Below are 1,153,433 nucleotides of genomic sequence, written 5' to 3' on the forward strand. Positions count from 1 at the left end.
AGGCCTCCCATGGAGTCACATCTTCTTCAGGCACTCTGCTTCAGCATGGGCTCCTTCATGAGCTGCAGAAGGGGGTTTTCCACTCCCAAACAATCTTCCACAGGTTGCAGGGGCTTTTAGTTTTCAGTCTCTTCCCTGCTAAAGGGAGGGGGGAGGGGAAAGGAGTTACCCGACCCCGCTTCAGCCTTCTCTTCTCTCTCTCTTGCGGCTGCCAGCTTTGGCCTTGGGTGCTCCGTTATCTCTCTGTCGGAATTCTTTCTGCAGCATGTCTCTTCCAAGTTCTTGTCTAAAGTTTTTTTTTCTCTACCCTGTTACAGGAGAGAAGGGGGGCCTGGCCCCCCTCACCTGGGCCAGACTTGGCCCGGGGTGGAGGGGGGTCAGACTCCTGGGCCCAACAGGGGCTGTGAGGCTGGCTTTCCCATTTTCTTCTGTGCCACAGGCTTCTCTTCCATTTTCTTAAATATGTAATTGGCAAAGGCTTTACTAACACTTTTGATTGGCTTTTTCTCCTGGAGATGCACCTGGAAAAAACTATTTTCAGCCCCAGAGGGGCTGGTCAGCAAACCCATGACAAGCACAAACTAAACTGCTCTATTGAGAAGCCCCTTTGTATCTCCAGGCTTTAAGGATAAGGGAGATCTTGGTACTATGGTATGGAAAAAAATTAAATCCCAATTTTGGCATGAAGGGAACACCCTAAGACAAAGGAAGAATCCTTCTGCTATGTGGATCACAAGGTTCATGGGCATCAGTGCCTTTGCAACAGCACTTGCTTCGGGTCTGTTGACATACTATTTTAAAAACTGTCCCAAGACTGAGAAGTGGTTCTGTCTGGCAGTGGCTGGTAGCAAGTGCCTGGGGAAGCAGAAGAAATGAGTAGGAATGTTGCTTCAGAAAACTGTCACTTCCCTGGAATGGAGCAGAGATGCCTTCAGGCAGAGGTGATGGCACCTTTGCACTTAAGACTAAGTGGATTTTTAAAAAAATCTATTCATGCAACTGACTGCTTACTGACCCCATTTAAATGTTCACATCAGCAGCCACCAGGGCGAGTTCCCCAGTCCAGTCACTTGGTGAAATCTTTGTATTTCCTTGGTTAGACTCTATATCAAAGAACTTCATTTGGTGTTCCCTGTTTCTTACAGTTCATGTGAGATAGTTTGTGGTCGTTCCTTATTTATCTTCACATCTCACTGCTGAGTTGACAGACCTGGTTACAGAACTGCTTAGTCATGAATCTTCCAAGTGACAGCTTTGACCTGCCTAATTGTTCCTTGCACGGGACTAGCTCTAATCATCCACTCCTCCTTTCTGCTTCGCTAAACATACAGTACATTTATTCTCAGAAAGAGAGGCTGGATTTATTTGCAGTACTCAAGAGAAGGTAGAAATGAGTGGTGATGTGCTCCTTTGCTTGGTTTTCTCTTCTAAATCACAAACTTTACTTTCTTTTGACATTGTTTGGGCCAAAAGTGGGAGTTAAACTGATGTGTCCAGCCTTTTGAGTATGCACAGGAGTGCTCAGTGGATTATGTACCCAGGCGGGGGAACTTTTCTTTGGCCTTAACTCAGAGCGTGACATGGGACAAGGTATTGCAGGCCTGTAATATTTCCATAACAGAAACAAGGCAGATGGGATTGTGTTAGGCTTTGTGAGAAACACCAAAATCTCTGCAGGTCACCATAGCTCTCAAAATTCAGGGGCTGAGATGTCCCAGCTCGAACGTCCTTTCCTTCAGGACAAGGATTCACTGGTGATGGGGTATCTCCTGGAAAGCTGGTACTAATAAAAATGATTGAAAGGAGTCACTCTCCAGAACATGGCTGGGATTTGATAGCTGTCAGTTGATTGTCAGGGCTATATGGAAGTGGGTGATTAGGGCAGAAGCTGGTTTGTGCTGGAAAACTAATTAGCTGATGGTAAATAAACATGCTAAGGTGGGGAGCCCTGCAGGCAAGTAAAATGTCATCCTATTTATTGGAGGAAACCTTCCTTTACAACTCAGATTTCAGCTGTCTGTCACATGGGTGATTGGAAATATCTGAGGGAAATAAACAACCCTTACCATTTTGATATCATCATTACCATATATCATTATCAGATACAATCTATAGCTACAAATACAGTTTGATTTGTATTGTAAGGCTGCACTATGACTTAAAAAGAAAATTCATGTCTTATAGCACCTAACCTGGAGTGCAGTGAAACCTATTTCATTAATTCAAACAACAAAAAAAAAAACCTGAAAACTTTCTGCCTTCTAATAGTACTTTTCTGCTATTCATTTTCTCACTTTGCAAGATACCAATTAGAAGGATTCACACAGTTAATTCAATCCTGACCATCTGCTGGTTGCTGTTTTGGCTAATGCATTAAAAATTTACCTTTGTACGATTCCTTCCAGGTTGCTATTTATTAATGGATTAAAAATGGTCTTTTGAAGTGAACAGCATGTATGCAGCAAACCATTTTGTTCAATTTTAATGAAAAAGAATGGAAAGAAGTGCTGTTAGCCTGGCTCTTTGAAGATGTTTGGATTCAAACATTTAGTTTGAGGTATTGTTGTACCTCTTTTTTTTTTTTTTTTCCTTTTAATAGCATGCCCTGGAAGCAAAACAAATAAATTTTGAGGGTTTACTTTTAGCTTTTTATGTGAAAGTTCTCTTCTTCAAAGCCAAAACTAGCTGATGGACAGGTAACGCTCGTGGACAGCCTGTGCAGTAAAAGTGCTGTGGAGCCTGCTCTGCTCTCGTGCCCAGGGAGAAGGGTTGGCTCTGACTCCATCCACACTGTGCCCATGGGATGAATGGGCAGCTGCCTCTCCAGTCCCTGCTGGTGGGCAGGTTCCTGGGCCAGTTTTGAGATGAGGGATCCTGGACGGAAACCCAGTGGTTTTCTGTTGCTGAAAATCCTCCGAAGATGCCTGCAGGAGAGATGCATCCTAGGCTGCCATCTGCCCCTGTGGTGGCAAGGGAAAGTGGTGCTAGAGCTTGCCTGGAAGTGTTGTCACAGATCTGGGAGCTCTCTCCCTGTAGGCTTTGTGTAGGTGAGTTTTTAGGTAATTGTTACTTACCTTCAGCATACTGTGGGTGTTTTCCCTGCTTGCAGTAGACAAGTAACGTGTCAGAGCACCAGTAGTGCCCCAGCCTGGCTGGCTTCTTGTGTAAATGCAGTAAGTCCAAGTAAATAGAGCAGAAGTGAACCCTGATGTGTGCACTGAGACCAAGGACTGCTACCTGTGAGGGTCACCATTCCCAAATGACATTAAATACTCCTCCGAGTTCCTACTGGGTGATTGTGGTGACTGAAAGTTCAAGAAAAACTGGAATAGAAGCAGCAACAGCGTGAGGAAAATGAATTTAGTGGTGTTTGGTTTAGCTTCAAGTTTTCCATTAATAAGCTGTTTTGCGTATTTGGCAGAGGCACTCATGGTGCAAGGAAAAGCACCAAGAAACAAGTCAGTAGAACAATGAAAGCATATTTTCTATAAGTGGCAGCTTCCTTTATATAATGAAATACTACACATGGGATTTTTGTGCACTGGCTTGAAGAAAGCTGTATAACAAACCTATGGGAAGGATGGAGGGAGTCTGTCCTTTCCCCTAGGTCTGTGTTTTCTTCAGTGCCTAAATCAATCCTTTGGGAAGAGCATAAAGGTAACATGATTTCCACAGTGGGTTATTCATTCTGGCTGCATCTCCTGGCTACACGGCAAAGTGATTTCTTGAAAGCATAATTATTATTACAGCTATGCAGTATTCACAAAGAAAAACAAATGTTATTTCTGCTTGGTCCATTCAGTGATAACTTGCTGTGGTAATTTATTTTCCCCCTCACACCCCATGGATTTCTGGAAGTTTTTTATTTCTTTTTGATTTTTTGATTCTTTTTGATTTTTTTATTTCTGGTGATGAAATCACAGATCCTTAGCACATTCCTCTTTAGAAAGGGTGGGTCAGCTAAAGCTGATAAAATTTTCTGGCAAAGAACTATTAATTTGTTTTAGCTGTGTAAAATTAGAGATGAAAATGCTATGTTTAGCCTACCATGTAAAGAAAGAATTGATTGATCAGTGTTAATCACTAATGAAAAAGCCACTTCTATGAGTGTAATCCCCCTGCCCCAACCCTAAGTATGGTCAGAGTGAAAATACAGGACAACTTGATGGATAGTCATTCCTATTTCACTGCAGTAGTCCACTGGTACAATTAAACTAAAAATAAAGATTTAAGATGAAAATTTTCATCACTCCTTAGAAATACAAGGTAGAGGGCATAAAGCCAGCATCTAACAAGTATGTGGTGGGAAGAATAGATTTCTGAAGGGACTGGCTATTGAGAGTTATCTTGATTTCTGTTTTGTCTCACTTACCAAAAAATATTTTGATCTACATGGGAATCTTCATTAAAAATGTTTACTTTTTCTTTACCAAAACTACTTTCTGTATCATTGCCTCCCATGTGGAAGACTCATGCCATGTTCATCACAAGATGTCTGTGGGTGGAATGGCATTGATGGGCACAATTGAATTTTGTGGGTGCAGTACTGGTGACCAGGTGAGGGATGAGCTGTGGGCTACTGGAGCAGCTGTGACTCAAGGAAAGCCTCTACGTTTGCATCTCCTTGCTCTGTGTGAGCAAAAGGAGTCTGCACTCACCTTTGGGCAGATCTGCGCTCCTGGTCACAGCTGCAGGGTTCAGCCCCAGCAAAGCTATTGCATAGGGGTAGCTTGCTATTAGCTGTCAGAACAGATAAAACAGCCTTTACAGCAGCTCTTCAAAGCTGCAATGAAAGATCTCTGTTTCCAATTCAGACATGAAGTACACGGGCTCCTTATATTTGCTCAGTATTCCCAATTCACTATTAGACTGTGGCTGCTCTGTGCAATCTGTTTGAATCTACCCCCATCTGTTCCAATCTGATGTTTTTTTCTGAAAAATGAAGCTGGCGATGTGTGATTGTTGCAAAGGTAATCAATTCCTGCCGCTGTAAAAGTGTTCTGCCTGGTAAAGACGGTGTGTTCTCTTCCCAGGCTGCTGCCTTTCTTCCACCCCTTCCCTTCATGCAGGTAAAGCATAGCATGGGCTGCTGGCACAGACTGAAGCTCTGGCTGCTGACATACAAATTGGAGACTCCCTGCTGTATTTCATGTTTTGTGAGGGGACTTTGTTAGTAAAACCAGCTACTGGTGGTGCGTGAGTTGCTGGAACATTTGGGGAATGGTTGGAAGTGGCCAACTGTGAAAAAGGTCAGGCTGGTTGAAGTTCCTCAGCAGCCTGGCCTGGGTCCAGTACTGCTCAGTATGGTTTTTATTTTGTGAATGAATTTAATGAAGGAATAGAGAGTATACTTCAATTGGCTCATAATACCAAACTTGGAAGGAATAGAATTCCAAACGAACACCCCCCACCAGAGCATCCAGTTTTACTGGTACAACAGATTCAGCAGTTGAATGGGTGGAAGTGTAAGAACAGCACCCACACAGACACAGAAGAGTCCATCAGAAGGGAGTACTGGGAGTTACTATGTTCCAATCACTTGAATCTCAATGCCAGCAACGTCAAGCTTTTGTGAAAAATATTAACACTGCTAGGATGTGTGAGGCAGATTTATATTTCTGCAAGAAGGGGAAGATATCTGCCCACTCTGTTTGTCATGCTGCCAGGTGCAGCCTGGAGCACTGCACCTAGTTCAGGCTATGCTCTAACAGAGTTTGCAAGCCAGGCAAAAGGAGCCTGGAGGAAAGCAAAAAGTGGTGAGAGGAGATGAAATATGATCTTGGAAGGCTTGAAAGAACTGTGCTTGTATAGCTTTGCAAAGATAAAACTTGTGCTTGTATAGCTTTGCAAAGATAAAACTAAATAGGGAGGTTTGGAGAAGGCATCAGCTTTCAGATGCAAGAGGTGTGTGGAGCACCACATGACAATCTGCTCTCCTCCTCATGCCCAGGGACAAGAAATAATGTGTGCCAGAGTTTCTGCATGAAGGACTTAGCCAGGCAATGGAGAAAACGTCCTAGGGGATAAGTTTTTTTTTAAAAAAAGTAGTTTTTGGCTCCTGGATTGTGCTATGGACACTGGGCCAGAAGTCACAGAATCATCATAGAACAGCCTGAGTTTGATGGGACCCTGAAAGATCATTTGCCCTGACTTTTGTGGGAAAGAGAGCCTAGATGAGATTCTCTAGCTCTTTGTCCAGTCATGTCTTAAAATCTGCCAGTGATGGTGTCTGTGACATGTCCTTGGGGAGTTGTTCCAGTGCATGATTGTTTGGACTGTAAAAAACCTTGTTTCTTATATCATCATGAAAACCGTGCAGTAGGTCTGTAATGTTATGGACCTATGACTTGTTTAACCCTGACTCTGAAACAGCAAAAACCAGAATGTCTTGTATAAAAGGAAGATAGTGTTTTATAGTTTGGGGGAAAAGAAAATCATATTTTTATAAAATATATTTTGTGTAGTAAGGTCTTGGAATTATTTGCCTTTTGCTCCTGTCTTACAGAACAAACTTTCCTAGGAGCTAATATATGACAAAGTGCTTATATGGCATTGGGAGGAAAAGTATCCAAAGGCTACTGCACTGGGCTTCAGATCTAACTCAGGTAGACTCAGAATATTTCCTGTTGGAGGTGGTTTTTATGATTGTAAAGAACATAATTATGGTGGTTAAAACAGCCTGTATTATAAGGGATTTTTAGGTGTGATATTATCGTTGAGCTGCAGCTTCAACTGTCATCATGTTGCAAGTGGTTACCATGGACGTGGTGCTCAAGAGCCAGTGTCAGCTGTCATTGGACAGTTCGTGGAACCACAGCAGCTCGACCAATCCCTGATGTACTCTGTTACTATACTACCCCTGCATACATATGTATATGTTCCCTATGTTTATGTATTTTCCTGTACCCAATCCTAGTTGGAGGATTAGCATGCTCCTCCTATTCTCCTCCCGTATTCCTGAACCTTCCTCCTCAATCCCTATATAAACCCTCCATTTTCTAATAAAGTTGATTCAGTTCTGTTACCCCAACACTGAGCTAGCTGCTTGCTGCTTGCCTTTCTACCAACGTCTCACAATTTCCATTTTTTTTTAGTAGTAGTTTAGAATTTCACCAGGTATTTTTGAGAATACCGATACCTACTACCAGATAATGTAAATAAATACTGCTTATTTCTACCTTTCAAATCTGCGTATTCATAAATACTGCATCATTACTCTGACATAGCAGTTACAACATGTATGATATACGTGAATCTTCATTTATCATTGTCCAACTTGGGGCTTTATAAAAGGTAATGTTTTAGAAAGCTGCTTACATAAACCACTCTTTTAATGAAGCTGGTCCAATGAGAAGCCAGGAGTGGAAAGCAATTAAATAACACTGCTGGGCAGAGATGACAAAGATGGATCCAACTGTTCTGATAAGAATATAGGTTTATTGTGTTATTAACTATAAACTTGCTGCAGTTTAGATATTCCTTTGTAAACTTCATGGACAGATGTCTTAACGTCCATGGAGTGATTAAGTGCTACATTATGCAGGCTTCTCTGTGAACCGTCATCTTCACATTAACATGCCCCTACATGAGTAATTTACTAAGTTATGAATATGAGAAATATTTTGCCGTGATTATGAATAATTAACACAAAGCTGTATTGGCAACGTCCACCCAGTAATTCATCCTTATAGCTTTGTGACAGAATGTCTTGGGCTGCCTCCAGGAGAGAATCCAAAGAGTAGAGTCAGGATGACAAAACCCAAAACTGTAAGGAGGTCCTGTGGACCGATGGCTTTGCAAATGAACTGCTGGTTAATTGGACAGGGGATGCATCTGTGGAAGCTGCAAGCCTTTTGCTATAGGATGAGTTGTGTGCCCTGCTGGGGGCTCTGAAAGCTGCAGCTTGTGCAGTTATCGCTTCAAGGGGAGATGGAAAAGCCTATGTGTCTGAGCTTTGAATGTTAAGATGGCTGAAGTTCCATTAACCAGAGTCAAATATAATTGGCTGTGCATATGTCTGTCCTCAGCTTTGCCTCTCCTGCTTACATTATCAGTGTCTAATATTCAGATTCACAGCTTCCATTAATCACTTGCCAAGAATTAGACTGCAGTTCTGCTGTTAGCTGAGCAAAACCTCAGGTACTTGCTGTACCCTTTGGCAGGATGAGCCACTGAAGGCAGAAGAGGGGAAGGGCACTGTGCATCTCTGCATAATTTCCAGCACTGTCCAGGCTGGGAGCAGGGTGAAAGCAGCCTGAGGTGCCATGTGTGCTGCATCAGCATGTCAGTGTTGTGGCTGAACCAGAGCTGCAGAGTGGTGCCTTGCAGCTCAGTGCTCCCTGCATGCTGCTGTCACAGACAGAGTCACTGTGTGCCTTAGTTTTTATTTCTGGGGCTTTGTTATACCCACATGGAATGAGCCAGGCTGGCACTTTAATAAAAAGTGACGAGTGTTGGAGCAGGGTGTCAGACCCTGTGTAACAGAGAGAGTTCAAAAGGATGCTGAGATTGAAAACCAAGACACTGCTGAGAGCTCGACAATAAACTCAATATTTATTACAAAAGTGGCCAAATAAATGGGAACCCGAGAGACAGGAAAGGAGAGGAGTGAACTAAGCCCTCAGTGAAACCCCCCCCTCACGCAGGTGTGTTTTACAAGATTGTCTTACTGACTCCAGAATAACCAGAATTTCCCATAGCAGAGGCTGCATCCTCAGTGTCAGCAGGCTCACAAGATAGCGGGCATCCCCACAAAGGCAAAGTTGTACTTCATGTGAAGCTTTAGAGACCTGAGCACGAGCCACCTGCATTTTTTAATCAATTAGCCGGTGACGTCTCCCTGGGCTGGTGTGGCAGCACCGTCCAGCCAGAGGCCTTCAGTCACTCCCCCTGTTATGCAAGTGCACCCCTTCAGCCATGTGGGAGAACTTTGGGATTCCCCTTGCACTTGCACTTTTTCACTCAAGGGGTCTTATCTATTTGAGTCTGGGGGCTTTACTTCATCCTCTCCTCTTCAGTTTCTTCTTCAAATGTCCTCTACAGATGACCAGCCAATCACAGAACACCAATTAAAACAGTTTATACAAGAAACTCTTTCTCCAAGGACAAGGCTCCTGTTTATCAGTGAACTTGGCAGACAAAGAACAAAACTTTTGCAGGTGGCTGGGCCAAACACAGACCAAAAAATATCAACAATCCCTAATACACCCTGATAAGCAGAGGGAGGACCTGTGGGCCCTCCTGCACATCCCTCTCTTTCCAGGCCCTGCCTTGGCTGCACACAGATCAGTGCTGTGGTGCTGACTATTTTCCTCTTATCTTTGCTTTTCAGTTTCCCAGTTGCCACAAACTGCTCGTTATCCGTGTGCATGGGTAGTCATGGTGGTTTCTCTTTGTGTTGATGCCCGCAGTACGCCCTCAGAGCTGTGCAGGGCAGAGATTTCTCGCAGCATGGTTCTGCTGTGATGTGCTCTGGTCACCAATGTGATTAAGAAGGCTGACCTGAAGCCCATCAAAGCACAGAAATGAAGCAGCTCCTACTTTAAGGATTCACTCCAAGAAGGGAGAGAGGAAATATTAATAACTACTGTCATATTCCCTGACCTCAAGAATGGTACAGGAGGGATTGTTCAAGAGGGGTCCCAAACATCCCCACATATGATATAAAGTCAGTTGGAAGACATAAAACAGTTTTAAAAGAAAGATGCTTATCTGATTCTTAGGAAAAAGTCTTGAAATTGAGTTATGTGTGAGGAACTGGCTGTGTTTTCTGAGAGTAATAACTGAAGGAAAATAATTTTTGAATTTTGAATTGTTATTCCTTTTTTCTTATGTGTGAAGCTCGTAAAAATAGTTAATGGTTTGTTTGGATGTTTCCCAACCTCCTTATGGACGACACTTGGAAAAATATTTTTAAAAGTTCATAACTTGTGAGAGTTGTTTACTGATAGGATTTGAACCATGGTCTGAGTTCTGTCTAAGACTTAGCCTTGCTTCTCTTGCAAGGCCTTTCTTGCTTATTTTATTTTCTTAATCCCTCTCTGCCTCCAATATTTGTTTTGCTCTATCTAACGTTGGCCTCCTTTTGCAACAGCTTCACTAAAGGGGGTTTTTAAGCCTCCTGATCTATTGTTCAGAACTGTTTCTATTCCTCTTCCCCTTTCCCTCTTTTATGTATTGAGTTAGATAAAGGCTGAATTCTTTCTTTGACTAGAAAGAAAGATCCAAGACTTGGAAGGTGCCAGATGGTGGCACTGGTCTTTCACATCTGACAAGTCTGGATCGCGCAGTGAAGCATAAGAAGTTTTATGCAAGTTATATTCCCTGCCATCCTCATTTTTTCAATTTCAAGCTGCATAGTTGTAATGAGGAAGGTGACATATTTTTGTGCTTATCTTTAGAAAGTGCCTAGAGAAGGTGAGATGTGTATCTGAGGGAGGAGAAAGGATAAGTCTTGGCAATATCTGAGCATTGCTAATACTATTATTTTCTGTGTTTGTATCACACCATTGCATTGCACTACATTTCAGTTGACATGTAGAGTAGTTTGGATACCAGCTGAGCTGTGCCAGCTTATACTAGATGAGTCTTTCGTTCTGATTCTTAAAATCAGACATGCAATTTATATTCTTAGTCTTTGTTGAATCTTACTGCATGGGTAGTTTTTAATACCCAGTTTTTTTCTGAATATGGCAGATACGAGCTGTATAGTGATGTTATAGCTGTTTGCTTTTTATTCCTGAAATCTTCTCTTTGGTATATTCAGAGCAGCTTAACAGTATTCTGTATCTCTGCTTTGAGGAGGAATGGCTGGAGAAATCTGTATTTGAGAGAGAAAGAAGTGTTGAATTCCATATGAAATATTTTGTTAGCAAAATACTGAAGATGGAAAAATGCACTTCTCATCTCTGGAGCTGAGTCCTTGCAGTCTGTGCTGTTATTCTTTCCATTTTTGGGCACAAACTGTGTGAGGGAAGGGAGAGCACCTTCAGAAATGGAAGTGATGGATAAGGGCTGATTGTGAACAACAGAAATGCCAACATTCTTTAATAACGTGTGAAAACAAGTTACCTGTGAATGTCACTCTTACAGTCCTGGCACTCACACAGAAGCTGTAACATAAGTTGTAATCAGTGTTACATAGAAAGAGGACCGTGGAAAACTTGCTGACCATCCATGCTCCCACATCATCTGCAGAGCAAACCTTGGTACTGGGAAATGTCCCAGCACTACCAAAGAGGTAAGACATGGGACCTGCAGTATTGAATAAAGCAGTGGTGAATGTTTTAAAGTTGCCATAATCTGTACACTGGAATGCATTCCTTGGTTACAGGAAGAAAAAAAAAAGGTTGAAAAGCGTTTGAGTTCAAGTAGCCTGCAGTCTTTCTTCACATCTTTTATTTTGAATTTAGGCTTCCTACCCATGCAAGGTTTAGTCCACCTCTGATTTATCATAGTGCTAGTGCAAATCTCAGTTGGAGTTTTTTTTTCTGAGTTACTGGGCTGCGATTTTGCCTTTTTAATTTTTCTTAAGTCAAGCTACTTTTTCTAATCCGAAAAAGCTTCCATTTGTCTCCTCAAACACAATAGTTACTTATGTGTTGATAAACCATCAAAACCTATATTGAGGAAATGACCACTGAGTTGTTATTTTTATGTGGGAAAGTTTCCTGTTGATTGCACAGGGCATTTATGTGCTGTGGGGTGGTTTTTTGGTTTGTTTTTGTTTGGGTTTGGTTTTTTTTTTTGGTAGCTTGTTTTTTCTTGATTTGGTTTGGATTTTGTTTCAAACTTTCAAGAAAGTTTTAGACCATGGATCAAAGGAGAGCCTGAAAGGTGCAATGTAAAATTACAGAATGTCTGTGTAAACAATGTGTACTTCTCAACTGACAGAATTTAAAAGCAGCAATTACTCATTTTCTGTTTTCTTAGCAGCATTTGGCCTTCTGTGGAGTCAGGCCTTTATCAGACACTAAAGAAATAGTTTTTCTACTTTTCTCATATTCTCACAACTTTTATTCCTCAGCAAGACTTCAGCTGTGAATAATAAGGAGAAAGAATAATTATTCTTGCTGGTGTTTGCAACAGGAGGTGGCCTGTTTGGAAGCTGGGGTCCTGACAGGTGGCACTGATTTGTGATATTAATGGTGTTAGTGCTGAACTGAACCATTTGGCCTGAAGTAAGATTTAATGGCTTACAATTTTCCAGCTGTTTGTTTTCTTGCAGAGAAATGCAGCCACCCTAAGCTGATCATGTGCTGCCCTTCTGATTTCAGCTAAAGTACTTTTATAATCAGAAACTTGTAGAGGTTACCAGTTTCCATCTTAGTTGAGGTCACTAAACTGTTTTGTCAATGCACAGGAATTGCATCTTACTGCTCTTGGTCGAGTGGGATATGCAGGGATCAAATACAGGTATATTATATCAAATGTGAGTATAAATGAAACCAAAGAACTTAAGAATGAATCTCTTTGTCAGCACTGCTAAGACAAGGAGGTAAGTGGTTGCCCACACTGACATAACTTGTTCTTGGTAAACTCACTTGCCTTCCTTCTAAGAAGAAAAATTGAACTTAGTTACAGGAGAAGTGGGGACAGTGATTTTAGTAAAATTTTTTACATCCCTTAAAAGATTCCCCAAAATCAGCAATGGGTGGGAATACTCATGAAATAACAGTTTTAGCTGAAGAGTGATAAATTACCCATCTGGCAAGTCTGTAAGGTGGTAGAACAGATGAGTTGTGAATGTGGCTGATGAAAAAATATGTCCAGACAAACGAAACCTGAAGGTGGTGGAATGTTTGGGTGGGGAGAGAATGCCCAAAATGAATTTTGAAAACAGAATGGTCTCATGTGTCCCTCCTGTCTGTATTGGATAGAACAAAAAGTTAAAAAGTCAGATTTTGGCAAGAAAGATGCAAAGTAGGAGTTGAGAACTTCCTGGGAGTAAGGCAGCCTAAGGATAGGTTGCCTGGGAGGGTGTGGGCTCAAGGCTAGATAAAAACCTGCCATAAAGACATCCCTTCTAACTCAGTTGTGGTGATAGGAAACAGGCTATATTCTACCTTCTAGTGCAGCAGAAATCAAAGATTTAGCAGTCTTTCTTATTTGTTTGTAGGCAAATTCTCTGGTTATTTATACTGTATGGAGTAAGATGACAGTGAAAGGGGAATCGAAGCGTTCCACAACATAATCTCTATCTTGAAAAGAAAATGTTTATGAACCTGCTCTGCTTTAAACAAATCCCTGAAGCAAATTAATGTTTTGAAGCGGTCTCTGCTTAAAAACAGGAGTTCACAAAATAATTCTATCAAAGTATTGCCATTGCTTTTCTGTTTTTTTTTTTTTTTTTTTCCCCTGGTTTTATAAGAACAAAGCAATTCACAGATAAAAGGATTCCTCAAATAGACTATTTTTCTACTTTTTATTCCTGTAACTAGGATATTATTTATATATCCTGTAAGGTGTTTGTTTGGGGAGCCCCTGGTGGTCTAGTGGTAAGGGCGCGGCGCTGTCACCGCGGAGACCCGGGTTCGATTCCCGGTCAGGGACACTCCCGGGCAGATGGAGCTCGTTAGCCCTTAAAAGGCAACCCATCTACGTCCTGAGGACCTCGCTGCCACCGTCCAAGCTCGCTTGGCCCCGGCAGATGAACCTTAGGATTAAAGGGTGGGCTCAGTTCCGCGCACACTGTGTCTCACCTAAAAAATCCAATGCGCAGGCTGGAAGGTGTAAAGACCTTCCCCGGATCTTCGCTCGCGAAGACTGGCCATTATTATTATTATTATTATTAAGGTGTTTGTGATTCTATTTGCTCTCTTAGCCTTAATATTACCAATATGTTGTCCTTTATTCAAAGTTTAGTCCAAAGAAAGGCACGTAATACTTGAGCTTATCACATATTCTAGTTTAGATAAGCTTGCATATAAGGTGACCCTCTTATCTGATTTCTAGGCATGATCAGTTTGCATCAGATTGTAAGTAGATAAGAAAGCCAGCATTTCTTTGTACAGTTACTGATTTTAGGCTACCCAGTGTATGTAATGAGTTACTTGACTGAGAGGGCAGTAATAAAAATAGTAGTGTCACTGCCTACTGTCTGAACAACCTCAGCTCTTGCATTTTCCCAGGTAAGTTCTTGTTTATCCCATACAGGGGTGCTTCAGTACTTTAGGGATAGTTTGAAAATGGCAAGCAAGCCAGTGTATCACTGTGACCCAGACTGACAGAAAATGCTGGATAAAGAGGGAGGGGAGAGTATTTGTACTTCTTCTGTTGTTGACAAATATAATGTCTAATATCACCACTGTGGGGATGGGACCTGAAACTTGTTGGGAGATGATGTCAGGGAAACGGGCTGTGCTTTGGCCTCATCCAGAGCTGTCAGGGTACAGTGTGTTGTCTAAGCTCTTTAGCAGAGACAGTGTGACATTTCTGTTTTCTCTGGTGCTTGTGCTTTAACTGCTCTTTTCACTCAAATGTTAAACTTTAACTCAGCTATTTCACGATCTGGTGCCACAAGCAGTGCAAGTTGGAGCACAGTTGGCCCTTTTTGGTACCTGGAGGTGATCAAGCTGAGGAGTTGCCTCAGCAGCCTTGCAGGTGCACCAGGGAACAAAGTCTCCAGGCTATGGGGACCATTTCTCTGCAGGGCCAGTGGATTTGTTCAGTGGGTTTCAATCTCAGTACAGTTGCAAGAAGTGTCAGCTGGGAGTGTTTATATCTATTTAAAGTAAAAATCTATTCCTCTGTTACATACAAGAAGACAAGTGGGTATAGGATGATGATGTGTGTTGGTGAGAAACTTGAGTTTGTCTAAAGTAGGACATATCTATCTGGTTTATCTCCCCCATCTAAAACCCTTGGCAAATGGGTTTTGCTGTCTGCTAGACATGACCCCATTAAGTCTATTTGTTTTATGAACACTTGATGCAATTTTAAGATTCTAAGAAAATGTCTCCAAAAAGATATCATATGAAAATCGATAGTTCTTTTCTATGTCATCTTGTTTATGAGGTGGAAGCAGAAAGAGGATTCACTGGAGCAGGGCTAAGATCAATAGATCTGTGAATTTTAATTGGGCCTTCTTTAACTACTGAGTGCTGCCTGCTTTTAACCCTGTAAGAGTAAAATACAAGACGCTTTAGCAATTAGTGCCTTTGCCATCCTCTGTTCCCACTGGAGTCACTTGTGGACTATCTTCAACAGAAAGCAGAGAAGGAAATTGAAGAGTAACTTGATTCTTACTGCTGTAATATAATTTCATTTAAAATAATCTTTCTGTCATTTTTGTTTCCTATTTAAGCTTGATTAGTATATCCCTCTTTTTGCTGCCACTTTATCTTTGAACTGTCCTTGTTTCCACTCTGTGTGAGTTTTTCCTGTATTTTTTTCCCTCTGCTTTACACATGCACACTTAGTGTCACCCTACTTTACAATATAATTCTCATGTATGCCATGAGTTAATAAGATCACCTTGTTCACGGACTCTCTGTGGAATGTACAAATGATAAGAAAAAATTTATATCCACATTTCCCCATAAAGAAACAGTTTTCTCTTTTCTAACTTTCATTTAACCTTCTCTTACTCTGTAAATGGCAGAATGGCCAAAATGAGTGGGTTTTGTGTTTCCTTTTTCAACCCCTCATATCAAAAAGGTCTTATGACGTGGTCTTAATAACATTCCCATGTCCTTTTGGTTCCATCCTCTCTAAATTTGCAGAGCTGGATAAGTCTCTGTTTCCTCGAGAAGCCTTGCTGGGATCTTTGCTACTGTGGTTTCTCCTTCATGATCTCTGTGTTTAAAGTCCAATATAATGAAATGTGTATCTAGCCCTATACTTCTTCCAAATCCTTTTCTCCCTGCTGGCATCACATGGGTGTGAATGGGGGGGGACCCTTGGCAGCATATAAAACTTCCTTTTCAAGACACTGACTCTGAAGCGGTGATTGGATCGTCAGAGCGGGATTCTTTTTCATGTTGTTTTATGGGGCTGGTTGTGAGGTGGTCCTGCTGTTTGGGGTGACTTTTAAGAAGAAATGTGGAACACTCTTTTGTTCTTTAATTTTTAAAAATCCATAATAGCATAACTTCACTGACTTGGATGGTGTTTTTTCCAGTGTATGGGAGACTCCTCTAAAAAGGAGAGGATCCCTTTCATACCAAATGACGACAGATGGCAATTAAAGAGAGTGTTTTATGACTACATGAAATTTCTTTCTTGTTTGCGTTGAAAACAGAACTGGTGACATTTTGTGCTGTTATTGTAAAAGGCACAATACAAAATTTACAGCCTGGGAGGGGAAGGGGACCTGTCATGTCTCTTGTTTCCTGTCCTGCTCCAGAAGATACTGTACAACTGGTAGATACTTGATGATGAAACAAATGGACTTGGGGACTTCGAAAACCTGGTGCAGCTTATTGTAACAACTCTGCACGTCATGATCAAAAACATCTATGATGCCATTGTTGAGACATTTTACAGCTCAAGTAGTCCCTTTTATCCTCCAGCCATGTCACGACCAGTGGCAGCCATCACATGTCCCTTTCTTTGGAAACTGGGGCAAACCAGTTTACTTTTACTAGTTAAGCTGCTTTGCCAAATGAGCTGGAGCCTGGATACAACTCTGTTCAGGATGCTTGAATTCAACTACTGGGCCTGAATTTATGGAAGTGTATATAGAAAAAAAAATGCAGCCAAATTACAGATACTTCAGTTTAGTGTTTCTGAATTTGTAAGTAAATTGTATTGGTGCAAACTGACCCATCCTTAGGCCGTGGTAACTGTAGAAGTCTGTAACTTATTTTTACTGCATGGGGATTTTTTTTCTTCCTTCTTCTCATTTTGTTTTTCTTTTTTGGTTTTTTTTTTGTTAGTTTGTTTTTAGTTTTTGTTTGTTTGGTTTTGTTTTCTTTTTTCTTCTTCTTTCTGGACCAAAACTCGCTTGGAGCTGGTTCTGTATGCAGTACCAGAGGGGTTCATGGCTGTCTTCTCCTGGGTTGTACCCAGCTGTAAAGCCAGGCTTTGAGTGTTGTCTGTAAAGTGCAGTTGTGATTTCAGAGCTTAGGTAGAGATTTACCATAGAAAAATGAGAATTGTACAGTCACAATGGCTTACCTAAAATAGGTGGGTGGGGGAAGAATAGGAGCATGCAATAGGAAACCTACTGTGGGGAAGGGACATTGTTGGTATGCTAGAACTTCTGCTCAGCAATTGCTGAGGTCTGGAAGATGTGCTCAGTCCTACTTTTCATTCTTAATTTTAATTTTACCAAGGCAGATTATATTCTAAAAACTTGTCCACTGGCAGTTCTTCAAACTACACAAGAAGTGATTTACTTTTTATATTTATATATATATGTATATATATATAATATATACATACATTATATATATAAATATTTTTATATATATATTTATTTTATATTTATGTTTCCATCAGATCTCATGTCTGATCTTCCATTCACTATGAGTTCAAGACTACTTTTGGCATTATTGCTTTTCAATTCAAGGCATCTCATTGACTCCACAATTCATGTTATTTCTCACTGGATGTATTTATCAAGTTTCAGGCCAGAGGCTCTCAGAGTTATAAGCCTTTTAAAGGGAGAAAAGTGCTGACAGAGCCTTAAATTGTGGTATGGCAAATGTTACACTATAATTACCTTTATCTATCACCAAACCCCCTTTCAGAGGCCTGGCTGTGTGCCATGGGCCTCTTGATGGAATGCTCCATTACACTGAGATTTTTCATGGAGAAAAACTCCAAAGCAAACTATGATAAAATACTTTTGTAAGAGTAGATGTAGTGGCAGTGACAGGGTGGTGAGAAGAAGAGAGATGGTAGCGAGTTGGAAGAGAAAATATTCTGCGGCATTAGTGGTAGATCTGTATTATAAAGAGGACAAAAATGATTTTTTTTCCTATCCCAGTGTGTCAGCCACATTACTACTTGTCTTCTGGATCTTTGAGTCAACATTTAGCATAGGCTGTGAAATTTAAGCAAATAGTCTGTATATTTCTACTATGCATGGGAGTATTGGACAAAGATGTACAAGCTGGCAGAGCCTGGACTGGCTGCAGGGTGGGAAACGATGTAACACTGTCATGGTGCTGCTGCTCTTGGGCTAATGTACCTGGCAAAAGAGGGCTTGGGAGCTTTGGCAGGAGTCTGTGCTGAGAATGCTTTGCTGATTCCATGACTGCTCTGCAGTTCATGCACTGTGTGGTGTCCTCGGGTCTGTGCTTTTTTGATCGTCCCATCAGCTGGTCCATGCTCTGTGAATTTCAGGCTTGGGCCGTCAGCTTCATCTTCTTAGAACACATGGAAGGGAAAGGAAGCCCTGAATTGAAAAAGATTCATGGAAAGGTGAAATTCAGACCAAGAACAAAGGGGTAGATGCTTTCGTAATGCAGAGCTTTCAGGTACAGGAAGAGAGGCCCAGTGCCAGAGCAGGTTTGTGTTGGATCATAGATTGAATAAAACAACAGCCCTGCTGAGTGTCTGGGGTTTACATTATTTCTGAAGAACTACTAGTCGTGTAAAACACAAACAAAAGGAACACTTAACAACAACACTGAAAACCTATTTGAGAGCTCTATGTTTGTATTTTGTATCTACACAGACAGGCTTTTTGATTAAGTAAAATATTTGTGTTTACTTGCTATTTGTCTTCACTATCTTAAGGGACTTCTGTAGGATTGTTGTCTGCTCTTTTACTGGTCATGGTGTATCTATTACTGGAATACAACCATGAATGATGTCCTCTAAGGTGTATGGGAGCATTTCCTGTGCTATGTAAATGGCTGGAGAAGGGAAAGAAGAATTTCTGTGTTGGAGAATATTAACAGTTTTGATGCAGGTGGCTGCTGAGTTAAATTAGATTCACCTAGACAGTTAAAGGCTTTCTGTTCTTGGATCACTGGAGCTAGTCTGAAGTATCAGATTGATTAATTTCTATTGGAGCATCTTTACATTTTGGGGGGAAGGGAGGGTGCAGGTGAACAGGGGAGGTTTTGCAGTTGAATTTTTTGGCGGAAAGAAAAGGAATTGAAGGGACTTGAAACACAACAGCTGCTCTGGCTTCGGATGCTTCCTTTGTGAGTTACAGCAGGTCACCTTGAGGAGAGCTGCTGGGGGGTGCTGGTAACTGGGTTTACCCTCAGGTACTCTCTGCTTTGTGGCCCCAGTAGAAACACACAGTTTGTCTGCAGTAGGACCCCATGTGTTAAAGGAGAAGAACAAACAAAAAAGACCCAAACCTTCAGATTTGACCTTATGCATGTTGAATCTGCTGCAGCTGGAGTTGGAAATGGGGATGACATCTTGAACTGCCCTTATCCATATTGAACACAAACACTCTGGTCTTTCTCCTGGAAGAAGGGTAAAGTTTAAGGGGTAACATCTTGTGATGTGTACATCCTGTAATGTGGTTGGTTTAAAAGATAAGAGCCTTATCAAATTTCTGCAGCAATCAGGTAGTGGTTATGTGCTAAAATTCATAAATTATAGTTCTGTTGGTTAAACCTTCAAGCATCTGTAGTAATTCTACAAGAACTTAACTATTGCACCTCAAACAAATTAAGTTTAACCATCTACAGACCTAGGCTTGAAGATACATGTTGTGAACTGTCCTGATTCTGTGAATATTTAATAGATCAGAATGATGAATTTTCTGTTTTACGTATGACTTTGTTTTTAATGGGTCTAACATTTATTTATCTCAGAATATTAGTGATTGTTCTTTGAAGGTGACTAGATTATCTCAGGGAAGAGTCAAGTCTTCAAAAAGCATTTGTGTTCTGGGGGAGGGAACTGGCCCCCTGTGTTTTTTTTGGTTTTGGGTTCTTTGTACGTAATGAATGGAAGTTCTGTCAGCAACTGTTGATTTTTCACATTCATTGGGAATGTAACTGACACAGGATCAAAAATCACGTTCCCTGCTTTGTAATTTTGGTTGTGTCACAAACCGATTTTTACCCAGAAGCTGCAGTTCACAAAAACAGTGTGTAATGTGGAATCTTAAACTGATCTGTAGCCCAGCCTGGTGTGTACTTTAATGAAGTAACTAAAGCTTTTCCGTAACAAAATCTAGGATTTTGCTCTTAAAGTAGTGGGAGCTACTGTGTGAATGAGGATGTGCTCATGAGTACAGTGCACAGCTGCTGTCCCACAGGATGGGTTTTCTGGGAAAAGGTGCAGAGAGATGGCTTTGCCATCATGTCATTAATGGTGAGTGCCTGGCCCTGTGCTAGGGAACAGGACTGTGGCTGCATGGCATTTCTCCAGCGTCATCAGTGCTGGATTGCTCAGAGGATCACGTCTACCTACTGTTTTAAAAATTGTTTTCAAATACAGCATCACATAAACATTGATTTGCCCATAGTTCTTGCCTTCTGCTCTTCTGGATGAATTTGGAAGTGAATTTTCCTTGACATGAGTAAATAATGGCAATATGAGCACATTCTATATTTTATTATACTTCTGTAGTCTTTAGAAGAAAGAGTAGGAGATGTACCTTGGTTTATTCATATGAACCTAAAATGGGAGTTTCAGTAGACCTTACTGTGCTGCTTTTGGCCTTTCTTCTGTTCATATAATGAGATGTTAATTTCTATTTCAGGAATATCAACTGGAAAATGCTTTTTAAGAAGCTGTGTCTAAAAAGACTGATTTTTCATCTGTAGATCTTGTAGAACCTTGAAAAGAATTTTTTTCCTTAAAGGACTTGGTTCTGTTTTAATATTGCTTTACTGTTTATTTGAAATACTGTATATTTCTAAATATGAATACACTGTGCAAACATACGAAACATTTGGTATATTTTACGTGCAGGAAACTTTTGACTGATATTTATCTAATGTGAAATACCAAGGCAAGTGGGATCTGTCAGGTGCATCTGTCGCTTTTAAAAACAGCCGTACTAGGAGTTGTATCTGATGGCTTGGAATGCTCTGGAAGGTGTTGGTGTCCTTGAACACATTGCAAGTGTTTGTCCTAGAGAAACTGGTCTGAGGTGTAGGGAGGTTCAAATGACCTTTTGCTGCATTAGGAGTCTCTCTGTGCTGCAGGCTGTGACTGAGAGTGACAGAACACTGAGGGCTGAACTACATCTCTGACACTGAGCAATCACCAGTGAAAAAGGCCAAATAAGTTTCTCACACTTCTTTACTTGATAAAATAATGCAACTGTTCAAATATGATTCCCTCCACTCCTCCCAGGATGCAGACTTGTATATTTTTAACATCACTTTCCATAAAGGATGGGGTAATATGATGCAGTAGGCATCTCATTTTCCCTTTTTATGTGGGGGAAAATGCAAGGAATCCACTGGCTTTGCATCGTTTGGCCTTACACAGTTTCTTCTGCAGAGCTCTGGGAGTTGGTATGGAGATTAGGGCTTACTAGGAATTAACCAAGTATCTATTTGTTGAGGGAATATAGTTGTTTTCCTTTGCACTCAAACTCCAAATCCATTTATAATAAGAATGAGTATATACTTAGTATATATTTACATGTATTAGCTGCTTTACTCTCGATAGGCATTAAAAAAGATAACATCACTGTTATCGTTCTAAAAAGAGTTTAGTCTGTCAACAGGGCAAACATCAAACAAAAGGCATATTAACAAGAGTTAAATTTTGGGAACCTTCCACAAGCATTTGTATTTAAAATATTTATTTGTGGCAAGGTGGAGACTTTTGGAATGACAAAAAAAGGTAGTTTTTACTTTGAACCTCAAATGAGTTATTGTAGTTCTGTATCTGCATTGTCTGCTGTCGTGTGTTTTTACTGACTTATTTGTAGGTGACATCTTAGTTTGTGTTTTGGTTTGTGTGGTTTTTTTGGTGTTTTGGGGAGGGCAGGAGGTGGGGGTTTTTGATTTTTAAATTTAATACCAGTCCTCTGGTATAGACCAATTTATTCCTTATTCCTGATGCCAATGAGAGGAGAATCAACTCCTCGCGCGTTTTTCAGATGCACTTTGAAAGGCCATAATATCCTGACCCCATCGCTGGGTAGCAGAGCAATTCCCACAGCTGGACTCGAGGATGTGAAAGCCGACTGATGAATTGAATGTACAGGGAATGAAGCAGCCAGACAGCAAAGTGCAACAGCTTTAACAACTTTATTGTCAGCAAATATGAACTCCATCTTGTGCATCCTGGCCAGCAGTGGGACATCCACAGCACAGCACCCCTGTCACAAGGGGTGTAGGTGCTCATGGTCTGTGCCTCTGGGCAGCTGTGGGAGCCTTGTGCCCAAGGCAAGCTGGGCTGCAGGTCCCTGCCAGGGAAATGGCCTTTGTGCTCCCTGTGTGGGCCGTGTGCTGCTGATACTCTCAGTGCAGTTGGGCTGGCTGTGTTTTCCAACAGCCAAAGGCTTTATTGCAGATTTATGCTCAGTTAATACTGCTCTACAGATAAGAATTTTTCAGTGTTCAACTTTGCTGCTTTGTATTGTCGAAATGACCCGTATGTGGTCAATGGTCAGGCTGTCTGCTTTTTGTTCTAGGAATGATGCTGGCAGCTCTGGCTTTAGAGGTTATGGATAATGCTGGGAGAATGCAGCTTGGCAATCCAGACAATTTAAGGCAGAAGCAGCTTGACCTAAACCCTTCTCCACCCTCCCTTTTGAAGTGTGTTATGCTGGTTATCATTAGATAGAGCTGTCAAAGCAGAATTTGTACTTAATCCTAATTAAAAGTGCTATTAACAAAGAACCCCCATATTCATGGGGAGACTAAAGCAGAGTTTGACAATTGCTGCTGTTCTCGGATGTCCTATGTGTTTTTGGGGCTAACTTTGGCCTGTGTAGGTGACACAGCTGACACCAGCTGAAGCTGTGCCTGTTCCATGTGTTTAAGAATTCAGTGTGGGGTGACTGCAGTGCTCTGCTGGCAGTGAGATCTCACACAGATCAATAGAGCTACTTGACTTTTCCATCTCTATTTGTGATCAGTAGGATGTTAGCAGTGATGTTTTGATTTTGGCAAGTCATCAGCCACTAATTCTGCTATTTTCTACCTTTTAAAGCCAATTGTTGTGTTAATCTAACAGGAGTCATTTAGAGCAGAATTATACTAATATGGATTCCTTCCAGAAGCATGACATGGCTTAAACTGAAATGTCATATATTTAGTAAAACAAAGGGGTTTTGTTTCATGCAAGTGTTGTACATCCCTGGTTTAGAGAAGTCAACTGCAATGGTTTTTTGTGCTGGGTGGGCTTTTTTGGTTGATTTAGGGGATTTGTTTAAGTCAGATCATCAAAAAAGGTAATGACTTCCCAGGAAAGAGAAGGCGGCAATGCAGCTAAAGGAGTTGAATTGAAAAGTGTTTGTTCAGTAAAGCTGGAGGGAAAAAGGCACGAGAACAGCAGCTGTGAAATGCTCTGGTCACTGAGGGCTAAATAAGTAAATTCCAGCAGGCTGGGTTTTGAATGCCATGTCCGAAATTCAGCTGTTGGGGCAGAAAGGGACCTGTGGGTTCCCAAGCCAAGCTGGTAAGGAAGGCTGTAGGGTTTGGGTAGGGTGTTGGTCTCTGCCTCTGCAAGGGGAAGTGCAGGAGGTGAGTCGTTGCAGCTCTGGTACTCTCACCTTTATGATGATTTCACCACTGGGGCTCATTACAGAGAGAGGATTGCCTCCTCTGGTGGGAATGTTACTGTCCTGGGCCTCGGCATAAAATTATGGGGGTTGGGGTTTGAGGTTGTTTGGGGGTTTTGTGTGTTATTTTAGTTTGGGGTTTTGTCTCTTCTCTGTTACTTTGAGGTCTGCTGGGATGGGGCAGTGGTTGTTTCCTTTTAGTTGCTGTCAAGTGCCTGGGGCAGCTCCTTGCTCCAGAGCGAGGTCCATATCCCTGCTAAACTTGAAGAGGTCTCCTGCAGTGGTTTTGCCTAAAGAAGCTGAGAATAGAGCCTTCTGCCCTCTGGTGCAGCTGAGAGACCCTGTGGAGCAGACAGGAGGCAAGTGTTCGAGTCCCGGGAGGGGGGTGACTGCAATAGCCAGGACTGGCACCAACCTGGAGAAGATGGTAACCGAGGGATCCTGGAATCTTCAGCAACTCCTTCTGCACTGCTTCCTAGGGGTTATTTCTAAAGCTGCAGTAGTGAAATAAGAGGCAAAATATGCACTGAAACTCGCTCTATATGTGAATGAAACTTGGAACGGAGAAACGAAGGTTGGCATAAAATAACAAAAAAGAATTTGAAGGCTTTCATGATTAAGCAAGGTGGCTGAGTGGAGGGGTTGGGTTTTTTGGTGTTTTTTGTTTGTTTGTTTTTGTGATGGCTATTGGTGGTTGGTGGATTTTTTGTTTTGTTTTGTTTTTATGCTTTATTTGTTGGTTTTGGCTTTTGTTTGTTTGTTTTACGTGTTCATTTGAAGTGGCCAAGTCATGAAACACCTCATTCTTCTCAGATTCTTCATGTCCTTAGGCTGCATACTGCTCAAACCCTGTCTGATGGGAGACGTGTGCAGATTCAGGCAAAGAACTAATAGATGCTGCAGTCTGGATAAAAAAAGTGAACTTGGAATGTATTGTTGAATTCAATAAGGTTATGAGAACATTTAAAATAATGACTAAATGTACTCTTGCAAAATCTGTCATAGCTTTTAGAGTATTTGATCTCAATCATCTTTAGCAGTGCAGCAAATGCTAAAAGAGTTTCATATTATAGGTGTAAGGAATATGGAGACAATCAGGTGCCTGGAGTGGTACTTACATCCAGCAGGCAGTAAATACATTGTAGAGTTGGATTTAGACAAATAGAAGCATGGGCTGTATCAGTATGGTAATGGTTTTTATGCGTATAAACTAAAACCTAAAAAACTATTAACAAAAAGTTGAACTCCTATACTTAAAAACAGTAGAGTAAGTGGATGGACACTATCTGAACTGCTAAATGCAATTCTTAGTGTTCAGATTTTGCTGTTGATGGGAGCCTTTATTTGACCTACTGCTTTAAGAAAAACATTTGTAGAATAATCCCTATGTTCTTTTAATCTTTCTTCCCATTTACCATGCCTGTAGTGATTTGTTATACTAATTTGTTGAGCGGCATAAATGAAATGAGCAGGAGAGGTTCCTATCAGGAAGAAATTTCAAAAGGGCCCAACTGTAAGGGTGAAACCAGCTCTCTGGGCTGCATCAGCTCTAGGGATGACTGGTACCCCAGCCTTCAGAAACAGAAAAAAGAGGAGGAGATGAGATAGCAGAAAGGGATAGGAAGAAAGAGAGGAACAATTTAACACCACAGTTTAACACAACACTGCATTTCATCCCTTGTCACGGAATGCCCCTAACACCAGGTTGGTAGAATGGGCCCTGCCCGATAGCTGTGGTAGCAACTACACGGCTTTCCCTGCATATCACTTTCACGTGTATGTATATTAAGGAGGACAAATCCTGGAATGGGCTTTGAACTCTTGTCACCAAATAAGTGAGCACAGAAGTACAGTGTGTGTCTGAAATTCCATGCCTTGAATTAGTCTTCTATTTGGAGAGCTCTGAGGAGAGATGAAGGAAAGCAGCAGAGAACAGATGGATTACCAGAATTCAAAAAGGCAGAAATGAAAAGCAGGATCAGAGGTTTACAGGAAGCAAAAGACCTTCAAAGATCACACCACAGAAATGTTAATGATGCTTTTTGGAAGGCCTGGGGGATGCAGCTGAAAATTTCATAACACAGACTGGAGTAGGGAAGGAGGGCTATGCTTAATAGAGCTGACTTTCCATTCCACTTGGGAGGAAGAACCTGCCTGTTTTAATCAGGTTTCAGCACTCAAGAAAGCCATGGAGAATGATCTGTCTTAGGTTACATGGTCTAAGCTTTTTTCTCCTCTCCTACACTCCCCTCAGTGCGGAGAGCTGTGACCTGCTGCTGATGGGAAAGCAGTGTCAGCAAGGACAGCTCATTGCTCCTCTTATTCACCTACTCCAGGGTTTGGTATCCCAAGTATAATTTCATCATTCTTCTGTCTTAATTCCTTTAAAATACTTGTCTGCCTCTAGAACTAGTCTATGCTCTCAGTGTTGTCTTCTGACATCACTTTTTATTTTTCCCTTGTGTGTGTGCATAGAAAAGCTTTGGAGCCCAACAGCCTCAAATGTGTGTTGTACCCAGGGAATTCCTCTTGCAGGATATGGGTTTTCCACACTTTTTTTTTGGATGCAGCTGTTTGATTAAAGATTATGCAACCAATTAGAATAACAAAAAAAACCTTCATGGTTTATTTAGTAAAGTTATTCATTAAATTGTTTCAAATTGAGAAGTTCCCTGGGTTCACTGGATCTTTGTTTCTGCTTTCATTCTTGGATTGGTGTTTGGAGGAGGCTTCTGAGGCCCAGAGGGCAGTTTAGTACCCAGTTAAAACTCCCCTGATTTTTCTTTTTAGTAGGCTGGGCCAAGAGAAGCTCTCCTGGCTTTATTTTTATTTTAGTTTTTAATAATTCTGCTGTGGAGTGATAGTTAATGTTGAAATTTGATATATTTCGTATATATCTAATGTCATTCAAGGGATTTATTTAAAAGTAAGAATAAACATTCTACTGAACTGCAAAGAGACTTACAGAAGCAGTTTTGTTTATATACAGACTCCAGCTGGAACTGCAAACATAAGCAATAGTTTAATATTTTGCAGGCCATCTGGGAATGGGATTTGTTTAAGAGGAAAGCACAGCACCATAGATCACACATTATGTATTTCTCTCTATATTGAACATCTTTGCAAATATTCTTCTGGTATCTTGTCTGTGCCTCCTGCTGAGAGAAACAGCTGCAGTTCTGAAGTGACCATTTGCTCTCCATTTTCAAGGCACATCTCTTCTTTCTGTCTTTCTCTTATTTTCCTCCTGAGAAGGTAGAAGCCTAATGGAGGCTTTTAGAAATGCTGACAGACAGCCTCTTGCAGCCCTTTCTGTTGATGGCTTTGTCATATTTCCCCCCTTTCTAAAGCTGAAAAATACCACAGTTCAGTTGTGAAGTGTGATAGTGTTATTGGTATAGATATTGCATTTATTTCCATATAGGCATAAGAATATACATTGTAATTCATTACTACATTTCTTATCTATTAAACAGTGTTGAGTGAATGTTGAATGAATTCACTGCCTCTCCAATGCTCAGTATGGTTGGATTTTACTCAGTCTTCTTGTAGTGTGGTACACTGAGCTGACACTTGCAAAACTGATTTAAAATCCTTCTTCCTAGATCTTAAAACAACTGATGAAATACTGTGAACTGGGTTAACTGCCTTTTCAGTTTATATCTGCTGAGGGGCAAAAAGTTACTGCGATCTAGATCTATTTAGGAATTTGAAAAAAAATCCGAGCTCATGACTTTAAAATAGTACAAAATGACTCGAATTGGATTGAACAAAGACATGCACTGGGGGTGAATGAGGGTGGGAGTTCCAAAATAATACTGACAGACAGCACATAATTGCTTCCCACCCTCCCACCCTCTGTGCTTCCTGACAGATTGAAAAACTGAAATTGGATCTACTTGTCTGGGTTGTGTTGCTTGATTTCTCTAGCAAGTACTGGATGGGGCAGTGCCCAGAAGGTGACTCTCACATGAAACTCCTCAGCAAATGACCTTAAAGTGGCCTGCAGAGCAGACCAAAGTTGTCAGGGTTTGTCAATGCAGCAACTGAGTCACAGAAAGTCAGAGACATGTTGATGTTTAGCAGGCTGTGACAGGGGTGTGTGTAACCCATTCTGGAAAAGGGTCTGCAGAACCTGCACTTTGGTGCTCAGCTGGGACGGGAGAAAAGCTGTGTGTGCAAAAAATCAAACTGTGTTAAGAAACCTCGAGGGGTGGGGGGAGAGGGAGATAAAATCCAAGTGCAGCAGTAGGCCTCATAATTACACTAGAAATTTGTGTTAAAACCCATTCTGCTTCCTCCAAATTACATAAAATCATGCTAATGCATCTCACATCTTTTTTTAAAAAGAAACAGCTGCTTTGTATTGATCAGGTACTGTATCTATGAACTTGGAGTATTTTAGTGTCTATAGAGAAATGATACTGTGTATTTGAAGTAATTTCCAGCACAGGGCATTGTGCAGTATGGGTGAAATTCTGTCTAGAGTAAAGTAAAATACATGTTTTCTTAGTTTTTTTTATTCTACTATTTTATTCTTCTTTTTTGAAGAGAGGCCTTTTCATTCTAATTAGCATTTAGACACCTCTAATTTATTAAAATGAATTTTAAAGTCACATTTTGGTGACTTTTTTTCTCCAGATAGATATTTAGTATGTAAAAATAAACTACACTGCTTGATACATATCTTCTAACCCATGATGCTGTTTTGATTCAATTCAGTTTTTCTTAAGCTTTTTTTTTTAGAAATAGGATCCCAACTCCTAATTGAATCCACTTGTGATTTATAGCAGTTCTTTAGTTTATGTTGTCTAGTATAAAAATGGAAAGGTAGAATTGCTTTATATCAGGGAAAGATCTGTTTTCTCCCAGTGGCCTGTTTGTGTGACTTCTGAAAAAAGAGATATGAGAGACAGGGACAAGTGTTGTGACAAGGCAGGTGGGGATGTGCCCCCATACAGTGTGTTGTGTAACCATCCCAAGGAGCAAATTGCAATCTCCACCTTCCCTTGTGCCAAAAGGAGAGATGCTTCTAACAGGTATTACTGATGTATTAATACAGAAAAAAGATAAATTTTTCTTTCTCTGTATATTTTTTTTAATATGAAAGAGGTAAAGGCAAATCACTGAAACTGAGATTTAATTCTATGGGAAGTTTGTTTTCCCTTTAATATTAGGAATTAACATGTGGAACTAGTTATTGTATGCAAATGAACTCAGGCTTGTAACCAGTTAAGGAGACATCACTGATATTGATAACTATACAGAGTTATCGAGGGAATGTAACTGCATAGGACAAACATCTGCATTTGTTTGTCCCTACAGCAACTAATTACAAGGCAGTCGTCTCCAAAACATGTTCCTGTGGAAGTGTATTCTGTACCTCTGAAAGTGGGGTGCACTAAGCCTTCCCTGAGGGAATTAATGGTTTTCCTGCCTCACTGACATTTTTTTGTTGTTTTTGAATATCTATGTCATAAGTATAGATGACTTACAGTGATTTATGAATCTGCTCTTATTAGTATCTCCTCTCTACATTAGAGTAGTTAAGTATACTTTGGGATTCTAGTTAGGTAGCTAATAAAGCCAGCTATGAAGAACAAGTCATTCCTTGCAGTGCAGGCTCAAAGTCTGTTGTTTGATCTCAAAGCTACAAGAATTATTGACCCCCAAAATATCTTTCACAAACAGGGTTTAGAAATGGTTATAGACAAATGAGGAAGGGCAAAAGCAAAATAGCAGGTAATTTTGGTACAGTAAAAGTAGAATTTAAGACTGTTATGGCTTTTACACAACAGTAGGATCTGATTAATTTTCTGAAAATAATATGGTTGTTACAATTTTTATTGTTTGTCATCTTTTAAAATAATGCTGTTATGTATCAGGGAGTATAATTAATGCTTGATTAAAAAGCACTCCAAGCTGAAATCATGAGCAGTTTGTCGTAACTGGAATGATCAAATCTCTGGATCACTGCTGCTTTTTTTCATATTGTGTGGGGAGAATGCTTCTATTTTAAAATGATGGAACTGGGCGAAAGGAAATTTATGATCTGAACTTGCTGCAAATCATTTGTATTGATCTGTTTTGTTTCCATTCTGCTGGAGCTAATGGAAATCATTTGTCACCTGACTTGTCCTGGTAGATTTGGAAAACCACCATACCATTTATCAGACCAGTTGAAGGGCTGAGCAAGTGTGCTTATGTCTGCAATCAGGAAGATATATTTAACTTCCGGCAGAGGAAACAGCACCAAGTGAGAATGCCTAATTCTGGCTTGAATATACTTTCTATATATTCATGTTTGCATCTTCCTGAAAGTGAGCAATTATAAACCCAGCACAGGGATCATGATGGGTTCTGTTGTGTTTATGTTTTTCTGTTGTAAGGCCAATAACAGTTCATTGATTCCTGTAAATCAACAACTTCCTACTGATTTAAACAGGTAGGTAACCATTAAATACAAGCCCTGTGTTAACATCTTGGTCCTGGTCTATATTAACAGCAGTGTGAGCTCCCCATCCACTTCCTTGAGGAGAGGAAGGGATAACAGCAGACTCTTAATATTCCCCACACGTCCCTTTCCACTGTGTCCTCTCTCTTCTGGCACAGGGTGAGTGTGGAAGTGGGTGTCTCACCTACCCCAGTCTGTGCTTGCATTTATTATTCATGTGGATGTGATTGGGATGGGAGCAAGAGGCCTTAATTCTACTGCAAAACTAAGTTAGGTCTGTTCTTTGCATCACTAGGAGTTTTGGTTTTTTTCAGCTGGGTGCTCTTTTAGGTGTAGCAATCCCTTGTTACTCCCCCAGACTCTTCAAACTGACTCTATGATTTTCATGAAAAGAAAATGTGTACTTGGATTACCAAAGCTCTAGCCCTGGTCAGTACAAATCACTGTACAACAGTACTGACCTAGAGTTGAACAACATCCCACATGCACCCAAGACTCCATCCGGGTGGATAAGGTTGAGAAGCCATGCCCTAAAAGCTGCTTTGTTTGGGGTTTTTGTATCTGTCAGTGCTTCCTGGTCTATATGACTTTGAAAATGAAAGCTAGGTTTTGCTATTCCCATAACAGCCTTAAATTCTACTTCTGCTGTATTCCCCATCACAGAATCATTAACAGTGATGTGGCAGCAAGAGGGAACATTGTCTGGCTTTTAGAAAGATGTTGATTAAAACAGTCTGAATGTACTGTGATGAAAGAGTAGTGAAACAAACTGTGAAACCTACAAAATAATTTGATTCACATTTTACAAGACAAGTGTAGTAGTTTTAAGACTAGGCCTTCCTTGGTGACCAGGTTGTAACCAAGGAACCAAAGCCATGTTCCCAGTATTCCATACGATTTTTACGTAAGCAAAAGTATAAATAAGAAGAGAGAGGAAACTCTCGCTCTCTTTCTTCCGGTGGACCGAAGGCGAAGGTAGCTTTGCTGTCGCTCTGCCCGGGCGAGGGAGTGAGGCCTAGCGCATCTGGTTGGCCTTGAGAGGCAGAGAGTGCCGACGGTTGTGTGGTGTGGTTTGCTATCTCTGGAGGGAAGTATTTACATTATATCCCTTTTTATTCCTTTTTCCTTTTCCCTTTCCCTTCCCTTTTCCCCTTTGGGGGGTTCCCTGTATATAATTTTCTTTATATAAAAATCTTCCACTTAAAATTCAGTTCGGTTTGGGTTCTTTTGATTTTCTTTTTCGTGATTTTTTCGATCAATTGCACGAGAGTGAGAGGGAGGGGGAAGGCTTTGTCCCTGAGGTCCAGGCACTTGGCTGGGAGCCAAGTCCAACCTGGGACAACAAGTTAAGCCATAGTTGAATTAATTTTAAAGCCAGACCTAAATAATTTTGTTTTTAAATCCATATTTTGCAATTCATTATAGGCAGAAGCCTTAGTTGTCTGGCTCTCTGATCTGTGAGGTCAGGAGTTGACAGCTTTTCACTATGTATGAAATATGACTATAATTTAAGCAGCATCTTAATCAAGACTGTCGTGTAGGTGCCTAGTTGTTCCCTTTTGAAAGTAAGAAAAAGGTTTCAAATACCTGATGTTGTTTGATACTCCTATACATTTGAAGTTCTACATGTCCTAAACTTCTATTACGTTACAATAATAAAACTGTTAAAAAACGTAATGTTGCTTACTAAAATCATATAAACTCACTTATCTTCAGTCAGGTGAAGGTTTTTAGAAGTGGTTTTTATAAGCTACCCAAGTTCTAGATAGTCTCATCTGCTGTGCAAGCATTCAGCACAGCTTGTGTCCAGTGACAGAGTTGGTGAATGGGAGTGAGACCTTTAATTCAGGTGTCCAAACACAGAACCTGGCTTACCAGCCAGTTCCTGGCTCTTCCTTGGGGGTCTAATCTTGCATTCTAGTCATCTTTGCTGTTTTTTTTTAAAAGTTCCAATCAGGCTAGAAAAGCTGAATTAGCAAAAGATATCCTGTAAAAAATGAAGACCTTATGAAACTCTAAAGTAGAAAATAACTTTAAAGGCAGTGGTTTATTTTCTCAGTGGAAATAAATGTGCTTCAGTAATGGGGGACTTTCTTTATTGTGTTCCATTTACAGTTTCATTGATTGAGTGAATTTCCTTTACAATCCAGTCCTTTCTGGCCCCTGTCCATGAATAGTTTCCATGATTTTCTCCAGGATAGTTACAAGTTACAGTGTAAGCTTTCAGTATTCTTTAATATGCAACACATACATTGCATGGATTGTTTTTAAGGTTTACTTAGAGCACAGTTGGTTCTTTCGGATCAGCGCTCAACTCTGTGGATACACCGGTCCTAAAGAGCAACAAACTAGAGTCATTCTTTTATATGTGCACGATGCTCTTTTCTATCATTGGATGCTGAACACATCCAAACAACTTCAGACTTTTGTTGTTCTACTGCTGTGGTTGTAGTCAGTCCCTCTGCTGTGATTTATCAACCAGGTCATCACAGATGGCTTTGTACTGCTTAATTAAGGATAACTTCTGTCTATGGGATTTGATGTACCTTCTTACTATTCTTTCAAACCCAAACAGTACAATCTTTCTATTCTTGTGTGGGAAAAGTTCTCCAAAATGTGGTGTTGAACAGGCTCGGTGTAATCCTGGATCTCCTGCCCAATCAACCTTGAATCGTACAACTCTTTTTAAATATGTGAGAATGTGTGACTCAGCACAGGTCTGATGTAGGGATGTTTTTAAGTAAACAAGTTCTGCTCCTGAATGATATCCTTTGTTTCAGCCTGGACCCAGACCCTAACTTACAATTGAGAAGCTTCTTCCAGAATCCCTTTCAGTATAAAAAATTTTTCAAATCCAGTGACTAAATTTAGGCTTAAAAATTCTATACTTGGGTATTTGAGAAGCTTGGAAGTGACAGATTGCTCTGAAGTTGGTATGAGCTACAGAGTTTACAGAAAACTTGAAATATTCTAGTGAGATGGAAGAGACAAGGCTTAATTAGCATTGTAACATGTATAATTTTCATAGCTCACTTTGTCTCTCCACCACCCATTTTGAAGCCAAATCAGGCAGTCTAGCTCTAGCTATATTTACTTCAGTCTTTTGCATTCTTTGCTTCACTGATGTTAAACCATGTCAGTTTGCATGCAGTGAAGGGAAAACTCAGATATGGAAAGACTCATTATGGAGGGATGAAACAGTGAGAGTAACTCTTTGAGGGATTATGTGGAGCAGTGAGCAGGGAAATGAAGGCACATGGATCTCTGAACTCGTCGTAACATCAGCAGTGACTGTGCACAGTCACAAGAATCAGAACCCAAGGTATCCCTGAGCACCTTAGGGAAGGACAGGGAGTTTTCATTTGTGCTTCCCTAAGGTGGAGTGTTGCATGGCATACACAGCATGAGCATGTGCTGGTGTCCTGTGGGATAGAGCCCCTTGGCAGGACCAGAAGCCTGTTCTTTGCTTTGCACTACTGCACAAGTAGATCTGCCCTGGGAAGCCTGTGTTCCAATGGATACGTGTTTCCCGAGGCTCCTTTTCATCTCCTGTGTCTATGTGCTGTGTATGAGAGTGAAAAATTTATACAGTTATAAACTCTCTTCTTACCTTGAAGTTTTGTCATACATGACTGTATTCTGAGACTTACAGGATGTTCACAAAGCACATTGGTCCCAGATTCTCAATTTTCTGAGGAAGGTGGACTGTTTGTTAGTTTTTCTGATCTGCTCAGCCATGCTCTGCCTGCTCAGCTTGCATGTGGAGGTACCTGTGTGAGCTGCAACAGCTGTGCTTTAGACAAGTGGAACTGTGCAAATCCTCAGCCTGATTAACACTGACTAAGTAGCTACCCAGTAGGAAAGACAAAAAACAATTGGTAATGCAAATACTTGAATCAAAGAGGAAACTACTGTCAAAAAACCCCAAAGTGCACATGTACTTCATGTGGTGATAAGTTAAAATGAGAGGATTTTTTTCTTTTTTTTCTTTTTAAACCCCATTTTTTTAATGGGAATTCATAGAATGAGAGCTGGAATTTCATGTGAGCTGTGGCAAGTAAGTAAGGCCCTAAGGTACAAGTGCCTCCTATTTTTAATTTTCACAATGGTTGTGTTTTTCCCTGACCTGATGCAGTGCATCATTCTAAGATGTATGTTTGGTTTGTCTGTTGCCCTCTTACACCAATTTTGCGTGGAATAGCCATATTCCTTGTAATTAGGAATGCAAGATAAGCTCAGTTAATGGGGTATACTTGGTTCTTCACATTCATGAAACACTTGGAATCTCCACAGACATGATATGTAACCCATCCTCTCATCATCCTGTTCATGTATGTGTTGTGAAGTAACTTTCCTGTTGTCTTTATGGAGGAAAGGCAATTCACGTCTGTTCTGTGTCAAGGTTTTTAACAAAGAACTTACACAAAATTTCACTTTGTAGAAAAAGAAACTCTTTGATTGTAGAAGAAAACTGTTTGATTGAAAAGACGAGTATCGGAGAGATTAATTATTTGAAAGCTTGTGGATCTCCCTGCATTCTACTAGCTGTCTGTGGGAAGCTTAAGGGTTTGAAAACAGCAAGGAGAGTTAAGGGCAAGTTAATGGCACATACTTGAGGAAGGGATTCTTGCCTTGTGAATCAGGAATGAGCTCCAGAGGGAGCAGAGGTATCCTATGGATACAGCTGCTGCTAGACATGAGATGCTTTTACTTTTGTGCTTGTAAAAACTACTGTTTATAGACAGTTCAGGAACGTTGTATAAAGAGTTGAGCTCAGTGGGTATGTGAGTGTATTGTTACCTTCCCCGATACGTTTTCCCAGAACAATCTAGAAAACATTGATTAAAATACATTAATAGTTAATAATACATTGCTCACCCTCTGTCAGATTTATCTCTGTTAGATTTCTGAGCTGGCTTTGAGAACAGTACAACCGGTTCCTGTTCTCGTACCCTCCGGGTTACTGTTTATAATTACCTTCCACTCCATTGGTATTTCATTAAACAGGAGACCTACAAGAGCTGTGATAAAAGCCTGTGGCTATGTTGTGCATTTTTGAAGAGCTTTGTTGCCTCTCTACCTTTAAAATAGCAAGAGTTGTTGGGGATGGGAACAGAGTCTCCCCTCTGAGGAGTAATTCAAGTGATGCTTACAAGGAGGATTCTTTTTTTTTTTAAATAAAAACAAACAAAAAACTGCCCCCAAACCCCAAACAAAACAACAACATAAAGCTACATGTATGCCCAGTTTTCAGTAACAATTTATATTGGATTAAAAATATTATTATTCACCATTAATTCAAAATTATAAATGTAGCTATGCTTTAGAGAGTCAAACATACTTAAAGATACAGCAAAGTTTTTTGGTTTTCTATCTTGATATCCAGTTACTTTTACATCTGATAATGCACTCTTTATCTAGGTCAGTAGATGTGACATTTTACATCTGTTTTCAAGAATATTTAACCACAAGTACAGATTTATAACTATTTGTAGTTATAATAATAATAATGGCCAGTCTTCGCGAGCAAAGATCTGGGAAAGGTCTTTACACCTTCCAGCCTGCGCATTGGATTTTTTTTTTTTTTTTCCCTAGGTGAGACACAGTGTGCGCGGAACTGAGCCCACCCTTTAATCCTAAGGTTCATCTGCTGGGGCCAAGCGAGCTTGGACGGTGACAGCGAGGTCCTCAGGACGTAGATGGATTGCCTTTACAGGGTTAACGAGCTCCACCTGCCCAGGGAGTGTCCCTGACCGGGAATCGAACCCGGGCCTCGGTGGTGACAGCGCCGCGCCCTTAACCACTAGACCACCAGGGGCTCCCACCTAAATTAATATACTTCCCTCACTGTTCTTTAGTTAAAGTGTCATAATCTGTAATTTTAAGGAAATACATGATTTCAATAGGATGAAAACAGTTGTATTTCTCTATTTTTTCAGTCATAAATGGGAGTACTGCAGTGCTGTGGGTTTTTTCTCGCTAGTGCTTTAGCTGGTAGACTAAACAGATGCTTTGACAGAGTGACATTGCATGAATATTTCAGGTTTATTACCAGTTTATGTAGTCTGTATATTTTTTTTTGTACAATGCAGTCCTTTGATCTGGTTCTTTGCTTGTTCTGTGTACTGTAAAACAGGAGTTAAGGGCACATCAGGACTTTTTCAGTACCTTGCTAGCTATGGGCTAGACTTGGTAGTATTTTATCCAAGGCACTGTGGCTTTCTTTTTACTGCCTTGCTAAAGTGACACTGTTGATCTTATAATTCCAATTGTCCCTCCTGCCAACTTCTCTAGTTCTTTGTCTCTGAGGTATCTTTCAGGTTACTGGTAATTATACCTGCCTGATTTGAAGGAGAACAATAATTAAGATTTGGGGTTGGCTTTCCTCCCCACCACTTTATCCCCCTTCCTGCTACAGCATTCCTTTCCCTCTTCTGTGGGTGTGCTGGAAGTCCTCACACTGCCTAGCGTGGAGCTAGGACTGTAGCAAGGCACAAAATAATAAACTAGAAAAACTTAACAGTGTAGTCTTGAAGAATTCATATCATCAGGGAGAGCAAGGTGAAATAAAAAGATGTGGAAATAAATCTACAGGTTCCTGTTATGTCCTTATAACTGGGTCCTTTGCATTTTAATACCTATCTGCTGTATCTCAGGAGGCAGTGGAAGCACATGGAGCCTCCAGGAAAAAGGCAGCTCTCTCCTGTGTGCTCCTTGCCACAGATCCCTGCTACTTTCCTTGTCTGAGTGCTCATGGTGTAATGCAGCAAATCAATTTATTGAAAAAATAATCCTTTGAAGAAGAAAAGGAATAAAAACCTCTTTCAGAGCACTTTGTTCCTGGATGATATATTGTGTGAAAGCAAAAATAGCCTGTAGGTATTTTGAATTTCATCATCTGATTCTTGATTTCACTAGTTTTCACCTGTTTGCATTGCAGGTACATACGTGACTCTGCCTCTCTGCCCTTCCCAAAATTTGTCACCTCTGTGAGCTGTGTGATTCCTAACCAGCAAAAAAAAAGGGGATAATTTTGCTTGGGCAACCAATGAGGGTTTGGTTGGTTGGTTGGTTTTGGGTTTTGTTGGGATTTGTTTGGTTGGTTTTGGTGTGTGGGTATATTGGTTTTTGTCGTGGTTTCGCCCTGGCTCAATTTACTTTTATACCCCCCATACAATTACTATCAGTTGAGAGAAGGTTTATGCAGACAAAAAGAGACTGAATTGAAAAAAAAGTATGAGTATTTATTATTATTATCAAACTAAAACTAAAGAATTATATCTACAATAATTTTACTTAAGTAAAAGGCATTATGTATTTACAGAAGATACTTCTCCCCCCACCTCCCTTTATGTCAGTCCAAGGAGGAGAAGCAGTCCTTTTCTGTTCTCGGAATTCCAGCTCTCTCTCTCTCTCTAGTAACTCTGCAGCACTTTCGTCGCAGCTGGAACTTCTTTATCTCTCTCTCTGTGTTGGCCTCCAGGGCTGGGTCTACCCCCCTCCTGGGCTAAAACCGAAAGCTGGGGGTTACCCAGGTCCTGAAGGTTCTCCTTCCATAGGCTTGCAAGGGGACACTTGCTTACTATGGATCTTCTTCCACAGGGTTACAGGGGATAATGGTTTAAGAGTTCACCCCTGTTTCCCTATGGAGGTCCCTCCCCATGGGAGAACAGTCCTTGATTGACTTCTCGGCATAGGTCTAGTCTGGATCCCTTACTCGGATCCCAATATCCCACCTGAGCTGTTTTCTGCTCCAGCGTAGGTTCTCTCATTCCCCTCAGGGTCATAAATCTTCAACATCCCTACCCGAGCCGTTTTTCTGCTCCAGCGTAGGTTCTCTCAGGATCACAAATCTACAGCACCAGCAGCATGGATCCCAACATCCCTACCCGAACCGTTTTCTGTTCCAGCGTAGGTTCTCTCAGGGTCACAAATTTTCAGCACTAGCAGCATGGATCTCTCACTGAGATCCCAAGCTTATCTGAGCCGTCTCGCTCCAGCATAAGCATCGTCCCCTTCGAGGGTTACAAAGTCTTTAACAGGACTCTGCCTCATCCGAGCCGCTCCTGCTCCAGCATAAGGCTTTTCTTTTTCTGTTAAAGTCACAAATCTCTGGTGCATCCACAGGCTCCTCTGTGAGCCGCACGGGGGGTCTCTTCAACCCAACAAACTTCTACAGGTGGCAGGGATTTTATTTTTCAGTCTTTACCCTGCTGAAGGGAGGGAGAGTGAAAGGGAGAAGAACAGCAGCTCTCCCCCCTTCAAACTTTTCTTCTCTCTCTTGTTGCAGCTTCAGCTGCCAGCTTTGACCTTGGAAGTCCCGTTATCTCATGGCTGGAATTCTTCTGCAGCGGTTTCTCATCTAAGCAGTTCGTCTTTTAAACCTTTTTTTTTCTTCACTCTCTCACAAGAGAGAAGGGGGGCTTCAGTACTACACCTGCCCCCCCACCCCGGCCCAAGCCGGGGAGGAGGGGGCCTTGGCCCTCCTCAGGCCCGCTACTCTTCTACATGGCTGCTGCTCCTAATTTTAACTGCGCAACCAACCTTCTTTTCCGTTTTCTTAAAGATGTAATTAGCAAAGGCGTCACTGAACTTTTTGATTGGTTTTTTGTCCGGAAATCACTTGGACAAAACCATCCTCAGCCCCAGGGATGGGCTGGTGGGCAAAACCACAACAGTTTTAGAGTTCGTTTTTCTCCATCCTAAATCATAAATGTTGTCATTACTCAGTAAATGGTTGTAGCTGTAAGTGTGGTTGAGCCAAGAAAATATTCCTTAATGTAGAAGAGTTTGCTGCCCTACTATACAAGTAAAATCCACTACTCTGGTTACCAGTGGGCTGCAGAGTAGGACTGACACTTCTTACTGGTGAAGTGGTGGTGTCTATGGAATCAGTGTCCAGGGAATGTTTATAGTGACTGGGAGTAATTGACCTGCAAGCCAGTGTTCCGTTTTAGTGTTTCACATCCTTTATGTGGTGCCAATTGCCTTGCTGAAGACTGAGTCCTAAAAGCAATGGCTGCTGAAATTCAAGATGGTACTCAAAAATAAGTGCAGATTATGATTCAAAACATGGGGTTCTTTTTCACTGTGTTTTCTTATTTTGAACTCAATAGAGGAATGTCAAGCATCTATGAATATAAACGTGGAAAAGTTCCGTAACATCTGCTACTAATTTCTGCCAGATGAAAGTGGTAATTATGATGAATATTTTTGTTGATGATGCTGATACATTGGCCTAAATAAATTCACTTGCAGACTGCGAATATCTAATTCCAAATACATAATTGTATCACCAAAATGTTGACTTAGTGCTCACTTAAATTTTTAATTGTTTTAATTTGCTAGAGAGTTTAGGGTTTACTATTTTAGTGAAAAAAAAATTGCAACGAAATCAGGTGGTGTTAATGTATTAAATGAAGAGAATGGTTAGAGATTACCTATTTGTGCAGTGAGACTTTAGGATTGGGTTACATAGTTGGATTATTTTTGAGTGGTACAGTAACCTTGTTAAAATGACCCTGTGTATTTCAAACAAACCAGACTTCACTGAAGCTTTGACCTGATATTGCCACTGCAAAATCCTGCTATTATCAGTGCTGCTGTTTGACCTTGCTTTTTCCTGTGCTGTTGTGTGTCGCAGTCTTGTTGCCAGGAAGGGAACAGACCAGCGACAGTGGTTCTTGTAAGCTGCTTTGTGAATTGTTAAGGTTAGCAGAAACAAGGGCTTCTAGGTTAAGTTCACCCGAGCCGTGACCCACAAAGAAGACACTGAGTCGATGTGAACACCTTGAAAGCCAAAGCTGATCCAACTTTATTAACAAAATGGAGGGTTTTTATACCCCCTGAGGTAGAACAGTCTGAAAAAGGGGAGGTACCTAGGCGGAGCATGCAAATCCGCTACAGACTATTGGATAAAGGGAAATACATAAACATAAGCGGGTGTTAACTGGGGAGGAGAAAACCTGGGACAACAGGATTGGACGGTATCTCAGGGTATACCGACCAATGGGATAGGTGTTGCCAAGCCTAACAGGGCTTACCGGCTGGGGGGAGAGAAGAAGGGAAAATGGGGGATGGTCAACCTAATATTAGGTTTTAATGTAGTACACAAGCCACCACACAACAGTCTCTGAAGCACATTTAAGATCCTATCTCTGCATCATTCCTTTGCACTTTCCAGGCATCAAAATTAGTGTTAGCTTCTCAGTTTCTCTTCCAATCTTCCATGCTTTCATAGATCCCATCTCCAACAGTTGTGGAGTGCTTATGACATCTAAGGAAGAGCAGGGACAGTGTCTGAGTGGCAAGAAGGCTGTTAAATCATTGAATGCTCAGTGTTGGTTTTTGTTAGGTAAAGGACTTCTCTGGAAAGACCAGGAGTGTGGACCCAGAATATGTTTATTTTCTAGATTTTTGAGTATCCATCACAATTGCTGTTTCATAAGGATGCTTAGGATAAGGGACTAAAACATTTTAACTATGTATAGCAAAAGTGCAGTTCACCTTAGTGTCACAGACAGATGTTTGTTCTGTTCTCATTTCCTTAGATATGGCTAATTTTTCATAAAGTGCTTCTGCATTCTCCTGTTTGTGCTTCTAATGGTCCCAGTGAGAACTGGATTTGGGAAGTTGATAGTGAGATGGAGAAGACTTGGCTGGACCTTGGCAACCTTGGCATGGTGCTGTATTCATAGGAGTTTGTCTTGGTTCTCTCCTGCCAGGATACCTAAACTGTGAGATATGATAGCTGTGCAGAAACTAGCTTGCAATAGGCTTCAGCTTATTCAGCAGTGTGAGGCAGCTCCATCCCTAACTAGAGTAAGTTCAAATCTGCATGCTTTGGTAGTGAGAGTTTGTGAGACAATTGATACCACAGTTCACTTTCCACTGCCAGACTGTTAATGGGTCCAAAATGTCATAGGCTTTAAGGGAATCAGTTTTTCAGATCCTTCTGGGACCAGCTACAGACACTCAGATGGTAGTCAGAAGGAGAACAGAAATCTGTTGATATAGAGGTGCTCTTCAGTTTCTCTGTGAACTTGGGCCAATTGGAAAGACAAGTTCCTGAACAAGAGTTCAGGAGATAACCTGATATGTTCAGTAGATAACCTGATATGATTTACCTGTTAGGATAAGCAGAGGTCTCATTCTCCCTGGACAGCATGATTTCCAAAATGTTTGAATAAAATAATCTGTTGTTATTTCAACAGCTTGATCTGTCACTGTTACAGCTTATTGTGCTGTGATGATGCCCTCAGCTGCTCCTCATATGGCTTCCCCTCAAGGGCCTTTGCCATCTTCATTGCCCACCTTTGGATGCTCACTAATAGTTTAATACCCTTCTTGTGCTGCCCAGAACTACCACAGTATTCCAGGTGAGGCCTCCCCAGGTCAGAGCAGAGCGGGACAATCCCCTCCCTGGCCTAGCTGGCAATGCTTTATCTGATGCCCTCAGGACAGGGTTGGCCCTCCTGGCTGCCAGGGCACTGCTGATTCAAGGCCAACTTGCTGTCAACCAGGATCCCCAGGTCCCTTTCCTGGCACTGCTTTCCAGCCTCTCATTCCCCAGTCTGTCCATCCATCCAGGTTGCCCCATCCCAGGTGCAGGATCCGGCACTTCCCCTTGTTGAGCTTTTTATGGTTGGGGATTGCCCAGACCTCTGATCTGTCGAGGTCTCTCTGCAGGGCCTCCCTTCCCTCAAGGGAGTCAACAGCTACTCTCAGTTTTGTGTTGTCTGCAACCTTGCTCAGTGTCCCTTCCAGTCCTGCATCCAAGTCATTTATAAAGATGTTGGAGAGCACAGGGCCCAAGACAGAGCCCTGTGGAACTCCACTAGTGACAGGTCTCCAGTCTGATGTCACCCTCTGTGCTCAACCCGTGAGCCAATTGCTTACCCAGCACACGATGTGTTTATCCAGCTGTGGGTTGGACAGTTTCTCCAGAAGGATCCTGTGAGAGACAGTATCAAAAGCTTGGCTGAAAACCAAAAAGATTACATCAATGGGCTTCTCTTGGTCATCCAGGCTGGTTACCTTGTCATAAAGGAAATCAGGTTGGATAAGCAGGACTTTTGTGTCCTGATGCTGTGCTGGCTGTGAGACTGAGTTGGTCAGGAACAACTGGAATGAAGAGAAGCATTAAGTGAGATTCTTGTGGAGAGAGCACACTGTCACAAGGCTGTCTGTAAATACCATCAGATAAGGGGCAGTGAGTGTGTGCACTTGCTTTTAGTTCTAAAAAATTGACAAAACCAGTGTGAATATCCAGTAGTAGTGGATCTTTAGCCTAGGTGTCAAAGGCAATTTGGGTATCACAGGATGTTCACTTTTGTTTTATTGGATGTGAAAGAGGTAATTTTAAGAAATATCTTGTAACTGACAGAACAATTTGAGTCTTGCAGCCTTCGTGCTCATTAATCCTGGAATACCATTCCAGAACCATAAATGTAAACTGGCTCCTGTTTTGATAACATATCTGGGGATCTTGCTATAGATTACCTATCTTGTGATATTTATATTGCAGTGGTGTATCCAAACATGTGAATATTTTGTGGCAGAAGTATGAATTTTCACAGAAACCTGATTAATCTTGAATATTTTATATAACTGAATATATTAAATAACACAGTAATATTGCCTCTTTCTACAAGTAATTGCAATATTAACAACAGGTACTTCTACACAGCCAGTGTTAATAAAAATGTACATTTTCAAAAGAAAATGTATTGTATCAGCAGAGCAAGTGTGTGACGTGAAGAAATATGTCACCATCTGGTGACCACTAGTATTATAATTTTCATGAAGCAGGTTGTATACAGTAAACCTGGGAGGGCAGTTTGTTTTCCTTGAAGAATTATTCAGATGATGTACTGAGAGAAGGTAGGCAAGAAAGGAGAAAGACAAACAGACCAGGACCTTGGTGTAATACTTTGTGTAATGGCTCCCTCATAATATTTTTCAGATGGATGTTAAGCTGGACTCAGTATAAAACCCCCTTATGGAACCTTCTGTATGTAGAACTGATCTGATCTAAACCAAAGACTAGGCTTTTTATCTTTTTCTTTTTAATACCTGAAATAATTGATAGTTTGAGAAGGGTTTTTTGTATTTATTTTGACAGAGTTTTGGATAAAATGTCAATGCATTTTCACTTGTTTGAAAAGTCCTGCATTTTGCTCTCCAATTTTCCCTCGTTACCTAGGGGCACTCCCTTGGATGATCTCATATTGTTATTAAAATATATGAAATGTTGTTAACATCCAGGACTAGAAGTGGTTTGTATTCCATCCAGTCTTGTTTGCAAATGTAAACAGGAACATTGCAGCTTGCTTGTTTTCTCCTATTTCATTGTTGTTGAGCCATCTCTTATTTTGAAATTCAAGGAAAATACCTTTATGAAAATACCTGTGAGTTCCTAGCTATAACTTATTTCAAGAGCAGCTTAGCCAGGTTTGGCCTGCATGGGAGCAGCATAAAAGCAAAATGATTTAACAGAAATTCATTGAAGTGTTTAGATCTGAGTGGCATCTAAACCTTTACATGTTGTAGCCTTTTGCATATTTGTGAATGCTGCCAAGGCATTTCAAAGTAGGATGGCATTTAAAATTAATTGTTGCTGTTGAGACATCTCAGTTGCCCAGACATTTTGAGTGTTAAATTCTTACTGCTTAGCAGCATTCTCAGCTACTCTATACCATGGAGATCTGGCTTTCTTGTACTCTAGTTCTTCAGTGAAAGTTCTGGGTTTCTTTTAATGAGATCCAAGTGAAACCCAAACCTTATAGCTTCTAGGAGTGAAGTGTAGCTGGAAATCTGAAGTATAAGGGTCAAAAGGATGCTAAACCACAGATGATCACGTTTCTGTGACTCAGGTGTTTTAAAATTATTTATTGTATAATGAATTGCTGTGCCAACCTGCCACAGAGCACAAGTGGTTCATAATGGTCAGTGTTGTAAGCAAAGCCACTAGACAATATACATAATCAAAGAAGGAAGAAATAAGATCATCACACAAATCAACAAAGCTGAGTTGACTTTGATGGGGAAAGTCAACTTAGAAAATTTCAGTACAGCATGTGGAGGATATTTGGAATTTTTTGAAGCTGCTTTCTTAAAAGCCAAATTCTGGGTCAGTGCATTTGTAAGATTTCTCTTCTGAACTATTCAGATTTTATAGGCTGGACTATAATCTAAATTTAGCATTTCAAATGATCTTAGCTTTGCTCCTCTGGACTGTAGCAGCTTGTGACAGGATGGTATCTCCCTTGCGTAGAGATGCTGATGTTGTTGTATTAACTGAGTTCTTCGCACGTCATTAAGTATAATTTACTACATTTACCTGTAGTTGTTGTGTGAAGTCTTTTAGTCTTCCCTCCTTCATGCCTTGCCCTGTCACCCATCTTGCTGAATGTGGAGGTTCTGTGTGCTGCTGTGGCCAGTGTGAAAGCCCAGCTCCCTGTGAGATGTGCCTTGCCTTGCCCAGAGCCTGGTCCTGCTGCTGATTGTAGTACTGGAGTACCCTTGGACTTTGAACCCTTGAATTAGATACCACTTTGAAGCACTGCTGATCTGTGCAGTTGGGTACTGTGGTCCTTGTTTTACACATGGCAGTCTGGACATCATGGTATTAAGGGATATATCAAGCTATTAAAGTATAGATCTCCTCACTAAGATTAGAACAGAAAAGGAGATTGTTTTGTGGTTCTCTTAAGTATTATCACAGCATTTAAATAATTGGATTACAAAATTCCCAAACAAATCTTGCAAACTTTTCACAACTCTGTATCTGGTATTTCTGACACTGTAGCCCTGATGGAGGTGAAATCTGAAAATTATCAGGCAGAATTTAAGATATCTGAAGCTACTACTACCCAGCTTTCCTGTGGAGGTGTGTGAAATAAAGGAGGCATTATCATCTAGCCATAACTCTAAGCCAAAAGCACATAAACTTTCTGAAGCTCAATGTGCATTCACATTTGCATTCAGTGCTTTGCTTTCATTTGCCTTATTTTGCACAGTGGGAAGTTGATGATGGTTTGTTTCTCACTCATGTGATCTCTGCTAGCCCACAGAACAGTGTCTGAGATGGGTTACAGAAAGCAAAATGATCTCTGCCACTGTGGAGCCATCCCTGCTGCTGTGCAAGGCCTCTGAATGTGCCTGTAAATCTGCTCCCCTCAGCCTTCCTCTGATGCCCCAAAAGGCACATTGAAAACTGCTCAGAGACAGTTTTGAGTCTTTAAGCAGCAAAAGCTATTTATTTTTAGAGCAACACTGGGGGCTAGTCAACTCGTGCTGGACAAAACTAGCCCAAAGTTATCAGTGTAGAGTCAGGTATTTATACAGTTCTATATATTTATATAGTATATATTCATATAATAATATGAATATGCATATATATATATGCATATTCATATAATTGTGACATTTCATTATAATATTCATAGCAGGTGGAGTTTGGGTGGGGTCTGGGCGGAGTCGTTCTTTTGGGGGTCGTTCCTGTTTCTTCATCCTCAGGGGGTCTTATTCCAGAAGTCTTCCTCACTTTGAACTTTTCAACTTTCTTAGTTGGCTGTCTTCCTGATGGTGAATTTTGCAAGATTTTGGACTCATGCCCCTCTTTCGCCTCTTATCTCCTAAGGAACCCTTCCTCATGTCTATTTAGGTATATGTGTTAGCATTTTTGGTGTTCTTTATTTCTCTGTGTTCTTACTTTATGTTCTTTGTGTTAGTGTGTTAGCATTCTTTGGCCAGGCGTTATCTTTCACTAGCCTTGAATTCTGGTTCCTTTAGTTCTTTACCCAGAGCTCGCATTCTGAGTTAACTCCTTCAGGGCCCTGCTCTGTTTCACCTCTTAGAGACTTGGAGAGGGAATGATATTGCTGGCTCTCAAATGACAAATGAGTCTGGTCAGGCTGTGTCCTGCAAGCAGCCCAGACAAGCCAGTGCAATTTAGGCCTCCATTGCCCATGCACTTCATATTTCCTGCAGAGTATTTGCAGGTGATTTGATGCCTCTTCTAGCTCTTGTCTGCAGGTCCATTGCTGTCACTAACCCTAAGTTTGTTGAAATAGCATAGCAGTGAAAATAGTTAAGGCTTTATAAGAGCAAACAGGCTCCATGTATTTCAGTATGGCATAAAGGAAAGTCTTTTGTGTATTGTAAAGCATTTCAGAATTGGGTATGAAACAAAGCTGTTTTACCAGGAGGAACATTGAAGAATTCTGTAGGATAGGTTTCTGACAGAAGAACATGCAAATTTTGTGTTATTTTGACAGTGAGAACTGAAGGCTATGCAAAAGGGAGCCATTTTTCATCAGTAAGAGTAAGCATAATTTAAAATTGTATTGATAAATGTCATAGTTTCGATCTTAAAGACTGCCTGTCAAAATGTATAGCAAAGTTAATTATAAGGAAACCGTTGTACTACAAATTACACTTTCTGTTATTAAATTCCTCAATCATTTTGGATTGCATCCAGATAAATGAGAACCAGCATTTATTATAACAAATAGTTTGCAAAGAAAAATATATCCAAGATTGACTTTGAGGACTTTCAAGTGGATATAAGATAAAATGCTGCAGCATAAAACAACACATAGTCAGTGACAGTGTGTATATATCAGGCTATAAGGTTATCATCCTTTTGTCTCAAGTTCTTTCTCTCCCATAACTCCTTCTATCATTTGTATGAACATTTTTTTCATTGTTATGGTAGTAAGAGTGAGCCTCTTTGCATTTATACCATCGGCTGATGGTATATATCGGTTATAAACACACAGGGTATCATAGCAGTAGACACTGTAAAACTGAGCTTTAAACAGTGTCTGTGAGTTTATTTGTAATTTCTGGAATGAATTTATTGATGTATCTAAAATAGTAGTTCTTCTGCAGTAAACTTCATAAAATATTGAGAGGGGGGAAAAAGAGTCTTCTCCTGATCAGAGATAAGAGTAAATACCTGACTTTTGGTAAAACTCAGAGGCTGTTTGGATTTGTGAAGTGGGGTAGTATTAAATTGCTCCTCGAAGTAGATTTAATGATTTTTCTCAGTGAGTTGTCTAGAAATTTTAAAAATTATAATGCAGTTTCCATCTCAAAACTGACAAGCAGTTTACAGTGTAAGTTTTATTGAAGACAATAGGGACAGAAACAGAATCCTTGGTTCTGGAATTGCTACTTGTAATTTTTTTTTTCTTCTCTCAACCTTAAAAGGCTTTTTTCTTAGTTCAGAAACTTAAATATTTGATGTCTTTAATTTTAAAGGTCTTTGTAGATCATTTTCTTTAATATACGGATTTAGAAAAAAAGTTTCATAACAATACTCTGAGGCTGCCTAAAAGCACAGGTCCATAATGGCACTTGTAGAATGGCATAGGACACCAGTAAGACATTCGCAGTTACATTTTTAATCCTTGTGATAGTGGCATATTGATTATATCCAACTACAAAGCAGAAAGAAGGGGTCAAAGTATTGTGAAGTACTTTTGTTTACAGTGCTTCCATGGAATGGTCCTGTCCCAGCTTTCCTGGGCATGTAATGTCCATGAGGTGTTACATAAGCTGCCTTCACACCATGCCAGCCTGTTCAGGGAACACTCCATCAGTGCTGCTATGCTGGGGGGGAGAAACAATCCCACCCCACAGGGGTCTGTTTATTCTGTTTGCTTGGAGCTGAGTGGTTTGTGACTGGACAGGCTGATGTAACTGGGGCCAGAGGTCCAGGAAGTTTGGTGTTTTCTGTGGGGACTCCACCTGCACAGGAAAATCAACAGTGCTGAAATAGAGAATTATGCAAGACCTTTGCAAAGGAGAGCTTTCATCCTGACTCCTGTTAAACCGATGTTGCCTTGCAACCTAGAATGTTAGAAGTTTAAATCATCTACCAATGGAAAAGATCTAAAGTTGTTTCCTGTAGTAACTTGGGATGTTTTTCTCTACCTATGAAAGATCTGTTTTGTGGAACCTTGCAAAAGCATGATAGCTTGAGTACCCCAACTGAATTTTTGGCTGAACATATGAGCACTTTTAGGTGATGTGCTGTTGTTGAAAGAATAATAAAGGAAAGAAATGACCATTAAATATATCATATTGATGGCAGGAGTGATGTATAAGGCTTCCCAATTTGTCCTAGTGAATTTTGAAAGAAAAAGAATATGTACTAAAATATTTGAGATAGAAAATAGTAGTGTTAAACTCTGAGTTTGAGAAGGCATTTAAATTAAATTTATGAAGCATAAAAAGTGTTCATTGACACCTGCCAGTGAGATGAAAACTATGGAGAACAAATAAAACTGGTAACACTAATTACCTACCTTAAAGAGGTTCTTGGAGAATTGAATTCTCAGCCAGATGTAGGATATGCAAAGCTTTGGGAGACAACACATACGTGCAAGGCATCCATTTATTTCAGAAGTGGATGTAAGACATCCACTGATTTCAGAAGCCTTTGGCATTTCAAAGAAATTTGCCTTGCTGTTTCATCTTTCCCACAACCCCCTCATTTAATTGGCCGACTCATGGGGAAGGACAATGTTGGCAGGATAAAAAGGGGGCATGCACAGAGTCAGTGAGTAGAACTACCTGGTGCTTTCTGGAGGCACTATTGGTGCCATTCTTCAATTTCTCTGCTGCCTGGGCTCCAAACAGGATCTGATTAGTGCTGCCAAATGCTTTCTGCTGCTGCTCAGCAGATCTGTAAAAGGCAGCACAAACACAAGCCATTTTGTTAGTATATGCTGGATGCTTGCTTTCCCCAGAGATTCTCTAGTGCATTTGGGGGAGATTTTTTTTTTTTTTAAAGAGCTAAAAAGAATGGCATGAGGTCAGAAAACCTTTGGTTTTCTGGAGTTGGTGTATTACCCTTTCCCCTGCCCTCTCCTTAAAAACAAACACTTAGAGATAAGGAAAACAACTTCATTTAGTTTAATGTTTTCAGGTGACACACGTGTGTTATTCCCACAGTGTAATGGGATAACTGAGGCTCCTCAGTGAAACTGGAATGATACTACTCCAACGGTGTTAGATTTATGAACTAAATAGTACTGGTAGGAGGCATTCTTGAGGATGGAGTTGGATGCAGGGATATTAGGAGCATAAAAATTATGAAGAACTAAGCCTTTGTTCCTAGAAAGTGGATCAGAGCAAAACTACAGCAGTGAATAAGTGAATATACAGAGGTGTTCATTCTTCCAGGAAGATTTTTGCCTCATTCCTAATCTTTGCCTTATAAAAAGCTCTTTGAGAATTTCTTCACAGTGGTGAAAAATTGCATTGACCCCAAAATAGTTATTCATTTGTGTAGATTTATTCGTGGGGTTGAGTCATTGCAGCCAGGGGATCTTAACTAGTTTTGGTTGCACTGAAATGTATAATGAACTTTGAAGGAATGATAGTGACTATTGATTTTTAGCCATCACATTTACAGAAAACAGTAACTGTGGGAATCACTTTGCCTGCAGATTGGCAGGCAGAAATGTTTGCTCAAACAAGTAAAAGGAAAATAAAAGGGATGGTGATGACCTGTAGCTTCCTAAGGTAAAACACAAAGGAGTCCCAGGAGATGTAATTACTAAGTGAGCTCTTGGTTTTGTCTTGTGATCTTCCTGATCTTTCACTACTGTTCCATTAAGTGTGATCAGAGGGATAAGAGGTTCAATGGAGCTCCCTGTCAACAGGGCACTTTCAGGCAGGAGTTATTCAGATCATGCTTAAAATCAGATCCCATAGTAATAGTAATGTAAATGTAAGAAGCTGTGCCTTATGGCACATATTTGGTTTGTTACACTTGCCCTTATTATGCTGAGCTTTCATGTGCTTCTAAAGGTGCAGTGTAATAATAATAATAATACCATAAGGCTCAGATATCATTTGCCAGGCAAGGGTGAATTGCTGCTCTGTGGTTCACTTCCCCCCTTTTTCATAGACCAAACAAATACTTTTGCTTGGCTTCTGAAAAAGCTCATATTGAATTCTATATGGCAATAACATGGGGAGAAATTCTGTTCACAGTGATATTTATAATTGCCAGTAATGGAGTGTAGACATACTGTCACAGGTGTATTGGTGTTGCTGGCATGGGATTTATTCATTTAAAATAATTAGGGCAAGAAAGTTCTCTGAAAAATTTGCTTATATATTTTTAAGATGTTATTACTGGTGATATATATGCCTTAGAGGGACAAATCCTAAGTGTGAAAAATCTGTTTTTAAAGATTCTGCAGTTTGTTTCATGACTGAAATTTCTTACATGAGAAATAAAACACTTTGTGGAAAATAAAACAAAAAACCCAACCAACAGAACAAAACACCACTCAAAGAGATAGAGATAATATATAACAAACCAGAAGCTGGTTTGTTACAACCAGCTTAAACCAGCTTACAACCAGCTGTTACGACCAGATTAAATAAAAGGTATCATGAAAGGAGTAAAAGCTGCATTTTGACTCCATCTAATAGCCCTTTCTGCATTCTTAGACAAGTGTGAAGGCTTATTCTTTTGAATGTTCTTGTGTCTTGGCCCTACTGTGTGCAAGGAATGAGGCAAAAATCCCAAGTAGAGCATTTGATTCAGTTTAACGGCAATGCTGAATGTCTAAATTGCATTGTTATGCTCAAAATCTTGTTGACAAAAAGGAAACACACCTTATATATAAAGTGAAGAATTTATTGCTAATGTAAAAGAAACCTTCACAGTCTAATCAAAGAATCATTATTAGTCCACATCCATTTACTACGGGTTAAGCAGAAGAAATCAATGCTGCATACAGAACTATATCCCAGTAATAAATAATACAGGTAAAACTGTTATGCACACTCAGTACTAACTGTTTTCAATCCCTTTTCCCGCTGTTATGCTAACCATTCCTTGCTCCTCTGAATACTAAAATAAATTGCTTTAGTCAGGTATTTGGAGGTAGGGGAGATGCACCCCTTTGGCTTGGAGTATGTTAGGCTGATGGTTTCTCTTTCTTCCTCCTCCTGTTGTTTTTTTGTCCCTTTTAATTTATATGGTAGGCAAACTACATATGGGGTACAAAGTAAGAGCTTTTGAAGCCAAACCCTTTCATCTGTCACAACTTTTCTGCCTGCTGGATTTCTTATCTCTTGTGCAAACCAACATGCTTTTCTTCCACCATGGGAAATGGAAGACAATGTCATGCTGGGGTCTTTTTCAATCATATTCTTTCTTGGAATAAATTCCTTTCTGGATTAGGGGCAAACTTCAGTGATAAGTAGATCAGAAGTCCTCAGGAGCACAGAAATTTGTGCGCTATAACTTTCCTCAATGCCTACTGAAGAAAACTTAGGAAGAAAGCTTAAGCGTGGATTGTGTTTAATTTTTCCAGTGAGAATTCCTTCACTTGTGGAACACTTCCTTTTCTTGTTTGAGGGAGTGTCAGCAGTGTAAGGAGCTTTGGGTGCCACCTCTTCATGGTGTCAGGAGAGTCTGTGCATGTTGAAGCTTTGTCTGGGCTTGGGTGCTGGGCTGGCTTTCTGCTCTCGTGTTAGAATGGGAATATTATGAATCTCTAACAGAAAAAAAGTCTGTTAGGGAAGACAAGAGGGGCTGTTTTTATTAAAGTAACACCCAGCAAAGGGAAAACTTCAAGAATAGAACTGATGTGAATAGCAAACCCCTTTCCTTTGGTGTATTGTACCACGTGGTGTTTGTGGACTGTATTGCCGAGTCTTCAGGACAGACCCAAAATGGAGTTACCTTTCCTATGAAGAAAGGGGCTGTAAATTGAGGATTTTCCTGGGTGGGTGTGTGTGTGTATGCGCAGTTCTGAACCAAGGGTGCCTTAAAAATGGAGCACGTGCTTCTCTGGCAGGTGACTGGTGTGCCCAGAGGGTGGAGAGGCCAAAGCTTTGGGAAGGTTCTGTGGGCAGGGGCTCACCTGCGTGTGGGGCTCCCTGGAGGGACACCTCGGGGGAGGCGGCTCCTTGGTAAGGAGGGCTAGGTTTGCTCAGGGCCACCCCTTGTCTATCCTCAGGGATATTTATTTCTAGTGTTGGGTTATTTGTAGGTTTGGGCTGTTTCAGCCAAAATCTCTTTGCCTTAGGTGCTGAGGCAGCCAGAGAAATGGAGGGCAGGGACAGCTTTGTGGAAAGGCACCGTGGCATGGCCAAAACATGGAGAGGGGAGAGGAAGGGCAAGCAGGCTGTGCCAGGGCAATGAGGAGAACAGGGATTTTGACAGAAATGCATGGGAGGAAGAAAAGAGATGGGTCTGAGCAGGCAGGAGATGGTGGGAGCAGTGTTGCATGGGGTGGGGCATGGGAACAAGAGCCTGAGGACAAGTCCCCTTCATGAGCTCACGGTGGACTCAAATTGGACTCTCTTATCAGAAAAACTGATTAAAAATTAAATTCTTGCCTTTTTTTGCCAAATAAGATGGATACTCCATGGGAAATATGTGGGATGGATGGTTTACAGGTGACCACACATCATGGGATAAGGATTTCTTCTGAAGCTGAACACAGTCTGGCTCTTCTTGGTGATAAACACTTCTTCCCTAAGAATACACATTAACATGTGGTAGAAGCTGCCTCTGAATCCGGTAATGTAAACCATGAAGATGTATTGCAGACTAACTTGCACAGAATTACCAGAAAAAGGAAAAAAAGAAGACGAACTCGGCTAAGCCAGAGCTAAAATCTCTCAGTACTCCATGGCTATACAGTACACTGATGGAACATTTTACCATCACTGCTGTAGCAGGATCACTGCTGACTAATAATCCCGGCATGAGGTATTTTTTTAGCTGCGTTTTTATTGACTTAAATAACTTGAAGTTAATCAGAATAATTTTCTTCTGCTTTTAACTGCAAGTTGTCTTCTTTCAGGTTGAATGTATTTTTACATATCTAAAATATGTAATAGCATAATAAACCAGCCCTAATCTGTGTATGAATTAGTTGATGAAGAAAAACTGTATACAGAATATCTAATTAAGTATAACAGCATTCACATTTTTAACTCTATGCTTAAATTACAAAAGTAGCTGCCCACTATCCCACTATAAAATCAGATGATGTAGCAATATTTTCGGGGGAAAGAAAAATTTTTTGCTGCACCAGAAATCATCAACTCTATCTTTGCACTTAATTAAACTCTAGCAAATGTAAACCAATGATGAGGACTGTATTAGAGATGGGGAAACTGCATATGCTTTACTGCTTTTAAGTTATGTAGCAATATAAATCACATTGGCAAAGGTCACTAAGTGTCATTTGTAGTGCACCAAACTTGTCCTAGCAGGGGTGAAAATTCCCAACAAATAAAACTAAAATATAGCTCAGATTCAGTGGAAATACAGTTCTGATATCAATCATTCTCTAACTGATCTGATAATCCATGAAGTCAATGTGCTTTTATTTGTTTCTAATTATGTATTCTCTTGCCCATGCATAGGCTCATGTCTTGCCTTTACAGGTGCATGGTGTTTTGAAGGTACTTTGTTTTGTGTTATCAGAAGTGATGGCTGGGTGTCATAAGCCGCTGCCTCAATTGGAAGAGGCTAAAGTGGTTGCCCCATTCATTAGAAGTGTGCCAGAAATACAGCAGTATTTCAATATTACAATCAGGTTTGAAGATGTAGGAAGGTTCTAAGAGAAAAATTCCTATTTTCTCTCTACTGAACAGGCTCAGGAGAGTGGGTTTATCACTAGAAAAAATGCCAACTTTGTTTAGAGTAATTATATATATCTTTATTTAATAAATTGTTTCCTCAACACCATTAAATGTAGTTTTGATTTGATGATCTTTATGATCTAAAAATCTGGAACTGATAGATGGAGCAGGATTGATTCCAGCCAACAAATGGAGAGATTCACTTAGGCAGTGTCTGATTGTTAGAAGTGAAATCAGCATCAAAAAGCATTAAAAGATTGAGGTGAACTAATTGTGCATTATGGTATTAAAGGGATTATATGTCAGGGCTAGGATTCTGAACAGTTGCTCCAATTTTTTATCAGCTTCCACAGCTTTCTGTGCATTTGACTTTCTGAAACATAATTGAAAATAGGAGTATGCACAGACCCAGGCAGCATAGCTGAGGGGTGGACTGCAGTGCTACTGCCCTGGTGTGCTCCCCTCACTGCTGACTAGCAAAGAGTAACTGTTCAAAGATGGCCCTCGGTGAGTACTTCTGTCTGCTCCTTCCCCTCTACAGGTAACACACCACACACAGCTTCCTGTAGCTTTGGATCTGCTTCAATGATTAATTACTTAGTGCATTTGTATTTGAATGTTTGTTGTCATGTGAGATGTCAGTGCACTGGAACCAGCCCTAAAAGCACGTAGCAGCTCCTAGACTAATTTAAAGTTCAAGATTTGAAACTAGATAGGCAATTGTTAGTTATTAGAGTACATATAGGAAAGAGTGACTGAGTCTCAATGAAAAAATTATTTGAAAATTGAACAATTAGAATCTAATACTGTCTCCTTGCATTGCTAAGGTTGTCGTTTGTCACATACACAGAACTGACATGCTGGGTAGTATAAGTTTGCAGCAGACAAGAAAGGCAGGAGTCTGCTCAGTGGAGTGGAAGTAAAAACATCTTGTCAGCTTACTTTAAAACAATTATTGGAGCTTTTCTTTATTTTTCTACTGCTTTTTCCTTCCAGTAACTGGGGATTTTACACTGAACAGTTGTGTGCAATTACACCATGGCACTATCCAATTAACCACCTAAGGTAGCACAACTCAAAGAGATTGCTAAATGATGTGTCCCAGCAGTGATCCGCACTTGTTAACCAGGGGGCTGGTGCAATGTTCTTCTGGAGTGGTGAATCCATTTCATGGAGCCTGCATGCTGTTACAAGAAGTACAGTTTTTCTTGGTGTCCACGTGTGCATTCTAATGGTGTGTGTATTTGTGCCTAGTTACTTTAGACTAAAAAGTTTTTCCATGGTGTGTCTTTGTTTCTCCTTTCTGACTGCTGCATGTTCATGTTGAGATGTGGAGGAGGCGATTTCAGTTCCTTTCTCCTGCCCATCTGACATGGAGGACTCTGCTTCTGAAATTCTTTCCCATTAGAATAGGAAACATTTTACTCCCCATTTCTTTCCTGATTCATTTTGCCAACACAAGTCAATTTTTTTCCCCTTGGGAAAATAGTGAGCCAATGATAATACATTTACATTGTGTTGTATACAACCTCATCAGTTTCAAATCTTCAGAATCCTCTTCTGAGTGTTCTGCCCCCCTCTTGGTGGAACTCCAAACTCATTCTCTCATTTTCTTGGGTCTGCAACATTAAGTAATAAGCAACTTCGCTCACCCCCCGTCCAAAAAAAAAAAAACTCAACCAACCAGAAAAACCAAATAAATCAACAAAGACCATCCCCCAAGACTCCTCCCCCTCAAAAATCCCCAAACCAACCCGAACACCTAAACTACATTCAAGTCAGAATTGAATATGATTGTCTTTAACATGAACGCTCTGTCTTTATTGACACAAACATCAGCTTAAGGGAAGTAAATAAATAACATTCCTCGTGATACATCACTGAGAATTTGGCTCCGTGGAAGGAGTGACGAGAAGTAAGGGAGTGAGCTTGGAGACCTTTTGTGTGGGTGTGGGGTGTGTATGTCCACCTGCTTCTCCTTTTGAGCTGTGAGGGAAAAGGAATAGTCCCCATCTTCCAGGATCTGTTACCCAGACATTCTACTTCTATGCAGATGTAGATGAAATTTTTTTGGAAGGAGGTTTTCCACATGCTCTTCAAGCTGTTCAGTAAATCCCATTTCTCTTGTCTTCTACACCAGATTTCTTGTATTCCTGATTTATTCCTGATTTTCTTTTTTTTTTTTTTTTTTTTTAAACTGACATGGGAATGAAAGAAATTAGTAGAAAGCTTCTCGTTTACTCTAGTCAGCTTTAGGCTGTAACCACCAACATTTTTAGTATTGGTTTAGAAAAGCAGGCATAATTTTATTGGCCACTTAGGAGACTCGACTATTGCAAGAGTTGCATGACAGTCAAATTGGATATTCTACTCACATACCCACACTTCAATGAATTTCAGAAACTAACCATTGATCTTACAGGCTGGCATGCAATAAAAGTATTTTTATTATAAAATAAGGTATCTTATGATGACAAATGGAGTAAGTAATTTTTTTTGCTTTACTTTAACCTGTAACAGATGTCTAAAAAGCAATAATTGATGTGATACATGTCACTGAAAGCACACAAGAGGGAAAGAAGGCACCAAATAAAATGACATGGTTGATTTGTTAAGACTCAGAAGCCCCCCAGTTGCATTTCTCGTGAGTGTCATAACACATCTCTAATTAGTTTGGAAAGGCTGTAGGAGCTGGAATGCTGAATCAAGCAGTCAGACTTCATAGAAGTTATAACTGGTAGAATATTCCTGTTTCCTTGTGATGCTAATCATGTTTCCTTGCAAAAGCAGCTAGGACTGTAAGCTTGCTTCACTGTGCAAGCAAAACACTTATTTACAAAGACATATAAGTTTCCTAATATGACAAATTGTACTTACTGCTTTTAAAAGGGGGTCAGTGTAACGTCAGCCTTACAAAATGATCGTCTCCTGACAGTGTTTGTGGACAGCTGGCTGTTGGGGATGAGGAAAACCAGGAAAGAGCATTCGCTGCATGGAAGGACCAAGGGAAGGGAGAAGTTTCGTTTGAAGACTGGAAGACCAACTCTGCTGTTGCCTCTACCTGCAACAACCATGGTGATTAAGGACTCTACAGTGGTAGCTGTGTTAATTTTGTGAAACCTATTCGTAGGTTGATTTTCCCCATTTTCCCTCTTGGACTTTTTGCCTGCCAGGCATAGAGACAATCCCTCATTGGTCCGTGTACCCTGGGGTACGGACCAATCATGTTTCCCCCAGTTATCTCCTCCCTTGTCCCTACCTCTTAATGTTTATTCATATACCTTTACCCAATCTCTGTTAGCAGATTTGCATGCTCCGCCCCATCTCTGCCCAGGTTCCAGATCCTTCCTTAACAAACCCTATAAAACCCACCATTTTGTGTTAATAAAGTTGAATCAGCCCTTGGCTGTGCAGGTGTTCAGAAGGTTGTCGTGTGTCTCTTCTCGGGGCTGCGTCATTCCCTGAACTTTACCTGCTAGCCTTCTCCGTGGCTGCTACCTTAACAGCTAAAAGCTAGCCAAGAACCCCCGTCGCTGGTTCGTTCCTTTCCTCTCTGCAAAACTGCGACAGCTGGCCAGTCTCTTCTTAGAAGAAGTCAGAGCATGAATCAGTATGCTGTTTTTTCTTTTTCATGAGATCATTCACCAAGCACTTTGTGTAGCAAAATGCCCCTTTTCCCAAACTGCATCTGTCAATACAGGATGTGACGATCTATGTTTGTGCCAACAATGTTATTGTTGTTTTGACATGGTAAACTGAAGCACTGCCTTTCACTTCAAAAACTAAATCATTGACTATGTAAGGAAAAGATGTTCGGAGTTCTAGCCACGTGTTCCACTTGCAAAACTATTCCAGAGACTGAACAGCCCATCTTTATTGTTAAATCTTTGTTATTTTTGCAGTGGATCATGTTCAGCAATTAAGCTTTATACTGCTAACAATTTTTAGCTCCAGCTTTGGGATGTTGGTATGATTTTTAAATCTATTGACTCCTCCTCAAAGAACCAAACTCCTTTCTGCCATGAGCATTTAATTTTGCCCCTCTTCATTGCATTCAGCCCAGCAGCATCCTTTGGGCATAAAATGAGTTCAGAGGTGCTTCATATTGGATCCTGTGAAAGGTCTTAACAATCACAGTCTGGAGAGATGGGGCACAATTCCGACATCGAAGGACGCAGTCAACCAAACGCTGATTTTTGAAGTGTGCAACGTACTGTATAAAAAAAATGGATCATTTTTGGACATCACTCGGATTAGACTGACACCAGAATGCTCAATTTTCTTTGCCTTTTGCTGAGTTTTCTTCTGACATGTCATTGTAAAATTGTTAGAGAAAACCACAGGTTCACTTCAGCAGAAACTTAATGCTTTCTGGTTCCAACAGAAGCCTGGTAGAGTCGGCAGGGATGCAGGGACAAACCAAGAAATCTCTCCTTCCCCTAGGCATTCTTGAGGCACCTTATTTTATGCACTGCTTATATATAAACATATAAATATTGTAAAATATCATGTAGCAATAGAAAATGTCCTTTTGCTTGGTTTGCTTTTACTGTTAGACCTTTGCCTAAATAAATTCTTCTCATATTTTTGTTGGTTAGCTTGTTGTTAACCAAACCACACTCTTAATCTGAGTGGTCTGCCTGGGATAGACCACCTAGAATAGATAGAATTGATTTTTCACTTTTAACCAAAAGGGTTACTCTAACCTTTTCGAAGTAGAGGGTTCAATATGACAACAGACTTGTTTCTTATGTTTAGCTTTTTTTTTTTTTTTAATTCCCCAAACTGAAGAACCTCAGTGGGAGTCTTGCTCATTCAGGGGTGTATAATCCTTAATTTGAGGATTTTTTAATCCTCTTCCCTCCTCTTTAATTGCTCGGGTTTGGGTTTTTTAAATGGTATTACTAAGTATAAACAGTTTTTATAAACACAATCTCTTGTTTAATAGAATAGCTAAAATGTTGCTCAATATGGAAGTATTTCATTAAACTTTAAGATGGGATTTATGATTGTTTTGTTGTGTCTAAACCAGGCCACAACAGCTTCTACTGACCTTGTGCCAATTCCAGAGTGCTTTCTAACTCGTTTAAATTTTGGCATTTTAAAATTAGATGTTAGAACATGTGTAGTCTTTGATAGCAGACTTAAAAAATGCACTTTTTAAAATACATAAAAAAACCCCCAAATATAAAAAGTGCAAATGGGTTCTACAGCCAGTGAATACGTTTTCGTAGGAATGCCTCAATATCTACTTACAGCAATCTGCTGAGATTATTCTTGTATTGAAATTGTACTTTCAAATAATTAGATATTTGCCTGGAAAGCTCTAGGGGCTGGGGAGGAGAACACTTCCATAAGCCTGAGGTTTTTATAGCATTTGCAGTCCATTAGTTAGAAGACACATTACTCTTTTTTTTTTTTCAGTAGTGGAAGATTAATATCTTTCAGTTAATTGCTTATACTTATGGTTTTAATGCATATAGAGTATTCACTTCAGAGTATTCCTTTAGACATGTATGAATGATATAAATGTCAAAGCTGTAAAGGAGCTCCAGTATGTATACTGTGAGGCACAGCTAACATGCCCATTTGTGAGTTGGAGTGGCAGTCCATCAAAAGTCTCCTCACCGTGTGATTCTGTACCATCAAGCCCCCAAATGTCTACGGTTTGCATCTTGACAAGTGAGCTGTAAGGCTAAAAAGAGCTGAGGTGTTGGGTTTTTCTTTTCTTTCTGCTAGAGCAGTTAGGTGGAGCTGCAAAGCACAGGTCTGTGTCGTGGCTGTCAACATTACAAATTTGCTAATTAATAAGAAAACAGGAGTTAAATATAAAATATGCAGGATTTAATTTTGAAGTATGAAGGGAGAAAAATGACAGCCTCCTCCTGCAACGACGGTAGTTACTAAATTGAAGAGAACAAAAGAAGGACTTGTACAAACGCAGAAGTTTTTTAGGGCCAGGTATAGTCACTCATCCCTTTTTATGTAAAATAGCACAGCTGTATAATGCTTTTAAAGCTTTAAAATAAATAAAAATATGAAATTCAATGAGAAAAAAATATTTTGAAGAACAATTAGAGCTGGAGTAATTCCCCTTTGTGCTTTTGGAAATTCTTCAAAGTACAAAAATTATAAAGAGTTAGTTATTTTGGAAGTAATTATGTCACAATGTGAAGGCTTGTATTTCCTTTGGTCTGCTTTATTTTCTTTCCTGAGATAGTTGTGGCATTGTTTTTTCCTTGCAGGTTACTGTTTCTCCTTCGTGCAACTGCAGCATTGGAAAAGCTCTAATGTAGTAATAAATATTGTGTTTTGAGAGCTGTGAGATTTGTGGCTCTTGTGAACCTCCATCAACAGCTGAGATCCATATGGCTCTGCCCCTGGGCTCTCACGCCCTTCATCTAGGTTTGATATTTTAGATTTTCCAAGAAGGTGATAGGCAACACCAAATTATTTTATGAGGAAAAAAGTTAAAGGGTTCTTCTTTTGATTAGCACAAATTAATACTTTAGAAATACTGATTTGCTACTCAGTGATCTGATAGTGGTGCAACTTGTCTGGACAAAGGCAGTGCTATGCAAAAGAAATACAGCCTTGTGTGTTTCTGTGCAGTGACTTGAGCAATTTCTTATCCCTGAAGAGAGTAAAAGCTTCTTTGAATTTGTGGTAGTGCTTGATATGATTAGCTGTGGGGCACCTTCTCACTGGAGAAGAAACATGCATAAGGAAAAGCAGGAAAGTAAAACCAGGGGAAAGTCAAGTCTTCTATAGTGTGCTGATATCTCCTCATCCCTTCATCTCTGCAGTGATCTGGAAAACCTTATTTGGCCAATATGCCTTTGGTGTGATTCATCACCACAAGTGGTTTTGTCTGTCATGAACAAACCTCATAGTTTGTAAATTACTGTCTGGGAGAGAAGATTACTTTTGAAAAGTAAATTGTTCCATTAAGAGATCTTTTTCTTATAAAGCAAACCTATCTGCAGAAAATTCTTTTTTTTTTTTTATCCCCATGCTTGAAATAAAGTCAAAATATTTTGAGATCATAGTCAGCTAATGCATGACTTCACTGAAACTAGTTTTCATTTCCTCCTGTCCTTTTGCTGGGTGTATGTGGTTTTCTTCCTTGGTGCTTGAGATGTGCTAGAGAGGGTCTTTCATGTATATTATTGTGAGATTTGGGGGAAACCATGCAGAGCAGGTCTTGAACAAAGACAAACTCAGTGGGGGGGGGGGAGGAAAATGAAATATCTGTTTGACAGCAGTCTTTAGCAAAGCTTTCTTACCTTTTTTTTTTCCTTCCCCCTAAATCAGTTCCAGTCCAGTTGAAACCTAGCATGTAAAATCCACATCTAATAAAACTTATTTTTGCCAGCACTTCAGCACTTTTAAACTTACTTTAAAATGTAGAACATTGTCTTAGAAATCTGCTGTTCTGTGAAACGTTTTCACTGTCATATAAACCAAGAAACCAATATACAAAATACTATATAACGAAACACCCATCTGCTTTTAGCAAATTTCTGAGGGTTTCAAAGGTTGTAAAGCCCTGAGAGTGCCTTGAAGACTTTCTTACCTGGAGCTGATCCTAGTTGTTCGAAGTACATGGATGGTTTGTGCCTATGAGCTTTACAGAGAAACTCAGGTTTAGATTTTCAGTAGTTTTCCGTTTTCTGTCTGCTTCAAGGGCTGGGTAAGTTATTTGAATGACTTAGTGGTAACTTTTCCTGTCTTTCATATTTTGCCTTTTAAACGCACAGGCCTGATTCTGGGCTGAGTCAGGAAACTTCCCAATAAGACTTTTCATACTGCACTACTGTGCTGCTAGACCAGGGTAGACCAATCGGGAGGCCTGGAGACACACCATCTATGATGCTGCTGCTGCTTTTGAGAACACATGCAGGATCACTCGAGGAGAAAAGACAACGCAGAAAGAATCGCGTCTCGTCGATATCACCTGGGGAGTCTTTCTGCTGCGCCTTCTGCAACTGGACTTGTCTATCTTGCATTGGCCTTTTTAGCCATCAGCGTGCTTGTAGCAAGTGTGGGTAGAGCCCTTCTCAAATCTTCATTCGCGAAGCCTAGCCATGATGATGACTGTGCTGCTAATAGATGTCATGCTTTCCTGGTGATCAAGGGGAGACTTTTCTACTTCAAGTTAAATAACCTCAAATGTCAGAACTTCAGAAATAGAGCCACTATCTATATTGGGCAGCAGAAATAATATCTAGTGTTATAAACCTCAGAGATTTTGCCCACTCTGCCAGAATGTTGTGACTGCTGTAAGAGCCTGCTGGTGACTCTTGTGGCACTGATTTTCATTGACAGACATACAAAAACCCCTCAGTCCTGAGCTCTTCAGGGCTGACCCAAAGTTGGAGCATCTAGTTAGGGGCACTGTCCAAATGCCTCTGAAACACTGCCAGCCTTAGTGTGCTTCCATCAAATACCCTGTGTGTTGCTTACAGAGATTCACTGCTGCAGGCTTGGTTGAAGTCTTAGGGATTGCCTTTGGATCCTGAGCTCCCTTGATGGCAACCACTCACACCTTCCAATATAGTATCATTAGTCTACTAGTAATGACTGTAATCCCCTGGTGAACTTGACAGAACCTGTTATAAGATGTCACAGGAAATAACACATAAACTCTGTAGATTACGATTTCTGCTGTTGTTACTGGAGTTTGCTGCATTGTTCTTTAGGTATTTTAGGGGATTGCTTCATATGAGGAATGTATTCCAACACCAATTTTCTTCTACATCTTCACGTTATATGTGTAATGGAGTGATGGATGGCTCAGTGATACGTACTGGAGAGTTTGATGGGAATCTGGGCAAGAGTGGTTGTGCCAATTGAGCCTGAATTTAGTACAGGAATAAGGAATTGTACTTGACAGAGTGATTAATTACATCTGGCAAGAATCGATAATAGTCCATCAGTTTCTCTACATATCCTCTTTGAAGGATGGACCTACAGTATCCATAGGATTTTGGAGCTGTCATGAGATTATGTGTGGAAAGGGAAAGGGGTTACATATATGTGAACGTGCTGTGAAAAACTTCCAGGACTGATGTGATCATGTAACTAAGAATTACTTAGTTGTGCTGGTGAAAGTTAATTGCTTCATTTACCACAAAATGAAGAACTATATTCCCAAAAGTCATTCTTTAACTCAGAATAACAAGAAAATAACAGCCTTTCTTTTCTTTTTTAATTTTTAAAATAATGATTATTTAGAAAGATAATTTTATTTTATTTTATTAGCAGATAACTGATTAAAACAGAGGAGAGTATCTCTAATGGTAACTAGCATCTATAATTCAGAAAATCCTGGCATCTGTAATTCAGAAATGCAACTCTTTCTATTATTTCAGTAGGATTCTGGGGGAAAGAAATTCCTGTGATCATGATAGAGTTTAAAATTGATGTTTCTTGTATTTGCTCAGTTGAGTTTTGAGGGTAGAAATTCTATTTCAGGATTCTAGGAAGGAGAAATAAATGAATAATTCTAGGTATTGTGTTTTGCATTTTAAAAAAAACCCACACAAGGATATTTCACCCTTAGATCATGCCTTGCTATATGAATGATGAATCCTCTGAAAGAAACTTTCTTTGGATATTTTTAAACTAGGTCTCTAATTTTGGTCCTGCTGTTGAAACTTTGTGTGCGTGTCTTATTTTAGCCCTATATTCCCTAAACTGCTTCCAAATGGAGCACACTGGAGAGAAAGTGAATGCCTCAGAAATAAGATTTAAATTTATTTGTGCAGTCATGGGCAGAACACTCATATGCCAGGAAGAATGTGAAAAAAAAATTTCTTTTGTTAAAAGTCTGCCTCCAAGCTGGCAAAAAAATGCTTGATGGGTTTCTTTGGCTCTGCCTGAACTCTTCCATCTCCCTGTATGGAGTGTCATCAGCCATCTGAAGATCACTTCAGCTGAGTGAGAAGACAGAATATTCTTCTGAAGAGTGAAATTCCTGCAGAGAGCTTTTACTTAGTGTGGCAGTGCTTTCTCCTCCACCATCACAATAAGAAAACAATTTTTTTCTCTAAATAGCAAGTCAAATCAAATCTCCAGTCTCACTTCCTTAGGGCTGAAGCTGAGGGAGATGGTCTAAAATGATGGAACAGCTTGTGCCAACTGAAAGATGCAATTCCACTCCTTCCACTTGTGGCTCTGAGTGGCTCCAGTCCTGTTCATCTGACCCCTGCAGGAATTGCTGCGGCTCATTGAGCTGGACAACCAATACAAGTGCAAAGTGGGAGTAGTTTGGTGCCGTGTCTCGAGTCTAGAGCTGGATGTGGGGCAGTCAATCCATCTGCTGGATGGAGGGTATGGAGGGAGACAGGACTGCAGGGCCCGGCATGGAGCAAATTGGAGAGAGACAAGCATCAGGACAGACAGTGGTGTGCAGTGAGCTCTTAGATTAGCTTAGCTGTCCTGCCAAGTGACTGTAAAGCCCGAGTACAACTATCACCATCTTTGAGAAGAGAACTTGTTGTGAGCAATAGACAATTTTTTGTTAGAGCAGAGGACATTGCTAAGCAACTGGTAGCACAGTAGCAGTTAGAAATATTTGTGTGACATAAGCTTTATTTTTTTATGTGAGAACTTTGCGTTTTCTAGACAGCCTCTCCTACCCCAAAATCTTCTGTGTTGTTTGTTCTGAATTCCATGGCTGAGGTTACCTGGCACTTAGGTCTCTTTTGAGGGTATTCTGCTAAAGCCTTGTGCTAGATAACATGCTTCCTGTTCTTTTCAAGTCCGTAGTGCTACCATATATATTCAGGCGCTGGTGGTTCTCAAAGCAGTTTTACACTATCTTGGGACATGCAATTCTCCTTACTAATAAAGTTGAGTTTTAAGGTAGAGATTGTAACTCTTGCTTCTGTGATGATTTGGACTTGGCTTACTGCCAAATGCCTGAACTCACAGTAACAACCCCTTCCCCCTCCCGTCTTTTCTTAGGGCAAAGGAAAAAAAACTATAAAAATTGAAGAGCCTGAAATTAATCTAATGATATAAAAATGTATATTTTTATTAATATTACAGTTATATACAGTTAAAAATACTATGTACACAGAGAAGGGGATCTAAGCACCCCCGAAGGGAAAGGGAAAGGGGAAAAAAGGGACAAAAAGGGACAAAAACAGGATATACAGATATACACAGTCAAACCCAAGAACTAGCAAAATAGCTAGCAAAACAAATCTCACCACATCCCTCAGAATAAAAAAGATCGGCAGACATGGCCAGCACTTCCAATCTCCCACGTGGCAGGCCAGTGGTCGCTGAAGGCCTCAGCCTCTAGATAAGCGAGACCAACGCAAAAACCCACTGCCCTGAACCTACCGGAAGAGAAGAGAGCGAGGTCTCTAATCTCCAACTTATTTATATCCCAATTTATGTAAAATTCGTATGGAATACGGGGTACATGGCCACTTCCTTGGTTATGAGCTGGTTACCAGGAAGGCCTAGACCAAAACCATCACAGCTTCACAAGAGTGTTTCTCCTGTCGTTTCTGTCACTTTTGTGATCTAAATGAGTGGTGTGCAGGATAAATGAGGCAGCTGGTTTCCACCTGTTTACAGACCTCCTCTGTTGATATAAACCATCACTCAACTGGCCAGATGTTCTTAGAATGTAATATTGGTAATTTATGGAGATCCTTGGAAACAGTTAAATGGTGACATACTGTTAAGGGCATTAGAGAATTACAGTATAGATTCTGTAATTGCTTTTTAAATTTCCTCTGCATGTTTATTGATTAATATTCTTATTGCCTATCAGAAAATGGACACGTGGATACTCAATGATGGGCCAGATTTGCTCTCTTTTCCTTGACTTCAGTGAAGTTGCCCCTGATCTGCTCTAGTAAAACTTCATTGCAAGTCTAGTGCTGTTATTCTGCTCCTGGAGTCAGATATACTCTGCTTCTGACATGGCATTTCAGATTCCTACACAGGCAAGAGTTATGCCTAAAAATAGAGATATTTTAGAGACTCACTGAATATTTGTTTCTCACTTCAGACATCAGTTTGTTACGCAACTCTTGGGGTTTTTTTCCTTCCTTTTCATTTAGTAATGCAGTAATTTAAATGCCAAAAATTCCCAAACCCCTAAAATATTTTTTTATTTTTAACTTTTTTAGACTGATTTCCCTCCAGGGTTTTTAATGGTTTTTCTTTTCAGCATTATTTGTTCTTGGTATTATCTTCCATTTTTACAACCTAGAAGATATACTTTAACTCTCACACTGCAGAATTTCTACTATTATGGAGATCTGTTTTTTTATAGTACTATGTTTCCCTAGTTCCCTAATTCTTAATCATGTTGGCTTGGTTCTAAAGGATAGAATAATGTTAAGCATGATTTTTTTCCCCCCTCATTCTGTGTTTTCAATCCTCTATGACTTTTAAAGTGTGGACATCTCTGAGATGCAGGAAAAGATGTGCAGGCAGATGGATAGTTAAATGACCTCACAGAATTTCAGGAGTCAATGGGCAAATTATATCAACTCCCTGTAGCTTGCAGGCACTTTATCCTCGATCAGTTAAACTTCATTTGTCAGACAAGAAAAACAAGGAAAAGATGGGTTCCTCTGTTAGGTTTGTATGAAAGTAGCAACCTTGAATAAATATATATAAATAAATATATTAACAACATTAGATATTAGGGCTCTCATTTTCAAAAGGTTACTCACAAAGCTGTCACGTTGTTTTAGAACAACGGCTTGTAGAAGGTAAGAATGCCCCACTAAATCTACCAAACTTAATAGGCTAGGATGTGAGTGCTGCTAAAACAAGACGGATGGGGTGCTTGCACTTCCTTCATCTGAACTTTCAGATAGATTCAGCAAAATCTCCAGAGAGAAATGAATGGGAAAAATAATTGTGCTAAAAGGCAGAATTTGAACACTCAGAAAAAAAAAATAGAAAGTGAATTATTTGGGCTGTTACTTTATCAAAAAGAAAAATACCAGGTAAAGGAAAGCAGAAACTAATTTGGTTTTGGCACAAGCATAGCAAGCATCCAAAGGAAAACTGCAGAGTAGGAAGTAAGTTTTGTACATGGAGAGAAATATGATACAGTGGGGGTAAGTGAAGCCTGGCTAAATAAAGAAGCAGAGTTAAGGGATGAAACACTAAGGTAAAGTATGGAGAAAGTAAGAATTTGGAGGATAGATGGCAAAATACCATCTGCCCTGGGTCTCATGCTGCTGCTGAGCCACAAAGTGACTCTGCAAGTACTTTGTGGCTTCTGTGTTGTGTCTTCAGCAGCTCAGGAGGGCAATGTGTTAAGCTGAACTGCAGCTTTAATTATGTTATAGGAGTGGCAGGAGGTCAATAATATATGTAATATGAGCATTTGTGACAAATCAATTGTATAATGAAAGCAATTATAGCATCATTAGAAGACTGATAACCCAATAACTTTGTGATAATTACTTCTCAGTTACAGGAAATAATTTACCACAGGAGATGCTGTGTAAATATAGGGAATATTAGATACGAACACTAATGGCTGTAGTCATATCTGAGGCATAGTGCCATTTAATATCAAGTTTGAATCCTGTCATTCATTTGAATATTGTAGATTTTTAACAAACATGGGCTGGGTTTGGAAAGGTAGTTACACATATGGCTCTTTGGGTCCCTTAATAACCTGAGAAATATTGCCTGATGGTGTCAATTACTTGATTGAGTTGTTTAGCTATTTGGGTTTGCTCTTTTTCTCAGCTTAGCATGTGCAGGAGGGCCAGGGTAGATAGGGGGCTGTGAACAAGTGGTTGAGGGGAGAGGGTGAGAATGAGAGTCCGCTTTTCTGACAGCAATTAGCAAGGGGCACTGGGTTATATCCGACAGGAAACTGTATTGCGTTCCAGTTCTGGAATTGGACAATACGTCTAGTTAACTTCTGAGATATACCCCCAACCCCCTTAATTTCTTTAACCTGTGTAGCTGAATGAACTGATTCCTTAGAACTGTGCTTTTGAAGGAAATAGTTGGTTGTGTTCTTAAACTAGTATGACCAGAGAATGGTTTGGGCTGGAAGGGACTCCTAAGATCATCCAGTTCCCATCCTGCGCCATTGGCAGGGACACCTTCCACTAGACCAGATTGCTCAGAGCCCCATCTCACCCAGCCTTGGAACATCTCCAGGAATGGGGCATCCACAGTTTCTTGGCAACCTGTGTCAATGAATATGATGAAATGATTTATTATTTACAAAACAGTCCTGTCTGAAGAAAGGACACTTGTTACCTTTCAGAAAATCTTTTAAGCCAGTGTCGTGGTTTTGTGCTGGCTTAATTTACTTTTACACCCCCCATACAATTACTATTAGTTGAGAGAAGGTTTTATGCAGACAAAAAGAGACTGAATTGAAAAAAAGTATGAGTATTTATTATTAACAAACTAAAACTAAAGAATTATATTTACAATAATTCTACTTAAGTAAAAGGTATTATATATTTACAGAAGATACTTCTCCCCCCACTTCTCTTTATATCAGTCCAAGAAGGAGAAGCAGTCCTTTTCTGTTTTCAGAATTCCAGCTTTCTCTCTCTCCAGTAACTCTGCAGCACTTTTGTCGCAGTTGGAATTTCTTTATCTCTCTCTGTGTCAGCCTTCAGGGCTGGGCTTACCCCCCTCCTGGGTTAAAACCGAAGGCTGAGGGTTACCCAGGTCCTGAAGGGTTTCCTTCCATAGGCTTGCAAGGGGACACTTGCTTACTATGGATCTTCTTCCACAGGGTTACAGGGGATAATGGTTTAAGAGTTCACCCCTGTTTCCCTATGGAGGTCCCTCCCCATGGGAGAATAGTCTTTGATTGACTTCTCGGCATAGGTCTAGTCTGGATCCCTTACTCGGATCCCAATATCCCACCTGAGCCATTTTCTGTTCCAGCGTAGGTTCTCTCTAGCACCAGCAGCACGGATCCCACACATGGATCCCAACATCCCTACCTGAACCGTTTTGTGTTCCAGCGTAGGTTCTAATACCCGTCAGGGTCATAAATCTTCAACAGCAGCAGCATGGATCTCTCACTGAGATCCCAAGCTTATCTGAGCCGTCTCGCTCCAGCATAAGCATCGATCCCTTCGAGGGTCACAAAGTCTTTAACAGGACTCTGCCTCATCTGAGCCGCTTTTACTCTAGCATAAGGCTTTCTCTGTTAAAGTCACAAATCTCTGGTGCATCCACAAGCTCCTCTGTGAGCCGCACGGGGGGTCTCTTCACCCCAACAAATTTTACAGGTGGCAGGGTTTTATTTTTCAGTCTTTACCCTGCTGAAGGGAGAGAGAGCGAAAGGGAGAAGAACAGCAGCTCTCCCCCCTTCGAACTTTTCTTCTCTCTCCTGCGACTGCAGCTTTGACCTTGAAAGTCTTGTTATCTCATGGCTGGAATTCTTCGGTAGCGGTTTCTCATCTAAGCAGTTTGTCTTTTCAACTTTTTTTTTTCTTCACTCTCTCACAAGAGAGAAGGGAGGCTTCAGTGCTGTACCTGCCCCCCCCTCCCCGGCCCAAGCCGGGGAGGAGGGGGCCTTGGCCCTCCTCGGGCCCGCTACCCTTCTACATGGCTGCTGCTCCTAATTTCAACTGCGCAACCAACCTTCTCTTCCGTTTTCTTAAAGATGTAATTAGCAAAGGCGTCACTGAACTTTTTGATTGGTTTTTTGTCCGGAAATCACCTGGACAAAACCATCCTCAGCCCCAGAGATGGGCTGGTGGGCAAAACCACGACAGCCAGACTTTTGACTATTGCAAAAAAAATTAACTTTTAGTTCTACAAATTCTACAAACTTTCTTTGGTAGCAGCTATTTTCCATTGTATATATTGTGGTACTACTGGAATTTATAAACAAGGATATGATGCTGAAAATAAAGTATGTGAAGAACAGGTTGCCTGCAGTGTTTCTGAACCTAATGAGAGAAATCAGTGTGCATGCACGTGGTTTGTGATTCACTGTAATCGTTCTGCTGGCACGTGGTCTCAAGGTTTCACATAGGCTGTTGTTTTGCTAGCTCTTTGTTAGTCAGTTTTGTAAAAGGTTGTTTTGGAGATGCTTAAAATGCTCACCATGGCCCTCTTCAAACTAGATATTTTAAAGACAATTTTAGTAGTGAGCAGAATAATTCTGGAATTACAGTAATATATTGAGAATTAAGTAATAGAATTTTGACTTATGGCTAGTTTTAGTCATCTTCAGCTGATTTGGGGTTGTATCTTTTTGTAAGTTAATCTACCAGTCCTCAGGAACATACTGGAGAGAAGAAATTGCTGGTTGTCCCTGATTCTAGCATATTGATTGGAGTGTCACAACACAGGGGTGTTTCATTTAATTCCTCACCTCAAGGAGGAACTGGGATCCATAAAAAAAAATTAATAGATCTTTATGGTAACATGTTGATCTTTTTGTGTAAATAGCAGACTTTCCACTGATTTCTTGCCCCTAGGAAGAACATTCTATTGTACATCCATGTTTGTGCATTTAGCTGAGGCCGCTCACACACTAATGTAGCCATTTAAAATGAAAAACATTGAAGAACTGAAGTTCATCTTCTGCCAGAGGACAAAATACAGTAAACAAGTGATACACTATGGAGCTCCTCCTGGTATCCTGTGACACAGTAATTCAGAAAGGTTCCTTCTCCCAGCATTGTGTGCCAAACTGTTTGCCTGTGTTTACGTTTAGTGGCGTTAAAGTGTATGTTGCTCTGGATTCCACTTGTATTTGTCCTTGTGCATCCATTACATACCCTGCTTCTTGCTTTCTTTTTCCTCAGTCTCATCTCCAGATTTTACTGTTATCTTTTCCCATTAGGTGGCTAATTGTAAAAAGTGAATTATTAAGAGCCTGTAGAGCCTCCAGGAACCCATTAAAAACCCTACTCCCCTGATGAGGATTTTCTGGTTTGACTTTCAACTGAGATATGTCACTTAATCAGCTTTTAATTTGATTACCACGTATTGACTTTGTTTGATTTTAGGTTCTCAGTCAACATTTCAGGAAGAAACAGGTCTAATTTATCCACATAAAATTCTAACTACATCAAGCAATTTTCTTTTTAATATGAACTGTTAATCTCATCAAGTTAGTTCAGATACTTTTCCCACAAATATATCCTCGTTGGAATTAATTATATTACCATACATTAATTCTTTGCCCATGAAGATATAACTAGATTGTAGTTTATTCATGTGAACTATTTCATAGAGTGGAGAAATAATAAAATTGAAGTTTCTGGAATTAAACCAACTTCAGTCTGTTTTTAAAGTAGTTCAGATTTGGAGCTTGGGGGTTAAAGGTACTGGTGCTGTCACACTTGGAATGGAGTGCTTAGTATTAAGTGGTATTCAGACTGGTGATGGGTGTGAATATGACTTTTTTTGTGAATAGTAAATATTTTTGTGGTTTTATAGGTGGTGGAAAATTGTTTGCAGAAGTTGCAGGCCTCTGTTGGGACTTCTGGCACTTAAGAGTAAGGCATTGTCTTCCCTCTCTTTTGTTACTCAAGATGCAAAATATTTGTTGAGACAAAAATTTATGTGTGGTTTCCTTATGGTAGTACTAAACTGAGAGATGTTTATGTGTTTTTCCAAGTTCTGCTACAGCAGGTTTGAAACATAAACTGCATTCCTTGGTATTTATTGTCACCTATAGTACAGAATAAATGAAACTAAAAATTTGCAAATAGCTTCTGATTATCCAAAATTTGCATTATGTCCTTCCCCATGACCTGCTGCAACCTCACCCAAACTCCAAAAAAAGTCTATGTGCTTTTTATTTACCTGATCTAAAACAAGTAAGAAATTGTTTTATGTATGTCTCTGATATGCCTTTTATTAATCAGTGTGTTAAAAATGTAGTGAATTTTTGAGTGTAGGCACTACTCGGATCAAAAATCAGTTAGAGAATCATACTTAAGAGTAACTTTACTATGTAAAGCAGTAGCCAGATTTGGAAGGTACTTTATCCAGTAGAAGATTTGAGTATTCTTGGCTGGCATAAATGAAATTAGTGTAAAGAGAGTCTGGATGCTCCTGAAAATGTTTTCAGGAAAAAGTATGTTTTGGAGTCTCCTAGGTCAGTATTTGAACCATTTGATGTTGGTTTATTTCTAAAATTCTTGAGGAATGTAAAGGTACAGTAAAACTGTGCTTTTGTGTCAATTGAAATGGAAGGTGAGTCCTGTTCATTTCAGGTACATGAATAGTACTTTGCCAGAAAAGTGATGTGAGCTTACAGCTTTCATTAGGAGATTTAATAAATGCTCAGACCCACATATTCCCTCCTGTGTGTGATGGTTGTTTCTCTCGACTCCTGTGTGTTGAAGTAATTAATTTGCCAGAAGTGTTCATTGGAAGTTTGGCCACTCAGGCAATGTCCAATAGTAGTAGGGGACATTCTGAGATCTCTCTTCCTTCCCCTTCAGCTGGCAAGGATTTGTTTGGCTTAGATTACTTTTGTTAATCTTCACTTAAAGCTAAGGAATAGCTCTCAGTAAAGAGTTGCTGCATATCCTCCCATGCCGCTATGGTAGCACAGCACTGAAAATGGTGTGAGGGCCAAGTTGCAGTTCAGTTCCCACACTTTCTACCGGTGGGAAGATTTTGGCTCAACCTTTTTTCTGCCCAGTGGTTAAATGTTGTGTTTAGCACCTATTCTTTATTATCTAATTCCTGATGTTTCTAGTTTTATAATGTTAACATGAGGCACTCAAGATTCTATAAGCTTAAACTGGCATTAGCAGTTCAATTATATATAGTATTAGCTCAAATAGTTATTATAGTAATATGATTCTATGTTTTGATTTTATTGCTAATCCATCTTTCAACCTGTCTTCTTAATGACTACAGACTAATTAATGCTGTCTGCTCACACTGCTATTGGATTTCAAAAGACAATGCAGCAGGGGAAACTATTACAAAAATGAATAATTTATGTTTTGAATTCAATGAAAATGGCAGAAAATGTTAGGCTTTTAGATTAAGGATATATAATGTAATTAAGCCTGCATGAATTATTTATTCTTTAAAGTGCTATGTCCAATGTGTGTGAACAATGAACAAGTTCCCACCTTCTGTCCCCTTCTCAGTAGGAGCAACCTCTCTTTACTGCTTCTAAATCCTGAGGTCTCAGGCATTTATTTGCTTGCAACTGAAACAGCCACTACTATTTTCTGAAATTCTTTTTAGAAAAAATGACAGGAGCTCTTCTAGAAATAGATTTTAAAAAATTCAATTGTATGCAATCTCTACTTCCTATTTGAAAATTCAATTATTTTAAACATGAGCTAATAGTGGGAGTTTTCTGCCTTCAAAACCCTATTCCACACCTTCTCTATTAAAGACAAGTAGTATGTGGGCCTGAATTAAGGGCAGGGCAAGCTCTGGATGCAAGACCAAACATGCAGCTTATACAGAACCACGGAATGATGTAGACTCTAAAGTATCTCCAGAAGCTATTGTGTCCAACCCTGCACTCACACACAAGCCAATTTATAACATGTTGCTCACTGTTCAACTCGAAGATTTTCGTTTCTTTGCATTTGTGGCTTCATTGTTTCCATGTTTCTCTTTGCTTTTTGACATAGGATTTGTTATAAACAAAATTTTTTGGAACAAGAATTACACTTTATTTGGGGAAACCTGCCCATTTTTTGGAACCCAAGAATTTATCCCCTGGCTTGGCACAGTATTGAACTGCAGCCTAACAGAGCTGTACCACCCCACCTGCTGTACTGACTGAGGATTTGTCTCCTCTTTTGATCACCTGTAGGATCCAAAGGGTACTGGGCAGCCTTGGAGGTGATGTGATGCATCCAGCCATCAGCAGCCAGGCTTCTTACTGGGAGATGCCTCGTGCATATTTCTCACTCCCCTCTCGTTCACTTGGAGCTGTTTCATACAGTTGCTATAGCAATCTTCGTGTTTGTCCTTCACAGGGCTGCAACCTTATGCTACGGTGAAATTTTATTATATAAAGAACACTATTAAGAACTACCTGGTGTGGTGTATTCCAAGCTCTAAAGTTAGATGATGTAATTTGCATGAGTGTTGGAGAGTGGTTATGTATGACCTGTACTCACATCAACCTCTGTTCAAACAGTCATGACAATTAGGCAAAGAAATTCCAATATCCTACAGTTTTCACTGGGGGCTAATGACTGGATAAGAGGGGACACTGCCCAGAAATTTCCATTTCTGCTGTGGGAGATATGCCCTATCAGTTTGCACATTGGAAAGTAATCCACTGTTGATATATATCATCCTCACTGTTGCTGTATATCATCCTCACTATCCACTGTAGCTTTCTTATTTCCTTAGTAATCATCACATGGTCTCCTTATTTATCTGGGGGATTTAAAATTATACAGTAGTTTTTATTGTACCCCTCAAAGAAAAAGTAACAAGGAAAGTAGAGAATCTAGGTGTGGGGTTCAAGTAGAATGACAGAAGTTGAGGTGGCCAACATTTCTATTAAAGGCTTGGGACATGTTATTTACAACTACTTTGTATTTTATACTGTAATTAATAGAAGGTAGCTAAAGGACACTCTCTTTGACAAACTGATTTAGGGTAATTGAGCAATGGACAACCTCCATTTTAAAAATGTCAATTTATTAACAGAGTTAGGAGCTGTATCTCACACTTCCAGATATCAGATTGGTGAACTCTGTTCAATGCAATAACTTCACCTAGTTAATGACAAGACAACAATTTCGTTTATCTGGTCACTGGTTAGAATTTCTTTTGGGTTCCAAGTGATTTGTAAGGGTGGTCCAGTCTTGCATGAAAAAGTGATGAATTCTTATTAGCAGCAGAATTCACAGTTTGCCTTTACTGAATTTTGTTATCATGTTTGCAATAATCTCTACAAACTCAAAATACTTAGGGGGCAAAGGAAATGCTGCAGCTAATCTGAATGCAGAATTTCTTCATGTTCCAAGCTATGAATTGCAGAAATTAAGTCCTTGCCATGGGCAGGAAGGCAGAGAGAGAATTAAATTAAATACACCAGTATCAGTAAAAAAGAAACAACTCTAAATGCATATGGATAAAGAAACCAGCAGCAATGTTCTTAGCTGAAAATTTTTGATCTTACCATGCTTTTTAGTATTTTAATATGGTAGCATAAAACTTCTTATCTGGTCAATGTTATCGTATGTGAACAGAAATCTTGACCTAAGAGCCAAAGAATGAATTATTCATATGTGAGAAGAAGAAGAAGGAAAGAAGAAAGTTCAGCCAAAGGTGAGAAAAAAGGTGACCTATTCAGAAGGGAGGAGGAGATAGGGGTTCTGTTCTTGGGCTGCTCTGCGACCCTGGGCAAGAAACTTTATCTCCAGCTTTCTCCGTTATTTCTCCTACCATTTGCCCATCTTGGCTGTTTAACCTCTGTGAGGCAAGGATTGTGTCTTGATCACTGGGGCTCTGATCTTAGTTGAGGGTTTGGCGTATGACCGCAAAACAGGGAAGAACTAGCAGAGTTCATGTGTGTGCCTGTGGGTGTTTGGAAGCTGAAGGATGTGAAACAGGATTGTTACAGCAGTAGTTAGTCCCTCATCCCAGGAGCAGGTATGCACCCCTAATACTGACAGGGGGAAATGAATGTCTGTGATACTTGTGACATTAATGGACTTGCTAAAATTGTAATAATGTATTTCTTTTAAAGAGTCGTTCTAGCAACCTGACAAACCACCATTTAGCTCTAACAATCAGTTTGATGTTCATTCTGAGCAATAGACTTGTTGATTGTTTCGAGAAGACTGAAGCTGTAATTGTCAAACCAGAATAAATTAAGGGATTGAAGTGAAGAGACAGAACAGGGCAATGACAGGTCACTGTTTCCAAGCTTCTTGTTGATTTTGGGGATTTGTACCGTTCTCTTTCTGCCATCGAGGTTTTTTTTCATACCTTATTTTTGCACCTTATATCAGTTGTCCCATTAAAACTTTGAGCTTTATCTGCTCATTTGCACAGCTCCCACACAGGCTGTTTTCCTATGGACAGCTCTCCTATGCTAATTTCTGCCAGTTTTCTTCATATTCCAGTGTCTCAGAAGAATGCAGCTGTTGAATATGTTGGGAATTAATTGTTTTATATTTACAAAAAGTCTTATGTCTGTTCATTCTTAAAGAGCAGGTATTGGTTCCAGCAAGACCCCTTCAGAAGCAATTAACTAAAGCTTATTAAAATCTGTGTCATATATGAAAAACCCTGACCAAACAAAAAGCAACAAAATCAAGCAAATATGCCTCCTCTTTCTCTGTCTCATGTGTGGAAAATTACTTTTTAAATGATATTTTAACTTCTGTTCTTTGTCTATATATAAACCATAAGCAATGTAGGGTGTACTCCTTTTCTCCCCTCTTTTAGGGCAGTGACAAAGCAGCCCAACCACATTGTGTCCCACACTCCTTTATTCATAGTGATTTTCCATTGTCAGTTTTATTTGTGCAAATGTTTATACACAAGAACTGTTTAAAATTTCTTATTCTGAACTCTATTCAAGGGAAAAGATGAAATGATTAATATAATTTCAGGATAGAGTGCATGAAAACACACTTTCCCTAAAACTGGACTGGGTAATAAAAATAGCAAACTGGAAATATGGTTTATCTATTTTTCTGAGGAATCTTTGCAATTTTGTGAGAAAACTAAAATCCTCATTTTCAGTCAAATAAGTTTGTTTCTCCTTTAATGGAGTAGCTGTGTATATTTCTGTGGAGGTGGCAACACACTAGGGAGAAGGCTGACTACTTTTATCTACAAACCTTATATTTAAATATATAACATTCAAGTCAGATAAATTCAAGTCTCTCTGGTACATGATCCCACTTCTTTCCATATTCCCCAGAGAAACAAGTTTCTTTTTCAGCAGTTTCCTACCATTTCTACAGAACTATTAGGTTGATATTTCTCCTGAGTGAAGAAAATTTATTGGTGTAATTTCTTCAGATACACTTAATATCACAATACCAATTCCTACTGCAGAATGAACTCTCAGTACAATCTTTTTGTGCTTTGCTTCTTGGCAGCTGTGCCAGAAGATAGAGTTATCTTAACTGTCTGTCCATATGGTTAATATTATTTTCAATGTTTGGAAAATACAACTAGGGAAGTGAAACAAAGGGATAGAAAAAGGGCAATTTATATAATTTATGTTATTAGACATGACTGACTTTAAATTTCATTTGTTTAAGGATGTTTACTCAAATTAATCTTCATATTTTAAATGTCAGAATCCTTATTTGAGCTTTAGTTATGATCTTTTTATGAATAGAATGTAGGCTGAAAATGAATTGTGATAGCTTGGGTCAAATCTCTTGGATTTTATGGAATATATTTTCTAGCATGAATTTAGAATATGAGGACATGATCTGGTATGTTTCTGTGTTCAGCCACCAGCTACTACTGAATGCTGTTTCCAGATTGTTCTTCCTCTCCCTCTCTTATAGCATCCACAGATCTATTTGTGGGAAGGGAACCTGACCATTTTCCTTTCAAACCTGTTTTTTACATTGGGGCACTGGGCATGGGGCAATTTGATGAAATCCTCACAGATTTGGAAATCACTATAACTGCTATTGTCTGCAAACAGGTGTTTAGGAGAGAGGTGCACTTTCATGTCAAATGGAAGGTGGGCAGAAGCTATTTAGAATGAAAAATTTGCCCCTAAGACACAAGAATTCTGCAAACTGTCAGTTTTACTCCTTCAGGCTTATCAACCTTCCCTGCAGTTGCTCGTTTTCCATTTGCACCATCTATCCCAGAATCTAAACTGAACTAATGTACAATAAATCCACAGAAACCCTTGTGATTCTTGCTCCTATTTTGGCTTGAGAAATTAATTTTTCAGTATCAATATTGTTAAATTACTTTTGGAAACTTTTGATAAAACCCAGTTACAGTTGTGTCACTCAGGTTGTCACTCATGGTACCTGGGAAAAACTGTTTTCAATTATTCTCACAAAAGAATTTGTGTTTCTGTCTGTTGGCTTGACTGGAAAGTGAAGATTAGGACTTTGCATCCAATTGGAAGTAGAAATTTTAAAATAAGTTGTCTACTTACGCATGAGGAAAACGAAGCCAGAGTGGAGATCTGGCTCTATTCTGTTTAGTGTATGCTAATGTATTCTTCTCAGTGTAATCTTTTACCTTGCCTAAATAAACTTCTAAACGCATATTTCTCTCAAGGTGCTCATAGAAGTTTATATTAGTCTGCAGTGTGCAGCAATTCCCAAAAAAATAATACCAGAAGTCACTGTGAATTTTGTTGTCATAAAAGCTAGAATCACTTATTTCCCTTTACAATTGAAAACATTGCACAAGACTCTCCAGGGCAGGGATAACATCTCCAGCTGGCCTGATTTGTGTTACTAAAAGTAACAACACCAAAAAAAGTATTGCCTTTTATAATTTAAATTCAAATATGTACCTTATTACCAGAGTGGGAGGAATGCATTTCACTGTAGTTCTCATGGTAATGCCCATCAGGAGGAAAAGAAGAAAAGGAAAAACCCTTGCCCAATCACAGAACATCCTGGATCATAAACATTTGGTAATGATGGTTAGAATTCAGTGAAAATTAACTTGAAATGTTTCAAATAAAAGCAGTTGTTGTGGAGGCTACATGTATGATGCATCTTTTAAAAATTAGTCTTTTAAAATGCTACCTGTTTTGACATTCTGATTGATTTTGTGGCTTTTTTGTCCCTCTGAACAGCTTTAGTTGTCTATTCCTAAAAGACATGAAAATATAAATCAGCCAAAAGTTACATGAATTACGAAAATGCTCTGCAAACTGCCATGTCTGGATGGATGGGGTTGTTTGTGAGAGGCAGTGACACTTCCCATCAGTGTGTTTGAAGTGTCTGGAGGCACAGTCAGGGCAGGACATCTCTTTGTAGAGGTGCAAGGAGAAGCAAAGGCCATGGGGGTACAGCCTGCAGTGCTCCAGGCTCTTGGCAGTAGGGTAGTACCTCTAAGAGTTCTATGAAATCCTGAAGGCTTTCATAGGTAAAAGGGTAAAAGTCCATCAGCATTCAATTGTCGAAGTCTCCTCAACTTGAAGGAAATCAGAGTTACCTCAGCTGGGTAAAAGATAATGTAAAAGGATCAGGCAGGAGTGGATGCTGTTACATGGCTCTGTGTCACAGAGAAGGAAAGCAGGATCCACGTGCATCATCTCTGTGACCCTTCTGGGGTTGTCACCAGACAGCTCTGATGGATGGAGTTGTGGCTGAAACTGTTGCCTCTGATCACTGCCACTCTAGTGCATCCTTTTGCTCAGGGTTGCTGATGCCCCTGCAGTGACTGGAGATGTGAGCTGCATTTCAGCCAGAGGATCCTGTGAACTCCCAGGCATACACATATATTTTCTTCAACTAGCACTGCTATGGCTACAGTTCTGGCAGAGAGGTGGAGCACGAAGGGTTGGGTTTTTTTGTTGTTGTTGTGCAAGAGTGAGAAGCCTTCAGTTAATTTGCTGTCCTAATTGGTCTGAATTAATCGAGGGTGCAACTCCATTAGCTTCAGCTGACCCTGCAACATCATTAAAATGATAGAAAGGTCCCTAATGCAGGCAGGAGTTTGTAAAAGGAGTCATACTAATTCTTATATAATGGAACTAAGAATCTACATATACTTTCCTTTTTGTTTTGTAAATATATTCTCTCAAATAAAGCATGGATTATTTTAGCTTGTAGCACTGGGTTGCTACGTGTATCAAACTCATTGATTCTTTTGCAAAGAGATGTTAATTGCAGTTTTTGCAAAAGAATCAAAGTACTGCAGATAAGGAGAAAAGGAAGAATTGTAGGTACATTACAGGCTCTGGAATGGAATTCATAAACCAGTGATGTTCTAATGGTAATCAGAAGAGGGGGTGCATTCACCTGTTTGAAGCAGACAAAAATGTAAGTGATGTTTGGCACAAATGAGAGTGGCTTTTCTGGTTTACCCTTAGCTACAGTGGTTGTGCAAAGGGAAGCTGTTTAAGAAGAATTTTGAAAGGGTTTTGGAACTACTCTTCCTACCAGAAGGAATGTCCTATGCTGAAAAGCAAGATAATGTAGTTGGCTGTTGTATCTGGACTTCTTTACGTTTGTCTGTGTTATTTTTCTCTTCAAGAAATCCTCCTGCAACATGGTTAGATTTAAGTTCTCAATAGTCTTAAGGTATATGTTTGCAAGAATGTTTTTTATTTGTTTGTTTTAAATTCTCCTTTCTTTAAAAATTGTTTTTATCAATACCTATACCTATCAGTGCTGCTAAACTCGTGTACTTTGGAAACTGCTCCTTCTATTTCTGCAATGAAAAGGGCTTTTATATCTGGAATATTTTCTGCCTTTCCCAGGAGTATTAGTTGGTCTAGTGAAAGATACTACTTCTACCTAAGACACTGTTTCTGTCTATGAGTTTATTCTCTTCCAGCCATTGTAAAATATGCTGGAGCAAAATATTTTGGCACTGCTGCTACTATAATCAGTTTACAAACCAGCCATTGTTTTTTCAATTAATCTCCTTTTCTAAAATGATCTGCCATGTGATAAACCTGAGTCCTGTATCAAGATTCTGAATGGTGAATCTGTATTAGTTTTAATGAGTCTACTGAAAACATACTGGGTCACTTCAGAAGTGCTTTGAGCCATATTCACTTGATTGAGCATCCTTTTGTTTTGGTGATAGTTTCTTCACATCATCTATTAGGTCATCTATTTCCCTGTGAGTGTCTGCCTGACACTGTGACTGCTTACAGACCTGGAGCAAAGTAGACTCTTTAAAAGAAATGTAAGAAACAACTGTTGAAATGGATATTTCCAGAATAATAGCATGGTTGGGTATTTTTTTCCTTGACATTGATGCCACCTTGATGCTGGCTTAGCTGTGTACATTTGAATGCAGCAAAAGCAGTAAATGGGATTTTGCCTGAGGCTGGCAGTCTTCTTAAAGAGGATCTGAGGGCATTCTCAGTCACTTTAGGTGGTGGTATTACTGGAACTAAAAGGTTAGTGGGTCTCCACTAAGTGCTATATAGAGAATGTTCCTTTCCAGCTGTCACAGCCTCAGACAGTTCCTGTTCAGAATCCGTCAGTTTGGTGTAAAACTATGCTTGACTTCTCCAATTCCAGGATGGATATCTTTTTTTTCCCCCCTATTTTCTCCCCTTTCTTCCTAAGTCAGAGATCTGGATGAGTGGAATACCTCAGCCTAATAATAGAATTGAGGAAAAACTTTCTGGGGACAAGGCAAGGTTCTTATTTTTGTTTAGCTCTGAACTAACCCTCATAACTAGGTCCTATATGTCCCTCTCTGCTAAAAGCAACTAAGTAAACTCCTGATTTAAGACTTCGGATGTCAAGGATGTGCCACCACCATTTGCCTGAAACTGAGATTATTTTCTGCCCCTTCCCATCTGGAGGCAGTGGTTCCAGCTGTGTTTGCAGTAGCAGAAGGGTACATCTAAGGTAAGACTTATGGTTCACTCTTTTTCTTCCTGACATCTCAGAGAGGATGTTGTGTTGTGTTTGCTGATTGTCATGGCCCTGACTTTGCTGAAAATGTGTTCAGGGTGCTTCTTCAGGACAGCTTGTTCTGTAGTTAGGGATTTGTCCATGTCCTCTCATTTAACATGGAGAGGTTTTTATTTGGCTGAGTAAGGAAGAGTGTCCTACAGAACATGCCCTGAAAATGGTAAGAGCAGCTTACCAGTGTGGAGAGAGACCAGGGTATTGAGGAAGAAAATATAAATCTGCTGGGAGGATTGTCATTCATTAATTCTACTTACAATTGAGAGAGAGGAAACTCTGAGTAAAGACCTGTCTCCCTTTCTTCCCTCACTTAACTGCTTCTGTCCAAATAACAATGAAAAAGCATCTATTCTCTTCCTCTCTTTTTCAATTTTACTGTTGTTTACAGAAAAAAAAAATTATTCAGTTCAGTATGAAGTCTGCACACTTACTTCCATCAGATTTATCTGAGATGCCCCCCTGCCCCCCTGCTTAACTGGCAATGTAGGAAATGCTTTGGTGAAAATCCAGACTCTGCTAGACCAGCAATACATTGCTAGTCCAGACTCTGCTTCTTGGTTTCTTCCTGCTTATTGTAGATGACATATTTGCTCCAGAAGCTGTATTCCAATAATTCTGTGATTTCGTTTGGGATTTTTTTGCAAATACTTGTTTTATCTATGGCAGCAGAATCAAAGCATCAATGACTATCACTGAATAAAAAGTTGTGTTATATGTATAAGAATAGAGAGCAAACATTCCATAAAAAAGAGGAGTAAATTTGGTTTTGTTGCATCATAAGGTCATAGGATAACTTAGGCTGGGAGGGCCTTTCAGAGGGCTCAGGCAACCTACTGCTAAATGTGTTGTGGAGACCACAGAACCACTTTGGGTAACCTGTTGCAGTGCCTGGCTGTCCTGTGTGTGTGTGTGGGAAGTCTCAACCTCTCTTGTCCCATCTCCACTGCACTGTGTGATATAATAAATTACCTCTCTCTTAAACTTGTTGCTTGTTTTTGAAAGTAGTAGTGAGGATATGTCAGGAAATATAGCACAATATTTGTTCTGACTCCATGGGGCTGGAGATACAGTACATGGTGGGCTCAGAGTTTACAGCTGGTTCTTACTGTGACAAAGTGGAAAGCTGTTGAAATCCTTCCGCTGTTGTGGTTGGTAGTTGTTGTCCTCCTTTACTTCTGGAAACTTTACATGAATTCATGAGTGTGTCTGATAAATGATATTGGTTCTTTCTGATCCAGCTCAGAGATAGGGAAGTATTTCACTGTGATCAGTTTGTGTGGCTAACTGCATGAGGATGCAGGGATAAAGGATGCCTCTAAATTGGCTTTTCTATCGCTGAAGGGATAAAAGGAACTAACTACAGACTGGAGACCTGTAAAGACTGAAGAAAAAGGAAAACTTTGACAGGAGCGCATTGCTCGAGATAAACCTAAGGCTGAGTGCAGCCTCATTAGAACAGCTCAGAGACTGGCAGGCTGGCCAGTGTTCATTGAAAGGGTTTTAGGGAGAACTGCACCCTCTGAGAAAGGGACTGACTCCAGTGGAGTTTTCATGACCACACTGAGCAGTTTATTTTCGGAGATTGTGGTGGAGACAGCGCTAACATAAAACTCAGTTTTGTTTGCTGATACTTACCTGTTATAATGGAATAAGCTTAACTCACAGATCAACTTCTGTTCATGGATTCTGGTGAGTGAGAAAAAAGAACAAGTAAGCTGGAGGTAGTTCTGTGAAACTGAGTTTGTTGTCCTGTGTCTGTCCTTTCTCAGTATTTCTGTATGAGACCTACAGATGTTTAAATCAAAGGGCTCATATAAACGAAAAATTTCAGACTGAGTTCCTTCTGTTACTATTGAGCTGAATTCCTGTTGAAATTCCTGCCTTTTTGACTCAAAGTGAATCATTAGGGAAAAAATTACTTGAGATGCAACCTAATCACTCTGTAAAATGAGCAAGGTTGTTTCACTCTCTGCTAGGTAGTTCTATTAAGATGACATGTTGATCCTAGAAATCATTTGCTGTGCACAAAGCAGTGATTTCTCTGATTGGATATGTGCCTCATTAAATGTAATAGGAATTTCATTCTCAAAGTGGAAGAGACACCACAAGAAACTGACAAGGTAGAACAGTGGAGTTGCTGAACACAAACTCCTAGTATAGCCTGAATAATGGGGTACTGAATTACTGGGAATACTTAATCTGAGAGAGATAAGTGGCTTGGTGTTGATTTAGTACTGGTATGTGCTGCTCTAGGGTCATTCAGTGGGTCTGTGTGCATTTTAATAAATGAATAACAAATGGATAATCCTAGCAATGTTTTACCCAAACATAGTATAGGATCATCTCCCTGTTATTGCTGTTATTTTGTTTTCCCTCTGTAGATGTCTGATACCCAAAGAAGTCATCAAAGTTTTCCCATTTAGCTTGAGGGTCAAAATTCTCCTTGTTCTCAACAGCAACTGTGCTGTTTTCTTGTTACTTCTGTGCACAAAGGAACAGAGCACAGGAACTGCTTTTATTAAGGTTCTTGAAGGCAGTGCAATCTTGTCGAGACTTAAATTAGAATTAGCTTCTGAAAAAGCCATGTATTGTGGGTAGAAATTGGTGCGACATGTGAATTGCTCCATGGCTAATTGCTCCATAACAAATCTATAATGACCATTTTTAGTTGATACTAATAACTATGTCAGGTAGTGAGAACAGTGTACTAGATGGGCATTTAGAAATCTGTCATGTGTTACTCTTGTTTATTAATGCAAATTTGACAGATTAAATGCAATGGTCAAAGAGAAGAATCTGTTTTTAATGCCCCATGGTATGAAATGCATCAGTATTTGTGCCTTAGGTCATTGTACCAGGACTAGGGACTTGCAAACAGGAGAAGCAAATTTTCTGTGAATCAAAATCTAACTTATATAGGGTTATACTTCTGGTAATATTTCATACAATTATTAAAATGAGTCTGATGGCTTTGGGAGGTAGTTGGAGGCAGAGGCTGCCATGACATGAATGAAGGGACATTGCCTGTCTGCCTTGTGTGATGGGGCAAGTTGTATTCTTGCAGGCAGATGTGATAAAGGCAGACCCACAGCTCAATGTTTGACTGAAGAGACAGCCCATTTCTCAGCTGCGAGTAGTGCTTCAGCTTCTCATCTGCTACAGGACCTGATGTGCAAGGCTAACATCTGCATCCCATATATTGTATTAGGGAGTTGAAGGGAAGCTGCCTTTGGGAGTGTGTGAGTTAGTGCTGAGGCACGGTGGGAGATGCAGCCTAATGATTCTCATCCCCTGTGCCTCCCACTTCCAATCTGCATCTGATTTTGCCTGGTCACACCAGTGGCACTAACACGATGGTTGGAAATTCTGTTTTACAAGTGAGATGCTTGTTCCCCAATGCTTTAAAGCCATCAGCATTCTGAGCCCACTCTGAATGTGGAGGAGCTGTGGGACAGCTATCCCTGGGTAAAACAAGCAGTGGAGCTACACAGAGCAGTCCCTAGAGCTGGGTGTGAAGATGCAGCAAAGCAATGGTACTGCAAAGACTTGACTGAAGATGAGTGGATATCCTGACTATCACATGACAGTGTCGAACCAAGCTGTTAATCAGATCAAACTAAACTGGGATGTTCAAGTCCTTTACAGAATACTTTTGTGTTCTGAAGGAGCTACAGTCTTGCTTTTGACTGTAGAGTAATGTCAATTGTGCTTACACAGGACACTGTTTATTTGCTTATTTACCAGCTTGTAAAAGACTTATGAAAGGAAATTGTATTGTGATAAAATTCAAGGGTTTCTTTTCGTTTTGGCTGGGAAGGCAAGAGAGCAGAGTCTGAAATTCCATCTTCTTCAACTCCCCCATGTTCCTTGTATCTGAAGGTCTTCAGAATAGATCTTAAATGAAGTGTTAGGGAGGCAATTTGATAATAGAGCTTATGTTTCCTTTTGGCTCAGGCTGCAGTATGATAATGCTTTAATTCCTTGGTTCTCCCTTCAGATGACTGGACCATGCACAAGTGAGTACCTTTGGGAAGGTACCATGCACTTGTTTCATTTGCAGGCTGAGCTATAACAATTATGCTTCTCCTGAAGAGAGATAGGAATCGAGGCTCTCCCTTGTAAATGATAGATCAGGTCATGGGGAGATACAAGGGAAATAAACATGCTGATTATTATTTGCTAGACATGGTCTTTATCCTTTCCTGCCACCATGACATGGTTGGATATCTGTTTTTATAAATTCTGATGTCAGCAAGGGTGAATTGAGCATAGCCTATGTCCATGTATAATCATCTAAAGAGAACAAAAGTGAATTTTTTCCTGCTAAATCCCTGGAATGCATTACATCAGTGTATTATCTGCCTCATCAGGAGAGCCTGTAAACTGTGACATACATCATCAAAACACTCTTCCTCTGATGATTCATAATGGAACACGGTGTATTAAAGGTAATATATTTTAAAATTGCCATGAACAACCAGAATAATTTATACTATTTTTCTATAGACAGAAGAGCAAACCTGCATACATTTTCCAGTATATAGAACTTGCACCAAAGTTCAGAATGTTAATGTGTATTTTTATATTGCAAAATCTATTCATGTGTTAAGTACACACTGTACCAGAGGTGAGTAGTGCAAAGCTGCCTTTGCTGCAGAACTGTTAAAACCATTTCATTCATCATTTAGGCAGATACTGCATGGGAACTGAAACAAACATTATATCTGGGGTTATTCACTTTTTATATGACAGAGAGGAAAACAAACATGCTTTGATTAACACCATCGCTAATTTGTGCAGTCATGCCATCACAGAACATTTGAGAGAGAAACCAAACAGGTTTCACTCTCCCCCTCTTTTATCTTGTGTTTCACTGTGGTGACATTGTTTGCTGAAAATCCCTGTCCTGTGACCAGTTCATTATCTTGCAAGGAAAAAGCTGGGGTGAATTCTGCTGACTTGCAGAGACAGACATTTCTGTATCTACCCAGGTAAACAGGCTAGTGAGGAAGCTTAAAGCAGAACTGCATCTTTTGCAGCTGCTTCTGTTTCACAGTCATGTTCTGGAACAACAGCATAAAAATTTGGCCATTTTACATTTGGACAGCTTTGTTCTGAACTGTGGGGGGTGAGGTAGGTCTTTCACCACAAACAAAACAAGTTCTTTTGCAGACATTAGCTTTGGTGCAATTGCTTGGAAGCCTATCTGAGCTTTAGGGCAGTGTAGATTTGAAGACTAAATCTTTGGAGATCATAAAGGAAATGTAGGGTTGGAAATCCAGGGTCCTTTGAAAGGAGGTGAAGGAAGTTCACCCTGTAGGAATCTGAGGTTTTAGCAAAAACCCCACATTGCTAGAACAGTGGGATTTGGAAAGATAAGAACTCTGTAGAGAATCACTGGTAAATTGCTGAATTGGATAAGAAAAGAAAAAGGAAAGAACTTGAAGATCCTTTTACTTACTGAAACTTACTGTGTTTTTTAACTTATAGCTACCTATAATTGAAAACTAGTTATTTAGTCATGCAAATGCTTCCTTCTGTTCTTCCTTGCAGTTATGGCAACTTAATTTCTTGTAGCTTCTTTGAAATATTATGTCAACAGAGTCTTCTTTAACTGTATGCCTACTGACTCCTTCAGAGAATTCCCACAGATTTGTGCAGTGTGACTTCCTTTTACGCAGTCCACGCTGACTTTTCCCAATATATCACACCTACCTATGTGCTCAAAAATTACTCTTATAATAGTTTCAAGCAGCTCTCCATCTGCAGGGATTCACGTGCATTGGTGTGCACTTGCTTCTCTCCCGAACTGTTTTTTGAAATGGGCCCCTTATGTGTGACTTCTTGTACTTGGGCACTTTTAAGCAAGAGGCTTTGCAGCACAGTTGACTGTTCAGCTGTTTCACTGTAGATTTGTCCAGAAGGTCATAGGTGAACACCACCTGTGCCCAGTGACTTGTTATTGTTTAGAGTGTTCAGAGTAAAAGCTCTTTTGTCTTATTATAGTGTCTTCCCACAACCCTTTGATTTGAAGGGGGAGGAAAAATACTATGATGTGCTTTATACTGTGAGGGCAAGGGAATATCTTTAAGCTGTCTTATGGTAAAAAAAATAAGTTAAAATTAACCAAAACAGTTGGGGTTTTATTTTTTAATGCACTAATGTTATGTTCTCTGAGTACTTCTTTTATACTTACAGATTCCTAGACAGGTATTCTATTTCTTGTATGTTTGAAGAGGGATATACTACTAGGTTTTGTTAGTCTTATAAGCTGATCTTACATAACTTTCTGTGTCCTTTTACATTGCCTGTGTTTCTAAATCTAGCCTGCCAGAATTTATGATCCTGTGTATTTCCTTTGGACAAACTTCAGTTTTCTGAGAGATGCCTTCTCAGTGTTTTAGCCATGATTTAGCCACGTCTACTTTTTCGTGTGATAACACTTTTTTGGTTTCGAAGGTAAGCACCTATCTTGAGCCTCCAAACTAATGTCTTCCCTTATTCATAAAATGGTTTGGGTTGGAAAGGCCTTTAAAGATCATCCAGTTCTATGGGCAGGAATGCCACCCACTATCCCAGGTGGCTCAAAGCCTTGGAAACTTCCAGGGATGGGGCAGCCACCACTTCTCTGGGCAGCCTGAGTCTCACTATGCTCACAGGAAATAATTTCTTCCTGATATCTAATCTAAATCTACCCTCCTTCAGTTTAAGGCCATTTCCCCTTGTCCTCTCACTACAACCCCCACAAAATGTTCTCTCCAGCTTCTTTTCAGGGAAATGTACTCGGTGTTTCTGTGTGCGTGTGTGAGAATTTAATTAAAGTTAAGTGAGAACCAAACACAAACGCTTTGATGGTGTGATAATAACAGTCTAATGCAACAAGATATTTAGAGAATACTTACAAAAGAGAGAAAACAAATAAAAGGATTAATCCAGAGTGGTATTTACCTCAAAAAGAAAATCACCATCATTCAAGCCCCCCCTCTCACTAATTAATGTAGCACTGCATTCCATGACAGTTAAAAGAAATGAAGGATGAAACTTCTTGATCCACATACATTTGTGATCTCCCTAGCAGGTCTACTGAAGATTATAGGTCTAATTATAAAGTAAGATCAAATTAATCTTGTGTGAAACTCTTAGCTTTCTGGTGTAAAATCATTGCCCATGACGGGGTTATGATACAGGGGCTGTGGTCATGGCAAGGTATTTCCTTTTTCTTTTTGTTAATCTTTGTGTTAGTCCTGGAATAAATACTGAAAGAATAAGTAGAAATTACGTTTCTGAGGTTTTAGTGAAGGATGACTGGAAAAAAAACCCCCAAACATCCCTCTCACCAGATCAGCTTGGAGAAGAGTATTGTTGTATACTATAAGCAATGGAATGATTAAAATCAAAAATTATGGACAGAACCTTGAATGTTTTGATGGTGGCAGGACAGTCATCTAGTACATGCATTTTGTTTGAATATAATTTTGAAAAGTGCTTGTATTTTTAAAGTGAAACACAGTTTTACTCACAATCTGAAGTGGGACAATGAGTTAAAAGTTCAATGGCTGAAAATTACTGCAAATGCTATGTTCATGTAATTTGAATTAATACATTGCAACATTAATACATGAATTCAGTTCACTGTGAATTTCTCAAATTCTGGGCTGAATTTTAGTGTGTGAATTACTTGAGACTATAAAGAAGAAACTTTCCTTGGTTTCTCATATTCATTAAATGAATGAACGTTGCAGTTATGTTACTACTGTACTGCCTTTGCTTCATCCAGGGTATTGTTTATGTGCATATAAGCTCTTAGTTTAGCTTATGAAAAATAAATCCAGTCCTGTCAGTTGTGCACACACCTCATGGCTCTGTAAAATCTCCCTCAGGAAGCTGTTCAGCGAAATGCATTGAGAGGAAAACCCTCACTCCAGACTGCTCAAAGATAGAACTTGTCCTAGGAAATGCATGTTCATCCTGTTTCTTTGTCTGTAGATTAGGATCTTGCTCATTTTGCTTCTCCTGTATCAGGAAGTTTGGCAAAAGGGCTCTTGAAAGCACATGTTGCATTAAGCTGATTGAGAACACCATTACTGTAAATTATCTTTTTCATAAACTGTGGCTAATGACAGTACTACTCTGCACCTTCTTTAGAGCTGTTCAGTATCATGATTTGAAGGTGATGTTATTTGTCATCTTTTATTTTTTGCTGGTTAGGAATAGATCTAATTTGGGTCACCTCCTCTGGTTCTGTAGAGCTCTTAAACAACGTGAAGGCAACACAGTATTTTGGAAATCTGTTAGTCAAGTGCAAGTACTTCTCACTCACCTGAATTAGATGTCCTTATTTTCATAACAGATATTTTTGAACTAGCAATGCTGCTTTCCAAATCTTTTATGTCATTTCACAGATGCACCTAAACTTTATTTAAGCTATTATTGAATATTATGAAACTGTGTAGAAAATAATTGTAAAACAAATCTGCAACATTATGTTTTAAAGTTACTAGTTTTTATTTTTGTGCTCCTTAGCATTAGGTGGCACTGTTTTCCAAGCTTACCTTTCACAAGAGGCTCTGAGAATTTGAAAGCTGAAGTTGAAATGCCATCAAGTAATGGAGGATTTAGTATATTTACCATAAGATAATTCAATTAAAATGTGGCAGTGTGAATTGGAAATGTATTGACCACTATCAGTTGGAAATATAGAGACTTTCTAAGTTAATGCTTTTACAGTTCTGGATTAATACAGTGTCCCATTGATACACTAGGCTTTGTACCAGTCTAACACAGGCCAGTAATGGGGCCTTTGGATTTACCTCAGTGTACTTATGGCTGGTTCAGGTGCAACTGACACTAAACCACTGAATAGTTCATCTGCATTTTTACCTGGTTCACTTGAGGGGCTTTTTGTTCAGTTGTCTCTGAGTTTTTTGCTTAGTTTTTCTGGTTTTTGGTTGATTTTTTTATTTTAATTGAGGTGTTGGTTTTTTCCTTGCAGTTCTTAGGGTTCCCATAGCAGCTTTGTTTCTTTCAAGTGAAGCTCACCTGTGCTGTCTTTGAAATAATTTGCCTGTCAACCATTGCGTGAGTTGAAGTTAGCTCAGGATGCTTTTATCAGTCAGCTCAGCAACAGCAGAAAAATGTCTTGTACCTCTGCTGAGAAAGGTGTGTGCCTGGAGGTTTAAGGGATTTCCTTCTTCAGAGGCAATAGCCTTTATCACTCTGCTTTCCCATTGCCCCTTTGCAGTTCAAATAATACCTTTGGGACAGATTTAGTCTGTATCCTAAGTTCTGATGTTATTTGGGGGTAGTGACAGGGTTAACGAGCCACCTTTCCCAAGATGTGATGTGTATTTATGGCAGCAAGCAATGCAGAGATAATGAATGTTGAGGCAATAAGCAGCCCCCATGTATTGGCTGTTCCCCACTCCCTGCACAGTCCTGCCCTGTTCATATGTGTGGATTGGACACCACAGACAAACAAAAGCTCCTTCTCTGCCTGGCCCAAGTTGAACAAAAATTGTGACTGTAAGTGAAAGAACACACCCAGAGCAGGGAGGAGGATGAGGGACATGGTCCATTAATCTTGGGAGACTTCTGCCCTGCCTTGGTCATGCCTGGCTTTCTCCTGATTTGGAGCATTGACAAGGTTTACTTGTAATTGCTTACAAAGCACAAAGCAAAGGCAAACCTGGATACACCAGTTTATCAGTTTGTCTTTTTTTGACTCAGTAAGCATCTGCAACAGGGGTATCCATTAATTCAGTTTGTCTTTTGTGTTTAATTGACTTTTTGGTTCAGAGTGTCTGTTTCCCCTTGCAGGGGTAAGAATTCAACAGTCCTGTCACTTACTTCTGTAATTTGTATTAATTAGCTTCTCCTTTCCCCTCAAACTCCAGTTTGCAGAGAATTAACGTTGATCAAAAGTACAGATGATTGTAATCCTTGCTATGCTGAATATTAAAAAAAAATTATCATTGTCTAGGGTATCAGAGGCCTCTGAGTGTATTTGTCATGTGAATGCTCTTAAGGCTCTAATTGCTCTAATATAATAGTTATCCAGAGTAATAATATACTGTTAAACTTCTCTTTTTTAATACATGCATGTTCATTCACTGGAATGTATTTCAGGTACTGAATAGTTTATATGGTACACAGTCCTTTTTGCAGCCTCATCTGTGTGTGCATACATTCTTTATTGTATGCCCTGCTCAGTACAAAATCTCAAAATACTCTGAAGTACTGGGAACTATTTTATAATTCAAGAAAATTCTGTACTACCCTAGTTTACTTAATGAGTATTAGTGTCACTAGTTGTCAGTTGGGTACAAAGTAGGGTTGGAGGAAATAATGTTGCTAAGCGTAATCTGCTGTCTAGTAAACACTTGAGTGTCATTAATACATAATGCCAATACAAGAAAATGCCTGAAGATATACAGGAAACCAAAATGCTTTGGAGAGTTTCTCCAAGTTGCAGTAGACTACAGGCATTTCTGATGTGCCTGTGATACCCTGAGGAATTAAGACATCAGCAGTCAATCCCTTAACTAAAAGAAAACAGTCAGTAGTTAAGTGAGAAGGCTTTGCTTCCACTACAAAATTAAATTTATGTTGGTTTTGAAAAGGTTTTTCTGTCCCAGCATGCATAGGACTATGGGGAAATATTTAACTGAATGTGCTGAGTAAAAGCAAAGAGAATCTGCTGTCTCCAAGTTTTGGAAAATTGCATAGTTGTGCTAGCAAAGACAAAACTAGAGGCCTAGGGTAGTTGCTTCATATAAGTCAGGAAAGAAGCTGACTTTAATTTATCACTCCACCCACACATGTAATGTTTTCTCTGACCCATCTTAGTTGGTGGGTACGAGAACAGTTGCTGTGGAAGTTGTGCAGGAGGATATTGAGAGGAAATGTGTAAAAGCTGCATATCTGCTCCTCTTCAAACCTGTTTAAGATGAGGGGTAACTCTGCGGTTTCTGATTATGCCTATCTGTCTATTTGAAGAAAATCTGTGGAATTGCCTTTAGCTGTGGTAGCCAAACGTTCCTTAGTGAGGATGGCCTTAGGAAGGAATAGACTGACATCTCCAGATCAGGAGTTCACTGGGTGTCTTGGTAGACAAATTCTTCATTCACTCAGCCATGATTAACATGTAACCTTTAATATGAAATTCTCTTTACTTTCCCATGCTGCTTTTTTAAATTAAACTCACTACCAATTACAGTTTAATCTGTTATATGACATATGACTGCACATGTTCTGTAATTAATAATTCAGGGCAACTGTTTGGCTCAAAAAAGCATTTGATACAGTCCTCTCTAAAGCCTTTGCATATCAAAATAAATAGAGAATCTCAATTTACAGATAGCTTGGAATGCAGCTCATTAAGCATCAAGAAAACATGCTGATACAGAGGAAAAAAAACACGTGTTAAGGTGCTTCTGTTTTTCTCTTTTATACAGATATGTAGCTTTTAATCACCATGTCTAAATAAAAGTGCTAAAAGTGCAGGTAAAAATTCTGGCACTGTGTCTTGGGAATAAATGTATAAATTTATATGAAATTTCTCTTAAAGTGAATGACTAATCAGAAAACTTGGATATAGATTTACACTTTCTTAAGATCTAGATGCATTTAACATCTGGTGGCTTGATTATGTCTCATCTAGGATGTTGAAGCTCATCTATGGGGTTTTTGGTTGGCTGGGTTGGGGTTTTTTCCCCCTTTCAGAATCAATGACATTGTCATCATCAAAATACAGATCCTTCTTTGGCTCCTAAATGGAAAATTCATATTAAAAATCCCTAAACTTAATTTAATTGTAAAGGTGATTTTATCATCTCCTTATGCACAGTTGAGTTAGAAGTGTACCACTGTGTTTAGTTTTCTGGTAACCAATTAAATTGATGTATATTTGCTTTATGTAGTTAATAACAGTCTCAATGAGACACTCCTAACAAATGTAAACACTGGTTTGCAAGGTAATGGGAGTTAGAAATTATTTTTTATTGAAGATTTTAAAACTCTTCTTGAATAAACCAATGAAAATGTATCATAAGTTTATTAGGAATCGTGTAAGTATCATTAAAAATTGAATTTCCCTATAGCAGACATGAGCTTACTTTAGTTTTGAAAGAAAACACAGAACTGTTGAAACAGTGTTTTGTTCCTATTCATGTCGTGATTTATTTGAGTAACAATGCTGTCATTAATTTTAATAATTGATGCAACCAGAGCTTTATGCTGTTAGTGACAGTTAATTTCAAAGCCATGCATAATGTTAACTGTGAGATCACAACATCTCAGTGGAAACAACCCGCTTTTTTAATGCTCTGAGGACTTCTCAGCCAAATCCAGCTGTACCAAACGCAGCTGTACCAAAATTTCCTTTTATGTGAAACAATTCATCTCCCCCCTGCCTCTTGTTTGTTTTTTTCTCACTGGTGCATATTAAAAATATTTATAATTGATACATGTGCATAATTGGATGTATTGGTGCGTTCAGAAAACTGGTTTCAGGTGTGCTGGTCAAGATTTCATCTTCCTCTTTCCTATGCATGATCCTGAGAGCAAGCTTTAGGGAATTGTCATTCAGCCAGTATTGTAGCCAAAATGGAGTTACAAATTAACAACAAAATGAAGTAAGTAAATAAACAGTGGTGTAAAATATAAATTTAAAACATTGCATTTGGTTTAGTCAAGACAATCTAAGCATTTCATACAACAATTGAGTGGCTCTTACTGAGAAGGTGTACCAACAACATCTTAGAGCTGTTCATGTATCTTATTTTTGCCTGTTTCTCATCCTTGATTCTCTCTCTTCTCAGACATGGGGTTAAAGGCCAACTGAGAGTCTGGTGGGTTTGTGGTGTGGGGTTTTTTGGGTGGGTGTTTTTGATGTTGATACAACAGTAATATTCACCAAAAAAAGTTCATTCTGTTTCTTTTATGTTAAATGAGGTTTTTCAAAGGCCAGCACAGAACTGCTGGATGAAAAGCAGGGGCCCAGAGGGACATAATGAAAACATTGGGAACAGTTGCAGAAAGCAGCAACAGTAAAGAGCCTGGATTCAGTGGGAGTGTCTGGGCAGGTCAGTCCATGTCTTTCAGGCAATGTCCTTGGTGAGTAAGCAGAATATGACCACAGCCTTCTGTCACAGAAGCTGAGGAGGGGACAAGTGATTTTTGCAGCAAGTGCAATTTTCCTAAACATTCTAGGTGAATTTACACAGTAGTCAGGGACATGTATTGCTTTCTCTAGGAAAGGCATATGCACGAATATATATGCTGGGGAAGTGGAGACACAGAAAAGACAAAAGGTTGCATCTACTATAAGCCTAAACAAGCATCACAAACATGCTTTCAAATGGTTGTAGAAGAGCAAAAAAAAGTTAAAATGTAAGTATTAGAAAAAATAAATATGCAAAGAAAGAGAACCACTCCATGGGATCTTATAATGAAGACTCTTGTGTGAAAATATGGAAGTACATTGAAAACCACATAGGTAATGAAAATATCAGAGTATAATTCTACTGGTTTGATTCAACATGTAAAAGTGATCTACAAGTCTGTCTTGAAATTACGCCAGGTCAGTTCAGGTCAGTTTTCGTGGTTGGTTTCTTTTGTTTGTTTTTGTTTTTGGTTTTGTTTGTTTGTTTGTTTTGTTTTTTATAATGGAATGATTTGTCTGTGCTGTGGGACCCCTACCTGTCTGTACTGTAAGGTCTGTTGGAGCACCACATTCCTCTTCCATGCTGAAGAAACCCTGCTCTGTTGGTGTGTATAGAGATGTTGATCTTCAAACATCACCCCATTTAAAAATTTGAGGTATCCTTACCCTTAATTTTCAGTATAAATGAATTTGCATTTTTCCAAATCACCTTTGGGAAAATGAGGTAGTACCTCTTGTCCTCTGGATTCCGTGTGTGTGCCTGTGGTAGCGCTGACTGAGTGATCTATCTGTCGCTAAAAATGAACTGGCATTGCAGGAATCTGGTGCAGTTGAGTTGTCAAAATGCTTTAGAAGTAGATGATTGAAATATTAAATATCATAGTTCAGGATAAATATTTATATGTATTATATAACTTAATTATAGTATAGTCTTGGTGCCGTTCTGCCTTAAGGGGAGCAAATTCCAAGCTTAACAGCTTGATTCATATTTTTTCTTTGTTCCTCCTGTATGTGAGCTCAGTCTCTTGACTATCAAATGGTTATGTTACCAAATACTTTTATCTGCAAAGCATTTCAGCATTGATGTTTCTGACCAATAGCTTAACGTGCTTCTTTCAAGACAGCCAGATGGTTCCATAATGTACGTCAATACTTGGGCATAAAACTCACTTCAGTGGTGCTCTACAGTTCCACACTGGCGGATCCCAGCTCAGTGTTTTCCAAATAGAGATTAGATTCAGAGGAAGCCAGTTTCACAGAATGTGTTTCATGGAAGTAGTTATAGCTTTCTTGATGGATATGCATAAAATTGTAAGGCTGTTTCTCTCTTCTCTTTTGTCTAAGAAAATGGTTCAGGTAACCTTCTCTTGTGACAGAAATCCCACTCCAAAAGTTCCCTATTTCCCCAGGAGTTTTAGCTGTGATTGGTTCTAGTGCTCTGGTTTAACCATGTACTGACAGAGATATTTGGAGGGATGAATAGTGTGAACTCAGGGTCAAGGTTCCAGATAGATGATATTACTGCAGGGCTGTCAGTACCTGGGGAAGGAAGATGGGAAAAGGGTAGTCAGAATGATCGAGTCAGGCAAGTCAGAGGCTGGTTGGAGTGTCACATGGCAAGCATGTACAAAGTTAATCATTGTATGAGACAGGGTTTTTCCAAGGAACTCAGCTCCAAGAGTGTAGTGGGAACATGGAGTGCTGAAATATTGTTTGTAAGGTACAAAATTAACATTTTTCCAAATCAAAATATTCCTTCTCCCCCCGACCCTTAAGAAAAGATTGTCTTCCTGCCATTAAAAAATTGAAATTTCTGTGAATTCGTGTACCTAAGAATTGGGGAAGACAAGAAGATACATCAAAACCAATTACAAAACTGACTTAGCAAAAATATCCTATGTATTTTTTTATGAAGTCTATGGGAAGGTGTTTTGTTGTTGTGTGGTCTTTGAATGTAAAGCTTAAGAAAAAAACACATCTCTAACTTAGAATGCATCATGGCTCATGTGGTACCAAAGACAAATAGATTAAAAGGTACAAGTATGTTGGGTTGCCCCTTGCCTGGGTATTGTTCATAGAGTCATTGTGCCTCCCCAGCATCCTGCTTTCTCTTCACAGCCCCCAAGCATAAAGAAAATATGAAAGTGTTTTCATGAATCAAAGTCATCTTTACCAAGTGAATGTCTGAAAAGCATCAGTATTTCAGTAATACAGTGCTCCTGAGAGTTGGTGAATCAATAATGATAAAATACTTCTTTAAAGGATAATACAATTTTTTAGACAGTTCCAAATACACTATGCCTTTTTTTATCAATGTAGACAGAATAATGATTCTACATTAAATTACAAAATACCCTGTATTGTTAAAACCTACTCATCATAGATGTTTTGAATCTGATCTTATATTGTCTTTTTTTTTGTACCTGGAACATGGCATGGAGAAATATTTAGGGACCTTCTTTTGATCATCAGCTAATGACTTACGATGTATTACTTGAAGGAATAAAGGAACAGAATTCAAGACGTTGTAACTTAAACTTGGAATTATAAGTGATTTCCAGAGCTGGAAATCACTTATATGGATGCTAATCACAAATTGCATCAATTTATACTACTACATTAGAATGTAGGAGGGAAGAAATTAAATTTTTACAGGGCAAACTTGTCAGGGTGGGGCGGGGGAAAATGACTCACTCCACTTGAACAGTGTGAGTAAAGAAAGTACTTATGGAAACCCTACTGTGGTTATATTGTGAAGCAACTAAGGGGGAAGTGAGAAAAAGCACAGAATTTGAAATGCACCTGAAAGGCCCATCTCTAGGAGCCTCTTCAGATACCCCAAACAGGTATTTTAAGAAATAATGAACACTTGGTAGTTGCCACTGACAGCAGCACCCAGTAGCTTTCATTCCAAATTAGAAAGGCAGGGAATGTCCTGCTCTGAGAGCTTTCTGTGCATTTACTAGGCTGATTTTAATTGTAAATTATTTTTTACCAGATTATGTTGAACTAAGTGTTTTACTCTGTGAATTGAGAATTGTAAGGACATTTATTGACTGATCAAAAGCTTCCAATTGTGAAATGAATAGGCAAAAGCTTTATTTTTATGTTTCTAGTGTGGACATAAAGCAAAAGCAGTGGTGTGGATGAAAAAGAGCCTCAAAACAGAGGTCTGGCATGGTGTTGCCTCAAATGATGAGGATTCTCAAATATTGTCCCCTTTGTGGGATTTAAATCAGGTCTTTCATCTTTGACAGGTTCTTCACAGGAACTTCTAGAACTCTCCTGTGTCCTTCACAAGCAGAGGTACATTTCTGGCATTAATACAGAATGGGGAAAAAGTCTCCAAATTATATGTCTTGGTACGTGCAATTCCTCTAAAATCTTTTTCCTTCGGCTGGGTCCTAAATTTGCATCTCAGACAACAAGGTGTCTGTGTCAGGTTTATATTCTCTTCATATTTCCTCTGGAGCTCACACATTAAAGTTTGCTTGTCTGGGTGTTTGCACAGCTCTGTTTGGCTTAATGGGTTGAATTAGGTTGGAATTTCAGCTGGTTGCGTTGTACCTCAGCACAGGTCAAAGGACCAGGCAGAGCACAAGAAAGACGTAGCTGCAGGACATTGTTTCCCCCTAAATATTTCTTGTAATTTTGACTTGGCAAAAAGCCATTTTATGGCAATATAAATATCTTCCCTTCGTCGGAGGTGGCGGGGAGAATATTTTATGCTCTGCTGGAACATAAGCTCTTTAGCACCTTAGTAGGGCTACAGATTACAGTGCCTGTGGTGCTTCCACATGGTCCTTGCTATGTTCTGGAGAATGCTCCAGTTTATGCCTCCCACCTGAATTGAGTGGGATACCGTCATCCCAATGGGAATGCTATCTAGAATGCTATCTATTATTTTTCTGAATTACAAAAAAAAAAATCCCTAAATAAATAAAATCACCTTTGTTAATGGAAAGGAGATAGAACAATTATTCCTTTATGCTCTAAATTGAAGGCAAAGTTTCAACTTCGTGCAGAGCACATCTTCCAATTGGTAACATCCAGTGCAGGTGTAAGGATGGACTACTCTGCTGCAGTTTCTAATATAAAAAAATTCCCCAAAGCATTACACAAAGTCTAGTATATTGTAGAAATATTTTGCCTACGTTACTTTGGAAATGTTCCTGTTTCCTTTCTAACTAACAACACAAGTCATAACTCAGAACAGAGAGGGGACGTCCAGACTGATCCCACATCACTTCAGTCAACTGACCCAGCTGCTTAATTTAAGAATAGTATTGATAGACTCTGTTTAGTTCCAGGGCAAAGAAACAAATATGTTTCAGTTCAGAACATTGTCTCGTTAACTGCAAAACTGTTTGGCAACTGATTTGATTTTAATGCTGACTTCTACTGGAAGTGGCTGTGTACTGCTTAGTGGTGGCTGGGGTTAGACAACGACTTAAGATCAGGAATCCTTCCTTAAGTTTTTGTCTTGGCAGCACTGTGTTCTGCTGTTAATGACTGGTGAAGGCATTGGCTCAGGAACGTGTTCATTAAATGATCTCTGCTTAAAGAAAGAAGAAGGTAACTTTTTAGAGCACAACTTTTCTTTGAGTCTGGAAATAAGTACAGGTCATGTTACCCACATCAGGTTTCTGTTTAGTCATTCTTTTTTAACTTAGTGTAATTGTAAAGTGATTTCTCTGCAAGAAACAATGAATCGATATGACTGAATACATACCAGGTTTAGCTAACACTGACAAATTACTGATTTTTTCCTAATATTGGACAGTTAAAAGTCCATTCCCCATAAGAAAATATATACCTCTTTGTCCAGTTTGAGAAATATGTAGTTAAATTATTCAGATAGTTTTAAAATCCTTTGTCACATGCTTTGGCGCAACCATTCAGCTTTTCCTTTCTCTGTTCCTTCTTTTTAGTAATGGAAATATATTGTTGGCTGTATACAGATGATTTTATGTCTTGTTTACTAATGTGCAATAGAAATTCTCAAAGAAGTATAGTGTTAGGGTACATTAGGTTGGAATATTCTAAATTCTCTTAAAGTAGTTTTGGTGAAATAAAACATTGTTTTTATTAAAAAGAGGAATTATTGCTCTGTGGTGTTGAAATGATGGTTACATAGTACTGAAGGCTTTCATGTTTATGTACCTCTGCACCTTTTGTGTTTGGAACAATTTTATTATAATGTGGAATAACCAGTATGCATAGCACTTTTCAGTAGGTAATGCTGCACTGTAGTACAAATGAAATTAAGTGCAGGAGTAGGATAGATAATTCTGAAGCATCTTAAGAAGTAATTTGATTCTATTTTGGTGTGGTTTAATAAAGGATTGTAAGCAAAGGGTTGTGATATGTGGAAAAGGACAGCTTCCCCTGGAAGGACTTCAGATGTGTCCAGATTTCCTTAGCTCCTTGGTTTAAAACAAGTTGTGATAATAATTTCAAATCTTAGTCTTTTAAAGTTTGCTTAATGAACTTCTCATTTAACTGATGTTAAATGAGCTCTAGAAGTTTCACCTGGACTGTTTTGCCCGAGATGTACCCAGAGCCACAGGTTGGAGTGCAGAGGGTAGATGTAGGTATTGTCATCTTTCCATGCCAGAGCACTGCCTGGCAGAGTCATACAGGAAAAATCTCTTTGTATGAGGCTGTTCAGTATAAGCACACTGCCCAAGCTGTTCTGTTCAAACAGACTGAACACCAGGTCTGTCTTCATATATATGCACTTAGTGGAATAGGTTGTTAAAGTAGTAGAACAGAGTAAACGTTGTGAATCCGTTCCGTTGCTCACCTTCACTTGCTAAGATAATAAGCAGTGTATTGGGAGGATCAGTTCTCATTCTGAAACCAGGCATGTGTGGTGTGAAAATCAAGATTTAATCTCCAGCCTGTTCATTTACAGCATTGTTTCTACTGGTACATGACTAGTTACCAAGACTTTGTTATGTAGCTTCATATTTTAGTAAGTATTAAGTAAAGGCGACATTTGGTGCATTTAATGAAATTTAACTGATTTCATTCAAAAAGGCCTTTTGCAGGCCTTGACTTGCAATAGGTAAACTTGCTGCTGCAACACTTAATGTAGCTCTTGGGGGATGGGAAGCAAATTCTTACTGCTGTTGATAATGGAAGTTTCTGGACACCTATAATGATGACTTCTATCTTATCATGAGGTATTCAAAGAATATGGCATGTGGCAATTCTTTTAATGGCTTATAAATATGGAAATCTGTATCAGTTTCTTGTTAGATAAATAAGGACAAAATTATTCATCACTTTTGTTCCTAAAACTACCCTTGAGATACCTTTTGTATCAGATGCAGATATACAATGCTGGCAATATCAGTAATGAGGCATTTAGAAAAAGAAAGCAATTTCCCTATTACTGTGCTATTGCATTATTTTTAATGCTGCACAGAAATTTTTGGAGATGACAGCCAAATACAATTTTAGGGATAAAGATGATTGACTTCCCACAAGCAGGCCTGATTTTTCATCGAGGCTTAGGTAGGTAGGATGATGCTGGGTGAGTGGCAACATAGAATTTTGAATAATACGTTACGAGAAGGCAAGAGACAACATATTACAGTGCACAAAAAATATAAAAAATCTCCCCACAGTAACAAAACACAGTAAAAATAGAGTAACAAAAATATAAATGAAAGATACTGCAATTAAGCTAAGCGATGCAAGTTTGAGAGGGAAGTTGTGTTACCCTTCTTTCAATCTTGTGCTTGCTATGACAGTCTGCCAAGGAAGAATACAGACTGCTTCATGCTCCAGCCATGTCTCTGAGTACTGCCCTGGTCTGCATAAATGTTATCTGTCTCTGCACAGAGCTTTGCCATGTGGTTTTCTCTGCCCTCCTGTCTGCCACTGACTGCTTGGGTTTTTGATTGTATCTCTGTGTTAACATTCCTTGACTACTTAGAAGTACATTTGGATTTCTGAAAAATAATCTACATGTAAAAGAGTAGATTTTGTCCACTAGTTGAACTTCCAGCCTTTCCAGAAGACCATTTATCAGTGGCAATGAATAGACTGTTTGAAGTGGATTAAACAAAGATAAATCCTCTCTTGAACACTGAGTTAGACCCGCAGTGAAGCTTTATTTTAAAGTTTTCCTAAGCATGAAAATTAGATGCCATTGCTGTCTTTATTCTGGTACATCCCATTCATTCAAACAAAATGTTTTAAAATAGTTCATAAGCTGCCTTTTGATACATAACTTGTCTCTGTGAAGTGGCTAATTATTTCCCCTAATGATATGATTTAATGGTTGAATGTTTCAGTATTAATCTCCTGCCTTAAAAAGATTTCTTGCCTCCACTGAGGGCTCTCAGTTGACTTCTATGAACTAAAATAAAAAAATCATTCGTGTGGAATATCAATTGTAGCAGCTGTCACTGCTCATTTGCATCTGTTAACAACTAAGCTGATTTCCTTATCAGTCATCATCTTTCATGTGTATGAAATCGTAATATCTCTAGCTCTTAATTAGTCCTAGACTCAAATAACAAAAATTTTAGCATCTATGAGCTCTTTGATGACTGGGGCAAATAATTAAGGTGACTTGATTCTAATTGTCTGAGAACTTTCTCTGCAGGCCAGCTCGACTTGGACAGACCAGAGGAGCTAGTGTAGATTTTATTTCCTAGCAGTGTAGCAGACAGTGGATAAAAATTCACTTAAGAGAAGCAATTTTCTCAAGTGTCCCTGCCACCAGTTTCAGGAGAAAAAGCTAAAAGCTGAATGAAAATACAGACCATGTTTTTCTTTCGGAGGAGTTTTTATGATTTATCACTAAGTCACACTGAGGAGACAAAGGACAAATATCAAGTATATGTGGAGCTGCTTGTTTATGAATCTTACACCTTCCTAACCACTCAATCAACTGATTCCGTAATGAATAAATGTATGTTTCCAAAGAAATGAAATGAAACAAACTGGATTAGTTTATTCTCTTGCAGTGTTTCTCCTACAGAACCTGTTAGGAATGTTTGACACTGAAAATATTTCTCAGAGCCATCAGATACGTATATATGCATATAAATATATATATATATTTCTATATACACACAATTTTTCCTTTCCCTTTAGTTTCTCAAATCTGAACATAAAATTTTGTGAATATGACAGAAAGTTCATGGCAACTGTTTAAAAAAATAGTATATGAAAAATGATCCACCACTACAAAAATACTTACAGGCAGCTTTTCTGGAGCCAGAGGTTTTATCATGTTCTGTATTTTGAACTTTTTTATCCCTTAGCATAGAGTCAGTAAACAGGACTGGTGTAGGAGTACAGCCTGAAAATATGTTTGAATAACCTATTAAAAACAAGAGTCTGCGTGTGGATCCCAAAGCACTTGAGCGTTCAGCTTGAATAGGTTAATTGGAAACCTGTCTCTATCAGCTTTCAAACTAAGATCTTTTTGTGTAAATCCTTGTCAAGAAATAAGAAATTATGTCATTTTGAAAGGCTGTTAAATTTTGGAGGATTTTAAGATTTTAAGTTCTCTTCCCCTAAGTATCTCCACTGTGAAGCCAAGCTACAAGTTGTGGAGCACAGCTGCAGATAGGACACTCTCTCTTAAGACAATTACAAGCCTGTTTAATTAATAAGAGCATAAGGTTGAAAATGATGATGAATTTTCTGTAAGCACCATTTAGGTTTTAACCTGAGTTCACTTTACAGATGTCAGAGCGGAGGACTGGTGGTAAGGATTTTTCTCTGTCAGCTGCCTCTTGCCCATTCAGAGGTATCAGGTTTTCCTCTGCACAGGTAGAAGCTGTCCAGCACTGCAAAGAGAGCAGTGTTCAAGTCTCGTATGACAGATGCCAAAGGCATCAGCAAAAGTACATGCAATTTAATGTTGTTAAAAGTACATAGTTGTTGTATGTATTTCCAATGCTGAAACAACTGGGCTCGAGGCAAAAGGATGAGAATAAAGTGTGTCCTAATCTTACATTCTTTCTAGGTTATGGGCTGGCTTTGGGCAAAGACTGGCTGGATGTGTCAATACAAACTCAGACAGCCAAATTTGCATCTATCTTTACATCTCTACCCAAACCATCCCCTACTGCATTTCCTTAGGATTCATGAGACACTCAGCTCAGTGGTTGTCATGCATAGGGGAGCTGCATCCCAGTGGCTTAAAAAGTCCCAAGTCTGGCACTTTGAAATGCTTGACTTCTCAAGGCCGTCAGTGCTCCTTTGATGTAAACTGGTCAGCTCAGGAACTGGGTGGGAGCAGTTCAGTGTGTCATTGCTGGGTGTTGGTGCTGATTTTCAGTTCTCCTAAGAAGCACTAAGTCTTAATAACAAATACTTATGCTCAATATTTGTGAAAAGGGCGTCCTTTTAGGTGTTCCCTATTAGACTGTTAATTCCTAAACTCAGGCTTTGCAGTTGTGACATCTGATAATTGCTTGCTTGCAATTATGGTGAGCCCTGTGGCTGGTCAGAATTTCAAGTATGCTTATCTTTCTTTGATTCCATAATAATTTGATTGCTGCAGTGACATTTCCTCAAAACTTTGCATCTGTTCTTTAGGTCTGGGTGTTGATAGGCAGTCACCTATGTTCTCACACTGTTGGGAGTAAACTTGTAGTTCTTTGATCAGAGAGATATGAAATTCATTGGTAATAGTCTTTGAAGATTGGAGAGCTAGGAGGAATTCTGAATTTTGAAGTCTGGCTTAACAGAGATTTTTCTGTAATCAGAGTGACTTTAAGAGAGAGAAAAAAAGAAAAGCCAGGGGGTAGGAATGGCACATCCTTTATGGAGATTTAATTACTTCCAATAATCCTCAGGGAAAAGTCTTTTCTATTCTGCCATCTTTTACTTTTAATTTGTCTTTATCTTCAGGACTTTAAACTCCTCTTTTCAGTAGTAATCTGTTGAGTTTGGAAGTCTTTGCTATGCAGTATTATGAAATAAATGCTCCATCCATTCATCCATCTTTCTGTAAGATACAGACACCTCCTGTAGCTTCATTCTTCCCAGTACTCCCCAATTGATACAAGACAAGGAGAGCTCGATGCTTCACTGGAAATTCTGGTTTGACACTGGAAACTAACTCAAGGAAGTTGATACTGCCCATACTTCTCCTTAGAGACACATAAAACTGTGTGCAGTCCTTATTGTATTGAACTGCATTAATTTCCAGAATCCAGATCTCATAAATAGAAAGACTGCGTTTTTCTCCATGACTCAAATACTAATTACACTGAACAACAAAATTGTTAGTGCTAAACTTACAGGAATGCATTGAGAGCTCACAGGCAGACTGCAGCAGCAGTAGGTAGTTTAAGAGGAAATTGTGTGTTTACACTGTTTCTTTATTGTTATTGATGGATTATACCTCCATAACTGACATAGCCAAAGTTCATATATCCTTAGAATGGAGAAGCAAACAGAACAGCTGGTAAATTTCACATTTGCTTCAAAAGGAAGTAACTTATTTATAATGCAGTTCTTTGAAGCTTTCTTTTCTGACAGAGTGGAAAACAGCAATGTTGTTAGAAGACTGAAGAAATTCGTATTCACAGGATCATGCCATTTGACTGTCCTGTGCTGAACTGCAGTATGGGGGGTGGCCAAAGGAAAGCACATAGCTCTGTATGTAGTCTGACATCCATGTCCTAGAGCTGTCAAAGAGCTCCTGGAAACTGCTGCTGGGTTTGTTGAAAAATTAACTAGTTACTCATTGCTTATTAACATTTTGCATATCTGAGATAGAACAGTTCATTATTCAGCAGCCAGAATAACCAGTTCCACTTTTCTCTCCCACATGAAGTCTGTGTAATTTCCAAATACAAAGATGATTTGTTGCTATATGTTGATATGTTGATAATTCAGGCTCTTTTGCAAAGAAGTGTTTCAGTACCTGTTAGGTTTTAATTAAATACCACCTTTCTGTGTTTCAAACAGTGTTTAACATGGTATCTTCAGGAGAATGTTTCCAGGTGGAAAAAACTAGGGTTCCTGAACACAGCTAAATTGGAGTTTTAAAGGAAAAATTGTCAAACTGCTGAATAGCACCATGAATCAGTTTTAAGTTGGTGGCATTGGCAGCTTCTGGGTGTGACTGGACACAGGGAAAAGGGCACTTGCTTGGGCAGTCCTCATTTACCTGTACTGTTGGTACACCTTAATTTATAATCATTCAAGCCGTTAAGTGACGTGTTTGGCCTGATGTGCAAATAGTTCAGCTTTCCTTTCGGTCTAAGACCCCCAAAAATGAATGTTTGGCATTTGCAATGGAAACAAAAAAATTTGTGAACTGCTTTTAAGCAACTGAAGCTTTTTGTACAGGATCCCTCACACTCAGTGTGCTTTACAGTAGTGGCTCAAGCTTCACCCTGCACTTCTTACACACAAGTCTTATCATTTGGTACCCATCTAATTAAACAAAGACTGCAACTGGGCTGATGGAGTTTGCAAAATCAAAATTTTAGTAATTTGGTTCCACATGTGTTGTTATTGGAACAGATGTCTGAATAAAAATATTGAAAGTTATCTCTAGATTAAGCCTGTTTGCAGGTTTTTATTCACAGCTGGTTTGTGGAACCTCAACAGTACTTACAGACAGAAGCACCTAAGTAAAAATGTCCCTCTAATAAAACTCTTAAAGTAATAATTTTAAAAAAATCCTTTACAGATCTCGAAGCAGTATCTGTCTTCCATGCAGTAAAAATGGTGGTTGACTTTCTGTGAAATAGAAAGATGGATAAACCAAAATGTTGGAATATGAAATAGTTACTTTTCACTTACTTTGTTTAACCTCTTCACTACACATAGATAGTTCTTGCATTTTTTTTTTTTTTGTCGGTACCATGATATTGTGTGATGGTTCGGACCTGGCTCCCTGCTAAATGCCTGAACTCACAGTAACAACTCCTTCCCCCTCCCTCCTTCCCTTAGGGCAAAGGAAAAAAAATCTATAAAAATTGAAGAACCGAAAACCAGTTGAATTATATAAAAAATATGTATTTTTACATATATTGCAGTTATATACAATTAAAATACTATGTACACAGCAAAGGGACCCCAAACAGCCCCAGAAGGGAAAGGGGAAAAAGGGACAAAAAGGGACAAAACCAAACAGATACACACAATCGAACTCAAGAATTAGCAAAATAAAGAAGTAACAAAATGAAATCTCACCATGTCCTTCAGAAAAACCAAGATCGCCGGACACGGCCAGCACTCTCCAACCTCCAGCGTGGCAGACCAGCAGACTGCAGGCCTCAGCCTCCAGATAAGTGAGACCAATGGAGTGACCCACTGCCCTGAACCTTACCAGAAGAGAAGAGAGAAAAAGGCTTCTCTCCCTTCTTATTTATACCCTGGTTTACGTAAAAATCATATCGAATACTGGGAACATGGCCACTTCCTTGGTTATGAGCTGGTTTCCAGGAAGATCTAGACTAAAACTATGACGCCTTGTTTAGTGAACATTGTTTTCATTTTGTGGAAGTTCTGGTGGGGGTATCATTTAGTACATTGACTGGGTCCAAAGAAAGCACGGTAAGAATTAGCAAATATGAGACAGAAGAAACAAACTGGGTTTTGACACTGAAATAAATTTGGTTTAAATTTTTCTAAACAAATGACACAATTAGCTATTCAAGTAATGCTGGGAACGCTCTACTGCTTCTGCCCATCTTCCCCTTTTGGTAGGTCATTGTCCTTTGTCAGCCTGTTTGAATTCAGTGGAATATCTGTGGTGGGAAATCCATCTTCCCTGTCTTTAGACTTTCAGAATATGGAAATGAGGAGGTGAGCTGATCACCTCACACTTCTCTTCTGAGCCATAAATGAGTGTTTCCTGAGGGTTGTATATTTGACCAAAATGAGATGAATCATGGCCCTGACAGAGGTTTTCCTTTTGTCAGATTATTCTGAATAGATAAAAAGATCTTTAGGCATTGTCATCTTCCTTCTGAAATGCTCTGAATGGGTATCTGGAAGCCTTATTTCCTTTCAGTATGTAGGGGACCTCTGCACATCTTCACATCAAATTTAGCCTGACTTGGGGCTGTAGCAGAAATAGGGACTCCTAACCTTGTGCTTGGTCTTTCCATCAATGTGTAGTGACTCAGCAGTGCCAGAGTCAGATCATTTCAGTGATCAAACTGACACTCCCTCACAAAAACACATTGGGATGAGGTTGTATAGGTGAATAGAACTGTCCTGTTCAGCAGACAGGTGCAGTTGGATGAGGTGGTTGTGGAAATATTATATCCTTAGGCTCCTGACTTCAGTCCTCAGCATCTCACCCAAAGCTCACGAGCAACAGATGGTAGACTGTCTGAATTTAATATGCAAGTGCTATATTTCTTATGCTCTAAGTAAGAGATTGAGTGGGTAGCACCAGAAGGGAAGGCTCCTTTTCACCTTCTCTTGGCTCACATTCTGGGTTTTGAAGCATCTGTGTGTGTCTGGGGAGCGGAAATGCACAGGCTGGAAGGAAGATTGCAATTCCACTGGCAGATGCCTGAAAAAAAAAAGCAAAGGAGCCTCTATGCAGTGGAGAACTGGGAAATGAAAGGAGTCCTTTCTAGGAATCGAAACTTTTGTGGGAGAAGGTGCACCTGAAGAGAGGACAGTGCAGAGATTTACCTCATCTCAGGCTCTGCAGGTTACGGGTTTTGAAAGAAAGATGGGAAGAGCCACACTGGCCTCAGACATTGCATTGAATGTGTTTTGTTCAGCTCTGCCCCCAGAGCCTTGGGGTTTTCCTTGCACTAATGGGGACTTTCAAAGGAATTTGGAGTGCTTTTTTTTTTTTCAATACAGGGCTTGTTGTTGGTTTGTGATCATGTTCCTCGTTCTAGTAAAGGATGCTTTGACTGCTTTAGTTCTTGGTCTTTAGTGTATTGTACCAAGTCTCCAAATAACCACAGGTTTTTATCTTTTTGTGGGATCAGTAATTAATGTTTCTCCCCCATGTACTTGTTAAAAGATATCTGCTTGTTTTGTTAAATACATGGAGAAAATTAGCTTAAATCCCGTTGTTTGTGATGTACAAATCTGTACTTCTCAGTACTACAGAACTTAAAACTCAGTTTGTCCTTCTATAGAATTCACATATTTGATAACAAACTTTGCAACAGTGTGATAGTTCGAACTTGGCTCCCTGCCAAATGCCCAAACCCCAGTAGCAGTCTCCCCCCCTTCCCCCTTCCTTCTTCCCCCAGAGCAAAGGAAAAAAACTATGTAAATTGAAGAACTCGAAAATCCAGCTAGTTATATAAAAAAATATATATATTTGATGTATATTACAGTTAAGATGCTATGTATACAGTAAAAAGGAATTCAAACACCCCCCGAAGGGATAGGGAAAGGGGAAAAGGAACAAAAGGAGACGAAGGGACACCGAGCAGATATACGTAATCAAATTTGAGAACTAGTAAAATAACTAGTAAAACAAATCTCACCACGTCCCTTAGAAAGAAGTAGGATTGGCACACACGGCCAGCACTCTGCTATCTTCCACGTGCAGGCCAGCGGTCGCTGCAGGCCTCAGCCTTAGATAAGCGAGACCAACGCAAGGACCCACTGTTCCCGTATCCCGCTGGAAGAGAAGAGAGTGAAGGCCTCTCTTCCCTTCTTATTTATACCCCAATTTACGTAAAAATCGTATGGAATACTGGGAACACTGCCTCTTCCTTGGTTACAAACTGGTAACCAAGGAAGGCCTAGATTAAAACCACCACAAACAGCTTTGTAAGGTTATATTTAAGGATCATTTCATTAAGCTAAGGTGACGCAGTCTTATTTTAAAAGCAAGGGAGCAGACCAGTGTGGGATCTTGCCTGGCTTGTAGGTGTTAGGGAAGCAACAGGCAATGGCTATCAAGTGGTGTTTATGCTATTGCACAGCCAGAAATTAGAGACCGACACAAAGCAATTGAACACTTGAACAGCCATAGCTGATCTGAATTTATTAACACAAAATGGTGGGTTTTATAGGGGTAGGTAAGGAACAGCCTAGAAAGAGGGCGGAACTTGGGCAGAGCATGCAAATCTGCTAACACTTATAAGTTGAGGGAAAATGAATAAACATGGCGAGGTGGTAGCATGGGAGGTGATAACCAAGAAGAACGTGATTGGTCGGTACCCTACAGTACTTGGACCAATGAGACACTGTCTCTGAGCCTGTTAGGCAGAAAGTTCATAAGGGAAAGGGAAAAACACGAGAAATAACCTACGAATAGGTTTTAATATTTTCTAAAACTACTACAAACAATCTCTGAGCACAACAGTGACTTTCATCAACTTTCATAAGACGGTTCTTCCATTCTTCATAGGATGTTTTATTCTCCTCACTAGCCTTCCACTTCTGGAATGCTGATTCCATTTCTTCATAGTCATTCTCACGGCTGACACTAAGGGGAGTCTATTACAATTTAAAATACCTGTCTTAAAGCTGAACTCTCACTGGCACACTCAATATGTTGCTGTTACAGAGTTTGAAGACACCAGCCCTCCTGTCAACTCCCAACAGTTGGGAGTCTGTGATCTTGGCACTGTTTGGGTTTGTATCTATCCAATTTTCCCCATTCTTTTGAGGACAAATGAGTGTCTCATTACTAAAAATGAGCAGCTTGACACCTGGCTTCATTTATATTACAAATCTGGCCACCTGAGTCCTGTACATGTGATTTCTTGAGGGCACTGAGCAGCAGCATCATTCAAAGTCACCCACAGCTGATGTTTCTACTCTTCATATAATAGAACTGTCAGCTGGAAGCCTTGTAAGTTTGGGAAGAGGGTTAAGTGGAATAGCTAAAACTAGATGTAGATGGCAATGAACACTTCCATTATCATAGAAAGCCCAGCAGATTTTTCTCTGAGCAATAAATGAATTAGGTGTACATCTACAAGTTGTCAGAATCTCTTAACAGCAAAAAAACCCCATAGAGGCTTCCACTGACTTGTCATAATTTTATTAGCAAGTATTTTTATTAAGTGCAAAGTTTTATACCATTTATTACAGGTTACTGTACTGAACCAAGCAAAAATTAAAGTCTCTTTCATATGTTGCCCTTTGACTATCTCTTTGCTCCCTTGGAAAAATCGTATTTTCCGTAATAAGAATAATTTGATCTCTCTTCTCATTCAGAAGTTTGAGTTCTGGTCAGTAAACCAGTTTTATCAACAGTTGTGTGATGATACACCCTTTGGGTAGGAGAACTGTAGAAAAAAATCAATATGGATATTTTTGGACTAAAGTAAAATACTTGCAAAAGAATTTCTGTTGGAGTTGGTTGGGTTGTTTGTTTGTTTGTTTGTTTCTTACCAGTGCTTAAAACCAAAATATACTTGAGCTTTTGAAATCAAAACATGGACTAAATGTTCAACAGTATGGGGGAGAGTGTCTATGGAATAGGCTATTCCAAAATTTGTTCCTGTAGGATTAAAAAGCAATTTGGAAAGGACCTATGGATGTCATCTAGTCTAGTTCCCCCCTCAGGTTCCATGTATTTATTAAATGTAAGATGTTGTACAATTTGTACAGATTTGATAATTTCTAGAATCAATTTTTTCTTCTTTTATCCAAACCATCTTTCTTATTCTTTATGTCTGCAGCTGATACCTCTTTCCTCAGTGCCAGTGGGTGATACAACTCTCTTGGCTGCTATTGTGGCTCCCACCCTGTGTCCCGGGCTTCAGACTTGTTCTCTACTGTTCTTTTTTTGGAAGCAAACTCTGGGTTTGTTTGGTTTCTTTCTTAATTCATATTTATAGCCAGATGGGGAGGGGGTGTGAGTGAAATTTCTAAGTGATTTCAAGTATGAAATGGAAATAATTGAGAAGCTGAAATTTTTTTTCACTGTTACGAGTGAAAATATCCTTTTCGTTAGAAAGCTAATTATTTTATTTATTTTTTTAAACAAAAATTATATTGACAGAAAATACACAGACCAGGAAGAAAAAAACAAACCCAAACCCAATAAATTTTGTCAAAAATCTATTTGTTTCAGCACAAATGAAACAGTAGTTTACCATGTCCAGGATAGATTGCAGCCAGAGGGAAAAAGAAATGACAGCATGCTCAGTACTGCTGATATAAAGTAGTAGTGTTAACTTGGTCTGATCGTGGCTAAAAAGGTACACAAACCTGGTGTAACTTACTCTGGAATAAGCTTTTTTTCCAGTCTATTACTCATGTCTTACTTTTCCTATTTGTAGATGCAAATATGTATTACTATAGGGATTCAGTCCTCATCATCTGTTTCATAGGTTTATGCCATTTCACTTTAGAGCATCCATGGAAATCTTTTGTGTCAAAATAGAAAAGTTGTTTTTTAGTTTTTAAGACCAAGCTAAGCATAACTTCTTAATATGTAATAATACAGTAAGAAATGGTTCAGTAAGTACAAATATCTGTAATAGGGTGACGTTCACACTTGTGGAGGGACTGTGGAACATTAAAACATTGGTAGAAGTGAATGAGAAAAGCAAATAAAATAGAGGCCTGAACCAACATAATTAGTCTTTTTTTAACTCAAGGGGAAAAAAATCCAGGAAGCATCATATACTGTTTTGGCCAAGGGCACAACATCCACAATTTAAATAGAGGTGAAAAAACGAGAGAGGCCCACACTGGTCTCCCTGCAACACTTGTAATTTATCACTTGAGATTACTGTGTTTATTACCTAAAGTAAGAAAAACATATAATAAGGTGTTCTTTAAGTAAACGAAATCAATCTCCATTTAGATAGTGATTTATAAAATGCCAGATCTGATGGGACTCTGCAGGTTTTTAATAAAGATCTCAAGTGAAACACCTTGAATAATCAGGGCAAACTGTTGTCCGTGACTTTGGGTTAAGAGGCACATTAAAATCCTGGTGCAATCATCATTGTTGAAAAACACTGAAGAACCAACCCAGATCTCATTTCTTCATTGCTTGTAAAGCAGCAAAATCACGGTGCCCTGTGCAAAATGTCTGTAACTTACGGATAATGCTGTGGACTATCGGGAGGTTTTCTTTCAAAAAACTCTACTTACAGTTTATTTACCTCTTTTTTTGTGTGTTGACACATGATTCAGCACTTTTTTCTAGATTTGGGAGCATCAGATGCATTTGGACATAGGAAGGGAATTCAATCTATATACAGAGTGTGTGGGAATGAACTGAGAAAGAAAATAGGAAAGGGGTCAGGTTAATGTATTTCATGCATAATGCTGAAGTGTTTGATATAATAAGATAAGAGGCAAATCAAATTCCATTTCTATTTGAATTTCCTTCCAAAAAGAGATTTGGATTCTGACTCTTGCCCCCCCCGATTTTATTATTTCTCAACTATGAAGGACAAGAGGTCTCCAAAAATTCCAGGGAGGTAGAGTGACTAGCTTGGCAGTATTTGCTGATTCTTGTACCGCAATGTATCAGAGTTACCAGTAGAGTATCTTTGCTAATGACGTGGCTACTCCAGCCCTTGTTCTTTGTATCTATCATTGCTTTTGCAGGGAACAGAAGAACACCTTTTTCTTGCTCCTCTGAAAATTGTCTGTTTTTATTACTGCCATCAATGTGTAGCCCTCACAGTTTTGACCGAAGTGAGCAGTGGCAGCCAGCAAGATCCCTGACTGAACAGCAGAGGGAGGTTTGGAGGAACTGCTCCTCGGCTCATGGAGTTCTCTGCAGAGCCACTCAGCCTTCCCTTCTTGTTGTGGCTCCACTGCAAAGCTCAGCCCCTCTGGGCTCCAGCAGATTGAAGCTTTGGGGCCAGCTGGTCTTTAATAGCAGGGTCAGTCTTGGAACTACTGATCTACTTCCTAGGGAAACCCAAGAAACATCACAAATGAGTTCCTAACAGTGGTTTTACAGTGCTAGTTGGGGGTTAAATAGAGAGAGAGACATAGTTCATGAGAACATAAAGAGAATCTAATAAACAGGTCAGAAAGAAGTCATGGTTTTGAAGATTTATATTTTTGCTGTCCAGAAGAAAAGCCTGTTTCCATGTAAGCCTTTTAAAATAGAATTAAGAAACCCCACAGGACATTTAAATTCTAGTTGGATAATTGTTTGGTATAATTTTTCTTCTATGGACTTACAAGTCATTAAACATGAAGAAAAAATGTTTCTATATTTGATTACACAAATACTATCACCCTCTCAGCCCACCCAAACATATGGACACTGGTGTATCAACAGGCAAAATTTTGACCTCAAAAAGAATGCTAATTAATAATGTGTTAACTTTACAGATAAAACTAAAAATCACACTTTGGATCACACTGTTGCCGGTCTGAAGTGTTAAAAATTATTATTGGCTGGAAGTGTGAGGGTTTTTCTTTTTTTAAACTAAAATCTGTTTGTTTACCATGTCTATGTATATTAGAGTTCACTCCAGTTTTCCTTTCCGGCCTTTACTGTCTATGCTAGTTCAGTACTGATCACAGGAACAGGAGGATCACACATAAGAGAAGTTTGAGAGAAGTGTAATTGCCTGGTTATTGGTAATGTTGACATAATGGAAGGTAAAGAATTTAGCATAAGAAAGGAGAGAAAACCTCAAATGTGGGTTCTTGCTCTTCCAAGAAAGATATGCTCTTTCTGCAGTTCCACATCATGATATGCATCTATTATAACACCTTGCAAAAAGGTATTGTTCTTCATGCAATGAAATATTGGCACCTAAACTCAGATTTACTGTTTGTTCCTATGTAGCTTTGTGCTGCAGTTACTGAAGGCTGCTAAACTTGGCACAGTAAGAAAATACGCTTGTGAAAATTATTTTTTGCAGTGTTCCTCCAGGGTGTGGATACTGCACAGAATGTTTCCACACATGGCCTTATTTTTGTTTGTGTAACCCTGGACAGGAACCATTACTGCATCTGCCGAGACACCAGCAGTGGAACCCAGCACATCATGCTAGTGCTTTATTTTAATTGTGCTAAGAGGCATAACTACTGTAGATTCCAATTTATTCATGAGGTCAATCCTTAATGATAGATCTCATGGAAATGGTCCTATCCTCTGTTGAAAGTTTTAGTATCTTTGTGACATTTGCACATTTAAACAATCATATTCATTATTCCTTTAGATTTAATGTGGTGTTGAATGCTGATTTGCCTATGGCTTTTTTTTATAACAAGCTATTTATGTATCTTTGTAACCACTTTGCTGTTTCTTTCATATATTGTAAGAATATTTTCAGTGTAGTGTAATGACATTTCTTCACAGTCCAAAAGAATTGCTTTGAGAGGCAGCTTTCATAAGATTCTTAAGCAAATGAAAAGATTGAGCACAAGCAAAGAAATGTATTAAGCTCCTTATTTTAATCCATCCTAAATCATTTAAATGTGTGTATATTTGCATGTGAAAGCTGCTGCATTATCATTCCAGTAGAATTGTTGATATAAATAATGCCAGTCACTGTCTAACTTCTACTTTATTTTTAGCTGGAGAAACCTCTCTAGAGAAACACCAATTCCTATTTAATTGCCTTAGAATTTTATAGGTGGAGATGAACACTTTAATGAATCTTGCAAAAGGATTGCTGAAATACCATGTAGTCCAAATTTGCCATCTTAGAAAACATAAGATGAAGTTTATTGTCTTCAGAATAGTCATTCTATATATGAATCAAGAGCCTTCTTGTTTGTGTTGAAAACCTTTATTTGTTGGAGGCTGCCAATGCCACTTCTCTACTAGTATGTTTGCATGTGTGAGAGAATTACTGCAGCACAGGGTTTGCATCTGTCTGGAAGTGGAATGAGAAACGATTTTCAAAGAACAATTTGAAGAACCAAAACTTTGGAAGCTTCAGAGTATCCCGATATTTATAATATTCTATTCCCAAATATGGGAAATTGAGAGAATCCCATCTAACTTTCAGATCTTGTTTTAAATCTCCATTTACGATGTGCAGACCAGAAAATTAAAATCTCCTGCCTAACTGTTGTACAACTGACTCTGTCAGATGTACAGAACTGCTCTTACTTATTCTGTAATGTCAGAACTTGCCCAAAATAATGACTAATGAAGAACTGATTCTAATTACTCATTTTCTGTAGTCCATTTTGATTTCTTGATTTGCACATACAAGCAAAGGTTTACCTTATCCACTCAAAGTTAGATGGAACTCTGGATTTAGTGACGTCTTTTTTCAGAAAATGGGAGGGAAAGGACAACTATTTGCAGCTGGTAACAAAGTAGAACTATGCCTTTAGTCAGCAGGTTTTCTTTACACAACAACACCTTGAACACATTTCAGACTTCTATGCTGGTGCCCTCAAGTATATCACAGAGGAGGAAATCAAGCAGTCTTTGAGTTTGGAGGAGCTGTTAGATGGAAATCTTACCCTTGATGACCAGGTTGCCCCTTCAAAAGCAGGCATCTCCACAGCAGAGCAGTCCATGGAAGGCCCAGCACTGAGGGGCAGCTGTATGAGTGCTCTGCTGAGGACTCTGCATCTGACCCAATGTCTAAAAGCAGAGAGGAAAGTCAAGAGGAGGAAGGGAGCTCTTTGAAACCACTGTCCCAGAGCAGCTTCCAAATAGTTTTTCTCTACCTTCCTGGAAGATTGTTTTGGTCAGCTTTGTGCTGAATTAAAGGAGGGGATCCCTGGGTAAAGTTGCTCATCTCTTTTTTTTTTTTTTTTTTAATGTGTGCAGAGAAGGCCTAGAATAAGAGTCCAAAATTGCTCTGAAAAGCCTTTGCACTCAAACTGTAACCTAGCACATAGCAAGTGACCAAAAAAACAAAAAAAAAGGCATCAAATAAGGTGTAAAATGGAAAGGTTATATTTCAACTACATTAAATAGGCATAGGGGAAACTTAGAATAAAGGGGATCATCCTTGGTCCAGGAAGAATTTAGGGAGTGCTTTCATGCCTCCTTAGCCTGTGTTTTTGGCTACTGACAGCTTGAATTGATGAAGAACAGAGTAGTTTAGTTTGCTGACTTTTGCAGCTTACCAAAAGTGTAACTATTATTTGATTGTTCTTATCTGTCCTACATATGGCATAACCAAGTTCAAGGCCCCCTGTTCCAGTGTGTGAGACCTCTGGAGAGTCTGCAGGGCAAGGACCTGCCTTTTGAGTGGGATAGAACTCCAGTTTTGTGAGGTTTGGTTGTGATGGCCAGTCCTGGACTCTGGAAATTTGGTGGTCAATGTAATGCATTAAGAGAGAAGGCCACACAACTCTGCAGGAGACTTCTATCAAGGTTTTACTGACACTGTTGTCTGCTCCCTTGCAGTGAATAAAATAGCTTGGCAGCTCTGCAACTGATGGTCTGGTGTGCTAATATTTTATACCACATTGTCTTTATAAGTGTGGCACATTCTTTTCATATTTCATATGGTGTCTTAAAGTTTGTCTACTTCACCTAAAATCCATAATTGCAACACTGAGAAAGTACTCATAAACCAACCTGACCACAAAACCAAACAAAACCAGTCCTTAAACTACTGGAAATCAGTTGTTACAATAGCTCCCCATGGAATATTATTGTGAATTCTGTTTTTCATTCTTTCTTTCAGGCTCCTTTGTATTCAGTGAGAAAAAAAAAAATTCAACTGATCACACCCAGGAGAAAGGTAGGGGTTTTTTTAATTTGTGTGGTGGTTTCTTTGTTTGTTTCTTTTGTGATTTTGGCCATTTATATCTTTCTAGACTGAGTGTTATGGACTGATCTGCAGAGTGCCTCAGTATTGTGCTTTATCTGTCTGAATTTCCATCAATAAAATTCATTTTGGCTTGCAGTTATTAGTGCTTTTCACACTGAGAATGAGTATCAGTGCCCACTGCTAAGTTGTGCCTATTGCATTTTCCCTCCTGCTGAAGTTAGCATTGCCTTTTTGAGAGCAGTCCTTCTAGGTGGAACTAAATAGCATGAAATTTGAAACACATCTTAAATATTCATTCTTTAATTAAGTGCATCATTTTGACAAATTATATTTTGTATTTCCAATCTATGTATGTCCATCATTCCTTTGGTGGTGGTTGAATTATTTTAGTAATAACTTCCCTTTCTACTGAGTAACTGAGCAATTAGTTGAATAATCATTCAAGTAATTACTTATTTGTTGACTAAGAGCAATCTTAATAGTGAAAATCCATACATGTTAGCAAATCAAAATGTGTGAGTTTTTCTGGTTCACCAGAATAAATGGGTTATGGCATTAGGTGGATTAAATCTGTGCTATTAATAGGTGGGGCATTTCTGTGTCTCCAAATACATTTTGAAAATATGTTTCAAGCTATATGTTGTGTTATTGATTTGTATTGGGGCTAGGGGTAAGAAAGGAAGCATCTGTTTCTTCTTTTTGGAGTAGAAACATCAATGAATACTGCAGTGATGAACTGTTCTCACATTTGGTAGCATTTCATCCTCCCTACATTTCTTGAACATGAAGCACATGTGAAATTTAAAATTGAGAGAAGCTCAAGAGCATTTTCCTTTTATGTATAGATTAAATGTATGAGTATAATGGGTATATGAACTATTATACTCTACAGAAGGCCTAATTCATTAGTACCACAGACTGCACACAAATATCTGAGCACTGCATGTACCACCTGGAATTTGTAGGGCTATACCAGCACTTCTTGTGTATTGTGGACCATAACGATGGATTCAGCAGTTTGCTTTCTCTGGTGCCCATGACAGGCGCTGTGACACTGCTTTGTTGGCATCTCAGAATACTTTTGAACTCAGGTCAGTTGTAAAGAAAAGGCAAACTCCTTGAGCTGCGTAGTCCAGTCATTTTCCATAATTAGGAACTCTTACACTAGAAGTATTGGATTATTCTTTAGAATAAGACAGGCTCAAGTGCTGAGAATGTTGAGCTTGTGAGGTTCATGCAGCTCCATATGCAGACTTAGCCCAATGGGTTTCTATGAAAGAATTGCTCATAAATTAGCATATGAGAATCACCAGCACTCAAACCTCCACACTTGATTCAGTAGAGCTCTTCAACACAAACTTAAGTGATGCAGAGCATGGGAACTTCAGAAGGACACTTCATTGTCAGTGGAGTGAGGCTTTCACATCAGCACTGATGAGAACCTTTTCGTCCATATGCTTACACTGTGCTTATAGGAAATCAAATGTTGGGGTAACTCTGCTACATAAAAAGAATGCAGGAGCATCCGTTGCAGTTTGGAGGGGTTTCTAGAGGGTCACTCCCGGACGCTCTGTGAAGGTTTCCAGGGCTGAGATCGCCCCCCGCTGCCCGTCCCTCGTGGCAGGGACAGGCGGCGGAGGCAACTATGCCAGGAGACAGAGACCACACAGCACGCAGGGAGTCCAGCAGCGAAGAGAGAGATTTATAGATCTAACAACGGCTTAAGTACCTTTTGGAGGGATCACAGGGTGACCAGTGAGAGTACAGGACATCTTACAACCAACCAATGATGACAAGGGGTTAACAACCAATAGATGAGTTTCTAGTTATCTCTCAGACATTCCACAGGTACAGTGAGGGGTTTATGGGAACAAGAAGGGTTACACAAAGGTTTAAAATCACCATCTTGGACACGTGGTCAATTTAACAATATTACAAGCTCCTGCATTCTTTTTATGTAGCAGAGTTACCCCAACAATCAAAGCCTTTTTTCTGGCTTTCAACTGTGCTTAAAACTCAGAAAAATTTAACTGCTGATGTTCCCCCTCCCCAATTTGCAAGATCTGATTGAGGGTATGAGACGATAGACTTGGCTTCGTGCAGCCTTCAGCTGGCCATGTAGTTTATATGCTGTCTCCTGGTTTGCTCATAGCATAAACTTGAGTTCATTCTGTGATTTTAAGAATCATTCAGCTTGCCTCCTTAGGCATCTTAGGCATCACGTATTTGAAAGCTTGATCATTGGTGGGCTTTGAAAATGCTGTAGCTGACACAGCACAAAGAACATTACTTGAGCATGGTTTTGGTATGAGCAGTTCACAGCACTTGACAAAATCTCCTTCCAGGAATTGTTTTCTGAGTGTTCTTTTGTGACTAACTCTGGCAATGTGACACTTCACAATTTTTACATTGACTGTGTGCTGTTAATGGACTATCAGCTATAATGCCCTCACAGTTTTCCTTTTCTCTTTAAACCTTTAACATATGTTGAAGCCCAAACAACATTTCATTTATGAGCAGATATGGTTTGGGATTATCACAAGTAATATGAAGGACTACAACACCAATTTACAAGGGGAACATAAGCGTATTATCTTAGTAACTGACAGTCTGTGCAAAGGACACAGAAATACCCCCGGATAATGGCTGGAGTTCTTTGCAGGTGTCAAGGCTTTACATCAAGCGTTTGTGTTTGCAATAGGGCTGGTTAATAACTTACTGTATCTGAGTTATCCGTGTGTTGCTGATTAGTTTGGTCTTTATATAAAGACATTTGCAAAGGATTTCAGTGCTACAAGCATATTTGGAAAAATCAGCTCAACATTGGCTTTTGGCTGGTGCAAACTGTGCTTGGCCTTTTCAGTTCTTTCAGGTTTCCTGAACCATCTCTTTGTCTCTTTGTTGCAGTATTTTCCCTGAGTACAGAGAAAATTCACTATTCTTACTTTTCTTTCCCAGCTAACTGAGGTGACTGGAGGTCAGCCAGTCTGACCAGGGACCTACTGCTAGGCCCTCTTGGAACCCTGAGGTACTTAGCACTGGAGATTCCTTGCACAGATTATGGTGTTGAATTGGAATTACCCTCCATATATCTGAAATATATTAAACATTTGTGCTTGAAAGGAGAGATTAGCAGGGCAGGAAGGGTTTTATCTGTGTTGAATTAAGATTGTTCTAATTGCCCACACTGGCTATCAGGGAAAGTATCATGAAGCCTGGGGGAATTGAGAGTGAAACTAAGGAAGTCAAAATCCAGCAGGAGTGCTGCTTTCAAGAGTTTTAGCCAGGCTTGCCTTTGAACTAGGGGGTTGTCCTTCATGGATTGGGGCTGTGGGGAGAAAAGGGCCCCAGGCACCAAAATATTAGAGCTGTAGTTGGCTGTATGATTTCACTATGTACTATGGAATATTTTAATGACAGTATCAGAATTACACCTTGGCATTAATTCACAATGAACTTAAGTACTTTTAACCATTTTAGAAAGTGAAGCTGCTAATTACAACTATTATTTTTGACTTGATTTCATTTTTATAGAATACTTAAAAAAAAAAAAAGAAAAGAAAACCATTTAAAAAGAATTTTAAAAAGGCATTTCTGGATACAGTGTGTTTTCAATCTTCTATGGCAAATAAGATCATATAATTCTTTTGAGTTTCAAGATGCTCTAGAATTTGGTTTCATAGTTACTGTATTGCATATTTTCTCTGTCTTGTTTATACCTATCTCAAAGCTTGTTATTGAAACTTTTAGATCAGTGTTTAAAAATAGTAACAACAATTAGAAATGGCTTTAAAGATAGATCTCAGTACATCATCTGAATAGGGTTATTCATAGAAATAATGTTATAATTGGAGCATTGAGTGATTTTCATGAGCTTGTGATGAACAGTGATATACAGTTGCAACAACACAGATTTTTTTAAAGTATCAAATAGTTTTCTATACAAGTTTACTCTTCCAAGGCTTATAAGTGTTACCATGATAAAGAGGCTCCACCTAAAGTGTCAATTTCCTGCATAAATAATTATAAAATTTTGTCTGAAACCTTGTGTTCTCCCAACAGAGAACTAAAAAACGCACAGTAATGTGAGTTGTGTTACCTCCTCACCAGTGGCAATAAATGGTATTCTAGGAAACCTAATAAAGTTGATAATGGAAATGCAGACAATAAAAGTCCCAGTAAAATTTTCTTTTCTTTAAATTACGACTTTCAGGGGGTAGGGAAATTGGCTAGAGAAGAGGAGCTTGTGAATGTGCAGGAGTGTCTTTTCAACAAACTCTTCTCATCTGGGGAAAGAAGATGGATTGCAGTGTCTTTCAGCCCATCAGGCTATTTTTGCTGGCTTAAAGGCACTTCTGTCTATATACTTCCAACCATGCATTTTTGGAATAAAGCTACTACCAGGCTTCTGGAAACCAAACAAAACAGTGAAATGGGAATTCTTGAGGTTGCTGCATTCTAAGGTCACTTCTTATGCTCTCTGTAATCTCAAGTCACTGCTCTGGTTCAGTCACCCCCAGGTTATCTCCGTTATCTCTCATTCAGGATGTCCCAAGTTCTGTTATTCAAAATATGATCACTATTTGCCTTTGGAAAACCAATATTCCATTCAAGCAAACAAATTAATCTGCACCTGCTCACCATGAAGCTAATTCCTGGAACCTGAACAGCCCCTTTGTTCTGGGTAAGTCTGGTCCCTGTCTTGATCTGATCAATTGATTGGTCAAAGCAGAGGCAAGATTTGCAATATTTGGATCCCTGTTTGTTGCATAACCATGGCATCTGTGCCACTGGGAGTAAAGGAATATCCAAGGATTGAAAAGGTGTGTTTTTAGAATATGACCAGCGTTTGTCAAATCTGTATTTCAAATCTATATTTCCTGGCTCAAATATATTTACAAGTAAAATATTTGTTACATTTTGGTTTACTTGCATAATATAATATCAGCACGTTACACATGAATTCCTTGTGTTTCATGGACTCTGCCAACCAATTCCATGAGACTCATGACTGATAGGATGGCACAGCTGCTGAGGTCGTCTGAGTGTGATAACTTTTTGGTTTTGAGTATGGTCAAGCTCAACATGTTCGAAGTCCTCTATTAAACTTGAGCTCAATTGGTTTGTTGAAGATGAGAAGATTTTTATTTATTCTTTTCATGGCTGGCAGAAGCCTGACAGGGAGTAGGAGTATAAACTATGCTGTATCTCCAACAGTTCACAGGACCTACAGCCCAGGATTGATAGCTTTTGGTTTTCAAGGCACCTGTCTTGGCTGGCGAATTTCTGAAACTTCCCTAACCATATTATCTTTGTTAAGAGGAGCAAAATTAATCTTGTTTGTTTGAATTCTGCAGACCTACATGTTTTCCTCTTCACGTGTCAGGATTTGCTTTTGCTATCTCTAGTTTGAACCTGATTTATACATTTTTCTGTAACAGGATTGAAAAATTAACAAAGTTCTTTAGCATTATTAATCTACTAGAAAGTTTTTTAGTGATCTTCTTTGCTAGAGATCATTCAAGTGGGCAATTCAGACTTCAGATTTAATGAAGCATAAGGCAACAGGCCTCCTGATGTAAATAATGAGCTCTATATTCCACTTTTGTCAAGCTATTCAAAAAAGAAGGATTCATCTATGCTTCACTGGGTAAGTGATGGGAGTCTTCTCTACAGAAACATTTTTTGTAGGTTAAACAACTGTCAGAATATGATTTTTCTTGGAGGTTTTATTTTCTTTTTTACACTCCTAGTACTTATTACCTAATAAATAGCCTATGGTTGTTTACACTTTTTAGTGCAAAGCTTAAATATAGTTGTTGGTCAAAAGTACAGGGAGCTTTCCTGCACTAAAATAATAGTTAATTCTGAAGGAAGACGACAACCCTTAGAATGATAGGACTGCTCTACTGGGGCGTGCTGAAGCTCACAAACATGGTATGGATAGATCAGTGTTGAGTGTATAACACGAACTTGTCATGCTCCACACCTGTCTGGAATTGTATGGTCCAGAGAGAACAAGGGGGATGGAAGAGTGGGCAGAGTAACTAAGACAAAATCCCACAGCAGAATGAGGTGTATAAGGTGTGTATCATTTTATTTGCAGGTGAAAATTTCTGTAGCTTTAGCACAGTACTACACCATGTGTGTAGAAGGCTTGTGACACTTCCACAGAACTCAGGAGTGACAACACAGTTACATTCTGAGCAGAACAGATCTTGCAGTTGTGAAACCACAGAACTGTTTTTAGCTTGTACTATGAAAAAGCAGGAAAATTCCCTCGTCAGGATTTGGCTGGGATGGCACTAAAGTCTCCATGTATTCACTGTGGTAAAGTACTCTGTACTTGGAGACAGTGCACTCAACATTCTGTCATCCATGAGCAGTTTATCTGGACTGTACATATTCCATCCTGCATGTGCAGGATTCAGATAGATCCCCACAGTCCCAGGTTAGGTGAGGTGGGTCCTGGTGACCCAACAGCGGTGACCCTGTTCTCTGCTTGTCTCAGAAGTGAAGGCAATTAATTGAGTTGTGCTTGGCTTGCAACATCCTCTAGTCTGCCAGAATTAAGTACAAGTTCGGGAGAGCTAGTCAGTGTCATTACTCCAGGAACTGGAAACATAAAGAACTAAATCATGTTAATGTAATGTTTGCCATATTAGCTCCTCGAAGACCAGGGGAATTTGTTAAGTCTAGCCTGGCTTCGGTTTCATGTGATATTAGGCAAGTGTGCAGAGCTGTGCATGCCCCAGCACTAGGCCACCTTGTCATCTGGGGTTCAGAGATATGCTGCTGTGTGACTGGGGACATGTGCAGAAATTCATGGTGAGCCTGAGCTGCACCAGCCCGAAGTGCAGACCAAGGTTTCCAAGCATTTTAACACGAGTCATGTAAGTGCTTGTTGCCCAGGGTACTCCCATCTCAGCCACGGGGGTGCGTTGTGCTCTGTAAAACGCCTGGTCGTTTTTGTAGCTTCTGGGCTGTGCTGTTGAGACTGTGCCTGTCCGCAGCACGGGATAACATGGTACTGACAATCCGTGGGTATCGAAAGTCTGTGAACAAGCAGTGCCTCTTCCCCCTAAAGAGTCAGGAGTAACTAAGAGTGAGTAAGGGCATAAAGCAGTGAGTGAAACAACACTTCAGTGTCCTCTCTGGAGCACACATATGGTGTGAGGACATGCTGAATCCCATCCAGCAGCCTTTGGTATGCGGTGCTGCTTACCGCCAGCAGGATCCCGAAACCTCTCCACATTATGTATTGGATGTGTTCCCCCATGACAGTCCGCTGTCACAGATGGTTGTGCCCACTTGTTGTCTCGAAATGCATCCTGACATTTATCCCAAGGTACTGCCCGTTGTTGTATGCTAGTCAATTCTGTAATTTGCTTTCACCTGTTGGAATTATACTCCATATATAGGTAGATCTCCCCATTTTAATGACGTGCTAGCGATGTCAAGATTAAGCTAGGGCTAGCTGTAAATTCAATCGACTCATACAGTGACTTTTGCAAAGATGTCTCTTTCGTTAAAGGTTGCCACCTCACCCAAACTAATTTGTGTGGGAAAGCAGTGGGATATAAAAATCTGCCTGCCAGGATTTAGGAGCATAAATCTCATAGAGGGCTGGTCCCAAATGACACACCAATTTAGAAAAATCTGTCAGAATAGTCATGCAATGACATGACACATAGATATGGATTCTTGTCATAACAGAGTTGCTCTCTCCTTCTAACCCTGTCACTGTGACCAGGTAAGCTCACAAATTCCTTGTTCCAGGTTGGAAAACTCACAGTAATTGCACCTGTCTAATGCCCCATAAATTTTTAAGCAAAATGTGGAAATCTAATTATGGAGATTTCATAATGTTGATATCACATAAAGAAAGAGGTTAGTATTTGAAAAGGAGTGAATTATAAAAACCAACCAAACAAACCCAACAAACAACAGAATAAGTTGTTAACTCAGTGGAAACCATAAGGACATATTTCAACTATTTTTTCAGTTTCTTTGCTCCATACATTTTTTGTTCCTAACCTTGGTGGTAGGCTTTCAGCTGATTTGTAAGAAAAAAAAATCCCAGCTTCTTCAAATTCAAATTAAGATGCCAAAATGTTTCTTAACCTCTCTAATTCTCTTTGTGTAATGGTGCAGAGTCATTTGAATATTGAATTTTCTATCCTGTAATTAGACTTTTGATTTTAGACAGTTTTAATATTTGATAAGGAACTTGAAAATCTAGCTTTGAACTTCTCCCTGTCTGCAGCCCATGTTCAGGGCTGCAAACTGTGCTCTTGGTAGAGCTTTACAAGAGGAATCAGTCCACTTGCTTCTCTGGAGCTGCTCTTTGGCAGCACTGTGAGTTTATTTGAAATGAACATGTGTGCTCAAAGAATTAGGGAACAGCTGAAAAATCAGTATGTTCATTTTACTGAATAGCACTAAAGTTTACGTGTAGTATCACGCTTTGAATGCTGGTGAGTCGACCATGGAGGCACACTGGAAATTTCATGCCAGAGCCTTTTTTTTTTTTTTTTTCCCTATGGTTCTATTCTATTTTTCTATGGAATGCCCCTGAGAATAAATATTTTGAAACTTGTTCTTTTGTGCACTGCATTGAAAGCTAATGGAGACATTTGATAAAGATAAAATACTCGCTTAGCACCTCTCTGGTTGTACAGCAGACTTCTATCTTTGGAAAGGAAAAAACTTCACTGACGTATTTTCAGTTAGCTGGAAACTTTTCTGCTTTTGACAGAAGAGCCAGAAGAAGAGGAAGGTTTGGCTGGTGCTTGTACTGTCAGGCTGCAGTGCAGCTCTGCCAGGCTCTATGTGTCAGCCAGAACAAATGTTATTTTGTAAATCTCTTTCCTGTTGGTGTGTTCAGGTCTGTCTCCTTTCCCAGCCGTTCTCTGAGTGGACAAAGCTGAATGAGCTTATCCCACTGCCTTGTTTTTCACAGAACCATTGGGGCTTGAAGGGACCTCTGGAGATCTATTCCAACCACCCTGCTCAACCAGGGTCAGTTGAGCATGTTACTCAGTGTCATGTCTGTTCAGGTTCTGATAATCTCCAAGGATTGATCCCCACAACCATCTTCAGGCAACCCATTTTAGTGTTCAATCAACCTTGCAATAAAACAGCTTTTCTGTATGTTTTAAATTAAAATTTAAGTGGAAATTACCTCTTGTCCTATTCCCTGAGAAGAATCTATGTCTATCTTCTTTCTCCCTCCTCAGGTGTTGGTAAGGTCTGTCTGAAGCCTTCTCCTCTCAGGACTGAACAATTTCAGCTCTCTTTGCTTCTCATCTTATGATTCAGTGCTCCAAATCCTTGATCATATTTGTGGCACTTTTGTGGACTCTTTCTACTATGCCCATGTTTCTACAAAGCTGCTTTCCAGCCATGCAAACTTCTGGCCTGTACTAATTCTTGGGGTTTTTCCTCCTCAGGTCCAGGGAACTTTGTTGGTCTTCACAATATTTTCATCGCCTCATTTCTTCATCCCATCAAGGTCCTTCTCAGTGGCAGCACAACCATCTGGTGGATCAGCCATTTCTCCCCCTTGCAGCATGTGCAGGCTTGCAGGAGTGCTATCTCATTGTCCACTGTATTGGCCCCAGTATCACCCCTGGGCTGCTCTGCTGGTGACTTGTGTCCAACTGCACTTTGTGCCCCTGATCACAGACAGCTCTTTGAGTCTGACACTTCAGCCAGCCCACCACACTCCATTTACCCAGTCCCAACTTCATCAGTTGGTCATTGAGGATGTTATGGACACTGTGCTGGAAGCCTTACCAATATCTGCTACTTTCCCCTCACCCACTGAGCCACTCTTCTCAACCCAGAAGGTTATTGCTCTGCTCAAGCACAATTTCCCCCTTCCTGGTTCTTCCTCCTTGCCCTTTAAGAAAGCAGCGACATTTATTTTTCTTCCAGTCCTGTCCCAGTGACCATGACCTCTCTCAGAGGTAAAGTAGACTGACCTTGCAACGATCCCAGCCAGTTCCATCAGCACTGTCAGATAAGAAGAATGGAGGAAACACTGGTAAAGTGAACAAACAAGGTTTTCTGAAGCAAGATAACAAATGAATGCTCCATGACTGAATGTAGTTCTTTTAGCATAAAAAATAGCATTTTATGCAAGAAAGTGTTCATAGTGATACCTTGTATCTGACTGATTGGGTAAGAATTCTTCCTGTCTTTATGTGGGAAAAAGTTATATTAATTTCATTATACAAAGAGAAACTCATCGAGACAGATTATTCTCAAGGTTATATGAGATATATCAGTTTGTACTTGCTTTCTCTCTCACAATTTTCTGCCTGATTACCAGCACTAAATGGTCAAATACCCACACTTTTTATTCAGGGTAGTTTCTCTAAGGTTAGAGATCCCAAGAAACATGGATTTAGGCTTGGTTCAAGGATGAGATAATTAATAAAACTGTGGAACAAGTTATTTAGAGGCTCACAGAGACCTGTCTGAGGAGGGTCACTCAGCATGGCTCCTTGCAGTCCTGGTGCCTCTGTTGGCCCTGGTATGGGGGCACTTCTGATGTGGCATTTGCACAAACCCAGATTTTGTTTTGGAAGGAATCCGGAATTTCAGGGCAGGAATGTTAAGTTTGTGATCTGAGCTGTAGATTACTTCCATCTGTGGCATCATGTTTCAGCCTTAGGAAAATAAAAGATTACTTTTCCTGAGACTTGTTCTGGAACTGCTCACCTTTAACATATTAGCTGGAGAAGATTACTCTGCACGTGGGAGCTCCTTTTCTGTACTGACCTGGTGCCATTTGTAATTTCTCTGATTTCAGGAATAAGGGCTCCAGCTTGATAAGACAAGCATTGTTCTCAACACAAGTGCAAATCACCGGGCCCTTCCAGCTTCAAACTCATCTTCTATTGTTGCATAGTTGGATAGAAACACTGGACATCACTACAGAATGGTGATTAAGTGCCTTCTGAAAGAAGTGCCCAAGAGAAGATGGTCAAGAGTATTTCCCAGGTGCAGATATTTACAAATAATTAATATTTTATGATCTTTATATATTTCTGTAGACCAGACCAGGCATTTTAGATGTGGAAATGGGAACAAATTATGGATTGTTGTTTGTTCAACCAGTTCTATCAGTAAAGCAGAATAATGGAAAAACACATTGTAGCCTGGCAAAGGGCAGAATCCACCAGCAAATGAGTGCTAAATTGAGCAGTTAGGCAGGAAATCAAAACTGAGGATTCAGTGTAAGGCAACACATGGCACATGATCCCGAGCAGGTCTAGGAACAACTGTGGAAACTGGCAGAGCAGTGTCAGCAACTGGTAGTGTCATCTGTAGCCAGAATCCTGCACTGTGGAGTCTAGAATGGCATGATGGTTTATCATGATGTTTCTTTTGAAATATTTGGAAAGCACAGGTTGATCAGAAGTAATTTTTTAAAACAGACAAAAATATAAGGAAATTCAAAATGGAAGGAAAAGAGTTTGATTCTTTCAAGTTCAGTGTTTGAAAAGGCATTCCCTTTGGTTTCACATGGGAAATAGTTGCCGTGTAGTGAATGAAATATCTGAAATAGAAATATTTTAATTTTAAATAATTTAAATAAGTATTATGTGTATTACAGGCCAGGATAAACATGCAAATATGAGTTAATGATTATCAGGAGTTAATGAAATGAGTTTGTGGATTAAGCAATAATCACAACCTGATATTTGTGACTAAATAAATCTTGCATTTATTTGTGTTGGAAGGAAGCAGAACAAACAGATGTATACAACAGATTTCCAACCTGAAAGAGATTACTAATTCTGAATTTGGCTTTCTATATAGATCCTAGGTATCAGTACTTCCATTCCGAGTCCTCTGCATTCTCTTATCCAGATGATCCTTGCTTCAACATCATGGTAGAAATTTAGTGACACAGAGGGCCTTGTTTTCAGTCTTCCACACAGGGTTTGATTTCCACAGAGTGGAACTAGAGTACCACAGAGTCGTACTATATAATGCCAAAGCTTAAATAGCTCCTGCTTGCACTGTGTCATTAATAATCATCTGTCAAAAGTAGCAAGATTCATCCAGAAAACATATCAGAACTGAGGGGGAGGGATCGTTCTCCTGCCAGTATAAAGAAAAATTTAAATCTTAGAGCATTTTCCCCATTATTTTGCAAATATTTTCCAATCAGAAAATCTTCAAGCAGATTTTCACTACCTTGAAAACGACTCAGATTGCTTTTCCATACCAAACAATTGAATGTGAGTGTTGTTAACACATACTGGGGGTATGAACAGGAACGGAAGCTGAAGGGATGGACTCAAGTGGTGTGGTGTTCCAGTGAGCCCTGTGTAGCTCAAGCTGGCTCTGCTCATGGGTTTGAGCTGTACCTGAGACAGTTCCTGGGCAGGGAGGAGGACAAGAGTCTGGTGGACATGCATGGAGCACATCATGTCTTAGTGTGAAGAACAGAATCTTCACCTCTATTTGCAGTGCCCCTGGGGAATTCTAGTGATATGTGTATCTGAGAGAGGTTGCTAAAAGCTGGCATTTTAGTGAAAAATAGAACTTCTTGCATAATGTCACCAGCATCACAGAAAACTAAAACTTGGAAATCCATAGGGCTTCTTTATAGCCTTTCATATCATCTGCTCTCATGTAGTTCTCCTCTCTGGTTCTTCATTGTGAGGAAGCACAGGATTTTGCACAGAGCCCAGTCACAGGATCACATCCATTGGCTGCAGTGAAATCAGTGTGGGCTGTGAGGGTCACGTGCTTTAACACTTTTGGTTGAGATGCAATTTGCATAATCAAAATGCAAATTAAGAACTATTTTAAAGAACAATTAAAGGCTAGGCTTTGCATAGCATCTACTAACACATTTTTTGAGTATGGGATGCTAAATCCTGGTGAGCTGGGACAGATTCTCATTTGATAACCACAGATGTGCTGTCTGGGGAAGTGCCATGTGCCTCATAACTGCTGTTCTTGCCCAGTTCTGCTGCGATAAAAGGTGATACCTAATCTGCATTGCTGGAATGTGGTGGGGCCCTGCATCTCACGAACCATTTACATTCAGGAGAAAGATTGATTCTTTTCACTTGTATGTTAAACAGAAAGTCCTAGGGAGGATTACATGCCACTGAGACTGTCTAAAAGATAAGAGAAGCAAATATGGTTCAGAACAGCATTCAATGATTGCTGCCAGCTAATGCTGTCTGAGACTCCCTATTGCTGATGGAGCCTTTTCAAGGAATTTGAGTCAATAACTGTATGAAGTCAGTGGCTGAATCTCAAAACATGTTGAATGCGTGTGCTTTGATAATAGGGCACTTCAAGGGCAGGTTAATTAGCATTAACTTTCTTTGTTCACACATACTAGGGAACTTTTCATAGAAAGAATTAAGTCCTAATTACTCAGATCAGCAAGAGTAATTAGGAAATATTACCTGAACTAGTAGAATGCGGGAAAAATCTTAACGACTGCAAGATTGGTTCAGATTGTCTGAATGGGAAGAGTTGCTCTTGCATTTTCAGATTGGACAGGGTTCCTAATTATTAAGGGAACTGGTCTTGGCAACTCAAAATGTAATTAAAGTTCTTAAAGCATATTCTACACTATAACTTTCAACACTGACTGCAGAAGGGACTGAACCCTTCCAATAATAGGCTCATACGGTTGCTTCATGCAGCCCATAAAGGTTCCATGTCTTACTGTTTCCTAATGCAACTGAGAAGAGAATCCTGTGGCCCTCCCATGTGCTCCTCTGGTAGAACCATCTTTAGGTTTACTGCTCACCACCGAGTATGAGCTGCCTTGGTGTGCCAGGGCTACTGCAAAGGAGTGAAGCTTGTGTAGGTCTCTGTCTCTGAGTCACTTCTGCACAGGCCGCTCAGCTCAGTGTAGCTCTGGAGATGTTTATGCTACAGGATTGACTTTTGATTTTATTTTTTGCCTTGATGACAAATTACATATCCTTAGGATACAGTTTGTATAAGACAATAATAATGTCACCCTCCTAAATAAAGACAGAGCAACTGAAAGCAGATGGAATTGCATTATTGATGGGAACTGAGGATATTCAGAATGAGGAAATTAAGGCTGATGGAGGGTACATCTGCTTGGTCAGTTGCTAAGGATGGAGATATATGCAAGGGAAGAGATTTTCAGATAAAAATCCCTCCTGTCTGGGTTCGGGTTCATCAAGAGGATCAAGACCCAAACCAGACAGTTTGTTTCCCCACAAGTGGTAGATTTAAGTTGAAAGCTGAAAATCTGACATTTTGGTGTATTCAAATATTTAATTTCTTTATTTTTTGACACTCTTGAGACCTATTTCCACAGCTGGTGAAGAAAAGTCAGTAAAGTGAAATTTTCATGGCTTTTTCTTTCTTTTCTTTTTTTTTTTTTTTTGTCTGTGCCAGACTTTTTATTATATCATAGTCCCAATTATTCTGCTAATATAAGAGTATTCACTTGATGACTCTTGACCTTCCTCCTGACATGGGCTTTGCTTTGTTCTCTAACCAAAGGAACCTCACAACCATTCAGCGAAAAATGAACTTTAAATGCCTGCTCATCTCAGGTAAGGAATACTAAGGGTTCACTAGCTCCCAGAAGATGGTAGGCTTTTCTTAGGTGTCAGTACAAATTTTTTTCAGTGACAGAGGAGATATGCCTCCTAGGTATATGTGCAGAATCCTGAACTTAGTACCTAGGTAGGAATTGACTTGAATGACATTTCTTCACTGGGTAATGGTTACCTGCAATCACAGAGAAGAGAGGTTTCAAAGGCTCAGCTGGCTAAGCCTGGTTTAGATTTTCCAGTAAAACCATCGTATCCTTATTTTTGAACTCAAAATGTAGTTTATGAAAAGCATGTTTTAGATTGCAATAAAAAGGAAAGCATTGCCCAATTCATCTCAATTCAATTGTTTCAAGGGCTGATGAAAGCCCATGAAGGTTAATAAAGGTCTTTCCTTTGAGATTAGTGGAATTAGGTCAGTTCTTATTACTGTACATCTGGCCTACAGGCATCAAACCCAGCTGTAGACTCTAACAATTTGTTTGCACACTCCTTGCTTACGGTTAGAAGATGAAAATGTAATTGGAAATAGAATGGATCAAAAACCTTTATATACTCAGTAATTACAGTAATAACCAACCAACCTGAAAGTTGTACTACCTGGGTAGCTTTGAGTTAGATAAAGAAATTAATTAAAACTAGGCTAGAGATCAAAATCTTACAAACCACTCAATCTGCAAACAGTGATAAGATGTATTTTGTTTGTGCTTTTCAAAAAATGGGTGTAAGTCTTTCAGGGGTTTTGTGTTTGACAGCCAGGGCAAGCAGTAAATTTTTTCCTTCCTGACAAAGCAGCTCAATGTCAGGTAAGCCCAGGCAGCTAAATTCCCTCACTTGAAATGAATGGACAAACCAAAGGCAGTTCAATGACACAGGGATAATGGCTGACTGAGGGTGATAGTGGTTTCTAGATTTTTGTGTGTGGGTACATACGTCTCTGCCCAAGAATTGCTGCAGCAGTGCTTGGCAAGTGAGCTGCTGCCTGTGCTGCTGCTTCAGGCTCTGCACGAGGATCAGTATCCCATTTACCACTGACTGGACAACACACTTCTATTCCTTCAGAAAACCCGCACAAGCAGAATTTTTAAATGTGCTTTTCACTTGGAAGAAAATAACATAGAAGGGGAATTGAGGTCAGTTTTAAGGTTCCAGGTTGCCCCAGTGGGTCACAGAAAAAGAGTTTGTCTTTCTGTTTAAAACTGGTTCAAAGAATCATTTCACCTTTCTAGAGGAAACAAAAGAAAATGCGACTCCAACTCCAAACTACACTTAGATTCTTACAACAAAGTGTGTGACCATCTATAACTATTGAGACTGTTTCTGAATAGATGATAGTAAAAGACAATTCAATGATAAAGGGCAGAGTCTGACCAAAGAGCTTTTCCTACTTGGCAAGGGGTGGGTACAGGAACAAAGGATGGCACAGAAGGATAAGGTGTACTGAGAAAGAACTTGTGAAGTTAACTTTAAAATGTCAGTCTTGGTTTTGATTGGCTTGGAATTTGTCTAGACACAAACTAAGATTTGTATTTGTATTGTGAAGATTTTAATCTTTCTTCTACATTTATCTGAGAGAAAAAGTTGAGGGCTCTTTATAGCCTGTCTGAAATACACGTGTTAGGAACTGAGGTGGTACAGATGAATACAGGAAGAAGTGCTGCAGAGGGAGGGAGAAGAGGAAAATACACTGGTTACCTTGAGGAAGGTGTTGTTTTGGATCACTTGTAGGGATTTGATAGAAAATCAGTTTAGAGCAGTCAGACTGACAGTGATGACAGTAACTGATATACTGGTGACCTGTAAAACACAGGAAGAATCAAGGTAGGTTAGTGCAAAAGACCTAAAAGTTCAGTTTTTCATAACTTTAATTGCCCATATACTTGGATCAAAAGAGCACAAGTTAGGTTTTAATTCTGCTTCCATCTTGAAGACTCTTTTCTTTTCTTTCCCCAGTCTCTTCACTTTGCTTGCGTTTGTGTTTGCAGCCAAGGAGATTTGCTGTTGCTACCGTTTGGGTTGCTTTTGCCAGAACCTAAGGGGGCTATGCACAAAGGTGGTGGTGTTTCTTGGAAGATGTACTTAAAATTAGGGAGTAAAGAAATGATAACCTTGAAGCCAAGGTAACAAAAGCTGAGTGATCCCTGCTGCTTCTGCAGAGACTGCTGCTGCTTAAGATGGTGAAAGCTATCAAAAGAGATGTACAAATCAGTGCTACTTCTTCCATTGTTTTCTCCTGTAGTAGTTTTCTGCAGTCTGCTTCATTCCTCAGCACTGCTCCACGAGCACTGAGAACCAGCCAAGAGCTGAGTTTCAGCAGTGAGCAACAATAAGAAACATTTATTTGGTTTTGTAACTAGGGAACAGAAACACAAGATTTATCTGCAGATCTAGTAAGGTGTGCTTTCTTCTGATGCCTCCTGTTGAGCTGTGCTGCTCTTCCCAGGAAGGAGATGTCTATCTGCTCTTCCTGAGTTGTAACAGTTTTACCTTGGAAATAAAGGATTTCAAGAAACAAAGAGGGAAATACATATAGCTTGACACCGAAACCTGGGCAGTCAACTCTGTTTTCTAGTAGCTTGTTGGGTCAGTATTAGCAGTGAGAACATAATCACCTCTGAGTTGTTTTCTCTGCTATTTGACAGTAGAAGCCCAGGGAAGAGGAGGAATTGGCCTGTTGGTAAAGACCAAGAATTCTAAAGAGTTATTTTGTACTTAGCATTTTACTTTTTATTAAATATAACATATTCACTGTAGTGGAGAAAGAAGTATTTTGATTGACAGTTACTTTACATATTAACAGCTCCCTTTCATTTTGCAGAAGCATTTTCATGTTAGATATAAGTATAGAGATGTGTATTTATATAAGACCTTTGTTAAATTTCATTTGCTGTTCCAAAACTTATTTCCCATGAACTGCACTTCTAAGAAACTTGAAAGTGCACATGAATCATTTGTTTTGAATGGGACTGGAAGATAGTTTTCTTCCCTTAGTTTTGCAGGTGAAAGAGTTAAGACTTTGTCTGCAGTAGATTTATGAATGTTTTTCCCAGTTTAAATGAGACAAGGGTCTTTTGCTGAGGATGGATTAGGAGGAAAAGACCCAAACTTCTCTTTCCAAGCAATTATAAATTCAAAATTAAGAGGTTTCAATCGAAGGAAAACAAATTATGGAAAAGGGAAAATAACAGCCCTTTATTAAAAGGTATGTGTGTATTAACAGGAACACGAAAAAAACAAGTAAAATAACTAAGCAATACTCCTATACCCACCAATAATCCCCTTTGAGAACAAACCCGATAAACCGGCAAAAGGAAAAAATTAAACAGTTCAATTTTTGCACCCTTTGATGCAGTTCCAACCACAGTCAGCAGGGGGTTCCATCGGGTCACTGGAGATGCAAAATTTGTAATGTCCTGTACCATTCACCAGGCGGCGCTGTGGGATCCCTAATCACTGCCCCGTGGGATGGGGGAAAAAAAAACACAATACTCTCCAGGTATGTCGGAGGGAAGGAAAAAAAACCAAACCAAAAACCAAAAAAAAAAACCAACTCGGTTCCCCCCCTTCCCTTCCCACAGTGGGAAAGGAGAGAGGGAATGGAGGGGGAAGGGGGAAGAAAAAAACAGCAATAAAACAGAAAGTCCTCCCAATGGAAGAAAACTCACGAACTTCAGTTGGTTAGAATTAGTTTTAAGCAGGGCCTGCAGCCAGCAACAGCTGAGAAGAGAACAGCAGCAAACTCCCTTCTGACAGGAAGAAAGGAAAAAACCAGGCAGCTCTGCAGCTTGCAGCAAGTCCTCCCCTCCCCGGCACACACACCAGCCACACACTAGCCCCCCCCCCAACTCCCCCTCCTTCGTTGTCAAGGAGACTAATCTCGGCCATTAGTGGATGCGCCCGATTCTTTTGTTCACCTGATGGCCCATATACAGAGCACACTCATGGTAGGGGAAAGGGAAAGAAAAATTCCTTACTAAAATCAGAACTATGACGACGTTGCTGCAGACAAAAATTAGCTTAGCAGTTTTTGCTAACAACACCATCCTTTTTCTTCTGAACTCCACTTTCATCTAGCAGAACTGTAAATTGTGTCCCAATTGAGTAGGGGAACTGAAGGTTGAAGAGAAATGTAATATGCTGAGTCACATGGCTTCGCTTTTATGAAGGTAGAAGAATAGATCATAAACAAGCTGAAAGCGGGGGGGAGGGTCACAACCCTTTAGAAAAAAAGTAAATCATTTTTTGTTGTACCATTTCTGTAGTTGGGTATATGGTGATTTTTTTTTTCCTTTCCTTTCTTTTTAATTTTTAGAATAGTAAGAAGCAAAGGTAACACACTTGGTCAACCTTGTGCCTTGCTGCATTCAAATAACTACTCATGAAAATTATGAGTAATCTAGCATTGTTTTTATCCACAGTACATAATGCTTGGGGAATGAACCTGTACCTTTTCTTTGCCTTTTTTGAAGGTGCTCTGGAGTCAGGTGCCAGACTACTATAATTTCTGTTGTGCTGCACAAAGCTCTTTGTTCTTTAACTTTATGTTGAGGCTTAATACAAGAAAAGAACCAGCAAGGCTTGGTCTTAGAATCATAGAATCATTTAGGTTGGAAAAGGCCTTTGTATTGAGTCCAGCTGTAAACCTAATACTGCCAAGTGCACCATTAACCCATGTCCCTCAGTGTCACATCTACACATGTTCTCCAGGGATGGTGAGGGAGCCACTTCCCTGGGCAGCCCATTCCAGTGCTTGACTACCCCTTCCACCCAGGAATTTTCTTCCTAATATCCAATCTAAACCTCCCCTGGTGCAACGTGGGGGCGTTTCCTCTTGTCCTGTCACTTGTTACTTGGGAGAAGAAACTTTCCCTCACCACACTGCAGCCTCCTTCCATTTCTGCTTCTGCAGCCCACAGATAGCAGGAGGAGGTTGGTGACTGCAGCACAACACATCCCAGTGCTGGCAAGCAGTAAATACAGCAGCATGTTTTAACCCTTCCCAAGTATGGCTACAAAGAGTTTGAATACTACTTTAGAGGGGTAGTTTGGTTTCTTCAGTGCAAATGTGGGATAGTTAACAACTTTAGGATGAGATTTATGTCTTTGCCATTGCCCTTTGCTCTGTCAGTGACCAGGAACAAAGCAGTCAGTATCTCTCGTGTTTGTCGCAGACTGTCTGTAGATTTCTGAGTTCATTCTTTCCAAGTCTGTTTTCTCCCCTCTAATGTTAAAACAAAACTTATATTCTGTGCTTTAAAGAATTCCTTTCCTGTTTTGAGGACTGACCTTCTGTCATTTCTTATCCAGGATAGATGTGCCCTGCTGCTTAACTGCTCATCATGACATCTGTCCTCCCACTTACCAGTTTTTAAAATATCTTTTGTTTTTTCCAGCATAGCTAATTGCCAGTTTGACCATGTAGAGTTCCAAAAAACATCACTAAATCTTCGCTCTGTTGTTCTTCCTGTCCTTTGAGACAATGCTCCTCTCTACCTTAACGCTTGCACAAAGCTTGGGGGAAGTTTGTTTGGCTGTTGTAATGAGTTCATTGGTTTTCATATGATCCATAATTTACTCCCTCATCTGTCTTTCGCTTTTCAGTAATAGGGCAAAGGTAAGTACTTCTTTTTTTCTATTTTTGTGTAAGTCACATAGTCTAGGTGGCCTCCTTAAGTGGATGCTGGGTGACGTGGACAGTTGGCAGCAGTGATAAACCTGTCCCTTTTTGCTTTGAGCATGAGAGACTTCAATTTTGTCTCCAATACAGAGATTTGAGTGTTTCTGTGTTGTCATAGGCTCACTGTTTGCGTGCTCTTTCTACTCTACTTTTACAGCATCAACAACGGAGAGGCAGAGCTAGGAATGCTGTGAAAAAAACAATCAAATAATACCAGGAATACCAGCTCTTAGCGTGACGTCAGTGCTGATGGGGCTACTTCTCCTAGTACTGTGGTATTGTTTGCTGTTCTCAGTGTGCAGAGCTCTGCCTCCTGCCAGACATGGGAACGTCTCCCAATGGCTGGGGAAGAGCCTGTGGCAGGGCAGTCTGGGCATCACCTGTTTGGATGGGGGTGCACTGGGGTGTACCTGGCCAGTGGTTCTGGGTGAATCGCGGGTTAACACTGGCATTCTATGAGGTTAAAAATATTGTAGGATTTGAGGTAGTTTAGTTCCCCAGGCTGGAGCACTGTCAATCTCAAACCCATCAACTGCTCTCTGTTTGGGAAGAAAAGCAAAAACCATGTTGATTTTTTGCTGACCCTGAATCAAACCTTAACCTGAGCATGAAAAGTCTGGTTGGCTGATGGAAGCCCTCTGTATGTTCCCTTACTCAAGGGAGGGGATCTGTTTGGATGTGTTGAATGAGACCACAAATATTAGCACATTTTTTTGCCTAGATCTTTTCTTTCTTGCCTTAGTATCCTGGAATTAGTTGAAAAGTGAGGCTTCAGTTATTATGTCTTTATCGCAGTTGGGTTACTCTGTCTGCTGCTTATGCTGAGTGAAGTGACATGACTGCTGCCTGGTTTGACCTCTTTTGTAAGTGTGAGTCTTTCAGTTGATATTAGTGGGTTTTGAAAAGGGTACATTATGCACAACCTAAATTATAGTGTTGGCTGCCTGTGAAACAGCTGATTTATTTCAAACCTTTTTTATCTCTTAAGGACCTTAATGCCATTTTTGTTACTTAAATCCAATAGTTTGAAGGTGGTTTTGACTGAACTCAAATATTCAGTTCTGTGAAAAACCTATCAAAAGTCAGACAGAAAAGTCTGTCTTTTTATAAAATGTTATTAAAAATGCCTTCTATTTGTTCTCAATCTGTGTAAGTATTTTTGAAAAGGCTACTTAGAATATAAGATGTATATTATGTTTATTATTTTTAATTGGAGCAGTTTTAACAACTTTTTTGAAGACAAAACACTTTCCAGGTTTTGTGTCGTTCTGTAATACCTGATAATATTGGTAGAAGAACTTGCTCTTTCTTGCTTACAGTTTTCTCAACTTGTTTTTGTTTACATTTTGAATAATACTGTGATTTACTATGTTACAATTTATTCTTTTTAAAATTCGTGTTTATTGATGGAGGTCTTATTGAAATTAGAGAAAGATTGTTATTTTATATTCTCCTGCAGGTATTAGGTATCCTAAACTTCTAACATCAAAGCACAACTTTATGCATTCTGTAGGTTTCAACTAGAAAAGGTTGCTCTTGTGCATTAAATTTGAGATAGCTCAAATTAATGTATGAGTAATCAAACTAAAATAGAACAAAAGGTAAAGTATTTGAATGTAAATTATTAATATTCACAGATAAAAAATTCTTAACTACTTCTGTTTCGGTAATCCCTGTATATTTTCAAAGCAGAGTCATTAAGAGTCTGCTCACACTCTTTCCAAACAATAAAGCTCTCCTGGGCCTACATTTTAGTAGTCAGGTTGTACACCAGTTGCTCTCTCTGGGTGCTGCTTCTCATGAAGATGTTTAGAGGAGGTTTAGAGATCACATGGGACCTCAGTTTGAGCTGCTCATAATGATTCTCAATTAGGTCAGGTAATGGGGGCTATCAGCATTCTGCAGCAAATGGAGCTTGAAATGTTTTGGGCATGGAAGGTGGGTTGAATTTCTCCATGAAATGCTTTTGCTGAAGTTCGGAAAGGACTAGAAAAACATTACTTTAGGCTTGTTTATGTAATCAGCCCCAAAAAGGATTTTGGGGAGGTGGGGACCGGAACCTGGGGGGAATCTCTTTGTTTTGCATTACAAAAATACAACCATGTCACACAGTGAGACCTCCTTTCATACTTTGATTCACTTGTTTTGAAGCTGTGTGTCACATACAGCTGTGCTAAAGCAGTTTAAAAATATTTGACTACATATTGCACTCAGCATTTTGCTACCTACTCATAATTTTATGTTTTCTTAAGAATCAAGAATTTCTGTGCTATTTATGCACGGTTTAAGGATTATCATAAATATTCCAAAAGTAATTCTATTTTCTATTCATATGCCAAATGGATTAAGAATCTTAGTTATAAAAAATAGTTGTTAGAATCTAATTATCATTTGGATGTTAATGTTTTCAAATAAAGGATGCTTTTGTGGTAAAGGAAGATGCATTCCATCTGCAGGAGGTGCATCATTTTTCAGACTTCTTAAGTGGAGGCTTACAAGTTTTCCCATAGAAAAGGTTAATTTCTCATAATATATTGCACTGATGTAGTGCATTTCATCTGGAAGCCTCATTGTTTTTATAAATATCATTATTATTCTTTATTCATATTACAGTAAAATCTAGAATCCCCTGCTGGCATCTGTTCCCTTTAAGTGCTGTCCAAAGAACGAAGTGACGTAACTCTCCCCAGACACGGTAATGTCCAAGAACACATTCTGCTCCGAGCCCAGGAATGACACTGCATGGGAAACTCCCCTCTCTCACCTGATGGAACTTGTTGGGCTGTAGAGTCCTGTCACAGACATGTTCCGCCAGGGAGCCAGAACAGGAGAAAGTGAAGCCTCAGATACAGTTGCCCCAGGGCGATCTGCTTGGGAGATATGGATGCAGACCTTTCTCCATGTAATTATGAGCAAACGGTTACAGGCAGACATATTAAAATGAATTATTCTCATGTAAATTAGATGGTTAGAAATGGAACTTTTTTGATCATTATGTTCCCAGAAAAAAAAGTCTGTAATTGATAGTTCATGGTACCTCAATGTTACATCTCTACATACAGTACAACTGGGTACGTTCAGTTCAGTGAAGAAAGGATTTCACAGAAAAGGTTTTCACAGAAAAGAATCTGCTTTTTTCCTTAGGAATAATTGTTAATAGTCTTTCAGTCTAACAAAGGAGTATTTTAGTAAGGTGATCAGCAAAGTAAGTGAATTTCCTGGTGGTTTTCTTGAGAGTATTTTAGGTAAAGATATCATATGTGTGTGTTAGCTTCTTGAGTAAGGACTGAAAATTCAAGGTCCAGTTCTCTTTAGTTTCTTCAGGAGCTGGATAGTAATTTTTAATGTGAATGTGTGGGGATCCATTCTCTACTTTGAAAGCCACTATAGCCTGTCACTGGGGCATGCTTAAGCTTTTTGAGGGCATGCTTAAAGCTCTGAGGATGGAGATGAGACCCCCATTCTTCTCTTAAAATGACTTTTGTTTCTCTTAAAGCTTGTTAGTATACAGTTACTGTGCACACTAAACAGAGAATACAACAGTGAAAAGGAGAGAACAGGACAATGTGTAGCTGCAGTACCACAAACTGACTTTGAGCATTGCTCTCCCTGCCTTTGCAGCTCATCTGACTGTTAGGGGGGATAAGTGACAAGATACTGGTTTTCTGTCAGATGCTTAGGTACCAAGTATTTTATTTTAAGATAAACCTTAAAATCTGTTATAAGTAGTTATGTCTTCGTTTTCTTATTTGGCTTAGATGCCTGTATGGTCATTATGAGGTCTTTAGAAGGGGGATTTACAAGGAAAATGCCTGCTATATTTAGGGTTTTTTTTCCTTGGGGACTTAGTGTTTCTTCACTTTGTGACTTTGCATTGTGAACACTGGTTCCTGAGGCTTTCCAAGGGCTATATTTTCAATTTCTTAGTTTTCAGCCTGTAAGAAAAAAAAAGTTGGCTTAATTTGTATGGAGTTATTCCTCCTATGTTGCTGAGGGCATGTGTGTCTGAGACATTTAGAGAGGGAATTAAAATTAAGAATCTCAGTTTTGTTGATCAGAGAGTAGGAACAGCTCATGTCTATTTAACAGTTTCCATGACTGTAACTTAATGCTCTTTGTGAACGGAAGTTGAAAAGGTTGGTTTAAGATGGTTGCCAGACTATGGGTTACAGATATGACATTTTTCTTAATTATTCTTTCTGCTGAGACTCCTAGTGAAACATTAATTTTTGGTGGCAGTTTATTTTCAGCGTTGTATTAACCAATTAGTGTTAACACTTAGGGGGAAGCAACATTTGACACCATGAGAAGAAAACTGAGGTAGAGTTACTCAGAAGAATGAAAGGCTCATAGTTGAGGATTTTACTTACTCAAGCTCTGTTTGATAACAGTGATTTGGCAACCTGGTGGGAAGGTCCTATACCAGTATCTAGAAAATGTAACAATGGTGATTTCTCAAACAGCTAATATTGAGGCATCATTAATGGTATATAAGTCTGAGACTGGCCCCTGCAGTCCAGAATAGACAGATCCTGCTGTCAAGAAGCATGAGTTGAGAGACGTTCCTGATCTCGCCAATCTTGTGGCCCCTCAGGCAAGTGGTTCAAGTTCAAAGATGTGATTGGTGACTTGTTGGAGGTGATTTTTATGATTGTAAAGAACATAATTATGGTGGTTAAACAGCCTGTATTACAAGTGATTTTTAGGTGTGATATTATCGTCGAGCTGCAGCTTCAATTGTCATCATGTTGCAAGTGGTTGCCATGGACATCGTGCTCAAGAGCCAGTGTCAGCTGTCATTGGACAGTTCGTGGAGCCACAGCAGCTCGACCAGTCCCTGATTTACCCTGTTGCTATCCTGCCTCTACATACATATGCATATGCTCCCTATGTTTATGTATTTTCCTATACCTAATCCTAGTTGGAGGATTAGCATGCTCCTCCTATTCTCCTCCCATATTCCTGAACCTTCCTCCTCAATCACTATAAAAGCCCTCCATTTTCTAATAAAGTGGATTCAGCTCTGTTACCCCAACACTGAGCAAGCTGGTCTGCATTTCCACTTAATTCCAACAGTGACTCAGTTCCCAGCATAGGAAATGGGGCTCTGCCCCTTCCTCCTGCCTGACCCGTGTGTGTTAACCAAGCTGGCAGAGGCAGGGAGATCCTCTTATACATTTATCAAACATAAAACCCGATGAGACCTTTTTTCAGGTGGTTCATAGGGACATTCCTGTAATAATAATACTGTAATAAATAATAATAATAAAATCCTGTCTCATCTCCTGAATCCACTTCTCATACATGCTTCTAAACTTAAAAATCATTCACCTATGCAAACACAATGTTAATCACACCAAAACAATCTGAAATCCAGCGTAGCTTTCATTATGCTAAAGTCAGCAATATGCTATCCTCATTGTTCCTTTGTATAATGGAATTTATTGAGGCTATTCATCCTTCACACACATTGCAGAAGTGCACTTTGTAAGGCTGAGAAAGCTGTAGAGTTAATAGTGTAATAATTCAGCAAGAAAAACTGATTTGCAAGTAACCCATGTATCAGGCTGTCAGTGGTGCTTAAAGGTAGTTCATAAATTCCTGATAAAGAAAGGTGTGGGCTTAGGGGACCACCCTTTTTTAGAAATAAAATGGCCTTGTAAGAGTCAGTCACAGGAGCTTAATGCAGACTGTTATTCTTGTATGTAATTTGCATACCACCAGAGGAGAGCAGGGAAGGAAACCAGCATTTTGTTCAAAAGCTGACACAAAAACACTGTGTCTCAAAGGACAGTTCTATTTGAACCCAGACTGTGTCAGAGAGGCTGCAATATTCCTTCTACTCCCTACCAGTTTCCAGGGGATCTTGAGGAATCAGTTTTTCAGGCTCATTAGGTCATATTTACGCAAATAACTGGATGTGACATGAGGCCATAATTTTTCTGGTTTTCAGGACCTTATTAGGTCAGTGGTGCTAAGAAAAAGCTGTCCATCTGCCTGCTAATACCACATTCAAATTAAAAATCATCTGGAAACTCAAATTTTTCAGAATGGATATTATCTCTAAGTGCCTATGCTCCTGTTCAGGCTCTAGGCACTTCTTGTAAAGAAGGTTATGCTCTGGATGAGAAATACGGGAGGGCTTTAGTCTTATCAGCCAGTCTTTGAATGTTGAAAGGGTTGTTTTGCCTAATCTTTCTCTCTTGGGAAAGGTCTGGTTGTAACTGTTGCCCTCAGATCTCCTTGACTGTAGGGGCTTTACTGGGAGTGTCATGTGTCATCTGAGGTGGTCTGGACTCTCTGTGCTCTGCAGTGCCTTGGCCAATGACCACCTGACACACTGTGCTGGCTCCAAGACACGAAGAAGTGGACCTTGCTGGCAACCTGAGGTGCTGATTCCTCTGCAGGGCTGAATAGCAGGATTTTTCTCCAGCTGTATATGGGCAACCCAGTGTGTCATATCAGAAGCAGTTCTTACGATTTCTGTGCTAATTAAAGGTAGCAGTAGGTTCCAATACTTAAAGATTAGTTGACAATAAACATGTTTCTGCGGGTTTATAGCCCTCCTATATATAGAAGGGATACAGCAGCTCGATAACTGCTGAAGTTATGATTACTGTAATAGCCCATTAGTCTAGAATGTCCCATCAAGTCAGTCATTGCCTCATGTGATTTCAGACAAAAATGCCAAGTGTTAGGTTTATACATACTTTAGCAGGCCTGGGATGCATGGAGAGAAGCCTTTTTAGTAATTGAAAAGCTGATTTCTACATAATGAAAATATAAATCAGGGGTTTGCACTCAAGCAATCTATTCAGATTACTCACCTGAATTTCTGTATGGGGCACTGAATGATTACAAATACATTTCATAATGCTTCCTATTACGCTTTTTTATATATATATAGAAAAGGACCTAATGATAAGGGTATAAAGGTATGAATTAGATCTTGAAGGCATCTCCAAGAAATTTATTGAAGGGCCTAGTGGAAGAAATTATTCCATGTGACAAAAAGAAAGTCAAATCACGTCAGATGTCAGAAGCAGTCATATAGGAGTCAAAGAAATTGATTTTCTTTGAAAGGATTTTTATAATTGCCCTTTAGAAAATGGATTAATGACAGTGTACATAAAATACGTCTGCTTAAAACAAACAGAAGGCAATAGGAGAAGGGCTTTGTTTTATCTCCTTATCCTCCACAGTACTGGGAAGTTAAGGTTCAAAATGATTACACAAGATGGTCTCTACTTGGCAGTTTGGTACCAGCCACCAGAGCTTCCTTATGGGTGCTTTCAAGGGCAACAATTAAATGTTTTCCCTTATCTAAAAGATGTTGTGACAAACAGCTACTGTACTCAGTAGTGGAACTGCAAGTGGCTGGATATAACTGAAGTGTTTGAGAAGAACCTGAAATTAGAAATGTTAAAATTCTGGGTTACCTTTGTCCTTTGCTGACCACAGAGTTTTTTGTAGGAAGAAAAGCCTGTGTTCTCACTATTGACCTTCCAAGCTTACTGAAAGAATTACTATGGAGCCAGTGAATATTAAAGCTTACTGAATTAGTAGAATGTCAGAATAATAGGTGTTATTCAAGCAAATTTACTACAAAGCATGGAACTTCTTTTGTCTTCGAAAAAACTGAGTAAAAATGGAATGTAGATCAATTACAGAAATGACAGAGCAAGACAGTCACTGGTGGATTTACATTTGCACTCTGAGGTAAGTGTTATTCTTTAGCTGTGCTCATTCAGTTCAAACTTTCAATAACTCTAGGAGCAATTTATTAAGGTAGCTAGTGGGGGGAATCACTCTTACCATTCTTGACATTTAGAGAAGCCAAATTACAGCATGTCAAGTTTTTGTCTAGCAAAATATGCCTGTAGGGACAAAAGAATGCCATTTCCTACATTTTGTAAAGGGTTTTTCTACAGTGCTAGCACCTGGGTGATTCTGTATTTCCTGATATGGATACAACCTCCCCTTTGTGGCAGAGTTGCTCTGCTGTTTGTGTGCACAAGAGCACAGCAAACAGCTAATGGTTCTTCCCTTTTCATATTCTGTGACCTCCATATCTTTGATCATTTGTTATTTTCTGGAAGACCTGTATAATGCTGAAGGCAATCATTATAACGAGATCAGATTTACCAATTTAACTTCATGTCTAGATCAGTGGTCTCCAAACTTTTTTTTGATTGCACACCCTTATTAGTTAAAAATATATTTGAACACACCCCCTCAGTAACTTTATATATTTATTAGTACTACTCTACTAATGGATATATATATTCTAAAACATACACAAAAATAGAAATTGAAAAAGGATAAAATAACACTGAAATATACCCTATTTTAAAAATAATTTTTATTTTATTAATGGTACAAAAAAAAAAATCTTCCCACTCTCTAGTGGATCACCTTGCCTATCCCTTTGGCTGTGCACACCTCACTTTGGAGACACTGGATTAGACCCTCTACAGGAAGTCATATTCCCAACTCCCACTGTCTTCTCACTGTGCCTCTTCCTAACTTCTAAATAAACCCTTTGTCTTTCATGTTCATGTAATAACAAAGGCAGGATATATACCAGAAAATATTTGAGAATCTATTATTAGAAGGGCAGAGGATTTTTCCATGTTTGATTCTGAAATTAAAATGCATAATTGGGCACTTCAAAATAAATATTTGCTGTTTACTTTGTGGAACAGTTTCCCAAGGAAAAGTTTTCCAGTTTTAAAGTGTTAATTTAAAAATTACTAAGCCTTTTAAACACCTTTAAGTAGACTTTCATGATATTCAAAATGAAGTGAAGAAACATGTTTCAGGCCAAATTATGTATTTTATATGGAAATATACTCTCACTCGTTATGGTCTGCTGAGAAAATTACAAAGAAATATTTTTCCAGGCAAGATGAAATACTGTTTGGGTTGTGGAGAAGTTTAACAATTGAGTTGGGAAAACTGGTCATTAGCGCAGCCCCACAAAGGCTTTTCGCAGTGACCTTGAAGGAAGACTTTGTTTCTCATGAGGGAACAGCAAGGATGGCCTGGCTGGGTCAGGCTGAGAGCTCTGCACTAAGCCTGGCCCTGCCTGAGGCTGCACTTTAGGCCAGGAGCAGAGCTCCAAGAGCCAGGAGGTTGCAAGAGCAGCATTGCTGTAGTTTTCCCTTTTTTAAAAGAGGAGTTTTTAAGGTTCTAAGACTTCTGCTCATATAGGAAATACTGTTTTTCTGTTTGCATGGATGTTTTCAGTGTGTTTCAGTGTTTTCAGTGTGTTTCAGTGCTTGCTGCAAGATAAAAAGAGCAAAATAGATAAAACCCCCGAAAGCCTGTAGCTTTGAAACAGGTTCTGTCATACTGGCACAGGGCGCTCTCTGATATTTATAAGGGGGAGGAGGAGTTTGTCCCTGCTTTTGTATGAGGAGAACATGTCTTTACCATCATGTTTTGCAAGAACTTTAAAAAACCCCCGATTTTCATACATGTGTGCCTGTGTGTATGTGCACACAGTTCTGTGTGGGAGCCTCATTCAGCCTTGGAATCTCTTTGGAGTGTGGCTCTCATAGCCCAGTGTGTGCACACAGAGTGTGGCAGCCATGCCATTTTTTTAAATCTTTGTCTGAGATATCAGGATTGCTATCTTTGTTGTTTTGTGGTTTCTGGCCCATCTGAAGGGTCTGGCTCTTAAGGAGAGGCCTACAGTTTTTGTGGGAATCCCTATGCATTCTCCTCTGCTGAGAAGAGCAACAATCCCAGGAGGCAAACTGATGCTGTGCTGATGAGGGGGCACAGCCAGGAAGAGGCTTCTGTCTTCCCTGACATACTGACCCAATGCGAGGTCTCAAGTGTGAGATTAGACCCATCAGACCTACATGTTGCCTGTCGCGGTCAAGGCAGAGGCGACATGGGTTTCAGGATACCAGCTTTTTTTATTGCAACACTACAGCTACCTTTATACAGTTCTGGGGTGACACATGAACACACAGCATTGGTTTACCACTTCATAACAACTTATGATTGGACATACAACCACATGTCCTAAGACTGACATTCCTAACAGGAAACCCACTCTGTGTTACAGTCCTACTGTCCCTGGTTAACCCTCTGCCAGGTGTAAGAAGTTCCATCTTTGGTATTTCAGCTTACAGAGAGCCCAGAACCAGCTGGGCTCCCCAACAGTTGCCTTCCTTGTGAGAATGTGGGCATTCAGATCTTTGACAGTAAAAGAAGCTTTCAGCAGAGGATTTGTTTTGATGCCCCATTGCCCTGTACCTTCTGTGCTGCACAGGTAGGGCTTGGCAGCAGCTCAGAGCATCTGCTCCACAGGGATCTGCTGAGCTTGTGAGAGGAGAGGAAGGCTGAGAGAATGCTGTCAGCCCTGAAATGGAGCTTGGTGCTGAAGTAAGATGAAGGTTACCGGATATTGTGAGTTGTAGCCTGCTGAGCTAAAGAGTTGTAACCAGAGAGATATGTGAGGCATACTGTGAACACACACATCAGGGGTATTGTAACCACCACTGAAAATCAACACCTTGCGACTACATCCACTTATTCACACCACTGAAGGCAGAGCTGTCTGTACAGGGAGTTTTCTTGGCAAACAGAGTGTCACAATAAAGGATTTTGAGGTTGGAGTGGGATTATTTTGTTGTTTGGGGTTTGTGGTGTGTTTTGTGTTTGCTCATTTTTTGTTTTGTAATCTTTTTATTTTTGAGAGCCAGCAGCATTCTGTAGAGGAAATAATGTAGAGTCAACTGGTTTACTGTTTGGTGGATGAAACAAACCACAGCATGTGAGCTTGGGGATGATTCATATTGCTGCCTCAGAGTAAAATCTCCAAACAAAATGAAATTGCATTTGACATGCTGGTTGTACTGGGTCATTTCTTAAAAAATATAATTGATTAAAAATGATGAAATGGAAAGGCAGTGACTTGGTTGGGATTGTCTCTTAAGCTGATTGAATAATAGGCATTTTGCCTCACTAGAAAATCTAAAACCTTGGGGAGGCAGTAAGGGTGTTGAGAGTGAGAAGAAAGAAGGTGTGATTGAAGTGAAGGCAATATAGCATGAGAATTGTATTCCTGAAATAGGAGAAAAGAGGCAAGTTAATTTGATGTAAATTTTGTAATAATTTTGTTTCTTTGAACTGTTTTCTCTCAGCAAAAACAGCGCTTCTGAAAGAAATATTTGGATTAATCCAAATGTCTTCACTGTTTTCCTTTTTTGGGGGGGCAGCTGAAATATCCATCTCCATGACTATTTCCCAAGATACTCTTTTTTGTATTCCCTGGGCAGAGTGAGGTGGGTGCTGAGCACAGGGACATGGGGCAGAGCTCCTCTGAGGCTGGCCAGGACAGGTGAGGAATTGCCCCACACTCCTGGTGCTCACCTGGTGCGTTGCAGGGTCCATCCCTGGCTGTGTGCAGGGCATGGCACAGGGCTGGCATTACTCACACAGCTCCAAAATGTTTGAGAATGTGAAGTCCTCTGTTGTGTGTTTTCAAACACCTTGGTGTTGCTGAAAACTGCTCAGCAGCTGTAATCACAGGCACATTGAAAGGCTTCCTGGATGGTTTGAAAAATATTGAAAGATATAAAGGAGAGCAGCAACAAAGGATGTAATACTGTCAAATTTTTGGTCATGGTAATGAAATTAAAAATTTTGTCCTAGCTGTAATTTAATCACCAGTTCCAACTATTTAAAGATGAACACCATCACTTGAATCAGGAGCAACTTAATTACCTTGCTGCCTGTAGAGCTGCTAAGGATTTTTCTACTGCCTCCACTGAAAGCTGTTGTAAAGCCCTTGCAATGCTGAGTTTGCGTGAGAAGGAAGTGTATAAATTCTTCATAATGCTATCATATACAGTAGTGTATATCACAAACCAGCTACTCGTTTAACAGAAGTTGTGAGAGATATATAGAGATATATATATATATTTAGGTTGGTATTATATAGAAACTGAGGTCTGAGTTAAAAGGCTGCAACTTCTCATAAAAACTAAGCATTGATATCCTGAACTGCTGAAAGTTTTTCTTGTACAAGTTTCAAGAATTTATTTCTCTGTCTATCGAGGACACCGTTGCTTGAAACACAGGACAAATGCTAAGCTGACTAGAAAATACAGCCATCCTCTAAGAAGAGTTACTTTTTCAATAACAAATTGACTTGAGAATTGATTATAAATCCAAAAGCAATTACTTACTTATGAACTGAAGTTAAAGCAGATTGCAGGGTAGTTTAGATTTAAATAGGTGGCAATACATATCCATTACCCTATTCAATATGCTAATGGAAAAGGAGGTCAAAATAATAAAGCTTCTAATGAACAAAAAACCTTGAGAAACAGTATCTGATCTCTGTTTAGCTTTCTTAATTACAGGATAGCAACACTGAAATGCAGGCTTTCATCAGATAATATTTAATTTACCAGAAAACTGAGAACTGGAACACCCTTAGTGCTGGAAACGTAGGCCAGAACTAAACTTAAGCAGAAGTAAAAAGGCTGTGCAAAAATAATTACTGCATGTGAGATTAGAGGTCACAGGAATTGTCACCCTTCTGGAGGTCTGTTGCTGCAAAACTCAATAATCAAGTCTACGTAGATAGCCCTGTGATCTTACAAGGTTGACTTGAACACACAAATGAACACACATTTTGTAATGAAGAATAAGGGTCCTACAGAAAGGTAATATCCTCTCCACAGAGAGAGGGACCACGTGATGTTCCACCAAGAAAATCACAGGAAGGATTGCAGTGGATTGAGAAGGATTATCTCCATGCTGGGATGTGGTTAGAATGCCTTATACCCTGTATGTCATCTCTTGTGTGTGTGGAATTGTGGCATGGGTAGAGCAAATGCCTATCAGCTACCAAAAAAGGCTTGAGAAAAATGCAAGGAAAGTCAGCCTTGCCAAGTGACAGGGTAAGTGAGGATGTTAGAAATTTAAAAATTAAAGTACTCTAAAAGAGAAAGTATGATAAATCAACCTAAGTTATGTCCTGTTTTGAGAGAAGGTTGTACTAGTTGCTCTACATAGGTCCATTCCTACTTAAAGCTTTCTTCACATCTGTGACATATAAGTACAATATGATAGGCCAAAACCCCAGCCAACTACCACCAAGAAAATTACCAAAAGCTTATAAAACTTGAAAATGGTGCTAAAAAAACTATGTAGGGATTTTTGGTGTGTTCTTTTTTTTTTTTTTTTTTTTTTGAGGGGTGGGGGCGGGCTTGTTCATTTGTTTGGTTGTTTTTTTGTGGTTTTTGTTGGGTTTTTTTTTAGCATAGCAGGAATCTGAAGCCTAATATACAGGGCATACAGGCATGGGATAAGTTATTTTATACATAATGTCTCTATGGAGAAAGTTGGGGAAATACTCGTGCTGGAAGTGTATTTAAAGGGATCATGTGAGTTGATAGTCCATAAAGAGAAATTCTGTTTGATGAGATTGGCAAACAAAGGCTGGAGTTTGTGGTAAGAAATTACCAACAGCAGATGTTATCACCCAAAATTTCTGAAGGGTTTCTCCTTCCCCTCCTTGTAACTGATAATAAGAAAAGTTGTGGCTTTGATTATGCTTTTAAAAGGATTTCAGAGGAGAGCCAGAGCACTAATGGCATGAGGCCTAATGTCTATTGGGGGGGTAGGGGGGGGGCAGGGAGAGGGGAAGAGATAGAAACCATAATAACAAATAGAATGAATGGTCACGCAGGTGAATATGATATTTTGGGAAGGAGTTAGCACAGTTCAAAAAGAAAAGTGAAGCCCTACAAAACCATAGAATTTCTCTGTCTTCAGAGAAAGAGTAGCTAAGCAGGTGGATAAGGTAAAGCCTGATGATTTAAAATCAATTTAGACTTTTGAAAAGGCATTTGACAGGGTCCATTGCCAGTATTTTTAAAGAAACTTAGCCACAGTGTACTTGTTAAAGGAATAAATAATCAGTCAGGGATCAAAATAAATGGTCAGGAGAAACTGTAATATGAGATCAAGTTATCCAAGAAGACAGTGAAGGGGACCCGAATGTGAATATGAGATGAAATATTTCATAATACTGAGTGACTGAGAGATAAAATGTCAAATGAAATTGAATGTAAATAAAATGCAAAATAATACACAAGAGAAAGAATAACTCCTTAATAATGCTTGTTTCTGATCTGAACATAGTTCAGAGAAAATGCCAGAGTTGTGTTCAGTAACAATCACAATAAATAGAAGTATTAAAGATTGTTATGGTGGGAATAGAAAACAGAAAGAAAGAATGTCATTGTGTGACTACATTTCCCCCTGATACATGTACTACCATGCACGCTTCTAATGAAATCAGTCAGAAAGAGGGAGTAACAATGAGAATGCTACAGGTGGAGGTAACATGTGTGATCAAAGATTGAGTATATTCCAAATGGAAAATTACCAAATTGACTCAAGCCTGAGGAAAAGCTTTTGTTTGGTAGATGAGAAGTGGTTTGAGACACAGTAGGGAAAACCTGGCCCTCAGGTGATTCCCGAACCTGTTCAATATGGTGCACCCACAAAACCACACTGAGGGAAAGAGGGAATAGTAGGAAACTTCACACTCTGTTCACTATTGCCTCTGAATCAGTGTTTGGAAAAGTGCTGTTACAGGCTGAGGGGATGTAGAGAAGTGTCAGAAGTGGCAAGAAGGGAGTGTAAGAGTGTGGTGTAAGAGGGATTGGATGAATGAAAAATATCTCCAGACTTTCCTGGCCAACTTCTTTAAGTTTGAAATGATCAGCAGGAGGAGTGTGTCACATCTGTGTATCTGGAGCCACTTGCAAAATGTGCTCATCTTTGGAAATGCACAAAAGAGGGAAACAATCTGCTTTGGGTTCTAGAGATTAGTCTTTTGTCTCCTCATACTACCCTGGGTGAGTGCTGTGGGGTGTGATGTAGTAGTGTGGGTTTAAGCAAATGGCAGCCTGGGGCAGCTCTGCATGCTCTTTTCAAAAGAAAGGGAGTTTTAGGAAGTATTAGAGGGCCCTGAAGATACATTAAATTTGATGTGCAGAAACAAAGCCTCATCTGCTTCCCCAAGAGTATCCTTGATTACATGCAGTCTTGTCTTGAAATCCCCATAGTGGCCAGAGGCAGGTTTCGTTTTTGGAGGATGAGTGTTGGTGTGTCTCTGATTCTGCTACTTTTTTATGTAGAGGAAAGAAAGGTTCAACCCAGTAACAGTAAAGCTAAGCAAGATGGTTTTGTGCTGTACCTTCCTTTGCCTGTTAAAGCTGAAAATAGGGTCTAGGGGGAAAAAAAGTATGAATTTTCCTTTCTCAGCATGAAGCTTTTTCTTTTCATAACAGAGATACAAGCCTGACTTCCCTATCACTTAAAGCAAGCAATGACCTCTTGTGCTTTGGGGTGCATGAGTACCTCTTGTATTGTTTGGTTTCTCCTTGAAGAAGAATAGAGAGCAACATGGCTGCAGCTGAGACACACTAAACCTGCAAGTTCATGTTGCCATCGTGGGAAAGAAACAAAAGGTATCATCTGTTTATGTCATTTTTTTTATATCTTTGAACCAAAGAATGGTCCTGGAGTGCAGAAATCACAGCTGTGCAGTACATGTACACACAGAGTTTGCACAGCTGAATTCCTATTACTGTAAAGGAAAGGATTTCTTAGACTATCTCTCTAGATTTTTTAACAAATTTGGGCTTAATTGTCTAGTGTCTAGTAGGTTACTGGTGATTAGCTCTTTTTTTTCTCACACTGATAGAAAAAACATTTCTCTTGATGCATTTATTGTGGGTTTATTGCCTCATTAAAACAGTAACATTCTCTCACAAACCAAATGATGATTCCTAAGTGGAATAAAGCCTTTCATGGCAAGCCTCCACCTACATGTCCTGTTTTGAAGACACACCTTTGTCCCTTCTGACCTGCTACTCCCTGCTCTAAGGAGCAGCTGCTCTTCATATTTCTCTCCTTGATGAAGGCCATTAAAACAACCTGACCATGATGAGGCTGCTGGAGCTCTAGGGGTGTTTTCTGCAGTGCTGAGCATCAGTACAGTATCCCATTGTACTTCTCTGTTGGTCTGTTTCCATCTGCTGTCCCATATCTTATACCATTTCTAGAGCAAAGATTGGATAATAAAAAGAATTTTAGTTTGTGCATCACACCTGCTGCAACAGTGCTAGTGGGAATGATACTGTAATGGTCATAGCATGACCTAAGTTGCATAGGAGTGTTGCCTGGAGGCCTAGCTGTTTAAGTGACAGTGCTTTCCTAGCTGCTTTTACTTGTGCTTAGTTAAATGCAACTTAATAAAAGAACACACTGGTCTCTTCTCTGTGGTGATCAGTGACAGGACCCGAGGGAATGGCCTGAAGTTGTGTCAGGGGAAGTTTAGGCTGGATACTAGAAAAGGTTCTTCCCCCAGAGGGTGGTTGTGCACTGAACAGGCTCTCCAGGGCAGTGGCCACAGCACTAAGGCTGACAGAGCTCAAGGAGTGTTTGGAAGATACTCTCACACACAGGGTGTGGCTTTTGGGAATGGTCCTGTGCAGGGCTTGATGATCCTTGTGGGTCCCTTCCAACTCTTCATATTTTGTTATTCTGTGAAATGAGGTGAATGTTTAAATGAGATTGAAATGGGTAATAACAGGTCCCCAGTAAGGAACTAGAAAAGGATTAAGGAATAACCACACACCAGCCTGCAAGTTTCAGGCAGTCTGACATTCTTTAAGCACAGACATCTGATCTGTCATGAAGACAAACATGGAAATGCATGAAAGACATGTAATAGTAAATAGTGAAACCACATGCAGCTGAAACACACTTACACTAGAAGTTTTCTAGATCTGGAGCTGTTGTTTCCTGCCATGTCCTACCGTCATAGCAAACTGACATCTGCCACTGGGCAAACAGTAGCTGGGGATTTTTGGCTGCTGAAAATGTATGAAAATCAATGGAAATGCCATCTGGGAAGCATGAAATTAGATTTCTTTGCCAGGTTAGTATTAGAATAACTGTATTAAATCAGTCCTAGCATTGGGTTATGCCTTTCCGTAGTATTTATGTTGAACTGGCCTTATTACCCCCATAAATCCTGCTATACTTGGAAGAGTACAGAAAATGCCAGGAGGATTGGGCATGGTCTGTGCTATTTACCAAGATGTTTATTTTCAAAATCTGGTACAATGTGCTGATCCAGGATATATTCTGAGAGACTCATGCCCATGTCAATCTGGTCATACCAGCATTCGGAGAAGGCAGCGGACAGGAGGAAGCAGAGATGATCTGTCATTCTATGAACCTGTTTGCTCTTCAGTAGCATCAGATGGTTTCCTAAAATTCCTCTGGCAGAAACATTTCCAGGGAAGCTGAAAACTTTGTTGTACCACTTCCTGAGAATTCAGTCATTTTAATGTGCACAGTTGACAACCACCAATTATCAGCAAAGGCTGATCATTATACTCGATGCTGTGTATAACCAGACAGAATGTTGAATGGGATAAAATGATTATTTCTGGCTGCAGTTTAATGGTTTTGAAGTAGAGAGTGTGTGTGCATGTGAAGACTTTAGTGCTAACTAGCACATGGCCGAGTCTCTTTAGACACAATTGCTGTGTCACTTTGGGTTGCAACGCAATGAAACAGTTCAACCTGGAAAAAGCTTTTCCTCTTTGTTGTCCAGTGGACAGCCACATTTAGAATGGCAGTGCTTTTAGAAGGTTTTAAAGTCTCTGGTTTGGATTTTTCCTCATGTCTTATGGAAGAACTTGCTTGTGAACTGTATTTACCATACTAAGAAGTTCATGACTTGCCTAATAAGGAAATACCTGAAAAAGAATAGAGCACCATTATGCCATGACCCTTATAGATGTGCAAGGAGCATTGGGAGCTGCTCTGCCTAAGCTGACTTTGGAATTATAAAGGCTAATTGTAGATTTTATTGCTCTACTATGACCAATGCTAAAGAAAATATCTAAAGATGGTGCTTGAAAGTATGGGATGTTCACTTATAGATGGAATATTTCTGTAAGTAAAAATATGCAGCATATGCAAAATAGTGAGGCAAAGTATTCTGAAGTTTATAGGATATATACAGGATAGCATAGAATAAATGAAGGTAGGGAATTGCTGTCCATTTTCATGCTCATCAATGAGTAGGACACATTTTTCGTAAGAGTTTAGAAGTGTCTTTCCCCTTTTCTGAGATGTATACAGATACTATTTATAGCACAGAAGTATATGCTTTTACACTCTGTAGCTTCATACACCATGTTCAGCAGGACAGTTACAATCTCACTTTATGTAAAGAATAAATGCAAAATGGATATGGAGCATTCTGCTCTTCCACTTCAGGCATCCTGTGGGATGCCTAAATCAGCTGGATACCTGCAAAACTGCCCTGAGCCTGGAGTAGTGAGACATCAGAGTCCCCTCCCAGTCCCCTGGAGACATTGGCCCCTTCAGAGAGGAGTACAGTCCTCTCAATTCAGGTGAGACTGGATGGATTTCTGGGCACTGCAGATGCAATCAAACTTGGAATCAAACTGCTGGGAAGGGCCAGGCTGCACTGAATCAGCACTTAAACTGCCTGTAAGAATTCTGGAATTCAATCCATTTCCATCTTAAAAATCGTAAGCCTACTTTGCATAGGGAGCCCCTACATTAATGAGCCCTAATATTATTATTAGGGATTGACATCTCGGTAATATTTAGAATAGGTTAAAATTCCCAGTTTGCCCATTTCCAATGATTAAACGCTTTTGGCACAGAAATCTGAATATATGAGGTGAGATCTTAGTGTTCTCAATACTCCGGTAAACCCATAACTTGAAGACCAAATTCTGAATTGTATTTTAAATATCTAAGATTTTTCTGTGCAATTTTTCAACACTAAATATAGATTTTTTTTTCCCTATTTCATGGGTGTTTATGGAGGTGCGAGTAATACCATCTTTTACTACAGGTAGTTAGGTAGAGTCTCTTCTTTCTTGCTCTCAGTGAGACAGAAGTGTGTCTTTAGCTTTCCAAAATTCTTAGAGTTGGAACTGTATTATGAAGATTTAAGATTTTTTTTGTTTGTATAGAATAGGTTCCAAGTAAGAGTATTCTCTCTGATTGCTGTAATAACTAACCTGTAAGAACTAAGTAATCATGTTTGAATCAATGAGGTAAGACAAATGCATTCATTAGCTGATAATATTTTGATGAATCCTGAAATCCAGAAGCACTGCAGATCTGAGCAAGAAGGGAATTTTAGAGTCTTAAACAGTTCAATGGCTCCTTAGGCCCAGGCATTCCTTCTGGTATGTTATTCTTGGTGAGCTGCACCAAGGAGATATTCCAGTCCCAGATGTAATCAGGATCTTTACAGACCTTTTTATTGGACAATCCAGTCTTTGGCTGCTGGTGAAAACTTCAGTAATTGCACGATTCAGTTGTCTGTGCCCATTTTCTGTCTGTCAGGTGAGCTGCATTCAGCTTCAGAGAGGTTTCATTTTTCCTTCCTTTAATTCTTGCTCTTATTGAAATTGGTTCAATAACACAAATATATAAAGTGTCAAAATAGGAGCTTGACATAGCAAAAAGGGAGAGGGATTCATTTCTTCTATTATGAAATAATCAGAATTGTGTAGGGCAAAAAGGAATATAATTTTCTTGTTGTCCTTCTAAACAGCAATAGGCAGGTTTTCTTGGAAGGTAATAAAGCTGATTCACACAGTTGATAAAAATCTGTCACTCAGAATGCAAAAAAATTATAGTAAATTGGAATTATAATATTCAGGTCATACATAAATTATGGACAAGTGTTTAGAGGATTATTAGAAACTTTAAAAATACCTGCTTTAAATTTTCTTTATTCAAACATTTATGCCTAAATAAAGGACTTCAAAATACAATAAGGCACAAAAGTGAGATTTCAAAGCAAGTCTTGCTATCTTTCATGTATCCCTCTTGGAACCAAATTGTTCCAGTTCTTCCAATCTCTCTTCATTTACCCTTTTCTAGAGAGCCTGTAGCTCCCCATGGCCTTCAAAAAATTCATAAAAATCATACTGCATAAAAAATTCATTTTTATGCAGCATTCTAGCAAAGAAATTTCCAGTGAAAGAGAGCAAATACTTTGCCTGTACAATAGCATAGGGTACCTCTCAGTACTCTCCAGGTGAGTTTTACTTTTGAACAAAGTTAACCTTTGTTCATTTATCACAAACTTCCAAACCTGCTGAACACCTGCACAACCTACACAATCAGATGTGAATTTTTCTTCTTCTTTGGTGCTTGCTGTTTTGCGGAGTAAAATCAGAGTTGCTGCTGCTGCAGGTTTTTAACAGGAAGCTCCATAGATGAGGGTGCTGCTGAAAGTGGTCAGTTAAAAACCGACATTAAACTTTTCAGGTCAAACTTTCTGGTTTTCATTTAAACTCACAGCACCTGATTCAGGAGTAAATTAAGCAGTCAAGTTTGTAACTCAAAGTTAAGTATGTTCTTCAGCACTTTGCTGTTTTGTGGCTTATCAAATAGAACTCAGTGTGGTATTGCTGGATATGTTGTTAACACTGGCTCAAAAAAATTAACAGATCACTGAAAGTTAAGAAGTATATTAACAATACTTCAAAATTCTAATTCAAAAATCTTTCCCATACTTTAAGGACTGGATAAATCGGTGCTGAGGCATTGTTAAACATGAGGCACAGAAAATTCCTGTCCTTTTATTCAGTCTCTGAGTAGGCAGAATTGAGTGTAGTACAGAAAGAGCAGGTGACTGTAGTTGTTCACTGATCTTCACTGGGGCAGAACAAAGATTCAGATTAGGCCAGGACAGTATCCACAGCAACACAGAGCTCTTGCTGCAAGAGACTCCATTGCTGTCACTGGTCCTGAGAGGCAGAATCTCTCAAGTCATAATCACCTTTTTATGATAAACTAGATTCCTAACCCCACAGGGAGTCCTCCAGGTGACAATAAAGGAGTAAAATATAGTAGTGGACTCCAGTCATGGCCATATATTTTAAAGGAGGTTGTAGTGAGGAGAGTGTCAGTCTCTTTTCCAGATAACAAGTGACAGGATGAGCCAAAATGGCCTTATATTGCAGCAGGAGAGGTTTGGGTTCTTCAAGGAAGCTTTGGAACAGACTGCCCAGGGACATGGTGGGGTCACCATCCATGGAAATGTTAAAAAATGTGTGGATGTGGCATTTCAGGACATGGTTTCATGATGAACGTGGTGGTGCTGCTGGCTTGATGGTTGGACTTGATGATCTTAGAGGTTTTTTCCAACCTTAATGATTCTATGATTTTAAATACTCCATTAACTTGCAGCTAAACATGCACTGTTGAGACTACTGGCTTTATTTCTGACTGGGTTTTGGAAAGGGGACAGAAATTTGGAAGTATTGGTTGTGTACAGTTAACATAAAATTTTAATTTTAAATTTTAGTGCCTCATTTTCTCCATTTAAAAATTTCCTAGTTTTAATTTAAAAACTCTTTTCAAATGCAAATGAGCATGATTTTTAGGTAAACTCTTTAAGTTGTCTTATTTATTCTGGGTAGTTATAAATAGCCCATAAAGTAGCCCATAAATCTGCAGGTGCTTTTTAGTATTTTTCTGGTTTTATTCAAACTATTATTTAAATTTAGGGAGAAAACCACACCCATAACCAAAAATGAGCATTGACTATTTTTCTTTGCTGGCTGATTTTTACTAAAAATGCCTTTATTCTCTTTTGTAACTTTTCGCCTCCATTATAAAGGCTAGAGAACAGTTTCAATTATTATAAATTTTTTTCAGGTTTATATAACATTTTCATGATTTAGCACAAAATTATTGAAGTATTTCAGTTATTTTACAATCAGTTTGATTGCCTTATGCTTAAATTTTCCATGATGCTTGTTAGATTTTGACTGTCAATTTACTCTCTCCTTTCCCACAAGCAATAACAAAGACTTGTTGAGCATTTTTTACTTGTCACATGAAAAGGCAAGAGTCTATTCTTTTCTGCACCAAAACAAATATTTGAGGCTTTTTCCCCCACCAAGTATAAGGTATTTGTTTTTTTCCTCTCACTTTTATGTGACTGATAAATCCAAAGAGACTTGGGCCAAACTTTCAAATAACATTTTGCTACCCAGGAAATGTCAGTGTGGAGAGAGGTTCAGAAGATTATAATCATGTGAGAGCTGTGTGACACTAAGGCTCTTGGCACATCGTACTGTTAAAAAAGAATGGAAAAGAGAGTTCAGCAGAAATAGGTTTTCTTCTTAAATGTATAATAAAAGAATTGAGGAAGGGGAGTGAAGTGGGAGATAAAGAGTGGAAGGAGAAGACTATTAGGCTAGAGGAAGATTAGGTAAAAGAGAATATTACCATGGACTCAGAAGAGAAAAAGCATAAGTTTTTTATATGCTGAATTTATGCTGTTTGACTTAATAGGCTCCTTACAGTGGATGTAAAATTAAGCCACAAGACTGGCAGACAAAGGACATATCGGGGGAAAAAGGCTATTTTATTCATCTCAATTTAAAAAGGTTCCAGTTCCGTATAGCTCTCATTTAATTAGCATTTTGTTTAGGCTTTTTTCCCCCCCTAGACTAAAGTTCTATTCCAGTATGAAGAGGAGCACTGGTAGGTACACTCATGTACAGGGAAATTCATTGTTACTGTATCTGGAGCTGTTGTCAGTATTGTTACTTGCTGATATCACGTGGTTTTGATCTAAGATGTGGTTGTTGTTTTTTCCTAAATCAAATTGTATGTCCAAGATTTCAGAGACTCCAGAGAACAGTTTTCCCAGGTGGCAGAGTGTTGCAGTGGGCTTGCAGTGTATAAGGGAAAACAGAAGTTGTTAATGTTTAAGTGAACATGTTTTCAAAATGGCTTTTGCAGTCTTTGTGCAAACTCACCTTTCTTCTTCCCAAAATCCCACTGGTAGCCTTATCTCTGCTTTGGAATTTCCAGGAGATAGCTTGAAGTCTTCTCATTGGCTTTGTTAACCCTTGCTTGTCATTGTGGATTTGTGGGACCCTGTAAACTTCTAATTGGCTGTTTGGTAATCCCCTTGAAGCCTATTTATGTCTCTACCCAGAACAATAAATTCTCTTGCTCTTTCCTCGCTGCTGGTGTCCTGTGGTCTCTGCCATGGGGACTGCATGGTGGGGGGGAGGGGGAGGGCACTCTCCCCTCCAGGTAAAGGGAAAAACCCCTAGCCCTGGAGTCCCTCTCCCTGTCCAACTTCAACGTTCGCAGCAGAGAAACCTGTGGCCATGGGCAAAAGACAAGTTCCTGGTGCAGTTGTCTATCAAATCCAAAGACAGCTAATGAAGTACTCTAAGCATTTCAGTTTGCAAGAGGTTGCAGGCAGGATAGGATCACAGCAAAGTTCACGTTGGAAGGGACCTTAGGAAGGCTATAGTCCAACATCCTGCTTTAAGCAATTGGCTCTAGGGTCAGACTAGGTTGTTCAAAGCTTTATTCAGTCACATCTTGAAAATCTCCAACAACAGATGGAACAACCTCTTTGAGAAACCTGGTGTACCGCTGACCTAGAAGAATAACGTGGGAGATTATGTTGAAAGCCTTGTCAAAAGAATTTATATTTAAAACTCTTTCCTCATCCACAGATATGGGTTTTTTATCATAGAAGGTAATCAGGTTAGTTTGGTATAATTTAACTTCAATAAATCTGTGCCAACTGTTCCCAATCACTTTATTCTCTTCTTTGTGCCCAAAAAGGTGTTCTGAGGGCACTCACTCCATGATTTTCTGAATTACTTGAGTTGTCTTTTGACAGTTTTGGAGGCACTTTCTCCAGGGTTGGTTGGTCTCTCTGTTGGGTGTCTCTCCTGGTCTCTGTGATTTTCTAACAATGACAGAGAATGGCCTTTAAACAACACGCTCTGTTTTCTCTACACACTTAGATCTAACTTGTCAGATCCCAGTGACTTTTAAGGATCAATCTGAAATACTTTCTCATATGTTACTGATAGTCCATCTTTGAACCTGTTGACCAAGAGGCCTTTTTTGGAGAAGAGCAAGGCAAAGGTGGTGTTGAATACCTCAGCTCCATTGGTGTCGGCTGTCACTAAGTCACGTACCACACTGACCAGCAGGCCTGCATGTACCCTTACTGAGAGCTGGAGCTTGTAAACTGGGTGATTTGGGGGTTTTCTCTTTGTCTGCTTAGATTACCAATACATAGCTCTGTGTGGAGCCAAACTAGGCCTTGTCTTTTGCCTGCATCTCCTGCCTGAAGAGAGCTTAGTGCATCCCGAGAAACTTCTGTATCCCTTGGTTAATCCCTTTGCCACTCAGTTTATGTCTAATAACTGTGAAGAGCCCCAGGTATGTGTGGCCTGGTTCTGGCCTGCCTCCCAAAGGGATGCCACTCACTTCCTGATGAACAAGGGACTTACTGGCAGTCCGAACTTCTTCACTGTATGTACTGCAAGGAGTAGCCCCCCCACTAATAAAAATAGATCTGTGTAGAATTAGCCTATTAGTTGGTTGAATCCAGATTCATTAACTGTATCAGGTCAGCTTTTAACCATAAAGACTAACAGTTTCCTGACTTAAGGGAAGGAGTTCTGTTTTATTTTACATATATTAAAAATTGTAGCCATCAAAACAAAGACTGGGAAAAAAATGAGGGGTTTACAACTATGAAAAATAATATGACTATAATGCTTGAAAAGAATGAATCATAATTGTGTTAGTGAATAATGAACTGTAACCAGATTTGTTTCTATGAGCTATGGGACCGGGTTGGCATCTCTGTGCCTGGTAAAGCTGCTGTTATTCAGGATGTTTTATATGGCTTAGGGTTTTTTAAAAAATATATTTAACGGTATTTAGGTATTTCACGAATTACTGAACCAAGGTATCACGATATTAGAAGTCCTCAATAAACATAGCATTTGGGCTTAACTGAGCTGTAGGGTGGCTGTGCTGTGTCATGCTGACCGACGACGACGTGCCGTTGGGACTGAGGTGTGCAATCCCAGCTTCTTTAGTTTACAGGGATTTTTATTATTTATTATTATTTAATCAAACAACTTTTGTTTTTCTCAGAAAAAATAGATAATGAAAGCATTTACTTTATTGTAAACTTTTACTTTTGGTTTTATCAAAACCCTAACACACCTATAGTTTCCATTGTGATACATGATTTGCAGAGTTAGTTTAATATTTGGTTTTGCATTTTACTCTGTTTCCTGACACTGAATAATTTAGCTTAGTAACATCAACAGTTTATTTGTTGGTTTTGGAGGTTTTAATAGATTTATGTCAAGCATTTTGAAAGCAAAAGAATAGTTACATTCCTTATGCTACTTACAATTTTAATGAGGTTATGTATATGTTTTAAAATGAATTGTGTATGTAAAGAAAATAGGGTTTCAGTTTCTTTTTCATCTTTTTTGTATCATTTTTTTTTATAATTCTGTGCCATTGTCTCCTAACACTTTGTAAGTAATTGCCTGTATGAAAAACCAGTATTTGCAGCTGTAATTTCATGGCCTTAAAAAAAAAAAAGGAAGGGGAAAAAGAAGCATAGCCTTTTGTTTTTAAGGTGGGCTAAAGCTCAACATAGAGAGTTGGGGAGAATTTTTTAGTCCTTGCATTGTAAAACGTACAGATAACATCTGTAGGACAAGTGGTGACTGTGACTGATACACATTCCCTATATCAGAAGACTTGGTTGTAAATATGTCCCCAACTGCTATAGAAAGCACCCTGTTCTGTCAGGCAAGGACATTGTTCCGGAGCCAAGCAAAGGGCAAGAAGGAATTTTTTATGCATAAAATTTTGAAGTGAATTATGAGCTGTGTGATTGCAAAAGTTAAGGCTTAAATTATTAAACAACAATTGAAAGACAAACCACTTGTACAAGCACAGATTTACTGTCTATGTGAACGTGTCTAAAGTCAATCTTGTGCGTAATGAACATTTTGGAGGAAATAATCATAAAGCAAAATTTCTTTCATAAGAATGAAAAATCTGTCCCTGATGGTTTTAGATTATACTATGTATAAAGTTTTGCTTTGGCTAACTGGAAATTTAAGAGTGGATATAAGAACCTCAAGCATATTGACAGAAAGTAACTCATCTTGTGGGCTTGTTGTGACAATATGTAATTTTAAACAAAACAGTGCAGCATTAAGTTAATCCAGTTGAGGAGAAACAGAAATTACATTCTATCTAATGTGAATTCAGGATAAGTGAATAAATAGAAGAACTTATATATGTCATGCTAAATTCTAAGCATGCCAAGAGCATAAAATATAGATATTCTGCTGTGTGGTATCATTCCATTTAGAGTTTGTTTTTTTCAGCCTCTGGCTGAAAAAATATAGAAATACCAATAATTACAGTGAGTTTGTAGATCTTAGTGAATCAGCCATGGATTACTGAGGTTGCCCTTGGAAGGGGTAAAATCCATGAGGAGACAATTACCACAATTTCTTACAACTGAGATCTACGTCACCATGTTGGTGAGAATCCTAACACTCAGGGATCTTTTTCGTGAACCCAAGACATCACTCAGACAAAACTCTGGTCTTTTTTTTTTTTTTATTTTTTAAGATGATCAAATATCCTATAAATACAAATATAATACAGCAATTTCTACTCTGAAAGGGTTTTATACAAATATTCACAACCACTTTGCCTCCTGGAATGAAGCACCTTGGATCTATTTTGTAAACTCTCTGTGATGAAGGGGATATTTTGTCAATATCTAAAATTATTGAGAGAGCAGATCAAGTTGCCAAAACAATATGATAAAATCAACATCAGAGACATCAGGTACCTCTCAGGGATTCTGGTCATTGCCTTGTTGTTTTTTTTTTTTTTTTTTTTTCTGTTTTTAATTTAATTTTCCAGAGTTGAAATTTTTGGAGAGCCATTTCAGACCAAGTATTGAGGCATTTTAATAGGTCTGCTGTTACCCTCACTGCCAGGGGATCCTCTGGGTGTTGAGAAGAACTTTAATAGCCTTTGGTGTACATATGGTAGCATGTGAGAGTTCAGAAAGGGAGGGGGAAAAACCCCATACAGCTTAGAATGTTAAATCCTTCCTCTACTCTGCAAAGATGCTCTATTCTTTTCTTTCCCTTTGAAATCGAAGTGAGTCCCAATTCCCAGTCAGTAAAGTCTAGGATTGTATATGTATTTCTTAAGCATCAAGTTAACAAACCACTTGGGCATGCTTAGAGCAGCATATGTGCTTTATTGCCTTTCTGAGACAGACACAAGATTTTTAAAAATGGATCATGCTATTACATTTGGTTTAAATATGCATGTTGGTTTTTAAAACCTTTGATCTTCCTAGCTATTCTTGTGAATAAAATACTTAAAAAATACGTAACAAGAAAGTTAGTAAATGCTGAAGAAAAAATAACGGCCTGACTTTGTGCGTATCTGAATCCAGTGCTGTTTGATGGCATTTTAGCTGAATTTCTACAGCCTGATTTATTACTAAAGAAACAAGTATCTGCAATAACTAATGGAGCTACTTCGCTTAAATATTGTCAGTCCACTGGGATAGACTCTTAAGAGGAAGCCTTAGCAGTATTGTACATCTGTTTTATACATAGTCCATGGATATAATGGCATTTGCATATGTCTTCAAACATGATTTTTGGTGCTCAGAAAAGTACTACACCCAGAGCCTTGCCCTATTTTAGAAATACCCATTTTAGAAAAATGGAATTCCTCTGTCTTCTTCCAGCAGAATTCTCATATGTAATTTTTCTTTCTTTTAAAAAATAGTGATGTCAGATTTCCTGCCTCCTGCACTTTTATGTAAAGCTTTCTTTCCTGGTGCTTGATGTTATTGATAGCCTGCATAGAATTTATGGTACTGAATTCTGAAAAATATTATCCAGCAGGTAAAGGGAAGTTTCCACAACATTTACCTGGTGAGCTTCAGAGTGAGGGTTTTGATGAATATAAACTTTCATCTTGGTAACCCTTATCCTTTCTTTGAAAACATAGGAGGTCCCTTAGGGATTTGGGAGACCTGCCACTACAGGATATGACAATTCCCTGCTGGCTTTCCTTCCTCAGAGGGTTCTGCCTTACATATGGGAAACAACTCATCAGGAGATCCGGGGAGTGCCAGACTCTGTAACACTCCAGTTTCGTAAAAGACAGACCCAAATTCTGAGGACTAGTCAGCTGCCCAAAGCAGCAAGGTTCTGAGGAGTGTGGGCATGGTTTTTTGGTTGGTTTATTTACCTGAGAAGTGTGGGCAGGTTTTTTTGGTTGGTTTATTTACCCATGTGGTTAATGGCTCTTTTGAGTCACCTGAGAGCACTCTCAAGGATGAGAACAGATGAGATCCCACAAAGCAAAGGGTTAGGGTTTATATTAGGAAAAAGAAGAGTAAATCAAGTTCTGTTTAGCTCAAAATTTCAGTTGCCTCCTCTGCTTTTCAGGGTACCTGGGAAGCTGATGATTGTAGCCTTGCCTTTTCTTTTTAGTCTCATTTCCTACCTGGCTCTTCTTTGTCACATTTTGTTCCTTAACTGATACCTTTTTTTTTTTTCCTGAAGTGTCCTCACTTCAAACAACAAAGTTTTCAAGAGTATTTCTGCCATTTTTATGAGTCATAAGTTATAAAAATATGTTTGTACTTAGCCCTTGAAATATTTGTTTATAGTTTCTCCATTTCACAGTTTGATAGATAAGAAATTATTAGTATAGACAGGAGACTCCTTATTTATAGTGTTTTTTCAAACCATCCTCTTTTTAGTCTAGCATCTAGTATTAATGCTAGATATATAAAAATGCTTGTCCTGGCCTATGAGATGCTCTCTAGAATGCTTGAGTACATCTTGAGGTTTGAAATGTGCCTCCTTTGTGTGGTGTTTGCTCCACATGCCAAACAGTTCAGCAGGTGTGTTAATGACACTGTAGGTCAGCTGAAATCAATGGAACTGCAGGTCTCATTAGTTGTAGCTTTGGCCCAAAGCACTGGCAAAGTAAATGCATGTCTCTGTGGCTCAAAAACCTTAGAGCCATTACTGCAAAAGGGCTCTAGGGATTTAATGGATTTATATTTCCAAAATAGGGTTTTCTCCAGCAGATAGCAGAGTTTGGGAAGCCCTTTTTCATGCTATCAATGTAATTCTGAACATTTTAGATAATATTTCAAGTTACAGCAAGTCATACCTCTTTTTGATGGCCTCAAATATCTTCAGTCATGAGACCAAGATCCTTTTTGCAAGACACTTTGCAAGCCTCTCAGAAAGACAAGGCTTGGCCCCATGTTGCTTCCAAAATTAGGAGCTACCCTATAACTTGCTTCATGCTGAATGTGATCTGTGGCATAGTTTTAACTGTGGATTTTATATTTTTCTAAACATGGGAATCCCCTTTGCCTTTCTGCTTTCCCCATATATCTCTTGCCACTTTTGTCCCTCCAGGCTGTGTGTGGAAAAACTGGCACTGGCAGGGTTTGTGATCCAGGACTGTAATTACAGCCATAAACATCAGCTGCCATGAGCCTCAGCTTCCTCTAAGCCCTTTGCACAGATTGTGCTGAGCTGGAAGATACTTGGCAAAATTGTCACTGGCACCTAACCTTCTGTCCTCATTTGTAAATGGCAACTGTCTGTAATGCATATTTTTTTTTAATGTCTCATTTTTTATGCATGAAACAAGCAAACAAGAACGAAGCAAGTAAACAGTAGCATTCATGAAAAACACGAGTGGTAACCTTGGAGACAGAAAATGAGGGGTGCAGAGCTGTTAATTTATTTCCAAGCTGAAGTGCTATAACAGTCTATTCATCCTTCCTGTATAATGCAGACTTTTGCATTTCAGGAGCAATAGGGACAGTAAAGGTACATCTTACCCGTGCAGATATAAATGTGCCTCCAGGAGAGGAGAGACACATGTCACTGAGTAAGATCAGGTGGCTTTCCATGCCCAGTGCCCCCATCAGGTTGTGGTGCAGACTGTTGGTTTTCCTTTTCCCTTATGTGTGAATTTAACTTGAGGATGCAGAGCAGTGCCTCATAGTCCAAGGCATGTTTTCAGTTTCAAATATAAAAAGGCTGTTTTGCTGTAGGGAAGAGAGAGATATGTGCTATCCTGCTGCTTTCTAAAAACAGGGAACTACTGCCAGTCATTTTTGCATGGTATAACAGATCTATCTATACGTCTGTTAGTATCAATAAGAGAACAATTATGCTTCTTTTATGATTATTTCATAATGAAATGCTAATTGCTTTTAGCTGCTTCTTACAGTGCCTTGGATACTTGGGCTGGAAGTAGTATTTCTGATATTTCCACTGTAAAAAAGGAGGTTTGGACTCTGTAGTCCTCTACTAACTGTAGCCAGTTGTGAGTTGTTAATGGCAGCAATGTCATAGCTAATCCATAATAAAATGAATTATAGTTCTTTACATCTGCAACAGAACAAATACTGTGCAGTGCTCCAATTTAAATGAAATGATGTGTTTATTATTCTACTCTGACTAGGATATAAAAGCATGTCCTTGCTACTTCAGTCCCAGGTAGTACATTCTTGTACATTAATATATTTACATTTGCTCCCACACTTTTGGCTTTGGATGTGAAACAGATCTTTGTAAGTACATTGCACAGACATGGTCAGTGGTGAAGAGAGTTTTGATGGCCAGATTGGCAGAGAAGAAATTGCTTCTCAGTGTTGTCTCTGTATCTGCTGTGAGGGCTGTTGAGGGGATCTAGCAAGTGTAAGGAGCTGTACCCACACTGGCAGGCATTGTTCAATCTCATCAGGGCCACGCTGTCCCTGAAGCTCATGGGAGTTTCCCCCTGTTACCCAGTCTGAGATCCTGAGGTTCATGACTGAGAACCCCACTCAAAGGTCTCATACATCAGAGCTGAATGCCCATAACCCCATCTGTACAACTGCATGAACTACTGTGCATTTTTTTGGCTTGAGAGCAGAATCTGAGACAAAACCTTTCACCTTTTGAGAGGTGTATGTATTTCCTCATTTCCTAGTGCTGCGTAACAATCATTGTCACACATTGGGCATTAAAGCTGGACCTCAAGGCATTTCTGCTTTGAAGAGGAACTCTATTCTCCTGGTAAACTCTAGTGTTGCATACCTCTCTGACTTGGCTTGCAGCCTGCAGAAAATGCAAGGTCTTACAGAGGGAAGAGGATCTCTTTCCATTTTTTTTCCTCATTATTATTTTTCAGTTAATCCCTTTTTTCAGGAAATCTAATGTCCTTGCTGATTGGAATCAGATTTTCCCTTTGTCCTCTCATGGCTTTCCATATATTATGAACAAAAATTGCATATGAAAAAAACCTCTTCATCTCCCACTCAAAAATGAAAAGAACATGAAAAAAACCAAACAACTGTTTTCCTAATTCTTTCTGTGATTATTATGCAAAAATTTCTAAGTTTGACTTATCCCTTTTCCATCCCACCTCCCAATTCCTTTTAGAATTTTTCCTTTGTTGTTTGGCACCCTCTTTATATAAACTAAAAATTAATGAGTTGGTTTTGATTCATTTAATTCTAGTGCCATCTGGAATTGTATCAATTGTGCTGTTTCTCCATCCTTGTAGACATCAGCATACACCGCTTTGCAGATTTTCCGGCTATGATCCAATTTGCAAACACTTCAATGATTTCCTCTTTACGTACATGTTTGAGGATTACAGGGAACACTGGAGTCAGCTTTTGAAAGGACTTATTACCCCACACAGAAACACAACCTGGCAGTGTAATTTTAATTGATGATCAAATGAGTTCGAAAGTAAACCACCCAAAAGCCTAATGGAGGCAATGATTCTTTTTCTAAATGCTAACACAGGAATGTAATGGAACTCACTGTGAAGAACTAGGCTTGTTTACAGTACAAAACTCTCCCTTAAAAACAAACAAACTTTCCTCTTTCTTGCTTTCTGGTTAGTGGTCTTAGGTAGAGGAGTTAGAAATATAATCAAGTCAATCACTGAAATGCCAACAAGGGCTCTGACACTCCATTTTCTCTTCTGCATCTGCTACACAGATCTTTGTTTAAGGACAATGCACTTTCCTCCAAGGGCTTTCCTATGTCATTTCCCTACCCTTCTTCCTCTGTCAGCCTGGCATTTGAGAATAAGTCCTAAGAATAAGAAGAAAGTGGGGTGTTTTATGTCTTTTTTTGATTTCTAGTCTTGCATTTTAAAACTGGCAAATGTAGGCACTAGAGTGTTAATGTTACAAAAATATCCCTTAGGATATCCATGTGTATTAGTTTTTTCCTTGTCTATGGAAAATATTTTGGCTGCCTTTTCTGCATCCTAATTTACACCACGATCTTGTGTCAGGCATGTGGTAAAAATTTTACAGATGCTGGGATAAACCTTTCTCCAGAGAAGGTGGCCCCGGAATGAAGATCATAAAGTTGTTTTGTAGCATTTATTGGTAGAAACAACTGATTTATCCCTGAAATGAACACTGTGTTGCAGTTCTTCCAGAAATTAAAGAGTAAATAATCATCTCAAAAGAGATGATATAAATGGGAGGGTAAATGGTGTAATATCTTTGGGAACTTTGCACTGGTCTATAACCTTCAGGAAAAGACACAGGAAAACACTGTAGAAAGATTTAGATACACAGCTGAGGCCAAGATCTGAACATTGTGGAATATGGGATAGATGGAGAGAAAGAGAGAGTAAAAGGGTGGAATTTGGTTCAGCTGTGTTTAACCATAATTATTCCCAGAGTGATACAAAATGGACATCATCGCTTGTTGGCAAGACGTGGATACTGCAATGAATTCTGTTACTCATCACACAGAAACACAGATGTTCTCTTTCCTACTGTGGAATGGGACTGTTTCACAGGCTGGTCTGCTGGAGAGGTTTGTGAGACCCACAAGGGAAGAACAGTAGAAATAGGGATGCAATTTATATTTTACTGTATTTTTTTAGCATTCTATTACATTTCCTCTGTTGGTTATGAATTTTTTTTTTTTGAGGGACATGGGCAAAATAACAAACCCAAAGAGAGAGCCAAGATCTATTTCCAGTTGTGATTGAGCTAACTTAACTAGCCAACATTTCTCAGTTTTTGTTGGTGAAAACATACACTCAAGTGGCAGTAAAAAGCTTTTAACTGTAAAGCTGTAAATGCTGTTGAAAATGGGAGTGAAGGAGATTTTTATGCATATTTTTTAAAATACACAGTAGGGACAGTAGTTATGACTACGGACATGGGATATGATCAGCTTCTATACTTCTATATTGAAGAAAAAAACACTCCAGAGTGATACCTGTGCTTTTAGTGCTCATGAGCAGAAATCTTTCTCCCTGGAGCCCCACATTTTGCTGAGTGAAGTCAACAACAATATTGTAGTTAATTAGAGAAGAGAATATCAAATTCATACAGCATTTAACTGCATGTTTAAGACAGATAAGACTTTTAAATCATAGCATAAAGGGGTAGTTATAAATCATAAAATATAAGCACTCATCACTGTATATACCTTCCAAGTAATGACAGTTGTCGATAAATGTGCAGAATAAATCATGAAATCTCATGGCAATTTTACAAATGCAGAGTTGTAGCACCAGGATTTTCTTCCCCTATGTGTAAGTACCTTATGTCTGTGTTCTATTAGTGAGTTACTAAAAAACGACAGCAAAAAGGATAAGAGACCCATGTTAGAAGAACCAGCTATTGCAGTGTGAGAAGGGTGTATAATAAGTAAATAGTTATCACATAAAAACATATCAAAATTCATAGTAGTGTGAGTAGATAGGGTCTGGCGATCGGAAGACTTCGGGATGTACGGAAAGGCAGGGACCACCCCCCTCCGATACCTGACAGCCAACAGTGGTTTAGGTGATACCGTAAGCAGACGGAAATGACGGCGCAATTAAGCACTATAAAAGGCCGTGTTACAAACTAATAAACGCCATTTTACTGTCCACCACATTGGTGTCTGTGAGTTAATGGCCCGAGTGACTAAGGGGTAGTCACTGTGCCCTTCCTGAACCAGGTCATCACGCAACAATAGTAGAAAAAAATATGATCTATATGAACTGTAGAATGCACAAGTTTTATAATGCTTTAAATTCTTTTCAGGGGGAATGGAAATGTTTAAGACATACATATATAAGCACCAATCATCAAATAACTATGGATAGATGAATGTTTGATCCCCAAACAAAGCTTCACTACACAAAAAGATGGGATTATAAAATAACTGACACAGATCATAAAATGTGTGAAACTCTGAACCAATGATGAAGCTAAAAAGCAGGTGTAATGTTTGAATTTGCAGCCTTCTGGAGAGGTAGAGTGAGAAATATAGGAGGAAGAGCAGGATGTGCAAAGGGGACCATGAGATGGTGTAAAGGTGGAGGTGATTATCACATGCATTTTAATGCTAAATGGTCTATATTAAAAAGGAATCCTTGCACAATAATAGCAGAGAATTAAAAAAAAAAAAAAAAAGGCACAACAAAATAACCCATCGTTGAAGAAGGGATGTTTGGTCAGGGATAGGTTCAGTAAAAAACCCCTCGGAATTCTAAAGGAATTAATATGCTATTAACAAGCTTATAAATCTTCAGGGAAACACTGCTTTCAAGAAGTCCCTATTTCTGCTGTAGGGACATGCTGGGTATTGTGTTCATAAGCACAAGTAAAATTTTCACTGGCAAGTCAAAAACCTGCAACTCTGTCCAGCTTATCAAATGGGATTCAGGCTTCTTATGAAGTTATTTTTTGAAGACCATGCTGGATATTGCTTTTAGGGGGAAAAAAAGGCACTTATGAAAGCCTTCAGATCTCTGTAGTATAGAGATGTTCTAAACTTTTTGGATAAAAGTGCCTATCTGCTATAAGGCTATCAAATTGACCTGAGTATCTGTATTATTAAAGACAAACTGCACAGAACTGGCACATGAGCATGAGTTAGTTCTTGAGGCACAGTTTAGAAGAGAGCTTTGCTGAAGTAATTCATCCAAATGTGTGTATTTCTGAATAACACAAATGACAGGAAAAGAAGAAACGTCTCTCAAGTGATGCTTTTCTCGCAGTTATTTGGCACTCTAACTGCAAAAGCATTTGGGTTAGTTTTAAATGCCTTCAGATAGAAATTACCTTAATAACCTACTTATTTTGTCAATTTTTAGTAATGTATGTCCCCCTGTGTGGATTTGCAAAGAGGTATCAATGTATGATCGTACTTGTAACAACAATAATCTGAGCTCTTGTTGTGTGCGGCTTGAAAGTTTTATTTGGATGAAGATTCCAAACTGGCTGTGGCAAAGCTCTGAGTCTTGGGCAGACCAAACTGCTGTTTCCATGGTTAGATCTACAATGGGCTGTGTGGGTACTTGGTCTCCTAGTAGTACGAAATAACTCCTGTTAGTATAAATGGTATACAAGTATAAATGATTTCCTTCAGCAACACATAGACTCTAGCAGGGACTAAGAAGATGGTTTATAAAACAGCATGTGGTCTGCTAATTTCACTTCATCATGCTGTTCCTGAAGAGCATGAATCCTGAGGTGCTCTCTTGAAAGCCCAGGAAAAACTTCCAACTGAGCCTTTTTTAATTGAGAAATTAAAATTTAGGAAAATCAAGGCAGACTCTAAAGTCTCACCTTGGTGAGCACTAGAAAATCTTCGGGTAAATAGGTCTGAATCTACTTTGGGGTTTTGCATGGCTTTTGTTTAATTAGAACTATATGAAGAGAAATACTGTTATCCTGCTGAAGATCTATCTTCCTATTCATAGCTGGCTTTTCTAGATAGAGTAACAATAGAGCACATAGAAGCTTTCTATAATTTTATTTAAAAAAGTAATCGAGATGCTTAAAATACCAACACCACCTATTCCCCTCAAAGAAAATTGAAGCAGCCTTTATTTACCCTGATGAACTACACTCAAAAAGAAAAGTGGCAGGGGAAAGGGAAAAGGGAACAGCATAAAGCTGAGGTAGGGGAGGTTTAGTTTAGATATCAGGAAAAGGTTCTTCCCCCAGAAGGTGGTCAGGCACTGGAACAGGCTCCCCAGGGCAGTGGTCACAGCACCAAGGCTGACAGAATTTAAGGAGCATTTGGACAATGCTGTCAGACACAGGATGTGATTCTTGGCGTGTCCTGTGCAGGGCCAGGAGTTGGACTCAATGATCCCAATGGGTCACTTTCAACTCAGGATATTCTATGAGAAGTATATCAAGTCTCTGTCCTCAACAAATTGTCATGTGTAGCAGTTATTAATATAATAAATAATAAGTCCCATAGGGGCCATAGTGACACCAACGTGGTATGTAACAAGAGAAGAGAGAGCGAGTTTATTCAAGGAGTCCCAGCTTATATAGCAGTTTCAAATGCTGCCACGTCACACAGGTAACTTCTTAAGCCAATCCCATACAAGCATTCAACAGAGCATGTGTGACAGAGTACTTAGAACTACAACTCCCAGGATGCTTTGTAGCACCTGGTGTAACCAGACCCCACAGTCATGAAATAGGCTTTACTGGTTTAATAATACTGTGAGTTTATCTCTTTTTCATTAACTATTTTTTCTCTCAAAGTCCTCTGATATGTTTGTTATGATATGCAGTATGTCACTGCTGCAGAAATCTCTGTGGAGCTTGTAAGGAAGTTTAAACCCCCAGAGACTCTCTGATCAAATAAGGTCACACCAGCAGTTACGATGCTGATCAAATGCACTTTTCAAATCCTCATCCACATCTCAAGTGTTGTATCAGAAGCTGCTTCAAAAGAGCAGGAGGATGGAAGTTCTTTTGGAAACTTTAGTAGTGCATGCCTACAGAACAGAAAAAAAATCTTCTTAAGGAAACAACCGAACTAAAAACCACTAATCTTTGCTATAACTTTTTTATTATTGTCTCTAGTGAAGATTTTCAAGAGATGATTTCACTGACCTCTTTAAACATCTTCTTTCTACCAAAGAAACTGATGCATAAGAAAGAAATTTAGCTGTTGCACAACTGTAATTCTCAAGTCAGCATGTTCTGTTCACTTTCAGTAAGTGAGAAGAACCTTAAATACGCTCTTCCTTCTGTTACCTTTTTGATCATGGTATTAGGATGGATCTGAAATCCAGCCAGCTTTTCTCTCTTTTGAGCTTCAAATCAAGATGAAAACCCACTGTGGAAGCTCATCTTGTAGGCAAGGTTTTCAAAAATCTTTGCTCTCAAAAACAGAGAATGGTACTATTGGTGTATCATTCTTTAGGCAACTGTTCTGGCTGCTGTTGTAGATGCCGTACAGGTTTGGAAGAATTAGGTTTCAGCCCATAGGCTATAAAATTTCTCTGCAAATTGCAAGACAGTAGTTTGCAACAGAATGAAGTACAGCATGTCCAATGGACTAAGCAAAATTCAAGCTAAACTGCTGCCAGGTAATCACTGTAATTTATAAATGTGTATTCTACAGATAGAGGCACCTACTGGCTGCATTGAATAGATACTTTACAGAGCACACTTTAGTCTGGTCCCACTGTTGTTCTGTAGCAGTAGGACTGAGGTACAAGAGGTTGGAAGACTCACAGAAAACTGAAACTATTTTATGTCAACTAAGTAGCATTGTTTTACTTCTTCATAAGTGCCATGCTAGAGGCAAGACCTTTATTTTTATGTTTAGGCGTTGGAGTTGTAACTTACACAGGGACTCCCGTGAACCATCCCATGCGCTCTCGCTACACTGAGGACTGGCAAAGCTTCTGTAGGAGCCTTGAGTCCAGAAATGTTTGACCATTGACATCAGCATCCCAGCACACTTTGCTTCCTCCAGGGCAGAAAATGGTGCTACTTGCTCCCTTCAGTGGAGTCATAAAGCATAAAGGAAGTGCATTCATGGGACTTCTTGAATTGCTGAACATATTGCCAGGGAGTAGCTTGTCTCTAAACCAGTGGGAAATATCCAGCTTAAACAGATGGCCAATTTTCATTCAGCTCTGTGCTCTGTAGCACACAACAATTTTCTCTCTTTCCTTTTTACCACATTCCCATTTCAGTCAGATTAGTGATGGGGCTGTGCATAGCAGCCTGTGACTGCCTGGGCACTACCTGGCCATCTTCTGCCAGAACTACCTGGTCTGTTGTTTTAGATACAGAGCATAATTCTTCCCTTCGTTTGCTAGACCACACAAAAGGGTCTCCTGCCAAAGTTATTGCGCTGGGATTCAGCTTCAGGGAGGAATGAGGAATAAAGGATGGAGAATGGACTATTAGCCTCTAGCTATTTCCAGTTTTAACCCTGAGGACAGAATCAGCCTTCCTGATTGCCTTGCAAGAGGATATGTATGTTTGATGAGTTAGTTTGCAGGGTTTAGCCCCAGATACGTTCATGAGCCAGTGGAATGCAGCAGTTCACCGTGAATGCAAACCTATGTGCACTGCTGAGGTGTACACACACCCCCCCCATCACTAAAGAGCACTGAAAACATCTGATCTTTCCTTCTCCCATTCCCATCCTTCCCTTTCTGGGACCAGCACAGTGGCATAATGAGAGTCAGGTTCCTGTGTCATGCAGTATTGATGTACCAGAGTGGACAAAGTCTATGTGTGTGCAGTTGAAAACTCACAGCAGCTGATTCACCTTACAAGCTGCAGAGTTCTCATGGGAAAAGGAGAGCACAGCTGAGTTTCTGCCAGACTCTTCTTTCAGATGCAGCCTCAGTGCCTCACCATGACACCCCACCAGCTCCTTCTACCCAGTATCTTATTTTTTCAAAACAGTTTTCAAAATTTTCCATTCCAAGAAAAAAGACCCCAAAAAACCTCTTGTGAACATGTTTGCCAGATTTACCAAAGGAAGAAGATGATTTCAGCTGGTTGTAGTCCTTTATTTGTTCTAAATAAATCAGATATTGGCTCCAGGAACACCTTTAGTTTCTGTTGTTTACAGCCCAGGCTGACAGTTAACCTCTTAAAAGATTTCAAATAAAACACAGCTGAAGAACTCTTTGCTTTCCCCAGACTCTGAAAATGTCCAGGGTTTTTTTATTTAGTGGTTTTGTGTTGGTGGTTTTTTGCGTACTGTATTGTATGTATCCCTGTGGTCTTTAAATTACCTGGTCATCAAGAAAGCATTTACATTCCTGTTAAAATAAGTGCACTCAGAGGTGCCAACAAAAAATTATGCATAAGGATATAGTTTATGTACACAGGCTGCAATCTAATAAAAAAACAGTCACTTCATGTTCCCAGGTTTGTGAATATTTATCATCGTAAGCAAGTAGCTGAGAGAGGTTGGGCTGAGGAAATAAGGGATAGTAGAGGAAATCATTGTAACCAATAGAAGACAAATCTCCTTAGTGAAAGCAGGTTCTTGCAAAATCTGAGGTAAAAGCTGCTGACAGTTTTCATTGTATCTCTAAGTGGCCCTGACCTAAACCAGCCCCATAAATTAAGGTGCTCAAGAACAGTATGTAACAGAAGAGACGTTCTGCAAGCTCCTTACTGGTGCCGGGTAAGGATCCCATCATTTTGTATAAAAGCAGCTGGGGGAGATAAGTGTGTGGCTAAAGGAGCATCAGCAGGCTCCAAGAAATCATTAGTCACTTCTGCAATACACCTGGTAAATTATTTGTACATTTAAGCAGAGCTGTTCCCCTCAGTATTGTGGTGTAGGATACAGACAGGTTCAAGGCTCTGAACATAATCAGCAGACGTATGTCAGCAATTAGGAAGCAACCTTCTTTTCTAGTACCAAATCAAGGCGGAAGAGCTGCAATTGTGGCTGGAAGTAGACTGTGCTACCATGATTTTACCAGGCACCTGCAGCCTGACACACAAGGCTGATCTGGCATGTGGCTGAAGGATCAAGTTCTTTCCAGTCACCCACCATGTACTAACTCTTCAGGGAAAAAAAAAAAGCTAGCAGGTTACCACATTTGAGCCCCAGTGTGAATTTATATTGAATCAGTATTTTGACTTATGCACTGCCTACTATGTTTTTCACCTGATGTAGGAGCTCTAAAGCTGGTTCATTTGTAGTTTTCAGGCATTGCTTTGGTAAAGTAGATTGAGAAAGTGCTGCTATGTCAAGTGGAAAGTCTTCTGAATTAGTCTTGACTATTGTGTGCTAGATAAACCTTTATCATCCCTCTTCTCAGCTCCACAATGGGATGAGTCCCAACAGAGACAGAGGCAACTTTGGTCACCTTTGATCACACAGAGCAGTGCTTGACCCTACATGGATTTACCTGGAAATTGAAATCTACCCAACAGGTTAAGGTAGTGATTTCTGGTAGGCTTGATCCAGAGTGAACAAATCTGCTAATTAGCTTCAGGCAGGCAGGTAATGGGATATCTGCACTGTTCTGCTGTTGTCTCTGCTGGTTTTGGCCGGTGTAGAGTTAATTTTCTTCACAGTGGCCAGTGTGGCCTGTGTTTTGGATTTGTGCTGAACACAGTTGATAATTCAGGGATGTTTTCCTTATTGCTCAGCAGAGCTCACACAGAGCCAAGGCCTTTCCTCTCTCTCACTCCACTCCACCAGTGAGGAGGTTGGAGAGGGGCACAAAGAGTTACGAGGGGACACAGCCAGGGCAGCTGACCCCCAGTGACCCAAGGGGTATCCCAGACCATATGAGGTCATGCTAACCACACAAAGGTGGGGAAAGAAGGAAGAGGGGAACATTCACAAGGCTAGTGTTTGTCTTCCCAAGTCACCCTCCTGTGTGATGGAGCCCTGCTGTCCTGGGGATGGCTGGACATCTGCCTGCACATGAGAAGTGGGGAATGAATTCCTTGTTTTGCTTTCCTTGCATGTACTGCTTTTGCTTTACCTATTAAACCATCTTTATCCCAACTAATGATTTTAAGATTCTTACTGTTACTCTTCTGATTTTCTTCCCCCATCCCACCAGGGGGAAATGAATGAGTGGCTGCGTGGGGCTGAGTTGCTGGCTGGGGTAAAACCAGGACAGTCTCTGAAGGGAAACCTCAGTGTATCTCTCTGATGTGTTTCATGCTGGGGAAAAACTGAAAATAAAAATAAAAATTTGGGAAAAAAAAAAAAAGAAGGAAAAAAGAGGTGGTTTTGCATATGCAAACAATACTTTTTTCTTAGTTGTAAGTTACCAAGAAGTTACCAAGACCTGACTGAAGCCCCACGTCAGAGTTTTAATCTTGTACTGCAGTTACTCAAATAAGGAGAAGGGGGTATGAAATGAGTAATGAGAAGGGACCAGTGTGGATGAGTGTAGTTGTGGTCTCCTCCTCCTGCCCTGCACCTGGTGCGGTAGGAAAGGAGAATTCACCAAGAGGACACACTGAGAACAGCAGCACTCACCAACAGTCACAGAAAGCTTGTTGCTGTTTTCATAGATTCATGCTCACACACTTGGATAGCCAGTAATGTGCCATTCTAGGTACATATTTATGTTGTCACACAGGGAATATCCAGTAATAGCTGTCCATTTTCAGAGCAATTTTTGAGGCCTGATACATTCTGTGGAATCTGTCTAGCCCATCACTCAGACTGTGGACAAGAAATAGTGTTACAGAAGACAAGCATACCAGTTCTTGTCTGTCTCAGTCCATCTGGTGAAGCATCAAGTGTGTGGGAGCACTTGGTCCAGGCAGAGTATGAGGGACAGAAGGACAATCTGCTGCCAAAAGTAAGAAAATCTGGGTAGTGTGTACTCTGTTCATTTGACTGATATCTGAAAATGAATTTTTACCAGTGCATACGCCCTATTTTGTGGGACCTCTTGCTGTTTTCCCTGCTGGGTGGTCTCATTTCCAAAGTGCCTTTGGCAGCCACTGCTTGTCACAGCTCAGTGACAGCTCTCAGTAACTCCAGCAGCTGGCAGTGCTGTCTAGAAATCCAGTGTCATTTCTACTGCTTTACAGCACTTTTGCCAAAGTCAGTAAGTACCAGCTCAAACAGGCCTTGGAACTTGGTGGGGGTGGGAATTGGGATTTCAAAGCCAAGTACTCTCTCAATACTGACATGTTTTCTATGTAGGAGTGGTCTGCTTCTTTTTTATTAAATACAAATACTAGAAATGTAGTATTTAAGTCATACAGGTTTTTTGACTGCTTTAATGAGCATGTTATCAGCATTTCTACTTTACTGTATATAGCAGAACAGAAATCCTGGCCGTACTGTGCACTTACCACTTGGAATGCAAGTACCACATGCAAGAGGTTTTAAATAGTATTAAATATTTTCTTGTAGAATTTGTAGAAATCAAACTTAATTATCAGAATAATGTTCTAAACATTCAACTTTCACTCTAATTACGCAGTCTTTCCTCTGCTCTCATGCAGCTATGGTGTCACAGCCAAAGAAATAATTTAATGAAATGAAGTGCATGTTGAAATATACACACACACACATACACTTCAGGTTGGCAAATGAAAATAAAAAAACAGTGTAAAAACCACTTCAACAAATCTTATTATTTGATTTTCAGTTTAGCAATTAGGTGGTCATACGTATGTTGGATATGCTGCCACAGTAAATACTGTTTAATGTTACTTCCTCAATCCTGTGGTCTCTTAGGCCAAAGTTGGCATCCTGTGTGTTTGTGTCTGTGCTGTGGGTTCTAACCTGGTGTAGTGCCTGCTGCTGGGAGTGCAGCAGGTGGGGCAGGGAGGTGGTTCTTGGATGACACCAGATTTTCTCTCAGCTGTATGATGGAGTTACATGGTAGTACTCAAGGTACAGGTTGACTGTCGGTGGTGGTGTCATGCTGTGGGGAGTTGCTTTTTGAGAGCAGTCAGCTGCTGGAGAGCTCAGGGCTGAACCTTTCCTGCAACCCAAGTTGTGTGTTATAAAAGAACTTGCACATTTATTTTTACTTTATCAGCCTTGCAGTACCTAAGGGGGCCTACAAGATTTTTTTGCAAGGACATGTAGTGATAGGACAAGAGGTAATGAATTTAAACTGACAGAGGGCAGGTTTATGTTAGATTTTAGGAATAAATTCTTTCCTGTGAGTGTGGTGAGGCCCTGGCACAGGTTGCCTGGAGAAGCTGTGGATGACCCATCCCTGGAAGTTTTCAGGGCCAGGTTGGATGGGGTTTGGAGCAACCTGGGATGGTGGAAGTTGTCCCTGCCCATGGCAGGGGGGTTGGAACTGGATGGTCTTTAAGGTCCCTTCCAACTCAAACCATTCTAAGATTCTGTGATTTTGGGGCCTTCAGCAAAAATTACTTGCCCAGTTTTCCTGAAATACCCTGTTCTGTGCAGCCTGCACGGCTCTGAAACAGCCATCTGGTTTCTTTTGCTGCCTCTGCTGCTACATCCTGACTACAACAGCAATTTGTAGTTACTCCATTTTCTTCTTCTCCCACGTCCTTCACCCCCAAAGCACAGGCTCTTGCTATATTGGCATCCGTGTCTCCAGGATGGAAAAACTGAGTTAACATTTTTTCTTCCTTTACAGACCAAGGAGGTTCTTTACAGAAGAATCAGCATGATGAGCTCACTGGTTTTCATGTGCTTGCTTGTTTGCATGGTAGGAAGGCTTTTTCTGTGAATGGGAGGAATGTTTAGCATCTGATTTTCTGAACTGAAAAGATTTCCCGTCTTTATAATTAGCCTTATTTATACAATTAGAGCTTATCCACTAATTGCTTGGGGTTTTTTTTAGTTTGCTTTCCTCTATGTAGAATATCCATCAGACAGTTCATGTTGAGAAGTCAACAAGATTGTTGTTGGTCTGGTTTTTGTGTCTCTACAAGGAATGTGATTGTCACTGAAGCAATGAACTGTTGAATACGATCTAAACACCACTTAATGTCAGCTTTTTTTCCTGAGTGACATGATGATGAATTTTGGAGAAAAAACTGTCTTAGAGAAATTTCATCAAATAAATAATCTAGTCATGCCAAAAAATTCCATAATGACCTCAAGATGTGGGAACTCCCAAATATACTGCTTAGAATTAGTCACTCTTCTTGAGGTATCAAAATAATGTACAATGAACACTGCAAAATCTGCTTACTCTAGAGCTTAATGTATCTTTTTAAACCTAATTCACTGTGTGCAAATGACATTTGCTTTTATAATAGTAGCCTATATCCATGTTCTACATTGTTCTTGTCTGTGTCTTTCATTAACTCATAACTCCTTCTGGATTGTGTCTCTATCTCTTTTAGGGCCTCTGAGATCAGCCTTTTTATTTCACTAGGCTGAAACTCTTCTTTTACAGCAGACAGTTCCCAAATGGCATATCTAGCTGAGGCCATGTTAATGCCAGTAGTGTTAACAGCATTGGATTGAATTAAGCATTACTAAGGCTGTAGCAATTAGAATCTTCAAATCCTTTTCTCTAGGGCACTTCTTCCTCATACGAAAATAATTTGGAAAATTAAAAAAAGAAAAAAAAAAAAGCCTAATGCTGAAGAACTCTCATGAAGAGCTTTGTTGCTGTCACTGAATGAATCATCCACATCAGGGTTTTTTTGTCTAAACTCTTTGAAAGCAAGAGTGCCTTGAACAAGTGCTCCAGGTTTGGAGAAACTCAACAGAGGGATTTCAAGTCCTACATTCAGAGCTCAGATTCAAGTGACATTATGAATAGCTTAAATTAATTACCCTTGACTTGATTGTCATATAAAATGCTCTAAATCAAACAAAACAGTATTTCAGTGAGAAACCATTGTCTTTACCACTCTGTCACCGTGCAAGGTGTGAGTAGTGCTGTGGATAGTGTATTGCAAGACTTTTCCCCATGATAAAGTAGCCTTGGTGGGAATTACAGCAGCCAGGCTCCTGAACAGCCCATAATATGCAACTAGAGATGTGTTATTTCAGGTACCTGGTACAAGAGTATATCGAGAAAAATGTATTGAGGAGTTCTGTCAATGAAACAGTGATGATATTCAATGACCCACAGAATGGTGATTTGCATGACATTGCTCATCCTGCAGTGGTCTACAAAAGCATGAGTACCTTTAGTTCCAGCTGAAGTCAGAAGGAACTATGGATGCTCCTCAGCTTTCATATCTCAGCTTGGTATTTTCGGACAGCTCTGCAGTGGCAGATGTGAAGATGTACAAGGCATGTATGTAATTAACAGTCTGGATAACAGCAAGATTTATACCACATGCTGCAACACTACAATTATAGTCTTAAATCAGTATTAAACTGAAAGGTTCAGATGAAATTATTCCAATCTATCTACAGGTGTTCCATGGACCATGATTTAGGACCAACCTCTGTCCAGCTGCAATTTGTGCAGACTTTTACCAGGCTGGAGAAATTCCACAGCAGGGCAGACCCCACTCCAAACTCCAGTTTCCAAGTGGGATGTCACAGAAATAAGGATTATTTGAAAACTAAACCCATACTGAAATCAGTGAAGACTGGGATAAAAATGATACTGAGTTAAAGCTTTTAATAAGGCAGGGGTGTGAGCACAGCTCCTTGGGGCTGCAATAAGGTCCTCCTCTGTTTCAGGTACCAGCTGCTACAGTCAGTTAAATAGTGAAATCCTAGTAGGACCTTTCCTTCCTCTGCTTTCCTGGGTGGAGTGTGCTGTCTTTACACTTTGTCATTGTTTTTAGCCAAAACTGGAGAATTCTTTGTTTCTTCCTGGCAGTCATACACTGAAGTGCTTCCTCTCCCCTCTGCCCATGGAAAATTCCTGTGGTTGTTACAGGTGCACTGCTCGGAATGCTCCTGTAGCTTGTTAAACACAGAAACTCCCTCTTCCCACCCCCGTGTTCAGGATGCCTTGAATCTACTGGTTTATGGCCAGCAGACTTGTGGCTTCCTGGGATTGAAGAGTATTGATTTACATACCCAGTAAATATCTTGTAGGCAATTTTCCTTTTTAATCATTTTTCAATAAGCACAGCTGGATGCAAATAAATTGACATTATAGTTAAGACCTCCTAACGGCTTCACAAACATCTCCTGGGGCCTTTCTGTAGCCTCTAGGATTTTTATAAAGATTTATTTCCCCTAAATACAATTACATTATAATCCAATTACTTTGTTACAATTCTTCTCATAATTAACTTTACTGTGTTTAAAACTTGAAGAAAGAAATTAGATAGAACACACTGCTTTATTAATCTCAGGAGCATATCTTATATTTCTTAAAATTTCTTCTGATTTTTTGTTTTATTTTGTTGATCTTGTTGATATGACCTGTAAACATCTTCTCAGCTAGTACCAAATTAAAATAATATGTACTTGATTTTTATTGTACATCAATAAAAACATAGATGGTACGAATAGCAAGAAGGAACAGACACAAAGTTTTATGCTATTTTAAATGGTAATGTGTTATATCTAATCTGCTAACATGAAACAAATATTGATAGGCCTGAACTGGACAACATGCATATAGTAAATCCAGTTTCTTGTCTTATTTTGCAGACCAGGTACTTCCTTATCAATTTCCTTTATACTAATACAGAAGTTCTGGATTTATTCTTTTTTTTTTTAAATTCTGTTGGTATTTCATACAGAGATAGAACAGTTTTGCACTGGGAGAACTGCATGAAAGTCTCTTTGGAAGGGATATATTTTTATATATTGTTCATCAGTATCTTCTGAGTAGTCTTAGAAAGCAAATTCCGTGATAACACACCATGAGCTCTTCTGTTTGTCTTTCTGCAGCTTTGTGTTTGTCCAGTGGGTTGGACCAACCAATGGACTTGCACGAATAGAGATTTAGGGAAGCAAATTCCACAAGGTATGTGAAATATTGACTGACACACTTCTGCTTTTCATTTTCAGAAAGCATATTTTCTTAAAATTTAATAACATTTTGAGGGTCAAAGAACATGATAAAAATAAATGATCTGAATACCTAGGATAGTTCTACAAATAGCAGTAGAGAGATCCCACTGTACTGGTTCCCACAATGCATGAAAATATTTTTTTTAATTTTTTTCTCACATATAGAGAGTGTTTCAAGGAAAAGTCAGAGGGGAATATATATCTTTTTTTATGCAGGATGACCATTCTTTTTGAAACAGAACTGAACTCAGTTTCAATGTTCTATATTCTGTATTGACATTCTTCTAACATTTTTATATACAATAGAGATTTGGGGAGTTATGTCCTGTTATTTTCATAATAGAAAATCTGTTACTTCATGGAGGAACCCACCCTGTTGTTTCAGATAAGGTCTCATGACATTTCAATGGAAAATAACAGTCCTCTGCTGCAATTCTTCATGCTTTCCTTCAGTGTGGCCAATGTGCAGAGCAGGAGCAGTTAAACACCTGCATGAGGTCGGATCTCACCGATCTGCAGGAGGAATTGGAAGCTGTTCCCGATTTTACAGCAGTGGTACTAGGAAGCACCATTCTCCTTTTAGGGCCTCACCGATATTTGACCTGATATCAACATGAACATTTTCAGAAGGGGCAGCTTGAGGCTTTACAGCAAAAGGTGTTAGAATCAATTTTGCCAGTTTGGGAAGGGCGTGGGGGAATATAACCTCATGTATTCCCAGCGCTGTAGCTACAAAGCTGAGTTTTGTAGCAGACGAGATCCCAGGGAACGACACCAAGTGTCCCTCTGCAATCTGGCCAAGCCTGGTTGTAGCACAGGGGGAGCAAAGGCATCAGGAGCAGGCAAGGTTGCTGTGCTCTGCTGTCCCCTGCACTGACTCAGCTGCTGCTCAGCGCTCTGAGCACTGCCAGGGCTCTGAGGAAATGGAAGTTTAGTCCCGCAGTTCTCAGGGCAGCTCACATCTGGAGATACACACAACACGGTTTTGATAATGACAGAAAAGCTGACTGGGGTGGAGAGGGAGTTGCAGAGTAAATAAGAGTCAAAAAGGGATAGTTTTCCCCACTTTAATCTCCCTGGTGTGAATATTAGCTGCGGAAAAAATGAAAGGTCATTCAGGCCTAAATTTAGAGCATCTCTTTTTTGAATGGAGTGCCTCTCTTCTTGACTTTAGTAGAAATGCATATGACAAACTGAGATCACCTTTGAACTGAATTATAAACCCTCTTTTTCTTTAGTATTTCTGATTCCTTAACTGAAATCTTTAAAATGGAAAATACCTAAAAAGTTGTTATGGTGAAAAAATCAATTTCCAAAATTTGTTTTACCACTAGCCATCAGGTATTTAAATCTTTGCCTTTTGTCAGAAAAACACCTTTGATAAAGGCTACCTTCCATATATATAGATTCTGCCTTTGGAGCAAATTTAAGACAGAAATTAAATAGCAGCATTAGTAGTTAAATCTTGAGTTTCTTTGTGTTATAGGCAGTTCTCATGTGGTTCTGGTGGTTTGTTACTGATCATTTGGTCATTAGAAAACCTTTTTGGGTATCTCCATCATTAATTTTTATTTGAGATAGGCTCTGTCATGGAGAGAGATTCCAGAATAGGAATCTTTTCCGTTTCCTGCAAAAATATGTGCAAGAAAACAATAGGAACAAAACTGTAGAAACAAAAAAATGAAAATCTGATCCAGTGCAGTGCTTCCAACAAAGCCAAGAGTTGCTTTTTCCTCTCTGAGTTTCCTGGCTGCCCACAAAATGCTGATTCCTGCTCATGTATCCCAGTGTGTTTATACTCTCCACCGAGCATAAGTGAAGTTTTCCCATCACCATGTTGTTCCACAGTTGAAATATAATGGTGATAGTATTTCATCTCAATTCTTCATTTCATTGACCAGAATATCAATTCAGTGGGACCACATCTGAGTAAACTGTCCAGAGGGCTTGGCCAGTTAGTGTTAAACTATTCTTTAACATATGATTCTATTTACTGTTTGGTACAGCTTACCCCCTCTTTTATGTATGCTTTGATTTTTTTTGTTCCAGGGGCTCTGACAGTTTTCTTTCCACTAGGATGCATAGTGCTTATTATGCCCATATTTGATACTCTCAGTTAAAAGTATGCAGGCCAGCAAGTCAGGCAGGCAGTCAGGTTCCCTATCTTATTGCTGTGATGGGTGCAGGAAAACATGGATAAGTTGCTTTAATTTTTTACTCTGTAGAACTGTTTCTTTTATGTAGAACTGTTGTTTTTCTTTGCTGTTTCCTATTTGATTATCTCAAACTTCCATCCTATCCCTTCTATAAATTATTTTAACTTCCCCAGTGAGCTTTCTGCACCCATCAGCATTCTTCCACTTTCCCGTTTCAGCAACTTTACACAAACCTTGGTTGTGTTCCTGGGAGGTGAATTACCCAACACTAGCCTGCAACTTGTAACCGAGGTTCATGACCCAAGGGTGTATTTACCTCTTGTGAGGAGGATTTCTTATGGACCTCATTTCCAGCTGGGGTTCAGGACCCTTGTAGCCAACAGGGGCTGTTGGCCTTTAAGTGATGGCTGCTGGGAAGGGTCTTTATTGTGCTGACACACACACGCGCCCCCCAGGGAGCTGCTGATTGCTATGTTGAGTAGTGTAGCACATTTTTCATTTTGGATTTTTTAGCTTCCTGCTTGAGTGGGCTGCCTTTCTCAATCCATCCTGTCAGTGCTTGCTAATGGGCTGCCCCTCGTTTGCTTGTTGGAGCTCCGATGGACCACGACAGCAAGCTTTCTTCCCACTATTTCTAGCAGTAGCTTTGCAGGCTAAAAACATGTACCTGCTAAATTCAGTTTCCAGGAAGCACTCCTAATTCTTATGGCAGAATTGGGACTGGAGGATCTCGGGCAGACCTCTCCACAGACACTGATATGTTTAATATATTCTTGATATTGTGTCTCCAGTAATTTGCCTTTTACCTAGAAGGGCACATCAGGAGCAAGTGGCTCTCCTGTGCTTACTCTTAAGTGTGTTGTGGTGTTAAACAGCTTTTTTCTGAAACCCGTCTGGTTGCATAAGCCATCTGATTCTGGATACAACAACCTGATGGGGCAGAGCAGCACTTGGGTATGTTAAATGGTGCTTAACACAAATGCTGCTTGCATTTCAGTATATTTGTATTGAGGGTCACTCTCCTGGAAATAGGACAAGCATGGAAGAGGGATTAATTCCAGAGTCCTGAAGTCATTGTCCAGAACAGGAGATTTGCAGCTATCAGACAGAAAACATCAACTTCCTATTTTTGGAATTAATAACTTTGGTCTTGATGAGCAATGATAAATCATGCAGAACATAATTCATTAAAATACAGTTCAATCTGGGATCATGGGTGAGGTTTGCCACCTGTGTGGCCTTCTGCTTCCCTAAGTGGATTGTAGGTCATAGAAATATGTCAGCAAACAGCTTACAGGACATCTATTTTAATACTCAAGGTTGAACATCTGCCTCTCGTAATCTGTCACTGTCCCACTAAAAAAATCATTTCTGACACCCAGTCAAACAAAAATATCCTCAGAACAGCCTGGTGGTTGGTTCAGTAGGAGTTTGTGAGTGGAAAGAAACCAGCTGGATTTGCACAAAATACTGTTTGGTGGTAAAACCTCACTTTTGCTGCTGGCTGGAACAAGTACGGACCTTCTCATGTTTCTCACTTTAATTTGGCATTAATGAGCTTTTGCAAACATAGCTTCTGTGTATCATCTTTTGCTTTTTTCTACCAATCTGTCAAAGGCCACACTGGGGTTTTGTGTTTGCTTTTTGTGTGTGTGTGTGTGTGTGTGTGTGTGTGTGTGTGTGTGTGTGTGTGAAACATTGAGTAGTGAGCCAGGGCACATGCAGTTGTATAAATGTTTCTAAAATAATATCTACTTGATATGCCTGGAAGTAGTACCCCCCTTCCCATCAGATATTTCAAGTCTGAGGGGAACACTTGGGTGGAATATACAAATCGGTTAGATTTCCTATTCCTGTTTTTTTCAATTTAACTTATGCTTTCTTTAGGCATTTCAGAATAATGTCTGCTCTCACAGACATTATAATTTGTAATCTAAATTGTAAATGTAAAATTTTTTTCTTACAAGAAGTAATGAAAAACATCAACCATTGTGTACAAAAATGGCTGCACTGAGGCCCCTTAACATCACCTATGAGTATTTCTTTGATTTTAGGTTTGGTTTTCACTGCAGTAATTGCTCATTTTCAAATTGCAATACTTCATCAGTTTTAAATGGGTGTTAGAAATAGTTCCACTTTTCAGCATTGCAAAAATAGCTTTAAAATTTGTGTGGTTGGATTTCATTGTCTGTTTCTAGATAGTCACAAATCTTAAAATTTTAGAGTCAAATTTCAGGTGTTATTTTTACGAGAAAACACAAATAATTTTTTAAAAGTCATCAAAAAGAAAAATAAAAGGCCCAACAAACTTAAAATAGGTTTGTTTTCTCCCTGTTTCTTTCCAGTTGTGGTTGTTCACAACCTTACAGGCAACATTTCCTGCCTTGTCACAGGTTGAGCACAACACAAGCCGTATAAGAAAAACCCTAAATGCTCAGGTCTCACGATTTATCTAGTGCTACTTAATTAAATAGATTAATTTACTGTGGCTGAAGTAGCAGGGAGTTGTCACCACAGTCAGCAGCAGCACACTGGGGAAAAAGATCACATTGCTGCAGCAGGAGCCAAGATCTCCCATGTTGAGGGGCTCTAAGGCAGTAGCTCTGCCCCACGGATTGGATTGTGGCAGAGCTGCTCCAGGCACACCCTGGGAACCCTCCTAGGGAAACTCTGGTTCCAGCAGGCAGCTCGGCATGTGTAAATGAGCTGCGATTGCAGTTTCAAGGATGCTGCTGCTCATCATAGATGAACACTGGCTAAAATGTGTCAGAAAGCTTGAAGCAAGCCTTCTGTCCTTTCACAGGGAAGTGTTTGTAACCCACCCTTTTAACAAGAACAATTCCTTCACAATAAAAGTCAAATGCAACAGTACAAATAAATCCAGCAGACAGCTTAAAAAAATGAAGCCCAACTAGATGAGCAGACAGGCAGTGCTTTATTTACCTTAACAGATTTGCAAAGCTAAGTCATGTGCAGCTGTTTGAAAATTTATGGAATCCATTTCTAAAGCAAACCACTTGGATGACAGACACAGCTGGGCTTTCGGTTGTGTCTGTGCCAGGAAAGCCTTTGGTTTTGTACTGCAAACATTCTTTAATAACAGGTCTTGCATTCAGCCCTTTGGCTTCTGGAAGCAAATTACTCCTGCCTTGATATCCAGCTGATTGTCATGCAACCTCATGGTTTAACTTTGAGCCTGTAGTTGTCACTTGCTATCCCTTCTTTCCCAAGTGTCCAGCCAGGCTGGCAGTGGCACAGATCCATTAGCACAGCACAGTGCTGCCCAACTGCACCTCTGCTGCCTTACTCAGCCCGCCAGCTCCATAACACCATTCACTTTGATTGCCTCTTGTACACAGATGTCCTTTTAAAATGTACTTGAACTCCTGATAGATTTCCAAATCCTTCCAATTGACAGCCTCCTTACAGATACTCATTTCAGGGAATGGAAGCCAACATTTCCATAATCATGTTTGACCATTCACACAGCCATAATGTTTGAATATAATGAGGAAAACTGATTGTGCTAAAGCACAAGCATTAATGGGAAACAAATGCCAGAAAGATGTTTTCGTAATGAATGCATCAATATTTAAGTATTTTCCTATAATTTTAATATCAAAAATGTGTTGGGATCTGCCAACTCACTTGGTAGTCTTGGATAATACCAGGGAAGCTGTACATAATCAATGGCTTTAAGCAGCACAGTTGCTCAGCACACTTCTTGGGATCTGTACATTTTAGGAGCAATTACTCGCTGCCTTTCACAACCTTGGCAGCAAGTGTCAGAGCAACTACAGTTTTTGTTCAGAGAAAATACTGTCCTGTAACTCCAAGGAACGCTGGAGGACACCAGTCACAATAGCAGAATGAGGATCTGCAACATTTTACTGGGCCCTAGCTGTGGACCCACTTACAGCCCCGCTCAGGAAGATCTGCCTGCCCTTGTTGGATCACTGTGGAGGGTGGGACGTGTGTTTAGTGCTTTCAGCATTTACGCAGTTGAAGCTGAAGGTGGGCTTTATTGCATGGGAATTTTGCAGTGCCCTAGGTACATATTGTGCCATGACACAGCAGTGTCTGAAGCACAAAATGCAGCAAAGCAGGGCTGTAAGAGCTACTTCCATCTGCACACTACAGTTCTGAAGTGGTTAAAAATGAAACACTAGCTAGTTGCAAAGCAGAGCTGCTGAGAATCCATTCAAGATTCTGTAAGTAATACAATTCATATCTCATGGCAAGTCATGTGCAGTTCCATCAATCAGTGTTTCATTTTCCATTATACTGTTGGCATGACAAAGCAAGGAAGTGTTGTCAGAGTTAATACTCCAGCTCTCTTATCTGTGTCTAGAAACCAGTTCATATTGGCCATGGCAGTGTTTTAGATAGTATTTCCATCTTGTGTTGCTGTCCAGTCCTGATTCCTTGGCAGACTACCATATCTTATATACTTTACTCCTGTAGGTTTTTTGCTTTCTCTCAAGGCTCTGCACTGTTTGTCTTCCTTGCTTTTTAAGTGGAAAATACTTTGTTATTCCAGAAAGTCTGAGGATATTTTTTGTCTCACATTTCCCTGTATTATTGTTTAATTTTCTTTCCCTTGTGAAAGAAGCTGTGGCTGCTATTTAATTTCTGTGTTGTCTTTTCTGTTGTGGGAAGGTTTAAAGGGTATTTGTTGTGAGGGAGGAAAAAGAATGAAGGAAAACTGATCTTAACTGGGGAAGGGTTTCTCTGTAAGAGTTCAAGAAAATAAATTATTCTCTTTTCCAGTATCCCATCAGGTCTTAATTGACATTGTAGGTAAATGTATGTCATGCTAAAGAAGCCTAATCATGGTCCTCCTTGAAAAGAAGTTTGAAACTCCTGATATTATTAGGCTGCAAATGCAGATTATTTTTCAATAAAAGTAACTGCTGTCAGTGATGAAAATTAGATATATAAAATATGTCCACAGTCATTGTTTTCAACCTGCAGCTTATACATAAGTCTAAAGTGCAGTTATGTAAGAGAAAACCTGGTGGCTAAATTGACAAATGCCTTAAGGTATAGAATTGTGTTTGAATTTCCAAAAAGTTCAAATGAAGTCTTTCACTGAGACCTTTTAGAAGAACAAACAGTCAAAGGATAAAAAGAAGACATGACTTGTAGGTTAATAAAAGATATAAAACAAAAAATGGAACAAATAGTTAATTTTCACTGTGGAGGGAGACCACTAGCATTTCCCAGGGAAATCTCATCACCTATTCTTAAATAGTCTCAGGAAAGTGTAATAGGATAGAGAAAGCATTTTCTGAATATATGACATTATTTGTGGTAGTAAAAATTGAAGTGGCTGGGAAAAGGTGTACTGGGATCTCAAAATAATGAGTGATTTAGGGATCCAATGATAAATGAAACCCAGTGTTGATAATGCAGATTAGTGAACATTGGAGAAACCAGTCCTAGTCTGTACATGTAACACAAAGAGCACTGAACTAGTGGTTATTCTGAGCTATTTTGGATAATTCTGTGACTATATCAGTCTGGTGCTCTGTGTCTTCATCTTGACTGTTAGATACAGTTCTGCCACCTCTACCCTCTCAGAAAGATAGATGAGGAACCACACAAGGTTATCACATTTTTGGAGCTGTTCCATGCAAGGAATGACAAAATAGACAAGAATTCTTTATCTTGGAGGAGAGATAACTGAAGTGGTATGAAATAGTGAGCTTTTAAAATAATAAGTAGAAAATAGATGGTGAGTAGGGAAGGATTAGTAAATGTTTCTCCCAGTGGGGATAATATTTGGAAGTGGATTTTAAAACCGAAAAAAGAAATGGTCTTTTTTTTTCCCCAGACCCATAATTAAGTTGACTTGCTGCTCAAAAATGTTGTGGATACCAAAAATATAGGTGGATTATATAAGAGTATTGCAGAGGCAGGTTCATGGAAGAAAATGCTGTAAGAGACTGTAAAATATAAAGATACCATGTCTGGCTCAAGTAGTTTGAAGAGTTTGCTAGAAGAAAGATGAAATAAGCTTGCAATGGTTTTATATTCTTCTCCTAAACCATTGTGAGAGATTGTGTACTGTGTTCCATGGACCTTTGGTCTGACCAAGACAACAGAGCCATGTCATCAGTAAAACATTAATACAATACAGCAGTGGCTGAAAAAAACCATACTCTACCACTGTATACAAGCTAAAATCAGAATTGTATGCGTGCTTTAGCCATTTGCATCCCTGGAACTGAACTGCCCTGACGGTTTCATGGCCATATTTCTCTCTTTTATTTTGAGGTGTGCAATTCTTGTATTCCCTTTATCTGAAGACCAGTGGCCTGTGAACCTGATTACTGCTGAGGGTTGAACAAAATTGTTAAGATTCCCTTCAGGACCTGGATTTAGAAGGCCTTGTGTATAGAACAATTATACTACTTTCTGTCTTGCATCTAGCAAACTCTGGAAAGCTAGATGACCCGTACTTGGCAGCCTGCATAGTATGGCTAAAGAGCTGATGCCCTCACCCAGGCTTCTCTGCCGCTGCTAGGAGCTGTGCTGTTCTGGCAGAGATACATCTCTCTGTATTGGAAATGGAAAGATTATCCTTCTCCATGGAGCCATTTCAGTTTTGTGGAAATACTGCAATGAGCTTGCTGCCATTGCTTGTGCTCTTTTCTTTCACAAACACTCCAGCAGATTGCAAGGCTCTGATTATCAGGACAGAGATACTGATTTCCCTGGAAGGCAGTGAGGTATTCAAAGTGCTGTGTTTCCATGGCCCTTGTTAGTGAGCAGATGGGCTACTGACTTCTCATAATAATTGGACTACTTCAGTCTACTGTGGCTTCATTCCCAAGTTGACTTTGAGGCTGGAGCTCACAAAGAGATGGTTTACCATGACCAGGTGGTCTAGGCAAATACAGCTATTGAGGTGTTGAGTGGATTTTTTTTTGTTTGTTTGTGCAGATCTTCCTGTTTGGACATCCCATAGCCTCAAAGAGTCCAGCTGGAGTCCAACTCATCCTAATCATCTTGCAGGTGTCCTACACAGATGGAGATGTCATGGAAGTGCTTTTGAAGCACCCCTCCCTAACTGCCATAATTTCTCAGTGTTCTGATACAGTAGCTGGGCTTCTGCCAGCACAGCTAACCAGAGAAATCTTGGGAAAGCCAGGAGAGAGCATTCTCTGTAAGGGGGAGAGAACAAAGACCTAAGTTTTGAGCAAATGTTTTCTGTTTGTCTGGAAGTCTGTTATCGTGCCCCTCCCACCCAATGAGAAAAAAACACTCCAATGTCTAAATTTTCCAAAGGACAAATGATTCAACTATCAGCCACATACTTCTGCTAATGAAACTATAATTATTAGACACTGATCTGTCTTGAAAGGACTGTGAAAAATTGTTACAGTGCATACAAAAATATCTTGACTCTAATAAAATAAGAGCTTAATTGACAGACAAGGGGCTGCCCTTCTACCTCTGCTTTAAAACACTTTGTAATGCCTTCTGCATGTAATTTAGTGATTTTTTTTCCATGACATCAGTCTATTAAACTCAGAAATTATCTCAAGTAGTTTGGGATTTTTTCCAAATCTTTTTTTAGCACAAAAAATGTTATCCAACCTGTTGGAACTATTTGTTTAGGATCAAGTGTTTCTTCTACAGGAGTTTGCAGGAGACAAAGCTTCTGACATGGAATTTAGGGTGATACCAGAGTTGGATGTAGATGACCTTTTCCTGTGCTTCTTAAGAATAGAGGAAGAAGCTGGCATGAGAGCGTCCTCCAAAAAAGCAGAGGATTGAAATCTACCATCTGAATTAGTCAGAAAAACGTCCTTAGTCCTTGTCTCCCACATCCCAGCTGCTCTGGGTATGGTATATTTATTCTCTGATTTGTGGCTTTTGCACAGACACTGAAATCTTCATGGAAGAAGAAAATTACATAGTTGTGTGCTGATGAAGACACAGGAGAGAAGGCAAGTCCCCTGTTACACATAACTACTAATACAATGTGGGACTGCACTAGCAGAAGGTGTCTGATACCTACTCAGGGATAAAATGTCACAAACAGGGCATCACAGAACTCTAAAATGGAGAAGTGGAGGTGCTGAGACTCGAGTTGGTGCCACCCTCACCATGTGAACTCAGCTGTTCACAGTTCTGAGAGTGCTGTGTTTATAGAAATACTTTCATCTTCTTGACTTCTGGTAGGAGAATTTTCAAGAACCTGTTTACTATTTACAATACAGGAAAAAAGCTCTAGCAATTGTTCTGCTACACGTGTTAAGTTGCAGTTATACTGAATTCCAATGGAGAAATCAAATCATCAGCCTGTGTTTAAAATTCTGGTTCTACCTTGTATTGAGTGTGGCTATTATAATATCCTTTCTTCTTGCTCTCACACACAGCAGGAGTTTTTTACAGTCCATTTCACTACAGCATTCTGGAGAAAGCAGACCTCCTGACCTTATTTAAACTGTGCTCTTCAGCAACACTCCACTCATTTCGCTGGTATATGACATGAGCAGCAAGCTGCACACACAGCCCACATCCTTATGGAAGATTTAGGACTGTACCATATCCCTGGATAGTCCTGGCAACTTCAGCCCATAAATGTGCAATGACAGGATCATTTTAGGAACCTTTATTTTATACGTTCCCAAAAGATATGGTAGCCATAAGAGTTTGCAGAGGAGTCCTAAGAGAACAGCCCATGATGTGAATGACTTCAGACAGCATTTTATCTCTCATCAGAGCAGAGGAGGTCGTGCAAACACACCACTACCAGCACTGCTGGCACAATTGCAACAGGTCACTTGATAAGAAATGCATTTTTGCTGTTCATCAGTCATTGAATTCTTCTAATATAAATATGAGCTCACTGCTGATTGCAAATAAATAAATGAAATATTGAAGAAAATATTTCTCTCAGAGAAATGGGCTAATGGACTTGTAGTTTTCAGGAACACAATGAACTTGTCCAGAAAGAGTTTGTTTGGGTTTTTTTTTTTTTGGGGGGGGGGGTCATGGGAGGAAAGCTGGATACTCCAGAGCACAGTCTGATTTTTGTTCGAATATACAGGTAGTGATGAGCACAAACATGAATGTTAGCTTGTGGTTATAACAGGATCTGATTTGTCTGTGCTTCCAATGCTCTTAATGTGTCTAGAAAGATTTTTATATTCTATTTTTTTTCCCAGACTTGAGAAAAAGTAAATATGCTACCCCTCTTTGCTTTTTTTCCCTTTCCTCCTCTTTTCTATTTTGTAATCTTCACTGCTATTTGATTTGGTTTTCTGCCCAGACAGAAAAATTAGAGTTTTCATCTAGACAGAAGATCTTTACTCTTTCAGAAGACAGTTATTTAAAGCAGAACCTTGGAACAACATTCATCAGTGTTATGTGCAGTACTCACCCAGACTATGTACAGTCAAAACTCTCTTGTTCCTTACCTGTCACTTAGGACTAGAGTAAAATATGGTCCTTCTTAGTGAGTGTTTACAGCCTGATATAAAATACTGATCACAGTAATGCTATAAAATGCATCTTCCTCTGTACAGCTTTAGACTGCTGCCACCATGCACAGACATGGCTGCAAAGGCTTCTGATTTAAATTCTCTCCACTGTATATGAGCCGAGAACTGCTGCCTGGATGCCTGGAAAACCTCATGGATACAGGGAATGCCATTCTGACTGAGTACTCTCTTATGGTCAACTCGTGCAGTACTTAAATTACAGCCATCACAAGGTTATATTTTGAGTCTGGTTTATAGGATAGGCCTATTTTTTTGGAACATCCACTGTATATGGAAGGTTTTGTTTCAAGGAAGCTAGGGTGAGATGGATGGATATAGCCAGATGAATCCCTCAGTTGAATTTTTATAATGTTGGATTTTTTGTGTACTTGAAAACAAACAAACTGCCCTTAATTATTGTTTCCTTAACAAGCAAAGTGGTTTAGATGTACAGTGTATCAAAGCTGCTGTTGAGAAGGCTCTGATTTGTAATAGCACAAGAAGGCAGGATGGCAAATAAAGCTATTAGCTTTCAACAGCATAAAAATTATTGTAGAGATAAGGGGCATGAAATTGAGAAGGGTGTTGGGAAACAGTGAATTGTAGTGTCATTCTTAAGAACAGAAAACTGTATTTTCAGAGGTATCTACTGAAGAACTAGAGAAGACTTTAGCTTCTTTTCTCTTTCTACAGGTGTATGCTGAAGACAAGCAGAAAGGTTAACTTGTTTAGACCAAATCATCCCCTGCTGCAGATTTAACTGAGATCAGCAGAATGTCACCATTCCAAGTGAGTTGAGCAGATTTACACCAGTGTGGGTTTGGGACTTAGTCTTTCCTCTCTATTTTTTTTCTCAAATAAATAGTCTATAGTTAGACAACAGACTTGAAAGACAAGTCAGGAAAACATACCAGAATATTATTACCCTTGTTAGAATGATTTGTATTTTGCCTCTCAGGAAAATTTGAGAGGAAAATGCAGCAAATGAAAAAAGTAATTACTATATTATTAAAAAAGCCAGCAAGCACCCTAAAACCTGCAGCTGGATTCCTATTAAAAATCAAAGATGTTGTGGAGTTGGATGTGAAGCTTTGAAAATTATTATGCAAAGAGAAGTGTAAATCTTAAGGCCAGTGTAGGATGACAGCTTAGTCAATAGCAGGTGAAAAATCAAAATAAAAATGCTGTGAACTTCACAGTGAGGCAAAATAATAACATACATTTATCTAGCACTTAACATTTCTAAATTGTATGGCCATAAAATAATGCAGAAAGTTGCATTGATCTTGGATGCATGGAAAGGAAGAAAGGCCATACTATATTTCTAGAGCCTCTGCAGCTATGAACAAGCTGATGCTAGACTGGAGGGTTGCATTAGAGAAACACTGTGAGTAAGGGATTATGGATATTTTTAAAAAGTAAGAGGGAATGAGTGCTTTCTCTCTGGATTTAATAAAAAATAACGTACTAGGAGTTAGATTGAGCAGCCCTTGGAAAACAAAATAATTGGTGTTTGAGACTGAAATGGAGTTAAGTGGAATGTTTTAAGAGAATATGTTGGTAAACAACAGAATATGTCTTTCTGAAGTAAAAATTGACTGTACTACTAAAAATTGTTTTAAAGATATTTAAGGAATACACTGTTGAAGAGCACCTATCATTCTGAGATACTCAGTGTGTATTTGCCCACCAACCCCCTCCTACCAGGGCCCCCTGTGCCCTGCTGGGGGGACACAGGGCAAGCAGGGACAGGCAAAACTGGCCTTCTTCATCAGCATCCATGGAACAGCAGCTGGAAGCCAGGAGTCAAAATGTCTACTGCCTGCACTGTATTATGGCTCATGTACTTATATGCAGACTTGATTGTAGGAGGAAAAAATCTGAACAAAATGATGATGATCTATCCAAGTAATTAGAGATGTGGCTGATCTCCCTGGGGCTAATTCTGTATATCAAGTTCAGTGTATGCCCTGAGGGTTTCCTTAATACAGTCAGAAAGTTCATTCACTCTTAAACTTGAGAAATAAATCTGGGTAAAAGCACAGTAATTGGCAGCTCTTAGGTTTGACTTGCTTTCTGACATTGCCAGTTGCCTTCACTACAGGAACAGGGATGAAGGCAAGACCCAAGTTGCCAGAAAAGGGACTGTGTTCAGAGGGCTCTGTGGTGAATTTGTACATTTGCAGGCACAGACAAATTTATATTTGTAGTTGCCAAATGTGAGGGCTTTTCATAAGTGCCATCTGTGGAATGAAAGGCAATCCAGGCTAAAATGTGCAGAGTGGCAAATATTAGAAAATATGGCTATTATAAAAAGTGATAAGAACTTTATGCAAATGTTCCATCTCCAGTGGAAGGGCCAGATTCCAATATCACGCATGATGCACAGGAACAGATTTTTCTTAGGTACGCCGGGATGCCCATGCTGTGCCTGAGATTAGAATCTGTCCGAAAAATGGATTATTGGAATATGAAAGAGCCAATTATGAGGAAAATCAGATTTTACTGAGCTGTTGTTTCTTTTTTTTCACTCTCATACTCTGTGAGAGTTGGCTTTAAGCATAATTCTTGATCTTTGTAATTCATTAGGAAAATTGACAGTAAAAATAACAACAAAATGTAAAAACTGATTTTCCTCTTTAAGAAATTCACATCATCAAATTAGGACAGAGAAGTGATCTCTCTACATCCCGTTACTCAGAGCAACTGGCAAATTTTGACTCCGTGAAGCCTTATCTGAAGCAAACAACAGTGACTTCATTACCAGGGAATTCCCCTGGCGGGGGTGTTATCAGGGACTGGTAGCAGAGCAGTTCTGGTGATGGGGAGGTTGCATGCAGGTTAATTTACTCTGCAAATCCTATTATCAGCATATCTTTATTTATTTAAATCACGAAATTATCATCTTTATTTCCCTCCCTGTATCCAAATACTGTCTTTTGTTCTGGTCTCTTTGGGGAGGAGGTAAATGGGATTTGGATACAAGCCATAATTATTCTGGGAAAATCACCCTGGAACATTGATTTATATGCAAGATCTTGCCTTGCAGCAGCTTGACAGCTACACAAGACTAAGAAGGCAAAGGCTACAGAGCAGAAGGCTCTTAAATGAAATACCAGTGGTCCTCACCTCTCGTCTTCAGTTCTCAGTGACCCAGGTTTAGCTAGAGAAGTTGGTACAGCTATTTCATTCTCATCTCCAGAGTAACCCAGCACAGGCCAGGTAAGAAAATCACCTTGGATAGGAGATGTTTGATTTTCTAACATTATGGGATGGTAAGGGGTGCAGTGAACCAAGCTCCCAATCACTGCCCAGGGGCAGAGCTGAAGGAGCCCTGCAAACACTCCGAAGTTAGAAAGCCCCTCATGACTTTAGACTCCTTCAGCATTGAGCAGCAGCTGCAGCAGGTTTCTGTGGTTTTGGATTAACAAAAGCTTTCTTGGAATGCTGAGGGGTGTCTGATGTTTGGAAGTGCAGAGCGTTCCTAATGACTTCCATGGAAATACAATATCAATTGGTTCTGAAAATTAGGCCCCTGGTTTAAATGGCTAGATATGGAAGGAAAGGACCAAACCCCTCAAAATGTTTTGTTGGATCATTATGGTATGTTGTGAACAATAACTGATCCTAAGTTTTGCCTACACAAGGCTGGAGCCATGACTGCCTCTGAGGACTGCAAACCACCAAGCTCCCTCTGGCAGCAGTCCTCAGAGCAGCAATTAAGGAATCCTCCTGGTTATGCTTTGCCGTCATTGTGAATGCACTGTGAAAATCTTTTAAACCACAGTGACAGCTTCTGAAATCATGGGGCAATAAGGACTGGAGGAGTCAGTGCTTCACTCATCCCATCCAATCACCAGGAGCAGGATCTTTTCCAGGAACAAGTTCCTCTTCTATTCCTTCTGCCCTTCTCTGTGGCCCTGATTTGCCTTTTATCTCCTGAGCAGCAGAGCCTGGTTTTCTCTGCACCAGCAAGAAGCGTCCTCTCTCTTCATCCAGGTGGTTCTCCTTCTTTTCATCCAGGCAAATTTCTACCAAAGGAACACACAAAAATTAATAATGATAATAATAAAAGCTTGGAGATTGGTTAAAAGCATCTCAGATTTTAGTAACCCAAGTATTGGCCTGCTGTTTTCCAAGCTTTCAAGCTTTTTTCCTAGATGACAGTGATATTTGAGTGTCACATAATTACAGCAATTGGGTTATTTTTAACTAGAAAAAAAATATTTGGTCTTTATTTTATACTTGAAAATTATTACAACATTTTTTTTAAAATATTCCCATAATTCAGGTGTGGGATGCAAGTGTGATACTAAATTGCTAGGTGGAAAGCTTATAACAGGAAGTAGTAAACCAGCCTGACTTTATTCTTTTAAAAGAAAGAAAGGAATATCACAAAGTGAATCCGAAGGGGAAAAAAATCCTGCTGAAATCAAACTCTTATTGATTGGTCAAACAGCAAATTGCACACTCATATCTGTCAGAAAATAATTTCAGGCTAACACAAATTCATTGAAAACATCTGCTCCTCTAATTAGCATACTAGGTCTTTATCATCCTTACTCGTTCAAAATTCCAGACTGCTTCATTACAACAGGAGGTATTGTGATGCAGAAAAGTTCAACCAGGACTAAAAAACAACTGTCTTTACTGATTTTTTAAAAATAAAATATTAAATCTGAATATTTTTCTGTGTTTTATAGTAAAAATAAAAATATAGTAACAATAAAATTAGAAGTGTTATTAGGTTATACGTCAGGAACAACACAAAGTACCAATCTACAACAAAAGTTTCATCTAATAATGAAATTTCAATCTCTTTTCTAGCTGTAAGCATTTGAAAAGTATCCATGAAATCCTCCAATTCCTTTTTTAATGGGGCATTTTGGAAAACGTTTTGTTTGATTCTCAGAGTGTTTTTTAATGCTGCCTGTGAGACACAAATCCCAGAGCCCAGCCTGTTAACAAGCAGTCTCTGTTTACTGTGAAATCCTGCCTTGGTGATAAACATATCTCTTGGTGAACTGTCACTGTGAACAGAGCAGGGCTATGTGACACCATAGCGAGAGTGTAGCCAGCTGAATCCCTTCTATTTTGTCCTGCATATTATTCTTCTGGATTGTATCAAGCTCTAGACTCTGGCTTTTAGCATTTCACCTATTTGCTACTCTTGAACAGTGGTAAACATGGACACTTTTGACTAAAGGTGAAAGCAACTTTGCAAACAGAGATATGAAGTTGTGCCATTTAGGGCTGCACAGCCATGTCTCAGCTGGGACATTGAGGAAGGTAGTGGTGGCTAGACAGGGGGAAAAAATGTGTCTCTGCTGAACCCAGACCTCTGCCAGCATCTCAAAAAACCTCACTGTGGACAAAGTGAGCTGAACCAGGGAGTTATGAAATCTGCATCATCTCCACTGATGACTGAGTTTATAGGCAGGTCATTTAAGTCTCTGGATCAAACTCTCCTTTGTTGTAAACCCATGAAACTTCATGTGTTTCATTGTACCTCTGTCAGCTGAGGAACTTATCCAAGTTCTGTCTCTGGAATATGTCAAGCTGGTGAATGAAATCAGAATTATCACTCTAATACTATAGGTTCACAAGATGTTTTCGACTTCAGAAATTAAAACCTGCTACCAAGTTGATAAAAATGACTCCTTGACTCCCATGCTACTGCTTTTAAGAATAATGCCAATTTAATATTGAGTAGGGATATGTCACTGTCATAGTTATGATTTCAGCAAAGAATTTTTCTTTCCCTTCCCCCCTGCGTGTGTGCTCTGTGGATGAGCCATCAGGTGAACAAAGAAATCGGCCGATCCACTAATGGCCGAAATTAGTCTCCTAGCAACAAAGGGGAAGGAGTTGGGGGGGGGCTACTGGGGTGTGTGACTGGAAGGGGGTGGAGGCTGGAGGGGGAGGGGAGTCTCTCTCGGCCCTGAGGGGAGCCTGCTGCGGGCTGCAGACACTGCCGGGTTTCTTGGTCTCTTTCCTGTTGGAGGGGAGTTTTTACTGCTGCTCTTGGCTCAGCTGTGGCTGGCTGCAGGCCCTGCTTACAATGGACCCTAATCAACTGAAGTTTGTGAGTTTTCTTCCATTGGGAGAACTTTCTGTTTTATTGCTGTTGTTTTTCCTTCCCCTTCTTCCCCCCTGCCCCCCACCTGACAGTAGCCAAGGATCTCACAGCGCCGCCTGGTGACGGGCACTGGACATTACAAGTTCTGCTCCTCCAGTGTCCCAACAGTGCCACCTGGTGAATGGTACAGGACATTACAAATTTTGCATCTCCAGTGACCCGATGGCGCCCCCTGCTGACTGTGGTTGGAACTGCACCAAAGGATGCAAGAAATTGAACTATTTTCCTTTTGCCGGTTTATCAGTTTTGTTCTTGAAGGGGATTATTGGTGGGTATAGAAGTATTACTTAGTGATTTTACTTTTTGTGTGTGTGTGTGTTCCTGTTAATACACACATACCTTTAATAAAGGGCTGTTATTTTCCCTTTTCCATAATTTGTTTTCCTTCAATCGAAGCCTCTTAATTTTGGATTTATAATTGCTTGGAAAGAGAAGTTTGGGTCTTTTCCTCCTAATCCATCCTTAGCAAAAGACCCTTGTCTCATTTAAACTGGGACAGTCACTGTGCCTCTAAATGAGTGGACATGAGAAAAATATTATTACCAGTAAGCACAAAGATATGTTTCACCATTGTTAACAGACTGGCTACATTTATGACTTTTTCCTTTCACACCTCTGCCAGGGACATAATTACAAAAACTTTCCATGCTAGGTGTTCCATTTTGGGTTTTTTTAATCTTTCTCTAGACTTGCATAGATTTTAGACTACTTCCCTTAAAAGAAAAATTTATTCAAGGCGACATATTCCTTTAGATTGAACCACAAGTAAGAAAATTTGTACTTAATGGCTTCTCTTATTCCTTCCGAACAATGGAATGTTGTTTTTTACTTTCCTCAGTGTGGTAGTTTTAATCTAGGCCTTCCTTGGTGACCAGTTTGTAACCAAGGAAGTGGTCATGTTCCCAGTATTCCATACGATTTTTACATAAATCAGGGTATAAATAAGAAGGGAGGAGAGGCCTTCACTCTCTTCTCTTCTGGTGAGGTTCAGGGAAGTGGGTCCTTGCATTGGTCTTGCTTATCTAGAGGCTGAGCCCTGCAGCGACCGCTGGTCTGCCACGTGGGAGATTGGAGAGTGCTGGCCATGTCTGGTGATCTTGCTTTTCTGAGGGACGTGGTGAGATTTGTTTTGCTAGTTATTTTGCCAGTTCTTGGGTTTGATTGTGTATATCTGTTCTGTGTCCCTTTTTGTCCCTTTTTTTCCCTTTTTCCCCTTTCCCTTTCCCTTCAGGGGTTGTTTGAATTCCCTTTACTGTATACATAGCATTTTAATTGTCTATAACTGTGATATACATAAAATATATATTTTTTATATAACTAGCTTGATTTTGGGTTCTTCAATCTTTTTTTTTTTCTTTTGCCCTAAGGGAAGACGGGAGGGGGAAGGACGTTGCTACTGTGAGTTCGGGCATTTTGGCAGGGAGCCAGGTCCAAACCGTCACATTCAGTAATTTTGTTTATTGAGAATTATGTTATTGTAAATTATTGTTCTGTCAACTGGGGGAAGGGTTGTCAGCAAAAGAGAGGCAATATATTGGTGTTGCATATCCAAACTCCCTTTTACTGGGGCTGTGGGTGACACAGCACAACTCTGAATGTTCTTGAGCTCTTGCTGTTTGGGTTGGTAATAAGGGTAGATACAAAACTAAATTACTCTGCTGGGGCAAGGGAAATTTATTTCATTGCCTTTTCCAAAAGTTACTGCTTTTGGGAGTGGAGCCTGGGGGATGGTGGAGCCAGAAGATTGCTTTATTCTTTGCTGATGGCATGAAGTTTTAAAACAGTCACATCTGAGCATAAAAAAATTGTCCTGTGGGTCAGTATATTACTGCAGTTCTTGGACAGTGTAAATGGTAGTGGAAGCACACTGCTAGGACACTTCTAAAGCATATCCCCTCTGATATGCAGATAAATCCCATGGCATGGGAATGCTGAAGGGAAGTGTCATTTGTGCGTTTATTTTAGCTTTTTCTTCTGTGCAATTCATTTGAGCTAGTGGAAGGAATGATTGCCCCAGCATCCCCTTCCAGCTGCGGATTTCTTACTCCCAAAGGCCTCTCTGGATGTGAGGGAGCAATGCAGCAGGAGGTGCTAAAAACCACTAATGAGAACTGTGATTAACAGTAAGGATACAGGAGAAATCCTCTCTTCGCTGGGGATTCAAAGACACTATTTCAGCTGTAGTTCCTGTCACCATTAAGTCCAGTATTACCCTCCTCGGATATTGCCTAGAAGTAAAGCAGTAGTATTTGTAACAGGAAAGCATATTATGTGCAGCTGTATGGAAGCTGCAAGGGAATTGGCTAGTCAGACTCACCTCTGTCTGCTGTAGCTGCTTCTGCTCTTGGAGGAAGTGAGGATTCAGAGATCATGTCGCAGAGCTGTGCAATGGAGAAGGGCTTTTGAAAGCAACCAAGTTTGACTTTCAGGAGGAGAGATCCTGAGTGGAACTTAAAGGTTAAAGATTCTGCATAGTTTGACATTATTTAGGAAAGGTAGCTGGTTTCATCAACAGCTCCCAGACCCTTGAACAAAGTTTTAAGGGAAGGAAGGCACTTCACCTGAAAGATCCAGTAGCAGGAGGGCTACACACATTGAGATGTGAGCAGTACCTTGCAAGAGGTGCTACTCCTAGCAAAATGCAATACCTGGATTTGAGTATAATTCTGAGAGGAGAAAATTGTAATTTTTAATAGGATGGGAGACAGTTTACTGACAAATTTACATAGGAAAAAATAATGTGCTGCAGAGAGAAAAAAAATAAATGTGTGCTGTGTAAGGCTTGGCTAAAGGGAGTCCACTGTAGGAAGAGAAAACTGAAGTGATAGTTAATCCATTACTAAAATGTGTCTTCAATATCTTCATATATTGCTTTCTTCTTCTTGACATCCCTGTTATTTGCACTGAACACGCTTGTGATGCTCAAAGCAAGACCTGAGCCTACCAGGGTTGTAGGATGAGAATTCCAAAAGATTAGGCGGATGGGAAGAGACATTTCTTTCTGCTTCTATGGCAAAGCTGGTGCCAACTGCCCTGTTTGCTGCTGATTTGCCTTTGTGAGGGCTTGTTAAGCATTAGGCAGGCCTCACAGCGCTCCTGCACTTCAGGAAGCAAGGCTACAGGGATGCCTTCACCCAGTGCCAGGGAAAGATCAGCTGAGAGAAGAAATCAAACCCCGATGCCTTGTTTCCAGAACTGAACTAATCCTAATACTGCCTGTTACAGAAGTGCTACCTTTTTGATTTATTTATTTTCTTATTCCAGTGGGGAGATGACCTTGACTTTCTCATCTTTTTGAGTGGTGGTTCAGGGATGCAGTAAATGCAGCAGGGGGTGAGCCTAATTTTCTCCAGTTCACAACTGCAGTCCTTCTAGATTAGGAGGGTAACTTTGTTCTTATTTTGAGGCCTCTGAATATAACATTTCAGGTCTTCTTCCTGTAGTCTAAAGGTTTGGATCACTGCTTTGCTGGCCATGCAACAGTATAGTCTTTGCAAGCTGGAGTATGATGTTTTTGTTCTCTTGGGTAAGTGGGGGATTTTTGATGAGAAAGAAAACTGTTTATATGTTTTATGGAGGCAATCTGCTGCCACTGAACACAGCCTGGATGAAGGTTTGAAAATACCAAAGAACTGACTGGGTAAATATTGCAATGCTAAGAGCTTCTAACTGTTACAGTTTACATTGTTGCTTATAACTTTTAAGAGCCAAACCTGAAAGTTCCACAACCTGATGCTGCTAAAATGGGTATTCTCGAGTCTGAACAGAAGCTCTGCTGCTTCAGTGACTAAGGAGAGGTATTTCTTAGACTAAAAATACTGTGTTGCATATCAGGAAGTCAAGTTATATCAGTTTAATATTAAATTAATGTTTGTTCTTCTACATCATTGTCTCCTACCATAAGCTGTGCAGCTGTTCATGAAATCTGCACTGTCTATAGTCTGTGACATATCTTGACAGATACATTACCAAAAACCCACCCTGTCTAACCTTGTAGTCATCAATTGAGAATGTTTCATTTTTCATTGTTAATAAGCATACATCTTCCTTTATATGTATATATTCCAGTAGTGTCCTATGTATGTTCTAATAGTTACCCACATTTAATAGTCCTTCATGACCTTTGTGAATGTAAGGAGCAATGAAAATGCACTTGGCACTTGTACATGTCATGGTCCAGTTTAATCTTATGATTGAAAGAAGATGAACACATAAAAATAGTGCAATAATTTTTCTTATTCTATAAGAAATCTGAAAATAATGTTCAGATTCTATGTGCTGGAAATATCATCTTTTACTGGTCTATAGAGGACTGTCTTCAGCCACATCATTGGGGGTGTTGAAGTTCTTCTGAGACAGGAAGATGACCACAGTCCTCGAATTAGTAGCAATCCTCCCTGAGTTCCTATATGCCTTCAGTTTTTCCAACTTATATGTGGACTGTTTTTTAAACTTAAAATGTTGTCCTCCTGGTAGATTGTTGGATTCAGTTCCCAATTAGTGCAATTACTCTTGACTGGCAACTAGAGAGACACAGACTGATGAAGATGTGCAAACGCTTCTAAAAAAGCCCCTGATGCTTTAAGCTGCACAGTTGGTTCCATACTGAAAACAGTCTCTTTGAAAGCTTAAATGAAGATTAGATATATTCAGGTAGGACATGTGAATATGAGAGAACTACTTTTTCTAGGATGTCAAATCCAACAGGTTTTGGAAATTATACCACTCTTTGCCTGGAGACTGATAACTCTTAAAAGTATACTTAGAGGCTATTTGGAATTTTTGCTCACTGACTGGGAATCATGGCATTTTCTACGTGCAGTCTCCTGTTTTCTTCTCTCCAAGAGCTCTAGGAAAAAAGAAAAGCATCATTCATTTGGAGAAATCGTTTCCCCCTGCTCTGTAAATTAACTTTGCTAGTTAGAAATTAGCATGTTCATTAGTATCTGAAGTTCCTCACTGTTGAAAAGCTTTGTTTCTGTTTGCTTTTGGCTTCATTTCTAGTAGGAGTAGTGAAATAGAAGTTCATTATACTTCCTTGTTCTCCCTGATCTGTCATAATTTTGAAAGGATTGAGATAAATTTTCTGCTTTCTGTTCTTGGAATGGGATCAGCAGCAATATAACTGATAACAAAACAACATTGGCTCTGACTCTGGAATTAGGACCATTCTTATGAGAAGAAATGGTCATTTCTTCAGGGGATGAGCCAGTACCAACAGCAGTGGTGTATTTTTCTACATAGACAAATGAACTGCGAAGTGAAGGTTCATTAAGCAAAGGATATTGAGTATGCAGAAAACTGTGAAAGTTATCAAATACAACGTAGATGAGTGGGAACTGAAAGGGATTTAGAGAAGTGTTGGCATCAGAGAGCCAATTTGCTTTTCAGAAGCAAATATTTGCCAGCACTTTGAAAGTAATTTTATTGCATTCTTAATCTCCAAATATTTCTAAGTAACCTCTTACCTACTGTAAAGTTGCAAGGTTGGCAGTTTTCAAGTGTAGGATCAACCTGGTTCCCAGAGTGGGAACTGGGACTTGCCAGGAAGGGTGGGGAATCAGGACAGTGGAATTTGGCTCTTAAGTAATGCCTCTTGTAGCCTTGAGGGTTTGTGTGTATTGCCAGCCTAAGCTATTGCTTCTCAAGACCTCTTTGGTATATTGATTACAAAGATTTGTTTTAAATCTCCTCTGATAGCCATCGCAAATCTTTGCTTTAGCTTTTAATTATTGTCTCGACCACTGGTTTTCTGAATTATATTCAGTGTCAGTAGTTTAGGGGCTTTAATCTGAATTCCAAAAAGCCGCATTTAAATATAAGGCGTCTCAGGTTCAGTTGATTTGAGAAATAAAAATTCTGAGAGGATGTAAGAAAATTAAGCTGATATTTTAGTTAGAGGGTGTCAGAGAGAGAGCAAAAAAAAAGAGAATGAAATAGTTCAAGTTATGTATGGACTGATACATTCACTTCAGATCATGAGGCAAAATTTCTTCTTAATGTAATTTTTAATGTTTTTTTCCTTCATTTCTCAAGGGACACATTTTTTCAGACAAAAATAAAAAAAGGAACGGTGTAGGCTCTTATTCCATAATATTCATTTGGTTCTATTAGCATGAATTTTGAGTATAAAATTTGCATCTAAAAAAGAGAAAAGATTGGCTTTTACATGTTTTTTTTCCTTAAAAAATTCTCAGAGTTCTACAAACTAGTTTTGCAGTTAGGGTTTGAGGTTTAGCTTAGGGCTTTGTTAGAAAATCAGGGGAGGGTTTGAGGTCTAACAAAAACGTTAATGAAAACACAGATAAGTTGTTGAAGGTGTATTTTTACTGATATAGTATACAAATTTGTTTTGTTCTCCTTGATTTTTAAGAAATGAGCTAGGCTCAACTGTTGGGGTAAGCAGTGGTTCTGCTGAACCCCTGATCAAAGATATAGAGGTGAAGGATTTTGACTTAGACATTTTGAAGCCCTTTCCCTGAGGAAAAACAAGGACTGTGGAAGACTTGAAAAGGTGCCAGAACTGACCAGTAAGGAAAGAATGTAAATAAGGAATGAACATCCAATTATATGTGAAGGCTGGTAATAAATTATAGATAGAAAGCTAATAATAGAATGGCATGTAAAGTTCTGTTAACAGTGTGTGAGTGCAGTATGTGTGAGAAGAGAAGTATTAAAGTGGACGAAGCAATAAAAGCTGACTGTTGGCCATCATCAATAACGGTGTCCAATTTTATTTTTTATGACCGTCCTAACTTACTACAACACTCAGCTAATAGTACAGTTAAAGTACAGAATGTAACAAAAGAGAACCATTCCTTTTTGGGATGAAAATGAGGAGCCTGATTTATAGCTTTTAGCATGCTATAACAGTATCTTGAAAATATTCTGTATTTGGAGAGTCCAGGGAGATAACATTACAAGCATTGTGGGATCACACTCTCTGACAGTGCCATGAACACAAATGGTCACTGCAGGCTGAACAGAGTGAAGGAGGATGTATATTTGATGCACTTCATATTCAAAAGCTCTGTGCACACTGTTGCATATAAGACTTTGTCATGGGAAAATAGGGAACACACCTTATATGCACAGTAAATAATTTATTGTTAATCTAATGGAAGATTGATTACTAATCCAGATCTACTTATTGTAGAAAACAAGTAAAGGAAAGAAAGCAATCTCAGGAAAGTGTTCCAGTAATGAAAGTGTTCCGGGTGTTACATGCTTCTTAGTACCCACCCTCTTCTCTCTAGTGTGTTATGGTTGTCCTTCCATGGCTCCCTTGAATCCCAAGACTGAGCACTCGCCTTCCTCAAGGGGGGGAAAGGTGCCATATGAGCCATCTGCAACTTCTGGTTCTTCAGAAAGAGGAGAATTTTGATTTTGGGCGTTTCCTCTCCTGTGCTCCTGGGCTCACTAAGTTAAATAGGAGTGTCAATTGCTTTTTGATTTTTTTTCTTTTGAGGGTTCCCAGTTTCACCTGATGCACAATTCTTTGTATATGCTCTTTGTTCACATTACTGTCTGTAAGCCAGGTCCATGGTCACATTCCTTCTGTGACAGCAATTAACTATGCATGATTATGTGCCTGGGGTGTCTGGTATCATCCTCTGCCTTTATTTGAAGGCCTCTGCCATCATCTCATGACTGTCAATAATTTTAAGAGCAGTTTTGGATATCTTATGAGTGACTTGGGGATACTTCATCAGAGGTTGATGGTAGATTTAGAGCATGGCCATAGCATTTAGCATATGTTTTTTTCCTTTACACTTCGGTACTCATCCTACGTTCCAGGAGCTACTTAATTGTTAATTCTGTAGTTTCTCTAGTGAAATAAGTAATTCTCTCGCCTCCAAACCCAGCCAAAATAATAAATCTAAAACTAATGGTATAATGCTTGAATCAAGTAGATCAGAACAGCTGCAAAACTCCCTTATAATTGGTCCTGTTGATTCTCTTTCCTGGAGATTATCTACCACATGCATAAAACATACGTGCCTGTATTTCCATTGCTACCGCCAGCTCTTGGCAGGTCTGCTTTTCTGTATATCAAATTAATGACCTGAGATTTCCTTCATAATAGTTATTTCAGTAATTTCCTTTTATCTCTTATTTTCATTCCAAATAATTTATTAAACTGATGTTCATATTCAAAACATTGGCTATGACAAGCAAAATACTGAGCAGCTCGTGTTACCTGCAGCTGAATTCCATGTTTATGCAAAATAACAGATTATTAGAGTAGTTGTCAGTAATCAGTTGTCTGCAATGCAATGAGAAAATGTTTTAATGAAGTGACTATTTCCCTAATCTAGGATAGTAAATCAATCTTTAATGTTTGTTTCTTCTAAGCTAATATGTTGGATTGCGGTAGACAGTTTTTAGCTGATATCTCTCTGACTCCATGGGGAAAAAGTTACAAAGAAAACAGCAAATCTGAGAAAAATATTTATAAACTGTCTCATATAAGAGGAGCTGTTATATATAAAATGCCTCATGTTTTTATAAAATGAAATATCTACTTGGAAAAGTAATAATTACAGAAACAAAGAGGATTATGAAACAACCCTTTTAGCATTGGGGATTAGGCTTAGAAAACATTTATGTGCCTGTCACAGGTGACACTAACACAGAACTGTAGTCTCAGGATTCTCTGATCTGATGAAAGAGAGAATTGTACTCATTTTAAACCCAGGTTTAAAAAAGCTTACTTCAATAAGACACTGACTTGTGTCAGTAACTGATGAAAATTTAAACAAGATGGTATGAAACGGTCTAACATCAAATCTGTCCGTGCAATTTTTATTTCTTGCATCTATATGGAAGGGAGAGAATTGTTGGATCAGTGGATTCACTTTGCTTCTGCCTGGATACACCATTTTATCTTAAATGTGTTCCAAGATTATTTCAGTTGCTATGATCAAAGTCCCCTGTGAGTTACATCAAACTTCTGAAATGGATGCCATGGAAGCTTTGGCCTTTCTGGACAGTATATTACAGTATATTCTAGTGATTAATGAAGAGAAATTAATTTGAATAAAGCAATTAAATTCATTCTGATCATGATAATGATAAGTTGTATATTTTTCCAGAAACTGAAATAGGTAATTCTGCGTGGCTCTAAAATGAATCATTATGTCTTGCATAAAAATATTCCTTATGAGAAGTAGTAAACTGTTATAGTAGCATCTTTACTGGAAGATAAAAGAATACAAAAGGTACAGCAACACTTATAAAATTGATGAGTTGGGTATAAATAAGAACATTTATCCCTCCTTATAGTAGTGCCTCCCAATAAGTAACAAATCTAATACCAGAATTCCCCTTCCCAAGCCCCAGTTTAACTTTGTATTCTTTTGGTTGGATCTCCCTAACTGTACAATTCACATAGCATCAGGAAAGCCATTAGAATGGTTGATCCTTATGTTGACAGTTGGTTATCCTTTTCCTGGAAGAACCTTTTTAAGTCCCTACTTATTCCTCAAAGCTGTGTTTTTGGCCTGCTGGATGGCAATCACAGCTAACAGCACCATTCAGCAAACCCCATCTCCATCTTTAACCTTGCCTCTGGAACAAGTAGTCAATTTAAGTTTGTATTAAATATGAGGTTTGAATTGGATTGTACAGTACTCTCCTAATGTGAAATGCTATGACTTTATAGTGGTCTTTATAAAGCATACCTCCACAACTCATCACATGTTCTCATTTCTCTACTTTCTGGGTATATATTTATAAATCACTTTACCTTCTATAGTCTCTGTACATCTCAAAATAAATCGATACTGAAAATTGAAGTGAAGAAGTAATTTATTTTTGAAGAATCCGGTTAGTATTTCCGTTAGCCACTTGGTGCTTCCCCTTTCTTTCTAGCACTCGCTGTTTGCACTGCCATCCTCCTTGGTTTATCCTTTCAGCTTAATACTGCTGTGTCGTTATTAAAGACAACAGTCTTCTTGTAGATGTTTTCCATGGAAACATCAGTGCTGGAAGAAAATGTAAGGGACTGTAATAGGTAGTACAACTACAGCTTACTTACAGTATCTTAAGTTCCACATAATAAGAAATTATTCATTTTTTCACAGTCAGTGTCACCGCAGGTACTTTTTCTTACACCTATTCTTGTTGGAAAGATGCAGTTGTGTATTTTCATTATTTAGTATCAGATGGAAAGGTACTCACAGTTGTTTTTCCATTTCTTCCACACCAGGTCAGGACCTGGTCTCCAATTATGGTAATTTTTCTGTTCAAGAGTCCACTGAAGGAAGGGGCCACACTGCAGCTGTGACCATGTGGTTCTGTGCTTTCCTGAGTGCAGCTCCTCTGGGAGCCTGGTCCTTTTTCTGTTCCTCTTACAAGCTTCCCTCTATCCAGTGGAGGTAATAGTCTTCTGCCAGTGGCTCACTGTGATCTGACAAGCTTGATCAGCTGGATCCTCTTGCGAGTCACAGTCTTCTTCGCATGGTTACATTTTGTGATCATCTCATTCTTACCTGGTCACGTCTATTTTCCATAAGCATCTTGTTTCCAAGAGTTGCTGATTTTTGCCAAAGGCCTTCATTGGAGAGTCAGGGCTGATGTTATAAATATCATGATCAAAACCATGGAAAGCATGATGAAATGTTGGATGGAAAATATGATCCTGAAAAGCCTGAGTGTTTTGTGTCTCGTAAGAGTTCATACCAGCTTCAGAGAGTTCAAACTGATTTGCACTGCAGCTATGTTTCTCGTGGTCTATTTGGGAGCATTTTATTGCCCTGCAAGGTGCAAACTCTTTGTAGCTTGGCTATCAATCTCTCAGTGAATATCAGCCTCCCCCAGCACTGTGCTCTCACTGCAAGACTGTTGGGCCCAGGGGCTTTATATGCCACACACTCAAAATTCCCAAGGGGGTTGTTGAGTGATGTTGGCTCTCCCTCACTGCTGCTGATGTTCTGCAGTACTCATTAGCTCACTGTTGACTGGGATCTCAGCTCTTTGGAATTGCTTTTCAGCAGCATTAGTCCTCTGGAAAGCCCACAGTGCATCCCAGCTTGATTGTTTTCTGAAATCAGACTTGTCCTCAGACATCAGGAGCAGAAGCCATCAGAAAAACTTTTTGTCAGCCTCGGAGTTGTCTGTGGTTAGCCTCAGGCACAGGATTTATTGCAGCTACTCTCTTCTCTCCAGAAAGCAGAATAGAAATTTTCTCTTTCTACGTTTTGAATCTTCCTGAGAAAAACAAAACTTTGGCTCAGGCAAGATATTTCTGAAACTCAGAATATCTTTTGGGATTTTGTCACCAGAATCAAATTCCTTACTCACTGGGGATCTTTATAGGTATCACTGCATATCCTCTGCCTCTATCAGACTGTTCAGATCACTGCTTGCTATACTGGGGCCTGCTGTACTATCAACTTCCAATCTTCCTTTCTTCAGCATCTTTCAAAGGCAGTCTGCCTTTTCCACTGAGATTTCCCCATTGTTGATACTCTGTCTAAGCTAAGTCATAGTTCTCTGGGTTTACATCACTTCTGTGGCTGTTGATGCACCATCCAGCTTTGACATATTTATTAACTATTTCACGAGATCATCCCTCTTTCTTCTGAGAGTGTCAAGATGTATTTTTCTTTTAGTACAGCAGCAGAGATATTCCCTCTCACTGATCTTCCCTTTTAATCTGAATGTGTTCCTCAGTTTAGAGACTCACAGGAATGAGTCAGTCTAGTGCTGTCAGTCTTCTGCCGTTACTTCGTAGCTCTGCTGGTCCATCTCCATGGGACTGGCTGAAAACATCCTCTTTCCTTTGAGCTTCTGCTTTGCACCAATCAGCAGAATAAGTCTTCTGCCTTCCATCTGTGCTTCCCAGCTGCCCTCTTTGCTCCCCAGTACCCAGAACAAACTGAACAACCCATTTTTAAAGCTCATCTGTTGTGGTTTTGTGGCTGTAATAGAGAATTTGAGGGTGTTTCTAGTTCTTGTGATTTGGGCTGAACTTCCTAGTGTGTATCTGGAGCATAGGGGATCTTGCAAATGATACCATTTATGTGTCACATAAATTTCCAGTGCTGTACCTGAATTTGTCTAACTTTCAAATTTTTTAGCAACCATTGCATCTCTGGAAATTTTAACAGCTGCTTACCTGTAGCTGGAGATGAAGCACATCTTTTTTCAGGAGTTTTCCCCTAGAGCCACTAGTACTACTCACTAATAAATGAGGAGAACTGAAACAGATGCCAAAAAATTAAAATCAATTGATTTTTGCATAACATTAACAAGGCATTTTATCTTGGTGACAAACAGTGCTATCTTAAGTACGCATTCATTTGACCTGGTGGCTTTGATATCAGTTGCTGTTAATATCCATGTGGCCCTCATTAACAAGCCTGCAGTTTTCAGGAATTTAAATGAATAGTAAATAAAAGTAGTGTGAAAATAAACTAACCTTTAAGTGATATTTTTATTGGGGAAAAAAGGAAAAAATAAAGAGGTGTAGTATAGTATGTGGGTGTGTACATCTGTATAAAATATATGTATAGTATAGTGTAGTTCAACATAATACAGGACATTAATAACCACAGGCATTTAAGGAATGCTGTCTTATAATTAGAAAATAGATATCAATGATGAAGAATTTCTAAAATTAGAATAAATAAAATGTTCTGGTCTAAAACAAATAAAAGTTGTGGAAGTCATGTTGAGTGGCCACAGGAACAAATCAAACAATATGTGGCTGGTCAGCATAAATGCATAATTAATTCTGTGTGCCAAAAGGAACTGTACCAAAGCAGCTTTCATGTTTCTAGAAATTTGAAGGAAGCTCTCTAAAATGAACTAATTTGCAATACAGATCTGATGAAATAACATTTGCAAGTGTTTCTATTGTGTTTGAAGGCTGAAAGGATACTTATCAATTTCCCTGGATTACAAAGCAGGAATTGAAATTACTTCAGAGCCTTTCTCCCATTTCACCAGTTGTTCACCTAACCTGACACAAGCCCATGAGCTCTCTTTCAACTTCTTCCTCTCAAAGGTACTGGAAAACTCATTTAATAGGTCCATATATCAGATTTACAGCTGTATCAGAAGCCTGAGTCAGAATTTATTTACATAACAGGACAGTTCTTTCTTCTTGCAATATCTTTAGTTTAGCCTATAACCACAGTAAACTTCAATAACTTGTGTTATTGAAGTTTGTCACGTAAATATGCAGATCAAAAGGTTTCTTCCTTTTCATTCTGTAGCTTCTGATGATACTGGTTGAGCAAGGAAAGGTTTAATTATTGATGCTGTGATCAAATCTGATGGTGGCAGGAAAAGCCAGAACTTTACTCCTGTTCTTTGTGGCATTCTGTGTGCAAGTAACTCAGCTATCAGAGGAGGAATCTGCATTAGAACTCACTGCAAGTGAATAGAATAATTGAGTTCCGTTTTGCTTGGTTGATTAGGGTTTTGGTTTTTTTTGAGGGAATAGCATTGGGATGGTCAAGATCTAACTATTGATTCACAACCTAATCGTTTTTAATGTATTAACAGTTGGTCTATGGAGAAATGAAATTAAGCACAGCTGTTCAAACTTTTATTTTACAAATGGTAGAGCAATATTTCATAAAAAGAGATGGGATTGACCTGGTACCTATTCATGTTGGTAGCGTGGTCCTTTCAAAGCAGATACCAGAGTTCAAAACAGAAAAAGATTCGATGTTCTTACAACCCGATTTGATTCAACTCCATCAAAAGTCAACATTTTTGAAATTCTGTTTATTCCAACTCCCACCCTGTAGCCAGTACTACACTAAAATGGACATACTCGTGCTCCCTGAGAGCACAACATGAGTGGTCATTGACATTGGTGGCTCCAGATTTTTCCTCTGCGGTTTCTCACTAGACAGTACTAGACAGTAGCTCTTTGAAAAAACTCTCTGTTATGATATGAAATATTAAACATCAGAGAGGTGGGATTGCTGACAGCACTGTAATATTGAAGACATCTGTCTGATTAATAAATATATCTGGCTTCCCAAATGCAATGTCAGCTCATGCAAGAATCAGTTTAGATTGGAGAAGTTCAGCCCAATTTTAATTCCAGGGCATCATTATTTACACCACTCAGCGACAAAAACATGCTCTCTTATCACTTCTTTGCTTTGAACAAGCTGCGTTTGTTGTTCTTCTTTGCAGAGTACATGTCCAGAGACATACAAACTGAACCCTAAAGAGTTTGATCAAGTGATTTTTTGTTCTTTGTGTTTAGATGATATTAATGCTCAGCGTATATCTGTGCTCTCTGCCTCACAGGTCTCTGTGTTTCTGCAGCGTTCCTGTATGTACATTAGCTATAGTGAAAGTTTGCCAGTTTGAGACAGTTGAAAAATATCTATATCTCTTGTCATACCTTAAACTGACAGGTGTTCCTGCCTTGCTTCATTTGAAAGAAACAGCAGAAGCATAAGACATATTAGTGTCTATTTAACTCACTACTGAGTGTTCGGGGCTTCCTTGCAGAAACACTTGTGTAATAAATCCTTTCTGGACCTCATCTTCTGTAAGAGACATGCTATTTTCCTCTTCAGTGACCATCACCATCTCACTGTGTTGCATCTCATCATGCAACTGTCTCAAAGTAACAAAAAAATATTTCCATAGGCCTGCTGGCTGAGGGTAGTTGGAGTACTTGTGGGATATTTTATAGGCAGGGCTATGTACTTGGTAAGTGACTGATTCTAGACCAACTTAAGTATGTTTTCATTTTAAAGAACACAGTAAACAACTGGAGAGCTCATAGAATAGGTGATCAAAGGTAGTGAGAGTGAAAAGTGTAAATAGGCAAAAAAAAAAAAAGGAACTGAAAAATTGCTGGGTCATTACAGGTCAGAATATTTCAAAAATAGGCTTTTTGACAATATTGACATTTGAGTTGGTTGGGTTTTATCCTGTTTTTCTGTGGACAGTGGGGAAAAGGAACAAGGTGAAGTGGCAAGGACAATTCCTATATTCTAGTGCAAAGCCCTGGGCTCCTAATAGTGCTTTTATGCCAGGCTAACACTTCCACCATGAAGAAGAAACTACCTTTAAACAGAAATGGAGGTCTTCAATCTGTAGTTTTGTTGTCATTTCAGAGAAGGCTTTCTAAAAGTTCTTTCTAGTTGAGGTGGAAGAACTTTAAAATTACCACAAAGTGGATCTGTCATCCTTCAGTCAGCTTTGGGAATCCCTTTGAGAAAGGGAACTACTCTGGGGGATTTGTTACCTTTACTTTTAGGAGATAACCTGAGAAAATCCATCTCATTACTGGATGGGGTAAGCTTGTACAGCTAATTTTTAGCCAGTTTAAATACCCCCAGGTGGAACAATGCTCTGGTTTAGGAGGGAGGCTGGTTGACAGTCCTGTTTTAGTAATCCTTCACTAGCTGTATAGCCACATTTCTTGCAATGACTTACCTCCTGTAGCTGGAAGTAGCTTATCTTCCCCAGCAGTTTGTTGTTTAATGAGATATAAATAACTTTTTGAAATGCTTTCATTGTCATAAAATTCTTTTAAATTGCTGATTTTTCATGATGTTTTACATTTGGTTTGTGTGTCTTGTAGAGCACTGGGGATGAATCAATGTCATGTGATAAGAAGGACTGATGTTATCACTACCCCTGCCTAGACTACTGCAGAATCTGCACATTGAGAGTTGCAGGAAGATAAAAAACCTAGTTTCACGGTTAAGGCAGTAGGAAGCTGCCCCAAAGAAATGGAGTCTTGCTATGTATCATATTAGCCTATGCCACAACATTCCTGTAAAATCTATAAAAGTTACCTGAGCTGTGCCTCTTAGATTTTCTTGGCTGCATGGTATTGACTTCTCAAGTGACCACATTTAAATTCAGGGTTGTACTTTCAGGAAGCGCCAAGCAGAGAAGGGAGCAACTGGACTATATGGCCCAGATACAGGGGTCATTAATGAGCTGGGTGATGAGACAGAAAGCCTCCTTGGCAAGCTTGCAGAAGGTACAGAACTGGGTGTGCTGCCATCCTGGGGCACCACAACATGATGCAGAAATGGATCAACAGAAACTTCACAGTGTTTCACAAAAGGAAATATATTTACAAACAAGTGAAGACTTGTGAAGATGACAAAATACATCAATAAAGAACAGTGTGGAAAACACTGTCAGTAGTGGGCAAGCTACTGCCATTTCTTCTGGAAGGGAACTTCACTGCTACCCTGCTGATTCCTTGAGATCTGCCTGAAAGTTGCACTGGGGTTTGTATCCTTGCTTTTGATTTCCCAGATTTTAGATCACACCTTAGCATTCAATACCCGTAGGCTTTTTGTCCTGTCTTTTCAGGTGGAGGTAGGAATAATGGTCTTCATTTGATTTCTTTTTACCTTTTATCAGTTATTATTTTGTCAACACGGACTGGAAAGTTTCCCTTTTCAGATTTCAATACCAATGGCAACAATCGCGCATGAAATGCCTGGGAAGAGTTTGTAATGATAAAAAGAGGCTGTTGTAGTTCCCCTCTCCCATAAAACCTTTGAAATCTATAATAAGGGCATCCTGAGTGGTTGCAAGGACTTCTTTCACTGAGTAGTTTTAAAGAACTAATCAAAAGGAATTTCTTGGATGTGAGCTCTTTCTAGATTGTTGTCATCGAGAAATAAAATATTAGTGAATCAGGAAGAAAAAAAATCTTCTACATAATCTAAAATCTTTACAGTATCTTTCAGATCTGTTCCTGGGCAAATAGTCCTACTATACTGGAGGAAAATTAATAGAAAATATCCTATTAGTGTCTTTATTTATAGCTCAAGACTCAACAACTCAGTGATTTATGTTTTCAATTTAATCACACCAACTGATATAAAAAATAGCTGGAAATGCAGGTATGACCTTGCTCAAGCAGACTATGTAAAATTCAATGTAGCAGAGCTTGCTTATTGAAAATTGTGCAGTAATAGAATGTTTTTTGCATTGTGCAGCTTGCCAGCTATGTCAATACAAGATAATGGTTTGGGCAAATTGCAGGGCTAAAGAATTAGAAATGTAACTGGAAAAAGGAAACATAATATTGGGTTTGTGGCACGAACTCGTTTTATGTGATGCAACTAATTTGTAGTTTGATCTTTAAAGCAGAACACAAAAAGAGTACTGGAGGACTTGAAATACAAAGTCTGTTACAGAAAAAAGAAAGGGTGAAGACAAAGGAATAGTCTTGACTGCAGCTTAGACAAGGGCAAAGGGACTCTTACTGGAAATAGATAAACCTTGTATTCTTGGGAAAATAATTTGGTTATTTGAAATAAGAAGCTGATGGAGTTCATGGTGAGAGAACAAGAAGTAATGTAAGTTCAGGTTTAGGAATTTTATGTAATTGACTGTAGTATTTATCTTCACTTAAATATTCCTTTATGCATTCAGGTAAGAGAGAAAAGTAACTGAACTAGTGGAAGGACAAAAATTCAACTTAGAAATTAGAGAAAAGTAACTGAACTAGTGGAAGGACAAAAATTCAGCTTAGAAATTACAGTTCCTTATGAAAGAGTTTTCTAGACTCCATGTGCTTATGCTGGAAAGAGGGATAAAAGAGTGGGAGCAACTTCGTGCAGTCACACAGGCCAGGAGGGTGGACCCAGAGAATCCCTCCTTGGAACAAACTCTCAGGTGAAACATGTGCATGGCCTTGTGTAGGAAGATGAGACTGTTCTGCCTGTGCCCTCCCCCACATTAGTGCAGATCGGCTCTGAGCCAGAAGCCATGCAAGTGCCTGCTTTACGATAAGCAAGGCTCAGAGCAGGCTTACAGACCAGACAGGTGGCTCTGGTTTGTAAAAAACTGCATGGACAAACCCCTGCACTGCAAGAATGTCATGTTCCATTGGGATTGCCTTCATTTCTCTTTTTCCATCCATGTGTAACATCCAAAACTCTTGAGCAGAATAGCTTAGAGGGATGTTGTAGCTCATCCTAGTGGTTGTGAGGACTGATGGAGTAGATTGGGAGCAGTTTCTGATACACTATTATATTGAATTATATTCTCTATCAGTAAAAGTGTAGCTGCTTTTTAGGCCCAGTTTTTAGGTCCCAAACATTTATGTGAGGCCTCTATCTCTTGGTGAAAGGACTTCTGCTGGGAAATGAAGCATTTTCCATTAATTAGTAGAGTAATATCTGTTCAGTCCTGGAACATGTGAGATGTATAGACACATCCAAATAACTAACTGAAAGGAAATCCTCTGAATAAATGAATGGTTCCACTGCTGTTGTGTACTCTATTAGAAAACGACCTTGGCAATCAAAGAAATTCTATTTAAATGGTTTGAGGTATTTCTTGCTAACACTGATTTTTTTTGTCAGTCTTCTCATTTACACTTCCTTGTTGGAAGAAGAGGGCCTAACCCCTTCAGTGCAAGCATCTTTCATACAATTTAGATGTATCTTTTCCAAGGGATAGTTTGTCTCCTGGTAGAGCTTCTCATAAAATTATAAATTCATTAATTCGTTAAAATATCCTAACAGCCTGGCACAAGTGCAAGAGGGTGTGATTATTTCTGAGTTATTAAGGGAAGGTTCATTTAAATGCAGAATTTCACATTGCCTCATTGAAAGACTCTAAAACAATTGTTGAAATAGGTTTTTGGTCTATTGGACTCCTCACTAATCTTTTTGGGGAAGTCATTAACATGCTTGAATGATAAAAGGCATAAGGATAGCTTTAATCAAGTGAAATTGTTAGTGATGCACATCATGCGTGAGATGCATTATAAGTTGTGTTTATGATGAGAAACCTTGTAATAGCATCTGATGCACTGCATAAATCATTACATTCTTGGGACATGCTAAATGCAGAGAAATTTAATTCTGGGACAGTTCTCAAACAAAACATATCACCAAATAGTATAAAAAATCCCTCCTCATACCATTCTTTGACCTTCAGCATATAAAGCATGGGGGATGCACTCCCTCTCCTTTCCCCTGTACTGCACAGCTGTAAGTACAGGGTGTGAGTGAAGAGCACAGGGCTGAAATATTTTGGCCTGTGTCCTCTGAGTCAGGTAGAAATAGTTAATCACATGTCAGAAGCAAGCTTTGTGCTATGATTAATCCAACATGTTGAGAATTATCTTTCAAGAAATTGTTTGAGAGAGGACATGAGCCTTTTGTGAAAGAAAATGAGACCACTTGCCAGAGGAGTATTTTCAACATCCTGTTTAATAGATACCTGGTGAAAGGACTCAGCTGAATATGTTTGAAAGCATTATTATTCAGCAAATGAAACCCTTTCAGAGGACTGTTATCCCAGTTTGAAATCTGGTAATGTATCTTTAAAAGATGAAAAACACTTGGGAGTGTTGCAAGTGTCAGGGAATATAGGACATCACAAACTTCCATTCATCGTATTTTTCTATATTTCTTGTATTTCACTTGTGCTTTTATAATGAGCTGGCAATTTTATCAGACTTTTACTTGTCAGTATTTATTTGGACCTAAAGTGCTCAGGAAAACCCTCTAGTAGCAGAGTTCTCATTTTCTTTAGTGCAGGCAAGTGTACCTACAAATCCAGGATGTGCTCTCGCGGTCTTTATTTACAGTTCCTATCTATCTAATGAGCAGTCCATGTGCAAACTCAGCTGTGAAATGTCTGTAGAAGACACATAGGAAGAGATCTATGCAAGCTGCAGAGAAATATTTTAATAGATTTATTGAAATACATGAGTTTGATAAAGGAGTACAATGTACTGCACTCCTCTGCTTGGGCAGAAGTACTCCGAGTGTGTGTTCAAGGACTTGCAATTGCTTAAACCTCTTTCATCTCAAAGATAAAATTGTTAACATGCCCTGTAATTGGATGTTCAATCCATAATTCTCATCTGATCTTGCATGTTCTTTGATACAGAGAGGTTGTGTTACATTGGGGATTTACATTGCCAAGATTTAGAAAGCAAGAGACAACATATTAATGGAAAAGCTCTGCTGCTGAGCTAAGTAGGGTAGGCATGCTTTCTGTGTTAGAGTCTAAAGGGAATTTGGGCTTTGAATATGGGTTTCCCCTATGTTGGGAAGTTTCTTCTTGTTTTTTTTCATATAAAGAAAAGTTTTGATGACTATCCACAACACTGTTGTGAAGAACGATCAAATGAAAGCAGGGAGTTGGATTGTATTATCTGTTTGGGGATGATTGTGCAGATAGGCACAAAGGTCTTCATCCTAGGTGAAAAGGCCACAGAGCAAGTAGGATAGTCCAGGTGCAAAGAAGCTTGGGCAGAGTTTCCAATGATTTCAGTAGTCCTGAAGCTTTTTCTCATGAGCAAAGCTTACAGAGTGATTTGTTTGAGAGTACTTGTTGTGCTTACAGATTTTACTCCTCTGATTTACACACTTTTGTCCCACTTCTTCCTCAAGATTGGGATAGTTTTGTTCACTGTTCTATTCAGTGAAGGGGACAAGGTGTTTCTTAATTGCTCGTGATGCAATCAACAGGTGTCTTTTGCTTATGTCGTAAGTTAAACTAAAGAAATAAAAGTTCACCGTTGTTTCAGTGTGGCTATTACTGAAATTGTTCTGAGCATGTTTTATAATTTTTTTTTATAAATAGTTATAAAAATGGTGTTTATAATTTTTTTTACATGATCTTACAACAATTATTTTTTTATTTGTCCACTATTTCTAGCCGAGCAGGGTGTTTTTGAAACCAGTGTGTAAATAAGGTTTAGTGGTTAATAATGGAACTTATACAGCTTTTAGTACTGATAGTATAAAGTTTGCACAGGGGAAACACGAAGCAGATGTTGTTGCCTTTCTTTTTAGCAATAGCAAGGTCAAAACTGTGCTATAGCCTTTGAACTTTTGAAATCAGTCAAACTGTTTATGGTTGTTTTACATTCCCAAAATAGAAAAGAGGCAAGGAGCAGGGAAATGCAAAATGACCTCCATCCTCAGTTCAATACGAATGTAACTTAGGGTCTCCTTCTGTAACTATTTCAAGAACAGCAAACCCACATATTTAATTTATGTCAAAAGAAAGCCAAGTAGTTTTGCTTCAGCATTTTACTTTGTTAGATGGAAAAGGACACATAATGAAATACCATATCTGAGAATAAGAGATTCTTAAGAGTCCGTGTACCTTGTTTTGAGAACTCTTATCACTTTTACCCTTTTTTAGTGCACGTTTGCTATATCAGCTCTCTTCTTATTGCTGATTTTCTCTTTATCATGTTGCTCTGAAAGCTCCTCAGCTTTGTATCTCTCGACAGTTTGAAACAGAAGGAAATGTGCTCAATTGAAGGACAATTACAGGTAAAGTATTGCAGTTCAGAAATATGAGTATTGCCCTAATTTCAAGCTCTTTGGCGTCTTTTATTAACATTAACTTTCAGAAACATTTTAATAGCCAAGGGTACCACATCTTTTGATCTCTAATTCATAAAGCTCCATTTTCCTCCAAGAATGGCAAATAGAACAAGGAAGGCTGTAAATGGTCATATGATTTGCAGAAGGTGATATACAAGTTCCAATCCATACATAAAATAGAGCAAATTGATATGAACATTAAAAGAATTATATATATATTAGTAACAACAGCTGCACTATTAAAATTAATTTGCAAATCTGAAAAGATTGGTTCCTGCTTCATATTGATCACTGAATGCATTCCATTACAATGTGCAAAACCAGGAAGATTTATGCTCATCAGTGTAATAAGCCTTAACATCTGAGTGCAGTGAATAAATGCTTTAATTAAAATGAATAAGAAGCAAGTCTTTCTTTGGTATGTTGCATATTTTATATTGCCAGAGTTTTAGATGTCCTTAAGATACTCAGATATTTGTTCAAAGAGTGACAGTCCATACCCAAAGAGCATATTTGACTGGGTAGGAGACAAAAATAATGCTTTTGTTGTGTAATGTCACTGGTGAGATGTGTGTCCTAGTTCTGACAGAAGTGCTACATTTCAGAACTCTGTAGCATTAGACAGGGTTTATTAATTTAAAATTGACACTAGCAGCCAGAACAAGAAAACGATTTTGAAACAAAGAACCCAAAAGCAAAATCTGCATTATTGGAAATAAAGAAATTGTCTTTTATTAGTGTTGAATTTAATTTAATTTATATAGATTTATATTATTTTGTCTGACTGGAAAGTGTTACTTCAGAAGAGGCTGAGAGACAGAAGCAAAGCAGGAGCAAGCAGTGGCTGGAAGTGATGGGTACAGAAAGGGCTAAACTCTGGTGCTGAGCAGTGATGGGGCTGTTAGATGGCACTGTCTTTTCTCGGGGCAAGATTTGGATTCTCATCTGAAAAAGAAAGATTCAGCGGTAATATTTAAGCAGTTTGAGTTAATAAAGGCCAGCAATAGCTGAGGAGTTCCTCACAAAGAAGCTGTAGTAGCGCAGCCCAAAGGCTGGTCTTGTACTTTCTGGAAGATTACCATTTGTGTGGGGTAATTTATTTTTTTTTCTTTCGTCTTTTTTCTGTCTGCTCTGTATCTTTTTGGGGAATAAATAATTCTGTGCTGGCTTTGGGCCCTAGTGATCCAGCATTGTGACAGGACCCTCAGAAAAAGCTGTGGTAAAATCAAATGCCTCAGTGTTAACCCCTGAAGGATCTGGAATGCACAGTCCTTGTTGAGGAGCAGTGACAGCAAACAGTTACAGGCAATGAGAGAAAAAGAGAGAAAAGACAAATCTGTTGGCAAAAAGGTGTTTCTACGAGAAAAAGGTGTATAGAGGACTGAAAATGGAGGATCAGAAACCACAGCTATAGATCTGATGGTCTGTATCACAGCCTGTGCCAGCAATGGTGGCATTGCCTGGCTGGGAGATGGATAGTCAAACCCAGGAATTTTATAGGTTACTACAGGATAGAAAAATGCAGAAGAGTACAGAATATGTCCTTTAATATAAATTATGTAGGAGTGCTTAAGTTTTCTCTGGAATATATGACAATGAAATGTGATAAATGTGACGTGGCCAGGAAGGGCGTCACATTTTTAGAGTTGTGTCGTACAACAGCCATTTTGTTTTATGAGTTTCTGAGGTCTTAATAAGACATAAATATTTTGTGCCACATCCCAGTCATCTTGACTTCGTTCTGCTTCTTTTAAGCTAAAAGAAATCACTGTAGACTGAAAATGATTTCTCATTGCCTATGGCAATCACAGCTTCTATTCGCTGCACTGAGGGGGGAAAAGAATATATACAGAAGAAAAACAACTATAACCTTTTTATTTTATTTTGGTTTTGAATGCTCAAGCATTCAAAATTGCTTAATTGGCTAAGACTTGTCTAGGAAGTATGAATGGAGTCATGGAGAGCAGTCATCTCTCTTTATCTTGCACTGGATATCAGGTGTGAGTCTGGTTGGCTGGAGTAAGGTCCCTGTATCCTGATATTAGCTTTTTCTTAACCTGTCAGATTAGGAAGATCAACCTTGTTAGAGCCAGACACTTCCACTTGGATGCATTTCAGCTGAGCTCTGAGAGGCATTTAGAAAAATCCAGGTTTGATAAAAAAAGCAGCTTCAAACTTTTGTATAGATCTCCATATGATGAGCAGTATCACTGTACATTTCTATCTTTCAAAAATCCAGTGGGAACACCATCATTTTGCTTTTCTATCTCTCTTGACATGGGTATCTCCCAGTTTTGCCAGGGGAAGTGTATTTATTTAAGGATTGATACCATGGTTTCCTCATGTGTTACCTGCCTGAGGCTGACAAGGTGTTATTCTTGGGCGGAGACCCTCACACTCAGGTTTGTAGGACTGCTCTCTAGAGTCTCTTCACCTAGTGCCTGAAAATTGATTTACCCTGTGGCATTAACTGCCTCTCATGGCATGTCAGCTTTGCCTTAAAAATCAGGAAGGATCAGAAGCAGCAGCAATAGTAAAAGCACTGTCTATTACTGTTATCAAGGGGCAGTAGGAAGAGGGTAAAGATGGGATCCTGGAACCTTCTTTACTGTAAGGTACTGTTAAAAGCTGCTGCTTGTAAAACTTCCATTAACTTTGCAAATGGAATAAACTAGTCACAACGTTCAGTGATTTAATGTAGATCCCTCTTGAGGTCTGTTGAAGAAGTTGTGAAATATCAAGTACTTGCTGAAATAGCAAACAAAAATGCCTGTGAGGTTTGAGCAGTTACCCAGGAGCAGGACCCATGCAGTTCAGGCTGGCTTTGTGTCAGGAGTTGTTCATGTTTTCACTGTGAATAGAAGGCAGCCCCTCTCTGACAGCTTAGAGCTGGCAAATCCCTGACCCATGGCAGCATTCATCTTTGTGAGACCTAACTTAGGTTCCAGATGGACAATTTTCCATATGCAGTGCTCACTATTCTACAGAGCTGCTCCGGTGGCCTAAGTAGTATCTTAACTTGTCCCTGAGCACAATGTTACTGTCATGTTAACATGTGTCAGGCAAGGAGGTTTAATTTTTTATGTCCATGCATCTTGGCTGTTCAAAAAAAATCAATTTTAACTGTTCCTTTTAGTCATTCTTTAGTTTTCATCATTGCCCTTCCTCCTGAAGGAGCAGTCAGCTGAGCATAAATGCTTTGTGTGTGCTGTGTCTAAGAGCAGACACATAGCCACCTCTTACATCTCACTCAGCACAGGGAACCTTTTTGCAGCACAGTGTGCTGGTCATTTTTTAGAGTTGCCCCTGACTCTAGGCCTGTTCTGGGTCTTATTGCTCACTGGGCAATGAACAGCTTGAGGAAGAGGGAAAAATCCCCGTTTGTGTTCAGCAGTGGCTGGCGGCTTCCTCAGGCACAAGATCACAGATGCTTTGTGAACATGAGTGCAACCACTAAAATATATGATCCATTTCTAATCTCTTACTCTTCTCCTGCAATGAATTGTCCTGGTTAATTCTATGTTGTATTAAAATATCCAGTTAATCAGTTTTTAATGTCTCTAAGTAGAGCCTTGTGATTTCATTAACTGCTCTTCTCTGTATTATGAGAGAGCACTTGATTTACCCTGCCCATTGCTTTGGCTTCTTTTGGAATGTCCCAAATAAGTAAATCACTAAGGTGAACTGCATCTATTTATTTTTTGTTCACAAAGGACTCTGTTTCCCTAGCAATGCTCACTTTATTCCTCTTAGACTCTTGCTGTTCCTGCTCTTACAGTTTTGGAAGAATACTTGTGGGTTTATAGCATCATTATAGTTATCTCTGTGTTCTGTTCCAGTCTCTGGCATTTGTCTGTGTTCTGGATAGCTTTGCACAGGCATCATTGTTTTGTAAGATTCTGTTACATCAGTATAGCACTGCAAGTCAGGTTTTGCAGGGCAGTGGGTGTAGAAGATCTGAAAGCTGTCACAGCATTGGTGGTTGACTATATTTAGTTGATGGTTTAGTCTCAAGTTTCCACAGTCACTTCACACATTATTTCATTGACTGAACTGAGCCTTTTATTAGTAAGGATAAAGTAGTTCACACAAGCAGCCTTGCCAAATTCAAATTGTCTTGATTTATGATTAATAATCTGGGCTCAGTCACGTAGATGGATATTTTAAAAAAAAGTTGGAAGTATTGACAAAGTTCTGAAAAACAGTTCTTTATACTGATGAAAAGACTTCTGAAAATAATAAAATAGTAAATGGTTTAAAAGTATGTGTGGTTTTAAAATTATTAAGTAAATAATAACAATTGGATCAGTAGAAATTGCAGAAAGGTACTCTCTATTGCTTTTGTCTTTTGTGAATCATCCCCCCACATGGGCTGGTTCAGGCCAAAATACTATTGTTATTTAAAGATTCATGAATTTTAAAAAACATCAACCAGATAAGATTATATATTAATATTGCTTATATTATTTTAAAATTTTCTAAATTTTGAATATACTGCAATTATGATAGTCCTATGCCAGTATAGTAAAAGACATGAAACAAGGATGGTGAAATCTAAAAAAAAAAAGTTTAAGTATCAACATCTCTCCCATTGTGTTGAGGAGAATTGGGGAAGGCAGTATTTTGTCATAATATGTAAATAAAAATACAGTATGCAAAATACCTGCTTTTTGTTAACTATTTCTGTCCTTCCCTGACACATATATGCACCGTCTTTCAGACCAATATTTATTTTTAAGGTTTTTTTTCCAGTTATTAGTGCTAAAGTCTTGGTTTTCTCTTACAGTTGTTTTACACCATGTTCTATACCACTTCATCAGCTGCATCCCTTGGACAGAGAAAGAATACATTCCTATATCCCCTATAAGATGGCCCCAAGCAGCAGAAAGGTTCATACATCCCATATGGATCTTTATGGCTTCAGGTGAGAAAGAATTTATTGAAGCAGATCAGTTTTAAAAGTGAACTGTTTTTATGCAAATGTAACCAGTGAAAGTCGGTGATTCAAATGTGTGTGGGCTAAATTATAGGAAAAGTATTTCTTGGTTAAAAATTCATCATAAAGAACTTTAAAATACATTATGAAACAAGAAGTGGTAAAATAAATCTCAAACTACTTTAAAGCAGTTTGAAATATAACACTATTTTTTTCCTTACTATTACTGTTCCCAATTTTAATTATTTATTGATTTATGTTATCAGGTTTTTTTTTGGTCTTCAGGTCAGTTATTTTTAGTATCCCCCTCTTTAGCTTTTGCACCAGTTAACCTAAGGTTTGTGGTTTTTTTTAAATACCCTAAAATGCATAGGGTATTGCCATGTTTATTTACAGGGAGTTTTAGTGAAAACTAAATTGGCAGTAGATGTGGTGTTTTGACTGGTCTGGCAGAGAGGTTTCTTTTCCAGTTCCCTCTTCTGGTCAGATGATTCAGAGTGGAAGTTGCTAATCAGGTGAGATTAATTTATTATTGTAACAACTTCTGTGGACTCTCTATGGAATAAATCCTTACTTTACACAGTGAATATAAAAATCATGAAGCATATCTACCTATCATTCAAAAAAGAATTAATTTAAAATTAATACAGCCCAGCCAATGTGCTTGTACACTCTTTTTAAAGACTTATCTCTAAAAGTTGCTTGGCTAATGATATGCAGTAATGATTCCTGATCTCCCTGGTTTATTTGAGGGCTTTTTGTTTTTGTTTTTGTTTTTTTTTTTTATTTTTTTAACCATGGAGCTTCATCTCTCGCATAGTGCACTGGTGTTTTCCACAGTGGTTTTGAAAATTAGGTTACATCTTCAGCTGATTATATTGCTGTTTATTTTTAGATTCCTTTTTTTTTGTCACTGCTAGAGAATTACACAACAAAAATTTAGATATGTTGAGATTTCTTTTTTATTAAATAATAAAAGGCTATTATTTAAGAAAAGAAGCATAACAAGTACATACTATATTTGTAGTTATACAGCATTATTCAAATATTGCAAATCTTCATCTTTAAATAGTCTTCCCAGTTATAAAGCAGAAAGTATTCAAATTTATCCGATTACTTTCTAGTAAAAGTCCACTTGGAACAATGAGTTCATTTTAGTGTTTACTGCTGACATTGTACTTTTCTAGGAACTAATGCCCTAACGTACAACTTGCTGAAATCAATAGCAATATATCCATTAACTGTGAGGTTACAGATCAGTCTCTGAAACACTTTTAACATGATTTGTTACATATGTTCTATTAGTTACTCGAGTTAAAAGCTTCTGCAAGACTTTGTGCCTCTACCATTCTAGATTCACCCTGTCAGCACAGTAGTGGTGACAACTGTCACAGTATTTCTAGATCCTCTTTAGAAAAATGATTGATGTAATTTCTTAAAGGACATATTATGCTCTCTTAAGTAGCCACCAGTCTTTCAAAACTTAGGAGATCACTGATGGAATATTAAGATTGTGAGATTATATGAGTGCTGATGGAAAGATTTTGAGAAGGCTACAAGAACTTTATATTTTATTCTGATGGTCATGGTGGCTTCAAAGCCTTGTTCTGTGTATTTCAATTTGATTTAACCCTGATGAGAATCCATGGGATTATTTGCTCTGAGGTATCTCATGCTTAGAGCATGGATAACACAGTAAAACCAGCCTCAGGGGGTGTTTTGTAGAAGGGCTGGACACATTAAAAATGCCACAATTCAGTTTCATGGTGGTTTAGAATAAAAGCTTTGAAATCCTTCTGTGAAGGAGAGCAAGGCTTCAGTGCAGTCTTTGCTGCAACAAATGAAACTAAAGATAGGATAAAGAGAATAAGAGTTCTGGGAAGAAATCCAGCCAGGTGGATTGTAGCTGAAAGATGCTTTTTCACAGAAAATGAGGTTGTTAACCCCATTAAGGGGTGGAGCCACAATCCCAAAGGACTCCTAAGAAGGGTTGATAACATATGTGCTGTTTCCAGGCGGTAGACTGATAACTTATAAACTCTTCCCTAAAGGCATGGAAGGGGGAAGGGGGTTTGGGGATGGCAGCTGGTGAGCTGTCAGAAATCTCTAGAGGCCATGAAACTAATTTTTTTTGTTTTGAACATTAGCTGCCAGGTCATTGGGAGAGTCTTCTAATAATTTGATAAAGCAAAATCTCTGAGAAAAAGTAATTTCTCAATTTTGACTTTATTTTTATTTATTTATTTATGTATTCCTTGTCGTTATACTTGAGACTCTTCCGTAGTTTCATAAAGTAGAATTCATTTTGCATTGAGAAATAAAACCCACAGAGGGATACTCTTTTTTTTTCCCCTCCCTGAGCAAACCTTTGTTTATGATTGGTGTCTCAATTGCTATAAAAAACCCTGTAAGGATGATCATTAACTTATTTTCTCATTGATCATCTCATTTAAATAAAAGTTAACATTCTGAAAGACAAAACTCTTATATGCTATTTCATTGACAGCAAATGTGAAAATGTAGTTAAATATTCTGAACTAGGCTTTCAGTTACAAAATTCTAGACAGAGGAGAAAAATACTGAAGCTGGGAATCTAAATATCTGATTTTGCAGCTCATTATCTCTATTATAGTTCACCTACTGCCAAAATTCTAGGTAGCGATGTCATTATTCAAAGAACAATAGCAGTTTGGAACAAAACTTGGGTTAAATGTCTCTCTTTGCTACAGAGCCCCTGGACTGACAGTGGCATTGCAACAGTTTCTCATGACACATACAGGCTGTACAGGGCCACTTGTGCCTCGACAGCAAGGCAGCGCCTGAGAGATGCTGGTCGAACACCTGCAGAGCTAATTAATTCCCAAGCAGCTGCACAGAGCACATTGCACCTGCTGTAATCTCTTGGTAGCCAAGTTAGCTGCTTTTCCCTCCCTCATATATCTCTAACTTGGCTGCAATTTATCTTTGTTGTTGCTGTTCCAATAGTTTATCTTGCTGCTATACCTTCTTTAATGAGCATTCTTCCTCTGTCCCGGCCTTTCAGGGACACCATCCTAAGCCTCGCTCTGCACCACATGGGTACATTAGACCTGAACCAGCCTCTCTACATTTCACAGAATTGTGAAAATGGATGAGTTTTTCACTTTTTAAACAAACAACCTGATTTCTTGTTCTTGTAAGCATTATCTACCTCTCACTGAAGCTGTAGTGTTTGCAAATCCACTTGTGGATGCAGTATATATGTATCCACCTGTGTGTGCAGTGTATGTGTGCAGCTTTGGTGCAGGGATAACCACAGACCCCTTTTTGGAGTCAGTAGTTATTCAAAAGGGGATGACCAGCCTTGCTCATGGCTCTTGAAATGTTGCAGGATATTCTGGTTACTGTTATGCAATCTCTGCTCATGCTGTGGGAGTTAGTTTTGCAGGTTTTTGTTTACTGCCTATTTACAGTCACGGATTTGCTTTTGGATTTCATACACATACGTAAAATTTTAGCAAAACCAGAGCTCTTCTGCTTAGCCATCTGACTCCAGCATAAACAGCCACTGTGCAAGAGGGGGTCCAAATTCTTCAGAGATTTATTGGTGGTGTTATGAACCTCAAAAATAGAAATAGTGAATTAAATCCCTTAAATTGAGGACTTTTCTGACAATGTAATGATGAACATTGAGTTCTTTATACATCTTTTTTTCTGGTTCTGTATCACAAGGTTGCAAATTAATTTCTTAACAAAATCTGATAGGTACTTTTGGCAAGATCATCTTGGATGGAAAGTGTGTATGCAATCCAACCAGGCCAGCTAGGTGACTGCAAGAAGAGCTGAATTTTTCATATGATTGTTGGCTAGATATATAAATTAGTGAGAAATTGAGATCTTGATGAAAAATAGTCTAGCCATTTGAGTAACTCTGCCTTACACTGTGGTTTGGATAGCGTTTTCCAAGCATCTTATTTCTTCCCTGTTTTTGTATTTTGAAAAATTATGTTGTCCCTTCTACAGTTCCTCCATGTGTATTGAACTGTACACTTAGTGTTTGAGGTGGTGAAAAAGGACAGGGTCTGCTTTCCATCCCAAAAGAGTAAGTTTGAGGGGAGGATAAGGGCAACAGAATTGTATGGATGTGTTTTAATGAATGGAATGTTGTCAAAAATATCGCAAGAAGATGCCTCATGGAAGAAAGAAGGAATGAGAGGGGAAAGAGAAGCAACAGTAAACCAGGAAAACTGCAAATACCCATCCCTTGAAATGCTAACAAAATGTAAAAGAATGGTATAAGATCAGGGTTTTTAAACAGGTAGAACTGCATGCTTTAAAATCATAGTGCCTATAATTTTAGTGTAATAACTCTTTTTGTAACAAAACTGTCTGGTTTGTCTTATTTCCTGGCAAGGAACTTAAAGTCAATGGTCTATTAATATAGTGGAATACAAGAGGCATATTTTTACAATTAGACCATATTTAAATAGATTCCTATTAATATAGCAATATATTACTATAGAAGATATCAAAAAGGGACGAAAAGGCTGATTATTGAATACAGCCCAGTATTGTATATGATGTTCAAGTTGTACAATATCTGCCATCAATTTATAAACTGCTGATTTTATAATCCCCCTGTTTCTGGACAAGAATTGGGACTTACTCTAGGAAATACTTCATGAATCAGCATTAGGAATGCCTGGTGGGATAGGAGAAGAAAACTAAGCTGTCAGTTTGATCCTTGAGAGTTAGCTGGGGGTGGATAAGGAGAAAGATTGTTAAATGTGTTCTAAACAACTTACAAGTAAGACCTTTCCTCAAACGTATGTCTCGTCCCTCCACTTCTTTCCTCACCTACTTAAGTCCAAAAATACTGTGTGTATTGGCCATTAACAAAAGTTTCATTAACAAAACTTTCCCTTAGTAAATCTTAACACTGTGTTTCTGGCTTCTCTTGCAAACAAGCTCAAGTGATTCACTTTTGCTGGGGAACTGCTGAGCTGGGAACCCAACTGTTCCCCACTGCCTTGTAAGCAGAGTCTCCTGAAGAGCCAAAACCTTTCAGCTGTTGGATTACTCCATTTTACTATTGCACACTTGAGAGCCCAGGGTTAAACCTCAATGTGTGGCCTGGATTAAAGCAGTTGCTGACAAAAGCAATCAGCTGAAAGACTTGTTTAGTCCAGATCTCTGTTCAGGTTTCTTGCTATAAAGAAAAGCAAATGCACAGGTGTGCTGAACTAAAAGGATAGTCAGACAGCTTCCAGGGATCCTGAGTGGATGAACAGTGAAGGAAATATCAAGGGCTTAATCCAAGACTGAAATTGCCAGCACTGAAATTCCCGTCCTTGAGGCTGACTAGTTGCTAATGGGAAATTCTGACAGTGCTTCCCAGATCTTTTGAGTCTGTAGAAGTTTGCAGCTACAAAAGCCTCAGAGAAATTAAAGCTTTATGTGTGGGCACGTTTGCATCCCTGTAAACCTGTGTCTACAACATATGTTTTATTCTGATAGCTCTCAAGTAAAAGAGCAATAAAAATTTTTAAGCAGCTGCCCTTTCTGATATCTGCTACCTTGGGGCTCATTCCAATGCTCATTCAAAGTCAGTGACGAAGATCCCATTACCTTTAATCATGCAGGATCAGAGCCTTATATGACATAGTCAATCCTGCTGAGCATTTGTGCAGTGAATATTCTCTTGAAGAATTATGCTTTTGACTGCACTAATTCATCTCTGCATTAGCTCTATATAACCAGTAAATATTCTGGTTCAGGTGTGTCGGTAACCAGGGATGTCTGTCCATGGAAACAGACAGAGCTGAGTAAATGTTGGAACAGGGTCTTGAAAACAGGTTTTCAATTTATGACTGTTCATACAAAAAAAAAAATCTGCTGTGGAGATGCTACCTAGAAACTCAAACCCCAGAAGGGGATTGAGCAATTCATGGGTTCAGTGATAACCAGAAAATTCTGAAGTTTAAACCCCAAATATGTCCTGATAACGAGCTGGTCACATGCAAGCCACAGACAGGGAATGGTCTACCAATACTAGGTGGAACAGATAATTGTCAGGCTGTTTGCTTACTTGGACTATGCCACCCTTTACAAAACCAGAAAAAAAACCCCTAACTTTCTAAAATGTAAGATATTTACTGGCTAACTGTGAACACATATTTTTGGGGTACAGCCTTTGTCCACGGAGATGGCAGGATCTTGCTTTGTCTTAATAGAGTCTGCTACTCTACTGATTTTGATGCCATCCTTCTTACAATAGCTGAGTTCATTCAGACCAAAATATCTTGACAAGGATTCTATATATGTCACATACATTATGTTATTTCAGGGGAGAATAGGAAAGAAAAGAAAATCCTCAGCAGAATTGCTACAGAAAACAATTTTTCTTCTTGGCTTTGTTGTTTTATCTCCTCTGCTTCATTGTGGCAGGAGAACTGAATGCAAATGAGAAAACCAGGGTAATCCCAGACACCAATTCTGTGGGATTTAATTTAGAAACCAAAACTCCATCCTGAATTTTTCCTAGGAAATTTGCAAGTCAGATTATTTGAAAAATCCCATCAGTCTATTTTTTCCTAGGCAGAGCAGTGTTTCAGCTTTATCTTATCTACATTTTTTGTTTTCAGAATCTGGTGAGAAAAGACCCCTTGCTTTGGGACTGTTTATGTGGATGTGACATTATCTCTCTGTGCCACTGCCTCTCTGGGTTCTAGCAAAGTCTTTAGAAGTCCAGGGATGTCTCCTCTGTTCTTCTGGTAACATGGTTTTCTCTTGTTTTTTGTTTCTTCTTTCTCTACCTTGGCAGAATCTGCGATGCACATAGCCCACAGCCCACAGATGAAGGGTATCTTCTGAAATCTGTGCCAATATTTTACATCTTTTGTAATTAAGACAATAATGCTTCCTTTCTGGAGAACATTTTTTCACCTTGTGTTGCTAACATTTTACACTTTAATCAAAAACAACTAAACCTTTTGTGGGGAATAATTCTATAGCTTTAGGAGTGTTTGATCAGTTCTTCAAGGTGATTCTTTACATGAGGATGCATATGCAGCTGTTTCATTTGAAGGGTCCATCAAAATCTTTGCTCATTTTTCAGGTCTGGGACTGGATGAATTTTTATTCAGGTCTGCTGAGCTGGGAAGGCTGGGAGGAACGTGTTTGCATTTTAAGTAACTTTCTCTGGTAAAACTTATATAGGTCTGAGCTCTGAAAGCATAGGAAGGATATTATCTTACTTTTGTCTAAGTCATCTCCGTCGTGCAAGTTGATGACCACTTTTCTTTGTAGCTGTTCCTGTGCACTGGACACCAGTTTCTGGGGTGTTAAAAGCCAGACTTTCTCATCTGCTGTTTGAGAGTAAACTTTTCCCTATTTCCCACAGCCCTGCTCTAAATTCCCCATGCACTCATTTATTTCTCTGTTTGGACCATATCTTTTCCCACTAGCGTTAATTTGGGAACTTCTGCTTGATCCACACCCACTAGTTTTGTAATTTTGTTGCAGCACCCTCGAGCCAGTAATTCATGCAAACATATAACGTGCACATTGGTTTGGTTTTCATGGAGTAAAAACCAGTTCTATTCTCCATTAAGTGTGAGATCAGGTTTTTCAGCAGGGATGAATGAGCACTGAAGTAATTCTGCCTCGAGTTGACTGGATCCCGTGGAAACCTGGAAGAGCAGGTGAGACAAACCGCTCTTGAGAGCAGTTGTTTCTGCACAGGGATGGACTAATGACCTCTGAGTGACAGCTCTAGGCTCTGTTTATTTGATGATAACTGTGTTTTCATTCATCAGCTTGTAGTTTCGCTTATAGGTAAAAGCAGCACACAGTGAGGTAACACAAGCCTAGACTCAGAGCTTTCCCTTTTGATCCAGAGCTAAGAGAGGGGATAAACTTCCTTCCCTTTTTATCCTCTCAGGGTGACCTTTCCCTGTCCACACCTCTTACCTGTAGTGGCTGTGCTCAGACAAGGACACCCTTTTTCCTTGCTTCTTCTGCATTTGATTTTTCATGGGTCACTGCCATGTGTGAGCCTGTCCAGTTCTGCCCTAAGAGTTAAACAGTTTCCTGCTGCACCTGACCTGCTCCTTTGCAGCCCTTGGCTGCTGAGGCTTTTAATCTTCCTCAGAAGAGGGAATGGTTTTATTCTGGATTGGTGCTTGCTGTGACTTGTGCATTCCTCTCAGCTGGTTTACATATAATCCCAGATGAAAGGTTGCTTATTCTAGCCAGAGTACCTGCAAGAAAATGGTATTCTTAATACAAAGGCATTGTGAGTAGGTTGACAAATATCCTAAAAATACAGATGCGTTATTAAAACATTGTCTGTCTTGCTCAATCACCAAATCTTGAAATGTATCCTGTGATTTTTTTTTATTCTGTCTGAACCATTTTTAGGGTTGAGCTCTCTGAGATCATCACTTTGACTTTCTTTGCACCTCCCAGACCCAGTGTATTAGTGTTACTATTATTGGCATAGTGGAGCCCCTGGTGGTCTAGTGGTAAGGGCGCGGCGCTGTCACTGCCGAGACCCGGGTTCGATTCCCGGTCAGGGCCACTCCCGGGCAGGTGGGGCTCGTTAGCCCTTAAAGGCAACCCACCTACGTCCTAAGGACCTCACTGCCACCGTCCAAGCTCGCTTGGCCCCGGCAGATGAACCTTAGGATTAAAGGGTGGGCTCAGTTCCGCGCACACTGTGTCTCACCTAAAAAATCCAATGCGCAGGCTGGAAGGTGTAAAGACCTTCCCCGGATCTTCGCTCGCGAAGACTGGCCATTATTGGCATAGCAGTGGTTCACACCAAGTTAGAAAAATCTCAGCCTGGATGCTGTAGTGATACCCTTCTTAGCAAATTACAACTCTAGTTTGCTTATCTAAATTAGACTGTGTGCTTACAATATAGACTTAGTCAATAGGAATCTGCATTTGTGAACAAGACTTACGAAAATGAAGGAAGTCTCCTGAACTGTAGTCTGTCTTAGGTTCTTCATGATGCAGTAGCCTCATTTTTCAAGGCAGTTTGGTACTTTTAGTGTTTAAACAAATCCATTGAGGAAAGCCAGAGCCAAACTGTTAATATAATAAAGACTGAAAGCAGCTTATTTTACTCTTTGAATCTATTCCTTCAGTGCTGCACAAAGACTCCTCCTTTGGTTACCAAGAATTTAGGGCATGGATAAATGTCAGTGGGAGTCTGTGGAAATAATTCCATTGACTTCAATTAGTATCAATTTCTTATGAAAATAATTGTAGGAAATCACTGTGTAGGAACAGTTGCTAAAATGCATAACTCATAAAAATATCAGACTAAAAGGAATAAATATCAAGGCCAGTTCCTTGTTGTGAGAGACAGACAAGTCAGATACCCTCCACGAGCTAATTAAGAAACACATCTCTTTTAATACATTCATAAAATGCTTCAGACATGCAATGTTAATAAAATCAATGTTAATTTGGAGCTTAGCTTTCCTGAATTTTTCTGGATTGTGCAGAGCTGCTGCCACACAGAAAATCTGTCTGTTGCTGCATTTGAAGTAGGAATTCACATAATAGCTTGCGGGAACTTTATAGCATTATGAGAAACAGAACTTAGTGATAGAGTATCAGATATGTTTCCAGATGTATGAGTAAATATACTTTGTTGAATCTCAGAGAAAATGGTCCCTCATATTAATACCCCGTACCTAAGCATCTGTCAAATTACTTAATGCTTAGATAAAATTTCCCTTCTTTTCAAAGAAAAAGTAATGGATCTAGATTAAAGTAATATTTTTCCTGAAAGAAAAAAGAAGTTATGTGAGGTGTTTGAGGGCTGGTACAATCACTGAATTAAATCTAATTTTATTTTTTGTTTTTCCATGTTCTGTATTTATACAAGTTACGTTTATCACTAAAAGATTAAATATCAATTATTTGTCTCAACTGACACAAGAGCAAATCCTTATGTTTTATAATTCAATATATACTAGTTATAATTTTTGATCTCTGATAGAAATATATACAGTATTCTGCCACTTAAAGTGTTTCTGCATAATTCTTATTTCCTTCTGACCCCCACTGAACTTAAAAATAGACACTGGGCACTCCTTAACTGAGGAAAAGGTTAATTTCCAATAGCCAGAGAATATTTTTTTTATTTACAGCTGAACAATATAGAGGCAACCATTTTTCGGGGACATTGCTTAATATTTCCATATAATAAAGTTTGAAGAACATTTAAAATATCTCCTATAATTTTGAAACGCTGTTCGGAGAAGAGGAGAACTCATCTAGAAAGTGTGATAGAGAATGAAATGAAGACTCATCTATAGGTTTCTTTAGCTGTATATCAACTGAGGTTGATATACAGTTAGGTGAATAGAGGTATTTATTTTCCTTTCCACTTGATTCTTGGCAGAAAGGAATCTTCTGTATTGATGGTAACATTATGCAAAAGAATACATATTAGAATTCAAACCACTTTAGTTTAATGCACATTTTAAAAAATACTTCTGTTTTTAATATATTTTCAAATATTCCTTAAGCAGCTTCATTTCTATTTTGCAAGTCATAGTGAAGGTGATGATCATTCCTCTTCAAGTGAATGGCAATGAACAGCTATCAGAAACATTTTGGTATTTGTTTGAGGCAAGGCTGGCCCCAGGAAAAAAAAAGTGTGTTTTTCAGCCAACTCTTTCTATTTTCTCAATGTAAAAAGGAGCTACTCTATTGTTGGCATAATTCCTCATTGAGGTGGGTTGGGGAAGAACAAGTCATCAAAATTCCTGAAGAACAAGATATCACATTTTTTAATCTCTGCCATTCGGTGTCCACTGGGTAGGTTCTCCCAACTCCAGTCTGGTGGAGCAAGGCCTCCATGCTAAGGGTTTCCCCCCAGTTTCACAGAATCCTCATGTTACAGCGCCTTCCCCAGCTCAGAGCAAATAGTGTCTGTATGGTCAGGCATGATTTCAGTCCAAATCTTTCTGTCCCGTGTGCTGAATCAATATTGACATTTTCAAGAGTTTCTTGCAAAGTTCCTGCTTGGAAATGGCCAGACCTTTCCAAGAGGGTTTGTTTTCTCCAGTATCTCCAAGCACCACTGTGTTTGCTGAGCTCTTGCAGTGGCCCCAAGTATCATTGGCCAGATTTGCCTGGTTGCACAGCCATTAATGAGCCTTACAGGCCTTTCCCTCTCTGGGATCCTAAGCAGGACATTTCAGGCACAACTAGAGACCTGGATTAATACAACATTTTAATAAGACAAGCAGCAAGCTGTATCTGATCTTCATGTGTGCAATTCAGCACTGGTTTGAAACAATAAAAGCAGAGAATAACAGGGAGGCTTGTTTTGCGTTGGGGCATGGCTAAACTTTATTAAGAGGTCGGATTTCTTCAGGCCAAGTTCAACACTAAAAGCAAGGTCTAATCAGTAATATAGCTCTGCACAGGTCTGATTGATTGATTCAGCCTTTCATGTGTTCATGAGATGGATTAATGAAATAAAAAATGTTCCCTGGAATAAGCAGTTGATGGTCCTTTAAGGTAAATGGCTGTTCTCTCTTCCTGGGGCTAAGCCCCAGGATGCTTATTCATGTCATGATTTATTATTCTGCTGCAACTATATTGTCTCATAAGACAGGCTCTCACTTCCCACATCATCCTGGTGATCATTAACTTCATCTGTTCCAACCTCAGTTCCTCTCAACTGAACAGGAGAAATCTGAATGCCACCTTCTGTTTTTAAGTGAGTTTTCCTCCCAGCCATGGACATACCCTGATCTTTACAAGCAGAATTTCAGCAAGAAAAAAATGAAACATTTGCAGATTTTCTGCACACAAAGCTCTGGAAACTCAGACTGGTGAAGTATCAACTCAGCCCTGGATACTGCTTCCTATACAAGATAGAAGTCTTCTAAGATTAACTTGGATTTTTCCACATGAAACTGAATTTAACTCTGCTTATGCAACCAATTTATGCTGCAATATATATGTAAACACAGCACAGGGGAAAAAGGCACTTTCGAAGGGCTTCTGAGGATATCTGTAAATTGGGAAGGGCACCCTGAAGATTATACACACATTATATAAAGGCAAACTACTGGTCTCCATAACTTTATATAAAAAGAAATGTTGATAATGGTTATACAATAATTTATTTATAGTATTTTATATAATTCTCCTTGAATTCTGGTGACAAAGACTTGAGTCAGTCCCATATACGCACTAGGATGCACTTCAGTTTGGTTCATTTACTATTTACTGGGGTTTCAGTTTTACTCTCCTCTGACAATAGTTAATTAAAAACTTCCATAATACTCAGCTGCCAATGAAATAAATGTAGCTCGATGGATAAAAGTTCTCTTTTCACAAAAGTTGTGATGTTTTTATTCAGAATGTTCCCTTGAACTTTTTGTCCTCCATGTAGCATAGGTGATGATATTTTTATCTCTGTCAACCTTAAACTTCTGAACTTTCAGAAGTTCATTTGATAGGCAAAGAATATTACAAGATTTAAAAAACAAAGTCAAACCAAAACCCAACCAAACAAAAGCCCCCAACAAAACCAACCAACCAACCAAAAAGAAAACAACCAAGGAAGGGTGGCTTGCATGTGGAATTTAAGATTGGCAAATACAGTTTTATTTTACCATTCTGGATATTTTTGTTGTTATTACTTTCCTATTCCTTTGAATATCCTCTTTTTTTAGTTTAATGTCTTGCTATATTAGGTATGTTCAGCAATGTATAAAACTTTGAGAGGTTTCTGAACATACTTGAAATTAACTGGTTAGCTTATCTGCCAGTGTCAGTGTCTTTCTATATGCTCTCAGCTAGGTAACCATCACTGGTGACTAATTCACTAAGAAGATTTTGTTTTAGGCTTTAAAATCCAGTTATTAGAAAATGGCATTTCAAATAGAAATAGGTGTTAGTGAAGTTCAATTCATTTTACCTAGTCTGCATAAAAAAAGTCAACTACATGGATCAGCACATCTGCTTGATTGGGTTTTACTTCAAATGAAAGAGTAATGTTTAAAAAAAACCACCGCCCTCCTCCACTGCAGACCATTGGTGAAACACTAGTCGTGGTAATAAGAGAGTATTCTCAGAAACTGCCCAAATTAGAAATAGATTACCTATGAAAATCATGTAACTAGGACTAATTTTACTCATGTTCTCTTGGTTGCCTGTCTTGGATGTGTAGAGTTCAGGGTCTTGGGAAGAGGAGGTACAACTCTGACATTTTGTTTATCTTAACGAGAGAAATACCTGATCTTTTCTCCCCTAAAATTCCCCATTTGTGCCTGTGCTTGGCCTTGTTTGCACAGGCCAAGTTGTCTGCTCTGGCAACAGGGAACCCATATGCCAACGCTCGTTTATTTGCACTACCTACACCAAAACAAATCCCAGGTGGTTGCAGGAGGTCAGTGTGAAGCCTCAGGCAGGCATGGATTCCTCCTAGAAAGGTTATTAATATCCTTGAAGTAAAACACAGATTGAAATGTCTTCATGGGGGTAAAAATTTGAAAGTTTCCCTCAGAAAAGTTTCTCTCCTAAATATTTGCTGAGTTCTCAGTGCATAGCAAGTCTCTCCTGTTAACTGCCAAGGCTGCATTTGTGTGTGTACCACAGCAGAACCTGAGCTGTCTTCATAAGGCCCAAAGGTCTCATCAGGGATAAAATCACAAGGCATCCCTTGGCTTAAAACTTCTGTCTTCTTGTTCCTGGCTATTCATAGAACATGCAGACATTTTTTTCATATACCAGAGTTATTCTTTAATTATTTTATCCAGAATGATACTTTTTTGCTATCTCAAGTGTCAGTTACAGATCATCAGATTAATTTCTAGAATTAATTTTAATGTCTAACAGTTCCTTCTCCTTCTATTTATACTTTGTGTCCAACACAGAGCTTACAGATAGAAGAAATTATAGAAATCCTTCTTTTAATGTTCATGTTTATGTTCATAGTGCCTGTTAACATTAAGAAACTGTACATGAGTTTAAAAATACATTTTCCGTAATTACTAAATAAATTGTTTCTGGAACATTGCTAAACTTTTTCTTTTTACAAGCAAGTAACATACCCAGGAATATACAGAAGATTATTATTTCAAAATAAGACATAGGCAAGACAATGTACAGGTGTATACATTTATATATGCACACATGCACTTGTGTATACATTTATATATGCACTCATGCACTTCCTCTTGTTGGAGTGTATTTAGAACCTTTTCAGTTTCTCCTAACTTTGTGCAAATGTGCCTGTCAGACTGGAGTTTCCTCATTGATTGCTAGATACTTCTTTTTTTTTTTTAAAGAATATGCTTTTCATAAATTGGATGACAGAAAAAGAACTCTGTAGAAAAAAAAAGAAATGACAGCTAAAAAAGTAAGTTCAATTTAATATGCTTTTATGTTTTCAATAAGACATAGGAAAGTTAAGGTGGTGGTTTGCCATATTCATGAAAATACCTGCCCCAGTATGACCAAATTAAGTTCAAGAAGCGGAACTTTGTGTGTATGTAAGGGCAGATTGACAGGTCCCAGGACTGCCTTTGCTGAGGATGCTCCATCCCATCCCTCTGGCGCTTGTGCAGCTTGTGCGCCCTCAGCCCAGGGAACAGCACAGTGGGCTCCTCACGGCTCCTGGGGCTGAGGACACGGCACATGTGCCATCCACTGGGAGAGAACTGGACTTCTCTGGTGATCAGCATCCCCAGCTGCTCTCCAGTATGTCTTCGATGCTTTCAGCAACACCCATGCTGGGAGTTGAGCTGAGTGGATTGGAAGATGGCAGGTTTAATTTGAGTGTAGAACAGCCTGGAGCAAGAACAAGGACAAAAAAGGGATATTTTGCAATGACATTGGTGACACTAGAACTGAGAGGCAAACAGAGGGGAGAAGAGACAGTGACTAGTTTGGCTACTTTGAGATGAGGATATAGGAGTGGTAAGTAAGGAAGTGGAGCTTTTTGTGTGTGAAAGGAGCTTGGGGTGTGGTAGTTCCTGGGAAATGACTAAACCTGGAGCCAGTGATGAGCAGTGGAAACACACACATTGAACATGACAGTGAGAAGCAGCTTTAACTTGTTCAGTAATGTGTACAGCAAGAGAGGAAGGCAGACAGATTATTGCAGACATGAGCTTGGGAGAAAGACTTTGATAAGGAGTTAAAAACCCCCAATTGTGAGAAGGAGCCAGAGTAGAAGGAATCAGGTTGGCATTTTTAATATTATTATTTTTTAAACTCCATCTTGGAGTGCTTGAGTTTGTTGTTTTTAATATTATATTCTGAAGTCAAAATCAGTCCACAAAGGAGATGAATCTATTGAGTAAAAAACAGTGGAAGATACTTAATGTAGTAACTTGAATTCATTTGGGTAGTAGCAAAAGATAGCCAGTTAGTGCATCATAATTATTTTCCTGTTTGTGTTAGCACAACCTTGTACTGTCACAGTTGTAATTAATATGACCACTGAGGTGGAATTGGCGAAAGGCTGTGCCAGCCAATTAAAATAGTAATATTACTTCAGAATCTGTTTGGGATTGTATTGATTCCTTTAATGGAAAGCTTCTCTGTGACCTTTTCCAAGCACATACTGTACTTTTCACACTTTTATAGATTAATCATGTAAAGCGGTGTTTTAAATTGTTGCACAGTAGGCTTGTAGGATTTTACAAATTGCCTAAAAGATGATAAAAACTACTGTGATTTTGTTATAAAGAGTATTAGAGCACTGCCAGCAGATCACGAAAAATGCCTCTGAAAGTCTACTGGGAATTCCTCATGGCAGAATGAAAATCATAGTAGAGCAATTAGGGAAAAGTAGATGTCTTTTATTAAGACACAGGTATTTGTTGTGGTGGAAAACTTGTTTTAAGAATGTACCATAGCTATAGCTATCAAAGAAAATTTAGAATGAGATCAATTTATGGTTCATAAACTATAAAAATGTGAATAAAAAGACCTTTCTGAGATTTGGAAGAAAGCAGGCACTATAGCTGAGTCTGTTAAAGCATAAACATCAGGCATGCAGTTCATTCCTCAGATATTCTTCCACGCGAGATATGAACCTAACGCAAAATTCCACTCTGGAGTCCAACTCCTCTCAAGCTTTATTAGTCTGACCCTTCAGATAGAAACCAATGAGTCAGATGTGATGGGATTTGAATTTTCTGGAGAGAGAGGAATATTTAGGGGAGGAATTGTGTGATGACTAAAGGCTTTTGAATCTCCAAAGAGCAGGAAATTATTGTGCTCCCAACTTTACTGTGAGATTTCTTGTCGCTCACCGGGAAAACGTTAACTCATAGTTGACAATTGTTGGTGAGCAGTTTTGTTGTGGTACAAAACAGGCACTGAGACCCCTTTTACTGTCTGAGAGGCAGAAGGAAGCCTTGGAATGCTGCTCACTTCTGCTTATAGACACAGAAAAGAGGTAAATGCAGATGTAGTGCCTATTGACTACTTGCTTGTTTGAGCCAGCTCTACCCCTTTTGCAGAAAATATGAGGAATGTAATTAATTCCTTAGGTCTTTCTTGCTGGGTGGTGGGCTTGCCTTACTCTTCCAGGGTGATGTGTGGACTTGGACTTGGACTTCAGGCTGCCCACACTGCTGCCCATGCTGTTTGACTGTGATTCCCAGTCAGGTCCTGCACGATCCTTGAGACCACATCAAGGTTGAATCTTCTCTTCAGAGCTCCCTTAACAGCATTTTTTGGAAACAGTTTTTGCTGGTAGCTAAATACCATGTCTCTCCTTCCCACAATTGTTCTGAGTTTTGTCACAGAATGAACTGCAGGGAGTGTGGATGATAAAATGAGAGTCTGGGAGCAAACACTAAGACTGAATTAAGCTGATATGGTAGGCACAACCAAATTTTGAAAAAAAAACCATAAATACTGAATCAGCTGAATGTAAATAAATCCCTTTTACTCCTGGGCAACATATGTTGCATTTTATTTAGCTTCAAGTCTGAATTTCTTCTGAGAAGATAAAGATTTCCTTGCTGGATCAATTTCCTATGATAAATTGTCCAATTTATGTAACAGTGCTAGAATTCTGGGGTCTGCAAGCTTCATCTCTGTAAATCTTGGATCTGACTCTGCCCTATTAAAGGTAGTATTAGTGAGTCCTTGCAAAGAGCACTCAAATCCACCTCAGAAGACTTTCTTCTTTGGCTGCTCTCACCCCGCGTGGATTCCAGCTGATTAAACACACAGGTGACACGCAGTGGCAGCAGACAGGGCTTCCACATCTTTGCTTTGCATCCACATGGAAAGCCTAGGGAAACCTAATGAGCTGCACAACAGTCTCCACCTGTTCATATGCCCTCTTTATAGTTCTTTCCACATCAGTGGTCATTAATTTTGGGTAGTTTACAGCAGGAATAAAGTAACCCAGGGTATCCTGAGTGGACAATTGGTGCGTTTCCTGCAGGAGATGGGGTGTGGGGTCTTTGGCTTGGTCACTGATCATTTACGGGGGCACACACCGATGCTCAGCCCACCAGCTCTGCTGGGGCCATCTGAAACAACCTCTCAGTCCACACTGCTGTTTGCCTTTATATGCAATTCCCCACTGGAATTTACGGTAACATTGTGCAATAACTGAAGCATAAGACGGCCAGTCCCCAGTCTGGTGAGACACTCTATCAATCAAGTAGAACTCTGTTAAACTATCAGCTTCTGGTTTGAGTATTCCTATATGAAAACAGATTTTTCTCTCCAATATTCACAGGTTTGACAGAGAGCAAAATATTTCCATTTGCCCCAGCAAACAGCTTGTCCTCATGTAATGACAGTTTTCCATCTGCAAGAACTGCCTTTTTGATACCACAAACCACCTGAGGTGAAAATGTAACTGACTTGCTTTGCTGTAAACCTGCCAAAAGTAAAATTATTTTTGCCTGTAGCAAGAACTGTTTTCGTGCCAGTGTATTCTCCAACTTTGCTAAAAGTTACATACTTCTGATTTTGTCAGAACAAAAGAATAGCTGTAATGTATCTCTTGGCAAATTAGCCTATTCTATTGTGAATCAAAGCAGCAGTTTTATTTGGGACTTCAGATTTCATATTCACTGAAGAAATCTCTGATGTGTCAAATTATGCCTTGTCAGTACCTGAATCTGAGCTTCTAAATCACATATAAGACAGAAAAGCAGACTCATTTCTGGAAATAAAGGGAACTGCAAATATGCATTTTCAGCTCCTTTTGAAGTTAAGGTAGTTTTGTTTTGGTTTAGTAATGTAGATTTAAGTATCTAACTTTATGCATTTATTTTGAAGATATTTGACCTGGAGAATCATATATAAATTAAAAATTTTCCAATTAGAGAGATGTATTTCCAGAGTGCAGAAAGATGACATGGGAGAAAAGAAAACAACAAAATCATTTTGTTTTTTGCAGGTCTGCATTGTAATGCTTTGGTCAACATTATCTTCTGACAGACTCTGAGGCCAATCTCAAATATGATTTTAAAATAATACTGTTCCATAACAAACTTTTAAATTTGACTTCTAACAGTGACTTATTTTTTCCATGAACTGCAATCATCCTTATATTGGGAGATATTTAATAAAAAGACTTTACTTGCCCTGACCTTGCCAGCATTCCAAAGGATTTGATAAATTGTATCATGTCTTTTAATCCAGTGCAGCATTCTAAATGCTACAGTTATCCCTTGTGTGTCTGTGCTAACTTTGGCTGACAAGGGGACTCTCAGAACAGAGTACAAGCCACAGAAGCCTGCAGACTTCTTCCTGCTCTGTGATCTGAACCAAAGAGAGTTTTCCTTCCCAGCATCTTACAGTTTCAGGAATATGTTGGTGATAGGCAAAGCTTCTTCCTTACTGGGCATCCCATTTTTGCAGAAATCCTTCTGCCATGATTCCTTTATGACATACAACCTGTCCTTTTTCTCCCATTACCCATGACAACATCTCACTGCTTAGTTCTGTTATTCACCAGGGATGTGATTCCCCCTGGAAGGCAAAGAGCAAAATTTATCCTGAATCCAGTTGTATTTATGGTGGGGGTGAGGATGGAATTCTAACTTTTGGGTAGTCCCCAATGTCCTTCAGAGAGGCACTGATGGGAGAAATGGACTTCAACCAATATCTTTCCTAGTTCAGTACTGAAGAAAGGATGTATATTTCTCTAATGAAGTTTTGTGCAGTGTGAAGTATAAAGTGACAAAAAAATGAATACAAGATACCCAAGTATTCTTCACAGTTGCTTCCTAGAAGGAAAATATTTGTCCCAGTGAAATCAATATCAATAACAGTGTCTCTGTTGATTTTTGCAGAGCTGAGAAAAATTTCAACATGGAATAACAAGCCTTGGATGCCTCTTTTGCTGGGTCTATTTGCATTTCATCCAGTAATGGAGTATCAGCTACAGAACATTAGAAAAGGCAATCTATGGGCTCAGCAATTTGACACCTCTTTAAGTCAACATTATTTTAAAATATTTTTAATCACAGCAACATGAAAAATAGCAGAGATTATTACTCCACTAGCAAATTAATGTAAAAATGTGTAAAAATGTAAGATGGTTAAAAAAAAAGACCCACTGCTAGAAGAAGCTCTGCTTAGCAATATGCAATAAAGCTTAACACTGTGACAGTGTAAAAATTGGCAGTTGAATCATCTTAAAATAATGCAGGTAGAGCTGTCCAAATGTAGTCCATCAACAACTGTGTGATACCAAGTGCCCTAGAAAAAGCAATGCAATCACCCAGGTTATAACAGGCATTCAGAGTTTCAAGATATATCAGTGCAGTTGTGTTTGCATGGTAAATATGCAGACCAGTGTTAAATCATGTCTTGGCTGCTTTTGAACCAACCAAAATATTCCCCAAATTAGAATATTTAGAACGGAATATCGTTTCACAAGAAATTAATTTAAAGAGACATTCCACGTATTAATGTGTATTATATGCATAAATCATCTTGAAAGGATTTTGAGTGCCACGTTGGATATAGGCAAAGAGACATTACATTTTCTGTGTGAAAGAATTATTAGGCTGCAGTGTGGGGGAGCCCAGCTGGTTCTGGGCTCTCTGTAAACTGAGATACCAAAGATGGAACTTCTTACACCTGACAGAGGGTTAACCACGGACAGTAGGACTGTAACACAGAATGGGTTTCCTGTTAGGAGTGTTAACCTACTGTGTTAAGGCATGTGACTGTGTGTCCAATCATGAGTTGTTATGAAGTGGTAAACCAATGCTGTGTGTACATGTGTCACCCAGAACTGTATAAAGGTAGACACACTGTTGCAAGCTGGTATCCTGAACCTATGTTGCCCTCCCGCCTCGACCGCGACATATGGTGACCCCGACTTGATTGAGAAGGAAGATAGAAGAGAACTCGACAAGACGACAAGAAGAGAACGAAGAATTGCTCGGGCGAGACCTCGGGAAGCTGCTTCTGGGAGGGACCAGGCAGCCATTGGCCCTCCGCCCCCATCTGTTTCACTGCTTCTCAGCTCGAGAGATTGCTACCGCTGAGCTCCCTTTCACTGCTGCTGAGACTTTTTCGCTGCTACATAAGTTACTGAGCGGTCCGCTATCAGCCCTCCTGCTGCACTACCCCACTCTACCTCGGAGCATTCGTCATCTCGCTCCGCTCCCAGCCTTCCTGCAGGGCTGGCTGCCCCGCTCCCCCCGTCCCCCGGAGCGTTTGTTATCTCACTCTGCGTTCCAGCTGCAGCCCTACGGAAACTGCGTGGCTGCGTACGCAATCTGCGTGCTGTTGTACGAAAACTTCGCAGCCCTGCTCCTGGCGTCCTGGCTCTGTGCAGCACTTCACCCCACTCCGTGCCCCGTTCGCGTCCCTCTGCTTTCATCGGACGTTCCTGGCTGTGCGCGGAGTAGCTGAAACCGCACCCTAAACGTGCCCTGGGTCAGCAGAGCCGCTTGTTCCGAGCGGACGCAGCTCCGTCTCCCCCGCAGCCGCTGGGCAGGCAAACTGCTGCTTACCCTCCCCTCCACACTCCCTTGGGCTCGGCATGTTGCGAAGTCTTCGTATCCCGGCAACCACCGTTTGTCAGCTTTCGGCTGCTTAAAGGCAGCATTCCAGCTACCGTTCAGCTTTGCTTTTGTGTTACTCTGCTTGTAACTTACAGAAGTATCTCCTGAAGCAATATAGAAGGTTTTCACATCCCAATCAAGGACAGAGAGAGATGGCTTTGAGATAGCCATTGGAGGCGGGAACTCCATAGTAGCTTTTGAAAGTGACAAGAAAGTCGCAGATGGGGCCGGCCCAAAATATTTTTGAGACACCTGTTTAGAACAGGTGAGCCACTGGAGCATAAATAGGTTCCATGTTATCTAGGGAGGATGACTCTGTCGTCCAGATATGGCAGTTGCTGCTAAAGAGAAACATGGAATCAAGCTAGATGCCCTGCTCCTGCAAAAATGCTAATATGGAGCAGAGATCATGGATACCAGGACTTCTAAAGTTGCTGGAGTTACTAACTTCCTGGCCCCTGCTTTTTGAAGCACTGAAAGACTTCAAGAAGTCAAAAACTACCAGTAATAACATGAAAAAAGAAAATAGAACAAATAAAAATAAAAAAATAGGAGAAAAAAAAAAAAAAGAGGGAGGATACCTGTCTGTTCAGCTAATTTTTGAGGAGCAATATTCTTATCCTCCAACAGACTGCTTTCTACCTGCCTGTTGCACATGCACAAGCTACATAGACGACTCATTTATGGACATTCAGCAATGAGAAGAAGGAATACCATTCGTGTGGACTGATGAAAGAAGGACTGGTTGATTCTTTGCCTATGTGTGTAGTTGTACTGTATTATTGATATTGCCATGTCGCTAGTGCATGGGCCCTGTATTAGCTGATGCTGACATTTTCTATAATACAAAAAAAGGGGAATTGTGGGGGAACCCAGCTGGTTCTGGGCTCTCTGTAAACTGAGATACCGAAGCTGGAACTTCTTACACCTGGCAGAGGGTTAACCACGGACAGTAGGACTGTAACACAGAGTGGGTTTCCTGTTAGAACTGTTAACCTATTTTGTTAAGATGTGGCTGTGTGTCCAATCATGAGTTGTTATGAAGTGGTAAACCAATACTGTGTGTACATGTGTCACTCAGAACTGTATAAAGGTAGACACACTGTTGCAATAAAGTGAGCTGGTATCCTGAAACTGTGTCGCCTCCCGCCTCAACCGCAACATTGCAGCACCAGACTGGGGCTGGGGATGTTTTGATTCTGACAGTAAATCATTTCAGTAGAGATAAAATGCAAAATGTTTCAAGCCCAACCTTTAGGGAAATGTATAGGCACTGACATCATATCCTTAAATATTCTAGAAAAGAAAAAAACAACATTCAAAAATTAAACGGGTCATCACAAAAAGAAGGACAGTCTCAATCTAGAATTTCTGCTGGGAATAAAATTGCTGTGGTACACAAAAAAGGCACAAGGTTTCTTCTTTGGAGCTGCAAGTCTAAATGGCAGAACAATAATGCTCTGTTTGCCTTAGAAGGCAGCAACACATAGGAGAAGTTAGATGAAATAAGTTTACTATAAAGATCCTTAAAAATTTTGTTGTTTTAAACAAAATGAATTGATTAAGTTCATATCTTGGTACACAGCGCTTACATCACTTGGAGCAGCTCCTTTCTGCACATTCAGTGTTGCCTTACAAAGGCTATGCTTGATCTGAATTAGGATTCAGAGGAAGATCTGTAGCTATCTCACAGGGGGTGTGTTTGTGTATTTTCATAGTAGCCCATGGAGACTACACAATAAACCTCTGCTTTTTAAAATAGAGTTTCAGTTTGTAGGAAGGGCAGTATCAAAGTGCCCACTGTTTATCAGCACTAAGTCTTAACTCTGTCAAGCTGTAATAGATGGCAGCAACAGAAATTTAGTGCACTTATCACAATGCCTGTCCAGTCAAATCTTAATAATAAAGTTTTTCACACATTTATATAGCACACAGTTCCAAATACATTTTGTTGATCTATTGAGTAGCTTTCCAGCAATACTCAGCCGATTTTGGAAGTGCATTGTAGAGTCATTTTAACTTGTAAATCCCCCTTAAAATGTCAACACTGCAGCTGTATGATAAAAGTTCACTTGTTCAGTCTGTTTTCATTTCAGGCAAAATGACAAACTCATCCCTTATCTCCCTCCCTCTGGAAGCAGAAGAAATATGGTTTAAGTATTCAAAAATACACACCCTTCTAGGAGACAGTCCCCAGCCTCTAGAGGGAGCTCTGGATGGAGGTGCTGTTTGGAACCAAGGAGCATCTTCACAGACTCAGACATTTTTTGAAACTCTAAACCCTGTTGCTTTCTCCTTTACCATTCTCTATCCATCTATGCTGTTGCAAATCTTTAATTTCCTCAGCCAAAGATTACATCAATCCCAACTTTCTAACTCTGAGGTTTGCACGTAATATCTGAAAATTGCACAGTATTTTTTTGCTTTCTTACAACTATTCTAGATCGAAAGCCACTTTTTTTTGCCATTGAGAAATTCCATATTTCAAAACTTTTCAAAAAGAGGTAGAAATGACAAGATCAGTGTGTTACTACATCTAAACCCAGACTTTACTGCAGGCAGCCTGTGCTCTGCTCTCCAGGCTCCACAGGTGCCATGGCAGTTGTTGTTGTTGTAGCATGCCTAGGAAAAATAAATTTGATTTTTATAATCTGTTGTTCAGCAGGGGTATCCTGTCAATGTCGATGACCTGAGAAGTGAAGTCTGTTGTGGGTACATAATTTTCTTGCAGTCATTTGAAATAAATCTTTCTGTGTTAGCTATAGGGGATATTTTTTGATTCTTAGCATGAGTATATGTTTTATGTGACCTCATTTTTATGGCACATAACACAAAGCCAAAGAAATTATTAGTGTTGTCTTTCAAGGATTTTTATGCAAAAAATGGTATTTTTCTTCTGGCTTATTCTCTCTCTTCCCCCACCATTATCCCCCCATAACATTTTAAAAACCCTTTTCTACTATAGCTAAATAAAAACCATACTGGAACTCATTGCTTCCTACAAACTGTTGAAAAAAGCCCAGAAAGGTGCTGTTATAAATGCCTTCTTCATGTTTTGCGGACCTCACCTTGTACTATAGTTCTACCAGTCACAGTTTACACGATTGGTTTTAGCATTCAGGTAAAAGCATTGCTGTCATAACCAGTCATAGCACTAGATGGCTACAGATCCTGGAAAGGATCCTCTCATAGGCAGCTTAGTTTTGTGCTTACTATTCCCAGGACCTCAAACCCAGGTTACTTTAATTCAAGTGTTTATTTGCTCAGAACATTTTATTCAAATATACTTTGAATATTTGAATATAGTAAAGTTTTTTGGACTTTGTGTTTGTAAAGCTGTTCTGGATCTGTTCTCCTGGCAATAAATTAATTTTCCCACTGTAAATAGCAATCACATTAATATTTTCTGTCTTGGGGATCTATGTTTATTTTTTTCAACCTTTTCTTAGTGTCCACATTTTATATTTCATCTCCTCCAAAACTTGGGGTTTCTGGTGGCAGATACTCTCTGCCAAGACAACCTGGTCCCCTGGTTCTGGTGCTGATGAGTCCCTCCTGGTACCTTTCCTCTGCAAGTTCATCATGCCCATTTTTCTTAGCTTTCCCTGTCTTCCCATATTGACTCTTCTGACTGTCTTTGAATGACTTTAGAGGTAATTGCTTTTATCCCTTTTCTCTGCCTCATCTTCCCTCCTCTTTCCTTCCACCTTCTCATACTTCAGTGTAATGAACTAATCCTCAGTTTTTTTCTCCTGCATTGGCTTCTCTCTTTACTTATTTTTTTCCTTGAGGGTACACACACATTCTAGCACTTGCTTTTTGTCAACTCCTTCATGATCTGTGCTTGAGGGTGATGAATCCAGAACTTAAATTAATTCATGATAAATTCAGAGACAACCTGATTTGTAGTGTAGTCTGTATGAGCCACAGTTCATGATGCGGTAGAAGAGACTGTGGAAATTAAAAAGCCTGAGGTGAAATCAGAGGTGAAGCCTCCTGCTCCCACAACCTTTTGCTAGAACCAAGCTTGCTGACTGGGCTCAGTAAGGACAAATGTTTGTGGACTGCCACCATTCATTCAGGACACCATTCACTTTGAATAAAGTCAGGAGAACGTGCCTTTCATCCAAAAGGAAAAACTGTGGTGGTTCATTAATGCCATTAGTAGCATTTCATGGTAGTTTCCATTTCTCATGATGACTGTTGTATTAGGCTGGCAGGGGTGACATGCTGCCTGCCTACCCCGTAACAGGTGTGGACTGCTTGCATTGCTCATCCTTACAGGAGACTACTGCAATCACAGCAATGGATCAGAGTTAATTAGCATGTCTGTCTGCTTGCAGCAGTCTGGGGGTTTGCTTGCTTATTTGTTTCCTGTAATAGAATTACTGTGGACAAACGTTCATTTAGGCAATATTAATAAGGTCACTAATATATAATCAGTCTAATGAATTGTGAGTTTAAAAGCTTAATCTTGAAGAGATGCAGATAGAAGATAATTAGCTATGTAGGGTTGCAATGATCACTGCTTACTGTTAACCGATGGATTGAAAAGTGGTAAGAGTGTTCAGAAGTGTTTTCGAAATGTTGAAGTGGTTATTAGTGTGAAAGCCTATCAGTGGCCTAGGAGATGTATTAGAAGTTGCCTTTCACTGTCTCATTCCCATGTCAACTGCAATGTGGGATTTTTGCAGATACGAGAGAAATACTTCAGTCTTGCTGTTTTTCTTGTAATTAACAGGTTGGTGTGGGAAGATGTCAGTGGGACATAAGTGATGTCTCCTGATGTGCAGGAGGTAATGCTTCTGAGTGTAATCAGCAGCTTTTCAAAAGAGATTTTGTAGCCATGATGTGACAAGATATCAAAGTAAAGCACTTCAGTAATTTAATGTAGTTTATTTCATGTAGCTTTCACCTATTGCAGCAGGTTTATCCATTCACTGCATAGTCATTTCAAGGGTTTAAACCAAAGAAAACTCTGTACATATTCAACAAAATATGTCTTGCTTTTACTTAGCATTGAAGAGTAGGTAAAGATTCTCTTCTATTTGTACCTCATATTCCAATAGGTAAATAATTTTGTATACATCTTTTAGTTTCTGAATTGGGCTAACTGCAAATATATAAGGCTGTTTTCTCAACTGATTAAAAAAAACAAAAAAAGTGTAATTTGCAGGGAATTCACATCTGTGAATTCGTATTTGTGCATTGTCCCAGAAATCTCAATATCCAGATAAAAATGCCTCCATTTACATCAAGGTTGCCCAAATATTTCAGGGCTAGGTTGAAGAATAATAAAAATAGACCCTAAATACGAGGATTTATTTACATCCTAATAAAACTGCTGCTCCAGAAGAGGCAACAGGAGAAACTTAATTAGTCATTTATGTTCTAATAAGGAACAGCCTTCAGAGATAGGAAGCTACCAGCAGTGGACTGGGATGTCATAACTGGAAGGCTTCAGAAATTCTACAAAAATAGGCAAACTCTCTCTTACTTGTGAGGCCTCTTCCCTTGATCTGCAGGCAGACACTTAACCCTTTTGTGTCTATCAGTGTAATACTCAGACATCTCCCAAACAATTCCCATTGTATTCAAAGGTAAATGATTTTATCCAATATTCAGAAGAGAAGCGAGAACATAACGCATCCTGGAGCACTCAGTTCTTGCTCAAAATGAAAATAAAAGATGACAAAAAGAAGAAGTGGATGAGGGAAGGACATACCAGGCTGGTAACCATCATTTCAGAAATTCTCACCTCACACACTCAAACTGGAAGGTGTCTGGAGGATTCAAAAACATATGGTGAGCTTTTGAGAAGGACGGAGAAGATGCTTTATGACTCTCCTACTATGAGAAACCGGACAAGAGGTGAATGAATAAAAGCCCCAAGATAGAAAACTGTGCTGCTAACAAGAAGATGGAACAGCAGCTGTCTCAGGAAAGAGGAAAAAATATGAGGTGTAAGGAGCAATGGTGATAGTGGAGTGAACTGGAGATGTCCCTAATCCAAAAACTAATGAGAACCAGGGAGTGTGGTCTTGAAGTAAAGCCAAAGGTTGTACCAAAGGAATTCAGTGGAAACAGAGGTAGCAGCTGTCATAAGGCAGCAAGGAGAGCTTGATTTGTGGGCTAATGAAATGTTCAGGGAACGTGTTAATTTGACTAAAAAACTTTAAAATGCTGACTGAATAAGAACAGACCCAGTAATTCTAAAGGACATTGAGGTGTATTATGGGGACAGGAGACTTGAATTTTGGGCAGAGACAGCCTGTCTGCTAGATGAGAACCAGCAGAGGACTAAGAAAAAATTACCACAGGGACCACAGAGAGAGTCAAATTCCATAGGTGTGACTAGAGACTGGTTTCCTTACTGACCCTCAGGAAGGATGCCCTGAGAAAGAGACTGGTTGGTGCTGTCCTGAGAGGGGAGATGCTGCTAAAAAGCCATTTCCTGGGCTCTATTCAGTAACCAAATTAGCAGACAGGACCTCATAGGCAGATGCCAACTCTTTCTGACTTATGTCAGTACCCTGATTCTTTTACCTGCCACACTCAAATCAGTGCAGTAACTCATACAGTTTTACGAATGGTGTCTTTTTCTGTCTTTTAAAATTTATCTTCCTGTTTAAATTTGATGTGGAAAACTGCATTTTTATGAGCTTTGGAAAACGTGGAAGTAGAAGGTGTATTAGCTTCAGCAGAAGATACAGAGAGACACTGTAGGTGGGGGTGTGTGTAACAATATGTAACAACATTTTTTTGGCTCTCCATTAACAATTATCAAAATTTCATAATTAAATGTATTTGTGTTGTATAAAATTGCAGCAAAAATTCAGTGCATTCAGTTATTTTGCATGAAGGGTGTTCAAAGTTATCCCAGTAAGTGATAAAACACCAAAGGGCTTGCACACTTTGTTTTGTCTGAATCCCTCTTTAAGTCAAAGCTCCCAAATACACTAAAGAATGCAAATAGGCAGCTGGATCAAATAAATAATTAAAAACTGTCTTATAATTAGAAAAATGGAGAAGCAATGCAAGTTTATTTATATTTCATCTGCCAGCAATCTGAAAACCAAAAAACACAGAGTAGTGGGTCAAAAGTTCATTATAAATGCATAAAGTAATCAGGACTTCTGATGAAGGAAGGGTCACTCCCAAGGGCTGTGAAACAATTACTGTGCTGAGGTACTAGCATGTGGCCAGCTCTGGCTGTGCTGGCACTGAGAGCTTGGGGATAAATTAAATCACTGACACACTGACACACTGGTGCCCTATTTCCTTGGAGTACTAGAGGTGACTTACATATTCCTTTCTTTGGGTTCCTGAATATACTAAGAGAACTCAAGGGTGATTTGGTGCAGACACATGAAACCAAAAGAAGAGAGTGACCTGGGATCAGTTGTTGCAGCTCTAATTCCAAAACGGGAATGAGGTGGATAAAGTGAAGGTGGTAAGAGCCAGTTTTAAAACAAAGAGGCAGCCAGGATTTCCTATGCCAAAAGTAACTGAGCTGTGGAATATCCTAGCAAAGAAGTAGTGGATTCTAAAATTTTGGATGAATTCAAGAAACACATTAATGGAAGATATGTGTGGGAAGAGATGATAAATTTTTAGAAACACCATCCAAGTCAGGAAGTCAAAAATAGTTGACTGTTAGAAGAGTTCTACTTTAAAAACTAAATGAGTTATAAGAATTTTACCTTAAGAGTGCTCATTGCCACTCTTAGAGGTAGGATATTGGTTCTCACAACAGTACTGCTTTTCTGATATTATAGTTCTATCCTCATTTTACCGCTTCTACTGTCAGAGAAGTTTGGGTCACTTCTGTATGCCATCTTATGTAAGATTTATTAAAAAAGCAAGACTTAGGGGCCCCAGGGATTGACATACTTACCTGCCCAAGACAGGGAGGACTCACTATGATGTTTTTTTAAACAGAAATGTTATCTGGCTTATTTTCTAACCATGATTTTTTGGCACCTTGCAGCCTTACCCACTCAACTGACTTGCTAAAATACATCCTGAATTTCTGTCAAACTGTATTAACTTGGAATGTCTTGTCAGAATTTAAAACATTTTTACACAACCTAGTGGAAATTACTGGTTGTAGAGTTTTGCTTAGGCACTGCTTTCATTGCTTTATTTCTACCGCTCTCTCCCTTTTTTTCTGTTTGTTTTTTTTTTTTTTTTAAAGCGAGTGAAATAACTGATTTATTAGACCAACAAGTCACTCATAGGTGCTCTGATATCCAACAGATTTGAGTTTGGTTTATGTCCTAATAAAAATTAGCTTTAAAAGGGGGAAGGCTTTGGTGATCCATGGGCTCATATTTGGGCATATTTGGTTTGGAGGGTGAGCATTCATGTCAGGGGCTTTATCTTTGGTGTCTATACAGGGCATGTCTTCCTTTTGATCTGGGGGTTGTTCAAGAATGTGGCTTATTCTCTATACAGGACTTTGGAGTGTTTCCCATAAAGGTTAATTAAATTCTTCCCCAACACATCTGAGATTTGACAGTAGCCCTAGTTTAAAGTTCTGAACTAGAGGACTTGCAGGTTGGACAGCTTACCTAGTCACGCATTAATTCTGTGGCAGATCCAGGAGGTTTTGGCTCCCAAGATAATTAGAAAGTTTTACATTCAGCGGTGAGTATCTTTTACATAAATGTTGTAGAATGCAGTTAATACTTAACCTAAAACTGTTTTGACTAAAAATAGTAGATTTCCCAATTAAATACCCCAAATGAACCCACAGGGACAAGGTTTCTTAAGATCCAGAACAAAACAAATAGTGTTTTGTGTACCTGTTTTTACTTCAAAAGTAACTTCAAAAAGTACTTCCTCTCTGGAGGAGAAAGCATAGATGCTTTCCATTCCCTCTAGTTTACTATCACCAAACATTGTAGATATGGGACACTGAAGGGTGTCATATCAATGCATCTTCTTTACCTGTTCTTTTCTGCCAGCCCCAGATCATTTCTCAAACTATCACTGAACTGAAGTCAAAAAACTCTTCAGCTCACTGTATCCCTAAACCTGACTATCATTTTTTTAAAATTCCTGTGTTTGTTTTGGTTTATTTTGTTTTATTTGTTTATTTTTTCCCAGTCCTGGCATCGTTCTGTTTTGCTGGTCTGGGATTGACCTCCCTTCGTACAAGAGGGCACTTCTTACAATAAGATAAGCACACTGTTCAGACACTGTGAGGTAGCAGTAAAATGGAGCTTGTGCTCACCTATGGCATGAATTTATTAACAAACTGCACATCACAAAGAATCTCTCGGTTGCCATAAAACTCTTGGTAGACAATTCTATTTTCATCCAAGCAGCTGCCACTTGGAAGACATATCTTGTCAACTGCATTTTGGGGGGATTGCTACATGGAAATATATAAATTTGATGATAAGGGTCATTGGTCTTGTTTGAATCATTTTTCTTTAAATGTATAAAATGTCTGGATTTTCAGAAGCAGGGATGTTTCAGTAAGAAAGAGGAAGGCAAATTTATTTTAGAAGAATAAGTAAAAAACATAAACAAGTCATACAGTTTATTATTATAATGCATTTTCCCCTTGTTCATTCTAAAAAAAGTAATTAAATAATCCTTGCCTTTTTACTCAGTTTTGTTGCTTTCTATTTATTAGACTTCTTCATTCTCTTAATGTTTGGTCTTTGGTCTCACACTTGCCTTGTCACATTTGCTCAATTTAGTTTTACGAGCTGAAAATGCCCTTTTTATTGTCTCCTTTCTTATCAGATTAGCTTCTCAGATTGTTGCTGCAGGATACTTAAGGATCGAGACTTTCATCTGAAATAATTGGCAAATTGGATCAATTCCTGGTTGAGGGAGAAAGCAAGTGACATATGTATATTGCATATGAATTTCTTGTAGTGCAAAGATGTCTTTGCCTGTATACTTCTTGGTTTAGATGTGTTATTACTTTGACAGAGTTGAAATTCCTCGAATGTAATTGGGATCCTCTAGAGTTTCACTCCCCATCTATCATTCACTCACGCTGCTGAATGTCTTGTACCCAACAGATGATAAAAGCATCCTCAAAGTGTTGCAATTTCATAACCTTCTCTCTGCTGACTTCTTCACCTCTCCATTGTCTCAGGTCCCAAATCCAAACAGGATTAACCCAAAGAGGTTTAAATGACCAGCATGAGAGGAGGCCCACAGAATTTAATGAGGCTATGAACAAATTTGAATCCGGGTAATTGCTTAAATACATTTCTGAATGCAGAACTGACAAAATAAAGGATTGTATTAATAGATCATTAAGAAGCAATTAGCCTGGTGTTTTTTCTTTTGACCTCGAGACCTGTGGTCGTGACAGCATGTTATTAATTCCTTAGAGCTCAGCTTGAGACTCTTGCTGCATGTGATCTTTTCATGTGACTCCATTCAAACATGGTATTGAAGGTATGCTAAAAAAATGTTTCCAGGGCATATATTCGGTACTGCTAGGAGGCCTTTGGCATAATTTATGGGCACATTCCTGGAATATATTCTGCTTCATTACACTAGTATATAAAAAAAGGGTATTTTTTGCTTTCTTGGAGCTACTCCAGATACTGATGGAAATGAGGTTAGAACTTATTTGTCCAAGTGTGAGGAAGTTGAATAGCCACAGTGAATGCAAGGAATGGCTAAAACTCAGCCAAATTAGTGCTCTAATAGCAAGTTGTCCATAAACATTAACAGGAATTCTGTCCATAGCAGAGCTGGGACTGTGCTTGTTCCAAATACCTGACACAATTCTGATACAGGTGAACATAAGGAAGGAAGAACGACCTCGGAAGTTCCACTTGTAATGAAGGAAATATGAACTGCTTTGAACCTGCTTATGATCATTGTAAAACAATGTTTGTTTCAGAGAATTAGATATTATTTAGGACTTTGATTGGTATGTTTAAGTCATGGAAATGGGTTTCCTATAATGCAATCATAAGGTTATGTATACATTATAAATTTTAAATATACATGTAGAATTTAAACATGCATTATGGGAGATACCCATAAAAAACCAGAAAAATACTCTGTTCTGTGGGTTTGAAAGAAAACCTATGCATTGCAATTTTTTGGTTGGCTTCTTTTATAAGAACTTGCAATCTGACATGGTTAAACACACAGGCCTCTACCTTTGTTATCTTCTGTTATATTCACATGAGAAGTGATTGTTTTGATACTTTCAAATTTAAGTGTGAGCCAGAATGGCTAAGGAGTGCTGTCACTGGACAGAGCAAAACATAAATTAGATTATTTAACTGAGCTTTACAGTGAAAGGCAAAGTATAGCATATGTAACATCACAAAATTCATCTTTCGTATATATATATATGTATAGAATAGCATCATAAAATTCATCTTTCTAATGAAATCATAATGTTCAACTAATCAATCTTCAACAACTTGCAGGATACCTAAAAATTTCAAGGATCATAAAATTTTCAGATTTAAAACATCAAATGATATCCAGTCCTAGCTGTTAGTGAGATTAGTTGAAGCTGCATGGCAGGATGGCAGGCTTTAGAATTTATCTACTGTCTGAGAAGTATTGGGACTTCTCACTGAAGTCCCTGCATATCATTATGCTGTTTAATTACATATACTAATTTCTGTATTTTAAAACATATTTGTCCACGTAGAGTGTACCAATAAGGTGAAGAACTGACAGGGAAAAGCTAGTTAAAAAGTAAAGCCAAAAACAGTGCCTGTAAAAGAGAAAATTGTCATCCTGTCCACACTGGCTTTCTGGGTTTGTCAAGACACATTAACCCAAATAGGCCTCCATGGGCACCCCAGGATTCCTGCTGGGAGGGTCCAGGTAGCACAGATACCTCTGCACAGCATTGCAGCCCTGCAATAAGGTCACCTGGATGACTGGCTGATGTTGGGGTTTATATCTCATTAAGAAGATAGAAGTAGAAAAGGGATTTCTTATTTAAGACCTTGGAATTTGGTGAGGCTTCTGTGTGCACTCTGAGGAATTTTCTTATCCATATGATTTCTCCTTAACTTTGTCATGATAAACCAGTAGTTTCCACAGTCTTCCTCTTGCTAGTTTTTTTCCTTGATTGATTTGCAGTTTAGTACTGCACTCTGTATCTTTTATCTGTGCTCTTCCTCTCTTCTTCCTTAGTGCAATTTATTCTTGACTGGTTGTCTCCTTTGGGCTGCTACCTTTTTTTTTCCCTCCTGATCACATGATCTCTGTAATTTCCTCTGCTCATCATACTGATAGGGTCTGTTGTCATGCCACTCTTTTTTTGAAATCCAGTTATAAGATTGTTGCTATAACTACAGTTTCAGCCAACAATCTTATAACTGGATGTTAAAAAAAGAGCTCTGAAATCTAGGGTCTGAAATCAATCTCACCTGATCTAAGTAAAATTATTATTTCTCCCCTAAATCTGTCTCTCTGCTATTTTTTCTATAAATTCAAAATGCAATTAATCCTTGAAGGACCCTTTGTCTCAGACTCCAGTTCTCATAGGCGTATGTTGTTTTTTAGCAAGCTATTATCCTCAGAAGGTGTGGATTTCTGTTTTACATGCTGACCCCTATTTTTTTTTTCCATACATTTGTCTTTTTTTAGTTCTCTAGTAATTGATTAAAATGGTATTTATGTGGGAATTATTTTGGTCAGCACTTGAGCCTAGATGTGAAAATTCTAGAACCCACTGATGCTCTTTCTCCTCCATTAGAACCACAGAATTATCTCTTCTTTTTGGGGTTTAACCCCAGCCAGGAACTGAGCTCCTCACAGTTGCTGGCTCACTCCTGACCAGCAGGATGGGGGAAGAGAAGTGTAAAGGCAAAAGGGAGAAAAATTGAAAACAATTTAACAATTTAAATTTAAATTTAAAAAGTTTAACAATTGTAATAAAATAGTAAAATGGTAATATAAATTGTCATCATCATCATCATCATGGCTAGGCTTCGCGAACGAAGATTTGAGAAGGGCTCTACCCACGCTTGCTACAAGTGCGCTGATGGCTAAAAAGGCCAATGTGAGATAGACAAGTCCGGTTGCAGAAGGCACAGCAGAAAGACTCCCCAGGTGATATCAACGAGACACGATTCTTTCTGCGTTGTCTTTTCTCCTCGAGAGGGATCCTGCGTGTGTTCTCAAAAGCAGCAGCAGCGTTATAGATGGTGTGTCTCCAGGCCTCCCGATTGGAGGCCAGGGTAGACCAATGGTGGTGATCAATATGGCCAGGGCTGAGGGATTGTTTCAGGCAGTCCTTGTATCTCCTCTTCGGGGCTCCTCTCTTGCAGCAGCCAGTGGCAAGTTCCCCATAGAGCATAATCTTAGAGAGGTGGTAGTCCTGCATCATGGAGACGTGCCCTGCCCAACGCAGCTTTGTTCTCAGCAGCATGGCCTCAATGCTCGTGACTGCTGCCTGTTCAAGGACAGATGTGTTGGTCACACAGTCAGTCCAGTGGATGTTTAGAATTGAATGGAGGCAGCGCTGATGGAAGTGTTCTAAGAGATGCAAGTGGTGCCGGTAAATGACCCATGATTCGGACCCATATAGAAGAGTAGACAGTACAACAGCTCTGTAAGCGCTGATCTTTGTACTTTTCTTCAGGTGTTTGTTTTGCCACACTCTTTTATGGAGTTTACCAAAAGCTCTGTATGCCTTAGCTAACCTGCTGTCTATTTCTGCATCAATGTTACCGTCTGAGGAGATGATGCTACCCAGGTAATTAAACTGCTGGACTGATCTGAGTTCTGTTTCACCAATGGTGATATGGGGATGATGGGAGACTTCCTGAGGTGCAGGCTGATATAAAACTTCTGTCTTCTTCAAGCTGACTTCCAGTCCAAACAACTCAGCAGCCTCTGCAAAATAGGATGTTAAACGCTGCAGAGCTACTTCTGTGTGGGTGACAAGGGTGGCATCATCAGTGTAAAGCAGCTCACGGATAAGATAATTTAAGGTCTTAGTGTGGGCCTTCAGTCGCCTTAGGTTGAATAGGCTCCCATCCATACGATATCGAATGTAGACACTGTTTTCATCGTTGAGGTCTGCTGTGGCCCTTTGGAGCATTATGCTGAAGAAGATTGTGAATAAAGTTGGTGCAAGAACTCAGCCTTGCTTCACACCATTGGCTATTGGAAACGGCTCAGAAAGTGCTTCGCCATATCTCACTTGGGCGTGCTGGTCCTCATGAAGCGAGATGATCATTTTGAGGAACTTGGGAGGACATCCTAAATGTTCCAAAATCTGCCACAGACCTTTTCTGCTCACAGTGTCGAAAGCCTTGGTGAGATCAACAAAGGTAACATAGAGTCCTTTGTTCTGTTCTCTACACTTCTCTTGCAGTTGTCTGAGAACAAATACCATGTCTGTAGTACCTCTGTTGGCTCGGAAACCACACTGGCTTTCAGGTAGAAGATCTTCTGCTATGGCGGGTATTAATCTGTTCAATATATCCATAGTTGAACAGATATAAATTGTAGTGAAAAAGAAAATAACACAGACAGAAAGAGTAACTTGTCTAGGTGTGATAGAAAACCCATTTCAAGTATCGTCAGCCAGAGCCAATCATTTCTCAGTGAGCCAAATGCCTTAGTGAAGTCAACAAAAAAGAGATGATTACTGAAACTTTTGAATGTGGCTGATCGTGGGCTTCAGATTTGTCCCTTGTGCCTTGTCCAAGTGTGTATCATATCAAGTCGCATCGATATTCTGAGGTTTTTGGATTTTTTTTTTAATTTTTGAATCCTTTCTAGAATAATGACCTTGCTTTCATGGAGTATCAATGGGATTGATTTGTAGTTGTATGTTTCTTTCAGTACTCTTTCTTAGGTCCTGGAATCCAGCTGCCCTCCAGTTCCCCACAACTGCAGGAATATAGAAAGCAACTTTGCTACTGTTGCTGCCCAAGAAGCTTTATTGGTGCATCATCGTCTTTGAACTTTGCCATTCTTCATTCTTTTAGCAGCTTGTGCTGCTTTAGACTGTAGTGGTGGTGGTTCAGTTTTACCTGCTCAATCAATATCAACCATCTGTTCCTTTTCCTTACATAGTTTCTACCAGTATCCCTTCTGTCTGTGGGTACTTGCTTTTCTTCTACCCAGATCCCGTCACCTTGAGTGAGTACCTGTGACAGGAGCTTTTCGGCAACACCACATTGACAGTACTAAAAGATCTTGAGTCAACTGTTATGTCGTCTTCTGATTCTTGGTACACCTTTTGGCCTCCTCATTGCAGGTTTTTCAAATTATTGTTGAGCTTGTATGAATTATTCTCTAATTATATTTTTTTTAACCCAAATAACCCTTAGCAGCTTATTTCGGAGGGAGCCTTCTTTCTCAGTAATGTTCTGATGTTATGTATTTCAAGAACCTATGTCTTACTAAAATTTGGTCTGCTACTTTATGTTGGATCTTGATTTTCTTTCAGTTTCAACAGTGCTTAAAAAACAGGTTTTAGAGTCTGCAGTGTGTGTTCTGTTACATACACAAAGCTGAAACTCAAGGACTTCTCTGCCTTCTACCTTCTGAATCTCGAGTACAGCCAATGAAACATGAACTGTACCAGGTTTGGCAGTGTCAGGTTATACATGTTTTCCTTGGACAGGCTTCCAGTATAGCATTCCACTAGCTACTAGCCTTTCCTTTTACTTTTCTTTCATACTTGACTATTTTTTTTTACTTCATATTTCCCAACTTGCGCATTCATCATGGTAAAACACAAGAACCTCTCCCTTTGAAAATATAACTACTTAACTCATTCATTCATTCATAATGCAGAAGTAACCATGTAGGTTATGACTCCCTGCAGTGGTATAAAATGGTATTTACTGATGTGTTTTAATTATTTTGATGTGATTCATAGCCACATTTCCCGACATATCTACTATCTTTAATTTTAATTCTTATACAGTTAATGCAGTTATTGCAGTGCAAGATATTTAAGAGTTCCACCCATTAATGTGTTTTCTTAAATTTGGTCTATTTTTGATTTTTTTTCACTCAATAGCCACTACATCATAAGAATGTTTTCTCAAAGCCTGTCATGGTTTTGCCTACCAGCCCATCCCTGGGGCTGAAGATGGTTTTGTCCAGGTGATTTCCAGACAAAAAAGCCAATCAAAAAGTTCAGTGATGCCTTTGCTAATTACATCTTTAGGAAAATGGAAGAGAAGACTTGTGTCACAGTTGAAATTAGGGGCAGCAGCCATGTAGAAGAGTAGCGGGCCCAAGGAGGGCCAAGGCCCCCTCCTCCCCCAGCTTGGGCTGGGGGGGGCAGGTGTAGTACTGAAGCCCCCCTTCTCTTCTGTAAGAGAGTGAAGGGAAAAAAAGGTTTAAAAGACGAACTGCTTGGACAGAAACCGCTACAGAGAAATTCCAGCAAAGAGATAAAGGACTTTCAAGGTCAAAGTTGGCAGTCGGAGGAGAGAGAAGAAAGTTCGAAGGGGGGAGAGCTGCTTTTTTTCCCTTTTGTTCTCTCTCCCTTCAGCAGGGAAAAGACTGAAAAATAAAATCCCTGCTACCTGTGAAAGTTTGTTGGGGTGAAGAGCTCACAGAAGAGCTTGTGGATATACCAGAAATTTGTGACTTTAACAGAGAGAGAAAGCCTTATGCTGGAGCAAAAGCGGTTCGGGTAAGGCAGAGTCCTGTTGAAGACTTTATGACTGTCCCAGTTTAAATGAGACAAGGGTCTTTTGCTGAGGATGGATTAGGAGGAAAAGACCCAAACTTCTCTTTCCAAGCAATTATAAATCCAAAATTAAGAGGCTTCGATTGAAGGAAAACAAATTATGGAAAAGGGAAAATAACAGCCCTTTATTAAAGGTATGTGTGTATTAACAGGAACACGAAAAAAACCCAAGTAAAATAACTAAGCAATACTCCTATACCCACCAATAATCCCCTTTAAGAACAAAACCGATAAACCGGCAAGAAGAAACTCAAACAATTCAATTTTTTTGCACCCTTTGATGCAGTTCCAACCACAGTCAGCAGGGGGCGCTGTCGGGTCACTGGAGATGCAAAATTTGTAATGTCCTGTACTATTCACCAGGTGGCGCTGTTGGGACACTGAAGGTGCAAAAACTTGTAGTGTCCTATTGTAGTCACCAGGTGGCGCTGTTGGATCACTGGAGGAAGCAGAACTTGTAATGTCCAGTGCCCATCACCAGGCGGCGCTATGGAATCCCTAGTCACCGCCCCGTGGGTTCTCCTTCCCTTCCCACACTGGGGAAGGAGAGAGAGAGGGACTGGGGGGCGGGCAAGGGTGAAGGAAAAGAAAAGAAAAAAACAACAGAAAGTTCTCCCAGTGGAAGAAAACTCACGAACTTCAGCTGATTAGGATTAGTGTTAAGCAGGGCCTGCAGCCAGCAACAGCTGAGAAGAGAACAGCAACAAACTCCACTCCGACAGGAAGAAAAGAAGCAAACTAGGCAGCTCTGCAGCTTACAGCAGGTCCTCGCCTCACTGGCACACACACACCAGCCACACCTCCCTTCCCCACCTCCTTCCAGCCCCACACACCAGCTCCCCCTCAACTCTTCCCCCTTCGTTGTCAAGGAGACTAATCTCTCTGCTATTACTGGGCCAGGCCAATTCTTTTGTTCACCTAATGGGCAATATACAGAGAGCACACACACACACACACACACACACACACACACACACACACACACACACGGCAGAGGGAAGGGAAAGAAAAAATTCTTTGCTAAAATCAGAACTATGACAATGACCCTTGAAGGGGACGATACTTATGCTGGAGCGAGATGACTCAGATAAGGTGGGGATCTCAGTGAGAGATCCATGCTGCTGGTGCTGAAGATTTGTGACCCTGAGAGAACCTACACTGGAGCAGAAGACGGCTTGGGTAGGGATGTTGGGATCCAGTTGTGGGATCCATGCTAGACCATGTTCAAAAGGTCTATCAAGGACTGTTTTCCCATGGGGAGGGACCTCCATAGGGAAACAGGGGTGAACTCTTAAACCATTATCCCCTGTGGAAAAAGATCCATAGTAAACAAGTGTCCCCTTGCAAGCCTATGGAAGAAAACCCTTCAGGACCTGGATAACCCCCAGCCTTCAGTTTTAGCCCAGGAGGGAGGTAGACCCAGCCCTGGAAGCTGACACAGAGAAGGAGAAAGAGTTCCAGCTGTGACGAGAGTACTGCAGAATTGCTGAGGAGACCTGGAACTCCAAGAATGGAAACAGAAACTGCTTCTCCTCCTTGGACTGATATAAAGGGGGGGAAGGAAAGTATTTTCTGTAAATACATAGTACCTTTTACTTAAGTAGAATTGTTATAGATATAGTTCTTTAGTTTTAGCTTGTTAGTAATAAATGCTCATACTTTTTTTCCCAATTCAGTCTCTTTTTGTCTGCATAAACCTTCTCTCAACTGATAGTAATTGTATGGGGGGTGTAAAAGTAAATTGAGCCAGGGCAAAACCACGACAAAGCCTAACCCTAATCTTCCATCATCATCCTGCTGATTTCATACTTTAATGAGAGGAGGACAGGACTGAGGGGAATGTCAATGAGTTCTGCTCTTATTTGAGTTGATCAGCTAAAGCGGTTCAGTCTGCCCAACAGAATATGGACTTCCTGCGCATTGGGAAAGGCAAAGAACTTGCCTCTGCTTCTGTTGTGGGCAGTTATACATAGATTCTTTAATGAGTACAATTATTTTCTCTTGGAACATAGTTATTCTCACCTGAATGTGAGTGATGAAAGGTTTTAAGTACCAGAAATCTGGTCTTATTTTTATAGCTTTTATCTCTCCAAATTACCACTCCTCTACATTAGAGTTTATCTACCCTCCTGAGCAATAGACTGTGGGAAGCAGAGAACCAATTTGGTTTTCTTGAGGCATAAGGGACACAAATAAGGAAAACTGAAAGAGCACAGGAGAGCATCCCTTATCACTGGGTTTGGCATCCTGGATGAAAGCAGGTCAAGTAGGAAGTGAAATTGTGTCCTCAATGAGTAACTGCCATCTGACTGACTTTGGATCCATATGTCACAGTTCTTAGTAGTCAGAGAATGCAACAACTGCTTCAAGGTTTACTTGGGGAGAAATTCACCTTGCGTGGAGGAGGCAGATGTGAAGTAGATATAAAGATTTTGGAAAGTAATTAGGAGAGATTGGATATTCTGTTTTATACTCTTCAGAGATTTTTTTCCACCTGGTTTACTGTTATTACAAATGTTGGAAATATCCCTGAAATGTCAAATAAGACAAAAATGTTTATTCCTTTTTACTATATGTGCAAAGTGTTTGGATGAAGGCTCTTCAATGTTTTTTTTTTCTTGTTTTTTAAACACACTGGTTTTTCCATAGAACTAAAAAAACCTATAGTTACTAAACCACTGGTTCAACAGTGTGTTTTAATTTTAAAGACTATTGGCAACAGAAGTGTTCACTGATGTATTGATGTATTGATGTCAATAGAATAATTAATGGAGCCAGGATCTAAAGACCAAAATTGCTATTAGTCACTAAGAAATATTCTTTCTGGTCAAGGAAGAAGTTGCATTGATTATGTATAAGAATGAGCTCTGCCTACAACAGAAAATGCCACTACACTGATTTGAAGTGCAGTTTATACTCATTTTTCCCTCCTGTTTACTTATAGGAACAGGAATTAGTGTTGATGATGATGTAAAAATGGATAACATGGACCTCAAAAATAATTCTATCTAGCCTGACACCTACTCTTCCAAGTAGAATACCACACTGTATCTGATCCCTCACACTGAGAGCTTTATGCTGAGAAGTCTGGTGGCAGCAGCTACCGAAACAAAGACTTCCTTCAAAAGAAGGCTCACAGACCTGCAAACCAGATCACTGGTTCCACATAGAATTTAACTTACAGGGTTTTGAGATTTGGACTTGAATCCAACTTCTAACTTCCTAAGTCAGCTCGAGTCCATATTCAGTTAGTAAGTTGAAAAAATGGTATTTAAATAATTATGTATCACTAACAGAACTGTTGATTATGTAAAAAATTTACTTCACCTGGATGCTTTCTAAGCCTCCACCCCATGCACTATTTGATCATTAAATGGATAGAAAACCCGACACACTTTCATTTCAGCTGAAGCTGAAGCTGAAATGAAGCTCAAACTGAGCTGGGGTTTTATTTGTTTTGTTTTGTTTTGTTTTGTTTTGTTTTGGGGGTGTGTTTGTTTGTTTGGGGTTTTGTTTTTTTGGGGTTTTGTTTGGTTTTGTTTGTGTGTGTGTGCAGTTTGTTTGGTTTTTTTTTTTTTTTAATATTGTTTTTCCATTGCCGTTATTTCTAATTGCTGAATTTTGCTTTGAAGCTGTATTGATTTTAAGTCGTCTTGGGCTTTATTTTGGGCTTTATTCCTTTATGGGGCCTAGCTGGTTTCTCATAGCATGTGCATAGCATGTGTGCTCTCATGTGGGATGGTAACCTTGCCCAGTAGTTCAACAATCTGTGTCCTTGTGAGCATCGAATGGACATACTGTGCTCTCCAGAGGGAAACATTACAGTTTTGAGATTTATCTCTTTAGCCTTCAAACCAGGACTGTGACAAAATTTTCAGGTACATTGCAGAGCTGTTTACAAACTTAAATATATTCAGGAATGGGATTCTCATTTTTTTAAAAAATAAGGTTGAACAGCCTACAGTTTAAAAAACCGTGCTGAAGTTTGCACACTTACCCCATAATTTTCTGAAATTTTTATTATTAAAAATACACTGGTCCCAGCTCTTCTTTCAGTTGTCTCTGAGTCTTGTTCTGCTCTCTTCTGAGAGTATCATGTGAGAGTATCCTATAGGAGGCTCAGGGCTAAAACATTCAAGTCTTAAAACCCAAAAGTGGTTTTCGGAGTTTTTCTGCATTCTAGCAAGGACAGTGTGGGAAAACATGGAAGTGATTTTGATGTGAAAACTGTTGTTAGGGGTAGCAGCTTGTCCAAAATCCCTGTTTTCAAAAGGGAGATTGGCTTGTCTCTCTCAGCCTGTAGGATACTTACAACTGCACGTTTATAATAAAAAAAGAACATTACTAAATCAGGGTCCTGGCTTTTGGTTAGTTCATAACTTCAGCTAGCTCCAGTTCTTATATGCATAAAACGACAGGGCTTGAAGGCTTTTCCTAATGCACACAACCAGCTCTGTAAAATAAGAATTCCTGTAACTCTTAACTCCTTACTCCCATGCTAAGATTGTGGTACAGCCTGTCATATTGACTGGTACAACTGATGTAACTGTTTAGAGAATAAGTGACATTAGTGAGTCACAGCTGGGTGTAACTGGTGAGCTGCCTTTTTAACAAGGGGAAAATTTCTTGTGAAATACAGATTTTTGTTCAGTCTTTGATGCTAAGCCACATATAGGAAAAATCTGTTTCTTTTTGGTAATTCCTTCTTGGTTAATTTTATTATGCAGTTTTCAGGAACTAATTGGTTTGTTTGGTGGCCTTTACTACCCTAGCAAGTCATTTACCTCTGAATCCCAGGATCCTGGTTTTACTACCCCATACTGACCAGTGTCAATTCGAAACTTCCTGCAAGATGATTTTATGAAATCAGGCACTGTATATTTATTTCTAAAATAATATGTAACCAATCCTTACAGTGAAGATACACTCAGTGAAAAACAAAAATTAAAAGATCATGGGAGCTCTCTATTGGGCAACTTTGGATATATACCAGGTGTTGTTACATGTACCCATCACACACAAAAGTAGTGTAAGCAAAGTATTTGGAACACTTGATTTGGAGCAGCCTGTTAGAATGTTACCATATGGTTTCAGTGTCCTTTGGTGTTTTTCATAGAAAGTTTAAATCCAGATTTCTTAAAGTTTAAACATTTAAAAAGGAAGTTTCCCCATCTGAGCTGATCTGACTATATAATAAGAGACTCTGATGTATGTAGAGCTTTACATAAAAAGACGTAGTGCTTTACATCTTAAAAGAAATTTTAGTTACACCAGTGGCTAGGAAATTTTATTCTTTGCTACAGACAAAAGCAAAAATGCAGCAAAATCTTAAATATCTGCTTTCATTTATAAACAAAACAGAAATGTTTCTTGGTTTGATCTCATTGAGTAGCTGACCATTCTAATTTGCAATTACATAAGGTCAGGGTATAACATCAACAGTGCTGCAGTATTCCCTGTGAGTACTGGAGCCCCTGGTGGTCCAGTGGTTAAGGGTGCGGCCCTGTCAGAGCCGAGGCCCGGGTTCGATTCCCGGTCAGGGACACTCCCCGGGCAGGTGGGGCTCGTTAGCCCTTAAAGGCAATCCATCTATGTCCTGAGGACCTCGCTGCCACCGTCCAAGCTCGCTTGGCCCCGGCAGATGAACCTTAGGATTAAAGGGTGGGCTCAGTTCCGCGCACACTGTGTCTCACCTAAAAAATCCAGTGCGCAGGCTGGAAGGTGTAAAGACCTTCCCCGGATCTTCGCTCGCGAAGACTGGCCATTATTATTATTATTTATTACTGGTGCTCTCTGGTGCTCTGCTAAGACTTGTTTTATTAAATAGTATATATAAGGAGCTGTAGTAATGGAATTATATAACTAGAAACAATCAAGTCCATTTCCAGTCTTAGAAAAGTTCTCAGTCAAAGAGGTGACGTTGAAACTTGATATTTGACCAACTGAATTACTTTAAATTAAATTAAAAGTTAATTTATCAGGAAGACTAAAAAATCAGGGTATATATGGGCTATTTCTGAAGAGATGCTGATGAGTTAGGAGTCAACGCAGCAAGGCAACTAAAACACTCGTCCACAGGGAACATGCAGGGCTGGATTAGGGTTACATTTTCCACTGGGTGCCAGGATGTTTGTATGTTAGACCTTTTTTGTTCTCTGAAGTTACTTTCTGAAATTTCAAGTAACCTTCTTGTATTGATCACCTTCGATTTTTGCAAACTCTACTTTGTGCTGCTTTTATCTACGTCCAGTCTTTACTTCCATTTAATAAATAATATAGAAGAGTTTGGAGTAGGACATGCTTTTTATCATAGTAATACTTTTTTCTTTTGAAAATCTCCTTAGTATAGTTTTGCAAAAATCACTATTTTATAGTCCATTCAACCTATGCCTTTTTTTTTGTCTGAGCTTTCCACCTGTTATGCTTATCTGTGGAAGCTGTTCCACATTCCACGGTCAAATGTATGCATTTACTGGCTCACAGAGAAAAGATTTTGAATAAGAGCACACCCCAGGGATCTAAAGATTAAAAGTCATGCCCCTGTCCTGGTGTTCATTGTTTTTTTTAACACAATATGGGACAGCTGAGAGGAAACAGAGAGTAGTGTGGCCATCTGTCTCAGTGCAGCAGAAGTGAGCTGTGTGTTGTATTTTGGAGCAGTCTTTGAAAGCTTCTCTTGATTCATTTGTTCTACATGGGAATGCTTCAGGTCACCCAGAAAATGTGTCAGTCAAAATCAAAAGATTAAGAAACTCTCCTTTTCCTGGGATCTCAGAGAAATCCATTTGCCAAACTTCACCTGTGACCTTGAGCATGCTTTCTGTATTTTTGCTTAATTGCAGGTTATTTCCTTAAAATTACTAATCCTATTTCATGTAATGGTGTATAAAAGCTCCCTATATTTCTCATGGTACCTCATAAACTTATTTCTTGCTGAAATTCTGAATGTAATACACCAAAGAGTTTTCTCTTTTGGATAGAAGATAAAGGAGCAGATCAGAATTTTACTTAGCACAGTCCTTGCTAATGAACTTAGTGGTTCAGCATAAGACTGCTCAAATACATAATAACTATAAATTATTATTTCTTTATGATTATACAACTCTATGTTAAAGGATGTTTTTTAAATTATGTGAGAGATTTAGTATTCTAATTTCCCATTGATTTTTCAATAGGATTTGTCATTCTTAACTGTGAAGATGTTTTGGGAAGGCATCTGCTATAAACTACACTGGTTTTACTAGTTCTGGGAAAACAGATAATTTATTTTTCAGTCTGTTGTTGTTTAGTTTATTTTTTCTTAAGTTATTGCAAGTATTATGTGGAAAACAGAGGTATTTTGTGTTGCACTTTACAAGCACGGAATAAAACAGTGACCCTGACCTGAAGCCTAAGACAAAGCTTGTAGTGATAAAGTCAATTTTACACAGGGGAGACTGAGGTCCAAGTGCTAGTTCATGGCCTTAACAGCAAATTCTCTTGGTATATTCACAGTTATTACTGGAAATGTTAGAATTCTAAAGGAATGATTTAATTAATGTGATGAAATTCACATTTATGAAATCTAGTAAAAAATTGTTGAATAGATTTATTCATCAATAATAATTTACATAAGACATTCAGAAATTATCTTCACAAACAGGTTCTTTGCAATCCTTTGTGAGATTAAATGGTATTCTGTTCCTTAGTGAGTAGTTTAGATAACAGGAGCAGTGGGAATTTTGATTTACACATTTTGTAGTTCACAGTCAGATACTGCTCAGGCTACTTGTGAGAATTCACAAGAGAGAAATTGATTCCCCAGATAGAAAAGAAGTAAATACAGAATTATTTCAAAGCACTCAACATTAATTAGATTAAAAATTCAAATGAATACTCACAACAATAAACTGAATTATTTGCTCAGGACTTTGTTCCCTAAGACTTTCACATGGATAACTGACTAACATTACTGTATTTTGAGAGGAGAAAATCAGTGCTAATCTGCAAGGGCTGGGGGGAGCATGGCAGGCTATGTCATGTTTTCTATCTTATGCAACACCTGGAGATGTAATCTTGAGGGTGTTTTAATTTGGTTTTGGTAGCAAAATTACCTGCTGAGTTTCAGAAAGCCTGGAAATGACACTGAGATGTGAATACTTCTGTAAATTCCAGATGCTAAGGTAAGAGTACAGTGTAATTTCAATGATCTTACATCACCCTAAATTATACTGAGTTCATCACTAAGGCAGAAACAGTGCTTTGTTACAAAGCAATTGTCCAGATCAAGAAGGTCCTATGTCATCTGATTTCCAACATGTCTGTTAACAAGAAACAAAATCTCTACAAATGGGCTACAAGAAAAAATGAAAAGTAGGGCTCTGAACTGACTGGTACTGGTTTGTACTTGCTGAGAATTAATGCAATGATCTGATGCAGATATAGATGTTTACATATCCTGTACACTGAGAAGTTAACTTATTTCTTCAACAAAAGAAGCACCATCCTAAATGAGAAGTTTTTGACCAAAAAATCCAAAACAATTTCTGCTCTTTACTGGGGAGAAGTTTCTGAAAAGCTCATTTGCATCATATCGTAGAGGGGATCTGCTTTATAGCACCTAGGTAAAATAATGATAGGATTTCAAGATCCTCTGGTGATTTCTTAGAAAAGGGATGAGGAAGGAGGAATAGATTGAAATATTTTCAAGAATTAGAAAGTATAGCCATAGAGTAGGATATTAAAAGCCTGTCCTGTGGAATTTATAGACTACAGATTTAAATCTGTCAGTCTATCCTTGAAAAGACATTTGGCTGAAGTTATGGGTGGTGGATCTGTGTGTAGGATTAAGAGCTTTCAGTTCTCTGGCAGATCTGTCTCACTACTGAGGTATTTGATGCCAAGCACCAATGACAGCAGACCATTATTTACTCACTGAAAACTCCTGGAGCATATGCTAAGAAGGGACTAGGACAGAGAAACAGAATGGTTTGCAAGAAAACAAGTCTGTAGGGAGGATTCTTCCTTGGGAATTTCTTGGAATATTCCTAATGATCTCAACACAGGTACAGAATGCTCTGCAGAGTGCAGTGCTTTGAGTACTTGGGAGGAAAACTGGTTCTTCCCCTCAAGGGAAGCAGCGCTGCACCTGAAATGGGGCCAGAAATTTGAAGGTAAAAGCACCCTCTGGAAGCAGGAGCTGTGATTTCAGAGCCATGCCTACTTTGAAGATTAGTGATGAAGTCTGTATGTTGAGTTGCCTGATGCTGGACACCTTTCTTATTCGTGTTGGAATTAGGCTTGAAGGTGTCTTTAGTACTTAAAAAAAGTGGTGGCCAACATGAACATTAGTGATGAAGTGGGAAGTGGTAGGAGATGGCAAAGAATTTAGACATTAGGTGAGAATAGAAGGTCCACACCTCTTGGCTTCTTTCTGTAAGAAAAGCTATTAGGAATTACTGCCTCTGAGGGTATAGAGATTTTTGCTTCAGCTTTCCTATCAAAATTTTAACAACAGAGCCTCAAGATACCATGTTTAATCAGAACATACAAGCAGTCACAGTCTGGTAATACAGTGTTCATTAAAAATGAATTTTTTTTTTAGAGGACATCCTCTGAGGTTGTAGTCTTTCTAATAAGTATAGGAGAAAAATTATTGGAGAAATAGGAAACAGGAAAGCTGATGCAGAAGCTAAGTTAGCTGTTGCAAGAGGTGAGGAACTACCAGTAGCAGCCTTAGTGCCAGAAAAGCTAGAGTATCAAGAATCAGATTAGAAAAGGATCCATAAAAAGGGAAGGAAGATGTTAGACAATGGGTGGGGTCAACTAAAAACAGACCAGGAGGTATTACCAGAAAAATTAGTATGAGAATTTGTAAAAGCAGAACATGATAAAACTCACTGGGTCTTGGACTCACTTTATCAATATTTAAGAACCAGAGTAGCAGGGCCAAATTTATTTACCACAATAAAGCAAGTCACATCCCAATGTGAACTTTGTTTTAAAAATAATCCAAATACTGGAACTAAAATGCATTGAGGAGCAATAAACAAAGGACATTTCACAGATGAAGTTTGGCAAATGGATTTCTCTGAGCTCCCAAGGGGAGTTTCATTATCTTTTGGTTTTGACTGACATTTTCTGGGTGACCTGAAGCATTCCCATGTAGAACAAATTAATCAAGAAAAGTGGTTAAAGTCTTGTTGAATGAGACTCTACCACGGTTCGGAACGCCTAAAAGCATTTTCTCGGATCAAGGTTGTGCAAAGGTTGTTCAAGGAATAAGCAAAGCATTAAAAATCAGTTGACAACTCCATATGCCCTACAGACCCTGCAGAAAGTGAGCAAGTAGAAAAAATGAACCATCTCATTAAACAACAGATTGCTAAAATATGTCAAGAAACAAATTTTCATTGATATCAAGCTTTGCCTATTGCTTTAATCAGACTAAGGGTGAAACCACGATCAAAAGAAAAACTCAATCCATTCAAAATTCTGTATGGCAGACCCTGTGGAATGAACAATATTAACAGTGAAGCTTTGGATCAGATAGGCAATCAACATGTTTATAACTGTGGGGAAACAATTAAATAAGAATTCTGCTGTGGTGTTTAAAAACCAGACTAAACAGCCTGATTGTGAGGTACATCCATTCCGTCCTGGTGATTTTGTGTATGTTAAAAATTTTTCAGGAGACCCTCTACAAGAGTAGCGGGATGGACCCTGCCAGGTGTCGCTGACCACGTTCACAGCAGTCCAGGTAAAAGAACGGCCCAGTTGGATTCACTAATCTCAAGTCAAGAGAGCCTCTGAGAAACCATGGTCCTCAGAACCTGTAGGACCATCAGACTCTCACAACTGAAATCTTATTGAGTTTGGTGACTGTAACCTGGGCTGGACTATTACAGTGGCCATAGTCTCAACCCCATATTGAGCTTTCCAGTTCTGTGGGAAAAGATCTTTCAAGAGATTACAAATGGAACTAATTTTTGTGCTTAATAGGTTGTGATTTTAACTATACAAATCCAATAACTACTGGGCAATTAATTGAATATGATTATTTGTTGTATCATGATGTACCCAAATTGCAAATAGGCATGGATATTGATCTCTTTAAGACAATGCTTAAGCACCCAGACAGAGAGAAAATGGTCCAACAAGTAAACAGAATGACTCAGTGTATGCTTTGCCAAGTAAAACATGACACTGAGAGTATAAAGACTATTCTAACTAAAGTGGAGCAAGTGGAGGATCATCATCATCACAGGGTATTCCCCTGTGGCTACACAGCTGTTTCACTGTTTGATACATCCTATTTTGTTCTTAGTAGTAAGTAATAATTCTATCCCTCGTAAACGTCTGGCTGTGGTACAGATTGAGTACCATAATAAAAAGGATGCAGATAATGTGGGCAATGATAAATACCTACCAAAGCTCTTTTGCTCTTGACAAAAGAACTCGCAAGTCCTAAGAAAATGAGGTACTGAAATGAGAGCAAGACCTAAAAGAGTTAACTGAGATACCTTACTCTGTTGAGAAAAACCCCTCTGATACCTGCTCTGCCTGTACTGCTAAGAAAAATGTGTTCTGTTCTGCTTACTGGACCTAAACCTAAGAAGAATACTAGAAACACTATACCATCAACCTAAAGACCATAAATTAAGACAAGGCAGACATTTGAATAGGAGAAAGGGGCTTAGAGCCAAGGAGTTTTGCAAGCTTCAGTAACTGAGACACCAACAATGGGGAGGTACAGAGGTCAAAGCGAGGAAGAAGAGAAATAGGCTCCAGATTTGAGGAGGAAGTCCAGAACTACCACTACCAAGAGACAAATCTGGAAAGCAACTCCCTAAGCTCCTCCCAGACCCCGCCTATTATCAATATATGAGATTAGATGTTTTAATCATTTGAATATGTATGTTAAGATGTTGTAATCATGGAGTTAAACTGTATAAATTACCCTGGTTTGCATCGATGCCTTGGAGCAAGTTTGTCCAGCACGAGATGTCTTGCTCCCAACATTGAATAAACAAATGCCTTGCTGCTTAAAGATTAAAAAGAGTCTCTGAGTAGTTCACATTCTGAGGTTTTTTGGCATCACTATAACAAAAGATCCTTAATTACACAAAAAAAATTAAAACTCAAATTCCTCTCCCTTTCCCCACCTCACAAGCTCACTGTAATGCATAGCTGAGTTGCTGCATCCATAAACTGACAGCAAAACAGGAGTCAGAAGTTTGATACAGAACATTTATCCTCCATTAAGCATGGAATGATGATGGGCAGTTTTCAGTTATTAATATCTTCTTTTAAATTATGCTGTAATACCATGTTCCATATCTCCTTAATGTGTAACAAATGCTGTTTCTGTGTGATTTGTTTATACCACTGAAAGCTTGCCATCAATACGCTCCATTCCCCCAGGAAGAGCTCAAGTTGAAACATGAGTTCTATGTAGGGAGTATACTTGGTAAACTACTCACTGACCTTGCAAACCTGCAGGAAAATGAAATTACAGTAAAATAAACATTGGTTTCTCTCTATATGATCACCTAAAACATCACCTTTTAAGCTATTGAAATCACTTCTATTCTTATTACCCTAAAGAAACATGCAGAGCTAGAAACTGGATGAATAAATTCTCTCTACTATAGAACAGCTAGTATTTTCCTCAAAGACTGTGAGGTGTAGTAGCAGGCATTCACCTCCCATCTTCTTCTCTGTTTCCCCAATTTGGTTTATGTGGACTCCCCTTAGATATTGTAAACTCGGGATCCTTTTTCTCCAGAATGTCAGTTATTTGTTTTCGAACAGTCTTTTATTTTCCCCAAAATTCAAGCTCTCCTGTATTTTACAGCTGTGAGAGTCTCAATGGTTAAAGTTCTGTGAGAGTACTCCAGGGATTTTTTTCCTATCTTTATCTTACTATGCCTAATAAATGTAAGACTGATCCCAAGGGGAATAAACAAAACAAGCTCCTTCCTTTTCCCTTCCCCTCACACACGAGTCCTAGAAAGTATCATTTCCCCTTGGATTACAATGAATTTCAGTGCCCCTCCAAGAGAGATATTCAGACTCGGGGAGGGAGGGAAACCAAGAAGTAGTTGAGGGGGTTTTAAAACAACTTGTTGGCAAGAACTTTATTTAAATCACCATATCATCACCTGTTAGCATTCTCAATCTGAGGTCAGATAGAAAAATTCATTGAATGTGAGATTGGGAGACAATACAGAAGAAAGGTGTGGCAGCACAAGTCCCCTCCAAATGGGAAGTGTTTGCTATCAGCTCGTTGTAGTTCTCCTTAAGAATGGTCATGTAGCCAGTGAAAGAGTATACAAGGTGATTTTCTAGGGGCCAAACTCTCTAATTAATCCTGTATTGTGTCTATTGGCATTATTTTATCAATGTCAGTGCAGATTTTATGTCTGTTGACGGTCATTTAGCTAACATGGAATGCTTTGAAAAGGTGGGAGGCCACCAGCAGAAAAACTGCTTGAACTGAAAAACTAAAATAAAAAGGAAGTTATTCCTGAAAATAAATAAAAGTTGAAAGTCTCAAAAGGCAAGAATATTTGGTTAATTAGAAGTGGAAGAGCAGTTTCCTGCCTGGAAAATTACTGCCTAAAAGAAACAAAAGAATGCATATGGAATAAACACTGAATATAGGGAATTTTATGTTATTGTAACCATGGAAATGCATAGAGTAGAATCTGTCTGTGCATCAGTAATACAAAGGTCATATATACTATACAGCCAGCAAGGCATTTCCACAATTCAAGATTTATTTACTTTTAGGAATTGTCTGGAGATACAAAGGAATAATGCACCCAGCAATTCAACTTCATCTGTTACCTCAGATTGCACTGACAAGTTAATAAGAACATCACTGTGTGTGGCTGCTGCAATAAATGTTTTGTTAGGATGTATATTTGGTCTACTTTAGTGGTAGCCAGATAAATTATTCTTGCTAAATATTGGGTCACCCTGCATAAGAGATTTTATGAGCCAGAATTTCTTTTCCAAGGATTTATAGTACAGAAATTATTTGGCCTATTATTTGTTGTAACAAACCTTGAGAGTGGCGTACACTGTTTAAAGCCTTTGGCAGATATTTGAATAATTTACTTGAATACTTAGACTTTCTGCTTCATATCATTTGATTATGGTCAGAACCAGCCACTTAAATTCATTCAGCATTCCCTAGTTTTGTCACCTTTCTTCAACACTGAATAAGTAAACATAAAGCCAACAGTCCAAATACTTTTGCATGGGTTACCAGGTCATGGAAGAACTGTAAGGAATTGTTTGGACAGACCAAAGCCCCGCTGTATAAGCATAATTACTTTTTTTTTTTTTTGGTGGACAAAGCAAGATATGTCAACATGGAACAATATACATCAAATATTTATGTACAGGTATATAATCTATATGTATAATATTTGTGGCACCTGACCACAGTACTTGCTCCCCAGCTGCTCTACTTGCTTCATAAGGAAAAGACCCCCAGAGTATTGCTGCTCTGAAAGTCACCTGTCCTGGGACACTGAACAAGTCCATCTTACACATTAGTAAGGCAACTGTGAGGATTCACAGTATATATTTTTCCTCTACATTTTTCCTTTTTTCATTGGCTACTTATTTTTAAACAGTTGTATCCAAATAGCGAACATCGTTATTTAAATTATTTTCTGAATAATTTTCATAGTGTTTTACTCCTCTGGAGATTCTGAATTGTTTTGTAGAAATAAAAAATACGTAAAAAACCCTGTAAAAACAAGTCAACCCTGCAAACCTTTCTTTACCTGCATTGTCACCTTTGGAACAAAGCACTCAAGTAAAGATGAATGATATGAATCAAACTGCAGTTGGAATAGATTCACTTCACTTACACATTTGGAAGACCCCAGAAAGTATTATATTGATCAAATTGTTGGAGGTAATGACGTAGAAACTCTCTTGGAACCCATGGCACTCACCATCTTTAGAAAATATAGTTCAGTGTTTAATAAGACTTCACAACCCAAGGCAGAGAGAGAAAGAGGAGAAAAAGACTACTTGCATTAATAACAACATAATGATTTTAAAATTTCTTGAGGCCTTTTCTCTCCCTAAGAAACAACCTTCATAATCATAAAGACATTCAGAAGGCACTTGTGCCTTGCAAAGTTCACAACTGGTTTTCTGGGACATTTGGAAATTCCTGATTTATTTATTTTTACCACTGAAATTATCCAGGGTAGCACAACCTGCCTTTCTCCAAAATAACCAAAACCCAAGCATGGGAGGTGTTTGCTCTTTCACTGACAGCATTTTGGATATAGGAAACAGTACCAAGTCAGCACTTCTTGTCTGATCACAGACAGTTAAATACCAGCTAAGAAAAAACGGTGCGCAGATAACAGTTGGGAAAATGCAGTTTTTCACCAATAGCAGTTCTAAACTGGACATTTTAACTTTGCAGCTCATCTAAGGAGGTAGGTAGCTATTTTTTCATTGTTCTTATGAGCTTTCCATGTCTCACTCCTTAATAGTATAAAACCAACCAAACCCTTTGCATGGACACACTTGACTTCTGAGATGAGCCTTCCCCCTTGACGTTCTACCTTAATCAATGTGCAAACATCATGCCAGTTAACTTCCATTAAATACATTTTCATCACTTCTAGGTTATTTTTCTCATGTTTTGTTCTAGGTTTTTTCCTTGACTCCCTTTTTTTATGTTTCCTTTAATATACCAACTGAAACTATTGCTTAAGGGTGCCACTGCTTAGCACAGGTTTATTGCTACGTATCTTGAAGTCCTTAGTTCTGTTCCCTACACTTCTCTTACAGTTGTCTGAGAAAAAATACCATGTCTGTGGTAGCTCTTTTGGCTCAGAAACCACACTGACTTTCAGGTAGAATATCTTCTGCTATAGCAGATATTAATCTGTTCAAAAGAATTCTTACAAGGATTTTACCAGCAGTGGAGAGGAAAGTAATATCTCGGTAATTTGAGCAGACTGATTTATCTCCTTTCCTCTTGTGCTCACAGAGCTTTTGGTAAACTCCATAAGAGTGTGGCAAAACAAACACCTGAGGACAAGTACAAAGGTCAGCGTTTACAGAGTCATCGTACTGTCTTACTCTTTTATACGGATCTGAATCATGCATCATTTACCGGCACCACTTGCATCTCTTAGAACACTTCCATCAGCGCTGCCTCCGTACAATCCTAAACATCCACTGGACTGACTGTGTGACCAACACGTCTGTCCTTGAACAGGCAGCAGTCACGAGCATTGAGGCCATGCTGCTGAGAACACAGCTGCGTTGGGCAGGGCACATCTCCAGGATGCAGGACTACTGCCTCCCTAAGATCGTGCTCTATGGGGAACTTACCACTGGCTGCTGCAAGAGAGGAGCACGAAAAGGAGATACAAGGACTGCCTGAAACAATCCCTCAGCCCTGGCCATATTGATCACCACCATTGGTCTACCCTGGCCTCCAATCGGGAGGCCTGGAGACACACCATCTATAATGCTACTGCTTCTTTTGAGACGGATCACTCTCGAGGAGAAAAGACAACGCAGAAAGATTTTCTGCTGTGCCTTCTGTAACCAGACTTGTCTATCTCACATTGGCCTTTAGCCATCAACACATTTGTAGCAAGCATGGGTAGAGCCCTTCTCAAATCTTTGTTCACGAAGCCTAGCCATCATGATGATGATGATCTTGAAGTACCTATCATCAAACCTTAAATGTGTGAAGGTAGAATTGAACTTGTGGAAACAACTGCTGCATAAATACTCAGACAACATGACTAAATCCGTAAGGAATTGGCCTTCAGTACCTTACATGGATTACTCCAATGAACCACAAGCATCTTCTGGTAACTCAGAAGTCATATAAAACCTTGCGTTATCTGCAGTTCAGTAATTCACATCCACAGATCACACTAAAGGCAAAAAAATTATGAAAGCAAAAAAATGCAGTACAGCATGAAAACCTGAATTAAAAAAAACCAGTCACCTAATGTTTAATATAAAGCAACATAAAATGCTTGAGGGGGAATTAAAGCTGAGGGAATATTACTAAGGAAGTAGAGGCAGACAACTAGAGCTGTAGAATTTAGAACCTCAAGAAGCAGCATTCCCCTGCCTGCAAGAACTCAGTAAGGTCTGGGAGGCACTCCTCTAAGGGAGTATCCATGTATATGCAAAATTTCACTGAGTATTTCAAATAGTCAACTTTCTTTAACACAAGAAAGGTATCTAGGATAGTCTGAGAAAATTCACCCATCTCCTTGTAGATTTCTAATGGCCTTTCCACAAGTAAGTCCTTATAACTCCTACTCTGCAGATAACAAAAACAAATGAGAACTTTGAGGTTTCATATGCAGACAGGCTTGCAATATACTCTTAACATAGTAAAACCAATTAAAAATCTAAACAAGGAAGGGAAATGTCTTCTCACTCTTGATTTCGACCCCCTTACAGTCTTCTGTCTGGACTCACATCCAGCAACCTCAGTGACCCTTCGTCTTTTATCTGCACCGTTTTCTACCAGTACCAGCCTCTATTCTACAGATGCCTTTCTCAATTTTTTACCACACTGGATAGAGTGGAAAGCTTGTAAAGAAGTAATAAACCATCTTACCACCATGACAAATGTTACTCTTGGTTTAAGAAGGTCAAGGTTAAAATATAATCCCAGTTGAAGTGACAACACTGATTAAGGCAACTCCGATCAGGCACCAAACCATCCAGGGACCTTGTAGAAAGTTAGAGACTTGATAAATTATGCATCACCAAAATGTCATGTTTGGAGGGCTCAGTGGAAGGCTTAGGCACACAATGACTGCTGCAGGACTGACTCTTCACTTATGTAAAGTAATGAAAAATATCACGTAAGTTAATTCAGACTTAGTCTTCAGATATTTGCAGCAGGAAATCTTTCGGGGAGTATCATCAGCAATTTTGAGACTTGTGTCTCATGCTGAACATCAGTCTCACAAAGTATGCTTTGAAGTCAGTAAAAAACCCTCTATCTCTGAAGGATTGGGACTTTTGATTACTTCTTGCTGCCTGAGTTTTCATCTCCTTCCTCTAGCTGTGAACAACAGAGAAGAAAGAAAAATATTAAGAATTAAGTTCAGTTCTCAGACCTGGGATTCATGCAATGAGTTGACAGATAGGAATCTAAATGCAAATGGGGAATGAAGTAGACAACCAAAATGCATAAGGTATGAGAAGACGGGATCCCTTACCTTGCTTGATGTTGCCATATAATGTAGCTTTAAATTAACAGCCTGCAATTTACATAATTTAAAGCTACATGTTGATCCCTTCTATTATTTTTCTCCAAGGATTTAAAATCTTGGAAAAAGCTCTTTCACAGTTTCCGAAGTTACAAAGAGAAAAAGTACCTATTATCAGAGGGGAGGAGACAGTGATTTCTGTAACATTAAGCTGTTTCAGTACAATAACAGTTAATTTCACTTAAAATATCTTTCTTTCTCATCTTTTTATTTCTACTCTACTCCAATCCTTACAGCACCAAAAATTAGAACAGCAAATGAAATTCAAAGGTCTTTCTGCCCTAGCAACACTCATTACACTCTCTAATGGACCTCAAAAGACTAACTATGAGAAGCAGTAAATGCAGGTCTTGATTGAAGCTGAGCTTGGGGAAAGGGGAGAGAGGGTATTTCCCTTAGGGTTAAATGGTTTGGCTTTTTTTCTCAATATATGGATTGCTAATTAAATTTGTATTAGTTACCAATAAACTAAGTAAAATTCCCTGAGTCAAGCTAGTTTTGCTTCTGATAAAGAGGCTGTGATTTCATGAACTATAAGCCTATCCTTATATTAAAAGCAGATTAGTTTTAGAAGAACTACTTCTGCATAAAAATAATTTCCCTCAGTGCCAGGGTGCATGCATGTTTCCCTAAAAGAGTAAAATTAGTCCATGCCAACACTATACAGGACTATCTAAAGTGATAATGACTTTTTCAAATTGTAAAATCTTAGTGCTTGACTGCATAGGCATTATGTGGACAGTACTAATATTGCCATTATTATTGTTATTATTTCCTCTGAGGGACCAAGGGAAGATACTTTCTTGAATAGTATTTTAACCATAGCATATTAACCATATCCAACATGCCTGGAAGTTTGTCATGGTTTTGCTGGTTCTTAGAAACTAAGTAGGAATTTTTCCCTTCCCCCTACCCACTGCATGGAGAGCTGTTAAATGGTCAGTTAAGAAACACAAAAGAAGCTGCTGGTAAGACCATATTCTTAGCTGATGGCCTTCTTGCTTTTGGGGGAGGGTGAGGAACTCCTTTTTACTTTTTTCTCTCCTCTCATCTCCTGGGAAATGGGGGGGAGGAGTTCAGGTGGCTGTTAAAACTGGAACAAGGTTGGAGGAGTGTTCAGAGTGGGTTTTGTTCTCAGCTTGGCTGTCAGCTGTGGATTCTGCTCGGATTTTCATTGGAGAGGAACTGTTTTGGGAGGTTTTTCCCCTTCCCCATTCCCATTTGTTTCTTTCTTAGCAGCGACCCTTGTGCACATCAATGGGAGAGAAAAAAGTATACCGCACAATTCAGCCAGCAGGACAGAGTGAGTCCCATTGGGGAGGACTTTTTTTTTTCTTGTTTCTCTCCCTCCTCTCTCTCCCCTTTCCCAGCTGGGTGGTGGGAGAGGGAAACCCATTTTCGGTTTCTCCAACAGACCCCGAAGTGTGTCCCCCCAGGTGTCAACAACCAGTGATCCCACATCGCCCCCTGCCGACCAGCACGAAACAGTGCATACTCTGCATTTCCAGTGATCCAACAGCGCCCCTGTTGACTGTGGTTAGAATTGCACCAAAGGGCACAAACTGAACTTGTGTACCTTTCTTTTCCTGTGTTTGTTTATTGGTTTGTTTTGAAGGGGATTATTTGTGGGTATAGGAGTATTGTTGGGTTGTTTTACTTGTTTTCTTTCATTGTTTCTGCCAATACACAGATATCTTTTAATAAAGGGCTGTTATTTTTTCCTTTTTCCACATTCCCCCCCCCCCAATCACAGCCTTTTAAATTCGGATTTATAATTGCTTAGAGGGAGGAGTTTGGGTCTTCCTCATAACTCATCCTCAGCAAAACACCTGTGTCTCATTTAAACTGAGACAGAGCTGTATCCACTATTAAAGGATTATTAATTCAAAAAGAAAAAATCACATATTACTAAACTCCACAATAAAGTTAAGGAGGACAGAGAGAAAATAAAATAAAGTCAAAACTGGTAGCGAGAAACTGCTTTTCAGGGAAGAAAGAAAATAAATGATATGTGGCACAAATGATTTGTAGTTATTTTAATTATGGGTTACTGAAAGTTTGTTTACCAAAATGACAAACCGTTTGCTCCCTAGCCAAAAAAAAAAAAAAAGGGGGAGGGGCGCACTAGCAATCAGAAACCACAGCTGAGAGCTCTGAAGGTACTAACAAATTCCCTTGTTCCAGTAAAATGACAAGAACTGATTCTCATAAATGAGTTCTGGCTTACAAGGATTTAAACAATGCTCTACTCAGAAATGTCAGACATAAGACATGATTTCAGTGACTCAGCACTACACTGTGCTCATCAACCAAGACATGTCTCAAGCTTCACCTGTTCTGATGGGTTTTGAGAATTCTAGTTTCTAGTAAAACAATTTGCTTCTCAGGTAGGCCACAACCTGCCTCTGATGATATTGCTGATCACTTCTGTCAGCATCCAAAAACTTGGCAGTCCTTGACTACTAAAAGAGGATCAGAACAGGCCCCAGCTCCCCCACGTTCCCTGAGCACGGACCTTTGTCAAAGGGGAGGGATTGCACAGCCTGGCTGGGAACAACCTGTCCTAAAGGCTGGCTGACAAAAATCCCACATTTATCTCTCCTTGCAGGAGAGTCCTTATCTAGACAGCTATTACAGAACTTGTTTTTTCACAACACCAAATGGTTTAGGATATATTTATAATACAGATCTCCCACTTGAGTCACTTCTGGAAAATAGGACATCTTTTAAACTGACTGAAAAAACCCCAGCAAATAAATCCTTCTGTGTATCACACTTAGACACATTTATGTCATCTAGATTTCAGAATTCTTTTCTACGGTTCAAAAGAGTCTAAAGAAGCAAAAATTTACCTTTTTATTATACCTTTGTAGAAAAAAGATAATAGTAAACTTCGAATCAGAATTTTCCAGTGTAGTATTGTGGTCTTCTACATCACCATATTAGCTTCTAGTTACGTCTGTCATGTAAACAGCTCTTAATATGCCTGCAGATTCTAAAAAATTAAAATCAGGGAAATCTAATTGCAAAATAAATAGCTTTGCAGTTTAGATTACGTAAGTGTGGCATTACTATACAATATGTACCTAGATGCATAGGTACATGCACGTGGATGAATATAAGGAGAGGCAAAGGGAGTGACCAGACACTGTTAGTCTGACATTATGCAGTCAAGAATTAATTAAAAGGATCCATGCATGTTTATTAGCTGTTCTCAGATTTATGGTTATTGGCACATTCTTCCTTAGTAAGCAAACTGCATCTCTTCAGGCTTCTGAATTCATTTAAAAGAAAAACAAAAAGAAAGATGAAATATTTTCTATAGAATTATCAGACATATTGTTTAATGGATATTCTTTAATCATTATCTGGATATTCTTTAATAACTATCTTTGTTTAAAAACAGTGCTATAAAATCATTATTAACACAAGTCTGGTGATCTACACTTCATTAGTCCATAAAACTTGATAAACTATCAATGGTTCAACTGCCATCAGCATTTTTTGACTGCTTTATGATACATATAAATTGAGTAGACTGAGCTTTATTTCCAGTTTTATAATAATACCCCTGGTAAACTTGATCTGGCTTTCAAATCACTGCAGCAATGCAGCTGAAAAAATTAAAACATTTTTTACTGTGAAAGACCATAAGCAAATAATTTTCCTTTCAAACCACTAGTATTCATTTTCTTTTTTTATGCAGGTACTCATTCTGTATCTTTAAATATTTCACTGGTTGTTTACCTGCTAGAAATCAGGAATGAGTAGGTCAGAAATCACTGTGAACTTCCATAGCTGGCAGTTCAAGAATTGTGTGCATGCTGAGGACAAATCCATCTTTGTGTATTCTTTTTGATGGGAACTCTAAGCATCTTTTGTTTCTATGGTTCTGAACAGTAACAGTATTAAATATTCCCCTGAGAAAGTGCTATACACTTCCCAGTGCACAAACATGCTTCTGGGAAAGAGGAAAGGGGTAGAATAATTCAGGAGATAATAAATTCATTTGAGTAATGACAGGTGGATTTGCATAAGAAATTACTGAATCTTGTGGGCTAATAGAAGCTTGAACTCAAATAAAAGCCCAGTGTAGTGTAGGAAACAGATCTTCAGAATGAGCAGAACAATAATAAAAATAGGTTTATAGGATTTTATCAAAAACATATGGAAGAGGATCACCTTCCTAACATTGAACAGAAAACCTGACGGTTGAAGAAGTAATAACTATTATTTCTTAGGAGGGTTGGTATGACAGATGTATCTGCTGATGAAGGAAACATAGTGGAGAGGGAGTCAGACCCCTGAAATTATACCAAAGAGAAAACAAAAGGGCAAAAGAAAAGAGTTATTCCCCTTATTAAATTATGTAGAACTGAGGTCTGGAACATCAGAGCAGTCCAGGTTTAATGCTTTAACACCACTCCAAGCCATTAGAAATTAATACTTCAAGACAATCCAGTGAATAACTCTACAGGATCAGGACAAATGCGGTCATCGTTTGCATTGTCAGATGGTTTAAATTGCACCTATATTAGTGAACCTATATTTGATGTCCAGTGTTTCCTATTTGCTGCAGCTAGATCTTTTATTAAAACATCTAAAAGATCACTTGAAAAAACATACACAAAAAGGCACATTTTTCTTTCTCGGATTTTAATGAAGACAATGCAGAGAATATCTCCCTTCAAAAATGCCTCTCTAACTCATAAGTGGGTGGTGACAGAAGGCTAATTTAAGTAAAAACAACAAAATGAGAAAACTATGTAAATGTAGTGGCCATAAAATATGTTTTCCCTATTTTATCATTTAAGTAACCAATAAATCTTACTAAAGAACTACATTTTTCTGTGAAGAAAAAAGTTTCATTAGAAGATCAGAAGCATATGCTTTTTTTCTTTTCATCACTACTTTCCAGCACACTATTATTGAAGACTTCATAAATTCAGATTAGAAATTGAGTAGTTCATTGAAGTGGTAACCTAAAACACCAAATATCACTGACATTAAAACTTAAGAAGTAATTTCAAAGTACACTATCAAATTGCATTGAAAGCAATGGGGATATTACCTGTTTATTCACTGTCCTTTATATTTTAATCTTTACCACTCCCATGCAAGATCTTCTTCATACTCACACAATGCCAATAACAGTATTTTCACTCTGAAAGTCCTGGCTTGCAGTGTATCTTTCATTTCTTAGACCCAACACTCAGTATCCTCACTAGCTGGGTCGTAATACTTCATAGGAAATAAGTTCAACTCTGACAGAACAGTAGCTCTAGTTCTCCTTTCTTTATTGATTATTGTTTCCTAGTTGATCCATACAAACAAAACACAATGCCTCATTAACATCACCACCACCCAAAAAAAACACAGAAAACAAAAAACAAACAACCCAGAAACAAAGGAAAAAAAACAAACAAAACAAAGAAAACCAAAACAAAACCACACACACACTAAAGCCCCGAACAAACAAAACAAAAAACCCCCACAAAACCTGAAACGGTATATGTTAGTAAACCCACATCCTGGTGAGAACATGTTTGTATGCCTCCTCATCTTTCTGGAAGATAAGAGAGCCATCAAACTAATATTTCTCTCTCAAACACAGGGTGTTATGAAAATTTTGTAAAATGAACTTTGGGAGAGCATGGAGGAGGCCATGGGAATGTTTGCGGACCAATCCTATGAACTGAAAACTCTCATTTCTTTATCAAAAGTCGTAATGACTGTCTTTACAAACAATAAAAAGTGAATAATATACCCAGATGCACATGGGTTGGTCCTGGAGAGATTAAAAAGTGCAAGGTTCAAATACTGTGGGGAAGTAGAGAGTGAGGAAGGGAGCATGGCATTTGAAATTATGGAGATTCAACTCATCTAAGTACCAAGGCAGAGCAGGAGAACCTTTACTGAGCTGAAAAAGTCGTTTCATCTCCAGGAGATAACAAAGATGACAGAGCTTGAAGAAAATTTTTCTAACTCCTGTTGTTCAACAAAGGAGACACAGAAATCAGTCCTCCAGGAAGTCTTTTATTCTAAGGATTTTAAATCTGAATACATGACTAAATAAAGTGAATAAAACGTGACTGCCTCCTTTGTCACTAAGAAGGGAAAAAAGCAGGAGATAATTCAGATCTCCACTAGTATTCATTGTAAATCATGTAGCTCCATTGAAAACAAGGGAATCATGGCACTGTAAAATCAGAGTTGTGCAGCAGGTAGGTATTTAGATTTAATAACATCAGACTGTTAGAAAATGATCAAGGACCTTAACAAAACGTTCAACCTGGGAGGAAAGATCCCGACTTACTTGAGCTGAAGAATAGTGTTTTGTGTTTACCTGGAGGCAAAGTCATGTTTCCTACTAGAGAGGAGTGAACAGTTTAATGTGTACTATAGGAACAGTTCCTTTCTAGTTTACATTACAAATTGCTTGTAAAATTCATCATATTCCCAGATATTTCAGTTTTCTAAAGAAAGTCACACTTATCTCTTAAAAAATAATTTCAAGCTCAAAACTTCTAATTTTTTGGAGGTTTTTTTTTAAGATACAACAATGGAAGAGTTCAAAGTGCCACACTGAATAAAATATTTACTACCTTGGCAAATTCTGCACCATGTTTAAAGAGTACATCTCATTTCCAAGCATGTTTTAAGGTCTACTGACTTTCATGGCCTTCTGTACTTGACCCTGGACCCTCATGCAGTATAGGAATAGAGTGAGTGTTTTAAAATGGCAGTTGTTTCTGTAGACTGATTGTAAATTAAAATAAATAAACCAAAATATTTTAAGAAACCTGAAAGACTATTTCCTTAAGGGATCCTGGCATAATATTAGTGACGCCTTCTGGACTTCCTTCCTGACCAAAGTCTAACTCTTCAGATGAATTGACTTTTCCCCTAGCAATCTTGCAGGTGTCCAGGTCGTTTTGGATCTACCTTTCTTTACAAACACTGTGAAAAGGCAATTTCAATCACAAAGTTTTATGAAAACTTTGACTAAAACTGTTCAGTACATAGGATACCAGTTTGCTTCAGGTTATTCCTCATAGCATATTTATGGCAAGGAATTTTTAAAAAACCTGTAACTTTTTACAGTGAGGACCACAATATTTTCTTCTCAGTCTATTGGAGAGTAATAAAAATAAAACCTAATAAAACCTGTTTCCTAAGACAGCAGTGTCCCATCAATGCTACAAAAAAATTTTCATCATGATATTATTCCTAGAACAAAAAACATTTCAACCAGCTTCTGCACAGAGTGTTTTTCTGCTACATAATTGCAGTTTCTAGCTTTCATCTCCTCCTATTACAATTTTTCACATCCAACAAACACTCAACTGTCCATGGGTGCAAAAACTTTTAATGCCCTGGAAATCCATGAGATTTCTCTATCTTCCTCCCTTTCATTTTTCTGGCAACTCTTACTTTTCAGGGGGATGAAATGGAACCCAGATTAGTTGCAAGTAATACTTTTTCCCTTTTCTTCATGGAATTATCTAACTGCAATGGCTATCCTTAATAACCAATTAAAAGATAAATTGTATACTCTAAGGACAGCCACATAAAAATGGAATAGAAAATTATGCCTAGTTGCAAATACTTTATTTACAGTTCAGCTAATCATCCTGCAGAACTGGGATAAGAAGGGCCTGCATATTCTCATGAAATGAGAAAGTAAAAGTCCAGTAAAAAGGTGGCTGAGTTCTTCCAAAAGAATACTGGCCTGAGAGAAATAGAATCAATAGAAGAATACAACTTCATCATACAAACTTGTAAGTTATCTTATTTAAATTAACTTACTTAACCAGAAGATAAAGAGATCTATCCATTTGGTTGGCCACTGTCCGCATTCCATGCACACATAGAGCTTCTTGTGCTGGCATATTCTGTCTTAGAGGTATATGGGCCAGTATTCAATTTGGGGACACAGACTGAAAATCGCGCTGCAGGGGTTCTGACACCCAACAAATGCTTTTCCAGTAGGAAAGAAAACCCTTCTCTTCCATATGTCCTATGCAGCTGGTTGTCCACCCTTGGCACACTGTGCAAACATAGATCTTCCTGAACTGACACATATTTTAGGAGGACCCATGGTCCGTATTCGCCTGTGGGCGAATCTCGTTTTCTGTTTGGTGTCCACACCGCTGAGATGGAATTGTCAGTTTGAGTCTAAAAATGAAATAAGAATGAAGATTCCTCGCAGAAAAACGTACCAGCACAAGAAACTCTATGTGTGCATGGAGTGCCAAGAGTGGCTCACCAATTCCACAGGAGAAATAGAAGGTAGTGGTTTTGTTTCCTAGGTGGAAATGAATTTGTTGGGTGTCAGAACCCCTTAACTTGTACTGAGAGTCTGAGCCCCAGAACAGAATAAGAATGCGGATGCCTACAAGACAACAGGTGCCAGCATCAGAAGATCTACGTGTGTATGGAGTGCCAAGAGTGGCTCACTAATTGCACAAGAGAGATGGAAGGTCAGGGGATTCTATGCTAGGTGGAAATGCATTTGTTTGGGGTCACAACCCCTGCGCTGAAATGGTCAGTCTGAGTACCAAAACAGAATGGAAATGAAGATTCTTCCCAGAGGGAATGTGCCAGCACTTGAAGTTCTATGTAGGCACGGAGTGCCAAGAGTGGTTCAACAATTGCACAGGGGAGATGGAGGGTAAGAACTTTCTTTGCTGCATGGAAATGCATTTGTTTCCTGTTGGTACCTCTTAAATGGAATGGTTTATCTGAACCATCAAAATGAAATAGGAATGAACATTCTTCCCAGACAAAGGGAGACAGCAGTGGAAACTCTATGTGTGCATGAAACTCCAAACGAGACTCACCAATTGCACAGAAGACGTGGAATGTAAGGGCTTTCTTTACTGGGAGAAAATGTATTTCTTTGGTGTCAGAACCCCTTTCCCTGGAATTAGCTACCTGAACCTCAAAATGGAATAAAAATGAGGATTCCTCCCATACAAAAGGGGCCAGCACTGGAAGCTCTATCTGTGCAAGGAATGCGAAGAGTGGCTCACCAATTGCACAGGAGAGATGGAGGGTAAGGACTTTCTTTGTTGGGTGCAAATGGCAATCTCCGTTACTTAATGGAATAGAATGGAATATTCCTCGCAGGCAAAAGGTGCCAGCGCTGAAAGTTCTACGTGTTCTTGGAGTGCCAAGAGGGGGTCAGCAATTGCAAAAGAGAGAAGGAGGGTAAAGGCTTTTTTTTCTGGGTGGAAATGCATTTCTTTGGGGTCAGAACCCATGAAGGGAAAATGGCAGTCTGAGCTCCCAACGGAATAGGAATGAGGATTCCTCCCAGATAAAAGGAACCAGCACTAAAAGTTCCATGTGTGCATGGAGTGTCAGGAGTGCTAAAAATGACCAAGCAATTGCACAGGAGAGATGGAGGGTAAAGGCTTTCTTTGCTGGGTGCAAACATATTTTTTGGGTGTAGGAACAACTGAGTTTCAACTTTCAGTTTGACCTCTAAAACAGAGGGAGAATGAAGATTTCTCCCAGACAAAAAGTGCCAGCACTGGAAGCTCTATGTGTGCATGGAGTGCCAAGAGTTGCTCCCCGATTGCGCCCGAGAGATGGAAAGTAAGGGCTTCCTTTGCTGCGTGGAAATGCATTTGTTTAGGGGTAAGAACCCCTAAACTTCAAATGGAAACCAGAGAAATTAAATGGAATGGGATGAAGATACCTCCCATAAAAAAGGTGCCAGCACTGGAAAGGTCAATGTTTGCATGCAGTGTCAAGAGTGGTTCAACAATTGCACAGGGGAGATGGAAGGTAACGGCTTTCTTTGCTGTGTGGAAATGCATTGTTTGGGGTCAGAACCCCCGAGATCTTATTTTCAGGTTAACCCCCTAAATGGGAATAAGAATGAAGATTCTATCCAGACAAAACTTTCCAACACTGGAAGCTCTATGTGTGACAAGAGTGCCAAGCGTGGCTCACAAATTGCACAGAAGAGATGGAGGGTAAAGCCTTTCTTTGCTTGGTGGAAATGCATCTGTTTAGTGTCAAAACCCCTGAACTACAAATGGTAGTCTGAGCCAAAAAATGGATTAACAATGAAGATTCCTGCCAGACAAAAGGTGCCCGCACAGGAAACTCCATGTGTGCATGGAGTTCCAAGGAGGGTTCAACAATTGCCCAGGAGAGTTGGAGGCTAAATGCTTTTTTTCCTGGTTGGAACTTCTTTTGTTTTGTGTCCGAAGCCCCCCTGTGAAATGGACTGTTGAAGTTCACAAATGCACTAAAAAGGAAGATTCCTCCCAGACAAAAGGTACCAACTCAGGAAACTCCATGTGTCCATGGAGTACCAAGGGTGGTTGACCAATTGCCCAGGAGAGTTGGAGGCTAAGGGCTTTTTTTCCTGCCTGGAAGTTCATTTGTTTAGTGTCCGAAGCCCTGCCCTGAAATGACCTGTCACATTCATTAGATGGCCTAAGAAGGAAGATTCCTCCCAGGCAAAAGGTACCAGTGCAGGAAATCCCATGTGTGGATAGAGTACCAAGGTGGCTGACCAATTGCTCAGAAGTGTTGGAAGTTAAGGGCTTTTTTTCCAGGTTGGAAATTCATTTGTTTGGTGTCCCAAGTCCCACACTGATATTGTCTGGGTCTTGAAATGGACTAAGAACGAAGATTCCTCCCAGACAAAATGTGCCAGCGCAGGAAACTACAGGTTTGCATGCAATACCGAGGGTAGCTGAAAAATTACCGAGGGCAGTTGTGGTCTAAGGGTTTTTCTTCTTGGCTGAAAATTCATTTGCTTGGTGTCCGAATCTCCGCGCTGAAATGGCCAGTCTGAGTCCCACAATGGAGTAAGAATGAAAATTCCTCCCAGACAAAAGATACCAGCACAAGAAACTCCATTGGTGCATGGAGTGCCAAAGGGGTTTCACCAGTTGCCTAGGAGAGTTGGAGGCTAAGGGCTTTTTTTCCTGCCTGAAACTTCACATGTTTGGTATCCGACTCCCCGCAATGAAATGGCCCATCTAAGGATGAAGATACCCCCAATAAAAGTACCAGCGCAGGAAGCTCTATCTGTGCATGGAGTAGTAAGAGTTGTTGACCAATTGCCCAGAAGAGTTGGAGGCTAAGGAATTTTTTCCTGGCTGGAACATTATTTGTTTGATGTCTGAAGCCCCGCGCTGAAATGGCCCGTCTCAGTCCCGAAATGGATTGAGAATGAAGATTCCTCCCAGAAAAAAGGTGCCAAGAAAGGAAACTCCATGTGAGCATGGACTGTCAAGGGGAACTGACCAATTGCGCAGTAGAGTTGGAGGCTAAGGGCTCTTTTTCCTGAGTGGAAATTCATTTGTTTGGTGTCTGAAGCCCGGCGAAGCAATGGCCTGTCACACTACCCAGATGGACTAAGAAGAAAGGTTCTTTCCAGAAAAAATGTTCCAGCGTAGGAAGCTCTATCTGTGCATGGAGTACCAAGGGTGGTTGACCAATTGCCCAGTAGAGTTGGAGGCTAAGGACTTTTTTTCCTGGTTCGGACTTTATTTGTTTCGTGTCCCAAGTCCCACACTGATATGGCCTGTTTGAGTCTTGAAATGGACTAAGAACAAAGATTTTTCCCAGACAAAATGTACCAGTACAGGAAGCTCCATGTGTGATTTGAGTACCAAGGGTGGCTGAACAATTCCCCAGAACAGCTGGAGACTAAGGGGTCTTTTTCTTGGCTGGAACTTCATTTGTTTGGTGTCCGAATCCCCGCGCTGAAATGACCCGTCTGAGTCCCGAAATGGATTAAGAATGAAGATTCCTTCCAGACAAAAGACGACAGCTCAGAAAGCTCCACGTGTGCATAGAGAGCACAAAATGGGTCATGCATTGCACTGGAGAGATGGAGGGTAAAGGCTTTCTTTCCTGGCTGGAAATTCATTTGTTTGCTGTCAGAACCCGGTTCTGAAATGGCCCGTCTGAGTCCCCAAATGGACTAAGAATGAAGATTCAATGATTTCTCCAACACTAATGGTGCCCGCACAGCAAGCTCCACATGTGCTTTGAGAGCACAGAATGGTTCACGAATTCCAGTAGAGAGATGGAGGGTAACGGGTTTTTTTCCTGACTGGAACTTCATTTGTTTGGTTTCAGAATCGGGTTCTGAAATGGCCCATCTGTGTCCCCGAATGGACTAAGAATGAGGATTCCTCCCAGACTAAAGGTGCCAGCACAGGTAGCTCCATGTGTATATGGAGTGCCAAGAGTGGCTCACCAACTGCACAGGAGAGATGGAAGGTAAGGACTTTTTTTTTGCTGGAATTTCGTTTTTTGGTGTCAGACGCCCAGCTCTTAACCTCACATGGGCAAATAATGAAGATTCCTCCATGACTAAAGGTGCCAGCACTGCAATTTCCACGTGCGTATGGAGTGCCAAGAGTGTGTAACAAGTGTCAGAGGAAAGAAGAAGGAGGGCTTTCTTCATTTGTTTGGTGTCAGAAACCCCTGACGTGAAAAGGCCCGGTTGAGTCCCCAGATGGACTAAGAATGAAGATTCCTCCCAGACTAAAGGAACCAACACAGGAAACTCCATGTGTGCATGGAGTGCCAAGAGTGGCCCACCAATAACACAGGATAGATGGAGGGTGAAGATATTTTCCCTCTCTGAAAGGTCATTTGTTTCTTGTCGGAAGCCCTGCACTGAAATAACCTGTGTGAGTCCCCAAATGGACTAGGAATGGAAATTCCTCCCAGACAAAAGGTGTCTGCAGAGGAAGCTCCATGTGTATATGAAGTGCCAAGAGTGAATCACCAATTGCTCAGGAGAGATGGAGGCTAAAGGATTTTTTCCTGCCTGGAAGTTCATTTTTTGTTTTCTGAATTTGGTTCTTAAATGACCCAATTGAGTCCCTAAATGGATTAAGAATGAAGATTCCTCCTGGACCTATGTGACCAGCACAGGAAATTCTAAGTACATATGGAGTGACAAGAGTGTGTAAGCAATTTCACTAAGGATGTTGAGGGTAAACCTTTTTTTTAAGACAGGAATCTCATTTGTTTGGTGTTGGAAGCCCACGGCTGAAATGGCCTTTCAGACTCCCCAGAGTGCATCTCAGCTAGATGTGCTATGAAGCACTTGCCTGGCTCGTCTTACTCTGCGAAGGCTGAAGCTGACACTCTGGACTTGCGGTTAAGCGTTTGCATAGAAGTTCTTCAGAGTACGTCTAGCTGACATGTACTCTGGGGAGTAAAAAACCTTATCTTCCAACTCTCCTGGGCAATTGGTCACCCACCCTTGGTACTCTATGCACATATGGAGTTTCCTGCTCTGACGTTTTGTCTCAAAGAAATCTTCCTTCTTAGTCAATTTGTGGACTCCAACAGGTCATTTCAGTTGGGGGCTTCGGACACAAAACAAAAGATGTTCCAACCAGGAAAAAGAGTCCTTATCCTCCAACTCTCCCGAGCTCTTGGTGAACCCCCTTTGGCACTACATACACACACGGAGCTTCCTGTGCTGGCACTTTTTGTCTGGGAAGGACCTTCATTCTTCGTCCATTTGGGGACTCAGTCCATTTCAGAACCAGGTCCTGACACCAAACAAATGAAGTACCAGTCAGGAAAAAAAAACATTACCTTCAATATACCTAGAGAAATTTCTTACACACTCTTGCCACTCCATATGCACTTAGAATTTCCTGTGCTGGTCCCGTAGGTCTAGGAGGAATCTTCATTTTTAATCCATTTAGGGACTCAGATGGGCCATTCCAGAATCAGGTACAGACAGCAAACAAGCGAATTTCCAGGCAGGAAAAAAAACCTTTAACCTCCATCTCTCCTGTGCAATTAGTGAAACACTCTTGGCACTTCATACACACATGGAGCTTCCTCTGCAGACACTTTTATATGAAAGGAATCTTCATTCTTAGTCCATGTGGGGACTCAGACGGGTCATTTCAGAACCAGGTTCTGACACAAAACAAATGAAATTCCCACCAGGAAAAAAAGCTTTTATCCTCCATCTTTCCAGTGTAATTTATGAGCCAGTCTGTGCTTTCTGTGCCCACGTGGAGCTTCCTGTGCTGACACCCTTTGTGTGAGAGGAATCTTTATTCTTAATCCATTTGGGGACTCAGACAGGCCATTTCAGTGCAAGGCTTCTGACACCACACAAATGACGTTCTAACAACGAAGAAAAGCCCTTACCTTACATCACTCAAGTGCAATTGGTGAGTCACTGTTGGCACTCCATACACACATGGAGTTTCCTGTGTTGGTTCCTTTAGTCTGGGAGGAATCTTTATTCTTAGTCCATTTGGGGATTCAGGCAGGCCATTTCAGAGCAATTCTTCTGACAAGAAGCAAATGACCTTACAGCGAGGAAAAAAAACTTCACCCTCCATGTATCCTGTGTAATTGGTGGGCCACTCTTGCCACTCCATGCACACATGGAGTTTCCTGTGCTGGCACGTTTTAGTCAGGGAGGAATTCATTCTTAGTCCATTTAGTGTCTCAGACGGGCCTTTTCAGGTCAGCGGTTTCTGACAAAAAGCAAAGGAAGTTAGACCCAAGAAGAAAGGCCTTATCCTCCATCTCTCTAGTACAATTCATTTCACACTCTTGGTACTCCATACACACTTGGAACTTCCTGTGCTGGTACCTTTTGTCTGGGAGGAATCCTCATTCTTAGCCCATTCGGGGTCAGAGATGGGGCATTTCAGAACCAGGTTCTGACAGCAAACAAATGAAGTTCCAGTCAGGAAAAAAAGCCTTTAGCCTCCAACTCTCCTTGGCGATTGGTCAGCAACCCTTGGCACTCCATGCAGACATGTAGTTTCCTTCGCTGGTACCTTTTGTTTGGGGGTATTTTCATCCTTAGTCCATCTGGAGACTCCGTAGGGTCATTTCATTGCGGGGATTCGGACCCCAAAAAATTACGTCCCAGTTAGGAAAAAAAACCCTTAGCCTCCATCTCTCCTGGGAAATTGCGGAACCACCCTTGGCACTCTATGCACACATGGAGCTTCCTGTTTTGGTTACTTTTGTCTGCGAGGAATCTTCCTTCTTAGTCCATTTAAGGAGTGTGACCGTCCATTTCGGCGAAGGGCTTCGGACACCAAACAAATGAATTTCCAACGAGGAAAGGAAGCTCTTAGCCTCGAACTCTCCTGAGTAATTGGTTAGCTACCCCTTGAAATACATGGACATACGGAGCTTCCTGCTTTGGTACCTTTTGTGTGGCAAGAATCTTCATTATTACTCCTTTTGGGGACTCAGACAGGTCATTTCAGTGTGGGGCTTCTGACACCAGACAAATGACGTTCCAACAAGGAAAAAAAACCCTTACCTTCCATCTTTCCTGTGCAATTGGTGATTCACTGTTGGCACTCCATACACACATGGAACTTCCTCTGCAGGCACCTTTTATCTGGGAGGAATCGTCATTCTTAGTCCATTAGGAGTGCCAAGAGTGGTTCACCAGTTGCACCGGAGATATGGAAGGTAAGGGCTCTTTTTCCTTGCTGGAATTTCATTTGTTTTTTGTCAGACGCCCAGCTCTTAAACATCCTGTCAGAGTCCCAAAAAGGAGTAAGAATGAAGATTCCTCAATGACTAAAGGTGCCAACATTACAAGTTCCACGTGCGTATGGGTACCAAGACTTTGTAACAAATTGCTCATGAAAGAAGAAGAATAAGGGCTTTCTTCTGGGGTCTAACTTCATTTGTTTGGTGTCAAAAACCACTGACCTGAAAAGGCCCAGTTGAGCCCCAAATGGATTAAGAATGAAGATTCCTCCCAGACAAAAGGTGCCAGCAAAGGAAGCTCCACGTGTGCATAGAGAGTACAGAATGGGTCATACATTGCACTGGAAAGATGGAGGGTAAAGGCTTTCTTTCCAGGTTGGAGCTTCATTTGCTTGCTGTCACAACCTGGTTCTGAAATGGGCCGTCTGAGTCCCCAAATGGACTAAGAATGAAGATTCCTCCCAGACTAATGGTACCAGTACAGGAAGTTCCACATGCGTATGGAGTGTCAAGAGTGTGTAAGCAATTTCACTAGAGATATGGAGGGTAATGTTTTTTTTTCCTGACTGGAATTTCATTTGTTTGGTGTCAGAACCTTATTCTGAAATGGCGTGTCTGAGTATCCATATGGACTAAGAATGAAGATTCCTCCGAGACAAAAGGTGTATGCAAAGGAAACTCCATGTGTGTATGGAGTGCCAAGAATTACTCACAAATTATACAGGAGAGATGGAAGGTAAGGGCTTTTTTTCCTTGCTGGAACGTAATTTGTCTGGTGTCAGAAACCCCACACTGTAATGACCTCTCTGAGTTCCCAAATGGAGTAAGAATGAAGATTCCTCCCAGACTAAAGGTGCCAGAACAGGACACTCCACGAGTGCATGGAGAGCACAGAATGGTTCACCAATTGCTCTAGAGACATGGAGGGTAAAGGCTTTCTTTCCTGGCTGGAACTTCATTGGTTTGCTGTCAAAACAGGGTTCTGAAATGGCCTGTCTGAGTCTCCAAATGCAGTAATAATGGAAATTCCTCCCAGACTATAAAGTGCCAGCACAAGAAGGGAGTAAGAATAAAGATTCCTCCAAGCCTAAAACGTGCGAACACAAGAAATTCCACGTCTGCATTGACTGGTAAGAGTGGACAAGCGATTGCACAGGATAGATGGAGGGTGAAGATTTTTTCCCTCACTGTAACGTCATTTGTTTTTTGTAAGAAACGCCACGCTGAAATGACCCGTCTGAATCCCCAGATGGACTAAGAATGAAGATTCCTCCCAGACTAAAGGTGCCAGCACAGGAAACTCCACGTGTGCATAGAGACTGGCTCATAAATTACCCTGGAGACATGGAGGATATAGGCTTTTTTTCCTTGCTGGAAAGTCATTTGTTTGGTGTCAGACGCCCAGCTCTTAAACTGCCCGAGTCCCGAAATGGAGGAAGAATGAAGATTCCTCCCAGACTAAAAGTGCCAGCACTGGAAGTTCCACCTGTATATGGAGTGACTAGAGTGTGTAACCAATTGCACAGGAAAGAAGAAGGAAACGGACTTTCTTCATGGGTCAAACTTCACTTCTTTCGTGTCAGAAACCCCTGACCTGAAAAGGCCCGTCTGAGTCCCCAAATGGACTAAGAATGAAGATTCCTCCCAGACTAAAGGTGCCAGCACAGGAAACTCCATGTGTGCATGGACTTCCAAGAGTAACCCAAAAATTGCACAGGATACATGGAGGGTGAAGGGTTTGTTCCTCACTGAAAGGTCATTCTGACTTCTTGTCAGAAGTCCTGCAGTGAAATGGCCTGTCTGGGTCTACAAATGGACTAAAAATGAAGATTCCTCCCAGAAAAAAGGTAGCAGAGCAGCAAGCTCCATGTATGCATGGAGTGCCATGGAGGGTTCAACAATTGCCCATGAGAGTTGGAGGCTAAGGACTTTTTTTCCTGACTGGAACTTCATTAATTTGGTGTCTAAATCCTCATGTTGTAATGACCCTTCAGACTGTCCAGATGAACTAAGGATGAAGATACCCCCAAAACAAAAGGTACCAACGCAGGAAACTCCATGTGTGCATGGAGTTTCAAGGGGGATGGACCAATTGCCAAGGACATTTGGAGTCTAAGGGCTTTTTTTTCCTGGTTGGAACTTCATTTGTTTGGTGTCCGAAGCCCTGCACTAAAATGGCCTGTCACATTCCCCAGATGGAGTAAGAATGAAGATTCCCCCTAGATAAAATGTTCCAGTACATGAATCTCTATGTGTGCCTGGAGTGCAAATTGTGACTGACCAATTGCCCAGGAGTTCCTGACTGGAACTTCATTTTTTTGGTGTCAGAACCTGATTCTGAAATCGCCTGTCTGAGTCCCCAAATGGACTCAGAAGGAAGATTCCTCCCAGAAAAAAGGTACATAAACCAAAAACTCTAGATGTGCATGGAGTGCCAAGAGTGACTCACCAGTTGCACAGGAGAGAAGGAAGGTAGGGACTTTTTTCCCTGGCTGGAATTTCATTTGTTTGCTGTCAGAAACCTTGCAGTGAAATGACCCTTCTGGGGCCAAAGATTGGCTAAGAATGAAGATTACTCCCTAACTAAAGGTACCAACACAGGCAGTTCCATGTGTTTATGGAGTGTCAAGAGTTGGTAACCAATTGCACAGGAAACAAGGAGGATAAGGTCTTTCTTATCGGGTCTAACTTCATTTGTTTGGTGTCAGAAACCCCTGACATGAAAAGACCAATCTGAGTCCCCAAATGTACTAAGAATGAAGATTTCTCCAAGACAAAAGGCGCGAACACAGGAAGTTTCACATGGGAATGGACTGCCAAGAGTTTGTAACCAATTGCAGTAGAGAGATGGAAGATAAGATCTTCCTTCTTGGGTCGAAATTCCTTTGTTTGGTGTCACAAACCCCGGAGCTGAAAAGTCCATCGGAGTCCCCAGATGGACTAAGAATGAAGATTCCTCCGAGACAAATATTACGTTCACCAGAAACTCTAGGTGTGAATGGAGTGCCAAGAGTGACTCACCAATTGCACTAGAAAGATGGAAGGTAAAGGTTTTTTTTCCTGGCAAGAACGTCATTTGTTTGGTGTCAGAGGCCCAGCTATTAAAAGACCCGTCTGAGTCCCCAAAAGGACTAAGAATGAAGATTCGTCCCAGAGAAAAGGTGCCAGCACAGGAAGGTCCATGTGTGTATGTAGTGCCAAGAGTGACTCACCAATTGCAAAGGAGAGATGGATGGTAAGGACTTTTTATCCTGGCTGGAATTTCAGTTGTTTGCTGTCAGAAACCCTTCCCTGAATAGTCTTTCTGAGGCACCAAATGGACTAAGAATGACGATTCCTCCCAGAGAGAAAGTACCTGCACCAGAAGCTCCATGTGTGCAAGGACTACCAAGAGTGGCTCACCAATTGCACAAGATAGATTGAGGGTACAGGGTTTTTTGCCTGGTGGGAACTTTATTTGTTTGCTGTCAGAAACCCTGCACTGAAAATGACCGGCCTGAGTCCCAGAACAGACTAAGAATGAAGATTCCTCCCAGACAAAAGGTGCCAGCACAGGAAGCTCCACGTGTGCATGGAGACCATATCTCTGGTGAAATTGCTTGCACACTCTTGGCACTCTATACACACGTGGAACTTCCTGTACTGGCACCTTTAGTCTGGGAGGAATCTTCATTCTTAGTCCATTTGGGGACTCAGACGGGCCTCTTCAGGTCAGGGGTTTCTGACACGAAACAAATGAAGTTAGACCCAAGAAGAAAGGAATTATCCCCCATCGCTCTAGCCCAATTCGTTTCACTCTTGGCACTCCATACACACTTGGAACTTCCTGTGCTGGCACCTTTAGTCTGGGAGGAATCCTCATTCTTAGCCCATTCGGGGACACAGATGGGACATTTCAGACCCAGATTCTAACACCAAACAAATGAAGTTCCAACCAAGAAAAAAAACCCGTTACCATCCATGTCTCTACTGCAATTGGTGAGCCATTCTGTGGTCTCAATGCACATGTGGAGCTTCCTGTGCTGGCACCTTTAGTCTGGGAGGAATCTTCATTCTTAGTCCATTTGGGGACTCAGACGGACCTCTTCAGGTCAGGGGTTTCTGACACGTAACAAATGAAGTTAGACCCAAGAAGAAAGGCCTTATCCACCATCTCTCTAGTACAATTCGTTTTACACTCTTGGCACTCCATACACACTTGGAACTTTCTGCGTTGGCACCTTTAGTCTGGGAGGAATCTTCATTCTTAGTCCATTTGGGGATTCAGACGGGCCATTTCAGAACGAGGTTCTGACACCAAACAAATGAATTTGCAACCAGGAAAGGAAGCCCTTAGCCTCCAACACTCCTGAGCAATTGGTTAGCTACCCCTTGAAATCCGTGGACACATGGAGCTTTTTGAGTTGGTACCTTCTGTGTGGGAGGAATCTTCATTCTTAGTCCTTTTGAGGACTCAGACAGGCCATTTCAGAAAGAAGTACTGACACCAAAAAAATGAAGTTCCGGTCAGGAAAAAAAAAACATTACCCTCCACATCTCTAGTGAAATTGCTTGCACACTCTTGGCACTGCATACGCACGCTGAACTTCCTGTACTGACACCATTAGTCTGGGAGGAATATTCATTCTTAGTCCATTTGGGGACTCAGACAGATCATTTCAGAACCAGGTTTTGACACCAAACAAATGAAGTTCCAGTCAGGAAAAAAAGTCTTTATCCTCCATCTTTCCAGTGTAATTTATGAGCCATTCTGTGCTCTACATGCACACGTGAAGTTTCCTGTGCTGGCACCTCTAGTCTGGGAGGAATCTTCATTCTTACTCCATCTGGCGACTCAGACAGGCCATTTCAGTGTGCAGCTTCTGACACTAGACAAATGACGTTCCAGCAAGGAAGAAAAGCCCTTACCTTCCATCTCTCCTGTGCAATTGGTGAGTCACTCTTGGCACTACATACACCCATGGAGCTTCCTCTGCAGACACCTTTTGTCTGGGAGGAATCTTCATTCTTAGTCCATGTGGGGAATCAGAAAGGATATTTCAGTGCAGGGCTTCTTACAAGGAAGAAATGACCTTTCAGTGAGGAAAAAACCTTCACCCTTCGTCTATCCTGTGGAATTGGTGGGCCACTCTTGGCACTCCCTAGGCACGTGGTCTTGCAGTGCTGGCACCTTTAGTCTGGGAGGAATCTTCATTCTTAGTCCATCGGGGGACTCAGCCGGGCCTTTTCAGGTCGGGGTTTCTGACACCAAACAAATGAATTTAGACCCAAGACGAAAGCCCTTATCCTCCTTCTTTCGTGTGCAATTGATTACAAACTCTAGGCACTCCATACGCACGTGGAACTTGCAGTGCTGGCACCTTTAGTCATTGAGGAATCTTCATTCTTACTCCATTTGGGGCTCAGACAGGCCATTTCAATTTGGGGCTTCTGACAGCAAACAAATGATCTTCCAGCCAGAAAAAAAAAAAGCATTACCTTCCATCTCTCTAGTGCAATTCGTGAGCCAATCTTTGTACTACATACACAGATGGCGTTTCCTCTGCTGTTACATTTTGTCTGGGAGGAATCTTCATTGTTAGTTTTTTTGAGGAGTCAGACAGGTCATTTTTTCCCGGGGGTTCTTACATGAACACTTGAAGTTCCAGTGAGATAAAAAAAACACCTTATCCTCCATCTCTCCTATGGAATTGGTGAGCTACTCTAGGTACTATATACAAAGCTAGATCTTCCTGTGCTGGCATCTTTTGTCTGGGAGGAATATTAATTCAAAAACCATTTGGGGTGGTCATTTAAGCGTGGGGGTTCTTATACTAAACAAATGAATTTCCACCCAAGAAAAAAGGCCCTTCCCCTCCATCTCTCCTGTTGAATTGGTGAAGCCCTCTTATCACTCCATGCAAAAAGAGCGTTTCCTGTGCTGGCTCTTTATGTCTGGAAGGAATCTTCATTCCATACCATATGGGGACTGAGATTGTGCTTTCATCTCAGGGGTTCTGATACCTAGCAATTGAAGTTCCACTCATGAAAAACACCCTTACCCTCCATCTCTCCTGTGCAATTGGTCAGCCAATCTTGGTACTCCATACACAGATATAGCTTCCAGTGTTGATACATTTTTCTGGGAGGAATCTTAATTCCTATGTCATTTGGGGCTTTAGATTGACTATTTCAGCGCTGGAGTTCGGACACAAAACAATGGAAATTCGATCCAGAAAAAAAGCCATTACCCTCAATCTTTCCTCTGCAATTATTTAGCCACTCTTCACACACCATACACAGATAGAGTTTCCTGTGTTAGCACCTTTTGTTTGGGAGGAATCTTCATTCTTATGCCTTTTGGGGATTTAGACTGATCATTTCAGAACAGGGGTTCTGACACCAAGCAAATGAAGTTCCACTCACGAAAAAAAGCCCTTACCCTCAGTCTCTCTTGTTTGGTGGGTGAGCCACTCTTGGCACTCTATACACAGATAGAGGTTTCTATTCTGGCACCTTTTGTCTGGGAGGAATCTTCTTTCTCACTCCATTTAGGGCCTCAGATGGACCTTTTCAGCGTAGAGGCTCTGACACCAAATAAATGAAGTTCCAGCCAGGTAAAAAAGGCCTGGTCCTCCCTCTCTCCTGTGCAATTGGTTATCCCCTCTTGTTACTCCATACACAGATTGATTTTCCTGTGCTGGCACCTTTGACTTGGAGGAATCTTCATTCTTAGTCCATTTGAGGACTCAGACTGACCATTTCAGCACAGGTGTTCTGACACCAAACAAAGTTCTAGACAGGAGAAAAAGCCCTTACCCTCTATCTCTCCAGTGCAATTGGTGAGACACTCTTGGCACTTCATATACAGATAGGGTTTCCTGTGTTGGCATATTTTGTCTTGAAGAAATCTCCATTCGTAGTCTACCTTAGGACTCAGACTGTCCATTTCAGTGCAGGGGTTCTGACACCAAACAAATGCCTTTCCACGGTAGGTGTGAGCCTGAAAATTTAAAAGAATGAATATTCCTCCCAAAAAGAAGGGGCCAGTACAGGAAGTTCTTTCTTTATATGGAGTGCCAAGAGGGGCTCACAAAGTGCACAGGAGACATGGAGGTTAAGGGCTTTTTTTACTGGGTGGAAATGCATTTGTTTAGTTTCAGAACCCCTGAAGAACATGTTTCAGTCTGATCTCAAAAATGGATTCAGAATGAAGATTCCACTCAAACCAAATGTCCCAGTAATGGAACTTTTATGTGTGCATGGAGTGGCAAGAGTGGCTCACCAATTGCACAGGAGAGATGGCAGGTACAGGTTTTCTTTGCTGGGTGGAAATGCATTTGTTTGGGGTCAGGACTTCTGAATTCCAAATGGCATTCTGAGACGCCAACTGGAATAGGAATGAAGATTCCTCCCAGACAAAACATGACAGCACTGGAAGCTCTATGTGAGCATGGAGTGCCAAGAGTGGTTAAACAATTGCACAGGAGAGATGGAGGGTAAGGGTTTTCTCTGCCGGGTGGAAATGCATTTGTTTTGGGTCAGAACCCGTGAACTATATTTTTCCGCCTAACACCGAAAATGAATGAAGAATGAAGACTCCGCCCAGACAAAAGCTGTCTTCAGTGGAAGCTATGTAAGTGTACGGAGAGCAAGTGTGGCTAATGAGTTGCACGGGGAGTCTGAGGGTAAAGGCTTTCTTTGCTGGGTGGAAATGCATTTGTTTTGTGTCACAATCCCTGAGATGCAATTTTCAGTCTGACCCCCAAAATAGATTAAGAATTATGATTTCACTCCAACAAAAGGTGCCAGCACTGGAGGCTCTATGTGTGCATGGAGTGCCAAGAGTGGCTCACCAACTTCTTAGGTGAGATGCAAGGTAAGGATTTTACTTGCTTGGTGGAAATGCATTTTTTAGGTGTCAGACCCTGTGAACTGAATTTTTCAGTCTGACCCCAAAAATGGAATAAGGATAAAGATTCCACTAAGAAAAATGATGCCAGCACTGGAAACTCTATGTGTGCATGTAGTGCTTAAAGTGGCTCACCAATTGCATAGACAGATGGAGGGGAAGGCCTTTCTTTACTGGGTAGAAATGCATTTTATTTTTTTTTAGGGTCAGAACCCCTGAACTAAAAATGGCAGTCTGAGCCCACAAATGGAATAGGAGTGAAGATTCCTCCCAGACGAAGGTACCAGTACTGGAAGCTCTACATGTGCATAGAGTGTCAAGAGTGGCTCAACAATTGCATGGAGAGATGGAGGGGAAGGGCTTTTTTTGCTGGGTTGAAATGCAATTGTTTAATGACAGAACCCCTGAGCTACAATTTTCCGTCCGGTCTTTAAAATGGATTGAGAATGAAGATTCCCCCAGACAAAAGGTGCCAGCAGTGGAAGATCTATGTGTGCATGCAGTTCCAAGAGTGGCTCACCAATTGCACAAGAGAGATGGAGGGGAAGGGTTTTCTTTGGTTTCTGGAAATGCATTTGTTTTCTGTCAGAACCCCTGAGCAGCAATTTTCAGTCTGACCCCCAAAATGGATGTCTCATGAAGATTCCACCCAGAGATGAGGTGCCAGCACTGGAAGCTCTAAGTGTGCATGGAGTGCATACCCTCCATCTCTCCTATGCATATGGTGATGTACACTTAGCACTCTATGAACACATAGAGCTTCATGTGCTGGCATCTTTTGTCTGGGAGGAATATTCATTCTTAATCCATTTTTTGACTGAGACTGTCAATTGCAGTTCACATATTCTGAAACAAAAAAAATGCATTTCCACACAGGAAAGAAAGCCCTTACCCTCCATCTCTCCTGTGCAATTGGTGAACCACTCTTGGTAACCCATGCACACATAGAGTTTCCTGTGTTGGCACCATTTGTCTGGGAGGAATCTTCATTCTTAGTTCACTTTTGGACTCAGACTTTTTATTGCAATTCAAGGGTTCTGACAGCAAACAAATGCATTTCCACCTAGCAGAGAAAACCCTTTTACCGTCCATCTCTCCTTTGCATTAGGTGAGTCACTCTTGGCACTCCATGCACTGATAGAGCTCCCCTTTTGTCTGGGAGGAATCTTCATTCTTATTCCATTTTCGGACTCAGGTCGACAATTGCATTCGAGTGGTTTTGACAATGAAGAAATGCATTTCCCCACGTGAAAGGGAAGACCTTACCCTTCATATCTTTTTTGCAACTGGTGGGCCACTCTTGGCACTCCATGCACACATAGAAGTTTCCTTTCTGGTACATTTTGTTTTGAAGGGCTGTCCGTCTTAATTTAATTTTGGGGGTCTGACTGAAAATTGGAGCTCAGTGGTTCTGACACCAAACAAATGCATTTCCACCCAGCGAAGAAAGCCCTTATCCTCCATCTCCCCTGTGCAGTTGATGCAACTCTTGGCACTCCATGCACACACAGACCTTCCTGTGCTGTTACCTTTTTTCTCTATGGAATCTTTGTCCATATTCAAGTTTGAGACTCAGAGTGATAATTCCACTGCAGGTGTTTTGACTCCGAACAAACGCATTTCTACCCATGAAAAGAAAGCCCTTCCTCTCTGTATCTCCTGTGCATTTAGTGGATGTTAAAATATGCTTAAGTATGTCAGAAAAAAATTCTGATTCGGATATTCTCTTCTGCAAAATTAAAACTGACTGAAGGTATCTGTTGATACCAAGAATTGATTTTATTAATTTCTAAGTAATGGAAAGAGGAAGAGGAAAAAATAAGACAAGGTTGGAATGTGGTGAGATTATTTCTAGAATCTCAGAAAAGTTTCCACCATACTATCTTTCTGCTGTGTTGTGATTAGTGTGGGGAGAGAAGTTATTTCTGCCTTTTTTTTCTCTATCTCTGCTGCCTTTTGGTGTTATCTCTTTAGTGGTAGGGGGTCTTAACAGCTTCAGTTCTGTGGAATGCAAGATGCGTGTTTCCGCCTCGTGTTGTTTGGCTTACTGGACCTAAACTTACGGAGAACGCTAGAAACGCTATGCAATCAACCTAGAGGCCATAAATTAATACAAGTTGGACATATGAATAGGAGAAAAGGGTTTAGAGCCAAGGGGTTTTGCAAGCTACAGTAACTGGGATGCCAAAAATGGGGAGGTAAAGTGGTCAAAGTGAGGAAGAAGAGAAATAGACCCCTTAAATGGGGCAGAAGGCCAGAACTACCATCACCCAGAGAAGAATCTGGAAAGCACTGCCCCAAGCTCCGCCTAGGCTCTGCCTATAATCAATATGCATGATTAGGTGCTGTAATCATAGGATTATGTATGTAACCACAGATTTAGATTGTATAAATTACCTTGGTTTTGCACTGGTGCCTTTGAGCAACTTTGTCCAGCGCCAGCTGGCTTGGTCCCAAAGTTGAACAAATAAATAAATTTTAACTCAAGACAAAAAAGTTTCTGAGCAGTTCACATTCCAAGGTTTTTCAACATCAGTTTGTGTTTCAGAAAGCTGTGCTGGAATGGTCATTCTGAGTCCCAAATATCAATACGGACGAAGACTCCTCCCAGAGAAAAGGTGTGAGCACACGAAGCTCTATGTGTGCATGGAGTTCCAAGAGTGGCTAAACAACAGCACATAAGAGAGAATGGGTAAAGGTTTTCTTTCTGGGTGGATTGGCAGTTGTTCGCTTTTGAGAGCAGGTGTAGGTTCGTCCCTCCTGCTTGAACTACCTCTCTGCTTTTGAATATGTACTGAGTTATCCAACAGAAATGTTCTTTTTCCCCTGCTGATGGTAAGGAAGTTCTAAACAACCAATTGTAGTTGTAGCTTTAAGTTTCACAGGGTTCATGCTATATTATTTCACAGGTAAGTCCGTAGTGTCTGGAAACAGAAAAAGACACATGGCCCATAAGGAGGAAGAAGAGAAAGCTGAGAAGGAAGCTTTCCAGATGGATTTAGACCATTCTTTTCCTAAAAATACCATAAAAAAATATTAAACTTTAAATACATTAAATCTTTGGCATAGAAGAAAAAAATTGGCAGGAAACAAGAAGGGGAGTGTTAGGGTCAGGAAACATGTTGTGTAGAGAGGGAAGAAAAAACTTCCTTTAAGACAGTTTGTTTAGATTAGAGAGAAAAAAACAAACCCAAAAGAGATCAAACAGAACAAGATTAAGTCTTGCTGAGAGAAAACTCAAGATCTGGAAGAGAAAAGGAACAGCAGAGGCTTCTATTTGGTGAGATCTTACACTTTATATGGTTCAAACGATGGACTTCAGAAGAGAGATCTTCTAAGAAAGAAGGCAGACTACAGAGCAGACTAGCATAAATGTCAGGGAATGGAGAATACGTGGGATAGAAAGTGAAAAGGAGCAGCTCAAAATGAGGGTACACAAAAGCAGAGGGAATTCTGCATGCAGCAGGATGGTGCAACAAGCTGAAAAGATCTTGCTAGCACCAATCTTGCTAGATGATGTCAATTTAATCTTAAGGAAACATGAGGCAACTATGAGCTCTCTGGGCAAAGATTTTTTTATGTGTGTTTTCTCCTTAAGGAGCAAGATATTTCCTGCAACTTAATTTTCACTATATTTATCAAAATGCAAACTGGAAATAATAATGTCTCAAATATAAACAGAGAGGTTCTCCCCCCACATTCCTGAAAGTACACCTCATTTTTCTCAGCTATATTTGTTGCTCTAATACAAGTTACTATCTCCACAATCGAATTTAAATTTTAAGAATAACTTGCAAATTTAGAACTTTAAAAAAATGCAAATCCACACCACAAAAGCATTCTCCAAAAAGGATTTTCATTTAAGATTATCAGAATCAAAAGGCAGAACATAAACTCCATTTCTGAAGTTACATTCTACTGCAGCTGTTTGTTTCACTGGAGACTTTCGTCTGATTATACTATTTTAAAATAACACGGTATAGCAATTTATAAAATTACAGAAGATTATTATGTAAATTTTCTTCTCTTTAAGCAGCCTTCTGCACTACAATGGATTTAAACAAATAAACTATAGAAAGAAGACTTCAGACTGTAAGATATATATTTGCATTATTATTGAGTACATGATTTTTAATTACAATCAAGTAAAAGCATATTATAGGTGCAATTTCGGATGGAAATAACTTTTAATTACCAGCATGATCTTCTGACATTATTTTTTCCAGACCAAATGCTATTTTGCTAAGATTTGCAGGTACAGAAACACGTCTAGACAATAACAAACAGCGAAGGGAAATTGTGATCCCTTAAATCCGGTTAATTTAGGAAATTTTGTCAAACATCCTTGGAAGTGTGGTATTCTTCTGTTCCTCAACTGCTGAGAGCGAGAAGCAATTGGGATTTGCTGTAGGAGGGCACGGACCCTGTCGATTTCTGTCCAGTGTACTTGCATTCAGCAACAACTAGATTTGGTACCTTGTGGCCTTGTATATGATCAAAACTCCATTTTAAAGCCTCTGTAGCTACACATAGTAGGAGACAGCCCTGCCCCAAGCAAATTACAGCCCAAACCTGAAGTGCAGATTAAAAAAAGCACACAAATTCTCCAATGCCATATACCACGTTAATACCTAAACGAGGTGGTTTTTACTATTTTCCTACCATTACTCTGACATCTATTCAGTATTTCAGTAAAGAAGTGTGGATCTGACTTCTGAAGTGATTGGCAAGTCCACCAATGTACTTCATGCCTTCATCATGTCTTGAGTAAACTCTGATTGCAGACTTTGCCCTGTTGAATCATCATTAAAAGAAAAGATCAAAACAGCCCTGTTGTTATAAACTAAGCAAATTCCTCTATTGTCAATGGGATTGCTTTTTTTCTTCCAGCACCTCTATTTCTTAATCTTTTGTTATTTCATGGTGATTTCATGTTAAAACGTGAATTCCATTTCAGTGGAAGAGGCAGTTCCATCCATAAGTCATACAGTTGAGGCCATAATGAGCTAGTCTCTTTGTCCCTCACACTCTCTTCACAGCTAAGTTTCCAGAGGGTGTGCCTTAACATACAACAATAATTTTTCTAGTTTCACACCTCATCTACCTGATTTGCAAAGGCCAGTGAGATAGAACCTTATAGCTTTGCTATAGAAAAAAAGGAATTAAATTTTTACATGAGTAGAAACCTTGTCCTCCTCATTTTGGCAAACATCCTTGTCTCTCTCATCCATTTTCCTTTGCTCAAGTATCAAGAACTAGATGAACGACATCAGGAAATTTACTTGCACAGCTCCTGACAATATATTTGATCTGAACTGTGCTGTGGCACAAGTGCTGCCATCCTTGTCTGCTGTTCAAGCACTATCTGTTGTCTCTGAGAGACTCCTTGATCCTCCTGTCTCCAAATCCAACATTTTGAAAAATCTTTCTTAATTTCTGTGACCAGAGCTATCATCATTGAAGGCAGGTACTTCTGATTTATTTGTCCTTTTATCCTCAGCAGTTACATCTAACATAAGCTGTTATCCCAGAAGCTTACATATATCTGACGGATTCAATGAAATACATGGTACTGAGTCTGGAAGCAGGAAAAGGCATCCTATCATTCAGACAACTGTACAGGAAGAACAGCCACTGCTTCAAACAGAACAACTGTTTGTGCATGTGAAGAATTTTATGCATGTAGTTTATAACTCTGAAGTTAAAGTTGTGGATATCTTTGCATTATTAGACCAAAAGGGAATAATATAAAAGTGCAATCCTGAATGTGCAGTAGGAGAGCAAATGTACACAGTGAATCTAACAGCCATAGCTCGCAGCAAGTTCAAAACAGAAGCATCTGTCAAAAACCATATAAAGTAAGTTTCAGATGGCAACAGAGGAAATAAATCAACAGAATGCTAAAAAGGAAATTAAGCAAAGAAAGCTTTGAAAGATCTCTGCAACAGACCATTCAGAAAGCATGTCAGATAAAAGTTGTTGAAAGTAGAAATCACTGTAACAGCAGCAAAAACAACCAGCTTCTTCCTTCTCTGAATTCCAATTCCATAACTTGCCTTGTTTTAACTCAGTGGAAATGGAAAAGCTGAAGATTAACCTAGAGCACAAAAACCTTTTTCTTAAGTAAGTTCTCATCTCTATTTCTTGCAGCATAATTAGTTCTCAGCAGCAGAAACTATGCACATGTCAGTTGAACACGGTAGCAGCACAAGGAAAAACTGGAGAAACAGCTCTCTGAAGGAATGCTTGTTCTAGGATGCTCTTCAGGCAGAGGTTGAAAACTCAGTGAAGAGACGCAATTAAAAATGTATTACACAGAATAAACACAACAGCAATTTTAATTGTTATTTGCAGAAGAGAAATAGTGCTCTGCAAACAGCACAGAGAGAAACAAGAAGCTATAAGAGACAGTTGCTCTAATGCCACGAACAGGGAATTATCATAACTGAGAGTAGTTTTTTGTCTCCAAATCCTTTTGAAAAGTCAGTTCTGAAGAAAGGCAGAGTGAGTGTTACTAAGGTTATTAAATGGCACTGGTTAGTGTTGGTTTGATAGAGTGACCCAGCTCAACAGTTTCCATAACAATTCTCGTGATACTGCTTCAGTCAGAGAATGTTGTCTAAGAAAACTACCATTTTTCTTAGTCCCAAGAAAGAGAAATTATAAGTCCCCTTTCAGATTTATTCCTACATTTGTATTTTTGTAGCAGCACCATACTGCATGCTTATGTTCAATTTAGCACTCCCAAGATCCTGCTTCTCTAATGCTGTTTCTTAGTCAGCATTCCCACATTTTATGTTTTTTATTGTTGGCTTTTACACTGAGTAAGAGCCTCTTTGCATTAATCTTGACTACATTTTACTCTGCTAACATCTGCCTCTCTGTTAACTGTTCTACTTCCTACAGCCTTTTATGCCCAACTTCACAAATGTTAGCAAGCCCTCCTAGATTAATTTTTGTCAAAAAATATGATTGCTGCAGTCCCCATTCTTTCCTTCATTTGCTTTATTTTCTCATGACAATTTTCTTGCTCAGTTTTTTCACCAGTGCACACACTGTTTCAGAACATTGTGAAATTCAAAGAACTCTGAATTTATTACATCTATTAAATTTCCTGTTTTCACTGATTTGTTACCTGAAAACATTCAGGTAAGTAGGGGTGCACAAATGCACACTTCAGTGAGTGAGCTGTGTCACAACCCATGTATATTCAAATACTAGGCGTGTAAATGCCACATAGCATTTCCTCAAATATATTTTTACTTTCTGAGCCCCTGGTGGTCTAGTGGTAAAGGCGCGGCGCTATCACCGCCGAGACCCGGGTTCGATTCCCGGTCACGGCTACTCCCGGGCAGGTGGAGCTCGTTAGCCCTTAAAGGCAACCCACCTACGTCCTAAGGACCTCACTGCCACCGTCCAAGCTCGCTTGGCCCCGGCAGATGAACGGGTGATGAACGGCAGATGAACGGCAGATGAAAGGGTGGGCTCAGTTCCGCGCACACTGTGTCTCACCTAAAAAATCCAAGGCGCAGGCTGGAAGGTGTAAAGACCTTCCCCGGATCTTCGCTCGCGAAGACTGGCCATTATTATTTTTACTTTCAGTAAAAGTATTTTCAGTATTTTTACTGTCAATGATCTCAGGTCTCTCTTACTCCACCTTGAAAAATGGGAGAGTCTTATTTATAAGCTGTACCCTGTTGTGACTGCAGTTCTCCACAAATGCCTTCCCTCCTGAAAAGAAAGACCTTACCTTCAATATATACTATGCCGTTGGTAGGCTGCTCTAGGCATTCTATGCACACATAGAGTTTAGCTTCCTGTACTGGCACATATTTTTAGGAGGAATCTTCGTCCGTATTCTAATGTGAGACTCAGACTGGTAATTCCACTGCAGGGGTTCTGACACTGAACAACTGCATTTCCACCCAGGAAAGAAAGCTTCATGTTCTGGCCCCTTTTGTCTAAGATGAGTCCTCGTCAAGAGAGCATCAAATTGGTCTGTCAAGCACCTGCCCTCTTCCATGTTCCTATACTTCTTGTTATTCTTTTTTAACACTAAAGTTGACTGCCAACAATTCTGAAACCTCTTTTACTAGTTCTTTATGAATTTTGCTCTTTGGTACTGCTGGCTTTACCCATTAAAACTCCAAAAGGCAGTGGAGGAACCAAGTCACACCTGCCAAGTGCAAGCCACTGACTAGCCAGGCTGTCTCTGGAGGTTTAGCTAAAATTTTGGAAAGGTACTTATCTAAGGGAAGTCTCTTTTTCAAACTCTCTCCAAATATGATCTTCATGCAGGCAATATAAAAAAAAAAAAAATTAAAAAGCAAAACATAATACATAGGTCATCACACCATCCTGTAGGGCTTCTGAGGAAAGAAAAGCTCTTTACGGAGGAGAGTGCACTATCAGAATGAAGGAAAAAAAGGAATACCTTCCTACTCTTACTGTGCTACCATTTTGTATGTTAAAAAATTACTACATACAAGGGAAACAAAAATTTTGAGACAAGGAAGCTATAAAGGATTGAATTTAAGCTTAAGAAATTTTTATTTCCTTCCATCTTCTTAATGAACTGTATTTTCCTCTTCTAAAAAGGTGGAGCATAAAGAGCGCACAGGTGACAAGTAGCTGCTGGTTTTATGGACAAGAGGCCATAAACCTTCAGCCTGGGCTAAAAGCAGCTTGACTGAAAATGCCTCGATTCACTGCAATATTCTTAGAGCCAAGTTCTGTTGTCTCATGAACTGATACACATACGGACCAAAAGTTAAGAGGTTGTTCTCTACTCCCACTGCAAACTGACTGAAAGAATTTATTCCTGGTATTCAAGAATGTTAAGCAGCCTCTCTCACCAATCACACCAAAGATATTGGCTAAAAGGTGACAATTAATTATCTTCACTTTTACTCCCTGGCTCAGTATATACTTAACACAATTTGCACTATTTCATGACAGTGAATCATAACTAGTGTTGCAGCGCGGGAGGCATGGACGCTCAATATGCAATCAATATGCTCAATCAGCAAGCTTCATTTATTTGATTATACGTCACAGTATATATAGGATATATATATATAGGATACATAATAAGATCGTTAATATTCTGTAACTTAGCTGTACAATTGGTAGCAGCCTTAGAGGTTAGGAACGCCCTCAATTTCTGTTTGTGAAGATTCTCAGTTACTTCTTTTTCCCATGCTTCTGGTGACCACAAGATAACAGCAAGGTCTTGTTATTGCATAACAGTTACTGCCAAGGCCAGCGTGACCTTGCTTGCACACAGCTATACCAGCTGTGTTCTAACTTTGCCAAGTTCATGCTCGCTCAGCTCTTTGTAGGTCTATGTAACCAATTCTCCACAAACTAGTGTTCTTTTCACAAATCAATTCTTTCTCAACTTAGCAGCAATTTTTAAATTTTAGAAAAACTTTTAAAGTGCAAATTTAGATCTCCCACTTCCAGAAGCTTTTCTTTTTTCTTTTCTGAAGTTCTTATATATCTAGTAGTTAGCTTTCCAAAAACAGGAAGCGGACTAGGAGACTGCATGCTATTTTAAAAGCAATGTAATTTTAAAATTTAAAAATCTCAATGCCTTTTCTACAGAATCAGCTTTACAGACAAGTTCACCATTAGAAATGTGGAGCCCAACTGTTGATGTTCACAAATATAACATTTCAAAACATAATGGTTCAAAAATACAATGTTTACCACACATTTTAAGTGTTGAGGTTTGGGACAAACTCAAGAAGCAGAGCTTGTAGAAGAAAATTCCTAAAATTTTTTTATTCAAATTAGTTTATATGTAACATTGGGCAATTTTACAGCATTTTGAGCATTTTAAGGATTGCTAATCTTGTCATATAACTGTTCTCATGACAACAATCTATGTTGATCAGATGAAAGCTGTCTTTTTACTTCCAGAATGTTACACAACCAAATGAGGGAGGTGAGGCCCTGACACAGGTTGCTCAGAGAAGTCGTGGTACTTGCAGTGAATCAGCACATCTGAAATGTTTGTAATTTAGTTTATTAACCTCTACATAAATATTACAACACACTTAATGCTTCCAGTTCTAGCTACTGGTTTTTAGCTATTTTGCTACTAATATCTCCAGCTCTAGGAGACTATAGTTAAGAATACTGGGAAGGAATGTCAGAACTGCTACAGTTAAGAATAATGGGAAGGAATGTCAGAGCCAAAAACAAAATCTTGAGCCACCTTTATTTATATTTAAATGCTCATAATTTTCTTTTTTTTTTTTTCCTTTTCAGATAAGAATGTAAAATGAAAAATATTAACTAGGATCAACTGAATCATTTGATTAACTCTTAACAATCAAATCCTTGACAGCATATACTTGGTTGGGCCAGGGCATTTACCAAATTAAAAAATTTTTAAAGTACAACAAAATTTCAAAGCAGAAGAGGTATGTAACTTTTACAGATTACCTGACTGAACTTCTATTTAATTTGTACCATGTCTTTCTGACAGATATGTTATACATTTTAACACAAAAATCAGACTGATTTATATTGCTTTGACTGTGGTTTTTATCCATTCACTGACAAACTGAATTTCGCACAGGTTTACACAAACCCCCATGAAATAGTAGCAAGTGAAACAAGTCTTTGGATTTTCTCAAACTGTTCTAACAACTTCAAGTGTCATTGCCCTACAAAGAAACACTTACTCCAACAGTTAATGGAAGACCAAAATCAATATTCAGGGTAATTTTTTCTTTAAATATCAGTGCAAGCCTGCAACATCAATTACTTCTCCCTGACATAAGATTTCAGTGGGAATTGTACAGGGCACACTAAGGTTGATTTCAGACAGATGTGTAAGTTTAAACTACAAAAGAAGCAGAAAAGAACTCGTGCTCCCCATGGCAGATGATAGACAAGCAGTACCAGTAGGCAATCTGAAATGAAGTTAATGTCAACACTCTGCCTCAATAGGATTATCCTAACACCCTGTACAGACAGATTTGTATCAAAATTCTCTCTACTCTTAGCTCCACAGAATTAAGTTGGATATTCCATATCCCACGCATCCCCTTCCTCGAGAGCCAAGCTCCTCTCCTGCTTTCCTCTGTAATGTCTCTTCTCCTGAGACCTTCTTGTCTCATTCACTCTTTCTCTGCATTCTTTATGAAGAGGTCTGTAAAATTCTGGTTTTGCTCAACTTAAAGAGTCTTGAAAATCAATCCCAGGAAAACCCAGAATAGTAGGACAAAAAGGAACTCAGCAATGTAGAGTGAGCTAAGAGGTTCTCATGCAGCTTAGTCTGTCCCAAACAGAGTTATATAAAAGGCCTCCCTGGGTTCTCTGTGTGACACCAGCCATTTTTCTAAATTATTATTTTGCAATGAATTACAGTATAGTCCTGTCATGGTTTTGCCCACCAGTCAGCCCCTGGGGCTGAGGATGGTTTTGTCCAGGTGGATTTCTGGAGAAAAGGCCAATCAAAACTTTTAGTAACACCTCTGCCAACGACATTTTTAAGAAAATGGAAGAGAAGCCTGTGGCACAGATAAAATTAGGAGCAGTAGCCATGTAGGACAGGAGGCCCTGAGTGGGCCAGGCCTTCCTCCTCCCCTGGCCCCGGGCCAGGGGCATGTGTGGCACTGAAGCCCCCCTTCTCTCATGTAACATAGTAAAGAAAAAAAACTTTGAAGAAATATCTGGACAAGACGTGCTGCAAGAGGAATTCCACAGAGACACAGATAGCACAGCCTTCAAGGTCAAAGCTCGCAGCAGCAGGAGAAGAAAAGTTCAAAGAGGGGCTGTTTCTTCCCCCTCTTTCGCTCTCCCTCTCTCTCCCTTCAGCAGGGAAAATACTGAAAAATAAATCCCTGCCACCTGTGGAAGATTATTGGGGTGAGGAGACCCCATGCAGCTTGTAGAGGAGCTTACATTGAAGTGAGTAAGCTCAGATGCACAAGGAAGCTGAGACTTCATGAGAAGGCTTGAAATGAAACAGTCTTGCTGGAGGCTTGTAGGCCATGGAGAGACTTACGCTGGAGCAGAACAGCTCAGGTAAGATGTTGGGATCCATGCTGGTGCTGGAGATTTGTGACCCTGAGAGACAGCAGAGAATGGAAAACCGGTTGTCTGAGAGATGGAATCACGTCAGAGAGGTTTATTAAGGACTGTTCTCCCGTGGGAAGGGACCCCACAGGAAACAGAGGTGGACTCAGAAACCATTATCCCCTGTGACTCTGTGGTGAAGATCCATGGCAGGCAAGTGTTCCCTTTGCAGTCCATGGAAGAGAAGACCTTCGGGGCCTGGGTAAGCCCCCAGCCTCCAGTCTTAGCCCAGGAGGGGGGTAGGCCCAGCCCTGAGGCCGACATAAAAGAGAGAGAGAGTTCCAGCTGCGACGAATTGGAGTTGTCGTCCTAGAAGGACTTTTAAGAGCTGCAGAGTTATTTAAAAGACCTGGAGCTCCAAAAATGGAAAAAGAGACTGTTACTCCTCCTGAACTGACACAAAGGGGGGAGGGGTATTTTCTGTAAATACATAGTACTTTTACCTAATTAGAATTATTATAGATGTAGTTCTTTAGGTTTTATCTTGCTAGTAATAAATCCTAATATTATTCTCCCCAATCAGATCTCTTTTGTCTGCATAAACCTTCTCTCAACTTAGAGTAATTGTGTGCGGGGTGAGAGCAAACTAGCCCAGAGCAAAACCACGACAAGTCCAAAATACTGCAACAGTTTAATGCATTTGAGCAAAATCTAACACCCGTTTATCCTAATGAAAGTGAGCACTCCAATACTCATGGTCAGTCCTGGTTTTCTAAACCAGATAGTCCAACAGAATGACAGTACTGTTCATAGCATGAGAGTAACATTTTAGTAATTATTAACAATTAATATTGAAACTAAAACAAGACCTGTCCAAGAAAGGTTAATTGAAATGTAACAATACAGAAGAGAGAAAGGCAAGCATTCTTGTGGGATTTTGTTTCATGCTCTGATAATATCAAATAGTACCTGTAAATCAAAAAGCAGAACCAAAAACTAAAAACGGTAAAACTAACTTCTTCTAGCAATGGAAGATTTTAAATGCTGAATAAAGTAATGGCTACATTAAATGAGAAAGTCAGAATGCAAAAGTTATCTCAGCACTCAGTTGTTTGCAGTTCCTTACACAAGCTTTTTAAATGTTGAACATTGATGAGAGCTGTCATCTGGCTGAGAGCAAGTGGCTATCAGATATATATAATGCACTGCATAATTAGGACAACAATGATAAACTGGTCCCTGACCACACAGAGTAAAATTTGGTGAGGCCATGCAGTGCCCAAATGAGCATTTATTTCCATCATAAGGTTGCCTTAGTTGTACTGTGGATCAATGGCCAGTCATTGCTGTTCTTAAAGGGTTCTCAGACCCTTAAGCTCATTCCTGCCAATTCCTAACCACCTGATCAGCCTCAACCAAATATATATTAAATATGATATAATGTTTCTTTAACTTCTCCAACATGTCGCATGCATAGGTCTCAACAGATGTTTTGCAGGACAATCAGGAGTGGTGCTGCAAAGCAAGTGGAGCAGGAATTGCTTAGAGCAGGCAGGACAGCTAGCCTGAAGAAGCTGCAAAGTATTACAGAGACAGGACATGAGACAGTATAGAGGAAGCCGAACTCTGTCTTTCAACTTGTGCTTTTCTACTGCTTTCTCTTGAGGAGCTATTTTCCCCTTCTGATTATTGATTGTGTAAATTACATTATAAAATCAGCACTATGTTCTAATGTAATCCTTGATTTTGGCTTTGAGAACAGGGGGAAACTTGGTAACCGCTAAGAAGTAACAGAGCAATTCCATAGTCGTGTAATTTATTGGCACAACTGGGATTCAAATTTGGCTCTCCCACAATGTTAATAACCACCACCACAAAACTAGCCTATGAATTAGTTTGAAATAGGCTTATCCTATTTTTCCTGTTGGACCTGTTCCACTGTTTAAACTAAACAATAATTAGAGCAGAATTTGAACAATGGTTTGCAGGCAGGAGAGCACTAAAACCACATCTTCTGAGTCCATCTCTACCCTCAACAGCTGAGAAACCTTTCCTCTCTAACAGCTGTATTCTTACACAGTGCTTAAGGTTTAATGAATCAGAATTTCTGATAAAGCCTCTTAAACCAGAACTCCTGACCAGATTTGACTCACAACCTTTATTTCTCCAGGGATCTAAAATGTCCAGTATAATGTTTTTGTGATGCCTAATATAATTTCCAAGAGTCTGATTAAATGAGGCAGAAACTAAATACATGACTGGTTTAGTATTTGGAGACTACATTTCAGCAACATCCCACACAATTCCTTTCTAACAAGCTAATTAATTTCCACTAAATAAAATACTATAAAAATACATGGTTCTGAGAAGGAACTGTAAGAGAACTTATTTTTAACAGGCAAATGCAATTTAATAAATAAACCAACTTACTAAAACAAACAACTCCAGGAACCCATCATCAAAAAGCAAAAATCGATTAAACTTGTTCTGTACTGAAGAATTATGACAAGCTTTCACTGGAAATTGCTATATGGAAGCAGAGAACAGACAGATTGAAAACCACTGTTGCTACGATCAATGCAAATGGACTTTGGCTTCCCTTCACACACATTTTAACTTCCATTAATCGCTCTGGATGTTTGGAGGTGCTTATCAAATCTAAAACACCCCATTTTACAATATTATAGTAATACTTTATTAATGTTTCATATCATATTGTTGGTAATTAATAATTATGATATATAAGTTTATGACATCTAAACATCTCTATGTTTAGAGCTGTTTATTAGAGCTAATTAAATACACTGGACAATGCTCTAAGTATTCACAGGAGAAAACCAATTCCTGTGTGATTAAAAAGCAATTGTGATAAAATGCTAAGTCTGTATCTTTGCTAAAGACCAAACAAGGAAAATAAAAAGACTGAAAACAAAACACATCCATAAAGCCCTCTGAAGGAGAGAACCCTAGGCTGAAAAAGCCTCATAGCAGTGACTCAATCTCTCAGCTTTTAAGGTATTTGGCAAGGAACCCCCTGATATTATTAAATTATGAAGACCTAGTACACTTTTTAAGGAATGCCTGAGCTGTCATTCCCTGGTCATCTTAAGCACAGAGCAACCATCACTCTTTATGGAAGGAGATGTCCATATTGATCTTGCTGTTCTGAGAGAGGAGCTGAACCATTTTACATACACCTTGATTCTCCCGCACAGAAACACTGTAGTGCTGTAACATGGGAGGTATTTCAGTGCTGGAAGGGTATTAGAACAGGCCTAGGCAATTCCTGTGGCAAACGGAGCAATCCTGTGATGACAGCACTACAGACAAAGCAGAAGTCCCTGGTTTTGCTCCCATTTGCCACTGAAGGTACACTGAGCACATACTGATAATTGTCTGGACAATTAATACCTGGCTGACCTCAGTTACAGGCACTGGAGACATCTCTGTGCTACCCCACCACCAGCTCTGCAACCAGAGCTTTTCTATACAACTGTCTTTTCTATACAACTCAGTCTGCAATTACTTATGATGCAGGTCAACTTCACATCTGCCCCCCACGCAATCCCTTTCTCTGTTCATCTTGCTCACCCTCCTCCATCCTTTGTTTCTTTGAAGTTCTCTCTGGAAATTTTCTTTGATGGGAAAAAGTAATTACCATATCTACCATAGTTTTTATGAGCAATTCTGCTTATTTAATCCTTACAGACTTGTGGGGCTTTGTGAGATCTATCAGCTGTTGTCGGGTTCTTCAAAAGTAAAAAAGCCTTTAGAAATTAAAACATCATTTGAATATATGCCCTACTTTGTAATTAAAGATTTTCTTAACTTAGAGCAGTAGTTAGGAGTGATCACAGCTATTTCAGGATGCCTACAAAACAACCACATTTGGAGAGTTCTTAGATCTTGCATGTCTGGATGGCTTTTTGGCAAGCTGGATATAAAAACTCCTGAGATGAGTCTATGTGTCCAGGAACACATCTAATTCTTCTTCTGAACTTCCCCCTCAGACTTACTGTAATTAAGTCTAAATCCCCAAAAGACAATCTAGTTCAGTGCTCAGACCACTTTCTTTAGTTTACCCAAAACAATAAACATTAACCAACCTAAAAACCTCTATAAATTTTTTTCTAGATGCATTCCCCAAATTATCTTCCTAACCATTCAACTAAAAGACAATATTGTCTGATAAAATTTGCCAGTGCTACAGATTTTTCAGAAAAAAACCCTGCAAAAGCCAAAATGGAATACTGAATTTTAAGAACACATTTGGTTCATCAAACTATCCACCTTACACAAACTAAGAATAAAACTGAGTTATAAGCATACATTAATTATGTTATTTGTTTTCGAGAACAAAGTCTGAAAGTTTGGAATGTTCTTCCTAAAAATTCCACCTTTTTTCCACCTCGATGTTAATGTGTGCAGAAAAAGTGAGCAAAAATTCATAGATTTTAGGAAGCTAAATAATATGAACAATAATTTTCATTAAATGGTTTGGTTTAGTCTTCAGTTAAAAAACAAACAAACAAACAAACAAACAAAAGCCAAAACAACTCTAAAGCCCCTCCAGAAACTTCTCCTTAGCCTGAGGTTTGAACCTATGGCTTAACACCAGACAGACAAGAAACCTATTAGGAAGACCAGCACAAGTAACAAAGACATTTAGGTAAATATTTTCTCTCGGAGTGGTTATACTTTAAGCACCTTCTGATATTTTTTTTTCTTTTTAAAGGTGGTTTACCATGGAAATTGTAGTGACTTGCTTTATTCCATATTCATGTGGTTGTCTGTTACATCTGTTGATTTGGGATTTTGTGTATGTGTGCTGTTTTTTTTTTTTCCCCATGGCTATGACCTATTATTTTTTTCCATGTATTTTACATAAATTCTAAAGATAGTTCGTCCTGCAAATCATTACTGAAAAGATTTTCTTCATTCTTACATAATGTCTTGGAAGATAAATGTCATTATTATCTTTTGTCTGATAGCTGGCATTTTGTCATTCAGCTTTAAATGAAGCCTCTGGGCTAAGCCAGTTTCTCTGCTTTCATACTTCTGACATTGTTAGATTAGGCTGGGAAGTGTAGGTACAAAATAATTCAGTGAGATGTTTTTCTTGCTTGTCCAAGTCAAATGATGCCAGCTGAAAAGTGGCACAGCAGCAGGGTTTGACATACTTAGCCCATTTGTCCTTAACAGTATCAAGCTGTTTCATCTAAGCCACAATAAAACTTCCAGTAAAGATAAAATCCTTAAGTTGGTGTTGCTTCTTTTTCTGCTTGCTGATCTAAACTGCAACCACTGAAATTGGCTTTTTTTTGGCATGGCCATCCCTCAACAGTGATGGAAGTAGGATTCTGAGGTGGACTGTATTTGGAAAAACAAGAAGTAGGTCCCACGGTTCATCTCCTCCCTTTTTATATTTATTATCCCTCCCTTTTTGTGTCATTTGGTTGTAGTCTAACTGTGCAGCCCATAAAGTGTGCACACTGCTGTTGCTATCAGTGTAAGCTCACCTTTGTGTATTTAGGTTGTCTTAACACCTGATACTATACTGCAGCTTTTTATGGATCCTCCATGGTTTTACATGTCCCATCAGCTTTTTTTTTGCTTTTGTTTTATGTAACTTTAAGGCTAGTTGTCTTAATGTCTCCTTTTTCTGCAGTATTTTTTTTTTAATTTGGTAGCTCTTGATCTAATGTCTGAAAAATTATGAATGAATTCTAGACAACCCTTGTTTTCAGTTTTTACCAGTTGTAAATCTGTTGCTTTACTACCTTGCCATATTTTCCCTAAAAGTAACCTTAACGGTAACTGCTTACACCCAGCACATCACCACTTGTCAGGACAGTTTAAGTGAGAGGAAAATTAATGCCCTCTATAGCAGTACAGAGAGTACAATATTGATTTTACCCTTTAATCTTAACAGGATTATGACTGTAATTAACAGGCTCATTTTATGACTTGCACTAATGTTTCACAAAGGAAATGATTGTTGGCCTTAGTTCCTTCAAGGTCCAAAAATCCCCAGGTAAACAGAACCAGTAAGCACAAATTTGCTCCTTGAAAATAGACCTGTGCTTACTGGTTCTGTTTACCTGGGGATTTTTTTGATTGTTTATCAATCACAGCACACACAGGCAATGAGGAGGATGACTCTTACTTCCTCATGGCCAAGAAATCCAGTATTTCCTGAGTCAGTGGCTAAATTCCTTGCGAACACAGGACACCTGGTAGGTGCTGTCCCCTAAAGCACTTACAGGTTGAACAAAATTGATTTGTGTGACCCACTGATGGGGACCTGAAGGACAATGCAATGCCCTGAACTTAGAGGAGACCATTTACATAAAATGTGATGGCAACTTGTCTTGCTGAACCCAGACTAATTCCTCTATTTAGGTCAGTGATCAAATGACAACATGACCACGTCTTTCGGCACTCTGGTGCCAAAGTCATGGCCCCTGTAATCCTGACATCAAAAGTGGTACAGTGCCAGGATTTTTAAATAAGTATATAAATATATAAGTAAAATGAAGAAGTAGTGACAAACAGCAGTTAATATTTGTATTTGTGAAGGCTACTTTTTGACATTGAAACTACACTCTCCTACAGGCCTTTGGAACTATTTAGTTGCATCCATATAAGAAGTCCACTTAATACATTATTCCCTAACCAAAGGAGTTGCTGCATAATTATTATGTTCAACATGAATGTCCACTTGTGAGTGCATTTATGTTTTTGTTGCATGTGTGCACATTTATAATCACACACAAAGTCTGAAACCCACATAAATTTTATGAATATTCCAATTAAGTGAAATGTTTTGAAAACACTCTCATAGATTACATATTGTTGCATCATCTTTCAAAACAACAAAATACCACACAGCAACTTAGATCTACATGGGGAGCTTCTTTGCACCTAAACGCAGACACCTGTTAGTTTTAACACTCAACCTTTAGTGGCAAGTACCAAAAGTTCCAACTGTTCTCAGGATTGGGTTGTTGACTCTCTAAACTATTCTTTCAACAAATTCCCAATCCTCTTCTCTCACTTGAAAATCTCTTATTATATAAAAGCAGCAACTGTTAGCTAAAAACTCTAAAGCACATTAAAATTTTAAGGAAGCATAAACTAAATGAATGCAGTAATGAAACAAGATATGTAAATATTATATTCTGGTTTTATCTTCTTTTTCATAATTTTGGTCAATTAAAAAAATCCTTTTGTTTTCGCTTTTATATTAGTTTACTTCACTGGTTTTTTTCCCTGCATCTTCACTGTCAGAGAGGTCAGCAAATCTTAAACCTACTGACCACAAAAAATTTGAGTTCTGCAAATAAGCAGTTTCTAGTAGGAGTTTGTGGTGGTTTTAATCTAGGCCTTCCTTGGTTACCAGTTTGTAACCAAGGAAGAGGCAGTGTTCCCAGTAATAATGGCCAGTCTTCGCGAGCGAAGATTCGGGGAAGGTCTTTACACCTTCCAGCCTGCGCATTGGATTTTTTTAGGTGAGACACTGTGCGCGGAACTGAGCCCACCCTTTAATCCTAAGGTTCATCTGCCGGGGCCAAGCGAGCTTGGACGGTGGCAGTGAGGTCCTTAGGACGTAGGTGGGTTGCCTTTAAGGGCTAACGAGCCCCACCTGCCCGGGAGTGGCCCTGACCGGGAATCGAACCCGGGTCTCGGCGGTGATAGCGCCGCGCCCTTACCACTAGACCACCAGGGGCTCCAGTGTTCCCAGTATTCCATACAATTTTTACATAAATCGGGGTATAAATAAGAAGGGAAGAGAGGCCTTCACTCTCTTCTCTTCCAGTGGGGTACGGGAACAGTGAGTCCTTGCGTTAGTCTCGCTTATCTAAGGCTGAGGCCTGCAGCAACTGCTGGCCTGCCACGTGGAGGATAGCAGAGTGCAGGCCGCAATTTGCTTTCACGTGGAGGGGCGTGCAGTACACGTGGAACCGACTGCCCCAGGGGTGGAAGCACAGTCCAACCATTTGCCATGGACTAGTTCAGGCCACCCTAGAGAAGGGCAAGGCCCCAGAGCACATCCAGTACATTGATGACATCATTGTATGGGGGGACACAGCAAAGGAAGTTTTTGAGAAAGGAGAAAAAATCATCCAGATTCTCCTCAATGCCAGTTTCGCCATCAAGAGTAAAGTCAAGGGACCTGCCAGGGAGATCCAATTCCTAGGGGTGAAATGGCAAGATGGGCGACGACAGATACCAACAGATGTCATCAATAAAATCATAGCAATGGCTCCGCCGACCAACAAGAAGAAAAGAGAAAAAAGGAGAAAACTACTACTGAATCTTTGAGCATTTGGCAGGGAGCCAAGTCCGAACCATCACAGAGTTTTAACCACTTGATCATAGAAATAAATGATTAAGAAACAATATTTCGAGTTTCTATTTAAAACAAAAAAATACAAAGAAAAAAGACCACTTGTAACAAAATAATGATGTGGATTATGCACAGCCATGGCAAGAAAAAAGAGCTGAAAATCAAATTTATCATCCTGGAAAAACAATCTGTTAAAAATACCATGTGCCAAAAACTGGGCCAACCCCCCCCAGACAATTCTGAAATATTCTGGGAGTCAATAAACTGATCTTAAAAAAGCATTTCTCAGCAAAATGTTTTCTTTAATACTACCAAGCTCTTCTAAGCTTAGCAGGGGTGGCTGCCCTTAGCAAGAGGAAAGAAAGGACACCATGTAACTAGTGACTCCTCTCCAGAGGCTGACACTTCTGCCAGGCATTCCACTCCTGGATGCTGACGAAAGATACAGTCAGTCTGTGGCTCCTGGAGTTGTTGTGGGCCTTACAGAATCTCTGCTGCATTCCATTGGTTTGCATAGATCAAACCTGGGCAGACACATCGGTGGCACTTGGAGCGCATGCCAGTTCTTGAACTAAATGAGAGGTTCTTCCTAGGCTTAGATCAAAACCAGGTGACATCCAACCTGATTTTTCATATATTTATCCCACCTGTGATATGTTATATGAGTAGTATTAATCTGCCTCACCAGAGAAGGAATAGACATGCACTGATGATAATCCAAAATAGCTTCTTCTCTGATTTAATTTTAATTTTTTTATAAGTCAGTTCTCTCAGACCTTAGATTTTCTGTACAGATATCAAAGATATGTTTTAGTTTCACCTATGCAGAAAGAAACTGGGCTTATATGAAACCTTCTATTACTGTATCACTCAGAGCTATTTAAGTGTGGCTTGAGAGAGGGCTCAAGTATTGCTCAGCATAACCCTGTTTAGAATCAGCCTCTCATGTACAAAACTTCCACAGTTTAAAGTTTTAAAGCATCTTACCAGACTTTTGAAATAAAAAAAAGCTTGAGTACATGTAACTTGATGGAGTTAAGTAATCATACTTTTCCATTCTAGAAAAAAAATAGTAATTTCCTATACTTGTTCCTGTTATAATATTAATTGAAACTGTGTCTATATGTTAGAATATTCTTTGTACAAGAGAGAGAACCAGGCAATACTATGTAGAAGGACACGCCAGCCTTAAAGAGTGCATGTTTAAAATTTTAAAGAGATCCATTCAGACAGACTCCCCCACAACATCCATTTCCACAAAGGCTGATTTATATTCATATGGAAATAAATTGATTTTTGTGAGTGACTTCATCTGGGAAAGAACAGCTCATATGTTATCTGACTTACTGGTAGATTCATGTCCTGTTCTACTACTTCTCTTCCTCTTTTTTCCCCAATTACTAAGAAATAAACGCAAAGTTGGAGTTGGATGGCCATGTCATGTTGTGCTTTAAAACCAATAAGCATTACACTTTAAACTGCTTTCACAGTGCTTAGGCTCATTTTCTAGGACTGGCTTCATAAAGAAATTGTGGATTTCATCGGTGCAGAAACTGTAATGCTTCCAAAACCCTTAATAGTCTCAAACTCCCATTTCACTTCAACAACAAGCATAATTCAGTCCTTTCTCTGCCTACTAGAAGATATCATAGGTATATTCAAAACCAAAAAAGAGTTATAGCAAAAAATCATATTCACCAACATGTTGCCTCCTTGAAATGCTGAATCAGTCTGATCATCCACACCTCTTCAATTACTTTTCCAAGAGCCAGGAAATGACTGCAAAAGAAATTTTCTAGTTTGTGAGGTGATTTAATGCATTATCAAGCAGTACAACTGAGAGCTTGAAACCCTGGTAGGCCACCCTAAAGGGTCACTATGGAAAAAAGGTAGCAGAAAGCTAAAAGGGCCTCAGGGAACATAAATCAGAAGGGAAGTGGAAATGCAAGGCTGAGTATGAAAAAAGGCAACAGAGGAGAAATGAACTCAGGATGTAAAGGGCAAAGAAGGTACACGGATGACCTGAAGACTCTAAATCTGCTCCAGACCCACAACATAAAACCCAGTGCCTGGTGTGTGGACACACTAATATCATTCCTTGGCAATGAATGCTTATATTTGACAGAGAATAAGCCCCACACATAGATGAAAGATGCCAAGAACATTGGATTTAGTATCAACAGGCTTTAGAGGTATGAGCTGCAAAAATACATATTTTTCAAGATATGCATAAAACAAAATTCTATAGAATCTTTAGCATGCAAGCTCTCAAAGATTCCATCTGAAAGTAAAGATTTTAGTGCTTACATATTTTTTTTCCAACACTATGCTACATACAATCATTTCTGGAAAAAAGCGTTCTCAAGCATATAATGAAAGTGATGAAATCCCTCAACAGAAAAGCTGAACATATAAACATAAGGAAACCACAATTAGTAAACAATCCACAAAATGAAGATTTTCCTCATTAAACATTTGCTAAATAACTCAGGAGAACAAAACTGTAAAATTCAAAGTCTCTTGTAAAACAGTTTGCAAACAAAATAAAAAGCTAAACCAGCACAGCAAATGGTTTGCAACTAACTGTTTGTCTGCAGAACATATTTTGGAAACCAACTTCCTGCTTTCCCTTTTGGAAAGCTATTTCAGAACAGTATTTGAAAGTAATAATTTTGTTCTATCTGCCTATCAGAACTTGCTTTGAACACCTTGTTGTTTGTGCTTCTGAAGTGCACATGTGCCCCTCCTCGGTGACATAACATCTATGCTTCTGATTTTGTGTAGTTCCCACAGAGGAAAGAAAATAAAAACATGCTTCACTAACACCACTGAAATCAACATAACAATTTAAAACTCAGAATTTGTGCAACAATGACACAATCCTGTATATCCACGTTAACAAGAACTGCAATCTAAAGGCTTCTTAATACCTAAACACAATCTACAAATCCACTAATTTTTAGCTATAAAGACGTTTTATGAAAACTTTATGTAAGCAGCCAAATTTTTTCTACAGAGGTTAACTTGGGGACTCTATTTCAGACATTTCAGACTCTTTCAGACATTTCATATTTGGAAGAAGAGAGTCATTAATGCTAGCTTCTTTTCTTTTTTTGTCAGAACTTAAAACAGCTTTCTGAAAACTAGTCCTTTGAGATTTGCACAAAGTGATCCTTACATGGTAATTCCCTTTTTTGCTGGACATATTCTATTTGCTACACTTTCTGTGGGAATAAATAAGTATATGCCTTCTGGAGCCACAAGCTTTTTAATTCTGAGAGAAATCAGCTTATTTCCAGGTGGGAAATGCACAGAGGTTTGTGAAGGCTTTGTGTCTGCACAGCAGTGATCTACTGCACTGCAGTGCAGTTTCCTGAACTCATATCCCTGTAAAGTCTGCTCTCACACCTAATGAGCTGGGATTATGCAGCTCTGCATTCATTAACGGAACAGAATTGCATTTCATATGCTGAATGTTCATACCTAAATCTGATATCCAAGCGTTCTGCAACAAATTGACATTACCTGACTTATGCACTTGTCATGATTTTTACTTGTGCAAAACAATTTGTTTCATCTGTTGCCCTGGCACTAAAAGCAGATATTCCCTGTTAGAGGAACTAGACAGTTCCCTGCTAGAGACTGACAGTATCCTTGGCCTTTTTTGCCCTATTCCTATAGCTCATCGTTGTTGCTGTGGCTTTGTGACTCCTTTATAAGACACAGTGGTGAAAAGTGGGTTCTTGGACTATGCTGTGCGGAAATCTACACAAATAATGTATTTGATAGTGATATTCGTACTTAATAGAAAAATGAGGGCTTTTAAGGAGAAAAGATAATGGTTGTATACAAAAAGGAGGGCATTTATATTTCTGTACTCTCCCATAATATAGTTTTACTTCTGCATTTATCCTGAATCTTTACCCCCCGGTTTGTGCTTCTTGCCATAAGCACTAAAGGTTCATGAGAACAGTATCAGCTTTTCAGCCAGAAGAAGTCTTTTACATATTTGAAGATGCTTAACATCTCCTCCTAAACCTTCCTCTACCTCATGTCTTTGTTCTACAGGCTAAAGAAATGTCATTACTCTGTCTGAAGAATTATAGAAAATGCAGAGAAAGAGAATTATTCTTATGCTCTTCTCTGGACCCTTTTCCTATGGTTTGCATAGTTCCTTATTTTTTTTCCCCCTCAAACTGTGAATATGACTCCACTGAAATTGGGTCAGACGGATTTTTATTTTATATATCTTATGTCTGACAAATCCTGCCACTATGTATATGATGCAGTACTGCATTTGCTTTCTCTTCCACAACAGCATGGTATTTTTCACTCCTCTTCAGCTCAGGAGCCTCAAATACCAGATCCTTCCAAAAAAAAGAAACAAAAACAAAAACTCAAAACAAACAAACAAGTAAAACTACACAAAACTCAAAGCAAAACAAAAAAGAAGCAAATCCCAAAAGTAAACCCAACAGCAACAGAAAATTATTTCCTACTTAATCCAACCTGTACCTTTGTTTATGGGCTTGATCAATTCCAACTGCAATGTACACTTCTCTCTGAACCACAGGTTTTGATTTTTAGACCATTTCTTTTATTTTTCATGACTTTTTTTTTTTTTTTTTAGTTACAAACCTGCCTTCCAGCCTGCTCTGTTCTTCCTAGCTGCATGCTGCTGTCAAGTATAACAGGCATACCTTCTGCTCCATCAGTAGAACCACTAACAAAGATACAGACCTCTGGAGAGTCTCCCTGGAAAACCTGGTTAATTCCAATTCAGTAGCAGATTACTGAAAACTATACTCTGTGAATGGAGTATCTGGCCAGGTTTGCATAAATTCTGCAACAGTTTTTCAAGACAGTTGTGAGAATGAAAAAAAAAAAAATCAGATTTACACCAAGGACTTACTAAATTCAAAATAATATAAAGGAAAGAAGGCAAGTACAGGTGCAAAATGAATAAAATGATAAAAAAAGATATTCCACATATATGGTTGTGTATTTGACTGATGGGTAAAGCTTTTAAACTTGAATGTCAGTTGGACAATCTTGAGACAGAAGAGGTCATTTCTGAGGGTATATTTACTTATGAAAAGAGACTGCTTCTGCAACTTCAGATCTTATGATGTCATTTGTCTTATTCTTGCTAACAGACAGGAGTAGACAGTAAAAAAACAACCCATTTGATTTTTCCTTTGTTCATTCTTCATTGTTGTTAGTTACAAAGGTGTTCACATCTACACCATATAATTTCTACTGCACAAACAGCACAAGCACTTCCTGAGAAAACTTTCACAGCTTACATGGGACTACATAGTTGGAGGAAATTATTGAAAGAATATACATTTAACTGGTCTACCTTTGTCTAAAGAGCACTTGCAGCTGTGGAAAACTGCATTTGGCACACACAGCTTCCTATAAATCAGCAACCACACAAGATCAGAGCAAGATCTTGTCTTCTGAGTGGCCTGTGTTACTTTTCAAAGGTGTCCATTTCTATATCCATTTACCTCTGAATGGAAACAAAAAGCAACAAACTTGACTAAAATTCTCAAATGTGTCAAAATGAAGCCTCCATGGTGTAAACACTCAAGGTGTAGAAGAGTTCATCACTTTTAACAGGATTATAAACATATCTGAAGTAAAGCTTATGAAACGTTCTTTGAAGGCTTAAATAAATAACTCAGATGGCTGGTTCTTGATATTGTTAAACCACCACAAACCTGGACTGCTGCAGATGAGACCGTCTCATCCCCAGTTTTCCACTCGGATTGTACTCAAGGTTTCGCTCGTTGGCTCTAATTTTTTTTTTTTTTCAGAAATGTCACTAAGAAGAAACTGTAAAATATTACTCAAAACAAGTGCCATGTCATAGAAAAAAAATGGGTTTCCCTCTTTCTTTACCTTCCAAGTTATTATTGAATGGTCTTATCTGTTTGCATTTTCAAGTAATTAATGTTTCATTACCTAATCTAAAAATGTTGTTGGAGAGCTCACAATGAAAAGATGAGTAGATGTACACTTTCAAGACATAAGTGAAGAAGATTAAAAGTACTGTATATTGAAAAAAAATACAAGGCATGAATCAAGAAAAAATTCACTGAAGTAAAGCACAACCTGAATTGTATTGTGATATATTTTTCAAGAAATTGCAAAATGCCCAATTCTACTTTCGCCTGGTAACACTATCTATGGAAGGCTTTAAATACTATCAATATTAATAAATATTCCTCATTATATCAATCTAAGATAAAGAAGTAGTTTCCCATTATCAAGAAAATAAAGAAGAGAGCACACGTGTAAAAGATTGAAATCCCAGGTGACTTGACTCTTTATTCTTACTATAACTCTATTCTACCTTTCCCTCCAGGGAATCCAAATGAGATCTACAAGATGAGTCTAGGATCACAGAATTTTTAAACTGAACTGAAGATAAAACATTTTAACAGCTGCTCAAGGCCAGTCATTGAACCAATAACCCAATAATTTTCTCAAGGACCTCATGTGTCAGTAAGCTCTCTCCAGCACAATAATCAGCAGCGCATATAATAAAATAACCAAACACCTGAAGTATTCCTTCTCTTCCATTCTGTCTCCCTTGTGACTACCTTAAATGAAACTGAAATACAGTCAGACCTTCATAGAAACAGAAATGTTCTTTCTTCTCCAACACATAACTTGTTTTTCTAAAGACACAGATTTAGGATATATTTCAACTTTATTCCTTCTTTTTAGGCCCTTCCCTTATTTTTCAATGGACAATATCTGGGAGTAGTGTTCTCAACACTTAACTGTCCTCCTGATCTGTGCAACACTGTATGTACTCAAATTTAACTTAATCCTACATGCTTTTATTTAGGATTGGATTATCCACCATAATCTAGCCTTGGAGCAGACTGATGTAGTTGTGAATATTTACAAAGCAATAATAAAAGATAATTATTCTCTGCCAGACTCATTACTTCCCATTTCAAACACCAAAGCCATAAAAGTTGCTTGCCCAGCCTCTGGACAGCTCTGTAGCACATTTCACCTTCAGTTTTCTTTATGTGCAAATCTAAGCAATTTGCTCTTTTTTCATTTTTATGTGTTCTTAACATAAGATCACCTCAGCACTGATCTTTGATAAACTACACGTAGTGTTAGAAACCAGACTGAGGAGTAAACCCTCAGCACCTCTGTAAGAGGGGAAGAGAAAGGATAAAAAAACCCAAAACTAATCTCTCGGCTATTACTGGGCCAGGCCGATTCTTTTGTTCACCTAATGGGCAATATACAGAGCACACACACACACACACACACACACACACACAGGGCAGGGGGAAGGGGAAGAAAAAATTCTTTGCTAAAATCAGAACTATGACAGGTTTCTAACAGTTAAGGGCTGACATCTAACTGGCCTCTAGCAGACATATGCTAGAGACATATGTTCCATATGCTTATATGTTGTTCCATATGAAAATAAAACATCTGTGTATTTAGCTATCTACTATCATTATGGGAAAAGAAACAAGGGACTTGGGGAAAGCAGGAGGGAAAAAAAAGCACACTTCTACACTTTCTTCCTCTTCTCAACATTAATATGAAACTGCACTTGGAAAATCATCATGGCTAGGCTTCGTGCACAAAGACTTGAGAAGGGCTCTACCCACACTTGCTACAAGCGTGTTGATGGCTAAAAAAGGCCAATGTGAGATAGACAAGACTGGTTGCAGAAGGCACAGTAGAAAGACTCCCCAGGTGATTTTGACAAGACGTGATTCTTTCTGCGTTGTCTTTTCTCCTCAAAAGTGACCCTGTGTGTGTTCTCAAAAGAAGCAGCAGCGTTATAGATGGTGTGTCTCCAGGCCTCCCGATTGGAGTAAGTAAGTATGCAGGGACCCCCTACTTGGAAAATGAGCTGCCACTTACTGACATGAAACTTGTGAATTCATTAAGTGTAGCATAATTGTCCATTCCCTCAATGCAGTTGCTTGCCTGAAGCCTATTTCTTTGCAAAAAAATGCAAGAACAAGAATTACATTAATTCCAAGAAATCAGCAGAGAATTAGACACAGTTTTATTTTTCTGCATGAATTTCAAAGAGTCAACTCCAACAAGATGAAAGAAACAGATCTTTAAGAAAAAGGGACTAAAGGAGTAACTTATCAATAGTGTAATAAAGTCCCCGTGCAAATGACTTAGGGAAAAAAAATATTCTATAGCTGAAGTTTTCGTCGCTCAGACCTTTTCTTTGGTTTCACTTAGGTCTCATCAAGCTCAGACTATACTCCAAGGTGCAAACTGCAAGTTCATAGTGAGTAAAGCAGTCCTCCAGGGATGAGCCTTTCAGATACCACAGCTGGGGTAACTGGTACATCAGCTATGCTGGACACCTCTTAATTCACCAAAGAGGAGCAAAATCAAGTTTAAATCAGCTTTAACCCTGTGCCCTCAAGGAACAGAGATTTGATTTCCAAAGCACTGTTTCTACCAAGTAATTTCATTCTTCCCAGCACATAAACATTCAACTGAGCATTTAACTTTTTTCTTCCAGTAAACCCCAATGTACTGACACTCAAACCATATGGAATACAATGTAAGTAATTTTTAAGCACTACTGTAATAACATTTAGTAACTATTTTAACACACATTTTAAATAGAAATAATTTTCATCACCACTGTAATAATCGAAGACTGAAACAACTACATCATCAGTTCCATCATCACACACTCTTCTGGGCTAAGCCTTAGTGCCTGTGGCAGCAGCCCAGAGTTATTAATCTGGACTATCAAAAAAGCTACTGGCCTCTGTACCTCAAATATTTAGCAGCATTATCCCTTTACAGCTGCAGGTGAGGGGTTAAGGAATGTAGAGCATTAATGACTCCAAATCACTAACTAGCTTGGTTACTTCTACAGATGCTGTTTCATTTATCATCGTCACCACAATCATCTTTAGTTTTATAAAAGTGCCCCAATTAAATTTTATAAATTAGAACATTAAATGAAACAATTAACTTTTTGAAAATACAGCAGCCTGTCAGAAATAAGGAAACGTTAAAAAACGGCATACAAAACACACTTGAAGGGGCTGTTCTTAGTAATGAACAGACAGGAACAACAAATACTAGTGTAGTTATTGAGCCATATCCCTAACTCTTGGCTAAATTTAAAGAGGCAGCTATGAAGAGATGAGAGTCTCATATTCATTTAAGCGACCTGATTTTAATAGCATTACTAGGGACAGGTAACAAACAGAGAAGGTATCTGTTCCAGACTCAAGACTGTCTCCAGTCTCTCTTTGCAAACAAGTAAAGAAATATAGCCATTCCCTCCCTTTTTCATGTGTTTGAAAGCTATAATTATTTAGACCTTCTGAAGTTGCTTCTATAGCCACTTCGATTTCTCCAAATCAGATTATCTTTATTTCCAGATACTCAAATGTAGTTTAATTATCATTAACAGTATTTTCAAATAAACATAATTCCTTTTCTATCTTAAGTCATAAGACATAGCTATTTCCTCCTAAGTAATCTGTAATGGCTTCTGAAGCGTTCTTCACCTTTTCTTCCCACCAGTAATAAAGGGGATTCTGACATCTCTTTTCCTCAATGCCGAAATATCTCAAAACCCTCATACTAAAATGATACCAGTTCCATGCTGATTCACAAGTAAACTTCTTAAAAGTGGGATTTTGCCTTGGCTTGCCTTAATATCACTTACTCTTCTCCAGGTTATGTTGGAAATATATTTTGGGGAATATCACTGGGTTTGTTTTTTTTTTTTACAGTCAACAATTACTACTGGGAAAACAGTAAATAATTTCCTTGAAAATCTGTCAACTCCCCCAGGACATTATATTGTACTCTTTTCTCAATCTTATTTACATGTTTGTATTTCTAGTAACTGCTGGTTCCTCTATCAGACACTGCCATGGTAGGTACTCTGGTTGCCTTTTGATGTCTTGTTTAACAATGATGGCCTGTGACTTGTACTAATTACAACTATTGTTCTGATTCCATGGAGGTTTTAGAAAGCATATTGGCATACTTTCAGACCTCACTGTCTCATAGTTCAAAAATATTGACTTGACATGAATAATCTATAAGTTAGTATAAGAATTTAGACAACTCAATTCCAATTAAACATTGATAAATTTATTAAGCAAGCGATAATAAAGCAAAACAGCGCTGGGTGGCCTGGAGGGCAAGTGCCCTGCCGAAGCACACACCAAAATGTAGTAAATGTTCCTTTTTATACATTTCCAAGTCCCGAGTTTTTAATGCGGCTGCGTTGAGGCTTGAGTTTGTAGCTCATTGTTAAGTGGTCATCTGGTATTTGTCAGGGATGAAAGGTGCAGTTTCTTATCAGTTGTAAATTTTACTGATACTGATACTTGTTTGCTTAGCAAGATGTCTGCAATTATTTTTACTGATACTTGCTTGATTAACAGGATGTCCATGAAACTTATCTTGTTGAATTATAACAAAAGTTCCTTATTCCCTCATACACGTAAGATTTTATGAACAAAGTTAACCCTTCTATTACAATCCCCCATTTTTTTTTTTTTTTTAAACATGGTAATAATTTTATTAAAAAATACATGGTTTAAATGTTAGTCTTAAAAGTAATAAAATAAGAGGTTTTGTAATAATTGACAACAGAGTAATTAACCAAGGTGCATAGTAGTATTTAAAGGGTTGATGATTATTAGTTATTTTTGTGTTTGTTTTTGAAATGTTTACTTTTAAATTATTGGTATATTGAGTACATAACGATATAGAAATGCTCACTTTAAAATTATTGGTGGAGACCTTGAGGAAGTATAACTGAGGTTCAATTTTTTTTGTTGTTGTTGTTTGGTTTTTTCCTTTTTATTTTACAGGGTGTTAGTTTTAGTTTAGGTTTATTGAGAGGATTGTCATATATTTACAGACCCACTCTAGTACGTCTCTGCCTCCCTTCGCCTGACTCCGTGGCATGGAGCAGCGAGGTATTTTGTAATCTTCTCGGCAGCAGTCGTATTCTTCAGGGTTTATATGACGTCTAAGTTTAAGATGTTTTGAAGGAGAAAAAAAAATCCACACTCCCAAAGTATTACACACAAAGTATTTCAATCATTATTGTTTGTTTTTTTTTTTTTACTTTAAAGGGTAGAATAAATTTTTTTCCTTAGGTGGCACTTTATAACGTGCTTCCACCAATAATTTTATAGGTGTATATACTTTATAGACATTTTTCGTGTTCTTGGGACTAATAGTTAATATTATTTTTTTTATTATATTATTGACAAATTATTCATCTTTTATGATTTAAATGGGGATGTTTTAAACAGGGTATGCCTCTAGGTATTCTATGAAGTACAGGAATATTGGTTTTTATTTTATAACAGTGGGGCAGATGGATATGGGTTTCTATTATTTTAAAGATTGCCCCTGATTTGAGAGGAATTACGTTTGGATGCTAAGGTATATAATGGGTTATTTGTAAAGTATATGAAGGAGGTATTTGGAATCCTTTGTACAGCAGGGGGGATGCTTCCTTAGAAATTTAGGAATGAATCATTATTTATTCACCAGTCTTTTCCTTCTCAAGATTAATTTCAGATAGTCCGTAGTTCTTTCTGTAGTCCAGCGGTCACTTGGGAGAGGTTCTGTCATTCAGGAGGGATGTGTCCGTCTTTGGTCTGCAGTAGGTATTACAGTCTCCCTTGTGTGCAGTTCCTGGAATGGATTCTCTCAACAAGGGGTTAAAGATGTTTCCTTCCCAATTCCCAGGGTTTATCCTATGCATCTTGAAATTTAAGGGTGCTGTTTGGGTTAAGGTCCCCCTTTGTTTTCTTTCCAATTCTGCTATAGCTCCCTCCAGTTTTACACTGAGTTCAAGTAGGACATAGAAAGTACGAATACTCCCAGGCTGTGAATATGTTAGTATACAGGAATTAATATCATTAGTCTCAGTCACCACAGTGATCTGCTGAGAGTCAGCAGCAGGCTTTAGGTCATAAATATAAATGTGTTTACTTGGGGTGTCACATCGTCTCTTTTCATTTTTAACAACATGGGTTTCAGTATAAAATAAACGCTAAAATTACTTTTTACTTTAAGGTTGTGTTTAGGAAGGAAAAAGAAAACACTTTTTTTTTTTTTTTTTTCCTTTTTATCGCAATCTATAGAAATGAAACTTGATTCAGGGCAGCTGTATCTGCCCTGCCAGGCAGCCGCCCACCAGAGTTCCCTCCAGTTCAGGAACTCAAAAGAAATACGCCAAATAAGTTTATGGAAAAGAAACAAAAAGAAACAAAAATAAAAACATATGTATTCACTATACAAACTCCAAATTTTTTCCTTCCCCCCCCCTTTTTTTTTTTTTTTTTCCATCTAAGGTCACTTCAGTCAGTTCTTTAAGATGTGTTTACGTCCCATACAGGGCAATATAAACAGATCGGCAATATAAACAGATCGGTAATAAACAGTGTGGAAGTTATTCTACAAGGTTAGTGAGAAGAAGAAATATTCTCCTAGTGAAATTAGGGTAGATTAGGTTTAATGCAATTAATGGGCACTCAGTTTACATACATGATGTATACAAAGTTTTCTCCCCAGGTGGAAGGGAGAAGAAGTAAAGGCGATATTAATATTGAAGTTTTTGTTAAAAGTATGGTTTTTCAGTACAGAATACACACAAAAATTATTTCCGTGTACATATTTTATGATAACAAATAATTGGTAGCACTCTAGGTTTGTGAGAATATTTAAAGGCACAGATACATGCAATGAAAGCAACACTATTTTACCATTTAATACATTTACACGAACTATGATTACAATAGTTCATGATATTAACAATGGCTCCGGTGTATCTCTTTTAAAAATGAAGTTTTTAACAGCAAAATTATACAACGTTTTCTTATGTCACGCTGGCAAATATAATCACAGAGTTATTATATCAGAGTTTCTAATTTGAATTCAGATTCTTTTAATAAAAGTACTGACTAATCAATTAATTTGAAATCCCATCCTCTTTCCCTAGCTCATCTGGAGCAGGGAAGCACTATTCTCCTCTTCTCTCTGACTTTCTCTTCTCAATCTACTACATGCAATTCTTTCTTTCTTTATAGATTCTAACACTGTTCTTATCTTTTTCTTTTAAAGATTACAACAGTAACTTCCCTCTTCTAAACCATCAAAATTAAAGTTGCAGACTTTTCTTTTCATCACAGTAGACACCGTTTCTTTAACTCTCTCTGTCTCTCCCCCCTCCCTTTTCTCAGTTTTCGACACTGTGGTCTCAATTTTGGCATGATTTTGTTCTTAGATTTAAACTTGTTTTATGAGAAACTTAGTAAATTTTCCCCCTTTTTTTTTTTTTATTTATAATAAAAAACATTTTATTATTGGGACTTTCGGGCTAATTTGCTGAGGCCTGTTCATGTATACTTTTTGGGCTTCTTTTAGTAAGTTTTTGAGGCCTCTATTTTGCTACTCACTTAATTTCTTTAGTTTTTTTTAATATTTATTATTTTAGGTATGATTTATAAAGTAGATTATTAGTAATATTTGACTACTTGGGGTGTTAGGATTATTGCCTAAATATTGTTGTAAATTTTTCTTTAATCTTTTTAACTATGTTTTAGGTGTTTCTTTTTTTTTTTTTTTTTTTAATATAATGCTATTATATTTTGTTCATGGGGGTTAGTTACTTAAAGTCCCCAGATTAATGAACTATAATAATTAGTTATGTGTTACCAATTTAGGGCTGAGTTACAGTTCCCACTGGGAGGGTCGTTAGATTGTATTTTCTCCTAGGTATAGATATTAGGTTTTAAAATTTGGTTTAACTGTTTTGTTACTCCCAAGAGGTTTTCTAATAATAAAGTTCTGACTTCTCTTGGGGTTGTTTATCTCCTTTTACGAGTTTTAGTGCTTTCAGGATTTTCACACCTCTGATCTGACAAGGTAGTGAGATCTGCAGAGGGGATGGGGGGGATGTGTAACAGTGCTGTAGAAACAACAGCTGAAGGAATTTGAAGAGGAGTTTGTGCAAGGAGGGGTTAATGAGGGATTTAGCGGTGCTGGGGGGGTAATGGGGAATTCCACTGTGCTGCGGGAACAGCGACTGAAGGAGATTGAAGAGGGGTTTGTGGAAGGGGGTTAATGAGGGGCCATAAGGGACCTTCATTTGGGTTTTTAGGGCTTGTTAGTTTTTTTTTTTTTTCTTAAGGCAAAGAGGTAACTTGGTTTTCACCTTTGGGGTATTTATAATGCTGCATAATCATTTTCCTCATGGGTGATTGGGGGTTTTTTATTATTTATCTATGTGTTTAATTGCTGACACACCCAGTCCTCAGAAGACCCGAATACGGGTCATATAATATGGGGATTAGAGAGTGACTTCCCTTCCCAAACCTCGATATAATAATATATCATTTTTTCTTAGATTTATTCTTTTTCTTGGATGAAATATCCCAGTACTTTATCATTTGTCCTAATGGACTGTTTGGTGGTATATTCAGTAATCTATTTTGCATTCCTGTTTTGTTTTGGTTGTTTTTGGGTTTTTTTTGTGGTTTTTTTGGTTTTTTTTTTTTTCGGGGGATTCCATCCCCATGGAATCAGAGGGCTTGCTTTTCTTTCCTCTGTCCCATCTTCTAAGGTGCCTTGAAACGTACACACACTCGCGTCCTCTCGGTCGTGACTCACGCCCTCGTGGGCCATGAGAACTGCACTACAGGAGAGTCCACACTCGCTTGGTCTCGTATCGAGACCTCTCACACAGGCACACCTTAGGATCACCTCCCCAACCAAAAAGAGAAAACTCTATACTTACCCCTCCCTGGGGTCTTCGTTTGGTCTTCGTGCACAAAATTTAAGGGGTCTGCAGATTTTTTTGCTTTATTATCGAAATTTTATTAGGTTCATTGATCCAGAGTTTGGTGAGAACAGCCTTCAGAGCAGGGCTATCGGGAGATAGGGCGCCTCCCTGTTCTGCAGGAGTTCACACCAAAGCAAATTGGATCCGAGTCACGGCACCAAAATTGTTCTAAGTTAGTATAAGAATTTAGACAACTCCATTCCAATTAAACATTGATAAATTTATTAAGCAAGCGATAATAAAGCAAAACAGCGCTGGGTGGCCTGGAGGGCAAGTGCCCTGCCGAAGCACACACCAAAATGTAGTAAATGTTCCTTTTTATACATTTCCAAGTCCCGAGTTCTGAATGCGGCTGCGTTGAGGCTTGAGTTTGTAGCTCATTGTTAAGTGGTCATCTGGTATTTGTCAGAGATGAAAGGTGCAGTTTCTTATCAGTTGTAAATTTTACTGATACTGATACTTGTTTGCTTAGCAAGATGTCTGCAATTATTTTTACTGATACTTGCTTGATTAACAGGATGTCCATGAAACTTATCTTGTTGAATTATAACAAAAGTTCCTTATTCCCTCATACACGTAAGATTTTATGAACAAAGTTAACCCTTCTATTACAATCTACTCAACTAGTATGTCAAATTATACAGCATTTTTCCTCAATTTATTACAGAAACTTACCACTCAAGCCTTGCTGGGTGTATTTAGGGTGTTTTCTGGACTGAATAAATCTTCAGTACTCACAATCTGAGTACTCAAGAGCTCAATTTCTGACTACATCATGGCACTCCATAAGCAGCTAAGACAACACAGATCTGAGGCTCCCCTTGAAATGCACCACTTATGGTACCTTTAGTGAGGCTATCATGATGCAATCTATGTGAAAGCTTCCAAATAAACATTTCCCGTAGAAAGATCTGACATAGACAATGAAAAATCCCCACTCACCTGCTGTGTGTTTGGGTTGGTTGCTTGTTTTTGTTTGTTCGATTTGTATTTTGTTTTTAATTTTGGAGTTTTATGCCTTTTCCTTGTGTTATTTTAAACACGCTCTGTGAGTTACTGAATTTTCTAAACTGGCTCCCAGACTCTGTTCCTTGCAGAGTGTTTGCACATACTATAATCACAGCAGGTCCTTATTTCCCATTTGTTCACCTTAGCACAGTTATTCACATTCATAACAGTTGTGCAACAAGGCACTGCTAAAGAGCTTTATTTCATGCCACTATTTTACAAATTTCCTAAGGAGTGATGGTAACATTTTAGAACACAATTCAAGTCTATTTTCATTAAGAGACAATGCTCTCTATTCGAAACTCCAGTCAAGATTACTGCACAATTGAGAACTCCAGAATAACAGTGCAAAAGGGAAAATAATGTATTTCTAACTCAAACATAGGAAATAATGTGAAAAGGTAAAGTAAATATGCTATGATCCATCAGAATTAACTGCAGGAATTACTAGGAAATTAAACAAATACTAATTAATTAAAAGCTGCAGTTTTCTCCTTGACAACACACAGTATTTTACCTATTAAAAATAAAAGGTAATATTGTTAATTTAAAAGTCTAATCTACTTAAACTGACAAAGACAAGAAACTAGTCCTTATACAAGAAAATTTCAGTAAAGCTCACTGGGAAGGTTGACTATTTTAAAAACCAAAAGAGAAAGAAAACCAGAGATTCCTACTTAGAAGATTAATACACAAAGAAAGGTACTTAAGATAATTAAGAATTAGGCATCTAAACTCCTCTTGGTGCATTTTTGATCGTATACAGCACTGTGGGAGATGGAACTCAGAGAGAGAGGGAGAAAGACTGCATGACGGAGTGTGTGAGTTACAGTTTTCTATTATTACAGTTGTAAAAAGAACTCAGGATGTACTAGAAGTAAGAGCTCACTAACATGCTGTCACAGTTCAGGACAAGAGACAGGCACGGTTCAAGCAGGGTGACAGATCTCAGATCCACTTTATTTGAAATGGCTCCCCTTTTACAGGGGGTGGCAAAGAAAGTTCTAGAATGAGGGGAGTGAACAATCCAAATATGGGATAAAGAGGCGGGGATTATATGAATAGGAAATTACGTAGGTGGGTAAATGACCATTTAAGGTAGGAAGGGGACGGACATAACCTTATAAAGAACATCTCCACTGCAGCAAAAACTGTCCCATACAAAAACAGGAAACCAGCTGAGGGGAGAAACATTACAAAAACTTGAGGTACAAAGCCTTTTAAGACATGAATTAACATTGGCCAGAGAATCAACTGCAAAGTCCTTAAAAGGCCATCAGTTAAACAAAACTTGGTCCTCCACCCTTCTCCTCAAGGAATTCTTTTCTCCACTTCTGGTATAACTCTTCTTCATCATGGTCACCTCCAGCAACACTCCCTTGAAGATTTCTCCCGGTAGCACAATGCTAGAAGGCAGGGGTGTGGAGGTGAACAACCCTTCAGAAGGGTTGGGCTGGCTGTGTTCTTGTTACCTCAACAGCATTAGCATTCAACTAAATAGCTTCAGCAGAGGTGAGGTCAAGCATTCTCAAAAATCCAGCTTCACTGGGTACTTTTGGCACACTTTCCAGTGAGCAGGTTTGACATACATCTTGGTTGTAAAACACTCCAGCTTACACTTCACGATGACCCTCCACTGGTACAGAGCAGAATCTAGAAAATTGTTGTCAACGTAGCAGCAGGCTACTTACACTTGAGTAATTCCTTTTCAAAGATTTTCTTTTACAAAGCACGTCATGTAAACATATAAAACCAGTACCTATTTCTCAAGCTGAATAAGTGAGAGCTGAGGTAAATCCCCCAGCAGAATGTCATTACAAGTTATATTATGTTGGAAGTGCTTTATTTTTTAAGAGCTGTGCTTGACTGAAACAAAGCTGAAAGCAATGAGGAATCCATATCCTCCAGTGCAGTTTGAATGCCTCCTTGGGTCACGTGGGAACATAAAGCAACCTCAAGTTGCTCTGACCTACATTTTGATTCAAGGGTCTCCAGGCAGTAATCAGGAAGCAGAAAATTTGGAGGGAATACAGCATGCTCAAAGTAGTCCTTCCTTCAGCATTCCACCATTGTGCAGGCATTCACACTTTGCACCCAGTCAACGCTACTTATGTATGGAATAAATAATTCCCAGTTGAAGTTCTACCTGTGCCAAGCAATCTCATGCCTGTGATGGTATTGCTTCCTAGAAGGATCTACCCTGTAACTACTCACTACTCACCTTTTTTTTATAAGATGTTTCAAATTAGAGCGAAATAGCTGTTTCTATGTTCACACATTTATTCTGTCATAATCAGCTCTTCTTTTTGTATTAGTTTCAGTAACTGAAACTAATAGAATTATGGCAAAAGAACAAAATTCTTGGACAGATCCAACCATGCTTTTGTCCATTTGAAATGCACCTCGACCAGCGATGCAGAGTTAGTGTCAGAGTGCAAGGGGAAAGGACTGATATGTAAGTTCCTCCACTCTCAGAAGTGGGAGTAAATTTATTCAAAGACTTAGATATTTGGCTAAAAGAGATTTTTTGCGCATAATGATTGGATGAAGTCCAGGGGATTTAATATAAAGTTCCTCTGAGATAAGAAATTTCATAGCCCCATTATTCCCATTTCTATCAATATTCTTAACTGACTGCCCGTTATTGCTCTGATGTCCCCACCCCTGACTGCTGTCTGACTCCTATGCTATTTTTAAGAAGAGACTGATTTCCTGGGTGGCTGATTCTTTTTTTGCTCAGTTTTATCATTTGGCTATTGTCCACCTCCTGCTCATCAGCTATCTTATGGTTTTGATTTGTCTGCATTTGTGCTACATATACCTATAAACACCCATCAGCTAGCAACTGCACTGCAGCATATTGGCATATGTTTTTTTCTCCGTTTACTGCCATTTTCTTTGAGATGGCCAATGTTATCTAATCATAAGCTGTTTTTCAGGCTTAAGAAAAAACAGGTATGGTGAGGTGCTGTACAACTAAACCTGCATAATCATAGTTACTTCTGGATTTACTTGCTTATTCTAAAATTAGGTGTCTGTGATACTTGAACTGCAAAATGCAGTATATGCTCCCACACTTTAGTAATGAAATATACAGCATGCCTATAAAGAAAATTCTAATAAATAGTAAGCAGGCATTGGAATAAAATAAAAATATAGAGCTCAATTTGCACTTACTACTTTTTAATATATGAAAATTTCAGCACAGCAAGCCAAACCAATTTCTGTCTCTTATTAGAAAGATTTGCATATGTATTGTTTTATGAAAGTCCACGCTTTTACAATTAAATTTCCAACATAAATTGAATAACTGGTATAACGTTTATACAGCATAAATGTATCCTCTGCTGTGGGGCTCCAAAGAACTGCCATTTCTTGATCAGTGTAAGTTAGTAGGAAAGGTTGTTGTCAAATGATCCCAATTCTATCACAGCTAGATGCTAACTGATTGATACGCATCACATATAATGCCTCCTTAATTTTTACCACCTCCATAAAATGTTGCAGACTCCTGTGCTCATCTTAGGAGCACTATCCAAAATGATTTATACCTCATCCTATTGCATGGAAGGTTTATTTCATTCCTTCATTAACGAAGGTGGAAATCGCATCCAGATTTCACCACTAATAAGACTATTTTTCTTGACTTGCAGGTAAGTACCTGGATTTGCTTCAGAATTTGAGTTGTTTAAAAAAATTAATTTTCTACAATTGCATAAATTCCAAGTTTAACAGGAGAGGTTAAACACCAGCATCTTAGCAGAGTGCTTAGTAGAGCACATTATTTGCTTTGAAATAACTTTTGGCAGTGCTACAGAGGCCTCTACACCTGCAATGGGAGTGAGAACAGCCTTTGCACCTGTCCCAAAGCTTACTGACATGATGTATGTAGCATATTTTGAAAGTAACTAAGGGATGTACATTCCCTTATACATTCCCACACATTTTTCCCTATTAGAGCTCCCTTCTGCCCTGGTAATCCTAATGGCTTTCACAGGCTTTAGCTACTTCACTAGCTAATTCACAGCTGGTGAGGAATATCCAGAGATCTTTGGCATGATGAAGGACAGAACACAGTAACTGATGACACCTTTCCTCCTATTCAGACCTAAGCCAGCTCTCCACAGCTGAGCAACAGCTTCTTCCCTGGTTGTCAGGTGAAAGCTGAATTCCCAGCTGCTCCTAAGAATGCCAGAACCACCTGTTTGGCCTTCTGCAAACACTGAAGAAGTGAGCCAGCAATAGCAATCCTCAAAGAGAAAACTGGTGCAAGCAACAGTGAAATCTACCCCAATTTCCCTCCTGTGCCATTGAAAAGGATATGAGTCTGCTGTGCAAAGTTTCAGCTCCTGCAGTTCATAAGGTATTGATAGACATATCAATTGGATCATTAGAGCTGTTCAAAAGACATAGACATGTAAAAAGACATGGACAGGAAGAAAAAAAGGAAAATTTCTCCAAGTGCAAAAAAATGTACAGCCTGTCCTCAAACAGCACTTTTAAGGACCCTCCTGGCTTTTCTGAGCTTACAGGGTAATTTCACATAATTCATGAATTTGAGTAATATCACATGATTTTACCAATAAGCCATGAAAGTAAACTCTTGTTAAAAATAATTAAAATCTCAGTATTCAATTGCACTATCAGAAAGGTCTCAAATTTGCCATTAGTAAGCCAGTTACTGCAGTGTGTCAGGATTCCACCCCACCAGAATGATAGAAACTTTCAATATACTAAGCACTCTTGCAATTTCTGTGAAATTAATTTTCAGCCAGCTCAGCAATCTACGACCTTTTGTTCACAAAGGAAATACTCCAGTATTCCTGTGACATAAGTTATATGACAAATAAGGAACTTGCTGAATTGAACTGCAGCCATTGCACATGGTTTTGCTGTTAAGACCAGGCACATGCCTTCAAACCTGCTAGAAAGAGGATACGGGAAATAGAGTTGGTTATGCTGCTGAACTATCTCAAATGCACTATAGCCCTTTCCAGCTGATCACTTAATTTCCACTTTCTTGTCTGAACAGAAGAGAAAACATCCTGGTAACAGCACTCAAACAACAGATTAACCCAAATAGGATTTTATTTCAACATTCAAATAACCTTTTCTATGCTCAACATAAATAAGGCTCTCTGCTCTCTAGTACCTGGAAGAAATACAGGCTCTGTTTTCAACAAAGAAAGAAATAGACCCAAATCAACAACCTAACAGCAAGAAGAACACAAGAATGAACATTCTTAGAGTAAGTATTAGACAAAGTATTAATTTTCTGTACAATCCTTTGGAACAAACCTGAAAGGCAACAATAAAGACAAGCCTGTTGGCAAATTATTCTGGGCTGCACTGAGAGAATAAAAATGAGTGCAAGTTTTTCTTTAAATCCCCATACCTAAAAAACCGTGTTGCAATGGCTCTGATTTACTGCCCTGACCTTTTGGGTCACAGGCCATAATCTCACATGGGAGAAAGGTCAGAAGCTTACAATCCATTCACTACTAAACCAGTACTTTACAGATAACCAGCATGTATTAAAACATCACTGCAAAGCACTGAAGCCAGGTTCACCATGGTACTCTAGGAAGTTACATAAATGCACACTCACAAAAGTTTTCTTTACTTCAAGGCACTTAAAATCCTCAAGACTTTATGCACTGACCAAATTTTAATCCCACACAGTGACCATAGCACAGCTAAAGCCACAGGCCCTTCTGCTTGAGATAGCACAGGTGAGAGCTTTTCTGGGGTACAGCTGCAGAAGGTCAGAAATTCTCAGCTACCATAAGCTGAGGCAGCCAAGGCCCTAGTCAGCACAGCTACATCTAAACTAGGAGTCTGGTAATGGCCATGTTACTATGGGAACTTTTGCAGTGGGAGATTCTTATACCTGGTACGTATCTCACAAAGACAAAGTAGGAACAAAGAAAAGAAACTGAGAAGAATGATAGGAAACCCTATCAGCACACTGTGTTCCATTTAGTGTCTTAATGGAGAATCCCAAGAGAGGAGGCTCTTCCTATAGGCAATAACTGGGTAAGATTAGCAGCACATCACTGATTTAGGACATGCTTCACGTTCTTAACTATTTAACAACTAACCATTGAACATCTATTTACATTAAAAAAACTATACTAGAACTTCACCTAACTGCAGTGACATAAGTTCAGCTAGTCAAAACATTTGCAAATGCTTCTGAAATGCACCTTAGATTCACCCAGTTAAAAATTAAACAATAATAAAAAAAAATCCATGCTTGACACAAAAGCCCACTGCCCTACTCTAAATACACAAAACCTACTGGCTTGCTACCAAAGAGAACATAGAAGCAACACAGACACAGATTTGATTACCCCACAAAGAAAGCAAGAAAATTAATTGGAGACATTTGTGTAAAGCTTAATATGTAGACTGACTGCTCCTGCTTTCATGTACACAACAAAACCTGTGTAGTTTGTAGCAGTCTCCAGGTTTTCACAAAAATATTTTAGTATAATGGTAGCTAGGAAAATTAACTGAGTTATGGAGCTTTCTGTGCCTGAAACATAGTAGTATTGCTGGAATCACCACTTCTCTCAGAGTGATGAAATGATACTGGGAGGAGCCAACAGAACATGCTTAGAAATTGGAGTCAATATAATTTTTTTTCCCAGTATTAAGGCTGGCAAAGAGCAATCTCCTCAGCCTCTCTTCCTCTCCAGTGTTTTTCTGTTCAAATATACATATCAATATTAATTTCCCCTGCAGAGTTACTGTCATATCTAATGAACAAACAGGTGCTATGTGACATATCTTTTTATGCCCTGGATTTTTACATCACCTCTAATTAATTCAGATCACTAACAATATATATTTTAAAGCGGTCCCCATTAAAAAGACATGCGCTGTAAGACCACAAAAAGTTATGCACCACTGTAATAGTTAATAAAAGCCAAGGTGGATAATTTGCTAATCAAATTATATTTAGTTAAATAAGTGATTGAGTTTAACAAAATAAGTTACAATGGGTCTATGGGTCTGTATGTTATGTCTTGTCATTTTATGACTTATAGGGAGGCAAAATAGAATGACAGGCAGGGAGCCAAAGAAGAGGACTTAGCCCTCTAAAAATTTCCAGACAGCAGATACTGAGGACTATAGTCTAACCAAAACATTGGCTGGGTTCAGGCGGCAAGAGGAGCCCGTGAAAAGAAAAGAAACCAAAAAAAGACTTAAGGGGTGGAGATAAAGGGGGTATAAAAAGTGGAGTGTGAGCTTCCCTCGGGGCAGACCATTGGTGGAACAGGAGTTTCCTCCCGTCTCCCAGCGCGCTGTTTTGCTTATTTGCTTTTAATAAATTTCTACTGTATTTTAAAAATATATTTCGTCTTTTGACTATAACACCACAATGCATGAATTCACATCCATGTATATTCCTGTTCCCTGTCATAAAAGAGCTACCCAATTTTTCCTTTCAAATTTTCATTTAGAAAACCCCTCATAAACTAAATAATGACGTTTCACAAGGTACTAGTAGAATACTAGAAAGAAAGCAAATACAGGCTAGATATTTCACTCTAAATAGAATATTTAACTTTTAGGTTGGTTCTGTAAACATCTATGCTCAAAATGTCATCTTCTTCAAGGTTTTCTAGACCAGTCAAGCACACTGACAGTACTTCATAATAACAATTTTATACAAGAACCCCAATTTATAATCCACAATATTATTAAACTCAAAAGATGAATTGCAAATTTATTTCAGATACTTCTTTTTTTTCTTATAATTTCAATTCCATCTTGAATCTCAGCTGAATCCTTCCCCATTTCTGTAAACCATCACATCACTCAACATATTTTAAAGAAGCTATTAACACACCAAAGAGTCCAATGTCTTTCAAAACAATAAACACATAGACTAATCCTGGATTCATTGCTCATGTCTGTATTTGCCTATAATGTGGCCTAGCAGGAGAAGATTTACAACACTGAAGTGGTGCACAGAACTTAATGTCCACATTACATCCAGCTGAGAGCATTTGTACTTCAGATTAGCCCTTCTCTCATCCTATGGTCTGAATGTGAGGCTGAAGCATATTAGGTGTATCCCCAGAATACATTCTTAAGTTCAGTCTAATTCAAAAGGAACTCAGATTGTGTCTCTACAAACACTTCAGGATGTGAGCCAAAGCACAGGAAGTGCTGATGATCTGCTTCAAAAGCACCCTTCTGAATCAAAGTAAAGCACAAAAGGAAATGTGCCCATTGAAGTCAATGGGACTTTATTATTCTTTTCAGTGAGACAAAACTTACTTGAACCTTCCCTCTCTTAGGTGTTTTATTTTTCCTCTGATCTTTCCATTTAGGTTTAGTAAGAGGTGAAGAGCAAAAAAGAATTGATAAATAGAGTGGAAGAATAGCACATTAAATAAAGGGAAATTTTGCTGGTGTGTTTATTTAGATTGCTTTAATTTACTGTGGCTTTTCTCATTCTCACAGTCATGCTCTTAGAACCAAAGCAATGGGATAAAGCTGGTGATATTTCCATGGATATATTCCGCTACCTCAGTAGTTCACTTTGAGGTCATACTGCTGATTATTCCTGAAGGCAATGGGGTTCTCCAGAGGCTGAACAGTCTGCTTGCATTCAGCTAGTTGTACTTCTGGGCATTAAAGAAAATGTCTGTGATGGCAAAGGTAACATATCAGCTTTATCCCATTGCAGAAAGCAAGCTCTTGGTCACGTTCATCCTGCCAAAATTACTGGTGGATCCTCTGCAAATGCATGGAAGGTTTGTGAACTAACTAGGCAAAATCTGCGAAGTTATTCTGCAGTTTACTTATTAGTGCAAAATCAGGTTAGATTTTGGCCTCACCCCTATGGCAGGCTGGAATTAGACTACTTTATGTCTTTTCAATCCTTATACACATCACTCTTACATGGACCACATTTTTAGGTGCATCTGGGGGTCCAGGACCTTGCTGGCAACAAGAGATGCACCTGGAACAGCCTTCTCAGAGTGATAAACAAGGTCCCCACGTACAAAAGCACGTCTTCTCCGGTTCTCATTTAATAATTAAATGTAGTTTAATAAATAGATGGCAAGGCTTTCTTGAGCAAAACTCAAAACACCTGAATATTCTATGGTAGATACTTGTACTCTACCTTAAGTGTTTTAGCAAATTTGTACCATTTAAGCACAGCATTGACATGAAAACCTTAAAAAAATAGGAATTTTAAAATCTTTTTAATGTTTAAGGCAGACTTTTAGGACGACTCAGAAGTTGCTCCATTTCTATTTCCTTAAAATTCCTAAATGTTTGGCACAAGGAAGTTTCACTGAGGCTGCTGAGTTCTAAGGATGCAAATCACATATTGCAATATTTTTTCCCTATTCATTATTATGTAAACATCTTCTTAAAATTATTCTAATATATGCATGTACTTTATTACAGATGGTTCTTTTGGAAAAAAACTATTGAGACAGCATAGCCAGTTTTTGATTTTCCAAAAGTGTCAGAACTCTGTAGTACTCAGAGTGCATACAACCACCAGGCACTATCTAGGAGCTTCTGACACACAAAAATTTCCAGCTGAAAATTTAATGCTCCTAAACTGTGTTGTATTCATTACAGAATTTACCTAAATCTTCCTCTCCTCCAGAAATTGAGCAAACTGTGATCAACATTTTGCACAGAAAAATATTTATATATTCAACAGAATATGAATCCAAACAATTTTTTAATAATTAATACAAATTATCTGATCTAGAAAACATCCAAATACTCTATAAAACCATTGTTAGAAAACTTCCAGACAAAACTAACATTTTGGAGCACTAAGAATTATAGTGAGATGAAAATAATAATTAAATTACTATTTTGGGTGTTGTCACCCTAACTATAGTAAATTGTGTTTTAAGAAACATCTAAAAAAACCTGAGGATAGCAGAGCAACACTCTATAGAACCAAAAGAGAAAGGATGATTATTAAAACTTCCTTCCTCCTTCCTGAATTGTTTTATGCAGAATCCTTTGAACCATGCTACTAAAGATGTAGTATTTTTTTTCTGGGAATGCTTGTGCTGCTATGATTTATTTTCGCTAGCAGAATGATATCAATGAACTAGTAACAGCAGCCTAAAGAATCATTATACCTTGAACCAACAGGAGAAAGGCACTAGAAAAAAAATACTCAATGACATGTTTTAAAGATTACAATTTTTCCAAGATGGTTTGAGTCTTATGTTTACTGGAAGACCCATCTTTGCAGGACATCAAATTGCCCATCAAACACTTTCCGTTAATGGATCACAATCTACAGGAAGAGATGTCAGAGATGCTTAAACATGTTCTGATATACGAATAACTTATTTCCTCTGCCCTTAAAATCAAAGGACTTGAACCGGCTTTCTCCTGGAGAACTTCAGATAACTTCATACTGATTTCGTCCTAACTTCTCTGACTGTGAACTCTCAGAGAAGCTGGAATATGTAAGCCCACCACCATTAAAAGGGTAGATGTGTATAGTCAATGAACTTGTACCTATTACTTCATTTTAATTTTTTTCCCCAGGTGTGATATGTCGCAGTTTGTGGTTCGGGGAAAGGACCGGACCAGCGACAGGGGGTTCTTGCCTTGCCTGCAGATGGTAAGGTGGCAGCAGCAAGTGCTGGCAGGTATAGTTCACTACCGCGTGGAGCCCCAGGAAAGAGACAGACAGACAGACAGACAGACAGACAGACAGACAGACAGACAGACAGACAGACAGACAGACAGACACACACACACACACACACACACACACACACACACACACACACACACACACACACACACACACACACACACACACAAAATAAAAACACCTGCACAGCTGAAAGCTGATCCAATTTATTTAACAAAATGGAGGGTTTTTATACGCTCTGGAGTTGAACATTCTGGAAAAGGGGAGTAACTTGGGCGGAGCATGCAAATCCACTCACAATGATAGGACAACAGTTGATGCATAAACATTAGGAGGCAGTAACTGGGGAGAAGAGAACCAGGAATAATGGGATTGGTCAGTACCGCATGGTATACCGGCCAATAGGGAGCTGTATCCAAGCCTGTCAGGCTGTCAGTCCATGAGGGAGAAGGGGAAAATGGAGGGAAGGCAACCTACGAATAGGTTTTATGTTTAACTAAACCACCACAAACAGTCTCTCAAGCACATTGAGGTTCATTTTCCATTTTCACAAGTCGGTTTTTCCATTCTTCAAAAGTAGCCTCAGTTTTCTGGGTTTCTTTCCACTCCTTAAATGCTTTTTCCTTATCTTCATAATCATCCTGACCTCCAACAGTGATACAAAATTCTCCCTTACCATATTAAACCAGCTGCTTCAATAACTTTTTTTTTTTTTTGTGGGGGGGTGGGCGGGGGAGTTTTCTTGGGGTTTTTTTTGTTTGTTTTGTTCATTTTTAAAATTCAGCAACCTTCTATTTGAGATGGGAGAAAAATGAAAGCTTAAATGCTCTAGGACAAAGGGAAATAAAATAAAGCAGAAATAATGAAATGTTTTCTAATTAATAAATGTACTTATTTCCTTTGCTCTAAAACCCCAATGTAAAAATCATAAGAATGATACTTTCATTAATCTATTAGGATGAAGTAACCTACTACAGAGAAATCAAAATTTCAGAGTATATTGAGAAACCAATCTCTGATGTATTATTCCTGCTGTACTTGTCAAATAACTTGTTGTTAAAGATAGTATAAATCATCTTTATTGAAATTCTGGGTTCTTCAGCTACAGCTATGCTGCTATGCTTTTCTGAATATAAAATAATATATAATATAACACAACAGAGAATCTATTGCTCTGCTTACTGAATAATAAGCACACAGTAATTTTAAGTAAAGGACTGAAATCTAAACTGGCAGATTTTTTTTTCTCCTCAGCTTCTCCTTTCTGTTTCAGAAGGTTGAAGGGATTTTAAGAACTACTCCGTGTATTTAGACCGTGCTGAGCCCCTAACACAGGAGAAGGGGTGAGAGGATGATTTTCCTAATATCACACTGAAAGCAGGTAAGGAAATATAGTAGAGAACATAGCCAGACTAACTAGTGTTGCTACTTAAGTATTCCAACAGTAGCCCCATTAAGTGGCCCTTGAACAGCACCACTAAAGTAGTAAAACACTGTTACTATTGGAACATTTTACTTCCCAGTCTTGAAGTATTTTCCTGTTTGAGAACATAAAAACACACTTAATGTCGAGGACACATAATCTGAACTATAGCAAAGACTACTTATTGTTTCCATAGTCCCAAAGATCATTGTTTCTTCCTTAGGAGGAACACAGTTTTAACAAGCTTTTTGCATTTTGAAAAAGTCTTTTCCTTACATTCACCCTTAGTTTCAGGTACAGGGTCACAGTGGAAGAGCATTACCTAAACCTGGCCAGTGAGAGAACAGCCAGGACAGAAAGAATTTTCAGACCCTCAGTAATTACCTGCACCTTGTGTGAAAACTCCCAGACAACCACCGTGAGTCTACTAGATGTCCAAATGGGACCTGATTATGCAAACCCTTGTACTCCCTAATTCAAGAGTATCTCAAAACACACACAAGCACATTTCTTCGTGACAATCAAAAAACGAGTACATTTCCCCAAAACAGACTTTCTCCTCATCTTTACAATTCAAAATACCCTAATGAAATTTACTGTATTACAGTAACAGCTTGCATGAGCAATTCAATCCTATTTGTTTTATAACAACAGCTTATACACCCTTGCACACAGAAGTTTTCCAATGTTATATTCACCTCATAACCAGTCAGCTTTTAAGGTAGGGGAAACAAGAGAAATATCTGAACTGCCTAAACAGGACTCAAAAAGGGAAGGGTATGGTTTCAATTAAACCCCAAAGTCTGTTCAGGAGTACCACGTGACAATTGATGTAAGGCACAGTTATTCTCAATTTATGATTACAATATACAGCATCTTCTCAAGTCTAAACTATAAGAAATTAGCCTTCCAGATTCAAAATATGTGGTGCTTGCAAGACCTGGAATACTATTTAAAAAGAATTCACACATACATATCCCTGTAGTTATTTATGCCCTTTAAGCAGTGGCATAAAACTGACTGACTATTTCAACTCTACCCATGGCAGGTGTAGGTTTTTTTCTAACTTATCCCTTTGTTACTTGAAATTTTAACCTGTTCCTTTTTAAAATTTAGCCTAAAAAGTCACAAAGAATATGGCATTTAAGCAGCTTATGATCTCTTCAGGGCCTCTGAGCCTTTCTGTATTTTCCACACCCTCAGGCTCCTGCCAGAGCTATAGGATACTACATGTTTCTATAGATATGTACAGAACAGGGCTGATTGATCTAGACAGCTCACAAGAGCTCCCTCTGCACCTCAGGAGAGCAAAGAAGAAAAATTTCAGCATCTGTCTTATTGGGTAGAATATCTAATTATACTAGGATTGCAAACTGAGATAATCTTTAGTCAAATATTGGGTAATATAATCACAAAAAATGTGGAATTTTTAGTTGCTGATAATTTGTGAGTACAAATAGCTGTGGAACAGAGAAAGAAAAAGACTGAAGAAGATAGCTAAAATTTAATACTTCCAGCTGAAAAGAAGAAAATCCCTAAGTCCCTGAATTAACATAGAATATGTCATAGACTATGGGACCTAAACTACCCCGACAACCTAGATACACAACTAGATTTTGGCCTCACTGAAACTTTGTGGCAAAGTATCTGCTGACTTGCAACAAGACACGGTTTCTCCTGTGATATACAGGCAGCACTCCCATCGTATTTGCATTTAGGAATACTAATGTACTACTCCTACGCTTTTACATGAGGGGGCTCTGGTTGGGTGACTACCTACAGAAGCACACCTGTAAAGGTCTGTGATGATGATGGATGCATGCCCCATACCCTTGTTCCACATTCCATGGTAGCTCAGTAGCCACTGATTGCATCGTCCCAGTGCCCAAATTCCCCTCCCAGCAGCTCATCCATCTCTCTCATGAAATGGTCAGCGTGGAGCACAGGTAACTACAGCACAACTGGAGTCATAACGAACATGGTAATGCTACGTACAGACTCTTCCTGACATTATCACATCCAATTTCCTTCCAATCTTTCATGGCCATCAAGCACATAATAAAACTAAAAGAGAATTGGTCAGATCCCCACAAGGATTTAAAAAGAATTTAAGGACTGTAAAGGTTTTTCTGATCAAAAAGTGGAAATCATTAAGTTCCTCTTCTCCCTCCCCTGGAATCCAAAGGAGCAGCCTCATGCCTTCAGGATGCCCAACTTCAAATGTTACTATCTTACTTTAAAGGGTTTGCACATACATTAAAAGCTCCCTGGACAGTTCTGTTTTCACCCATGCTCAGAAGTTTCAGTATCTTGAGACCTGAGCAGTCCCCACTGATTTTATGGATGATTAATAGAGGTCCAAGGGTTTATGCATTAGCAGACCCTCTAGCAAGGAAGTGACCATTCTTTTTCTTTTCTAACAAACTGAGAGGAATCTTTGCACTGCTTCAGGTTTTTACCCCAGCCACACATAGCTTAAATAAACAGATGCTTTCTTTGGCTTCAGCAAATCATGAAGAGACCCTTTCTTATTCCAAACCAGTTTTGCTCTGAATGGTTCAGGCTTCCCCCAGCAAATGCCATGACATACTGTCTCATAGAGAAAGAAAATGAAAATCTCAGTTTTCAGCCTAGCTGAACTACTGCACTTAACAGGGAGGGCTGAAACCAACCCTTGAGTCCCAGCTACTTGTGAGACCTGGTCAGGATGAAGAAGAAATGTTTCAGCACTGGAGACGAAGACTACAAGAGAACTTGGATGAGAGCCTAGCAGAAATAAGCACCCTGTAGTACAGATTCAGTGGACTTTGATAATTGACTTCAGATTTTTAACGTTTATTTTTAATGCATGTTTAACTATGTTGCATCTATAGACTTCATAGTTGTTTTCCCTCATGTTCTCCCTCATATTATATCCCTAATTTCTGATTGGTTAACAGCTGCCACAGTGCAGATTTACCATATAAAGTTTTACCTCTCCCCTCATTACCTTTTATGTTTGTAGCCCTTCCCATACTTTTCCTATTAAAGATAGTTCCCTCCTTCTTTTTCCTTTTATGAAATATACACATCCACAGTTCCAGAATGTTCTGCTCTCCCTCTATATAAAGGGGGAATCCATTTTAATAAAGGACTTACTTACCCTGACAAACTGTGAGTGAGTTGTCACGTTCCTTTGAACCGGGACAGCTACTCCCTTTAGGATCCACACATCACAGAATTTCCCTGCTAACCACAGGCACAAAAACATGGAAAAATTCCTTAAGAGCAGAAAATAATGCAAACACAAATGAAGTTTGGTTCAACTCTAAACACACATTTACAGTGCTTTTTAGGAGAAACGCAACCACATAAAAAAGTAATACAATATTATACCTGTAAGAAAATCAACCCAAAAGACAGTTAAATCTCATTTCAATTGTAATTCCTTGCTTTTTTTTTATATAACAGAACCATAGTGAGCTGTCTTCAAACTTTATATCAAATAATCTCTTAGATATTATTAAAAAATTATAAAAAAGCCAACTGCTGAGTATCCCTTTGGAATGTTTTAACCACATGCCAAGCACTGTTCTCTTTCTCTCATTGGAGAAACAAGCTCTACTATTCACAAATTTCAGGTGGTTTACAGGAGGTGGAAGAGGATATGATTTCCGGGTATCCTCTACAGAACAAAAAAATAATTTTGTCATACTAAGTAAACAATGAAGCTATACATTAATAATGTGCTTAAGTGCCAAAAAACTGTCAGTGTGCAAGCAGTACAGTAGAACTGAGCAAAGACAGCTTTGTGAATCCTTGGATTACTTCCTAAAGGATGTGAGAATGAATATTTTAAAAATGCTCAGTGCATCATCACCTCTGACTATGAGACAAATCACAAGGCACATCTAAACAGAGCGTATTACAATTTATAACTTGCGCAGACATTTTGTGATTTAAATTTTCAACAGGCTGAGAAGTAAACCTTGAAAACAAGCAGTTCTGCAAACATCCCTAAATACAGGGAGTTTGTTTTGCTGCTGTGCAAAGCAGCCTGCTTATCCTTCAGTACCAGCACCAGGAGCACCACCCAGCACAGAGACCAGAGATGAGGAAGGAAGGCAGGATTTTTAGCCTGGTTCTGAATGAGTGCTCGTGTGCACTTCTGGGAAGCCATGGGAGGAGGCAGACCCAGAACTTTGTGCAAAAGTATTTACACAATTGTAACTTGCACAAATACAACTTAGAAACCCCTTGATATCCATGTTTTATCTTATTAGACATTTTTTGTTGGGAGTGGTTTTTGTAATCATAAAGGGCAGAATTATGGTGATTGAACAACTTGTGTTGTAAAGGATTTTAGGTGTGATATTGTCGTCGAGCTGCAGCTGCAATTGTCATCATGTTGCAAGTGATTGCCATGGACATTGTGCCCAAGAGCTAGTGTCAGCTGCCATTGGACAGTTCGTGGAACCACAGCAGCTCGACCAATCCCTGACTTACCCTGTTGCTATCCTACGCCTGCATACATATGTATATGCTCCCTATGTTTATGGATTTCCTTATATCCAATCCTAGTTGGAGGATTAGCATGCTCCTCCTATTCTCCTCCCATATTCCTGAACCTTCCTCCCCAATCCATATAAAAACCCTCCATTTTTTAATAAAGTTGATTCAGCTCCGTTGCCCCAACACTGAGCTAGCTGGTCTTGCATTACCACTTAATTCCAACAATTTTTTACTCATCCTTTACTATTGCTTTATAGCTCTGAATCTCTGCTAGACTTCTAAACCAGATTTTTACAGCCTTGATATGAAATGAGCACCATTGTCAGAAAACAGCTTCAGAGACAGGGTTTAATCCTTAGCTGGAATAAACTAATACATCTCTTACTTTTAACAATTTACATATGTTCAGACACTATTGTAGAACCCTTTCCCAATCCTTTCCTGTTCTGAAAATGCTCAGTGCCTTCCTTGCCACCAAACTGCCACCAAAGTGGCAGTTCACACCTTTTCCTTGGCAGTCAGAAACCATACCCTCATTAGTATTTTTGAAACGAACTGCTCCTGTTTTATCCAGGTTATCTGGCAGAGAAATACCAGCTGGCTTGAACAACTGGGCAAGCTGACAGTACAGGGTGAAAGATTCAGGTCTTCAAGAAACAGTGAGGTGACAGGGATCTGGAAAATCCTGGAGGGGGGAAGACGAGGATGTACAAAAGTTATGGCATGAACTCTACAGGAACCTTTAACCTATGTTCTTTCCTTTTCTGTTTAGGACTTTGTATAAAGGAATTTAAATGTTGACTATGACCATGAAGTCAGTGTGCTAACCACCAGTCTGAAAAAACTATTGCTGTGTCCCAGTCCTGATGAAAGTATCTCTCCAGCCTCAAGAGTCTTCTATATTTCATTTAATTTCTCCCTATTACTATGACTTATGTCATGTAATGACAACTTATATCTCCTCAAATCACTTTCTGTAATTTCTCCTGTCAGTTTAATGTTGATGTTTTTAAAGTACTTGTAGACATTGCACTGATGTGTCATTAAAGATCTACAAAACACAGGATATGAATATGTTTGCTAAGCTTCATCACTTCTGACCACATGCTGAAATGCTGCTGATCAAGCACAGTTTTCTCTGAAGCCCAACAGGAGCATCTCCCATGTAAGAAATTCTTAACCAAGCCATTTGTGAATTAAAATGGCCAGCAGTAAACCGTTTAAGTTCCCACTTACTATAATTGCTTGTTGCTACTAGCCCAATTGAAATCGATATGGTAATAACTAATTTAATTTGTATTGAAGCAGAAACTGTCTTTCATTCTTCTATAATGAAAATGGGGGGGGGGGGTGGGGAAAGGGAGAAGGGGGAGAGGGCAGTCATGAGGGAAAGAGTTCCTTGGATAGACCACATTTCTTTCCATTGAAATATTCCACATCTGTGTAATAAAAGCCACTGCATGCTGGAGGTTCCTTTGGCCTCACTCAATAGTCACATCACTACTGCAGATGTGCAACAGACACAGATTTTGCCTAATGCACAAATAAAATGCTGTCCTAAAGTTAAGGTGAATTTACAGGCCAAACCTGCCACCGAGTCACACTCTTAGGTAGCTGACATTGCCTCCAGAGGTCCTTCAAGAACATGCTATGAAATGCAGGTACAGAACAGGAAAGGGTAATTCCTTTTCAGGCAACAAAGGTGCCTGAAGTTCTCATGAGGTAAGAAAACGCATTGCTATCATGGGGCTAATAAGTCACATTCACATTTAATTCAAAGCCCTTTCCTTTCTATCCCCAAGGGGAAAATGAGTTCCTATATAGAGTTATGAACATGTGTTTTTAATAAACTTAGGTCTCTCAGAGCTTCTGGGATGGATCTTTATGTTTTCAGGCATTATGAGGTGTTATCAGAGAGAAGGTGGTGAAGAGAAGGTCTGACTGAGGGCAGGTTGTGAATCTGAACTGCCCTGTGGCCCTGTCCAGCACAGAAAATTACAATTTCACTAGTTTTTGGAATATTTAACTTACAGCAACTGCATGAGAATTAGGAAACAGTGCTGGGAACCAGGATTTTCAATGGAGCTGGGCAGAGTTAAGTAAGAAAAAAAAGTGGATTATGATTTTTGAAAATATCCACATTTCACTAACATTCTTTTCATTTATCTCTATTCTTGTTCGTTACTAAGTCCTCCCAAATTAATATCTAAGCTTTCATTCTTCCTGAGGAATCAGGTCAGTAAAAATCTCCTTGAAACGGCACAGAAATTCCCAGTCACCTGTTGTGTAAATATTTGCCTCTATTTCTGCATGTGAAACTAAAACTATTATATATTATTTAATTTGACTTCTTCAGTGCCTTCACAGTTTTCAGTCACAAAAAACAGGGATTATTTAGCCTATACTCTTTCAGCTGTCTAAATTTATTTAAGTCATTCTGACGTATCTGTGTCTAATGTGTTCTTAAATATCTCCAATGCTAGAGATTGCACAGCTTTTCCAGGCAACCTATTTTCATTCTTTCTGCTGCAAATAGTTTCTAATAAATAATTTGATCTTTCTTTTCTGAAATTCAAGCTTTTTTCTACTTATCTAGTTAATCATGGACAAAGAAAATATATTACATTATATGAAATTATGTCACAGGTTATTTTTCCCAGACATTTTCTGGTACAAATCTCTTTGTCATGACTTTTTGTCCTGTAATTGTCAATGTTCAACACTTTTTTTTTTTTTACATTGCAAATTTTAATATTAAAATGTACAGCTTCAGCTTCAAAAATTCTGCCTAAGCATTAAGAAAAAAAGTACTTTATTGTACTTTATTGTAAGAATATATGAAGTAAAATAACATTACACCAAAGCCAGAAATAACTGGTAAATTTAAACTCTGTATGTAAGAGCTGAAAACATGTCTAAATAAGCTTGTAAGACATTCTTTCAAAATAACTGTGCTACAATGTAATGATACGCCTTCAAGTAAATGCAACACTAGTAATTATCATATGCATATAAAGCTTCATTTTCTTCATAGCTCAGGGCCTTTTTTTCCTAGGAAAGCTTTTTTTTGTTATTATTTTAACTACAAATACTCTAGGGTATTTTTTTTAACCTGGATTTGTGGCATAACCACAGTGATTGACAAACTAGTTCCACGTGGATGTAGCCAGGTGAGAACCAGGATAACATGTCACCAGCAGCCAGTTTCCTTCCTGACAGAATTTTGCAAGAAATTCTGTAACATCACAGAAACAAATTTGACACTAATACTATTGAATGATTAGCGTTCATCTTGGCATAAAAAAAATCCGTATTTATATTTTGTATTGTTTAAAGTCTATTTATAACTATTCAACATGTCTCAAAAATGTATGGATTTTGCATAAAGCCTTTCTGAGTCATAACTCTGTCCCTGACTGACTTTTTAAAATCTCAGGCAATCTTACTCAGGCATTTATAAGACAGCTGAGGAAAGTAATTGCTGCCTCCATCCCCACATCCCAAAGATAAAAAAATTGCTGACTGTATATGAAATGCCTCCTTATTCTCACCTTGTTGAACAAAGAAGCTTGTCCTTTCTGTCACAACAATCTTTTTCCCATCTTCTCCAACAGGGCACTGTCAACATATCTCTGTTAGGACAGAACAAAGAGCAAATACATGGACTGGACAAAAAGCTCAGAAAACTCTCTGAAGGCTACAGTTTAAAAGGCAGAAAGAGTAGGAGTGTCATTAAAAATCCTCAGTGGGGCTGGCCTGATTACTCTTCAGGAGGAAGAAGGGACCAGGATGAGGAGTTTGCCAAAAAGGATCCATTGTCAGGTGGGATGGAGATGGTGCAGAAGGAATGTAAAGCTTGAAGGACACAGGCAGAGCTTCTTTATTCCTTGCACAAATTCCCTTCACAGCTTGTGATTTGTCATACATGTACTATCAGACTGCAAATGTAGAAGGGGATGCACTGTTATTGTAATTATGGAAGCTCCAAGCCTCTGAGTATTTGATTTGCAGCCTAAGTAACATTGGTTTTCTGTATTTGTGTGTGAAGTTGTAATCAAATGATAAGTGTTTTATTCAGCCATGTTTGCCAGTCTTATTAATCAGTTACAAATAATTCCAGAAGAGTTTTGTGTTATGTAAAGAAATTGTGCAATTCATATCTTTTTCAAAATCTTACATGGCTTAAATGACTTCTCATCAACAAGTCACAAGGTGCATATCACACTGTACTTCAGTCTCAGCTTTAGTTGTGCAAAGTGTCTGGCAGATATTTGTTAATAGCCAATACTTCACTGTCACACTTCGGGAAGAACGACACAAGACCTACAGAGTTCTCACTGCGTTGCAGCTCCTAGGCAGATCTGCCTTTATTCAAATTGGCTGCTTTTTATAGGGTAGGCTGAGGAGGGTTCTGGAAAAAGGGAGTGGATATGTAAAACTAGGAATAGGAAGGCAGGGTTAATATGAATATGCAACAGAGGGGTGGGAACATGGCCATGAGGTAATATGGAAGGGATATGACCGGGTAGGGCATATACATGGCAATACCTTGCCCAATAGGAGAGTAGCAAACAGTCAAAGGAGGAAACTTCACAGCAACACAGGGGAACATATCCTTAAGCAAAAGCATTAACTTAACTACAGGGTTTAGCCAAACAGTCTCTACAAGTCAGTCCCTTAAACAAAAGTCAATTCACTGCTCTTCTCCTCAAGAAACTCTTTCTTCCACAGTAGGTATGATTCATTCTCATTGTGGTCATCTCCAACACTTCACAGCATTCTTACTTCACACATTTACAGACCATTGGCTTCCAGGGAAAAGGATTACCTTTGGACATTCACTCGCCAAGAGTGTTTGGGGAAGATGGAGCCAGCACAGGCACACTTGTAACAGTCATTTAACAAGTCCTACAAATGCAGGGACCTGCCAGAAGCTATGTATGGAGCTGAGAAAGGTAACTGGGAGGACAGAGAGAAAACATGTGAAAGTCAGACAAACCCTGTGTGTTCCAAGAGCGTTGTTTTGTGGCTGTCAGCTGCCACGGAAGGTTGATTTGACCAATGCTTACTTCCATAGGTTTATGTTATAGCTCTATTTCACACAAACATGCTTTACATTAATTTCTGTGAATATTCTAATAAACTGATTTAAGGGACTCTCTGTGATGTCTTTGTGTTAAAAGCTTATCTGTCCTGCTTGTTAGAGTATTAATTGGCAGCTGCATACACTAGTGTGATTGACAAGTTTTGAACTGTTAGACAGAAGGAGTAACTGTTTTGAATTATTTACTCAGGCTTTATAAATAAGCTTTTATCCACTGCAATCAATTGTACACTCAATGTGACCCATGTCCACTGTACAGAAATGGGAAAGCAGGAAGTGTTTTGTGTTTTTTTTTTTTAATTGCAATTTACTTAATTGCTCCATGATCAAAAACTCTATTGCCTCTAAACTCAAAAATCTGCCAACTGGTCATTCTGATCGTATTATCTCCCTACGCCTCCCACTACACAACAAACAATATGTTGTTCTCTTTAGTATATATGCCCCAATCCTCCAAGCTGACCCTGCCGAAAAAGATAAATTCTACACTGACCTACACCGCCTTATCCAAAAGATTCCTGCAGATGATAAGATCATTATCCTTGGTGATTTCAATGCCAGAGTAGCAAAGAACTCTGAAGCCTGGAAAGGAGTACTAGGCAAGCATGGTGTTGGGAACTGCAATGATAATGCAGTTAACCCTAACCCTAACCCTTCTGCTAGAGTTTTGTGTGGAGCAGCAGCTTACCATCACCAGCACTATGTTTCAGCAGAAAGATAGTTTGAAGACAACCTGGATGCATCCTAAATCCAAGCACTGGCACCTCATTGATTATATCTTGGTCTGACAGAGGGATATCCGCGATGTTCGTCATACCCGCGTGACGCCTAGTGCAGAATGCCAAACAGATCATCGCCTTGTGAGCTGTAAACTTAACCTCCACCTTAAGTTCAAACATAAAAAGGGCAGCATTCCTAGAAGGAGACTTCAAGTTAACAATCTTCAAACAGCTACAGTGAGAGACAGTTTCCGGGCAAATCTTCAATCCAGGCTCGAAGTTCATTCCACAGATCCCTCTCACAAAGCGCTTTGGCATCTTATTAAAAATAGCATCCTGCAGTCCTCTGAAGAATCCTTAGGGTTCTCCTTCAAGAAAAACAAGGACTAGTTTGATGAAAACAATAATGAGATGCAGGAATTGTTGAGAAAGAAGAGAACTGCTCACCAAGCCCACCTTGCTCATCCATCTTGTCATGTAAGGAAAGCAGCCTTTCAACTTGCATGCAGCAAGCTCCAACAGAAACTTCATCTCATCCAGAACAAGTGGTGGACCAATCTAGCCAAAAAAATCCAATTATACGCAGATACGAGTGACTACAGGGGATTCTATGAGGCTCTGAAAACAGCCTACAGTCCTACACACCAGGTTCAAAGCCCTTTACTCAGTGCAGATGGTCAAATGCTTCTCACAGATAAAGTTTCCATTTTGAATCGATGGTCTGAACACTTTCAGACTCTCTTCAGTACTAGCCATGTAGTTCAAGACTCAGCAATGCAGTACATTTCACAACAACCAGTGAAAACTGAACTGGATACTGCCCCCACTATGAGAGAAACTCTTAAAGCAATACAGCAGGTGAAAACTGGCAAGGCAGCTGGGGTTGAAGGAATCCCTCCTGAAATCTGGAAGCATGGTGGCCAAGGTCTCCATGCTAAGTTTCATGAATCTGTGGTGCGCTGTTGCAAGAGAAGTGTAGAGAACAGAACAAAGGACTCTATGTAACCTTTGTTGATCTCACCAAGGCTTTCTATCCTGTGAGCAGAAAAGGTCTGTGGCAGATTTTGGAATGTTTAGGATGTCCTCCCAAGTTCCTCAAAATCATCATCTCACTTCATGAGGACCAGCATGGTCAAGTCAGATATGGCAATGCACTTTCTGAGCCCTTTCCAATAACCAGTGGTGTGAAGCAAGGCTGCGTTGTTTCACCAACTTTATTCACAGTCTTCTTCAGCATGATGCTCCAAAGGGCCACGGCAGATCTCAATGATGAAAATGGTATCTACATTCAACACTGTACTGATGGGAGCCTATTCAACCTAAAGTGACTGAGGGCCTACACTAAGACCTTAAATCATCTTGTCTGTGAGCTGCTTTACACTGATGATGCCGCCCTCGTCGCCCACACAGAAGTAGCTCTGTAGTGTTTAACATCGCGCTTTGCAGAGGCTGCTGAGCTTTTTGGGCTGGAAGTCAGCTTGAAGAAAACAGAAGTGTTCTATCAGCCTGCTCCTCAGGAAGTCTCCCATCATCCCCATATCACCATTGGTGAAACAGAGCTCAAATCAGTCCAGCAGTTTAATTACCTGGGAAGCATCATCTCCTCAGACGGTAAGATCGATGCAGAAATAGACAACAGATTAGCAAAGATGTACAGAGCTTTTGGTAAACTCCATGAAACAAACACTTGAAGAAAAGTACTAAGATCAGTGTTTACAGAGCCATTGTACTGTCTACTCTTTTATATGGATCTGAATCACGGGTCATTTACCGGCACCACTTGCGTCTCTTAAAATGCTTCCATCAGCGCTGCCTCCGTACAATCCTTAACATTCACTGGATGGATTATGTGACCAACACATCTGTCCTTGAACAGGCAGCAGTCACGAGCATTGAGGCCATGCTGCTGAGAACAAAGCTGCGTTGGGCAGGGCACGTCTCCATGATGCAGGACTACCACCTCTCTAAGATTACGCTCTATGGGGAACTTACCACTGGTGCCACAAAGAGAGGAGCCCCGAAGAGGAGATACAAGGGCTACCTGAAACAATCCCTCAACCTTGCCCATATTGATAACCACCGCTGGTCTACTCTGGCCTCCAGTCGGGAGGCCTGGAGACACACCATTCTATAATGCTTCTGTTGCTTTTGAGAACACAGGCAGGATCACCCTCAAGGAGAAAAGACAACGCAGAAAGAATTATGTCTCATCGATATCACCTGGGGAGTCTTTCTGCTGTGCCTTCTGCAACCGGACTTGTCTATCTTGCATTGGCCTTTTCAGCCATCAGCGCACTTGTAGCAATCGTGTGTAGAGCCCTTCTCAAATCTTTGTTAGTGAAGCCCAGCCATGATGATGACTTAATTGCTCCAATATTTGAATGTTATGGGAGGCTCAGCAAGAGGAATGGGAAGAAAAGTGTTCAGAAGTGAAAACACATTTCTCTAAATCCTAGTGATCCTTTAAATCATACAGGTCTAATTTTCCAAATCCCTTAATCCCCTCCTCTGTACTAGGTTAGCACATGCTGATACTGTCCTCTTGTTTGCAAAAATGAGTATGGATGAATATGAATACTAGCTCTATACATTACAACCCCTTGGTTGTAAACATTTATACACAAAGAACACCAGTGAGAAATTCTATTATTCTACAAAGTTGACACCAAAGTAAGTCATAAGAAAGTAAGCAGAATTCACACAACTAGCTGTATTATGGGAATAAAATCTTGGAGTTGAAATTATAATCCATGAAAGATTTGTTCTACCTAATTCCCAGGAGAATGCTATACAATGTATTTATGCTCTATTCTAAGAGATTCAGATCAGGCCAGTAAGCCTCTGTTCCGCTTTGGTTTTAACATCATCAAAAATAAAGGCTTTGAAAACAGACTTTAGAGGATAGTAGATTTTTTAAAACTAAGATGATTTTTAAGATTAGTCCCTGTCTGTGCAGTCAACAAGTTGTTGTTTTGTTTGATTTTTTTTTATAGAAACGAAAGTTTAAATCTAAGCCATTCAAATAAATACTCGTCTAAGAGTTGTACCTCCAAAGATGGTAAATAATTTGGAGAGTAGGTGGTGTATATGCTTAGAGAACCACCATAAAACCATAAAACAGAGACTATTGGGAAACTGATACCCAGGTACTTTACAGAATACAGAAGTATTTGAAATGCAAAGAAAAGAAAATAGAACTAATATGACTCAAGTCTCGCAAGTCTGAGAAAAAGAATGTAGAAGTAGCCCTGAGAAAGTACATCATCAAGAAAATGCTGCAAATCAGCTCTGTGGAAAAGGAGAATAAAGGGAAGGGAGTAGTAAAAAAATAGGAACAATGGCAAACATCAGATTCCGCAAACAGATCACCTTGAAGTCTTTGTGCCTGGTTTATTACCCTGCTCTATTCCATGCTTACCGAATTACTGAATTTATGCTTCTGCCCATCTGCAGGATCAGTGTAATTTCAGTATAGGGCTGGTCCAACCCAGCCTTTGCCATTTGCCTTTGCAAATTCCATCACTGGTTTTCAGTGGATTAGTGGATTCTTATAATCCTGAAGAATGCAGTAAATGGATGTTTAGAAAAACCTTGAGAAGTATTTTAGAGTAATGGCATTGTTATTTAACACTAGTGATTTTAGGTCAATTTTAGATTTGATCCACTGTCATTTTTCAAAGTTATTGTTAATATTATGCTGCTTTATTGCCACCACGGCTGTGACATTTGAATGTCTCTGGGCCTTGTTACATTAGAGCTCAGAAGCATATAGTGGAAGTTTCATCTTTACTTCACAGGTTGTAGCAAATCAGATGCTACGGAGTACCATATAGATACCATACATTGAGGTCAGGTGCTTAAAAAAAATTATTAAAAAATAATCCAAAAAACCCAACACAAAAAATTCCACAATAAAACACAAAAGACCCTCCCAAAACCCAACAACATCCCAAACCCCCAAATAAGTGAAGTTAAAAAATAAAAAGTGAAAAACTGAACAGTAGATGAAAACATTTCAAAGAAAAGAAATCCACATGTAGGGAGTTTTGTTACTTATTTTAAGAAATAAAAAGACACACGTTTCTCTGCTCACAAGCAGATGACATGGAAAACAATGAATTATTTATACCTCACAGCAAAGGTATTTCTAATCTTATTAGCAATGGAAATATCTTTTTGGAGATCATAACTTACTTACAAGTACAGCAGTGTGGAAATAGCAAAGGTGTATGCATGCAAAAATATTTTTTTGAAGAACAGGTGGAAAAAAAACCCCAACATTAGAAAGCCTGTTTTGTGTTTTCTTCTTGCATCTAGAGATGTAAGAATTTACCTGTAGTGCATATACAAGGAAAACTAAGCAAAAGTAAATCACAACTCAGTGGTATGGATGTTAGAAAAAGAAGAGGAAATTATCTATTAGACTTTTGTCTCACAAATCAAATGGGAAAAAAAGTTCTTACTGATTTGCCACAACTTTAGGTCTTGTTAGTTTTTTTAAACAATATTCTGTCACTTACATTCAAAAAATTGCCATTTTTCCAGTATCAACTGTTCACTTCAATGAGTCTGAAGAGCCACTCAGAACAAGATTTTATGGCAGAAGACTTCATTCAGATGTAGACAAAGTCATGATCCACATTTATTGTCCTTTGATCAACCATTAAAATCCCTGGGAAAACCCCAAACCAGGTTGTAAATACTGAGCAGTGAGGAAAAAAGTTCCCAACTTCAGTGCAGTCCAGTGAACCCAACACATTAGCAAAGGGACTGCAGATTGCTCAGGGCTCCAGAGCTCTCTCAAAATAGTTATTGCTACTCACTTCTGTTTTATAAAACATCAGAACCAGACTTCAAGCATCTCAATATATTTTGCACCCAGTGAAGAGCCTGGTGATTTCGATAATGTTTTAAAGACCATTAAAGGTTCCTCATTTTTCTCTTCAGTGCCTCAGTTTTACTGATATAAAGTGGCTGGAAAACATTTAAGCACTTAACATTATCTTAGGGTTTTCAAGGAAGAAATACTAATTAAAATACAGCTAACAAAGCTATCTCAGGTTTGGCTCTTAAGCAGACCCTTTTCTCACAGTGTCATAAATCTGGCCTAAAAGCATGTTGCCCACACAAAGCTTTGACTACTCAGAATTTAATCAGAGAATGGACTTCTTATGGGGACACTGCTAAGTGCATCTGACATTTTAATTTCTGATTTTTCTCTCTGTATTACCTTCAGACTGGTTCTCTTATTCTCTTTGAAGAATAAGGACAAATATCCTGTAAAATTTCAAGACAACTGGTGAAGTGACCCAAAAATGTTAAATAACTAATTTTTTTCTATTTTGAAAATTTCAGTCTATAGTGGACTTCCTTATAGCAGAAAAGCTTTGGTCCAGAATTGTTCTTCAGCTGGGGAAAATTGGAGGAAACTTCTCCATAACAGAGGGACCCAAATCAAACCCTCCACCAATTGCCATGAAATACTAATTTTAGTTGACTACATGCCATGAAAGGTTCCTGCCTGGGAAGTAATGTAAGAAGGAATTTTTTTCTCAAATATATGTGCTACTTTTCATATATACCAGGATGTGTGCAAAAGTTGGATGGACTTTGAAAAACATTCTTGTTTATTGTCTTTTCTTGTCCAAAATGCCACTAATAATACATAGTTTCACTTCTTTTTTGTATGTATAGTTATGGGATGTCACTTTAATAGTTCATTGCATATAAAGCTAAAAAGTGTTGGGAGAAAATAAAGCACTGTTTCTATTCTGGACCTGTGTATGGTATACACATGGCTTAAATTAGTCTAATAAAGAATAGAATGAAACATCCCATAACTGTCATTTAACTAAAACCTCTGTAAAAACACCCCCTTACAGGCAGTTTCCCCCCAGAACAGCAGAATAACCATCCATTCTGAGGACTTTTTTGCTGCCATGGAACACAAGCGGTTGGTGTAGAAGAACTAAAAGCCATAAAAAAAAGAGGAACCTAAAAATGGATAAGTGTGTATAGGTGAAAACTTTTCCCATGCATGCATTTTTTTAAAATATACATATTTTAAACCACATTTAAGATATGGACATGAGAAATAATAGCATTCTTTGTGAGTGTAAATGGACCTTGCTGCTCAGTAATGATAGGAAGCAGCACAGTAGTCCACCTGCCTGTCTCCCATAGAAAACGACTTCTTAGATGGAAATGCTTTTCCAAAAAATCAAATTACTACAGAATATTGCATTTTGTAAATTATCACACATCATCTATTTATTTTTCTCATATTTATGCCCATTATTAATACTAATTTTAAAAAACAACTTTTGCTTTCTAGTTTATAATACCTGATAATATTCTGATGCAGTTTTCATTTCAACAGAAAAAATTAAAAACTGAAATAGAAACTGACTTAAAACACTGTCTAGCTAACCTTGGAAGAAAAAATTAGTTGCCTTACTTGTATGTATAAAACTATTTAAAAAACATGCATTCCCTCCCAGCCAAAACAGATAGCTAACAAGTGCAAGAGAAAACACACTTTGTTATAAATAATGCTAACTCAAAATGAAAATACTCTACTGTTTCCACCTATGATTTTTCTTTTGTAATTTCACCTAATACACCTCCTCATTAGTATATCTTTCACTTGTACTACTGAAGTAATTTCTCCCAGTAATTCTATAATTATATTTTAACCCAAGATAATGCCAGCATTAGAAATGCCACCTCTTTTAATGACCATTTCCTGTAATGACAACCATAGGCTTTAAGAATACTGAAACACACACTTTATTCTCACTGAAATGAATGCAAAAGATCGTTCAAAACATGCATAAAAAACCAGATTCCTAAAAGCTGGAGCATGCTCCAATTCAAACTGTGTGCTCACTCTAAGTGGCAAGCAGGTTAAATAACACAGGAACACAGCAATAATTCAATTTATACTAAAAATAGGCCAGGATGTTGACAATCATATTAACTCATGGTAAGTATACTTGAAAGAAACGGTTAAATATTGAGCAAAACAGTTGTAAGTGTTGGAGATGACCAAGACCACAAAGGAGATGAGGATTCATTTGAGGAATGGAAAAGTCGCTGTGAGGATAATAATTCAACCACTTAAGACTGTTTATGGTAGCCATGAAGCTTAAAAACCTATTTGTAGGTTGAATCTTCCATTTTGTGTTCTACAGTTTCTGTATGGACATTGCCTGCCACGCATAGTGACAGTATCCTATTGGTTAGTTTACCCTGAGGTACTAGCCAATCATTATTCTCCCCAGTTATGTCACAGTTTGTTACCACCCACCTATGTTTATGCATTTTCCCTAAGCCAATCCTGTGAGGAGGATTTGCATACTCCTCCCAAATACCGCCCTCTTTCGAGAGCATTCCTTCCATAGCGCTATAAAACCCACAATTTTGTTCAATAAAATTCAGATCAGCCTTGGCTGTTCTTCTGCTCGCATCATCGTCTCATCTCCTTCCTGTGGGGTGAGTGGCGTGGGTGAGCCAGAACTAGCACGTGGCAGCTTCCTTCACCATCTACAAGCTTGTCATCAAACCCCGAGCTGGTCCAGTCTTTGTCACAGAAACAAAACTGCATCAGTAAGTAGTTGCTGCTTGTTATTTTTGTGGAAAAAAAAGGTTAAAAAGACAGATTCCTAAGAGACTTGGTATTTTACCTAATAGCTCAATTTTTTCAATCCCAGGTCATGTATTAAAACCCAAGCACACTGTGCAGGCTTACCCAGCACTCTCACCAGAAAGTACAGGTCTTTAAAAAAGAAATAGTTTCTGAACCTTCCACTTAATCAACAAGAACAAAAACAAGCTCCACCATCTGCTCCCATAATACGTGCTTTTTTCTCTTGATAACAACAGATACACAATTATCATTATGTATAAACAAGAGAGAAGTACTGGTGTCTGAAAAATGAGCACTTCATAACGGATTCACTGGGAGGTTGCCTGCTTTTCCCAACAGTCTCTGCTCATCACTGCAGCTACTACAACTCTCAAATTTTTTATGACTTTTCGGCAGAAACCATAGCGACCAATATCTACAAGTTTCCCTGATTTAGGAACCATGAGGAAGTCGCAGATCCTTACAAGTTAAAAATAACTGAAACAGCACTGAAAACATTTGCTTGCTCAAAGGATAATTTGCTTGTCTTCAGTACTGTGAGCAGAAATTAAAATTACCAAAGTTAGGAAATGAACCAAATACACTATGAATACTTTCAAGCTTTCAAAAGTCAGCCTTGGACAACCAGATTTTAGAAATACATAAAAGCATTGAAGACCAGAAAAGACTGGCTCTTACACTAGCTGGCCCAAAGCCACTTCATGTGGAGTGTGAACCATAAACTGATCACAGCACACTGAAAATCCATTACTGCACTCACTGCAACTGGGACAGCCAGAAAAATGCCCCTGACATCTCAAACCTGCTAATTTACTGGAACTCTAAAGAGGGGGAAGTCACTTGTGAATATCATTAAAGCTTTCTGCCAAGAAGGAGAAATTGTTTTCTGAAATTAGGAACTTTCAGAAAGTTCTTGTACTGAAAACATGGGAGAAAGATAGTATTTCCTCCAAGCACAAACATATTTATTATTTCAAAATTCAACGTAATCTAAGCATAATCTCTTTTATTTCCTTAGCTAAGTAAGGCACAAGAAAGGCTGTGGGTGGTGCCACCTACTGAGAAGCAAACTGGGACGGAGTGCATTGGAATAAATCTTACAGGTAACCCTGTGTCTTTCATATGACACACACTACACCTGGAAAGCCCATATTCCAGGGTTTAAGACACTATTTATTCCCACTTAAATTGCAGAAGGAACTGAATAACATTCAGCAGGAGAAATAACTTACATTATTGGGAAAGCTGACAGTATAGGGAGAATGCCAGAAAAACCTATTCCACATAAACATCACTGTATGCTGATCCGGTATTTTATCCTATTTTAATAAAAGATTCTGAATCTACCCATAAAGATTCAGTATCTAGAGAAGCACTAACAATAGCAGTAGAAAAAAATATTAGGCCAATCATTTAGAGCAGTATGATCTGAAAAACCCCTTGTCAGGGTTCGGAAGATGAAGCACTTCCTCTCAGTGGGAATCTCAATGCAGGGTCTGGGTGTTCTACCAAAGAGTATGAATTACACCTTCAGACATGGGTGAACTCTTGGCACTCCTGAAGCAATTTAAAGATATCTTAGTATGAATAAGAATCAGAACCTGTGAGACATTTCTGATACAGATTCTGCTGAAAAACTGTATTCTGCTCTTCTAGCTGCTTGGATACACTATTTTCAAATTTTCTGCTCCTTATATGTCAGGACAGTCTAGCATGAATATGAGACACACACATTGGCTTCTTCACTGTAAAGAAGAGAAAAATTAATTTTCTGCTTCACAAAACAAAATTGCTGGTTCAGAAGGTCATCAAGTACCATTCTCACTCTTCTCTTCCATCTGCTGTTGTGCAGTTTTCTCCTTCCTCTTCTTAACCACATTATCCCAGAGGCACTACCACTGTCACTAATGGGCACAACCTTGGCCAGCAGTGGGTCCATCCTGGAGCCAACCAGCATCGGTTCCATTAGAGATGGGGCAAGCTTCCAGCAGCTTCTCACAGAAGCCACCCTGCCACCCAAACCTTGCCATGCAAACCTAGGATTCACCAATTCTTTGCAGTCAAGACAATTTATCCAACCTTTGTTAGATCTGAACACCCAGCAGTTAAAGATAACATATTTTGAATACGTTAGGAATCTTTTACTCATTCCTCTGTCCAAGCTATTATCTATATGCAGAAAAAAACTTATCAGATAGTTTTGTCTTTTTATTCTAGGAGAGAATTCCTAGATCTCTCATTCATCAAAGTAAAATGATCAATTATTGCAAAAACTTGAGGACAAACTAATTTTTTTTTAAAAATATCTTCAAAGTAAATTAAGAATGCTTAGTTATTGATTATAAAATCGATGCTAGGGAGCATGCACATGTGGAATAGCTTGTCTGAGGCAAACAGGGCTTTGATTTGGCTGTGCTGGCATTGAAGATCACTGCAGTCCATGCTGCAGAGAAGCTGGGGCTGACTGTGTCAGGCTGGTGTTCACTGCAGCCCCTGAGCCCTCCCAAGAGGTAGGAGGTGTGAGAACAGGTACAACACCCCACAAGCATGTGGGCACTGTGCTGTGCAGGGGTACCCATCTGCACTGCCATGTGCACTCAGCTTTCATTTGCTTTTTCAAAATGAATTCCGAGTGGATTTGGGTTACAAAGAGACTTCAAGAAATGGTGACTGAGAGAAATGTCTAAATCTGGAACAACAGCTTGAAGAGCTGTGACCTGCTTGACCTTTTCATTGCCGAGTGGTGTTTGCTCTGCTGCAGTGACAGTCAGTACCGTATAGTACCATTCCTTACAGAAGGAAATAACCAATGAAAGAATCATGTCCTTGCATGAGGCTTTGTTTAGGAACAGCAAAGGCCTCACAACAATCTTACTACTGACCAGCTCCCAGCTGTAATGCAAGGTTAGATGGGAGAGAGGTGATTTAAGCCTCCTGTTCAGTCTGCTATTGGTCCTGTATCAAGATATATCATAGAAATATTTCACATCTAAAATGCTCTGTAAGAATGTGTAGAAGAACTAGAGGAACTGGAACCAGAGAGACTGTGAGCAACTATTATACAAGAAACTTATCTTATAAGTTATACATGATAATACTTATAATTGTTAAAAGTGTAAATGCCTGATCTATACAACAAAAGTCTGGCAGAAAAGGTGTAGCGGTTTGTGAGAAGTACCAGCAGTACAAGCAGGTTAGATTTCAAAGGTTATAGAAATGTGTGGGCAGAAGACAAATTAGCAAGAATCTTTAGTCTTTGGTGATAAAGACAGCTTTCTCAAGTATTCCTTCCAGACCCACCCAAATTACTTCCTCACCAAAGGGGGCAGAGGGTGTGCCTTTTGAATCAACTTAACCAGAAGTTACAGTTTTGATGGAGGAACAGTCAGAGAAGTTCAGTAGATGACTTATGAAGAAGGTCAGGCAAACTATCTAGACATCCATTTGGCATTCAAGTGTCTTGGGTGAAACTCTCCATAGCTGTTAAAGATTGCTTACAGAGGGGATCATTTCCAGTGAAATTTCAGTAAAGTACTCATTACATATCTGACCAGGCTTTAATTTTTGTTTTAGCTTTACTGTTGCCACCTGACAAAGGGTGGAAAAGAACCTTGCCTTCTCCGAGGGTAAGATCAGTGTAAGTCAGGATGTGGAAATCTCACATTTCTGCTGCATTGAGCAGAAGTATCCTACAATGAGGAGTTTGAGATGTTGTGTGTCTACTCAGCACACTCATATTTTTAATGAAATTAATATGACCATAGTCATATACATGTGGTTTTTTCCTCTTGCGTGATGACCTGGTCCAGGAAGGGCACAGTGACTACCCCTCAGTCAATCGGGCCATTAACTCACAGACACCAATGTGGTGGACAGTAAAATGGCGTTTATTAGTTCGTAACACGGCCTTTTATAGTGCTTAATTGCACCATCATTTCCGTCTGTTTACAATATCACCTAAACTACTGTTGGCTGTCAGGCATCGGGGGGGAGTGGTCCCTACCTTTCCGTACATCCCGAAGTCTTCCGATCGCCAGACCCTATCTACTCACATTTCCCCCCTCTCCGTACCATATAAAGCAGACCGTAATATAAGAAATGCAAAATACAGTTGTAGAGGTCATAGAGGTCAAAAGGTTTAAGGCTCGACGAGTGGCTCAAAAAGGAAGCCTAGGGAGGTAGAAAGATGTGTTTTAATACTGAGGTATAGAACTGTGAGCTAGTGTAAACTATATGGAATTACATTGAACTAAGGCACTATTTACAGCATTTGCCGCTGTCTGATCAGCATGATGTTGATTGTTTTCAGACGGTTCTCGACAAATGACACGAGCTTGTTAAAAATGCAGGGCCGGAAAATCAGCACTAAAAAGAGTATTGCTACTGGACCGATAAGAGAGGATAGTAAGGTGGTGAGCCATGGTGCCTGATCGAATAGTGATGTGAACCAGTTCTGTTGCGATTCCCTGTCCTTTTTTCGATTTTCTAATCTCTCTCGCAGCTTGGCCATGGTGTCTTTCACTAATCCCATGTGGTCTGCGTAAACGCAGCACTCTTCCTTAAGAGCAGCACACAGTCTGCCTGCTTGTAAGAACAGCATGTCTAGTCCTCTGCGATTTTGCAGAACCACCTCGGACAATGACTTTAAGTGAGTTCGCAAGAGCCGTTATAGACTCTTCGATTCGGGCTATGTCCTTGTCTATTGCTACTTTTAAAGCGCCAAATTCCTTGTTCTGACGTACTAGGGACGCTATTCCTGTGCCTGCTCCGGCACCTCCTGCAAGCATCAGCAGGGCTATGGTTAATGCTGTGAAGGGCTCCCGCTTTGTTAAGTGATGGTCTGGGACAGTTATGGAATTGTACACATAGTTTCCGGGGTGGTAATAGATCTTGGGGATTATTGTCACTTGGACACAGTATTCTGAGGATTTGTCAAACATCTTTAAAGATATGCAAGGGGTGAGTCCTGTAGAGGAACAGACCCACTTAATGTTATTAACCGGGATCAACCATTTTGCTCGGATCATGTAGTGTACTACCCTAACGCATAATTGCCTTTTATGTTGTGGGACTTGGAATATTTCTGTCAGTGTGATGCTTTGTTTGTCCGTTTCCCATAGATATTGGGCCAGATTATCTCCGTAGGCCTGTATGGGCGTGTCGTTTACTGCTATGCCTTCGTAATAAGGTGGTTGTACTCCGTAACAGAGCCAACAGTGTTCTGTGAGGTTCGGGTTGGTTTTGTTTAGGACTTGTAACTAGCTTGTATCAATTTCCAAAGTGGATGCGCACTACTGGAAGTTGGACTGCTAAAAGCGTGCAGTGTCGTGGGTGTTGTAGAGCGAGTGGTCTGTCTGGGGGTTGTTACGCGTGGTGGAGGTCTGTTATTGATCGATACTCAATTAGGTTTCATGGGCTGAGGGTCATTTGGGATGATTTCTTTCTTAATTTGGATCAGACCGCCTCGGTCTTTTCCCGTTTCTGTGTACCTTACTCCCCATGTTTTTCCAAACAGCCAACTGTCTTCCTGGGGGTTCGTAACATTTAAAAAGAGGTACTTAGAGGTTATGCCCCCTTTCCATGCCTGTGGTGGTATGCACCTGCGTGGGCCCCATTGTACCTTCAGGTATTTATCTCTACCGCTGCCTGGTATCCATGTAGGGGCTATGGTCTCGCATCCCCAGTAAGCGCAGTAGTCCTCGTTAGGCATGTTACAGTACCCCTTCCCAGGATTTGAGGCAGGACACATATAGAATCCCACAAATGCCCAACACCGGTCTCGTGGGACTAACGCACACAGAGTGGCGGTAAAGCTTGGTGCACATGATGTTACCTGGAAGGCAATAACTTGTTGACTCTCAGGCCTAAGGAGAGACCATTTAAATGGTTGGTGATGCGAGTGGTCTGCACATATTGGTTCTACCTTGGAAAATGCGAGGATCAGTATTACACAAAGACATTGCTGCTTTCTCTCACGATAGCTGTCTCGATGCTGTCTGACCTTTGTCTGCGCTGAGCCCACAGGGTTGGATGGGGTGTTGGTCGGCGTGTCGTCTTCCCCTGGCACTGTGCTGTACGGGTTACGAGGGCATCCGATGACCCAATCCTGCAAGTAAAAGCTCGCAGTTTTCATTAGTTTTATTCTGCAAGTCTGGTTTAATAGATTTAAGTGGGCATCATTTAATCTCACCGTCTTTCTTAACTGCAGCATACCCTCGTCCTGCAAGGACTATTTTCCACCCTCGTTCCCAAGCTCCTAATTCGTTTCTGATTATGACTGGTGGGCCTTCTTCTAATGTACGAGTGGCCCAGTGCTTTTGGACTGGACTGTTTCCTTCTTCCCCTCTGAGAAACTGATTTAGTGCCAGCAAAGTGGTTGCCAACAACCACGCTTGATCTTTCAAGGGAATAGCATTGGCAAAGCCTTCCACCTTTGCCAATACTTCTATTTTGGATTTTAGGGTTTGATTTTCTCGCTTGACTATGGCTTGTCCTGTGCTATTATATGGAATGCCATGTGTCAGTGTAATGCCCCATTTATGTGCGAATGTCTGAACTGATTTGGACATGAAGTTTGGACCGTTGTCGGTCTTAATCTGATTGGGAATCCCGAGCCATGCCATTGCTGTTAGCCAATGCTGAATGGTTGCCTTGGAATTCGTTTTGGCATGTTGAGTGGCCAGGATTACTCCGCTGTATGTATCTACGATCACTGCCAGCCAGGGTTGAGGCTTTAAGAGCTGGCAGAGTGTAAAATCTGATTGCCGTATTTCAGAGGCTTTAAGACCTCTAGGATTTACTCCGCTGGACCAAAGTGGCGTTTTTTGACAATGGGGACATGTGGCTACGATATGTTTTGCGTCTGCATGTGTGATTTTGCAATCTTTAACTACTGCTTTAGCTCTGATATGGAGAGATTCATGTAACTGGCGAGCATCTCTCAGCGTCCATAACCCTTTTGCAGCAGCATCTGCTTTATGATTACCGATCTGAAAGAAACCTTTGATTGGGTCGTGACTGTTGACATGAATGACCGATATGGTGCCTTTTTGGGAAACAAGGGCTTCTTCCAGCATCAGAGCTGCTCTAGATGTTGGCACACCGGGCTGCAACATGGCTAGGCAGAGGTTAGTGACAAACATCGAATCAGTCACTATATTGAGGTGCTCTGTTAAAAACAGCCCGCAAGCTAGCACGACAGCCGTTACTTCTAGCTGCTGGACCGAGGGTGTATTATTGGTCGTTTTTACGCAATACCACTCATTTTCTGACTGCCACACCACTGCGGCAGTGGAGGTCACAGAGGATGCATCTGTAAAAACTGTTGGTCCCGGTCGGGGCCGGTCCATAACCTTCTGTGGAAGGTCGATGTCGACAATGGCTAACAGTTGGGTCCAGGGAGGTTTGGTGGCATACTGGATCTCTCCATTGAACCCAGCCAAGGCTATGGCCAGGTGTTCTGACAGTGCTATTGACTGTGTTGGAAGCTGTTTACAAAAGGGCAAATATATTTTGGCAGGTTCAGTACCTAAATGCCTCAGTGCAAGTTTTCTGCCTTTCATAATGAGATTACTGACACACTCGGTTCCTGGGGAAAATGCACGTGACAGCTTTCCTGCGACTACCCACAGCACTGGCTGTGCTTTTTCTGGTGACCCTTGGGCAAGTGCCCCTACCCTCCCTTCTTTTGTAAAGTGCACATACAGGTCGAGCGGTACGTCTGGATTCCACCTTGCTAGCGTGCCCGTGGATACCTGCTGCTCGATAAAATAAGGGAATCTATTGCCTTGGCTGTTAATTCTTTCTGTTCCCAGGGATGTTTCCCTTTTAACAGATCGTATAAGAGAGTCATGATTTCGGGAGGAATTAGGATGACATTACGGAGCCACTGCAAGGATCCTACCAACTGCTGTGCGTCATGGAGAGTCTTAATGTCCCTGCAAATTTTTATTTGGGGAGGAGTTATGTAGGAATCTGTGATTCCTACTCCCAGGAAGGTTATACAAGGCCCCTTTTTTATTTTTGAATCTGCAATTTCGAATCCGTTCACTTTCAGGGTATCTGAGATTGTTAAAATTAACCGGTCTATCTGGTCTCCGGATGGCGTGGCTATCAAGATATCATCCATGTATTGAATGATACTTGCGACCGGATTACTATGCTGAATTGGTGCCAAAGCCCAATCGATTACGATCTGACAGATAGTGGGCGAGTTAAGCATTCCTTGAGGTAACACTTTCCACTGAAAACATAAATTGGGCAACTGATTATTTGGGAACACCAGCGAAAAGGCAAATTTTTCTTTGTTTCATGCAATGGTATAGAAAAGAAGCAGTCCTTGATGTCGAGGGTAACACAAGGCTGTCCTTTAGGTATCATGGAACTCATAGGTAACAGTGTCTGGACCGCGCCCATTGGCTGAATTTTCTTATTTACTTCACACAGGTCGTGAAGGAGACAAAATCCTTCACCTGACTGCTTAAGTATCACGAAGATTGGAGTGTTCCATGGGCTAGTAGAGGGCTCTATATGATCTCCTTGCAACTCGCGGTTGACTAATTTTAGGAGGGCATCCATTCGAGGCTGAGATAGGGGCCACTGCTCAACCCATACTGGGTCAGTTGACTTCCACGTCAGCTTAATAGGAGGAAACGGGTGTACAGCAGTGGTCCTTAGGGTAAATTTGTCACTCTGGTATTTAGAAGAGCTAAGGCGTCTCTTCCCAGTAAAGCTGGGACTTTGGATAGGATATAAGGAGTAAGGGTGATAATTTTTTCAGGTCCATCTTTAGTGTGAAGTGCAATTGTTATCAGGTGGGCACTTTTCTGGGCTCGAATTGTTCCTCTGACTCTGCCTACTGTGGGAGCATTTTCTAATTCCCAATGCAAGGGCCAATATGCTTTAGGTATGACAGTGACATCCACCCCGGTATCTATTAAAAAGGGGACTTTGATGGTGGTATTGTCTGCAATGCCATAGAGGGAACACGTTCCCCACACCACGGGTGGGCAGTCACATTTTACTGCCAAGGCCACGCTGGGGCCTCGGCCCTTGGGGGCAAGTTCTGTGGGTTTTGGGACCCAGATGGGTTTGGCCGTGCCACTGGCTGAGCCATAGGGGCTGCCGCCTCTTGGGAAAGTGTCAGATTCAGAGGCGTTCCATGCCTTGTAGCTACATTCATATGTGGCCACCTCATGTTCCAAGTGGGAGGAGGCTGGGTGCGGCCAAGGCAGTCAGAATGCCCCCTCCCCTTCACATTTCCCTGATTTTTAAACCTACAATCCTTAGCAAAGTGCCCTTTTTTCCCACATGCAAAACATGGCCCTCTAGGCCGATTATGAAAAGAGGGGTGTGTTATTGTCGGGCTCCCCAGCTGAGGGCAATTTACTGCCACGTGGTCTGGCTGACCACATTTAAAACACACCATTATGTTAGCTATTGCTGTGTGAACAGCCACCTGGATTGGGGCCAAATGCTCTTCTTTTGGGACATGCTTAATCATGTCCGCGATACTCGCTCCTGCTGGTAACGATCGTAAAATGTCCTTGATTGCTGAATTGCATTGCTGGCATAAACAATCAGCATGACTGGACCCTTTGCTTCCAGGGGTAGGGAGGAAGAATCAACAGCTGCCTGAAGACGATCTACAAACTGTGTAAAAGTTTCGCTTTCAGCCTGTTTGATGGTAGACCACGGGGATGGCTTAACAATGACTGCTGAGGCTGTGCGAATAGCTTCTCTAGCCGTGTGGGTAGTTACTCTGACTTCATGCGGCCGCATACCTTCTGCTTGTGCACGCAGGGTAATCATGGTAGGGTCAGTACCCATTAACCGCTGTAAGCTAGAGCCATGCAGCGGATGGTCTGCCCCGGTTACTAATGCCAGTTGTTTTGCACAATTATCCTCCCATTCCTGTTTGAAAACAATCATGCCTGCTCCATCAAAAATCATTCCACAAGTTTGCTTAATGTCAAATGGAAGCAGATTGTCTCCCCCAAAAAGGCCGTCTATAACAGTGGAAACCATGGCAGAATTAAGCCCTTTATCTGCTATAGCCTTAGTAATTGTTTGTATGTCTTTTGGATTTATTGGTGAATAAACTCTCTTGTCTCCTTCTATGACTTGAACTGGAATGCTAATGAAGCTGACTGAGCCCAGTCAGCACATACAGTTCTAATTTCCTTCCAGTCCGTGAGAGGGGTTAGTTCTTTCTGTGGCTTGGGTTCATTTTTATTTTTATTTATAATTACATCTACATCCTTTTTCTCTTTCTCCGTACTCGAATCAGTTGTATACCGCCCGCCTCTCTCTCCCGCTCACCTTGTGACTTTCCCTGGCTAGTGTCTGACTCAGTGTCCAAGTTCGACTGACTAGCTATTTCCGGCCTCCGGTGCCTCTTGGACGGGTTGTGACCCCGCCCCGCTCCCTTGTGGGCGTACGACTGTCCGCTCCACCTCTCTCTCATGCAAATGGACCGCTCCCTCCCCCTTCGCTCACCCCGCCCTCTGCTCGGGGCATTGGCCCTGCGCGAACCTTTTTTCAAGTGACCGCCATGACTGGCACTCCCCCGACTTGCACCCCCCTCCTCCTCGCTTGAGCTTCCCGTTTCACTCACTCTCTCTTCCGGGCTACATGGAGAACTTGGGCATTCCGGGTTACGGCACCACTTGTGTGATGACCTGGTCCAGGAAGGGCACGGTGACTACCCCTTAGTCACTCAGGCCATTAACTCACAGACACCAATGTGGTGGACGGTAAAATGGCATTTATTAGTTCGTAACACGGCCTTTTATAGTGCTTAATTGCGCCGTCATTTCCGTCTGCTTACGGTATCACCTAAACTACTGTTGGCTGTCAGGCATCAGAGGGGGGGTGGTCCCTGCCTTTCTGTACATCCCGAAGTCTTCCGATCACCAGACCCTATCTACTCACATTTTCCTATCCCTTCCAGCCAGGGCTATTCATCTTATTCACCTCTTGAAAGACTTTGGCCTACAAGAGCTTCTAATGTTAGTGCAGCATCAGTCACTTCTGTACAGCTCTGTCTGCAGAAAATATCCCCTTAAATTGACTTCCATTCGCTCACTGAAAGACACATTCTTTTGGAGAAAGATTGGGACTGATTTAAATAGAGAAGAATGGTAAATTAGTAAAACTAAAATTAGTAAAATTAATTTTAGTAAAATTAAACTAAATAGTCTAATTAGTAATTAGACTTTGCAAGGTGTGTGCATTGAAGTAGTAAGTCAGAGTTGTATTCAAGTAATACTACAATCAGAAACATGTCTTGACTTTGAAATAACTATTTCTGCTGCAAAAGCTGCTGCTCTGTGTGTATTTATACACACATACTCTCCCCCCCAACCTGCCTTCTCAACCTTCAAATTTTCTAGTTCATTTTTTGTCTTTTTGCTGGTTTAAGTACAGGTAGTTTGAAATTTTTATGTTTCTAAAACTTCCAGTTTATGTAGAGCTCAAAAGCTAACTGGAATTATCTTAGACTATATTATGGGCACAATACACCTTAAAGTAATTTTCATATAGGTTAGCTCAATAAAAATTACTCTTGCAGTTTAAAAAGAAGTGCATGTTCCATAATAACTCTCTATTTCTCTCAGGATTTAGGTTTATCAGCTAGATAAGGTAAAACAAGTGCTTCTGGAGACACAAATTTATCATAGTTTATATGGCTTTGTTGCATATGACAGCTACTGAAATTTATTGGCACTGAGGAAGAGGGAGAGAAGTAATCAGGAGAGGCAACACTGAAACAAAGTAAGACTGGTAAGGAGAAAGGCTACTGGAGGAAGAGTCATTAAAAAATAGCCAGCACGGAGACATTTTTATATTATTCTCAATAAAAATAAAACTTGAAGATAACAGGTGAGAATTGAAGCATTAGAGTCAAGAAAATGTCTGTTCTCAGGAATAACTAGGTTGGAAAAAAAAGGAGGGGGGGAAATGTGTTTAAAAATCTTAACAGCTTAGACAGCTTAGAATCAGTAAGTTAATATTTTATACAAAGTTTTTTCATTGCCTCAATTGCTATTATGGGATTAAATCTAGACTGCTTGGAACAGATAAAGTGTTGTATAATTTTATTTATAAGAAAGCCTCAGCCTCTTTCTCACCATCTGTAAGAGATATATTAAAGGATTTACAGGTTTGTATAAATTTAAAAGACAACACGACATCATCCTTTTATAACTTGTTAAAAATATGGGTGGTTTACAGTTTTTAAAAAAACGCATTAATTTCATCAACAGTCTGCCTCCTCAGATACTATCTATCCAACTCTTAGAACAGTGGTGGGAAAGCTTAGTTCTATTTTAGTTCTATTTTAAGCCAGAGTTTCTAAAATACTGATCATTAGAACAAGCATATATTTTATTCTTCAATAGAACATAAGCTGGCTACAGCTACTTCAGTAGTTAGGAGAAACCATATTAATATTGAATATTAACAGGATATCAGTTGTCACTCATTGTTTGGTCTCTTCAAGACCAAAGGCACAGGATTTCCTTAGCAAGTCTTTCCAAGTTTACAATCAGCAATGTTCTCCATGGGGCACAATAGCATTGTAAGCACTCACACCATGATTTTTTCAAGGCAACTTTGAATTTTTCTGTTTTGTTTTCTGATTGTCATGCAGTTGGTTAGCCTTCAGTATATCCATTTCATTCACAAAAATACCAAATGTTACACCGCTGGCATGTAACCAAGACTTTGGATATCCCTGGAATCTAAAGTAAGTGTTCTTCTTATGGCTTCACTTAACAGCTCTCATATACAGTCATGTTTCTTCTCACTGAGAGAATTCAACTGTTCCATTTTAAAAATATTTTGCCTATATTTTAATTATCATAGATGAATCATGTACTGTTCCTCTGCTTCACAGTGCAGCAAAACTCCATGTACTTTCACTAAGAACTTAGCCTGATGAAGCAAACCACAAGTTGCCCAAAGACACATAACTGCAACTTCATAGGTAGGTTTCTTATATACATTTATCTCTGTATGACTTGCAAAGCCTTTTTTCTTTTTTCTTTTTTTTTTAAATTAATTAATTTCTTTATGATATTAATAATTCTGCTTTTTCCTAATCTTGATTCAGTCTTTCCTATGTTGCAGTACCTTTTCAATTCTAGCTTTGGTGCTGCTGAGCATTTTGTTTGCTAACTGTAGTGCTGAAGGTATGGAATCTATAACCAATAGGGCATTTCCGCAGTATGTTTAACAAGCAAATTCAAAGCTCTTTCTAAACATTAAGTACTTTGAATTCCTGCCATCTCCCTCTGCTTCTTCTCCCTCGAAACAGGCCAGAGTTTCATTTTTTAATTTTTATTATTATTGCAGTCTATTCTGTATTGCTCAGAATTTATTCTTTACTGCAAGAACATCTCACTTGTTGTTCAGTCATCAGTGAATCATCAGAGAATGCACATCCTTTGTGCCTTACTTTGTGTCATCTTATGAGGGATTTCCTCTAAAGCTTTGGTTTATATGTTGCTGTTTTTCAGCTGAAATAAGTTCTCTGTGCTTTAGTATGCTTTTTGTATGTGTGTGAAACAATGTATAGAATAATGTTCATTTAATTTTGGGGATAGTTGGAAAACTGAGCATGGTGATAATACAATTTCCTAGTACTTAGTTCCAGTACTGAGCAGTTAAGACATCCCAGCAATGGTGGGGTAAATGTTTTCTTTCATGAGAAACTATACATATAGTTATATATATATATTCCGCCTATATATTCCTATATATGAGGAGAAAAAATGATTTAAGGTGCTGACATATGGAGTAAAAACATCCCTTAAAAACTGGTTGCAATGTCAAAATGACTATTTTGCTTTACTCTTCACATTTACTTTGAATTACTTTACAGGAATTAATTATATACATTTTATAATCATGCCATTTGTGTCACCTTATAATAAATCTCTGGAAGGCCAAGTGGCTTTCCTAAGCTCATATAAAGAAAAAAAAAAGGAGACAAGAGTGCAAATTATACCTCACTTTCTGGACAAAAAATAAGAAGTTTCAATGGAAAAAACCTTGCTACAGAATAAAACTTAGATAAATTGTGTGCATATTAAAAATTAATCATAAACCCTACCATAGATCTGGTTATTCCTTGAACAGTCTTGTTAACATGAAAATAAGTGGATGTGGGCAGAACAGACAAAGACTCATTTATTCCAGTGTCTCCCTCCTCCAACAGTATTAAACAGAATAGGGTGAATAAAATTCGTAGTTCAGCTACTCTATTGCAATGTTAGTACAAAAATCAATTTCTTTTGCTTTGGAGATGCTAGGTGCCTTCTGAATATGGCACTAAGTGATCCTGCAAAGATAGTGGAAAAAGTGAAAGGGATGTGAGGAGAAAATCCACCTTTAGAGGAAAAATCAATGGTTTTGATTCATTTCAATTTTTCATTTTCCAAACTTCATTATGTCCAATTCTATTATAAAAATTCAGTCTTTCAATATAGAAAATAATTGGAAGAAGAAAGTTCAACTGAGGTAGATAATTAATTTATCTAAGTCTTCAAATGTTGCCATTTCAGTAAAATATAACAAAATTACAGAAACTGATATTATCAGTCCAGATAAAGTCTTGTGTGCAAAAGACTTATCCAAGTTAAGTCATTCTTGAATGTCTGTACTTTGTATAAATTCATGCTAGGCTAATTTGTCACCACCAAAACAGAGCAATTTAAATGTTTGCAGGAGTTCATACAGTTCCAATATACTTCCAGTCTAGCTGTTCCTAATCCATTCCTCTGTTGGAATAACGCACACTGCACCTTGGGAAGCAAGCCATGGTCTGCTGCTTAGGTGGCCCAACAAAACATGCAGTAAAATTTTCTTGATTTTGAAACAGAGTACATAAATACTGGTTTAGTTTTGCTGTCATGAATTTAGTTTGAATCCTTTTTATGTCTATATTTTACACTCCCACAATGAAATGTCCACAGTTGTCCTGTTCCTATCCAATTATTCTATTCCTGAGAGATAATACAAAGTTATTTTGGTGTGCATTCTGCTCTGAAAGCTGGGAATACAGTCCCCTCAGGTGCCTTCCTGCTCCTAGAAACTGGACGAACATGAATGTTGGGGCCTTAGCAGTTTTACACGAATATGCTGAGTTCTGAAGAGGTCAAGAGGTAACGGTAAGATAAACAAGAAACGGCCTGCTGCTACAAGAATGCAGGAGTCAGCAAAAGCAGGATGAGAAAAACAGCGATAACAGAAACTTTATGCAAATGTGGGCTTCAAAACCGCAAATCGGTGGATTACCTGAGGTGCGTGGACAGTGTATGCTGACCAATCGTAATAGCATGCTGTGCTCGTGATTGCATGAACAGAACTCAAAAGAATATAAATTGTACAGCCTAATAATAATAAAGCGGATTCGAGCTTGCATCCTATAGATGTGTTGTTCTTTCCCGCTCGCTTGAATGCCTGCAGCACATGAGGTCAGTTGTGCAGCAGTGGGAGACTGAGTGCAAGCCCACAGATCACTCCCGAGCTGCAGGAAGCAACATTCTTCCAGTCATCTCTCTTTGTTCTCCTGCTCACTTCAGGCAGGCAGTAACATTTGGAAAGCTCCTTTCAGTCTTCCTTAACATGTTAGAGAAGCATGGTAAGATTCCCAAGTCTGCTAGAGGAAGGGTTTTCCCTTCCTCTCAGGAAATAAATGGGATCTGCTCACGGTTGCTTGGCATGGGAGATTTTGGGAGGATTGCCTACATCATATTGCCATTTTAATGGAGAGTAATAGGCAATAGCCATTTTCCTATGCTAGGTGTTTCTTAAAATTGCCCTGCAGTGTTGCATATCTGTTACATCCTTACTTATCTGGCTAAGAGAGAAATAAAAAGGCTCCCTCAGAGATGCAGAAGGAATTAAATTAAAAATAATTTTAAAAACTTGAAATATTAATAATAAATAAATAAACAAAACTAAAACCCCAAACAAACAAACAAAAGTAAAAATCTGATGTGCTTCTGAGAAGAGCTATAATTCAGTGATCACAGAATATTGAAACTCAGAGACAGCTACAGAAGTAAGCAGTGACAGAGAGGTGGCCGAGGTCTTCTAGATATTTCTTATTATCCCCTTTGTTGATGTAACTCTCAGGTTTCTTTGAGACCCTGTTGGGTTAGCTTATCTAACAAGAGATTGCAGTGCAGTGGCTTCAGGGGTCCAGTGAAAAATTCCTATTTTTAAAGGAGAAATCTTGAGGGAGAGAAGTTTTTGGCAACTGCAGTTAGTTTGTTGACTTTGCAAGCAGAGCCTGCCCTGCTTGCGGTCTAAGGTTTTGAGTGTTTTGTAAGGTCTTCTGTATGTGCTGTTTTAATTCTTTAGTATTTTGCTACTAATCCCTCTTTTATCCTCCCTTTAGATATCACAATCTTTAGGCTTTACAGTGTGCAATTAACACAGCTTGCCAAAACAGCTTGCCACTTCAGTAAAAAAAGAAAGTTGGAGTCTTACTGCTGGGGAGGCTGTGTTGTGAATGATTAAAATTAGGCTGAAGCTGGTCAGTGGATCTTTTATTTATTTATGGAGGCCTATCTGTAAGGGAAAAAACATTGAAGAAGAAATATGGGAAGTTTACATCTATCTACTTCTGCAAGGTTAGAAAAGAAGGAGGGCAGGATCATACGGATTTGACAGGAGGGAGAAAGACCTTTCACTCCAGAGGCAGGGATAGGATTCAGGTAAATATTGGAGCTGTATAAATAACACCAGTACTAAAAGCACAGCAAAGTGATCTGACTCCTGTCCCAGCTCACCTGCTTCTGGCAGGTTTGCTCATTAGGGTATTTGCTATACAGTACTTAAGGATGTGGTAGTCCTAACACTGTCTTTTTCCTCTTTTCCACAAGAAATATGTCCCTTGAATCCCATCTTTAAAGAGCAATTCAGTGGAAGTGCATTTAGGAAAGAGTTTGGTGGTTACTTTCAAAATCTTAACTGCGTGCTGATAATTGGTGGCTTCAAAATGCTCAGTACAAGGTGGGCTCATGTAGGAAGAACTCCATAAAGAGATGGGTTTTCTCAGAGGCATTTCTGGAGAAAAACAGCACTTTCTTTGCATCCTTGGGAAACGCTGACTTAACTTCTGGTTTGTAATTCCATTGTTTTCATGTTATGTCATTAGATGCCCAGCTCTAAGCGGTCTTAGTGATTCTGAGTCTGTTTAGGTACTGAATTTCCAAAAAAACAAACTTCTGTTTTGATAACAAGCAGAACCCATTTTATTGTGAGAACTATATCTAGGAATATCCAGTGATAGGCAGTGTCTTACATACAAACTGAAAAATGCAAAATAGAATAGAGGAGGTCTAGGACAAGAGGAGTGAACCCAGAATAGCTGGTACTTTTAAGTCTTGAATTTCATTCTAGTGATAGGGTTACCTACACTCTATTTTTTTTAGCCAAGATTATGGTTTTGATTCATAGTAACTGTTTCAGATGTAATCTCTTGAATGGAGGGGACCTGTTCCAGCACCCAACCACTCTCTGGGTTGAACCCTCTTTGTAATATCCAACCTAAACCTGCCCTGACACAATTCCAGGCCATTCCCTTGGGTCCTGTTGCTGGTCCCCACAGAGCAGAGATCAGTGCCTGCCCCTCCTCTTCCCCTCACAAGGAAGTTGTAACTGCAATGAGGTCTCCCCTCAGCCTCATCTTCTCCAGCTGAACACACCAAGTGCCCTCAGCCACCCCTCACACGGTTTCACTTCCCGCCAAGGCCCTTCACCATCTTTGTTTCCCTCCTTTTTACACTCTTTAATGACTTAATATCTTTCTTATATATTACCTGTGCCCCAAACTGTGCCAGTATTGCAGGTGAGGCCTCCCCAGGTCAGAGCAGAGTGGGACAATCTGCTTTGCCTGATGCCCCCCAGGACAGAGTTGGCTCTCCTGGCTGCCAGGGCACTGCTGACTCATGGCCAACTTGCTGTCAACCAGGACCCTCAAGTCCCTTTCCTGGCACTGCTTTCCAGCCTCTCATTCCCAGTCTGTCCATACACCTGGGCTTGCCCCATCCCAGGTGCAGGATCCAGCACTTCCCCTTGTTGAGCTTCCTATGGTTGGTGATTGCCCAGTTCTCTAATTAGTCAAGGTCTCTCTGCAGGGTTTTGTGTCATCTGCAAACTTGCTCAGTGTCCCTTCCAGCCCTGCATCCAAGTCATTGGTGAAGATGTTGGAGAGTACAGGGCCCAAGATGGAGCCCTGTGGAACCCCAGTAGTGACAGGTCACCAGTGTGGTGTTAAGCATCTTAGCCACTCTTGTTAACATAACTACTCCTTGTCTTGAAACTGCATTGGCTTGTGGAACGTTTGCAGGTAGGCAAAGATGATTGCAGTGGAAATAGAGCTCATCATTATCCAGAAGGTTGTCTTGTTTCACTTTTTTATATTTTACTAAATATGAATATTCTATTCAAACTCTTCAAAGGTTTGTACACATATTTCTTCTGTGTTCTGTGTACTGTGGGTTTAAGTTCCAGCTTACTTTCTGACTGACTAGATGCAGTTGCTGTACTTTTGCCAAAAGCGGCATTTTTTTTTCCTGTCAGATTATTTCAAAAGCAGAAAATTGAGGCTGAGTATGGAAATGCTGCACTTTTCTAAGGTTACAGTCACATATTTCTGATAATCCTGGCTATGAATTTTAACAAATTTAGTTTATCAGTAGCTAAATGTTACATAATTATATAAATATATTTATGAACATATCTACTTATTGATATCAAAAATAATTACATTTGTGTTACTCATATTTTATGAATTATAGTATGAATGTATTACTAACGTGTGTTGTAATAGAGATAAATTACATAATAATAAGTAAATTATTGTCATAGTTCTGATTTTACAGAGGAATTTTTCTTTCTCTTCCCCCTGCCGTGTGTGCCCTGTGTATAGGCCACCAGGTAGCTATCAGGTGAGCAAAAGAATCGGCCGTCCACTAATGACCGAGAGATCAGTCTCCTAGGAAACAGACAGATGAAGGAGCTTAAGTCTACTTTTTTCTCTTGTCTCCGGGGAACGGGGGAGGAAGAATTTTGGTGGGCTGGGGGTGTGGCTGGCATGCAGGGCGGGAGGAGAGGCTGGTGGGCCGGTGGGCTCGGGACCTGCTGCGAGCTGCAGACGCTGCCTGGTATTTTTCTTTCCTGTTGAAGGGGAGTTTGCTGCTGCTCTCTGCTCAGCTGTTGCTGGCTGCAGGCCCTGCGTAAAGCAAACTCTAACCAGTTGAAGATCGTGAGTTTTCTTCCATTGGGAGAACTTTCTGTTTGATTGCTGGGTTTTTTTCCTTCCTTTCCTCCCCCCCTCCACTCCCTCTCTCCTGTCCCAGTGTGGGAAGGGAAGGGGAATGGAGGGGGTTTTTTTGTTGTTGTTTTGTTGGTTTTTTTCTCTCCGACATACCGTGGAGGGTCTTGTTTTTTTCCCCATCCCACGTGGTGGCAACCAGGTATCCCACAGCGCCGCCTGGTGACGAGACTGGACATTACAACTTCTGCACCTCCAGTGATCCAACAGTGCCACCTGGTGGCTACTATAGGACACTACAAGTTCTGCATCTCCAGTGACCCAACAGCGCCACCTGGTGAATGGTACGGGACATTACAAGTCTTTTATCTCTAGTGACCCAACAGCACCTCCTATTGACTGTGGTTGGAATTGCACCAAGGGGTATAAAAATTGAACTGTTTACTTTTCCTTTTGCTGGTTTATCGGTTTGTTCTTGAAGGGGATTATTGGTGGATATAGGAGTATTCCTTGGTTGTTTTACTTGTTTTTTTTCCATGTTTCTGTTAATACACACATACCTTTTAATAAAGGGCTGCTATTTTCCCTTTTCCATAATTTGTTTTCCTTCAATCAGAGCCTCTTAATTTTTATAATTGCTTAGAAAGAGAAGTTTGGGTCTTTTCTCCTAACTCATCCTCAGCAAAAGACCCTTGTCTCATTTAAACTGGGATAATTATATAATTATATAATTATATAAATAGGTTAAATGATAGAGAAATAGTTATTTTTGTCATGCCAGGGCAAAACTCAGTTAAGCATTAAGGCAACTAGATCAAGGGCAAATGGTTTGCAGTGTGTGCATGTGGTCTTCCTCTCATTGTGTTTACTTTATTTGTGTATGAAATTTGTATAATCCATGTAGAATACATACACCTACCTAACATTTTACCTAAAGTTTGCAAGTTAGACGGAAAACTATATCTAAAGTGTGTAATTCCTTTTTTCATTACAACAAACTGAGTGAATCTGTAAAAAAAAAAAACAAAAAACAAAACGCAAAAAACCAAATCAAACCAACAAAGAAGTGAAAAGCCTACCATATGTTATCCAGTAACTTGGCACGATGCTGGCTTAACTCAGTCTGTATCCATTGTCTAGGCAGAATATTCCTTTTGACTTTTTGTGGTCTGTTTATATAAAAGTCAAACACCAGTGATAATAAGATTTAATTAGTACTCCAAAAGTGTAGTCTTTAAGTTTTGTCTTTTTCAGTCTTCCTTCATTGGAAATAAACTTTGGAACCTTTAGATACTTGGTAGTAAATTTGATGCCAAAGTGTGGGTCTCATAGCTAGACGTGGTTGGATAACCAGTCTTCTTTAAATGATACCTTGTTTAAGGAAAAAGAGGTTGCAGTAGCAGTGTATAAAGTTTCTGGATGAGGAATCAAGATTTGGCCAGAAAAGGGACCATTTAAAAAATATCTCACAAATATTCCAATTTAAAATATATCTGAACATGTTTTTGTTAACAAAAGAGACATACTGTTTTATCCAGTAAGTAACCAATCAGAAGTAATTGGCAGAAGACCCTTCGTAGAATGACACACATCTCTTAATGCCCAAGTGCATTGGGGAATGCTGATATTTTTTCGTCTATATTCCGCCCAGTCACCTGTGAAAGTTTTGTTCCTTGCCTGCCAAGTTCACTGATAAACAAGAGCCTTGTCCTTGGAGAAAGAGTTTCTTGTATAAACTGTTTTGATTGGTGTTCTGTGATTGGTTCATTGTCTGTAGAGGACATTTGAAGGAGAAACTGAAGAGAAGAGAGGAAGTAAAGCCCCCAGACCCAAATAGATAAGACCCCTTTGAATGAAACACCGCAAGTGTGAGGGGAATCCCAAAGTTCTCCCACATGGCTGAAGGGGTGCACTCACATAACAGAGGGAGTGACCGAAGGCCTCTGGCTGGGCGGTGCTGCCACACCAGCCCAAGGAGATGTCACCAGCTAATTGGATAAAAAATGCAGGTGACTCGTGGTCGGGGCTCTCAAGCTTCACATGAAGGACAACGTTGTCTTTGTGGGGACACCCACCATCTTGTGAGCCTGCCGACACTCAGAGGATGCAGCCTCTGCTATAGGGAATTCTGGTTATTCTGGGGTCGGTAAGACAACCTCGTAAAACACAGATGCGTGAGTGGGGGTTTCACTGAGGTCTTATTTCACTACTCTCCTTTCCTGTCTCTCAGGTTCCCATTTACTTAGCCACTTTTGTAATAAATACTGGGTTTATTTTTGAGCTTTCAGCGGTGTCTTGGTTTTCAATCTCAGCATCCTTCGAACTCACCATTACACCAAGTCATAAGTGGAGGATGTATTACATGTGATAAGTCATCATCATGGCTATGCTTCACGAATGAAGATTTGAGAAGGGCTCTACCCACACTTGCTACAACCTGCTCACTTTCTCTGCTTTGATACCTTGGAAAATCAAAGCACATGAATTCATTTTAGCACATTCAGAACCTAAGAATCCACTTAGCAGTGAAAAAGAGAGCTGCTTGGGAGTGGAAATACTCTGTAAATGAAAAACAATATTGTAAGGATTCTTATACTGTGAAAAATTTTCTTTGTATTCCTTCTTTTGTTGTGCATTTTCTATCTGTTCTATTCTGCTGTTAATATTTTAGGAGGTGATGGAAGGGTTTGTTTGTCATGGATTTTGCTTGCAGTGGCCTCATGTATTATTGGCTGCCAGCTTCAGTCCTCAGCTGCTGGTGATGCAGAAAATTAATAGAGTCTTCAGCCCAGGCAGGATGATAACAGAGTGCTAGAGGATGTGCCATCCCCACCCATGTGACTCAATAGTTCACACTACCAAGAAGCTGTTTGCCCTTTGGAGTACTGTATTAATAACCATCATATTTTGTATTTTGGTATTTTAAAGTTGTCCCTGACATGACTAAATAAAGAGAAGTTGTTAAAAATGCAGCAAGAGGAAAGGGCAAGGAAGACATATTTTCTTTTGGGGAGCATATCTCTTTGCATGCTTTCTACCTGTTCAAAAGCAAACTTCAAGGTGACGGATCACTCTTGGCCCATCTGAATGAGGGATAACATTTTTAGAGAGCTGCTGCAGAAGAAGGGCTACAGTAACTACTGTCAAGGGGATATTTTCCCACTGAACTCAGAAGAGCTGTGCTGATTTAACTGGCTGCTGAGCTGGCCACACACCATTTGTCCTTGTTCTTCCCTTGTAGTGTTTTGAGAAGAAGAAACAGTGAAACGGGATCTTGAGGCATGGGGTTGGAGATGCTGAAAACTTGTCCTGTTGGTAAAGAAGTTGCAGAGTCCAGGACAGAAGACAGGAAGCTAACGCTGAGGGACAGGATAGATATCACAATGATATGAGAACAGAATAGAGGGAAATTAAAAGGTAGATCAGAAGGGAATAGGACAGGTGGGTACAAATAATGCTGGGAAGTTGTGGGGAATGGATTTCTTTTTTTTTTTTTTTTTTTTTTAATCTTTCATAAAAGCACCTCTGTGAAGCAATTGAGGACCCACCCCCAATTTAATTCCTAAACATCATATGAGCTGGGGCTTCTCTGAAGGACACAGAGTCCACACTGTGTGGTCACGGTGTGTCAGACAATGCACACTTATAAAAAGTGTTAGTCCAAGCAAATCCATTACCACACCTGACAGTGAGGGGCAAAACACAGAAAGATGGGAAAGCAGCCACCTCCCAAATGTGTAAGGCCTCAGCTGCTGATGCTTAAAATCTGCCAAGACAGTTTGAATGTTTCTGTGACTAGACACCATCTACACAGAACATTCCATTTGCAAGGCTGGTTCCTTTCCTTTAGTAGAAGGCTTAACTATGACTGTGAAACAGTCACTGTTGAGCAGAGGAATATGGTAAAAACAACACAGCATTTTTGCACCAAATATTTACACAAGAAGCAGTGGGAATGGTTAACTCCCTGTTTCTCTTGGTTGCTGCTTGGTCAAGCTCTGAGAGACCTCAATGAGGGTTTGGGCTTTGCAGCTTGCTGGGGGTGAGGTCCTTAGTACCTCAAATAAAAGTAACATAAAATAATCAGTGCAACTTGATGTTAGGAAAGTTTGCAGTGTGTGCTTCAGTTTCTGTAAGGTAACAACTGGGTGGATAATGCAAAATCTATATTTAGCTCACCTGCACTTGGGAGCAAGTTTAAGACAGAGAAAAGAGGGGACTAGATTTGGTTTGTAGAGGGAATGGAAAGCATAGAAGAGCCTTTTGCTGTTTTTCCTTACTGCTTGTAAAGCCTTCACTCCAGGGAAATTCTGCTTTCATTCCTTTGAATGACTGTCTCTCTCCATCAGAGAAGATAAAAAAAACACCAAAAAACTTAGTTTTCTTCCATTCTCCCATCCTCTCAGCTCAGAACAGATTACCATGCTGGCTGGTTGGGCATGGCACTCTGTCCTGCACTTTGGATGTGTGGGAGCAATTTCCTATCCCGTTTCCATCTAATGAGGGAGCTCTGGGAACTAAACAGCCCAAGTACATACCAGGCCTGCTGGAGCACTTAGCAGCAGCTCCTTTAACATCCTGCCTCCCTGAGGGAGGAGAAAGCCAGGCTGCCCCACAGCAAATGAGCTGCCAGACTGTTCTCAGCTGCTATTGAATCATTTGCTGTCTTCTGTGAAAATAAAGAACCACAGTCGAAAAGTCAGTGGCTCTAAAATGGCCAGGCTGACAGAAGACTTGAGAGTCCAGAGAAAGCATCATCCTGCAGACAGGGCATCTCTGTAGTCTCCATCCTGCTTAAACACAGTCGTTTTCACCATCAGGAAGTAGAACATGAGTATTTCCTATTCTGTAAAAAACTCTTTAAACATAAAACTGCTAGATCCTCCTCTTGTAGTACAAGCTTTCATCTCAACTGTTGCTTGTATGCTGGAGTAAAAAATTAGTCCCTCAGCTTTCAATTCCTTGCACAAGAGTAGCACGTTTCTTCTGTTGAATACAGACAAGAGGGGCTTTAAAAGCATTTTCATGGTTTGTTTGCCATTTCTACTTTGGAGGTATTTTGTTTTTCTTTATACCAAAAAGAGTTTCTACAAAGCTGTGGTTTATTACTTGAAAGGTGATATTTTTCAGTGAAGCAACACAACACAAAATCCATGACTTTTTAATCAACAGTACCAGTGTATTTTCTTTCCTTTAAAAATTAGCTCTGCAAAAGGACAACCCCACTAACCACCTTAGGAGAAAGAGTAAGCCAGTTCTAATGATTTCTCAGGGAGATAAAAAATGAAGTACCTAGTATCATTTGCTTGATTTTCAATTATTATTTAATTACTCTACTCTTATTGTCTCTATTGGACAATTTCAGATGACTGCTTTTGTTATTCTTCACTTACTTTGTCTCAAATGCTTCAATTGTGGACTCACAGCAAAAAAAAAAAAAAAAAAAAAGAGAGAGAAAAAAGAACATAAACCACCTTTCAAAAAGAGACTTTTTAAAATTCTGTTAAAACATCATGATCCCAGGTTGCTTTGTTGTGTTCTTCAGCAGAGGTGCAGCTGTAGAGGTTCCTAAGTGGTACCCAGGTTAAGTTGGGGGAAAAAGTACATTGGTGTGAGTGCACCTTCCTTTCAAAACCCAGCCAATCTCCCTTGCATACCAGGAATGGCTCACTGAGTCGAGGCAATGCTGAAGTAATGGCAAGCTACGCTCAGCACAATCTGCAGTGTCAGAAGCTGCTCTTTGCAAATTAGAATTGGTAAATACTAAAGGAAGCAACAGCAGCAGTAATAAGAGCAGAGTGACACAACTAAGCTGTTTATTAAAAAAAAAAAAATTATGCAAATCTGTCCTCTTGTACTAATGTGCTTCAACAATGATAGTCTCATTTTTTATTGCTCTAGTGAAATTATTTTTTATAAAATTGCCTTCAATCATCCATCATTACTCCACAATGTGGTAATGGGGAGAGACCAAGGCAGGCAAGTGAAACAATCTAAGCTGCTGAGGTGGGAAAGCCTCTCAAAGCTGCAGCTGAGAGTACAGTTTTCAAGACTGGCATACCACAGATATGGTGCAAACACAGAGCCAAGGCAGGAAGAGAGTGAAAAGCTACACTCCAAAAGCTGGGGCTGGGAAGGAATGAGTAGACTGCAGGATGAATTGAGTAGCTGCTTTTGAATGAAACTTACTGAGCAGTACATCCCTCTTCAGAATTACCAGTAGTGGCAGGGAAGTGGTGGTTCCCTGCTTCACTGAGGAGGTAATGAGCTCATACACTGGGCTTTTTACAGCTCCAGGATTTCTTATCCCTCTGCCTCCTTTGTGAGGAATAAACTTCATGTTTTCACTTGGGATTGAACTTTATCCAAGAGAAAAAGTCTAGATATAATTAACTTATCATTCTTTTGGCTCTTCTCCAAATCCAGCAGTGGTTTTTTATTTTCCTGTTCATTTAGAAGGTTGTTTTTTACCTAATAAATTCCTGTGTTGAGATCAAACTGGTGACTGAGTACCATCCCGGAGAAGGGTAATGACTGGCATTGCAGAAAGGAGCATTAAATTAAGCAATAAACTGTGCTTTAGTGATACTAATGCTAGAAAAACTCTCACTTAAAGCAGACTAATAGAGTACATGTGGTGTCTTAGAAGGCTGGTGCTCCTATTAGTAAACCTGACAGGCTTTTGAACTGGGTTTTGAACACCGAAGAGAAGACACATTGGAAAAAAAAAAAAGCCACAAGACTAAAGACCTTTTATCAGTGGTGTACATGCTTTTTTATTAATAATACAATAACAAGGCATTAGTTACAAGTGTTTGCTATTCCAAATGACCTGTATCCTGAGAGACATGAGGGTTTAAAGGTAGTAACACCCCCACAACCAAGGTGACAAGATCACTTGACAAAGTCAGCTGACAAAGCTGACAAAGCTCACTTGCTGGCTCTATCACCCTACGGGGTGTAGCAAAGCTCAATACATATTACTAAAATCTTCATGCAAACATACTGGAGGGAAATTGAGTTGGCAAGAGGTGATTTTTCTTCCAAACTTCTCCTTTTGTTTCATTTAAGAGACAGCAAAGTTAGGGAAGGTGGAATAATCAACCTGAAAATTTTTAATTCATGACCACTATAGGTTTCACAGGGTTCCTTAATTAACAGCCTAGAAATTATACTGCCTCACCATCCTGAGCTTAGAAACAGAGCAGCACCCAAGACGAAAGGCACCATTTATGATTACTTTTGCTGCCCACACTGTGGTAGGTCAGGGTACTGCTGTGCAAAGCATGGTAATAAATGACAAGGAACAGCAGCCCATAGTCTGGAGCTGCCTCATAAAGCAGTGAGTGACACATAATGAAGTTCTGGCTTTTGAGGGAACCCCTTCACCTTAGCAAATGCAAAAATAAACATACCAAGCGATCTACTGAATTGCCAGGAAAAGACATCTTGAGTAGCAAGTGTAGTCTGGGAGAACTTCATGACATGGGAGTTAGTCTTCAAAAAAAAATTGTCCAAGTGCATTTCAGATTCAAATGGATATAGAAATTTTATATTTATCTTAAGTATGTTGCAGAGGTCTGGACTAACAGCTTTTACCTTCATTATGTACTTTGAGAGAAGAGTGCAGCCATTCAGCAGGTCACTTCCCAGCACAGCCCTGCATTTAGGACTCTACTGTCATAAGAAAAAGTAACTTAAATCCCTGTAGTTAACTGGCAGAAATCTCACCATTCATAAGATTCAAGATGTGTATTTCACACCCTGATCTCAGAATAACGACTCATTTCATGTGTGTTCTTTTGTGCAGCAATTAGAAAAGTTTTGTTGTTAATGTCTGATTTATCTGAACTTCCAAATACAATAGTCAGCAGATTTCTTAGGGCTCACAGTGAGCAGAACACAGATCCATGTTAATGCTTCCTAAGGGCTTTTAAAGAGCTGTCATCACTGCTGTGTTGCAGTCAGTGATTTTTTAATTACATTAGTTGTTACAATACGTTGTGTGTCTCATCAAACATTTTCAAACATTTCCAAGGCTGGTCCTTAGCCAAGAGGAGATCTTTAGATGTTTCAGTGTAGACCCAAGTTTAGGGCCCAGACTCTCAGTTCACATCAAATCATGACTTGATCATGGTGTAATGATGCCAATCAGGGATCTGGCCCTGTGCCACCATGTTTAAAAGGCTGTATATCATAAAACACAAGCAGTTTAGTAGTGGCCACACTCATCCCTGGCACAGGAGCACCTAAAGCCTCGTGAATGCAGTATGATTTTGGGCAGGCTGGCACACTGAGCGATGCACTTTGGGACTGTGCTGTAACTGGAAAGGAGGAAGCAAAGTGCTCTGTTGAAAACAGGCCAGTACAAAACCATGAGAGTTTGTCACTGCAAGAAAATGGGTTTTGTTTGTTGGTTGTCTTTTTTTTTTCCAACTGTGTGCTTCTAATTAATCCAACAGCATTTTCAAATAATTTAAGCAAATGTTATCTTACAGATTTAGAGAAAAGCAAAACATTAACATATATAATTATTAAATAAGTGGGGGAAAAATGAAAAATCACCAGCAATTCAAGATAGTAACACACAAGGTGGCAAAATATTAGACTATTTCTATGCCTCTAAATTCACTCATGACTTGAACAGGATGGATTCTCTTCTTTGCAGAACCTTTTCTGACAGCAGCATAGATTTCTTCTGGCTTCTCTCTTTTAATGAGGGGCTTCTTCTCTGGAGCCTTCATTCTCCACATCACAACTGGATGTCGTGGGCCAGTAGGACTCTGAATCTTGATAATCTTTGTGGATGCAATATAGGACATCTTCACTGTCTGCACCACAGTATTCATTAGATTTTTGGCGGCCTGAATGAGCGAAGTGACACTATCCAGCTGTAATAAGGAAAGGAAACATTACCCTCGGAAGTCAGTTTTCTTTTAATCACAACATCAGCAGGAATAAACAACAGTTAAAAAATAAGGCTTCCTTATTTTCCCTTTGTGTGTTTGAGCACTACATCCATGTTTCTCTGCTCAGATTTAAAGTGATATACAGAAATCTGTGCAGATGGAATATATACTTGCTTATGTAGATAATGTTAATAGTTTTCTTGGGTTTTAATGTGAATTCATGATGCTTGTCTGCAGAGTTTCAGTGCAATTACTACAGGTGGCTAATAAAACCAAGTCAAAGAAGAGCTGTGAAAATCTGACCCGTTACTTCCCTTGGTTCAGCACTAGGAAAGGTCTCCAGCTGCTCCTGTCACATTCCAGGCTCCCATACATGCTTGTGAGCAATGCAGGGATACTACAGAGTGCCTGGCTTTGTCAGGAGCCAAGTCAGCAGCCAAGATCTGTAAGGGTAAGTAAGACCAGGATAGCATACAGAAATCACAGTGACTGTGTGACCTCTCAACTGTTTAAGGATTGCCAATCTAAGAGGTAGAATGTAGAATAAAGTAATCCCCGTTACTGCTACCACCTTCAGCAGCACACTGCACAGGCCTGCAAGTGGTCCAGCAAAGGTATTTTTGATCAGTACTCATGGAAACAGAAAACAGTAACACCAAGGAAGGTCGCTGTGCTTTGCATGTTAAAAATAGTAGGACTAATCTATATAACTGGAGAGCGTACAATTAACCTTCTAAACATCCCATTTATTGGAGCATTTGCCTTCTGTAGAAGCACTGAGGCCAGTTCTCTAAACGGCCATGGGTTTAGTGGGCAGTGGTCCTGTGCTTTGCCATCCAGTCCAACCCCATGGCCTTTGGCAAAACACAGTTTTGCAAACTGAGTCATTAGGAAAGGTTTCAAGGGCTTCTCCCCTTTGCCAGGTGAAATGAATTGAGCAGGTTCTCAACCTGGAGTGTGTTATTGTCTGTCTTCATCATTATTGTGTAATACTTAGGAACACGTTGGTTGTGTAACACAAATGAAAATAAGGCAGAAATAAAAAATACAGCCAAGTGTCTGGATTTAGATGCAATTTGGAAACACAAGAAAACCCAGTTAATACAACGTTTACTGCTCCTCTCTGGAAGTGCCAGCCTCCCCCCCCTTACTACTTCCACCCCACAGTTAAAACAGTTAAGAGACCTGGTTGAATGCACACCTATATGTGATGGTGAACTAAAATTATCTCTGTGCTCCAAGAAAAGGTGTAAAATTTCCCAGATGGCTGCCAAAGTTCATTCCTGGTTGCAGCACATGAGCTTTCTAGAAAGAATAGCTTATAAGACCTGTGTGATCTATGCAGCATAGTGTGTGGCCATTACACTGTGGGGGCTGTGGGTTATAAACTGAATTAGGGAAGCCACTCAGCTCAGCCTGGCAGGACAGCACAGCTCCAGTAATACCATTTGACATGAAGTTCAAAGCACATGGTGAACCCCAAAGCCTGATTTCAAATACTGACTTTAAACCAAACATTTTACAAACTTCCAGGCTGTCAGTAACGTTTCTGCTCCCAGGCCCTGTCCTTACACTCCTGACACATCTGTAGTCCCCAGCACATCTCTTTTTCTGGGGATGCTGACTGGGTTGCAGCAGTAGCTCTGTGGCAGATGAACTGAGGTCCTGGCCAAATTTCACACTGCTTAATACTACCACAATATACTTACTTGATGAGAAGGAGAGAGACAAAGGTTCACATGAACTTTTTTCTTTCCTGTTAATCAGAGGATTTATTATAAACAGACACACCTATCCACACACACACACACACACTTTTTTTTTTATTAATTTAATGAACTGCTGACAACACTATAGTCTTCAAAGCTTCTTAAAAGCTCTGAATAATCTTTTCCCCTCCCTAAATGGTCAGTACATACACATTCACTTTTCTAGCACTGGCAGTATGGTAACAGCAATGTGAAGCTGCTGGGTGAAAAGAAAAGATAGCTTTGGTTCTATGGCAAACTTAAAAGGCAGTTTTTCACTTTGAAGTTTTTCAGTGGCTCTAAGTGTTCCACCTTTTTTAAAGTTTCATTAGAGGCACATGAGGAGAATGACAGGCTGGGCAGCAAGATGGGCTGGGGTGTCAGTGGCAGGTCCAGTGAAAGCTGCTCCAGGTGTGGGGAGAAAAAAAAAAAAAATCTGTTTGCATGGAAGGGAAAAGGCTTCTAGGAAGAAATTGGCAGCATCCAGGCAGGCTAAAGGTCATCACAAAACTTTAGCTGGATTTTTATTGTGACTTCAGTGTAACTGTGAAACATGGATAATGAAGTAGGATGCTTTCAGGTGAGGGTTGCAATTTACTTGGCCTTTCCTCTCCTGTGAAAACTGAACAGTCACCCTTGTTCTGGCATCTGGGGCTCCTTTCCCAAAAATGGTTGTAGCTGTGAAACAGCCTACAGCTCCCTCACCCCACCACTGTGACCAATAAAACTGTATTTTTATTCTTAAACTATAATCATATATATCTACTAAAAACAACAAATAAACTTCACGGGTCCCTAATTTTGGTGACATTATAACTGGAAACCAATATGTGGAATGTCAGCCTCACAGCCTGACACAGGCTCTGGGAGCGGACACCTGCCAAGTCCAGCATTTTAAATGCTGAAAGTACAAAGGCTGACTTCCAAATCCAACTGTACCAATCTGAAGTGGCTGAATTCCACTGTCCTTTGTCATGCCAGAGGAACTGAACCTCTGCCACACGTTTTCAGCTCTACAAAAGATGGATGCCCTGAGATACAAACAGGCTTGCAGATACCTAAACCAAAGATATAAGAAATAGCTCCTGTGTGTCCCCTGCTAGTGGGCAGATGACCTACAGACCACTAAGAATGTTTAAATAAGGGGGGGTGCAGTTTAAATTAGGGTGCTGTAGTTACCATGGAGATGGGGGGAGGTGGGTGTGTAAGTGGTGTATGTCAGGACAGGCAGCAATCCACACTAATTTTGCTTTCCTCTTGGCAAAGGCAGTGACAGACAGGGAGACTTCAGGCTCTGTGTATGTTATTTGCAGCATCCTAGTGTCCCTCAGCTTTCTGGATTGTTTTCTCAACAGGAAGGCGGCAGAGGTGGTGGGGCTATTAACTGCATTCAGTATTTTGGAGAAGCTTTTAGAAGATGTTCTTGGACACGTACTACAGATGTTAAGAATCAGGCCATTCATTGAATTTTTTTTTTTTTGTCTCTAGAGAGCAGCTGTTTTTATACCTCAATGCCAGTAGCATTATAGAATTTGGTGGAAATCTGTTGTTCTTCTGTAAAACTGATGTACTCAAGGACTGTCTTTGCTTAGATGCTTTTATCTCAGATATTCAGCAGGCTCTTCAAGGTCTCATATCCAGGAAAACTGATGAAATGAAACTTGGTATAAATAAAAGACTGACAAAATATTCATTGAGTGTTTAAGTTCATTTCATTTAGAGAAATGTAGCTGCAAACTCTTCAGTGCACGGCAAGTGGTACAAAAAGTTTCAGTAGAAAAACAAACCCCAAACTTAAAGCTGTTTTATTTTTGCCTGACACCACTCTTTCAGCACTTTCCATGGAGGTGCAACATTCCAGCCTCCACATTTCACAGGTCTGATTGTATCAGTTAAGAATGATTAAAGGCTTTAGGAAAAACATCCTTTGCCATATTTTTCCTCACCTGTCCTTTTAGTTTCCATTGCAAAAGGAATACAGAATGATTCTAAAACAGTGATTGTACAATCCACTGGGGTGAAACACAGAAGATATAGATCTGGTCATAGTTTTTTTGGGGGGGAAAAACCCCAATCATCCAAGCCGCCACCACCACCAAAAATCCTACTGGCAGTACTCCTGCTGAAATCAACTCCTGCCTCCAGCACTTTTATTTCTCCTCTGCAATGAGTCCTGAATGTAAGTAAGCAAACTCTCCAATGAATAACAAAACTGAAGAAAAGGTAGTTTAGGGAAAAAAAAAAAAAAAGAATTTTGAAACTTTACTTTCAATTTGTTTGCATGCATTGTATTTTTCTCATTTTTCATAAAATAATTTCATGTCTCAGCAGTAGTAGTAATCCATTACTATAACAAAATGTTGAACAGTAACTGATAGGGTCAGTTATTTTTAGTATTCAGAGTGATTAAGAGAATTGTGACCTAGAATTTGAAGAAACTCTTTTACTGTCGAAGTATTTTCTGTTCAGTGCCCTAAGAAATGCTTGCCTTGTCACGTGTTACCAGGAGTCATTTCTGTAGCAGTCAAACATAAAATTTTCCTATTCCCAAAGCACCTAAATAAGCCAGCGTCCCACTCCCATTCTTTGCATAGATTTGCAAATGCTGCCTCTTTGCCATAAAGAAGGGACAGACTTTATTCCTTCCTTCTGGAATAAAGCTGTGAGACTGCATAGTACTCACAAAACGTCCTATATGTACTGTGCCAGTGTCTGCAGCCCTACCTGGGACACCCCAACTCCTCTGCTGTGAGCATTCTCATCTTTCTTTACAGGGAACTAAGGTTTTGCTATTTGAGAACAGATTATCAGTTGGCTGTTTACTATCTTCCAAGCTTTATTTGCAGTTCAACTACACTTTTGGTTTTTGTACAGGTGGGAGCTAAGAACTGAATATAAAATACACAGTTCATCTGAAGTCTGAACTTAAAATTCTTTTGGAAACAAGGTCAGTTATTAAACATTAATCTTAATTAAACCACAAAGTTCATTAAATACATTCCTAGAAGCAAATCTCCTTTGTCACACTATACTGAGAGACTAAGACTGAATTTTTATTTCTTCGACAGCTCAAACTACCATGAATTCTGCATTTCTGTAAAGAGCAATGAGTGTTTGAGTAGTGCTGCATTTAAGGTAAGGAGTATTTACTACATTGTGCTTTCGATTTTAGTCCTGCTTTTTTACTATGCTTTTACTATTTCTTTTTGTGAATTATTTTATGGTTCTTTCACTAAGGTTGATACATAAAATAAAGTGATTTAATCCCTTAAGATTAAAAGTAGCAGAAAATCCAAACAGGTGAATTATTAAGAGTGAAATCTTAACTGTTGAAGACATCAGAGTTTTTCCTTGGCCAGGATTTGAACACTAGTTACTTGCCTTGTTTTCTGAGCCCTACTAGTGATAATTTCATTTTAATAAATAGAGATCGTGATGTAACAGTGGCACTCAAAGATGGGTGTTAAAGAAAGCACAGAAAAAAGCTGGAAGCACTTCATTACCTACCATATTTCTTCATACAACTTAATTCAACATACAACTTCATAGATTTCAATCCCAGTACAGGTTGTATAGAAAATAAGCCAAAGGGAGATTTGCCATCGTGAGTCTTTTTATCTGGAAACTGTTCCCCTCTGCTTTGCCATGTTCTCCCTAGGGATACTGGAGAGATTTCATCCCCATTCATGGAACTGGCCTCAGGAAATCTGCTTCACCCTTTGGGTTGTTTATTTTCAATGACCTGAGTTTTCCTAAAAATGTGGCTATCCAGTTGGTTATCTATGTCTGTCTATTCATCCAATAATTGCATTTTATACCTCAAGAGTTCCTGGGGTTTGATCTCTGTTTTAGCCATATTTCAGGTGGGGAAATTGAATCTAATGAACTAAATAATCAACCACGACCAGAATCTGCTTCAGGCTAAGTACGATTCAAATAACTGAAACCAAGTCTTATAATTAGACCAGGTCTGTACCCAAGTTAAATGATAAACAACTTACATTAAGGACTGTAAAACTGTTCCTCTGCAAAACCATAATGGAGCAGATGCTTAGCCAGGCGGTTATCTCCGTCCCTCCAAAGTACTCACTTCCAGGGAGGTTTTAAAAAAAAGGAATCTAGTTTTTTTAAAAAAACAGGTCTCAGGAAAAATCCTTTATAAAGGAGAATATGAATTCTTTCCTTTTTGTTTATGAATAAATGGAGTGCTTGTTGCAATAATCTTTTACATGTACCGAGGCTAAGAATTATAAAACACATCCTGATTTTGCTAATTACCAAATTAATTATTATTAGGAAAAGTTAACTGGCTGTAGTGTATATCACCAGCAATACTTCCTACTGCTTTGAATTAGTTCTTCTCAGTAGATGTGCTTTAGGAAGCAATAGTAACTGAGATACCTCTAATTGACAGGAAAATCTATCCCTTGCTTTGCTTCCAGTGGCCAGGAGTTCTATAAACACATGCCTGCCAGCACACACTAGGCAAAAGCAGAGAAAGCTGTAGAGTTATTACATTAAAAAAAAAAAAACAAACCCAAAACCAAAAAACACCGAAACAAAAAAACCCCACACATTTCTGTTACCTCTCAGTAGAAGAAAATTTTAATATATCAGCTCTTGGGGGCTAACATCAGCTTTTAGAAAATGGGTGAGTTAGTATTTTCAGAGTTAAACACCAAAATACGAAGTGATTTTAAGCATGGTGTAAGGCCCTACTAGTAACTTCCCACCATCCTTTCAAACAAACTGAACTACAAGTTCCCAGTGACATGGAGAAATACCAGCCAGGAGAAACAAAGTGGCTGAATAGGGAACAATGGACGTTCCTCTGGTACACAGAGGCATCAGCTTCGCCAGGACAGTTGCTGTGGACCTAAAGCAAGGTAAAAGGGACATTTTTTCACTGAAGGTCACACAGCAGTGAAAGCAGGCAGTGGTACTGAAGGCAGTGGAACAAACCATCCATCTGTAGTAAATCCAGTGGGCTGTAACAGCAGCCCCCATTTCAGCAGGACTGCCAGCTTGCTGCTTAATCCTTTTTTCCCCCTCTTCAGTCCTACAAGGGCAGCAGCTGGGAAGCTGTTCTGCCCATCTTGACTTCTCTTTTAGGGAGAAAAAGAACACCCAGAAACCCTAAGAGGAACAGAAATGCACTGCTCCCATCTCCCTTGCCAAAGGAGCAGCTCTTCAGGAGTTGAGCAGTGCCAGCTCTTCTCCAGCAGCAGCTGAAACCCTCCAAGTGTAGCAAAGGCGTGGAGCCACTTGCCAGCTGCCACAGCGCTCACACGTTAGCCAAGACATCACTTTCCTGGAGTATGGATATCCAAGGATTGGGATTGCATCAGCCAAAGGCCTGGTGGCTGACACCCTACCTTGTATTTTGCTACCTACTACCTTTTATATATATATCTGTGTTTTCACCTGCAGCACAGCCTTCAAAGCTGAAACCTGTTCACAGCAATGTCGTGCAGGGAACTTTTGATTTAATGGCCATGGGAACTCAGTGGTAACTCAGGAAGTGGAGCAGACATTTAAATCCATCCTTGAGGCATGAAGATGGAAGTATTAAAGCACCTACATTTGGCACAAAAGCTGACTTACGTCACTGTTTAACGTAAAGCCTGGCTCTTGAGATACCAAGAGGAAGAGCTGAAGGTAAATGAGACATTTGCAGGAAAACCAGAGTGACACAGCCTGCAGTGCACAGGTAAGGCTGGCTAATCTGAGCGGGCTTTTCTGTGCCAGCTAGCAAATGTAACTCTGTAACTGGATACCGTAACTCTTGAGAACTCTCTCTTCCACACATTTCCTTTTTAAGGTCAAAAAAGCTTGCCAAATACAATATACAGGAAGATAATGACTATAAATGGCACAAACCAGAATTCCCTTGGCAGAAGTCAGGGAGCATGATGTTAACATACAAGGATCTGTTAATTTTCTGCTCTGTGATATAATTAACTTTACTTAAAGCTATAGTTGGGGAAAAAAAAAAAGTAAACTGGCAAGGTAAGGTGCAAGCTTATCACTGTGTAGTAATTGTGAATGAATTATCAGCTTATCTTTATAAATGAATGCAATTATTGTCAATCTGCATACTGCAAACATTACCCCATTATTTTGTGCCTGAAGAGGCACAAATTTAATTAATAGAAGGAAGTGTCCGTTTCCTGTTTAATCACTCCTAATGAATTAAACAGGAAACGGACACTTCCTTCTAATGAAGGGAGCCCCTGGTGGTCTAGTGGTAAGGGTGCGGCGCTGTCACCGCCTAGGCCCGGGTTCGATTCCCGGTCAGGGCCACTCCCGGGCAGGTGGGGCTCGTTAGCCATTAAAGGCAACCCACCTACGTCCTGAGGACCTCGCTGCCACCGTCCAAGCTCTCTTGGCCCCGGCAGATGAACCTTAGGATTAAAGGGTGGGCTCAGTTCCGCGCACACTGTGTCTCACCTAAAAAATCCAGTGCGCAGGCTGGAAGGTGTAAAGACCTTCCCCGGATCTTCGCTCGCGAAGACTGGCCATAATTATTTACTCCTAATGAAGATGCAGTGAACCTTCACCATTCTTTCTAGTGCAGCTCACAAACAGGAAATGCAAGCTGCACTGCTGAAAAATGTAAGTATTTTATGAGAGCATGAAAGACTAAACACTGACCAAGGAATTACTAATAAGTGATAATAACAAAATTTCAGTGAATGGAGAATTAGAAGCTAATGAACCACATCTCCTCTTCTCTTTTTCTGTACATGACCCTTTATAACCTCCATAACTGGGGCTCTGACTAGAATGAAGGTACTGGATCCTGGGGAAGGACAGTGAGAAAGGTGGACTACAAGATTATATGACCAGAAGTAAAAAAGCCACTAAATGAGGAGAGAATTCCTAGTTCCCTCCTAAAAGAGAACTTTTAGTTAGGAGAGCTATCAGCTGGATACTCCCCAAAGCATCCCAACTGCTCCAGGCAAACTGGCCTGTTTAACCTATGCTAATGATATGGGAGGGGTATTAATTTTGGGTAAGAAACCCTCCAGGGGAAGTTGTTAGAGGAGTGTTATAGGAAAGACAAGGTTACAGAGGACACAGCTGAAAAGCAGCTGAAGAACATAATGTGGTACCAAGAATTAATGACTATGACCTGTGTTTATGGATTTCAACATACTTTTTTCATATGCATAATGTTTGCTCTTTGTTGTCATAGAGTAAGTCCCAAACTGAGCTGTGCTGGCAGTCAGCAGTATCTCCCCCACTACAGTGCTGATATAGGTGAAAATACAGAGATACAGGTGCCCTTATACCCTGGCACTGGTGACCACTATTATATGGTCCTATACAATGTTCATCTGTAATGCCATTTATATCTACTTTACTTGCTCTGCCATAGCATCACCCAGAAGAAGATACTGGTAAGACAGATGATGTGACTTAACTCTTATTTCAAGCAGATAGATCTACAAATATGTGATAATATATCCTCTGCTCTTCATCCCTCTATTCTTTCCTCTGACTTGGTCTTTAGGCTTCAATAGAGGGTGGTTGAGTTTTGTTGTTTTGGTTTGGTTTTTAAGTGAACTGTTACTCTTATTGTGAGAAGCTTTAAATTCCCTGAGGCTGATTTAACTTCAAAATCCTTGTGTACAGCTCTTACGGTTGGAGGAAGAGAAGTGTGAGGTGAATGTAAGTGCCATCTTACATTCTTAGGTGTTTCTATGTGTGGATTCCATCAACTTAAGCATTCCCACTTTGTACATCAATGTTGACCTGCCAGTGTAGACACTGATATGAACCATCCGACTGTAGAAATCTGTAATTTCTCACACGAGAGGAGCTTTCCCCCTCAGCTCTTCTGATTGCATACACCTGTCACAGCTCCTGAAGGGAACTGTGAGGAGCCAACAACAGATAGACGAGGGATGGCCAAGGATCAGGGAGTTCATTCTTTTCATTCATGTACATGGGTGCAGGAGAGAGACATGGCAGGGAAACAGTAAAAGCAAAAAATGGAGCAACCTGTAAGTATGATTAGTTCCTAATGCTCTTTCTAGTAGATTTTTTTCCTGCAGAAGATCTTCACTATTCAGAGGATGGATACAGTTGTAGATACCTGAAATCTCACAAATTTTTCACTTAATGCACAACAAAAACTTTACTATCTGCAAGGGCATGCCCTCTTTTTTTCTTAATCATGCCTGATGTCTCTTTTTCTGGATCCCATTTTTAATTAGCACAAACAAATAACTGAGAAAGATCAGGACTGGGGAGAATACAATCTTATTCAGCTGCAGTTCTGACTTATATATTTTCCAATAGATTTTTTTTCCTTATCTTCTGGTTGGTGGGGCCTGGAGGAAAGGGGAGAACCGCTGCTTTTTCACACAGAGCTTTTTTCAAGGCTAATCTGCTAGCATGATCCAATTCTAAAGCCCCCACATGGACTTCCAAAGCTGGAACTTGCTCCAACTTTCAAGAAAAGCAATTCAATAATCAGCAATTTTATATCAGTGGTGAATTTTTCTGCTTATTTACTGATACAATATAAATTCCTATATTCTCCTAAAATAGAAGCAAGTCAAACATAAATATTTAATTTACATATAGATTAGGACAAGCCTTAGAGAAGGCCATTACTGTTTGGTGGAGTTGCATTTTCACAGAACAAGGGACAGCTGAATCAATCATGAATGCCCTCCCTGTCCCAACATAGACCAGGGAGACTTTCAATTTTATAACCCCTGACACCAACCAGGTATGTCTCCACTGACTTTAAAAGGCTTTGGCTGAGGGCACAGACCTCTTGGAGCACTCACTGGCAGTTCATCTCTTACAGGCCCAACCAGATCACCCACATTAAAAAAAAAAAAAAAAAATACAGTCACTGGTGGAGCATTTTCCAAGACTGCTTTAGCAGCTCACCTTGATTTCTGGAGCATTTTCCAAGACTGCTTTAGCAGCTCACCTTGATTTCACAAAATACTCTGAATCACAGTATCACAGAGTCATTTAGGTAGGAAAAGACCCTTAAGATCATGGAGTCCAACCACATTTAATGTACCTATGTAACATTTAACTTCATGGCAGTATAATGCACTTAAAGAGAACTTAAAGGAAAAATGCTGCTGTTCTTAATGCAGTTTCTGCTGATGCCTGATTCACCTCAGACAGCAAAATCCATCTTTTTAATCAACAAGAAAAAGGCTGCAATGTACACAAACGTAGTGAACCATGTCATCAAAGTGCCAGGAGGGATGGAAGCTGAATAACCCTCCTCCTTGTTCCCCAGAATACACGGGCTTTTTGCACCAATTATATGTGAAATTGAAGTCCCAGTTAGGATTTTAAACACAGCACGCGGTCGGGAAGAAAGCAAAGACCTTCCAGAGGAGCCAAACCTGGAATGTGGGCTATGCTGTAACAGAGGAGACTCACAGTGGGGTTTGGCTTGTTCCTCTCACAGGTTCCAGAGCCTTTGGAGCATCTCTCATGCTTCTTTATGACAGTGGGAGGTGACTTCTCTCAGCCCTCAGCAACTGGAAACCATCAATAAAGGCTCAAAATAGGAAATGCCTTCAAAAAATTTAGGGGAAAAAAATAGTCTTTGCTGATCTTACCAAAGGAAAACCATTCCAGACTCCAAGCCTGTTCTTAATTTCCCCTGACTCCAAACTAAGCACTTGTTGAAATTTTTGTTGAACTGGGACTGAGTTAAGCATTTGTTTGACCAAGCAATTGCTTACTTTAAGTTTCTGGATGCACACAATATATGTTCTCATCCTCCTTCCTTGAAGCAGGATTAAGACCTACAGTCATCCCTCTGGGATTATCAACAAAGTTAATTTTTCATATTTAGAACTGGTTTTTTTTGCACCAGGATTATGTACTTCCCACTGTTGACATATGTGTGATACAACAAGGAAGGTAAAGAAAAAATTTATTATTACAAGTGGGAGGAAGAAAGAGCAAGGACCAAGCTAGGCTTCCAAAATTTCCTGCAGTAAGTCCACCAATCAGATATGCTCAGCCATGGAAGCAGAACCAGGAAAATTATAGATTGTACATACGTATGCAGATTTTTACATATCAGGGACCTATGGAATCCAAATTTGCCAAAGTAGTGGACAATTCCAAGCAGATATACACTGTTATGTGCATGAAGTTGTATCTTTTAACTAGTTTTCTAGGTGAATAAAGTTTATCTACTTGTGTTGCAGTCGTCTAGTAACTTTTTAACTAGCTGATGTCCAATTGCCACGTGCAGAGACACAAGAATGCCAAAGACAAATAATCAATCTCTACCAGATCACAGAATAAGAGACACAGATAAAAAAATAAAGTTTATGTGCAATTGTGGAAGGACTGAGGGTCTGAAATAAGGCACAGAGGGATATATGGATTTCTGGTGGGTGGGACCATTGGGGATCAGTTAAAGGCACCACAGGGAAGTTCAGGCCATTGACAGCAGAAGTCCCGTGCACAGAGGGCATGAAACCATGCAATTTGGCTTTATTATAACCCACACTGCTCACAGAACTGCTTGTGAAAAGGAACAGATAGTGAAGATAAACTTCATTAATGTACAACTCAAGTGAAAACAAATATTTGCTTCAGAAGTTATACACTCAATTCAAAATTACTTACCTGTAGGTTACAGTGGTTTAGATGTGGTCTCTAAATAGCCAGCAAAAATATCCACCAAAAATCAGTGTTTCAAATCTCACATCCGCAACAAAGGCTGATAAGGTTATAAATAATAATGCAATAATAGTTTTAGTGGAAAAAAAAAATATATATATGTTCCAGTTGATGTGAATGTCAGGTTCTCTTAAACAGACAAGTTGAATGCTAAGAATGGGGGGTGAGAAAGTTTTCTTACCTGTCTTTGGTACCATTTAGCAGTTTATATCTTGAAATCATAATCCTGCATGCTGCAGGTAATCACACAATCAAAAACATGTGAAGTCATTTTATCAATGTCCGTGATCAGATCTGGGCTGACGACAAGTGCAAAAAAGTTCCACAAAATCATAAACAATATATTTTCCATGGCTAATGATACTTGACCGTAATGGAGCTAATGACTCTTAAATTAAAGCAAAATAGGGAAAATCACTCAAGAATCAAGTCACCTTGCTCTTAATTGTCTTTATTTCTGTAGACATGTAGAATGTCCTTCATAATTTCCTTCTGACCTGGAAGTACATCTCTGGGGACTTCTTCCTGTGTTCAGACACACCTATATGCATATTCCATGTGTGTAAGTAAATGAACCACCACCTTAAAGTGGGTTACAGTACTTAAAACCAAACTACTTCAGAATAACAGTGATAATCCATAATATGTTTTAAGAATTAAAAAAAAAACCAACAAAAAAAAAACCCCACCCTTTCTGTGTTTAGTGGATGTAAAAAACAGGAAATAAAATGAGATTTGGGGTGACATTGGAACATCCCTTGTGGGTCCCTTCCAACTCAGCATATTCTGTGATTCTGTGATCTTGAAAATACAGAAATGCAACATTTATGTCAATTAACAGAGTAATTTATACCATTTTTCTACTTACAGCAGACATGATAAGCTCTCCACCGAGATTCTGGATTTCTGCTTTAACTTGACTGCAGATTTTGAGCTGGTGGGAATACAGCTTGATCTGTTCTAGGTAAGCCAATAAATCCTGTTTGCATGACTGGTCTGGACACTGAAAAGAACAATAAGTAAAGAATTTCAGCTATTGCTGATTCAAACATGTCTCAGGAATCATTTCAATACTTCACTGGGGAGTGTTCAAATTGTACATTAATTTAGCCTTGTCTTTCACTGCAGCTGTATCAAGCTGCACAGTTCAATCCTCTTGTGAAAGTTTTTAATGTAATAGTTGGAAGATCAGAATAATCCTAAAATTCCTCATATTCACTTTTTAACACTGCTGCACTTGCCTTAGCAATATTTCAAAACACATTCTTTACTGTATGGAATAATTAATTTTCCTTCAATTATGTAGAGGTTATGATTTCTATTTAAGAAAATACCTACACCAACAGTGATGTGGGGAATATAAACATGCATTTTGTGGGCAAATATAAACACACATGCAGAGACATTTACATATAATGCTTTATCTTGTAATATGAACTATGGGGTTTTTTTGTGTTCCATCCAGAGTGAATTCAACTCGATTCACAGATCATCTGTATCAGTGTGAACAGGAAAATAAGGTCTTACAGAAAACTCATTGATTTCAATACTTCTAAAAATACAGATATATTTTTTTTAATATTATTTTTAAAAATAAAAATAGGGTCTTTCCAACCTCATTTTTGTGAACTGCTAAAATTCAGTGAGTACTTGGAGAGGAAATATTGCTCTGAGGTACCAGGCCAGACACCAAAGGCCATGTATGTGTTTGTTCTGAAGCTGCTTTTCACTGCTCTGGTAGACTAAAGGGATCTTCAGGGGAATGGTGAGTCCCTATTGTGATACCACACCTGTAAAAAGTAAGTGTGATAAGTAAACAATGGATTCTTACAGTTTTTCAGAGATGTGTTTTTAGCCTTTGTACTTACATCAAAAATATGATCACTTTCTTCTGACAGGAAACTGTGTTCAGCTTTGCATGTTAAAAAAGCAAATATACATTCCCACCAACTGCACTGTCAATGATCAGTCAACGATCTCTGTTTTTATATTTATGGTTTTATTTAAACTTTTGATCTTATGGAATTGTGGTCAATGGATTTAAATCCAAAACCTGCCAGAAGTCAGGAAAAGCACTGATTCTACTTAATTCATGAAATGTTTTTTTTTACTGGTGTTGCTGAAGAAACCTGGTACATGTTTAAAGGGGTGGTATGACAATTCTATCTTCCTGGCTCTGCAATGTTTGGTTAAGCAAAAAAGGTCATGTTTAGACTTAGGAAAAGGTAAGAGTAAATGTGGAAGGCCAGAGTGAACAATTTAAAATGAATTAATATGACTTGGTTATCAGTCCTTACCGTGTGTTCTGCTAACATCTCTTACTAAAATGTCTTCTGTGCTTTGGCACAGAACAAAACTTGTTTTGTTTTTTGTTTTTAGAACAAAACCAGGTCTTTCTTGACATCTCTTGCTGTGTGTGATGTTTTCAAAGTGTTACCATGTATACTAAAATATGTCTTTGTTTCTTCCTTAGCACTGCTTTAAATAACTGTCCAAATCAATATTTAAATACTGGTATCTCGCTGACTGCTTAGAAAATACTCCTTGTGTTTTTTATTTTAATTAATGAAAATTTATACTTCCAGTCAAATACAACTGTAATACCCTTTAGAATCAGAACTAATTATATCAACATGAGGTGTATTCCTGCAAAGAGATTCCTTCTTCTTCCTTTTTTTCTTTCCTTAATAACACTGTGACTTTGTCCCCTCAGCCAGAAAAACTCAAGAGAAAGGTATATAGCGTGGTAATATGCCAATATAATGTCTCATGCACTTAAAAAAGTGACAATGTCAGTCAGAGAAGTTCAGTGACAAGAATAATTATCATATTCATGGCTGGGCTTCGCGAACGAAGATTTGAGAAGGGCTCTACCCACGCTTGCTACGAGCGCGCTGGTAGCTGAAAAGGCCAATGTGAGATAGACAAGTCCGGTTGCAGAAGGCACAGCAGAAAGACTCCCCAGGTGATATCGATGAGACATAATTCTTTCTGCGTTGTCTTTTCTCCTCGAGAGTGATCCTGCATGTGTTCTCAAAAGCAGCAGCAGCGTTATAGATGGTGTGTCTCCAGGCCTCCCGACTGGAGGCCAGGGTAGACCAGTGGTGGTGATCAATATGGCCAAGGCTGAGGGATTGTTTCAGGCAGCCCTTGTATCTCCTCTTCGTGCTCCTCTCTTGCAGCAGCCAGTGGTAAGTTCCCCATAGAGCACGATCTTAGAGAGGCAGTAGTCCTGCATCATGGAGACGTGCCCTGCCCAGCGCAGCTTTGTTCTCAGCAGCATGGCCTCAATGCTCGTGACTGCTGCCTGTTCAAGGACAGATGTGTTGGTCACATAATCCATCTGGTGGATGTTGAGGATTGTATGGAGGCAGCGCTGATGGAAGTGTTCTAAGAGATGCAAGTGGTGCCGGTAAATGACCTGTGATTCAGATCCATATAAAAGAGTAGACAGTACAATGGCTCTGTAAACGCTGATCTTAGTACTTTTCTTCAAATGTTTGTTTTGTCACACTCTTTTATGGAGTTTACCAAAAGCTCTGTATGCCTTTGCTAATCTGTTGTCTATTTCTTCATCAATCTTACTGTCTGAGGAGATGATGCTTCCCAGGTAATTAAACTGCTGGACTGATTTGAGCTCTGTTTCACCAATGGTGATATGGGGATGATGGGAGATTTCCTGAGGAGCAGGCTGATAGAAAACTTCTGTTTTCTTCAAGCTGACTTCCAGCCCAAAAAGCTCAGCAAAGTAGGATGTCAAATGCTGCAGAGCTACTTCTGTGTGGGCAACGAGGGCGGCATCATCAGCGTAAAGCAGCTCACAGACAAGATGATTTAGGGTCTTAGTGTGGGCCTTCAGTCGCCTTAGGTTGAATAGGCTCCCATCAGTACGATATCAAATGTAGATACCGTTTTCGTCATCGAGGTCTGCCGTGGCCCTTTGGAGCATCACGCTGAAGAAGACTGTGAATAAAGTTGGTGCAACAATGCAGCCTTGCTTCACACCACTGGTTATTGGAAAGGGCTCAGAAAGTGCATTGCCATATCTGACTTGACCACACTGGTCCTCATGAAGTGAGATGATAATTTTGAGGAACTTGGGAGGACATCCTAAACATTCCAAAATCTGCCACAGACCTTTTCTGCTCACAGGATAGAAAGCCTTGGTGAGATCAACAAAGGTTACATAGAGTCCTTTGTTCTGTTCCCTACACTTCTCTTGCAGTTGTCTGAGAACAAATACCATGTCTGTAGTACCTCTGTTGCCTCGGAAACCTCATTGGCTTTCAGGTAGAAGTTCTTCTGCTATGGCAGGTATTAATCTATGAGGCTCTGAAAACAGCCTACGGTCCTACACACCAGGTTCAAAGCCTTTTACTCATTGCAGATGGCTTCTCACAGATAAAGTGTCCATTTTGAATCAATGGTCCGAACACTTTCAGACTCTCTTCAGTACTAGCCATGTAGTTCAAGACTCAGCAATGCAGTACATTTCACAACAACCAATGAAAACTGAACTGGATACTGCCCCCACTATGGGAGAAACTCTTAAAGCAATACAGCAGGTGAAAATTGGCAAGGCAGCTGGGGTTGATGGAATCCCTCCTTAAGTCTGGAAGCATGGTGGCCAAGCACTCCATGCTAAGTTTCATAAATTTGTGGTGCGCTGTTGGGAACAAGGTGAACTGCCTTCAGACCTTCGTGACGCTCTCATTGTCACCTTGTACAAGAAGAAAGGAGATAAATCAGACTGCTCAAATTACCGAGGTATTACTCTGCTCTCCATTGCTGGTAAAATCCTTGCAAGAATTCTTTTGAACAAATTATCATATAGTACTCTTTTATATAATTATATTGTCAGGTTTGGCACATGTATCATCTTCCTTACATTAGCATAAGAGAAGAAATGTGTATCATTTTAGGAATGCTGAAGATGATATGCACCAAAGTCTGGGAAAAGGTCACTCAAGAACAAGACCTTGAGGTTAAAATAGTTCTATGAGAACACTGTTTCAATGCCAGGAGCATTCAAAACAACAAATGTTTGGCATTAAATAGGAAAAGTCTTCTGAGATGTAATTCTGCAACTGTACAACTCTGTGGCATATCCACAGCTTTACCACCCTGAGCAGACAAGGTGCATCCAATGTCGACACCAAGGCACATAGCAAGGACAACAAAGATTTTAATGAATACAGGTATTCTTTCCTCCATTACAAAACCAAGGGGTCATTAAAAGTAATTACACTGTGTACAAAACAAGGAAATGGTTCTCAACAGTGGGTTGTTAAGTCGCAGAAATCTATGTTACAGAACGGCTACATGAAAAGCTTACGTGGCTTGACAAAGTTATGGAACAAATTAATGTGTCAGGTTTTATATGTTTGGTTAAGTAAATTCTGGAATGGCTGCTGGAGGCTGGGAGTATCATACCATTATCCCACTTTCTGTAAGTATTCACTGTTAACTGTTGTCAGCAACAGGGTACTGGCCTGAGTGTACCTTTGGACTGGCCAAGTGGGCTCGTTTTTGTTATTCACCCATAAAACTTTACCAGATGATACAACAAAGGACCAACACCACAGAAGAGCAGGCATTTGCAGGGGTAAAGATAACATTCTGCACTACTTTAAGCAGGATAAAATATTAAAAAAAAGGCTTAAGCCTCATGCCTTATAGCATATCCAAATCAACCATCAACAGATGTTAGGAGGACATGTGCTATGTAGGACATTCCATAAGGAATCTTCTACTTATTGCTCAGAAGCATCTGGTACAAGCAACACTTGCTCACTAGTGAAACCAAAAACTGGGATGCAACATAAGGACAACTAATAAATTCTGAGTTTAATCAACTCACAGGCAATTGATGATTACCAGTTTAATGCCTCACATTCTTAGCTAGAGATCCCCACAAATTATGGGAGCAGCACATTCCATCAAACCAGGATGTACTAATTGCCTTAATTATCTCATGGCTTCCAGGTCACAAATTTGACAATGAATTTATAACAATTTTATTTTAAACTGAATGTATTATCAATGTACTTGTGATTCATTTGGTTAGGTTGATGTTGATGCCGCACTGTGATTATTTTCACAGCTGTTAACTCTGAGCCACTTGAAAAGTGCTGTGAGCATGGACTGAAGTATAACTGAATTCTGCTAGTTGTATCACACTGCAACCCTTTCCTTCAAACACAGGAAGAGGGAATCATAAAAAAATATGAAATGAAAGAAAAATAGTATCAGGGAGGTGCTGTTGCAGCTGATGAGTTATAGAAGACTGCAAAAAAAGTTCCAGAGTTTGGTGTGGAGTTTTTTTAATTTTCTCTTAACAGAAGAACAGTATGAATGATGTAATTACACAGTTCTCTGAAATTACATGGAGTATGAATCAAAATTATTCATTTGAAAATGTTTTAATAACAAGAAAAGGCCAAAGAGATACAACAGTGATTCTTCATTACGCAGAGGTTGCTTCTCTTGGGTCCCTGCTCAGGTCTGAGCAAGGTGGAGGAAGCAGAGCGATGGTTTTGCTTTTCTTCCTTTTGTGCAGCTTTGAACACTGAAAATGCTGCCACACACTACTGTGGTCCTAGTAACTCCAAAGGCAGAGGAATATTTGAGTCATGGGAAGTTGAACACCAAAGTGATGGGCCCTAATTAAATGGGAGTATCAGAAATGGTAACAAATACTTAGATGGAAGCCCAAGCTTGATAGTAAGGTGTAGAAGAGTGTCAAGAAGAATATGTGCAGGAATAATGGAAGGACCTATATCTTGAAAGATCAGTTAATTGAAAATTGAAGCAAATAACACAAATCCATTTTTTCCATGTAATAGAAATTCCACATAATTTAAATGTTACTAAGTGGTGGCATGTGAAACATTCCACTAAAAAGTCTAAATGCTGCTGAGGAAGGCATTAGTAAAAATCTTATTGACATTCATGTTCTAGTCTGGGCACCAAATTCTTGAAGGGTTCCTCCAGTTTGGCCCAAATTCAGAGAACGACTAGAGAACAAAGCCCAGGGGATTGTAAAGTTTATTTTAAGACCCCGAGATAGCAGAGCATAGGGAATTTGGCAAAATAACAGCTGTCTTTGAAAATACTTTTGAGATTAGAAAAACACCACAGTGAGAAAACAGCTTTCTAAGTTAAAGGATGTCTTGACACAGGCAAAAAGAGGTTATAGAAATTAAAAGATTTCTAACCATCTGAGGAATGAGAGGATCATATTAAGAATGGCTATAATAGGAGGAACAAAGGGGGAGGATCCTCTTTTTTTACTAAGTTTGACACAGTGAATGTAGTTGTGTTCACCACAGCTGGAAGGACTGCTTCGGTTCATATTTGATTTGTGTTTGGGTATTTTAATTGTATGTGTTCCTTTGCTTCTAGTGCTTATAACCTGAAATTGCATCTAAAATACAAACACCACCTGTAAGTAATGAGTGTCCTTCAGATGCAACAGGAGATGCCACAGGAATAAATACCAGGGCTCAGGTGGCTCGTGGGTATCAACTCTGCAAGCCGTGAGCAAGGACAAATGGAAATAATTTGAGCGAATTCAGTAAAATGGTTCCCATAACTTGAATGATGTCACATTTCCCAGCAACTATGAGGGCCCACACGAATTATTAGCACTTATGGTACATGAATACTTTTTCCTCACACATAAGATTTGTTCATGTTTCTAGTCTGGAGTCACTTTAATAACAGAGATGAAATATTTCTTTCCTAACATTTTCCTTTATCTACTAGAAATATTTCAGCAAGAGTGGATTTCCTATTCTAAAACCAGCAAGGATTTATGACCCTTACTCATCTTTGGCTTGATATCACATTGGTTTCTGCAATATATCAGTGACAGTTTTGAATTTCAATTTGTAATTGATAAAATCCTGAAAGGAGCTATTGTCCAATGCCCCTGAAAAGAGAGATGTGCAGGGAGAATATCTGTCAAGATCAGAAATGGGAACTCAAGACATTTTACCTAGTTTTTCCACAAATCTGATCACAACTCTAGAAAAGCAAAACAGAAATTCTTCATCTTGTTATCTGGAATTCAGGGAGACACATGTCAACAAGTAACAGACTGTTGCTGCTTCATAGATACTAGAAGAGCAAGCCTTGTGTAGGAAAATAAGAAGTGAAGGTAAAAGAGAGAGTACTTAAGGGTGTGGAAACAGTGACCATACCATGCTACCCCGGGCCTAAGAGGTACAAGAACAGAAACACTTTAAATATGATATTTGCACACTGCCATTTCCCTACACTGCTGGTAGTACCTGGCCCTAAAACAACCAACCCCACCTAGTGAGGAGGCTGCAGGTATGTTCCATTCCTAAGCCACCACTGCAGCTCTCAGCCAGGCTGCTCCAGTTACCCTACTCCTGGTGAGGGGTTTTCAGCCACCTGACGTTTAAAGAATCCAATGGAAACAAAGTAGACCTTACAGCTCTAACACTTTGTGTTTGATGATGATGATATATAATTCTTTTAAATGCTAAAAAAACCCACAAAAAAAATCACCTCAAGACTGCAGGTATTCATAAGCTGAAACAGCCACTGCTGAAGGGCAGAGGTGGAAGACAACCCAAGTAAGCAAAAGCAAGGATTCCATAACTCTGTAGAGAGATTAGGGTGGGAAAAAAAAAACCATTTGGAAGACAGACAAGGAGTTGTCAGTGTCTTGTGCTCTGCCAGTAAGCAGGGGCACAAGAAGCTGGGGAACATGGCCAGGACAAGTGACCTGGCTGAAGAGATATGGCACACCCCAGAGCATCATGCCCAGTACACAGACACTGAGGGGGATTGACCTGGAAGGGGCCAGTTGCTCTTCAGGGATGAGCTGGGCACCGTCAGCACATGCTGAGTAATTGTATGTGCATCACTTTCTTCTCTTTGGTTTTATTCCTCTCTCTCATAGAATCATAGAATAGATTGGGTTGGAAAAGACCTCCAAGATCATCGAGTCCAACTCCTGATCCAACTCCAATTACTATATCATGGCACTAAGGGCCACTTCCAATCTCTGTTTAAAAACCTCCAGGGATGGTGAATCCACCACCTCTCTGGGCAGGCCATTCCAATGCCTGATTACCCTCTCTGTAAAGAATTTCTTCCTAACATCTAACCTAAACCTCCCCTGGCAGAGCTTGAGCCCATGTCCCCTTGTCCTCTTGTTGGTTGCCTGGGAGAAGAGACCAACCCCCACCTGGCTATAACCTCCCTTCAGGTAGTTGAAGAGAGTGATGAGGTCACCTCTAAGCCTTCTCTTCTCCAGACTAAACAATCCCAGCTCCCTCAGCCTCTCCTCATAGGACTTGTGCTCAAGTCCCTTCACCAGCCTCGTTGCTCTTCTCTGGACCCGCTCCAGCACCTCAATATCCTTCCTGATCTGAGGGGCCCAGAGCTGAACACAATACTCAAGGTGTGGCCTCACCAACGCAGAGGACAGGGGAAGGATCACTTCCCTGCTCCTGCTGGCCACACTGTTCTTGATGCAGGCCAGGATGCCATTGGCCTTCTTGGCCACCTGGGCACACTGCTGGCTCATGTTCAGCTTCCTGTCAATCAGCACCCCCAGGTCCCTTTCTGCCTGGCTGCTCTCCATCCACTCTGTGCCCAGCCTGTAATGGCCAGTCTTCACGAGTGAAGATCCGGGGAAGGTCTTTACACCTTCCAGCCTGCGCATTGGATTTTTTAGGTGAGACACAGTGTGCACGGAACTGAGCCTACCCTTTAATCCTAAGGTTCATCTGCCGGGGCCAAGCGAGCTTGGACGGTGGCAGTGAGGTCCTCAGGACGTAGGTGGGTTGCCTTTAAGGGCTAACGAGCCCCACCTGCCCGGGAGTGGCCCTGACCGGGAATCGAACCCGGGTCTCGGCGGTGATAGCGCCGCGCCTTTACCACTAGACCACCAGGGGCCTCATTGCTCTTCTCTGGACCTGCTCCAGCACCTCAATACCCTTCCTGAACTGAGGAGCCCAGAACTGGACACAGCACTCCAGGTGTGACCTCACCAGCACTGAGTACAGGGGAAGGATCACTTCCCTGGTCCTGCTGGCCACACTGTTCTTGATGCAGGCCAGGATGCCATTGGCCTTCTTGGCCACCTGGGCACACTGCTGGCTCCTGTTCAGCTTCCTGTCAATCCAAACTCCCAGGTCCCTTTCTGCCTGGTTGCTCTCCAGCCACTCTGTGCCCAGCCTGTAGCACTGCAGGGGTTGTTGTGGCCAAAGTGCAGGACCCGGAACTTGGCCTTGTTGAACTTCATTCCACTAGAGTCAGCCCATCTCTCCAGTCTATCCAGGCCCCTCTGCAGAGCCCTCCTGCTTTCTAGCAGGTCGACACTCCCTCCCAACTTGGTGTCATCCTCAAATTTGCTGATGATGGACTCAATCCCCTCATCTAAATCATCGATAAAGATGTTAAAAAGGACTGGGCCCAGCACTGATGGGGGAACACCACTGGTGACCGGCCACCAGCTGGATGCAGCCCCGTTCACCAGCACTCTCTGGGCCCGGCCCTCCAGCCAGTTCCTAACCCAGCACAGAGTGCCCTTGTCCAAGCCATGGGCTGCCAGCTTTTCCAGGAGTATATTATGGGAGACAGTATCAAAGGCTTTGCTGAAGTCCAGATAGACCACATCCACAGCCTTTCCCTCATCCACCAGGTGGGTCACCTGATCGCAAAAGGAGATCAGGTTGGTCAAACAGGATCTGCCTCTCCTAAACCCATGTTGGTTGGGTCTGATCCCTTGTCCATCCTGTAGCTGCTGTGTCATTGCACACAGGATGATCTGCTCCATAACTCTGCCAGGCACCGAGGTCAGGCTGACAGGCCTGTAGTTACCAGGGTCAGCCTTGCAGCCTTTTTTATGGATTGGGGTGATATTTGCCAACTTCCAATCATATGGGACCTCCCCAGTGAGCCAGGACTGTTGGAAGATGATGGAGAGCGGTTTGGCAAGCTCTTCTGCCAGCTCCCTCATTACTCTAGGATGGATCCTGTCTGGTCCCATAGACTTGTGAGGATCCAGATGACTCAGTAAGTCACTAACTATTTTCTCCTGGAATACAAGGGGGCTATTTGGCTTCCTATCTCTGTCTACCAGCTCCAGAGGCCAGTTGCCTTGAGGGCCACCTGTCTTACTGGTAAAAACTGAGGCAAAGTAGGTGTTAAGTACCTCAGCCTTCTCTTCATCTCTATTAACTATGTTTCCCTCCAAGTCCATCAAAGAATGGAAGTTTTCTTTGCCCCTCCTTTTGTTATTAATGTATTTATAGAAGGACTTTTTGTTATCCCTAACAGAAGTGGCCAATTTAACTTCAAATTGCACTTTTGTATCCCTGATTTTCCTTCTGCATGATCTAGCTGTCTTCCTAAATTCTTTGTAAGTAGCCAGCCCTTTCTTCCATAGTCTGTAAACTCTCTTTTTATCCCTGATTTCCTTCACAATCTCCCTGTTTAACCAGGCTGGTTGTCTTCCCCGCCGCCTTGCCTTTCAGCACACCACTACAGCCTGTTCCTGTGCACTCAAAACTTCCTGCTTGAAGCACATCCATCCCTCCTGGACCCCCTTGTTTTCAAGGGTTGTTTCCCAGGGTATGCTCTGGACTAGAATTCTGAATAGGTCAAAATCTGCCCTCCGAAAGTCCAGCGTAGAGGTTTTATTGTTGGCTCTCCTTGAATCTCTGAGTATTGAAAATTCTATTATTTCATGGTCACTATTTCCCAGGTGGCCTTCAACCACTACATCTCCCACAAGCCCCTCTCTGTTTGTAAACAGCAGGTCTAGCGGGGCCTTACACCTCGTAGGTTCATTTACCAGTTGATGAAGGAAATTGTCCTCTATACACTCCAAGAAATTCCTAGACTGCCTGTTCTCTGCAGTATTGAGCTCCCAGCAGATATTGGGCAGGTTAAAGTCACCCACAAGGACAAGGGCTGATGATTTCGAGACATCCACCAGCTGCTTGTAGAATAATTCATCCCCTTCGTCATCCTGGTAGGGCGGTCTGTAACAGACACTCATGATGATGTCAGTCTTGTTGGTCTTCCCCCTGATTCTGGTCCACAGGCACTCAACCTTATCGTTGCTGACCTCAAGTTCTCTCAGTCAAGAGATTCTCTAACATATAAAGCCACCCCTCCACCTCTCCTACCCTGCCTGTTCTTTCTGAAGAGCTTGTAGCCTTCCATAGCAGCACTCCAGACATGCGAGTCATCCCACCACATTTCTGTGACGGCGACAACATCATGGCCTTCCTGCTGCACAATGGCTTCCAGCTCCTCTTGTTTGTTGCCCATGCTGCGTGCATTAGTGTACATGCACTTCAGGTGAGCTGCTGATTTCATTCTTAACTCAGGCTTTCCATCCTTAGGCTGATCACTGGAGAGCCTGGTTTCAACCCCTTCCCCCTTCAAACCTAGTTTAAAGCCCTCCTAATCAGCCTCACTAACTTATGGGCTACAGTCCTCTTCCTCTTCCTAGAAAGATGAATCCCATCTGATTTTAAGAGACTAGGTACCATGGAGTTTGCCCCATGGTCAAAAAAACCAAAATTTTGACAGTGGCACCAATCCTTTAGCCATCTGTTGATGAGTTGGGCTTTTTTACTCCTCTCTTTATTTAACTCCTCATCCATCCCAGATAGTACAGGAACTGAGGCAAATATCACCTGTGCTCCTGTCCCCTGAACTGACCGACCCAGTGCTTTAAAGTCTTTTTTAATTATCCTGGCACTTCTTCGATTAATGTCCTCACTGCCAGCCTGGACTACCACCAGTGGATAATAGTCTGAGGGCTGAATTAACTCAGGAAGTCTCCTACTAATATCCCTCACCCTGGCCCCAGGAAGGCAGCATACTTCTCTCTGGGATGGGTCTGGGCGACATATAGGGCCCTCAGTTCCCCTCAGAAGGGAGTCACCCACTACAACTACCCTTCTTTTTTTTTTTTATACCTGTGGTTGTAATCCGTCTTGTAGACAGGGCCGAACAAGGAGGCTCTCCAGAGAGATCTTCTTGGCTGTCCTCTACCTGACTGTCTGGGTCCAGGGTCTCATATCTATTCAAGGGCACCCTGGGGGGTGATGGGGGTCGAGAGAGAGTTCTTTTACCTCTCCCATTAGGGACCTGTTTCCATTCCCCCCCACCAATTTGGTCTGCTCCATCTGCCTTATGGCAGGAGGGGCAGGGCTTCGCCATCTCCCGTTGGACTTCCTTAGAGTTCAAAAGGGTTTGACTCCACCAGTCAATTTCCTTTTCACTCTCCCTAATGCACCTTAATCGCTCTACCTCTTCCTTAAGTTCTGCTACCAGGCACGGCAAGTCACTCACCTGCTCGCATCATACACAGCTACCTCCTACACCATCCTCCGGTACCAACGTCAGGCTCAGACACTCAGCATTAGCAGCAGCAACGGCTTTTGTTTTTCTGGAAACCATTGCTAGCTTTAAAAAGCACACTCACCTACGGGAAGGGAGAGCTGGTTGTGCCCTGCCTGCTTGAAATGCCTTGCAAATTGCTGTGCCACACCCCTGTTAGTCTACTCCTGTGGGGAGCCTGAGTGACCTTCGCACATGCTCCTGGAGGCTCTTACATAGCCTCCCCTAGCACTTGCTAACGAGCCTGACCCACCCCTCACTCACCTGAATCGGTTCCAAGGAGGAGCCAAGCCTGGGTAGCAAATGGCCCTCTCTTTCATTATTGTTATCATTATTCTTATTGCTGTGACTACTGTTACTTTTTGTTTGTTTGTTTTATTTAAGTTATTAAGCTTTTTATCTCAACCTATGAGGTTTATTTTTTTTTCCAGGTGACTGAGCATAATATCTAGCTGCCAGCTAAGCACTAGCTTAGGGGCAATAGCTTGATATATATATTTTTAGTATATATATATAAAATTATATATACAATTATATATATAATTATATGTATATGTATACATATATATAATTTTATATATTTATATCTATATATTTTATAATATATATGTATATTTATATATGTGTGTATATTCATAGTTGTTCCAATATATAAATATATCCATATATATATATGCATGCACACACATATATAAATATATATATAATGTCTAAGATGTTGCATTTATAGCTTAAGGGAGCTCACAAACATTCACACATACATAAAAATGCATCTGTAGGTAAATATATGTCCAGACACATCTGTGAATGTACACTTATATTTAAGTGTGTGTGTATGTGTAAGTGTATATAAACATTAATATCTATAAAGAAGAAGAGAATCCACACATACATTAAGACAGGATCTATATATCCACAGCTTCAGAAAGAGAGAACAGAAAGAAAATCAGACAGTAGATTTAAAAATGTCATGAACACTTCAGTAAGTGACCTTCTTAGGTGTCAGAGTTCTGTGAATGGATGGGTCTGGGACAAGTTTGCTGCACTGCTGCATGAATAACCCACCTGATCCGCAATGAGCCGCGCCAGGACGTCCATCCTGGAGCCTGACTCTGAGATCATCTTTGCTGCATTGATTACATCAGATGTGTGCTTCAGTGGTCCTCTCCCCCTGCAAAGGAAACAAATGCAACTCTGTTATTCAAAAACTGAGGGTAAATCATATCCATGCAAATTAGGCACAGAAGAACTCAATTAAATAAAGTGGCTAATCCACACAAGCGACATTAATTAAATTAATTAAATTTCCCCCAGCTCCATTTTGTTTTCATGTCCCACAAATTTGTATCGTTTGGCATCAACTGGATGCAGAAGCACCAGAGAGATGTCACACAGTTCTTTCATACTGGAAGCACAACCTATTCCAAATCAGGATTTTAAGAGATTTCTTGGGCAGTTTGGTTTTCCCAGGCTTATATGAAGTTCCTCTCCCACAAATTTTCCAGTAAATATGTTCACAGGAAGTTCAGCACAGTGATGTATTCAGAGATTCATTATGGATACTTGTTGTATTCTGGGGTTATTTTTAATTTATTTGGTGCACCCAAGAAGAAATAGAGATAATGAACAGGGCTGTAAATGAACTGGCACATGCCACTCAAAATATAGATATGCCACATCTGAAAACAGTTTCCAAACAATTTCATAATTTCTTCAGAATTTGCAGTCTAGGAAACCAGTAAAGTTCTTGTGAACAATTTGCAAGGAAGTGAATACCTTTAGTTTTATCACGTGCACATTTAATTCCTGAATGCCCTATATCAATTTACAAGTTCTGCACTAGACAAAGGAAGTAGACAACATGAAAAAAATTACTATTCTTCTTTGTTCAAATGAGAAGATCCTTTTCCTCAAAGTCAGTATGGTTTCATGTATAAAGAAGATTTACCATTCATTCCAGTAAAAAAATCATTTAGACTAGAAGTATTATCATATATAACTATGCAAACACTTCATTCAGTAAAAAGACAGCGATGACAACACAACATGGCAGATATGTTTAATCTCTTCCTGATTAATCATGTTGCTTAGCAAAGATCTCTTTGTCAATCCTTGGGCGTAAAGCAGACTAATTACAGTTGCTTATTCTCAACTTTTGAACCTCCATTTGGAACAACCTAGAATCAGGTATTTTACACATTATTTTTTTCTATAGAAAGGCATCTTCTTGTTATGAAAAACCTATTTGGCAAGATGATCAGTTTATAATAGAATAATAGGGTATGTGGGGAATGGATTTACAAATGCAATCCTCTGTGTCCAGGATGATGTACTTCAAACTTCACCCATGCCTTTAATTTTCCTTTCCTGCTGTTTTCCCTTCAAACCATCCTTAGGTGCACACCTGAATCCTTATAACTGCATATTGGCCCTCCCCACCATTTCAGGCCACTAATTAGTTTTTCATTTGTTATTTGCAGGTTCCAAAGGCCAGAGGTCTGTCAGTCATCCATAGCAAATCCCTCAGGTGCTCCACAAACTATCAGCAGTCCAGTACCCTCCTGGAAAGGTCCAACCCAGTCAAACAACACCAAAGGTGAACACAACCCAGAATTAGGGCAGATGGGACAGGAGAGGTGTCACAGTGCAAGGCTATTTCTGTAACAGAAATTCTTGTGAGTATCAGCAGCTTTTTTGACATCTGAAGCTAAGCTGACTGAGTATTTTGAAAGTGAAGTTCTTCAATTAAACTAAATTTTCTTGTACCTGTGCAAGTCCCTCAGAGATTTAACAAGAATGAAGCAATTCTACGCAATAAAGGTTATTTCAACCAAATAAACAGGAAGTACTTCCTTTCACCACAAATACAGCCACCAGGAGAGCCATTAGAGGAACCTCAGCAATGAGTATTCTGGACACTTCTGCTCCACTTGCTACCTAATTGCACCAATGGTTCACGTTCTCTACTGGAATCTCTAAGAAATATGGGGCAGGATGCTTCTGAGCTCTATGCCACAGCTCAGTCTTGAAATAAATGTTAAGTGTTTAGGACTGCCTCAGTCTTGTATCAAAAAGTGCTGAAATCACAGTGTGTTAAGTTACACATACAGGGAGGGCTCCTTTGCTACACAACTATCTGCGCTCTTTTTTTTTTACCTTCATATAAAATGCAGAGCCTTTGACATAAAGCACAGGTGTAACTGCCTCAGGGTATGGCATAATGAGCCATTATGATGTTTGGCAATTCTAAGTTCTTTGAAAAGAATACTTGGGAGAGTACAGCAAGTCTGCTGAATCACCAGGCAAAATGGAAGAAACAGAAAGAAAAAAGACAAAACAGGATGATACTTCAATGGGAACAAGCGCAAACATTACATTTGGACATAACTAACTAGCTGCTTAGAGAGAGAGAGAGACAAAGAAAGAACGACAGTGCCTATATAGTAGTTTTTCACAAAGTCAGAGAGGTTAATACAGTGGGTCAGTCTGAGCAGGAGTTTGTGAGGCAGTTGCTGTTATGCAAACAGCAGATGCCCCACCCAAAGGAGAAAAGTAAGCTTTCCTTTTGCTTTCTCCATTTGGGTAAGACTGCAGCTGCAGTTCAGGGCGGGCGGTTCCACGAAGAACATTTTGACATGATGCAAAAATGTGCAAAAAGGATGATTAGATGTGTCATAAACATAAGGAGAGATAGAAGGGTTTAGTGGGGCAAAGGAGGAAGCATGAGCAGGAGAAGCTCTAGGATACAGATGGTAACAGTCTTCAGAGGAGCTTCATAGAGGATAGGGGAGGTGGGATGGAGCTCACATTCTGGAAAACAGGTTCAGGTGAGGTGCTGAGCTCAGGGGGAACCAGAGCAGAGCAGCCAGGAGGCTTTGGTATCATCGCCAATGGACAAGACCAGACAGACACTCCTTGTGAGGGATGGCGTTGTATCAGTCCCCTTCTGAGGTCTCTTCCAGCCCAATGATTTTATAATTTTAAATTTAACAAAGAAGTTTCATGGTTTTAGGTGAATGATTACCAGTTGCAATGCATATTGCCTTCTAATGCTATCGATGCAGATGTGCACTTTTGAATTCCCCGTTTTCCTGATTTACCACCAGATAAGCAGATTCAGAATGCCACTTATTCAGATTAACTCCCTGGATCCAGATGTTAGAAACACAAAATGTCCATTAAATTATCTAGGTTGTTTTTCCCAGCCATTACACAACTCCCTACCAGTTTTATACTCACTTGCATTTTTTCTGGTAAGTTTGAAGTATGAAAAACTCTTTGCTTGGAAGGCTGTTTCCCTGAGCTATCCATTTAAGTCTCTGGAATGTTTTCCCAGATATTTCACTTAGTCCTCTCTCCATGTCATAGTAACAGCATCCCTTTCCTTCTATAGATGTAGCCCCTGATCCTCCTCCACCACATGCTGAAGCATCCCAAATTGTGGTAATAGTACAGACCTGCATGCATTAGCTTGGCGCATGCACCTACAGCTGATAAAGAAACTAGAGAGATAAAAAAATCCTCCCACCAAGTACTATCTGCTGGCCAACAACATCACAAAATTGCTCTTTCATAGAGTTTTGCACCTTATCCCCTAAATAAAATAATTCTAATTTTTGTGCTATGGCAACCATGTAATTTATTTTTTTTATTATTTTTTAAGTCAGCCTTATCTTACTGTTTTTTTCCTGCTTTCAGTCTCTGAAATGTTTAAAGCCAAACCTCATCTCATACACTTTGTTACTGAAATTCTTTCCCAATGATTTCGCTAGTTCATAGCCTACAGTCGACTCTAAACTCCTGACCTGGATTGATTGCATGCAAGATCTAATATATTTATTTTTGTCACACTGGGAATAGGCCATAAATAATATGAGAGAGAGATGTCCAGTTAAGTCTAACTAGAAGGAAAATAGTTGGATTCTGTACAAAGAAAGCAGTTTAGAATATCCCCACAAAGATGTAGGAGAAAAAAACCCCAAACTTCACATAAATGTTTCTAGAAAGGTACAATCATAACAAGAAAAAATTTGGACTATGTTAATTAGTACCATACCAAGGATTTTGGATAAATGTGAAAGACAGACTGAAGCTGCTCAATCTAATCATTCTTACTCCAGGCCCAGAGAAACCGTGTGCCTGGAGAGAAACTCCATCCCTGTCTCCATAAACTTTATTGCCATGATTAGCAGACATCAGTCTCGGGCATTATTTTCTGTTGTTCTTCACACTAAAAAGCAATGATACTCTCTTAATTCTTACAGTAAAAGAAACTTGTAATCTTATTTCAAATCCAAGAGGACTGTACCATCCATCACATTTTCCAAGAAAAGTCTGCTGTTTCAGAGCAAAGCTGAGTGGCTTCCCCCTACTCACTGTGTTTACTTCAGCAAATGTTTTGTACTTTCCCCGCATCAGAAACAGCAATGGGGAGCTCTACTGACTAGTCAGTCTCAGAAGAGAAACTCCTCCATAACACACACCCAACACCACAAACCACCATCACACCTAAGGAGTGAGTTCAAAGCACTTCAAGGTGTGAATTTGAAGCTTTGCGACTCCTGTCAACCCCAACCCACAACTCAGTGGCCACTGCCACATTAAAGTCTTCAGCTCCACACACTGACCACCCTATCATGGGTCCCAGTTTCTAGATCAGCAACTCCTGACAGCTCCCACTGTTTAGTTTTGTAGGAAACATCCCTTACTTTACTCACAGAGCCAGAATGATACTCCCAAGTACAATTATTACATTTTATGTATACTACTGTATTTAGTTAATTCACTTGTCACTCCATTCCAAGGTACCAACTTGTGCCTCCTGCAGTTCTTCCCAAAACACACCCGGTGTTTCTCCTTTCTTCTGCCTTCCCACTGCTGCTCTGCAAAATGCCTGTAGTACTAGCACGCTAAGAAATCTGGATTCCAGTCACACGTTCTGATCTCTATTCCATGAGCTGTTTCTGAAGTTTGCTTTTTCTTTTATTAATCTACTGACTGTCTGCAGTCCTGAGAGCAGGGATAAGGAAGCAGGACTCACACCTCACTCATTACAAATGTTCTATTAACTTACTGAGTGAACCATTTTTTTCCTGTAAATTGCTTTGCCTGCCCCTCCCAGCTCCATGTGCACAGTTTTAGATGAAATCTGTGAAATGCTTGGCGTTAAAGGATGAAAAACTATGCTTTTTAGAATCGTGTCTAAACAAAAACCCCTTTTATTACACCTGGCTGCACATCTCTACTAGTTACACCCAGACAAACAGGAGATAGCAGAGCTCCTCAGTAAATCCACTTAGGGAAAAGGTAATTGTAGATTGTACAGGTGGATCCCCAAGTTGACCTTTGCCATTTCTTTATAGCTGTGGATATACAGCAAGAAAGATTTTAGTTTCACTCATTTTCTATCTCTATCTGAGTTTAAAGGTTTGGAAATCAGGAGAAATGAATTCTTAATGTCAGCAAAACTAACTGGCTAAGGCCAACTCCCCACTCAGCATTTACAGATGCAATAGCTGAAGCATGTCTACTCCTTAACAAAATTAATGTAATGCATATATAAATGTAACCACGTGAAAAAAGGATGGTATGAAGAAACATTAAAAAGTATGAAGTAAAAGCCCATAAACTCTCTGCAATAAATAATATTTTGTAGGTAGAAATACCTCTTTTTGGAAAAGGAATTTAAAACTTACAAAACTACCTGAATTATATGGACCCAGGAATGCAACAGTGAAATTCCAGGCAACATGAACACAGTATATATATTACTATATTACTGCAATTCTGTAAATGAAAATGAGATTAATACAGAAGTTTCTCTTCACTCTTCCTTTTTGCCCTCCTGCACTTGGCAATGTATCAGGTCTGTGTCTTGCTCGAAGAGGAGTAAGGGAGAGGAGGTCTAAAAGCACAGCTAGAGTGGGGTAAATACAAACCAAATCTGCTTTGTAAATGAGTATTACACAGGCTGATGTGAGTAGGACTGGATTTTATTGGGTACCTTTGATTGCATAGGAGCTGTCCCAGCCCCTGATGCCCTGGGCAATGCTGGCACAGCAACTGGCCCTGTTTTGTCTATCAGTTCCAAATTATGTTTGCTCAGGGCCAATCCTATCAGTTTGCAACCACACAAGTTGGAAGCATCCAGAATACAACAAAGAGATAAGTAAGAGCCCACATGATTTTTCAAGCATAAATATTGTCAGACCAATGGAAAATAAGCTTTTATAGCTTCTGGAAAGAAGCTGTAAATACTAGGTATCTTCAGAGAGGCGTCTGAAACTGTCTTCTGTTACATTTTCATTAATTGCCTAAAAAAATACATGGAATATAAATAAAACAATTGCAAAGGAAACACAAAACTTGGAAGAGCACACTCCAAGACAGATTGGTTATCTAAGGGTTGCTGTCACAGTGTAGGGAAAAATAGAAGGAAAATGGGTTCTCTGGGATCTGCCCTGGTGCCTGAGCTGCTCAGTTCTTTATTTATTACTTGAATGAAGGGAAAAAAGACCTTAATAAGCTTAAACTTGATACTGATGAGGAAAAAGAAGGAAATAGGCTAAGAGGCCAGATTTGGAATTAATTACCTTGAGAAAAGTATGGAAGAAAAAGTTGGTACAATTAAAAAAGGATACACGTACTCAGGTAGGAAAATCAAATGCAGAGATACAAACGGAGAGTCAGTCCCTACACAACAGGACAGTGAGAAGCAATGAGTTTTACTGGATCACAAATCCATCAGGAATCAACACTGACATGCTGCAGAAGAAAAGGTAACAGGGAAGTCATAAACACCAAGGAGAAGTAACATTTCTGCTCTTTTTTTACATTTGATTATACCTTTCTAGGCAGATGCCATCTATAAAACTCAAGTTTTGTTTAGCTCCAGAGGAAACAATTTACAGATGTAGAGAGTCGTTCCCCCAGACAGCTTTTTCCTGTGCCACCACAAATCTCTCCCCAGATCCCCCTCTGCTCTGTTTCTCACAGCCATACACAAACATTGTTAGTATAATGAGGGAATACCACAATATCCCAAGTGAGCAAGTTCTGCTATCTAAACTAGGCATCAACTGTACATGTCTCAAACCTTTTTATTCTCATTATCTCTCAGATGCTTCTCCATCTCTTTCTGCTTCCAAATCCAACTTTCCAAAGGACACTTTCATTTTTTAGCACTAAGGTCAGCAGACCTTACCAGTCATGGGCTTTAACTTGGCTGCCTGTTATTTTTAATCACTGTGTTACACACCTACAGTTACTGTTTCAGTGACTGCAGGAAATCTCTGCTATTTGCGTCATCAATCTCCCTTATTCTATTTTTCTGTCATGAGCAGAAATTACCCAGAGATTTTAACATCTCTAAAACCACCCACCACTGTCGCGGACTGTCTGTTTGAGGAATTTTTAAAATCTTTCCATAAGCATAAACTATTTGGTTATGAATAAATAACATTAAAATTGTATGCACACATTGGCCTATGTCTGATCTGGATTGTGCAGGGAAAAGGAGGGATCAAGTCCTGTCCTTTACCAACAGGCCAGCACTGTGTGTGGTACTTCTGCGGGCACTGACAGCCTGCCTGCAGAGGTTCTTCAGGTTGTCTCCTGTGCAGGCTGGCAGAGATGTCTGTCTATGTGGAATGTGTTTCAAACGTAACCACACTGCAGCTCCAATCTGCACCTTCTCAAAGCACAGAGGTGAATTATAGACCAGACAGAAAGTCAGCATTCTCTCTAAGGACTCTCACTGCAGAGAGGCCCCATTGCTTCCCACTCTTGTGCTCTGCATGTTGAATTTTCAATATGAGTTCTAACTTCATCTAGAAAAATCAAGTCTTAACAGCCTGGAAGCAGAAAAAGGCCATGGGAGGGTTACTAATGAAAGGAAATATGAATTTGAGCGGTACAGTGCAAATATCCAGCAATGCCATGCAAGCGAGTCAATACTGTCTTCTAAAATCCTCTTGCTATGCTGTAACCTTTAAAAAATGAAACATTGCCTTTGTTTTTTGAGGTATATTTCTTTCAGTTCTCCAGTGAAAGTAAATAGATCCTTCTGAAAATCACTATTACCGTTTTTTCTTTAAAAGAATCCAGACAGATGTATATCCAGACTACTTCCTTACCCTTTCAGAAATACCTTGCAGCAAGGCCTGTTACAGCAACTTAAACTTAGTGAATCCCAAAAGGTAGAGGTTATGGCTTTATGACCACTATGATATCATTTTTTTTTAGGATATTTATTCCTCATTTAATTGTGTCATTAAAATAAATTACATTAATGTCAGATCTTTTTAGAACAAAGCAGGGAGGGAGTGAGATGGTAGGATCTGACTCCACATATTTTAGCACTTAAACCGAATGGCATATATGAAGGAGCAGAAAGTACTTCCCCTTACTTCCCAGTACTCTGGCCTCAAGCAAGCATGAACACTTCTGGATGTAGAAAATAAACTTATACAAAGTATGTCAAAGCAATTTAAAAACACAAACTACTTGAAGAAGACCACTAGGTACTCTGGCAGATGCATAATTAAACACTTAATTTCAGAAAGGCCAAGCTAAAGGTTGAAGGTGCCAACTACCCTCTGGACAGGGAGCTGAAGAGAAGCTTTTAATTACACCATCATAAACCCTGAGTAAAATATATGGTACATTTTACATAATCCTGGGAAAAAATAGATGGTAGCAAAAGAGGATGTAGACACTGAAGAACTGACTTCTAATGGATTTTTAGATTTTTGAACATGAAAGCAAACAAAGCAGATAGCAAACTGATTATACAAAAACAGACATAGAAACTCCCAAACTTGGAGTTTAGAGAGCTCTTTTTTAAGAACTATAAGACGACAAAAACACTGTCGTGAACTTGAGTCACAGAATGAGACCTCCAGTTCAGGAATGCAGGTAATAGTGCCAGCTGTTTGATATACCCAAATATCTGTAATTATGTAATTTATATGTGCTCTATGACCAATCTGTTGTCCTTGAGCTTGCATTTTTTATGTTTTTTCCAATTGACTGCAATCCCACTAATCAGCTGACAGTAGAAATTGCAAAGGAAGGTAACACCATATACATTTTGTGGCAAGACAAACACACACACACACACATACACCTTTTGGAGCAATTGCTGGAGACTATCTTGCAATTAAAGATATTAGAAGGTCACAAGATTCCTAAGATACATGTTCCCTGCAGAGGGTACTCAGAGACTACCTGAAGACAGAAAAACAAGACAGACTCTGGCTGTGCAGTCCATGCAGGTGTGAACACTGCTGAGAGGTCTTTTAACACATTTAAGCTAAGAGCTGTATCAACAAAACAGTTTTCATTCTGAACTCATCTCAAATTTTTTCATTCCCCTTGACTGCCTTCAATTGTAGTAATAAGAAAAACCTCATCCAGATCTCAAAAATCACAAAACTGGCCAAAAAATATGATGTTTGAATTATTTTTGGGGGGTGGGAGGGGTTTATTTCTAAAGCTCAAGGCTGCACGCTGGTCATGACTTCAAGTTTTTAATGTCTTATCATGAAAACCCAAACCACTTTGCAAGGTTATTGAACTGCCATGACTGCTGTCACTGGGGACCCTTCTGCAAGAACAGAGGGGAGAGATGGCAGCTGGAAGGAGAAAAAGCATCTTCCCATGTGATGCAGAGCCCTGAGAGGCACATCTACCCACAGGTCTTCAGAAGCAGTTATTTTATGGAAAAAGAAAAAGAAACTCCTATTCTTAGAAGCAGCAGAATATTGGGAGAACTGGCAAAACTGATTAATGGTAGTAATATCACAGGCTAGAAAGGAGGCCACGCTGTGGTCACATCTGTGTCATGGCATTTAAAGCCCTATGCAGTGAATCTCTGCAAACCTCTTTTTCACCTTCCCTCTATCATTTTTCAGATTCTCTAAGTTGATTCACAGCTCAACAGTTTCACCTCTTTCATGCCAGTACTTCCTATTGTTACATATTTTACTGAAGGGTTTGTCATCCCCCTGCAATGCTGATTCCAAAACGAATCTTTCCGAATGCCTTTACTGCACCTCACACATCCTGCTGATGGCCAGTCGCACTATTTTCAGAGTTTATATGTGCCATCCTACTTCTGGGTGTTAACATGTGCTATTAATAATTATATTTTTCAACACTTGTGCCCACAAGCTACCATTAATAGCTTTTAAATGCTACTTGAAAAACAAGACCTCCCAGTGGTACAATTATAATTTTAACTACTCGGGATGACACAACAAAGGAATCATTCTTCTGAAAAATCCCCCCAAAAATACAAATTAATACCAAAGTCTGATTAAAAAGCTCACCTGGGCTACCAGTAACTATAATGGTATATATATATTACCACAAAATTGTCTGAGTGCACATCTAATGTTTTGCAAAGGGAAAAAAAAATCGCAATGACAAAAGATTTTTGCAAATGTGCTAAATGGAATTGAAATTGAATTAAGTTTAGGATACAAAAAATGGGAATGGAAGAATTTTTTGGAGTTAGGGAGTCAGCTTTCTGGAATTTAAACTACTGTAACCTTATAACTGCATTTATTAAGTTTTCAAGTTCTATCTTCAGAAAACAATGGCAATTTTTGCCCAACTGGGACATCTGATATCTACAAAAGGGAGTCATGAAGCTGTACCATCCTCATGCCCTGCATTATAAATTCAACAGCAATTGGAATGAAGGGTGTTATTGAACCTAAAGAGAAACCACACCAGGACCATCAGAATCAAAATGCTGCAACAAACCTGTAATGAATGTAGGTTGGTAGTGGAAGACAATAAAATTCAAAATCAGTTCATTCCATTAGCAGAGTCATATTTCAGAATTTATCAGAAAACTGTCCTCAAAACATTGTTGTTTTTTTTTTTTAAGAAACCCTACATTTTCAGTGTTGCAAACTGAAATAAATGGCACGATGTAGATGTAATTAAAACATTTTGTTGTAAAAAAAAGAATGATGTACTCATCAAAAATTTACATTTTATGTTCTATATGCACCTAGCACATCTGCTATGCCACTGGGACAGATGTTTATTAATATGGATATCTGATCATATTGCTAGACTGCTAATGGCTCAGTAATCCATCTTCTAAATACCACACAAGTTTCTGACTATATGTTGAATCAATTATCAAAATATTTCCCAAAAAATCCTTCCTGCTATTGTCTCTGAAAAGCACCAGTAACTTGTAGTTTTGTTTCAACAATGATGTTACAACACATTGTGTTTATAACATGTATGTTGTATGAAAGACTTACTTGAAAGAAACCTCCTTTAATATGGTAACAAGTATGAAAATCAGCTAAAATTAATACAGATGTGTTTGGATAAGAGTGATGCCTTGAAATAATATGCTTTCTGGTAAGGCTGGTGACCAGGAAACAGATCACTCAAATGGAAACCAGTCCTTTCAGTTATCTTCAGGAATGCATATATCCTAAATTCTGCTTCCTCATGCAACAGCACACCCTAAATTTGTTGTGCACTGAATGCTGCAACCTGGTTTTTTTCTCCTCTGTTTAGTTCTTCTGTCTAGACAAAAGGAGAAAAATAGGATATTCATATTCAAATTCCTTTTTCTTGTTCAGCTTCAACATCTTGTGAGTAGAAAAATCTCACCTCTTCTTGCCAGAGTCTTGAAATGCTGATTTTCTTAGTGACAGAGTTTAGTCAGACAATTTGACAATTCAGTTAAATATTGAAATATTTGGCTACAGCCAAACATCATTATTTTAGGATTTCTCAAACTATGTGAATAATAATGGTTTATTAAATTAAATATATCCTTTTCTAGTCTATCCCATCACTACTGATGTCCACTGCACATTTGTACTCACCTTTACTGTGGACATATTCTCTTACCAACTCTTCTCCTAATTTCTAAGCCCTCATGCAGGTATAGATAAAGCTTACTTTATTACAAGTTGACTGAAGATGAACAAGCTGGACTCAATGGGCTTGAATTTTTAAATTTTATCATATGCATGATAAAAAAGAACAGTTTTAGAAGGAAATGCATTTTCTTTGTACTTGATCAATTTGATATGTGCCTTGCTCATGCTTTGGGGAAAACAAAAGTAAATAAACTAATTCTCAATTACACTGTTGACTCAAAGAATTAGCAACAGCCCTACAGCACCAAAGGAAAAGGGTTATGTTCCCATCCTCCCAAATCTCCCACATTTTTCACAGTGAGCTCTCCTCATTGCTCTACTTATGTAGACATAGTGTAACGGTGAGGCTGTGTGAATGAAATCTTTGTATTGTCAGCCTCAAGCACTCAAATATCATGAGTCAGGCTCCAAAACACCACAGAGCTGGAATAAATATCCTGAGACTTGAAATAATACATCTGCACTTCTTTGTATTTACTTTTTTTTTTTCCTTTCCCAAGGTTTCAGGGGTCACATTTTCAGGATTTGCTCAGCAGCCATGAAAATTAATTGAAAATGCTGTAGGTAACTAAGTTTCTCCTACAACAACATATCTCAAGTGCCAAGACACGAAGCTATATACATGTAAAGATTTTTAATACCACTCTGAATTATCAACACTGACATATTTTAGGAGTCTAAGATAAGAGCAGTGAAAACATGGAAAGTCTTAATTTCTGCCCGCTCATCAAATGACAGTAAGAAAGTTCTCCTGCAGCCACACAGTGGTGAGCTGCTCAACTCACTTTACTTTTTCCTCTCCCATTTTAAGAGTAAGGAATTTGCTGCAGACTGGCAATTAGAGAGCATTCATCACTCTTGCTGCAGAGCACCTAGGGTGAGGAAGGGATTTCCTTCCCCACAGTGAGGCAAGAACTCACCTGCTGAAATGCCTGGCTGCGGAGACTGCAAACTAGAGCCAGAATTTGGGACTTATATGGATCATTCCTTACTGTTTTGGACTTCTGGTGTAACCTCAGCAAGACAGGCCATTCCTGATTACATTAATTATGTACTTCCAAGGTTTTCTTAACAACCAAGAAGGTAGGAAACTTTTCTTAAGCGGCACGCAGTTTCTGCAGAAAATTGCATTCAACACAACTGACACAATTCAATCGGGTAAATTACTTGTCATCAGCAAATGTCACTCTCACTTTGCTGTGCCAAGATGAAAGCATCTGAAAATATGTTTGGCACAGGCTTTATAGCGAATGAAACTGTATAATTATATCATGGTGGGTGAAATCTCCTATGACTGAAAAAGGAAATTATCCTCTGCGAGTGTTTTAAGTTGAATACAACATGCCCGAAATATAATGGGACGGTCCTGAATAAAAACACCACTTAGTCTAATTTTTTATCTGTATTAAACCACATTTTATTCCGATGTCTAAAACGAAAGCTGCAGCTTGCTTCCTCATCCAACAGTACTTAAAATTGAAGAGAACTTCTGGAACAAGTTACTGCCTTGGCAGGGAATACAGTAGAGACAGCTGCTTGATCACTGAAATTCTGACAAAATTTTGAGGGTTTCTTCTCTGAGGCTTTTGTTCTGTCCCAGTCCACAAAAAGTTCTCTTTCTCTGTTAATAAACCTGCTTTACTGATAGGAAAAGCTGTTTTTCTCAGAGCTCAGCAACCATTAAACAGCCACATTTACTTATATATTTATATATTTACATTTATAACAGTCCTCTCATTGTATCAGCAGAATCAAGGGGCTGTACAGCTTTACAGCATGGCTTGTCTTACTCCTGGTTGGGAAGACAACTCTTCCAAATTTTCTGAAAGTACTAGTAAAATTCACTCAGTCAAAAAACACTGCCCAGCCTGACTCTGAAAAGGAAATACAAGATGAAGGCTCCACACTGCAGCAAAGATGTAAGGAATGACACTGCCACTGAGAAACTTATGGGGAATTCCCTCTGCAACATATGCATAATCATTTTTCCTTGCACTCTCCTTCTGTTTGGTTTGCTTACTGTCAGAAGCCAAGGGGAAACGTTGTCCCAGTGGTTCTCCCTTGGGAATGTGGGAGAACAAGGAGGTGATGTGCATTCCCAATGAACTGTCTGTTCAAAGAACAACCAGATAGCACCTGAGCCCACTGAGAGCTTTATGATTAGGGGGAGGCCTCGGGGCCTGCCAGACTGACAAGAACAGCTCTTGGAAAGAATTTGATGGACAAGTCTGAAAGTGCCCTTTGAGGAAAAAGTTCAAACAAATCCCACAGTCAGTTAAAAAAGGTATGAGAAATGAAAGACTCATTCATTCTTATTAATCCAGGCTGAACTACAAGTCTCGAAAGCAAAATTATGGCTTGTGTAGAGAAAAGCGGCAAAAAACAAACCCCACGTGAAAAACAGCACGTTCCCGACACAGGTAAACTGCAATGATTAATCTGGGTAGGACCTGCACATTTATCGCCACTCAATACTTGGAAATGTAAACAACATATTTTAGGCATAAAAGCAAAATTAAAGGCAATACCAGCTGAACACTTGCAATACCCCTTCCAACTGCAGTAACTCTTTTGGCAGCAACGTTTTCCCGCTACATCCTGTGTTTCCCACACCATGCCAAACCCTTGATGTAACATAGCACCAAGCTGTCATGGCTGCTGGTAACAGATGTCCAGCATCTGGTGCCTGCAGCTCATGCTTTCCTGTACAAGAACTGAGAATTCTTTAAGGAAATCACTTTTAGAATACTCATGTTATCATCATCTGCTACCTCTGACTGGCCCACTTGAAAAGCAATAAAAACAGAGACCAGACAGCGATAATGAAGACATTCTAGAGAGATGAATGGAATCGTGTATATTCCAATACAGAAACCTTGGAGAACTCCATTAACTGGGACCTATGGTCTGTTCAGCCAACAGGAAGAAGATGTTACAATCAATGAACAAAACTGAAAACAAACCACTGCTTAATGCTAAAAAGAAATCAAAGATATTAGTGTAAGTGGCCATGTATTGTCTTAATTTTAGATCTAGATTACACAGTTTACCTTCAGCTCTAGGGAAAAAAGAGACAGACACATCAGGACAGCAACAGAACAAGTCATCCAAGTGGAAGTGGGAAGCTGACCTGAATAATGAAAAGCAGAAGCTACATTATTCTGCTATCTCTTTCTCTGACACTGTACTAATCAGAAGCACACTATCTCCAGGACAGCACACATTCCAGGGGGTAGGCTTGTGGGAAGAAGTGTGCTCAGAACATCCCCTCCTTCCTTCTTCACAGTTCTGGTTGTATTTTTGGTTATTTCATTTCTCTTCTCAGTTTACTGAGGACCCATGGCCTTTTCATCAGTCCAAAGAAGACCTCAGTGACAATGTCAGCTACTTATTTTAGGGGAATAATAGAGGTGCCTATGTAGGGATGGTCTCAATTGTCTGTGAAATAGGTATGACTACAGCAGGTATATTTAAACAATAACTTTTCAATAAGTTTACAATGAAATGAAGAAAAAAGCCTACTGAACTCTGAAACTCCTTCCATTAGCTCATACCCACCCAGGGTATACTGGACGGTGTCACTACTTCCCTCTGCCATCACAGAGCAACCAGAACTATTGGAATTGTTTGCGTCACTACTTCCTAGCAGTAAGAATAGCTTTCAGATGACCTTAACAGTTCAAGACTGAGACAGGTATGAGAAAAAACTGTGAAAGGAGATCTTATGTTTGAAGCCTGCCATGTAGATTTCTCTACATTTCTACTTTTAGCCATCTTCTGACCAGCTCAGGTAAGATTCATGGTGCAATGTTTCAGTGAAGACATGGTGTAGGGAGGCAGCATTGTGCTGAGCATGTATTTGTGTGAACATGCCTCAGCTGAACACCACTATCAGTGCCACTTGAAGGAGAAACAGAGTTTGAATGCCTTAACAGGACCAAAACAGCAGCTGCCAAAGGTACTGAATAAAAAACTGTGTTAAAAAAATGCTGTACAGTGCTGAAAGAAAAAAGTGTGAAAATCATTGGCAGGCTGTGTGAACTATGAAAGGTCCTGGTTTAATTAAAAAAGGATGGAACAGACTCCAGTTGTAATTTTAGCAGAAAACAGCAGTTCAGCACTGTTCCTGTTGTTCACCAGGCTCCGAAAGTGAGCATTTGCAAATAGTTTTTTCTCAGAAGGATGCATACTCCAAAAAGAAAACTAAACTAAAAGGTTGATAAATAAAATTAACTACACAGAAAATATAGTAAGGTTGCTTGCAACCCTGCTGCATCTGGCAACAATTGTATTTTATTAGATGGCAACTCCATCCTAGCTTGACTTTTAGCTATAAAGAAACCAAAGGTTTAACCGAAATTAGTTCCTGTGGATTGATCACTCAGAGAGAAGAAAGCCAGACATTTGGTAGGGTGAAGAAGGTGATGAGAACTAATACAGGAGCAGTAATTTTAGAAAGATGAAAGCCTTATCTCCCTGAAATAACCATGGCTTCATCTGCACAGAGAAGGGTGACTATAGCAAGTGCTGCAGTGCTGTCAAACAAGTGATCTGTAACCCAGTAGAGGAAAGAAGGGAAAATAATAGTAAAGTAGTAATTTAGGAATGACTGAAGTAATGTACTTCAGTAGAGAAAAATATAACCATACATCTTCTTCCTGCCTATAATGTACTACTGGTATACCAAACTACTGGTATACCAAACTGGTATACCAAAGTCAGACACACAAATTTGGGAGCTTTGGGCTAATTTGGATATCTCTGGGCACCCTAAAAACCTGGGGCTTAGGGTGTGCTGGGCCTTCACCTCATCTGCATGTTAAACGATATGAGATATGCCCACAACACAAAGGTCCAAAACCTGATTTTTCTCCAATGCTTATGAATTCCTGTACATGTGAATGTAAAAGAAGAGAATTTGTTTTACAAAATCTCTTTGCTTTGGAAAATATGTATTATAGCCTCAATAATTTTTCACGTTTTACACTCTGATCTACACTTAGATATACAAAGTTTATAGCATTGCTTCTAGGGGAAGAGAGGAGAAGAGAGAAGTCCCTGACAACAAGCCTTCCTCAATGTCTTCTCCAGACTGCCCACTTGCCTCCTTACCAAGATCAGAGTGACAGCCCCAAAAATAACAATCCTTTACTTGATTCATCTCCTCCTGGTAACCACAAGCAAACCTCTGAAGAGTAAATTCTGGTGACCAGCACTGCAAAGCCTATAGAGCATCAAAAGCACTCTCTTTTGCTGTATAAAAACAACATCCCAGTGAGCTGCTGCCCTTCTATTTCACTATCTGCCTTCTTTCTTTTAACAGTTACTGCTCATTTTTATGTACCCACATTGGGTACTATCTGTCACTATCAAGTTCACAAACTCTGCCCTGACAGTTACACTCCAGACTTCTATTTCATAAACACCAGCAAGGCCAACAATCAATAGCTGCCATAAATTCTTTTTTCGCTCTTGGACAATAAATTGTCAAGAGAAATGTGGGTGTACATTATACTCTGAAAGCAACTGATCTCTTGTAAAAGTAAGCAAAACTTTCATTTGAATCAGCATTAAATTCACAGGAAAAAAAAGTAACTAATATTTTATGCCAAATTTCTGGTCATAATTAATTCACTGCTGTGCCTATCCTTCCAGTGAAGGGCTGATAACTGCAAAAGTTTCCAGTCTTATTTCTTGGAAACCCTCCAAAAGTTTAAGCTTCCAACTTCTGCTAATTAATTCAGGAGGAACCTGAACATATGGTGTTAATAGCCAAAAATATACAGCATGTACAAAATATAGCAAATAAATTCCATAAAAATAGACCTATATTTTAAAGGGGGAAAAAAAGCTGGGAGAGGTGCTTTGCCTTTTTAATGACTGCTTCTTGATTTTCCTAGGAGACATTGCTGGGTGCTCTTACCCAACAACAGCCTGAGCAAAATAAACATAAAAACAAGTCCTGTGCCAAGGCACTGAGGTTCAACAGGCAGATTCAGTGATGTGCCAGTTGGAGAATGCTCGCAGAGTTGTCACTTCCCTGAGCACTGTCATAAGAACAGCAAATCATAACACGTCACTATGACACCTCATATCTTGGTTTCCCCTTCTGGGTGGAGCTGAGCCATCAGGATGGACTGACAATCAGCTCCCTCTATTCCAGGTGTCACAGCCTGAGTGCACTAAAAGGCCTTAATAGTGCTGGCCAGGCTCACCCTACCATGGTGCTGCCCACTGGCCAAGACCTCTGGTTTAGATCTGGCCTGCAACCCACCCCAGTCCCTGACCTGACTCACATATAGACCTGTCTCCAGCCTTGCCCTCAGGTTGGATGCTGGACCTCCTTTGCCAGCATCCTATCTCCTGGATGGACTGCTCATGGACATGCTGGAGTCTGGCTTTGGCCCCTTCTCCTTTTTACCCCTCAATGGACCATAGAGCTGCTTTGCTGCTTACCTTGTCTGGGATGCCAGTGGTTATGGGCACCCTGTGCTCCTTTGACATCCTGATGCTGTTGAGCTGAGCAGTGCTCAGTGCAAGAGCTGTCTGCTCTGGGATTACCCTTGGATGCTGGCTTGCCTCCCTTAGGGAGCAGCTGGTCTTGCTGCTCCCTGACAATAGCCCATATCCTCACAATCTCAGGATCTCACTCCTGCTGGCCCAAGGACAAGGAGAAGATGCCCGTGGATGGCACCGGAGGAGCCCCAGTCGGAGTGTGGCTGACCCTGTGGAACCCCACAGCTGACGGGTACCTGTCACCTCTGGGGTGGTCAGTCCCCCTTGCTGAGCAGCTGATACCCCCTCTGCCCATCCCTGCTAAGTGATGAGAACACAACTTAAACTGCTGCAAGGCACACCTGCCTTCATGCCGGGTTTAATGCAGCTCAGGTACTGCTTTTCAAGCTGCCTAGGAAAACTGGCCTGGAAGCTGTTAAATCACTGCCTGAACTACTGTTGCTTTACACTTCTGATGTCTCTGCTGACAGGATCTGTTATGTGGGAGTTCTGAACACACTTTTTTCCTCTGAGTGTTGTAGTCTCTGAAGATGAAAGGCAAAAGACTTCTCTTTTTGGCACAAGAGATACAACTTGTCACTAAATTATGATTGTATTTGCTGTAATGTACACTGTGACTTTGTAGTTGACTGTAGTAGTCCTGGATGGACTCCTGCCAATGGCTAGATAGATCCATGTGTCTGCCTTATTTATGATTTGGCTATATTTGAGTATGTCTGAATTCTATTAAGTTGTCTTTGACTTGCTCAACCAACAACCATCTCTTTATCTCTTAGCTTTCTTACCTCAGCTTTTATCCTGTTATAGTACTGGGCTCAAGAAATGCTAAGTACTCTGAAATAAATGTTAAACTAATTTTAAGATTTCAACTAATTCCTTGCAATTTTAGCAATCTTATATGGGACTACAGGAAAAATAACAAAGAAGCAACAACTGTTACTTCTCTGATTTTTTTGAGGACCAACTGTTTTCAAGGAAATACTAGTTACATCTAGAGGTACTGGGACAGGGAGGCTATGTCAGTATGTTGTTTTGTCCCATGGATATAATTTATTTACCCACACATGAGGTGTAACCAGTACGTCAGCACAAACCAAGTATTTCCACAGACAGAAACAGCAGAATTAAGAGGCTCACTGTTTCAAAGGGAACACATTTTCTTGGACTTAAATCTATAAAATTCTTTTCAGATGTGGAGCATGTAATTGCTCTAATCAAACGAATTAATCTTCCCAGCTTCCTTGGCTACGAGGCATTCCGTAGGATGCAAGAAATGATTCAGAAGTGGCTTTGTACAGTCCAGCACTAAGTCAACTAAAAACATCACACAGGCAAACCACCACCAGAATTTTTGAGATGAGGAATTTTACATAAACTTTGAACTAGATAACTGGTAGAATTCTCTTTGTGATAATGAGTCTGAATTTCTAGCTGTACACATGAAATGTAGGAGTTATTTTCCATTCCAGCTGGGAAGTGGCTGTTTGTTTCAACTCAATGAAAACATTATTCTAAATGAACTTTATGTCTACATTGAAAAGGCTCCCTTTCTGAGCACTGCTACTTTTATCAATACCTGGTTTTCCTGTAGGAAATACAAGAATTAAAAAACCAGTTTGCAAGCAATGACAATATAGAAGTTGAAATTAGGAGGGTCAACTATCAAGCTAAAATAAGGTTTTGTCACCTTCCTATCAAAATTTTGAGTGTAACTGTTAAGCTCAATAATAGGAAAGCACTATGTTCACTTTCATTTCTGTTCCAAAGAAATGAAAGCAGCACAAGTAACACATGTGTTTTTAAAAAATAGTTTTTAAATTAAAGACAAAAATGTGAATGCCTCATCCTTCCAAGGAAAGGGGCAATTATATGAACAGTGAAATAATTACACATCCTTATAGTGTAGAAAGATATCCACAATGTAATTATGCTACTAAGAGAAGGAAGAAATAGTAACAGAACATCCTTCTGTCCTGATGTTTTGCTAAAGAGCTTGTATTTTCCCAGTATGACTGCTCTGAGGACAATTTCAGGGACTTAGAATCTATCCTGCCCGTACAGGGGCACTGTGAATGTCATGTGCTGACTGCAGCCAGCCAGCAGTATCGAGGGATGGGAGAAAACATGTCTTTTAGGGTTATGACAGTGAAGGTAGGTGGTTTACTTAATGCAGCAGAAGTGAGAACAGAAGTGGGTGAAATGGTTGATGACACAAAAGGAACAGGAGACTGTAAAAACAAAGCCAATGCACAAAGGCCTGCGTATTATCTGTCCTCTTCCTACTTTGATGCTGACATGGAGCTTCAGTTTATCTATTCCCTTGAGTATTTCTAGACCAGTTAAGAGCAATAGCAAAAAAACTGTTCAGAGAATGCAGTTGTACATGAGTCAGCTGCATTTTGTCACAGCAGTGTTGCAGAGGAAAGGAAGAAATTTTATGCTCATTATTTTGGTAATTAGCTGTTAGCTGTATTGGTTGACAAGTGTTTAACATGCTTTGTTAACCTGCAAAACAGCAAGGATCTGAAAGTTGGGCTTGTTTATCTTATCATCCAACATCCTCTTCAGCTGCAGACTGTCATCCATTTAGAACCTCTGTGTCCCAGTCTGAGAGTCAATTCTAATCTTGGAATCCCTAACAGAAGCATCTAAACCACACTAGGCATCCATGATTTATTGTGTTTGTTTAATAATAATACTCTTGACATTAATTATGCATACTACAGGAAAACAAATCCACTTAGCCTAAAGGCAAACTGGATACCTAATACTTGCAGTAATACTGAGTCATAGAGCCAAACTTAATGATTTTTGAGTGTTTTTGCCTGAAATGTTTCTCTTTTTGGTTCTAAGACTTCAACCCACTAGGTGATTTTCATTTTGAAATACAGGGTATTTATAAAGTAACTAATATATTTGGATGTTATATATATTTTTTTAGAAATTTTACTATCAAAGGTTTTTTAGACTATATTGAGCAGCAATTGACAATTATGATTAATTATTTGCTGGTGTATGTATTTTGGAATCAGCTGAAACTATTTTTACTATAAAAGTGGCAGAAGCATCCCCAGAGTATCGTATGAACTACCATATTCTATGTAAGTATCATTAATCAAGATACAGTTGTACCATGAAGAATATTCAGACTCAGTCAAAAGCTTTTCAAATGGGTAGGAGGACACAAATACTTGATTTTTGCCTTTAAAATCCTCGCTTATTGGTGAAAGTTTGTGTAAATTTTAGAAGATGTATGACATTCAGGAATAATGAGCAGTACCAGCTGATTCTGTGTTACATGGTATGATTTAACTGACACACCTCAACAATTCATCACAAACCAGAGAGCCCATGTTTCTATTTGAGAGCAACAACCGCCTGAGGCTAATACATGTAGTTCTGGCAGGACAGTCAGCATTCTGCAATACTGCAAAACCTTAAACAACATTTACACCACTGTAGCTAATGCAATTCTGCTGCTCATTTTAACAGTAAAATTATCTGCTTCATCTACTGTGTTGTAACAAGTAAATTATGGTGGTTCTGTTTGACAAGGCCTGTATGATAAAACATGTGCAAGTACGCACACATTTACCTTAAATAACATCTTTATATAGTTGACACAAGTAGAAGTTAGTTAATATAGAATCCTAAGGAAGGTTCACCATCATCATTTTTGCCCAAAGTAATTTTCTCCAAAATAACTCTGTCCTTTCTGATGGATCAGTTGAGCAAAACCCTTTTGACAAAACTTTCACAATCTTTGGGTGATTTTTGACGAAATAAAGTGAAAGTTTTTTGTTCTCATATGCAGGTTATGATGCAAACATTGAGTAGACATGGACTCTCAAAAGCATCCCAGACTGCTTTATGAAATAATGCCAATCAATGAATTCCCCGATATAAGCAGGGAGGGGAAGGAGAGGGGAAATTCATACACGTATCTGAAGTTGAACTGTAGTTGTAATGGCAATTAATGGGTTCAGGGGCTTTAGTAATAAAGGTACCATTATCTTTTGTGGCAGTGACAAACTGGGTTGGTAACCAGGAAGAAGACAGAGGTATGTGATTTCCAGGTGGATGAGAGAAGCTGGATGCAAGTGCTGGAAATCTGAGGGTTAGATGGGGCCACAAAGAGGCAATTAGGTCAGTGGATTTTAGGGTGCAATGAAAGACTTTCAGAAGCATCTGAAATGGGCTGAATAGGAAACTCTGAAGTGGAAAGGGGCACCAGGAAAAGTAAATCAAATAGGGAGTTATGGTGAGAAGGTTCATGGATAAACTAGACTAGGAATAGAATCCCTCCTTTGTCCTCCTTCTTTGTTATCTTTTTGTCCCATGGTCTCTTCAAATCCCAGTAACTACACGACTGCCATCTTGACCTCCCATCTTCTTTTTAGATCCCTCTTTTGCTTTCCCAAGCAAAGACTAGAAGACCAGATGAATTAAGGTTGCAGACTGTCGCTATTCTCTGGTGAGGAGATTTGCTAGATGGGGCAGCTGCACTTGGTCCTAAACAAGAGTGAAACAGAGTAAAGTTTAGGCGAAGCTGCAATCCTTGGAAGTAGTAGAGGGAAAAGCAGAATTACATTTAGTCTTACTGTAAGGATAAAGGAGGACAGCTTTTAGAGGATGACTTTGCTAGATTTATTCTTTCAAGTCTTGCTAATTTGTTTTGCTATTTTTACTATATTTCTCATATTAACTCTGACATCGATGCCATTTTCGAAGCAAGTGTCAAGCAGCAAGAGCAAATATGAGACACTTTCTGAATAGTTTGCTAAGAGCTGAACTCTTTATCTAAAGAAAGTGTTTATATGGCCCCATTTGGAATCTAACAACCTAAAAAATGGGTAAGGGATAAAAGCCCAGTGACTCTTATTTACTGCTTATACCACAGACTATTGAGAGGGATTGTCACAGAGGCTTCGATCAGGCACTCTGAATCCTGAATCCATGGACTCCATGCCATTAGCACATGCTGTGAAACAGCCTTGCAAAGTCAGTTACCAGCACTGGTCTCTCCCTGGTGTGTCTTCAAAAATCACCTCTCACGTAGCAGTCAGCTCTGCCTTGTACATCCGAATCTTACCTGAGCCCTGGTGCATTCTTTCCTATCACCAAAACGTGTGCAAATCTTGCATGAGGACATCCTGCAGTTCTCTGTGTGAAGGAACTTTCCTTGGTATACAAGAGTCAAACACTAAGGCTGTCCATGAAAACCGTTCTCACCAAGTTCTGACTCTCAAGAGCTCCCTTTATGCTTAAACCATCAATCTCTTCTTGCTGCTTTCTCAGTGTGAATTAAAAATTCCAGTGTTCTTATCCTAAGCACTGTTTGAATTAGATACACATGTGAGCAAAAGTGAACTTATGTCTAATTATTGGTAAACACCTTTTTAATTTTAAATGTACTGTGGTAATGGAAAACAAAAATCCTGTTCCATTTACACATAAAGCTTAGGGGAAAACAAACCAAACCAAATGCAACCCTACAATTTTTCTTGTACCTTTTTAGTCAATGAGCAGAGAAGTTAGAATATTTTCACAAGAATATTATTAAAACTGTTATGGCAGGTCAGGCGATTTCTTGATATTTACTTCTATAGAAAACATAGCAAAAGGATGGAACACTGATGTGTGATTGATCCAGGTGACTGAATACATTTTCCCCATAAAATTAAAGGCTATAACTTCTCTTTAAACTTATGAATATTCATTGATTGAATATGTGTGTGTTTGCACTAGGAAAATGTAACAGGACCCAATGAAGGAAAAAAAATTCAAATTATGTGAGCACACATGTACGTTTATACATACCCAAATCCCTATTCTTTCACGCCCCCTTCCTTTTACAGGTAATTCTGCATGTTGTACATTGAAAAACACCAGTGCAGTCTTCTTGATTATATGCCAGTACTTTTCTAATCTCTCATTCAGATACCACCCATCAATACAATGTCACAGTGTCACATATGCTGAAGTCTAAGCAGTGAATTAAATTAATTGACTGCACTACGTTTATAGAGATTATTGCCAGGAATTAGGTTTGCTTAAAAGCTCAGTTTAAAGGAAGAAAACTCATTTATTGCTGAGACAGAAGTTATTCCTTAAACTTGTATGTTCCCATACAGCAGGTCAGATCTGTCAATGGAATAAGTGGAAGCCCAAAACCAGAAGGAACTTTCATTTTGAAACCAGTAGGTGTAAGTTCTGTACTGAGTTTTCAAGTGTGTAATGGTTCTTGTACAGCTAAAGCATTTCAGGTGTTGGATGCCTCAGACTACAAAGGTACTTGGTACTTCAGGTGCAAGCAAGTGAATATCACAGCACTGAAATAATATACAGCAACCATCATGTTGCACACACTGCACTGTCAGGGACACCCTGTCCCTGAGAGTTCAGTAATCCAAAATGGGACCTACACAAAGTCATCCAAGATCACTGACAGGAAAAAGCTATGGACAAAGCAATCCTCATTAGCTCATCCTTGTCCAAGAAACTAAAGCCTTTCAAAAGCTGAACCAAGAACTGAAATCGTGTTTCCCTTCTCCATAACACAGATCAACACTCACAACACTGACAGAGTTTGGGCCAAGACGGAGTTCCGCCCTCTACGGAACGTCGTCATTGCTGGGCTACAGAGTGTGTCATATGAGGGCTACAGACATGATGGCTTTGTGGAAAGAAGGATTCCAGATAATTTTTAGCCTAATACTCTTGAAGTTTAAAAGTAAGCCTAAACCCCTTCCAGCCCAAGAAAACAAATGCCCTGCTATCCTGAGTGAATCCTCAAGGTATCAGAAAACCAAAAAAACCTATTCTGTACAGTTCTGTACAGCAGGCAGATTCGGAAGAGGTGCAGACAAGCACTTTGGATAGATCCTGGGTGCTCTGGAAGCACCTAGCTCGTCTGAACAGAGAAGTGACAAAGCACTTCTGCATATTAGGAGGAAGATGAGAAGGAACAGTCACACAGGAACCATCTCCCAGGCTTTGCTCATTTTGACATGAGACCAGTGTCAGAAGTACAGGTTTCTGGTCAGCCATGGGGGAAGCCAGCAGAGCCAAGTTGAGATGGAATTCCGTGAGAAGGACAGGGATGGGGCTGCAGCTCCAGGCTGAGGATAGAAAACATAAGCAGACCCACTGATAGCTCATTTGTTTCTCAGCTTCACTGAATGTCTTTGCTGTTAAAGCCATGGCAACACAGGAACAATTTCACACTCCTTGTTCTTTTTGCCTCATTCACTGTAGCCCTCCTAAGGAAACTAAAAGTACAATCCAGTTCATTTTCAGAAAAGTGAAGGTCAGAAAAGAAACCTCTACCAAACTATCTTCTTTCTAGCAGCAATGACCTTCAGCAAACAGAATTAAATTGCCACGAACTTTGTATGTTATCCCCAACAAACAAGTCTGCTGGAGTCCAAAAGGAATAGAGAGCCACACTTTCAGCAGAGCAAATGCCTGGTGTCCACTGCCTCCACTTCTGCCCGTCAGGGCCAAAGCTTACTACTGCAAATATGTGGGTTTTTTATAGAATTTTTAACAGATGAATAGACTCCAGTAATCAATATAACCGGTTTTCCATAATGAGGCCTGATTATCATCTCCATAATACCAATGAGCAGCTGCTGCTGGCTGGTACAGACTTTCAACAATGCCTTACTGCTCTTGCTCAATTACTTTTCCAGTTCATCATCAGCAAGTTTCAGTAAGTTTATGTCATGTTTCACATACAAAGTTTTTAAAAAAGCTGGAAAAATATGTATTTCATATAATTACAGTAGTCTGGCCTAGTGTCTGTTTGCAGAGGACATGCTCACAACTGTTCAGTAGGAAAAGAATTGTTTCCAATGAGGTTCTGCAGGTCCCTTCTGCCAAGACTCAAAAAAATGAGAAGAATCTGCCCTATAATCAAATAAGGAAGTTAAGGTATAATGAGCTACTTCAGATGGTTACAATTTGCAGCAGTCCTAACTTCCACTGAGTAATCACTGATTACCAGTGGCCTTCACTGAAGTCATCCTGGGGTATTTTCATTAATGATACGAGCTACACATATCAACAATTTATCATCACTCCCAATTACCTTCTGTCTGAATAATGAGTTATTTTGATACCAATATTAACTTGGTTTTAGTTGAAAATATTACTGTTGCACAAATGGTCAGGGTAATACAGAAATGCAAAGTTGACCTTGAAAAACTTTGAAAAGCTCTCATTGAGATTAAGTAACAATGAATGCAATACCGTTCGAAGAAAAACAGAAATCAGCTATTTGTCTGAGTAGTTTCTGATTTTACAAATACAAAATGTCAGAATCTTTTACTTCTTCCATGTTCAAGAACCTGGAGTTACAGACTGGAAAGCTCAAACCCTAAGGTGAGCCGGTGCTTGCTGTACATGTATTTGCTGCACATCCTTTGTGTGCCCAGAGAAGGGAACAGGAAGTTCAGCCTGGAGAAAAAATCTTCTCACTCACTACAACTCCTTGACAGGAGGATATAGCCAGGTGGGGTTGGTCTCTTCTCCGAGGTTACAAGAGACAGGATGAGAGGAAAAGGCCTCAAGTTGCACCAGTGGAGGTTTATTTTAGATATTAGGAAAAAATTCTCCTCTGAAAGGGTGGTCCAGCACTGGAACAGGCTGCCCAGGGAAGTGGGGAAATCCCCATTCCTGGAAGTGTTCAAAAAACACGTGGATGTGGCACTTGTGGGCATGGTTTAACTAAGAGCAAGGCAGTGCTGGGTTAATGGTTGGACCCGATAATCTTTAGGGACTTTTCCAGCTTAAACAATTCTATGATTCTATTCCCAGATTTCTACAGAGCAGGAATTGAAAAAGCCAGCTGGCACTTAACTGCCACCTTTGGCAAACAAGTTCATCTATTGCTCAGATAGATACAAATCTCCATTTTACAAGATTTCATCTGACATTGAAGAAGAAACAAAACTTGAAGCCATATTACTAAAGGACGTCTTCAAAACCAGCTATATAAAGGTGTGAGACAAAGTTAGGTAAGATACAAAGTATCTTGTAAGACCATTTGTGTATTACAGGGTGACCTTGATTTCTGTTGCCAAGGGCCCTCGACACTGAACAAAATACTTGATAAGATGATCCTCCCTCCAAGAAACTACAGCTTGAGTATTAAACACATAACATAGGAATATATTCTAGTATGTACTTGCATACCTCAAATTATAATATAAATGTCTGTGAAGTAAAAAGAGTAATACAATCCATAGAACTTGGAAGAGAATAATCAGACTCCTTCTTCCAACAATGTACGATATTCTGAAGTGCAGACTAGGATTTTCATTCTCTCTCCACAAAACATTTTAACTTTACCTTCAAGTAAGTTATTTTAGCAGAGTAATTTCAGAGTTCTCCACAGACTCTCTGGATATCAGCAGCACTTCATCAAGAGCTCCTCTTTGACTCTAAATTGCAGATTATGCTGTGTTCAACTGAGAGCCATAGATATAAAATTAAGGCTTTGAGCTGGCCTTCTTAATTTTGATTATCTAAAGCTGGTAATATAAAGAATTTTTGCCAGAGAGGTGACTTTAATTGTAAAGATTGGCTTTATGGCACAGAATGTTCTTTTTCAAAGGTCCCAGTGCAAATCATATACTCTTAAAAAGAACAAGGTTGTAGAGTTCCCCATGCAGGTCTTTAAATCTCTCTCACATGAAGGTGAATTTGGAAGGTGCCAGTGTGATAAAATGCAACAGCTGTCTTCCCCAGAACAATCCAACAGTAGAGCCCAGCTTTGTTACCTGGTCCAGCCCTATGTAACGCTGCTCATTCACACACCCAAAGAATTTGTCTAAGAGGATGAGATTTTTCTTCATACCTTGCATGAAAGGATTTATTTTATAAGACATTAAGTGTCTTGGAGGACTGGTTGTGTTTTAAGGCTTCACTTGTTAGCAACTATTTTACTTCTAACCTGATTGGGGAGGGGGTAAGGGGGGCAGACAACACCATCACCATCTTCCTTTGGTATAATTACTTTGATGAAATTTACTGAGCATTTGATTCAGTGCATTGCAGAAAAAGCTCCTGAATTTAAGATTGTTTCCTGCTAAACAAGCATATAGAACATACACTGACAGTAGAAAAAAAGGCCAGCTTTGACAGCTATTTTTGCTACAGGACACTTCATTCTTCAAAACTACATATAGCAGCATGATAGAGTTCTGATGAAAGCAAGAGCAGGTAATGTGATATAAAATATGCATGAGTATAAAAGTGCACTGCCACGGGTAGGCTCTGTATAGTGTGTTTCATGCTTGACAGCATGGTCTGATACAAGCAGAAAGAAAACAGATGACAACAAAACTACTGCCTAAAATCAAGATTATTTTGGTTTTTTTCCCTTTAAGTGAGAGCAGAAATAGGGTGCTAAGGATGTGCAAAAACCCTACCAACCAAATTAATAAAAGAGGACAAAGAAAAAAAAAATAAGGACAAACACAGCTCAAAACTTCCAACTCCCTCCCCACACTTCAGTATTGCTCCCTAGTGTGTTACATTAGCTTAGCCACTCCATTTTGTAAAGATGCTGTCACCTGATATTAAAAACTCAACATTTGCTGCCAGAACAATTTGACAATGGCCTCCAACATTTATAAATATCGAAGACCCTTTTTTTGCATAATTACCTTGTGAAGTCAGTCATCTCCATCATAATCACACACATCCTCTTGGCCAGAACAATTATGTCATTGCTGGTATCATCCCATATTTCAATCTCGGCATCAAGCTTACTCTTGACTTTTTTGAAGTCAGCCACTTGCTCAGCTATCTTTTCCTTTTCAGCCTCTGGCAGTTGAGTCATCTTGGCCTAAAACACAGAATATTTTGATTAGTAAAACATCCATGTCAGAGTATTTTTCTTTTTTAAAACAAAACCACTGTACATTATTAAATATATAGCTTAAAACCACTGTGGCCTGAGCCAACGGCTCGAGTTTGAGCACTTCTAAATTTCAAAATCTGTATGCTGTCATTTGGCTGTGCCAAATAAATTACCTCAGTGTGATGGGGTCAGTGGTGTTTGTGAAACCATTAATATTAACATAGCGAGAGAAAGATGAATAAATTCTTCCAAAGAGCCTTAATGAAATATGACTGACAGTTTCTCCTATTTCTTAGGGTTAAGGAACCTAAGTGTTTTTAAGTATGATATATGTGCAAGTTACAAAATGCAGTATTGATTTAGGTAGGAAATAATCAATGAAAAGGGCTAATTGTCCTAGAACTTTCAGGTATGCATGTTCTCTCTCCTGAGAAGGTTCTACATTAACATTTGAAGAGCCAAAAAAGACTTAATTGTTCAAAGATGGATATTCAGTCTTTGCAGAAGATAAACAGGTGAACACATCAGAAATCAGTATGTGAAAAAGGTTACCAAAAACTCCTGAAAATGGTGAGAGAAATATTTTACTTAATGTTCTTCTTCACGACCAAGATCATCAGCCTTCTCCAGACAAGGGTCAGATAAACCTCCTGTGTCAGGCACTGGCCAGGAAGCAGACAGGGGCCAAGATATTATGTGGCCACATGGAAGTCCTGGCCCTTCATAATACCCCTGGGAAGCAGTTGGTCTTGATGGCTCTACTGCCATTGTGGTTCTTATCCAGCACCTTCCCTGAAAAGTGGTCCCCACCAGGAATTCACAACTACATGCAGCAACAATTAACACACTGAAATTACTCCGCAATTAAACAGTAAATATTTTGTGACTTATTATTGTTTATAAAACATTATCTATCATCAACAAAATGGAAAGTTAAGGCAGTGAATTACTTATAATTAATATAACAGGCAATCAGCTTACATGTAATACAGATGTTTTTCAAGCCATGTCTTTTCAGATATCTTATTTATGCTAGAATCACACTGGTACAGGGTTAATTTTCTCATTTATATAAATTACTGAAAATTACAGGTTTCCCAACATGTACCTATGTTATAATCACAGTCACAGAATCACAGAGAATCACAGAATGGTTAAGGGTGGAAGGAACCAACATACAGTGGTCAGAATTACCCTACAGTCACAGACTTAGAAGGTGGAACTATTTCGAGGACTACTTCTCTTGTTTTGTTAAAAAAAACCCACATAACTAAATAGACCAGAGAAGACCAAGACACACTTTCCTCACGGCGGTAGGATAGGCTTGCTGGGTGTGCTGTTTTTTGGCTGGGGTAGTTAATTTTCTCAACAGTAGTTACTGTGGGCTTTTTGGGATTTGTGCTGGAACCCATGTTGATAAAATAACCATGTTTTTGTTATTGCTGACCAGAGCTGACACAGAGACAAGGCCGCATCTGCACCTCACCCCACCCCACCAGCACAGGGTGGGGGGACACAAGGAGCTGGGAGGGGACACAGCTGGGACAGCTGATCCCAACTGACCGAAGGGATACCCCAGACCACACGGGGTCATGCTCAGCACATAAAGCTGGGGGAAGAAGAAGGGAAGGAGGACATTCAGAGTGATGGTGTTTGCCTTCCCAAGTCACCATTATGTGCCGTCCTGGGGATGGCTGAACACCTGCCTGCCCATGGGAAATGGGGAATGAATTCCTAGTTTTGCTTTGCTTATGTGCACAGTTTTTGCTTTATCTACTAAACTGACTTTACCTCAAGTATTCTCACTGTTACTTTTCCTATTTTCTGCCCCTTACCAAGGTGGGGGGGTGAGCAAGCAGCTGTGTGGGGCTGAGTTGCCACCTGGGGTTAAACCACAACAATGGGAAAGGTATGAAACAAAAATAAAGAGTTGGGCTACAGACGGAAGAGACCTTTTTATGATCTGATGCATGTTTGCTGATCGGTGGATGTCTATGGTATTTCCAAGCCCCTAGCTTCAGTACTGGTTTGAGTTCAAGATCACAGGCCTGGATCTTGAAACCACAAGAAAGATGACATTTTAATGAGGGAACTGTGACATACAGAATCCTGCTATCTGCCAACCATAATGAGCTTCAGGTACAATGAGACACATTATCCACTGGAACAAAGGGGCAAAGGAAACTATAATTCTGACCTTGTCTTTTCTCTCCTTTCCCTCATACTGCTTTAAAACCATGTACAGCAACAAAATAAAACAATTGGATACACATTCTTTTAAGCACAGATTTGATTTGGTATCAAAATAGGCAACATAATGGTAATTGTGAAATAAAGATCTAAATTGAATGAATGCTATTACATGACTGCAGGTTTATTTTGTCCACCAGGAGAAAATTACTTTTTCATTACTTCTAAGACAAAAAAGTTTTTGTTGCAGTAGCAGATAATAAAATTAAGACTAGATGAAAGAAGCAGTTATATTTTTGATATTTTCTTTCTTCTATTAAAAAAAAAAAAGGTGTAGATTTTTGTCTTTAATTTCCCTGAATTAACTCCCCAGAAGGCTATTTATTTTAGCTGCATTCTCCAGCACTGGGCTCATGTTATTTGCATTCTCCCATTTGCAACTTGACGTAGCCTGTGAGATCAGTGTTTCTTTTCATTCCAGCCCCTTTTAAGTTTCAGGTAATTATCCATTGGAGAAACGGAACTTTTAAGGTCATTTAAGCATACATGTGGAGTAACTACTTGGTGAAGATTTTGACTCTCCTCTCACTGGTGCATTACTTGCCAATAAGATCCCAACCCAAAGAACTGGTCTTTTGCCTAACTTTGTCCCTGGCTTCACTCTAAAGATTTGACTTTTATCTAAACTTAAGATTATTGTCCTAAAGTCTTAGATTCACATGCCTTGGTTTTTTTTTTTTCTTTCCTGACCCCTAAAACCAAATGCCTGGCCAGGTCCATGCCACTAAAATTCTTACCACTTACAGGAACCAGGAAGTAAAGAAAAGCAACAAAAAATATCACAATACATTAAAGCAAGAGCAAAGAACCTCTCTTTGAAAATTATTTAACACTTCCTGCTTTGTAGGTTGCAATATGTCATGTAACTACAGAGCAGAAAAGAGAAAAACTCTTTTTCTGCAATTTTGTAGGATATGAAGAAACAAACACCATTCTTTGATTGATCATGTGAAAAACTTTTCAGAGCTTGTACAAGCAAAACCACAAAATAATCTACTTTTCACACAGTGTAGATATAAGATAACGACAAAGATCCCAAAAGACCCAACTGATGTCCCTGCCTTGCCTTATTTGAGAGCTAAGCTTTTCCTTCCCCCACAAACTCAGTAGCCACAAGGAGCCATCTCACCTCTCTTCCTGCTCTCCTGCTGCAGCCAGCTGAATATCTAGTGAAAGTGAACAGGACCCCTTCCAAGTCACTCAAAGCTCAGCAATATATTTCAACCAGCAGTTCCAATCGTGACCTTTAATTGCTTTTTCTTGAACAAACATGACATCCCTGCCCATGGCAGGGTTTGGAACTAGATGATCTTTAAGGTTCCTTCCAACCCAAACCACTCTGTGATTTGATGAACCCATTTTATCAGGAAGGTGAGCATGAGACAAAAACTATTCTACAGAACCCTACTTTTCTTACTGAGGAAATAATTTTTTTGGAGTTTGGATAAAGAAGTTAAAAATAGAATGGTGGCTATTCAGCAATTCACAGCAAAGTGAACACACATCCCAGAAGATGAACTGTGTGGGTGTGTGATTACTGACAGCAGGGGGAAGATGTGTTTCTTTTGATAGGTTTACTACCTACTGTCATCAGTTGTCTTCTCTCAATTTCAAGAATTGTAGCAAGCCTGCTGAAGTTCAGAGAATGCCTCATTTGTGCTGCCGTGACAGTTCCCCTCTATTTTTAGATAGAATATAATTGAATAAATTGGTAGGGAGATAACAAAAAAATATTTAATACCATTTTTGCATCAGCCTCTGCTAAAAAGGTTGACTAACTGAGTCATATTATTCTAATTTCTCTTTGTCTCAGCATTATAGGGCTATACATGAAAAAGCAACATGTCATAAATCTGGGCCTTGATAGAGTTTTGCCACTGATTCTCGTGTCATCATTATAAAGAATCTAGGGAAATATGACCTAGATGTAGTTGCCATTGGGTGGACATGATGCTGGTTAGAAAACTACTCACAGAATACTTATAAAGAACTCACAGCAAACCAGAAGGCAGAGTCCTGAAGGGAATACCCTGATTCTGGCACTAGTCAACATTTTCACTAATCATGCCATGGATGACACAACCCCACGTACACATCACACCTTTGCAGGGGAAGAGGTCTGGTTTACAATTCAAAGCAACCTTAAGAAACTTGAGAACTGAAAATGACCTGAAAAAATCACGGGATATATTTCAGCTGAGAAAAGCACAAGGTTTTACACCTTAGAAAAGTCGCCAAAACACACAAAACTGAGACAAAACCAGTTATTGGCAGTTCTGTGGGTGGTGATTTGTAGTTGGCAAAAGGGCAAACCTCATCCAAAACTCAATCCAAAGTATGCATACAGGAGAAAACAGTGTAAACCTTACACTAGTGCTTGTTGCTGAGACCACAGGTGGCTTAATGCATTTAGTAGTATATAAATAGTCTGGACACAAAATTTAGGAAGTTATTAACCAGCTGCAGAGGATCCAAAGGAAAGAAAAACAGGTCAAAAGGACAGACAGAAACCACTGTCTTAAAGGATAAATTGCTCATTTATATATCTATGTATATATATTTATCAGGAAGGAGTATATTTATTCTACCTCAGGACAAATGGCTGGATTAGCCAAGTTCTTGGGGTTCTCTCCAGTCCTACTTTGTAACAGTATATAATACACTGCTATAACCTTGAGACCTTAACTTAATCTCTCCCCTTTACTGAAACTGGCTTAAAAATTGGCAAGAAAATTAAATGCTTTTGATAGATCATGGCTACTTTTGCTATGTATGAAGAGTCACAATTACTACTCACAGAACTACTCAGAATTACAGTAGTTATTTTCATTATGCTTGAATTCTTATCATCAGTATTTCATGCCTGTGCATGGCTTTGATAAAAATGGAAATTAAATATTCTAAAATTGACTTTTTTATTTATAAAATAGCACATGCTTCCTGTTAATGTATGCCAGTATTTCTACTAACAGAGGAACTTAGATATAAAGTATTTGCTGCTTGAATAGGAATAGCTAATTCATTTGATGGCAAACTTAACTTCCCCTCTAACTACTTTTTATGCAAGTATTAACAGTTCTTGATGTTTGCTTTTATATCTCTTCTCTTTTCTTAGAGTTTGCTCTAATTTTAGACATATATAATTGATCGCTGTATTTCAGATGTATCACAAATAAACCAGTGAAATAATTCAGCCTAGATTTTCTCACAACACACATTGAGTCAACTTTTTACCAGCCCAGAATTGTTGCACAAACATAGTATGGAACAAACATGTACAAAACATGATCTTATTTTCAGATGTTTTTGTCAGTGCATTCAACAAAACTGTGTGCAGAACTCTGAAAAAAAAAAACCAACAATATGGGTGGGTGGTTGCCTGAAAGCAGTTCTGCTCTTGTCATCCCTAAGTGGATTAATCCATGTTATGAGGTAAAACATTTTGCCTCTTCCTTCGATATGATCATCTCATCCTGCAGCAGTAACTCTGAAATTAAGCTAAGCTGTTCTCTTCACTAATTTAGTAACTTTAAACACTTAAAATATTTTTTCTCTGATTATTAACATGTACGTGGCTTCCAATCCTGAAAATGAATGGGGCAAATTCTGACTCGACCTTCTCTTCAACACAAAAATCATATGATAATAAGACAGTAACTACCTCAGTGGAATTACTCTGACCATGATGGCATAAATTTTCTCAGGCGAAATTAGTGTGTGATAAGCCTGCAGAGCTGACTACACAAATTAGACACAATAACCAGAGGGAGGTCTAACTTTCAGCTGAGAAAAACTGCATTAGCCCTTGGATCCACGAGCAGTACCTGTTTTTATAGTAGCTAAGGATTTGATCCTAAGGATTGTCTTCAAGGATATAGAATTGCCCTACAAGCAATAATGAGTATTTCTATGCAGTTTAAATACCGAAAGATCTCACAGCACATTGCCAAAGTTAATTTGTATCCCACAGAGTGGGCTGGTGCCACAGACTAGTGTCATATTCATCTCAGAAAAATGGAATTATCTGAGGGAAAAGATCAAGGAAGTAACATTTCCAAGATGAGTCAGGTACATAAATACAAGGTCAAATCTCAATTCTGCTATCTCACCCACGAACCTATACTCTGTCTTTATAGAGATAGATCCTGAAGAAGGTGTGATTAATAATACATGACTGTTTCCTGCATAAGGGAAATGAGATTTGCTAGTTAAGATGTAGCTTTTGTTACGAGTGGCATACACACATCACATCTGGTTTTATATGTTGTGATTAAAACAGAAAAAAAAAAGGGCACTAGTTCCCTGTTGGAGCAGTGAGAGATGTGACATAAAAGATATTACAACACTCTTGACAAAGCAAGAGGAATCAAGAGTGCTGTTATGCAGAACTAGTATGGAGCCAGCTATGTATAAATAAAATTGAATTATCATAGTTGAAATACCCAAGAGAAAGAACTCAAGGAGAAAAAAGGTTAGTCCACAATCCTGCCAAACCCCTTCTGGAACACAGTCATTCCTGGTGTCAGCACTACATGGAACAGCCTCCCAACAGCACAGAAATCTGTTGCGCAACACAAAATAGCGCAAACTCTGTCTAAGCCTTAAAATCTATCTTCCCTATACAGACTCTTCATATTGCTAAACAGGTTCTAGATATAAATCTTCGAATATCAATATCAAATAGTAGTCCAAATAAAGAGGCTTGAAATCATTGTTCTTTTATTTGCTGCAGCAGCAAAAGGATTTGTTCAAACATCTGTTAAAAAAAAAAGTGTATGCAGGTTTCTCTGTCAATATGTTGATTTAGGCTGAGTGGGTATGTATGTAATTTAGTCAAAGTTGTAATTTTCTATTATTTTGGGAGGTAATGTGCCACTTATGGCCCTGATAGCTCAGAAATTTAGGAAAACTTTTTCCAAGATAGAGAATAAGGCTTTAAACTATTACTTCTTTCTAGAACCCACAAAAAGGAACATTTACAGCAATTGTATTATTTTATATTACATTTTATATATATATATTTATTATATTATTTCCCTACCTACAACTGTCTTCAGCACTTACTTCTTGCTTTGTGTAGCTGTCTGGAATGTCTTATTTATGGTGCTTCTTTTCAAAAAAAGCATTCCCTTTGAAAAACTACACTGTTTTATCTGAGAAGCAGAAGACCATGCATGAAAATGTGATCTTTCAAAGCTTTAGTGGATCTTTTGTTACTACATTTTGATAGTAAATATCTACAAAGTAGTACTTCTATTTTCCCAGTATGAGAAAATCTTCATCTGCATTCATTATGGGATATTTATGAAAATATGCAAGCACATCCTCTGTACCTGTTCCAAAAAAATTCATGACATTCTGTATGGATGACATTTTGATGGAAAACCCTGCCTTTCTTAACTGCAATACAAATGTTAGCCTTTAATGTGAGGAAAATGTGCTAACATTTACAAAGATTAATTTAAATTGCAAAGGGCAGCTAGTATATTTTAATTGCCCATTAAGTTTATTGAAAAATAAGACGCTATGAGGTGGTCTTTCATATAGTTATTACATTTCTCACTGTGTTTTAAGAATTAACTGAGTTAATTAACAAATGGTATTCACATGTGCAACACAAGTGAACTGCATTCATTTTGGTTAGTGTTTTTTCATTAGTATTTGGGGTGTTAATAAAGAAAATATTTGTTGAATGTGTTTATTAAGAAGCAGACATGAATTAAACCACCATTTTTTGACATAATTCTTTCCATACTTAAAAGTTTGCCTTTTTCCCAACTACTCCTATCATTTATAATTTCCATTACAGGAGTAATACTAGAATCAATCAAGAGTGAGAGATCTATTGCTGCTCTAGGTACTGAGCAAAAAAGTAATGAAGGCCCCATTTCTGGCCCCATGGATCTTTCCATGTCAGAAAGTTGTGAATAGAAAACAGAGAGTTTTGCTGAAACATTATTTAAAATGGAAACACAAAGAAGATGAATGTTTGTAAATACTTTGATTTTTAAAAATGTTTTAGTGTAAACAATAAACAAAACTCAGAAACGTAGTGAAGTCCTCAGGTTAAATGATGCTACAACAGGAATACCAGATTCCAAACTTCCAGAAATAGAGAAATTGTCAAATGCTATAGGAAGTTCTTCATACTTCCTCATGAATTCCCTATCTAAGCAATAAACTACAGAAGAGGTACACACATGAACACAGCAGGAAATGTCTGCAACTCACATACTGCAGTGGCTCAGATTCCAGATATACCCCTTTCTCTTCTGTGCACACGAAGTCTCTCATATGCAGAGGTTATTTTTGTTTAACACACACCGCAAGGTTCAGTAAGACCCTTGTAAAAACCATTCCTTATTAACCCAGCCTCTATTAGACCAAGCCACATTTATGAAACTGTAACCTGTTGGAATTTTGTTCAGTTAAGTGTAAGCAATTTTCGGTTTAATTGTACATTCACAAAGTATTTCCAACTTAATTGCAGTCTTTTTCTGTTTCAGGTCATGTACATCAGCTTTATGTCCTCCACACACTTTCAGAGATCTATTAAGAGCTGAAGAAGATTATAGTGATTCACTGGATGACTTTAAGTGGCTTCACAGGAACAGTAACAGTAGCATTTTCCCCAGCCACAGTGCTTTGTGCATCAACTGGTGTGATACTTACCCTGTCAGTCTTCCCTTCAGTCTGGATACTGGTACGACTGCATGCATCGTGGTCTTCTTCAAGGTCAGACACATCTTCAAGCTCCTCAGGTGTCTGCAGAAAAAATGCAGAAATGGGTTATTTTCCTTTATGGTTTGTAACTTTGGTGCTTGTATCAAGCTAAGATAACATCTGACAAACAAAAACCAGTCCCCTTCCAGCACTTACTAAACTTTGTGTTTAAATGTTGTGTTGTTGCTGCAAGACACTTAAAGGACTTACGTGTCTTACAAGAAACCTTTACATGACAAAAATGGGTTTTGAAAGTGTCACTTATCAATTCCATCAAGCAGCACAAGTTCCTGCACTACAGAAAAAATTAAGTGGCCATAATTTGCTGGTTTTATACATGGCATTATTTCATTTGTCACTGTCTGTTCCTCCTACTCAACTAAAGTGCCATTAAATTCTGAGAGTCTGGGAATTTGTGACAAGAGCAATACAATCAAGGTCTTCAGATTTATTTACTCCTTCCCATTTACCAAAAAATATTATTAAAAGAAAGGGGGTTTATGCAGAATTCTGACACTTTATCATAAATAACATAGTAAGAAAATCAAAAGGACCATGACTTTATAAAAGACAATAAATAAACCATTAAAAGCTAAATTTACTTATATTTAAAAAAAACAATGCACAATGAAGCACACAAAAACTTCCAGAATTATGAACAATATAAAGCATAATATTGGTTCTGCCAATGCAATAGGGCACTCAAGAAATTTCCCTTTATCAAGTAAATCCACATTTTTAAGAACAAAAAATGCATAGAACCAAATTCTACATAAGTGGGGAGAGATCTACTACTGAATGATCTATCAGCTTGAGACTGATGTGCCAAGAGAAACATGCCAAGAGCAGGACTATCAGATAACCTTAACAAAAGACAGAAAGAAACCCTGTCATTACTTTTACCCAATTATCAAACAAGTCAAATATAATTTTTTTTTTTAATCCAGAATTGCTTTATATTCTCACCTTCATATTTTTACTGTCAAAGTATATACAAAGATCTGTTGTGAGGGGCACTGTAGGGATCTGTCATTTTGTTTCTGGGTCCATAGCACAGTCATTATACTAAATATATTAAACTGAGTAAGTCCACCTCCATGCATTTGTATCATTTGGGAAAGAACTGTGAGGTAACCCTGTAAGAAATAAAGAACCCCAAGCTGGTGCACAAGTTGGCAAAAATAAAAGACAGTTAAACTTCCTCAAGAAAACAGGCAACCCATTTTTGGGGTGAAGAAGAGCATGGTGCTACACTGGTGAAGTGGGAAAAGGAACATCTTATTTTCAGGCAAAGACTACCAGTGTTGTGAACTCTCCATTTTAAACCTGGAATTAGACGTGGTAAGAACTCCACAGTATCCAAAGGCTGTTACCATACAAAACTAGTTTGAAAAATTTGCAGAGTCAAAGTAAAATGAGATTTGGCTGTGGGTGGATATCCCTGCAATAAAAAAAAAAATCACAAACTCACTTGAATTGAAAGACATACAGACACTTATTAGAGGACCAATAACAGTAGGTTATTAAAACAGAGTTTTAAAACTTCAGCTTCTCAGGATTAGACTGACCAGGGCCCTAAGGCAGGTAATAGCCTTGATTCAGTTTATAGGAAAAAAAAGTCACTTTCTTTTACAGCTACACTATACTTGGGTTACTATTTATATATATATATATATATAGTCATTCTTAGGTTTTTATAAATTACAAATTTTATAAGTTACAAATTTTTTTCCCCCAGTGATCATAAAGCTGGATTCAGGACAGCAGAGTACCATTTCTTCCTGGGTGACCAGATAACTTGGGAATCTCTGACAATCCCACATTTCCAGTATAGGGTTTCTTTCTTCTATAAAACATGGAATACAAAATGTTGGGAGAGGGTAGAATGGTTAATCATTTTGAGACAGTCACATTATTTGTAAGTGAATTCTAGGTGATATCCACAAGAGCTTTACACCATTACCACCCCACAACAAACTGCTTATATTTACAAAAAGATTATTTTAGGGGTATTGAGAGAGTTTTGTAGCATTCCATTAATACTATTTTTCTGTGAAGTTGAGCTGTGTAAATACTACCAGCCTCATCATGGAAACCTTAGAAGAAAAGAGTCAGCAAAATTACTCTGGTATAAGACACCTATAAACAACAGTCTCAGGAAAGCTTTCCAAAGACAAAATCATCATTCTATTAATCTGATCTGGCACTTCCAAAACTGCACAAGATCTCTTTCCAGCTGCACTGGCACAGGGATTCCCTCTCCAACTCTACTCATCTGCAGAGTGATGGCTCTTAAGTGCAAGTGTGCTCACCTGAACCCCTCCTGCTATACATGTTGTCAGAAAACTTTTTTTTTTTTTTTTAACAATGCATACACTCTTTTCAGGTTAATAAAATTTATTTCTGACTGGGATGAGAAGTTCCTTGCAGAGAGTCCATTTTTCCAGAGTGCACTTTCATTAAATTCTTGTGGAAACTCTCTTCTCTCCAAAGTCCAGATCTTCCAGGTTATGAATTATTGCTACTACAGAATTCAGAAAAAAACCCAAACCTTATTAAAGATTAAGGACAAAAGTTCAAGAAGAAAGAAACTTGATTTATCTAACTTTGAATCACAAACCATAAACTATCATCATTTTCAGATGCAAAGCATTGAAAACTGAAAAAAAACCCACCCCCATAATAATGAGAACAACAGATGTAGTTACTTAATTGTTTTCTCTCCTTGAAAGCTGTTTTATGTAATTTTCATGTTGCTCTTATGATTCATTATTTATTAAATACCTGAGACACACATGCAACTGCTTTTATGAATATCCATTTGCAAACACATAGATATTCAATAGGAATGTTTGATGATTGTTTGAACAGGTGTGAACTATGAGGGCTTGCGACACAAAATAGGATGTTATCATCAATAATCAGAAATTTTGCCCAGGGTAAATAGCAGAGCTTGAGGACTGCAGTTAAGAATCATGGAAGGAAGCTGAAAGTATTCTTTAAGATTAAGTATTTAGGGCTCTGACATAAAGTGTAGATAACCTCCCTAAGAGGAGTCCCAGCAACAGCAAGTGACAGCAGAGGAAGAGAGTTGGTTCTTGTAGTCAGTGACAGGATGAATAAAAGACAGCAATTTCACTGTTAAGACATACAAAGTATGGAATTTATAGTAAACGTAAGGAAGAACACTGAGGTAAAATGAAATCCTGCACAAGACTCCAGCCAGCAACAACCTACAAACTCATGTGTGTAGCACCGTGGTAAACAGAGTTCAGATATAAATTTAAACAGGAAAACTGAGAAAAGGGTTTCCAGCAGCCATAGGAGCAGCACTGTTAAACAGGACCCCTAGGGGTGCTGGAAGAGGGGAGAAATTCATTAGAAGATGAAGCCTGAGCAGCCTTCAAGCAAGATAAAGTAACAGCTGGCTGCAAGAGCAGAGGTGTGAGAGGGGACAGGACGCTGCCCCAGGCTGTTGGCACAGGGGTGCAAGAGAGATTCCAGTCATTTGTGAAAAGCCTTTGTTGATCCTGACAAAAATGCATCCAAGGATATCCCTACACACACATTTAAGGCTGTAATTACATTACTACTGCTGACAAGGTACACAAGTTGCATGTCTTCCTTTTCACATTTCAGCGATCCTAATAAATCTGCATTCTCAATGCTTTTGTTACTGAAGGCTCAGGCTGAGGACCCAAAGTCATATTTATAGCCAAGTCTAAAACTGATGAATTTTACACTCTCCTGGTATTCAACTTCGAGTTGCAACAGCAAGTTATTACTATTGCACCTGGGTGATTTCAAGATATGAATTACCTTTTCACCTATGAAATAAAAAACACTCTCTGATGACAAACATTTTCATTTGTTTTTCTACTAGGATTTTAAAGAGAATAATTAATAAAACCAAGGTCTGGCCTCAGTCTTTAGAACTCTGGCAATTCTTCCAAATTGGTTGCAAATGGGTATTTTGGCACGTTTGCTTTTCAGTCCAAGCTTTGTAGAACAGTATGCTTCACTAGGTTCCACAGCATTTTTTCCAACACAAAGTTTTTTATGCAAACCCTCCTCAAAAGTGATTATGCAAACAACTTTACCCAGATCATTCGTTTTTAATGTCCGCATGCACCCATGAAACCATCAATCCTGCAAATAAAGGTCTTCAGCTGTTGGAAAACAATGCAGAGTCAAGTCTAAAATCTCAAGATATGCAATGTAAATGTGGACAAAGAGGCATCATGAGGTGAGAGGGAGCTATCTACTTTTATCTAACATTCAATTAAATGCTGACTTTTAAAATGTCATTATATGCTCTTATGCTTTATCTTATCTTGGTTTCAACAGCCCCATCAGTCATTGTTTTTCACAAATCAATACTAAAATGCAGAGCAGACTAACACCTTCAGAGGAGCTGAGTTGATGAGTGATGTCTTTATCACATTACTGCAAATGCAGTTATTTGTGCTGTGTAAATACCACAGCAGCAACAGAAATGCTTTTATGCACTCCAGGAGGATCATAGTTTGTCTACTATGTTCTTCACTGACCACACAGTGGGTTTAAACAGATTATCTATTCTACTGTGGGCATTTCATCTAATGCTCATATTTTGAAAAATCCATCACGTCAAGCTGCATGTCACTCAGTGTAAAAAACTATGATACATGTGTCACAGATGCACAAATATTGTGCTTTGCAATTATTTAGCTACTGGCTGATATTTCTGTGTATTAGTCACAACACCACCATTAGCCCACACTTAATTCTGCCAGATGACAGGCTGCCAGAACAAGTTTTCATGCACTAGAAAGAGAACAAGAAATTGCAAGTGTTATTTATTTTTGATGACTAATTTAGTAAGAACCTCATATAACTGCTGCTGTCTAGTCTTTTCAGGTTTGCACTAAAAGCAATTACTTTGAGGGTTGAGAACAATAAACCCCACATTCTAAAGGGCAAATTAAAGTCCTATGCTCTCAATCTGTCAATGTTGTGACTTCTCAATGCTACGGAAACTACCATCCCCTCCACTAAAAATGATCATATTGATCATTCTTGAAATCTATTCTTGGCAAATCCCTTAAAAATGACATCTTCTGAATACCACATTATATGTGGTATTATTAATGTAAAGCTAACAAATGATTAATTAAACCAGAGATCAGAACCCCATCTTTGACAGCAGTATTGTCAGTAAGCACTGGCAAGGAATTTGTCATCAAGTAAGAACAAAATCATTCTCCTGCCATAACCTGTACACATTACAAATGTAGGGGATAAATATTTCTTGTTATTAACAGAGAAAATTTTGCAAAATATTTCTTTTATGTTTAAGCTGTAATTCCAGGTAAGATTAGTGAGAATACAAATGCTGGTTTAGAAGACCAAAGATCCTAACTCCTTACGAGATTAAATAATATCCTTCAACACTGAAAGACGGAAATATTTTCAATAATAAAAGATTATGTTATACAGTAAAGACTTGAGGTTTTAAAAATAATAAATACTGTGAACTCACAGTGTGGGACAAAAGTTGCCTTGTTATTACTGGATGCCAGGAGGTTTTGTTTAACAACAAGTCAACTTATAACATTCTGTTACAGGAGATTAAGACAAAAAAAGTTAAGATTAATCACGATTAGAAACAGCTAGATCTGATTCCATGCGACAATTCCCCTGCTTTTAGTTCTCACTGAGCATACATTAGGATAATAGCCTTCTCAATAAACGGTTAGGGAATAGGAAAGATCTGAGCTGAGGAGTGTAACTTAAAAGTTTAAAGTGAAATTTTTTAGTACTGCCCTCTGAAAATCCTTTTAAATAAAAACTGTGAAGTTGGCACAGCTGAGTAAATTGTCACTGAGAGTTTTAGCACCCATTTTCTATCCTAAGCTACACTTTTTATGTTGGAAACATGCATTTCAGCCCTATTTTCATTCCTTCCCCTGGTGGTACTTTGTAGGTATGCCACTCTCATATAATGCCTGCAGCAATTTTAAGGGACTCCCGAAAATACTGACCTAGTTATGCTGTGCAAAAGCTCTGAACACATATTTAAGTCTAAAAAGTTTGGCAAAATTGAAAGCTGCCTGAAAATCCCAACTAGTAACGGTACTGCGGCCATCAGGGTCAAAAGATACAAGAAGAGTAAGAGTTCTAAACAAGAAAGCAGTTTTTATAAAACCAACAGAGTGACCAGAAAAGAAGCTAAGATTTCAGGGGTCCAAATCCTTCATCAGGTACCTGAAGGCTCACAGAGGAACCTGAAAGCTTCTTTACTTTTTGCTGTTTCAAGGAAGTACTTTTTTTAAGTATGACTTTTAAAAAAGAATATCAAATCCCAAATAACAACAACAGAAGATATGATCAAACAGAGCTATTACAATTATACACCTCTTGGAACCCAAGTTCATTCCCTGAAAACCATGACAGTTGATACACAGCTCCATGCAAAGTGTATCCTGTGCTTATGCTTATTAAGTGGGAAACTTCACCACATGGCTTAGAAGCTTAGAAAACTAATAATTAACAAGAACAGTGGTTTTTAATACAAGTGATTTGTTGCTCTGCTGATCTAAAATGTATTCCCTGTTTCCTTTGCTGGGTTGACATACATTTGCTCCATCTAGTGGGAAGCTAATTAAGACATTTCCTTCAGAGTAGAAATACTTCTTAAGTTATTTGAAAAACAGATAGTGAAAAGCCAATTAAGCCAATGTTCTTTTGCTAGTAATCTTTATAAAGTAAATTATATATGGTCTACCAGTTTTATAGTTGTGTTTGAAACAGAAGACTTAATTTCTAAACTTTACTCCAACATTTGACAATGAGAAGAGAATAGACCTTGTTTTCTCTATCTCATCTGTGTGTATTAAAGGTAGCCTAAAACATCATTTACTGTAGGCCTGGGTAACTCCAAAGGCAACCAGAAAGATGCTTTGCATTTTGACCCTGCAAAAATTCCTAATGGCTCCCGTTTTTAATAAAGGACAGAAGAACAAAAAGGAAAAGCATGGATTGCTCACCCTCCTATCAGTCCTTGGGAATGTCATGGACTGATTCCTCTTGGAACATGCTTCCAGGCACATAAAGGACACAGTGGTGACTAGAAGGAGTTATCATGGATTTCCCAAGGGTAAATCATGCCTCATCAACCTTTCTACTTTCTCCCACATTTCTGGGTGAGGGGAGAACAGTGACTATCATTTAGAAAGCCTCTCCACACCACCTCCCAGTTCCTGCAACCAAGTTGGGACATTAGACTTTGGATGGTTAACAACTGCACAGATGAACGCTGGTCAGATGGTCAGGCTCAGAGGGCAGTAGGTCATGGGTTGTATCCTTCCTGGTGGCTGGGAACAAGAGCAGTACACAGACATCTATCTTAAGACCAGTCCTGCATGACATTCCTCCCAAGGGTCTGCAGGAGATGATGGAGCACACACTCATCAAGTTTTCAGATGACACCAAATGTGGGAACACTCAAGGGCAGGGCAGCCATTGGGACAAATTTACGTACACTGGAGCAACGAGCTGAAAGGAATCTTTTCAAATTCACCAAGGAAAAATGCAAATAATGGCACTTAGGAAGGCAGAAGCTACAAACAAAACAAACTGGGGCTGCCTGACTTGGGAGCAAACCAGTTGAAAAGGACTTGGGGCTCTTGGCACACAAAACACTGGGCATGAGCCAGAGTGTGCCTTGGTAGCAACACACAAAAACAGCATCCTGGGCTGTGTGAACCACAGCAGAGTGAGCACACTGAGGGACACCACTATCTGCCTTTACCTGGCTCTGTTTAGACAGACCCTGAATGCTGCTGCCAGTTTGGCCTCCACCTAAGGCATGAGGTCAGCAAAGGACCATCAAGGCAGTTGGTGGCTGGAACACTGGTCTTACAAGGAGAGGCTGAGGGAACCGCACTTGTTCTGCCTTCTGTGGAAGGATGAAAAGTAAGAGGCGTAAGAGTGGTTCAGCCTGACCATAAGGAAAAATTTACCCTGTGAGGGCAGCATAGTGTGGGGAAGGCTGCTCAGAGAGGTTGTGTAGTCTCCATCTTGAGAGGCTTTGAAGACACAGCCAATTAAGCCCCTGTTCATGGAAGGCAGGGAAATCCCTAAAGCAGAGGGAATGGTTTCAGTGAAGATACACTTAGTGAGGTTGTTACTTTAAACAAAAGCCTTTTCTTTCTTCCTCATCTTTCAGGCTTGTTTGCCTTTTTTAATTTTAACATTTCCTTTGCATTTTCATCTCACATAATGGTGAACTTTCCACAATGCTTCTTCCATGGGACAGGGGGGAGTGAGGTGTGATAAAATAAATCTACTTCTGTGAACCAGAGATTTGAAATTACAGTTTAAAACCAACCACCTGACACAGGACTGCCTTCCCACAGAAACTCCCTCTCCTATCTAGAAGACTCCATTTATTTACTTTTCTTTGGAGAAAGACAGTTTATCCCAAAGCCTCATTCCCAAAGTCAAAACAACAAACACTGTTTCATGACAGACTGGCCTACGAAATGCAGATAAGAAACTGCTTTTGGAATATATCAATATGTTAAATAAAAAAAGGTGCACTGAATACTTCAAAGTTTGACTGTCTCAAATAGGCGTTTCAGTGCTCCGAAAGGACAAGAAAGGAGACAAAAACAAGACAATTCAGAATTCCACAAGAAATGCAGGTTTATCAGATGAGTAAAATCTGAGCAACGGTAGCCCCTTCAGCAAAGATTTTGCTCCAACATACCAAATCAATCTGTTTCTCTTAAAGGAATTGTACTAAATGATCACACTAAAAAAAAAAAAAAAAAAATCCCTTGGATAGATTAATATATCCCTTAGCAAAAGGTTGCCAATGATAAGTACATTTCTCAAACCGGAGTAGATGAAATTATTACCTACAACCTCAAGATATGTTCAAGTCTCTTCATTCTCAACCAACGCTCTCATCTGACCTGTCAGTAAAACAGATCATCTTTAAAAAAGATACACAGAATAAGCCTGTCCATCAAAAATTAATGCATAATTCAAAAATGCACAGTGTAATGCACAGCCCATTTCTCAAAGTGCAGGTACCAGTGCCGCCATCCTTCCCACATATGACTTATTATTAAGTATAAATTCCTCAGTTTTAGCAGCTATTCCTCCCAGACATTAAGACAATGGAAATAAAACCACCCTAGCCATGAATCCTATATCCATTACCTTCATTCCTGTTTTTAATTACCGAGAGGCTTCAGACGCCCAAAACACTCATTCACCCACATTTAGTCATTCAGTAACCAATAATGTTCACCCAAATGATCAGTGCCAGGTGAGGTGGAACTAAGTAACCCATTAGGGCCATCACTGTGCAAGCCAGCCTTTATGTCACAAATCACTAATTTGATTCTGCTTTAAGAGGCTGATAGCACTCAATCCCAAGTAGGCTCCCCAGGCAAAGTGGAATTAAACACACACAAACAACACACACAACCACCCCTGCTTCAGGTCTTGCTTCTGAACAAATTATTTATTACATGATTGTGTTAGGATTTTTGTACATGCTGAAGAGAATCATACAACAGCTTTTTAGTTCTACGCAAACTGTCTGTTATTACATTTAACAGGCCATGGAAATCCTTGGGTTTATATGTGAAATGATTTCTTTAATTTGGGATGGGTTTTGTGACCCAACGGTGTGAAAGACAGTAAGGAATATTCCTCTCTAAGACACCAAGTGAGAAATTTATTCAGATCAGTACCTACCCTTTGCACATTTTTGTACAATATGCAGCTTTGACAGCCTCTGTTGCCCAGTGAAATGAAAGGGAAGTTATTCAACACAATGCTATAATTTGCTAACAGACTGACACAGATAAAAATGGCTCAAAGACTCACACAGGATCTGCGAAAATCTAACACAATCTTACATATGAAATTTGGGGTTCCTCATGTCTAAATTGAATCTTTCACATGTAGCCAGAGTTTATTCTCTTTGTAGCTGCTATGAATTTGTAACACACGGATTTTCTCTGCTCTTGTGCAACTTTTTATATCAATGAAAACAGCTCTCCTATCTTTCCCTTCTCTCTCCCCCTTGGTTCTCTGTTCCCTGGGCTAATTATGACTAACTTGTTCAGTGTTTTTCTCATAGGTCACATTTTGTAATGCTCTGGTTATAGCTGCAATAAATTAGAGTGCACTTGCTTAAACAACTAGGGAATTACAGGTTGTCATTGCTCATTTTGGGACCCTAAAACCCCACTTGCATTATTTTTAACTAAGTTTCTTATGAAGCAGAGTAAACTGCAACCAACTGCGACTCAATAAAATCTTTCTTGGTTGCAATGGGTGAAACTGATCTTTAAGAGATCTCCAGTATTATCTGACTTGCACAGTAAGTGAACAGGCAAGAACTAATGAATCTAAACACGAATTAACCATAACCAGACTAATTCAATCAGTGACTGCACTGACAGCAACATTTTTATGCCATGGCAATGGATTTAGGAAAGAAAAACATAAGTCTTTCTTGCTAGAACAGAGTAGAATATAGGGACTTTTTAAAATGCAAAATAAATTAGAAAAGTATTAATGAGGTTTGTTTGGCTTATCACTTGTGCTGCCTGCCCATATTTTAAGTTTTTGTGGAAACTGCTCAGGCGCATGAGCAATTTTAGTAAAAACTTTTCAGTGAGTTAAGTATTAAAACTAGATCTGGCTTCAAATCTCCTGAAAAGGTTTAGATTTGGCAATGAGAGCAATCATCATCATCATCATCATGGCTGGGCTTCATGAACGAAGATTTGGGAAGGGCTCTACCCACACTTGCTACAAGCGTGCTGATGGCTAAAAAGGCCAATGCGAGATAGACAAGTCCAGTTGCAGAAGGCACAGCAGAAAGACTCCCCAGGTGATATCGACAAGATACGATTCTTTCTGCGTTGTCTTTTCTCCTCAAAAGCAAACTTCCCTGATAAACTAACAAGGGTTGAGGCATTACAGAATCGAGTTGAAGTGATGGCCAAGGTATCCCAGTAGAGGAATGGCCTGCAAGGCACATGAATTCCAACTTGCAAATATGTGCATAACCACACCAACTTCACTGAGGTTGAACTACTGGTTCCAAAAAGCTGGGGTGGGAATACAAGCCTGGTGAGTATGTCCTCCTGTCTCCATGTACCACAGCTTCTAACCTACATGATCTGCCAAGGTAGCTTTTAGTGCTGATGTCGTCCCTTCTAACAAGAATTTTGAATGGGATTACTCTGTTATGCAACTCCTGTGCATACTTCAGTATCTTTAGAGTTTGTACTTGATTACAGTGTTTATTTTAGCCAAGATAAAAACCAGAATCTATGCACTAGTTACCCTTTTCCAAAGAGACTGGCACCCTGAGGGAATTCCAGTTTCTGTGCTTTACAAAAGATAATTCTTACACTGCCTTAGTATCAGGCAGGAGAAGAAAATCTGCATATAAACAACACAAGACAAACTGTAAGGCAACAGGAGAGAAAATGGAAAAGGAATGAAAAAAGGAGAGGAAGGAAAAGAAATGAAGAGGACACAAAGGAACACCATGATTCCACAAAGAATACTATCCCACATCTTTATGGTAACTATTCATGTGGGTTGCTGAATGGTCCCTGACAGAAATTTCCATTGTTCCTTTTACTTTCTCTTTGTGGAGGATGGTATTTTTTAGCAATTAATAATGCTCAACTTTTTTTCTTCCCCAGGCAGTAGATAAATCTCAGAGCTCATCAACATACGCAAGAATAAACAAAAAAAAGGAGCAGAGATGTATCACAGCCTAAACCCAAACTATGCCTGGTAAAAACTGCCTGCCAAACCCTTGAGCTATTTGGCAATCCCATAGACTGTATAAGACTGAACCATTACATCTCTAAATATCCAGGTTGCAGGTAATACTTGCTACTGAGTTTTGTGGAACAGAAAATATCAGGAACCTATCTACTGATGAACTAAGCACAACCTAAAATTTCATGTGAATTTTACTGGGTGAGAAACATGAGATAATTTTATAATTTATAAAGCTAGTTCTACAAATGCATGGTGCCATTTAATATGCCATTTAATAACCCGAACACAGAAACAAAACCAACAATACCACAGCAACACTATCAGACAGGATCATCTTTTCAGCCAGGAAAAAATAGCTCCCTTCACGTAGATACTTTCTGCAGGTAAAAGGTAAGTAGAGCAAGTCACCTGCTTTCCGACCTGTGAGTTTCCTCTAAATGGCAAGAGCAAATCAAGCAGCCAAGCCTGAGATGGTGGAAGTTGTAAGATACAAGGCTTAAGGCTCTATTAATGGAATGGAACAGCCATGTGGAAAGAGAAGCCTAAGTTTAGGCAGACAAAAATTTAGGTTTCATCTCTATCGGGAACTGGCTCCATTTCAGCAATAAGTGATTAATCAGTTATTAAATTAAACCCCAAAACTGGTAAATTAATTCACAACTTCCACTGGTGCTGCTCTACTTAAAATCAGGGTAAGTTCTACATCTGGCTTTGCTTACTAAAGTGACAAGCAAATGTTAATTTGTTGCCCACTGACCAGTCAGACTGAACTCCACACTAACGCAGGTGTGACTTTGCATCCCTTCAAGCACATAACTGTGTGCTACAAGGGGTTTATCCTTGCTTGCCGTGTTTAGCATTTCTTAAGTGAAAAAGCAAACCATTATTCATGCATGTTCTTTATTTGCTGAATATTTATTAAGTCTTATACTTGTTTTTTTTACACATTTGGAATCTGACTTCTCCAAGCCCACACACATTTTCAGAGTGTATTTGACAGCACATCCCTGTGGGGTGAGCAAAGTTCACAGCCATGCTCAGGTGGGATGCCAGACTGGTTTCTCACCAAGTCAGAAGGGACTGATTCTCATTCTGGTAACACATCAGCAACAAATGCAGAGCTGTCTGACACCTGCTTATCTAATTTCCTTAATGAACAAACTACACGCTGATCTTAAAGAAGGTAAACAGCAGGTACTGTTGTGATTACAATATATATGGGGGAAGAACAACGGATGGTAGTTCCCCAGCTGCCTCTGACCTCAATTACTGTGGCCAAGTATGTACCTGCACTGCAAGGCCTGCACACAGTCAGCAAGGGGCTAAGGCTGACGTGAGCTGACAAAGCCGTTCTCAGGGACATAGAATTGGACCTGTGTGCATCCCCAGGCTGCCACTGCCTCACCCTGGTTAGTCATCAGCAGCTCTTTATTCTTTCTGCTTCACATGGATATACTTTGCTGCATCAGAATATAAAAGTTATAACTATTTTTGTGGGTGAATTTAATGCTATAACAGATTTCAGGATATTTCAAAGGCTAATCAAACCAGTCTATGCAATCATTTCTCATGCTCTATTTCATGCTGGACCACGTTCAGGAAAAAGGAAGGTTTCTACTTTCCAAAGTAATTCTGTCCATCTTGCTGAATAATTGGATTTTCTTGTATTTTCTATAATCACTGTATGCAGACCACTTCATGAAGGAACTTGGAGGCACAAGAAGGCACTTGGAGTAACAAACTGATTTGATGTTAATGTTACTGGTCCAATTTCCTAATAACTAAAGTACTTGGTATAAAATTACCTTTGAGGCCTCTTGCTGTTTGCGAAGTTACACTGAAGGAATGGTGCTCTAAACCAGCAATTCCAACACAATCCATGTACCAGATGATGCACAGCACTCCCTTGCTGCAACACACTTCAGTACTCATATACCCTGACTTTGTTGATTATATAATGAAGGGTTTCTTTCCTCTCTTTTTTAAGAACAGGCTGTAAGTCCCAGGGTTTCTCAGGTATTTAGGTAGCATCTGTTTTGTCAACCTCCACAGAATCTCTTCAGGTAAACAGTACTTAAAAATACTGTCTTCTACTTGTCAAGCTCAATGGAGGATTTTTTTTTTTTTTTAATTCTCCAACGAATTTTCTTTCAAGGTTTCTGGTTTTTCTGAGTCAGTTTTCCCTGTTATCACAATGTGTCCTTGCCCACCTGCCTTCAGCAACTCTGCACCCAAACGCTGAACACACTTTCAAGAAAATAACCTGGAGTGATTCAAGTTCACAAGCAATGTTAAAAACAAAACCATCCAAACACATAAAAAAAGGCAGGAAGGTATAATTAACAGCAGAACCGGAACTCCAACATCCCCATGGAATGCTAAGGCATTATAAGAACACAAACCAAAAGAACTCAGGGTTAAATAAAAAAGTCATTAATCCCAAACCTTTTTCTCTGTCAGACTGCTTTATCACAGCAAGGACATGCCTGACAGGAAGACCAGATCTTACAATGCTTCACCAAAGTCAGAGCACAGAATGACACAGACCATGGCACTGCTCCTCCACTCCTGTGCCAGCAAAACTGACATCCCCATCTAATACACATATAATCACTATTAGTTTTTTGAAGTCCAATTACATACTGAACACATTTGTAATGTACCTCGTCGCTTTTCTGCATCCTGCTAAAAAAATAAAATGTTTACCAGATACGTTCCCCCACAGGGAAAATAAGGGCAATTGAGAAATTCCAGCTAAGCTGTGGACCTTAGAGATGGCTGTGATCAGTAAAGGGATCTGTGGCCAGATTTACACCGAGTACAAAGATGTCTGAGCCAGAACTGGCACTAGCTCTGACAGGGCTGATATCAGAACCAGACCTATAGCCAGAGCTATTAACACTACTGAGAACCCGCAGCCTCCATTTCCAGGCCTGCATTTCTCATACTCCAATGAGCCATGGGGCAAGATGCATATTTTAATGGAGTATCTATGATTGGTAACACTTTTGCTGTGCTCCCCACTTATAGTTCCAGTAATTCAGTCCTTCCCTTTTAGCAGAATAATATTATTTCCATTTCTCTGCAAATATAATTTATATAAGTACCAAATGACAAGGAAGGAATCACTTTTTCTTGCTGTAAGAAAAAAAAAAAACAAAACACAGAAAAGATTTTAATGTTCCAGAAAAAATACTGTTGTGTGCTTAAGTTTCCAATGAGCCACTAAACCAGAGCTATCAAATAATTCTGGAAAGTTCTGTTTTCCTGAAAGAGAGGGATAATTTTGTGAACAATTAAAAGCATAATCATATGTGACAGTTGCAATGTAATTTAATCCTCAGACGGGGAAGAATTGACATTTAAAGTAGTATTAAGTCAAAACTGTTCATGTCATCCATTTCTGTACAAAGCATATTGACTTCTCTGTCTGTATCAGTAATCCCAGCACTAGGAGATTTCGATGGTAAGCCATGTAGCAACTTGTTGCTGAGAAGTTCTTAATTCACAGCCTTGCATGATGCCCAAGGCTGTGTAGTTTGGGCAGAAGACAACACAGATTTGCCAGGATGGATAATTGCACACGTCTCGCAATGGATATAATATGCAGTTGACACTTCCACCACTGGTCTCTGTATGAGCCTTTCTGAAATCATTTACTATTTTTATCTATGATGTATCCATAAAGCTTTTCTTTTCTCCTTTCTTTCCTTTTTAAAAACCAACACAACACAACATCTTTTCCATTAGCTGACACTTGACAAAATGGAAACCTCAGACAGATTTAAGAAAATTCCATTTTTAACTGGAAAAGATGGGTCATACATTCATGTCCAGAATGTAAGCAAGGAGGCATAAACACTAAACAGTGGTAAAAGTATTATAGATAGTAGTTGCATGCAATGCAACAAGCACCTTGCTTTTATAAGTAAGATTTAACATACACTTTGTTTAACAAACAAAGTGACTTTGACCCATAAATTCTCCATTACTGTCTTAACACTAATATACAAAATTATTATATTAAAAAAAAAACCAAAAACAAACCAACAAACAAACAAAAAAACAACAGTAAAGTCAGATTTGGCTAGACAGGGCCCTGGGTAACAGTTGCTTTCAACAGGAGGTTGGACTAGACGATCTCCTGAGGTCCTTTCCTTCCTTCCTTTTCCTTTTGCACACTTCTCTTTCCCCTCACTGACCAGAGTGTGAGATGAGCCAAATGTGTGACAGTGAAAAGTAAGGTGTGGTTCAAAGGATGCTGTAGTATTTCTGCCTTAGAAAGAAGAGTCCATTAACCACAATATCTTGATAAAAATAAAAACCAACTGAATACTATTAAAAGAATTTAAAGTAACATGGGAAAAAACTAATACATGTTAACATGCAGTAATTACGGGTTTGAACATGGTACTACCCAAGTGGTGAGCTTCTGGCACTAATTCTAAATACACATTTTTTTTTAATGACATCTAGAGTCACCTGCATGTGAATTGAGTGCATGTGAGTTGTTGCTTTGGAGGGGAAAAAAATATTTTCACCATCAGACCTGTATGCAAGACCTGGCCTGACAACATCAAGTGATTTTTCATAAGCTTATTTATTATACATGCAATTAGAGAAAGTCTTCTCCTCCAGCACATACATAAGCCAACATGAGATCTTTGCATATCCCTGTTCAGAAAGGGGAAATTCCTTTTGACATTCCTATACTAATTGTCGTGGTTTTGCCCACCAGCCCATCCCTGGGGCTGAGGATGGTTTTGTCCAGGTGATTTCCGGACAAAAAACCAATCAAAAAGTTCAGTGACGCCTTTGCTAATTACATCTTTAAGAAAACGGAAAAGAAGGTTGGTTGCGCAGTTGAAATTAGGAGCAGCAGCCATGTAGAAGAGTAGCGGGCCCGAGGAGGGCCAAGGCCCCCTCCTCCCCCGGCTTGGGCCGGGATGGGGGCAGGTGTAGTACTGAAGCCTTCCTTCTCTTCTGTAAAAGAGTGAAGAAAAAAAAGTTTAAAAGACGAACTGCTTAGACAGAAACCGCTGCAGAAGAATTCCAGCCATGAGATAACAGGACTTCCAAGGTCAAAGCTGGCAGTTGCAAGAGAGAGAAGAAAAGTTCGAAGCGGGGAGAGCTGCTTTTCCTCCCTTTCGCTCTCCCTCCCTTCAGCAGGGTAAAGACTGAAAAATAAAATCCCTGCCACTTGTAAAAGTTTGTTGGAGTGAGGAGACCCCCCCATGCGGCTCATAGAGGAGCTTGTGGATGTACCAGAGATTTGTGACTTTAACAGAAAGAAAAAGCCTTATGCTGGAGCAGAAGCGACTCAGATGAGGCAGAGTCCTATTAAAGATTTATGACCCTGAGGGGGATGAGGACCTATGCTGGAACAGAGAAACGGTTCGGGTAGGGATGTTGGGATCCATGTGTGGGATCCATGGTACTGGTGCTGGAAATCTGTGACCCTGAGGGAAACCTCACGCTGGAGCAAGAGACGGCTCAGGTGAGATGTTAGGATCTCAGTGAAAGATCCATGCTGCTGCTGTTGAAGATTTATGACCCTGAGGGGGATGAGGACCTACGCTGGAGCAGAAGACGGCTCAGGTGGGATATTGGGATCCGAGTAAGGGATCCAGACTAGACCCATGCCGAGAAGTCAATCAAGGACTGTTCTCCCATGGGGAGGGACCTCCATAGGGAAACAGGGGTGAACTCTTAAACCATTATCCCCTGTAACCCTGTGGAAGAAGATCCATAGTAAGCAAGTGTCCCCTTGCAAGACAATGGAAGGAAATCCTTCAGGACCTGAGTAACCCCCAGCCTTCGGTTTTAACCCAGGAGGGGGGTAGGCCCAGCCCTGGAGGCCAACACAGAATGAGAGAGAGATAAAGGAGTTCCAGCTGCAACGAGAGTGCTGCAAAATTACTGAAGAGAAAAAGAGAACTGGAATTCCAAGAATGAAAAAGGACTGCTTCTCCTCCTTGGACTAATATAAAGGAAGGTGGGGGGAGAAGTATCTTCTGTAAATACATAATACCTTTTACTTAAGTAGAATTGTTGTAAATATAATTCTTTAGTTTTAGCTTGTTAATAATAAATATTCATACTTTTTTTTCAATTCAGTCTCTTTTTGTCTGCATAAACCTTCTCTCAACTGATAGTAATTGTATGGAGGGTGTAAAAGTAAATTGAGCCAGGGCAAAACCACGACACTAATGGATGATTTCTATGTATAGAAATAATGTAGTACATGGATGTAAACAAACATTCCATCATTTCCTAAATATGGAAATTGTGGATGGACTCTAATTCAACAGTTTAAGCAAAGGGAATCTGAAGATGTGGGAAGAGCAGGGCCACCCCTCCTTGAGAGAAATAATACTCTGTCTGTGCTCTGGCTTTCACTCCAGTGCCTGAGAGAGGAAGGGTGAGTATTTGATTTCTCCTCTTCCGTCTCCCTCCCCTTTACCTAAGATGTAAACACACTATTTGTTTTAAAAAACAATAAATTATCTGTATTTCTACTAACAAAGGTTCTTGTTGTGGAAACACCTCAGCTCTCAAGAAAAGATACTTGTGATGGCAACTGTGGCAACTCTAAACTAAAGATATTTGTTACAGTAACATCCTGCCCACGTGTTCAAGAAAAAAATATGCAACTCTCAAGGAAAACAAGGGATGGGTTTTATTTACAGAATCACTGTTGAGCAGCTTTTTGCTCTATAAAGGAACAAAGTCAGCAATGCTACCACAAGAGAACCAGAACAGTCATTTGTTTTCTTGAAGATATTAAAGGCCTTAAACTAATGAAACTTTGAGAGTTTGTTACATGGTACGTTAACACGAAACACAAGCAAATTTAGATGTAGAGTTGTTTGCCAGAAAAGAGGGACTGGTTTTATTTATTTGGGAACACAAACTCCCCCGGTACTAAATGTAGATTAGCATTTTAAAAAATGTCAGCATATTGAATTGAAATGTATGCTGATTGTGCCTCAAAACTGTTGCAGTACAAGGAATTTTGATAAGACATCTGCAAGGTAGAGTAATAATAATAATGACTGAGTTTATGATGCTAATGCAGATGTAAATTTAAACAAGTAAGTAATTATAGAGTAGGAGATGACTTCCCAGGTATACCGTAGGATAAAGAACACAGACTTTTTTTTGAAAATATGTATGTACATGAATTAAGATATGAAATATAACCTAGGTGAGACAGTACTTTGACTTAAGTTTTCCCCATAATGGTACATCAAGGTCGGTGATCCTGACTTGAGAGGATAAAGAGCCAAGTAATATGGCAAGGACAAGTAGCTGTCAGAAGCTTTTACCGGCAAGTATGCATATTTGATCTTGGCACTAAACAGTCTTAACTCACCTCTTATTTGGGTTCTGCAGCACAAATGTAACAATCCCCACTAACACCTTTTGGGTGACTCAGGAAAAAAACCTGAAAAAGGAATAGGTGTCCAACTATCCCTAGCAGATAACAGGTATTTCTTCTACCCTCCTTTTTAAAGACATCACATACTACATTCTTTTTCAGTCACTCTGCTTCTAGATTTATCAATCTCTGGATGACAGGACTTAAGTTGATAAGGAGCTGCGGAAGGAAAGGTCAGTTCTGACCTACTTAGGTCAGAAACAACCAGAAAGTGTTGAGAGGTACAGGTCAAGTGGAGAACTATTGCTACAGGAGTTCTGCCCCTTGTGCAATTGGTGTAGGATAGGGGGGGGAAAAAAAAAAAAAAGAGGAAGAAAAGGGTATTTATCAAACTTCCCAATATATATTTGTAATGAGTTAACATCACTCACAAATTTCAGACCAGCAACAATGAAGTTTACCAAGGCTGTATGTTCCTTGTCTTTCTCTCCCATGAGGTCTCAGGGTTTTCTTGGAAAACCAAACGATTAAAAGACTGCACTGCAGTAAATGTCTTTTTTTCCCACCTCAAGTCCTTCCCTACTTTGCTTTGTTTTCTCCAGCTTTTAGAGATTTGATTCATGGCTGCTATTGCCTGCATCTGGATCTACTACAGAAGTGAAAACAGGCAGAACACCCTGCATGTGTAGGATAATTCTGTCATTAACAAAAGCCAAGGTAGAATTTAAACTAGACACTCCTTAAATGGCTGAAGGGCTTTCACCACGTGCTGTCTTCCTTTCCAAGAGGTCCATGTTCTGAAAATTCCTGTGACTCTGCTGGGTATAAGAGAATGTAGTCTGCTGTGATGTCTCTTACTGAGAGAAATCAAGTGTATCAAAGAACTCACAACCTCTACTAAGGGTGAACTCTCACATTTTCTTTAAAGCAGAATGAAAAACCACAAAGAATTTGCAACCAATAAAAGAAGAAAAAGGAACACCCCCCCCCCCACGAGTATTCTCAGGAAGCCAAAACATTTTAAAAAGCATTACACTGCAGACACCTGAATGGGTAGCTAAACTGAGTTTGACTTTTCAAAGGAAATTAAAAACTACATTAGAAGACTATTAGCTAAAGAAATAGAAATACAGGGAATGCATTGGGGATGTAGTGAAGGTCTAGTTGAAATAAAAGTATCTAGGCAAGACAGAAAAGCAAAATGAATGCTTTGCCCCAGTTTTCAGGGGGGTGGAGATCATGCACAAATGGTGCAGAGAATGGTCATGCAATGGAAATCAAGGCCCAATGTGCAAAACAAACTCAGAAAATCTGACACCATAGACTCCTGAGGGAACCTACAGTCTCCATGCTAGAATTCTGAAAGAAATAGCACATGGAATATACATTCAGTAGAGAGGATTTTTAAGAAATGCATCAAAATGATATGCAGTATCAGATAAGAACTGCAGTCTCAACATACATTTTCCACCTCTCATAAAAATACAGAACAGGGGATCCTCATTCACTGCCTTCGTGAATATAAGTGTAGTGAAAGCATTTTGCAGAGAGTATATGAACCTTGTGCCCTCTTCTTTGTCTCTGAAAAACTTACACATGCTCACTTGTTTATCCTCCAATAAAAACAAAGAATTTGGTGAAACTTTGGACTTGGTGAATTCTTTTCCTGTTCTTGGAATATTTCTGTTAGGATGACTTCATTACTGCTTCAGCTATGAGTAGTTGTTATTCATTTGAAGGCACTACTTTCCACTGTGCTTAATATCCTAGTGGGATATTACTCACTGTTACTGCAATCCAGCTGTCTCATATTCTTCAACAAAAAACAACTTCATACAGAAGCTCTTTTTCATTTAAAGATTAATCTTTAATTACGCAGAATTCAGTACGTATTGCCTCAAAAACTATCAACCTGTTTCCTTTGACTTTGCTATATATTTCACATGGCACAGTTCCTATCTTTAATTGTACTATCTACCTTAGTCTATGTCCGTTACATCAATACTGTAGTAGTTTTAAGACTAGGCCTTCCTTGGTGACTAGGTTGTAACCAAGGAACCAAGGCCATGTTCCCAGTATTCCATATGATTTTTACGTAAGCAAGAGTATAAATAAGAAGAGAGAGGAAACTCTTGCTCTCTTTCTTCCGGTGGACCAAAGGCGAAGGTAGCTTTGCTGTCGCTCTGCCCGGGCGAGGGAGTGAGGCCTAGCGCATCTGGTTGGCCTTGAGAGGCAGAGAGTGCCGGCGGTTGTGTGGTGTGGTTCGCTATCTCTGGAGGGAAGTATTTACATTATATCCCTTTTTATTCCTTTTTCCTTTTCCCTTTCCCTTCCCTTTTCCCCTTTGGGGGGTTCCCTGTAAATAATTTTCTTTATATATATATATATAAAAATCTTCCACTTAAAATTCAGTTCGGTTTGGGTTCTTTTGATTTTCTTTTTTGTGATCTTTTCGATCAATTGCACAAGAAAGAGAGGGAGGGGGAAGGCTTTGTCCCTGAGGTCCGGGCACTTGGCTGGGAGCCAAGTCCAACCTGGGACAAATATCCTGACTAAAATGATATCCAGATAGAGTCCAGATGTTCCTCTGCAAAATCAAGCTCACAAAGTCTCTATAATCTTACAAAAATCAGATGTCTAAAGAGTCAAAAAATTATTAAGGAATGTGGATATGCCCTGGATCACCTATTTGGTGATTTCAAATCAACAGCCACCCTTGGATTAAGTAATCCTTGTGAGTGAAACAATGAAAACATCTTAAAAGAAGCACCCTGCAGTTCCAGAGGCATTCCTATTACAGCTCAGCAGTACAACACACCCTCCACTGTTCAGGTGCTCTCAAGTGTTACTCAAATTAAACCTGCAGGACTGGAGTGAATGTTTTATGTATCTATGGTTAAGCTTGAACATAGAAATGCATATCTGATAATCTGCATTAACACTAGTATTGGGCAGCATTTTACAGTTAGAACTCTATTTTTAAAAACATTCTCTCTGCGTAAATACATGCTTGAAATGCTTCCTGAGGAAGTGATCCAAAGACTTTCTGCTTTTACTCTGATGTTGACAAATTGTCCCCTGTGAATGAGTGGCCTTGTTCATTTACATTTCTCAATTATATTTTGATCAACAATTTCTTACCCTGATTCAGCCTTGCAATCCCCTGTAATCAGCAACCCCTTGTTCTTTGGCACCATCACCAAGTCCCTGTAAGCTGGCCACAGAACATTTCTGTTTCCTCACCTTGGCTGCTGTGCCAAGAGAGTATGTCTGAATAACCATCAGATTTACTAAAGCTTCTTACAGGCACTGAAAGGAAACTGGCATTGTCTGGAATGTATCTAATTAGGAATGCAAATACATCCTGACTCAGAAAATGAATGCCAGGGTTTCCTCCGCGCTCTCTCTGCGCCGGCAGTCAGCGTCTCTAAGGCATGGTGGAGGAACTGACTAACGTTTCACCAAACCTAAAAAAAAAACCTCTTATGACTGTGCCTGAAAAATGGTATTCATTAAGCAGAAAACTGCACATGTCCCCTTTAATGATTTTTCTTTTTTTTTTTTAATCTCCTGAGCTTTTGTCAGGACTTGCAAAGCAGAATTGTAAGATAGCACTGACAGAAATCTTCATATTAATACTGTCCATTTTGGTGTGCAGTGATTCACGATTTTATGGTTGCACCCTGCACTTACACTTACAATGGGCACTGTGACTACCTACAGTCTCTTCAGATCTCACTATTTAACCCTCATGTTTCAGAAAGAAGTACAGGGGATACAATATCCTTTTCTGAGTTACTGTTCACATACACACATCACAGAAGACTAAGAATATACCGTTTTGTGCAGAGCTATGCCTGTGTCTTCAGAGAAGCTGACTGAAGCTTTGTTACACTCCTCAGCGCGTTTCCCAACTTCCCAAAAATTAAAAACTCTATAAAGGAATAGTCAATCACAACCAGCTGGAGGTCAAGCCCAAGAAGACTGGACATACAGAAGATTCAGACCTCACTGAGGAACAGACAGAAGCAGTTTTGTAATCTTAAAAAAAAAGCAGGAGTCCCTGATTCACTGAGAGAAGATGGGGTGAGCAATACAGGCATTAAATGAAGTTTAACTATCTAGAAAAAAAATCAGACATCCTAATCAAACCCTTAGCCTATGTTCACAGGAATTAATCAGAGGATAAGCCTCACTCTGGTTTGTTTCGCCATGCAAATCCAGCTCACACAAACTTTTACTAGTATAGGCAAGATGTTAGATGTTTCAGGATTTTTCTTCAGTATATAAAAAATTTCCTAATTGACAACTGCAATAAAGATGACACATTTTAATAATTTTGTACATTGACATTCCTACTGAAACATTTCAACTAACACAATATGTTAAGACTAATATTTTTCACATCAGAACCCAAACTCTCCCTCAGCCTTTTCTCACAGGAGAGATGCTCTGTGGGGGAGTCCAGCTGGTTCTGGGCTCTCTGTAAGCTGAAATCCTGAAGATGGAACTTCTTACACCTGGCAGAGGGTTAACCAGGGATAGTAGGACTGTAACACAGAGTGGGTTTCCTGTTAGGATACTAACCTATGGTCTTAGGACATGTGGCTGCATGTCCAATCATAAGTTGTTATGAAGTGCTAAACCAATGCTGTGTGTACATGTGTCACCCCAGCACTGTATAAAGGTAGCTGCACTGTTGCAATAAAAAAGCTGCTGGTATCCTGAAACCCATGTCGCCTCCTGCCTCGACCCATGACAATGCTCCACCCCTCAGATCATTTTTGTGGCCATCCTCTGGACTCGCTCCAACAAGTCCATGTCTCTTCTGTGCTGAGGACCCCACAGCTGGATGCAGCACTGCAGGTGGGTCTCATCAAAGTGGAGTAGAGGAGCAGGCCCACCTTGCATGACCTGCTGGTCATGCCAGCCTAGAATGTTTTTGTATTTTAAGGAAAAAGAATAAGCAATAACTTTGTTCTCAACTGAAAAGTCAAGGCAGAAGACAAACTTCCTCTGAGAGATCTCTATATATTTTTATTAACACTTAATTTCATTTAAAAACAAAACTGCTGAACCTACATACATTACAGCTCAGTTCTTTTATCACTTGAAGTCGAATTTATGAGCTGAAGATATTTGGGGGAAATTCTGCACCTGACAAAATTCTGTTTTGAGTTTTAAAAATAAGTTGTTCTGAAGCAGTTTCCCAAACTACAGGAAAAACACCAGGGTAGGTGCAGTGATTGTAATTGTGTAAGACTGACAGAAATCAGGCTGTGAAGTCGTGTGATGGAAAGCTGAAAAAACTTCAAGAAGGGATTATCAGAATCACTTGAATATACTCTCAAGTTCCTACAATCCACAGGTTAAGGCTGGAGAACTGCAGATTAGGGTTTGTAGCTGCAAGTTGATAATTACTGAAGAGAATGAAGTTCTTTATCAACCAAATATAACTAAATACTTTTGAGGAACAAAAGACATTTTGATGCAACATTCTGATTTTGTACTCAATGCAATTCTACACTTCTGGAGTTATAATCACGTTTGTTTCATGGTAATCCAAATTTCCCAGATCAGTTCAACCTGGATATGACCTTAGGGGCACTGATCACATACACAATTCTAAATCCCTAATGTCCCGAACCATCTCAAAAACAACTATTAAAAGAACAAATTAAAAACTCACCCGAATCATCATGACTGAGCACCTGATGTTGTGAATCGCATCATACACCTTCTTAGAAATGTCCACAAAGTGGTTATCATCGAACAGATGAACTGTGTTCTTACTTAGGCTTTCCAATGCAATATTTACTTGACTAATAAACTCTGGAATCACTATTAAAAAAAGAACAACAAAACCAAATTTCAGTGAGTATGAAGAAGAACATAAAATTTTTTTTCTTTCTGGCAAATCACCTCACATTGATTAAAACTTTATTTTTAAAAAGCATTATAGTAATAGCACCATTACTTTAAAGTGGGAAGTCATTTGTAATTTTTTATCACAGTGATAAAAGTGCCCATGGTGAGCACATAAGCTCTGGAGGATTATACAGTACTACAAAGAAGAAAAGTTTTAAAATGGGAGCTGAGGGTGCAGTTATAAAAATTCATTGGTCATTTCAACAGTAATTTTATGTAAAGAATCAGGATAAATAACTTGGCTTTAAGCTGGAACTTCTACTGGTTCAGAATCTGGTTTCAGTCTTACTGGAGACATAACCACCAAAAGATTGATGCTTATTCTTCAAATTAAGAAGTCCCACAATTGTAATCTGAACTTACCAAGACAGTTTACCTTGTTTGATTGAATCAAACAAACAGTTTATTTTGAGCTAGTTTGATATTAACCTGTGCTTTAACCATAATGTCCTGGGAATTTTGTTCTGATGCTCCATGGCCTTATTCTGCATAGTGACCCGGTATAACTGTATCTCCCTTGGTCCTTCACATCAATTTGAAGCAAAGGAAACCCAACAGAGAGAGCAAAAAGAATGCAGATGGAAAATCCACCACACACAGAAGGACCTCAAACAAGCACAGATCAAACTCATTTGCAGCAACTTATTTCCTGTCACTTGGAGTCTGAGGACAGAGAAGAAATCAAAAGCAAAAGGATCAAACTGAATGTCTGTAATATTCAATATGAATAAAGTAGGTACCTTGTGGTACTAAACTTTTTTTCAGGCAATGTGTTTGTTTCAAATGCAAGCATAATGTGTGTTCCATCCCTTACTCCACAATTACACACTGTGTAATTCACAAATTCATACCACATGAAAGCAACGCTACTAACACCACAAGTGTGCAACATTTCAGGCAAATCTTGAAGTATATAATAAATTTTCAGACAAATGTAGAGAGAAAACCTGGCAGCATTAAGTATTAGGAAAGATGCCCCAATAATGTTTCAATCCCTAATTCTAATGGAGAAAACCAAATAACCCTTGGAAACATTTGAATTGATTTTTAAATTACAGTTACTTCACTGTCTTTGGTCTCAGCTGTTTGTCTCTGGAGTGCAGAACAGATACTTGATGTGTCAGTTCTCAGAAATCACAAACCTCAGTTAATTCAGTGGTAGTGGGAAGCTTCACTTTCTTCTGCAGAATAGGTCCGCATAAGTGTGAGACGAGTAGATGCCATTTGATTTGAAAAACAGGGTCTTTAAAATCAATGCTTCCCTCTTCAGATTATCACTTCAATTATCCTGCCTTCCGAAAAGGTCAATGGAAAGAAGATTTCTTAAATGGGACCGAAAAAAGACACGGTACATTTTTCATTAGCAACCAAATAAAGGAATAATGAAGGAGAGCAAGTACCTATTTATTTAGTGCTTTTTGGGGGTGGGGGAGCAGCAAATCACAGAAACAAACACACCACTTCAGGACTTTTTTTTTTCTGTTAAGCAAAGATCTTGGCCACTAGACTATCAAAATAATTGCAAGTGTGGCAGTTTTGAACTAGGCAGTTACCTCATACATTTGCACAAAGCTCTTTGTATCTTCATATCTGTTGTAAAAATGCCACAAAGGAGAAAATGAGAAGTTCCCAGGAATTCAGGATTTCCACTGGTACAGCCAGTTATCTATTCAGGCTGCATCCTGCACTCCATCCATATTCCATATGCTTATTAATGGCCTTTTTACAGTTCCTCCTGAGGCCAAACTCATTATCACAGTGTATTTGTTTGTCTGAATAAATACATCACTTATGAAAAAGAATTAAATGCAAATATGTACCCTATAGCTCATGTGCTACTGGCGGAGTCAGCACTAAAACACAGGCTGCACTTGGTTACAAAAACATCATCTCAGTGCCTTCCCTTGATTTGAGATGGTTGCTTTTCATCAAGATCACTTTTAGACAGACAATTAAAAACAAGATTAAGCTGTAATTTTAAAATACATACGCACCAATCTGCTAATAAAGTGTAAAAATACACTTGGGCTATTATAAGGTTATCCACCAGCTCTTATTTCTTGGTCATTTCCCCTGTGAATTCTCCCAAATCCAAGACTCCTTGACTGTGATTTGTCTAAGTTTTGAGTTCCCAACAAAAAGATTAAATAAATAAACAAATAAATAAATAAAAACTCATACATGAGTTCTCATCCATGGATCACTGGCATAAAAAAACCCACCTTATTTCATAAACCTCAAATGGTTCAGGCATCCCTCTGAAATATTGCATTAAGAGGACTAGAATTACATCAATAATGTGCATTCTTTGCTGTACTCTGCTTTGTTTTTCTAGGCAGCCAAAATATAGTGGAGAAGTGGATACAAGTCATAACAGGTGGAAGAGATTAATTTTTCAGTCTCTCAAAAGCAAAGAAAAATCACACAATTTGTAAATAAAACAACAAATACAAACTGTTAGACAATTGAGAAGTATTATTATATTTTTCTGATTTAAATATTAAAATATTTTGAAGACAACTTTTTTTTTAATTTTGTGGGGATTTTTTTGCCTTTTTTGTTGTTGTTACTATTGTTTATTTTGGATGTTTTATTTCTGTTCTGTTTTGTTTCTCCCTCAAAAACAAATTTCAATAAAAACATCTGTAATTTTGCCTTTCCTGAGGGGCAAGGTGTAGAAAGGAGGACATCTTGGAAAATACCAATACTGATCATAATCATAATATTCCAAGTCCCCAAACTCATCTACAGATTTCACGCTACCAAAAACACATTCTGTGCTCTTCTGGAAATTACGTTTATTTGTTTTAAAATTCATCATGTATTCCCTAATTCCTCTCTTTTCTTAAATAAAACTATCCACCTTTCCTTGTAGGCCATGTCTTCTTAGTTCTCTAATATTTTTTGCTAGATTTTGTTGTCTTCAATCAAAACCAGCTAACGAATATTATTTTTAATAACAAACTGATCAGGAAAACAGGTTCTCAGCTTTGCAGAAGGCCACTAACAACAGGTGGGAGTATGAGCCACTGTGCTTGCACCTTTTAATTAAGCTGTGTTAAGTGATTAATAACACTTCAGCAGCCACCAAGTCAGCTTGATATTGAAAAAGCAACAGTCTCCACAACTAAACTGTCCACGTGTGCAACAGTCACCTAAAGAATGCTTTAACAAAAAGAGCACACCTTAACAGACCTCCTAGAACTGATCAGAAAATAGTGACTTAAATTTATTTTAAGTCAAAATATTTATGGTTTTTATAGGGGGGAAAAGGAAAAAAAAACAAACAAAACACCTGTTTATTTGAGAAAGGGAAAAAACCAAGAATCACCTTCATAAAAAAATGAAACACCAATTGTATTCTTTTCATCACTCTTATACTCAATTATTGAAAATAAGGCTATTTGGTCCTGTGTCACCTCTGCAGGAGAATTCTCATCCAAGGTGTGATATAGGCAGGTATGGTTCTCCCTCTCAGTTCCTCTCAACTTATAATTCTACAGTTTCTCAAACAATGAGAGAAGATGCAGAGGAAAAGAAAGGGAGAGCAGATGTGGTGGATTACTGAATGTTCACACACAAAGTCTATCTCAAGAAAAACAATGTGTGTTAAATAAGCAAACTTTCACCTTCTATGGCTCTACAAGGCCACCACAGCTTCTGCTGGAACTCAAGTTCAGTGGCCTTTCAACATAGGAGAGGGCTCTGCAGGGCATTCAGCCACCTAGAGACATCTTCTGTGCCCAAAGAAAAAAGTGACAGGACTGTTAGGTAGGAGATGCAGAAACAGGAGCAGATTTCCTAAAAGGCTTGGCTTGTCAATATACAAAAAAATTGCAGATTTACCAGAGTGAATAACAAGCTTAAGGTAATAAAGCTACCAAAAAAATATTAAAAAATCATTAAAAAAAAAAAAAAAGGTGGGCAAGCCTGAGTGAAAAAATTGTTTCCTTCTGAATAAAATCCGAGTATTATTCATGGATTAGGAACTCTAATAGGAGAGGAAAGAGCCCCATGATAACAACTTCCAAGAGCCCACCTGATGGCAGATTCTAAAAAATGATAAGTAAAAGCCAAGAGTATGGTCATGTAAAGTCTAAAAAGATTCTGAGTGAGCTTCATACAAAACTAGTATGATAACAAACCACAGGAATAAACCAGTTTGCAGACAGGCAAGTTAAAAGAGATGAGTGCAACCTATGCCATGGCAAGGTGGTGGCAGCATAAGAAGACAGTTGGGACAAGTGGTGTGTATCACAACTAATTTACTATCCCCCATAGTTTGATCACCCAGCATGAAAATCAGTGTGATGAGTATAGATAGTTTACTAGCAGAGGACTGAAGTAGTTTTCCAGCTGCAAGAATTCAGCAGAAGTAAAGCATAAGCAAAGTATGGTTGTAAAAATTAAAAACACAGCCACCTCTGAAATGCAGGGTGATACTATAAAAAAATAAGAAATCCAGTTAATAACCACACAGCCTTTTTTTGGTACTTCTTTATGTCATTTCACTTTTTGAGATCAAATAATAGTTTGCACTTCTTGTGATTAAAAAATAAGCATTTGCAAATATCTTTTGGAGAGATTTCTGAGAATTTCAGAGGGTAAGAACATTGTCTATTCCAGTAACCCAAGTTAAGTATTCTGTCTGGTTTTAATGTAATTTCCATCCAAAATGCCTTATAAAGAACTAAAAAAATACAACAAACAAAAACCATCTAAGCTAAAGGCAAATGTGCTGGGCAAGGTACACCATGTGCAATACAAGGGATTCTGCTGGCAGCAGCTTGAGCCACACCACCCAACATACTATTTAGAACAGAACAAACTGTTTTAATGGCTGATGGAGACAATTCGTTAGAGGTATTCAAAAATACATTTAAATAATAATGGAACTACTGCAAAGCAAAAGCATTCTGCACTCACTGTGAAAGGTTGAGCTAAATAACATAAACAGGTTTTGAAACTCCAGCCATTTGTGACTGTTACAAATCCACATAATGCAACCCTAATATGAAGATCAAACTGCTGCTGAAGTTGATTCCACTATAACTTAATTCTGTATTTCTGTGATACAATGTTAAACTGGTAGCATTTTATTACAACATGGTATCCAATGACTTTCCAAGAGACAGAGATACATAAATATATATATACTAATATGAGGAGTAGAAGAGTTTTGTGACTGTGTGCCTCCGATATACCCCTTCTACTTCTTCAAACATTAACATTTATATTTAATCACCCTTTTTGGTAACAAGCACAATTTTTGAAGTTCTAACACCTGAAAGAGCTCATGTTCCTCTGCCAGTCTCAATCCCAGGCCAATTAGAGGAAGAACCTCAGGATCACTCATTGTGCCCGCTCCCCACCTTGACTATTCAGAGCATAAAGATCTATAAATTATCTATGTGGAATTAATTATTTCATGCTAAAGATTTTGCATAATGAAGGTGTAATACAACACAAAGTAGCCAAGGCAGAGGCCTGATGCACCAAGAAAAAAAAGAGTTTCATACTAAAAGTAAGATGCAATTAGTATCTGCTTCTCTAACTCAAACATGCTGCAACTGTGTATGGGCATTTGGCAACCTGCAAGACTGTCAGATTGGTGGCATAGTCAACAAGCACACGGCTGAGCATGTATGAGCTGAGTATATATGTATCTACAAAAATAAGTATTTAGAGAATTATCAAGCTATATATAAATGTACAGAATATTCATTTACATGTATATGTTTACATTCGTATTTCTATGCAAGCTATGCCTAATGCACAACAGCACTTTTGCGGTACTAGATCTTCACAGCTAACAGGGGTAAGGTTTTTAAGAGTTAACTGTCCTGAATATGAGAAAAGATTGGTAACGAGTGAGACCTAATTATTGGCAGTGCGTATTATTAATGAATGGCAATCCAGTAAATTGCTGCTTTTAAGTTAGAAAAGGTTCTAATTTGTTCCCCATTTAAACACACCCACGACAGTGACTCAACTTCCTACCTGGAAAACATAGTTATTTTCATGTGCCCCAAGACAGTTTAGAAGTATAAAAAGCCCCTGTTACTCTGTAATGTACAGGTGATTGCTTGTGACTTTGGAATCTCTGGGCTCTCCCCACAGTCCTTGCACAGCCTGGCAAATGCCTGTAATGCTGTACCTGGGAATTAAGGTAGTGCCTGCAATTAAATATCATGGGTCAAGATGCCAATGGTGACTTAATGGGATCTTTTTTGAGTTTGGATTTGAGGGTTCTCTGTATGAAATATTTATCAGGAGCACATTACAGCATTCCAGAGAGCAGAAAGATACTTTAAATAATTTACATAACCCTCCTTTTCTGAAGTCCTCTACCTAATTCTGTTTGCTGCCATACTCAAGGACAGACTGACCACAAGATCTCAGATGAAAATGACATTTCCCCCTAGGACAGACTTGGGGAGAACTTCAGAATGTTTTTCTCATTTCTTAGCAGACAGTGTGGACCATGTGGGCCTGTCTTATCTCATCAGTTCCCTGCTATTTATGAGCTGTGGAAACATCCACTACTCCTGAACTCAGTTCACAGTTCAGAACAACATGACCTTCTTCAGTCTAACTGAGGTCATTCTACATTTAGAAGCATCTGTACAAAATAGAATGTCATATAGATACATATGATACAATAAATACATATAAGCTAAGACTAGTAAATAATGTAAGTGTACCTAAAAAATCTCCAAAAAACAGCAAGAAAAGGAGACCACTAACACATCAGGCACTTCCTACAGGCTGCTGACCAAACACTACCAAATTGGGATTTTTCAAATTTACTGGACAGGGAACAGAAAATGCTGTGTAAAAAAAAAAAACATTAGAGGAAATTGAGGTCTTCCTGGGGGGAGTGACTTCATTATATGTAAGAGAGACTATCTGAACAGAGAACAGCTTTTCAGGAATTTAGATGGGGAAGAGAAATCCTGAGAGTTTAATAAAAACTAAAATTAAAACCACTCCAAAACCTCTTCTCTGTGAAACTTGTTTGGTTGTATTGTATAAGCATTATGTTATATTAAGCTAGAGAATGGTGTGAATTAGCAAAAAATTTAAACAAGTCAGACCACTATTATTTTTTTCTGTTAATTTTATGTTTATTGCTAATTCCTATGAAATTAGAAGCAGTAAGAATGTTTGACAAAGCATATAAAGGGATATTTTGAGGTGACACTATTCCAGTCTTTAAAAAGACTGACCTGTGAAAAGCTCATCTAGCTTAAAGTCATTTAGGAGCATTCTAAAATAATTACCCATTTTGTACTGAAATAGAAAACTTATTAAGGCTGATTTGGAGAGAAGTACTGACAAGACAACAGAATAAACAAATTCACCATTGCATTAGTTTACCCATTTTGGAAACAGACACCCTGAACCACAGAATAAACTCTATTCCATGTGCAATAGCCAGTTTAGGCAGAGGTTTTGTACATGAGCTTTGCCATGACTGCAGTGGGGGTTTCCTCAATCCTCAGGAATGCCCGGACTCCGTGCAAACTGACAGTTTGCTTTTTCACACGTTTGCTGTTACATCCCAGAAATTACTGATTAGCATTACGCTGGCCCAAGCCCTTGGAACTCCTAGTGCCCCTTCTCCTTTCCTTCAAGCCAAGCCATCTTCAGAAAATCTCCAAAGCTTTTGGGCTTCAGCGATTACAGAAGGAATCCCCCAAAGAGGTCTGTTGCTGTGTAAGTTAGATCTGTGTGTAAACATATCAGACACATTCCATATAAGCATTTTATCTGTAAACACAGTGATTAAAAAAAAAAAATAGTTCAAAATTACTTTTTTGCCTTCCTTCTCATATTTTTGAAGACTGGTTTATTTATTTTGTTTTTTATGACTGTAACACTTGACCATTTCCAACTCTATCTCTGTAACTTTATATTCAACTGCATAAATACTGTATGTACACACATACCCACCCTTGTATCTTCTAAAGGCAAGATAAAAAGTACTTGAGAGGTAATACAATCACTTTGTCTCATCACTTGCAACTGTAAGAATAAAAAATTAAACCTGTTTGAAAGCAGTGCGAAGAGAATTAGCAGTCCACAGAAATGGAGGATCATCTGGAAGGATGTTAAGAATTCCTGAATTAACCTGTTTTTAGCACTTGATTCTATTATCAAACAATATCAATGTGATAGCAGTCTGCTCTCAATGAGTATTATTGCTGATTTTATGTCAGGATAGACAGTCTGATTTTTAATACTTAGTATCTGATTTCAATTCCAGTTAAAAACTGTTAGAGTGAATGAATTGTGGCAAGTTACTGTTTTCATTTGAAGGTTAACTTAAGCATATAGAAGTACTGAGGAAAGCTAGCTACAACAATAAAATCAATGGACAAACACTAAATATGGTCACTAAGTATTTTTAAAGCATCTATGAGCTCTGCTTAGTGAAAAGTCACAGCAAAACTATTGTATATTGAAGTGTAGTTACATCCTATAATCTTCCCCAAAACACAGCTTATGCTGCATGAACATACTGACTTATCTGGAAGTGAATTCACAAGTGAATGAATACGTGGCAATTCAATCTGGGAAAGGGACTTTTCTTTACAAACAGAATTGCTGTAAGATCATTCCTGAATGTCAGATATATAGATTACACTTTGGGTTTATGCAGCAAAATAGTGTTCACTGCAGACATGAGTATGTTTGCCTACAAAGCCTTTCTGTAAGCTCTTCCTAAGGCTGTACTGACCACTGTGTTAAAAGACTCAGATTATTTTATACTTATAAGCTAAACTTAAAGAATCAAACCAAACCTGAATGTTATCGTTGCTACAGTAGGCCACAAGGCATTAAATGAACCAATCATCCTATAGGGACAGAAAAAGTGAGTTTCCAAGTGATGAGTGTTTCACAAGCAAAGCCAGACTGAATCTGTAGGTACAGAGAGAGAAGTGCAGCAATGGTATTCTTCAAATTTCTCTATTTACCACCATAACTAGAGCAAACAGTGCACCAGAAAATGGAAATGAATGTCTATGATTAGGGTTGTAGAAGAGAGCATTCAAAGATACCTCAAGATATATCGGCTACTCTTTGCACCTTGCCTGCTTGCAGACAACCTAACACAACGTGACCACACCTAACTTTCTAGGCTAGAATATGCTCCGACAGTACTGAAAAATACATTTATGAGCATGTCGGGTCCAACTGTGGAAAGCTGTATCTTGAGTAACAGCTTTTTCACTGTACCATCAAACAGCACTGTGCAGGGCACATGGAAACAGGGCTCACACAGCTGAGGAACTCTGCTCTCAATAAAACTCCCAAATTAAAAGCGAAGTTCAATTTGCAAAGCTTGAATTTTTTTTCTTAATAGTTTCCAGATCTGAAGCATCTTGAGGAAAATAGTTCCATTCAGATACCTCCAGAGATGTGTGCACACATTACAGATCTGCTGCTCATGAGGTATTTATTCCTGCTGTGCTAATACTGACCTAGAATTCATTTATTTAGGGGTTGTTCCGTAATATTTTAAGCATGATACTGAAAGGTTAGACACAATTCAGTTGTCTTGCCTAACTAATTGGTTATCTTACTAAAAATATCATCCAAACCCAATCACTCATGAGGAAAGACAACAAGAAAGGAAAGACCCACCCAAGACCCTGACCTTAAGGCCAAGAATTCTAGAGATATACAGAGAATTTCCATGTTTAAATTCCAAGTACATAAAGTTTCAAAGTCCTATCTCAACAAATCTGAGGTTGCAAATGAAACAAAAACTGCCATGGGGCTGATGTGCAACAGATTTAGCAAAGTATCAGGAAAACAGAATGCCTAAATTTGATTTAACTCCAGACATCCTATAAGTTAGAAAAGAAGGAAAAAACCAACAGAGCCACTTTCAGAAGCTCAGAACATGTAACAGAGCCATATTTTCCCAAAATCATAGCCATGTAGAAAATTAGTTGCCCTTCAAAACATTAGCAGTAAATAACAATCTAAGTATTCATTTTTGAAATGTAGCCAGTTATTTTTGTAAATAACTAGAAATACTGTCTTTTTATAAATCTGGTTCCCAGTGGGTGTAGCATCAACTTACAAAACCTGAACACAGCTGAATTAGCAACAAAGGATAAAGGATTACAAGTTTTTTTGGCCCAAAGACCAAAAAAAAAAAGTATATTCTACTGGGAAACATCAGAAATTAATACCTTTTTTTTAGGCAGAATCAGATACTACATTTTTGAAACATATATGTTAGCAAACAACAAAAGCACAGAAAACAAAATGTCCTTTGGCAAAATGTATTTGGGAAAAGGATCACACCACATTTTAGTTCTATGTCTACTATAATCGTAACTTGGAATAACTGAAATAATTTAATCAAGAAGAATTATATTGCATGGAAGACTGCTGACATTTCAAAAGCAAGCACAAAAAAACTACAACTTGTTAGCCAAAATCCTCAAGTTCTTAATTACAGTGAAATACCAATAAACACTGTCAACCTCAGAAAAGATATTTTTCCTGAACGGTGTCCAAAAAATACTGTCTCCAAATTTAATATTAATAGCAAGCCTCAAAATGACTCAGAAAACACTGCCTTGTGACAGAGACTAACTCTGTGTGTATTTCCTGCCTTTGCTGGGAGCACTCAGTGCACTGGTCCCCTGCCTGCTCCCTCCTTTCCCATAGGACCACGGACACCAGTAACACCCAGGAAGAAAGAATGGGGAGAGAGGGGTTGTACAACCATCAGCAGAGTGAGTGGCAGTTGTTCCAGGGGTTCCAGTGGACTTGAAATAAACTTCTACATACTGAAGCTGTGTAAGGAGACCACACAAATGTTCATTATTAGAACACAGTATTACTGAAATTGATTTAAATCAAGAGTGATAAAGGGTTGCTTGTATATTTAATATGTTCAATTATTACATATCATCATTTGAAAGCAATGAACCTACTAGTTGCAGGAAGTGAAACTGGGTAGCTTGTTTGCGGCCATGGTGACAAAAACTCAAGTGGTTCTCTCTAAGGATTCAGAGCAAGAATGTGAATGGGCTGTTGCCACTCAGTACCCTGACCATAACTGCATCCTGCATTACATGTTATGCCCTACAAAATTAACATCATCTTACCCAACTGGCTACCAACAACATTAAAAAGAACATTCTTCAGTATTTACCTGACACCCCTAATCAACTAGTGACTAATTAAATTAGCAACGTTTACAGATATTAGTGCTAAGACTAGTATTATCAGCAGGTAAAAGCCCCTTGGGTGAAGAAAGTTCTGTGCAAGAACCTAGAGAAACAGTGAGAGTGATTAATTATAACAGGTACTGACTGTTCTGCACGTACAGTCAGGGTGAACTCCAACTGCAGTGGACTGCTGACAGACAAGAACGTGATTGCCCATTGCATCTCCTGTTAAATTCAATTCCATGCAGAAAGTATAGAAAGGCTGAAAAGGTTCTAGAGGTTTTTTTTTGTTCTTTACTTGTGGTTTAGAGTTTACAAAGGCCAACTATGAGAATAATTCCTCCCAGTCTGCAATGCAGAAATAGTAACTTTTCTCCAAGATATAGAATAGTAGATTTTATGAAAGATTCAGGAATTCAGTTATGAGCTCACAACGGTTAGAAACTGAAAAAACTCTAATGAATAAAACTAACATTATTAGAAACTGAAAAAAACTATCTTAAATAAAACTGATATTTCTTCTAACACTATTAGGATACAATCTCTGAAGCTGTTTTGAGGTGCAGGTATTTATTTGCCTTACTTGTCTCAGAAAATAATATATAAGCAAGACAAGTGAAGAAATTAAGCAAACACAAAATGAATGTGTTGTTATTTAAAAGAAATCTGGAGCACTGCTGAAAATTTTACTACTGGCTCTCTGGAAAAAAAAAAGTCAACATAGTTTTAAAAGAGGATACCAAAGAGTAAACAGGCACTTTGAAAAATAGGGTACCAAGAGGTTTCAAATATGCTTTTCTGCCTATCTGGAAATGTATGAGACTAAATCACAGAGATTGTATCCATTTGCAATGTTGGTATGCTTGACCTCCATTTAATACACAATACTTCATACAAGAAGCCTGTATTAGCATTCTGGAGAAATTTGCAGAACCAGAATGAAGTATATGCAACCATTTTGACACTAAAAATCCTTCTCAAATACTAACACCACATATTTCTAATCACAAAGTACTCTTCTCAAGGAGTTTGAGATTGCTACAGCAGAGTATGAAGGCACATGTTAAAACATGTAGTTACCCAGAAAAGCTCAGTAATATGAATGTAGTTGAAGTCTAACAAAAGGAATAAAAAATCCTAAACACATTACTTGAAAAGCACTTTTTTATATCACCTGTATCGGTCTCCTCACTAAAAGAAAAAGACCAAAATGACATCAGGTCAGTCACAGTTTTGTCTAGCTAAGTCTTCAAAGCCAGACATTTCACTGCATCTCTGAAATCTACCCTTCCTAAAAAATAAGCATCTCAAAAACAATGGTCTGTTCCTTGCAGCCATCTCCTACAATTGCTTACTAAATGCTTCTGACTTCAAACCTGGGAATCAGTTTTGGGGAATTATTTTAAGCCTCCCTCAACACTAAAAATGAAGTTACCAGGAAAACACCAATATTACGGTACAAGGAATGCTGACTTGAAGCTTCAGGCCAGGAAAGAAAATAAAAAATTGATTCATAAGGAAAAGTAAACAAACCAACCCTAAACCAGCTGTTGAAACATCCAAGTTTTTTTCCTGATCCTTTCTGTTGATTAGGAGGGTTGTCATACAGTTCACTGCCTAACCCAGCTATAAGGTGTCAAGGTGTGAGTATTCCATAAGCAAAGCAAGGCTGTTACTTCATATTGCTTGGGAAGGGTGAAGAATTCTGCAATGATTTATCTGCACAACACTCAGGGGACAGACCTTCTCATCTCATGACTGAAGCCACCTACCTTTTAATTTTTAATGCCTGACAGCAATCATAATCATTCAAACTGACAGACAGTTGTATATTCCTACATGAAATTCCATGACAAATACTCCAATTCTGTTGAATTATTCCAAAATTACTCTAGCTGCAGCTGTTTAATAGCACTGGGTAAACTGAGGAGATGGTGTGATGTTCTCAAAAACTGTGACACAAAACAAAGCCTTCAGAAAACAAAACGAGCTTCAGAGGTGACCTTGCCCAGCAGTGGAATTCTGGTAGGAAATAGAATACAGTCCCCAGAAAGCAAGGAGAAGCCCTGTTTACAGAAATATTTATTTGTCATATAATGGATTCAATTCCACTTCTCCAAATGCTGCCACGAATGGTAGTGACAGACTTACTGAGATATGAGGTGAACAAAATGACCACAAGCCTATCATTTACGATTTCAGCAAGAATCAATTTTACTGTGCTAACAGATTTATAATCTGTACATACATACACGGGCATCCATAAATCCTACAGAATTACGCATATGCTCCCCACATCAAGATCTATGGCATCATTTCCAGATCCAACAGTTGACGGTTACTAAGGAGGGAAGCACAAAGAGCTGAGGGCACGTTGCCAGAAAGAAATCACCATGAAAATCTTCAGCAGAGTTGAGTTAGCTGTATGTAGTTGGAAATGTTATTGGAGGGAGATGGGGGCAAACCATATAATTTTGTCATTAAGATATGGCAAGTTATGAATTTTATTATAAAACATAAAAATCTATTCCATACAAAAATTAAAATTGTAAAAGGTGCTTTTTGTAAATTTGGGTTAGAAAACAACAAACGATCTCTGTGAACAAGTTGAGTGATCTAAAGTTGAAGAACAAGGAGTTACTGCAATTTTTCAGATCTAAAGAAATCTTTAATTAGACTGGATTAATACCAAAGATTTAAACCAAAAAAAGTCCTCATAGACCGTGAAATTGAGAATCAACTCTTAAGGACTCATGTTTCAAGAAATAAAGCTACTCAGTCCACAGTCTTGCTCAGGAGGCAGATCATGCTCTGACACGTAAATATAACAAAAGCAAATGGTTAGAAGAGTGGTAAAACCCAAACTATTCAAAATATTTTGGTCTCTATGTGGAAAAAACCAGCAGGTGTATTTGACCAACTGGCTCTAGGAAGCATCAGATGATTTCAAAGGTGCTCATTAAGAACTAAAATGTTCTTATTACAGAGAACTTACAAAATAGACAAAAACTTCAGCTTCTGTAAGAAAAATGTATTTTCCAATGCATTACACTGTTCTGAAAGACAAAAGGATTCTTTGAATGTGGAATGGTAAAGGAAATAATTATTTAAGTGGTGCCTGAGACACAGCAAGTTAATCAAGGACAAATGCACCAGGCACAGCATGCTTGTTGTAACTCCCCCCCAAAAAAATGCAAAATAACAATAGAATTGGGGTTTGTAGGTACAAGACCACAAGACAAACCTAAGGAAAACAGTAAGGGGAAGAAATAGTGCTGCAGACACTCTGGGAAATACATTCAAAATAACTGGAAAGGTTACAGAGCTTCAAGTGAAAAGCAGTCAACAGAATTGCAAATGAATATCTATAACATGACAAAGGTTAAGGCACTTCAGACCCTGTCCAAGAAAGCCCTAGCTGAAATGAAGGTAGTGGTTTTGGTGTGAGCACAGAGATAAAATCTGTCCAAGTTATAGAGCCTGCTTCAGTTTAAAAATATAAAGAGCAGTAGTAACTCCCTGATCTTGTTATCAGATTAAGGAAGGGACTCTACTGAACAAGACCAGTACAGTGGTTCTTAGGATCTAAAAGAGCAAAATATATGAAACTTATACAGATAGTGGAAAGTCATGAGTCATTTCTTAAAGTAGACTCAAGTGAGGGAAGGTTTATCCCAAAGTGTCACATACAACAAACACAGATTCCTACTGGGAAAAAAAAAAAAAGATCACTTAGTGCAACAGCTTTTTAAAGCAAACAAATGTGCAGTTAAAGGCATCTTTAAAACCCACAGTGTTTATAATCAACATGGACATTACTGTTATTATCAGTGAAGCAAAGCTATTTTTGAGCTAGAGGAAAGGGGGGAAAAAAAAGAATTGGCAAAAAGGAATGGCATTATGATCAGGGTAGGAGCCCCTGGTGGTCTAGTGGTAAAGGCGCGGCGCTGTCACTGCCGAGACCCGGGTTCGATTCCCGGTCAGGGACACTCCCGGGCTGATGGAGCTCGTTAGCCGTGTAAGGCAATCCCATCTACGTCCTAAGGACCTCGCTGCCACCGTCCAAGCTCGCTTTGCCCCGGCAGATGAACCTTAGGATTAAAGGGTGGGCTCAGTTCCGCACACACTGTGTCTCACCTAAAAAATCCAAGGCACAGGCTGGAAGGTGTAAAGACCTTCCCCGGATCTTCGCTCGCGAAGACTGGCCATTATTATTTATTATTATGATCAGGGTGATTTTTTGATTATCCAGAACACAAAAAAATGTTCTTATTTCCTCCTATTTTTTAAAACATTCTTCACATCAGAAGCAAACCATGGTTTTAAGGTCAACATTTTTAACAGAATTTCACAGAAGGAGAAGAACTGCAAAAAAAGCTGCAGACTCTACCAAATGGATGCTGTTGACTCTGCAATAGAGTAGCACCCACAAGAATGAAGGGTTATTGCTTAAGTTACAGTTCTACAATCATCATTGAACCATAAAGAAAAATATTTTAGGCTCAGTCATGCAAACACCCTGAGCATTTTCCTTGGCTAACTTTTTTTCCTCTTAGCTCCTACAATAATTCTCTGTAGAAGAATTTCTTACAAGCTATTCCTTATCTGAGTTGTACATCAATCGCACAAGTTCAATTCCATGAGCTTGCATACTAAGCCTCTCTCCTGTTCTTCTCTCAAATGTTTTAGTTTTGTTTTCTTGGTTTTTTTGGGGTTTTTTTTAATACATTTTGAAGTGAAAAGACTCAGTCCCCTTTGGCAGTCATTGAGTTTCATAAGCAAGGGTAAAAACCTCTGACTACTAAACAGATTCCAATAGCAAGTATTATCTTTAAATCTCATTCTGAAAGTGACGAACGAGAAGTGAAATATATTTTTTCATTAAAAAACCTTGTCTTTCTAAATTAATAAAAACTTCCAATGTTTGTATGCACCTCATTTTATCTACCCCAAATGAATCACTAAGGAATCAGACCCAGCCAGCACGGGTTTAGGAGAGGCAGATCCTGCTTGACCAACCTGATCTCCTTTTACGATCAGGTGACTCACCTGGTGGACGAGGGGAAGGCTGTGGATGTGGTCTATCTGGACTTCAGCAAAGCCTTTGATACTGTCTCCCATAAGATACTCCTGGAAAAGCTGGCAGCCCATGGCTTGGACAGGGGCACTCTGTGCTGGGTTAGGAACTGGCTGGAGGGCCGGGCCCAGAGAGTGCTGGTGAACGGGGCTGCATCCAGCTGGCGGCCGGTCACCAGTGGTGTCCCCCAGGGATCAGTGCTGGGCCCAGTCCTGTTTAACATCTTTATCGATGACCTAGATGAGGGGATTGAGTCCATCATCAGCAAATTTGCTGATGACACCAAGTTGGGAGGGAGTGTCAACCTACCAGAAGGCAGGAAGGCTCTGCAGAGGGACCTGGATAGACTGGAGAGATGGGCTGACTCCAATGGGATGAAGTTCAACAAGGCCAAGTGCCGGGTCCTGCACTTTGGCCACAACAACCCCCTGCAGTGCTACAGGCTGGGCACAGAGTGGCTGGAGAGCAGCCAGGTGGAAAGGGACCTGGGGGTGCTGATTGACAGGAAGCTGAACATGAGCCAGCAGTGTGCCCAGGTGGCCAAGAAGGCCAATGGCATCCTGGCCTGCATCAAGAACAGTGTGGCCAGCAGGACCAGGGAAGTGATCCTTCCCCTGTACTCTGCGTTGGTGAGGCCGCACCTTGAGTATTGTGTTCAGCTCTGGGCCCCTCAGTTCAGGAAGGATATTGAGGTGCTGGAGCGGGTCCAGAGAAGAGCAACCAGGCTAGCAACCAGGCTGGTGAAGGGACTCGAGCACAAGTCCTGTGAGGAGAGGCTGAGGGAGCTGGGATTGTTTAGTCTAGAGAAGAGAAGGCTTAGAGGTGACCTCATCACTCTCTTCAACTACCTGAAGGGAAGTTATAGCCAGGTGGGGGTTGGTCTCTTCTCCCAGGCAACCAACAACAGGACAAGGGGACATGGGCTCAAGCTCTGCCAGGGGAAGTTTAGGTTAGATGTTAGGAAGAAATTCTTTACAGAGAGGGTGATCAGGCATTGGAACGGCCTGCCCAGAGAGGTGGTGGATTCACCATCCCTGGAAGTTTTTAAAAAGAGATTGGACATGGCCCTTAGTGCCATGATATAGTAATTAGAGTTGGATCAGGGGTTGGACTTGATGATCTTGGAGGTCTTTTCCAACCCAATCTATTCTATGATTCTATGATTCTATTTTAAGTTGGTCATATTGGTATCTTTTGTACTACAACAAGAGGGAAGGAGTTTCAACAGCTAATTCATCCCAAGGATCCTATCTGAAGATGTACCTTAGGAAAAGCCAGTGAAGTTTCTGGAGGTGCTCCTCTTTCCTCATTCTGGCTTAGATGGCATCCCAAAAGTCAACAAAATAAGTACCAAATTTCAGAGTGGGTAGGAGAAGACAAACTGAAAAGCCCTCTTGTGTTTCCTCTTTGGAGGAGTCTTTGGGATGTTTCATTCTCGAGCATAACATTCTCAAGCTGCAAAAGCAGACAGTCCCTGCTGCAGTAGACTCAAGGCAGTGGACACAGGAAACTGTCAGTAATTTTGCATAAGCTCTTGTGACAAACCTGCAAACTGTATTTGTAAAAGGCAAGGGAAGCAGCCAGGAAAATACAGTCATTAGCTTGTGCATACAGGCATGCAAAAATGGAAAAGCTGAATAAAAAGTACAAGATGGAAGGAAGCTTGTATCAGATAACACTGCTGCTTTTTTATTGCTGAGATAAATTACCTTTTCCCAGAGAAAAGCAATGCAGTAGATTTAATCTACCCTACAGAATCATTTAATAAAGTACTGTACAGGAAAGCTTTGTTTCAGGTGTAGTAGATCAGTATTAATTTGGAGGCTATACAACTGATCACACTGGAAGGGCTGTGAAGGGAGAGGAGAGACTGGAAGGTGGCCAAAATAGCAATTTTGGGACTGAGAAATAAGTAAATAAATAAATTCATTAGTGTAAATAAATAAATTCATTCAGACTGGCACACAATATGATGGTAAAGTGTGCTGCCAAAAAACTAACTGAAACTTGCAAAGGTTTTAAAGGAAATCACTGAATACAAACCCAACCACTCCAGTGAAGGTCTAAAAGTTTTATGTCTTGGACCCACTGGGGCCAAGTGGTTTTATTCCAGATGGAGACAGAAGAATTGTTCACATTGACACAGTAACAAAATGTACAAATTGGCCATGAATAAATGCTGGAATTTGGAGGAAAATCTTTCCTTAAAAGTAGCAGGCCTGCATAGCTGTGAAGGAGATCACAGGATAACAAATTCCTTTGGTATCCCCTTGATGTACCAAAGAATTAAGATTATGTGTGTTGGTTTTGGCTGGGGTAGAGTGAATTTTTTTCCACAGTAGTTTGCATGGGGCTGTTTTGGCTTTGTGCTGGAAACACTGTTGACAATTCAGGGATGTTTTTGTTATTGCTGAGCAGAGCTTACACGGAGCCAAGGCTCCATGTTAAACTTCACATTTGATATCACCATTCTGCCTCAGAGATTACACTCTATCTTCATCTGTACTTCCAAGGAAGCCAGAACAGTACTTGTGTCACAGTAGTATCTATCATCTCACAAAAATGTCTACATTTTATTTTGAAATCAGACAAATTCAGTTTTAGTTCCAAAAAGAACTTTGTTACTATTCCTAAACTTAAGAGTTAAGATCTATCCCTATGTGAATTACAAGGTATTTCATAATCCTAGTCATAAGAAGTTGTGGACAATGGTTTGCTCTAATTCCATCAGCACTACTGGAACAAAAAACCACAGACTCAAAACTTGTGATTCAGAGGAAGATACCTCCACTAGTTCCTTGAGACAGTTAAAATACTTGTAGTCTTTGTCTCCGCCCTTTTCCTTGTTTTTTTACTAGATCTTTAGATCTCAGTAACTAAAGATTTATGTGTGTGTTTACACATATATGAATATCATACTTTGGCATGAAAGCAAAACTGCAGATCAAATTTACTTATATCAACAGATACCTGCCATAATGTAAATAGTTGACTTAAATTTAACCACTGCAGATTCTGGCAGGCAGTAAAACAGCAGAGTAGACTGATATTTAAAAACACAGCACAAGGTTACCCTTCCGGTTCTAAAGTCGAAATACCTTAGGGTTTTATAAACAGTGTTTCTAAAGGTTTCATTTTGCTGCCATGCAGCAGTGCACAAACCCTATCAACATGCAACAATCTATTTCAATCTAATCAACAGTGGCAGACATTAGGAATGGCAGAGAGGTTATCAGTATTAACGTTTCCACAGTCTTAATCAGACCAGAATACAGCCTCAAGCTCAGCTACCTCTAAATTCGTAAAATGAAATAGGAAATGTTGGTTTAAACCCAGTGCCTTCACAGAGTGTATACAGACCACAGGACTGAACACTGTTTGCTCCAATGGTCAGTCAAGGTTTCATACAGACCTGTGGCAGGACAGACCTACCCTGATAAGACCTAAAACCTAATCACAGAATGCAGACAATGTAAAGCCCTTAGGTATTCTATCAAGCTATCATGCAAGATAACTGCTGGTGTCAGGGTATTGTCTCAGTGTTAATTATGCTAAAACCATCCTGCTTCACCAGACTTTGAATCAGATAAGCTTATAGTTGGCCTGTAAATGTGTGACTAGCAGTCAATCACTTCACACTATTAAAGTTTAGTCCCCTCTCACGCAGTCAAGTTCTTCTAATATAACCCTCTTGGGATCTATGTGTGGAGATTCCTCCCTTGGCTGGGGAACCTTGACGAACGTGGAAGGGGAATAGGGAGGGGGACTCCAAGCTAGAGGCTTTTCCCTTTACCTCTAGTCCTGGAGGGGAGCGTGCTCTCCCCCTCCCCCCAAGTTCTCCATGGCCCCCGCAGAGACCACAGGACACAGGAGACGAGGAGAGAGGCAGAGAGAGTTTATTGTTTTGGGTAGTGACTTAAATAGCTCTTGGGGGGATTACAAAGTGACCATTGGGAGTCCAGGAGGTCTTACAACCAACCAATGATAACAAAGGGTTAACAACAAATAGGGAGACTTTCAGGTATCTATCAGGACATTCCAAAGTAGAGATAAAGACTGAGAATCCTGGGAAGAAGAAGGTGAGTTTGCACAAGTTACAAAAGCCACCTTGGAAGCATATTCACTTAAACAACATTAAAAACTTCTGCATCCAGACGCTCCCCAAAGATAGTCCTCAGGGTTGAGAGAAAGATCTCCCCATGAACGTTGGTATGGGTGAGTTACATCACATCTCTACTTAATAATTATCTTCTTTTTTCTAGTTTAAATTGTTTCTATACTTGCTTCAATATAGTACACTATCCTACCTTATACTATACTAGTAGTCTTAGCTTTTGTATTGTGTAGTAAATAATTGTGATTAAGATCTTTTGCCTGATCATTTGTAATAATCAACTATTCATTTTATATAAATATTGTCATTTTGCCAATTGTTTTAACCTGTGGGACACAGGTGGTTCAATCACACCTCTGTAATTCCTTGAATTTAAACCACTGACATAATCCAAGGCTAAGATTGGATTCAGCTGCACCTCGATTCCTCTCCGAGAAGGGGTTTAGAAGGCAAGGGAATCCTTTCTGCACCTCGGGACTCAGTGGCAGGCCTTGTTTAATAAATTTTTTCTCAGCCTTCCACTCTTACCTGTGACAATACCCTGGGGCAACATTTCCAGGGCATGACTGTCAATGCTGACTTACAGAAGCTTAGACCAAGGACTTGGCTGGAATGCTTTGCTACCTACTCCCCACCAAAACCTGAGACGGAGAGGGGACAGAGTATGTCCCAGTCACTTTGTGCTGTAGAACAAGGGCACTGTCAGCATGATGCTCACTCAGAGCAGGAGTTGTGGAGCACCCCTGCACTCCCCAACGAGCTGTAGCCTAACATACTCAGTACCATGCAGGAATTCTGCACAGACCTGGGCAGTGCAAATGAACTGCAGAATCAGAGAATCATTTAGGTTCAAATGGACCAAGATCATCAACTCCATCCATAACTATCCTCAACATGAGATCATATATTCTCTTCCTGCAGTCTTCTGCCTCATCATTACTCTCCAAAGTGACCCTGTGGACACCAGCCTCCTGTCGTGGGTTTACTTTGGGCTAATTTCTTCTCACACAATTGCTATAAGTTGATAGAAGGTTTATGCAGACAAAAGAGATCCGATGTGGGGAGAATAATATTAGGATTTATTACTAGTAAGATAAAAACTAAAGAATTATATATAGAACAATTCTAATTAGGCAAAAATGTTATGAATTTACAGAAATACCCCTCCCCCCTTTGTATAAGTTCAGGAGGAGAAGCAGTCTCTTTTCCATTTCCAGAGTTAAAGGTCTTTTAAATAATTTTGCAGCACTTTGAAAGTTTCTTTTCTATTATCTTTAGGACAACAGCTCCGATTCGTTGCAGCTGGAACTGTCTTTCTCTCTCTCTCTCTTCTATGTCGACCTCAGGGCTGGGCTCACCCCCTCCTGGGCTAAGACCGGAGGCTGGGGGTTACCCAGGCCCTGTGGAGTCCTCCCTGGACTGCAAGGGGACACTTGTCTTACCATGGATCTTCACCACAGGGTGACAGGGGATAATGGCTTTTGAGTCCACCCCTGTTTCCTGTGAGGTTCCTCCCCCTGAGAGACAGTCCTTGATGGACCTCTCTAATGTGAGTTTACCTTTGGGCAACAGTTCTTCCATTCTCTGCTGTCCCTCAGGGTCACAAATTCAGCTGCACTGGAATGGATCCCTCAGTGGGATCACACAAATCCTACCCAGGCCAACTCACTCCAGCGTAGGTCTCTCTCTCCACGGGCCACAGGTCTCCAGCAGGGCTCTGTTTCATCCTAGGCCTCCCATGGAGTCACATCTTCTTCATGCACTCCTCTGCTTCGGTGTGGGCTCCTTCATGAGCTGCAGAGGGGGGCCTCCACTCCCCAGCAGTCTTCCACAGGTGGCAGACATTTTTAGTTTTCAGTCTCTTCTCTGCTGAAGGGAGAGAAAGAGAGACGGGGGAAAAGGAGCCCCCCCTTTGGGCTTCTCTTCTCTCTCCTCCAGATGCCAGCTGTGACCTTGGAGGCTGCACTATCTCTGCCTGGAATTCCTTTTGCGGCACGTCTTGTCCAGGTTCTTCTCTAAAGTTTTTTTTTTTTCTCTACTCTGTTACAGGAGAGAAGGGGGCCTGGCCCCCCCTCACTTGAGCCAGACTTGGCCCGGAGTGGGGGGCGCACACCTGGGCCCAACAGGACCAGCTGCTACACTGGCTATTCCATTTTCTTCTGCACCACAGGCTTCCATTTTCTTACATATGTAATTGGCAGAGGCGTTACTAAAACTTTTAATTGGCTTTGCTTTGGAAATTCACCAGGAAAAAAACATTTTCAGCCCCAGGGGGCGCTGGTTGGCAAACCCACGACACCTCCTCCTCAAAAATGTGAACCCAGTATATGTCTAGAGCAGGTCCATTCAGTGACCTGAGCAAAGCAGCTGTTTTGTAACATAACTGCGTATGATCACACAACCACAGTGTCAGAATGCATGTCACAAACACACAGAGTGCAAAATAAAGAAAATGAAGGCTGCAAAGACAACTTCACTTCCGGTATTATCCAACTTCTTAAAGCTCAACTCCACACCTTAAACAGTGCTTTTACAGAGCCGTGTTGTTAGTTGGCTGGTGGTCTGTCTTCTTGTTCAGCAAAAGGAAAGGGGTAAAATGGAGGAACAGCATAAATAACCCTGAGAAAGCAGACACTCCACTGTATGATGCTGGAGAGATCCATTTGGCTGTCAACAGCTCGTATGTAAACAGGACTACACAACTAGAAAATTAAGTTCCAGCTTTAAATACTCATTGTATTATGATATTACTGTTGGATAGCTCACTTTATCTCAAATGTGTCTGATGTCGTCCAGCTGAATACACAGATTCAGTGATCTTATGCTCTTTTCTTGCATACTGCAATGCAGAAAATTAAAGCTCTTCCTTTTCTTATAAATTACCTCAACATATGTTCTACAACTAAACCTTGGTCTTTGTTTTAACACATAGTAAATGTATCTGCTCCTCTTTATGCATATTTTCTCTTTCCTGTTACCTCCAGTTTGCATCCTTCCTATTTCTGCTCCCACTCTCTTTCATTTTTGTTTCTATTTCTCTGCTATTTCCATGTATGCTACTAGTCTGTAATTTCATTTTCAGTAATTCTATACTCTGCCTGCAATAATTTCTCTTCAGTAACACTTCACCTTTTTATTAGGCATGAAGAATGCATTTCACTGGCCCAGGTTACTTCTATAAGCTTACTGAGGAGGTCATGGCACAGCTCTCTCCTAGTGAAGTGTCACCTTGCAATCAGCTGGCACATGAAAGATTCAGCTGTGATAGAATGGTTGAGGTCACACCTGAGGGCTGCAACCTACCTGCATTTTACCTGTCAGCTGAAAAAGTTACAGCCAACCAATAAAATAAAACCATCAAAACCAAAAAGCCTTCATGTGATTTGATGCCTGTTCATTCCAGATCATATAAATACAGATGAAAATGAAAGGTACATGTTATTTTCTTTTTCCTGCTCCTATTGAATAACATAAAGCAGTGGATTCTTTGGTTTGACTGCAAAGTCATTTGAGATACCACATGCTTGATGTCCCTTGACACAGGCAAGCATTCCAACCAAAACCAATTTTATGTCTCCCTGTCTTACGTAGACAGACAGGTTTAGGTACACTGCATATATTACTGCTGAAGCAAGGCAACAGAACAGAACTCAGTGTCAACTCCTAATGTTTTTAAACACTATTGGTTTCAAGAAAGATGGGCTCAGCTTTTACAAGATAATCTAAACTATACTTTCCTATGTTGCTTCCCTTGGTAGTTGTCAGAGCACTTCCAGAAGTCATGAAAAATTAATGTAAGGATGAAAATGTTCAGATTTTCTCATCAAAATATCAGAAAATAGGATAAAACCAGGCAAGTCTGTTTCAAACTTCTCACTATTCTGTTTCTTTAGTCACTTCCCTGCAATGTCACTTTACTCTTGTTCACATGAAGACAGTTCTGCCCCGGACATATTTGAACTTACTAAGAAAGAGCTAGGATTTAGACTTCCGAGTTCGTGAAGCTAAGTCCTATATTCCAGGGATGTACAGACTTGCCAGAAAATTTTTTAAGAGCAGTTTAACTGCCCAACCACTGAAACCATGGAAGTCCTGGGAGGTCCACAGATAATTTCTTTTTATTGTTAGTAGTAAGTATAAACTATGAAAGGCCAAAGATTCATTTATGTAACTATCAGGAACCATCTATAGAACGATGCAGTTACACCCCTGTGGCCAGTACAGGCATTTTCCAATAAAGGATATCCTCTTTTTTAATATTATGAAAAAGTAATTGGAGACTACTAACCATTTCAGGTAGTTTCAGATTTGCTTAGCAGAACTGAAGGTATTTTGAGATATTTGACCACTGTCCAATAGTCTTTAAAGGGGAAGTAGACATAAATTATGCACCTGCTTTTCTTTATATGAGTTTGCCTTTCATCTGCTGAGAACATGTGTGGTGAGGCCACTGCAACAAAGTGGAAATCTGCTACCTTGTTAGTTACAAGTCTCCAAACATTGTTACTTGCATTGAGAACTCCAGTAAAAGTCTTCCATAATTTAAATAAGTTTAAGTAAACCATGTAATTAAAAAAGAATAATCTAAGAATTAGTTTTGAATTGAATGGTATCACCGTAATTCGCTAGGATGCTGAAAGGAGAGTAGAGATCACAGAGTGAATTGTTAGTGCAGCACATCAGAAAATCACAGGATTCACTTTAAACGTGGCATATAAAGGAAAGGTTATAGCACTGTAACAACTTCAGATATCAGACTTACCATTCTTGGTCAGATACTGAACATTGGCCATCACCCCCTCAGTGTAAGCTCCAGGTTCATAATTGTCCATCTCGCCCGAAACAATGTGAGCGACCCTGGAAGCACGGCCTCGGATGGCACCTGCCACACGATCCAGGTCATCCGCATCCTGCTCCCTCAGGGCAATGATACACTTGTTCACATCCTCGAGAATGTGGCTTTCTGCAAACAGAACAACACTGCTCTTAGAGTGCCACCTCTCCCACAGTCAGACACTGTTTAGACACAGCTGACAGCACTTTTTAATTCCCCTGTTGAAACGCATCAGCCAACACAGCTCTGGTGAAAAACATTCAGTAGGAAACCTACCCAGAGCTTCCTTGAAATTCTCACAACAATGTATTGATTCCTAGCATTCAAAGGTACTGAAATACTCTCCTACAAGCAATAAGAATATAGTGAGGCAGAAAGTGTTACAACAATAGAAGAACCACAAAACCTTACATATGAAGTGAGTATGTGCAGAATGAAGGACAATTTCTAAGTGTTAAGGCTGCTCCTTTCTTGTTGAAACCTTCTTAAGCCACCATGACAACAGTTTCCATAAAGAAATGAGTCTCCAGTGACAAACACTTGCCCCAAAAACTAAACTAACTTCTTTGACAACAATGTGTTAGGATGTCCATGCTAAATCAAACTCTTAGGTGAATAGAAAAAGACGTATTTTTTGTCCGGTGTTAAAATAACACTACTAATAATTAGATTTCTGCAATATTCATCACCTTTACAAAATACATACTTCTTACATATCTTCCACACAATTTATATTTCTTCTTATTTATAGTAATATATTTGCTGTATTGCTGCATACATTCTCGGTTTATATGCTATAATAACATTAGCATTTCTAAGTCACCCATGAAAATCTGAAACATTAAAAAAAGAGCAAAGATTTCTCTAGAAGAAAGAACCAGGAGAAAATGGTTGCTTAGAGACTGATGGAAGCAACTGTTGGGTAGACATGGTGAGAAATGAAAAGGCAGACAAATGGAGAAGGGTGCCAGTCAAAAGAGAATTAACACAGTTGTTCTAAAATAAATTATCGCCCCTCTGCCTTTCTGAATATACAATTTTCCTCAACATTTTTTAAATGGCAATAGTGAAGTTGTGTTTGTGCTTAACAAGCCATTTTTTGATACTCAAATATATCATAATGGGGGGGAAACAAACAAACAAACAAACAAACAAAAAAACCACAAACCCCCCAAAAACAGAGGGAAGGACAGAGATAAAGGAGCTGAAGTAAAATTGGTCCTAAACCCAAAGGGTAAACAGACTTGAGTTAGGGTTTGGATCAAGCTAGAAGACAGTAATGTCAAGACTTAGAGAAGGAGCAGTTATGTGCTTTGTTACTATTCCCATCTATATGACAAATACCAAAGGGCATATTCCTTTTTTTCAGGCAAAATAATTTAAATATAAAATTTAATTTATATTACAAAGGGTAATACCATAAAATATAATTTAAAAATATAGCTTCTTTAGAGCTTTAAAGCTTAAACACTTCTTAAAAGCTTCCATATTAGTGTTGGCATTGAATTGCCTTTCATATACAGATCTACAGTCTGCTTTGTCTCTCAAGAGAATGTCACAAAGGAATATTAGAAATGCATAGAAAGCAATAGATTTGTTCCATCTTCAGAAATACCATTGTGATACTTGCCTTGCACTAAGCCACTAATTATTCAGAACTTACATGTTTTGTGTTAATTCATGTGACTACCATTTGGTACATTAATATTAAATTCCATTTTATGTTACACAATAAATTGGACAATCACAGTAACTCAGACAGATAAAACACACAGTTAGGTAATCCTAAATTACTAACTGAGTCTCACATGAGTATCTTGGGATTGTCCCTATGCAAAAAGCATGAATTCTAGTTCAGTTTATGGAAGTGCTACATTACAGAATGCCTCTGTGAACACAGGATGTCCATCACACCAATCTCCAAGGTCAGCAGAAAAGGAGAAGTTTAATAATGCTGACTTTGTCAGCACTGTTGGCTCAGTGTGTGCATATTTGGTAACAGTGCTCATGAACTGACAACTACATGGGAACAGGACAACTCCTTCTGTTCCACTAACACCAAACACACCACACCCAACTGGGAAAGAATGGGGCAAATAACAAGGTGCTCCAGGCACTAACCTGTGCTGTCCAGGTTATAACTACCTCTCATTTTCCAGGCATCTCTTCCTGGGTGCTTCCACACAACCAGTTTGTGAATGTGTACAAGGCTGAAGCACTGATGGAAAGAGAGGGCTGATGTGTACAGAATGCAGGAGAAAAGAGTAACAAAATCCTACTTCTTCTGCCACAGTTATGTCTAAAACGAAGTGGCATAGGTCACCATTGTATTGTGTTTAATGTTGTGCAAGTGTTGACAGAGATGATTACAAAGTGGATAGCACAGCCTCCACTTGAAGAGCTCTTGCGTGACAAATACACTGCTCTTTGCTGTTCAGCAAAGACAGTAACTGAAGGGGTTAGTCTTGTGTAAACAGAAAGGTAGGGCTCTTCTGGGATCTACCAACTAAAATCTCCATAATGGAAAAACATAGTTAACTGGTTATTTTCTGTGACAGGAATCTCAAGTGAATTTAGAAAAAAACTTGCATGCGACTTAATGGAATACTGTATGAATGGAACACATGGTGGAAAGCTCCCTGTTTCCAAACCCTTCTAAGACATGCCACAAACAACATTTTTATGGAACAGTAAACATGGGCCCAGATGCTCAACAGAAATACAATTAGACTTGTATTTTGTGGTCTGAGATTCCAATCAGCAGCTTTCTTCCAGACTGGTAAGACTACTTTTAAGTCATTATTGACTCTTATTATCAAAGCCCAAAACAGTATCAGGGAATACAAATTAGAATGTGGTTGTTATCCTTCCAGATACTGAGTTTCAAAGAAGACAAAGATGGAAGCAGATTTCATTAACTTTATATTGTCCATCCATCTTATACTAGAAAAGCTGTGCAACATCTTTTCTTGCTACATCCATACGCAGCCTCGCATAAGGGGTCACTTGAGAACTGGAGGAATGCCCTAAGCACGTCAGAAACTCCCAAGCTCTTGTCAGTGTGATAGAATGCACAGCCGATGTGCACACACAATGAGCATAAAAGATCTTGTCCACACATACAGGTCCTTGTAACAGGGTGAGTTCAAAAGATGCCAAGATTGAAAACCAAGACACTGTTGAGAGCTCAAAAATAAACCCAGTATTAATTACAAAAAGTGGCCAAGTAAACAGGAACCCAAGAGACAGGAAAGGAGAGGAGTGAACTAAGCCCTCAGTGAAACCCCCACTCCCGCATCTGTGTTTTACGAGGTTGTCTTACCGACCCCAGAATAACCAGAATTCCCCATAGCAGAGGCTGCATCCTTGGAGGGTCAGAAGGCTCACAAGATGGTGGGTGTCCCCACAAAGGCAAAGTTGTCCTTCATGTGAAGCTTGAGAGCCCCGAACACAAGCCACCTGCATTTTTTATCCAATTAGCCAGGTATGTCTCCCTGGGCCGGTGTGGTAGCACCGCCCAGCCAGAGGCCTTCGGTCGCTCCCCCCATTATGTGAGTGCCCCCCTTCAGCCATGTGGGAGAACTTTGGGATTCCCCTCGCACTTTTGCTGTTTCACTCAAGGGGTCTTATCTATTTGGATCTGGGGGCTTTACTTCCTCTCTTCTCTTCAGTTTCTCCTTCAAATGTCCTCTACAGACAATGAACCAATCACAGAACACCAATTAAAACAGTTTATACAAGAAACTCTCTCTCCAAGGATGAAGCTCCAGTTTATCAGTGAACTCGGCAGGCAAAGAACAAAACTTTCACAGGTGGATGGGCCAAACACAGGCCAAAAAATATCAACAATCCCTGATACAGTCCTGCACAGCAGACTGAATACCACAGACAACATGCAGCCTCTCACAATGTTCAGAAGCTGTTCCCAGATGAAGTACTTCCCAATCAATAAAACCTTGCTTAATTTCATTTTCCCAAAGCACAAACAAACTTATACATTTGCCTTAGGAAATCTAATGGAAAAGAAAAGAAATCAGCACCGATCACAGTCCAGCTGAGGTTGTTTTAATCTCTATCTTTCTTACAGATGCTTCTTCCCCCTACACAAAATGCACTAGGTCAACTTCTGATTTTCATCCAACTATCCTACTTCCCAGAGCAGAAGAGGAAGATTAGGATGATATACCATCTCTTTGTCATGAGTCAATGTCTAGTGTAAGAGTTAATTGTAACAGTGGATTGATAGATGCTTAAAGAAATTGTCAGATTGCCGTGGTCGCCACAGCAATTACCGTGAGTGGTGCACTGTGCCTTCTGATTTTCCTTTGGGATTCTGGTGTTAGTCATAATGGCCCAAAATCATATCTGAGTGGAGCTAACCATTGGATAATAAAACAGTCTGAAAAAGCCATGACTCAGACTCTCTCTGGGACAAAATCAATAGCTCTTCCTTTGAATGTCATCTAAGAAAAAGACAGGTGATGCCCTTCCACTCCACTTGGCAGTGATAAGGCCTCAGTTGCAGCACTTTAATTAAAGTTTATCTACTCAGTTAAAAAAAAAAAAAAAAAAAAAAGTGAACCAAATGGAGACATTATGAAAAAAAGAAAAGTAGTTACTAGAAATTTTAAAAATACTGTATGTGAAGAAGCAATAGAAAACTCAGTTTGATCTCCCAAAGACAAGATGAAAAATAAAATATGCTTTTCTGCAAGCCCTAAACCTAAGAATGTATGAAGTGACAGTTTAGCCTGACCAAAATGATTTCTATCTTTTACCCTCTGTTAGTATGACAGGATGGGAAACGAAGAAACTTCGTACAAAAAGTCAGCTTCCTTTCAGATAAATCCTAATCCCTGGATGTGCTACTCAGAAAAGGATTCCAAGTATGGTAAAAGACACACTCCCACAGACTCATAATGCTTTGATGAACACCAAAAAGATATCTGACAGCAAATAATTGTCAATAATATCCACACTTAGATTGAGCAAGTTTCAGTGCCAGAGTTAAGAGAACAAGATGGCTAACTGGAAAGTGCAAGTCCCAGGATACAATTCCCTGCTGTCACTTCTTCTGTATGCAGATTTAGAAAAAAAAGTTACATTTAATTCCCACCTTTTTGCTGCATACTGAAGTTCAGACAATACTCAAGGCCAAATCTCCATGAGTAATCTTATGGAAATAGATTTTCTTGGCACCTGTGGCTCTTTTAATATAATATCTACATTCTACAAGCAATACAGTGTTTTAGTCACTATTCAAAAATGAAACCACTGGTAATCACTTAATGTTCAAAGTCCCTGGCAATTTCAAGAGAAGAATTTTTAAGTTAATAGAAAAATGGAGAAAAATTACTCAGAACAAGGAAAATGCACATCCTTCCTCCTCTGATTGCATTAACTAAATATACTTTATCTGCCAAAACTAAGCAACTAGATGATAATTTCTAATATTGTTTGTTGCTAATCCATCTGACAACACTGCCATTCTGTCTCACACTGAAAGTGGTATTGACAGGCAGGGCTCCCAGTGATCTGGTATTTACTCAAATGCATTAAAGCTTCCAAAATGCTCCGGTGTTATACACAGAACATACAAAGTGCATAAATGTCAACTGTTATGTCCATCTAAAAAAAAGGCAAGGAAGATCCAGAAGGCTAGGGGCTAAAGCTTCACTTCAGTTCCTGGGAAAATGACGGAATAAGACCTCAAGGAATGCTCAAGAAAAGCAAAGGAAACTTAGGACTTGATGTAAGAGGACAAATATTCTCTTCACTATGGGCATGATGAAACACTCGAACAAATCACCTGTGGAGGCCAGAAATTAACTGATGCAGACAAGTGGGTGCAAGTGATGTTGTTTTCAGGTGCTAGCTAAAATAAAATATTATTACTTTTGTGGCAGACTTTTTCAGTGCTGTTCAACTACAAAATCTCCCTCTGAAAGGGAAATTGTGATGCCAAGAGAGATCAAATGTGGAAGATGCATGGACAAGGAGCCACCTGAGTTAACAGGTACGTCTCATGTTAATGGGCACTAGGCTGCAAGGAGAGATTCTTCTGATAGAAGAACACAACTACAAAATGTGCCAGGCTGTTCCAGGAAGCAGTAGGCTAACTTGGGAAAAACGTGCCATCTAAGAATATTCAGTATCATAGGACATCAGCACAGAAATACAGTGTCTATCGCAAGCAGTGAGCTGGAGGCTGCAAGACAAAAGCTAGAAGACAACAGGAGAATAAGGATAGAAGATGGCTGTGGGCAGTGAAAAGAGGGAATAGCAGAAAGGCACCCCCTTAGGCAAGGTTCTTTGGGATCTATCATTATCTGTGCAAGTCCCTGTAGATTACTTTTGAGGGAAAAGAGATACAGTGCTTCATGTTTTTAGAAACTTCAATCTGTAGTCTGAAACACTGGCTTCACTTCTGTTCCCAGAAAATACTAACTGAATTGTGTATTTCTTTTGGATTTTACCTCAGGGTGAGCAAAGTACTGACTGAGCTGGTAGCCTCTCCTTATGGTTCATTTTCATTCACATATGCATGAATGATTTCAAGATGTTAGTATTTAAACTCAAGAAAGCTAAGGAAAAAACAAACAAACAAACAAACAACCCACACAATAAAACCAAACACATCCAAAACCCTCTGCCACCTCACCACCAAAACAGACTCTGAAAACTAGAATATTTCCTAAAGGGAGTATTTATTAATTACAGAGTTAGTAGTCTAAAAGTATCAGTTTAACTGGCTGATGAAGGTTTAAAATTACAGAAAATTTCTCTCCCCACATGAGTGAGAATCATACAGTAATATGAATCCTTTCCAGAGTTTTTTTCTTTCCCTCATTCATTTTAACATGATTACAATAAAATTTGGTTGGTTTGAGATGCTAACTGCTTGGGCTTTAATCCATTTCCTGGGCATAAAATTTAGCCTCCAGACAGGTTCCTGGATTGTCAGCTTCCCCATTTGGCCCAGATGTATTCCAGGATCTTAGGGAAATGAAGGAAGCATCATCTTAGACACTCCTCATGTTTCAGTTTCTCTCCTTTCCTAAAGCTTTACACAAGCCAAGCTTGGAGAGCTTTGGAAAGAGAGCACTGAAGAAGCACAGAGGCCAAGCTGATATCCAGGTAACACCCTCCAACACTCTATCATGTGCTGCTGACTTTGAAGGACCAGAAGGGAAAAATAATGAATGGGAAACGGTAGCAGGACAGGAAAGAGGAGACAATGAGGAAGTAAACAAAACAGAGCATTCTTGCTTAATCCTTGGAAATCACCATAACCACAAATCAGGTTTGCAATATGCCCCCTCTCCCTTTTCTACGGTTGCTAACTTCCAGAATGCACATAGCAGTTTTTACTCAGATTAACCACGTCTCAGCTATGAACTCAGGTAATTATAATGTTAATAACCTAGGTAATTAATATGTTAATACCATTCTTTCCTAAAAGAGCATTCTCTTCTCCGAAGTAGCTATAGTCAAAACACGGTGTAATTTGCCTTCTGAACAAATTCAGCAACTTCAGCTTCTTGAAGTGCAATGGAATACACCCCTTCAACCTTAATGTGACCCATGCCAGCCCCTGATCACAATGGTCAGAATGCCATTTGTCCTAGACAAGTCAACAATGGCCTAGAAGACCTTTTTGTGTCTCAGCTACTGCAGAGAGACTGATACTTCAATGTGAAGTCACTTACACTGGAATTCTCGTGGTACGTGTACATCCTGGTCTAGTGGAGGGTGTCCCTGCCCAAGGCAGGGGAGGTTGGAACTAGATGAGTTTTGGACCATTCTATTATTCCATGATCTCTTACATCTGATCACAAAATGGGGACTGATGAATTGTCCTCCCTTTCCTCTTACACAGCCAGTAGTACTTGAACGGGCCTGCTTCATACACCCTGCTTTGCTCCAAAACGTAGCTAATACATTTCAAATGCATTTACACCTAATACAGCAAGAGCTTCCCAGAAGCCATTAGTTAATCAGCACACATCCCTCATCCCCTACTTAAATTAGTTTCATGAGCACAGTATGCTGGAAGAACACTCCCAGATAACCTTAGCTGTGCATTTATAGGTTAATTGACTGTGGTTTTTCACTTCTCTACTGAGGTGTGAGGACAGTAAATAAGTGATAACAGTCAAAATGAAACAGTTGAGGACTGGGGCAGGAGGGGCAGGGAATCACTGGAAGGATAACTAGAGTCACCAGAAGAAAGAACCTGAGAGGTTGTTCTTGGTCTGAACGCAATACAGGCCCAGCTGTGAGCAGTGGGATGGACTAGACCTGCAGGTCCCTTCCTACCACAATGATTTTATGATTCTGTGAATACAGAGGGGAAAAAACATTAAGAACTGCCAGGCAAAAGGAGCATGGGCTAAGACTGACGTATCAGGTTCCCTAAATTACTGAAATACGTCTCTACTGCATCAGCAAGGCCTTTCACAGATTTTGGCAGAAAATCGTTCAGAACGTTTGCCACCAACTGTCAGCCTTAACTCACACTTTTCTGCTAGTTGTCTTAGACATAATAATTACTTTTCATTCTTCACTTTAGCTACTGCATAATGGAGAATTATTTGCCTTACAATATCCTGTCACATTTTTACTTAGTATGTGGCTGCCAGTTCAAAAAATACACAGGGTAACCTGGGCCTGTCTCCTTCATTTCCACTGCAGTGCACAACCAGAGCATTCATTATTTCCCTCTGTGATGGTTCGTACTTGGCTCCCTGCCAAATGCCCAAACCCCAGTAGCAGCCTCCCCCTTTCCCCTCCCTTCTTCTCTCAGAGTAAAGGAAAAAAACTATGTAAATTGAAGAACTCAAAATCCAGCTAGTTATATAAAAAAATATATATTTGATGTATATTACAGTAAGATGCTATGTATACAGTAAAAAGGAATTCAAACACCCCCGAAGGGATAGGGAAAGGGGAAAGGGGAACAAAAGGGAATAAACAAGGTACACTGAGCAGATATACGCAATCAAACCCGAGAATTAGTAAAATAACTAGTAAAACTAATCTCACCACGTCCCTTAGAAAAAAGTAGGATTGGTACACACGGCCAGCACTCTGCTATCTTCCACGTGGCAGGCCAGCAATTGCTGCAGGCCTCAGCCTTAGATAAGCGAGACTAACGCAAGGACTCACTGTTCCCGTATCCCGCTGGAAGAGAAGAGAGTGAAGGCCTCTCTTCCCTTCTTATTTATACCCCGATTTACGTAAAAATTGTATGGAATACTGGGAATACTGCCTCTTCCTTGGTTACAAACTGGTAACCAAGGAAGGCCTAGATTAAAACCACCACACCCTCAGAACATTCCCTCCCAAAAAAACCACAGGATACACTTTCCCTTTTGTCCTCCTTGATAAATCTCAGGTAAAAATTCTGGGAAGTTTCTTTTTTTCCAGTTGATGAACTACAAAAAGGGGAGAGACTTTTCTTGGCAATTTGTTCATTTGTTTCTTCATTCCCGTTAGCTTTTCAGCAGTCTGCTAGAACTGAATTCCTGCAGGAGAATTCTTAACTACAAGAGAGGATTCTCCTTCGGCATATGAGAAGACTGTGTTACATGAAAAATGCTCCACAAGCTTTTGCTTGGTGTTTTGTGTGCTGCCTGTCTGTTTTGAATGCAGAGTTGCTTACACACCTGATTAATTAAAGCAGATGAAACACACAAAAACAAAACAAAAAACCAAAAAAAACCCAAAACCAAAACCAAAAAACACACAAAAACCCCACAACAAACAAACAAAAAAACCCACCCACCGACAAAAAATCCAACCAACCAAAAAAAGTTGTAGTCTTACTGTGGAAGTTGAGATCCAATTTTTCATATCGTTTGCTCTGCCAAAAGAGAAGAACTGAACTCTGCATTTTTATTGCCTCAGGTGAAATATGAATTGGCCCTAAACAGGGAATAAGTAAATTTGTTTTCTGCCCTTCTATGGCTGGGAAATGGAAAACTTATTGGTGCTTTCTAAATTCTGCATTCAAAATCCAAATCTAGCTAAAATATTACCTAACTTCATGAAAATATCTCTTAAAAACTCAGAAAGGCTTCAATAAATCATAAATCTTCAAAGACTAAAATGGCAAAGGCAATGTTTTCTGAGTAATGGATTATCTAAAGGAATTAGTTTATGCCAGGAATTGCAGAGTCTTGTCTCATTGGAAGTGAAAGTCTTTCAAACAGAGAAATAACTAGCCAGATAACTACAGGGAAACAGTTCACAGCATGTATCTTAAAAATCAATGCATATCTGATATCCTGGTTCATAATTTTAGGGTGGATTCTAGAGAATGAAGAGCTGGTAATCTTCCCAGTTTGGACCAAACAGCATCAGAAGAAATTTGAAATTACTAGGGAATACTCTCAATGCTCTCAATGTCTGTTTTTGCATCAGCTAGAAGATGTGGTCAATTTGTCACCTTCAAAAGATTTCATTTCCTCAGGTGGGAGAAAACAGGGGGAAATAAAAAAGGGAAAATGTATCAACTATTTAGTTTTGTTAGATTAGTCATGTAAAACTGGGAGACTTTTTGCATTATCTGCTTTATATTGTGTGCAACAAAGCAGACCCTATTATGTTAAACAGTGGTTACTTTCTGGCTATAAAATATTGTCAAAAGATAATAGCCACCTATCACTCTTAAATAATTATTCAGGTGAAAACACTGACTTTATGATAATATTCTCTTGTAACAGCTTTATATCTGCTACAGTAAGAATCTGATGAAGGCATAATAATGCTCTTTGACACAACAGCCAACCCTCAGAGAGGCCAAGTGTTAACAGACAGAAAACATCTAACTGACAAGAGACAATTTGGAGTAGGAAACTCTGAAGTCTTGCTACAAAAATGGTGGCTTCTAAGCTGTGATAAATTTGTCAATTTTCCTGGTGAATACTCATCTGCAAATTGTGTTGTTTACTGCTGAAAAGAGTTACCTCTTCCTTGCAGAGAGAAAAGCTGCCTTTTCACTAGACCAGCTTTTCCACTGAAGACTAAGCTGGTATAATTTTTGCTGATGATGGGGGAACTGGTGTTGCTGTTTTGGTTTTGACCTTTGGGGGTTTTGGAGGAGTTAAAGTTTGGGGGGGTTAGTTTTAAGGTTTTTTAAACTACCATGAACCAAATTTATGGGACCAAATTGGAAGGATCTGCTAAACTTAGGGACAAGAGAAGTCTGGACACTTAAGTCAGACCTTGTGCACCCCACAATTTCAATTATCTTTTATTTCACACTTTTATTTTTCTCCCATGCCATGCTAATAGGCCCATGTCCTTTCCAGCTGCTGGAGGTTCCAAAGGGTAGGTTGCCTTTGGATTATCGAGAAAACCTCCTTAGTATCCTACTGCTTGTTATCAAATTCACAAGAAGGGACCTTAAGGGAACACATCACATTCAATAATCAGCTGTTGCTCATCTTGTGTGCGTAAGTAACTTTTTTCTTGAGTTCCATTTTTAAAGAACACATGGATTGGACAAGATGCACACAGCCAGCCTGAGTGAACAACTTCCAGTAGTAAAAGCACACTTAGAAGTTTCAGAACTACAACACAACTTGAGCCTGCTCTCCCAGATAAACATTCTGTCTCTTATCCTTGAAACAGAGAGTGCGGCATTCTGTACCACAGTAGCACTGTCACCTTAAACTCTAAGTGGCATTGACCAAAATCTTCCCTTACCATTTGGTTGTGCTTATTTTCATACCATTTTTTGAAACACTTGTGTATGTTTCCAGTAGGCCTCATTACAACAAGCAAAAAGTCAATTCCTGAAAGCTGCACAAAATCATTAAAAGTTACTGCCACAGTTGCGGTTGGAAAGCCATTAGCTATTAACCAGGCTGTTAAGGAATAAACACAAAAACCTAATCCCAGTCTGCACCAAACCTATGCATCTTAGAACATGCTCCAAAGACTGCCAAATCTCAACTCAGCCAGATCACAAGCAAATACATCAGCCTTCAAAACTCTTGAAGAAGATGCCAATAGTTTGCAAAGCTTGTGATGAGAAACAAATCTCACCACTAACTAACTCTCAGCAACAACTTATTCATGATCAGTAAGAAGTGAGCAGGAACTTGAAATGACAGCAGGGCCTAAAGAGAGTTAACCAAGGTATCTTGCTCTGAGAAAACTCTCCCCTCCATACCTGGTCTGCCTAAATTGCTAAAGAAAAATTAGTTCTTAAGAAAAATCTTAAGAAGAAGGCTAGAAACATTATACAATGGGTCTGTAGGTCATAAATTAAGGCAAAGTAAGCCAAGGTAGACATTTGAATAGGAGAAATAGGCCTAAAGCCAAGGCTTTCTCCAAGCTTCAGTGACTGGGGCAAAGGCAATGGAAAGTTAGAGGTCACACTGAGGAAGACTACAGAGATCCCAGCCTCAGTGATGGAGAAAGGCAGATGTACCCCTAGAATTGAGGGCCAAGAAAAGCTCTGTCCCAAGCTCCACCCAGGCTCCAATATGTATGATTAGATGTTGTAATCATATGAACATGTATGTAAGATGTTGTAATCATAGAAGCTAGACTGTATAAATTACTCTGGTTTGCACCGTTACCCTTGAACAAGTGCTTTGCGGTGACAACCCCGCTTGTTCCCGACGTCGACAAATAAATACCTTTGCTAATCAAAAGACCAAAAGCTTCTGGGCGTTATTTTACCAGATTTCTCAGATTCAAACTCCATATGAAATTTCTGAATGGAAACTTCAAATCATCAAAATGACAAGTCTACTGCTGAACTGCACTACTGAGCTCCTTAGTGTAAGGAGTGTAAGACCGTTATCTTTGCCCTTGAGCCTAAGCCATCAATGCTGCAAGAGCAACTTACACTTAGATCAGTGCATCTTCTGAGGCAAGGATATGGATACCAAAGGGAGGTAGAAGACAGCGCTAGATTTTCAATTACACCAAAATTAATGCCATGAGCACCAACAAATTTCCAGGAAGAAGACATTCCTTGAAAGGAAAGTGAGAATGAATTGTTGAGTTATTAGTTGTGCTGTGTAGTATCAAATGTATCAAGTTCGAAAATAGGGTAGGAACAATTGATTACCATGGTAATAAATTTGGGGGATTTGGTAGGAATCGGTGGAAACAGCAACCTGCACGTACCATTTCTGCTGGGTAAACTGGTATAGACTTTTATATAAAATAGAACTCAGAGACATTGGAGTATGATATAATTAAGGAAAGTCTGAATAGCTCTGTAGAGTAGAAAGCCCCGTACCACAGACTGGAGGCACCAGTAAAGAGTGAGATGAGTGATTCATTTGATAACTGCAGACTAGATTTCCAAAAGGCTTTCAACTGCTCTTCCTGGACAACTTCAAGATGGCACAGGATAAGATGACACATTTTCCAGTGTTACTTCTTACAAAACAAAAAACAAGGGGTATAAATAAGCAGACAGTTTTCCCAACTTCATAAGCCAGGGATCAGCTCTGAAATAGTGTAATGCAATAATTACAAAAATAACATTAAAAGAGAGTATTGAAGTAACAAAGGAGGGCTTTTTTTTTTTTTATTTCAGGTATTCAAAGTTGACAACAAAAAAATGAAGATGGTATCATAGTACCAAGTGATCAGTCAATAAAGCAGACCAGTTCAATGTCAATAAACTCTAAATGGATACAGTGAAAAAAACAGTCTATATACGATACTGAGCTATAAATTAGTTACTACTGTTCAGCATAGATAATTTTGAAGTTAATCAAGAAAACACTAGAAGCACACTACCTCAGCAATAACTAAAAGGTATATAATGCTAGGATTTCTCAAGACCTGACAGTGAAGAAACATCTAAGATGCTCCATATAGCTCTTGTCCTTACTTCAATCTAAAAATATTCATTTAGATATTAGCTTAGCAGGACTAGAACCCCTACTTCTTCACAGGATACATCTCTACATGGTTGAAATAATGGTTATTATAAAGTTATGGACGACAAAGAGTTTAAAAGAAAGAGAAGGGAAAAGCAGAGAATGTTCCCAGCAAGAGCAAAAATCACATGATGTTTCTGACAGAACTTCCAGGTGGGTCATTAAACTGCTAAAAGCTATTCTAGCAGAAGCAAATTTTGCATACTGAGTGACACACATCTAGCCTTTGGTCTTGGTCAAAAAGGGAAAAATTCAAAGCCATTTTCTTACAATCCAAGTGAGAACCATGAAGAGGGAGTTTGACTCTTTCAAATTTAGTGAATTTATATTTATCCAGAAGCACATTACAGCCAGGCAGAACAAACTTGACATAAAAGATATTGAAACCTTCCTGTTTGAATGCCATTTCATCCTAAGTGCAATCATGTCTACTTAGATTCTTATGCTTATTCTCTTCAAAAAGCATGATATGTATTTTGCTACTGAAGGTGCCAAAAAGCCAGCATGAAAATGTTATCTTTAATCCTAAGTCTCTGAATAGCATCTTGGGGTTTTTTTCCCCAATCTCCATAGCTATGCTAAGGGTGAATCTGTAATTGGCAATTTTTGTGATCCATTCATCTGTAAACATGCTACATGGACTGGAAAAGTGGTAATAAACTGAATCAGAACTTTAAACCATTGATGGAAAAGAAATTATATCAACAGAGATAAGCAAGACAGAAATCTGAATCATCCCCTTACTCCATGCTCAAGTATTTACAGTACATTTTCCAGTTTACTTTGAGTAACTTCAACTGTCCAGATTGCCATCTTAATAATTGCAACTGTTCAAAGTGACTTGAATCATGAGCCTGACCAAAATATAAAATTTAATGCTACAAGTACTTACATGCCTTATGGTTTGAAGTGCAATTTATCAAGTCTTGTTTTTTTAACACAAAGCAATATTATGAAGTAAAAAAAAGGGTGATCTCACCTCTCCAAACAAGCACTAGGGAGCACCTTAGATCTCTTAATCCCAGAGTCCTGACTAAGAGCATTTCAGTATCCACAAAGAAGAAAAATGTAAATGGGCATTATTACAGTGTTTTTCTTTGTAAGCAGTAAACAGAATGTTCTCCCACCCAGAAATAATTTTTGGTTACTGGGGTTTGGGCTTTTTTTGGGGGGGAAGGTGGTGGGCCATAAATTAAAAGCATTTCTTAAGGAATGTCTGCCTCTCTCTTGCATTCTAGAACATGAAAAACATTCTAGTGTGATTGCAGTTTAAAAAACCGTTCAATAGGAAACAGAGCACGGGCTCCCCCTTCCTCCAGGAAAACCCCAGGGCTCTCCACTCTGATCCAAATCACATTCCCCCAGGAACACACAGGAGGCACCGGGCAACAAATTCCACTGCTTACCCATGACCTGGGCACTAACCCAGGACCTACGAGGCTCCACTGACCCTCAGAACTCATCCAGGAACAGACCCTCCTACCCTAAAAGCCTCCCACATTGTCCAGCAGCAGAAACCATCAGGGACAAGGAACAAGGTGAATTTTCCATGGCAACAGAATCAAGAGGCCCAAGCTTTTGTGACTCGTGCTTACATGTGTACTTACAAAAGCAAAGCAGGATGTCTTTGTGCAGGTAAGGGGCACGCAAACATAGTGACAATTTGCACAAGATTTTTGAATAAAACCTTCATGTGGCATTGAAATAAGCGCATCTTTGCTCCAACTCTGCTGGCTTTGGCAAATGAAGGATATCTTAGGCAACTACTTAATCTGGATATACCAGTAGAGAGGTGATGGCCACAGGCCACCCTCCCGTACGGACTTCATTCTGCTGTGTCACATAGCTCAGTACTTCAAGCTGAAGACAAACAGTCAGTTATTACATTGATATGGAATGGACTTATACTTTTGAAGATCTGATGTTTTAAAAACTGTTATTCCATAAATAGCCTCGTTTTTGTTTTCCTTCAGGGGTTAATAAAAAAGCAACCATACTTAATAGAAACATCACCAAAACTGAGTCCTGGGCTCATATAATGCCCATCTACTCAACTACAACAATCATAGGTAAAGTCCTACTGCATAAAATAAAAATAACTATTATAAAAATATACAATAAAATAGTATAAATTGAGATAAAGGTAGGAGATATCACTCTCCTTAAAATCTAGCGGGTGGTCCCTCTGCAATGGAGGAAAAGTTTCACTGCCTAGACTTGCTAACTAACACAACAGTTGCTGCTCACTGACAAAGTTTTTAAAAGGAAGGAAAAAAAAAAATCTAAGAGCAAAAAGGTGAAACACCCAAGACAATGAAATAAAGTTCTTATCTGCTTAGCTCAGATTACATCCAACACTTCGTATTGGACTTAAACACAACTATGTATTTTGACAAAAACCAAGTGATTAGTAAAGCATAAAAAGTTCTGCATGTAGAAATACCTGAACTGCAATAACCTCAGACTGGCCACTTCCATAATGTAGGCTTAGTGTAGCTGTTCAGCAAGACGAAAACCAACATACATTCCTAAATCACTGAATCAAACCACAGCAGAATAAAGTGCATCGAAACAAAAATTTAAAAAAAGGAGACACACTGTTTGTGTTTGCAAATGGTTCCCCTAAATTAGCAGACAAAGCAATAAAGTTTTACAGCCTTACCTACATGTACTGGCATACTGAGGAAGGCTTTTTTGTTTGGTTTTAATGAGAATATGAGGAAGTAAGGAAATTCTGTAAGTTTTAGAATATAATGTTTAAAGTAAAGAAATCAGAAGATTTCAGAGTGGAGAAGAAGGAAAAGGGAATTTTTCAGTTGAAACACACAGTACTAGACAAGTGAGGAGATTTAGGAATAAAATGAGAAAAAATCCCATATAAAAGGGTTTCTAAACTTTGAAAAGCTACAACACTGGATTATAACCTCCAGAATTTTTAACCTGAGTTTCAACAGTTGGCATTAAATAAATTTCTGAGTGTGACTAAAATTCCCAGTGCAATATTAGTAGAGATGATCAGCATTCAATAAATAGGTCATGGATTTTCAAAATTTTTGGTTAGATGAGAATCACAATCAACAACACTGATGCCACCGGTATATTGCAATAACTAGTTGCACAAGCTCCAGTGAGCAGAGGATGACAATACTTGGTGTGACACGTGACACACTCTAGTACTGTCACAAAAGCACAAAATACAGTGTCTGCAGACACTGATTTAGTGCAGTGAAGGGCAGGGGATGCCACAAGAACTAGAACCTGTGTTTTGCTAAGTGAGTGAGATATACTACTAATAATAATAATGACAAACTATCCATATCTCATGTCCATTCTCCTTCCAGTTGTCTCCTACCCAGAATTTGTCACTCTGTACAAACCAATGGAGCAGCCAACAGTTCTTTGGATCACCCAAACCTTCTGATAATTAAACTGGGGAAAATAACATCAGTCATTACAGTACAAAAAGTAAAAATCAACGTCTGAGAGTTCACATTTAAAAAAAAACTAAGCACAAGGCAATTTAAGAACTTGCAAATGAACACACATCAGACATGACCACTGTTAACAAGTTTTTTCTCTGATATTAACTGACTTGTTTATGGTACTATGGAGCCCCTAGTGGTCTAGTGGTAAGGGCGCGGCGCTGTCACCACCGAGAGACCCGGATTCGATTCCGGTCAGGGTCACTCCCGGGCTGATGGAGCTCGTTAACCCTTAAAAAGGCAATCCATCTACGTCCTAAGGACCTCGCTGCCACCGTCCAAGCTTGCTTGGCCCCGGCAGATGAACCTTAGGATTAAAGGGTGGGCTCAGTTCCGCGCACACTGTGTCTCACCTAAAAAATCCAATGCGCAGGCTGGAAGGTGTAAAGACCTTCCCCGGATCTTCGCTCACGAAGACTGGCCATTATTATGGTACTATGTTTACCTACCCCATCACCAACTTACTTATGGAACTCCATTATTTAGCAATTCCTGCAGTTACAAAATAACTGATATATACCAAAAATGAAGAATTCATTCAGTGTTATTCCAGCAAAACATGACCCCAACACAAAGAACAACCCATGTTTGAACACCTCCTTCCCTCTCACCCTCCATCCATGAGCAGAATGCTGGAAGCTGGAACACCATTTTAGTTTGGATGCCATTTTCAGTGCAAGTCTGTGCCCATCAGCATGGTCCTAAAAGAACCACGACCTCTTGGTAGCACAGAGGAGAACATGATGAATTATTAATTACTTGTGGTACTCAGTATCCTTCTCTCTCAGTAATTCATAAATTAAGTTAAATCTTAAGTTATTTTAGCTTGAAGTTTGCTGCTTTTGTTTCATACAAGAAAAAGGGGTTTTCTACTAAAGCCCAAAGTTTTGTCCTCCTTTCAAATTTCACAAAGATGTTAAGAACCCCTTATCATCTTGGCCTGTTTCCATCCTGTGACTCTAATGGCAAGTATAAATTATTGTTTCAGGTTATCTGAAGTTCAAAAATAAATAAACAAATAAATAAATAAATATATAAAGGAAAAAAGCAGCACTGGGTAGTCTATGACCCAAACCTGGATAAATGTATACAATAACATCAAAAGGACAGGTAGCATAAAGTAAATTATTTCTTAAGAATACCTTGATACAGAATGTGACACTGAATAATAAAGAACAACAGTTCAAGAGCAGGGTAACTACTAAAGGGCAGACATAAGGAAGAATGTGTAGCATTCAGAGAATATTACAAAAACTGAGAGTGCAGTTGCATATAATTGCATTAGGGATGTTAAAAGGCAAAGGAACGAAAAGGACAGTACATTTTCTCTTTTTTTTTTTAAATATGACTGATTTAAAGTAATTTTGAAGAAATAAAGGAAAGGTCTGTCTTTATTGTATGAAATTGGATAATGCTAGAGGTCTGCTACAGATTTTAAAAAAATGACCTACCAACAGGAAATACATCAGACTGGAAGATCAAGGGGAGAATTAATAAAATTTATATTGGTCTAATCTCAAAAAGATTTTTCTGTATTTAGGAAAGAATGACTGCATCATCCAGAACAAGCACTGACACTCTCCCAAATACCTCTAAAATGAGTATATCTCTGTCCACTGAGTACTGAAGAAAAACAAGGGAGTCTAAGCTGAATAATGTATTCAGTTGTATGTTGAAGAATAAATGCTCATCAGACTTGGGGAAAAAAAAACCCAACCAAAACCCACAAAAAACAACAACAACAAAACAAAACCAAAACAAAATAAACAAAACAAACAAAACCAAAACCAAACCAAACCAACAAACAAAAACCACCAAACCCTATTTAAGAGCTACTTTCCATACGAAAGTCTTGTTCTTATGATTTATAATAAATATTGGTTTGATATAAAAAGGCTGTAAATCCATAACTTAAGTTCTGGTAAGGATATACTGCCACAAGATTAACAGAACTGCTCAGTGCCATCAACTGTACGCATGAATCGAGAGGAGTAGAGAACAAAGAGCTGTACCAAACTTAAATCTGCAATTTCATACAATCAATTATAAGCAGACATCAACAGAAAGCCTACAAGGAACACCAACAATGTACACAGAAATAGTTGAGACACAAAAGCTCATCTCACAGAGTGCTTCCAAAGGATGCAAAAAACCCAAAACTAACCTTTAACACCCAAAGCAGCTTGGAAAAGAACGTTATCAACCAGAAACTGAGCTGCTGAGCAATCCAGCCAAGGTTGAGTCTAACAACGCAAGGGGTTTCTGCCAGGGATCTCTTCCAAAAGTATTCAACAACTGGTTTAGTACTACACAGAAATCACAGAGCATGGGGTCCCCATTCATACACTTACATGAATCTACTCTTAATTGCTCTGATTCAGATCAACTGCATTCTTCTTTCAGAGACACAGCTGAGAGAAGGGATTTGTCAAGCAGAGTTTCTTTGACATTTCATTGCAGCAGATTAATACTACTGAAGTGTTGCATTGCTCAAGCTTTGCTATACAGTAGTTAAGACCAAATTTAAGATTTGGATCACAAAAAACTGAAGAAGTTTCAAGTGAAATTTCTGTAGGAAATAGTTTGTCCTGCTCTGCTGCCGTAGATAATCGCCAGATTTTTCTTCTAATGTCTTAGTCTTTGATTCTGTTCTTCTATTCTGTCATTTTGTACGTGTTATCTCCCATGTTAATAAAGTCCATCTGACCCCCTGTTTCCTAATCAACTACTGAAAATCTCTAACAACTGTACAAACTGCAGCAGTAGCTGAGGCTCCAGACCTGAAACTATAAATGTGAGGGAAAGAAGTGAAGCTGTATATTTGCACCCTCTGTGTTATCAGTAAATTACTTTCTTAGAACCGGGCCTGTGGATAAAATACAGAGGGTAGGTTCTTTTTTCCTGTTTATTTTTGCTGGTGTTCAACTGAGGAAGGTTTGCTGAAATCAAATAAAAGCCACAAACAAAAGCAGCAAAGAAACCCTGGTCCCTTAGCTCTTGTTGATGGCCATAAGACCACTGGCACCCACAAAAACTGCGTTCTCCAGTAGCTTTACAGTAACATTCAACCTTCTGCAGCTTTCCATGAATTAAAGAGTTTCTTATGGCACGGGTTTACATTGAAAGGTAAATTCTATTCTAACACGGCAGTATCACAGTTTACCATTATGCTTGAAAGACTTAACAAATTCCTACATTTCAAGGGAAGAATTATGAGACTGGAAACAATTTTCTAGCCTGCACAGTTTCAGACTTTCAGGGAATTCCTTGCACATTCCACACTTGGAGTACAATCTTCTCAACTCCACTCAGTGGGAGAAACCTGCAAGGTTTCTCTGGATCTCCTCTGCAAGTCTGTACATCACATCACACTGGAATGAGAGAGATGTAGGAAGGTGGACTCTGGCTCATCTCCCTCTTTCCAGAAGTCACTGATTCATGTCAGCTCCTCAGCTACAGCATTATTCCCTTTTGCCTCCTCAACTTAGTTTGAATGATGTTTAGTCTCACCAAAGAACTTCCTTGGCAGTCTCAGAAGTCTTTATCTATTTAAGACTCTTCAGTGCAATTCCTGTAAGGAGCTGAATTGTTGGGCACCTGTGTACACATTACAGAGTATTTTTCTGCTCGCAGGACTACAAGTGGCAGATTCTCCAGATTCTACTGCAGATTGATTCGCCCACATCCACATTTACCATTACCAATTTAGCAGTGGAAACTGCACCAGGGAGTCACACAAACCCTTACCTGAGGCAGATATGTAAGTCATTGCACTCTATACCACTCCATTAGGCAAATGACAAGTAACAGAATCTCTGGTAGAGAGACAAAAAAGTGGACAAAATAATCCCAGCATCTAATGACTTGTTACACATTTACCTTTCAAAAAATTACAGTTCAAAATGTTGAGGAGATTACTTTAGACAAATTGTATTTTAAGAAGGTATGTGAAAGGGAAGAGAGTAGAGATGTGACTACACAACAGGAAAGGCTCTCTGTTACTTATATACACTTGCACACATTTCAAGATGGGGATTTTGTCACAGATGAGGAGGGATGAGAAAAGAAATTAACAGGGAAATGTTTTTATGAAAACACAGAACTTCCATTTTGGATCAGCGGGTGAAATAATTACAGTTTGGTCAAGGACATTAGGAATAGGACAGAAAAGCAGCACAGGAGTCTGCCACGCAAGTTCTTCAAGAAGACAACAGAAAGGAAAAAAATCACAGGTCCTCAGAATTTGGTATACATAAACACACTTTTGATGCTTTTCTTACCTATACAGTCCTTGTAAGAGTTAACTCAGAGACTAAAAGATCCAAGTCTTCTCTTATTGATTTTCTCACATGTGATAATATTAAAATATTTAACAATTGCAACATGTCACTGCAATTACACACCATTATCAGGAGCAGAAAACGTCCATACAAAGGAAGGAAACACTGACATTTCAGATTTTCCATCTATATCCAGTAGGTTTATTAAGGTAATTTTGAATAAAAGAGTATTAAAATAACAGAGAAGAATCAACATCATAAACTATGTTTCCAGCCTAAGTGTGTGAGGGGGGAGACACTAAAGAGTCAATTTATGAGAGCAGAGCTGAGAAGAAAACTTAGGATTTACCAACATAAACCAAATTACAAGCCTTACAGAACTAGTTTCCTGGAAATTCATGGATCAAATGCAACAGTACATTTTAATTTATGAATCTGAAGACTTCACATCATTGTGATAAATGGATGACAGTAATTTTTAAACCTAATGTCAGCGGGTTGTAAAGATTAATACCCACATTCTTCCTTGCATAAATTAACTATCCAAAACCAATAGGCTGAGACTGATTCTCTGTTCTTACGAGGTGTAACAAATCTATGAACAGCAGTATCATCATTTATAATGTTTCATAACTGCGATGACATTTTCTATACAAGTTATTAACTCTTGCTCTCCCTTAAGAGGAGCAGACCTCCATTTAAGCTTTTTGCAATCAGACCATTTTTTCCACTTGTAAAGACCTGATTTCATTCTTTTTTTTCTTCTGTACTTCTCATTCTCCTTTGAACACAGTATCAAATAAGAATAAACAGCAAGAATAGAACACAAAGTAAAACAAAAACTCTAATTTCATGAGGATAGCTGAATCTGAAAAGGAAAGACTAATACACTTTAAAAAGTAAGAACAGCATTATTACCATATACATTTGATTGTTATCAAAAAGGGGGGGAACCAAAAATCGACAAATCAACAAGAATACAAAAAACCCTAACCTTCAAAATGCTCACAATTTACCTCTTTTTCATCTGCTACAGAAATTCTCCTTCCCCCAGTGTTACACCAGAGAAGTACATCTATCACAATGGGGCAGAACTGTCCATAGAAACATCCTGTTCAGCAACCACACAAGTGGTTTGGAAAACGGCACACGGAGATCTTCTCATGGGGAGCTCAGTTTTAAGGGCAGAAACATAAAAGTCTGGATTCCAGAAACACAGGGACTAATCCACTTGCTACTTAGCTCAGTGCAACATTTTTGTGGTGACATTAAAGGGAGTTACACTACCTTAGAAATGCCCACAGTAGAAACTCAGCCAAAAGTGACCAATCATAACTCATCTTAATAACACCATTTTATAGAACTACTTGTTCTATATTATATACATATATTATATCTATACTAGAATTACTAGGGAAGGCATGTTTACTGTATTTACAAAAAAAGTGAAATATAATTTTGAATACAATTTATGCACTCCAGGATTAACCACTTCCCTCCCCAATCTGAAAGATGCAAAGTCAGTCAGGGCTGCAAACTCAGTCATCCAACTCAAATGTGAAGAGCTGTCATGCCCAAGAAAGCTCAGTATCCATCTTGAAAGAAGTATGTTATTTTAAAAATACCTTTCTCCCATGTTGCCATGTGGCATAGAATACTATATTCTGCAGAAAAAAACAGATCCATTATGAACCACTTCTGATATTCCTTTCATCTCAAACGGGACACAAAACACTCAGTACCCATTATCTTTCCTAATCACTAAGTAATTTCTGGAAAAGGGAGATACCATCTGCTATTACACTTAACTTTCCTGTTTAGATACTTTAACCTTTCTAGTTAGACAACTCTTCTATCTATTCAGAGAATATATGAATGTTTTGCTACCTCAGAACACAGCAACGGTGCTACTACCCTGAGGAGTAGACCAAAAGTGGCTTTCACTTACAATTTCTCATTACTTCTTTGTACATGAAGGTAATAAATTTTTTAAAAAAAAAAGTCTTCCCAAAGCAAGAAGGTGACACTGCCATAGGGAAACATCTACTCAGTAGATCCCCTAAGAACAAGCCTGACACTTAAAATTTAAACAAATTAAATCAACATGTGCCAGAAGGTTCCACCAAAGCTTACAAAAGATGGTCTGCACACAGTTCAAAGTAAACACATGAATATTTACTTTTTCTGGACCTCATCATATGTAGGCCTACACACCAGTGTTCCTTGAGTTACAGGTTCTGATTTTACTCACTGTGAAATGTTGTTCAACTGTGATCAACCAAAGAATGTAAAATACAGTAAAAAGCCAGGAGTCTACTCCCAAGTGTGCAGCCACCCAATGACAGATTTTTTTTCCCACATTTATTATTTATGAGGGAGAAAACTTACTTCAGAACCAGGATCTTTCAACTGTAAGAAATGAAGCAACTGTTTTCTACCTTCTGTTTAAATGCTGAAGACACTCACTGCTTCAGTAAGTACAGTTTACTACCAAGGGTCTCTTCACTGAAGACATCATTAAGTGCAGTTTGCAGGACAAATATTTGTAACACAGAAAAATTCCACAAATTCTACTCTGCATTCCATGGTAACTGGAACAGGAGGGTGTCCTGTTTAAGGTGTATGCACACTCATATGTACCTCCTCTTGTAGAAGGAGAGGATTTTCAAACTGCAGAGCTAAATGAACCTCTTGTGAGGATGGATAAATGTGCCCCCGTCACACTCGTTGCACTTCATGCACCTGATCTGCTCAGGAAACTTCTACCTAGCTCTGCACTGTGCAGAGCAGAAATATCCACTGCATGGGGACATTTTAAACACAAGCAATGGCTTCACAAAGCCTTACACTATCTAATCTTCCACTGGTTTCCTGTTGGCAAGTGATGAAAAGTTTTCAAAGCATATAAAGGAATACTCAGATTCTGAAAATCATCATACCTGATACAGCAAGAAAATCATCAATACTTGTTATATCATCCACAGCTTCAGTAAGAACATGGATGTGATTCTCCCATGTACTCCTATACATCTCCATGTTGTTTTTCACAACTTGACTCTTGGGTCTGGCAGCAAGAGCTAAAGCAGCATTAATAACCTGCACCAAAAATAAAAACAAAACCCAACTAAGTAATTTTGTCTTCAGAAATCAAATGTTATGTTTTACTCAGCATTGCAGAAAGGCATTCCTGTTCTCCACGCAACAGTTTTGCTCAGATTTTGTTTCTGTCCTCAAGCAGAAATATCAGTCAGGTGTTGCTTAGGTCAACTTCCATTATAGTTTCACAAAGCTCTCTGGAACAGGACAGCAAAAATCCCAACAATTTTTTTTTTGGTTAGAGAATTCATACTGTTCCAAGTTTGCAGGATATTATTACAAGGAGGTTTTTACTTACACACACTTCAGGCACACACTTAACAGTAAAGCAAACATCACCACTCTTTAACATCAAGAGTTTATTATGGAGTACCTTCACTGAGAGGTATTATAAGCTTCTGTCATGTAAAAGTGGGAGGTTCTGCCAGGCCAACAGGTATCTTTAGGATTAGAGACATGGGATGTAACACATACTGCATCCATACAAAACCAGCAGACTGATATTGCTAAATCAGTTTGGCCTAAAAACAGGAATTATATTCACAAGAAGAGTGTAAAGTTCATCTCTCCCAGGAAAGACAAACTGAAGATATAAATACAGGATCCTTAAGTGATTACTTCTACAGATACTTTTTCAGTCAGTTAATTAGCTACAGAGGCTTTTTCCTAGTATGTTTTTTTGTTATGTTACATCTATAAGCATTTTTTAATTCAACTAGCACATATCCCAGGTAGAAGCTGAACATTAACCTTACACTAACCTTTTTTTCCCTCCTCCCAGTATTGCTTATTTATCAAGGGGAGAATGATTTTAAGACTACAAAACACAATGTAAAGCAAAATATGGGAAGAATAAAACGAACATGCCCCACCAACACTCCGTGCTGACAGTACACATTCATGAAACGTTCCTGTATATTGGGCCACTATAACCAAGTCTTTGCAGCAAAATATAAGAACTAGAAAAATCCTCTTCTAAGGCCATCTGATGTGTCTTTATAGTAATTGTAATCCTCTTGACCTTGTTCTGAATAATAAGTTCAATATATAATCAGTTTTGGTTGGTTGCTATTTTTACAAATAATGTAAACTTATAGAGCTGGTGAAATTTAAACAACAACAAAATTACTAATATTTGTGCTCCCATAATGAAAGAACATACACAACTAGGGGTGGGTTGGTTTTTTTTTTTTTTTTGGTTTTTTTTTTTACTTTTTTTTACTGCTAGGATTGAGTCTTTTTACTAATGATTTTGATAAGGAAGAATAGATCATGTCCTTATTATCTTACCAGGCATAGAGAAGGCAGAGGGAAGGCAAAGAGCATGTAACTACAATAAAGAAAAGGATAAGATACTTTCTCAGTTTAATGAGACACAAGTGGGGAGGGGGAAGGGAAAATTCCTGCTTACTTTCCCAGAACAAGCAAAACCACATTATCCACCCCTAATTTTTCCTTTCCCATGCCTCCACACTCTATCAAATTAAACTTTTTGAACTCCGTGCATTATTCTAAACTATATAGACATTCACATATATGTAGGTACAAATACAGATACAGAGTTATGGTCTGTTCGCCTGAAGATAATATCCCCTTGAGGTCTGCACCGGGTTTCTCCATCTTCCTGTATCACCCACCCTGTGCAACCAGGTCCTTGGGCAAAAACAATCCCACAAATGGATTTACCTTTGCTCAAGGAAGGGTTAACCCAAACTGTTTTACCTAACATACCCCTCATGTGAATCACTGGGACTTTGTCTCCATCTGCAGTGTGAAGGGACTCTGATTGGGCAGGGTCAGCTTGATTGACACCTTGACTTGTGCAGCTCAGTCTGCCTGTTCATTGTTGCAATGCTCTTCATTCGTTCGATTTTTGGGCACATGGGCATCTACGTGACGGACTCTTACAATCAGCTTCTCTACCTGGGTAGCAATGTCTTGCCATATATCAGCAGCCCAGACGGGTTTTGCCCTACATTTTCAATTGGTCTTCTTCCATCTAAACAACCACCCCCACAGCGCATTGGCCACCATCCATGAGTCCGTGTAGAGGTAAAGTTTTGTCCACTTCTATCATTTAGTAATGTCCAATGCTAACTGGACAGCTTTGAACTCTGCAAATTGGCTCGATTCACCTTCTCCTTCCGTAGCTTCTGCAACTTGTCATGTGGGACTCCACACAGCTGCTTTCCATTTACGTTTCATCCCTACCATGCGGCAGGAACCATCAGTAAAGAGTGTGTAGGGTATTTCTTCTTCTGATGGTTGGTTGTATGCTGGGGCTTCCTCCGCCCATACCACTTACTCCCCTTCTTCACTTCTGCTAGACTAAAGTTCTCACCTTCTGGTCAGTTTGTGATGATTTCTAGGATCTCAGGGCAACTTGGATTTCCAATGTGGGCGCGCTGCGTGATCAGGGCAATCCACTTGCTCCACGTAGCATCAGTGGTATGATGTGTGGAGAGCATCTTCCCCTTGAACATCCAACTCATCACCACTGGTGCAGGTGCCAGGAGGAGCTGTTCTTCTGTGCCAATCACCTCTGAGGCAGCTTGTACTCCTTCATAAACTGCTAGGATCTCCTTTTCTGTTGGAGCGTAATTGGTTTCCAATCCTCTGTAGCTTTGGCTCCAGAATCCAAGTGGGAAGCCTCGGGTCTCACCAGGCACCTTCTGCTAAAGGCTCCAGGAAAGGCCCCTTATCCCCAGAGGCAGCGTAGAGTACATTCTTCACTTCTGGTCCTGACTGGCCCTACAGCATGGGCAATCTCCTGCTTAATCTGCTCGAATGCTTGCTGCTCTTCAGGGACCCACTGGAAATCATTGTTCTTGCGGGTTACCAGATAGAGAGGGTTTACAATTTGGCTGTACTCAGGGATGTGCATCCTCCAAAAGCTTATGGCACCCAGAAAAGCTTGTGTTTCCTTCTTGCTGGTCGGTGGGGCCATTGCTGTGATCTTATTGATGACTTCAGTCAGAATCTGACGACGTCCATCTTGCCACTTTACCCCCAGGAACTGGAACTCTTGGGCAGGTCCCTGGACTTTACTCTTTTTGATGGCAAACCCAGCTCCCAGGAGAATCTGGATGATCTTCTTTCCTTTCTTGGAAACCTCTTCTGCTGTGTCCCCACATACGATGATGTCATCAATGTACTACAGGTGTTCTGGGGCTTCCCCTTTCTCTAGCGTAGCCTGGATCAATCCGTGGAGATGGTGGGACTGTGTTTCCACCCCTGGGGCAATCCATTCCAGGTGTACTGCACACCCCTCCACGTTATAGCAAACTGTGGCCTGCACTCTGCTGCCAAGGGAATGGAGAAGAACGCATTCGCGATGTCAATAGTGGCGTACTACCACCTCGCTGCCTTAGACTCCAGCTCGGTGGAGCTCCAACATGTCTGGAACAGTGGCACTCAGTGGCAGGGTGGCTTCATTCAGGTCACAGTAGTCCACAATCAATCTCCATTCTCCATCAGACTTATGCACAGGCCAGATAGGGCTGTGGAAGGGTGAGTGGATCTTGCTGATCACTCCTTGGACCTCCAGCTCACAGATCATCTTATGGATGGGGATCACAGAGTCTCGGTTTGTTCAGTACTGCCAACTACGCACTACTGTAGTGACAACTGGCACTCGCTGTTCCTCAGCCTTCAACAGTCCCACAGCAGAAGGGTTCTCTGAGAGGCCAGGCAGTGAATTTAACTGCTTAGCTGCCTCTGTCTCCACAGCAGCTATTCCAAAAACCCATCTATGTCCCTTGGGGTCTTTGAAATACCCATTCCTAAGGTAGTCAATGCCCAGGATACATGGGGCATCTGGACCAGTCACAATAGGGTGTTTCTTCCACTCCTTCCTGGTCAAGCTCACTTCAGCTTCCAACACAGTCAACTGTTGAGACCCTCCTGTCACCCCAGAAATGGAAATAGTTTCTGGTTCCACATGTCCTGAGGGCATTAACGTGCATTGAGAGCCTTGTATTCTTGTGGGTCTGATGTGCCAGACCATCGGATCCACACAGTCCAATAGACATGGTTGTCCCACACTCTACCTGGCTAGAGGCAGGGTCCCTCTAATACTGGTCTTTGTCCTGCTCATCACAGTTTTCCTCCTGTGAATACTGGTGGGAGGAACCTTCTAGCGGGTCAGATCCCTGCCCAAGGGATACCAGTACTGCACTCACTTTCACGGACTTTCTTTTTTCTCTCTCTTTCAACTCTTGTACTCGGCCTGCCAGGGCACAGGTAGGTTATCTGTCCCACCATCTCATGTCCTCTCCATGGTCAGATAGGAAATACCACAATTCAGTTCATGAGGTCTGTCCGCTCTCTCTAGCTGGGAGGCATCTGGTTCTCACTGGTGCCATAAGGAAACTGTTTCCCTCAATCCTCTCTCTCAGTTTCTCCTGTTTATCTTTCATCTCTATAGTTATCGTCTTGAGGTCATTAATCAATGTCTCTACCATGGAAACGCAGGCCTGTAGTGGTCCTTGGATCATACAGTCATACAACCGAAGTTTATTTGTTATAGACATCACTGGCTCTCGCTTCTCCCCAGCCTGCAGTGATGTCAGGTAACTGGTGTGTGCAGATGGTCCCATACATGTGAAGCTCCACCACATCTGTGGTGTACATTTAACCTTGTCAGGATCATTAGTGGGTTGCCCATCCCGTCCAAACAGTACCTCCAACAGTGCCATTTCCCTCAGGCGTAGATTGCCCTCCTCCATGGTCTTCCATCCCTTTGCATAATGGTCTGCCTGCAAGGAATCTCTGTAAATGAACCTCTCCCTCACACTGTCCAACAGCTGTGCCCAGAGAGACAGGGGTTTTGATTCTCTCACAAACGCCTCCTTGATACCCACATCCTGGGCAACAGACCTCAAGAACCTTGCTTCACCACCATCAAGGTTTATGGCATCACCCATGAAGTCCCAAACTCTGATCATCCATGCCAGAATGGGTTCATTTGGGCTACAAATAACATCCACCCGTAACCTCTAGAGGTTCTTATATGATAAGGATTCAGTGATGATTTCTGGCTCTAGGCTAGCTGCCTGTGAGGGTCCTGCCTCCCCATCATCATCAACTGGGTGGGCCAATTTGGTCTTTTGGATAGGGGAAACCTCCACTGGCTCGTTCTGTCCCTTGGAATTGGCCTTATCCTGAGTCACCCTGGTATCATCAGGCATCTTGTTTATGTCTTTTCCTTTTCCCTGGAAGTGCTGCACCATACTGAGTGGCTTCTAGCAGGCAACTGTCAGAGCCCCACATGCAGCTGCCAGTTTCCTCTCTATGGGTCTATCACAACCTCTCTCCCTCACAGTTGTCATTAGCTTTGTAGGGTTTAGGAGATGTTCGAGAGTGAGCCTCCATGTTGTAGGAGCTGATTAACTTTCTAGGAATTTACCCATATCCTCCCAATAACCCATGCCACTGGAGGTTTTCCACCCCTGGGGTCAGCTTGTGGGCATGTTCTCGATAATTCTTGGCCCTAGCTTTGTATATTAGATATACCATAATGGTACAAACTTGCACAAAATCCCAAAAAGTAAAATGTCTCTGACATCTAAGGAGAATTTAAACTTCCCAAAGGCCATTGTATTGGATCCAAAAGAAAAACAGATGAAGGGTTGGGCAGGCATACCCCCCTGCATTTCTCCATAGGATTGGGTGCCATTATCCTTAAAGTAACAGAGGAGACAGCTTAGGTTAGAGCAGTAGTGTATCCTTGAGAACATATCCCAGACAAAAAAATCACAGGTGCTGAGTTTGCCATGTCATAAACCCAATGTAGAAACTCTAAGGTACTTATTGAAATGAGGGTCTTAATATCCGAGCTGAAATACATTGACAGGTGGGACAGATATCTTGGCATGGCTATATGCCAGAGGAAAGCAACGACCCCAAACATCATGGTGCCTACAGGCACAAAAACACGTATAAATCACACAAAGGCAGTTATTCCTTTTCCACTTTTCCTCTCTCGGGCCCCACATTGGGCGCCAAAAAATGTCTCATTTTAATGAGACACAAGTGTTTTGTTGAGGATAAGTAATGAGGAAGACCCAAAGTCCTCCCTCTAAGCAATTGTAAATCTAAAATTAAGAGGCTCCAATTGAGAAAGTGTGGAAAAAGGAAAAATAACAGCCCTTTATTAAAAGATATATATGTATTGGCAGAACAACAAAAGAACACAAATGAAACAACCAAACAATAATCCTACACCAAAAAGTAATCCCTTAAAAAAAAGGTAAACAGTTCAGTTTGCCCTTTGGCCCAATTCTAACCACAGTCAGCAGGGGCCTCATAGGGGGGGCCCTGGGTGTGCTGGCGAAGCCGAAAATGGAAGTCTTCCCTCCCCCTCATCAGGAAAGGGGAAAAAGGAGGGAAAGGGAAAAAAGTTCTTCCCAACGGGAATTCACTCCGTCTGCAGCTGGACCGTATGGAGAACAAAGCAACCTCGGAGTTCCTTGTCCCAGCTCAGGCACCAACAAAGTGAGTGCCGTTTCCCAGGAGAAGAGGAAAAAAAGTAAAGAAAACTCCTCACCCCTCCTCACAGACTCTTGAGGGTCATCAATTTGGAATGTGACTCTGCCAGCCACTTCTTTTGTGTTAGTCCACACAGTGGACAGGGGGAAGGGAAAATTCCTGCTTAGTTTCCCAGAACAAGCAAAACCATGACAGATACCGTCACCAATTCCACAGGAGATTAAAAAAAAAAAAAAAAACAAACCAAAAAAACCAAACCACAACCAACCAGAACTGTGTCCCAAAAGTACAAACATAAAAGCTTAAAAATACCTTATTCTCAAAAAAAAAAAAAGTCCAATAGGCAAAACAAATTTAGAATTGGAAAAAAGTGGACAGGTTGTTTTAAAAATACCTGATAATAAGATCATATGGAATTCTCTTTAAAACAAGAAAACAATTGAAAAAATAATCAAAAGCAGCTCAAAATCCACCACTGCCAGCTAAGATTTTGGTAGTTTGACTATGAAACAATCTTTTTACCAAGCACAGCTCACAAAGCCCCACAGCACACACGTAATAAACTCTAAAGGCTCATTTAAAAGAAGTCTGATTTCAGGTAGAATCCTTTAAACAAAACCTGTGGTGGTTCTCCCCCAGCTGGCCTGGGGGATTCGGGAAGAGTTAAAATTAGTAGGAACCTTTGTTCAGGGGAGAATTACGCCCGGACCTGGAAGTTGTAACAATATGGTTTTCCGGTAAAATGTGCTGAACACAGCAAAATGTGTTTCGTGACATGTGCAGTAAGCAGAGTTATATAGCACCGTTAATGGCCAATGGAAGAATATTTATGTATGTGGGAACCAGTGGAGGGTTGACATGTGTAGCCTAAAAAATGTATAAAAATAGCAGACATCGTGCAATAAAGTGTTCCAGCCTCTGGATCCACAAGGGTTTTGTGTCGTGTCCCGCCTCAACCCACGACAAAAACCACTGACTTTTAAAACAGCAGCTGTTACAAGTGGGTGACAGGATACTGCTCCAGCCAGGCCCAGTAAGGGGTTAGAACTGACTATTCTTTTTCCTTTTATAATTTGGTTTGTGCTAAACACAGGGCTTGTCCCATCATTTTTGGACATCCTTTCACTATAGACTCTTCAGTATGTTTCATAAAACCTTATTTTATCCATACTTCAGATCTACAAAAATCTGCAGCAAAGGCATTTATTGGCTGTATCATCTGGCATAAGATCTGTCTTGATGGCCTATGATTCTGCCTCTAAAAAAAGGCACAGCATTTATGTGTCTTATGTGAAAAACACAACCTCAGTTCCCCACAGGTAAAATATTGAATGTGCAGAAAACTTGTCTTTTAGTTTGTAAATAACAGTCTCTCCACCAGTAAAATGCAAGGAAAGGACCTGCACTAACACACTTTCCCTTTCCTTTATCCTGTTTAAAACAAACTGGAAGTTCACTTCCTAAAAACTGCTCTCCCAAGTGTAGACTAGAGACACAATGGCTTCTCATTAATGCTCAGTTTTAGCTCCCAGAGATGGCAAACAAGGAAGTGGTGACTCCAGACTTGCCCACAGACCACATTTTTAAAGCAATTGTTCATTTAGTACTTCAGGAGTCTCATTTCTGGGAACAGTACATATCACATCCTTCAAGTCCCCACAGACACTTGTCCAGAACAAAAGTAACCCAAAAAGCTTCAGCTCAGTGCCCAGATCCCTTGGCTTGAGAGATGTGATGTTGTTTCTGTATGAAATGTAGAATACAAACACAGACAATTCAGTGTAGTGATAGTGCACTTCCATATATTTTTAAAAATAGCATTAGTAGTTTAAGCATTTTAGAAATTAGAAACTTTAGAAATTAGTAGAAAATTGTTTTCTTTGTCCCTGAGACAAGACTCATTGTTTTTTCAAGGTACAAGCCATATTGATAAGAATTTACACTTCTGTAATTTATCCTACTCCATCTTAGCTTTGCTTTCATTAGCCAGAATGCAGCATATCATCAGAAAGAAAATAAATAAATAAAATTTAGAAAAGACGAATTTTGGTAAGCACAAAGAAGTGTGGGTGCTTGTCACTACTCCAAAAACATGCAGTAGAATAACATCAGGACAATGTCCATGTGCACAAATATATGGAAAAGTATGAGAAAGCAGAAGAAAAGCAGCAGGAAAGAAGAATTGTGATGGTTTTGATCTAGGCCTTCCTGGTCACCAGTTTGTAACCAAGGAAGGGGCCAAGTACCCAGTATTCCATACGATTTTTACGTAAAGCAGGGTATAAATAAGTTGGAGATTAGAGACCTCGCTCTCTTCTCTTCTGGCAAGGTTCAGGAACAGTGGGTCCCTGCATTGGTCTCGCTTATCTAAAGCTGAGGCCTACAGTGACCACTGGCCTGCCACGTGGGGGTTTGGAGAGTGCTGGCAGTGTCTGCCAATCCTGCTTTTCTAAGGGAAGTGGTGAGATCTGTTTTGTTAATTATTAGTATAGTTCTTGAGTTTGATCGGGTATACCTGTTCAGTGTCCCTTTTGTTCCCTTTTGTCCCCTTTCCCTATCCCTTCGGGGTGTGGATCCCCTTTTACTGTGTATATAGCAACTGTATATAACTGTAATTTACGTAAATATATATATTTTTTTATATAAGCAGCTTGATTTTGGGTTCTTTAATTTTTTTATAGTTTTTTTTCCTTTGCCCTAAGGGAAGAAGGGAGGAGGGAAGGGGGTTGCTGTCGTGACTTTTGGGCATTTGGCAGGGAGCCAGGTCAAAACTATCACAAGAATAAAATCAACATCCCCAATAAAATATATTCCATGTTACCTTTTGCTTTCTAAAAAAGGAGTTTCTGCCAAGTGGAGATCCAGCCCAAATTTTGGTTTTAGGATGTGAATTGCATAAATCTGCAGCAGGCAGGAAAAAATGCTACTTATTTAATACAGGAGAACTGCTCGGCCTTTGTTACTCTGAACATTTGAGTATTGCACAGCTGCATAGAAGAAATCACCTCCAGTTTCTATATTTCAATATCAATACCAAAGATACAATAACTTTCCACATGCAATGCAATGTATTAAAGCCCATTTCTGTTTGGCTCTTACAGCAGCTACCCCAACCCTCTCCTAAAAGTAAGACATTTGCAGGAGTTGAGACTTCACTGTTTTCATTCCTATCACACTTAATCCAATTTCACTGGATCAATTTTCTAAGCCAGGGGCTCAAAATTTCACCTCAATAATTCTTAGGTCACATTGGTCCTGTTTTCATTCACCACATTAACTAGTTTAGGTTTTAAAATGTGCCCAACAAGACTAGAATACTGAACAGGTAATTTCTAACTTTTCTGTTTAGGCCTCTAACAAAATATGTGAAAGTCAAACATTATTTCTAGTTGAATTCAATAAAGCCTTTTTCTTACTCTATTTTCTTCTTTGTTTTGGTGGATCTACCAGGTTCACCTTGCCAATAGTCACAATGAGACTGTGTAAAAAAGCTCTTTCGGTATCAGAAATTCAGTATCTTTTATGTTGTCAAACCAACTTTTATCTTGTCAAATGAAATAAAGAGGTAGACTGCTTGGGAAGATCACCACAACTGTTAAAGAACATAGTCAACTTTATTAAATGGGTGAATTTAGAAATCAAGATGACTCCAGATATCTCTGGAAATGAAGTCCTAAACCCTCCAGTAAACACAAAAGCTGCAGCACAGGCAGGCAGCACCCTCATCCAACAGTACAGAGATTGCACTGGCTCACAGTCTGATGGGTTGAGGCTGCACAAGAGCACCAAATCATCAGTCTCACCACCTAAATAACACAAACCAGAGAATTCACCTAAGGTTTCCCTCAGGAAATATACAGTTAGAAGTTAAATCAGTTATATTATACACAAAGGCAGTTAATCCTGAATTAAGTACTTCAGAGGACACTGTTCCTTATGGTTCCCGAGGTAAATGGTTCTAATGTTTAATATCCTATAAGGAAAAGACCTCATTCCACTTTGAATAAGCATGGTTTCCACAAGTATGATAATGCCTACATTCCATAAAACAATTCACATTGACAGTAATGAAACCAAAATCCTGTCATATCTAAGTTGCAGAGCACACTATAGACCACATGTCTTTGTTTTGCCTGGGAACCGTGTCAAGGTAAGAGATTAAGAGCCAAGCAAGGTTGCTAAAGCTTCACTAAGCCCAGCTATCCTGTTGCCTTTGTTCTATCTGGAGCTGTCCCAAAAGCCATGATCCACAACATGTATGATTTAGACCAGGTATTTTTAATATAGTCTAAAAAGCTTGAAGAGATACCTTATCACATAAGTGGAATGGAGATTTAAAAGCCTCTTTTCCTGATAAAAGAAGAAAAATCAAAAAAAGAAAAAAAAAAACTTGACACAAGGCCTTTCACAGTCTCATCAACAGGAAACTAAGATGATAAAAGTTTTAGCAAGTTCCTCAGGCTTCATGGGGCTTAGATTTTCTATCTCATTCCAACTATCAACCGTGGAGTAAATTTATCATCTGAACTGACCACAAGAAACAATGAGAGCAAAACTAATCTGACTTCACTACGTCCTGATCTAAAACAGAGTTATAATTTGTCACTGGTCAATTAAAAACAGCCTTACTGTACCTTATTACAGCACATTAGGTTGTTCCACTTCCATCATTACTTTTTCCCCATTTGTATTTCTGCACTGCAGATCTCACAGTTCAGGTGAACAGTACCAGAAAGCTGGTACTCCTCCTGCTCCCTGCTTGGGTATATCACTAGTTGCTAAATTAACAGTTCTCAAATATATCCTTGGACATCTGAGCAGAAGTTAGATGAGGACTGCATTTACTATTATTAGTTGTACAGCAGTAACATACATATGTCCTCATCAAGGACAGGATACACCATATTTTACAGACTCCATTAAATGAAAGCCAGTTTCAAAAAGTTAACAGAGCAGTGACAGAGGATTATAGAAGTTGAGGGAAGCTTAAGGACAGAGCAACATGATGACAGTAATAAGATATCCTACATACCTCCTACTATCTAGCTTCTGAAAAGATGGTTGTTACATAAAAATGCAGATAAGTTAAAATTAAATGTGAGGCATACACATTACAAGAAGCTTTCAGGGACCTACTCCTGGGCATGATGGACTAAAAGGGGGACAAGGGTGGGGAACAAAACCAAAACAAAGCAAAGCCCCATCAATCTCACAAAACCACCTGGACAGCAATCATGAAGTCAGCTTAAGACTATGGCACAATCACTCCTTTATTGTAGAAATTATTTGGAGTCCAACAGACATCCACACTGTCACACGAGGGAGGGAGGCAAAGTTTAGGCCTTTAGGTAAGGATGAATCATCCAACGTAAGGTCAGGCAAAAGGAGACAACACAAGAGTACAAAGTGCATATGCAGGGTGTGAGTAACATTACAAGAGAATAATTTTATAGTGTTTTAATTAAATAAAACAAGGGAAGAAGCAATGGCAAAGGTCTGATATGGCAGTGACTAGAGCAGAAGAAAACCAGAAATTTCTTAGAAATAAAGTAAAAGAAGGTTCTGAACACTGAAAACTGTTAGCCCCTCTGGTCAAATGAAGAGAAAGTCTTAATTAATAGCTTGAGTTCTGTTAGATGATTATCTTTTCTGCAGATGAACAGGAGCTGGCTGCCCAAATTTACATTCATCTGAACCTCCAGCAGATTAATTTCCAACAAAATTAAGAAGGCAAATACATTAATTTGACATAGTAACAGCAGATCCCAGTTCAGTCAAATATTTCACAAATGCTAGAGAAATTTACCTCCAAGAAAAGAAAGGTCAGTTCTGCCCTAGTGGAAGCTACTACAGCAAAGTTGCAAGAGCTCACCCCAGGATATCTCCATTTAGCAATCAAATCAAAAAAAAGAACTTGTACATCTGTGTTTGGGAATAAGTATTATCAAACCATTTTATCCATCTAGCTGAGTGAGAATAACTTAGAAGTCTACATGTAATCACAGTCTAAGCATAACAGTATACAGTTTCAGGTGATGGGGGAGAGAGTGTATTTAAGCTCCCTTTGATTCTTAGTTGAATTCTCAAACAACTATTTCATTCACCTCACTTTTTGCAGCATGTGGAACCCGCCTTTCAGTCACCTGCACCTTGATACACCTATATAATTGATTTTCTTGTAATTCTGCCCCTACAGGAGGCTGCTACAAAGGTCAGTGTGCCACAATTCCCCTGATGTACTGACAAACTGAAGTTGACAGTTATTATCGTACTGCCCTTAAGAAGTATCCTACCATAATCAATGCACTGTGTTTTCTGTATGCAGTATCATCTCCAATTGCATGCAACAACTTCAGAAATTGAACTTCAGAACCATATTTCTCAAATGACATTCTTCTCTATGTAGAATTCAATTCAGCCTTAAGATCTTGTGTTGAAAAGTGTGGAGTCCCCATAAAAAGAGGTTTCTGACACTGAATTTACATTTCTGGTTATTTCACATTCAGTATCTCCTTTTCTTTTTTCCACTGGCCATGCTGTGCCCCCTTCACTCACCCTGAGCAGTAAACAAACCTACAGGAACTAATATTTAAAACAGATTTACATGAAAAGCACAATCTCTACGTAACTCCGTTCTTCAGTCTTTACTGTCGAGTGATCAACTACTTCACCCTCACCTTGAGAATACTGACATGTTCATTTGCTCTGCATGGATGGGGTGTTCATCTCCAAGAGAAAGACATGGATAACCACACAGAAAAATAACATCTATCTATACAATAATATGTATATGGAAAATGGATTGTACTCAACCTAGAGTTGAGTAAAAGAAGACTTTTATAGACACACATACCAAAAGTTTAATGCTTATGTGTAGATGACAAAGTTTTAGTACCAACCTCTAGTGCACCAATGTTACAAACAGGTTCACAAGGCAAAGTCCAGATAGGGACTCTGCTTATCTCTAGTCTCACCAAATAAGCAAGGACAGCAGTCTGTAAAGCTGGTGTTTCTGAAAAACTGCTCATGTGCTTGGAGGATATAAAATGACACAAAATGCTCTTCATTTGCATGCAGGGCTATTGCCTCCAAGATCTGATACATGACTGAGAACCCTGGCATCAAACATCAAACTAACTCATGTTTCTTAGTATTAAAACTGTGCATCTATCATATATACATTAATATGTATATTCCTCTCTTTTGAGAAGGAATTATTTTGTACCTTATTATAGGATCATTAAATGTAGATAAAACTGGTAGGTTTAACTGCCATCCTGCTCCCTGAAAAACAGTAACAGTCCATACTTGCTCCAGGGCAAAAATCACCCAGAGATTTTGGAGTGAAAAGTTGTGAGTGAATGTCGGCTGGAATTCCTTGGGAGCCAAAAGTAAAGGAAAGATCTCCACTCAGTTCTTCCAGTGTATAGGACAGCAGGCTCTACATTCACAGAAATAAACAGAAAATAAATTTAAAGCATCGAACTTGACCCCAGATTTTTGCTATGGGAAGATAAAACTTCATAGCTCCATATTTTTGCAGTTAAAGAAACTATAGTAGGATGGTATGAGACACTGGATCAGTAAAAGTAGTGTTTTATTTTTGAGTCAGAACCCACTCAGGGCAGGGGAAGGAAGGGCCTTCCATAGGATTCTTTGGTAGTAGTTATCTTTCACTTATATCTTTTCCTAATATCTTGTCTCTCTCTAGCTATTTACTCCTGTTTCTTCTCTTCATCTCTTTCTTTCTGTACTCTTAGTCTCTTTTGGGTAACTTAAAAACAGTGGGCTGTATTCTGCTAAGTTGTGTGGGTGCTGTGTGGAATGCTCTATGTTGGTTGTAAGTTACCACTTCTAAATCTTTGCCAAAATCCTTATTTCCTCCTGAAATTAAAAGTTTCTCCTGGGAAATTTGTGGAGGGTTTCTCTCTTTAGGCTCTTTCAACGTATTAAGAACCAAATGTTCTGCAAAAGTTCAGTGGGTGAGCTCTTGGAATCTTAAATGTAATTTTTAATCTCAATTCATTTATGCAATGTGAACAGTTTCCAAGCATACCTCAACAAGATTAATTAGGGTCTGTACATAGGTAACACAACAAAACAACACAGAAAACTGATTTTTGAGCTTTTAAAAGGTAGATTTTTTTTCCCAAGCAATTACTAAACCAAAATTGCAACAAATTGTACTGCTTGGGACTATAAGGAAGGAAATTCATGTCCAACCGATTTTGACCCAAGAGAACCTGAGGTTTTTCTTCTTTTTTCAAAAAGGATCATCTGAATGTCTAAAAACTAACCTTGCAGCTGAGATGGAGTAAAGTTACTTGGCATGACACAGTCTGGGAACCACCTGGTTGGGGGGCAGCTCCCCTGGAAAAGGACCTGACACCCTGCTCCATGTCAGCAGTGTGCCCTAAGGAAGGTTGACAGCACAGAGGGCATGGCTGAGAGAAGTAAGAAAGGTGGCACTTACCAGATCACATCTAGAAAACTGTGTCCAGCTGTCCAGTTTTGGGCTCTCTGACACAAGACAGACATCATTAAAGTAAGGTCTGTTCAGCAAGATGGTTTGGGGCTGGAGATCTGCCAGGAAGGGGAGAGAACTGAAACTGGAAAGCCTGAGAAAAAGTTGACTTCAGAGGGACCTACAAATAACCCTTCAACACACATGACATGACAAAAATGACAGAGATAGGCTCTTCACAGCCATGCATGGTTGGAAGGGTATGCTGACAGCAGCTCTAATCTGATGAGAGACAGCACAAACATACACAAGAGCAATTTTCACCCCAAGGTCACTCAAGCCGTGGAACAGGTTGCCCCAAGAGTTTGCGCAGTCACTGCTCTTGGATATTTTCATGGCTAGATAAATTAAAGTTTAGAGAAAGGTCAGAGTTTAGTCTGAAATTCAGCATTGAACCTGCTTTAAGAAGAAGGCTGTAGACATCCCAAGCTCCCTTCCAAACTGAACTATTGTTGTTCTCAAATGCAGTTACAGAATAATTACATGATACTTACTTAATTATTGACACTAATTCCTTCAAGGGTAAGAATGACTCACTTCTCAGGGATACTCTAAGACAGGTAACAGAAATGCAAACAGAATGCAACAACATTATGAAATATTGTTTCCTGACCCAAGGGTTACTACAAAAGAAACCACAGAAACATGCTAGCAGTCTGTTGTTTTAGTTCTTTAAAAAAAAAACCCAACATTTTGTGGAGCTTATTTCTGTCAAGCTGTACCTTCTATTTCTCTGAAAACAGTGGGGGAGCTTAAATATCCAGATATGCCCAATCTCTGTAAGAAAGCATATGTATTTACTACTAACTCCAAAAACAAATTTGCAAGCCAAAACCCCCCACTATAATGATAAAAAGGCACAAGGTCATGTGACACTGTTGCTTTGGCATCTGCCATAAGAAGCTATTAAAGTAACAAAGATATGAAAAAACCTGTAACAATTTAAAAGCTTTGAAAACCAAGTATCTCGTATACAAAATATTTAAGCATAAAATATATTTCAGTCAATATAATTAGATAAAATTGAGATTGTGTTGATAACAGCCCCAGACAATACAGACAAATTCTACCCAAGAGCCAAGTGCATTCCAAGAGGAAATAAATTACTGGCTATACTTATTAATAAAATCAAATTTAATATTTCTGTAAATTTATAAGGTGAAATTAACCCCACTGAAAACAGCTAAAAGGAGATGCAGAGTTAAGGAATATTGTTTAATCATTATATCAAAAGTGATACATCAAGACAAAGCAAGACTGTACTTCCACTAGAAACACTTCTGAACATAGGAAAAGTTCCATCCACAGCATACTTCTCTCTTTGACAACATCCTGAAAAACTTCCATCCCAGCAGCATTATCCAGTACCGATAGTTATGAGGAGTCAGGTGTACAGGTGCTATATGACCACAAAGTTTCACATTATATTCAGAAAAGATTAAGGCACCTATTGCTTCAGACAGACTCAAAAAATCCAACAAAAACAATGATGCAATAATAAGAACACAGCAATCCCTAGAATACTACATGCAGTGGTAAAAACACTCAGGGCAAATTACGATCCAAGATAAAATGTCAAAATCCTATTTGCAATCTCTTTCTACTTTGACAGAAATAGGATTTAAAGAACTTACTCGATGATTCTTTCTCTTTTCCCACAGTTTAAAGCAGGAAAGATGGATTGCACCGGAGGCACTTGGTTTGACTGTGACATAATTGACTATGTTTGATAATAAGCTTTGGAAGTTATATATGGGTTTATTTGTTCTGAGATTATGAGGCAACTTTAAGCTTTGAGAAAACATAACTGAACAAAGCAGAGATATATTAACCCACTGTTCAAATCTAGCAAATGCCTTCTTGTTATCAACCACTGAGGGAAGATTTAATTTCTACATTGTTATCACAAGCTACTGACCAAGGAACCTGCAAATAAATTAAGTGCACACAGGTAAAGCAATCCCTCAAGAACAAACATAATTTTGGGGTTGAGGGTAGGCCAAAAATTCTACAAACATTATTGATCCGATACTCCAGGTAAGAAATTAAATAAAATCCTGCCTGGTTCTTATCTCTGATATCTGGGCAGTGGTTGCCAGTGATACACAGAAATATGTTCTTATTCCATTGGGATAAAGTTTTTGTACTTTATTTAAAAAAAACTGTGTAATTTCACTCAAAAACATACCTTCCAACTGCTGAGAGGCATGGTGAACTCTTTAGAAAGAAAACAAAACCAAACACAAATCCAACCAAACCGAAAACACACACACCAAACAGCCCTCTAAAGCTCCCCCCCTACCTCTGCACACGTCTATGCCCTGCTTTCACATAGGGACTACACACACTCTTCTGAACACATGTTGAACCCTTCTATAGAAAAGGCACACAAAGTTATCTTTAAAAAAAGAGACATTCCCATTATTTTAGTTTAAAATGTTATGAAAATGGGAAAGAACTGAAAACGCAGTATTCAGTTATTTTGTTTTTCAGAGACAGGTGACAGAATAGGCTGAACACTTAAAGACTGCTTCTTAAATCCATCCAACAGCACCTCCCTTCCAGAACTAATTCACTTCACCTGACAAGTGAAAAAGACAGCAAATTCCAAAATATGTTGGGCTTTTTTGCATGGAATTCCTCATTTCAGTTCAGTACATTCACTTTCTCTATCTTGCACTACTCAAACCCCAAAGTAGCAAGAATAAACAAACATTTTTGTTCCTGCCTTGTTGAGTACAGTGTCTGCAAATGATCTAGGTGATGTTTTGGATATGATATTCAAAGGTACAGTGGTGAATTACACAAATCCCTTATTTTATTTCAAGAATCTAAAGTCCATCTTTGAATCAACCAAAAATAATCACTACTCCTCAAACTGTATTTTCTGTATTAGATTTACACCCGTTATCCAGGCTCTAATTTAGGATCCAACAGACCATAACACTGGTCAACCACTTCCAATAATTTTAGCTACAGTTTCAGCATTCTAACCAAACATATACTTTCTTGTATCCACAGTTTATCTATATGGGGGACAACCAGATCCAGCTCAGAGAGCAGAGAACAATTCATCTAAGTTCATCAAGCCTTGAGCAATGCATTCTAGAATAAAATTTTAATTTCTAGAATAAAAGATGTACAGATTCTTGGAATGAAAGGCTAAAATAATCCTTAAAACTTACTGATACATGAGTCACAGAATCACAGACTGTGCTGAGTTGGATGGGACCCACAAGGATCATCAAGTCCAACCCTTAGCCCTGCACAGGACCTTCCTCAAGGGTCAGACCATGTGCCCCAGAGTATCATCCCAATGTTTCTTGAACTCTGGTAGGAAAGAGGAAATAAAAACATATTCAAAACTGAGTTCTGCTTATAATTTTTTCATTTTTTATTTTATACTCATAAGTACGCTGGAAGTCATATCTCAACAGTGCTCCATCCAGAACTGGAGCTCAGCTCCCTGCAGTTCACTATCAACAGATTGAACTGAGAAAACAAAGTCTCCTCATGGAGCAAAGCTTTTTAAGGATGATTTTTCTACCTTTCTACAATTTTCTTAGGCTGTGGAAATGTTCTAGCACAGTATATCAACACTGCCAACTATACTGGTATAAAAACTACCACCACTAGAGATAGTTGGGTTTGCTGATCAAACTGGGATACAGCATACTGTCAACAGCACAAGTTACAGTACAGCTTCCCAGAGGATGCAGGCATTAAGAAAAATTACCATGGGAGTTTACAGTCTCAGGACTTGATCCCAAAAGGAGTTCAGCACAAAAAAAACTCCTGTGTTTGAATACAACACCCATAATTATCAATTTAATTAGTTGCATACTCAAATTACAGTGTAAAGCTGCAGTTTATGTCATTAACCTTCTGTGTATTGGATTTCATATCCAAGTAAATCTTTAGTCCAATTTATAGTGTAACACATAATAAATAGAAAGGTCCTTATGGATTATTCATTCATGTATCAAACTTCACAGAGATGAAATAAAACTGTAATGGAACTGAACTATTGCAGGGTAACTACACTACAGCTACAGTCTTTGAATACATGGTAAGATGAACACACATATGGATTACATTTACATACTAGGGAGGGAAGGACATGGATAAAGCTCAACATTTATGCCACAACTGTTGCTTCATGTACATTTTGAACTGTATTATGCCAAACCCCAACCAAAACAGCAATAAAAAACTATGAACAAACTACTGAAAACTTATTGGTTAGTTTCTCATTCCCTCTTGGCATTTCTAACAAAACCATCACCATGACAAATCAGGTATATTCTATGTATTCAGAAACAAGGAAGACTTTAAAATAAGAAAATTATTTTTAGTAATGTACTTCTCATGAATGGAATTGGCATCATTTGATTCTGTATAGAAGCATAGTAAGACTCCAGTTACATTCCTATACATAAAATGGAACGTATCTTAAATGAGAACAAGCATTTCCTTAGGGACATACATGTCCATATGCAGGAGCATATAACTATTGCTACACCTTGAGGATTTTACAAATTCCTCCAAAACAAATGTCATGTCGCACCACTGGAAATCTTACACTGAAGTAGCTGCAAAGTGAAGTAAATATAACACAATGTTTCTTTGTCCCCTCGGTAAACAATGTAGCCACTAACGATCCTCACTGCTTTGTTTTGAGGGGTTTGTATTGCTGAGGTGGGTATTTTCCCCCCAGTTAAGAGTTTCCCACTAAGAGAGTTTCAAATCACTTTTTACCAAAATTCTCTCAAGCAAAATCCTCTCAAATTAAATAATAACAACGACAAACACTAAGAAAATAGTGCAGAGTTAAAACAATATATTGTCACTCTCTTAGCAGGTGTGCATGACACTAAGGTAACCTAAATATTTCCACATTTCCTCTTGGTTTTCATTTTCTGTCCTGTATTTCACATGTACAGTCTGTACATTCTACAAGTCAAAAAAAAAAGATGTAAAAAGAATCCAACAAAACCCCCTTGTCACCTTCCAGGCAGTGAGGACAGTTCAGGGCAGGTAATGAGAAATTCAGAGAAAAGAAAATCTTTTCTCCCTTCCTTAGGGAGGAATCTCTATTCCTCTGTTCTTTTTAAGAATAACTGCTGAATGATTCAGACTTGTAATCATGAAATTAGGTTCCTACACATCATTACATTATCATCCTGTAAAAGAGGAAACCAACATTACCTAAATTGTATGTCACCCACCATCAAATGACTACCCTCCTTTTCCCCTGTTGGCAGTGATGTTTTTCGAACGACTTTTAGTCTGTTTTTCACATGCAGATATCCCAGTAGAATCCTTCAAATATTACCAAGAAATAGGCAAGCTATTGCCTCCAACAGAAAGCTGTACCACTAAGAAAATGAGAAATGGGGTAATTTTTGAAGATAATTACTTATACACACCATGATTTAGGTGCATGTTGGAGGGATGCAGTGCATTATCCAGAGAAAAAAATCTCCTTACAAAATCATCTTTCCCAGAAAACTATACACATACAGGTAAAATTCTGCTTTACAAGATTTGGATCAAGCATCACCAGCAAGAGTCTACAGTCTTAAATAATTTCATGGATTCTACAGTAGAACACAAAGCTCATGTGAATGTAGTTATTAATTTAGAATTGTCCTGGTTTCATTTTGCATGAACATGTGTCACATCACACAGCAAGTTTCAAGAACATTAAAAAGAAAACTTCCCCTGAAATCATTCTATTTTCAGTAGCAGTGAGAGCTTTAGGGCATTAAACTCAGAGGAGCAAATTAGACTTTGCATCTCTATCAACAATAATGCACAATCATCTAAGAGATACAGGGAGCAAACAAACTGCTGGTGTACTTGTTATTTTTATATCCAAAGCTGTTCTTATACTGATGCAATTCCTAATTACTTTTAATTTGGAGTTTAGTAAAGCACAGAGTCAAATTTCCAGACATATTTTGCATTTCTATTTGAAAACAGAACAAAGAAAACTCCCTTGCAGATCACATTACCCTCTTTGCCATCTTTAATACTTTACAGCATCATAGTTTCCAGGAAGAAATCACAAAAACATAAGAAGGGGGGTAATCTGCTGCCTTGAATTTGATGCTACTGTTATGGAAACCATTTAAAAGCTCAATGTAAAAACCTGGAAGCTCATCAGACATGAACTAGCCAACATTTGTAAGCTTTGCATTTTCACACGTCTTCAGGTCAGCTACTTCACAGCTTCACAGAATGGCAGGGGCTGGAAGGGATTTCTGAAGGCCAATCTGGTCCAGTTCCCTGCTCAAGCAGGACCACCTGGAGTCAGTTGGTCAGGACCACGTCCAGATGATTCATTTCATATCTTGCCTCAGAGACACACCAAAATTTTCGCAAATCACTGTAGTCTGACCCTGCACCACTGACAGAGGGCAAAGGGGAGTGTGACTTTGCTTTCCAAGCTTGCACAGAAGACGCCAGAAACTGTCAGAAAGCAGTAGCAGCTCAGTGGACATGTACACACACCCAAGAACGTGGATCATGCAGCCCCAGCATGTCAATGCTGCAGCAACATCAAACTTGTGTTTGTCTCTTCCACTTCCCCAGGGCTTGCCAGACCAAGTGCTTCCAGCTGTTCCCCACCACCTACAGCACCCACGAGGATCCCCATCACACTGCCAGTATTCCACATCCCAAGACTGGGTATAAACTGGTAACAATGCCACAGAATAACGCTGTATCAGAGGGATTCGTGTATCTGTGATTTATCCTCTTGCTTCAACAAGAGAAACTATGCTATTTATACCTCTCTGCTGCTGCATGCCATAGCTACTTACCTTCTCTGCTCTTTGTTGCCAGCCACCCCTCTCTTCCAAAAACCACGCAAAACTGTATCTCTTACCAGTGGTATTAGTTTACTATCTTGCACTACTCTAAGCTTTCCTACTCTCCTCCCCAGACTCAGTAGGTTTTACCTTTCCAGGAAACATACTTTAAAGTTTTAAAGGTGAAGGGAAAAATAAATTGTTTATATAACATTCACTGCACTTTTGTGCAATATGAATATCTAGCAAATACCCTCCAGCAACTAAAAGAAACTCAATCATTCTCACATGTCCATTAACTGCAGGTGAGGCAAGAATAGAATAAAACAGAACAGCTTTTGTATTGCTACAGAAGCTGAGGCTACTCAGGATACGTATTTTTGTTTAATACTACAAATTGGGAATTCGTGGAGGATTCTATTCTAACCCAACAGATTCTGGAAGACAAAAGTTAAGACTGAAAACCTCAAGACATTTTGTAGTTAATTATTCTCTCTCCAACTACTATCATGAAAGAGATAAGCAGTCACAGCCAGCATGAGGTTTTCAGGGGAATCCAAGAGTCACACAGGTGATTCAACCAAGATAATGAAACTGTAGTTATTGAAGTGATAGTGGTGAAGAGTTTTTATGACACTAATAAAAAAACTTCTTCAGTGTCCCCCACTATTTCATATACCAGAGCAAATAACAAAATGGGTGATTGATTTTTCTCTCATGAAAAAGTAAAGGCATAGGAAATGTGAATTGCTAGCTTCAAAAATCCACAGCATCATAAAACACATAATTAAACTCCAATATGTAAAAAATGCAATAGCTATCAAGTCTCATTTTTGTGAACAAGAATTTCAGGTTTGTTCAGTATATACATTCTAGAAAATAACAGAGAAGCAAAAAATATCCATTTATCTGTATAAACACGAAAAGGCTAAACAATTTAAGTGCAAATCAAAACATAGCTCAAAGGAAAGACTCAATTCCTCCACTCATTTTTATAATGGAAAATCACATTCAATGTTTAATTCAGAGAAAAAAAAAAGTTATAGGACATTCACATTGAAAGCTTGAGCAAAACTTACGGGAAGCATAACAAAGTTACGATAACTTTTTTGAGAAAGAAAGCAGAGAACACACAAGGCCTGCTTGGAAAGCAGAGCTTCTCAGGGTGGATTTCTTGGGGGGAAGGGGGGGGGCACACTGCTGTCACTGTTACTGATAAACTAATAAACAGACCATTTCACACGATCCTAAAAAGCATGTGATATGCTTATTACTGTCTGCTAGAGAGACAGGACTACAACAGTGGTGAAATTACTAAAATTCAAAGAAAGGAAGTCTGCAGGGTCTGGTTTCTTGCAAGGAGTCTTGGCAGGTTTTGCCATTCTCCTCACTGCAGGTGTACGTGTGTCAATAAACAGATCCGTAACACCAAAATACAGTAGTGAGTTCCTGACTGTCATTTTGACACTGAAGAAACAGAGGAATTATGCTGGACAAACCAAATACAAAATGTTCATCACAGCTGTCAGATCAGTATTTCAATGGCCTAGAAATATGACATGCATAAATTTATTCCCACTGATCAGCTCAGCATCTTGCTTACCCTAATACCTCTCTCCATGATACCTGAAATACCACACTGATTTATTTACAAACTCCCACAGCCAAAAAATCGGTTTCTATATTTAGTGGTTTATGACATAGCAAGCAGTATTAAAAATTACTGGCAGCATATTAAGTTCGAAGCAGCAAGGAAAGATGGCAATGAATATTAAAGCTGTATCTTCCACAAATGTGCCAAGTGTTATGTGCTGTTCATTAGTGTCATGGTTTTGTTTGTTCTGGGAAACTAAGATGGAATTTTTCCCTTCCCCCTGCCCACGGTGTGAAAGGGATGTTGAATAGGCAGGTTGGCTTGGGCCATTAACTAACACAAAAGAAGTGGCTGGTAAAACCACATTCTGAGTTGATGGCCCTCAAGACCTTGTCTGTGGGGAGAGGGATGAGGAGTTCTTTTTTTTTTTTTTTTTACTTTTTTTTTCCTCCTCTCCTTGGGAAACGGGAGAGGAGTTCGTTTGTGGCCTGAGCTGGGACGAGGTCTGAGTGGCAGGAGCTCAAAGGTGGCTTTGCTCTTGGCCTAGTTGCCAGCTGGGAATTTTGCTTGGATTTTCATTGGTGAGGAACTGTTTGGGAGGTCTCTCCTCCTCTGTTTGTTTTTTTTTTTTTTTGGCAGTAGTTCTTGTGCATATTAAAGGAGAGGGGAAGATATACCACACAACTCAGCCAGCAGGACAGAGTGAGTTCCTGTTAGGAAGGACCTTTTTTTTTTCTTTCCCTCCTTTCTCCTTTTTTTTTTTTTCTGGTGAGTGGGAGGGAAGACATCCATTTTGGGCTTCTCCAGCCCACCCGGAGAGGGGGCCCCCACATGGCAATCACCAGTGATCCAACCGTAGCCCCTGCTGGCCGGCACAGAACACTGCAGGCTCTGCATCTCCAGCGATCCAGCAGCGCCCCCTGCTGGTTGTGGTTAGAATTGCACCAAAGGGCACAAACTGAACTGTTTACTTGTTTGTTTGTTTGTTTGTTTTGAAGGGGGTTATTTTTTGGTATAGGATTATTGTTTGGTTTATTTTGTGTTCTTTTGTTGTTCTGCCAATACACATATATCTTTCAATACAGGTCTGTTATTTTTCCTCTTTCCACATTTTTCTCAATTGGAGCCTTTTAATTTCGGATTTACAATTGCTTAGAGGGAGTAGTTTGGGTCTTCCTCATAACTCATTCTCAAAACATTTGTGTCTCATTTAAACTGAGACAATTCGTAACATGTTCCATAGAATTGCTTCTTACCTAATAACATTATAACCAGATGATTTCCATCTCTCTCAATACTTCAGAGAAAAACAGAACTCAGGTAAAAAGACTAAGATCCAAGGTACTGCTTATACCAGTGCATACGTCTTCTTTTAAAATATCTGATAAAAATACTGCATGGGATTGAATGAATTGTAAACATTTGTTTATCATCATATAAAGGTTAAGCAAAACATGAACATTCCTGTGTTTTTCCTGCATTTTCCTCCCCATCATGACACTCCAGAATTGGCATGGCTCACTAACTACCCTGCACCAGTTTGGTAACCAGCAGCAAGCTCCAGCGAGATCCCACCTTCAAAGGAAGGGAGCCTAAAATTCACTATTTTGGATATGGTTCTTCTAAAATGTCCCAAACACCCTGCTCCTCACAATTCTCCAGGGATCTTTATGCTAACAAAAAGGCTTGAGGCAGAGTTCTTTGACACGCTGAAGCTCTTAGCTATTACGTAAAGACCAGCCACCTTCGATCTCCACTTTGACACAACTCTTCCAGTTTTAGGCTCAAGGTCATTCCTCCCCTCAAAAGCATCAGCAAACAGGATCTGTTTGCATTTATGCTCCTGGCACTCCCTGGTTTCCATTCCCCCAGGGTAGAAAATGTCCTTATCTCTCATTATGTGCAACACAGCACCTCCCCAGTGTGTGTTTCTGACAAACACGGGTTTCAGAGAGAACAAGCTCACAGCACACGTACTGCTGCTAATGTTCCATCTTCTCTGCTCTTCCCAAACACTACCCCAGCTTAAGTCACATATCTAAGGCCTGGTGTGCCAGACATACATGCTGGACCACCTGGAAGCTGATCAGACCATAAAAATGCAAAAATCCTATAATTTAGATAGAGAAACCAGATTCTTGACTGCTAATCTCTGGTTTCCCACATTCTGGATACTTTTCCATCTCTATATTTACTATCTCTTGGTATTCCAGAGGACTAACTATTAGAGGAACCAGAGTCTTCTTCAAACATGCCACTGAACTGAAGCAAAATGGTAACAAACCCAAAATGGATATCAGCAAAACAGCTCTACAAATTAATATTCTTGTTGTTTGCTTTTGTGGGTTCTTTTTCTTTCTTGAGTCAAGATTTTGTTTGCACACTAGGAAAGTAACATGGACTCCCACATAAAACAAGTGCCAATGTAGATTTTACTTACCTGACAAAACTGAAGAAAATGTTCTAATCAAAAGTGAGTGAAATAGACAGAAATAATTCTTCCTTCACCAAATCATATGCTAGCAACTCTGTATTTCTTTATTCTATTCTTATTGATGTACCATTAATATTAAACTCATTTTTCACGAAGCACTCATGAAATTCCAGGAACAGGCGTTATGTGTTTTGCATTGGCTCTAACATACATACTTGTGGAAAACAACGTGGAATATGTGCACTGGAAATGTCAATCATAGAGGAGAAACAGACACAGCACAAGAAAACTCCTGAAGCCAGCACAGAAAGCTCCATATCACAAATTTATTGTTCCTGACCACCCTATTCTATGTACAATTACCTCTTTCTCCCTCTCCATCCCCATGCAGCCGGTTGTGTGCAGTGCCATTCCTGTTGTGCCCCCAGAGCCAGGCCAAGCCCCTATCCTAACCCCATTGCTTGTCTCCCCTGTCTCTCCCCAGTTCCTGGGTTCTTACTGGGTATTACCCTCCCGGTCCCTCTCGTTGGCTGGCCGAGTAGCTGAGCCCCTCCCTTCCTTCCAGCAGTCTTATAAGCCGCGGGAAATTTGAATTAAACCCTCTTTGCCTCCTGCCTGCCTGCGTGCTGCGTGGTTCTCTGCTGCGTGCCACACCAGGACTCCCAGTACAGCAACTCCGCCCCAGCGAGACGGAAAGTAGAGAGGATTTTCCCTGCAAACTCTGTCACATACTGGTTTATTTCTTTTATTGAGCAGTCAAATATTGGTTAATAATTTCACTTGAGGAAAAAAAACACAGTAAAGTTCCGAATCAACCCTCTACATTTTATCTACAGTAGAGTCTGATTAATATAACAAAAGCAAAAACACTTTCCTCCAGGGTTTGCCAGTTCTGCATCTGCCTTTTTCCCTGTGCTTCATGAGGACTTTTGCTGGTCAAATCTGCAGAACTCCCAAGACACTCATGTGTTTTCTGTAGGAGTTGTCTTCGTTGCTGAGGTTTTTTCACTTGGTATGTTTGGGGTGGGGAGGCTCTCTTTTAATTCTACAATTTCTGATTTCAATCCAAACCCCATGTTTCTCTTCAAGAAATATATTTTTCAAAGCACATAAAATACCAAGATTCTAAAGATTTAAGAACACTGGGGAGTCCTACACATGAATTTTCCCATTCTGAACTCTGATTGATAAGCCTCACAGGGAACTTAAGAGACAATTATTTTCCCTATGGAAGGTTTTTAACTGATATGGCATAATCTGATTTATTGAAAAATGCAGGAGCCTTAATCTGTTATTTCTTCCTTAGGTAACATACAAATTGCTTTCACAGGGCATGGTCCTTATCTAAGAAAGCAGGAAATCCTGCACAATGAACACACCATTAGTAGTAACATAATCTTATCATGTGCATACCACATTCTCTTTTTAGACAGATCTATAATCATCAGCTAATTCATCCCCGGTTTACCTTGAGGTTAAACAGGAAAAAAAAAAAAGAAATAAAACCAAGCAACTTGCATTTTACCACAGGAAATTAAAAGCCTAGAAACTTAAATGACTGTGGAGAAAAATCAATATTATAGTCAAAATCAGATTTCAGGAGTTTCTGGTATCAGATGCACTACTGAAAGTGTAGGTTTCAATTTCAATTAAAAAGCTGAATGTGGATGCATAGTAATCCATTGCAAAGGTGCACCTGATCCCCTGGAGAAACAAAGAAGCTGGAAGAAGCCAACAATCTTCTTATAAATCCAGTCACACATTAAATCACGTGAGAGTGGTATGTGAAACACAGAAGGGTTCAAGTGTCAGAACAGGCATTCAACCTGAATGGTTCATGAGAAAACACTGGCCTGTGGTATCTTCAGAACATCTCACTTCCTCGATAGAACCTTTTTTCTCCAAGATTTCCTTTTATTCAACAGGATAAAATCGACTTCTCAAGCTTGCTATTGAACATATTGATAATATTTGTTCTTCATCTTTTATTTCCACCACATTCAGCACAAAAGGGTAAGAAGACTTAGACCACCATGTAAACTAGCTCCAAAGAACTAATGATCTTGAAATTGTGCAGCCTCAAGGCAATACACAGATCATATTCACAGAAATCATTAAAATCTTTGCTCTACACAGATCTAACTGCAGATATTTTTATATCTCTATAATTCTGAACATGCAAACAATGAGTGAATAAACTTTTGGTACCGAATAGCTTAGAAAAAGGGTATCTATAGCTGTGCCTTTTTTAATTCATTTCCTTAAGACAAAGGTTCAATCTTTTAAATTGGTGATAATCAGAAGAATTCATCCTTTGCTGTTCACATACTATCACCACTTGATTAGGGTTTTGTGCATTTCAATTTAAACTTTAAAACAGGTATTGCTTTCTAAGAGTAAAAACATTCCCAATCTGCCTATCACATTACAACGTTCATTCAAACAGGTTTGATTTCAGAAACAGAACAGCATATTTCTGCAATTCCAATTTTTACAGCATTTTAAAACTCCCAATCAATGCAGACTATTAAACACTCCTACGTTAAGCACAAAGAGAAAACAAATTGACTGAGTATTTGCCCTGGATTTGCAATTTGGTCTCCATTTGCTACACTGAACTGTATAAAAAGAACATGAATTTAGACTCAAGGAGCACAACTAAACATCTATGTGGTGTGACAATACAGTGTATGCTCAGTATGCTGTAATGGGAATTAATTGAAAAAGCCATACCTGTGGGCACAAGGTCTCTATGTGATTAGCTGCCATTTGGACAATTTTTGTTCCTTCTTCATTTGTTGACAATGAACAAGCAAGATTAGCAACCTTAAACAAAATAAACAAACTTAAATAAACAAAGAGCCTTTTGAGCAAGCATGCATCCCCAAACCCTCAAACTTGACAAAAACCATCTCTGCTAGAAAGCCTTTGTTTTTGGAAAACAATTTTTCAAAGAACATATTTGAACAAGGAAACACTGGGGTGAAAAAAAGAGTGGTGGAAAGGGGTGACAGTGACATGAAATCTCATGACTTCATCCCAGTTGAGGCTCAGCAGGTGACAGCTGTAGCTCATTGTTTAGATGAAATGAGCAAATTTCAAATTAAGAACCTAAGGCTTCAGCTAAGATTGCTTGTGATCTTGGCTGTTAATTTTTCAGAGCCCTTTGAATCATGCCAGCTTTTTAACTTTTTTTTCCAAACTTACTTTTAAGACCTTAAAGCTCAAATAACATTTGCCTTTATTTGTTGTAATAAAACACAGAGTAATTTATGCCCTGAGCTATCCTACATAATCCACATTCCTTTAATTAGAGGTATGGTTTTCCACTGAAATACATCAGTGCAGCTGACATTGAAAAATGTACATGGAAACTTGAAGTCTGTGAAAGAACAAGTCTGTCTTCTGCTTTATTTTACTATAAACCACGGAGATCCAGCTTCCTTTAGAGTAAAAACCTCTTCCCTGATGCTCCATAGTTCCACAAGTTTAAATAGATTAAGGAAAAAGAGCACTTGCTTCACTCACTACAACTCAACATCAACAGGCTCTAAGAGACTGGTTTGGCAAAGGCACAAGAGCAGTTGGGATACCAGGATCCAGTAGATCTTCTCATCCTACTGGAGTTATATGAAGCCTTTACATCAACTACTACACACTCATTAACCATCACAGCCTTCCCTGTATTACCTATTTATTAATGTAGATCAAAAACTGTCTGAGAAATAGACCTCTGCGGTGCTGCAAGTGTGAATACAGGGATCAACATAGACATGCACTGTTATTTGGGAATTATTCCAAACTTGTGCAATGAGTTCTACACCTCAGCTGCTACAAAATAGAAGCAGTTCTTCATTTATCCACATTTTAGGATACTACTACTAGATCAACAATGATCTATTGCCAAAGGCTTTTATTATTCTTACTTAATTGACATAAAGTAATTACAGGGTATTAGTTAGTGCATAGACAAATTAATTACTTCTATTGCAAAGTCAGAAGAGACTGAGTAAGACACTTTGTGAAGGGGATGAGGGCCAGAATGCAGGGCCTTCCATGGACACCTGTGCCTACATATAAATACTCCATGCACCTATCCCTGGTGTTCCAACAGAACTCACTGGTTCCCTACCTGTGGGATGCGTTATCTTGACTACACACAAAACAATGGTTAAGACTGAAGAAATCCAGTTTTCATAGATGCATTGACATTCTTTTTTGAAGTAAACTGCCATGGGTTGTTTTTTTAATGCAGTATCTGAAAAAAAATGGGTTTGATTCTATGCTTCCCCTCCTCACTCTTCACCCTAAACTACCCATAGATGATTTGGTGTCATCACAGTATAGCTCTAAAAGATGCTATTCTCTCCCCTCCAAAAAAAAAAAAACCCAGTTATTTTTCTCTGGATTGAAGGTCAGAGGTTTTCACTATTGGTCCCCAACAACTAATTCATGTTGGTTTGAATATTTTAATTCCTTTGCCCTGGTCACTGAGCTGTTTCTGTATCCCTAATGTCCCACTGCATTCATTCACACTTCATTAATACACCACCCTAAAAGAAGCACTAGACAAGGCTCAGTGCAAACATTATTGATCTATTTCTGAAAGAGCTTCTCTATGTCTAAAGCAGGAACAATTAAAAAAAAAAAGGCAATAACAGCCATTCCACCAGGACAAAATAAACTCTCAGCAGCCCTTTTTTCTCTTTATTATAAGGTTCCTCAGGTTTTTCAAATTTCATTGCAAAGTTCCCAGACATACTACTTTTCATTCCTTAGGATCCACTGCAAACATATGGACAGACAGGATACACAGCTCCTGTTTGTCATTAAGAACAGTTTTAAGACTGAGTTCTATTGTAAGCAGTAACTCTTTTGTCCCTGTCTTGATCAGCAAGGCAGATATAGAGACAGGTTAGAACAACGTTTTATCCTGTTTCCCAGTTGCACTGGCTGCAACATTTCAGTACAATGCAGTCCTTGTCACAGTCACAGAATAATAAATTAGGTTGAAAGAGGCTTCCAGAGATCATGCAGTTCTTCAAAATATGAGAATGAACTCTAAACCAATCTTCTGTTCAAAATATGAGAATGAATTCTAAATGAATCTGTGCCAATGGCTCTATGGAGCTGATCAGCATCTGGAAACAAATTATGTGTATGTTACCAGATCAAGGTGAAGATTAGAAGGGTAAAAAAGCATGGCTCTTCTCTGACAAAGCACACTCAGTTTGGGAAGGATCTCTTAGTCCACAAGTATTCCCTTTTATTTGAAGTCAACAGTCACAACACTTTTTTATACTGAGAGGAAAAACTGTTTTTGATCTTATGCTTCCCTTCCTGATTCTTCAGGTCAACTGCAGGTATTCCTTGGTGATGACCCAATTCATAATACCATTCCTCAAAGCACAGGCATATAAGGATATAATCACTAGGAATTTATGCCAGGCAACTTTCCAACAGCAAACAGAGGTTGGTATTATTTACATTAAATGTCACAAATGTAAGACAGCGGTTCAGGAATGAATCCTGGTTCAGAGTTAACTCCAAGGTCAGAACACAAATGCAAAGCGAAATGCAAAGGTAAGATTTTAAAGCAGCAACAGAGTAAATAATCACTGCACTGCCTCACCACCTGCTTGATTCTCAGCTGAGAACAGCTTTAGTGTTCTATTGTTCACACTTCACAGTAAGAACTAAATGTACCCCCAAGGATTTTTTTCAGTCAAATTCACTGCATTAACTCCCAAAAATAAGTATTTGCTTGGGAACAGACTGTCTGCCGACTAACTAAATTAATCTTCTATAAATTGTACTAAATGAAGCAACATGTTCTTTAGATGTGATCCCTCTTGCTCCACCAACAGGAGCTCAGTTTCTTTTCATTATTTTATCCTAATTCACCTACACTGTAAATTGCTAAGGATAATTAAGTTGTTAATTCCATGAACTTCTTCTTCTTCATAGTAAATACTTCCTGTCAAGAAAATCTTTCACTGAGAAAAGACCCTCCAAAGCTCTGTCTAACCTAAAGTTAACTGGGTCTTTCACTGCTCTGCAGGGAAGCCCAAAGTCTGTTCTTGGTAGTATTTTTACCATACTTAAAGAACTCTCTGGCAATCCAATCCCTCCCATTGGTAATCCTATGGGAATTCTCAGTACTGGGAGAGTGTATAGCCTTGGATAACAAATGCTCTGTTGATATTTAAGTCATTTTGCAATATACTCTAAATCACCACCGAGGCCCGGGTTCGATTCCCGGTCAGGGCCACTCCCGGGCAGGTGGAGCTCGTTAGCCCTTAAAAAGGCAACCCATCTACGTCCTAAGGACCTCACTGCCACCGTCCAAGTTCGCTTGGCCCCGGCAGATGAACCTTAGGATTAAAGGGTGGGCTCAGTTCCGCGCACACTGTGTCTCACCTAAAAAATCCAATGCGCAGGCTGGAAGGTGGAAAGACCTTCCCCGGATCTTCGCTCGCGAAGACTGGCCATTATTATTATTATAAATCAAAGCAATGAAAACCAGTGATATGTCTAAAATAAAAACTGACACGCTTCAAATTTTAAGAAAGCTGAAGTTGTTTGTCATAAGATTTCAAATATAGCCTTTACTAGAAAGTTTAAAATACTGATCTGATGATTTTGCTGCTTTGTTTTTCGGTGAGGAATTTTTTGGTTTTTTTCTGGTTGTTGTTGTTTTGTTGTTGTTCTTTTCTTGTGGTTTGTTTTGTTTGGTTAATCCTGAATAATCACAATTCATATTTCATTTGTAGGAGAGCAACTGAATACTGAGCTGAGAAACATCTGAATTTCAGCTTTACAGCAGTCAACATAGCTTTTGATATAAATTACATACTCTCTATAAACTGACTGTAACTCTGCTCTCTTCAAACTATAAGTGGAAGAAGCCTTTTACATATTCTTTGCTTCCAATTTGGTGGTACAAAGAAATACCTTTTACAAGTTTATGATGCGTTCTCACTTTCTACTACTAAGGCTTTACTCATGAAGCCTTAAAAAGCCTTTTGAGGAAAATGACTGTTCATACAAAAAAAAAGAGCCATGCAAAAACTATAAAGGTCAACATTAAATAATGACTCTAGATTTTTTCAAGGGAACAGCTATATTGATGTATGTGTGTCTTCTAGTCGTTGCTGCATTTTTATATGCATTTATGATTACTAGATGCATTTTTATGAGCTTGATAAAACCTACATTGACTAGAATATTTGTTTATAGGGAAAAAAACACATTGCTCTAGACTGAAAACTTACCTCCAGTGGGCAGTAAAGTAATATCACAATGTTGCTTGTTTTCCAGTCCATTTTCTACCATAAAGCTTGATTTCTTTCCAGATCAACTCAAATAGTAATACTTCAGGTCAAAATTTACACTGTTAACTTTTATTAGCTTTTACTTTTGTGGGGATGAAGGTAAAAACTCTACTCAAACATGCATTTAACATATATTATGTTGCTTTCCCTGTCTCTCTTACCTTTACCCCTTGCACTTTCCCAGAAAGATTCTTTCTAATAAAATTAGCTCCACCTGAGGCTTATCACTGCCTCTGCTCAAGAGTAACCAACCACCTGGTTAAGATGTTACTTCTCTGAGTATTACATGACATTAAATGTTTCCTGTCAAACATGACAAAAGATTCTGCTTCTGTAATTAATTAATAAATGGACCAGATGGTTAGTTTTTAGGTTAATTTTGTTTTTTAGCAACATAGCTGCAACTGGTTTATTTTAAGTTCCACATGCTCAGACAAGCCTTCTCTCATACAAGCTCATTTAGAAGATGAGATGAATTGGGCCTCAACCAAAATAAAAATGGAAAAAAACCCCCACACAATATTCTGCAGCAAACTCCACACATATGTAAGGAAGAATTCTGCCCAGTAACATGTCAGAAATAATTTCCTTTTCCATAAAGGTCTCAGGCTTGATGCCCCATTAAGATTGCTCTGACTGCTTTGGGTCACAGTTTACAGCTGAAGAACTCAGTTATGGATTCCCTCTCTAGACCTCAGTGTGTAGAGCCCTTGTTACATCCAAGAACAAATACTGTATTTAGATTTTATCTGTGCACTGACAGCCCAGGTTAACTGAAGACTCCACTAAACAGAAACTCTCTACAGTTGTGACTTGTGTCTCACTAATGGTTTCTCCAAAAAGCTTATCATCCACACCAGCACCATACTCAATCCACTGGGAATAACCAATCCACTGGAATAACTGGGAAGAAGCCTCTGACACCTGAACAAAGGTCCTTCCATGGGCCCAAACATAACAGCAAGTGAAAGATCTTCAAGTAATCTGCTTGATGAAACCTCCCCCTTAGCACCCCTTGCTGAATGTTAACAGAGGGCACTCCAACAGTGTCACATGAGCACAGCAATATAAAGAAAACTACTTGACAAGGAAAATAAGAGAAGCAAAGAACTGACTAAAACCCAACCATTTTTACTGCCTTGTCCCTGGTTCTTTTTTCAGGTGGACAGGAAAAAAAATTGTCAGTAACAAGACAAAAAAAAAAACCATTTTAGAAGTAGAAAGATGCTGTGTATTGAATTAAAGCAGAAGAAGGCAGGGTTTTCAAAAGGACAAAGTGACTATCCAATTCTGTAGTCATGTAACTAATAACAAACCTTCACATTTTCCTTAGCTCAGCATCACAACAAACAAACATGGCAAATAAGACAGCAGTTACCCATGGAGCAAGAGGACTCAGTCATGCATAGAATTAGCCAATTCCATAAAATATCTAAGGGAAGGAGTGATCAAAACTCCCTGCCAGGATACAGAGTTCTTGAGGGAAAGGGGCACACAGAAGTACTTATGAACAGATTAGTGAACTGACTGTAACTGTCTGACACCAGTGGGATTTGAAAAACATCACTCACCAATGAAAGTCAGTAAGGATCAGCCAGTTTGCAAAACTGCATGAAAGCCTCCATCTCCTGCACTCCAATAATAAATACAGCATATATAATAAACTGTCAATACAATAGGCAAGATTTCAGGCCCATTTATTCTATAAAACCCAGGCAAGATTCAAAAATATGTATTACTGCATCCTTAATTACTTTCTTATTACTGTTAATTCAAATATTCCACAAAACAATTTAAAAAAAAAAAAAAAAAAAAAGGAAAACAAAGGTCATCTAACTTTTTCAAGATTCTGCTTTTGGCAATATCTGAAATTCACCACTTTGAAAGTCTTCCCAGAGAAAGTACAAATCCATACCTCCTAATTTAAAAGATGAAATTCACTGAAGAAAGCAGGTCAGAGCCCCAGGCAACTCATATAATGTGCAACCACCAACCCCTCCTACCTCACACAAGTGAACATATCAGATGTGTTTAAAGATTTCTTTCCAAGTATTGGCTTTTCAGAAGGAAAAGTCATCCCATTTGTCGTGGTTTTGCCCACCAGCCCATCCCTGGGGCTGAGGATGGTTTTGTCCAAGTGATTTCCGGACAAAAAACCAATCAAAAAGTTCAGTGACGCCTTTGCTAATTACATCTTTAAGAAAACGGAAGAGAAAGTTGTGGCGCAGTTGAAATTAGGAGCAGCAGCCATGTAGAAGGGTAGCGGGCCCGAGGAGGGCCAAGGCCCCCTCCTCCCCGGCTTGGGCCGGGGGGGCAGGTGCAGCACTGAAGCCTCCCTTCTCTCTTGTGAGAGAGTGAAGAAAAAAAAGGTTTAAAAGACAAACTGCTTAGACGAGAAACCGCTGCAGAAGAATTCCAGCCATGAGATAACAGAATTTCCAAGGTCAAAGCTGCAGTCGCAGGAGAGAGAAGAAAAGTTTGAAGGGGGGAGAGCTGCTTTTTCTCTTTTTCGCTCTCCCTCCCTTCAGCAGGGTAAAGACTGAAAAATAAAACCCTGCCACTTGTGAAAGTTTGTTGGGGTGAAGAGACCCCCCATGCGGCTCACAGAGGAGCTTGTGGATGCACCAGAGATTTGTGACTTTAACAGAAAGAGAAAAGCCCTATGCTGGAGCAGGAGCGGCTCGGATGAGGCAGAGTCCTGTTAAAGACTTTGTAACCCTCGAAGGAGACGATGCTTATGCTTATGATTAAAAAAAAAAAGGCATTTGTTTCAGAGTAGGATACAATACAATACAGGATACAATACACCATTATGATTTCTACATTATTACAAAGACCTTTAATCTATTCTTGTCCTACTTCCACTTAACGGGAGTTGAAAAGGTTATTTATTGTAACACTCACCCAACAGCTTTAAGAATAACATATAATAACTAAGTCCCAACACTGACCCAAAGACCTCTCCAGGCTGGGCTGTACATCCCTTACCCACACCTGTGCTCCCACAATCTCATTATCACTTAGTTACACTCCTTCGTCTCAAAAGAGGCCATTTTACCTCCAATAAGTGAGACTGAAAACCTCCGAACCCGGAAAAATATTTCTTAACATACTGTTTTCTGTTGTTGCCTCGTGGATCAGTATTTTAGAATTTATGTGGCACAAAATTATGCCTTAAAGCAGCAAGGCAACCAAACCTCACTTCTTACAAAAGTGAAATAACATCTCCTAAATTAGACAGTAAAGCAGAAAACACACAGGTCTGGCTGGTTTTAGCAGCCAGACCTGCCTGGCCCACGCCATCTGCCCTCAGCACCCAGTGGCCAGAATGGTGGGATTTCCTCTGCCAGGAGACACCTTCGGCACTTACCATAAAAGCTTCACACGGGGTTGTGCAGCCAAATGCACCCACTCCGGGACACAAAGCCTGCCGGCACCTACGGTGTGCCTACAGCATCTGAACCTACAGAGCGGGCGGGGCGCGGTGCTGAGCAGATGCATCCTCGGGCCTCATCGCACAAAGCTGCTGTGTGTGAGTTTGTGAGGGTGTGTGTGTGTGTTTGTGTTTGAGCCGCACACCACAGGAAGCTGCTGAGTGTCCACACCGGGACGGCAGCACTGGGAAGACACCGAGCCCGGCCGGGCCAGACAGGTCCGCGCCTGGAAAGCTTTAAAAGAGCCTCGTCAGTGGCTCCGCGAGAAACCGCTCTGAACACCGCAATTTCCCACCACCCCTGGGTTTGTTTTCCTCTCGCTGAGTGTCAGGAACTTGCTGGACAGGGTAGGCAGGAGGACTTGGAGATACGCTGACTCCATTCAAAAACTTTCCACACCGAGGTGAATTGAAAAGCGAAATTGAAATTTAAGGCGATAAACACACTTAGGAAGCTTTTTCTGAGTTGCTCAAGCCAATGGTATGTGCGGTGGCTAGGAAGTAATCCCTTACTCATTCACAATTAAGTACACACATGTGTATATACTCCTATGATGGTCTGGACCTGGCTCCCTGCCAAATGCCCAAACCCACAGTAGCAGCCCCCCCTTCCCCCTCCCTTTTTCCCCAAGGACAAAGGAAAAAAAACTATGCAAATTGAAGAACCCGAAATCAAGCTAGTTATTTAAAAAAATATATATATTATGTATGCATATATATATATATTATATGCAGTTAAGATGCTATGTATACAGCAAAAGGGAATCCAAATACCCCCTGAAGGGATAGGGAAAGGGGAAAAGGAGGACAAAAGGGGACAAAAAGGGACACCGAACAGGTATACATGATCAAACTCAAGAACTATACTAATAACTAACAAAACAGATCTCACCACATCCCTTAGAAAAAGTAGGATTGGCAGACACGGCCAGCACTCTCCGAGCCTCCACGTGTCAGGCCAGTGGTCGCTGCAGGCCTCAGCCTTACATAAGCGAGACCAACACAGGGACCCACTGTTCCCAAACCTCGCCAGAAGAGAAGAGAGAGAAGGCCTCTCCTCCCTTCTTATTTATACCTCGATTTACGTAAAAATCGTATGGAATACTGGGAACACTGGCCCTTCCTTGGTTACAAACTGGTCACCAAGGAAGGCCTAGATTAAAACTACCACAACTCCATAACTAAGCTGTGTGAAAAACAAAATAAATTTTTACCACTGTTCCAGTGGTAAAAATCTAATGTGCCACAGAAACACAGTATATTCCTGTGCATTATATTCTTATTGCATTACAGTATATTTTTATGCATTCACTATAGGCTACATTTCAAATATCTTGTGAAAATATAATTCACCCTCTCATTAATTTTTACCCTCCCTTTATCCCTTAATGAATATGTAATTTTTCTCAGGTTTATTAGTCTTTATTCTCTTCTTTGTGAATGGCACATGAAAGACATGTACAGACAGCCAATTCCAATTGCAGTGGAGCTGAAAGTAGGCTCGTAGCTACTTCAGTTTATATGGAATAAACGTACTAACATAAAATGTTTCCATGTCAGTGGAAGTCTCGACTTCTGCTAGCAGAGTTTAAGGGTTCATAAAATACTTTATAAGAAAGCCTTGATAAATTTTTGGTATGTGATCTCTGGTCTAGGAAAGGTGAGACTGATCACAAAGAAAACATTTAAAACTGTTCACAAACCTTGCAATCCAGACTTGCATTTAAAATCATATATATCAGATTTCCAAGCTGCAGATCACAGTACAGTCTGAAGCATGTGTGGGCTCACCCTTAAGCATGTAGATATCAAAGTGTAGGATTGTGATCCTACTAAATCCATTGAAAAACTCCTATCTTGTTTACAGTACATTGACCTCGAAAAGGGGCAAATGAATTGACTGTTATTCACTGTAAAGTGATGCACTGATAAGAAACAATCCTCACACACAGACGTGTCCAACAACAGCAGAGAAAGAGATGTAGGAGTTACTTTCCAAAGGAAACAAATCTCTCTGCAAGGAAGTCTAGAATTAAAATCCATAAATGACTCTTAATAATGGGCTAACAGGATAGACATTAATTGAATTAAAATTCAGAACAGTAATCTGAACTTGCCATCACAGAAGTGCACAGAGTAGGACCACTATTGTCTTCTGTCCCTTCCCTGCACCAGTTGGATAGAAGACTGCTGATAGTTTTGTGACTGAGGACCATTCGTTTAGAGAAAGCACACCTAGATATTTTAATTCTATCCTACTGAGTGAGCTTGGCAAGGAGGTTCCTCATGCCTAGCAAGACCAGCCTGTGTTTTTAGAAGATTTCAGAAATTTGTCATGAGCTCAGTATTTTGAATACCAGGCTAACAGTTATTAAAAAGTATTTGCATACAATGATGTTAAAATGTGAGCAATGTCAACTCCTTGGAAGTAACTACGTTGACATTGTTGCATATTGCCCAAGTTTGGTGTTCAGATTCTTTTAAAGAGCCTCTGTAGAGGATGAATTACACCAAAGCGAAACACCTAACAGTATGTGCTTTTTGTCTCAGCCAAGCTGTCATAAACAAAAAAATATCCAACTTCCCTGTTAAACAAAGATCACTTGCCTTCCTTGTGATCAGATATTCCAGTCCATGGCTTCCCACAGTGTGTTTTCTGATAATTTCCTTACTTCTTTTTTTTCTAGCTACTCTTTTTTTAATTTATGCTGTTAAGTCTGTATTATGAAAGCACTTGCCCTACTTTTTTTGCTTTCTTGTCTCAAATACAAGATATTAGATAGCTTCTCTAGGTATTGTGTACAAACTGCATTTCAGAACAAGAACATTTCTCAGTTACTCTAATGTATCTAAGAATATATTCATGTTATGAAGTACAATCTTGGAAAAGCGCCACCCAGGCAGTGGTGGAGAAAAATAGTGGTTTGAAAGCCAATTTGCCAGTGGTAAAATACCGAGAAAGATTCGTAGAGAGGTGATTAAACTGAGCAAACAAATATCTTGACTGATCCTTTGTAAAATGCTCTTAAAATCACAGAATGCTTTGGTTTGGAAGGGATTATCTGGTTCCACCCCTCTGCCGTGGCCAGGGACACCTTTCACTAGAACAGGTTTCTCCAAGCCCCATTCAACCTGGCCTAGGACACTTCCAGGGATGGGGCAGCCACAGCTTCTTTAAGCAACCTGTGTCAGGGCCTCAGCACCCTCACAGGGAAGAATTTTTTGCTCTTACCTAACCTAAATCTACCCTCCTTCAGTTTAAAACAATCCTTTAACAGATATCACAGCATCCATATTCCAAGGAAAAAAATCCAACATGCCAGCAAACCCTAACAAGTGCACACACCCATAGACTTATCTGGTATTTAAGAAGCACAAGCTTCTTAAAAGTATTAACAAAATGATGTTAATACTTTGATGGTGTATTCCTTTTTTAGTACCTTTGCAATTATTCTGTGTTAGGTGACTGGCTCATTACAGATCAATATATCAAAATGATGAGACTTCTGGGGATGTAACGGAATCACAATTACCACAATTTTTAATATTCTGAGGAAGTTTTTAATCTGTTATTTGCAGTAATGGAAGAAAAAAAAGTCACCACCAATGCATTTGTGTCAGCTCTCTGTACTACACTATCACCAAAATTGTCAAATGGGGAGTCCACTTCCCTTTTGGAGCCCCCATAACTTATGGCACACCCTGTCTCACTCTACTTGCTGCCTGACATTTCTAGCTGTTGAAATATGCCCCTCAGACACTGGAAGTCTGATAAATCTTTGGGTTGTTTATCTTTTGTTCCCTTGCTTCATACTTACGCAATAAAGGTTGTGATTAAGAGGATTAATGAAAATGTCACCATCTATCACCTGAAGCTCAATCAGTAATAGAAAAGTTGGACCTTATTTGATTAATTACATAAAGGTGCAAAAATTCTCACATTATTAATTCAGGACTTGCTGCAAAATGCTAGAACTCTCTAAGGTCCTAAATAGCTATGTTCAATGTCTTAAAGTTTACATATACTTAGAAGTACATGCTAGATTTTAAGCTAATTTATTGAATTAATTTTCTTAATTCACTGTTTTGACCACATTAACTCTCCATTAAACATCCATCTACCAGCTCCAATACATCCAGAAAAAGTTACCCATCTTTAAAGGCCTCCTTCCTTCCTCCTTCAATTACTGTTGTCAGACTGTTTCTATTAGAACATAAAGCTTTTTTTTTTTTTTTTTGCGTTTCAAGCATTTGTGCATCATTCCTGTGCCACCATCAATTTTAAATATAATTCCAACACAGTTTCAGACACTAATTAGTATTACTTGCTACAGAACTATCTAATCACAAATTTGCTAAAATTAGCAAAGTCAGCAATTGAATTGTTAAAATGGATCCACTGAGATCTTTCGGTTTAACTGAACTGCAGCAATGAAGAACCTACAAGAAAGGAATTTCCACTGCCCAGATCTCATGGATGTGCCACTAATTCAACCCTGCCTGAACAGGCAGGCTGCACACTGGTCCCTCTTGAAAGAGAGAAAGTCAGACAGAAACAAGGGAGTACTGAATGGGAATTCTGAATCGCACAAGCTGAGGATGCATAGAAACTAGTAAACTAAAATTGAGTGGTTTTCCTCTCAAAAACAAAGCAGTAACTCATTAAATAAGAGCTAATAAAAAATAAAAAACATCTGATAAGAGAGGAGAGATAATTTGTCAAGGGTAGACTGATTATAGAAATTAGTATGGTAATGTAATGGAAATCCACTTCCCATTCATAAATATTGACTGTGCTTAAAACAGTTTATCTTATTTATAAAAACGTCACCCCAATCTGCTGACAGGTACATTTTATTCCCAAAATGCTGACCAATAGTCTGCATCCATATCTCTGTATGCCAACTGCTTCACAGTTAGATATGTGCTCCTTGAAGCAGAAAACCACACTCCAGTTCTGTGTCAGCAGATCTCATCTTCCAACAGGATCCTGTATCCCAGGGACAGCTGCTTATGGACACAGCTAACAGACGCTAAACTGGGAAACAAAAATAGGTATGATGATATACTCCCCAGTTTAGGGTCTTTAACTGGCATTTTGACACAGTTGTGATTATATGATGATACCATGTGATTATATGATGGGTTGAAGAAGAACAGTAACAGTAAAAGTGCCAGCAAAAAAAGTGTGAAGCCCTTGACTTGAATCTTACATCTGGGGGAGAAGTTCCTTAGCATTGAACTGCCTGGAACGAAAAACTTGTTTCTTGCCTTCTGATTATGCTCCAAAGAAGAATGGTAAAAGATTCTGCTCTCTTCTGACATCTGGAAATTAATAAAGATGTTCCAGTAATCTGCCACCATGACCTCTACACATGCAGTAGGGAAGTTTTGCCACTGTCAGAAGCAGTTTTGTTTTTCCATAACTAAGTAAAACCACTATTAAAAAACAGGTAATGGAGGATTAAAATGTTATATTTATTTGGTATTTACCAGCCTGGGATTAAAACTGATAGAAACAGGAGCAGTGCTGAGAATACTCAATTCCTTGTCTTTGAAGGTGGTAGGAAAAAAATCAGGATCTTCCAGTTGACAGGATTTTGTAAATGCAATACTTTGATATGTAAAGCAAAATTAAATGATTGTTAAATTCCATTTTAGATTAAGTTGCTATCAGAGAGGAAACAATGGAAATGTTACTTGGGATATCAAATCTGGGGGTATTTGTTGATTTTCAGAGTTCAAGTAGTTTTTTCCCATGAACGTTAGCTCCAAGGAAAAGCTAAGAAATGTTAAAGTCCCTCAGTAGTCCTTATATAATGGATGTTCAGATTGGATTACCAAATACTTACTATTATTTCCACTGTGCTGGGTTTTACAAAAATTTTGCAAACAAAATGAAAACCCTAAAAAAAAAAAAAATCACTTTTAAGTGAAATTCATATTATTCTTTCCTAGTGTTTGCCAAAATGGTATTGTAGTTCTAATATCATTAAATGAACATAGTGGAGCCCCTGGTGGTCTAGTGGTAAAGGCGCGGCGCTATCACCGCCGAGACCCGGGTTCGATTCCCGGTCAGGGCCACTCCCGGGCAGGTGGGGCTCATTAGCCCTTAAAGGCAACCCACCTACGTCCTGAGGACCTCACTGCCACCGTCCAAGCTCGCTTGGCCCCGGCAGATGAACCTTAGGATTAAAGGGTGGGCTCAGTTCCGCACACACTGTGTCTCACCTAAAAAATCCAATGCGCAGGCTGGAAGGTGTAAAGACCTTCCCCGGATCTTCACTCGTGAAGGCTGGCCATTATTATTATATATTAAATGAACAAATATTTTTAATCTATGTATGTCTTAATCCCCAATTTCCTTACGAAAATGGCACCCATTGGTTTAGAAAAATAATGGTTTTCTAAATAGAAGGAGTCAATTCAGATAAAACTTTACATGGGTATTCTTAACTGAGTTTATGGGCACTGATTTTGAGTTAGCTAAATGCACTTACTTATCTCCATTTTAATCCAGGCTCTGTCATTGGTTCACATGACAGATTGATTCTCCCTTTCTGTCTCCTTCTACAGTTTATCAGTGCCATATATTTTCCCAAATCTATGGACCCAGATATTTCTTGGACTCTCTAAAGTGCTATTGAAAAACAACTGAAATAAACCCTACCTTTGAAGCACTTAATTTCTGTTAAGTATGAGCAATTCCATAAATTGGGCTGACTTCAGTTCAGCCACATTTTCTGGGTCCACCTCTGGGTTAAACAGGAAAGGCTCTAAACCAACAAACTAAGAAATTATTTATACTTATATTTAAAATAACAAAGGTCCCAATCTCAGATTGCAGTCATTTCACTCACAACAGTTTTATCACAAAGTGGCAAAAAGCTATGAACTCTTCAGTGAAGGTGGTTTAAATGAATTACCCTTACTGTTGTGCAGTGCTATCCAGAGATGGGGACAGCTTCCCTGGGAAGGGTCCAGGAACTCTATATTAAGCAAGGAATGCCTGGACCCTAATTACCACCTACTCAAGGGTTTTTTTCTCCCTTATGGCTTTTAACTTCATTTAAAAATAAAGATCTCTTAGGGAGAATTCCTCTTCAATAGATGTGGATTTCCTGCACTGGAAATCTTTGTATTAACTTGCATACTTGGTTTTTGAACAACACTCAGTGTCCTGCATGCCTTTGTTGCTCTGTACCAACACATCATAACACTGATGTCCTGTAACTATCTGTTTTTCGTAGCAGATTCAACCTTCCTAGAAGCCAGCACTGTCATATTGCAATACAGTCAATACTGAAAAACACAAGAGTAAGAATTAGGCAATAGGCCAAACCATCAAATGTATGTATCAGTAGATCTGCAGTCAGTGTTATTAGATCAAGCTACAGAGAATATGATATATTTGTGCACAGAGAGAAGAGATGAAGAACACAAAGTTCATTCCATCATCGCCTCCACTTCTCCTATTAAATCCCTCAGCCTCTGCTTGGTACAGCTGACCTTTAAACACTGCAGTGGGAGATCTGCATCTGTGCCAAAAGAAAAGATAATCAGAGGATTCTTCCCTGCTCCCATCAAATTCCTTTTTTAATCTCAAGTTCACCCAGCCTATCACTCCTCCTCTCAGAAAGCATTACATCTCTGTGATAGATCAGCTCAGAACAGTTGTCAGCTTTCCCAAACACAAAATTTCTAGTTACACAGGCCTTGCTTTGCTCCTCATGTAGATGTGACATTTCAGTCTCCCTCGTTACCTCTCTTTTGTTCACTTTTACATACTTGTTATCTCAACAGCAGAATTTGGTTTTGTCTTCAGTAGAAGTGAACCACAGGCCAGAACGATCTATTCTCTAAAAACAGACATGTCTTACAGGGAACCATAAGGTCCAACTGAGTCCCTCAGTTTTGTCTTAATTTCCATATTTTAAAATAGTGCTCACTTTAAAATGTCCCAGAAGTCAAGACTCTTAAAAAATGTTTCCACATAATCAAATATTTCAACTAGATTTCCAATATAGTTTCAACATTTCAAATTAAATGGCATTTCAAAGCAAAACCTAACTATGTCAAATCTCAAAGCACTTAATCTTCATATTTTTAAATATTTTTTTTTTCAAAATTGCTTCATCATAATAAGGAATTCCCACTAATACCAAGCATTTCCTAACAGAAACATACCTTTGGGGAATTTATTTTAGTCAAGGCTCACAAAGACTTAGAGTAGATACAGAGTCTTAACCCAAATCTAGTTGCCTTTTTCATCCTGCAATATATTCTAGTTTTTCAATGTCACAAAATCAATATTCAGACTTAGAAATACTTGATGCAGTATATGAGCAATATTTGATGCAGTATATGAGCAATATTTGATGCAGTATATGAGCAATATAAGGCACTGTAGCCCAGAATAACCTCAATCTGAAGAATGTTTCACGTGACCCTTGGTACTCATGAAAATACTTCAGCAGCTGTGTGTTCATTTCGTATGTGGGAAACGTCCAATATCACAGCCAAAGTGGGCAGTTTAATATGGGCAGTTTGGGGATACTTTTTTTTACTATGTAACCAGGACTGTTTCACTTCCTCCATATACCTGAATACACTATTCACATTTACAGCTAAGAGATTCTGGTTTGTGCATTGATTGTGCAGCTGTGATAATGCAGAGATGTTAACCAAGGTATCTCAATACTTTGCCACATGGGCTGACATCCCAAGTCCATGTGTTTTTTAATAGAAGCCAGGGTAAGAGCAGAGAGCACTTAATAAACTCATGGGGGCGGGGGAACAAACCACAAACAAACGAACAAACAAAACCAAGGAAGAAGATATTATCTTTAGTTCTTACTATTTCTGGAAATATTATTGCCCCAGACCTGGTGTGGTCTTCAGTCTTCCTATTGCTCTGTTTTACACTTCACTGAATTTATACCTATGCTTCTGAACTGTATTACTTTGCTATGTCTTAAACCAATTTTTAAACGAAGGAATGTATCTTTCAAATGCTAATTCAGAAGAGAGGTATTTGTAACAGATATTACTCCTCAAGCCGATTTACAAAGGTCACTGGCCTAGGAGGATACTGTTTGTTTCTTAAATTACAATATGAGCAGTGAGTCAGAGTAGTGAGCAATTTAGCTTAGCACAATTAACATTTCATATCCAAAGAGGGGGGGAAAAAAATGTACCTTCCTTCTCAAGACCTACTGTTTCCATCAGAGAAGTTTTCATCTTCAGATTAAAATAAGAAACCACAGAAAATATCTCTTGACATTTCAAGTAGTACTTCTAATTTCCATATCAAATCCATTGTTGGATTAACCTTTGTAAGAAAATGAACTTTTTGTTTTTATAATGTCCAACTCAGTTTATTGTGTTTATATACAAAATATTGTTATAACCTACTCTTCAAACATTCTTGATCTTTCAAAAACAGATTCAAAAACTGTACTGAAAAACAGGATATGCCTGATTAAAACTGCTATATGAAGTGCAAGAAAATGCAACATACTCTATGTCTCAAAACAGACCAGCAGTCATCCCTCAAGGTACAAATCATCTCACCTCACTTCAGCTATCTAGAAAGACATCCAGACTAGACTACTCATTTAGTCAAAGAAGAGACAGGTAGTTAATGTAAGCAAGAGAAATCTTTGGGAAATCTTTATCCTGAGTTAACTTGGGGCAATCTTTACCTTGGGTTAAGAGTAAGTAAAGTTTGAAATTGAAAAAAAAAAAGATCTACACAATCAAATCCCAAAATATTTATCTGAATTTTTCAGTTTTGAATAAAGACAACACGAGCGAAATGATGAAAGGAGTAATCCTGGTGGGTGGGGGGACAGGGTAGCATTTTTAGTACAGGTTTTTAATCTGAGCAGACAAGTAATTGCTCAAACTGGAAATGACACAAAAATAATGGTTTGTTTTAATTAAAAATGGACTTACAATCCCACCCTGTAACATCAAAATCATCGCATTACCTATCTTACCAATCACTGTTCGACTTGCTGGCTGCAGTACTAAAATGGGATTTTATGTGACTGGAGATCTGACTACGTAAGTAGACAGGTGTTTGTGGCCCACATTGAGAATCTTATTTCATAAAACCCTGCAATCAGGTGAAATACTGTGAAAGGAAAATTAAACACAGATGGTTTTGTCAATATGGCAACAACAGCATGTTTATAACTGAGACAAGAATAACAGTATAGGGAATACCATTAATGCAGATTCAATTGATTGCTCACTGCTTATTTTGAGAATGTAGTATTATCTCTTTATTACAACATGCTGTCCTGACTCCACTTTTAAATTAGCATTATCAAATTCATCATTGGTGCAACACTAATATCATCAGCCCAGCTCAACAGGCTTGCTCTGAAGCCTTGTGAGTATGTGGAACATCAGCTGAACAGAATAAAGCTGAGACATTGCTTTTTATAAGAAAAAACTTACTGAACTGGAACTCATGATTGGATTCGGGAAAGGCTACATTTTTTTAAACACACTCTTTCCTTAGTTTGGAAAGAATTGAACTTCAGCAGTCATTTCATAGCACTTATCTTAAAGTGCCAAAACTTGTCTTTATGTTGAGGAAAAGGAAATAGTCATTAATCTTCCTTATATCATAAATATCTTTTAGACTAGCAATGTTAAAATAAGCAGAAATGGACAGCCCTGTTTTCATACATGGAAGCAATGGAAGAATACCCTCCCTGAGGCTGCCAAGAAAGAGTTGGACTATTGAATGCACTGTGTATGGAGTACTGAGATACAGACACATAGATCCCATAACTCCTCCAGGCATTGGGGTGCCTGAGTAACCAGTAATTCTCAGATGATTTAGGTAGATTAGCATCACATTTTTCAACCTCAGGTAAAAATCAACAGGAAATTGGAAGAAAGTTGAGAACCAGATGTGAGTAGATAGGGTCTGGCGATAGGAAGACTTCGGGATGTACGGAAAGGCAGGGACCACCCCCCTCCAATGCCTGACAGCCAACAGTAGTTTAGGTGATACCGTAAGCAGACGGAAATGACGGCGCAATTAAGCACTATAAAAGGCCGTGTTACGAACTAATAAACACCATTTTACTGTCCACCACATTGGTGTCTGTGAGTTAATGGCCTGAGTGACTAAGAGGTAGTCACCGTGCCCTTCCTGAACCAGGTCACACGCAACAACCAGAAATTTTCTTGTGGTCACAGTGTCTGCATTAACTTTTTATAAATTTTATTTATGCATTTTTTACCAAGTTGATCACTGAAATAAATAAAAGAACCAATGAAGATTTGCAAAGGATGTCACAGTACCAGATGACTACACAATAACAGAGAAGCTGAAACTCAGTGTAGAGAGATGCAAAGGGAGTTGCTTTGTGAGGAAAAAAAAATGCAATATTACATATATATGACAGATCTCAGCAGACTAGTACTAATCAAGATTCTGGGATCGCCATATAAACTTTCTGTGAAAATTGCAGTTTAGTGTCCAGCACCATCTCAGAAGAAACACTGTTAGGAATTAATAGATGTGGAAATGGAGTACATAAAGAAAGAGAGTCTACAAGAAAGATGGAGAGTGTTTACAAGGGGGAATGGCTTCACACTGATAGAGGGCAGGATTATATTGGATTTTAGGAAGAAATTCTTCCCTGTGAGGGTGGTGAGGTCCTGGCACAGGTTTCTCAGAGAAGCTGTGGATGCTCCACCCCTGGAAGTGTTCAAGGCCAGGTTGGACAAAGCTCTGAGTAACCTGTTCTAGTGAAAGGTGTCTCTGCCCATGGCAGGGGAGTGGAATGAGGTAATGCTTAAGCTCCCTTCCAACCCAAACCATTCCGGGATTCTGTGCTTCTATGAAACATCTTGAATGTATTCAATAGCATTAACAGTTCTGTCTTACCACCTCATGGGCTGCAAGGTGCTGGAAAAGGCAGAGTGAAGATAGCAGGGTGATCCTTTTATGGCTTCCAAGTAAGGAAAATTTTAAAAGACCAGAAATACTTAACTTTGAAAGCACACAACTGCAAGAGTAAGTGGCATGGAGAAGGAAAATAGGGACTGGTGCTCATCGTCTCTTCCGATACAGGAATTCAGGGACAGCAAAGGAAATGGTCATGTGGGGGGTTTCACTTCTCTACACAATGCATAGGCTGTGAAATTCTTTACTGTGGGATCTAGAGATGTCAAAGGTTTACAATGGGCTCAGACCCACACCTGGGGTGTTCTATAGCCAGAAAAAAAAAAAAAAGGACAGTCAGAATGTAAATGAGTTTTTCTTTTAGCTTTTGTTCCCCAAGACAAAACCTAGGGATTGCCAACATCTGAGTTTGTTTTCACTTTTCAATGCTTGCAAGCAGCTCCACTGCATCCCATGTTCCATAAAGACTACTTCCAGCTGACAAAAGGAAAAAAAAACACCTTTTTTATTCTGATAAACAAGGTATTTTGCATTTAACAACATGGGCATCCTTGCTTGCATCACAATTATACTACAATTGCCTGATGTCTCCTCTACCTCACCTACCAGCATCCTCTGGCACAGTTAGAGCTCTATGCCATTTTTTGCAACATTTCTTTCCTAAGTTATTTAGCTTTAAAAGCATTTTACCTACAACTATTGTCTCTTAGTATTCCATAGCCAGGCACGTGACACCTATGATCCTGCACTTCAGTACTTGACTGGAGTCATTCTCAGCTGCAGAGATCAAGCCCATTTCTGCAGCAGCATGACTGCCTTTTTGGATTTGTATTTCAGAACCTGAAAGTTGTACGCGAATGTGTTCATTGGCCCTTGTAACAGTGAGGGAAATAAACAATAAAGGAATGAATGAGACGACTCTCCTGAAAACATGTAAATCATAACTGTCATTTAAGAACCTCCTAACGAAATAGATGCTTGACAGCCTATTCTCATAAGCTATGGAAACTCTGTACTGGATTGGATCTTGAAATAACCTGTTGTCAAACTCCTACAGGCAGCAGACAATACCATGTTATCAACCACTTCCCTGGCAAAAGGCTGGGTAGCTGCCCCAAAGGGGACAAGGGATGTTTATGTATTGCAATTGCAACCAAACAAATTAAATTCTTTGATAAACAAAGGGATAATAGAAATAGCAAGAATTCAAAGCCAGTTCGTCTCCTTTTTGACCTGTCTTTGATTCTGGCAGAATCAGGCTCCCTGATCTGGGGAGCACTTTTAGCTAGACCTGATTTCTGCAGCGTAACCATCACCCATGGCACTGTGTTCAGCTGGAAACAAGCCACAGATGTATCTGCCACTTCTCAGTTCTGAAATATGTGTGTATTTCTGAAGGACATCCACTTGTGAAAATCACAGCTGGTCAGATCTATCCATCCATTATATTCCTTGACAAATTAAAGTAACAGTGCAGAGCTCTAGTCCATCAATTTAAAAATACATAATTCCCAGTTTAACAGGTTTTAGGCCACTAAACCCCAAAATATACTTCCTATTTACTGCTCTAATGTATTTAAATGCTATTCCATTTATATCAATTTAATTGGTGTTACACTTTCCATAAAACAGCTACCATAACTCCTTCTCTTAAATGATGCTGTTTGAAATGACTCATTTTTTCTTAAAAATCAGATAAATCTGTTTATCGGTACAAAACCCCTTGTGGCCACTTGCTTAGCTGTTAATGCTTTTTTTTCCTTTTTGTTTTGCTTTACCTCTGATAGGCTCACAGCTGATGGATGCAGTACAACTACCATCTAATTAAATTGCTGGAGAGTTTAGCAGCTGATAAATACAGTTTATCAAAAAGCCATCATTCAAGCTCTCACTTAGAGATACTGGTAAGTGCATTAAACCAATGTAAGCAACTTTTAAATAAGACACTTCAGTTCTAGTACATATCCAGAAGATAACTTCCATTTTATTTTATGAGAATTTTCAATAGAAGAATATTATATAAGCACCAGCAAAGTAACATTTGGAACAACTAATTCAACAAAAGGAGGTGGCACTGTGCACAGTCTCTCTGAAAGCATTTTTAAAAGTATGTTTTCTTCAGTGTAGGCAGCACATTGAGTCACAGCATAAATATAACTGTGCACACATCCCCACTGTGTATTTACACATACAGCAGGATCAGGTTGTGGTACAAGAACTCTAAAGGTATTTCTCTTCTGGGCAGTCTCATGTTCACAGGCAGCTACCCCATGGCATTGCAGATTTTCTAGGCAGTGGATCTGTGCAGCCACTGGTCCCTTTAGTCACAAACTAACCCCATGGTCAAAATGATACACTCTTGTAAATCAGAGAATAACAACCAGTCTTATTCTGTAATTACATGACCATAAAGAGAAACATAAATGCAATACCATACCTCTACTTCAGTTTTTAACCTATTTGTTGTTCATTGTTTGTAGATCACTCAAGACTAATAAATTCTGAGCCAGTTTTCATAAGTAAAATTTTAGCCACAAAGTGAATTCATTGATTTTCCCCATTTTTGCATTACTGCACAAAAAAGCACCAAAAGCTAAAAAAAACCCCACAAAAATTACCAATGCATTCCTTACAGGCACTTGAGACAATATTGCTGCAAATTGCTGACTTCAATATTCCAGCAGTGTTTCAGGTTCCAGTTTGAATGAGTTGAAGTTCCTCATATTACAATTCCACAGTACCAAATTTCTATGCAACGAAATCCTATATAACCCCAAAGCCCTCTGTCTTATTGCAGCCATTACATAAAAAATGGAGTACCTTCACTGTTACCCTAAGCCATTTATTTATTCTTTCCTAAAATGCCAGCCTTAAATGTTTTATGATATCAGCCAGCAAAGGAAGTGTTGGGTGGCAAGCCACTTACACCATATATTCAAATAGAAAAAAGTGCAGTTCCATCAAACATACCTCCACAAGTCTGCTGGTGTGTTCTCGAAATAGAGCAGCATATTCCTTTATTTCTTTCTCTCTTCCATTTTTAACAGCTTCAATGAGAACTAGAAGTGGAACAGTGGTATCTAAGAAGGAGTCTGAGATGTGATCTATAATGGCTTTACGGAGCTGCAAAAGAAAGCATCACATTAGTACCTACTAAGTGGCTATTTGTTAGTCTGTTATAATTACTGGCCATTAATATTTTATAACATAAACATGTACACACTGTACTCCTGCTTTATTTGCAAGATTGTGTGTCTAAAACCTACTGCAGCTGCAATTTATCTATTACACAGAAAACTGTATTTAATTTTAGGGACAATTTTCATATGCCACTAGCTAAATATGCATGTTTGTAGGTGTGAATGTCTGTGTGTGAGTACAGATACATAAAACACTTAGAACATATACTACTTTTGTTGAAATCAAGGGAGCCAAACAAATATTCACCTTCCTTGATGAATAGAACAGACTACTTACATGATTTCATATGTGAAAAATTAGTTAGACCAGATCTCATGTCTCCTGGGTATTGTCCCTTGTAACTCAGATGCCAAGGGAGAAGTCTATTTAATTTTACAAAGAAAATATTAATATAATTATGTTTGCTCTCTCAAAATAGTCTTCATCACACGTTTTCATAATTGTAAAATTACCCAAATATTTTCTTGTTAAGAAACCCAACAACACAATCTGATTTACAAAGTAGTTGCCTTCATGGTAATTATGCCAACGAGATTACTGATTATGCCACCTGATAAAGTATTAATAGAGCAAGAAGAACTATAAATGAGTCTGCAGTTCAATTTTCTCTGCTTAAATTAATTGTTCCTGAACTTTTTACTTAAATTATTAATGAAGTGTAACATTCTGCCACAAATTATCTCCTTTAAATTAGGTTGCACATAAGCTTATAACTGATCTCTGGGACGTTACTGCACTTGAGGGGTTATTCTGCATGTTATAAACCTATACACTACAATTATTCCTTTTAATCATTAAACACTCAACCAGTTGTAGCAACACGTGCAGTGTAACTAAATTATCAAGTTAACTGAATTTTCCTACTACAAAGATGTTACTTTTACAATATATAGAAAAGATATTGATTGGAACAGAAAAGGAAAAAAAATGTTTTGAAGTTCTTACAGGCTGACAGGGTTGTTGCCCAAGTAGATGTTTTCTCTTAGAAGTTTGCCCCAATGCATCTGTGTGAAAAGTCAGTAGAAGTAAAGGTTCCTACCACTAGAAATATGCAAAAAAAAAAATCTTTTTGATAATGTTGTGCTTGTAGGTAGGGCAGTGACCACGCACAGCAGAAATAATAGTAGAGAAGTCTGTGGATTATGAGGACAAGATCTGGATATGAATTCCACTACTAGCTTTGGGATAACCTCACTATCTAAATCTCTCATGGAGCCCCTGGTGGTCTAGTGGTAAGGGCGCGGCGCTATCACCGCCGAGGCCCGGGTTCGATTCCCGGTCAGAGCCACTCCCGGGCAGGTGGGGCTCGTTAACCCTTAAAGGCAACCCACCTACGTCCTAAGGACCTCACTGCCACCGTCCAAGCTCGCTTGGCCCCGGCAGATGAACCTTAGGATTAAAGGGTGGGCTCAGTTCCGCGCACACTGTGTCTCACCTAAAAAATCCAGTGCGCAGGCTGGAAGGTGGAAAGACCTTCCCCGGATCTTCGCTCGCGAAGACTGGCCATAATTATTACTAAATCTCTCATTGACTCAACAGGGGGACAGACAGATCTTCCAAAAAACCACAAGTTTAGAATGGTTTCTTTTCTTATAACTTACTGTATCTATCCCATTGGGATATATTATCTGCATACATTATATGTTCTGAAAAGGAATTCAGAAGGAGAAAGTCTATGCTATTCTATGGGGTCTGGTTACACCAGGTGCTGCAAAGCATCCTGGGAGTTGTAGTTCTAAGTACTCTGTCACACACATGCTCTGTTGAATGCTTGTATGAGATTGGCTTAAGAAGTAACCTGTGTGACGTGGCAACATTTGAAACTGCTATATAAGCTGGGACTCCTTGAATAAAAAAGACCTCTTGTTACACACCACGTTGGTGTCACTATGGTCCCTATGGGACTTATTATTTATTATATTAATAACTGCTACACTATTCCAATACAAAATTGGATTTTTTACATTCTCAGCTTCATGCTGGCTGGAATTAAAAAAAAAAAAAAAAAAAAAAAAAAAGGTATTAAAAAGTTTTGAAAACTTTCACTAGTAGGAACAAATATGTTGAACCTCCAGGCCTGCTAAGTTACCTGTTAAAATCTTTCTGCTGAAGAAAAAAAGACATTTTTTTCCTGTTTAAAATTAAGTAGATGAATGTGACCTCAATGAATCACAGTTTAAAACTTAAGATTTCAATTTAAAACAAAAAGCTATGGAACCATTATATCCATGGCTGATGATTCATTATCTCCAAGAGAAATATTTTTTGGTTCTGCACAGCCCAGGCTGTAGGACTTTCACAGCCTTAGTGTATTATTTGAGGACCAGTGACTCTAATAACCTCCGTCACATTTGTGGTGGGCTTGAGGCATCCAATTTCAAACCAGCAGCCTAATTTTATCTCTCTTTGCATAATTCTTTGCTATCGCTTTTTACTGGTTTGCTTGGTTTAATTAACCTTTCACATATAAATTATCATTATTATTTTGTTCTAAGAAATACATGAAGCTAAGATTTTCAAACGATGGCTTGTGTAGCATTACAGAACTGAGAAACGCAATGTAGAACAAAAGAGGGAAAAGACAAAAGAAAAAAAGGAATATCTGAAGCAATATCTATTTCTTTTTATCCTAAGCATAACAATCACTGTTTTCATGACTCAGTAAGTCTGACTCTGGCCACCTCTAGAGCAAAATGCTAAAAGCAAACCAGATAGGGAGGCTTATAAACAGACAAAGGACAGCAGCAGCAATGCTGGCAGGCAATGCTAGGGAAGTTATTGTGCTATAATTAAAACTTTTCTCATATTATAAGTGAAAGAGACACCATCACAAGAGGGAAAGCAGGGGAGGATGATGCCTGACAAACTGTTTTATTTTTAAGATGCAAGGTCTTCTTCTTACCCTTTGAGCAGACTGTTACAGTAGCAGAGGTATGGGGAATTTTTGTTTTGGTATCAAAGTGCATTATAAAATAATATAGAAACATGTTGTTTATAAAACATGGGGCATAAGGTTGTTAAAAGCAGGGGAAGGTAGAGAAGAAAATGCCAGCAGCTGTTTACAACACTATTAAACATCAGTATTCTGATGAGTACAGAAAACTGTGTTTGCCTCTATTTGCCTCTTGCCTCAAAAGACCAGCCCGGCAAAAGTCCTGGACAAACCACAGATTAGTTATTATTGAGGGATCTCCCTTTCCCGTCTCTAAGGGGTGCCAGGAAGGCAATCTCCTTTGTGTTCAGAAAAAGCTATCCATGATGAAGTAACAGCATAGAAATATAAGAATATCCCGAGGAATAAAATTTATAAAAACAACCAAGCAGCCAACACTGCAGAACAACCATAGGAGAAACATCTGCGCAGCCCATTCACGCTACACTGGGAAACAACTGGAAGGCAAGAACCGAGTATGGTAATTTTCCATAATTAGAAATTAGAATGAATAGGCAATTCCTTCTTAAATATTCATACATCTCTACAAGGAAGGGATAGGCAAAACTGCACACACAGAAATAGCATGCACAGCTCTGGCACATAACAAGGAATAATCAAAACAATGCAGAATAGCTTAAAATCCCCACGAGTAGTTGCCAAGTTCTTGAAGTGAATGCAAATCACTTCCTTTGAAAGCCAGAGACCTTTCACAATTTCCAGGATACACTACTATTGAGATGGCTACCTTTGCCTTAAAGTCTTGCCAGACATCAGACTTCTTTCACTTCCTGAGGTCTACAAAGGTGTTCCAAAGGGGGCCATGGCACAACCCACAATCAGGCTGGTGCCTGGGCCAGCATCTGTGTGACAGTTCTGTTTAAAGGGTGCTACTTAAGAGACTTCAAAGATGAAAGTTTATAAGGTTTCGTGTTTAACCCCAATTTTGCAGAGGCAATGCCAGCAATGACTGAAAGCAGAGTGCAACACCATAGGCCCAAATCCACTGTGAGTGACTGATGGAATAGCAGAGAAGGTACACAGTATTATTTTTAAAAAAAGTATTATAAAAGCTATAAAAGAGTAGTGCAAACAACAATGTTCATGTTTCTTATAAAATTGCTGGGAGATAAAATAATGAATGTTCATAAGTGAAAGCAAATAAGACTCTATGGCAATATCTGCTGGCACAGAACTCCCAATTTCATGTTTCCCAGATCAGGAATTAAGCCTGGAGTAGGCATCATTCCTAAAACAATTTTTATGCAATTCACATGTATGAACATAAAACAGGAGATAGATGAAATACTTCTCATAAATACTTTCCAGTGGAAAATGTCAAGAAGCCACAGAGATATTCTGCTTAGAGAAAATTACTGGTTCTAGATTGGCTATAAACTGGGCATAATTACATTCAGCCTGAACATTTTCCAAAGGTTTACAGAAAGATACAAATTGAATTAGTTAACAGCTTTTAACCACTGTAATAGAGTCTATAAACTCTTATAAGTTGGAGTTTAATTAACTCATGGAAGAGATTGTAGGACAGAATGGGATTGTTCCTAGACACACTGGGCTTGTGATGCAAGTTGCTAGGTCTCTGCACTGAACATATTTTTGACAGAATGTAAGCAGAAATCAGATAGCTAGTTAGTAACAAATATATAAATATACTTATACATTTATATGGTATTCATCTCATCTTTCTGTTCCAACAACTGATAATAACTCAAGTTTATTTAAAACAAAAATAATCTTGATGTCCAGAGTATATTACTGATATATATCTATAGAAAATATATATTTAGATATGTGTACATGCAGAGATTTGCCTATGTACAAATATATATCCAGCTAGAATAATTTGGACTTTTCCCAGAGTTTTGAAAACTTGTATGTATACATCTCATGGAACAGTGCAACTATCTTCAGTATTTTTTTAATATGACAAAAAAAAAAATCTTTGTTTTCAAAGTGCATAAACTGAAAAAAGCAATTTTGAAAGGCACCCTTCAAGACCCTTTTCTACTTCTTCCTTTCCCCAGGTTGCTCACCTGTCTGCGAAGGTCTCGTGTCTTCTTGCACATACTGTCTATGGCAACATTCAAAGCATTACTTCTCTCTTTCTTGTCAGTCTGTAATAAATGTGACAGAAAACACAAAAATGGTGAATTGGGCTTTCTTAACAAGCATGTCCTTTGTGCCCTCAGTTCATCAGAGCATTTGGTAAATCATACACGTGCACAGATTTTTCAAATTTTAATACGTTTCAAGAGCCAGTATTCATGGGACGCCAACCTGTGGTGTTAAGCATAATTTGCTGAATGAAAACATATGCTTTAGTAGCAGTGTATGGGAATAAAATTAAAAACGTTTCAACTTCTGAATTGCTGCAACATTCTTACTGTAATCCAGGGTTACTTGTGAACAACATTAATAGAATTATTATTATTAATATTGCTGTCAATCCATTATCACCACATTCATGTGAAAAACAATGTTATCTCTCTACAGACAAGTTCAGATGCCCACAATGCAGTTTGGTAGTTCTTTAGTCTGCAGCATTCATTATTTAACTCCTGTAAAACAGAAGGGGTGAGTTTCAAAATGTTCAAGATGTTGCAATGAAATGATGTTGTTTCATTGCTCATGAAAAGGCATTTCTTCATTTAACAGCACATTCATTCTCAGCATCCAGAAGATTGAGTTCTTGAGATATTTGAGAAGTCTTAAGAGAATCAGCTATACGCTTCCTAAACAATCTTTTTTTTTTTTTTCATTTCTACCTATAGGCAAAGTGCTTATCATTGTTAGCTATTTGAAAAGTGTAGTTAACACTTTTATTGGACTGCCCAGAATATTTTCTGTACAATATCACCATAATAGCTCTGTGTCTACTAACTGGTTGGAATATTTTTTTCCCTGTTAGCAAAGAAACTACAGGAAAAACCAAAATGCCTGGTGAAGTTTGTTTCCCTAAAGCAAACAACCACTACTCACTACCTTTGGACTGCCCTGATCTGAAGGAAATAACCACAAGCAGTGAAAGTCTCTTTACACAAAGCCTTAAGTCAGCACACATGACATTTACAGCAAAAAGCACCAGATTCTCATAAATGTTGAAGAAACAGCTATGTATACTGACCAACATATTTGGACTTCAGGTAGAGTACACCAGTATGTCTATATTATGAACATGACTACTTAGTTTTGTAAATAATATTAAAATTAATATAGAATTTATAGTATCTCAGTAAGCACCTTGATGTATCAACTTGGTCTGTCTACCAGATAACCAGGCACCTTGTTATCAACAATAAATCATCTTCAGTCAGAGTTATTTCCTTGTTAAAAAAGAAAAACAAAACCAAAAAATAATCTGTTAACAGAGCAATATGCTTAATATCAAAGCAAAGACTAGAGATGAACAGGAAAAAACCTTTACATTAAAACTGAATGTGCAATGTAATAAAATGAATGCCTTGAAATTATTAGTCTAAAAGGAACAACTACTTTAAGAATTGAGCTTAAATATATTCAGGGGGACTTAGAAATTCTCCCATGATTTTCTATTTCTGAAATTGCTCACAGTCTTTGCAGGGAACAGATGATCAAACACAGGTCTTGGAGAAAGGTTTGAACTTCACCTTAAAACCTTCAAGGAATCCCTAAAGGTTGATATTCACTCTTTGTATCACAGTAGTGCTATCGGTTCTCACACCAAAGCTCGCAGAGCCACCAAAGCAAATAATGACTCCTCTACTATAGCAAATCAGGAGCCCCTGGTGGTCTAGTGGTAAGGGCGCCGCGCTGTCACCGCCGAGACCCGGGTTCGATTCCCGGTCAGGGCCACTCCCGGGCAGGTGGAGCTCGTTAGCCCTTAAAGGCAACCCATCTACGTCCTAAGGACCTCGCTGCCACCGTCCAAGCTCGCTTGGCCCCGGCAGATGAACCTTAGGATTAAAGGGTGGGCTCAGTTCAGTGCACACTGTGTCTCACCTAAAAAATCCAATGCGCAGGCTGGAAGGTGGAAAGACCTTCCCCGGATCTTTGCTCGCGAAGACTGGCCATTATTATTTATTTGTTACTATAGCAAATAATGACTCCTCTACTATGTTTTTTAAATTACTCTCAAACTTGATAACAAAACTAACTCCTTCAAAACTGCTAGGTAAACAGGGCCAGTAAAAGCACAGTGGATACAACTCAGCTTATGGCCATGAATTTTCAGACTACAAAGATGCACTGGCACATGCACATCCTCTGAAAGCTTTACAGTTAGAGCCTATTTTCCACCAAGACAGAATCAATGTAAAATACTGGGATTTTTTTATTTTTTAAGGGCTCTAGTAATGTGTAACTTCAAAAGTTGGCAACTAATGATACAACTGGTTCTAAGCAAACCTAAACCTAAACCACTCAGGCAACGAGTGGCATATATCGAACAGTCATTACATCATGGTTGGGCTTCGTGAATGAAGATTTGAGAAGGGCTCTACCCACACTTGCTACAAGTGTGCTGATGGTTAAAAAGGCCAATGTGAGATAGACAAGTCCAGTTGCAGAAGGCACAGCAGAAAGACTCTCCGGGTGATATTGACAAGACGCGATTCTTCCTATGTTGTCCTTTCTCCTCGAGAGCGATCCTGCATGTGTTCTCAAAAGCAGCAGCAGCGTTATAGACGGTGTGTCTCCAGACCTCCCGATTGGAGGCCAGGGTAGACCAATGGTGATGATCAATATGGCCAAGGCTGAGGGATTGTTTCAGGGAGTCCTTGTATCTCCTCCAGGGCACCTCGTTTGTGGCAGCCAGAGGCAAGTTCCCCATAGAGCACAATCTTAGGGAGGCGGTAGTCCTGCATCCTGGAGACGTGCCCTGCCCAGCACAGTTGTGTTCTCAGCAGCATGGCCTCAATGCTCGTGACTGCTCTTGCTTCATGAGGACCAGCGCGGTCAAGTCAGATATGGCAATGCACTTTCTGAGCCCTTTCCAATAACCAATGGTGAGAAGTAAGGTTGCGTTGTTGCACCAACTTTATTCACAGTCTTCTTCAGCATGATGCTCCAAAGGGCCACGGCAGACCTCGATGACGAAAACGGTATCTACATTTGATATCATACTGATGGGAGCCTATTCAACCTAAAGCGACTGAAGGCCCACACTAAGACCCTAAATCATCTTGTCCCTGAGCTGCTTTACGCTGATGATGCCGCCCTCGTCGCCCACACAGAAGTAGCTCTGCAGCGTTTAACATCGCGCTTTGCAGAGGCTGCTGAACTTTTTGGGCTGGAAGTCAGCTTGAAGAAAACAGAAGTTTTTATTAGCCTGCACCTCAGGAAGTCTTCCATCATCCCCATATCACCATTGGCAAAACAAAGCTCAGATCAGTCCAGCAGTTTAATTATCTGGGAAGCATCATCTCCTCAGATGGTAAGATTGATGAAGAAATAGACAACAGGTTAGTAAAGGTGTGCGGAGCTTTCAGTAAACTCCATAAAAGATTTTGGCGAAACAAACACCTGAAGAAAAGCACAAAGACCAGTGTTTACAGAGCCATTGTACTGTCCGCTCTTTTATATGGGTCTGAATCACAGGTCATTTACCGGCACCACTTACGTCTCTTAGAACGCTTCCATCAGCGCTGCCTCTGTGCAATCCTAAACACTGAACAGTAAAAAAGTAAAAAAAATACTTTCTTTGCAAATTCTTGACATTGCCAATGTCTAGAAAGCAAATCTAACTATAACCAAAGTTATTCTTCACCTAGTGTTTTTCCCAAGAGCTAAATAAGCTGTAAAATGCAGCTTTAGTCTGTAGAATTTCCAGAATGCAGGTAAACCTCATAACTGCAGACTCTCATTCTTCTTCAAAGGAAGTTAAACAACAAAAAACCCACGCCACTGTTTGCATAAATCCTGCTTGTAAAAACTTTAGAATTTCTAACCTGTATACAGTCTTTTTAAGTCAGAGGGACACCTGACTAAAATGTCTCCTGGGGGAACACTCCTAAACGTCAACGGCGTCGTGCTGTGTTCTCCAGTCGCCCATTGGCCCCAAGCACCTTTGGATGCTGAATTATCCCTTCAAGTTTTTATTCTTCTGCACACTTCCACCTCAGTCCTGCACATGACAGTTACAGTTCAAGATCTACACTAGATGACTACACTTTGTAAAAACTGAAAAAGACCAGATTTCGTATTTTAAAAGTGTCTATTAAAATGATGGTAGAGTGGAACTAAAGGTGATCCAAACACCTCTCCAGTGTTCCACTCTCCAGTGATGGAGCTCACAGGTCTGTATTTGCAATATTCTGCATCTGCTTGTCTATTAACATTCTTTTCATGACTGCTGTACTTCAAAACAAACAAGCCTATCCTGAAATAGTTCCTTCTTGTGTAGGGTGACTGAATTAGGAAAAAGGGTAGGAAAAGTATGCAAATTATTCTGGGCCTGGATTTCAAAAATCAGGCAGTTGAGCTCTCTCAGTTCTCCAGCATTCACCTCCTATTTTTTTCTGTTAAATATATATAATAGCAGGGATATGGTTCCCATGTAAAGGTCCTAAAAGTAATATCCAGCTCCCATTTTAATGCATTTTTAAAATCTGAAACATTTTACAAGCACTAAGTCCCACTGTTATTAATATTCCACTAAGTAAAAATAAGTATTTTTAATTAACACTGGATAGCCTGAAGATAATGCTGGGTATTGCCAATAATAATACAGGCCTATCTATTTCACACACTGGCAAACAACATTATTGAATGACTCAAAAACCACATGTGCAGGAAATCTTTCCTGCTGGATTTTCATTTAAAACAATCCATATCTAAGGGCAGATTCTCAACTGAAACACAGGACTATCTCCCCACTGTGTTTAATGGAGTTCATTTAAATCATGATTTGGTCAGGACTACTTAAATGATCATCTAATTTCTTCTGGTACTGAGGCCAATAGACATGAACTAAATTTATAAACACTCACAAAAAAAAGGATATATAAGAGGATACAATGAGCCATAAGTATTAAAACAGCAAATACTATTAGTATTCATTAAATCATTCAATGAACACTCCCACTTTAGCCCTAATCCAGAATGCAGTTACAACATAGACCTGAAATACTCTCATTAGCAGGACTAAACCAAACAAGTCAAATGGAGCCAGTTTATTTGGGTATGTATTGGTGATAAAGCATTCACAAAGATTTACTGAAACCTTGCAAGACTGTACTCCTTAGGGAAATCACTTTTGCATCCACTCTGAAAGTCCTGAGCCTCTACTTGATATGGAGGGTGGGGAGAGAGAATTAATTTGGTAGGTTGAGGTTTTGCCATATAAATAGTCCCTCAAAATACCCATATTTAAAAACAAAAACAAATAAAACACACACACACACAACCAAACAAAAACCAAAAAGGAAACCAAACTTTTAAAAGTAAATTGTAACAGGCCTTCAAGAAGCATCCCTGGATATTTTGGACATACACACCTGAAGCAGAAATTGGGATTTCAAAGATAAAATAATAATTATTCAGAACTAGTCATACATATTCAAAACCACATCTGTAGTCTCTAGCCTTTCCATGCTGTGGGGTAAAAAGGAGCACTTCCATGATGAGAATAGATACCTCCTGAATTCCGTATTCTGGAACAGCTGGAGTCTTAGCTATATATTTAAAAACTACTTTACTTTCATCCTAAAGGATTCCTTCAAATATATGTGTGGCAACATCAAGGTGTGGAAATATGTTCCCTGTTTTTCTGTGGAGCTTCAAGACAAAACAGTCAAATTTGGATCCAGACCCCACACAGCACTGGTGGTCAGGTCCCATCTAGGTTGCCTGTACAGGAAAAGTGACACTGGAGCAGGGAATGCAAAACCTGGAGCTTGAGCCTCACTCTGAATTTTTAAGAACTGCCTCCCTCAGCCAAGTTGTCTGTAAGGAAATAAATATTTACAGATGCTGGGCAGTGAAGGGTTATAAACACACCACACCAATATAAGGCCAGTTATATCACACCCATCTGTGTGTGCCACAACTACACAAATACAAAGCCATGAAAAATCTATCTCGACAGGCACCCTGACTTTTCTTTCCTTAAACGCCACTAGAAAGTGTTATTTGCAAACACACAAAAGAGTGTGTTTCCTGATGTTTGAGGGTATTCAGATGGAACTTCATCTTGCCTTCCTGGGTTTACGTATTAATCTAAAAAAATATAAGTTGAAACAAAGCAATGGTACTTCATGGGAATGTTTCAAATGACACACATTTTCAAAACCAAATACATAACTTTAAGTCATATAGTATTGAAAGACTCTCCTGAAAATAGATTTCCATACTGAAAGACCTATGGTCCCGAAACATGCTTTGTTTCATGGGATATGTCTGTTCCCAAATACTCGTTGTACAATCCTGGGAGGAATGAATACATAAAGAAATCCAATCTGCTGCCATAACTTTCTTTGTTTATCACAGAATCACAGAATGGTTTGATTCGGAAGGGACTTAAAAGATCATCTCATTGCAATCCCCTGCAGGAACACCTTCCACTAGCCCAGGTTGCTCCAAGCCCCATCCAACCTGGCCTTGGACACTTCCAGGGATGGGACAGCCACAGCTTCTCTGGGCAACCTTTGCCAGGGCCTCTCCACCCTCACAGGGGAGAATTTCTACTCAATATCTAATCTAAGTCTGCCCTTTGTCAATTGTCTCCAGCACTGTACCATGACTCTACAATAACATATTTTGATTTAGTTCCATGCATCCCATGACAATTTTATTTTAAAAAAGACCAGCACATTTATCAAAATCAGTTCTCTATGGAAATATTAAAAAAAAAAAAAAAAAAGTCACACTAAAAGGTAAACACCAATCAATACTACAATAAGTTAATAAATGTCAGAGGTCTAATTAAATAACTGATGATTTGGGGCTGTATGTGGACTGAAAATAATCCTATACTTGGTAATTATAGGGTTCTGTATATTGTACCTTAATTAAAATTAAAAAATAGAAATGAACCATCATACAACTTAGAACATTAAAGCAAAGTCAGAGCCTCTAAAGAGATACCGAGCATTTTATGTCTGTTGTTACAATTTAGCATTTAACATTGAATTTTTTTTTTTTATATGGAGCTTATAAACGGTTCTTCTTTTGGGTTATAAAGTCATAGCAAATTCTAAACAAAACCATACTATGAAATAAAAATTGTATAAAAAGCAGTGACACAATTTATTTTCCATGTTGAAACAATGTTGTCATTACTTGGGAAATTTGCACACCTGAATTTGCTGTGCAAAGAGAAAAAAATTTTTTTTTCATACCCAGCTCATAGAAATCCTGATCTTTCAAATCCTAAGTCACAAAGTAAAGACACCTGCATCAAAAAAAACCCAACCTTATAAACCTTTATAAGGGAAGATTCAGTTCAATGCAAAGTTCAGTTGCAGACTTCGTTTATATTAAAACATATGAACTAATAGAGAAGGGTCAAGAGGCTTGTCACCTTCTGCCAATATTAGTTAACACAGTGCTTCAGCCATCAGTAACTAAATAAAAGTAATATCACTTCTTACATTCTTTGCTGGGACAAGACAAAGGATTTGTCATCTTGAAGGTCACACAGAGTGAAAAAAAAAATCCAAGATTAGTGTTTGGCTACAAAACACCTCTGAGAAGTGCCAAGTCTGGGGTAGAATCTCTTTGTATTTCCTTGGACCATTCTGGATGTCACTGGGCCCTAGGAATATTTGCCCCTTAAATGCAGAATTCATGTAAATATCATTTTACCCTTCAAATTTCCAGCTTGCTCCTCTAAGTGCAATGTCCAAGTGAAAAACAAGATCCCTTGTTAAAGGTCACTTATCTAGTTCAATAAACCAAAACGATGATCTTCTCCAAACCTGTAGATCTCAACAGACAAGTTGATTTGAACACAAAAGGAAGCCAGTTATTACCAGTTCTAGTTTTCAAGTCTGTCTCATGCTTTCAAACAAACTTTTTCCAAGACCTCTTTATTCTGCATCCTGGAAGTGGACAGGAATAACTTTTTGAGTGCAGATAACCTCATGGAAACCTGGAACTATATAGATGCAGGAGCAATTATACACACAGGATCCACAGCAGTGACTCCTTACTAACTTCTGCCCAATAAATCTCTTAAATGAACATTTTATAAGTTATTCAAGGAATCTTCTGACAAGACAGCAAAGGCAGAACATTTCTGTTGTGGCGTTGTAACACCACAAACATTTCTGACATTTTAAAGGACAAAAATCCTTTTGAAAAGCAAAAATTCCCAGGCCTTTTCATAGCATTTCAAAACATATATTTATGGTGCATCAAAAGTCTGCAATGGGAAATTAATTTATGCGTATAGTTATTAGCTTTCTTCTTTAATAGAGGAAACACAAAGAATGAACAACTCGTCAGTTCTTTAAGTTGAAAATCACTGTATTCACTCAGTAACACATATTCCTTACTCTAATACACCCACCCTAGTGCACTTTCCTAATGATATCTGACTCAAGAAAACATATTTCTTTGATAAACTTTTAAGTATATTAAAAAAAAAAGGGGGGGGCAGGCAACCAAACCCTACAAGGGCATAGAAAATCATATGCAAACTGAGCAAATAGGGACTCTTTCATGTGGAACTGTTTCTCATTATATATAGGGTTTTTTGTTTTCCTCAACAGCTTCAATATGAGATTGTTAATTTTCTCCTTTTCAAGCCATCATGGAATACTCCCTCTGAATCTAATGCAGTGAGATGTGAAGTACCTTATATGAAATTAACTACCTCAACCTCTACTGGTATCAACTGGAGTACCAAGGGCTCTCCTCACTGTGTGAATAGCCTTTCCCAATCAATATGCAGGAAAAGACTCAAATTGAAAGCCTACTAGTGTAACTCTCTTTTAGCATTCAGTTGCATATAGTTTGTAATGCCACAAAACAAATTTAATTCTAAATAAGCACGTATAAAACAGCCTAAAAAACCCACAAAGATTTAGAATATATAACCTTTTAATTATTAAAAAAAAATCAACACTGAAATTTTCAGATCCTAATTCATCCAAAAATATCAGAAAGAATTATGCTGCTGGAATATGCATAATATTGCACATTTTAATCCACTCTCCAAAACAATGGTGTCAGTCCAGTGAAGCTGGGGTGGGTGGCCATGCTATCTCCAAGGACAGAGCTGGACCCCTGGGATATTAAATTTTCTTGAAAGTGACTGTAACCCAGACAAAGGATGAAAGGAGGAACCTCTGCTGTGTCCAATTTTTATTGTTTCTTTCTGATACATAAGAAAGAATGTATCATTATATCAGGTTTCTTCCTACTTTTTTCACATTGGGAATCTTAGAAAAATTCAGCATGATTCAAAGTTGATCCTAAAAAACACCCATATTTTTCTAGCACTTTTTCGGGGGAAAGTGTCCCAGAAAGTGAATTGTCATAACTGGTATGCTGCAGAGCAAATACAACCACTACTTACTACTTCTACTGCAAAACCCAAAAGCCACAGGCAATTCTTATTCAAAATATGACAGTCCTAACACTTGACTGAGAAACCTTAAGGGCCAAAGGTACTTCATTTTGGTTTGTATTTACACTTTAAGCCTATTGGAGGAATCAGCAGAGAGTAAAAATGATGTTAGATTTCTTTTAATCAGATGTTACTGTCATTGAGAGATGATGCAGGAAGGGCAGGCAAACACAACTAGAAATACAGCAGTATCCAGACTATGGAAGTGATAGCAAGAAGCAGACTTGAGGTTAGTCTGCTTTTTACTAAGAAGCAATTTTCTAAGTTCCTAATGCAGAGGTTTTTAATTGAATATCCATCTACCTTTCACCAAAGTGTTCTGGCACTTTTACAGCAGGAAAATAGAAAATTAGTTGGAGAGAATCTCATCCTACAATAGCAGCATAAGACTTTCCTATGATGAACTATCATATAAATTGCTTAGAGATTATATGCTGCTATGACAGAGAGAAAGGGGATGGAGGCAGAAGAAAATTCAAAGTAAGATATAGTGGAGTTGCTGAGACAGTCCTTCTCATCCAGATTGTTTAAAAGTCTTCACTGCACTCTAAATCAAAAAGTTATGTTCTTAAACAGCAGCCATAACCAGGAAAAAATGTCCAGCACTAAGATGCTCGACTTCTTCCACACGTAGGGACACATTGACTCACCACAGATTCCAAATGGGTATTTTTCCAGCACAGAAAAGGCACAGTCTGCATTTTTCAAGGAAACAAACCCAATTTTACAATGGTTTTAGATGTGCTATTTTAATGCACAACGCACTGGAGACACAGATTCCAACAGGTTTAAGAGGAGTGTAACAACATTTCAATAAAAGTGCATTATAAATATACATGTATCTATTTTAAAAATATATAAAGTTATTAAAAATATAGTTTAAAAAGAAAAAGATCTTTCAAGTCCTCATAGCCACTCCATACCATGCAATAACATCACACTTTCTCCTTATTTTCCCACTATCTCCAGGAGTACCATGAAGAGGTAAGGAAGGTAGAACTAAGAAGGTGATTTCTTTTGTCCTTAATGAAGTTTGCTACGTTTACAGACATTATTCTGAGAAAATCTCTATGATGTTATTCATGATCTCTTAAAGAACAGACATGCTATGATACTTCTTTTAACAGAAAACCAAGCATGCTTTTGTACCACACTGGATTGATGATGAAGATTGATTTCCCTGATTCCCTTGATCTGAGATTTCAGCTATGCCTAGATGAGTAAAGGCATTTGCACTTGTAATTATTCTAAAAACATGTTTATTTGCATGCATACAACTTATATTCTATAATATTTCTGTTATGGAACTCTGTTATTCTATAACAATTCTGTTCTGGAATGATTTGAAGAAAGATGTTTTGAGACAAACCCATGACAGAACTTAGCCTACAGACAGAAACCTTATGAAAATAGCTGCTTGTCAGATTCTCAGCTCTAAACCAGGTAAAGGTTGGTCATTTCAAAAAACATACCGGGGTTTGGCTCAGTTCAAAACTGTACTTTTAAAGAAAAGTCAAATGCTGAAACCTAAACAGACAAAAAACGTAATTCCCTTTTATAATGCATTAATTTTATTATTTAATCCTTTTATAATCCAGAGCAATTAATTTAATTTAACACCACACTGTGATGTGATACATGAATCTAGGAGGCTGGGAGTCACTTCAGCATGTGCAGTGAATGAAAATGCAGCTTTTAGGGAGAGAACTAAGGTAAATCTCACATTTACAACTACTTCAGCTAAACCCTCACCAGCATCCTGTATGTGTGACTCCCAGCTGTATGAATTCCTGTCTTTTCCATACAGAGGACTACAAGGTAAGAGGTATCAACACAAGACTTTTGGGGGGATTGTCAGAACAAATAATAGTTGATGCAACCATTTCACCAGGTGAATTCAGTCACTTTGGAACAAAACATACCACTCTTAATAGCAATGCAATGAAATGGCTCTCAGGTGTTATTCCCAGAAGTTCATGACTAAATGTTTCAAACACTCGAATGTTATTTAAAAAAAAAAAAAAAATAACACCACTGTTGTTAACTAGAGATCTATTTTACTTCAGATAGATTCTGTTAGCATTTGAGGGGGAACGAACATGAAAGAGATTGACACGAGCACCAGAATGATCCTTTTACACTGACAATTGCCAGCAAAGAGGCCATTGCATAGCCATTTATTCAACAGACTAATTTGGACAGTGAGAAATCGGTGCATGACTTGGGCTGTTAGATCATCCTCTCAGCACAAGCTCGAATATCCTGGGTTTCTGTGCTACAAGAGAGGAAAGAAAAAAAACAAACCCAGTTTGTTAAAAGCAGCAGCTAACAAACGGAACAAGGGAGGCTGGATGTCATGGCCTGCAGGGAAGACAACTGAAAATTACAGTCTCCTACAGGGCAGGGATCTGCAGAATCCTGCAGGAGATCAAGGAAGTCTGCTATGCAGGGCATATTGCTCTGCAGTTCTCTGCAGAAATTCTCTGCTGCATTTTTGTTTTCACACGGAAATAAACAAATACCCCTGTGGAAAATTCAAGCTCAGAATGCAATATTTTTGACATTCTAACAAAGTAATCATGCTTCACGTTGAAAGTTCCTTTTCTGCAGGACTTTTATCTTAAACATTGTAGAGAATTTCTATCTAAATTTCCAAGTTTCATGTTTCATTTTTTTAATCATTTACATCTCTAACTGGACAAAGAACCAATAAATTAACCTAAATTTGCCTACAATTGCCATCAGCTCCATGGAAGAATACAGCAAAAAAAGGAAAGGAAAAGTATCCAACTACAATAGAATCAGTAGAAAAGGAACTAGGAATTATGTTGAGTAAAGCAAAAATATTATAGAACTCAAAGACCTTTTTCCTTTATGATTTATACTAATTCCTTCACTTTCAATTAAATAAATGAAACACTTGACTGAAATCTAATGAGTCCCCCTGTTCTTGCTATAAATGTGTGCTCCTGAGTTATATCTGAAGTTTGAAGAACATTAAAAATACACAAACTCAGAAGATCAAAAGCAAAAAGTTAAGCAGGACTAATACCCTTCACGAGTTGTAGTGCTGACTATGTATCTGTGCATTTAATGACACACAGAGATGTATTGTTCAAACACATGGCAATAATCACACACACAAATGCAAATATAAATACAGATAAATACGTCAGACGGTGTCTGGTTTACTTTATAAACCCTCTTTGGGTTGAAAGAGCTGTCAATACTGAAGGCTTATCTGAGGGAAGGTTGAAAACAGCAAGTGCTCTCAATTCAGCATATTTGAGGGCCACGTTTAAGTGCAGCAAATCAAAGAAAAGCAAATTATATGTTCATTTGAAAAATAAATACTCAGAGATACCTTGGAAAATACTGCTAATAAGTGCCATGGAAAGAGAGTTTAGCATAAAGTAAAACTGTGAGATTCTGAGAATGAAGATTATGTGATACTTACTATTTATCTTACTTCGGACTCCCATGAATAAAATATTTGCTATCATACTATGAGAACAGTATGGCATAATGTAAGCTCTTGTGTAATCCTTCCCACTCCAATCTCGTTGCACCAAAAGATACTCTGGTATCCCTATTCCAAAGTCACAAAAAAAAAATTGTATATCTGGTATTGAGGGAAAAAATGCAGAATCGGTTCAGATATCAACTGTTTATAAAAGTATAAAAACATATTAAAATACTCAGTGCTGGAAGTGTAGCTTCAATATGGCATCATCTTTTGAATGTAAATAAGTGCACTTCAAAATGCACTTGTTATATCAAATACACTTCAGGATGCTGTACTTCCAGACTGCAACTAGCACTGCCTAAAAAAGAAATGTTTCTGGATATCTCCTTTCTTAAACTACTAAAATTTTCACTCTGAAAGTTTACATTTAAAAGTCTCTTTTTCAGGGATACTGAAGGGTGCCATATATTCATTTTTAACTAGAGTGTGTTTTGTAGACAAAATACCTCTACAGTCACATAACAACATTATATTTAAAAAGCAAGTAAAAATAATAATTGAACAAAATCACATTAATGGGATCCAAGAAAATATAAGAGCAATTATACATGAAAAGGCTTCATGCCAGCCTGTGCTGACAGCATGAGAGAAAATGGATGCTGTAGTAAACCATATTCCACAAAGCACAAGGCTCATGTGACAGTGTGTCTGCAGAGAATGTTAATAAGAGCAAAATCAAAATCATTAAAAAAAAATAAAAAAGGAAATGGGAAAACAGCAGAAAAGGCAAAGTAAGTATTCCAGACAAGGTTTCTTCTGTAATTACAAAAAAGAAATTAAATTATAAATTATGGAAGAGGTCATTTCGTACTCACAAGACATGAGTGAGAAGGATACCTGGAACGGAAATGAGTTGGCAGAATCAAGGCTCAGTTTTTCTTGCTTATCAGACTCAGTTTATTTTAAGATACCCTTCCACATTCACCCGTAACAGCAGCACCTTAAATACAACAGTCATGTTTACTCTGCTCAGGAAACCTCAGACGAGAGCTAACACATAAGTGCTATTGCAGGCACACACTGATGGAACTTAGATTCCAGGGTAGGAAGATGAAAAGCGCCAAACTAAACAGACTGGAAAGGGGTAAAGTTGAAGGTTCCTCCATCTTGATGCATCACTCAGCCATGCTGAGCACAGTGACTTGGATGAGAAGAGCCCAAAATGCTACCAGATGATCTTTCTGCTAATAGAGGCTCTGAAAGACCTGGATCCTCACACACCATCCAGTGAAACTCCGGCTAATTAAAGAAAGCCATAAAGAACCGCTGACATCAGAGGATGGCAATAAATGGATATGCCATGATCCCTGCCTAAAACTTCTCCGTGCCTAAAGACATCAAGCTGAGTTAGCAGAGCAGGTGCCAACGGAAAGATTCTCTGGCTTTGATGGAATCCCATCAAACCTCTCAGGGCAACTTGTCCCCCCTCCGAGCAACCGAGAGGAGAACAGCACACAGAGCTACAGGGCACAGGAGCTATGTCTGATTTACACTTCCCTGAGAACCCATCCTAAGAAAAAAGAAAAAGTACCTTTGTGTTGTAAATTATATAGTTAAACAGGATCCCTTCACATATTCCACACTGGCCAAGTCCAAACCCAAAAGCTGAGAGACACCCAACAAAACAGTGCTTTCATTAAATCATCATGGTAATCCCACAGCACTTTCAAGCATGTAAAAAAAAAAATAAATAAAGTATTCTCTTTCTTAAATTAGTGAAATTTTAAGCAAAACTGGTAGATGGAGGCTATAGGGACCGGTACATAACAGCTTTAAAACATTCCAGTTAAATCTACCATCAGCAGCACAGCAACAACACTCTGACAAGTCCCTAACAACATACAAGCAATGTGTACTTGGAGCCTCTGAGTATTCTTACCCAGGTTTCAAGAAATTTCGAGAGGGAAGGAGCTGTAGTGCTTGCAAAAACATTAAGTGCAGGTTTTGTTTAGAATACACAAGTACATACTCTACAAAAGCTCAAATAAGGATGCTTATAGCTATGTTTGCTTTGTTGCTGGTTTTGCAGCAAGTAGCCAACAAGTGCGGTAATTATGTGCATAGGGTAGATCAAATAGGCTAAACAAAATACATAATAATAACCACTTATTCCTAATGCAAAAAAGACATAAAGATCCCATGATATACAAAATATTTTTAACCACTTACCACAATATATATTAAGTATGACAACGTTGCACTTTTAATTTAGTATTATGAAGAGTTCTAACAGGGGCCTGTTAGCAAGCACAAGGTTGTGAAATGTGCAACACACAAGTAAGTGCTATGCTTTTAACAAATATCATCCACTAAAAAGTGATCTGTAACCTGAGCCTAAATAAAACCAAGACAACAAAACTGAAAGGTTCAGTGCATTAGTTGAAGGAGCTGGTAAAGCTAAACACACTGTAGGCAACTTTGCTGATAAAGATAAAAAAAAGAAAATAAGAAGAAGCTTCTAAGCAGCACAAACAACACGTTGCTTTCATTTTCATAAATACCAAAGAATAGTATGCTCAGGGGGTCTAAATGATGTATGAATGAAATCAGTGAATAAACAAAAATCAGACAACTCAATTCCAGCATCAATGAACATTCAACATAGGGCAGAGAACGACAGGAATTGCCAGTTCTTGCTAACTTTAAATTCTGGAGGTTGTTCCATGCAACCCTGCCATCCCTGAACTTACAAAGCACTAATTAGACATCGTCACTTAGAAGGTGGCTCCTCACCATCAGCATTTCAAGGTTGATGCAAAGAGACATTGCCATAAAATGAAGGCATGGACCAGCTGTAGCTGAAAACAAACAGCTTCCAACCTCAGGAATAAGTTTAGTAATGGAGAACGGAGAGTTGAGCATGAACACACCAGATGACAGAATGGCATCTTGGAAATGCTAACACAAGCAAGTCCAAAACCAATATCTGTAATTTTCCACAGGATTACTTGTTGACTTGGGAGGCCCTGGTGGTCTAGTGGTTAAGGGTGGGGCGCTGTCACCGCCAAGGCCCAGGTTCGATTCCCAGTCAGGAACACTCCCCGGGCTGATGGAGCTCGTTAACCCTGTAAAAAGACAATCCATCTACGTCCTGAGGACCTCGCTGCCACCGTCCAAGCTCGCGTGGCCCCGGTAGATGAACCTTAGGATTAAAGGGTGGGCTCAGTTCCGCGCACACTGTGTCTCACCTAAAAAATCCAATGCGCAGGCTGGAAGGTGTAGAGACCTTCCCTGGATCTTCGCTCGCGAAGAGTGGCCATTATTATATTATTACTTGTTGACTTACTAGGCAGCAATTTGGAATTGCAAAGTAGGGCTTTATGAAGCAGCTTTTCTCCAGTCTTTTGGAAAAGAAACTAAAGTTCAAGAAACAAAATCTTGGTTACAAATTTGTTTCTATTATTACAGAAGCAGTTAGCATCCTCTCTAGTTAGCAATAGTTAGTCCTCTCTAATTAGCAATTAGCGTCCTCTGACTCTCACCAACTACAGCACAGCTTTCACAAAATATGGGTCATGCTCCTTGCTGCATAATGATATAAACTGTTAAAACAGGTAAAGTATTGTAAGAAAAGACTGATCCAACGTTTAAATGAGACAAAGGTTTGAGAAAATACCATAAATTATACGGATGCACAATATGCACTTATTTAGAGCACAAACAGCATTGGTACCACTCATGGAATTTAAATTAATAGGAAATGTTGTTAAACTGAAAAATGCTTCTAAATTAATTCCCCTCATTAGTACCTGTACTGCAGTCACTGAAACCAGCACAGAAGACTCAGCCTGAAACTCTAAAAGCTGGTGGTTCCTACAAAGGATGCCAAATACCTTCTGTGACCTCATGAAGAATTTAACCTCCACAAATTTTTGGACCATTCACCACATTTCTAATGCAATTCAAAAATCTCTTCAGCTTTTTGACATATGCCAGAACAAAATTAAAACCTTCTTTACTTTGTTTTACTAACTGCAGAGCCTTATTCACCTAAGGGTCAACTTGATTGCAAATCAAGATCCAGTAAGGTTGTAAAACACATTTCCTGGCTGCAGACTACAAAACACTATGCTAAAAAACATCTGAGTCCCACTTGTAGTTTAACAATATAAAAGCTGTAAACATTTTCAGACCGTGCTACAAGATTATGTTTAGATTCTGTCTCTCTTATTCTTTACACTCCACATAAAACCTTGGTAAGTCAAAAGCTTTTGAAAACTACACCTTGTCACTACTCAGTCTCTCACTAATATATATCTCATATGACACGGCTCTACAAGTGCAGTGATGCCTGGTATCTGTGTCATGTTAGCTAATAATTTCTTATCAGATTCACACAGAGATTAAGGTAAGTCTCCATAGCAGGAATGCCGAAGAACAGCTACCCCTAGTGATGAGAGAGAACGGAGACGAAGTTCAAAGCCTTTGTTTACAGTTATTTCTCATTTTATTCAATGAGCTTGTAGCCAGATACAGAACAAACACTGAACAAAGACAACACCTTAGTATTTATACACATATTTTAATTGCAAATAATTTTACCAGAAAGGGCCTTATGGATGGGTTTGTGTCACGTTGTTACAGTCAGGTCAGAACTCCAGCTTCAAACACTAATGTACCAACATCTAAAGAGTTAAAGCCCAATTTAAATCTCTCTGGTTTGCCTCCTGCAACCTAGAATGGCAAACAGATCCTTCCCTGGGTCTCTATGCAATAATGGGAATACCCAAAGAGTGCAAGGGAGAGGATACCAAGTGCTCATATTGCAGCTGGCAGAGTCCCCATTTACAAATCTAGATGCCAGCACAAAAGAAATACAGATTCCCAGAAAAGGGTTGGAAAACACCTTTCAGATCCCTGAGTCCAAATGTAAAGCCTGCACTGCCAGGTCCACCATTGACCCATGCCCCTAAATGCCACATTTTAGACACATTCAGGGGTGGTGACAGGCCAGGTGCCATTGGTCTTGCCCACAACTTCACCCACAACTGATCAGCACGCCCAGGTCCTTTCCCATCAATTTCCAGCCACTCTTCCCCCAGCCTGCAGTGCTGCATGGAGCTGTTGTGGTCCAAGGGCAGGACCCAGCACTTGGACTTGTTGAACTTCATACAACTGGCCTCAGCCCATCAATCCAGCCTGTCCAGATCCCTCTGCAGAGCCTTCCTACCCTCCAGCAGGTCAACAGTCCCACCCAACTGGGTGTTGGCTGCAAACTGACTGAGGGTTCACTTGACCCCCTCATCCAGGTCATCAATACAGATATTAAACAGGACTGGCCCAAACACTGAGCCCCGGGGAACACCCTTGGTGTCCAGCTGCCAGATGGATGTGACTTCATTCCCTCTATGGCCACTCTCTGGCCTGGTCATCCAGCCAGTTTCTACCCAGCAGAGTGCACTTGTCCAAGCCATGGGCAGCCAGTTTCTCCAAGAAAATTGTGTGCCAAACAATGTCAAAGGCTTTACTGAAATCCAGGCAGGTAACATCCACAGCCTTCCCCTTATCCACCCGGTGGGTCTCCTTGTCATAGAAGGAGATCAGGTTGTCCAAGCGGGAACTGCCTTTCCTGAACACAGCCTGGGTCTGACCCCCTGGTTTTCCTCTTTTCATATAGATGGAAAAAAATGAACATGAGTGTTCTTTAGTGCAAGGATGTTATTCATCAGAAAATTAGGACAATTTGTAGCAAGCAGTAGTCTTTCTGATTTGTCTTCCATGAGTGAATACACAGAATGTAATCAATCCAGCTAAGCACCATCCATGAGTATGCACTCCTGATGGATAATTTAGTACAAGCCATACAGGCTATTAGGAGACATTTTTACCTGGAGTTTTCTGAGCACTGTATTGGCTCTTGTTACACAATTGTACTGTAGCACTGGGAGTTCTAAATACATCCATAAATACTATACAGTTATTTTAAAATATGCATAATACGTTCTTTATACACTCAAACCACAAAAACAGAACAAGGAAAACAATTTTTACAAGAAAGCAAAGAAAAAGTATAAAGAGAATTCAAGTAGCAGGAAATTTAGAATACACAAGTTGTAACAGGAAGAAGAGATAAGAGTTGGGAAGAAATTAAAACTTTAGCGAAGGGAAACAAACCAGACAAATTAGAAACATCATTTTTTTCCACAAAGCAGAAGTCAAAATCCTTACAGTCCTTGCTTCAAACCCTTGATGCCCAAAAAAAAGGCAGATTAAAAAAACTGCTTAAAGGCAGAATTTTGAGCCTATAAACAGCAGGTATTTATTGAATGATTAACAACGTCGGGGTAGCTTCCAGCTCAGGCTGGACAAAAAGCTCCGAAGTGGTTCAGTAAAAACAAGCAATTTATACAGTTTCTAATCATGATTACAACATAATCACATGCATATTCATATTATTGCATCATTAGATTACAATATTCATAGCAGGTGGAGTCGGGGTGGAGATTGAGGCGTGGTCTCTATTTTGAGGAATATTATGGTGGGAGTTCCTGCCTGCCTTCATCCTGGGGTCTGCATTTTACTCATCTTCCTCGGGTGACATGTGTGACCTTCTGTTCTTTCCATTGTTCTCGTGTTCTAATCGTTCAAGCTTCAAGAAACCCTTGGCTGTAGGCCTACTTTACCTATTCAAATGTCTACCTTGGCTCCTCTGGATGAGATTTATGTGTTTTGAGTTCTTTGTCTAATGTTTGTTGTGGTTCCTTTAAGGTCTAGTGCTCTTAGTACAGCACATTGCCTTCCTCCAACAGTACAGCTTACAGTGAACGAAATACAGGGGGTAAGGGGGACTCTTGTGGGTTTACAGTAAAAGTGTTTCGATTAACCCTTCCTGCTTCACCCTGCAACTTACTATATACACTATTCACTCATCGACACATCTCAAATCCTTCTCCATATCAAATCATGGAAGAGACTATTTAAGTCATGCCTTCTCCTGCACATTGCTTGGACCATTAGCTTTCTATGTTACCAAGAGAGAAGCCAAATGAAAGGGGAGAGATTATGAACCTGTGCAAGCATTTTGCCATACAGGACTCTCACCTTTTTTATATTGTTTTCCTTCTATGTGCTTTCTCTGTGCCCACAGTGAAAAAAGCCAGGGCAAAGAAAGCAGTTTACACTACAGATACACACTTTTCCACAGGTGCTCACTTCAGAATGAAAACACCCTCTGAAATCAGCAGCAATTAATAACACAGCACAATGGTTTTAAACTATATAGTGTAATCCAGAATTAGCAAAAGATACTTCTGTCATTATCTCTTCTGAAAAAATGGAGAAATATGTTTGAAAGCCCCAGTAGTGAAAGTCTTCCACCGACCTAAGTGTCACATCCAGGCGACCGCAGTAATTTAGGCCTTCAGAGAGGAAAGTCAGAAGGTGGATAACTGTTCCCAGAGTGCTGGAAGCAGCATGGAGCTGGCTGCAGTGGGGTTGTGGTATTTTTGGCAGCTCATGGAACCAGTCAGAGGCCTCCACACCTGACACACAGTTAATCTGCAGCCCTGACAACCTGAGGAGGATTGATGGTGTTATCTTATGGTGTTAGGCATGTACTGTGATTCTGTGAGTAAACTGAAAAATCACTGAGGAAATTATGAAATGTCTATCCCTTTTAAAATAAGTCTTTTTGCAAATTATTTTCTATTAGACTATAACATTATTTCCAGCCTGAAAGGGAAAAGAGAGAAAGTGTGCTGGCCTGTTACAAAACAGGGAGGCATATTTTAATCTTTATCACTCAAAAGAAATTAAGAAATAAATTTAAAGCATGGCTTCTCATGCATTTTTCACCAGTAAATATTAACTGGGCATATTTTAACATGTTAAAGACAATACATGGATGGAGACAGACTCTTCCAAGTTCACTGTGGATGGGAAAGTTGAAATCAAGGAATATTACTTCTACTGCCAAGGCAATGTGTCTGCCAGGAAACAAAAGCAAGGGCAAGCCACAGACACAATCACAAAAAAAAAAAAAAAAAAAAAAAAAAGCAGCCACACTGAAGGTATTTTGGAAGCTGACACAGGTAACCATAGAATGAGTAGAATTACCATCTTGCTTTGATCTGCAGGACCACAGTCCTTTCTAAAGGTTTGGTGCTATTGTAGTAAGAAAATTTTACTGCTGAGTATTTTTGAGGCTGACGGACAAAACACAGCAGCCATTTATGTAACAAAGAGCCAATACTGTATTATTAAGACAGGATCAGTTGTCATATTAATCATGTTACTACACTGTGTTCTAACCTTCATCCGCATGCATTCTAAACTCTGAAAAACCTTTTCATATCCTGAAACACAATCAAATACAACGACGCCCCTGTTGGAAACAAGTAAGTGCACTGAAAACAGTAATAATTACAGTAATGGAGGACTGGTATAAAACTGTTCTCATCAGCCTTTATCCCACTGTTCAGATTTCCATGAAATGTTCATATTTAGTCTACTGTAAAATACGAATTATAATACTGATCTGGAAACAGTGAAGACTAGGCAAGAAAACAACTTGCAACATCTTCAAAAAGCAGTTCTTCACTGATATACCAAATATGTTATAATAATATGAATATGACTGTACCCTAAGTACTAGGTTTACTTTGAAATATTTACGCTTCAACATCACAGTTATTTCTTCATAAATGTGCATTAAAATGGTTTCATAGGATACACTACAAGTTTTTTTTATGCTAATGGGTAGAAAAGAACATTTATATATTCAAGCTGTATTTAGCAAGCTCTTTTTCATCCTTGAAAAGTTGACTGGGTAATACTGGTCTGAGCAGACAGACTGCCAAAACTCATTGAGCCAGACTGTTAAACACAGGAATGTGACAATCATAAAAATAGCCTACATGATAATAACAATAATAAGAAGAATTGTTTTCCATGACAGCAGATGAAGTTATGCTACATCTATAAATGCATTAATAGATTTGGGTTCAACATTTGAATAATACAGGGGTATCTGTGGGCAAAAGAGCAAATAGGACTTGAAACTATGTCACATGAAAATAGTTCAAATTTCTACTTATATAAAACACTACACAGTAGATTGAGCTTACCTGTTCAGTGCCTTACATGACTGTTTAAGAGCAAACAAGATTGTCACTAAAGCTCTTCAGATCAACATCCCTACTGCCCTGACGCTGTTTATCATATGGCACTAGGAGTTTGTATGACAGATGAAGAAACAGCAGTAGCAGTGCTCTAGTACAGAGGCACTTTATAGCATGACTACACACCACAGCCAGAAGTCTGGCAATCCTCTCTACCGGAAGGAATCTACAGGGTTCTGAAGATTTATTGCTATTCATTCTGCCAGTTTTTCTGTGACTTCTTTACCTGTGTTCAGGAGGATGATCTCTGATGTTCGTAAGAATCCTACCAACTCCTTTCCTAATGAAGGAATTTGCACTCACTGAAGCACACTCTTAAAAATATTTCAGTCATATCACATGTAATAGAAGGGTTAACTTTGTTCATAAAATCTTAAGTGTATGAAGGAATAAGGAATTTTTGTTATAATTCAACAAGATAAGTTTCATGGACATCCTGTTAATCAAGCAAGTATCAGTAAAAATAATTGCAGACATCTTGTTAAACAAACAAGTATCAGTACTAGTAAAATTTACAGCTGATAAGAACTGCAGCTTTTATCTCTGACAAATCCCAGATGACCACTCAGCAACAAGCCACGAACTCAAGCCATAAAGCAATCGCATTCAAAACCCGGGACTTGGAAATGTATAAAAAGGAACATTTACTACATTTTGGTGTGTGCCTCGGCAGGGCGCTTGCCCTCCAGGCCACCCAGCGCTGTTTTGTTTTATTATCGCTTGCTTAATAAATTTATCAATGTTTAATTGGAATTGAGTTGTCTAAATTCTTATACTAACTTATAACATCACAGACTTTTTTAAAACTTGCTGGACCTGACCTATTTGAAAAAGGGTTCTCTTCATGCAATTCTTGCAAGCCCTTCTGCATGCTATTAAAGTCACTGTGATTTAACTTATTTTATATTCAATTCACAGTATTGTTCAGCCATTTTAATGTTCTGAGGCCGTTTCAAAGTCTTCTCTGACATGTACTATGTATTTGCTCTGGGCCTGTAATGCGCTATAGTCAAACTTTGAAAGAGTTCACTTGTAACTGACTTTTTTTAGTTCTTTTCTCTTGTTTAATGTAATTGCTCTGTTCCAAATCAAGCCCTAGCACTTCAGATGTTTTAACTTTTGCTACTTCTGAAAAGCTGTTAAATCTTTATGCCACAATAGTTCTTAAAAAGGAACATTTTGAACTAAGTTCAGCCTGACATTCTGGCATAACTGAGTGGTGTCTCCTTATTTTACAATTAAGAAGCAACTGGGAGAAGGACAAGCAACAAAAGTAGCCTGGTGTCAAAGAGCTACAGACTGCAACTCTGGAAATACATCAGCCAGTTCTTGTCCTTCCTGAAGGAAAAAAAGGTGTAAGGGAGGGAGGAAGGAACTTGTGATATATCCCCAGCTTTGAGTTATGCCACAGCCTTCTGCCTAAGCATACTTTGCTCCATCAGACATATGTAACTACAAGATTCTATATTCATATAAGAAACCTCTTTACAAGTGAACACAAGTTCACTCGTGGTTTCTCAACAGAAGGTAGATTAGTACAGAAACCTGCCTGAGTTGCTATGTGTCTGCATTCCTTTTTTAGCTTAAACCAAAAGAAGGAAACAAATGTAATTTAAGATGACAGATAATATTGTATCTATACCTTACTCTGAACTGTTGTCCACTTTGGTATTTCATCTTTGCAGTACTTGTGAAAAAAAGTCAGTGGCTTATTATGCATGCTGAAATTGGCTGTGTTCACTTCCATTTCCTTTTTTAAGTGTTCCTGGGATTCAGTCATATTGTTGTGCTTCTACATAAATGACCTGACAAATGTGCATGGTTCATGAAAGAACTGGATGTTAAAGGAAGCCAGTGAAAGTTGCTCATGAAGGCGTCATTCAATTCCTGCTCATAGTGTTTTTTTATCATTTGGGTTGTTTGTTGAAACTGTCAATCAGTGTCTGATTTAGAAGTTTTATAGGATGGGCACTGTTGCTGATTTCTGATCATTAAACTATGAGTTTTTATATACATACATACATATATATATACACATACATTTAAAGAGGAATCAAATTCTGACATGGGCAGTTTGATCAGGTAAGAGCCAAAACTGTGTGCCTTGTAATAGCTACATTTCATACATGAAATCTAACTGGTCCTTCTGGTTCCTCCCTAGTGTATTGCTTCTCATCTGATGTGAATTTATTTAAGATGTACCACTCCCACTTCTGCACTTCCTTTATTGTTTTAGACACCGTGATTTAACCCAAAGTTTTAAATGAGGATTTAAAAAGGTAGATAACAATGTCAAAAGAATGATGCTATATCATAGTGTTTTTTATCCTAACTAAAACTTCAGAATACAATGAAATCTAACTTTGAAGGACTTGAGAAAATTTTTAATAAACAATCTTCTGGGTATCTAACTAAATCTGACTAGAACATAAATCTTCCCATACAATCTGAAACAAGAACTTGGCCAGATTGGAACTGTTTTTCACTATAGCTCTAATTACGAACTTTATTCAGTAGAGAGTTTTATCATATGAATAATTCCATCCTTTTTATTCTCTAAAGCATGATAAAAATAGGTCTTTAAAAGGAGCACAAGCTTTAAGAGTACAAAAAAAAAAAAAAAAAAAAAGACAATAGGATCCTTTACATGGATTTCAATGGACAGATAGTAGAAAAGAACTAAAAAAAGCCCAATAAATGAGGTGAGATTGGCCACGTTAAGCACATACATATAAGGCACTGGGTACTTTGAGATTCAGAAGCAATTATATGAGCTGCCTGATTTTGACTGGGTCATTCTTTAGAATGAGAAAACAGTTTAAAGATGTAAATGGCATGTTATCATTGGAAGAGAAACCCCTCTTTGAGAATGATACACAACATACGTTTGTTCAGGTACCACCTGCTACACAACTTCCCGAGCTGTAATAATCATGAACATTGAAAATTTAAAGCAGCTCAGTCTAATATAAAGGCAGACCACTGGAGTTATGAAGTTTATAATCAAAAGAGTAAACCTGGTTGTGCAGTACACCACCTCAGAAATACAGGAGGGAGGCTCTCCCACAATTTTACTATCACTGTTAAAACGCACTCATTAAAATCTCCATAAACACAGAGGAGAATAAAATCTTATTATCTGCCTTGCTCATCTGTCTCTAAAGCAAATAATCAACTGTAGCATAATCCCACTAACTAGGTGCTCAGCAGCACAAGATCAATGGTAGTTTTTCCCCAACTATATCTTCTGATGCTTTAAAGCACAGAAGTGAGACCATTTTAAACACTTACTGTCTGACAGACCAAATAAACATGCTCCAAACTTCTCAGTGAACCTTCACAGAAAGCTACCACCCCACAGTCTAAAAAATGCATAGAGACGCTGTAGAGAAACACTGAGCTCAGCCACCCAAACACTGCTTTGTTGCTTTATTTTACTCTTCCTTCAAAAGAATCAGAAGTATAGCCAAAAGGCCTTTGGGGACTTGGGGGACACACAGTGACTCAGTAGTATTTGTACTCTGCAATTATGTCAATACAATCAGTCTAACATAATTTATCATTCACATTGCAATGAGAACCCTGCAGAACTGTAGAACACAACAGCAACTGTTAACTCTTCCCCTAAGTTTTCCAGAAAGTGTTGTTGGAGGAAAGTAAGTACTCTTCCCTTATTTTCCCATGAGCAAGGAGGCACAAAATGGTGATGTTACACGGCCATTGCCACCTTCAGGCCACTAGCAAGTAAACAGAATAGAAAATATAACTCAAAGGGTCATGCCTGAAAAGACACATGGGGTAACCCATAGCGCAGACAATGCGATAATACTTGTTTCCTGGGACAAGACTCAAAGTGCAGGTCAGGATTTCACAATACAAATTCAGTATCCACTGACACCAGTTGTTACTGCTAACTTACTGCTGTGAAGAGAATGAAATACAGCATCATATAAAAATCTGCCAATATCCAGCTAACAATCTTACACTGACAAGGCAGATGTGGGAAACAGGATAGACAGCTTCTATTTACCAAAAGCTGAATCATTCCACCTTTTAATCTCCCTGCTTTTGTGCTTACAAAGTCATGTCTTAATCTTCTAATCATTTTCTCCCCTTCATAACAGCAGAAGAGTGCAATATCTACTTTTGCCAGTCTCACTTGCTGAGTAATAGAAAAGTACCTTCCATCAGCTTTGGACAAGGTTAAGAAGAAGGGAATCCCAACCTGTTTTTTTTTTAATCTAGGACAATAATCAGTACAAACCTATTTTATTCCCTGGCAGCAATAAAAATTTCCGAAGGAACAAAAACAAACAAATAAAAATCCAATACAAATAAACAAAAAATCCCACATACACAAAACAAAATCAAAACCATAGCTCTAGAGATCTGGTTTTACAGCTTAGGGATATCAGGCAAATGGAAAGTAAGAGCAGGATAACTGTGGAATGAACTTGCTATTGAAGAACAAAATAATTTGGAGGTCATGCAAATTAGAACAATTAGAATCCATTTATTCTGCTTAACCTGTGTCTCACTCTGTGCAGCATTAGAAGAATGGAATAATTGTTTCATTACTCATCCTAACAAGGACCCACAAATTAGATATACCTTTCCTGAACTAATCCCTACAAAATTCCAGAAACGTACTCTGCAGATGTTATAGAGTTGAGGCTATAAAAGAACCTGAGCTCCCCAGAGTACTGCTGCACATTACAGAGACACAAATTAAATATTACAGCAAAAGTTTAAATTTATCACTTCCAAGATGAATGAGTGTCTGCAAGTGGTTTTAGTGTACATCACATAACCTTATGGGCAGTTTCATCCCTGTCTGTCTTGGTCATCATTAACAAGCAGTAGTGAAAAGCACTTTCTTTTATTGTTTTGTTCCATGGATTAAGGGATGGATAAATCTTTTTTAAGTTTTCTAAAGTGACAGTTCAGAGTGTTTTGGGTGAATAGCCCTTTGTTTAGCTATGAAACCACAGTCAAAAGGCAGGTCAGAGCACAGCAAGCTATCATTCATGATTTCTTCTTCTCTTACATTAGAAAATAACTCTCAGAATGAAATCAATTTATTTTACACGTCTACACAGTCCTTCCCTTTGGGTTAAGATAATAAGCAAGGATGCCAGTAAATAAAACTAAGTACTGCCCTTCTGACTGCACTTGATATATCCTTTTTTCAGCAGACCAAACACAGCTGCACATTTTGAAGTTTAAGTTTGCCTCCTAGTTTCCAAGGACATAGAACTTAACCCCAAAAGCTCTTTTCCTCATCACTCACATTCTCAGGTGCTGTTGTTCCAGCGTTTCTATAGTGCACTGCTGAATCCCCACAGTGAAAATGTGCACGTATTTCCAGTAAGGGAAAAGATGCACAAGCTTCCCACACCAGCCTCCATCCCACAGGGAAGAGGCCCACAGCCCTTGCAAACAACAAACATAGGGTTGGAGGGGAGTGTGCAGAAGTCTCCCATTAGTCTGGTGGGGAAAAGAGAACAATGAAGCTCTAAAGCTCTTCAGCCCTCAGAGGGTTTAGGAAGCAACAGTACCCCTGAAATACAGCATCCACACAAAAGCTGTCTGAAGACATAAAGACAACACTGAAGCACTTTGTATCTTAGAGTGACTGATAAGAAGTGTTAACACAGGATGCTTTAAGTATAAAAGTCAAAAGAGACAGGATGCAAGAGCCAGGAACACACAGCCCTAGTGCACATCTATTCGCTACTGCAACAGCTAATCCATCCAGATTTTGACAGATTCTGAATCAATGTTTTAGAAAGTCCAGACTATGATTATTGCTGCACGTGGACCAATGTTGAGCCTTCACAGAGAAGGCATTTTTTGGTCACTAACAACGTCAGGATTCAAGCTACACCTACAAGAAAGCTGAGCAGTAAAAAAATCCTATTAACTGTACTGTCAAGTCAGTATCTTCCCTAATTGAAAACATTTCATCAGGTGGGTTGTTCAGCACAATGTCACCTCCTCTCCTGCTACAGATCACCTGGTAGAAAAAGAGGTGTAAATCCATTATGACAAGACCAAAACTGGGGGTTGCAACTTCAGTGTACTGTGGCTGCTGATCATCAGCAGATCAAGGGGCCACATGGATCCAGAAACAGAGCCATGAGACTGACATATCTTCATTTTCCAGTGAGGAAGTTGAATACTGAGGCTGTGTAACCTGCTGTCACATCAAGACTATAGAAGAAGCAACCATAGCAGCTTTAAGGTCTGACCACAGGGATGCCTTTCCTCCTGTGTGCCTCTCTGGCTTGGCTATCCACAGAGTAGCTTGGCCATGCAGGAGTACAGTCACTGACACAATAAGCAAACTTTTACTGCATTTATTCATGACTAAAGGGTTGTTAGTATTATCCACTCTGCAAAGTGTACTTTGCAGTTGTGAAACATTTATGACCATGCCAGTCTTTGTTAATAACTCAGCAGGATAACCCTATAATGCAGCATCTCATATAATGGGAAAGGCACAATCTCAAAGCTATTCATACTTTGCCGCTGCATTCTTTTTGTGAGACGTGCACGTGAAATACTGTTTATCACCATTACAGGAACACAATTATTTGTTATGTACAGAGAAATATCTCTGGGCAAGATTTTGACTGGCTTCAGCATGGAATATAAAAAGATTCTCAGACACCTAGAATAAATTATTTCAGAAGCAGCAGCTACACAAATAAAATATAAAAACAAGCACTGTCAAACTGTTCAGATTGCCAGGAAATACAGGGTCTAATTCAGTACTGATGTAAGCCTAGAGGGAATTTACTGGGGTGTGTGTCAAGTAGATTTGTTTAAAGTAATTATTACAAATGAGAAATATTTGTATGGTTTACTTGCACTGTCACATGGGATAAGTTGGGGTTTTTAAGTCTTTTTTAAGGTCCTTTCTATTGTTCCTATGAAATGGACTTAACATTACAATTGCATTACACTTCACTATGATACAGTACCTTTATTACAGCCAAATTCCCTTTAATTTTCTCAGCCTTTAGGCCACCAATCTTATAGTGCTGCATAGTGGTTATTTATTTTTTTTATTTGTTGTAACCTGGTATTCATTTCCCTCCACAGTCATTTCAATTTGGATGACAGAAAAAAACCTCAAGCTCTCCCAGTTTTGCACTTGACCACCACAAAACTTTAATTTATTAGTTTTCTATTTACTTTAAAATGATTTGTGTAGTGTTTGGGATTTACACCCAAATGGGCCTAGCTGACTGATACAGTCATAGATCTTGGAAATATCAATTCCCTTTGAATGGCTTAAAAGCTGCATAGAATGTAAAACAGAAAGGGAATATAAGCTGGTTGGACATCTACCATCATATTCAGAACTGCAAATTCATCTTTCTAAAACAACCTATTTTGTTTAGGGTAGTCTCAAACAACTCACATCTACTTCCCCACTAGTTTACGAGATCTCAGAATTTCCTTTTTGCATTATTTTGACAATACAGTGTTTGGCACTGGAGGGATGGAGGGAGGAAGCACATGCACAGGAATCTATGCTTTTAATCTTCAAGGTTAGTTATTCTCTGAATTCTATTCCAACCTCTTATATTTTGATGAAGCCCATTGATCTTTCAGAGTATAAATTAACAGATTTAAAGTACTGATCTATTTTCTAGTTATTGGCAGTCGATATTTGAAAGACCCCAGTGTATCAAAAGCTCGGTATTTTAAATTTCAAGTCATCTGTTTTTAATGGGTCTATTGATTTGTCAACACTTGGCAACACAATAAGGAGAAAAGTCACATATTTTCACATGTGATTTTGCAACACAGCAAAATCATCCTTCTCCTTCAGTTCAAATTATCTGACTTTTGGTATCTACAGCATAGATACCTGAATGAGTTGTTTTGAACTCTTACTGTGCCAGAGAGATAAAATAAAAACAATGGAGTCCTTTCCAACTCAGGATATGCTATGATTCTAAACACAGGCTAAATTTGGCATTTATATTTGGTCAGAATGCAGCCTGCACTGACTGTCCTGACTCAGACTCCCAGCACCGGGATGGGAACATCGTTACCTGGGTTGGGTTTAGATCACTACACTGAAGGTACTGAAATTTAAGCAACATGAGTTCCACTCTCAGTATCCAAAAAAGTACAGGCCCCTTTATTTTTAGATGGATTTGATGATGTCATTATGAAAGTTTCTTTCATTGTGTAATTGTAAATTAAAGGCCTCGGTGTTCTCTAGGGGATGAGGGGGAGTGTTTGTTTGTTTGGGTTTATTGTGTTTTTTTTGGTTTGGTTTGGTTTTTGCAAAGAAACAAAAGGCATGTCCCCTGAGTCAAAATTTTTACAACTTCCTTAGGCAGTAAAGTAAAACACCTGAAATTTACTATCAGGAAACCCAGATGAAAACTTCTAGAATATACAAACATTATTTCCAAAAATTGATAGAAAATAACAGAAGACATAATGCTGCACCCACGAACAGGAACACTGCCAGCCATTTAAATGGAAGCAGAATCGAACATGAACATTTTTTTCACAAGAAAGCTTTGAACTATTTTGAAACTAAAACACCTATTTTTTTTTTTTAATACACATTTTGTGGAATTATACATTCAATTTAAGTACTTTTTTTTTCCCTGGGATTTTTTTAATTTCAAAACCTCCAAAAAATGTATAAAGCAAAACTAAAATGAAAACTGCCATTTCTGCTTGAACCATTTTCAAACAAAAAGGGTAGTCTTAAGAGAAATGTTATTTTAAAAAAAAAAAATCAGATTTTCCCTACGTAGAATTAACACCAACATACTCTCTCTTTCAGCAGTTCAAGCAAAATGGAAAGCTGACACTGAACTGCAGTTTTCCTTGAAGGCAGCACACAAAAAAGCCTAACATTTCCTTTTCTTTCCAGTGCATTCAATAACTAGAACTATAACCGGGATCCCTTAGAAGCCCTAAGCGTCTCCCTCACAATAAAAACCTGTGCAGTGCATGAGGGCAAGTTGGTGATCCACAGGTCCCACCTCCTTCCACACCATTCACCTCAGCAGGCCACTCACAGAGACTGAAATAAGCACTTTTCATTTCAAGAAGAAAAATCTTTCTATTCCAGCCAGAAATGCTGCGACAAAGTGCCCACATTTCCACTGCCTTGGTCAATGCTGTCTTTCCTGTAGTCCCTTTTCAGAGCAAGAAGAACAACTTGAAGTTAGAATTTTTCAGGAGATTGAAACTGGCATTTCAAACCAAAACATTTTGCCTGAAATGTGCTCCAGGAGAACACATGTTAGGGCTGGGAATGGCTTTTCCCAGTGCCTGGGGCCGAGGGCTGTGAGGGGAGGCTGGGGCTGGGCCCTGCCCCTGGACTCAGCCACCCTGGGAAACAGATTTCACAAAGGAGAAAAACACCTGAAAGGAGAGGAAATGGGAAAAACAGTGTGAGGAATAGCCCAGCAAGCACCTGTGGGCAGGTGGGAGGGGTGGGGAAGGTGGTGGTCCTTCAGGAACCAGGGTAGAGACTTGTTTTTATAACACTGGTTCCTCGAGACAGATTTCTGCATAGGATATGCAAATAAAACCCTCCTGTGTGGCCATATATTCACTGACAGATACAGCACACTGTGAAACTTAGGGATAATTTCATATAACTAAACTACAGGTACAGTCTGTAACACCAGCCAAAAAAAAAGAATAATATGGCAAGAGGGAGAAAATGTTAGCTAAGGGAAAGCAGCAAATACTGTTCACCTGATAGAAAGCCAAAGATGAGTAAACAGGATAGAGGTTAATGCTTCATACAGTGCTTAAATTCTTCTCACAAACCTAATTCTGATTTTATTTTCTATCATAAATGCATTCACTTTAAACCTCCATTACTGCCTGTCATTAGTTCAGAGACATAAGCATTTTTTTTTTAGGCAAAGAAAAGCTCATGCTATACACTGGACCAAGTCCAAACTAGAAATTTTAGCAATACACAGATATCAATTAGATGTGTACACTTTAAAACATTTTGCTGTTTTACTGCAGAAAACTGGGGGAGGTTTGGTGTAACTTAATTCAAAGATCTAATTTAATGCTCATTCTCTTTTTGTTGTTATAGCTAAATTCTCTACAATATATCTTACAGTATTTTTGTAGACATTACCCTGATCAGTGTAGCTTAATGAAGAGCAGCAGGCCTAGGTGGTTAGAGTTAACTGATCCAAAGAAAGCGAGAAACTGTGTCTCTGTGTCTCCAAATGCATCGATATTTTCATCTCCTTGGTTTTCACTGTTCCTTTTGTAATATTTTTTCCTTCCAGCAAAAAATACAACAAAGAGCTTGGACTTTGATTACAATTAAAAACATGGGATAAAAAGAGATGTTAAAATTACATTAAATTACTAAACATATATTCTGTATTCTATATTCTGATTTTTAAAGACTAAATTCCTGGTTTAAAATTTTTCTTTGCCTGTCTTAAGTTTGGCTCTTCAGCTGTTTTAGATACAAATTCTGAGAAGGTCTTGAGTGTCCTAGTACCTCCATAGAACACCTCCACTTGCATCCCAAGCAATAGCTGCAAGGATACAGGTGGGGCAAAAAGCATTTCTTCAGAGCTCAATTGATGATGCCTGAAGACAGAGAGCTCAGTGCCCAGAAGCTGCACTGAATAATCACCAGCACACACAAGGCTGTTTGTATCCAACAAGACACAATACTACATTTCCCTTAAGGCCTGAGATAGTTCATTCCAAACCAGCATAAATAACGTGTTTTTCTACACAATTAAGTTAATTTTGCTTATTATTCAGAGCAAGAGCCTGGTGTACACCACAACTCACTCATGTACAGCCCCTCAACTGAACAATCTGAAGGAGGGTGTACATATTTATGCAGAGACTATAAAAATGGGGGAAAGTGTAATATGATAGCGTGTGCAGCCTTTGTTTGCAATACATTTTACATTGATGGATTTCAAATAAAGTAGCTATCACTTTACCACTCACAGGAATAAAAGAAAATGGCACATTACAGAGAAATGCTATCTCAAAACAACAGCTGTATGCGTTCTTTGGCAATGAATGCAACTGGCACACAGTCTCAGCAGCACTGCCTATTCTATCCTTCCCAAAAGGGAATCAATGCCTGATTACATTTAGCATGGCCTCTCTTTTGCTACCTTCATTACATCTGCTATGAAATCACTATTCTCTGCATTTCCTCCCCAAGCTTCCTTTGTCCCTGAATTTCTGATTACTGATCCCCTGTTCACAGTCTTCCTACATCTTTTAAGAGTCAGAGCCCATACTGGTGGTCTTTTATACAGGGTTTTCCCCTCCAGATGTGAACCTGCATCCCTTTATCTCAGAGACTGCAAAAGATCTCAGAGCACTTAGTTCAGGGCTATTCCACTGCCTTAAGACTGTCATATGTGAAAAAGGACAATCAAAGTTTACTGTTCTGCCATTCTCCCTCTTTATGGAAGGCAATCACAGCAGCCCCTGCATATCTCTGGAGAAGCTGAACGAGCCCTCCAAATTTGGTGATCCTGATCCTGTTGGATGACTTCAGGGAGAACCCAGTAGCAGTTTTCCTGTCATTTAAAATGCTTCTTGAGGGTGTCTGGCAACCTCTGCCCATTCAAAGTCATTCTAGAAGCATCACTGTCATTTTTGGATACTGTAAAGGGTCTCAGATACTTCTCAGATACCTCTATAGTGCCATCAGAGTTGAGAACTAGGTAGGATATCAGGTTTTAGAAGCCCTGTATCCATGAAAGCCACTAGTTAGGTAACACTGTAACCTGAAATCACTCTCTCCCCCTCGCCCCCTCCCCCCCTTCCCTTTCAAGTAAAAAGCTGTGCCCTGCAGCAAAGAACTTACCCAGGGGTAGAAGAAACACGGCCAAGCCTCCCAGCAATACTTACGTGTTGCTGAGGTGGAGGCAGTGGGTGTCTGCTGCTTACCCACTGACTTTAAATAAAGTAATATGTAAAGATTCATATTATGTGAAAGAAAGAAAGCAGCACACTCCTCCAGGTGAAGTGTGCTCTCAAATCAATATTCTTACTTTGAGATTGTAACCCAGCTGACTGGTGTTCTAAGAACATAACGACATTGCTGCAGTCAATGTACAAGGATTTCTTGTTTAGTGAATACAAACCAATTCATCATAACAATAGCAATGCTGAATACCTTGAAGAATAAATGTATTTCGTGAAGTTTCTAGAATGTTCTCAAGCCTCATCTGCTAACCCTCCATGAACACCCACTACAAGAATGTTTCTCACATTACTGTCAGGTTTTCTTTTCTTTACTACAGCAAATACTCAACACATTACAGAGTAATATATGAATTAATTTGTAGAAGACAACAAAACGCGATGTGAAATTCAAAACCTATTGAGAGTAAAAACAACTCATATGTAGGACACATGATCTTTTTTTTAATCATTACCACAGTGACTTCAACACAAAGACAGATTTGGCTGAAATCAGCCAAAAGTTCAAAATTATCAAGGAGGGCCCACAGTCAGCAAAGTAATCACTGAAGCCTCATTTTCTTAAGAAACCAAACTAAACAGCAATTACTTCATAAAAGCCTCAAGCCAGTTAAACACATTAAATAAGTGCTGTGGTTTTGCCCAACCGGCCAGCCCCTGGGCCTGAGGATGGTTTTGTCCAGGTGGATTTCTGGACAAGAAACCAATTAAAACTCTCAGTAACACCTTTGCTAATTACATATTTAAGAAAAATGAAAGGGAAGGTGGTTGCACAGTTAAAATTAGGAGCAGCAGCCACGTAGGAGAGGCGGCAGCGGGCCCCGAGGTGGGCCAAGGCCTCCTCCTCCCCCAGCTTGGGCCGGGGGCAGATGCGGCACTGAAGCCCCCTTCTCTCTTGTAAGAGAGTGAAGAAAAAAAAAAACTTTAGAGGACTGACTGCTTGGACGAGAAACGCTGCAGAAGAAATTCCAGCAAAGAGATAACGAAGCGTCCAAGGTCAAAGCTGGCAGTTGCAGGAGAGAGAAGAAAAGTGCGAAGGGGGGCTTGTTTCTTCCCTCTTTCGCTCTCTCCCTTCAGCAGGAAAAAGACTGAAAAATAATCCCTGCCATCTGTAGGAGTTTGTTGGGGTGAGGAGATCCCACGTTGCTCATGGAGGAGCCTACACTAGAGTAAGTTGCATGAGGAAGCCGAGACTTCATGAAAAGGACTAAGATAAGGCAGAGTCCTGTTGAAAATTTATGACCCTGAAGGGATGAGCCTTACGCCGGAGCGAAAGACGGTTTGGGTAAGCTTGGGATCCGAGTGAAGGATCCATGCTGCTACTGAAAATTTATGACCTTGAGAAAGAGCCTTACACCGGAGCAAACAGCTCAGGTAAGATGTTGGGATCTGAGTTAGGGATCCATGCTAGACCCATGCCAGAGAGGTCTATCAAGGATTGTTCTCCCGTGGAGAGGGAAACAGGGGTGGACTCATAAGCCATTATCCCCTGTAACCCCCTGGAAGAAGATCCATGGTAAGCAAGTGTCCCCTTGCAAGACCATGGAAGAAAAAACCTTCAGAGCCTGGGTAACCCCCAGCCTCTGGTCTTAGCCCAGGAGGAGGGTAGGCCCAGCCCTGGAGGCCAACACAGGGAAGGAGAAAGAGTTCCAGCTGCGACGAAAGTGCTGCAGAGCTATTGAAGAGACCTGGAACTCCAAGAATGGAGAAAGAAACTGCTTTTCCTCCTTGGACTGATATAAAGGAGGGAGAAGAAGCACTTTTACTTAAGCAGAATTGTTATAGATGTAGTTCTTCAGTAGTTTTTATTTTGCTAGTAATAAATGTTCATACTATTTTCCCCAAATCCAGTCTCTTTTGTCTGCATAAACCTTCTCTCAACTAACAGTAATTGTGTGGGGGGTGTGAAAGCAAATTGACCCAGAGCAAAACCACAACAATAAGTTTCCAATTTTAAGTATGAAGAAATCCAATCAAATAAGTAGTTGCATAGCAGAGGAGTTTTGAGAGCAGTAAAACTTTGCAAACCAGCAAATAAGAGATTCCTCATACCAGTCTCACCTTCCCCCACTAGCAAGTGAAACGAGCACCAGAAACCAATGGGACAAGCTTAATTTAGACAGATTTAATGCGTTCATGTCAGTTCCTGTCCTGATTATGTACTTTTCTCCTTGTCTTTAAAAGGTTTTCTTTCTTTTTTGCATATAAATTCTTTATAACCAAACTCCAAACCAATGTGTACAGTATTGCTGTAGCATCCATTGTAATCTACATACATATAATTCTCATCTGAAACGCCAACAAAATTTCAAGATGGGGTAAAATTGGTTTTGAGAGAGTTTTCTTTCTGATGAATAAACAGTAAAATATGGCTTTACATTGCTTAATAGTAGTAGCTAGAGTTGTGTTAATGGTATTGCCTACAAGAGTACACTATAAAATGTAAATAGTAGCATATAAAAAATACCAATTACTTATAGTGCATATGAATGGATAAATAAATTTAATGTACCATTAAAATGGCATTGTATTTTTACTGTATTTCACCACCCTTTTCCTCTCAATTTTAGACCACAATAGAAAATCTAATGTAATGCAGAAAAGTTTATTATTTCTGTATAGGACATAATCTGCTTTAACAATGTATTGCAGAAATAGACTGGTGTGAGGAAGCCCTTAAAAGGAGGGAGGAATGCTCTTAAAGAATAAATATGAAAGGAAATATTCAAATTAATAAAATTCAAATCTTTAGTATGTTGCTGTTCCTAAGTTTCTTTCTATTCAGCTACTCCAATCTATACTGAAAATTATTGAAAAATACAAAACATTCTTCTTATTATTTATTTCCCAATCTTCCTGGTCACTGAATAAGGTCCAGTAAGAATCATTCACTTAATTTTTAAAAATTATCTTTGCCATAATTCAACAGAATAATCTAACACAAAAGCAACCCATAGAAATGACCCCACAGATGATGTTTGTGCTCGTCGGCAACACTTTTTCAGATGGTCCCCAAAAGATGAGTTCCAGTTTAATTTAGTGCTATGTTAAACCCAAGCCCATAAAAAAAGATCCATACACAAGTGCTTGGGATTTCCCATAAATGCAAGAAGAAGTGTAAGGGACCAGGCCACATGTCCCCACTGCTCAGTATACTCTCTCTGACAGTGATTAGTCAGGAAGGGTTTGCAGAAATAAGTAGAACAGAAAAGAAATACACACTGATAATTCCTAAATTATGTGCTCCCACTTATTGGCAATATGCAGCACAGCATCCTGACCTTGGGACTTGGTGAACCAGAGGTGGTATCCACCTCTTAGTACAAATCCACAGCTGCACTGAATAAAAATGTGTTTTACTGTTACCTACATATAATTCATTACTCTTCGGTTACTGAACCTAAGAGTAGAAACAATCCTCTGTGACCGAGGTGAGCAACTGCACATCACGAACAATAAATTGCAAATAATTCAAGCAAACAGTTTATGCCCAAGGGATAACATTCGTTCACAAACTATGTCAACATTTGTGAATAATATATAAGTGAAGAGGAATGTCTGCTCATGAACAATTCACCAACAAATGCTGCTTTAGCCAGACAGTTTGTTTGTGATTAAGTGTTTGGCCAACTCCCATGCTCTGAGAATTGCTAATTTGGTGTGCTTTGTTTCCCTTCACCGCTGCACATCACATCAGGGACAGTCACTGGCATTACTCACTAGGGATGATGCCAATGACTGAGGGATGAGGACTACCAGGTTCCCTGCATTCCATCTCACCATTCTGACTCCTTTACTTCCCCAGCGTGAGGACACAGAAATCAGCCAGGAGCACAGATCCACTGCTAATGTTTCCTATGTACTGTAGCTATCTCCAAGATGCTTCTCTTCCTCCTCTTTCCCTTCCCTTCAATTCAAGATGCTACCGAACATCAGAAGCAAAAATGCATGACAATGACATGTATGTCTCCTGGAATTTCTAATCACATCTCTATGCTACTAACTAAAGGAAAAGCAGACTACAAGAAAATGTCTGCTCAGAAACAAGCTACCTACTGCTGACATTATGTTCACTATGTGCCAAACAGTGGAAGCCACTTCTAATATTTGTCCCAAATTCCATGTATGTCTTGCTAATCCCCTTCAATTTTCAGCATTTTCAAGCTAGATTTCAAAACAGCTAGGGGGTTTAAACTAAGAATTTCCACTGAGTGGAGGTACAACTGAATTCATCTTTAAAAGCAGTATTCCCTGCTGTACTGGAAATTTCAGGCTGGATCCAGACACCCATGTGAACCTCTCCAAGTAACTTCAATGCACAAAATTGGATGCCATCTAGAAGACAGTACTCTACATTCCCCAAATAATCAATCAATAGGGAGAGACAGTTAGTTCCCCAAGGGCAATTCAGAAAATGATGCACACAAAGAACAGCTAGCAAGAAGTAGCTAGCAGAAAGTAAAAAACAGGGCATCCAATTCCCTTCCTCACTTCAGAGATTAGACACCTGTCTCAGGACATCACACAACTCAGCCTGACATAGTTGCAACCTATGTCTCTCGCTTCCAGGTCTCACTGCTAGACTACAGAATAGGTCAGGTAGGGCACAGTTTCATCCCCCACACAAAAGGAGGTTGGCAAAGGACAGAGTGTGCTACTGACAGACTTCAGGGTAGACCACCTGGTCCCTGCTCACAGGATGTGCATCAGTCCCAATGGGAGATGCCAAAAAAAAACATCATTAGGAAGGAATCAGAACTCAGATGCCTCCCCCCTAAGTGAGTGCCCAGAGATTCACACTCCTGCAGTCACTTCTTGGAGTGGTGCACCTACCTCACTCAACACTGCTTCCAAAAGCATCCTCCAAGCAGAGGGGAACTGTATGCTTGGGAGATCGGACTCACAATGGATTTATCTAGATCTCTGATTTAACTACAGGCTTCAGTCCGAGCAGGAGCCCCCCACTTTGAAACACAAGTGTACAGCTGTTCCAAAAGAGAGCTTCCAATTACTAAAGCTCTGGTGTAGCCTCCAGCCTCCCTGGACTCCTGCCGTTCTGTGAGGGCTCAGTCTAGGGAGGTGGGGAATCAATCTTGGCTTTTAGCATCAGATTTTGCATTCAATTTCTAAACAACTCCATTTTGTTTTTCACTAGATCACCCAGACTGTATTTTTTTGTTTGCTTTTGAGATATTAACAGGAGAAGCATGGAGTGTGTCCCTGAGAGACATTCTCTGTGCAGTACACACATCACTGCAGCATTCATCACAGATCTCAGTTCTGCTTTGCACCAAGCATGAAAAACAACCCCCCTGCTTATTTCATTAATCCCAAGAGAATATTTTAATTTTTATATTCCTTGGTAGGGTTCCATTTTCTTCCCTGTTGGTACAAGTCCAGAACAAAATCAAAGCACGTCCTCCTCTAGAAAGTCTAAATAACATTGGACTTAAAAACTGCAAAATAAAAACTCCTTTCTGTTGGTTTTGTTTGTTTGTGGTGTCATGGACATTGTTAGATGATTAATATACAAGAGGAGGAGGGATTGATCCAATAGTATCCAAGTTAACCAAATAAACTCCGCAATAACAAGCCTCAGCTGATAGAATTGTCATCACAGTCCATAAACTATGTTTCTAAATCACCTGCACTGCTTTGAAAATTTCATACTGAAATACTGAAGATTCCTACAAAAGTCTCCTCTATTATGATGGACTGAAGAATAACAAAGCATACTAAAATATATGTAAAAATAAAATAGTCCATAGTAAAGTGAGCCAGAGAAAAAGCATATTTCCAACGACTGTGTCAGTTATTAAAGAAATTACTTTTCATTCTTCTGATCTTGTTCATCAAAATAAACTTAGTAGGTTGTCCTCTTCATTTCTCTGTTCATAAAACATGTGTGCCACTGTAAAAGTTTTCACTGTACATAACAGTATAATTTTCAACCTTTGACCTATGAATTCATGAGTGTCAGCAGAAAGTACGTTTCTAGATTCCACTTAAAATTATGTCTTAGTTCAATAACAAACATGCTCTCACACATCAGAATTCCTCACTGTTTTGAACAGCAATGAAGACAAAATGTATCAGTGATTTCGCCACCAGATCAACCATATTATGTCATGAATGCTGAAAAATTGTATTTTCCTTGACCTCTCAAGTGCAAATCCAAAATGTGTGTGAAACACACACCTGGAAAATGTGATTTTTTTTCTCCTAAAGCAGGAAAAAAACATGAAGTATTTATTTATTTAATTTCCCTTACAGCCTATCTAAAGATACCAGCATATACCCATTATTAACTGAACAGAGATTTCTGCTCAACCACATTGCTATGCCTACACTGATATTCACCAGTTGCAGGAGGAGCTGGGATTTTAAAACAGTGCAAGAAGCATGAAGCTCGACATACCTCCTTCCCCTAATGAGCTTTTTAAATACCCTAAAACCACAGCATACCTTCAGGGAAAGAGTATTTGTCCAGCCGCACAGGCACATTGTGGATTAAAAAAAAAAAATAATAAAAAAAAAAAATGTTCTTCAGAAGCAGCCACAAGAGAGCCAGGGGTGACTGCTACCAGTTATACTCAGGTCAACCAACCTGAAAAATTTTGCTAGCACTGGAGGCACTTAAAGCTATATTTTTTACCATCAGTAAGTTAATTTGATTTATACTTATGCCATCTTCCTTGAAAGAAAAATAAACCTCTCAGTACAGAGCCTTATCTGAAGCACCTTCACTTCAGCATTAAACCATTTGGCTGTTATTAACTGATTTACACTAAGGCAAATGAGGAATTTACCAATAAAATCTATGAATATCTTGTTCCTCATCTCTAATTTTTTGAATCTAAACAAAGCAATAAAATCACTGGTTTCTTTAATTGTTATCGGCCTTTTGTCATATTTTGCAATAACGTTTAGTTGCTTGCAGTCTCAGGGGATGTATGTATTCCAACATTATATGTTTTAAAATTCAATGTAATTTAAAAGTGCTAATACAGTCTTTATAATAAATTAAGCCCATTCTGTATATGCATTAGTTTTTATTAATTCTGTGTTTATTAGGTGTTAGTTAAATCCAATTTGCCAACTGATTTTAAAGTAAATACCTTTCTATAGTCTTGAGGAATGAATTGTCTTTTGCAACAATAGCAAAACCCTGTGACCAAGAGAACCTTTCTAATTATTTCAATTCAAACACCTTCCACTGTGAGAGGCAATTTGACTGCGGTCTGAGAGTTACATCACTACAAGTGTCCAAAGATATCACTTTAATACACACTCAGAAGTGAACAAATGCTGTTTCTACAAGGTGTCATTCCCACTGAGAGCGGACTGGCAGGCAAGTCTCTGTGTCCCTGTAATTCCATTCTTCTTCAGGGAACAATTTTTGCCATAGAAGTTTTATTTCCATTGAACAATTTTAACTTCCCTTAAAGAGAGAAGCCTTTCCTCGCTTCAGGATAAACAGAATTTTAAAGATTCAGGACTGAAGTTTAACAGTTTCCATGCAGTGTCCAATACCTTCAGCCTGACTACGTTACATTCCTGACAGTCAATTTATCTCGCTGCAGTCTATTCACGACATCTTTCTGTCTCCCAGGTTGTCTTTTCACATAAGCCTAGGAAGTGGGGAAGAAGAAAAATGTGCTGGTGTGTAGGATACCCCTAGAGATGTACATTCCGTACCCAATACAAGAAAGAGGCCAACATCTTTACATAGCACCATTTAGTGAAACAGTGACAGTCGAGAGAAATGCTGAATTCATTCCATAAATACAGTTATAACTCTGAAAAGAGAAGCATTAATAAAAATACTACTAAATATTTAGTGAATCCAGAGAAATCTCTCAAAAACCTATCATCACAGAATGTGGACAACAGTCTGAGTCAAAGACGTAAAGACACCCAAGACTGAGATGCAAAGTACAGTTAGGTTTTCCCCTTCCTCTGTCTAACTGGGGATCTGTTGTCTAATATGCTTCTCCTATGCTAAGGCCCATCCTTCAGGTAAAGCTGGCAGGCTACCCTGATTCACCAGTGTATAAAATGCTATGAAGCTGAAGCATTATGATTCTGACAGCACTGAAGCTACCGTATGTGCTTTCTGTCTGTTGAAACAGTTCCAAATCATCAATGAAATAACAGCAGTAACTCCAAACTTTCCAGTGAAGTCAATATGGGTCAAAGATGTCAAATCATCAAGCTGCACAGAAAGTTGGTCTATGAGCAGCTCTGAAAAGAACTATCATATCTGTCATTCTTCCTGTGCTATTTTTTTTCTCAGTGAGATCATAAACTGCCAGGGCTGGGATTAACCCTTTCTGTAACCTGTCCACTGAGTCTGCTCCAGCTAATAATTTATGCATTAAAGACTTAAATAGAATTTGTGTTATAATTTAAAAATCTGTTCCCATGTGTTGAAAATTGATAAAACTAGAACCATTTCATCCCTTAACACTCCTCATTCAGTGGTCCTAAATGCAGAGAGTCAGCTACTGTTGCCTAAAACAGCATTTCATTTTTTGTTTCATGATCCTGATCCACAATGAGCAGCCAAGCCTAATACTTAATACTTAGTTGAATAGAGTATTAAGCCAGAGAGTCCAAGATCAAGCATTATACTTGACCTTTTGAATTTTTTTCCAATCAATACCTCAGAAATTGATTTTCTCTTATTCAGTATACCCAAATGGTTTCATTAAGCTGAAAGATTACATGACCTCCCAACAGGGAAAGGCCACCAGAACCTATTCTGTAGTCTGTATTACATAAAAGCCCTAATCAGCAACCAGTGAGTATCTGAGAATCCCAAATACATCCCCCTCAATAATTATACAACAATCATACTAGCAGTGGTGTTCAGAAGAAATTATGAACGGAGTATCAAACTCTCGAATTTTCAGACTTGGTTAAATGTCTGGCAGCAGAACATACATCTGGATTTGGGCTGCATCAAAGTGCAACCTCAGCCATTAACAGTTCATTGTAACAACCACCTCAGAATATTTCCTGATTCAAAGGCATTCAGGAACTTTGATACACCTACAAGTTACTCCCTATGAAGTGACAAATGCCCCCAGTTGCACTTTTAACCCAGAACAAATGAGGGAACCACCTTACTGTGACTATTTGTCCCAATCAGGCTGAAAATGCTTTACTCCTGAGAGCTAGTGAGGTTCAAAGGATAAACCTCCAGGTCCTTTTCCCCCGAGTAGCTTTTCCAGCCGCTCTCCCCCCAGCCTGCTGTGGTGCGTGGGGCTGTTGTGACCCCAGGGCAGGACCTGGCACTAATATTTCTGTAGCATCTGGGTCTTGGCACTGGTCTAATAAATGGAGAGTCCTGCTATTAGAATATCAGAGATCCTGTGGACATACATAAAATAAAATAAAAAGATAATTAGAGGGTGCCTTGAGCCTTTAAGAAATGTGCAAACAGCCTTCTGTTAGTGATGATGGTGAAAACAGGGTCTTAGTTTCAGATGACCAGGCAATATTTTCTGTAATCTGTCACAAATACACATCTTCTGTACAAACTCTTGCTTTCCTGTTCTAATATCCAAGAAATCTCCAAGGCAATTCAACACCACAACCTTCTCCACGACTTTCAACCTCTCCTGACTACTGCCTGTTCCAGAGTTACTACAAATCTAATCCTTGCAGAAACTTTCCCCTCTTACCCCAAATCCTGTCTGAAGGAGTTCCCTTCTAACCTTCTGCCCTTAACTTCCCCAGTTTCTCATTTACAAGAACCAAGTCTGTCATTAAAGCTGATTATAATTAAAGCAATTTTGACCTTTGTGCTATAGAAGTAGGTCATATATTTACATTTCTGTTTTTACTACCAGAGGTCCTGCTTTTGCTGGCTTCAAAAAAACACCCTCTAGATCCAGTAGTCTCCTTTTTCCTATCCTTTTGCCTTCAGAATATCTGGATTTTATGTTCTTCCACCCTAATCCCACAGTGACTGCAATGCAGCATCCCATTTATGCTTTAATCCCTTCTTGGTTCCCTTTCAGTACAGCTGCTGGAGGCCACCATGTGCCTGTTCTTTACCTCAGCTAAGAAAATGAGGGTTTGTAGGGTGGGGTTGTTTTGGGTGCAGGCAAGGGGAAGGAGGAGAATGAAAAAGCAACTTCAGAAATCTCTACCCAAGACAACTAAACCAATAAAAACCTGAGTAGAGGAAAGGAACATTAGAAACATTCCATGGTAAATTCACAACATTTTTTAAACTTGTATTTCTTTCAGTAAAATTAATTGTAGAAAATTCAAGTTAGGAATAGCCTGGCTAAAAAGAAAAAAATGTGGACTTTTTCAAGCAGCCCTCAGAATACCAAGCATAGAAAAATAATAAAAATAAATTTAGAAAGTGCAGTTTACCAAATTCTCAATCTCAATGAATCATTAGGTAAAAGGAGGGGGGAAAAAAACAACAATAAAAAATTTATTGCATGGCAACACTGAAGTCGGGCAGGGGGTTATTTGACAGAGAAGAAATAAGAGAAGGAATATTAACCATTCTGTGCCCTAAATCAAAGCTATTTGGTTTTGAATTTTTTTAATTCATTCAAAATACATTTGTCTGATTATAAATCTATGTAAGATCCTAGATATGAAAACAGGCATATAACCAGAATCCTAGATTGGTTTCAATTGGAAGAGACCTTAAAGACCATCTCATTCCAAGCCCCTGACACAGGCAGGAACAGTTTACATTATCCCAGGTTGCTCCAAGCCCCGTCCAACCTGGCCTTGGACACTTACAGGGATGGGGCAGCCACAGCTTCTCTGGGCAACCTGTGCCAGGGCCTCACCACCTGATCTTTACTCTGTCAGTACTGTTCAGATCAACTCCAAAATGGAATGCTCCTATCTTTGCCTAACTCCATCAACTTCCATATAGCTTCAGTAAATAATGACATATCCATAAATCATGAAATGCCTCCTTAGTAAAAGCAGTGATCCTCCTTGCCCCAACTCCACTACAGCTCTGCTCCTGAACACCTTACTTAACACAAAAATCTGTTCCTTTCATCCTCAGCACAACCCTACATTCAGCACATCCACTTCAGGCCCAGGGACAACAGCCTGAGTAAATCCCAACGTCAATCAAAACTCTAAAAAAATAGTTTATTGAAAATAACTGTGAGAAGCCCTTATGCTTTCACAGAATCAGTCAAATAGCAGCTGCAGAAGCTTTTATCTGGATAAAAGACAAGCATATACCAGTGTCACACACACAAAAAAACCCAAGACATTCAAAACTGACCAGAAATTAGACCATATTCTTCAGGTAGTAGGTAATGGTTGCTTTATGGAAGCTTGTATACGTCCAGGAGGGAAAAGCAGGCAGAAACAGCACAGAAACTGAGCCTTCCTGTTCTCCAGCAGGTCAACAATCCCACCCAACTGAGTGTTGGCTGCAAACTGACTGAGGGTTCACTTGATCCCCTCATCCAGGTCATCAATACAGATATTAAACAGGACTGGCCCAAACACCGAGCCCTGGGGAACACCCTTGGTGTCCAGCTGCTGGGTGGATATAACTCCATTCCCTACCACTCTCTGGCCTGGCCATCCAGGCAGTTTTTACCCAGCAAAGAGTGCACTTGTCCAACCCATGAGCAGCCAGTTTCTCCAAGAAAACTGTGTGTCAAAGGTTTACTGAAATCCAGGTAAATCCACATTCACTCAGTGGGTCACATTCTCTTAGAAGGACTTCAGGTTGCCCAAGCAGGATCTGCCTTTCATGAACCCAGGCTGGCTGGGCCTGATCCCCTGGTCGGCCTTTATGTGCCAAGATGATCTGCTCCATGGCCTTTCCTGGCACTGGCATCAGGTGAACAGGTCTTTAGTTCCCCGGATCCTCCTTCTTACCCTTCTTGTAGTTGGGCATCACAACAGTCAACCTGTAGTCCCCTGGGAGCTACCTGGTTAGCCAGGACTGCTGGTAAATTATGGAATGTGGCTCAGTGGTATCTCTGCCTGCTTCCCCAGTAGCCTTGGGTGGATCTCACATGTCCCCATGAACCTGTGTCAGAAGCATCCATTATTGTTTCAGCTACTACTAACTGGGAATGACAAGTATCTTGATAAAAGTATTATTGTATTTCCCTTTTAATTTTCCTTCAGAGTAATAACATTTTGCAACAGTTTAAAAAACAATAATGTTTGTTATAGCAAAATTTCTGTATGTAAATATCAAATGGATGTTTAGCTACTTCTTTGTGCATTAGAAAGTGATTGATATAACTTAGATTTATATATTTATTAATAGGAATAGCAGAGAGTAAAGAAAGCAGCTCAAGTCACAGAATGTCACTGTCACCAGGCTGTGATGCACCCAAAGGCTGATACCTTACAAACTGGTACCAGTACACTAACACACACACAGACTCACAGAAACTACCCACACTTGGGTGTAATGTGGATGAATGTGCATGACTTAAATTGACATGCCTTCCTATATTTTCAAACTACTTAGCAGAAATGAACCTTGCAAACAAGACTTTTCATCAGTACCTGAGGGACTTTTCACAAGGTGGTGATAATCTCATTATCTTGTCCCTTTTCCCCATGGAATACTAATCCTGAACAACTGGACACAAAAGCTCACCTTTAGAGCGTCAAATAAGTTATCTGCCTCAGTTCAAAGTTAATTAAGATGCAAATTGAAGGCACAACGTCAGAGTATAGCTCCCTAACCCTACATGAAGACATTCAACTGTATCAGGGACAGCTGCTTGCAATAGAACATATTTCATGCCAGAATGTTTAGACTAACTGGTCTGTACCTCTTGTGGTACCAGAGCCAAGCAAATTTTAACTGTATGGTGTTTACATGGCTTCTGATTCCAGAAGGTAGACTCCATTTAACAGACACATTTCTACTGCTTTTTCATCACATCAAATAATTCCCTTTCTTGGGGAAGTAAAGAGAATGAGAGTCCAGTACAGCTGCCTGATGAATGTCAAAACCTATTCCATTAAGTAAAAGTAATGGCAAAACTCAGGAGAGGCAGTAGTGCTTTATACTGAGTTCCCATTTATTCATTTCATTTCAAAGCCAGCAACAACTTCTATTTCCTACAGATAGAGTCCAAGAGAACAGAATATTTACATTTCAGGTTTTATCAATCTTCTAAAGACAACTACCTACAGCACAGACAAGCATGTCTAACACACACAAGTTCTGTAAGACTTATGATGCTCAAATTAAAAATCCATAAACTGAATCAGTAAAAAATACGGCAGATGAATCACACTGAACATCAAAAGTAAAACTACCCAAACAATGACTCTATATAGAAGATTTACTTCTGATTTACAAATTAGAGACAGAGTAACTAATTCCATAGGCAATAGAAATCAGCAAAACATACTTCCAGTAACTGTAAGGCTAAACTACAAAACTGATAAGTAAGTTCCTAATAATGACCTCTGACAGACATACCAAAACAGGTGCTGAAGGACACTGTTGCTCTGACATAGGCATCCATCCACATACACATCATATCCAACTCACTGCTATGCCTATTCATTAGCACCCCGGAAAGCATTTAAACAGTGTATCACTCCATATAATGAGGTGTAAAACTCTCCAGAATTTTAAAATCCTTTTTTCTTTGAGAACATGAGACAGTCTCTAATAGACTCATAAATGCTTTCATACGTGGTTTCTGCCTTTCCTGAAGGATAACAATGGAATGAATGAGAAGTGAAACAAAGTAGATTCCTTTGCTGCTGCTGGTTGCTTTTGCATCGAACTGTGGCAAGTAAAATAAGGCAGCACTGACACAGGCGACACTTCCAGGCAGCCTCTGACAAGGCAGCAATGGCTGGTGCCAAGCAAATCACACAGAAAGCAAAAGACAAACACTAGCAAAGGGTGGCAGAGGCTGCAAACTTGTAAAGCACTAAAAGCATTTACTCTTTTTGGAACACATTCTCGGCACAGTGGGACATAAAGCATTTCATACATTTTTGCTGCAAGTGGCCTAAAGTAAAAAATACCAGGGAAGTGGCAGCCTAAGCAAAGAATACAAATGTACTAGAGAAACATTTCAAATAAAGACATAAAGTAGTCATCAAGCTTCCAGGAGCTGAGCAAAAAAAGAACAGCAACAGAAGAAAGGTCACTGGCATACCTATTAAATTATATGCTGAACATTTAAGAGGCTAATTTTGCCAGATTTCAAAAGATCAGCAACTCCCCCACCCTTAACTTTTGGATGCAACTTGTTGTGTTAGTTCATGACATGACATGGGATTAACTATTCAAAAAGGGAGAAATATACCAATGGAGAATTCTCTCCCATCATGAAATTCTGCATGTGAGCCATTGGATTGAAAAAAACCAAAAACAAACAAACAAAAAACCACAAAAACAAAAACAAACAAACCTGTGCTACAAAGAGTAAGAATTCTCTCTTTCTCAGTGTCCTGATGTAATTTACAATGACCTATTTTAAGAAGCAGATCCAAGTTGGAAGTTTATCAGTCCTATTGCAATTCCCACCCTGTCAGTAACGGAAAATGACAGAAGGAGGCTGCTGCAATTCTCACTAAAGGATCATCACCCTCAGATCTGGACTTTGTGCAGACATGAATAATCCAAGTTGTAACTGTGATTGGAAACCTCTTCTAAACCTGGCTTTGAGTAAAACTTGGTTTTATCAAAATTAAGGAGCTCTGCAATACCAAGTCTGCAGTTGAACAGTTAACAGAGCCTGGCATATTCACTCACTGTTCCTCTCATATTGCTGTGTTTACGAAAGGGTGGGATATAAAAGCCCGGCCTTTACATGAACGTATGAATTATCGGCTCCCTTAAAATGTTAATCGTTTGATTCGCAAATATCTGATACACAACTCCAAACACCACAGCATTTATTTAAGGAGTAAAGATACCCAAGGACATTTCTAGCTTTCTTTTGGGAGCTGCTCTCATACAGTGGTGTTCTGATCCAGCTCCAAGACTTTTATCCGTTTACAAATATCTCTATTCTAACAGCGTATTTCTACTTGACTTTAAATCGCACAAAGAAGAACATTGCTATGTCAGATAAGAGCACTGGATCTCTTCCAGCTTTCTGTCTTGGAGTGGCAAGTACTGGGTATTTTAAAGGAAACTGCAAAGATCTTCTTAAGACACAGCTCTTATAAGACACAGCCACACAGCACCTTGTTTGCTAGGGTTTTTTTCCCTAAGACCCATTAGTTATCTTCTTTTTTACATTGAAACATGAGATTTTTATGTCTTATATTTTACTAACTAACCTATGTGAATTCTTTATGCACCAGGCTCATCACCTTAGAAGGAATCCCACAAAAAAACATTGTGGGGTTCAATTGTCACAGTATAAACTAAACTATACAGCTAAAATGAGACATATTGATGACGTAAAAAACCCCAAACCAAATCAAAGAAAACCAAAAGGTATATTTGGCTTTCCCTGAAAAGTCCTTCTTCGCTACTTTTCCTATGAATTTCAAAACTCGAAATAAATAACACCTTAGTATCACTCTATTTATGATTGCTATGTATATTAGATTTATACATAGTTACCTTAAGATTTGAGTTCTTCTTAGTATTACATTGATAGAATAAAGCACATCCCCTCCCTAGGAGCTTACAGTCTTACAAAGGAACATGGGAAACTGCTCAATCCACAGAAGCAGTAATCCTCACAGGAAGCATTTTTGTTGTGCTAATTATACTGGTACATGTCTATTCATGCTCTGGATTTCAATCCATTCAATCTGTCCAAATGACAAATAAATGATGACACAAACATATGCTGGAAGATCAAACCAGCAAGGCACGTGATTTCCCTGTGACACAGCCAGAAGATTCTTCTGTCACATATCTACGACAAAAGAGGTTCCCTGTAAGAATGAGTGAATGGAAGTGCACCTCCTTCCTGAATGTCTGGAGGCAAAATGTTGGGGTTTGAAACTGAGTTCATGTTTGTAAGTCTTGCTATTTTCTCCCAGTTCCTGTTCAGGGACAGAGAAATTAAGCTGGTGACTCACTCAGGCTCAGCTGTCCTGTGTCCCCCCTACATGGGCTGACCACAGTCTCTACTTGGTTATCACCTGCAGTATTTCTTGCTTTCTAACCATTTCTGTATGCAACTAAGTTGCCACAGAAAAAGGTGCTTTTAAGTCTCTTACCTTCTTAGGAGACACAGAATTCTGGGTAAAAAGACTTACAAAATACAAAAATTCAACATGCCTACCCTACTATTGTTACAAGAAGGAGAAGAAAGGCTGAAAACTCCAATTCCTCTCCATGTCAGCTTCCTCTCCTCCTCCCTGTGCCTGCAGCACCCTGTAGCATTTTGGTCCATCAGAAATGAACATTTTACAGATATTTATTGTTTTACACTGTGACAAAGCAGGCAAACACCATGTATAATATTTGAGTTGATTTGTCATTTGTTTGTGTACTGTCCACTGGGTGAAAGACAAAGTTTTAATAAATAGTAGAGTATACTGTCACAGAATCCAAAACACACCAGTAGGAACCAAGATTGTTTTTTTTAATTAATTATATGGGAGTCTACTGCACTTCTGTGAATCACTCAAACATGCTGTGGTTTGCTTGTATGTTTAATTTTTTTATTTAATGACACTTAATTTAAGACACTTTTCTTGGGTAGACATGAAAAAATAAGCTAATAAGTAATTTAAATCACACGTGGTTTCTTCAGAGCTCTGTTTGCCAGACACCCCAGTGAGAAAAGACAAAGAAGGCTGCCAAATACAGAATGGAATAGTCAAAACACACCTGTAATGATGCACATTTTGTATTTTATTTTCTTTTAAACCATAAAGTTCTAATCCATCATTACTGGGCATGGGCGAGTGACTTCTGCCTAAGCAGAAGCAGATTACAGGCTGGGTAACTAACCAAGACTGTCAGTGTAATTAAGATTCTGAGCCTTCTCAGGAACACCAGCTACGAAAGCTCCAATATCTAAAAACTGCTGCAGCTTGCTTAATTGAAAAAGACTTGACTGAATTATTAAAAGCTACCAAAATCTGAAACTTTTAATGAAAAAGAGAACAAACATTTTTTGCAGGAAAATGGCAGAAAACAGCACTAGGCTGAAGCCAGGGAAGGAAGTGACTAAGCATGTAACTGCAACCATTTGGAATAAATCATTCCTATGCTAGTCACAGTGTGAACGAGTACAATTATGTGCTTCTGAACTTTGTTCATGTTTATCTCCTTCAGTTGCAAAATCTGCTCAACTGTCATGTCTAGTTTTTCTCTTCAAAATGTTACTAATGTTGTAAAATAGCACATCACTCTGACTGTCTTTGGATTGGAAATCACAGTCTCAGAATACCACACTGAAGTCCAAGCAGGAGTCCTAATAGAGGTAAGCTGGAATGCTTTTTTTCTCTATGGAGTTTTTCATACATAAGCAAGTGAAAGGAGAGACTGAGATAATACAAGATAATTCAGCATTTGAAAAAGAAGTCTCTGTTTCTGTATTTGACAACTGTGCTGGGCTCACATGGAATTTCGCTATTAGGCCATTCTAGTAGAAAAAAAAAATGCATCAAAATAAATTATACCCATAACAAGAGAAAAATAGAATAGACAAGTAATAATTTGTGTTGGAAGTCCAAGAAGGAAAAGATAGCTTAACTGATGGGAAAGATACATACTTGACAATAACTAGTGCCAGACTAAAACCAAGCAAGTCATCTATTATGTTGATAAACCCATACAATAATTAAATATCACTATCCCTCTCTCATAAGTGGAGATACTGAGACAAAAGGAAATTAGGGTAAAAGCTGAAGTCTGGAAAGCAAGTTATAATGGTTTTATATATGATATGGACATTATGGGTTTCCTATCACAAAAGGATGGAGAGTTTTAACTACACATCAAGATGTGACATTGATAAAGTCTAGGGTTTGGTGGAAAATCTAAAGCTCTGTCAAAACACCCATATGCTGACACTACCACCATCTCATTACTCTTTAATCTAACATTACTGTTTCTGTTCCTATTAGTATGACCAGGCATGTTCAGAGCTCCCTCCTTTCCCTCTGGTCAGAACAGGACACTGTCAGGATTATTTGTTTTCCCCAGGCTGCCGAGTCCAGGACTAGGCTGCACCTCTGCTTGGACTCAGTTCTGCAATGCCTCTAGACTGATGTCCCAACAACTGTAGAGTTCTTCATGAACAAAACATTTCATTGAGATGCCCATGTTAATCTGGTTCCCCAGGAAGTTAAATTCATTACCTTTGTCACCTATCACAGTCTGCCACTGATGCGCACGCAGAATTGTTATGGCAAGGCAGAAGTCCTCCAGGAGAACAAATCATTTGTCATAGACAAGCACATTTCACGGTGACACCTAAGGGTTTCTGAATACTCAGGATACATAAACTCCCTAAGGGCTGACCATCAGACAACAGGCAGTCTTCCAGCAATGGCATCCTGGCCCATAAAAGACTGGAAAGCATTTGCAAAATAAATAAATAAAGTTTGGGTTTATTCTAACCTAATCTCTCTAGCATCTTCACAGAGACTACAAGCAGAATCACAAACAGAGGCCACTACCACTGCCTTGCATTTCACACCTACATATCTGCAGGGCACTTATGGTGGGTACAGTTCATGCTCTGCAGGTTGAACGTAGCACTCCATGTAATTCATTTCTTTTTCTTCAGTGATAATCACTTACCTTCTGCTGCTTCTACTCATATTCACCTTTCAGCAAGATGCTGGAGGATAAACCTGAATGGATCAACACTAAATCCACTGGAACAGAAGCACTGGCATCAATTGCAGAGAGCAAGTAAAATGATAACTTTGCGTCTCATGTCATGTCTATGGAGAATGAGACTGAAGCACAGGTTGCTTGCCTTCACACAGTTTCAAAATCATAGGGCAAAAACTCAACTGGGGAACAGCAGAGTGTCCAATGCCTCATTAAGGATATGGGACTTGTGACAGGGTCTAGGAAGATCTATCCATTGGTTGCCACAAAGAAAGGTTTGTATGCAGCGTTACCTCCTTGGTAGAGGCCCCTGTGACCTATGCCCAATGCTCAGATTTAAAGCAAACTGTCCAGCTGGAAAGGCTTTGTTACCCAGCAGTGTGTAACTGTGTGTGAGGGAAGCGACAGCCTGCGTGGCCCTGTGACCACGGCACTGAGATCCTCCGGGAATCCTCTCTGACAGACGTGTCCTTGTTGTCCTCTGCCAGCAACCCAACATTACAGAGGGCACTGACTCCTAGAAAGGGGGCACGGCTCCTGTTCTCCTTCAGCTTATCACAGAATGTGCAACACCAGGATCCTTTCACCCTCACAAAGGCCGGAGGAGGCCTTGCAAAGCTAATTATTTCCAGCAGAAGACTAAGGGGATACTTTCATTTACCCCTCTACCTCTTACCACCACGGTCCACTAGGACAGTACTGACCAGCTACTGGAATAAGATCCTCTCTCCTCTTAATGCTCTTTCCCTGTTTCTTCAGAGTACTTTCTGTTGCCTCCATTTCCCTTGCCCACATGTTCCTTGAACCTGGCTTTCCCACACTTCCCTTTCCTTCTGTCTGCCTTTGGCAAACCCTGCATCCTGAGTTTCTCTGTCTTCCCACGCTCTGATATTTACAATGGGAGTTATACACCCCAGCTCTAATCTGATCCTCATGGAACAGCAGGTTCATTTAATCACTGGCTCAAAATTGCAAACATATTTTATTAGACTTATCTCTCTTAACGATACAGTGATAGCACACCACAGTACCATTTTAGAACAAGTTACTTCTGCTAACCCAGCTGATTCCTGATTTCTTTACAGTGAAATAAAGTCAAGGGAAAGACACACGTTGTCACTTCATAAACCCCAAAAGTACAAAGTGAGGCACTTGCTAACTACAGCTCCCCAGAGGGATGTGTGATTCACACAAAAAGGCACTCTCAGACCCCTCTGCCTGTGAGCAGAAAAATGCTGTGTTCTGTCCTGGTCTAAATTCCCAAGTTTGTGCATTACAAACATAATGCACTGTGTTTAGAAAAGTTATTACAGCTTTTCTGAAAAAGTTTCTTATAGGAGTAATGGAAATCTTTCAGATTACTTCCTCTTTTTTTTAATTTTTTTTTTTTTTTTTTTGGTAACAACAACATTAAACAAGAACTGAATCTCAAAGAGTAAGCATGGAATGTCCTGAGGAAGCCTAATGTGAACCATGTGACAGAGCAGAGAAAGGCTTCTGATTGATTTGGAAACTACTAGCACCTGGTTTCTTACGCTTTGGGAAGTTTACACCCCTTCTCTGCCCCACTCACCCTTGTTCTACGGAAGCTGATAGTTCTGTTGTCCCTCTTTTCAAACGTACTTAGCAAACAGATGTTCCTGGCCATTACAGATGCCTTCTCATAACACTGAAAAATGCAAGATTTGCTGTTTCCCCTTTTCTCTGCAAAAATGTTTCAATTCCAAACTAGCCCTGTAGAGAACAGGCTTTTCACAGTCAATGTCACCTTTTGATTCACCATTTACTATTTTGGCTGCAGTTCACATTAAGCTTTCCATAGGGAAGTTGCAGCTAGGTAAACAGGATGAATGGAAAGCGAAAATATGTTAGAATTTAACTAGATAAGAAAAACCAAAATCAAACATGAAATTAAACTGAAGCAAATTACTGTGAAATCAGATAGCAGGGAAATCCATCAGGAACAATTTCTACACAGAAAACCTATTGAAAGTTCAGAACTAAGAGAAAAATCTGGACCCTGGGATAGTGCATCATTTCCAAACAAGTTTGAATTTTTCTATCACGATGATGATGAAAACTAAGTGTTCATCACAGGCTCTGCCCAACATCTCTTTTCATCTGGATGAATGTTAAAGCATATCTAGCAATACATTTGCCAATGTGTTTTCTGATGTAAGCCATTCCCCCCCACACCCCCGAAAAACAGACTGGAAAAACAGACAGAGTCACAAAACTCAAAACTGCTCAAAAAGCATTTCAGGTTCTGTGGTACCTCAATCTATGGCTAAGGCTGAAATTTAAAAACACAGACTGTGTTCACGAGTACAGAAATAAAGGAAGTAATTTTCTTAAGAGTTTCTGCTTTGCAGAATTGGCTAAAACATCATTTTCATAGGCAGAAGAGAAAGGATAACATTGTTTCTGAGGACTACTTTTCAATCTGCATGAAGTTATTGAGACTTCTGTCACTTGTACTTTTTCCCTCCTGTCCCTGACTGGAGTTAAACTCTTACCAAGGTGTCAACAAACTCCTGGATTTTGGGCACTCAGAAGTTATGGTATTAGTTCTAATGGAAACCAGCTTATCCTTAAGAGAAGCTAACCAGTTGGGCTTCCAGTTCTTTTCTCCTGGTTACATGAGTCAATGGGCAACGCAACAGGGCTGCACTGATATATAAGGTGTAGTTGATAAAAGGAAAAGGTATCTTTTTATCTAAAATGCAGCTTTAACTTAATTCTCTATATTTCATTGTTTATAATATGGCCAAACTGGTCTGAAATTTTACATGAAATGTTTCAGACTGGGAGCAGCTCTATTTCCACAACTGGAAGAGAACCTATTCTGCTGTATGAAGATACAGAAATGTAATTTAAAAAAACTCTTTATCAGACACTGGCACTTTTCCTTCTTATGTAATTCAAAAAGGATCTCAGTAAAGAAAATTGAATTTGGCAATCCATTAACATAGATTTGATGGTCTCTCTCTGTTCATCTCTTGATGTCTCACCCCTTTCAGAAAAATGAAAATAACTCTTGGTAAAAGAGTTGCTGCTCCCTCTTATTAGTATATTGGCAATTATTAAAACCCTGGGAAAGCTGCTGAAGCTCTGCTGACTCATGGTGGTCAAGAAGCTACTTGTTAACTCCACAACCAATATGCAGGAGGGTGAGAAGTAGGAAAAAAAGGAATAGGAAAAGTTTGGGAAGAAAGCTGAGTGCAAGCTGGTATATTAAGTAGCACCGATTCTTCAGGAGAAAGTATTTGAATGCTATCTGAAGCTTTAAATGCTGTGTTTGAACCAGGTGAAGATTCAGACCTAACTTCATGCCATCTAAGTTTATGAACCTAAAAGAGTCATTTCAATAAAGAGTTTACCTCTCACAGGCATCCACTGTCAACAGAGTAAGAGTGGCAGTTACAAGAGGCAAATTGACTTACCAAAGGTCTGAACTGTCTCCTTCCTGCTCCATCAAGCACAGAGAGACCCCAAGGCAGTGATGGAAAGCCTACACCAGCACACCAGGGCTGGCACGTGACGCTGCTGTCAGCAGAACAGCTCCTCGACTATCACAGCTCCCAGGGCAGCCTTCAGTTTGTCGCTGGCTCCTCGACCCTACAGATCAGATTGAAGAGCCAGAACAAGCTGCAGCAGAGAATGGGAGATGGTGACACTGACAGAGATCAGTGGAGGAATTAACCCTTTCCCATACCACAAATTTGACCCAAAGGAAAGAATTTTCACAGAATTTGTCCTGATGCAGGAATGTATTTCTGACGTGAAAGGTGCTCATAGTTGCTAGTTAGGAGTGACCATGCTCCTAACTTAGGCAATTCAGTTTGAAGCCCTAACACTAATGGGATTACTATAAACCTGAAGTCATGCAGAGACTAAGTACTAGGTAAAGTTGGCATTTCAATACCTGGAAATTTTGGGATTTCACCTCATTTTAAGTTATTCTATGCCCACAGCAGTGAATAATAAGAGAAAAGTCAAAGCACATTATTCCAAGGGGTAAGGATTCTGCCTCAGAAAGGAAAAGTGGTTCTCAACACCATCTGGGTGCATCTGAGGACTGCACACTGCACTTCTCCCTTAAGGAGTAGCACACTTCTCCCCAGGCTCCAACCCATTCTTGCACGACAAAGAGCCATGATTTTCCACTTCCCCACTATTATCTTTGATCACGTATTTCTTGGTGAAGGAAGCACAGGGCATTTACTGTACCACCATCTTACCTTTGCTCTGCCCAGATAAGAGGATGTGTTCTTTCCCTACAGCATGCAGGAAAGAAGGGAAGGCTCAGGAAAGACAATGCAGCTATTTAGGTGATATATGAGGACTGTCCAGGATCACACATCTAAAACTCAGCATATTTTACCTCCACCTAAAATCCTGTCCCTGTCCCAAATTACAGTAAGAACAATTCACCTCATTAAGGTACTACACCAAGCTGCTTAGTTGTTATATTGTAAGGATAGGGAAGCCTGTGGTTGGAGCATTAGTGTTGTGGAACAAAGTGACGATAAGTTGGGAAATAAATGAGCACAGTACTCTCTTCTAACCTCCTGGCAGCGTGCCTTTTAACAGAGAAGAAAAAGCAAAAAGGCAAAATGTCAGCTCCAAAACATTTTTCATGTTGCAAAATATAGTGTGCACGCTGAAACACTTGATAAGAGACACACAAAGGGGGCTGATACTTCACTGAAAAATAGTGAGTGACTGCAAAAAGGTTACGTGAACACATATCTAATGCAGTAAGAAAAAAAATCCTTAGGACCAAAAATTGCATCCATGTCCTATAAATGCCACATCAGCGCTTCAGATAGAATTCTGAGCAGCTCACTGCTGCTAAGTTCAAGGATGCAGAGCAGCTTTCACAGACAGCCAGAGAGACTGAGCGGATTCGGCTATTCCGACACACCTCGATGCTTTAGATCGCAGCTGACCATTTCGCCGGTCTCAGTGACTCGGAGCAATCTCTGTTTTCCCGGGAGAGCTCGCTCATTTGCAAGGGAAAGGTAGGGTCTGCACATGCCCGCGGTATTCCTGCCGCTGGGGGCAGCTTTACATAAGGCAGCGCCCGCCGCCAGCCCGGCGACAGTCGGACAGAGCTCTCGGCAGGAGAGAGCGGGACTGCGCGGAGCGGGATCCTGGCGCGAGCTCATCCCACCTCCTGCGCTTCCAGAGCAGCTGCCCAGCCGGATCGGGAGCTCAGGGAGGAAACTACTGGGCTATGGAATACAGATGTGTGAATTCAGATAGCTAAACGGGGCTTGGAGAAGGAATCTAACATGCTTTCCTATAAAGCAACATTTTAAAAGCCAGGTTCCTAACTATAAAGATGCAAAAACGTAATATCCATGAAGATCCTATCACCTAGGAAGAATTTGACATTTTGCTGCGAATGCTGTGTTGGGATTGATTTATTCTTGGAGTGTTCTGCACGGCTGGCAAAGAATAATGTCTCAAAATCGGCCCATCTCCCAAGGGGTCCAATTTTTCTTCCTGGGTGTCTGCGAGCCCTGACTCACTCCAGTGCAGCTGACAGGGGCTGCCATGCTTGTGGCACACTAAGCAAAGAACAAAAGACCTAAGGACGACCTTTGAACAACACAAAGGATGGGTATGTTTTTCATGTTATCTTTTTAATTTATAGTCCATAGTTACTGCATAGCCTGTGCTTTAATTACTCCATAGATTTACCTTGATGTGATTTGTTATTATACTTAAATGGTTTAGGGATTACACCTTTTACCCACCTGTTTCTCAGTATTTATATCAAGGTATTCTTAAAAAAAAAAAAAAAAAAAAAAAAAAGCTGATTAAAAAGAAGAAAAGTCAATGTGAAAATCAATTGAGTCTGGCTAGGGGTTTTTAAATGATTCTTGAAGATTTTAGCATGATTGAAAGAAATGACTGATGTGTGGGGGGATAACTTTTCTAAGTTGTTTTTATTTCCAGGTTTCAATGTAATTAGGCTACTGAGCGGATCAGCTGTAGCTCTGGTAATAGCCCCTACTGTATTACTGACAATGCTTTCTTCTGCTGAACGAGGATGCCCTAAGGGCTGTAGGTGTGAAGGCAAAATGGTTTATTGTGAATCTCAGAAATTGCAGGAGATTCCCTCAAGTATATCTGCTGGTTGTTTAGGTTTGTCCCTTCGATATAACAGCCTCCAAAAACTAAAATACAATCAATTTAAAGGTCTTAATCAACTCACCTGGCTCTATTTAGACCATAACCACATCAGCAATATTGATGAAAATGCTTTCAGTGGAATACGCAGACTAAAAGAGTTGATCTTGAGTTCCAACAGAATCTCCTATTTTCTTAATAATACCTTCAGACCTGTGACAAATCTCCGGAATTTGGATCTGTCATACAATCAGCTGCAGTCTCTGGGATCTGAACAGTTCAGGGGCTTAAGGAAGCTGCTGAGTTTACATTTGCGGTCCAATTCCCTAAGAACCATCCCTGTTCGAATATTTCAAGACTGTAGGAACCTCGAACTGTTGGACCTGGGTTATAATCGCATCCGAAGTTTAGCAAGGAACGTCTTTGCAGGTATGATCAGACTGAAAGAGCTTCACCTGGAGCACAATCAGTTTTCTAAGCTCAACTTGGCACTTTTTCCAAGGCTAATCAGCCTTCAGAATCTTTATTTACAGTGGAATAAAATCAGTGTGATAGGACAAACTATGTCCTGGACCTGGAGCTCATTACAAAGACTTGATTTATCTGGCAATGAAATAGAAGCTTTCAGTGGACCTAGTGTTTTTCAGTGTGTGCCCAATTTACAGCGCCTCAACCTGGATTCAAACAAGCTCACATTTATTGGTCAAGAAATTTTGGATTCTTGGATATCCCTGAATGACATCAGCCTTGCCGGGAATATATGGGAATGCAGCAGAAACATTTGCTCCCTAGTAAACTGGCTTAAAAGTTTTAGAGGGCTGAGGGAAAACACTATTATTTGTGCCAGCCCCAAAGAGCTGCAAGGGGTGAATGTTATTGATGCAGTGAAAAACTACAGCATCTGTGGCAAAAGCACCACAGAAAGGTTTGAACTAGCCCGAGTTCTCCCAAAGCCAACGTTTAAACCAAAACTCACCAGGCCTAAACACGACAGCAAGCCCCCTCTGTCCCCGACTATTGGAGCCACTGAATCGAGCTCCGAGCCTGAGCATGACCCAGAACACATCTCCTTCCATAAAATCATAGCAGGCAGTGTGGCTCTTTTCCTGTCTGTGCTTGTGATCCTGCTGGTGATCTATGTGTCATGGAAGCGGTACCCTGCCAGTATGAAGCAGCTGCAGCAGCGCTCGCTCATGCGAAGGCATAGGAAAAAGAAAAGACAGTCGCTGAAGCAAATGACTCCAAGCACACAGGAATTTTATGTAGATTACAAACCTACCAACACTGAAACCAGTGAGATGCTGCTGAACGGAACAGGACCCTGCACGTATAACAAATCAGGCTCCAGGGAATGCGAGGTATGAACCATTGTGATAAAAGAGCTTTTAAGAGCTGGGAAATAGTGGTGCTTTATTGAACTCTAGGGACTATAAAGGGAACGTTTTTCTCACTTTTCTGGCATAGCTCTTCCATGTCTCTTTTTTTGTACATTCATAATGCTGGTCATTTAACTCTCATACATAATCAACTCATTGAAATTTAAATACCACAATCAATGTGAAGCCTGAGCTCTGGTTTAATACAATACCTATTGTACAAACCTTCTACTGATTTCATTAAAGTCTCTCTTGTTTTTAAAGAGAAAACTTCTTTCATAAGTAATCCACTGCACCTGCAACAACTGTGCCTCTGTTTAGGGAGAAAAATGACAACAATGAAAAAAAAAAATCAAACTCTGTGTGTGTCCCCCCTTTGCCTCCCCAACCCCCCTCCCCCACCCCAACTCCTTGCTCTAAAAGTCACTTTTTTAACTCAGAACAAACTAAAGACCCAGGTACTGTAGCATCATATGAATTCTGAGGTGTCTGAGGAGAGAGATGGTTCAGAAACAGCTCTGAAACAATGTCTCAGTGCTGCCCAACACAAGAGAGACTGTAAAGCCATTGAGGAGTTAAAGCAGCCTTAGGACATCAGGTATCACTAAAAAGCAAAGCAGAGGGAAATCGAGGCTTAATAAAAGTTTAAAAATAAAGGGCCAAAATGGGATTTACTGTACTGCATTATAATACAGTGTTTCTATACGGCTGATAACTAGTAATTGAAACCTATTTATGTGACTTCATACAAAAGGTGCCAGTGTTTATCCCTACATCCAGTTGCCTTTCAGAAAGTAGTCAAAAGGCATTCATTAGATGAGGAGCAGAAATTCTTTATTGATGCAATTAGAGGAACTCAAATGTGTGGCAGCAGAAGCAAGACCACTTCCTGCACACATTTGTTTCAGTGCTCATTAGAAATTCTCTTTTCAAGACTGTCAAAGGCATTAATGTAGCTGAGGAAATCATTAAAATCCATCATTTTCTTCTATTTCTGTTTACTTGCTGGGCTAGGCTTGTTAAGGTTGTGTGATGTGTTTTGCACTCTGACGCCCTAATAAGTAAATAAAGCTTCATTACTTAAAAAGCCAAACACTGTACATTTTAGACACACTACAGCTGCAAAGAGCTTTCAGAGAAAACTGGTTACCCACTGATCTGAGTGCATCCAAAAATCCTTGCATAAATCAGTGACAAATTATTTTTCTCTCTTAGCAAAACCATAATGACATTACAGGAATTCACAGATACTCAGTTTTAATGTCTAGTCATTCATCAGTAGTTCTGGGTAAAATACAGATTTGTAACCCAGCTATTCCCTGCCTCCCTTCTCCCGGAGTCATGTATTTTGGTGGTTGCAGAAGAATACAATATCCCCCATATTTGCAAATAAATCATACCTCCCATTTTGATTATCAGGAAGGGAAGCTATGAAATAATACAGCAGCACCTTTATAGAAGCAAGTCAGTAATTTAATTATCTCTATTTTGTAACTTAATTTGGTTTAGTAAACTGCACATCCTCAATGGGAGGGAATGTTTCTACAAAGCAGCTTCACTGCAGCAGATCAGAAAAAGCAAAACCTTAGCAGAACATGCTCCTGAATTGTTACTGGAAAAAAAACCCCAATCACAGCCAATCACCTTAAAACCTGCTAGATACAATGAAAACAAAGCTAGAAAGCACCTCTTAAAAACAACTATATACACACTCGAAGGGGTTTGGGTTGGGTTTTTTCATGTAATGAAACCATTCTCATTTCCAAGGACTGTAGTGAGGAAATAGCCAAGGGTAGAAGCTTGAGACTAGATGAACCCTGCAACAGAGAGCCCGTTTTCCTGAGCACAGGAAGGATCCCACACCATTAATAATGCAACTGCTCGAGAGGTTTCAGCAGCACAGCACAGTTGTACCTGAGTTGTACCTTGAAAGTTCCTATTAAAAAGTCAATACACATTTAATTATCTTAGCTATTATGGGATTCGGTTTTCTACCAGGAGGCCTTGGTTATCTCTGCACTGAAGGATTAGAGTTTTCTGTAAACTTCATGTTAAGAACCATCCCTGTACTTCCTTAGGCTTTAATCTCTGCAGTGGTGACTGATATTAGGTACAGCCAAAGAAAGAAAAATTGGGTACAAAACATACATATGCTCATATATACATACACACACACACGTGTGTGTGTGTGTACATGTATACATATAAAAATAAAATAAAATAATGATATGTAGTTTTAGGAATGCTGACTGCAATCAGAAAATAATTTCATACTATTGCTTTAGAATTTTTGCTATTCAAAATTATTTAATGCATCTTCTAAAACTTCTTAATGGACCGTGATTGTGAATGAGTTGTCTATAACTGAGCTGAACTTTATATGCTTCCTTTTATGTTTCTTTAATGCCCTGTTCTAACCATAACAATACTCAGAAAGAATACATCCATAATCTCCTTCAGAAAGCAATGCCTGTAAAATTATCACCTTAAAAAATATTTAATTACAGGCATGAAAAATAAAGTAAGGCCAGTATGCCTTTTATCATGGAGGGGCCACAGAAATAATTATGAAAACCCAGCATGTCTATATTCATGCACAGACATGCCCAGATCAATTAATTCATATGAATTTGCAAACACACAGATGAACGTGTACTTGCTGCTATCATCATTGATAATGAAAACACTGTTTGATTATACAAAAAAGATGCCCAGTGTAACTCTCTGAACCTTGTACAGACTGAGGCCTGTGAGCCAAGGTGTTAAATCCCTCTCCACTGCATGAGGCTTAGAAAACATTTTAAACCCACAGCACAGCACATTAAAACACATTACAAAATCCATGCTTTCACCTGGGCAAAGACTACATGAACTAAGCTCAACTCATCCTCACCACTGTCAAATGAAACGCTCTGGAAGTGAACTTGTTTTAGGTGGCAAGGCCACCAGAGCCACAAGTTCTAATAATCTTGTAGCAATGATTTGGTCTTAGCTGAGCAACTTTTAGTCCCTGTGAAAGGCTGCCCCTCTCCTGAATACCAATGAAGTGTTGAAGCCTCAAAGGTTCCAGAGAAGAAATTTCTCCTTCGCTTCTCTCCAGTATCTAAAATTCTCACCCTGCTTTGTGCAGGGTTTTGAATATTTTGGTGCCAGCCTCTGACAAAACTGTTAAAACCTTGCTGAGGTGATGCCAAGGAATCCTCAGAGGATGTGCAGGAGCTATGGTGCCTCCTACAAATCTGTAAGCCTTCACGCAAGCATTTTAGGCACTAGGTTGAGGAAGGAGATGTGATTGAGTGCCTCTAGTGACCTAGCTCTCCTTTAATGGAGCTGACACTGCCCACATAGTCCACGTTTAGGAGAGCAAAAATGGAGTTTCAAGGTATTTGGAGTTTGTTTTGTGGGTGGTTTTTAGGATTTTTAATCATCTGTTATTTCTTTTCCTGAGTCACATATGGTGTTCTGGGGCTACCACTGGAAGACCAGAGCTTTACAAGCCACAGACAAAGTGCAGCACTCTTCCATGCCCACTGTCATTTGCATTGGTTTTGCAGCCTACATTTATTTAAACAATGTTGAGACAAATGTTGTTGGATTCACCAGCCTGTTTCATTTTATTGCAGCACCCCAAAAAATTTTAAGGCAAGTCTGGACTTTCTCTGTGTGACACTGTAGAAACACCTTCCAACAATCTCTTAACATTAAATTGTTTATGAGGGATGTTGAGAAGACAGACAGAACATGGCAAATAGACAGATTTGAGGTAATTTGCTTGATCACATACCAGTTGAGTACTGGGGGTCTCCTCACACCAAGACATGATCCTAGCCAGTGGATTACTCAGCCTCTCAACAACTTAGCTCTTGGAATGTTCAAGTGCTATTTCAGAATAATAAACCACACAGAATGCACATCTTTAGAAATAGAAAATAACTGATCTTCTAAGCAAATTTGAGGAGACTGGTAATGTTCATTCACTGTGTTGAGATTACCTCCAGCAACTGCAGAGTAAGAGAATAGCAATGAGAACAAGTGGCTTGAGTATAATGACTGCAAGCTCCTCTGCTGGCTGGTTTTCATGACTCACTATCTGCACTTACACAGACATCACAGCTGAAGCTTTGGCAACACTCTCTGGTTTTTTACTATTATGAAATGGTAAGCCTTGATATAAAATTCAACTGTAAAATGAACATGAATGTACAATATTCCTGCAAACACAATTAGAAATTTTCAGTTTGCTGCAAGCAAACAGTCTCTGCTGTCAGCCACTCAACACTAGATAAATATTCTCCTGGATGAATTTCTGTGAAACAACAGTGACATCCAGTGGGAGCGAGTTTAATCACAGGTATCTCCTTTATATATCAAGTCCCACATAGATGTGTTTTCCTTTTCACTTTGTGTCTTTCTGCATCACATGGCAGAAGCATCAAACCTTTTCAGCAGACCAAGTACTCAGCTGTATCTGTGTAGTGGATTCATAATCTGAATGTAAGGAATATATGGCAAAAATAAGAGTACATAAATGCCAGCAAGAAACAGTCTATCCAGTGTGTAAGTCACTACTGCCAGTAAAAGGTAAATAGTATATAAGTAAGCAAGAACAGGAGCTTTAACAAGTTTGTGGCCACTGATTTAGAACTTACTATTTATAAAACATCACTAAGTGACTTTAATAGATTATAAAATAAATTCAGGCTACAAACAACTCATTTGACTTCATAACAGTACAGGATGAAAAAAAATATTTTTTTTAGCTTATTTTTACAGTAATGAGAGAAAGATATTATTAGACATCAAAAGGAAGGGCACTCACCACCTGGGAACAAATCAAAATAACAGCTTCCTCTCAAAAACACACACAATGTACAAAGAGACAAGAAGCAAATGATGAAAGATCAAATTCACAAACAACAATAATGTCTCACAACGGGAAACTAAGAGATGACATGAATATGCACCGTATCTACTTGGACTCCGTATATTTTGCAGCAACTACTCTATGCCTCAGTAACTCTGTGCCAGTGTTACTGGTATGATTTTAAACCACAGTGAATGAGATAAGCCAATGAAGTCAGGATTATAGTTGATAGCAGATTTCATTTCCCTCAGGAAGATGCACAAGAACTCATTTTGCTCCCCACTGAATGAAGCACAGTTGTATTTCTAACTTTTGATGTTCTTAGCTGCACTGGGGGGTCACCTATCAGTCCATGATCCAATGCCTTACTTTTCATGCCTAGCAAGCCTTTTGAGAATCGGTGTCACAGTGGTACTGAGTGTGATTTTAATGTGATTCTCAGGGTTACAGCCAAACTATTTCCTGGCATTCCTGCCAGTGGAACACAGTAGGGCACAAAAGGAGTAAAAAGTGACTGAGCTCAACAGCTAGGAACAGATCACCAAGGAGGTCGTAAAGTAATAAAAGGGAGTTTATCCAGGACTCTCTGGGAGGGCTAGCTGGGAGTTGATGGCCAACGTTCTACCTACCAGAGAATTTTCAAATCTCATTTAGAATGAGCAAAAACACCATAAAAGCAAGAATGAAAAAAAAGATTTGCAAGTAGGCAGTATCTTTTTTATTCAACCAATCCATCATAGAAATCACATCTCCCTGCAATTCTAGTTTTGCTCCCACTGTTAGATTATCATGAGCACAGCAGTTGCATTCTACTGTAAGAACAAGCACTGTTTACTGAGAAGGGACCAAAGGGCAGTTAATCTCTATGTATTAACTTCTAACTTATAAAGTGTTTAATGAAACCTACTGATGTTATTACAGGAAATATTACACACTCGTGTGAAAAATCACATTTAAGATTCTTCATTACCAAAATCAACCAAACCCTTTAGCCAAAAAAATTATTTAATTCTTTACTTACAGTTTGTTACTGTTTCCCACAAATTCTTTCATTTGCCAAGAAGCAACTCAGTCACTTGAAATCCAGCAGTACCCCCAATACATGTCATGGATTATATTGGCACTATATCCCACAGTGTGATGTACTAGCTGTAAGAAAACATTGCATTTTCATGGGCACTAGTTTGTCCATAACCATACTGAGAGATTAGAAACCAGAAAATAACTCAGGGAAAAACTCACGTGGCTTACAGCCAGAGCAAAAAGTTAGGGAGGATCACTCAGCTTTTCCAGAACAAGTAGCTGATTTTAAAAGATATAAAAATCACATTCTAGAGAAAAACTGGAATGTCAAAGAAACATTTGTGCATTTCTTAGAAATATTTTAAACGTCTATTTTAAAAAAAAAAAATTGCTACTGTCAGATTTTGTGCATCTTTAAATATCAAATAAAAAACTTCTCTTTTCTTTCACACCTTCCTAAATGAAAGGGAGAAAATACCTTCTTATATTGTAAGATGTTCTTTCCGAAGCTGTGGGGCTGAGATGGTATGGGAAAAAAATCAGAACATATTTCATCTTACTATTGTGTTGGATTTTATTGGAATGATAAGGTACTGCTAACAGGTAACGTGCTCTAGCTGAGCACATCCTCCTGGCACTTAGTTTGTGCTTCATGGCAAATCACAGGTGGTAGTGTTGTGTCTTGCATGTGCCCTTTATGGCCAGGAACAATTTACTGAATGTTTGAATATCATCTCTTTAACTAGTGTCTATAATAATTAGAACTCATGGTTCTGATTTTTAAGTTGGGCACTTAGATTTTCCAGTTCCCCAAAGGCTGCAAAACTCAGAAACAAACTCCAAAATAATGCAATGAGATTACCATCCTCTTCCTGGTCCATCTGGAACTCAGGGGAGGAAAAGTGCACAAAACATTCAAAGGTACAAAACAGGATCTCCAATGAAAGCTGGGCATCCTAATTACCTTGGTAATTCTTCCCTTCATTGCCCCCAAGATTTAAAAGTAGCTGTAGATGAAGGAAATGTGAAGACTGAGCACGTTTTGCTGAAGTGTAGATAATAAGCAATAGTAATACATTAGCCATACAAATCGCTGAACCACTGAAAACAAACCCATCATAAATGGATTTCTTGTCCCAAAAAACCAGACTTGATGATGTATGTTCTAGAATACACACTGTTCCTTGTTTGCTTTTTTTTATTAAAGCACATTGTGCAGAAGCATCTATTTGGCTTGTGCTAAGTTGTGCAAAAGCTGCAGGTGATAAAAGCAGGAAAAAAGGAACACAGTTCACAAAATGCAAACTCAAGTCAAACAGAAAACCACTTCAGACTTCATTTTAATTAGTTTCCTGTAACTAATTTTTCAGTTTCCTATAGATCATCCTGTTTATTTTAAAACAGACTGTAGGTAAGATTTTCAAACCCAAATCCCACCTATTTGTTGCACTAGTTAAGCACTTAATCTTTGTGACAGAACATTATCTCTTTTCTTAGTCTCCCCAGAACTGGAAATTTGAACAAGACTCCAGGTCTACAAAGTGCTCCGGTCAGCTTCATGAAGCTGGTCTAAAAATGACCTTCCCAGAGACTTTGCAAGTTCTCTTGTAAGGGAAATGACACAGCTGTACCTCAAAGAGGTACAGATGAGCAGATCCACCTAAATAACAGCTGCATACTGAAAAAGGGCATGTCCTGTGGAATTGCCTTCTGACCTGCTACAGAAAGGACTGCCACTAATTCCTGGTACACAGTTAAAATTAACTCACCTTAACTCAAAAATTAACTACGGTTTAGCTTAGAAAACAGTTATAGATTCTGAAGGCCGTTTTTTTAGTCAGTTTATCCCCCACATTCCTCACTAAAAACAATCATAGTAAATCTCGTACAAAAATATTTAGCCAAGGTATTAGAAAAGAATCATCTTTTTCTCTTCAAAAAAGACTCAAATATCAAAAAACCATTCCAGCACATCATAGTTCTGTTAGCAGTGTAATATTACTTGTAATGTAACACTTTCATGTCATAGTATTAGCCTTGCAGCCATCTGTGATACGAGCCATATCCTTGGAGCAGCACAGGCTGCATTCTCCATTGCTTCATACCAGCCAGCTTCTCCTGAAACACACTGTACTACCCAGAGCACACACACACACACTGCATATCATAGCAATTTCCAATTCAAAAATTCATTTCATGTGTTATTATAGCTGTGACTCACAGTGGAATTTTTTCCTGTCGCAAACAATCTCTCTATTTCTGGGCCTAAATGTTTAGTTTTCCCTACTTTAATTTGTCTTTAACAACAGTTTCCAGGCTACACTACTGATACAAAATGGGGGCCTGCAGCAAAAAGCTGCAATATTACTTTACAAGTTTAGGAGCTCCAATTACCAGTCAGAAACTTGTCCTTCATTAAAGAACAAATTTACTTCAGGCACACATGATGCTGGACAGCATCTTCTATCCATCCCTACTGATGCTGGCAACACAAACAAGTTCTTCATTTTTCTCAGTAAGCAGGTCACAACCACAGAGAACATGAGGACAAATTCTCATTCTAAATGAGAATCCTGTATATTGAATCAGGCTGAGCAGAAAGCAGTGACAGGGCAGGGGAAAAGGCACTGAGTGGTGTGCAGTTGCCCTTAGTTTGCATGCACTACAGTCCAGCAGGATTCATGGAAGTCTCCTTTTATGAAAGCTTAATAAAGCACAGTAACTTAAACAGTTATGCACAATTCCTTGCTATCCAAAGCATATGAGTTTGTCTGTAGCCATGGGCATGTAATGTTAAGTTCTGACATGCAACAGCTATCATGTTTTACTATAAAACAATCTGAAACCATAATATAATAGATTGCACTCTCAAATCTGAAAGTATGCTGGATTTGGACTGTATCAGTATCATAAATCACTAATACTAATGAAATGCATTTTTTTCCAAAGCCACAGAACTACTGATACATATGCTTTGGCTTCATGAATAAACTGACATGGCAAATTCTAAATTTAACCAAGCCAATTTCTTTTAAAGCTTCATCACACAAATTACATCCATCAAGTGTGTAAAATACATTTTGTCAGCTAAGAGCAGAGGACTTCAATTAAATGTAAATCCTTATTCAGCACTTTAAGCTGTTAATGGCTGAAACTCGTTAATGAACTGATGAAAAGAAAATGCTCCTACATAGAGACTCTGTAGTAAAAATTTATTACAAGTAGTCATTATTTCCAGCTAGTTCATACACTGAAAGTATCCCACACATATGTCAACACCCCAGTATCAACAGAGAAAGGTATCAAAATAATCTTGTTTGTGAATGTGCTTGTACACATATTCAGGGCTTGACAGCCATTTCCAAGAGACGTCGATGACCTTCTTCCCTAACCTAGAGAGCTCCAGGAAATGCTGGTGAGGCAGCCTTAAGTAGGGGATACTGACAGAATGGTATTTTAGTCTAACTTTCCAGTACTTTAATTTGTCAAATAATATGAACACTAATGGCTGACTGCACAGCATGCCTGGGCTTATATCTTTTTATAAGGATTTTGGATAGATCCTCTATTTGAATTAATCCAGAAGAGCAGTGGAAAGAGATTTTCAGATCTAAGGGTGAACTACTACATCAGGACAGGAAAAGACATGAGAGTTAGAGAAATACCCTGTTATCCAAAACTTGCAAATTTAATTTCAATTTAGCAACATCAGGATTTATAAATTTTCATCCCTGTTATAGACTACAGGATTTTCTGTCTAAGCCTAACACCTTAAGGAGGGTTATTAAGGGACTTTCCCAATAGCAGGAAACCCCTACTCTCATAAAAGGAAAAGTATCATTACTTTGATTTCTTTTTCAGATTTCTCTGTCCCTCTCCACTTCTTTTCTTTCCTCCAGTCTGAGCTCCTCTTCTCTTTTCATTAGCTATTTCAGAGAAATAAAAAGAGAATCCAAGGCTACATGCAAGTATACCAAATGCCCTCAAGTTTCTACCAAGGCATTTAGAATCTCAGCTCCAGCAGCAAAGAAATGTTAGAGACATTTTCAAAAAATTTTTTTAACTACTCCCCCCAGTAGAGAAGACTCATTGATTAAATAACAAGAAAAATGAGATAGAGGGAAGGGATTCATGCTCAAATAGTATGAAAAAAAAAAGATTAAATAAAGTAGTTTGGAATATTTGTGCCTTCTGCAGGAACCCTATCCTATCAATTTTAAGTGAAAATTAACATAACCTTGAAACATTTGTATGCGTGAGAAAACAAAAGCCATCTCTAGTGATGGCCCTTGCTATAAGAGGAAGCTGATTAGCTACAAAGAATTGACTTTTTTTGTGTCAGTGCTTTACTGGGGCACTGCAAGATAGACAGGCCATGTCTCTGCACTGCAAAAAGGAAGCAGATTTTCCTAAGGTTAATTCCGCACAAGCTTAATTATTAATTAATCTCTCCCAAATGGATATTTTTTTTAAATGTACTTAAAAGGACCTTTGCAAATAGAAGTGCTCTGTTTATCGATAGGATAGTTTTCCAGGCAGGCATCTATGCTGCAGTGTATAGACAGCATTCCTTGAACTGATGTGCTTCATTAAAATGCATGGTTATAACAGGCTCTTAGAGCTGCAGTTGAATAACCCAGGATCCCCTTTTCTTCAGCACCACAGAACACTTTGCGTCTCTTTAATAGGGCTGTTTCAAGATTTAATCCAATATTTGCAATCTATACTCTGGAACAAGGACTCTACCTCTTTTCAAAAGGTTTCAAATAAAACACTCTTTTTTTTTTTTTTAGAGATCCCTTCTTAAAAAAACTCTATAGCCTTTGTCCCTTACCTGCACCTTCATTCCATTTAATGCCTATTTTATGCAATTTAATACTTTCTCTTCCATTTCTCTGCATGCCCAACACAAAGAAAACACAGAGACTATCCCCTCTTCTTGCCAGCATAAATCTGGGAGTCCAGTTTTGTTGAATGAACTAACAGCTTTGAAGGGGGAGGGTAACTGATGAGCTGCAGAAGCTGATAGAAAACCTGTGTCAGGCAGTAGATGGAGCAAGACCGAAATTCTGTGGAAATCCACCTGCTATGTAGCATTTGCTAACACACTGCAGTGGTGCTGCATGCTAATGTCAGTAAGAGAAAGAAGAGGATTAGCAAATCTATGAAGATGTACAGGCATTAAAATGTTTGCAAAACAGCCTGGAATAAAGGAATGTATTACTCGAAATCAGAGCCCCTCTCTATTTGTTAATATGTTACAAAAACCACTGTGATAATTACAAGGCTCATTTGGTCAATAATGGCAAAACACGGGGACAGACGAAAATTAATCCTCTCAGTTCTGAGTGTATCTGACTCAGTTCCTTCACAAGTGAGACCACTTGTGACGGTACTCTAAAATGATCCTCTATTTCAAGGCCAGGTTGGAGGGGGCAGTGAGCAACCTTTCAATCCCCTAACTCAAGACCTCTAGTCTAATACCTTCACTGGGTTGGCCTATGCAACTTTTCCAAGCAGTACTGGAAGTCTCCAGTAAGTTGATGAACTTCTGCATCCTTCAGAAAAAGATTAAGTATTAGTTCTCACGTGCTTCACATTCAGCTGGTCAACGAGCCTCCCAAAATGCCTGAAAGGAAGCTGTTCTCTAAGCCATACTTTCCTCTCTAAGGCACAAGTTCAAGTACAGCTCCACAGTGCAGGCTGCAAAAGACTATTGGCAAAACCCTCCTGAACGGTTGTCCAGGGCAGCCCAATACCTTCAGCAAACACCTCTGCATTCTTTTATGCCTCTGAAGCAACACAGATCAGCAAAGAGTCACTGCACATCCCTTTTCTGCTGGTTTCATCCTATATAAGAGTTTGTTTAATGGACAAAACAATGCACTTCCCAGGGTCTCCACCAGCAGCATCAGCTTTCTCAGGTTAGCTATCAGCTCCAGTATGCTATTTTTTAAGGGAGTGTTGTTTTGCTTGACAATAGTAACACTGACTATAAGAACAATAATAAATAACTGCCTTGTGCTTTCCTATTCTGTTAGTGTTCCAGACAGCAAAGCTTGCAGAGCCTGTGGGAAAGAAGCCAGCGACCATTAACCTTCACTTTATTTTACGCTTTTATAATTTTAAGAGTTTAGTTTCAGGTTCGCAGTCTTCAGGGCTGCAGAGTTGAGACTGGAGTAAAATACTGCAAAGCAGCAAATGTATGGCACAAATTAAACGAGTCCTTTTCCTGAGACTTCTGGTTATTTCCCCCAGCTCTAATTTAAAATTTATTTCAAGGCATTTAGAAAAATTTTCTCTAGTTGGAGTAAATGTGATAGAGTTTTGACTTCAAACATACAAGGGAGAGAGATTTTCAAATCTTTACAAACAATCCTGTGGAATTTCCACTAACTTTGCACCACAGATGCTTTCTGCTTCTGTAACAAAGAAACACCTCCTGGTTTGATAGTGGCCAGTTCAGAAGTCACACGGAGTAGGCAATACCTGACTTTCAAAGCCCTGAATTTCTTGCCAGTGGATAGATGAATCAAGGCTGGAGACATGGCATACTCATTTCTTTGTTTTTTCCATCTATATGGATCCAACAGAAAATCCTACTGCTGTTAAAAAGCAGGTAATTCCTCTTATACCCTCATGCTCTCCTTTTCTTCAACTCAGATTGGTCCATTGAAACCCAAGGCAAGTTATGACCTTTTTCAAATAAGTTATGACTTTTCCAGATAAGTGTCCCATGAAACTCCAAGACAGAGCTTAGTAAGAACGCACTGGCCTGAGCACTTTGAAGGTATGGTTACCATAAAATCACAAGGGTGTTTCAGAAAGGGTGCTTCATAATTCCTGCATCAAAGCATTCCAAAAGGTTAGTTGAATTTTACAGAAGATGCTCACATGCTGCAGTTTGCAAATCAGTGGTAAGAAAGTAGGACAGTGGCACTGGGCTGACAACAGGTCTTAGCATTTAACAATTTCCTCACTAAATAAGCGTGACTTCTGATGACTGCAACAAATCCACTCATCTCAGCTTTCCAGCACAGCCTTCCCTTCTCAACACAATACACAGCAGCTGAAGTGTGCCCTCCCCACAGCATCCACATACCTCTGTGCAGCACAAGGGTCAGCCTGCAGTGCTGCTCTCACTGACGAACAGCACCAGACACATAAAGAGCCTACACTTGACTTAGATCTTCACAGACATGTGTTACGCTAAGAAGACATGCAGTGTAATTCCTGTTGAAATTATGGTCCCTTGTTAAACTTACAGAATCATTTAGTTTAAGACTGATAAAACTCGAAGACTGTACAAGGTATGAGGTAAGCCAGCATCGCAGTGATGCAGGTTATTTCTTCATAAATGGCCCATTTTGCATTCTATTTTTCAAAGGCTTGACTGATTAAATTAGCTATTAGTTCCTGTTACACACCAAAACTGTAGGAGACAGTAAACAGGCTTTCAGTGGAAAAGAAGGTGGCACCATCGATTCTTTATGTTTCCTAGAAATCGAGGCCAGGGGGTTCAGGCCATCTTGACCTGTAGGTGAAAAACAGCTAATAATGCACTTTGTGTCTTGTCCCAAATTCTCCTCAGGGAGAAGAAGACTGAGCAAACACACACTGCAAAAAGGGTTGGGCTTTTCTGTGTTTTACAGGCTGATGGCTTTCAGCAACAGACTCTGTAAATCTTTTAAAACACTGCCATTCCTGCACTAAATACTCCAGGTGGGAAGGCCTGGGAACAGATGCCGGGAGTGTTCTGACATGCTGCACTGTGCTGCTGCAGAGGAGTCAGGCTATTGCCCACCAGCCCACAATTAGTCCCAAACCAAAAGAGGGCAAAACCCATCATATTATTTTCACTTTTATAAGTCAAGTCAGTCCCCCAGTGAGCCAAATACTTGTTGTGAGCTTTGCTAACCTTCATATTTGTTTAAGTTTGAGGAAGTTAGTAGATAAGGACATAAAGATTTCTTCTAAGTAATATCCTCAGCAGGAGGACTACATCTCTTCTGTTTCATTTCTTTGCCTGGTGTATGCAAAAATCAAAGCCATGAATCTGGAAAGTATTTTCCTTACTTGGAGTTTTATTATCATGTATTAAAAAAAAAAATCAAAATTTCCCAGGAATTCCAAGCTCATCCAGTTCAGTTATCTATCATTTCATAAACTAAACATTCTAACATTCCTTTGTAACTGCTTCAATAATAGAATTATCTCTAATTATAAATAAATATCACACCTTAACATAATCTTAACAACAAAAATATTGAAGTACCTTTAATTAGAGAGTCTTAAAAAACTTTGCAGGACATTATTAATGCCATTTGTACAGACAAGACATCTGCTCTGGCTTCCTTTCAGGCTATGGCAGCACTGGGAACAGAAGCTCAGCCTCCCATGGCCATGGTACCCTGACCATGTCACCCATGTTCCAACAAGTAAGGGCAATCCTGCTTAATCAAGCCACAGTGGATTTGCATTTCTCTTTATACATTAAAACTAGCATTCAAAAACATGTCCCACCTTGGAAATAGGGCTATTCCTCACTGCACTTTAGGACTTTGTTCAAACAGCTACCTCTTTGTGAGATTTGTGGGAAGAACTCCCACCACACGCAGTCACAGGTACCTCACAACCCTCAGAGGGGCTTCCCAAGATTTTCCCAAAGCCAGGTGTGCTGTAACTCTCCGATGTGACCAACAGTTTTAAATAGGAAAGGGAGTCTGGAGCTCCTCAACTCTGTCACTCTGAGTTGCAGTTCAGAAAACTCTAACAGGAATTGCCTTTGCCTGGTAAAAATTAGTTTTTCATCTTAGCTGCTGTCTGGCCTCTATTTCAGCAGCAGTGCTGACCACATTTTGGCTTGGCCAATTAACATAATCCCATTTTATACAGTCAAAATTATGTATTATTTTTTCTATATCCTTTCTCCATTCTTATGAGTATATTTGTTAATATTATTTTATTGCTTGTTTTCCAAAATGTTGCTTGTAATGTTACAGCCTGTCAACCCATAAAATAAAATTACTCAGTGCCTGTAATCAGCATGGAGGCCTGTTGAGGTTTTGGCAGGCTTTCCTCCTCCAGGGACAACAGATGATGGTGGCCTACTGAACTTCAGGGAAACACAACACTTGACAGCAGAGCAAGACTGCACTGAAAAGTACTGTATAACCTCCAAAAAATGAACACACTAGAACTCTCACAACATTCATACCAGCAATTATCACCACCATAAAAACATCCAGGGTTTCATTTTGTTAGTTTTAAAAGGCTTATTCCATTTGGTGAATTGTGGCTATTTGTTTCGAAAGTGGTTCATAATCTGATTGCTCACGGATTTGTGTACAGTCACATTGTAACATTATTTCTGGGGACAACTAGTCAGATGGAAACTTCCCAAAAACTGAGAAAGGCACTAAAATCAAATTTTGTACTTATCATTTAATAATCTAGAGTTAAGAAACTTTTAAATTTATGTCAGTGGAAATAATAACTTTGTATTTATAGCACCAGACAAAATTCAGTTTCATTGCTAACCTCTATATTGGTTTCTATGATTGGTCCTACCCAATATGACTTCATAAAAACATGCTGATGCTGTAGTTATCATTCCCCCTAAAAAAATCTGAAAAAGTCACCCATTTTTATCCTAGTGTTTATACTAGGACCAATAAGTAGCATTGAAACACACCTGTCTATGATAAAGTGATGACATCCAGATTAAATGGACAGGCAGTGATACAACCTGGCAACAACCACGTCATTCACTTCACTGCTAATACCACACACAGAAATGAAAGATGTGTTCAAAAACCAGGACAACTTGAAAGAAAAGAGTCCTTTTTTATTTTTTAATTTAAGAAATATTAAAATCAAGTGATGCTTGCTGAGCAGAGAGCCAGGCTTGCCCATGCAGAGAGAAGAGGGGATTATTGAGAAGGAACTGGACTAGGACAAGGAATGTGTTACCCCACCCTGCATCCCACATCCTCTACCACAGTAGCAGCTCAGGAGCATTCCCTGACATTCTTAAATGGGGACCAAACTGCCAAAGGCTGTTTTTCTCCATCTTGTCTTGTAAAACATGCTGGCAGATGAGGAGGGGGTATAAATTACATTTTACAGCTTGAAAATTCTGACCCAACTTCCAATGACCACATCAGCATTGCAAGTGAGTTGAATTCTAATGAGATGATGGCTCTGGAAAAACTCAGAATCAAACTGAAATGTAAACAGGAAAATTGTTTTAATTCCATTGTGCCTCTGTTTAGAAAGCTCAGATCATGATGATATATGAGACAATAATCTACCTTAACTGCAATGATGCATTTGCAGAAGCACAGACAATTGCAATGCCTCGTAAACTGTGGAATACATGTACAGGGCATTGGACTGTTTGTGCTTGCTCCTGAGCTAAGGATATCACAAGCACAGTAGGAAATGTCACATTAGACCTGCCTAGCAGGCTTTCTAACTGTGAGTAACCTGTGTATAACAGGTAGAAACAAATATTTACCAAAAAAAAAAAAAGATGGGTTACAACAGTCAGGAAATTCTGCTAACCTATCCCTGCAGGCAGATGGATAACATGTTATACTTCAAATAACATACTTCTAAGTGTTCTCATTATACACTTAGAAATGGAATCCTCTTTATACAGAATTCTTACTGAAAACATCACTGAGTTCTGGTAGCAAGTTTCACAGATGAATTATGGACAATAGATAAAAATACTTTAATAGGCCACTTTAAAATCAATTCCCTGTCCCTTGAATCAAATGCTCCTAAGCATTTTCCTCAGCAAACTCCAAAGCATTTATTTTTCAACTAATCTTCCTTGATAATATATAATTAGAACTGACCACGGACTCAAGAAAAAAAAAAAAAAAGCACAATATTTACACAGAGGCATTACTAATTTTCAGTGTATTTTCTAGTCTATCACATATATGCCAATTTATGTCATCACTATACTTGGAATGAGCCTTTGAACAGTGTACAAAAGGACACCACATACTTTTTTCTCACTCCTAACACTTTGCTTAAATACTAACAGCAGATGTCTATAATTTAAAGTATTCCTGCCATTGCCAGTAGGTATTACTTCACATATATATGCATTATAGAATCACAGAATCAATGGGGTTGGAAAAGACCTCCCAGATCATCAAATCCAACCCTTGATCCAACCCCTCCACATCCAGTCTCGTCCTAAAAACCTCCAGGGATGGTGAATCCACCATGTCCCTGGGCAGCCCATTCCAAAGCCTGATTACCCCTTCTGTAAAGAATTTCTTCCTAATATCCAACCTAAACCTCCCCTGGCACAGTTTAAGACTACGCCCTCTTCTCCTACTGCTGGTTCCTGGGAGAAGAGACCAACCCCCACCTGCCTATACCCTCCTCTCAGGTAATCGTAGAGAGTGACGAGGTGTCCCGTGAGCCTTCTCTTCTCCAGGCTCAACATCCCCAGCTCCCTCAGCCTCTCCTCACAGCAGTTGTGCTCAAGTCCCTTCACCAGCCTGGCTGCTCCAGCACCTCAATATCCTTCCTGATCTGAGGGGCCCAGAGCTGGACACAGTACTCCAGGTGTGGCCTCACCAGTGCTGAGTACAGGGGGGGAATCACTGCCCTGCTCCTGCTGCCACACTGTTCTTGATGCAGGCCAGGATGCCATTGGCCTTCTTGGCCACCTGGGCACACTGCTGGCTCATGTTCAGCCTCCTGTCAATCCAAAACTCCCAGGTCCCTTTCCACCTGGCTGCTCTCCAGCCACTCTGTCCCCAGCCTGGAGTGGTGCAGAGGGTTGTTGTGTCCAAAGTGCAGGACCAGCACTTGGTCTTGTTGAACCTCACCCCGTTGGAATCAGCCCAACTCTCCAGTCTGTCCAGGTCCCCCTGAAGAGCCTTAACTTTACCTGCCTTAGCTTTACTTGGTATGCCAGTGCTCATTCATCCATCCTAGCTGAGTTCTGGAAGGTCCTGATTGCATTTCCCAGGTTTGACTCACCCAAACAAATGTGTATTATCTACACATTTTGCCATTTTCCCTTTCACAGACACTTCAAATTGCAGCACGTGAATCTAACCTGAATACCTGAGGGCTCCCTGCTGTTAACCTCTTGCCATGTGGAAAAGTGACACCTCATTGCCTATTTTCATTTCCAGACAGTTCCTACCCCAGAACAGAAGCTCCCCTTTCACCTCAGGAATATTCAGCTGCCTAAATAGCCTCTTATGATGAACCCTAGCAAAGGCTGTCTGAGAGCCCAATAAATTCTGTCAGTGTGCTCTTCTTTACCCTGACAGACAGTACTGAGCAGCTGTTGTGGTACAGCTGCTCTGGAAAAAAGAAATATCTTCTGGGTTGGTGGTACTTTTAAGCACCTAAGACAGCAGTAATTGCCACCCCCATTTACCACAGCTACCTGACACAACATTGAGGAGACTGATAAAAAGCAGCTGTGTGCAGTATTTCAAATATCTACCACACCATCTCCCAGGAAACACATAAAGACTTTGCAGCAGCAGTTCTGAATTTTTCTCTATGGTGAGTTCAGGTAACTCCCACAATGTCACCCTTAATTTAGTTGGGTTTTTTTGATTTAGTTACACTTAGTGGTAGTTTACAGCAGGAGGTACTTGTATTAGACTCGACACACCACAAAACATGAAGGTTTCGTAGGGCGTAAACATGTAGCTGTTCTCTTCAGTCATATGCCTTGGATTAAATCTAGTAGAGTTTATTACAAAGCTATCATTCTGCAGGGAGATTCAATCCCTGGTTCGTTCACTTTTCCTTTAGAAAACAGTGAGATGAATATAAAAATCAAGACTTATTATGCTAGAAACTACCATTCAGTAACGGGTGTAGAATTAAATTTGATTAGAGTCTTATTGATGTACAATACAAAAGTATGTAAATTGCAAAAATTAAAATCTATTTATTTACGGTTGGCAAATAGAAGTGTATCTAATACTAGACACAAATAGCATGAAAGTTTAAAAGCATAGCAAATGTTCAGAGAAAGGCATATTTACTTGAAGTAATTTCTGTTATTCTAACAATCCATGTATGAATGTCTCCACAGTATGGTAAAAAAAGGAAAATAACATTATATAAATTATTTGATAATAAAACACACGAGATCAGTTGCATTTTATGTTTATCGTATTAAAACACCATCTTACAAAAACTAATACTGACTCATCTGAGCTCCATTTCATTAAAAAGACAATTGTCCCTCTTTATCCCACAAATAAATACATCATAGATTAACACATTCCAAGTAAATATACTCTTATACACCTTATATATATAAACCCAGGAGCTCTGTTCATTAACAACAATAATTAAATACCATTAAGCAATATCTCCAGATATCTTTCTGGTACTATAATCCAAACAGAATTTCTTTTTGAATGCTAATCCACATAAAAGGATGTGCTCACAGTTGGGCTACCAAATAAACCCTGGCATGAGCACCTCAGGAGTGGCAACCACACTAAACTTCACAGGAACAAACTCCTTCCCTAAACTATGAAGGGTCTGTGATCATCCACCCATCTCAGTGAGACATGCTGTCATCTTAGTGGTATGAATAGTCCTGCTTAATTCCATCCAACTGAATGTAGTGATGGATGTACTTTAACATTTGGATTACTACTTGATTAAAGTGGGTTTTTTAAGACTCAGGTCTCCATCAGCCATTTCCCTTTAGGTTCCTAGGACAGGGGTTTAAAAGTTTAGTTCTGGTTTGAACATTATTCATCTATATTTTCCTTCACAGTTCCGTTCAGTGTTCATTCTTAATGCAATTCAAAATATTTGTAGATATATATTTAGAAAAGCCAAAACTTTTCAAAATACAAAGCCATTATAACACATATGTTGAGATGGAAGCTTTGATATGTGCAAAAGCAGAAATACAGCAAATTTCATAGTAATGAAATGCAGACCTCTATTTACATAAAGAAAAGAGCAATATCTACCTTGCAGGTGCTAACAAAGGAAGGTTTATTTTTACTTTCTGTAATAAACTTAGGCAAACAAAATTTAAATTAAAAAAAAATTTGCAACTAGGCTACAGAAATTTCAATATAATATGGAATCTTTTGAGTTCCATGCCTGCTATTACATCCAGATTAGATGTATTTTTCTAAGGTTGTCCTTACAGCCCTGTAGAAGGTTAAATGTTCTTTCCTTTCTATAATAAATTAGCTGTTCTCTGCTTGCATGTAAAATGTTATATGCCTGTAAAACAGCATCTGGTGGCGAGAGAAAAGAGGAGATACGACTGATGCACACACCCAAAATTTGCTGTGGTTCAAAATCCTGTTTCATTATGCAGCCTTATGCATCTCACTGCAAAAATAAGATTAAAGATTTTCTCACATTATTGTCTCCATGGTACATTATTAGCAATAATTGTTAAGATCACCTTAGGAAGTGATTTGGACAAATTTCCAAAGCAGAGCAATATGGAAAAACATTTAACCCTAATTGTTTGGGGCTTATTCTTCAGGAGCCAGTGTCCATAATGACACAAACATTCTCTTTCCTCACTAAAAATACTGCAGCTCCAGTTTGTCCTTGTTTCACTTGCCTTGTATTTCTAAAGTGAAACTGGAATAGTATGGAAAAATTTATCAAATGCTGTCAACAAACAGCATTCCTACAATGGCCGTGGCCTTTTAGGGATTTCAGGGCAAGTGTTCAGCCTCAGCATCTGCACCTGTGCTCAAAATCCACCCCAAAAAAAACATGAACTAAGGCTGACTCAGGAATGAATTTACCAACCAACTGAAATTCATTCATCTGATTCACCCACTCCCATAAACAGAAACCTACAATAAAGCAAGGACACTCATCAGTCTGCCTGCAAAATTCATCTGAGTATTGACATTTGTAGAACAAGTAGAGAATCCCCAGAGAAAGACACACTCATGGTGAGACTTTTGTCTCCTTTCCCTCATCTGTGCACAGGCCCAAGGAGAGACAGTGCATCAGCCAAATATGATACAGCCTTTCCCAAAAGAGACAAAAAAACTAAACGAAAATACATGAGTTTCTATAAAAATGCTGAGAAGGTTAAAAAAGAGATCAGTAAACTAGAACACCTAACTTGCAAGTATTTTTTAAAGCATGTCAAACACACAGAGGAAAGATGATTATTGGCATTTGGACATAAAAGACAAAGAAAATGTGATAACTTATGTCTATAAAGTAATCATGTTAAGAAATCATATTACAAATAGCTTAGAATCAAATAAGAACTTGGTGAAATGTACCAATGAATAAAACAGGATCTCTACAAAACTGTGTAAAAATATAGGAAAAGGATATTAAAGACAATCTTATCTCTCACATTTGGCAACAGTGACTCTGTTATGCCCAAAGAAGCTAGAATGATTGCTAGCACAGGAGAAAAAAAAACAGCAGTAATGGTAGGGTTTAGTTATTTCAGACATGCTATAGTGCCAAGTCTAATCTGTAGATGTACTTCATGGAGTGAGCAGGCAGGGAACCCACTTAAACAATGCCACCTTGTGACAGTCACTGCAATGCTGAGCCCCTCATGGAGAATATTACTACCAAGATGACAGTCTGTAAGATGCACACTGATATAGAAAGATTCAACATAACTAAAGTAGACAAAAGTAACAAAAAAAAAAAATTAAAAATCTACTTGATTTTAAAAAGGGGATCTGACTAAAAATAAAAGCTTATTAAACAGAATATCAAAAGTTCAGTATTGGCAAATATGGGAAGGTTATGTAAGCATAGCATATTAGAAGGTGAGAGCGAGCATATACCCTTCACCTCAAAAAAAACTAACAGCAAAAACCCACTGTGTTGAAAATGCAGGTTAAGAGGGGGTGTTAGAAACAACAGCATCCAAAAACATCGTGGCATATGCATATCAGTATAAGAGAGGAATATAAATCACGTCAGGTTACTTGCAAGAAACACAGGATGACAGGCCACAGAAGAGTTTAAGGAGCAAGTTGCAGCATTATAATAATGCTTAACACACCTTCTTTATCATTACATCAAGAGCAGGATACCTGTCAAAGTCTGTGGGATCAAGCTGGACTATCCACAGAAGACAGTGACTGTTTAAAAAAAAATAGATTAATCTTTTTAGTATAGAAAATAGTTGGGAGGGTTCCATAAAAGAAAGAGAGATGCACCTGAAAATCTGGCCAAAAAATGAAATGGTATTTTATTGCAGAATAAATCAGAAAAGTAAACTGTAAGAACTCAACATGGCCAGGCAGAATTCACCCACCAACTCAAAAGAAATTCAAGGATAAAATAAACTACTCACTATGACATACTTTGAAACCTTGTCAGCATCAAAAGAACAGATGACAGCACAAACGGTCCTTGAAGGAAGGACCCAGTACAGGTAATGTCCCTCTAATATGAACTGGTAGGCAGAAGCAAAAATAAAGGACCAAAATAACAGGCAAATAGACAATTATTATGACATTTACCCTGGACAAAGAGTTGAGGAGACCTTTTAAAATTCATACCTCACAAAGCTATTGAAACTTTATGTAGGACTCCAATAACGTCTGGGAGAGCTTTACAGCCAGTTCTTAATTAAAAAAAAAAAAATCTAGAAACCTATGAAAATTATATCCATAGAGAGATTGATTTCTAAAATGTAAATTGGCACTCACAGAGAATAAAATCCAGCTTTCTAGACTCTCAATCTCTACTCTCTCAAGGTGGGATTACCAAAAGTTAACAGAACTGGGCACCAACAAGTAATTCTTTAAATACTGGAAGTGAACATTTTCTGACATCACTCTGGGGCAAAGTCAGCTCCAGCCATCCCACTAACAACTTCCTCCAAGTCACTTTGTGTTTCAAGGTAAAACTGATTCCTGGAGTGGTATTATTTTTCTGCTTGAACACTGTAATTATATAAATCCCAAGTTGCTATTCAAGTTAAAAATAGACACATTGTTTTTCTTTTGCCATTGCTGTTCCCTTACCTTCAGAACTCCTTCAGCCCTGATTCATCACACTCCAATAGGTATTTCATAGCTGACAACACGACAGACACCTCACACAAATACACTTTGAAAGCTTAAGATGTGAACGGCAGTGTCCAGGCACTGTAGGTCTATGAACTCACCCTTTCCCCCAGCAAAGGGAAGACTGTACATTAGCAGATGCCCCCAAGGAATACCAAAGTAGGAGCTCACTAAAGGAGGAAGGACACTGGTGGGAGGACACTCAGTTAGAAAGCCCCCTTGGAAGCTCTGCTTCTATCTCTCCCTACCCCTCTCCCTCCACAGTCAAACTGACTGTGCCCAATTCAGAAGGCAGCTCTTTTCCCCTTAACGTTTCCCCAACAATCCATGGGGCCCAAGGTCCAGGACCTCAAGGAAGCTTCTGGCTTTGTGTTCCCATGAGCTTTTAAAGTAGCAGTGAAAGAAAGAATAAAGTCCTGAGTGAGGGGAGAGAGCAGGGAGTAAGTGGGAAAGTAGGATACTGAAGAGGGGAAATCAAGCATTTCTGGAGACAGAAAGGAATTTAAAAAAACAGATGACTGCAGTTGTGCAGTTTAACATAGCAGCATGAAATACTGCACTGAAACACAGGTATGGTGGCTAATTTCTGCTTCTGCCTCATAGCAGTTTCTCCTTTGGAAGGGCACCACGTTAATCAAGATCAGGTACAAAAGCCTTGGAGACTCACTAAAGCACTGCAGTTTTATAAATCTAAACAAAAGTGCATAGTGTGTCCTGCATACACTTCAAAGGAAAAAGAAATTACATATGGATCTTTAAATCCATTCTAAAGACCAAGAGTGTAGAAAACAAGTGATATACTCACTCTTTCCAAACCAAAGGCTTCACAGCCACCATCTCCCCTTCAATCACTATTTCCTTAAACAGACCCTTAGGAGAGATAAAACAAACTGATTTAGGCTAGTTTTATAGCTGCACTCTAAATACCTGAAAGTCACACTGTGGGCTCAGAGTTGGAGAAATGCCTCATGTCAGTGGGTATCAGCGACCCATAGCCCTCCATGTGCACATCCATCTTCCGCAGCAGTCTGCATCTCTTCCTGCACAGTACCTAGTGCAGACCCTTTTCCTGGCCAGCTGGCTTAGCTGTGCTGCCCACTGCCTCAGGGGTCATGAGATGGAGACCTCCAACCCTCTTCCTGGTCCCAGCTGCTCGCTCTTCAGCCTTAGACACAGTCCTGGCAGAAGAAATCTCCCCACAGTTGCAAAGCTGTTCAGGACATCGAAGGCATGGTAGGCAGTGCATTCATTTCCTGCCCAGGCATGGTAGGCAGTTCACAATTAAACCTTCTGCTGCAAACCTTTTAAATAATTTCCTATTAATTTCCACAAGATAGTTTTGAAACAGCTCTACTTACATAATACCACTGTGACTTGTAGAAATATTAATTCAATACGCTATGCTATGAGTTCTATTACAACAGTAAGAGCAAAGGAGAAGCTTTATAATACAGAAGAGATCTGGATTTAGTAATTAAACCTTCATTTGTATTTTATTTAGCCACATGAGAATTCTGCCAACATCTTCAAAAGACTAGAAACATATATCTGCATTAATGTACTGCACATAAACCACTCATGCTTTCATTTACTAAGCACTCTAACCCAGCTATACTTCCAGATCATCTGGTGCATGGGGGAAACATTTCCTTGGTTTGACCAGATTCTCCAGTCAGCTCCAATGAAATAAAACAGAAGCAGCTCCAAATTTCAAAAGAGCTCTAATACATTACACTTGATGTTATTGGGAAGCATATGGTCTTTCAAACAACACACAGCCTTCAGTGACCCAACGTTAATGTTCAGAGAAGGAAGAGCAGTACGTTAAGGAATTGTTACAGGAAAATAAGAGTCTTTCAAAATACAGGGATGACTAATTCACTGGTTTTCATGCTTGAAAAACTACTTGGAATGTAAGAAGGAATTATGTGGAGTTCCCTTTAAAGCAGAAAGGCAGCATGACGGTTCCTCTCAGCCAGCTACACAAAGGGCCCCGTGTCCAAGGCTCTGAGCAAACCAAACTAATACATAAAAAAAAAAAAAACCTGAGGGAGAATTTTCTCAGAAAGACATTCTCATTATATTGCATCATTATACAAACAAAAATTCAAATATAAAGATAAGCTCCATGTATGTGTTTCCTGATGATGGAATCCATGCTGCTTGCAGTGAGGCAGGAACAAACCTGTTGCATAGGACCTCTGCACACAGACACAACCTGCATTTTAGTGTAACAACTAGGCCTGCTCAAAACATGCAGATTTGCTAGAACAGTCTCTTAAAACTGATTGCTTATTACCAGCTCTTCTTCTGTCGACTTCCCATACATTTATGAGCGATAATGCTTTCCTGGCTGAGTCACAAACTTATTCTACTAAAACATTTTACACCTCTATGCAAGCCAAATTGACTACCTTCCTGAGCAGTCAGGAAACTTGAGCTCTCCCACAGGACTCATCCAGTTACTGTTAATAAAATAACATCCCTCTTTTTTTGTTTTATTCAGAATTAAACATCAAGAAAGAGCAGTTACATTATTGATCAACAATACTGAAAACAATCATATAAATGAAAATTTTATTAATTTGGCAATAGGACCCACAGTCCAACACTGCAAGATCAGTAATTAAAGTCTAGGGCAAACTATTTGTTGTGAAGGATTTTCCCACATCTATAATTAGCAAGGGTTAATGTCTTCTTCAAATGTGTTATAAGTTGTTATAGGAGAAAAAGCTTATGGACCAGACTGTTATCTCCTCACTTATAATGGCTAATGATAGTCAGTGGTGTTTCCTTAAATTCCCATGAGTAATTTGCCTCCACAGGAGCTAAGAACATCACTGTCTTGGTCTAAAAACATAGAAGACTGGGAATATAATAGAAAAAAATAACCTTTAAGATAAGCCAAGTCCTTCCCATTCAAGTCTCTTCCTTCTGCCTGGAGAACAAAGTGTAACAAAGTGCATTCCCTGGAAGAGAAGCAGCACGTGCCAGACCTGAGCTGGAACAGCAGAGACCCCCACAAGACACACACAGACTTGGCACTTTGAAAGGGTTCTCTTGGGTAGCACTGTGAGGTCTGTCACCACCAGTGAGTACTGCTAATGATTCCCTTCCCCAGAGGGAATGTGTACTTAGGCTGACAAAGCACCGGTGAGGTTTTGATGCCTTTTTTGTTCTAGGAAAGGATGAAAACAGACCATTTAGATATTTTCCCTGTGCCTGGGAGACTGTTCTAAAAACATTTCTTAGAAAATTAGCTCTTAAGCCCCAGGCTCTGCCTCAGAGAGATAACTAGAGAGAGACAGACTGTTGGGTGGTTTTGGCTGGGTCTTATTGTATTAAATCTGTTATTTTCAAAGTAGGTAGACCTGTGATTTAAAGTTTATCACCGCTGTCCCAACATAGTGTCTGAACTACCCAGTTATCCACTCCTTTTTCAAATCCTTTTTTGGTTTGTTTCATCCAGCTGATGAAACGTTTCAATTCCAGCATGACAAAAAGTAAACACATTTCTTTGATCCTGCTTTGCTTGTTTGTTGTTAACTACCTCAGCTTCCAAAAGCAACTGCAGTGCAAAGCTGCTCTCCAAGGTCCCTGACAATCACAATATTTCTGGTTGCAAACTACAGGAACAGTGAGATGCAGAGATAAATCCCGAGGAGCAACAGGGTAGCTGACAGGAGTCAAGAACTGAGGAGAAAGGTGGTAATGAGCAGTATCAGGAGGCTTGAAGTTCCAGGGAAAGAGGACTGAGCCAGACCCTGCTGCTGATATAAGACAATCACAAGTCCATGTACTGCCTGCAAGGCCTTCAGGAAAATTAACACAATAGATAATGAAAGAGAAACCCTTATCGAGGAGGAGAATTTACTGGTCTTTTCCACACCAGGCTGCAGCTCTACAGTTACTTTAAACTGACCTAATTACACGCTGTTGAGTAAAACAGTCCGGATTTTCTCTCCCTCCCTTGCACTGGTGCTACACCTGGTACTGAGCACACTGAGCAGGGTTTGGGGTTTCACACAGGGGTGTGAGTCAAGTGAAAAGTAGTTTTTCTGCTGTTTTTAGATTCTGATAAAGTTACTTCTAGGTTGGCTCAGTTCCCTCCTTTGCCTCAGCCCAAGCACCTCAACGAAACATTAGATTAAATGAGGTATGAAACCCCATCTGCAGAAGAATTCAGCTCCACCTCCAGACACAGAAGATACTCACGGGCCTGGGTAACCCTCTCGCACCTTTACAGCAACTCCCTGTGGTTCTTAAGAAGTCCCATCCACTGCTACTTTACAAAGCACTTCCATCCTGCTCAGGTTTTTTACTCACAGCAGTAGGTTCCAAAACAGAAAGCCCCTGTGTGCCTACCAGACTGCAAACAAGTAGCTACAACGTACGCAACGTGTAGTGGGGACATATTTTAGACTTCCAGTAACATGAGACTGTTCAGCGAGACACTAGGAAAGAACATTTGGTTATCAGTATTCCATAAACAGCCAATTGGCAAAAAAAAAGCTGTTCAAGTTCTAGAAATCTGTCACTTTCCTATTCTCAGTTCTTTATCTCATTATTTTATATAAATGTTTGGAACAGACTTTACATTTCCAAGATTTAAAATGGATGTCCTTGTGGTTTCTGGCTGGAAGACCACATGCTTCATGGATGCAAACAGTCAGAAATTAATCTGTGCGATAAATGTAAAGAGGGATCAAATGGCAGCACAGCTCCAGTTCTGCAAATCAACGAGCAATCATTCAAAAATAAAAAAACTATATCTTTATAAGCAGAATTGTCATTTATATTTATCTGCAAATAAGCAATTTATTTATTTTCAGAACCTGCTGATAAGTCATCTTTGAAGCTCCTCTTTGATGTTTCTCAGTGACACTAAATAGATGCAAGAATTGCCTTTTGGCAATTCTCTAGGCCCTTGCCCTTACTTAGTTACTTAAAAGTCACTCCTTCTTTAGGAAGAAATCCTTCCCTGTGAGGGTGGGGAAGCCCTGGCACAGGTTGCCCAGAGAAGCTGTGGCTGCCCCATCCCTGGAACTTTCCAAGGCCAGGTTGGACAGGGCTCAGAGCAAGCTGGGCTAGTGTTCCTGCCTGTGTCAGGGGCTTGGAATGAGATGGTCTTTAAGGTCCCTTCCAAACCAAACCATTCTGTGATTTCCATGATTCTACAATTCATTCTATGACTCTTCTGGCTCATCTCTAACTCCACACCTACCAACATTTCCTTCTAGTGCTTTTTGTTAGGTTTCACCCTCGTCCCCAAATTCCATCCTCATTCCAAAGTGAAAATGCACATAGAGACCAAGACAATAATCTAGGGGTCCTGCTGAAACAACTTGGCTTCAGTCAGCTGTAGGGCCTTTTAGAAAATGCACCATAGCTCATTTCATCTGGAAGGAGAGGAGAATAGGATGAAAAGGAAGCAGAGAGATTATACCAAGGGCTCCTGGGACTCAGAGTGCAGAAGTAATTACATGTCAAAGACAAATCTGGAAAAGTCACCACTGCCAAAACTTCACATGAAATTCTCTTTGTGAAAGTCACCATTTAGCAGATGGGTCTAACTGTAAAATTTTTCCACTGCTGTGCTTCAGAAATATTAGTGAAATCTGAGAGGAACAGACAACTGAAACAGAGAAGCAAGGCCCATGTGGGTCGGAGTGAGCATTATAGGCACATATCATCTTTGATAGATCTGCCCTTCAAATCCTGTATCTACCTTCACTCTCACACTAAGAGTTTTTAGAAAACTCTTAGTTGAACTTAATAGTGCAATTTAGTATGTTCACTGCCCATCCATCCGTGGGCTAAAACCGCTATGGATGTGCCATTGAATACTGAGAGCTCATCCTCACAGAGAAAGCTTCAGGAACTTACTTACTCTAGATCAATTTTGCAGAGTTTGTCTAATAATTTCCTAAGCCACAAGTCTGACAACTATTACCTTCCTTGTATTTCCCAAGAACACTGAAATAACTGAAAATATTTCAGCATTTTCTTGGGTCATTGTTGCCATAAATATGCCACACCATTCAGGTTCACTCAAGCCTAGTCTGAGCTCCTCAGTGTTCTCACGATGCATTGGATAGCAGAGAAAGTACTTGATCCTGTAGGCATAGAATACTTTATAAACAAAGCCTGTATGAAAGATGACTTTTCACTTTATTAATTCCAGTACAATTTGGTGTAGGATTGTGAATAATAGAAGTAATTATAGCACCTCTTAATCTCATCTAAACCAGCTTCTTGGGCTTCACAGAGAACAAATTTAAAAGTTCTAGAAGACCATTTAATAAAACGGGTTTGGAGAGTTGATAAGGTACAGTCCCCTAACACAGCTGCTTTACTGAAAAGTGGAATTGGATTACTCTTAAAGAATGGAAGAGAAAGTAATATTTTCCCACATTTCTTAACCATCAGGAATTATTCTTGTCCTTTTCATTTCCTATTACAATAAAGGTCAAGTTAGTGACTCAAAGAAAACTAATGCTGTAAATATTGACCTCCATAGGTCTGAAATGATGGCTGGTACTACTGAATCCTTGAAACATGGTTGGAAGAAGTAAGTGGAAAAGTTTTGTACACTACTGTAGAATTTTTTAGCACTGTGTACACCTGGTGAAGTCTTATATATCTGCCAGACAGTATAGACAGAAGTAATTTACAACCAACAAGTTCTGTTCACAATTAGCTTGCACTGAGCTGACTGATCTTCACTTAACATGATTACTTAGCCATTAATTAAAATAAGAATTCTCTGCCTTTTCAACAGGAAACTCAGTTTATCACAGTGTCTCTTTTACACTTGATGACAAATTACAACCTCTGCCAAAAAGCAGCTTAGGTAGGATTCTCCCAAATCTTCAGCTTCACAGAAACCCTGAGCTTCTCAGAAGGCTGGATGAGAAACCCTAAAATGTTGGTAAACAGTACATGCCCCAGCGGAGCTCTCAGCAGCCTAAATGCACCCCTGGGGAGCCCATAATTGATCGTGTTGCTGCCAGGGCCTGAATAAACAAACACAGGAGCAGACACGGTCACAGTTTCATTTATCATGCTTTAAAATCCTACTCTCCCATATTTGCCCAATTAGTAAGTGCATGAGGACACAGAGTAATCTTCCTTGTGTCGAGATGAAAGCGAAGGAGCAACATCTCTTTGGACTGAAGTCAGGGACAAAACCTTCCTGTTGCTGCCCAAAGGTCTCGTCATTCTTACAGCACCACGAGACAAAGGCAAGCAAAATGAACCTCAAGAACACATTTGAAAAGTGCTTCCAATTTCTCATGAAAGCAAGCCTTTTGTTCACACAAAAAAGAAATATGACTTTTCATTTTAATTTTAAAACACTACTGAATTTAAGCAGTATAAACCAGCATAGAGGTGTGTATTGATAACATGCTGATTAACCCTCAGTCAAAAAAAATCCCCAAGTTTGTAATATAGTGCAATAAATGCAATTAATTTCAGTGGGAATCTTGGATAAAATCTAATACTGGGTCTAGTTCAAGCTGTAAGTCTAGAGAAATAGCCCTCCTGATATTTACTTGAGAAAACTGGTTTCACTCTGCAATAACTTCCATGAAAGTTAATTAAAGACTTGCCAGTGTTTTGTCATGGGAATTGGATGCTGCCTTAGCTTTGTTTCACTGTCAGAGTCCATTACTCCTCTCTCCTTGGGATTTCTAATGAGGCAGGAAAGAACAGTGTGGAAAGGAAGGGAGGAATTCTGATTAGCCAAAGAAAATAACTACCTGAAAAGCAGATTCCCATAACAAATATCTCTATGAAAGTCTATGTTTCCCACTAATAACTGACCTAGAAGAATTTTAAAACATCTGAAAAAAATAAAGGTTACTAATATCAAAACTACCTAATCCATGGTGCATGAGTACTATGGATATGGGTCACTAAAGTTTTTCTGTATAAGGCACTGTAACATTTGTTACTTAATTACATTTCAGGAGAACTGTGTATGAATGGGAGCATCTTCTTTAAAATTCTGCCCCACAGCTCTAATTAACCTGGCACACCCACATTTAAGAGTGGAGAAAATTTTCAAGAACACCTGAAAATAATGCTGATGGGAATGATTATATAAAAAAATAGAATTGGAGGAGTAAAGAACAGAGACCAGTTACCTTCAACTAGGATAAGCAATTAATGTTGGCTCCAGGATATTTGATATAAAGCATAGGAAGTCTAGCAGAATTATTTCACTCAACTGGCTGGAGCTGATTACACTGAATTCAGTTGCAGATACTGCATATTAAGGAAGCTAAAGAAAAAGGTAAAATAACCTAAAGAAAACTAGAAGAAATGGTGTTAAAAAATTACCTATTATGTGTTGAATCAGCTGAATTTGGAAAAGATTGAGGGAAACCACAGAACAATTTCCCACTTGATAAAAATCTGTGGCAAAAGAATTAATAATCAACATCATTAATAACAAAACAGGGAGGGGGAAAAAAAATATAAGAAAAGAAAAAGAACAAGGGAAAAAATCCAGTAATTTGCAATCAAGATTTTAGACTGAATAGCAGAAAGCACTTCTTCGAACTCCATTTGCAGTTTTCTCTGCAGTCTTCTCTCACAGCAATTGTATTTACTGCCTCTTTCCTACCCAGGGAAGAAAGCCTGGTCTGTAGAAAGACCACTGAAGCAAACTCAGTTTGTAGCTAAGAGCAACTTTCATTTTGGTTACACCCAGGCTTCCAAGTTGCCAGATGTTGGCAAAGAATACATAAGCTTCTTACAAGCCACAGATAAAAAACAATTTATCCCAGGGTCTATGCAACTTTAATACTTCCTGCATTAGGCTACCAAAAATATGAAGTGGTCTTAGGCTAAAGCAATGTAACGGATTACAAATTTGCCAGTCTGTGTAGAAAACCAAGCTTAAAAAATAAAAATAAATCACAGATTTGCACTACAGAAACAGTAGCTGTATAAATGACACACAGGAAGATGCAAAAGAAGTGAATAATGAGGTTCCAGGACCAAATAATGACAAAAATGCCCTAAAAGTTTCTCTCCCCTGGATCAAACAGTGAAATCATCATGCATTCCAATAATGAGAGATTGTAAGCCACTAAATATAGAAACTACAAATCACATATTCAGCATAATGAGTAATAAAGATGCCTCAGAAATACAGCAAAAGCAGAAGTAGCCAGATATGATGTTATCAAGCTAATTTAAAATCTACCTAAAGCTAATTACAAAAGGTCGAGCTCATCCACCTTTCAGGATAAATCAAGACTGTGTGCTCACTGCAGGGTAAAGAAACACAATGAAGGGACAACAGAGATTCTTCCTAACTTGCATCTACCTGAAACCAGGTATAAATTCAATTTTTAAGGCCCATCCTTCTCTATGAAAGTGGCAGTGCTCAGTGGCAGCCAGTATGGTGTGGAATTTGGCAGCAGTATCAGTGACCCCAGTATCAAGTGCTTTAGGCATGCAGAGCTGTTCAGAGATGACTATGACCTTTTATTGTGTACAAACACATATGGTTGGAAGCTTCTGGAAGCTACAAGAGGAAGCTACAACTTTTAGGACAAGTGATGTGTATGGCACTTAGTTGTGGAGTCCAGTTTGATAGCCTGAATGTTAAAGAGGTCTCAGGGGAAAAAAAATAATTGGTTAAGACATCAGGGAGTTCTGAGGTACTAAAACTTACAATAACCTTACCTTTTTTCCACTTCTCACCCTCACAAGTCACTAAAGCAAATAGAATCAGTCTGGTTTCTCATGTCCCCAGTATAAAGCACAGGCTCCAGACATAATGGGCAGATTTTAAACCTGATCATTACAATGAAAAGTGGAGTTAAGGCTTGTTATTTAAGAGAACCTTTCTGATGTCCTCACCTTCCTTTCACCTGCTGCCAGTCAGTGAAATTAATTCAGCAAGCAGACTGTGTAAAGGCAACAGATTATGTGAGTTTAGTTTTCCTCCCTTATACCACAGACTATTTCTGTTTCCAGTTGGTTGGAAATGCCACCTCAGGGTCCTGGTGAAATCATGGAACTTGCAGCACTTTGGTACTCAAAAATTGCAGAACACGAATACAAAATGCGATTAGAAATACGAAAACTGTGAAAGAAAATAGAGATGAATTTTCAAAAGAAGAGATTTAAACAAGTATATTGGATTAAAGGAAACATAAATAGCCAGTATTACTCTGAATTAAACATGGCTCCACAGCATACAGACAGGACAGCCCACCTCAAACACTTCTTAGGTTATTCCAGCAGCATTCTGTGTTGCTCTTCCACAGCCCAAAGGTCTTAGCAATGCTCTGAGAATAGTCTTTGTTGTAATGCATGTATGCAGATTCTACAATGCCTAACAGCTGATTTTGACTGGCCAATTAAGCAAATGGGACTAGTAATTTAGGATTTTTTTCCTGTATCAAGACAAAACTCCAGTTCTCCACTTCCCCATACCAGGAGGTACTGCAGCCAAAACCGCTATAACTCTTTTATTCCCAAGGTCTGAACGATTCCACTTCTTGTTCCTTACCTAAATTCTCACTTCACAAGCCAACAGTCATAGGTCTTGCTAGAACCAAACCCTGTTTTATGTAACAGGGAAAATAAATTGATCAGGCCTAGATCAGTCCTGTAAGTCTTTCTCCTGTACCTAATCAGAAAAAAAAGGGTAGGCTTGGTTAATCCCAGCTCAGCAGCTACTGAAACTCTGCCAAATGCTCCAGGAGAAACTGTCACTGGAAAGCTCATCTCCCACAGAACAGTGCTGTGCCTGTGCAGGCTCCCAATCAAGAAGAGGAATCCATATGGCAGCCAGGCTTGGCTAATGCTATGGCTGCATAAAACACTTCAGATTAAAGCAGCAGCAGCAAACCTAAAAATGAGTCAGAATAGCTCCTGCATCAACAGCCTAAACACAACCAGCCTCCCAAAATGTGGAGAGTCTCGATCCTGGACAGCGTGCAGTCTTCCTAAGAAGTATGTCCCCAAGCTTTGTGACCTCCCTCTGCTTAGAAGCCTGCTAGGATGCAAGCTGAGGCAAAGCAAGGCATCCCCCCTGTGAAGGTAAAAGCCTCATCATGACTGATTTTGTCAGCACAACTGGCTCAAGCAGGCGTGTGCCAGTAGGCCAAGTGGGACTAACAAATCAGGGGGTTACACAGCAGAGCAGGTACAAAGGTTTTCTGCAAGACACCAAGTATCTGCAGCTCTTCACACTTGTTTCCAAATGCATGGGCTTGTGGTCTTACAGGTGAGAGGCAGATATGATAGACATGACAATTCATCTTGCAGCTCTAAGACCGTATCAGCCAACTGGTGAGCAGATCTGAATGAAAAAGTATGGTACGGGTTTTACAAGCCAAAATTTAACACACCAAGCAGTGCCAGAAAGGTGCATTCCATGTGCATGAAATAAATGTAGAAACTAACCATGAGGCCAGAGGATATTAGAAGACAATCTCCTGAGAATCTCTCCCCTGTGTTTGACATATCCTTGTAACTTCAAGCACTGCAATCCCAAAAGAAAGCCATTAAAGCCCCCAAAGGTGTCCTTTTCTTTCCTAATGCAATTTAAAAGTACATCAAAACCCCAATCTTGTGACAGGCATATTTATCCAGAAATATTACAGGTAATCACTATCCCCTTGGTATTTCTCATATAACTCATTGCTTTTGGCTTGAAAAATAAACACATGCACAAGATTGATTTTTCTGATAATTACACAGTACCTATATCAGACATTTAACTCGATTTTAGTTGCAAGTTACCTGAGAAAGGTCTTATTCTGTTGCCAATTATTATTAACAAGTAGTTCAATCAAATTTAATGCCATAATTTTTTTAAATAAGATAGTACCCAACATGAGAAAGAATGGTTGAATCCAGCTCCCAGTAAGGTTCCTGCCTCATTTCAGCTGGAATTATGCATCTGCTAACCACACACACGTTACATGGTAATTTTCTCCCCTCCTTCCCCTGTGCTAGCTTTTTGAGTGGTTCTTAATTAGCTCTGGTTTATTTATGAAAGCATATTTTGCTAGACTTTCCCCAAGAGCTTTAGTAAATAGCTATATCAAGCTTGTATTTACTTATCACATCCCCTTTATTACTTCCAAAAAGAAGGGGGGAAGGGGAGAATGTTTAGAGGGGCAGAGCTGCGTTTGGGTTGTGAAGGTTTCTGCTACTTATAGTCCATTTCTTAAGCCTAATTTCCTTCAGAAATCATGTTTTTTCCAACCTTGGATATGTACAAGTGTCAATTTGTCTCCTTTCTCCTTAGCTTTTAACTACTTTGGCCTAATCTAGTAGAAGGTAAAGCTCTTAAAAACATAAAACTCTTACAAATTCTGTGAGCTCTGGGAACAGAACATGAGAGAGAGTGTGTATGAATATTGCCATCAATACTGAACATCTGGTAATGATGTTTTCCACACATACTTCAGGAGTAGTTGCAAAGTCTACAAAAGAATGGCTTTTAATTGTTTTGAAAGGAGCCCATCACCCTAAAGTAAAGTAGGAAAGGGTTTTCCTGGTATGGAAAAAGCCAGGCACAGTCAGCCAGGTAAGAGACTTGAAGCATTCTAAAATGGGTGTTGTGCCTGTTTGCTGGCCTGTACCAATCACATTTAACATTAAAAATAATTTCTAATTTAAAAAATATTCTTATAATTACAAATTAATTTTTTGCATTGAACAAGGATATTAATGAATTTTTTTAAAAAATGCTAACTAAAATAAAGCTTTTAGGTCAATAAATTTTAAAAAAGTGTCCTGTAATTAAATGGCACTTCTATTCAAGTTCACTTCTATGCCAAGTTCTGCATAAGAGAATGGAGTAAATAAGTTTTCTCCTATTTTTGACCTTTTATGAATTGTCTTCTATGAGTAAAACATATTTCTGATAAGCACCAGGGTTTTCTAAACAAATATCAATTGTTTCAATTTCTAAATTTCCTGTAAGACTCCCTGCTGCATCAAAAGCAAGCTCCTGAATGTATAGCCTTCAGCTGTAGTTCTGTTTCACATTATATAAAAGTTAAAGGCAATGGCAGAGAGACAAAAATAAAACAAATATCTGGGTTTTTTTTAAATTCTGCAAGTGCTACCTTCAAGATTTTCATTTTAGTTCACTGAACTAATGGAAAAAACACAACACCAATGAACTGAGTAGGATTTCATCCAAATGGTCACATCACTTCTTTCTTGTGGCTGAAGGACTTTTGAAGACTTCTCCATGTCTCCCAGTGAGTGAACCACTTGATATCTCTTATAACCACTTAAATATCCCGTGCTTACATCAAGAACCAGCTGGGAACATTTTTCACAAGTTTTTAAATTCTTAGCTTAGGAATTTCTAAAAAAAATATACCAGGGCAATTATTTGCTTATTCTAATAGTCAGCATCCCCTCTGACACTGCATAGCAAATACAGTCCTTTACACTTGGAAACACTGGGACAAACCCAGAAGCATTTGCAGGATATGAAGAACATTAAGGCATACTTGTAAATTACTGGAAGGCTAAAAACACCATCTAAAGGCTCAATATCACCCCCATCATCAGAAATTCATGGTGTATCCCTTCCTCCTGCATATACATATGAAGGCAGGAAATTATCTTACCAAGGAGATTGATGGTACCTGGAAATTGTAGACAGCCACCCTCTAAATTACTGTGCATGAGTCACTTTGAAGTGTTACAGTTCTTTACTGAGTGGGACTGTATTGACTCAGGCATATATTGTCAGCAACTTCTTCTGGAGATGTTTGTGAGGGAGGAATTGTCCCTGAAGATGACCCGCAACCAGCACAGAAAGCACCCGGGACAAACTTCCCGATGATGGAAGAGCCACTGGCCGTGTTTCAGTATCCCCATCCCAAAACACGCATTTCTGATCAGGTCAGATGGAAACTGTGCTGATGCATTACACTACCACCAGCAGCAAAGCTGGATCCAGAGCTAAATTCAGCCCTTTTACATTGTGCTGCCTGCAGCTCTCCATGACTTTTTTCCCCATGGACATCATTACTAGGATGTGCCCTTTTGAAAAAAGGAGAAAAGCAGCCAAGAAATGCAACTTTACTTTCAAGGTACCCAGTACATCAGATAAGGGACTGCTCACACAACTGATATTTTAATCAAAAGCAACTTTAGAATAAGAACTATTTCTGACCCTTTCAAACAATTCACAGCCATATCCTCAGGAAGTTAAAATTAAGATAGTTTCCTTAATATTAGTGGAACTCTGCTGCTAGACAAGGGATGAAGACTGGTTATTTATTTCTTGGAGTCTAAATTCAGCAACACTTGAGGCATTTGAAGATGAACCTCCACTGAAATGTCATTCATAGCTTCATCTTTTGATGTTCTGTGTCTGTCAGTCTTTGCAGGGAGTAACTTCACTCTGTTAACTCTATGGTAGCCATAGTATAAGGCCATGAGTTCTTCGGGTTTGGTCTTGTGTAAATGAAATAATATTGAGTGACATTCCATGTGGCAGTGACAGCACATGCACTGAAGTTTAGTCTTCTAAACTACAGGGTTCAGGCTACCTTGACATCCATCCTGTCTACCCAAACTCTCAATCATTGTTTTGGAACCCAGCATGAGACAGTCAAAGGTTTGCCCAAAGACCAAGGACTTTTAGTTAAAAACATTCTTGTCCTTTCAGTTAAAAATATTCTCATTAGCAAGCTCAAAAGCTGATCTTATGCATCTCAAAACAGAACACTAAAATGGAAACAACCAAATGTGTAATTCTTTTTCCTACCTCACCTGCATACGGGTGCAAAGCGTCTCACAGCTTAGTTTGAGGTTTGAAGTCTGGCACTTTGACTTAAAGGGTTGAATTTAAACTGCTAGAACACATCATCTTCTGAAGGTACTGAGCAAGCTCAACAGGATTTTATGGACTGAAAAACCATTTCATCACTTTTCATCCTCTTGTTTCTAGACTTAGCAAGTCCAACTCTTTCAATCCTTCCCCACAAGTATTATTTTCTGGGCTTCTTATCTCTCCAGCAACATCCTAAGAGTGATGCCCAAACCCAACACAATATAGTTTATTTTCCATAACTAAGTAGCATTCAAATTGCCCCTGTTCTAAGCATGAGTATTGCAAATGTTTCAACAATATCTGTTATCTTTGCACAAATAGAACAGAGCCTCCCACCTCTTGTGATTTTGCTGTGTGTGTGTTTTCCCAGCATATAACGGTGAGAAAAGTCAATTATACATTACTTTAAAAAAAAAAAAAATTCCAAATCTCACACTCTTGGCTCTGAGGAAAAGACTGAAAATCTAAAATGAGCAAACACTAAGGATCCCAAAATTGAGGTGAAAAATTTTAAATGTATTCATTCCTGATTGTGATTTTGTACAGTCAGTTCATGACTTCCAAACATTCTTAAAAAGTTTTATTTTTGCTTCATGCAAGTAACAAAGCAAAAGGCATGCCTGAAAATTCTTTTCTCTGCTGCATTTAGGATAACAAGACATCTACTGATCTGGTGTTCTCTCAGCACTAGAGTAATGGAAATGATAATCATAAGTCATAAATAACTCAAATTTTATAATCTGATCCTTAACATTACTTTGCATTTCCTGTTTCCAAAGAAAATGAATACTGTCACACAGAACTCATTAAAAAGGGTACTAGACCAGTATTTTCAGCCTTAACACATCATGACTGATGTTGGAAAAAATACTCTGGAAAAACTGAAGCTGAAAATCTCATTTGGATTAAATTCTTTCACATGATCTCTAAAAAATGAAAAATGGCTTAAGGTCAGAGAAAGCAATTTCTACTCGTGTTTTCATTGTGCACAGAAAACACCTGACATCTGTCTTCAGTAGGTGCAATTCTGCACTGTAATGTTGACTTTGACTTGATAATTTTAGGAGTGACATGAGAAAAGTAATGTAAGGAAGTAGAGACATGTGGAATCCTGCCAGTAAGAAGTTAAAGGCTCAAAACACTTCTGAAGACCAGGAGGTTAAGAAAACCTTTCTATTCATCTTATTTAACACTGCATAAAAAGAGGTGCCAGCACCTTCCTAGCAGGTTTTTTTTCTTCAGTTATGCTCATTTCCATGGGTGATAAAAATCAAATATATTTTAAGCCAACAGACAACTCAGCATTAAAAGACTGCAAAAAAAAGGTAAGGAACCACTTAATTCTCAACCTATCACAGAGAAGTGTAAATTTAATTTCTATCAAAAAAAAAAAAAAAAACACACACCAAAAAATAGTGCTGAAGGAATGTTCCTGGTTTGTTCACGGCCTTTTCCTCTTATACGTCAACTTCTGGGTCTCAGTGTACGATAATGTATCAGCCCAAAATCTGCAGTTATTACTAAACTCCAAAGCAGTTTTATAAAGATGGGGATAGCAATGACTGATAGCCACACCCAGTTCATCAGTGAATCAAACAGCACTATCCAAAGGCCAGCATTAAAACCTCTAATCGAGAGATGAGGGACCTGAGTTTCAGAAAGGGAAGGCCCAGAGATGACCAGCCCACTGGCAGCAGCAAGTGACAGAAGGCAGGTGACAGAAGGCAGGTTTCCTGCAGCTCAAACCCTCTGCACTGGACTGGCCAAACTCTGAAATCCCACCAGGTTTACTGACCCTTTGTAAACTCAGGCAACTGTGTGAAAAAGAAAATGTATCCATTCACCTAAAGAAATTGTTTCCCTGTTTATAATAATGTAACTAAATATAAAGAGTCATCTGAACTGCCACTTTCTTTGATTAGTTGATATTTTACAGCTAAAGTTTCAGGATAATACAGGTATAGGATGGTAGGTATCAATCATTAAACACTAGACCAGCTTATTTGCAATAATTCCGCCTTTGAAGTGAGAGTTTGAAAGACTCAGTGCTGGAAGCACATCACTGGTAGAAGAACAGCTTTGGTGCACAGCAAATAGGAGTATAGAACATGGTCTTTATCAAACTGAAGAATGATACTAATGAACAGGGTAGGGCAGGTCTCGTTCACACATTCCCATAAAGCTCCGTGAACACTCAGGAGTCCTAACCTCTGATGTTGTGGTATGTCTTTTCCAAAAATGCCTCTCCAGTGGGTCTTCAACGTTTCACCATTCATGAATAAATTATTGTTATTCATGCTATTTCTTAAGACTGTTGTTGATCTAGAAAAGTTAAAATGGAAAGGAAAAAAAAATGACAGGAAACATAATTTCAGAACCAGTAGTGCTGCCAGATTTTTATTAACACCATTCGTGAGCAGTAAATATTAGAGCTAGCAGGAAGATGGGCAAGTCCCCTGCACAGGAACATTAATTCTGATTAAACCTCTGTCCATTTAGTTCAGAAAGTACAACCTGGCAATGCTGCTTTTTCTCCCTCTCAGACAGCACCTGAACATGAGGGGTTGTCAATAGCTGGAGCTTCCTCTGCACCAGGAGACTCACCCAAGGGAACAAATCACTGGTCATATCTCATTCTGTGCCTGTTTGCAGGACAAGCAATCACTGCCCTGCTGAGCATCAGAGGTTTAAAAGGTGTTAGATTTGTGAATACAGCAAGAGACAAATAAAAAGGTGGTGGTGTCTGTATCTACCAGATAACTCTACATCCAAGCTCCCCAGGGCCAAGCAAGTCCCTCAGCACTAGAGTAATGCAAATCATGACCATAATTCATAAGCAAGTCAGTCCCTACAACAAATTCTATCATTTGATTCTTAAGAGGGTCAAGCAGGTCATTGCAGCAAACTTTAAAATTAGGAGAAGATAAAATAAAATACAGCATCTGTGCCTTCATTTTCTTCCAAAACCAGTTACTAACATTCAGCATTACTCTTTTCTTGACCACTGCAAAAAAATCCCACAATGCAACCCCGAAGAATTCAAGGCAAGTATTCAAGACTAACCAATGCAATTGAGCAAAAAATGTGAGGCAGAAATGCTGGAAGCTAAAAAGGCCAAAAGTCTTTGCTGCCTAAAGAAAATACCAGGTAAATCACTTTCTATGCTGTGAGCAGAATTACCAGCATCTTCAAAGTAATCAGTTTTATCCATTGTGCCACAATTTTTAGCATTGTCCTATTTCAGATCTTTAGCATCTTAACTAGGGCAGTAGTCCATTAGTACTCTAAGCTACCTCCATCTGATAACATCAAAAGACACTGAAAGCCTTGCTAAGTATTTCAGATTACTGACTGGATTTTACTAGTCACTTCTCTGTCTTCTTACCCAATACTTCCCTCATAATAGTAGTCACTAGTTTTCAGTGTTATTAAAATAATTCTGAGGCTGAATAGGTATCTATCAGTCTTTTCTTATAATAAAATTCTGTATTTCGGTGTCTTACTCTCCCAAATAAATTATAGTGCCAACACAAGAAATTAAATCCTAAGGAACTGGCCAATAGCACGTCAAATCTTTGGATGCAGTAAATGTCATCAGTGGCACTTTTACACTGGTAGAAAATTTGGCCCTATAGATTTAATAATGCATCAGAAGACACATTTCAGTATTTTTGTGGCGGCACAAATTGGAATCCACCAGGTTTTTGCCTAATGGAAGTAGCTCTCAGCCAAGACACTCATCGTATTTGAAAATTAACTTTACTAATCCCCTTCATGCATTCTTAGTGTGCTTCCTTCTCCTCTAGCTGCTGGAAGTCATGCTTTCTGTAGGAGACACGGAAACCAGGAGAACAAAGGAAGGCTAAGCCAGTCAGGATGCATTTAGGACATGACAATGTGTTAAAAGCTCAGTCTTCAGTCACATTTCTCTCTAATGTTACAGTGGTTAAGTATTTTTATACAGGAGGGATAGGTTTGATATGTCAAAATGTTACACAGCTTCCCATTAAAATTCTAAGAGGATGAATTACAGTATTGGGGTGGGAAAAGAAAGGAATCAAAGAAACAATGACTAAAAATAAACCAAAAAACCCAAACCATTTTAGAAGCAGGTGCCTGAGACAGATTGCTTAGACGTGGCCACTAACAATAAGAATTTCACCCATGGGATTTCAAAGAGGTTCTTGTGCATTTAAATTTTCCAAGCTTTCTAAGATCTACAGTTTCATCATTCCAATGGCCTTCTGCCAGCTTTCTTCCTTTGGATTATCCCAACATTTACCTTTGCCAGGATGCCTGTATACACATTAAAACATGCCTATGATCTTGTGTTCCCCTTAACTGAGTTATGATCCAGCCACTTCTAGTTACTTAAATACTCACAGTATAAAAGAGTCATTTTCACACTGAATACAGTTATAGCACTTCGACCTGCTTTAACTGTGCAACTTCAAAGACAAGAGAACTAAGTCAGTCATTAGCAACGAATTTTATTGCATTTTCCAAGAAAAGAAGCAGTTTTGATTCCTGAACTCTGTCATTCCAAGACAGTGAGTTGCTTTTCACTCTGACTTCCTACCAGAGGTATCAGTTAAGAGTAAAGGATTTCACGAAGTACAATTGCAAAAGCAGTATCCATAACTGAACTTTATCAACCACTCTGAAGATGCAGTGCTGGCTCCTGAATCACAGAAAACACAAATCAATTTTGTGGGAAAATTGTATTCCCTGTGTGTCAGTTGATTGCCATGTTTCAGCTCTGAAATTTCTGTCCCTCAAAGATACACCACTTTAACTTTGATAAAACAAGAGACTAGTTTTGATGAAGAGATGCCAATTAGCAACAAGAATTCTATGGTGGATAAGGAGCTAGTTAAAAGAGAAGCAAAAATTCAGTGTTTGAAGAGAAAGTGAAGGCCTGGTGAGAGACTACAAATGAATTCTCTCAGTATTTTCATTAATGATCTTAACAAGAAAAAAAAAGTTAAATTATAGCAATGAAATTTGATGATACACAAATTTATGCAGTATCATCAACAGAGGGGGACTGAAGTATTACACTGAAAAAGGGAGATGTCAGAGAAGACTGCAGTAAAAGGAAAAATATTAAAATTGATGGGAAATAATACAGTCATGCATTTAGAGACAATTTCTTTTCTGTAAACAATGGGCTTATTCACTGGAAATAACAGCAGGGGAAAAAATATTAATATTCATCAATTCCAACCTTAATATAAAGGAGTAATGCAATATGGCTTGGAAAAAGGTGAACCTGATTCTAAACATGTCAATTGAGTCACTTTCAGTGAAGAAAGAGAGGTGTTATTACAAAAGGTACAAGTAATTTCTCTTGGATAATACATGAGGCTGTTCAGTTATATTTGAGAAAGAGATTCAAAGTGAATCTCTGATGAAAAGAACCTTCACAACAATCAATTAGGTGGATGAAAGGAAAAAAGAATAGCTTGGATTTTTAGTTTACAAAAATTAAGGACAAAGGAGAAAATTAGGTATATCTCAGTAAATAAACCCCAGAGAAAAAGAAGGTTAATTTAAACTGAAAGGCAGCAAAATGTGCTTATATTGACCCTACAACATTATAATCAGAAACCAAAGAATTTCCAACAGCAGGAAGATGAGACCCTACAACAAAATTATTAAAAGAAGAGGGAAGAGAAGAAACATGGGTTTCAATAACGACATAAAGCAGGGAGGAAAAAAAAAAAAAAAAAAAACCAAAAGGAACCTACAAATTTATGTTGGGTTTATCCCAAAGCACCATGTGATACAGAATCCTTTGAGACTTGGGTGGTGTGACTCTGTATCAACACAGCCCTTATGGGACTGCAAGAACAGAGACTGTCTTCTGCTGGCAACTTCTACACGTCTGAGCACACAGGGAATAAAGGGGAGTTAAGCAAGAAATGAGGAGGACATCTTAAATACCCAAGTCATTCCAACACATTGTATTCTGAAGTAATCCCTAAAAATGACCGCTGTAGGTTACTCAGTAGTAGTAGCTCTAGAGGTCTTTGTATGGAAATCAAAAGCTGGACTCAAGAAAGTGACACTCCACAAGTCTTTATCCTTAGATAAAGTATTTTTTTCCCTAGGCAATGTTTGAGAGTGTCTCACAACTGGATTAACCACGCAGGGTTTTAGGCTGACCTACTTCCCCAGGTTTGCTTAATTAACCTCATCTTCACACAAAACACCATTCTGATTACGCGTTCTGAATTACGGGACACCTCCCAACTCTGACAGACGCTGGGTCAAATTTCCCTTTGATACATACAAGAAATGCTTACTGAGTTATTTTTAAGGCACCTCCCCTAAGATTCCAGAAGCAGAGCTCTTTGGCCATCACAAGATTTAATCCAGCAACCAAAGGGTAGATATACACACCCTTTTCTTGTCCCAAAAAGGTCCCCTTCTAACACAAACCAAGATCACTACTAAAAAGAGCAGAGCTAACAAGAGAGCCCAGCAAACTTTTATGACAGTCCTCCAGTGAGAGCACAAATTTGTTCTACATTCCCTTTTGGACACGGAATGCTTAAGGTCACCGTTACGCTTTCTACAGCGAATCCTTGATTATGAGAGGAGACTCAGAATAGATTTTTATGGCACTACTTTCATTTACCAAACTCCCTAAAGGTGAAATATGCCCCAGTTGCTTTCTTGACTGTATTGATAAAGAAGTAATGCTAACATAAAATTTGTTTTTGTTCTCAGGGATTTTAGGAGATGAATGACAAGCCTTTGTCATTAAGTATTCCTGAGGCAATGTGGAAGCCAAACATCCCACTCTGTAATGTTTTAACACTTCTTCAGAGAGCTTTAGAATTATAGAGAAGCCTGAAAGCAGGGGAAATCATGACTTTCCTGAATTCACTGAGTTTTAAACTCTCATGTTTATGGAAGGTGTTGTAGCTTTCAGACAGCTCACAGTAAATACTTAAGGCACTTAAGGTACTCCCATTTGAAAAAAAAAAAAAAACCAACCCACTGGCAAACCAGAAGTCAAGGGAATCATGAAGCTTATTCATTACCAGCAATGCAGCCATTTTTCATTATTTGTAGTCCCTACCAGCTCCCATCTGTGCTGAGAAGTTGCCATACATTTAACTGTAACTGTGGACTAATGGACTGGTTGAGGAAAAATAGTGCATCTGACAAAATTAAGAGTTTGAGTTCTTGGGCATTTCTACCTTACTCATTTGAACACGTACATCTCCCAGTGCATTCAGACAGGCACTTAAGGAACATATCACATTTTGGCTGGCACTGCATGGGGGCCTCAAAGCAAACTGCACTTCTTTTGCATCAAACCAAACCAGAGGACGGTTCAACTGCTCGGGTGTAGGCAGGGCCTTTCTCTAGGAGCTCCTCTAACAAAAGCAATACTGGCCTGCAACTGTGCCCATTAGCTCAGACAATTTCTGGCACGGAGGAAGCTGAGTGAAGTCAATAATTAGCCATATCTCTTCTTGCCTAATGAAAGATAAAAGTAATAGTAATTTAATCTGGTACCGTATTGCAAGCTTCTGTAAAGCAGAGGACACCCTGGAACAAGATTAAAGAGTAGAAAGAAAGAGGTAATTTTCTCCCAGAGGCACCCTCCTCATATGCAGAGCCACTCTCCCCATGAAACAAATCTAAACTATCACAACAGGTTGAGGAGTAAAAAGTATGAGAGGCTATAAAATCAGGCCACAGTAATACTTCCAGTAAAATTTGACATTTGAATCAACTACATGAAATTATTTGAGTCCTAACATCAGCAAAGGTACATAAATAAAACCCATTTACAGTTTCCAAATTTTTCATCTGGCAGATTAGGGAACACTTTGTTTTTCATGTCACATCAATTTCAGACCTTTTTATAATAAAAATCAAACATACATCAATATGCAGATGCATAGACTATCTACTAGTATTTTAGAAACTTTGGAAGAGAATTATTCTACTGGTAACTTTCTTTCCAAACGTTGCCTTTGCAGTAAAAGCAAACTTTTCCTTTGTTCTTGGCAAAAATGCCTCTGCAATATTTCTTGTCACCATAGTCTCAGACTGGTATTAATGGAAGCCATTGGTGGTGCTGTTGCAGAAGGTTAATGAAAATCCAGAGGGAGTGCTGTGCTGTGGTCAAATGATGTCACTACCAGTTTGAGGAGGTGACTTCAGAATAGTCACGGGCCATCAGAGTCTTTGGGGATGGCATCATGATGACAGTACCACATTGTAGTCCTAGTGAAGTTGTAATACTCTGAAAATTTAATTTGATTGCTTGGCATCTCGATAAATTACTCACACAGGACCAGCTGGAAACTAATCAAGCATTGACTCAGCAGCACTTACTCACCAGTGCTATAAAACGATAAAGAGCGACTTTCAGAGGAGATGAGGTACGAGCAGGTAACAAGCAAACTGTTTTGTACGCAATTGCTGTCAGAGACCTCCCTAGGAAACAAACTCTGCATCCATCATAATCACAGACAGGCACAGAAATATGTTTCCTTTGTTGACATCTGAATTCTGGCCCATTTGCAGATCCCAAGCACTGTTTCTAAAAAGTTACCATACAAATAACGTCTCATGGAACTCTGAAACGTGAGATATTCCGATCCAGATGCAAATTTTGGAAATCAACTCTAATTCTACTAATATTAAATACATCTTTAAATTTCCTGAAAGTACAGTTACCAAGTACCCATCTTATGGGGGGCACAGGAAGTAAGAAAGGAAAGACAAAAAAAGAAGGAAGAGAAGGTAACTCCAGCAGGTAGCAACCATATTTACCTTCTACAATGCTATTAACTAATACAAAGCCCTTCAAGTCAGGATTTACCCTGTTCTCATCTACAGAATGAACAAGTCTTGTTTTCCAACCTTTCTGGTGATAATAATATGAGGGAAAATAGTTGTGAAATTAAGAAAAACACTACATTACCAAGGTGTTGTGTAAGCACCAAGTAGGATTATATAAACAGAGTAAGTAGGCAGGGGAGAAATCTCCTGATCCCTGCCCGAGGAGATTACAGAAGCTCCTTCCTATACCAGGTATGGACACCCTCCTGGTTTGTCATTTCACCTGTCTCATATGTTTTTTGTCCCTGTTTGGGATTCACTGCCAACAGCATTAGACTGGATAAATTGGATTTTATGGGATGTATTCTCCAGGAACACGTGATAATTCATATTGCTGGAGCCTTTCAAACTCACTTTCTCCTCAAAAGGCATGTCCTGTTTCCCTCCTAAAAGCTCATTTGGTATTTATTTGAAACTGTTTTTTTCCCCAGACTTTTTTATTGCTCCATTTTTGTGTTAGCCTTCACAGGCTTTGCCTGCTTTAGAACAGAGAAATGCAAAATCCTTAATACTCTGTGTTTATATGTGAACTCAGAACATAAATTTATAGCAATGACTTTACAGTTCTAGTTTTATAAAAAGTTTGTGACAAAAAATGATGGTTTTATCAGAGGATAGGAAAACAAACATTTTTAGGCATAAAAATTATTCTGGAGTGATAAGGACTATTCTTTCAACATAAGGGACAATATACTGCGAAATTACATAAGTGCCCTCAAGATTTGTTGGGCCTGTCGCTCCTGAATTCAGATGTCCCCTGTCCACACAGCTTCTTTTAGATGGGTTGATCAGATTTTAACTCGAAATTTATTGAGTAGCCAAAGTGTTTGATGGAACATACAATGAAAAAGTGATGCTAAATACTAAACCTTATAATAAAAGGAAATATTTTCTACATTGTGTCTAAGCTACTGGCCTGGAAAAGCCCCACTCCCCATCCTCATGTAAACCTTCCTCTTGACCCTGGAACAAACTCAAAATTGTACAGATACCACACAGAAGGTAAACCTTTGGAGATCCCTATGACTTTCAAATGACATTTCTTGGCTATAGCTTTGATCAACTCTTACCCTTTTTCCCCCTTTGTTTATAGCCCTTCCAATCCTAACTCAGTACTTGAAAAAAAAGTGAATTTTCAAATACATACTGCACGTTCTCCAAGTAATACACATTACACAACTGGGAAAAACGTGACACAATTTAGAAAAAAAAAAACAAACACAAACCTTTTTGTTATGCCTAAATGATACGTATCTCAGATTATTTTAAAAAAAGACAATGATAAATCCCTTTACTTGAGGCTACTCTTATTAGGTTAGTTTTTCTCTGAATAAATATAGTCTTAATGAAAACTGTCACTGCAAAATGGAATGAAATCATTAGATAAACTACTGAATTACAAATTCCACCCACATGTGAGTGGGTATATAAGGTTGCACAATATTATGAGTATATTTCTGCACCAGGATTACGAAGGAGCAGAGAAGACTGATTTTTCCTTCCCAGCAGTTTATTTGCCACAAAACATAACAATTTCCTGAAACTACTTGACAAATAAAATTTAAATCTACCATTGTGGTTTTGGCCAAAACACTAAAAACAAAACAAAACAAACAAAAAACAAACAACAAACAAACAAACAAAACTATGAACGATGCTGACATAAATCTTTTTCTTTTATTTAGGTTTTTCAACTCTTCCCATAGCTACTTAGAATGGCTAAAGAAAGTAAATACAGTTAAAAAAATGGCCTGACAGGGAGTAACTTTTTTTTAAATATATCTACAACTTTTTCATATGTCACACAGGTTTCCTAATTAACATCAGTGAAAACCCGTACTCCTACAAGAGGCCAAAAACATCAAGAGCCATTCTGAATAAGTATCAGCAGCCTTGATGTTGATTATACTTATCACCTGGGCTTATTTCTTTGCAAAATTCCATTGCACATTGTGTTCTGGATTACTCCTTGACCTAATGACCAGCCTAATTTCTTTCTGGGGGCTTCAGACTGAAGAAAAGAGAAAATACTAACTATTCAAAATTGCAAATTTATCTTTTTTAGTAAATGCATGAGACTTCATCCTTCTTATCCTGCATAACTTCAGGTTTATCCTATTTCTTCTAGTTCAAATACAAAACATCTGCTTATGAAGATTCTGGTCTGACTTCTACGCACATTTAATTTACTGTATTGCTGCAACTCTCTCATAAACACAACCATGCATGAGATTAAATGCAGTTTATGAAATAAGAACGTCACTTGTTTAATTTGTTTCAAGTAATTCAGCCCTAGTGCGTTTAACAACATAACTAACATCAGTGCTGGTCTCTACTGCATTGTGTGTCAAGAAGTGCTGCACTTAAACCTGCATCAAGGTCACCTTCCCCCATAACTCCTGTAATCCCAAATCACCACACAATAAAACACCTGCTGTCAGTGACTGAACAGATTGGTGTTATTTTCAACAGCCTAACAGAATTAAAGAGCTGTGCCATTTCAAATAGAGGCCAGATTTTAAGCTACCAGGCATGTAGGAATATTAGACGTGCACTTAAAATGAGCCACGACACTTCTGACATTCCATAAAAATCAGTTTCCTCAGAGGTTCTTTCAGGCCTTTAGAATTGCACAAAACCTTGCTGGGAAAGAGAAGAAATTGCTTATTATACTGATGCTACCTCACCTAAATATATTTCCTTTGGCCTGTTTTAAACACTGACAGAGAGTTTTTCCAAGGCACTGCAGTGCTCTGGGTACCACCACAGGAGAAAGTAAAGCTTGATATGTATAAAATAGGGCAGGTTCTAACACTGCAATTAGCTTCACACTGGTAGATTAGCAGGCCTGTAGAGACCTCTCTCAGTCAGTTAAGCTCCAAAATGACTGTGCTGTCTAGCAGATCAAAATTCATCAAATAGGACATTTTATAATTTCCTTGTCTGAACTGCCAGTATATATGGCATATATGGAAATACATACAGGGTAAACATTTGTACTTATTTCCCCAAAATTGGCTTTTATTAGATTTTAAAAGGCGGTGAAATTACCAGAATCACAGAACAGTACTTTCTACATGGAAAGGTCACAGTCCTACAGACAGATTTTCTGTCCTCAGTCTTCAGCCAACACTGTTCCACCTTGGGACCTATATTATACTTTCAAGTCTTGATTCCTTAAACTGAGGCTTCCAGGAACTAGAGATGATAAGAATGGTACCAGGGCATTTGTCTCTACCCAGATTTTTCAGTTTAGCTGATTAAGAAGCACCTATTGCTGCCAGTTGTAAGGAGTTGCTCCCAAAGAACCCACAGTCTGTGTATTTCTGGACACTCAGATCTCAGCCCACAAACACCCTGCACTCTTCCTGCTGCAGAGCCCTGCTAGCAGGATCATCCAGAGGTTCTGCAGGTAATGGCCCTCCATTTCACAGAAGCAAAATAATAAATCACAATATAAAATAAGTAGACTGCTACAGATCACACTACATTTTACTATTTCATTCCCCAAGCTTGTCATAAAGGTAAATGCAAGCTATTAAATAATATTTTTACTGACTTGGCATTTCTGTAGCTTACACTGCAGGAGAGCAGCCCCCACGAACTGGCAACTTGAATAGATCATAAAGAACATCATCTTTTCACTGCGCATGTTCTGGTTTTTTTCACTGTACAATTAGTATAGAAAAGCTGGAAGAGAAATCTTTTGATCCAGGAGGATAATACTTTGCAGAAGACCACATGATATTTTTCTACAGTCCATCACTGGGCAAGAAAGATTGACTTAATCAATCTGGATTTCTGGAACTACTCCATTTCTGCTTTTCTTTTGATCAAGCTCTATGTGTTAAGATGCAATAACTCTAGGCAGGTCAAATTTATGCACCAGCTTCTTTGAACTTCAAACAAGCTCGCTGGACCCTTTAAATTCAATTTTATCTGCAACTCAATTATGGGGAAGTTGTTCTCTCTCCTCTCCCCAAGAAAGTATATTTCCATTTACATCATCTCAGGATTTCATATAACTCCTGTGGAATCCTATTTCCCTTGTCAAATATGATCAGCTTCCCTAGGAAAGTTACAGATTGGAGTTATTCAAGTATGTATTCACACAGTTTTCGACAGTCTTTGCCCCAGTAAAGACAATTTTAACATTTAAAATAATTCCATACTTGTCATATATGAAAAACTGGAAATGTACTTCCCAAGTTTTGTCCTTGGGAAGGATCAGTTTAGTTCTCACTGAGATTTTCTATGAAAATCAACTGCTTTAGAAATAAAATGCCTGTTATGACTTGTGGGCAGCTAACCATGGGAGGATTTTGTGACAAGACCCAGAGTGCCATCATTTAGCTCTGTCTAAGAGCAGGTGTGGTACCTGCACTGAACCCCTAAGTGCAGCAAGTAGAGAAAGGCACAGCAAACTCTGGTTATCGATGCTGCACAGATACTGTACAACCTGAGCACAGTGGGAAACTGCTGTTCCAGTGTGATATAATGTCAAGCAAAATACTAACTGAGGTGTCTTTTGACACACCTGTAACTAACACAAACGCCAGGTTTTTTCTACTGCAGGCCAAGATAGTAAAACCCCTCCTTTTACTGCAGCACACAGTTCTGTTGTCAAGTCACCTCGTGCACCCTCAGCCTCAGGACACAGTCAGCTTTTCCTCATCACTCTGACATATCTACAAGGTGTCCCCCTTGAGAAAGAATCCTCACCTTCCCTATACAAACTGCTCCAACGTTTTGCTACTGTTAGTATAAAAACAAATGACACTGTTGCTGCTTGTCCTACCCAACTCCGCCCAGGAGAGCAAGCCCCTTCCCACAAAGCAGCTTTTAAGCCCCCCATGTGGTATCCCCCAGCTCTGCTATCAGATTTCAGTTAATAATATTGCTGATACAGAAAGAGATGCACACAGGTTCTGCCTCCACCTTGATTCTCTTTCACACCACCCCATGCCATTTAGCTGTGCTGATGAGGCCAGAACTGTGAATCTGCTTAGTTTCGTTACCTGAATAACAAAATACCAGTAAACCTTTTCCAATACAACTTTAGAGTGCCAAGTTATTGGCAAAGACTCCAAAAGCTTGGGCAAAACTGTTACAGAAAGATGAAGATAAATCTTGAGGTCAATTAACAACCCCTGAACTTCAAGTTGAATTTTCTCAATTGTATGGACAGGAGCTCTCAGGAGAAAGTATATGGAATAGAGGGCAATTACAGACACTCCCCACTGCTTTATAGCCAATTACAGATACCCTCCTAGCAACTGAATAATTTTCTTTACCAATAGATCTGTGAGAACTTTTTAATCTTTTTTGAATTTGTCCTTAAGCAAGTAGCCTGTGCCAACTCTGCACTGCTCTGACACTCATTTTGCCACAGCACTGCAGCATATTGAGCTCGTTGTCTTGTGCAGTATGAAAACAGGGCCTGGCCAAGAACACATTGACAGAGTTAAGGGTTCTGAGAGAGGTACAAGCCAAGAGATGCCAAGCTTCTAAGGAAAAACTCAGTGGCCTAAAAGATATACATTTAATTTTGCAAATTAACCAAGAGCAATTTTGATAATTGTGGTGAATTTATTAAGCCCCAATGAAATATTAACCCCCTGATTTCCTTCTACATCTACTGTGCTATTAGCATAAACCCAGTCAAATCAGTCCTGATTTATGATGCTTTAAATAGGAGAATAAATAAATCCATTATCCCACTCCCCAAGAAATCAAGTGTGATACATACCATTCTAGAGTGGCTTGATGAGGGGAAAAATATTCCATCTAGCCCTGATCTTTTGTAATTCAAACACGAAAAGCCCTGTGCTGTCCATCCCACAGGGTTGTCTCTCCCAATTACTGCTATCACTTTCATCCTCTTCCTTCAGGACAGGGGAAGAGATAAACTCTATTAGAACTTCTGTGGAGAACAGACAGAAATGGCAGACATCTATTTTGAGCAAAATTACCTCATCCAAACCAGTTCAAGATAAAACAGAAATAGCCTCTTCTACTGGGAGTGCCTCAATCAAGAGGAAATATTTTCCCATATCTCCAATGAGCCACTAACAACCAACACAAAAATACTCCTCAGACCTAGGGGGATGCACAAGAGTGCTGCAGTAAGATGCAAATGCAGAATTTCCCACCTTTTAAACTTGCTGTAGGTGCTACTCTTCAATCACTCGGCCTCTAAACAAAACACAGATCTCTCCAAATTCTCTTTTAACCAACTTGTTTGCTCTATTTCTCTAATTAACAAGGACTATTCCCACTCAAAAGGGTATGTCTTTGATCTACACCTTCTAATTCTGGAAACAATCAACAGCTTTTACTTATGTAGGAACTTTTCAAGACTAAAAAGTGGTTTGTCTTCTTTGTGTGTGTGTGTGTGTGTGTGTGTGAGGAGGGTGGGCATGGAATGCCAATGCCAACTTCCAGCAACAAGAAGCCTTTTATCTAGAAGCTTATTGTGACAATGTTTACACCCAACCATCCTTTGGAAACACAATAATGGAAATATTTTTGCTCAGATTCAAAATATCTTTGAAAACTTGTATTTCAGAATGGGGTTAAAAGGACTTGGGAGACCACCTTTTCTATCACTTGTCCCAGCCAGAACGGCCACAATGTATCCTTGACAGAAGTCTGGCTAATCTACTTGCTCCCTGTGAAGCACAATTCACTATTTCCTCTATCACCCTATTACAGCACTTAATTATCCCTAACATGAGAAGTTTAATCCTGTTTAAGACCTGTTTCTTCTTTTACCCAACACTATGGAGATGGGGATGGAAAACAGATTGTCCCTTCTTTCCAGCAGCATTTTATACATCTGAAGGGTTTTATCACATTACTTCACCTTCTCTTAACTAAAGTCTCCGAATCATTCCCCTAAGTCATCATGTCTAGATTCTGATTTCTCCCAGTGCTGTCCTTCAGGTAGTCTCTTATTATTTTGTATCTCTCTTTAACCACACAGCTCAATTTGGAGGTTATTCCTCTCCAGCCAAGGCCTTACCAGTGTTGGTCAGGGTAAAACAACCACAAGACATGCCTGGGCACTGAACTACCTCATGTGCCATGCCTTTTTGGTGGCAGCAAGATGACGCTGACTCACATGCCCTGGGTCACACCCACTCTTTCTTGCTGAACTGCCATTTACCCCGTTGTTCCTCACCTCATGGGGGCACAGTTGAGGACAGAGCCAGGCCCCTCATCTATTCAAACCACCTCTCCCATTTGCCCATCTAAATTCTGGTTCTGTCCTGCAACATATCCACAGTCTCCTCCTGCAGTTTTAACACTTGGTTCTGCTAAGATGATGCCAGCATATCTAGGATAGGCTTCTGCAAGGCTTTATGTGCTATTTTTCCAACCTGAGAGTCAAACTGTACAGCTCCTTTGTTAGAAAGCTTCTCGTATGTCCTCACCCGCATTTCAGCACAAAACAACTAATTTCACCTTCCAGACCACATTGCCTACCATGCCTTTTTTTATTTCCAGGTCTTTCCTATAGCATCGTATTCAAATTAACATACATGAACAGGTCTATATGCAGTACCCATTTTATCCCTGTCTTTTTCAATTTAAATCTGTGCAATGTGTGAATAACTAGAAAGACAAGCAATGCTACAAATACATCAAAACCCTCCTTTCAAAACACAAAAACACATACAATACACCAAATAGATACTCAGATTTCTTCTATAGTGTCTGCAGCTTATATGGCTCCCAGCTAGAAAACTGGGATAAAAACTGTGTACCCTAAGTGCCACAAGCAGCCTGAAACACACAGGGTATGCTGATGTTACAGCACATGCCCTAAGAAAAAATGCTCTGCTGTTCATGTGTGCAGCTCAGGAGCACAGAGAGACCTCACTGTAAATATTCATGCACACAGCTTTGAAATCACCTCTCTCCAATTTTTATACAGTTAAATTTGAGAATATGCACAAGAACATGCAGAAATCAAATAGAAAAGTCACTGTGATTACAATAAAAGCTAATTTACTTACCATACATTTGTCTATAGCTACTGTGAAAATTGCTTTATCCAGTTGTAGCTGTGGGCTGAGAATGCACTACACTCTTCCTAAAGCTTATCAGAAGAAACAGGCATTAATGGAACACTTTGATTTTTAAAGTAAATAAGAAAATTGGAAATTAAAGTTCCCAAAGCAACTAGAACTCTGTCACGTTGCATGTGGGTACTGAAGTGAAAAATTAAAATACATATACGCACAAATGGAGAGAATTAAAGAACTGCCCTGAAACAGTGTAACAACACAGTGTTTCTTCAAGGGCAGGATTCATCAGATTTCTGTTTCCCTCCATGCCTGGAAACACAGCACACCCCAAGAGAACTGAGAGACTGGCCCAGGAAAACAAAGGATTTCCTTGGGAAAAAGAAAAAAAAAAAAGTCTAAGGACCTTTCACCTGGCCAGGTTTGAAAACACCATTACTACTGTTACACTGTCCAAGTGCACCCTGGATGTACACAGAGGAAAAGTGCCTCACAGCTGGGCCAATTCTGATATTAATTCATGTCCGATTCAGCCTAAAGTGCTGATCTTGATTAAAAGTGGCATCAATTCTGACAGAAGCAGATGTTCCTTGTAACACCTTTACATACTTAACAGGTACCATCACAACCACCTAAACGCTTCAAAGTCAGGCTATTATACTCACACAGAACTACAGTGTCACTCAGCATATTCATTTTGAAAAGGTGTAACTTGCAACTAGTAGTCAAATGCAACTGTGCAGGGTGAACAAGTGGCGTGGTAGAAATTACAGCCAGTTTACTACAGCTTTTACAAATTCACTTGCAATAAACAGACACCCAGTGCCATGTATAAAACTGAGATTTTGTAAGTGATACACCACTATGATGTCACAATTAACTGGGGGATCCCCAAAAGGACACCAAATGATACACCTTTTCAATACTCTGAAATCTTGATTGAGTAAATCCTCTCACCTGGATTTATAATAAAGGAGCGATTGTATATAACAAGAGGCCAGACTATGACACAAAGCCGGGAGTTGTGGGTTTATTCAAGGACTAATAATATCTTTGTCAACAACAGTGAATCTATCTGTCAGTCTCACGGTTAACACAGGTGTCAGTTGAAAATATTATTTGATCAAAATACCCATATCCTCTGTCACAGATGGTCAGTAACAGATCAGATACAATATTGAGACACTGATCTTCAATTCTTATTATTTATTTGAACAGAGACCTCTCTACCTCTACTATCACATGTAAGTAGATGCCACAAAAATGGGAAATATCTATGAAATTGATAAGACACTAACAATTAAAGGAGAAAAGGAATATTTTACAGTGACTAGTTTAAAGATCCCTATCCTGTAATTCAAGCAAGATAATTTGACAATAAGCACCCAGTAACACTAGGAATAATTATCTATACAGTTCTCTTGCTGCTTAAACAAAACTGGTCTAAACAGCCTTTTCATTCCAAAGTCCATTTGTGCACACTACAGATAACACAAGCAACTGTTTAAACTTCAGCCAAAAAAAACCAAAAAAGTGTAGTAGGAGGGTTTTTGCTTAAATCTTCCTGCAAAAAGACTTTCAGTTAAAAAAAAAAAAAGGAATTAAATTAAACGTAATTTCTGCTATTTCAGTCCAGATTTATCTGTCAACATCAGGTCCTGCCTTTGAGGTCCCTGAGTGACAGTATTTTGCAAGGTAAAGGTGGAACTATATGCTCGGGCTGGAGTTTTTTCCCCTAAACCCAGAAGAGATTGCCATCATCAAAAGAAACGTAGAGAAAAAATAAATACTTCCTCCTGAAACATGGAAAGCAAGTCCCATCCACCTTAATATCACAGCAAGTACAAGAAAAGTCTGGGTGATTGGGATGAAACAGGGTTAACATTGGAGATATTCTTTATTTTACCAGGGCACATTCTGTCCAAAACAGTGGTGCAACGCTGAGCAAGGGAAAAGACAACTGGCAGGAGCAGTATTACATTCTTTTAATTAAAAGAAGCTACTTCCTGGCTGGGGTTTTATGTTAAACAATTTGCTGGTTAAGCAACCACCTGTTCCATCAAGTCAGAGTTGGTCCTGATTGAAGAAAAACATTTAGAGAGGAATGTGAGAAAGATTATTAATCCTCCAAAATGGTGGGGGAAGGGGAGAAAGGAGAAGTAAAAAATTAAAAAGGACATACAGTTCTACCTATCAAAGCAGAAGATTCCACAAAAATTAGTAAAAAAAAAAAAACCACACATTTTTTGCATGTATTTTAAATGTCAGAACAATCCACTGACCAGATATATTCCCAATTACAAAATAAAATGGAACCAGCTAAAAGGCTCTGCTGATCCTCACGTTACCACATCCATTTACTGGAGCTCTCAGGAGTGAGTGAGGTGCTGTGCCCCACACACACAAAGGGACACCCAGAGAGCTGCTAACAAGCACAACTTCATCAGAAGGAGCACTGTGTTACCTCAGGTAAAGGAGAAACAGAAATGAAAAAGCAGCTATTTGAACATCTACCACGATTTTGCACAGAACTCAACAGTGAGATTAAAAAGGACTCCTTCCTGAGGGGAACTACACTGGAGAGATACATCAATAAATTCTATTATGCTTTAAAGCAAAAAGCCAAACCACCCAATACTTCTCAGGAAAACTTGTCCACTGATGGAGAATTTTTCTTCAAAAGGATGTTTCACATGAAAATGAACAAAGATACACAGTTTGATGGCAAAGATGCCCATAACTCTGAACATCTACCATTAAGGCTCCCGAATGCTCTTGCTGCATTAGCTTCTTTCCAATCAGACAGCTAGACAAGCTTAGCTTTTTAGAACCCCCTTCTTGTAACTCATGCATTTGTGTGGCTTTTCAGTGGAGATCCTGTCCCAGCAATATCATCATACTTCACATCTTTTGGCTAAGTTGCAATTTCCTTCCCTTCTTTTATTTATGTCAACAAGTTCCACAAGCTCATGATATCCTTGCCCTAACCACGAGATTTCTGCACGGCTTTCATGGGCTTTACTCCTGGGCTGTCAGCTCATGTCACACAGAGCTCGGGGGCAGCAGAGCAGGATCAGTGCCGAGGGCACAGTAAATGCAGCAAGAATAACAAGCTGGTTTCTCAGCTGCAGCAAAAATGCTACAGTCCAGAGACTTTGTGTTTGCTGCAGGGAAGCCAAGAAGTGATACAAAGCAGCAGCACATGTTGCTTAAACATCTCCAGGGTGGAAAGGAACAGAAAGGACAGGTAGATTAAGGACTGAGCATTAAGTGCTTTCAGGATTGTTTGTTTGTTTGTGTCTCCTCATCTTCTTTTAGTTAAGTAACACGTGTGAAAGCACTACATCCTAATTGAATAAAATCAGAACATAAAGAATCTGAGAAACTGAAAATCCCATTAGGGTGTAGGTATTGCTCTTACAGAATACAAAATAATTTGTTAATGAATAACAAATGAAATAACAATTCAATGCAAATCATCAGCCTGAGCAATGCAAGAGCTTCTCTGAATTGCAAGCAACAACTTTTCTCATTTATGCTTGTTAAAGCTTTTCTTTTTAAACATAAAAAACACCAGGCAACATGTATTATTTAGTCAAAGCACATAACTACTTTTCAGAAAATGAATTTATAAGAGTGCTTCAAAAGCTCTACTGCAATTTTCACATTTACTCCATAAACTGAATGATGGTATGTCCTCAAAAGGCTGGCTATCCAGGGTGCTGAGTGGTTTATCTTACAGGTACCACCCAAGTTTAAAATTAATTATTCTTCCTTTCCTTGTTGCACTCTTCTCCAGCTGCCACTTTAGAGTAGGTTGCAACAGAATCTTTTCATCCCTTTTCTCAGTAACATCAAGACAACTCTGAATAGAGTGTTCTTCACCATTTTGTTTTCTTTCAAACCATAAGTTATTATCTCTGCATAAGCCAACTTTAAGCCATAACTGTTACAAGATTTAAAAGGCAATGCCATAAATCTGCACTGCAGGACACAGAGCAGTGGAGCAAGTAAATCCAACCCTGAGAGGGTTTGCTAATAAACAAAGGCAATGGGTTGGCAAGTGCTGCCCAGGCACACAGACCTGCTGGGACTGTTGTTTCTGGAACGTGAGCGAGCAGCTCTGTACCACAGTGTGCCATGTAGGAACTCCCATTACAGCATTTTCATTGCACTGCAGGCTAAGAGATTTACCTCCTTGCCTAGAGTCCCTTTGCTCAGCGTTTGCAGCTACGGAGAAGTCCAATCCATGCATTTCACTGCACTGCCAAGGACATCCTCTTCAGTGTGACCTGCCTTTGATACCTTAGGGAATGCTGAAAACACTGCTAGGGAAAATGCAAGGTACAAGCTTAACTGGCAGGAAAACTACAAAGGATTGCTTTGTGCTGACAGTGAAGCGAGAGCGTTTTCTGGGGCAATCACTGCAGTATAAATCAATCTACACACCAATTCACTTTAAAGTAACTTCCTTCTCAAGACAGCCTTCGCTTACTACAGAAATTCATAGAAGTGAAATTAGAGCCTTCAACAGTCAGTAATTTGGCTATACCTTTCCCGAAGCATGACAACTCAATTATTTCATCACCTTTCTCTTCCAAGAGAGTGCCAAACTGAAAGTTTCCACCAAGTCCTCAAAGAGTCCTAGGAAAAAGCAATCTTTGGGCAGCACTTCACCTTCCCCAGACCCATTTCCTGTCAATGCCAGATGCAGAGTGCAGATACAGTCAAAAAGTGTGGCTACCCGGAAGGCTTTGTGGACGGCAAATTCCAAGTACAGACCAGCCTCTGTGGCCAGGACAGAGGCAAAGTCTTCCAATAAATTCCTAGGTGACCAAAGCCAGCTGCCTGATTCAGAAGCAGGTGCCACAGACTCAGGGCATAATGGGATGAGCCACCTCAGAAGCTTCCCTATTACATGTTTGTAAAATAAAATAGGGTTTATTAAATGTGTTGCTAATGCTCACGAGGTTGGAGAATTTTCTTCCATACAACTGTAAAATCCATTGCCAGGAAACAAAGGTGATCCATTCCAGTTAACTTCACTAGCTTCGAGGTAAAAGTCTTTCATCAGGAATTTTCCAATACAGTTTTGAGAGACTGGCAGATTTCTGTCCTAGCCATCTGCATCTCTGGGTAACTCAGCTGAATAGTTCTCTGTTCATCTATTTTCAATGTGCAAAGCACATTACCAAAAGGAACAAAACGATAAATAGTAAACTATTCTTTATAAAGACAGAAAGTATCTCTGTCACATTAAGTTATACAAAGTATTGCCCTCTTATTCTAAAATCAACCTAAAGAAATTCTGCCCAAATATTTACAAATCTGTTTTGTAAATTAGATGTTACCTGCGACACTGCATTGTGAAATTTGGTTGGATTTCCAGACCACCTGGTGTGCATACTAAAGCATGCAAAACCAGATTTTGAAAAAGCTGTAGTAGAAATTAATTATGTTTTAGTCATACTCACGCAAATTCTTGCAATGAAAGTTTTACACGAAGAAAACAGTATATTTTTAGAAGAAAATGGGCTTAGAGGGGGTTTTATAAGAGGTAAAGTCAGCTAAGACAATTCTCTGTGGGATCACACAGTGACCATTGGCTCAGCCAGCACCTGTGCTGACCCTGTTCAGCATCCCTGGATGAAATGCTGTCACAGCACACGGGACCAGTGTTGTAAGCAAACATCTGCCTTTCACTCCTGCAGCGTTCAGCACCCCTGAATCCACCTTCCAGACCCAAACACTGCTTAGCACAGCTGAGGGACTCCCTGGTGGCCAAATTAGGACGGATATCAGTCCACAAGTAACACTGAACTGCAGCACCCCAGCCCGCATGACTTCCAAAATCCAATCTGTGAGCAGTCCTTTGAACACAATTCACAGGGAATGGTCCAAGTGCATGCCAGTATTCTCTAAATCAAAAAACAGCATCTCAGAAGTGATCTTGTATTGCCCAGGACTGTAGAACCACAAGAGCACTCCATGGTGACTCACCAAATGGAGGAAAATCCCACTTGAGCTGTGAACCAAAGCCAAGGAAAATAAGCTCTGACTGTTCCTTTGCCAGCAATCCTATGCAGAGAGCAGCATCCCAAACAAGTGGCACATACTGGTTGACCTTTTGCTCTTTATGGTTGGCAAATATCAAACCAGAAATTTAGGGTTGTGTATAGCCACACCAGTCATAACAACTGCCTCAAAACTCCTAGCACTATAGAGGTGGCAGCAGAGCCCTTCATGTGAGACAAACCAAAGTCTCTGCACCTATACTGAGAGAATGCAGAAATGCCCATGGAAATTGAAACGAAATTAAAAAATAGTGGACCCACACCTACATCCCAGTGTATGACACACACCAGTGGTTTGCTCAAGCAGCCAGATGATAAAGAGCAATTCAGTGATCAGCTACATTCTTTGGTGACAATTTAGTTAAGTCATTTAATTAGTAACAGCCACCCAACATTGTAGTGGTGCTATTAGTAACTCCATCTATTGTTGCTAGATTGCCTTTTGGGTCTGTGTCTGATGTCTCAGATGAGATATGATGGTACTTTGTGAACACCATCACGCTCATGACATGGTCTGGCTTCAGCAAAGGAACCAATCTTTGAAATTATTCTCAGAGTACTCAGAATTGGGCAAAAACACATGGATGGATTTTTTTCCAACCAGGAAATTCCAATTTCCAAAAAAAAAAGGAGAAATATACACATAATTACTAAAAATTCTGGAAAATTTGGATTAGACCAAAATGTTCTCATTGTGATTTTAATACGCCATTGCCACTTTAAAACTCTAATTGACATTTCAAATATCAATTCTGATAATCCATATTGTCAAAAGTTTAATTATTAATACAGCATCTCTAATTTGAAATTAAAATACTCCAGCACTGTCAAAAATGTCAAAAGTCCTCAACTGTTTTTTCACTCTAATTCAATGTGTACCCAAAATCTTCTCAAATACAAAGGGTAATTTCCATCATTACCAGCACAGCTTTCCCAGTCTTGCCCCTGCAGGCAGAAAGCATCAAATCCAGGTCAAGCAGACCGAGGAACATCCACTGCACCTGTATTTCATTCCTCTTTGCACACAGCTGGGCCTGGTTTTGGAGCCCTCCAAATTTGCCCTGTTTTCCATGGATTTTCCTCACTTGTTTGAACAGCAAATGAGCCAGAATGAAACTACCACCTCTCTTGTAAATTCTGTGGAAGTTTCCATGGAGAATTAGATAAATTGAATATATTTATTACATTTTGCTGCTATATTTTCAATTGTTTCAATTGTTTCAATTGTTTCTGAAGTGTTCAGGCTCCACAGGTTTTGTTGAGGCCAGACCTGTCAAGAGCACTGGCAGTGCTGTTCATTACCCCTTTTGTGTGTTCCCTCAAGTCATGTTGGGTTCCTGCCATACATGGGCAGTCTGAATACTGTTTAACATCTCAGGTTCCATGTTCTGAAGAGAACCATTCTCTGCCTGCTCTCAATACCAAAAATACCAAAAGCTGCTTCTTTTACCACACAGCAAGGTGACCCTGTTTTTGCCCAACCAAAACAGTCACACACTGTGGATGGCTCTTTCCACAGTTAATATAAGAAAGTAAACTTATTTGCATGACTGGGTACTAGCAAACTAACTAATTAGTGCAGCATTAAAGAGGGAAAAGGATAGACTGGTTATCAACAGACTGTCACTTTATACTTGGAATGTTTGACCTGGACTTTTAAAGAGTTAAGAATAAATTGGCCAAATAATGTTTTCCTGTCCTGAAAAAACATATATTGTTCTACACTGAAGAATTTTACAGTTATGAACAGTTCAATATGCAAACATCCAGCCTGAGTGCCATGCAAATACCACAGCAGCAGCACAACTGCTGTACATGATATTTTAACTAGTGAAAATATTAATATACTTTAGTAATAGAAATATGCTGTTTGGGAATGTAATAGAGTTTTTTTCTCTCTAGAATTACACAGTGGTGAAATATAATAGGAAGGTCACTCACAGAGGGAAAGAAGTTCAAAGAAGAAAATTATTTCATTAGCACACATATTAATCAATATATGCACAGGATGTATTGGTAAAGAAAAAGAAATGCTCTATTTCATTACTTCTGTCACATCAAAAAATAATAATTTTATATTTGTCAGGTAAACACAGTGAATTAAGAGCCTTAAAAAACCTGAAGAAACAATATAACCCTTGCCCCCCATCCATGAGATATATAAATTATATTATGCCCTGCTCCTGTTTTTCCAGCTGCATCTGGTATTAGCCTTCTGCTATAATGTCATTCAAGTTTTAATGAACATCTGTCTTTAATTCACTTAAATAATTACACAGAGCTTATTTACTGACATAATCGGAAATACTGTACTCGGAAGAGTTTTATGAAATTATACCATTCTGCAGAAATAAACCCAACATTGAACACTGCACAATCAAGTCCAAGAATTGAGTCTGTTAAAGCAGTATTTTATTTAAACATTAAGTATGAATTTCCCTGTTTTTTCCTTTTAGATATAATCATCCCTATTAATAAGCTTCCAGGTAGAAATCTGACTTTTGGGTTGAATTCTTCTGTATTCTGAGTTTTCTCCCCCAGCCTTTGGAAGTCTCTTCCCTCTGTGTGAAGATGTCAATTCTTGTACCATTAACAAAAAAAAAAGGACTGCATTCCAGGAGAGCCCCTGCCAAAACTGCACTAGCATTTTGGCAGCATTCAAAGGGGTTTTTTAAGATATATGAAAATGGTCTTGTTCAAACAATTAAAAAATATCAATATGCCAGTTATTCAACTGAAGTGCAATGGTAGCTATATGGAGAGTTGGTATTTTGCCTATTTCAGTTATTCTTTGAATAGATATATTATGATCCACTCCTCTCTGAGCAACACAGACCCGTCTCACAGAACAAAGGAAGGAAGGATGGGGGAAAAAAACCCTGGAATTCCGTGCAGCATGTACTAAGTTTTCAATGAGAACAGCTGCATAACAGTGCAAAATAGACTTCAAATATAAAGCACTTCCTCTAATAAACAAAACCATTTAAGTTTCAGCAATTGATTGAATCCCAAGGGAATGTGTCTGTACCTTTCAACTAATTTAAAGATCTACATGCAAAAAATTGCATGCACACTTGGATTTCAATCAGGTACTTCAAGGGACTTTGAGACCAGAAAAAAATCAGCAAATGGATTAAAGTAGTCTCCGCATAGGCTTTCCATCTCTGACAGATATGTCTGGATTAGTCATTAGAAAAATATTACTCATATCATAAGCTGATGCAGGTTGTGAATATTAGATTTTTAAATTTTGTTTATTAATTTTTTTGAGAACACGGTGCACAAAAACAACACCATTCCATGGGAACGGGCTGTTTGAAATGTTAAAAGAGGAACTGATACTGCAACATGCTCCTTGATACTTTTTGAACCCCCTATTATTGGAGTTTTGAGAACTTCAGCTTTCACTAAATTCGGGACCTAGTTTTCATAGTTAAATTAAATTAAAAAAAAAAAACCAACTAATATTCCCCAACTTCTCACACACCAGAAAGTAAAGAACAAGCTAAAGAATAAATCAACAAAAATACCCTCCTTCTCTTAAGGTAGGCTCATGATCTTTGGAATCTGACCACCTCTACTGCCTCAGAGTAGGTAATACTTGAGGTTCATTCAGTGTTGTTTATTTTGTTGCTGTTCTATTTTTCTGTACACAAGCCTGCTGATAAGTAATGAGATTGCCTATTACAGCACTTAGGGGATATTAAAATTGCTTGTTACATTAAAATAATTAGAGAAGGATAAAGAAAAATAAGATCATATTAATCACACTCTACAGAAGCCTATCTGATGCACGAGAATCTGAGGATTACAGTCCGCCAAAAAAACCTACTTATACCCCAATGGTAGCCCAGAAAGTTCAACTATCAACCAAAACGAGAACACCAAATGAAAATCTGTAAGAATAACTGCAGCCTGCGTCATAACTGATTGGATATCGCAGATAGTCTTCAGTGATTTTTTCTCATGATGAGGAATACCACTGATTACCTTACTGTCCACAGAGCTCTCCAAAACAAAAAAAAAATCTGCCCTTCAGTTCCTGCAAGAAAAGCTGCATGACCAGGCCTTGGACTATTTGACTATATTAGGCACCCTAATATTTAATTAAGTCTGGCTTGGACAAGTTCTTCTAAACTTAACTTCAACCCAAAACCTCTTCTATTTCATGATACAATAGGTTTTGGTTTAAGGGAGACATGACTCAAACCTATCATATAAATCAAACTGATCTCATTGGTTTCTTTCATTCAGTTCCATTTCCTCCTAAACACATCATAAAGTCTTGTTTCCTTCTTACCATTATCAGACTTTCAGAGAAACAGGGAAAGAGGGGCACAGATCTCTTTGAGAGTTTGTCAACATGACTTAGAAGTGTACAATATAAACCCATTATCTAGATATGTGTGGCTTACAAACACATTCCCTGAGACATCTCTAGAAATACATGATTCACTTTTTCAAAAGTGTCTTTTTTAAATGTGCTTTTATTCATGCATTTTCTTCATATTTTAAGATTATCTATTGATTGCTAAATGTGAATTATAACTAAGATACAGCATGATGGTCAGGTTCTCCGAACTGCAACAAACTTTACTAAGGCAAAAAATAAGTCTCTTTTTCTATATTTAACAAATGCTTGCTAGGCAATTGTTTAATCTGAATCCATCCTTTTTCCAGCATGTAAAGTAAAAGCTTTATCTGTGTTGATTTACTTTTAGTCCCACAGAGTTCAGAGCTGCCTTTTTCAAACAATACTCACTAATTATGCCTTCAGTGCCTATCCAATAAACAGTAAGTTTTGCATAAAAATTAAAAACAAATGAGAAGCCTAAAAAGGTTAGTGTTTAATTAGATATGGATGTAACTGTAATAAAATTTTAGAACTATCTTATGATAATATAGACTTTGTTATTAAATATTATGAAGCATATTTCAAACAATGCAGCAACTGAAAGGATCAAATTCTACTCCTAGAGTCTCATATCTGCTTCCCTAATTCACTTTACTACACTGCTGCTCGTTATTAGAAAAAAGAAATAAAAATCCCAAAATGTAGGCTATTAAAAAACCAAATAAGCAAAAAACAAACAAACAAATAACCCCCACAACCCAAAGAATCCACATCAATACAAATTGAGAAGAAAAGCAGAGGTGATATTTACCTTCCCAGGCAGAACAGTATTTATATCTTGTTCATTTGTTTAATGGTTATAGCTAGCGTAGTTGTCTAACCAAAATAAATTGTAAAATGTACTTGTTTCAAAGTCAAGCAAGCAATTAAAGCTAATCAAGTCACAAGTTCTTCTCATCCCATGAATGTCACATTATTTGCAGGAAGGAAAAATCTTAAGCAAATGTCACCCTGCTCAAATTTTAAGAAAATTAACAACATGCAAGAACAAAAAGGTCAGCAACTAGGAAACCACAGCTCAGTCTGTCTTAGCCTGAACCCCAATGAACTGAATGAGAATGAAAAACAAAACCTTTTAATTCTGCTTTCTCTTCTTCCTTATCTTCTTCTTAAAAATAAGAAAGGGGTGATATTCTGTAGCAGTTGTTAGCAGCTCTTCACTTTGGCATTTCCAAAACTGGTAAAGGTCATTGTCAAAATTAGCATATTCAACTTGCTAAAAGATTTTCTTCTGCTATAATTAAGATACTAAATCTACACTGACATAACTAAAAAAATTTTGCCTGGTTTCCTCACGGAACCCAGCAGCAAGCTTACTCTTTAGGTGTCCAACATTCAAAGCAAAGGTTCCAAAGTTCTGGCCTCTGTTTTACAAGGTGATTTTTACTTTTTAACACCACCCTCCTCTCCTGTATCATACATTACTAAAAATTCATGCTCAACATTGAACACATAAAAATGCTATTACTGATGGATTATAATTCCAATCACGCACTTACTAAAGCTTTTCCTTTTTCAGTATCCATGCAAACCTAGGGCATTCAGCCACTAAAACAAGTCTAGAAACAGGAGCTCTTTTTTGTTCCTTATATCACCATGGAGACAACTGGTCCTCACATTGAGAGTGGCAAATCCACAGTTTAAAAGGCTTAAAACACAGATGTGGCTCAAGCCTCTCACCTGCCCTTTGCTTCCTCACTCCTGTCTTTCTCTGTTACAAGGAATGTGCAGTTACCACACGTGTTTAGTTGGACACAGCAGTGAAGGTTGGGCACAAAATAGACACCCAGTAACACCTGTTTGGATTCAGTTGCACTATTTCTACGTGGGAGTGTAGAATGTGGGACCCCAAAAGTAACCAGAGATGAACAAGTTGAAATAGAAAAATGACCAAACCCGAGCAGAGCACATGAAATGTATCACTACTGTGTAGCACACAAAACATATCACTACTGTGGAGTAGAAGAAAAGCAAGAGTTCTTGAGTGCTGGAATTATGTACAACACCTGGACAGACATGCCCTTTGAACAGAAAACACAATTCTCCTTCACCAGGAGGGCATTAACTTAATGTTTGTGTAAAGTACAGTTCTGCTGTTCAATGAAAGCTATTCTTGCTGCTTACACCTTTGGTAACTTTTTAAAATTACAGCTTGAACTGAGTAGAAAATCAGTTTGAGAGAAGCAGGAAAAAGCTTAAAAACATCTTTCCCCTTGCATTTAACTCCTCCCTGCCATTCACAAGGACAACCGGGTGAGTTAATACCCAGTCCTTGTGACATTTCACGCTCAAGTTCTCACCAGCTGATCTAACAACATATCGCCCTTTGCCAGGCCTTTAGAATTTGGACTTTGAAAGGCTGAAATGTGCAAACACAAAAGAACAGCCACCTCAGAATTTAGAAGTTTGAAGGAAAACTGAGATCTCTAGAAGTGAGTAGCCATCTCTGCAGCCATCCTTTTTCAGCAGTTGGATGGGACAACAATTCAATTGCACTGGTTGCCTTCTGGTGTGGCCTCCTCATAGAGTTTGCAAATACCACCACCAACAAAAAACTACTTCTGGTAACTTTACCCCCATGACTGAGTTACATTTTGCTAGAAGAGTTAGAAAGGAGCTGAACTGTAAATCTACAACCATCAAAAACTGGCTATAGTAGGTTTATCTATTCCTTTAACAGACATTTAATTATCTCCCCTGTTTCACAGTACAGCATTTTTAAGTAAATACATGCTTGAAGAAGCAGACAAAGAAAGAAATGGGACAAGATGATAATCAGACAGGTGCTTTCTTTTCATAAAAACCTATCAGACAGCTCCAGGGCCTTCTAGAGAGAAAATAAGATACATATCACATGCCAGACCTGCCTAAATCACAGAGATATTTAAATGCAGGGGTACAGAGGCAGTAGATCTAGGTGTAGGTAGAAAACAATCTTACTACAGTCCTGTCCTAAGACTCCATAAGAAAAAAAAAGTCAAAAACTAATGGATGGTAAAGTATCAGGTTTGTTTTGAGGTTCATTTGCAGTAACAGGATTCTTCCCATGGTCATGAAGGAAGCATTTCATTTTGATTCATGCCAATAACACCTGTATGGTCCCCTGTTATATAATACAAGAGCTTGTTCCTTATTTTTTTATTGAAAACAACCACAAAACTTCTGTGTGAAATATATTTAAGTCTCATATGTTGACCATATGCTGATATATTATATTCCCATGCTATGTTGTATATAGCACTGTCATTACACTGTAATTCTGGACATTTTCAGAATGATATATCACAGCTCCATCACTCCTATTGATTTTAGCCTTCAGATCATTTGATTCCGTTCAGTGTGCAGCCTGGTTTATTTATTTTCATACCTCCTTCTCTCTCTTCAGCCCTTACTGTTGTCATCCCCATGGGTAATATTCCATTGCCCTATCCTAATTTCCCATGCCTACATTCTCAAGCCCATCCAAATCCATGGTTGGGTTCTTATGCCTTAATTTTCCAAGCTTTCATTGTCAGGATTGTGGGGCCGACTCTCAAAATCCCCCCAGGAGGTTTGAACACCTCACGTCCATGAAATTTAACAAAATACCAAAATCCCTAGGCTGAAAATATTGCCTCTGACTCTAAATACAATACATTCAGAAAAAAAAAAAAAAAAAAAAGGTTGTTTTTCATGAAGGTCAAGTAATCAGATAAGAACACAGCCACAACACCAGAAGCTTAATAAACTCCCCACTCCTTTGCAAGAACCTTTCCCATCTTTGCTGACTGCTGAGATATTCATCTGTAGCTCCAAGCATTGCCCTCCCCAACCAGTTCACATCTGTTTAGCAGTAAATACACTTCTGCAGGCTGGATAAAAGAACCCATTTCCTGCAGAGATCTCTGTAGCTGCTACAGAGAAACCAGAATCAAATTATCTCTCTGTCTTTTTTTTTTCCTCTTAAAAAAAAAAAAACAAAAAAAACAAACAAACAAACAAACAAAAAAAAAAAAAAAAAAAAACAAAAAAAAAAAAGGTTTTCTTTTTTAATCTGTGGCAACTTTTCAACTGCCAGTGATGATCGAAACAGAAATGCAAAGAAATCAACTTTCCAAACACTGGGAAAATGGGCTACATTCTTTTCAGGGCTGAACAGAATTATTTTTTTTAAAAATCGGGGTTGTTATACAGTTTTGTAAATATAAACTTTTAGCTATGCTTTCTGTGTAAAATAAGTTTGGAGTTTTAAACTTTCTCACTGAAAAGACAGGGCTGTTGGAACTTCCCCCCTCACTGTACAGAAATTTAATACTATGCAATGAAATGCAGCTTCCTTGAATAGAAACTGCAATTTGAAGGCTTTTGAACTGTAAATCTGAGATAAGCTGGGGCTTTTTGATGTTCATCTGAACCTGAACTCCAAACAATATGAAATTCACACATCATTATTAATTACACAATGCAGTGATTTTGACTCCAGAAGTGCTGTCAAAGAGAAGAGCTATCATTATAAATGCTGTGATAGCACTTATTTGAATAAGCTGAAAGAACAGGAGGTTTATAGAACTAGAACTTATTATGAGACAACCCACTTCCAAAAGGAAAGAGGAAGGAATGCTGCAAAGGAGGAGATACGAATAAGGATGTTCTTTGTTTAACTGCCATGCCAGGAGAGTTGAAGTCTCCTTCCCCAAACACATTAAAAAGAAACAGGTGATCAGATCCTCACCATTCCAGGAAACAGAGACAGAAGAGGACACACTTAAGGAGGGGAATAAGATTCAGCAGGAAAAAAAAAGGAGCAGGTCAGAAGAAACTATCTGTAAGGTTTTATAACAGGTCTGCACATCACTAACTTTCTAAAAGGTGCAGATTTTGCATTCTACAGGAATGACCTGGTTAGAGAAGAACCAGTCCAGGCTCTGCTGCAGACTGCAATCATTCCTGCCTCATATTTGCCCAGAATGAGGTAGAATTGCCAACATGACTTCACACATCACTTCAAAACACAGTAAAGAAGAACCACATTAGCTATTTTCTTTTCAGAATGTAAACTTTACCAGCCTAAGGAAAATGCCACATTACATGAAAAATATATGAAAAAAGGCTATGGAGAATATGACCAATCAGTAAGGTCATAACACACACCCCCTGTCTGCAGGACAGAGCACATGTTCACTGCATTGTAGCCTCCAGAAACAATCCATGTCTGTGGTGACCCCATCCAATACTATGCCATGCCCATGAAATTAGCTTAGAAAATACTTTTGGAGCTAAGTACAAATACATACTCTTCAAAATCTGTATTAATTTCATCTCTGATTCTACAGTGTACTATATGTAATACTATGCTGAAGTGCATTCAAAATCCCCAAAGAATTAGTTAAAAAAAAAAAAAAATTATTATGCTTTTCAGCTGAAGCATTTGAATTAAACCTGCAACAGGAAAGCTTCCAGAGGTACCACAGGGTAACAGTCTAACAGAATATTGAACCGTATTTATTGAAAACTGTAAATTTAAATTAATGCTTATGCTCTAAATAATAGGAACCATCTCATTTGTATTTGCAAGCAGACCAAAGGTATCACACCCACTGGCATACTTCAGCAAGATCCACTAGCCACTCTTAAACTGCAACAGGCACTCACATTTCATTTGAAATATTTCCTGATAGGTTGATTTTAGCTGAGGCTAATCACACTCTAAAGATAATTTAAGTTCAATCACATCTTAATCCTAACTAACACATTCAAACACATATAAGCCCTGGGCCACAAAAGCAAAGGTGGCAGAGGTCAGCTTTAAAACAACCTGGTGAAGACCAGGGTTTGGGTGGAGAGGAGGGGTTAGAGGGATAGAGAAAAGTTGAGAAAAGGAAGACAATTTTTTTGGTTTTTTACATGCAGACAGTCTGGTTTATCAACACCAAATTCAGGCTAGTACAATTGGATTATGTCTTACTGGTAACTGGCTGTTTTTTCGTCTTTGTTTTTCCCCTAGATACCATTGTCTATGAATGTGTCAACATTTCTTGCCTATGATCAGCCCACGCTCAGTTACTGTGGAGTACATCATGAACTGCTGGCTCACAAGCCCTATGACTCAAATAACCAGGAAGAAACAGTGGAAACACACCTAGAGACTGATCTGGATCTGAGCACAATAACAACAGCAGCACGAATCAAGGAACACAGTCAGCAGCTGGCTTAAATGGGGGTTAGAGCTTGAGGGTTTTTTTGTTGTCGGGGTTTTTGTCCTGTAGCAGAGGCTGCAACCAAATTCTATGTAACATTATGGACAGAAGTGAGAAGACATAATACTATGGATTCTAATATTCCTGTTCAAATTAAAAACGAATCACAAAGATTAATTGTTTCAAGTCTACAATTTGTAATTAGTTAAGTTGTGCAGTATTTTTTGACTCCAGAGTATGACCCTTGAAGTGAACCTTTTTCAAAACTCATCCTACCTACCTGTATAAACTGTACAGATGTAATGTATTTTTCATATTGTAAAGTTTCAATTACCAAGAACAGCTGGTATGTACAGTGTCATAATTTAATTACATCTTATTTTACAAGCTTCTGTTTCTAAAGTTTCAAATTAACAAGTTATTTCTTGTGTTATTCAGTTACTCTGTTTTGTAGGGACCAATTTGTTACTGCTTTTGTGCCCAGAAAACTTGAACCTAAAATTCTGTCCTTTGCAGAATATGCACCATTTTTACCATGTTTAATGTGTAGAATTTTATCTACTGGTTCCAGAGGAAGGGTTTAACTATTCACTTCTAAGAAATTCTTAAAACACATAACCAAGTTTTCCTAGAAATGATAATTTAAAAAAAAAAAAAAATTAAATTCTACCTGTTGCCTTGAAATACAGTCTGACTTCTAAATCACAAAAAATGTATCAATACATTTTAACAAGGAAGTTTATGTAGGCAACTGTTAACCGAGGTTGGTGATGTATTGTAAAGTCTCAGTGTTCTGCAAGATAATATGGGCAGGAGACTTCAATAAGCAGCTACAAAATCTCTGTGAATGTAGAGTCTGCCAGATCAGGCACTTGCACTTCCTTTTAAAGACAAGTGGGTCCAAAATCTACTTATGCCACAGACAGTTGTTGACAGAAGTGGCAACAGAAACAAGCTCTTACACTAATCTGAGAAAGTAAAATATTATTCAAAAGTAAGAAACATCTACTTGCTGAAAAATATAGTAATTTGGAACAAATGGTAAATGTTAATAGGCTCTTAGTATTATGATACGGCAAGCTAAGAAAAAAAACCACCAAAACCTTTAAATAATTTAAAAAAATAAAAATAAATTTAGTATTAAGTCTCTACCAATTACTACATTACCTTTTTGTCTATCATTTAATATCTGGATCGAAGCAGTCTTATATCCCATTCTTCAGTTTTTAAACCCTCAAGACTTCTCAATACTGTATGAGAGTAACTTTTATAATGATGTAATCAGAAAAGATTACAGAAATTAGGCACACATTATATCATGCCGACTTGGTGAAATACAAAAGGGAACATGAGCCTTCCAAAATATAGGAGAAAAATGTTTCATATGGTGAAGCAACTTTTTTATAATAAAGAGAAATTATATAACCACAAATCTATTTTTCTGGATGTTTATCCCAACATATTTTCATGTAGCTTCAAAGCAGAAGACTGAAATTTAAAATTACAGTCAAACTGGTTGCACAAAAAGAAGTGAATAGAATGAAAAATAGCTTCAAAAAATTGTTAACAAATCAGTCCGCATTCACTATCTTTCAAGTGGAAACAAAGTGTCAAAACAGAATACATTGTATTGCTTATTTATTTAGCACCTTATATTTTGTAACATATTTTGCATAAATTATTTGCTATTCAAAACATCACTTGTCTTTTAAAGACTCATGTTAAAGTTCCACACTTTAATTTCTTATGGGTTCTTGAATTTGTGGTCACCTTCTACAGTGCTGGAATTTTACTACCCATAGTTTGAAAATCCATTTTGGTAATGGTACACTGAAACCAAAAAGGCAGGTGTCACTGGCAGGAAGAAGTCAACTGCATCCTTCCACGGTTCATTTTGGGGTTTAATGTTTAGGCATTCTGGCACTGCAGCAGGTCTGAGCTGTTAGGATCAAACACCCTGCTCCCAAAAGATCATCTCAGTTACTCTTACTCTGTAATTCCTATTATTTACCTTGGCCCGCTGCCCTCAAGTATTTACAGTGTGGGAACAAGGTCCCGGCACTGACGCAGTTACTCAAAATGCCCAAGTGTTCAGTGGCTCCACGTACTTGTGATTTCTGGAGAACTGTACAACTGTACAACGCGAGTATTTCCAATGTTAGACACCAATGAATTTTGGCTAACACGAGAAAACATCTTCTTACACTGAGAATAAAACCTTTTTGATGTATCTGGTTAAAGAAGCACAACTGAGGAGATATTCACATACACACAAATATTTCTCCTTCTTTTTTCCTCAGCTGATGAATCCCAATACTTGCAGTCCCAGACCAACACATCACTAGGCAAATGGTAGACTCAGAGTCACAGAAGTAGCAGTGACTCTGCACCTCAATCATCTGTTGCACAATCAGCTTCCCAGGCACATAAGCTGAACATGAGCCTGAGTGTGCCCAGTGGCTAAGAAGGCCAAGGGCATCCTGGCCTGTATCAGGAATAGTGTGGCCAGCAGGAGCAGGGAAGTGATTCTTTCCCTGTACTCAGTGCTGGTGAGGTCACACCTGGGGTACTGTGTTCAGCTCTGGGCCCCTCGGTTCAGGAAAAACATTGAGGTGCTGGAGTAGGTCAAGAGAAGAGCAACAAGGCTGGGGAAGGGACTTGAGCACAAGTCCTATAAGGAGAGGTTGAGGTAGCTGGGGTTATTTAGCCTGGAGAAGAGGAGTCTTAGGGGAGACCTCACCACTCTCGACGACTACCTGAGAGGAGGTTGTAGCCAGGTGGGGGTTGGTCTCTTCTCCCAGGTAACTATCAGTAAGACAAGGGGTCAAGTACAACAATGGTCTCAAGCTCTCCCAGAGGAGGTTTAGGTTAGATATCAGGAAGAAATTCTTTACAGAGAGGGTAATCAGACATTGGAATGGGCTGCCTAGGGAGGTGGTGGATTCTCTGTCCTTGGAGTTTTTTATGAAGAGATTGGATGTGGCACTTAGTGCCATGGTCTAGTAACTGTGGTGGTAGTGGATCAAGGGTTGGACTTGGTGATCTCACAGGTCCTTTCCAACGCAGTTGATTCTATGATTCTATTACACGAAATACTAGGCTCTCTGTAACCCCTTCTAGTGCTCTGAAAGATGGATACAACATTCCAGGGGCCAAGGCAGCAGGGGAATACCTGCCCACCCCAAACCTAGGCCACTAAAACATACATTTCTGTATATATGAAGTGGATGCCATTTTTTCAGTGGGCTACATCAACCTGAAACCTGCTATTCTCAGCAAGGTGGATGCCCTGAAGAAAGCCAGATGGCAGGTAGGTACCTTCTCTAAAAGACCATCATGAAAAAAATTTAGGTTAAGCTAATCCAAACAAGAACTCATTCCTAAATGCCTGTGTTAGTGTGTGTACACCTGCTTTCCAACATATTCTTGCCAGTGCTGAGTGCACAGAAATACCAACTGCTGTAGTTAACATGGACAAACCAAAAAACTATCACCTAACAAAGCCCCAGCCTTCTAAGCTAAGTTAGCAAGAAAAAAGTAGGTTGACTGTATGGGTTCAAATATTTATTAACAGGGAATCACTTTCATGTATCATTTCCCTTTGCAATAAAGATCCATAAACCAGAAATAGAAGCAGCCAACAGCATCAATCTCTGTCTCACAGTTAAGTGACACCATCAGACCCTGGAAGATCTTTTCACCAAGAAAAAGCTGGGTGAATTCATTACACTTGCAAAGTATAAACTGATAGAGAGTACAACCTCTAGCAATAAAAGAAATCCAGACAATTTTAAAAATAAATCTAGCTACAAGCAACAATTCACACCATCCATCAGTGCATCAGGAGGTACAGCCATGCACAGGGCTGAAACACCCAAGCCCAAGTATCTGAATGGAGGTCCTGTCTAGAGAAGAAGGTACATAGGAAGATTCATGATTAATTTGAAAAATTCCTGCACGTCTCCAGACAGGTAAAAAAAAACCCTCAAACAAAAACAAACTCCATAATAACATCTAGCAAAGGAAGCAAATGACTGCTTCCATTAAAGTGTACTTGTAGTACAAACTATTCTCAAGGGTTCTGAGAGCTACCACTAACAAACAAAAAACCCCAAAAACGTCAGAAATATACACACTTTTCAGAGGTACCTTGCAAATATCACTTAGCAACACACAACAAATGGAAAATGGTAGCCTCAGTAGTTGTGTACTAACTTGCTTTACTGACAGCCCCACATTTTCTCTCTCTCCCTCTCTCTAGGCATTTATCATCTCCTACTGTTATTTCCAAGCTTCGGATTTGGCAGGAAAAGCAAAACATGAACGGTAAAAAAAAAAAAAAAAAAAAATACCCAAAAAACAAACCCACAACACCAAAACTGCAAAGTCAACACCACAACCTGAAAAACAAAGCCACAAATTCAGTGTCAATGCAACTGTAAAAAAATCTGGAAATTGCTTTATTAGCAATGAAGATGCTCAAAGATGGTTAATGCAAACAAATTACATGATCAGGTATCGTGTCAGACACCAGCAGCTGTATTCAGTTCCCAGCTAGTCTAGCAAAAAGGATCTTTTGAACAGCTGAAAAAGAACAGCTTAGCTCATGTTCTCCAGCCCAATCCTGCTCTCCTCAGGGAAAGGTCACAGGGACCTGGCCTTCCTGAAGGTAAATCTTACCAGTAAAGGCTGAATATAATAATGGTTTGACTTGGTCAGAGCACTGGTCCACCTAGGCTTGATAATCTGTCTCAAACAGCAGCTGAGAGATGAAGCCCAAAGAACCCAAGACTGGGGCAGGCACACAGCAGCATCTCCCCAGAAAGCCTCCACAGATCCCGACGATTTGTGGGTCAGGGACTTACTGAGTCAAGTGTGGTATCTCCCTCTCTGAACGTGTACACAGCTTCTTTGAGCCTCAGAAACTGGTAACATTCACAGCTGCTGCAGAAAGTAAATCTACTTTGACAAGAAGAGCTGCCTCTTCTCTTTGTTCTAGTAGAAATTAACCATTTCCATTTTCAACACAGAAATACAACTATCCCATAACTGATAATGACAGCTTGACAACTGCCAGGTAGCACCAACAGCAGCCATGCAGTCACCTCAAGTACAGACATTACCTGACACCCCGTGGCATTAATTATCAGATTTCCCCTGGGACCGGGGGGAGGCGCTGAGGGGACTTAAAATCAAGATGCAGCTCAGTAGAAAGGAGAATTTATTTTTTTGCCAGGTTTCCCAAGTCCATCGCAATAGTAAATAAAACAATAAGCCTGCTTCTCCCAAAGCATCCTAAACATTTTTCAACGTAGAAAGATACACACAAAACTCTATTAGATACAACTTGGACTGTGTGATCCATATTTAAAAGCAGATGTTCATTAAATCCCACAAAAAAAAATTCTAACATTTCAGGGAAATAATAGCTTTATTATAAAGTAACAAGGCTAAATTTCATTTCCCTGCTCTACTTAATTATGGAATCTGATTAATTTTAATTATAAAGTTTCAGAATAAATTAAGGTGAACATAATCAGAGTTCATGATCAATGTTATTTTAATGAACACCCAAAAATTAACATTTTGCCACTAGAACCTTGCCAAGAATTTTTATGTAATGTGAAGTGCAGTGTGTACAGCTGTGAAAACCCCATATGGCATGGAACTTATATTCTACTTGATCAACATCAATTCTGTATGTAAATAACTCATTCTTAAAACTGTCTCTTTTGATGGTTAAGTACAAAGGGGTGCCTGCTGTGTAACAGCAAATGAACCTGCAACAAAGAACTCATTACACCCAGCCCTGTTACATTACAGCTCTAATACATTCATAGCAGTGGACACTGTTCCACCACTATAGACAGGATACATGTAAGGGTAATATTTTATAGATGAGCATTAATTAATGTCACATTAGTACGGAATTTCTTTAGATTAACATTAATATTTGATGATTGCCTTATCAATTGCCTTAAGTCAACTGACAGAAACTATAATAAACACCCAGGGGATTAAAACTGTGCAGTTATACAAGAATATAGTTTCTCCAGTTTTCACAGAGAGCACTTTCCACTTTGTATTCCATAAGAAACAGACTTTTAAGGTGGATGTAATTCAGCAATGGTTCTATCTGCAATCTAATCATAAGTGATTGCACCAATGAAACATACTTCCAAGTCCAGTAATTTAAACATTGCTATACACTAACTCTGTGTTTCTTAGAGAACAAAACCTCATCCACTAGAAAACGTTGTGTCTCTGCAGCACCGTGCACTTCAATAATGTCAGAAGCTTTATACAAGAGTGTGTCATAAATGAAACATGGGAAGCCATTAACTCAACTATTCATATTGAATATTTTCTTGTAATTTATTCTTTCCAAAGAAATAATGAAACTAATTTATTTTTCTAATAATAATGACACACCTCTCTTTTACGTCTTGGTGCTGGTAACTTTTTTTTTTAAAGAACCTGTACACTCACACAACTAGTCTAGACTTCACTGTCCAAAACCTTATTTCTCACTTTCAGGAAATGAAAAAATACAGCTATCAATGGTATATCTGAAAATGCAAATAAGATTCACAAACAAGATTTCTTTTTCTTGTCTTCTGCTCTAGTATTATCTAGACAGTTCATACTTCTCCTTGCACTTCTTTCTCCAAGTTCTAACTGTCACAACTGAGAATGCCAGAAGTACAAGAAAATTATTCAGGCCAATATACTGGAGGGAAATGCCTCTCCAGGTATCCATCTCCAGAGCTGAGCAGGTCTGTTGCCTACCAAGCACACGCTAAAGCTTGTCTGACTCCTTTTCTTCATCGCTAGATCTTGCAAATATAAATTCATAAATGTAACATATTAATAAAAATTCACGCTTTTTTTCATTCTACCACTACATAAAGTGATGTCAGGATTTGTTGTGTTTTTGTTTTGCTTGTTTTTTTAATCTCTTTGCACCTTTAAGCCTTGAATATATATGATTACTAGATGTCAGTATCAACTTTTCTAATTCCACTTTCATTAAGTGGTTACAATAGAAACTTCAGAAGTTCCTGGAAGAAGCAAACATGATGTGGTCCCCATCTCAAAGCAAAACCAACAGTACTAAGACAGGTGCTTCTCTAATGTCTAAGAAACCCTCCAGTCTCTGGGGAACACCATTATCTACATCAATCTGTATCCATGCTTAACGTGTCTTCTTATGAGATTATTTTTCATTATGTTTAACCTAAGTGCCCCTTGGAGGTCTGCACCCATAAATGCCACAGCCACCTTGAAAAAATGCCATGCAGGCTACCAGAGCCTGGGAGTCTTGTGATGTTTTAAGAGAAGAAAGTAAGACACTTGCCAAAATTTGAGCTTTCAGAAAGATTGCTTGTGAAGATATAATAAATAAATTGATCTTTTCAAATTATTTACTTAAATGGGAACGGAATTAGTGAACCTGATTGGGAATAAGCATTATTGATTAAATTTGCTTTGTAATCCTATCTACTGTCTGCCTTGAATAGCCACTTCAATGCTACCTTTTTCCTTAAACTTTCTTCCATGTCTTTATTTTTCTGAATAACTCCTTGAATTTACTGAAGACACCTGGATCCCAAACAGGCATAAAGATCTGCCTCTGCTCTGCACTGCAGGGTCAATCTCGGGCTTTAAATCTCAAACGGAAAGTGCTGCCAGTCTCCCCTCCCATATTCACAAGCTTAGGCACTTGTTCACTCTTTCCTTCCCTACCTGCATGAATTCTGCCTCAGGATTTTTGAAGCTCCACCTTTTCTTTAGCAAGAAATTAAGTTCAGTGTCTGACTGAAGAGATAAACAAGTCAGCAATGAAGAATGAGGGAGAAATGTGATAACTACCAATAACAACCCCTGAGAACCTTACAGTTATTTCTCACCCAAAGCCAGTAACGCCATTAAAGCTGTCCAAATATAAATCATCATTTCACTGAGAAACATCTTCTCCTATGAGAACAACTTTAGGAAAAACATCTAACTATGAAAAAAATTAATCCTATATTTACAGGAGAAGGGGTAGATGTGTAAAATGGAGAAAGAAAGGAGAGAAAACCAGCAGAGAAGCCAACATAAAGACCAGAATGATTCAACTATGAAAGACTTGATAAAACTGCGTAACTGGTCATTATGGGAGCGAACTAAGATAAACAAGTGAACAGCATGAAAAATAGAAGTGCACAAAATAAGCTGCTCATTTAAAATGACTAGTTCCAAGTCAAATCTGATCCTCTGGGGAAGGGGAGTGAACACGCCACCTATATTGAACGAGTTGTCTGCCTCTTCATCTGCCACAGTGAATCGGTGATTAAGATGTTCTGTTACGTCAGAAGATTGGACAGTAACACAATATATAGAGACAATCATATGAATTGATGCTAGCATTTCAGCTTGAATACTTCTCTCTGTTTGGACATCTCAAGGTAGATCCATTATTTTCCTTCTGACTAAAAGGGCTTTTACTTTCATCAATAACTCTCAAAAAAAATTAGTTTAAAAAAAAAAGCATTTTTCACCTTTAGTAAAAGCACACCAAAACCCATAAAATATTCTGCTCCTGAAATTCTTATAAAAATAAGAGCTTTGCAATCAGATATATTTGATTTAAGGATAATGAAGCAGGTTTTATGGGCTGCAGAATCTTATAAATCTTTTCTGATTTCGTCTGGGGTAGAGGGAAAAGAGGAATTTCTGAAGGAAAAGATGATAGATTACATCTGCCTGTGGGTAATAAGGCTTCCTACAAGAAGAAACAGCATACTCTGAATAATTACATGCAGTCTGAGGCCAAGAGACATAGAACCTAGTCCTGGTCAAAAATTTTGGCTGCCACAAAACACTTGTAAAAAATGCATGAGGAAAATAGCATGAATTCTTGATGGTTATCCACATTTTTTCTTAAACAGCAGGTCTGAGTGCAATTCCTTCCTTCTGCTCTGCAGAAGTTCTTCCATTCTGCATCACAAGTGTCAGCAGAAAATCAAAGTAACAGCCAAACTGGAGAGGGTGCCAAACCATCAAAAGCACAGCACAAATTACAAGATATAAGCAGGACTGTATTTGAGGAGAAATACTGAGCATAGTTTTCAAATAATGTTTGTAAGACACCACAATAAACACAGGTGTCTGGAAATACAGGCAAATCAAAAAAGCACAGCCTGTAACACTCACAGACCACACCATTTAGAAGATACCCCCCCCCCAAGCTGAGCTTAATTCCTTCAAACAAGATGATATTCTGAGTCCATTAAAGTCATTCACACTTCCACCCTTTGACCTTTTAAAGTAGTGGGATCTTTGCATTTGTACAGATGATAATTAGGAGTCAGCAACAGAGATCAGAATGAGTGTTTTGTGTAGCACAGTTGGACACAGGTTATAGCCACAACACACTAGTTAATCTCACAATTAAATACTCATCTGCAGCCTTTTGAGGTATTTCCTATATTAGAATATTTGGTTATAAGGTTACTCCTTCTTTCTCACACTGAAGAAATCAACTCATCCATATAGTGATTTAAGAATTTAAATTCTATGTGTCACTGGGAAGCAGCTATTGAGCCTCCCAGAGACTGCCCCCCTCCTGACCAGAGCCTCCTTCAACTCTCTCCTTAAGAGAATCAAAAAGACATGGAATCAAAGCTGTGCTTTATTGCAACACAATTCTGAAAGAGTGACAAAGTTGACCTGATGGATAAAAGAAACTAAAAATCAAAGTGTTAGTCAGCCAACCCCTCTCTTGCTCATCACACACCCCTCCTTTCCTGCAAACCTGTTCTCAGGCTAAGAATTCTCAGCAGGGGGTTTTAAGATGCTACAACTTTATAAAACTCCCTCAGGATCCATAGAAATATTACCTTATTTCCCCAAAGTCTGCTCCAAGAGAGACCAGTTTCTGGCTCAGGAAGCTCCAGAAATTTCTCTCGGCCAAGCATGCTCAGCTGTTCTCAAGGAAAGTGCATCCTCCCTTGCTCCTAAAAAGCTTCACCTGAGCAAGGGCTACAGTGGCTAACAAGGAAATTAAATGACCTTTTCTCTCTACCTCTGAGCCAAAATATAATATACTGTAACATTCAGTAAAGAGTAAACAATTTAATAACAAAAATTATGCTATCGATCACACCATCCCAGAACATCAAAAGTCACAGTTCATAGATCAAAAGCACCAGAATAACTTACATTTTTCTTCTTTGTAGTTTCAGGAACTTCAGGCTATTTTCTAGGTTGCCTTATGTATGACTTCAGCACAAGCTAATGAGATATTGAGTGAGAAATCATCAGCAGCTGGTCAAGTGAAAACAGTCCATCAATCATTTTCATTTCCTTAATGTCAGCAATTCTAATTTCAACTCGGGGAAAAAAATGTGTTTTAAACTCTGAAATACATCACATGAAATAGTGACATTTGATAGCATGTTTTTAGATTCTCAAGTTTATTAGGAAAAAGTCAGTTCAATACATAATGAAGTCATTCTTCCTTTATAACCACCAAACCCAACTATAGGGGGAGGTTGCAGGGGGAGGAACTGCTTCAACTAGAGCAGATGAATAAACTACCATCTATTCCAGAATAAATCCATTTGTACATAAAGCACAAGTAAAAATCCTGGAAAAATTGCAAAGAATCTTTTTCTAATATCCAACCTAAACCTTTCCTGACACAATTCCAGGCCATTCCCTTGGGTCCTGTCACTGGTCCCCTCAGAGCAGAGATCAGTGCCTGCCCCTCCTCACAAGGAAGTTGTAACTGCAATGAGGTCTCCCCTCAGCCTCATCTTCTCCAGCTGAACACACCAAGTGCCCTCAGCCACCCCTCACACGTTTTCGCTTCCCCTCAAGGCCCTTCACCATCTTTGTTTCCCTCCTTTTTACACTCTCTAATGACTTAATATCTTTCCTATATATTACCTGTGCCCAAAACTGCCCCAATATTGCAGGTGAGGCCACCCCAGTGCAGAACAGAGCTGACAAAATTACCAACTTGAACACACCTTTCTGAGAAAGAAATCTCAGATGGCCAGGTGAGTCCAGGGATTGTGTCCCCCTTACCTTTATCCTGACACAGTGAGTAGCTTACTCTTGCTTCCTAGTCCAACACCTTGTAGCAGTGCCCTGGTTTGTGTTAATCCTGGAGAGCTTCCTCTAGAATCTTGGGAAAAATTCCTCTCTCCAAGTTTCATGTAAGGTCCGCTCTCTATGGACATGCCAGCCTGGTGCAGCCTCCTGCCTCGCTCGTACCACCCCAAAAGCAGGAGCAGCTTCCAGGACCTTGCAGAGCTCCCTGAAATCTGAAGTGCAGCAACCAAAACAGGCAGGTCAACACATCCACTCTTCAAAACAGCACAGTATGAAGTGCACACAGAACACTCTGGGAGCATAAACATTGAACAACACGACCACACCTGGACTGTCAAACTGGACACCTCCCTGGTCACAGGTAACAAAGTCATCTCTGCCTGACAAAACATTGGGTAAATCACCCCTCAACCAGAGCCAAAAGGAAGCAAAGTGATGTTCTCTCTTCCATAAAAGCACTAAGAGCAGTGATATTGACATTCCTTAAATTAATAAATAATTATTAAAATAATTAAAAGCAGCAGTAACTACAAAGAGTAATGTTAAATATTAAACATTATTAGATTTTTATATTAAGACTAGGAAATTATTGTGGGTTTCTGCCAAACAACCAAATTATAGAAAGGTATGTTTTGTTGGTTGGTTGGGTTTTTTTACAGTGTATATCCATTTTCTTCAGAGAAAAATGTTAATATGAGAGAACAGCTCCCACATTACATTACAGAAGTGTAATTTGGTTGCTTAAGTTTTAATCTTGTACAGCAAAATTCCAATTTTCTATCTCTTGTACTTAAGTTCTAGTTCATGAAAGGATTATAGGCTGCAAAATAGGTAGATTCTAAAATATTAAATTTAGATAAATCTTTCTAATAAATTTGTCAGAGTACAAAAAATCCTGCTGACATGAAAGATGAATCATTGTTAAATATACTATTTTCATGTAAATAGCTCACAAGGAAATAAACTCCTAGTATGCTTACTACCAATAGTTTGTTTTGTTAGCCAGACACATGCTTGAAGGGACAAAGTTATCTAGAGTTATCTGAAGATAACCTGAAAGTCTAGAAGCCCCACCAAATTTCAGTCCAGTTTTGATCCCTGCACATAAGAAGGACTCACAATTCTACACTAATCTGGGAGAGGGGAAAATGATTTGTAGTAAGAAAATTCAATATGAAGCCTGGGAATATTACTTCGATCAAACTGTAAGCCAATAATCCGTGGGGTTAGAAGGGACCTCGTTGGTCCTTTGTGCATCCTGAGCACTCCAGAATAGCACACAGGTTCCTAATGTTGGGCAGTCTACCCAGTCTTAAATGTGTGCATAAAGAGACTCTGTGGCCTGCCACGGTAACCTGTTCCAGTGATTACTCATCTGTGGGGTCGATTTTTTAACTTAGTATTGCTCATATTCTGCCTTTTGCCAATCACATTTGTCTTCCTCTGAACAGATACGGAGGAGAATTGAATAACATACACCTTATGAAAACCTTTTCCATATATGAAAGTATTAGCCTGTTCCTCTTCTCCACCACCTTTTCCTTTCTGAATTACACAGACTCAGTTAAGTCAGCTGCTTCTTACTTCTTGTACATTCTAAAATCCTTGCTTCCTTTGTTCCTCTTATCAGTCCATATTATTCTTAAGCTGTGATGGCCAAAAGAGCCCTACTGACAGGTAATTTCACCTGTAATTCTACATAGCTCCCAATTCCACAGGAACAGTACCACTGCTAGGCCAGAAATCCTTGCATTATTATGTATACAGTGAACTTCTTCCTGAGGGTAATTGTTTGCACTTAACTTGCGGATTTCAGACCATTTCTCCAAACTTTAAAAAAAAAAAAAAAAAAAAAAGTCAGGGGAATGCTTTTATTGACCTATAAAATCCTTTGAAGTCACACCAGGGCAGCATCGTTCAAACTCTCAGTAATTCCACTCTTCATTCCCTCAGCCACCTTATTAATGAAAATCTATCATTCCGATGGTCCCAGGCCAGTCCTGACAGAATCACACTTCATTAAACTACCCTAGACTGACCTGCAATAGCATAAATAACAACTCACCAGGAACATTATTTTTCAGTGACCCTTATTTTCCCCTCAATACACACGACTGTGCTTCTCAAGTTTGCTCATGGAAGCTTCCTCTCAGTGTGCAAAGCTACATGTTACTGCTTCCCTTGTAATCTCTTCCCAGCTCTCCTGTCACAGACCTCCACATATTTGATAAAATGTATTTTGGATATACATGCTTGTGTTTTATTATCACCTTATACTGAAGATTTTTAGGAAATGAACACATAAGGATTTCCTGAAGCTTCTTCACACTTATCCAAGTCAGAGGGACTGACCTATAAATTCCCTAGTTTTGAGATAAGTTTTGCTTTTCTATTACTTGGAAATTCTCATTCCTCACAGATTTTTACAATCAAGGCCAATGGTTCAGAAACCCCTTTCTTAAGTATTCTTAAACCTTTTTCTGGCATATATTTCACCTTGTCTTATTAACTGCATTAAGCACTTATTCCCAGATAACTATTTACATGAAGCCTGAAGGAGGTAGAAAAGACTGAGTTACTGTCCCCCATTTAGAAGGGTCTTTCCTTATTATTTCCTTCTAAATTACTTCCAATGCTCAGATTTCCATCCTCTTCTCCCCTATTAAAATTTGCAAGTTACTTTTTTCTTCTAACTAAAAGCCTTTGATGCTGTTCAAAACCTTATCAGACTTATCCTTATTTTAATTAAGCTATTTAGGGCTGTAATAGCACTCACTCCAGGTTGGATCAAGGGTTGGGCTTGATGATCTCGGAGGTCTCTTCCAACCCAGTGAATTCTATGATTCTATTCTATGATTCTACCAGACCTGTATCTAAATAAATGCCAGGCAAATAATTTGAATATCTGACCTTTACCAAACATCGCTTTTCCTCAATGGAAAAGCTTACTTTTCCACGAGGAATAATATGTTCTATTGGACATTAAAATGGCAATGACAATGACAGAGACTAAATGGAAAACAAACAGAGCAAGACCTGAAGCACAACATCAGAAATCAGAAACACAGCTGACTGAAAATTCTCCAGAGGAATCTCTCTTCTGTTGAATTTTGCCAGTTTATCAAAAGCAGGATATTGCATGGAAACAGAGAAAGTACAACTGCAGTAAGTCATCACAACTGCCATTATGAACTTACCTCCTTAGAAAACGGCTCCAAGCTGTCACACAGCATTTCATGTTTCCTTCACCTACTCGCTGGTTGCTCTCATTTAGTTCACCCTTTCTACTGGTACTTGGCTAAGTTTTCACCGTTTCACTTCCTTATTAGTGCAAACAGCAGACTGGAAACATCATTATGGAATCAAAATGGTTCCAGCTTATGTGCATGCACTCTCTCATGGTCCATTTGTGCAGTGCCCAGTTAGTAAAGACAAATTAATAATGGATATTATATTAAAAAAAGTACTAACCGAGTTTCCAGAGGACATTTACCTTGAGCTCCAGTTTTGTTTTCCATTAACTGCTTCAAGGGTACATGTAATTAGTGTATTTCTTATTTTCTCCTAATTATGTGGAATTCAAAATGAGTCTTCTTCATTTCTCTTGCAAAGAGCTAAATATATTCAGTCATATCCACTTCTCTTTTACAGACTGCTAATTCCTCCCATACAGTTATAGGGTCTTGAAAAAGATTAGAAACATCACTACTTGACAGAAAAGAAAATCCTAGATTATTCCTGAGTACAGCCATGAGTCAAGTAATTGACTTATCCTTTCTTTCCATCTTTGTATAAATTTTCTTTAGTTTTTGCTACTGATAATGAAAAAAATGGTTAAAAATAATTAGAATAACCTAAGATAGGAAAGATTTTCCAGTAAATAGAGCAAGTAGAATATTTTATTGAATGTATTCTACTAAGCATTGCAGCTGTCTGATTTTAGACATTTATTTTCTCTGCCCACTCAAAGAGAAAGAAAATGTGCCAACTGGCAAAACAGGCTTAGAAATTAACCACAAGAAGCAGTTCTTGAGAAAAGCTGATCTTGAAAGGACTACAGGACTTCTGGTTTTTGTTAATATGATGGTGCAGGGTGGTCTGACTGTTTAATTTGCCAGCCTTCTGACCATGCAGATTCATAATAAATACTATTACAGAAAATAATATTCTTCCTTTTTATTTTACTTGATTAAGAAAGAGCAGCACATCATACAGAAACAACAAACAACAACTGGAAATTAATCCACAGAAAGGAAAGTTAAAATAAAAAGGAAGTGCCTAGAAACACTGTTGATGAACACAGACAAAGATCTGGTCTTGATTTTTAAGCCACGTTTGTTTTTCTTTTCAGAAAGTAACTGGATATGGGGAATTTAGATTTAGATCTTCGGGTCTCCAATCTCTTTGAAGTCACTGTTTTAAGATCTGGCTGAACAGTAATGACAAAGCACTGGAATTTTTCATGCAATGTGATGCATTATTGATTTCATCAAAAGTGATCATAAACTATTCCACATAAAACTCCATTGTTAATTCCTCATTAAAAAAAAGATCAAGAGAAGTTAGGGAAGAAATTAACTCCAAAAGACAATTGACAGCTATGCTAATATCTCCATTTCTATCCAAGAGAAGTCACTTCTGGTTCTATAAATTAAGAGCTGCAGCATCTCATAGGCTGTTGGCATAGAAATGCATCAAAACTGAGTAACTACAAGAAAAAGCACTTGATTTTAGCCACACCATGTTGATATTTTCCTCAACACTCAGGTTGATGAAATCCATAGGGAGAACCTTTAATCAACCCCTTCCCAAATGACTTCTGGGAGGAATTCAAGGAGTCATTCTAAACTTGTTTGATATAGAGGATTCACTACCACAGAATTTAACTTAGTAACTCCTCTCCCTTTCACCATCTCAAGATTGTCAGAGTTTTTCAAATGAAACTTTTTACTAGTTTACTATTTCTTGTCCTACCCTCATTACCCCAGTATCTTTTAATCTTCCATTAGTAAATAATGGGATTTACTTTATACTAAAAGAACCTGGCAGGGACACCCAGGAATTTGCAAACACACTGGAATTTTTTCAAATCTTTAGCATCAGACTCCACATAGTGGAGTCAGCAGGAATGTCTGGACAGTATCCAGTCCAACTAACTGGTCAAAGCACTTTCAACTTACAGCCAAGTTCCTTTGGGTTTTGGATGGGAACTCCACAACTTCTCTGAAAACCCGTTCCAGCCAAAGCAGCTGGTGCATCAGCCCTTCCTTGCAGGTCTCTATAAAGTGCAAGTGTGCTGACAGTGCCCTCTCCTGTTATCCAGGGCACTAATGGGCCAAACAGGACTGCACCCAGGGGTGCCACCAGCTCTTGGCCTTCAGCTGAGCTTGGTGGTGATGATCCCAATCCTTTAAGCACAACACTTCAGTCAGTTCTCAGCCCACATCACTGACAATTTATCCAGTCCATACTTTCCCAGTCTACGTCACGGGACAGTGTCAGGAGTCAGACTAAAGTCACAATCAAGCATATTATCACAAAGGACACGTTTTTAAAGAATGCACAGAAATACTTGGGGTTGTGTAGGTTAAAAAAAAAACCTCATTGCTAAGTATGTAAGAGAAGAATTTAAGGCATTTTGATTTTGTTTAAAAAATAATTCTTTTAAAAGCTGGATTTGGTGTTCATTTGTCAGTCAAATCAACATTCTACCATTAGTTGCCTAAACTATCAGTTATGACTAATCTTTTTAATAAGAATTGTTACATAAGGAGAAAGTAAATACTACCTTTTAAGCTGAAACAGAATACAATGTAGAAATTTATTTGGACAACAAAAATCAGCTGCCTTGTACAGAGGACAAAACCCAAGATAAATACACCTGAAAAACCAGCCTTCAGCAGTGTTCCTAGAAATGGTATCCTGACATTTAGAAAAATGACCAGCCTTTAACATCCTCCAGAAAATGGGAAATTGGTTGAGAGAAAACATCATAAAAACCATCTTCAATGAACAGTAAGAATTGGAAAATTCTTTTAAACTGAAACAGCTAGCTAGACATTGAGTTAATAAATACACGATTATTTATTTTTAATACTTGTCTATTACCATAATCAATGATTTATTTCATTCTGGGGAGAGAAAATGCTTCTTTACTGAAGGTTCCAAAAAAAAAAAAAAAATTTAGTCTTCAGCCACCCAATCTATTTCCAGTCCTGTCAGGTATACTAAATGCAAATTACTGACTATTGTACTGCATCATCCTCCACAGAGCCAGGAGCTGCTCATCACACTACATTACTTCAATGCAGGCCTCAAGTTCAGATCCGATTAAGCCTGAAATAGCTTCTCTCAGAACTGTTAAATTAAAAACAGGGCTTAAGGGGAGAAAATCCTTCATTATCTTTCTCCAGCTCATGTGCATAGATCCCAGATTATTGCAAATTCCATAACAACACCTGTAATCAGGTAAATTTAACTGCAGCTTATTTTTCAACTGTAAATCTATTTTGGGGAATTCACTAGACTACTTTTGGCTTTTAAGTATACTGAAGATCATCCTCCTTAACAATTCATATCTAATTTCCCTATAAAACAAAATGTTTGACAAGAGTTAACATTTAGAAAAATAATTTTCAATTACATATACTGTATATAAAAATGGAAGAAAGTCCTCTGTAGGAGTGCTTGAAGTCAAAATCAACCAACTCCTCAGGCTATGTCAACAACAGAATCATGAAAAGTATATATTTTCTTGCATAAATGCCAGCATAATATGCCATATGGTCATACTAATTTTACTAGGATAAATCCTTTTTCTGAAAACCTAATACTCAATAAAGTCATAAAAAAAAAAGAATAAAAAAAAAAAGAACTAAGTGACACTTTCCACCCACATATAGAACTTTTTCTAGTTTACATCTTGATGCACCACAATTCCAAACTTCTCTGGAACAGCCATTTTCTTAAGCTGTTTGAATATGAAGAGGACAATAGAGTGTTCAATCCAGTCTTTTTACAAAAAGAGATGAACACAAGCTCTCTTTGTTCATGCCCCTTCACAGAAATCAAAAATAATTTAAAAAAAAAAAAAAAAAAAAAAAAAGATTTCAGGAAGTCAGTTATTTCAACCCCCTTGCATGAGTAAACAACAGCCATTCTGTTCCTGAAAATTTTAGCAAGGAATTGCTGCAAAGTCCTTGGTTAGTTCTTCAGCTAGAGAGCAACTACACAGACCTAACAAAGATGACCAGGCAATTCTTAAAATTAAAAACACAAAACATTTCCTTTTTAAGTTGAACAAAAGGTTTTCTTCAATTTGAAATCACTCTTTTGGAGGAATTCTTGCAACTTCCATATCTATCTATCTTTCTAAAATGCTGCCCATGAGCACCAAAATGAAAAATCCACTTCTCAGAGCAAGATTAGGTAGCTAAAATGAGAGATACACTGCACCACTGTGATGAGAAACCAAAGTGTCTTGTCTTCCTTCTACCCAGGCAAGTGTTAAAAGTCTTCATCAGGAAATCATAAAGTACAAATAATGTCAAGTTTGCACATTTGTATGCTTGAGGTATCACCTATATGTCCTTCCACCCTAAAAGACTAAGAATGGTAATAAAATACCACACAAAACATTATCAATCACAGACAGTCTCTCCAGCGAGACACTGGGTCAGACCTCAAGCTGTTGTTGAAGAGTACTCAATGCAGGGGCAGAGCAGCGCATCAGCACTCCACAGCACTCAAATTCAAGAGCTGAGACAAAGGACAAGGCCCAGAACCATACCATCAATAAATAAATCTGCTGGTTTTCCATCCAGTTTCTGGGTTTGCATTCCCAATGCTCAGGTTCTGGTAAGCCAACAATCAGATTTTGAAATGTAGACAGATACAATGGCACAAGTCCCAGTTATCCACTGTATCTCCTTTCCCACAGCTGGACCTTTCCCATGGATACAGAAGGCTCTGTACTGCACCCCCTCTCCTTAGAGGGCTCAGCACAGTGCAGCTCTCTCCCTGTCTCAGGTGTCCCCCTATTTTCAAGGATCCTGGCTCCCAGTCTCATCCTCACAGCACTTCAGCTGATGCTCAGACCCAACCATGCCTGAAACACAAATATGGGGTGGACACAAGCCTGGGGTGAAGGCAAGAGGCCCCAGAGAACCTTGAGGGAACCCAATTTGATAAAGACCAGGAGCTGCATTCCCAGCAAAGTTCAACTATGCCTGACATGCAATGTGGGTGCTTCATTGTCTGCCTCCATCTACTTCACCTCCCTTGCAGCATCATTCCTGCAGCAGTCCCACGCTGTCTGACACACAGTAGGGCAGGTTTGCAGTCAGCCTCAGCTTGGCCTGCCCACAGATGGCCAGGGCTGGATTATCAGTACACCAGATATGTACCATAAATACACACAATGTGGTCAACTTCCCTTCCTGATCTGGCCTCAAGATAAAATTAGTCATTAGTCTCCTCCCATTTTTCAAATGTCTCACTAAAAGACTGAAACCAGCGCTGGTGAGAAGGGATGGCTTGGCTCTGCTTCCTGCCACAGATATGGCACAGCAAGCAGCAGTAGCTGAGGCACAGGAGCCACAAACACATCCAGAACTGCAGGCTAAATTACCAAACTGCTGCTAGTTCACAGAGCCTTGGTGCCCAGTTCATTTTGAAAATCAAAATGAAAGTGCCAGCTATTTCATTGACATTATTTGACCCCAAAATTTAGGTAATCTTAAACCCAGTTAAGAAACAGAAATCTTTGAAATACACAAGAAGAAAGTGAAATCACAGCTGATCAAAAAAGACAAAATACACCTGCACAGTATGCATTATACACACACACACATATCCAACCAATAGCCAGAACAGACGGAGAAACTAATGAAGCTCAAATATCATGAAACAACATTCCAAAAGTAAGGAAATTTTCATTCAAGAGAGCAGCTCTCATCAGTGCATCTGACCCTTCTTTACCAACCTTAACAATCTAGGTAGTGATTTTATTCAAACCCACAGGAGGATGAAGAATAATTATTCAGGCATGCCTTCCCTATTTAATGAAGGCAGAGACAGCAGTGCCTGCAATCATCCTAATTGCTGCTCACAACAGCCACTTCAGCTCACACTCCATCACAACTATATTATCCCTTCTGACCACCTAGGAAAGTACAGACCTTTATTGGGACTGAGCAAAAGCAGAACCTGAGAAACATGGAATTAGTATTGCTACGCTCCAATGATTTCAATAACTTTTCATTATAAAGGATGAAGAGAGAAGACAAGAGCTTGTCATCAGGAAAACGCAAGTGCTTGTTACCAGAAGAAAATTACTGCTCCTATGGATACATTATTACATTCCTAGCCGTGCTATAGTATGATTCTGCCATTGATAAACTATCCAAAGCCACAGTAGTAATCCCTGTTATTTGATGTCTTAAATGCAGATATATCCCCTAACAATGTATGTCTGTGAGTAAAATTCAGAAAGGACAATGATAGGACACAAATAATTCCAAAGAATTCTGGGAGGAATTTTCTGAGGAATTATAAATGTATTTGCAATTTACTATGTGTCTGAACTACTTTGTGAACAGAAAAACTTAAAGGTTCTTGAAGTCTGAGTAGGTCTTTATTAGCACTTTGCTTCACTTTCCGTTGCATCACCTCACTCCGATAAAGTTTGGTTTTGTGAGTATTTTTCCAGATAAAGTTTCGTCAAAAACAGCCATTTACATAAAAGCAAGTATCTGCTGAAAAGATGTTCTCCCAGTTTGTGTTAAAAACTCTTAAAAGATTTTTTTAAATTTTTCACTGACACCAACAGACTCTTAATTACATTTGAGGTCCTTAAGGCTTATATGACACTGTAAAAAACTGAGGAAAATAAAAAAAGAAACTTAGAACCACAAAAGCTATAGTCTTCATACCATTTCAAACACTGGGGCTAAATCCTAAGTTTGTTCAGACACTGAGGCCTAGTTTCAAAAAGCAGACAATGCAGAACCTACATAGCATTTAGGCACCCAAGTCCTTGGCAATGACCCTGTTTAAGCTCAGTGCTTCCCAGGCAGGCATCACACCTGGGGGCTTTAGAGATACACTGCATGTTACCAGCACAGGTCATGGAGCTTCCTGGCAAAGCAGCTGCTGGAGAAGGATTTGTGGAGGTGGCACTTACTGTGTGAGGTGTCTCTGAGGCAAAGCAGCTCCCACTGGTCACACTCAGACAAGAAGAAGCCTTAAGGAGAGTAGTTAAGCCAGGAAGAAATGAGAGACATACCCCAAAAAGCAAAACCTTCCAAGCAGCTTCCAAGTAGCTGACACATTGGTGAGAGTGACTGTAAAGGACTAAAAGAATAACAGTGGGTAGGCTGTGCTTATCTTGAGAATCACAAAACTTAAACTGTACCATGTTAACAAATGGCTGTCAGCATTTTTATAGCTCATTCATCTCCCAGTCCCAGTCTACTGAAATTAGTAATAGAAGAGCCAAGAAGACTGATAAATTAGCACTATTTGCTGGATCTATCACCTATCCTTCAGTGAGTTAGAGCTACGAAATACGGTAATGACACCTGATTATCTCCTCACTGAAAAACTTGTCTAATGCAGTCTCAGTAATAGCCATAAACTATTCTTGGTGAGTGTTTTTCCATTCAGTTCAATAATAAATGTATATGCAAATTAAGAGTTCTAAAAGAAACTAAGAACTTTACATTCACTCCTGTCATTTAACCATACCTTTAAAAGTTCTGTATTTCTTCCTTTCTGCTCCCTCATCTTTGCCACCTTGTGCAGTCACTGCGTTCTGCAGCAAATTATATGACACTTTCCCTTACTGGAATACCTAAATAGCTGCTTTCTGAATTTGTCAAGTCAGTGGGGTGGGTTATGTATTCTTCTTTTTCCCCTCAGTCTGCATTATGTAACCCTAAAACTGCGATTGTTTCTGAAATAAAAAAGATAACCCCAAATTTTGTTTAAAGAGTCTAAGAATTTAAGATCACTTGACTTACAATCTTGTAGTTTTATGCCACCAAGACAAAAAAACGTTCTTGGGACAAACCCACTGTGATCTTTTGGACTCATAGGGGATGCTGTTCACCATATCTGCATCCTTCCTTGTGCTCTGGGCTACTAAAAGCTAGAAAGAAACACAGTATCAGTTAGACCTTCAAGATTGAGTCCCACCATTAAAGGTGGGTGCCCTTAACCCCTATTACACTTTCAGCCACTTAACAGCAAACCTGACCCACTCTAGAACAGATACTGCCACAGATATCTGCTACAAAAGAGTATCAAAGACTAAGATGCCAAGCCAACTAGAGCTGAAGAAATCACACACAGCTAACCCATGTGTAAAGCACCACCAGAGAATTTCAGGAGTTAAATTCTGATTAAACATATTACACCACCTTTATCTGGTAGAGGGACTGGAAGAGCAACTGGAATAAAGCACCTGTAAATTTCACCTGTTGCCTGATAAATAAAGACAAAATATCAAAAAGTACAATATCTGTGAGATGAAAAAGACATCTGATATGCTTAGACTATCTTAGTCCCTATACTACACTATCCTGATGACAAGAGAATAAGAAAAACAGTTTCATTAGAACAGCTTTAGACTGCATTAGCTGGTATGACTTACACAATAGGAAGGAATTTCAGCTTCCCAGAAAGGAAACAAATAGCTGTATCATACAATTACCCTCTCAATGTGCTTAATGAATCATCTTAAGTTATCTTTAGATAAGAACAGTATGTCTACAGAAAATGTTTACAGACAAAAAACATCAAATTAACACTGTGTACCCATATTAACACTATCAGTCTCCATAGTCTCATGAATTAACTGCTAGACATACCAAATGCCAAATCCATTTTTCAGATCTAAAAGAAAAGTTATTTTTAAAACACAAACTACATTCCTTTTCAAAAAATTCACAGCTGAATTAGCCTATAAGCATGCCAGACAACTAGATTTCTGGATTTACCCAACTGTCATATCTTCCCAATTCTAGCAATTCAGTAATTTTTACACTTGCAACCTGGTGCTCTTACATTCTACTGGTGTGAACACTCTACCTGAAAACAATACTAACAGATTACTTACCTTTTGACAAATTATTATTTAAATTGTTGCACTCTACAGGAACAGAGAGTACAATTTTGAACTCTGGTCTAGGAAGTGGCAACTCTTGTTGCTGGCATAGGAAGGATTATGTCTGTTCTGAATTAGTGATGGTTCACAATAAGCATAAAATAATCTAAATATGTACGTTGTATCTGTGATAGAGCATTTTCTACAGCCTTTAGACACGAGTATAATATAATACAGTATCTACTCATTCTGGGAATCTGTATTTATTTTTTACTTAGATTTATGTAGAAAAATGTCCCTTTCACCTTTTTAAAGAGTGTGTTGAGAAACACAGGTCAAACTCTAATTGACACGAATTACGGCTTACCTTCAAATATACTCTAACAACAGGCTTTGAGAAAGACGTTTAAAAGAGGAAAGTGGTGACTTACATTGCTGATGTACTCAGAGAGCAGGTCCTGCAGAGCCTGGCGGATGGCATTGCACTCGACAATGATGCGCTCCCGATGGACATCCCGCGTGCACGACGAGTCGGCCAGCAGAGCTGCTCCACTTATAATGGCTTCCAGGCGTTTCTCTAGGGAGGGCCTTATTGTCTCCTCATTCACTACAAGAGGGTCCAGGACAATTAAATTCTGGAAAAAATAAGGAGTCCGGTTAAGAAAAGTCAGCCCAATTAAGTTATTGCTCTATTTTTTACTTGCATGAACTACAGGGATGTTATGCTTCTTAGACTTGCAACCAGTCCTTCCCACTGGAAGGTCAAAATACTTTTGACCATGGCAGATTCCATTTTCCCCAGTGGGGTTGCTCATAGAGATCATGTGTAGACAAACCCAAATTCTCTCTGCCATTCAGATCTCACTGGTTTCTAAGCCAGTTATCCACGTTATCAAATCCTCAGACCAGAGTCTCGGTTTACAGATCAGGAGAACCTCTGTATTTACCTCAAAAACAGCAGTGCTAGCTCACAGCTGAGAATGTTACATCAGATTACATGAGCAGTCTAATTCTGCTGATTTTTAGCCTAATACTATCTCATGCTGTGACAAAGTCACTACTGCCACCTTGAACAGGTTAAATATATGCAAAGATAAAAACAGTATTTTTTGTTTAATAATTGTTTTTTTGCAAAGGATCTAGATATGTGTCCTTTTGCTTTCCAGTAGGTAGTGTAAATAAAAGCAGACAACTCTTCTGGTTTGATAAAATTAATAACATTTGTGCATCAAGCAAATAAAGAAGAGATGATATTTTCATGAAATGTGAAAGTAAGTATATTTGAGATGTAGCATTTAAAGAAATTCAAACCAGTAATTTTTAATGTAACTGAACATCTGAAACAGTGCCATTAGGGTTCCGATCACCAAACCTGTACTCCAGATACACCCATTCACCTCTTACACCCACACACAGGTAGTTGAAACATTTCAGAAGAAGTATTGAACAAGAAAACTATGCCATATACCCTTGAAGAGGAATTTTTCTGTTATCTATTCTGAGACACTATAAAAAGTCTAAAACTAAGTTCATGGATTTGTTTCAGGAAGTGAAAGGACAGACCATTAAAATGGATTATGGGTCTATCTCAGGTGCTCCTGTGTATCCAGCCAATGCAAGCACAGATTAAGATAAACTATGTATTTCCAAGTTCCTGGATTTTTCAAAACAATGTTCACCTATCCAGATACAATAACAGTGAAAAGGAATTTATGTGTGAGCAGGAAGGAAAGAACCTCATTATTCTGAAGATGAAAAACACAGCTATTTGTATATCCATAAAGCAACATAATAACCTAATTAATTAGCTCCTAATTGAAAGATGTGAAAAATATGTTGATCATGGAAATCTGAATTTTACATCCAACCATGGAACAAAAGACAAACTGGGATGGAACCCTTTGCCCACTCATAATGACAGAGGAAAGCAAACAGGTAGCTCACTGCTTTCATCTTTTGCAGAAGCTGGAGCCAGTAAAGAACTACTCAACATTTAAAAAACATATTAAAAGTATTAGCACAGGACATCCATTTCTTTGTTCTTTTCTTTGCTGAGCTACCTTACAGCAGTGAGAGAATGGCTGGAAGGAAAGGAAAGCTGCACCTCGTTTACCTGGAGGCAAGCTAAGTTACTACACACCTCAAACACAATAGGCATGGCAGGAAATTAGGGAAATGCAGTAAAGGGAATTGTAAAAAAGTGGTATGGAGTGCCATTAAGAAGTCTGAAATGCAGGGGAAATTAATCCCTTTCAGTTGTCACCTTGGTAAGTAAGAATATGTCATTTTAAAAGCAGAATCATATAGTTCTCAGCAGTAGGAAATGTGTTTTCCTGCCTAACAAGTGTTGAGCAACTCCATTATTCTGGTCTTTGTTACTGAAGCTATATCAAGACATAGCAAAATTAAAAATGAAGCAGTTTCGACTTTTATATCTAGCACATTAATATATATATTTGGAAAACAGCATAAAACTATGCAGGTTTTAATGTTTAAATATTTACCTTTAAAAATTATATATAATTAACTTGCACTCAAGAGACAAGTTCACACCAATCTCACACAGGAAAGACTCATCCATAATGATCTTCTAAGAATGACAAGGGAAGATCTAAGATAAAGTCAGTTCCAGAGGTCAGGACATTGACTTCTGATGTGGAAGAAGGTGCTGGAGATTTAAAACTCTGCCTCCCTCAATCACATTAGAGTCCTGAATACCAAAGTGTTCTGTGGTACTTCACATCTGCTGGAGTTTTGCCGCTTGGTCCTGGAGCAGCAACTTCCCTGTCAAGCTCTTATAACCCAACTAAGTCCCCTCAATGCCAGGCTGCACGTACAATGTCCACTGTAATGCAAAACACACCTGCCAAGTACAATAGTGAAGTGTTACTACATTAAAAAACAGCTTCATTGTTTGTGGAAGACTAAGACACACCTAAAGGCTACAGCCAATTAGCCACTTATCTAGAAAAATGACTGCCTTCAAATCTCAGATGAAACAGAGGCAGAAACATCTTCCTTTGGGAGACAGTTTGTAGAAAAGTTCATGCCAAGGTGGACCAATAGCTCTGGCAAAAAAGCTCCTGTGATCCATCACTAAATGATCAGAAAAATCTAGGCAACAGTAAACAGGAAAATACGAGTTAAGACTCTGCCCACAGATTCAATTCTTCAAGCAATTTCATCAATTATCTGTAAGTAAATCTATGCAAAAAAGACCCAGTGAGGAGACCCCTATGCAACAAGTAGTCCTGCAGTTTTGCTTTGAGAAGCTAAACAGTGCTCAGCTACCTGAGCCCTTAAGCTTAAAGTGAGCATTTAAAAGGAGTGATTAGATCCCTATTTTCTCCCTCCATGGACTTCTGATACATGAAAAAGAGAGATCATGGGTATCCAGAAACCTAGTTCTATTTCCTGAAGTGTTGGACTGATTTACAGCCTTTTGACAGCATTAAAGGACCACAGATCAGCTGATCACGCTGACAGAGTCAGGTGTGTAAGACCTGGATCATTTAGTGAGAAATCACTTTACATTCACAAGATGCAAGAGATGTGAAAGGCATCAGTTCACCTCCACCCACACACTCTTTTCACAGACCTTAATATGCAATTAAATTTTTAAAGTTCCAATTTTGTGTTTATTTATCAGTGGTGAGGTAGTTATCTGGAGCCTTTCAGAAGAACTTTTGAGAATCTACTGATTTACGGGTTAGCTGTTCTAATTTTACTGGTGGTTTCCTCACCTGTAAATCTTTAATAACTTTCCCGCTGCCAGCCCTGGCAAAGGAAGAATGGCATTGCAAAATATCTAGATACTAGATCATTGGGTAGGCTCTGTGATACATTTCCACACTATAAACATTTAATGAGATTTGTTCCAAACAGACTATTTACTACATCAATCTATTTCATGGCACTGCATTTGCAACAAGAAGATAGAGCAAAGGTTATTTCAGGTCCTTAGCCAATAGAACTTTCTAGTAAAAAAAGAAGAGTGCAACCATCTAATTCCTAAAATCATTTTAAGTTAAATATTCCATAAATTCTGCTTTATCTAACTCACACGGCTTCAATTCCCATTTGTGGTACTTAGGTAAAAATATATTTAAAACTCCATAAACAAATGTTTTTTTAAAACAGTCAGATTTCTGTGTTCTTATGTCTCCAAATAAAAACAAATTCAATACAAAATACTACTTTTTCCATTTTCTGATTATCACAAACCTCAAATTTTAGAACTATAATAAATTTTATTATGTTTTTTAAATTATTTAAATGGTACTGCTCACATACGGTCAAGATTAATTCATCTGAGGTCAGAAAATGCAACATTTTTGCCAAATCTTAAAAAAAATTCATAAGTAAACCAGGTAAATAATAGCTCTCATTTAAAGTACACATTTGTCATTCAGAGTTTCATTGTAACAAATCATTACTCTTAAATGTTTCTTTTTTTTTCTGTTTATTAAGAAAATAGATTAGAAACTATAATTTTAAAACCCAGTGTGAGAAGCAAGTAGGCATGACAGGTAATGTGCTATTGCAGCCTGTTCCTTTAGGGGGAAAAAAACCTGTCATGTTCAATTTCAAGCACGACTGAGAGGTCTGCCACCACCAAATTTGTGTGATATTTCAGTGTATTTCTTTAATCTTCCATTGAAAATTTTAGGCAAAGTCTATGACCATCAGTCATAACACCAATTCTTCTGAAAATGTATCAACAATATTGGAGTTCTGAGACTGAGACTAGCTAAGCCCAAGAATTTACAATCAAACCCACAAACATTTGCAAATGTGTTTGGAAACATTCACTCCTGTTGTTGATCTGGGCCTCTATCAGTTACACCAGAAAGGACCGTGGTCTGTAATCCCATCTACAGGAGATCTTGGATCATTTTTGGCAGGACAATGGAAAATTACTCTGGTAAGAGCCAGAGCAGCCACAAGAAAAGGGAGAAGCTCCGTACAAAAGCTTTGGATGAGGCCAGGAGTGGAGAAAGAACTGCCTTTCTCCAAGTATTTTCTGCAATAATGGAAGCAGAAATACAGAATTTGTGACAGCACATTGGTTACGTCACTTTATTTAATAATAAGCAGACAAGGTTTCTAAATTGTTCGGTTATATAAATTACAGAATGACAGAGGAAAGGACTCCAGCTTGTGTGGTACTGGTTCAAACTCAGTCAAGGCAGCAGTGATCACTGTCAGCTGATAATCACTGATTAGGAAACTAAACTCATGGCTTCTGCCCTCTTACCAAGGACCCATCTGCCTCCAGCACTAGCAACACTTGGAACTAACTCTTCCCTGCTGCTCCAATGAAGCCAAATGTTGAACACACTGGAGAGTTAATTCCAAATTCTTCTGAAGGAAGTGATCCCTCTTAATGAAACAATTCCAAGTGATACTATTTAGACTCAGATTAAGCAGAGCCTTTCTAATGCCCTTAGGCCCATCACTTATGTTATCAATAGCTATTTAAAAAACAACAACAACACTTTTCCAAAAACATTGTAGTCTCACAAGTTTACATACCTCAAGCTCATCAAGTGCACTTCCAAGAGTAGCTGTGTGAGATGTAGGTTGTTCCATTTTATTTCCAACTCCTTGGGAAGCATTAGAAATTGCATTGAGAGCACTCTGTATTTCATTGCAAATTGAATCCTTGCTGGCTGTAAGGGATGCAACATCTGAATGTTCCAAACAAGCTGAACATATTGAATGGAGGAAAGAGGAATTTTCCTTCAGGGATGCACGTGCTGCAGCAATCTCATCTCGCTGATCGCTAGATTTCAAATCCTGTCAGCAAGAGAACATGCTGTTTATTTCCAAAAGCACTTCAAAACTGACAAGTAATGTATAAACAATTTTTTTCCTATCTCTACTCTGTTTAAGGAAACATCAAGTTAAATTCATCAAAGATTGTGAAAATAGGCTATAACAGTACTTACAACTGAATCATCTTTATGCCATGAGAAATGAACCAAGTCTGTGTAAAACAACCACAATTTTTATTGTGCCTTACAACCAGCACCATGAACTGTCCGCGTCTTGTTTATTTTTAAGTAGTTTTCCTCTGAGAAAATTGGCCTGGAAATTAGCTGTCTTTCCTCCCAGACATGTCTTTCTTCATAAGCAATGGAGGACAGAGGTGCAGACAGAGTTAAGTAAGGCATTGTATAATTGTTGCATCTAAACAAATTTCCTGTGTTTTCTTGCCTGTCCCACCAGCCTATGTCTCGAGCACAATGCAGAAACGAACAGCAGGTCAGGGTTGAGAATCCTGCACTCCTGGGAAATGGGAAGCATGGAACATGTGCAAATTAAAAATGTGCTTGAGAGAAGCCATATCTGAAGCCTTACTGCCTGTTTCTCCTCTCTTCCTGCTGTGTACACACTTAAAGCAACTCAGGGATCCTACCACATTCTTCTTCCTCCCTTCTCCACCCCTATCTTCTTGAAACCCCACTGCCTCCCACCAGCCCAGACAACACAGGACACACAGCTGGACAGAGCTACTGAGGCAAATGTAACTGGCTCCAGGAATCAAGCCTGGAAGCTGTTATATGGAAAGCTGAAAGTTATATGGACTTTGGGGCAACCACACAGTCAACATCAGGATTGTAAGGAGCCTCCTGTCCCATTATATTTTATTCCAGACATTGTCCCACTCTCCTTCTACATCTTGTCCCTTTGAAAAAACACTGGTAGATATTTGCAAAATGGCTTGGGTGAAGGAGATAGTTAAATTCAGGGGGAAATGAAAAAGGAAGGGAAAATAGCACATCAGAGCCTGTGGCACCAGTTTCAAAAAATGAGAAGAGGTACAATGAAGAATGAACAACAAAATGCACACAAAACTTCTCAAAAGCCTACCCTAAAGCAAGCTGAAGTCCAATTATTTTTCCTTTGCATTGCATCAGTCTCCATATGCATTATTTACAAAAGCATCACAGTATCCACTTCTCACTGCATAAAGTTTGTAAGTTTATGGTTGAAGAAAAGAGCATTTGCTATTAAATGAACCAGTCCTATGTTTTTAAAACCTCATTTACTCCAAGATATGCATTGGACCTCAGATTGCATCTTACTTCCTCAGGCTAACTTGGAAATCTCAGGCATACAGTAAAAGCCAAACAAACAAACAAATAAGAGAGAGAGTTGGAGCTTTAAACAGAGTCAGAGTGGTTTAACCAGCTGCTATCTGAATCAGAAAACTGAGTTTTCTTGAGTGTATTAACACATAGCATATTTTAACATTTTTAATAAACCAATACATCAGTGAATCACCACTGTGCAAGAATGACTTCACTGCCCAGTGTTTTCAAATCCAAATACTACTGCACCTCCAACCTCAGTAAAGTATCTGCATTTTTTCCAGCGCACTGGACTTTTTCAGTAAAGAGTGTTATTTATTTTTAAACACAGGCTCTTTCTCTAAGTAGTGAATCTATCTTTCCTACAATTATATTACAACACAGCAGACTGCCCTCTTTTCCCCTGTGCTGCAAGGAAGCCACAGACCTCGAGATACAAAGGGAAGTCACCACAATACTTCAGTCTAGCCACCTTCTATTATTAACCATTTCTTACTTTGCTGCATCCTACATGGATGGTCAAACCTGGAAGTCCTTCAAAATTACTTTTTCCCTCTAAAACAGTACTATCTAAGCAGGATCAAGGGGTTCAGAAGAAATCCCAAACTGATAAGCCAGTAGCACAAAGCTGGTAACAGCAGTCAGTGACACAGCATCTGGAAACATGTCTGGAAACAGTCAAAAAGGTGCAACAAGTTCATGTTTTTAAGTAAACACAGAATACTTTCACACAGTACTGTGTAGAGATTTAGAGTCATGGCACTGGTAAATTCACTTGTGAACAGCCTCACTTTTGTTCAATAACATGTTTAAAATTTAAAGAAAAGCTTAGACCCATCACTAATTTGTTGTTCAGCTCTGAGCCTTCGGCAGCCACCAAAGAAGCTGTAGGGTCATTGTTCCTTTCCATCTTGAGGAAGAATTAGTTCCTTGAGACTTTTCATGTGAAAAGGAAGAAACAGATGATAATCTTAGACCGATCTTCTGCATAAATGGACCAAAAATACCTAAAATTGAGTGATTTCTCTATCAAACCTTTGCATATGTGGGTTATCAGAATAACATAACTAGTTCTTTGAAGAAGGAAGTTAGTCTCTACAAACATCTGCAGTTCACCCAGTTACTTCACTGAACTTTAGCCTATTTTATATTTTATTGTCATAGTTTACCACTTTTCTCTTATTCCAAGTTCTTTTTAGACTAGTAGACTGTGTCCACTGGTCTGACATGTTTTTCCATACTAAGTCAGATATGTTATATGAGACCAGCTGAGATCACAGTCAATCCAACCACTGCTGACCTAAGAGGCCCAGTACAGTGACACTTCCTCAGGTTGCTGTCCCAGCCCTACCAGGACGTACTTCTATGTCTTTCTTATACCTGACTGTCCCTCACAAGAAGGAGAATGAATGGAGAGTCCCAGATTCTCAGCTGTTGATTGTTCCAGCTAAACATGGTGAATGGAAAATTTGAAAACCACGTTCATAGTTAAGCATTGGTTGCAGTCCTTCAACAATAAGAAAAAAAAGGGGCAAAATAAACCCTGTTTATTTTCCTGTTCCACATAATATATCTAAGGTTTGACAGCACAAAACCATAGGTAGCCAGCTCTTTTTCCCTGAGCATTCCCATTAGCACGACCTATGGGGTCTGGACATCACCATGGGTACAAATCAAACAGCCCTATTCTGCACCAGCTGCAGTCAACACCAGCTTCACACAGACAACTTCAAACAAAGTGCACTGCCCTTCCCCAGCTTGCTCTCTTCAGAGACAGATGTTATTGAACCAAATTCTGTATCCAGAAAAAAACACAGACATACAAACATCCACAATTTCATACTACAAAGAACTAGGGGACAATATCATGAGTTTTTATCACAGCTTAAACCTGGGCTTTAGCATTCAGCTTTCAGTCAAAACTGACTGCCAAATTGCATGCAGTTGGTGAATCAAAGGCAATAATAAAGCTCAAACTTTTCCAAGTGCATTCATACACTGTTCATCCGGGCAAGGCTCCAGTTTATATATTTCATAAGTACTGTGTTGTTCTATTCAGTGGTAGAATGTATCTCACAGACAAGAAAGTGAAAAAGATCTGGGGCTGATACCGACCGCCAGGTCCCTCTCAGCTGTGTCAGTTCTGCCAAGAGAACAGTTTCACATGGGTTTTAGGTCTTACACCCACCCCTCAGGGCCAGCCTGGTCTGGGAGCCGCATCCACACTCACATGAGGGCCTACAGCCCCAGTTGCACACACCCTGGGATGCTCAGTCCCTCTCCAAACACTGCCATAAGGCTGCTGGGCTCCAGCTCAGCCACAGCTGCCTCTGCCCGGCCACAGCCCCAGCCTACAGATTGAGCTCCTGAGTTCCACCTGGCCCTGTCACCACAGGCCTTCTGAGATACCACTGTGCTGTCTCCTACCTGGATCCATGGACTGACCTCACAGCTTGTCCTCTCCTGACCTACCCAATCACACAGACTTTCCTGAGACACCACTAGATCGTACATTTGTGCTACACTGACTTCCAAAGTTCCCCGTACAGGCATTCACAGTGACTTCACTGAGACAGTTTGCCAGTAAATTCAGAACAGCACTGAACCACAGGAATTTGTTTTAACACACCTTTGTGCATTTATCATTGACTGAATCAAAAAACTGCCATTACCCCTAGAAAGCAAAGTAGTAGATCTTTTGGCATTATAGAAACGGAGACTCTGGAAACCCTTCCTGAAGACATCTCATCTGCTCCTTTACAGAGAATACCTGTGTACCCAAAGCCAGTTCATTTGCATTTTGTTTGTCATGGGTTTCCAGAGATTATTCCAGTCCAAACAGGTAGATGAAATAAATGAATACTGTTACACTTCAGAACCATAAAAATTTTTCCTTTCTCATTTCTTTTTTTCTGATAGACAGGCAACCCAGAAACACTGACAATCCCCAAAACAACAGTGTACAGAAATACCATATACATGAAATACATATATTCTGCATGGCTAAAACTGTAGGCAGTTCATTTGCATCAGCCATATGCAGGAATACACAAATGTGAAGTGTTAAAATATAAATCCATGCCAATGTTAGTCATAAGACTAAACTTTAAGCAGCATCCTTTGCCTCTAAGATGACTCAGCAGTCTTTATAAATCCATATTTTTCAGCCAAATTAGAGCAAGCAGGAAATGGATTGACAGGACTGAGGTTCCCAGCAGAACTTTGTATCTATACCTTCGCATCTTAAAGTCTGCCAAAGAGCCTGCCCACTCTCATAAGTATGAAAAACAAACATTAAGTATAAATAATTGAGTCTTCCTTTTCTCTGCTTTAACTTGGTCAAGAGGAGATTCAGGATGAGTTCACCACCAAATTTTCAACAGTGCAAATGGGAAGCCAAACTGTAAAATGTTTCAGAAAAAAGTCTTAACCATGAAACAAACCAAAAGGCTCCAGCTGCTGTCTTCTCAAGCCTGCCCCAAGGAGATAGAGTTTATTCTACCTACAATGTTGTTTTTCTGAGTGCAATGCTGGAAATACATAATGAAGCCTTAGCTTCAAACAACAGTCCTCAATCCCAGGAAACATCAAGATTACAGGTATTTCATAGCAGGGAACAGGCTGTGGGATGCTCTTTACCTTCTCCTACTGTGTTTGGCTGTGCCAGGGTTGCAAAGAAAACAAGCTTAATTTTACATTCAGTAATTCAGGGAGTTGTATTTGCAAGCAAGAAGGAGGGGCAAAAGAGGAGATCTGTGTCATGGCAAAATGAGTAACATCTGGCTCCTGACTTCCACCTTGACAGTTGTTTCTCACTGAGACAGATTTCTCACACAGAACATGGTTATGAAAGAGAAATGAGTGGCTCAGTGCACAGTTACATTCCAGCATGCACACACTGCCCAGAGACTCAAGGACGAGGATGTTTCAAGGGAACTGCCAGGGTTGTGTGACACTGTGGTACCTCACTGTGCCCAGGGCCACGGTGACATCGCAGGCCCCGCCCTGCCTGTGGGGTATTTAAGCAACCCCTCCTGAGCACCACACTTGGGGAGCTCCTCCAACCTCCAGGTCCTACTCAAGGCATTGTCTACTCAGAACAAAAACCTAAATTCCATGTTCTAGTATTGCAATGCTCGAAATACATAATTAAGTCTTAGCTTTAAAGAAATAGCAGTTGTAAATCCCAGGGAACTTGAAGATTACCAAAAAAAAAAAAAAAAAAAAAAAAAAAAAAAAAACCACACACACACAAAAAAAAAAAAAAAAAACCACCAAAAAAAAAACCCCACAGAACTCCAGCCAAAGAGTTTGAGTCTTAAAGAGAAAAGTCAGCAATAGTTGCATCAGATTGTACCTATTCCCCAGCATTCTGTGCCTCAGATTTTGGCAACTTCTAGCCCAGTTACAGATAATAGAGCCATTCCGTGCTATCACTTCCATATCCCTTATCTGGTCCCTACACTCCAATATCCTGCTGCTAACTTTCAGTCTCCTAGATGAAGTAGTTGATTTGGGAATGTAGCAAAGCAATTTTTCCCTCTAAAAATTAATATATTAGCTCACAAAGGTTTTATCCTAGTAGAGTTACAGTCACATTTTTCATCAGTGAGCTTGCCTAGAACTAGAACAGGAACCATTCATCACAGAGAGGGCTTGAAGTTAAGAACCTCCAGAAGGTCTTATATCAAAGAGAAAGAGAATGGCTAACAGATGTGAAGGAGAGGAAGCGAGGAAAAAGAGAGGGAGGAAATGCAGCAGAAATACAGATTCATTGAGAGAGAGAAACAGGGAATGGGGGGGATACAACACAAAAGAGTGAGAGTGAAAAAGGAAGACGAAGATGAAGAAATAATGGGTGGAAGGAGTCCACAATATACCAACCTCACTTGATTCCAGGCTCTTGAAAACAGGATAGCCAGTGCAGAGGCATTCAAAAGAAGGGCAGCAGCAGCAGTCTACACTCCTCTCATGTGATTTAATGAGTAAAGCAGCATTTTTTTCTTTGTCAACCTTTCTACCTAAGGAATACTTTCTCTTTATGCTGCTGTCAAATACAGTTAAAATGTTCAGAAGTCCAGTGTTTTCATGGCATAATTTCCTTTTCCTATCTAAACCTGCTTGGTTTTAACATGGCTTGGAGATAGATCTCTTTCCAGAAAGATGAAGAGGTTAGTAGGTGTAACTATTTGTTTCCAAGGCCTGTTTATCTCTCAGTCGTAGCTGGACCTATGCTGCTTAAAATTCCATTTTACACTTTAAGTTAAATAATCTGCTGGCTTACACCCATCCATCCTTGTGAGAAAAGAGTTCAGAGAATGACACATCTTTCCAACAGTCAAGATAATCTATAATTTAATGCAAAACTTCATATTACATAGCAACCTATCACAGTTTTCAACAGACAAGGAATTTGTGCACATTCACACAAGAAATAAAAGACAAACAGCGCAGAGCTTGCAGACGAAGTAGGCAGCTCAAAAGAGGCACCAAAGTAGGACCCAACTTCTTTCAGAGGAGTAAAGACATCTGAAAACTGGCATTTGTAAGAGAAACAAAAGATTACAACTATTCCGTAAACATTTGTAGAAAAAAAAATCAAAGTAAAACACACTGAGCAAAACCCAATACCAAAATTATCTCAAAGGTAGGGAAAATATAAAGACCAACATTCAGATAGAGTACAATGCACAGACAACAGCTGTTAAAGTTTTCCAAAAATGTTCTGGCTGGCAATTTTCCCAGTGGAAGTTGACTCTGAAAAATGCTGCAGAATGGCATTTATCCACAACTATTTATTTCAACAATTTTATTAAACTCTCATAATACCATATGTGATTATTTTTTACCTGCTTCTTTTTTGAGGTTTTAAAATCAGAAGGATCTGGAGCTATTTATTAGAAGGAAAACTTGATTCATTCTCTGCCTTAGTGGTACTCAGCTACTTAGAAATAACAAGTAAAACTATTAGTGCTGGAAGATCACTGTTACACAGTTTCACAGACAACAAACAAACAGATCTTTCACATTTGGCCCGTTCTGTTCTAGTCTTCTTTTTACACAAGTAGTCATGTCAAAACATACTCCATCTGCCACCAGAGTTCAGGATCTTTCTCCAATGAATCAGCTCAGGTGCCCCTGGGTACAAGTTTCTGCTCGCCTTGAACAGCTCAATATTCCTACATTTAATATCTCAGTATGACAGATGGAATGTCATCAACAATAAACAGGTACAGGACCCACATCAGGCAGTCTGTTCCAACCCTTATTCTCTCACAGATTACATACTCAATAAATATTCATGGCCCTGACCTCTATTCTTCTGTCAAACTCCAGATAGAGTTTAACTCTTTTTAAACTACTTACAAATAACTTCCCAAATATTTAAAATAGTCTGGTTTTCTTTTTTTCTAATTAAAAAAAAAAATCCAAAGCTAAAACAAGCTGAATCAAATAAATCTGTGACAGCCTCTATTAAGATGCACACAATTCAAACACTGCAGGGAATATTAAGTTTCTGTAACTTGAAGACATGTCCAATTGACATGCAAAAAGAGTGGCACTCAAGCAAATGGCACTGAAGTGCTAATCCATCAAAACAAGCTTATTAGCATTACCAATTTCAGAAATGTTAACAGTGGGTTTTGTTTTTGCTGTTCAGCTTACACTGTAAAAAGAGCTGGTTTCAAGCATTTATCATGGACAATCCTCTCTTTCATTTTTTTCCCCTTGTATATCAATTTAAGTTTTTAAATTTTGTTTTCTGTACATGTTGCAAATACCTCCTCCAGGACAGCAACTCAGAGCAAGAAAGACACTGCCATAAGCCCTTGAGCTCTGTACTGAATGTTAATGCATTTATATGTGATAGATTTCATACAGAACTGAGAATAAATGACTTCCAGCAGCTGTACTCTGGACCTATAAATCGCTGTGAGTAAAACAAAATCCATATAGAGGAAGAACAACCGTATAATTTACAGCATCAGTATCTGTCAAGAAATGCTGCAAATACAGAACTTGATTTCTTCCTTTTAACATTCCTATTAAAATTAGAAATGATCCTTACACAGATTCTATTTAGATCAGGAATTTTATTCATCTTCCCTGATGGCACAATAATGCAGAACACCACTGAAGTCTTACCACTGTTAACCCAAGTTCAAAAAGCATAAGCACCAGAAGAGTTTTAAACAATAAACAGGTAACAAACTAATGATTAGCAAGTTCTATTTTACATATCGTATGTTTTGAGAAGATAAGATGAGGACAGTACTCTGATGAGATTATTTCTACTACACAACAGGCCTGTGCTACACAAATCCACAGGAAGCAAATCTCAGGTGCAAAGGTTTATACAGCTGGGTTTTTCTCAGGATGCAGCCCTACCAACAGTCCTGAGAGCCACCATGTCACACACTCCTATTCTACTTGATGCTGGAGAGAATTCTGCATCACCTTCCCAGCACAGTGGGACCAGCCCAAGAGTATGACCCAATACACTCTAAAAACATGTGGTGTAACAGTCGCTGTAAAAATGGGATATACTGGAACCAATATCTGAAAACTGCACAGTGTCCTTCATTTTACAGAAAAAGTTCACAGTTTTGCATCCCACAGTCAAGTGTCCACTCAAGAGATACCTGTGATTGCTTATTTGTGAACACCAACAAGTAGATTTTTAAGGTATGAACAAGATCTGAAGATTTTCACTAATGAGGAAGCACCTCTAATAAGCTTGTAGCTTTGATTCAGTAAATGAGAAAAACTTATTATTTCCTTTTTTTTTGGACTACAGATTTTTTAACACTTGTATTTATTTTAAAAAAAAAATCTCTAATAGCATCTTCATTAACACAAGTAATTTCAAAATCCATGAAACCAAAAGGATTGTATTTTGCTGAAGGTATTACAAACAGCTCATTCAACACTGAGAACAGTATGGAAGAGCACTGCCTAGCATGTCTACTACCTTAAGAGACTACTGTCTGTTAACAGCACTTTACACTCCCGTTTTCATTTATATGTCAGTTTCCAACTTTGACAGTTGAAATAACCAAACTTTTACAGCTGAAATGACTCAAGCAGGAGACAATGTCTTCCTGGTCTCACAGCAAGTGACATCCAACCCCACAGTACAGCTTTTACATAGCAGTGAAGTTAGTAAAGCTGTTTTCTTGATCTCTAAATAAGTAAGGAATAAGGTGTTCAAGTACCTTGAAAACATACAACTGAGGTAAACTGACCTAAGGCATTTCACTCTGATTTTTGTTGCAGAAAGTTTAAAGTTTGTGAGGGAAAATCTGATGAACAACCTACTGACAGTGAAACACTAGCATTTTTACCTTAACCAAACAATCCTTTAACAGACCGACCTGCACTGTGTCTCCCAAAGCATTAAACAGGAATCTGCAACTGCCAACAGTCGTCAGCAGAAACAAACAAATCTTTTCTTTTTTTAATAATAGTATCAACAACGTGGAAGAACACTGATGAATCAGCACATAGAGTGATTCACCTAATTAAACTGCTTGAGAAGTTCTTGAGTTCACAGATTTGGTGTCAACACAGTTTTTCTCCATATATCGAATTCTTGCTTTGAAGCAATTCACTATTTTTCTTATAAACCCCTCAGGAAAATAAGCTTTAATAGAATACACTCATTTCTATGAACAGTGGTTTTACACAAATGATAATGAGCTCCTACTAGCAAGAATATGCAAAAACTTCTCATGATAAAAGGCTAATTACCCATATTCTGCAAATCTGACAGATCTGAGAGGACCAAATATTTTAACAGATCTCTCCTCTACCCCCTCTCCACGTAGATCTTCAAATTCCAGTTAAGTTTGGAGAGATCTAATAAAGAAAAAATAATCCACAAATTGCAGGTAAGATACAAAGTGGGGGGGAAAAAATGGCTCATTTTGCATTGGCTTGTGCAACATTTACCATTATAGAACTCCTGCTTTCAGCTGTTCTTGATTTTGACAAATGAAGAGGTTGGACTAAAACTTCTCACATCAGATATCTGAAGAGGGATGTTTATTTTTTCTTATTTGATGTTCTGTTCAGGTACTTTCAACCTAAAGGCTAAGGGAAGCATTCTTCCCCATGTTAACACAGCCTGAGCAGCATTTTCTGGAGAAAATACAGTATTCACATTTTTCTTGAAGAACCACGTCAAAATTTCCCTTCCTTAGTATCATGTAAAGTTGCAACAATAAATACCAAGTGCAAAACACTACAGCATAATAGTTGGGGCTCTTTCTTCAGAGAGAAGAAAACAGAGTCCATGGTCCTCAGAGACTGCTCTGGGAAGGAAGTCCCACTGCGGAAATGCCACGTCGCAAAAGGTGAAGGAGTAAAAACAGTATCCCCAGATCTTCCCTTTTTGTTTTGTCACACTGAAAATACTTTTTAACTCTCTGTTACAAACTCAATGTGAAAAAGCAATTTTCTCTAAATTGGTTTTAAAACTATTCTTTAAGCAAGTAAGTTATTCCTCCCTACCAATTATAAGATATCACACTGAAGCAATCTCATGCTATTCTTCCAGTTAGTCACTCAGTGAAAAGCTTGGCTATTTAGCACAGAATAAAAGTAAAACTACAGAATTAAAGCAATTACCTATAATTGCCACATTAGGCTTTGGAGGTCTGATAGTTTGCTGCCTGTAGGCTCTTCTGTTTTTTCTATCTGTATCCACCAAAGACTCTACACTGATGTGGCTTCCTATCACACAGCACATGTTTGTTGATTTTCACCACATAACATATAAATCAATTATTTCCTCCAGTGCTCACAGTGCTCTTAAGACAGACTGTATGTCAGACTCTGTATCCCAATCAAATTAGAGAGGGCAAAAATGAGGGGGAAAATACACATAGGTCAGGGAATAAGGAGGAAGAAAATAAGGATGAGAAATAAGAGAGCAGGAACACTAAATGAAGGGAAAAGGTGGGGCACTACCTAAAGGCAACAAGCAGAAGTGACAGCAGATAGAGCAGACTGGTATCCATGCCCTTTGTATGACATGTCTTGTGAGGCCTGAGCAGAACGCAGCAACCTCAGCTGCTCTGTCCCCTGCCCTCCCCTGCACCAGACTCCTTCTTTTCTCTGCGCCTGAGTGTAAAAGAAGAAAATACCATCCATTCCTCTGGGATCAGAGGTGAGCAGCCATCACTGAAACTAATCCCACAGACACAACCTGCTGGTTTAGATTTCATCTCCTAAGGCCTCAGGAGTAAACTGTGGCTAAGCAAGCCACTCTATGCAACACTACATTTCTCATCTCCAAATGATTTATCAAGCTGAAACCGACTCGACACAGGTAGGATTTAAATACTTATTTTTTCACATTTCATGCAGAATCCTCAGCTTCATGTGCCCCGCAAGTGCTGAATAGTTGAGCATCAGGACCTTGTGCCACTGTGCGCTCCTCACTAGCATTCCCTCCTCTGAGATGAATCCCATGTTACTAATGAACCTCTTGTTTTCCATTGTCTTTGCAAAAAAAAAAAAAAAAGTGAATAAAATACCATAGCATAAACATCAACAGTCTTCATTTGTATTTCTGTATCTGTTTTTTTAGGAGCTGACTTAGGTATTTCTTCCATTGACTACCTAAGCATTGCCCAATTAATTTCAATTTAATTACTTTCATCTCATTACCGTATCACTCCTTTGCTTGCAGCACACTCACAAACTCCAAGATTTAAAAGTGTCCATAGTGTTTTTCATTTATAATTCTGGATGAGTGGTATAATTTCCCAGGTTGCTGAGACATATCATCTTATAATTTAAGGACTGTGAATTCCATTTATATAGAAATTGCAGTAGAGTTCTTTTGTCTTGGAAAGTTTATTTAACATGAATATAACCTTTCTGAAATCTTTCCTTTCTTGTGATATATTAATGCAGCATTAAAACTTTTTTCATAAGACAATACCTCACTGTTAAAATGATAAATCACGCTCAATGACTATCTAATCAATTTACTTTTTAGATTATTATTAGAACATCATTTCTGAAAAGTGAACAGAATTTTTAAGAAGTGTAATCCTTCAGAGACCTGATCTTCAAAACTAAGAAGCAAAACTGCCACCTGAAAGGGAACAACTCTTTTGTATTCCATTGTGATAGTCAAATTTTGCACAATATTCAAGACGTTACTCTTGCTTAGGGGAAAAGTTCCAACATTTCTAATATAAATTTCTTTTGGCATCAACGGGAGGGGCAGTTGTGTATTTGTGCATTTTAAAAGTGAGTTTCATAGGTGTCCTCCCTGTAATGGATTGTGACCCATACAGGGCTAATATTGCAGAACCAGAGTAAGAGAAGAGGTAAAGGATGTCCACTTCTCTGCTGGACCAACTGGCTGTACAGACTGCAGCAATCTTTGGAAGGCTTCCTAAATGCACATGACATTCTCAGGATGTCAAGAATGGTAATAATAAATAAAAAAAAAAATAAAAAAACTCATTTCTTTTAAAGATTACAGAAATGGGAAGAATAGCATGTGGCACAGGAGTCACCTGATGGAAAACAAAAGAGCAGTGGTCCCAGACAGAACAGCAGCCACCTGGCCCACTGCTGCCCCCAGACTGGTTGTATGCCCCAAAAGGGCCAACTGGGCTGGGAGTTCACTCCACAGCTTGTGAGGTGGAGTGAAGAAGGGTCTGCACATGGAGCCTCCCAGCAGCTTGCAACCAGATTCTTCCAAAGTTAAATCATCTTTCCCTTCAACCATTTTTCACACTAATCAAATATCAGTAAAAAAACTACTCCTATATCATTCCAAGAAGCCCTGTATTTCCTGGCTTTGGAGGTACTTTCTGTGTTGGGGATTTTTTGTGACTTTTTGGTGAGTTTGTTTGAGGTTATTCTGTTGTTTTGATTTTGGCTTGGGTTGTTTGTTGGTTTTTAGGGATTTTTTTAGGAACCATCCCCTGAAACCAAGAAATCCATTTCAAAATTGCTCAAGCCTTTGACATAATTTTAAAATTTTTAATCCCTCATTCTCTCTGCAGAACTGTCACCAAACTGGAAACTGTATGAGGAAACCGTAGCATGGAAAATACTCTTCTGTTAAAGTGGTATTCATATACTAAAACCAACAACAAAAGAATCCTAAAAAGCTATTTAACAAGCATATATACCTGCATTCTGTATACTTACTCAACTCACAACACCCACACAGCAGCTGTGGCATGTCTGTTATTAACTATTTTTCCTGCTTTTTAGACACTCTGCTTCTAACTTAGACAAAAATAATTTGTCCTTGTTAAGTAGTCACAGAATGACAACTTCTAGATTTAAAATTAGTCTCATCAATCACTTCAGCATAGAAAAATGCAAAACATTTGAAATTCTTTTGAGCACTCTATTCAACAGCTAGCCCTGAAAACTCAGGTTTGTGAAAGTCACTGAGATGTGTTCACCTCCATTGCTGATTCAACCTATTAATGCCACAGTAAGAACAGGGAACTGCCACAAATCCAACCACATTATAATAATTCCCCTGGAAAAGAATTGTGAAAATGACAGGCTCCATAGATAATCAAGAAAAAAGCAATTTAAAATCTCTGTAGGAACATGATTTTTTCTACCATAACAAAATTCTTTCTATAGCGTTTGGATGTTGCATTCAATGGGTGCTACACTGCAAGGAAAATTCCTGATTATTCATGACCATTTACAGTAATTACATAACAATTAGCAAAACCAAAATACACATTTTATCTGACTTGGCTAAACTTGCTGTTCCAGTAAATTGCAAAAATAGTTGTATAAATGGATATACATGCCAGAGAAAAAACCACCAGTATGAGAAAACTATGTAGCCAAATAGCAATGTATTACAAGATAAGGGGAACAAACATTCATTATCTGTACAATTGAAGTGTCAGGCGCCTTTTCCCTCCCTGGTTGCAGCATGGACAGTATTGCTGCAGGACTATGGTGCTTTGCACACTGCCTGAATAAAGATACCCAGAAAATTCTGGGTCAAACTGGTTGTGCAAGAGAGGTTAGGACCAGGTTTGCTGTCAGCCTGGAGGAACTGCAACACTCCTTACTCCCCTCTGGAAACAGCAGGACAATTATCCTAACCTCCAAAAGAGGCTGCCTAACTACTCCAACACAGATGGAAGATTTCCTCCTCCCTCCCCTGAGAGCTTGTACCTGAGAGTACCACAGTGTGAAAACCTTGCTAACATGACTACTCAGCACTTCAGGGTGACCTGCAGGGACTAATCAGAAGTTTTTGGAAAGCTTTGCAAAGGTGCAGCTTCAAGCAGCCTCCTATTCTTTCTAGACTATGCCTTGCTGTTGTCCCCTCGATGAAAGATCATATGGAATGGAGGTTCACTGGGCTCCTGCTTGCTCCATGTGGGACATGGGTGAGGTTAACACAGAGTGCTGAAGAACCAGCAAGAGCTGTGACCTACAACAACTGAACACATTTCTCCACTGATTAGAAGAGTAAATGAACCTCAGAGAACCCTTCTGTGCATCTGCAACCCCGGCAGAAACAATGCCTGCCCAGGTCCATGTTTCCCTAAGCTTTCACTTCTCAATGTTTTTCCTGTTATAAAGCAGCCAAACAGCAAAACCAAAAAAAAATTCAGAGGATAAATCAGTAAAATAAGTTTTAGCTACTTCTGATGTGCAAAGAAAAACTTCTTCAAAGATAGTCTTAAAGAGAAAAAAAGCCAAAAGATGAATGTTACCACCATGATGCTCTTTACAAAGGCTCCTTATCAATACACAAACCAATGCACTGGCCTGTTGGTCCCTGCCAAGCTCAGACTCAATTCCTACACACAGGGCACCAATCCAGGAGAAACTGGAGAGGATGACTAAGCTTTTAATCATTGAACTGGAAACAGTACAAGCCACAGCATGACCTTCAAATGAGGAATAATTTATTTTCAAAGAACTGACCCAAACTTTACTGTTAAGTAATAATTTATTCTGCAGTTTCTCTCCAGGGAGAAGTACAGAATTTTCCAACAGACTATCCATCTCTCCATTAACACTGGGAAAAACTGTTCCAAAGCCATTAAAACTCAGTCTTTTTTCTGCAAGGAGCATTTTTTAGAATTAACTCCTTTAAGACAACAAAGCAACATGATTCACCAGACACTTCATGCCTATTCACTGCTGAGGTCCTTCTCTTACTCAGGTTCTGATGCAGAAAAGACAAATCTGTCTGAAAACATGAGTGACATCACCAGCCTCCATGGGACTAGAGACATAAAATCTCTCTTTAATTTAAAATAACTATGATGTAGGCACTGGGAGCCTAAAAAATGGACAGAGATGATTGTAGGACAGAAAACAGCTGTAACACATCATCTCTAATCATCAGAAAAAAATCAGATTTGAACCTCTGGACTTCAAATGAAGGCCCCATACAGTGGTTTCAAATCCTTGGACCATACAGTTCATCCAATACCATATGTCAAAAATCAAATACTCTAACCAAGTCTTCCTAGTCAGTAATGAATCCTAAAAGAAAAATCATTCTGTCACTTAGATGGATTTCTCAGAATTTGCCAGATTCTTTCATTTTAGAAAAGGTTTAGTTTTTAAAAGGAACATAAGACTTTAAATTGATAGTTGGCACAAACCACAAAGCAAGACAGCTCATTAGAAAAACCATAGCCAATGAGTTTATCATCTTTCTGTTGTCCAGTCAATAAAGAAAAACAGACCATTCACTCTGAAATGAATAGAAGGCATTCAGCTTTTCACGAGCAGACAATTCACGATGGTAGTTATGAGAAAGCCAAGAGCCATATGCTCACAATATGGTGTAGTTAACACAGCCAACAGATCAAAGCATCCCGTCTTGTATATAAAAAATGCAGAAATATTCCAAATTAAACTCCCATATTTTCCACTTTCCACCTTAGTACACTGGATCTGCAGTTCTTACAGAGATACCTTTTTTGTTCAGGATTATGGTTCTATATACTAGTACAAATAGATTAACTCCTGTAGGACTCAATGCTCCACTCAATGCTGCAAACCTTTTTGAAACTTCTTTGCTTTCAGTTCTTTGGTGAACTTTCACTCAAATAAGGATAAGAATAATTAGAGTAATAACTATACAGAACTACTTCTCTGTGTCAGCTGCAATTCTCTACATCACATGCATGTGCTCTGAAGAATATTATGCTTTTGCATTTACAGTTTACTATCCCAATAAAGGTCAAATCAATATGCTACAGCAACTACATTACATTATCCTACTGCTTCATTAAGAAGCTTTATGCACAGTCATGTTGCAATGAACTACTCACAATATTTAAATCTGGAAAGGAAAAAAAAGCCCTTACCATACTCAGAAGTACTTCAGTGGGTAACAAGCTGAAAAAATCAGATCCAGTTTTGACTTCATTTTAAGTCAGAAAATTTCTGAACAGTTCCATGGCCTCAGTTTCATTATCAAAAAGATTCACTCAGGACAGCCAGCAAAAATATTTCATTTGTTGCAGCAGCTTCAGTGCCAAGTAAAAACATGTATGAATGAATAAACAAGTCCACAGAGGAAGAGTGCCATTAGAAATAAGGCTAAGTTCAAAGAAAGAAGTTACTACAACCAGGAGATACGAAAACTTGGTTATACAAAGATATACCTCTCTTCTGTATTGCTTTTGGTGTGCAATGGTTGGGGTTATATGGAAAAACAGAAGTTGTTTGGTCAGCAGAAGAGCTGGAACACAGATACCAGAGCTGCACCACTCACTACCCAAGGACCTCCTTATTGCTAACAAGGAGCTGGAGCTTCCCATTAAATCCTTCTCAGGTGGATGTCATCAGCAATCAGACCAGGAGCTGAGGGTGTTGCATCTTGGAGCCTGATCCTACTCCAGAAGCTGCTGCCTCAGAGTAAAAAGCCTGTGGGTTACAGGCTGTGGTTACTTTCTGCATCTAGGTTACAGCACCCCATGCACTCAGGATGCCACTGGACTCCTATATTTTACTCTGTCATGAAATATTTTTGGTTATTTTTTGCCTTTAGCAAAAAAAAAAAAAGAATAGACTTGAAGAAAGCCAGCTTGGACAAACACAGAGTGACCTGTGACAACCAGGCACACTGTGGGAAATGGAGAGAAAAAGACCAAACAGATTAATCCTCAAATATTGCTTTACCTTCTCAGGAGGAGGCAGGCAGCCTAATCAAAATAGAAACTGGGTCAGATTAATACAATCGAATTTAAAAGAATAACACAAACACAGAAAGCACAACAATAAACACTAGCAAAACGTAAAATGAACTTGAATTACCCAGGGACCCCAAACATGGTAAGAAGAGGTTCTGGAAATGTTGATATTGCAGGAGGAAGTTGAAGGGCTAGAGTGGTGGAGGGAAATCTCTAGAGCCAGATTATATTGTGAAAGACAAGATGGTCACTGTTTTGTTTTATTTTTCTTCAGACAAGACTTGAAAAATCAGTTGCAATCATTGCTTAAAATCAGAAAAGAATAATAAGAGTCAGATTAATACTGAAAAAATAAAAAAACTCACATTAAAGAATACTTCAGATAACCTGCTATCTTTCACATTGCCTAAATCTGTTCAGTTTCATCCCATCGTGCCTCAGTGAAGCCTGAGAGTCAGAAGTGATTCAACTGAGACCCCTCTAGAGTATTGATGAGGTAACAGGAGAACTAAGGGAAAAAATGCATCCTTAAAAGTGAGGATTCCTTAAAAAGACAAAAAGAAAGAAGAGTAATGTAACAGAGATTTAACTGTACTTCTGGAAAAAAAAATCACTGCAAGCACAGAAAAAGAAAACTGACAAGCGAATCGAGCTAATTTGGGTTGGCTCAAACAGTCTCATTTCTTTCTCTGACAGGACTACAGGTGAGCCACTAAAAGAAGCACACAGCAAATAACATATTCCATTTCTCTAGCATGGCTTTTAACCCCATGGCAAATCAGGTTCAGAAAGCAGGTTCAAAAAATATGCTTTAAATGAAACTACTGTAAGGACAAAAACATCAGCAGGGCAAACATCCCGGAGTAGGTAATGAAGGACCACTATCAAATGGAAACGTATTAAATAAGGCTCATCATAATTTTTTTCTGCATCTGGAAAATAACTAAATATTCTCCACTAGGGTTATGGAAAACAGAGAAAGCTGAAGGAGAAAAATATCTCAATAACTAGCAGAAGCAGATCTAAACCTAAAAGCAATTTAAAAAGCACACATTTCAACATACATAAATGTCTGTCGGAGCATGCAGCAAGGCCGCAGTGCCTGGCAGCATGGAAAAGAACGTAAATAAGAGGTGAACATCCAATCATATGTGAAGGCTAGTGGTAAACATAGATATTAGAGCTAAGAATAATGTTAGTATGTAAGATTCTACAGAAGGAGATGATGGTGTGTGAGTGCAGCTGTGTGAAGAACAAGATGTAATATACTAGACAAAGAGCAATAAAGCTGAATTTAGGCCATCATCATAGAATGCCCAGTTTTGTTTACTTGGTCGTCCTCACAAACGACGACAAATGTCTGTACTCAAATTGTAAAAAATAAACTGCTGTTTTTATTACACTCCTACCAAAAGGAATTCACAACAGGGTATTCACAAGGCTAGTGCAACAGAAACACACTGCCCTGTAATTTCTGATCCCCAGAAATTATGGATCATTTTTAAATACACAAAAAAGAACTGAATCATCTCTTCTCTGTGGTCACTGTGGACAGTATATAAGAAAAAACAAATATATTTAAATGACACAAGAAAAGCAATTAAATAAAAGGGGAAACATTTTAACAGTAAGGATAGTGAAATACCAGGACAGATTGTACTGGGAGGTTGCAGCACACATAGGGAGAGATACTTTTGGAATTTCTTTCTTAGTATGTAATTCTGGTTGGGGATGCACAGATATTGGATTACTTCCTGTGCTCCCTTCCCACCTACTTTATTGATTCTACGAACACACATTTTGCAACAGATAAAAGTGCCACAGCTCTCTACCAGACTAAGCAAAGAGAGATTTCACATCCAACACTGAAGGAAATGAGTCTGACTAACAGAAGAGAGTTACAAAGGCATAAAGAGGTTTTCATCATGACCAAAATAACTGTCTTGTACAGACTGATGTAAAAATATCAGACATGTATATTTTATAAATAAGGAGCCAGAAGCACGCAGGGCCTGTGCTTCTGTTCCGCTGGCCTTGTGGTTGAACAGACCTGAGCCTGTGAGTTTGGCTCAATGCAGCAACTTGCAGTCACTAAATCAAATGTTACAAAACACACAGTAATTATTAGGTTTGAAATTATTCCAGAGAACATGTGAAATGATTCCTGCTGCACCTGAAAAGTGTTACCTGAAAGCCTGAACACCAATGTTGTGCAGCAAAGCAGGGTGCAGAGATCCCTGTGCTAGCACTGAGCCAGGGTAATGCATCTCCTCCACAGAGAAATGCAGAGCCAACATTCTCAACCCAGAAGAATCTTCAAAAGTACACTTAGTACAGTGCTGGACCATGCCAATGCCACAGTATAATCTCACTGTCCCAGAATAACCCCTTCACACACAGAGGATTCATATTTTGGGTTGTGTTACAAAGATCAGTATAGCACAGTGAAAGGAAATCCAACTTTATTAGCCTTGTGCGAAGCTGTGCTGATGCAGCTGGACATCTTCAGGATTCTTGACCATCTCTGTACAATTGTACCCAAACACAACAGTTGAAATCAGAACTCATTTGTCTCTGTGTGTGTGCCAACCACATCTCAAAACCTGCTAACTGAAAAATCTCTCAGAAAACACTGCTCACAACAGTTCCATAAATCAGGCACGTGTCCTGGCACAAGTTTGCAAATCACTAGCCTAGAGGATCTTTATACATCACAAGAGTGCTGTAACCAGTGCTGTATGAACTGAAAGGTAGCACACAGACCTGGTTAAACATAAGCAGGGAAATTACTTTGTTAAATGTTAAAGATTCCATAGAATTCAACAGGCATCCCACCAAGTGGTGCCCTTCTCCCCCTCTCCTCGATTAAAATGATGTGCCTCTGATGTGCCTCTGCCATCATCACCTGCCATCATCCCTCCTCTCCAATTTCCTCATCCAAGAGATCTTTCTTTGCTTGCTTTATTGGTCTTCTGAGCGAGCAGGCAAATGACACACATCACATTAATCTGTTCTAAGGGCAATGCAGGTTTCACAGCCTTGACACTCTCTCCCTGCAAGCCTCTAACACAAAATGTTTACAGACATCTGTTATTATTGGTTTAGACCACCCTGGGTCTTTCTCAACTACACCAAAGCAATAACCACTCTGAAATATCTTCTCACAGCACGCTTAGGTCATACTGGGGGCAGTTTTGTATTTAGTGATTGTGAGACCTCTCACAACTCACTTAAAAACAGTGTCATTCAACAGGGCTGTAAGGCTCAGGAACTGCTTCAATGAGACCAATGAGCCTTCAAAAATCAGCTTGTTGGTAACTGGCAGTGATGATCAGAGTCTGCCCTGGAAAAGCAATGGACCTCAGGTCTGTCCTTCCAGGGCAGCCATAGGCTTTGATGGGGCAACCCCAGAGAAGTCCAGCAGAACTCATGGCCAAGGAACAGAAGAGCATCCCTCCCACAAAAGCTCTGGGTCAGCTCTTTCCATTCATGGTCCAGCACACAAGAAAACAAGAGAATCATGCTTTGTTTTACAAAACAACTCAACTTACATATACCATCACTATTTTAAAACAATTTTTTTGCACATCCCTAGTCATAATGCACAACACTTTATAGTACTCAAAACCAACATTTTTCAAGTATCTTCTTGCTCCCCAATTTCACATCCATCCAAAAAGCCCTATCATTTCACATAAAGCCACCTATCTCACACCTTACATTGCTGCAACAGATTGAAAGAAGACAAAGGGGAAAGTTAAATAATTTAACACTTTATTTCTTCACTATGTGTTTGAATAAATCAGCATGAGAATATAAAAATGATTGCTTTTTCAAAAGCACATGTGAAAGAATAGAGGGCTAAGACTCAAAACATTTGCTACTCTGCAGCACTTAAAAAATCTGGTGAGGTAGTTGTGTGGAAAACATCAAATCCAGCCTTGATGAACACACAACTCCCCAATATCCCAGCCCTCCCTTCCACACAGAAATCAGAGTTCCCATAAACCCCCCCAGGTAATCCTTATTCCAGCACACAAGCCACAGCCTACCAGAAAGTAGGGAAGAACTTTTCCGAAAAGGCAGAGACTGGCTGCAATGTTAAAAACATTTTCACCTACATTTGTGGGTTTTATTCCCTATCCTTACTGATCTCAAGACTGAGAACTGAAAATCCTAAAATTAAAGCTTCAGTGAAGTTATTGTTGTAATTCTGGAAATTCTGCTACAACTCTCAAGCTTAGAAAGAACAAGTCACCTTTACACATTTCTATACATTTCATAAACAACTGATCATCAGTCTGTCAGTCATTTCACAATCTCATTTCCTTATTTTTTTTACCTCCTTAAATTTCTTTTTTATAATAAAAACATTATTTATTTAATTTCCTTAACAGCTCCACACAGAGATAAGGAACATCTTTAAAGAAACACATTTAAACTATTTGTGTTGGCATCCTGGCCCCATAAGATCTCTAGCACTGACTTTAATAAAAAAAAACACTTTAGGTGTCTTAAGTAATTTATAAAGAAAAATACTTGTTGGTCAAAAAGACATTTTACAGAAGAAAAGGTTCAGGATTACTTTCTTCTACCTGACCACAAGAAATAAATTCTATCATTTGTGAAATCTGTCCATTTAAACAAAAAGTAATATCTGCAGCACATTATTCCTACAAATATTATAAAACCAAAAGAACCTCTAGAAAATAGAGAATGATTCCAGTAGATCAGTTCACCCACACACAATTTCATTCCAACCCTTACAATTATGACACAACATAATTTTAGATCCCACAATAGGCCTTACTTTGGTAATACAGCTCAAGCTAAAGATAGTATGGAATAGCAGCAGAATAAAGTAAATGTTACATTCCATCATGACTGCTAAGAATGATAAAGAATTAGGAAAACATATGGAAAATTTTTGACATTGCTTTGGAAATTATTCAGTAAATATGGGAAATATATCTACTGATTAGTTTACTAAATGTCAGATTGCTTGAAAACTGAGTGAATACAATAAAAATTTATGTTCAGTAAGGTAGCCAAAAAAGCCCAGTTAATCAGTGACCACTCTCTGACAAACTGTAAAGCTAAGCAATTTCTGAACATTATAAAACTATTAATGTTAAAATATGGCTTATTGAATACACAGACAAGCAAGTCTTTATGAAATCCAGTGAGTGATAAGTAATAGCCATGGCGTTCTTCCTGAGGGGCTGTCACAAACACCCCCTGTCAGCATACAGTACATCCACTCATTAGTAAGCAGTTGCAAGGTTTAAGAAGCAGTATAGGATCAAAGCTCTACAATTTACAACCAGCTTAATTCAGACATGCTAAACTTTTCCATGGCATCCATTCTCCTGCAAAGATGTCTATCACAGCCAGCAGTTCCTCCACGGAACAGTGTAACTACTTCTCCTGTAGCCCTATTTTCTCCTCATTCTGCTTGTTCAGCAACTCTGAGGTTAAAAAAAAAAAAAAAAAAAAAAAAAAAAGGAAGTAACTGTCTTTTTGATTATTAGGTGAGGAGATTCCCTTGCAGGGACAAAGGATAATCCCTGTAGTCCCAAGTGTGACAGCTGGGAAACTCTCGGGGTTCCTTGGCAACCACATATGAAGGGGAACTGAGCTTTGTTTCCCTACAGTTACTCGGTCCTGGTTACTGCACCAAGGTTTAAAAGAGAGATGTGGGCTACAGGGGAGGCAAAATATCTTCCTTTTCTCTCGTGTTCAGACTCCTATAGGAGTTTGAGGAAAGGTTTACACATCTCCCCTTGTCCAGCTCCCCAACAAACACAAAGGGAGGTAGCAGGTTCAGCACCCTCTGCCCACCCAACATCCCCCAAGGTCATGATGCCACTCAAAACCCAAAACATCCAGGGAGGATCCCTGCATAAACAGCTGTGTAAACACCCAGTGCTCTTGGCCAAGTGGAAAAGTAATTAGACATTTCAGATTCAAATATTTATGTATTTACACAACGTAAAAAGAACTCTAGGAAAGGCACAGTTACACCACTTTTTTGGAATAAGTTATGCAGACAAAAAGGACATAAAAAGATTTTATCAGTGTGTATTATCTTTTATAGTCATATCAATTTAATAAGGAAATTGGAAATGTATAGAGCAGTACATTAAAAAGAGCTTCTGTTTTTTCACACAGCCAAGGAAAAACATGAGAAGTTATTCACAAGAATTTAAATCCATGTCTCCATTTGATTCATAAAATCATCTGTGATACTGAAAATACTTCTAAGACTGCAAAAATACATGAGCCAAAAAGAGATCTATAAATAAACATAGAAGTGCTAAGATACATAACAAAGTTAGAACAAAAATTTTAGCAGGCTCTATTCTTCCAATGTTTAGACTTTACTTCAATCTGCAGGTTAAAGCTGTTAACAGTCAGAACATCAGTGGTCATCATACTTTTCATTTTCAGTTTGTCATTGAAAACAATCTGCAATAATGTTGTCTCACTACCTTTGTGTTCCCAAAGCCTGTAACCTTACCCCCCTAATGGCTGCTATGATCAATCATGTGAAAATCATTGCAGCAAATGCTGGAACTGGAAAAAAAAAATAAGATTTATTGAGGTTGTACCAGAAGAATATGTAAAGCACATCACTCTGCCACTCAGTTTTAAATAGGTCATGAGCTGGAAGGGAAATGAACACCTTTCATGCACCAGCGTTCTGTGTGATGTTAAAACCTTGCATTTTCTCTGACATTCTAGGATGAACAGAAATCTGCTCAATTCTGTATTACTGCAGCAATGCTGAAGTAGTTTCATTTCTGTAAAATTTATTCATTAAAAAAAAAATTAAAGACTGTGAAAACTAAAATAATGTCTCCTAACAAAATGGAAGACAGCCACATTCCATGGTACACAGCACCAGTCAGGCTTATATTCACATAAAACCAGATACTATGTAGTTCAGCTCTCAGATTTTCTTCACACTGGATTTCATCTGAAGCCCTGAAAGATTTATACCCACTGCACATCATGTATTGACTGAATGGCTCTCATTTACTTTTTGAGACTTTTTTTGGAAAGAACGGGTTATGTTCCCACTCTTCACAAGCTTTTTGAAATGCTGTCCATGAGGATTTAGGCCAGTACAAACAGGAATGTGGCAACCTCCTGTTAAATCCAGTGTGATCCAACCCCCAACAAATAAAACCTTTTGTAATAGCAACTATTACTAATAAATAAAACCTTTAGTAACAGCAACAGATCCTGCATTAGTGACATGGTTATAGCACTGCCCTATTTTTGTATTTTTCAAGCACATTAAACAATGCATAGTCATTTAACAGTAAACAGGTTTTTTCAGAGAAGGTCAGAGGTCCTAATGTTTATAAATTTCCAAAGTCTTTTCTCTTTGTAGAAGATTATAGAAGACTACCAGAAGCATTAAAAGCAGTTCTTAAAAAGAGTGTCAATATAATTTTTCATCACAGATGCCTGCCCTCTTCCACACTTCTTCTACACTGTTATTCCAAAGAGGTTTAGCTCCTTTAATAGGTTCTAGACACTACTGCCATTGCTGAGTAAACTCCCATGACGGTCTGAAGTATTTTCATTACCAATCTCTTCTTCCAAAGAGAAGAGTTGTCACAGTACAACACATCTCTCAAACAACTAAAACACTTACTATTAACACTAAACAGAATTTGTGTTCCTAGATCTAGGATCTTATTTCCATCTGACCCCAGCTGTCATGTCTATTTTAAAGGAAGAAGGTCCCTTCCAACCCAAACCATTCTGTGACTCAAACATTCTGTGATCATCAGCTGAAGACCGACCCCTGGGAAAACAATGCAAAACACTGCAAAAAACAATACATAGAATTTATGCAGATTTACAAATATACTTAAAACAAATGCTACTAAAAGATAATGCTGCTCTGATTCTCAGTCTAAACCACTTTCTTAAATAAAATACGTTAAGGGCCAAAGTAAAGTTCAAGTATTACTACCTCAAACTCCCCTATTTTATCTAGAGAAAACAGTCAAAGCTTTCTGACCTCATGTCTTCAGCCAATATCACTGACAAAAGAAGAGAATTAAGGCTTCAAGGAGAGACACATTTGCCCCACAGAAAAGCCAGTGGAGCTGAAGCCAAACCCTGTGCCAATTATTCCAACAGTGAGAGAGCAGACAAACACCTAATGTAGTTCCTGGGATGGCTGAAATATCTCTGCCTTAAACACAGAGCCAGAAAGCTACAGTTGCTGCAGGGAAGCACAAGATCTGGATGCCACAGAAACGGTGGCTCTAAACTCCCTTCCAGTAGTATTGGTTTGTCCCAGCCCTGGAGGGCCCAAGCCCACAGTGAATTTTCAGGTATCTTCTTCTCTGGCTACTATTTGAGGAAACTATCCACGGAGAATGAAAGCAGCTAAATGTGTGTGATAAGAGACAGTGACCACTTAGAGAAAGAATCAGAAATTCTCATCATTAGAGAAGTTACCAAACACACTCAGTTTTGCCTAAGTAAAACTGAACGAGCGTTTGGCATATGTTTCAAACACACCTGTAGATGACACCTCTGGATTATGTCTTACATTTCCTGTGCTGTTCCAAAAGCTTTGGGTTGCAATACCTGAAAGAATCCTTATGTCTGATTTTGTTGATGCAATGAACTAGTTAAGTACCAGCAGAGCAGAGTTGCACTATTTTCGCTTGATTGTTTAGTATTTAATTGGGAGTGATGAAGTTGAATCAGCAGCAGTTTGCCTGCTCTACCATGTCTGTTATTACCTATTTTCAGACACAAAGTGACTCTAGATAGACAGTACACAATCTGCTGCAAAAAGATTATTCAATAATTCACTTTTATTTGCATGTGAGCGTTCATTTTGTCTCCACACCACTCCCATGAGAAAAGCACAGTGTCTGAAAGATCTGAAGCAACATAAGCCAGAAGCAATAGTGACAAGAAAAAGCTCGTGTTTGATCCCTCTTTGCAGATTTAGAATTGGCTGCATTAAAATTCTGGCAGATGGACAACAGCACAACTGCTCAGCCATGTCTTCCCCTCCCTGATCATAGTCAAAAATTGTGAAGCGTTAACAGATACCTGAGTAGCAGGTCAAAATTAGGCAACAGTCATCAGCATAGATCATGATGGAGTATTAAAAAGAATTGCTACAACATCTGCAGCCTTTCCTCCTCTGAGCAGGAAATACTCAGGTAACTGAAGAAGTAAGATGTAGGTAAAAAAAAAAGTCTATCTCGACTTACTGCTTCTCCACATTGCTACTTCCAACTTGGCAAAGCTACCTGGCAACAGGCTTGCAGAATAACAAGTTTTCAGTGCCACACTGTACTCAAGTTGAAATTTGACTGGTGTTCTTTTACCTAAACCAGAAATGCTTGTTCAATGTTTTGAATTTATTGTATAGGAGGAAACAACCCCTCATATCCAAAATACAAATTCAGTTCACGAATCTCACCATCAGTCAAAACTCACTGCATTCTGTTGCAGCTAATAAAGTTTCTGCTGATTTCACTAACAAGCCAGAAACTAAAAAACCATGTAAAATCAAAGCTTTTGATTTTACAGTCTGCAGGCTGGTTTAAATTTGCATCTAAATGAAACACCCAGATTTCTTGCCATAATTTTTTTGTAATTGCAAGTGTGCCAGCACATCAAAGTAGGTAATGCTGACCAGGTACACGATGTGTCTATGTCAGCATCCAGCACTACTGCTCAGCACAAGAAAGGGTGGCAGAATAGGTCACCAAGGATGAAAAATCACCTCACTGCAAACCTGTGCAGCAAAGCATTACAATTCGGTACCATGGATAGACAAACACAGTTACTATCTTCATGCAGATGTCACTCAGCTTTTTAAAATACACTTTAAAAAAACATCCCATATTGCCCTTCACCCCCTTCCTGGAACACAGCTGGTTTGGAATTTTCAGCAATTGCTGCCTGAACATCCAAAAGTGGTTTTGCAGCAACTTTATGAACTCCTGTTGCTGATAATGTTCTCTGAAGGCCAATTATGTTTGTGTCTTAAGTCAGTGAGACACATTTTTAACAACCATTAAACATGTAACACCAACCACTTGGTGAGAACAAAACAGTGACTAAATCTGTCTGCATCCCACAAGGACCAGAACTGAAAATGCCCAATCCCACACCAAGACCTGAATGCAAAGAAAAGCATTTTTCTAGGTTAGCATAAAGAGAGCATAAAAAAAATCTGTAGAAGAGAACCAAGAAAAACCTTTTAGAATATGCCAGGTCTTTGCTCCCCAAGGAACTCCTTACGAAGCTTCTGAAGTCTCATCTCCCAGTGCACACCACAAACCTGGAACTCACTGCCCAGGTGGAAAGCCAGATCTGGGTGTCTTTACAGTTTCAATTGAAAAAATATTTAAGGCATCACCCAAAGCATCATTATACTCCTGGAACTTTCAGCCTCTTAAGTAGGTTTCTACCAAATGGTCCTTTTTAATCACTATTTTCTTGTTTATAATTACCTTTTTTTTTTTTTTCTCTTTTGCTTTGAGGGAATTTATTTAAAAGGGAAACTGTATCCACCTGTCTGTGGAAGTTGCTGTGATTAAAATTTTAGTATTACAAGAGTCATTCAGGAGGAAAAACTGGAGCAGACAATTCTTTAGAAGTTACTTTAAAACTAAGTCCAAATGTGGATGTTATGGTTCCTTAAGAACTCAGGGATTGTTTAAAATCATATCTAAAGGAGTAATACAGAATCCCAAGGTATTTATTGTCTGCCATTCTAAAAATAAATTTTAATCCTAAAAGCACCAAAGCACAAATCATGACTTTGCTTGAGTCCAGGACATACTCAACATAAAGCTAATTTTTAACTATCTTCCAGAGTGGATTAAATCTCTGTGTCTTCCCCATAAGTTTTTGAGTAAAGGGACCAGGCAGTGTTTTCCCCTGCATACAAAAATAAGTTCCACTTCTGAGAGCAGGTCATCCATGAAAAATTGCAGCCTTAAGGATGAATATTTCCAAAGCTTTCAGCATAGGAAACAGAATGTCAACAGAAAAATATTATTGCAGCTCAAACCACGGACTGGTGTTTTGAACCTGCAAACCTGAAGGAGAAATATATTCTGCTGCTACTGCAATTTTTTTATTTCCTTGCTAAAAAGAGTGACCAAAGGAAATTATTTTCCTTCAAAAGCCACCCATTTTGAAAAATGGAATATTTTTGTTTAAATAGTTGTATCAAAGATGTATTAATTCCCCTCTTTGAGATAAATTGTATGTAATAAAGAAAAAAATCTATAGTTATTATTGAATTTATTTCTAGAACTAATACTAATAGCCTGCAGGTAGGCCTTTTCCCCTCATAGAGAGTTCTAATGAGTTACACCCTTGTCTGTTTTGTACTTTATTTTGATAACACAGAGTAGAGAGTAGGAAATCTTTCTCTCCCACTTGACATTCTAAAAGATCATAGCTTGAAAGTTCACTCTGGATGGGGAAGTAAACTAAAAAACCTATATAATTTTATTTAATTTACTTAAAACATTTTTATACCATTTCAGGTTTACTATTTCCCATGCCAATGCTGCAACTAAATGAAACAAAATATTCCAAACCCAGACTAACTAAAACTGTAGTTTCTTAATGACAAAGTAAGTACACACAGATATCTATCTATGTTTGCTTGCATTTTCATCATATATATTTTCAGTTTCGCTGATGGTGGTAAATAAATCACAACTATGTTATATACATTAAACACAAACATGGTTAAAACTCTTCCTGCTCAGGCATTTTCAGGGATGACCTGCAGGAAGAGCAGGACAAGAAAAGGTCAAATATTTTTCATTTCAGTGTACATTTTAAATTAAGGGATTTGCTCCGTTGTTTGCACTGACAATTGCTAACCCACTTGGTTCTCCTAAAAATTTATACATAATTATATGCACTGCATACAGTTTACCAAAGATCTTTATTGTAGATTATATCTAAAAATAGTTTCAGACGCTTATGTGAGCCCCTGCCTATGGTACATTTTGGCCACACTGGACATGACTTTGTGCAACTTGAGCCCCAGCAGGCTGTAAAATGCAGCCCTGCTAACATTTAGATATAAAGATGCAGTCAGGACGAGAATGGAGAGCAAAACAAAACAATATATTGTAAATGTCTATTGGAAAGACTAAATAACTGCAAGTGAAAAGAACTGTGAGAAGCAGCAGTATATTATTTTCTATCCACCAGCAGTAAAGAAAAAAAGCAGGACTGACAGAAAAAAGACACTTCAGAAGTCTCTGGGACTTGTCCATTTTGAAGGCACCTCGGTAAATTGTCTCCAAAATGTTTCACACTCATCCATGTTTTGATTAGGAACAGGAAAACCACACCAAACACACGAAGGCTCATATTGCTTTCATATGAACTGTTCACATTTGTTGCATGAAGGGGACAAGGCAGGACATGCCCTGGCCAGCAGTGCCACTCTATCACGGCTGCTGACATCGGAGATCCTCCCAAGCAGCATTCTGAACTGCAGATCCTGCTGCTTCTACTTAAGCTACATAAACTCATACACTGGCTCCCGAGGCTGGAAATCCTCAGGTACTGGCCAGTGCAGAGATTAAAACAGTCACGGTTACTAACGGTCAAATTAAATCAATAATCTGCTGTGTTTGTTGATTGAGTGGTTATATTTGCTGCTGATTGGTACCTTTTCCATCAAGTGCCCACAAAAAGAGAAAAAAAAAAAAAAAAAAAAGACAAGAGAATAGTAGCCCTTTGGAAAAACTGTGGATGCACAAGGAAATTACAGATATTGAAGTCTAAGACAGGTAAGGGAGATATACTGCTTGTCAGAGCTTAAAAATGTGTTTTGGTGTCTACCTACAGCACAGCAATCCAAACCTCTACAGAAATCTCACTGTCTATTACTGAAGTTTAAAACTCTCGAATTTAAAAAGAAGGAAGGTTAGTTAGTGAAGCTTCCGTTTGTTGTCTGGTAAGAAAGGTTACAAGGTGCTCTGCATTATATTCAGAGTAACGCTGTGTCACAGTACAACTCCAGCACTGTTGAAGGCAGTAGCATTAAGGGATTGTGGTTAAACATGTTTAAAAGTGAGGAACAGGAAGGATCAGCTACTGTTGATAATGTGCACCCAATATCCCTGCTGCTTCTTTTAAAAGCAAGGCACAGCACAGCACTGAACACAGCCCCTGCTGCAGCCACCACAGCCTGGCTGGAGGGGAACAACCACGCTCCTGAAAAACACCTTTCCCTGATTGCTCTTCTTGCAAGCCATTCTGTCAGAGACCATCTTCATTTCAGAGCTGGAGTCACTGACAATTACCAGAATTTCATTTTCCACAGCTAAAGTGGAACCCAAAAACAAACCCTGTCCCAAAAGGCTTTTCAGAGCCCTTTGCAGGGGAGGGAGAAACAAAAGAGAAGGAACCTACTAATGGCAGTAGTTGCAAGGACCAAAACAAAACCCATCTGATTTTTGAGAAAGAAGGGTTTTTTTTACTTATTTTTTACTTATTCACTCATCATTAATTGGATTTGTAATTATATATAATTCATGCAGATTAAAATCTGTCTGTCGCACAGTGGTGTAGTTTTACTACTGCAATACCATCTAAAGGGCCAAGTTCTAATCCAATGCTAGTTTAAAGACTGGAGATTATTTCAGTGAATTTTCTACTTCTGTAGTAAGGATATTCAGTGCATAAGCCAGAGACAAATGTCTGTGTACTTTCAAAAAAAACCCAAACAAACAAATGTAACAAACACAAAACATAAAGCATCACACACTACAAACTAGTGCTACAATAATTGGCTTTAAATTTAACTATAACAAATAATACCACTGCATTTCTACCACCTACAATCTTACATCCTTTTGCTTGTTATAAGCAAGTCTAGCAAATCTAACACTGTTGAATCCCATTTTCTCCATCTAACCAACTGTCAACCCAGAAGTGCTAAAGTGTTAAAAGGAATTTTCTCGGAGTTGCCCTGTGTGTGCACATGTACTGACAGTAGGAATTTCCTACTAAACTTCTTACTAATCTTACAGAAGTCCTTTAAGACAATATATGGTAGATATTTGGACAGGTCTTTAGGGGTCAGGTCACTGCACAGGCTGTGCAGCAGGGCTCAGGTGCCACGGTGACAGGGCCATGGGGACATCACAAGCAGAGTACTCTTTACACTTTTTTTCACTTGCTGGACATCAACAGAAGAGGAAAATGCTTTTAGCATGGCACATACAAGCCAAAAGAAGCCAGAATATCTTCTGTGTCACTATTACTTGTTGCCAGAAGTATTATGGATGAAGAAATATCATTTTGCAATGCCTTTCAAGAAGCTCTTTCCTGCCCTAACCCTCAGAAATAATTCTGGAAAACTTCTGTTTTCTTCTATTGTTAATCTTTACATAAAGAATTGAGATGCTTTAACAAAAAAAAAAAAAAAAAAAAAAAGGCTCAAAGTATTTTATTTCCAAATAGGTTTTTTTTATGGACTTTAAATTGTGTTTTAATGAATTAGGTCTAGAATCTCAAGCTATGTTGTGAACCTCACTTCAATAAAATAGTGCTACGACTGGAAGGATTAGTTAGACTTGTTTTAGTCTTACAGACTAATAATCTGTTTGATCAGACAACATGGTTGTTAGCATTAAGTTTTTATTACTATGATTTTATTATTTACCATTTACTGAAATCCTGCAATCTCCATTCTTTCTGTTCCCCTTTGTTTCCACATGGATGCCTCAAGAAAGATCACAAGTGATCTGTATAACCCCTAAGTCCACATAAGGCCATATTAGCTGTTCAATGCATGAAATAACAAACAAAAGACAGCAATTCTACCCATCCAAAACTCTTCCCCTCTCCTCCCTTGTGGTTTTTTTTCTCTCTTCTGAGAAGTTTCTCAGAGGTGAACTGTTGACAGAATTAAAATAATTTTGTGTAGGCTAGTTTCAATGGAAACCCACTTAAAAAACCAAAATTATTTTCCAATTTTTTCAAGGTAAAAACAAGTGGTAAACTTTTAGAGAGCTGACTGCTTTCTGCAAGTGATTTTTCAACACATAAATGTATTCTTGCTTATGCACCACTTCAAGCCTGAGAATCTACTTACACCTTTAAACAGCTTTATTGGATTATGGCCATGAAGACTGATGCTTTAAGTCTCTCTACACAGAAGTCTCAGTCAGCTCAACAGGATATTTATCCACGAGAAAACAGCAGAAGCAAAGCCATATGGCCTTTTGGCTTGGATTATAGAATCATATGAATATTGACTTTTTCCTCTCCTATGGGTGAATTAACATAGTCATGGGATATGCAGTACCCCAAGGAAATATTTGTGCCCAAAAGCTGGTGCTGACATTAAAGTCACATGGCCTGTTCTTTCACAAGTGTTTCTGAAGGAAGGTACTGGCCTCCAGCCCAACAGTAAAAATTGTTAAATCATTTACAATGTAAATATGGAATGTGCTTAGATTGGTTTGCTTTGTTTTCTTTATCACAGAATCACAGAATATCCCAAGTTGGAAGGGACCCACAAGGACCATCAAAGTGCAACTCCACACCCATAAATTTAGACATAAATGTGAAAAGAATCTTGTTGCTTAAAGAAACCAGTTTAGAGGTCAGCTGTTCCATTATGATGTAGTGGCTGGCACGGGACCCCAGTAAAACTACTTGTGTATGCAATGCTTTAACTACCAAACCACTGACACACTGTACCTTCCACAGACAGAGACAAAAACAAATAACACTCCATATTTCTAAATTGTTGGTCTTATTCCCACCATAAATAAGTATATCTCATTTCTATCCCACTGAATATTCAACTCTGTGAAGAGCCCCCAGTTTACCTCTGCACCAGTGTCCCCCAGTGCCCTGGAACTCAGAGGCAATGTGACTGTCCTAGTACAGGCTGGTAGTTCTTTCAGTTTTCATGACTGAATTTTTTCAGAATGAAGATGAATATTGACTTGTGTAAACCTCCTGCTGCTCTGGACACCTGCAGACTGTGTTATGCAGCCCTCCCATTGCCCGCAGCATCTGCTCATATTTTACCTCCAAAATTACTGCTGCTTCACGTTTGGATTTTTTATACAACTCCTTCATAAATTCTTCAAATTGTGAAGAATTTTAAGTCCGACAAACTGACTTTTTTGCAATGGAAGATTTTGCAGTACCTGAAAAACTGCTTCACTTCATCCCTGGGTTTTTTGTTTATTAATATTTGTCTAATGCAATTAGGGGCCATTAAAACAACTTATTTCCCAGATGATGACTACATAACCTGAAAACACCAAATGCTTGTCATCTAAGATTTATTCTGCACTGTCTTTTAATTCCTTTCTGAATTACTTACAATAGCACCATCCATATAATTAAATTCCCAAGAACATATGAGCCATTAAAATAGGAATACAAGATATTTATAAGGTGCTAAATAGTCACACTGAAGTCTGCTGAGTTTTACCAGTATTGCAAAAAAAATACAAGTCGTCACACTAAATTTTGTTGTTTTACCAAAAAAAAAAAAAAAAAAAAAAAATATATATACCAGTCATAAAAAGGTCACTCCAACAAAGATTCTCCTATTCAAATTATTCTAGATGAAAAAGTATGGTTTTCCCCAGATAGAAATGCATCTGTAACTGGACGTTATCTTCAATCACAGGATAAAGCTAACATCTGGTTTAGTGGTTTGCTACGAAAATTAAGTATTTTCTAACCATTCACAATGGAGAAATACCCTAATCTTAAGGAAAAGGCCCTGCAGCCAAAAAGTTTAAATATTGTGTGCCATGAGATGAATATAACACTGAGAAATTAAAGGAACACTGTATGTTTAGCATTTATGCAACTTAATTGCATCTAATCATGGAGATGTGCAGTATGTGACAACAAGCTTTTGTAGGGTTGGGGAGGGTGGAGGGATGGGAATAAAGTTTTCCACAGTGCTACCCAATATATCATACAAACTTACAAAAGCCCAGGCTCTGCAGGAAATTTAAACTGCTTTTCTGTCCCCTGTTGTACATCCAGCACTTCCACACGTCAGCAACACTACTAACAGCAAACTGAGGCTACTAAAATGGACCAGCAAGGACATTTCCTCAATCACGTGATGGCAAATTGGTAGTCCCTCAGAAGAGTGCATACAGGAGGCAGATGAGAAATAAACAACTTGGGTTTTTTTTAATAAGCTTTGTGTTTCTGTTTCAAAAAATAACATCTTTGGACTAGGAAAAAACCCACTTATTTTATATTTTCCTCAGAAAAGAAAAAAAGCATCCATACAAGCAGTGGGATTCCTCAGGGGCCATTAATGCATTTTACTAAAACTCATGGATCTGGAGAAAAAAAGTGGACCAGCTTTTGTTCAAAAGCACTGGCTATTAGCCTAATAAAAGCATGAGCTCTTCTACACCTGCACAAGTTCTTATCTTCAGACTGCTACAGCTACAACTACTGGCTGTGAAGCCTCATGCTAAGACACTTTGTCCCAGAAAAGGATTACATTTTGTACTTCATGTAGGATCAACTTACCCAGAGAACAGGAGTGTCCCAGCCCATGGCAGGGGGGCTGGAACTACATGATCTTTAAGGTCCCTCCCAACCCAAGCCACTCTATGATTCTATGATATAAGTTCTCCTGGGAACATTAACTGGTATTTTATAAGAAATCTTTATTTAAAAAAATAGGCGGGAAGAGTTGCCAAGCTGCAGAAGCTAATATTAAGCAAATACCAAATCATTACCTCATGTTCTGACAGAACATTCAGTTTAGTAGCACCTTATCTACTCTAAAATTACTAATTTTTACTGGAAAAACTAAAATATAATCACAGCCAAAGATGAATGGGCTAAAGTAAAATGATCTAAGCAAAACATTCAAAAGGCTGTTTTTAAGAGCATATGAAAGGGAAATGAAAGATAACTGAAGATAATTAAAGAGAAAAACAAGCCTTAATTTGGTCCAGTTACATGTCCTTTGTTTTTGTTGGGCTTTGTTTTTTGTTTACTAGTTTGCATCTGAAGAGGCCTCTCTATGGGATCAGAATTATTCAATACCACAAAGCAAATAACAAATAATGGACATGAGAGATAGCCTAAGACATGAAACAGAAAATGCACACATTAATTTGGGTTGTCTCTGTCTTTAAATGTAGAATTAGAAGTATGTGCCTATAACACAGCATCTGCCTCTCAAAAAGATGCAATTGTTAAAATGTACTCAACAATACCAATTTACTGAGCCACTGTCCAATTTATGGAATGAAAAGCTTATGGAAATCAGGTGTGATGACTGCCAAAGCTGTCCCAAAGTCTGTTCATAAGGCACACCTAAAATTTCTGATTTGTTCCTTAAAACTGTATTAAATAAAAAAAAAAAAAAAAGCAACATTGAATGATTCTGTGTTGCAGGGAGATATTGCCATTCATCCTTCTGTTACTAGTGCAGCATCTGCATTTGTCTCTTCCTGTCATGACAGCCCTGCACGAAGTGGACATGACATGAAAATACAATTTTACATTTTCTACGACAAAAATAACTTTTCCTCGGTGCCCCATTGAAATTCGCATCAATGTCTAAATGAATTACAACCTACAGGTAAAACCTGCCAATGCACAAACTTCTCCGAGCATCTTCCCACATCTACAGGAAGATTTAGCAGTGGAGGTGGCAGGAATTCTGTTCTATGACAACTCCATTATTTTCACAAGGTATTTATTAGTGCAGTATGAACAGATCCACAACCTCATAACAATGAGTTCTACAGTTCTGACAAGCATCTACACAGACAAGTTTTGCAGCAAAAGAGTAGAGGTACCAAAGTAGGACACCTGGTAAAAAATGTTAATAGCAGTAATTCTTCTCGATAAAGGGGCTGACACAACGTCTGAATGCCTATCAGAACCCACAGGAAGTGCAAGCAGGGAAAAGAAGGTATTAAAGCTGAAGTTTCAGAAAAGAGCTTAAAAATAAATGGCTTCCCAGTAGGACTAAGGACTCCTCAAAGGTGCCCGAAGTGTCAGAGATTGTCAAGGAAGCAAACTCCTTCCAGAAAGAAGTTCTCTCATCTAAAGAAGCTGTGGATGCCAACATCCCTGGAAGTGTCCAAGGCCAGGCTGGATGGGGCTTGGAGCAGCCTGATCTAGTGAAAGGTGTCCCTGCCCACAGCAGAGGGGGTGGAACTCGATGATCTTTAAGGTCCCTTCCAACCCAAATCATTCTAGGAGTCCATGAATTCTAGATGAGAGAATCATACAGACTCAGTAGAGAGCCTTTCCCCTTCCCATGTCACCCTGATTGCAATCCTGCTTGTCCAATACCACAGTGAATTATGGAAGGAACCAACACAGAGTAGTCATCTGTGTGATCAATGTATCAAGCATTGCTATCTAGGAATTCCCAGTGCCATGTAGCATGAGAAAACACTACTGATTCATTCATTTAGAATTCTTTTTAGGAGTTACAAAACATGATCCAGAAGATGGTATTTCTTTCCAACCAAGCAAGTACTTGCTACCTTTAGTTTTTAGACTACTCTCTTATACTCAAAAAAACCTATGGATTAGACATACTGGAAAATAATTTATCTTCTAAGACAACTGCAAAACTAATGTTAAGATTAAAGCCTTTCCACTCAAGACAACTACATGTTGGACTGAAAACCGATTCTAAAAACTGAATTTTAAGTCATTTACTCTGCCACTGCTGCAAATTCCAAAAGGAAGTAGTGTATAGAGTTGTAGGGAAAAGTTTCTTCAAGTGTAAAGGAATACAGAACCCAGCTCTGTGTGACTGTCTTTAACAACACCTGAACCATGAACAGATATCCCATTCGATTTATAGAGCAGAATTTATAGTGTCTTTGCACTGTCTAAATTGCACATTGCACAGGAATGACATGTGCTGTTTAGTTTGCACACACAGTGTATTTATCAGGCCATGACCCTTCAAATACACACTACTCGTGCCCCTCATCAGGCCAACAAAGACAGGAGCTTGCATGTACAATGCCAAAGTGGTCCTCGGCAAAGATGCTGAAGGAACCAAGGGATCAGAAGTAGCCTGGGCTGTATGAACAGAATCACTGCCAGGAGGTCAAGGGCAGTGAGCGTTCCTCTTTACTTGGAGCTTGTTAAACCACATCTAGAAAACTGTGGCTGGTTTTGGGCCCTCTGATGCAGGGAGGACACCATTAAGCTGTGGAGATGTAAGTGGAGAGCCAGCAAATTGTCAGGGTGTGGAGCACTTCCCCTTCAGGAGCAGCTGAGAGAACAGGGCTTGCTCAGCCTGGGGAAGAGACAACTCTGGGTACACCTCCAGTGGCTGCAAGGAGGCCATCAACAACGAGAGTCAAGGTCCACACAGCAGTGCATGGTGGGAGGACAGAGACAACAAGCATAAATTTAGAAAGAAAGGTACAGGTTAGGTAAAAGGAAAATGTTTTTCCCCAGCAGGAACCCCAGCAGTGGATCAGATTGCCCAGAGAGGCTGTGCAGTCTTCGTCCTTTATCCAGCTTTACCCAGCCCTGAGCAACCTCATCTGACCCTCAAGCTGATCCAAACTGAGCAGCAGGTTGTACCAGGACCCTCATGAGGTGTCTTACAAACAGAGTTACTCTGTAATTCTGTAATCACCACGAGAAAAAGGAGGACCTGGTAGTCATAAATAAATCATTGTGACATTTTTGTGACATATAAAATAATATTGCAGCAAAATTATTATACAAGGCTATAAAGTCTTTACATGAAGGTTCATAAACCATTCTTATAGTATGTATAAACACAATAAAAGTCATATGCATGGTAAAAAGTATAATTTAAAAATTTTAAAATTTAACTAGTTCCATTTTATTAACAATACTTCTTTCTAAAAAAGGATTAAGTATCACAATTAAGCATATCTTGATAAAAGGCAACTATGCATTTTATTATTTAAGTAATGGACATGCTTCAGCTTTTAACTTTGATTTTCTAACTAAATAAATCTTGTACATGCCAGAAAATTTTACAGAACAATTCCCACCAGTGCTAGAAGTGCCTCTACTGAACTCACATTAACAATCCCAAAGCAAGGTCTAGTTCAAACTAGATTCTTTGACTAGGAGCACTTTGCTCCCTAAGTCCATCAGTCCATTTTAACTACCAGAACAGCAAATGTGCTGCAGCAACCTGAAACCTTGTTTTCATTAGGGCTAACTTCAATTCACCCAAACCCACCAGAAGAGGGGTATTTCCTTGTGTAATTTTTGGCTTGGTTTTTCTTCTTTGAATGGTGTGAGGTGTGTGTGCCTGAATGTTTTTATATCTGACCACTTGAAAACTGATTCAATTCCATCCCCAAAGCAGCTTTTTGAGAGCAAAGAGTCATGTTTCCACATATATTCCCCACATCTGCCAAACTCTGTGTCAGAGAAGACTGGAAGAAACCAAGATCTTGGCAGAACACTTCACTTTCAGAGGACACACGCACAATGCAATATCCATAAAGGACAAAAGAATAACCCATATGGATCAGATTAAATGTCTACTTAGTCAAGCATCCTTGACTAAATCCTTGAGCACCACTCCCAGGAGGAAAGGCTGAAAGACTTGAGATTGCTCTGCCTAGAGAAGAGAAGGTTCCCAGGAGACCTTGGTGAAGCCTTCTGGTATCTAAAGGGGCCCTACAAGAATGATAAGGACAAAGTTTTTAGCAGGGCCTGTGGCAATAGAACAAGTGGTGATTGTTTTAGACTAGAAGAGGATAGATTCAGACCAGGTATAAGAAAGAAATTTTTCACAAAAGCAGTGAAACACTGGCACAGGCTGTGCAGAGAGGCAGTAGATACCAATCCCTCAGCTCTGCTTCCTCTGGGGGTACTGGTTCCTGCAGGAACCCACGGGGAAGGTACCAGTGCTCAGTGGAAAGGAGACAGGTCCCTGCAGGAATCCTTGAAACTGTCATCTCTCAGAACATTTTTAACAATCTTCCTCCTAGTAACACTACTTGCAAGAGTCCTGTAAGGTGGGTTAAGGTTTACCTCTACTTGCAAAGACTTTAAGAACTGTTTTAGTGGGACTACTAAAAGCAGTGAAGAAAGGAGCTACTAAAGGCAGAAGATATAGAGAGAATGCATTGAAGTTATTACTCCTTATATTGTCCCTGCACCTCTCCTCTCTAATCCTATCTATTAATTTAGCAATAAAACACAATTGGCATCTCCAAAGTTTTGGTCCACAATCAAATTTCAGTTCCATGGAATTGAGGTGTTCATTCAGGTTCAAATCTTTGATGTACAGAGGACTGCCCTAAGAATGCTGGCTTTTAGTGAAAGTGTAGCCTTTGCCAGGAATCTTACCCAGGGACCTGGCACATCTGTTATTTGTCTATAAACTAATAACTAAATAAATAATGGCCAGTCTTCGCGAGCGAAGATCCGGGGAAGGTCTTTACACCTTCCAGCCTCCGCACTGGATTTTTTAGGTGAGACACAGTGTGCGCGGAACTGAGCCCACCCTTTAATCCTAAGGTTCATCTGCCGGGGCCAAGCGAGCTTGGACGGTGGCAGCGAGGTCCTTAGGACGTAGGTGGGTTGCCTTTAAGGGCTAACGAGCTCCACCTGCCCGGGAGTGGCCCTGATCGGGAATCGAACCCGGGCCTCGGCGGTGATAGCGCCGCGCCTTTACCACTAGACCACCAGGGGCTCCAAACTAATAACTAGTAAGCAACTTAAATGTAATGCTGCATACTCCCTTCAGATAATTTATTGGCCTCTACAAACCTAGCAGAAGAGGAGAAATGCTGTACCACTTTCTTAAGATGCTCAAGCAAAGAGTAACTTAACATTAGCTGACTCGTCTGAGTGTATGAAGAAAGGTATAATACTTCTCTCTAGTATCTGTATAATACCTGTATCAGTCAGTAAAGAAATTCAATAACTAACTAAAACAGCAAGCTATTACTCAAAAGGTATGTCAAATTTATTGACACCATCACCTCCAAGCACTTGTGCCTTATGCTTTCCCTTTGTCACCTCCTGCAATGGTTTGTGAGTGTGTGAACAGCATTTCTGAGCACGGCAAAGGATGGGCTGGAGCACCACTGGGCTTCTGCACACAAGACATTCAGCAGCAGCTTTGCTTAGTTGCAGAAGAGAATGGAGAATATCAATCACCACCACCACCAAACACGACTGTGGCACTCATTTATAGCTCTAGGCATTGCAAAAGTTAATTTAAGCCTGTAAAATCACTGAAATACATGTTCAGAGAATATCCTGCAGACAGAGTCTGACAGTGAAATGGCTGCTGTGTAAATAGAATTGCTTTCTCTTTCTTGACACCGAATTTTCATGCTTAGCATTTCCTCAGTACAGCAGCATACAGAAAGGTCTGGAAGACAGTAACAAGGCTCTGCCTCCTCTTAGCTTTTTTTAAGGTTTTTCAGTTCTTCATCAGAAATCATATACTAAAACTGAATCATCACAAAACATCTGACTTCTTCAAGCTTTTTTTTCCAACCAGCACTTACAACAGCCACTTTATTCTCAAATCCTTCCAGAACTGACTGTGCCTTAAACTCACTGTTCCAAGCTAGATTTAGTACTGATTGTACTATGGTACTATCTCAAGTACTTTCACAATAATATGTCTGAATAGTAACTTTTCATATGTTCAGTCTATACTCACTGCACTTCTAGATGATGTCAGGCTCATGTAAGACCAACCCAAGGACTGCTAACCAGACCTCCTGAATCCGTAACAGCAATTCCTCTACATCTTGCTCCCCATTTCTGGGCCACGTTCCCAGTGCAAATTAAAGCTATCTCTTCAGTACAGTCTGCACTTCAGACATACTATCTGCAGGAACTGCTCAGAGACATCTTTTCCAGGTTATCCAAAAATAAAATAGGTAATCATCACTAGGAGCTCTTGGCCTCCAGTTCTCTCTACCCTGAAAGATACTTCACTGTACTCGTGACCACGTGGTCTGTTAAATCTTTAGTGACTCCAGTGCTGAATTTCTTGAGTGCAGATAACATAAGCTGCTAAGTTTATACAATAAAATGCACTTTTTTTTGCAACCCTTTGTGATTTAGTTAAAATAAAGTCCATAAAATTTCCCTGCAGTACAATCTGTACTTGTCTTCTACAAATCAAAGAGGATCACCTTTCTTCCAGTGTTAACCAACAATGTGGCATCTAAAATTTTTTTACTGTATTTTAATATTTTAATTATAATTGTTGTTGCATATGTAAATCGAGACTGAAGTAAGACCCTACTACATATTATCTTTTGTTCTTACAGTGTAAAGTTGGATCCATGGTTAAATTCATGCAAAAAAAAGAAAACTTACTGACTCAAGAGGCAGAAAGCTTTCACTATTCCACTGCCAGCACAATTTATTATTATTATTAGTTATAAAAGCACTGTTGCAAGGATCAAAATCTTACCTACAAAGAAAGTTTTGTTCCATAATGACCATCTATGAAAGCCCAATATGACTAAGCCACAGGAAGGCAGACTTCAAGAGAGATCACAGAGCAACGAGGTCTGTACTGAAAAGTAACCAGTTGTAGCACACTCTCAAAACACCAAGAACTCAGAATACAGACTCCTGTTGTAACAAAAACTAGGTAACAAATAAAGTATTAGAGCCTGATGAGCCCCATCAAGCAAGGCAAAGGTCTAACTGTGCTGTGCCAAGTCCTTCATGAGAAAGAGTCAGTGAAGACAGGCCTATATATCCCAAACAATTAGACGCATTTCATCTGGGTTGCAACAGCAACCTGGAATTCTAGAGAGATGGGAAGGGGGAATTCAAGATCAAGAAGGTCAAAACTAGGTGGGGGCAGTGACCTCTTCCATGACTCTTCCTGGTAATCCTTCAGACCTGACGTAAAAACACACCCAACAGCTCCGTGTCTTTCGTGCGTGGATAGACAAGAAAACAGGAAACGGTGCCTGTGGGGGTGGGATTGCTGTGTTTGTGTGGACCTAATGCAATAAATATCTTTCTGGGAGCAAAATGAGTGAGTCAATACATTTAGAATTCACAAACAGAAATGAGGTGTGGATGACAGATGACAAAGGCTTGGAGAAGGAAAAAGACTGAACAAACATTGCTGCAGAATGACTGGATAAGAAATTTAAGTGCTAAATGACTAGAGTGAGTTTAGGGGGAAGCTGCACATGGGTAGCATCATGCAAATGCAAAATACAGAATGCAGTTTGATGCAGAACATGTGCTGGGGAAGGGGAGGGTATGTGTGCAGAGGAGACAATACAAAAAGGACTAAGAGCCCAACTTGATAACATCACACAGACTGCAGAGTAAGAATATGGCCTTGGATTCAAGACAAGTCCAACAAAAAACCTATTAGTGTATGCAACACTGATTTCTATCTCTAGGGTTTTGTCCCAGCTTAGCAGTACCCTCAAACAGTTGGAATCCAAAGGCTGCATGGGGACCTACTATTCAAGTGACAGAAACCTCATGAAAAGGCCTTACAAGCTCTTCCCTCAAAACAAGGTTGTGAGCTAGGGGTGAGTTTTGAGGCTCACCTGGTACATAACCCTAACTGGATACAGAGCTTGATTTTCAGAGGGGACACAGAGATCCCTACCTATACCTGCTGACCTGTCACCACATGAGAAAAAAACCCCTACATCCTGCATTAACTCAAAGGGAGCACCAAATACAAGTTTTCTATTCCCTATGTGAATGTTCCATCTCCCAAGGCACTGAAGTATGGGCAAGTAGTATGGGCATAGGAACTGCAGCACAAGCTGAGCCTTTAGAGAAAGACAGCAACAAGACACAACTGCTGCTAGCAGAGTCTGCTTTGGCTGTTGTCTGCTCAAGTTCCTGGAGCAAGCAGTGTTCCTGCAGGATTTGTCCATCATTCCCAAACATTATGCTCTCAAACCACTCCCCGTTCATAGCTCAGTCATTTTGCAAAGCTTTGCATTTCATCTAATCTGATTTCAATGAAGTGCCAAATTCTCTTTTATAAGAGAATTTATTTTTCTGTGAGAAACTGGTGTATGTCTGTCAGGCTTGGATCAATACAATAAAATATTCCCTTCAGATAACTTATCTACTATTACTGCCATTTTCACCATGACATAGCATCATTCATTAGCCACTTGTTAGTAATCAGAGTTCTGCATTCCAAACTGTTACTGCACTTCCAACTTGCATTATTTCAGCATCTAAAAAGCAGGTTATTCTCATTAAAAAAAAAAAAAAAAAAAAAAAAACACAAACAAAAAAAATCCCCCCCCACAAAAAAAAATCCCACCACAAACAAAACAGTAGCTCAGACTATAAGCTATATACTGCCCCTGATCCTGTCAAAATATGTCAGTTGTGCTCAGACTGAACTTTTTACCTAATCCGACATAAATCTGTCATAGCCTGACAAAAGGAACTTCAAATATCCACAGAATTTTACCTGCAAGTCCTGACACACCTATAAATTTTTATCTCTTGGATTGAGGCATTTAGGATTGTCCTCCAGCAGACCTTGTACTAAGAGGCTTGCTCAAAGTCACAAAAGAAAGCTGTGAGAAAACCAATTTGAAAATGTTTACAAGACATCTATATGCATAATCTCTTTGTTTTCCTTCACTATTCAGTAAGAAAAATTTTATTATAATCCTTAGTCCCTACTGCTCCAAACCATCTTACCTTGAAAAAAAAAAATCAAAGAAAAGAATGTCAAATCAAAATAGCACATACATCACTTTTTTATAGTGTTCAACAGAGGAAGCATCCTCTATAATTCTCAATTTTTCTGTAGAATAGGCACATGTGTTACATTCCACAAAATCAGGGAATGTGTTTTCCCCTTCAATTATGGCACTGCTTCACTCGGTGATGATTCCAACCAATAAAAGCATACAAAGTTGTAGATTTATAAGGGAGAGACAAACAACTTGTCACACTCTGAAAATAATGCTCCTCAACTTTCATTAGTTCCAGAGATATGAAGTCAGCACTCAGACCTAGTCCAAACACAAACATTGCTTCTCATGCACAAACATAAAAGTTTCATAATATTTATAAGATTTTATTTTAATCAATGAGGAGGAATTATGTGGAGTTCTGAAAAGCCACTTTAGTATAATGATGACACTCATCACTCTTGGAAAGGCATGACAAAAACCTGCAAAATAAGCAGCAACATGTTTCACTCAGGCAGGAGGTTGAATGAACATCACCCTGTGATGACAAAGGACTCGGGGGTTGGTGACAAAGCTGTTGAACACTCCTTGCTATCAATGATTCAGTGTGAGAGAGCAGAGATCTGCACAGCAATGGAAGACTGAAGGGCACCAAACTTGATCAGCCTTTTCCAAAGACAGAAACCAAGCAATTAGACCAGTCAGCTACACTTAGACTCCTGAGGGAAAAAAACAGAACAAATAATGAAGTGCATTATTTATTGATCTAGAAATAAATACAGGAATGACTAATAGCCACCAGGGGTTTGTCCAAAGCCAGTCTCACTAAATCAGTCTAATTTCCTTATGCCTCTGTTCCTGTATTCATAGCATTAGTAACAAATATCTCATAATAGGGCTAGATTTTGACATCTTATATCACTTTTGCATAAATACATGGGAGAAAAATAGATTAAATTTCTCTGGAATCAATAGAGATCTTTTTAGAGCAATTACCAATAATTCTCTGCAACTACCGACATGCATTAAATGATTTTCTGTAGGGGTCTGTTTTGGTTGCTTCACTATGGAACATAACTGGGATAAGAAAATAGAAAGGGATTTCCTAGGGAGGGGAGGCCAAGGAACCATTAGTGCACTGGGGGACAGGATTTGAACTGATAGTGATGTTTATAAACAGGTGTGCTGCTCTCAGGTAGGACAGAGTTCAGGAAGGACAGCACATGTCATCACACAGGTAGGAACAGTCAGCTGCACAAGGGATGACTGCTTACAACCCATCAGGCAACACTGCACAGGAACTGCTCAAAGAATCACAAAGATGGTTGTGCTCCCAAGAGAAGTCAATTCACATATGTGTAAATAGAGGTCACGAGAAGAAATCCTTCCATTCTACTTATCAACAGCCTCCTTTAATCATGGGGTAGAACCATTTGAGCCACAGGATATAACAGATGGTGTCAAAAGCATGACTTAGGAGGAAAGACTGAGCAACTTGCAGAGAAACCTGAGAGAAGGCACGATCGTGATAATATCCACAAGAGTACAGCAAAGCAAAGCAAAAAGGAATATCTCATTTTACTTTTACAGTAGGAAGTACAAGATGCCATGGTCATGAAAGTATTAAAGAGGGATTCAGACTAAACACTAGGAAAAAGAACTTGAAATATAAGAAGAGTCAGGGATGTTGTGGAATCTGTCACTGGAGGTTTTAACAACAGTTTAGATAAAGACAACTGTCAGAGTGGTTGGGGAGCACAGTATGCAGCTTCATCTAGAATAAACATGAAAGAGCTTACTAAACTCTGCTTTATCAGTGATGGCATCTGGTAAAATACACTTGACAAATACTTAGCACTATCTTTTTTTGTTTTCTTTTCTTTTAATAAACCCTCCTGAGAAATCAAAAACTATTAACTCCAAATGATTTTGTGCTTTTAAGGCTCACCTCACTTCTGCTGTATAAAAGTGCAGTTTTGTTTGTTCCTTGAAAGGACACTGCTGCCTAACAGAATACTCTGTCATACTGTCAGTTATTGCTGCATCATTAAGTATTATTCTCCTTAGACTTTGATCCCATTTACATTCCACAAATTCTGGTTTTGTTCCACATTAGAATATACAGATCATCTGAAGTAATAGTCTATTTCATTTGGGGAAAAAACTGGTTTCTAGTCTACTGAAAGTATGGAGTTCTAAGCTGAGCCACTGTCTACCACTGAGATAAACTGCCCACACAACAAATTTCACATAGGAGACATAAATGGCACCAAAGCAAATGTCCAGATACAAAATCAGTGGTGTTTGCAAGTCCCCCATGGAGTGCACTCAATATTCTTTATCAGCTTTTAAAGTCATGCCCTTTTAATATTACTTACTTATTTGTTTTTGTAACTTCGTTCCAGCTGAAGATCTCATTTCCTTCACAGTGTTACACTCTATTTTGTATTGTTTGTTTTCAAATGACCTGGGGACTCCATGGTTGAACTTGCAGCATCATCCATCCTTGGCTCCCAAGACATTTTAGCGACATTTATCAGAGGCAAGGAATCTTTTATCCAAAGTTTTATCCAAACTCAGGAATTTTGGACACAGCTAAAAGTAACTCAGTTTCATAGAAACAGCAACAGTCTGAGCTTTGAAAAGACTGGGACCTTTTTAGCCCTCTGCTCAACTCCCAGGCTCCCTACAGGTCCCCTTCTGTTTTCCTAGGCTTTACATACTAACTACTTAGATCCTTCACAGGCTATATAAAAGGGGGGAAGATATTATTTCTCATAATTCTCATTCTGGATGCAAAAATAAACCAGAATTCTGTCCATTTCCACCAAATTCCAAAACCCACTAACTCAGAGAGGAACATTTCAAAGACATGTAAGACAGTTATGCTTTTACCTTCATGACTGGATTTTTGGTAGGATTTGAGCAACTACTTCGTTCCTCATACATTTGGAAAACAAAAATATACATCCTTGTCTCTTTAAATATCATCCATTTCTCACAGCTGCAGAAAAAGCAATTAAGTGGAAATGGTTCCTCCCAGTTTTGAATACGCTTTCACTGGCCCAAAGGGAATCCCATCCACTCTTCAGTTTGCCAGTGTTTATACTTTCAGCAGCAATTTCAATACACTTTTAGAACTAGAGTACCCCTTTACAATAACACTTTGAATTAGTAAAAATCAACTTCTTATTATTCCCTCAGCACACTAAGATCAGGTTGGACTCTGAAGCCATCAGCATCAAGTAGCTTTGGAATTAACAACAGAACAAGTATCAGGCACATGGATGCAAATGTGACCAACTAGAGAACTACACTTTCTGAAATTTCTTCTATACTTTACCTTATTTTGATGCTCAGATTTTTACAAGTAAAAACTCTGTATAGGAGAAGACCAGCAAAACCCTCCCCCTGCTCCTTCAGCAGCTGCACAGTGGGCTCACCAAATCTCCATATCATGGGCCACACACACCAAAAAAAATCCACACCAAACACAGAAGCTGCCAAACGGTTGTTTTTTAAAAATAAGTTTTCTATTTTATTTTCCCAGAAAAGTTTTTTTTTCCCTCAGAGGTTTAGCTTCCATGCAGAGATAGAAAAACTGCACACACTGAGATACAAATTGCTTGCAAATTAAAATCATGCAAGACTGGCACTACGGGTAGACAAAGCAAACTGAAAAGCTGAGTTGTAAAACTATGGCATATGTGGATGGGGGATACAAAAGTCTTCCTCCCTACCACCCTGAATATATTAAAAAAATATAAACAGGGGAATATCAGCACTTTCAGGTGGGCAGGCAGAAGGAAATCCTCTTCACCCATTAAGGAAGCCACACAGATACACTGGACAGACAGAAGCAATGGCCAAACGACAGAACTATAATCAGGGAATTACTAAAACATGTCAGGTGCCTGAAAACAGAATTGTCATAATTTTTCACTCTCTTAGACACTGAGACTGATTTGTTGTTTGCTTTTTTTTTTTAATGAATGCATAAATCAACTACTTTAATTACATAACAACAGGATAGATAGTTGTTCTTACACCAAGGGATAATAAGTAGCTAGAATACTGGAAATACAACCTATACTTTCATTTTACAGTCAATACTGTGTGACTAAATATTAAAGGAGGAAAGGAGGGAAGGAATTTTCAAAAAACTAATGGGAATCAAATGCCTGTATGTCCTTAAAATTATTCAAGAGTGAAGTATGAGGCTTCTTTGAAAAATCCTAAACAAGATCTCAATACACCCAACTCTGTAACTGTTTGTACAGTGGTAGAGTGGTAAACACAAAAGCAAACAAGTTCACCAATTTATTAATCCAGGATTGCAATTCAAAAGACATAATTCTGCCTTTACCCTCAAATACACAATGGGCTGTCATTCTTAAGTCTAGAGAAAAAAAAAAAAAAGTGAATTCTCATTCAAATTCATTAAATAGCACAAGCCATAAAAATTTCCACAATTCCTGCCCTTTGATCTGCATCTCAGTTACTCCATATCTTTTAGAAAGCTGTGGATAATGGATATAAAGGCTACAAGCAGTGATTATTGTATTGCCCCTCTTAACTAAGCCATCTCCATAGTTAATTGTCAAAAACGCTCATTTGCTTTGTGGTTTGAACTCCTCTGACTTCCATCCATTGGGTTTTGTCCTGTTTCTGTGTACTGGAATAAAGCTTTAGTTAAGAACCTCTATTTCTGACATTTCCAAGCCATAACCTTTCCCAGATAAGCCCCACGACTGAGTTCCTTAAGTTTTCTATCATTATGCTTGTTTCCTTAACAACAAATAATTCACCCTGAACTCCCTCCAAACTTCAGCATACTTTGTAGACCGTTTGCCACACAATAAACCTGCCAGTGATAAACTCTTTGGAAGGCTTGTCTCCAGTTTCTAGAAGAGAGCACTATGAGCCATCGAATCTCCCGCTGTGCTGCTTTGGGTGGGCTGGAGTTAGTTTTCCTCACATCAGCCAGCCTGGGCTGTGCTCTGGGTTTGTGCTGAGCACGGTGTTGGTAACACAGGGATGTTTTTGTTATTGCTGAGCAGAGCTTATACAGAGCCACCCCAGCAGCGAGGAGCTGGGGGGACACGAGGAGCTGGGAGGGGACACAAGGAGCTGGGAGGGGACACAAGGAGCTGGGAGGGGACACAAGGAGCTGGGAAGGGACACAAGGAGCTGGGAAGGGACACAAGGAGCTGGGAGGGGACACAAGGAGCTGGGAGGGGACACAAGGAGCTGGGAGGGGACACAAGGAGCTGGGAGGGGACACAGCCAGGACAGCTGATCCCAACTGACCCAAGGGATACCCCAGCACATAAAGCTGGGGGAAGAACAAGGGAGGGGGGACATTCAGAGTGGTGGTGTTTGCCTTCCCAAGTCACCACGATGGAGCCCTGCTGTCCTGGGGATGGCTGAACACCTGCCTGCCCAGGGGAAATGGGGAATGAATTCCTTGTTCTGCTTTGCTTGGCTTTCACTGTATCTACTAAACTGACTTTATCAACTCACAAGTCTTCACACATTCACTCTTCCAATTCTCTCCCTCCAAAGTTTTGAACAATCAAAGGTAGAGAATAAAAGTGCACTCAGTCCATTTTAACAAAAAGAAATACCATTTGACTGTAGAAGCAAGTCCTCATTCAAAATTAAAACTTTTAAAATGCAAATTTGACCTGTATGGTGATGAAGACTGGTAACAATGGGCTAATGTGAAGTAAAACAGGCAATGGCTCTGCTCCATCTCCTGGAAACGTTATTTCCCATAAGCATAAGTGTGCCCCATAAACATCTTTGATACAGCCCTTAACTTCTTCAATTTCTAACACAACTTGCTGAAAGTTTCTAAACACAACAATCATCAGAAAGCAATCCTAAAAGGATTTTAAAATGGAATAACCAAAATGATCTCACATAGAATCAGTACTTTAACACGCAATTACCTTGAGGAAATACAGTCAAAACCAAAATCAAATCAAATAAGGAAGCTTTAAATTAGCATACCTTTACAACAGAATACTGCTTTTGTGTGTGTACACATATTACAATCCTGTTGTTAACAGTTAGATGACCACACTGATGGAGAATTCTAGGCAAAAACTGTCTTTGGATTACAGCCAGCAGCATCGTAAGGCACTGTTAACACTAAAACCAGCAGCAACTGTGATAATTTTTCAGTTTGACAGGTGCTAAGTATAATTGGATTTGATTATAATTCCATTTTTATTGTAGCTATTGCCCAATACTCCTGAAATGACCCTACAGTAAGACAATTATAATTAATAGCCTTAAACCAGTACTGTTCCAGCTGAACAATATACAGAGCACTTCCCTTCAATAGGAACAAAGACACACATAAGAAAAAAGAAAGCCTGCACCTACTACAGTATTCAAAGAGCAGTGTTGGGATCAGAGTCCTCTCTTATCCCCAAGTGCTTTACCATTTTGTCATATCTCATTTCCACTGTAATTATTCATATTGCAGATGTGTTAATATTTAGGTTGACACAAACCTATGTAAAGCTTACTTAGCTATTACTGGAAACATCCCAAAAAGTCTCAGAACAAGAGAACAGTTTTACTACTCACTGTGGCATGGAGCTATTCTTTTTTAGTCAAATCTCAGAGATGAGACAATATCAAAGAAATTAAAAGCTTGTTTTAATTCAAAGTGATTGCCAGACTATCTCCTGGACAAGGAAGACAAATTACATTTCTCAGAGACAGGAATCTCCTGGCAGGCTTCAAAATGGTAGCCTGGCTATAAACTGATATTCCCAACCCAAAGGAATTTCTCTGGTGGATGCAACACAACCCTAGAAGCACACAGAAAGATTAGGTCCCCATAAATTTCATGGATGAAGGGACATCCATCTGGACTGGGGAGAGAGACTGATAAGTGAGCAGCTGATCAACAATATTGAGATCCCCGAAAAACAAGTAATTTTAGGTCATTTTAACACAATGAAGCACCTCTGGAAGTGCTCTGGAGCACCAGGCAGGTTGCACAAATGCCAGAATGGAAGAAGGAAAAGCAAGGGAACATGAAGTTCCTAGCAGGGCTGTGGGTGGGTCTGCAGTGGCTGTTAGATGACCAAGCAATTCACTTGTTTGACCAAGTGACCACAACCTGACTGTGGGCAGACCCTGCAGCATTTATCACATTTGCAAGGGGTCAGCCAACCTTGCACTGTCCAGTATAAACATTTGGTTTGTATTTTATCTTCATCTGGCCTGACCTAAGTATATTTCCATTTAACATGGCTAATAAGCCATGTCTCTTGGCAAAGTATGGCAAGGCTGTAGAGATGGGGATGAGTGTTCCACTAACCAGCAGTAAGAAGGAAAGCTCTGACACACAGCAATGTATTTGGGAGCAGATCTGAACACACTGGGAGTCCATCAAAGACAGTAACAGTAATAAGACCTGACATATAGAAGTGGTCTAACACTTCGTATCATGTTTGGGAAACAGAAGAATGGCAAAGAGCATTGTTCAGGCTTCTTGACCAAAACACCAGATGTCATCGGCACCATTCAGCTTTCCAACATGAAGTCTCCAACTTCAAGAACTTCCCATCTTCCTCCTCTGTAATCACCCAAGAATTTGGCTGCCCTGACCACTTCCACACCAGCTCACAGACACACTCAGCTACTTGCAAAATTAGAACCTGAAGTTTTGGAAGTCTGACCAACATCTACTAAGAACTTTGGGGGTTTAGTATAAAGAAAGGCAGAACTGCATTCTTGACCTCACTGACCATTTTAAAGAGACACTTCTCTTGGCAATCTGCTGATTGAAAACTCAGGACTATCTACCACATTCTGATTATTGCCAGTTAAACACAACTTCATATAAACCATCATCCCAAACAAGTTTGTCTCTTGTACACTGCTACCACTCATCGAAGCCTAGTCTATATTTATAAATCAGAGTCAATGTGGGTCATTTTAAGCATCCTTTAAAAAGGACAGTTTCAATTTCCCATCTGTCCTGTAAATTTTACCACTGAAGAATTACATTGCTATATTCCACCTCATGGCTTATGTCTGAAGGAAAAGGACAGAAGCAGATAACTGTATTTCATTCAAAAGCAACATTCATTACTTCTAGTACATAAACCACTTATTTTACCTTGAATGGATTTACATTCATATTATATACAATTGTTTGTCTCCAAACAGATGGCAGTTACTCAACATTTTGACAGTGGGGCTATGAATATACCCTTAAGCTGATATGAGAGTATATAAATTGTTACCAATTAAATGTCCATACTCCACAAACATGTCACAAACTCACAATAGCTTCAGTCTCAAACCAGGTCTGTGATTTTTGTACAGTAATCAAACCAATTCTCTATATTTTTACAGAGAGATCACTTCCTTATCACAGCAGGACAAAATTTAAAGCATCTTCTATACTAAACAGATACAGCAGCTTTTCAACTCCCTCCCTGCAGATTCTGCAGCAAGTTCTACTGAGATATACTGAGAAAATCTTGGTATCAACAAGCAGATAAAATACTACTCAGCATAACCATGTAACTACTGCTCAGGTCTACAATGCAAATTAACTGAGACCCAGGTAATCCAATCAATTATATTGATAGAAACAGCTGGAAGTGATTCACCCCCAAGCAAATGAACTTTTTGACAACACTGACATCAAGCGACAGATTGAAGGAAAACAACAAACCACAACAAGAAATGGTACAGCATTTCTCCCTCACACTCTGAAAGAGGCAAAGCCTTATTTTATCAAGACAAAAAAAAGAAGTGAATACCTATTATGAGAGCTGACACTTTCACATAAGCTATGAATAAGTGACAGAATATCCAACATTAAATACATGTTAATAATTTGCAAGCACAAGTCAAAGACTGTGTACACTTCAAAGCTTTATGCAATCTAACCTCAGAAATTCATTTCTAAAGAGGAAACAATTAGTGGCTTGAATGTACAGCCAATATCAAATTCCATTAACTCATGGATTTAGCTCATTTTTCAAGTAAAATAATGCAAACTGTACTTCTATGCACTTCAATTAAAAAACCTGTTACATGTTAATGCAAAATTTAATAGCCTGTTAAACCTCACTTACTTGCTTTGCCTGTCCTCTCCACTGAGAAATCCAAACACAGGCAGCCCAACATCATGTGCATTAAACAGCCTTGTCACCCCTTCTGCTGCCGGACCTGACAACCCTGCACAAGGCATAGAACCCTCCTTACAGAACAGGTGACTCCATCAAACATCAGTTTTACCACCCACCACATTCATGCCCAGCATTCTCTGTCTTCTCACCAAGCTTCCATGTTCTTACCTGCTGACGTCTGTATGCCAAATAGTCAAGATTTTCCAGATCTTTCCGAAACTTCTGGTAAGTTTTCTGTAGATCAGATTTGCTGGATACATTTCTCAAAGATTCAAATGTTCTCTGAAACTGTGATGAAAAAGAAAATAAATAAATGAATAATAATTCACACAGTTGCTGTGTTTCACTTTGTATTAGGATTTTATTCTATTAAATCCTAATTTTATGGAGCTGTGTCACCTCTAGTCTTTTAGATATTTCTACAGTTTTGTTTTGAAATTAATCACAGAATGTAAAGCAATATGCCCTGTTCTATTAAGTCCTCTAACTTCATAGGTCAGGTTTGCATAAGACAAAACACTGGCAATCAACATAACCTCTACAGGTGAGTTCTTTTTCTGTGCCATGTTACAAGATGTAACATATACTCATATATATTTAAATACTTTTCGTTTTCAACTAAGAAAAGCATATGAAACTTTATACAGGCCATGAACTCCTCATTATATCAAGCCTAACACTAGAACTTTATATATAGAGGGTGCTTCTTATCAAGTTAATTTACTTAACAGTAATTTGCAAGACCAGACAATTGCCATGGGCAATGTGCTCACATTCTGCATGAAAGCTGTGACAACTTTAATTATACTTCATTATAGATCTTACTTTTAAAGTTAAAACTTCTTTCATATCACAGAATATACTGAGTTGGAAGGGAACCATGAGGATCATCAAGTCCAACCCTGCACAGGCCCATCCCCCAGACTCACACCCTGTGCCTGAGAGCATCATCCAAACAAGTTCTTGAGCTCTGTCACTTGGTGCTGTGACCACTGCCCTGGGGAGCCTGTTCAGTGCCCAACTACCCCCTGGGGGAAGAGCCTCTTTGTAATATCCAACCTAAACCTGTCCTGACACAACTCCAGGCCATTCCCTTGGGTCCTGTTGCTGGTCCCCACAGAGCAGAGATCAGTGCCTGCCCCTCCTCTTCCCCTCACAAGGAAGTTGTAACTGCAATGAGGTCTCCCCTCAGCCTCATCTTCTCCAGCTGAACACACCAAGTGCCCTCAGCCACCCCTCACACGGTTTCACTTCCCACCAAGGCCCTTCACCATCTTTGTTTCCCTCCTTTGTACACTCTTTAATGACTTAATATCTTTCTTATATATTACCTGTGCCCCAAAATGCGCCAGTATTGCAGGTGAGGCCTCCCCAGGTCAGAGCAGAGTGGGACAATCTGCTTTGCCTGATGCCCCCCAGGACAGGGTTGGCTCTCCTGGCTGCCAGGGCACTGCTGACTCATGGCCAACTTGCTGTCAACCAGGACCCTCAAGTCCCTTTCCTAGTGCTGCTTTTCAGCCTCTCATTCCCAGTCTGTCCATACACCTGGGCTTGCCCCATCCCAGGTGCAGGATCCAGCACTTCCCCTTGTTGAGCTTCCTATGGTTGGTGATTGCCCAGTTCTCTAATTAGTCAAGGTCTCTCTGCAGGTTTTTGTGTCATCTGCAAACTTGTTCAGTGTCCCTTCCAGTCCTGCATCCAAGTCATTGGTGAAAATGATGGAGACCACAGGGCCCAAGATGGAGCCCTGTGGAACCCCAGTAGTGACAGGTCACCAGTCTGATGTGTCACCCCGGTCACTGTCACCCTCTGTGCTCAACCTGTGAGCCAATTGCTCACCCCATCACATGATGTGTTTATCCAGCTGTGGGCTGGACAGTTTGTCCAGAGGGATCCTGGGAGGACAGTATCAAAAGCTTTACTGAAATCCAGCTGGCTTCCCTGGATCAGCTAGGTGGGTTACCTTGTCATAAAAGGAAATCAGGTTGGATAAGCAGGACTTTCCCTTCCAGAAGCCGTGCTGGCTGTGACCAATGACTGTCTTTCAGGTGTTTTTAAACACTTCCCAGAATAACCTTCTCCATAACTTTTCCAGGTACTGAAGTGAGACTGAAAGGCCTCAATCACAGTAGTAGTAGTTTCCAGGGTCCTGCTTCTTGCCCTTCTTGAAAATCAGGACAACGTTCGCCAGCTTCCAGGCAACTGAGACCTCTCCGGATTCCCAAGACCACTCAAAAATCATCAAGAGAGGTTTTGCAATGACATCAGCAGCTATTTGAGGATTCTGGGACAAATCCCAGCAGGTCCCATAGATTTGTAGGGATCCAGCTGGAGCAGCAGATCCCACATCATTCCAGGGTTGACTGGAAGTTCTCGCACTCATGGTCCTCCAGCTCAGGACACTGAGACCCCCTTGGTCCATCACCCGTGTTGAAGATAGAGGCAAAGAAAACATTAAACTCCTCTGCTGCCTGGGAGGTGACCATCCTGACCCTGGAACAGGCTAATGATATTTCTATACAGCCTATTCCCATTCATGTATTTGAAAAAACTCTTTTCATTGTCTCCCACATTTCTGCCTGCATACACTATCATTAAAAATGGGACTGGTATTTTTCCAAGAGATGCCCAATACCAGCCCAGCTGTAGGACCTGTAACAGAGAGGCAAAGATTTATGTGAGAGGACAACTGGAGGTCCAGCTTCCTTGCTACTTTCAAGGAAATCATGAACCTTGTGCTCTGACTTTCTCTGTTTCCCTATCTGTAAATAGTCTTTTTCACCTCACAAGCATGTGACAGCTGCAAAGCTATAAGTAGTTTAGAAATATTTTGTTATCACAGCAATTACAGTCAGAAGCAACTCTATAAACATTTACTTATTTACATATATATAATCAAGAAGAACTACAGATCTTGTAAATCCTCCAAAACAGTGACTTAGCTCACTAGTTACAGGCCCTGTAGATGAATTACCTACTGTAAGCTCACATGTGGTACTGATGTGCAGGGAATGAGGCAAAAGACCAGTCAGTTCTGGAAAACCAAGCACTTCAGAAGTAACTACAGCAACCATTCCTCTATACCTTTGCTAAAACTACAGTCACTGAATTGGAAAAATGAACCACAGGAGTAGAAGGGAAACAAAAAAAAAAAACACAACAAAGCTAAACCTCCACTCATCTTCAGTCCCTCTTTAATCAGCTGACAGTAGAACTGACAGCTAGTGCTGATCATGGATGGACAGTGCTCCAGTGTGACCCATCCTGTGGGCATTTGACTGAGCTCAAGCCCAAGCTATGTATGCTGTTGAACAGCCACTGGTGTTTATAGCTGTTTGTAATTTATTTTACTCTACTTCATTCAGCACCACTAGAGGTTAACTGGAGACTTTCTACTTGATTTGAAGTGTTTGCTACCAAACAAATAAAAGAAAGCTTTCTCACCCTCCGTGTACATTCCTGAATTCTGTAACAATATGGGTGACAGAACATAAACACGAAGACAAAGCTGCAAGACTCTCTATTCTTTTCCATTTGGCTTCATTATCTTCCACTTTTTGTATGATTTGTTGGCTTCAGATTTTATCTCTGCCCCAGAGTTGATTTCAAAGCCTTGCATTTGCAATGGTTGCTTTCAGGAATTCCCACTCCTTGCTATTCCCTTAGGTCAAAGTAAATTTAATTACAACACGTGCAAACAAGAGCTAAGTAAAGTTTAAGATGACCAAAAGCTATCCAGAGTGCTCCACAGTGCTCCCACTTTATAAGTGTGTAAGAAACTATTCATAATATATCTGAACAGTTTATCATACACCCTCTGCTTCAAACTATGACATGTTTCTCCAGAACTTAGCCCAAAGCTGCTGCACCCTCTTGTGGGCTTGAATAATACAGGGATAAGGTGTCTAATGATTCCCAAACTCACTAAATTGACATAAGGTCCAGTCTTTTTTGGAGGTTTCCTCCTTTTTTTTTTATATAATCATCAACATGTTAGACTACAACACCGTTGTAGAATCATCATCCTCATCCTTTTAAGAATGAACTTGATCCCATAGTTTCAATTCTTCATTTGGCAGGAGTTTTACTAGCAAGTTCATTCACTTTCTTATGTCCTGAAGCAACCTCAACATTAATAATGCATTTGGCTCTCTGGAAAGAGACACAAGAACCAGCATGAGCAAATACAAACCAAATGTGTAACTATCAGAGCAATATTCTTCAATAAAATAGAAGGGTAACTGACAGGACAGCCTGGCAGAAATCTGTCTTTAGATGCAAGGGAAAAATGCTTTTTTAAAAATTTAATTCAAAAGGAAGTAAGAAAACAAACAAGCCATCTTAAGAAAACACATATATGTTCTTTTCACTGCCACCAACAAGAAATCAAAAAAGAGCCTTGGGCATACAAAGGTCATCAGCACATGTTAAACTTAACACCACATCTGGATCTTTCTGCATCATTCTTCCATCAGTGTGAACCACCACTGGTGGGATGAATGGCAGGAAAACCTCTCTTATCTCTGCTGTCTAGAGGGGAAAAGAAATACCAGTTAGTTTGTTTCCCTCTCACCAATAACCAAATGTAAATAACCATAGGAGATTCATGCACACCCTTTTTTGCCTGTCACTTTTTCAAAGTGCTTTGAATAGTTTCTGAAAGCTGAGAAGTAGCAGTTCTTTACCTTACTAATCAAGTAGTTACCCAGTAGCACCACAGAAAGCAAAAGTAGTAAAGTCCTGCAGCCTCCTCTCAGATAATGACCATGGTTTGGTCTAATTAGTAAGAATGACTGTAAGCATCAGGACTAAACTTCCTATGGTCTCACAACTTACTCACTGTGAGGTCAAAAAACAGATGTGAGCTCTCACTGCAGTTTCTCCTGCCAATTAAGAGCTGAGAATCCTCTGTTGTCTTCACAAGCTCCTGATGTAGCCATTTTGGGGTTTTTTTCTCCACTATCCATCTACACACTTTCAGGAACCCTGGAACTTCTCTTCTGTCGTATGTAATGAAAACGAGGTAATGAGTTCAAAGAGAAGAGGCTGAGACAGTGTGGTTGCACAACGTTTCAACATGAAATCATATTAAACTAACTAATCATTCTAAAATTTTGATACTACTTAAGGTAAAATTTATTACATTTGGTCTTATTCAAATTAATTTATTCAATTTAATAAAGTCTCTTGTGTTGTCACTTGCCTCTGCATCTTTATGTAAAAGGTCACTGTTTCTACCACATTCAGCTGTTGCAAGCAAACTGATTCCTTACACAAGTGTTTGTGGAATAAGTGATATTAAATGGTATTAAAGAGAGTTGCTGTCTGATTTTTAAAGTCTGATTTTAACTATAACATTTTGATAATGTAACTTTGTAACTGCATTTGACAGCATTCTTTAGGGATCCCAAGGAAATGGCTTCTGCACTACACAAGTTGGAGCTTGTTTGGTCTCAGGCGGACAAAATTCTCTAATGGTACTCCCTTGGCAAGCCTGAGAACCTCAATATGGGCCATGAAAATTAATGGCTTCCCAGCTAAGGAAGAGGCCAGGCCACAAAAACGTGAGATTATAAACATGCAGTGCATGTTGCTGTTTGACAAACCACATACCTTTAATGTCACTTGCCCGGGAGTCCAGCTCAGTTATAAGGAAGATGTAATCGTGGCCTGCTGCACATTCTTTACTTAGTCCCCTTCTACATACTTGGTTCAGATTTAGGGCCAATGCTACAAAAAGCCAATCTGTTATTTAAGAATAAGGAGCAATTACTCTTTTCTGGTTGGTCTAGAGCTGCAGAAGTAAAAGAGGACTTGTATTTGAGAATATCAGTATTTTCATCTTCCACTGAGCAATAGCACTGACCTATTTTTTCTATTGATGAAATATTTCTCTTCATTTTCATATGGATTAATACAAGTTGAATTAAGGACAAGAAGCAAATTTTACTTCCATTCTGACATAGGGAACCCGTTCGTTGAAAAATACCTTCCTGTTTTAATAAGGTACTGGTTCTTTAAAAGACTAAATTATGCTAAATGTACTATTTTAAATTACTCAGAGATGTGGTTGAGAAAAAAAATCATTCAAAACCTCTCAAACTCCAATTACTGAACATACATATTTAGGAGAAAATAGTTGCTCTCCCCGTATTTTGCTGTAATGGAATGGGCACCGTGCCTCCTTTGGAGAGATTTATGGAGAGCAGTTCACAGAGCTTTTTCCATTCAGAAAACATCAGAGGATTTTGCTCTCATTTTAAGAAGGTCTGAAGACATGCATTTCGATGATAAAACAGACACTGTTTGTTCTGCATTCACTTCCTCATTTCTGCATCCCAAAGTGAGAACAAGTTACAAAATAAATTTCTCTAGATCAGAATAATCTGTGTGCGTTTGAGACACAAATGATTGTTGATCAGACAAGCCATTCTACTGACTTCATTGCCAATAAATAATGTGCCATGATGATTTCCCAAGATTATTTTCCCAATCTGGAATTTGCCTTCCAATATTAGCACTCTATAGAAGGAAATTTCAGCACATCACTTCCATATTATTCTTTTGTAAGTACCACACTTCAGTGGTAACTGTTTGCTGCAGAAGCAAAACACAGTAATAAACACTCAAGGAAACCATTTAGCAATGTTCTTTCCTTGACTGCTTCCAAGAGTCTACTGCAATGGAGTCCTAATCACTGATTGGAGCATGCAGGTATTGGCACAGTCCAAGTAATTATTTCAAATAGGCCTCTGCTTGCCTAATATCCACCTTCCAACTTTCCCAAAATAATTTTCAAACTTCATCACCAGACACAGTATGGATTCCTCACACTCAGTTGTGCTGCTGCTAACTTCAAGTATTGCATGTTAACCTGTGCCACAACCACCTTTGTGCCACAGGTGTCCCCAAGCTTTATGTTTTCATTTATTTCATCTGGAATTTATCATCTCGCAGCTTGACAATGATTTATTGTTACGAGTTACAAAGGAGCAGCCAAGAGGCTCCTGTGCCAAGCACAGAAGTGGATCCAGGTTCCTGTTGCACTCAAAAGGACACTCTGAAAAGCCTAACTCTTGAAAGTAATTCTTTGGAAGCTGCTTTTTCTCTGTTATTTACTGCACATTACAAAGTGCCACAGAATTTGCAAAGTGCAATAACCACTGCAGCCCTGATTAAAAACAACTGCATCCCATGTACTATAGACCAACGTCTGATTAGGAGCAAGAATCCGTTTCTGTTGATTGATGACAAAATAAATAGGAGTATAAACCAAAGGAGAAGCCAAATCTTCTCCAAAAAAACTCCTGTCACCTTCTTAACACTTATGTTCAGAGATTTCTCTTGTGATGGGACTGGGAATGCGTAAAGAAGGTAGAGTTTAATCTGGCTACTGCCATACAAGACAGTAATAAAGGTTTCTATAAATACATTAGCAAAACAGGGAAGGGTAAAGAGAATCTCCATCCTCTATTGGATGCAGAGGGACACAGTGACAAAGCATGAGGAAAAGTCTGAGGGACTTAATGCTTTCCTCGCCTCAGTCTTTAAAAGCTGTTTTTAGAAGGGGGGAACAGGCAGCACTATGCTCACAGGGCCCAAGTTCGGAAGTTCCTTCTTATCTGTTAGCCATTCTCTTTTTTTTTATTTCTTGGCAAGAGTTTTAAAGCAACTCTAACCAAGTATTTTATAAAGATCATGCTGTCTGAGGCTTTAATGAAAAATATGAAGACTTAAACAGTAAATCTACAAGCATGACAAGAAGAGGGAAGAGGCAGATAAAACATGTTGGCTCAGCATGATCTGAAACCAATTAGAGAAAGACAGACTGCCAATGCTCTTTGAATTAAATTCTCCAAACTTGTTATCTTCTTGCTGTTCTCTTCTGATCAATAAATTCAAGCAATTCCATTAGTCTGTTAATTCACTTAATTAAATAATATCGAGCATTACTAACCATAATGAATGAGCTGTAATACAGCTCTGAATCCAAGAGCGCAATGAGATAGCCCTATGTCTCACTACATTTTTCACAACTCAGTTATTTCATTAGAGATTTCAAACTCTACACTAGGTATGGAAACTTAGATACAAACAGCTATTTATTTAAACTCTTCCCTGTTTAAAAAAAAAAATTGTAGTTGTTTAAAGGAGCAAAACCTTTCTTATTAGTGTGATGTACTTTTATTTCCTCAGTGAACTCTAAAATGATCTTGCTGTTTGCACTGCACTCTCATACTCTTAAAAGGCTGTAAATTCCACAAATGGCCAGAACTGGACTGTGCCAGAATGTGATCAGTCATGGAGAGTTTGTACTGGCATCTTAAATGCATCATTTACACACACATTCACACCTTGCTTGGTGAAGATTCTATAGAATTCATAAAGCAGCCAAAATTCTCTCTGCTTTTTTAGTGAAACTACTACGAACGGCTCAGTTCTTGTTAACAAAGGTATGTTTATGAATATGTGAATGAGATTCCTGCCAGGATTACCAAATTCTTTCAAACTGACTGACTTGTTATTTCTACTTTTTAAAAGTCACATTTCAGTGGTTTTGTGATGAAAATATTCAGCATTTTCAGCACTATACTCTGTTTTATATGAAGACTTTATTACACAGATGTCAAAACCAGTCCAAAGCCCAAGTCAAATGTCCAGAAAACAATACTCTTAGAGGCCACATAAACTGGTAGGAGCTAACTGACATTAGACACATAAATAGGTAATAAATAGATTATTAAATAAATAAAATACATTAGATACATAAATAGATAATGCCCTTCAAAATACTTTTATACTGAGTAAGATCTAATTAATACTCTACAGGGTTCTTTGATGATGCTGAATTACTTTTTTTCATTTTATACGTGCAAGCAAAAAGTTCCTTGGTTAGAATTATGTCTTTTATTCTACTGTTATTTCCTTTATTTCCTTTAATTTTTTTTAAATTAACTTTAGCTCAGTCCTTTATAATATAATTTTACTCTATGAAAATTATAGATCTCAGAGATGTAGAAACAAAAGGCAATGAAACTTCTCATCTCTTAAATGATCACAGTCATAACACTCATGTCTGAAGAAGAGGATAATATGGTAGAAGTATTAAAATTTCAGAAAAAATGCAAAGAAAAACAGCTAATGACTTTTACAGGCATGTGAACATGCAAAAATCAAGAGTATTAGAGCTGATACAGCAAAGACAAGGTCTCCTTTCACACTGCAGTCTCTGTGTGAACACAATGTCTTTTTGCTGGAGCAAGTCCACATTGAAGAAAATTTGAATTCCTCAGGGAGTTTTAAAGTATAATGATTTAAGTTAAGGCTTTAGAAAAGAGCCAAGTTGAAATTCATTAAAATATTTAATTGCATTCAAATCTGGCTCAGTGAGCCACGACCAAAAGTCATTAGAAACTGAAAGATGTTTAATAGCATATGTTGAAATTATCTTCTGAGTCGATTTCCTAATTAGATGTCAACATGAAAAGACACCATTACAGGCAGTACCACTGTTGGCAAGTTCAACAGCAAGGGCAGAGACAAATAAACATGGAAAATGTAACAGTTTTTTTAGACAGGCATGATGGAGAGTGTTATGCCACACTAATTTATTCTAGGAGTTCATTGACAAATTCAGTTCTCACTCCTATTGGGAGAACTGAATTAAAGTATGGGGGAAGATGACAATTTAACTGCACTCTTTGCAGTGCTGGAGTTTTTCCTGAATGATACTTTGCGTTCTTTCATAATTTTCAGTTATTATTTGTTTTCCTTTTCAGATGGAAATTCTGATGTGAATTATAGAGCTGTTTGGAAATACTGAAACTCAAGCAAAGAAAACTATATAATTTTAATTCTCTCATGTAAAACATACTGAGACTATCTTAGAAGGGTGTATTTAGCATTATCAAAATATGTATGTGAAAATCCAATAGGTTACCAATGAAAAATATCATAATTTAAGAAAATTTTCCACAACGAGTACAAAAGACATAGGCCACCTCTCTTACAGCTGACAAATTGAATACCTGTATAACAACATATAAGCTGCTGCAAGGCAATGTTTATTTAGCCTGTACTGCATCTCTAACAATTGTCAGCAGTGGATCTTTCAAGCACAGTATTGAAATCCATACAACATTGCTTTATTATGAAATACTTTTCCTGCTCTGATCTGGAGCCAAATTTTTGTTCTCTTGCCCTCACTAAACCGAACTTGCTTCAACATGGTCCCCTTTATGTCAGTGGGTCCTCTTGTGACATGAGGCATTATTAGAAAGGGCACTGATTATTCACCTCTGCCCTGAAATATTAGGAAGTCAACAAAAATTTGTATTATCAGTTTCTCAGACATTACTAAAGGTGTTGGGGAGGATGGGAAAGGAAAATGAAAACAGGACAATTCCTTGCTCTTCCCAGCAAAGACACACACCAGATGGAATGGAATAAGCAGGCAGAGAAGAAACTCAGTCAACACATTTCTATGTTCAGATGCATGGTGCTGGCAAGACGAAAAACACAGTGTTCAAAAAAGGCAGGAAGCCTGCTCACATGGGACACAACCACTGGTAAGTTTTATAGGGGACAGAAGACAGAAGACATCCCTTCTGTAAAAAGGGAGCCAGAGGGACAAAATACGACCCAAAAGAGCACTGTTGGGATATGTAGTTGCAAAACATGTTATTCCTTTGAGTGAAAAAATTATGTGACTTTTAGAGAATATTTTCTACTGCACAAATTTTTTAAAGCTTTGCCAACATTAGGACTGTAATCTAGTCTTCTGTCTGCAGTATACAAATACCTAACATATTTGCACCGAAAGGTATACAATTCAAGTAAGAAAATAGGAAATAAGAAATAAAAGGAAGTTAACATACAACTGTATGGATAACTGTCTGCTTCCCCAGACCAAGTATGTTGAGTTACAAGCAGAAGAATTTGGTTTTTTTGGTCCATTCTACAAATCTCATCCTGAATCTACACTTGCCTCAAGTGCCAAAGCATTATGTGCATGAGACCCGCAATTCTCAAGTACAGAAGGAATTTTCAGTGTAGGAAGAACCATCAGCAGACCTGTGCTAAAGGGAGCCTGAGCTGAACCAGACTTTACTCACCACAGTCAAATGCTGCAGCAAATACGCCACATCAACCATGTCGGCCAGAATGAGCAGCCTGGTGACAGCTGTGAGCAGGGAGCGCGCTGCCTGGACCACGGCCTGCCTGCAGGGCAGGGAGCAGGGATCGCTGGTGAATGCCTCTGCTGACACCTTCAAGGCTTGACCTGCAAGATGAACACATACTTAGGCTGCATTGCAACTCCCAGAGGGAAGAAATCGTTAAAGCTCCATCAGTTAGCTGGCAAGTCACTTGGCATCTCTTTGCTGCCCTAACGCCTTGAAATAAAGGCCAATTATTACAGATCATGCAGAACGTTCCACACTTTGAATGATGTTCCCTTTCTGCTCTACTGAATCATTTAATTCTGAAATAATTCCCTTGGCCTTCACACTACTGCTCTGAACTGTATACAACAAAGCCAGGGGCACTATGTTAAACTTCTCTAGTCACTGCTTGTTATATTACTCTGTACTTCGGTGTCCTTGCTATTGAATAATTCCTCATCACAGAAGGGAATCAAATATTGTTCTCCTCCTTACAAATATAAGTTCATGGAATGAAAACTTCACAGACTCAAGCATCTGACTGACATGAAACACGTGAAATATATGCAATCTATGCAGCTACTGACTGTGCCAGTAGACAGCAGTATACTGCTCCTCAACACAAAGTTTAGCAAATTAAATTTAACAACAACAACAAACACCCAACTTTAATAAATACATTCACAGTGCTCAACTATCATTACCCACTATGCAATAGTCAATAAGCCACTAAAACTGACTCTGAATAGCCAGCCACGAGTGTCTCTGTGCACAGTAAAAACAGTCCAAACAAAGCTGACTGGGAAAGCAGAGCTACAGATTGGAAAGGAACTGCTTAATTAGGAAGGAGTGAAAGCGCTCAGTTGTGAGAAGCCCAGACTGGAGTGAACAGCGAGCCTGTGAGTTAGCAACTGAACAGACCAGGAAAGAAGTGAGATATAGCTCAGCTGAGGATAGGAGACAGCACTATTGCCAGGGATATTTAATAGAAGTTGAGAACAAAAAAGATAACCTTCTGACAGCACAGTGGCTCCTCAGAAATCTCTAAGGTAATGTTTTCCCCTTCCCACAAACACTAGGCTGAAGTACATCTTTTCAGGCCACAAATGTGATTATTTGCCCAGGTGTCTGCTACTGTGCCTTCCAGAAGACAATGGCTGTGTGGATTTGCATCTCTCAAGCACCTGAGACACTTCAAAACTGAAGATAGTCCCAAAATTTGAAAATAGTACCCTTTCAACACAGATACCTTTAGCCACAAAGATGATTAAGGGACCAGAGCACCTGTCATAGGAGGGAAGGCTGAGAGAGCTGAGACTGTTCAGGCTAGAGAAAACTCAGAGGGATCTCACCAGGATGCATAAACACCTGAGGGAAGGGTGAAAAGAAGATGGAGCCAGACTGTTCTCAGTGGTGCTCAGTGACACTTGCTCAGGGCGAGAGGCAATGAACACAAACTGACACACAGGAGAGATTCCATCTAAACATCAGAAAATGGTTTTTCACTCTGAGAGTGACTCAGCAGGGGCACAGGAAGGTTGTGGAGTCTCCATCCTGGGAGATATTCAAAACCTGACTGGGCATGGTCCCGGGCAGGCTGCTGGCCCTGCCTGAGCCAGGGCATTGGACCACAGGACCTCCAGAGGGCCCTTCCACCCTCAACCATCCTGTGATTCTGTGTGCAAAGAGAAAATCAGAAGGGCCTAAATACAACCAACCCTTTAGAAATGAGTTGGACATAAACTGGGATGGCCAGATGAACAAGTATAAAATCACAACCCTAAACAGAGCATGAGATGCAGGCTAGGCAGATAGGAGCTAGAAGTGCAAACAGCAGAAAATTACAGCTCCAACAACATGTTGAGACCTTTCTTAAAACACAGTAAACAGCATGACAGTCTGATGCAATGTCATCCATTTTTATCGTAATTTCCATCAAGTGAATATTATTCCATAATTACACTTATCACAAACAACAAAACACAAAAAAATGCCCTTTTAGTGGCACAAATAGAAAATGGGAAAGATGGCAGCATTCATAGTATTTCAACTATTTTAGACAATCAAATGAAAAGCAATTCAAAGAATCAAAGACAGGAATATATCATAACTACACAATTATTGGCAGGCAGATATTTCCAAGACTCTATTCAGCACACACACACAGATGACTCCCAAAGTAAATGGTGTTCTACCATTAGCTAATCAGCTACTGACAACCACTGCTGTGTCAAAGGACTGCTACTTATCCACATGCTCACAAAAATCTCTGCCTTTCCTCCTTTCTCTTCTCCAAATATGCCTCCTTGGGTTTTTGGTGTTTTGTCTTCTTTAAAGAGAGTGAACTGCTGATGATTAATGTCTCAAACACTCGACACCTGCAGTGACTGCCCAGGTGCTTGTAAGAGACTGGACTGGTGCTGCCAATGGCTCAATCAGCCCCTTGCTTTGCTAACAATGTGCAGAGTGGTCACCCAGGCCAGGAGCTGAAGGCCTTCACATCCAACACCTCAGGCCACAAGCTGGGTGTTAAACAAGATAAGGAAAGCTGCAAACTTGGACTTGATGATCTCAGAAGTCTTTTCCAACCCGGCTGGAATGAAACTCTGCGAGGTGGGGTAGTGCTTCTTTTTCCTTACACAGATGACTCCACTGTGCTAACTCCCTGGAACATTCACACCTGGCCTGAAGGGACTCATCTCTTGTTGATAAGCCATAATCAGCCAAAATGGACTCAGTTGCACTGAAGTACAAACCAGCTGCAACATTTTAGAAGGTGTCAAAGCCTCCTGAAGTATCCCTGACTCACAGTATTACATTATCCAGTGTAAAACTCCCCAGCCCAGGGGAGGTACTGGAGATCATAGAATCACAGAATCATAGAATTAACTGGGTTGGAAGAGACCTCTGAGATCATCAAGTCCAACCCTTGATCCAACCCCACTGTGATTACCAGATCATGGCACTCAGTGCCACATCCAGCCTCATCTTAAAAACCTTTAGGGACGGTGAATCCACCACCTCTCTGGGCAGGCCATTCCAATGCCTGATCACTCTCTCTATAAAGAACTTCTTTCTAATATCCAACCTAAACCTCCCCTGGCAGAGCTTAAGCCCGTGCCCTCTCATCAGATGCTCCCATCTGAACCCGAGCGAGTATAACTCTGAATTTTTGGGCTTCCCTGCCCACCTGGGGCTTCCACACCACCATGATGGATCTGGACCACGAGCACCACTTTGAGTAAACATGGAAATTGCAACAACCATGTTTCATTGCTGAATCCAAGGGGTGTCTTGCAGGTCCTTCCAGTCACCAGGCTGTTCCCAGCCCTGCTCCTTATCGATTGGTTTAACTCAGTTTTATCAGTATTGTTATCAGCATTCTTCTTGCTGAAGAGTTATTGTTTCACTAACAGCTGGGCCTACTTGGTGTCCCCGATACTCTGTATTGGAGAAACAGGGGTTATTACATACAAGAGAGGAGATTTCTGCCTGAGGTCTCCACCCCCTCCAAATTATCTCAAACCACGACAATCCAGCACCAAAAGCATCCAAAAACTTCCAGGAAAATTCCTTTCAGAACAAGCCAACCATAATCCTGTTGGCAATCAGGTGACAGCCTGTGCAGGGCCACCAGCCGATGGTAGGCGCTGTGTCTGTGCTGAGACTGCAGCCACACCCACTGCAGGCAGTGAGCACCCTCAGGGACTGTTCAACATCGTGCTCACAGCAGCCACATGCTCTTGGTTTAGGCAAGATCAACAGAATTATGCTTTCTTATTTCTTTGAATAGATTGTCTTTTTTGTGCTAAATCTAAGCACATTACTCCCTCTTCTATTTGTATTTACAACTGGCTTTCTCCTCTCATTTGTTTTTTTATTTTTAGCTGCAGCAGTGTGAAATCCACATGGAATGCAGTGCATTTTATGCCATTCTTGTGTCCTCCCACAAGGAGGTATTATTGCCAAGAAAGTCCTGTCACCCACTCCTGTGAACTGCACCATTAGAGGCTGGTGGATTTACAGTTCCAGGGAAACACAGTTGTCAAAAGGAGCTCATTTACTAAGGGAGGGAGGGACGTACCAGAGTCAGTAAAAAGAGAGTATTTCAAACTTCCCAGTCTCAAACTTCAGAGGAAAAAAAAAATACAAACAAACAAGAAAAAAAATCCACAATGGTTTATAATACAAAATCCTAGAATGGTTTGGGTTGGAAGGGACCTTAAAAAGATCATCTAGATCCAAGTCTCCTACACGGACAGGGACACCTTCCATTAGACCAGGTTGCTCCAAGCCCCATCCAACCTGGCCTTGAACACTTCCAGGGATGGGGCAGCCACAGGTTCCCTGGACAGCCCGTGTCAGTGCCTCACCATCTTCAGAGTGAAGAATTTCTTCCTTACATCTCATCTGAATCACCCTCTTTCGGGTTCCCCTTTAGGTTCTGAAAGGCTGCAATAAGGTCTCCCCAGAGCCTTCTCTTCTCCGAGCTGAACAACCCCAGCTCTCTCAGTCTGTCTTAACAGGAGATGCTCCATCCCTCTGGTCATCTTTGTGACCTTCTCTGGACTGGCTCCAACAGGTCCATAGCATTCTTATGCTGGGGGCCCCAGAGCTGAATACAGTATTCCAGGTGGGGTCTCACCACCTGGTTAATGGAACACTTACTAACTATGGTAACTCAGATCCCCACAATAGCTTTCTGCAGATGTTACAGGACATTTCTCTCCTGCCACAGTCTTACCCCACTCAGACATCACTGTATTCTGTTGCACTGCAATTATTTCACAGCTGCATACCAGGAAGTTCCACTTCCACATCTCATACAGTTCTTCATAATGTGTAATCAGAGCCACCACACCCCCCCATCATGCCTTGCATGCACCTCTTCATTCCCCCTTTCCCACTCAGGGACACCTGATCCAGTGATGGTGACGTCAGAAGCTTTTCTACAAGGCATCTGTTCTTGGTTTGATGAAAAGCATGTACAGCACAGGTTATTTTCAGCCATTTGATATCTAAGTTCTGTCTCACAGAATTAAAGCCCCTTAGATGCAGAACACACACATGTACCTCTTAATGTGGGATGAGAAAGTTAAGTTCACTTTTAAGATGAGGGACAAATAAGAATATAATACAAAAGATCACTTTACCCTTCCTTTAGTAAATGTCCTTAAACTCCCCACTTCTTGTCAGTGAACAGTAGTTCCTTCCATGCCATAAAACTCCTGCCTCCCCTGTTTAATATCAAGACATTAAAGATGGACATTCAAAATATCAAAGTATTTTTTTTATAATTTCCTTTAAAGAGCTGAAGACTCACAAAATGTAACTCCAGCCAGTAACTTGTTTTCAGTTCACTGCTATATGTGATGAAAGGCTTATCTGGGAACACACTTGAGCGTGGTAACAGCTAAAGGCAAGAAACACTGGCACTGCAATAGATAGAAACAATGCAGACAACAACTGTTGTGTTTCTGACTATATATAGTCAGTAAGCAATGGCATTTCAGCTATGCCCATGCAACTGCTTGAAAACTATAAACCATCACACCTTCACAGAAATGCAAAAACTCATTATCCTGCGTATGATGCTAGACTTTAAGTCAGATTTCTGAGACAACATTTCAGCACACAAACTACACTGCTGTTTTGTCTTAAAAGTGATTAAATCTCAGAATCAGAACATTCATTAGAAGCTGATGTTCAGTGTCAGAAGCATTCATGGTTGAACGATGCTTCTTACCCCCTTTGCACTGGGGTCACTTATTTCACAGTACATTGAATCAGAAGGGAATCTTTTGAAATTCTCTATACATATAAAATCTGCCATTGGGAATTTTTAAATATACTTATCTTGGAGTTTATCACACTATTTTAGAATAAAAATGTGAACATGAGTACCTTTTAACAAAGCTTCACCCAACCAGTTCAACAGGAAAACATGGCAGTTCTTCAGTTACCAGGCTAGTGGATTTCTGGATGATGCACATAGTCCACCATCCACACACCTTCCTACTGACCCACTTAGCTGAGTTCCAGAAGGTGGTGAATTAAGATGGGGATAGAGATAGGCCTGAAAAGTAGTTTCTTGACTGGAAACAAAGAAAAATGCAGAGGACCTCTGTATTAAAATGACCAGCTCAAAGACTTCAGTAAATCTTTGCAGATGTCAAGGAAGCAGACATGAGACTTCTTCAGGTTACATTCATCTGCCGTTCATTATAGCAACACCTTCTTTCAGAGGTCACTAACAGAATCTGAGTTTCCAAAATCTCATCTACTGAGTGTCAAGACCAAACTGTGGTCAGTGAAGCCATACACATGTTCCAATTTCTGAAGGCCATGAATCACTCGTGCATCAGATGAGTTAAATACAACAAATCATATCACTGCTGTTCATTTTTATCCTACTAATTTGCTCCTTTATTTTCCAAAACATTACAACGTTCAGGATCATCAGAAGCAGCTTAAAAATAGTCTATCGCTCCCTTAAAAGGAATCTCTCTCAATGAGCACCAGAAGTAACAAAGCAGCATTTTCACATTGATGGTTGACATTCCAAAGAAGTAAGGCTTCAGTTTTCATGTTGCATCCTCAACTCACCAAGTTCAGTGAGTCACACAAGCTAAAACTCAAGAGGAGAGGAGACAGGATTTATTCTTTCCAGATGTCGGTGTGAGACTCTGGGACTGACAGTCTGGTTCACAAGGGAGTGAAATTATCTACAGCAATGTTTCAGGATTCCATTATACAGTAAATATAAGCTCGAACCACAGGCAAAAACTCTTCATTTATTTAAAATTGTATTAATAAAAATACCTGCCAGTCACAACAGAAAAGTAAGCCCCCAGAAAATGAAATATTGTATCTCTGCCATGCATGGCAGGTGACTGCATGCAACCACATGCATGCAATAGCTGATGACCCACTTCCTTTCAAAGAGCCTGAAGTAAATAACAGGAGACATTCAACAGCAGCAGAATGTGCCTTGAATAACAGGCAATGAAGTTGCATATGATGAGGCGCACCACAAATTAAAAAGAACACGCAGCTTCAAAGGCTAAAAATATCTGCAAAATTAATGAACTGCTATTTTTTTTTAAAGTTGTTCAACAATTTCTTAAAGTTGACTTGTGCCATTTGGCAAATCCTTATAGAGAGATGGGTTGTGAACACTCAATTTGTCATTGCATAATGACAGGTGATAACACAGACTTACCATTCTTTTAAAATGTATGAGGTGTATATAATCTACTTTATGTATTATTTATTTTTGTATTTATCTCTGGTCTTGGCTGAGAATCAATAAGTAATATAAAAATATTTCACATTTTTAAATTTATCTACGTATAAAAATCAATACAAAGCTATATATTGTATTCTTGCCTTGTGTTATCATCCTGTAATGGATGGGCTAACATTTTAAGAGTACTCCAAAGTGACTGATTTTTCAAAAGCCTCAGCTGATCAGTGTGACAGATAACAGTGACACATGCTGGTCATAATGCTTTTAATCACAAAGGGCCTTAAGGTATCTCAGACACCACATGCATATATCAAACTCTAAACCACAGCCATCTCTGGAGCCAGTAATCACTACCCTGAACAACAGCACAGACTCAGAAACCACCCTAGCTGGAGGAAAGACTAAATGAAATAAAATAAATTTAAAAAATAAACTGATTAAATCACATTGTTAGTGAGAGCAGGGTGACAGAATTAAAACATGCATGAACTTGAGCTTGTGATTTCTGCAGGAACACATTTAGGATGTTGATTATCTGACTTATTTGAGCCTTCATATTCTCCCAAATAGTCCGAGCATTCATGGGGAAAGTAAAAATCAATAAAGCAACAAAGAGTCTGAAAGAAAATTCTCAGCAGATCATAAAAACTAGTCCTGTTCTGTGAATCTCACTGGAAATGGGAACATAGGCCATGACAAAATGGAATATGGTAAAAGCCACCAAAGAGGAGCTGCTCTATCACGAGGGGATGACTCTTGCAGTAGGCTAAAGAATCCATCCCCACTAGCTGAGGTCTCAAAACACACCTCCCAGCAGGACTATTACGCTTTGCCAAAGGAAATCCTCACTACTGCAAAAAAGAGGAAAAATTTTCAGGTTTAGTTTTTTCCCCTAAAAGGCCTTAATGCCAGATTTGGGTGAACAGCTCTTTGCAAGAAGAGCATTAAAGCATACATTAACTTAAACTTGTGCTTAAGAGCCACTAAAATTGCCAAAGGGCATCCTGTCTTCACTGGAAAAAAAAATTCCAACAACAAAACTTCCACTGATATAAGTGTTTTTCCACAATGGGGCCCAGCTTGCACACTTTAGCTCCTTATAAGTGGTATCTGAGAATATACAATTAGACAACACAAAATTCAGACATTTGCACGTCAAAACATGTTTCTCATGGATATCCTACCTTCCCTTTGACACCAGTGTTACATGGTTAAACTAATTCCTTGTGGAGCCTATAATGTTTATCACATACTTACTCTCTTTCCTGACATCAGCAAGAGCTGCACGAAGTTCCTCTTTAAACACAGCTGCTTCCTTGGCAATTTTTTCTCCCTTGTCCAACAGGTTCCAGGTGGCTTCTTCCACAGAAGCCAGCAAGACACGAGCTCTTTTGGAACGGCCCTTTTTCTTACTAGAAGGATTCTGTGGACAATTCACGAGTGTTGTAACCTACAATTAAGAGAAACAAAAAACACAATAATGGCGTAAGTTCTACAATAAGTGAATTTATATTGTTCTCAAATTACAAACAAAAAAAAAAAAAAAGGATATAGTTGAGAATAAGTAGATTCCCTCTGCTTTAGAGACAGGCAAGTTCAGTATACATCTTTGTATTCTTTCTGTATGACCAAAGCAAAGTCAATAAAAATCTCATATCTCTCATCTCATCTAATGGAAATCTCTGGTGCCAACTCCTGACACTGCTTATTTTAAAATTTGCTCAAAATAATCAAAAGAAATTACTGGTGCTATCCAAGGAGGCTTCAGCAAGGAATCATTAAGGTTGGAAAAGGCCTCCAAAATCAGAGTCCAACCATAAAACTAACATTGCCAAGTCCATCACTAAACCATGTTCCTAAGCACCACATTCCCATGTTTTTTGAATACTTCAAGGGATGGTGAACCCACCACTTCCCCTGGCATCCTGTTCAAATGCTTGATGCTCCTTTCAGGGACAGAATTTTTCTTAATTTCCAATCTAAACCTCCCTTGATGCAACTTGAGGCCATTTCTTTCTATCACTTGTTACCTGGGAGAAGAGACCAACCCCCACCTGGCCATAACCTCCTTTCAGGGATTTGAGAGCGATAAGGTCCCCCTGAACCTCCTTTTCTCCAGGCTAAACACTTCCAGCTCCCTCAGCTGCTCCTCCTCACACCTGTGCTCCAGACCCTTCCCCAGATCCATTGCCCTTCCCTGGACACTCTCCAGCACATCAGTGTCTTACTTGCAGTGAGGGGCCCAAAACCGAACACAGTATTCAAGGTGTGGCCTCACCAGTGCACAGTCACTGCCCTGGTTCTGTGGCCACACTATTTCTGATCCAGGCCAGGATCTCACTGACCTTCTTTGGCCACCTGGGCACACACTGGCTTATGTTCAGCTGCTGTCCAACAGCACTCCCAGGTCCTTTTCCCCCTAAAGTGCTGAATCTTCCCATATTTCCAGCTTAAGACTCCCAAGGTATCTCAGAAACAAATACTCAAAATGAGTACAAATCAAATGAGTACAAATCTTTCCAAACACCTTCTCTTCTTACAAGGGAGTATCACCGTGGCCAGAGCTCAGCACCTCTGAAGTCGCTGGTATGTTCTCAATGTTAAAACTGTACATCATTTTGCCCAGAATGTAGTTATACTGCAGCTTTATCCAAATTATATTTTTTAACAGGGCACTTCAACATCCATAAAGAACTTATTTTCATAGAGCATCCCACTCCACATTCCTCATCATCTGAGCACAGCCTCCACACTCCAACAGAATGTTTCTGAAACACTATTCTCTAAAGGCATTGCCTGAGCTGTCACACTGCAGAAAGACTCCTAAAAGATTTTTTTTCAAGTGTTATATAAATATTTTAAAACATATTTTATTTTCACTAAGTTCACTGATGTTTTTTAATCCTCCTGTTCTGTCTCTGTGCTGAAGCATGGATAGTATAATGTTAAGTACAGATCTAACCCTGGAGCTCCATGAACACGTTTTATACATATGTAATTGCTTCATTTTATTAATGGTATTCCAATCAGCAGCAGTATTGCATGGGCAAAGCAAGAGAATTGACTATGAATTTCTTAGGCCAGCAGGCAAACTCAGCTAAGTGCTGCAGTGCAGTGCAGTTTGAGCTGCTCTGTGAAGGAGGCTCCATGCACAGGTACAAAATAAGTGTGCTATCTGTGCCTTAGCTCACCTTTAGATCTCGTCCATGAATTCATGCACTTGAGTGCTTTTCATGAACCTGTACTTTTAAAAGTAACTGACAAATATCCTCTGGGAAACATTTCTATAAACACGCCTTTGAAAGGTAAAAGCCCTGGCCCCTCTATCATCCATGTGAAATCAGGGGAGAAAATGGCCCATCCACTTGACATAGACTGCTCTGGCAGGTCCCAAGGGAGACAGCAACATAAATAACTCTGGCTCAGATTGGTAGAGAGGGCTCATGTATTTTTCTGACTGTGGCTCAAAGGAAGAAAATGAAATTATTTATTGCACATAAATCAGCCAGCTGCTAAGAGAATGCAATGGGAATAAGAATCGTTCTACTTTTTATTTTAACAAACCACCTAATATCAGTTCTAGAACATTTAATGCCGTTTCAATGGTCATATTTTTAAGAATGAGTTAAAGAGATTATAGGCTGATACTTCCAACAAGAAAGGCATAGAACACTATCAAAAATTACAAGCTGCCCCAAAAACCTATCAAGTAAAAGATATTTTCTATGTGTTTCAAGTATTTAATCACATTTCCCAGAAAATAACGTATTCTATTTCTCAGATTTTTACTGTAGTCTTTTTTATGTAAAATGTCATTCTATGCACTGTTCATTCATATGTTGAGGAGGAAAGGAAGTAAAACAAATGGAAAAGAATAAAAAAATAACCATTCCCGCAGGTGAACACTCTTGACTATAAGACCCTTCATCTTCAGCATCACTGTGAGGAAATATCAGAGGCAGCTTCTGATCTCAAACACAAGTCAAAATTTGATAGACAGTTCTTTGTTCAGGAAGATTGTGGAAAACAGAAAAACTCCTCTGCATTCTCTAACACAGAATCCCAATGAGAAATGCAAAAACTTGATGCAGATCCCGTACAGAAAGAATTGAACCACACAGAAGCACACATAGTGTGCCATTGTCAACACAGCTTGCACTGTAGAGGCAGAATACACAGTCAAAATGATATCATTACAAGAGCAAAGGAAAACATTAATCCTGCTCATGCATGACTACATTTCTCTGTCCACTACTTACAATATGAAACTTTTCCTGCACTGGAAAACCACTTGCAGTGCATTCTACATTTAGACATCTCCTAGGTAACACTAGAGCCCGGCTAGAACATACAACATTTACTATGATACACTGTGTGGCAAAAACGGAAGTGACTAAACCAGTGACCGAATCTGGAAGAATCCCCCTGGACACTCTCTGAGCCAGAGTAAACAAGTGCAGAGGAGCTATGTGTGTGCCTTTCATAATAATGTCCTTAGTCAAAGATCTTCAGCCTTCTTCCCCTCCTTCCTATTTTTTGCAATCCTAAAATACCTGAATTATCAGTGGTTCCAGTAATTTCTCCACAGTAAACGTCTGGATCTGCAGATCCCGAGGATCAATTTTCAGCTTAATGTCTGGCATTTTGGTTGACATTGCACCTAGGTACAAAACAACAAAAAAAAGTGCAATAAGTAATTATTAGCCATGACTGCAGATCTCGTTGTCCTCTGTCAGAGCAGAGAGACTGCCTATGGGAATATGGATTTGTTTCATAACAGCCTTAGGATTTCAAGAAAAAAAAAATTCATAATAAACACCTTAAGAACAAAAACATACAGCAGACCTTAAAGCTACTGGAAATTAATAGCAGGAGAAAGTGAAACATTTTGTTATTTTACAACATGCAATAGCAAACCTTTTCTAAGTGTCAAGACAGATTAAGTCAAGAAAGTCTATTACTGAAGTCAATAAGATGGAAGTAAAGCTAACTAAGGTCTTTAAAGTGAATAAATCATTCATTAGTAACTTGATCCAAAGTCTACTGATGTTAATTTAAGGGTTTTTACTGAGTTCACTGGGCCATGGTTCAGGTCATTAGCCTGAAATGTGTGTGTACCACCAGAGAATTATAACTGTGCTTTAGCTGGAATGCAACTGATTATTTTCCCAAAATAAAGAAGACATTTTAAATTTTGCAGTAATTTAACATCCCATAAAACATAGCTCAGCAAAGCCTTTTTAGCCAATAAAGACTTCAAACACACAAATAATGGATATCTGTCATTTTTAAGCAAGACTTATTACAGCCATTGCTGCTGTATAATAAACTAATAAAGCACTGCAATTGTGCAGGCTAAAGAGATATATTGTCACCTTCCAGTGAACCTAGCATTGATTTAATACAACACAATAGGTTGAGGGTTTCTATAGCGAGTTGTGTAGAAATGGATCAGAAGAGTTATTCACATTTCACTTCCAAGCAAAGATAGTATCAACAATACTTAAAGAACTACAGTTAAAAGCAATTTAGGGGTTTGCCATTCTTAGTAAAGGTTACACAAGTGCCAAATTTATTCTTTTATTACAAGCTGCACTAGTGGCAAACTTAAGTTCCCACAGATTCAGCTGCATCCAGCCAGGTGATACCATATGCAGAGAAATGACTTTACCATTTTCATTCGAAGCCAAATGATGAAGAGAAGAGAAGCTTGAGATCAGACTGATCAGAATGACACTTTTCCTTCCACGGAAATGCATAATGGAAAGAGAACTCCAGAAATATCAAAGCAAATTACATAGGTGGATTTTTACACATTCAGCAATTAGATACTTGAAAAAAACCCCAATGAGATAAAATCTGAGACTCCCAAAATCACCTGTGTCAGTGGTTCTCCTTCTGTCTAATAAATCAGTAGGCAGGATAGCTGCAGAGACTGGTGGTTAGGCATGCTCTCAGCAGGCAAAATATTTTGTTCCCAAACTAAGTAATGTTTTCAGAATTTTAGACCACTAGAGACAGGAGACATCAAAAATCAACAAGCATCAACAAGCACATTCAACACGTCCTACTGAACCACATCAACAGTCCATCCAGCCCAGCACGTGTGCTGTGGGTCAGGCTGTGGCTTCTTAACAATCCACTGTATATGCAACAAAGCAAGACATAAGGCAGGCTCTCCCCATCTACTGTCTAGAGCAACAATTGCTGTAAGACAGATTTAGAATCACTCAGAGCGCTTCATACAGCTACAGCTTAGGTCACCATGGAAGCGCAACACCTCCTGCCTCCTTTACATTGTGTACATAACCTTGGTGTGCTGACCTCTGCAACAAGGGCTCATTCTTACAGCTCAGGCCAAAGATATGCCCCTCTGTACTCACACAAGTATGAATTTAAAGAAAACAACTTTTTATCTATAGTGATTCTTACTGTTAAGACCTATTGGTTCTTTATGCTTGGAAACTAAAAAAAAAAAACCAAAACCAACTTCTCAATTGTAAAATTCTTTGGAAATACTCTAAATACATAATGATGTGAAGTCTGTAAACCCCAATAGCGAGAGGTCTAGTACAAAATGCACTCTCAAAGGACTAACACCTATTAATTGCATCATTTCATTGAACAACGAATGTTCAGAAAGGTTCCATGCCTGCAAAGTAGATTAAAATTCTAGACAGATATAGTTATTTCTAGCAACATTTGCTATACTAGCAAGGGAGCCATGAGTAACCTGGAAGCCAGGTTCCCACCAACACTCAGACCTCCACACAAGCACTGGAATTAAAGATAGCAAATATTAGCAACTCGTTAAAGTAAGCTCTCCCCTGCAGTACTAATAACTAGCTCTGAAAGCCATAAATGTCTGTCATTCACATCCTTGCTCTCCTCAGCTTCAGTTCCAAACTGCACTGCTATTTATTTGCCTCTCCCCTAACAGAACCACAGTGAGTGCACCTTGGATTGTCCTGCAGTGCTGGTAAATTCTGAGTCGTATCTGTGCTCACATTTCAAACTGCCTTTTATTCACGTTAGAAAAAAAAAAAGTCTTAAGGTTACCAAGCCTTGTTTTCGACATTTTCAAGAGCCTTCCAGTACACAGACATTTCCTGAAATCCATCACAACAGTTGCAAATAGATAGTATTGATCGTGCTGTGAATTTTCATATATCAGTTGGAAGGGAACAGGTAAGAACTGGCTGGAGACAGTACTTTGTGCTTCTACTGAGATCTGAAGAAATTACTTGATGATTTTCAGGCTAGTTTTTCTGCAGATGCACTCATGCTTTAACTTTGCACTGGCTTCCTCTCAATTCCTTGATAGAAGGGTGTTGGCAACTGCTTTACTCAAAATACAGAAATAAAATCTTTGCGGCTTGCAGCAGAGCTGCTCTCCATTCTCACAGCACAACTTCCCATGCTACAAGTCATCTACAATGATCAGTTCTTCTATAAAATTTGGCAGATAAAAATACAGTTGCAGTTACAGCCAATTCCTCTTACTAGAGATCACTGCACTACAGAATCCCACCTCTGAGCAGCCTCAAACTTTGAAAGTGTTACAAATCCAACCCCATTTTTGCAGGACAGAAAAATGTGAATCTACATGCCATGACTTTTCTGGGTTGTTCTGGGGTTTTGTTTGTTTGCTTGTTTTTGAACCTCAGTATATTGTCAAACATCAGCATTTTTATTCTGTGCTTGAACCCTGAGTTCAAAAGCCAGCTGAGCCAATAATAGCTTTCAGCCTTGAGTCAGGCCCATAACTCATCATTAACTGAAAGTCAATTGCAAAAACTATTGTCTCTGAGAATTTCAATTATATTCTAAGGTATAAATAACTCACTTAAGGGCTCACTTGCTGATTCCAGTCTTCTTTTTTTTTTAAGTAAAATTCTAATGCTTCCTGAAACTTCCTTAGAGTAGCCAAAAGGTGGGAACAATCTTGTAAGACAATGCAGTGAAAACTACAAAATCTTAAATTATTTTGACACCTTGACTACATACTTTTAACCTACAAGGCTCTCCTTACTACTATATACCACACTATATGGTAATCAATATTTAATTTTGATTTTTAATTTATCTTTTTATTAATCAAGGTAAGTATCATAGGTGATAGACAGATAGACAGACAGACAGATAGATAGATAGGTAGAATAAAGATCATTCTGGGATATTTTCTGATATTTCCACTTAGTAAGGGAACTTCTGTCCTTCCAGATCACACTCGTTAAGATGACAAAATCTGGTGTTTGCCTCAGGAAAAAAATGAGAATCGCAGTCCATTTATCTTTTTTTTTTTTTTTTTTTGAAATGCATACGTCTAGTCCAGTATAATATGCCTCCTAATTACAGCAGGGGGCTCGACTGTGAGATATTTTGGCAGAAGGGTGCTATAACCTCACACTCGGTTAGATTAACCTCTACAGTGGGCAATTTCAGCACTGGAGACTGGCAGCTCTTGCAACACTTAGGATGTTAAGCATGTGTCACAAGATACAGTTGCGTCTCGGAACAGCCAGAAAAGCAACCACCTGCACGCTCCTACCGAGTGCTACAAACTTCAGCATCAGGAGGATTTTGTCTTTTCATCAGACGTGGTCAAAGACACTGGAAAAACAGCCAGAGTCTGTATCCATCTGCAGGACAATGTGAACACAGCACCTGCAGCTTTTAAACCATCTGCATACAGATATAATAAGTGTCAGACAGCAGACCAAAGACATTCTGCATAAATTAGAAAATCTTAACTTTAGAATCCATTTCCTGCTAGAGCATTAAAAAGCCAACAGCATATCACTCACCTATCCTAGAAAACACATGGTCCATATTCAGCACTAAGGCAACTACATAATTTCCTTGGGTTAGGAACTTCAGTGCAACTGCTGTGGCTCACTATGGGGCTTCTGAGGCATCTGCAAGGGACTGCCTGACAAGCTCTCCAGTGTATTTCAGGATGACTGACAGGACACAGTGGCTGCTGGAGGGCTGGCAGGGGGATGGGCATCCTTAAAGCTATATCCTAGGGCACAAGCATGTCAACAAAAATAAGAGTTCAAAAGCTTCTGAACAATTAGATGGCATGAAACGTGTCATATTTCTAATGATCATTCTTGGAATTTTCAGCACAGCCACTGTTGTCCCATATATTCTGGTTGTATGCCAACTTCTGTCTGGAGGCAATGACTCACTCTCAGGCTCCTGAGCTGGACAGCAAAGGGATTCACAAGGCTCTCACCCAGTAACTTGGCACCAAATCTGTTTTCTCTGTTGTTTTTTTTCTATTGTGTGGTACTCTATAATGACATAAAATATATTATCCTATCAATCTCACAAAATGCATATAGGCTTACTGGCTTCTGAAAAACAGGGAAGACTAGAAAAAATTGTTAAGACAAAGTAGTCTGGATTTGTTTTTTAACAAGATACACAAGGAGAGGGCACTGGAGGATTTCCAAGATGTGAGAATATGTAATAGAATGTTTTTTATTATTTGTTCCTAATTACAATATTTCTTATACAGCTTAGTCAATCAGTATGAACAGCACTGTGGGAATAGAATTTGTTCGTCTTTTTGCTACAGAGCCAGTACAGCCAGTGCAAATCAGACTTCAGAGAAGCCACAAAAACAATTGCTGCATTTCTCTTTAATTCTCCAACTAACATATGAAATAAGATATTCAGAATGCTAAAATGTTCTAGTTCTGTTCCCAATACAATTCTTTTGCTTGAAGACCTGCTGTCCTTTGCGGGCCAGACCAAGGCTCAGAATGGAGCAGTATCTCCAACACCTGGGAATGATCTGGCCCATTTAATACCAGGGAAAACCTACAATGCACCTGCCAAATTATTTAGATTTCCAGACAAAGCTGTCAGGTTACCCTCCAGCCATCTCAGACTTTCTCACTTCTTACCATTGGCCACAAGAAACATGCATATTACGCCCATGTTAATGCACAGACATCACAAAGCAAAGACAAACTGCAAAATTGAAGAAGGTGACAAGATTCAGATCCATTAATAACATTTAGTAGCTGAAAGCTACTTTATTTAAAGAGGTTTTGCATTTAGGTGTAGATTTGCAGTGAAGTACCTGGAAAACAACTTTAAAACCACAGCACTTATTTCTATACTCCCTTTCACTTCTGCCTGTGTCTACCTTCTCCATCCACATCTGAAAAGTAGCTGAAATTCCCAAGAACATAGGATTTCCACCAAGTTCTTCAACACAGTTCTCAGCATAAATAGTGTCGTCCATCTTCCCTTAAAATCAAGCTACCAAGGAAAAGAAAGCAGCATGAGCCTAGTTCTGAATGGATACTGGAGAATCCACATGACTAACCTCATGGTATGAAAAAGTTTAATTATGGTTTATTGAAAAATAACATTTGAGATGGGAGAAGGCATAACATCTCAACAAACTTGCCTCATGGAAACTTTCTGATATCTAGTGAGATAAAAAAAGTAAGATTTTTTTCCAGGGTTATAACATTCAGAACATTCTCTCTTTTCCTTGTTTAACACTCAGGCCTAGTTTTCCTACAGTGCATTACATCAAAGCACTTTTCCAAGTAGAGGTTATGTTTCAATATCACAAAAGGCAATAGAACCACAAAAGGAAAATTATTTACCCAGGATCACAGAGAATGCCAGTGGCAGAATCAGGGACAGAGTGCTGGGATAAAACCATATTAGTCACTGGAGCACCTTATCCCACTTTCTTTAACTGAGGCCAATAAGCAGGCTAAGGAGAGTAAAACATTTTCGAATATAATTCACACTATAAATTTAAAGTATACAACATCTTCTTCCATACTCTTATGTTAAGGTTACCCAGATACTTGTATTCTTATTCCTAGGTCAGCTAATACCTTCATGTCCCTTAAACACACCAGCAGAATTCCTGCCTTTGGTGAGTGCAGGCACTTCCAGCTGCAACACACCACCAAAGTCTAGGAGCTGCTCCAGCAGAAGTGTGAATCCTACAGCCTGCTACACAACTTGTGACTTTGCACTGGCATGCCAGACTGCTTTTCAACCAACAGCTATCCAAAAAAAGTCTGTTATGGTCCTAAGCCTACAGCCACAGCGAGAAAACTCTTCTCCTCTGAAATTTAACCACAGGAACTTGAGAACTTGACAACAGTCCCGCTACATTCCCAGTAAACTCAATCATTGCCCTGCTCAGTGGAGTTCTAGGGGATATACAACACTGTGAGTGACAGCAGAATTAAAAGAATACTGCTTAGTTAAGAAATACTTTAAGTACCTTATGTTGGTAACATTTCTTCCAGGTACATTTTTGCAAGGAGCAAGTTTTTAGTCTCAGAACTACACTTGCAATATTTAAGGCACTGAAAAATATTTACTTTATTAAAAAAAAAAAACCAAACAACATTTTTTGGATCTGTTTCAAATTCTTAAAGAAAAAAATTCCTTTCACATGAGTGTCAGTGCTATTTTCACTGCATGCACTTTGAGCCCAGAACAAGGACCCCTCTCTATTTAAGTAGCACACAGTTCTTACATGGATGGTTATCCTGGGCTCCTAAGGATAGGTCAAGAAGGTCTGGCTCCAATCCCTCCCTTTTGTTATCACATTTAAAGTGTTCGTATCTCTATTCAGAACCAGAGACTCTGTTAAATAAAGTTCAAGTTGACCTTCCACTAAAAATAGGATATTGTTCAACTCATTAAAAAAAAAACAAACCAGCTAACAAAAACATACCATGATGTGCCACTAACAGGTTTTAAAATTTTATTTGTTATGTTCAATTTCCCATTTCCCCAACATTACACTCTACTGCTTTGCTTCACAAATGTCTGTCTCTTACTTAGTTGCTATGTGGTAAAAAAATGTGGGTTTTTATTCTTTGTAGAGCTGATTTTGCCAACGGATTTTGTTGTTTCATACTGATGCATTACCCCAGGATGCTTCACCATCATGTACTATTTAATGTAACTATTTTCAAACTGACATAAAAGTTTGCATTATTTGTTTTGTCCAGTGACCCAAATAGTAGTCTAGTATTCTAGAATAGTATCCTTCTTCCCCACTGCCTACAGATATGCACAATACAATCCCAAAACTAAGGGTAGCAAATGTGACTGACACTTTTTAAGTATATATATTGATTTTGAGATATGTTTGAAAATCACTTTGGATGCAGGCAAGCAAGCTACCTAGTGCTACTCACCACATAGGAAAGTATAATGCAATAAACAGGGACAGAAAAACAGTATTTAAGTAAAACCACAATGCCACCATGTCATGCCTGAATAAATGAAAAGGCCTTGACATGTACATTTCCTCCTCCAGTGGGGTTCCCAGTGCAAGGCACCCTATTTCCTTTATCAACTCAGACAACCAGTTTCACATCAAAACTTGGCTCAGAAAAAAACCTCTACATGTAGCTGACAGAGCATTTCTGCTGAAACAGCTTCAGCAATACAGACTGAAGGCATTCCTGCCATTTTGACCTTCGCTCTCATTTCAACTCAAAATCATTTGGGTGAAGAGCAACCGTAAAGAAAAAGACACAAAGCCCCAAACTTTCTTCTGAGGTGGATTAGTTTTCCAACATTGACCACCTGATTTGGAATAGGAGAAAACATTAACAGTTCAATATGCATTTTTCCTAAATGGTTGTCACGAGGCCTAATTCTTTGCTGCTGGACATCTTTTGGGCTTCACTGGCTCTGAACACAGCTCTTGTCTTTAACAGGAGAAATCCAAATGGATTTTTCTTAACAGAAAATGGTGCCCATAAAGGTTTTGAAATATGCAGAAGGTTGTACTGAACATAACAGCCCCCGATTACCCCTCACTTATAAACAAGCGTCTCTTACATTTTAAAATCAAAAACGAAGTTATAAAATCATGCAGTAAGTCAGTATTTTCACACTGAGGCGTGATAAATATACATTTACATAAACCTTCCTGGCACGAGATGCAAAATCCAGCAAAGTGCAAGGGGGTAAGTGAAACTTTTTAAAATAGCAGCACCTATGCAACATTTTATTCTTCCTTTTCCATTATTCCAATATGGTTTCTCATGGCTGGAAAATAAGCAAACACATGGCACAACTTTGGCTACTGGTTTAAAGTGACATAACCATGATGATTTAAAATATTAATAACATTTTTAAAACAAACATGTTTACAGTTCTTTTTCTAGAAAGTTGGGTAAGAAAACCAGTATTTTAACTCTTTTTAAATTTTAAATTTTGAAGTGATTATTTTATTAAACAACTATAGTTCCATTTACAGCTTCATGTATTTCCACCAACGTGGAAAGCTGCCTACATTCCTCTTCAATCTTACCTTCTGATTCAAGAATTTAACTAAAAAGCTCCTAGAAACAGCTCCGTGAAGAACTCTCTGGATGCAGCTTGACTCCTGAGGGACCGACAGTGAGAGCAAATGGGTGCCTGTCATTCCCAGTCTATGAGAAACAAAATAGGAGGGGAAAAGTCAAAACAGGGAGGGCAGTACTCAACTGGAACTCCTCCCAGATTGGTAGTGCCCGACTGAAAACACCACTTAGAGACACCCAAGCTCATTCCTAGTCTTGCAAACATGGTCTGACCCGAGCTTTCAGATCCTAAATCAGACACCAGTGAAGTAAATGGCAAAGCCCTCTCAAAAATCAGGGAGGTTTAGGTGGAACGTGAGGAGGGAAAGGCAAGAAAGCAAGCAAAGACCATCACATAAATCCCAGTCCAAATACAGATGCAATGTAAAATCATAAAAGTTCACACAAACTGTTTGTATGAACAATATTCTTCATTTACCTTCACAAAGCAACCAAAACATACTTCCAGATTGATAATCCCACATTTATAAGATTTTCCACCAACAGAGCCATTTAGGAAATGGACATGAGTGAAGTCTTGCTAATTTACTATTATAGCAAATTTGGGTATCCTGAAATGCAGTTTTAAATAGTTCTCATGTGAACAAACCCCTCTGGAAATTCCAAAAAGGCAGAGGTTGGTCAATATTTGTATCTTTTCTGCTAGAGACTCTATTCTGCTGTTTAAGATCTTAGTGGTCTTAAACCATTCAGTCTGAAAATTCGTATGAGGCCCACATGTCATGCTGAATGTTCATTTTGCAAAATTTCTACCAAAGCAGTTTGGCTATTTTTAGTTTGTTTAGAGGTAAAAAGGGCACAGACAGCCCAAAGGTTGAGATAATCTGACACCATCTAATAGCACTGGAGAGGCTCAACTAGGAGGGGGGGAAAAAAAAATGTAAGGAAGGAGCACATATTGTGACTGCTCAGAAGAGAGAAAGAAAAAAAACCACAAAGACTTGGATATACATAAGAGACAGTACAGAAACAGCTGCAAGGAACAGGGAGAAAAAATAAATCAATCACATTTGGGCTTTGTCCTGGACTGGCCAAGTGATTTCATTAGTGTCTTCTGCACTTAAAGCTGCATAGAAGGAATGCAGCAAAATGGATTATGGATGCAAAAGTATCAAATATTATTCATATAAACTAAGCAGACTTTCCTAGATGATACAATAATTTATTACAGGGAAATGTACCTGGTATTGCCATATTAAACTTACAATTTCATCCATAATTCATTCCTCTCAGGTTTATATTTCAATCTTGACCCTTGGAAAAAATCCTTCTTTGCTCACCTGTAATTCATTAATTTAGAGGCATAAACAACAATAAACAGAGAAGAAAGGTGCTGGACTAAAAAAGATTTAATTTTCTGAGTACTGTATTAAAACTGTGATGCAATGAAAGTATAAATCTTACTAAATGGAGTTAGTATTTCTCAGCATTTCGTAGCTCTCTCAGTTCATGAATGTTACTTTAAATTTAAGAGCAAACAGAAACACAATTCACTTAATTGCAAAATTCCATATATTCAAATGGATTTATGTAGGTGATCCCTTTTACACCTCTTTAATCATTAGATCTTTGTAACTGCATCAGTGTTTCATTTCTGAAGCAAATTATCACAGTGGTGAACAGCGATCCTCTTTGTTTTGATAGGGACGTGAATGGAAAACTGGTCTTTCAACCATGAAATTTTAAATTGGTAAATGGGTGTTAGCCCATCAACTTCTGTATATACCCAAATGTCCCCTGCCATTACTAGGAAGAGATGTACTGAGTCAATTAAAAGAACAAATTACATTTGAAAAAGAAAAAAATCCCAGTTCACTTTCCTGAAGAAAAGGCCTTGGAGGCCCAAGTCTTTCTGTTACAGAATCCTGAACGTGAAGCTGAAATACCACAGAAAGTGAACCCCACAGTCACCCTGCAGCTATGGGCCACTGGAATTCCAGGATGAGCACGGTCAGTGGCTCCTGCCCCATTCCTTAAAACAGGCAGGGAGACACACCCTGACTGAGGGTGGAACTGAGGGGAGAGGGGCTCACCTGAGGGGAGAGGGGCTCACCTGAGGGGAGAGGGGCTCACCTGAGGGGAGAGGGGCTCACCTGAGGGGAGGGGGCTCACCTGAGGGGGCCCCAGCCCCTGCTCCTCTGCCTGCACTGCACTGAGGGGACGTTTCCCACCACTCTCCCCTCACACCACGACAGGTAGCTCATAAGCACTGAGCCTACTTGCTGGAATTCACTTAAAATCATTTTATGTCAGTGTTCATGTATCCTCCTTTCAACATAAACTTTTTTTTCAGGTGCTAGGTTTTCCAGCCTCTTTTGCTAACTTCTGTGTTTTTTTTTTTCTTCCCTTGTATGTTCTGCCCCAACACTCTGGATAGGATTTCACAGCTTTGAGCGAGAGCTAGACCTAGTCAGACCCAGCACTTCTGGCAAACATGTTGAAAATTTAATAAATCAAGTTAGGTAACCATGAAAAATAAATAAAATTTCAAATCAAACGAAGTATCTGTATCTTCATTGGTAGTACATCTGTAGTACATCCCAGTCTTGGCCTGAGATCATCCATGTAAGGAAACTGGTTGATTCACATCAGGGTTTTATGCATCTCGTGTACCTGGATTTCATTCCCATAAAAGGTAAGTAAAAAATTCCTTACTGGTGAGTGGCTAAATCTAACCCCAGCATGGCATCAGGGCATGGACACACCAGACAAAGGACCTTGGACATAACCCTGTGTCCACCTGCAGAGATGTCATCACGTTTTCTTAAATAACTTAGACTAAACCAGGCCAAAGGAAATTTTCAAATTTTCTTTAACAAAATTTCACACTGCTGCAATAACTTGAAATAGTTCAGAAATAAAACTCCTTCCCTGTGATTATGGCCTGCACAACCCCCCCTTGCAGGGGCCCCCAGGCACCGCTGTGACAATTTTATCACTTGCAGCAAGGGAGTCACCTCTCAGCAGACAGATAAAGGGAACATACACAACATCCTGCATGAGGACAAATCCCTTCACAAGTTAAAGCTTTTCCCTGGCAGCAAAATTTTCTTTGAGTTGTGTCCACCTCACCCTCCTCGCCATTGCTTCCCAAGGTCTCTGCACCTACAAGCACATTCCAATATTCTGACTCTCCATTTGCCCTCAGCTATCAAAAGTAAATCCAGTAATTTGTCATTTCTATTTTCAATTGCTTTACTAAATTATTTACTTTTAATAGAAGCATTGACCAGAGTTAATACACTTCACATTTGTACATTTATTATTTAATGAAACTTGTCAGAACTATATCGAATCCGTAAGCTATAATTCTATACAAACAATAAATAATATTATTTCAAGGGACAAGTCTTTAAAAGCATTCTGCTGACAAGGCACTAATTCCCCCTACTACTGAGAAACCATGCAGGATGAAATTTGCAGTTTGGAAGCTTAAATTGCAAAATTATTCATATCACCTTAAGTGTCAGAAATGAAACAGCAGTGCCTGAAGTTCCTAAACTCATCCTTAGTTCTTCTGGTGATCCACACACAGACACAAATCTCAAGACTTCCATTGCTCGAGGTTGGTTTCTTCAAACTATCTTTTGGAATTTTAAACAGGAATATCTTTCTTGAGGAGGAAATGTAGGCTATAAAGGAGAGAATAACCAAAGATTAAAACAAGATTAATTCATGAAGATCACCAGGTTCTCAGACAACTCAACAAAAGCACATTGTCACTGTGTTTCTTTGCATACAGCCTCTCAGTGACAGAAATCAACAACAATACAGACCTATAAAAATCAAACTTCTAACCATGAGTGCTAATATTGTATACCATAGATTTCTGCACAGGTAAACAGTAGGTGTGTAATTAGTTCTAACATTGTATAACAATGTATATGCAGAAGCTTGATTTGAAAAAGGGGGTTATTTATCTGAAAGACCCATGGTAAGCTGAATCTAAAGGATAATCAAAGTACTAGTTACTCTGTTACTGAATTTTACCTTTCCTTCATTCAAGGTCTTGCAATTCAAAATGTACATGTTTGATTCTCAATGTATAAGGAATTGAAAAGGTTTATTGCTATAATCTATCACTGAGATTTAATCGGAATTAGAGTGTTCTTTTGCCCAGGATAACTGCAATCTGTCAATACTCCAATTAGATGTAATGTTTAGGTACAAATGTGACTAAGTCAACCACCGACCAAAAGGGAGATGTTCTGATGAAGGGTCTTTTTCATAACTGACCACTATCTCACCTAAACCTTCTAAAGCTTCTACTGATCTGGAGGTGCTAAACACGACATGCACCTGCTGGTGTATCATAATGTAATGTATCAGTAATGTATCATAATGTAATGTATCGTAATGTATCAGTATCATAATGGGGAAAAAATCTATCAAAGTGGAAAATACAATGAAATGAACAATAAATTTTAGAAAGTCAATATATTTTAAGATTTGAAGCAGATAAAAGGTAAGTAAATCAGGGTCTCCAAACCACACAGGGATCTGTGCTCAGAAAGGAGACCAAAGTCAAGCAATACAGAATGGGAGCCAGAAGCATATTTTGGTTTTGTGCAGGTGGATGATATGTCACTCTTTATTTATGGTGTTGCAGATGTCTTGTGAAAGCCAAGCCTAATTAATAAACTTACCATGAGGGCATTTTTGGCAAAGATTAGCATTTTCACATGATATTTAGTATAACTGGATTTTGAAAGCGTATCTGCTTACTTTCTGTTTTCATAAAAATGTAGTAAATGTGTGTATAAAACATACAAGCCGCAAGAAGGAACATGTTATATTCATTTTGTTTAAAAGCCAATAAATCAGGTAAAATGTATTAAGGACAAAGAGTCTAATCCAGTAGTGCACACATGCCTAAATTTACTAGGATTATTTACTCAAAAATAAGAATGCAACTAAACATTTGGCTGCATTGACACCACCAATAACATTCAGTGATATAATCTGATAATCTTGTAACACCGAGCCTGTAATTTCATTAAAATGAAATTCCAGTGGTGTTAGACTACATTAGCTGTTCTAATACAATAATTTGTTGGGGTCATTAATTCACTTACATCCTTCAAGAGAGATGTAAAATTTACTCTTGAATATTCCAAGTTCCCCACAAGCACAAAGCTCTGTTCTACTTGTTAGTTTGGGCAGAATCTAATCTATTTTTTCTGTTGCAAGCATCATAAATTCGTAATAGAAATAAAAGTTGAAACTATTGAATTGGTAAAGTTGATGGAGAATGATTAAATAAAAGGCCACGGAGTAAATGGGTGAGAAGGGATGGAACAAGCATCACAAAATTAACATGGCACTTAAGGTCAAGAAAGACAAGAGAAATGAAGGATTGAGGTCCCATATTTCTAAAGAAATCACTTGTGCATTTTTTCTACTGGTTGGTTAATCTGTCCATATCCTACTGAAGATTTTTCAGTGTCTCTCCTCTTTACTTGCAGAAATGAAAAACATGAAAAAAATATAGGCAATTCTACCCTAGCACCATCATTTTATATAACAGTCCTAAACCAGACTTTTATCTCTGTTATCTATTCCAGTGTCCAGCTCTTGCTAGTTTTAAGGCACTAAGGAATAAAACTTTTACGATTCCTTGAGGAGATAAATTCACTTTCAAAATACACTTACCCACTGAGAAATTTTATCTATTATCTTGCCCATTTTGGATCAGTTAAATCTTCTTTAAAAGCCCATGAGATACACTGAAGTTTTTTTTTTTTAGTGTTTACCTCACAATTCTTACTGCCATGAAGCAAAATTCTAACCATTAATGGCTTTAATTTACTTTGCATTTCCAAAGCAAGTGCATTATAATTTTATGAAAACTTTCTAAATCCCACTACCCGTCATGAAGGCTGTCAGCTGTAATTTCTATTTCCATTTAGAAACAGGTGCCAATAGGTTCAAAAATTCTGCAACAATACATTCATAAAGCAATTTTATATACATGAATTCTGATACTTAACTGATCTTCTGACAGTATCACTGTATGCAAATTAGCAATGTTTATGCATATACACGATTAACTTTAGCCTGTGACATGCCAAATGCTTTAGTTAGGTTTTTAGTCTAATATGTAATCATCTTCAGGGCTGCTTAATGGCTACAGGACAGTATTCCTGGAGAATTCCCCACACCATTCTGCAATAGGTAAACTGACGTGCCCACTGGGGACAAGGATCTTCCTCTGATGTGTGGGGAAGGACCCATGCAGATTAGGAAACTCTATCCCTACCCAAGCTGCCTCAGCCTCTTAAAGGCAGCCAAGTATCTCAGACTTTAAGGTCTTAAAAAATAGGATTATGTACAGCAGATAGCATACTTTATTAATTAAACCTTGCAGAGGCTCTCCAGCACTTGGCAACAGACATTATTACAGTTCAGAACTCTCAGTGGTTTACTCTAGGTTTGTATGTCTGGGTTTTAGTGTCTTTTTTAGATATTGCTGAGTTTCCCTAGCTCAGTATCCAGGACTTTAGGCTGCAAGCCCTTCTGGATCACTGCTCATCTTCAAAGATTGACGTACCAAAGTACTTAAAGCTGCACCTTTTGCACGGGGTACCTGCAAGACGTACTGGGAGCCCTCTCTACTTGCAGCCTGCACACAGAACGCTGGAGGTCACTCCAGAGTTGCTCAAGTAACAACTTTTCCCAAGGAGAGACAGACGCCAATTTTTTTCAACGTTCAGTTCCAGGCAGTTGGTTACACACAACACACCGCGTGCCTTCTACACAGCTCGCCGCCCACTCCCACGATTTATTACGTTTTACTGAAATCGCACGTTTATCCCGAGTCCCAGATTCATGTGAACGTAAAATAAAGGCAATTACCAATAAAAGGGGAAAAAAGCCCAAACAGGTTTCTTCTTAGTTCTGCTACGAAATAAAGGCTCCTGAATTCAAACCACAGAAGTGAGCCATTCCTGGGAGGAAGCAGTGCGTGTGTGGGAGGACAGGGTGACCTACCGTGCTGTCCCCAGTGGTCCCCGCCCTGGGAGCACAGACAGGTAGCCCTGGCTCTCTCTTTCTTTCCTGTAAATTAGTCCTTTGTTACTGAGACCACACCGTCATTTATTTTGGCTGTGTCTTATTTGACTTTTCTGCATTTTGCATGACTCCAGAATGTAACTGTCTTTTCAGCATAATTTCCTGTGGATTCAAAACACATCTGGACAAGGAGATTAAATCCAAAAAACCTCCAAAACACAAGCCTATAGTTTAGTAGTGATGCTAATTAACTTCATTCCTGAGACAAAGGAGCTGTGCTATTATAGTTTCAGGCAGCTATCACAAGGTAAGTCAAACAGCAACAGACCTCTGGTGAGGTGAATATCTGTGTGGGACAGACATTAATGACACCATTCCCATTGATTTTGCTTGCTCTCAAATCCACATTAAATAGAAACAATAATTCATTTTCTCTTGAACATTTACCCTAAGCAGCTCAAAACCTCTCTGTAGATAAGTACCAATCTTCATATTTTCTCAGCTTACAGAAGAATTGTCCTAACAACAACAACGACAAAAAAAAAGCTATAAAAATTCTTCACTAAAAAATGTATTTAACACTTCAATCAAGAAAGAGAGTGTTTAAAAAAGACTTTCCTTTCAAAAAGCACAGGGAAAAGTTGTCTAGAGTTCTCAGAGAACTGAGCACTTCTTTGTGCTACTTCACTAGAATTAAAAGCAAAAACTGGTTCTGTAGCCTAAAACAAGAATATATTAAGTTAGACTTTAAGGACATTTTAAATGTATGGCTCCCAGTAACATAATGGATCCCCCCCTCCAGGTTCCTTCAATGAGAATAACAGAAAAAGGAATCTGGAAAAGCAGAAAAGGCATATTTTATGTTTCATATAAATAAGATGAATTTTTCCCTCTTAGCAACTGTCCTTAATAAGTGGGCAAAATTCAAGATATAGAGCATTTAAAAGTTTTCTCCTTATCTTTTCTGAGTAAAATAACTTTGTGTAAATAACATAAAAGACTCATATGGTAACATTCCAAATATTGCATGGATCTCCAGGTTATTAAACAACTTTAAGTGTCAAAAAGTATTACACCAAAAAAAAAAAAAAACAACCAGTTGTGATTCAATCCCTTTAGAAGTGATAGAACACTTGAATGTGTCCCTTACTTGAAAGGTTTTTACCAAAACTGAACTTTGGTGTGTTTTTATAATTTGGCTTCCTTTTGCATTGCCTAAGATCTTCCTAAAATATTACCTGTACACAGGTTTCAAAAAGTCTGTTTTCTGTAAAGAAAATTAATCTTGCAGCACATCCATCAATGCAGAAGGAAACAGCTTTGCTCCTTGTCCTCAAGTAAATTTAAAAAAAAAAAATAAAAGCAGCAGCAGCTTTGTACTAAAATCCCCAACAAGTCTTTTCTGGCACTGAGACATGACAAATACTTGTTTTCCCTAGAGCAAACATGATCTGACAGTCTCCGCTTCTTTAGAAAGTTCCCATCAGCTATAATATACTGTAGTGAAAGTACTACTTTTTTTTCACTCTTTTTAACTCCTTTAAACTATGGATACATCTTGTGCTTTCTAATATCTGTCTGTTCTCTACGTTATTCCAGGTCAGGTTTCCAGAGAAAAGTCCTAAAAGACTATTTTCATGAGCCTATTTTAAGATCTTTACTAATTCAGCAATATTTTTGGTACTGAGGCAAGTTAAAGATTCATCATGAGTGCTTCTTGATCAATAATTCATACCAAAAAAAATGGAGGCAGGGAAGCACAGTTATCAACATCACTCCAGCTATAAAAGAGTATTAACAAGAGCTCTTACTATTGGAGGGAAAATGAGGTAAAATGATATTTTTACCCATTGCTCCACAGGTCCGAAGTCAAGTTAGATTTTCACTGTACTACTGCTGGCACAATTAACTGTTGCTAGGGTAAAAAAAATATATATTATCTACAGTTAATTAAATTACATATAAGAGACATATGATAAAGGCATTTTTTAATAACTGAAAGAAATCGTAAAACCGAGAAAAAATGAACATCACTGCGGGAGCTAACGCAATCCCTAATCGTTACTGTACTCTGTCGCAGTTCCCGGCTGCCCTCTCTCTATCTCGTTCAGGTGCGCACATTTAACCCTCGGGAGCAGACACAGCCTTTACGTTTCAGGCAGGAAAGCTCCAAAGCACACGGAGGTTTCGAGTCCCTGCGCCGCTGGGCCGCCATGGCGGCGGCTCCCTCACCGGGGGGGCGGGGCCCGCGGCGCCCATTGGCTCCGCCGGGCTGGGGGCGTGGCCTCCCGCGGCGGAACGCCCTATAAGGACGCAGCCGGGCCCAGTCGCTGCCAGCAGCAGCGATGGCCGAGTGGTTAAGGCGTTGGACTTGAAATCCAATGGGGTCTCCCCGCGCAGGTTCGAACCCTGCTCGCTGCGGCCGGGTGGCGGTCACCTTTTAGCTCCCCTTCTCGTGGGGTCCTTTTATTTCTCATAATGTTCAAGTTTTAATCTTCATGTTTCTCTCGCTGCTAAAGCTCCGCAGCAAAATGAGAGATGAGCTGGTGTTGCACAGGATCGGCAAGATCAAAGGATCCGCAGTGGATCACTGGGTTCAACCTTCCTGCACGTGGCATAGAACTGCATCCACACAGCTCTGGGATATTCCCAGTGAAGGAGACCCCACACCCTCTCTGGGCGACCTGTTCCACTGCTCAGTCATCGCACAAGAACAAAGTTCTTCCTCATGCTCAGGTGGAACTTCCTGGGCATCAGTTTCTGCTCGTTGCCCCTTGTCCTATTGCTTGGCACCACCAAAGTCTGGCTCCATCCTCTTGGCAACCCCCCTTTAGATATTTACACACATTAAGGAGATCCTACACAAAAACATTGCACTGACCTGCCCAAAGGATTATTGTCCTGCCTCCATGTCAGACAGCTGATACGAAATAAACAAAATATTGTCGGCAGCAGGCTACTCTGCATGGAATGCATTTGCTCCATGGAATCTTCCCTTTTGTGAAGGAAGCTGCTCTGATTCCTCCTAGAATTCCAGTCGGGGGGAGTCCTAGATCATCTTTTCCTGCCCTTTGTGACTTTCTGCACATGCATGACATGCACACACACAAGGAAAATTTGACAATGAGGGGGAAAAAAAGCCCCACAGAAGCTATTTGGCAACTAAGAACCAAGAAAAACAAAAGAAGGCCCTCAATCCCCTCTTTCTGACCTGCTTAAACTGACTTGCCCCACTCAGATGTGTTAGTCTCCTCCTATGCGTGGCTCCTGCATTAGTGAAGGGCTGAAAAATTCACCAAGAAAAGGCTGGAAACAAGAAAAAGGCCATTTTCACAGAGGCCAAAATAGGCAGAGGAGGAACAACTGCTTTTCACTTCTCTCTCTCTTAAAAACAAGAGAAAAACCCAACACAAACACACATACAAACCCATTTATTCCAGGATCATGTTTTGTTAATGCAACTTAATTTAATTAAAAAAGAGAGACGGGAAGAAAAGGAAACAGTGATTTATCCCTGCTTAGAACAAAATAAAAGAAAGAGGGAACAAACAAAAAATTGTTTAAGCTGGCAGCAAAATGAACATCTCAAAAGGCTCCCTAACAAAGCTTTCCAGGGATTTCAGGTTTTGGTGTTTGTTTCTATTAGGGCACATGTAAGTTAGAAGTTACATTTTAGAGGGAATATTAAACTGGTAAATAAATGACAATGGGCCTGTGTAATATATGATATATGACCATAATATTAGACATTTCTCTTAAGTTCTCACAGGGGAAAGTATGTGCCAATGGATACTGGGATCAGACACCTTATCTCAGACCTTTCAGAGGAGGCAGTTTTTAAATGCTGTACCAACTTAAATATCTTTTGCTAAGGTGCAGCACATGTGCTACTTTCTCCTTAGCACATTTGTATTCTCACAGCAGCTTAAAATTTTGTGTTAAGAACAGTACAACATGTTAGTCACTCTGCAAAATACCAACATTTTGGGGGAGTGGGCACATTTCAGATAACTTAAAAAAACCAACATATTTTCCACATATAAGGCCTGATTTTGTTTATTGAGTCAAGAAATTAAATTATTTTTTGTTCCCTTATAATTTGAAGATCCTTCACACCTCTTTAATCTCGAACAGAAGAGAGAAACACTGTTTTGTGTAATTCAGTTTTGGGGAGCTTTCCAAATTAATACAGAGATAGTATTAAAAGACTCAAATTACTAAACACAGTGGCCAAGCTAATCCTTCTTTTCCACTGTATCGCTGAAGATGTTGACAGGGCTTTTTCTGACCAGTTTCAGTGTCTTATTTCCAAAAGACATATTTCATTGTTTTCATAAATCTGAAGACAAAGCACCAACCCAAATAAACATTTTTTAGGAAGTTTACTTCAGGATGTTCTTTGCACTGGACCTTGCTGCGGATGGAAAAGCCAAATGACTGACACCAAAAGATATGGTTATTTTAAATTTTATATTGAAAAACAAGAGGCCAGTCTGTCAGAAAAACAAAACTCTGCTCTGTATGAGGAAGTATTTGCATTCAGTGAACCTTTTCTCCTTGAAAGTGATTTCCCCCAAAACTTGGCAGTTGAAAAAAGAGCAGCAGCAAACACCCGAGTTCTTTCCCACTCTCACCCATCAGCAAGGTTTATGAAAATGTTCCCATCAAGGCACTAAAGGGGAAGAACCCTATGGTTTTACTTGCAGTTATTTTTTGTAATTAGGGAAGACAATAAGTAAGGACTGCCAAACAGCCTACTAAAGCTACAGACACATCACCAGCACCAATGTCCTGGGCTCAGGACACAAGGCACTCAGACTCAACCAGCTGCAACTGTCTCTTACTCTCTGGACCTTTCTGCTCATTCTCCTGCCCACCACCCACCCAGAGATATCACTCACACAAAGTCTGTGAGGAGCTGTCAGTCCTCTCACCACCCAGCCAGAATCTGGGGGCTCCATGGAAATGAATGACCAGCTCTGACAATCCTAACAAAGTACTTTCAGTAAGGACTGATGCCCAAACTGCATCTCCCTAGAAAAGCTCTCTGCCTTTGGTGCCAAGAGTCCTTCCATATTTTCAGAGAAGCATTTCTGGCAAAGCAGTAAGCAAATCATTTTGTCCAAAGCACTGAGAACCACAACAACAATATCAAGTCTGGAAATCTTCTGCACTTTGGCCAAAAATTTCATTTTCTAGAAGTAGTCCCTCTCTCTTACTGCTCCACCAGAAGAAGGGAGAAAGAGCCAACCCCTGCGAAGATGGAATAGAGGAAAGAAAAATCATTTTCTCCAGCATCCATCACCTGTGACAGGTTAGAATATCCATCAGAGACCCAAAACGTTTAAAAGCTCCAACTTTATACCGTGTACCACTGTAATGACTCAGACACGAGCCCTTTAAAGCTGGGACAAACAGAGCACGTGAAAAGTCTCATCTTCATTAACATGAGAGGGAGCCAAGATTAAATACAGCGAAGGTGAAAGCAGAAACACACCCAGGGCCTGCCATCCTGGAACAGTAGGATGTGTGTGTACACTGGGCTGCCATAAAAACACCCAGCACAAACTAACTGATAAACGTCTCCCCAGCTGACAGTGACAGAGCCCGGCCACTTACTGAGGGGCTTTATCTTTTACAACAGCCTCACTGCTTACACTTTCATATCCTGAAATGAGAGATGAGCCTGCTGGGAAGGTAAGATAGCAATGTTCATGCTCAGGAAATTAAAGCTACCCAGTATCTGTTTTAATCATCAGGATGCTTGCTTCTATTATAGAACTTATAAACTACCTTTTTTTTTTTTTTCCCTAATCTTATTTAAGGAGGAAAAGAACATTCAGGAAACGACCTTACCTATCATTCAGCATTACTCAGCCCGAGATTTTAAGTCATATACTGTCTCTATTCATCATCCAAACTTTAACTCTTATATTGTCACTTGGGAAATGTTGGCAAAACAACTTGGCAAATACTGGCAAAACAATAAGTTTGTCAAGAACTAGGAAAGTTGCAATCTTATATATTCTGCATTTGCACAACAAGTATGACAGAAGTAGACAAAAATAAAATAATTTTACATAATTCAAGGGTCCCCCCCAGCTGTTCAGTTACAGTGTTAACACCTGGCTAAATAGCTGCTTAATTTCTGATCTTACAAACCTGGTTGATACAGGCTCAAACACCTAGAACACAGCATTCAACAACATGCCCAGTTCTCTGTATTTTATCATCATCATCACCCACCTGCAGCCCCATCTGCTATCTCATAACTTCCACATTAAAGCTTTTCAGCCCTCACAAGTCTAGTAATGGCCAAGCTTTATTAACCCTTTTGACTGGACTCAGAGGAGCTGGGCTCACCTCCCAGTTTATTCTCACACCAATTCATTCCGAGCTGTAGCACCCCAGCACAGTAACACTCAGTGATGTGAGTGATGGAAGCACACACTGAGTCAGACCCCTCAGGTACCCAGAACCCTTTGTTACCCACCTAAACAACTCACAAGAAGTGCTAAAGAAGAAAATGGGACCTTACCATCACTTGCAGAGAACTGCCCTCCTCCACCAGCTTCAGATTCACAGGCCCTAATCTCACATGTGGTGTCTGGGTTTGTTGCTGTTGTTGCCCACCCCCACAATTAACCTTTTGCAGCTGTTTCCACTTTGTAAAGCAAGTTAAATTCTCTGTGTACCACTGAAAACCACGTACACCTGACCACTGGCTCGTAATCACATGTCCACAGAGCTTTGGATCCACCTCACAAACCCCCACCCAGTTAAAATTGAAGCATGTGAAGTATGTTCTGTGCTCACCACTGCAGAGGCTGAGGCACCACAATAAATAAAAATGTCATGGGGAATATTTCCTGGATCTTTTCATGCTACTAGGAGAAAAACTTCTTAAAAAAAAAAAAAAAAAAAAAAAGGGCAAAAAAGCAGTTTACCCTTGGAGGGTGGACCCTGAGTGGTCTAACACCGAATAATTTGTCAAGTGTTTATTTCTTTACTTTCTGCCATGATGAACTAGGCTGCCCACTTATTCCAGCTAACTCTTGTTACTGGCCCACAGGTCAGGTCCCACCTGTTTTTTTGGGGAACAATAGTAAAAGCTGCACAGGTTCCTCTGGCCTTCCAGTACCCCCAGGTTTGCTCTGCTAGGAATAGGTTAATTCAACTCTAGTTGAGAAATACAGAAAATTGGACCATTCCAAGTTTAACACATAGAGAAATAGAAAAAAAATTTTAAAGTCTGTATTGATGGTATTGGTGTTCTGGAGCACCAGTTCTAACCTGACCTCTTCAGAGGGCAAATACAAATTAAAATACTGATCTCTAGCAGGCATGTTGCAAAACACAAGTTTTGCCATCAGCTTTCACTGGGCTAAGAGTCTTCCAAATATCTGCAATTATTCATCCAGAACAAACACCCGAAGGTTCTTTGCCAAAATAAACTGTGCAGTAATTGGCTAATCACGACATCAGTTTTAATGACACAAACAATGAGCCTGCTGTTCAGAGGTCTATTGTGTACTCACTTCTCAAGGGAAACCAGCTCATTAAGTGCTAAATCATCCATCCAACTACCCCCTTTTACCTTTACTGGCAAGCGAAATGGTGAGAGAAGAATCTGAGCCTTCACCTGATTCGAAGTGCTCCAGCTGGCTGCATTCCCACCTTTTTGTTAGAGAGAAAATTGTTCCCTATTACTGTACATCCTTCAAATGAACTCGAGTTTATCCTGTTCCTACTGTTTGACACTTTACAATCCCTCTTTATAATAGGGACTGAAAGTTTTTCTTGAGCAAATATGTTTCTATGAAGTAAAGCAGCAAATGCACTAGAAAAGAAATGGTGATTAAATTCACCAGATATTAGAGAATTATAAAACTCATCTCTATAATGTTTCCAGCTGCAAAATATGCAAGGGGAAGCACAGTAGGTCAGTCAACACATCAGCCCCTGCGTGGGGGAGACAGACATCAAAACATTGTTTCCATGTTGGCAGAACACTGGACTTTTCAGGTTACACTTTCCAGTGAGATGCCCCAGATACACAACTTAAGCTCCCTTAAGCTTTTACCCACTGAGGGTACAAACAACAAGAAATTCTAAAGGGATCTCTGTGGTGGGTGAAGGATTTAGTTAAAAAGATGAAAGCAAACCCTTTCCAGTATGCAGGCAGTTTTATTTGCTGCTGATGGAATTATCTGCCCGCACAAAACCACAGTGTTAATACCTGACATATTAGCCAGATTTGCAAAGAAGAAAGCAAATACAAAATAAATAAACAACTATGTAGAATTTGAAAAGTTGCCCAAAATATCAAAAAAACTAGCATGTGAGATTTTGTACACATTAGTGCTGACTTCTCCGATTCTTCATTCTGATAAAAACTGATAAAACCACGTTTACCCCCACCTCAGCAGGGAGGGAAATTGCTACGAAGCCATAGGACAATGTTGGCAGATGTAGCAAGGAGGACCAGTTGTCCACCAATAAATCTTAATTAAAAAACGTTGCTAACTAGACAGGTAAAGTTCTGGAACTGCCTTCCAAAATAAACAGCTGGTGCAAAAAGCGTACTTGTTATGGTAGAAAGCAAGTGATTTTTTAGGAGTGCTTGATCTATCACAGTGACCTCCTCGGATAATAAGAACCTTCTTCTTTCATCTCTATCATAAGATCACAATCCTCCAAGAAGTTAAGTTTGTAATGCCTGCATTATAAATCATTGCAGTGAGTACAATGCCATGGAGAAGTGAGCCAGAGCACAGAGTTCAGAAATAAGCACAGTTTTGTTTACAGTTCATTGTCAAACAGCTTTAGGATGATCATCTCTGAATAGAACGATACCCTGGAGTCCCACAAGGACTTTCTGTTCTACTGAGAGTATGTTCTTTATAACATCACAGCAATCAGAAAAATATCAATCACTATGCAGTATTCCAGAATACAAGAAACGATATATAAGACACCAGACAACTTCACAAAATCATTTCATGTTAATACTGAAAAGGCTTTGCTTGTTGAACAGAAAGACCTCCACCTGTAATGCTCACAGCACGTGTTAAATCCATATTTAGACATCGATTGGGACAACGTTCACGTTACAACAAGTGAATACAAAATACAAATAACTTATAAATGCTGACACAAAAAAAAAATACTGAGCTGTTGAACACATGATCTCATGCTCTTGTATATTCTGCGTTTTAGATCTCATAGTTTCTGAATTTCCTCAGAAGGTCTGATGGAGCATCACCTGACCAGCGGAAACGCAAGTGCCAGTAATTTCCCTCTGAAAATCCTGAGAAAGGAAAAGAGAAAGGCAAGTAAGTTATTATAAATTAAGTATAAAATTGTCTGAAATAATACTTGATAGTCTTCCCTCTAAAAAAGTAAATAAAAAATTGGTCACTTCAGTGCTCCTGACCAGCAGGGTCAGGATTCTTGGCATGTTTGAACAAAATCCCAAACACCAAACTTCAGGGTGTATCAGCTGGGAAGAGTCCAAAAGAGAACAGCAAGAAAAACAGCAGCCCACAAAAGAGGATTCCCAAAGAAAAACTGAACAAATTGCACTGGCTTAATCTAAAGAAGAAGAGACAGATGGTGACATGATAAATCTGCCAGTTAATACTAAAATGTGATTTTCCTATATCAGGAAAAATGAAACCTATTAGCAGAATTAGTGTTAAAATCTCTTATTCAGGCTGAAAGAGCTACATGGACTTGTAGTCTGTAATTTGTACAGACCGGCAGAGAGGAACTGAAAATATCACCGTTTAAAAGTGGAATCCAATGTAGTAATTTTCCCTGAATCAAAACAAAAGCATTATCAAGTGTCTAACATTAAGTATAAACACTGAAATACATGTAGACCCTGTCAAATAAATATATTATAATATCAACATTTATTAATGTAAATATATGCCTACTGGATAAATTAAGTTGGTGCTTGACGAGTTTGATATTTTTCCCATTTAAACATCTGGAAATTAAATTAAAACTCAGAAAATAAAAACCCTGAGAAAGAAGATGCCTGCAAAGAAAATTCACCATTGCAAGGAACAGGATGATTTTTTTCTTTAGTTCAAAATTTTACTGTTCTACAGTGATGATTTAATTACCAAAAAAGAGCAAATAGTGCAAAGTTATAGAGCATAATTTCTCAATATCAAGTTTTCAGTTAGGCCTGACATACATTTGTTTGTTTAATTTTCTCATCTATTTTCTGCATTCCACAAATGGTTGGGATTACACAAGGTTTTGCCATCCTCACAGCTGAACTTCATTTCCCGCTTGATCAAACTGGGAAAAAAAATTACAGGGCTTTGTTTAATAATACTTCTCTGATAATATAAGCTTAAGCCTATGAAACTCCTGAAGGATCAGGCAGAACAGAGGTGGCTGCTGTGGTAAGTAAGCTTTCATCAGGCACACTGACCTAGACAACAGACAGAGGTACTGACTGTAATATGACTGCAGTGTACTGACTGGGTAGGTGACAATTTGAAATACACATTTATCCTGGTTGCATGCACTATATTTTAAAAACCCTGTTTGAATACAAAAGAAGCCTTCAAGTCTCAAATTTTAGATCTCATTAACTCATCAGATGCAAACTGCTCAGAAGTAATAAATACTGGATAGAAAACGAAACCTAAATATTTTACTCAATTGTTTTAAAAGTGTTTTTTTTTTAAAGTCACTGAAAAGAACTGCCTTTTTTTAAATTTTTAATTTTCATATAGCAGCAAAACTGAACTTTCCATTTTGGTTACAGCTTTTTTTTTGTTTCTACTCAGGTTTTCTGGCTTTACTAGAAAACAGGCAAGGAAATGTGGTAGGGAAGAAGAAAGGTCTGAAAACTTCAAAATTAAATAAATAAGAAAAAGCATAAACCCCAAAACAAAACTCCAACCCAAACCCATGATAAAAAACCTACCAGTCAAACATATTGTTCTGAAGAAGAATAGCTCATGATTAAAAGCCCCCATTTCAGGCCAATCCCTGGATACTGCAATTTTTTGTAACTGCTGTTTTCACTTACTTGGGGAGTCTGGATTCTTTGAAGACTGTGGCTTCACATCAGGAGTTGCAACATCTTCTTGCTCCCTGTTCCCTTCCAACAATCCATCTTCATTGTTTTCCCTCTGCTGGGTCCAAATCTCATGAGTTATGTCAGTATTACTGAAGTCAGGAGCTTCCAGCATTTGTTCCTTCTTACTTTGGACAGCCCAGTGCATTGACTAAAGGAATGCAAAAAGTAACAAATAACTAATTCCTGTGCTGTAAAAAAGAATTATTGAACTTTTCTTTCTTATATTGTTGTAACTAAAATTCACTCTAATAAAGTAGAAAAAAAATCAAATATTATGGAATTGAGATCTGCTAGGAACATAGTAAAAACATGAGGGAAAACAACTCTCTGTCACAAGTCACCCCACTAGCCCAGCAGGGTCCCTCCAAAACACTGTGTGAAGCCCAGGGTTTCAAGGAACCTATCTTCTGGATTTTTCAATGAGCTCTTTCTTTAATCAGATAGCATGAAAAACCTATCTGATAGACAATATACCAAAAGGAGAATATATTACATAAAGGTCCCAGCTTTAATCTAACTTTGAAAAGAAAGAAAAGCCTCCTACAAAAACGAGGCACGCTGAAGCATTTGGAAACAGACCTTAAGTTACTTCCTGAAACACACAAACACAAAAGCAGCAACTTGATAAATTCACTCCAAAACTACAGGCCCTTCTGTGAACGGGTTTCTATAGCCCTCTAATTTTTCCTCAATTTCCTTAACATCCAATAGTGCAGGAATCACTCTGTGCTATTCCCATCCCCAAGCCCCTCCACTGCTGTTAACTCATCCCCTCACTCACTGCAGCCTTTTGTCTGGTCCAGCCCTACCTTCCCTTCCTCCTGAAGGCCCAACTTAGGCACCACCAACCGTTTTCACGGAGCTGCTCAGGGCCTCCCACTGCTGGAAGGGGATGGTGATTTTGCTCCGTCGCCAGTAATCGTAGCGCGCCCGGCTTTCTTCGTTAGTGAGAACCTCCTTAGCTTGCTGCAGCTTCTGGAAACTCTCCACTAGAACACAAACCAAAAGGATGCTAAAGCCAGTATTTGTTTTCCAAGCCTTGAATTCAGATGCCAACAATGGCTCAGAGCAAACAGAACAGAGGAGGCAGAAGGAGAAGCCAGTCAGTGAGGGATGTGGTTGTTCTGCTTACAGCTTGCACAGCTGTAGCTGGCATCAGGATCACCTTTGGTGGACAGCTGACACCCTTTCAAATGAGGAATAAAATGCTTCTTAGTCTACTGCCTTCAAAAGCTCCTAAATTTAAGCTGAGAGAACCTGAGAGAGTACACAGGCAAAAGGCACAGGTCAGCCCTTGCAGACAACCTTAAAAAGGGAAGTTAGAGCAACACTGCTTAGAAGGAAAACACCTAGATCTACAGAAGCAAGGAAGTCAGAGAACAGTATAGCAGCAATAAAACAGGAAAAGGGGAAAAACAGACAAGCAGAAACTGAGAAGCAATAATCTAAAGATAGTTCAAATTAATTAACTTGTGCATTTTGTTAGGTGCGCGCTCTCTACATATGCTAAAATGTCATCCTGAATACCAGGCTGGATGAATGAGAGATCTCCTTCTTCCCTCCAGGGTCATTTCTCATGAAATGGTTACTAAGGATGCAGCTGCATGTTACTATTTGTAGAAGGGTTATAAAGATTTAGACTTTATCTGTGACTCACCCATGTTACAGTGATCTATTATTCATTTATTCCAGTCTACAAATTAGAGAGATTTCTTTTGAAATACACTATGTCCAAACACTAATCAAAATTGGTAACTACAAATCAAACAAGGGACAACAGGCTGAGGGGCCGGTTCTATTACGTTTCCTTATAGTGTTACTAGTTTTCAACAAATAAAAGGTCTACTTTAATTACTCTTTATTGAGCTTTAAGCCAATGAAATAAAAAATATGAAGTAAACTTTTACCAGTAGCATAAAAAGGTATTTAAAGTAAATACAGCATGTTCAGGTAAATAGAGCATAAAACATTCCTTCTTGATGAACAAAGCTGGTTTGACATTCGAATGCCCACATTCCCCTCCTCTCCTGTGAGCTCACTAAGGAAAGGAAAGCCCTGCTTTATAGTTTATAGTTCAACTAATAGGAAGAATCCAAAGAGGAAGTTCTGTGCATTATTTAAAATGAGAAGCATATTAAATTATTCCACAACAAAATTTTGGCGGGGGATCAAAATCACAATCAGAACATAAGAATATAAACTCCTCAGATGGGGGTGAGCACCGACCAGACCTCTCTGTGGTTACGAATGGGTCACACTAGATCCAAATAACTCAGCTGCTGCTTAGTCCTCACAGCTCAGGTCCCACCTGTTTTTTGGGGAAAAACAAGCCACGGAAAGAAAAAAAAAGAAAATCCTAGAAAACAAAAAAATCCAACATGTGTCTTTCTGCACTATCACCTAAATGTGTGCAAGTCTTAGACAAGAACATTAAAAGCCTGTTATTTAAGTAGAATATGCCAAATACACATGATGATTAAAACATGTTGAGGGGAAGGAATATTTAACAAAGTTTTAAGGCTGAATTTAGCACCTTGGTCATGTTAATTGCTTTTAAACAAGAAATGATACATACCTGCTTTGGGGTTTCCAGGATGCTTGTCAGGATGACATTCAAGGGCTTTAATCTTATATTCTGCAAGAATTTGTTCAACCTAAACAAAATATTGAAACTTAAAGTAGTTAAATAGATAGACACAGAAAAGTTTTTCAAATTTGATTTTTGAAAGGGGTTGGGAAGATTAACTAAGAATGCTGAAAGATTTTGTCTATTCATTTTTACAACCTTTAGTACAAGCAAAGTAGGTAACAACCATCTGCCAGTGACACTGCTTATTTAATTTCATTTTCCATGCACTCATCCTTACTCTTGTTTTTGTGAATGTCAGTCATCCAATATGGTAAGTTGGCTCTAAGAAAAATGTGTAAAGACATTTGACCACACAGGCAAAATGCATCTCTTCAGCTGCTCTTTACTTTGTTTAATCAACTCAAACTCTTTCTGTACTGCTGAAGATTCATTTGGTGGATTAGGTGGCTTTCTCCATATCCTCTTCATAGGAAGTTCAGCCAGCACCACATGGCTTTTCCACCTTGGATACCCCACTGCTAGATAACCAGCAGCTCACATTCTTCCTCCAAGTTAATTTTCTGTGCAGAAAGGTTGGCTTGGAATAGAATAGATTTATAATCAATATTAGCACGTTTATTAATGAATTACAAGTTCCCACACAGTTTGTAGTACTGTAAAGTACCACAACCACTGGAAAAACAAAGACATATTAACAATTAACAAAATATAGGAAACCACTGGCGTGGGCATCAGCTTAGATTTTCAAATGTTTAGTGCTTTTCCAAGTATCTTGCTGCCTATTATAATTCAGAAGCCAAAACTTCTTTATATCATTCCAGTACAGCTTAAGCTTTCACAATAATTCACCCTGAGGTATCAAGTAGTTACTATTCTTTCCCATAAAAGAAAGGCTCATCCTTCAAACCATGAGAGCCACATACAATTTAAATTATTTATTTCAAAATTAAGGCTCATAACATTTTTCCTTTAGAATAAAATCACAGTTTGCTCAACTAGCTTGCCAAATTTTGCTGGTATATGCTGGGAAAAAACGTGGTCTTTGGTGGTATCTTAAGAATTCTACAGCTTTCCCTCTTCTCAGTAACTTATTACAGAGGAAGAGATGTAATGTGGTGTATCTCCAGTAAGTACAGCACTTAAAAATACATATATCCTATAGAGAACTTGATGAAGCTGGTTACTGTATAGCCAGCTACCATCTCAAAGGTTACCTAAAGGGGCACTTTGCAGTTTAAATGTGTACAGTATCAGCAGAGTAGCACAGAGAAGCCTGTGCTGCTACATGTACTTGCCTGCATGTACAAAGGAGCGTGGTTGCAAAACACTTGTGATGCCCCAAATTTCTGTTAGACCTTAGCAGTGCTGTGCAGCATCCTGAGGGAGGTGATCCCGGGGCTCGGCCAGCCTGTGACCTCACCACGGCAAAAACAAGGCAGCGACGTCTGCTGCTTCTCTCAACAAACGGCACTTGACAGCTTGTTCTTCAGGGCCCACTAGCATTTATTCCAGCTTTTTAATTTCATTTTAAGCAACCTGAAAACCCGTTATCAGATGTACTTGAACTGCTCTCGTTAATTGCTAAGATCTTAAGGAATTGGTGTGAGGTAGAAAACGAGCAACAGCATCTGAAAAACGAGCCTGCATGGAGACTTGAGCACTGCCCTCTGCTGGGATCCTTTCTAGGAGTTTCTTCAGGAACAGCTTTACATTTCCTTCTGTGACACAACGAAGATGTCTCCTCTTGATCTTTACACTTGACCACTAGGACAGGTGAGAGACTTCGTATACCAGACTTTCAAAAAAATGTTATACAGGCACCTTTAGAATGAAGCACACTTGTTTTAGCTACAATTAACTCAACAATTGCCTAGCTAGAGATCTCATTATAAAGAATGTATCTGCTACCGAAACAAATTAGTAAAGCTGGTATTTTAATGTCATTAAAAATAGCACTTAGAAGCAATAATATGATGAATGAAAACGAGGTATTATTTTGGTTTTTCCTCTGAACCAATGAATACAGTTAAGAAAACCTGAAATATGTATAAGGCCTGAGAAACTCAGCAGGGTTATCAGTGCCCTATAGCTATAAAAACATTCGTCATCTTAGTAGCACATAAATAGCTTTTCATTTTTCAAAACCATATTCCAAAATATTATTTGGATGCTGTCACATGTATGCAGTTGGCTTGTCCACTTGTGGATCTACACCAATGAATAAGCCGTTATTTGGCTGTATCCCTACCACACTCCTGTTCTACAGGGTACTCTTAACCTAAGCCTTATTCTGGGCTCTTCACGTTGCTGCACACATCAGAAAATCGAGCTTTCCAAGGGAAAGCAAGAAAGGAGGTTCACCAGCCATTTCAGACAGTCCTGCCCCCAGATTCCCCGCGGACAGCCGAGCACATTCAAACTGTGATTAACCTGGGGGAGCGAGGGAAGGTTCTTACCGTCGATAGCTCATCGCATCCCAGCAAGTTGTAGTAATCCTCCAAATCCTCCACGCTGCAGTTCAGAATCGCATCCATCGGCACTACTCCCGCGGGCTTTTTCCAGCCGGCACAGAGGTTGTAGAATACGATGTCAATTCACAGCTCACAGAGGACTTTAAATCAGCCCAGGGCAACAGGCGGTTCCCACTCCGGTCTCCAGCTCTCTCCGGCGCTTTGGAGCGCTGGCAGCTGACACGCAGGGGTTTGAGGAGTTCTCCGCTGCCATTGGTCCCTGCAGGATGCCAACCCTCCTGCACAAACCTGCTCCCAGCAAAGCTCCCTGGGATTTGTAGTTGCCAGAGTCACTTCAACGTTAAACTGAGGATTCCGTCCAGACCAGAGTTCTGGGCACTGAGCGAATCCTGGCTGAGATTCTGCTCACGCCGGGACCTGTGCGGCCACTGCAAACCAGCACACGCTTCCCTGAGCCCACACAAATACATCAGCTGCTCGATCTTTAGTTGCAACTTTTGCCACAGTCTTTGACAAGGGGATTAAATGGGGAATTATAGGAAAGAGTAAGGAATACATCCAAAATAATGATTATAGGGTACTGATTCTGCCAAAGTCTGTCAGTTCTGTCAGTCACCTCATAAAAAATGGGGCAATCTACTCACCGAAGCTTCCTCAGTTATATTCACACCTCCTCAAAAACAAACAGCTCAGCCACGCATCTGACAAAATTAAAACTATCCAAAGGCATTATACTACTATCAAATTAAATGGGGACCCTTCCTCACGCTACCTTACTTTCAAACTGTGTACTGAAGGCATGTACTGTGTGCATACACGTTCCTTGTAAAACTCATTTTACACTGAAGTGAAATACCTTCAATTTTGAACTACGTTTAGTGACCAAGGCCTCAGCCCAACAAAGGCTACAGACACAACTGGTGTCTCCCATGATCTGTTATTTCAGAGGATTACCTCCCAGCTGTAATACCAAACCTGTGCTGCAGCATTTTCTCTGGAGCCTCAGAAGCTCTGTTTTCACTCTTCCCACCCCTGCAAGAGCTTTGTAATCCAAGATGCTTCATGTCCTTAAATACTGCTGATTTTTTAAACTAATACTTAAAACAGATGCCTTCAGTAGGTACACAGTTCTAGATGCAGTGATCTTGCAGGAGAATCAGTGCAAAACACATCCCCAGAGTGTGACCAAGGCTGGGACAGGTATACCCAATGAAGGACCCAGGGGCCATTCAGAGTTGTTTATGAATAACAAATATATAATTTTTGCATCTACAAGTGCTTTACTTTATTATCTACATTATTAATGTTCTGCAATTACATTTATTATTAGTCTTCCACTGCTTTCTCTTCAAGGCTATATTGTCTCAAGTTTTCTATTTTTACTGGATGTTCAGATAGCTTACTGAGATTATAAAATATAGAAAGTACATGAAAAGAAGCAATAATATTAAAAGACGAAAACCAAGCCTCAATGAAACCACTTAAATCTGTTAGAAAACTCTAGCATCATACTTCTCTGAGTGAAAAAAACAACAGAAATGCTTTTTCAACTTGAAGCAGAAGAATTAGCAATTACAAACCTGTCTCCCCCTATTAAATTAAATTCATAACTTAATAATAAATCAGAAAAGTATAGAAAAAAAAAGGAAAGCTGTTTAGCAAGAGAACATGTAAATATTTAAATAGAATGTACTTTGGGGAGGACAAAAAACAAACAGCTGTCCCTCCTCCCAGCAGCATTCCTGACATCTCTTTCTTTTCCAAGTATTCCTTGCGTATTTGCCAAAGGTGAAAGGGAAGGCTCTTTAACCCTTTTCCAGTCCAGCTTTCAGTGGCTACTTTTGTGGAGCTGTAGGCCCAAGAGCTGGATTCCAGTGACAAAGCCCCAAGACTTGGAAGCTGCTCGTTCGCGGGGAACATGCTCGCTGAAGCCCTGGTCCCACCCATACTCACCTGCTCAGGCCAAACAAACAAGGGCTTTGCTCCAAACTGCAGCAGCGCCCACAGCTGTGCCCCTGCCGACCCTCAGGCCTTGGGGCACAAAGGCTCCCACAGCACAGGCTGAAGGTTTGTGTACGGAGGACACAAAACACCGACACCGAGTAACATCTCAGCCTTCTACTGCTCCTCCTCACTTCAGTGGGGCAACTCCCAAAGCATCAACAAAAACGAGAACAAGAGAACCTGTACATAATACACAGGAAAAAAACCCAAAGATTAGCCCCAGGACATAAAGTTTATTTGCAATGGAATCACAGCACAGGACATAGCACATATTATTGCCTACACAGGCCGTGGCTGGTGTTGCTCAGGAGGTACAAACAGTTCTGGAAGTGAGGAAATCTCATATTTGTTCTCTGTACCCAACCACTAACAAACCTCATCTATTCAGTCCTAGCACAGACCAACAATTTCACTTGTTTAGAGCCAAGTGCGAAACTAAATTCTGGTTCAGTGTAACAGGACATTTACCAACACCTTGTAAAAGTCACAAATGGCCCTTCAAGTAAAACAGCAAGATCTGGAAATCTATTTGAATTTATTCCTCTAAATACACCAGATCTTCCTGGGCCAGTTCTTCTCAACTGACTTCAGTGGTTTTGCTTCCTGTGGACAGAGTGCACATTTACAAGAAGTTCAAGGCACAATAGAACTCACTTGAGTTTTGCATTTCATGCTCCATCCCTGTCCCCACACAAGCTCAGAGAAGCAGAAACAGAAGAGGACCCAAGCACTGCCACACAGACTTCCCAAACTAAGGGGAACTACTGCAACACCATTATTACTGTGATAAATGTCTGAAATATCAGAGGCAGCTTTAGGATCCTCAAGTCACTCCCTCACCAACACCTTCAGGTAATATATCTACATCACTTACAGATTTTCTTCCTTAGAATGCAGTCTTCACATCAATAACCACCAAAACATTAACGCCCCAGCTCTCCTTTATATACTGACAAAACCATCTTGCATGTGCTTCTCAAGAAATCTGAATCTTGCCTCAGCGTAAGGAAAAAGAATGCTTGCATATAAATTTGCATAGAATAATAAAAAATATCTGATTTACATCTTGTTTCTCGGCAACTTGTTTTGAGAAAGTGTGGAAAATGGCATGTACGTGTTTTTCAGGGTTGTTAATACCTGCACGAACCAAAAAAAAAAAAAAAAATCCCTCTCTTACAAATACACAGACCAACTATAAAGTGAGTTATCTATAAAATAATCCCTTTTGAATCCAAAACCCATGTGACAACAACTTCAATTCAAAGATTTTTAAAATCTTTTAAAATCTGTCAGCTATGAAGGCCTGAAAGGAGGAAATTCTACCTATCTGGTCTGGGTCTTGTCACTAAACCTAGGAATTCCATTGTATAATTCACTAAAACTCTTCTGCAAAATAGCTTGTGATGTTGAACAGCAACAATCAACAATACTTAAATTTGTGTCTGTGAAATTCAGATCAGAGTTCTGTGTTGGTGGCAGTCCCGGGAAAGTGGCCGAGTTGTCTCCAGCCCAGACTCAGGGGCAGAAAGCAGCGCTACGCCATGGACAGCCCACACCTGGTACCTCCCCACTTCAGCATCCCGGTAGGGCACTGAGGATCGCACTTAAAAATCACACAACGAAAGAGGTCTCTAGAAAAACCAGCGGGCACCACAGAGACCAGCACCCCTCCAGGGCACGTGGGAACGAATGAACTCGGGGATGTTCTTGGAGCAAAGGCAGGAGCCGTTGTTCAGACGGGTGCTCACCCCACAGAAGGCTCCCGCATCTCGGGAGCCCAAGCACCGCGGTACAGAATCCCAGAAGACGAGGGGCTAAGATCTTATCCCAGGAGGCGAGAGGCAGTACCTTCGAGCATGCCGACCAAGAGCCCGAGGTGCCGGTGCACACCGTCCCCGAGCAGGGGACGGGCAGGGGCCGGCAGGGGAAGCAGGGGGCAGCCCAGCGGCCCCTCACCGACCCTGCCCTGCCCTGCCGGCAGGGGAAGCAGGGGGCAGCCCAGCGGCCCCTCACCGGCCCTGCCCTGCCGGCAGGGGAAGCAGGGGGCAGCCCAGCGGCCCCTCACCGGCCCTGCCCTGCCGGCAGGGGAAGCAGGGGGCAGCCCAGCGGCCCCTCACCGACCCTGCCCTGCCGGCCCCTCCGCGCCGCGGTGACCCCGGGGCCGTGGGGAGGGGGTTGTGGCAGCGCGAGCGCCACGTGACGCCGGCAGGGCGCGCGGTCACGTGCCCCGGTGTGTTGTGTGCCGCGGTCACGTGCCTCGGTCACGTGCGGCGGCGCTGCCCGCGGCGGGCGGGGGGGGAGGGGGGGCCGGGCGCGAGGGGGGCGGCGGCTGCGGCGGCGCCAAGATGGCGGACGGGGACGCTGCGCTGCTCCGGCCGCGCGGCCCCAGCCCCGCCGGCCCCGGCTGCGACAGCGCCGAGCCCGCGGCCAAGCGGCACCGCCGCGCATCGGGCACCGCCTCGGCCGCGCCGCGCCCCGACCGCGCCGACGAGCCGTCGCCCGCGCCCGCCGCCGTGCCGACCGAGCCGCCGGGCGAGGCGGCGGCCGCGGCGGCCGATGGCGGCCGGGCGGAGCAGGAGGACGGCGGAGCGGCGGCGCCGAGCGGCGCGGAGAGCGGGGCCTGCCCGCGGGGCCTGCCCCTAGCGGAGCCGCCTCCGCGGCGGGAACGGGGGGAGGGCGCGGAGGCGGCGCCCGGCGAAGACGCGGCGGAGGCGGCCCCGGGCTGCGGGCGGGCGCAGTGTTCGAACGGGGCGGCCGCGGCGTCGGCCCCGCATCCCGGTGAGGACCGACCCCTCCCTCCTCCTCTCCCTCCTCCGCGGGTTCCTTTCCCCGCCTGGGTGTCGCACGGCGCCGGGGTCGCCCGAGCCCGAGCCCGGCGAGCTGCTGCATCCATCGCTTCCCTACCCCTCATCCCTGTCAGCTCCGATCTGTCGCTGTCAGCGCCTGCTGCTCCTTGTGCCGGGCTCCGCAGAGGGAGAGCGGCTCCGCTCTCATCCCTGAAAACATTTGTTTTGTTGTGTTGCTGGCAACGAGTCATTAAAAACGAAAAATCATAAGCCCGGCTTCCTTTTCGTAATCTCTGCCGTGATAATAATTCTATTTCTGTTCCTTGGAAACTCACACAGAAAGCACAGGAGCAGCAGTCTTGACCGGTTCTTTAAATAACTTTGAGTGACAGTCTGGTTAAGATTTCACTAACTGCGGCACGTAACTAAAACTATAACCTTTCTAAAAAGTTTTCTTTCAGATAATGTTTCTAAGTGTACTGGTGGGGAGCATCAGTGTGAAAGCCCCTCACATTGCAAACAAGATTGGGTTTTGTTGTTGTTGTTCATCTTGGCTTTTTTTTTATATAGGCAGTGCTTTGGAAAGACTTATTAAAAGGTATCAGACACTGCATTTTGACAGTAATTCTTCACATTTTATCCTGGAATGCAGTTAAAGATGTTTTTCCTTTAACTCCGTAGTAAAACTACAGAAAACTTCTGCCTTTGCAAAAGGAATGGAGCTATAGGATAAACCTGGAACAGCCTCAGTATTTAAAAACTCCATTGGAACAGACCAAAGCTGATGATCTCTTACCAGTGCCTTATGTGAAGCCTTTTTGCTCAGGTGCCTCTGATTCTCAGGCATACTTTGCTGTAGCTGGCTTAGTTCTGGCAAGCATTCTTCCCCTTAGCCCTTTGAGGAATCAAATTAATACACAGAGATTGTTACAATTGAAACTTATTTTAGCCTGCTTGTATTTGTTACTGTTTCTTGAATCTCACATACTGTGGCCTGTATGTGACAAGTCTTTCACGATGTAGCTTTGATTCTTCATACAGAAACCATAAAGGTCATTTTAGTTAAACCTGCACCTCACAGTTATTGATGTGTCCTAATCCACTTCTTCCTTCTCCGTAACGCTTAATGTGTTCCCTGACATCATACAAAAGGAGGTGGAAGTGAAATGCTGTAAATATGTAGATTAATAAGACAGTAATGTCCAAGAGCACCTGTGGCCTCAGAAGAACAAGACAGCAAGAACACAGAGCAAATTTCTGTCCTCGACCTCCTTCCGTTCTAATCAGAATAAAGTATTTATGCCAACAAGGGAAAGGACAACATGACCTCTGAATAAAAAAATGATGGTGTTTTGTGGTGTTCTTTATTTAAGAATCAAGTGAAGTAAAAGCTAGTGTAGGGAGTTCTTCAGATAGAGACTGAAAACTATTATAGTGATGCTTTGCTTTAGAGGCCTGACTGAAATTTCTTGTACTTTGTTCATATCTTAGATTTTCAAAAAATTAAACTACAGGTGCTGTGGCTATTTCTAATAAAGCAAATAATAAAAAGGTTTAGTAGTCTAATTTCTAGTAAGCTGCTCAGGTTCGAATTTAGATTTTCTCTTCAAAGTGAGCTCAGTAACACGTGCTGCGAGACAAGTGTCCCATTCTCCTTTAGACTCCTTCACTGAGCTCCAGGATGGAGTTAGATTGAGTTACTCTGGCTTAAGGCCACAGGCTGAGCTGAGGTGACTGGCTCTCTTAGCCAAACCCAGCTGCAGGGGCAAATGGATGAGAGAAAATTAATGAAGGCGGTCCAAGGGAGCATGTTTTGTGTCGTAACTGGAATGAAGTGGTCATGTGGTCACCTGCAGCTCAGCTGCAAGGTAACACCCTCACACAAATATGTAACTTAGTTGTATCAAATGTGTATTTTTGGGTTTCTTTCAAAATGCTGTTAAAATGCTCTTAAAAGCTAGTCGAAGATTAGTCGATAAGGGTGACTTGTTTCCATTTCACCCAGTTTTTCAATCACCTGAATGCAGTGAGAACTGTAAGAGAAAAGGATTTTTAATTATACTTTTAAAACATTTGGATTTTTTCTAAGATGCAATATCCATAATGCCCAGTACTTTAAAGAATGAAGTTTCACCAAGGTCAGCATCCAGCTCACTGAAGCCCCATCGTTAAGATGGCAAATCCTATAGTGAATCTATGGATGGCTTGAAAGGCATTTTCTGTGCATGAGCAGTGACACTGCTCATTGCAACAAGATTTAAGGGCATCCAATTTGCAGTTTTGTGCTGCCTTTAGTGATGTACCTGTGCCCTTTGGGTGGGGTGTAACCCTGCTGGCTGTGCTGTCTTGCAGATAACTTCCTCCTCAGCGATGAAATCATAGCCAACGGCTTTCACTCCTGCGACAGTGATGAAGACGACAGAGCCTCACATGCAAGTTCTAGTGACTGGACCCCAAGACCACGTATAGGTAGATGCCTGTATGATGTTCTTAGATGCTCTCTGCCTCTGAACAGTTACTTAATTCTCCCCAGAAGGAAACCAGTTTTATCTGTTGGAAAAAAAATTGGCAATTAGTGCTTCTGAGCAGTCAGCGTTTACTGTATCTGTATGCTGTTTAAGGAGTTTAAAAATGAACCTGTTGAAATGTACTGTACTTTTATTAAAATTGTCAATGCCTTGGTTTTTTTCCCTTGAGCAGAAATCGCACCATGATCCCTATTGAAAGCATACACAGACTCACTACATTGAACCGATTTATGGCATACTTCTACCCTATTTATTAGTATTCTTTAAGGAACAAGAAGATGATTCCTGTATGATTTTAGGAAAGTGAGCCCTGCAAATTGACTGTGACATCAGTTTGGGAATTATTAGCCTGCATATGTATTGCACATTAGCAATAGAGAAAGCATGGCCACTGGGCACTCTGTACGAAGCTCCTGCCTTGCACGGGGACCAGATCTGTGAGGAGCAGTGGTTTCCAGGGGGCAGTGGGCTTGGAACTTAGAGGTGTGATAATACCACAGCATTGATTTTGCCAGTATTGACAAGAATAGCTGCAAGGAAACACATTGTGAGAATACAATATTCCACTTAAACCCTGCCCAGGTGTTGTCTTTTGCTGATCCCTCTGATTGCTGTTGTTACCTTTTGGGCAAATTGTATAACATTTGTTTCCTTTATATGTTGCTTGCCTTAATGATGGCTATTTGAGTCCTCCTAGTTTAGGTTTTTAAGATATACCTGTTTTCCGTCTACAGCCCTACTCTTGAGTGTTTCTGGAAAGATTGATTTGATGGTGTTAGGAGGTCATGTCTGAAATAATTAGTGTTAGATGGTCAAAAGAACAACAAATTCCATGGATTGCTGGGTCCTATTTGTCTATTTAAAGTGATGGTTTATAATACCACTAGAAAGTATATGTTTGTTTGTTGTCTCTTAAACTTATTCCTGTAAATACCAAACATTGGGAAAATACAGATAAAGCCATAAAATGGAGACACAGTGTGAATATCCTACTGCTACACCAGTGCACCTCTAAAAGCCATTAAGTTTGCTCTGAACTGGGGTTTCTGCCTTGACTGACTTCCTATGAAATCCTTCATGGATTGACATAAAATGATGGTAAATAAATAAAATCCTTAGCTGCCCTATCACTTTAGAATTTAGACCAAAACATAGAGGGATTTTGATGAATGGAACATTAAATTGGATTCTTAAAACTCTAGTAACAAGCATTAATAAATGTAAAAATTACCATAATCATCTGAGTTACTTGAAGCAGTTTTAAATATTATATTTTTTTAAAATTTTGTTAGGTCCCTACACTTTTGTTCAGCAGCACCTCATGTTGGGTACAGACCCACGGACGATTCTGCAGGACCTGCTACCAGAAACGATCCCCCCGCCCGAACTGGATGATATGACTCTGTGGCAAATTGTGATAAACATCCTTTCAGAGCCACCAAAAAGGAAAAAAAGGAAAGATATTAATACCATTGATGATGCTGTGAAACTTTTACAAGAATGCAAAAAGATAATGGTCTTGACTGGAGCTGGGGTATGTATTCCTGCAGTGGCAGTGTGGGAGTAGCAGACAGGTTGGTTAAATACCAGCGTGCAGATGATGGGACCAGATCCCTGTGCTGGGTGGGAAGAGGAGGCACAGCTGGCCATGGGAAGGGCTGGAGCTCAAGTTGGAAATCACACCATCTCTCCTAAGAAAAAATTACTAGACATTTAAACTCCTAAACAGTTGCTTTCATGCAAAATAGTTATGGAATAAGAACCCATTACCTATCCAGAACATTTTCTGTCCTGGTCATTTTTTCATTTCAAACAACGGTAATGATTTTTTAAAATAAAATCTCAGTGGATCTCCTAAAATACCAGATGGAACTCTAGGGAATAGAAGAACAGGACTTGAAAATTAAAAAAAGAGTTGGCAGGGGGAGGATCATAAGGAGAGTTCGATGAGATTAGACTGAATGTTTTAGCATGTGCTGCTCTCTGATGGTAACAAGGTTACTCACTGTTTTTACTAAAGAACACTTATGAACTGCTGCACATTTGCTGCTCTTACCTGTGTGCCAGATCATTTTTTGCTCGTGTTGTTCACACACAGATGGTATGGCACAATTCAGAGCAGATGAGTAATTCAGATCAGTTTTTCAAAGAGCACTGCTATTCCTGTTACCCAGTCTTACTGTCTTGCTCTATACACCTATTTCTCCTCCTCTTTCCATAGTATTTTGAGCTAGAGACAATAATATTAGTCCTTATTGACTACAACAATGCTTTGATAAACAATATTTATTAATAAACAATTTTTATCAAAAGAAGGTTATCCACCAAAAGTAAGAATCTGTTGTGTTACTGTGTTAGCACGAAAAAAAGATTAAAAATATCAACCACCTTGTCTAAACCTGAGTTGGCAGATGAGTGAATGCTTACTAAAGAAAGTTAATGCAACAATATTCAACATTTTTGTTCATATCTTACAAAACTTCCAGTGATAAACGCAAGTGGTAAACAAACTTTGTTTCTATGCTGCTTCTCCTGCTCATGATTTGGGAATTGTTATGTTGCCCCCCAACTCTCTCTCAAAAAAAAAGAAAAAAAGAAAAAGAAAAAAAAAAAAAGAAAAAAAAAAAGGAAATAAAAATAAATATGGAGAATCCAGAGTGGTTTTGTTCTTAATGTCTCTGAGCACTCTGAGCATACAGAAGTGTGGTTTCCCAGAGTTTCTATCACAGCAACCCTTCATGGCCCAGTATGTAGTTTCACTTACTTCAGATTGCAAAAATGTGTTTCAGGTGTCTGTGTCTTGTGGAATACCTGACTTTAGATCCAGAGATGGCATCTATGCACGCCTTGCTGTAGACTTCCCAGACCTTCCAGATCCTCAAGCCATGTTTGATATAGAATACTTCAGAAAGGATCCCAGACCATTCTTTAAGTTCTCAAAGGTATGACTTTCCAACAGTTCTTGGCCAGTAAAGAGAGATAACAAGATTAAAATGCATAAAGCAGATATAAAACTAGAAATATTTAGCAACATTCTCTCTCTTTTTTTTTTTTATTCTTTAAGCTTATTTTTACTGTTCCTGTTGGAAGTTCATGATACACACAACCATTCTAGATAGTTGAAAAGATGTTAGCGGTATTAAACACTTTCAAAAGCAGCGAGTACATCTCCTAGACAAGAAGGAGTTGTAGAAGATGTAGACATAGGTGAAACAATTTCCTTGGACCAAAAAAAAAAAAAAATCAAACCCAAAATATAAGAATTTCTACAGGACCAGTAAGGACTTGTGAAAATCAATCAGCAGTAGTCGTGCTCACTCGTCCTTCCCTTTGCTCACAATTTATATTACTGCTCTGTTATGTTACAAAGATTGGAGAAGAAGATCCAGTGCATTCTTCATCTGCTTGGCTTTCTCTGAAAACTTCCTATCCAGATAACCATATTTTGATGCTCATTAGTATACTCAGTTCCTTCATTTTTTACTATTAAAAACACCCCCTCCCAAGAACAACCAAAAACCCCAAACGAAAAAAATGCCACAGCAAGCAAAAAAATCAGCGTACTTGAAGCCTGTCTATAAACTGGTTTAGCCAGTAAAGCCCAAATCCAATTAAGCTGATAATTTTTTTTAAAACTTTTTTAATCCTCCTTCTCCTGTCTATCAGAATATATGTTTCTGTTTACAAACACTGATGTTGCTTGACACTTGAAAAGGAAAAAAAAGTTTTCCCATTCCTTAATTATCAAAACCAGAGAGAAATCTAAATGTTGTTTTCATGCTGTGTAAAGAACACAATACTAGCTTGCAAGGAGCAGTTCATCTGGATGTGATCAGGAGCTGAGCTGTGGAAAGAAGGGTTGGATCCAGAGCAATGGGAAAGTGTCCAGGAAGTGACAGCATGAAATGCTGACACGACCACTGGTGACAGGATTTAGCTCAGTGTGAATTGCTGCTGTTAAAATAAAGACACCGTGTATCCATTTACACTTTCTGATGTGCTTCTGAATTTCCTAGGAAATCTATCCGGGACAGTTCCAGCCGTCTCTCTGTCACAAGTTCATAGCTTTGATGGATAAAGAAGGAAAACTACTTCGCAACTATACTCAGAACATAGACACACTGGAACAGGTTGCAGGAATCCAAAGGATAATACAGTGTCATGGTTAGTGGGTTTGGTTTCACTTATTTTACGTGTAGGAATGGTTCTGACTGGTGCACATGACAAGGTAGCTGCTGTTGGAATTGAAATTTTTTTTCCTTAATTTCTGTCTCTTCCCAACAAATATTCTGCTTTTAAAATGTTGAAATTTCTTTTTAGGTAGCTGAAGTATTTAAATCAGAAGTGTTTTAAGTGGAAATACTTCTTTCAGAAGTTGAGCTTGATAAGCAGTGATGTCTGTGTATCAGTGAAGATGCACATCCTGTTTGCACAAGCTTAGACCATAACTTCTAAAATGCATTTGGTGCTTCCTGACTTGTATAAGAACATAGCACGGAAATCAGTCTTGTCATAAGTCCCTCTCACTGTCTATCCATGAAATGGGAATCTGGCTGTTACCTGACTCTTTATTTAGGTTATATTCCACTGAAATCTTGAAATATCCCGACACTTCAGTGACTTCACTTCATGTATAAAACAGTGTGAATTAATCACCAGTTCAGGGGAACTGGAGATCATCTTGTTACACCTTCAGTGTCATTCGCACTCTGTAACTATGATGCCAAACTAAGTAGAATCGCTTTAATTGCTCGATACACTTTCCATTTCCAAGGACTTGCATGTGTCAAGCTACAAGTCCACAGATTCATTTCTAAGGAAAGGCTGCAGAAAATTAGTTCTTAAAGGGTGTGTTTGAATCATTTAGTAAACTTCTGGCTAATGAATTGTCTAAACACAGTGCTGTCATGTTTGTGAGGCACATCACTGCTCAGGCTCCCTGTTTTTCCAGCTGCACACTGCAGTGGGGAGATTGCAGACCATCTTCATTGTGTGTTCTGTATAAAGTGACTTTAAATTAAACAGATTCTTTAAAAACCTGCTTTATGGACTTTGAGATTTTGAGGCCTTTGGAAATTAGTAAAGGTTGTTTGGAGCACATCGAGCTTTATGAGATGTACAGTTACTACTCTTTACCAGATGGTCTAATGGTAGTGGCTAAAGAGAAACTGAAACACTTATGTAAGGGTTAATACACTTTAATACACTGCTGTATTTATTCTACATTTTTCTCTTGCTGTGGCAATGGCAAGTTAATCACGAGTAGTTAGAAAGGAACCCTGCAGTGATTTGGGGATTTCACATGTGAACCTTTGGACCCATTTTCTCACTGCAGACATACAGTAACGTTTCTGCTTACGAAAACTGGTGTCTGAAATGCATTTTCTGAATTTAAAATGGCTCTTGTATTCCACCGACACATCTGGAATTGGACTGTATTCCTTGCCGCTGCTGTAGCTGAGTGGTTGGAGGCCGTGGCCTGCTGGCTATGCATGACTTGTGCATGGGGCGGCAAACTTGTCGATCAGGTCCTTCTGATGTGACAAGTAATTCACATAATAGAGTTCCAAGTAGGTAGCAACAGATGCCTCAGAAAGGGTTAGGTCTGCTAGCCTGACAAGCACGTCCCTAACATGCTGTATAAAGGTCTGAATTGCTACTTTAAGCTACTCTTTACAACAAGATTTCTGATGACTAACATCTAGAAAAACAAATTCTGGTGTTGCAAGTATCTCCGTAATTTTACATTACTTTTTTTAATGCTTGATTTCTATAGCACTGCAACAGAACAGCCTTTGTGTCAAAACAGCTCAGGCAAAAAGACCAAATATGAATGACTGAAAATCCTGATTCTACCATACGGGTTTTTTCCCCTCAGGTTCCTTTGCAACAGCTTCCTGCCTGATCTGTAAATACAAAGTTGATTGCGAAGTTGTTCGAGGAGATATTTTCAATCAGGTAAAAAATTCACTTTAACTCGCTGCATCTTTCTAATAAGTAAGTAAAACTTACTTTTCTCTGAAAAAAACAAACCCCAAAACACCATACTGGGATTGCTTAAAAGATCTACTTCTAGAAGGCTTCATATCTTTGCATATTCAGAGAATTCTAGCATTTCCTCTGGTATTTAAAAGTATACTCAAATATTAGGTAATGGGAAAAATCAGAACAAAACCTTAAGAGTCTATTTTTAATGGCACCTCTGAGAAAAGCAGAGGCTAAATGTTAAGTACAGACTTGGCTTTATACTTTTGTTAATCTGAACTCACAGTCACACAGAGAAAGCAGTTGTAGCCTTCTATAACATTGGCTGCTCTTTGAGCATTTACCTGTGTTAAAATGTGTTAAAACAGCAGCTGATGCATGAAGAGATTGCTAACCACAGAGCAGGTGCTGAGGAAGGATCAAATGAGATGCTGGATGTTGCTTTCTAGGACTCCTGAACTATTCCATAGTCTGAACTCCCCATGTCTGGGTGTGAGGTGCTCAGGGCCATGCAGGAGTTGGTTCTCTTCTGTCAGGGCAGATGAACCTTTGACTTGGCAAGACCCTCTTTGCCTTTCTTCCTCTTCTTGTGAAGGAACAGAGGTGATGATTCTGTGATCAAAAAGATCTTGTTTATACAAATGAAAGGGGACTCTTTCTGCAGGCTCTTGTTTCTCTAATAAATGCTGTAGAGTCCACAGCTGCAACTTTAGATGAGACATATGGAAGGGATATAAATCCTTCAGGTATTACATTTGAAACAGAGCTCAATGAAAGCCTTTCAGAAGAGATGTTTGAGATAAAGCTTGGAGGAATATGAGTCTAATAAGCCTGAAGCCTTGTAACACTGAAATATTGAACATGAAATATAGTTTACTCTGTTATTAAGAATATTATTTTTGAGAACTTTTTATCTTACAGATGTTTGCTGCTCCTTTACCTTCAAAGCCAGCTGGCTGGAGTTGAGGTTTTCTTCCTCCTAAGCATGTTGTAATGTTCTGTTTGGATTGTTAGTCTCCTTTTCCAAGCACCACTTGAACCGTTGGGTGTTCCTATGCTGACCCAAACTTGTGCCAGGGGTCAGGAATGGCAGTGCCGGGCAGTGGAGAGGAGCAGCCTGATGGGACCAAAGAGGGTTCTCTCTCACAAGATGAGCCTCAAGGAGCTTCTTACACTCATCTCTCAGCCCTAATCTTGCAGTATTGTTGCTAGGTACATCTTTCCAGGGCAGGCCCTGGCTGTAATACTGAACTATTTTCATAATGAGGATAAATGTGGGTATTGCCAAATACAATTTCACAAAATAAGAAATAGAGTGATTGAAAGAAAACATGTCCTTCCACCTTTATACCTGAAAAAAAAAAAAATCTATTTACCATCATTATCTCTATTCCGTAGCCGGCATTTCTCAGCCCAGAGCTGTACAGTATCTTTGTCTGTTGGCTCTCTAAAATACAGACTTTGGTTCCTTACAAGTGCTTCACACGGAAGTGAGTCTGGCCAACATCTTTCTGTCAGGATTCCCTTTCAGCAGGTGACAGACTGAGAACTGTTTGAGATCATCTGTTTGGACAAATGCTGCTCTTCTTCCATTTGCCACTTTGGAGATGCAGTGCTGTAGAATGATTCTCTCTTGTACACAACCGTCCTTCTGGATGAGAAACAGCAGCAGGTATAAAGCACACAGAGCATCCAAGTAAAACATTTGTCAGTCACTTGCAAAAATATCACTTTTACTTTTGACTGTCTTTGGCACCTTCAAGAACTGGTAGAAGGGTCTCAGACTTAGGAGGAAAGGGTGCAAGGAATGGAAAGCATGCACCGGGTTTTGGCTATTCTCAAGCCAATGTAATCTTTACTAATCTTGTTTTTGATATATGGGTAACGTCAACAGTGAGAAACTCCATTTCTCTTCCGTTAGAGAAATGCATCAGCAGAGATGGGGGGTTTGGGGGAGCTGCTTCTACAGGGAAAGAGGACCCTATTAGAGACAACTGAGTGGCCAATTTTGTAGCTTTAACTTCTTGGTATCAATTTCAGCTCTTGGAATAAATCTTCCCCTTTACTGATGACCTCTCTGAGGATTAGCAGAGAAAAGCTGGTGAGTAGTGTAGTGTTGAAATGCATTTATGGGTCATTACAGTGACAGATGATTTCAGTAGGGACAGAGAGCCACAAAGTCACAAGTCATTGGACTTGTAGTGAGAAATGATGGAATCAGAGTTAGTATTACTTGGTCTTTTTAAATCAGAAGTCAGAGGTCTTCATTTTGTCTTCCTCCTAATACAGAGCAAATTATTTACCCTCCTTAACCTTCCAAAAGTGCAAGGGCATCACTGACATCTACAAAAGAGACAGCAAGGGAAAAAGCTTAAGCAAACTATAAGCTGTTTGTATAAGCTCTCTTTCTAATATGTAAAGATCTGAGGAAAAAGTTCAATATTCATTCTAGCCATCTGCTCCTTTTTGGGGAATTCTTTAGTTGGTTTCCCTTAAATATGGGGTTACTGTGTGCTATTTAGCTTGGGTTCAGGGTGAAGGTTTCCTCTAGCTCTTGTGCCATATTGCTTCTTAGGCATCCCTCCCACAAGGTTTCTTTGTTCAAAGACTTAAATTTTGGGAAAGATCCTTTGACAGTAGAGGAAGGCCTTTAACTTGTGACATTTTCTAATTTGGAGAGTATTGTCTTCTGTCCCACTGGAGGCATCCATAGAACTAATTCTTTGATTGAAACTTTCTACATTCTGTAGTATTTTTTTCTACAGCTGTTCTATGTACAAGAGGGAATTCTCATGCAATTAAATGTCAGTTTTCAGATGTTTTCCTATTACAGAAGGTAATATACATCTCTTTACACCTTTATAACTTAATTTATAGCTTGTGGTGATTACTATAGGATTGCAGCTACATTTAGCTCCTTAAATTTATTCTCAGGCATCATATTTTAACACTATAGCTGAGAAGACTGGAACTATTAAAAGGGAAATTGCTCTGTAGTAATTGAAGTATTGTCTGTAGTAGATCTATCACCCACCTTCTGCTTCGCTTCTCTCTGAAAAAGTCTTAAGATAGGAAAGACTTGAAAGAGGTCCCAAAGATCAGAAAACTCTCTGGTTTCAGGAGGAAAGGGACTCTATCCTCCACAAACATAACTCTCATCCACTTTTGTCAGCAAATGACGATTCTTCTCTGTTTTTGGAGGAACTGGAAAAGTTTTAAATGGAGACCAAACAAAAGTTCTGTCCTGTTCTTGTCCTGTCTGTTTTTAGCCAGCTGCCACAGTGCTTTTGTGTACAACACACGTGCTCTTTTGGAGGAGAGGAGAAACTAGAGGTAAAGCTCTACCATAGGCTCTGAGTAGGAAGGGCTTTGTTTTGAATGGGAAGTGACAGGGAAACGTTATGTTTTTGCTCTGATTAAACTAAGGAAAATACATTCCTATCAAATGGGAGGTGATTGCCTATTGGTGCTGAGCATGACTTCTGGACTTTGGCTTAATTGTGAGATAAGAACTGTGCTGCAGATCTGCCTGGTTTCTCCCCCTTTATTCCTGCTGCAGCTTTATTTCCCTCTGCAGTTGCTGCAGGCTAGAGTAGGGAATGTACTTGTCTGTACATCCATGGAAAAATGGGACGAGGAAATATCACCGAAACTTCCCTGTCTTTTGCCAAGTCTCTGTGAAATGCCTAAATGTGACATTTTCAAAGGCCCAGCCTTGCCCTGCAGTAATAGGTGTTGTTGTGGTGCAGGTTGTACCCCGCTGTCCCAGGTGCCCCCCCGACGAACCGCTCGCTATCATGAAGCCCGACATCGTGTTCTTCGGGGAGAACTTACCCGAGCAGTTCCACCGTGCCATGAAGTACGACAAAAACGAAGTTGATCTCCTTATTGTCATTGGGTCTTCGCTGAAAGTGAGACCAGTAGCATTGATTCCAAGTAAGCGACTATCTCTGGTAGTATTTCCTTCCAAAAATTTGAATCAAAAGTGAAATTCTCAGTTAAGAACTGAGAAGCCAAGAAAGCTTTTGGCTCGATTCAGTGAGGAAACTTGATTAAGCATCAAGTAAGATGAAAGCTGCTTGCCTGTGTAAAGCTGAAATGCAAAATAGAGAAAGTAGCAAATTTTATGTGCTTTTGCTATACTCCAGGTAGGTCTCAAGGTAATGAAATGATAATCTGAAAAAGTACTCTTCTAAGACTTGAATGACTTTGTTCTACAACTCAATTAATTTCTCTCCCTGCTTGCAATATGCTTTCATAGTTACTTGAAAGATTTAGAAAGGAGTCATCTCAAAAGACCTAAATGGAGTATCAAAAAATCAGATCAGGTACATTTGGTATGTGAGTTGTAGTTTTAAAGGGGCACACAGTGGGCACAGTACAGCGTGTCACCACTTGCATCCTTAGCTTTTAAGGTAATGTGGAAAACCATCTCTGCTAATGTATGTTACAGGAAAAGGCCTTTCTCAAAGGCTGAAAAATTACCATTACAGGTGATTTATTGGTGTACTGAGTGAAAGACTTACTGGTACTAAAGAAATTCTCTTCACATGTAAGCCTGAGAAGGACATGTGCTTAACATATGCTTACTGGGACCAGTAACTCTCCATGGCCTTTGCAGGAACATCCTCTTCACTGTACAAGAGGCAGAGCCCAGTGTTTAGGCTGATGGGAATTGCATAAGGACTGGAAAGTTGCCCTCTGCTATACAAACCACTGCTCTTTCTGTGCCTTAGAGGTGGATTTCATTCATTTGTAATGTGAGGAGTCCATGCTTGGTCACCAAACCTGGAGGGTTTGGGAAGTCTAAATGTCAGAAATGGGTTGAACAACACTGTACAACCTGGAAATATTTTGACCTGATTAAGGAGGTGTCATTTACCACTGGTATATTCCTCATGTTCACTTAAGTACATAAAACAAATGCACAAAATCAACATAATTCCAAGAGATTATAGTGCTAATTTTAATCTTTAACATTTGACCAAACATTACTGGAGTCATTATTTCTGTGCATGTGTTTCTCAATGACTGAGGAATACTTCTAACTGGAAAAAACAGGAAGAAAAAAATTGTCTAAGCAGTCTGCAGTAGGCACTGCACCTCAGACTGCTGGTGTGAAATTTGGGATTTGCTTGGCTTCTTCCTGATCTGGCTGTTTCGGACCTGTTGCAAGGGAAGGTCCGAAGAGAAGCCCGAGGAGCCAAGCTTCCTCAGTAGATCTCTGCTGAAAGCAAAGCCAGAGTGACTCCCTTTGAATTCTCCTTCCTATGCACAGGTTCCATCCCCCATGAAGTGCCTCAGATCTTAATTAATAGGGAACCTTTGCCTCATCTACACTTCGACGTGGAGCTTCTTGGAGACTGTGACGTTATCATAAACGAATTATGTCAAAGGCTGGGTAGTGAATACACAAAACTTTGCTACAACTCAGTAAAACTTTCAGAAATAACAGAAAAGCCTCCACGACCGCACAAGGAGCTCGAAGTGCTCTCAGCAGAGCTACCCCCTACCCCTCTGAACATTTCCGAAGGCTCCAGCTCGCCAGGAAGGATGACTCCACCAGATACTGCAGTGGTGTCTTCAGAACACCCACCTGAATGTAAGGTAGAAAACTGTGAGCCTGCCTCAGAAACTAAAGGGACCTGCTCAGAGGAGAAGCTTCAGGACACACAGACGTCGGCAGAAAACCCTGAAAATCCTGCTAGCGAGCAAATGAACTCTGACACAATGAAGGAAAACGGATCTAACAGCGGAGAAAATAAGGAAAAGAATGAAATACTGAAGAAGTGTTGGGTAAACAGATCTGCAAAAGAACAGATTAGCAAAAGGCTGGATGGTAAGTGTTAAGTCATTTCAGTATTTTGCATTTTTTTGGATGAGATGTTTATGCTAGACTTACTTTAAAGCAATAAATAAATTACTCCTGAGGGAGTGAGTGGTGGTTGGTGGTTATTTTTGTTCAGACAAGTGTCAACATAACTCTCATTGAACCATGTATTTCTTTTGGAGAAGCCGATAGGAAATGTTTTTTGTATTTCATAATAGGTTTTATAACCAGTGATTACATCCTCACCTAAAAGATCAGAGTTTAGGAGGCTGAAGGTAGGTATCAAAAAATAAATCCATTTCCAGCATTTTTAAATGCATTTTAAGAAAAACTGTTTTGATCCTCGGGTGTTCAGAAGCTGCTCACCGTAGGTCATGATTTGGTATGGCAGTAGAGCTGAAAGATGAAGCCATGACAGCAGCTGAAAGCAGGTCTCACAGCTGGAGCGAGGCACATTTTGAAGGAAACTTTGGATTTTCCAGGAAAGCCCTCCAGTCTCTTAACTGATGTAAGGAGTTAGGTATGACATTGCAATGTTCCAGAGCAAAGGCTGGTTTCAGACTTTGTCACATACTCCATGCAGGGGGTTCCCATTCTGTCATGGGTAATGGAAGTATAGCTGTGAATATTTCCAATGAAAAAACACTGACTGACACCTGTTGTTAATGTAATTATTTTGAGGTGGAATGGTGTCACCTGGGCTAATTTTTAGCCAATAACAATTTGCTGTCTGACCCAAGGTTCGTTCTGCAGTCAGTGGTGGGATATCAGCCCTCCAGCAGCTGAATCATCTGATCTGTGTGACAACTGTCTTACAGTGGGATGATTCCTGCCTGGAGTGCCTGTTCTGATGAAAAAAGCTGCTAAACATAAAGTATAAATGCTCTTTGGTGTCAGAAGAATGGGGGAGAGGGAACACTGAGCTTTCCAGCGAAGCATTTGTTCTGTGCTTCGTAATAAATACACATCCATTGGCATAAATGCTTTTCTTGTGTCATCTCATCTGTCAGTTCAGCTTCACTGCTGAAAATAAAAACACATATATGCAGATACTTTCTAAGCAGAAGTCTGCCAGATCCTGTATGAATCATTTCCTTGAGCTTTTTGTTGACTGCTGGAATTCTGTTTCAGGTACTCAGTATCTGTTTCTAGCACCCAACCGCTACATTTTCCACGGTGCTGAGGTTTACTCGGATTCCGAGGACGACATCATATCTTCCAGCTCTTGTGGGAGCAGCAGTGAGAGCGGCTCGTGTCACAGTCAGAGCCTGGATGTGGAGGACGAGAGTGAGATCGAGGAGTTTTATAATGGCATCGAGGATGAGGATGCTCCCGACAGGGAAGAGGAACCTGGATTTGGGGAAGATGGAGCCGAGCAAGAGGAATCGGCAGCTGATGGATCAGCCTATACAAATGAAGCTGCAGGGACTGAACATCCAAGCAACGTGTTGTAAAGTGATGGTTGACTGGTTACAGGAACTTTCCACCAGCATTAGGAGCTTTGGCATGTCAGAATGAATGTTTACGTCTGAATTTAGAGCAACAGAACCATAAGGATGTAGTGTTTATAAATAACTAAAACAGATTTTCATGCTTAGTTTTTTACCTTTTTCAATAAAAATCTATTACTGCACACTCAACACTAACTCATCTTTTTTTTAAGGTACCAGGATTATCTAAACTGTCACTGTTCACGTTTAAGTTCATCTGTCTGATCAGGCATCCATGTATATAATACATATATTTGCTTAATAAATTTCAGCTTATATTATTTTTAAACCGTTTTGAAAAAGCCATTGGAATGTTAAACTAATATAAAGGGAACAGCTAATTTAGACCAAAGAATGGTATTTTCACACCTCTTGCTTTGTAACACTTTTTGGTTTATTTAAAACCTTCTTATGCTTCTGCTAAACCTTTCATTCACGCCTAGTCTGTCATTAAACACTGGCATTTTCTAAGACCTACTGTGGCAGCTAATGTTTTTTTCTTTTACAATTACTTTGTATGTTTGAGACATGAAATGCGAGCAGATAGTGAAATGGAAACAGGGCAGGGAGTACTTGAGGAATCCAGTGATTTTCAGACAGATCAAGCAAGAAGTGCTGTGAAAATGCTTTGTTGTCGAATTGAATTCTTCCTGTGGACAGCGGCGATGTTGACACTGGCTCCTCAGCAATTAGAACCTGGCATTTAAACAAAAAGGATCCCCCACAGCAAGAGTGTGTCACGCTGGGTACAGCAGTCACATCTAGGGTAGTTTGCATTATAAATAGCATTTGATACATTGCCAAGGCTCTAATGTGGAAGCAGAGTGCACAACAGCGTTTCTACCAGCATGTGAGAAGGCGCAGAAAATTAAGCTCTTCCTTTGTACTTGATGCAACAAAACCAGGAGAAACTGCCTCAGCTACCCATAGCCTCCATTTACGCTGCCAAGTGGCTCAACGTGGATTAACAACCTGCTGGTTTGAGGTTTCAGGCTGGGAAAGTCATTTCCCAGCTGCTGTAGCTCCACCTTGCATATGAAAAGCAAAGCGGCTTCTCCCATTCTGATGTCTCAAGTGCTAGGCTGCCTTAAAACTGGATGTTGCAAATGTTCATGTGCTGATTGTTTCTAAGCCTTTAGAGCTATTTTGTAAAGTTGCACAGTGCAGTAGTAAATGAAACAGGATTTTTCTATAAACCACTTTTTCAACATTGGCCCGAATGAACTCTACAATGTAGATTATTCATATACTTTGCTTTAATATTTATTATATTTTGGAAGATGTATAGTAGCTGTTCTTGGAACATAAGATACATCAGTTAATAAGTATTTAAGAACAGCCTCCTGTATTCATCAGGAAATGCTGGCATGTTGTCTCATTGTCCAAATTTAATACAGCTCTTATTTGGCTACACTAAAGAATGCAATATGTTTAGTTTTCACTTGCATGTCACAACGTATTAGTTTGTGCTATAGGAGATATTTTAAATTGAAATACTTTGTTTTAAATTATTTTTACAGTGAGGATTGTTTTCTGCTCTTTTATATTGTATATAGTGTCTTTTATGTAATCTACTGGCATATGTTTTGTAGAAGACTGTTTAAAATGACTGGCTATCTTCCTGCAACTTTTGGAAATACAAAACCAGTGTTTTATACTTGTACACTCTGTTCTAAAGTCTATTAAAACTGTCATTTGATTCCTGGCTTCTGTTAATTTCTAGTTATGCCTTAAAAACTTAACAAAGCTGCCCTATAAAGTCAAGGTATGATCCTAGCTCATGGAAGCCATTGCAGAGGAAATGCCTTTCCCATCTGGCACGTGAGCAAAGAAAAAGCCTGAATGAAGTGCTGCATTTTATCCTTTCTTGTGTCTGCCAATATTATCTGAACAGTAGAGGAACCCCAAACTATAATCACAGAGTCACAGAATATTCTGAGTTGGAAGGGACCCACAGTGATCATCGAGCCCAAATCTCAAGGTACAATATGTTCCCTTACTCCTCCATTTCACACACTGCCCTTTCCCCTCAGTGAAGATGTTGTCTTTCAGTACTTAAAACAATATAAAGGTAAATGCTGGGAATGAGGAAACATTTGCTATCACAGCTTTTTGTTATTCCTAAGTGCTCAGCACCTCACATGAAATTTGTCTGGAAGCATGGAAGAGCACGTTCAGGTCCAGCTCTAATTTGTACCTTCTCGATAAAGGAGATAACTTATTTTTCTCATAATTTGCATTACTACCACAGGAAAGCATCTTAGCCCTAAGTATTTGAATTAAACATGCACTGAAAAAAAGCAAAGTACAAACATTTGTTTAATAAGCCATTCCCTAGTCCCCTTCCAGTCTGTTTCAATACATCAGGCACAATAACGACCTTGCAAAAAGTATTTCAAGTGATGGAAAAGGAGTCCATATTTAAAAATCTTGTCATAGTTATTTCTTTATGGCCATGTATTCTCTATGAGTCTGTCTTGAATCCGGTACATTTTTAATTAGTGTTTTTGATTATGGAAAATACACAATGTTTTTAAATGCACGAGGCAGCAAAGGGTCAGAAAACATCCAATTAAGAGGGGCTATAAGAGTACAAAGTTCTAATGAAACCTGCATTACAGAATCAAACTGAAAAACTGAGAAAAGTTTGAAAAAAGGAAAACAGTACCTCAAGTTTCAGTATGTATGGTTAAATATCAAACCAGAACAGTCCAATTGAAAAGCAGTTGTATTTATTGGCATAATATACTTATCTACAAGTATCTACAGGACTGGAGAATAAAACCCTTTTAAACCTTTTAAACAATTAATGGCCAGTCTTCGCGAGCAAAGATCCGGGGAAGGTCTTTCCACCTTCCAGCCTGCGCATTGGATTTTTTAGGTGAGACACAGTGTGCGCGGAACTGAGCCCACCCTTTAATCCTAAGGTTCATCTGCCGGGGCCAAGCGAGCTTGGACGGTGGCAGCGAGGTCCTTAGGACGTAGGTGGGTTGCCTTTAAGGGTTAACGAGCCCCACCTGCCCGGGAGTGTCCCTGACCGGGAATCGAACCCGGGCCTCGGCGGTGACAGCGCCGCGCCCTTACCACTAGACCACCAGGGGCTCCCACCTTTTAAACAACATCCCAAGCAAACCTAACAAGGCACACTTTAAGCCTCTATTCATCCTGTCTTGGAGATGGTGAAAGCAGATGCAAAACCACAGGTCTTTAAGTTTCTTAAGAGACACAAACCCGAGTGCTCTGCGACCATGGGGCTGTTTTTTCACTCTCACAGAGCAGCGGAGCTTCCCTGCTCACCCCCAATTCCACGTGTCCCGGAGTCACAGCCCGGGCTCGCTCCGAGCAACCCCTGCACCAGACTCCCCTGTGACGGAGCCACTGACAAGGCAAACACATGCCGACTACCAACGAAGTTACCGATTTTAGATATTCCCAGGACGTTTTCGAAAGCCACAACCCCCCACACCTCCGACCCCCACGCTCCCAGCCCCACTCCCCGCGGGACGCCCAGCGCAGCCCCCTCCCCTCTGCCCCGCAGCCCGCGGAGGCTCTTCGTGCTCTGCAGTGGCTCTGCTCAAGTTGCTCCGCACCCCACGCTGGGCTCCAGGCAGGAGGATGGGCCTCAGTCCCAGTGGGGCATCACCACCCTCTTGCCCCAAACTTTAAAACTCTCCGAGCGTTCACTGCTGGGCACTGAGAGAAATCCTCAATTTCCTGCAGAGACTGAGTGCCGCATTTACACACCCGCCATGGGCCAGAGAACCCCTCCCAGCCGCTGTGGCCTATTCCAAGGACTCCCTCAGCAGAAGGGAATCTCCCAAATCTCCTCAGCTACCCTCTCCCTTTGTTAGTACAATGGTCCCTTGCCAGGGGAAAGTCTCGGGCTTGGGGAGGTGCTACAGGCAGCTACAGGTGCACAGACAGAGCCCCTCTGCAGAACTAAGTCACAACTAATGAAATCAGTTTCTCCTTTGAATTTTTTCAAAGACATAACAAATAAAATCTGTACAGGAAGAGGGATTTCAGCTACAGTCTGCCAGCTTCTGTTCCTTCTAATGGTCAAGCTGCTGTATTGGCTCAAAAAAGGGAATGAAACTTGACTTTTGCATTCTACTCAAACTGAAGCCTTCACTAATCTTTTGTTTCCTCATGTAATCAGGCAGGTGGGGGGAAGCAGTAAATACCTGCAGACATGCACTGCACAGTGTAGGATTGAGGTGCTTGGAGTTACCCAAAATTAGTAACTCCTAAACATCATTTTCCTAATAATCTGAAACTGATGTATGTGCCTTTGGCTGGAGAAACAAAGTAATGCTGACTGCTGCCCCTTGCCCATGTCAGGAGGCTTTGATGACACCTCTGGCAATACATTCTTTTGGTTTTTCATGAAAGATCAATAAAATATGTTCAAACCTAGAGGATATGCAGGAACTCAGACAGCTCAGTTCACAGGTAGTATGAAGCCAGTAGGTCTGGACATACACTACTTCTGCACAGTTCTGGTGTGACCATGTTATTGCCAGTTGGGTTTGTGTGCCTTCATCCCACCCCAGGCTGTGTTGGGGCCAGAAGATAAAACATTTTTCTCGTTCACCAGCTCTGCATCAGTGCAGAAATGGGCTGGCAAAGGTTTGCAGTTAGAAAGTTTTAGGATACTCACACAAAGGGAGGCAGTAGCAGGTAGCACCAAGTAAAATATGTGTATAGGCTTGAACAGGCTCCTTTCCCTGAGAAAATAAAGCACCCAAGGCCTCAGGCACATGGTCAGGAATTTAAGTGCACAGAAATGGTGGCTGGTGGTGGTCTTTTGTTGATTAGGTGTCCGCACAGACCAGGTCCCGAGGGTTTCCTGGCTATGGCAGGTGACAGATGTTCTATGCTTTTCAAGGTATAGGCAGGGTTTTTGAAGTCTAGCTCCAGACTTGACCAACACAAACATGAACAGCACACCAAAACAGCAGGTTGATGATTAGTCCACCCAAATCTCACCCTGACCTGGCAATTAATACCCCCTTGGTAAGCAGTGGGAACCTGACACTTATCAGGGGAAACAAATGTTTAGTTCTTCCTCTTTTTTTATTCCCCTTCAACAACTGAGTCAGGCAGTTGTCCATGGTACACACAAGTACAGTTCTGGTTGCACGTGGAAAGTCAACACAGCCATTCCTGAGGTGCTTCCTGTATACCAGTCCATCGTGCTGAAAACTGTATTATTAGAAGAAAGCTTTTTTTATCTGTATTTATCTGAACTGCAGCACCTCATGTGCCTTTAGATAGCTCTCTTTTATAGTGGTATTTGATTAAACTTCATTTATTACTGATAAATCAAGTTCATTGCAGCAGGGAGAGGTGCAGTGAATTAAAATCCTTCTTAAAGTAGTTCAAGAACATTCTTAAAGGGAATACCATGGCTCCACGCTCTATGATTAGTAACAACCTCATTAACAGTCACTCCCATGAAGTGCCAAAGGAGACAAGTCACCATGCTTAAGCAGAGCTCACTGCTCTAACAGCTCTACACTGCATTCCTAGTTTTGCCCTGGAAAATGAGGGACAAATGTCTGCCATACCTGTAGTTCTGCCATGGAAATTCAGTCTTCATTCACCTCTGTATGAACATGACAGGTGCAATAAATCCAGTCCATGACTGCACTGCTATGACAACAGCAAGTCTCCTTCAGTGACCATGGTGGAGATGGATTCAAGTTTGACATGCAACTGCCCTCCTACACTGATAATTCTGAATCTTTATCAAATGCTGATCTAATTATCCGATAACAATACCTCATAAAAAAATTATTTTAAAATGCTCCCACTGCAGCTCAAACTACTATCATTTCCCAGGTGTTTGCATTATCCTTTAAAAAGAGGGACACAAGCTTTTCTGATCACCTGAAGATTTGAAGAGAAGGAAGGTTCTAATCGCTTCTCCATTAACATCGTGGTTATTTTAGCTCAGCATAGAAGGGATTCTTTTTTCCCCTACGTGATGTGCAGCAGCAAATATTGTATGCAAAATGATCCTGATCCAAGCAAGAGAAAGCAGCTTGTGCTGCCCACCTTCTCCAGGTTGAGGATGCTGAAGTGTACAACTGCAGCACATCTCCCTCCCAGGGCTGTCATGGCTGTTCAATGAACTAAGGGCAACACAAGCACTGCAGAAAGTGGTGAGTTGCTTGACAGAAGCAATACAGTGACTGTCAATTGTGCTAGTCCTTTACCTTGTCATGTAGATAATGTCTGGGCTGTGACTGGGCTCCTGCCTCCCTGCCCTGAATGAACTGACACCCGTGAGACACTCAGGAACGTTCAGCACTGCAGGACCCAAAGTCCATTTCTTGCAGAAGTGAAGAAAACCAAGGCCAAAACAGCAGAAAGAATTCTCAGATGAATGAAAAGTCCTGAAGAAAGTGACCCTAACCCTGCTCTGCCAGTGGGTTCCTCAGGTGACGTTTAACAAACCATTCAAGACCCCCACCCTCCAACCACTGTACAGCAAATGAAGTAAAAATCCCACAGGAAAAAAACAACAGCACAGACAGCTTTACATTACCCACTTTGTAATTTTTGGGGATTTGCCTTCACAATCTTGGTGTTTTATAATTTAAAAATGGTGTTTTCATATTACCTGGTAAAATGACAGCATAATACTTTTTTTTTTTTTTTTTGCCCCTCTTCTTTCTCCTTTTCTTTCTTCCATATTATAATGAGATTAAGCTGCTTTAGTATTTCTTGGTTTCTTGTTTTTAACAAGAGGGAGCATTTCCCAGCCAGGTAACAAATGTTGGAAAAGGAATATGGGCTGCATACAAGAAATTACTGCAGTTAAACTTCAGGAGAAAGCTGTAAAAACACAGCTTAAGGGGAAAAAAAAGTGATTTTAACTGTACTGACCTGTTTTGTATCACACATACATCTACTGCCAGAAACTGCATGTTTTGTAATTTATTACAATGAATGGATTTCCCTGCTTTTCAAGTAAGATCTTGGTATCCTAGCTGTACTCTTGATGTAATGCATGCAAAAGCTGCCCTCCACTTGAAGACAAATGCAGGTTGGAAGCATCTGTACACATCGACCAACAAAGGGTTTCATTCAAGTCTTTTATTATAGCTTGAATTTTTTCACTGCATTTAAAAATCTAAAAAAAATAAATATTTGTTTCACAGCTGCAAGTCACATATGCATTAACACCACAAAATCTGGAATTTAACCAGAGAAGGAAAAGTCAAATCTGAAAGTGTCCAGCTAAGCACAATCGTCTCAGGGTAATTATACTAAAAATAAAATCTTAAGAAAAGGGGAGAGAGGTGTTAAAGGTTATTTCAAATGCATTTATCTGGAAAAAAGTGAAAATTCTATTAGAAACCATAAACTACGCCTTCAGCATTTAAAAATAAACGTTTAACCTCTTGACAGCAACAATCAGTTGGTGCATCTTTTAAGCTGTATTCTTGACACATGACTGCAGAGGTTGCAACTGATAAATTAACCTCTTTTATAATTGTGTCCACTTAATTACAGAATCAGTCCTTAAAAATAAAACAGTGTATTAAGTCAGCTTGTCCATCCACATATTAAAGATGCCATTGGATGCAGTTTTGTATTGTATCAGCACTAAGTGACTGCTTCATGGATTGTATATTGTGAAGATGAATGTCTCTTAAACAATCACTTCCATTATTAAGGTTCTTAAAACAAACCAGAAAAATATATATCTTCAGAAATCAGAGTAGTCACCTTTTTTTTTTTTTTTTTTTTTTAAAAGCCATAAAAGAAGCTCATATTCAATTACAAGCAATAGAAACCATACTGCTATCGGAACATAACTACTTTATCACAAAAAATTTATTATTTACAAAATGAAAAGTTACCAAGTAAATTTATCAGGGGAAAAAAGTTAAATGTCCTTACTAAGTGATTCGAAAAACCGAAGCAAGTCTCTCATGCACTCCCACGCCAAATTGTTTGCATAAGGTGAAATGTTAATTCATGTTAGTGAAACTTGACTCCCGTAATACTCTCATTTTTTATTGTAAGATGGCAAAATCCACATGGCTTTGTACAAGAAGGTATGTATTAAGACAGTTCCTCAGGTTTGGAAATGTTTTTTGGCTCCCATGAGTATCCGTACCACTGAACATTTCTGCAAATAATCTGTTATATTATCAACTGCATCATTTAATCCACTGAATTTACCATCACAAGAAAGACACAAAAACTTAATGATCCCACATTACACAGAACTCTCATCTCTGAACTTACACTAAACTGAAACCTTCATAGTGATCTATAGCCTGGATCAACTTAGATTTTAGGGTTTCTTTATCTGTGTATTTTGGAAGATCAAGAAGATTAAAGCAAGTGTGAGCTACCGGAAGATAATCTTCTCCTCCTCCCGTGGGCTGGATGACCAGTTTAAGACACTTCATTCCAAGAATTGGAATCCGATCACTGCCTGTCAGAAACACTGCCAAGAAAAAACACAGTCTTGTAACTAGGTGAAGACTAACATTGTATATGTCACATATGCAGCTCTAATCATTGCTGGCCTTTCTAATAATTCCAGCAAAGGTTTTACACAATAAAGTTCTGTTGAGCTTGAAAACCAGGAACAACAACTTAACCTGGTCTGTGCCTTACAGACACAAACTCACAACTGTGACACAACCACTGATGCATAAAGGAAAGCATTTCAGGTCAGCACATGAAACCAAAGAGCCCTTAAAACAAAGAGGGAAAGAAATACTATAAAGATTTTCATGCAACAGAACTTTTCATTCAAAATCTATTGGCTCTGCCTTTGTTGAGCATTTGCAAGTGTCTTGTAAACACACAGAATTAGTTTGTTCAATAAGCAATTCATCTGAATTGGAAACTAATCTATGGCCTATTCTCAACAAAACCTCATTCACAGGAAGCTTTGATTACTTTGTTATCTGTCCATTTCCACTCATATCAGTACCTTCACATATCTGCAATCAGTTACAACTCCAGAATTCCATCTATGTGCAATGAAAAACCTCAAGGATGTGAACTTTATGTCAAAACAGAGGACGAAAAAATGCTAACCATCAGATAAATGACAGCAGTGGTTTAAGTTACTGTTTCTTGGGAGGACTGGGTTTTCTTTTTTCTTTTTTTTTTAAATGTTGCTCTGAGCTGTTGTGATCTTCAACTCCTCATCACCCAGAATTACCCAGGACAACCCCAGCAAAACTGGAGACAAGCTCATAATAAATTTCTTTTACTGTGATTTTTTTCTTCCAAATAAAGTTACTCATACACCCTTACAGACAAATACTTACATCTGCCCTCTTACAGCAAGTGTCTGAAACCCCAGTGACCCTGTTCAGTCAGAAACTTCTGTGAAGTAATTTCAAATACTTACACAAAAATTGCTTTTTCTTCTCCAAAGACAACTCATGAAAAACCTCCCAGAAAATTTTAATTGTAGGATGGTCTGCCCAGTATTCTCCTTTGTATTCTGTGTTCTAAAATGAGCAGGAAATGGGGTTATTGTTCATTCACAGGATAACCTGACACTGAAGTAGAACAAATAGAGTTTGTGTAAACAATTACAGTGACATATTACTACTTTCCTTAGTCTATTTTCTTCAGCTGTTCAGTCTGGATTCAGTTCTATGTGCAGATGCCTGCACTACAAAGCATTTTCAATCCCAACAGAGACAAAGTTTCACTGAGTTCTGGTAATCAAGAGTATTTACTTTCAGTAACTCTGTGCATTCTGCTCACCTTCCCTCCTCTAACATAATATGTTGTACACAGCTGCCTTTGGGTTCTGTGGATTTTTCTTCCTCTCTCTTCTCATTTCCTTCAGAAATTAGATGCAAAAGCTTAAAGCCTTTTTTTTTTTTTAAGCTTAAAGAAGATAAAATTTTAGGGTCTTCATTCACTGATGTTTTAAGACGTCAGTCAACCCAATAAAGATCAGAACTCATGTTAATTAAAACAGAGCTCAAAAGGGCACTTAGTTGCTTTTGCACCCTGAAATTAAAACTGTATGACACCAACAGCCAACTCTGGTTCTTACCTTCTCCAGTTCTTTCCAGTCATAGTTTGTGTTCCCAATCACCATTGCCTGCAACTCGCTGGGCTGGAAGAGCTGAAGAACTTTACCTCCACACACTTTGTGGAAGCCTTCATGGAATGCACTGTACAAGGAAGCCACAGATCTGTTGAAGATGTAATCCACATATGCATCTACAAAATCTTGCCTGTACAAAGAAGAATTATGTTGAGAAAATAAAAACCAAGCACGTGTCATTGTTACCAATGAAACACCGGCCATTTCTGTGTAAACACACCCACTGGTTAAACTCACTGCTGTGTTTTTCTTCATTAAAAAGATTACCATATTAGCACTAAAAATGCTAATCAACTTCAAATGGACATTTGACTCTTATCCAGTAGAAAGATCAGTGCCAAGGAGCCAGATGGCCTGTTATCTGGGCTTTGGGACAAGGAGTTCCTGTACCTTGCTGGAAACATCTTCTGCAGTATTTAGGGGAGAACTGAAATTTCTTCGTGTGATAATTCAGCATTATGGGGGTTGTTTTTTTAATCACTCCCAGCGAACACTGTTAGTTTCTACAGTGGCAGAGTGTATGCTGTATGTTAATAATTATTAAAATCAATCAAAGCACCACAGAAAATTGAGCTCTTGAGAAAGAGGAATTCTTCAATGTTGCAAGGCAATGTGTGATGACAGAGTGCAGCAGGCATTCCATGGGCACCTGGAAACTTTTCTCATAATTCAACTCCAATTTTATTGTCACTCTGTGACAGAACATCAAACCTACACCAGAGAACTGCAAAGCTCTCATGTTCTACATGTGCATTCAGTTGTCACAGAGTATGCTCTTCCATGCCTTCTCCCTTTACTCTGGGAAAAGTACAAGCACAGACAATCCATGAAGATTGAAGAACAGACTGGAATACACGGGAGGAATTGAGAGAGAGGAAGTGGTGGTATTCTGCAAAAAGAGACAAAAGCACCACCAGATACATTCTGCCTACTCTCCAGGAGGCAAAAAGGGTGGGAGAGGCTGCTTTTATAAATCACAGTTACTGAGTTGCTGACCAAGCAAAAAAACCCACCTGTCACACATTCTTCTGACAGTAACATCACATTAATTTATCTTATGTTGTCTTGCTCAACAAAGGGAAGACTTCAGTAAAATAATATTCATATATGAATAGTTGCCAAATAACGGCACTTAGGTCAAAGTTCTCGTCATTACTCACTGAATTTCCATGATATATAACTTCCTGCAGAACCACAAACATTTTTAATCTTAAAGAATGGTTTGGGTTTGACTTGGAGGGGACCTCTGAAGATCTAGTCCAACCCTGGTCAATGAACAGGGACACCTTCCACTATCCTAGCTTGCTCCAAGCCCCATCCAGCCTGGACTTGGACACTTGCAGGGATGGGGCAGCCACAGCTTCTGTGGGAAGCCCGTGCCAGTGTCAATGCAAGACAACAGCTATTTTGACAACACACATGAGAGCAGCTTGGGAAAACAGCCGAAGTAGTTTTGCCCTCCAACAGCAGTGCAAGAGTTTAGCACAGGATATTTATAGCCCAGTTACATTCCCGAGGCAGAAAGCAACACTGAACCACCCCGTAAAACCCACAGAACTCACCTATTTTGTTTGACTACAGGAATGTCAGCACCTTTAGGAACAAGCTCCTTAATTTCTGTTGTACCAAAATTTTCCACAGTGATCTGTTTGAAAAAAAGACAGTATAAATCTTATTTACTGCATAAAGCAATTCTTCCCACCCTCAGCTAACAGCAACACGAATGGCAGACACAGAACTAGAACTCGCAGGAATCAGCTGATGCTTCTGCTCAAATGCTCTATCAGAGGCAATGGTAACAGAAGGTATGAGCTTGATAAGACATACTTCAAACACCCCACAAAACTTACAGTAAAATTAAGACAAAATGCTTCTTCTATGTCATCCTCTGGATAGTCCAACAGCTGTTGCATTCCCCTGCAAAATAAGGTACAGAGCACTCGCACCAGGGGAAAGACAGACGAACGTATTTTCCTGAAGTGTTCTTTATGCTTTGGTAACTCAAATTTGGAAAATGTCTTTCTACTGTGATTTCATTTATTAGCTCATTGACTTGCGCCTTATGCAGTGCTGGGAAGTCTCAAGCATTGGTTTTACTATTACTTGTAGTGTTATTTCCTTTTGATTATCCTCCCTGTAAAGAGAAGATTCCTATCTCAGACTTCAGTTAAGGGATTCCCAAACCAGAGGTAGTAAATAGTTAATAACCATTGACTGGTCTTCCATTGACATCTTTTTGATTTCTCCTTGAATCTACGAAAACTTTGGCATTCACAACACTGTGGCAATTCAAACATCCTTTTTCCACTCACTTGAACCTCCTATTCAAATCCCTACTCAAAGGTAAATATTTAACACATATTTGCTCCTAAGCAAAACTATTTTCTCGATGGACTTAAGCCACTTGGAACTAAAACTACGTTCACACTTAGGCTTATAAAATGAATGACTAAAATTTAAGAGGTCTGAATATTTTCCCCCCTGAATTTCTCATAGAACAGTAAAAGGCACAAATACTAACACCAAACATTTAGAAGCAGGTGTTTCACAACACTGTGTATCTTCTCCCAAATGGCACCATGGCTGCAAGTTACTCTGAGCTGTTTATCCAGTTAGTGTGGAAATCAAAAAGAAGAACCCTGTTGTATTCTTACAGGCAAATGTTGTCTTAAAAATTAATTTCTAGCAGTACCCATTTTTTTTTCTTGCTTACCTGCCAACATCTGGCATCAATTCTTTTAAGTCATCCAGGGATGGTTTCTTATTCAATAGCTTTTTGTACAAAGCCAGAGGAAAATGAAGGTCTACAATAGTAAAATTATATATTGCTAGCCCACAGACAACACCAATCAAATGAAACAAGTCACTGTCTTCAAAGGTCTAAGAACAGAAAACAGACAACATGGTTTAAAATAAAGAAGTTATTTTAATCTTGCAGAGTCCAGGAAACAGTGTACAGTGCAGTATAATCTGAGTGACTTTCATTTCTATTTTCTTTAAATATGTAGGTATCCCTAAGTACCGATGAGAACAGGATAAAGTTTAACCAGCTGACACTGAAATCTAAGGAAACAGAATCCTTTCTACTCAGAAAAAAAAAGGGGGAGCTACAACATATTCTGTGTTCCAGGTGCACACAGGTGACACAAACTGCTCAAACACTGCATTAAGATTCTGGTTTTGTCAGTGCATTGCACTGTTCAGAGCTTGAAGATATGCCAATCTTTAAAAAAATTATTACTGGGAAGAAGAGGGAGGAGCTCCCTCTTGACCCCCGTGGAGTGAATGGTCAAGGCTTACAACAAACCTGGAAGTGTCACCATTTGTGATACAGCCCCCCTAGTCAGTGCCTGTCTCTGAAGGACTAAAACTGCAGTGATCAAACCTTCGGAGAAAGTACAAGGTGACCACCTATCACCCAGACATGGGACTGAGCACAGGAGGACCTGTTCAAAAGGCCACTTCAGGAATGTTTTCTCTGCCACCTTGACTGATTCTGCTCTTGGAATCAGTTTGTTCTGCCTGGTACTTCTCCCTGATATGTATGGGGTGGGGCCAGTTGGTAAGGAGTAAGCAAGGAGTGGGGAAACCAGAAGGGGAAGGTTTTATCTAACAGTGATAAACATTTTATGACAATACTTGCTTCAGCTCCTCCTCCTGGAACAGAACTACCACAAACTACCATGTTCATATATTATTAATATAAATATTGTAAGTTAAAGTAAAATTACTGAATGTAGAACGCACCCTACCTTGTCAGAGAACCAGATCAGCCTGGACTCTTCATAATACCTGAACATTCCATACTTGGGATCTAGCAACTCCCTCATGATGAGCAAAAAAAACTCTTTGCGAACACCTCCAGCATCAACAGCTTCTTCCCCTACAAAAATAACCTGAAAGACACAACTCAGTCAGCACTGAATTGCAAAACAGACTGTAAAGCAAGGTTTGCCCCAAAATATTCTCAATTATTTGCACTGAAAGACACTTTGAGGCATGTTTAATACCTTGAGTGGCTTCTTGTAGTCTACATTCTTTGTTTTCCTCAGGACCTCCACAGCATCTCCTACAATGTTGTCTCTCCGTACCATGAGTATCAGGCATGGATTGACAGATTCAAATACTGGCAGAAAGAGAGAGGACAAATTCTGCCTGTGAGCCTGATCAACAGCCATCTGGAAAAAAAACAAAGTGTCAGGAGGTACTAAAAGATTCCTCTCAATATTAATTTTCCATCAGTCTTGCCTTTAAAAGTGCAGAAGAAATGAATGGGAATAGGTGTCACAAGAGCTACTGAATTTGCCCACGTTGTCTTTGTATTTCTTTTATCTCAGGAAATATTTAGTTTCAGGAAATATTTTTTCCTTTACCCACTGGTCTCATCAATACTAATGTTCAGGGAAGTCTTAGAACAGAGTTTTTGATATTCCAGTCAAAATACTTCGGATAACAAAAGGAAGCAAAAAAATCCTGCATTTTAACTAATAAAAACTAAGCTGTTTAATATAAATCTGACATGAAAACATCAATTAAAAGCTTGTTCCCAGAATGAAAAGCAATTTATTTCGTTTGTATGACAACTTCTGTAATAAAATGACTTGCAAAACAAAATGCTGTTGCAAATGTCCTGAACAGGGCAGAGAACTCTTGAAAGTTTGTGTGTTTTAGTACCAGTCAATATTTGTAATAGAAACATTCAATGTGACCGTTTCCATCAATCCATCGAATGTCCACACTGACTGTGCATATACATTTTTAAAGGCACATGAAACCACGTTTATTATGAATTACAAAAGCAAGTTTGTATTTTCCTACATGAGCCTATTACTTGAACATGACCTAAGTCTTCTGTTTATTTTCAGACTTGGATCAATGACCCAGGCCTCATTTAACCACGCTCATAAAGGATGGGGGGTTGTTTTTTGGTAGGGGGTGGTGCCTGAGGTTTATTTTGTTTGTTGGGGTTCGGGGGGGTTTTTTATTGTTATTTGTTTGGGGGGGTTATACCTGCACGATGGGTTGTTAACAAGCCATGTCATTACTGAAAAGAAGTTCCTTGGAAATGTATGTAATTATGAAATAATCTCATTTCAATGAGATCCCAAACCCACAAAACCACTACCTTCTATCAAGAAAATACCTTAAGATTAAAGCCAGATCCTTCATTCTTATGGAGAAGAGGTTACATAGTGTTTTAAAAAAAAAAAAAAAAAAAAACACAAAAATGTCCAAACAAATAAAAAAACTCCAAGAGAGGAACCCCCTCTCAAGGCTCACAACTAAGGGGAAAAAATAATAAACTCATAACATGAAAAACTAACATTAACTCTCACCTGCATCTGTATGATTGCATCTGTCTGCAAGAGAGTTGTCTTTGCCTGGGCATCAAACACAAACGGATACGTGCAAATGATAACAGGAATCTCTGTCAACTGGAACGGAAACAGCCACGTCAGAGCACTGCTGATCTAAAACCACCACCATGGCTGCAAAAACCACTGCAACAGGACTCATTTCATACATCCATTTCACTGGAAAGGGAACCCAGTCTTCACTCATTATCAGTACAAGAGCAAAGCATCTTAGGAATACTAAGGAGCTTTTCAATCATTTATTACTTCGGCAAAAAGAAAACAACAAAAAAAACCCAAACCCCAATCAAACCAAAACAGACACAAACAACACTCTCACTTTAATTAAGCAACTTTTATTGCAGCTAGTGGATCTAAAAGTAGCCCTTTTTTCCAACTGCTGCTCCAAATTTGCAATCCAGAGAATTAGATATTTTTGCCCCACCAAGATCTTTTCACGTTACAGCCATGGCTGAATTAAAGTTTTATCCCAACAGAACACAGCAGACAAGCCTTGACATTCACATTTCTGATTTCCTTCCACTCTGCAAAAGAAATCAGACTGCAACCAATCTTACCTCGGTTAATCCATGGTTGACATCCTATGACAGCATTTGCACAAAGGTAGCAACAATTAAGATGAAAAAGCAGCATTAGTGTCTGCATTAATTATTCATCTCTGATGTAGAATTTAAAAAATATTTGTTTACAGCTTCCCCCCCCAAGAGAAGGTTTACTGAGAAATAAATATTAAACATAAATGTTCTAATTCATCTACCAAACACAAGCTTGTCTTTCAACACCCTGTTTATCAGTCTTTAAAAATAGGAACCATTAAAGTATAATATTTTCTTGGATGCAAAAAATCAAACATTTTAAATGTTTACTTCCACACATTAATAAATGGTATCTGTTTTTAACCCATGTATTTTCATTCTCAAATGACTGCAGCATGTAAAATTAAATGTAAAATATTTTTTATAAGCAAAAATTAAAAAATACACAAAAATCCCACTACCATACCATGAAGAATCATTTGGGTTTGTAAGAAATTATATGAGAAAAGCAGCTGACTCCTGGAATTTAATATCAGATTTGAGCATCCCATTTGTCACGGGTGGATTTATTCAATGTTGTACTCCTCCTGTACTTACCCTTATTTATTTGTAATTCAAATGGCTTTTCATGTCCCCTTTAAGCTGTATCTCAAGAACATCTATTCAAATCAATAGCCCATTATTTAGTACCTTCAGTTTTGCCCCACTCTTTTTTTCTTGTTGTTGAAAGAACAGAAGTTTTTTCTTCTAAGCTTCTGAGAATACTCTGTATACTTCCCAGATTCTCTTTTCTTCTATACTTTTCCCTTTATATTTCTGTTAAGGAACTGAGTAAACACTTGTGCCACAAGTTAAGGCAGTAGAAGTTGCACTGGCAAAAGAAATTTTGGTTCATTTCTCCTGACTCAACAGGCAAGTAGGGTTTCTTACAGTTTTAAGAGGAGGAACATGGGAAACTGGTGGATAAAAATAATAATAATATAATAATAATGGCCAGTCTTCGCGAGTGAAGATCCAGGGAAGGTCTTTACACCTTCCAGCCTGCGCACTGGATTTTTTAGGTGAGACACAGTGTGCGCGGAACTGAGCCCACCCTTTAATCCTAAGGTTCATCTGCCGGGGCCAAGCGAGCTTGGACGGTGGCAGCGAGGTCCTTAGGACGTAGGTGGGTTGCCTTTAAGGGTTAACGAGCTCCACCTGCCCGGGAGTGGCCCTGACCGGGAATCAAACCCGGGCCTCGGCGGTGACAGCGCTGCGCCCTTAACCACTAGACCACCAGGGGCTCCGAAACTGGTGGATATGCAGGCAGGAAAAGGCCATCACAACTATGTACGAAAGAGATCTGCATAAGACCATGGAATTTCTTTCAGTCCTATAATAAATAAATTCTTCTGCTCAACTTGAAACTGTTCAAATGATCGATGGAAAATTCCATACCTAGTATATTCTCAGTAACATCAGAGGTACTGCTCAATCTTTTGGGTTAGTTAACAAATGGAGTTTAAGACTTTACAAAGCAGTTTTCCAGCTCTCATTTTCCCATTCTCAGTGTTGTCCTCTCTGATCATGACACGTGCACTTTGTGTTCATGTCCATTGAAAGAGCACTTGCAATGGTTATCATTAAAATCCCACCACTTCCGTACCCCTCTCTGTTCCAAACACACAGCCTGGCCCTGATTCCAAGGCCCTGCAGTGCTCACCCCTGGCTTCTCCATGTCATTTGGAACATCACCAGCACTTCCTCACACACTGGTTATTTTGTCAGCCAAGCCAGTCCTGACTCACTGCGCCCCTCCACCCCACAGTTGTCCCTGCTGTTATTATTTTAATTCCTTGGTACACAGCATCACTTCCTTTGCATCCATCAGACACACTAAAAGTAGGTCGCCCACATTCAGGACCTTCCAGGTGCTGTTGCAAAAGAGTTGAATTTAGGTTGGTAGAAAAAGCACATTAACTTACTCAACAGTCAAAAGAACCTGATTCAAGTCAAAGAACTGTGGCATAAACCCATGCCACTCGCTAATTCTTTGTACAGTCAGTAATTTACTCCCATTTATTACTCTTCTGTTTACAGATCCAGGAATTAATTACCTCAGTTCTTGTTGCTATACTCAGAATACATCACTTATCTGCCCCTGCAACTCCTTATTATGCTTCTTAACTTCATTATCCAAGACAGTTTCAGCTTTCTCATCGACACAACCTATTTTATGCAGCAATTCAGATTATTCTAGATGCTTTCCTATCATGAATTACTACTTTCCTAACTTTCCTGACATAGCAAGTCTCAAGTGACAGCATTCTAAATCACTTTTTAATTGAGAGATTCAAGTGTTGAGCAGTGTTAGTCCTAAAAATGAGACCCTGGAAGAAGCACATCTACTTAACAATTCTTCCTTAGCTCGTACCTGACATGATCTGTTCAGCACCAGTGACCTGTGAAGGTATTTTTATGACAAGAAAGTGCCCATGTTTAGAGAATCTACAGACCACTCTAAAGGGATAAAACAAAAACAAAACATGAGAGGAAAAACCCACAAAAACCCAAATAAAAACCAACACAACTTACCATTCCCAACACCTGCTGCTGGAACCAGTTGGCATAGTCATTTCTGATGTCTATCAAATCTTGTATCTCATGAATGTAAAATCTGTCATACTGTATAACTTGTCCTCTTTCATTTACCTAAAGAAGTGCAATGTATTTTTTTTATTAGCTTTCAGAGGGATATGTTCCGTGTTTTTCAAGCATTTGATACATCAGCCACAGAAACCCAGCTACTACAAAAATTCTAGAGAAACAACAGTGCCTACAAGAAAGCAAAAAACAATGTTAAAGACATGGATACATGGATTATTCACAATCCCACCAAAGATTCAGAGAAAAATAAAATTAACTGTGCATACAGTATCACATAATGCTGTCACTTTGAAACATATCCCACAGGAACACTGATAATATACATATTCATGTATGCAATGCAATAAATACTTGCTCCTGTATTTGCACAAGTTTAAGAACTACGATTCAAGAACTCTATTCTTAATTATAGTAGGAACACTATCTCCATTACCTGTGAGAAGAGGGACAGTTTTCATTTAAAAGCATTAAGCTTTAAAAAAAAAAAAAAAAAAAAAAAAAAGAGAGATGTGGACAAATAACTTCATACAAGCCTTATATGAAGGTTTGTCTCTACAGTATAATTTTAATCCAGAAGCATCCTCATTTTCCTAATACACACTTCTTTTCCCAAGGGCTGTTAAGCACTGTTAACTGGCAAAGCAGCAAGACAGTTATAAAGGTTCTGTCTTTATAAGCAGATAATTTAGGCCTACTGTTCACAAACATCTCCCCCATCCCCATTCCCCCTCCACACCACCAGACACTAAATCCATGACACATCCCAGATATGTCACCCCCTTTTGCCCTCTCACTTTAATCCACACTCTCGCAATGCCAATGACTGCCTCAGTCTGTGGTCCCAACAAAATCCAAATCCCAGTGGTTCACAGGTCCAGACAGAACAACTACAGGTAGATCTGTAGATGAAATTCTAAGTATTTTAACTCTTTAGTAACTTTTAACTACTACACAGCACACAGATGCTGACAAAAACAAGCAGCAAAGTAATTGCTTATAAATGACATAAACATACTCTGTGCAGTATTTCCAGAACTCTGAAAGCTGTGTGTAGGAAATTGGTAAGGATTCTTCTATCAGAGGGCGGAAGGCCAATCTTGCACAGCTTCAAAAGGTGGACTACAACATCCTTGTAGAGTTCCACTATCTTGAGGAACAACGGAGGTTCAAGTAGAGACCACCAATTTTCTGTCAACACACAGTGAGCACAAATTTTGTACTTGCCACTGTAATGCTATCATATCCTTTTATCAAAAACACGTGTTTGGCTAGAAAGCATAATTATCAATTACTTAAGACTCTCAAAAAAAAAAGTTTTTAACACATCATTATTGTTACACATCAGCTCTTTAAAAAAAATTATCACTTTGCTTTTCTTTACAGCAGACAAGCTCTTTACTCTCACCAAAAACTACTGAAAAACACAAGAGACAGGTTGCAAAGCAAAAAGGAACAGAGGAAGAAGAAAGGATCCTCTCAAAAAGGTATCAATTAAAAAGGAAATATTCTGAAACCTCGATTCCTTAAGCTGAATTTCAGCTGACAGGAGCCACAATAAGAAGGTGCAAAGAAGCAGAGCTAAAAAACAGAGCTGCTCTCAGTTGCATATTTGCATCAGTGGGACAAGATGAACTGCTCAGAAGCAACAGAACAGGTGCTGAAGTCCAAACCAAGCCAATTTAACATCTGCTCTGCAACACTTCTGTAAGCTGCTCAGAGCTGATTAGCTGTCTGACCACATCATTTTCACTTTAAAGGGTAAAGGCACATATCAAATACACTGAACTACACAGTTTAACTCCTCCCAAATGGAATCCCTCCAGAGCTTAAAATACCAGCTGAATTCATAGGGGTGGCCTGTTAACTCACCCAGAAGCAACAGAATAAGCGTTTTCTTACACCAAGCAACGTTAAGCCTTAACTTTCTCAGTGGGGAATTCTACAGAACTGTAAATACACAGCAGGTGTTGCCAAGACCAAGTCTTTCCTGATGGAATTTCTATACATTTTCATCTAGAGATCCTCAGTTTCAGCAGTAGAAATTCAGTTTCTTACCAAGAACTTTCAAAGGAGCTTTTTCTAGGTTCAGAATAGCTGCTCCAAAAGGAATAGCTAATGTTGTGAAATTGTTCTCATCACTCATCAGTGGGCACTCTGGTAGAGTGAGATACAGCCTCAAAGCTTCAACATCTGGTAAGGAGCTGGTCAATTTGGGAATAAGGTTCTTTTCCAAACTAGCTGCCACCTACAGCACATCATAAAATTCTGTTTATTTTAATGCAGTTGAGAATTTAAACAAATGCTCACCTACATAAAAACTCATCTAGAAAACAATAATTAAGAGTTATAAATTAAGACTATTATACATTTAGAGACAAGACAATATGGTAAATAGTAGAGTATGCCAATGTGTTACTTAATTGTTACAACACAATACATTTTTACGTATTTGCAGTTGATGTATCACTGAGTAAATAAATATATTTAAAGGGTTGGAGCAAGCATAAGAGTAGTATTACTGGAGACTTGTAGAAAGATATCCCAAACATAAGGAAAATATGCAGCACCAACCTGTTGTGATATGTGAGCGTGCTCAGGCTGTATGAGTTTGTGAAATAGTAGTCTAGCAGCGTTCATGTCAACCCCTGAGAATCTAGTGCTGGTTTTGTAATGATCATCATTGCTGCACAAAGGAAAAAAAATACAGAAAGACTGAATCCTGGGTTCTCAGGAACTTAAAATTTTTTTTCCCCTTGAATTTTAGACCTACTAAAGAATTAAAATGTAAAACTTCTGTTGCTTGTACGACCTTAGAAGCAACTGGAAAAAGCCTTCTCTAAGTGTAAGACAATCAGGTAAAAACACTAGGTCTAAACCAGTCTGTGCAACAAACTCCCCCTGAATTATGAACAAGCTGTGGCTGAGAAATGTGGTGAGTGTTGCTGGCTGAGGTGGCAGCAGCCAAGCAGCAGCACACACTTCCCAGGAGGGGCACGAGTGGGGCTGCCCTGGGGCCAGCTGACAAAGCACTGGGCTTTGTACAGGAGTTGCAAGTTTAAACTGCAGGATCAGTGCAGCAGTAACACAGGAAATCCCTTGGGAAGGCATTCCATGTCAAACAAGTGACACTGAGAAGGTTGCCACCTTTAATGCTGACCACAGGAATTAAAACCATGACCACTTACCTCAAAGCCAAAAAGCTCCCATTGAGGCACCCGGCTGAGGAGAACGTTCCATCGATTTCACTGGAATTGTTCACATCAATGTTACAGTTTGTTTTCCTTTTACAAATCAGCATTGCAGTAAGAAAGTTGGATGTAAGCCCTAATAAATTACATTGTACAAAGGATGGGACTCTGACTTGAATGGGACTAAACACTACAAGATAAAACCTTCTATTCAAGAAAATGCTTAAGACAGCTTAAATCATGGCAAGTATTGCAATTTAATTGCTTGCATCCTCCTCTAATAATGTAGAAGCAATAAACTTTGAGTTGTTTTCATATTCCTTTACATGCACTGCTATTTTTCTATGTGCAATTAGATAATTTAAAATTGCATAGTCATCCACACTGGGACAGAAAGACACAGTCTAAAGGATTTAAACTACTCAACAAGCACAACAATGAAAGCACAGCAAGAGCTCTGCACATCATAAAATCAGTAACTAAAAATAGCCTTGGCTATGTATGCCCAAAGCCCCATTAATACTCAATTCATAAGTAAAATTATGAAAGACAACTTCTTTCCTCAACATCACTTACTTAGCTATTTCTACAGGAAGTCTTCCAGATGGGAAAGTCAGCAATTTTTGAATAAACGTTTCGTTCACAGTCCAGATCTGCTTCACAAGGTCAGGATACCTAAAATCATCTGGTGGCACCATATTCTAAATAAATTTTAAAAGAAAGCATAAAGAATCAGGCACACAAAATTGATTTCCAGAAAGATCAGCCTTGTGGTTGAGCAGCTCCTTTCTCCACTGAGTGACAATTTGCCTACCCAGACTATTACTGTGAGATACACCCAAGGAAAAACTTGACTTTATTCAAGTAGTTCTGCCATTCACTGTGAAAGCAGAGCATACTCTAAATACATCTTGAGTGGTAGGTTAATTCACACCACAGCTTACTGAATGGTAAACTCCTTAAACATACAGTACTTTTCTATCTGCCGAACACTAAACAAGCTTTATACACGAGTAGCAAACATCTCTCCTCTCCAGCCACTGTGAGCCACTCAGCTCCCAGCCAAGCTGTGAGCACACAGAAAAGGAGCCATTCAATTTTCCAGACAGTTGTTCCTCTACCCCACTGCCATCGGGTTCCCCCGGGAATGAATCGTGTTTCTCTGAACATGCATCATCAGATGAGCTGCAGTTTGAAGTGCTGCTCATGTAAAATGAATGCCACTAAGGCTTCTAACAGTAAAGAGGAGGAGAACCAAGGTCATTGTTTTGAGTAGGAGCACTGGTTCAAAAAGAGATGGTACATAACACAAAAAATAAGATTAAGTTAGTAAAAGGAAACATTTCTCCTGATGGTGCAGTCTGAGAACACAGCTGACAACCACTATCTGCTGCCAAAAATCAGCACTTCTCATCCCATCCTACAGCATCAGGATGAGGAAGCCTCTTGCCATTCCCCTGTGTCCAGCCAAAGTGTCACTTAAATCACAATGAAACAACTCAGGGAACCGAGCTGCCCAAACACTGACTTGAGAAAACAAACAGATTTTGGCTGTGCCCCCTGAACTGGCAAGGACACACAAGTCCCAGGGGTACAGTGCTCAACATAACTTTGAAAGAATTCAATACAAATTACCAGACTAAAGAGTACTAGAAGGGATAGTTTTTCAGCATCAAAAGATCATCTATTGCTAATACTTTTTGTCCAGAACAAGCCACAATGCCTGCATTCACAGTCTCCAGTTCATCTCAATTAGTCAGTCAGAAACTACTCCAGTAATTACAAAAATTGCACACAAGGAAGTTTTTGAGGGAGTTTTAACAGAGAAGTTTCAAGCGTATACTAAAAGTAATTTTTCCAGTCTACACCTGCTAGACAAGTTTCTCTCAAATACAACAATAGTTAAAACTCAATCAGAATTAAGAGAAAAAGCAACCAAACAATCCTTGAAAAACTGGTAGTTCTGTAAAACCAAAACAGGCTCTGAGCACAAGGGGTTGCTGCAAGTCTGACTTGTGCTCAGTTTTTCTTGGCAAACATGTTTCCCTGCTAAAATACATCTTCCCTTCTGCCCAAATTAGTTTTCACCCTACACACTCAACTCTTGATGCTTCATTAATCCCTATGGTCCAGTATCTGCTGAGCTGCATTGGAAACAGTCCCATGTAACTTCATCTTGTTTTTTCCTCCCAACCCATCCTCCAATAGCATTTCCTTTCCATCACACTTCCACATGGTCGGTGTTACTGTAAAGTCCTTCTAGACTTTTTTTTTTTTAAGTACTAGAATTTAAACTGATTAATTCTTGTTCTTTTAATATCTAAGTTTTTAAGACTAGCATAAAACTATCATGTAACAAACCACCTATAATTTTTAGCAAGAAGTTCCATTTGTTTCCTTTGTGGAAGCATCATTGTGGTAAGTTAAAATGGCTCCAGAGCAGAAGACAGCACAGCTGCAGTCAGGAATTACTGAGGGGGACTGGGCAGGAGTAAAGAGCTCAAGTATTTCATCCATTTTTCCTTTATGACATGAAAAGAAGTGCATTCATCCATCAAGAAGAAAAGGTTATGCCAGACAGTCTCAAGAGCCTCCTGACAGCTCACACTCACTAACGGGATCCAAGTCCTCCAATTGCTACATTCCCTTAGTACCTTTTGCTTCTACACTGCTCCAACAAACTTTACAATACAGTCACCTTCAAAACCTTTTAAAATGCATCAAAAAACCTAAAATTCAACTTTGACAAGCTTTGGAACCAAAGCATATTTAATTTGTTACCTGAGGACAAAAGTAGTGTGCAAAACTTTGGTCCCCACCAGAGAAAATTCTCTTGACACAGTAACACTCCTCGCTTTCTGCAATAGGAACAAAAAACAGCCCAGTGTGAAAATGGGAAATTGAAAAAATAATTAAGACACTGCAAGCAACGCTCGGTTAGAAAAAGGTTCCTTTGTTGCAGAACCTCAGTGAAGCATATCTTTGCAACACAATAGTTGAGACCATCCTGACCCGAGGTTAAGTTTTAGCTGTAGTGCTACCACAGGACCTAACCCAACAGCAGAAGCAAGCATGTACTTTCTACAGCAGGAATGGACTGTAGGAACACAGTGGAAACAAACTGATTGGAAGCAAATGATTATAGCCCATACTTGGTTTAAATCTCAACAATTTTAAGACACTCTGAAGGAACAGAAAACCAAGAAGTAAATATGCCAGACGTTGCTTACCTGTGGTCATCGGGCACTGAGTACTGTAGGGAATCCAGTTTCCTTTCACTGTGAAGGGACTTTTCCTGTTACTGGTTGTTCCTGTACCTAATTGTCCATTTCCTCCGAGTCCAAAGGAATAAATTCTTCCCGAGGAAGGAACGAATGCAGTGGTGTGCTGCCTAGGGCAAATAAAATTCAGGAACAAAACCCCAAGCATTATAACATGCTCTGGGCAGGCCCCTCTAAGAACTGTGTTAAACACTATCTATCTATCTATCTTAAAGGTCCTGTCACATCCACTGCTCCTCTTCTCTCCTGGCAATGCACTGCCATGGCATGTACTCCAATAGGCAGTATTCCATTGCCATGGAAGAGTTCAGGGAATGGAAATGCCAGTGCTTTGCCCCCATCTGACCTTCAGAGCACACCTCTAGACATTCAGAAATGTCAAGTTTCTACCAGACTGCCTTTACCCCTTTTCACCTCCCATCCTTCTCAACTCTAATGTCCTCTCTCCAATCTTGAGCCTGTGAAGAACCAGAAGTGAATTTCTGTAAACTATGGAAAGGGAGTGAATGCACATGATGTCAACTAAACCTTTACATTTATATAGTCTTTAATCTGAATAATGGTGAGCCCCTCTCAAAACAAGTATGCTGTTTCCCTCATTCTTTTTTCTTCTTAGAGTGCAATTCTTGATATTTTCATGTGTGCTGGGAATTTTTCCCATTTCTTGGGTGCTATTGTAATACACAGAATAAAAAGCCCATGAGGAACTGAACTGCCATACAGTATTACAGGTACTTCATAAAACAGGTTATTTTTCCAAATTTTACACTTATTCTCAGTGCTGCTCATGTACCTTCCCAAACACACTTGTTCTTTAATGGGAAAAGATGAAGTGACAGCACTAAACACCTTCACACTACTGCTCACACTTTCAATTTAGAGAATCAGAGCCTCTCAAATACACAACTTCCTTCAGTTCTTCTACTGAATGCTTTTAAAATCCCCATAACATCTTTAAATATCTTTTGTTAGCGATCAGCTTGTCTTCCCTAATCATGAAGGGTAAGGAAAACCCCACTTCATATTGCAATAGGTGTGAAGTTTTAGACAAAACAAGTTATCCTTAAGATTCCCAGTGCTAGCACAGAACAGGCCTTACCTGCCACAAGTGATCTGTGTGACAACACTCCCCATGAGCTCGAAAACTTTCCTTGGGTTTATCTCATGGCTGGTAGAGTTATGTCCCAACTGACCATAGCCTCCAGCTCCAAAGGTAAAAACCCCACCTTCCTAAACAAATGAATTATTTGCATTAAAATGACAGTGTATCTCAGAACAAGTAACTTAACAGAAACACGGATTTAACAATCCATCTGTTTGTCTGATGATTTTGTGACCGTGGGGAAAGGAGAGAAAATACACATGCACAGCAGGGCCCTGAGACACAAAAGGGTCACAGGTTAACTGCGGTTCTGACAGTGTGGCACAGCTATGAAGCATTACCTTACTCATGTTAAATCACGCTCGTGTCATTTCCATATCACTGTACAACAGTCCTGCCATTAACTTATGTCATTAACAGATACTAATCCTCATTTTGCCTTCCTCTTTTCCAATTTTCTTTGGCTTAAAAACTCTGAATACAAATTCTAATGTAACTAGCAAGCAGGAAGCTGCTCTCCTCAGGCAGATGATGCAGGGTATGACTGAAACAGCTTCACTGTTTGAAAGCATCAGAAACCAGAACATTTCAACGGTGTCGTAAGGCAAGTAATTATGCAACTTACCCTACAACAACCTAGAAACCTCTCGTTTTCAAATGCTTAGAAATTGCAAAGCTGTTTCTTTCAATTCTCTCCTGCCTCAGCCTGGACCTCAGCTGGAAATCATCACATCCACTGAGCAAAACCAACAGGCTCCCTCAGTGGGTGAGAAGAACAAACAGGGCCGGGCTTTTCTGGATCAGAAGGCCCCGCAGAACGTTCACAAATACACACAGTGCTGTCCACAACAGGTGCATCAAACCCCTGGTTCTGCAAGGCCTCTCATGAAAAGACAGTGGAGTTATCCATGGAGTCCATCAGCTTTAAAGCAAGTTTGAAGTTCACTTCTATACGTGAAAAGGGAAAATGAGCACTTAGAAGGCAAGTCAGGGATTGTTGTTTGCTTTGCATTCTGTATCTCCCAAACCTCACATCAATACCAATTTCAGGATAAGGAGGTTGACATATTTTTTCAAAGTGAGAGAATATTTTAGGACAAAAGGCAATTATTTATGAACAGTCTTTTCCTTTCACTGCAGAAAATTAAGCTTCTATAACCAAGTTACGAGCACATTTAGGCAGACATTCCTCAGAACAAGTTTTAACTTGCTGTAGTATAAAAATTCAAACTAGCACATTTACCCAAAGTAAATAAACACAGATTTTTTTTCCTCTCCAGAAATAAAACATTAAAAATAATTACTTTCAAAATCCTATTCTTCCTCTATTACAACAATCTGAACTCAAGAGATCTGAACTGGCTATTTAGTCATTTTCCCAAATCTTGAACAGGCAAAAGTGTATTCTACTCCTATCAGTGATAGGTTCAAAATATTCTGCTTATAAATTGTTACTTTTTACTGAGAGTGGTAAGCAGGAAATGTCTATATGTTAACATATAATGATTTAAATGCTGAAGTCTAATTCAACTATTAAACCCAAAAAGAAAAGTCCAAGAGTCAGTCATTTAAATTAAGACATCTATGTATTATTTTTACCCAGTACAAATATGGGCATTTACCTGATGCTTGAAATAAAATATTCATCACTAAAATGAGTGTAAGAATAAGTAGCAGCATTATATATTCTGTGCTGCTCCTAAATATTTCCAAATAAGTTTAAAAGTTTAAAAGTAAGGCTCCGAGTAATATACTTAGCCAGCAGTTCTGTATAAGGTACTTTGACATATTTCAGCCATTTTAATCATCAATAATTAATTTTAATTCCTAGGTCTCTGTACAAACACACTGCACTGACACAAAAGATGTTGGGGTTTTTTCCCCAAATCCACTTTGAAATAAGTGGCCAATTTTTCACAGAACCTCACACAATAACACCTGCAATACCTAATTCCACATTAACTGTACTCTCACTTACGATGGGCAATAAATGAAATGAACTTCCCCAAGGCGAGTCTGTCCATGATGGCACTTGATGAGTGATTTGGTCTGATCATGAAAACAGCTATTCTAGAGGCATTACAGTCAGAAAAGAGCTCATCCCTTTAGGATACACTAAATTCAATATCTGCATAATTTTAATAATGCAACATACACTTTCCTATCAAAAATGCTGTAATTTGTCTGCTCAATTTCACCAAATCTGACAAAAATTTAAGACTGCTGAAAAATTTCTTGTACTGGGGATTTTTTGCCAATATTTTACCACTGTTTCCTCAGCTTCATCCAATAAACTTAGAAGCCATTTGTTCAGGATTTAGTTTATTATTTCCTATTCAGACAGTTATCTTTTCCTGGAAACATTAAAAAATTAAAGCAGAAACATATCTGTAAGTATTGTACCTTTGTAAGGGCAGCAGTATGATCTTCTCCACAGCATATATGAACCACCTTCTGACTTCTCAGTGACTTTAGCAGTGTAGGAACATACCTGTCTGAACAGTTCAATAAAGCAGTAGGTCACCTACTTTGTAAACAAAAATCAAAGCCCAAACAGTTTTGCTCATTTATTCTAATTTTGTTCCAGTCAAAGCAGCACTTTGAAATCACTGGCACAAGGCAATCATTGTGGCTGAGTTCACGGATCTTGGAGATGGAAGTGTTGCTGCAGGAAAACCAGGGACTGCTGCACTGAAACACTTTGGGTCTCATGTTTTTAAAGTGTTCCTGAAAGTCAGTGCCAGTAGGTATTTATTCTTTGGAATGTGTGTTCACACATACAGCTTAATATTAATAAAGGCACAACAGAATGGAACACTGAGCAATTAGGAAGCACAACTTCCTTCATCACCAGAACAAATCAACTTTGTCATCCAGTTGAACAAAGACAACTTTTTAATGCTGATGTCTTAAAATCTGTTAGGTGTGCTAGCATGTCTGCAAGAAACTGTATCAGCACCCAAATAAGGGATGTAATTGAGAAGTCATGCTACATAAAAACTGGAGTTCTACACATTCCAAAGAATATGTGGAAGCAGCTGAAGTCTCCCGTGAGAATTTGATTCCTGGAAAGTGTCATTTTCTGATTAGATGAGTGTGATCAGATTTCAGGCATTAATTCAATGTGCGTTTTCTTCACAACACCTTTTTCTTATTTTAAATGGTGCTGACAATAAGGAACCAGTGACAAAATCTGAACTCACGAAACCATCTACAGGTTATTCATTCCTGAACTGTGTACAGAATTTCAACATAACACTGCCAAAATTCTCACCACAAAACAAATAAAAGAAGACACCTCTGTGTCTTCTTTATGAATCCCACGTGACACCAGCACTCTGACAATATTCAAGAATGGTTTGTTCTGTCTGCTTGTTTTCCAGTATTGCTGAGTTTGCATTCCCAGCCCAAACCCTTCAGCAGGAAATCTTACTGCAGCAATGTTTACCTACCATTATCATCATTTAGACCCAGCTGCCCAAATTTGTTGCGTCCCCATCCAAAAATGGCTCCAGAAAGAGTTAGCACAAAGCTGTGAGCTCCTCCTGCTGCAATCTGTGCAAAAGGGATTCCCAGCAGAGATTTAATCATATGTGGTGAGGTTTGTTTTTTATACTCGTAGCCTAAACCCAGCTGGCCATATTTGTTTTGTCCCCAGGAAAACACTTCACTTCCTGTTTGAAGGAAAAAATAAACAACCAAGAAATACAAATCAATGCAGTTTAATTATACAATGTCTATCCACTGTAAAAAAAGCTAAAAGTTACATTTGAGTTTCAAAATGCTTACAAATTACTGACTTCTGAAGCTAAGCATTCTTGTGTAATTTGCAGGCATTCAACTCAAATATTTCATCAGACAAAGTATTTAAATAGTATTCAAACCCCTCAAAACTTCTCTTGACATTCCCTTTTCAACAGTGTGAGATAAACTGAGTTTGATTATTACAAAGCAAGATACTGTTCCACTGGAAGTTCCATTACTACACCGATTTTTATGCAGATCTGCCAATACTGGACACGCAACATTTTCCAATTTCCCATCAAAAGCCTCATTTAAGCTTTTCTAAGATGACACACTAAATTTTCACATACAATTTGACACACATTTTAAAACAATGCCTTTATTATATGATCAACGAAACACAAAGTTGATCATGTCGTTTGATGCCTTACAAAGAAAAAAACATCATGAAGAATGACAAGCCAAAGAGCTATTTATGCTAAGATTTGCCTCCAAATATTCTACTGAACAAGCACTGTTTTGCTGAGGTATTTACTATCCTAAAGATCAACACCTCATCACAAAACACTCTGCTTTTGCTGATGTGATACATGTCCAAGAGCAACGTTACCTTCCCAATGCTTCCTATGTCTCTCCTATCTCCATCTTTCCCATAACAGTTTTATCAAGATGGGAAAACAAGGAAACCCATCCCCTGCAGTACAGGTCTCTCGGATTTTATTTATTTAACAACAAAATGCCCCCCAAAAAAATCCCTACAGTGCATGTCAAGAACAGAAACAGAGCTGTAGATCCATGCACTGGCAATAGGATAGTGATGCTGAGTGAATTTTAAATTACAAATTTAGAATTTATGACATTCTTGCACCTTTGGTCAACAGAATGCTTAACAGCACAACTCTAATACTCCCCACATTCTGCTGCTGATCTTAAGTCAGGTAAAGGGTTATTTGTGAACCTCTGCCTGCCTGCCCTGAAAATAAAGGCATTTCTTTGGGTTATAAGGATAAAGGCACTTGGGAATACGTTATGGCACCACAAATCCGAGGCCATGAAGAGTCACACACAGAGTCAAGGCACATAGAGGCACTATAAACTATTATATTTAAAGGAAAAAAAAGAATCATTTGCATACAATGAACACCTCCCTCCCCACAGCTTATCTGGTTTGTATTTTAAACACATATTGTTAAGAAACAAACTCCTATCTTCCTGGAATTTTTGAGTTTCTGAGTTTCCATTAACACTTTCCAGGAGCCACTTCTTCCAAGTGGAAGTTTTGGTCACAACTCTCTTTTGTTATGACAAAACAAGCAAGCAGTAAATTGAAATTCATGCTCCTTTCTGGAGAGCAAATCAGGCAAGGGAGGCCAACTAACTATGTGCTCACAGCCCCTTGCAAAAATTTGAAGCCAGATGTTTAAACTTTTCCAAAGGTGGGTTATAACGTGACATGGCATTTTAACCATGGAAGCACGAAGAAAACAGAGGTTTAGCCACAGGAAAGCAGACAAGGGAGTCACTCCTGCAAACCTCAGTAACTTGAAGATGCAGGTTAAAGCAGATTAGTGGCAAAGCAGCATCCCAGCAGGATGGGAAAGAATTGGGACCAAAAAAACACCCGAAACAACTTAAAAAGGATAAAAAAACCCCAAAACCAAAACAAAAAATAACAAAAGCAGAACAACATGATATCTGCCTGTATGTTTACTTTTTGAAGTCAGGCTTCCATCATTACAATTACAGTGTCCCTACCAACCTGAAACCCCATCTGTGTTAAGTGTTAGCTTGTTTTATAAAAACATTACCTTTTATAAAAGAAAAAATAAATGTTGAAAACTTGAACTACCTGGTCAGAAATTACACAAAACTTCAGGAGAATTCGGCTTACCTTTTGAGAGTGCTAAGGAGTGATAGTAACCACAAGCAACTTGAACTATTTGGACCTCTGATAAGCTTTTAATGTTTCTATTGGGGTAAGAAAACAGAGAAGGAATTATGGTATGAAATATAAAGTCACAGCAAAAGGCAATACATAAAAAGTGAATCCTTTTCACTTAAGCACACATCACACTAATTTAAACATCCTAACTTTAACTAGAAGCTATTTAGTAAAGCCTTAAGTCAAAACACCTGCTTTTCTAACGCTTTTAAGGACAGGTTTTGTCTTATTTTCAAATTATTAAAGTCTGTAAAAGGCCATAATGAAGAATTAGGCAGGTTCACTGCTAGAAGATGTCATACAGCTGAATGGAGAAAACTAATAAAGAATGCAAGAAGGAACTGATTCTTACTTCCCAGTTTCCAAAAGAAGAAAGGTTTTAGTCTTCTTTATGCCAATATTAGATATAAAAACGTAATTACTTTCTGTTAAAAACTGAACGCTATTTTTCATCTCTACCAACATCAACGTCAATCAAAACTTCAGTTTACAGAGCTATTACACTTTGCACAATGATATAAAGAAGCTGCAAATACATCCAAATGCACATTAAAATAGGATGCTTTCAACTTTTGATAGAAAAAGTTTCTAAAGGGCCTGTTGGTTTTTAAATTTAATGCAGAAATAACATCTTTAGTATTTTTGGTTATATTTTTCATATTTATACATGTGTCAGTCATGAATTATTAAAGCTCCAAGGAACTGTCACTTTTGTGTGACTTTTTCCTATGCCAAAAAAAAAAAAATTAGAAAAGAAAACCTCCATATTGCAAACATCCAAACTTGGTCACAGTGATTTCGGTGAATCTACTCAGGACAGTAAAAATGTGGACTTCAGGTAGCAAGAATGCTTGTTCTGGGAACAAGCAAGTGAACCTGGCCAGCATTCATGTTTAAAGTTAGGTTTGATCACAGCTGTAAAACTTTGGGGTGAAAGCTGAAGTACATGGATCAGACAGCAAATGGACCTTCTTCAAATGTACTCCCACAATCGGTTTTGAAAGTTTAACACTCTACTTCTCTTCACCTTCTCTGAAATGGTAGTTATCAATCCCCATTTACACTCTTAAAATATCCATCCTACTTTTAAAAAATAACTTTCATTCTTAGTAGATGACTATTAAAAAGAAACAACAAACAAAAACACCCCAAAAAGCAACAAACCAAACCAAGCAAACCCATAACACACTTCCCACATAAGCAGACTTTTGGAGAAAGGAAACTGTCCACAAAATGCAAGTGTCACAGCTAAGATCCACTTTCTAACATGTGGTTTTAGCTATGACAGCAGAATAGATTAACAAGTGTGACCTAAGCACAATATAAAGAAAAAACAAAAAGGGTAACTTATTATCTGCCATTTTTAACCTGGGCACTCTGATGCATTCCTCTGTCCCTGGCAAGCCAAGCTGTCCATCAGTAGCCAGACCCCACGCGTATACCTGACCCTTGTCATTTAATGCAAGGGTGTGGGCTTCTCCACATGATACAGCTACAATATTTTGGGCATCCAGTGCACCAACATGCTCTAAAAAAGAAACAAATAAATAAAGTTAGTTGCTAAAAAAAAAAACCCACCTCCTAACAAGTTAGCATAGTTACAGACAGTTTTACTCAGTACTAAGATATGAATCGAAATTCCACTGAAGTCAGCCCAGGAGCCTGTTGAAACACCCTCTATTTAAAATTGTAAGTATGCTATTCTAGGAGAATTAAGTTAAATTTAAAAAAAATTAGCCAAATAACGACACCCGGAAGTGCCCAAAACCTGCAGCTTGATCGTAACGGTTCCTTCTAACCTTGCCATCTGAAAAGGAGTGCAGAGACCCAGTTAACATTAAGGTCAAAGAGATTATTGTCAAATGACTACACGTGTAGACATTATGTAAGAGGAAAACATTCCACCACAGCAAATTAAATTCACCTATTCACTATTAAGAAAAAAGCCTGCAAAACAAGGCAGGGTAAATTATAGACTAAAGCTACTGATTTTGCAATGAGCTACACAATGTCCTCTTTATAATGCAAAATACTGTAGAAACAGATCCTAAAGAGTAATTTTTCTAGACATACAGTGCATGCCTCTGAAAAACACACACTAAAATATCTGTGACTTTTTTTTCCAGTAGCCTGCACCAAAACCCTTAAATACATTTAGAAAGAGGGTTTTTTTGGGGTTTATGATTTGTGATCAGAAGTAACAGTAACATGGGGAAATATCTTCAGGGCCTGTCACTAAAGCTGGAATTTTTAATAGTCCCCTTAGATAAGAGCCTGCTTGGACATTCTCACCAGTGGAAAAGCCTGTGGTATCATCACGGTAACGTGCTCTCCAAACACAGCCTAGAGCAGCCTAAGTCAACCTCAAAACAATAGCTAATATTATCTGCAACATGACAGGCACTCAGGCTCCAAAATAAACTAACACAGGCAGCAGATATAAGTTCTTTCATACAGCTGGTCTGACTGAAGAGGTTACCACCCCAATTCAGCCCCAAGAGCCTCTCACAGCTCTGCCAGTGGAAGAGGTCATGGAAGCGCTCTCCAGTTTGGGCACCAGCACGCAGATTAGCTCGGGCTATCTGCACCAGCTGCTAAACTAGCCAGGCTGACTCTGCCTAATATGGATTAAGGAACATTCACACAATCCCTGTGGCAAGCAGAGCTCTGTGGGGAGGAAAGAGGGAAGGCATGGCTGAATAATAGCAGTGGTGACATGGACGTGGCAAAGACATGCAGTCAGCAACAAAATTATCTTCAGTGAGCAGGAATGCATTCAAAAGAGAGCATCCACCCATCTGTAAAGATACTGAGCCTCTTCAGACTAATGCCCTGACTTCATATTACAACACTCAGCAGTATAATCAGCAACCTGTAGGTGAAAGGAAAATTAGGGAGGAGGAGGTCACAATCCCTATGACTGATGTGTCTGAGCAGGTTAAAAAAAAATTATAGCAGGTCCATTACATATGAAAGGTCACACAAATTAAAAGTCAGATGCTTTTGTTGTAACTTTTACATTTAAAAGACGATTCAGCATAATTTTCGAAGTGGGCAACAAGCAGAGTAAATGACAAGTTGAGTCCTGAGTTTCTCTACGTTCATGAAGCAGATGCTGGCACAGGATTAAAGTCTTATCAGTTTTAATATCCACGTAGTGTTTCCCAACAGAAGTCCAAATTAGTTAAAAAAAGTTACATCTCAACTACATAAAAAAACCAAGACTCTTTAATTGGCATCAAAGCCAAAGCTCTGAGTAAAGGTGAGCCACTAAACTCCACATGACACCTCACTTCCATTTGAAAAATTTGTGTCAATTATTGAGCCAAGCAAGCTGTAAAATTGCTATAGGGGTGACTAGAATAAACTCTTACTAAGCCTTTGCAGTTTGTTATGTTCTGCTGTGAGTAGTGTGAGCAGCTCTGTTCCCTGGCTCTCAGCAGCACCAGCTATGACTCACATGCCAGCTCTGGAGAGAGCCCATGTGCACACTCCTCTGCAGTCCCTGTAAGATGTTTACCCTCTTCTGCTCTAGAACTGCACTAGCAGGGAGCAGAAACACACACAGAACATAGGTAGGAAGAAGAAAAAAGCCCATAGAAGTGTCACATGGCATCCTTTAGGCTTTTCCAAGTCCTCTTCCTGTAGTGCTGCATATGCTGATACGTCTTTTATCAAAAGTTTTATTTTTAGTTCTTAAAAAAAAGAGCACTGCTTTAATCAGACCAGCTCTACATCATGTATTAGGCAACTAAAAACACACACAGCAAGTTTCTCGACTGTGACATGTCAAATAGTCATATTTCAGTAGCCAAACCCACACATATAGTACAATGCTAATCCAGGTATTGCAGCACATCACCTCCCCTTGAGATCCAGAACAGCCACTGAGTCTCCCACAGCCTTCAATTAAGTGATTCCATGTTAGAAATAACAACAGGGGCACTGTCCAGCTGCACAGCAGGCAAAAACCAGGAGGGACTGCCATGTTTCACAGTTGGTTGTTTCCAACTGTCACAAGAAGCAATCCAAGCAGAGGAATGCTTTTCCACTTACAAATGTGTCCATTCTTGGAAGAACTACTGAGCATGAATTCAGCACGTGCACAGACACTGGCAATCTTGGGTTTGCTGTAGCATAATGAAACAAAAACCACATGCCCAACCACAAATAACCTCCACAATTCATTCCTTACAAACTTACCGGGTCTTTTCCTGGCTTTTTCATGCCCTAGTTGTCCTAGATCATTGCAGCCACATGTATAAACAGTCCCATCAACCAGGACAAAAACAGTATGTCTCAGTCCGCATCCTACATCTCTGACTCTTTTATTTAAGAAAAAGTCACTTTTTCTGGGTTCTAAAACAATCTCTTCATCAATTCCACCCAATCCAAGCTGTCCAAAAGATGCATTTCCCCAGCACAACATGTTTACGCTTCTCTTGATCAGAGAACTTCCAACTTCACTTTTCTAGAATATCCCTTCTCCGTAGCTGTTAAAAAAAGAAAGGAAAATGTACATTTTTCAGTATTGTCCCCAACATTACGTTATTTTCTATACAGCATGAGCTCACCTTGATATACCAATATACACGTGATTTCCTTTCTTGGACAGGATTTACAATTGCTTTCCCTCCCATTTCAGAGACAAGTTTTAAAATGTGCAGGTTCTTGGTTTTACAAAACTTTGCTTCAAAAACTTAAAATACCGTTCTTTGTAAAACTTCTTTAATGCCTAATCCAGATTTATACAAACAGCAGTCACAACCAATTCCAGCCAGTGGAAACGACCTCAAACATCTTCCAAGGAGACAGTACAGGCTACTTTCTCTGCTCAAGGAGCTGCATGACTCCAGAAAGCACTGGGTATGGCCTCAAGATCATCTCCAAAAACAACACTTGACTCAGAGCTTGGAAAAAATTGGTCAGCTCTGATCAATCCAGTTATGCAATACAAAGTACAATATGCTGTGTCAATCATTACATTTGAACAACTATGAGTCAATTGAACTTACAATTTAAAAGAAAATAAATAGCTGAAAACTCAAGTCCCCAGTCTTTCACTGCGATCAGCAGAGGCCACAACTCCCCCAAACCCCCATCCCTAATCCCTAAATTGCAATTACCAATATTTGTGCCGACAGACTCTCTATCTGTTTGGAAAGGATACAAAGCTACACTTCTCTTTCACTTTCAGTATTGTATAGGAGGAAGAATTTATGACAGTGTTTTCACAAACACTGATGCTATACTTCCACAACAGTACTTTCCCCCGTGCTTTTAGAGTAATTTAAAAATCAATGTGAATCCAATGTGAAATTACTATAAATTTTCATAGGTACCATTACTTGGAAGACATTCTTCAGGGTCATAACACACAAAAAACACCTCAATACAACACTGTTCAGAGAAGCAAGACGCCAGTTATCATCTAAGCATTACACATACCAAAGGGCAGAATTCTTGCCAGCACAGCAGATAAACTATTTTTCCCTGCAAAATTCAACATACAGTAAACAAGATGCTTATTTTTGTGCTCTCATTAAATAAAAAAAAACAACAACAACAAAAAGCAACCAAACCAAAACAGCCAAACAGCTTAAAATATATTGCATTGTTTACCTATCTCAGGTGGTGAGGCATGATCAAATACTTCCCTAGCTATATCCTACCACGTTCAGAAGGGGACATCGAAACAAAGGCTCTTCAGTTAAGACATGGCTGTGCAACAGCACATGTCACACATCTGCAGCGGCAACTGTAAGGCAAGCTTCAACCTGCAACACAAGAAGTCAGAAAATACGTATTATTATAGTCCTTCAAGATTTCTATGGCCAAGACTGATCTCCGTCTCCAGCAGGGAAAAAAATAAGAAAAGTGCTCCTTTCTATTGAAACATATATGTATTTCCATGGAAGGCGGGGCTGGTTTGTTTTGGTTTTTATCTTCTGGGAGTCAGTGGCCCAAGTTTTGTACTTTGGTCTCAAATCACGGCTCTCTTTCGCCCTGTCCGTGGCCCCGGGAGCCACCCCGCGCTGTCCGCTCCGCGGCACTGACGTCACAGCGGCCGAGCCCACACCCGGCGGGGACCGCGGGGAGCCCCCGCATCGCCCCGGGCAGCGGCGAGCGCCGAGCGGCGCCGGGAAGCGCCTGGACGGTTCGCGCAGGCTGTGACCGCCGTGCCCGGGAACTGACCGAGTCCAGGCCGTGTCCCGTGCGCGGGACCCCGCCCTGCCCCCCGCACACCAGCCCGCCGCCCGCGTTCCCCCCGCGGGGCTCGGGCCCCGGGCCCGCCGCGCTGGGGTGCGCAGGGCGGGGAGGGCGCGGCCCGGCGGCGGAGCGAGAGCGGCGGCCCGTCCCCTCCGGGCCGCGCGGGTGCCCGACGGAACCGCCCGGCCCGCTGTCCCCGGCCCGGCCCGCCCGCACCTGCCCCCGCGGGGCCGCCCGGCCCGCCCCGCTCTCACGGCCGCGTCTCGCCGCGGGCCGAGCGCGGCCGCGGCCACTTTGCCGTCCGCCCCGCGGGGCCGGAGGGCGGTCACGCCCGGCGGGACTCACCGCTGGCGGCGAGGCCCGGCGCTGCGCTCCGCTCGGGTCCGGTCCGGTCCCCAGCCCGCCCGGCGGCACCGCCGGGGCGTGAGCAGCGTGAACAGCCCCGCGCCGCCCTGACAGGCCCGGCCGCCGTTGTCGCGCAGGCGCCGGGTCGGCAGGCGGGACCGCAGCGCCCGCCCCCGTGGGCAGGGCCGGGGCAGGACCAGAGCCGCGGCGGGGCTGGCGGCGGGCCCGGCGGCGGGTGCGGGGCCGGGACGGCGGGGAGCCGGGACGGAAGCGGCGCTCGGAGTCGCCGCGTGTGTCGGTTCCTGCCGTTGCGCTGCGAGGAGGCGGAGCGAGGAGCTGACGGCAAACATGAGACGGACGAGCGGCCCGTGGAGCGAGGAGTGCCGGAGTGACGCCGCCGGGGTGCCTGGCGGAGCGCAGGGCTGGGCGCGGGGCTTCGCTCCGCTGACTGCAGCTGGGCGCGTTCTTGGCTTGGCATCAAGGGAGCGCTTTAAAGCAGACCTTCGCTGTGCTACATCACTGATTTTAAACTGAGAGTTAAAAAACTGGAGTATGTTCCGTGGCAAAGCGCTCCCTGAGAAGAGGTCCTCGTGTGGCGCGTTCCTCCTGCCTTGCTCCAGACTTGGGCGCGTGTTGCTGTTCCGTGTCCGTGATCTGCAGAAGCCTCTGCTTGATCTCTGAGGGCACGAAGAGAATGAGATCAATGAGTGGGAAGGAAGTGGATCCGCTTGGGAGTTGCAGGAACAAAGTGTTCTTCATACTCCAATTACCTGTCATTAAGTTCTGAGAGCGCAGGATCCTTCCCCGAGGGCGATCGCAGTGGTGGTGCTGCAGCGTGAGGAAGCGGGGTGATCACCAGCCCTGCGTGGCCCTCCTGCTCAGGGAACTGGGTGGGTTTGGGGGTTGCTGTGTCCCTCCCGCAGAAATAAATGAGGTTTTCCGAATTCTGCATTCCATTACCAGCTTTCCTGAGCATACCCAACCTAGGCATGGTAAAACTTTTTTTTTTTTTTCCGCTGAACACTTATCTCCAGTGAGCCACTAAAGAGGTTATCCTTTTTTTCCCCCCTAGTATTTTGCTTAGTACTGGGAGGAAAATGCACTGCAATTCATGTAATTGGAGTGGGCTGGGAATCCAGATCAGGCTTCCTTATTTAGTAGCCTTTTTATAGGAGTTTCAGGATGCACGTTTATGTAGGTCAGGAAGTGAAAAATGGCCAGGACCAGGCATACTTCACAGCAAGTAATTTTGCATACCGGGAGTGAGGAAGGTTCTGTGTTTGGTGTCCTTTTGTCCTGTAATGGAAAGCATTTAACAAAATCTCAACACATGGGATGTCTTGGTCCAGTCAACACTCCTTTGTGTATGTAAATAGGTAAGTTTTTACAGGACTTCTCAGGATTTGTGATTATGGATTTATCAGTAAACACTGATACCAGAAATACTAAACTCATACACAGAGAAAATGAGATGGCTGCATAGCTGACGCAGGCTAAAAGATGCAGCACTTTTCAGGGCAGCAAATCCGTTGTTTTGCTATTTAAAGGAGAGATGTGAGTGATTTGCTGTTCTGCTTTGAGGAACAGAAGGGTGGCGGGAGCTGCGACAGAACAAATGGAGGAAAACATTTAGTTCGTTACCTTCTAAACTTCCTTTTCCCCTTATTTGTGAACCCACCAGATACTGTCATTCATTGTGCAGTGTGTCCTCTGACCAGCGTGTGGGGATATGCCCATGTACTTGAAGAGAACACTGTATGCTGAGTACAGTCTTTCCCTGGAAAAGTCACTTGATAAAACTGGCTTAATGCATTTAATAAAAAGTATATAAAGCATGAAACAACATACAATGTTGCACAAATCTGAGCTTCCTTCTGTAATAGACACAGCTATTTTATTTGAAAGAATTCTTTTAATCCTAAAAGCAGATTATTTTAAATGGAATAATTCAAATGTGTCTTCAAATAAAGTATAAGCCATATTTTTACGCCACTTACCACCCATCTTAGCAAATTTTCTTTTCTGTGCCACAGAAGCCATATCCTACCTGCCTTACTACCTTGGGGAGTGCCTTCCTTTTTGGGGCAAAAGACACACAGGCAGTGGGGTGAATGGAGTGCATGCTCTGGTTCCCCAGTACTGCTTGGGCCCCCTGCCCCTGGGTACAACCAACCCTGCATCCGTTGGCACTAAACCTGCCCAGATGGGGTCCTGGAGTTGCACTGGTCACGGGAACCGTGGGTTCGTTGCACCTCAGAATTCCCACCATCCAGTCTAGCACTTGCCAAAGCACTCAACAGATGTGAAATCCAGGGAAAACAAGAAATGTAAATCTGGTTAACTTCAGGGATGGGATTTATTTCCTTCTAAGTGCCTTAGCACAGAGGGTTTCCTATTACCATTGCACAGTCTTCTTATTGAGGGTCACAACAAGCAGAAAACTATTTTCAGTTGCCCTGCCATTATTAGCAATGCTTGGTTACTGCCTGGTGATAGCTGTCAGCACAATTAGGGTTTTTAAATTGTACCTCAGTTAATCCCCCACTGAGATAATACAAAAATGGGGGGAAATCACATATAGGGTTAACTAATGTATACTTTATGCTTTGTTACTGTAAAATATCTTTCAGTTAATATAGATGGTTTTGTAAGCTACAGTGTTTCAGCACAAAACTGCATAGCTAATAACAGGGATGGACTCTGCTCTCCACCTCCATTTTCTCCTGGCAACAGTCACAGCATGTTTAATAAACTTTAATTCCACATTTCAAACCCCTTTGCTTTATACTTTGATGTGTCACAGACTATAGAAAATAGAAATGGGTGTCCAGAACAGCTGATAACAGGAAATCAGAGGTGTCAGCATTTTGCTGTGAGAAATTACCAACCTTTGTGTGAAGCCTTTATGTAGAATATTCTTGATTAAGACAAAGAAAAGGCTTTAGAATACAAATAGCCTTACAAACAAGGGACAGTCAAACCCTTTTATTTCAAAGTCGTTTCAGTTTTACATTTTATCCTTATATTCTTCACAGTATCAATATTTGGATGTTAGTAACTAAAGGTGCCTATGTAGACAGACAGACAGTTTACACACACACAGAGTACATGTTTTATGGTGTCTACTGCTTTATAGCTGAGTGTGTTTTAGTTCTCTGCCCACCCTGCTCACAGACAGTTCTGGTTAGCTGAAATGCAAATGTGTTTACCAAAGGCCAATTATTTATTAACAGATGGCAATATGGTGAAACAACCTGAACAGTTTTTGACCTGTTTGTGAAGGTAAACCACTATATAAATATTAAATTGACAACACTGCAAGTTCTGCGGCCTCTAATAAAGGGAGCTGGTTAAGGGTAAGAGGAGTCATACCTTCAAATTAAGATAACCAAAACCAAAACCCTGCAACACCCCACTGCCCTCATCCTCTCAGGCCCCAAAATATAGCTGAAATAGCCAAAGGAATGCTATTCATAGGATGACAAATGCAAAGAAAACGAAAAAGCAGTGCAGGACAAGGATGAATCCTGGACACGAAGTCTGTAACGAAGGAAACCAGCTGACCTTTGTGTGGGGTATGAAGTTCTTGTGCTCACAAACTCTTGCGTGGGTTCAATGTTCCCAAGCCCACACAAATCACAACTGGCACTGAGTGACTATCCCATACCCAGCATGGCAGAAGCCACACAAGTGCCCAGGCACCTGCAGGTTGGGGCTGAAGATGCCGAACATTTTGGAGCATCCTACACAGAGGGTTGGGAGTGCAGCCTCTTCCCACGTGTGCCATATTTTCTTCCTATTGAAGTGATGTTTCACACTATTACATTAATTTTTCTGTTATAAATAGATCAGCAGGCCAGGTGCTAACTGAACCACCAGGAAATTCCTGTGTAATCTTTTGGGTTGTTTGGCTTAAGAGCTGGACACCAGTGCTGAGACACCAAGTTCCCATGTCATTAAACTGGGCTTTTGGTCAGGCCAAAACTCACCTTTGCTTTTTAAGATGCAATCCTCCAGGAATACAATATCAAGAATTGAGCCAGTTCTGCCCTGCAGAGAGCAATTTGGGAACACACTGAACCTCAGCTTATAAAATAGCAGCTCCAAGTGGTGCCACATGCTGCTGATTCTGACATGACACTGTGTCTTTGCACGGCAGCATGATGAAGCACCCTAAAATTAGCCTTCTTACTATTTCGTAAAGAGCAGGCAGAAAGGTAGCAGCCTGCACTGAGGAGAACAAAGAGGCACAGGAGAGGATCACAACTGAGGCTCACACACAGCCCGGTCTCAACACTTCATGGTGAGCACTCTTGGCTTCTTTGCAGATTTCCAGGTTGGGTTGTTTAGTGTCATTTCTTAACCCAAGACCAGGCTGAGCTGAGTGCGAAGGAAGAAAGGTGCTTGTGTAAACAGAGGAGGGAGGAGGGACCTGTTCTTCCAGGGGGCTTGGGATTCAGTGGAAAGAAAAACTAACTGTGAAAATTACAGGGATGGTCTCTTCTCTTAGAGGTGTGGTAGGCATTTAATTTAAACTGGCATTTAATTCACAGAATTAAGTTTGTTGTTACTGGAATAGAACTGGGAGTGGAAGAAAAAAAAAAAGTGCTGGTATGGAAATCAGACACACCATAGTAAAGCCCCCTTCTGTTGAGTCAGACTGATGTTTTTCCTGATACTCAGTTCTCTCTCTACCCCATTTTTTGGGTGATGAAGTCCTTAGTTTTACAAGGAGTAAGAATTGAGAGAAAAAAAAAAAAAAAACAAAAACAAAAACAACTTCCAGGCAGTAGGAAGACAGGCATGAATGTGTTTGGGTATGGGAACAGAAACAGTGAAGGAAAAGATCCCAGACCTGAGTAACCCTTGCAGATGAGGTGAAAAAAGAAACTGTAAGGAAACATTGGAATATCAGAGGGCACAACAGGCGTGTCATGAAAGGGATGTCAGGACTGATTACTAGGAGGGAAGGAGGCACAGCACACATCTCCAGGAAGCAGGGGACCCTGCCATTAGCTCAGTGTAACAGCCTGTGGACCTGTGCCTAAACAACTGTGAGTACAAGCTGTTTTCTCTACTCCTGTGGTGGGACTCTGTGAAGAATAGCTGGGAAGAAGATAACACTGAGGCATAAACTGTGACTGGTACATTGTAACTATATACAGCTGTTTCTGCTATTAGTTATTGCTCAAAGATAGGGGACTATTTTGCAACGGATATTTTTGTTCAGTAAAGATGATTGGACAGTACTCTGCAGCTTTTGTGATTTATTTCAGGAGAAGACTCATGATTTCACATGTATTACTGAAACCCAGAGGGGTATGATGCTATAAGATCTATTTTGGTGCAGTCAGCAACCGATACGTGGTAGAGCATGGACTGAAATGCAGCGTCAAAGTGGTAGTGAATCATTTGAATCAACTACAGTAAAGGACATCTCTGTTCAAAAGGTGGATTAAATATTCACAGTGGTCAAAGACTCTTGGACAGATGGAAAATTAGATTTCTCTTGCAGAGGTTGTTAAGAAGCTCCCCAGAAATGGTATGTGAGCAGACAGAGCTTGGAGTCCTTGGAGGGCTGTAATTCTTAATTTCCTATGACATAAGTCTCACCCTTGTCATTAGAATAGAAGATTTTAAAAAATAATATCTCATTTTGGAGACAGAAGGTAAGTGAGCTGTTTGAGCTGAGCAATCAAATCCTCATAACTGTGAAAAATGGAATCATTGCTGCTACCTACACACAATTCCAAGGTAGAGAAACGTAGTGACTTCTCGTGTTCCCAGAGATCTCCTAAAGCCAGTATTTGCTAATCTCACATTTAGGAAAGAAAAAATTGCCATAAATTTGTAGTCTTTTCTTTCTGTTGTTGATTTATTTACTGGGAGTGATTTCGATGCTCTTATTTCAGCGCAGAACACTTTGGGTGAATGTGTTTGGGATAACGTTTCTTTGTTTACTCGGTCCACCGCCATACAACAAACTGCTTCCATTTAAAACTTCGAGCTTGGAAGGGGAAGCCAAAGCAACTGTGTATCACTTGGAAGCAGAAACAGTAGAGCAGCCACCTGTGCCAAACCTCCACTGCATGTAGCTGTCTTTTTCCCTTGGATAGAGCAGGAGAGAGCAGTGATTCATCACCTGTGGCTGCCTGATGAAGGCCTTCTTGTCAGTAATGTCAGCAAGTCCCTCAGACAACACTAAATATGATCATTGATCCCAATCAGAAATGATCCTTGGAGGGATCCTAGATGCTCCCCACTTTACACACATATATTTATACTTTCACAAAAGAAGAATAAAGGGCTATTTTCAACTTCTGGGCAAGGTTCTAGAACAGCAAAATTAGTCCAAAACATACATAGACATAAATTTCAGAGTAGCCCTAGGGCATGGGGCCCTGGAGATTTAAGAGAGATTGTTCCTGAGACTGTCTTGGGAAAAGAAACAGCATTTCCAGAGGATCCAACTGAGCCAGCAGCTTCTGTTCATCCCACGACCCAGTGGAGACATCCAAAACCAGACAACCAGCAGGGAAGTCAGCTTGAAACACCAATTTCATCAGAAAACACACACTTTTTTTTTTTTTTGCCAGCAGACTCATATAAAAATATTGCGCCCAAATGCAGTAAAACTCTTGCAAATACAAACAATTCAATACAAACAAAACTGTTATATGCTTATATCTTGTAGCAAGCTCAGCCAGGCAAACTGGCTCTTTAACAGACAGCATCAATATTACAAATTAAATTCCTGAGTATAAATTCAACTTCTTTTTTTTGTTGTTCAATAAAATGAAGGAAACTAAGCCTTATTTGTCCTATGAAGAAGTGATTACTTTGTAATAAACAGCATTAGGATTAAAAATTACTTTTCTGAGAGGCAAACGACACGTGATCTTTCTAATTTTTCCTGACCTCTTGCTCAAGTTTGAGCCTCTAAATAGCTCATCACTGTTACAAACCTGTTTGTGTTGTCTTCTGTGTTTATAATAACCATAAGCATTAACATAGTCTGTTCATAACTACAATAATCCCTACTGCCTTCCCTGCAGAATTAAAACAGGCAGGAACCAAGAAGTGTTCCATTTACAGCCACTAGAAATAGTGTTATTTCCAATGAGTTATATCAGCAATGACCCCTTAAGGATTTAGAATCTGGGATTGCAATGTCTGCACATTTTCAAGTCAGAGCATTATTATCTTTTGGCTAAGTTTTAGTTTAGAATAGTTAATAACAAAACACACATAAAATCTTCATTTTAAAACTTCCCACAGTTAGTTTTACAGCTGATTTTGACTGGATACAGAACTCACTATTTGCCTGAGTAACAACATAACAGATGCTGTTATAATATTGATTTTCCTGATGTTTTCTAATAAAACCACAGCAAGTTAAAAAAAACAGCATTTGACAAGCGAATTAAAATGTTTTTTAAAATACAATTTAAATATTTATATTTTGAAGTGAGATTCAAAAGCTCAATAATTACCACCTAAATTTATGTTTATAGCTATGTTTCAGGAAACTTATTCTTGGGAACCAAATTCTTGGATTTTAAACTTTATTATCTTGACTACAGCTGGGAAAACTCGGGAAAACTTTCTTCCCACTGAGTTCTTTCGCTGGCCTTCCCTGGACAATAAGTCAAAGCTCTTACTTTCCCTGCTTCCCTTTCCTCCAAGTCAAACCCTCAGATGAGTAAGTTGGTTCCCAGTGGAAGTCACTGGCCAATATAAGTATATACTTTAAGGGCATAATGTCTAAATTTTAGTTCAAATTTCGAAGTTTCACGGTCCCACTTACCGTAATATTTGCATTCTCTTTCTAAGTATTGTAGCTTAAGTCTTCCAATATTCTTCCTTTTCTAAAGCAAAAAAGAAGTGAGACATTTAAAAAAGGATTTTCCAAGGCACCTCAAGCAGAAAGAAAATTCCTTTTATAACTTGTGGGATAGCACATGGCATTACTGTATGTCACTGATATACCAGTTGATCTAAACTTGGCTTGTCATGTGTGTGGTTTATCAGATCACAATGTATTTTAAATTCTGTGATAGATCTTTTGACTCCTTCCATTGAGGAAATTAATGTTTTCACTGTTAGGAAATTAGATGGTTCCGGAGACTGGAAACTGAATAAGGAGAACCATTGGCTTAAATGTGGCCTGGGAAAGTATTCATCAATATTTTTGATTATGAGGTGATTTATTTGAAATAAATTAGAGGTCTCATTTATTAGATTCCTAATAGAAAAGGCATATCCTCCTCTCTTTTTCTTTCTCTCTCTTTCTCTGTCTTATATACTTGTGAAGAAGTCACCTTTGGCACAGCTAACAATCTGCTTGGTTAGTCAGAATGGCCAGCACCTCCTGCTGGTGTTGTTCTGAGGTAATTTTCTGGGTCATGATCCTTACTTACCGAAGTGAGCTTACATTACCTGCATGTCACTTGTTCTTCAGGTAAACAGAGTGATTCAGATACTGATGGTGTTTAATAAGCTGGTAGTAACAATTTAATTCTTATCTGTGTCCCTTCTGGAAGTTTTCTTGTGTTTTGACATAAAAGACCTTTATTTTTAAATTAATTCTGTCAGTAAAGTTGTATCCTAAAAAACCTTGGGGTTTCAAAGCTTCATCGGTATCTACAGACAAAATTTTCCAGCACGTCTTCATATACATTTTTACAAATGATGTTACAATACAAGGCAGTTTAGTATTACAATGAAAATGTAACATTTAAAGTGGAAGGTGACTCAGTGGCCTGAGGGAAGGCGTTCCAGACAGATGAGGCAGCGAAAGGGAAAGAGTGCCAAAATGATCCGGAGGGGCTGGTAAACTGATCTCAAGTGTGCAGAATAAGGTGACACACTGAAGTGCTGGGAAAACAGTAACTAATTCCCAATCCAGTCACCTCATGGGAGTCAGAGTTTGGGGATTATATCCTAGCTGTGTTTTCATTAGAGAACGGCCCTGTTTTAAAACAAAGGAGGGACATTTTAAGAACTCCAGCAGGTTTTCTCCCTCGTCTGTGCCGCCAGGGTCGGGCAGAGCCAGCGCCTCCTGCGTGCCGCGCACGGAGCAGCGAGCGCACACTCCCGAGCTGTAACCCGGCAACACGATTCCCCAAACCCCATTGCGCACCTCGCTTGTTGGCACAGAGATTGTCGTGCTTTTCTGCTGCCCCCATGTGTCGAGACAACAGGCTCCGTGTAGGGACGGAGAGACTTCGTCTGCCCCAGCTCCGGCCCTTCACACTGACCATTCCTCGCTTCATCGTCTTGCACCACTGGAATGCACTAGACCCACTTTCTCCTTTCCATCGAGTTTGCTTCTGTCGTATTTTAGCAAACTGTTATCCAACTGTACTCTCCTGCTATCTAAGCCATGCAATTCTAGGCAACCTACCTACCAAGCTCTCATCTTTAACTAGTTCTTCTGGTTACCTCACTGAGCAATCACGTTGCTGTCCTCCAAAGAGGCCAGCCTAGCTGAGGTGATCTGATGACCACAAGTTCAGAGATGAGCTGATTGTCATGCCACTACTGATAAACACCGAAACTCTCATCTGAGCGTGCCTGGAGAGCAAGAGGTCTCAAGAAATTATTTTTAAAATGTACCCTATCCATGAATGCCTTCTCCTTATTCTGTTCTGCCAACAATTTAAGACATCCTAATTAGGGGTGTATTTCATGAAGTATAATTTTGGCTACTAATTATTGAATGTTTTGTCATATTAAACATCTGACTTGAGCTGTTATTTTTCACACTTCTCAGTGTCTAGAACAGGCTTCAAAAGCCTCTGATGCTCAAACCACCAGCCATTCATCCTAGTTGGGAGTTGTATAAAATCCTAAGGGTCCTAATCTACATTGCCACCAAGCTGAGCTGCCTAAGGCTCCTGCCACCTGCCTGGACTTTGTGGGTAACTTGCTGTAGGCCTTAGGGCCTCTAATATAAACCAAAGAAACACACTGGAAAGCCACTATGCCTCATTAAAGACACTGAAGATACCTATATTTTATATATATAGTACACGTGTTCTTAGGTCAGACAGAAGTCTTTACCTTTGAGTATATTTTCCTCATTACAATGCAATTCACATTAATCGGATTTCCACAAATAGTAGCCACATTTATTTTGTTCTTCAATGTTAAAAGAACTTCCAAATGGACTCTCAGTGAAATCTCCCTGCTCTTTAAGGAGTTTTAATTTCTTTGCAAGCAGCCTGGATGAAATTCTGCTCTCTGTTCTAGATGTACAATGCCATTTAAGTGATAAGGAGTGAACTGTAAATCTCTGTTTGACAAATGTGCAATTGGAAATAGAGACTCTGGTTACAAAATACATCTCCCTAGACTAACCCTTAATCCACTTTTAAAAATACAATTCATAACATGTTGTTGTGTTAATCTCAACCCCAGGTCAAAAGAATTCATACCCCTGTCTCTGGACAACAGTAAGTGGTTAACAAAGGCAGACAGTGTAGAAGTCTTAGAATCAACCTCAAACATGGCTACCAGGAATAAAAAATTAAACTGTTTTACAAGTAAAGGAGAAAAAGTTCAAGTAATCAAATTATACATTTACAATACGGCTTTCACTTTAGTAACATTCCTGTATTTCCTTTTCCTTTAGGTTTCAGCAAGCAGCTACTCCACTCTTTGTACCAGTCCTTCTGACAGTGTGTTCAGTTGGTATTAATCATGCTGTGAATCTCCTGATTAGATGTTTTTGTATGTCCTGAAGAAAGGGAGAGCCAATTGAGGGTCTAATCCTGTTCTATCTGAATGACAATTTAGACAAGAAAGAGGAGGGCAAACCCCATAAAGAACAGCCCAAGTACAAACACAGTGCTGGGCTCGGTGCCCTCTCTTACGTGTAATCCGAGGGAAACGAGTCCATCGCAGTGTCAGCTACAGCAAGATGTGCACACCTACACCAGCAGCAGGCTGAGGCAGTGCCAGCTTGACTGGAGACCTGAAACAACACAGCAAAATTAGCCTTGTCTGCTACACCAGGTTCTTATCAAAAACAAGAGGCAGAAAGACATAAAAGACAAGAAATGAAGTAAGGAAGGAAAAGAAGGCAGGGAAGGAGAGGGGTCATAGTAGGAATGCAAATTTCAACATATCACAGAGTGTTCCAAATCAGGTGAAGACAGCAGAACTGGCATTATCAGATCCCCTTTTATGGTCTGTTTTGAACTGGTCTTGCCTTGCAATCAGGACAGTGAAATCCTATAGTGTCAAAATGAATCCTGGGGTCTCTGATGATGCTGGGAGTAGGAACCCTGACTGTAAATCTCACACCTTTCAATTAAGCTGTTTTTTTGGCAGTGTCATCACCTTCCTTCTGCTTCACCTGCCCAAAGAAAGTCATGACTGGAACAGCACATACCCTTCATGTTTTGTCTGGTATTCAAAACCAGGTTATTAATTTTAATCCACTGATTTCTCATCTTCTATTTCTGTTGATTACCAGATGTAGCCTCCAAGTCATAGAATCCTATAGATAGGAGTGCTCATTCATTTTATCTCAAGTTTTTGAAAATTTAAAAAATTGTTTTTAAAAACAATCTGATATAAGAGGTTGAATAAAACTTTTGTATTGTACAGTGGATAATACTGCACAAGAAAAAAAAAATCACAATTTAAAATAAGGACACAGTGCCCTCCATGTTTTTTTTAGGCTATCTTAAAGAATCTCACACCTTTACAGTTGAGTAAAAGTGTTGTTACAAAAAAGGGATTGTACAAATCCACTTTTACTATTGCCACCCCTAACATCAATAATTTCTGGGTATCAATAAATTCTGGGGATTATCTCTAATTTCTAGAAATCTTTACAACATTTTTCATCTGCACCTTTTCTACTGCAACAAATCAAACTGCTGGTGTATTCATTTTGAGAAGCAAATAGATGGAATGTGGGATACGAGGGATTTTGGCTCTGTGTGGATGACTGGAAGACTGCTTTCATTACTGTGGTTATAACTAACTTTTTGGAAAAGCCTGACTCCTCCCCTATTGATGCCAGCAACAGAACAAACTCTGATTTCATTGGAAACAGCAGCAGGCCCCATAAATCATTAGTACATTTCATCTAAATAATTAATGAGACTGAAAAATTCTCAAGTAACACTTGGGAAATCCTCACAGGAGCACTGGCCTGTTAAATGATAAAACATGTTTGGGGCTGGGTGAAAAAAAATAGGACTCAAGGAACATTTTAATGTTATTATTTGTACCTTCTATAGAAAAAAGCTGCCATTTCTTTCATCCTTCTGGTACACCTCTACTTCTAAATTAGAATAGGAATTAGAATTACACAACACCTGGCAGGCTCAGGATGAGGGATGCACTGCATAATGATATGGATAGAAAATATCCAACTCATATTATCTTACCCAAAGTTTATAAATCACTACTGAAATAGCTTTACCAGAAACACCCAGAAATTTGCTATTGACATTTTTCTTACGAAAAGAATAACGGCTTTAAGATAATCTACTAAATTCTATAACCTAGAAGAGATTATAGAATTATTTGCTGTTCAAATCTGAAAATGGCATGTCTCATTTCTCATTTATTGGTTCAGCACATGCCATTAATACCATAGTATTAATTTCATCCTAATATCTAGAAAATCAAGAATTTTCCATTTCTGATAAATCCATAAGTTTACAAATACAATCTGATAATCCTACTGTGGAATGACAGAAAACCAGCCATGACAAAGTTCCATTTTAAAGCCCTTCCTGCTTGTGAAGGTAGTTTGAGCTTTGACAGACACGATCTAGAGAGAATTAGTGCTCACATCATTTACTCTAGGACTCTATGCCTTGTTCTTCTGCCAGCCAGCAAAGACAAAAGGACATAAAGCTGGAGATAACGATACTCTGAAATGCCTTTTTTTAGTGCTCAGCAGTCAAAAGCCTGAATTCACTGTCTTCTAAAAATGCAGACAGAGGAGCAATAGTATTTTCATGGGCTTTATGCTGTTATTTGCAAACAAGTGAATCTGAAATTCTCTGGTGTTGCTCCATCAAAATGCCAGCTCTGAAAGACCTGGCACATCTCCTGTGTGTGCTCCAATTTGCTGTGGTTCCCGGAAATTTTGGCCTTGTAGCACCTGCCGTTACAATGGTCACTTTGTTTGCCACAGTAAAGGCTCATAACATTCATGGTTTCCCAGTGCTGTATTTTCTACATAAACCTTAGCTTATGTGTTGCCCAGATTATTCAGTGACTTTGCAATTCCAGCATCTTATATAAATCTCTCTCTTAAAGTGGATCTTTTTTGTGTTTTTTTTCAATCAGCTTGAATAATCACTCTGCATTGCTTAATTTGGCAATATCATGCACAAACAGCAGCTCACAAACAGCACAGGAACAGCAAGACTCCATGAGCATTTGGCAATAATTGCAAGCCAGCAGAAGTCCCCACAGGTTTACAATTACTTTACCAGACACATCAGACTTTATTTTCAGGCTTCAGACTTTGTATCCTACACATCTCCTGTAATGTCCAAGGCACAGCAGCGTGTGGTACAATATCAACATGCAGCTCCTGTCAGCACTGCATGGCTCACATCTACTGTTACAGATACTATAAAGAATACATTAGATCTTTATTCCTGGTATAAAGTTACATTAGACATCACCCACCCCATAAAATGCCCCAGCTGTACCCAAAAGAAGGGCTGACTTCACTACACAGCCTTTCCATCTCATCAAAGAAACTACGTCACAAACTAATGCTCATATGCTGTTCTGACAATGGCATTTGTGCTGGTTTTGGCTGGGGTGGAGTTAATTGTTTTCCACAGTACCTGGTGTGGGGCTGTGTTTTAGATTTGTGCTGAACAGTGTTTATAATTCAGGGATGTTTCTGTTATTGCTGAGCAAAGCTCACATAGACCTAAAGCCTTTTCTGCCTCTCACCCCACCCCAGCAGTGAGGAGTTGGGGGGCACAAAGAGTTGGGAGGGGACACAGCTGGGACAGCTGATCCCAACTGACCCAAGGGATATCCCAGCACATAAAGCTGGGGGAAGAAGAAGGAAGGGGGGACTTGGTGATGGTGTTTGCCTTCCCACGTCACTGCTGCACGTGACAGAGCCCTGCTGTCCTGGGGATGGCTGAACACCTGCCTGCCCAGGGGAAATGGGGAATGAATTCCTTGGCTTGATTTGTGTATGTGCACAGCTTTGCTTCACTTGTTAAACCACCTTTATCTGAGTCCACGAGTTTCCTCCCTTTTACTCTTCTGATCCTCTCCCCCATCCCAGCAGGGGGCTGTAAGCAAGTGGTTGTGTGGGGCTTTGTTGCCAGCTGGGGTTAATAATGGCCAGTCTTCGCGAGCGAAGATCCGGGGAAGGTCTTTCCACCTTCCAGCCTGCGCACTGGATTTTTTAGGTGAGACACAGTGTGCGCGGAACTGAGCCCACCCTTTAATCCTAAGGTTCATCTGCCGGGGCCAAGCGAGCTTGGACGGTGGCAGCGAGGTCCTCAGGACGTAGATGGGTTGTCTTTAAGGGCTAACGAGCTCCACCTGCCCGGGAGTGGCCCTGACCGGGAATCGAACCCGGGCCTCGGCGGTGACAGTTGGGGTTAAACCATCACATTATTTTACAAAAAAGAGACAGAAGTAAAAGAAAAGTACTTCCAATGCATCAGGAAATTTTTCAAAGAAGAACTGCCTTTACCTCTGACTTTTCATACTGTTATATGACTCATAAAGTAACTTTCTGAAGTACTACATTCCACAGGAGAACCTCTTCTCTAGCTCAGGTGCTCACTTGATAACATTTTGAGAGAACTAGGAGAAGGTCAAGAAGCCAGATATTCCATCATTAGATTTGAAAAGGGCTGTATATAAATTCCCCATCATAAATGCATAACATTTTAGTAATCTTTTACAATTCCAATTGTGACAGGCATTTTAAATAAAATAATACATTGGCAATCAAGCAGCATTTTTTGTAAGATGAGCTGTTTAAATTACAGACAACTTTCTGTTGCTGGTTTATAGAATGAGTAGAAAAGAAAATCTAGGCTCTACATTTACCAAGTGACGTGGTAAGTTTTAGTCAGTCAAGGTTTTAACCAATGAAATTCTATATAGTCACAGGGTTTTTCTGTGTACTGGTTAAAATATGTTGAAATTATTCCACCTATGTTTACTTCTCAGTTTTATTTACGGCTTAGTTTCAATTGCTTCTTTTAATTGCTTTTCCCCCAAAGCTTATTTCTGTGCATTCAATAGCAAGTTTAGGAGTTGTGTCTTTTTGAGGATGTGTAGTTACAGGTCATCCTGAAGGATTTCTGCACTGTTTCACGGTGCTTATTAAAATTAAAAAGGAGCACTTCAAAGAAGTCAGGAATATTTTACTATTAAATCACACGTGTTTGCTGGGTCTGCCTTTGGAACTGTGAAACCTTTACGTTGTTACCAGCTGATGGGCTCCCCGGTGACTGCCATCTTCGAGTTCTGATCAACACTTCAAGAAAGAGCAATAACCAGCAATTTTAAAAGGCTGAAAGCGTAAAGCAGCTGACAAGAGCGACAGAATGCCACCACAGCACCTCTTGGACAAAGCAGCCAAACACACATAAGCATCTCTAGGGGACGTTTGGTGAGCGGGGAGAAGCGCTGGGTGCCCGTAGGTGCAGCGGGAGCAGTGTATTCCCTGTCCAATGAGGTGGAATGCTTGGCGGGCACATGGTTTACGCTGCTCAAAATAACTTGGGACCTGCAAGCTGCCAAATGCGATTGCTCCGGTGGTGACAGGTTGTCCAGCTCCTTACAGCCATCCTCACGATAACGAAGGTTAACTTCCTTCACTCCATGGACTCCGAGCTGTTTCTGGTCCTGAGGACTTGAAGAATCCCCTCGCTTCCTTAGCTTTCATCTCACGCTTCTGGATAATTGTCATCGCTATTAACTGCCAGGGTTGGGCAGCAACATCTGGAGGAATTAAAAAAGGTAACCCCTCAACTTTAGATCGGGATACATTTTGATTTTGCAGCAGCGTAGGAGAGTTTGATGAGCGTGTATGTTTGAATGCTAATTATAGCTGGGAAGGCATATACAGGGGACAGATAATTTTTAAACTGACTGGTTTAAATTATGCTGAGATGTGTGCATTGCCAGGAAAGAGAAACAGTGTTCTGAAGCATTATAAAGGACTTGAATAGCACCGGTGGGGTTCTCAAAATCCCTGGGAGCCAGTCTGACTCCTCCAAAGAGTCAAGAAGATTCTAATGACCTGAAAAGTACCTTGTGGGAGTGTGTTCTTCCTCCTGCTTATCTTGCCTCCACTTTCTGAAATATTTGTATTCTTAAACAAAATTGCCATAATCTGGAATTACTTCTTAAGCAAAATCAAACCTATTTTAACAAGATCCCCACAGTTAAATGCTTTCTATTTATTTATTTATTTATTTATTCTGTCATGTAAAATGACCCCTGTGCTATATTTAGTGCAGGGAGATCTGCTCTCTGGATTAATGTACACAACAGCTGCAGAAACAGTCCTGCTAGAAGGGCATAGCTCTCACCCTTGAGCTCGCACTATCTCCCTTGCTCTCTTTCTCTCTCTCAGAAAAGTATTTGACTGTCAGTAGCAAATGTTTGGCCCAATATATTGCAACATTAAGCAGTAATCAGAAGCCCATATTTAGTTTTACCAAATAATATGCCAACAATTGACAAGAGAACAGAGTACCTCTTGAGTGTACATCAGCAGAACATTATACAAATCACACTAAAGACACTGATTACTTTATCAGTAGCTCTTCTTTGGTCATGAGGTTTACATTTGGGAAGATGCTCTAGAGTTTAAGAGTGAAAACAAAATCAGCAAATGTTAATGGTACCATTTCATAAACTTCAGCTCTGCTCTTCTCCCTGTCCTACACTTCCTGAAGGTTCCTAAGGTCAGGGTATTTCTTTCTGTCTGCCTGGGTTTTTTTTTTTCAAAAACAGCTAACAAATTTAAACAGCAATATCAAGTGTGTTAGTTCCTGTAGCTGAGCAGAATGGTATTTACATATCAAAAATTATTTCTAGTCAATTCAGGAGTTAGTTCGGTCTTGCATTTGCCAGAGCACCAAACACAAAGGGGAGCGCTGTGCTCCGTGCTTTTTTACTCCTGTGCATTCTTTAGAGATTTTACAGCAGGTCTTGCTGTGGTACTGAAAGAATGTTTCTCATCAACAGCTGCTGAGAATTAGCAGTCTAGGTATATTTGCTCATAAATACAACATTAAGATAGTTTGTTAAAGATTTACACAATACCATAACTACAATTGTGCAATGCAACGTCAACTGTATTCTAAATCACTGAGGGGGTGGAGGAGAGAAAAAAATCAGTTTACTTTTCTGTTTAAAATTTCACTGGTTTAGTGGTTGTTTTCATAAACAGGAATATTATGGGAAAATTAATTCTGTCTAATATAAATCTCATTTAAACATTGTATTTCGAAAATATTATTCAAACGTGAAAGCTTTTATGTTACAATATTTTGAGGGGAAACTGATGAAATGGCATAAAAAGGTCAGAACAGTGGACAAGAAGGAAGAAATACAGTGAGGAAGGGCTCAACTGAAAACCTGGGGTGGAAAACACAATCCAGGTTTCTTTTGTGTGTAGTTTAGGGCTTGAGTTCCCTTTTCCATTGGGAAGCTGTGTTTGTAGGGAAACTGAATCTCATTTTAAAAACAAAGCAGCCCACAGATTTGAAATTACCAGGCAAAAAGATGTGCAAATGCCGTGTAGTTTGCACGCCCCTGTTTTTCGGCCTTTCATATAAACTTTTGCCCACATGGGCAATCCTTGAAGGAAAATGGACAATACACATTCCTGGAATCAACAAAAACTTGTCCTACCTTACGAGCACTTGAAGTACCACTCAGATCTTGTCCTGATATCTGAGGTCTGGCTGCACAGGTCGTTGGGAGAGGAGGATGGAGAAGCATCCCAGGCAGGCCTCAAAAGACAGCCATCACCTGTCTTCCTTCCAATTGAAAAGTCAGCTTCGATTTGTTTGTTTCAATTTGACGTTATGTGGAGTTCCTTCAGGATATTGTTTACCTTGCAGTTCAAGGAGATTCACTGAGGAGGCCAATGGAACTTGAGACATGGTAGAAAGGGTCTCAATTCTCATTTTGAGAACTATTTAGGGACTATAGCAATTATGAAAAAATGAAGACTTTCTGTGATCAGAGTGAAAAAAAAAATCATTAAGTGAGAGTATGAAGGAAATGTTGAAAAAGTTCGTGAGTGTTGAACGTGCTTTTTCCTTGAAGCAGAGTTCAGGATTTTCTACTGCTTAGGGTGCCCAGTACTGTAACAGTGAGGCCATGGGCCAGGGCAAAGCTCCAAGTGCACCCGGGGCTCTTGCAGTGTCTGCTGCACAGTAACTTGGAGAAAGGATTTATCCCATCCCATTTCTGAGGGATTTTGTGTTCATCAGAAGCTGTTACACTCCTGAGCCTGGAGGCTCTCTGTTTTCCATATTTAATCACATTACTCAGAAATGGGAGTTATCTGACTCATTACAAGGAATGGAATTCAAAACCACTAATGTGTCTAAAACAGAAAAGTAAACCCCCTGCTTGGGCATAGCTTTCCAAACACAATTTTAAAAATATCTTACACTCACACTCCCAAACACACAGAGAACTGCTAATCTTAGTCCTCTGCTCCAGCCTAACCTTTCCTGTGTCTGGAGTCTCAGTGTCTGTCTTGCAGCAGCCACAGCTTGTCAAAGGCAGTAAGGAAAATGGTGACAATGGCAACTGCTACATGAGAATTCCTGCAAGCACGTGAGAATGGGATTGTGAACATCAAACATCTGCAAGGCAGATCACTTGAGTCATCTCTTAGCTTGTTTTTCATAGCCTGTAATAATCATACAGTTGGAACACTCCATAACAGTCTGTGGGTAAATGCAATTTATGTGCAATTAAATTAATTTTGAAGTGGATATGGCCTCTAAGATCTGCTAAACTTTCCAATATCCATCTGAGCTGCTGGGCATGCAGTGTCCTGCTGTGTAAAGGTCACAAAGGTGCCTCTATGCAGAGGAAGAAGCAGCAACTTGAGAGCTGTTCTGATGCTGGGTTTCATATAAAAGCACTCTCAGTAAAAGTAATGGTAGTTTGAAAAGCTAAGACACAAACAACATGTACTGACCAAAATTTCTAACTACAGCTGAAAGCCAAAGATGTTCAAATGCTTTTTACGTTAAAAGTGCTATTTACATATAATCTGTTTATGATGACACAGAAGGGGAGTTTGAAAAAAAACATCTTCAGGGTATCAAACACCTAAAGCTTTCTCTCACCAAATAAAACAGAGGTAGATCAGACACATCTGGGATTTCCTTCAGCTTTGCTGAGATTTCACTAGTGCTGTTTCCTTACAAAAAGCTCAGATTCTTTCAGTGATGACTCAGCAATGAGTCTAACAAGCCTCAAACAAGAGGAAATGAAAGTGTTTGGTGTCAGGCTATGCAACATCCTTGCGGTGCAATTTTCCCCCCTTCCAGGTAAGGATTTTTGGGTCAAACCACTGCCAAAACAAAGAGTGGAATCTAATTGTACCTTTGTGAATATTTAATCCTAAGGATCACTTGGCTAATAAGAGAAGATTGCCATAAATATGGGCTCTTGGAAACCCAGTTGGCTAATGGAAACTGAATTAGTAGGTGGAAGGAGTTCCTGGAGTTAGTTTTGTTCATGGCTTGTGTCCCATGAAAGCAAAAAATGTTGCCCTCAGTGCTCTGGTTTGGTGCTGTAGGTTATGAGCCAGTCAAGAGCAGAGAACTGCAGGCTGCTGGAATCAGTCATCACATTTCCACCCTAAATAACAGCAGTTTAGAAATATTATTTGTAATTAGCACTGCAGTTCCTCCCTTGGATACTGGGTTCATCACGACACTTTTCCAGTCAGCAAAGTCACTGGTGCTTTCACTGACGCCACAGACACCTACTGTGTTTTTGCAAGAGTTTGTTCTTACTGCTTGCTCAACAGAGTTTTCTGCAGTTGTCTGCACTTGTCTGCTCAACAGAAACATCTGCAGTTCCTGCATACATTTTGCCAGCTCCGTGCCATGGTGTGCTGTGACACTGCACACAGGGATGGTTTCTCTGTGGCCACAAAGACAGTTCTGTTCCAAAATCCCAGTCTGGAGAAGTTAAAGGGAGGGCTCAAGGCATGTCAAGGCCAATTCTACATCTCAGCCTAAACAAAGACTGAATTCAAGATCTTAAGTTTGAAGCTTAGCTTCCAATTTTGACTATAGAAGGGCTAAATTATTACTAATTATCATTAGTCAGATCTGTAACAGGATAGCTGTTCCCCTGGTCATGTCTTTTCACTCACAAAAAGATAGTTTAATAGATATTTGAGAAAATATATTGAATTCAACCTTACTGCCATCTAGCCCAGAGACCCTCTCAGGCTGCATGCCTGGTCTCCTTTGAACAAAAGTTGTTGTTTCCTGACTATGAAATGTGAATGGTTCATCTTACCCAGTGCTTCCCTCATCATCAGCCCTCTATAGTCCTTGGATAGTACAGATTCCTGTAGGAAGGAAAAAAGAAAAGAAAAATAAAGAAACCAGACATCTCTCAAGGCATGAGCAAGGTAGAATTAATGGGGTTCCCTGGTAGCCTCACAGCAACATTGCTGAAACTTAACACTTTCCATTGAATTGAAAATCCCACATAATTCAAAATATTTTAAAAATTCAGTAGCCAAGCAGTGCTACATTTGAATAGAACCGAACTTCTTTCTTACTAAAAATAGAATTGAGAAGTTATTTTCTACACAAGCTGAAAACAGAGAAGAGTTAGATTCAAAATTCTGACTGAAATGTTTACGGTGAGCTCTAAAGAAAAGTGACTCTCTAAGTAGTAAGAATTTGGCATCAAATTCATTCTCAGGAATACCTTGCTTCCCAACACAAGAAGGAGAATTCTGTTCCCTTCTACATCTCCTGCTTCAATGGGCAGAAGAGGAAGGAAGCTGTTCCAGGTCCTTTGCTGGGGAACTGGTTTTCTCCTTTTGCTATCAGACAGTGGCTTCTTCACTACACCCTTTCTTTTTTTTTCAAACTAGAATTATAAAACTAATTTGCCAATCTAAACACATCTTTGAGAGTATCTCCTTATATTGCAGTAATACTCCTTAAGCAAGTTGGCAGAAATTATTTCTTTCATGTTTCACTGCTTTGTTCAAAAGACCCAGAAAAAAGTCTCAAATAACCACACTGGACAAACAGTTGCTCTGCCAGGGTCACCTGCAGAAAAGCTGTGATAAACAACCTCTGTTGAAATACACAGAGCACTTAATTGAGAAAATCAAGCACTATCTGTACAACAGAGGAAAATAAAACCCTGAATAATCTCACTTGGATAATTTTCATATATTCTTTCAACAAAATCATTCTTTAAGATCATTTGACTTCAGCAGGTTTTGATCACACACCCTTCCCTACTTGCCTTTCCTCCTTAGTGTGTCCAGTGCTCTCTAAAGGACTGTATCATCTTTTCCCAGTGTCTGATGACCTTTCCAAATGCTGAGATGAACCGAGGATGTGCCACTCTGAAAGAGTAGCCGAGAAACGGAGCAAGTTCAGCTTTGCCACCATGTAAAATATGCACTTCTCCAGCCCTATAAAATACAGCCTTCCACTGTGGCATCTAAAGCTGCAAAGAGCTGGGTGTTCTAATTGGGGGTGGAGGGGTTAGCACAGAGCTGCATCCCCAGGAGATAACTGTGCAGGCTGCACACCCCGTGACACCCCACTGAGGCACACACTGCTCCCTTCCCATAGGCTCAGCCAGCAAAAAGAAGGAGCAGAGGAAAGAGCTGCCCACAGCTCTGCTTCTCCCCTTCTGATTTCCAGCAGACACAAGCTGGCCCTCGGGGAGGAGGCCCCTGTTCCAGGGAGGCTCCAGGGCTGCACTTCATTCCCAGGACAGGCCTCACTTCCAGTCTGGAAAGGCCTGATGTTGGAATGTATTTCAGCCCTTTGCAGTTGAAACTGGAGCTTTAGCTGCGACCTTTAAGCACACAGGATGTGATCAGCACAGACACAAGATAATATAAACCCCTTAACCAGACTGTGCTTCAGCAAGGGGGCACAGCTGCCTAAGAAGCTAAAGCTGAGCAAGCAAAAGTAGTACCCATGGAGCAGGAACTTTAAACCTCTTTGTACTCTTAAGAGGTTAAATCACAAACTCTGTCCAGTCATGGAACAGTTTACAACATTATCTCGTGTGGGCTTCCCAAGTCAGTGCTCTCTATGTGCCTCAGCCTCACTAAAACACTGTGCCAGATAATTAAATGCCAATTGTTCACTTAGTATCCCAGACCGTGGTTCACTTGCAGGGACTAGAATAGGTGCTTAGAAGCAATAATTTATATGGCATTTTATTTGTTATTTTTTTACAGGTAAAAACTTAGCAATATTTCAGTTGGGTGCCTTTGTAGTCTTCCTGATTTTTCTTGTTTCATACTACAAAACCAAAGCAAAAATCAATAAATCTGAATTGCCAGACATTTACGTAAGAAAAAGAATTTCTATATAACAAATTGTGCCTCAGACAGAGAGATTAAGGTCTCAAAATGCACATCAGATGATGATAACTTGATATTCATTCACTGAAGAAGAATATGAAGAGTTTAAATTGAAGCTTTCCTTTTTTTGTAAATCAGGAACAAGGGCTGTCACTCACGTTCCAGGGTGAAATATTGCAGCAGTACGAGATAGTACAGCTTCATTCTTTTTTTTTTTTACCAGCTTTTTTCCAGGGACAATTGTCCTGCTAGGAAAGCCAAAAGCCTTTCACAGCAGAGATACCTTTTTTAATTTCCTTTCTCTGGCAACTTCAGCTGTTACATAAGGCAATGAATGGGAATGGCCAAGGCCAGGGCATGGATGTTCCTTTCTCCTGATGCCATGACACAAAAAGAACCTTCTGCAGTGCAGCAAACCAGACACCTCAGAGCAGGAATATCTGAAACCACCCCAGCAAGACTTGCCAGGCCATAAATGAAGTAGCAGAGAGATAATAAGCACTGCATATTCTGAGAGACAGATCCAGTAAATAGTCATGCACTTGTTCCAGTGAGATAGCAGCTCTCTGAAAGGTGGTAAAGGGCAGTTATTTGTCTTCATATTTAGGCCACCTTAAGATGAGGGTGTTAACAGGATGCCTGAATCCCTCTGCATTCATAATGGCTCTTGTGGAAATAAAAGGGCCAAGATTATGCAGACATACTTTCTTCAGTGTGACAAGGGATTCTTTAGCTTTGCAGGTTAAGTATGGGCTTTCTGCTACAGCCTTCTCATGTGGTACATTTTTCAGAATCAGGATGACCTAAGATAATAATTTTGAAAACCCTCCAGTACAAATTATGTTTCTATCAAATCATGACATATTTCTCTACTTTAGATAGCTTATTAGAAATAATGATGAATTTAAGAAGGTACAGAACATTTAGCACTGTTACAGCCTCCTATAATGCAATATCTTTAGGAGTTTTAAATGAAAAACTGCCATTATTGAATATTTTTGTACTTTTTCCTTCCTCCTCACATCCCTCACATGTTTCTGAGGGTTTATTTACTTACTACTTCTGTGCCTTTCAAGCTAAATTTACTTCATTTAAAAGTACTGTTATTCTCTCACAACTTTCAGTCCCTGAAACATCCAACACTCCATCTGTCTGCTGAGGTTGTTTCTTAGGTAAGTTAGCTCCGTTGGTCAGAGCATGGTGCTCATAATGCCACAGTCACGGGTTCCATCCCTGTACAGGCCATTCACTCAAGGGTTGGACTCAATGATCCAACTCAATCCAACTCAAAACATTCTGTGACTAGGTGAGATTTGCCATTGGAACTCAGTTAACAGCCCTGTAGTTAAAGTTTTGCCTGGAACAGAGTAGAAAATATCACACTTGCAGTTCCTTCAGCTATGTAAGGCTACCTAGAAAGTGATCCAAGATGAACTTCACTGGGTAAAGGCAAGAGAATCTGGCAGCATGTACAGAATGCCTTTATAACAAGGCCATACTTACAATTACTTCCAGTTATTGCAAGTATTCAGTGCTCAGGCACAGTTTGAAAATGCCATGTTCTACTTTTCAAAAGCCTGTAATTGTGTAATTTGCCACTGATAAGGTGTGGTCCTATTTGTCCTTTTTGTTGACAGCATGCAAGACGACAGTTTAGAAACCTCAACTTCTATATCTCAGCTTCTGAGAGAGAGTTATTTAGCTGAAACTAAGCATCAAGGGAAGAGTGAAAGAAGCAGATCAGAGCCAGTTTCTCATAATTTCCACTATGGCAATGCTTCTGGTGATTCAGATGAGGTAGCTGCCCAAGATGACCTTCCAGATCTCTCTGCCTTTTTGAGCCAAGAAGAGCTTGATGAAAGTGTAAACCTGGCAAGACAAGCTATTGATCAGAATCCACTGGAAACTAAACAGGATGAGCTTCAAGCACAGTCACAGCATCCCCCAGATCAGCTGAACAACCCGGGAAAACACAAACAGATGGCCCAGTCTACAGCTTTGAAAACATCAGACAATGGTCTGCACTCCAACTTTTGTCAGGACCATATCAGGAACACAAAGGGCTCCAAAGGGAGTTCTCAAGATCTAAAGAAACACTCCCTCCCTTCTGAATCAGAATCCAAAAAGGAATTCCTAAACAAGGCAGCAGATTTCATCGAGGAGCTCTCGTCACTTTTCAAAGCTCACAACTCGGAAAGAATAAGACCCCGAACGTGCAAAAACTACAGGAGCAAGATTGATTCTAAGAATAAGTCTGCTCAAAAAGGGAGCTCTAGCCTCTCTCTCACATCAGAAAACAGGGAAAGGCTTTCCATTCCAGCATCTCAAGACTTGGAAAACAAAGCAGAGAAAACATTTGATCAAACAGATGATCAACAGGCAGCAAACTTGGAATCTATCAATCAATTAACGAGTGCAGAGCTAAAAACAGAGTCAGAATCTGCATCAGTGTATTCTGACGAGCCTTTGGGACAACCACCACGCTTTACTCAGAAACTGAAGAGCAGGGAAGTTCCTGAAGGAACCAAAGTGCAATTGGACTGCATTGTGGTAGGAATCCCAGCACCTGAAGTCAGGTAAACACATTCTGCACTTGTCATCTTGTATGTCTGTAATGGTAGGTGTATGCCTTACTCTTTCCAGATATTCTGATGCGTGGGTTTCAGTAATCTGCGGCAGAAGTTTCCTGGTCTTGGTTATTAAAAATCAATTTACAAAAAAACCTGCCCTCTACAAAAGGTTGTGTATATTTTCAGACAGCATACTTTTGGGCACGTTACTTTCTCTGAATTTTAGAGTAATGTCTTTAAATTAAATTTGTACTTTCATAGTTAAAAGAAAGTGCAAAGTCCATAGTGAGAAATGTTAGTTATCTCTATAGAAATCAAGACAGATTGTGTAAACCAACTGAAAACACCAATGGCTGTGATGCCTGAAGTGAGATGAGAGAACAGGATCCCAAAACCAAAAAACATCCACCCATAAACAGAGAGGAAAGAAGTTCATTTATTACACCAGTTATAACCAGAAGCAGCTCAGTTGTAATTCTGATTCATACAATGATCCTGCCGAGACCTTAGAAAAAACATTTCTGTTTGATCAAATATAAGACACCCCCGTTAACTGACACTTATTCACAATGGGTGACTACCCTGCTATTTCTGAAGCTTCTGTTTTCACCTATATCTATGAGGATTTTGAAAGTTAAATAAGTTACACTTGAAAATATCACTTGAGATGAAAGGAAATGGGACAAAGGTGCACACTTTAGCCATCAATTACATCAATGAAATGAGAAAGAGATTACTCTATCTTTTAAATTTGTCTTGAAAATTCTTACCTCTCATCAGCATTTCTATGTCTAAATTTGTTCACAGGGAGCTCATTAGTCAAATTTGCCTCTCGTTTACAGTGGTGGAATCATATTTCCTTTCCTGGGACTGCACCAATCCAATAGAACAGAAAACTCTGTCCATCTTTTAGAGATGTATTATACATCTTTGCATCCTAATACTGAAGTATCACACATAGATACCTACCCTAGTTACATACCTAGTTGCCTATCCTTTTGTAGGCATTTTAGAAATCTGTGTTGCTTCTCTAAATATTGAAAAGAACTGTTTGCACCTTCAGCATCCAATGATTTGGACCATTCACAGATAGTTCATATTTTCTAATTGCAATTCTACAGTAGCCAACACCTTTTATCATCTTTCTTACTAAACTAATAGCCACAATCATCAAATGAAAACTACCTCCATGTCCAAATACGGATGCTGCAAAGATTTTTGAGCTAAAGAATCTCTGTCTTCCTCTCCCTTGGATTTCTGGCACGCCAGCAGCTCATTTTTCAGAAGGAAAAAGCATTTACAATGCACCATTAATTACATAGGAAGAAAGATCTACAAATTTATGTTCAGCCCTTACATTTATAGAGGACTGACTAAAAGAGAACACAATCCCAGAAATTTGGAGTTTTTTCTTAGAAAACAGACAGGAAATATCACCTTCCCCTAGATATTAGCAACACTCTCTGAACACTTCTCTTGCATATAAAGACTCTGAGACTTATTTCTCCAGGCATTTGCCTCGATAAAACTTTTTGATATTAAAAATGTCAGTAGGATCCCTGGATATGATAAATATTTTTTTCCTCTCTCATCATACACTATGAAATCATCTTCTCTTATGTGTATAGACCTGTAGACAAACTCAGTCTGGCTTTCTTCATATTCAGAACAGGATTCAGAACAGACACTGAATTGCTTGTTTATAGACTGTACTCCAGTGCACAATGTTATTTCTATTTATTTCTCCAGAAGGCCACAACAACAGCAGCTCATGACATACATAAAACTAACAAGGAGTTCCTGACATCTTTAGGTGTTTAACAACTACCTGAATTAGAAGCTGACACTATAAAGTCACTGAAGCCTTGCAAAGGCAGATTGGAGAACCCAGGAACAATGATTCAGCCAATAGATCATTCAGGGATGACCAGACTGCCTATGCACCCAATTCAGGGACCACTTGATTGCACAGAAATGGATGATGGGTATCTTTGTAACTTGGACCTATTTTTGTCACAACAAAACTGGTGCTTTTTTATTGAGATTTCTACTTCAGCAATTGATTTTGTTCATTTTTATTAATAAAATAAGCTCCTTATGTGAATGACAGTCAATACAGGAGCTGTTTACACTTCTATAGAATAAACATCTGCCAGATGTAGCAACATCTGGGACAGGGAGAAAGAACTCCCATAGGGAAAATCACTCCCAAGAAGCAAAGCTCAAGTAAAAGATCAGGCTCAGCTTCCAGTTTCTCAATTTAAACCAAGAAATAAGAGATGAATCCCAAGGAGTAACTCTGAACTCTCTCTCCCCTTGTGTTTGTGTGTGTGTATGTACTTGCTGTATTATGAGAAAGCTGGGAATGTTTGCTGCTTGAACAGTTTCCTCATCATAATTGTTTGTTAACAAACTTTTGTCCTGTTCATCCAAGGTTCTTTCAACTCCACTAATGCACAGGAGTAACACTAAGAAAGGTGTAAAAAATATCACTTGCCTGAGTGATAAATATTTACGTGCTTCCAGTGATCTTGGCCTTTTTAATCACTGCTACAGCACAAGGAAACCAGAAAATATAATGTAATTTGGGGTGTGTGCTCCATTAACCATGGGGACCACAAGAATGCAGGATTTTCTCACTAAAAATACTGCTTATCTTTGATCTGCTGTGTAAAGCTTCCACAACAGTGAAGGAGGCATCTTGTTGGCCATAGTTGTGGAACTGTGACCAGAACCAGGCTCAGAACAGGCAGCTGTCTTGCTTTGAGGGTAAGAGTTTCCCAAGGTTTGTGGCGAGTTAGTTCAGTATCCCTGGAGGAGGGCAAGGAGAGATGAATTCTAATAAATAAGTAAAAGAAATAAAAATATCATCAGTCCCAGTAAAGGACTGACTGGCAAGGTAGTAACTGATGAAAGAAGGCTTAATGACCTTTGACTTAAAATAGACTTCCTAGCCACAGAAAGGAGTCCCAAAGAGCATATATTAAATACAATTGCAATGTAAAAGTGGTACTGTGGGAACCCAGAGTATTGTGAAACAAGGACAAGATTCCACCAGCTCTGTAATGTAGTTACTCAGTCAACACTAGGAGCAATCAGATGGTTAAACTCATGTAATGGGGATTATAAGAGAAAAATCAGAGATCTGAGATTTAGAAAAAAGCTGATCACAGGGATGGAAAGGAGTGGGAAACACGAAGGGTAGGTACCATGTTTGAAAGCAAGACAGTACAAAACCAAATCGATGTAAAAGGTGGTGTAAATGACACGACGGATCAGGGCCAAAATATCATCGGCAATGACAAAGCATTATAATTCACAGGCACAGCAGGTAACTATGTAGCATGTACAAGGGTTCACTGAGGGTCAGAAGACTGAATGAAATTGGGAGCTGATGTGAAATATCAGTACATGGAAAGCTAAGGCATGGCTGGTTGAACACAGAAAGACTCATCCAACTGCTTTTTAAGATAACCCAGCCTTAGTGTAACAAACCCACGAGTCTGAGGATGCCTGTGAAACCTTCCTATCTAGAAGTTTTGGTGAAATGTTACCCATTTTTCAGGATCATCAGCTGAATGCAGTGTCACGGAAGAGATGAGCAAAGATTGATACCATAGTTTTTGTGCCTCCAGGTAGCTCAAACTTTAACTCACAAGAAAAGAGCACTAATACAGTTATTGATGATTACTTTACTCTGACTATACTGCAGGTCAGAAGTAAGAATTACAGAGAAATATGTAGCATATTTCCTAAGTGCCAAAGGTTTGAGATCTCCTTCTCACGCTTCCTTCTACAGCTCTGTTTCTGTGTGAACAATGGTAGGTGTGACATTCACTCCTCTCTATGAGGAGAGCACTCCTTTTTTCCCCTCAAGTTCAGAGGTGCCTACATTTTTCCAAACGGTTTGGCACATCACTCCAGGGTTAATTTTACTTATGAATCACATTGCATGGTTTGGCACACACAGCTATCCTGGAAGTGTCATGAGGATTTGATGTTCTAAAAACAGGCTGCATGTCATAAGGTTTCCATGAAAACATTCTTTAACGTAGCCACACAAAGCTTAAAAAGTGCATTTTAGTGCTGCTTTGTTTGAGCAGACCAGACCTGCAACCAATCACCGATTTTTAGAGACTGAAACCACGCAAGATTAAGATATTTCTTACTGGCTGCCAGATGAAAACATTTAGCTGGTTTAGTGCTCCAAGCCTGGAGCCTTTGGTCTCTGACATGCACCTGCAGCCATGTCAATGGATTAAGCCCCCGGATGAAGGTGGCGCAGGGGATGTGCTGGATGTGCAGCTCCCTGGGGGGAGGAAGCTGTCGCTGCAGTCCATGGCAGCAATGAAATGTCAGTGACAGAGACTGTTGCTACTTCAGTCACGCCACGAATCTCAATGTCAGAACTCCCCTTGGGACTGACATTTCATTGCTACCACGTACAGCAGTTTCATGGTAAGTACAGAATCAAATGTTAACGAGCAAGAAGTAGCTGGGACCACACCAAAGGTTTACATGAAGCTTAGCTTCTCAAGAGACAATTGTTTTTCATTTATAAGCCTTGCAAAGAGGTGACACCCATGTAACATGCTCTGTGTCTCAATCTCAAAATATTTGAACATTATGCTGAAAATAGTGACTAAAGAACACACTGCATAGGAGAACTGAACACAGGTTTGAAACAGAAAGTTCAAACTTCCTGAAGTTGTAAATCACTTATGTTTCAGGTTTGGGACCAGTGAAGGGAAAAATTAACTGCAAAGTATAGAATTAACTCAATCCTGCTTCCCAGTTTGAGTCTACTAATCACATACCACTAAAATAATTGGGAAAATTAGCTTACATAGTGTTTTTAAATCTGCTTACAGGAAAATAAAATTGTGCCTCACAAAAGCACGTGATACAGACTTACCTCTACACAGACACGACAGGTTAACTGGAAAAGCAGCAGCAACACAAGGAGTTTCACCTTACTGGTGATTATATCACAGCATTCTATGTAATGTGTTTTGCACTTCAGTGAGGAACCACATTTAAATGGACACCAAAATATAGTATCACTCTACTATGTCAGTTATTTTAATGTTCTGGAAAGATGCTGCTGAAAATGAGATCAAATTCTAGAACCCGGGTATTCTCTTTGATACTTATTCCTATCTGCTGAAGCTACCCTGCTAAAACAGGGCTACAACCTAAGGCACAGGCATGAGGTAGGTGTATAAAAAGCCATGAGTAAGTGCTGTGACTCACGTCCCAAAGTACACAGTTGCCTGCATGACTTACACACCTAAAAGGCAGCTTGTACATTCACATACCCAGTCTGTGCTTGTACTCAGAACTGTGCACGAATCTTAGGTCTGCTTTCCTGATAATGGGACTGTTTTCAATTATCCCCAACTGCAAATCTTGAAAACAACAGTAGAATAAACCATATTATAGATAGAATGTACCTGACGTGGTTAATGTATCTATTAGTGGGGAAAGTTAGAGATTTGGGCAAGTCACTATGAGGAAAGTTTAAATTAGGTGTAGCTCTTCCTTCTGTTTGAAAAGGTTTATTTTAGAGGATCTGATAGGACTGTGACAGAACATGAACACTATAGCTCAGTCAGAAGAAGCTAGAAAAACAATTATTTCTAAAGGAAATGTATTTTGAATGGAAGCGTAAACCAGTTCTTTCAAAATAAAGATTATACAAATAAAAAGTAGTATTTTCTAACTTAAATGTTATTGAAGAACCCTACAATTTAAACTACAAGAAAAATAATGGTAATGGTACTGAGACAGGGAAATCCTTTAAAAAAGAAGTAGTTTGTAAAGCATAATTTTCAGACCAGTGATTTCACCTTTTAAAAATTACTTTTAGGTGCTGCTTCACACCTCCTGAAAGAAGTCAAAGAGAATGGTAGATAAAGACAAAGAGAAAAAGATAAAGAGAATGGTTCCATACTCCAGAGAAATAAGTTAATATACATGATGTATATATTCACTCTGTTCTTCCACTCTCCCCTAAGTGTCTGCTTTTGGCCACTGTAGAGACAGCTTGATGGGGGAGGGGATCTGTACTCTAAGCCACAGCACCCAGTAAGTTCTTCCTCATCTTTTGACATCTTAGGGTATGTGCTGGTGTTCTTACTCCCTTTTGGATGAGGACAGATGTCTCTCAAATTTCCAAAGGCGCTGCATGTTGTATGGGTTTGGTTAATACCCACAACACCGTTTACATCTGTGCTGTGAAGCACCTCCAACAAGTTTCACTGAGGTGTCAGAAGCAGCGTGAATGGCTGCTGAAAGTTACCCTGCAGTAAAGTGCTGTCCTGGGCAGGGTATCCACTGACAGAACACCCCTCAGAGCATCTCATTTGACCCACCAGAGTGGGAGAAAGCCCAGCAAATGAACTATGTTGAATATTAAATGGCCCCCAGTTTTATCATCAGAAAGCCTTGGAACATTGTCCTCCTAGTTGTGAAGTTGTTTGCATTGATAATCAAAATGTCCTTAGTGGTGTGGCTCAAGCAAACACCTGTGGCAATTTAACATGCAGCTGTAGCCTCCTGACTGTCCAGTCCCTTCTTTAATGGTCATTAACAGTTACCAAAAGTGATGTATAGGAGAATCTGCATGGTTCAGTCATCCTCAATCTTTTACCTGGTGTCATGGCACAAATCCGTTTTCATTAGACCAGAACTGGGGCAGCTGGGCCTGAGAACACATTTAAACCTGCCAGCCGTGCTCCAGAGGGAGAAAGCTCTAGCAAAGAAGTCAGCATTGGGGTTTTAACGTTTTCAATTCCTGCTGCCAGACCTGCAAGAGCTCATCCACTCCTTCATGTAGAGCCCTAAGGCTCAGATGGAAGAGAAATCAGTACCTGTGGTTGAAGTTCTCTGCATCAGCTGTGTCTGATTCATTCTGCAGTGCAGGAGCTTCCCTCTGGACCTGCCTGTCTGCTTTCCAAGCTGTATTTCCAAGTCAGTTGACTGTACAGGTGTAGATTACACTGATGTGCAGCTCAAAGAGGACTGGGAAATACCCTGCCTGCTCTAGGAAAGCCATGTTGGGTGGCTGGGACTGATGGGGCACAAATGCTTTATTGCTCAGCTACATAATCAACACTGAGTTCTAGATCTGTACTCCTTAATACCTCAGGGACCCTTTGAGGCTTCTTTTTCAATTCTGTACTATAGTTTTATTGAATTCTGGTTTTCTGCTGCTATGGACTTAGAAATTAATTTTTTTTCCCTCAATATAATAATTAGGCCTTTCTTCACGCTCAATTTGTAGCACAAAGTACTGTCAAAAAGTTGTGCAATTGAATGGTTAAACAAATTTATTTATACATGTTTTTCTAAAGTATCTGAGATGGAAATGTATTGAAGTATCTTATAGTACGAGGCAATAAATACTAATTATTACAATTTATTACTCCAAAAACCTATCCTTATCCTTTCCACAAGAATCTTATTTGCTGTAGTACCACTCAAATGTTGGCAGGTCCCTTTACCAAGTTACCATGTAAGATGGATGAAACAATTATCAGTTTTTTAAAAATCAGTTGAATAAAAAAATGTTACCAGTATGACAGCCCCCACCATAAACACATGCCAAGGATGCTTTACTAAATCACACATAGTTAAGAAAGTCAGAGTAAGAAAATACAAAGATTTTTGTGTAGTTTTATATCTGTCTACATTTATGAGAAGTTACAGTGAAGATAAAAGTGCTTTAGTCTGGCTTTTCAAATTTAGCTAGTTAGGTACAAATACGGGTGTTTCTGAGTATTATCCCAAACATTTAGCTCTGGATCTTGACAGATAGCACTACACCTTCTGTATTGTTTTATGAAATTGGAATCTGCTTCTGCTTTTTCCCTTTCTGTTTTGCCTTGTCCACACTGAAAAGCAATAGCAATAGCCAACATATTCTTGGATGGGTGGCTGTGTTTAAAAGAGGAACAGAGCAATATGATACAGAGAAGAATTCAAGGTGCAGCTGTCTCACTGCCTGTTCCTGTGTGCAAGTGCCTCTGTATCGTAGTAGATCAATCCCCTTAACTTATGCCACCTTTTATAAAGAGCAGATTGGGTTAAATATATGACAAAACAAAGGGCAACACTCTAGTAAATTTCAGTCACATTCTGAATTAACATGAGCTTTGGAAACACAAGTCTGAGGGAGATTTCTTTACTTACAGTGGGGTTTTTTTGCTGCACTTTAAGCCACAACACAGACCTGAATGTACCTTAAGAGGAATTGGGAGCTGGATTGACAGTGTTCCAAATTTAGAGCTCTTCTACTCTATATTGAAAAATATGAAATTCATAAATATTTTATGACTGTTGATTCAACACTTGCCTGCAGTACTCTGTCAGAATCTTCAGGCTAAAACCCTCCAGTTTTATCATCAGAAGGACTTCAAACATTGCCATCCCAGCTGACAAGTTGTTTGCATTGATAAACAAAATTTTTTGCCTTGCAGGTGGTACTGTGAAGGGAAGGAGCTTGAAAACTCACCAGACATTCAAATTATCCAGACAGGTGATCAGCACTCATTGATTATTGTTGAAGCTTTCGAGGAGGACACAGGACGTTACTCGTGCTTTGCTTCAAACATCTATGGAACAGACTCCACTTCTGCAGAGATTTACATAGAAGGTAATGTTGGAAGTGGTGATACAGTGTTCAGATACAATCATATGTCTTGTTTGCTGTGTGACAGCTTTGTCAAAAAAACCCCACATAGCAGGGAGTAAACACTTTTCATCATTATTACCATCTTTATTATTTCTCTGTAAAGCACCATTCAGACAAGGGACTGCCCTTTACATGTAATTTAATTGTGTCACTTCCCATAGATTTTATATATCTCACTGTAAGATCAAAGTCTAAAAATACTCAGATTCTGATGCCACCTTGTATTTTTTATCTGTGGAACTGTACAGAAATTAGAATTAGTATCTAATTCTAAGTAAAGAACTTAGAGTTTGTGCCTAATTCTTATTAATCCCTTTTCCCTACAGTCACTATTACGAATTGAATACAGGACACCATCATCTTAACCCCTTATTGGGCCCTGTAACCAAAATAAATATGCCATCAATTTGATATTTTATTTGCCCAGTAGATGTAAATAAAGCAGAGTATATATCTGCAGATTTAAGTGTCTTCTTTCTCCTTATGCTTTCTACTATACCTACTGGGCCTAGGAGAAATCTACTTATATTTCTTTTTAACACTTTTTTGGGTAAGATTTTAGATTGCATCCATCATTTGCAGGACTACAAACTGGAAATAAACACAGAGGATTTTTTTTTCCATTTCTCAAGCAAAGAAATATACCATGAGTAGCGTCACTGACAGCAGTGGGACCGTCACAAATTAAACCACTGCCCTACTTGATACAAGGTGGAGTTTATTCTACTGATATTCCTCTTTCACATCTCTAATCTGACAGTGAAAGGACAAATCTTTTTTAGGATCTGCACTGCCCCTGACACTGATGGGAGATGTCTGTGCTTGGCAGGGGATTTACTGGTTCTCCAGAGAGGGGCCAAGGTCTGCTTTCACCTGGCTCAGTGCATGCTGGAGGGAAACCTGGGCTGATGGAGAGGTTCACTGGCAGGAACTGCAGGGAAAATGCAAATTCCAAACACAGGGAAGGCTGAGTCAGAAGTGTGAAATGGCTCAGTCAGACAGTTGTTAGTAAACTGAGTGATTATCTTCATACTGTGCTACAAGGCACTGGTTTGAGAATAACAGCTACGATTCAAGGTTTGGGGTTTTGCCTTTGAATGGTAGTATCAAGTGGCTGAGAAAAGCCAGCTCTTCCTCCACTCACAACAACAATTACAGACTAAGTCAGAGTGACATTTCAAAGAGAAGCTGAGGAAGACCCAGTATACATTCAGCCTTGGATGCTGTTCTCCTTATTTCAGTCGCACCTCATCCCAAATCTGCCTTATGTCCACAGCAGGCCTGCATCTTGCACAGTACCCAGTGCTGGTTCACTTCCCTGGAAATGCTGATCTTTTGTTTTGGCACAGCTTTATGATATATATCCATAGACTGTTCTAGAGGAAATCTGAATAATGGTTTGTATCATTAATAGATAAACTCCAAAAACCCCCCTGCTAAATGTTTTTCCTTTAATTCTTTTCATAGGAATCTCTTCTTCTGACTCTGAAGGTGAAATCATCACAAACGAAATGGATCAGTAAGTTTAAAATCAATTACAACTTCCATACTTTTTATCAATAAAAAAAACCCTCACAAGTGTAGACCTTTCAGTTTGCAACTTCCAACACATTAGGCCTCTGTTTAGGATTTGTTTGGATTGTTTGGGTTGGGTTTTGTTTTTGTGCTTGTTTGTGTGATTTACAAATAATACGGAACAAACACACATGTTTGCTTGTCTCTTCAACTTTAGGTTAAGAATCGAAACTTTAATTTTAAATATAAACACAAGAAGAAAGATGTCACCTTAAAGACTGCACTACTAAAATTAATTTACTAAACCCAAAGCCATTTGACTAGACCCAATTGAAATGCTGATTTAAGCATCTGACTTGGACAAAGAGTGTAGTATAAATTTTCACATGAAAAGACAGCTTGTCATTAAGTTTTTGGCAGAATATGGGTACAGAATAATTATTTAGATTTAAGATAAGGAAATTAATAGATGTGCACTAGAGTGAACTGAAATGATGGTATAAAAAGACTGCCTAATTATAAAAATAAAATATGTCAGATGTCATCTAAAACCTGGAAAATAGTTTTATTTTTCCTAAATGAAGTCCATCCTCTGATCATTTAGAATTTGATCCAGTGCTGTTAAAATCAACAGTCTTTCAGAATCAGAGTTCTTCTATTAAGTGGAAAAGGAGTCAAAGTGGTTGAAAACTAAAATAATCAGCCTTTTACTTTTAACTCCTTTGCATGCAGAGATTCAACCCCAAAAGCAAACTGCTTTATCCAGAGGAAAAGTCAATCAGATAGACATGCACCCTGTTGGTTCCATCCATCATTAGGGAGCATTTTGCTCATTACAAATGTCAGGTTTTATAATGCAAAGATAAGACATTTGCAGTTTGTTTGACTCAACACCTCAGGCTGACAGCAAATCCTGTTGGATGTGATTATAACTTCAAAGGCATAAAATACTCCCCAATGAATTGATATGTGGACTTTGATAAGCGTAAGGTTTAATATAAAACTTAAGATCAGGAAGATCTGAAAGGTTTGGGGATGAATTGCTAAGTTTTCCACAGTTCTAGTTCAGATTTGTCCAAATGCCTCAGGCATATTTTTTTTTCATATTCCCCTCATTAGGTGTCAATGTAGCACTGATGATGTCAATGACCATGATCTCCATCACCTGATGGCTTCTCTAAATTACTTACCTTTTTAAATTGTGAAGTCATTTTTTTCTGAGATACAAAAAAAGAACGCTGCTCTGCCACTGTGGTCCTCAAGTGATCACATTCTGAAAGATCAGGTTTGGGTAGAATGAAAGCGTCTTGGTTTTTGCTTGGCTTCCAGCTGTCATCACATGAATCTGAACACTGTAATTACAGGGAATTAATATGAGAACAGGTGCTAAAAGAAGTTCAAAAGAGAACTCAGTGGTCACAACAACAGTTGTATCTTCACTCTGAGTAAGGTTTCCTCTGTTTTAAAGGTCGGGTTTCCTGTGGGGACCTGGGCAACTCAAACTGAATAAAAAGACCATCTCTTCACTGTCTGTCACTTGGCATAAAATTAGATAGGGTCAACTCTTATAATTCCATAGAAAAACAGCCTAGGAGTGAATAGGTGCCAATCTATACACTACCAAAATTGAGGAGATATTGGTCGTGTCTCTTTTTTTATTTTTCAGCAATAAATTCTTGAATCTGTACCCAAGCAAACCATGGTATTTTCGTTGCCTGATAGGCCCAAACCTTCACCCAAGAGAAACTAGCACTGTCCTCTGTGAAAGCAGCAGTGCTTCCCCATGCTGCTCAGAGCTGGGTTAAGCCAGGCCATTTATTGCATTTGGTGTGACTGAACTGGGATACTGGAGTGGACAGCTATGCAGGCTGGCTCTTACAAAATGCAGGTTTATCCAGGAGCACGTGGAATTCAATCCCAGAAGTGAGGCTGATATGTAACTGAGACAGACATAACTAAGGAGACACACACACACAGCTCTGCCTTCCAGTTAGAGAACTTACTCTTGGTTAATATTTCACAGCAAAGCAAGAACAGCAGACACTTCTGTGAATGCAGCATCTCCTGCTGTCAGAACTGCAAGCAAGTACCAAGAAACCTCCAAGGCGCCACCAGCTGTGTCCCAGCCTGTGTCTGTGCCTGTCCAGACCGTGTCAACAGCAGCTAATCCGGTATGGGAGACAATACAGTGAATTTCAAGGACTAAAAGCAAGCTCTTATAAATCACAGACTGACTCATTCACCTTCAGTAGCAGCAGTCTATAACATTTTCCTCACCCTTGCTATAGAACTCACTTGAAATCTTTTCCTTTCAATTAAACTTATTTTAAGCTAAATCATTTCATTACTATGTTTAATTTATATGTAGATAGATGTTTGCCACATAAGATTTCAATATCCATATCAAGGAGTTGCTAATTAATGTTAGCATACATTTTTCCTGAAAACTGTCAGAATATTCATCACTGTGAATTCTTTCCTGATAGGAAAGAGGAGCCATATTTACTTAAAACTGAAAAGTTCAGGAGAAACTCGCTTTACAGGGGTTTTTGAAAGTTTCCAGCACAGAATTAGGGGGTAAGCAATAAGCAGATACTGAACAGGTGAAGCAGTGTGTCTTTACCTCATACTACAGTGAAATAGAAGTAAGCCTCTGGGACATTTTGCCATTTTAAGAGAAGTTGCTTAAGTCAAGAGTAACAGTTATCTCAAAAATCACCGCTTTTAATCTTGTTGGCTTATAAAACATCATCTTTGTAATTTGGCTCTGTTTCCTGAGATACTGAATCAGTAATTCTGCTGTTCCGGGGCAACTCTTGTTACACTAAAATTAAAAACTCTACTAAATAATCAATCTAGAAAACAAAGTTTTCCAGGAGGAGAATAACTCCATTCTGATTTCACTGGGTAGGATCAAGAGGGTGGTATCTCACCTTTGTAAGTGGTTTGGTTTAGGCAAAGGAGAAGAATTACAGTAGCAGTCACACACATGACTTAACATTTCTTTCTTAACATCCATAAATATTTTGTAAGCAAGAATTTTAAAAACAAAACTACCACCAAGTAGCCAACAAAGGTTTGCCTTAGTGAATTATTAACAAAAGATGTTATAATACACTGCAGGGAAGCTTTCCTTGCCATGGTGGACTCGAGTAGGTGATAAAGCAATAGCAGCATTTTTGCTGTTATCCCACCCAGGATGATCACCAGCAGCTGTCCACAATAGAATTTCTATTCATTACATCAAATATTTTGCTTTGGACTTCAGCCCACTTCTCCTGTATATGGAAAAATAATGTCTGTACACCTAAACATCATCTTGTGATGTTTTGCAACCTACAGGCCCAAAGCCCCACTAACTATTTACAAGGACTGGATGGAAGGCCTATAATTGCTGCTCCTGTATTTACAAAGGTAATTTGTTCTATGACATATTTTAAAATAAGAGGTCAATTAACTGTAGAAAGAGTTGCTTAAAAAATTTCTAGCTTTCGAATGTAAAAAAAAGGAATTGTGCATTTCTGAAGCCACTCAAAGATTTAAGTGGCTTTCTTAAATCTTACTGAAAGCAGTATTACTTCCAGAGCATTAAGGCATTTACTGACTGTCTGTTCATTTTCTCTATTAGATGTTACAGGATATTTCAGCTTCTGAGGGGCAGCTTGTTGTCTTTGAATGTCGGGTGAAAGGAGCTCCTTCCCCAAAGGTTGAATGGTATAGAGAAGGAACACTGATAGAAGATTCTCCAGATTTTAGGATATTACAGAAAAGTATGTTTTCTGTGTGAAAAGATTGTGTCTAATAAAATACAGGCAAGCAAAGAAAACTGCTAACATAGCAACACTGTGAATCTCTTATTACAATGCCAAGAACCATATAAGCTGAATTTATGGCAACAAATCTGGGTCCCAGAAGCCAAAACTGTGAGTGAATTGAGCAGCAGCTCACAGGCAGTATTTACCTGAGATTCCCCAAACTCCTGAATTGTTTTGCCTTCTGCTTGGATCCCTTCAGTGTCCTTTGCTAATCCAGCCTTACTTCTGCTGTTTGTTTTTGAGTTTCCACCTTTCATGTAGAGTTACTGCCTGTAAATCCCTCACCTTTCAGGTAGGTAACTTTATAATAGTGCCTGTGGGCAGTAGATGGCTTCTTTATCCACAAAAGTAACCTGATGTGCACATAACCTGCTGACACATGCACATGTGTGCACAGGATACACAGCAGGTTGTAAACACAGACTTCTGTGGTAATTTTCAAATGCAGTCAAAACATTGGCTCACAATTTTCTCACAAGTCACTGGAATGCTAAAAATTGAGAAAATTCAAGGGAAATTCCTAAAAAACAAACCTAAACCAAACCCCAGTGAAACAACGGTTCATCAGAACTTGATTTAGTCTTAGTTTCAGAAATTGTCTTCAAGATACAATAAAGTAGTACTAATATTGAAAAAAAAAATTTCTTGCATAATTTAATTCCTATTCATAAATTCCCAAAAATGTTCATAAGTGTTCATATTGTTCAGTGGCTTGGACATGCCATGAGTAGAAGGCTTGGCTGCCTCCATCACCCCATAAACAAAAAACTGGATCAAAGTCCATCATATTGAGGAGGTCGAACTTTATATTTAGTGCCTGAAAAGATAAAATATTGGCAAAAGTAACTATATTCAATCTAATAATTCTGTTCTTCTTCCCTTTAGAACCACGATCTATGGCTGAACCAGGTGAGGATCATCAAAAGGCTCATAATTTTTTCATTATATAAATGTGGTGATTTTCTTTCACAAAACATGGATTATTGAAACCCTATAATTTAATTAATGTAATTTCTTTTCTCTATAATCTATAGCTACTAATGAGTTGCATTTCCCTGTAGACTGTTCCAGAAATATATTTTAATTAGTTCTGTCTCTTTTGAAGAAAATGTTTCAGTTCTGCTTTGACCCAGTTCTAACTCAGGATCTAATTGAGCTAAAGATTAATAAAACCAATGTATAAGGGTCCCCTGTACATCTGAGGTCCAAAAGTACACCAGATGATGTAGCACTGAGCTATTTTTATCTGGTTTACCAGTTAGGGAACATTGCATCAGATGTTAAGTCACGTCAGCCATTCCCTGTGCTCCCGACCAGCGTAATACGAGAGTGCCACATCAGGTGTTCCACCCCTGATATCAGCAAATCCTATCAACATGGCTGGACCTGCTAATTTCCAGGGTCAGAGCAGAAGGCAGTTTACTCCACATGACAGGAGCAGAGGAGTCTTACAGATTTTCATCACTTCTCCATGAGAGAATCACTCTCCTCAGTGCGCTTCTCACTAACACAAAGCTGCCCCTCTTAAGATGGAAAATTATCAAAGGAGTATTAATCCTCACATAACAAACTTTTGTAACTCTTCTCCTTGCCCCATTAGAAATTTTTTTTTTACCCCAAAAAGTGTCTTGAAAGAAACTCCCTCTCTGAGATTTAGGATTGAAAGAAATAGAGCTTCAACCAGCACCCAACACCAGTGCTCCGTTACTGTGTGCTGGCATCACTGCTGAGTAATGCCAAGCAGTTTGGAGAGGATCATCAGTTGGGTGCAGTTGTCACAGCCTCATCACCTGCTGCTCATTCAAAAGGAATCTGGATTTCCATGCATGCAGCCATTGGCAAATCCCAGCAGGATAAACTAGATCTTATAATGCCTTAAACTAGTTCTGTTATCACAGTGCTATAATAAACTATTATTCTCCAGTAGTTGATAGCAAGCAATCTCTTTGGTGCTCCTACATTTGCGTCAGTGATGCCATAAAACAATCAAGTGTAAGTGTGATACGGCTTTCTACAGAAATACCCATAAAATATTTATCCTGTAGGGTTTTAGGTAAGTTTATTGCAAAGTGGTGGCAAAATAGTCGCTAACTAATTTTGAAGAAATTTTATCAGCCCACATTTCATACACTTTAGATGTTGCTCTCCCTCCCCCTCCCAGCCAAACAAAAGATTTCAAATCCCACCACCGTAGGTATTTATTGGCTGGTACTGCTGCCCAGACGTGTCAGATACTGGTCAGACAGCAATGTCATAACCCCACACTGACTTTTCAAGATAGAATATAGTTTTTGCCAGTACATTTTGCTAGCACATTTTTGCTGTCCACGAGTCTTCTTTGCAAGGAAGTGACAAGGCAACTTTCTATAAGCACAATTAGCACAACCCCCTCTATCTGCAGATCTGCACACGGGTACTTTTGGGAAATGCCAGTCTATACGTATATATTTTGTGTTTCTCCCTCTCACAAAATAACTCCACTTGAATTGTTATCTGTTAATTATAATTAATCTTTCCATCTGCAAAGATGAAAATGTATCTATTTTAGTGAGTTGGGAATATAGAGTACACTGTATTTTTCCAAATTAAATTTTAAAGTTCTTCTGTCTTAAGTCTGTACTTCATGTACTTAGGAAAACATTTTCCAATGTTCTCCACACGCTGCTGACACCTGTTCTTCCCTTCCATTGGGCATGCTGGAGCACAGAGGGTAGCAGTTGCTGCAGACAATGCTGATAACAGCTGCTGCACACAAAGGCTGCCAAAATTGATAACACTGAGGAAAATAAAATCAAACTGAGCAAGTTGAAAGGCCTTAAGGCAATCTCCTGAAGGATAACCAGGGCTCTGTGTGTTTGTTCACTACACGTTCACCTCAAGTACTAACGTTGCTCCAATGCTTTGCAGAGGAAATTTGTACTCTCGTTATTGCTGAAGTATTTTCAGAAGATTCTGGCACTTTCACCTGTACTGCAAACAACAAGTATGGCACAGTATCCAGTACAGCACATCTAACTGTCAGAGGTAAGGCTTTGTTTTGTCCTTTGCTCCCCAGTAAATACAAGCAGAGCAGGCTGTGATTTGGGCTTGTGAACGAAGTACAGAACAGAGTGCGCTGGTGCCTCCAATTCAGCTCAAGTTCTAGAAATGTTCTTCCTAACTAAAAGGTCTGAGAATTCTCTGAAAAGAAAGTTTTTATTTCAAAGATGCTAATGGAATATAGGGGGGACACAGCTGAAGACCACTGCTTGGTTTTCCAGACTAGAACGGTGTCTCTTTTCCTTTACAATATTCCTTGTCAATTTACCTTTACAATATTCCTTTTTTACGGGACTTTGTTGTTATATAAACAAAGCCAAACAACTCAGTCCAACAGCTGGAAGGACACCAGAGGGAGTTTTTTGAAGTGTAATTTTGTGATTTCATTTCACTCTGATTTAATGGCCTTTATGTGTCACCAAAAGTTTGCTGTTCGCTCTTTCAGCACCTGAAGACGGTAGCAACGTTCCCACCCTTCACACCACGAGCTCCATCGACTTTGTTGCTACTGAACACCAACCTCCCCCCCACGCTCCTTCCCACCACGTAACAAACCAAACCCCTAAACCCAAACTTGAGGGTGTTCTTGTGAACCACAACGAACCCAGATCAAGCTCCAAGGCAGGGCTCCGCGTGCACTTCAAGCTGCCTGAAGATGATAAAGCAAGTGAATCATCATCGGAGGATGGACCTGGTGCCACAAACCAAATCAGGCCCAACCATTTCCCAGAGAAGATAAATGGACAGCCAATGAAAATAACTGAGCCAACTTCACCATCCAAGGAACCTCCCCCAGTACTGGCTAAACCAAAGCTGTAAGTAAATGGAATTGTAAGTCTCAGGAGCAGCACTGATATTATTTAGCATTTATAGACCATGACACTATTGCACTAGAGCAAAACTCAGAGAAAAAAGACAGCCACTATCACATGGCACTGGCCTAATTAACCATACTCTTAGAAAGCATATTCTACACATTCTATGTATCCCTCTTGGGAAAAGTGTTCTCCAGTTTTAAAAGAAAAATGTTATTAATTCCACAATGTTTTCTGCTGCAATCAAAAGGTAAACAACTCTGCTTTTATGCAGGCCAAATAAAAGCAGGTTCTTCACACCCAATTTTGCCAAAATCAGACATATTCTGTCTCACACATAGTATGGACTGGCAACTGGAGGGCAACTGTTGTCCCAAAGGCCGTTCCTCATGACTTTATGTCCCACATGCATAATCTCCTCCTAAAACAGATAAAACACTTGAAATGTTTGATAATGTAAAACCCCTTGAACTAAAAAGCATCTGCATGATCCCTGTGAGCTCAAGGGGAAATCTGAAGAAGTAGCGGAGTTTTCTTAGAGAACAAATTATGGAATTTACGCTGCACTTTGTCAAGTAATATATTTTCAGCAATTTTTTCAGCCTCCCACATTTAGTTTAGCAAAGAGTCCTTGATTTTATTTCCTGAAAAAAATTTTCCCCCAAAAAAATCCCTCTATAACAAAGGAGTGCTTTATTAGGCAGATGTATATATGAAGGACACAAAATCAGGACCACACAACTTCTAACTCTCTAATATTTTACTTTTTGAAAGCTTGAAATAGTTTTATTATCTAAATTATTATAATAATTAATGTGTGATTATAATTGTTATAATAATTATATCTAAATTATCTACCTTTATTGTTATTTTCATTTAATACTTTATAGGATCAGTAACTCTTTTAATTAAAAAGAAGTTCTGTTGACCACGTGTTTGGTTTGTCAGTACCACTTGTGGTTGGTCTCTACTTCTACATTTTTCACTTTTTACCAACAGTCATTTAATACTTCATTACGTGACCATTTTCCATATCCTCGGTGTCCTTTCTGGTTTTAGAAGGGAAAAAAACAGCCTGTTTTTCATGTGCTATATTGCCATATACATCAAAACTAAATAAAACACTTGACAAGGCAAAATAATTCTCCTTAATTGCAAAAGAATTGACATATCCAGTAGAGAGCTTCTAGAAAATGACAACAGCATGAAATGCAAGTCCTCTCTGAATATACACTCGTGCCTGTCACTGAGTATCAACACCACCTAAACCACATTGGCAACACCTCTTATGGTGGATTATTACAAAGCTTTATCAGTCCAAATGCTGGTCTCAGAACCCACCTCAACAGGAGGTAAATTAACTGCAATCTGGCTTACAAATGCTCACGTGAAATATGATACACCAAATCTCACTCTTAATCGCACAAGCAGCGAGGTACTAAGGTGACATGGAGCAGAATTTGACAAACCTATTCCTTAAATATCTTCAAGTGAAATTTATAATTCACATGTCCAAATGTAAGAATTATCTTCAGTCAAATAATTTTCAGACAAAAGGCTTTTGTGCCTCTGGCAAAGAAGGGGAGAGGAAGGAAAAGTTTATTTTAGTAGCAAATTAATATTATGCTCTTCTCAATGATAGACAATATGTCAGGTAGCAGTTTCCTCTGTCTCTTATGGTATCACAGGACATTTTTTCCCTCCACAACTCATTTTTCTCTCTCAATTCATATATGGAAATGTAGCCAACTGGTATATTTAGGGCTCATAACCAATTTTGCTCATCTTTATTTTATGTGCAGTGATCAGAGCCAGTTAAAACAGCTCCACAACCAGGTCTTGCTCGAACAGCAGCAGGTGCATCAGGCATCTCTAAGAGAGCTGCAATTCAACACAGCTTTACTGAATTCTGCTACTTCACTCCACCACCAGTCCACCTCAACTCTGTACAAGCAAAGCTCAGCCTCTGCTTCCCAAGCTTTTGGCTACACCCGCCCTAAGCAGTTCCTGCCATCCCAAACCTCACCCCCGGCCAGCTCCTCCCTTGCAGCATTCAGCAACATCCCTCAAGCAACTCAGAGAACGAATAACATGGAAAATTTCCCAGGAAATCCTCCAGCTGCCCAACCAAGGTCTGCAGTAGGGTTTCCAAGCAAGAGCGAGCAGTCTCTCCCGAGCCCCAAGGAATCCGCGGTGCCTCCATTAACACTTCCCACGCCCAGCGTGAAACACTTCCAGCCCCAGACTGTGAGTCCTGCTCCCATCTCCCCAACTGCACGGATTCAGAACCCAGTGGCTTTCCTTAGTGCCGTTCTGCCCTCGCTGCCTGCTGTGCCATCCACCAATGCCATGGGACTGCCCAGAAGTACACCAGCCATGTAAGTAGCATGAGCCACGTGCACAGAACAGGGACAAGAAATACTCAGAGGAAACCGGGATGTGTTTGTGTTCAAGGGTTTCACTGAAATGCAAGTCAGTCATAGAGCACAAAAGTGAGTTACTCGTGTATTCTGGGCATTTAATCTCACCTTTACATTCAGGTAAGAAAGGAAGGCATAGGGCCTTCTATAATAAGGTACACTAAGGGTAAGATAAATTTAAGACAGAAATGTGAGTGTACAAACAGATATATCAAAGAATGTGGGAGCTCAGAGATTCATAAGACTGTACTAGTGGGAGAGAAGAGACTTCATGAGTTGCAGGATAAGTCACTCCAAGACCATTTGCCTACATGAGGCAGAGCAGTTAAATCTTGTTTTCTTCATTTCAGCTCTCCTGGGTCCCAGCCCAGAGCTGAATTCCTAGAGCACAACTAGAGCTCAGAGTGCTGAGATCCAGAGCTTGGCCTTGGCATGGGAGAGAGTCTAAGTGGGGGCACAAAAGCTCAGGGAGGAACCTGAACAGGATCTAAGATAATCTGTGAATACCTACTGAAGCATCAGCTTCCTTTTGTGGCATTATTAATTACAGTAATTCTGGGGAAGGAGGGAGAGCTCCTGTGCCTGCAGAACAACAGAGGGAGATAACCTTGCAGAGCAACCATCAGTTATGCCTTTACCAGGAGTCCCTGTAATTAAGATCCCAACTCCCAGTAAACTCCCAGAACATTGCACACTCTCTAGTAGCACCCTGCTGCTCTGCTTCAGCAGTGCACTCTCAGAGTCTCCTGACAGTCTTATTTAAGAATTTAATGATTTTCAAACCTGAAACAGACTGCATCTATAAAATAAAACTAAAAAATAACTGTTGATGTTAGGCATCATAAAAGGGTGAGAGGAATGAGAGAAGTAAAAGTTCATGGAAAGAGTAAATGATCAATGAAGATGTGAGAATGAGAGGTTGTATTAACTTTTAAATTATTGTCTGATACAGACATAGGTACACATTGCACACCCGAGGTAACCCCTTCACATTCCTTTAGCATTTACTGTGACATAATTATTGCAGGATAAATATAAATGGAACTGAGATGCTTATTATACTATTATAATGCTTATTCTCTATAATATGTGTCAGTTTAATTCCTACTGGCATGGGAATGGGATGAACCTTTAAGACAGTACCAAAAAAAAAAAAAATCAAATCCTGTTTTGTGCTTCAGCTTCTATGTAAATAAATAATAGTTTCCTCCTCCAGACTGAAGTGAAACATATCGTCACACAGGTGACAAAGTATGTATATACTGGTTTTCTTTTAATAGCCCAAGCCAGGGATCAACAAAGAAAAATCTGAAGCCTCTGCCATTAGCAACAGCTGATTCCATTCGGGAAAACAAAGCTGCTCTTGTAAAGGACCTGGAAAGAAAACTGCATTTCAGAGAGGATGCCAATCAACAAAGTGGTCAGCAGGTGAGCAAATCAAGTCTTATTAAAATAAGTTTAACTCATGAACAAGTCATGTATTATGAGTTGTGGAACAAAAGGTGTTTGTGTGGTTGAGCTGCTCCACTGGTGTTTGCAGGGTGAGCTTTGGGGGTAAGCAGTGGTTTGGAACAGCAAACTGTAGCTTTAAATAGGAAGCAGGAGGGGGATGCAGCTGTAGAAGAATTAGTTTGTGACTCACCAGCATTTTTCATTTCTGATCATCTCAGAGGCTGGTGGGAATGGAACATTTCTTTGTTTTCATGGAAGCCTCTGGACAGTGGCTTTCCTTTTTCTGCTTTACCAGTTGTTCAACTTAAAATTAAAGAGTAAAGTAATCAAACTGTCTAGGAAAAGGTTTTTGTTTTTTCTTTTGGTTGAACTAAAGTGAGGTGTCAATTTTTAGCATTAAACCTCTTTTTCCAGGTCTCCAAACTTATATGAATTGACCGAGACTTCTTGGGAACTTTATTATTATTATTATTTATTATTAAAGTTTAGCAAAATAACAAGCCTTTTACAAAGCTCAAGGAACTAAATATCAGTTCATTCTTAACTGGAATCAATAAATCCACTGGATCTGGATACTGATTATGAAATTAAAAAAGAAATGGGGCACACTAAGGATTGCTGGAGAGCTGTTCCACCTGTTAGTGATTATTCTTCTCTCACCTTGGCCATGCAGCCCTCCATAGCTGTCCCACCAGCTCAGGCTACTGATTGTACTGCAGTAAGACAAATTATTTAGAGAGTTCCTGTGAAATACCAGTCAATCTTTTGAGTTAACTGCATGATAACCCCATTAGAAACAGTGATCACTGCTAGTGTCAAAGTTATCTGCTGACAGCAAAAATTATATATACATTTATTTGCTATTCTGGAGGAGACCAAAACTAAATCTTGATTCTCGAATTCCTCCAACATTAAAAAGCCTCCAAGCTGGCACTTCTCTAATTGTTATGGTAATTATAATGCCAATGAACTAAAAAAACAGTTCTGGAATTACTCAACAGAAGTTCCCTCATTTTCCTCTCAGTTCCCACCTTCTGACTTGACTCTTCCACACCCAGGAAAAGCATGGCTAGACTTCACTGCTGACTGCAGCAACTTCACACCTGAGTCTGCTCCTCAGTGAAAGCAGTGATTATTTAAACAGATGAGAGGACGAACAGTATTTTCCAAAATTCCTATTGCTTTACACTATATAGAACAATCACCATCATGATAATAATATGTTGGAGTGCTGGATCCACACCCATAGATTTTGTCCTAGTTTTTTCCTCTTGTAGTTAACGCAGAATTAAAAAGGAGACATTGTCATTCTATTCATGGGATATCTGTGTTAAACTGATACCAGGAAAAAACACCCTGTCATTTCTGCAGCATTGCCAGGTGAAATTTCAGCACAACTGGCAGTGCTGAAAATGAAAACTGTGGTTCAGTTCAGTTACACCCAAACATCTTCAGTCAGATTTGCTCTGTTCTTTCAAACAGAAGATACACTAACTGAGGATTGGCTTTATGCAATCCCAGGATATAGGAGACTTAAGTCAAGTTTCTTTCTTGGCCTGAGGACAGTCAAACTCCTAACTCTGAACTCCCATAAGGACGGGCTGAACTCCTTGCCAGTAGGTGCCCTGTGTAGTGTTAGTGCTGTCCCAGGTTGCACAAATAAAGAAGCATTCTTTATGAGCAAGGGAAAAAGCTGGAAATTCCACCTTTCAGAACAGCTTCTGTAACCTGAGCTTTTCTATCACCTTCTCCAGCTCAAAGAACAGAACTTTAGACTTTCAGGCATATGAGAACAGGCCCTCAATTAGCAGGACATTCCAAAGAGCATTTCAGCTTAATGATTGGGGTCATTTGAGGAAGCTGTTAGAATTAGAATCCTTTCTTCCAGTTTGTGATGGAGAAAAGAAACAGAAACAGACCGAGGCAGAGAGGGGAAAAAAAGGGAATCACAACACCTGGATGTTTCAGAGTCTCTGCAAAGTGAAAGAGGAAAAGAAGGATAAAGAACATCTCTGTCCACTCATCTCCAGAAGGTTTTATTAGCATGGAGCTCAGAGCTTACTGTTGGGGATGGAGGCAGAAATCCTGTGAGACAAAGCATGCAAGTCTCAAAACCTCAGTGAGCACCCAGGTAACTGCACCACTTGAGGAAAGGAGAGAAAGGACACACAGCCAGTGTCATCTCCACTTCCCAAAATCTGTCAGTCCAGTCCACTGGCACTTTTATCTTCCTTACAGGTAAAATATCTCGGTAATGTTCAGTTCGAATATGTCATGTAGAAACAAAATGATGTGTGGGGAGACAAGGAGAGATGGAGAATTTAGGGGGACTTTGGCAAACGGAAAAAATAGAAGTGTGTAATGGCAACTGATTCTTTTACCCTGGTATTTGAAGGCATTTACAGGCTTGACCAATATAAATAAATATTCAAATTTTCCTCTAAAGAGGAAATTAGGCTTTACAGGCAAAACTTAGAAATTAATGATATTATCTCCTCAAAACCTTTTTATACAAATAATATAAAATCGCAAAATGAGGTAATTAAACCTCAAAATCCTGTACAGTGGTAAAAATAAATTAATTAACTGATAATAAAGGAAGGGAGAGTTAAGTAGGTGGGCTTGGTTTATACATTTTGGTTACAAGAACTACAAACTGTGCTCACATATCTGTGTCATTTACTATGACGAATGTCACGTGAATGGCAACACTGACTGGTTGTGTCTTATGGAAGACTCAGCAGCCTTACTTTCAGGACAAAGAGTAAACTTACAAGAGTTTAGAAAATTATGCACAGCCCTTACATGAATATTCTTTATTTTTGCTAGAGAGCATTTGATCAGAAATTTCAGAGCAAAAAAGATATGGTTTGTCCAAAAGCTTTTAGATCATTAAAAACCAAAGCCTGTAAAACTGCAGAATCCAACACCAGTAACACCTCAGCACTGATCAAACAGAACTGTCTCCTCACAGTTCCCAAAGTAAGCAGTCAGCTTCAGAAAGGTCCTAAGAATCACCACAAACTGTTTTCCAGGGGAAAAGAATTACATTTAATTCAATCACTTCAAAAATCTTCCTAAAAATGCTGAGCTTCCAGGCTCAGCATCATCTCTCAAAGGTCAGCAAATGTAGGCAGTTTTGGATTAAGGAGGGGAATTAAACCACAAGGACTCCTCACAGAAGCTTCTGTTTTCCCCTGGCTTAATCCCTTTGAACTGTATTTTGAACATTGTCTAGCTAGACAATGACTTGCTAGGCTCTTCGAGGGTTTGCATTTACATTTGGGTAAGCACAATATTTATGTTTTGGGCTGTGTAAGACACACAGTACAATTCACCTGCAAGAAGTTGCTAAAATGGGGCAAGACCAGTGAACAAAAGCATCCGTGTTGGACCTGTTGTTTTTTGACTCCCACTGTTGAAAAGGGGAGCAGTGAAAGTGAGGAGAGAGAATCCAAACTAAAAAGACTTCAGTCAGAGCAGCCTAGATTAGACTGGGAAGCCAATGAGTGTTACAGCTTGCAAACAGACACCTAGATGCAACACAGGCCAGTTTCTTAGACAAACTGTTACATGGATTTTGAATTAGTCTGCCAAAAAGCCAATCTAGTAAAAGTTACAAAACTGGGATTAAATTGGGAAATTCGTCTAGAGTTGGCAATGAGTGGCCAACAGAATTGTTACACAGTATATGAGAATCAATATTTGAATAGAGATCCTCTAACCTTTCTGTTTGTGGCAATTTCCATGATTACTGTGCTAACATCAGATTATTTTGATTCTACAAGCTTCTACTAACTGTTAGCATGTATATTCACTAAGATCTGAATCTTGCTAAAGATAGATTTTAACTTCAACAGACCCAGGATTTTAGAACCTGTTTTCATACACAAAGGTGCTTAGAACCTTACAGGAATTCCTACACTCCATGAAATTCCTTGCAAGGGTAAGCAGCTCCCCAGAAGGGAAGGTGTATTTCAGTGCCCCAAATTTCCACTAGAGATGCATATTCACCAGCACATTTCCTGACTTTGGCCAGTTTTAGGTCTCCTGCCATTCTAGTTATACTCTGACAATATTAATGCAACACCACCTGCTCTGCTTTTGCACACTGTGCACACCAAACAGCAGCATTACATGTAAGAGAAATAACCAGGTAGCAACACCTGCAGTCTACTCAGCATAGATAATTACATACAGTTATAATATATATGCATTATATACATTGTGTACAGCACATCACATCACTAGACAGGAGCTTGAATTTGCAGTCTTTTAGCTGGTAGATAGCACAATTTTAAATATCTAGCTACTATATTAAACAAGTGTGTGAATCCCTGCCTGTAGAAGTTCCACATTCTAGGAAAGCTGCCAAAAACGTAGCTGCAATCCTGCATTTTGGACTCAAAAGCAGGGCTGGAACCTCTGTGCTCTTTCCCTCAGTCTCCTCAGTACAATGAACTGCAGCCTAGTTCTACCATTGTACCCAGTGATCACATTGACTTGTTCTTCATGTGATGCTTTACAAAATACTTGTCTGAACCACAACCACAAACACTTTGCCCTACACCACTTTCATAATCACATTCAGAAATAGGTTCATGGTTTCTGTGATAAAAACAGTTCTTCAGAAAGCCATCTTACCAACTATTTTCTGTTTTTGCTAACCCTAACAGAAAGTCTACCAAACAAGCAAAACCCTCCAAGATTATATTCTCTGTACAACAGTGTATTTCCCTTTTATTCAGAGGTTTCTGTTCTTTGTAAGAAGTTTTGTATAACACCTTCAGTCATTTTGACATTCAGATTTTCACAGCAAAGTTAACTTAGTTGGTTTGTGTATAAATTTATACCAGCACATGCATACTGACCAACACATTCAGAAAAACAAACACTTAAGTATGAGCACAACACTCAGGGGCTGTGGGAAACCTAACTTGGAAATCGTCTGATTTGAAATGTATTTTTGAATATAACTCCTTAAAATGACCAGTGCAAACTTGTGCAGTCAGCCTGCACAGTTTCTACACAATGACCCCTGGGGCTTCCCTGGGCAGGGCAGCAGCTTCCAGGAACGAGAGCCCAGTGCTGACAGTGCAGCAATGTGGGCAAGTTCTCACAAACTGCTGCTTTTATACCCACATCCACCCAGTCACATGCAAAGAAACATAAGAGAAAACCTGCCCATGAATGGGGCTCCATGAAATGCATCCCTTCCTCTATCAGGTTTTCTTCTGCAAGCAGATGTGAGAACGAAAAAGCGCCCCTAGTTCTTAATGGAGTAGTTTGTAGGGAGTTGACGTTGTCAGCACATCAGCCAGGAAAAAAATGATACACTGTGTCCACAGAAAACTTTTTAAGATCTAAAAGAGATGCAAGGTTAATTTGGTTAAGTACAATTTGAAAATGTAAATTTAATTTGTATTAGTTGGTTAGACCACTTAAGACAAATGGGTACTTTGGAGTAGAGGAATGGAAGATGTTAATTGTCTTTCAGCATTATTTGGTTTCATCTGTGATCCATCACGGCTACAGCAATTCTACACTACTGATTTCTTATTACATACCATGACTTCCTTTGGACAGCAATAATCTGGATAAAAATCCGTAGGAAAAACTGCTGACTCAGCTCAGCTATCTCTAAACAATCCTGGACTCTGCCATCAGCTCCCAGTATTTCAGTGCCTTTTAACTCTGCTCTGCAGCCAACACCTTACTCATTAACAGGATGCCTCCACAGTGTAATGGCAATGCCTTTCCAGCCCCATTACCTCCCTCTGCTACAGAGCACCACATGATGGAAAACTCACTTTAGGGACCAAGCCATGATGTCCCATTCTTCACCTGTACAGCTGAGGATGCATTAAAAGCACAGTACTGCCTTTTTAATATGAAACATTATCCTTGTCCTTAGCAATTTTCATTACCAAAACCTGTTTCTGACACAGAAAATTGAAATAAAGAAAAATTTGATCAGAGATTAGTTACATCATTCTGAAAAAGTCACCATGTTCAGGCTTCGTGGGGCTAATGCAGCATGCATGTCACTCAATAAAGCTGAAGACAGGACACAACTGAGGTACCCCAGTGCCAGACTCATGCAGTGCCATAAAAGAACAATGCCAACTGTTGGTAAGGTTCACAGGGCGGTAAATGACTGCTCTGAGTCCCAGAGTACACAGATTGAACTGGTTTGTCTGCAAGAGCAGATGCAGCCCCCCTGCTTTTTCTTCCATTGTTCTTTATTATGTTACATTTACAAACTAAGAAGTGTTGGCTCTTGCAAAAGCCCTCTTCCAATTTTGAGCCTTCTAGACTAAGCTTTTGGATCGCTCTCCGACTCTGGGAAGTCTTAACACTTTCCATCCCCGCTCATTTGATTCTAATGAGAGTTCAGAGTTGCCCTCTCTGTGCCAAAGTTCCTCATGAGCTTACTGTGTCTAACTCCTGAGATAACCCACTTATGCATCAATTTGCCTACTCTGCCCATCAGCCCTTTTGCCCTCCAAGCACACATAGCACTCGACCAATGGTTTATGTTTGTGAAGGGAATAACACTACTCAAATATGATAAATGAGAAATATGTCTGCAAAACAGTGTACTTAGCTTTATAATTATGCTGTCATATAACCCATACCCAGAAATAATTACATAATTTTCAAGAGGTTCATTACAAAAAAACAGTAACATGTTTAAAGAGGCAGAAATGAGACTCTCTGTACCATATTTGCTTTGTTGCCCTGACCTTTTTTCGTGTGACAAATCATTAGGTGACAGAAAGGGAAGATTACTCCTACCTTAAGTAATCCTTAATTAGCCTCCACATTTCCAAAGGTCACATAGCATGTCAAATCTCTGAAAAGAATTTCATTCTTAGGAGAATTACTTGGAGTATCTTCAGCTCCTACTGGAAAATTCAGACACTCGAAGTAAACCTTTCTCAGTAGGTCAAATCTTTGCCATAGATTTTGCTCTCTGTTGTCAAGAACTACCTAAACAACATGAAGGAAACTACTGAGAGCCCTCAAATGAGTGGAAAGAGAACAGAACTTCAAATGTGATCTTCAGTTGGTGAGAAATGAGAGAATCTCTGGGTTTACAGAGGCTTAACTAAGATGACAGTGTGATCCATTCAAGCAATTTGCTGACACATGCTGCAGGAGAGAGGAAAAGCTCAACAAGATGAAACTCTATCAGGCTGTTTGGTGGTTCCCAGCTGCTGGGAAGGTGGCTGGTATCACCCAGTGCCTGGCTCGCAGCCTTTGGCACGGCTCACTGTGCCACAGACCTGCCAGCTGGAAGCTCCCGCTTGGCAAAGGTGGACTGGCAGGAGAGCGGCAGAGAGCTCTGGCCCTGTCAGAGAGGGGGAAGGAAGGTCCTGATGGGGGGCATTCATTAACCTGAGCTCCCTGTGAATGAGAGATTTTGGATGAAGAGACCGACACGCAGCACGTACCATCACCATTCCAAAATCAGATGTTACCAGGGTGTTTATCCCATCGTGGGAATTTCCAACCTTTTTTACTCCGTGGTTGCCATGTTTCCTTCCTCTCACCCCAAGTCTCACAAATCCCCATCTCCTCAAAATTCCACTGTAATGTCTACATTTTTGGCCACTTGTCTCCTTGGTCTCCTGACAAAATCAGAAGAGTTGTTAGCTAAAATTTTGTGCTACCTCTCCATCTTTTCTCCTTGTTATCTGGGAACTGCTGGTCAAGAGCATAATCAGCAATATGATGGAATGGCTACATGATCAGGGATGTAAGTGCCAGTGATTTGGGATATCTGCTGGTTCTTTAGTTAACTTTCTGTAAGATTTCAGAAAAGATGCATTTTCCAAACCTTGTTTTTTCAGCAAATGGAATAAATCTAAGGATTGGCTGCATCCTTCTTTACAATTCACAGGTTTCTAAAATTCTATTTAAAAAAAAAAAAAAAAAACTGAGAATTGCACTTTTGGAATTACTCAAGTGTTTCTTTCCCAAGCCACAGATCATTTCCTTACTATAACAAAGCAACAAAACACATTGTAATATCCGTCTGGCATATTCAAGTGAGATTCTGAAGATCCAGGCTTGCCACAGAATAAAAATAAAACACAGCCTGCTCTCAGAGATGTCCTTGCCCTTCAATAGAAGCAGGAATGCAAGCTGTGGATTTCCAACCTGCACAAATCCAGGGCTGAGCAGACTGATTTGGGTTCTACAGGTACCACAAACTTCCCCAGAAAAGGCAGTTTCTAAGGACTTTCATGAGATGCTCTCGCAGCTGTGTCATAAGATGTTTCTAATGGACTTCAGGTGATCAGGAGAAGGTTCATAATCCCACCAAGCTATCTGGAAGCGCTCATTTATGTAGGAATATGTTGGCTTTCTTGAATCATCTGTTTAATCTTCCAAGGATTTAAATGTGCTATATATATTTTGCTTTCTCAGTTACACCAGCTAGAAACCAGTCTGAGTTTTAACCTGAAGGTAAATTAATCTGAAAATATTTCACTTTCTTCCTAGACTTAGCGGAATTGAGTTTGATTTTTTTTTTTTTGCTGTCTTTGAAAAAACCTCAGTTTCATTATTTACATTCTGCAAACTAAAGATGCAGCATCTTTGTCTGCAAACCAAATTCACACTGTTTCACTCATTTTAGTAGTCTAAAAGTGCCAAAGACTGCAAATACCCCAGAACATGACTGGTTTAGTTCAGAACTGTGGCTCTCTCACCCTGCAGGAATACAGGATTTCAAGCTTTGAGCAGAGGCTGATGAATGAAATAGAATTTCGCCTTGAACGTACCCCAGTGGATGAATCAGACGATGAAGTCCAACACGAGGAAATCCCCACAGGCAAATACATAGCCCCCATCTTTGACAAGAGACTCAAACATTTTCGGGTAATGGAAGGATCCCCTATCATATTCACCTGCAAAATAGTTGGAATCCCTGTTCCTAAGGTAAGTCATTCTCACTGTTACCAGTAGAGGAATAAAAAACAACTACCTACCATTTTCTATACCTCCCTCTGGAAAGTCTCACTCCTAAGAACTCTCTGTGGAGAGAGCTCTAAAAGTAATCATTGCCCTCCCCTTTCTAAATAACAATATCTGCTCCTGATCATGTGTCAGGCCTTGAGACTGCAAGAGAAACAGAACTGCATAAACCCTCAGAAAGTTAACTTCTCAGAAAGATGGGAACTGAGCTGAGATAACCAGTAATGTGTCTACCGCCAAGAAAAGAGGACCTGACAGGTCCAGCTGGGATGTGAAGCTGTCTGAGCTCAACCTGGAATCATTCTAGTTCACATTAGAACCGATCTGCAAAGTTTATAATATTCTAACATTTTTCCTAGCTATTGGTCAACTTGTGTAATGTTCTGATCTACGTTTTTCTAGTCACTGTTCCACTCCAGAGCAAGTGTTAAGTCACAGGGGGGTGTGGGGGTGTGCTCACTGCAGGTATACTGGTTCAAGGATGGCAAGCAGATCTCAAAGAAAAACACGCATTTCAAAATGAACAGAGAAGAAGATGGAACGTGCTCTTTACATATTGAAGCTGCTACCAATGATGATGATGGCAACTACACTATTATGGCTGCAAACCCACAAGTAAGGTGTTTTGTTGTCTTTTACAAAAATGCTTATTTCACCTTTTTCTAATATCCTTTAATAAGAACACAGAGTGGGCCACCTAGGCTGACATGGGTGGTGACTGTATCACAGATCAGATGCTTCAGAGCATAGGGGAGGAACACATGGAAAGACTGATAAAACTAATCCCCTGTCCTTAACACATCCAGTCAAAAATCATTAGGGACAATTTTCCTGGCAGTAACTTCTGCCTACTGACAGGTACCTTTTGAGACATGGCAACAAGACAGACATGATATTTCAGGCAGGAGAAATATCAGTTCAAGCAAGGAGAAATAAAAAGTTACATCGAGTTTGGAAGTTTCCAAACACAATTATTCTTTATCCAGGATGCAAAGACATGGATCTGCAAATAGTTTCATCCCCCAATAGCATTCTCCTTCACCCCAGTGCTAGATAGGCTGTTTATTTAGGAGTATATTTGAACAGATCAAGCAACGTTTTCCAGTTTCAATTTTTCCTCCTTTTCAGCTACTTCATAAAAATAAGTCCTAAGACATTGTAAATGTTCAATACTTATACTTTAAAATGAAATAAGCTATTAACCACCTATTAATGCTGTTTCCTTTGTTATTTGCAGGGGAGAATCAGTTGTTCAGGCCACCTGATGGTTCAAAGTGTCCCTGTGCGGGGCCGAATACCAACAACTCAGCCTCACAGGTGAAAGAAAGAAGCCCCTCAGACCTTTTTTATGCTGCTCACTGAAGGCATCCAAAGTAACCATTACTGTACTTCTAGGCACTCAATGAACTTCAGTTCTCAACCCTAAAATGGAAGTAACAGCAGCAGTTCCCTTCCAACATAGGTCACTTCTATATTGTCATATTTTTAAGGTCATCCTCAAATACAGGGAAGTTTAAGTATGGTTTCCTTCACCTGTTGCAGGGGAGCTAGAGGCAAGGCAGGGATTAGCAAGATGAAATTCAGCCAAAAAAAGGCAAAAAGAAGCAAGGGCCAGCTTGGGAATCCAAGGATATTACATGATATGGTTAACTTGATAACCTTTCTAAATGGAAAATATGCACAAATTCAATTACAAAGCAGTCCATTTCTTTCTGCCCTTTTCTATAACTCAAGCTATCTGTTCACCATTCTCCCCAAGTCCTTCCTTTTTTTAAGCAATAGGAAGAAAAGGCTTGACTTCTAAACACTCACACGCAATTTTTGTGTTGCAGAACACGACCCCGAGTGCCAGAGGGAGACAAAGAGGCAGTTCAAGAACGCTTTTTCAGGCCCTACTTTCTACAGGCCCCAGGTGACATGGTAGCACACGAAGGGCGACTCTGTAGGTTGGATTGTAAGGTATTCACTGGTTCCTCTGTTCATTCTCACTTTCCCTGCCTCTGTGCATGTATTGCTTGGTGTTTTCACCTTCTTTGTTGCTTGTATGAATGTTTTTCGTTTGAGTTTTAATGCTTCCTTTTTAAAAACCATTTCATGTTGCCACTGTCTCTGAGCTGATTCCGGGGATTTCTTTTGAATACGTGCTCTGTGGGACTGAAGAGCCCAGAGAACACAACCCAGAAACAGAGGGCTCCCTTGCCAGGTTGTTCAAATTACTAGATATGTTCACCGTGTCCTTTCCCAGTACAAACTCCACAAGTCCTGCTCCGTTAGCAGATTCTTGAACATCATCCATAACAGCACCAAACAGTGAAAAGAGAGGAGTCAGCACATTGTACTGTGCTCAAACAAGTGCTCCCATTGCAGTACACTGGATTTTAACAGTCCCAGAGAAGAGGGAACAGAGTCCAGTTTATTTGATTATTAGATGCAGAAACATCCCCATTTACTGATTCAAATCCCAGCATGAGGGAGCTGTCAGAGGTTAGAGGTCACGTAATGAGCATCCTGTGATTGAACACCCTTAAGAAAACCATCTGCTGCAACATACTCTGGTCGCCCCTCTATGCCCCAGTAGCACAGCAAAGGTGGGAATGCTGACACTTACCTCTTCCATGCTCCAGAAAGTCCCCTGCCCTCAAGTGAGTAGAATCTCTGAAGCACAACTTAATGTTCTGAGGATGAACAAGACTTATTGCTCCCTAATTTACGATGTAAAGTTCACCAGAAGCATGCCAAAGAATTTGGTTATTCTTAACTCTGCTATCCTGGCAGAGCTTGGGAAGCCTTAAAGCATGAACCAGAAGAGAGCAGTGCTCATTCAGGCAAGTTCCACTTCCCCCTTTTTCTCCTTTGTAAAATACTGTATGGAAAGCAGTATTTTAGACATGAGTAATGCTACCCATTGGAAAGATTTTGAACATTATAATATAGTCTAACAGTATTTTTAAAAATACTTAATCTGCAGTGTTCTAAAGCACATAAGTTCAACAGCTACAAAGTATTATTTTTCATCAAATTTTACAAACTATAAAGTCATTTGTATAGAACTCTTCATCTCTATTAAACTCTGCAGTGTTTTAGATCCATTGTTTTGATTTATACTCAGCACTGAAAAAAAAAGCAAACTAGCAGATTATTAGGAGTCTTTTGTGCATCTCATGTTACCAAGTTTCTTCCTTTCCAACTAAGAAAAATGAAAGCATTTCATGTATTTTTTTCTCTTTTTGCTTGCTTGTTTTCTGGTTTTCTCCCTTTTGGAACTGGTCAGCAGAGAAACAGAAGCTGAGAAATAGTTAAAAACCCCCGAATCTTTCTGTCCTATGTTCTGACACCACTCAGATAGCATCTGAAGTAAAAAAAAAAAAAGCCTACCTATGAATTTACTAAACTCTCTGTCAGTTGGACGTTTGTGTCGAGCTGTTTCACTCTCTGCCAGGTGAGTGGGTTACCCACCCCAGACCTGACGTGGCTGCTCAACGGCAAACCTGTGCTCCCCGACGGCACCCACAAGATGCTGGTGAGAGAGACCGGAGTCCACTCGCTGCTGATTGATCCCCTCTCTCAGAACGATGCTGGGACTTACACCTGCCTTGCCACCAATAAAACAGGACAAAATTCCTTTAGTCTGGAGCTCACTGTTGTAGGTAAGAAACGCTGAAAAACTAGAAGAACTAGACAGGGAGGGAGTTATTTGTGTGCGCCTCTTCAAACTTGCCCTACAGACCAGTATAAATAAACAGTTAATGCACCGAGACCAGGAGAAACCAACAGCTACAAAACTCCTCTGATGGAGGGAAATGCACCTGGTGTTCAATTGACAGGGGTACTCCTGGTACTAAACAGAGGGCTGCCTCATCATCACCTTACCTCTCTTGTCTGGGAAAAATGATCCTTCATTTTCTCCCCAGAAAATCCTTGGTGTTTGAATTCATAATATATGTTGAGGTGTCCCAGATGTCAGTCCAAATTTTATTAAAAATGTTTATAAATAGAAAAACGTAAATCTGAATACTACTCTTTAATAAAGCCTTTCAAGATCTGAGATATTGAATTTCATAAATCTAGCACTAATTTCCTGCCATGGTAGTATGTTCAGACCCACCAGAGATGCACACATTCTTTTGCGAACTTCAGTTCTGCCTATCATTTACTTTATGTTCCCTTACAGAGGTTATGTCATGGCATTTCACATCCCTCCCATTCAAAATTCACTGCCTATTTTAATATCACAAGAATAATTTTTGATCGTGTTCTTCCACACTGTTCAAAGCAAAACAAATAATAAAGTATCTGTTGTTCAATAATTCTTTTTCTAGCAAAGGAAGTAAAAAGAGCCCCCATGTTCTTGGAGAAGCTTCAGAACTGTGGTGTTCCAGAAGGGTACCCTGTCAGATTAGAGTGCAGAGTTGTGGGAATGCCACCCCCCATATTTTACTGGAAGAAGGATAATGAGACCATCCCATCAAACAGAGAGAGGATGAGGTATTGTGTCATTATATCCATGCTTGAAATTTCTTGTGGCTGTACCAACTGTTTTTCCATGACAACCTGTGTGATAAGTACAGATGGGGGTGTTTTTAAAACAACTTCTTTCACCCACATAAAGTTGTAAAAGGCTTGCTGTGAGGTAAACAATGGCTATTTCCTTGGCTCAGAAAAAGGCATGGAGCACAATACACCACAGCTTCAGAGAGGGGGGACAGAGCTTTCAGGACACAGGTCTGACAGAGCACATGAACCTCTTCATCAAAGACACTATGATACAGTATTTTAATGCATTTTAGCACCTTATTCTCTCAGAACTAGACCGAGGAAAAACCAGTTTAAATTACATATAAATTCAAACTCAGAACAGCTAGAACGTGGTTTTGAGTGCCCCTGAACATGAGGTAATAGAGCTCATCATATCAGATACAGAGGCTGATTACCAAGTTGGTCAAAAACAAAGACTTTGATCCCTGATTAGAAAATACAACCCCTCTGCTATTTCAGCCGGCCCTGACCAGCCCACCTGCCCCAAAGGCTTGCAGTGGCTCAGCACAGATCCATGGGCAGCACTGTTCTTGCTTCTCCCTGCCTTGCCTCACTGTTATCTTCCTGCCTGAAGCCAAGAGATGGTTTTGTATCACTGTATGGACAAGCACCAGCATCTATACCCCTGCATCCCCAGCACAAGGCAAATCATGTAGTGCAGGCACCAAAGGGTGAACGTTCCCTTTTATGTCAGAGCTGTTGGAAGCACAAACGTCCTCCTGACCTGAAAGTCTGTGGTTTCATTCCAGTTCAACAAAAATCTCAAACTTCAGAACATCCTGCAACTTCAAGTGTTCTTATGTACTCACCTCCCATCTCTCCCTTTGTAATGAGAGAAACACTTGGGTTGATAAAAAGGACCAACCTCACTCTAGAGAGCAGAGGAGTCTCAGATCTATGCTACTGAAAAGTTTTTCCTGGAAATTGCAGCCAGAAAGTCTTAGATTACTGAAGAGCAAAGGAAGCAGAGAGAATAATGAAGAAGGCTTCTTTTAGAGTGTTGACCAAACAAATCTTGCAGATTTTGCCACTCATTTTCTCATGCAAAAGGGTGCCCCAAGAAAGCTGCTGACTGGCTCTGGTGACTGCTGTGAAAAATACAACTTTGTACAATTGTTCTTGATATTTTGTTATTTTTCCAGCTTCTGAACTAGGAGAAAATACACTATGACTGCACAGCAGATTTGCATGGGTTTAGTTCATTGGAATTCAATAAATAATTCTAATATTAATACATTCAGAACAAGTCAGCTCCCACTGTCACACCATGGCTGTGCACAAAGGAGCCAGAACAGATTTCAGCTACTCTGATCTCTGAAAGCAAATCTATTGACTACAACTGCCTCATGAGGGGAAGAGGAGCAGGCACTGATCTCTTCTCTGTGGGGACCAGGGACAGGACCCAAGGGAGTGGCCTGAAGTGTCAGGAGAGGTTTAGGTTGGATATTGGAACAAGGTTCTTCCCCTCGAGGGTGGTTGGGCACTGAACAGGCTCCCCAGGGCAGTGGTCACAACACCAAGGCTGACAGAGCTCAGGGAGTGTTTGGATGATCCTCTCAGGCACAGGGTGTGACTCTTGGGGCTGGTCCTGTGCAGGGCTAAGGGTTGGATTCAGTGATCCTTGTGGGTCCCTTCCAGCTCAGCACAGTCTGTGATTCTGACACTATAAAGAAGCAGAAGTCCAAGACATTTGAGGATAGAAATTACGACATACCTATTTCATATTTAATTTTATAACCTCAAAGTTTGATGTGCTCTTGAGAAATAGTAACTCCCAAACCCTTGCTTTTCCCAGCATGCATCAAGATACAACAGGGTATGTCTGCCTCCTCATCCAGCCTGCCAAGAAAGCAGATGCTGGCTGGTACACCTTGTCTGCAAAAAACGAAGCTGGTATCGTCTCCTGCACTGCCCGACTCGACATCTACGGTAGGTACCGGCTGGTAAATCAAACCGACCAGAAATCATCGCCTTTGACTGACCCCAGCCCTCACCTAGTCCTTCACTTTGTAAATTCCTGGGTTTGAAATGAGTGTCACAGCATGGCCACAGGTTAATGAGGCCCCCAGGAGGAGGTACAATGATACAGCTAAATGGCCAGACTAGCTCTGCTGCATCAGCTTAAAGGCTGGTAAGGAAAAGAAAACCTCAAGAAGGAGTTTTGCACAATATTCTGTACTCCCATTTCCCACCTTCCAGATTCCCTGGACACATAAGCATATAAACACATATTCAAGTTGGACCTTAACTCTGTTGCCTCTGCCACAGTCCTGACCTGAGATGGAACAAGAAATTGCACACAAGAAAGTGGAGCCCTTCTTCCCCAGAGCACGTATGGGGCAAACTGAGCCCAGCTGATGAGGGCTAGTTTATATCTAATATGTAATTACCCATCTAATTATCACAATTAAACCACCAGCACATCTCTGTCAGCTTCCTGCCACCTGGTGGTGATACGGGCAATAGTAATGGAAGTATCAAGAGGGGGCTGGGGGAGAGGCTGATTCAAAAGGGTCACAGAAAAGCAAAAATAATTCCTTAGGTATCTAAATGTCGAAAGACACACTTGAAATTTTCATACAAAAGATCCAAGGCACAAACAGGAAAAAGATGAAAAGTGAGAAATGCTTCCCAATTGCAACTATATTATCTAAAGTATGTGAGTCTTACCCCAAAGTGAGTGACAGAAGTGATTTTTCTCTGTGCTGTTTTGAATGGGTGGGGTTGGGGGATCTCAAGTGCAATCTGATATTTTCAATTCCATGTGCAAAGAAAAATAATATGAGCTGAAGTAGAAACAAACTGGGGGCTGCAAGAAAAAAAAAGTCTCTTTTTAAAGTGTTTTCAGATAGTGTCAAAATTCAGCATGGAAAGATATTTCCTGTCGATGCTTAACATGTAGAATGCAGTCCCCTGCAGGTGTAGATTATCAGAGGATTGGAGCCTGAACTTCCACCCTCTCATTTTAACTGCTGACAGATGTATTTGTCTAATTTGGGTGCAGACCTGGAGGTTTTGTATGGATAAATACTGGCAAAGATAATATGATTATCCCTTTTCTGAAGTGTTTTAGGAATGATAACTGCTAATAATAATAACTAAACGTTCTTACAAAATTTGTTCATATGGGAACATGTTGAATGTAACTGTTAAATTACTCAGTATGTGTCTTTGGATTACATTTCATCATTTTAAAAAATAATCTAGGAGACATGTTACTCCTTATAAGCAGTAGAGGGCAATAAAAATTGTAATCGCTTCCCTAAAGAATTTTCAAAGCAATAATACAGGGAATTTAAATGCCATCAAAAGATTTTCAGGAAAAAAGCCCTCCAGAGGACCAAGTACTGCAAAATCAGAGCCCTGTCTGGTTTGTTCATGGTATGGTCTGTTTTCAGTTTTGATTGCAAGAGCTTTGGAGAAGGCTCCAAAGATTCACTCATTAAATTTTGGTAAAATCCACACAAACATTACCATTGAATTGAGCAGGGATGGAATTCTAACTGTAGATTTCCACAAAAATACTCCACATATAAACTCCTTCAATGATAATGTTTGAGGGAACACACCCTAAAGCAGAGAACAACAAGGCTGTGCTCTCCCCGAGCGCGTTGGCAGCACTTTCCGGGCTGGTGGATCGATTTCTGTTGTTTCACTGCCAGCTGAACGAGAGGTTGACACAGCCCGCTCTGCTTGTGTCCCTTCAGCTCAGTGGCACCGCCAAATTCCACAAGCGCTCAAGCTCCGACCTGGCGGCAGCCGCTACGCAAACCTCACCAGCCAAGGACTCGACATCTTCCCTGCCTTCCCGGCTCCCGAGAGCCCTCTGCTGTTCTCAGCCCCGACCCAGAAGTTGGTGGAGAGCGAAGAACTTTGAAAAACAAACACTTGTTCCAGTCACACCCGCAGAGATACCAGAACTGTGAACAAAGAAATAATAAAAACAACAACAAAAAAAAAGGAGGTACAAGTGAAATGCTAATGGTTTACAAGCAACTTGTCTATAATTAAGTGTACTGCTGCTGCAAATGTTGCAACTAATATATCGTACAAGACTTTTGCATATTATTTTAATGCAGGATAATTGTGGTATGGAGTGTTGTGCAATAAATTCAGTACTGTGTAGTTTGCTAAGAATTACATAGTAAACATAGTTTTCAGCACCTAAAAGCCAATACCACTTTTACTTCTCGAATTCAAGCTACTGCACTGTAGCTGCCATGGTAAGGATTGATGCTGATGAGTTGGGATAGTGCCAGTGAAAACACTGACATTACAGGAACAGCAATATCAATGAGGGGAAACAACAAGACTTTGAATGTAATTCTAAAAAACATGCCAAATAACCACAGAGCACAAGTTAAAGGGGGAAGATGTAACTCATTTTTATATGATTATTACCACAGAATCACAGAATATGCTGATTTGGGATTATCTTAGAATTTTTGAACTCCAGACTAGACAAATATAGTATTTCATATAGGTACAGCTGTATACCCCAAATATTTATATTTGTGTGTGTGTGTTCTCCATGAACTGTGTACTCACAATGTAAGGGTTCATAAAATAAGGTACAGGGCATGTGCATAAAGTGTCAACTTAGAAAATGAAAACTCCTCTTGTCTGAAACGTGTTCTCTAGGGCCCATTGCTGAAACTGTTTTCCAGATGTGCTTCATATCTTTTTCTTTACCATGTTAGTTATCACCTATCTTTAACAGAGATGATACCAAGCTTGTAAGTTCCTGTCTCTTTTTCCTAATTTTTAATGTGCCTCTGCCATTTAGCTCATTTTGTAACGAACTGAAAAGGAATTATGATCTGGTAAATTTTTACCATCACTTAGGAAATGATCACAAGTGCAGTGTCTACTATGAAGAGAGAAAATTCTGTTAATATACAGAAGTTAAAAAGTTAAGCAACAGCTCTGTGCAAAGGGTTAAAAAAAAAACCTACTGTAACTAATAATAGTAATAAATAAGGCAAATTAATGAAAGATCAACAGAAGTTGTTAAATGACAATGTTGTCAGTATATTTAAATATATTTAGCATCTGTAAAGTTGCATTAATACCTCCCAGCTCTTAGACTCCGTGAATGTTTAAGATGTTTTCCTGCATCTTTCAATCACTGCTAACCCTCCTCTCTGGACACTGTTTTCAGGCATTTCTTACTTACTGTTTGTAACATGGCTGCAGAATGCAACAAAGCCCTGATCAAAGTCACTGAAATTAAAAAGGAAATCAACAGATACTTTCCATTTATATTTGGGGTTTTTCCAAATTAAAAATTGTAACTGAAAAAAACTACATATGCAAAGAAAACAATGGGGAGTTATCTTAAAAGAATATTGGACATAGGCAGAGACTGAGAAAGAGAGCGCCTTTCACTGGGTTTCCCACAAATGCAGCTGCTCTTATCCCTAACTACTGGTTCCCTAAGGGGTTAGAGGAAGTGAATTTCTTGTATTGTTTTGCTTCCCACTTGAGTGAATGCCATAAAACAAAACCATCATCACACATCTCGTGCTTTTGTTAGAAATCTCAGGCAATTCACCCCAGAATGACCAGAGCAGAAAGCTAAAACACATTCTTGTCCTGAGACACAAAACAAGCCGCAGGTACTTCCACGGGAAAGCAGAAATATCGGTTGTTGCCCACGTTGTGCCTCTTCCCTGGCACACAAAACTAAGAGCTGTTCAAAGTGATGCACTGAGTGACTCCAGTGATGAGGTGCCCAGCTCAAGACACATTGTGGATCTGATTTTCTCAGACAGACAATCTGCTGCTCCTCTTATCTTCAGGTGTTTTTGAGGATGGCTTAGGGATTCCATCTTTTGCCTGGGATGTATCCTATTAGGCAAGTCTGCACACAGTTTAGTGTGTGCAGAAGAAAGGAATGTTAGTACTTACTATTGGCAAATATTTGGTTTCCAGTGCTGGAATCACCTGCTCAGGCTGACAGCCAGGAGTGGTTCTCACATTTTACACTCAAAAAACTCAGTGCAAATTAAAAGACAAAGTGCACAGCGCAAATATGCAAACCATCTCTCTTCCCCCTTTCTCTGCAATTACAGTAGAATGTCTCCAAACTCACATCATTGGAACCTGAACTGACAAGCTAAGGATTAAGGGGTACATGTTTTTTAAAATGTACATTTAGTTCTCTGGAAGTGGGAGGACAAGAAGCTTCTGTTCAAGGACTTTTCCCAAAGATGTGTGTAAGGAGGATTAATCCTTAGTCATGTAAGAAGGGGTCCCAGAAATCTCACTGAGATTTAGGCTACAGAAAGTGGATCACCAAAATCTGTCAGCTGAACATTCTCTCCTGGACAGTGTTTGCAAAAGGATCAAAATCCATCACATTTCCCTCCATAATGCAGAAGTCAGTAATTTGAATTACTTTCAGTGCATCTGATAGAAACAAACTCAGGATCTGATCCCAAATGGTCTGTAGTCATTACATTTTGCTAGTTAACTGTTATTACAGAACATTTCTCCTCCGCATACGCTGAGCCCATAGAGTGAGTCTGTAAAGGCAGCTTATGTGAATGGATGTCACATGCTGTTAGTAAGTAGTGTTGATACGCTCATCACAAGGAAGATGTGCCAGAAAAAACACAAAAATTATGTTTGCTGTTAAGGGGTAGAAAAGCCAATGGAAAAAGGCTTGTGTAAGCAGCAGAGACACCACTGAGTAGTTTAAGTTGTGGACTTGGGAAGGATGGCACTGCCTTACCACACTGTGAGCGCTGTGCCACAGCCTATGTAACTGTGCTCCTTGCTGACCAACACGGCTGCTCCTCGCTTCTGTTCACTGAAAACTGATCTGACTCCACACCAACACAGCAGTTCACTCTGACTCAGGGCAGGCTACTGCAGTAACAACAAAAAATAAAAATCAATGCTGAACCTTCCACTGAGGTCACTGTTAGATATTAACTTCCAAAAGCCCATGAAGCCACCACAGTGTGGAGCATATGGCTGTAGCAGTACAGAAATGGTCAGGTTTGTAACCTCTCAAGTGTTTACTGATTCAGAGTCTTGAGGTTTGTTTAGTTTCCCCTTTCCCTAAGTCCTGGGTTTGTATACAATCAATCAGAGGCACAGTATGTTGGTAACGAGCAAGAATGACAACTTTGGCATTGCAATTCTAGATTTTGAAAGTACTGTCTTTGCTTTCAACCTCGGGTCCAGATGGATGCCAAGCCAGCCTGCAGCAGCACAGGGGGCTGCCCTGGTACCACTGATCTCTTGCCTTAGAGCTGCTGCACTGAGTTCCTTGCTTTCATCTGGAAGGTGGAGCAACCCTCCCCAGTGCCTCACATCTGCCAGCATGAGGAGGTGAGAGCACACACTTCAAAGGGGCAAAGCAGGTCTGCAGTTCTTCATCCTACTACAGAAACAAGTGCCAGTCCCAGCTGCTTATAGGAATCATGGGTACTTCCAACAAGTCTGGGATAGGAATTCCTTTAAGAACTGTGTTCTTAAAGCTACCAGGTTTAAAAGCATTACGTTCTGGAAAATGTCTTCAAAGAAAATGACATACAAGACTTAATGAAATATTTATAGTGCAAAAAATACTGGAGAAGTGATTCATTGATAATTGCCTTATTATTTCCAATATGAAGATGTTCACTCTGAGCCTTAAAATTCTAGTTTATATCTTTTCTTGATTAAAGTTGATTTTTTTTTTTTTTGATCCAAAGTCATTCTCACCGGGAAGAAAAACATTAATGTCAGTTTTAAAGTGTATTTCAAGTGCACATGAAAGAAAAACAACCAAACACCTGCCCTTCATCTCACCTGAACTGAAATAAATGCTTCAAAGGTGCATACAAGTCTGTGTCGTTCACACGTTCAAATAATTGTGAAAATGTGCAACAATGCAAGAAGTTTTCTGAGAACTTTGCTGTGACAGCTGATTAATGGAATCAGACTTTACATTATTCAGAAGAAAATCATAAAGTACTGTCAAGTTATATACTAGCCATGCTTCTAGCAAGTAGCTGTGAAATAAAGTTGTTGCCTTTTTAAACAACTCTTGATATCAGTCTCCTTTGGTTTCAAATTCTGCTTTCTTTTGCTGTCCCTTCACCAAAGGTTGAAAGAACAAGTATTCTCAGGGGTACCAGTGCAAAAGCAAAGGGGTCTTCACGTGCTCTTGCACATTTTATCACTTCCTCCAAGCAACACAAGCTGTTTTTATTAATGCCTTTATATTTCAAGTCCACTATAAAGAGCCCTCTATTGCATAATAAAAAGAAATCTTGGGCCATACGTGCTGGGAATTGGAGTTCTCCACTTACAGTGGTGGGAATTCTGCTCAGAAATTACCATCCTTTATGATCACATGGTCTGTTAGTAGCAGGCAACATGGTTGTTTAAAGAAATGGAAAAATACTGAAGATAATCTGAAATTCTAGGGAAAAAAAAATTACTATGCACCCCAGGCTGCAGGAAGCCAGTCAAAAATTAACTTCTCATTCCTTGGAGTTATATGAGCAGATATTTTAAGCAAATCCTGTATAAGATACATTTGGCATGCTAATTTCTCTACAAACGAAAACATTAGGAAAAAACTTGCAGACAATATTAAAATGTACTCTGTGGTAGGAAATACGTTTAAGTGTTAAACAGGGGGTTGGTTTGGGGTTTTGAAAGCCACTATTTCTCAGAATGTAATTAAAGTTAAAAATACTGAGCATTTTTTAATAAGTTCACAAGTACTAGGTGAAATCAATTTTTGTTATTTCTGTGTAGAGGAAATACTGGACTTCTTCCATGAATAAACATGTATTTATCCTCAGTGCATTTGGGTTTTTTCCCCTGGACATTTTTAGAAATAGAAGAGCTGAACATATTTAGAGGAAAAAGCAGCTTTTCTGCGAACTCTTGTTTTAAAATATCTAGATAAATTTCACTCCTGAACCACAGCAAACTGCATCCATATTGCTTAACTGGAATCCCAAATGTAAGGGTACCAATCTTAAGGCAAAACCTTCTTTTGGCAAATCAGAAATTTGCCCAGATGGAGTGTGCCTGGTGAATCACGTCACAGGAGGGACTTCCACAAAGATTTTTACCAAGAAAGTTTTCTTAGCAAGATGGAAAAAGTCAGCTAAATACTGAAATACCTAAGGAGTTGCCATGTCGTTGACTTTATAAATCTATAATGGAGGTTGGGCCCCTTTTTACTTTTAGGAATTGGTACAGCAGCACCAATTCTTGGTGTTATTTTGGAATTCCAGTCAAGAGCTGAATTTTGCCCTCTGTGTATATTATGAGAGGGACCGTGCCCTAAATACCTTACAAATGGTGAGATGGAAAAGAGAAGCCTAAAAGATTGGAATGAATGGAAGTTTTAAGACATGCCACTGCTAAACTGAATATTGAGATCTGCTCAAGATCTCAATACTCAGACAGGAAGAAACCACTGATTTTTGTTACTAACACACATTTTGGCAATGTGCTCCCCCAATTCTGCTTTCAGCCACCGAAAAGTCAGTGTAGTTAAAACTGTCAATCCAATTCCAAGCTCCAAAAATAACTCTGAGCACCGCAGAACAGGGTGGTACAATTCAAAGAATCACAGAAGCAGAGTATCTAGAGCTACTTCAAAAAGACAGCCCTTTCAGAAGGACAGAGGTTATTTTCCCACAAAGAGTTCATCAGAATTTCCTGCTGAATTTCAGCAGTGAAAGGTGTGTGTGCAATATGCAACAGATACTTAATGAAGCAAGAATTTCTCATCCCCAATGCTTTCACAATGATGTGGTTCTAGAATTAGTGATAACTGGACAGATGTGTCACAGGTAGCACTGATATTACAAATTTCAGCATTTCAGGTTGGCACTGCTTGTCAGTGGGACAAGGAGTGATGAGCAGACAGAACTCAGGCACTAAGAACATACCCAGCTCTGGGCAGCTGAGCTTTTACTTCATTTGGAGGCCTATTAGAAACAATAATTATTTAAGAAGAGGGGTTTCAAATGCCCATTGCAATAAAGTCCCATACAGAAGGTACTGGCTCACAGCCATTATCTGACAAGCATCAACAATCAGTGGGGAACAAGTATTTGGGAGCAACAATCAAATCCAAGTTAAACAGTTAAGTTCACATTTCATGAAGTGTCAATGAAGTAATTATAAAAGAAAGCTATAAAAGAAACTAATGACCTCCTGAATAGTTGTTGAGTTTGAGAAGTCACAGCCAGCATGGATATTATCTGCTTTTCAGACTGCCTCCTGAAAGAATTTTTAATGATTAAAAACTCTCTCATCACCTCAATTCACTCCCCAAGAAGCTCTGGCAGTTCATCAATAGACAGACAGCTGTCTGGACACTACAAAGGACTTACTCTGCTGCCTTTCTGTACTAGAGTAAACTGGAAATCCCAACTTCCAGCTCAAAACTGCACCCTCCCAAGAAAGAAAAATACTACAGCATTGTATATAAATATATTTTAAAAAACAAATTCCCACTAGTAATATCACTAATATTATCGATAAACATTCAAATCCCACTACCACAACCAAATCTAAGAATTGGAATGATAATCTTATACTGCTCAACAACAGAGATTGACACCATGACCTGATTTTCAAGGGTTCACAATCTACATACTGCACTACAGTGCTTTTTAGGGCTTCAGTTTCAATTCTTAATAATTTTTGGCAACATGAGCACAGATATTTTATGGTTTGTGTTGGTTTGTTCCTCTTTATGTGAGCTTACTACCATTTAATCATTCACTGTGTACTAATCTATTTTTTAACTACATCTGTTTTTAACTCTATCATCATATGCAGCAGACAGTAAATTACAATGCTGTGTGGAAGAAACAAACTTGGAAGAGAAATGGATGTCAAGTACTTTTACCTGAATTACAAACTATAATGTCACGTCCCACAAAAACAAATCACATGCCAGTAGCAGACAAACAGTCTTGTTCCTGAACACTACTCTGGTATCTATCCTTTTGGACTGTGATCTCCTTCCCACCTCAGCTTTGGGATATCTTTCACTAATCCAAGTTTTCCATGGCATATAATCCCATGATTTAGTTGTATCCTATTCCCATTTCAGCATGGAAATCCCAGTGCTGTGCCAGCAGTGCAGGTCAGACAGTGTCTGCCTGAAGTTTACAGCTAATAAATTAGGCTAAAATGGCACAGCATTTAATGATTTAAGAATTGCATTCATTCTCATTACATACATCAACTTGTCACTTAATGATAATATTCAAACAGTACTAACTTGACTATATGGTGGACAGCAATTAATTCTATTGTATCTATGATTAACAAGCCTTCATATCCCTACAAGGTTGAATCCGCTTTCTATTTGCTGACAGAGATCTAATGTCACTCATAAAAAGCAGAGGCCCAAATTTTAATAATTATTCATTGCTTTTAGAGAGGCTAAATATATACTAAAAAAACCATTGCTGAATGCCAGTGTTTAAAGGAGAGAGTTGCTCAGAATACACAGTGTCTCTTCCACAGGGGTGCCCCAGCAGCTTTCCCTCCAGAAACCATCCAACTCCACCTCAGGAAAGGTCCAAGCCTCACACCAGTGACCAAGGGCAAGACGTCAGTAAGGGCTGTGGCAGAGGACAGGCAGCAAGGTCAGCTCTTTACATGGAACTGCTCCTGCAGCACAGCCCTCTCCCCCAAAGCAGGGCTCAGTTCCTATGAGTGCTTTTGTTTGTTCTGAAAGCCGCTTAATTGTCGAAAATAACTCCTATCAAAGCTAATAATTTGTCGTTTGAAAGAATTGTAAAATATCAGACGTGGCAGCAGCCAGCAGGGGACCTGCCAGCCTTCCCTACTGGAAACCCACCAACAGCTGCTGTGGGACAGCAGCTCCTTTTCTCCTTCTCTGCCGTGGGGACACCAGGGAGGGCTCGTCTCGGGAGCTCCCCACAGCTCCCCACAGCAGCCCCAGCAGAAGGACCCCTGAGCTTCCCTGCTGCCATCACAACAGGCATGGGCAGCTGAACTCCTGCAGACTGCCCATCCTGCCACAGACACATCTGCTTCCCCAGCCATCCTGCTCCCTTTTTCATCTTCCCAACCTCCTTTCCTCTTTTGCCTTCTCTCCCAGACCCCTCAGTGCCCCCCAGGTGAAAGCAGCAGGCAAACAAAAGGCCATTCAGCCCATCACCGGCGCTGAAATGAACTCAACTGCTCCAGTATTTTTTCCCAAACTCTTATCTTTAAGGCTGTTTTCCAGAGGGTACATAAACCACACTCCTTATTGTAACTGGGAAGCAAGTATCATTTGCTAGCAGGGTTCTTCTGCACATTAAGCTGCCAGGACCATGACAGAAATAGTGTAACATTTGGTGTAGAAAATTCACTAGTAAGTAATTCCTAGAGTGGGAATTTCAGGTAGATGGTGAGGACATAGCATAGAAAACACTTTATTTATGATTTACAAAATCTGTTATTGTTTCCAGATAACACAGGATTAAAAAATAAAATCATTTAAAGTCTACAAAAAAACTAGAAGTTTAGATTATTTTCACGCAAGCATTCTCATTTTATGGTATATAATCACACATGCTTTTACAACCACTAAAAATAAAACATTCCTTCCATGACTTGAAACTAGCTCTTTTTTGAGCATACAAGAGACACCATAAATTGGATTAAAGCAAACCTACACAACCTTGGAACCCATAATGTCAAACTTACAAAGTTTAAGAAAGTTAGTTCTCTCAGGACTAGAACAACGATACATTATAAAACTTTTTCCATGGGAGCCATTTATGTGAAAACAAACCAAAGAATAAGTTTAAAGCTGACATAAAAATAAAAACATGGAATGAAGTTAATTTCTGGTGTTATTCCACTCACACCATTGGTCAACTTGTTCCATGATTTGTAGAAATACTGTCATGATTCATCACAGTAAAAAAATCCTCCAAAAACTTATTTAATGAAAGAGTCAAATGACGTAGATGAACAAGGAAACAGTCGTAAGAAAGATTTCAAATTAAAAGTACACTTTCCATCAGCATTAAATAAATTCAATTTTCTTAAACGCATTTTGAAGTTCTCAAAGCAAACTCGTCAAATTAGTATAAGAAGCAAATGAGAATGAGCTATTATAATGGCAATATTACCTTCATCAAGCAGATTAACTCTTGCTAATTATTAAATTACACATCTGGCCTGCTGCATACCCTTAGCTCACAAGTTCTAATTAGCTGTCTGGAAGTGTTCAGGGTGGTAGCTGAATACTCGCTGTGCGTAGGGCTCGCTGTCCGTGCCCAGTTTGTGGCCCGTGTAATGGTTGTAGCTCTCCGGATGGAAGTGCTCGCAGTGCAAGCTAATCCAGTCCCGCTCAGTACTGTACCTTTCTGCCTCAGCAAGGATTCTGGTGAGAGCCATGATGTAACTCAGGGCCATCTGCAGGGTCTCATACTTGGACAGCTTCTTATCCTGGCCCCACTGCGGGACCACTTTCCTGAGGCGATCGAAGGCCGTGTTCAGTCCCTGCATCCGCCGTCTCTCCCGCGCGTTGGCCGCCAGTCTCCTCTTGGCAGCGTTCTCCATCCGCTCCGAACTGCACTTCACAGCACAGCCCGCTCCGCTTCGGCACTGCACCTCTGATTCCACCCCTGAATCCAAGGGACTGGATTGACAGGTCTTCATGTTGGATGCAGCTTCAGTTTCACACACGCAAAGATTGCTTTGTAAAAACAGGTATCTAGAAAGTGGTAAGGGAAGCACTCTTGTGAGTTGCCTGCATACCTCTTGAATCTGCTTCCAGATCTCAGCGACAAAATATTTTTCTTAGTTTCTTTAAAAAAAAAAAAAGTCTTCTTGTTCTTCTGAAAATGTCCAAAAATGTTTCTTATTGTTTAAAGAAAGAAGAATTTTTTATGTCTTATGTTTTCATTCTTTTAATTTCTTTAATCTCAAAGAGAGAGAAAACAATGAAGTCTCCCTTCTCAAAATGTATATTACTGAAGAAAGTGATCCATTTAATCCAACCAGGCTTCCAAGTGACTATGACAAATGAGGGAAGTTCTGACTCAGTTTAGGAGAGTGCTCTGAAACGGTGAATGGTTGCCATCTGAAGGTGTAAGTTCCTAACAGAGATCTCTCCTTTGGCTCCTGCCGGCCAGCAATGACTGTGTTGTACTGACAAGATGAGGCTTTATAGGAACTGCAAAAGCTAAACAGGTGGCAGCAGGTGGGCAGGCGGCACTCTGCTCCCATCCCAGTACCTTCCCACCCTGGGAACTACAGAGAGGAAAAAAAAAAAAAACCCGAACAGTAAAATCTGAACATTAGAGCCTTCATCTGGTGAGAAGTCTTCCAAAGCCATTCTGTCCAGCCCTAACAACTTGCCATCTGGAGTAGTGTCTGGCTGACCCTGGGCAGTTAAGCAAAAGATCTTTTCAAAGGATAAATCTGTTGCAACACAGGGGGAAAAAAAAAATCTCTGTGCATTGTAGTATTTGTAGATTAAAGCACGTGAAAATTCTGGTGAAGTGTTGAGGATAGAAGAAATAACTGTTTTAATGAAACAGGAGAAATAACTTAATGATATACAGCTGAGAATACTGCTTTGCACATATGGTACCAAAACAAGTGAACTCAAACCATTAGAAACCCTTCAGCAAGCACAATTTTAATACTATATAAAGTACATAACATTGCAGTCAGAGTAGTAGCTTGAGAAAAATGGGGATTATGGATTCCCCTGATATGAAATCACTGCAATATATTTAAACAGTTGAAATGTAGCTATGAGTTTATCTAATAATGATTGCAAAATACACAGGTTGTGATGGTCACACACAAAGACATGCAAGTATAGAAATAGTCCAAAAACTGCCCTTTTAAATACACCATATTAAAGCATATATGTGCATTTTATGGGAGTTTGAGATATTACTAAAAAGACACTTCTAAATAAGTAATGAGAATAAAAGAGAATGTGAAAAACAGAAATCTGCTTGCTGGCAGCAAGAGATCCATTCTGCTATCAATTGTAATGACAGAGAAGCCACCATATATACACCCACACCCCATAATCAAAACATCTTTCTTTTACTGTACTTGTACTATTAAAACCATAGCTACATAAACCTAAGAGGATCTATCACACAATCATTTTATGATGTACATAAAAGGGGATTAAAAAAACCCTGCCGCACAATGATTTATTATCTGTATTGATTTCAAGTTTAATTAAATTGTTACCAGCATTCATAAATTAGTAACTTTTTTCATTAGAGACTGAATACTGTATATTTATTTAGAACTATAGCTCAATTGTTTTCACTATGACTCCCAAACTTGGTGTAGTTGTAAACAGCTGATTAATCCCTAGCCAAAGCAATGACAATGAAGTGAGGTTGAATAATCCAAAAACAATAGGATGCAATTGAACACTAATGGAGTCCAGCACGACAGATGTTGAACGTCGGCTGTTACGCCCAGTTGCTCTGCTCTTAATATTCTGCATCCTAATGATGGTGAACAGAGCTGAGGGTTGGGGTGGGGGCTCTCCATTATCCCATTATCAAAATGCATGCCACTTCTTCAATTTTTAAAGAAGTACAAGTGCACCCCGTTTCGTTAGAAACGTTCCGCTCTGCTCTCTGTGCACTGACCTGTTCTGCCAGACGGAAAGAGCGACAGCCACACGTTAAAGTGCTGCTCTTGGATTGACCATTTCTGATTAGCCCTGGCAGGGAGAAGTGAGAACAGCACCTTACAAAACCCCACATAACCATATGTCCTTCCACAAAAAAAAACACAACCCTCAGCAATTAGAACTTGTGAGATATCTTCCTGAAGGCACTTCACAGGAAGGACATTAAAAAAAGATGCCCATCTGATCTTTGTGCTATTGCCAGAGCATATTCTAGTGCTACTGCAGCTTTCGATGCCCAAATAAGTTTGTTCAATCCTTTGTCTCTTACAATGAATCTCAAATGATGTTTAATGTAAAAGGAAACAACAGAATTCAGGTGTACCATAAGTTAATAAATATTGTGTGTTCTCATGAGATAGCTATTACTCAATTCAGGTAATTAATCACTCAGTGTTAGGAGTGCTGCTAACTTCAAACTAGAAATACAGAAAGCTTCCCTTTCACATGTCATATGGTACAATACTGTATTTATTCACTTGTCAATTGTCTTTTTTTAACTTACTGTGTGCTGCTAGTGCTAATTATTCACCAGCATTATGCTGTGACTAACACACTACTATAATCTCAAGAGAGAAGCTGTGATTTATCTCTCCTACTAGACAAACTGTACCATTAGCTTAAATGGTTTACTACCAAATCACAGGACTCAGATCCATTTGGGTTAATAACAAACCCCTAACAGGATTGTATAGCTTATAGGCAAAGCTAAAAAAATGCTCTGTGTCTGATGAAAACACCTGCTTTCCATCACTTCAGGTTTTTTTAAGTTTCTGTTTTGGGAATGAGAACCACAAAAAGTATCAAGGTCTTATCCATACACATCAATTAATTTAGTTCATTTGCACAGCCATATGAGAATATGTTATTTCAAACTAAAAAATAAACAGCTTTATTGCTCAGCAAAAAAGAGAAAGGGTATCAGTTGAAATTTTCCCAGGTTTCCTTCACTTGGCTTGATTTCCTCTATATTTCAGCTTTCTCAGTTACTGCTTATGTAATTTTATTCCCCTTCCCCTTTATTTTTCACAATTTCTCAGAGATAATATTTCAAATAATTTTTTCTCAAATTATCATCACTATTTTATGTTTTCAAAAAGCTATTAACGTATTCTGATGTGATCTACTGCTGTGCTGCTGAAAACTTTTCCAGATCCCAACATATATTAGTCTCATGGGTTTTGTACACCAACCATTTCATCAGAATTTCCCTTTTACTCTTATTTTAATGTCATAAGACAATCTTAAGCCAGAGGAACTTTAGAATCACCAGAAAGTTCTGTGTCTACTCAAGTTACTCAAATTTCAACTTTTGAATCTCTAACTATGCAGGTACAAATCTAGTGCTACTCCATGATCTTCGCAGCATTATTCTTGAGTCACATTTTAACTTCAAAGCAGTATCATTTATCAAAATATTATGTTTTCCTCAGAGAAAAACAAGATAAATGCATAAGAATGCTATTTCAGTCCTAACCCAAATTATTTTAACATCTTTAAGCCACCACTGATACTAGGAAAATAGAGGAGAGTTTCAGTGCATTAAAGAAATTAAATAGTTGCAGGATTTATGACTACATACATAAAGTCATAAAAATTGTCTTCTGGTATCCAAGTTAATAACTCAGATGCTCCCACAAACTGATTAATATCTCTCACCTGCACTACTATGGAAACCACAACCTAATTACTTCTGTTGTGGATTACTTTGGCCAAACACTAAATTTAAAATTAAGTGAAAGCAATACTTCTGGATAAAGTCTAATTCCTCAATACATTCTCTTCTCTGGCTGTACTAAAAATAACACCTACAGGCAATATATCAAAACAAAAATCTTACCTCTCCCAGCCAACCAGAACTGACTCGTTCATCTCAGGTAGATCCTTTCTAAAAGCCTCCTCCAGACTTCTCAGCACTGCAGTTTACTCTGAGGGAAGCTCAGACTGGCACTGTGTGCTGCTTAACTAAGAGCAGGGGGGTAGCTACCAAAACACAACCATCCTGAAGGACCCAGCTTCGTGTAACATTTGACTCAGCTCACAGGACAGACGAGAAATCACACACAGGTGTGTGGAATCATGTAATTCCCTGCCTTGGTTATTTGCAGTGTTTTCCCTCTCAGGGCTATAGGATTATCAAAAAATGTATCCTGAATTGACAGTAAGTAATACTGGGAAGTTGAGTAGCCATCTACACCAGCAAGAGGAGTCTGCAATCATTTCACCCGGGGCTTTCCACCCTCATCCTGAACACCCTTTCCTCTGAGTGCTCAGGACATTTCAGTTTCCTCTCCAGTCTCTGGTTGAAATCTTCTTTCTTGTAGCTCACGTAAATCTCCCAACTACACTTAAGGCTCTACTTGCCATACCCTCCATTTAGCACCTCTCAATTTACCCACTTCTCCTTGCCAATCACCCTCTCTGTTCCACATTATCTTTCTCAGGTAACTTTCCCTCGGGAGAGGCTCAAAAACCACAGCTTTCCCCGACATAACTTTGTGTCAAAGCAGGAGGTCTGAAACCTCCTGAAAAACCAAAAGTGAGAAAGGGTTCCTTTTCTCATGGCACTAGAGGAACATGTTTTGAACCTTTAACTGTTTCTCACCCACATTATATATTGAATATCATTATGTTATGTACCTTTGTACACATACATATACACAGGACAGCTCACAAGAAAGAAGTTTCCACTTAGAAACTTAGAATCACAACCCACTGCACCACTAAAGCAGGAAAAAAGGTTCTGACATATTAAAAAGCTGGTGAATTTTCTGAGCACTGGGCATCATATATGATCTCCTGTGCTCAAAAATATAGTTATCTACCAAGGTCAATTCCCCCTGCACACGCTCAGCGATCTGCAAAAGCTGTCCTGATGTTTTCCAGAAAGGGACCTACAGACATGCAACAGCAGACACACAGTGACCTTTTATTTTTCTGTTTACCCAATTTCAAGGAGACAAGAGTCTTCCAGAGAAGACCTTCCATTACTATATAGTATGAGAATTATTAAAAGCATTACCTAAAACGCACCAAGGAACAGACAAGGGAAGAGATCCGGTTTACCCTCCTGAATCCAGACAGGAATTACTGTTTTTATGATCTTCAATAGGTATTTTCCTAACCTGTTCTCTAAAACCTCTAATGGGGTAAGCAGCAGCACAAGTGATAAATTATTATCTTCTAAAATACCACATACCCTAGGACTAGAAAGATGAAGTCGGTGGTTGTGACAGCAGAAGGAAGCATAAACTCAGGACTCTTGTGTGCAGATTCTGGAGAGAATAATGCTCCAGAAGTTATTTATCCCTTAGTCCTTCCTGACTTCCCTCTGTTGTGGCCCCCCCAATTCCTCTGACTTTTTCAGGTGTCTCACAGGATAATGTCCAGTTCTCATCCTGCTCACTCCTCACACCTGTGCATCACAGTCCCCTCAGGAAGATATTGGGGGCTCTTTTAGGCTGCAGTGAGATGAGTTCCCGTGGCTCACCCGCTGTGCACACAGCTCTCCAAACACAGTGGGATGGTCCTTTTAACCTCAAATCAGAGATGTTTGTTCCAAAAGGATTCTGCAGTGATGGCAACAGCCAAAGGCCAGCAATTTGGGAAGCAGCATAGGTGAACTAGGATGAATGCATTTGTTTTTAGAACTTTATCAATGTTAACTCAGTGGAATGAGACCCTGACACTGAAGCAACATCAGTGCTACAAACAAAACCAAACCAAAAATCCTAAACCTGCTGCAAAGAACTAAAACCTCTCAACAGGAAATCAGCTCAGTGTTCTTCTTTAATCAACATATATGGTCAGTCTCAAGCAGAGTCTGCGATTTGTTGATACATCTTACCTGCTGAAATGTCAGCCTTTTGCTGGTAAGGGAGGCAATACCACAGCTCCAGGGTGTCAGTTCCCCATGCTGACTTTGTGAAAAAAACATTCTTTTTTTACATGGTAATAAGTAACTCTTAAGTTACTTATTTGCTATGCCATCAGAAGGACAAGAAACACATCAACATTAATGCAATCACTGTTAAAAGTACCCCTAATTTTAGCTGTTCTACATTACATGTTTATTGCTTTTAATTAGACAAAAATATATCAGGACCATTCGCAAGTTAGCCTTTAAAATGCATTTTTTAACTTTAGAATTCAGAACAAAGCCTACAAAAATTCCTAAAACCAGAAATTGAACAGGTAACTATGCTGAAAGACAGTCTGGAATTTCATTGTGGAACTAAATTACTTCCCTAGAAGGTTCTCCCCAGCTACCTATTGAAGATCATTAATGATGTGTGAAATGACAGCTCCTTTTTCTTTTCTGATAAACCTTTTCCTTTGACATGTGGAGATGGTCTCCCTGACACACAAGAGAACTAAAGCTGCTCATACAGTCCATTCAGACTCTTAGTCTTGGCAGTGATACTTTATCAGAGCCTGGGGAGGAGTGGAGCTTTCTGCTTACTCTGGAGAGGAGTAGAGAAAGGGAGATGGGATCAAAGCAGAGAAATGTTGAATGTGCTCCCACTGAGTTTCCCAGATACCTCATCAGAAAAACTCTTATTTAAAACCAAGCCAACAAACAAACTGCTGGCACATGCAGACTTTGAACAAGCCAGTAGCTTGACATAATTCAAAAGCAAAAAAAAATTGTTACCTATTATATTAAAACTTTTCTGTATGATTTATAATGGTGACAAAAATGCACTCCCTGAGAAAAAGCACTGTTTCTGTCCCAGTGACAAAAACAGCTGGTCCACCTCACTTCTAGTGAGCTGTTTTTGCTCAGATGGCAACTGTCCATGGGACAGGATCAGTAACAGCCTCTATGAACACTCGTCTTGCTATTCCTTCCACCAAGAAGGTTGATTTTCTCCACTCTCTCCTCCAGTGAAAAGTCCCTGTCCATATCCTCCATCAAGAGGCAAAAAGACCCTCAGAGTGAAGGTGACATCTTCCCTGCACCTGCAGCCACAGCAAACCAGGCAGACATGCAAACAAGTGCTGCAATTCACTGGTGAGACCCGGGTAAAGTTTCTGTACCATAAAGACTTTGCAACCTGCAACTTGCTTCACTCAAAGTACAGAAATAATTAATGTGCAGGAAAATACAAGATAGCTTAAGTATGAAAATGAGTGTTGAAACTGTGGAAAATAGAAATACTTCTTGACAAGTAGACAAAAAACAAAAGCCATTGAGAATGGTCCCATTTTGAGAAGTGGAAAAGTACACAAGAATCTCTGTGTGGGATAAAATATGGTGTCTACTGTAATAAACCTGTAAAGACTTGGGTATATTTAATATTCAACCCAAAGTAATCTCACTGAATTGAATGGTAATCTGCTTACAATATTTAAGGTAAACATTGGCACCTGGAATTTCAGGGGAAAGCGAAAAAGCAATAAAAAGAAAGGGGGAAAAGGGCCACAAGAAGAGATAAAAGCAGGGATACAGGTAGGAACAGAAAATGGGAATAATAAAACAAGGGCAGGTTTCAAGTGGACTGGGCTGCAACAGTTGACAGTGGTTGGAACTGTCGTAAATCCGTAAGATTAGGAGCTTTTTTTTCCTTCTCAAACCCTTTGACTCACTGTTGTAACATGAATAAGAGAAAGTAATGCACTTTGGAAATGAACTACAGTTACACAGCTACTTCCTAACCAATTAGGACAAGGGCTCTCAAAACTCCTCATCTCCCAACAATGTAACGAATGCTACGTTAATGTTGCTTGCCCAACACAGAACTGTGGTATAGATTGTGCCACAGTTATGGACTGAAACAAAAACACACGAAGCAACAACGGAGAGAGTGACGCCCAGGGATGCTGCGAGCTTTTGATAAAACAATTTTTCAGTGCAGGAGGAGTTATTTTCTTGTGCAAACAGGCATATAATTACTACCCAGTGCACTGCTTCTCATTGATTTCTACTTGGCACAGTTTGCCAGATGCTGTTTGGTCGGAGTGTTGCCTTGACCTCCGCTGGTGACGCTGGCCCCTTTCGCTTTGTGGCGCGGCATTTTCCCAGCAGGGAGGTCCCACCCCTCAAATAGTTCAGTTGCAACTTTTGCTGAAGGCTTGGGGGTTCCCCATATGTTGCAGCGTAGGGGACAGCCTGGCTGGAATTAAGTCAGGAGTGGCGTCCAGCCCTGTGGCTGGAGCTGGCCCAGAGGAGATTAGAAATGCCCCAAAACTAATTAAATATTTTGTCTCCTGCTGGTAAACAAAGGCGAGCGAGGGCAAAAATACCAAATGCCTGATTTAACTGGGATCTGTAAGTAGCTTGACAACAGCAACCCTGAAGTCAGTGATGCATGATTTAAAAGCCCCTAATGGGTCAAAGCTGTTACACAAATGAGACTTCTGTTGATTATCCTTCGCTTTATATATTTGCAAAACTGTTACATAAATGTACTTGCTATCGGTTCTCAGAGCATTTCACAGCAGCATTTCTGGGGTAAGAGCCATGCAGTCCACACACTTATTTGGGAGCATTCTTAACTTTCCCTTTTGCACTAATAAAATACAGGAAAAAATATAATAACCCAAGAAAATATGTGCAAATAAGAAGTGTCAGCATTTTCAGTTGCATTTTCAAGGATCTGAACTGTCAAGTGTTGCTTCACAAAAATGAATGGAAGAATTCTCTCATTTAATATCTAGTAACATTTTTTAAACGTTGCCAGCTAAGTACCTTTTCAAGGCACTTCTATTTAAATAAATACATATAGAATATATATATTCAGTTAAATTATTTAAATGCAGAATAATATATATTTAATCAGCTAAATTATTTAAATAATGGATCTAATGCTTTTGATATATACAATTCAGATTTAATGTATTCAGTTGTGTAAATTAAAAATCCACCCTCATGGTATTTGAAATGTTGTGTGTCCATAAGGGTATACTATATTTTAAAATATACTAGTGCAGACTTAACTTCTTTCCTTTTACAAATGTGTCATAGCTATCATGTAAATATTCCATGAATATGTTTTAGAATGCTAAGTGAAGAAATGTCCTACAAAAATCGTGTCAGGAAAGAAAATGAGAATTCTAGTTTGATGTTCTCTATACTCATTTCCCATCCATGCTCAGCTTCATGTGTTTCTGCCATCCTACTGCAGTTAATGGGACTTATCCAGTGTCCAAGGACAAAAATTGCTGGTTGGTTGGCCAGGACCTCAGTGCAAAATGCTGTCAGTGTGAACTAAAAGTGACTTGTTACTGAAAGCAGAGTATTCACCTCTTCTGGGAGGGCCTGTGTTCAATCTTTATATTTTCCATGAGGCTATTTTTACTTTTTTTTTTTTTTTTTTTAATCTTTACTTTTTACTCTATTTGCTGAAACTTGAAACAGTGATAAATGGCAAGGATGAAATATATGAGTAAAAGAAGAGGAAACCTTAAAACCAATCGATAGATACATATATACTCATATAAACACAGGCAAAAAATAAATATATATCTCACTTCATTTTCATAGTATTTTACCACTAGATTTTTACTTTATAATTTAACTGTTCTGCAAATTAAGTAATCCTGGCTCAGTTAAGGTAAAAGTTTATAGCAATGGCTGTTGTTGCAATTAATGCTTCCCAAATGAACTCCGGTGGCTCTGTCTCTGCTGCCCAGCCAGCTGAGAGCCCACGATCACACACATATTCCACATCTGCTCCTTTGTCCAGGTGGACAGAAGGACGCCACAAAGGTTTCCTCCATCCAGAGAGAGGCAGTTCTAAAAGATTAGGATGTCGCAGTCAGGCACAGGGTGACATTTGATGGTTGGGATGTTGGGATCCCCCAGGTGGCCCCTCTCCAAACACCAACGGATCGGATGTGACGGGCGTGTTGGAAAAGCTACTGCTAAAGGCAGTGGTGAATAAAGGAACACTTCATGTCCTGATTGCTCACAGAGCAATAATAACAACAGTGCTGCCTTTAGAATGCACACAGGACAGTGTTTCCCATCAGGTATGTGAGAATAAAATGTGAGAAGCCATGATTAGAAGAGCAAAAATCTCCCTTCACCCACTGTCCATAGCAAAAGGACTGAATATGTGATAGTAAAAGGCTTGTCGGTTGGGTTTTTTTCTCCCATGAAGTTAGCTGTTTCTTTTAATTCCTTATTTTGTCAGGATTCCATTTCTTGAATGTCAGCATTCTATTGGATTTTCACGGAGTTTTGAATTACTTGAGGGTGGAAAAGTTTTCCCAGACTTAATTATTATCATAGTGGAAATTTCAAATGAAGAACCTCAATAATTTTTACAGAAATATATTCAGCCTCAAGGAAACAGGTTTCCTTGTTTCCACACAAAATAAATGACACAATCATCCTTATTTAATCACATACATTGGGGTTTATGTCATCGACTACTCATGGACTGTAAAAAATGCAGGAAGGCATTTCTGTTGCAGCTGGCCTTGTTCACATATAATTGAGAAGTAAAAAGGTAAAAAAGCTTAAAAAAAAGTCTCTGAGCACAGTAATAATGATATTTATGTAATTGAGGCTCACGGAAAAATGTGCTTTGAATAATCAGTTTAAAGAACTAGAGATGTTTCTAAAGTCACCAGGAAAACTTCCCATCCAAGTTCTACAGCATCAGAAACAAACCAAACCCCCCAAAACCTGAAGGCCATGAACTGGCAACACAGAATGTATTTTCAACAGAAAATTCCTAGATATTTTACCACGGAATATGACAGATTTTTCCATATGTTTACATTTCTAATTAAATCTGGACATTGTTCTCCTATACCTAAATCCCAAAGCATCAGCACAGATTGCTTTGTGGAATGTTACTGTCTGCAGTACACCTTGGGGTCACCACATTAGATGATGGCCTTATGAAATGCAGAAAAGACCAACAAAATACCCAATAATTCAAGACAGTGATTCAATAAGAGTCTGAAACTATGAATAATCCTGGCACATTGCATGCAGATTCATTGCCCTTACTCTCCAACCTCTAGCAAAAGCACGTGTCTTCTTTGAGGTGAATGGAAAGCCTTTAAGCATCTCAGGCACTCAGAGAATAAAGAAGCTGTAAAATGCAAAGTGCTCAATGAAGAGGAAACAAACCCAAATATTTTATTGGCATCCTCTGAATTCTGAGGAGCATGGCTGACAGAACAGGAGCGTGTGTGACTGCCCAGGCAACACCAGCCTGTCTCCATTTCTTCCAGCAAGGTTGTTTTCTGGGAAGGCTGGGAATGTTTTCTCCCCCAAAGCACACAGGTAAAACACTGCACAAGGCCTTGGCACAGGTACAGCTGGAAGAGGCATGTAAGCAAAATTCTTCTAGTTAAGAGAAGATTGGCAAAATCAGTCTCAGGGGTCAGTAAGATGATGGAAAACAACAGAGGAGGGAAAACAAACATACAGAACTTGCGATCTCTCTTACTTTTCCTTGGCTGGCAGGAAAGGCTGATAAAAGTGATGAATTCATATTGCACTGTTTTAAGGATCTAGATCCCACTTCCTTTTTGTTCATCTCAAAATCCTAGGGCATTGCACAACTTAATCCACCCTCCCCATCAGCAGGGAACATAGCAAAGATTACACCTCCTGAAGTACAATTCCCTTTGGAGCTCTCCCTGGAACTGACTGTCCTGCCTTTCAGTCAGTGCTAGTGCTTGATAAGATAACCGAATCCTTTGTTAAGAACTTCCAAAAGGGAACAGAAGCACCAATTAATTGCTATTCTGACTGGAACTAATTCAAAGGTGTCTTCTAGTACCTTGGGATACAGTGTGTTCTGCTTTGGAGAGAACCAATCAGTCAGAGATTGATGAAGGGGTGATGAGGTCAGGTTTGCAAATATAGAACCATCTGCACAGTCTCCTGGGTTGGTACCTGCAACACAGTAATTTACCGGAGCAGGTGTTTCCTTTTAATATACATTTTTTTTTCTGCTGAAATCGTAACTTTATTGAGAAAGTGCCTGCAGTTTGTTATTAAGAGGGTACTTTTTATCATTGTTGCTATTAACTATTAACTGCTGAAACGTTTCTGAAAGTTGTACAGGTAAGAGGCTGTGATTTTAAATATTGAAGTCAATCTGACACATCTTCAGAAAGCTGCTACAAATAAATGTAATATAGTCCAAGAGGCTGTTTTTAAAACACTGAACTTTGTTTAGAAGGGACTGGAATTATCATGGTCATTAAGAACATGATTTATTTCTGTTTACAGCCATAAATAATTATGAAGAAAGAAGGCTTTCTGAAACAAAAGAAAAATTCCAGAATTCCAGCTGGAATTTCCCACCTGACTTGAGCTTTGTGGGCTGTATAATCTGCCAAGTCCCCTCTGGTTTGGATCTAAGGCACAGAAAAAGCTCAGCAGATAATATATCTGAATTCAAGCTCAAGTTCCTGACTTTGCTGCACCTTACTCTGCTCCAGCTCTACAATAATCCACAAAATCTCTTCTCTGGCCAAACATCACTCGACCCAACTCCCAGATCCTGTGAACTGGCTTTGCATCATTAACGTCCACTGCGGGCCAACACTGTTCCTCACAAACCTCCCTCCAGAAACGTTCTTGAGAATGTTCCTTGGCTTTGCCTAATATATTTTATCTACCCTGTAATCCCAACATTAAAACCCAGGGATGTCCTTCTTTGCCAGTCAGTGAGGCAAAAATGCAAGTCATAGTGAACCTCTCACTAAAGAAACAAAGAGAGTTAGAAATGTTTGTTTTTTCATGTTCTACTTTAGATGTTAAATCTAAATGTCTTAGTCTAAAACCAACTCGTGGGAAAAGAACCCATATACACTTCTGGTGTGACTATCTGGTCATATACTGGGTTTTGTTACTGCACTTTCCTCTTCTTTTGAATTTGTTAATTAAGGTTAGGGATAAACTTTAGGAATTAAAAGGACAGTGACTCAGCAACTGAGAAAAAACCCTTGGTCTGTGTTTAAGTCTGGTAATTAATGATAGATTTACTCCTCTGGGGGAAAAAAGTAGATGTCAGAATCAAACTGCTTAATTGGCAGATTTTTCAGTTTTTAATTGAACTAATTTAATTTTACCTGATCAGGCATCACCGTTAATTCTAATTTAGGGGGTTGATTTTTTTTTTTTTTTTTTACTTCTGGGAAGGTCCCCTCTGTTCCCAGCGTGTTCCTCTGTCACTCTGATGAACAAACCTCTGATGAGACAAAGAAATCTTTACTTTCCCAGAAATAACTGCCTCATCTGTTGCTAATTTCCCTTCCATCCCTTATGGAACACATGGCTCCTTTCTATGACCTCTTGCTGTGTGCACATTCATGAAATCTTTTCTTTCCTCTCCTTGCAAATGTTTCCAAATTTAGTAACAACTTTTTAATGTATGTTTTCTGCCTATTCTCATCTACATAGCTTAAAAATAAATGCAAAGTATTATCATGAATCCTTTAAGCAAATCTGTTAAATGGCTTACTGAATTATAAAAAAGTCTTCCCATTTTCTTTCCATCCCTTTCAGCTCTACATTCATTTCCAAAGCAGCAAACTTGCATGGTGTCTGTTGCTCAGTATTTTTTTCTTATTTTGCCTCGTTTCTCATGGCTGTACCTTCTTCCTGACCCCCACAGGAGCTGTGCCTCTGCAGAGTAAAATAAGCAAATGGGCATTTAAATTGTCATGGCTGGGCTGTGGGATCAGTTGGACACTCCCATGATAAATAACACTCACAAGCACAGGAATTTTTGGAATTGTGTTTCCCGTCACATAATTTGCTCTTGGTTCAACACATCTCTATCTCTTAATGAAGAGAGCAGCACAAAACAGTTCTGCAAATCCTCCCCAACAGAACCACTAAACAAATCCTTCCCATAAAAACATGAAACAAGGCCACACAAATTCTAAACAATCTCATTTGAAGTTTGCACAACCTATTTTTTTGCACCGGGAAAGATGGGATTTGTCACAACAATTAATTTCCTCTACTGTTGACCAAAAATGTGCAATATATTAAAACAAGTCTTAGTGAATAATTAGGATCAGCAGGTCAACTACACAGTATTTCAAGAGAATAAAGTTGCTACTAGAAAATGAGTACTCTTTTTCTTGCCACTCTCAGCAGCCTTGCTTGTTTTGCATATGGCTGCATGTTTAATTAGCAATCTTTCTGTAAGTGTCTGCAATTAGACAATGATGATTAATAAAATAACTCCTTTAAAGCTCCATTTAGGCAGCAGAACTGCACAATAAGGTATAATTAATTCATCATTAATAAATCATGGCTGATTAATTAATCTGTTGATTACAAACACATTACTGCATAGCCTCCCACCTGAGCTCTGGTGATTTTTCTATCCTGAAAAGAAATAGAGACAAAGAAGTAGAACTCTATATTAAAAAAAAAAAAAAGCTTTAAGCAGCAAAGATTCTGGTTTAGTCAGGAAATGTAGATAATAAGTATCTTTAAAATTTATGGGCCTTGTTCATTATGAGTCCTCTTAGAGTGAAAAATAAAAAAATAATTGAGCCATCTATGTGTTAAATGTGGATAGGTGAACAACAAATGGCCCTTTAGTTCATTCATATTCTTAAGGAAGGTCTTTTTTTACCAAAGCATCTCAGGTTATAGGCCAGGCTGAGCCTCTGCATAAGCCACCAAGGAGAATTAAACACAGCAGAGCACTCTTGCAGTATGTTCATGAGGCCACGTTTATAAATAGGATTTCAGGTCCATGACCTTCAGCAAGACTAAACAGAGAAGAATGGGCACTTCCATTTGGAGATTCCTTTTGTTTGCTACCTCACCCTTGACCTCAGTAGTGCATTTAAATCACATTATTGGTATATTCTGTGTAGCTGCAGGATACAGAGACTTGGTTCCAGGTACTTGGACTTAAGCAAGATGTAAGTGATAAGCTATAGTGAACTTCAAAATAACTGGAAATAAGGGAACTTGGCACAACAAAGTTCCTCCTTATTTCTCACAAGCTGACATCCAGCTGTTCCCACATTATGAAAACGCCTTTGAGTTCAAAATACTTCATTCTCAAATACTGCCAAGAGAAAGAACTGAGGCTAAAGCTTAGGACAGAGGTGACTTGAAAGGGGAAGCAGAATTTTTAGCTGGAGAAACTGAAACAGTTCAATATTCCTAATAAATCCAGTGGAAGACCATGTTGTGGTGACAAAATCTGAAGCAGCACTTCAGGAAGAAAGTTCTTCCAGAATGGGTATCTACACTTACAGGAGAAAATCTTCAGTCTTTGAGAAGTAATGGACATTGGTGTAACCAATAAAATTTCCTTTCAGAGTTTAATCAGCTTTATGTGCATTGCTGTGTCAATCTCTTAAATCTTTCTGCTCTAAAGAAAAGCACTGACTAAGCAGCAGCACTATGAGCAACCGCAATACCATTCATCTTCCAAAAATACTGTTCATAAAAGAGAACCACAAGGCACATTTCTAAACTATTTGTATTTTTTCAGATTTCAATTCAAGTAAATTAATGAACATGACTGTCATTTTAATAAATGGTAGAGAAAATATTTTTAAAGAAATTAAAGAAATGAAGTCAGATTTTATGGAAAATTCTGATTCTGGGAAAGGTTTGATTATTTTATCAATCAGAGATGTTTACAGTTCAATCCATGAAGCAGTAACAGCTTTTAACATGGAATTTGGAAATTAAGAAAAGCATTATTTAAAAGCAGAAAACCAAGACAGCTGTCCTTGAGCATCCTCTGAGGCCAGTGTATAAATGAAATGGCAAGACTAAGAGTGAAGAAAACAATACCCAGCATCCTGAAGATCACAAGTATTTGCAAGCCATTTTTAAAATGGACTACAAGGAATCAAAGACTTTTGACAACAGTGGGGATTCACTGCCTAGAGCTGAGATAAAATCAGCATAAGAGGAGTTCCAGGAAGGTGTGGGAGATCAGTGCCAGTTCCTTCAGAAAGTCAGGTTTCCCTGCAGCACCACAGCAGTTTGCCCTGCAATGTCCACCCTTCCGTCACTGCGCAGGCAAATCTTCAACTCCCCTCCCCGGCGGGAACACTGAAAGGCTGCATGGAAACAAGAACCCACAGTTAAAAACCAGAGTGTGTCACAAAGGATTCAAAATCATGGAAAACTGCGGGAAATGAGGCTTCTCTGTCTGCACAGAGCAGACACTGCACCAGGGACAGCCTGGATGAACTGTCCTCATGGATGAAGATCAGCTGGGGTGTATTTCCAACTGGACCTGTCTCCTCAGTCTGACAAACCTGCTGCTTAACACCAGCTGTGAGGCTGCTGTGCTGCAGCCAACTGAAGCCTTGAGTTCTCCCTCCCTGGGATATCCCTCAGGATACAGCTTCTGGACGTCAGAAGGAAGAACACCAAGCATTATCTCCAAGAGAATGAAGAACCATTTTACTGGCACTGAACATCTGAAGCTGATATCACATTCAAAGAATGTGTCTGGCTAAGGGGTAAATAAGCTCACACAGGCAGTGGAAAAGTCTAGAAAGAAACATCAGTGCTGCTTCAGCTGTCACAAACTGACACCAAGTTCTTCCAGAGACAGGAACAGACATTGATTTATAGAATCCTGAGTACATAATTTAATACAACTGGATAAACTTGAAGTAGAAACAGCCTTGTAATTGATTACAGAACTAAGCTTTTGCCTGAACTGTTCAGCCATACCCAGGTGGGATGATAATGTTCACTTCACTTGTGGAGTCTGTACCTTATTTCAGCAGAGCCATTTTAGTTGTACAACTCCTTGATCAGAAAATGGTCTGGTTCAGATGGTATTTAAAAAAGGTTTGAGTTTGACATGGAGTTGCTTTTGTAAAAGGCTGTAAATGGATGAAGAGGTATTAATGTCCAGTCTCCTTGCTCAAGGAATTTCCAACTGCTGCAGGAGCTGTTCAAAACTAAAGGGTACGTTTTCCCTCTCAGCCCCACAATTTATAGATTGGATACAGACTGAATTCAGCTCCCTGTAAAGCACAGGCTCTCTAACAGATGGCATATATGCTGGATGCTTTAAACTATTTCTCAGCCACTGCTGATAAGAAAGCTTTTCTTTGACCAGGATATTGGATTCCCAGGCAAAGGAGACCCTCTACAATAGTGGCAACAGGACCTATCTAAAGATTTATATTGATACTTTCTGTTCTTTTCCATTTATAGAACCACCAGTTATTGGTTTTCACTTGTCAGAACATCATCTAGGAATGCAATAATGCAATAATGCTTCCAGTGGGTATTTTGATCCAGGCCATGCTAAATTTGATCTATTTTTATTGCCAAGAGTGGATACAGAGCTAAGCTCTTCCACACCCTTGTGACAGCAGATTTACGTAAGAGAGATCAATTATTTCATATCTTCACAGGTTTGTTGGTTATTTTACTTGTTAAATGTTCAAGCAGTACTGGCTGTTTCATGGCAGGACAGATTGTTTTCATATTGATCCATCTGTTTTATTTTTAAAGAAACTTCCAAAGCAGATGAAAAACAAAAAATAACCCACAAAAGGAAGGTTTAGCCAAGCTGATATGAGAATAATACTTGATCTATTCTTTCTCTCCAGCAGAAGCACTGCTATTTCACATTATATCTGAGAGCAAACAGGCCTGCGGGGCACATTTCAGTAACCAGAAGATTTCATGGAACAGCAGTGCCTCTGCAGACATTCAAGCATCTCTGGTGGGCACTCACCTTTCAGATCCCAAAGTTACTGCATGTCCGTTCCATGTCTGTATTTACTGGGAAAACCTCTGACTAGATGTAGATTTTATACATATTTAAAAACAAGTACGTACAACAGTAGAAACAACACATACCAGCTACACTCACAGTGCCCTGAATCCCTCTGTGATCAACCTGACGCAGGGACTGTGAAGCTGAGTTTGCTGCTATCCCAGAATCACCCCCCTGCACTCACGAGTCAGCCAATGGCCTTACCCTAAGAGCATCCTGTTGTTTTTGAGGAGCTTCTTGTAAGTCTAAATGGAGCTAAATGACCATTGCATACAAAATGGTTTAAGGACTGACGGATTTTCTTCATGGTGTCATCAGAATGACATCAACTCAGGACAAAGTGCCACTCTTGTAATAATATATATTTCAAGAAATCCCCAGTATTTTCCTTGGATTTTGGGAAGCCAATCTGTTTGGTTATATGGAATTCCTTATGCACATTTATAAGCGTTACCTTAGAAATGTGCAAACCCTGTGAAGGGCTGGATACACAGATAGTTGCTATACCCTGCACTCATTAACAAACAGGAAAGTCTACACATTTGATATAAGAGACTGTAAACGCTGCAGACACTTCTCAAATCAGAAAGAAAGGCAAGGACTGATACTGAAACTTGATTTAGCCAGTAGCTTAAATTCAGGGACATGTACACAGTTTCAATGAAGATTATAAAGTATTTCACATGGAAAATTCTCTTTGTAGCCTCCTCCTAGAGGTCACAATAACCAGAGAGATCTGACAATGAATTTATTGTTTCTCATTTTTATACTATTTCATGTGTAATCTGTTTGGGAACTAACAGACCTTCATTTTATGGAAGAAATTATTCCTTTATTCTTGCAATAAAAAGTATTGGATATTACAGAAGCTACTAAGTTTCCTAAAAAAAGCCAGTGAAATGATTCATCTGGAACAACTCTCAAGAAAATTCCAAAATTGAACAGAAATTATATGAGTTGTTTTGGTCTCAATAGACATGAAGGGAAAGGAAAACACTGCTCTAAGTGTACTGGAAAGTACATGTGGTTAATGAAAATACTGATACCTGTTCCCAACACCCAACATGTAACCCAGAAACACCAAGCAGGAAAGTAAAACCCAATCAAAACACATAAACAACATCACCTGAGTTTCACCAAGCTTCACTTGGGGTGAAAGGTCAGGAGAACTAAAATCCAAAAGCTGAAATCAAAAACCATCTGCAGAGAGTTAAGATCCAGAAAACAACACTTGCAACTCCCTGAGGGCAGGACTTGCCATGTCCGTGGGTAGGAAAGAAAGCAATTTATCAAAGATCACCTCACATGCAAAATATGACAGAGTATTCTACTCATATTGAGAAAATGGACAGGGAGTTAGTGCTGCAGTTTGTAGTAATGCAACTTTGTCTCTTCTAGTGAGCGGATTTACATAAAAGGGCAGCTTTGCCATAAAACAGTTTCTCTTACCAAGCATTTCTTTCTTCCCCAGTTTTTCTGACCAGTAGCTGCTTAAAACAGCATGAGCAGATCCTTAAAAGAAATTGGAAAACAAAGTACAGAATTCAATTACAATCACTATTTTACAGAGCAAGCACAGGCAAAATGTAAATGTCATAAATCAAGTGCCATGTGTGTCTAGTGAAAAAAACAAACAAACAAACAAACAAAACTAAGAGTTTGCACAGCAGAGAGAACTTAAGGCTTTATAATTGCCATTATTTACAATAAAGCAGTATTACTTCCTCATCCTCTGGCTGCAATGGAAATTTTGCTTAGGTGACAAGAGACAACACAAAAACCAGAACACCGATGGAGGTGGACATGAATTTCTACTGCAATACTCATCCAACACTGAACCAGTCTCTCATCTCTAACTGGAACACTTCAGGGAAAAGATCTGAAAAAGACACAGGAATGTCTGGCCTAATGACAGCAAGAAGATGATTTGATTTTTTCTGAATCAGTTGCCATCAGTCATGAAAGTTTTCCTTTGAATGAGCACACTCCTGCTGTCCACATGAAACACTAAGTTAGAGGAGACTCCAAAGAACAAAAACAGACTCATGAAGCTTAGTAAGAACCTTCTGATTGAACTGAAACAAAAGGAAGAGTTGCTTATCACACACACACCTGTAACAGGGTCCTCTGGAATTCCATTCCAAGGTGCAAAATATCTGGAGTAAAAATCATGGCCGTTCCCACTGGAATTTCCCTTAAGAGTGAGGATGAGCCCTTTCACCTTTCCTGTCTTTTCAGCTGACAAAAAGCGTTGTGCACTCACTTGCAGTTCTTCCAACACAGACCTCGAATATGAATTATAAAATTTTATTAGCCCATATTCTTCATTTTACCTGACTATAAGTACTGAAAAAAAAAAAACCTATAAAATTATCTTCTCTACAATTCACAAACAGCACCAAAATATTAGAGGAGACATTGTCCTCTCAATGTTATTTGACAAAAATCATCCTGAATATAATACTCTCTAAGTGAGCAGAATAAAAAAAGCTCAAGCCATGCATTTTCTATTTATTTCTAAAAACAGAGCATCCTGGAACAGCAGATACCAAAAAAAAATCAAAACACTTTTGTTTTAATCTTTTAGTCATTGAAAGAAATATTCCCTCACTATAGAACAAGCAAAGTAAGTGCTCCACCTCCTTTGGGAGCAAGTAAATAACACCACTCAGCCATTCATGGCATTCTAAAGCATCTACAACTGTCTGATACCTCTCTGCAAAATAAAGTTTCAAACAGTAAAAATAATAAGTACTCACATGAGGACATTTCCATCTATTTCTATCTTCCCCTTATCCCAATCTTTAAACATCAGTTAGGCCAAACTTCAAGTTTGTAATAGTAGTAACTTGGTCTGATTGAAGAAGTTGTGTTTCCACAATATATATCTAAATCATCCTTGAATGAACAATGACATTCAGCTCTATGAGATTCACAAATGCTTTGGAATAATTTGAATCGGAATTTTCTCTACAAAGCTACTTACAATGCTGTTCAGCATGTGAAAGCAGATTACAGTCCACTGGCAGCAAGAATCCCTGGCATTCTGTCAACGGGCTCTGAATCTAAGCAGGACTCCCAACTTCCTGCCAGCTCACTGGATCATTTCACACTCAGATGGAAGGGGGAAACACGCCATGGTTAAAACTGTTTCCTACACCTCCTTTTCTTCAAAACAGATGTCAGATTGATCTTACTCACCCTGGCAGGTTCAGTAAGCTCAAAGTAGAAGACTAAATAACTATTTAATATAGAAATTTATGTTACAGTTTTTAATCTCCACCTGATTTAAAACTAGATAAGGGACCTAAGTATGTAAGGAACAGAGGTTAAACAAGACAACCCAATTTCTGCACTCTTGATTTATAAAAAAAAAAAAAAACAAAACCACAAACAAGCATTAGACACCTTTCATAAATATCACTGAGACGGACCAAAAGTTTCTTTGTGTCAGGAGAGTAACGGACATCTTGAACACTCATGTCACCAACTGCTGCCTGGTGGAAAACATAAAGGAGACAAACGAAAATGTCACCACTGGAACATGAAATGCTGTTTCCTTCACATTTTTGGGGAACACAAAGATTCTCTTTTTACCTTTATTAATTCTTCTACTTCTTCAAGTACCTGAAGAAGAGAAAAAAAAAGCACTGTAAAAAATAAAATATATATATGTATGCCTATATGCAACTACAGACAGACACATATCCTTACATACACATAAAACATCAACACACACTTCCCCTGAAAGCCTGTCAGGAATAAAACTTGGACTGACCTGGGGGTAGGCTGTATAAAGTGGCAAGTCCAGGACAATGTGATCTTTCACTTGTCTGGCTCTCAATTCCCCGCTCAGGGTCACAAATGTGAGAACTGGATTTGGATTTTCTAGACACAGAACATTGCAACATTAGCAAACACAAGAATTGGAATCTAAAGTCTTACAGCTCTTGCAGTAGCTCAGTACATTCAGAAAAGGTTAATTAAGCACTGTAGGCATCAGACTGCAGCCAGATAATGACAGAGCAGTTGTACGAGACACCAGCGGTGTCTCCACGTGTATCCTCTAAATGTTCTGAATATTTAGTTGCCTTTGGTGTAGAAACTACAGATCTCACTTACAAGTAAACTTTCTAAAATGTTGGATGTATATAAAATATCTAGATTGCAATCATACTTTGAATGTGAAACAGCACAGCAGCCGATGCCAGTGTAGCGTGACCACAGAGAGGAACCTCATTGGCTGGGGTGAACCACCTGAGCCCAAAGCAGCAACCTGCAAAATAGTTTATGCAGCATCAGTAGGTGCAAGAGTCCATTTCTTCCTTTTATCTCCACACTTTATATATAGAGTGGTGATGTTCCAGTTAATCAAAATGATGTTATGATCTGTCTTGGTCCTAAATGCACTTTTAGGAACCCATTTTGCACTGATTTTTGGCACAGCTGACACTTTTTAATCGGGTCAGCAACTGGACTCTACTATTAACAAGGAGAGCAGCCAAAGGATGCTCCTGATCTGCCTCCAGCCTGGGAACCAGGCACATCCCTGAGATGGGGAGCAGCTCTGGTGCTGCTGGGGAGCCAGAAACCAGGGACATCCGAGATGTCAGTGGTAACCAAAAACCCAACAAACTGTGACAGCCTGAACTGAACTCCTCTGAAAGAACTGTGCACCTCTCCAGCAGCTGCGTGAGTCTCACATCACAAACTAGTCCCATCAGGATCAAAAGCATTTTAACAATAAAGAAGCTGGTGTTTTATAAACTGTTACATATGGATGACTTGAAAATCAATAAATGTGTTAAACATTGGCAAGGTGTTAACATGAAAAATGAAAAGTATTATCACTTCTTGCTTCAAGAAATTAGTCTAACCCCAAAACACATTCCAATCTATTAACAATAGGAGTAACCATATAGTTAGTAGTGTCTGCAATATTTTTAATTACAAGGACTATACAAAATCCTACTCCCTGAACAAATTGATCAAATGACAGAGATGATAAACACGACACCTTAACCAAATCAAACTCCAGACTACTGGGGTTCCAGGCCCTTGGCTCATAGCACCACACAGCTGCAAAGTGAGCAGGTTCAGCAAACTGATTCAGCTGAAAACTAATCCACAGAGTGAGCCTGAATGAACTCTGCATTTGTCTGATGTTTTCTGTCTTGCCTCGTGTCTCTCCATTTCCTCCCCCATCCTATACACGTGTCCTACCAACAAACAGCAGTCAACTCCCTCCACTCAACCCAATCACATAGGCAGTAGGTAATGGGTTTGATTTGGGCACTTCAGAATTCCCAGCTTTGTTGGAAACCTGCATCTTATGCAGGTTTCATTTCATTTCAACATCCACAGACATCTTATGAGATTTTGTGTCAAACCCAAATAACAAACATCAGTTACCCCAGTGATGATTCCCTGAACAGCCCAACCAGATTCCGCTTACTTTGCAGTCCTGTGCACATGGAGTGAGCGTGTTCAATCTCTAGTCTTCTGCTTGTATAATAAGGAATTATCTCAGGAGATTTTTAGTAGCAAAGGAAAAGTTAATGGAAGGATCTCTACACAGCATTTGTTGGAGACTCTATATACGACTTGTTCATTTAGTAAAAGGCACTAAAACAAATGGTGTGATTTATGAATAATGAGTATTTGTATATTGTAAAATAAATTTTGAGCACAAATACTAATGTGCAATAGTCCTATTATGATCTCAAGATACATCACAACTCCAAGGGTTTGTTCTGCTGTGTTACAAATTAGCACCATTCCTTATAAAAGTATCCAGAAGTGTCATCCTATTCCCTTGTTAGATATTTTGGGGGATAAACAGAACCACTCACTTTTGGTAAAGTCATCTCCAGGGTGCAGCTTTCTGATGAAAGCTGTTTCTGAAAGATTCATTTCTATTGCGATTTTTGGTGCAAAGCTTCATCCAACTCCTAATGATGAAACAACAAATCCAATTAAAAGCAGAACAAAAAAAGCAGAATCAAACTTTTTGTCATATACGATAATTTCATTTGATATTATTGCAAAACACAGACTCAGTTTTAGTTCAATATACTGAGAGTAAAAAAAACCTTTTAACACAGTCTTTCCAGAAACACAAATACCTTTTTTAAGTTGTAATTAAAGTCACACTGAGAAGTCATTATTAACATACCCTAAAATTAATTAAAACTTTCTTTTTATAACTCTGAAATATCCCTGCCAGCATGAGCTCTGCAGTGATGGAACATCCCAGGGGGCTGATCAGCCCTAAGGGCCCTGCCCTCCCTACCACTCCTTAAACAAGAACAATACAAGGAGTAGGGAGGGCCTGAGAAGAGAGAAACTGAAAAAAAACCCCAAACACAAAAGCTGGAGTTCACTAAGTGCCCTAAACCAGTGTCAATCTAAACCAGTGAACATTGATCCCAAGATACACGAGCCCCAGAGAGTGCAGAACATTCTACCTGGCCCTTGGCCCATTGCTTTCCCCACAGTTCTGCTGACTGCCCAGGACTGAGAATCTGATCCTCAAAATACTGAGACTCAAATGAAACAAAGGTCTAAGGGGACCTGCTCAGGTTCAACCTCTGAGAGATAAAAATCTGCCCTCCGAACTTTGATTATTTCCTTTAACAACTAAGCCTTTTCAGTCAATAACAGTGAAAGACTGATCCAGGTTCATACTACCCCTCTTTCTTTCCACAGAGGAAAAATGAAGAAAAAAAAAGGGAGAAAACCCACACCAAACCCAAAAAATGCAGTTCAATCCTTCAGTCAAAAACTACTGAGTACTGATTCTGTGTTACGGCATTACTTTTCAAAAACTTCATCCTGAATCCTTCAAAATCTCCATTCTGAATCATTCTTAAGAAATTAAGCCATTTCTTTTTGACTTAACTTATTCAGTGAGAATACATCCAGTATATTCATTACAAGATATTTTTTAGATCCCACACAAAATCCAAAGGGTGTCTGTCTTGTGTGACATCGTTCTGACGCAAAAGGAGCACCCCCGTGCTAAGTCCTCTCTATTCTGGAGCAACAGCAAACAATCCCCCCCAGCAGCGCTCTCGACTGAAGGAAGCGAAGTCTAACACAGTGCTGAGTCCTCAGGCCAAGGACACAACGGCAAATGTCATTGCAGGACCTCAAGAAACAGTTGTTTGGGTTTGTTTTGTTGGTTTTTTTTTTTTCACTTACATTTTCAAGCAGACAAACTGCCGCAGGATTTCCAGAAAATGGCTGGTTTGTAAAGGCATCAACCGTAAAAACTGGGATTTGCATTGTCGTGGCAGCCTGTTCAGTCGCAGGCTGTGCCCGCCAAGGTGCTTTCTAACCTGCTCTACTCCAAACGACAGCAGAGCTCCAAGTTAATGTTTCCCTGAGGGCAGGAGGAGCCAGCGGATCCATCCCGTCCCTTCCGAGCGCCGGCGCGGCCCGAGCCTCTGCACGGCCCCAGCCTCTGCACGGCCCCGGCGCTCTGCACTGGTATTTTAAATTAAAACAGAGTTCAGCCTCCCTCTGGCACCGCTCGCCACCAGCTCCCGAACGCCCGCACGGGCCCTCCCGGCGGTCGGGTCTGCCCCGCACCTGAGGGACAGGCAGGAGCTGCCCCGGCTCCAGGGGTGCCGTGGGCTGACTACGACGCCGAGAAGACGCGGGAAGCCCACACCGCGCGACCTTTCCCATCCATCCTCCCTTTCTCCCTCCGTCCCTCCCTGCCCCGCCGAGGGAGCGGGACACCTCAAGCCACTCCCCCACTCCAGGCACGACCGGCGCCACCCCCGGGGGCGGCGATGGCGGCGTGAGGCGACCTCCGGGCGCGCGCAGCCCGCGCCTGCGCGCGGCTCGTCCCGCAGAGGAGGCGGTGGAAGAGCGAGCCACTGCTGGGATCCGCTCTCCTTTGGCAGCCTGGAAACTGCACAGCCAACACTGAGACCGCTCGCCCTCCCTCCCAGCTTTATGCAGGATCATATTCTTTCAGCTCTTCCAGAGCCAGGATCCAAAACTGAAAGCCCTGCACTAACTACTCCCTCACTAATGGTGCCAGGACAGAAACCTCTTGGCTTTTGCTTGCACGCTTTCACCTCTCATGGAAACACCACACGATGGCGATGTGGACTCGAAAAAGAAGTAAATGACGCTCTCTACACCATCCAAAGTGCAGATCCGAAGTTGAAATTGTCACTACTGTCAAACAAAAACAGTGTCAGTACAGAAAGATTTAGACGGCCTTCTCCTTCCTTATACAAACTCCTATCTGAAATCCACTCAAGCGGAAACATGCAATCCCTCAGTTATAATCCTCAGGGCTAATTATCCTCAGGGCTGATTAAATTAAAAGCTGCAGAGCAGCACTCTGAACAAGATTTCTCCCGGCACATTTCTCTGTGCGAACTGGAGGTGGAAACTTTTGATTTTACAATCTCGTTACTAGAGAGACAGAATGGGATACTCCAAAGAGCTAAGAAGGAAAGTGCTGCTTCCACACAATCAGTTTGCTGCACTGCTTCTGTCCTCAAACAGATTTCGGTGTGGGAGGAGCTACATAAGGCTGGTCCAAAGAAATGTGCTGGCACAAAAAGCTTGCCACCCCTTGCCCCTTCTATTCAGAACCTTGTATTCGCACCACGATCAAGTGACGGTTCTTTTCCCTTCACATCCTGTAAACTGCAGAACCACTGTGGGGCTCTGCACCTTCCTTCCAATCTGGAGGTACCATTACCCTTTTTGCTCACCCCCAAAGCAGGCACAGAACGAGTCAAACTGCCCTGGACGGCAGCGCGTTCCTTTAATAATGCCGCTGGTGTATGTACATCCCCCCCAAAAAAGAGGGCTCTGCTGGAAAAGTAAAGGGAGGGCAGCCCCCAAGTTGTTGAAGCCCCCCCAGCTCCCGTCCCGCAGGCTGGCAGCGTGCCCGAGGATGGTGCCTCGCCTCCCGCTCGGGCTCCTCTCCGTCCCTGCGCTCCAGCAGTGCCAGGAGATGTCTCATCCCTTCCCCAGGGAGCTGCTCGGTGGCTCTCAAGCCTGGAGCTCACAGGAACGAAACGAGCTCCCCCTCCTGCTTCATGCTATGCCTTCTCTGATCAAGGGATAATCACATCATGGAAAAGACAGAAGATGGTAACACCTGTCCAAGGCCCCAAACACTGACCAAGTGACTCTGGTTCTGAGTCCCCAAAAGACAGCTCCAGGGCTCTGCTTGTGAGCCCAAAATCGCAGGACTCGAGTTCAGTTCCGAGCCCCGCAAACGCAGCACTGGATCCCTCTGTGAGCCCAAAAACTGATGGTGGCACCGCCCCAGCCATTCCTTTAACAGCCACGGCCCCGCCCAGCCCCCGCCCCTTGCCCCACCCAACTTTACCATTACAAAGCCGGGAATCCCGAGCCTATGGATTTCCATAGTCCTGTTATTTATTGTGTGTCCAGTCCTGGGCATTCGGGGACCAACAGGGACATCGGCTCTGTGCTGCCCCTGGCACTCCACAGCTCCAGGCAAAATCCAAGTGAAGGGACAGAAGAGCTGGGCAGAGGGAAAATCACAGTCCTGGAGAGCAGGGTCTGCACCAACAGCACGTCCCACCTTTACATCCCTCACCTTTGGAGCACAGGGAACACCAGGCTTTAGCCGGCTCTGCCCTTCCCTGTCCCTGCCTGCAAGGGGTCTTTACCAGCACGGAATGGACACTACATGGTGGTCCAAGGCATTCCCAGCAGGATTGGACAGTCCTGGATGAGGTGACTGGTCCATGCAAGTTGGACCAGAGACAATCCGGGGGCATTTTAAGTTGGCTCCTTGCAGATTTCATTGTTCACAAACCCCAACTCTTTTTGGCACCTCCTGCTTACTCAAAAAGACTAATAACAAAGCCCATAAATTTTAAAGATACTTGTTACCGAAATTTCCTGACCAAACCAGTGTCTCTGCTGCGTAAAACATTTTCTTGTATATTTTAGTACCAGTTTGTCTCCGTTTCTGTTCAGGACAGAAAAATCACCAGCGCTCAGGTGGGAGGCTATACAGAAATGTGTCTTTAATCAACAGATAAGGCTCCTGATTTTGAGACATAATTCTGTTATTTTGGAGCAAAAATATCAATTTTAGGGTTAAAGGGGTATGTTTGGGGGAAAGTGAGGGATTTGGCGATTAAAAGGGAAAATCTGAATTTAGGGATAAACAGGCAATTTGAGCATGTTGCTTGTCTCCAGCTCCTCAGACTTCAGTAAGATCTAAGTTCCAAGTTATGCTAAAACTCAAAATACCTGGAAATAAGGGAACTTGGCACAACTAAGTTCCTCCTCATTTCTAAGGGGCTGACATCCAGCTGTTCCCACAGTATGGAAGTGTCTTTGAGTTTAAAACAATTCACCCTGAAACACTGCATAGAGAAAGAACTGAAGCAAAGCTCAGGACAGAGGTGACTTGAAAGGGACAGCAGTTTCAGCTGGAGAAACTGAAACAGTTCAAATTCCTAACAAATCCATGTGAGAAGACCCACGTTGTGGGAACAAAATCTGAAGCGGCACTTCAGGAAGAAAGTTACAGAAGGAACTCTTAGTTTAGGAGCAAATCTTCAGCCTTTGCAAAGCACCTGGCATTGCTGGAACAGTAACCTTTCCTTGCAGAGTTTACAATCTTGGAAATCTCTCTGCTAACCCTTTCGTCAGAAGCACTGACTAAGCTGCAACTGCAATGCCTTTCATCTCTGAAAAATGCTGCTCATAAGAGAACCACAGGCACACTTCCAAAATATTTGTATCTTGTCATATTTTGATTCAAGTAAATTAATGAACATGACTATCATTTTAATATATGGCAGAGAAAATATTTTTTAAAGAAATGAAGTCAGATTTTATGGAAAATTCTGATTCTGGGAAAAGATTGATTATTTTATCAATCACAAATGTTTACAGTTCAATCCAAGAAGCAGAAAACCAAGACAGCTGTCCTTGAGCATCCTCTGAGGCCAGTGAATATATGAAGTGGCAAGATTAAGAGTGAAGAAAACAATACCCAGCATCCTGAAGATCACAAGTATTTGCAAGCCATTTTTAAAATGGACTACAAGGAATCAAAGACTTTTGACAACAGTGGGGATTCACTGCCTAGAGCTGAGATAAAATCAGCATAAGAGGAGTTCCAGGAAGGTGTGGGAGATCAGTGCCAGTTCCTTCAGAAAGTCAGGTTTCCCTGCAGCACCACAGCAGTTTGCCCTGCAATGTCCACCCTTCCGTCACTGCGCAGGCAAATCTTCAACTCCCCTCCCCGGCGGGAACACTGAAAGGCTGCATGGAAACAAGAACCCACAGTTAAAAACCAGAGTGTGTCACAAAGGATTCAAAATCATGGAAAACTGCGGGAAATGAGGCTTCTCTGTCTGCACAGAGCAGACACTGCACCAGGGACAGCCTGGATGAACTGTCCTCATGGATGAAGATCAGCTGGGGTGTATTTCCAACTGGACCTGTCTCCTCAGTCTGACAAACCTGCTGCTTAACACCAGCTGTGAGGCTGCTGTGCTGCAGCCAACTGAAGCCTTGAGTTCTCCCTCCCTGGGATATCCCTCAGGATACAGCTTCTGGACGTCAGAAGGAAGAACACCAAGCATTATCTCCAAGAGAATGAAGAACCATTTTACTGGCACTGAACATCTGAAGCTGATATCACATTCAAAGAATGTGTCTGGCTAAGGGGTAAATAAGCTCACACAGGCAGTGGAAAAGTCTAGAAAGAAACATCAGTGCTGCTTCAGCTGTCACAAACTGACACCAAGTTCTTCCAGAGACAGGAACAGACATTGATTTATAGAATCCTGAGTACATAATTTAATACAACTGGATAAACTTGAAGTAGAAACAGCCTTGTAATTGATTACAGAACTAAGCTTTTGCCTGAACTGTTGAGCCATACTCAGGTGGGATGATAATGTTCACTTCACTTGTGGAGTCTGTAACTTATTTCAGCAGCCCCATTTCAGTTCAGATGGTATTTAGAAAAGGTTTGAGTTTGACATGGAGTTGCTTTTGTAAAAGGTTGTAAATGGATGAAGAGGCATCAATGTCCAGTCTCCTTGCTCAAGGAATTTCCAACTGCTACAGAAGCTGTTCAAAGCTCAAGGGCACATTTTCCCTCTCAACCCCACTATTATAAACAGGGTAACTGCATTCAGGCCTTGTAGAGCACAGGCTGCAGATGGCAGGTGTGCTGGACACTGTCAAACTATTTCTGAGCCACAGCTGATAAGAAAGCTCTTCTTGGCTCAGGTTGGTGAATTCTCAGACAAAGCAGACACTCTAAAAGAGCAGAAACAGAACCTATCTAAAGATTTATATTGATACTTTCTGTTCTTCTCCATTTACAGAGCCTCAGGGTATTGTTTTTAAGTTGTCAAACATCATCTAGGAATGGAGTATTGCTTCCACTGAATATTTTTGAGTCTTGAAGATTCAAGCTATGCTAAATTTGATCAATTGGTATTGCCAGGTGAGAATACACAGTTAAGCTCCCTCATGAGACTGGATTAAAATTAAAGAGATTATTTCTAATCTTCACAGGTTGGTTGGAGTTGCTTTCTTTCTTCTTTAATTGCTCAAGCAGTACTGGCTGTTTCATGGCAGGATTACTGAGATTATTTTCATATTGGCCCATCTGTTTTATTTTTAAAGAAACTTCCGCAGTAGAAGAGAAACAAAAAATAATCCACAAAAGGAAGGTTCAGCCAAGCTGATATGAAAACAATACCTGATCTGTTCTTTCTCTCCCACTGCAGCACTGCTATTTCACACTCTATCTGAGAGCAAACAGGCCTGCAGGGCACATTTCAGTAACCAGAGGTTTTCATGGAACAGCAGTGCCTCTGCAGAGAGTCTCTGATGTGCACTCACCTTTCAGATCACAAAGTTACTGCGTGTCCATTCCACATTTACTCTGAAAGCCTCGCTCTATATGCAGATTTTATACATCTTTTTCATAAAAACAAATACGTCCAATTGTAACAACAATATATAGCAGCTAAATTCAATGCCCTGAACTGTCAATCTGTACGTTGGGATTACTTGGAAAAGATGAAAGCTGTGATTACAACTCTGCAAAATTTTTGACTTCATGAGAATTCAAATTAGCAAAAATGTAAGCACAGAGAGATTTTTGGGACCTTCATGAAGCAACCTCTTCTGGGTTTTTTGTTTTGTTGTTGTTATTGTTGGTGGTGTTTTTTGTTTGGTGTCTAAGCTGTTCTGTACTGGGAAAGAATCAGAGAAGTTAAAAGGTAGTAACAAGAACCAAATTTCCCCACAAATTAGCACAGTTGTACAAAGTAAACAGGTACAGCAAGATTCCTTGAGCTTCCCCTGAGATTAAAAATTATCCTGGATAAGCCTCTTTTCATCACAGGAATTTGGGAAGCCCTCTCTAATCCGTTTGGTTATATGGAATTCCTTGTGCACGTTTATAAATATTACCTTAGAAATGTGCAAACCCTGTGAAGGGCTGGATACACAGACAGTTGCTATACTCTGCACTCATTAACAAACAGGAAAGTCTACACATTTGAATTAAGAGACTGTAAACGTTGCAGAGACTCCTCAAATGAAAGAAAGGCAAGGACTGATACTGAACCTTGATTTAGCCAGCAGCTTAAATTCAGGGACATGTACACAGTCTCAAGAAAGATCATAAAGTATTTCAGCTGGAAAATTCTCTTTGTGGTCACTGGGGGTGGTTGTTGTTTGACAACTCTGTCTAATAAAAGTAGGAAGAGAACCCAAAGACAGGAAGGATCAAACTAACTTGTATTTAAATCCGGTCTGTATGACTTGTACCACAGAAGAAGCTTCAGGACATCTTTGCATGGAAGGTGAAAAGAACCCAAACCTCTCTTGTGGAAAGACAGGACTTTTTTTGTGCTGAACACATTAGAGAGGCTGATTCCAACATAACTGCCTTTGCTGCTTGAGACAGTTTCTTCAAAAGGGGAACCAGGCAGGGGATGAGGGAATTTTGTGTTGCTTCTCTTGCTCTTGTGTTCTCTGGCAAAGCACTACAGACAGGAGAAGCAAAGGGTCACCCAATCCCTCTTTATCTAGTGTTGTCATGTATTAACAGTTTCTCTCGTTTTCTTTCCCTTGAGTTTCTTCCTTAACAACAAATATGTGGGCTATAAAGCACATCCCCTTGATTGAAACAATACCAATAAATCTTTTCTTTGTTTTAAGAGGTCCAGTCATCTCAGATTCCTTTAAGGCTTAATTATTTAAAAGTAAGCCTGCATGTAAAATCACAAATAAATAAAACCTGCTGATGCCCACGGACCACATCCCCACTCTTACATATTTAAGGTCAGTCATGTTCTTTCTGTTCCTGTAACCTAAGAGACTGCTATTTCTTATCTCCTGCCTGACTACCACATCAAAATTCATAAGCCTGAGCAAAACTATCTTCATACCTAAATGCATAGATAAAAAATTGGTATTAAAAATACATTCTCTTCTCACCTCGCTATAACAAGACTACCTATTCTAAACCCTAAGTTTCCTGAATAAGTCACTGAAAGGATAAATCTGGAGCAACTCTTAAGACAACTGCAAAATGAGTCAGAAGTTATGTGAGCTGTTCTGGTCTCAATAGACATGAGGGGACAGGAAAGGAAAACACTGCTCAAGGTGTACATGATTAATGAAAATACTGATACCTGTTCCCAACACCCAACATGTAACCCAGAAACACCAAGCAGGAAAGTAAAACCCAATCAAAACACATAAACAACATCACCTGAGTTTCACCAAGCTTCACTTGGGGTGAAAGGTCAGGAGAACTAAAATCCAAAAGCTGAAATCAAAAACCATCTGCAGAGAGTTAAGATCCAGAAAACAACACTTGCAACTCCCTGAGGGCAGGACATGCCATGTCCGTGGGTAGGAAAGAAAGCAATTTATCAAAGATCACCTCACATGCAAAATATGACAGAGTATTCTACTCATACTGAGAAAATGGACAGGGAGTTAGTGCTGCAGTTTGTAGTAATGCAACCTTGTCTCTTCTAGTGAGTGGATTTACCTAAAAGGGCAGCTTTGCCATAAAACAGTTTCTCTTACCAAGCATTTCTTTCTTCCCCAGTTTTTCTGACCAGTAGCTGCTTAAAACAGCATGGGTAGACCCTTAAAAGAAATTGGAAAACAAAGTACAGAATTAAATTACAATCACTATTTTATAAAGCAAGCACAGGCAAAATGTAAATGTCATAAATCAAGTGCCATGTGTGTCTAGCGAAAAAAAATAAAGCAGTATTACTTCCTCATCCTCTGGCTGCAATGGAAATTTTGTTCAGGTGAGGCTTTCAGCATTAGCCACCACTGGTAGGAATAACAAATAGTACCAATTATGACACTTGAGCCAAAGTACTCATTTGTTTACTAAAACTGAAGTTTCCTAATAACAGAATCTCCAAATCCTATATTCAAAATCTTATTCATCTAAACATGATGTTATTCAGTGAAACATGAACAGCTACCCATCCAATATCTGAATAAGCTTCTGGGTATTTTTTAAAAGTAGCAACAGGTGGATAGCAGTCACTGTGTAAAACAAAACTTTTTCCTCTCCTTGGGAGGTTTTTCAGTCTTGAATGCTGTTAACTGTCAGGATGTAACTCAGTAACATCTTCAAGGTCTCACCACAACTTCTGAAAATTAACAGAACAACTTCTTGTTTCCTGAACAATAGCTTAAAAAACTTCAGATGACTTCTGAGATTCATGGCTAGAAATGCTGCTTCAGGCTCCATTAACAGCTGGGGGAAAGGACCCTGCTGAAAACCCCACTCCAAAGGAACTCCAATTCTCAGGCTCAAGGACACCAGGCCTTACTAACAAATTGTCAAAAGAGAAACAGAATACAAAGCCCTAACACTGTTAAAAGCACACCTGGGCAACACAATAAAAAGATTTCTTTCCCTAAAAGAAAGGACACTTCAAGATGGAAGAAGAGCAGCAAGGACCTGTAACAAGCCTAGAAAACCTCAGCCATTTAGAAACTGAAAAAAACACAGGAATGTCTGGCCTAATGACAGCAAGAAGATGATTTGATTTTTTCTGAATGAGTTGCCATCAGTCATGAAAGTTCTCAGTTGAGCACACTCCTGCTGTCCACATGAAACACTAAGTTAGAAGAGACTCCAAAGAACAAAAACAGATTCATGAAGTTTAATAATAAACTTCTGATTGAACTGAAACAAAAGGAAGAGTTGCTTATCTCACACACATTTACCTGTAACAGGGTCTTCCAGAACTCCATACCAAGGTGCAAAATATCTGGAGTAAAAATCATGGCCTTTCCCACTGGAATTTCCCTTAAGAGTGAGGATGAGCCCTTTCACTTTTCCTGTCTTTTCAGCTGACAAAAAGCGTTGTGCACTCACTTGCAGTTCTTCCAACACAGACCTTGGACAGAATCATAAAAATTACAATATATATCTAAATCATCCTTGAATGAACAATGACATTCAGCTCTATGAGATTCACAAATGCTTTGGAATAATTTGAATCGGAATTTTCTCTACAAAGCTACTTACAATGCTGTTCAGCATGTGAAAGCAGATTACAGTCCACTGGCAGTAAGAATCCCTGGCATTCTGTCAATGGGCTCTGAATCTAAGCAGGACTCCCAACTTCCTGCCAGCTCACTGGATCATTTCACACTCAGATGGAAGGGGGAAACACGCCATGGTTAAAACTGTTTCCTACACCTCCTTTTCTTCAAAACAGATTTTGGATGGATGTTATTCACCTCTGCAGGTTCAGTAAGTTCAAAGTAGAAGATAAAATAACTATTTAATACAGAAATTTACTTTAGAATTTTTAATCTCTACCTGATTTAAAACTAGATAGAAGTACCTAGTATGTAAGGAACAGAGATTACACAAGCCCACTCAATTTCTCTACTCTTGATTTTTAAATAAAAGTATTAGACACCTTTCATAAGCGTCACTGAGGCAGACTAACAGGTTCTTTGTGTCAGGAGAGTAACGGACATCTTGAACACTCATGTCACCAACTGCTGCCTGGTGCAAAAAAAAGGAGACAAAGGAAAACGTCACCACTGGAATATGAAATGCTGTTTCCTTCACATTTTTGGGGAACACACTCCCTGCTACAACAGCCTCATGTAAGGTCTGTCATCCCAGAGGGTTCTCTAGCATAGGCAAGCAAGACAAGGAAATGCACTGAGTTTGGTGTGTCAAGTTCAGGAGTAGAACAAGCAGGGCCTTGTTGCCATTTTTCAGCCATCTTAACGTATAAAAGCAAGTAGAGCTATTACAAATGTTCCTCTAAGACACTATAGACATTCTTTTTTTACCTTTATTAATTCTTCTACTTCCTCAACTACCTGAAGAAGAGAAAAAAAAAAGCACTGTAAAAAATAAAATATATATATGCATGTATTTATGCAACTACAGACACATATCCTTACATACACATACAAACATCAACACACACTTCCCCTGAAAGCCTATCAGGAATAAAACTTGGACTGACCTGGGGGTAGGCTGTATAAAGTGGCAAGTCCAGGACAATGTGATCTTTCACTTGTCTGGCTCTCAATTCCCCGCTCAGGGTCACAAATGTGAGAACTGGATTTGGATTTTCTAGACACAGAACATTGCAACATTAGCAAACACAAGAATTGGAATCCAAAGTCTTACAGCTCTTGCAGTAGCTCAGCACATTCAGAAAAGGTTAATTAAGCACTGTAGGCATCAGACTGCAGCCAGATAATGACAGAGCAGTTGTACGAGACACCAGCGGTGTCTCCACGTGTGTCCTCTAAATGTTCTGAATATTTAGTTGCCTTTGGTGTAGAAACTACAGATCTCACTTACAAGTAAACTTTCTAAAATGTTGGATGTATATAAAATATCTAGATTGCAATCATACTTTGAATGTGAAACAGCACAGCAGCCGATGCCAGTGTAGCGTGACCACAGAGAGGAACCTCATTGGCTGGGGTGAACCACCTGAGCCCAAAGCAGCAACCTGCAAAATAAAGTTTATGCAGCATCAGTAGGTGCAAGAGTCCATTTCTTCCTTTTATCTCCACACTTTATATATAGAGTGGTGATGTTCCAGTTAATCAAAATGATGTTATGATCTGTCTTGGTCCTAAATGCACTTTTAGGAACCCATTTTGCACTGATTTTTGGCACAGCTGTAATTTCTTAATCGGGTCAGCAACTGGACTCTACTATTAACAAGGAGAGCAGCCAAAGGATGCTCCTGATCTGCCTCCAGCCTGGGAACCAGGCACATCCCTGAGATGGGGAGCAGCTCTGGTGCTGCTGGGGAGCCAGAAACCAGGGACATCTGAAATGTCAGTGGTAACCAAAAACCCAACAAACTGTGACAGCCTCAACTCATAACTTATCTCCCAAAAAACTGAAAAATAGTCTGGGAAAAGGGGAAAACAAACTGGGAATGTAAGAATCAGAAACTGCCACTGTTTGTTCTAACTGAAAGAAGAGGATAACAGTCTGGAAAAATAAAAACAGATCTGAGAGAACTGAAAGCATCACAATCTATTGGCTGTTTCAGGTGAAAAGTGGAACTGAACAGCTTCTTGAAGTGGTGGCATTCTAAGTTCTCTTGTGTCTCTATGATATAAAAATGCCTTAATTTTTATCCAAAATGGATAGAACTTTGAGCACTCTAAGAAATGCACAGATTTTTCCTTTTTCCTGAACAGGTCTTATTTAGAAGATAAGCCTCTGTGTCCCTGTGTCTTACGCAATCCTACAGAGGTGTGGTTGTGATCCCTACACACCTGCAGGCTGGGTTCCCCTTTAGGGGTTAAGTGTCATTCTATTCCCTTGTTAGATATTTTGGGGGGTATAGAGAACCAACTCACTTTTGGTAAAGTCATCTCCAGGGTGCAGCTTTCTGATGAAAGCTGTTTCTGAAAGGTTCATTTCTGTTGCGATTTTCTGGTGCAAAGCTTCATCCAACTCCTAATGATGAAACAACAAATCCAATTAAAAGCAGAACAAAAAATGAAGAATCAATCTTTCTGTCACATACAGTTATTTCATTTTCTATTATTAATAAAACATAGATGCAGTTACAGTTAAAAATACATTCTGAGATTAAAAAATTTTTAAGCATAAAACTGGGATAACAAGTTCAACCACTGTGATACATGGGAATTTCTAATATTTGTCCTATTGGTTTCCAAATTCTTGGACTACGTGGAAAATTAAATCACCCAAAAAACTAAACTCAGTCTTTCCAGGAACACAAGCCTGACTTTTTAAGTTGTAATTAAAGTCACACTGAGAAGTCATTATTAACATAACCTAAAATTAATTAAAACTTTCTTTTTATAACTCTGAAATATCCCTACCAGCATGAGCTCTGCAGTGATGGAACATCCCAGGGGGCTGATCAGCCCTAAGGGCCCTGCCCTCCCTACCACTCCTTAAACAAGAACAATACAAGGAGTAGGGAGGGCCTGAGAAGAGAGAAACTGAAAAAAAACCCCAAACACAAAAGCTGGAGTTCACTAAGTGCCCTAAACCAGTGTCAATCTAAACCAGTGAACATTGATCCCAAGATACACGAGCCCCAGAGAGTGCAGAACATTCTACCTGGCCCTTGGCCCATTGCTTTCCCCACAGTTCTGCTGACTGCCCAGGACTGAGAATCTGATCCTCAAAATACTGAGACTCAAATGAAACAAAGGTCTAAGGGGACCTGCTCAGGTTCAACCTCTGAGAGATAAAAATCTGCCCTCCGAACTTTGATTATTTCCTTTAACAACTAAGCCTTTTCAGCCAATAAGCCCATACCAGAGATACAAACCGATTCCTAATGTGTACAATCACCTGTTCTTGCAGATTAAATTGTATAGAATTAAACATTTTAACATTTTACAGTAACAAGCACCTCTCCTTTATTTCAGCAAAACAGTTCTGTTATTTACAGTTACCATAGAGATCCTAAAACAAAGACCAACAAAAATGTTGTCAAAAATAACGTTTTTAATAACATAGAACTTTATTGAAATACTGCCATCCTGTGGCACCTCTGAAACACAGAAAGGGCTGGTTTTGCCACTCTTGCAGCACTCTCCGTTTTTTCTGTAAAGCACCTGCCGAGGCTCTGAAGGGAACAGAGGAGTTTTGCTGCTGGCTGCACCGTGCTTTCTTGAAGCTTAGAATAAAATGCTAAAGTAGGATCTCAGCATTAATTTGGACGCCAAAACCTCTACCTCCAGGAACTGTAGAAAATACTTTATAACGTCCGCATTCCAAAGGCACCGTGCAAGTAAACTGTCCTCACAATATCTTAGTGTAATAAAATAAATTAACATAAAAACGCAGTCAGAAGCTCACAGGTTTAAACCACAGATCATTCAGAGTGTATTTAGATTTTAGGGGGCCAAAAATACCCCTGAAGTGAGATGTTCTCAAGTCATAGCTTTAGCTGTCCTGGTGAGTAGGCAATGCTGTATGAGATGGAGGTAGACATAGGAACATCCAGAAAAGATTCGTGTCATCAGTACAAGCTGTTGCCATTGACTATTCAACATGTATTTTCGTACTCCAGTTTTCATCAGGAGTTATTACACAAATAATACAAGGACTACAAACTTCTAATGCCCATTTAATAATTATTTTTAGTAGAAATCAGTACCAGTTAGTACCAACTGTTCATTCTGAATCCTTCTTAATCCTTCAAAATCTTCATTCTGAATCATTCTTAAGAAATTAAGCCATTTCTTTTTGACTTAACTCAGAATACATCCAGTATATTCATTACAAGATATTTTTTAAATCCCACACAAAATCCAAAGGGTGTCTGTCTTGTGTGACATCGTTCTGATGCAAAAGGAGCACCCCCGTGCTAAGTCCTCTCTATTCTGGAGCAACAGCAAACAATCCCCCCCAGCAGCGCTCCCGACTGAAGGAAGCGAAGTCTAACACAGTGCTGAGTCCTCAGGCCAAGGACACAACGGCAAATGTCATTGCAGGACCTCAAGAAACAGTTGTTTGGGTTTGGGGTTTTGTTTTTTTTCACTTACATTTTCAAGCAGACAAACTGCCGCAGGATTTCCAGAAAATGGCTGGTTTGTAAAGGCATCAACCGTAAAAACTGGGATTTGCATTGTCGTGGCAGCCTGTTCAGTCGCAGGCTGTGCCCGCCAAGGTGCTTTCTAACCTGCTCTACTCCAAACGACAGCAGAGCTCCAAGTTAATGTTTCCCTGAGGGCAGGAGGAGCCAGCGGATCCATCCCGTCACTTCCGAGCGCCAGACCACACTGAGCCTCCCTGCACGGCCCCGGCGCTCTGCACTGGTGTTTTAAACAGAGTTCAGCCTCCCTCTGGCACCGCTCGCCACCAGCTCCCGAACGCCCGCACGGGCCCTCCCAGCACAGCGCCCGGCCCGGCGCGTCCCACACTGAGGGAGGCGGGATCCCGCCGGGCTCCGGCGGTGCCGCGGGTTTACCGCGGGCAGCCATTGCGTGCGCCCACCCCGGGCAGCCTTGCCCATGCAGCCTCCCTGCCACGGCTGCGCCGGAGCCGCGGGGCGCCCCGAGCGGGACGCGCTCCAGGGCCCGACCGGAGGCGATGGCGGCGTGAGGCGATGCTCGGGCCGCGCGCGCTCCCGCGTGGCGCCAAAACGCACGGCGGCGGCCGCGTGCCCGAGCACGCGGCACGAGCACGAGCGCGCGCGCCCCGCAGCCCCGCGGCGGCGAAAGGACCAGCGGGTACCGCCCCTCCCGCCTTCTCCTCCGCACCGCGCATGCGCCGCCTGCCCTCCCGCCGCCACCGCCCCCCATCGCGCTTGCGCGGGTGCTGCCAGGCGGGGGAGAGGCGGCGCGCGGGGCGGCTATCGCGATAGTCGCGCGGCCCGGACGCTCCGCTGCCCGAGGGCGCTGCGCAGGTGCGGGTCCCGCCAGCCGGTCCTGGGAGAGAGTGACAGGCGCGTCCTGCCGGCTCGAGCGGCTGCCGGGGCACACCAGGGGTGCGGAGGGGCGAGCGGTGAGCGGGGGCGCAGGGCCCGGGGCTGCGGGGGCGGGAGGGGGATGGGATGGGATGGGGGTCCCTGCGGCCCTCGCGGCGCCGGGCCCGGCTCGGCGCGCGCCGGCGGGGGGGGCGGGGCGGCGCGGAGCCTCGTTCCCGATCGCGGCCGCCATTTTGAGCGGCGGAGCCGAGGGCGGTGTCGGCCCCGGGACAGCGGCGGGCGGGGGGCCCGGAGCGGCCGAGGGGACGCGGGCAGGGCGGCACAGCACGGCTCAGCTCAGCGCAGCTCAGTTCCGGCGGGCAGAGAGGTGCGCGGCGAGTATCGCGGCCCGAGCGGGGAGGGCGGGAGGCGGGCGCGCCGGCGAGGCGCGGTAAATGGCGGCGGGGAGCGGGCGAGGGGTCAGGGCCGCGCTGTCGGCAGCGCGGCGGGAGGCGGCATCGCCAGGGCTCCTCGCCTGACGGGGCGGCTGCGGCGGTTCCCTTTGTGGCACGGTGGCGGTGCCCCCGCCGCACGCCCCCCTCGCACACCCACCGCCCCTCACCGCCCCCGGCTGAGGGCAGACAAAGGAAGGCCTTGTGGTTCCAGCCCCCTCCTTAAGTGTTTTGCTTATAAAAAAGGTAAAAAAAAAAAACACTCCGTCAAAAAAAAGGAAAAAAACCAACCCACCACCATAACCCCACAAAGCCTTACGGAGCGGATATGAAATGTGCTCTGAGTAAATACCGAGCTTTACGTGCCGGGCCTTCCCACGTGCTGCTACATCCCCGCCGGAGGGGTGTCCGTGTGTGCGAGCGGGCCGGGCACGGCAGTTCTACCCACATGACAGAAATCAGGCTCGTTATCCATAGCGTTTGTTATCTAAGAAAACCCGCCAGATTTCCTTTGAAGGGAGGGACTTAGGCATGGACGGAATCTCAATTCTCTTCATTTTTTGCTTCGGTTTTTCTTAGGATTTGTTTTAAATAAAAGATGGATTGGAGTGGCAAACACAATGGGCCCAATGATACAACCAATGATGGGACGGTGGTACGACTGCGGGGCCTGCCATTTGGTTGCAGCAAAGAAGAGATTGTTCAGTTTTTCCAAGGTACCTCCAGTATAGTCGAAGTGTAGTGGGTTTCTTTAGAGCTTTCTTATGTCTTTAACACCGTGTTTTGCACATTTTTAATAGCGGGTAATGGGGAGGATGGGAGGCATTGTGTTGAGTTAGTTTGTCTTAAGTAAGAATTATGCCCTGTAAATGAAGCGCAAATAACCAGAGATGTAGTAAAACACAGAATATATCTAATTTTATCGAGGTGGTAAACATGTTTTGCATATTGGGGTAACCTGAATGTTAGCATTTGGATCAGTTAAATTGCTTGATGGGTAGCAATATTTTCTTCATGTAACTTAGGCGGTTGTATTTTTGCATAGTCTAAACAAGAAAAGAAGTATGGCTAAATCCATAAATGTTTAATGAAAGATCATGGGCTTGTATTGTTGGGTGATGGGGAAAACGAGGTGGTTTTCTTTTTCGTTGTTGTTGTTTAGATATGCTTTAAGTATTTGCTGCAGATGGGAATGTTTCAGCCTTTAACACTGTTCCCCTTGACGGGGTTATTTGTCCTTGGGTTAAAGGGTTGGAAATCGTGCCAAATGGGATAACATTGACGCTGGACTACCAGGGGAGAAGCACAGGGGAGGCCTTCGTGCAGTTTGCTTCAAAGGAGATAGCAGAAAATGCTCTGGGGAAACACAAGGAAAGAATAGGGCACAGGTGGGGATGGAGAGTTTGGGATGGTGTTAAATCTTTATTTTTTGGGGGTTGTGGGTCAGTAATGCTTTTGGGGGGTTGGGGACCATTGGGAAATTGGCTGGTTTTAAGAATTTTTATAACTGATCCTAAGTTAATTTGGGAAATATAGTAGATTTGGGGGGTGGGGGAGACAGTATTGCTCTGGGTAGTTTGCTAAACTCAGAAAATTGTTTCAATCGCTCTCGTGTAGGGTAATTTGTGATAAATGCTGTATAGCCAGACACTGTTTTTCAACAGTATGTTTCTCATACTGGAAAGACATGTTTTAAGCCTAATTTGTACAGCTAGAATTTTCACATAGTAACTTTTGCCACTGTAAAGTGGGGGTTTTGAATACACTTAAGATTCTTACGGTTTTGAGGAGAAACTTAAGTTGTATGGTCTCTCTAGTCACTGCTATTGGCTTGTACCTTTAGTCATAGAAAATGTAGTATGGCCTTTTGTGACATTCCAACAGCTTCTGCCTGTGTTCTTACTGGTGCCTTGAAAATCCTCTTTTATTAGATACATTGAAATCTTCAAAAGTAGTAAGAGCGAAATCAGAGGATTCTCTGACATGCCGAGAAGAATGATGGGACAACAGCGACCTGGACCATATGATAGACCATTAGGAGGAAGAGGGGGTTATTATGGAGCTGGGCGTGGAAGTATGTATGACAGAATGCGTCGAGGAGGTGGTGGATATGACGGTGGTATGTTTACCTAATGAACAGAGGTTCTGTTGTGTCATGTTTCTGACATACTTGTCAAGAAATAACAAAATGGCAGTAGCTGCAACACCCATTAGGTTGGACGGATTGACCTCAAAAAAACTCGTAGCGTATCAGAAAATGTGGCTTCTTATTTAAGATGAATGTAAATAATAACGAAACTGTTTTCAGCAGAATTTGATCTCTCGTTTGCATGTTTCAGTCTGTTACATAAAAAGAAATGTACTTTTGCACCGTGTTCAGAAATCCAGGTTTAACAGTCCATAGAGGCTGTTGGCAAAGCGCTGGGTGCCCAAAGACTGCAGAATTGAGTGTTGTGCATGGCTCTGTGAATGCTGAGCGGTAATGTAATGGCTCCTCTCTGTCTCTCCCTTGCACAGGATATGGTGGCTTTGATGATTATGGTGGCTATAATAACTATGGCTATGGAAACGACGGCTATGACGACAGAATGAGGGATGGGAGAGGTAAAAGAAATTATCAGCTTGTTTAAAATGTTTTTGCTCTTATTTGAGTTGTAAGACAGTATTTTCAAGACAAATAATGGCTTCATTATGCTATTTTGTAAAGAAAGAAGTTTGTTTAAAAAAGGGAATTGGGGACAAGTAAGAAAGGGTAAATAAATGGCTTAGGATGCCTTCTGGTTAAGGCTTGGGCTGGTACATGGGAACTGTAAACATGGAGCGTTCAGTGCTATAATTCAGAGCTTTCAGAAAAACAGTGATGACTTTTGGCTTTTCATGATCTTAGAGGTGTGTGGGTTTTTTTGGTTTGGGTTTTCCAATAGGCATGGGAGGCCATGGCTATGGAGCTGGAGATGCAGGGTCGGGGTTCCATGGTGGCGGTCATTTTGTTCACATGAGAGGGCTGCCCTTCCGAGCCACGGAAAACGATATTGCGAACGTAAGTACCACGGGGAAAAGGGCTTCCTGCTCCCAGGAGCATGGTCACACTGGGTTAGAGTTCTCAAAACTAGGGGCTGCTACACCTGCTCCATGAAGTCATGGCCCTTTCTGTGAGCTGCACAGAGTTAACGAGCTTTTAAAGGTGGAGTTTGAGGTGGGATCACCAGAGGGGTCAGCAAAGCTGATTTAACGTTAATCCTTGTACTTGCTGCTCTTGTGTTTCCATACAAGGTGTATTGCAGAGACAACAGTTGCTGCTGTCAGTATCCTCTTTTTAAGGTTTTCAGAACTTGTTAGAGCTTATTTGGTTTCGAAAGTAACAGCAGATGTGAAACTTAGATAGCTTAGTTTGCATATTTATTTGTTGACCTGAGCCTACTTTAGGAGGGGCAGGGTGTGAAGGCTGAAGGGAGCTGTGTTTGGAGGGGATGGTATCCTGTTACTTGGGCTTTTATCTGCCACCCTCATCCCTTTCATCTGCAGATTTTGGGAATGTATTGTGTCGCTGTAATGTGGGGTTTATAGGGAGAAAAGCTTTTTTGGGATACAAGGCCTGGTTTAAACATAACATGCCCTTGGGAAGAGGAAGTCTTGTCACTTGAACCTGTATATTTTATTTTTATATATATAAGAATTCCATTCTTAAGCCTGTGCTTGCTGTCTCTTTTTTGGGGTGGATTGGTTGGTTTCAATACAGATGGATTTTCTTGTTTCAGTTCAATTGTTTAGTCTAATGACTCCATGACAACAAGGGCCAAACATCAGGCTTTGATTTGGAATAGTGAGGAAGAGCAGTCTGATTGATGGGCAGCAGAGACAAATAAAAACCAATTAATTTTTTTCTTGCCCAGGATGGCATCATATAAGATTGTGTTGCTCAGAGCAGTGTGTGTGGGCTGGAGTTGTTTGTATATTTGCTTTCAAAGAAAGCTCCTCAAGCTCTATAGCTGCAGCTCTTGAAGCTGTGTAGTAATAATGGATTATAAGTGTAGGTTGACCCAATGTTGAAGGTCCCCTATCCCTGTAATTGAGAAATGAGTAATTAAATCTAGTGTGGTAGGACGACACTAATTGATGCCGTGCACCACTAGCCATGGGGATGGAAAAAAATACCTGGCTTGAATTCTACATTAAAGTGATTGTTTTTGTTTTATTCTTAGTTTTTCTCGCCATTGAACCCTATAAGAGTTCACATTGACATTGGGGCAGATGGAAGAGCTACAGGAGAGGCAGACGTGGAGTTTGTGACACACGAGGACGCAGTAGCTGCCATGTCTAAGGATAAGAACCACATGCGTGAGTGTCGTGTTTCCCGGCTGCATGGGCTGGGCTCCAGCGGGGGGGGGGCTCCAGCAGGCCCACCCCTTGGCACACCCGCCTTCTGGTGCTGTTCTCTCCCCTCCAAATAAGCGGGTGGGGGGCACTTTGTGAAACAAAATGCAAAGTAAGTCTGTCTTGCTTCCTGCAGAGCATCGATACATTGAACTGTTCCTGAATTCCACTGCTGGAGGTGGCTCTGGAATGGGAGGCTACGGCAGAGATGGAATGGGTACGCATGGATTGCACACTTAGCTGCTGTTTTGCCAGGTCTCATGAGTTGCAGGCTTGTAACGGTGCCCTTTTGGCTCTACAGATCAAGGTTACGGCTCGGTCGGTAGGATGGGCATGGGCAGCAATTACAGCGGCGGGTACGGAACTCCGGATGGCCTGGGCGGATACAGTAAGTGCGGGCTCTGTTGTGCACATCCGCTGGGAAGGGGTTGCTGTGCTTGTCTGCTGGCACACACTGGGCAGGGTGGGCTTTGGGCTGGGAGGAAGGAAGGAGGGGGCAGTAAATCATTCAAACTGTGAAGCATTGGGGTCTTCATACCTTGTGCTGCTGCATCAGCTGCTGGTTAAGGGAGCGGTGCTGGAGTAGCATTTGTGTAAGTTGTCATCTGCTGCATTACCCATCCCATTTTTTCTTTTTTCAAGGTATGTATGCGTGACCTTGTGTCAATTGTTTGCAGGTCGTGGCAGTGGAAATAGTGGAGGATACTATGGGCAAGGCAGTATGGGTGGAGGAGGATGGCGTGGGATGTATTGAAGGATAGCCTTGCTTCTGCAAAACACCCTGGAAGAAACAGTCTCTGGTCTACTAGACTTTCTTACAAAATTTAATTTCTTTTGTATTTTAAGAACTTTATAATGACTGAAGGAATGTGTTTTCACAATATTATTTGGTAAGCAACAGATTGTGATGGGAAAATCTGTTTTCTGTAGGTTTTATTTGTTGCATACTCTGACTTTAAATAAATTTTTATATTCAAACCACTGATGTTGATACTTTTTATACTAGTTACTCCTAAGGATGTATTACATATTCAAGGCTACAGTCGGTTTAAGTTGTTGTACTGTGGTTCCATAAAGGTGGTTGTACTGTAACTCCTATGAACACTGATTGAGTTCTGTGTAATCTTGGTTTAGTGAACAAATTTGAAACATTCACTTGTTTAAGGGGAAAAAGATAGATGCATAGATTAGTTTATTTGGTTAAAGCCTTTCCTAAACCCTTTTGATAAGTTGTATGTAATAATTGCACCACAGCATAAAGCTGTGGAGGCTGAAAGTCATTGTTCTGCCTTCCTTCCTTCCTTCTGCTGGCACATCCACCACCACCAGCTCCACACCTGTGTGAACAAGCAGTACCTCTGCTTTCTGCTCCACAGAACCAAGCACCACATTCATTTCCATGCTTTGCTGTAGCTCCAGAGCCTGCACTTCACACACGTAGCCTGCAAAGCAGCCCAGCTTTTCCTTCACATGACATAGGTCAAACACTTGGAAGCTTTTTCTTAGTATTTTTTTCACAAACATGCTTTCAGCAAGAGTGGGGAGTTGGAAGCAAGTTAGACTTTTCTTTCTTGAATTTATTGTATTTAGACATGGTTCAGCTTTTTTTTGCTGCTCAGAGCTGACTTGTCTGTATTTGCTGAAAATCTGCCAAGCTTTTCTACAGATGAGCTCCTTAGAAGCCAAGATCTCTAAAATATCTGTAGGCCCAATACTATTCAGTAACACAACCCAAACAATAAAACTTTCTGTGCATTTGTGACATGTAAGATATGTAAGAAACTATTGTTTGAAGACACTTAACATACCTGATGTGTAATGGAAAAAGGTATTTATTCTTCTGAGCCAGTGTGATCTCCCAAATTAACTGCTTTGTCCTCAATGCCTCCCTTAAAATGTCAAATGTGATCTTGGGTATTGCAAGTCTGTCACCTGTTTTGCTAGTACTGTGTTATATCTGTAATAAATGTCTTCTTGTGGGAGAGGAGAATGGAGTTTATTTCACCAGAGAATGTGTTGGGGGGGTCAAAGGGACTGGAAGTAAGAGCTGGAAAGGGTAACTGGCACAGGAAGCTTTCCAAGCACTGCAGCAGTTTTGGCCAGGAAGGGGAGGGAAGAGGAGTTTGTAACCATTGGAACTCAGCGCTCTTCAGACCGATGGGTTTCTTGGTCTGGTGCTGAGAACTGGTGCTGTAAATGGCAGTGCTCAGGACAAGAGGTAACCAGCTACAGGGAGGCCCCGTTACTGCAGAGAGCAGAGTGGGGGCTGAAAGAAGCCTTCCTGGGCACAGCAGGGGGCTTAAAGCCTGCCAGCTCTGCCTCACTGGGGACACCTGACACCTGCTGGGACTCACCTCTGGAGAGCAGGGTGGCCCTGCTTTGAGCTGTTCTTCCAACCAGGCCACCTGCACAGAGCTCTCTGGCTCCAGCCCCCCCGAGCGCAGTCCCACAGTGCTGGACAGGGAATCCCTCGGGCCTGGCCCGCCCCTTCACCCTGGAACGAGAGCAGCGTTCAGCCAGGAACCTCCCACCTCACCTGAGCAGCATTTACACTGCAGAGGAATTGTGGGGATGAGAAGCTGTGAGCAAGGGTTGCCCAGGCAGGTGTAGGGGTTTGTGGCTGTGTCCAGGTGTGCTCCAGCCCCAGAGCTGCAGTGTTGACTGCTGGTGCCAGGAATCCCTTCCAAGCAGCAGGTGCCACCACGGTAAGTGACCCCCTTTGGTGGGGAGGTGGGTGCAGCTCCCGTCATCCCTGTGTGGGGGGAGCAGCAGCAGCAACAGGAGGAGGAGGAGGAGCATATTTTCTCTGTACCTGCTGACACCCCAGTGCAGGAAGGCAGAATTCATTTCCCAGGAGGAATGAAAGGCTCCTCTGATCCTGTCAGAACAGTTACAGGCCCTCTTGGTACCTCACAGCTCTTCCTGTGCTCTGTGAGGAGGATTTAGAATCAGTCTAAGAGCAGGTTTTTACAGAAACACAAAGATACAGCATTAGTCATAGTGTGGCCCCAAAACCTTAAAAGCAGGCCAGGTATGTAGTTTGAATGCAAGGGAACATCAGCATTCACCAGTTTGTTCAAGGAAGAAATGTTACCTGGAGACAGTAAAAACAATGAGTAATTGCACACTCTTCCCCTTGCAAAGAGGGTAGCACAGGGGAGAGAAGATGGCAGTCAAGTAACAGAAATTTAATTTATTGTATCTTATGGAAGTCTGCTTTTAAAAGTTGCCAGTTTTAAAATTATTTCTGTTTAGTTGCATACTTTTGGACACATTAAAGCAGTACAGATTAGCATCATCTGTATCCTACATCAACCCCTGCTGCCTCCATACCCCCTGGAAAACACTGGGAATAGTCTCGGAGGAACACGAGCAGCACTTGACTGTGTCTTTAGCAGGGTAGCTCCCCAGTCCCCAGCACAGGCAAAGCTTTTCTAAGCACCATGAACAAGTGGTAATAAAATAAAATTCTCTCAATTACAAACTTAAATAAAGTGACATTATTCCCTTAGTTAAGTTGCAGATCAATTAAATTTATTTTTTTTCCCAAAAGTTATTTACACATTTACAAGTATTTGTCCGGTACTTTACAAAAAGTTACATCAGGTAATTTTAGAAACATTTTCCTATATAAAAGCTACATAAGCAACTACATTGAGTGTTGAAAAGAAGAGCTATGTTAGATTTTAGGATATTAACTAAATCCCTACCCTCAGAGACAGAGCCAAGCTAAACAAAGTGCAAGGACAACCAGAAGATTGTTCCCAAGCCTCCCTTTTGCTGTTGGTGGGAATGCCCCGAGCCCACGGCTGAAGGAGCTCCCAGGCTGGTAATTCTGCTGAGGGCTCGTCAGTGCCCACAGTGTGGGGGCTCAAAAGCTGCTCTGCAAAAAAATGAGGTTTAGGAACAAACTCAAAGTTTGAGAGAGATGGTAACAAACTAAGAACTTTCCTGTCCGACACAGAAAGGATGTGGTCCCTGGTATTTAATCCCAGGCTGTCCTGGTGGTCTCCAGAGCTACAACACACCTACTCCATGGACAGCCTGAGAGCGTGACTTGCACAAAAATAATGCAAAGATTCACTCAAAGTTTTACAGTGTCAGGCAAAAGGTTTGTGATGGACAGCTCTCTTCTGATGGAAACACAGACACATCAAACTAACAGTTCATTTGCAAAAATTATTCACCAAAACACACCTTCCTTCTGCAAGTGCCCGAGGCACTGCTTGTTCCCTGACAAAATCTCCCCTTCCACCTGTGACTCCACAGAGCAGAGCTGTCAGTGCAATATTCCTGGATGCTTCAAGTCCTGGTAATTAAGAGGAAGTAAACAGATATGGAATTTGGCACGAACTCATCAGAGCACTGCATTAATGGCCACACTTCTTAAAAAAAACAATTGAAAACAAGCTACTGCACGGTTTGGCTTCACAACAACGTATCACAGGCACACTGAGGGGCAGGATGAGGTTGGACTCGTGGCAGAGTAGCCTGTAAAAGCAGGGAAGCGCATCACCTTTCTCAAGAGCATCTCAACAACTAAAATACCCTCCAAATACACGTTAACGCTGAGTCCCCTCTATAAGCCGCCCTGCCTCCTCCCAGAGGAGCTGCTGAGCCATTTGTTAGACCAACATCTTCATCTGTTTTGGTTTTTTTTTCCACATGTGCATTTTCTACATTGGGGTCCCATTTCTTCTGCTGGTTTCAAGAGGAAGCAGAGAAGTAACTCCTCCACAGCACCTCAAAGCTGCAACTCCACAGCGCTTACCTGGAAGCCTGGAAATACTTCTGTCCATTCCTTAGGTGGTGCTGGGTTTTCTACAGGAACAGCTAAAGAGCAGAGCTAACAAACAGCTTGTGGCACAACCTTAGGGCACGTTAGAAGAGCACCTCTGGATGAGGATTGCGTGGCAGGAGTCGCAGACCCGGACAGGCCTGGGGGAGGAGGGCAGGGGCAGCTCGTTGTCAGAGCAGGCGTTGCAGAAGATCTCGCCACAGTTCCTACAGTGATGCTGAACGGGGGAGAGATTGAAAGTTTAAATTTACAGTGGAAACGTACTTGGCAATTGGAAAAAATAAACAATGTACAGGGAGCAATCGAAATGTGGCCCCTTTCACTTCTTAGGGCTGAGCATGGAATCAGCTCTCAAAAGGGAAGTCACCCACGTCCCAAATTATGATGCAATCCTACACAGATCATGTTTATCTAGGACTGCACCACACACAGATGGGCTGGGTCCTTATATATCTATTACTTCTAGGGCCTTAAATACTTATTACTTTTTTATTGATACATATGCTTTGCAGATTTCACTCAAACCCTGGATTAAGCACATATCCTGCTCTATAAAAACACAGCAGGAGCAGTGATATTCCCAGCAGTGGATGCTTCTGGCAGGTAGCAAACCGAGATTTAACATAAAAAGGTAAAAGCAAAATTCCTGCACACATTAATAAAGCATGGAAATTGCCACCACATTTTACTTTCAAATGACAATAATCTCACATTTTCTAACTCCACTGTATAAAAAATTGTCATAAAAAGATTTCCACACATCAAATTGTAACAGTGCCAGAGCTGACAAGTGTTTGAGATGAGAATTCCACAAAGTAGTTAAATAAAATTTTAAAGTTTTAAAATATTCCTTTGTGGCACTTAACCAAAAGTCACTGTTTATTTTGAAATTAGGGCCCAGGGCACTGTATGTATCAAAGAACTAGAAAGACACCTCAGCAATAACTCTGCATTCACCTGAGCATTGACACTTCATGGCACAGCTCTAAGATAATTAATTTTTTTCTCATAATAGTTACAAACACGTTGGAAGAAATTTTATTAAAAGTTTTACCTTCCTTTTGGAAAGCGAAAATTCCTTTTCACATAACTTGCAATGTGTGGCCTCTTTGTCCTTCAACCAAACCTGGCCCTGGAGGGAAAATTATCATAATTGTATGTACCTGATGAAGTTAAACTTTGGGCTCCAGGGGACAAGACAAACCAAGAGCAGAACATTTCCTGCCTGAATTGCTCAGTGCCCTGGGAGCAGTGCAATGGCACAAAGACACTCTAGAGCAGCACGGGACTGCTCCAAAACACCCCAAAACCAAGAGGAGACAAGACAGAGCAAGTATAGGTGCAAAGAGAACATGCTTGAGCTGGTAAAGATTTCAAAAGGAACAATTCCAAAAAAAAGATGTTTTCTTTCCTCACAATACTACTGACCTGCAGTGCTTTGTTGGCTTCTTTTATATCTTCTATTTTCAGCTTTGATCTAAAGAATAAGACAATGCTATTTCAAACTTCTACACGGTCAGTCATGGCCTAACAACTTAAAAAGTTGGTTTCAAACTTCAAAAATTCTAAGCCAAGTGCTCTGAACAGGAGCACAAACCCACACTGTGTCACTGTGGAGCCTCCCCACAGCCACCCATTGCCACCCACTCACCATGAGCCACAGGACACACACCCCAAGATATTCCAGAGGCATCCAAGTCCCCTGCCAGGGGCTGCTTGGGGCTGGGGGAATTTCCCTCCCAGTGGCTGGGAGGGGCTGTGTTTGGATCTGTGCTGAACACAGGGCTGGTTATTGTGAGCAGAGCAAACACTGAGCCAAGGCCTCTTCTGCTGCCTGTCCTGCCACACTGGGGGAGACTGGGGGTGACCAAAGGGACATTCCAGAGCTGCCAACATTAAAAATTAACAGACATGACCTAACTAGACACATTCACTTCTCCTAACTGGTTAGTGACCAAAATAACAATAATATTGTCACATACAGTCTAATACACTTGAGCCCCTGATTGCTGTTCCCACCTCAAGTTTATCTGACAATAATAAGTCACCACGAATAACGGAATTACTCGCTCAGCTTGGACGCCAGTTCTTGGAGAGCAGCTTCTTGGTCTTCACAAATCCTTTTCAGTTGCTTGTTCTTTTCCTGAAGTTTAAGGAACTCCTTATAACAAAACAAAGAAAGTAAAATGAAGCCGAACTCCTCTCAGGTTGTATTTGCCCACTGCCTACAGAACTGCTCCTGCCCAGAGCTGAGCGTGCTGGGAAGGACAAGGGAATGAGGGATCAAGTTCAGCTTGGAACAGCAACCACTCAGAATTAAACCAAAGCCCTGAGTTCTGATCTGAGGGCTAAATGGACAGTAAACCCCCCATTTTTTTCCCTATTCTATTTGTCAGAATACATTAATCTAATCTTCCTTTACTACTTGCAGAAATTCTTAAAAATACCACGTCTAAGTCCGTAATTAACTTGGCAATGTCTAAATTACTAGTCAAATGTTGCTGCAGAATTTACTTTTTTAAGGTTAATTATTTCTTGGGTCTCTATTCTCAGATGAGATACAGTTTCCTTCTCCTTCTGAAGATCATCCTCTAAGGTTTGCCGCCACTCTTTTTCTATCTTCAAATCCGTTTCCAGCTGAAGCCTGAAATATGTAAACCAAAACAAACAAAAAAATCACTGTGCACAAGGGTAGCATTTTTAAAAACAAAGATGAGTTTATTTCTGGGTGCAATAGGTTATTATGATAATAAATTACTAACATACATGTTTTCCCAAACAGAAATCATGAATCAACGTAACAATATTTTATGGATCAGTGCAGTAAACAAAGCACTGTCACTTAGAAAATGCTTTTAAAGATAAGGGTGTATAAAGGACTAAGGATATGGAATAATTTTGAAGAGCTGGCCTTTGATATAAATGAGTGAGAGAAGCCTAACTACAAAATTCTGAAGTATTTTTAAAGCATGCATAACTGAAAGCCTCCTTAACCTGAACCAGCTTGTTTCTAAAATAAACCCACCCAATCTGCCAGTGCTGATGCAGACAATGATTGCAGATGTCTCTGGTACCCAGAGAAGTTGTTTAATTTTACACCTGTAAACGTGGATCTTCTATTTAAGACTAAGGTTTATGGCATTTTGAACAGAACTGAACATAAAGGAGGGCAGACTTCAAATGACCATTTTTATTTCTACGTAACCAAGGTTCAGCACTAAGAGGGAGATGCATTCTGTTAATTTAACAGAAGTCCAGTTTAAAGGAATTAGGGCTTCTTTGATGGAGGTCCATTCCAGCTGGAATTTTACTATCAGTTTCATGGAAGAGTGGGGAAGCCCACTGTTCAAACCTTGCAGATCTGAACTGGGCCAACACAAGAGGGAAACAAATCTCAGAGTATTCATACAAGGTCTCCTGATGGAAAACCTGTGTCCACACTGATTTTCCTTGTTTAAAACCACAACCATTTTCAAAGGAAAGTCTTACATTTTGGGACACTGCCTCGGCATCTGGCTGGGGAAGAAGTGAACATGACCTGGAGGTTTCAGAATTGCAGAATTCTGAACCTGGGGTCTGAACTGTTCTTTTGGCCAAATCTGCAGAGATGACTGGGGTGGTAAAGTGAACATTTACCATGACAGTTCAACTAGGGTATTGACATTAGAGCTGTGAGAGAGGCAGGGAGGGCTAATGATGGGATTGGAAATCACCAACCTTTAATATTTGTGCCACAGATTTACTTGATAATAATTGATGTGTTATCTTCCCAAACAGGGAAAATACCTGCCCTTACAGGTAGCTTTTAGCATTCCATAGTTCTTTAAATTAGTACTGAATGATTTAACAGGAGAAAGACTAAAGGGTTGGCTTTTACATTGGTGTTTAACTTTTATGGCTCAGGTGGATTTTTATTTTTTTTATTTCCTGTTCAGTGGTAAATTAAATCACTTCTACCTTATTCACAGGCAGATCAACCAAACTATTCTTATGTCACTTATCTTTAAATTTATCCTACTCCATACTCGTGGGTTTTGTTAAGAGTGTATTACTACTACTACACTATGTATTTTTCCCCACTTAGGGGGGAATTAAGCTGGCAATTTTAGACAAAAAAAAAAAACAAACTGTTCTTCCCCTTCCTTTCAAGCTGCACATCATTTTAGAGGCACTCAAAGCCAGCTTGACTTTCCCGGAATGGCATCTTTTCTTCTGCCTTGCCAGTACCTCACAGTAAGATCTTTGGTATTTACATTCTGTTAAAAACCATTTCTCAGCAACCAGCCTGGATCAGGACACAGGACATATTGCCATGTAGAATGTTTACTGCCATGTGTTTTTGCAAACAGCAAAGACATACTCACAGCTGTTTCTCCTTCTGGGAGAATTCCTTCTGCAGACTTTCAGATTTATTCACATATTCCTGCTTAAGTTTCTCATCCTCGGCCTCAGCCTCCATTTGGGCCTTCTCTGCTTGCTGCAATCTGGTGTAATTCAAATCAACTTTGGGTAAAACTGAAGCTAGAATTAGGGTGTAGAGGGTGAAGAAGACAAATAAAAGAAAAATGGGGAAATAGAAACATTTCTAAATAAAAACAAAGCCTAGGGAAGCTCACAAACTCAAACGAGAAATCCATCCAATGCCTCGAGAACTGCAGAACTCTCACAGTCAGAGAGCAAGCACTGCCAGAAATCACTGCTTTATTTTCTGCTCATGAGTAACAGGTGCCAAAGCATGATGATACATAGTTTGAATTAAAGCACAGAACTTGATGCTTTTCTTTTTCCTTTAGCGTTCCTTCATGTGGTACTTTTTTTGAAGCCTTTCTTTCCCCCCCCCCAATAAATCCTGTAGAGTACTTGGCTCACACCATCACCCATTAGGATGGGGCAGAGCATGTGTTGTGCAAAAGCAGCTCAAAACAATTGAGGCTTAAGGCTGAATACAGAGCACTGCAATCACACAGCAAAAAACCTGACTAGCCTAAGACATCAAAGGTCCCACTACACTTATAGAACTACCTCGACCACATCATACTCTTAAATTAATTTAAATAATCTGTATTAAAAATAATGCATTCTTACACTGGTTAAAATAGCTCCATATTATAGACAAATAAAAACAATTCGTCAAGAAATGAGGGATTGGGGTTTTTTATTTAATCTTTCCCTACTGAATTCCAGGGGTCTGTGCTAACACTCCCCTTGGAATCCCTTAGTTCACTGTGGGTCCTCTCTGCTTGGTCACCTCTTTAGTGCAGAAAGATGGATGTAAAGGGAATGTACTCCAATGGGACTTGTGCTATGCCAGCCTGCCCCTGCCTGAGGAAAAGGCAGGAGAGAGGGAGAGCCTGGGAAATGCCACTGAGTGTCCCCAGCTGCTGCATCCCATTTAGCAAAACTGTTTAGGGGCCTCTTAGGTAAGCGGTGGGAGAAATCTGAGAGATGCTTGATTTCTCACTGCCAGCAGCTGCCTCAACACAGAGCAACTCAACTCCAATGTCAGCTAAAAAGAGGTAAGTCAGCAATACGTTTGCATTTGGGCTTCTGCTGATGCATCAGCAGGAATTTGCAAAAGCTGCCAGTAAAAGAGTGAACACGGGCTGGAATTAAACCCTCTTATCCAGTGGGCACTGCCTCAGCTGTCCCAGGGGCTGGGAATGCTCCCAGTCACACCTACAGTGGTCGTGCCCAGAGGGCAAGGAGAACACAGGGGAAAGGCAGGTCAATGCCCTGTGCAGAGGCTGAATGAATCTACAGGACATGAACAGGAACAGCAAGTCAAATCCTGCCCTAAATCACAAAGTCTACTCCAGTGCAGTTTGCACAGGCAAGGCACAGAGGGCTGTGCTGCCCCAAAGCTGCAGCCCCGTGCCCTGGGTGCTGGGCCTGCCTGCAGTGCTGGCACTCACCCCAGGCTGAGCTGGGCCAGCCTGCAGCTGCACTGGCACCCCGATGGTCCTGGGGCAGACACTCCTGCACAGAGACACTGTAAGCTGGGCAGTGCTCCCATTCCTGCTATGGCCCACCCATTGCTCTCCTTTGGGTTTTCTTTGGGGATGGAGGATATTTACTTTTAATTTTCAGGAGCGAGCCCATGTTACAGGCTCTTTCTGACTCCAGACTAAGGAATAACGCAGTACAAAACCACGGAGTAGAAACCTTTCTGTATTATTGTGTCCTGCCCCGACTTTGGCAAACACATCCCCTTCTGCTGAAACACCTGAAGATAACTTTCCCAGTCAACTTGCACTCCAAATTTCAGAGCAAACATCAGGAAGTGTATCGGGGCACTCAGGAGGTTAAACTCTCTTATTGCTGCAGTGCAGCCAAGCAGCAACTCCCAGCAGAAATTCGAGTTGTAAAGGCAGCCTAGTGATGGGTGGAGGGAGGGAAAGGGCTTTGGGCACTCCCAGAGGTGTTGATGGTGGTGCTGACACAGCCAGGCAGATCCTCAGCTGACAAACCAGTTGGACAAGTTCAGGGGCTGGGCCCTAACTCTAAATCCTATTTACCACTGCCCCTTTCCCAGCAGCCAGCAGGGTGCAGCTGCTCTGGGCAGGAGGCACAGCTACAGCCCCTACAGTCCCTCCTGCCTGGAGTGCCACCCAAGCCAGGCTCCATGACAATATTGCACCACGTGCCATCAGCAGAATGGAATTGTGCTTTAGCTGTTTTACCCCCAGAGCCGTCATCCTCTCCCTGTACACACAGGACATATGCTGGCAACACCCCCTTTTCTCACACATTGTTCTGAATGAACATCAACTCCTCTTCCCTCAAACTCCTGTCACTCTGGGTTAGAAAACAGTGCTTGTTACAACCACAGCACCCCACAGAGAGCCTGCTTGGGGGATAAATACAGCCTACAACTGACAGCAGTAAGCAGGGAAAAAGGTATCTAACCTTTCAAAATAAACTTTGTTTGACAACTAAGAAGTGATTAAATAGCATTAGAAAACTAGCTCACATTTGCTTAGTAATAGTGCAGTAATTTACTGGTTTTTAAGAGGGGTAAAGTGAGATGGGAGGTGATGTTCCTCCAGAAAGCAAAACAGAACCCAGCTACGAACAGTTACAGTGCAGGATTTCTAACACCACCACTTTAAAGTCTGAATTTTAAAGTTCTGAAGGTCTAGTTCATCAGTAACTATTTGGAGCCAGCAAGGGAGGAGGAGCTTTCAGAATGATATATCCTTGACAAGCTTATACTGGTGCTGAGCTTCACTGCTGGCACATTTGACGAATGACATTGCAATAGTCCTAGTTTGAGTTAACAGATCTTTGTCACTTCATGAATGCAGTGGACAAAAATCAAAGACAGATGAAAGGCAGCAAAACATTAAAAAACGAAAATTGGGATAAAGGATAAAAAGAAAAAGAAAAAAGAGGGAAAAAGGATGTCAATAAAAGAATATTCATGTCACTAATTTTTTTTTTAATACATGTTTTTCATAATCAGATTTAAATGAAAAAAAGACATGTCAAACACCAACATGACAGGGCTCATGGATATGTTATATTTTACAATTAAAAAGGTCAATGTTGCATATAAGGCCACTAAATTAAAACATATGAATCATATTTTAATATCATGTAGTACATGCAGTCTAACTGTAAATTTATATTCTGGACTTTTAGTCTTTCACTTTTCAACCTTCCAGTGTGAAAACTCATTAGGTCTTTGAAAATAATGGCACTTCCAAAGCAATGGACAAAATTGTAACAGCTTCAGTAAATACACCAGTGATCCTTGAAGGCATTAAATGCTTATATTAAGCATTTGCTTAAGTACAAGATTAATGCTTCAGTTTCTATTGCATTTCATTCAAGTGGGGGAAAATAGGTAATAATGAACCATAATTTTGAATCAACTGAAAGAGCAGCTTTTGATATCAGCACAAAAACCTAGGACCAGAAGAAAGGTGGTGGAGGGAGAAAACTGAGAAAGCAAGTTTGTATTTCAAGTAAGTTGTGTTTGTTAAACAGAAGAAAAGACCCAAGGGCAAAGCACTGGTGGAAGTTTCAGAAAGGTTCATTTTAAATGCTCTACTTGACAGTTACATTTCAGTGGCACCTGTACAGGAATGCAGGAAAATGTGAGGGGATGGAGTGATGAATGAAGAGAAACAGAGATGGGGCTGTACCTTTGTTCTAGTTGTTTCATAGTTGCATTAATTTGATTGGTCTTATCCTCTAATCGACTAATTATTTCACTCTTTTCTTTCATAGCATCTTCAGAAACCTGTGTTACAAAAAAGGTCAAAACTGAAGTGGGTATGTTTTGCACTGCTACCTCATGGGGGCTTTTGCTTCAGTATCTGAAGGGGAAAATGTTGCAATGACTTCATGTTTTGATTACTTTTAAGCACTCCCTTCTAAAAACCCCTTGCTGACAAGTACTTAACATTCTGTGCCTGGGAAATCTGTAGTTTTGTTACCTTACCAGTAAAGAGCCAAGATGCTTAGTCCTGAAAATCACTAAGGTTCTCCTACAAATGCAAACCCCACAGACCTACACACTGAAGAACATTCCCTTCTTGTTTTTGTTTCCAGCTCTACTTATATTTCTCTTCCTCTGGTCCAGTTTCCTCACAGTTGTAGGTGGAAAAGTAGGATTTTTTGTCCATCACCTCAATTATCTCTCTGCAGCACCCTGATTTTTCCCCCCTCATTCTGCCACAGATTTGACTGGTTTCTTGTGCTGCTTTGGGTAATTTATTCCCTAAATCAAAGTCATGTTCTGCATTAATAATTCACTGGTAAACTTCCCCGGTGATTTTGCTATCTGTTCACTGCAGGGGAAGTCTCTGAGACCCATATTCTCCCAAAAAGGCATTGCATTGTTACAGATTTTCTTAATTTGATGACAAAATAAAAAGATTTTTAAAAAAGGAAAAAAACCCTCAAAACTGTGGTTACTTTTTTCCACTTAACACAGTCTTGTCTTCCTTTCCTTACTTGGAAAGGTCAGGTTTTCTCTTCAACTCCTCACTACGTGCCTACATTCTTTTGTTTTTTTAATACAACGCAGGTCAAAAAAAAGTCATTATACAGCTGCACTATTACTGTCTCTCTTTCACACAGCTTGTTATTAGGCCATGATCTTATCCCCACCCACATTTGCACAGGCAATGCTCCAAAATGTCACACGGACCTGAGGAGCGTAAGGGAACCAAAACCCAAGGCAACAGCATATTTAACTGACCAGAGCGGCAATGCATTCCTCCCTCTTGGTTTGTTTGCAGCAGTTTTACCTGCAGCTTTTGGTACATTTCCACGTTAATTGTTTTCACTTCATCAAGCTGTTGGCGGAGGCCGATGAGAGTGTCCTGCTTCTCGTGGATGTCCTTCTCCAGCAGCTTCATGGCAAGCTCTATCTCGTGTTTCATGCTGACTTGAACCACCAGCTCATTCTCCATATCCTATAGAACACAAGCACAGTGCAACACAGACTAATTAAAGAACTGTGTAACACTCTATCTTGAAAAACCCCAGGAAGCAAACTCAGAGCAGCAGCACCACCTATTGCACCCCTTCCAAAATTCTGCCCCTGTTCTATTTTGCACATTATCCACTACATAAATGTTACACTCATCTACTGAGTGACCAATGGGGTTTTTTAAGTCCAGGAGAAAGCAATTCACATAATAAAAAAATACCGTCAGTGCTGCACAGTTGCCTCAGTATTAATTACAAACCCAGAACGAAAGTATTTATATTTTCACTTGAATGATTTAGCACAGATACAGAGCATAAAGTATTGCTAACAACTTAACCTAAAATTCCTCAAAGAAAAATATTCTTTCTATACTATTCTCCAGCAACATTATTATAGAAATACTGATGTGCTGATTGTTGAAAACCCCTTTTTATCACAGGCAGCAACACTCACCTGTCGAAGCTGGGACTCCTCCCGAAGCTGCCTGCGAGCTTCACTGTACATCTCATCCAGACCCTGCCTGGAGTGTTTGTAGGTCTGAAGTTCTGCTTCAACATCCACTTTAGTTGCCTACAAAGATACAGAGAGTCCTTCTCCATCACAAGTACAGCAATCAATAGCACAGATTTAGGGGAAACAAAATCAAGCTGACAAATAATTGTCCAAGCACAGCACGAACACGGAGAGAGCTGTTTCTGCCCCGTGACTATCAGTTTTATAATGAGAACTGAGTAAAGACAGCAAAAGGAACAACTGTACTGCAGCAATGTCCTCCTTCAGTGTCAGTTCAACACACAGTTGTTTCAGTCCTGAGCAATACAAACATCTGCTTAACCTGGGCTTTTACCCCTCACCCCAGGAAATATGTACGAGGAGTTACAGAAGGAGCTGCAAATCGCAGCTGGAAAGTCAAGTTCAGCACTTGTACACACAGCAACTCCAAACACAAGACAGGCCAAAACAGACAGTCTGGCAACTAAAACATCCTATTTTGACAAGAGTTTCAGACAGTATTGCCTTCTAATAGGTCTTCCTTTCATCTTCCCTGATGAAAGTTGTTTCAGATTTGGAGAAGTGGCAGCTTCCCTCAGGCTGAGATGTACAAACACAACGTCACAACATTAAACGTGGTGAGACCAACATACCTCTAGATGATGCTGTGTTTTCATTAAAATCAGAGTATTTTCACTCCTTAATTGATGGTTTTCTTCCTGGAGCTTAATTATATTGTTTTTAGCTATCGCCAACTGAAACGAAAAAACAAACAAACAAACAAAAGTAAAGCAGTGTGACCACTACTGCGGGTAGAAATAAAGGGAAAAATGTTGTGATGAATGCAAGGCCAAGACATCCTCTGCTCTATTCTCACCTACCAAACAGAGGATTCATTGTTTTGAAGAAAACAAAGCTCCTGGTTTCAGTACTGAGTCACTTCTATTACACACCAGGATGAGTATTCAAGACACTTCATTATTCCCTGGCTGGCAAAGAACATGCTTTCCTTTCCTTGCTTCATCACGACCCTCAGTTCCCTTCCCTCATCCTCAGTTTTTTGCTTCCATTTGACTTCAAGTTCATCCAGTTTTCCTCTCTTTTTTTGGACATCTTAATGTATCAAATGGAGCAATTCACACAGGAAAACCTCCCCCAGATGTAAAGCAAACATATTTACAGCAGATGACACTTTATAACTGGGCCCTACAGAATATACCTTAAAGTCAGAATTATAATGAGCAAAACAGGTGAGAGCTGGACCAGAACACTCTGAGACTTGACACTCAGAAACAATGTCTTCCCTCTGGGTGGATACATTATACCCAGAGTCCCTTCCACAGCTGCATTTCGAGCTTGCAATTTGCCACTTCATAAACTATTTCTCAAGTAGCTCAGACTTACAAAAAAAAAAAAGATGTTCTCTCTTACAAAGCTAAAAACATTGGAATCTAGTAAAGCATCAAAGATAAGGAGAAATATAGGATATAAATATAAAACCAGAATTAGACCAGTCTAAAAGCTCGATATAAGCACCCAGCAAACAAGCAAGAAACAATCCTTTGGTTAAAGCTGAGTAACAGAAATTGCTCGGTGAACTACTTTCTGTCTCTTTGTAGCACTTGGTGCCATCCATTCTGGACTAGTCATCTGCACAAAATCAGGCTGACAGCTGGCATTAGGAAAGGATTCTCTTCTCGTTTTGTCCAGAAGTTGGAAATTGCAGTGTCATACAGAATTAATGCACTGATGCTACAGCCTCCCTAGGCAAGCTGGCTTCAAATGCCTGCAGCTACTGCACCTTTCCTTTGGGCCAACATAAAGGTGTCTGAACCCATCATACAGAACTTAGGCAGAATAAGACACTGTATTTAGCAAAACAGCCTTGGAGAGTGAATAATATGTTATACATCCCCCAAAGAAAACAATACCTCTTCAATCAGTTTGGTGTTTGATTTCTCCAGTGAATCAACCCTTGCATGGAGGCTGCTGACTGTGCTACTGAGGAGGGAAAAGAAAAAATGGTATTCAAAATTACAGCAAAACTCAGCCAACCAAGCAGAAAAACTTCCGTGTAAGGCCCAGGGATTAATGGTTAAGAGCTAAAAGGTCTGCTCCCATTATCTGAGGTTTTCCTAAATATGAGAAAATTCCTCTCCTTTGGTGAATATTCTTAACTTCTTTACAATTCCCAGTGTCATCCCTGTCACTTAAACTCCTGGCTAGCTGTGACCTCACATGTACTCTCCCTTTCCTTTATCCTTCCAATTATATCCAAAAGCATCCAAAAGATAAATGAGTTCCCTTCAAGGACAATCTCCGTGTTTACAAAGAGTTTACAACCTCCACGTTATTTTCCCCATAAAACCAAACCTTTCTCCAGGTTCTCTTCCTCTAAAACACATTTCTTTTAAAAAATCATTGATTTTTTTTTTTTTTAGATTTTTCCTGAGGCTCTCTCTTTCTTGATGCCTCTTGACTTCATTTAGGAGTCTCATCAGAATTTTATTTCCTTTTATTACTCTTGTTTTTTATAGCATCAAACTACAGCCAGGCCTTTTCCATAACCCTGTTTCTGCTGGAGGCACACGTTTTTTAGGCTGCACTTCACACACAGGAAAACAAACCACCATTTCAAACCAGACTATCTCTACTCCAACAGTAACCTTATAGTAACTAATGATCAAGACTACCGGCATTAAAAAATAAAAAATATGATTTATTTCTAATTGCCCTGTAAGCCTACCCTGACACACACACTTCTAAGTTGTACTTACTTCAGCTGCCTGTTCAGTTCTTCCACATAATTCTTTTGGTCCAGTATTGCAGCAATCTGTACATCTCTAAAGCAAGCACAAAACGACACTGGCTTTAACAAGATGATGAATGGAACTGGAAATATGCACATCTACCATGTGCAAATGTCCCTCTTAACTGTGTTTTTAAAAAGAGAGGAAGCAACTTCATCTCACAGTCATGAACCACACCTGAACCACAACAGCTCCAGACTGCAAATGCTCTCCCAGCCAACCACTCCTGCAAAACAATTTAGGATGCCTTTTTGCTCAAGGCAGTGAAATCAGAAGATTTCATTTCTAGGGAACCTGACTTATTTCCACAAAGGACAGGGCCCCAGTCAAGAAACCATTTGTTAATATGCAAAATCCGAGCTGTTTGGTGAGGACGTACCTTTCTTTACCCCCAATGTCATCATCACTCTTCAAATACACGGAGAAATCGATCACCCCAACCTAGAGGAAAGCAAAGGGACAGTTTCATACCATGCAATAACTGCTGTTGGTATTTACAGCCTTGAGATTGGTCCAGTTTCAGCTAAAAATATGAACTATACCATTTTAAATGAGATTTCTTTTTTTTTTAAGTATAAACTCCATACTTACTAAGATTTATATTACATTTGAATAAAATTAACAATTTGCCATGTACCAAATTCCAAAGAAAAGATGACTTCTTCCTCTGACTGAGCCTAGACACAAGCTTAGAGGAAACTTTCATTTAGGGAATTACCAGATACTCCACAGCCCTCTCCCTGGCTGATTATAGAGTGTTTCAGATGATTCCCTGTCACAGCCCACCTCCCAAACCGATGTTATCCCATGTTTTGTTTTACAATATTCCTTGTCAAAATAATACCACCTCTCCACACTTGCTGATTCCCAACTGGGACAACTCAATCCCATTCATTTTTTAAACTTTACTAAATCTGAATCTAATTAATTTCCTATTCAGTTGTCATTTAATCATATATACTATGTATTTAGCATTGCCATGAATTCTGCTTCCAGCTCTATTCATGAATGTCTAACAAAAGTATTTAACCACCTTTGCTTTACCAAACCCCTTCCTTTTGGTCTCCAGCAGCCTTTTCACAAAAGTATTTCAATTCTCTGATCTGCTGCTCTTTTCTGGAGCTCCCTTTAGCTTTTGGATACAAGTCTAACACTTCCTTGGTTTATACCATGCAGTCATCCTGTGATGCTCTTCTACTTGTTCTTTCCATGTCTTTCCTAAAAAGCTCTCCTCCCAAAAGCTTTTTAAAAATGTATTTTGCTTATTAAAGCCAAGCACTATCTCTATAAAAACAAAGGCGAGATGTTCTCTCTGTAAAAGTTCCTTTATTTTAGTTCTCCCTGTCTCTTCTAGTGTTAGATCTTATTTTACACAAGATGGGTGTCTAAAACTGATATTAGATGGTAACTAGAATAAACAATCAAGGACAAGTTAACCCTTTGATCCAACAGCACACATACCCAGTTAGCCATAACTTTTCTTTCCCACAGGAATTGTTTTTCATCAAATATATGCTGCAATACAGCAATAATCACTTAAACTATTAGGATTCTTTCCACAAAGAAGCTGAAAAAAAATACTCAGCACTGAACACAGTCCACATTTATTTATAAAGACTTGTGCATCTTCCTTTAAAGAGAATGTGCTAAGATTTTTTTGGAAAAGATCAAAGTCAAAGCCCGTTGCAAAGCAGGAAGAATTCCAAGTCTCGTTTTGAAGACTGAAAGTAGTCCCAGTTCTCATAAGGTTTTTTATGACACTATGCAAAGAGAGTTTTTGTCCCAGGTCCTTGTACCATTCCTATTATGTTCCAGAACAGCAATAAATGAACCAAGCAGGATAAACTGATCATGGAACACCCTCCAGAGGAGAAGGATGAGTTACACACAGGATGGAAACAACCCTGCATTGCTCCTGTTGCATCCATTTGATGACAAAGCACGAACCTGCACCCTTGCACTGACAATCACCACCACCCAAAGGTCTGACCCATCTGACAGTGAGGTTAATTCAACCGCCCCTGGGCCCCAGGAGCTGGATCATCACACCCTGAACAGTCTCTAGTGAGATTTCTAACAAATCACAACTCCACAGAAACAAAATTCACTGGACATAAACATCTGTCGTGGGTTTGTCAACCAGCCCTCCCCAGGGCTGAAAGTAGTTTTTCCAGGTGGATTTCCGGAGAAAAAAAACAATCAAAAGTTTTAATAACAGCTCTGCCAACTACATATTTAAGAAAACAGAAGAGAAGGCTGTTGGGCAGATGAAATAGGAGCCATGTAGGAGAAGGCAGCAGGCCCCAAGTGGGCCAGGACCCATCTCCTTCCCCTGGGCCTGGGCTGGGGGCAGGTGTGGCACCGAATCCCCCCTGACTGAGACGTAACAGAGTGGAGGAAAAACTCTGAAGGAAGACTGGCTGGATGAGAAATGCTGCAGGGGGAATTCTGGTAGAGCTAACGGAGCCTCCAAGGTCAAAGCTGGCAGCTGGAGGAGAGAGAGGAGAAGCCTGAAGGTAAGGAGACTCCTCTCCCCCCCTTCTCCCTTCAGCAGGGAAGAGACTGAAAACTAAAAATCTCTGCCACCTGTGGAAGATTGTTGGGGAGCGGAAACCCCCCTCTGCAGCTCATGAAGGAGCCCACGCCGAAGCAGAGGAGTGCATGAAGAAGATGTGACTCCATGGGAGGCCTAAAATGAAACAGAGCCCTGCTGGAGACCTGTGGCCCGTGGAGAGAGAGACCTACGCTGGAGCGAGTTGGTTCAGGTAGGATTTGTGTGATCCCAGTGAGGGATCCATTCTAGTGCAGCTGAATTTGTGACCCTGAGGGACAGCAGAGAATGGAAGAACTGTTGCCCAAAGGTGGACTCACATTAGAGAGGTCCATCAAGGACTGTCTCTCAGGGGGAGGAACCTCACAGGAAACAGGGGTGGACTCAAAAGCCATTATCCCCTGTCACCCTGTGGTGAAGATCATGGTAAGACAAGTGTCCCCTTGCAGTCCAGGGAGGACTCCACAGGGCCTGGGTAACCCCCAGCCTCCGGTCTTAGCCCAGGAGGGGGTGAGCCCAGCCCTGAGGTCGACATAGAAGAGAGAGAGAGAGAGAGAGAAAGACAGTTCCAGCTGCAACGAATCGGAGCTGTTGTCCTAAAGATAATAGAAAAGAAACTTTCAAAGTGCTGCAAAATTATTTAAAAGACCTTTAGCTCTGGAAATGGAAAAGAGACTGCTTCTCCTCCTGAACTTATACAAAGAGGGGAGGGGTATTTCTGTAAATACATAGTACTTTTGCCTAGTTAAAACTGTTGTATATATACAGTTCTTTAGTTTTTATCTTACTAGTAAGAAATCCTAATATTATTCTCCCCAATCAGATCTCTTTTGTCTGCATAAATCTTCTCTCAATTTATAGCAATTGTGTGGGGAGTGAGAAAAATTGACCCAAACCAAACCCACGACAACATCCTATGGATTGCACGAACATTCCTTTACCTGTGTTGACTTACTTGAGAATCCAGGTCTTCTCCCTTTACACACAGGTTGGCATCTATCACATTTAACCCAACCAGCAGCCCAACAATTACTGCTCCTTCTTCCTCCATCATCAGGGCATGATACTCATAAAATTCACTGTTTAAAGAAGGAAATTGCATCTTATTGGTGTATTCTTTATATATACATCCAATAAATTAATAATAAGTGACATATAAATTGGAATTGTTTCTCTTTCTGTAACCTACTTACAATGTCCTTCAAGATGAACTGGGCCTGCCCATGCTTTCACCTCATAAATATTTAAGAATTCCAAGTGCATGGTTTGTCTCAGAGGCTATTAAAAACAAAGATACTACCTTTGGCTCCAGAAATCTGAGCCACGAGTTGCTGGATGGCTGGGATGTCTGGGGGCAAGCTTTAATTTGCCTTAAAAAAAAACCAAAACAAAACAAACCAGAAAAGGCTCTTCTGTACACATTTGCTATTAGACATTTTTGAACAGGATACTACAACAGATGGATGTCTGGCCACACTGACTCAGGCAACTCTCATGTTGTTAAGAAGCACTGCAATGCAAGGCAAAAGAAGAATGGTAAAAAAATTACCTTGTGTGAAAAAATGTCTGGACTTCAATGAACACACACTTGAAATTCAAGAAGCCAAGGATGAGATTAAATGGGTAAAAGGCAAACAGGAAGGGTTGAAATGCTAAAAAGGTTCTTAAAATAAAAATACTTTGCTAAAGAACAGCACTTTCTCCTCCTTGCCCTTTTTACATAAAGTTTTAGATTCTATATGACAAACTGTGTTTTCAATGGCAAAGTCCCCAGCAGTTGAACAGCAAAACAACATCCTGACACACCAGCATTACCTAGGCATGCAGAACTAGTCTAAAAAATACGGAACCTTATAGAACTGAAAATCAGATGAACCCCAGAGGTTTTTAGTCCTAATTCTGCATGGTGGAGGAATCCATGATTATTTTTTTTACAAGACTAAACCTCTAAAAAGAAGTTCAGTGCCAAAATGTGACGGAGTGTTTACCTGAGGAGATCTCTCTGAATGATCAGGCAGCGAAGGTAATCGGCCATTTTCTTCTGCATCAGTGCCAAGCGCAGCCAGGCCCGGGCACGGCCCAGGGGTGTCCTGAAACAAGGGCATGGGCACAGATTTATTAATAACACAGTGATTAATTCATAGTCTGTGACATCGGTATTCTGGTAGAGCAATTGGTATTTCTGGAGGGGTATTTTAAACTGTTAGTTGAGTATCACAGATTGGGAAGCCACGATGTTCAGGCTTTGACTCCCAGTTTTGGGGTAACAGAAAATTTTTCATCTACTCAGCTGAGCTTAGGAGCAGACCCTGGAAAGAACAGGACTAGAGAATGCACAAGAGCCTGATAATCTTGAAAGTCCTGCTTTGTGCTGAAGTCAAATGCTTGCAACAGTCCAGGCTTCTTTCTGCAGTTTGTTCATGAAGTTTTCAGAGGAACTGCAAGAAGAGTAATGGAATGCCCATCCCAACTCCCCGTGCCAGCCTGCCTTCCCAAATCCTGTTCTCTGGGCCTGAACACAGACTGAGCTGTAGCTTTAACTCACACTCATGTACAAATTCAGTGCCTTCTTAGGAAGGCAAAGCAAAAAAGATGAAAATGTATGTAAAGGGCAAACATGAATACCCAACAAATTAAACCTGGACCTTTAGCTCTTCCTCTCCTAGTGCCTGCACACTTGGAAGCAATAGGCACATAAATGCAAAAAAACCCACACAAGCTGTATTTGGACAGCAGGAGAATAACATGCTTGGCAAAGGGCCCAAGAACAAATAACAATTTATATGCTTAAGTGCTTTAGATGAGTTCTAAAGCCCATTATAACCCTTACGCTGCCACATCCCCATCCCAGCACAACCAAACCCTTCTGGAATTTCGTGTGCAGCCAATTATCAAGCTTTTCTGCAGGAAAAAAAAAAATGAAACAGAAAAAAATAATTAAAAAAAACCCCACCATACAAACAAACAAAACAGAAAAGCAGAAACACTGCTTTTCTGGCTGGTTTGTACAGAAGAAGCAAAGCCAGAAAGACTCCCCTGTGCTACCCCCCCAGTATCAAAGCTCGCTGTTCCAAGTCTTAACGCCAAATGAAGTCAGGAGCCACCTGGATATTCTCAGTCAGGTCCTTTACTTTCCTGTGTTGTTCTCAGCAATACTTACTTAAGGCCAGGCAAATCTCTGACACTTGCTGCTATTTCCTCAGCTTCTGGATATAGTTTCTCCACAAGTTCCAGAGGACCCCAGATGGTTTTATTGTAACTTAGGAAGGATTTTCTTACTAAGAAAAGAAAAATTAAGTAGCTGAATTAATTTAAATTACTGCTTTCTTCCTGATAGCTGCTGTGACAAAGGGTTAACTGTTGAGTCTAGGCTTCCAGATAACTCCTAATTTCCACACTGGTCAGCTCCCCAGTATCCAAAGCCAACTTCCCACTTACTTTGCTGGGAATGTAAAATTGATGTGCTAGAACAAAATAATATTAAAAGGATGTCCAGCTAAAAATAGATACTAAATACATACATGCAGCTGTGGTAAGCCCTGGACCACTTATAAGAAATGGTGCAGAAAAGTTGGTAAACGTGGAAATACATGTGGTGAAGAATTAATGAAGCTAGTAGTTACAAAAGCTAACAATTTACATAATTTTTAATTCTCAGTGCAACACAACATACTTTTTTTATCTAATTCAAGAAAGAAAGGAAGAAAAACGGCCTGTTCAGGATGAGGTAGAGCCATTCCCACACCTTTCAAGCCGTGCTTGAGGCAGTGCTCCATGACCACGAAGAACTGCTGCAGAGGGGGGTAGTCGGAGTCCAGAGTGCGGCCAAAGCTCAGCGCTGACTCAATGAGTCCTTTGATACTCAGTTTAGCCATGTTCAGTAAGTTGGCCCTTTCTACAGCTGTGGGGTCCTTTACAGCTACGACAAGAGAGAAAAAAATGTGATGGTTCAAGCCTTAGGAGAGAGGCAGGGTAATGAAACACTGCCTGGCTGCCTGTTCAGAGGGAAAGGTACCCAAACCTGGGTAAACTCCTGGGAGCGACTCAGAGAAAAGCACCCACTCCAACAAATGTTCTTACAGTATTTGAAGAGGTGAAGGAAAACCCCAGGCTGGAAATGTCAGTTTAGGTGCTGCCCCAGCCAGTAAGTGCAGATTAACACAGGCACCACTGCTGCACCCCAAACAGTGCTGCAGGACTGCCATCAGTGTCCTTTCCATGGCACCAAAGCAGCATTCCTACTAATGGACATATTCATCTCATATACTACAGTCTACCTACAGAAGCAGGCGTCCTAATTCTTATCTACAATCACTTACTAATTAACTAGTTTTAATTTCACAGTCACACAAACCTTCCTTCTTAGGCTGCACAGTCTCAGCCACTAAACAAGGAAATGTTACATACTGCATACTGAAAACTCAGTTTCTCATCTAGCCACAAAGTATTTGCTACACAGGAAAGCTTAAGAATTAAAGGGTTTGCTTTAAATTGAAGTTTTTGGTAAACTTTACGAAGTATACGCTACAAAACCACATTTGGGGATTGAATTTAGTCAATAAAAAACCCACAGCTTTTTACAGTCATCTTAGTCTGACAGAACGGACAAGGTTCCTCTTCTTAGAGCTCCTGCTACTGAAATCAATGTTCAGGAAAGTCTTAGTTTATTTTCATTTGTAGTGAAGCAGTTCAAACATTCAGGTCAGCCTCTATTTTGTCAAACTTAACCATAGACAAAACAACCCTCTATTAATTCAGCATGATCAAAGTAATCTGGAAAGAAGCAAAAAGAGTTGATGATTTACTATTTAATTAAATCCAAACAAATGAAGCAAAAACACGTGTCATCTTTTTCAAGACACTGAGACAGAGATGTCAGAATATCTAGAAAGATTTGTGTCTTAGAAAAAACTGTGAGCCTGTTCCTCTGGAAATCTCAGTACTGGCATATGACCTTATGTGTTTGCACATCAGAAAGCACAAAGAACCCAAACCATCCTAACAGATGGATATTTTCTCAGTTCCTCAACAGCAGGGGAATGACTTGTTTCATTTCCTGCATACCACATCAATTTACATATTTAGGTATTAGATACTAGAAACTTAGGAAATTACTTTCTAATATTGTGTTTTCCTACGTGCCTTCCAAATACCCAACTACTCTATTACCATACAATATAACCTATTCCTAGGAAAAAAACAAATCACCGAGATGACTTACCTGAGACAACCTTTAAAAACTCCTTTTATAGTCCCCCAGTTCACCACACCTCACCAGAAAACCCCAAACACAGCAGGAAACCACAAGAGACGGCGTTGTGGCACAAACGTGCCCAGCTGGCAGGGACAGCTCCCTGCTTTGTCTTCTGCCTCTCTGCCCACTCAGTGCCACGACTGACAGACCCTGCCCGAGGCAGCATCAGCACAGGGTGCCTGGCTTGGGTAGGTGCAACAAGAGGAGCCTTTCTGTGGGCAAGGCAGATTCCTGCTGCTTTAGGAGGTCTGCTATTGCCAGTACTAAACACAAGTGTTAGCGTAGGAAACGCCTTGCTTGCTGCAGACTCCAGGTGGATGGCTCTGCCTTGCTGCATCTCCTCTCTATTGCCCAAAGCCATCGTACCAATTCCTTTTTCAGGTGACCTCATTTTGACTTTTGGAGCTAATCCTGCCCACAGACAAGACTCCTGTACCTAGTGTCCTTTTAACTGTCAGCCCTCTCCTCTGCTGCTTCCGAGGCAAAATGCATTTTAGGTCTGTTTTAAAGCATGGTCTAGCCGCATATAGCTATTTTTCTTCACCCACCTCTTAAATAAATAAATAAATAGACAGGTAGATAGATAAATAAATAAATAAATTAGCATTTAACGCGGTGTGTGAAATCCTAAGTGCTGCTCAGGTACCGTACGGGGTGCGGCACAAACAGAAGGAGCTCCGGGGACTCTCCTCAGCCCCGAAGGCGCCGTTTGCCGCTGGCCCTGCAGTTGGGCATCACCAGGGCCGTGGCGCAGGGCACGACATCGCTGCCGTCGGGACGGGCAGGACTGCGGGCTGAGCGGGCTCCGGCAGCGGTAGCGGGCGGAACGCGAGCCCGTCGCTCCCGGCAGAGCCCCCGCACGGTCCCGCAGCCCCAGAGACAGCTCGGCCCCGCGCCCCGAGCCCGCGGCCCGCCCCGCTCCGGCCCCGGCGGACCCCCTGCCCGCTCCCCGCCCAGCCCCGCACGTCCCGCCGCCCCCGCCCCGGCCGGCCCCGCTCCCCCGGCCGCGGCCGCGCTCACCCATGGCCGGAGAGGAGGAGCCGCCGCAGCCGCTCCCTGCGGGCCCGCGGCCCCGCCCGCCCCGCACGGCGCCCCCGGCGGCGGGAGGACCCGCCCCTGTCGCCCTGTCGCGACAAAGCCCCCTCGCCGCACACAGCCCGGGCACGGCCGTCAGCAAGAGAGTCGGGGCGGCCTGCGGCACACGGGGCCGCTGACATCAGCTAAGCACAACCAGCAGCACCGACCTGAGCCTTCCCTACCCCTCTCTCGCCGCTGAAAGCTTCAATCCCTGACATTTGTTCCAAATGATAATTCTCCACTGCCGGAAAACGCGTATCAGAACGAGTAGGAAAAAAAAATAAATCTTTGAGTTCAGCACCTTAGAACATAGTACGGTGGAAATAATAGGCAGTATTTGAAAAATCAAGCAAGGATTTGGGGGTTAATTTAAAAGAAAACCGAAACATTAATGTCACCAGAAAAAAAAACCAACAAAACACACTGAGGTGTTAAACATCAAGCATTTTTGTCACACCCAGATGAGATCTCAGTTCGTGCTTACTGCACCCTAAGCACTACATACAATTTGCTTTGCTTAATAATTGTTCTAAATCCTGATCTTTCCCCTCCTTAGACAAGGCTGACCAGAGAGCTGTAGAACAAAAAGGTGTCCTTTACCTTACTCAGCTTCAGAGACTGCACACAAAGCTGCACAGAGAAAGAGGGCCTGCAAGGAAGGACCAAAGGACAAGGGCAACACAGGGCTGGAACAGCCCACAGGGACAGGGACACTCTTTGTTATATATATGTACATATATAAATTCACTATATATGTTCAGAGTGTTTTAGAGCATCACATCTCAATTTTGTTGGAGAATACCAGATCAAAACATGGTTCGTACATGTAGATCCTAAATATAGAAAGAAAAACTCTTCTAAATCAGTATAGGTTGTTCTGAAATTGCTACTATAATGAACAGTACCTTTTACTCTATTTTTTCCACCTTTTGGAAGACCCACAGCACAGACACAGTTGATGCAGTGTGTGTTTTCACCAGAAAAAGGAGGATATCCTGTCAGATACCGAAATGATGTTGAACTGTTAAAAAATATTTGTATTATATAAAGCACGGTATTAACAAAGTTCAAACAACTATAATGAAACAAGCAGCAAACTTTTATTATTTCAAGCATTACAAAAAGTCAGGGAGCAGTGTAAGAGAGTGAAAATGCCCACATTTCAGAAGTTTGTCTGCATCTGTATGCACACAGCTACTTGACATTGATCCCAGAGCAAACAAATACTAATGATTCTGAAGAATCAAGAAAATTGATGTTTCCACCAGCAATCTTGGAAAGAAACTTCTCAGTCTCTTTAGTCTAGAAAATGAGGTAGCATAAAGACACTAACACAGATTTCTCAAGTGGAGGGTGTTTGCTATTATCATATGCAATATGAATATTAATATCTGTAAAAATAATAGAACCTGAGCATGTAAACTTCTCAGTCAGCAAGCTGCAGCTCTGGTTCTGTTTCTTGGGAAAGTTTTGTTTTGAAGACCACAGATCTGATAAACTGAAAACAGAGTTTTACTGGGAAGCATTTCACCTCAGACTGATCTGCTGAACAGTTAATGAAAGGGAATTAAGTCAATCAGCATCACATTGCTCCCTGATGTGTGCAAAATCAAGAGATTAGAAAAGTCCGAGGGATCTTCATGAGGGAGATTAATTACATTATGTATATAAATATAAAACACTTGAGTATTTTAAAAAACAGGAGTAGAGTTCAAAGGAGAATGTGAGGCTTCGACGATGACAAAGACAGTTTTCCTATTTTTGTTCCAAACAGAACAACACAGCACCTTAACTGGGAATTCCAGTGAATGGAATTGCTGTATGTAAACTGCACTTTCAAGTCTTTAGAACCAAATCAGAAGATACCAGTGTCTGTAAAACTTCCCATCTTCACACACTCATAAGATGTTACACTTGTGGATACTTTCATGAGCCCCGGCTGGAAGATTCAAGATGTAGCAAGTTAAGGAAGCATTAGGACAACATATCCCTCTCCCCAAACCTGTTTGAATATGCACTGGGGTTTGCAAAGAAAGCAGCTGACAAGGTTATTTCCTGCTTAAATAAGAGATGGAAACAGCCACAGCTAAAGCTTACTCAGAGCAATGCCAGAGAGGAATGAAAAATGAACAAGTCACCTGAAGGTGAACCTGTTTTCCTTTCCAGTAAGATTGTCCATGAAGCAGATGTGTTGAAGTGCGTGGTACTTCTGAAGAAAGCAATCACACTAAGATGATCACAGAAAAGAATGCAAGAGCATTAAAAATCAGAAATTCAGGCCTCGAAGTTTAAAAATTACATCAAATTTGACTTGCAAATCAGCATGGACTTTTTTCTGTTTCTTGATCTCGAGTGTACTTCTGGTAGGTTTAATTAGCACATTTTGTGCTTCGTAGCAAATTAGTGTTAAAAACACAAGCTAAATAATCCAAGACCTTCCCCTCCTTACTTCAAATCTCAGTAAGGCAACCTTACCTTTCCCCTTTCCCGAACCAGGGTGCAGAAAAAGGATATCATTGCCTGGGACTGCAGGTGGCAGAGGAGCTTCTCCAGGGGAGGATAGCAGCTCAGGGATGGAACACAGCCCACCATGACCAGCTTGTGCTTGGCTCTCGTGATGGCAACATTCAGACGCCGCCAGTCCTTCAGGAGGTGGCCAAGCTGTCAGACAAATGGAACTTGCTTTTATTTGTCCTACTTAATGTAGATAAAACACTCATTTGCAAAAGGCATCTGACTACTAAAGTTGACTGGCACAAAGGTAGTAGGACCAACTTACATTTTCGTCATGACTGTTCCTAACAAAAGACACGATTATGACACTTTTGTCTCTTCCTTGGTATTTATCGACCGTGTTGACTTCCACTCTGTTCTCCTTCAGTTTTGCCATCAGATCAGAGATTGTTTTTAATTGGTGTCTGTAGGGTGATATGATGCCAATGTCTGAAGACCTGCAGCCAGCCTGAATGGAGCAGGAACAGAAGAAAAAACACTGTCACTGCAGTTGGCTTGGGAAGCTCCTCACTGTCCCAAAGATATTGTGTCTACACTAAGTCATCCATGGAACTAGAGGTGTAACTGGTATTAACTAAAAAAATAGATAACATCAGTTACTGAAAGCTCCCAAGCTTTGTCCTAACTCAGCACAAATATATCCATGAAATCCTCATTTTTCTTTGTCAAACTGTGAGGTGAACATTGAGAACTCCTAGTCTGTGCTACTGGATGAAATAAGGAGGAAAGGCAAATCCTCTCCCATCCCTCCCCAGATAGTCCTCATCTCTTAAAAGAATTTGGCATCCAGTTGATTTATTTCACATCCCAAATCCAGCCAGGCAAGGGACAGAGAAGGGAATGCAGAGCCAGGCTCCTCACTGTGCAGTCAACCCTCAATTTATCCTTCAGATTATCCCTGAAAGAATAACCCAAAACACAGGAGTTGCCATTATTGGAGCAATGTTAGAATCATTAGTTACAAAGCTGCCCCTCCAAACCATGCACTGAAGTCAAAGTTACCTTAATAAATAAGGATGTGAGAAAGAGCACTATTTTAGCTTCTGTCACGTTGCTTATGCCACCTTTTTCTGCGTGTTCTGGTGCTGGGACCTTTAAAAATATAAACAGGACATAATTACTTTTGCAGTCTATAATGGTGTTCCATATTCTGATCCCTAACTCATCATATCATATGTGGGTTTATATTAATGGTTTTAATTGAAAAAAAAAGGCTAAATGCTAACTTTTACTAATCAGAAGAGCCTATACTGTAAAGTAACTCAAGACTGCTGCATTTGCAAAACAAGTTGGAACAAATTGCTGAAATGAGTTTCTAGAAGGAGCTGCCACCTTAAGAAACTGCCAAAACCTAAGGCTCTGACTTTACAGCTCACACATGATAAATCAAAACACAACCAAAAATGGGCATTCCTCAGCCTGACAGGGTAAGAGAGCAAATTATATTTTACGTGGGATTTTTGTTTTAATGCTCTTCATGCATCAATATTTACAGGGAATTTTCCCCAATCTGTGGCATAAAAGGATTAGTTTTTTACATGTGTGAGAACCTACATTTAAAACTAAGGCAAGAACTATCCAAAATGGTGGTCTTAAATTGAACTGTCAATCTTTTAAAAGAGTGTTCACTGAATTTACCATTTCTTAACTATTAACTCCCTTTTCCTATACCATGTATGAATGAATGAGGCCAAGAAGCCAAGAGTAAGCTCAGAATGTGAACTCTTGTCATTGCAGTATCACAGGTCTGTAATTTACTCTCCTTGCTCAGCTCGTGCCTTGTCTAAAGCTGAACTATCAACAGCAAGAACTGATGTTGTCCATCCAGGAAACTGGGGTCAAGCAAACCTCTTCATTTGCAAAGAGCCTAAAATTGAACAGACACTAAACTGCTTTCCAGCTCCAAATTCCATTTACTACTTTTACTCATTTCTTGCCATCTTCTACCATAGCCATTCCTCTATTTGATACTGACATAATCCATGTTTTCTTAGATGTCCCTTGATCTTGTTCCACATGTTCATCATATTGAGCTTCCCTTCCCAAGTTTGATGACAGTATTGCCCCTGAAAATGGGAAGTGGTGTAGGGTAACCTAAAACAGCACTCAGAATCCTACTAATGTAATTTTTCAACATCCAGACCTAAGCTGTCAGAAGCACAGACTGACACAGGGTTTGACAGAAAAGAAACAGATTTCCCATTACTGTCACAAACACCTTGCATTGTTACACAGAAAACAGTAGAGGTTTTTTTCCCCTTTTTTAAAAAAGCAAACATAATAAATGTAAGCTTCCTGCTGTTATCACAGTGCTTTTTGCTCTCCTTTCTCCCTGTTTGTATTCCCTCCCAGTGTATTTCTTTGTAAGTTTTTCTTGGTTATACTAATAATACACAGGGGAATAAAACCACTATAAAGTCAAAGAAATACTGGGTTTGTTTGGTCTTGCATTCAGTGGGGCTTTTTCAATTCTCCCCCCTTGCCATGACCACCTCAACAAAAAAACCCAAGAATATTTTAGAAAGAGAAACTTTCCTCCTGTTTCTACAAACAGAACAGCTGGCTCACATTCAAGATGGGCTTTCTAGGGAAAAAGAAATTATTCAAAATGGAACAGAAACTCTGGCTTCCTCATTACCAATTTCTCTATAATTACCAGATGAACAGTGTGTCAGCCAGTTTCCTCTTAACAAATCTCTTCCCTGGGACCAACTGTCTGCTTTCTGGGAAAGGGACTGCAGCTATGGAGGTATTCCTGGAAAATGTCCCTGTTTAGTTTAGGCATTTTTTGAAATTTCTCTAAGCCATCAAAGTAAACACTGTCTCTTTTTAAGTCGTTGAAGAGACTCTCTTAGAATTGTTATTAAAAAGTAGGTATCCTGTAGAATGTCACAGCACAGGGAGGTTGGAGAGATCTACCCAGGGTCAGCACAAAAGACTCAACATAAAACCTGTTAAGGAATGAAGGAAGACTCAAATCTTCATAATCCAATCATCAACTATAGTGACAACAAGTATTAGAGAGCACAAATATGCACTAATTTATTAATCTTTTTCTACATGCATTTAAGCTCTTCCTCATTTTTCCTAGTCAGCTTCTATGCAGTATTTTTATCCACTCTTGAGTTTTAATTTTCCAGCAAAAATCTGTGTCCCCGTGAAAGGACACATCTAAACCAACTTACTCCTCCCTTACACTTGAGCATATAGAAGGTCTTCAAAATTCCATGGAGAATTATAGCTGTTCCTGCCAATGGCTACACACTTTGAGCTACACTGGACATGAGAACAAAGTCTGCAGCATATCTACAGTCTACCTTCCACATTTTCTGAAATATTCCCTGAATTAACCATTCAGCTGTTCCCAGACGTGATGGTTCCAGCAGCAGCTGATCAGCTACACCACCATTTGTGTGTGCTGCACGTTTTCCATGGAACCAGGAAACCATTCTTTGAAGTTCCCTATTTTACCCTACCCAAGCTGTATCAAGTTTTACATGTTGGCTGTTGAGAACTTGCATTAAATACAATGTTGAACCAACATAATGAACTTTACCTTCTCTGTGTTCAGGAAACACACAGGTTTGTCTGGATCGAGAACTTCTTTCAGCCACGTTTTTGAAGCATCCACAAGGTCCAGTTTCAATTTCTTTAGGTTGGGCAAGTTAACAGTGGCATTTGACACCTTCTCTGAGCCACATTCCAGTTTGCCTTCATACACCAACATGTTACTCAGTGACATAATCTTACTAGAGATTCAAAAATACAAGACAAGGGATAAAAATCTTGCCTTTTCAATCCCACATTAAGAACACAACGTAATAAATAAAAGTTTAAATTACCTATTCATTCTGTACTGCACAGTTAATTGGACAACAGCATTTTGGTTTTGTTCCAGTCTTTTAAATAAGCTTTCACTCATGCCAAGGTCTCTGTTACAACACAAAAACAAAACCCAAAAGTGTGTCAGTCTGCAAGAGCCTTCCCAGAATTCATTACCAGTAATTGTCCATCAGTATTTTTTCTTACCTTGCCTCTGCATTCAGCACAAGTGGAGGCAGCTGCTGATGATCCCCCACCAGCACAAACCTTTTGGAGCAGAACAGGGGGCCCAGGCAGATGAGCTGGCTTATTTGGGAAGCTTCATCAACTATACAGAAATCAAACTGCTTCTGAGCAAAGATAGGGTGATTTACTCCCATGCAAGACGTTGCCACCACTGGCTGAAAATTGAAACACACTTTAGGGATAAGGTACATTTTATATCCTTTAGTACTGTGTTTATAAAGTTAAAAGAAAAATATTTTCCCCTCAAACTAAACAGCTTGACATGTTCTTGCATCAATTGCAAGTGACAAACAAAGCCAGCTTTAGAGCAGATTGTAGCACATAACTTGTTCCTGCCATGTGTTCAGTGATGCCAGGTTCTCTGCACATACAGTTCATGGAGGGTGCTGAAGTGACTCCTGTAACAAGATCTCTACTACTTATAAGTCACTTTAGACAACAGACAATGCTTCTCAACTTTCAGCCTGTTAATGTTGGTCATTATCAGCTATACACCAATTGAAGCCATGCAGAGACTGAGTATCTTTTCCAGCTCAGATTTCCTACAGCAGTCCACGCCCTCGGGATGAGGTCTCTGCAGCAGCCAAACAGAAAATCCTGACGTAATTATCTTTAATAATTTGCAGCAAACTTCACTTTTCTCACCTGGCTATTATAGATCTCTTCCAAGTCTGTTACAGATTTAATTGATTTGGACCTGCAAATTTCTTCCTCCGTGTATTTCCGAATATCTGGATGGACCTTCTGAGCTCGCCCCAAGCGCAGGAAACCAACTTTGAACTTGGCCAGCTTGAGCAGGACATTGTCCACAGCCGTGTGTGTAAAACTGGTCAGGAGAACACTGAAGCCACAAGCAGAAAGAATTCTCACCTAAGGAGTGGCAAAGGAAAAGAAAAGGTTTTCAGTTCTCTGCAACAATGGGCAGTCCCACGTTTGACAAGGCAAAGAGCACGAGGGGTTTTGGAGAGAGCCAATAACGACTTCAATTTGCTGGCTTCCCAAGGAGTCCCTTTTTTTGAGCTGCAACTCAGGATTTGAGGACTTGTTGATATTTGGAGCCAAAGAATTTTAACACTGAAGCATCACAGAGTGATTAAGTATCACACTTCAATCTTCCCCCTCCCACACATACTCCTACACAAGCAATAGGCAATCCTACACCACATAATACAGCTTTAGTTCTACCAAATACAGGTTTTTTAAGTAAAAAGAAGTATATTTTCCTCTTTTAATCTAACAGTATCTGTATAATTTCAGTCACAACAATTAGTTTTTGGACACTATGCAGTTTGTTTAATTCTGTCCTCTAAATCTCACAAAGAAAATTAAAATCAAGGTACGTGATCTTACTAGAGCACAGATTGTAGTTGTTTTTCCTGTTCCAGGCATACCCACAATAAGTGTGTAGTCTTTTGAAAGTAGCACTTGTTTCATTGCCTGTTTCTGAGGCTTATTTAGACCTTTCAGGAGAAAAATCAAAATTAAATTAGCACACTTCATCACAACTGTAACAATTACTAAAGTTAAAGCAAAACTATCATTTCCTCCTCTGCTAAAGCCCTTAATAAAGACAAGAACTGAGTAGAGTCTGTAGGTTCTAATGAAGATGTGACATTAAACATGATACACAAGGTAAGTAGTAAAGGGTCTGCACTACAATCCTAGAAATAAGGAACTGAAGACATTTTTATTTCTGGACCTTTTGTGATTTTTTTTCTAATATTCTAAATGACCACCTCCATATATTGTGCATGCAAGACAAGAACATTTTTAAGCAGAAAACTACCACTGGGCCTCAAAGGGGGGAAAAAAACCTTTCTATTTAGCATGGTAAACACTTTGGCTATAGAGACTACCAAACAGAGGAGTGGACAGTCACTTTGTACCCTTTAAAATATTTGCAACAGTTTCCTTTGCCTCTGGAGGAAGGACAGAGCTCAAGTGCTGAATGAAACGAGGTTTCTGGAAGTCAATTATCAAGTTGCGGAGCCTTTCACTGTGGATGAAAGCAAAGCAAAACAAGAGTTGCAAGAAGAGTTAGCAGTTAAGAAACTTGATCTGGAAAGACTGAAAGGGGGAAATTAATTTGGTTTTTCATACCTGACCGGGGAATCTTTCATCAATTTAGAAAGATTTTCAAAAGGGACTCCCATACCAAAATCTCCCTCTTCATGATCCAACCTAAATACAGTGTTCTTGGGGAGCTTTGACAAATTCCTGAAGGATGACAGTAACAAGGATAAAACAATTGTTTACCAGCAGTATGCTGATGATTAAAGACTTATTACTACGTGTTCAATGGTATCTTCCAGAGATTCCAGAGTGAAACATTAGCTAATAAGATCAGCTAACAGCTGATCTAAGTAAAACATGCTCAGAGCCCAATTTAAGGACAATATAGACTGAATGATGAAAGTTATGGATATTACTGTATCCATATAGTCTCATGTTGGAGATGTGAGTAAATGCAGTTTAAACATGTTTTTATCTTAAATCAACAGGCACATCCATTGATCAAGCATTGACATTTTCCGTCAAGAGAAGAGAATTTCTGAAGGCTCCCCCAAGCCCAGCAAGAAGAGTTAGAACAAGTCACAGGTTTTTGGACACCTAGAAGTGCCCCTCCTGAAGCCAGGACCACAGTATTTTCAAACACATATTTTTCTTTTTGTCCTTTTACCTGCCCAGCAAACAGGAGACTTTTGTTCCACTGACTTCTCTAACGTAGCCAGTAGCCAAGCCAAGCAAACCCTTTTCCTCTCCACTCACAACCACTCGATCACCAGCCAACAGGTTTGTTCCAGGTATGGCACCATTTCTGCATTGGAAAAAGTGTAGGTACTGTCCCTCGGAAATTTCCTGTACTTCAGCCACTCTGATCACGTTTCCAACACAATCTCCAGCCTTCTCTCTGAAGATACAAAGAAAGAAATATATTTTAATATTAATAACTTCTAAAGAAGAGAAATATAAAAAAAAACCCTCACACATGTAAAAAAAAATATCGCCCACAACCAACCACCAAACCCAAAACATTAAAAAAATAATCCTCAAAGCAGCAAATAACAACCCAAACACAATCACAACTGGGAAGACTAATAAGTCACATGACAAGTCATCATTGTGCCAACTAAACCTTCAGAAACAGCACCATGAAAAGGGCTCAGTCAGCACCAGCCTCAGCCCACAGAGACACAAACAGAATGACACTTGTGCTTATCAAGGCTGAGGCTGCAGTTTGCTGCTTCCCATGTGTGACTGAACAACAACCACCAAACAAACATCACAGTGCAAACACAAAACCAGGAAATTCATTAATGCCTCCATTAGGTCACATCTCAAAAAATCCACCTATGCAAGCAGCATATTTGAGTATTTCTAGGAGCACTAGAACATATCTAGCTTTGCTGGCAGTGAAAACACCAGTGGACAATGTCTCATGTTCAGTTATTGAAGAAAGCATCCTTTGCATCAGGTTAGAAACTACACCTCACCTTTCCAAAGAAGGTATCATCCATATATTTTTATATCCCTTTTTACCCTCCCCACTCTGCAGCTCCAGGGTTAACATCAGGTACCAGAGGCTGAAATACTCCAAGTGGGAGGGTTTCAGGTGCTGGGTCTCTCTGTCAATAACGGGTACCAGAGCAGCAGGAAAGGACACATTGGCCATCTGCTGCTCTACAGCTCTAGGAACACAAACAACCACAGGGAAGAGTCAATCTGCACCTATTTGTTTGCAAGTCTATATGTATATAATGACAATCTATATACTGTAACATACCAGACAGATTAATCTATCATCACTGAAGACAAGTTGAATCTGTATCCTTTGTTCATGGCAGTAATCTTCTATTAGTAACTTTACATCATCTCTATGATTTTGAATTATCAAGGACAATAAGTTAATCAAAGACCAATTAAAGGCATTTCAAATATAGCACTGCATACATTTGCATAGTTGATTTTTTACTCCTCTTACTGTAACAGATGAATACTACATTGACATTTAGCTAAGCAAAAGGGATTTAATACTTAATACACAGACAGGTCAATTTATCTCAAAACTAAACACCTAATCACACATACAAAATACAACCAAAGAGCAAAAAGTTAGTTCACCAGTGAATATCTACCCAGCTAGAAACAATCTTGGTGCTGTAACAACTGAGTATTAAACGTAATATTGCACAACACCTGCTTTACAGAGACGTATCATGGATGCCCACTAAGCTGACTCCCTCCACATACACTTGTACCCCTACAATTTTAAAACCAATCAGGTGTTCTGTTAACACAAGGTCACCCCAAAGGCTCTCCTATTCTGATATATCTCATTTGATTTCTCAGTATAAGAGATGGTTCTGGTTTTGTGCAACATAAAGACTAAAACTTTATCTGAAAATTTATCAAATATCTGCTCATTACTTCTCTTTAACAGGAGATGCAATAACACTTTAGCAGAGTAACATCAGTGCATCATTACTTGTGTGATACCCTACAGGGAAACAATCTACAGAGTCAGAGTGAGAGAGTTGTTGTCCAGCCAGAATTCAGGCCCAAAAGACCTCCTTTTTCAAGAAGTTGCAAGAATAGTTTTTTAAAATCTTAAATATTATTAACTTAAATATAACAGATCTGTTATAGTAAGCAAGTATTTTGTTGAGACTTATCTCGAATTTTCTCTTGCAGAAAATGTACCTGAGCAAACATATTAAGTCTCTGGGAGATCAGAACCTGCATTACAAAAGTTACAGGGGAATCTGTGAAAGATTCTTTTGGGTTGCAAAAGTTCTCAATAAAGAAATGAGAAGCTGTCAACCCCAAAAATGAAGTCACTGTATCCAAAGCTATGATTATTCAAACTTATTTAGAAACATTAGTCAGATTATTTTTTTTTTTACCTGTGGTACAGGAAGCAATTGTGCATTTGGGAGCAATATTTACAGGCTTGACTGTCATCAACCACAGGAGGCAAAGCAGCAAGCTGTGAATGCTGCCTTCCCACAGCAGATTTGTAGGTGCTGTGTGTTAAGTAGAAGGCTACGTGGTTTCTCAGCTTCATTAATTCTGTCAAGAAAAGAACCAGCTAAGTTGATGTTTCTGTTTGCAACAATTTTTAACTCAAAAGTAATTAGCTATCAACTTTTTATTCAACTAAGAAGTGATTATTCACATAACAAAGTCCCTGTGCTATATTAATAAAAGAACAGAGTTTTTAGCATAAGCTTATTGGAAGTAGTGATGTTATAACACATGATGCATCCCTAAGTACAGCTATTTTGGTAAGAGGAAACCTTACAGGTAACATGAAAGGTTTTAGCAATAGATAAGATAATTATGGTTTCCAGGGCAGGGGAACAACTTTACCTCTTCTGTCCATGCGAGCTCCAGAAACAGGATACATTGTACCGGTTTTGAGATAAAGAAGAAATCCAGCTTCAGGATCTGCTCTCCGCTCTAAATTCAGCAGTGTGTACAGAATAACCTGCAAACATGTGATAGAAACTTCCTGCAGTAGGTTTGTCGTGGTTTAACCCCAACTAGCAGCCACGTACCACACGGCTGCTCAGCCACTGCCCCACCGGCGGGACCGGGGAGGGAATCGGAGAGGGAAAAGCTGGAAAACTCATGAGGTAAAGGCAGTTTAACAGGGAAAGCAAAAGCCACGCACACTAGCACAGCAAAACAAGGAATTCATTCCCTCTTCCCATGGGCAGCAGGTGCTCAGCCACCTCCAGGAGAGCAGGGTCCCATTCCACGTAACGGTGACTTGGGAAGACACAAACACCATCACTCCAAACACATCCCCTCAGCCTCCTCCTTCTGTCCCCCACATCATACACTGAGCACGGTGATCAGCTCCAGTCTGGAATGTCCCTCTGGGATCCCCTATCCCAGCTGTGTCCCCCCAGTACCTCCCATCACCCCCAGTCTCCTCCCCAGTGTGGCAGGACAGGAAGCAGGAAAGGCCTTGGCTCTGTGTTTGCTCTGCCCACAAAAACATCTCCATTATCAACCTGTGTTCAGCACAGATCCAAAACACAGCCCATATTATCTCCTGTGAAGGAATTTATCTCTACCCCAGGCAAAACCAGCACAGTATTAAAACCAAAATACATTCTAAACTGTATTCAGCTCTTCCATGATTTATATGGCTAAAAAGCCATTACTGTCACAAGTATTTTAGAAGCCATAAGTAGTAAGAACCTGGCCAAGGATTGAAATTAAAAGGGATCTTCAGAAGCTTATAGCAAGACTACTGCCTCTAGATCAGGCCAACTATCTGGAAATATGTATAACACTGATTTCTGAAGCAGTTTGTCTCAGTCTAATATTTGAATGTAGCAAGAAGAACACATATTTCAGGATAAAAACCATAAATATGTTTGAAAGTGGTAAATGTATGTACTTCTTACTCCTCAGTTCACTTCCATTTTACACCAGCAGCTTTGGGCATGCCAGGATCAGCCACCCCTGAATTTAGATTATACCACAGTGGTCACATTCATGAGACAAAACAGGTCATCTAATCAAACAAGAAAGTTCTCACAGTCTCTGACAGTGACAGTGGACATTGGGTGTTCGTACCTGACTTCTGTGCTCTATGGAGTTGGATTCCTTGCCAGACTTGAGCTCCAGGGGCATTATCCGACACTCTGCTCCAGACTGGCAATGGATTTTCACCCTGGCTGTAACATCAATCTTTCCCTTCAACCCAAACCTGGGAGACCAGATATTCTCTTCGATGTCCAAGATATCCACAATCTCTATCTTAGAAGATACAACTTCTGATTTTTCACCATTTGACCTAGGAAGAAAAATTAAGCCAGAAGTTCACAATTTCCCTTAATTCTTAATATTCATTAAAATGTGTTGCAATTAAATATGTAATTTTTTGCATTACAGGTTCTCTGTAGGAATTGACTTCAGAAATAAAATGCATCAAGTCTCACTCAAACTCTCTTCCCATTAAGAGAGGAAGTGTCATATCAGAAATTAACTGCAGTTTTGCTGTTCACCTGAATTCAAAGTTAAAATAAGACTCTTAAACTGTTTGTAACTGACTTCGGTCTTTTCTCAACAACCACTCTCTAAAACAAAAAATATTAATGCTATACTCTGGACAGCAGCATGCAGATTTTACCCAGACCTGCCATTTTACTGAAACTTTAACACCCTGTGGTTATTACAATTAACAGCAAGAAGCCATAGACAAGAGGAGCTCAGCAGCAGTTGAGTTAAATCACCATTCACTGAATAACTGTTGAATTAGTCAAAAATTCCATTTGATTTGGTTTCACATTCTGATTTGTAGTGTTGCACCTATCTACAGTACATGTTAGCTTAGCCAGCAGCTCCAACATGCTTGCCTTTCTAAGATCTCTGCTTTGTGCCACACTGTTCACAAGGATTTTAAGACTTAAGATTTTTATGTCAGTTCACCCTCAGGCCTCATGTCTTGCCCAGTACTCACTATGGAGCTAAACATGAAGCTCCAGATCAGCTACACTGACAGTGAGGTCATGAATTAGCTACAAATCACTGAACAGATGTGCAGGAAAAGCATTGTTCCGAAAATTGAAAGTGAGCTAAAGAAGGTAACAATATAGAATGGTTTTAAATTTTAATTCCTGGCTTCTTACAGTTTTAGTTGCATTTTATTTTGGTTCACTGGATTGTGCATGAAGTCTTCTGCCCATTTAAAAAATGATGGTAAATATTCTTCCACCTCCTGCATTATTTCTGCTTGTTTCAGATTTAAGTGATACCTGAAAAATAAACCCACACACATTAAGGAGAAAGAAATATTAGATTTGCTGCTGGTACTGGGGAGATTTTGCCTTGAGTATCCACAAGATTAATGGCAGTAACTGTCATTTTTTAATGTTTTAATCAGCATCTATAAACTGTAGACAATGACATCTTAGGCTGGCATTCACCGGAAATTACATCATTATTCTACAGCAACAGAGAAATACAAGTGGGTTTTGCACAAAAAGGTTCATACAAGTGCAAATAACCACAGCCAGCAGACTTAAGCAGTTTACTTTCCAATCCCAACAAATAGAGGCCTGCATATGCAAAAAGGAATGGCAAATTAACAGTTTCATGGAGGCCCAGGGTGACAAAGGCCTTTAAGTTATCTCAGCAGTCACAATTCAAAATACTACCTTCATAACAGAGCTAGAGTAACAAATCTTGCTTCTACAGTTTTAACTTCCAGCTCATCTGGGGCTAACAGATACTGACATTGCCCAACATGCAATCTATAACAGTCTAAATACAATGATTATTGTTTTTACATGAGTAGAATTAGATTTTAATGAAGTCTGCAGTAAAATGTTAAAACTGACAGTCACTCATCTTACCATTTTCTAATGGAAATTTTAAGACTATTTATTTAGCTAGCATTTCTATCAGCTTTGCTGAGAGAATAAGTTAAACGTCTTCTAGCAACTGAGGCTTTAAGTAACCTGATAAAGAATATGAAAACATCAGACATTCAGTGCTTGGTCAGTCACAAGTTTCTAGTTCATCTCCTAAGGATAATAATTACTTATGTTTGTCGCATTTAAATCAGCTTTGGAAGATGCCTGCAAATCTAATGTTACAGGCACAAACACTTCAACCTGCTTGTCCTGAAGGAATAAACCCCCACATACACATAGTTACTCCAGAAGCACAGTTTGGATCCACAGAAGTAGCTCAGCAGGGAATGCAAACAAAATTACATTATTAAATGGGGAATTATCTTACTAAAAGGCACCCCATTTCCATCAAGCAAAGTCATTTGGCACAATACTCTCCAGATAATAGTGCTACATTTTTTAAAGTGTAACTTAAATGGTCCTGTCCTGTCCTCCAAACATAAAAGACACTTGTAATGCTACTTACATTTCTTTGAGGTACTTTTGTCCGTACACAATTTTATTTGCCAGTTCTTGTACTTTTTCTTGTGTCAAGTTATTTGTTACGGATTGCTGGAAGATGTCATGCAGGATTGTACCGACGAGCATTTGGCGCGAGCCGGACTCGGAGCCCTGAAACAGATGTTACAGCACATCGAGATCTGTGCCACTTCATACCAACTTCACTATGAAATGTCTGGGTGCACATCTTTGCTGCACATCATGGACTGCACTTACTTAATTGTGAGATCATGGCAGCTTTCACCTCACTAATTACTGTCCAGTCAAACCCGACTATGAAAGCAGCCAAGCTGAAATGAGTCTCTCCTGTTGCCTTAGCTCTCATGTTGGGATGTTTATCCCAACCCTGATAATGCTAGGATACAATCCCTATGTGATTGACAGGTGAGAAACAAAGGCACAGACTAAAGTGAATTTCGAGAAAGTTTTGCCTGTGGGCAGTATTAACAGCAGTATTTCCTTATGCAAATACTTACCTTTACAATTTTACACATATTTTTTGCACAAGGCAGTTTCCTGTGTGTTACCAACTCACAGGAGAATCATTCCAAGTATCTCCAAAATGGCTCAGAAACCCATCAGCAGGGCTGGGCTCTGTAGAGCTACGAAAACTGAAAGTGGTAGCAAAACGACCTCTGCATGAGTCACCACCAAACGACTGGAAGTCCAATCACTGTGATATTACAGTATCTCTTACAGACCAGTCACCTGTGGATTGCACTCACAGTGTGGATGGTGTTATCCCACTGTCAGGGGTTTGTCAGTGCATTGTCCCAAACAATTATTCTATTCCCATCACTCCTCCCTCCTAAGGGGCTGACACCAATTCCAGTCTTGATCACCTGTTTTCTTGTTTCAGTCCTCCAGGCTCCCAGCCAGGCTGTTTACCACTCCATTACAATTCCCTTACTCATTCGGATTTATATTCCTAACCTATCTGGAAGTTTTCATCAGCTGAGATTGGCAGCTGTTGTTTCTGCCATCCACATATCAGCAAGGATATTACCACAAGAATCCTCTCCTCTTTCAAAGGTCCAGCAGCTGGATCCAGATTCTTATTTTTCAGCGGCTCCTGGCAAGTGTGGTTATGTTTTCATATGAAAGACACAAAGGATTCATACCCACACAAAATTGGCAAGAGATTACCAAAGAAGTTATCAGAATTTCAAGTGGAAAGACCACTTCTTTAGACCAGTAACTATATTAAGAATACCAGATTATTTCAGCTGCAAGTCTCAAAAAACACTAAGAATTTCAACCAGAGACAGTTTCCATCCCAAATTATTATTTGTTGAAAACATTATGAACAGCTAATAAGGACATTTTGTAGTACAGCATCAGAGCCAGATCGGATACAGAGCAGTAAGTCATCAACAGCCCTGACAGTGTGGAATTCACTCTTACCCTGAACCGCTCGCTCAGCACGGCCCTTCTCATACAGCGGATGCTGTTGGATACCGTAGTGCCAGAGAGCAGCAGGTCTGGGTACAGCACCAGGTACCCACACTGCTCACTGATGACCCACGTGCCGGAGCTGCACCCCCCTTCCAAATGAACGATGTCCCCGGGAACAACCGGCACAGACTCCCTGCGATGGAATACATTGGAACAGTCACTGGCAATGCGGACACAACGTATCGGTAATTCCACATTAACACGGCACAGTCAGCTCTTTGAAATGGGAGGTTACTGGGATTTCTTTTTTAAGAAGTTGACTTAAATAAATCCTGAAAGTGAATAAAGGCTATTTTACTGACAAAACCCATTATTTCAAGTACTGGATCATGCATCAGGACAGCCTGTAAGTAGGGAAATTCTGTTGACTTCAAGTCATTCCAGACTGATGTGTTGAACCATTTAGTATCGTTATGTTTTACTGCTTTTGCATTACATGAGTTCTACCTTCTTCCTTAACAATTCTATTTGTTCCAGAAACTCAGCAAAATCAAAAAACATTTGCAATGATTTGGAAATTTCAGGGTTCAAGATCTTAGATATTTTTTTCCTTCAAGAAATAGCGTCTTTTCTCCCACCTTTCAGTGTTGGACAGAAAATGAAAAGCAATGCCAAATAGCACATGCACCCCCACGTGTTTCAAAATACTATCCAGTCTTTTCTTCTGTAACACACAATTAGTTCTAAATTAGAATCCTATCCTTACATGAAAACAACTTTTGCAATTTGTGGGGCTCAAGCTAAGATGATTTTAACAGGCTGCAAAAAGCCCTCATGTTTTACAGACAGTAAAACTCCTCTCAAAGGCAACACAAAGAAAATTTACTTAATTATCACATATTTCATTCTCTTTTCAGACATCTACATAATGAATTACCAGCCATTCCTAAGAATGCACAGCTCTGTATCTTCTAGTGAGTGAGACGCTGTAATTCTCAAGTGTTTCTCAGGGTCACTTCCATTGCTCTGTATCAGGCTGACTTCCAGCACACGGTATCTGTTGTTCAGCCCCTTCCTCAGGATCGTGTCAGGGCAGTCAGCCACTTGCTTCTGAAAACTGAAGAACGGCTTATTACAAAGACAGAATACCTGAAAACAGCCAGCCTACAAAGAAAGGAAAAGCTTCAAATATAAGCACAACTTTTATCCCCTTCAGTTTTTATACATATTTAGTCTGGTTTTGCAGTTCTACACAGGTAAAGCATAGGAAACCTCTCTGGTGATGTTTTCATGTTCTTTTTGGATGACAGGGCTGAAAACCAAGCATTTGGACATCAAGACATAAGGAAGGAGACATAAATACTAAATAAGTGGCTATTTATTGCAAGCGCTTCATTTTGGTGTCCACGTATCCATATTAACTTGAAAGTTATTTATAGCTATAGTTATATTATAGCTGCACTGCAAACCCTGTGCTTGTACGAAAGCTTCTATCTCCCTGCACACACGAACGCCCGGTCACCCAACTACCTCAAACACGGAGCAGTAATGTTTTTTACCCATTAACTTGATTAGAAAACTGATATTCAAGGCTCAGTTTTCCAACAGCCAAAGCCTGAAACAGAGCAGCAGGGCCGCTCTCCGGACACCGAGCGGTGCCTGCCGGATCTCCAGGGGCCCCTCCGCCCGCCCTGCCCGGTGCAAACACCCCTCAACCGCTCGGCAGCGCCGGGTTCCCCTCGCCGCTTACCCCCGGCGGTCCCGAGCGCTCCCCACCTCTCCCCTCTGCCCAGGGAAAGCCGCTGCCTCCCCTGCTCGGCCCCGGTGGCCCTCAGGACTCCCCCCATCCCGCCTTCCCGCGCTCGGAGTCGGGAGCGCTTCTCATGTTCGAACTCCCCGCGCTACGGGCTATCTCCGCCCAGCTGCTCTTCCCGGCGCTCGGCTGCTACCTCTCGGCCATGGGCAGGTCCCGTACGGCGCTTGGCTCGGCTCGCCCCGTCCCGCGGCTCACACGGCCCCGCACAGCGCGCCTCGGCCCCGCACAGCGCGCCTCGGCCCCGCGGCTCTCCCACACGACCCCTCAGGCCTCCCCTCACTCCCCTCACGGCCGCGCCGCGGGCCCCGCCCAGCGCGGGCAGCGCGGGCCAATGGGAGGCGGCGGGAGGGCGGTTGCCGCGCGCGGGCCAAAGGCGTGGAGAGGCGCGCGCGACTCCTCGCGCCACCGGGACGGGAAGGGGGGAGAAGGGCGGGGCCTGCGCCGTGAGGGGGCGCGAGCGGCGCTGAGGGCGGGGAGAGCCCATGAGGGGCTGTGGGGGCTGGGGGAGACTGGGAGAGACTACGAGAGCTATGGGAGGCTGTGAGCGTTTACGAGGGGCTGGAGGAGCTATGGGGGGCTGTGAGGGACGACCGCATCGTTCTCGGCAGTGCCCGGTGTTTCTTTCAACTTTGTCAAGGGCTGTCCCATTCCCGGCCCTGTTTCTGTTACGGGTCCCGTGGTATGAGGTAATTTTCGACATGCCTTCTGCTCCCAATTCACTTACGGGCCAATCTCAGCCCGATAGTCAAAATTTTTCCCTCATAAAGACGTGTTGTTACGTTTGGTGCTACTCAGCAGAGGTTTTCTAAAATGACACTGAAGTTTCAGATATGTAAGTTTTCTTTCTTTGCCTTTTTTTTTGGCCATAAAACCACTACTTCAGCAAAGCGTTCTGGAAATGAGACCATCACTTTTAGCAAAAATTGAAGGGCACAGGTATTAAATCTATTCTTAGTACATGAGTATCACTGATAAATATCAGGATTACCAGCCCAGTATCAGGAAATGATGTATTAAGAGTTTGGTTTTGTATCTCTAATGTAGACAAGCACTGGGAAACAGCATGAGCCTTTGCTGTAAAGACGATAGTTTTGGCCCATGGTTGGACACCCCAACAGAAGGATCAAATTCAAATACAGGAATTTTAAAAGGTGAGAAAATTCTTAATTTCACCCTCCTTCAGTTTTATTTGGGATAGTCCTGAAATATATGCAGTAAGCTATATTAATACTGCTTTCCACTGCAGAACCTCTAAGATAAGCGTACTTAAAATTTAATAGTTATGTGTCAATACTATTCACATAATTTGATGTGGTATTAAGAGAGTACATAAATGCTTTGTACACTTGCTAATCATGTGTTCTGTAATCTCTCATGTTGCCTCTACATCTTTCACACAATAGAAAATAAATATCTTAGAATATGTTCGTAAAGCACAAAACACACTTTAAATATCTTTTTGAAGTTACCTAAAATTAAAGCTGTCTGGTGAATCTCTACCAAGAGTCTGAAAAAACATTATGTTACTTTAGCACCAAAAGTTGCACAGAAGTGTTCAGACTATGGCTCTTTTAATTCTTGCTGACATCAGAGGTTGAGAAAAATGCTTACAACTTTAAGATACATCAGCACTTTCCAAGTGTAACTGTGTAAATTCAGGAATTAATATTAAACCTTCAAAATTTAAAGTTATTCATACACTTTCCAATTTTATTTTGAAAAACTAATCCTGAAAATGCAGCACAGTTCCATCCACTTGGTCTGTTTTTCACAGTCAATATCCAACTCGATTAGGGGACACTTTTTTTTGTTCTTTTCCTCTCAAGTGCGAATATATTGGATTCTGCTTTATTCCACCTAAGAACTGCTTAACTTACCACACACTCCTCAAATATATCCCTTTTAGTGAAATTAAGATGTAAAAGTCTGATCATCCTTAACAGTATTAACATGACAAAGAATGGGCATCCGAGAAGATGCTCATTTGCTCAAACAGTAAAACAATACAGATTAAAAGGCACTTTTTTCCCCCAGTACAGTGGATTTATCTTACTGCAAGAACTTTAAAAGGTAAAAATTTACTGTGATATTGGTTAGTTTTCCTTTAGGTAAAACTAAAGATCAGATAAAAAATCTTATTTGTTGTCTCTTAATTAAGAAGGACCATGTTATGCATATTTATCTGCAAGGGCAAACATACAGATAATTCCAGAGGCATGGATTCCTTCTGGCTGCAACACATACAAATCACACAAAGACATTAGTTCAAAAATTTTAATAAAATAAATTCAGATACATCTCCTTCTCTGTCCATAGCTACAACGTAAATATCAAAGAAATACATACTTTTAAGAAACTGGAGGAAAAAAACTGAGCAACAGAAGTTGGTATTGAATATGTAACTCAAATTCCAGTTTCTATTTGCTTAATTGTGATAAATTTAACAATCTTACCATCCACCACCTAACGTAGCCATTGCCAAATCTTAAAAGACACTGCTAAAATATTTACAATAAATAAATAACTTACAGACAGTAAATGCTTTACAGTTGCCTGAATCAAGTGAATAAAATCAAAAGTACCAATGCAGATCACGTATAAAATAATTCCTTCTGCAAAAGGAATTGCAGGAGGAGGAAAAGATGTCATAGTCTATTGCATACCATACTTCAGAAACAGTACACACACACCCCTACAGGATCCAGTACAATCTTAACTGTCCTTTCTGTTGGATATGGTCCATATGGCCAAGCAAGTCAATGCAGCAAGTCCTGTCTGTCACCCTGGCTGCAGGCAGGGAAAAACCTGTTTACACCAGCTAGTCCTGCAAAGTACAGTGACATACTCGGCCTTCAACAAACCAAGAACATTCAGCTCCACAGAAAAGGTACAGAAAAGCCTTGGAAAATCAGGCCCCTCCTTCCTACCTTAGGGACATCTTTTCGAGCACTTGTCACTCTGGAAGTCGCCCCTGCATTTACTTGTGTAGATACAGCATTTTTCAGAATAGAATGTATGCCAGGAAACTGGTTTCCAAATTGCAAGGTTTCTAACACTGCTAAATACATCTTGTATTGGTTGAATTGGCTGAAGAGACTTTCCTATGTACCAATCTCAAGACACAGGCATTGTTCTTGCATACAGAAAATTTGTACAGGAAAAGAAGGAAAAGAGGCTTCAATTGTGGGTCTGCTGAGTTCAGCTTCCACAGACCTGGCAAGTGTCTGAATACCAAAATCATTGCATTATGTTCAAATCACTTTATTCCATTTCATTTTTGAAGAACAACAGATGCTTAATTACCAGCTTAAAAAGCAGCATAAGTCCTGGAACGGTGATAAAGCTAACTGCTTGGAATCTATATAAAATGTGGGTGTAATTTTCCAACTGTCCTTAACATGAATCTAATGAAGCCTAGAAGATCAAGTGTCAAAAAGGTGTTTAGAGTTAACTAATGTTTATTGTGATCTGTCACCTGGTTCGACTCCAGGAAATCAAACGCATTTTGGCAAATAAAGATATCAGACAAGAGCAGGTCCACAGTAACAGAGAGCTTTTTTTAAACTTCAAGTAATTTACTCATCGATATAATCTGAGGATTGATGGTGTAGTTTTACAGAAAAGTCTTCTAAAGAAAAGAATCAGTTGAGGTGCAAGAATTGTTTCATAAGTTCGTATGTAGTAAAAGCCACGGCCTGGGAAGGAATACAACGAATGTAGTTTAGAGATAAACCACGGTACAGTCCTCTTCGTATTCCATGTTGTTGATACACATACTTCAGTGTCTGCACCATTGTACTGGAGAAAGAAGAACTCAAATCATTATTAGATACACATACTCAATAGTCAAAATCACTTTCTTTAAACACAAGACACTATTTTTACTTGGTTCTTATGAGATCTATGGAGAAAACCCCATGGGACTCCATATAGCAAAGTATTACCATCATCATAGGACTCAGACAGCCTGAGCTTCAGCAATAAATTTGGGCACCAGGGCTGGGAATCAGAAAGAACAGAGCAGTCCCATCTAAACAAGTGTAAGGCTGAAAAGACCTGCCCTACAAGACATTTTCCAACAGAATGGCTACACATGTTCTGTTGCCTAACTGGCAGGAAGGACTTGAGAAGCATCAATTCCTTTTACAGATGTAATACAGAGCAACAGAAACATCACGTGGTCAATGTAGCAGCCTCTTCTTGCATCAAACTTTGTATTCCATCCTCTCAGAGCACTCACTTGCACTGCCCATCCTTCTAAAGCTCTGCATGTAACATTCACATTTAGTTCTGTACTCTGCATCCTGCCAGTGTAGCTTCTGCCACCACAATGAAGACCTACTATTTCCTCTCAAAAAGAAAAAGCTAGAATTTCAGAATATATTTGACCTTGTTAAAAGCAGAAATTGCAGTGTATATGCAGAAAGAAATTTTCCTCACAGACTTGTACTGAAACTGAGCAAGTAGACACCAAAAATGCAGAAAGTAAACCCCCAAGAACAATGAAAACATTTTTATTTTTAAAGTATCAGGAGTGGAAAATAGCCAAGGAAAAAAAAGTAAAGGCTGATAAGGAAAACAGAACAGCCACCTTCACAGTTAAGCAGCATGGAGCTTGTGAAAGGTCACTCAGGCTGCTGTTAGTAAGGTCCAGCTCCCCAGGTAAGAGGTTCACACTGCATCACACTGGATTCACACTTATACAATTCCACAAGACTGAAACTAAGCAAGAGAAAACTGTCCCAGAATTAGTTTGGTTGAGGCAATTTGAAATTCAGGAAGTTTTTCCAAGATGAGAGCTGATTTAATACTATTATAATTTTAAGGTTACTATGGTACTTCTGCTTTTACTGGAGGAACCTCAGCTTCATATGGGGCATTACCATAAGTGCAAGAAAGGTCATATAAAACTGTATAATGGAAAATTATCTCATGGAACAGATTCTACACTTTGAAACAATTCTATTTCAGTAGAAGCATCTGGTCTCTCTTTTAGGCATCTTGCTGATATTAAGGATTTCACAAGTTGCATTAAAATAAAAAGAAAATATGTTACTAATACAAACACAGTATTACTAACAAGGTGCCATTGTGGTTTCATATATTTTTTAACCCCAGATTGACAATGGCAGCTTTTGTCTGTGTGGAAACTTCCTCATTAAAAGAATGAAGAAATCAACAACACAGTAGTCCGGGGGTGGGGGTTTTTTGTCCTTTTATTTTTAAACTTTAAAATTAAGAACTGAACTTTGCTCAGACATCCAAGACTTCAGTTACTACAGATCAAAAGACAATACTCACAGGCACTTTTCAGAGTCTGGGAGAACCGCTCCCAACTGCATTCGCCTCCGAGTTACATCCAGGGGATACCTGCAGGGAACACGTTTAAACAGCAGATCAACCACAGGGGTGAGGGCTCTTTGAATATTTAGACAAGAACACAAAGAAATCCACGTGCAACCTCCAAGCTCCCTTTTCAGTAAGTCAAGAATCCAGCTCACATTCTCAACACAGCTGAAAGATCTCCAAAAAGGGAGACTTCCCCTACACAAGCAAAACCAGCAAAACAGAGCCCTTAATATTTGGCACTAGTAATGAAGATACATGAAGATCAGATGAGAATATAAAATAGTGTGTAAAATGCTGGAGGGAGAAGATACCTGCATCAAAAATAAAATTAACAGTTTAAGGATTAATAAAAAATTAGATTTGCAATGCAGTGACTTAGTGAAAAATTGATGCCATACAAGTCCATTACATTATTTTATGGGAAAATTAAAATACAATAAGAACAGCATGAGAAAGGAGAAAGCAAGCAAAGTAAAAAAAAAAAAAGCCAAATACAATATCTAAGACTTGTTTTTTCTTTTTTTTTTTTTTTTTAATCCTATGGCTTCACAGGTTACATGGATTTGAAAGTAAATTGGAATAATAAAATTCTGCAAATTATGTTCAGGGTCAAAATTTCTTAGCTTACCAAACAAGCTACGAAACAAGATTGTTACCAAACCAGATTCCAATGGATTTCAGGAGATTTGCCTGAATTTGTTTAATTGACTCATAGCATATATCTGTAAAGACCCTGAAGATTAAACAGATATTTAGTAAATGAAACAATAGGAAATAATTGACTTTCAGTGTTCGATTAAGCTGATTTAAAAGCCTTACTAATAACTAGACTTAGATAAAATTGTATTCTCATATAAAAGTCTTTTTAGAACGAAGAGAGGAAAACCAACCCGGTACCCAAACTTACGATATCGTCTGAGCTATTGCTCCAGCTATGCCACCACACAGCAGATTTACATGTGTTTTCAAAACTAAGACATCGGGGTTATCTAATGAAGGCCGTCCAAGCAAGTTAGGTGCTTGAGCAAGTCCAATGCTCTTTAAGGTACCAAAGGTAAAAAATGAGAAACCTAAAAGGAAATTTAATTTTATGTACTTTCATAAAAAAGCAAACTATTTGTTGATGCATCATCATTATCATCATAAACAAAAAGCTGCTCTTACAAAATGAAAGTATTTTCCAGTTCTTTTAGAAGTTTTTTCTTAAGCAGAAAGAAATAGACAAATGGTATTTTGAACTTCTACAGTAATTCCTGTTCAAATGAATTTGTTTGTACATAATGCTAAAAGAACGCTTCAAATAAGCGAGACCGCGAGCTTTAAATTACTGCATCGCTGTCAAGAATAATCCTAAAACCTCTTTAACTAAAGAGCATGTCACATCTTTTAAATCTGGTTTAGCTGGGCGGGTCTGCTCCTCGGTTCCACGTCACCCGCCGCTTTAGCTCGTGTGAGGATTTACAGGGAAGCCGCCAGCAGATGGAGCCCATGCTGAGGCTCTCGGGCTCCACTCACAGAGCGCTGCGCTCCCGATCTACCTGTTCGGGAGAAACAGCTTCAGGCCTTCCTGTGGGAAAACTGGGAAGCACGAGAGAACCACTCGTACCCCTCCCTCTCAGCTCCTCATTTCCGAAAAGCAAGGCTTTGACTCTGGAAGATGCTCTTTAAGGAGCTTCACTGAAGGTGATTTGGACAGTAGCTGATTAAGTAGGTGTGCAAATATATCCTGTAAATTCAGTAGTGCACACAACTGCTGGAGGACAGCCACGGCCTGGTTTTAACTTACCCGCATACGGTGCCATTCCTACAACAGTTGGCATCAGCCCTCTGTAGAACCCTCTAAAACCACCTTCCTTTGAAAGAAAAACACAACATTGGTGGCAAGAAATACAGCAAAGGTCTGAGCAAGATACATGACTTGATAGAGGTTCCCCTGGCAGCCTGACTGGCACCATCGACCACCAGGGAGCAAACGGCAGGGTCTGCTCCTTGGGCCTGAGAACCTGAGGGGGCCTGGCTTTACAGGACGTGCACAAGTGAAAATGAGGGAGGAAAATCTACATCCTCATCATAACTGGAGACAGTTATGCATTATGCTCAGCCCTCCTCCCCAGATCTTTTGGGATCGTTACCACTCGTTCCTGAAAAGCAATTTCCCTGCTGTTTTTGACCTCCCACTTCCATGAGCCTTAGTTCCAGCTTAGCAGCCTAAGTAGCAGGAAGCATCCAGAGAACTTTTTACATTAAAAAAGCTAAATTGCACATGATGAAGTCATGTAATTTGCCACCAAGCCACTATTTTCAATGCAATGCAACATTCTTTAAAAGAGCATATTTTGCTTTGACAGGACTGAAGATTAAAAGAAAAAATACCTTTGTGTAAATCATCTTGAATGCATGGATAATTCCCATGTACCTGTGTTCCCCTTTGACTTGAAACGCCAGACGAACTCTAACCATATCAAGAGGGTAAGTACAAATCACTGCTGTAATACCTTTATTAAAAACAAAAACAAAACAAGCAAACAAAACTCACCTACACCTTATCTGAGTCTAGGATTATTTTGAAAATTAGAATTTCCTTTCGTGGCAGTGAATATAATAGCATATACAAAATATTTTGCTAAAGAAACACTTAACGTCACTTCAAATCAACAAACAGGAACACTCACTTCAGTAACACACAAAGCATTTATGTCTGAACTTGGTGTTCACTGAAGCAGCACACCTAGGCCTGGATTTTCCCAAGATTTATGGGCCTGACTGTATTCACCTGAGCAATCTTATTGATGTCCAAAGCTCCTAAGAGTCAGGTTAGTCAAGTGCATCAGCTTTACTGGATTGCAAGCATGAAACCTAATCCTAAATATCAAAATTCATTTAAAAAAAAAAAATCAAACCACCAAATTTACATGTTTAATTTCAGAAAGATTATGTCAGAATTTGGTGGGATTAGTGGACATAGATACATGTATCTATCTGCTGCATCTGAAAATACTAAAAATATTCTAATGGCATAGTAAATATATTCTAGTGACATTTGAAATAGAGCCAGGATCATACTGATGAGGAATACTTAACTGTGCTGCACCACTGCATTGTAATAGTTCATGTTACACCAGCACTTCTCGTTTAAAACTGACCAGAAAAGTTATTTCTGGACTTAAGATGCCAAAAAAAATCAAATCTTAGGATTCATCAACTTTTGGACTGTTTCAAAACTGCTTAGATGCTGACCAACTTGTTATTTTGGAAACACAACTCCAGTATGGGAAACATCAGTTCTAACAGTTACATGGATAACAAATTCTTTCCAACTGCTGCTTTTTGAGGTAAAACACTCACTGGCTGACAAATTCTTTGGAGGGAATAGTTAGAACTGTCAACTGAAAACAGAGGCCATTCTCTGCTGGTACACTACAGTCACCAAAAAAAAAAAGAAACAAACCCCCCAAAATTAGGAAAAGGAGAAAAAGAAAGTGAAAACCTTTGTAACTGATACTGTTTCCCAGCAACTCCTCTGATTTAGCTAAACACAACTTTTAAAAATTGGTTCTCCAGAAGATAAGCCCACTTTTTATGCAGGCAGGAAACTGCCACTTCCTCTTAAGCTGTAATAGTCGCTCACTGATATCTCTTTCTGTAGGTGTACCACTTCCCCTACTTTCCACAAGGTCAAGAGAAAACCATAACAGGAGGAATTAAAAACAAACAAACAAAACCCAAGCACAACAATAATAATAATGGCCAGTCTTCCGAGCAAAGATCCGGGGAAGGTCTTTCCACCTTCCAGCCTGCGCATTGGATTTTTTAGGTGAGACACAGTGTGCGCGGAACTGAGCCCACCCTTTAATCCTAAGGTTCATCTGCCGGGGCCAAGCGAGCTTGGACGGTGGCAGCGAGGTCCTTAGGACGTAGATGGGTTGCCTTTAAGGGCTAACGAGCCCCACCACAACAAAACTCTTGCAAACAAGCTCTTCATAACTTTTATGTTTGGAGAAAAAAAAAAAACCACCACCCCCCCCCCAAAAAAAACCACCAAAACCCAAACTAAAAAAAAACAACCAAACAAAACCCACAATAAAACACAACTCTAGCAAATTGAATGATCTGACAGAAAATATCAGGATGAGATGGGGAGAAAAAAACCAAACACCCTAAGTGAGCTATCAAAAAATCTGACACTGGTCAACTGTCAATTGAGAGCAAAGTTTGTGGCTTTCTGGAGTATCCCACAAGTAATTTATTTCAGAAGACAAAAACATCTCTTTTGGACATTTTGGACAATTCCTCTGAACAAAGAGCAGACATCTGCAGTTGATTTCTGCTGTTGTCTCACTCATAGGGTTCAGAAGTTGGAAGCTGCAAAACACTGAAGAAACTTTAGGACTGTTTCCACTGACCTACATTAAATCCAATCCCTCAGTCTACAGCCTTTTCCTAATGGATTGCTTGAGATGTCCAGAAATATCATAAAAGAGATGAATTCAAGCATTTTAAATAGAAGTAAAAATAGGGGAGGGGAAAGCCCTTTTACAGAGCTTAAGAGTTTCCAGGAAAATCATCCTACTTTAGAAAACAGACAACTTTGGCCCCCTTCTCTTTCCAATCATGCACTGCTATCTCTCCAGGAATCTGTCTGAACAAAGACTAGCAAACAGACCAACCAGGAGCTTGGTGAATGCATCACTTAGTGAACACAGTCCAAAAATAGTACAATGCAAAAAAATCAGATACAGCTGAAAGAAACCATCTGTAGTAGGGATTTAAATAGAAACTTTTTTTTATTATTATTTTTAGAGGGTTTTTAAAATCCTCTAGCCATAGAATCTAAAAAAAAAAAAAAAAGGGATTTCTAACATCAGCCAAAAAGTATGCTTTCTGAAGCAACTGGGAGAGGCACTGTAAATGCAAGGGATCAAGGTTTCCTTTGGGGCTCAAGAGACACTGTCCTTTCCAGGAGGAATGGCAGTCAGCTTTGGGACACGAAGTCGTTGTGGTGAGTCTACAAAACTACTGCTCTCAGTTTCCTATATGGTAAGACTCATAAGAAGTCAGACCACAGCATCTTAAGGCTGATTCCCTGCCTTGAAAAAGCAAAATCTACTCCAGTTAATGATAGTTGAGCCAAAAATCTCTCCTATGGTTGGTTAAACACAACAGAATTGGAAGTATCTCAACAATTAGGAGGTGGATCTTGCAATTCCCAGTGTCTGATCCGAAACAATCATAACGGGAATGTAGCTCTCCCTCCTTCACTGAACCACTTCCTCAAAACAGCAGACTTTTCCACTGCAACTGCTGGCTCAGAAGCCCAGGAAGCCAGGGAAAGACCCTTCTTCCCTTCCCATGTTGTCCTCAAGCACCTTTGACCGCTCTTGGGGACAAGACACTGGGTTACACAGACTACAGACTTAGTGACAGTGAAGCACGACAGGAATTAGACTGTCCTTGATTTGCTTCCCAGACTCTGGGAGTTAACCGTGAGATTAGCTCTAAAGGGATTTATCTCCATCTCCTAATTTGCCTGCTATTCCTCCATCCTCAGACATTTTAAAATAAAAATTTAAAACTATCTGGAGCAAGAAAAAACACAAGTGAAATACATTACACATATTCAGCACACAAGCTTCCATGATCTCTGCACCACGCTCTTTGTACTTTATCAGCAGCTCTGCAGATCAAATTAAGCACTGCCAGAGGTTTACAGCTCAAAACGTGATAAGCACGAGTCACAGCCTTGAGCTGCAGAAGATATGCTCCTTAGCTAGTGTAAAGATTAATTTATCCAGGAAGCATCTTCTGAACAAAACAAAGCTTCAGGAACTACACATGCAGAGAAAGAGCTGATGACAAAGAATATTTATCAGACAGGTTAAAGGATGCCTAATTTACACATCCTAATATGTCTATATCTCCAATACATAATTCTGCTTCTCTACCAACTGCACCTGAAGACACAGACCACACAGATTGTTTTGAAATGCTGACTCAAAGAAGGAACTGTTGATTACATACCATTTAAAAGGGAGACAGCCATTATCCTACTAGATCAGTACTATTTTCCAATCACTTTTACTGAAAGTAAAAAGCTAAAAGCAAAAACATACTTCCTGTAGTAGCTTAATGGAACTGGAGTTTATTTTAGATAACATCTATTCTTTTTTTGACTTTGTTATTTTGAAGTTAATCAAGTGCAGGGGTGGAAATACACATTTCTGTGTTTTAATTCAGATTTTTCTACTAGAAAATTAAAAAAAAATTAAATTATCCTGTGTCTATTTAGATTTCTAAAGTCATCCTGTGATGTTTCATTTGATGTTCCTTGTTCATCTGTGTTGTTAGTTGATAATTTTGTTTCCTAAACCCCACCAACCTCTAGGATTTCTCTATCTTCTGCCCAGTTCTGTCTTTCCTCAGAAGAAGTTATACACCATTTATCCGTTAATGAGGTGTTACAGCTGAAATTTGAATCACACAAGACTCAGGAAATTCAGAGTTAAAGTTTCCACAGTAACTTTAACTTGGCCTCCTTAAATATATGCATTACAATAGGTTTTGCTTTTTTCCCCTCTCCACTACTCCCATCCTCACTGCCTTGTTTTTCCCTGTGGATAAGCTTTTGATCCTGTTTATCAGTGACAGGAGATACTCAGATGTTTCCCACCACTTTGAAGCCGATTCAGGTCTGTTGACCAGTGGTTCCCTTGGAAACACTGACACAAGCAAGATTTAAGCAGCAGTGGTACAGAGAAGTGAAAGCAGACAAGTGTCTGGCTAAAGGCTGGGGAGGGGACAAAAAGGAGAGGGAAACACGGTTATCTGTTCCCAACTGCTTAATACTGTGTTCTATGGAACTGGGAATGTCCCTCTGCACCAACACTGGGCTGCATCATCTCCTTTACTCATTTAAACTTGCAGGAAACAGAAAAATACCCTTTACTGGAGGCAGCCAGAAAAGAGGCCACAGGAGTTAAAGCAAGAAATACTATCACTTGCTTTTAAAAGGCTCTCCTTTTTTGCTTGCAAACCTAGAAAACTTGTGCTCCAGATTTCAAGCTCGCTGCTCTTCTCAGTGCCTCCTTCCTCCTCTGTAGCTTCTTGGCATAATCAAGAGAAAGCCTCCCCTCCTATCAACAAGCAGCAGTTAATGCCACCTAGGAAACAGTAAGACACTGCCATGTGACACTACATACACACTTGACTGTATTCCTTTCCCTGCATCCCAAAGTCCAGCTCACCTACTCAGCTCTGGGGTTCCCAAACCCACACTGCTGAGCATCCTGGACCTAAACACACCACATGAAGCATTTCCTTGGATCACAGTACCGTGTGCTAATTTATTTCTGTTTCTCTGACCACACAAACCAGATTTAACCAGTAAGGTGCTTAAAACAATGCCAGATGCTATTAACTGATCTGCACAAAGAATTCCACCACATCCAACACTGACAGGGTTAAGCTGATTTTTCAGTGCTTGCATAGTGCCTCACAAATCAGGTTCCTAGGCTCTGACAAACCTAATAATAAGGTTTTTTTTGGGGAAAAGTAAATTGCAAAGTGTTCTCTAACACAGTTAAAGGCAGGGGGGAGAAAAAAAGGAAGAAAAAAAAATCTATGGGGTTTTTTTTCCCCACTTCTTTCAGAAAGAAAGCCAGTCAAGTTTTAGGACACATCTTGCCAAATGGGCTTTGCTAGTTTTCAGGACTCTTCTCATTGTTCCATTTCATTCTCTTTCCTCTTCCTCTGATACTACAAAAGCCAGAATACTTTCATAAGGTCTTCCTAGTTTAACTAAAGTTTAACTAAAGGTAGTATTAACAAACCCCAGTATTTTTATTACACAAGAAGTTAAAGATGAATACCCATAAATACTTAAAGACTGTCACCAGGCAGTATTAAGCCCATTTAACAAAGTAAAAGCACATGAAGAATCACTTCAATTAAAAATCAGTTCCACTATCACTTACCTTCCCCTGTTTTTTTCTTAGCTACTTTTCCCTGAATGACTAGTAAGAGGAAAACAAATATATAATCATACTGTACACTGGTAGCTTGCACAGGGGGTTTTCTGCTGCTATTGCACTAATTGATAAATCAGGGGTTTTAAAGTTCACACGTGATCTAAAGAGCATCATGACAATCCTGCACTGGGCATGGAAAAGCACAGACATGGCTGGCAAATCCAAAGAACACACCCATGGAAGGAACTGCAGTTCCCTCTGTTTCCGTGGGCTTCTATTCAACCCCCAGGAAATGGCAGAGGGGCTGATGAGCCAATACCACCAAAACCTGCAGCTTTGGATTTCATCTTGGTGACATTGGGGTTTTTCACTTTTTAAAAGCCCTAATAAACATTATAAAAACCTGCTTGCAAAAATATATTAAAAGAATACTCTTCAACAAATGGATGTCAAGTAGACAACTATGTCCCATTAACCATTTACTAGTATTTTTGCTAAATACAAATTTGACCTGACTACATGTGGAATCATCCTCTAAATAAATATTAACTTTTCAGTAAAAGGCACGTCTGAAATCCAAGTACAAAAACTATACCTGCCATGGATCCAGCCATTAATCGATGCACGTGCCCCGAAATCCCAAGTTGTTTCTTTATTACCTACAAAATATGGAACATTTACAATAGTCTCATGAGAAAGTGCAGGGAACACGGCACAGACTTTATCAGCACATTAATGCAAACTCTGTAGCAGGCTGCCAAGAAGTTTACAATGCTACAAATTCAATCCAGAGCACTTAATTACTGCTAAAAGACTCTTCTGAACACTGCTGCTGTTTCCAATTTCTGATTAGAAACATGAACATGCTAAAATTCTACTAACAAGGCAAAACAAAACAATGAGTTGAAAGTATTTGTACCGTTCACTTCAGGAACGCAATTAATTGTTTATTTAGTTATCATTAATGTGTGTCAAACAAGGCAAACTGAAAACTATCCTTGTAGAGAGCAAAGGACACTGAGCAAAGTTGAAAAGGGAGAAGAGTCAATTTTTCTTCCACGCACACCACGTGAAACACTCCTATAAAGACTTTTAAACTGAATCAAAACAAAAGAAAAAAAGGAAAAGAGAAAAAGAGGACAAACAACTCAGAGCAAGAACTTCCTAAGTTACATTACAGACAGAAGGAAGTTAGAAATTAGTTTCCAACCTTTTGCCAAATAACTGAGACTACTTCAGAAGCAATTTCTGCTATAAAGATCATTTCATATCTTCCTCCTTTAAGAATTTTTTTTTTCTTTTACACGTCCATGCAAAACATCATGAACATTCCCTGTCAATTAACAGGTAAAGGGAACTGCTATGATGTCAACTGGTTTCTTGAAATTTGCAGATTCATAAATCATTTCATTTTAGAGCACAGCATGCAGTCTTTTAGTCCACATGACATAAAACATGCACAGATCAACAGCATTTATGGTGACAACACAAAAACAAGAACCTACAAAACCCATTACAGTTACTTCTTTGTCTCAGTCTTCTAAAATTTGCTCCTTGGGAAGGGAATCACAGCTTCAATCTCACACATAAATATAAATAAAGATGTTTAATTTTACGTTTTATTCCTACTTTATTCACCAAGGGATACCTTACAGCAATAAATAGCAGCAGGCTTTAGATTATCTTTTGCTTTCTTTAAGAAAAAAAGCATTATTCTCAATAATACAAAGGTATAAAAAAAGCACAAAAAGCAATGGGAATCTTTTAAAAGTTTCACTGTTGCCCTGACACTTTCAATGGGTAGATTCAGATAAATTAAGCAACCTTAGAAGAGACATGCAGCTAATTAATAACACACAAAAGTTTCAGTGTTATCACTCAGTGAGTCTGTATTCACTGTAGGCAGAAAGAAAAAAAAAAAGACAAGCAAAACAAACTAAATTCAACTACCTTTTTATACTGGTCAAAGGCCATAAACTGAATAGCGCCATACGGAAAGATTCTAATCATCATTGCCCCGTTTCCTTTGTACAGCCCAAGGTAACCTTCCTTTTTGGGGACAGCACACAACGTGGAAAACACTCCTGCCAGCGATACAGAAAGAGGGATTTAACACTGGGGGGAAGGAACAAAAATCAGGCAAACACTACTGACAATCAGAAAGCATGCACAGAAAGCTAAGGCTGCCCGGCACTGCTCGGTGACTGTGGACAGTGGAGAGCCACTTTCACTGCCCAAACACTGCTGCAAGGGAGAGGTGGAAGGTGAAGTTTTATCAGCTTTCTCACCTCCCAGACTCAGTGAACTCCCTCTGAATTCGTGCACTCAGGGCCCAGGCCTTGCCTGGACTGTGAGCAGCCCCACTGCAGGTGCCACTACCCACCCACAGCCCCCTCCAGCAACAGAGGGGAGCAAACCAGCTGACTGCAATTCAGGAAATTCTGAATACAGAGATAAATACCTTACAGTCTAAAACCATGGGAAAAGAATCTGATGTTGTACATGCTAAATTACAGCCTAAATGCCATCACTGAGGAAATGAAGAAAACAAGCTGAAGACTCATTACCTACAAGCTAAACACCTTACACTTCTCGTCCCAGACCTGCAACAAGAAGCAATCCTATTCCCTTTTAATAGTTGGGAAATAATGCAAGATCACACAAAGTCCAGGCAAAACCTATATTTTCACTATAAATATTAGTCAGGCACAGTTGCTATCAAATTGACTTTCTAATTTTTTTTTTAGGAATAAGCTGTGACACTCAAAAAGTTTCCATTCATATGCAACTACTGAATAATATAAGAGCTGAACATGAAAAAGGCTTACACGCTGATCCTGTTTTCAAGCACAAGAAAAAAGAGTAGCTGGCGAACTTTCACTTGACATTTAAATAAAATAAGTATTAATTAGCTTCTGAGGTCCTAAGAATATGAATACATTATTGTATATTAATATATTACATATAATTTTATAGTAAATGTATTTTCAGGATGTCACGCTTATTACATGCCTCCGAACACACTTATGCTTGACTAGAATTTCTTCTCTCTATGTTGCAATGATGAGTTACTGTTTTATTTCTCAGGACACGCTCCCAGATCCATGTGCAATGAACTCCACAGAACAAGGGCAGTAAAAACATGCAGTGAGGACTTTGATGAACTGATCCATCGTGTCTCTGGACTTACAGGTACCTCACCCACATAATTCTCTCTTTTGCCAAGATGTAATATGGACATGCATTCAAGTCAGACATTTCACATAATCATCATCTTATCACACCCTAAACAGGGATGAATGTTAAATTCTATTTGCCAGTTATGGCATGGTACAAAGCAAATAGAAAATGAGTAATTAAGATCTCAGTCAAACCAATTATTTCACCCTTCTTAGGTGAAACAATCTTCTTAGACTGCAGATTTGAGTGTATACTTACGTGTCTGTTACTAAAATGCCACATTACTTGTGTATCCCTTTTTGCCACAGTGAAGTGAACATATATCCACTGAATTTTGTTTCAAGATTTTCTTTTAAGAAACATTACCTTCGGTGTCTAAGTTGAAATTTCCAGTCTAATTACATGTAAAATTAGCCAACTCAAAATATTTTTTATCCTTGAAAAATCTAACAAATGTTGGAGCAAAAGTTACTACATAGTTCAGTAGCATATGACATAAATGCCTCAAATACTCTGCACAAGAGAGCACTGTTACAACCCTCAGAGAACAGTTCTGAACATGTGAGTCTGTTCTCTCACCATGATGCAACACAGACCTCCTGCACCTCACAGCAGCACAATCTGCTGCTCTCCTCCATCCCGCACCACTGTCCAGGGGCCTTGTCATTGAGCAGACCCCACAGCCCCTGGGAACTGGCAGCCACTGCAGCACAGTTTTTACAGAAATGATCCAAGCTTTGAAGCTGTGATTACCAATCTCCTGTTGGCTTCTGTATGGGAAGATCAAGCCTAGCTCTTCCATGCCTTATTGAGGATTATTCTGACATCTCCATCTCTAACACATCGACCAATACCACAACTTACACAGGGCTTTGTTTTCCTTTTCAAACACTAACGAAACATGGCACAGAGCCTGACCAGACAGATACAACCTTCTGTCTGATGAGCACCCTTTTTATAAGCCTTATCATCGAATAAATCAACACACCCAAAGCATACACAGTGCATTCAAACCCACACAGGAGACCCGCAGCAGCCATCTTACCTAGATGTTTGTAATGGTGGTTATGTGCCTGCAGCAAAATCTTTACTCGATCCAGTGGTGCAGTAGTTGTTTTGGCACAACATCCTGCAACACCTTTCCAAGAGGGGAAACAGAAAAGTGACAGGATGCAAAATGTTCTTTAGATCAGCAATTAAATAAGGCATTTTTCTAATGTATTTAACTCGGCTAGGAACTGGAAAAAACCCCAATGACAAGTAAACAGCTTCTATTAGATGTTACAAAGCCCTAATGCCTAATGAAACGCATAAGCTATTTTTCCTGTTTACAAAAGCCACTGTGTCTCTCAGCTGCTGAGGTCACAGCAGAAGGAACTTTTCTGAAAGTTACTCAAGAGTTTTCTGCCCTATTCCCTCCTTCCCTTGAGCAGAACACAGCCCTTGCTGCTCTCCCCAAGGGGTGGGCACGTGTCTGCCGCGTACCCTGCGCTGCTTCACAGAGCGAGATCCAACAGCGACCGCGGCGTGATGTGCAAACTTTAAACAAGCACAACCTCCTTCTACCCCCGGCAAACCACACGGCAGGGACAACACCCTAGAGGAAGAATAAATAGGTTTTTTCTGTAAGAGGTTACTAATGCGGGGCTGTGTTTGCCAGGCTGCCTTGCCACTTCACCTTAATCTTCACAACAGCAGCCGCAAGTTTGGGGACAGGGACAACCCGCCCTCCCAGAGCGCCCCAACGAGGGTTTGTGCTCTGAGAGCATTTAAGTGGAGACTGCCCGGGGTTCTGACACACGTGCGAGTCTCCGGCGTGCGCCGAGTGCCCGCGTTGCTGCATCGGGGCAAGGGACACGCGAGCCGCCCGCTCGCCGGTGCCGCTCCCGGCAGCAGCTCCAGCCGCACAGCGGAGCGCCCGCCCGCGGCCCCGGGCACCCACCTCCGGCGATGAAGGAGCGCAGCCAGTAGAAGTCGCGGCGGGCCGGGGGCAGCGCGGCCGCCGGGGACGCCATGGGCCGGGCAGGGCTGGCCCGGGCTGGCCCGGGCGGCGGCGGCTCCGCAGCGCTCGATGCCGCCCGCCGGCCGCGCCGCAAGGGCGCAGGGGCGGAGCTCGGCACGGCCCCGCCGAGCCACGGCCGCGGCCGCCGGGCACAGCGCGGCGCCTGCCGATCGCGTCACGCCGGAGGATGGGCCCGCCCGCCCCGCCAAGGCCCGGCTTAACCCGCCGGGCGCTCGAGCTCGCACCTTGTGTGCTCCGCAGCGCGTGGTACCCCAGGGCATCCCTTGCTGCTCGGTGACAACGGTCATCCACGTCCTCTGCCAAAAGTGCATATTATGGTTAGACCTCTAACCAACACCTTAATAGCTCTAATTAGGCTATACATTTTAAAGCATTTATCATAGAATTAGCTGGGTTAGAAAGGACCTCTGAGATCATCAAGCCCAACCCTTGATCCAATACCACCGTGGTTCCCAGACTATGGCAATAAGTGCCACATCCAGTCTCATCTTAAAAACCTCCAGGGATGGAGAATCCACCACTTCCCTGGGCAGCCCATTTTAATGCCTGATTACCCTCTCTGTAAAGAATTTCTTTCTATTTAAATGTACTTTTACACATATAAATATACTTTTTAAGCATCTAAATAGCTACTTCATGCTAGAGTATCCATGTTTCTTTTGTATACAATTATGATCTCATACTCATGAAAAAAATTATCACTATGATTACTCATATTCAAGTTTCAAAACGCATCAGAAAGGGAAGTAGAAATTGAAGAAAAAAATGCAGCATTTTTAGTATCAGAAAGGTCAAACCCAGTATCACCTCTGCAGCTATCAACATTTGTGGCAATTGTTGAGGTTTTCTGCAATGTGTCTGTTGAGCACAGTGCAGAGGGCTTTCCAAGAGGTACTTAGGCTTGTCTTCAACTCTTGAAAAACAACAAACGCAAATGCACCCTCTGAATGCTGGTGCCTGGTGACATCAGGTGAGAAAGTTAATGCTGGCAGCTTTTCTCTCAGTTTTCTGCAGTTACTCACCTGTTTCTCACATTTTTCCCCCATACATCTTCACCTGGGTTTGAAGTGTTTCATATACCAATATCCCTTTTTTAAAGTCAGTCTTTCAACATGAAGAAAACAATCAACAAGATCTCAATGCTTTCACAAGTAAAAGGAACCAATTTCCCAAGAAATTGGTGGAATATTTTTAATTCCTGCTTGTGCCCAATTGCCTCCAAGAAATCATTTACTTCTTCCTTCAGTAGATTACATTCCTTGAAATTAAGTTTGCTTCAGAATTAGGGACACTTTACTTTGCTCTGTTTGATCACTACATCTTCTATATATTTGGGAAGGGGCTGTAACAATATGCTTTTTTTCCCAATAATATAAAACCCCCACATTCCAAAGATAGGCAGATTCTTCCAGAAAATATGGAGTGAGTCCTTTATGGAAGAAAACTCTCAAGCCTTTTCACATTCTGTAATATACCTGAGAAGTCTCTAAAGGGAAAGCAACTGTTCTGTGAGTTATTGAAGCAGGTTTTATAGTCACTGTTAATGCAGTTTTCTTCGGCCAATTCATATTCCTTGGGGTTTATGCTCAGGAAAAGCCTCCTCCTGCCACAGCAACCAGACTGTGTTAACAGCTCCAGCTGTAGGAAACTCATTTACTGATTTCACACAGGAAAGTGTTGACTGCACTAACAGCTGAAAGTCATCTAGTTTCCAGAATTTCACCTCAGAGTAGAAAAAAATGGAAAATCACATAAAAGGGCTGTTATTTCTTTGGGATAAAGGCAAGATAGTTCAGGAAGTTACTTTGTCAGCCCTTGTAATTTAGGGAAGTTTGCCCCATGAGTGCAAACTGTTTAGGAAAACAGTAAGAAACTTGCATTGCAAAGCTAAACAGAACATCTTGTATGGATATACTAACACATAAAGGAATTCAGCAGCCAGCTTTATGTGCATAGCTTTGTGGGGTTTTTTTAAATACTTGCTGGTATAAAGCACTCTCAAGCTCTGTTTTCTTCTCTAACTTCTGCAGTAGTTCATTTGCACCTTCAAATCTTACCTTTCTCCCTGCTGACACTTCATCCTTTTACCTTGAGGTGTTTATGCCCCTTACAGAATTTCTCGGGTTACTTCTCTTTTATGACCCATTCTTAAAAGTCATCAGCAACTCTAACGTTGCCCAGGTTACACTCAGGTCTGACACCTCTTCACGCATTCCCTGGCAGACTGATGATCAACAGGGGAAGACATCAAAATCAAGATACTTAAGAACAGGGCTGCTAATTTGTAGGAAAAAAAATTAAGCAGGTTGGAAGCTTTATCAATATCAATTCATCCTGATTTTTTTGTTGTTGAAGATAGTTGTTTTCATAAACATGTTTTAAATATTTATCAATTCAAATAGACTCTCAGGGCTGAAATTAGGTAAGCTACCCTCATAGCAGTGGTTGCTGAAAAGATTATTTCCAGTGCTCTTAAAATACTGATATACAGCAAGCTCTGTTTTGGGCCAGTTGTACAAATTACCCTCAGGTGTTATGCCTCTGGACTGTAGGCATTGCAAAGGTTTTTTTCCAATTTAGACTTGTTTCTGTTCTTCACTAGTTAGTGATCTGAAGTAATATCTACCTAGTTGTCTGCTCGTTGGTCCCAAACCATATCCAAACCCACCAGAAGTAGAGCTTTCCTACACGTGGCTCAGGAATCTGAGCTCTGTTTTTCCCTTCTTCCTCCACAAAAACTGCGGCTTGCAGATTGGGAGCACTCAAGCAAGTCTCAGTTCCTTGCCAGTGCAGCATCTTGAGCTTGCTTTCTCCCTCTCAGCCAGAGACAGGAGTGCTGTCCCGAGGTGAGGGGAGCACAGCACAGGTGGTGTCCTCACCCACAGGGCGCAGTCCTGCAGAGGCAGAGCTGGGTGCTGGGCACAGGCCCCAACCTCAGTCACAGCAAGGGCACAAAGCAGGTCTGGAGTCCATCCAGAGAGGCAGGTGAGGAACAGGAGCAAAGGCTCAAAACCAGCCTAAGGTCCATCCAGCAAACAGGTCCAGACAACAATGAAGGCCAGAGCCAGGACTCAAAACAAGCACACTTACAACAGAGCTTAGAGAGGAAAAAATAACTTGCCCAGACCTGAGCTTAAATGGAGCTACTGGGCCCACGGACTCCACCCTGGGTGTGGGGGGTGGAGGACACAGCTGAAGCTGGTCAGGGCCATTAACACTTGCTGGCACCCTCAGGACCCTGACAGTCCCTACCCAAAGCCTGTCAGTGAGGTCTTTAAGGAAACAGAAATATTCAACTCATCTGAGTCACTGAGTCTGCAGATACAGTGGTGCCCAGCAAGCATCTTCCTTTCTATCAGGTGCAGGTCACTATGTGACCTCTGGTATCACCTGTCTTACTGCAGAAGTGCTGTAGACTTGAAGCATCCAAAAATGTTGGGTTTGGACGTGCACAGTTAACCATGTCTTCCCAGACACAGTGTTTACCAGCAAGGCACAACACAGTCATTCTGCACTCCTGCTTTAGATTGCTCGTGCACAGTCATGCAGTGATGTAAGGGCCAAGATTTCCAGTAAAAATAGGACCACTTGCAGGTCAGGAACATCTGATAGGAAACATTTTAAATAAATGCAGTGGGCCTTTCTAATGGGTATTCAAAGATGAAATCATAGCCCCTTCTGACCTTACTTCATATAAAATGGTGTTAATGCTTAAACTCTCTGTGTTCAGCATGCTTTACAAATGTTTGCCTGTTCTCGGTGCCAATCAGGCAGGTAGATACTATCTACAGAACCAGGGCCAAGGAAGACTAAATGAGTAAGTCATTGTCAAAACCACAATTGGAATTCAAGAGTTTCTGCATTAAACTCATGTTGTTCAAGACTTCTCTTTCAGATACTGCCAACTAACAGTGCTGTGGGTGATTTATCTGATCATCTGTATTACAAACCCGAAGGCATTAACAGGGGTTGGCCTGTGTTCAGCTGGGCTTGCAGGCACAGCACGCAGGTTCCTGGGTCACAGCCTGCGAGCAGGCTGGTCCCCACGTCACCCTGGAGTCCGAAATAACAAATATGAGGGAGACTTTGCAAGGTAGATGCTTTCATCCATGCTTTGTTATCGCACAAGGAGATAGCCCTAATGTCTCAGCATCATGTTTCCACTATGAGGGAGGCAGAGCTAGTCAAGATAGGCCTGGTTAGATCAAATCTGTCCCTTAAGAAAGCAGCTTAGGTATCTTTGCAGTGTGATTCCTGGAGGCTTTGGTTTGTGGAGGGCTTATGTTCAGCAGCAGTTTCTTAGCTTGGGCTGGTGTGCCTGCTGCAGGGTCTGCTCCAGATGACTCTGTAGGACTGATTTAGAGACAGCACACCTAAAGAGTTTTGTTTCCAGGGTCGAGGCCCTGAGGGCACTAATAGGCCTTAACGGACCTGACCAGCTGTACCTGGAGTCTCCACCTACACCCGGTGCCCTCGGGCCCAGCAGCTCGATTTAAGCTCAGCCACAGCTCAGCTATGGGTTGTGTTTAGTGAGAGCCTGGGTTTGGCCTTGTTCAGGAATCCTGAGCCCCCTTTGTTATTTACTTGGATTGTATGTAAGTTTGCTATCTCCTGAGTCTTTAGATCTGCTTCTGACCTATAGATTGGGTTCTTAGTTCAGTTTCAACTCGTCTCTTGGAAGCTGTTTTATTATCTGGACTTGTGCCTGGATGTAGATGCCCCCCTGGGCCTGCCATGTTTACCCTGAGTGTGTACAGTGGGGCTGGGAGCTGCTGGGGGAGGTCCTTGTCCTGCTGGCTGTTGTGTGGGGCTCCCTGTCTCTCAGGGAGCAGCTGCCCCTCACAGCTCCCTGATCTTTACTGCAGACTTGGGCTTTGCCAGAACTGCCTGTAATGCAGAGCTACTCACGGGTTTGTGCACTGTGTTACTTGGTACAATGTTGTTCAATTTTGTTCCTTATGTAGGCAAGTACTGACTTGCATTTTATTCTGGATAAAAACACAGGGAGGGTAGCACTGTGTCAGACCAAAGGTCCACAAGCTTAAAACTTTACTCATGAAAAAAGGCAGTAGCATGTACATAGGAAAGGAGGCTTGGGTAGCATACAAGGCTGTTTCCTCACTGCACTCTTTCAGCTTCAAGTAATGTGTAGCTAAAATAATACTTCTGTATTAATTGGTTTCTGATTAAACTTTCTTCCATTGATTCGTACAACACGTCTGGGCTAAATGATGGGGCTGTTGGGATGTTTTCTGTTCTGTTCTCCCCTTCTCTTGGTAAGGGTTCCAAACACTCCCCTTGAGCACACAGAACAGCTTCCCTGGGTACCTGTCACAGTAATAGGATCTCTAGTTTGAATGGTAGGAGCTAAGACAGAGGCTGTGACTTCCATGTTTCCCTTCACATGCCTCTGTTTGCATTTAGCAAAAGGATTTTATCCATTATTTTGTTGCCCAGACAGTCATTACTGTGAGATCTCTCTAAATAGTTATATTTAGCTTGTCTTAGTAGGCTGAGTATCTTCCTGTTGCCAGGAAAGATTGTCACCTGGTGCTACTTGCTTCCCTTGACATTTCTTAGTGTTGCAAAAGACCACAAGCATGTTATGTGAAAATAGACAGTTGTTCTTGATTGTCTCCTTGCCTTTAGCATGCTTTTAATGGAGCTGTGATTGCACATGTTGGTGCTTGGGTGCTCCTATGAACCTGCTTCTTCTAAACAAACGTTAGCTCTCACTGCTTTTTGCTTTCTCTGAAGTTCTTAGTTTCTTGTTCTGTGTTTTGTTCAAACCCACAACTTCCAACTTATTACTCTCCTCCCAAGAAACACACTTAGCTTATATGGAGTTTTATCATCAAGTTCCTGTTCCTTCAGCTTCTGCCTTGTGCGGCACTTTCAGAGCAATAGCTCTTTTGCCTCTCAAATCACCTGTTATTTTATCTTGTAAAACAGCTTGTGTTACCCCATGTAGCACGGCAAGTCTTTGGGATGACAATCTTGATGTCCACCCCATAGAAAAGCAGCTTTTTCAGATTGAGGAGTAGAGAGTGTTACACCCAGCAAAGAGAGCTGGTGCATTGCTGGAATCACCTGCCACTGAGAGCTGATGAGGCAAGTGTTGAAAATTCAGGAGTCTGTGGTGTAGGTTTCACCTTGATGCATCTGAAGTGTCTGAGCTTGGCTGAGATTCCCAGACTATTCCTCTTTCGTTTCAAGGACATACAGGAGAGGAGAGAAGCGATGGAGGTACAAATTGGTGATGGGCTACCTTACCCAAGGCCACTGAAGGGCAACAGTGACAATAAGCTGTGCAGATCTGTGCCCCTCCTTCTCCTTTAACACATGTCCCTTAAACCAGCCAAGCACTGGTATTTAAAACATGTCTAGGAATGGATGTGGACAGCACTGCTCCTTCTATGCAGCAGAAAAGCCTCTCTGCATGTTCGAATTTGAATGGGTTGGGTCACACTTGAAGTGCTTTATATTGCAACAGCTACAGACTTAATATTAATGAAGCTGTTCTAAAAAAGTACTGCTTGGGTGTATTGTTTCACAGATCCCATTTCCAACATCTGTTTTTCAGTCTGTTAGATTTGGTTGCCTGCTTTCCACTCTGACAGAGGGCTGTAATGATAACGAGTGGTGGAAGAAGGCTGGGCTGACTCTTCCTCTTACTATACCATTTTACTCGCCCGATTCCCTCTGGGAAGGAGCAGCAAATATCATCAGTGGCTCTTAATGGATGAGGTGGGGGATGGGGAGAGAGCAAGGCTCATTATATTTTTTCTCCTTGCAGGAGGGAGAGGTTGGCTTGGCAGCTCTTCTTCCTCTGCCACCATCTTCCCCACGCTCCTGCGTGTGCTTGCTCTGAGCGTGGGATGGCCGGGCCCTGAGGGATGCTGGTGTTTGAGGGTCCTCCTGGGTTGCACATGTATTGACAGGGAGGTTTGGCCCCGGGCGAGCCCCTTGCCCGTCACGGCTCACCAGAGTCTTCCCTCTTCCCGCCTATAAAGAACAGGGATGATCTCAGTGCCACCTCCGTGGCTGATCGAGAGGTGTGCGGTGTCGAACCGCAGCCTCCGCAAGTAACGGAATAATTCGCCTTTTCTCTCATTACCCTCACTTTATTTATTTCATTGTTGCTGTTGTCAAATAACGCGCGGCGTTCCCGGCCTGGCACTCCCACGGCGGCTCTCGTGGGCAGCCGGGCGGGCACCGCGCCGTGCCCGGGGCCTCTCCGGGTCCCCCCGCGGCGCGGGGGCGTGGGTAGGGGGGCGGGGGGCGGCGAATCCCGCTCCGGCCGCGGGGATCCAGGGCGCGTTTTGCCGCCTGCCGGGAGGGCTCGGTGCGGCGAGCGCCCCGCCGGGCCGCCCCCTCCCCGCTCCCTCCCGGAGGGTCCGGCCAGGGGCGCCGCCGCCGCCCAGAGCACGTTTCGCGGCCCGGGGCTCCTCTGCCGCCTGGGCTCGTCGCGCCATGGGAGCCGCCGGCCCGCGGGGGCCCGGGCCGTGACCCGAGCCATGCCAGCATCGCCCCTTCCTGTGAGCCGCGGGCTGGCCGCGCCGCAGCCCTGGTACGTGTGCGGGACGGGTCCTGGGGCTGCCGCGGGCGGGGGGGGACGGCGGGGATCTCTACTATCGGACCCCCCTCGTTTTTTTCTTCTTTTTGTTTTCCCTCTCTTTCCCCCCTCCCGTAGCTGCCTGGCTAATTGCAAAGTTGAGCTGGGGTGGAGCGGCGAGGGGGAGGCAGGGGCACCGCGGGTCGGGCCGTTCCGAGGCGGGCAGGCTGGGGGTTATTCAAATGCAAAACGTAGTCTCTTGGCCGAAAAAGCGAAAAAGTCCGGTCTCCCTGACTGTGCTGGAGCGTGTTTGCGCTGCAGCCAGAGCCTGCCTGGAAAAACCCGCCAGGCAAGAGAAGCTGCCTGCAGCCTGCGCGGAGGGCAGGGAACAATTAAAAGGGTCCCTGCCCGGCCGTAGGGCCCCCGGCCAGCCGGAAAAACCCCGCAGCCCACCCCCACCATAAAAGCGGCGAGCGAGGGCCGTGCAGCAGCATCTTCCCTGTGGAAGTGCTGCTGGTGTGCGGGGCTCCGGGAGCATCCCCGGGGTGGCTCCCCGCCTTTGCTGCGGGAGAAGCCGGACGCGTCCGGGTGGGCGCTGCGGGTCCCTGGCGATGCTTCTGAGCTCGGTCCCATTGTCTGCGGCCCCGGGGAGGGCTCCCGGGGCTGGGGGGGCACGGCCAGCGGCGGGGCCGGGCCACGAGGAGCCGCTGCCTCGCACCCAGGAGGGCCCTGCCTGCCCCTTCCCCTCCCTGCTTGGGGTCTGCCTGCCTGCACTAAGGGGACCACAGCCCGCCGGGGCTGTAGCCCCGCGGGCGCTCCTGGGCTGAGCGCCTGTCCAGCTGCTCTTGGAGCTGGAGGAGAAGAGGTGATGGTCTTATGGCAACCGGAGGTTTGGTGCTGCGGGGATGATCCCGCAGCCCGTGATGGAGCCAGGGAAGAAGAGTGCGGGTCGCCGAAGGGGTAAGGAGAAGGGCCGAAGCGGCTGCGGGGAGGCAGGAGCAGCGGACCTTACGAAGGTCTGGCTGCTGGTGCCCGAGCAGTGCCACGGGCTGCCTTTGCGGAGGGACCAGGCGCAGCAGCAGTCAAAGGAGTCGCGCCAGTCGGGTGCCCAGCCTGTCCTCCACTCAGCCAGCCTATCGTGCTGCACCCCAAAGATATTTAAAGAGCAACGTAGTCCGCATCACTTGTATCTCGGCCTGTGTAGCAGCTGCCCAGGGTGGTGAGACGCTATTCCTTTAAGGAGAAGAGGGGAATGTGCGATGGGCATCTGGAGCAAGGCAGGAGCACACCGATGTCGGCGCATACCCTGGAGTGAGGAGGGCAAACAAGCTGGCCACGGGGGCTGCACCAGCGTGGATGTGGCCGAAGGGCTCTTGTTCTAGAAACTATAATACAGTGATGTCAAAAGTGGGCAAAGATTGCAGTGTTAGGTATTTAAACGTGACCGAGCAGACTTCTAGGGTAAAGGTCTCTTTAAAATTAAAAGACAATAGAAAAACTTGTGAAAATAATAATAATAAGGCCTTTATTTCCAATTAATAATACTTTTTCCCAGCTGTGCTCAGTGCTTTTTAAGGTACTCTTGTGGAGAAGGTTATTCTGTTCTGGGAACTGGGAAAACTTCATGTTTAGTCTTGGTCTGGGCCAAATGGGGCAAGTTGCCTGGTGTACCTGAACTGTAAAGGAGAAGAAAGCTGGTTTATGCTTTTCAGAGGCTGTTTCTCCAGCAGCACAAGGTGTGTGTGTGGGGTGGGGGGAGGTTGCTCTTGGGATGAGGCTCCGTCCCTCTGGACAAGAGAGGTTTGTTGTGAGGAGACAAGGGCAGGCTGGGTTGCACAAAGCAGGTAATAGGGGAAGAATTCAAGGTGAGAGGTACCAATGAACTTTGATATTTATGGTTTCTGTAAGATCTAATTTTTCCCTGGGTAGTAATTCAAAATCCCCACTGATAGTGTTTTATTATGACTGGCATGAGACCCTGGCTGTTAAAGCTGGCCTAAGCACTTCCATCCTGCTTTCTGTTTTCAGATGCTTAAAATTTCAAAACACCTTTCAGGCTGAAATTTTCCAGGCTTAATCTTTGCCTGAAGGTTCTTCCCTCCACCTCCCCCTTCTTTTAACTGAGTTTGAGATAAGGTGATTCAGTTAGTGGTGCTGATTTTTTTTTTTTAAAGAAAAGGCAACCCCCCCGAAGAATGAAGTCATAATATCAAAAAGAAATGCAGTGCTTTAAACAACATAAATGTGGAATTGGAGAGGCATATGACTAGCCAGGGTGTTCTGTTTGTTTTGCTTGCCTGTGTTTTTTTGTATTCAAAAGTACCTGACGTGTTCTGGTGGAAGGAGCGTTCTTTTGGTGAGGCTTTAGAACTGACTTTATATCTCCTCACTCTTTAGTGTTCCCTTTGGCTGCAACTGCACAGAGATTAAAGCAAGCCCGTGCTCCTGCCTGGCTGCAGGGAGGATACTTGCACATGTGGTGTGAGTCTTCACAATGGATATTTGGTGTGAGTTGTTTGTCTGAGGCTTAATCTGATTTTTGTGGTTTAAGTGTGTGTGCTTCCTTGCCACACTTCTTTTTTTCTTTTCTTTTCTTTTCTTTCTTTTTTTTTTTTTTTTTTTAAGTGTCCCAATAGAGCCTTCCCTAAACCAGGAGGGCTCTTTTTTTGTGGTACGGTATTTTTTTATCTGTGTTACTCACTGTGCAGGCTCCAAGGTGCATGAAGTCATGACACTGCAGAATGCTAACCGGGCCATCTCTTGCTGGATTCACGGCAGGGAGGGGCCCTGCCTTGTCCTCCGGGCACGAGGGGGCTTCAGGGCCAGTGAGGACAGACATTTAGGATGAAGGCCGTGGTGCTTGGTCTGCTCAGCGTCATCCTGTGGTGCTGATGTCAGTGAGGAAAGGGTTGTGTGCCTTTGTCTGTGAGAAGCTTAGGGGGCATCCTGCAGTGCCTGTCCCACGTCTGTAGTTGTGCTGCTGGAAAGTGTTGGCTTAAGTAAAGGTTTAATATATGTGGATGAAATATATCTGGTTGCATTAATAGTGGCACCATCCTGTAAGGTAAAGCAGCAAACCTCTGTGTAGTAAAATGGATGGGGAGGCCTCTGTGGAAGAACTGTGTATGAAATAACTCATGGTACTGAAATGGCAGATGAGAAGTTTCATTTTTATTTCTTAACCAAAACTAAATGAGTATTCAAGGATTAAAGAAGGGGGAAAGGGAAAACTAAAGCTAATTCTCCTAACCCATTTCCCTTTTCACATACGAAGTGTTGCACAGAGCAGTGAGTAGGTGCAGGGAACTGGGCTCAGTGGAAAAGAAGGCTGGCTTTGGTGCAGCTGGGAAGAACATGCAGGTGATAGGACGTGATCCTGAAAGACTGAAAAAAGCTTTTGCACCTAAACATGAGGGGCAGATTTTCTTAACGACTTTCTTCTCTGGTGTCTTTTGCTTCTTCCTCTGGAGCATTTGCTACCAGAAAATGAGGTGCTTCTCAATTCTAAGTTGTAGATCTGAGCTCGTGGAGAACTTTAATCACATTGTGGCCCTTATTGCCTTAACCTGTGTATTATGGCTTTTTTGAAAACTTCCAGGTCTTGTTTCCCCTAAGGCACAGTTTCAGGGAACTTTTAAAAAGATACCTACCTAAACACTGGAACAAAATGTATGTAATGAGTGCATTTGACTGTAGTGAAACCAGGTGACCAGTGAAACTAGTGCCTGTTGGCTGTGTCACTTTTTTAGTCCTGTTTGTTCAGGGGTCACCTGCCATCTTTCATGATGCCATAAAAAAGCTCCTACCATTTTTTATGAGGACACATCTTTTATCTTTTAACCCCCCCTCATCTTCTAATAAGAATCAAGTTACATAACAGAACCTTGGTTGACACTGCCTCTAGAATGAAAACTTGCTTTATTGATTTTTTATTCTTTTGTGTAAAATGAAAGGGTTTTTTGTTGTTGTTTTTTTTTCCTTTTTTGTTTTTTTGTTTGTTTGTGGGGGGTTTTTTTTGTGTGTTTTTTTTGGGTTTTTTTACCCCCTGGAGGCATTCCAGCAGTATAAACTTAAATTCCCTAATTACTTTCTAGACAAAATTCTCATTATAATTGTTTGGAATTGTGACCAAAACCAAGACTAAAAGATTTAGCCTTTGATTAGCTTTTTAGTAGTATTTGTTGAGGATTATAGCAGTCAGTGGAATTGTTCCATGTTTATTACCGTGAAGGAGCAAAACTCAAGCAACTGGCCTTAAAACCAGCTTTCATTTCAGCTTTGCACATGACTTAGAGGAGCTAAGTGGGCTCAAGTAACAAGCAGCTTTGGGATGCCCTGGTGTTATCTGGGGCAGTTCCTGCAGACCCCCTGGACCTGTCACCCCTCCTAGAGACGCCTGTGTCCCCTCTCAGGGAGGGCACGGCAGGGCCACCTGCTTTGGCTGGCAGGAGAAAGCATCCAAGGCAGGTTGTTCTCCTCCAAGATGATAGAAAAACGCCAGCCATGAGCCTCGTGTTTTATAATCCTGTTTTTCCACATAGATATTTTGGGAATATAATTAATTCCTTGCTATGGAATATGACTGATACGTAAATAAAGCCATTTGTTGTCCTTAAGAAGTCACATGAGACAATTTGTAACTGCTGCAGATATCAACAAAATAATTAGAATGGACAAGGGAAGGTAGAATATTTCCTAGTGTAGCAGAAAACAAAACTTGAATACCAAGCTTGTGTTGACCTAATAATTTGGTCCTGCTTGTGGAAGAGTAAACAAAGAAATAGCAATGTAATTTAGACAAGTTACTTAAAAGATGTTAGACTGCTTTTGTCTAGCTGTTAAGGTGGTTGTGGCAGACTAGTTTTTATCAAGACCGTGGGCTTTTTTAAAGGGGAGCAGAGATCTTTTGCTGACAGGCATTTCTTCCAAGAGCTGACAGTCACCTTGTGGATGAATGCTCGGATTCCCGGACAAATATAGCTAAAGTCAAGTATTAATAGAAGGAAAAAAAAAAAAGGAACACCCCCCTCAAATATTTAAAAAAAGTCTTTTAGAGGTTTGTTCAGGTCTCTTCTGAAAAACCTGAAGTCACTCCAGTGACAAAATTAAAACAAAATGCATAAAACTGTTGCCACTGTGCCCCTGTATTGTCATCTCTGAGTATGACAAAACCTTTGCCATCTTTTATAACACAAGCAGGCAATTTCCTGCAAATATCAGCATTCTTTGCTTAGCAAGCAAAAGGGAAATCTTCATCCCCTCTGATAGCATCTAATTTTGGCCCTGGAAAGAAGCAATGCTTTGGAGATGTTAGTTTTCTACACTCTTGCCAGACAGGTTTGTTTCTCTGTGTTAAAAAAACCCAACCCAAACCACTAAATCAAAACCAACCAAACCAAAAAGCCCAGGATGATCTTGCTACTTCAGTCCTGAAGCAACCATTTTGCAACTTTCAAATCATGCACTCATGGAATGGTTTGGGTCAGAAGGGACCTTAAAGATTGATGTGTTCCAACCCCCTGCCATGGGCAGGGACACCTTCCACTAGCCCAGGTTGCTCCAAGCCCTGTCCAACCTGGCCTTGGACACTTCCAGGGATCCAGGGGCAGCCACAGCTGCTCTGGGCAACCTGTGCCAGGGCCTCCCCACCCTCACAGGGAAGGATTTCTTCCCAATATCCCATCTAACCCTGCACTCCTTCAGCTTGAAGCCATTTGCCCTTGTCTTATCACTGTCCAAATGCAGTTAAAGACATACTATCATGTACTTGTAATAATTTTTAAAAACCACAAGACTGTTATAAATTAAGCTTCTGTTTGATAATTTTGATGGTCATGTTTCCACAACAGCAGCAACAACTGCTTATGCAGAGAAGCAATATGAGCAAGACATTATATGCATTCAGTATTCTCAAAAATCCCACTGTTGTTTCCATTCCAGCCCTCCTGTATTCTCTGGTCACCCTCCTTCTGCTCCAGGGCTGATGAAGACAAAAGCCTTTATCTCTTCAGTCCCCCTCCTGATTCACACATTCCCCTGTTGCCTGGCCTTTGTTGTTGTTTCCTTGCTCTCCTGGTGGGTTTCCTGGGCTGCCACTGTTGTGTAGCTCAGCCACAGATGTTGCTTGTGCAGCCCTCCAGGCCATCCTTTGGAATGAGGAGACCACAAGAAACTGGGGAGGCTTTTTGGAGCTGCCACCAAGTATTTCATGGGGCTGCTGATGTGATGCTGATGCTCTTTCTGGTTCATGGATGACCAGTAATGGCCATGTCCCCCTTCCCCCATGTGTCTGCAGAGAAGGGTAGGGGAAGGAGAGTACTCAGATCACCTGCAGTGCAGTGTTGGATTGGATTTACTATGTCAGCATCTGACCCTACTTTTATGGAGTGCTTCTGTGGGAGCTGTTCAGGTCTCTTCTGTGACCTCTGAACCTTTGCCCACAACTATAAACAATTGCACGTGTCTCCTTGGTCTCTGCAGATTGGATGTTTTGCTGTGATGGAGGAGGGCTGCTGTCCAGCTTGTCTGCCGTGTGTTTGGTGGGCATTGTTTTCTGCTCTGATCTTATAAGGGTGTTTAGCCTTGCCTTGTACAGTAGTGCTGGCTCTGAAATGGTATCTGTGTGAAAACCTGCTGTCTCAGTAATCACTTTCATCTGATATGTGGGTATCACCCTGTGGCCGGTGGGCTGCTTGCTCAGGGCTGGGACAGCCAGCAACAAACACTTGCTAAAGTAAGCTGGTGGCCCTGTGTGTTGGCTGTGCCAGCCCAGCCCATCCCCTCAGCAGGACAGTGAGCTTCTCTCGGTGCAGGACTGTTTGATTTGGGCATAAGGAATCCAAAGGAATGATGGCAAAGGGAAGGCACCCTCCTGCCTGAGACTACAGAGCCTCTGGCTCTGCCTGCTCCCCTTTTTAGGCTGCCCTTGTCTACCCATCTGATCTACTCCAACAGCTAATAAAGCTTTAAAACCCTTCCACAGGTACTTAAAAGGCACCATGTGCTTTAAAATATGTACTTGTGAGAATTGCTTTACTTTAAAAAAAACAACCCAACTCACCTTGAAGGAAAGTGATTTGGAGGGCAAGGACTGTTGTATCTTCTGAGATGATTCAGTTGTATTTGGGAAACTGGGGGACTTGTGCATTGCAGTTATGTTTGGGGGCAAAACCTTGGGACAGATGTGTGGTGGTTTTTTTGAAGGTAAATAATTTGGTCATAGCAATGGAACAGAGTCAAGGGCAGGGGTGGTTAATGAACTGTTAATGAAGTTGAGAACTTAGAACTGTCATAAAGCAGTGAATGTGATGCTTCCTGGTCATTTGAGCTCCATTTATTTCTTTGTGTTAAAGGCCTTTGCAGTATACTAATATCTTCAGGGCTTTTGTGTGAATTGAACATAACGTCCAATACTGATATTTCTGATTCTTCCTCTCTATTTTTGAATATTAAAAATGACCAATGTAATATATGTGCACCTTTTATTAAATACAATCATATTAATGTTATTTTATCTCTTTTTCTGTTTCAGAGTTGGTGCTGTATCAGCACAGAGAGCAGCAATGGGAGTGTGCAGTTTTCTGTTGAAAAGGTCTCTCAAGAGCTCATGATTCTTTTTCCACTTCTCCCCTTAACATTCCTACTGCTCCCCAGACATGGCTCACCACGCGAGGCCTTCCAGATCAGTCAAAAAAGAAGAGCTGGGCAAAAGGAAAACTAACCAGGGCAAAAAGAAATCTAGCCAAGTGAGAAAGAAAACCTCAAAGACTTCCACGAAAGCTGTCAGTTCTGGAAAAGGCAAAAAGCCGGCGCAAGAAAAAGATGTTAAGAAAAAAAACCAGCAAGAAAAGAAACCAATCATGAGCTCTTCAGGTAGACTTCTCAGGAGCAGTGTAACCAGAACCTTGTCTGGAGCGTCTTGGGTGAGTTTGGAGAAAGCTGACAGTATCCTCTTTGACAGCCAGGATTCTTTCAACATCAATGGCTTTACAATGTCCCTCCGTAACCGACCCTTCTCCCCTAGATTGTCCCAAACTCCAGTGATTGCAAAACCCAAGAAATCTGCAGTCCAGAAAAGGCTGGAAACAAAGGAAAACCATGAGCAAGGAGCCCTGGCAGAAGTAGAAGAGAAAAATGATGAAACAGACGAAGTGGTTTTGAAACAAGATTTAGCCCAAGATGAGTTGGCTGCTCTGCCAGTAGAAGGTTCTCCCTGGAGTACCGGTGAAGGGCCTGCTGTCCCGTGTGCCAGTCAGGACAAGGAGGTAGAAATATCTGAAACAAATGACACTGCTCCAAACAGTTGGGTAACTGATGGTATGGAAGCATCAGGGGTGATATCTAAGCTTGAAGGTCTGCCCTGTGAGCAGATACCCAGTGCTCTTGACATGGGTACTTTGGCTGAAGCATTTGTTGATGGTGCTGTGCTTGTGCTTCCAACTTTTCCTTCCGACTCCACAATCACCTCTGAATCCGAGGTGTGTGGGGAGACTCCCTTCGATGTGGTGCCCAGCAGTGAAGAGCCTGACCCCAGCTCTGCTGATACCTCAGACCTCAGCTCAGCAGTACTGGCACAAGAGTCAGTCACTCTTGCCACATGCCACATTGAAGCAGAGTTGAACCTGGTGCTACCTAGTGAAGAACAAGGCTCCAATTCTGCAGCTATAGTTACCTCGGAGTTTAACTCACAAGATTTACTAGAAGATGCAAGGTCGCTTGCAGAGTCCTGCTTAAAGGCAGGCTGGGGTTTCGAATCTGAGAATAAAGACATTGGTTCAAATTCCAGCTCTGTAGCTACCACTGAATCAAATTTGCTTTTACATTTTGAAGGTGCAAGCTCACTTGCAGAATCCCCCATGAGACTGGTTGTGGATTTTGTACCCATTCCCAAAGAATTTGACCCAAATTCAGATTTGAGCTGTACGAGAGAAAAGTCAGAGTTTGACACAAAAAACATATTTACAGTATGTGAATCGGTCTCCAACGCCTCTTTAAACAATATTGAAGTGGAGGACATAGAACAGCTTGTTAAATGTATCGATGCAGAGACATTCATTTTGAATTCATGTTATGTCCCCGCTTTATCTTCAGATTTAGAAAAAAGCACAGTCAATGAAATACCTGGTGAAAGCTCCGGACAGTTCTGTGAAGGTTTTGTTTCGGAGTTGCCTTCAAGGCTGGAAATCTCTGCTCTTGCCTCAGAAAAAGCCATAAATGCAGATTTGCCAGCTGACTCAAGACTGCAGCATAATGATTATTCATCACAGCTGGGAAGTGTCGGAGTAAGCCTGAATCTGGTTCAGGACAACGTGAGCAACAGCACTGAAGCAGCTGAGGCCTCAGGGCCATCCTCTCTTAAAAATCCAGCTGGTGGTTGCCCTGCTCCATATTCATCTCTGCTCCCTGTGCTGGAGAAGAAGAAGCGAAGGCGCTGTGGAGTGTGTGAGCCGTGCCTGCGCAAGACCAACTGCGAGGAGTGCAGCTGCTGCAGGAAGCGCAAAACCAGCCACCGGATATGTAAGAAGAGAAAATGTGAAGAACTGAAAAAGCCGCCACCGCCACCAGTCGCGCTGCCTTTCGAGGTGAGCCAGGGGAGTGGCGACTCAAGGCACTCTTTGGAGGCCTGAGGTTCACCTTCATGTTCTACCCTGGGAAATGCTGTCCCCACTGTACAGCTCTGGAGGGTTCAGGGTTACTGTTGGAGCCAACAGGTTGTACAGTAACTTCCCCTTGTCATCTGGAGAGGTGTAGCTTAGGGTTATTCTCGTTCTGGATATAGCTGGAGTTATTCTCATTCCTGCTTTGTAGATCCATAGAATCAGAGGTAAGTATGGCTTTAGCTCTGTGTTCAGGATATTGGCACGTTGGCCAAACAGTGAATTAATTGGAGGGCATGAAGAGATGAGAGATTTGAGCACAAAGTGTGGGGAGGAGGGAGATTGAGGGGAGTCCTAGGAGACTGAATTACTAGAGAGAGTGGTGGTAATTCAAAATACTTCAGGCTAAAAAGCGAAGGAAGGCAGTCTGTTTGCTCTTTGCTTCAGTTAAAACAATTTGCTTGTGATGGCAGATTTGATGGAAATAAATTTATAAACTTCAGGATGAAATTGTAGCTGCATTTTCTCCTTTCGCATCTTTCTGCCTTTCTAATTGTCTGTTCTTCTGTTTCTCTCATTTCACTTCTTTTGCCTCTCTCCCTTTGTCTTCTACCACATGCCCCATGCATACTCTTTTTCTGTGTTTCTTCCTCATTTTTCTCATCCATCAACCTTTTATAACCCAGGTCATTACTTTTGGAACAAAGAGGAGGGGAAAAGACAGTCTGTATGCCCTTGTGATAACAGCACTGACCTTCTGAGGGATTTCAGTTCAAGATCAGGCTTTAAATCAGGTAAGTAGGGAGTTGAGCGTAGATTTCCCACATCCCAACTGAAATTCCCTGAGCTCTGAGCTCACTGTTGGCAGTGTTAGCCTCTGCACTGCCAGGTCCTGCTGCTTCATGTGATCCAATCCTACCTGAACCTCAGAGGGGGAGAGGCTGTCTTGGGAGTTAAATCACTGGGACATTTGCCTTGGGATGTGGGAAACTGAGGTTCAGGTCTCTGCACCAGCGTGTACTGTGAGTGGAGCAGCTCACACTGGGGAGAATGCACCTGCCAGACCTTTCTTGGTAGCAATTCCATTAAAGTGGTGTGTTCTTGCAGCAGATAGGAATTCCCATCAGCTGCAGAGATCTCAGGAGAGCTCCTGGTCTCACTGCTCTGGCCTGTGCTTTCCAGGGTTGGCTGTTCTGGTTTTAAGGTAGGCAAGTAGAAAGAAGAGTCCTACAGCAGTGAAGGGATATGGTACATTCCTCTTTGTGGGGGAAGTATATTTTAGGATGTAATGTTTAGGGAAGTAGGCTTAAACAGCTTGGCTCAGAATTCATTCAAAAATCTCTCTCTGTCTCAACTGCTCCTAAATGCTCTTAAAAAAAAAAAAAAAAAGGCAGGGGAGGGGAGGGACAGCTGTGTGACTTAAGATAGATATTAAAACAGTGAAGGTGGTAGAGACTTAGCCTGACTTTTTACAGCAAAGGAGTAGTGGCATTATGTCCTTTTGTATATTTAGTCAGTAGGACTGAAGAAGCTCATGGGAGGGAATTGGTGGAGTTGAGGTAGGAAGTGTTCTAAAAGCCATGTTTTAAAAAGGGTTTTGGCAGGGTTGTTGAAAGGAAGCACTCCAGCTTTTCTGTCAACCTTTGTTTTCCAGGCTAAACATACTTCTTTTCTTGTTGCTCAGGCTGACCTTCTCCTTGCAGATTAGCTTTGCCCCTTCACCTTTGTCCTCTCTGGGCACTCCTTTTGCTTTCTTTATGAGAGATTCCTTGTTTTTATTCTTTTCTTTGGCAGCTTTTATTTTGATGCGCTTTTATTTTATTGGACTGGTCACATTCTGTACAGTGCATGCAGAGCTGCACCAGAGGCCTCCTTCTCTCGTTAAATCTTGTATGAAGTTTCAGGGAACTGCATGGAGGAAATGAACTATTCCTGACATTTAAGAACATGTCAGGTATTTTCTTATAAAACTGTATTTGAGTGAAACCTGGTGCCTTTTCAGATATTCCTAGAAAGAAACTTTGCCTCATTTCTAAACTCCAGAAACTGTACTCTGAGAAAATGAGAGCAAAGTATTTCTACGATGTTACGTGAGCTCTTTAAAGATGTTGAGATCCAGGGGGAGGTGTTGGGGGATGGGGAACACTCTGGCACTCTGTTCATCAGCTGTCCTTTGGATAAGATTGCAGGGAATCCCATTGTGTTATCCCAAACTGGTAGCACTGGGACTTGTGTGACAGTAATGAAGGCAGCTGGGGAAAACCCCAAACTGTGGGTCTCTGTCCATGGTATAGAAGGTGAACATAAATCATCCAGAGAAATGGGGTTGGCTTCAGTGTGTTCCTTGCTCAGGAGAGTCATGCATCTTTCTCATGGTGGTGGAATGTGAGCATTTTTTGGAGGTGATTCACTGGGAGGAGAGTGTAGGGGATGGACGTGCTCTGCGTGAACACAGTTTAAATGTTGGTGTTTTGCCTTAAAGGGAATTATCTCTTGTCATTCTAACTTAAAAATGTACAAGTCCCAGTGAAGTCGGTGAGAACTCTGCATTAAATGGCTGTATAGCCACTGCAGGGGTTGGCAATGCACACATGCTGCTTATGAAAGTGTTGCTTTTCCTTGAGGACTTCCATGGATTTACAGTTCTAGGGAGTAAGGGCTGGCTGGTAGGAGCTGTGCTTGTAAACTGAAGGGTGTATTCCAACCCCCCTGCCCGTGTGTGCACAGGCATTCCACCCTCAGAGAGTATCAGTTGTGTTTGGAGCTCCTATTGGGTGACTGTTATTTCCATTAATTCACACATAATCCAGATGAAGATTTGAAAACTGTATTGGACCTGAAAAATATCATTTAAAAATAACATCCCTGTAGACCTTCAGTGATATTTTACCTTCCTGAATGTAATGGGTTTTGCAGGGACGTGACATCATGAAAGTTTGGATCAAGTATTGTGGGCTCCAGTTCCCAGCTCCTGTGTGTGGCAATATTGTTCCATGAAATGCCCCTTCTTCCTGAGGGGTTTGCACCGGGGCTGTTTGGGGAGGAGTTGGTAAAGAAAAACCCCCGAAATATAGGAGGGAAAACATTATTGTTTTGCTTATTGAAACTTTTTGAAAGAGCAGCCTAGTAGATGTAAGCAGGGCAGAGAGCACGTGCTGGGGGGAGCTTTAGTTTGTGTGAGGTAATTGTTGGATTTAGTGGGACCTGTAGTCAACAAACTGACAAAAAAGCATCAGGCCCCTGAGTGTGAGTTTGCTGGGTTGCCCAAGGTGTCTCGAGACATCTTATTTAATAGCTGTAATCTGAGTAACATGGGATATTAAATAACAATAAGGGCCTGCCTGCTTGTGGGTTTTTAGCACGCTGCCCAAACCCAGACATATTTAAAAAGGATGCTGCAATTCAAGTTGGTTGGGAACTTTCCAGTCAACTATTCCTTGAATGGAAAATGCTGATTTAACGGGAAGCTTTCGCGGCTACTATCTCGTCCCGATGAAGCTACCTTTGGGGGAAGCTTCCCAAGGTTCCAAACTAAATTCCTGCTTAAAACTTAAAAAGGGGAGGAGAATTATTAGAACAGCTTGGTGGTAAGGGCTTTTTGCCTGATGCAGACCAGGGGCTTGAACTTTGGTCTCCCACATTCCATCTGTCTGCTCTTGACTTTTTTTTTAAGGGTTTTGCTTTGCTTTGGAACACAACTAACTGTTGAAATCCAGAAAAAAGACCAAAAAACCCAAACAAGCGAAAAACAAAAAGCAAAATGGAATTCTTGTTTTTCAGCCAGGCCTAGCTATAATGAAGAAATTTAGGCTTTGTGGTATTTATTTTACAATAGACTCCAGAAATATGGAAGCCACTTGAATTTTAAAATGAGTGCGTAGAAACACTCCTGGAGTGTGGCTCTTGAGTTGAAGGGGGAGCACCAGCTGGGGGAGTTGGAGGTGTGTGATGAGCGGAGCTGCACAGGGCAGGGCAGGGAGCTGCAGTAAGGCAGTCTGCTCTTGCTTTACACACACACTGTGGGGGTGGAAAATAATTGACTTGTGCTACTTTGGTATTCCGTGATCCCGGGTGTGGACTCTAATGCAGCCTAAATTACAGAGAGATGGATTAGTTTGTGCTCTAGTTATTTTCAGAGGCTGTATTTAACAAGTTCCCTCTTCACTGCTCCTTACTTTCTGTGCTGGTCTTGAAAGCTTTCATGGGGAAGTTTTTATTTGAAGAGGTTTCTTTATTTCCTTGTATATGAGGATCCATCCTAACACGAGGGGAGAGTACCTAAGTACTCCATAAGGAAACCTGAAACCACTGTCTAGTGCACACACTTAGCTGGGGACTAAATCAGAATACTAGGTCTTAGGTTTCTAAAAAAAAAAGATATTTTCTGGACTTTAAGGCAACTTGAGAAGCCAAAACTGCAAAGAAGAGTCAGCTCACTGTGTGTTCTTTTTTATTATGCATAAGGACCCTTGCAAACTTGGGGAAAAAATTACAAATCAGTACTTGTATTTTAGCTGATCCTAAATCCTAAATGGTGCAACAAATGAGGAGCTTAGATATAGGGTAGCATCGGACGACAGAGACGGGCAGCGGTTTTCTCTGAACTGATCCTCCACAGAAGGAGCTGTGTGTCCCTGCCTGGGCTCTGCACCACAGACCGGCCAGGGAGTGCATTGCAGCTCAGCAGCAGAGGCAGAGAACAGGTTCAGATTGCAGTCTGTAGCTGATGAAAAGATGTTCTTATTGGTTGGTTTGGTTTTTTGTTGTTTTGTTTGTGGTTTTTTCCCTTTTGCTCAGTGTACAGCTGCATGGCCAGCGTTCTGGTTTAGATGTCAACTGCAGATGGTTTCAGTGAATGCCTCGGTGGCTGCAGCGTTAGATACGCTGTGATTTGTTTGTTGTCCCTAGTTAGCGAACGTCTGCGATCCAGGAGGGCTCGGTGTGGCCCCTCCGCCCGCCCTCCATCCTTGTTAACGTGGAGCGGTGGGAAAATAATGGCCCTTGGTGTTTCTCTGGTGGGCAATTCCCGCTGCGATGCCTCTGCAGCCGCTCGGTCCTGTCGGAGCCGTGTCTCTCCTGGGCGCCGTGCGGGCGGTCCGGGGCTCCCGGTCCCGGGCCGGCACTGTCGCTGTTGCCCGGGCAGCGGCCAAGGCGTTCCGCGGCTGCCGCTCGCCCAGGTGAGCGCCGGCTCCTCCCGCTCGCGGGACGCTCCGTGCGGGAGCGCGGCCCGGGGCACGGCGCGTGCGCGCTCCCGGAGCGGCGCGTGCGGGTGCGCGGGCCGTGTCCCCGCCTGACCCCGGGCCGGCCCCGCTGCCCGGGGCGGGAGGCCCCGCACGGCCCGGGCCGCGCGCGGGGCGGGGGTGGGGGCGGCCCCGGCTCCTCCCCCGCGGCGCGCGGCGGGTCCCGCGCGGTCTGGCGGGAGCGCCTTTGTTGGCGCGCGCGGCCGCGGGGGGGCGCTGCGGGGCGCGCGCTCCCGCGGGGCCGCACGAGGCGCGCGGCCGCCGCTGCGGCAGGAAGCAAAGATGGCGGGGCCGGGCCGGCGCCGTGAGGGGCAGCGCGGGGCGCCCGCGATGTGAGGGCGCCGCGGGGGCGGCGGACGGGCCGCCGGGAGCCGCCGCCGGCCCGAGCTGGGGCCGCGTGTAAAGCACTCCGGGTACTGCAGAAATACCGCTGCTCCTTAATAAAAAAATCGGAGGTGTCTTGCCTGCCTTTGTGACCACAACTTATGTTCTGCAATTTGATGTTTTTTTAGGTTCTAACAGAAAACAAAAGGCCTCAGAGGAGGAAGCAAAGAGTTTTAAAGGTAACCGATGATTGCTTTGATATTTATCCCCTCCCGTTTTGAGCAGCATTTTCGTGTCATACAGCTCAGGAAGCCCAAGGGTTAAAGGCTGGGTAGCGGCGCTTTCCAGCTATTCAGCAGATTAGCTAATTTTAAAAGCACAGAACATGTCCTTTCGCTCCTCTCTCTCTCTCTCTCCAGCATGTTGTAGACATATTTGAACCCTTCTGCACAAGTCTGCATACCAAAAGTTTGCTTTCCATCGCATCGAATTAAATCCTTTAATTTCTCTGTTCCTAGTTTCATACTTCCAAAGGTAACAGGCAAATGTTTTTAGCATACAGGTTTTATGGCATCTGAAATATTATGCGAGAAGTCAATGTTATAATGCAAGCCGAGTTAACAAAAGTGGAAATTTTTATGCTTACTCTACTGTAGTTTTGATTTCCTTTCTTCCATTAAACTTTAAAACACCTCAGCTGAAACTGAAAATTCTGTGTACTTGAAACAACCTCCAGTTTCACATGGTAACATGTTCCTTCCACACTCTTTTAAGATGGCTATCCCTTATGATAACAAAAGACTGGCGTTTCAAATGGAAATGTCTTAGGTTTTATAACAAAACACAGACTTGCTACACTCATGGCTGATTTTTTTAAAAAAGAAGTAACAGGTAGCACATTGATATTGCATCTTTCAGTTAATCTTTAGAATATTTTGAATAGAAATAAGTTGTTAATTGTGTTGTTGCAAAGTAACATGTTGGAGGGTGGGGTGGTGCAAGTGAAATGGATGGTATGTGATGAGGTGAAGGTAAGGAAAATGAGAAAAAATGTATGTTAAACTTTGTTGAACTCTTTTACCAGCTAAATGTAATATAGTTTAGTGTTGTCTTAGTACACTAAAATTTCAGAAGTTACTGGGCATGGTGGATTTGATAAATTTTGAATGGTCTGTAGTGTAATTTTACTTGAAAACATCCCAATATCTTACCAGTTTTGTTGTCACATTTACACATGACAGAAACGTCGGTGAGACAAACCAAAGTTAAGATGAAGTAAGGAGCGGATAACCTTATTTGACTTGCATGTATGCCCAACCTCAAGGGCGTCCATCTCTTCCTGTGGGAGTAGTAGTGCAAACCTGTATGCTGACAGTAATTGTGGTTGTACAACACTAGCAAGTGCTTTTTGTTCTTGCAGTAAGTACATTAATCCATTAAAAACATGAGCATTTTCATTATGTTTTGGGTATGCTTTTAATTAGTGCTGCTCTTGTCCCATAGTGCGTAGGTGTAGCTCAGACTCGGAGCACTTGCTCATTCTGGTTTGGGCAGTTGATGGTAGGATGCAAAACGAGGGGTGTTTGTAAATGAGCTGTTCAGTGTGTAGAGTGTTGTTGGAGTGACACCTGCTCTGTTCAAAGGTGCAGAATGTGTTTGTTTTGGTCACAGCCACGCAGGTTGTGCTGGGTGTCTGTCTGCAGTTGGGGTTCAGAGCTGCGTCTTTAGGTTTTCCTCTGGACTCGACCTTGCCTCTGTTTGGGATTTGATGGCCCAGCAGGTTGCTATGTAATATGATGCTGCTGTTCCTCTCCTTTCCAGAAAGCCTTCTGAAGAGTTTTTTCCCCCTTGCCTCGAGTGGAAAGGCTTGGCTGGTGCTGGGTGTGTGCACAGTATCCATGTCAGCCGTTGGACTTGGCTTTATTTCTGGTTTGACTTTTCCTTTGCTGAACTGATTCCACAGTATTTCCTCTGGTTTTAGGTGCTGTTCTTGGTGTTTGCTCGTATTTGTCTTTGTTTGGTGATGCTGAAGTGTATTTCCTAAGAGTTGGTTCACTTGCATCCACTGAACAAGGCACGGTACCTCTCAAGGCATCTCCTTGGGTTGGGGTTGGTTTTTGGAGGGGAGGAAGGAGTTTGGACATTTGAAGTTACATCCCAGCTCTGACAGCTGCAGTGAACTTGAAGAAAAGCCACATAACTTCCAGAATTCTTTACTAGGGCATTTTTAAAAATGTGACGTTCTGGTCTGTGACTCTAACCTGGCTTCTGTTCTTGCTAGGACTGCCATGTGAAGGGGTATTGTCTTACCTGTTGAATTATAACTCAAGTGTTTGATTTAATGATTGGTAGTGACTGAGGGCATCTGACCAGTGATGCTTTCAAAATATCAACACAATATCCTTTTTTTTCTTTCTATTTTCTTCAAGTAGTGTTCTTAACTTTCCTAAGGAGGAGTCTGTAATATTTTCTTCCAGTAATACATGTAGTTAGTATTTTTTCTAATCCTCTTAAGTTTTGATAGAGACACATTTATTTACTTGGAGGGCTCATGTTCTTTCTAATTGTGCTGCTTAGGACCAGCATATCCCCAAATTCTGTACAGGCTCAAAACAAGCAGTAGTTTCCTGCTGAAAATGGGTTGAACACATAGAGAAGACTAAAAGTGATACATACTATTATGCTGTATATTTTGTTTTCTCTTTACACTTGTGTTTTAATGCTCCTTTCTGGTCATTGGAGGAGTCATTTAGGAAATTTTTTCATGCCGTAAATACTGCATTAAGTTCTCCATGTTTATTTTGAAAGAACATGTGAAATATTTATCACTTCTAGCAAGCAAGTGCTCAGTGAAGAAAGTCTTTGTGAGCTCATAGTAGTGGATAGGAAGGAAGGAATATACTTCGTTTTCTTTGGGGTTTATATTGTGGGTTTTTTCAGACACTACTTTAATTTTATTCCTGGTAATGGAAAATCTATATGGAAGGGATTCATACTTAAAAATTCATTTGCCTGCATTTCCGAAGGGTTATTGTACCCCCTGCTTTATTTACCATCTTTCTTTTAGCCCCTCCCTGGTGTCCTGGCTCAGTTTGGGCAGGGCAGGGCACCTCCCCTTAACGGTGGGGAAGTGCTTGCAGTCACTTGCAAGTTCATCAACACAGAGCTCCGAGGAAGGGGACAGTTGCCCGGGGCATCGTGTTGTCAGGGAATCCACACTCACCACGAGTAGGCAGCAGTGGCACCGGTAAGGAAACCTCCCACAGATCAGGAGACAGGGAAATGCAGCCCGGGCTCTTCCAAAGCACTCTGTACAGCCAGGACTGCCTTTGGGATGGCTGGGGGTGTTTGCTGCCCTGATGGAGAGCTGAAAAAAAACAAATAAGAAGAAAATAAAAGGGAGGAAAACAGAAGGGAAGAGATCCAGAATTAAATATGCAGTGCTAAGTGAGTTTTGTGACTGCAAGGCACAGTCTTTGTTCTCTGCCTGCTTCTGTTTATGCATAAACACTGCAACGGTGACTGAGGGGCCAGGAGAGTGCAACGATGCTCAGGCTCCGTTAAATCCCTGCACTTTAAGATGAGCCAAAAGCCAGAGATGACTCAGTATCTAAAACTTTTGGGTTGTTTATAAACATCAGATTAAGAACAGTAAAAGTTAAACTTCAGTCGGAGCTGCAAATAGCTGCTTGAGCACCCTCTTAATTTTTCTCCTCCACACATGAAAAGCATAGTTTTTCTTGTAAAAAAACAACTTTAAAACAAAGCTGACTTGGCAGACCTGCTGTTGCCCTTTTTATGATGCACTTTTAGTTTTGCTGCTTAAAGAAACTAAAAATACACCTTTTTTTTTTTTGTCAAGGTCATATATGTGTTAACAAGGTTTAAGAAAGTAACTGCTAGAGTTCATGACAGTGCTTTGAGTGAGCAAGGATTGAAGTGATTTTGAACATTTATTCTAAGTTATAGTGTATGTTTTTAGTGCAGAATATCTGCCAAAATATTTAGCTGGAAGAAATGAAAGTTTATTACTTTTTTCCCCTTTAAACTGAGATGAGCAAGTCAATGAATGGAATTGCACTGCTGTGGAATTTTGGAGGGAGGGAAGACAGAATGGTGCAATACAAATTGGAAAGGATGTTGTCCATATTTGTTTTGGGTTTTTTTTGAAGGGACAGTATCACCTTGGAGCACCTTCCTTCAGTAAATACCAATTAAAATTGCTTCGAGTCCCGGTTGACAGGGTCTGCCTACTTTTTATGTGTCTTTGTGCTCCCATTTTTTGAATAGAGAGAGCTTACTTTTGGTATTGGAGGGTCTGACACAAATCAGTAAATTTTATTTTTAACCGTAACATAAATAACTTAGCTGTTACCCAGCGCTTTTTTTAAAATAAGTTATATTTCTTTGAAAGAAATGTTCTTATCTTGACATTTTTCCAGCTGGGTGTGTGCCTGTCTAAATGGGATTCAATTTTTTTGCTCATGTGAACGTGTGGAGCACTTGCATGTCTGTAGAGGTGTTTTGAATAGAGTTCTAACAAAGAGCCCTTGTGAGTGGTCTGTAAATTATTAATCTTACTCTAGTAATTTTCTAATCCTTAATTTTTCCAGCCGGTTTGTGGTGCAGTTGAAGCCCCTCCCTTGTGCACTTTTGCTGTGGTGCAGAGTAAGCAGGACAGATGAAGGGGTGCTGTCCTGCCCTGCTCCTGCACAGCTCCCTTGCTCCAGTGCTGCTGTCTGTCCCATCCACCTCCTCCTCACAGCCCTGTGCTGCTCTTTGCCCCACAGCTCCCAAAATGCTGAGGGGAGGAAGGGACACTGTCCTGTGGGAGGGGGACAGGGAGGAGGAAGGGTTTGTTTTGGAATCCTCTGTTGCTGTGGCAGAGCAGTTGTGAGGATGGTGCCTCTCCCCAGGGAATAGGGGGGCACAGCAGTGTTGGGTGAGGCCAGGCTGAACCTTGTGATGACAGTGCTTTTAGAGGGGTTTGCACGCCTTGAATGGCTCCTTTTTTCTAGATCTGGATTTCCATGCTGTGTTTGAGTGCAGTGCTGGGCCTTCCACCTTACTGCATTTAGAGATGAAGCTTCTTGAAAAGGTAGAAAATGTGTTTGTGATCCAAAATACCATTAAATATCCAGTAAACACAACACAGATCGTGGGAAGGAAGGAAAACACACATGTGGAGATGGAGGTCTGTTGTGTAGGTATATTAATACCTTATTTAGATTTCTTAACGTTCCAGCATTACAAAATAAACACTGGTTTTATATTCCAGGTATGTTTTGTTGATATTATTTGGATTCACTACTGAACTGTGAGCTCTATTCAATACTTGTACTTGCTGTGTGTAAGGTAGGCACTGAAATAACAGAATGGCTTTGCCCATTCCAGTGATGTGTTACCAGTTTGCAGTTTGTCCACACTCACAGACAGTGATGTCTGCCAAGTGCTCTGATAGTGGGCACTGCCTGCTTAGACATTGCTACACAACTTTGTTTATTGCTTTTAGTAACTGCTGTGGGAGAGAATCAATGAGGAGCCCCAAACTTCCCTTAGTGGCAGCAGATTTTTTTTCTTTCTGCCATGTTAAACTGTGATTTTTGTTTAGTGTTACTGAGTATGAGAAAGATAGTTAATGTAGCAGATACTCCAGCAGCAGACTTTGACATTAGTAGAGGCATTGCCCATGTAGACAACAAAAGATTTAATTCCTAATTATAGGATTTTGTTTGGGAGGTAAAAAGAATTCATACATTTTTTAAAGGCATTTTCTTTTTAAATGTTAAATAAATGAAATTTAAATGAAAATGAAATTTAAAGAAAAAGGAAAACAAGATCTACCTATAAGGAACTAACAATAGTCACTTTTCATTACTTATGTAAAATTAGAATATAGACTATATCTGACTGTCCCTAACAACTTTAATATTAAACATTTTAGAATATTAGGATTTTTTGAGGCTGACTTAAAACTGAGTGGTTTGTGTCTTGACCATGTACATGTTCCTCAGTGTTGGTGTGTCTGTATTGCATTATAATTTAATTGATATAATTGATGCTCTAGTAAAATGTGGCTCAAGGTTTAATTTTCCTAAAATAAGGGTTTGCTGAACTTATGAGAGAAGAAACTCTCATGTTTAAAGATGTGCAGCATTTCCTCGTGTGGCAGATGCTCAGTCTGAGTTCTGCAGTGCCAACACCACTGTTGCAGTGCTGTTCCACAGTGTTGCTGTTGGGAGTGAAAGCTGCTCCTCCTGAGAAGAACAAGTGAAGTTACATACAATATAAATTCCCTTTTTTAGAGCTTTATTTAAACCATAGGTGTGTGCTAGCTAGAAGAGGAAACATCACTAGGAAGCTTTTAGGCTTTTTTCCCTTGTGAGAGTAAGCAAAATGTAGACACAAAATCCTGGGTAGTGCTGCAGCCTTGTAGTTTGGTGGCTTAAGTGATCAGCATGGCTATTTTTCTTTTCTTAAAATCTGAATTACCTTGAGCTGCTCCTCTGAACTACCTGTCACCAACTTTTCTATTGCTAAAGAGTTACTCCTTTTAGTCTTGTGGCCCCTCAGCAGCTTTAAAACCAGGCTAGATGGTGGTATGTGTCCTTAGCAGTTCTGGTCTGAGAGCCTCTATGGGCATGTGGCAACTTGTAAACAGTATAATTGGCTGTACAACAGATGGGGGGGTCCTGAGTTACAGAGATGAATATCTTCCTGCTGAGGTTACAGGCACTGGGGGAGTTAGGTTGTTAGCAGTAGGGATCTTCACTGCCTTGAAACTGGTGGAAAATTTACTTGTATCAGTTTGGATCACAGTTGGTAAACCCAGGCAAGATTGTGGCAAACACTTGTTTGTGTGCTGAGAGGTTGCAAGACTGTATCCATTTATTTGGCTTCAGCATCATGTTTTAAAAATATCCCAAAGAACTCAGATTTGAAAATTTGCATGGATGAAAAGTACATCAAAACACCTACCAAGATGCTTAAATTCTTTGCTCTTTCCCTGTCCCTCTGCAAAAATGTGCACCATCGTTCAAGGCCAGACTTCTCTGGCCTTAACTTCGAGTCACCGAGTCTTGTTATACTTTTGTCTGCTGGAACAAGGAGCCCTCTGTTATCAGCATTCTTTTCCACATAGACAGGGCAGGAGTTTGTGGCTTTTCAATTTTCTTTCTCTTTGGCAAACTGTGGAGAGTGAGTAAGAGAATGAACTTGAGTCTTTCACTTCAAGATGTTTCGGTCCTTTGTCCCTGCTGTGGTCCTCGCAGCCCTGTCCAGCATACCAATGTCCTGCCGGCGGTGCCACAACAGGGCGCTTTGTTCCACCGGCAGGTGCAAAAGTGCCAAGTACAGGAGAGAAAGTAACCAGTCTCTCCCTAATTATATGGGGGTTTTATGCACCCAGGAATGTCACTAACCCTTCTGGCCGTAAAGTGGCAACAGGAGTTTCTATAGTTACTGTGCAGTTGATCATTGACCATATTAATGTTCTCTGTGAGGGCACTGCTTGCTGAGGTAGGAACCTTTTGGAAGTGTGGTCCCACATCTGTTCCTGGATACACCACTTCTCCTTCAGCTGGAAGGAAATGGCTGGCCTGCCAGCTTCATTTAGGGAGCATCACGTCTGCTCTTTGCATTGTTTGCTCTTTTTTATAAGTCTGAATTTCAGTGTTGTTTGAGAACCTTGTGAAGATGGTTGCACACTGCTGTGATCTGCTCCCTGAAGCCCCTTCTGTGAAGGCTGTGCTGATTTTCCATTTACAGTGCAGGGCCAGGCAGCCCTTCCTTGACACTGTGCTGAGGGTTTCACAGACCACAAGAGGCATTAGTGAGGGTGGGTAAAGACAAAGACTTGAATTTCTTTCATCTCTGCTTTTGAGTTAAAGCCCATTAGGGGAAAGTTCTATTAGGGAATACATATTGCTGCTGATTGTATCGTTTTTCTTTTGTGGCTTAATTGAGTGCTATATTTTCCAGAGCTGCCAGGGTCTCTTTTGAGGGCTCAGTTTCAGTATTGAAGACAAATGATTGAGTAATTCAAAACACCAGTAAAAAACAAACCAAACCAAACCCAAACCCCAAAGAAAACAAGCAAAATGCTTGTTTATGTTTGCTTCTGTGACAGAAAAAGTATTGTAATGTTTATAGTTTTTTCTTTCTTAACACATCCACTTCTTGGATGCCTGTGTGGGAGAATGGAGTGTCCTTCACCCTATTTTTTATGGCTTCTGTTTGCAGCTTTCTACAACGTAATGCTCAGAGTTGATGGAAACAATTTGAGTTTGTGGCCGAGAGCCTATTTCCAAGTAGTAATCCAATAAATACATTTCTATGGGAGTCACCATGTTAAGCCTTTATAATCAGAATTAGTCTCCTGTAGTTTATTTTGCTAAGTTGTAGCTTGGAGGATGTTCTTTGCTGTTTTGTCTATGGGTATGGGGAAAAAAAGCAACCAGAGCAGCCTTTGCAGCTGCAGTAAGATCAGTGTGAAATGCAACCTGCTGTGATGCTCAAGTTGGTGACTCTGGGTGGGTTTGAACGTTGCTCTCTTGAGAAGCAGAACATCTTGTAAATGCAGGCTGTGTTCCATTAATGCTGGTCCCCAGTCTGGGTCTCTGCACTAAGGCCTGTAGAACATGTGCCTGCTCTGAGCTGCTGCAGAGTGTGGGGCACTGAGACTGTCATGGCCACAGTTGTTCCACAGCTGTGCTGGGAACTGCTTTCTACCTCTGGGGTTTATGGGAACAGCCCCCGGCTTGGCCCCTGCTCGGCTGTTCTCTCTCTGAGGAGCCTGCTGGGAAACCCTGCTCAGGCTGCAGCCTTGGGCAGCAACCCACAGCACCTTGTCTGCAGTACAGTAGTCAAACAGGTGGTGTGGGCTGAAGTAGAAGTTCATCCTTAAATGCATTTTTGTATCTGCCTTTATTTTAATGCAAAAAAAACCCCCTTGGCTGTACCCAGAAGGTGGCCTGTAGTTTGCACAGCATCCCACCTCACGTCTCTATTCCAACCAGTGCCTGCCTCCCTACACAGCACTCAGCATCCAGGTGCTTTTCCACACCTGTGCTCTGTTTCCCTGTTGCCTGTCCTGTCCATGTCTTATCTCTTCCCCCTATGTGTTGGTCTTATCCAGTGTAAATCCTGGATTCCCCTGGATTTCTGCCTGTCCTGGGGAGCAGACAGTGGATGTGGGAATAAATTGTGCTGGTCAGCTGGCTGGTGCTCTCCTATCTCTGGAGAGGCAGTGACATCTGACAGGTGGACCATGAATAAAACATCCTCTTTCAATGTTAGATGAAGTACATTTAGGGTTTCTTCCAATCAGTGTTTCTGAAAGAAAACTGTTGTGGTGTTTGAGCTCTGAGGAGCTGCCAGCTCTGTGCCAGCATGTAGGGGCCTGTGGGAATGGCTGTAAGGCTGGAACCTCTGCACAGGATCCACACTTACCCACTGCACACAATCCCACTTGTCCTCCTAGGCTGCTGAGTGCTGGCACCTTGGAAGAGCTGCCTTTTGGGTCATCCTGGTTATTGGTGCAAGCATTCTGGGAGTGCTGGGCACTGTATCCTCATGGGGCCCTGGCAGAATCCTACAGGAGGGGCTGCTTTAGGGGACTTGGCTTTGGTTATCATGTTACTCATCATGACTTGCTCATAGAGCCATTTTATCAGTAGTTCATTATTTCTCATCTCTGGGAGTATTTGACTCTGGTGCTGTCCTTTAGTGTACACTGTGTCGTCACCACCTGTAGAGGTTTGAAATGAGAGACACAAACTGATGGCCTGCCTGCTGTTGTTCACAAGATATGGAAATGTCTTTAGGGTAACTTCCAGCCTTGGATTCTAATTGTGAACTGGTAAAGTCTTTGCATTATGTCAGAATCATGTTGTGTTTAAAGAGGAGTTAATAGTAGACCCTTTCTAGAATGTGAAATGATTTGCTGTAACTGGCTGTTGGTGTGTACTGGAAGTGTGCATTAGTTCCCAGAGTGAATTTTTTTGTGTGTGTGTACATAAGAGGTAATATCTGGATGAAGTTTAAGTACTACAGCAGTGGCCACCACAGCAGACTCTGTGGTTCCTGCCCTAATAGCACAAACTACTGCAGAGCTTAAGCTTGAGCATGATTTGTTGGTGGTTTATGTGTCCTGGCAGAGTAGCGCTCTCCTTAATGAGAGAGAGGGGAAATGACTCCTATTGATCTGGTTTATTCAGCTTTTCATTACACTGGTGTAAAAGCCCCAGAAATCGATCAGATCAGACTCATGTGCTTAACTTCCAGGAGTTATTCCACAATCCCAAGCACAGTGTTATCCTTGCCTGTAGTTTTCACATTTGTTTTGAGTCCTGATTCTGGGCCTGGAGATGGATTGCTCCTTGGCTGAGGGGAGGAATCAAACGAGCTCTGTCCCTGCTAGTGTCTGCATTGCTCTTTTGGGAAACAGTAACTTCTCAGACAACACTGTCCACTGGCCTTTTCTGCTTGAGAGAGAAAAGAAAAGATATCTTTTAGGATCCATTGCAGTTCAGTAACAAGAATAAAGCAACATAGTGCTCAAAAGGCAGAGTTTGATTAAAACAATAATATCTGATTTTATAGCAATATTTATTCTTCATGTGGAACAATAAAATATGAACTAAATCATGCCAATGATATGATTCATCTGTTTCTCTTCCTCACTGTGTGTGGGCAGCTTGCAGTAGTGTTAGTGGAAAATATGTCAGAGGAATAATTTTACTTTAAAAGTCGTCTCACTTTGCTGCTGGGATCCCTGGGGTCTTAGGGACACAGCACTGGACCTGTGCAGCACTAGCAGATTAGGGGGTATCCAGAGTATTTTTGAGCACAGCAGTGCTTTTTGGTCAGATGAAGGATTTTATTGAGGAACAACCTCGTTGAGAGCAGGGTGTGAGATGCTTTTGTACTGAGTGCTGCCAGAGGATTCTGTGTCAGATCTTCTCACCTCTGCTAATCGTGGATGGACCCTCCTCCTTCCCCACACTTACTCCCAAATTACCAGCCTTAGGTTATTAGGTTTTTTTAAATGTAGTGAACAGTCCTTCTAATAATGAATACACGATGTGTTGTCATGTTGACAATGTGCAGATGGTGGGGAATTAGTTTTAATCTATTTGATTCTATCTCCTCAGCCTCCTAATTGTCTGATTAAATAATTCTGAATAACAATTTTACATTGTTGGGACAACTTTTGGATTGGTAGATATATTAGATACACTTTTGCTGAAGAAAGAACAGCGATTTCATATCCTAGTTCTTTATGAAATTAAGGTGATTGAAATTCAGCTTTTCCACAGGTATAGAATTGTGGGGTTTTACTTTTCTGTGGTGGACCCTTAAAGTGTTTTCTGGTACAGTTGCAGAGATGTGTGTGATGCTTTTACCCCTGCTAACAATGGAACTGTTTAATCTGTTTACATTTGAGGATCCCGTAGTAATTGCTTGGTGATCCCTGGCCCTGGGAATCATTGAATTCCTGCCTTTATTGCTGTTTCTGCCTTAATTTTTTTTTTTTTTTTTACTTTGTATAACTCCTTACTTCATACCCATAATACCTTCTTGAGGCCCACAGACATACCCTTTCCAGGACACAATATTCTAGCTCTAGCTAGATTTTGGCATTGCTTCAATGTGAGTTGTACGGTATTGGTAAAGAGGAAGAACATATTTAATGAAATATTAACACTTACTAAAATACAGTTTAGGATAGCTTACATGAGACTGTTGAGAAACTGGAGGTGTCCATCTAAATACAGCAGCTGAGCACACTGTTTCCAGACTGACCTCCAGGTGAGCTGCTGTAAATTGCCTTACTGTTCATTTCAGCTTAGGCCTTGTAATTCTTTGTAAGGACTTGAAGCAAGAACGACTGACTGGTTTTCAGCCTTAGCTACAGTGGTATACTGGTTTAGCCAGTTTATTGGTCTAGTCAAAACAATATAATTATGCCAAATTACTGCTGAACTTTGTGGTTCAAGCCTTTAGAGTTCAGTCCTGCTTTTAACTCAAGGGATGCTTTCATCTACTTATGCAAATTCATTAAAAATTGAATCCTATATCTCTGGTTTGAAATGCTAATATTCTTTCTGTCCATTCACTTCTTCAGTCTCCCACCACCATCACATGTACACACTTTCTTCCTCTGTCCCTCAACAGTGGGGGAAAAATAGCTATAAATATGGATGGGGTCTTTAGCCTTCAGGGATTTTTATGGCTTCCTGTTTGGTGTTTTCCAATGTCTGTGCCTGTGCTTAATTAGGATATTCCTCATATCTGTCAAAGTAGGGTTGAATTGCTGGAAACCTTATGCCTATTTTATCTTTTTGAGCAGCTGTTTCAACAACTTTTTCTGTTATTATTTATAGGCAAATTTAGAAAACAAACCAGTAAATGGCCGCAGACCAGAACTCATGGAATGCAGTATATGTGGTCATGGTGAAAAATACAGGGTGAAAAGCAACCAAGCAGTGCCCATTGAAAATGTGCAGTGCAAGGAGAAGGAAAGAATGACTGGCCTGGAAGCAGAGAAGTGGGCACATCATGAGAAGCCATCCTTTGGTGTCCATGTCAACGGCGACATCCACGGAGCTGTGCCGGGCACCGAGCACTTGAAACATGCTGGAGACAGTGACAGAGCAGTCTCTCCCAGTCAGTTAGCTGAGCCAAAAAAATCCTTTGCACAGACCATCAGAAATGGCATCAAACCCCTGCATTATTCACCACCAGAAGCCGTTGCTTCACTGAAAAAGGTGTCTGTAGAGGAAAGGACAGACTTGACGAGCAACTCCCACCTGCAATGGACGAAAGGTACCAATGTGAATAACACAGTAAACGCTCTGACAACTGGCATTGGCTGTGCTCACCCACAAACCCAAGGAAATGTTTTAATGAAGGATGAAAACTGCATGTGCAGCGTCTCTGAGGATTTTGATAAGTCAGTTCTGCAGGCAGGTTCCATCTCGGGTCTGCAGGAAAGCTTGTGTTGTCCTCCCCTACCTGAAGGGGAACTGCAGGCAGCGAAGGATGGCTTTGAAGTACCTAAGGTGGAGATACAGCCTGAAAATCCTACACTCCAGCCAACTTTCCTGTCCCTGATTAAAACCAGAAATTTAACTGTGGAGCAGGTTGTAGCTATTGAAGCTTTAACACAGTTATCTGAAGTCCCTTTAGAAACAACTTCGCCAGCGAAAACTGAAAGAACTGAATGTACAGAAGAAACAACTTACAACTTGCTCCATGGTTTTCAAAGGGACATCTCGTCCTCCTTCACATCTTCTGCACTAAAAGAGATCAAAGACACTTACTTACAGAATGAGCAGCAGCTCCTGGCTCACTGCGCTCACCAGCAGAAGCAGCTCCCGAATAAGGCAGCGTTATACAATGGCCAAAGCTCAGTCCCGGAATTGCAGGATAAACCTGCCCATCTGGCTGGGGAGATGTGTAAGTTACAGTTGTCCTCCAGAGATACCAAAACTTTATCTGACTTAACATCTAATGCCATATCACTTGCAGGCTATACCACTGAGAAAAATTATGCTCATGATGCAGTTGCCCTTGGACAGTGTTGCAACGCTTCATGTAATGTCCAGCAAACAGGGAACAACTTGGAAACTCTGGGCCAGTTAGAGCAAAAGCCACCCTCTAATGATTTGAACTTGGAAACTGGCACTTTGATTAAGGAAGGAGGGATTCACAGCCAGGATGAAGAAGATGTGGCTGCACAACTAACTCAACTTGCAGCACTGATTGAATCAAACCAGGCCAATACAGAGCAGAAGAATGACATAAAGGCATCACTGATTAATCTAATCTCACATGAGAGGCAGCCAAAGCATAACGAAGATGTGTTGCAGAAAAAAGAACCCGTATTTTTTAGGCATAATTATAGTTCCTTGCTGATAAAACAAAAACAAGCAACAAATAAGAAAGGCGGTGCCATGCCATGGAAACCAAGACACAAAAAGAAGCCTCCAGAAGCACGCTATCAACAGGCTAATCAGAACCAGCTAGAGCTGTTGTCATGCCAGCACAGCGAGTTGCAGGACATTTGGATATCATCAAAACTGCACAAGCTTGGTCAAACCATGCCCCAGGACTCCAGAATAGCTCTGCCTGAAAAAAAATCTCCACGAACCAAAGTACAGAGAGCACAGAGTCAAAGTACTTCATCACAAGAAAAAACTAGATTATTTCTCCCCCAAACGCAGATAAAATTCCACAGATGTTTACCTGAGGCAGCACAAGAGAAAAAAAAAGACAGGTTGTTTGGCTGTGAAGCGGTGAATGAGCAAATGAAAACTGCAGGCTCCCGGGACCCACTGGGCACTGACCCACTGAAAAATGAAGTTGTTGCACGTGGCCAACACAGTGACCTGTCCTCCCGAAATCCTCTGGCTGTTCCACAGCTGAAAACAGCATCCTTGTTGAACAGACCAACCGAAAACCTACAGATGTTTACAGAACAATGCAATTCTCAGGTACAGCAAACAGCAGCTGGCAGTCAGGCACACCCTTTGCCTCCAGCCCTTACCCAGCCAGACCTGAGAGCCAACAGCAAGAGCAGTGAGAGCACAGCCTGTGTCCAGCAGGGCACACAGGCAGAGCCCAGGGTACAGGTGCTGCCTGTTCCCTGTGGAGGGGCCCAGGTGCCAGCCTGTGCCGAGGCTCTCAGGAACATGGAGTGTGTGGGTGAGGTGACCGTCCTGACGTCATCCAGTTTGGGTGCTGACCACGCACAGAGCACGGGCGACTCAGGGTGTTCCCCAGCAAAAAACACGCTCAGCAGTTTCCTTGAATCACCTATGAAGTTCCTTGATACCCCCACAAAAAATTTAATAGATACACCTACAAAAAAAGGACAGTCTGAGTTGCCAACTTGTGACTGTGTTGGTAAGTGTTTCTGCTCGCTTTTGCCTGTACCTTGCCGATGGAGACGTGCTCGTGTTGTAATGTGAGGAATCCTGTTACAAAACAATCAGTGCTTCACCACTAGAAAACAGGAGGAAATTATTTTTTCCCTTTTTATAACTTTTGCTTGGTGTTCCTTGGGCCTGCAAAGCACAGCAGAACTGAGTATTTTTGGTATTGCATCTGGCAGGTTTAAATATTCCACTTAAATTGAAACCCAAGAGGAAAAGGAGTTTTTCTGTTTGCTGTTTTACCATTGCTGACTTGTATTTATCTGCAGTATATCAGGCTCTGATTTAGATGGTCTAGAACTAGTTTCTGCCTGGGGGGCTTGGGAAAAATGTCCCACTACATTGTCACCATGTCCTAAATGCTGTCAGATAAGTGGGACAACACAGCTGGGGGGGGTCCTGTTGCTGCCCCTGTCAAGTCCTGGTGGCCTGGAAGAGGCTGTGCTAAAGGCACAGAGGGAGATGGGGTGGGGTTGAGGTGAGTCACAAGTAGTGACTTGTGAGCAGGATGGGATGTCAGAGCAAGCACAGCTTGGCTGAGGGTAGCACGTGCTGTGTTGTCAGACTACCCAAGTGCACAGACAGAAAGAAAGTCAGAGACTTGAAGCAATCTGCCTGTGTACAGTTGTTGTTATCTTTACTTTCCTGGTCTGAATCAGCAGGGTGCTAGTTAAGAGGCCTGGACTGTGTTTTCTGTTCTGTAGTATATGACTATCTGTTGACTTATTTTTCCCCTTCAATTCTCCTCTGTCTAAAATGAAATAATGTTTTCCTACCAACAAGGATATTGGGAATCTTACTTAGTCAATACATGCCAGCTCCTATAATGAAAGTTTGTGAAGAATGCAAAATACTTCTATAATTAGGGTTACTTTATAACATTAAAAACTAACAGCAGATTAATAGGAGGAGAAAAGTATAAAATTTTGTCTGAGGAAAAAAGCCTGTCCTACTCTCTGTTCATTACATTTCAGGGTCAGATTTGATATATTGTAATTTCATTTGCAAGGTGTCTCTGTAAACCATTTCTAAGTTAACTTTTAATGCAGTAAATAAATTTTGTATGTGCCAACTTCGTTTTCTCCACCTGCTTACAGAGCAAATTATAGAGAAGGATGAAGGCCCCTATTACACACACCTTGGGACAGGACCCAGTGTTGCTGCTGTGAGAGAAATCATGGAGAACAGGTGAGGAAAATTCAGCTTTTAACGCTCACAATACTTCAGGCAGTCTAAATAGGGCACAAGTAGAGCTCTCAGAAATTATATTCAGATGTGCATGAGGTGAGGGTTTCAGTTCCAAACTTGGAACAAACTCTTCTGAGCACTTTGACTGCGGGGTTGCAGTTCAAGACCTCTGAGGTGTCAATAGAAGGACAAATCAGCAACTGGCACAAGCAGGTTTTCCATGTTCCACATGCAGAGAAGCTGTGGCAAACCAGAAAGAAAAAGGTCACATTAGTGACTAAGTGCACTGGGATTTACATGCAGGTAACACTTTCTTGCCCAAATAATATTTCCTTAGTGGCAGAAGTTTATCAGAAGAGAGGTATCAAAAACCACTCTTGCAAATAGGATTTTAAACTGAAAAAGGTTGGGTTTGTTTTTTGGTTTTTTTTTTTCGACTTCATAAAGATTTGGTTCTGTTTTCAGTAATCATAAATTGGTTATTCTTACTTTATTGAAAATGTTTCCTGTTTTAAACTGGTCTGCAGCAGTTTGTTTTACTCATGAACTCTTTTAAATGCAGGTATGGAGCAAAAGGAAGCGCTGTAAGAATAGAGGTGGTGGTTTATACGGGAAAGGAAGGAAAAAGCTCTCAGGGGTGTCCAATTGCCAAGTGGGTAAGTTTTTATGGTGAATCAAACTCATTTTGTGTGGCTTTTCAAAATCACAATGTGCAGTCCTTGAGCTCAAATATAATCTCATCTTTAATGAAGATCTGGTTCTTTAATTGATTTCTCTTTGAGGAACTGAACTCTGTATTTGAAAGTGTGCTGGAGTGATAGTTTGCATCAAAGTCCTGTCTCACGTTGCTTCCTAGGAGCCAGGAAATGAGGTAACAGGCACAGGCTCCAGGATAGAGCTTGGGAAGGATTGATTGTCCTTAATCTTTGCTGAAACCACGGAGGGAGGTAAAAAATAGACTGGAAATCTTGTAAACTGAGTTTTGGAAAATAATACAAACCTGGTTGTTAAAAAATTGTATTGCTGTATTTAGAAATTTCAGAGTTGATTGAAAAATCTGGGATGGGAACTGCAGTTGAAGGGCAGTGTCTGTGATGATGTGACAAAAATAAGGTTACTGCATATTGTACCTGAGTGAATTTGCATGTTAAACCTTCACTGCTTATGTTTGGAGCAGTCAAAATCTGTTTGTCATACTCAATACATAAACTGCTTTTCAGAAGGGAAGCACATATGTGCTTGTGCTTCAGATAACATTTAATAACAAATCCAGTGTCCAAGAAAAAATACTGTAAAACTACTTTCATAAACAGCTGACCCAAAAAGAATGGAAAGATTGTTCTCAGTGTTTCAGCTGAGTAAAACACTCAGTTTTAACAGAGGACAGGAGTTAAAAATCTTACCTTAGAAACAGTTGTGAGCAGTTGAGGGGAAGAAAACATTTACAGCTAAGCTTAAACTTTGATCTTTCTGTTGCCAATACCAACATACTGTCTTTTATAAGACAAAAATGGCATTAATTGTACCTGTGCATGGCTGTAGGTGTCCCAGTGTGTACGGTGTGACAGACAGCACTGGATGCTACAGGAAGGGCTGGTTTGGGCTATGGGGACCTGCTCTGCAGTTGAGATTTTCATGTTGCTGTTTGTGCATAAGATATAATGTTCATGTAACTGAAGTTCTGGGAAGCAGTGACTTTGTGTGGGAGTTCCCACCTAAAGAGGATGAACATTTTTCCAAGTCTGCTGTTACTGTGTGACTGTTCAGTACAAGAAGGAAGGAAATCACTGGTCTGTCCTCTGTAGAACTGTTCCACCCTGATTGAAATCCACATTTTAGGCTGATGTTCTTAATGTGTTGCATTAACTTTTCACCAGCAATGCTAATTTTAATCCTTTTAAAAGGAGCATGTTTGGGTTTTGGTGGAGACCAAAGAAACTTGATGGTGAGATTTGTTTGCAAGTGTCTGGAAAGTGTGTGGAAAACGTTTGCTGTGTCTTTGGTCCTTGCAGCCATGAGGTTCTGGTGGCTGCAGAGACTGTCCCTCACTCCTCTGCCTAAGGTTTGAACCCTTGTGCCTGTTGTATGTGCAGGCACCAGACTGACCCCCACATGGACTGGGAAGATGAGCTTGCAATTGTTTTCACTGCAGGAGGCAGCAAATTGTGTTGTCTTTTATGTCAAAACAGAATTAAAAGAATTTTGCCCCAGACTTCAAATGTGTGGATAACTGTAGGTGATAACTGTGTGATCAGAAAATAACTTACTGTTCTGGGACATAGGCCAGGTTAATGTGCTCTTCTTTCTTTTCAGTTTGCATTGCTTTGGCTTTTTTGCTTTTTCCAAGGCATCACACTGTTTCAGAATATGTTAAATTAAAAAAAGCTTTGCAGTACCGGAGTTACTGGCCTGTCATTCTTGGTAGGCTGTTCACATAAGGAAAAGTCTCGTGTTCCTGTGCATCCCCTGCAACCAGGCAGTGATGAGTGACTGGACTCACTGTTCCCATGGTGCTTTAGCTGCTCACAGATGTGCTGTGGTTTGGGGGTTTCCTGCTCTGTCTGATGGTGAATTACAGTTAACCTCAGTTTCTGTGAAAGGGTTGGTGAATTTGTCAGTGGTTCAGGAGTGGCTCAGTGGGGCATCACCCTGCAGCACTGACGTTGGATACATGTCATGACCTCAGAGGGGGTCAGTCTCTGGGTCTTAATGTTTTCTGGAGTAAATCCATTTCCTGTGGGTTTCTTCTCCTGCTGTCAGTGGATGTTGACCTGGATCACCTAAGCCATCGTTGCTATCTTATGTCTTCATTTGGAGTTGCAGTGTAGTTTTTAAGGCTCCAACTCTGCAAAAAGCTGAGCTCAGCAATGACAGTGGCACAAGGTGTGAGCACAGTTGGGTTCCAGTAACTCCCAGCTTTGTGCTTCCCAGAGCTGCAGGCATTGTTTTTATTTGGCTGCCTTTCATAAATGTTGTCATCTTCAGTTCTCCTTGTCCTTCCTGTTCTCTGGGAGTTAAAATGCTGGCATAATGATTTCAGCCCTGTGCTCTATTCCCAGTAATTCCTTGCAGTTGTTTTTGCTGTTGCAGAGCAGTGATTTGGCATTTTCATAGTGCTTTCTATCATTATGCCAGATCCTCATTCCTGCATAGTAATGCCCAACCCTGAGCATTAACTGCACACATCTACAGTGTGAATTTTATCTGCTATTGTACTGCCCAGTCAGCAGTAAGAACTCCTTCATCTCTCTGCAGGTGGTGCTTGTGTTCACTGCTGAGTTGCTCGGTGTCATAACCAAATGGTGCCATCCTGATATTTACCCTGAGCAAACAGGCCCAGGGGCTCCCAGAGGAGACACCCCAGCCTTCGTTCCAGGTCTCTTCACCACTCATGGTGCTCTCTTGATTTGCCCCAAGACACCTTGGGGTGTTTTGAGAGCCTTTACTAAGGGGCCTCAATGAAGGATTTGTGGGAATCTAAAAACACCCCCAGTAAACTGAGTTGGGACCTGAGGGTGGGCCCTCCCTGTGCCTCAGCTTTGCTGGGTTATCCCAGCCCTGCCCCTCACACACCCCAGGGATCACTGAGTGATCCCAGCCCCTCACACACCTCAGGGATCACTGAGTGATCCCAGCCCTGCCCCTCACACACCCCGGGGATCACTGAGTGATCCCAGCCCTGCCCCTCACACACCCCAGGGATCACTGAATCTACTGAGTTCTTCCAGGGGCTTTTACAAAGCTGTATCCTCTTGGGAATCTCGAGGCCCTCCAGTAATAATGCGTTATAAATTGATACAATGCACATCACATTTAGTGCTCATTTAGTGTTTCTTCCTTGGGTTCCTTTGGATATCATCTGAACTTGGCAGGTAGCTGCTGTTTATGAGACAGGTGTTTGGGTTTGGATTTAATATTTTACTCCTGTCCTCTCACCACTTTTACTCTTGCCCTTTAACCACAGGGCTTTAAACTTCAGAGAAAATCCTTGGCTGTTCCCCGTGAAGGTTTCTGACATGGGAATCTTCCCAAACTTCTTGTTTGTGACCATATTGAGCCTTATCTTTTTTGAAAATACAATATTATGTGGCTCTTATGCCTTTTGCAAGTAGTTTCTTAAATTCTTGTGTACTGTTGGCCTCTTTTGATTTTTTTTTTTATTTATAGCTTGATAGATCTTTATTTTCTTGATGTTGTCCATTTATTAGTAGGCCATATAAAAAAAAACAAGTGTAGAATAAAGATAAAAACCCTCATTAGAAATACTTTTTAAATGGTTAAACTTGAAACTACAGTCCTGTACAGACACAAACCTGACATTAGCCACTGAAATTACTGTTTAGAAAGTAATGCTTAGATAGCCCACTGTTCCAATCAAGATTTTCTAGATCACTGAACTGATGGGAATTTGTAGCTAAATCCCAGAAACTACAATTCATGGAATGCTGAGTGAGCCTTAATAACAATCAACTGTTCTACAGACATAGATACTTTTTTTCAGCTTGCTGGTTTGGTTTGAGCTGAGAAAGTGAGAGAACTGAGAAGTTACTCCTGCCCTGGCTCTCCACGTATCAGCTGTTGTTAGTACTAGAAGAGATGTGATTTATTCAAGGAAATTACCTGTCTGATGCTCATTTTCTGTGCTTGGCAGCGATGTCTCTGGAGGTTCTGGTGCCTGTAAGGGAGGGGACAGTGAAACACTCGTGTTCTTTGGGATATAAGAGTGGGGAATTCTTGCAATAGATTTGAAAAGGCCTTTAAATTCTGCTGGACTGGCTGTATCTTAGGCAGCCAAGGAGAATGTGCAGTTCCATTCTGCTTTAAACAGCTTACCCTACTTCATGCTTTTATTTCATTTACTGAATTATCTTCATGGCTAAATCATGTTCTCCATAAGAGAAGTCTGGAAGGAAATGAATTTTAGGAGATGGAAAGGGTGGTTGGTGGGGGTTTTGTTCACCTTTTTGGACAGTGTTGTATGAGAGCATCCCTTTCTTGCCTTAGTGTTGTAACAGGTTAGTGTGTGTAGCTGAGCAGGCACCATTTTCACTGTTTGCTAAATAGAGAATTAGAGGAGCTTATCTGGGACAAAAATGTTTGGAACATCATCCAAAGTACAGCCATTCTTTAAGTGCTGCAGTGCTTTGAGATTCAAAATTATTAGAAATATTTATGTGATTTAGAAAGTAAATAAAAGCATTTAATATTGTTTAACATGAAGAATGATTCAAATACTTTACTAGAGTAAAAATGAAAGAGGAGAGCTGTGTTAAGGTAACGAGCAGCAGGTGTGACCAGCACC

General features: G+C 39.8%; 14 protein-coding genes, 1 long non-coding RNA gene and 1 other non-coding gene across 48 annotated transcripts in view; 6 read left to right on the forward strand and 10 right to left on the reverse strand.

Annotated features, from left to right (window-relative positions):
* Positions 1–399,711: 399,711 nt before the first annotated feature.
* CTNNA3 (catenin alpha 3) lies at positions 399,712–853,903 on the reverse strand. Of its 12 annotated transcripts, none has more exons than XM_050305771.1 (21): positions 853,889–853,903; positions 853,617–853,684; positions 848,217–848,390; positions 844,707–844,827; positions 835,933–836,039; positions 832,637–832,829; positions 824,083–824,249; positions 813,137–813,256; positions 759,357–759,620; positions 754,253–754,456; positions 598,843–598,923; positions 593,626–593,778; positions 570,690–570,782; positions 541,944–542,100; positions 517,255–517,455; positions 491,865–492,016; positions 466,933–467,025; positions 457,814–457,995; positions 428,770–428,875; positions 415,172–415,306; positions 399,712–401,851 (listed from the first exon to the last, which is right to left on the reverse strand). In XM_050305771.1, the coding sequence occupies exons 5-21, from the start codon at positions 836,032–836,034 to the stop codon at positions 401,564–401,566; spliced, it is 2,691 nt and encodes an 896-aa protein (XP_050161728.1). In that variant the 5' UTR covers positions 836,035–836,039; positions 844,707–844,827; positions 848,217–848,390; positions 853,617–853,684; positions 853,889–853,903; the 3' UTR covers positions 399,712–401,563. The 12 variants fall into 12 exon arrangements, with proteins under 12 accessions (XP_050161728.1, XP_050161727.1, XP_050161726.1 ...); XM_050305770.1 differs by lacking the exon at positions 853,889–853,903 and adding an exon at positions 845,964–846,038 and having other exon boundaries at positions 853,617–853,842; XM_050305769.1 differs by lacking the exon at positions 853,889–853,903 and having other exon boundaries at positions 853,617–853,842.
* On the forward strand, positions 656,839–730,785 carry LRRTM3 (leucine rich repeat transmembrane neuronal 3). Of its 2 annotated transcripts, XM_050305781.1 has the most exons (3): positions 656,839–657,382; positions 657,721–659,252; positions 730,420–730,785. In XM_050305781.1, the coding sequence occupies exons 1-3, from the start codon at positions 657,379–657,381 to the stop codon at positions 730,627–730,629; spliced, it is 1,746 nt and encodes a 581-aa protein (XP_050161738.1). In that variant the 5' UTR covers positions 656,839–657,378; the 3' UTR covers positions 730,630–730,785. The 2 variants fall into 2 exon arrangements, with proteins under 2 accessions (XP_050161738.1, XP_050161737.1); XM_050305780.1 differs by lacking the exon at positions 656,839–657,382 and having other exon boundaries at positions 657,444–659,252.
* Positions 853,904–854,108: 205 nt separating the features above from the next.
* TRNAS-UGA (transfer RNA serine (anticodon UGA)) lies at positions 854,109–854,190 on the forward strand. Its single transcript has one exon. It is a non-coding gene; the product is annotated as a tRNA-Ser (tRNA).
* A 3,585-nt stretch (positions 854,191–857,775) lies between these two features.
* DNAJC12 (DnaJ heat shock protein family (Hsp40) member C12) lies at positions 857,776–871,835 on the reverse strand. Of its 2 annotated transcripts, XM_050338689.1 has the most exons (5): positions 867,923–871,791; positions 865,452–865,530; positions 863,726–863,865; positions 862,826–863,024; positions 857,776–861,079 (listed from the first exon to the last, which is right to left on the reverse strand). In XM_050338689.1, the coding sequence occupies exons 1-5, from the start codon at positions 867,998–868,000 to the stop codon at positions 860,985–860,987; spliced, it is 591 nt and encodes a 196-aa protein (XP_050194646.1). In that variant the 5' UTR covers positions 868,001–871,791; the 3' UTR covers positions 857,776–860,984. The 2 variants fall into 2 exon arrangements, with proteins under 2 accessions (XP_050194646.1, XP_050194655.1); XM_050338698.1 differs by lacking the exon at positions 857,776–861,079 and having other exon boundaries at positions 862,877–863,024; positions 863,686–863,865; positions 867,923–871,835.
* A 451-nt stretch (positions 871,836–872,286) lies between these two features.
* SIRT1 (sirtuin 1) lies at positions 872,287–890,259 on the forward strand. The gene is made up of 9 exons (XM_050338855.1): positions 872,287–872,719; positions 875,080–875,196; positions 876,548–876,789; positions 878,045–878,197; positions 879,272–879,419; positions 881,134–881,213; positions 884,990–885,176; positions 886,519–887,079; positions 888,202–890,259. Exons 1-9 carry the CDS (start codon positions 872,287–872,289, stop codon positions 888,522–888,524), a joined length of 2,244 nt encoding a protein of 747 aa, XP_050194812.1. The 3' UTR covers positions 888,525–890,259.
* A 5,390-nt stretch (positions 890,260–895,649) lies between these two features.
* On the reverse strand, positions 895,650–927,180 carry HERC4 (HECT and RLD domain containing E3 ubiquitin protein ligase 4). Of its 4 annotated transcripts, XM_050337021.1 has the most exons (27): positions 927,038–927,180; positions 926,105–926,259; positions 925,931–925,975; positions 924,686–924,975; positions 921,851–922,010; positions 920,432–920,508; positions 918,249–918,470; positions 917,200–917,291; positions 914,794–914,924; positions 913,644–913,804; positions 913,195–913,271; positions 910,990–911,114; positions 910,411–910,470; positions 909,797–909,908; positions 909,281–909,470; positions 908,241–908,413; positions 907,154–907,270; positions 904,601–904,624; positions 904,005–904,103; positions 902,679–902,846; positions 902,421–902,564; positions 901,382–901,548; positions 900,519–900,585; positions 900,231–900,313; positions 898,615–898,798; positions 897,952–898,054; positions 895,650–897,030 (listed from the first exon to the last, which is right to left on the reverse strand). In XM_050337021.1, the coding sequence occupies exons 4-27, from the start codon at positions 924,909–924,911 to the stop codon at positions 896,822–896,824; spliced, it is 3,171 nt and encodes a 1,056-aa protein (XP_050192978.1). In that variant the 5' UTR covers positions 924,912–924,975; positions 925,931–925,975; positions 926,105–926,259; positions 927,038–927,180; the 3' UTR covers positions 895,650–896,821. The 4 variants fall into 4 exon arrangements, with proteins under 4 accessions (XP_050192978.1, XP_050192980.1, XP_050192971.1 ...); XM_050337023.1 differs by lacking the exon at positions 925,931–925,975 and having other exon boundaries at positions 926,155–926,259; XM_050337014.1 differs by lacking the exon at positions 925,931–925,975.
* A 7,376-nt stretch (positions 927,181–934,556) lies between these two features.
* Positions 934,557–947,595, reverse strand: LOC126634698 (uncharacterized). Its single transcript, XR_007627418.1, has 4 exons — positions 944,930–947,595; positions 942,792–943,006; positions 937,915–938,015; positions 934,557–934,905 (listed from the first exon to the last, which is right to left on the reverse strand). It is a non-coding gene; the product is annotated as an uncharacterized LOC126634698 (long non-coding RNA).
* Positions 947,596–951,269: 3,674 nt separating this feature from the next.
* Positions 951,270–991,396, forward strand: MYPN (myopalladin). Its single transcript, XM_050305275.1, has 19 exons — positions 951,270–952,207; positions 960,682–960,857; positions 962,364–962,415; positions 964,435–964,582; positions 965,754–965,825; positions 966,040–966,181; positions 967,112–967,135; positions 969,134–969,250; positions 969,711–970,080; positions 971,883–972,458; positions 973,781–973,928; positions 982,680–982,901; positions 983,403–983,552; positions 984,175–984,254; positions 984,770–984,896; positions 986,377–986,584; positions 987,257–987,422; positions 989,269–989,402; positions 991,181–991,396. The coding sequence occupies exons 1-19, from the start codon at positions 951,270–951,272 to the stop codon at positions 991,348–991,350; spliced, it is 4,020 nt and encodes a 1,339-aa protein (XP_050161232.1). The 3' UTR covers positions 991,351–991,396.
* An 8,612-nt stretch (positions 991,397–1,000,008) lies between these two features.
* Positions 1,000,009–1,001,242, reverse strand: ATOH7 (atonal bHLH transcription factor 7). The gene has a single exon (XM_050305276.1). It carries the CDS (start codon positions 1,001,133–1,001,135, stop codon positions 1,000,680–1,000,682), a length of 456 nt encoding a protein of 151 aa, XP_050161233.1. The 5' UTR covers positions 1,001,136–1,001,242; the 3' UTR covers positions 1,000,009–1,000,679.
* Positions 1,001,243–1,012,217: 10,975 nt separating this feature from the next.
* Positions 1,012,218–1,026,562, reverse strand: LOC126634908 (phenazine biosynthesis-like domain-containing protein). Its single transcript, XM_050305795.1, is given in 10 exon segments — positions 1,012,218–1,017,174; positions 1,020,312–1,020,374; positions 1,020,975–1,021,147; positions 1,022,271–1,022,359; positions 1,022,460–1,022,489; positions 1,022,641–1,022,750; positions 1,023,040–1,023,138; positions 1,024,715–1,024,786; positions 1,024,789–1,024,813; positions 1,026,066–1,026,562. Coding segments are annotated over 10 exon segments (858 nt in total). The 5' UTR covers positions 1,026,150–1,026,562; the 3' UTR covers positions 1,012,218–1,017,061.
* A 2,312-nt stretch (positions 1,026,563–1,028,874) lies between these two features.
* On the reverse strand, positions 1,028,875–1,040,071 carry LOC126634907 (phenazine biosynthesis-like domain-containing protein). Its single transcript, XM_050305794.1, has 9 exons — positions 1,039,935–1,040,071; positions 1,037,763–1,037,862; positions 1,036,796–1,036,894; positions 1,036,397–1,036,506; positions 1,036,218–1,036,247; positions 1,035,833–1,035,921; positions 1,035,129–1,035,301; positions 1,033,959–1,034,021; positions 1,028,875–1,030,151 (listed from the first exon to the last, which is right to left on the reverse strand). The coding sequence occupies exons 1-9, from the start codon at positions 1,040,016–1,040,018 to the stop codon at positions 1,030,039–1,030,041; spliced, it is 861 nt and encodes a 286-aa protein (XP_050161751.1). The 5' UTR covers positions 1,040,019–1,040,071; the 3' UTR covers positions 1,028,875–1,030,038.
* A 611-nt stretch (positions 1,040,072–1,040,682) lies between these two features.
* Positions 1,040,683–1,047,605, forward strand: HNRNPH3 (heterogeneous nuclear ribonucleoprotein H3). 8 transcript variants are annotated; one of them, XM_050305807.1, is made up of 10 exons: positions 1,040,736–1,040,895; positions 1,041,829–1,041,965; positions 1,042,499–1,042,637; positions 1,043,181–1,043,323; positions 1,043,767–1,043,853; positions 1,044,174–1,044,289; positions 1,045,452–1,045,587; positions 1,045,760–1,045,840; positions 1,045,925–1,046,011; positions 1,046,301–1,047,605. In XM_050305807.1, the coding sequence occupies exons 2-10, from the start codon at positions 1,041,848–1,041,850 to the stop codon at positions 1,046,375–1,046,377; spliced, it is 984 nt and encodes a 327-aa protein (XP_050161764.1). In that variant the 5' UTR covers positions 1,040,736–1,040,895; positions 1,041,829–1,041,847; the 3' UTR covers positions 1,046,378–1,047,605. The 8 variants fall into 8 exon arrangements, with proteins under 8 accessions (XP_050161759.1, XP_050161762.1, XP_050161761.1 ...); XM_050305806.1 differs by having other exon boundaries at positions 1,040,737–1,040,895; positions 1,043,181–1,043,368; XM_050305802.1 differs by lacking the exon at positions 1,046,301–1,047,605 and having other exon boundaries at positions 1,040,683–1,040,797; positions 1,043,181–1,043,368; positions 1,045,925–1,046,249.
* Positions 1,047,606–1,049,140: 1,535 nt separating this feature from the next.
* Positions 1,049,141–1,072,043, reverse strand: RUFY2 (RUN and FYVE domain containing 2). 4 transcript variants are annotated; one of them, XM_050305797.1, is made up of 18 exons: positions 1,071,991–1,072,043; positions 1,069,462–1,069,635; positions 1,068,877–1,068,994; positions 1,067,705–1,067,806; positions 1,066,672–1,066,795; positions 1,063,545–1,063,606; positions 1,063,133–1,063,198; positions 1,062,287–1,062,356; positions 1,061,009–1,061,110; positions 1,060,317–1,060,433; positions 1,059,679–1,059,846; positions 1,058,569–1,058,666; positions 1,054,786–1,054,905; positions 1,052,936–1,053,065; positions 1,052,488–1,052,582; positions 1,051,850–1,051,898; positions 1,051,476–1,051,553; positions 1,049,141–1,050,638 (listed from the first exon to the last, which is right to left on the reverse strand). In XM_050305797.1, exons 1-18 carry the CDS (start codon positions 1,071,992–1,071,994, stop codon positions 1,050,495–1,050,497), a joined length of 1,821 nt encoding a protein of 606 aa, XP_050161754.1. In that variant the 5' UTR covers positions 1,071,995–1,072,043; the 3' UTR covers positions 1,049,141–1,050,494. The 4 variants fall into 4 exon arrangements, 3 of the variants coding, with proteins under 3 accessions (XP_050161754.1, XP_050161755.1, XP_050161756.1); XM_050305798.1 differs by lacking the exon at positions 1,071,991–1,072,043 and adding an exon at positions 1,071,617–1,071,734; XR_007627463.1 differs by lacking the exon at positions 1,049,141–1,050,638 and having other exon boundaries at positions 1,052,441–1,052,582.
* Positions 1,072,044–1,073,146: 1,103 nt separating this feature from the next.
* On the reverse strand, positions 1,073,147–1,091,018 carry DNA2 (DNA replication helicase/nuclease 2). 2 transcript variants are annotated; one of them, XM_050338377.1, is made up of 21 exons: positions 1,090,907–1,091,018; positions 1,089,895–1,090,074; positions 1,088,967–1,089,150; positions 1,087,528–1,087,673; positions 1,086,276–1,086,401; positions 1,085,221–1,085,440; positions 1,084,000–1,084,117; positions 1,083,534–1,083,699; positions 1,082,124–1,082,318; positions 1,081,310–1,081,540; positions 1,080,730–1,080,846; positions 1,080,516–1,080,625; positions 1,079,980–1,080,089; positions 1,079,275–1,079,499; positions 1,078,591–1,078,784; positions 1,078,404–1,078,493; positions 1,078,118–1,078,310; positions 1,075,564–1,075,653; positions 1,074,827–1,075,009; positions 1,074,560–1,074,708; positions 1,073,147–1,074,000 (listed from the first exon to the last, which is right to left on the reverse strand). In XM_050338377.1, exons 1-21 carry the CDS (start codon positions 1,090,915–1,090,917, stop codon positions 1,073,946–1,073,948), a joined length of 3,093 nt encoding a protein of 1,030 aa, XP_050194334.1. In that variant the 5' UTR covers positions 1,090,918–1,091,018; the 3' UTR covers positions 1,073,147–1,073,945. The 2 variants fall into 2 exon arrangements, with proteins under 2 accessions (XP_050194334.1, XP_050194341.1); XM_050338384.1 differs by lacking the exons at positions 1,073,147–1,074,000; positions 1,074,560–1,074,708; positions 1,074,827–1,075,009 and adding an exon at positions 1,075,045–1,075,459.
* A 2,015-nt stretch (positions 1,091,019–1,093,033) lies between these two features.
* On the reverse strand, positions 1,093,034–1,109,352 carry SLC25A16 (solute carrier family 25 member 16). Of its 3 annotated transcripts, XM_050339840.1 has the most exons (9): positions 1,109,209–1,109,352; positions 1,108,312–1,108,404; positions 1,106,037–1,106,170; positions 1,104,682–1,104,745; positions 1,098,496–1,098,617; positions 1,097,909–1,097,975; positions 1,097,030–1,097,192; positions 1,096,075–1,096,143; positions 1,093,034–1,094,571 (listed from the first exon to the last, which is right to left on the reverse strand). In XM_050339840.1, the coding sequence occupies exons 1-9, from the start codon at positions 1,109,279–1,109,281 to the stop codon at positions 1,094,415–1,094,417; spliced, it is 942 nt and encodes a 313-aa protein (XP_050195797.1). In that variant the 5' UTR covers positions 1,109,282–1,109,352; the 3' UTR covers positions 1,093,034–1,094,414. The 3 variants fall into 3 exon arrangements, with proteins under 3 accessions (XP_050195797.1, XP_050195806.1, XP_050195815.1); XM_050339849.1 differs by lacking the exon at positions 1,106,037–1,106,170 and having other exon boundaries at positions 1,098,496–1,098,574; XM_050339858.1 differs by lacking the exons at positions 1,106,037–1,106,170; positions 1,109,209–1,109,352 and having other exon boundaries at positions 1,108,312–1,108,375.
* A 7,384-nt stretch (positions 1,109,353–1,116,736) lies between these two features.
* Positions 1,116,737–1,153,433, forward strand: part of TET1 (tet methylcytosine dioxygenase 1) — a 67,387-nt gene continuing 30,690 nt past the window's right edge. Inside the window, exons 1-6 of one of the 4 annotated variants that reach the window (XM_050336801.1) lie at positions 1,116,737–1,116,859; positions 1,124,376–1,126,425; positions 1,132,193–1,132,243; positions 1,144,391–1,146,914; positions 1,148,041–1,148,131; positions 1,148,694–1,148,787. In XM_050336801.1, the coding sequence (XP_050192758.1) occupies positions 1,124,500–1,126,425; positions 1,132,193–1,132,243; positions 1,144,391–1,146,914; positions 1,148,041–1,148,131; positions 1,148,694–1,148,787 (4,686 nt within the window). In that variant the 5' untranslated portion in view covers positions 1,116,737–1,116,859; positions 1,124,376–1,124,499. Of the gene's footprint in view, positions 1,116,860–1,124,375; positions 1,126,426–1,127,148; positions 1,127,235–1,131,946; positions 1,132,094–1,132,192; positions 1,132,244–1,144,390; positions 1,146,915–1,148,040; positions 1,148,132–1,148,693; positions 1,148,788–1,153,433 lie in introns of those variants that run through there. The other 3 variants (XM_050336821.1, XM_050336811.1, XM_050336832.1) reach the window with 3 other exon arrangements.

Source organism: Myiozetetes cayanensis, unplaced genomic scaffold (genome assembly GCF_022539395.1).
Source record: "Myiozetetes cayanensis isolate MyiCay16 unplaced genomic scaffold, myiCay2020 scf10, whole genome shotgun sequence".
NCBI lineage: Eukaryota > Metazoa > Chordata > Aves > Passeriformes > Tyrannidae > Myiozetetes > Myiozetetes cayanensis.

Excerpts from the sequence above, each read along its gene's own strand:
- LRRTM3 (XM_050305780.1), top strand. The coding sequence starts at position 657,672 with ATGACTGATGTGTGGGGGGATAACTTTTCTAAGTTGTTTTTATTTCCA. Across the intron at positions 659,253-730,419 it reads CAGGCTCCAGGGAATGCGAG|ATACCATTGTCTATGAATGT; the intron begins GTATGAACCATT and ends TTTTTCCCCTAG.
- CTNNA3 (XM_050305767.1), bottom strand. The coding sequence starts at position 840,211 with ATGGACCATGTGTTTTCTAGGATAG. Across the intron at positions 517,456-541,943 it reads TGATTTTCTTGCTGTATCAG|AAAGCCACATTCTCGAGGAT; the intron begins GTATGATGATTT and ends TTCTGTTTGCAG. Across the intron at positions 401,852-415,171 it reads GAGAGCTTATCATGTCTGCT|CTGGATAGTGTCACTTCGCT; the intron begins GTAAGTAGAAAA and ends TCCTTATTACAG.
- DNAJC12 (XM_050338689.1), bottom strand. The coding sequence starts at position 868,000 with ATGGATGCGATTCTGAACTGCAGCGTGGAGGATTTGGAGGATTACTAC. Across the intron at positions 865,531-867,922 it reads GATGCGATGAGCTATCGACG|GTTGAACAAATTCTTGCAGA; the intron begins GTAAGAACCTTC and ends TATTTTGTTTAG. Across the intron at positions 863,866-865,451 it reads TCCTGGAAACCCCAAAGCAG|TGGAGAGTTTCCAGAAGCTG; the intron begins GTATGTATCATT and ends TTTGTGTTCTAG.
- SIRT1 (XM_050338855.1), top strand. The coding sequence starts at position 872,287 with ATGGCGGACGGGGACGCTGCGCTGCTCCGGCCGCGCGGCCCCAGCCCC. Across the intron at positions 876,790-878,044 it reads TGGTCTTGACTGGAGCTGGG|GTGTCTGTGTCTTGTGGAAT; the intron begins GTATGTATTCCT and ends AATGTGTTTCAG. Across the intron at positions 879,420-881,133 it reads AAGGATAATACAGTGTCATG|GTTCCTTTGCAACAGCTTCC; the intron begins GTTAGTGGGTTT and ends TTTTCCCCTCAG.
- HERC4 (XM_050337023.1), bottom strand. The coding sequence starts at position 924,911 with ATGTTGTGCTGGGGAAATGCATCTTTTGGACAGCTTGGATTGGGTGGA. Across the intron at positions 902,847-904,004 it reads ATGCAATCATACAGATGCAG|ATGGCTGTTGATCAGGCTCA; the intron begins GTGAGAGTTAAT and ends TTTTTTTTCCAG. Across the intron at positions 900,586-901,381 it reads TTGATGCCAGATGTTGGCAG|GGGAATGCAACAGCTGTTGG; the intron begins GTAAGCAAGAAA and ends CTTATTTTGCAG.
- MYPN (XM_050305275.1), top strand. The coding sequence starts at position 951,270 with ATGCAAGACGACAGTTTAGAAACCTCAACTTCTATATCTCAGCTTCTG. Across the intron at positions 966,182-967,111 it reads TTTTAGGATATTACAGAAAA|AACCACGATCTATGGCTGAA; the intron begins GTATGTTTTCTG and ends TCTTCCCTTTAG. Across the intron at positions 970,081-971,882 it reads GTACTGGCTAAACCAAAGCT|TGATCAGAGCCAGTTAAAAC; the intron begins GTAAGTAAATGG and ends TTTTATGTGCAG.
- ATOH7 (XM_050305276.1), bottom strand. The coding sequence starts at position 1,001,135 with ATGAAGACCTGTCAATCCAGTCCCTTGGATTCAGGGGTGGAATCAGAG.
- LOC126634907 (XM_050305794.1), bottom strand. The coding sequence starts at position 1,040,018 with ATGCAAATCCCAGTTTTTACGGTTGATGCCTTTACAAACCAGCCATTT. Across the intron at positions 1,036,507-1,036,795 it reads TGTGCTGTTTCACATTCAAA|AAAATCCAAATCCAGTTCTC; the intron begins GTATGATTGCAA and ends TTCTGTGTCTAG. Across the intron at positions 1,035,922-1,036,217 it reads AAGTAGAAGAATTAATAAAG|GCAGCAGTTGGTGACATGAG; the intron begins GTAAAAAAAGAA and ends TTTTTGCACCAG.
- HNRNPH3 (XM_050305802.1), top strand. The coding sequence starts at position 1,041,848 with ATGGATTGGAGTGGCAAACACAATGGGCCCAATGATACAACCAATGAT. Across the intron at positions 1,041,966-1,042,498 it reads GATTGTTCAGTTTTTCCAAG|GGTTGGAAATCGTGCCAAAT; the intron begins GTACCTCCAGTA and ends CTTGGGTTAAAG. Across the intron at positions 1,043,369-1,043,766 it reads AGGTGGTGGATATGACGGTG|GATATGGTGGCTTTGATGAT; the intron begins GTATGTTTACCT and ends TCCCTTGCACAG.
- RUFY2 (XM_050305797.1), bottom strand. Across the intron at positions 1,063,607-1,066,671 it reads GAGAAGACCTGGATTCTCAA|GTTGGGGTGATCGATTTCTC; the intron begins GTAAGTCAACAC and ends GCTTTCCTCTAG. Across the intron at positions 1,052,583-1,052,935 it reads AAATAATTAACCTTAAAAAA|GAGTTCCTTAAACTTCAGGA; the intron begins GTAAATTCTGCA and ends TTTTGTTATAAG.
- DNA2 (XM_050338377.1), bottom strand. Across the intron at positions 1,087,674-1,088,966 it reads TGCTGAGCGAGCGGTTCAGG|GGCTCCGAGTCCGGCTCGCG; the intron begins GTAAGAGTGAAT and ends CATCTGTTTCAG. Across the intron at positions 1,083,700-1,083,999 it reads AGCTCGCATGGACAGAAGAG|AATTAATGAAGCTGAGAAAC; the intron begins GTAAAGTTGTTC and ends TTTTCTTGACAG.
- SLC25A16 (XM_050339840.1), bottom strand. The coding sequence starts at position 1,109,281 with ATGGCGTCCCCGGCGGCCGCGCTGCCCCCGGCCCGCCGCGACTTCTAC. Across the intron at positions 1,096,144-1,097,029 it reads GCAATAGCTCAGACGATATC|GTATCCCCTGGATGTAACTC; the intron begins GTAAGTTTGGGT and ends TGTTCCCTGCAG. Across the intron at positions 1,094,572-1,096,074 it reads CCAGACTCTGAAAAGTGCCT|TACAATGGTGCAGACACTGA; the intron begins GTGAGTATTGTC and ends TTCTTTCTCCAG.